At 42.0% G+C, this 1,153,433-nt stretch overlaps 1 protein-coding gene, 7 long non-coding RNA genes and 1 pseudogene across 27 annotated transcripts; 6 read left to right on the plus strand and 3 right to left on the minus strand.

Annotated features, from left to right (window-relative positions):
- Positions 1-75,612: 75,612 nt before the first annotated feature.
- Positions 75,613-77,577, plus strand: LOC148685018 (uncharacterized; annotated as a pseudogene).
- A 127,020-nt stretch (positions 77,578-204,597) lies between these two features.
- ADGRL2 (adhesion G protein-coupled receptor L2) lies at positions 204,598-753,443 on the minus strand. 16 transcript variants are annotated; one of them, XM_088673884.1, is made up of 26 exons: positions 753,362-753,443; positions 667,877-667,936; positions 505,442-505,602; positions 453,407-453,448; positions 364,023-364,203; positions 294,699-294,912; positions 277,644-277,753; positions 263,557-264,357; positions 250,285-250,581; positions 249,613-249,716; positions 245,886-246,071; positions 245,166-245,204; positions 240,737-240,920; positions 238,445-238,567; positions 237,979-238,184; positions 236,515-236,688; positions 234,909-235,115; positions 232,836-233,056; positions 230,828-230,894; positions 220,764-220,855; positions 219,644-219,688; positions 218,504-218,672; positions 214,832-214,960; positions 213,598-213,694; positions 209,678-209,806; positions 204,598-206,045 (listed from the first exon to the last, which is right to left on the minus strand). In XM_088673884.1, exons 5-26 carry the CDS (start codon positions 364,093-364,095, stop codon positions 205,291-205,293), a joined length of 4,422 nt encoding a protein of 1,473 aa, XP_088530010.1. In that variant the 5' UTR covers positions 364,096-364,203; positions 453,407-453,448; positions 505,442-505,602; positions 667,877-667,936; positions 753,362-753,443; the 3' UTR covers positions 204,598-205,290. The 16 variants fall into 16 exon arrangements, with proteins under 16 accessions (XP_088530010.1, XP_088530011.1, XP_088530016.1 ...); XM_088673885.1 differs by lacking the exon at positions 505,442-505,602 and having other exon boundaries at positions 753,362-753,438; XM_088673890.1 differs by lacking the exons at positions 453,407-453,448; positions 505,442-505,602; positions 667,877-667,936; positions 753,362-753,443 and adding exons at positions 206,784-206,836; positions 411,306-412,474.
- On the plus strand, positions 447,200-505,272 carry LOC118088973 (uncharacterized). Of its 2 annotated transcripts, XR_015950995.1 has the most exons (5): positions 447,200-447,343; positions 448,072-448,145; positions 470,111-470,271; positions 499,825-499,895; positions 500,815-505,272. It is a non-coding gene; the product is annotated as an uncharacterized LOC118088973 (long non-coding RNA). The 2 variants fall into 2 exon arrangements; XR_009557882.2 differs by lacking the exon at positions 500,815-505,272 and having other exon boundaries at positions 499,825-500,797.
- Positions 626,372-627,463, plus strand: LOC132592431 (uncharacterized). Its single transcript, XR_009557884.2, has 2 exons — positions 626,372-626,635; positions 627,366-627,463. It is a non-coding gene; the product is annotated as an uncharacterized LOC132592431 (long non-coding RNA).
- Positions 688,024-722,864, plus strand: LOC148685019 (uncharacterized). The gene is made up of 3 exons (XR_015950991.1): positions 688,024-688,321; positions 688,653-688,732; positions 720,040-722,864. It is a non-coding gene; the product is annotated as an uncharacterized LOC148685019 (long non-coding RNA).
- Positions 753,444-770,754: 17,311 nt separating the features above from the next.
- On the plus strand, positions 770,755-775,079 carry LOC148685020 (uncharacterized). The gene is made up of 3 exons (XR_015950997.1): positions 770,755-770,920; positions 773,264-773,332; positions 773,838-775,079. It is a non-coding gene; the product is annotated as an uncharacterized LOC148685020 (long non-coding RNA).
- Positions 775,080-835,124: 60,045 nt separating this feature from the next.
- On the minus strand, positions 835,125-850,022 carry LOC148685021 (uncharacterized). The gene is made up of 2 exons (XR_015950996.1): positions 849,922-850,022; positions 835,125-837,009 (listed from the first exon to the last, which is right to left on the minus strand). It is a non-coding gene; the product is annotated as an uncharacterized LOC148685021 (long non-coding RNA).
- LOC148685022 (uncharacterized) lies at positions 848,226-924,272 on the plus strand. 3 transcript variants are annotated; one of them, XR_015950992.1, is made up of 5 exons: positions 848,227-848,820; positions 857,014-857,110; positions 898,657-898,713; positions 921,554-921,593; positions 923,617-924,272. It is a non-coding gene; the product is annotated as an uncharacterized LOC148685022 (long non-coding RNA). The 3 variants fall into 3 exon arrangements; XR_015950993.1 differs by lacking the exon at positions 921,554-921,593 and having other exon boundaries at positions 848,226-848,820; XR_015950994.1 differs by lacking the exons at positions 898,657-898,713; positions 921,554-921,593; positions 923,617-924,272 and adding an exon at positions 873,349-874,116 and having other exon boundaries at positions 848,234-848,820.
- Positions 924,273-1,117,591: 193,319 nt separating this feature from the next.
- Positions 1,117,592-1,120,154, minus strand: LOC148685023 (uncharacterized). 2 transcript variants are annotated; one of them, XR_015950998.1, is made up of 3 exons: positions 1,119,975-1,120,154; positions 1,119,803-1,119,847; positions 1,117,592-1,118,845 (listed from the first exon to the last, which is right to left on the minus strand). It is a non-coding gene; the product is annotated as an uncharacterized LOC148685023 (long non-coding RNA). The 2 variants fall into 2 exon arrangements; XR_015950999.1 differs by having other exon boundaries at positions 1,118,535-1,118,845; positions 1,119,965-1,120,077.
- Positions 1,120,155-1,153,433: the final 33,279 nt, after the last annotated feature.

The raw sequence follows: 1,153,433 nt of genomic DNA on the forward strand, positions 1-1,153,433 counted from the left end.
ACACAGAGTTGCCTTCAGATAGTTGTTAATTTCCTTGACCTCTGATGGGAGGGCATTCCACAGGGCGGGCACCACAGTCGAGAAGGCCCTCTGCCTGGTTCCCTGTAACCTCACTTCTTGCAGTGAGGAAACTGGCAGAAAGCCCTCGGCGCTGGACCTCAGTGTCCAGGCTAAATGATGGGGGTGGAGATGCTCCTTCTGGTACACTGGGCCGAGGCCGTTTAGGGCTTTAAAGGTTAGCACCAACGCTTTGAATTGTACTTGGAAATGTATTGAGAGCCAATGTAGGTCTTTCAGGACCAGTGTTATATGGTCTAGGCAGCCACTCCCAGTCACCAGTCTAGCTGCTACATTCAGTTCACAGACAACGTCCTGCTATTAAAACCCAGTGTGGGGCTGAAATTGAAGGGTGGTGGGAGTGTTTTATTAACACTTTTGCCAGTGATGTTTAATGCTCCCTGTTTCATCCATTTTTGAGGGACTAGAATGAGATGAGGCTAACATGTTTATTGATCAGTCATAATGTCACATAGTCACTCAGATTTACCTTCAATGTTACTGAGGACCAATTCAGTTCAGAGTGAGACCAATACTTCCTGCATCACACTGCCCTTCCTCTGAACTAGCTTCACTTGCGCTCATTGAGATCACCATCTCATTGGTCACATAGTGCCCTAACTTCATCACATTCTCCATACATTTTACAGTTTAGAATGTTTTATTGAGCACAGTTCTGGAAGTCTTTGGACTAACAGTCTGGATATAGAACCATGTAATAGATAAATAGCTCTTCATTTTCTGGGTTGGCTCCAAGAACAAGAACGCAGCAACAACAGCAGTTATGAAGAGGAATGAAAGGGGCATATTTAAGGGTTGTTGGTTTTCAAGGAACATCTTACAGCCCTCCCCAAAGCAATTTTTTTTCTCCCCAAATAATGAAAAGGATGAATCTATAAATGTATAGCCTATTAAATTATGACCCTCCCTCACTTCTGCTTTCCCGACTTCAAAGCTCCATTCATCTTTTGCTTCCAGTAAATGCGGACCATCATACGTTAAATAGTTTTAACACACCAAATCTTTGCTTCCTTTGCCATATCCCTATTCATTATTGTGCTTTAATTTAGACAGGCTGTAGGATTATTTTTGGTCCCTCATCTCATTACCTTTTATTTCTTTGCATGGAAATGCATAAACTACTTAGCATCCCTTAAGCTTAATTCTATCCACATCATTATGACTTTGTTTGCTCTGCTCCTCCGTATTTACTACCTCTCAGTTCTGTGCCATCAGCAGATTTAGTCTTTTAAAAAAAGATGTCCTTTGCAAGGTCACTGCTGCACAAGCCAAATCAGAAGAATCCATGTGTGAACAATTGTAATACTTCGCCATACAGTCAAAGGGCATGCTGGCACGTAAGTTTCCTTATGTGCCCTTTAGAAATAAACCAGAAATGCAGGCAGCACCACTAGAAAATGGTGGGTATGTCTTTTCCAGGACTAGAGTCAGGAGTTGCTTCTGTAGGGCATCTTCTGAGGTTCATATCCCAATAGGGGCTCCAGGGCAATTCCCTAGAGCAAGGATGAGGAATCTGTGGTACTCTATATATTTCTGGACTACAGCTCCCATAATTCTTAACCATTGGGCCATGCTGGCCAGGGTAGGTGGTAGCTGAAGTCCAGCAACATCTTGAGAACCAGGGGTCCCCTTCTCCTCTGCACAGCCTCCTCAGGCTATTGCTTCTCTTCATTGCTGTTGCTTCCAGTTCTCCTGTCCTCTATGAGCAAGCAAGCAAAGAGAGGGCTGAGAAGCAGAAAGAGGAACCTCTGCATGCCTTGTCCTCTCTCTCTTGGACTCAGAGGTGGTGCCAATGAGGCCCAGAGGGAAAGGCAAGGGAACGAGCAGAAGAAACAGTGGGAACGTTGGGGAAAGCGCCATTTCAAGATGGGACACGCTGAGTGCATCTGACTGAAGGGCCCCACAGAAGCTGGACTTGGCATTTGACAACCCCAGACCAACAGCCCTTGCACAGGTGCTACACCCCATGGCGACTGCATAATGTCAGAGCCATGGGACATCAATGTAGGCTCAGGCTTTCCCATCCCATCCTTGCCAACAACCCATGAGAACTTATGGGATTGCACAAACTGAATCAGTATAGCTAAACCTTCTGCTGGTGCACCTCATCAGGGACAAGTGTAGGCAAGAGGATTGACTGAAAGGAGGCTGAGATATTACTTCCCAGGATACACATTCATATTTACAGCTTAAGGATGGCTGCAAAAGATTGAACTGCCTGTGACAGCCAGAAGGCTGGAACATATGGCAGGGAGCAAATGAACATTTATATGCTGAACAAGGGACTTACCTAAGAGGTGCTGCCATTCCCAGAGGCTACCAAAGAAGGGCATTGATCTTTTGTAAATGTTTCTATGTAAATTCACCCAGATGGATGCAAATTTAAAATGGCCCTTTGCTCAGCACATAATGCTGAACCTCAGAAGCAAAATAGGCTTCTGCAAACTGGAGATGATGTTGCATTGCTGTGAAGCTGTGATTTATTTGTTTTACCATCATCGTGCAGGTGTACTTGACTATACAAAAAGTGCATTAGCATGGTGGGGAATCATACCTGCTGGGTGAAGAGGGCAAACCTAGAAGACCCATAGGAAGAACACACGCGGTCCCGGGGTTCAATAATTAAATCTCCAGTTAAAGGGTGTTAGATCATTGGTTATGTGAAAAAAACCTACGCATGAGACTTCAGAATGCTGCTGCCAGAGTAGACCAGTCTTCTTCAGCCTTGTGTCCCCAGATGCTGCTTCACTACAACTCCCGTCATCCCTGACTGTTGACTAAGCTGGCAGGAGATGATGGGAGTTGTAGTCCAACACCACCTGGGGACACAATGGTGCAGAAGTCTGGCATAGACAATATTGGATTATATGGAAAGGACCAATGGTCAGACTCAATAGTAGACATGTCAAATATTCACAAGGCACAGTCAGGGTTTTTTGCAGGGCAGTATAACCATTCAGTCTTTGCAAGAAAGAGAATAATCTTCTGTGCAGCAATAAAGTGGAGGATTCTTACACAAAGAGTGATAAGCTGTTGCGGAATGAAGGCAGGAGAATAAATTTGGCATATCCATCTCCATGTATATGTGCTTATACATAGAGCAGGGAGAGAAGGAAAGAGACAGCGTGGTTATGGAGGGAAAGCAGGGGGTTCATTTAGCTAAAAGCAAAATGAATTCTTTGCCTAAGCGTTCCCAAAAGAAGGGGAAGACAACATTCCAGAGATTGCAATACATTCTCCTTGGGGAAATGTGAAATGTTAAAAGGTTTTACCATCATACTAGAGCAGATAATTAGGCAATTACGACTATTAACTTTGACAGAGCACCGGGCTTAAATGCATTACATGCCAGCATTCTGAAGGAAATATCAAGGGAAATAGTAAAAATCTTGGGTGAATAATTCCATGAGCTCCTTTATGACAAGTTAGCACCAGAGGACTAAATGGTGTGAAAATAATACCCTCATTTGGGAAAGGAGCCAAGAACGATCCTGGAAAGAAACTATTGGCCAGTAATCCTCAACTTGGCATTAATTCTTCCAAACATCTCTAAGAAACATGGTTGAAAATAATTAACACAACGGAACTGAGCAAAGCACAATCAGCACAAAGCAACATGAACCTTAGTTGTGTGGCGGGATATGCACTTCAGAAATAAATATAAATTTTTAGAAGGAACAAAGGAAACTGCTGTATAATGAGTCAGTTCATTCATTGGCTCAGCATTGTATGGCTCTAGTATTCATCTACAATGACTGGCAGCAGCTCTTCGAGGTTCAGACAGGGAACATTCCCAGCCCTACTTGAACATGTGACCTTTCACATGCAAAGGAGATACTCTACGTCACTGAGTTGCAGAAGACCTAGAACTGCAAGGCAGAGAACTAATGCAAGGGTGGTAACTCTTTGCGGTGCAGGATTCAGTAGTACTGGGACTATGGTGGAGCAAGGTAGAAGCAGGGTGGCAACTGGCAACAGCTCTGGGCTAAATCCATACCTGCAAAGGATGTTCATGATCTGGATTTAGAAGCCATTTCTAACAAGAACACTGGGGTATGGGCGAAGGGAGCTGCAAAAGAATTGGGATGCTATGAGACTGGAATGGCCAATGTCTAGCAATGAGTTCAAGGAGTTGTGAGCATGCCCAAATCTAGCAAGGATCCATAGGGTGCTGGGAGCCCACATATTATCAATAACAATAAGAAAGTGTCCAGCCCACATCACAGCCTTGATATGTAGGAACATAAGAATAGCCTTGCTGGATCCATTCAGTGGCTCAACCTGCAAGCAGGACTCCCTGTTCATTGCTACTAGTGGAATAGGAGGATCTTGGATGTAGGGGATCTTCTGCTTTTCAATAGAGGCAGTTGAAGACAGTTATAGACACCCGAGACAGAAGTTTCAAATGGTGCCCCATGGTTGTAAAAATATTATAATAAATGAAGTAACTCACAACTGTATGACCTCCAGTGGTACCCTCCAAATCAGAGGCCTAAGGCCTCTTATCTTGCCTAATGGTAGGAACAGTCCTATCTCAGGAGGGATTGAAGTAAGCACATGCACTCCTTAGCCATTCTTAGGGGTGGTGGCTGAAAACAAGCAGAAAAAGAGTGGATTTGGATACCCTGCATGAACATTGTAGGTTGAACCACAACACACATTTTAACTATTCTTATATGCTCCCCCCTCTTTATATTTCTTCAGAAGGATGATCTTGATTAATTTCAAAGAGTAGAAAGTACACATTTCTCATACCACGACAGAGTATATCAAATGTTTGCTGTCATCTTCCTAATACTTTGCACATCCCTGCTCTAGAATAGCTTTTCCTATGCGCAGTGAAGAATGTCCTCCCTGTTGAGATCAGGAAAGCGTCAACTACAGGGTGTTTTCACCATCCATTGAAAACTGTTCACGGAGGCTTTCCCTAGCCTTCACATTGGGATGATTTTATTGATAAGGATTTTTTAAAAAAAAATTTTAATGATTTATTATGTGTGAACCATTTTGGCATTTCCTTCTGAATATGAAGAGTACCGAAATATTTTAATAAAACAAAGAAATAGGGTAAAGGTTGTTCAGTCAAAATGGCAGTGGTTTGTTTCTCAGCTTCTCTGATTGGCTTGGGGAAGGGGGGGAATAGTCAAAATTTAGGGCCTTGCATGTTTAAGTAACCGTTGGCATTGATATTGATAAGACATCGGAAATATTCTCCATACAAGTTCAAAAGGACTTGGTACCAGAGGCGCCAAGTTCCGCCCAACATTGGGGGACTTGTCACGTGTGTGTGTGATATCACATGTGTGACATGTATGTCAGGAGGAGAGTGTGAAGATTGGTGGGGAGAGGGCTCAGCCTCGTCCCCACATACTTTGCACCATAGAGATTGCGCCTACACTTGGCATCCCAGTGCCACATGTCATACCCTCAGATTCCTGGAGCAGAAAGTGATCAGTTGCTACTGGTCGCAATGGCTGTGCTTTACCTCCACGGTCCGAGGTGGTAATGCTTCTGAATCCCAGTTGTTGGAAATCACAGGAGGGGATACGGCTTGAGGGTCTCTCATAGGCTTGGCTCCTGTGAAAGCAGGATGCTGAACTAGATGGGTCATTGGCCTGATCCAGTGCCTCTTCTTTCATTCTTATATTTGTTGCCAAGTCTATCTTCAATTCCCCTTCAATTTTTCTGGCCACACTGCAGAGAAATAATCTATAAATGATGATGTAAAAGGTAAAGGGACCCCTGACCATTAGGTCCAGTCGTGACCGACTCTGGGGTTGCGCGCTCATCTCGCATGATTGGCCGAGGGAGCCGGCGTATAGCTTCCAGGTCATGTGGCCAGCATGACAAAGCCGCTTCTGGCAAACCAGAGCAGCACATGGAAACTCCGTTTACCTTCCCGCTGTAGCGGTTCCTATTTATCTACTTGCATTTTGACGTGCTTTCGAACTGCTAGGTTGGCAGGAGCTGGGACCGAGCAACGGGAGCTCACCCCGTCACAGGGATTCGAACCGCCGACCTTCTGATCAGCAAGCCCTAGGCTCAGTGGTTTAACCACAGCGCCACCTGGGTCCCTAAAATGATGATGTAGCACCTTTTTATTTGAAGCATTAAAAAAAAAAAACCTTTAGAGCATAGGCCTTCCAAATAGCTAGGCATTGACATCCCTCCATTTTCTATAGGCTCAATAGCATTTAAAACACACGTTGTAACCCTGGTTTCAGTATACGTGATCGCTATTGACAATGAAACAAAACACCAACTTTGGAATGCAGGACTGTGTTATGGAGTTATTTAAATGAGGCAAATGTTGACTGAGCAGTGAGCTACGTGAATAGTACCGTCTCATTCCAAGGTGAGGAAAGCACGTTTTTACAAGTTTCCGATGAAGCCAATCATTTTTTCTTTTCACCTTGAGTTTTCCTGAGGAAATGAAAAAGCATTCAGTTTTCACAGTTGAAAGAGAATTATTTTTGCATGGAAATATTTGTAAGGTGCAAATCAATTTTTGGACAGCTGTACATAACACACACAACAGAGCCAACAATTTTTCGGCTAGCTGCATCCAAAGTGCACAGATGTTTTGGGGGCATTTTAGCATGAAACTCAGGAGAAGAAAACATGCACACGGGGGGGGGGGAGAGATTCATATATATTTAAGTGGCCATAAGTCAAGCCTGTGTGAGCGAAGAGGGAATTTGATTCTGAGGACGTATTAATAAGCCAAAAAGGCAATCAGTTCTTCCCCCAAAATGTTTGGCACAGTTGCAGATTTAGCCATGGAATTTGAGTAAAAATACTGTGCAACAGTGATGCCAATCATGTGAAGAAGATGGATGGTGGTGTAGATTGATTGTTTAGGATGTGTATCTCTCAAAATGTTTAGAATGTGCCCATTGTAGTCTTTCCAAACTTTATCTGCTTTCCGTGACCAGGCTCCCTACCAGTATCACTAGAACCCCATGCTAATATCTGATGGCTGATTGGGTAATTTCTCACATGCAGTTTCCCAGGCTATGAAGGCACACAATGCAACTTCATGAAGCTAAGCAGGTTGGGGTCCAGTCAATGGCTGGATGGGAGACTTATGAAAGCCACCTTGAGTTCCATGGTGGGACAAAAGATGGGTTATAAATGCAGTTGAGAGAGAAGAAGAAGAAGAAGAAGAAGAAGAAGAAGAAGAAGAAGAAGAAGAAGAAGAAGAAGAAGAAGAGGAAGAAGAATGGCTATGCTGCAGATGACAGATACATGAGCAATACCCCTCCACTCTTCTAAGTATATTCTAACTTACTTGCTCTGCAACAATGCCTATCAGAATGCATTAGACATAAGAATATCTATGCTGGATCAGACCAAGGGTTCATCTACTCCAGCATCCTACTTCTGTTGTGACCAGCAAGATGCTCTTGGGTGGCCTATGACCTGGTCTTGAAGGTGAGATTTCTCCCTTTTAGGTCTTCAGCACCTGATATGTAGAAGTGTGCTAAAATATGGACATTGACATCAAAGACAGGGGCTAATACTGAGTCAGACCATTGGTCCATCTAGCTGAGTATTGTCTGCACCATGTGACAGAGGTTCTCCAACATTTCAGGAAGGAGATTCTACCTGGAGATGCTGGGGATTGGAACGAGGACCTTCTGCATGCATATCAGATGTTCTACCACTTTGTTCCTTTCCCCAGTCGTCGTTTGTAGAATCCCAAGCCACAATTTGAGCACCTATATATAAATTACAGTAAGAACTGTAAACATAAAGGGCCTTTAAGATTCAGGGCTGGATTCTGCTTCTGAATTTCCCCACACATCTTATGGATGATTCATTTATTTACACCCTGCCATGTCCCCATATGTCCCAATATTGATGATATGTTGACAGCACTGTACAAACATATCTCTAGGTATGGACAAATCCATTTCTAAAGGGAAAAACCAGCAACTGATGCACTTTACAGTTCACTAGTGTAACCTTAGACAAATCATTATTCTGTACCTCATTTGCTACCTTCCTTGTGGAAGGGGTGTTTTGAAATGGGGAAGGGAAAGGGATGTATCAGTATTAAGTATTTATTATGTTGCTGTGTGGTTGTTAGTAAGCAAAGGAGAGAAAGAGAAAGAGAGAAGGAAAGGAAGAAAGACCAGCAAAACCTCTGGTAATCTATGAGTTACTATATGTTTAGTAAATGATTTCTTCTGTTCTGAGACATGCTGTTAAAACAAAATACTTACATAAATATATGAACCTCATTCTTAAGGTAAATAATATACTATGGCAACAACTTCATTTAGCTCTGTTCTTGCTTCCAGAAGCTTGGATAATCAGGACCTCAGCTCTTGCTTAGCATTCACATTTCTTTCCTAGAAACAAGCATATTTTATTTACTATATTCATTTCAGCTTTAGAAATGAGCTCCAACACTGCAACAGTGCGAATATGCCACAAATCTTAATGAATAAGCTCAGCAGTCCTTGCCACCTAATCTTCTATTCCAAATTAAGGACCATCATTTCTGCTAATGGCACTACAACTTTACATATCTTTCTTGTTCCCCAAAAAGTCCACAGAGAATATGTATGTCTTCTTAAATTTCTGCATAATCAGCAGGTTTCAATAAGCTTACCAGCTCACAATCCTCAAGGTTCAGGGTAAAATGATTGAATATTCTATATTTTGTTTGATTTGATTTACAATACTTGTATCCAGGGCTTTTTTTCAGCAGGAACTCACCAGAACTCAGTTCTGGCACCTCTCAGGTAGGTGCCATCGCCATTATAAGAGAATGTGGGGGGGGCATTCATTTTGAGTTCCAGCACCTGTTTTTCAAGAAAAATAGCACCTCTTGTATCCCTTCTCTCCCCACACTGAGACGGCTTACAATAATTAAACTACATTCATAAAACAGTTTCAGTAGCTCCACACTATTGTCCATTGGTATTATTTTTGACCCATGATGAATGCAGTGTCATGACACAAATCATGTCTCTGTATGTCTCAATAGCTCAGTAGTAGAATGACTACAGAACTTCCATGTTCAATCTCTGAAATCTCCAAGTTGAGCTGGGAGAGACTGAAACACTGGAGACCTACTGCCAGCCACTGTAGAAAACACTAAGCCGGATGGCGTGATTCAGTATAAAGCAGCTTCCTTTATCCTGATTTTGTTTCTTGCACAAGCATTATTTTTTGTGGATGTGTACGTTGCCAAGTGGAGGAGATTGGGCCTGCCACCACAAACATCATTCTTCTCTCCATGCATAGTGAAAAATGACACTGAACACATGTTGAAGGTGACTGTCCATTAAACCAGTGTTTCTCAACCAGTGTGCCTCCAGATGTTTTGGGACTACAACTCCCATCATTCCTGACCACTGGTCTTGCTAGCTAGGGATGATGGGAGTTGTAGTCCCAAAACATCTGGAGGCACACTGGTTGAGAAACACTGCATTAAACATCCAACTAGAGATGGACAAATTACCCTTGTCTTGAACTGCAAACGACTAAAAATTATAACTTGGTCAAATGTGATTTGTAGAGAAATTTAGACCACTTAAGGTCAATGATCTAAAGATACCATTGCGTAGTATTTCTTATGGACCAACTTTGCAGTAAAAAGTATGGGATTGGAGAAGATTATAACAGTTGAATGAGAAATTTGTAGTGGCACAGGGCCACACCAAGAGTTTTTTCTGCCTGAGGGAAAACAAAATGGTGGTGCCAACCCACTCGGCATACAACATCTGACAGGACTGATATTTGAATCTTATTTCAACACTGACAGTTGAGCGATGTCATCCACTGTAGCAGACTAGCTTAGGGAGCAGCGTAGGTCACGTGGCACTCAACAGCTTTGACCTCTATCATCTCCCACAGCTAGCCAACCTCACTCTTACTAATGGTAGGGCTGGTCCTGGAGTGACAGGAGGTGGACTCTTGCCTTGCCCTCCCTAAAAATACCAAGGAATATGCTTGCTGCTAGACGGATGTTCTTGATACCACACGTCATCCTCAAAGCCACCTATGAGGTGAAATGGGAGAGATGAGGGAATATGGGAAGTGAAGGAGGCAAGAGTAGGAAGAAAGAGCTCTAATGACAAAACACTGTCAGCCTGGAACCACTGCATTTGACAGCACATATGACAGCCTTGCTAAATTCTATTAACCTGTTTGTTCAGGAGAAATAATTTTGGTATGACAGATGAAGAAAAAATTATTATATTTTTCACACTCATCCATCATCCTGCTAAAGTGGATTTGTGGCCAAGCAAATTTCTATAACAATTTTACTACATTTCTCTCCTTTACTTTGAAACTGCCTTGGTCTTCGTTCACTCTCTCGCTCTCTTTTTATAGCCACAAACCATTCCCCCCTCCCCAACTCAAATATCTGTAGCATCTCTATTTAATTGTCTCTTTCTCCTAGCTGTGTTGTCATCTTATTATTTTTCATAACTCTGCCTTACTTTGGGGAGATACTTTCAAGTAAGTAGTCCCTTTTTTTATCTGAATGGGGGGGGGAATGCATTGCATATGTCAGACACATACAAGCCAAGAAGGGCCCCTGGACATATATATTAAAGGCCAATTTTAATCAGTTATCATAAACAAGTGTAACATCCTAGCTGATGTCACTACTTCCCCCCCCCCCTTTCTGAGGAGAGCTTCTAAGACTACTTATGCAAGCATGAATGTATGCAATGTTGTTGGCAAGCTTAGAATTCCCTAAGGGAGTCGATGAAAAATGAAGGTGTCTCATTTTTTCATTGTTTTCCCTATTGAAAAATCCTAGCCTAGAGTCCATTATCAGTTGTTGGATGAAATAAGTGATGTAGAAGACTTTAGTTGATTATATCTGTCCTTGCCATTAGTTGTCTTTGTAGCATCAGGGCTAGAATAATGAATGTCCTTAAGAATCCAGGGTCTGTCCAAGAAAATATAAATGCATTTTCAAAAAAAAGGGGGGGGAAGTAAATTTCCATCTAACATTGTTAGATTGTTCCTGCATTAAAATGTGTCAGCTGAAAGAGATGCTTGGGTGCGGTAATAATATATATGCCACTCTAAAGCCATCTACAAATTAATCATGAATCACCAATTTATCTGTTTCTTGGGTCTCCAACTCATTAATTACTTTTCCCCAAGAAATATGTAGGTCACTTCCTCACTGCCTTTTATTATTACTATTCTAACAATAGCATAGTAATAGTTGTCTGGAAAAGATGAAAAACAATGAGAGAAAATGAGTGAGAAACATTAAAACCTAGAGGGCAGATATGGGGGAGAGTTATAGATTCAGAAGTTTTTGATGTGCCAGTCAGAATGGAAGTGCTGTATCCTGCAGCAAATAATGAAACTATGTAAGCAAGAGGAAAATATATCCTTTAATATATATCTGGCAATAGTGCATGTGAAACAGGCACACACACACACATCACATCACATGCACACACAAATAGACAATAAGAATTTAATTATACTGAATAAGGAAGACTGAGACTTATGGATAAATAAAATGAAATCCTTTGGGAAAGAGTAAATAAAACAGACTGCACATAGAACTTAAAGCAAACTTTTCAGACCAGAACTATTCTGAGGAAAGAGAGGGAGAAATAACACTGACTCTGATAATTAAGAAAAAGCAAGCAACACTTAAACTCGAAACAGCAACAGCAGCAAGATTCAGCAAAATGAATAAATGAAAAAGGACCGAGTTGAAAGAATTAAGGGTTGGAATAAAGAATTAAGAGGGGGAAAGAAGCAACAATTAATATATATATTTATTGCAAAAAACCCCACAAGATTAAATTTAAAGGAATAAATGCAGAGTAGGTTGAATTAAGGGTTGATAGGTAGCATATTGGGTTGGAATGAGGTGGAACACAAAAGCGAAAAGAAAGCCTTCGAAGAGAACTCTTTTTAACAATGTGACTCCTCAGAAACAAAACTAGCAAAAAGCAAGAAAGCATGTGAAAACAAAGCTGTTTATTTACTTAATCATCCCTCCCCCAAAGCAACACTGGGATTGGACGGGTGTCATACCCTCTGGTTATAACCTAGGCCTGCCAATCACAAAAGAGCTCTCCCTCAACCTTCTCTCCATTCTGCCGACTTCTTTGTAGGGTCAGCTCACATACATCAGCTTTCCTCTTAGCAGACATTTGCCTGCAGTGTTTACTGATGTTGAAATTACCAGGGCACAATGAAACTGTTTTGGGAGTTCCTACTGAAGGCATCTCACTTCACCTCAGTCAGACCCCAGACCCCTCCAAAGTGCCCTGCTTTGGTTTGGGATTTGCCCAAATGCCTTGAACGGCGCCATAATGGATTTATGAGTGAGCACATGAAATCATGGCATCACCTGGAAGCAGGCTAATTTGTCCGCTCTTGCCGCTTTCCTGAAGACAGCGAGAAGACTCCTCACAGTTGCTTTTAAATAGTATATTTCTATGCTAAAGTGCATTTTCGGTCTAGGCATATTCTGTTCATCTTCATGTGTTTCTTATCTGTAGGCAGATTTGCAGGTGCTGCAGCAAAGATACAGACTGCCTCTTCTGAAATACAGAGTACTGTTGGTGGGATCAGTCACAATTGTAGATCAAGTGTTACAGATCAAGCATATCCGCTCAGACATGATAAGATCTTAGCTCTGACTCTTGTGAAGGAGAGCTGGAGGACAACAATCAAGATGTAAGCAGTTTTGACAAGAGCAATGCTTCCACAAGCAGAAACCCCATTTATAAGGAGGAGGAGGAGGAATACATGACCAGACTTACCCTCACAGCCCCATCCTATGTTTTGTCTTGTTCTCCAGATGTTGATGGACTCCCAGCTCCCATCAGCCCCACTCAACATGGCCCAGGATCCTTTGGGAAGAAGAGTGGGATATAAATTTAATAAATAAATACAGTGGTACCTCTACTTATGAATTTAATGCGTTCCAAACACACATTTGCAAGTCGAAAAAATTGTAAGTCGAATCCCATAGGAATGCATTGGGAGAAAAAAATCGTAAGTAGACGCAACCCTATCTAAAAATTCATAAGTAGAAAAAATCCTATCCAAACCGCATCCAAGATGGCGGACGGAGCTCCATTCGTAAGTAGAAACATTCGTAAGTAGAGTTATTCGTAAGTAGAGGTACCACTGTATGTAAAATTTTTCACACCTTTTTCAGACATTCTTCAAAGCAACATGTATCAATGCTGAATGTGTTGAGGCCCACTGATCGTTTTGCTTCTTTTCACATTTGGCTAGAAAACTTTCTACATAAAAGGAAGTAGAAATAATTATGGGATTTGGTGGGTTTTGCAGAATTCTTTATTCTGACCAAGACATCCACTCCTCCCCTGGACTTTGCTTCAGAGAGAGACTCAGAGGGTGTCATAACTTGCTTACATTTGGCGCACCTGATCTTCCTTGTAAGTTGGCACTAGCCAACTGCCCGGCTTGCCACCATCTGCTGCTGTTGTCAGTTGTGACTCATCATTAAGGGTGCAAGCGAGCCCCCATCCCTCCCACCCCATCTGCCTCCCCTCATGCCTATATGTTAGGGAAGCCAGAAAGCTTATTCTCTAACTTTCCACTTCAGATTGTACAGCAGGAATTAAAAGTTGCTTAGGAACAGAGTAATGTAGGATTTGTCATCTCCTATAGCTGTAGCTATATCTAGATAGAGACACACAGAAGCACAAACATGCGGCAGAAAAGGCCAGTCCACACTTCAAAATCAGAAATAGAATAGCACGTTATCTTGATTCAGCCTTCACATTTTCTATTCCATGTCACAACTTCTGGATGTTGCATGCTGCAACACTTTTTTAGTGTTTAAGGGAATTTTTATTAAAGCAAGAATTTTATAATCCAAATTATGGTTCTTTGCTCAGCTATCAATTCCTACTGTTAACTACAACAGTAGTGATATTCTGAGTGTTTTCCACAGTAAATTACAAAATTAAAGAAAGGAATGCTTTAAATTTTTGTACTGTGCTGAACATTCTTTTCCTGGGTTAAAGTTAAACACAACGTTCTTGGGCACCGGGAAGTCTTGTCCTCACTGCATATCACATATTCTCTGACATTTTTCCAATGAAAATAGGGACATCCTATTCCATTATTATTGTTGCTGTGGTGGTTAATAACCACACCCCAGCCATTCTGGGCATCTTCCAACATATATAAAAACATTAAAAAAAAATAACATTTAAGAAAAACCTTCCCTGTGCAGGGGTGCTTTCAGGTGTCTTCTAAAGGTAACAACACACACACAAAACACAAAATATGCACAAAAACAAATTACAAACACTACACTAAAAAATATCAAAACAAACTTCTTTGTCGACTCCCTCCAATCCCTTCCAACTGCGTTTCATTATATTACTTCTTTAGAACTTTCCATATCTTGATTACAATCTTTTTAATCATTATCTAAACATATTATAACTCTTGTTAACTTATCAATATTGTAACTCTTTTATAGTTATCTTAAAATACAATTCTATTCTAGTTAAATCTTAAAATTCAATACAATGACAACACTTAACTAAATCTTAATATACAAAAATAACTCAACTAATCCTCTTCTACAACCTCTTTATACTTCCAAATCTTGAAAATTGGGACATCCTAAGGAAAAGCGGGACATTCCAGGATCAAATCAGAAACCGGGATGGATTCCTTAAATCCAACTGACCCTGGAAAATAGGGACGCTTGGAGAGTATGTAATCAAAACCTGGAAAGAGGAAGTTTTGGATTTGGCAGTAGCATTTCATAGGTCTGATGTTAGCACTGAATCTGTTAGCACGGATCTTAGCCCCCACCCCCCAACAATGGCACCTGTTGGGGTCCATGCCCCACCTGAGCAGTGCGCAGCTGAAATGCTTCCCTGCCGTCCGCAGATTCAGTCAGAATTGAAAAGACCCCAGTGCATAGGATATACATGTGAAAAGCTCTTCCAAGTGCATATATCACTCTGGAAGCATTTCCATTAAGTGTGGCTGTGGTGGCGTATTGACATGGTGCACATCTTTTTCAGAGGTCGAGCTGCTCCTGTTACCCCTTGCTCTACACACACACACAGTCCATCAGCCCTTCATGACATTATGCTAGATATTTTGGCAATGAAGTTCACATTTCTAAACATCTGGGTAGACTCAAAACTGTACGCAGCAATCCTGTAGTTTATAGAAGTAGAACAGTGTGTGTCTTCTATTCTGCCTAAATAAATATCATAGGCTGCAAACAATTTATTTCTCGTGAGCTATATGAAAGACCATCTGATGGCTTCTTATGTCACGTTTTTTAAAAAAAAAAAATTGTAAGTGACATTTGTTCAAAGGGAGAATATCAAAGTATCCCTTTCAAGCCTTCGGAAAGGACTAAACTTCAAGAATAATTTTGAACTTTTTGTGAAGCCTTGAAGTGGGCCCAGGAGTTCTGTACACTTAAAACTGACTTCTATAGTTCAGAAAGATTTTGGCGATTTAACATGATACTAAAAATGTCTTACAACTTCAGAGATTAAATGAAACACTTTTTCTTTCTCTCTTGGTCTGGAACAAATATAAACCTCAATACCATATGTTGTTCATTGTGAGTGTTGTTTAATTTGAAGCACAATATTCTGCTGCAATGTGCAACATTCAATTAAGAAGGTAAGATTTGTTAGCATATTAAGATATACAGAATTAAATATAGAACTGGTGCAAATGGTGCACACACCATAGACGGAATAGGTGCAGGTGACTCTTGCATCTTCTATCTATCTATCTATCTGCATGCTTCAGAAGGGAACTTTACACAAACCTAGAGTTTGAATTATGGTGCTGGAGGAGACTCTTGAGAGTCCCATGGACTGCAAGAAGATCAAACCTATCCATTCTGAAGGAGATCAGCCCTGAGTGCTCACTGGAAGGACAGATCGTGAAGCTGAGGCTCCAATACTTTGGCCACCTCATGAGAAGAGAAGACTCCCTGGAAAATACCCTGATGTTGGGAAAGATGGAGGGCACAAGGAGAAGGGGACGACAGAGGACGAGATGGTTGGACAGTGTTCTCGAAGCTACCAACACGAGTCTGACCAAACTGCGGGAGGCAGTGGAAGACAGGAGTGCCTGGCGTGCTGTGGTCCATGGGGTCACGAGGAGTCGGACACGACTAAACAACTAAACAACAACAACAGGGTTGCCATACATTTGGAATTTCCCAGACATAGCCAGCAATTGACCGTCGGAAACATTGTCCAGGCGGAAATTGCTGAAATGTCGGGGAAAATCTGAACAACTTTGGCAAAAAAAAAAAAAACCAAACTCTACACTAATCCCTAGAGGACAATATTTTTCCAATACAGACAATACCTTTCCAATACTGACAATACAGAAGAACCCATATGTGAATAAGGTGTGGAGGAAAAAGGTGTGTCACGATGGCAGGGTGGCAGATTTTAGACTCTCATATTTCAGCTGTGGAACTCTAAAACTTGGCACCCCCCTCACCTCTCACACTCTGTTCTACAGCATTGTTGTGGTGTCCCCAGCAGTGTCATGCCCAGGGAAACCGCACCAGTCACACTACCTTAAAACCGCCCATGTGTGCCAGCACCACCCCCAGTGTCCCCACTTGAATTGAAGACATCCACACTTATCACCCAGCTTCATGCATTGGTTGGAAAGTAATGAAGGGGACTTCTAAGCACGTCCACCTGAACATGCCCAGATACCTCCTCAGAACACATCACAGAAAGTTGGAGGCCAAGTTTTATTGAATAGGCTTCGTGGGGATGTGGCTATGAGGCTTTGAAAGTGTGGCCAGGTGGGCTGTTAAGAAGATAAGAGGAATCTGATAACATGTGGTCGACCCCTATACCTCTAGTCTATTGCTATAGTTCAGAGGTATGTCCAACCAATTGATCAACAACTTTTGGTATTCCTCTTTAAAAAAAAAAGTTTTTTATAGTGGGAGTAGATCGCAGTCTCTAGGGAGTTGGACATGCCTGCTATGGTCTATTGAAATAAAATGGTGGTGATTCCTTCTGGCAGTTCCCTGTGGCCAGACTTTGCTGGCAGCCAAGAACAGCTGTCGTGATCTTGCTATCACCCTTCCCTGTCCCCACACCATCCAGGTAAGTGGCAGTGGTGCTGTTGTCAGGAAAGTGGCTCCATGACATTGTCCCACCACACTAAGCACCCCACACAGAGCAAATAATAATAATGATAATAATAATAATAATAATAATAATAATAATAATAATAATAATAATTTATACTCCGCCCATCTGGCTGGGTTTCCCCAGCCACTCTGGGTGGCTTGCAACAAAATATTAAAATACAATGGTCTGTTAAAGATTAAAAGCTTCCCTGAACAGTGCTGCCTTCAGATGTCTTCTAAAAGTCTGGCAGATGTTTTTCTCTTTGACATCTGATGGGAGGGCGTTCCACAGGATGGGTGCCACTACCTAGAAGGCCCTCTGCCTGGTTCCCTGCAAATTGGTTTCTCGCACCAAGGGAACCACCAGAAGGCCCTCGGCGCTGGACCTCAGTGTCTGGGCAGAACGATGGGGGTGGAGACCAACACTTTGAATTGTGCTCGGAAACGTACGTACTGGGATCTTTCAAGACTGGCGTTATGTGGTCTCGGCAGCCGCTCCCAGTCACCAGTCTAGCTGCCGCATCCTCAACTGACTACCCTCAGGTGACCAATTCAAATCCCACAAGGAGCTACCCATTGCAATATCTTTAGTGGAACTGCATTAGCAATAGTGATGATAGTAGAGGGAACTCATTTGGATTATTTGATTTTGTCCTGATATGGGAGGAAAGTGCATCTTTACCAGTGGGGCTGGTAGGGCAAAACACATCTTGGGGCTGAGTGTCGTTTCCTAATCTCAACACTGGAAAGATAAATCCCATATAAAAGATTCCATTTGAGCCCCAGAATATATGCCGGCAGCAGAGGTGTGTTTGGATGATGATGTACTTGTTTAGAGGAGATCAGATGGGGAGAACGAACCGGGGCCTCTATCAGAGGGGAAAGAGTGGCAGAGCAAGGCGTGACAGCCCCAGAGTCAGCTGCAGTCTCTTTGCCAGACGGTTCCGGCAGAAAATGTTGAAGGCAGCAGGGCGACAGGCAGAACATGTATGCAAATTGCCCAATTAGGTGTAACCTGCTATTGAAGGAACATTTGCAACGGCAACAAAATACAGCAGGAACCATTCTGCAATGCAGCAGTGTCAATTCAAAATTTGTCCCAGATTATAAATATAGAAGACTCTCTCTCTTTTTTGTGTCTGTTTGTTTAGTTTGTATGCTGCAAATTATCAGGATCCCATGAAATATGCAGTTCTAAAAATGTCAGGTACCCTGTATACATAATAATAAGGGTGTGATGTGCAGGAGTCCTGGTAAAGAACAAATGCTTCCCCCCGGCGCCAGTCACATACGGAAAGGTCAAGGTTTCCATATATGTAAGGCACAAGTCAGTATCCTAAGTTAATCCACAGGGACCTGAACTTTCAAGGAGCCAAGTGCTTTCTATGGCATGCTGAGCACACTGAATTTATGTTGCTTATAGCAGGATGCCACTGAGACCTGAAAACACACATCTCATTCTATCAACTGCCAAGTGGAAGGCTTGCTCCCCACCCCAGCCTGCCTTATCATTACATTTCACCTACCTTGGAAAGTTAAATATTTTTAAACAGCAATAGCCATCAGCAAGAGACTGGTGCAGGGTGAGCGTCAGCACCTGGCATTGTCGGACAGCTGCCAGAGACCGTGGCTGATGCTGGCCCAGGGATCCCTCCCTCCCTTGTTTTGTTTACCAGCCTCATACTCTGAGCAATGCCAGGCGGGTGGATCAAGCCCGCTTGGAATGTGGTGAATCACAGCTAGGAAAGCCCATCAGGGAGCATTGTATGAGGAGGAAGCCTACTGAGAGAGGGCACTGTGCCCAGGTCTCCTCAAGACTGGAGTTGTCACTGTCCTGCATTTGAATTTGCCTTGGAGTAATGTACCGTAGGTTATTCTTTTAGGTTGGATTCAGCAGCAGACTGTGGATGGTGTGAAATTGTGTAGCATGCACAAGCTGCAATATTTCAGTGACTTCAGTTCTTAAGAGTCTTGTTGCTGGAGACTGTAATCCTATACCCACTTACCTGGGCCTAAGAACCACTGGGCTCAATGAGATAGATAGATAGATAGATAGATAGATAGATAGATAGATAGATAGATAGATAGATATAGATGATCGATAGATAGAGATAGATAGATGATAGATAGATAGATAGATAGATAGATAGATAGATAGATAGATAGATGATAGAAACATTATTTGCATTAGCCATAGCAATAAGATAAAATATACTGGGGAAAGAGCTAAATAGTTATCTCTAAGAAGCTGAACAATTTCGATTACAAGTTGCAATGCACTTCCACTTCTCCTTCCTTAATAAAACTTAGGGAGAAGCAGAACAAACCCAAACTCATGCATATGAAAAACCTGTCAAAAATTAAAGAAACAGGAAGGCTTCCTCATTCAACCAACCTGGTATTGGGACCATGTAAGGTTGTTCTACAGATAGTTCCATCTAGGGGACCCCTTCCTTACTGGGAGTCAGCATATTGAGCTAAACAACATCTGAATTTATTTTTAGGTTGTCCTGTTGGAAATATCAATTTAATATCATCCAAGGGACTCTTTAATGATGCAAAGAACTGAAGGAGACTTACTGAATAGGCATGTGCAAGATCACTGCAAACATATAAAAATTTACCTAATCTAGTCCTCATCCAAATGTAGGCAACACAAACATTGATCAAAATATCACGTTCTAAGACTCAGAGTGCCGAGTTCTATCTACTCCAGGGTTGAGAACCTTTTCCACCCCAAGAGCCACATTCCCTTCTGAGCAACTTTCCAGGGGCCACACACTAGTAGTAGGTGGGCCAGAGGTGAAAGTGGGTGGAGCAACAAATACCAGTTGTGCCTTTGATCAGAATTCAAGGATACATTTGAGACCATCAAAAATATTTGGGGTGCAAAACAGTGAGGGGCGTGGCCTGGGGAAAATTCCAAGGCAGAGAGTCCCTAGACCTGAAGATCCCCCACCCCTGATAGATTCAGTAGACTGGTGTAAATGTAAAAACAATAAATCTGAGCTCTGCTCCTCGTGAAGCCCTTTCCCCCATCTGACTCAGAGGTGAATGCTAGATGCTCTGAAACCTAGTGGGTTAAGTGATCAGTGCTTTCCAGAGGATTGTGTGTCTCATGCCTTTAAGTGTGCATTTGTTTCCTATTTGCTAAATCATGTTCCCTTATTGGATAAATTGAATGGCTTAGGTATAGCATCATCTGTAATTAATTGGTACGCTTGCTACTTAAGAGGGCACATACAACTTGTGTTATTAAATGGTGTCATGTCAGATTTAATGGATGTCATTATAGGAGTACCTCGGGGATCCATCCTTGGACCATTGTTATTTACGATCTTTATAAATGAACTGACAACTCGGCATACTGAGTGCAGCGTTCATTTTTATGCTGATGACACAGTCCTGCGCAGGCGTTTGTAGTCATTAGCTGAACTTAAAGCTGACCTGCTCAGGGATTTCAAGCATTCAGCATTACTTTGGTGTTAAGCCATTTGCTTAGAGGAGACAAGGCAATGACACCCGCCATGTTCAGTCTGCAAAAGTTCAGGTCTGTTAGTTTTAAATTGTGTTCTGCGTCTAATCATTCTTTTGCACGTAAGAGAGTTAAGCGAGTAGATATCCCAAGAATACCTTCTGCTATTCAAGAATAGAAGTAGCTGAAGGCATCCCCAAAGTGAGGGAGCTATAGATTTCTCTGACCAAGCCACTCAATCACACCTTTCCTCAGCTCCACGTCAACTGTAGACATAGAGAGTCACCAGTAGAGCATCTGCTTTGCATGCAGAAGTTCCCAAGTTCAATCCCCAGCATCTTCAGGTAGGGCTGGTAGAGACTCCTGCCTGGCATGTGTGGCGTAACAGTCTTTGCCCAGCTGCCACTAATAAGGCCAGGAAACTCGTGAATCGAGCAGTGACACGGAAGGTGCAAATGCTGAAGGGCTGGGTCATTGTGCCATTACGTTTGGCAAAGAGGCCTTGTTCTGTGAAGATGGTGTACATCTTTCCAGTTGGGGCAATGATGTTTGGTTGGTCGATGTCATTGAGGGCATTAGGTGTTGGTTGTAGCTGTGAGGGTATTGGTGGCGAGCCCTTTGGCTCGAGTGGCAGTTAGGCATTGGTAAAACCTGGTTCATGGGAGGGGAGGTTGTGGCCATCACCTGCCCCTCCTCTTTAAGGGCATTCCGTTAAAGGAATCCGGGGGTGTGGATCTCATCTGAAGCCTGGGTATGGGCTAGGGCCATGCCATGACCCCATTGGGGACCCTGGGGGAGCTCTCAGTTGATGTACTGGTGGTTGACCCTTACTGGACTACCTGCATGGTGGGCAGGAGTCAGATACAGTCGGTTGAATTCCAATGCCTAAGCCAATACCACTCACATTCTGTAACCAATAAAGTTGTGGCCTTAATTAGCCGATTAGCCTAAAATACTGATGTCCATGTGTTTTATTATTCAACAAATGGGGGAGGACTCAGGGCCTTGACATGCAAACAGTGTGCCTCTGAACATCAGGTGCTAGAGATAAAAGCCATTTCTATTGCCATTGCTCTCATGCCCTGATAATGAACCAGATCTTGATATTTATAAAACAAGCCTATACACATCTACTAAGATGTTCAAAGGGACTAGTGTTGTAGTTTTGAAGGTGCCTTTTGAAGTATGTTATTTATGCAATAACAGAACATTAATGTTGGGTTTATACTGGACTGTCAACACATAATTCTACATTATTACTGTACTTGTTTGGCAATGCTTCCCCAGTGTTACCACATTATTGCTGTCTAGAGGGGTACTCTTGCACTATGGTGCAACAAAAACATCACAACCCCCTGCTTCAAAACATTGGTGGTATATAAAATTACAGGATTTCAACAGGAAGCTATGGGGTGTTTACCTATCACAAAACCCAAAACGTTTTACAGGCACAAGTAGTAATAAAAGCAGGAAAGCATATAATTGCCATGAGGAGCATAAATAATCATGAAACCACAAGAACAACATCTAGGTAATTAATCATGATTATCTAGAGGGTCCTTACTATACATACATGGAATCCTATACCTGGAAAATCCTATACCTGGAAGAAAACTAGGGAACTGCTGAATAGACACATATAGGATTGCACTGCTCACCTGGCAGACCTTGGCATCCTATTAGTGCTAAATGAATATTCAAAATATTAGTGGTCATGCTTGCTTGCTTGCTTGCTTGCTTGTTTACTGCAAAGGGAGCCGACATGGTGTATTCCAGATGTTGTTGGATTCCAACTCTCATCAGCCCCAGCCATCATAACCAATGGTCAGGTAAAATGGGAGTTGTAGTTCCACAACACCTAGAAGGTACCGGGTTGGTTATCACTGTCGTAATTGCTACTACATGCCTCTCCCCATATAAACCTACCTGGCCCCTGGTATCATCATGTAAGGCCTTCTTCGTGTGCCTCCTCCATGAGAGGTCCGGAGAACAAGCCTTTTCTGCAGTGGATCCCACTTGTGAAATTCTCTCCCCAGGGAACCTTGCCTGGTGCCTTTGCTACATGTCCTTAGGTGCCAGGCAAAAACATTCCTCTTCTCCCAGGCCTTTGGCTAGTTAAGCAATCTAGTCACTGCTTTTCATCCTAACATACCTCACATGGGTTGTTGGGTGGATTAAAGGAGACTGGGAAAAACTTGAGGTGCGATATGAATGCATTAAATAAAGAAAACCTATAAAACATTAAGAGACAATTGATTAAGAGCAATCAAATCAGCCACACAAGATAACTTACAAATATTCCAAATGCCATCTAAGATTTTTTTAAAAAAAAATCCAGCTAAAAACTAAGAGAAAGCAGGTTTAATCATCTAGCATAGTGAGTGAAGTAGCATATTATTGGTATTAGGAATAATCTCTCCATTATAAAAACATTATTGTCTTTTCCTTTGTGAAATGAGTACTTTTTGATTGTGTGTGTGTGTGTGTGTAAAGAGAGAGAGAGAATCACACACTGAACGTCTACAGATTTAGGCACCTCTAAGCGCATTGATTTAATTTTTTGGTTATGTTAGAAAATAAACTCTTAATCCACATTAATTTTATGAAGAACCATGCAGTCTTCCATACAGGCTTGATAGCACAATGCATGGTCCTCAAGGCAAAAGAAGAAGAGAAAATCATTTTCATTCTGAATCTCAGGAGACTACGAAAATGGGCTACTTCGTTCTTTTCTACCTCCTGTACATAATACCTTGTGTGGATGGCAAGCACAGTTATTTAAGGAATAACTGCAGTTGTTTTAACATGGTTATTGTAGCTATATGGTTTGTTGTTATGAGTTTTTATGTGGTCCTATTACTCGGTATGCTAATCTTCAAGATATTGCTATACTTTGTTTTAGCATTACAGAGGTATTTGCCGGAACCATTATACTTAAGGGTCTGGAAGGATCTCTCTCAGCCCTTAAGCCCAATGAAGATTATACAGGCGGATATGTATTTCAAGTCAATTTGCTGAATATCATCAAATATATTCTGTGAACAGGGTTGGATTATTTTGTTTGTTGTGGGGGAGGGTGTCTGCCTCTTTCCTTTTCTTTGTAGCTAGAGTAACATAAATGTATCTTTCCATTTTTTTCACCTTGTTTTTAATTTACGGTATGCTTCCTTATTGTCTGTATTGTTTGGAACTCCTTGTCTAAATAATTGCAATGTTTGTGGTATATATGTCCTTGTGTGCATGTGCTTTCCGTTAACAATACAGCATTGATCCATATGTATCTTATGGGCATCCCATTTGGCTAGTAACATCTGCAGAAATCAATGAATCTGCAAAGGGAAACCACATTTCTTAACTATGTCAACAGTTTATACAGTTTGGTACTTCTTGATGCAGTTGCATGTCATATCTCTGTTGGATAATGTAATATGGGTTTTTGACAAGCTGGTTTTTTTTATTTCAGTGGTGGAGCTGATAAGAGTAGTTGCTATAGTTTGATTCATTATGCTGACATATCCATATGTAATTATTAGCTGTCATTTCAAAGGCTCATATATTAAGAGTTGCATGCTTGAGTTATCATTGCTTAGTTATGCTGGAATATACACAACTAAATTGTTTGTTTGTTTGTTTGTTTGTTTGTTTGTTTGTTTAAAGAACTTCTACCCTGCTCTTCATTCAGAAAGTCTCCCAAAGCAGCCAGGCTTGGAAGCCAAAAGACCTGTCACAGTGGCCGGAGTAGGCTACTTCAGAGTAACGACGCTACGCAGCTCTGCATTTTATTCTTTTATTGGTGCTGCGTATTTACAGTGCTAAAATCATTGCTATTTACACAGAGTGGTGTGTTCAGTCGGTATCAGAACCTCCGAATGACTTTTGGCGCGTCTTTCCCCAGCACAAAAGCCTCGGCAGACCCATCCTCTTGCCCCTCCTCTTTCTGCGTAATTCTGGCGTTGGAGGGATGGGTCTCCCCCCCTTACTTGCCCCTTCCTGTCCCACCTGGGACCCTGGCTCCGCTACCTTGCCTGAGCCTCGGACCCGACTTCCTGCTTCCCCACTGGAATCAGAGCTCCCTCTGCTTTCCCCTGTGGTCAGTGCTGGGCTTGAACTCAGGAGGGGAGGGACTTCGCGATATCCCCTGTCCCTCACATCCACCCCCCTTCCAAGCTCCCCTTCTCCCCTCCCCAGGTCCCCCCCAGGTGTCGGTGACGACTGGAAGCCTAGGAATTCAGTGCTTTCCGAGCCCGTTGGTGTGAACACCTCCGCCCATTCCTGCGAGGCCCCCCCTTCCGCCTGGGAGGACTGGAATCCCAAAAAGTCCGTGGCGTCTGAGCTGGTGGGGGTAAAAATGTGCTGCCAATCTGCTTCTGCCTCTGACTGGGTGGATCTTGGGGACACCCATATCTCGTCTCCCGATTCCTCAAACTCCGCTTCCCAGCGCCATGGTGAGCTGCTCTCCCGTGCCTCCTCCTCCTCCCCCTCCCTTTCCATGTGCCAGGGCTTGGGTCTGTGGGGGAAGAGGGCGTGAAATTCTTCCACCAAGAATTCCTCCTGTATCTGAGTGGCGGGGACCCATTCATTCTGGGAGGGCGGAGCGTCCTCCCATGCCATGAGGTACTCCAGTCCCCCCACCCCCCTCCGTGAATCAAGGATGGCCGTGGCTTCATTGAGTTGCTCCCTGCCTCCCCTCTCCCCCCCTCCCTCGGGGGTGTGTTCGCTGTCTCGGAGCCTGCTGCTTTCCCTGTACGGCGACAGCAGCGATCTATGAAACACTGGATGCACCCTCATGTCCTCTGGCAGTGCCAGCCTGTATGCCACCGGGTTGACCTGTTGCGTGACTGTGAAGGGACCCAGCCTTCTGGGCGCCAGCTTTTTGCACCTCCCTCTGGTGGGCAGGCCCTCCGAGGACAACCAAACCTTGTCCCCCACCCTGATGACCTCCCCTTGTCGCCTGTGGCGATCTGCCCCCCTTTTGTACGCTTCCTTGGCCCTCTCCAAGTGTTCTCTGAGCTGCTGGTGCACCGTCTCCAGTTCCTCTGCCCAATCCTCAGCCTGTGGGCCCTCCTCCTCCTCCTCCCCCTCCCTCTCTGGGAAGGATCTGAGGTCGCGCCCGTAATTGGCCTTAAAGGGCGACACCCCTGTGGAGACGTGCACCGCATTGTTGTAGGCAAATTCTGCCAGTGGCAGTCTATCCACCCAGTCTGTTTGCCGCTGGCTGACGTAGCATCTCAGGTACTGCTGCAGAATGGCGTTGACTCTCTCCGCCTGTCCGTTGGTCTGCGGGTGTCTAGCTGTCGACAAGCTGACCTCCACCTGCAGGAGGTTCATGAGCCGCCTCCAGAACCTGGAAACAAATTGGCGGCCTCTATCCGAAATAACCCTTAAAGGTAATCCATGCAGTCTGAACACGTGGTCCACAAACAGTTTGGCTGTCTCTTCTGCCGAGACCGCCCTGGCACACGGTATAAAGTGGCACATTTTGGACATGAGGTCCACCACCACCAACACTGCGGTCTTGCCCCTGGAAGAAGGCAGATCTGTGATGAAGTCCATGGACACCACTTCCCACGGCCTGTGTGGGGTGGCTAAGGGCTCCAGCAAGCCGGGTGGCGCTGCTCTGACCACCTTTGCCCGCTGGCAGGTGTCACAGCCCCGTACATAGTCTCGAACATCTTCCCGCACCCCTGGCCACCAGAAGTGTCTCATGACTAGGTGGGCGGTTTTGTCCCTTCCAAAATGACCCGCCGTTGGGTTGTCGTGCATCTGCTTGAGGACCGTTCGTCGAAGCTGGGTGGTGGGCAGGTAGAGTGCACCCTTGTAGAAAAGCAGCCCCCTGCGTTCTGCAAAGTCTTTTGCCTGCTCCCTCCCCCCTCTCAGTTCTCTGAAGATGCGGTTGGCAAATTCATCCGCTGCCGTCAGTGCTGTGAGTTCTGCCTCGCTCACCACTGCTGCTCCGCAGGACCATGCTGACGGGGGGAAGATGTGCCTGGGTGCTGGTGGCGCCTCCTCCTCCATGTACTCTGGCTTGCGAGAGAGGGCATCCGCCCTGACATTCTGCTCCCCCGGGATGTAGTGGATGGAGAAGTTGAAGTTCGAGAAGAACTCTGCCCACCGTATCTGCCGCTGGTTGAGCACCCTGGCAGTTCTCCAGAACTCCAGGTTCTTGTGGTCTGTGCACACCTGGATGGGGTGCTTTGCGCCCACCAGGAAGTGTCGCCAGTGCTGGAACGCAGCGTAGATCGCGAGAAGTTCCCTATCAAACACTGTGTAGTTGCGTTCAGGCTGTGTCAGCTTCCTGGAGAAGAAGGCACAGGGTCTCCACTCCCTGTTGGCGTCCAGTTGCAACAAAATCGCGCCCACAGCTTTTTCAGAAGCATCTGTCTCAATGCGTAGGGGCGCGTCCTGCACCACATGGAACAGGTTCTGGTCTGAGGCGAACACTCTCTTGAGGCTTTCGAACGCTGCTTGCGCCTCTGGTGTCCACCTGAACTTCTGCTTGCCTCTCAGGCAGTCCGTGATGGGAGCCGTAACGCGAGAGAAGTTCTTGATGAACTTCCTGTAGAAGTTAGCGAAGCCTAGTAGGCGTTGGGCATCTTTGCGCGTCCTGGGGCTGTGCCAGTCCAGGATGGCCTGCACCTTGTCCTTGTCCATCGCCAGCCCCTTGTCTGATAGCTTGTAGCCCAGGAAGTCCACCTCTTTGGTGTGAAACTTGCACTTCTCCAGCTTCACATACAGGTGGTTCTCCTTCAGGCGTTGCAACACCTCTCTGACATCTTTCACATGCTGCACTGGGTCATTCGAGTAGATAAGGATGTCATCTAGGAAGACCAAGCATTTCCTGAAGAGGAGGGACCCCAGGACGTGGTGCATGAAGGCCTGGAAGCATGCTGAGCCCCCTTGCAAACCGAAGGGCATCACCAGATATTCAAAAGAGCCCAGAGGCGTGAACATCGTGGTTTTCCATTCATCTCCTTCCCGGATCCTGATCAAGTTGTACGCCCCCCTTAGGTCCAGCTTGGTAAAAATCTTGCCCCTGCGTGCCGCTGTCAGGAGATCATCCACTCTGGGCATGGGGAAAGCCACTGGCTCTGTCACCGAATTCAGCCGTCTAAAGTCCACCACAAGACGGCGCTGTTGCGTGTCTTTCTTGTCCACCCAGAAGACCGGGCTGCCCCCTGCTGCCTTGCTTTCCCTTATGAACCCCCGCTTGAGGTTCTTGTCGATGAAAGCGCGCAGATCCTCCAGCTCCTGGTCTGACATGGCGTACAGCTTGGCTGGGGGTATCGTCGCCCCTGGCACCAGGTTGATCTGGCAGTCAAAAGGCCTGTGCGGGGGTAGGTGGTCGGACTCCGCTTCGCTGAAGACCTCCTGCAGGTCCCAGTACTGCTTGGGTATTGCCTCACCCCCTTTGATATGCATGGTGGCCACCGTGGCTATCGGAGGCCCCTCCCCTGGTTGGTGCTGCATGCAATGTTCCAGACAAAAGTCCGACCCAAACGTGATGCACCTCTGGTGCCAACTGATGGAGGGGTCGTGGCGCGCCAGCCAGCTCATGCCCAAGACGATGGGGGGGTCTGAAATGGTGGTGACGTTGAACGCCAGTGTCTCTGAGTGCCTTCCCACCGTCATTCTCATGGGGGGGGTTTGATGTGTGATGGCCCCTCCCAGCAGCTCCCTGCCGTCAATGGTTGCCACGTGCAGAGGAAAATCTAACTGCAAAAGCTGGATTTGGTGCTCTTCTGCAAAGCTTCTCGAGAAGAAGTTGGCGGACGCCCCACTGTCAATTAGGGCGAGGACCGTCAGGGGATAGCCATTTGGGAGCGTTAGCGTCACTTCTAGAACCACTCCTGCTCTGGGAGGGGTGGGCTGGCTCTGCTCCTCTCTGTGCGGGTGGGTGGGCTGGGGCTGTTGTCTGCTGACTGTGCCTGGCTGCTGCCCCTTGTCTCCTGCAGCCAGGCTTTCCCGTTTCCCTGCTGTGGTGCTGCGTCAGTGGGGGAGGGCACCACCGTTCCCGCCTTTCCTTGCCACTCCCTGCGATGTGGGCAGTCTCTGACGAGATGCTGGGGTGAGTTGCAGAGAAAGCAATTCCCGCCCCTTCCCTCTTTGCGTCTTGGCGCCGCTGGGGTTTGAAAAGCCCCCGCGCGCGCGCTATCAATCTGCATGGGCTCCTGGTCCTGGCTGGCTCCAGGCGTGGCTTGAAAGGGTTGTTGAGGGAGTGGCTTCTCCTGCGACCGTGGGAACCAAGCCCGCTTTGCGCGCGTCGCTTGCTTGTCGTTCCACCGGGATTCCTGCCTCACCCCCACCGCCAGAGCTGCTTTGCTCAGCTGATCCATAGTACTGGGCTTTGGACCTCTCGAGAGTTCATCCTTCACCTCCTCGCTCAAACCCAAGTAAAACGCAGCTTGCATAGGAGGCGACTCCAAAACCCACCCCAGTCTGTGCACCAGCATGGTGAATTTCGCCCAATATGCGCGAACTGTCATATTTCCTTGGCGTAAATTATGCAGTTCCTCCTTAGTCTGGTCCAAATGACTATCGGACGAATACATCGTCCTCAAACCTTCTAGAAATTGTTGGACATTTTTCATGCAAGGATTCTTGGTTGCGATTAATGGTCTTAGCCACTCCCTGGCTGCTCCGGTGAGATGTTCCACAATAAACGCTACTCTGTGCTCATCATCGGGGAACTCATTGTGGTGCAGCTCAAGGGCATACACGATCTCAGTCTCAAAGCCATGATATTCCCTCGGGTCTCCATTGAACTTGCTTACAAGGGTCCCTGCTCTCCTTCCTGGCAGCACTTGGACTTGGGGAGCCCCTCCCGCCTTGTCTTTCTCTGCATCTAGCTTGCTTTGGAGGTCTACCGCCACCGCCCTTAATTGCTGCTCTCTTTCCTGAAGCGCTCTCACCTGTTCCGCAAGTTGTAGCCGTTCTTCCTGGACCTTCTTAGTCTCTTCTTTTGCTGCCTTTAATTCTCCCTGTGCCTGCAGATGCAGCTTCTGCAGCTCCTCTTGTGCTTGTTCAGCGAGCTGCCGCCATTTCTCCGCCTCTGACACGCTCATCCCGGCAACTCCAAAGTAGCCCAAAAAGATTCGGAGGTTGCTGTCACAGTGGCCGGAGTAGGCTACTTCAGAGTAACGACGCTACGCAGCTCTGCATTTTATTCTTTTATTGGTGCTGCGTATTTACAGTGCTAAAATCATTGCTATTTACACAGAGTGGTGTGTTCAGTCGGTATCAGAACCTCCGAATGACTTTTGGCGCGTCTTTCCCCAGCACAAAAGCCTCGGCAGACCCATCCTCTTGCCCCTCCTCTTTCTGCGTAATTCTGGCGTTGGAGGGATGGGTCTCCCCCCCTTACTTGCCCCTTCCTGTCCCACCTGGGACCCTGGCTCCGCTACCTTGCCTGAGCCTCGGACCCGACTTCCTGCTTCCCCACTGGAATCAGAGCTCCCTCTGCTTTCCCCTGTGGTCAGTGCTGGGCTTGAACTCAGGAGGGGAGGGACTTCGCGATATCCCCTGTCCCTCACAAGACCTATACAGAAAAAGACAAAAGAATGGAAAGGGAGAAGGAGAAGGAGAAACACAGAGATGCCAGTTCTTAAAGTTGTAGTACTTATAACATAGTACAGTACTTATAATAAGCAGCTGGGATAAACAATGTTCAGGTGGAATTTCCATTGCTTGGTGGCTTTGGGGAAACATGGACAGCCAAAAGCATCTCATCTGTGCAGAGCCAGTGAAATAGCCACCTATTCCCTTTGCTTCACCTTTTCATAGTATTGTATCTGCTGTTGTTTTTAGTGTATCCATCCAGATTTTAGGAGGAAGTGTTTTCATGCACTTGGGCTCACAGCATGGCAGCTAAAAAAGCACCCTGAGCACTACAACTGTCCTGAACCATTCTGCCATAACCTTCCCAAACTACAAGGGAACACTATTGTTCCCCAGCACAGGGATACCCCTCCCCACCCCCTGACTATACATAAGGGTCTGGTGACTTCTGTTTCAGTGTATCTGAAGAAGTGTGCATGCACATGAAAGCTCATACCTATGACAAACTTAGTTGGTCTCTAAGGTGCTACTGGAAGGATTTTTTTTTTGACTGTGTCAGACCAACACGGCTACCTACCTGTAACTAGGGAAAATAAAGAATGTATATATGAGTTGGGTAAACATGTAGCCAAGATTGAGCAAAGGGGATCAAGGGCATGCCAGGACCAGTGTTCCGGTTCAGAGAGACTTGTGGCACTTTGAAAGTGATCACAATTTGTGCAGCCTAAGTTGTCATGGGTCATTGTATATGGGTCAAAGCTAATGCTGCAATACATGTGTTAAGTTTTCAAGGTGCCACCCAATTCCTTGTGGTTTTCTCTGCATATGTCTAACCCTCTGGGATGTTCTTATAGTCAAGGATGGATTCCACAGTGGTTACATGCAATGTCTTCATAGGTCATCCAATCGAGCTATAAGAGATGGAGCCCTTTGTGGTCCTGGCTGGTAGCTTGGGTAACCCAAGTGACTTTAATATGAAGCCCATTCCAAGACTCCTAGGACTCAGCTATACAGCTGCAAATAAAACATTTTAAATGTGTTGCAATATACAAATGTGTCACTAGATGGCAAAAGCAAGCTATGTAAAATTCAATGTATTTTTAAAAAAGTTTTTTTAAAAAAGCATTTTCACAGCGGTTGTTTTTTTGTTGTTGTTTTGTATGTGTATAGATTCCACCCTACAGACCTTTCAGTTAGGCATGCCCAACTTGCAGTCCAAACTGAACATGTTGGCCTATCCAGCCAATGTTAGCCAACAAGCCATGCATGGCAACCTCCCATTGGTTCAATAAATCCTCTCTTTCTGCTGTTCCTTGCAGAAAGAAACAGTCATCAGGTAGCTGGTGAAGTGCATCCTCTTTAGACGATTTGCTGTCCCAAGTGTCCCAACTAATCTTCAGCCAATTAATGGAAGGAAACAAAGTGAACACTAATCATTATATTGAATCCTCTATGCCTGAAATTATTTGTACAGCAGATTTTTAATCTTCTTCTTCTTCTTCTTCTTCTTCTTCTTCTTCTTCTTCTTCTTCTTCTTCTTCTTCTTCTTCTTCTTCTTCTTTCTTCCAAAGCAGGGATCCATGTGCCCTTCTAGATAGTGTTAGACTCCAACTCCCATTGGCTCCAGCCATTACAGCCAATTATCAGGGATGATGAGGGCTGCAGACAGTCCAACAATGTTCAAAGGGCCACAAGTCTCCCACTCCTCACCTAAAGAGGGACTAGCAATAACCACTTCACAGGTAAAGAAATGGGCTCTCTCGCTTTCTTTTCCCCTACATTTCTCCTTTTCATCTTTTGCTACAGCTGCCAACATTGTGGAACCTGTAGAGATGGGGAAAGCAGGGGAGGTGCGCAATGCCTTTGCCAAAAAGAAAACACCAGCGTGTTTCCTGACATCATCGCCTTACCAAGGGAGAGAGAAACAAAGGGAAACGACCGGTGATCGTAATTGCAGTGGGCTTGTGAGAAGAATAGGCAGTGTAAGTTTCAAGAGTAGTTACAAAGTCAGAACTGGAGCCAGGGTGCGGGTGGATGTTGAACTTTGCTGCATATTTAGAGCAGAATTCAAACCTCTTCTACATGGAGAAATAAGTCAAATGAAAGTGGAGTCAACTGCATCTTATTTGGAGGTTTTCCCTGTGAAAACTGCCACTCTGACCACTCTGAGCCAGGAGCAAAGGCAAGATGAGCTTTCTCAAGGCAAACAGGTTCTGGCTGTTGTTAGTTTCCTTAGCAATGATCCATCATACATGTGAAGCACCCAGCTCAAATGCATTGCGCTAGCTAGACAATGACTGAGCACTGAGCAACTCACTTCTGTATGTTGGCGGCAAGACCTTACATTTCTTTCATGATAACAGTCCACAACAGGTGTCTCTTATTTGAAGGAGCTGTCCTCTTATCCAAGGTCCCCTCAGCACCACCATTTTGAGACTATTGAAAGTGAGATTATGTAAGGGAACACCACAAAGCTTCTCTCATATAGGTTAGTTGGTAGAGCATGAGACTCTTAATCTCAGGGTCATTTGAGCCCCGTATGCATTGCAAGGGGTTGGACTAGATGACCCTTGTGGTTCTGTCCAACTCTATGATTCTATGCATTCTATGATTCTATTGAAGGGAAGTGTCCAGAGCCTAGGGACTAGGAACAGATGGATCTCTCCATTTCCGTTGCTCATTTTTCCAATCCTGAATTCTCCACATTTCCACACCCATTAGTGGAAGTTATCATGAGCATTCGTCAGCATTTTAATGCTAATTTCTCCTAACAGAAATGTTTCTGTATGCAGTTTTTGCATAATATGCACATTTTAGCAAAGCATTTTGTACGTCATTCTTCCTAATATATGCATTTTATGCATACTTTACCCTAATATATGCATTTTTTGTACACATCACTTGGTATGCTTGGCTGGAGAACTGCCTTGCAAAATTCAGATGTGTGTACATATTGCAGGATAACTGTGTTTCAGTTTTTGTACTATTTCATGAAGTGGAAAATAGGTATGTTCACCTTTAAAATGCAGATCGAATCAAATTTCTCCCCCAACCCTAATGGCTGGACAAGTCATTATTATAGCTAGTCCTGACTGTTGGTTGTCCAGAAGTGTGTGAATTAAGAAAAGTTACATTGTGACATATGGTGGCCTGAGGGAATCACAGTCGGTTGTTGAAATAGTCCCATTTGTCTTAACTCTGTGAAGCCCAGGACAGTTTTCAAGCTTACATCGTGCTTGTGTGAGTCTTAGATTTACAATAAATCCATGCAGAATACTTGCTATTGTGACCCAATGTGTGTATGCACAAACAAAATTGTTTGACCCCACCATATTGCCTGCCAGTGTATTTTCAACAAGGGTAAGCCGTAAGTTGCTGGAAACAAGGAAACCCATACATTTGCAATATCCCAAAGTTGACATCTCTCAGTCTACCAGAGAGTAAATAAGTTCTTTCCTAGAGGAGGGCCTCCTGCTTGCAGGGAAAGGAGCACATGCAAAAAGCACAAGTTTCATTTCCTGGCCACTCGCAAGATCAGGTACCAGGTGATGCCTTCATGTATTGCCTTCATGTGTCGTGTCATGATGGAGGGCAGCTCCAGTCAGAGTAGAGGACAATATGGGATGAGATGGATAAGCAGCCTGAGATGATATATATCAGCTTCCCTTCTTGTAACCTCTTCTGCTCTCTTACGAACCAAGTCAACTGTCCTATACTGAGTCAGACCATTAGCCCATCTACCTCAGTGCTGTCTACTCTGACTGGCAACACCAATCTGGGATTTCAGACAGAGTTCTTTCTCAACCCCACTTGAAGATGCTGGGGATTGAACCTGTGACCTTCTGCATGCAAAGCAGATGTTCTACCACTGAGCCTTGTCTGCATTAGGAATGGAATGAGCACTCAGACTAGAGGGAAGGAGGATACAACATGTGAAGACCACCCCACTCAAAACAGTTTCACGCCCTCCCCATTTACAAAGGTAGCTTTTCTTTTCTTTTCCCTTGCAAAGAGAGGGAACTGGCAGAGGAAAGGAGTTCCCTACCAATAGATTAATTCATTTCTCCTCTGTGCAGACTCACCCCCCACGCCCAATATATTGCATATACTGGTAAAATCCAGAATGTGGGGGGGGGGGTTAGGTGAATGCTGGAATATCCACACATCTCTGGTATGCTCATAGCTGCCAAGTTTTCACTTTTCTCGCAAGGAAGCCTATTCAGCATAAGGGAAAATCCCTGTAAAAAAGGGATAACTTGGCAGCTATGGGTATGCTGTCCTTCAATACTGAGATACAAACAGCAGCCGCTACCTCTTTTGAAAATGTGTTCTGTTAATGTGATCACGTAAGCTGGCCGTGGTGAGATGTGTTCCGCAGAATACAATTCCACAAGTCATGATTGGGTTGTCCGATGAGGGTCTGTAAGCGTCCCTCTCCCACAGTAACTGCTGTCTCCTCCAGCAGCGTTAGCTCAGAGCCTGGCATAAGAGAATGAAACGAGTTTCCGTCGTTTTTAATGCTCCGTCCTTAAAATGGGGCTCTGGGGACCGTAACGACTCGCAGCTGCTTCCCTCTGAATGCTCATATCCAGTGCAGTGCAGGGTCAGAGCGGCCATTCTGGGTATGGGGAGAGGGAAAGCTGTCAAGTGTGGCTATTACAGTAGTTCTTTGTCACTGGAGGTCTTGCGGACTCCAAAGGAATTGTGCCGGAGGCAATAACAGCTTGGCTTAGAACTACTTGGAGGCACCAGGTCACAACTGTGAATCGGCCTCTGTGCGCTTATCTGGTGTGATCAAAGTATTAATAGTCATGAGTTCAGGTGTTTACCTTTCTGGCACAGCCCTCACTCTGAAAAGATACCGAAGGGAGAACATTATCCCCTTAGTGGGTTAAAATGCCTATATACTATCATTTTTCTCTCGCTATGGAGAATTCAACAGAGCTGCTCAAATGAATTTTAGGGAGATGATTGGCTTCCCCTGTTGGAGTTGCTAGCATATTTGATGCGTGTTTTGAGCTGAACCATGGCTAAACACTTGACTTTTCAGTAAATGGCTCCAAAGATAAGAGCGGCTATTTGCATCAACCTGTTACTTAATCTATTGTAGCTCTTTGTAACATAATTTGCTGACTACCTGAGTTACGGTGTATTACTTCAAGGCAGCAATACTTCTGCAAGGCGGATAAAAGCCTGTTCTAATGCCCATAAAGGCTAAGAACAGTAGGGATGTGCAAATCAATTTTAACAATGTAGCAACAAAACCAAGCCATTGCTTAAAATAATGAACTGAAAGGGTTTAGTGGATTTATGTTAGGGAGTGTGCGCGCCCTTCAGAACGTCTTCTACTGTAGTCTAGACAAAGCCTGAAAACAGCATTAGCTGTTCTGCTAAAAAAATATTTATTTTCTTGTACTTTATTTATATCCTGCCTTCCTCCCACTGTGGGGCCCAATGTGGCTCACAACGTACAATAAAAACAGATACAACTAAACAGATACACACACACACACACACACACACAAAATACGCAACCTTATTTTAAAAAAAAAACAACACTTTATTTAAAAGAATCTATGCATGCATGCACACAAACAATACCTATCCATCCACAACAGCCAGGTAGCAGCCAAACAAAAAAGTACAGTCATACCTCAGGTTACAGACGCTTCAGGTTATGCATTTTCGGGTTGCACACTGCGCCAAACCTGTAAGTACCAGGATGGGTTAATTCCGGGTTTCGGTGTTCACACATGCGCAGAAGCGCTAAATCACACTTTGCGTATGCACAGAAGCACCAAATCACGACCCGCATGTGCACAGACGCGGTGCTGCAGTTTGCGAATGCTGCGGGTTGCAAACGTGCCTCCTGCACGGATCACGTTCACAACCCGAGCGTCCACTGTATCTGAAAAATATATATTTGCCTGCTGATGAAAGGAAAGCAGAGCAGGCGCCAGCCTAGCCTCCTGAGGAGGAGAGTTCCACCAATCCTCCTAAGGTTTTGCAGTCCAATGTATACATAGGAAAAATGCAAGGAAGTTCCAGAAATAATAATAATAATAATAATAATAATAATAATAATAATAATAATAATAATAATAAAATCCACATTTGGGAGTGATGTTAATGCATCTGAATGGAACAGATTCATTACTCTTCACTAGAACTTGATTAACTACTCAGTAGTAAACATCGCCAAATTCAATGAGACTTATTATCAGGAAAGTATATATAGGGACACGGGTGGCACTGTGGGTTAAACCACAGTGCCTAGGGCTTGCCGATCAGAAGGTCGGCGGTTTGAATCCCTGCTTTTTTTCAGCTGCTGTGCCAAATGTGTGGGCATGGGGCTCACAAATCGCAAGGGCAGTGCTGACTGAGCCCAGCTGGCAGCTAAATGCATTGGCTAGATATAGATATATGTATAGGGTGTCATCTAAAAAACTCTAATGCCATCCATGAAATTCAGGTATCAAATCACCAAATGAAATCACACCTTACTGTTAAAGCGGTATCTTCATTTTTATGCTGAAGGAACATTTCCACCTGCATCATTCAGCCTAGACACTGAGGTCCAGCTCTAAGGACCTTGTGGCAGTTCCCTCATTGCAAGAAGTGAGGTTACAGGGAACCAGGCAGAGGGCCTTCTCAGTAGTTATGCCTGCCCTGTGGAATGCCCTGCTTCAGATATCAAAGAAATAAACAACTATCTGACTTTTAGAAGACATCTGAAGGCAGCCCTGAATAGGGAAGTTTTTAATGGTTGATGTTTTGCTGTGTTTGAGGTTTTAATTTGTTGGAAGCCACCCAGAATGGCTAGGGCAACCCAGTCAGATGGGCAGCATTAATTATTATTATTATTTGCTATATTTTGAACAGGGGGAAAAAGAAGATGCTATGACAACTCTCATTTTAAACACCCCTACTATATATAGACTACAGAAGCTGTGATATATTGCTGAAGGGGGCAGGAGAAGAGAAGAGGAAAGCGAATTTTCAGCCACCAGTTATGTCTATGTGTTGTCCAGAAAGTATAGCCAGAGACATTTTGGCAAATTTAAGAAGTCCAGCTGGACAGAAATTTTACCCCTGAAAAAGAGGGTGTGTCCTGGAAAAAGAGGACACATGGCAACCCTATCAAGTCTGTAAGGATGGTGGAATAGTGAGGTGCTATATCAAGCTACTTATGATTATATGCATTGTGTTAAGAAGCAGGAATTGGGGGAACCTGTGACCCTCTAGATATGCTGGGCTACGGTTCACATCATCCCTGACTATTGGCCAGGAGCGATGAGAGAGACTGATGGGAGACTGGAGGCTCACGGGTTTCCCTACCCTTGTCATACAGAATTTGTTGTTCGGTGACAGTGATTAATAATGATGATGAAACTCCACCATTATCATGAGGCATCGGTGGCAAATGAGAGAGGGAAGAAATATGGGGATGGCGAGAACTGTGAATGAAGCTGCTGGACCCACAAGAACAAAGGTAGCATAACGGAAGAGGTGGAATTATCAAGAGGAGGGAGAAATAGGAAGAGACTGAGAGCAGACATGAAAGCAAGCTGGCTTGGCAGAATGTGTGGCATGCCAAGAGGTACAGAGGCAGCAGAGTCAACGAAATGATGGATATTTGAGCGAAGAGGGAGCAGTGAAATGCTAGAGGCTTTTTCTTTAATTTAGTGCCAGATCAATATTGCTGGAGACTCATCTGCTCTGCTTTTCCACTCACCATGAAAAAACTGGGCAGCGGTTCAACTCTTCGCTCTAACTCCTCCCGAAATCATAACATGCAGAGAGTCAGAGGATAGTGCATGTTCAGGCCTTGATGTGTCTGCTGAGATCTACTGATAGAAAGGTGGGTTTGCCAATACTGTACAGAAGAATCTGTGTGCTGAACTCAAGCCACCCACTTTGCCTAGGCCACCAGAGGGCCTTCAGAAGAAAATGATTTACCCAATTCATGTACAGTACTCTGGTATGAGAAGCTGAGTACTTACTCAGAACTCAGTGGAGAAGAAAAACCATTTCATCAGAAGCATATGGACTAATATTTTTCAGTTTTTGTTTTTGTACCCCACATCATCCAAGAAGCTACTTTTGTTTGCTACCTTTGTATTCCATACACCCTCCAATAACCTTAGAGAAATATACATGGGGCTGTTGGACTTGGTTCCAGACAAGATGGGCAAAGGGCAGGAGGAGACAAGGAAGAAGAGGCCAGAAAACAAAAAGGCAAAGGCAACAGGTGATTTGTAGTTTGCAAAAACAGAAGAGTTTGCAGATGGCTTATACTATAGACATGACTTGACTTTGAAATGGTCTTGCCAGATCGTCCATTGCAAATACAAATCTGAAACTCTGGTTTGGTGAAAAATGACTGAGGGAAAGTTACAGGGGGAAATGGCAAGCAGGGAAAGGGTTAAAAGCACCCAAGCCCACCTCCAGCTTATCTGCTGCAAATCACCCCCTTCCGACTCCACTTTGCACATATATCATTGCGGTTAAATTTCCCTGCACAAGGTGACTGGAGAATATCTTATTCTAGATCCATGCAAACAGTTCTCGCCATTAACCATGCATTCACATGAGCCCTGCCTGTAGTAAACGTTTAAAGTGGTATCGTGTCACTTCAAATAGTCATGCCTTCCTCAAAGATTCTTGGGAACTGTAGTTTGTCAAGGATGCTGTTCAGAGATTCCTGTTCCCCATTGAAGCTACAATTCTCAGAGCGGTTTAACCACCACTCCCTCTTCCCAGGGAACTCTGGGGCAGCTGAATCAAGGGTTGCCTTCCATCTACTTGACTCCATGAAGGATAGTCTCATTTATCTAGAAATCCTGCATTTTTGTTGCAGCCTGAATGTACATTTATCCAGGACTTGCAAGCATAGGTGACATTACCTATCATCATACCATTTTCCTCCTTTCAGCTGCCTTCCTCATTTCTTTCTCCATCTCAAGATAACCTTCTTATTTTTGATCTGGGGGAATTGCAGCAGGTAGTGGCAGAGTGTGTCCCCAGTCCTCTATTACTTTTGGGGAGTATTATGATTTCAGACACAGCAATTCTGTGTCTAATTCTTTGTCAACTTTCCGATTTGCAAGTCTCTATGCTCTCTTTGACATATGGAGCATGGCCAACCCCAATTCCCTTCACTATCCTACCTGTAGGTTTTATATTTAAAGATAACCCTATCCCCCTGATTCTATTTTCCCCCTTCAAGTTATTTCTTTGTGCCTGATAAACCCAAGTTCACAAATGTATGCAGAATACCAAATGGGTTTAAGGTGGCTGAGGTGAGCCCATTTACAAAGCTGAGCAAATCTTCATGGCAAATTTAACCCGATTGCCATTCCTCAGCCATCTGATCCCAGGAAGGGTCAAGGACAGGAAGCCATAACCGTATCAAATAATGGATGCAAGTAGATAACTTGTGCGTGATTCTGAGATGTAACTCACCTGAAGTGCAGCTAAACGTAGACCTACACTCTAAAATAAAAGGCACTTAGGCTTGTTGTTGTGTTTCTCCCCCACCCACCGTTGCAAGTTGCAATTTTCTTAAATACTCTGTGTGATCTTTTCCCAGCCTCAAAATATTACATGTTGCTGTACAGCTTGAAGTGGGCATTGCTGAGTTGTTTGTGATTACAGCTTTTAGCAGCTACTTTTTTGGCTGCGTGAATGGCGGCCGATAATTGAAAACTTGTTCATTGGCATCATTTGTTGGACTTTATTTAATGGCAATTTCTCTTAGAGAGCTGGTTCTTTATTCTCCCAGAAGTGTGTGCGCGTGTGTGTGTGTGTGTGTGCTTTGCATCAGGGAAGCCTAGCTCCAAGCAAATTGATTTGTAATTTAGATTATGCCGCTAGGCAATGGCTATCTTATCACCAGGTAAAGCTTGGGACTACTCTCATGGTTGTTTCAAAGAGTAAGTCTCAGAACTGAAGTAAGTAACCACATGAAAGAATGAAGTACCCCCCTCTTTTTTTCTTCTTTTTTTACAATGGATTCAACATCTGCCATCTGCTCAAGAGCACCACTTGAAAACACAGACCACCCCACACTGCAGGCAGGCAGTTATTTTTTTATATTAATAAGAAAAAGAAACAGGAAAATCTTTAGTTTGATCAACACTGCTCTGTTTATCAAAGGGGACCCTTGTTAATTGCTTACATTTCTATTTGATCAAGTTAGATACAGCCTATACTGCTTTTGGTTGTAATTTGCTTATCGCCTTTTCATCTTCTGCCCGCCTGCTATTATAGACTCACTCTCTATTAGCCCTGGGAGGGAAGAATGATCACAGAGCTACAGATTTCAGTTCCTTAGGTGTCTCCCCACTCTGTTGTTCTATAAATCTGTGTGCACGTAATACCTAAAGTTCTGTCAAATTCATAAGACTTCCCTCCCTTTTAAGGAAGATACTAGGTAAATGGTGATGTGGGGGGAGGGGGACTTGAGACAAAATGCTCAACTTAATTCATGTTTCAAATGATTTTTTTCTTTAAAAAACAAGATTTTAAAACAAAGATTTGGGGGATGGATGGTCAAAACTGAGCAGTGAACACCAGATGGTTCTCTCCTATTTGACAAAAGAGGTTGTGATGTTAGCTGATGAGCCCAGATAAATAAACCATTTATTTCCATAGCTGCCAAGTTATCCCCTTTTTAAAGGGATTTTCCCTTATGCCGAATAGGCTTCCTCGTGAGAAAAGGGAAAACTTGGCAGCTATGTTTATTTGTATGTGAAAAGAATAATACATGTACCAGTAATGAACAATTCATTTTATTGGCTTTTAAAGTTCATAGCAGTAAGCAGATTAAGGCTACAACCCTAACTTCACTTACTAAAACCCTTTGAATTCAGAATGTCATCTGCCATGAAACTCACTGGCCAGGGGGAAGTTGGGGAAGAAAGGGTTAAATTCCCCCTCCACTCCTGCTGTGGTCCTAATAATTATCAGCCCCCTCTCCTAAGTTAATGCTATTTTCTTTTTCTTTTTTTTAAGGCTTCATATTAAATGCATTTTTTGAAAGGAACGTATTGGACATCATGCTTACTTTGGGTCTTACTGAAGCTAATTTGGCTGCCTAAATATATTCCTGGTCCAAGAAAGAACTAACAAATGTGCCTTGACATTTCAGTTCAGGTGTTAAAAAATCAGGGGCCAGCTCTCGTTCGTTCCTTTCTGAAGTAGAGGCGGATGAAAAAGACTCTGGTGAAACTTGAGGAAAAACTTAGGGAAATAAAATACTGAGCACTGAAAGTGCATGCGTACAAACAAAGGATTAAAAAAAAAATTCTCCGGGGAAAGACAACTAAACTAACAATGTTCAGCAAAGGAGTCCCATCTATAAGACAACCAGTAACTAGTCTGTGGAGAGAGCTAACTTTTAAGAGTGTTGAGGTAAACAGATTATAGATAAAAAAAGAATTAAGAAGCACACAAGCTTCACAAATAGTGTTCTTTCCTTCCCTCTTCGAATATGAACTGGTTTGTTATTACTTTGAATGGATCCCCTACTGATATTTAGCCTGTGGTTTATTTTCCCATCCACAGAGGGGTGTGTGTGTGTGTGTGTTTTAAAGGAGCCTGGGCAATTTTGTACCATTTAGTATCCTGCAGTGAATCATCCCTTGATCCAATGGCAGCCTGTGATGGATTTGAACAGAACAGTATCCAGAGAACAAAAAAAGTGGGGTTCTATGCACCTCCCCCCCCCCACACACATGAAGAAACACTAGGTGCTTGTCCTTTAAAGAATATGTCTTACTAATAAGCCTCCATTCTATTTGCATAGATATTCGATAACGATTGAAGATGATGACAGCCAAAGGCCATCACTGAACTAGAGGCTCTTGCAACTGGGAGTCGTGTCAGCTTTGTTAAATAAATGTTCTTGGTGTCAACCTCGAGTGTGTTTGTAACAGAGCTGTGTGCAGATGGCCTCTTAAAATTCTTCGCCCTATTTGCCTGGTGGGTGCCCATTTCACTGATTTTCTCAAGGTGAGGAATAAACTGCTAGTGTCATGGCAGCGGGGCTCCCCCACCCCAAGCCTTAGCAGTGGTCGTAGCACAGGTTTTTCTTAAACTCCCCTCCAGGTTTGTTTTTGCTGTCACGTCAAGAGATAGCAGCAGCAGCTGTGTTGAAATTCTGGACTCCATTTTGCATCTTCCACAACGCCCCAGACCTAGGTCACATTCACACCATACATTTAAACTACTACTATAACCAGTCGACAGAATTCCCAGAGAATTCTGGGAGCTGTTGTTGGTTAAGAGGACTGAGGGTTGCTAGGAGGCCCCTTATTTCCCTCACAGAGCTACAATTCCCAAGCTCCCTGAGGAAGTGGTTTGTTGTCAAACCACTCTGGGAACCATAGCTCTGTGAGGGGAACAGGGACCTCCTAGCAACTCTCAGCACTCTTAGCAAACGACAGCTTCCAGAATTTTCTGGGGTAAGCCATGACGGTTAATGTGGTACCATAGCGCTTTCAATGTATTGCGTGAGTGTGGCCTTACATTAATTACATGGCACTGAGGGGAATATAGCAACTGCTGCAGGGGGAAATGGTGGGAAATAGTTGGAGACAATTCTGCAAAGTCGCCTTCTTTTTCTAAGGGAGTGAGGAAAAGAAAAAGCTCAGATATTTTATCAGGAACAGAAATGCTGTCTGAAAAAAATATCTCAACTCTAGATGACAGCAGTGAAGTAGAGAAAGGCTGGAAGGAAACTACTAGGTAGAGTTCATAAACTGGCTTTCATAGTATGAACCTGCTAGATTTTATGTTTTCTAAAAAATTGGGGAATGGTCTTTATTGTTTCTTTGTCCAGCAGCCAACAGTGTAACTGAAATCTGTTTTGCTACTTCTGGCTACAATAAAATAACCTGCACATTGGCCCTGAAGTCACAGCCATATTATTTTAGAACTCAATCTACTTCAGAAGCTTTTCTTTTGAAATGACATGATTCACCCCAATGTCATTATTGTGGGGCATGACAAAGTTTGTACCCCACTCTGTAGTTGGAATCACATTGCAGGTTTAATTACCAACTTGCCTGATGATGATGCTGCTCCTGTTGTTTCTGGGTTCCTAAGGCATGACTAAGTGCAAGCGACAGGGTACATGTCTCTCTGGAGCACTATATAGCCAATGAAAATGGAACTGTACATTTTACAGAACTACAACTTTGATGCAGAAGGAGCTATTTGCTTTAATTGAAGAATTTACAGCAATAACTCTGTTAAAAATGTGCACTGGGTGGTGGGAAAGAAGTTGAGAGGTGAATGTTCTTGGCATCCATCTGTTTTGAGAGACAATGGAGTTTGTCTCCAGGGGTGAAGTCAAACCACTGCATTAGCAACACTCAAGTGACCTCCTCAGGGAGCAAGCTTGGGCAGTGTGTATGGAGGTCCGAGGCTGCCCAGACAATAAGTCTCTTACCTAGTCAGCAGCGGAGCTAGCCGCTCGGGCACCCGGAGTGGCGCACATGCCATGCACCCAAGGGCAGGGCAGTCCACCCACGTGGGTGATCAACGTGGCTGCATGATCCACCCCGGGGGCCATTCGTGTGGTGGCAGCAAAATCCGCCCAGGCCGATCATGGCACCGTGGCAATCTGCTCAGTGGGGATTTGGTCACCCCCCTCTTGATGACATCTGGGGCTGGTCACCTCCACCACACACCCCTTTCTATGGCCCTGCTTTTAGCCTCACTGATGTGGTCCAAGGGAAAGCAGAGCAATACATTTGGCAATAGCCTGGTTACAGACATTTCCGGGATGAGTACAAGATGCCATCCAACCGTCTTAGAAACTCCACTCCAGGTTTGTGTAGGGTTTACTCCTTAGCCTTTTCTTCTCCTGAAGGTATCCTACAAGGCAGCAGAGGTTTAGGATCAGAGTTTTCCTTCTCCAAGATGGATCAACCCTATCTGCCCCTCTGAAAATGAATATAAGAAAGAATTAAACCAAGACTGGAGAACCTCAGGTCTGGGGGCCTAATGGCTCCATAACTTCTCAATCCAGGTATTTATCTAAATGATATTGTGCATTTTCTGACTTTTCCTGTTTTCTTGCAACCCTTTTCTTCTCCTCACGCTACTGCACATCTCAGCCTCTGCTATGTAAGGCACTCCTCTTTTTCAAACCTGTGTCCTATCTCTAAACATCTGTAAATAAAAGAGGGATCTATATTCTCCTTGCTGAGCATGTTGTATTTTGCTGACTCAGACACTGGCACAATTCAGACAACACTCCAAAGCATGGCTTGGAGAATTGGAAGCAAAGCCATTTGAAGGGAGCAGAGCTTGGAAAACATCGTGAACTATAGTTAGGACTAAGAAATCTAAGTGGAAACCGACCTGCGAGGTGCAAGGGGGGACCATGTAAATGTGTGACTTTCATGATCTTCATAAACAGGCACACACACTCACACAGCAGGGGTGTAAAAGGTGATGAACCTTTATTCCCCAGCTAATTTTTCACTCTCAGACATAGCCTTTTCAGTGTTGGCCCTGTATCTTTGGAATTCTCTCCCTAGAGCTATTCAACATAATATTGATCTGTTATGATGGCATGCTGGTTGATAGCTGGTGCTACATTTACCTACTTTTTCATTGTTTTCCTTGTATTTCATTTATTACTTCTTTTTGCTTTACGAAAATAAGACACATTGGGACAGGTTTCTCCCCACCCCTGCAGCTGAAAGTTGGGGTACAAATTTATTTATTTTAAATAAAAGAGTGGAAAGGTGCCACCACAGATTTGACGGCAAGTTTTTTTGTTTTGTTCTGTCAAATGAGATTCTCATCTGCACCTATAATATGTTTGTATGTTAACTTTAGCTTTCAAATGATAACACTTAATAATGACAAATGTATTGTAATATGAAAATAGATATAAATGCACTGCAGGAAATTTGATTGTTTCACATGACATCCTTATTTTGTTAAAAACTACTGTCCACAGTGTAAACAACAAAACATTGCACACTAGATCTCCCCAAAGCAGAGTTGAACATAAGCACAAGTATTCCAGACAGGAGGAAGGTATTTAAATGTCTCTCTAGGATTCAGGCATATCAGCTTAAAAGACTTCAAGTTGTAAATCTGAATAATACAAAATAAATCAAATTTGACAAACATTTCCTGCTAAATGCCTTCTGCTATGATCTGAGAGCCAGCTGTGTAATGTCTTCACATATTAAAAGGGTGCCAAGGCTGCGCTTAACTTCATCCCACCCAGGTAGGTGAAAATAGTGTTCTTGCCTCTGGCTGCATCAAGGTGATAATTAACCAAAGGAGGGGGAAAAGTTGTAAAGATGATGCAACTGTTATATGGATTTACAATGTTGATGTTAGGATGCCAGTGGAAGCCTCCCACACAAGTGTGGAATTGAATCCAGGAATTAAACTATTGGAAGTATTTCATATACTAGCTGATCTAGGCCATTTTTTTGCAGGGATGTTGATAATAGATTATTGTATTTTAATATTCTGTTGGAAGCCGCCCAGAGTGGCTTAGGAGAACCAGCCAGATGGGCGGGGTATAAATAATAGATTATTTATATCAGCCCTGAGTGCTCACTGGAAGGACAGATCGTGAAGCTGAGGCTCCAATACTTTGGCCACCTCATGAGAAGAGAACACTCCCTGGAAAAGACCCTGATGTTGGGAAAGATGGAGGGCACTGAAGGGGACGACAAAGGATGAGATAGTTGGACAGTGTTCTTGAAGCTACGAACATGAGTTTGGCCAAACTGCGGGAGGCAGTGGAAGACAGGAGTGCCTGGCGTGCTCTGGTCCATGGGGTCACGAAGAGTCGGACACGACTAAACAACATTATTATTATTATTATTATTATTATTATTATTATTATTATATTCCAGATAGAGAAGGGTCAATAGATGACACCAGTATAATCTTGGCATCATTCATTTGTCATTGGAATGGGCTTTAACTAGCCATGGTAGTTCCAATACCAGCATCTGAGGATGACACATAGGGAGAGAACTCTTCCACTCATGTCCTACTTGTGGGCATCCCATAGGAATGTGGTTAGCCATCGTGAAAATAGGATACTGGACCAGATGGGCCTGTTCTTATTTCTTAACTAGTGCTGACAAGTTATCTTTGGCTTACTTCAGAAAGGCCCCAGGAAAAACATTTTATTTTTTTTCAAAAAATCAGAAGAGGAAGTATATTGGCCATATATTGATGTTTGGACCTAATTGTTCTCTCAGGCGAACTAATATCAGTGTACTGGAAGAAGCAAAGACCACCAGTGTTGAAGCAATGATTCTTCAACATCAACTTCGTTGGACTGGTCATGTTGTGCGGATGCCTGATGATCGTCTTCCAAAGCAACTACTCTTTTCTGAACTTAAAAATGGAAAGTGTAATGCTGGTGGTCAACAAAAGAAGTTTAAAGACTGTCTCAAGGGAAATCTTTAAAAATGTAGTATAAACATCAACAATTGGGAAACACTTGCCTGCGAGCGCTCCAACTGGAGAACAGCCTTTACCAAAGGTGTCATGGGCTTTGAAGACACTCGAACTCAGGACGCAAGGGAGAAACGTGCTAAGAGGAAGGCACGCTTGGCAAATCCACACCGTGATCAACTCCAGCCCGGGAACCAATGTCCCCACTGTGGAAGGACGTGTGGATCCAGAACTGGCCTCCACAGTCACTTACGGACTCACTTTTAAAACTGTGTTTATGGAAGACAATCTTACTTGGATACAAGTGATTGCCAAAGAAGAAGAAGCTCTCTGTGATGTCATCCTCTGGAGCCTTGTTCATAATTGTTGCAGGGGCAAACTCCAGGTTTCATCTTGAAGGAAAGTCATGGAGCAGCAAATGGATTTGGGGCAGATGTTGAGGAAAATAAGGTCTTCCTGGCACTGCCATGGCCACAGCCAGGTAAATTTGGCCAGGAAAGTAAATTTGGCCAGGAAAGCTAGAGGGAGGCTCTCCTTTGTTAGACGTTTTAAGTGGAGATTGGATGACCACTTTTCAGGGATGCTTGTAGTAGTGGATCTGCTGCCTTGCTGGGGGCTTGGAACAGATTATATCTGAGGTCTCTTTCAATACTGTGGCCTCAGCTGCACAGTACATTTAAACCATCATTATACCACTTTAAGCGGTCATAAAGGTAAAGGGACCCCTGACTATTAGGTCCAGTCGTGACCGACTCTGGGGTTACGCGCTCATCTCGCATTATTGGCCGAGGGAGCCGGCGTATAGCTTCCAGGTCATGTGGCCAGCATGACAAAGCTGCTTCTGGCAAACCAGAGCAGCACACAGAAATGCCGTTTACCTTCCTGCTATAGCGGTTCCCATTTATCTACTTGCATTTTGATGTGCTTTCAAACTGCTAGGTTGGCGGGAGCTGGGACCAAGCAATGGGAGCTCACCCCGTCACAGGGATTCGAACCGCTGACCTTCTGATCAGCAAGCCCTAGGCTCACTGGTTTAGCCCACAGCGCCACCTGGGTCCCTCTGCCCTCACCCCAAAGAATCCTGGAAACTGTAGTTCGTGAAGAGGGCTGAGAGTTGTTAGGAAACCTCCTCACAGGACTATTATTTTCAGAGTGGTTTAATGATCCATCCCCTTTCCCAGGGAACTCTGGGAAATGTAACTCTGTGACGGAAATTTGGGTCTCCTAACAACTCTCAGCACAACTACACTTCCCATGATTATTTGGGGGAAGCCATGACTGTTTAAAGACATGATACTAGTTTACATATATTGTGCAGATGGGAGCTGTGAGTGTACAAGCTCATAAGTTTATTTCTCAGTCATGATTTGAACTTGGATCCAGCTCCTGCGTCACTTGCTTAGCTATATTCTATACCCATGTCTCTCAGTAAAAAAAATCACAATGGAACACCTGCCCTCCCCAAAGATTGCATCTGTTGGTGATTTTAATAATAGTTATTCAGAGACACTCCTGTTGTCAACAAAACTGCCTTGGGGCATTCTGTGATTTATTTTTAAATAAATGTGATTTATTTTTAAATGTATTAAACAGAATATTGCCGAAACAGATGATCATTTCCTTTATAGTATCATTAAAAAAGCAACCACCTCCCCTTTGCTCAGCTTAAATTATTTCTCAGCACACAGTCCCATTTTGACGCATTGAAGTTTATTGTGAAATCAAAGCATATATACCTTTCCTATACCTTTTGATGAGATATTCATTTTGAAACCCTGTGTCAGGAGATGTACGAGTGTTATCTGCAAATGTGAAATGTATGCAAGGCACTTGGCCTCATGCTGAATTTCAATGAACTTTTGGGGTTTTCAGCATCATGAAGCTCTGTCAAATGTTAACAGAAATTAAAGGTAGGAATCCGGATGGAGCCTTCACAAATCACAGCCTTATCTGTCAGCATTTTATAATAACCTAACATCTATGATCTATCAGGATACTAAAGTGTAATTCTGAGCCCCAGAGGGAAAAATCATGACATTCTCAGACCACCATAATAATAGCTATATATATATATATATATATATATATATATATATATATATATATATATATTTCCATTGAGCAGAATTGTCAGCCTCTCCTTTCAAACTTCGCTCACTAATTGCATTTCAAACAAGTTCCATTGTGGATTTTGGGAAATAATAGACAGAAGAGGCACCTGGCGCGTTAGAACTTTGAAATATTTTTCGATAACCAAGGTTCATGTTTATTTAACACTGCTTTCTTTTAGCATTTTTAAAGAATAAAATGCTTATTTTAAATTTTTGATAAGGTAGCTTTCTTTATAAACACACACTGGGGGGAAAAAGCCCTCATAAATTTCTTTTAACAGTAGAAATGAAACAGTGAAACATATTGAGCATTCCAATACTCTTTGTCGGTACTATTAAATTTCCTTTAAAAACGTCTGTGTCAGATAAAGCTAGGAAATGTGCAGTAATTCAGTTTTATATTCAATTACTAGGCCCTTTTAGTTTGTCAACTGGAACTGACTCTCTAGTGATGAGAATAATCCAAGGCAATTTTCCTGCTGCCTTGGCTACTGTGACTAGTAGCCTAATTCATGGGCTTGAAGGAAAAACCTGCAGACATGGACCTACCTGATGAAAAGGTTTCCCTAAAGGATTCCTCAAAAACACTATTATAAGAAACCATTCCCCCTTCCTCAAGTTAGGCTCTCAGATTGTGCCTACCATGAAGTCTTTTATACTGAGTGGGGCATTTGGAAATGTGGCTTCTAACCTTAATGGACAAAGTCAGAGCCTACTAAGAGAAGATGAAGGCTTGCATTACTTTGGTTAAGATCTGATGTGGGACATTCTCCAGTGGAAATAGGGACATCCTTAGGAAAAGGGGGACATTCCAGGATCAAATCAGAAACTGAGATGGCTTCTTTAAATCAGGGACATTCCTGGAAAATAGGGACACGAGGAGGGTCTGCATTTCTCTCCCTCCTCCTCCTCCCCCTCCCCATGTGGAATAATGGAAATCATTTTCACCCTTGGTCAGAAGCAAGACATTTCTAAAGCTTTAAGCTTTGGATTCAGCTCCATGTGGAGACTGTGAGGGCGACATCTTTCCAGCATTGTGCAAGTTCTGCCTCTAGATTTCTGAATGGAGCTAGAGATTTCATATTAAAGGAACAAAATGGGTGGGTGGGTGGGGGTTTAAAGAAAATACATAATAAAAACAAAACCAGAATTTATTTTAAGACAAAGTAATTATGTTCATGGGGGGGGGGGGGTAATGACCCATAATTTCCCTTCTGTGGGGTAATCACCTCTCTTTTTAGGATGACTTCAGGGCAGAACTATGCACCCCACGTGCCATAAGTTTAAAATCCTTTCTTATATTAAAGGAGGCCTGTTTTACATCTGGTGATGATTTTCAACCAGATGCATAAGTGAAAATAAGCTCAGCAAGGCATCATTCACTTCAAATAAACATAATCTCCATTCCTTAATATAACATTAGTTACTTTTTGCTGTCACCACTTCCCATGGCAGCGATCAGGGAAGTGGGCGTTCTGAAGCTGGGCGAATGAATGAGACAGGGGAGTGAGCCATTGTAAGCAAATTCCAACTCAAAAGACGAAGAGAGAGCAGAAGACAGAGGGAGCACTGGGACTCCTCTCTCCTGTTACTTTCACTCCTAGTGAAGAAGACCATATGGAGAGCCAACCCATTTACCATCTTCGAGGAAAAGATGGATGTCCCAGTTTTGCTGTCTTTTGAAAATAAGATTATGTGCTTCAGACGGTGACAAGCACCATGAAGAATTTAATGCTAGTAACTTGTGTCCCATTCAGGTGTCTCCTCTTCAATAGTGTTTTTGCCTGTGGCACTTCAATATGGGCAAAACACCACATTTTCTGATGATGTGATCTAATGCATTGGACTGGGCAATATTTTGTACAGGAAAATTGTAAGGGGTGCAGTATAATTTAGACTAATAATGTGGGGTGTGTGGAAGCTTGGTCACCATCTGAGATGATCATAATCATCTCTACTTGTTGACTGAACGTTTGAAGGTGAAAAAGAGAAAAAGGAACATAATCTAATTCAGAGTATTGTGAAACCTGACTTTTCCTATGATTGTGCAGGAGAATGTTCTAGCAAACTGCGCCCCTAGTCAGTTGCTAACCTGACAACCTGGAAACCTCCCATTTTGACATAATTCAATCTGGGAAAATTGGCAAAAGATGATGTGAACTAGTCTTCAAAGAGAGAGAATGAGGACAAGACAATCAGGGTCCAAATTAGACACAGGTTTTGTTTCTCCTGCATGCCTTGTATGGACAATCTTGCCTTTTAAAATTAGTTTATGAGAATTTATAGATTAATTTAATTTCCTGGTTCATACAAGACATTGTACTGTAATGAGCAGGCTTGCAATGAGCTTGAAAAGGGAAATTCATTTCACAGACTGACTCCAACTAGTAATACTGAAGATGCCTAATGAGGGATGATAAAGGGTAGCCTGAAGAGAAGATACAAAATATATTTTGAATAGGGGCAGGAGGTGTTTGTTCCACATCAAAGGGCTCCTTTGACACTTTGCACAAGATTGTTTCTTTGGTTCAGAACAAACAGCTGTAAAATTAATTTTTAAACATTTTTTTCCTAACACACATACAAACCATGAATACCTCTAACTAGAGGATGGGTTACTTTCAAAAGCAACTTGGAAACTTGATTTTCCTGTTTCTACAGTTTAGTTAGTAGTATGAATAACTAGATCCCCCTCTGTAGCTTTGAATCATTCAACCTTAGGAGGAATGTCTATAATTATATTTTGCAAGGAAATGTCACCACGATTAGGGCTCTTCTCACATTTCCTTCCCAAGCCTGCATTAAGAAAAGGTTGAGAAGCGGTTCGAATATGTGTGGAAGGGTAACTTGTGAATCAGCTGAAACATCTCTGCACACCAATTCCCTAGATACACCAATTCCCCAGTCAGTCGAGCAAGTTCCAAAGGTATTAAACGCACATGGATCACCGGTTGGTTGCTAATTTACCTTTTCTCACATATTTCAGAAATTTTCTCACATCCATCTTAATATGTTGGTTGATCAAAGCCGCATGGGGAGTGTTCTCAATGAGACTTTAATCAAGGCACAAATGTAGCCTTGTTTTTGCGGAAGGACACTTAAGACCTCTCTCTCCTTTACTTTTAGAAGACATGTGCGCACAGCTGTGAAAAATAATTTGGAAACGTGATGCGGGAAGGATAACACATCCATTCACTTCTGAGAAAAGAGAAGAAACTTTCAGAATTCTCCTATCAATGTACCTCCTGTTGAAAATACAGTGCAGCTTGTTTAGAACGGACTCTCCCCTCACTTTCTTTTCCTTTCCTTTTTTTTTTTGCAAGGCCTTTTTGTCCATATAATTTGACTGCTTCTGCCTACCAGCAGACTATGAACCATGATCCTTGCAAGGCAATTTAAATGTGACGGTATTCAACACAAGAACCTCTTTACAACCCTCTGCTTTTGCTGAAAATATATTTAAAGGACAATGTAATCATTGCAAAATTAGAAGGTGTGTGAGTTTTGAAGGGTACATACGTTTTTGTATGTAAAAAAATGCAAATATTCAAATATGCAACCATTCATTAAAATAACACTATTTAGGCACGCATGTGGAGAAATGGCTTACAAACATGTATAGGAAAAGCTGCATACAAAAATGTGTTTATGAGGAGGAATTTGCACTAAAATATAGAGAAGTTCATTAGCATGAAAATTGCTGCAGAAATGTGGAGATTTAATACTGGAAAAGTTAGGAAAAATAGAGAACCAAAATCGACAGATTCCTGGGTGTTGATACTTCATAGAATCATAGAATTTTAGTTGGAAGGTTCCCTGAGGGTCATCGAGCCTAACACCCTACAATGCAGGAATTTTAGCATATAATCCCCCATCCGATCTGAAACCATTCTCTTACTTAAATGCACTACAACAATTATTTAAACTGATTTCAATTACCATTTCACTTGGCACTAAATTAAGTTGCTTAGCTTTTGCAAAAACGTGTTCACAGTTTTATTGCTGGACCCCAAAAGGATCCTTCATTTAAAGCCTGGGAATAATTCTGCCCATGGGTTGATTTTTTTTAGATCATGAAGTTCAGGCAACCAGATATTTTTTTTTTAGGCAGGATAATGTAATAACTTAACACAGAATTCCACCATAGCTGACAGTGAGTCAAATAATGTCATTTTGGCCAGAAACTGAACTTCAGTGGAATGAAAACAGCACTGCATGCGATGGATGTGGGTTGGGATGGAAACTGATGCCCTGTTGGAGACTGCACTGAAACAAAACCAAAGGTAATCCATAATGCAAAATGATGCTTTTCTTATCTTCGTTTGGTGAGGGGGTCTGTTGGAGATCCCATCTAAAATGTGACCCAGTGGCTTAGCATAGCTGTCAAGTTTTCCCTTTTCTCGCGAGGAAGCCTATTCAGCATAAGGGAATTTCCCTTTAAAAAAGGGAGAACTTGACAGCTATGTGGCTTAGAGGTCTGGAGAGAAGCTGCTTTGAAAACCACGTCAGCTACCACGCTGTCGGGTTCCTTTCATTAGTAAATCTTTAATAAATGACAGCTGTTAAGTAACACACCTTCTGCTGAGAATCCCCTCATCTTACCTCAAACATAATCAACAGAGAGCTGCAGACCCATTAAGTTCTTAATAATAGATAAAAGCGTCAATTGATCTTTCTGCTGTAATTTAAAATGCACGGAGGGAAAGGGGGGGGGACAAACCCCCAGAAATGTAAAGCGCAGACTTGAGTTCCCCATCATCTATTCCACTCTCTCTTGCTTGAAGAGCAATGTCATCCATGGATATAACTTGCAATTAGGAATAGACCACAGGTAACTCAACATGCTGCTATGGCATTCCAAAAGAAGTGAGATTATACTGCATATTTAACAGAAAAAGGGGAAAATCTCAAGGGGTTAGAGTGCTCCTTCATACATCCCAAGCAATAATGTCTCTTCAGGCTTGACCCTTTTGGTCCAAGTGTCGAATGCGATGTAGCCCATAAAGGACTCAACCAAGAGTATCAAGGCTGAAATCTCATTTCCCTACATTCTTGACTATTCTGACACACTGTCAGAGCCTAATGTGTCGTCTCGAGGGAAATCCATTTAATAAAATGAGGGACTATTATGGTTAATTGTTATATATTCCCTGAATAAAATTGCCTCTCCCCCCCCCCCCCCGTCATAGTGAAACATATTTTCTCTTACTTAAATGCACTGCAACAATTATTTAAACTGATTTCAATTACCATTTCACTTTGCACTAAATTAACTGTTATTATGAACCCAAGGAAAGGAGCTAGACTTGACAAGAAGCGATTCGGTTCTCAGTGAAATGCAGAATCGAGACGATAAAAAAGAATTGTGCTGAACGGATGAACTGAAGCTTGCAAATGAGGCTTCATGGAAGTAGCTGAAAAGGGGAAATGGCCTACAGCTTAGCTAGAGGTTTGTGTTGCATCTGAATTGCCTTGTACAGGTTACAGCAATGTTGCATGTTAAAATTTGGGTTACTGCAAGGCAAAAGTCATCATAAGGCACATTCCCCAATTGTTGCTAAACATTTCTGCATCTCAGGTTTCAGTGAAGTCCTTTGTTCCTTTTTACCCTGTAGTATTCAGATGCTGGGATGTGGGTGGCGTTGTGGTCTGAACCACAGAGCCTAGGGCTTGGCAATCAGAAGGTCGGTGGTTCGAATCCCCGCGACGGGGTGAGCTCCCATTGCTCGGTCCCAGCTGCTGCCAACCTAGCATTTCGAAAGCATGTCAAAGTACAAGTAGATAAATAGGTACCACTCTGGCGGGAAGGTAAATGCCGTTTCCGTGCACTGCCCTGGTTTCACCAGAAGTGACTTAGTCATGCTGGCCGCATGACCCAGAAAAACTGTCTGCGGACAAATGTTGGCTCCCTCATTCAGTAAAGTGAGATGAGCGCCGCAACCCCAGAGTCCTTCGCGACTGGACTTAACTGTCAGGGGTCCTTTACCTTTATTCAGATGCTAGCTCAATAAAATTTGGCCTCCTTTCTTTCTTCTGCAGAGTCATTAATCAACATAACTAGTAATAATTAATTTGTATGTTTGACACTCTCTTGCCTGGGTGTGGCCAGTTCACAACAGAAAGCAGGTGTCCCTTTCTGAATAATTGCTTGATTTTTCATGTCGCTTTATCACATCATCACCAGTTGGAAGGAGGTCATGCACATCCTGATTGTATATTTTATCCTTTGGACTAGATCTCATTTTCAAGTTTTTTCTACATTATAATACATTTTTTTTAAAATTTCTTGGCCTTTTGGGCCTAACATCTTCTTCAAACCCACCCCACTACACATTTGTATGTTATCTTCATCAACATATTCATTCTTATGCACACTTTACCCCAATGTCTACACTTTTGTGCACATTACTTGGCCGGAGAACTGCACTGAAAAATTCAAAGGATTGCGAATTTCATAGGACCTCTGTGTTTTGGTTGGTGCAGTCTTTCACAAATTAAGTAAGTTCACTTTCAAATGCAGACTGGATCCAATTTTCCCATCCCATCCCTAGAACTGGTATAAGACAGCTCCCTACATTCCTATGGGTGATCATACTGCTCTTGAATTAGGATTCTGAATATTTTGGATTCATTGCAAAATGATGCATGATTCTAAGGATAAAGATGCCTACACACACACACATACACACAGAGAGAGTGAGAGGGGGAAGGGGGAGGGAGGGGGGCTCTACACACAGGGGAAAGAACCGCTATAAATAAGTCAGAAATGAAATTGTTAAACAAAAGGGGGGAATGCTATAGAAAACCACAAATAATTTTTTTTGCTCTATAGCGCCACCTGGTGATGCATGTTTATAACACATTCAAAACACTGGTGTTTTTTTTACTAATGTAGCTGAGGCCAGAGTCAAAATAACCTTAGAAATGATACAGCATATGGCACAGCTAACACCATACATAGTGCAGGCATGTGATACATGACGTGCCAGAGGGGAAAACATGCATCCCCAAACACCCAGAAATATGAAGTGGATATACCCACCCACCCCCCAAAAAAGCACCAAATGGCTGTTACTCCCTGGCAGATGCCCACTGCACATTTAGACTCACATTGCATCTTCAAACAGCAGCATAACTACAGTGTGAAGCAGCTCTAATCCATTTGTGAATGAAAATCATGTTTTTACAAGCCACCCAGCTGAGCACGCGGTAAAATCTGTTTTAAAGGATTTCATGTACTGAAAGACCTGCATTCATGAGATGTGATTGTACTGTCTGGTATTTAGCAAGCCAAGAAGCACTTGCCAGTTCTTAATGTTTGCTCTTAAAATAGCTCTTGCAATGAGTGAAAACTCTATTTCTCAAGAAATGCATCCTGTGCATTGCAATGCTGGAGCCGAAAACCTCCATGCGGTGGAGATTCTTCATACAATAAAGGGTATTCTTAAAGTCCTCCATCACACATACAGGGCACCTTAAAATCCCCTATTTCCAAGGCTCGGGAGACCTTTAAGACAGGTTTCCAAAATGACAGCGGAATCTATAATTAGGAAAAGAATGGTGGGAATTCAGGTATATTGCTAGATAGAATTACATAGACCCAAGGCACACTTTGGGTAATCCTGGCCCATGTTATTTAAAAAAATGAAGTCTTATTTCATAAACAGAATTGTTTGCCTGGGGAAGGAGCGTTGTAGCATAGATCCCTCCTAATTCTGGATGTGCCTTTATTTTCTCCATTTTGGCATACTTTATATCCCCTCTGTTGTCCATGCCCCCCTTACTGTGAACACAATTTATATCTTTGGACATGTCTGCATGCATTAAGTGTGTGTGTGTGTGTGTGTGTGTGTGTGTGTGTGTGTGTGTGTGTGTTTTCCTATAGATGAATCACATCCACACTGTCATTTGGCAGGAAGACGTGGAAAGAAGCTGCTACGAATGAACCATCGGATTGGGTTTTTTTGTTTTGGTCTTGTAAGGAACATCGAAGCCCTGGTGATAAGGTAAGATGGAAAACCTATATAATCCATCTAGATAGCAGTGCTGTCTGCTTGACAACACCAATAGTGCATATAAAACAAAATAACACTGTAATAAATGATGGTGGGAGTGACATAATTACCCTTCTCAGTATCCTTCTCTGGCCCTAAGAATGGAACACAAAACTTGCCACCCTCTCCATCAATTCAAGGTGCAGTAGTGTGGGCAAGCAGTAGAGGGAGCTCTTTGCACTCAGCCCTGTCAGATAAGTTGTTATTCATCTAGTCAACTGGTAGGCAGCAAGAGGGAGGACTTCATCCAGCTCTCCACTCCTCCTGAACAGCCAGTTGCTGCTGCTACTGTTAGTTATCTAACTGGGTTATACAAAGGGAATGGGAAGAAATCTTATTCAGTTCACACTTCAGGCGAACCTACCTAATTTGCAGGCAGAAACATGAACATCCTTCAAAATATGCAGTTCTCCGAATTTTGCAATGCAAATTTTCCAGCCAGATAAATGCAGGTGTGCATATGTGAGTGAAAACAGTATTGAATTTGGGGAAATTGTATGCAAAAAATATGTAAATTAAGCAAAATTGCATATAAAAATATGTATATTAGGAGAAAATGACACTAAAACATGGAGAAAAATTTCATGGGGACTTTTTTATTTTAAAAAAACAAACAATTGATGCAGAAATGTAGAGAACTGAAATATAAATTGGAAAAAATGATGAGCTGATAGAAAGCAGAGAGAGAGGGGCAGATTTGTGTGTCCCTAGTAATTTCTGTGTATCACCAACAACTGAGCTGCCTCTCTCCAGAGGTCTTCAGTCATTCCTGGACAGAACTGGGGGTTGGACTAGGTACTCCCTCCATTAAAATCTGTCCTTTTGCTGGAAAAAACTGGGGACTACATTCTGCTTTAAAAGATAAAAATAAAAATGGAGCAGACTAGTGTCCCTGACAGAAATGTAAAGATTAGTTTGCATCCAGGATTGTGGGGGGACAGACCTCATGTTGAGCAGGAGGAAGCACAAGTACAAGGCTATTAGTGGCTACAAGCAATAGCAATGGTGGTCTGAAACACTGAAATATGTGTTACCAGTTTGGGTTTTTTGTTTTGTTTTGTTGCATTTGTATTTTTATTCATTTTGTGGCACTTACCTGATTTTGGTATTAAGCTGGCAAATCCACTATTTCCCTGAAAATCTATATGTTCCATGCTTTAATTTGACAGCTCTTTCATCTCTCTACAACCACAAAAAGTGCCCTAAATGTCTCCCCAAAGATAGCCTTGACTTTATGAATATATAGATATATCCCATTTCTCCCATATAAATTGTCTATGAACGATAATGATCGACTTGGGAATTGCCTGCTTCAGCACAAATGAGAGCAGAAAGAGTATTCCTCTCAAAGACGGCATGTCAAGTTGACGAAAGGCCCATCTTGCTGGATGAGACGAAGTTTGCATTCTCCCTATCTGCATTACAAGATTTCCATGAAACAACGTCTGTGAGATCGGTAATGGCAAATGTCTCACAGGCACCAAAGCATCCTGTCTTCATGGCTGCGGAAGCTTCGTCAGGAATGATAGGCTGATAGACCTGGTAGGCTGATAAACTGGGCAGCATAACTCGGCATCGCCTGCCATGGCCACCCCCATACTGTCCATGCATTGAGGTCACGTCTGCAGAAAAGAACCCTGCCAAATGCATGTCAGTTGCCCCCATGAGCCGGATCAAGGACAGGCTTCCTGTTTGCAGACAAGTTCCCAATGTATGTGGACAACATGAGGGTGGGACCATTGCACACTGTCCCAAAGCAAGGGTTGTGTTTACTGTTCACCATGACTTGCCATCAAGGGGGAGAGATCATTTGAATTTTCACCTCAGACAATAAAAGGCCTTGGGCCTTGGCCAACTTAATCAACCCTTCCCTCTGTCAGGTAGGGCGGCTTCCAACAGAAATATTAGAATACACTAATTTCTTAAAGATTAAAAGCTTCCCTAAACAGGGCTGCCTTCAGATGTCCTCTAAAAGTCTGGTAGTTATTTTTCTTTTTGACATCTGGTGGGAGGGCGTTCCACAGGGCAGGCGCCACTACCAAGAAGGCCCTCTGCCTGGTTCCCTGTAACTTGGCTTCTCGTTGCGAGGGAACCGCCAGAAAGCCCTCGGCACTGGAGCTCAGTGTCCAGGCTGGACGATGGGGGTGGAGACACTCCTTCAGGTATACAGGACCAAGGTCATTTAGGGCTTTAAAGATCAGCACCAACACTTTGAATTGTGCTCGGAAACGTACTGGGAGCCAATGCAGGTCTTTCAAGACCGGTGTTATGTGGTCTCGGCGGCCGCTCCCAGTAACTTTGCTCATGTGAAATGTCCCAATGTTTGGGGATTGCAGCTAAGGACGGCCTTACCATTGGTGAGAGTGAGGCAGCCGCCTCAGGCACCAGATGCTAATAGGTGTGGAAGAACATCAAGGCATGACAGAGTTGTCTTCTCCGCAACAGAGGATGCTGTTCTGTAACTACTTTTGAACTAAGACTCTACTGTAGGGGGGGTGTAATAAAAAAGGGGGGCACTATTCTGACCACTTTGGGTAGCAGAGAGGCTTGGTCTTGCCCCAATGGTACAATCTCAGTTTTGAGTCATCCTGGAGACTTTTTTTTTCATCTGCCAGCCTTCAAAATTCAGAATATATATTTTAAGTTTCTGAATATGCCAACGATAATGTTGCCTAGAGCCATACCCAACAAAACATCTGGAAATTTTTTACATTTTGGCAAGGGTAGGGGCATTCCACAGTTTTGGAGAAGGCAGGTGAAACCCTCGCTGCATGCCTTCATTGCAAAGTGTTTATAAGTCTGTGGAATAATTAACCAAGTGTTCTTAGCCAATAAAAGAAAGTGCTGATTGATGTGGGTATGCGATATTTTGAAATTATAGTTGACTTTCAAGTTTTACTCTAATTGCTCTCTACTCCCCCCCCCCCAAAAAAACACCACCCTTATAATTGAGCTCCTTTTGTTAACTTAACCCATGTCATACAGAAAATATAATCTGTACTATAAATTTTCTTGCAATAATCACTGTGGGTATATCAATAACACAGGGTTCAAGATGTGCATTAAGCAGAAATTACATTTTAAGGGAAAATCCTGTCATAGAAAAAGCATTAGGGTGACTTATAATTAGGTAATTATTAAGAATTCATGTACCTTTCAGCATAATTAATGACACTTAATACAGGAGTATGAGGATGGCAATCCATCTATTTTAAATTATGCTTCAAATTAGCATAGCTTATGAGGGAAAAAACCTGATCCTCTTGGTTTAGATGAAGCTTACATTTAAAAACAAAGAGTAAATAGTAAATATAAGATGGTGGGGATTACATCAGAGTGTAACTAACTGTGGGACATTTTCCAGAACTAATATTAATACTATCTTTGTTAACTTTTCATACAGAAAATGTGTTGTATAAGTACACCCTGTATGAAACCTGGAAAGTAATTTATAATGAATTTGTACTAATGATCTCTAATAAATTTAGCTGAAATGAAAGCTGTTATTGCTCCAAGGAAATCACACAACCTTTGTGATTTGGAAGTAAATTTGATAAATAATAATAAAAAATATGGCACGGATTTCCTTTGTGAAAACGAATTATCAACCCTCATCTAATAGTTAAATTCTTAAAATATTAAAATGTATCTCCTAAGAATGTTTAGGTATCAGGGCTACAATCACAAGACATCTCATGTCTTGTCTAAAAGTTTGTCTTAATAATGCATGTTACAGAGTAAGGATTGTATTCATAAATCAGACAATGAACAATATTTTAATGAAAAGTTGTTGCTATATTGCCTATTGAATCTACAGTACATTATGGCCCACTTCTTTAAATAAATTTTCGGGAACTTATGTTTAAGAAGAGTTGATTGGATCCATACATCTCTCTGACTGGTTTTGACAGCTTTTGACAATTCCTACCTCCCTCTCCACTCTGCAACTCCACCTCCCATTTTGGAGCAGTGTGGGAAGTAGGTAGCTCTGGACCTACAGAAGGAGGGCAGAATCAGCAAAACTTGTGTTCCTCCAGCAGGATTCTTTCACAGGATCAAAAGCTCTCTCTGGATGGAAGAAGCCTATCCAGGTGATTTATGGATCCACCCAAAAGTGTTTGTGTGTGTGTGTGTGTGTGTGTGTGTGTGTGTGTGTGTGTGTGTTTTAAAGAAATATAGAAAAATATACCATTTTATCATTATGATTATATCATAATTATTATCACTATAATTTCCTTATTTACTTAGACTTCCTTATTTTCCTTAGACTTTCCTTATTTACCTTCCTGAGTGCTCACTGGAAGGACAGATCGTGAAGCTGAGGCTCCAATACTTTGGCCACCTCATGAGAAGAGAAGAATCCTTGGAAAAGACCCTGATGTTGGGAAAGATTGAGGGCACAAGGAGAAGGGGACGACAGAGGACGAGATGGTTGGACAGTGTTCTCGAAGCTACGAACATGAGTTTGACCAAACTGCAGGAGGCAGTGCAAGGCAGGAGTGCCTGGCATGCTCTGGTCCATGGGGTCACGAAGAGTCGGACACGACTAAACGACTAAACAACAACAATATCTCATGATTAAGTCAAAGATTTCAAGGCGGGTCACATACCTTCATAAAAATAACAATATTAAAACAGTAAGATTATAGAATTACATCACACACAAACACACATGTATATATTTCTATAATCTTATTGTATTGCTATTACAATTGGTTTTTGAACAGCTTAGTTCTTGGACGTTTTGGCTTCCAAACACCGCCAAGCACGAAGTGAGTGTTCCGGTTTGCGAACTATTTTTTGGAAGCTGAACATCCAACGGGGCTTCCTACAGCCAATCAAAAGTCGCGCTTTGGTTTTTGAATGTTTTGGAAGTTGAACAGACTTCCAGAACAGATTCCGTTTGACTTCCAAGGTATGAATGTACAGTGGAACCTTGGTTTATGAACACCTCAGTTTATGAATTTTCGGTTTACGAACGCCGCGGACCCATCTTGAACGGATTAATCCACTTACCATTACTTTCAATGGGAAAGCTCGCTTCAGTTTATGAACGCTTCAGTTTATGAACAGACTTCCGGAACCAATTACACCCATGCTTCGGGTTAAGTACGCTTCAGGTTGAGTACTCCACGGACCCGTCTGGAACGGATTAATCCACTTTCCATTACTTTCAATGGGAAAATTCACTTCAGTTTATGAACACTTCAGTTTATGAACAGACTTCCGGAACCAATTGTGTTCATAAACCGAGGTACCACTGTATTGAATTTTGTACTCAGCATGCCAAAAAAAAAAGATAAACATGAGAAATAGTTTCCAAAAGCTGGCATAAATACCCAGGCAGGGTCTGAATAATACAATGTTGCAATAGCCACATTTCAAAGGGCAGGTAGTTCCAAAGCCCAGGTGCCACCATAGAAAAAGTCTGATGTTCAGTTCCTAATGGCCTTCCTGGAAGATCTTAGTTCATAAGCAGTACTATAACAAGATAGGCTTTTCTTCATGTACTTTTATGTTTCAAGTCATACATCATCCACAAAACCTTGGTTTCAGACCAGACACATATTAGCAATTATCATTATGCACTTTAAGGCTCTTTTCTTTCCAAATAGGACAGAACAATAGAAAGGAATTACATTTTGTTTATTATACAGCCCCATAGTTTTATACACATATGGATACCAAATTACTCCCAGCATTTTAATAATATAAATTTTCACTTCTATCTCTTTTCAGATTTTCGGGTGGAATCAATTAAGTGTTGTGATGTCAAGATTCGTTCCATCAATAAAAGGAGGCTAATAGTATTTCCAGACTTCCACTATTAGTACAACCAATGTTCAGATGTTGTTAATTTACAGCATGGGATCCAGCTGCCTTCTGATGAAAAGAAAGAAAGAAATGACTTAACTTACCCTTTCAGGCATATCACATTTAGCTAACTTTCAATTTATTGCTGGGGGAAAATGCACTTATTTCTCCAGCTAAGATGGCTGTGGCAGTTTGGATGCTGTGCAGATTCTGCTTATCGGAGACAGGGACAACTGTTTGGAGGCACTCATAACACCCAAGATGAGGAGTGAGGCAACCTTCCTTCCCAATGCCATATTGCTGGACTTTTTTTACAACATTGCTCAGCCTACAAAGAGAATTCTCTGTAAGGTTTTGGAGCTTGATAACCTGCAGGACCTAGTACGTGCTTTGGTAGGAACGTCCTGCCAAGAGCAATGAGGAAGCGCTAAACCTGTATCTCTACAAATTCCCACTTGCACAATGGAAAAGAGTGACATGTAGAGAGCCAGAAGCATGAACATTTTCATTCACTTTAATAGCGCAACAACCACTTTACTGTTCTCCCTCCTTCCCAGTAACTCATAAGATGGCAGACTAGGAATAGCTTCCTTTTTTCTTTAGGAATCCTTCCCATCTCAAATTTTTCGGCTGTAGAACAGGCATAGGCAAACTCGGCCCTCCAGATGTTTTGGGACTACAACTCCCATCATCCCTGTCCACTGGTCCTGTTAGCTAGGGATGATGGGAGTTGTAGTCCCAAAACATCTGGAGGGCCGAGTTTGCCTATGCCTGCTGTAGAACTATGATGCTGTCGGTTATGTATTTAGTGGTCTGTGTTTGCCTGAGCTTGAGTCTGGACTAAGGATTCTGAGTTCCTGTATTCTGATTTGATACATGATGTCCAATCACAGAACATTTCAGGATTTGGGCCTCTGCCATTGGCCCTTGAACTCTGAGTCATGATTCGCAGCTTGGAAGTTTAGACAGCCAATCACGTTGGGAGTGGTCCAGGCTCGCAGGAATGTATATAAGCAGTTGCTTTGCCCCTGTTTCCCATTATGTAGTTCAATAAAGATTCTTGCTGTTATTGCTGTGTCTTGCCTTGCGGGAACCCACCTACACTTCACTGTCCATGGGCACCCAAAACTATAAAGTGTGAATGAGATAAGCTGGTGTTTTCCAACTCATGCATCATATCTGGAGATTTCTTAGCAAAATTGGCTTTGGCTGCCTATTGAGTGGGTGTGCACCCAGTAGCAAACCCAGGTGTAAAATTGCCCTTAGTCCATGCACAATATTGCTCAGAAGAAAAAGCAGATACCATGGTGAGATAAACAGATAAGTTGAGAGAAGGGGTGGGAAAACAATGGATTCCAGATGTTGCTGAACTATAGCCCCTATCATCCATGACCATTGGTCATGTTGGTTGGGGCGGATGGGAGTTGGAGTCCAGCAACATTTTGAGGGTTGCTGATTTCCCAGCCCTGGTTTGGAGGCCAGCCATCACTTAACCCCCTCCTTATTTGTGTACTTTGTGCATTTATAGCTTGATTTCCCCCCCCCTGTCAATTGTACATATGGTGGGATATAACATCATGTTTGATTAGATATAATATCCCATCTGACTTCCGCATGAGAATAATGTAGGTAACAAGGTAATTTTTAAAATAATAACGATAAACTCCTAAAGGGATAATAGGTTTTCATTCTGAAAATTTCAGATAATGAATATATTTTCACCAATATGGTGGCAAACTTTTATAATATCTGTCCTGGCCATGTTGACCCTTAAGCTTCCTCAGTGTCCATAGAATAGAGGAAAAGTAAGGCATCATTTTGTATGAGGATAATTTGTTGAATTTCAGTGAAAATGGAAAGCCAGTATAAATTGTGGTGTTATCTACTTCTTTAAGTCTATAAAATTGGTAGCTACAACAGAGAGATCTGACTGAAGAGGATATTTATAGAAAGTGTAGGTTGAGTTCATTAGAGTTTACACTGAAAGTATACCTTTTTGCAATTTCATTTTATTTATTTATTTGCAAACATTCAATGCGGAGAACCCGATTCAGGCAAGCAGAGAAGTTTGGAAGAAAAAAACAAAACCCGAAAATGGTGCTATATTTATATTCCAGTAGTCAGAATACAAGTAAACATCCTTGGTGAAAACACATCGCTGCTTCCAATTAAGGCAATATAATTGCATGCTTTGAAGTGGAACAATGGAAAAATCTGACAATCCATTGTGTTAATATGAGACACAGACTTCAGAGACATCTTTAAAAAAATCACATCTAATCTGTATAATGCATCTGCTACTATCTACTTTTTGCATAACATTTGGGCAATGTGTGCAAATACACGCTACGTGGATAAACAGATCGCCGTGTTAATAAGTGCGTGTCACAGAAATGTATGAAATGTACAACAGTCCTTAGGCGTGTTTCTGAAATAACCCTCTCTTCGTCTAGGTTTTGCCTCTCTGTATCTACGAATATCTTTCAACTTTTCAATACTTTCTGACAGAAGAATATTTATATTTCATATTTCCTGAGTGAAAGATGTCCTTGGCATCTCATAAAATAATCTTAAAAAAAAACCCAACAAATTCAGTGTGCCTGATACCTGATTAAACTTGGAAACACAGTTTCCAAACTACAGTAAGAATATGTGATCAGTTGAGGAGACTGAAGTGCCTCCCAAACTCCTCCAGGCTCCTTTTTTTTTTTTTTTTTTTTGGCTAGGAGATGCAGTGTCAAATGATATTCTCTCATTGGCACAATGCAGATAGCAGGATGGCCATATTTCTGTAGAATACATATTGAATGTTCAGGGGTTTATGAGATTCCTCTCACCTCCAGAGCACATTCTGAAGACTGAATGAAGCCAACTTAGCTTAGATGATTAGAGAATGTTATTGACAAGAGATCTATATTGTTACATGTCACGTTCTCCTCACACTGTTGGCCTTGTCTCTAGACATCTGTGGGCTGATACGGATATCTGTAGTAATTGGGAGCAGTTTCCCACACATAGGCTTATGTAGGTAATTTATTTCGGCCATTGGCCCATCATAGCTGCCAAGTTTTCCCTTTTCTCGCGAGGAAGCCTATTCAGCATAATGGAAAATCCCTGAAAAAAAGGGATAACTTGGCAGCTATGTGGCCCATATTAGAACAATATCAAACAATTAGGGACCCCTGACCATTACGGCCATTTGTGACCGATTCTGGGGTTGTGGTGCTCATCTTGCTTTACTGGCCGAGGGAGCCAGCGTACAGCTTCCAGGTCATGTGGCCAGCATGACTAAGCTGCTTCTGGTGAACCAGAGCAGCACATGGAAACACCGTTTACCTATTTATCTACTTGCACTTTGACGTGCTTTTGAACTGCTAGTTGGGCAGGAGCAGGGACCAAGCAACGGGAGCTCACCCCGTCACGGGGATTCGAATTGCCGACCTTCTGATCGGCAAGCCCTAGGCTCAGTGGTTTAACCCACAGCACCACCCGCATCCCTAAAACTCACATAAATATGTACAAAACTCACATATACGTACATTAGTAACGGATATGACCTCTGCTATTTTTAATTAGCATTTGAACACGGTTTGGCATGGAGTCTACTAGTTTTGAACAGTCACTGTTGATTTTCGGATCCCTGTACCACACTTGAATCAGTGCTTGAATGAGTTTCTCCATAGTCATACAGTCTATAGCATGGAGACGACTTTTGCATATAGCCCACAAGTTCTTAATGGGATTTACGTCCAGGAAATTCCCTGGCCAATCAAGTACCTGTATTTGCTGCTCTGTCATGGATTTCTTCACCAGTTTCGATGTGTGACAGGGGGCTACAATATCCCAGTACCCTCAGGATACCTCTTTTACAGCTCTGGAATAACTCTCTTTCATAGAACTTCAATATATTGTGGTGAGCACATCATTCCTTCTATTGGCTGCAGGCTTCCAACACCATAATGATCAACTGACTTTTCGTGTCTGAATACAGGATTACGAGTAAGATAGAAAACATGCTTTGTTTCAATTAATTTGCACAAGGGTGTATATGGGGCATGAACTCAAAAGCTAAGGTTCAGCACAGAACACAAAGATGATTGTAAATAAAATATGTATATAAGTAGTGAAATAGTGCATATAAATTAATTTGACAATATTTTAGGTTTCAGTTATAAATTATGTCTTGTTCTTACTCACATGGTTCCCATGCAGAAATGGTGGTATATAAGCCCAAAAAAGAGAATGTTTTGGTGCATTGTGACTCTTTCAAAAAGTTAATACAAATATTATGACAACTTTAAAACTAGCCACTTTGAGATGCTATTGCTGTTGTGATCTTTTTGTTGGTTGTTGTTGTTGTTGTTGTTGTTTTGCTCTTTTTGCTCCAAAAAAAGATATCAGCAATAAACTGTCCTTTAGTGAATGTATTGATTTGCTCACAGTGTGACATGGTACAGTGCCTTTCCGCTGTTTTGGAAGGCAGCTTGCTAACAAAAATGAGTAATTGTTGTTTGCTGTGCCTTTTCTAACTATCTGAAAGTTGAAGCCACTTATGTCTACAACAGCCTTCAGCTATCGATAGAAATCAAAGCTGCTCCAGGCATTCGGGCTGTAGCCTTTGAATTAAGCAGGATAAAGTAGGTCGCGCCATCTATTTAGAAGATGACTGGAGATGGCGTCGACTCATAAGCTAGGAGTCACTAGAAGAAGTGGCTGTCGCCTCCCTTTCTTCGTAGCTGGTGAAGGCAAGCACCATGTTTTCTGTTGTTGCACTCTTAGGTGCCTTTGGAGGGTTTTGTCTGCTTTCTTGACATTCTGTACAAAATGGAAAAGGATAAACTGATCTGCTTGTTCTCAGGAACCGGCGGAAGCCCTGTAAACACACAAAGCTGTCTCATGCACACTCTGACCATTGACCCACACACAGTTCGAGGGCAGGATCCCTTACTAGCCTTTGCCTCTAGATGTCAGCAGGTCGGTCAGTCAGTTTATCCACTGAGCACAGACTTTCCTTAATACTCCTCTAAATAACCAGTTGCCACCACCTCCTGATTAGCAGAGTGCAGCAGGTCTCACCTTTAAAAACAAACAAGCAAACCTAGACTACATAATTCAAAGCCAGCATATCAGTACATATATTTATTTATCAAAAATATCACCTGCAAGAAGTAGCCTTTAATACAGAAGAATAAATAGTTTCACTAGCCTAACTTAGCCTGCTTGTGTCCTCTCTTTTGCGGCTATATATTCAACTACATACTTGCACTAGCACAAGGATTAGGCTAATACAGTGGGATTTCCCACATCTCTTCTTCACATGTGCCCTGCACTTCTACAATAATGCATATATTATTTCTTTTACTGAACCTAAATCTCGCTCTTTCTCCCAAAGGAGCCCAGAATCAATCATTTCTTCACTACCTGGTAAAAATGGTAGAATCTGTATGAGCCCTATTCAGACATTCGCCTAAACACACAATCCCTGCCCCCCACATCCCTAGGTGTACACGCTCCTCTTCCGTATCTCATGCACATTTAACAAAAAGCTTTGAAGTGGGTTTCTAAGTGAATGCAGTTGGTTGAATGCCCTTAGAAACCTCCTCACAAATTGAAAATCTGACAAACTTCCATCTATGTAAGTTTGGATCCAAACTTCCATCTATGCAAGTTTGGATCCAAAAATTGACTGGATATGCGGAGTTAGATAACTTGTCTGGAAAAAAAAAGAATAAACCAAAACAGGTTTTTCTTTCAAAATGGGAAGTCTTTAAAATATATTTGAAAAACAATTACAGAGGTTTAAACTCTGTTGCAGCCCTTGACTAATTTCAGTAGTAGTATCAAGAATGATGTGAGATCAAAGAAAAACTAAGAATCAGTTAAACCATGATAATAGTTTTTACCGGCAATCAGTTATATGTAATTGAATAAAAGAGAAGACAGGAAGTCATGTCTATAGTCAAAGGACCTCTTTTCTTTTTGTTATAATGCTTTGTGGGTTTTTGTTTTTTGTTTTCTTTACTTTGTTTATTATTATTTCTACTTGTTTTTCGTTCAGTTCTGATGTTTGGCTTTTTTCATTGTGTGCTGCTGATGATGATGATGATGATGAAACCACCTCACAATCACGGCATTCATATCATAAGTCCAAAGGTCTGAAGAGGAGCTTGTACACTCAGAGATGTTGCTTCAAGGTTTTTTGGCCTTTGCTCGCCAGGCTTGTTGTTGTTGTTGTTGTTGTTGTTGTTGTTGTATGCCTCCTGTCTGACTGGTTTGCCCCAGCCACTCTGGGCAGCTTCCAGCATGTACAAAAACTTAATACAGTGGTACCTCAACTTACGAAGGCGATCCGTTCCGCGGCGCTCTTCGTAAGTCGAAACCTTCGGAAGTCAAGGCATTCGGATGTCAAGGTACCACTGTGGAACATTAAACATTAAAAGCTTCCCTATGCAGGACTGCCTTCAGATGTCTTCTAAAGGTTGTATAGTTACTTATCTCCTTGACATCTGATGGGAAGGCGTTCCACAGGGTGGGCGCCACTGCTGAAAAAGCCTGGTTTCCTGTAACTTCACATCTTGCAGTGAGGAAACTGCCAGAAGGCCCTCGAAGCTAGAGCTCAGTGTCTGGGTGAACGATGGGGATGGAGACGTTCATTCAGGTATACAACTACAGTGGTACCTCGGTTTATGAACACAATTGGTTCCGGAAGTCTGTTCATAAACTGAAGCGTTCATAAACTGATGCGAACTTTCCCATTGAAAGTAATGGAAAGCGGATTAATCTGTTCCAGACGGTCCACGGAGTACTTAAACTGAAGCGTTCATAAACTGAAGTGAACTTTCCCGTTGAAAGTAATGGAAAGCGGATTAATCTGTTCCAGACGGTCCACGGAGTACTTAAACTGAAGCGTTCATAAACTGAAGTGAACTTTCCCGTTGAAAGTAATGGAAAGTGGATTAATCCGTTCCAGACAGGTCTGTGGAGTACTCAACCTGAAGCGTGCTTAACCCGAAGCATGGGTGTAATTGGTTCCGGAAGTCTGTTCATAAATTGAAGCGTTCATAAACTGAAGCGAACTTTCCCATTAAAAGTAATGGAAAGTGAATTAATCCGTTCAAGGTGGGTCCGCGGCGTTCGTAAACCGAAAATTCGTAAACCGATGTGTTCCTAAACCGAGGTTCCACTGTACTTGAATAGGGCTGTGCAGTCTTCCCATTCAGGTACTAACTATTTCCAGACCCGCTTTGCTTCAAGCACACTGAATAGAATAGAATAGAATAGAATAATTTATTGGCCAAGTATCAACCATACATAGATTTTTGCTTCAACTACCTTGCAATGTAAAGAAAAAACGTACCTCATACAAACACTATTCCCCTCACAATACAACAGCACAGCAAAAAGACCCCATACTGGCCTGCCTTCTGCCCACAACTACAGATTCAACAATTTGATGGCACAAGGAAAAAAGCTATTCCTGTGCCTAGACGTTTTGTATATAGAGTCCTGTACCGACGTCCGGATGGGACTGGTTGACCTCTCCATCTTATCCATGCTAGTTCTGGGGTGCCTGTAAAACATGTTTCTCTCCTAGACAGATTCTGCCAGAGGTGTGATGCCTTCTATTATCAAGGAAGGGCTCCCCATCCCTCAAACCAAGTTCAGCATTGCTATTCTGAGCCTTCTTGCATTCTTTATTACTGTTATTATTATTATTATTAAATGGTTATTTGAAAGGGCGATGGAAATACACAGAACGCTTGCAAAAATGAAATTATTGGGGCATTATAAAAGTTTTATGGACTCTTTTTATTTTGTTCTCGTTGAAATGAAAGGCAAAGGCAAAGCCCTTCTGGTGTAAATGTCCACATGAGAGGATCTTAGAAACTTTAAAACACACACACAAACACAGGCAAGTAACTCCGTTTGTTTCCTTCTCATATAATATCAAAGGAATTTATTCCAAGTTGTTTGCCATTCAATATTGCTCCTTTTGTTTTCTCTTGCCCAGTGTGCATTTGTGGAAGATGCTCCTCTTCTTTTGATGATTTCCCAATTATAGCAGAATGGATGGACCGTTGCGCCCGGCCCTTTCAGCAGCGGGACTGCTAGATCACCGGAGAATAGACATTAAATATTTCTCTAATGAGCGGAGGGGTGAAAGGGAACAGCAAAGAGTCTTCATAAAAATGAAACATTATATAGATTGTAGCAGATGGGCCAAAAGCTGCCCTCAATAGCATAACAAGAAAACAAAACAAAACAAAAATCCCAGGGAAAATACAAGATGTAAAATGAACTGCTTAGCCAAGATAAAGATAGCAAGCCTGAAAACCTGCTAAATGTAATGTTAAATTTGAGCCTTGAAGACCCATGATTGGGATTCTCTTCCCTTTCCCCCCCTTTCAATAAAAATAGATGGGTTGCAATTGTATTTCCTATTGAAACCTTGACTCAGCTATTTTTCTGTAAGGTGTCTGATTAAAATAACAGTTCTGAAGGGTAAATTCCAATGGGAAAGTATCAGGAGAGGAACAGGTTAAGCACCCTTTAAAATGGCCGCATCCCCACCCTACCCCCAATATTTCCATTCTGAATCACTCTTTCCCATGGATCCTTTTCTTGTTGCTTCTTTTCTTTTCTTTTATCACAGATGTCCCTGCCTCATATCTAGTTGCACCCTATGCCTGAGGAGCTTGAGACTGGGTTGGGATTTGAGGGACCAACATACCCTCCAACATTTCTCTGATGAAAATAGGGACATCCTAAGGAAAAGCAGCACATTCTGGGATCAAATCAGAAACCGGGATGACTTCTGTAAATCCAGGACTGTCCCTGAGAAACAGGGACACTTGGAGGGTCTGGACCAAGCTCCTTCTTATTCCCTATGGAATGGGTAGACTACAATTCCCATCATTCCTGACATTTGGCCAGGCTGTCTGAGGCTGACGGGAGCTGGAGATCAACTTCATCTGGGGGACCACAGGTCTCCCACCACTGTTTCATTGTTTTGAAAGTAGCTGTGGGCTTTGAAGCCCTAAAATGATTTTTCATTTCCGCCACTCCAAATCCATGATACGCGAAAGAGAAAAAAAGAATTAGACATTTCATGACACATTTTGGTTCATAATTCAGCTCTCAATTATCAAGGGGGCTATGTAACAAATTGACAAATATTTAAATTAAAGATGTTTGTGAATATATCTATATCATCTATATATATTCTGAGTTGCCCTTGACCGACACTGGGTCTCATGTGGCCCAGTGGCAGTATAACAAGTGACAATATCCTGACCTTTTTTTTAATTACACATTTTGAAACCTTCTGTGTTTTAATGCAGAGAATTGGGTGGGAACTTTGCCATGAAGTTTTGGAGCATGGTCACACTTGTGATTTCCCACTGCTAATCCTTTTTGGAACTCAGCACTTTATTTATTTATTTTCCTACCAATGTGTGATAATTGGCTTCTTCTTCATGAGCTGAAAACTAGTATTTTGTTGAGCAGAGGCAGAGAGATTCGACACACATCTGAATGACCTATTGTGTGTTGTGAGAGCTTTGTATTTAATTGGAAGAAAATATGCACAACAGCTGCTTTCTTTACGGATATGCTATGCTATGCAAAACAAGGCAAACTGCTTCAACATGGCGGTATGTGTATATATGTGTATATATGTACATATATATGTGTATATATGTGTATATGTGTGTGTGTGTGTGTGTGTGTTTGTGTGTTTGTGTGTGTGATATTTTCTTCCTGGTATCTCTGTGCCAATCAGGATGAAGCCAAAGAGGTATTTTATGGCAATGACATTTTTCTAACTAGGCTGTGACCTTCCCTTTCCTTTTAAATGGGATTTAACAGGGGCTGGGTGGATATCAAAATCAAAAAGAGAGTACCAGAAACGTAAAGACCACCCAAAAGGTCATAAATCATAATCACTGTAGTTCCAAAACTGCTATGGAAAGTATTTGACGCTGTTCATAAATTCCCCCCATTGTTCTATCAATTATAATTCATCCGTCCCCGAACAAAATATGGCAATTTAATTGAGAAAAAAAGCTGAGCTCCAAATTCTAAATGTGTCAATGATTGGTGCATTTATCTTTTTCCATACTTTGGCCATCAGATGCTTTACTGCTGCCAAGAGATGAAGTATCAGTTTATTAACCCAGGTTTTAACACAATGCACCAAAAAGTCAGAGGGGATTTTTTTTTAGATGGATTTGTTGTGCTAAGGCAACAGATTAATTGCACAAACTTAAAGCCCTGGTATATCCTTGAATCCCTGGAGGAATCTACTGACAAGTGTGGGGGGGGAGTACCTTAAGTATTTTGTTATTTAGTATTTATATCCCACTCTTCTAAAATAAGTATGCAGAGCAGTTTACAAAGAGAAAAAGTTCATATGTGCAGGTGAAACTCGGGAAATTAGAATATCGTCGAAAAGTGCATTTATTTCAGTAATGCAACTTAAGGAACTTCCGGCGAGGCAAGATGGCGGCGGGCACGCTGGCGCGGAGCTCCTAAAGACGGCCAACGTTCCAACGCCGCCAAAGCAGCCCCCGGACAACGGAAGGCCACCGGGACCGAAGCCGCTGCAGCGCGGGAACCCAGTGGCCCCGAAGGACCACCCGGAGAGCCGCCGACGCCCCTCCCCGGCGACTGCACCGGATCGGCGCCGGGGACATCCAACCTTCGGCGGAGCGCAGCCCCGCGCAGCCCCGCGAAGCTCTGAAGCTCCGTGGCCCTGGGGCTTAAGGAGGGCTGCACTGCGGAGCGCCGACGCTCCGGCGGAGGAGAGCCCCCGAACGCGCAGGGGCCTGCGTCTACAAGCACCGACGCTCCGGTGACGGGGGAGAGCCCCCGTGCACGCTCCCGTTACCGCCACCACTCTCTCCCCCCTGGGACATAGGGAGGAGAGAGAGAACGTACCAAGGGAAAGGGGGAGCCGGGCCCCCGGGTGCGCTGCAGCCGTTCTCTCCCCTACCGGGACGAGGAGAGAAGAGGGAGAGGAGAGTGAACCCGCTGAGGGAGAGAGAGCCCCATTGTCTCCACCGTCGCGGCCTGGCCTGGCAGCCCTGCCGAAGGACCACCACCGCCATTAAGGAGAGCGAAGAGGCGAGGTAGGAGGACAAAGGCCGTGGGGGAAGCACGAGGCAAAACCAGGCCCAAGCCCGCCTCTCAGCCCCACCAACAAGGCCCGTTGGAAAAGACATCGCCTTTGCAATTTTTTGCAACTTTTAAAATAATTCTCCTCTAATTTTTTATTATTATTGCTATTATTTTACTTTTTCCATTTTTTCTAATTTTTTTTTTTGGGGGGGGTCTATTTTTCCTTTTTTTTAAAAAAAATCCCCCCTTTCTTTTCTTTTCTTTACAAATATACATATACTACTTGCTGCTCTGAACGGGCGAGACCCAGAGAGAGGCAACCCGAGGGAGGACTCCTGACGCTGCTTGGGATCACCTAAGGAGATCTCTGTTTATTTTTGACTTTGTTTTTGTTTTGTATTGCTTCTCCTATTTTTATCCCTTTTATCCCCTCAATTTTTACATTACTCCCACTTTTCAATCTACTGTTACTATTAGCCCCCCCCCCCACTCTCCAGTCCTTCTAACTCGGAAAACAAAATAAAAACAAGAAAGGCCTCCCCCCCCCCAATTTCCCCCTTCCTCTTTCTTTCCTTTTTTCCTTCCCCCTTTTTTTTTCTTCCTTTTCTTTTTTAATATCTCCCTTTTTAAGGGGGGCGCTGCCACTGCAGCCACCTCCCCCACATAATTTTGCTTTTTATACCTTATTTTTGGCTCTATCTCGTGTGTGTGTGTGTGTGCGCGTGTGCGTGTGCGTGTGTGTATATATACACATATACCAACCACCTATATTTCTATCTCCATCCCACTCTTTAAGCCCCTTTACCCCTCTCCCCCCCCACACCAACATCTTTATACCACCAATAACACCCCACTCCCACCCTTAACATACAGAACCCCCCGTAGTTACTAATACCCAACCCCCCTTTTTACGCATCTCCCTCCCACTACCCTACCCACCCCATTTCCCACCCCCCCATACTCGTTTGACCACTTTATTTTCTTTTATTTCTTAAATCCACCCCGCACCTAATCCCAACACTTCCCTGTTAAACAGAGGATCACTGCTGCTGCAGTCATCCCTACTTTGATTTACGGCTAATACCCCCATCCCTCACAGTTTCAAATACACTGTTCTCCACCCCAGCCTCAGCCCCCAATCTATACCTCACTTAAAGTTTGTCAGTTCCCTGCTCCCTCCCCCTTAACCCCTAAAGCTACATACCTATACCCCCAATTTCATCAACAACCCCCCCAGCAAACCCTCACCCCACACCAAACTTAAGATCACCAATACAATATACCATCACTGCTGCTACTTCCCTTCCTCCCTACCTCTCTCCCCCTCTCTCTCTACCTCCCTTTCACCCCTTCCTTCCCCCCTCTCCCCCCTCTCCCCTCCTTCCCTCCAACTCCCATTTACCTTCCAGTCTCCTATCCTTCCCTCCTCTCCCCCCCTTTTTACCTCCTCCTAAACCCCCTTTCCCACTCTCTGACACTATACAATTCCGCTTAAATCTACCTGAAAACAACCCTGCAAAACTTAAACCCTCTTACTACCTGCTGTGGATCCACAACCCCACCTTCCACCCCCAACTAGACCCCAACACACACACCCTGAACGCACGAGGGTGCACCACTGAGGAAATCTCGAGAATTCAAGAGACGCCTGCAAAACACTACCCAGACGGCACATAAATGACCGCCTAATTCAAACGCTCTGAATAGCCACCAATCAACGCCTGATCAATCCAACAACCTAACACCACGACTTCCAACCACAACACATTCTACTCCAAGAAGTCACTGAACAAACCCCCAAACCAAAAACCCCAGGGAAATCACGACAACACCAACCAGGAAAATGGCACACAGTGCTGAGAACGCAATGCCTCTTCAAGAAGACGACCGCCCGATGACCAAAAGAGATCAGAGGGACCTGGAAAAAAGACTGATAGAGAGAATAACAAAAGAATTAACAAAACAGTTCACAAAACAACTGGAGGACACAGTGGCCCCCCTACAGACACAAATCAATGAACTAACATCCAAACTGGTAGCTCTGGAGAATGAAAACCAAACACAAAAAAGGACAATAGAGCAACACCAGGAGGAAAACACACATATAAGAAAGAAACTGAACGAATTGGAAATAGAAAATGAAGAACTGAGAATCAAACAAGCGGACCTTGAAGATCGGAACAGACGTTGCAACATCCGCTTCCGCAACTTTCCGGAAAAAGCGGAAGAGAAAAGCCCAGCGAACCTAATAGTAAGTTGGTTAAAAGACACAGTGCCAAACCTGAAAATCGAGATAGATGACCTGGAGCGGGCGCACAGAGCTCTAAGACCCATGCCAAAACCCGGCGACCCCCCAAGGGACATCATCGTGTGCTTCGCACGCTACAAAAAGAAAGAAGAAATCTGGAACTACCTTAGAAACTCGACCAACCTTCAATACAAAAACAACCACATACTGGCCTTACAAGATCTGTCCCAAGATACCCTGAACCGGAGGAAAATCTTACGCCCATGCACCCGAAGTCTCCAAGAAACAGGGATCAATTACCGATGGGGCTTCCCCTTCCGCCTCATTGCAACAAAAAACACAAAACAGTACACAGCTACTAACAAAACGGAAGCCAGGCAACTACTGAAGGACCTCGGACTCAGCATCCCACCAGAATGGCTTCAAGACGACCCACCAAGCGACAGCCAAGACCAAGACAACGAACCAACAGCAAATGGCTGGACGAAAGTCCAGAACAACAAGAAAAAAAAGGCAAAGAACCAAGAGCAACACAAAGCACGCCAATACAACCAGACAACACCAGCACGCACGAAACCATCCGGCCGACCATACGACACAAGAAGCCTGACCAAGATTGACGAAACCAACACAGCACAGAGGAACGACCTTACTGCAACAACAACCACAGCAAAATGAAGCAGCCGGGAAACATCGCAAGCTGAAGGACTGGTGACTCTCCCCCCCCTCCCCTCTCCCCCCTAGGCTATGAACAAAACTAACACCAGCAACATTCCCCCCCCCCGCCCCACATCCCCACAGAAACCGCCACTCCAACACCAGTCCAAACAACCTCAACCACATCCCCCATAATCCAACAACTCACAACACACACCCTCAACACACACACACCCCCGAATCCACTCTAAGGAAATATAACAAATGCAACCCACACACCCCAACCTACGATCAGGCTAAAAGATATTACCTAATTAGCACAATGGTGGCACCAGAGAGCGCACCAACACTCACACCTACACCCCAACACAAAAATGATGTTGCTATTAATACTGGCAACATTGTTCCCAAACCTTAAACCCGACATCCATGTCGCAATGACGCTTTACATTGTCTCGCTGATCACCCCCCATCGTAAACGACAAGGGGGAAGGCCTGTCTCTGAACACGGCTCTCCACATCAGCTGAGACCCAGGGCCAACCGGCCAAGGGCCGGACCGCCCAAAATACCCCAAATGAACACCTATAAGACTACACATAGGAAACTCTATACAACTTACTCCCTACTCTCTAACCCAAATCTAACTCTAACCCCACTAGCCCCCTACCCACCACACCCTAGGTCAGCGAAACCCCAATGGTTCAGTAAACAACACATAGTGAGAGACACAGGACAACCTGGACGGGTTGGCAAGGAATCGCCTTACACAACAGATAGACGTGATGGCTAGCTTAAAAGCGATTACACTAAATGTGAGGGGGTTGGGAAACCCCATTAAAAGAAAACGCATTACCTCATACATAAACACCATGAAACCACACATCATCTTCCTACAAGAAGTACACAACCCCCCCAAAGGGAACAAACTTCTGAGCGACCCCCGCTTCAGTCAACAATGGGCGGCACAAGGCTCAGGAAAGGCCCGCGGAGTAGCTGTAATACTTAATAAAGACCTAAACTTCAAAGCCACAACAGTCCTGAAGGACAAAAAGGGCAGATTCATTTTCATCAAAGGAACACTAGATGGCAAAATTAAACTGACAATCGGCTCTATATATGCCCCAAATTCAAAACAACTAGAATTCTTCCAGAAGACACTGAACAAACTTCTCTCCTTCATGGAAGGGGAAGCAATCCTAGGAGGCGACCTCAACCTAAACATGAAAGGCATATCCCTAAAAAACATCCAATCTACAACCCCATGGGCAACTTTCCTTCGTGGAAAACCCCCAATAACTAGGGACTCTTACAAGTTAATAAAACTGCTAAAAGCCAGGGGTCTCTATGACATTTGGAGTGAACAAAACCCGGGAGACACTACCCACACATTCCAATCTGGACGGCATGGCACAACGTCCAGATTGGACAGCATTCTGCTCACACAGAGTCTAATCCCTTGGGTAGAATCATCAAACATAGGCAACATTAAAATCACAGATCATGCCCCAGTAGAAGTCACTATTAAAATAGGAGAGAGAACACATAATACCCCATCATGGTCCTTTAACCCCATCCTAACCACAAACAAACAAACTAGAGAAAGTCTCACAAAAACCCTCCAAAATTACTTCAAAGAAAATGATGTAGACAACATAACAACCCCCCTCCTATGGGACGCAATGAAAGCAGTCACCAGAGGAGCTTGCATAAAGGAGAAAACACTCCCTAAAAAACAAACCACCACAAAGATTAGTAAACTGGAACAAGAAATTACAACCCTCTCATCACGCTACAAACAAACAGGATCCAAAAAACTTCTTAAACTTATAGAACAAAAGAGAAGAGAAATAGATTCCCTAGAAATTAATAAAACAATGATCAACATTCTATATTCTAAACAACGCTTCTACGAATATGGAGGGAAGAACTCCAGACTATTAGCGAATAGATGCAGGAAAAGAACACTCAAAACAAGAATACACTGTATCACCAAAAAAGACGGCAACACAACATTCTCCCCCAAAGAAATAACTTCAGAATTTGCAGAATTTTACTCTAGTCTATACACATCCCACAACCCACCTGAGAAGGGAATAAAAGAATTCATAGCAGGACTGACCATGCCTACCTTAACAGATGAAGAACAGGAATACATGGACAGGCCCATCACCCCAGAGGAAATAGACATGGTCCTAAAAAACCTGAAACCACACAAAGCCCCAGGCCCAGACGGCTTCACAGCAGAATTCTATAAGAAATTCAAAGAACCCCTAATGCCACACATGACTCGCCTATTTAACGACATCATGAAAGGGGGGCCCATCCCCCAAACCTGGACCCACTCCAAAATAGTCTCCATCCCAAAACCACTGAAGGACAATCTCAAAGTCGAATCATATCGCCCAATCTCATTAATAAACCAAGACTACAAGATATTCACATCAATCCTGGCCAACCGCTTAAAAAACTTCTTATGCAATTTAGTAGCCCCAGATCAGACTGGCTTCGTCCCTGGTCGCAATATCACAGACCCCATCAGGAAACTGCTGAACCTAATCGAACACAGCAAGGCAACCAAAACCCCACTGACAATCATGTCTCTAGACATCCTCAAGGCATTTGATTGCCTAGAATGGAAATACCTGTTAGCAGTATTAACTAGCATGAACTTTGGCCCAAACTTTCTACAAGTCCTCAAACAAATATACTCCCAAGCCTCAGCAAAATGCAGAATCAACAACATAGACTCCAATAGCATAAAAATCCAAAGGGGCACAAAACAAGGATGCCCACTATCCCCCTTCCTATTTATACTGGCCCTAGAACCGCTAGCTATCCGAATCCGTGCAGCCACAAACATCAAAGGAGTGGAAATAAAAGGCAGAACATATAAAATAGGGCTCTTTGCAGACGACCTAATGGTCACAACATCAGACCCCTTAAACACAGCAATCTCCCTAACCAGAGAACTCAACACATTTGCAATGGTGTCAGGCCTGCGAGTAAACTTTGCAAAATCAGAAGCCATGTGCTTCAACACTCCTCCCCACACCCAGAAAGAACTCACTAATATCACCAAAATAAAACTCTGCCACACCAAGTTCAGATACCTAGGGGTACAAATAACCAAAAATCTCAACAAATTATACCTACACAACTATAAACCCTTGTGGCGACAAATAAACAAAGACCTGAAGAGATGGGACAACATGAATTTCACCCTCTCAGATAAAATGGCAATGATCAAAATGATCACTCTCCCAAAATTAACCTACTTATTCCAAACCCTCCCAGTCTGGATCCCCCCAATTCAACTCCGCAGATGGCAGAGAAAACTGCACTCCTTCATCTTCTCACATAAAAAACCAAGAATAAGCACCAAATACCTGCACCTCCCCACCTCACAAGGAGGATGGGGAATCCCCAACATAGAAACATATTACAGGGCCAATCAAATACGACATATAATCCCGTATATACTGGAAGATGAGACAAAACAATGGATACACTTAGAGAGAGACACAATTGAGAATATCAGCACCACAGCATACCCATTCCTCCCAAACAAACTAAGAAGGATCCCCACAACACTTAATAGGTACACACAAACCATGTTCAAAGCATGGAAAACAGAAACGGACAAACTAACCCCAACCACATCCCCACTACTCCCCCTGGTCTACCATCCGTTATTCCACCAGGCAGCACAAAACATCCAAACTAAAACTTGGCAAACCAAAGGCCTATATCGCCTAACAGACTTCTATAAAAATAACATACCTCTGACAACACGAGAAATACAGGATAAACTAGAAGACACCCAAATACCCTGGTTAGCACAACACCAATTACATGCCCTCTTAAACAAGCCAGTAATAAAATCAGCAGCAACAAGACCCCTGACACCTTTTGAAAACCTCCTTCTAACGACAAAGGGTCACGGCAAAGGGATGGTATCTGCAATATATAAAATACTGCTCCAAAATTCCACAAACTCCCCAGACGCAATTAAAAAACAATGGGAAGAAGATATAGGCTATGAAATCAACCCCACTCAATGGACCAGAATGTGGTCTAAACCCCCATTTAAATCCATATCAGCAAAAAGGAAAGAACTCACTCTGAAAACCATCTACAGGTGGTACCTAACACCACGAAAACTAGCACTAATACGCCCAGGAACCTCATCAAAATGCTGGAGAGGATGCACATCAACAGGCACATATTTCCACATGTGGTGGGAATGCCCCAAAGCCCAACAATTCTGGAGAACAACCGTAAGAGAAGTAGGTAAAATAACCCAACAAACATTAGAACTTACCCCAGAACTGGCCTTGCTAAACATCTTCCAGGACAATAATGCCCACCTACATCACAAAGAACTCATAACCCACTTACTCTCAGCTACCAGAAACACCATAACCAGACACTGGAAAGACCTGGCAGGAGTAAACATGGACCAATGGTACCAGACGGTATGGGAAATAGCCCTATTAGAAAAATTAACCAATAAGTTGAAATTGACACGGGGTCAAATAGAAGAAGACGGCTTCACCCCAGTATGGTTCCCCTTTATCACACACACAGCGCAACAAGACAACGACAGAAATCCACCAACAGCATACAAATCAATATGGCTAACCTGACCCGCCCACCCTACTCACATAAAACAGACCACCACAGCCAACCACAAAAGAAAACTATATCCTAGGCCAACCCCAACAACTCTCACCATCAAAGGAAAACAAATGCACAACAAAGAACCTGCACAACCGATGCTGACAACCCCCCCCAACACACTTTAAGTAAACTAGAAACATTGTCACACTACCCCCACCCCCTTCCCTTATCTACCGCTCTCCCCCTTTTCCTCCCCAATGTCTCAACAATTGAAACTGATCTGTAAAAATGCTATGAGAGACACTGCCCATGTCTTTGTAAACTGAGAAAACCTTTAATAAAAAAAAAAAAAAAGTAATGCAACTTAAAAGGTGAAACCAATATATGAGATAGATGCATGACATGCAAAGCAAGATATGTCAAGCCTTTATTTGTTGTAATTGTAATTATTTGTCGTTAGGCGTGTCATTTGTAAATGGAATGTAATTAATGAAATGTAATAGCGATGTTTATTTTTGTTTATTTTTGTATTATTGTAACTATTTGTTTTATTACTGTGGAATTCCCAAAAGAAAGCATTTGTAAAAATTAGAAGAAAAATAAATAATAATAAGTTGCATTACTAAAATAAATGCACTTTTTGACGATATTCTACTTTTCCGAGTTTCACCTGTAAATTCATGAACATGACCAAGAACAAACAAACATAACACTAATACATTCTTGTAGTAAAAATATTCCATCCAAATCTTGGTTTGTTCAGAGTGGTGATGCATGTCTTCTCTGGGATTTACATTTGTTGTTTAGTCGTTTAGTATCCGACTCTTCGTGGACCACAGCACGCCAGGCACTCCTGAAGGGATTCACATATCCTTCGCAAATGGCCCTTAGTAGCACCCTGTTGCTTGACCACACTGTGTACTGGTGACATCATCTCACGGTCAACTCTTTCCGCACAAACAAACCCATGCCTCGAGGTGGTCTATGATGTCAGAGACTAGCAGGATACTGATGAGTGTGCACTGGGAGAAGGCAGAGCTGCAGTCTGGCTCGGGAGTGGGGGACAGTGATGAGAAAAAGAGGAGGAAGAGGTCAGTCAGGCCAGGTGCTTCCCTACCCTCTCCTGCATTACTGTCCCCCAAAACCAGGAGGGAATTGAAAAGGGAGGAAGTTTGTGCACAGACTCAGTCTCTGGCATGCAGGCCTTCGTGGGAAGGTACATAAACTGATGGAGGGGGAGTGGTCTCCTATTGTGGCAACTGCTCCATAGAGCATTGACCTGGGAATAGCTACTTAGCCGTTAGATTGGTGTGCATAGAGCTGTAGAAGCGACTGTGTTATCTTTGACAATAAATACATAACTGTCTTCCATGTGCATTCTTTGGCTGAGAAGTGCCCTTGGCACAGCACCACTGCTCAAGAAAAAGCAGGGTGTTAAGCTCGTTTTCTGCTTAGCTGATAAACCATTTCAAGGCTCCTATGGCATCCCACTTCAGGTAAGGCCAAGCTGACCAGCCATCTTCTGTGCAGCCAGGGGAAGAAAGGAAAGAATGGGCACTCATCATGGACTCTTCCTTGTCTTGCTCCAGCTGTGTCCCTGGATGTTAGTGTATCCCACAACCCATTCTGGCTCAGCACCCTACGCACAGCCTTATTCTTTCTCATGCAGAGAACAGTATAGGCTTTACATGTCAGCTAAGGAAGATGGATTCAGCACTGAGACAGAAATGATTACCTTGGCATGCCATATGCATACATATATCTCAGGATGGGAGGGCATTGGGGAGGGCCTGGGTTAAGTAATGGCTTCTGAGCTACACTCAGGGAACAGGGAAGGAATTGGAGGTGGGAGGGGGGTCATGACCTTACATTATTGAATAGGAAAGACGGGGCAGGGGGGAGGCAGCTATGGCTGCTGGCCGGCTGGCCTTTCTAAAGATGAAGTCATGCAAGATGAAACATTTGCAGATTTGGTGCTCAGCTGGGTGACACTCCTTTCATCTCATCCCACCAAGGTCATGCAAGCAACGGATGGTAAAGCACATAAAGAGCAACAATTATTTCACTTCCTGTCCATTTCCAAGAAAGCAACGGGCTTTTAAATTTCCAGGGCTATAATAAAGCTAGGCCTACAGCAATATAATTTTTTGTTGGTCAATTGGGGTCACATTCACCTGGCAGTATGCAGGGAACCCTTCAGAGAGGACCCTTTGCAGTAGAGAACTCTCAGGATGTCTAACTTACTATCCTCTCCATGTTTTGTGTCATAATTTCAAAAGCAGGATTGCATTCTTCATGATCCAAAATGTCAATAATACTTTTTAAATTGTATATAAGATGTTGAATCCAGAATTAGCCATGCTTTAGAGTCAACCACTGAAATCAACAGGATCATTAACTTAAATCCATAGATTTCAATTGGCCTAATCAAAGCATGACTAGTCTGGATCTATCTATTACGATGTAAATCTCTATAAGTCTATTATGGTTCCTGGTGAACTATCCAAGCATATTTAATAGCTCCATTCTCTAAAACTCAAATGCACCAAACTCCCAAACATGAACAAACCAGATTTTACAGAAAGCAGAATTATTATATATATATATTTGTCTCCAGGTACATTTCTAAAAGTGCCTCATTTCTGAACCTCAATGAGCTTTGAATACACAAACCCTGCAATTATCTGGCTAGCAACACTGTCATGTAATTAGTACTACAATAAATGCGCGAAGCTGGAATTATTGTAGGAAATACAATTTTACTGTAACAAAGGCCAGAGACAGCGAAGCACTGAACCTCAAGGGTTTGCTGAGATGATGTTCTTCAATCATACTCAAAGGAAGATGCACCTTTTTCTTTTACAGAGAATTTCAAGTGGATCGTTTCAGCTGTGCAAATGTGAAGGAAAGATAGCAGAGGGTTGCTTGAAAATGGCCAAGAACATTAAAAAAAACACCCAGCAAGAAAAGCACAAGACATTTTCTCAACTACTAATCAGGAGGAAAACGAGACTGGGAAAAGCTTAAAACGAACCAATTCCAATCAATCCCAAGTTAACTCATTTTAGTCATTCTGATTTGAGCTTGAGACAGTTCACCTGTCATTAGACTGCATAGAGAGTCCATGTGATCTACTGCGTCACTCATCTGGAAGAGATGTGAGTTCAGGATGCCAGATCAACCCTGAACTGGGGCTGTGAAAAAGTTTTATTGCATATCCCTATTTTGAAACATCTTAAAACACCTGCCTCATTAACAGTAAAAATGCATAGTAAAGCATTTCATGTAAATGAAGTATACACCTCCACACACACCTCAAGATGGAGATAACCCATCCTTCAACATGTGACCCCAGTGTAGGCTGCACAGCACTCAGTCCAATTAAATCATGCAACATATTCCATTCCCAAAGCCTGGTGTCAAATGTTAAAAAGAAGAAGAAAAAGGCTGAAGCACCTTGGGGTGGAGTGTGTGTGTGTTTAATGTGAAAATTATCAGAATGTAAAAATATTGAAATGTAAAATGTGTGTGTGTGTGTGTGTGTGTGTGTGTAGGAGGAGGAGGAGGTAGAGAGAGGGAGAATGGGAGTTTTAAAAGCATCAAACAGCACTTCAGATGAATTTGCCCCGAATCCTGGTACAGTGCCGTTAATCACATCAGAGCAGCTGAAGGTAGAAACCAAAACATCTTGCTGTAAGACTTTAATATCTCTGTTTTCTTAGTCACTAACCCCATAACACTCCATTTTTTTTAATGTTTAGGCAGACTACTGCCAGTGGGAATACCAGCGGCAGCAGCTGCCTCAACTTTCATACGGCTTCTGCAGTGGCAGGGTCCAGACCCTCCAAGTGTCCCTGTTTTCCAGGGACAGTCCCTGGATTGATCCTGAAATGTCCCACTTTTCATTAGGACGTCCCTGTTTTCATTGGGTAAATGTTGGAGGGTATGCATAGGATGTCCCTATTTTCATCAGAGAAGTGTTGGAAGGTATGAGAGTCCTCCTCTTCCAGCAGAGGGACACCTCTGCCTAATCCTTACCAGAAGTGGAGAATGAGGGTTAGGATTGCTCCAATGCAGCCTGTTATGGACATTGTGTTTGCAGTCCCTCCCGCCTGTTAATAAACATACACCTTATTCCAGTTCTGTCTCCCAAGTCTTCTTTTTTTGGGGGGGAGAGGCAAGGTTTCATGGTTGATACTGCCCACTTAAGTGATCACTTCATGCATCTGAGAAAGTAGGACCTCATCCACATAACATATGGGTTACTCTTGGAGGGAACGGAATACCTTTTTTTTATTCTGTAGCTGCAACAAATATTCATTCATGTGGAGGTGGAAAGGTGGCACACACACACAGTCACTTCTGGAATGGCATAGGTGGGCATGCAATCTGCAAAACAATATTGTGCTGCACAGAGTGGGGAAATATTTTGGCGCAATGGCACTGTGTCACCTGTGCTCATCAAAACTCCATGGACATGCATGGTGTCAATTCAAACTGATTTCCTTACCTTTTCCTTCAGGAGTTTATCCATTTTCAGGGGGCATCAGGGCTGAGGAAACACCTGAAACGGAACAGGTTTAAAATGTAAGGGGTGAGTGGGGAGAAAGGAAAAGTATTTTTTTAATTTTTAATAAAGCTAACACCATCATTTTAAGCATGCTCCCCGAAAAACAACTTCACGACGGCTCATTCTCAAAGGGCACCAAAACAGCCACCCCATCCCCCAATTCAGCACCTGCAAATGGGGCAGTGAAGGGAGTGTGTTTTGATCCACCCCTACCAGACTGTTTTTTATATGCTCACTTATCTGGCCATAGACCACTGTGAGATCCCTTGTTCCTTTCTAAGTCTGTCTCTTCCAAAGAAACTCACTGCACTCTCGGGTCTGCATAAAGAAATCTAAGACAGAAGTGAGCTCATGGACAGTTTAAGTCTGATCTTTCTTGGAAACTAAAGGTGTCAGAATTTAGCTAACCACATACAGAGGAAAATATGAATGAAAATTCAAGTCACAACAAAACAGCAATCCCTTCAAGCAATGCCACAGTTCCCATAATTTACTTTGTAAAAAGTTACATTTGGGCAGTATAGTGTTTCCCTGTGATTATAACAAATTTGCTTTCATCTCCCGAGCAACTGCGCCTGTTGTTTGTTTCCTTTATCTCACACTCTAAAACACTGCAAAACTAATCTGAATGTTTAACGTGGACTTGCAAAGTAGCATGTAACTAATAATTCAACTATATCAAACAGAACATTTTAAAAACAACTGTAAGGAGCTGACATTTTGCTATGCTCTGTTATCCCACAAGAAATGGAAAACATTGTAGAGTAGTCACATTTTTGACCATGTTCTAACCATCAGCTGATCATGGCTAGAACCTTCCCTTTGATCATGAACCCTAATTGCATAGGAGAGTAGTGTTCCTATCGTGCGGAGGAGTCTCAATGTACTCACCTGAAAGTGATTAGAATCTTCCCTTCAATTAGAAACCATGTGTTGGGTTCTCCAGAGAATTCTAACCTTGTTCAGCTAACATCATTAAAATCGCTCTGCACACCTTCGTGCTCAATGCATGAAAGGTTGGGCTGAGGAGGCCAACATGCACAGGGAAATTGCAGGTGGCTCTGGTGTAAACACCCTCTCACAGCTTGCACCCTCACAAGTTCTTTTGAATGCCATAATTTCACAGCTATCAACAATATTCCCACCGTGTCTATGAAGTTAACATTAAATATCTTCTATGGATGGACCTGCAATAATTACAGAATTTGGCACCTTTGCTAGACGTAATGAGTCGCTCAAGGTGCAGAGACAGCAACCTAAAGAAATTCACTAGAACTTCTCGCTAAGCTGCTACAGGTATAGAAGTAGCCCAGCTTGCCGTACATATCATTTATGGTTTGACAAAAGTGTTGTCAACACATAACATTGCATAAACCTCTTTTCTCCTTTTTGTCAGGAAAGATGTAAAGCTTTATTAGACATGGTATAATGGGCTATTTGTTCCATTTACTCCTTCACAAAGGCAAAGTTATTTTTTAAAAGTAATTATAATAAATAAAAGTAAATAGAATGGAAGAAAAGTGCTGAAGCAGAAATCTTACATAACAAAAGAATGTACAAGATTTTATACCTTTTCAATGCAAATGAGGAGGAAAGAGGTTACAAACACAACCAATTATGCCTTTATAATTCAAGAAACACTCTATATCCATTAAACTGATGGTTTTTAGAAAAAAGATATTCTCGCTTTTCCTTCAATAAATTGCAGAAGTAGAAAAACAAGCTTTCGGATATGAAAGATAGGCTTCATTCGTTAAATTGCTGAGCAACAGCATCTAATAACAGCTGGTATTTCAAATGTTTTTGACATGTTTTTCCTTTACATTTAAATTCCCAAACAGAGGTGCTACCAGGTTTGGGGGATGCCCACAGGTGAGATTTGAGGGACTCCCTAGGTGAGGTGCACCCCCCAATGGTGCCGCCACTGCCCCAATTTTTCAACCCTTTCCGTTCAGCAGGGCTGATCCTCTTCCACCTGTAGCCACTGCCCTTCTCTCACTTGCCTGCCACTGCAGTGGTATTTCTTTCCTTCTGCAACAGGCTGGAGGGAAGGAGCAGGCACAATTGCCTGCTTGGCCAGTGAAATAGGAACAGAAGTGCTGAAACACCAGCGAGGGCTGCAACTCCACTACCACCATTTTAATTTAAAACATTTCTCAAAACGAAGGGTGGCAGTCAGCTCACCAATTCAGATGCCACCTTCGAAACTGCAGGAGCTTGTAAGGTCACCAAACCAATTATGAGGAAGTCCGAGGAAGCTTAGCCTACCCTCTTGCTGTTCTGGGGTCCTCGTTGGCAGGAACCCTCCCCCCCCCCAGGTGTCATCTGATTGGCCACTCTCATTGAAAAGGTGGGCAGCTGCACCTTGCTATCAGGTTAACCATATTGCAGCCAGGATCAGGCCACTGGCATACGAAGGGGGAAGTGGGGGAGTGCACTGGCCCAGGCAAAATTTGGGGAAAGAGCGCCATCGCGGCCGCCCCACCCCAGATGCGCCATGCAGGCCGCACCGTCCCAGGATGCACACTACACGCCGCGATAACCCGACATGCACCATGCCCCCACGCCGCTTGCCACGCCCCCCGTGGAGGACGTGCCACGCCCCCACCTGTTTTCTGCTCCAGGGGCTGCAGCATGTTGCTCCACCACTGGATCAGGCCCTGTATCTGGTTCTGCTGGTGCTGCTGTTCCTGAACTCAGAAGCTATTTAACAATTTAGCTTAGTTTACAAACTGAGTTTGCTCCCTAAGACTGCTATTTAGGGAGCAGGTACTGCCTAATCAAAAATCCTTTCTTCTGCTCTATTTAATATCTTGATCCTATATTTCTGCTGTAGCTCATGAGGCAGAGGCACGGGCTCCATGATGTAATGTCACACTATTTACTTTGCAAATACCAAACGTCCCCTTAAGATAGTGATTTGCTTGTACAACATCCAATCAGTGTTAGTGGCAAGATGCCAGGCTGAAATAGAAAGGACTGCTGCTGTGACGCCACAGCTCAAGCCTCCATTTTGGACACTTTGGTCAGGGGTACAATCAAGGAGGGGAGAGACTTGTTATTAGAGGTTGGCATGGATGGGCGTCTGCCAAAGCCCAGGCAATGGTAGCTGGGAACAACCCTGCCCAGAGCCTCCACAATCGCCGCTGGATAAGTGGCAGGTGGGTGGATGATGAGATGGAACAGCAATAGCAGTCATCACACAATGCTGCTACTGGTCCTAGAGGATGACACTAGATGGGGAGCCACAGCTGCAGTTCTTCCTTGTCACTGCCACTTGTTACCTCCTTCTGGGCCCATTTCTCAATCATGGAATGGCGGGTGGAAGAATCTAGGAGAAGCAATTCCCACTGTGGTGAAAAGGAGAACAGAAACAGGAGTTACTTTCTACCCCATTGAGGAATGACTGGATGCCCTCAGCTGGTGTCATGGGAAAGTGGGTACAGGTGATTCCAAGTTCTTCCAGCATCCCCGTGCTCCTATTTTTCAGGAGGCTCATTGCGGGCACCTTCCTAAAAAATCTGAAGTTGGCACTGCCAAGAGGAAAAGGCCCAATCCACCTAATGAAGGTGCTGCCCCTTGTGCCTGCTCACAGACCTGTAAAAGTTCATGAAGGCTGATGATGTTATCAGTTCTTGCTGGGCCAGCCAATACAGTACAGGAGACAAGCAAGCAACAGCCAACTTTTTGCCTTGACTACTGTTTTAACACAGATTGCCTTGCCTCTTTGTAGTGGCAGTGCAAGGTTTTTCAGGGGTTTGGGGAAACAGCAAGTATGTAGATAGAGACCTACCAGAATCTTCCATGGTTGTCTCAGCAGGGCTAGCTTGTGGGCAAAGGGATTGAGAGAGTCCTGAGTAAAACCTGGATCATAACTTGGGGTGGTAGATGGACCTATTAAAGTGCAGTCCATCCCAGTTCTGCATGAGAAGAGGACCAAATCTATCCTGTCCCATTTCCATGCAGATATTAAGGTGATTTTTAAAAATCCATTTGGCAAAACAAAAGGAAAATAAATATATTTACAAGGCAGTTTGGGGACTGTAGCATTGCTTCTGCCCAGTAACAGGTTGCCCCCCCCCGCCGCCGCCTTTTAAGATTAAAAAACAGGTTGTCCAGCTTCTCATAGCCAAGTGTTCTTATCATGTGAGGTTCCTTGCTGCTACAAACTTTGCCTATAGCAGAGCGTGTCCCTTTAGAGGCAATGGGACTTGTTAATGTTCCGCAGCTCTCAGAGGAAACTGAACTGAAGAAGTGTGGTTGAACTCAATTTTTACATGGAACCTAATAGCCATAACTACTCCAGATTCTGATATGTAAAAAAAATGCCAAGGAAACTTGCAGTAAAGTTATAAACAGCTTTTTGACAATGTGCTTCCCCACACTACTGATCAAAGTGTCATTGTGCCAATAATCCCAAAAATCTCTGCTACTGCCATCTCACTTTGCTGAAAATTCTGGGGAATAACTTGTGGGCTTCCACAGCCACTGGAAAACTGGTTAAGAATATATTATGTTGCCAGGGATTAATTCGTTCTCATTTTATGGGTGTAAAATTGCCCTGCGGTCTTTTCATATCCACAAAATGAAAGAAATAGCAATTCTAAGAAGATTATGAAAATATCAATAGAATGCCATTTCATACAATTCAAGGGGACACTCTCTCGTTTTATGCAGAGATCAGTGTCCCTGCTGAATTGTGGAAGCCCATCCCAACAGAATGAATAATTGCCAAACAAGAATGGCCCCACCTATTTAAGACCAACTTTGAGAACTATATCTAGGCAAAGCTGAATGCCTGTTATCTAGCCCATTATGAGTGGAGTGTGTTGATAATTGTCTAAACAATGCCTTCCCCAGTTGTCTTAGCAAGTCCTCACAGGTAGATTGCCTATCTAAAAGCTTCTTTAGAATTCATGCCCATTCAAAAGCAAAATATAGCTATTCACAAAAATAATCTTTTAACTGTGTTTCCACCACTGAGGGATTTTTTCTTCAGTAATTTGTTGTCAGACACATAGCCTCGGATTTTGCAGTCAGTTCCAAAAGAAGTGTCTTGTGTTTCAGAAGCAATGGTTCAAGCCATGCAGAAGATTATATCATGGGGATATATAAAAAGGTCTAAAATATTGTCAACTGCCAAGTCAATAAATGTTAATTAAACCATTAGGATTGATGCAGAGAATATCAAACAGAAGTCTGCTTCTTTGCTCAACCAATTGGGACTTCCCATGCTTCCCTTCCCTGTGGCAGACCCCTGCTGCCCTCAAAACTGTTGTGGAGGGTCAAGGGGTCTTCTGGAAAGGTGTTGGATAAGCCATGGGAGGACTGTTGAATGAGCTGGATGTCAACAGAATTCAGAGGGGCTGCTCTGCATGTTAAAGCCCCTGTAATCCTCTTAATAAAAAGAGGAGAATTACAACAAATACAAACAGAATGAAAATTGCACCCCGTAATTAAAATGGCGCTCCCACCAAAACAAGATGGTGCTCCCGCCAAAATTAGCTGGGTGAAGACCTCCCCTGCTCCAAGAAGGTACAAAAAATGGTGATCGTGTTGCCCACCAACCCCTAAGCAGAGCAGTAGCAAAGCAAGTTGCTCGGAGAGGGGACTCTCCGCGAAGTCTAAAAGCAATTGGCTGATACAACTTCGAAGCCCCGAACCTGCAGCCGCAGCTGGAATAAGGAAAAAAGCCGCTGCGCAAAGCCCTCCAGCAATTACACAGGCAGTGGCAAGCTCCCGAATGGGAGCGCTTAAGGGGCCGAAGCCCCGTGGGGCAAAAGCCCCTCTGGTGGGAAAGTGAAAGGGAAGGGAAGGGAAGGGAAGGGAAGGAAGGGAATTAAGTGGGGGTATAATAATTACTGGGAAAATCAAGAAGAAAAAGGGAGGATAAAGGAAAAAGATCACCAATACGCGCTCTCTCTTGGCTGCACAGAGGACACTGTTGCTGTTCCGAATGCACACACTGAAAGAGGAAGCTCTGGGTCACATGCATGTGAATATACAGGTCCCTCGATCCGATTGGACTGCGCCCATTGGCCAGATTGAACCCCAACATCAAGGGACCTAACAATCGGGTGTTGTGGCTGACCAATCTTACCCACCCACAACACAGGTGGTCGGTCTCCAGGTCTCACCACAACACGTGCCCTCTTTGAGGGAGGACCCGATTAAGTAGGAAAATACTTTCAGTCTTTACTCCTTCTCTTTGCACATTTTAGTTTAATTTAGAGTGAAAAGTGTCTAATTCATTAAAACAGCTCCAGTCAAATAGTCTCTTAATGTGATGTCTGAGAGAGCAAGCCTTTCTATTATTTGTCATTCCAGTCAGTTTCCACTAATCATCTGATACATGGGTCACTGTCAAAGAGCCATATCCCCCCCCCACGTTAATTAAAATGCAGTTGTGGGGGCAAAGTGGCAAGAGTGTTGCTTACTCCCCCTCCTCCCCTCCCCCTCTTACACACCATCCCAGAATGTGTGGATCCTGTCACAACTATTTATCGGTTGAGAAGGCCTCATAAAGTAAGTAATAATACAAGAAAACTAGGGTTGTGATTCCCACACTTCACATGCAGCATTGCAGCATATGCAGGTACAATTGACAGGCTATAAATCTCTGCTAGGTAACTAGATAGATAGATAGATAGATAGATAGATAGATAGATAGATAGATAGATAGATAGATGATAGATAGATAGATAGATATTTAAGAGCTCTGGGTGATTAGGGCAGAAATGCAGGGTCGGCCCTATGGCAAGGCTGGGTGGCGCAGGGCGCCGGGGTGCCAGGGGGGTGCTGCATTGCGGTGCCCGCGGCAGCCGCATGGCTGGCGCTAAGAAATGGGGCGGGGGGCACCGGAGGGATCTTCGCACCACGGTGCCAGATATGCTTAAGATGGCCCTGCAGAAATGCATAGTATGAAATACTGTAATGTGGTTTAAGAGATCACTGCTTTCATCTCAACTTTTGACCCAACATAACCACAAGGTAGAGGGTTCCTCCCCGCAGGAGCTTCCCTCAGAATTTATTTGTCATTGGAGATTGGATACAGAGAACTTTAAGACCCTGCTTTGATGAAATATTACTGTGTGTCGGTACATGTGATCTGGCCTCTCTCTTTCTGCCAAAATCTGAGGGTGAAACATTGTTTGAGAAGTGAAGGCTGCCACTGGGTGGAGCAGACAGCTGTGGTATTTTGCCTTTGAAACACCAGTCCTCAAGTGTGTTGCTATCACCTGACCCATCATGGACCTCTCTGTACATCCCCTTTAGCAATGCCCTTTATCTAGAACCAAGCAGTTTTGACCTGGCACACAGATAACCCAGGCAAACCAGAATTATCGCCTTCTTTTTCCCAGCTGCAGTTCCATTACACACTTTGAGAGTAAGCCCCATTGAATTTAGGGAGACTTACTTGCAAAGAGTTTGCACTGCAAATCCCAAATTGGACTCAACTGGTTTATATCCAGGAACTTCTGTTAAATGGGGCAGTGAGTCATTATTTTTATTTTTATTTTAAAAAGGCTGCCTTTTCTCTAAAATAATATTGTGCAAAAAAACAACAACGGAAGAAGCAGGCTTTGCAATAACTTTCATTTGGCAAGATGTCCTGATAAAAGAAAAGGGGGAATATCCTTTGCCACCAAACACTGGGTACAGTACATTTAAATTAGAGTGCAGAATATGGCTCTCCCCCACCCACCCCCAATCCTCTTTCTTTCCTCAATTGTGTAGCATAAACAAGACAAAGTCTGCTTTTGTACTTAATACAGATCTGGCTGCCAGCTTGGTCCAGCATACTAAACTCAAGCCTTTTTCAACTGATAAGGCTGCTGTTACCTCTTATGTTCATTTCATATTATGTTCAAAGCAAATCTACATGATCTATTGTTTGTCCTTTATTTTATCCAACCCTATCTGTTTTTAAATTAGTAATTTTCACTTCTTCACACAATCTTCTAAATTACTTTTTTTTTGAGTACTGGCTATTAATATTTTAGGTGCCTTTGATGTTTTACTTTATAGTCTTCAATTTTATTTTACATTTCACAGGTTCCTAGTTGCAAATAATCCTACGGGCAATTTTCTCACATTGCAACTATTCCTTGAAAGATATGCTAATGTAAGCAGGCACTTGTAGTACTGGAGGTTAAGTTAATCACCCAAAATGAGTTGTATTACTGTCAGCGGTGTATAAAGACGTTCCATACTGAATTATGAAGCAGACTAGAGTCAAAACTGCCTTATAAAATATCCAGAGCTGAAGATGGGAGGAAACAAATATTCATTTCAAAGTCTGTTGAGCTAAGGAACCAGTTTTTGTATGTGTGTATGTGCTCTCTCACCCAACTCTTGAGGTTACCAAATACAAATAAAGGGACAGCAGTTTATTTGGTTAACACACACACACACACCCCGCCCCCACAAAATATTATTGTGATAGTCCTTGTGAATCAAAGAGTCCTTGCAAAAGATATGTTGAACAGGAGCTCATGACCTGTTCATCTTTTATATATTTACGTGGCAGAAGCACGAGGAAGAAAATTTATGAATTGCTCTCTCTCTTAGAATGAACGCTGCCATTCCATTCATCAACAAACAGAAAACAGATGGGGTGTCAATATCTTTTATTGAACAGGCACCCATTAATATGAACAAACATGCAGCTTCAGAATGACACAGAACGCTTCAGCTAGCAAAGTGAAAGTATCAAAGGCTAGTAGTTACAAATATGTGGGGGTTTTTTGGTCACTTCAGATTATACCCCACTCACAGGGGCTGCAATTTTCCCTGAAGTGCCTTATTTTAAGGGCCATTTGAAGCTAATGAGAGGAGGCACAAGAACAATAAGGCTGTGTTAATCTACTCAGCTGATCGTTATCTGGCTTTTGAATACAATAAACCAGGGTGGCTTACATTTCACTACAAATATTGGGTTTAGAGTTTGCCGTCTCCTGCATAGGACTACTGTACTTGGGATAGTTGAAGAGAAAGGGGAAGGCATTTTGGGCAATTTCTCCTCCCTGCTGAAGCTCCCAGCACCACCCTCCTTCATGTCCCCTAAACCTCAGTGGCCAAGTGCTACAGGACGAAAGGGCAATTGCCCAAAATCACCTAGTTCTCTTTTCTACTAGTGAGATCCCTTCACTGGATAAGAGGCTTTTCCTGCAGATATAAAGAGTGCTTCCAGCACCACATCCAAAAATAAAAAAGTAGATAGAAGCTGGTTAAGGGAATTTTCCCTGTCTTAAAGATCTTGCCTGGCCCCCAAACTTATGATGTTCTCCACTCACATGATGCTCAGCTAACTGGGGGAGCTAATTTCTGAGTCACTCCCTTGACTTTCACCTTCCATTTAAATTTCTAGAATTAAAAAAAAATCTAGAAAAAAGAGGTGCCGGAACTCCCTTGTTCTCTTATACTGGCAAGGCACCCGTTTGAGAGGTGCTGGTTCCAGTGAGTTCTTGCTGGAAAAAAAAAGCCCTGCGTCTTTCCCACTTTCTGTCTCACCTATTCCTATGAGACAGAAACATTTTTTTTTTACAGTATTACTTGTGAAAACACAATGATCCCTAATAGCAGAGGCTGTCCCTACTGTTTTAGCATTCTAAATATTTGCACTGTCATGTTGAGAAATGCCCACTCTCTAGCGTCTGCGGTGAATTGGGCCCAACGTCTGAGTCCGAATGTCAGTCATCTGACACAGACCAACAGCCCTGTGTTGGGGTGATGATTTTATACAATTGGAATGTTCCTTATATGTAGCCCTGTGCATCTCTCTTCTCCGTAAGATGCCTTTAGTTATGCAAATGTAAGGAGGCAGTTTGGTTCCTCTGCCAGCCTGAATTTTTCTTGGCTCCATCAGAAGCAATGTCATCATGTGGCTCTGCCTGGGTAGTTAGACAAGGATTTTTTAGAGAGGTCTAATCTGTTCTGCCACAAACCTACTTTCTCAGCAGACAGGTCCAGGTGATGTTCTGGGCTGAATTTTAAAAGCAGCAGCACTGCCCATTGCTGCAGCAGAACTTCTAATCATATTGATTTCTCTGTCACATCAGTGAGAGGTATGGGAATGGACCAAGACTTGGTTACGTTAGAGCAGGGGTCAGCAAACTTTTCCAGCAGGGGGCCGGTCCACTGTCCCTCAGACCTTGTGGGGGGCCGGACTATATTTTGAAAAAAAAAATGAACAAATTCTTATGCCCCACAAATAACCCAGAGATGCATTTTAAATAAAAGGGCACATTCTACTCATGTAAAAACACCAGGCAGGCCCCACAAATAACCCAGAGATGCATTTTAAATAAAAGGGCACATTCTACTCATGTAAAAACATGCTGATACCCGGACCATCCGCAGGCCGGATTTAGAAGGCGATTGGGCCGCATCCAGGCCCCGGGCCTTAGTTTGGGACCCCTGAGTTAGAGTGATATGGATGTTAAAGAACCAAATATAAGTGTATTTTGAAGAGTGGTTAATATACTCAAGCAGCTAGCAACTGTGTGTATGTGTGAGGGAGAAAGTGCTTGTAATGGGGTTTACATGCAACATAGCATTTATTTGCTATGCATATTTGATAGGAGTTCATTAAACACACAATAGTGTCAACATAAACCACAGTTTAGATCGCACCAATATTGATGGAGGGGAAGCAAATGGCATTTGTATCTAAAGTCAGAAAACAATAAAGCAAACTTTATTTACTCCCATGCTATGTGATATTTAGTTCACGCTAATTAAATAACCATATACTTTGCATAATTTAATTCGCCTTTCGTATGTGAACATCCGAATCTCTTGTCAGCATAAGTGGCACTTGCAAATAGCACCCATGTGCTTCTCAAAGGATTTTACTTCCCCCGTCCATTGACATTCAATCATTAACAATTATCACTAGCCCATGCCTAATTTGAAAGTACATTGTCAGCTCCACTAGACCATTGCCAATCTTCCAGACAAAGGGAGACAGGGGCAAACTACTTCAAGGGGTGTGTGTGTGTGTGTGATAAGTTCTTTTTTGACAGAGCTAAATAAAAGCAGGAAATACCTTTGCTGTTCAAAGGTTTGCTCAGAAGAGGTGATTTCTTCTGAGACTGAGGGTCAGCTCACACAACTCTAGAAGTACAATGCAACTCAAGTAGACTGAGCTTAGATTCCAGTGAAGTAAATGAGAGATTACTGTACTTCACTCACTGCATGATGATGCATCAAATAGTTCCCTTCACATAGATGAGGGATGAGAAACCTGTGTGGCCTTCCAGATGCTATTGGACCTCAATTTCCATCACCCCCAACCAGAATGGACAAAGGTTAGGGATGCTGAGAGTTGTAGCCCCATAATACCTGGAGGGCCAAAGGTTCTCCAACATTTTATGATATTTCTATCTTAAATGGGAGTTCCCCCATTTTAATTTGTTTATGATTTTTATAGTAGGTATGCAAAAGAATATTTTTATTTAATGATTTCCAAAAACGTAAACTGAAATCTCCGATCCTCTTCTCCAAGTGCATCCCTCCTCTTTCCTGTCTTCAGGAGGTGAGGCAAACTCCCCAATCTTTGAACTTAGGAACCACTTACCCCTAGTTTTTTGTCTTAGCAGAATTCAGCTTCAGTCTGTTGGCCCTCATCCGCCACATAATACTGAGCCTTATGCAGCTTCATATCAAAGTTTACCAGCTAACACAGGTACAGGCAAGTGGTTGGAAGCCAAGCTTAAGATCTAAAAAATTGCAACAAAAAATGTTTAAGAACCAGTTCTGCTTATTTTAGGCTTCTCTGTACTTTGATATTTATCTGTTGTTACTTAGAGGAACATATTGTGCTTATTAATAAACTTTATAAATAAAAATGAAACATATATTCAGATCTTCCCTTGGTACAAAGCCAATACTGAACCCACAGAAACTATTTTAGCTGTTTGATTTGTTGAAGTGTATTTACTGTCTATAGGGAGTGATCCAGTAGTCTTGGGCTTCCTAAATACTGATAGTATAAAGAGATAATAAAAGCAAAGGCCAAAGCCACAGGAGAACCTTTGCCAAAATGAGCATTTTTACTGATTTTTCATTTTTGTTTCCAACTTCTTATGAGCCACTCTGCAACCTTTGGCTGAAGAGTGGCTCAAATAAATCATTAGCTCATGAATGGCTTTTTGTGCAAATCTTCAGGTCTCCAATTGTAGCCTCTAAGATCATGGTGAAATGCTTAATTACTGCACCTTCCTAATAAATGTTTTCATCACAGTGAATGTCCAATATTTGGTAATGTTAATATTTACAATAAAGTGTTGACCATATCCAAGCAAATGTTGCAAATATCCAAAATAGTCCCTCTTAAGAATGTTGTGCTGATCCACTGGTGTATACGCCAAAATGAACCTCAGTATTTTCTTCTGTTTACAAAATTCATCTGGGATTACCAATGTTCACCAAATTGTAGACATTTGTCCCAATGCATAGATGATGAACATATTTTTCTCCTGAAGCCAGATATGCTAAAATGAAGAGCTAAGAATTTGGGATTATAACTAATTTAAAAATGGCACACTGTATGTATTGAGTTCATTACATCCTTCATTAAAGATTATAAAGATAAATGATTTAATAATAAAGTATGATTCAAAATAATTAGGCAACTAAATTAAATACTGTATTACATTATGAGATGATTATTATTATAATGGTCTTCTCTTTTCAGAGTGATGACAAGTTAGGAGCCCTTTGTAGGCTTCATTTCCTTCTGAAAAGAGAAGAGTGGTGTTTCTGTTTGAAAATAAAATGTCTACGTACGCAACACCAGAGGAAAATATATCGTGAGTGGCAAATAAAAGATGAGTGCTCTCCACATACATGCCAGACAGTACCAGTACAATTCCTGTGTCATATAACCAACACCCCCCAAAATATTTTCCATGTTTAACACAGCGCATTCTACACATGGGCAGGAATTCAACATTGTGCTAATTTAAAGTCACTTAGCAGTGTGCTAGTGGAGTGGTTTGTCCAAAAGAAGGAGCAGAAAACCCCTAGAGTTCTCATGACTAGTTGTGCAACAGAAGTCCCGATGCTTCCTATTGCACAAACCATTGCGCAACATCCTCCCACCAGCACAACAGTTGTGCGGCATTTCATGTTCTGCACGCTAATGCAACAGCACTTGCACTGGAAGTCAGAGAACACTGAATCCAGGCCAGGAATCTTAATCACACCGTGGAAGATAAATGTAGCTGTTTGCTACATTGTTGTTGTTGTTTAGTCGTTTAGTCGTGTCCGACTCTTCGTGACCCCATGGACCATTAATTTAATGTATGAAATTAATGTGTGAGTTGCCTGGCTTCATCAGGTTGCTGCTGAAGGAGCAACATCAAAATGGTCTTCCTGTGGGTGGAACCACTCTGGACAAGATGCAAGGGTGCGGGGAACTTTATATATACCGTAGGTAATATGTTTATGGTGACTGTTGTATTCTGTACTTTATTGGTTTTTGTCAACCACCCAGAGGACTTTGGTTGATGGGTCATCCAGAACTGATCTTAGTATTGACTTTTGTACTCTGTTTGGGAGCGATTTCGGCCAGAGGGCAAGGTATGAATACTTTAAGTAAAAGAAAGGTAAAGGAACCCCTGACCGTTAGGACCAGTCACAGACGACTCTGGGGTTGCGGTGCTCATCACGCTTTACGGGCTGAGGAAGCGAGCATGTGGCCAGCATGTGGCCAGCATGACTAAGCTGCTCCTAGCGAACCAGAGCAGCGCACTAAAACGCCATTTACCTTCCCGCTGGAATGGTACCTATTTATGTACTTGCACTTTGATGTGCTTTCGAACTGCTAGATTGGCAGGAGCAGGGACTGAGCAATGGGAGCTCACCCCGTCGCGGGGATTCAAACCGCCAACCTTCTGATCGGCAAGCCCTAGGCTCAGTGATTTAACCCACAGCACCACCCGCGTCCCAAGTAAAATAAAGTGAATGTCTAATAATGATAATAATAATAAATAATAATAATCCCCAACATGGAATACTTCAGCCTGAAAGCAGCTTGTATCCTGAAGTTATAAACCACCTAAACTGGTTGTTGATAATGGATGTACCCTCTTCATCTCCTCTCTGTGTCACTCATGCATGGCTATAAAATCTCCTTTCCAAGTGTCTCTGAAACTGTAATCTCTCCTATATCTTGCAAACTGAAATGATGATGAAATGAAGAGATTCACACTGAAGTGCCTTAATTCATCTATACTGGTTTTTCACCAGCACATAAAGAGGTTGAACTCGAAAGTTGTTTACTCGAAAGTCACACATCTTGCTGCCTTGAACATGCTTGAGAGAAGGAAAATGAAGACACCACACATACCCTACTTACTGTATCCTATTCCCAGTTTCAGGATAGCATTCTTTTTCTTCTAAGACCAAAGGCATAATAACAAAAAAATATCCCTTATCTTTGGTAGCATTTTCTGTGGCATTTTTCTTTCAGAAAAGGGGGGGGGCCAGTATAAACAACATAACAGCTATGTTTAAAACCCACCCACAGACAAGTTACAAGGGCAAAGATAAAGCAAATAATTGAAATTTCACATCAACAGGGCAATAGCCTGGGCAAAGAGGCAGATCACCAGATCGTCAGTTATCTAGACAATATTGGACTTGGAGCAGAGCTTCTAGCACCATTCACCTTCCCTTGTCCAACCTCCTAATCCTACAACAGTATGTAGGATTGAGAGCCAGGGTAGTGTAATGGTTAGAGTATTGGACTATAAGCTGGGAGACCTGGGTTTGAATCCCCACTCAGCCATGAAGCTCACCGGGTGACCTTGGGCCAGTCACCATCTCTTAGCCTAACTTACCTCACAGGGTTGTTGTGAGGATGAAATGGGGAGGAGAACCCTGTATACCACCTTCAGCTCCTTGGAAGGTAAAGGTGGTATATAAATGTAAAAATAAAATAAATGTGTAGGGAGGATGGACGTTGAGCAATTTAGACTGTTCACTGCCTTGCTGATCTCGGATGCTGTCTTTTCCTGCAAAAGGATATTTGCAGATGTCCCACAGTGATGCATTAATTCCCATTTATTAGTCTCTGTCCTTTCCTCTCATAGTGCCGAGTAGCCCATTTGACCAATTGTGTCTCGAAGCCACACAATTTGCCCTTGAAATGATTATAAACTCCGCGGGAAGTAGGCTCCCTCCTGCCGAGGTTATAAACGCAAAATGAGCATAAAGAGCTTGCATCCAAAGTTAAATCTCTCCACTGAGAAAGTCTTCTATATTGCAAACTTCTTTAATAATCATAGATATCAGCTAGTTAGTTTCACAGTACCCCACATTAAGAAAAGTTACTGCCCTGCTAGCACAGGAAAACTTCCTTTTAGGTTTTTTCCTTTGTGGTGACAGTCTCTCTGTCCTCTTCAAACCAAAAGAGGCTAGAGGATTTCTTGTTATTAAAGCCTATCCTTTAGCACAGACTGTGTGTAGTGAGGATTTTCATTAATACTTAGGAGTCACACTGGCAACCTGATCCATAATCATTAAGACAAGAAATAATGCTCACACTGCACAATATACAAGGAGAACAGAGCAGGCTAACAATGCTTGATTTTCCATCAGCAACTTATCTTCCCAATAGAATTGGTTTAGATATTTTGCTACCTAGCTCTCCTGCCCTTCTCCACCTGCCTGTGCACCTGATGCATCCTGCCATAATCTTTTAGGCCACAGGTGAGGAACCGTAGACCTAGGGGCCAAATGCAGTCTTCAAAAGCTCTCTGTCTGGTTCTCAGGACGCTCCCCCAGGCCACACCCCTCTGTAACCACACCCCTTCTCTCCAGGCCACACCCCTCCACAGTCCCACCCTGTGCCCTTCTCATTTTCAAAAGGCAGTTTCTTTTCTCATTAATTGATGGACAGTAGCTTTTTTAAAAAAAGTTAAAATATAATGGAGAATGGCAAAAGAAACAAGCAGGCCTTTCGGCACAGCAGCAGTGGTAACCTTGGACCCAGTGTGATGCAGAAGATGCCCTGTGTTCTTAAAGTGTGTCTGAGGAAGGGGTGTGGATGCAAACCGCAGATTGCCGCCGTCTGATGAATTTTGAACCAAAGATATCCTTTGGCACAACCTGCAATAAACCAAAATTGCTCAGCTTAACACCAATGCACTCTCTCCGTCTATTTCTATAATCGCCTGCAGCCAGGTTACATTCATTTCGTATGCATCATGCAGAACTGTTTAAGCGTGAGGCGAGCAATTGGAGGCCTGATTTCAGCATTTGTGTGGCCCTTTTGGCCTGATTCTCTCCGAAATTACTGCCGATAATGCCAAGCTTTATCCTTGTATTACCTTCCAATTTACTGAGAGCAGTGTCTAAGCTGTCATGGTGCCTGGCTCAGACATCGGACTGAGTACCAGATGATTTCTTAACACCGTGGCTGAAAGAATTAATTGATTAGCCTGTGTGATTAACCACTTAATTGCTCCCCCCCCCTTGACAGGCTAAAAATAACGATCAGAATAACTGGAACCGGCTGCCTGGGCTTCCAAATTGCCACATCTGAGGCCTAACTGGCTTCTCTGCTGTTTCCTTTGTTTTCCATTGCTCTCTGCTACTCTTAAAACTGCAGAGCACCTGACCATGTGGCCATTTTGGTTAGGAATATCACAGCAAGACAAGCAGCAAGTAAAGCCAATTGTGAGAGCTCAAGTTCTCACACATGGTAGTCGGGAAGAGAAGTGAGTCTTTCTAATTTAGAGGCATGTGACAAGTATTGCTTTGAGTTCTGTTGCCATGGAGCGGCAGCTCCCCAAAGCCTCTTCATCTCAGGAAAAAGCAGAGATCACCCCCCCCCCCCGCCCAGAACACTGTCATCCATAAAAGGGTTGCAGTGAGAGTCTTTAGCATGGAGTTTTAAACATTGATTTAGAGGATCGATTAATTGCTTAAAGCCACACAGTGATTTAATTGGCTGGCAGTCTTACTTAATTTCCCAAGGTCTCAGAGTCTGGGCCTAGAGCTAAGATACTCTTAAGTGGCTACTTGCAGGTTGTGGGTTGAATGGAGCTATTCTGCAGCTCAGTGAAGTCTTCTGACACAAGACAGGTGCCTACCCGGACATGCAAAACCAGTGTGTATTTTAATCTGTAATTTTACCTTATAATGTATAGTCGTACCTCGGTTTACAAACCGCTCGGGTTGCGAACAGTTCGGGTTACGAACTCTGCAACCCCGGAAGTGTTTTCGGGGCGCGCGCGTTCCGCACATGCGTGGAAGCGGTGCGTGCGCTTTGCGCATGCGCAGAAATGGCGCTCGGTTTGCGACCTTTTTGGGTTACGAACTGCGACCCGGAACGGATCGTGTTCGTAACCCGAGGTACTACTGTATACTTTTAACTTTCATTTTGGGCATTCAACTAAGTTTTACTCAGAGTATACCCACTGAAATTAATGAACGTGGCCAAGTTAGGTTAATTAACTTCAATAGGTCTACTGTGAGCAACACTTAGTCAAATATCATACTTGTTTGGTATATATATATATATATATATCTGTTTCAAACACTGATTTCCATTGACAATTTTCGTTTATACTTTATATTCTTTGTAAACTGTTTAGAGGTTTTATTGCCAGTTAATTGGCATAAATAAGTGAAAATAAAATGAGAAGTCAGACTAGCAGAATTGTGGTTGTCCTCTCACTTAATTTGCAAGTATCCATTCATTCTGTGTTATTTTTTCTAGAAAAAGAGGAGCTGAAGCTCACCATGAACGTCTCCCTTGTTCTCTTAGAATGGCAATAGCACTCACCTGAAAGGTACCAGAGCTGAGCTCTGGTGAGCTTTGGCTGCAAAAAAAAAAAACCCCATTCATTCATTCATTCATCATGGCACCTCTCCAAAATAATGCTGTCATGCATACTTGCTTTTCTGTGTGATATATATACCGTATTTTTCCATGTACAAGACGATGCACCCCCCCATTTTTTAGTTTTAAAAAAAGGAAAAACATGGGGGTTGTCTTATACACAGGTTTATACGACAAGTCTGGGGTGAGCTGGCAGCTCCTGAGTCCTGAGTCACCGAGTGCTGGACTCAGGGCTGCGGAGCTGGCTGGAGAGGTGAGGCATCAGTTATCACTGGTGGAGGCAAGGTGAAAAAGCTCAACAACTTTTTTGCGATTCCCCCCCCCCAAAAAAAAGCTAAACAACTTTAAAATACTGATTTCTTAATTTTGGGCTCCCAAAAGTAGGGGTCATCTTATACACGGGGTTGCATAATACACAGAAAAATACCAAGCATGTCACATATACAGGCCAATGGTGATAGGGAACCAGTAATGGAGCCTAGATCACTATTAGTCATAGCTGCCAAGTCTCCCGGTAAAAAATGCAGGATCAGCAGTGGTGTGGCACCGGAAGTCGCTTCTACGCATGTCCGGACATGCGTAGAAGCGACTTCCGGTGCCTCACTACCCATGTATGGGCACTGGAAATCGCCAGCACCGGAAGTCGCTTCTACGCATGTCCGGACATGCGTAGAAGCGACTTCCGGTGCCTCACTACCCATGTATGGGCACTGGAAATCGCCAGCACCGGAAGTCGCTTCTACGCATGTCCGGACATGCGTAGAAGCAACTTCCGGTGCCGCGCTACCCATGTCTGGGCACCGAAAATCGGGCGGCACCAGGACCCAAAATGGAGCCTCCCTGGCAGGTAAGAAATCTGGGGGATTTCCGGGAATTTTTTCAATCCGGGCTGCCAGCGGGAAACAGCTTTAAAAACGGGGGCTTCCCGCGAAAAATGGGAGACTTGGCAGCTATGCTATTAGTTCCCACCAGTAGACTCCCTGCTTCATATAGCCTGGAGTCTCCTGGTGCTGTGGGCTGCTACTCAACTTTTGTAAGAGTTTGTAGGAGTCAATCTGACTGTTCCCTAGAGCAAAGATTATCATAAATCAAATCTCAGTCGATATGTATTCATGAGAACTCTAGAAGAATTTGATTGGAGAAACTGGTCACATTAGTAGCATTCTCCAAACAACACCTCTTAAGATCAAATCTCTAGTCACTATACTCGTATTTATGAGTTCAATATTTGCTTTCTCTTGTATTCACTTAAAATTCATTGTCTTTATTAACCTTTTCACAGATCGGTTTGTGTGCTCGCGCGTACACAAAAGGGAACACAAGGAGCAATAATCAGCAGTTAAATATTATCATGGGGCCCTTGAATAAATTCAGGCACATAGATAAGACAAGATTAGTTATAAACAATTATTTATTTTGAAAATACCCATGGAAAATATCTACAGATATTAGCACCGCTCTAATCAGCAATTACATATAACAACAAAGACACAATTGCTATCCGGCACAGAGATATGTGCTGACAATATTCTCAACTATATCTATAAAACTGTTTTGCCAACACTCAGAAGAATAATTAAAGTTGATATTTCCCCCCTCTCCCAATCTTAAGTAAAATATTAGGCTTCAGGCTAGCCAGTCTACAAAGCCTCTTGCTTCTGTAAAAGTGGAAAATTGCCACTATCTTTCTGAGCTTAGAAGGTCATTCAGGTATAGGCGCATGAGAGGGTTGTGGTAGTTATCTCTAATGACATTGCTATGGCCTGCATTGTGCAATACAGTTAGCAGTTATGACATAATACATGGTATTAATATACACTTAGTGCTGCTTTTTAGCATTCCTGATTGAGTGTCAGAAAAAAATACTGGGCAAGTCTCAAATAGTCGTGAACCTTGGGCATCTCATTGTGTGGACAACACTGAGTGGGGGTTGTCCACACAGCACTGCCCTTAACCATTTACCATCTGACATCCTGAATTAGACATATTAATAAGTTCAGGGACAAAATTCAGATGTACTATTCGGTGGAGGATTTTTAAAGCATTTTTTGTCACCTTTGATTCTAAAATACATGGACAATTTCTGGTGGCCCTGCTGAAAGTCAATAGAATTCCCCACGGCCAGAGGCTGAAACTTCAGTGCCACATATGCGCATTTGCCCCATGAAAATGAAAAGTGTGTGTGTGTGTGTGAGAGAGAGAGAGAGAGGGGGGGGGAGAGGGGGAGAGAGAGAGAGAGAGAGAGAGAGAGAGAGAGAGAGAGAGAGAGAGAGAGAGAGAGAGAGAGTTAATTTGCAAAATTCATATAGGTCATAGATTACCTATTCTTGACAGGGAATTTCTGCTTATTCAACTCAGGCTGCATACATGCCATGTGTTTAAAGCATACAACTTTCCCCAAAGAATTCTGGGAGCTGTAGCTTCCTCACAGTGCTGGAAATGGCAGCTCTATAGGGGTAAAATACATTTCCTAGGATTCTTCGGGGGAAGTCATGTGCTTTGAATGTGTGTCGTGCATACAGCTTCAATATTTTGATTGTTTATATATGCACATGCACACACACAGAGAGAGACCTGCCTAAAACACTTGGTCTGTTGTTCACCTATCAGTTCCCTGTAAGGACAGCTGAAAATGATCAACATCATGAAGGGAAAGGAACACTGATCATTACAAATGTGTGGGTTCAGATTTCCTACACTGTTGCTCGTTGTGCATAGGAAGAGAATAAAGCCACATGCTTTGACTTGCTGTGTCAACAACGCTGAGATAAACGGATTCCTTGTCCAACCCACTTACTTCCTCCCAGTTGTTAGGATAGCTCACAGCAGTTGCCTTTCATTGTACAGATAATTCCTGAAAACAGGTGCACCAATGCCTGGAAATGCCAAAAGAATTTCAAGGAAGGTTATCTGTTGGGAAGGATGCATTTATTTATTTATTTATTTACTTAGGTAATGCTTATAGCGAATTCCTTTAGAAGGCTTCCCTTTCCAGATAAACAAGTCAGACAGTTATTAGGTTTACTGTGCAGAATTTTGACATGAGGGCTGTAGACTGGTATTCTGAGGCACCTGTCTGCATGCAAAATGATAAGAGTTCCATGGTGCATCTGCTTAGGAAGAGCTTTGGCAATGTCAAAGGTGAGATGAGTCATCAGAACAGGCCATCCTTCCTCTCTGCCAATCCGCTGAAGGTTCAGAGAGATGGATTTCTCAGGCCCTCGTGGGCTTTCCCACTCATTTAACCAGAGAGAGTGGTTTCATGAACACTTTTCTACATGGCTCTAAAGTATATAGATGGGGAAGAATGCAGAGGAGATCCGTTCACAAACCACAGGGCACAGGGGTGCATTTAAAGTGGAGTTAAGCCTGAAAATTATATATTTCGGCACTAATTTGGCCAAGACCATGAAAATCAGTAGTAGAGTAACTAGACTGTATTCACTGTGTTATGCTTTGCAGCTCAAGAGGCACTGTGCAAACCTAAAACACTAAGAACAAAGGGTCTTCAGGCACCTTAAATACCAACATATTTATTGTGGCATAAGCTTCTGCAGACTACAGTCCACTTCATCTTTCACAAAAAACCTTCTGTCCTTTTTGTGAATGGTCAGGGTTACTATGGTAACAATTATCACCATGTGTACTTTGCTGCATTTGATGTCCCGCTGACCATACTGTTTACAAGTCTCCCCCATCCTCATTCAAGAACCAATGAAGTGTAGTGGCTAGAGTGCTAGACTGGGAAGTAGGAGACTAGGGTTCAAATCTCTCTCAGCCTTACCTACCTCACAGGGTTGTTGGGGGATAAAATGGGGAGGAGGAGGAGGAGGAGGAGGAGAATGCACACCACCTTGATGTCCTTTGAGGAAAAATGGAATAAAAATGTTATAATAACAATACTTGCAACCTAAGATAATGTTTCATACATCAGATGAAGTGGAAGCTTATGCCATAATAAATGAGTGCTTTTATTTGGTTGCCTTTTCTGTAAGAGATTGACACAGCTACTCCTTTGTAGGGTTGGGGGGAAACCCAGAACAGATTTAAAAGGGGAACAGGAAGCAAATGAAGGAGAGGAAAGGGAAGTTCCTTTGTGTAGTCAAAAATCCTTGCCTCAGTAGATCAGTTTAGTGGACTACTTCTCAACGTCACGGAATATATTTGGGGAGGAGCACTTGGTTAGACACTGCTGCTGGACAGGAAAATGATGAGTGAGGAGGGCTGACCAGAAGCAGCTCACTGAGTATGGTGGAGCAGCTATGCTAGCTTCCCAGAGAGGAAGGGGTGATGCGGCAGAGAAGTTGGAACAGTACAGTTGCAATAGCAGAAGCCCCACATATTGACTCCACTGTTGCGTTTGCACCACGCTGACCCTACCCAACACCTTGTTCTGCCCCACCTTCGTATCCACCACCTGTGGAGTCAGTGCTCCCTGCCATCCATGTGAGGAAGTTACGGGCTTTTCCTAGCTTTGAATCTTCTCTCTCTCTCTCTGGAGTTCCTACACTGTAAATGAGACCTTTTCGAGGCAGCTGTCATGCTTTTAATCATTCTAATCCTTTGTCTTATTCTCTCACTACCAAACACACTGCATTTCTATGTCCAGTTTGGCTGCTAAACCCGGGGGGGGGGGGGGAGAGAAAGAGAGAGAGAGAGAGAAATAGCTCATTTGCAAACTGAGAACTAAAGCCAAGCCCACAATATTGATCTCAGAGGAGGGGGGAAAGTACAAAGGATAGTGGGAGAGATTTTGCTTCTGACAAGAAGGATGACGTTAAGGCCTCCAAAGATGTGGCGGTCTTTCTAGAGCATGCATTAGTGATAATCAGTATGTGTTGCTATGGTTCAGTACAAGTCTGCAGTGAACTCCACAGAACTCTTTCAACCTTTCGTCTCTAACTGGCTAAACATGAAAGAAACAATAAATCTTGTTGACAATTACTTCCACATCTATTGGCAGCAAGTCAGCGGCAGTGTGATCAGCATTGAGCACAATATGTGTGTGGTACGGCCAACACCCATTCACAGCCTCCCTTGTTTCTCCAGTGGCTTATACAGCATGTTATTTCCCCCCAGAGAGTAACTCTTCCAAATGCTGAATCGCTGATATTAGCACCAAACAATACTAATTTGTCAGCCAAGAAGTATTCTTTTGTTTTTCCATGGGGCTCATAATAGCAAATGGTAGTTACTATGCTGTGCAGCTGAGCGAAGATAGAAATTTCAAGGTGGATTTCCATTTAGATAATTGGGTTTGTGGGGGGGGGGGGTTAGAGAAAGACGACAATGTAAGTACTATTGCCTGGGTTTGGGAACTTTCTGAGATACGCATTGATAATTCAATTCATACTAAGACCAGAAAAATATGTATACATTAGCATGATCTGGGACTTGCCCAGTGGAATTTTGGGTTTTCCTCTCACACTGAAAATCACCAGCTGTCTGTGCCCTAGATAAGGTGCTTTTGAGAAAATCATTCAGTTTCCAAAGTGGTGAGGGGCATGGGACCTCCTTTTTAAACCCTCGACCATAGGAGCCAACTCCTAGGGGCCGTGGAGGCTTCAGCCCCCACAATAAAATATTTGAGGGGGGGCCGGACCCCCACAAACCTGATGGCCATTCCCATTCAAATGATGCGTGTGCACTGTGTCATGGGATCAGTTATGTGGGGCAGGGCTTACCCGGGCCCCCACAATATTTTATTCAAGTTGGCACCCCTGCTCTTGACAATACAGAACCAAATTTTCTGTTCTTTGGATCCCATCTGCAATACATTGTTTTCTCCTTTTTGGATAGCCACGCATACTTTTGGGATAGTTGCACATTTGCCAAAAAGTAAGCTTTCAACTGGTTTAATTGGAACTTAGAAATCAATGGGCTTAGGGTGCTTCAAAGCATGCTCAGATGTGCACAATGCTCTTTGAGCAATGGCCAGTTGGCTGCATGACGGGTACCCTAGCTTTTCGATGTTAACAGGTATTGTTTCATGGGTCATTAGTGGTGAAATAAAGTGTGTGTGCTTTTGGGGGGGGGGGAAGAACTGGAGGCTGTTTGTATGACAAAGCAATCCCACAACTGTTTTACTATGCACCAGAAATCACAGATAATACATCATCAAGCCATGTGTAATTCTGCTTTGAGAGTTGCATGAATTATTTGTTCTTCTCTTCAGAATAGTATCTGCTCAATGTAACTATTCAGGTGTTCGTGGTTGGATGTCAGTGAACTAATTTATCTAGCAGGATGTGAGAAGGTGTCTCCTTCTTCCTCACATCCAAAAAAAGAAGAGGAAAAAAAAACCTCCTGTTGGGTGTGTGTTTGTGCGATTTATTTTAGGTAGACAATAATCATGAGCTCTAAACTTATTCACACATATTCACTCAGCAAATATCTATGCATATAATGAATTCATAGCCTGTAGGAACTTCCATCAATATTAGTGAAGGGGAAACAAGTGCAGAATATGAAATAAAACATACTCACTGGTTGAGGGAGAAAAACATTATTCATAGTGTAGATTCGGTTTTATCACACAGTTAATGAAGGCAAACATGAATGATACAAGCTTGAGTCATCTACCACCCCTTATTCAAATTCACCACGTCTCCCACATAAAACTCTACGCCAGTGCAGGCCATCGTAAATAGTGCATAAGCTTTATCTAAATTCTGAATATTCCCTTCACCACTCAAATCAGGAGATCTGGGTTTTTTTTGGGGGGGGGAGCATTCAGTTTATAGACATCCACCGCAAAGAAACACACATCTCTTCTTACAAAGATTTATCTTACGGAATCACTGAGTTTGGATTCCAAGTGTTGCAAACTAGCATCAATTAACACCATATTAATAAATTGTGCAGCGCCGAAGACCCACACTTTCCCCTTCCTCTGTGCTAAATTCACCAGGGGCTAGATGCAATGGCCCATGCCACCACGAATGCAAACTAGAAGAGAAGATTGTGACATTATGTATGGTTAATCAAGGGGTTTAATCCACAACTGCATGTTATTATTTTTAGCCCGGGGGTTTAATCTACCCTAAGACTAAAATGTCTTTCCTTAAGACTGTGAATGGAGATCTTAAGCCTTCCACCATAAGTGGGTCTCACGGGACATTCCCAAGCAGTCTATTAAAATAAGTGGCAGTCATGATGGAATAAGTCATGGGGTTCTACACTGCAGAGAGTAACAGCATGAGAGTATTAATGCTGCCTTGTGCTCTTCCTGGTAGTTTAAGAAATGTGGTAGTGGATTAGCCCTAAATTTGGATGCTGCCGTGTAAGAGGGTGGTGGGTGGGTGCGTGCATGATCCTTTCCCTGGAAGATGTATTATTATTATTATTATTATTTGCAAATCGTTGCCATTTCAACTACAGAGGACTGCTGGTATGACTTTCTCCCATCCTTCTCTTAAATGCTTGCCATCAAAATATGATGTAGGAAACAGCTGCATGTTGCATGTTCTTTCTTCATACCATATGAGAGCAGCAGCCAGGGATTTATATGGTGTTTTAGGCATACTGTCTCTGTAATCTTGGCAACAGCCTGAATTGTGGGTCCATGTTATTGCACCCATATTGCAGATGGGCTGTTGACTCAGAGACCAATGAAACAGTGGCTTGCCTAAGCAAGATTCAGACCAGAGACTTCCCAGCCCACACTCTTACTTACTCTAGCACATCAGCTCTTAGAGGGTGCCTCGGGGGTCAGGATGCCATTATCAGATTTGCAATTAAGAATGGAGGGGGGAGGAATTCAATTAAGTTCACATTTAAAGGCAAACCTACCAAATTAGCATTTACCAAGGTAAAGGTAAAGGGACCCCTGACCGTTAGGTCCAGTCACGGATGACTCTGGGGTTGCGGCACTCATCTCGCTTTACTGGCCAAGGGAGCCGGTGTACAGCTTCCTGGTCATGTGGCCAGCATGACTAAGCCGCTTCTGGAGAACCAAAGCAGCGCACGGAAACACCGTTTACCTTCCAGCCAAAGCAGTACCTATTTATCCACTTGCACTTTGACGTGCTTTCGAACTGCTAGGTTGGCAGGAGCTGGGACCGAGCAACGGGAGCTTACTCCATCGTGGGGATTCGAACTACCGACCTTCTGATCAGCAAGCCCAAGAGGCTCAGTGGTTTAACCCACAGTGCCACCCACATCCCTCAGCATTTACCAAAGCAATATGCAAACCAAAAAAAGAGCCATCCTTCATAATTTGAACTTCTCTGAATTTTGCAATGCAGCTCTCCAGCCGAGTAATGAGCACAGAAATGTACATGCTAAGGTAACGTGTGCATAAATAATACATATATTGGTGAAAATAGTATACAAAAATGCATTATATTAGGGAAATTAGCTTTACAAAAATGTGTACATTGGTCAAAATTGAATTAAAATTTGTGCTTATTAGGAGAAACTGATGCTAAAATGCTGATAAATTCTCTTGGGGATTCCCCCCCCCTTTTCATTGCAAATTGTTGCAGAAAGATGGAGCACTGAATTTTAAGACTGAAATGATGAGAAATGAAGAGAACCAAAATGCACAGATCCATACCCTCTATTTGCAATTATGCCAGAATAAGTCACATATTTAGTGCTTTTCTTCAAGAAAAAAAGGTGCCAGTTCTGCACACTCTTGATAACCTCGGGGGGGGGGACACATTGCACATTATCATGTGATCACAGGAGAACTAATGCAATGGCTTTGTGGTGTGAAAAAGCTATCACAGTTCTTGTGGATAGAGGCCCCATGTTGTATGTGACAGTCAGGGCCGTCTTTAGCATATGCACCGCTGGGGTGCAAAGATCCGCCCAGTGCCCCCAAATTTAGTTTAGCCCCAAATTAATTTTTATTATGCTTATGTCAGACACCACGCCTTTTAAAAAAATATTTCTCTAAACAAATTTGAACTGTAAGTGATGAAGTTAAAATGCAGTTTACAATGTTTCACTCGGGGTCAGCGGCACCTTTGACACGACTGATCTCACGCAGTTTGCAAGCAACCGGTAGGCAGGTGGTGCAAGATCAGTTGTGTCAAAGGTGCCACTGACCCCGCTGCCGCATAGCAGTTCAATACAATACGTAACATAATATTTTGGAAATTTTCGCATGCACAGCGCTGTTGAGAATGATAATCACCACCGCTGACGTGGTACATCTTTGGTAGAACAACAACAAAACCGTTTATTATGAGGACCATGCCTGTACACAAATATCAACACAACAATAATTAAAAATGTTAAAATTCATTACCTACTATGCCAACAAAACCTTCACCCCACAAAACAGAAAGAGAAGGAAAACAAGCAACAAGTTAAACAGACGATGAAGGGGTCTTTACTTTATCATCCATAAATCTTTCCCTGGCTTTCATGGCCTTCATCACAAAGACCGCTACCACATGGATAATTTGTGGGTTAGCATCAACTAACAAAATTTTTACTCTATCTTCAGGATTGGTTATAGAGTTGGATATAGTTTGCAGCATCGCATCTCTAAAGCCTGAGTAAATGGGGCAATAGAGGAGGTAATGTATAAGATCCTCTTTAATTTTCATGAAGCAAGGGCATAAACGGTGTTCTGCTGGGATTTTTGTAAATCTACCGGTCAGGTATGCAGTTGGCAATGTTTGAAACCGGGCCATGGTGAAAGCTCTCCGAAGGGTGGGATTAGTGATATCCACCAGGTAGTTTGCACAGATTTTGACTGCACATCTTTGGTAAATAAGTGCACAAAGTCAAAAGTCCTTTAGTGAAATAGTAGGTATACATTTTGGTAATAGCTAGGTATTATTATTATTTCATAACAGGTAGGTAGTTAAGAAGGACGCGGGTGGCACTGTGGTCTAAACCACTGAGCCTAGGGCTTGCTGATCGGAAGGTCGGCAGTTTGAATCCCCGCGACAGGGTGAGCTCCTGTTGCTCGGCCCCAGCTCCTGCCAACCTAGCAGTTTGAAAGCACATCATAGTGCAAGTAGATATATAGGTACCACTCTGATGGGAAGGTAAATGGCATTTCCGTGCACTGCTCTGTTTTTGCCAGAAGTGGTTTATCATGCTGGCCACATGACCCGAAAAAACACTGCGGACAAACGCCGGCTCCCTCGGCTAGTAAAGTGAGATGAGCAAGAATGTCAAGAATGCTTTTATGGTGTTTCCTGCTTGGCAGGGGGTTGGACTGGATGGCCCTTGTGGTCTCTTCCAACTCTATGATTCTATGATTCTATGAGCGCTGCAACCCCAGAGTCGTTCATGACTGGACTTAACTGTCAGGGGTCCTTTACCTTTACTTTTTAGATCGTTAAGAGCTTAGTGGCTTCAGCAGTGGCCGCCTGGAGCCCCCCAGAATTCAGCGCCCGGTGTTCCACACCCCTTGCACCCCTGGGTAAAGACGGCCCTGGTGACAGTCTCCTTCAATAGTGGAAATAGCGGCAACTATCGCCTCAATAAATTATGCGCACTAACCCATATATATTACAACTTTCTGCAAGCAAAACTGGACACAGAAGGTGTTTATTAGGAGAATTTTGCATTAAAATGGTGACACATTTTCATGATTTTTTAAAAAGCCAATTGTTGCAGGAATGTGGGGAACTCAATTTAGGATTGAGAAAATGAGAACCTTAGAGAACTGAAATTGACATATTTGTTCATTCCTAGCTGTGCTGAAAGTGGAATTCAGGGTGTGGCAGATTCTTTCAACACAGGCTTAGCACCACACCAACCTTGCCACTACCACACCCTTCCCAGTAGGCCACAGTGGTGTCAGATAAGTACTGCTGCCCCACTCCTCTGACGGCTGATGGTGGCTTACAGATTATTTCCACCCAACTGTGTTGTGTACCTTCTTTCCTGCAGTGTCCCACCACCTGGAGATCCTCAAAACCACATAATTAGAAAGCCTGCGCTCGTCTATAATTCTTGGGGACAGTTTCCTCCTGAAGGAAAAGAAGAGGCACAAAATGTCGCTTTGTTCCACAAGCCTTTCAACAATCCAAGATTATTGAAATACTAAATTACAAGCTCACAAGATGACTAGATGATTGTTTTTCTACATTTGCAATGCAAACAAAATGATGGATTAGAAAGGGAAACCCAGCACATATTTTTCAATGTTATTTATGAGATAGATCTCAGCCTGGTGTGCACAAAAGAAAAGCCGCAGTTGGTGGGGATAGGGGAGAAGAGTAAAGCGGGAAGCAGGACACCGGGAAGGGGGGGGGGGCGGCAAGTGGAATCTCACCACACACAAAAAAATTAAAAGCCTTTGTCAGGCTCAAAAAGAGAAACAGACTTAATTATTATTTTGTGTTTCTTCCATTTTGGGAGCTTTATCTCCAACTATAACTTACAAAGAGCAATTAGGAACAAATGGCGCCCAGCATGAATACTTCTCTGGTGGATTCTCAGGGTTGATTGTCTTCATTTCGGCTCTTACATCAGCAGCATGATGCATTGCCCATTGGAAACCAGCATGACTAGCTGCAGAAAAAATGCAAGCCATGCAGTGATTTAAACCTATGACTTGCTCTCCGCGTTCCATATGGGACCTGCAACCTGGACCAAGGTGTCATTTCGTCCAGATAAATGGTTTCCTCCAACGAAGCCGAGCTATATTAGTTAGATGATCCTGTCATGTGAGCAAAAGGAGGAGACACATATAATTTCCTAGAATAATCCAGAGAATTACCATACGCCTCCAATATTGATCGCCTGGGAAATAATTTTAAAAGCATTTTAGAATATCTTCCATTTTCTATTATGAGCCTTTGTATTTCAACAGTTTGAAAGAGGAGGGGGTGGAGAGAGAGAGAGAGAGAGAGAGAGAGAGAGAGAAAGAGAGAGAGAGAGAGACTGTGGCTTCAGAAAACTAATTACAAAATGTTTTTTTTAAAACAACAACAACAACAACCACACGCAAAACAACTCAACTCTAATGGAATGGATCAGTGAGTGAAAAGATTTCCATACAGAAAGATCAATGTTTGGAAAAGCAGGCAGAGCCTCTTACCTAAGCATCTTTCCTCTCCACATCTTTGTTTCCCCATTTTCTTTGTTCTTATTCGCTCACTAATTAGCTGAGGTTTTTTTTTTAATGCCCCATACACTGGGTTAATTTTGTCTAACTCAACAGCAGGGGTTTCTGTAATAATAATTCACATAGCGATGTCAATGATTAAAATCCTTTCATTACCATGGCACCTAAAAGAAAAATGAATTTGAAGCTTATACACAGTCTTTGGGCATTGAAAGGCTTTTTTAAAAAAAAGAAAGAAAGAAAGAAAGAGAAAGAAAGAAAGAAAGACCCACAAAAATAAAATGAAAACAACTTGGAAAGATTAGTTGTTGCTAGCAGAACAAATGAGATCTTCGTTTGGGGTGTATTGCAAACACAAAGCTGTTTGAATCAAAGAGCATTTATTATCACTACAATCATGTCGTCTGCCACTTTTGACAAAAGCTTTCTAATAATGTACTTGAAGAATGCAAAATAGGCATTCAGAAGTGCTAATTTTCTGTCTTTTTTTGTCGACACTACTGTCAAGCCACAGATAATCAGCAGAGGGTCAAAGTGTTCTGAGCCGCCTGTTGTCAGCAATGTGGTGGAGGTGCTTAGGGCTGGAAAAGTCATTCGTCATCAGGCTAACTCAAGAATTTTAAACATGTTTTCATGAGTCAGAATACAAAGGGCTTGATGCAGCAATTAAGGATGGTAACTGAAATTTTTGCTTTAGAAGGTTTCAGTAAGCCATAGGAACAAATGAGCCACTCAACTTTTCTACCCAGAAATGCAGTTCATTTTGCTTATTACCAAAGATGAATGCCTTGTGAATTCACTCGGAATCAAGTGCTATCACTAATAGAGAGAAAGGTCTTTGCAACAGTGGCAAAGGTACTACTGTCAGAGCCAGCCTGAGCATTTGGGCACAATGAGGTGGCTGCCTCAGGCAGCGAAATCTGGGCCCCTTGTTATTTAATGTATTGTTGTATTTTTACTGCCAGGAAGTCAGAGCGGGGAGAAATTTGTAGGACTTTTCTGCCTCAGGTGCCAAAACAAGCTGATAGGCATAGCATAAGATGTGGTTTGACCCCTTGTAGGGTTGGGTGACAGCATTGATTTTGTTTGCATTTTAATGAGAAACTACTGGATTCACACTTTTTGAGTCTGAACTGAAAATTCACTGGAGTGAATTTCAGACTGAAAAAAAATGAAAAACTGAGAGGTCCAAAATGGTCAGTTCCATCAACCCCTAAGCCATGGGTACTTTGCACCTTGTTGGGTGAGAGATGATCCTTGCTTCTCTGCCTCAGGAAATAAAAGATATTGGACACCATGAATGCTGTTGACAAGACTCTGTTTCCCTGCTGTCCTCTACGTTTTTCTGTCCTGCAGTTGTTTCAAATGGAGGGATGAGGATCAAGTCAGCTGTTACTCTGGCCAGATTAATATGACAGATTTAGTAATTTGTGAAAACTATACTGAAACCACTTTCGCAGTTACAGGATAATTTTTAAATCCTTGGGGGAAAGGGGAGAGGAAGACTATTGCATTTTCAAAATAAATTTTAATAATAGTTTGCCCTGATGAAGAACTGTTGGAAATTGCGGTGTATACATCACTTGATTTGAGGGAGGAAATGTTAAGCATTTCAGAAATTTTGCCTGAAGTTTCCCTTTCCTTGAAATGCCATAATTTGACAAAATACTTTAAACTTTCAAACATTTGACTGGGCTTTGTCTGCTACATAGTGGATCGTTGTATTTTTGTGTTCAGAAATGGCCAAAGTGTTCAAACAGGGAGGAAACTGAAACAGAACACAAACCAACAGCTTCAGTGTGTATAATGGACTATCAGGAGCCAATCTGACCTAGACCTGGGGGAATCTCATCTGAGGACTTCACAGAAGGCAGTAGTAATTATAATTAATAATAATAATAATAATAATTTATTTATTTATTAGGGTTTCCCCCACCACTCTGGGCGGCTTACAACAAATACCAAAATACATTAAAATATCACAGATTAAAAACTCCCCTAAACAGGGCTGCCTTTAGGTGTTTTCTAAATGTCAGGTAGTTGTTTATCTCCTTGACCTCTGATGGGAGGGCGTTCCACAGGGCGGGCACACTACTGAGAAGGCCCTCTGCCTGGTTCCCTGTAGCTTTGCTTTTCGCAGTGAGGGAACGGCCAGAAGGCCTTTGGCACTGCATCTCAGTGTCCGGGCTGAACAATGGGGGTGGAGACGCTCTTTCAGGTATATAGGACCGAGGCCATTTAGGGCTTTAAAGGTCAGCACCAACACTTTGAATTGTGCTTGGAAACGTACTGGGAGCCAATGTAAATGGTGGGTTCAGGCAGTAGCACTCACTTGACCTCTGGTCACTCACATCACTGAAGCATACTGGGGTACAAACTGAACTGAATTTCTCCCAATCTCTCATCAACACACCTGTGCCCTTACTTTGATCTCAGTCTGCTCTGAGCCCTAATATGAGGAACTCAGGTGCAGTTCTTGAATAATATTGGGGCTTTCCAGTGTTACTAAGAAGTATCATCACTTAAAACTGTGTGTGTGTGTGTGTGTGTGTGTGTGTGTGTGTGTGTGTGTGTGTTACATTACAAAGATATTGACGAGTACGGTATTTTTAATAGGACACATTCAGAACATGCTCTGAAGAAAAGATCTGCCAAGGTGATTCATCCATTCAAATAAATCAAATGGCCAGTTTAAAAAGGAGGTCAGCAGCAGGATAGTTAGAGCAAATGTGCATTGGGGTTGTGTCTGTTCTGTAATTTGCCTGTGGCTAATCTGATGGGTTTTTTCCTTGGGTTTTTTTTTTTTTAGCATGCTGCATTTCCCACTGCTCTCATAAGCACAAATAATTGCTCCCATTTTTTAAAAGGAAAGAAAGCAGAAGATAGCCCCCTAGAAAGCCAAGCCACTGTGCTAGCTTCAGAAATTAATATTGAATACTCCTAAGTAAAAGTTGCTACTGATAAAGACACTAATATGAAAGCTGTAAATAATAGCCCTATTTAAAGAAGGCTATGGGCAAACTTTATGAGTAGTTTTCTTCTCTAGCTGAATGTTCAAGGATAGGAGTTTCACTGTAAGCTCAAACAGAAATTTGAGAGTTGATGCTTCATTTCTAGTGCATCTATAGAGACTGTAACAAAAGGTGATTTGTTAGTTGTTGTTGTTGTTTAGTCGTTTAGTCGTGTCCGACTCTTCGTGATCCCATGGACCATAGCATGCCAGGCACTCCTGTCTTCCACATGGAGTTTTCTTGGCAGGGATACTGGAGTGGCTTGCCAGTTCCTTCTCCAGGTGGATCACATTTAGTCAAAACTCTCCACTATGACCTGTCCATCTTGGGTGGCCCTGCATTGCATAGCTCATAGCTTCTCTGAGTTATTCAAGCCCCTTCGCCACAACAAGGCATTGATCCATGAAGGGGATTTGTTAGTAAGCACCCACATAATGAAGTCAGCCTGCTTACTTTCTGATAGTCTGAGGAACAAGTGGGGAGAGAGCTATTATACTCATGTCCACCTTGTGGGTTCCCCATAGGTATCTAGTTGGCCACTGTGAGAACAAGATGCTGAACAAAAAGTAGGCCTTGCTGATCCAGCAGGGCTTTTATTGATAGATTCCCCTTGCTTCCTCTCACTCCGAAATCTAAGATACTCTAAGATAGAAGAATCAACAAGCCATCACATTTTTAAAGGCTGGCAAGAGTCCTTCCTGGAAGCTTTCGTTTGGAAACTACAAACCAAAGAAAATGGAAAGCCCAAACTTTCTTGACCTCTCAGACTTATGGGCACTTAGCCTTTATAAGGCTCAAGCTGCACTCTAGAGTAACTCATTTCCTGAAAACCATCCACAGCAAGTTTTCAATTAGGCAAGGAATAAATCAAAGAACCTATTTTTCTGCCAGCACCACTGTAATGCATAAAGGTGCCCACCTGAGTTACTGCTCTTCTTAACAGAAGGACACTCCTAAGTAAAGCAGAGCAGCTCTCGGGACCACACTCACCATGTGTGTTTTCCCTCACTCTCTGTCTTACTCATGACAGCTTTTCCTTCCTGGAATAGAAGCTTTTGTCATCTCTGCTTCAGGATGTGTTGAGTTTTTCGGAGTCTCTCTCATTATGGGCTTTGTAAAGGGGACCTATAAGAAACAGCAAAGTTCTGTCACTGCCCTTATTGTCTGGTCTGGGATTTAATTTCAATACATCACAAACAACCAAGACAACCCTGGCATTGCAATTTGTCACACTTTTTTATGAGCTATATCTCACCGAAGTGCATTCTCCCTAGCCTACTGCCATAGGCTACAAGTCTGGAACGAAACTCTCTAACATAGTGAGGGAGGTAAAAATCATACTGGGGGCAGAGGGGGGAATTAATGGCCACTACTCTACATTTCTCATTTCTGCAGACTTTCTTATTACACTTCCAGCAGCCAAGCTCAGTAAAAGGGCGTCTTCTCCTGCCTGAACTTGTGAAAAGTTTTATAAATCAGATGCAGGGGGTAGGGAGAGAGAGACTGCAATTTTCATCACATCCAAGCCATAGTTTTAAAGCACATTTAATACACATCAACCCCCCCCCAATAATAATAATAATAAAATCATGGGAGCTGTAGTTTGCTACTCCCAAATCTACTGTTTCCAGCCCACTTAACAAACCCAGTTCTCAGGTTCTTTGGGACAACCCATGTGCTTTCAATATGTTTAGATGTGGTTTGAATGCCTGGTGTGGGTGTGTGATTTAGTCTAATGTGAGTGCTTTAGATAGTTCCTGGGTGCCACTGAAACCTTGAAAGCCTCAGATCTAGGAAATATTTGGAAATGAGACTGTGCAGTAAACTACTGACCTAACTTCGAGTGCTCTGGTTCAGGGCACCATCTTCCACACATGAACAAGCTTTCGCTGAGATTGCCACCCGGTTTTTGAATTCTGTTCAACTTCACCAATTATGGGCAGAAATTATGAGGTAGCAAAGAAGGCAATTTTTAACAATTCAGGCAAGCCTTTGATGTCTATGTTAAGTGAATTTATCTAGTTTTTGTCTTTTAAAAAACCCTACCTCTTTTAATGTTCTATTATACTTGCATGCTTCTATTGGCTTCTAAGACAGAGGGATGCCAACAGATTTCCATCTCTATTCATATATATATATATATATATATATATATATATATATATATATATCAGTTAAGGTGCTTGCCTGCACAGAGCAGCTCTGGATAAGCTGAATTACATATCTGAAATAATGAACTGACTAGTTTGAATTAACAAGAGTTGATAGGATATAGTTTAGTTAGGGCTCTCCATGCCTCCTTTTGCTCAGACAGGAACAGTTTACCCGGACAATGTGGCAGATTAACCCACCTCCAAGGATCAGTCGTGGTAGGTGATGCCCATTTGGACTGGAAGGGCAGAAGGCTGGAAGACCAACAGCAGGTGGAGCTAGAGTCAATGACAGGCAGACTCAACTACAGTGGTGCCTCACAAGATGAATTTAATTCGTTCCGCGAGTCGCTTCGTATAGTGAAAAATTCGTTTTGCGAAGCGGCTCCCATAAGAAGTGAGGTACCACTGTACTTAAGAGCTTTATCCCCATCCTCTCTGCTGAATTCTACACATGGGTAGGCAAACTAAGGCCCGGGGGCTGGATCTGGCTCAATCGCCTTCTCAATCCGGCCCGCGGACGGTCCGGGAATAGAGCGTGTTTTTACATGAGCAGAATGTGTCCTTTTATTTAAAATGCATCTCTGGATTATTTGTGGGGCGTAGGAATTCGTTCATTCCCCCCCTCCAAAATATAGTTTGGCCCCCCACAAATTCTGAGGGACAGTGGACCGGCCCCCTGCTGGAAAAAAATTTGCTGACCCCTGTTCTACAATGGCAACACACTCGGACTAAGGAGGAGGAAGCAGGCAGGCAGTGCTGGCTTCTGGGTTGGTTGTAAGTAACAAGGTAGGCAAGTGGGGGCAGACTGAGTTGGTGGGGCCTTACACAGTAGCCTCTATAGTGGTACCTTGGGTTTAGAACTTAATTCATTCTGGAGGTCCATTCTTAACCTGAAACTGTTCTTAACCTGAGGTACCACTTTAGCTAATGGGGCCTCCCGCTGCTGCCGCACGATTTCCGTTCTCATCCTGAAGCAAAGTTCTTAACCCAAGGTACTATTTCTGGGTTAGCGGAGTCTGTAATCTGAAGCGTCTGTAACCTGAAGCGTCTGTAACCCGAGGTACCACTGTACTGCCAGAGACATGGTCGATAACATTAAATACCAGCAAGGGGCAGAGGGGAAGTAAAGTTGCAAAACAGTCGCAAACAGAACCAGGATTAATGGTCCTCTCAGGTTATTGGCCAAGGATATCGTGATTTTCTGCTAGATAAATATCAGGAATGTCCTTTATAAACCAAACATCCTTGAAAGCATGAGTGTTGCTCAGGAAAAAAATACTTGTTGAAAAGACAAACGAAGAATGGCAGGACTGACCGCTAAGTCAATAAAATATCTAACATTTTAAGACACTTGAATACCTCATTTCTTGCAATCTGGAAAAAGAGCTCAAGAAGATATTGACTCAGCCAAGAAGTTGTGATGTCTGTGTATTTCAGCCTCATTTCCCTTGCCCCTCAATATCAATAAATTGTAATAATCAGCCATGGAGTTAAGGAATAGAGTCCAAGACCCCTTGAGAAAACCAGCAAGGGGAATGGGCACACATACATATGCATATATTTCTTTTATATCACATCCATCCTGCAACCTGCATAAATAGACCTACTGAAGGTATAATAATTATGTTACCATTCCTCCAAAAGCATATGAAGACATAAAAGTCAAAGCATTCATCATCTCAGGGTGGTAGGCTAAGTTTGCAGCTTAAAAAGAATGCCATATTTCTCCTTAAGTAGTCATGTCCATTTTGGAAGTTGGGGGGGGGGGGGAGAGCCACTGTCTAAAGCAATGGAACAAGCCTTTATTTCTTTCTGGTTTGGGTTTTTTAAAAAACAAAAAACTAAAATGTTGCCTTTGGTCAATTTGTTCCTCAACCCTTGTCTGCTTTGTATGGAAGTTAAAACAGTCTCCTTTTCTATTCAGTTATGATCAGAGGATGTTTTGATACAAAATTACACGCTGCTGTGCGGGTCTGTGAATGTTAAGTCTTATTCTTCCGTGTGATTGATCTATTTCGGATTCTTTGTAGTTACGCATCCAAATCCACATTTGATCCATAACTGCCAGTATCAACACAGAAAAAGGGAATAAACCCTCTCAGATTATTAACTGCTGGCTGCATTCTTGGAAAAGGACATGGCTGGGCAGTCGTCTAAGTGGCATCGCGTCCCTGTTATTTGCCATTGTGTTGAGGGATTTTTCAATGATGGACAGCAATGAAAGGATAGGAAACGACATGCAAGCTGCCCCCCTGTGTAATATATGCAGAAGGGTTTCACAATAACAATTTGAGAGTCAACAGGGAAGCTTGGCACAATGAAGTGCCATGAATCAGGATGATCAAATGATTTTATTAGTTTGCTTTAATTAGTCAGATCTATTACCATTTTTTTTAATATGACCAGGAAGAGGGGAGAAGGCAGGGGGAAAAAAGAAAGTAATTGTAACTAGTTTATCAAATAAGGCCCTGGCAGAAAGCATGCCACTGATAACTTGCTTTCATTCAAAGTAAGCATGCTGTTGTCGTTGTTTTTAAACTTCCTTCTCTGCAATAATTCATCTTTCATAGGTTGGAAGCAGAATATAAAGGATAGTTGTCATCGGGGGGTTTTATTCTGAATTCTGGAGAATGAATCCCAAGGGGGGAATTTGTCCCTTTAGAACCCTACATGGCAGGTGTAACATTAAAGCAAACGCAGGATTCTTTCAAAAAGAAAATCATTAATTTATCTTCAGACTGCAGGGTGTATCACTGCCACAATCTAAGCTCAACCAGGACTTCTGGCCTCTCCACCATCTATGTGACCTTCACCTGGAATCAGGATATGCCCACTAGAAAAGAAAGCTTTCAGGCACCATGATAGCCAGCGCTTCCTCTATGCAAAGACGAACAATTATTATAAACTGTTGCAAATTACAGATGGTAGTGTCTGCAACAGAGACTACAGTAGACCAGGCTGGGGCAATTATCGAATGAAAGAAAATATTATTATTTTAGGAAACGGTAACGTTTTAATACAATGTGAAAAATGATGAGGGAATAATAAATGGAGAGCATAAAAAGAGCTAATAATAAAAAGAAGCTTGGTGAGGAATCCCGCTGTCATATTTGCATTTACCCTGAAACTAATGCTGTGCACATTTTGGAATGCAAATAATTCATGAGAGGAAGCAAAATGAGGATGTTAAATAATAATTTTCCCCTTAATGAGGAGCTGTACTTTGATTGAAGGCAGCTTTAAGGTAGCCCAAACTAGGCCCGACAAAAGAGAGTGGCCTTTTTTTATAAAAAGATTATTTAAAGGAATATGTTAGAATACTTATTCCATTATCTGAAATCCCTAGTATTAATACATATTTGAAATCTTATTTCTAGTTTTCAAAGATGCATTAGAAAGAAACTGAATTTCATATGTGACATCCTCTATTTCTCCTCTTCTCCCTCCCTTCCTTCGCCTCTCCTCCCCGCAAAGCAGTACCTTTATGGAAACCATTCAAGATTTTAGGATTTCCTACTTCTTCACTCTACAAAAGACTGTGGGACGGTCAATGCCTTGACCTCTTATTGAATGTATATTGTACCACCCACAGCAAGTCAAAAAGGGATTTGGAGACACTTGAATTATGAAAACTCACTCACCAGTTCGAGTGCTGGTGTTGACCTATAAAGCCTTACAGGACCTCAGGACCTAAAGGACTGCCTCTCACCATACTAACCAACCCAAACCCTGCACTTGGGAACTGAGGCCCTTCTCTTTGTCCTCACTCCCCAAGAGGTTCAGAGGGTGGCAACAAGAAAAGAGACCTTTTTAGTGGTGGCTCCCCAACTGTGGAATGCTCTCCCCAGAGAGGCTCGCCTGGCACCATCTTTACATGGCAAAAACATTCCTCTTTACCCAGGCCTATGGCTACTAAATAATCTCTGGCCTGTAAAAGTGTGGGGAGAGGACTGCCACGATGGTGATTGTTTTGCTATTAGGCTGCCTGTCAGTGTGACTTTTGGTATGTATTTATTATGTTTTTATCACTGATAGTTTGTATTGTGTTTCTAATGGGATCTTTTGACAAAGGGTGGCATATAAATTGAAATAACAGCAGCAGCAGCAGCAACACTACAGCCACCAGAGTTTTGGACAAACACTAAGTTTTTGAAATTTGTTTGAAACGTGTGGAAAAGATTTCACATTCTTAGGCAAGGTTTTTCATTCAGATCAAAGAATTAGCTACATTATATATGTCACTTAGTGATCAGCTGCCTTAGGCAATACTCAGTACAGTTATGCCCTAAGGCTACTCTCAGAAGTCGCATTGACTTCACGGCCCAGCATTGCTAAAACATGCATGTTGTTCTAGTGGTGTCAGGTCATTTGATCTCAATAGTTGTGTAGATTTTTTTTTAATGCAAGTACAATAGGCTCCTCACTTTCTACTGAAAATACTTATTTTTTTATTGTTACACTAATGCCCCACCTTATCTCCACGGCATTCAAAGGGCCGTACCTGGCTCTCCCCCTCTCCATCCTATCCTCACAAGAACCCTGTGAGATATTTTAGTAAAAACAAGACACACAAATGAATTGTTTTTATGGAAAACAGCTTGCAAAAATGTTCATAGTCACAGCTGATTCTTCTCTTTTCTTCTTCTTTTTGCAGAGCACAGTTAAACTATGGAACGGAACTCGCTCCCACAGGAGGCAATGATGACCACAGACTTGGATGGCTTTAAGAGAGGATCGGACAAATTCATGGAGGATAAGGGTGTCAATTGCTACCAGCCAGAAAAACTTTGCTGCGCCTTCATTGTTGGGGGCAATAATACTTCAACATGCCAGTTGCTGGAGTTATGGGAGGGGAGAGAAGGAAGAGAATAAGTAAGCAAGGAGGTAGTGAAGCCAGGACACTGAGAATGAATAGTGCAGCAACAATTTTTAAAGTGTTGACTCTAACAGGGAGAAGGGCATTTGGGCCCCACTTCAAATAGCATTATATCAAACACTCACCTATACATTCAGATGTGAGATGCTTCTTAAAAGATGCGTATGGAACCGAGGTGGAATAATAGAACCATATAAATAGCTAGAAAAGGACATGTGAAGTGTCTCTGTCTCTTCAAAGAGCAAGATAAGTGATATTTTGCAGCTATATCACAATTTGCAGCCAGGTTCTCTGAGTATTAAGTCCCATTGAGTTCAATGGAACTCATCCCCAAGCAAGGTCTGCCTAATATTACAGCTTTTATCCAGGAACAGTCTTTTTGAATTCATTTTGAATATTTTAACACCTATAGACAGTGTTTACCTTTTTTCTTTGTCACTTTAATTGTACTCGAGATGAGTTGGAAACTGCAATGAGAAAACAGAAGGTGAGATATAAATCCGGTATATTTAATTGTTTAATTTATACAGAGATCATTGTTAGAAAATGTACCGCTTCAGGACTGTATTGGACTAATTGTCCCTAAAACATAAAGTTGTAAAAGATGCTGAAAAATCTTAATTTAATTAGTTTAATTAAATTCATTAGAGCTTCTAAAGGAGATTTAACACTAATTTGAACCTCTAAAATTGAGAATTTAAATTGTTAATCAGTCAAGTGAGGTACTGGGTTACTCTCATCATTATGCATATGGGTGGGAGTGCTTTTCAACCAAGAAGTTTGCCTCTGCCAGGCCCTGTTCACTACAGGTCAGACTTCTCAGGGGATGAAAAGCTGTGTATTTAATTTAAACATGTTGCCATTTCTTGTACCAAAAGACTGGATTTAAACTACAGCTGCCAATCTAGGAACAGAAGAGAACCTTAGGCTCTTCCAAAGTCTTTTGGGCCTGCAGAAGTGGAAATGCTGTTTGATGTCCCATCTTATAGGCTATATCTTGGCTTGCACGACACTGTGCTTGCTGTTTTTCTCACAGCTTTGTAGTCATCACACACACACACACACACACACATTTTCACTTTCTGCCACCTTTCAACATTTATGTCAAACGAAGCTTTAAAAATAAAGAGAATTGTAACACAATTTATCTGAGAGAAACTAAAGCAATATCATGAGGCAAGAATGACAGTTGGTCTCTCTAACTGAATTTAACTGAACACACAAGGGAGGGTCTGATTCCAGAGCACAAAACAAAAGCCCCACCCACCAGATGCCAGACATTCTATTAATCAAATTAGTCCCCTGTGTTTTTCGTACACTGCCTTCCCAGGTTGATTAGCCTCACCTGCCCCTCACTTTCCTCTAAAGCACATGCCTTCTTGACTGTTGGACCTCTTATTGGTCTTGTCCACTCAATCAGCCAGTGCCTATCTTTAAATGTAGGGGACATTCCAAACTGGACCAAGGGTTTGAGACCTCATGGCTACCCTCACCTGGTTTGGATCTGTCAGGAGTATGGGCAGGAGTCAGGCTCTGGGGCCTGTAGTGCCTTGCAGGACTGGGGCCTGCCTCAGCTTGTGCTGGGGAAGCAAGGCGTGGCCACACAGGTGAAGACCTCTGCTTGTGCTGGAGAGGCAAGGAGTAGTCACCCAGGTGAGGCCACTTGAGATCTCACTGCACCTGGTGGCAGGAGCTGGGAGGGATAAAAGCCCAGCATTTCCCTTCAGCTCTTTGCCACAGCAACGCTTTCCCTGCCTGGTTGCATCTGGCCTCCTGCTCCTTGGACCCTTGCCTTGCCGACGCCTTGATTCTTGCTCCGTGGACCTTTGCCTTGCCGACATCTTGATCCTTGCTCCGTGGACCCTTGCCTTGCCGACGTCTTGATCCTTGCTCCTTGGACCCTTGCCTTGCCGACGCCTTGATTCTTGCTCCATGGATCCTTGCCTTGCCGACGCCTTGCTCCTTGACCCTTGGACCTTCGCCTTGCTCCTTGACCCTTGTACCTTCGCCTTGCTCCTTGTTCCTTGTACCTTCGCCTTGCTCCTTGTTCCTTGAGCCTTCGCCTTGCTCCTTGGACCTTCGCCTTGCCGACGCCTTGCTCCTTGACTCCCAGACCTTCGCCTCTGCCTTGCTCCTTGACCCTGCGACTGCCTGCTGCTGGACCCTCAGCCCTGCACCTGTTCCTGCTTCTACACCACCATCTTGCCTCTGGTCCTGACGCCCACCGACCGGACCGTAACAGGATCTGTATACAGTCTTTGAAATTATCCATGATGGCTATTTTTCACTGGAAGGGGCAAACACCAGATTTTACATGCTGCTCGTGGCAGCTGAAAGGTAATGAGTGAAGAACTGGCAATATTTTAGGGGATTTAAATAGTTTTTCTCATTATTTTCTTCACAGCAGGCTTGAGGGCAAACATTTAGCAGGAAAAATACCGAGGGTTAAATAGCACTAAAGAGGAATTCAAATATAATTTAAAATATAGTTTTCTCCTGGGATTTATTTCAGAGATAGATTTGCATACTTGTACAAAGAAACCTAATGATATTTTTAAACTTTTGTGAGGATTCTTGTATCCCTTGCTTAATCTTTAACTCCGGACTTTAGCATTATTAATAATATCAAATATTAGCCTTTAGAATGCTAGCAGACGAGCAAATGAAGGAATGTGACTTGCCAGTATTGTTTCCTTTATGAGCGGAACTGCTGTTTTAATTTAAGTAGATAAAATTCCAGAGCTGGAATGCCACCGGAGGTTAGGCCATTTTGACTAATAATGGAAGAAGAGAAACATTAATGGGCAAAATTAATGAAAGCGCTGGACAACAAGATACTTTGGATAGGTGGAGCAGATTTATTGGGCTAAAGTTTTTGTAGCATAAATCACAGGGGAGTAGTCTAAACCAGTGACAGAGAACTATTCTGAGTCTGGGGGCCATATTCTCTTCTGGACAACTTTCCATGGGCCACATGTCAGTGGTGGGTGGAGTCAGAGAAATGCGGACAGAGAAATGAATATCCATTTTACTCTATGCTCCATCCGGAGAGGGTATGGCTAGGGAGAGGAAGTGTTCGGGGGACTCACAAGGGCCACTCAAAGAGACCAGCTTCTTTTTTAACTCCTGGAACTGAAGCAACTTCACCTCCTTAGGGATGGTGTGCGCAGGGTGGGGGCAACCCCCCCATTAGACACACCACAGTGTGTCTAGCCGCCATGACCTATCTCTCACCTTTTGTTTCCTTTGCAATGTGCCATGCACTGTCCTTGACCTTTGTCTCTTTTGCAAAGCTTGCTGATTTCCCCTCTGATGAGAACATGACATGGATGGAACAGGTTCTGCAAATAACTGGGCGACACCCATGGGGGGTCGGGATTGGAGGAATGAAAGGTCAAAGTCTTGAATGTGTCAGGTGTATTTTGCATATACTTGCTAATAAAAGAGAGTGGGTGGGTAGGTGCGGAGCCCACCTGAACCAGCAACTCCTGTCTCGTCTCCATTTCTTCACACCTCCCTACATACATTATTCCATTTTCTTCAGCCAATGCAGCTTAACTGATCCATCAATTAATAATATTTTAAAAAAAAACCCCTACTGTGAACCCTGCTTGCAGTCTTTTAACTATATTTCTTTACCATCTCTGAGGCAAGCATATCCATATTTTAATTATCAAGCCTATGACTAATCACCAACTAGTTAGATATTAATGCTGACATATTCCCTTTCCTTTATTTCTTTGGCTATTTTATAGGCAATGTCCTTTATTCTCAGTTATAGTGCTGTTGTGTGCGTTTATGATTACAGGAAACCAATAGTTTTGCAGTTTGCGGCGGGTGGAGGGGTGATAATATGGTTTAGAATACTTCCGCAATTTTTCCTTGTTAAACGGATCTCATTAATTTGGAAAAAAGGGACTGAAAATGTTTGATCATCTGCACCCTAAGCTTTGCCCCCTAAGACCACATGGTGCCATTTCAAATAATTAAAAGAAATGAAGCGCCAGTCCCTGTTATTTCCATATAAATATGGTCATTAAGAATCCATTTGCCAATTTCATTTCAAAGAGATTCGTAACAGTAGGGTGGAATGGTTAAATGGTCATTTAAAATATTAATTTCTTTTTATTCTTGTAGAAATAATAATCATTAATGGGGGTCTACAATTCACAAAGAAGGCTCATAACTTGAATGCAACTAAATTGCATCCTACCCATTATATCTATATGCAGGCATGGTATTGTCCATATAAGCACAAGAAAATGGAAGCAATGGCTTGTGATTTCTAGGCTATTCTTGGCTGGGGAAAGATCTCTTGAGGAACTGAAGCATAATTTTGAAGTTTTAGCTTCTGTGTTTTGAATAGTGATGAGAAAACTGGCTCTACCATACATCATAATTTGCTTGTTGAGTTATGAATCCAATGGTTAGAAACTCAGATGGAATCTCTCTCTCTCTCTCTCTCTCTCTCTCTCTCTCTCTCTCTCTCTCTCTCTCTCTCTCTCATTTTACAAAATTCTCATTGTTTCATAATGGTGATTCATGTTACATACTATAATGCAGGAATTCAGTTCTACCGCCTTAGTTAGAGGAGGATGGCTTAGTGATCTGATCTAAGTACATAGACTAAAATATATTAATTCCCTGGGTTCAGAGCTTCATAGACTTGGCCACCAAAAAGTATGATTCTTAAGAATCTATCTTGTACAGTTACCAGTATTACTTTTGCCAGCTGCTTCTGTATCTAAGAAATGACTGAACTTTTTTTTTGCACATCTGTAGAAAATATTCAACATATGTCTATAGCACACCTAGTCCAAAGTATTTATTGGCTCAGGACCTCAATACTTCAAGGATCACCTCTTTCCATATGAACCTACCCAGACCCTGAGATCATCTTCTGAAGTCCTTCTTTGTGTACATCTTCCATGAGAGGTCCGGAGGGTGGCAACATGAGAACGGGCCTTTTCTGCAGTGGCTCCCCATCTGTGGAATGCTCTCCCCATGGAGGTTCACCTGGTACCTTCATTACACACTTTTAGGCGCCAAGCAAAAACGTTCCTCTTTAACCAGGCTTTTGGTTGAGTGACATCCAATGCCCTTTTAAAATGGGGGTGGGGCGTATTGCGCTGTTTTTGTTTTTATTATGTATTTTGTGTTTTTATATTGTGATTTTATGTTGTAACTGCCCTGAAACCGGCATGTGCAAATGTAATAAATAATAATAATAATAATAATAATAATAATAATAATAATAATAATAATTTATTATTTATACCCCGCCCATCTGGCGGGGTTTCCCCAGCCACTCTGGGCGGCTTCCAACAGAAAAATAAAACACAATCTATTAAACATTAAAAGCCTCCCTGAACAGGGCTGCCTTCAGATGTCTTCTAAAAGTCTGGTAATTGTTTTCCTCTTTGACATCTGTTGGGAGGGCGTTCCACAGGGCAGGTGCCACCACCGAGAAGGCCCTCTGCCTAGTTCCCTGCAACTTGGCTTCTCTCAATGAGGGAACCGCCAGAAGGCCCTCGGTGCTGGACCTCAGTGTCCGGGCAGAATGATGGAGGTGGAGACGCTCCTTCAGGTATACTGGACCGAGGCCATGTAGGGCTTTAAAGGTCAGCACCAACACTTTGAATTGTGCTCGGAAACGTACTGGGAGCCAATGTAGATCTTTCAAGACTGGTGTTATGTGGTCTCGGCGGCCACTCCCAGTCACCAGTCTAGCTGCCGCATTATGGATTAGTTGTAATTTTCGAGTCAACTTCAAGGGTAGCCCCATGTAGAGCGCATTGCAGTAGTCCAAGCGGGAGATAACTAGAGCATGCACCACTCTTGCTAGATAGTCTGCAGGCAGGTAGGGTCTGAGCCTGCATACCAGATGGAGCTGATAGACAGCTGCCTGGACACAGAATTGACTTGCACCTCCATGGATAGCAGAGAGTCCAAAATGACTCCCAGGCTGCGCACCTGGTCCTTCAGGGGCACAGTTACCCCATTCAGGAACCAGGGAATCCTCCACACCTGCCCACCTCCTGTCCCCCACGAACAGTACTTCTGTCTTGTCAGGATTCAACCTCAATCTGTTAGCCACCATCCATCCTCCAACCGCCTCCAGGCACTCACACAGGACCTTCACCACCTTCACTGGTTCTGATTTGAAAGAGAGGTAGAGCTATAAATATTTATACAGTGCTTAACTTGGAGGGGGGGAGCTCGTTATCTTTTGTGATGTACCCCCTTAGGCTGCAATCGTGCAATCCTCAAAGTAAGTTCCATCAAACTCAATGGGACTTACTTCTGTGTAGTCATCCCTAAGTTTGCGACATTAGCTGCCATTTTTTAAAGCTGGGAGTGTTAACTTTTGTAAAGGGTTTGGGGGATGGGTCTTGTGAATCTCATTCATTCCTTCCCCTGCTTTTTCTCTCGCGACTCAAGCACCGTTTTCTCTTTCATCGTCATTCGTAGCTGTGTAGCTTTCCTTTCAACAATGGACTCCAAGCGGTTAACAGAAAGAGATGACGGTAAAGAATAAAAGACTACGGTAATCTGCAAATAACGCCACCCCCTGTCCATCAAATGTCTACTATACAGGGCTGGCCCAAGACATTTTGCTGCCTGAGGCAAAGGACAAGGTGGCGCTCCCCATCCTCTGTCATAAACAGAAGCCAATCATTCTGGCATTTGAGTCTCATTTCAACACTGGCCATGGTAATGCATCATCCTCTCCACCTGAAGCCATCAGGCTTCTTTGGGGGGTTCAGGGCAGATCTTGTGGCACACGCAATTCCGTCTGCTCCACACCCCTCAGCATCTGCTGCCTTAGGTAAACTTCTCACTTTGTCAAATGGTAGGGGCCAGCTCTGCCACTACACTTGTAAAGTTACCATTGCTATATCTACCATGCACAATAATTTCATGTATATATAGGTCAGTGATGGAGAACCTATGACACGCGTGTCAGATGTGGCATGCAGAGCCCTCACTGCTGGCACGCGCCCCATCGGCCCATTCACACTGTTGTTGTTCCCCCCCCCTCCATTTGTTCTCTCGCTCCTCCTCAAGCTGTTGTAGTTGTTAGCCAGAGATTGGTTTTTTAACCCTTTCTGTGCTTTTTTTCTGGCTCTTTGGCAGACGATGATTGGGTATAACAGCATTCATTTTTTAACCTGTTCTGTGCTGCTTTGGCAGACTATGTCGGTGCTGCGTGTTAGTTCCAGCGAAGGTATTAGTCGTCATTTATTTATGTTCTCTTCCCCCCCCCCCAAAAAGCGCAGCAGCTTTGGAGCATCCCCCCAAAAGCAAAGCAACTTTTGCACACACACCCCGAAAAAACCCTCCAAAACTTTGGTCAGCAGCTCCCCCCAAAAAGTTCAACAACTCTGGGCACTTTGTGATAAATAAGGGGTTTTTGGTTTGGTTAGGTTAAATTAGTTTTTGGTTGATTAAATACAGTTATATATTACAATTATACATTTTTGTTATTTAAACTATAAATACGACACATCACCTGAGTTATGCTCAGTTTTTGGGCGAATTTTGACACACCAAGCTCAAAAGGTTGCCCATCACTGATATAGGTGCTGCCCTTGAGACTTCTCATAATTTGCTTATCCACAGATTTTTCAGAATCATCATAACAAATTCTCAGAAAAGTAGTAAAAAGCCATGGTGTGGTCTGAAACGGGTGTTTGTTTCCGTTTGTTATATCTGAAAAGGAAGAGAAAGTAACAGCAGGGAAGGTAGGCTGGTATGAGTCATTCGTAACCTGTAGAAGGCACCAAACGCTATGTTTGCTCTTTGTGCTTCGTTGTCTGTGTTCTCCTCACTATGCAAACTTTTATTTCCCTGATTGCTTGTTTGAGAAATAAAATAATTCTTTACTCAAAGAATAAACATTGTTATTCTACTCAGAAAAAGAAGAAAAGTATTTATGAGCTATTGTCATTCACCACGCAGTCTTGGAAAAAATATTTTAATGTTGATCAGAAATGAGGTAATACACTTAAATCATCACAATTTGAATTCCAAGGTTATGAGAACAAAACTGACATGACTGGTGTCACAATTTCACATAATAGAGAAGCATACTGTTGTTCTAGAGCTAAAACAATGTAACGATCAGAAAATTGATCCCTTATGTTCAAAGAAATTCTGTAGCCTTTCAGCAAGCTGTGATCTTAAAAGAAACAGAATGATTAATAATAATAACAATAATAATAATTTTATTATTTATACCCCACCCATTTGGCTGGATTTCCCTAGCCACTCTGTGGGGCTTACAACATAACTAAAAACATAATAACATCAATCCTTAACTTCCCTTCAGATGACAAACTTCAGATGTCTTCTAAAAGTCAGATACTTGTTTATTTCCTTGACATCTGAAGGGAGGGTGTTCCCCAGGGAGGGTGCCACTACTGAGAAGGCCCTCTGCCTGGTTCCTTGTAATTTTGCTTCTTGCTGTTAGGGAACCAGCAGAAGACCCTCGGAGAAGGACCTCAGTGTCTGGGCTGAGCAACATGGGTGGAGACGAGGCAGTTTAGTGCTTTAAAGGTCAGCACCAACATTTTGAATTGTGCTCGGAAATGTAGCCAGTGAAGATCCTTTAAGACTGGTGGCCACTCCCAGTCACCATTCTAGCTGCCGCATTGTGGATAAGTTGTAGTTTCTGAGTCACCTTCAAAGGTAGCCCCATAGCACCTTCACTGCCCTCACTGGTTCTGATTTGAAGGAGAGGTAGAGCTGGGTATCATCTGCATACTGGTGGACACCCAGCCCAAACCTCCAGATGATCTCTCCCAGCGGTTTCATGCAGATGCTAAAAAGCATCTTTTTAAGGTTTAAAATATATACATTCATATAAACAAATGTGGCATTCTTTCGCACATAGGTTTTCAATTTCACAGTGTTCCAATTTTACACATACTTGGCATAATCTCACAATGCCAGAATGTTTTGACAAAACAATGACTGATGATTTGAAACAGGCTGATATCCATTTTAGAGAGCAACTGTTTCACAATGGAACGTTGTACCTTGGATTTGTGTGCAGAAAACATATTTAGAGAGGAAGAACTTTTGCATAGGAACGGTAAACAGAACACTTATAGATGCCCTTTCTTGAAACACACATACATATTCTTTGCCCACATGAACTGACTGGGGAGGGGAGTGAGAGCAGGAGAAAAACACGTTGGCTGAGATTCCGCCCACAGAGCCAGTCTGTCCTGTTAGTTCAGCAATCTGCTCCAGATGGAGGACTCCGGTATGCCCAGTTGCACTGAAGTGAATGCCACAGCTTGCAACTTCAGGACCTCAATGGGAACGCAGGAGAAGTGGAATTCTGCTGCTGTCAGGTGACCCAGCACCACTCTGACACACATCTGCAAAGTGCTTCTGGTCACACATGGTAGGAGAAGAGTCCAAATGTATTTTAAGCATAGAAACATAGTATAGTCGTCCCTTGATGTCGAGAAGTCTGTTTGACTTCCAAAACATTCAGAAACCGAAGTGCGGCTTTTGATTGGCAGCAGGAACCTCCTGCAGCCAAACAGAAGCTGTGGAAGCCCCGCTGGACATTCGGGTTCCAAAGAACGTTCGCAAACCGGAACACTCACCTCTGGGTTTGCGGCGTTCGGGAGCCAAAACGTCTGAGTACCAAGGCGTTCGGGATCCAAGGTATGACTGTATAGGAAACCACCTTCAAACATGGGAGGGAGGTGTCTTATACAAAGCCAGACCATTTGGGTCCACCTAGCTCAGTACTGTCAACACTGAGTGACAGCATCTCTTGTGCTTCAGCCATGAGTCCTTCTCAGTCCAACATGGATGTTGAACCTAATTCCTTCTGAATTCAAAGCAGAGGCCCTGCCATTGAGTCACAACCCTTACTCAAAGCAGCAATCTTTCATGGGAGGCAACTCTCAAGCTCTGGGGGATAACTTTCCTGTAGCAACATGGACTGCCAGTTCAAGTGTAACCCACTTGGGTATGTTCCTTTGATAATTCTGATAATTCTACACACAGTAGGGAGTTGAAGCATGAAACAGACACCATTATGTGCAGTGAGTATACAGCTATATCATCCTCCCCAGTCCTCAGTGCAGTGAAGAGCTAGTGGTTACACAAGAAGGGACCCTGCTTACCTCTTTTCTGAAAACCTCTAGGAAGAGGGCCTAGAGAGTTCCATTTCTTAGGGGAACTATTGGCACTTGCAACCATTTTAAGAAGGCTGCCTAAGAGATACAATTTCCCCTATTGGTGGCCATCAAACCAAGCCTTCAAAGGAAAACTCTTGGTATTGAGAGGAAACCAAGTGAGGAGATTCTGTGGTAACAGTAGAAAGAAAGAACGTTAGAAGCACAGTACTTCAATGTTTTATTGCGGCATTCATGCGCAATGCATCTTGTGCATGTATGCATATGATTAAGACAGGTTATTGTTTGATGTGTTACACAACTTTTGCTCTGCATAAGTTTTTTTTTAGAGTCCCTTCAGTGACCCTGAATAGGAACACTGATTGAATAAGAGCATAGGAAAAGTATTTTGCAGAAGGTTACACAAGGATGCAGTTTAAAAGCACCTCTGCATAAGCAGAGCAGCTCCATTTGCAGATTTGGAGCTCAGCTACTGATCACTTCCTATAAAACTGCATTTGGGTTTTATGTTTGGGTTTGGAAGTTTTTTGGGGGGGAAATGTGGGATTTTTCTCTTCTGTCTAGCAAGCACGCTGCTATATCATGGCCCAGTTCCTGGTGCAGAATACGATCTCCAGCAGTGAATATAGTAGAAATAAGCAGACAAATGTTCCTGCAAGCTGGAAGAAATATGGGGCTTTTGAATGTAAAGACATTATTCATAAGGAAAGGCAGATCAAGACACAGTGAAAAAATCAAAACCATATGGACCGCAAATAAAAAACAGCTTCTTTTTTCCCCTTCAATGAATATATGCCACTCCTGAAATATTAGTACACTTTGGCTGTTGCTCTTCTTATCTGTCACAAACGTGATAGAAACAGGCAGAGAGAGGAGATTTTTCTTTTACTAAGGAGGTTGCAAATATTGAGTGCAACACATAGAACCAGGGTTATGTGTTTTTTAAACACCAGAGCTTGCCAAGCAGTACAAATTCTCCTAACTCTGCACTCAATTTGACACGTACCCTTCTGTTCCATTGACAAAAAACACACACACACAAAACAACAACCCATATGTCGTGTAAGCACATGCTTCCAATTAAGCCTGGTATTGGATGGAGACAGCAGTCTTGATTTGAAGCTTTGACCCAAGGAGGTGGCTGCCATTTTCAAAACACCTGAGCCGGTATGCAAACAGCTGTTTTAGATGTACACTCTAAAGACCGGCTTCTCTGCTTTCTGAGGTCACATCCATACCATACAAATGAAGCAAAGTCTTTCCCCAAAGAATCTTTGGAACTGTAGTTTGCTAAAGGTTCTGGGAATTGTAGCTTGTTGAATTCTAAACTAGAGTTTCCAGGATCTGTGTGTGGGGAGGGGGTTTCCTGTGCTTTAAAATGGGCTTTAAAGGTATGCTGTAGATGTGACCCGAGTCTCTAATACTTGCTAATTGTGCTACAATAGAATCATAAGAGTTGGAAGGGACCCTGGGGGTCATCTAGTCCAACCCCCTGCAATGCAGAAATATGCAGCTGCCCCACATGGGGATCAAACCTGCAACTTTGGTATTATCAGCACCACGCTCTAACCAACTGAGCTATTTAGTGACATAAAGGTCATTCTCTGAAGACTCCCTAAGTTATCAACTGGGTTGCTTTGGGAAGAGAAGACTCTGTGCCCTTCTTGGGCATGAAGTTCCAAGCTGACAATTAATCTTTGGATCTCAGCTCTGAAGTGCATTTTCTGGTTTGGAAAGTGTGTTTATAAATCTGATCACATTTTCTATTCCCCACCCACTCACCCGCATTATTATTATTTTTTTAAAAAGTTATGTTTATTCACAATTCTGAGAAACAGAAGTACAATGCTGGAAATGTTTAAAATAAGATTGCAACGTCCACACATTAATTCTGATTTTTTTTTGGCACTATGTATAGCTTTGGCATTCAGCCACTTTGAAAACAACCACATCAATTTCTAGGCCAGAGAGGGAAGGAAAACAAGCAAGCAAGCAAACAGGGGAGTCCAATTCCAAACCTTTCACCTTTATGCCTTGCTTAGAATTAACCTGGCGCCTTCTTCACTTGTTCTGGCCATTTTGCAGTGAGGGGGAGTACTGTACAGGGTTGCGAATCTTGCAAGGAGCATGCCTGAGTTTTGCAGGATCTTCGCTGCAGGCCTTTGCCCTCCAACGCATGGAGGGAAGCAAGGCCAAGGGATGGGGATGCAACGAAGAGGCAGAGCCATCTAGCACGTCTCTGCCTCTCCCCTCATACAATTCCAATTGCGGAAGGCTTTGAGTGCCTGCAAAGAGCTTTTGAGTTCTTCCAGATACTTTAAAGATCAAACAGTACCTGACAGAGCATTTATACTTTGAGATCATCTGGCAAGGCTCGTCTCTCCACTCCATCCCTGTTAGAGGTAAAGCAGGTGACAACCAGTGATGTTGTCAGCAGCGCCATGCTGTGTGTGTGTCATTCTCTTTAAAGTTTACATTTGTTGCTCTGCTCACTTTTGGCTCTGGTCCTGCTCTGCCCACCACTGGCATGTGTGCTGCCCCTTAGCCCATTAGGGCCACCACCTGTCGTGTACAGGGCCGGCTCTAGGTAGACCCCTGGTGGCGCGGTGCGCCAGGGCACTGCGCGGCAAAGCCGCGCGGAAAGCATTCTCCGCCCTGCGAGGGCGGGGGCGGCAGAGCGATCTCCGCCCCTCAGCGCCAGGGTAGCCGACCTGTTCAAGACTGCCCTGGTCATGTATAATACAGGATCGTCCTGAATTTCAATATAAAATGCGACATCCTGTATGGATATCCTCCCCACCCAACCCCACCCCACCCAAGTTAAGGATCCTCTCCAAATGCGTTTGAAAGGATGTGGGAAAGCTCGTGTATTTAAGGTCTGAGTAGCCAATCACAGACACATTTATAAATTCATGTGTATATGGGTACACGTGTACATGTGTGACAAATTCGAGAGGGGACATCCTGTTAGGCTGCAATAGATCGTAGCAGGTTGCTTTGAAGTCAATCAGGCAGAGGGCCTTCTTGGTAGTGGCGCCCACCCTGTGGAATGCTTTCCCATTGGATTTCAAAGAAATAAACAACTACAGTGGTGCCTCTAGTTACGAAGGTCCGGAACAATTCATTCTGGGGGTCTGTTCTTAACCTGAAACTGTTCTTAACTAGAGGCATGCTATCGCTAATGGGGCCTCTTTCTGCCGCTGCACCACCGGCACACGATTTCCATTCTCATCCTGGGGCAAAGTTCTCAACTCGAGGTTAGTGGAGTTTGTAACCTGAAGCATTTGTAACCTGAGGCATTTGTAATTCGAGGTACCACTGTATATGACATTTAGAAGGCATCTGAAGGCAGCCCTGTTTAGGGAAGTTTTTAATGACTGGTGTTTTAATGTATTTTTAATATTACTGTATGTTGTAAGCCGCCCAGAGTGGCTGGGGAAACCCAGCTAGACAGGTGAGGTAGAAATAAATTATTATTATTATTATTATTATTATTATTATTATTATTATTATTATTCATCACTTCAGCACTAGATGAAGAAGAAAAACTGTCCACCAACCGCCCCGTCCCACCCCCCCCCCTGCCCTGCCTTTTGCCAGAACAAAGGTGGGAACCCTACAGCCCATGGGCTGAAGAAAAGTTCTTCCACCTTTGCTTTAGAGTAGCAAGAAAGAAGCAGAAATCAACTGCAGCCATCTGCCCACCAACCCTAGGTGCAAAAGCAATGGTTGCTGTGTCAAGGAAATAGTATGCACACAGCATAAATGTAAACCCTTCTGGAAGGAGCAGGTTTCCCTGTTCATGCTGCAACACATTGAAATACTGGTCTGTGCAAAAGGAGAAACATACCATGCAATATGGAAAAGGGCACGAGCATCAAAAGTCAAGGCATTACTGCATGAGCCAAACACACAGCTGCTTCTGCTCTGGTGTTGCTTGTAAGCTGCTGTTTGATTCCGGTATGCCATGGGCAGAAGATCTGAGGAAAAGAACGCTTACTGCGGGGCACACCTTAAGCCTCCTGCCTCCCAGGTTTGTGCTACTGATTGAAAAGAACCTATATGCAAACCCAGGGGCTCTTTTGAAGGGAGTGTGTTGGGGGAAACCCTGAATAATGTATAACTGGCAATGCATGTAGATTCGCTGAGGCCCAGATTGAGTCAATTATGCCCTGGCACATGTAGACCAACCCTGCTCCGTGTGAAGCTCTGGAGCTGATCACTCCTAAGGCTGTATAATCATTGCTCCATATTTCTAGGGGGATAAGACTGGGCTCCCGCGCTCTGTAATGATGCAACCTGCTCTCTTGACACTCAGTTTGTTATGGATGTGATTCCAACTACTGGATCTCTGTTCCCCAGGAAGAGAGAAAATATCAGTGCAAAGCAAAAGGAAAACACTCTAATAAATACAGAAGCTTCAAGTAGCCTTATCGTTGCTTTTGCAGGAGGGAGGGTAGGTTGGTTGCTGTTGGCAATCATCCAATAATGGACACCTGGAACTTGGTGTTCTGAACGAGATTCACTTCTTCTTCTTTTTTTCTTTTACACGTTAGCCATCGTCTTAGCACACTCAGACTTATTCCTCATATGGCAACCTAACACAAGAGTGGCCCAAGCAACTTTGCTGCCTGAGGTGTTGAAGCAATGATTCTTCAACATCAACTTCATTGGACTGGTCATGTTGTGCGGATGCCTGATGATCGTCTTCCAAAGCAACTACTCTATTCCGAACTTAAAAATGGAAAGCGTAATGCTGGTGGCCAGCAAAAGAGGTTTAAAGACTGTCTCAAGGCAAATCTTTAAAAATGCAGTATAAACACTGACAACTGGGAAACAGCCTTTACCAAAGGTGTCATGGGCTTTGAAGACACTCGAACTCAGGACACAAGGGAGAAACGTGCTAAGAGGAAGGCACGCTTGGCAAATCCACACTGTGATCAACTCCCGCCCGGAAACCAATGTCCCCACTGTGGAAGGACGTGTGGATCCAGAATTGGCCTCCACAGTCACTTACGGACCCATTGTTAAAATCGTTTTATGGAAGACAATCTTACTCAGCTACGAGTGATCGCCAAAGAAGAAGAAGAAGAAAGAAGGCATGTTCCCCGTTTGGTGCCAAAAAGGTAACCAGACTGGTCATTGGATCTTACTTCAGCATTGGGGATAGAGCAGAGTTCTTCATTGCACTGAGGACAACAATCCAGCTTAGGGGCTGCAGGACAGAGCACATGACACACCAAGAAATAATATTTAAAAACAAAAACAATAATTTGCCATGATTCCTTGTTGTTATACACACAGAGAGACTTTATTTTTGTTAACAACTTTGCTGTGTTTCTGTGTAGAATTCAGGGAAGTATTTCCAGCATAATGTTGGAGGGTGTCTGGCATCTAGGCCACGCCCTGCTCAACTTGTGAAATCCAGAGCTAGTGCTCCTATAACTTGATCCCTTTAGATCTAGTGTTATCAGGGAATGAGTTGAAGTTTTGGTATTTTTGTCTCTTTTTTGCTTTTTTTGTATTTTTGTATTTTGTATGTTTTTGCTTTTGTGTTTTTGTTTGTTATAAAAAATAAGAAATATTTTTTTGGGGGGGGGGGAGAATGAGTCTGTGTCCTTTTCTATCTAACAGGCCTTCAGGTATGTTCGACCTCCACTGTGACAGGCAGTATGCCTTTGTATTCTTGCTACGGGGAGTTGCAGATGGAGAGAGTCTTCTGGTTAGCCACTGTGAGAACAACATGCTGGACTAGTTGGGCCACTGGCCTGATCTTTTGCAAGCTAAACCTTTGAACCTTTCCCCAGAGGACTTGCTTTCTATAACCCTGCAGTCTCCTTGTCTATAACTGCTCTAATGGGTCAAAGGCCTGGAAACGATGCCTTATGAGGAACGGCTTAGGGAGCTGGGTATGTTTAGCCTGGAGAAAAGAAGGTTAAGGGGTGATATGATAGCCATGTTCAAATATATGAAAGGATGTCGTATGGAGGAGGGAGAAAGATTGTTTTCTGCTGCTCCAGAGAAGCGGACACAGAGCAATGGATTCAAACTTCAAGAACGAAGATTCCACCTAAACATTAGGAAGAACTTCCTGACAGTAAGAGCTGTTCGGCAGTGGAATTTGCTACCAAGGAATGTGGTGGAGTCTCCTTCTTTGGAGGTCTTTAAGCAGAGGCTTGACAGCCATATGTCAAGAATGTTTTGATGGTGTTTCCTGCTTGGCAGGGGGTTGGACTGGATGGCTGTTGTAGTCTCTTCCAACTCTATGATTCTATGATTCTAATTTGTCTACCTCTTTCTTTTTTAAAGCAGTATCCAGAACCGGATGCCAATTAGGTTCTAACTGGAGCCAGAAAACAGTGGAAAACTGTTCCTTTGCATGACTTGGATGCTATGGTTCTATTAATGCAGCCTAAAAACACTTTAGCAATTTTATCATTCACCTCACTCTGGTTCCAGTTTGAACGTTCCTGACCTAGTTGAGAAACATCTGAGAGAAAATAAATACTGCAGAATGTGAAATAGATTTTCTGTCTTGAGACGTTTTACTCCGTAATATTATGACAAGGGGGGAATGTGTTCCTCATTGTTGCTCCCCATCTTCCCCAATGCCCCATCAATGCCTATGGATGAGCTAGCCACAAATCTCTTTCAGCTGGGAAGGCAGCAGATATAGTACTCAAGAGCTGTACATTTTCCTCTGACAGGCATTCCCCAAACCTAGCGGTGTTCCCTCTCCCTTCCCAGTTTATTTACTTTGGGAGAAATCCAGGGGGCAAAACCTAATATGTTATCCAGGCAACATTTAAGGATGGAAGTCACACACACACACACACACACACACACACACACACACACGCCCCGAGTTGCTGCTTTCTGGGATGCTCCCTTGGGACCAAGCTGTTGAAATATTAAACACTACAGTTGGAAGGAGAATAGCTCAGTGGTGAAGAAATCTCTGAAGGCTCCAAGTCCATAAAAATGATACCAGTATATATGGTTTAGTCAGTGTACATTAGCCAAACCAGCATTCTGCTTATGTAGATATGCACAAGTGTAAGCAGGGCAATGTAGTGATGAAACCCATTTTTGCATTAACTTTTGCTGGTTGCTCTGCCAATGGCCCCATGACTAACAAAACACATTTCCTGCCTCCCTGATTTAAGGAGAACTGAAATAAACTGAAGGGAGAGTGAAGATTACAAGAGCAGGAAAGCCCAAGGTCCACATTCCCATCTGAGATACCTTTTTTTGAGGGACACGTGGAAGTGGTGGGTAGGGTCAGAGGTAAATGAGGTTCATAGAAATGTTACCTTTGTACAGTAGGCTAGTCTCTGCACACAAACATACCCCTTCTTTATTCAGATGACCAAGAGGCAACCCCAGAATTCAATGACATATCCCAGGCAAGCAACAACAGCAAAGGTGCAGAGCAGAGGAATGAGGAGTGAGGCCTGAGAAGAGTTCAGAGAGCCAGGCAGAGAGGTCTGGAGGTTTTCCACCACCCACAGTGTCCACATTATAGTGAGTTGAAGTGGGGACATACCTTTGTTCTGTTGAGGTCTGCTGTATGCAGGGCGCTTCTAGGATGTGAGTAGCCTTCTGAATCTAAGCCAAAATAAAGAAATCCTATACTCACCGTGTTGAGTTTGGCAAGCAACTTTGACATGGTATTATTTATTTGCTTGCCGCATTTAAGAAGATAGCACGCACACATACACACACACACACACACACACACACACACAGAGAGAGAGAGAGAGAGAGAGAGAGAGTTCAAACTGGAACCAGAACAGGGTGAATGATAACATACTAATGAGATTTCTTTTGGCTGCATGATCAGAACTGTGATTTCCAACTCTCAAAAAGTCTTCCACCAAGCACATTTTAAACCCATAAAACTGTGAAATAAAATGCTACTAGAAGATTCCTGATTATTTGAATTGGGTTTTGGGAGCTGGCACCCATGTGGGGAGAAGTGGGTTTAGGGACATGTGGGAAGCAGACACACATCTATCTGGACTGCTGAAAGCCAGCCCGAAGAGGCTGAATTTTTTGTTGACTAGATAATTGGAGCGTCTCTCAGACATTTCAAGTGCTCAATATCTTTAGTTAGGTAGTTGTTCAGGACATGCTGAAAAATTGAACCCTCCATATGGATTCTCCATCTGGTTCCCCATCACCATCACTTTCTTGTTGCCAGGAAGGTTATTGGATGAGCAGTTGCACTGCAGCTTCAGGTACATCTGAAAACCGTTCCCCCCCCCCCCTTTTTCCCTTTCTTTTTTTGTGGAGTTTTGCCCGTCTGGCTTTTGGTGTTGACATGGGCCTCAGACTGCACTCATGGTCTTGGTCAACAATCTCTGCCTGGAGATCAATAAGGCTAATTGTACCTTATTGATTATGTTAATTCTGTTAATTGTTCCTTATCGATTCTTCCCTATGTTGCCTTTGATACTGTTTATCATAAGGTGCTGGGGCTGCAATGAAGAGACCAGGGAATTATCTGCAAGACTACTCTTTTGAGTGAACCTGATTACTATTTTGTACCAGAATGTAGTGATTGCTCGTTGTTGCCCTGAGCTTTTCCTGCGGTATCTCAGCAGGTACACAAGTACTCATGGCCACTGGATGAGGACTTTCGGAGAGATGCAAGTCCTGATCAGTCATTCTTAAATTGCATATGTTGAGGGAGTAAGGCAGCACATGTATTGACCCCCAAACTGTCGCTTGAGTCAGAAGGTCTAAGGACCTTTTAAGCGTGTTCAGCCGAATGCAATTACAGTCTTCCCCATAATCAGGGACCTTGGTCGATCAAGGCTCCCACCCATAGAATGCCCAGCTGAACATCCTTGCAATCCTCCTTCAGACCATCCTGCTCAATAAGAGAAGGACAGAGAGAGGAGGTGGCACAAGCAGCCCTATGCTTCCACCATGAATATAGTTTACTAATGTCCTAGAGTTTGGCACCGTCAATATTGTTGCACCCCACCCCAGTCTCTGAGCGGTGTGAGATTCCAGGGGTTCCAGGCGCTTACCCAAGGTTTGTGGAGACTGCGGTGTCTTTATGATATATGGCTTACTTACACATATATACAACCTACAACGGTTGTAGCATCAACGGTTCACAGCATCAACACCCCAAAAAGGTTTTTTTCTCACATAGCTACAGACTTGGTTGCAAGCAAAGATCCAGCAGGCCCCTCTCCTTTTGCTTTTCCAGCCTGTTGCTTTTACATCCCGCTTCTAACTCACATAAAAAACTCTCAGCTTTTGTCCTTCTCACTATATGCAAGTTAAGGGAGGGTCACTAACAGTCTGTGCTGTGTCCCTTTAACCTCTGCCGGCCCCCATACCTCCCCTACCCTGAAGTACTGCAATTGCTCTGCATGCTCTCACCAGCTTCCAAGGCACATTTTATGCCCCATGATTTAAAAACAAAACACCCCCCCCAAAAAAATTTAAAAATCCAACAGGCTAAAAACCATTTACAATATTTTAAAAAGTAGGGGCAGTAAAAAGAATAACAGAGCCCCCAACAGAAACTCCTAGACAATTTAGGATTGCCACAACAACACAATTCTAAGTGTGATACATTATTCATCCCTGAAAAGGCACTGCCATGTTGCAATGTGTGTGTGTGGGGGGGGGGAGTTCATTATTCAGGGGGGAAAGCATTATTCAAAATGTCTCTAAAGCTGTTCACAGCAGACACATGGATGATATCTTTTCCCTGGGAAGAAACTTTGACACTCTGTATCTTAAAGCATCTTTCTGATTTTAATTGACTTACCAAGTGCCAGCAGAATCCATGTGATTAACACTAATCTTTTGAATTTTAAAAGTGTTATAAGGTAAATGGCCTTCCAAGCCTTCAATCGCGCCCTCATCCTTTTCAGCTCCCACCTACACAATCTGCTTATTATTGTTGTTTTTGCTCCGTATTTAATTGCTAAAACTTTGCAGTAAAGCAAGGCATTAACTCTGTGTGTGTCAGTAAAATCTCAGGGAGAACTGTTGAAGGGATATATGTTAGGAATGATGGCCAAATCCTCTTGGAGTTAGAGGCACTTCATCAGAAATCATAGCTTGGGACCAGGGCCAGCCCATGACATTTTGGCACCTGAGGGAAGCCACAGAATGGTACACACTTCTTCTTTGGCAATCATTTGTAGCTGAGTAAGATCGTCTTCCATAAACACAGTTTTAACAATGAGTCCATAAGAAGACGATCATCAGGCATCCGCACAACATGACCAGCCCAACAAAGTGGATGTTGAAGAGTCATTGCTTCAACATTGGTGATCTTTGCTTCTTCCAGTACACTGATATTACTTCGCCTGTCTTCCCAAGTGATGTGTAAAAATTTTCGGAGACACCGTTGATGGAAACTTTCAAGGAGTTGGAGATGGCATTTATAAGTGGTCCATGTGCCTATCAGAGACACCTAAGGAAGATAAAATTATCCTCCTGGATGGCGCACGCATGCACGCGTGCACACACACACACACACTGGCCAGGGAAGAAGGGTTGAGTGAAGATTTACATTGAGAACAAGGGTGGGAGGAGACCAGGTGCACCTTCTATTCACAAAAAGGCCTCTATAGAGGCAGCATTTGAGGGGGTGTTGATCCGGTTGCAGATCTGGCCTCCATAGCTGCCAAGTTTTCCCTTTTCTCGCGAGGAAGCCTATTCAGCATGAGGGAAAATCCCTTTTAAAAAGGGATAACTTGGCAGCTATGCTGGCCTCTAAGAAGTTCACCACAGCCATTACTGTCACATTCCTTGGAGGCTGGATCTGCTGCCCCTATGAATCTCGCTGACTGAGGCAGTCACTTCAACTTATTTCTGAACCACACAGATAAACTACTTCCACTTTGTGTGAATGCGATTCTGAACCAATGACTGCAGTTTCGAGTTTTGTTTCATGGAAAGGCTTGTATGATGTTAGAAGCTGAATCTATGTCCATACCCAAAGCCTATTATTATCTCCTATAATCAAAGTTGGAGCCAGAGTTTGTTAAGAGAGATTACAATTGAATATAGGAGGCTAAACTTCCAGTTGGTAAACTGGGATCTTTTCATGGGAGAAACAGCTGCTAATTAGGACTATGGGGAATATGCTTTTCAACTTGTTTTAATCCAGTGATTAGCTGGTCAACATGGGAGGCTGATGTTTCTTGCACAATAACATGATAATAAATCAAAAGCTTTTGTTAATCATTGCTTTCTAGGTTCACTGTTTTCAGGAAATGCATTTCTGTGATTTTCATATGTAATCCAGAAGTAATCATGTGCGATTTTGTGGCAGTGTGAGACATAAAATACTGCAGGAAATACTAATACGTTTCTTATCTTCATTCAAGGCCATGCTAGATTTGATGCTTCCAACCACTTGAAGTGAATCATGATAATGGTAATAACAGCAGGTATGTGAGAGTGATTTAGGAAATTAGGAAGCTGCCTTAAATGGAGTCAGGACACTGTCCCATTTGCTCAGTGCTTTCTCACCCTGGCTGGCAGCAGCTGTCCTGGATTTCAGACAGAGAATCTCACCCAGCCCTACCTGGAGAGGTCAGCGATTGAACCCGAGACCTTCTGCATGCAAATAAATGCAGAGCCACAGCCCTTCTCAGACCACAGCATGCAGAGAGGGGAGGTTTAATTATTTCCTCCCCTCAACATGGTCCCGGGGGACGTCATCCCATGAACCTGTTCTTAATTTTTAATTGTCAAGAGCCATTAAAGTTATGTGGGATTTTTAAAACTGAGAGTGGTAGTGGGAAGAGAGAGAGAATGTGGCTGCTAATAAGATGCTTGATATTGTGTCTACTTTGGTCCTCAGATGAAGATTTCTGAATGGGCTTAGTAGAGAGCCAATGTAGCCTCATGGTCAAAACATTGGGTTAGGACAAGGAGATGCAGGTTGAAATTCTCTGTCTGCCACACACTGTACTGGGCGATGTTAAGCCAGCCACAATCTCTTTCTTAATCTGCCTCACAAGGTTGCTCTGATGATAAAATAGGAGAGAAAGCATGTATGCATCCCAAGCTCCTAAGAAGAAGGGCAGGATAACAATGGGATGGATGGAGATGATAATGTTGGTGACTCTATATTGCTACCTGAAATCTCTGTCTACATACCTGTTTGTCTGTCTTTCATAGAGACCACCTTGCTGACTATAATAACTTGCCACAATGTGATAAAATCAAGTGAGGATCCAACTTTCTACTGAGCCCTTCCATATGGCGGGAAGAATTTTTGCAACATGTTTCCCATGATACGTCAACAAGATAGAAAGGTAGAAAAAGTCTGCCAAGCTCATTTTAACTTCGCTTCTGTATAATCTTTAAAGTTTTCATAAAATATTTTAGGTTAACAAAATCATTTTTGAACTGTTGTAATCTCTCCCCCAACCGTTTTCATATTTCAACCTCTTTTGCAATGCATAGGATTAAGACTAAGAAGCACTAAGTAGGTGAATTTAATGCTCCCGATCCCTGCTGAATGTTGTCACCTTGTATGTTTAAGCAAATACAGGGACCTTGAAGTTTCATCAATGATTTGGGGCACAAAGCAAGGATTTCTAACAAGGTCGTTTAGTGGAAACGATTGCTTCAAAGCTACTTTTCATTGAGGCATTTTTGAAAGAGAGAAAGTGTGTTATAGGATTCTTCCTATGTATGTCAGATAAAGCTCAGGAGACCACATTGCTTGACTTGTGCCCCATCTTTCTGCTTACTTTGAAGTTGAGATTATAGTTCCCTTCTGGCATTGGTTCTTTCAGATTTCCTACCACAACTGTTTTAGTAAATGCATATAAATAATCTTAGTTGGTGTTGTACTTTGTTCTATACCCCATCTTGGTCAAATATAAATTTGTCTGCCCACAGAAAGATAAGGATTTAACAATGTCAGTGTCTCATATTTCAACAGTGAGGCAATTAACAGCTGCACAAGTCTTAATATTTGTTTAGAAGATTGGGGTTATTTTCATATGCAGGTTGTCTCAAAACCTCACCCTCCAAATACATACACCTGGACCATATTGGATTTGATTATAAAGGCAGCCACACACACAGAGGAAGAGAGAAAAGAAGGAACATATTGTTCACGGCTGCCAGTATTTACTGGAGGAATATATTTTTTTAAAGGATAGTCATAGGAGCAGAAGACCAAGAGGATGGCATGTGAAATAGATTAGCTTGATGATCTTGTATTTTTCAAATCTGTGAATGTTTCGAAATGGCAGTCATGGAAGGAAGATAATGCATGCAGGGAATAAAAGAAAATCATAAAAGTGGCACCAAATCATTCTCATAGTCATTCAAAGTCCAAAGAGGTTTTTTTTTTCTGAGTGTGTTTTTGCAATGAACCTGAGACTTATGGAATGAAAAAAGTGACCAGGTCCATAATTGGACAGAAATTAAAACAGCAATGAATTTATTTGTTTAGGACCCCGATGCTGCGTGCTGAACAGTAGGGGGAAAACTTTCTCCAACCCTTTGTTAATTTGAAAACTTAACTATCAAGACTCACTGATGCAACCCTGTGGGCGGTTAACCTCATTCTGATACTAATTCTACAAGGACAGTTCCCATAGCAACACGAGGCCACTTCTCATGTGGCAATAATTTTGTGCAATTCCCCCCCCCCCGAACATTTCTGAGGCAGTTGCACAGCGGCGATTAACCATGACATAGTATGAATGTACCAGGCACTAAGCCAGCACATTGCAGTAGGCCACTTCAATAGGACACAGGCAACAGGTCCCACTGCTGAATAGAAAAGACCTTCTGGGACTGACTCTGCATGTCTACTCAGAAGCAAGTCTCATTGTGCTCAGTGGAGCTTATTACCCCCTTAGTAAGAGTGCTTTGTTTTCCATTAGCATGGAAGTTTTACTTTCTGCTTTTTAGGGCGTACAGTCATATGCTTATGAGTGTTTTTGAAAAGTATGCATGCTTTTGATGAACAGAATCAAAGCCTACACATTAAACTTACACAAAGCTGCCTGTGTCAGGTAAGTGGTCCATTAGCCAAGTATTGCCCACTTCAGCTAGCAGATGTTCTCCAAGGCTCCAGGCAGAGGCCTCTGTCAGCTCTGTTAGAGAAGGCCATTTCAACTGGAGATGACGGGGCTGGAATTTGTGTCCTTCTGCAAATGCTCTATCATAAAGTGGTGGCCCCACCCCTGCCTTGATTACTTAGGAATAGCCTTTATTATGGTTTACAGAGAAAGATACACAACTTAATATCAAATATCTTTTCCTCTTTTTTTGTCCAAATGAAAACTTTGATCTTAATACATTGAAAACATAAAGAGAAGGGAAGAGAAAGGAATAAAGGAATAAAGAAAGAGAAAAATTAAGAAAAAGAAATAGAAGAGAGGTTAAAAGAGAGAGGGGGGAAATAAATTTGGAAGGTAAGGGACTTGATTCTTCATCTGTCCTCCATATATAAACAATATTCACTTCATCCACTCCGTATAATACCCAACAAAGCCACTTTCTATAAACAAACATTATGTTCAATCTTCAAATCCAAATATCATTAGAGTGGTACCTCTACTTACGAATTTAATGCATTCCGAACGCACATTCGTAAGTTGAAAAAAATTGTAAGTCGAATCCCATAGGGATGCATTGGGAGAAAAAATTCGTAAGTAGAAGCAACCCCATCTAAAAATTTGTAAGTAGAAAAAATCCTATCTAAACTGCATCCAAGATGGCGGACGGAGCTCCATTCGTAAGTAGAAACATTCGTAAGTAGAGTTATTCGTAAGTAGAGGTACCACTGTATTTCTTTTTCTTTTTCACGTAAGAAGTCGACATGAGAGGTTTCCAATCTTTAATAAACATTAACAAGCACTTTTCTCTGGTTAAACATGTCCATTTCGGAATCTTGGCTAAGTCTGTTGGTTTCGACAGCCATTGTTCCATGGTTGGTAATAATGGGTCCTTCCATCGTTGTGCATATAAAAGTCTTGCAGCCATAATCATATATTGTAATGGCCTCACTCATAATATTTGAACTTGCAGGTCATCTAATGAAGCTCGGTGGTAGTAGCATCAGGGCAGACCAGAAAAAGTGCATCTTCACCCAAGGCATAGTTAAACTATGGAATTTGCTGCCGCAGGACAGCCACTCGACAGGACCACTGTTTACTCCCTCCAGAATCAGACACAACATGCTCTGAATACCAGTTACTGTGGAACAGCAGCAAGAGAGTGTTTGTGGGTTTCTTAGTGACATCTGGCTGCTCACTGCGGGGCATGCTGCTGTCCCACATAGGCCTTGCACCAGCAGGGCTCTACTTATGTTCTTGATCTCAAAATAAACATGCATGCTATTAGAGAGTTTTGTCTGTATCATGAAAACAATCCCCATCTCACCCACTCTGATGAAGGAAATGAACCATCTGCTTACCTTCCAAGTCCCGGACAGCAGAATCCGGGACCGGCAGCCGTGTGACACCGGAAATTGCGTTGACGTAACTTCCGGTGTCGCTTTGCCCTTCTATGGGCACCAAAAATGGCCGCCGGCGGCTTCGAAAGTCGCTTCTACGCATGTCAGGAAGTGCGTCGACGCAACTTCGGGTGTCGCTCTGCCCATCTATGGGCACCAAAAATGGCCGACACCGGAAGTAGTGTCTATGCACTTCCGGACATGCGTAGATGCGACTTTTGAAGCCAGCGGCGGCCATTTTTGGTGCCCATAGAAGGGCAAATCAGAAAGAAAAAAAGTGGCCGCCGGCAGGAGAAAATAACGGAGAAAAACGGGAGACGAAGTGATACGGGGGACCACCGGGAAAAGGTAAGTAAAAACGGGGGTTTCACGGGGAAAACAGGGTACTTGGCAGCTATGACCATCTGGCACCCTACTTACTTCCAAGTAAATATTTTTAAAATGAGGCTGTTAGATATGATAGTTCTGGTATTGAACATTAAGATGACATTCTTTGCCGCTTCACATAGGTTTAGGTTTTTGTGTTGCAGGCATTTTATTTTAAATCGGGTCTGTAATCCATTACAAAACCAAGCTCCTTTTAAAGCCATGTCTTGCACAGCACTGGCACCCTAACCCCCTAAGTCATTGGGATACATAGTGGACAATTTTGAATTAAATGGTGTTTGAATCGAAGTGACAATGGGATTTTAAGGCTGCAATTCTATGCCCGACTACCTAGAAGTAAGTTCCATTGCTTAATGGAAGTAAGTTCCATTGCTCAATTGCAAGGTCTTTACAACTTTACAAATTGTTGAAACAACAAATGACGGTTCATAAGAAAACTGCATAGCAAGGCTGTATATTTACTTGGGGGGAGGAAGTCAATGATGGTTTAATTGAAGCAGAATGTTTTATTTTGTGTCTTACGTCCCCACTATCAAGCAAATGTCGGCTTGTGGTTATTAGCTCCTGAACCTTACACAGGAAACATGATAAATGCCATAATGCCTGCCCTCTTCATGAACACTCAAGCATTGCCCTTTACTTTGAACTTCTCCTTCGCGCTTGCTGTTCATTAAAAACACAGTATTGAAAATTACATAAATTTATTATCCTATTATTATTCAGAGATTTTTTTAAAAAAACAAAAACAAAATGATCATTATAGCAAATATATTTCACCCTTAGATTTAGCTTTTTTTCCATTTCTTTTTCTTTACTCCATGCATATAATTTGGAAAGTTAATGCCCATGCCTTCAGTTTGGGCATCTAACTTCGAGCACCAAATGAGGGGGTGGTAGGGATGCAGCGTTTCTGCTAATTTTTCTTTTAAAGTTCAAGTAATGCGTGGGTTTTTTATATTAAAAAACTGTTTCATCAAAATAACTGAAGTGCATCCAGTCACTTCAAGAGGCACAATATTAATATATACAATAAGTCTAACTATCTGGCTGTAAGTCCCACTGGTGTACATGATTCCACGCCAAATGCTAGCTTCTAGGCTAACAGGTCCAAAGTCCAGTCAGATCAGGTAAACACAATCCCGACTCCCTGGAACAAGCCTCCAAGCCAGGGGCTATTGGACCATTGTTGCCAACTTACATAGCTTGCCCTTTCTATAAGTAACGCTTAACATATTACCCCTTACGGGCAAAACCATGGTGCTTGCAACTTCAGCATCCATCCTGCGGTGTGGCAGCAAAGAATCCCACATGGCATTGCTGAATGGAAGTATCTTGATAGATCTCTGTAATCAAGCCCCAGAACTGATCGTTCCGGCATTCTGTGCATCTTTCTTTGGAATCCCTGCAACGGGGTGCTTCGAGGCATCAGCTAATCCTTCCCGCCTGGTGTGTATTTGGCCCCCAGGACAAAACACCTGTGGAGCATCCTGACAGGGGTGCAAATTGCCCCTCCTCATCCACTTGAACATTGCATTAGTGGGCAGGGAATGTCAACTACCTTCTCAGATGATCAGTAGGGATAAGTTGAAGAGGGAGGCCCGTGTGCATTTATGTGTGGCGTTTGAACTGACCACACCCACTCCTGCCACCACATCTATCCACTAGATCAGAATGACTCTCAAGGCTTACACAGGACAAATACTACAACACAGTTAATTTTTATCCTGAATTCATCTTTCCATGTTTCTTGTCCTGCTATGTAATGCCACTTTGTTCTCTTAAATATTCTTCTTTCATTTGTAGATAGTGCCCCTCTCTTGTCTTCTACAGCAGTGGTCCTCAACCTTGGGCCTCCAGATGTTTTGAGACTACAATACCCATCATCCCTGACCACTGGTCCTGCTAGCTAGGGATCATGGGAGTTGTAGGCCAAAAACATCTGGAGGCCCAAGGTTGAGAACCACTGTTCTACAGGATATTGCTACAGCTAAAGCCCTTGTTGGGATTTGTCCACAGTGCATTTCCATTTCCATCAATGACATGATTGTTCTACTACACATTGATTAGCAAAAGTCACGGTGAAAATGGTGGAAAGCCCAGAGAACTGCTTGCCATTTTATTGTTCAATGGTTTCCAATTTTTGCTCTAATTTTCTAGTTGCAGAGCTCATCAGTCATCATCTAATCCCAATTTGATTTGGGGCAACTAATAAGCAGCTGTGATAAATAAAACCTTTTCCATCATATATGCAAACAAAGTTACAGGGCCTGGGCATTGATTAAACAGTAAGCACAACTAATCATTAGAACTCTGTGACTCACTTGCTTTCTTGTTAATACCTTGGTTTAGTCATGTAATGTAGTGTCTTCAGGGGGGAAATAAACTGGCACTATGTTTCAAATATCACTTAAAGCCATTCTGTTCAGTAACCAATCTCATTCATATTTTTGGTTTGTTTGCCTACACAACCAATGAAATTAAACAAGATTATCAATTGTTTTGTAGAATCATAAAGTTGGTTCATACAAAACTGTGCCAGCTCTACCAGCCTAATGCCTCCAAATTTAAATGAAATGCTTCTCCAGGACCCAGAGCCTTGTGTGTGTTTGATGTTTTTTTTCAACCTCTCACTTCTGCAGGATTCCTGATTCATTTATTTGCACACACAGGCACTGAAAAAAAAAACAGACAAGCCTTTGCAATGAGAAAGAAGGGCCTTTGGATCCATGGGGTTCAACCATTTAAATTCATGTTTTATACAATAATCTTGATACTAATTATCTTGTACAGAGATATTCAGTGGTGCCATGTAGATTTGAATCAAAAGGGTTCGGGCAATTCCACGAACATTCACATGCCATGAAAAGTACTCCCTTTCAGCAGTACTGATTATGGATTGATAGAAGCGGCAATTCTCTTGAGTAGTTTAACAATTAATCCATCTTCCTAGAGGACTCTGGGAATTGAAGTTATGTGAAGGGAATAGAGGTCTCCTAACAAGTCTCAACACCTTTAAGAAACTGCAGTTCCAAGGATTCAGGGGGCGGAGAACCATTATAAAGTGGTATGAGGCAGCTTTGATTCTGTAGTGCAGATTGGGGCCTGATATTCAGTGTATTTTGGGTAGTGTCACTTCTATTCAGAAATCAACTACAGTTCTACCAAAAAAATACTAATTATCTGAAAAGGAGAGTAATAAAACTCAAAACAAATTGTGCTACAGTTGTCTCTAGAGAATTTCTTCAATAAAACTATTTTATAACATATATTGAGATTTCACTTTCTGGTTGCCTCCATTTTGATGCCCCTCTTTTACTTCCTCTTTACTTTTTTTGGACTGTCAGTAGTGTAAGCATAAGATACTTGCCAAATGAGTGAGCGTATGCTTGCTGAAAGTGATTACAATAATTTGGTCCCTTGATGCAAATTTCTGGCATCAGCATGTCAGGGTGGACAAAGCTGCCGTCGTATCTCTGCAACGGTTTCTGTAACATGTTTCTGAGGCAATTAGAAGACCTGCTCTAATCAACCATTTGCTTACTGAGTCACTAAGCCTTAGGTCTGTGCCACTTATACCTATGACCCTCACTGACATATTTAGAGAGGAAAGCTCTCCTGGCTTGCTTCCAAATATTCCCATCTGAACCCCACTAAAGTCAAACGAACTCTTCCAAGGCTAATCCCAAAATGGCAGGTCGTGGCCTAACATTGTAACTTCCGCACCACTTGCTCTAGAGTAGCAGCTGTGATTATCATTGGGGTAAGTATGGAGAATTGTGGTCTTATTAGCTTCACGGTTACATTTCCACCTAACCTTCCCTGCATAGAAATGCTCTCCCCCCCCCCACCACTTGTTATGGCAGGCAGAAGAAACTGCCTATTACAGAAGGATTGTTGAAACCGAGTAGATATAAAATGCTGTCAGAGACACATAGCAAAGACCCTGAAAATAGAGAAAAGTCTTGTTTTGTTTTCTCAACTTGCTCTATTGAAGTCATCTGAGGTGCTACTAGGAACAACAGCAGCTAAAGGATTCTCATATCAAATAGTGAGTTTTAAATGGATTCTATCCTTTGATATGAACAAAGTCCCCCTCCTCCTCCTTAGAGCTAAAAGTTAGTTGAAGCAAACAGAAAACTTTACACTGGGAGGGGAAATTGTTTACGGAAAATGGATAGATGCATTAAAGTATATTTTCTCTCTGGCTATATTTTATTGTATAATTCATTTAATAGTTGTCGTTTCTTGTCCTACTTTTCAGGGGAATCTCTTCCCAAAGTGGCAAAGGTCAGGGATGATAACAATACAAAACACAATGTCAAATGTCAAAACTTGATGCTGGAAACTCTCCCACCCACACCCACCTTTGCAGGTTGTATAGCTGCCACTCCTTTCTCAAGGTACACATCCAATCCTAGACCACAGCCCCCCAAATCTCACCACACTATGTAGAATTTCACAGTACTGATTCTGCAATGCCAGGTAGGGATGGACTGTGCCGTTAACCTGGCCTCCCCATCAGTGGAGATGTTGCCACTTAACATGAGGGAGAAGAGGAGGATCAGAGCTGTGTGAGCACACCAGTGGGTACCTCCTGTAGGAGGGGTCACACCTACAGGGACCCTTCAGCATATTTCTAATGCAACTACCCTAGAAAAATGTCTAGTTGAAGAGGAATTAAGGTGACATGCAACCATGGCTCCTTAAAAAGGATGGGGAAGGGTTACAGGGGACCTGCTTTATATAGGTATATAAAAAGCTCTCCAGATTAATCACCAGCATGTCTGGATACAGCTGGAAATGTCTCCCATTTTGAATCCTGGAGACCTGGTGTCAGTCAGCATACAACGGATGGAAGCATTGCATCTCCCAAGTGAGCAATCCCAGACACTTTGGGGCTACATCCAGACTGGGTGTCCATTGTGCTATGGATTTGCAGGCCGGGAAAGGAGCCTCTGAAAATTCCTGGGTGATTGGTTCTCCTTGTGGTTTCTCAAATTAGTAGGGTTGCCAGACTCAATAGAGGACAGGACTTCTGTGCCTTTAATTGCCCTGCTCTCTTATGAGTCTGGAAACCTTAAAAAGAAACCAGCAGACCCTTTGTTTAATTTCCAAGCAAAGGGTCTGCTGGTTTCTCTTTAAGGTTTCCAGACTCAAAAGAGAGCAGGGCAATTAAAGGCACAGAAGTCCTGTCCTCTATTGAGTCTGGCAACCCTACAAATTAGTAAATGTGGGGTTTGATCAATGGGTTTAGCAAAGCCTTAAAGAAAAAGTAAGTCAAGCCAGCTTCTTCAAGAGCATGTCTTGGAGAGGTGGCGCCAAAGAACAAAGGCAGGTGATGGCAGAATCATTACCCTGACAAAAGATGAGATATTCGGCATCAGACAAGAAGATTCCTCCCGCAGCTCTGTGTGTGTGTGTGTGTGTGTGTGTGTGTGTGTGTGTGTGTGAGAGAGAGAGAGAGAGAGAGAGAGAGAGAGAGAGAGAGAGAGAGAGAGTTAGCAAAAGACAAGAGCAGAGTTGAGGGAAAGGTTGCCAGGGTAACAGGCGGTGCGATGCTGCCACAAAAATAACTGTGTCCTTTCAAACTGAGGTTTGTGAGCAAGGGTTTGGGGGAAGGATAAAAGGAATGGTCAGCTGGCTAAGAGGCTGCACCAAGAGATTTGGCGAGGCGTGAGTGGCTGCTGCTTGATGAAGCTATGAGAGCAGCAACAAGAAACACAATTGGGGTGTAACATTCTGCATCCCCTCCATCAAAACCCAGGTTGGAAATTTGTGTAAAATAAACCATATTCCTTAAAGGCACTCGTTTCCGCTGTGCCTCAGTCCAAAGGACATGGTTAAGTGCCATGACCCCTGGACCCTTGCTACCACTCGGCAGAGATTGGGGTGGCCTGTAACAAGATATACGTCCAACTACTTAAAAGCACCCCATGGTCAGTAGAAGGGGGATCTGAGTGAATGTCATTGGATAATTGTAGAGCTGAGCTGAAATTCATCAGAAAACATTTGTTGAGAAAATTCCTGAGGTGGACACCCCCCCCCCCGCCATTCTCCCCATCCTGTTAAAAGAGGCTGATTTGCAGAGTTTTCTCCAATTATCATATTATCCACCATTTATTTTGGCTGCCGCCCTTTCCCCCATGCAGAATGAGCCTAGATCCGGGGCATAGTGGAGGAGGCAAAATGGCGGACAGGCTGGCAACAGGTTGTCAGGCAGCAGCAGCGCACCGAAACAAAACAAAACAAAAAAACCCTTAAGAGGCAAAAGAGAAAGAAACTGTGCTCCTCACCCTGTTCATGGTGAATCACATCCCTATGAAACCGTTAGGGAATTTCTCCTCAGCCCAGATAAATTTTGTGAAATGGTTCCCCAGTTTCTCTGCCCACAAATAGAGAATTTCAAGAATCTAAGGAGTACATGGTCAAAGGCCTGGAAACGATGCCTTATGAGGAACGGCTTAGGGAGCTGGGTATGTTTAGCCTGGAAAAGAGAAGGTTAAGGGGTGATGTGATAGCCATGTTCAAATATATGAAAGGATGTCATATAGAGGAGGGAGAAAGGTTATTTTCTGCTGCTCCAGAGAAGCGGACACGGAGCAATGGATTCAAACTTCAAGAAAGAAGATTCCACCTAAACATTAGGAAGAACTTCCTGACAGTAAGAGCTGTTCGGCTGTGGAATTTGCTACCAAGGAGTGTGGTGGAGTCTCCTTCTTTGGAGGTCTTTAAGCAGAGGCTTGACAGGCATATGTCAAGAATGCTTTGATGGTGTTTCCTGCTTGGCAGGGGGTTGGACTGGATGGCCCTTGTGGTCTCTTCCAACTCTATGATTCTATGATTCTACAGTTCTGGTTAACTCTGACTTGTAAGCATAGGTGCCAACTCCTAGGGGCTGAGGCACTTTGGCCTCCCCCAATGTTTTCTTAGGGGGTCGGGACCCCCATTGTTTAGAGGACAAATGCAGAGCCGGGTGCAGTGCGGCTCAGAGGTCGGCAGGTCCTGCTGCTGCTGCCACTGCCTGGGGCGGTTCCCCCCAACTTTTCAATGTGTGGCAGGGGGAGGGGGAGGATGGGGCCAGGCCGCTGGGGCCATGCTGCCACTGTGTTCAACTCTGCCCCATGGCTCCGCATACAGTCATGTGACGCCCTGGCATGTGACACCAGGATGTCGTGTCGGGCCCCCACAATGTTTTTGAGAAGTTGGCATATCCGCTTGTAACTGCTCCTTTTTTAATCTACTGATTCTGGACACTGTAAAAATGTATACCCTCCAAGAATATTCCTCCTGCTCAAGAAATCATGAAGACTGGTAGAATTTAAGAGCTACAGATTTTATATCAAGGGCAGGAAAGTGTTTCCTTTCATTACATTTACAATAAGAAATTAACCTCCAGGGTATCTACTTAATTTCATAATATATAGACTGGAACGCTAATAATGTGAGTCTCCTAAAACGCAATACGGAAGCAACTGACCCATTGCTCCTATGGGAGTTTTGTGGAAAATGTATCACCAAAAAAAAGTAAAACAAAGATGATTTCGAGTTAACAAGCACCAACGTGTCACTAGCTCCAGTGCCCCGTGTGATTGGGAGCTCACAAAGGCGAGTGTTTCTAGTGCTGTTAGAGTTCATTCGCAGGACTCTCTCTATAGCACTTTGTTGGTATAGTAAAGGGGCAAGATAAATAAACAAGGCAAACCCATTCAGTGTCTGAAAACAAGGGGGAATTTTGTCATGTAAAACAATTGAGAAACTTTGGGAAATGGCTATGGATATAATAAAGGACACGTCTAAAATCAAATTAACATCAGTACCAAAACTTTGCCTGTTAAAGTTTGTTAAACTTATTGTTGTTGTTGTTTAGTCGTTTAGTCGTGTCCGACTCTTCGTGACCCCATGGACCATAGCACGCCAGGCACTCTTGTCTTGCACTGCCTCCCGCAGTTTGGTCAAACTCATGTTCGTAGCTTTGAGAACACTGTCCAACCATCTTGTCCTCTGTCGTCCCCTTCTCCTAGTGCCCTCAATCTTTCCCAACATCAGGGTCTTTTCCAAGGATTCTTCTCTTCTCATGAGGTGGCCAAAGTATTGGAGCCTCAGCTTCACGATCTGTCCTTCCAGGGAGCACTCAGGGCTGATTTCCTTAAGAATGGATAGGTTTGATCTTCTTGCAGTCCATGGGACTCTCAAGAGTCTCCTCCAGCACCATAATTCAAAAGCATCAATTCTTCGGCGATCAGCCTTCTTTATGGTCCAGCTCTCACTTCCATACATCACTACTGGGAAAACCATAGCTTTAACTATACGGACCTTTGTCGGCAAGGTGATGTCTCTGCTTTTTAAGATGCTGTCTAGATGCTGTCTATTATAAACCGCCAATTATGTATTGACTGTTTGCAGCTGGAATCAAATGAGCAAGTTTTTTTAGAAAGTAAGTAAAACCAGGCTAGGCGAAAAAGGTTTGGGATTTGTTATCACTGGTTAAACTGTGGTGCTTTGGAGAGATGAGGGTGGGGGGATTCTGTGTTGGAGCTACCACCACCTTCTAACCCCCAACTGACTTGCTGCAAGCAAATCAGGAAATGGGAGGAAGGGAAGAGAAACATAACTTTCCTACCTTTTCATTCTATTATTTCTAGAAGGTCCATGGGATGCCATTTGCTTTGCCAGTTCCTGTGAAGTTGAAGGTTGTTGTTTGGACCTATTAGTGGAACATGGAGACTTAAGATCCTGCCCCCAATATCTCCTATCATGCCCTTGTTTGGACCACCACCACCAGCAGGACAATGACCAGTAGTGACGACTGTGGCATGGCCATTGCTAAAGGAACCCACCCTGGGCTAGTTTGTGGCAGCTGTAAATATCCTAGTTTCAAGGAAAGTGACTTGAGAGGGTGGTGTCGGGGAAATTGCAGGATCAAATCAGCCTTGGTGGCCCTGTGGCATTGCCTTTATTGAGGAGTGTGCCTTTGCTTATTCTCCTAGATCTCACTGTGCCTTTTGATGCCATCAACCATGGAATCCACCTGGACCAGCTCTGTAAGATAGGTATCAGGAACATCCATCCCATAGAGAGTAGCCTTGAGGGATCTCTCTTCAGTTATGCTGTGGAGTTCCATAGGGATGATCCTGCCGCCAATGCTATTTAACCTCATATGAAGTTGCTGGGGGCAATCATTTGGGGATTTGGAACATGACGTCATCAATATGCTGGTGACGCCTGATTTTGTTTCTCCATAACATCTGAACCAGTTGTAGCTGCGCAGGAACTGGACTGGAGCCCGGGCACAGTGGTAGGCTGGACAAAGGCCAATAAACTGAGCTTAAATCCTAATAAAACAGAAACCCAAACGAACGCAAAGCGTGCTTTGCTCCTTGCTTGCATCCTTTATCAATGATGTCTTCTCAACAGGAGTAAGTAGTTATTATCCCATATACAGTGGTGATTCATTTATGCATCTTACTTAGTACCGCAACTAACAGGCACACACACCAAAATGAGTATTTTAAGGCTATTTACAAGGATGCGGTGAAGTGTTACCTGCCCAAAGACAAAAGTGAAGAAGAGGCTCTAATCCCAAATAAGAAGGTGCTTTAATATGGTTTCAGTGGTTTGCTTTAAGTATACAGTAGAAACGGAGCTTATTCTACCCTTGTAGAGGTAGGCTTAAGTAATAAAGGTATGGGTAAATACAAATGTCTTAGCCTGGTGCTCAAACTGACAGTGACAATGCCTAACCACGTTTCCCCAGAGAGGCCATTCCACAAGCAGGGTGAAGGTGGGGCACTGAAATCAGCCACATTCTTGTGTCGCCAACCTCTGAACCTCCCTCTGAAGAGGCATGCAGAAAAGGGGCTCTGATGAAAAAGTTTTTGCCTGGTACCTAAAAATGGATAAAGGTGGTGGCAGGCAAGCCTCCCTGGGGAGAGATCATCCCATAAGCAGGGAGCCACCACTATAAAGGCGCTTTCTTGTGTTGCCAACCTCTGAACCTCCTCCAGAGGAGGGAACATGGAGAAGGGCCTCAGATGACAACCACAGGTTCCAGGGTCAGTTTGTGTGGGGAGAGGCAGCCCTCAAGATATTGGGGTTCTGAGCCGCATAAGGCTATATAAGTCAAAACAAAGCACTTTGAACTGAGCCCAGAAATGAATCAGCAGCCAGGGGCCATTGGGCCAGTGTTTGGTCTGTGTTTTGTATATTTGTAAGATGGGAAATATGGTTTTTAAAAAATGAAGAAGTAGTTAGGAAAGAAAAGGTTGGGGAGACAAATACAATACTTATTTGTTTATCTCAGCATCCACCTGGGCTTCCCGTATTACCTTACCCTTTTATGCACTGCATTCTTGCCAGTAAGCAAACACCTTCAGTCTGTATAAATAAAAGAACAGCGTAGGATCCACTGTCCTTCCATTACAGAGAAAGCTTATGGAATTCATAGGAATAGTCCAGATCTGAGACATTACTGCTTTACAGGTGATGGAATTGCCATTTGAAAAAGGGGTGCCAAATCCATTCCTTCGTCAGTCAACTAAGGAAAAGCTGATGATCTAAACAGATCCCCTTTCTGGCTTGTTTGGATTGACCGCAGTGGGGTAGTTTTGGGATGCACGGCGTGTTATTTATAAAGCTACAGAGGCACTCCGTCTTCTACACAAAAGTCAGCTATTTACAACTCAACTGCACAAGACCCCTTTGGAGATCTGCTGGAGCAGATGTCAAGGAGAAGCTGCCTGAGAAATGTTGAAAATGAGAAGCGCTAGAGATGGCTTCGGGGAGCAATGCATCACGCAAAGCCTAGGAGAGCTGAGGTCAGAGAGTCCCCATGTATGGCTAGAGAAGCCATCCGACGTGTCAGGAAGACATTAGCTAGACGCAGAGCAACTGTAGGGGAACTCTTAAGAAAGGGTCAAAGGATCAGGTGAAAAGACGACAGACAAGAGCCATGGGATGCTGGAAGAGGTGCAAAAGAAGCAGGAAATGAAACAGATATTATTCAAAATGAGAAAATCTTGCCAGGCTTCAGCAAGGAGCCTCTCAGACATTTAAAGCAGCCAGGCTGAACAGCAATACAACCTGCTCGATATGAAAGATCTTGCATTTTTTCCACCATTCTATAACCCAGGGGCATCATTCTTGAGCAATCTGTGGACCAGATTGTCAGCCCTTTCTGTCAACTTAGTTTAACAGATTCCACGGAAAACACCAGATTCTGTATCCTTTACAATCTACCCCTGTATCCGATGCCTGTAGACAAGGTTTCTAGTCTATGTACGCTGCCTGTGGAACAGGGTCAGCTCTAGGCTTTGGTGAGCCTTTAGGCAAGATACTATCCATGGGGCCCCCTCCCCTCAGAGAACAAAGAAATTCCAGGGGATTCTTGGCATTGCGTCCCCTGCTGGACTCTACATGAAAGGGCTTCCCGTGATCTTTTTCCCCCAACGTGAATTCACTCTGTGCAAAGGTCTCCAAAATGATTCTCATATATTTTCCTTTCACTCCATCACTAGCATTAAAAGACATTTTACTGCCCCTGTATCCTTCTGGATACCTTTCACCCCATACCACACAGCTAAGTTATATAACATGCCAAAAAGATTAGGCCACATTCCCATCGAAAGGGTAAAATTTTTAAAGTGGAACACGCATCAGTTAAACTCATATACGTAATATGTTCTGACACAGAACAGTTCAATACATTACTTCTTCTTCTTTTTAAAGAGCTAATTTAATGTCTGAATACTTTGGGAATGGAGAACCTGTGGTCCTCGATATGCTGCTCCTCTCATCTCTAACCACTGGCCATGCTGGCTGGGGCTAACAGGAGTTTGAGTTTGGTAACATCTGAAAGGCTACCTGCTCTCCATCCCCATTGCAGTAGCAGAGGTCTTGGACAGGACTTTTCCAAAACATTATATTTGAGATAAATCCAATTGCACTGATGACTCTTTCTAGCTCCTTGGAGAAGTCCATAAATTTACAAAATAGACAACCAGAGAGCAGCATAAGAAATGTTTAAAACAGATTCCCATCGCTAGTATTATTTGTATTTAGGGTACATGGTAGCACTTATGCGAGACATGAACAATGAACTGGAAAACAATAAGAAGTAGAAATGTTGTTATCCCCGAAGCAACTCAGACCACCAGAAAAGAGAAAATGAGAAGTTTTTTTGCAAGCTCTGTTCCTTGGCAATATACGTGACTCCACAGATCTTTCAAGAGGCATTGACAGAAAGGTTTTTGAAAAGTGAACAGAACTATGAATGAATGCATCTGCTGGCAAGATAAGATATGTATCTGAACATTCATTCATTCATTCATTCAGGTCCTGTGAGGGTAGAGATTTACAAGAGTCATGTGAAATGAAATTATTTAGCTCAGGACAAGTCTGTCATTTAATCAGTTGTTAATGAGGAGATTTATGAAGTCTGGACATATTAAGTGTGATTCCAGGACATATGTGAAAACACAAAACCAAATCCCATTTGTAGGATTTTCTTTTCAAAATCACCTCTTGTTCTTGTAAAGCAGATGGCAGCATTGACCGAAAGACTCCAAAGTAGGTAACTGTGGGATCCTTAAATCTCAGTAGGGTCCCACAGTGCTGGGGTATTCTGTGGCAAGCATATGGAACAAAAAGAAATTTATCAACAGCTATTAGTCATGGTAATTAAATGGACCCTTCCTGTTCAGAGGCCATACATCTCTGATGCCAGATACTGTGGCAGACAACAGTAGGAATTGTTGTCAACCTTATGCAGGCATCTCATATGAGTTTCTCAGATGCATCCACATGGTCACAAATGGCCACATGAACACACACGATTGGGGATATAACTGAGTGCCATTTGGGAAGGACTTTGGGGACAGACATCCAGGGTCCCACTCTGAGCCACTCTGAAGGCCTCCTAAAGCAGCAGGCCTAGGTCACCCACATGTTGAAGCAAGCAAAGCAGAGATGCAGAATCTTGCAAGCCTCATTTCAACCACCAGATCTCCCAATATGGCCCATAAGGCTATTTTGCCCACCTGCCCTACATCTAGAAGAGAGGGAACCCTCTAAGATCATTTGAAGGGAAATAATCATAGCTGCCAAGTTCTCCCTTTTTTAAAGGGAAATTCCCTCATGCTGAATAGGCTTCCTCGCGAGAAAGGGGAAAACTTGGCAGCTATGGAAGTAATGCACATTAGCCATCTAAGGAGCAACCACTGTGAAGACCTTTAATCCAGAGTCATGTAAGTGCACCTCTGAACTATCTTTATGAAAACATTGGCAAATGTTTTGGAATTTCCAAGCCATTTCCATCACTCATAATGATATCAACGGCTCAGGGCCACAATACCTCAAGGACCACCTCTCCTCCTATAAACAGACCGTGGACTCTGTGTTCATACATCATCTGAGGCCTTTCTTCATGTGTCTCTTCCTGGTTCCCTGCAACTTGGCTTCTCGCAATGAGGGAACTGCCAGAAGGCCCTAGGCGCTGGACCTCAGTGTCCGGGCAGAACGATGGGGGTGGAGACGCTACTTCAGGTATACTGGACCGAGGCCGTTTAGGGCTTTAAAGGTCAGCACCAACATTTTGAATTGTGCTTGGAAACATACTGGAAGCCAATGTAGGTCTTTCAAGACTGGTGTTATGTGGTCTCGGTGGCCACTCTGGGAACAAGGAACTTCTATGACATCTCAATTGGAAACCATTGGGAACACAGTGCTGAGTAAGATTGTGTCTTCTTATGAAGAGTGAGTAACTTTAAATCAAGTGGGCCAAACACTTAAGGCTTCTGAATGTTATCCTCAGTTTGGAAACTAAACAAAAATACTTGGATAGCAAGTTAGTTGCTCTACGCCAGGCATGTCCAACAGGTAGATCACGATCTACCAGTAGATCAATGGACATCTGTGGTAGATCACCGGTAGATCAGTGGCTCCCCCCAAAGAAGCTAAAAAACTTTGGCTCCCCTAAAAAAGCTCAACATATTTGCCCTGCACCCCTAAAATGACCCGAACCTCCAAAGACAGGCTTTCCTTCCTAAAAAAAAAGTTCAATGTTGCTTTCCTCTTCCCTAAAGAAGCTCAACAACTTTTACATGGAAACAACCCCCCAACATGGGCCTTCCTCCTTCCTAAAAAAAAGCACAACAACTTTGACCTGAAACCCCCCCCCCCAAAGGGGGTAGATCACTCCCAGTTTTTAACTCTGTGAGTAGATCGCAGTCTCTTGGAAGTTGGCCACCCCTGCTCTACGCCATGTGCTACCATCCACTGAGATCTGGCAAGTAAGATGATGCTAATCCACTGCAAGCAGAATCTTGTGAATTTATTGGCACTAACAACCCAAGGTCATCATACTCAACCAGTACTTCTGCTATTTTACATTATGCTTGCCCACTTTTGTCTATACTGCTTAATTATTAAGAGAAATGACCAACCCTATTTTGATCTGAAGAACTACCAGCTCCCATATGAACCTGCCCACTCCCTTGGGACTGGAATCAGAATCTGTGCTGCAGGTACTACTATATTCAAAGGCGAACCAGGTAAGAACTGGAAAGGGAGCCTTTGCGGTTGCAGCTTGCGACTGCTCAAGAGATGCTCAACTGGCACATACTTTATGAATGTTCTGATGCCCATGAAGATAAATTTGTTCTCTGCACTTGTTAATGGATGACTGGCTTCAACCTTGTTGTTCTGCTTTGATTGCTTCTAGCCTGGATAGCTCAGTGGACAGAGGCTGCTTCTAAGAAGAGTTGAAAGACCATCTGGAACACAGTGAGCAATGGCACTGAGGTCTGTAGGAGAAAGTGGAAAATTAAAAAGAAAAGAAAAATCACCTCCACTCTTCCTTCAACAGGAGCCTCTGTTGGATCTCTGTCTCTTCTGTTCTAAAAAGGAGACTTTCTGTTTGCTGAATGGCAATTCTGGATCCAGCCATGGCCTCCCAATTTACCTATATTTTCTAAATGAAAAGGCAGTTCTATATATATATATATATATATATATATATATATATATATATATATATATATATATATATATATACACACACACACACATTAATAAGACTATCAACAAACTGCTAGGCTGAATTTGCAGTTGGGTCTTACTGCATTTTATCTGTTTTCTTGTTGGCAATAGTAACCATGTATGATTCCCACTCTGGAATAGTTAACCTGAAATCTGTCAATGGTATCTTCTGTTGCCAGGTTTGCATCAGAAAAAAAATATATTGGTGAGCACCCAGCATGGTGCATGTCAGCAGGCCCGTAAAATATGCCTGGCATTGCGCTGTACGAACTCAGATTGAGTCATTGCAAATTCACATTGACTGCAGAGAAAGAGAAACAAATGCTAGATGGTAGCAAGGGCAGTAAATATTATCACCTCAAATAAAATCATTCCAATCCGCAGAGCTTTTGATCATCTCCTTCCAAAAGATAAAAGCCAAATGAGACATCAGTCATCTCTTCCTAGCTTTCATTGGAAGAATGTGAAAACCACACAGGAGCAGCTGCCTGCCATAACTTGGGCTGAGCTTTGCCAAACAATAAGAACAACAAGAGAAGCTACTTAATTTCTCCATTCTGATACTGAACACGTCTGCTTAGACGTCCCATTGATTCCAATGAACAATACTTTCAAATTCAGTTGGTCCTCTGTGAGTTTTCATTGGCAGCTGAGAACAGCAACGTGCAGAAGCGATGTTGCCATGATCTGTAAATTACCTGGTTTGGTGTACAAGCTTGGCTGGGGCAGAACATTCAGTTCCATTGTAAATACTGATGGGTTTATGTCACATTCCCACCCCCCACCCCCACCCCAGTTTTGATTCAGAATTGTATTTGGCAATCGGAACTGTTTAAAAACCAACGCACGCTGAAAAAAAGGTTTGTTAATTCAGACCTCATCACACTACCAATCAACAGTGGCTGGTAACATTTTGACTTGGTAGGACTGCATTATTATTATTATTATTAAAAACCAATTTTTATTAAAGGTTTTCTTGAATTACAAAAGAACGTTCAAGCTTGCTGTTTTCATCACAATTGGACTAGTGCAGCACTTATTTAAGGAAGTGTGCCGTTACACATGTGCAGAGTGCCATGGTCTTCTCACACACACAAAAACGCACGTATTCTCTGCACAACTATGGAAAGGGGAAGAGCTTCTGTGTAAGAGGAACCAAGTACCATTTTCAGAAAAGATTGACGTATTTAGAAATTAAGCCACACCATGACGTAAGTTTTTGAATTCATGAATTTTTCAATTCACGTCATTAATGTATTCCCGTGGTTATCTCACTCTGAGAACAGAATGATGAGCCATTGGCTTGATCCAACAGGCTCTCCCTATGTGATTAGCATTTGGCTAAAATGACGGCTCAGGAAAAGCAGGGAGGCCCAGTGGAGCTACTTAGACCTTCAAGCTGGAGTTTAGCACCCCTGCCCAAAAGAATCTCTAGTCACAGTGACCTCTGAAGACAACTTCTGCGGTTTATAGGCTACTGACAAAACGCACACACACCAGTTTATTAAGCCAACTCATGAAGGAAGAAAAGGCCTTAAATACAACCTATTTCCATGAGTTTGTTAATTTCCTATCTTTCTCACTTTGTTTCTAAAGTAATAGATTTTCTGACACCAGTGCATGAGTGACCAGCATGACTAATCCACATGCCATTGTGCTACCACTGTGGAAATAGCTGTTTATATCTCCGGTATTCTATCCCCCAATGAATTATCATTAGGGGCTCCTATGTTCCTCTTAGCATTTCCAGGCATTTGTTCTACTCAGCAGAAACACTCTGCTGAATAATGGCAAAATATTTCTTATCACTCTTTTCAACAGTTCCCTTCTTTACCTGTTTTCAACTTTATCTTTTCCTCCTTGCTGTTGAAGGGCAAAGCTAGGAGGAGAGCTTTATACTGCATAGCTAGAGAATTTCACAAGCCGTAATTGGAAAGGGAATCCATATAAGTTGAATACTTGTGGAGTTCTATCAAAAGAGGGAAGAGAAAAAATATGTTGAAATTAATTTCTGGGGCTATGTGGATTTTCATATCTCGGGAGTATAGATTTTCCCCTTTTAGATCACTGCCTGTCCCTGCAGTTAAGGGGGAGCGTATTTGCCTCTCCTAAGCTGAGGCCAGAAAGGAGATCACATGGAGATCTCCTACTTGCAGGATCACTACCAGACGGTAGCACTAGGAGACTGTTGCTTGCCTCCATGGTTTTTGGGCTGTGGAGTCCCACAAGTGTCCATTCTGTCCTCTGCACTATTTAACGTCTATATGAAACCATTGAACTTAAATGATAATTGGACTTGGGTTTGTCTTATGGGCTTCCCATAGGCATATCACCAGCCATTGTGGGAATAGGATGCTAGATTAAATGGGCTTTGACTTAATTCAGTGGTATCTTACATTCACTCAACTCTCTTGGGCACTAGGCTTGGCAAGCAGTTTAAGACCTTGGCCTGTGAAATAGTGATGCGCAAACCCTCCAAGTGTCTCTATTTTCCAGGGATAGTCCTGGATTTACAGAAGCCGTCCCAGTTTCTGATTTGATCCTGGGATGTCCTGCTTTCCCTTAAAGGTAAGGTAAAGGTACCCCTGACCATTAGGTCCAGTCGCAGACGACTCTGGGGTTGCGTGCTCATCTCACTTTACTGGCCAAGGGAGCTGGCGTTTGTCCGCAGACAGCTTCTGGGTCTTGTGGCCAGCATGACTAAGCCTCTTCTGGCGAACCAGAGCAGCACACAGAAATGCCATTTACCTTCTCGCCAGACATGCGCTTTGACATGCTTTTGAACTGCTAGGTTGGCAGGAGCTGTGACTGAACAACAGGATCTCACCTCGTTGTGGGGATTCAAACCGCCGACCTTCTGATCAGCAAGCCCTATGCTCTGTGGTTTAGACCACAGTGCCACCTGCTTTCCCTTAGGACGTCCCTATTTTCATTGGAGAAATGTTGGTGGGTATGGAGTTATGTGACCCCTGAGTCAATGAAATAAGTAACTTTAGAAGACATCTGAAGGCAGCCCTCTTGGGAAGGTTTTTTTTTAATGTTTAATGTTTTATTATGTTTATATATATATTGGAAGCTGTCCAGAGTGGCTGGGACAACCCAGTCAGATGGGTCGGGTATTATTGAATAGGGTGTCCCTATTTTCATTGGAGAAATGTTGGAGGGTATTGTGTGAGAGAGTGAGTGAATGCACACACTTGCTTACAAAAAGACAGGAAAGGGTAGATTTCATTTGATTTAGCTCAGTACCAGACTAGCCATTGTGCATGGCTGTGTCTGAGCATGTATAGATGATGCCCCAAGTTACACTGAACTCAAGGATGCCTCTGCTGAAAAGAAACTGTTTGTAGAACTGTAGAATCCTGTTAACTACTTCCCCAACATTGACAAAAAAATTGTGTATTTTGTTGAAAAGCACAACAACAACTTTCGGCTGATGAAGCAGCAATTAGCAGCTATTGTGGGTGAGAAGCAAAGCTGGGCTACAAAAAAAAAAGGCTTGATTAATCTAATTGCCTTTAATGACGCTTCAGTGCTTTCACAGTTTTTGGGGAAAGCATGCAACCCCTTCCATCCCAAAGCACAAGCAAATTGGCTTGGTTTTCGTTTTAAAAGAAGCACCCACCCTGGAAACATGGTCTTAATCAATGGCATTACATTCTCAGCCACAGAGCTTCTCTTGAGATTGTCTGGCTTCATTATTATCAGAGAGGGAGAGACAGGCTTAATCACTATGTAGCTCCTTCCTCACCAAATTAAAATATTAATTACAAGATGCATAATTTTATCTTTCCTCCCGCTATTTTAAGTGGCTATTGGTGAATAGTCCACTTTGTGCTGAAGTCTTTTCACTTAACAAAAGCATTCAGACACAGCGTTCAGCTTATTCCCCAAAACCTCTGCAATGAGTAAGGGTATAAAATGAATAAAATGAAACTGCTTGAAGAATCTGGGAGGAAAAAAATGGATAGTGCTATTATTATTTTTTGTCTTGGAGATAAGTCTATAATTATGAGCTCTTTATCTAAAAGTGGATGGCATGTGACCAGTCCGAAAAGGCAAAGAACTAATAGAGGGAGGTTGATTGAACGGTGATTTTTTTTCTAAAGAGGGCTAGGAGAACATGACTTTCATGTGCAAATGCAAATGCTTTCCACTTCCTTGAGCAGTGAAAAGTGCAGCCTAGCAGCTGTAGGGTTCAGTTCATTTAAATGAGAAAAAATTAAGAGGGCTAGGGTCTAGTGGTGGTTGGTTTTTTTTGTAATACCTGTTCTATTTACGTATATACAAGCGGAGCATAGGGAATGCAAGTAAACATTTACGGAACTACAGCAGGAAGGACAACAACTGATCCCGCATTGGGATCACCAAACAGCAACCATATCCCAAGGAAGCTTCAACTTTACCCAACACCATGAATCTCACTTCATGACCTTGGGCTACTCACTGCCTCTCAGTCTAAGCTAACTCATAGGGTTGTGGCTGTATTTGCATATCCTCCAACATTTACCTAATGAAAATAGGGACATCCCATTCCATAATGATAAATTTATTATTTATACTCCACACATCTTAGTGGGTTGCCCCAGCCACTCTGGGTAGCTTCCAACATATATAAAAACATAAGGTAAAGGTGAAGGGACCCCTGACCATTAGGTCCAGTCGTGACCGACTCTGGGGTTGCGGCACTCATCTCGCTTTATGTTTTTATTTATATGTTTTAAAAACATAAACATTAAACATGGAAAAAACAAAAGTTCCCTATAAAGGATTGCCTTCAGACGGCTCGGGAGTCAAATAACTCCATACCCTCCAACATTTCTCCAATGAAAATAGAGACATCTTACCGTACCCTCCAACATTTCTCCAATGAAAATAGGAACGGCCTAAGGAAAAGCAGGACATTCCGGGATCAAATCAGAAACTGAGACGGCTTCTCTAAATCCGGGACATTCCTGGAAAATAGGGACACTTGGAGGGTCTGTATTTGAAATGAGTGGTTCACGAAATGCTGGTTATGTACCATTGTTAGAAAATGGAAAAATCTTCAAATAAAGTAATTTAAACAACAATAAAATTGTAATAAAGGTGGAATTATTCTTTTTTTACACATTTAGGAATTACCAGTACCAGCAGCTGAAAACACACTAGGTTGCATCCGTTTGGTGCCCTCTCTATTGCCAGAAGGCTCTTTGATCCAGGGAAGCCTTCCTTCAGTAGAATAGGAGAGATAGAACTCCATTCAAACAGTGCATGTGTGCCACATCTTGTGATCAGTGGCACACTGATCACACTGATTGGCTGCAGGAAGCTCCCGTCGGAAGTTCGGCTTTCAAAAATAGTTTGCAATCCTGAACAGTCACTTCCGGGTTTGCGACGTTTGGGAGCCAACATTTGGGAACTAAGCTGTTTGACTTCCAAGGTATAACTATACTCATAAACAACAACAAATGGCCAAGCCCTAATGTGTAGCTTACACACAACAGCTCTAGAATCACTTGACAGTATGCATTTGAAAGCAGCCAGGATAGTGATGTTGATGTCTAAGGAATGACGCAACATCAGAAACTTTTATTTGCTTTGATGGGAGATCTAGCTACATTTGAGCTGCAAAATATGACTAAAAGGGAATTGACTGCACTTGGGAATTTAAATTTGTCAAGGCCTCTTCTCAAATTTATCTTAAATTAGCCCATACGTTCATGGTGCTGAAAGTTTAATTTGCATTCTTTGTACCACGAACTGGTTTGTCAAAATAACTAAGCTTTTGAACTCCAGAACCAACCTTACATATGTGGGCAGGTTTAAATTCCCCACCTCATGATAAAATGAGGTAAAAATAACAGCGTTCAAAATTAAGTTGAAGACATGAAAGCAGAAATTGAAGTGACCTTGATTACAGCTTGTCTCTGTTGAAAATTTTATTTCATAGCACAACATTGCTTTGACAATATTTGATTTGGCCAACAAAATTCTATGACCCTCTAAACCCAAGCAAAATGGAGGTGGGTTGAACACTGTGTTAAATATAATAACCTGCCTAATTAAACGAGTCTCATGAAGGATAAGAGCATGGGTGGATATGTATACTTTTCCTTAGAATAGATGTAATTGCCATTTTATTATTTTTATTTTTAAAGCTTCCAGGAAACCTATTCCTGACCTGTCTTGCTTGGTTTGCTACCCTATAAAATCGAATTTCAGAGTCCTCATGCACAGGTGCAAATGCAATATTTTTTTTATAAGCTTCCAGTGTTTCCCACAACTGTTCTGAAAGCTCCATTCATAAACATGTGGTTAGAACAGAAATGAGTATTCATATACCGACCAATTTTCAGTTTCAGAACTTGGATGAGGATTTATAAAAGCTAACAGGCAAGGTTGTTTTGGTTGTCTCAGCTTTGATAGAGAGACCATTTTTTACAAAATGTGTGGCTGGGGTGATTTTCTTTAATAATTTACCAAATTACTTGCAGTAAAATGTCTTCACCTGCTCTTTGTTTCCTTAGCATTCACAAAGTCTGGATTTATTTTATGTGCTTTCCTCTGGCGGTGTTGCTTCCAGACTTAAATCTCTTGCTGAAGTTATATTTGTGCTCACAGTTTTTATGAAGCATTAAAATTCTGACCTAATTTAACCCAAACAATCTAGCACATTTGCTTTGTTTGGCTCTTTCAGTCTATCTGCTGTCATCCTCGCTTCGCTCTGTCACTTAATCTTCATTTTTTTCTGGCGGCGGACTCTTTCTGTAGTATTGATTTTTGCTGTTGTTTATCAGTTCAGCTTCCTAATTTGTCTTCTCTTTATGTAAGACTTTGGGTTCCAGCTAAAGAAAATAAGCTTCGTTAGAAACTAGGCCTATAAGATCCCTGGCCTTTCCTTAGCTTAATTTGAAGCCGTGCTATGAAACAAGCTCTATTCCAAGAACAGATGACCTCGCAAAGTGAAGCTGTGAACCAGAAGCCCACAGAGGACTTCAAAATTCAGTGGAGTAGAATGAATCAACCGAAACTCTGTCCTTTATTACAAATTTGCACTAGATTGCTCTTCATTGAATTACATGTTTTAAGGACAGGCTAATATAGTATCAAGAGGGAGAGAAAGAAAAGAATTTAACACTCATTTATCAATTAATTAGCCATGAAAATCTCAGACAAGTTATGGGTAGTAATTATACCCTGGCTGTGAGGCTATGTGGGGGGGCGGGGGAGCCAATATAAAAATAAAAATCAATCACCTTGAAATTAAATGGACATTGTTGCATTTATTCTACTGAATGTCAAGAACATGCATCTTATGGATGGCGACAGTAGACATTTGTCAATTGGCTGCTTTCAGAATGAAATGTAAACAGGGCAGAGAGAAAGCAAGGCATCAATGCAGGTTCTTTTAAATACTGGGTCCACACCCCAGCCTGCAAGATTACATGTGAATTAGCTGCTCAATCCCTTGAAGTTCAGCAATTTGTTAAGATCCTGGGTGCTCCCAGGGACATCCCTTTCAGCAGTGACAATGGAGGCAATAGGTCCACACACACACACAGTTTTTGCAGATGTGAAAAGTAATTAAGAGGCTGCCTTAAACTTTGCCTTTATCGATTATTAACAACTTACTGGCCCTTTAAGAAAAGCTAAATGGAACTTTAAAGGGGAGAAAGAAAGAAGGGAAAGCAGAGTCTCAGGGTAGTTGCATTAGAATGGTGAATGAGTACAGTAATTTAGAAAGGTCTCTGCTGAATCTGACAATGTCTCCACAAGAAAAATTAGATCATCTCCCTGATTTGGAGGTATACATCTTCTCCCACTATTGAAATGAACAGGGCAGGAAAGGGAAAACCCCTTAAGGAAAAACACTATTTCCCCCCAGGATAGCTGGATTCCAGGGGGGGGGGGGAACACAAATTGTTTTAAGGGAGGTGGGAAATGTGATTAAAAGCAAAAGGGTGTTATGTAGTTGTGGATTTACAGCAGGCATCCCCAAACTGCGGCCCTCCAGATGTTTTAGCCTACAACTCCCATGATCCCTAGCTAACAGGACCAGTGGTCGGGGAAGATGGGAATTGTAGTCCAAAACATCTGGAGGGCCGAAGTTTGGGGATGCCTGGTTTACAGTGCAACCCTATGCAGGTTTATTCAGAACTGAATTGAGCAGCACTTACCGTGTTTCTCATATTTTAAGTCATCCCTACAAAATAAGCCATGGCAGGATTTTCCTGAGTTGAAGAAATATAAGACATACCCCAAAAATAAGCCGTAGTGGCGGGAGCAGGTCTGGATGGCGCCATGGAAGAGGAAGATGCCTGTCAGCGCCCGGAACCGGATGCTGCTGCCCCTCCAAAATGCCCAGCAGCATACACCGCGCCAAGCGCTGACCCGGCAGCGGGACTGGCAAGAGCCACAGCGCGCGCCGCTCCAAGCCCCGACCCGTCGGCGGGACTGGCAAGAGCCGCAGCACGTGCTGCTCCAAGCTCCAACCCGGTGGTGGGACGCAGCAACAACAACAAAAAACACCCGGCCGAGCCTTCATTGTCCGCCGCGGCTGCCACTCGCTGGTCCCTCCCGGAGCTCCTTTGCGAAGAGGCTGCCCCACCGGAGCTTTGAACTGCTGCGCACGGAGGCAGCAGCGGCAGTGAGTCTCGCTGGGAGCTCGGTGCCAAGCAGGAGCGAGTGAAAAAAGCCCCGAGCTTGAGCGCGCTGCGGCTCTTGCTGCGTCCCGCCGCCACGTCAGGGCTTGGAGCAGCGCGCGCTGCGGGTCTTGCCGGTCCCGCTGCTGGGTTGGCGCTTGGCGCTGGCGCTGCTCCAAGCCCCGACCCGGCGGCGGGACGCAGCAAGAGCCACAGCGTGCGCTGCTCCAAGCCCTGACGTGGCGGCGGGACCCGGCAAGAGCCGTAGCGCGCACCGCGTGGAGCCCCGACCCGGCGGGACCCAACAGCGTGGCCTGCTGAAGCGCCGACGACGCGCCCAGCAGCACAGCAGCAGCCAGTTCCGGGCGCCGAGCTGTGACAGGAAGAGGAGGTACCCTACCGTATTTTTTTAAAAAAAATTAGACACCCCCGAAAATAAGCCATAGGCTTATTTTCTTGAGTACAAATAATTATAAGACGTGTCTTATAATATGAGAAACACGGTACATTGAGGTAAATGGCCAACGAACTGCAGCCTCTGTCGTACATAGCTCTCATGTGAAGCCCCATTATTCTGCAATCACAGTGAAACGGGGCACTGTAAGCTGCTGTAGCTCCTGCAGACACCAAACAGCTGGATGAAAACATTAAATCATTAGGGATGTGGGAGAGATTTGAATGATTTCAGGTTTGAAAGTGAACCTACCTAATTCATGCCCTATGAAAGAATACATAAGCTGAAACGCAACATAAGCTGAAACTCTCAGAAGGAACTGCATGGCCCAGATGGGTAATGTGCAGAAGGCCAAGTTGCAAAGTACTGGAATGAGAGAAATACACAGTTGGTTTGAATGTTTAAGGAAGAAGCTGTAATCTTCAACTAGGAAAAACCAAGCCTATGCTTCGATACGCATGTGGGTGTAAATACTTTGCATAAATTCTTCTTTAGTTATATGTTCTGCAAGTAAAAGTTGTTGAAGACTTTAACGAGTTTTTGGACGTTGTTTTAATTTCAAGAAAAGAGTTGGTATTGCACTTGATTTGGCCTCCTAGCTGAAATTTAGCTACTCTGCCAACATAGCATAGGTGAGAGAATAAGCAGATATGCATCGCTGTTCCTTGTAGGAAGGGTAGAATACATTACATATATAAATATAGAGGGGGGTGGAATGGTAAAAAAAACTGTGAAAGTTTTGAAGTGAAAATAAAGTTTCATGAAGAGAAGACACAAAATTCTGAATGACAACGACATTATTTCTCAAGTTGCTTTTTATGCCAAAGAGAGAAAAGAATCCATTATCACAATGAATATACAGTGCTTCCAGGTATTTTTTTAACAATCATCTCCCATTAGGTTGCTATTATGGAACTTGCCTTCTTCTAGTGGTGATGCTGTTGCCCATTAACAACTCACAGGCCAATTACAGGCCATCAGGAGGAGCCTTCCCACCCCTCTCAAAGTCACCACGAAATGGTTATCCTAAAGGGCCAGCCCAGCCATGTTAGACATGCCACAGAAGGGCCCCGAATGACAAAGAAGCAGCCTCCTGCTTTATGAGAGAGCAAGGGGAAATATTATAAATGTCACTTGGTTTCCTTTTCCTTTTCTTCCCCTTTTTGCACATTTCCCTGTAAATGTCACACTGGAGAACGGTACAAGTTGACATGCTGAGAAGGGCTTAAAATGGGATCATGCCCTAAAGAATGTCTGTAAGCTGCTAGTTATGACACACGCTCAAAATGCATAAAATGGCAGCTCCCTTCCTCTCTTTCAATACAAGCTCTAAATATTAAACCGGAGAGTCATCACACAGCATTTGACTACTAGAGAAGACAGGCATACAGAGAGCTTTTATTATCTTACCCCCTACTAAAGAAACATCCCATTAGGGCTGGAATAACCTCCCAATGCACCATCTACTTGGGCTTTAATGTAGTATGTTTTCATTACCCCCCACCTCCGAATGTTAATACCGTGTATAGTTTAATGGCTGGTAAATAATTTAATGTGCACTGTGGGTTTTTTATATAAAAAAGTTAGTATTCTGTATCAATGTAGAAAGATGTTGATTCTAATTTGAAACTATTTATTTATTTTGGGCACGATTCACTAGAAAGTCCTTCTGCAAAGAGCCCTATTAAAGTGAACAGAATTGGGCAAAAGTGCATTGCTCCTCTCCCTTTTTGTGGGAGAGTTTAATTGGGGGGCGGGGGGAATCCTGCCCTTCAGCTTCTGCCGTCAGCAGCATTCTAGAGGAGTAGTGCTGTGATACATTTGGTCGTATTGTCATGGGCATCTCTGAGCTCCATATATATATATATATATATATATATATATATATATATATATATATATAATATCCTCGCTGCTCATCCACAGGGCACGATGTACTCTCCATCATTACTGCAATCTGAATCATTGCAAGAGATGAAAAGGGTAACTGCCACTAGAAATCTGCAGAGAGCGAATTAATTAATGTGTTTCATTGTGTCAGACGGAACTGCCAAAAGTTCCCATTTCATGTCAGTTTCAGAAGCTCTGGAAATTAAACTTAAGAGAGGGACAAATAGAGAATTAGTTGAAGTTTCAAATCACACCATGTCAAAAATGGATCAGGATAAAGTGGGCTCTTGTTTCCCAAAGGAGGAGAGCAAAGCGGGAGGTTGGGGGAAGCTGCCACAGCCAGCAGCACCAATAATATGTCAAGACTCAGGCTTGCCCCTTGCTTGCTCTGCCTGCCATTCCCCCTACATGAACCGCCTAGAGCTTCACCTTTCCGCCTCTCACAACTACTAAGTTCACTTTTCACCATCCCAACCCCCTTTACCAAAGCTGCTTCTCTCTAGGGTTGCCAACCAGCCCTTAAAAAAAAACCAAAAACAAACAAACCAGGATTGTCCCATTTTTGAACAGCGGTGTCCCCTGTCCCATTTGGGGCACCTTTTGTCTCGTTTTCAAAGTCATTAAAATAAAATTAAATTGGCATTAAAGTTTCCTCCATTGTAGACTCACAGTAACTTGCCAGCAGGCTCTTCTGCGTTGGGCCAAGCTCTTTCTTGACAATGGCTTCAAGGGGATGAGCAAAATGTTTCCTGGACCAGCACCCCCAGCTCCTTCAAAGCTAATAATTTGTTGCTATCTCTCCCCCCACTTCCTTTTGGGGCGTAGGTTTCTACATCCTTCTGGCAGGCAGAAATTCAGCAGGTGAGGAGCATTTCCTTTCAGTATTATTGTTGGAATGTTTGCAGTTACTACCATACTTGCCCCTGTTTTCACCATCACAGAGATGTATTGGGAGGTGAAGGCCTTGAGCCTTCATAAGACTATTTCAGCCTCAGATGGAGTATATAAACAGCACTGGCCCTGGGGGGAAGAGAAATTGCAAGAGTTCAGAGCAATTGGGACACTTGTGCCTAGAGTCCAAGGCATAACAGAAGCTACCTCTGGCCAGGGAGGAGGGACTCTCCCACAAACTGTCAGACGTCTGCCTGGATGAGTGAACCTGCAGAGAACAGCCCCAAGTCTTGACACAGCGATTGATTTCTGATTAAAGAAGAACAAAGAGCTGGATTCAACTAAATAGTTGTGCTAAGTGCAGTGTTTCTCAAACTTGGGTCGCCAGCTGTTTTTGCACTACAACTCCCATCATCCATAGCTAGCAATGGGATGATGGGAATTGTAGTCCAGAAACAGCTGAAGGCCCACATTTAAGAAATGTTGTGCTAGTGGAACTGAGTTTGCCCCAATCCCCTTCCCTACCATGTACTGCCAGTGTCTCCTTAATCAGCTCTGGGTGGGGGGTCAGGGGAACCCCCAAAACAACATGTAAGGGGAGAAAAGGAGAGATCATTTATCAGGCGAGCAGAAATGCTTGCACTGACAAAAGAACCTCCTTAGGGTTACTTTGAAATTCTATATTGCATTCATTCCATTAGCAGTTCAGCATAATTCACACCTCTTTTTTATGCTCAGATGAAAGAAAACATCTAGCGTGTCTTATATTTTTATTTAAACTTCCATCTGTCCCAATCCGTGTTATTTAGGAGAGGTAATAGCTCTCTCTCTTCCCCCGCCCCAACCAGCCATCTGATTAGAACTCTGAGCAAAATAGCTTTAGCCATGTTAAAATATACTAAAACGTAATTTTACCTAGTTGCAGTGTAGGCTGGGCTATTACAACATTTTCCCCAACGAGGGGTTCTTACAATGCTTCCAAAAAGAGCCTTCCCAAATCTAGATTGCAAGAAATTATTCTCCCTGTGCAGAATGGGTTCCTGGGAAAAAGCTGCCCCATGAGCCCTTGCTGCAAAGAGGAGGGGGGAAAGCCTATTTAAACAAGATTGCTTTCATCTGGAGCTCACAGCCATTTTATCTTGAGAGCTGCAGGAGGACTCCTCTATTCCTTGGTATGTTAACCAGCAATGGCCGGGCAGGGTGGGGTGGGATGGGAGGGTTGGTGGACAATTTTTATTCTTCATCTAGTGCTGAAGTGATGATGATAATTTATTTCTACCCCACCCCTTATGGTTGGGTTTCCCCAGCCACTCTGGGCAACTTCCAACAAAAGATTAAAAATGCATCAAAACATCAGTCATTACTAAAAGCTTACTTAAACAGGGCTGCTTTCAGATGCCTTCTAAAAATCAGATACTGTAGTTGTTTATTTCCGTGACATCTGATGGGAGGCTATGTGCCATCATTGGTAATATAAACTGAATTAATTGCTGTGGTGTGAGTTTATTCCAGTGCTTTCCAAACACATTCAATGCTTCTGGCTGCTTGTGTTGTTGACTTAAGAGTTGGCCATTAAAAAATAAATAAATTGCTTTTTATTCAGGGGTTCAGCAGCCCCTTAGAAGTGTGCATCTCCTGGTCGCCTTGGTTGTAACAACGCTATTGGAGGGGAGCTTGGGTCCCACAAAAGGTGGACGTGGCGCAGTGGCGACTCACCAAGGCAGCGGTGTGTGTTGTGTTGGCACTTGGGGGGGGGGGGCTAGTTATCTGCCACCCCCTGGTCAGGTTTAAGCTTTCAAACTTGTTTTCCCTGCGCAGAGTTCACTTGTCATAAAGTGGCAATGACATTTGGTTGGAAGATCTTTGTTCGGGTCTTCTGTGTTAGCTGTGGGGAGGGAGTTGGCGGGAGTTGGACTGCGGTAGGTCTGTGGACTGTGGTGGAAATGGCATTGGGCAGGATCAACATAGTATTGGGGGGCGGCTAAGGGGAAGATTGACCCCCAAACTTGGGATATCTGCCTGTTAGGAATCTGCACCCTTGTTGCCCAGTGAGACTTTGCTTGCTTGGCTTGCACCACGGCAAGGTTCAATGGTGGCTGACTCGCATGGAACGAGTTTGGGGCAGATCCATTCCATCAACATGGGCCTTGTGGAAGGAGGACCTGATCCTGGGGCCCAATGCCATGCAAACCCTTACTCTGGCTGCTGCTGTCCAAGATTTGGCCTGGTTTTACCCTATCACTATTGTGCAGCCTTTTTATTTTGCTGCTCTCGTGGGTCACGTAAAGAGTTCAAGGTATCCCATTAAGCAAGTTTCCGTTTGTGCAGGAGATAAAGTCCTCTCCTCCTGCCTCCCCCCCCAACCATGTACCCTCCCCAAATCTGCTCTGGAGGATTGTGGGTAAACCCAGAACAGGCTTGGGGAAGGTGAAACACACCCATCAGGTAAGGGGAGGCGGCTGAGGTAAACTTTGTGTCTATGTGAAGAGATTCAGGCATGCAGTTTGTGAAGAGATGGAAGGAGAATTCGTACAAACCCTTTCCAGCATCAGAGTGATGTGTGAGGAGGCCACAAAGACCCACCAACTAGCCCCCAGGCCCAATTCTGTGACCAAGCAAAGCGACTCTACATGGGTTGACAGTGCCCTCAGAGCCCCTTTCATTTCTTGCCCAATGTTTACGCTTTTCTTTTAAAATGAAGGGGGTGTTTGTTTGTGTAGCAGGGATTCCTGCTCTCTCTCCCCCCCCCCCAAAAAAAATCTGCGCTTCAATTGCTTTGAAGGTGGAAGTCTATTTCAGGATGTTGTAACTGAACAATTCCAAGTTTTTCCACTGCTAAATGGCTATTTTGTGGTGCTCGTGACAGTTTCTTTGCCTCCGGACCTTAAAAGTTGCACTGGGTGGGGAACTGTTCATTTTCATGTGCCGTGTTGTTATTTTAACTGTAGTATTTTTGGCATTTCTGTACTCTGTTCTGAGATATTACAATGTGAGGTGTCATTCTTTTCTGATAAAACGTAAGATTAAAAATGTACCTGTATATAGGGACCCCCCATGCAAGGTGGATCCTGATGTGAGAAAGATCTCTCCTTGTGTGGAGGAGCCTAATGTGCTATTAACTGGCACCTGTCTTTTTTTAAAAAAAATGTGTTTGGCATAATCTTCATGCGTATGCTCAGTATTGGAACAGGGACGAAGGTTAAAGGTTTTGCTCAGTGCTAGGGATGGGTGAGGAATTCAGTTTTGTTTGCCTCTTGGTAAGGAACTAGGTAGCTTGCACTTCTTGAACCAAACATAGCTATTTTTCTCTGAAATGTTGTGCTGTAGTTCTCCAACCAAAGCGTTCAAAAATGCATATATGAGGAGAAATTGTGCATTAAAGTGCATCTTAGCAAAAATAGCATATATAAACATGCATTATACTAGGGGTGTGTGTGTCAAAACCACCTAAAATTGTGTTTATTAGGAAAAGTTGACACTAAAATGCTGATGAATTTTCATGAGGATTAGATTTTTTAAAACATATTATAATAATCCTCAAATTGCTGTGGAAATGTGGAAAACAGGATTGAAGATTGGGGAAAAAGGGAGAAGCTGAGAGAAATGGAAATTAGCAGGATTGCCCCTTTCTAACTCAGCGCTTTGACAGGCCCCTGAAGAACGATTTAACCTTGCCCTCCACCCACCCCAGTTTATATTGAGCATCGTCTCTTAATTCTGCAGCCTCTTTGAACAGCCAAATAATTTTACTGCTCCACAAAGGCTGCTCTTGAACAGAGGTGACTTCAGGAGCAAGTCACTTACTTCTAAACATCTCTGTGCAGAATGTACCACTTGCCTTTCTTCCTGTTCCTGTCCAAAACACATGAACAGCTGGTGTAACCTATCCCCATTTGATCAGTGCCTCCCAGTTTCTTTTCCGCTGCTGGTAGACAACCCCTGGAACATGTTTGTATCTAGAATGTAAAATTAAACCTTAATTTTGCCTTTCTGTTCTATAGCTGGCAGAATCCTTTAATTAAACACAGGAAGAATGTGCTCTCTCTCTCTCTCTCTCTCTCTCTCTCTCTCTCTCTCTCTCTCTCTCTAACAATCCCTGTGGAGACAAGTAGCATTCAGGAAATAGACAAAGAGGAATCTAAGGTAACAAGCAGGTAATGTTAAGAGCAGAGCAAAAGTTCATTGGGGAGAAGGAGCAAAAGCTTTACCCCTTTGGTGAACAAATACTTTCAGACAGGTATTGATCTAAGTCGAGGAGGAAAAGTGTTCACCTGCTATCATGAAATAGCGCTTATTAGGGGTGAAAAATGCAAGAACGGGGTTACAAGTGGTGAAGAGAGAAACTATTTGTTTGTGATGAGCAAGAGTTTGGGAGAGGGGGAATGAAAATATTTTTTTCTCACTAGCAATGCGGATTATAGAAGCGCAGGAGAGCTCCTACGTTAAAGTGAGCAGTAAAAATGGGTGTCGGTCATTATAAGCTTGGTATATCTGTAAATCATCCTGCCCACTGCTGATGTAAACAACAAACAGGCACAGGGCAACTCGCCAGAGCTTTCCTCTAGCAATACACAAAGGTTGGTACAGTGGTACCTCGGGTTACAGATGCTTCAGGTTACAGACTCCGCTAACCCAGAAATAGTACCTCGGGTTAAGAAATTTGCTTCAGGCTAAGAACAGAAGTTGTGTGGCGGTGGCGCGGCGGCAGCGGGAAGCCCCATTAGCTAAAGTGGTACTTCAGGTTAAGAACAGTTTCAGCTTAAGAACGGACCTCCAGAACGAATTAAGTTCTTAACCAGAGGTACCACTGTACAGTATTTAACTAAACAAGTAGACCAATTTCCACTTGTGCAGTGGGGCTTTCCTCTCTCCCTCATTACCCCATGTACACCATCCCCAAATCTGCTCAGAGTGTTGAGAGTCAACAGATTTGGGGGCATCAGCCTTACCTTGCAGTTTCTCAGCTTTGTAAAGCTTGATCCCACATGAAATAGCCTTAATTCTGATCTTGAAACCAGTGATCATTAAATCCATACTAGATTTTTGGCACCCGCTAAGAACATTCTTGTTAAGGCTACCCAGGTGCTTAGAAAGGCTGATGTGGATTATAATCTGTTTTAGTATTTTAGCTTCCTGTACGTTTTAATCTATTTTTATATATTTCCTGATTCTGTCTTTTTGTAAATCGCTTTGAGTTTTTTTGTTTTTTTAAAGAATCAAGGGGTATATAAATTTTTATGAAATAAATAGTAAATAAATCCATGTATCCAAACATAGGGACATTGTAAAATATGGAATCTTTTTTTTGTTTTTAAATACTTAGAAACATACTGTGGGGAACAGATGTCAGGCAGCTCCGTGGCTTGTCTGCATTGCTTTGGTTTCCACTTTGCATGTTCTTCACAGGAAACCTCAGGCACATTTGGCGTCTGGAATCGCCAAACATAAATTGTTCCAAAAATGGCTTAAAGACCTGTTTGAGTGAAATGCTCAATGCTTTTCCTTGCTCATGTCCTCAAGACACACAGGTCAGACCTGTTAGCTGATGCAGCCTTGGAGAAAAGTGTGTAGGTGTTTAGCTACATCATACAAGATGCACAGCTGTTTGGTGAAACTGTTTGGAAACTGCAGCTTGTCTAACAGTCTTGGGACAAGGGTCGCTTCATTCATTACTGTCAAAGACTACACATTTTTATTTTTATTTTAAGAATAGCAAATACCCAATTCTGGTGTGAATCAGATGCATGTTCTTTTTTTCCCTGCACCAAAACATAAACCTCTCCTGGGGAGGTTGCAAAGTGCTTCCACAGTGTATATGCAGCTACACCACTGCTTCACTCACCCACCCCTGAAGCATAGTGTAGAAATGAGGATGTGAGGATTTTCAACTTGTTCATATCTCTCCCTTGTGACTTGGGAACTGCCTCACTCTCAGCGGATCTGCAGACTGCAAATATTTCCTTCTGCTGCCACTTTGGCGCCACATCCGTATTGGTTCTTCACAAAACCAATATAGAAACGGAGCAACACTCACCCTTCCCCCCCAAAAAGTTCCAGCCACAAAGGGTGCCTCAGACCAACAGTACCCCAGAGCATGTGCAGAGTGTAACGAGAGTAGAGAAAGGGGACTTTGGGCTGAGCTCCCATGGTGCATGGTTCCCCGCCATCCACTGGTTAGTGTAGCTGTTTCAGCCAGGAAAGTTTTCATGTTTAATGCAGGATTTTTGGATTTTAAGCACCCAAGGATTTAACCATTTAAGGATTCTGAGTCAATATCTATGTGCATAGCATTTTAGTATCTTTATACATACTGTTTTCTCCTAAAGAGACAGCTGGTCAATACAAAATCAGACCGTTAGTTTAAAGGCAACTACAGTGGTACATCTAGTTAAGAACTTAATTTGTTCCAGAGGTCTGTTCTTAACATGAAACTGTTCTTAACCTGAAGCACCACTTTAGCTAATGGGGCCTCCTGCTGCTGCTGCGCCGCCGGAGCACGATTTCTGTTCTCATCCTGAAGCAAAGTTCTTAACCCAAGGTACTATTTCTGGGTTAGCGGAGTCTGTAACCTGAAGCGTCTGTAACCTGAGGTATCACTGTACTGTACTTGGAAACTTCAGCTAGTCGGAAACGAAGCAGTCAGATGACTAGCTGGGGTTATGTTTAGAACTCACAGAGGCCCTGTTTTAAAGCAGCTACTGTATTGGCCCGAATATAAGCTGTACCTTTAAAATTCGGGGCAGGGGGGAGAGACAATTCCTGAATATACTGTAAGCCGCTCCCTTAAAAATTCTGCAGGCACTCACACCCATTCCGTTTTTACCGTATGTCTGTTTCAGCAGCAATAACGTAAAAGTCAATTTTTGTAAGGTTGCGTATTTAAGCCACACTTTAACTTTTCATGCTCGGAATTCGGGGGGAAAGTGTGGCTTATATTCAGGCCAACATGGTATGTTGATTTCCAGTTTTGGGGCCCAATTCAAGATGCTCACATTAGTTTTCTGAAACCCCTGTATGACTTGGGCTCAAAGTATCTTGAAGAACACCTCCCTCCCTACAAACACCCTTGGGTGCCAAGATCAGCAGAGAGGGCTGCTCTTGATGGTTCCACCACTCTGAGATCTTCAGAAGGTGACAGTTCAGGAGAGGGCATCTGTGGCAGCCTCTTAAGTTGCGGAATTCCCATCCCAGAGAGGCTCTTCTGCCTTCTTCATTGTGCAGCTTGCATTGTATTCTGAAGACACGCCTCTTTGTGTTGGGCTTTGACACCTGAGATATTGATACCCACCTTATTCTTGTCCCAAACTGTCATACCCTCCAACATTTCTCTGATGAAAATAGGGACATCCTATTCCACAATAATAATAATTTTACTATTTATACCCCACCCATCTGACTGGGTTGCCCCAGCCACTCTGGGTGGCTTCCAACATATATATATATATAAAAGTAAACCTTTTAAAACTTCCTCTACAGGGCTGCCTTCAGATGGCTCGGGGGGTCAGATAACTCCATACAATCCCAACATTTCTCTGATGAAAATTAGGACATTCTGGGATCAATCAGAAACAGGTACTGCTTCTGTAAATCCAGGACTGTCCCTGGGAAATAGGGACACTTGGAAGGTCTGCTGGTTTTCATTTTGTATTAAACTGCTGTGATCCGATCTGGGCCCTTATGGTGAAGAGTAGGTAATAAATCAAATTACTAACAATGGCAACAAATTTTTCTGAAGGAAGAGCACAAAACATGGATTTGGACAACTTCACCTCTGTTTTTTGTTCCTGGGGCTGACTAGTTCCCACTAACCTTTATGTGGGAATTGACTGCTTCTGGCCATGCCTCCCCCTTTTTTCCTGCATTTTTGGAGCTGCCGGGAGTAGCTGCCTGTGAGGTTGGAAGCCAGCTTGCTTACTACCAGAAAATGCGCACAATATTTTGTCATTTTCCCCCAGCTGTTTTATCCTCCCTCACCTGTTGAGAGGAATGTGATTAGGCAATAAGCATTAAATTTACCAGCCGAGCTGCAGAAAAGAACACAGGGATGAGTAACAGTGTTTGCGGCGCGATAAGCTAATGAAACGCAGGGGAGAGCCACAGAGATGTGCGGTGAGGCCCAAACCATTAAGGTACAGAGCAGTCTGCCTAACTCTTAACTGAGTAGGTAGAGGATGAGATGTAACTTTCTCTGCATTGTATCTTGAAAAAGAGAGAAAAGGGAAGGATTGGTGTGTGAAGGCTCTTCTCTGACTTCCTGAGCTGAAGTTAAGCAAACTTTTGATGGAAGAACGATGTGCTTGTACCTTCAGGGCTTGGGAATTCTTGCTTTGCAAATATTTCTGCGATGATCGCATTTGCAGTGACGTTACGAGTTTGTGCTTATTTTTCCTTCTGACTAGTGATGACTTGTGGTTGTTTCAGACTTAACTGTTGCTTTGTCCATGTCTTAACATGAATCTAGTGTATTAAAGCCTAGATGCCCTTTGTGGATTTTGAGTTCTTTCCCCTGCTCCCCGAAATGCCCACACAAAGTCTTAGCTGCAGTTGAGTTCCTTTGCTGTTGGTTGACACTTTCTGCTTCTCCCGAGGCTGCTGCTGGGAGTCACAGGGAAAGTTTGAAGTGTAAGGACAGGCATAGGCAAACTCGGCCCTCCATATGTTTTGGGACTACAACTCCCATCATCCCTGACCACTGGCCCTGTTAGCTAGGGATGATAGGAGTTGTAGTCCCAAAACATCTGGAAGGCTGGTTTTGCCTGTGTAAGGAGGACAAAGGGAGAATGAATCTGGGAAAAGGAAAGTGCTTTTCTTCAGCTTTATGTACATACACAGCCTAAGGAACTGATAAATACAGTCGAACCTTGGTTCTCGAACAGAATCCGTTCCAGAAGTCTGTTCAACTTCCAAAAATGCTCAAAAACCCAGGTGTCACTTCTGATTGGCTGCAGGAGCTTCCTGCACTCAATCGGAAGCCGTGTTAGCCGCGTTGGACATTCGCCTTCTAAAGAACATTTGCAAACCAGAACACTCACTTCTGGGTTTGTGGCGTTTGGGAGCCAAAACATTCAATTCGCAAGGCGTTCAATAACCAAGGTATGACTATATCAGGATTTTTTTTTGAAAAGGGCCTTCTTTGACTGTGTTGTGAATAGGGATGGGGGAATGTATAGGTTTCAGTTTGCATTTAATGGTAAACTTACATCATTTGCATTTTATGAAACTGTGTGAACAAAAACATTGCCATCATTTGAAAGTCACACTTCTCTGAATGCAGTTCCGAATGCTCCAAATGCATTTCTCCAGCCCAGGTAACATGTATGAAGATGAACGTACTGAGGTAAAGCAGAGGTTGGATGGCCATCTCTCATGGATGCTTCAGCTGAGATTGCTGAATTGCAGGGGGTTGGACAAGATGATCCTCTGGGGGGAAAGGGTCCAGGAAGAGAACTGAGCTGAGTGTAGAAGGGTCTAGACATAACGGTGTCTCTCTGGAGAGCTTTTTGGAGTATGTAAACTTGTTTGCTTCCTCCTTTGCTCAGCCTGCCTATCTGTAAACAAATCTCATACCGTATATTCCAAAGTGCCATAAACCTCCGATGACCTCCCTTAAAATGAAATGAATCCTGAGCCCCCAGAACTTCTCGCCACTGAGGAAAGGTGCACATAGCGTAGCTGCCAAGTATCCTGTTTTTTGCGGGAAACCCCCGGATTTTAATCCGTTTCCCGCTGTTCTCCCAAATGGAGAAAAATCCTAGAAATCCCCCAGATTTCCTACCTGCCAGGGGGCCTCCATATTGGGTGCTGCTCTTCCCATGTGTGGGCACCGGAAATCGGGCAGAGTGGCACCGGAAGTCGCTTCTACGCATGCCCGGCGGCCATCTTGGTGGCCACCGCCATGCAGCCACCACCAAGATGGCTGCCGAGTATGCGTAGAAGCGACTTCCGATGTCACTCTGCCCGATTTCCGGTGCCCACACATGGGAAGAGCGGCTCCAGAAGTTGCTTCTACGCAACTTCCGGTGCCGCGCCGCTGCTGATCCCGCATTTTTCAGCGGGAGACTTGGCAGGTATGGCACATAGCAATCTAACACTAAGAAGGTGGGTGCTCACACTTCTGTAATTGTCCCCACATTTGCTCAGATAACATACTTAAGGCTGGAGTTTCATCTTGAATAACCTCCAGGGGGTTTACAACTACCCCTCTGGAAGTCATAGAATCATGGAGTTGTAGAGTTGCAGGTCAAGCCCCAGCAATGTAGAAATCTCAACTAAAGCATCCATGACACATGCCAGCCAACCTCTGCTTAAAAACCTCCAAGGAAGGAGAGTCCACCACCTTCTGAGGATGTCCATTCCACTGTTGATCAGCTCTTACTGTCAGAATATTCTTCGGAATCTTCTTTCTTGAAACTTGAAGCCGTTGATTCGAGTCCTACCTTTCAGAGCAAGAAAAGAAGCTTGTTCCCTCTTCCATGTGACAGCCCTTCAGATATTTGAAGATGGCTATCCTATCTCCTCTCAGTCTCGTCTCCTCCATACCCAGCTCCTTCAAGCACTCCCCATAAGGCTTCGTTTCCAGACCCTTGATCAGGCATCCCCAAACTTCGGCCCTCCAGATGTTTTGGACTACAATTCCCATCTTCCCCGACCACTGGTCCTGTTAGCTAGGGATCATGGGAGTTGTAGGCCAAAACATCTGGAGGGCCGCAGTTTGGGGATGCCTGCCCTTGATCATAATGGTTGCCCTCCTCTGCAGACGTCCTGGCTTGTCAACTTCCTTCTTAAGTTGTTTGTGGTGCCCAGAATTGGACATAGTATTCCAGGGCTTGAACTAGACACATCAGTAAAGCATTTCAGGAAAACACATTGTAAACTTCAAAGTGGGAAATCACGTTGGCAAAAGACGGAACCCCACAGCGCCATCTGGTGTCACAGTGTTGTAACGCATATAAAACACTTTTTTCTTTACTAATGTAGCTGAGTCCCAGGTGTGATCTGACCAAGGCGGAATAGAGTGGTACTGCTACTTTCCCTGATCTGGACACTATACTTCTGTTGATGCAGCCTAGAATAACTTTAGATCCCACCCCCACCCCCGCTGCATCACACTGTTGACACATGTTAAGCTTGTGGTCTACTAAGACCCCTAGATCCTCCTTTTCACATGTACTGCTGGTAAGCCAGGTGCCCCCCCCGTCTTATATTTGTGCATCTGGTTCTTCGTGCCAAGGTGCATGAAAAGCACATGCTCCCCTCCAGAGCTGGACTGCTCTCCTGAATTTTCAAGCAGGTCTGTTTATCTTTATGTTGCTTAGCTCCTGCTCTTTTGGCTGTCTAACGGCCTTGAGGCCACTTTCCTCCGTGGTCCCACACTTGGAGGGTCCACTCGTGGCTTTCAAACATTAAAAGCAACGCTGGCCTTTTTCCCATTTCCTTGTGGCTCTGGTGCTGAGTTTGCTTCTCGCAAGCAGCGCTATGCCAAGAGACATGTAATGAGCTGTATAACTTTAATTCAACAAATTGAATACATAACTTGATGAAAGGCAGGTATTTTAATTTAATCTTTGCCAGGCTGAGCTCTTTATTTTACTCTGCTCTCCTGCTGGCATCTCTGTTTGCCTTGCATTCAATCCTTTAGAGCTGACTCAAGGGCAGGATGCCCCAGGAACAGCAGGATGTCACCTTTTATAATGAATGAAACCCTTGAAAGGGTGACCTGGAAATGCTTTTGTTTTGCTGAGTTTCACAATGGTAGCCACTTCACATTTGTATCTGTTAGACACATTGTAATTCCCCGAACAACAGGGCTGGGAGTTCAAACAGTGGAAGAGGTGGGTGGGGGAACCAAATTGCAATAAATCATGCTTTTATAAATCTGAGAAGAAAACTACACTCATGAATAAGTCCATCTGCTATCCATATGCTTAAAGGTGAGGCTTCCCCATAGCCTTAGCATCAAAGGCAGAGGTGGAGGGCATGCGGTCCTTTAGATGGCGATGAACTCCACTTCCCATCATCCCCAGCCAGCATGTCCAATGATAGGAGTTGATGGAAGCTAGAGGTACCACAATCTGGAGGGTTGTGATGCTTGAGCTAACTGGTACATGCGTCCAAGGCATGGTAATGAACTTCAGGCTTGCATAGCCCTCCCCACCCAAACACTTGGAACCTTTAGTATGAACCAGGGTTTACATCTGTAAATATCCTGTTCATGTAGCACGTCCACGTGAAATAGGTGTGTGTATGTGAATGAGCTGGATTGGAATGTCCTGGATAGCTCAGTTGGTTAGAGTGTGGTGCTGATAACCCCAAGGTTGCAGGTTCAATCCCTGTAAGGGACAGCTGCATATTCCTGCATTGCAGCCGGTTGGACTTACGTGATCCCCAGCCAACTCTATGATTCTGTGATAAAGCTTTTGCCTATATTGTGTGTAGATTCCAGCTCCTATTAAAATGTCCACATCTCCAAAGGGTCAGGATGGATGAGCCCAAAGCTTTCTCCTCCTGCTGCTGTGGAAACAACTCACATACTAGGGTAACTAGTGGTTTTGGGAGAAGTTCACATAATCTCTTATAACATTTTGAGGCAATGCGGTCTGGTTTGTCTTTGCCTGCAATCTGTACGTTTGCCTGCAATCTGTACGTCATTTAATCCCTATCAAGGTCCACAGGGAGGAAATAGTGTCCTATGTCACCTTGGTCATAGATGAGATCCCATGAAATCATCCAGAATATTGTAATGCTGTAGCATACATAGAAAGGAACATTAGGTGGGGAACAGTCTGTAACCTAGGCAATGAGAGATGTTATGGTCAGCAGAGAGAGGGAGGTTTTGGAGATTGTGTGTCTGTCTACATCACTTGTGTGAGAAGTTTCGTTAATGAAAGCTGGCTGCTGGCATGCCATCAGAACAAACTCTGAGGTTAAAGTAAAACCTGGGATCTGAACTCTGGCTGAGGCTCATAAATGAAACGGAGCCTCAAACTGTGCATTAAGTCGAGTGACATTATTCTTTCCTCTGCGTTTTCAAACTCAAAGCAGCCTGGACAGGCTCCAGGCAGTAAAAGTGGGCAGGCGGGCTTAGCCCTTTCCCATCAGGCTCTTTTCCATGTCAAAATTGCACTTACTAAGCTGCCTTTTCATTCATAAATTAGCATAAGGGTGGTGGGATATGAGGACTACACATCTTCCTTTCTCTAAAGATGAACAGCTTGGGGAGGATATTTTTATTTTTATTTTTTATTTAAACTTTATTAGAATTCAAATCATAACAAAAATCAAACAACTCAAAACATAAACAAATCATACAAATCATTATAACTCCTTGTTTACAAATAATGGGGAGGGTATTTTTAAATTTTTAAATGAAAAGGGACCCAGGGGAGGTTTAGCAGCAAGCACCCTTTGATTTTTTTTTTGTTACTGATTATATTCTCAATTTCTATGCTGGATACTGCCTTGAATGGATTTGACCCTAAAGGACAGCCTACGATATTTTAAATAAATTTAATAAATATGGCCGGCAGACTCCTAATCCACGTACCACCATATGTGTATATCTACTCAGAAGCAAGTCCCATTGAGTTTAATGGGACTTAAACCCAAATAAATGGGCATAGGATTAAGAATCATAATGTGCCGTTTTGAGCCTATATGTTGCAGTTGGTGCTGTGGTCTAAACCACTGAGCCTCTAGAGCAGGCATTCCCAAACTGCGGCCCTCCAGATGTTTTGGCCTACAACTCCTATGATCCCTAGCTAGGGATCATGGGAGTTGTAGTTCCAAAACATCTGGAGAGCCAAGGCTGCCTACGCCTGCTCTAGAGCTTGCTGATCAGAAGGTCGGTGGTTTGGATCCCCGTGACAGGGTGAGCTGTTGCTTTGTCCCAGCTTCTGCCAACCTAGCAGTTCAAAAGCACATCAAAGTGCAAGTAGATAAAAAGCTACTGCTGTGGCGGGAAGGTAAACGGCGTTTCAGTGGTCTCTGGCACTCGTCATGGTGTCCTGTTGCGCCAGAAGCGTTTTAGTCATGATGGCCATATTGGGGAAGGTTTACTTTAGCAGAGTTAAACAACCCCTTTTATAAGTTTATGCAGCGATCAGCTTGCTGCTGACTCGTCTGAGTTCTACCGTGTTTCTCATATTATAAGACATGTCTTATATTTATTTTTTCCTCAAAAAAACACACTATGGCTTATTTTCAAGGGATGTCTTATTTTTTTCCTCCTCCTCCTGCCGCGGCCAGCATTGCTGCTGCGCCTATCACTATGTCTTATTTTCGGGTATGGCTTATATTCCTTGAATGCTTAAAAATCCTGCTATGGCTTATTTTATGGGTATGTCTTAAAATATGAGAAACAGGGTACTACATAAAGATGCCTTCCTGGTTAAAAATCCCTTTGAATCCCTCTTAAAAGAATACACATATGAATCTGATTCATGTTAATATAAAAACTATTTTACCCTCAGATCCATTCAGGTTTACAGAACTGTACCTGAAGGCAGGCTTAGGTTACATAACAAGCAAATAAACTATACCAGAGGGAAGTTGGTCCTGAGGTGACTGCAACTGAGCAGTTATCTTTCAAAACTACCAGCAACTGACAAACTGGTTGTCACCAACCAGTTAGAACATGGAGGCTGTTAGTCCTCTGTCGGAATCTGACACTTGACTGCACCTTTACATCCCACACATATGACCCAGAAAGCTGTCTGTGGACAAACGCCGACTCCCTCGACCAGAAAAGCGAGATAAGCGCCGCACCCCATAGTTGCCTTTAACTAGACTTAACTGTCCAGGGGTCCTTTACTTTTTACCTTTGTCTGTAAAGACAACAGAGAACCTGCTGAGAAAATGGACTGCAATGCCCTTTCTGTGGAAGAAGCAGTGTAGAGTTTGGTGTGCTTCTCCCGGGCTTGTGACCGTCAAGCATAAACAATATAGCAATGTGGCCGAAAGCTGAAAATAGGGAGGTTTGAATCTATGGTACTATATACATGTAAAATACATGTGACCTGCATCCAATATAGCAGTAAGTAACTGTCCTGCACTCCCTCAAAATCTGTCCTCGGGAGCAATCTGGAGCAGAGTTGGGGAGGACATGGGGCGCACGCAGGTGGAGAAGAGGTGAGAAAGTCCCGTTTCACAAGTGGACATCCTTGAGCTGAGAGGATGTATACTTAGCACTGGTGTTATATACTCAGCTTGGATCCTAGAACAGTAGGATCCTAGAAGGCAGCATCCTGATTGGTCTGCAGGAGCCACCCAATCTGGCTCCAGGAGGAAGTGGATCAGCAACCTGATTGGCCTGCAGGAGCCGCCCAATCTGGCTCCAGGAGGGGAGTTGAATCAGCCAATCACGCAGGGCCATAGCCAGAGGCTTTTGGGAAGACTTGCTCCCTGTTTGTCATGAGATGAAATAAAAAGTATGAAATCAACACTCGACTCTGAGTATATTTCAACTAAGTTGGATTCAAGCCTGATAGTGAGTACCAAGCTCAGTTCTCAGTTCTGTGTCGTAACAAACTTGAATAGTCTTGTCATTCAGACAGACTTCTTGCTGCCATGTTGTTTCCACGTGCAGGTATTTTACCGCCGTACATAGGACCACAAAATCCACACAAGATTTTCACCACAAGAGGTTTGAAGAAGGGCTGCAGCTTAGTGGTACAGCTTCTGTTTGGATGGGAAGGTCCCAGGTTCAATCCTGAAGACCCACAGTGTGCATACAGCATGGTCTGGGCTCATAAGGCAACTTGCAGTGTGGCTACTTTCTCATGTTTTGTACCCTCACAAACTCCTCCCTCCCAGATCTCTTTAGATAACAAAATATTGAATCTCGGATCTCATCTGTTCTGTCTGCTCTATTGATTTTCTTCTTGAGGCATGCAGCCCAGTGGCACCTCAAGATCAAACTGTGCCATATTAATGGTCTCAGTACTGCTGCAGGTAGTCTGAAAAAAGAGATACAACTCATTGAGGCACTGGAACCTAGCGGATGTTTCCTAATCTCTTCCTTTCTTTTTTTAAAAAGTGTTTTAAAAGGTAATGGGATAAGAGATTTACTTAACAGAAGTGAATGCCTTCAGGTTAAAGTTGTTTGTTAAGAAGACTCAATGCAATTTATTATAGTTTAGCTTGCCTAAAAAAAATAAAATCCAGTTATTCAACTATCTTGGTAAATGGATTGCACAGAGGGGAGAATCCTGAATGAGCTCAATAACCTTTTCTTGAACATTTACCATCAAATGAAGCTTTTAAAAACGAACATAAAAGTAGCATGATTCGAGCTTGAAGGATGCGTTAATAAAAACTCTTGACTCTAGAGTCAAGAAATAAGTGAAAGAAAAGCTTCAACTTCTACATTTCAAGGAGCTCATCTGAAATGTTGGATGTAAAACAGCACCTAAACCCTGCCCCTCTATTTCTTATTTTAGAAAATGATTATCAGTGTCTGTCCGTTTAGGTTAACAAACAAAGCTATGTTAGTTCCAAAACTAGCACAGGAAAAGAAAGCGGGAGATGAGTACAGAAGACCCAGCTGGGAAAACAGCAGATAAACTCTTACAGGCGAGGATCTAGATCGGGGAAAAGAACAGAAAACCTTCAATTACCGTTGCAAGGACATTAGTGACATTAACAATAAAGCTCAAATCGGCATTCCAAGTTTGAGCCAATATTATTAAAATGCTCTTCAGTGGCAATGAATGTTGGAGCTCTCACCTTTCAAGAATAAGCTCTCTTGAGATACTCTTTCTAGAAAGAGGCTTTCATGAAGGACACAAACTCTATGATTCAGGGCCTTGGAAATATGCTTGACTTTGGGTTTGTTTTTTTCCTGCAGAAATAAATCCTAATTCAGTACCAATTTGTAAGGTGCCTCCTCTGCTTGCGCTTCTCCATGGTAGGACCACTTCTAAAGGTAAAAGGTAAAGGACCCCTGGATGGTTAAGGGGACTATGGGGTTGTGGCGCTCATCTCGCTTTCAGGCCGAGGGAGCCGGTGTTTGTCCACAGACAGCTTTCTGGGTCATATGGCCAGCATGACTAAGCCACTTCTGGCACAACAGAACACCATGGTGGAATCCAGAGCGCATGGAAGCGCCATTTACCTTCCCACCGCAGTGGTACCTATTTATCTACTTGCACTGGTGTGTTTTCAAACTGCTAGGTTGGCAGAAGCTGGGACAGAGCAACAGGAGCTCACCCCGCCATGTGGATTTGAACCACTGGCCTTCTGATTGGCAAGCTCAAGAGGCTCGGTGGTTTAGACCACATCGCCACCTGCGTCCCTAAAGACCACTTCTACTCCCAACTTGTAGGTGCTGCTTTGTTTTTGTTATTTAAAAGCCGGCAACTCATGAATGGTTATGCTGGTGGACCAGTCTCACTGCTTCAGGGTGCAAGTATGACAGGCACCAGGCACCTGAATGATACTGCATGCCAGTGGTGAAATATTTTATAGTGGAACAGTTAGGGGCTGTTTGCGAGGGTGATTGGGGGACAGCCCATGTGTGAAGTTGCATGTGTGAGGTCGTGACCTCCCAACACTGCACACGTGAGCATCGTGCCTCCTTCCCTAAAGCTGGGCAGAAGCTTCCTAGATTTTAGGAAGAAGATGCAGGCTTTTAATACTCTAATTGACTGGGAACATTTAGGGGGCTAGCCTAGTCCCCCAGTCCACTGTATGCAGACGTATTTCTGGTGTCTGGGACGTGGTCACCACAATCCCTTAACTGTTTAGGTCCAGATGTTTGCCGCAGAACTTGCGTGTCAAGTCTGCTTGGGATCGCAACTTACTGTAGCAAATGGAATTTGACATTCCCACGGCTGTGTGTAGTGACACAGTCTGCCATAACCCGCATGCGATGGAAGCAGGTGCTAATTAAAATTGCAAGCTAGAGGGAGCATGAATTAAGGAGACAAATAGCACAGAAGCCAGAACAGAATAATCTGTGAGCAAGTCGGCCTTGATTTTCTAATTCACAATCGCCCCAGAAATTGTTAGACGAAATGTACTTAAATACAGCATCTATCACTCCATAGAACAATCACCAGGACAGCATGTAATTAGAGCCCTCTTTAACTATAAGCAGCATGGGGCATTTTCTCATCTCCAGGCACTTGTCCCTGAAGTGATGGCGAAATCCCAGGCAATAGTGCAGTGTGAACGATATGCTTCCTCCTTTACTCCTCCACACACACACACACTCACACACAGACACACTCACACACTCACACCCCTGACACAGAGGCACCATTTCATAATTTTGAATTTTAATGAGACTCAATCATTATGGCACAGTTCTTCAGCCACACTGGGTGTGTGAATTGTGTATTGGAAAAAGATGAAGCAAACACTCAGCATTCCGTGTATTGTGAGATTCTACTGAAAAAGCACATTTTCACAGTGTTTGACTTCCAAAAAAATTCACTCTTCGTTTACCCCTCTCCCAAAGCAAGTTTCTAGTCCTCTTGGTGATTGCATAAATATTCTTGAAAAAGTGTGATTAATGTGTGGTGAAATATTGCTGCTAAAAAGAAAATATTCCCTAGTTAGGGGATGGGATTTTTCTATAGCATATTGCCATTTCTAATAACAATTGGAACCTCAGAAGCCGAACGCCTTTGAACTCTAATGTTTCATCTCCCGAATGATCGAAAACTAGAAGTCATTGTTCCGGTTTTTGAATGATTTTCAGAAGCCTAACATCCAACGCGGCTTCCGATTGGCTGCAGGATGCTCCTACAGCCAATCGGAAGCCGTGCCTTGGTTTTCGAACTGTTCCAGGAGTCGAACGGACTCCTGAAACAGATTAAACAGTTGAAAACCAAGGTAACAACTGTAATAGAAGCAGAATGAATGTATTTATAGAGGAAAGTATGCAGCACGAGATATCCTATATAATAAAGTCCCTGTGTCTCTGCGTCCAGTCCCTGTGTCCCTGTGTCCGCGCTACTGTGCATGTGCCTCACGGACACAGGGATTTGGACGCAGAGACTTGGAGCGCAGAGACCGGCCCCTCCTCTGCCTCCTCCCGCTGTCCCGAACACCTTAGGACTCTCCTGCATATTCTCTCTAGTAACTAGTACTCAGAATAATAGTACCCACCAACAAAGGTGCTGGAGGCTATATCCATCGTGACTATAATACCACCTTATCCTCCATTAATTTGGGGGTAAAAAGGCCCAAATATTATAACTCTCTCCCCCCCCCCCGACACTTCTTCGGTTTGGCGGCCCCTTTCTGCATCTTTTCCAGTTCTACAGTATATCTTCTCAGATGCAGCCACCAGAACTTCACGTGGTTTCTGTAAATGCGCTTATGAATTTGTTGTTGTATTTGGGGGGGTACCCTGGTGCCACCTGTATGTTAATTGCAGGTGTGGATAGCATAGGCAGAAGGCAGCCTCTTTGAGAACCATTTTTAAATGCTTGTCCAAGCATAGGCAAACACAGCTAAGGTTGGTTCTGTTTCATTGCTTCAAACTCCTGCCAGTGACGCATAGAATCGCAGCCTAGTTTATGGCTCTCGGAGTCGGTAGCCTTGAGGGGCAAAGTTTGTGTGAGGGGGGAATAGGTGTTCTTTTGTCTCACAACATTGAAAAAGCCTTACTAAGGAAAATGGGGCACGACACTTTGCTAAGGAAAATGGGGTGGGCAATTAGAACACCCCTCAACAATGGTAGAATTAATGTCATACATCGGAAGCACCATGATACCACTTGAAACCAGCAGAGGTTGGATCGCCACTTTTCAAGGATGCTGTAGTAGTGGAATTGCTGCATCAGAAGGGGTTTGGTCTAGAGGACCAGTGGCATTCCTTCCAATGCTGTGGGCCCTTAAGCACTGTACATTTAAAGAAGCAGCATACCACTTTAAATAGGAATGGCTTCCCCCAAATAATTACTTCCCAAAATTGTTCAGGGTGCTATGAGGTGCTAAAAGACCACAGAAAACTCTAGGAATTGTAGCTCTGCAGTGGGAATAGTTTTCTAAGACTTCCCAGCATCCTTAACAAACTACAGCTCCCCAAATTGTTTTGGAGAAACCATGGCTGTTTCTTTAGATATATGGTGTGAATGTGGATAATCTTGGTCTGCACTCAACCAGATCCCCCCCAATCCTTGTTTTCTTGCTTACAGCCAGCCCAAGGGATGCCCCTTCCACCTCCCCAGTCTCAGTTTTGTCTTGTAGAGGGAGGCAGATGGGGTTAAAATAGTTGGTTCCCCCATTATGGGCTTGCGGCTCTGCAGATCATTGGCTCTGGGCTTTGCCTGTTGGTAGGCCTTCTACCCTACCAGTCCCAATGGGGACAAACCACCACTACTGCTTGTGTTGTTTGGGGTGCCCATACTGCTGCCTACTTTTCTCACAGCAGTTGCTAGAATGGGTCAGAAATGAGCTTCTGCCTCCTCGGCAACTGCTTTCTCCAGTTTGCATTAGGGTATAAAAGTGCAAGAATCTTCCGCCAAGTCGAGGTTATAAACAGATGTTACCTCCACTGCGCAGGTGGGGAATGAAGTGTTCGACTCCATTAAGAAAGCTTACAGCTAGGACTGTCTATAGAATTCCTGCAAGACGTGTCTTGTAAAAGTTTCATTCAAAAATCACTAATGACCAATTGCCACACAAGGTGCAGGCTTTTAACACTGTGAAAATAGAAATGGATGAAGAATGCTATTCCAAATAAATGACAAGCAATCTTGCATAGCACACTGAAAGCAATCTGTGTGTCACTAATGTAGCCACTAAAGCCGCATTAAAAGGCCATTTTTAAAGCAAACAAAGACATCTTTCTCAGGGTTTCCATGAGGTCAAGGTCAGATCTTTCTGTTTCTCAAAAGCAGGTAGAATTATGCCTGTAGTAAAACGAATACTTTTGCACAGCAGGCTTTTTCGCTCAATGGTAGACAGAAAAATACCTGGTTCAATAGCTGGAGTTCCCAGTTTAAGGACCAAGTAATGGTTGAGAGTGACAAACCATACCTGCAACCCTAGTAAAGCCTTTCCCAAGCTGGTGCCCTCCTAACACCCATCATTCCTGACCACTGACCATCCAGGGGTGGATGGGGGTTGGGAATCCAGGAAATCTGGAGGACACAAAGTTGGAGAAGGCCGCCCTAGATAGCTGCTGCTAGTCAAGTAGATAATGTCAAGTAAGATGGAGAAATATTCTGTCCTGGTCTATGGCAGCTCCTCTGTTCTTGCCTGTTTGTTAAAATATTAATGGGCCACCTTTTAGGAGTAAACTTCCTTACAGTGTCTTCCAATTAAAGACCTGAATATAATCACAGGTAAAATAACAAAACCAGCAACTAATGAGATGAGCAGCCAATCCAGTTACTGCAGTTTAACAGAAACCAATAGCAGCAGAAACCCAATCAACAAAAACCTCCTTCAAGCAATTAAGCCAAGGAGAAAAAGTAGATGTTCAGATCTTTCATTATTAAGCCCATTGTTCCATTGGGATAGTGGCCTGTCCATAATGCTTGTTAGGCTCAGTGTTAGAAAAGAAGCAGAGACGTAATACAATCCAAAGGGATGTTGGCATACTTTGGCACGGCTACAATATTTTAAAAAATAAAACATTTGAAAGTTCTACGACACACTATAGCATAAAAGTACTTTACAATTCATAGCTCATTTAACCTTCCACAGACTTGAGGTAGGGAAGGGTGAAGTGCCACGCGATATTTTGTCTTTGACTGTACAGAACAGCCTTCTGTATCCATGGCCAGCCTGCACTGAAGAGAAAGGGCCCATTATTTGCCTGGCAAAGCCTGGGCGGTGGGAATTCCTGGGGGAGCACCGAGTTGTGTTTGCCTGCCGCCTTGTGTGGCTGCAAGCAAGAGGCGGAAACAAAGCCTGCAAAATACTGTTCCCCAACCAAGCAATGGCAGGATGAGGCAGCAAGGAGCTCAGAGAGGACACAAGCTGTAGTCACATGGAAGTTTATTCCATTTTCACAATGCTTCCCTAACAGTTAATTTTCATGTTGTATTTCAGCTTTCACACACAGTGAAAGGCATTTTGGGAACTATTGTGGAATATATCGCAAGCGTAGCACTCATTTTCATACTATTTCATACTATTCCACCCCCTGGAAGCAAGTAACATGGAAGTGAGCACATCATCTGAAAGCTCGAATATAATGTGGAACTTAAGTTAGGTAAAAGTCATGAAAATGAAATAAACTGCCATGTGACTCTAGCTACAGTGTGGTTTATTTCCATGCTTCCGATTCTTGAGATGACAACCAGCTATTGTCCTCCTGCCTCCATGCTACATTTATTGTTTGCTTTTATGCAATGTGGCTACATAACTTTTTCTTCCTTGTCTTCCCCCTAAGTTAAATGATCCTGGTTAAGATTTCCCCCAGTTTGAGATATGCTGTGGCTATTAAGAGTTTTGCCTTCAGAATAAGGTTCCAATCCATGGGTGCTTTTTTTCGTGTCTTTAGAAGGTGACAAATAACTTCATAAATTACAAACAAGGTCTCAAACTAACATCAGAGTCATTAGCAAGGAGCAGCCGGATATCCTCGTGCTTTAACTACAATGGTTCCTTGTGGATGCATGCTCCCTCTTTGTTGCAGCGCTCTTGTAAGCGTTGAATGCTAGGTTTTTAAAGTTAAAAACCACACACCAAGCAAAGCAATACAGTATATCATTCCCTTACCATTTTCTGAATTTTACTTGAGTGTTTTGTTTAGTTCCGCCGGAGCACTCATCCCAGCCCCATGGCAATAAATAAATTCTGCAAAAACTGTAGCAGAGCTATTTTCTCTCACTATTTATCCATGGTGGTTTGTGTAATTAAAAAAAAAACAATAAGAATGTAGAGGCCCCGCGTATTTTAAGCACATCAGACCAACTGCAGATTTCTTTATAACAAAGGCGGCAAAAAGAGAGAAACCATTCAGTTAGTTAGCATCCTAAACAATCAATGAATAATAGAGCATTAAATAAGTGATCACCAAACGAACGCAACACTTATGAATTAAATATGCCTGTAAATTCAGTTTGGTCTTATCTGCTTCCACCTGTCTTTTCCACTCTTCCTTTTCTGTTCTTTTTTGTTCATCTGGCTTGTAGCACGGATGTTTAACTTAATCTTGTTTAGCATCATATATATTGATAATTTCTCTACATAATTAATAGCAATCATCATCAGAAACAGCTAACAAAAGAATTGTATAATTCTCAAGCCTTTATCTGCTCACTTCCTTTACATAGTTCTTTTGTTGTCAGTTGGTATTGACTGGTACAGCAGTGGTGAAGATTCAGAATGAACGGTTGTTTTTCTCTCTTTTGTAGGTTCATGGAAACCACTTGTATGTGATGTAAGTACACTTTATTTATTAGCTGGACTTTGTTGTTACCCCCAAAGAGATCAGGGCACCTTGAAACTCATGGCTTATATGGGAATTCATTCCGGGCAGTTCACAGGACCAGATCTGCTAACTGCATCATGTGCCTCTAACATTCTGCGCTAACGCTCAAACAATGTGCTACCAATTGCATTCCCCACATACCACAATATGGCAAAACTTAATAACCATAGGTTGCATCTACAGGAAGACTATCATAATGAAGAAAGACTTGGACAACTGGTTGTCCTTCCAGCAAAGATGTTCATATAAGATGCTTTGGATATTAGTGATTCCCAGGCCCTTAAGCACAGAGTTCAGATGACAGCTGTGTCGTAATTCTAGCTTATGACCCATATTAAATTATTGTTTACCCTAGGGGTCAGCAAACTTTTTAAGCAGGGGGCCGGTCCACTGTCCCTCAGACCTTGTGGGGAGGCTGGACTATATTTTTTTGGGGGGGGATGAACATGCCTCACAAATAACCCAGAGGTGCATAAAAGGACACATTCTACTCATGTAAAAACACGCAATGATTCCCGGACTGTCCGCAGGGAGGGTTTAGAAGGCAATTGGGCCGGATCCGGCCTCTGGGCCTTAGTTTGCCTACCCGTGGTTTTCCCCATATAGCTACCAAGTACTTTGGCTATGAAGTACACATGGAGGTGAAGGATCAACGAGGGTGCTATTGATTTCCTTGCAAAAAAATTAAGGCCAGGTGAGCATAGGAAATCATTCTGATCTGAAGCAATAATGTGGGAACCCCTAACTCATGATAAAACTGAATGCGCATTTGCTGGTCCTTAGGTATGCACAGCAGCCATAAATCACAAAAGGTTTCTTTTGATGAAATCCCATTAATCAATAAGTAAAGGCCATTGGGAAGTTGAGGAATGCAAGCCAATGGCGCTTCCGCAGAACTTCCCGGAGGATTGTACCAAATAGCTGTAATTAAGGAAAATGCTGGCAGGGTGTTCCAAAGTGAATATATAAAAGTACCTGTGTGAGTTTGATTTTTTTTCTAACAATCGGCTGCAACAACAAAAGTGGTGAGCAGGGAGGGAAGAATGCAACAATTTAGCAAAAATCAATATACTGGTAATACTTAAATCCAAGCTTTTGCAAATGAAATCCCGGAATCTCGAGTAATCTACGGGCAATTTAGTGAAAAGAAATGAACAGACAGTTCCAAAGTAGTGCATCTAAAATTAAATTCCGCTTTATAAAGCTTTGGGCAAAGTATCGGCTTCCTGCCTCGATTCCCCATCTGCTAATAGTAGTAATAACAGAAATGCTAATTTGCATATCACAAAAGACTGCTGTGATTTACCATATTTTGCAAGGCCCTGAATATTCACGGCACTCCTATAAATGCAGCAGTATTAGTTTTTTTCTCTCCCTGTGACAAGAGCTTATCTTTATCACTAATTATAGCCATATAATTAGTTGCCTGAAATATGACTGCAGTTTGCATCCTTTTTTATTTTCAATAAATCATATTCCTATTTGAATTTTTTAAAAAATCTGTTATGTAAATGGAGGAGGCTGCCGAACACTTTTGTAACAGAGCTCATGTTTCTGATCTTGACTATGACTAGAATATCAAGTAGCAGCAATGACCTCTATTCAATAGAGATATATAGGCAGCTCCTACACCAGACCTCTCCATATAAATTGAGAACTGTAAGGGAGTGATTCTAAGCTGAACTTAGCCAGCTCACACGGTGAATAATCGAGCTTATGACTCATATGTAAGAAAGAGCGTTTTACCTATTTGGAAAAAAAGTCACATTTATTTACTGTCAAACAGGTGTTAAACTTTACATTGGATATTAGTGATGGGCTCATTATTAACAGGTTTACACAAAGGGATTGGGAAAAAAGCCAAAAAAAAAACACCCTGAAACAATGTACATTTAATTAGATCTTTTATCATAAAATAAATTAATTGCTAAATATAGGCAGGAGGAGTATGGAAGAGTATTTTTGTTTTCTCTTAGCTCAAAAAGGTCAGGCACCTTTTATTCATTAGTTTGTTTGAGATTCACTAGTATGTCTGTCCCTTTGACCACTTCCCTTCCTTTCAGCCTCTCTCAAAGTTAAAAGAATGAAAAGGGAAGTGATTTATAACCTGATATAGATTTTTCTTTAAAAAAACAACAACAATCACCCAAATTTCTTAGTGTGCAAGGCATGAAATTAATTGGCGTCTAAGAGAATTCTTCCCGGGGGAAAAAATATGTTCTTTTGGCAATAAGAAATTTAAAACATAAGAAGAAATACTAACGTCAAAGCAGAGCACTGTTTACAGTGGAAAAGAAGTGAAAATGGATAGAACTTGAGTTTTTAACATATTACGCTACTATGAACCAAGTGTAAAAGGGCAGGGGGGGGGTGGGATGGACAGCTTGTAGCATATGTGCAACCAAGAGCGTTTTCACAATATTTTCTTCAAACTCTTTAAAATTATTTTAATGACAATTATATTTCTGTTTGGACACAAATGTATTTATTTATTTATTTAACCCTAGCAATAGAACAAAATATAATTTCTTTAGCCATTTTTTTCATGAGAACAGTTCATTGTACAGTTGAGGAAATATATGAAATAAGGCCTGTGGCTTGATTGCTAGTGGTTAGACAGGTTTTCAATCTTTACCTTTATGGAAAAGATTTGCAGTGAACCGCAAACTGATGCAGAATCTCTCTCCTGCTTTTTGCAAGTCTTGTCAGGAATAGTAAGGTACAGTAAATTTGTCCCACAGGATTTTAGCGCCTACGTCTTGTATATAATACAATGCAGGCCTACAAAAAATGATGCAGCCATATTTACAAATTTAGTTCACAAACTGCTGCAGTAAAATGGCTGGAACGGTGTGTGTGTGTGTGTATTTCACAATCTCTTTTACGTCAGCAGCAAGATATCTTAAAATACCTTGATGGTATCTCTTTTTTTTCTGTTTGTAACAAATAATTCTTTTAGTATACTCTGTGTATATACAAAGCTTTGTTTTATAAAAATTCACAGAACTGCAAGGTCCAGTCGTCTCCTTTACACAGGAGAAACCACAGGGACAACAGAAATTGTCGCTTCGAGCAGATATGAGGGAGCCGGCATGGGGCCAATTAAGTCTGTTTAATACTTGCAATGTGGCCTTCAGTATTCCTTTGCTACACTATTAAAGGCTTGTCACTAGTTGCATTTGTCCTTCCCTAACGTCCCCTTCCGGAATACATCCTTCCTTGTTAATGGGAATTATATAGCCGTCACTATTGCCCCTGCTGATTTGATAGTACATCTGAAGCTGATGGCCAGCTCCAAGGTTTGGCATGCTCTTGTAGTAAATGTCCTCATTCTCACTCCTCCTGGAAGGAGAGAGGTCTTCCTCGATGTCGGGACTGCTCTCCGGGTAAGGAGAGTCTCTGAGGTTGGGCATGCTTGTGTAAAGAGAGTCTCTGTTGGGGGACTGGAGGTGGTCTTCAACTTCGGCTGTCAGCTGGGACACGTAGCTGTCTGTCCCTTCCGTCTTCACTTTCTTCTGTGGCTGGTACAGAAGGGAGTGAGTCCGTTGGGGAATCAGAGGCGCCTCGAGTTCCTTTTGGTGCAGCTCCAGCCCGGGGTTATCACTGTGCATCAAAGATGAAGCATCTGCTACAATGGCGTCGTCTTCGCTACTGCTCCCGCCGATCACAGCTTTGATTGGTAATGTGCGCTCTAGATTGTGGTTCTTGCTGCTGCCCCGCAGATTGTTGTGTACTAATTCCGAAATGATCATTTTCTCAAACGCGGTGTCATTCAGGCTTAGCCCACAGTCTACAACTTGCACACCGTCATTATAGTCTCCGTTGCGTAAAGAGTAGCTGTTGTTGAAATTACCATTTAGCGGTAGAGTATCCATGGCACTTGTATCCCTGGCATTGTTCAGTGAATGTCCTGAAACAGAAAAGGGACATCTTCGGGTTATTGTCGACACCAGAGCCTAACGTTCTTATTCTATAAAGGTCTTTAATGTAGTTCAGGACAAAGTTGTACTTGGAAGTAAGACTCGAGGAACGTGAGGGTGACGGGACTTCCCCAAAAGTGTAAGGAGGTACGCACCTTATAGAAGAGAGAGAGAATTTTACAGAGTAATGCTGCTTTTCCGTGGAGCGTCAATCATACTTTTAATTTAGGAATTTGAAAACAAATGGAAAAGGTTCAAATGCAACAATTTAGCACCCAGTTGTATAGCTCTTCCCTTAAGGAAAATAATGGTCACTCCATGCGCTTGCATATGTAATGCAAAGCAATTTATAAATCAACATTTATATTTTTTAGTGCAACACCATGATTCAAGGGGGGGGGGAAATGAAAGCAACATAATTTGTCCTAAACAACACTAAATTAAAAAAGAAAAAAAGGAATCAGGTCACATACGAAACATAAGGCAAATGTGTAACAATAAACCCACGTAACTGGCAAGCAACTATTTTAATATATAGCATTTCTAACATTTCCTTTTGTGTGTGTGGTTTTTATTTATCTGAAGATGGAGTAAAGAAAAGAATGGAAAAAAATGGACAAGTACATAGATTTCATGTTAAGCACAGACAGCCACCTCTCACACTAACAGGGATTAAGGCCCACAAGCACCATCCAACAACACGGAAGACAGCAGGTGGAATGACTCACTTTGGACAACTCACATCATGTCTGTCTGCTCAGGCTATCTGGCCTAAGAGTAGCTGATATATAAAAGAAAGTAAAATGATTTATTGTAACATGATGAAGAATTACTGAGCTTCTCAGCAACTTAGTCGGAGCAAGGGTTCAGCAAATTAGATTACTAGCAATAACAGCTCTTTTTTTCCCCAATATGATTTTTGTTTTGTTAATTTTTGGTTGTGTTTAATATTCTCTCCGCCAGCAACAGCGCCAGGCTTCAGAAGGTCAGAGTTCGCCTGCAGCCCTGCAGCTTGCATCAGTCACAGTGACAGCACTGAATGAACCAGCATAGTCTGTTAAAGAGTTAGGCCCACAGACATTATGGGCGTATGGAAGTCAAAAGCAGAAATGTCAAGGGTTTCTCTAAGCATGGGTCACAGAAATTAACCAAAGAAGAGATATTAGCTGTGGAATGGGAGGAGATTATCAGCCAGGGCCGATATCTTTCAACTTGCTGGAGAAATGGAGAAATTGGATACATCTGCAGGAAAGATGAAAAGAAGTTTTGGAAAGAAGGGGGGGGGGCGACTGGAATTTTATGGTGACATGCTCTTTTTCTATACAAAGAAATTCCATTTTTCTGGAGACACAAAAGACATGTAAACTAAGACATCACAGTGCTTCCCAGGCAAAGAAGAAAAAGAAAGCTATGAAAGAAACTGAATGGCATGTATCATGGATAAAGTTAGATGGTTTGTTAGTGAACTTCTAGAAGAATCACTTTTAGAATTCTAGAGCAATGTTTGGAGGGGGGAAAATTAAGAAAGAATGAAATACTGTTGTTGGAATGGAACTGACCACTGTGAGGCTGCTGCATCACATGCAAGGCTTGGAGTTGTTACAGAGAAATAAAAGGTTGTGTGTGTCTCTAAGAACGTTTCCTGTTTTACTTTCAGACTGGACTTAAAGCTGCAGCTTAAGCAAGAAAATTCAAGTTGCTTCTATAAAGATAGAAAGATTGGGTTGATGCCCAAAAGTGATTTTTCTTTGGTCAAAGAATACTCTTTTTTTTTTTGAAGTGGACTAACTGCAGCTAATCTTGTATTGTGTTGTTCTAGCCATCCATGCGTACTGAATTAGTTAAAAGGATAGCAGTTCTTTGAAAGCCTCTCTAGGCTTTGATTAAACAACTTTTGTAGCTGGGTATTTTCATATATGTTTCTAGATCTTTCTTGCAAAAGCTTTATCCATATGAAACATATGGCATTTATAAGAGAGAGGCAACACTTGGACCACATGCTGGCATTAATTTCCCCTCTGAAGGCATTCTCTCTCTCTTTCTCTCTCTTTAATAATCTAATACTTTATCCTCTATTAAAGAGATATTGAAGCATATTTAATAATCCAAAATGAATTTTCTATGATATACTGCAGAGTTAAGCACACTTGAATGTACTTCAACCAGTTTTAAAGAGGCAAGTTTAGTTGCCCGTGATCAGGTAATTCACTTGAAGTCTTTCATAGCCTGTAGCAAGATTACTGTGGGAATGTGGAAATGTTAAGTCAATTATTAAGCATTTCTGCTCAACTGTGCTCTGGTTTTAAGCAGCAAATTATTTCAGCATTGGATATCGTGAGTTACCAATAGGGCTTGCTACAGACCTCTTGTGATTTGATTTTTGATTATTTTTTTTAGATTGTTCTCCAAAAAGCAGTACACATGTACTGTTTGAGCGTGGAAATATTTCATTTGCAAATTGTGAACCACTTGCCCGCTGAGTCTACTTCATGACCGCTAGTTATATTTTAATTGTGCCCATTAAAAATCATGCTGAAAAAATTTACATTTGATAGGCAAAGTTAAGTTTTACTCCCATACTTGTCTCTCTGTAGGTTGCTAGAGGAAAGCATAAGGAAAGTAAGAAAACACGAGAATGAACATAGAAACTGCAGTTTAGTTTTAAAGAATAAGGAACTTTGACATGTAACAACAGCTTTTTATCTATAGATAGATAGATAGATAGATAACAAAGTAGAAAATTCTTAACACAGAATTTCAATTACATTTGAGGCTAGTATATTCGATGGCTTATTCCACTAATAATTAATAAAGATGCATTAATTTTTGAACTGGCTCAGAAGTTAAGAAAAGCAGTTGGATAGTACAGTATAACAAAGGTAGGGTTAGTAATAAAGCCCTAACATCCTGATGCTGCCATGGCTGCCCGCAGTGCTGAATTAATGTACTGGCAACTAAATTATGCATCAGAGCAGTGTCGAGTTAGGAGACAGTTGCTCGTAGCAGAGCAGGAGGTATGCCCCCATCCTAAGCACCACGTTGTCGGTGCAGCAAATACGTCTTAGGATCAGACTGTGCATCCCACATAAATGATGTTCTTCTAATTCTAGCCAAAGGGGAGTGGGGAGTTGCTATAAAGCTGCACTATACTATAGTTTGCCTCTAAATATGACTCCGGGTTCAGTTTCCCACAGCAGGACCATCCGGGTGCCAATATGCCTCTTCGTGCGTTTAATTGTCTGATCGACTCCGTAAGCAGATTGTTTTTCAGCAAGCTTCAGATTATTTTTGTATTGCATAGACATGATACCTCTAAGTGATATATATCTTGAAGATGGGCTCTCGGACCGTGGAGTGTCAGTCCTGTAATAGTATATTAAGATTTATGCCACCTGTGTTAAAAACATGGGAGGATTATTGGCAAATACTATTATGGCAAAGGCATTATCACTATAATATAGTGCAGTTTTACAAGCCTGGCGTTATCAGCAGTACTTCTCGACGGAGAGAGAGAGAAATATATTGACGGCAATTCTAGGTCTCCGGCCAAATTAACCAACGGAGGCTCTGAGCAAGATACCATCAAGAAACAAAAGCAACATATCCCAAAGTGTGAGCACACCTGGTGAGTTAAACACAGGAGCTGAAGGGGCATTACATACAACGGTTTCAGCGAGCAATGTGTTATAAGGATTGTTAGTGCCGTGTGGTCGAAGAAGAGGGTTTGTTAGTAGGTAATTGCCAGTCATTCCTAAAGCAAAGAAACAGAAAGAGAGACATCAGCTCCTTAATTTGATTCTGACAGTTCCAATAAAGTATATATATATTTTTTTACAAAAATGTCATCATGAGTCGTGTATATCTTGTCAAATTTGATTCAGCCGAACATTTCTGAATGTATTTGAACTACTAATTTGAAGGACGAGAGGGAAAATGTAGTTAAGATTTCAGTAATTCACAGGTGCTGGCCAAATCCCCAAAGTAAACACCTGCTAAGAATGACATTTGCTAATTTATACAAAATCACTGTTAAAACAAGAATAGCAATTAAATGCAAAGACCAATGTTCTATTTCAAGATGTTACAGCTTAATGTCTCTAACCTTAAGCATGGTTAATAGGCGCCGTAATAGAGAAATCAAAATTGTGTTAATTTAGAGCCACATTGGTCAATCTCGGAAACCTACAGGGTTTATTACTAACTTAGCTGGGGGGGGGGGGGAGCAAGTGAAAAACAACCTCTTCAGCCAAAGGTAAGTGATGGCAAGCTGCACGAAGCCTTTCTTGTTATATGCAAAGGAGCGCATGCTGAAGGGGGAGACATGGAGGGGTGGGAGGTTGGAGTTGAGGGCAAATCATTCATAAATTCTTACGGGAGAAAGGATTCATGCTGCCACGCTATCTGTTAGGATTTTTAAGTGAGTTATGTTTAAGTTATGTCTGTCCTCCCTGCAACAATAATCTTAAATGAACACACTGAGAGCTAGAACAAACAGCTTATTTCTGCAATTTCCATCCCAATGCATCAACACTTTTTGCATATGCCCTCTAAAGAAGCGGAGAAAGTTTCTAAACAATTCGTTAAAAACTAGGCATTTGAAAACCCATATTGATCTTGGGTATCTTAAATTAATACAGTTGTCAGGGGAGATGGAATTATTGTGCAGTCTTTGTGGACCCAAATGCATCATATATACACAAGCAAGGCGAAAGTGCCGTTCTGTTGAGCAAAGTGACAGTGGATTGGAGAGGTGGATGTTGTCTGAATATATTACATGTCCAGAATGAGAGAGAGCGCAGCCAAAAAATTTACATACAAAATTTAAATTGATTAGGTTCTCATTGTGGCAATAGTAGCAGATATTGCATTTTAAATATTAATGCCTTTATCACTACTCAAAATATTATTACTGTAGGTAGCAAAAATCCTGCAGTTCAGGGAATTGCTTTACTGACAGATTATGTTAATCTTATTTGGTGTTTTGTTTCATTTATTTGATTTTCACATTTTTTCATATATTTTTTTAAAGATGCAATCTAAATACAAGAAAGTGCAATTCAAATAATCTTCCTCTATGCTGTACATTGCAAACTTTTTGCTGCATGGCAGTTTCAGCTAATTACCATAATTCTTGATGACTCTATGCTCCCCCTTCCCCACCTCTGTCTTAATTTCTACACTGTGGCGGAAAGACTAGCGATTCTCTTAACTCCAGTGTGTCGGCTCTGAGAACTCAAAGGCAGTCATCGGCAACCTCCGGCCAATGGGCCGGATACGGCCCATGGAGGCCGCTTATCTGGCCTACAGGCTGCCCGTGAACCGAGCCGCCTACTCGGCAAGTCCCCCATGCGCTGCGGTAAACGGGCACTGCGCGGTGCGGGGACTCGTCGAGCGGCGTCGGAAACCGTGTCTATGCAGCCGCAGAAGTGATTTCTGGCGCTGCGGACATTTTGGAAATGGGCAGCCAGCACCAGAAATCGCTTCTGTGCAGCCGCGGACATGCGCAGAAGCCTTTCCCGGTCTTCCGGAATATGGGCAGTGCAGCACCGGAAATCGCCCTGTCTGGCCCACGGATGATAGTCTGTGGGAATCCTCCAGCCCACAGGCAGAAAACGTTGCTGATGCCTGCTCAAAGGTCATGGTATTTATTATTATTAATTATTATTATTATTATTATTATTATTATTATTATTATTATTATTATTATTAACTGAAAAATGCAGCACTGCCTACCTAGAAGTTCAGAGTACATTTCATAGGGAAAGTCCCAGTGCACGGAAATTAGTGGAAGCTTCCAAATGGGACTTGCTGTTTTCTCTCAAAGATTCTGCCCAACTAGCTAGAAGACCCTAGAATTGCAAGGAAACTGGAGGGGGAGATGCTGGCAGTACAACCAGTCAGAGAATGGACGATGTTCTACTTCTACTTCTGCTATATGTTCCATTCACATGCCATTTAAAAAAAAAAAACCTGGCTTGGGGCCTATGCAGATGTTGCTTGCCATGGATAAAGGTCAGCTGGAAGCTGTTCTACATCCATTTCCTATTTCTTTACGGAGAAAGAAGCATCTGAGCTTCGTTGTACCATGCATATTTGAACAAAAAACATTCTGGCTCTCCTACCCCAACACCCATTCCTGAAGGAATGGAAACTTTCTATTGTGGCATCAGGGAGATGCAGCTTTCAGAAAAACATAACAGCCTGATTAAGAGGTTACTTCCTCCAGGAAAGGAGAGAGGGAGGCTATAATTGGGTTATTTTTTTTTCCTTGTTAAAATCGCAGTAGTCCCCTACCTACCCTAGCAGCATTTTCAATTTGCCAGAAAAGCTGGCTGTGGCCAAAGGGCTGATTGTTAGTTCAAAACATCTGGACAGCGCTAGGCTGGGGGTGGCAGATCTAGATTTATTCCAAAGGTGGACTTCCATATCTGCCCCACTTTCCCCACACTCCCTGCTTTGTGTAACTCTTGGCCTGGTGAAGAGTTCTGAGGAATACGAAAACTTGCTCACTATTTTCTGACATTTTAGTTGGTCCTAATAAAGAAACTGAAACATCCACCAAGACTCCAGATGCACAACTTATAGCTAACAACATCAACTGTGGATTTTGGAATCTTATTGTGGATCAACATAGATTTATTTGGCTTTTTTTTTTGTTATTACGACCACCAGGAAAGACCCTCTTATAAGCTCATTTTTAAAAAACAAAATAGATAACACTGCAGGTTTTGGATTGAGATTTTAGGGGTACACTGTTGTACATTAGTATTTTTTTGATAAAGTGTCTACTAATATATTAAGATTTGGATGAGAAGCTTTGGTTAGTTTACTGCTGGAGATGGCATGGGTAGCCTTCATAATCATTTAGTATACTTCTGTGAAGAGTCTTGAATGCCTGAGAACATTCAATCTGAGTTATAGTGATAAAACTGTGAACAGACATCTTAAGGCTGGTCTGTGGCTCCCCCCCCTTCCTTCTTCTCAGGTTGTCATGTGGCAGACAAATGCTGTACGTTATAGATATGATCAAAACTATACTGTGGGGAAAACCGTATTTGCAGATGTCTTTTGTATAGAGCTGATGTCAATTTGATTTCACAGGCAAAATGTCCGCATATGGAAATCTTATGCATTTACAATGTCACTGTGCTGGTATAGTTCTGTTTCAGTTTTAGACTACAAAGGTTAGCTAAAGTTTAAAATTATGTTCTTGCTTTTATGTTTAAATTATTGATGAGACTTATTTAAATACGATTTTCATGAATAAGAATGTCAGATTCAATCCTGAGCAAAGAGCATGAGGGAACTAAGTTTTAAATGTGTTCAAGACCGTGTTGAGCTATATTTTTATACGTGTGTGTGTGTGTGTGTGTGTGTGTGCGCGCTTCCATTCCAATGCTGAGATATTTAACCTACCTACCCCAGAGCACATCTGCTTATTTGGTTTATTTACTGCAACCCAGTTCTCCTAAATTCTTATTTTTTATTTAAAAAAAACCGCCAAAAGAACAAAACTAGAGTGTGATGTGTCCAGCAACTGACCTTGATTAAGTGTTGAAGTGCTATTGATATCACCTGAGATAAAGGATGATTCAGATTGTTTTCTCACAGTGTCATTCCACATCCTCCTTATTCGGCTCTGTTAACAGAAGAAATAGGGCATAGTTGTCACATCTTACATGGCAACCTGGCACATTTAGCTACAATCCTACGGAAGCCTACCTTGGAGTAAGACCCAGCGAAGACGGTGGGGCTTACTTGCAAGTCAACATGCGCAGAATTGCACTGTCAACCAACTTCTCTGTAATGCCTGCTGTGATGCATGTTCTTACGACCAAAGTATTAGAGAGGAGTACGGAACTGGTTGTGGTACGCTTGGCTTCAAACTAGTTTCTGGCTCTTTGGTGGTCACTTAGGACATCAGTTGGTTCATGTTGCTGGGTATTTTCTCTCCAGCCTGAGCACTTAGTGCTTGTGCCCAGGCTGAGTTGCAACAACTTCAGTCCCAAAGTGTAGAGGGAAGTGATGCACTTAATTATTAAGACTGGAAAGTCATTAATGCACGTTCTTTTAGCTGAGCTCTGGCATTAAAGTTTAGGAAGGTATTGTGGAGCTGCAGCATTTTGATATGGGAACTGGCCTAGGCTACATAAAGAAAAGTGAGGTTGAATGCATTTGATGGTTGCTCCTTTAGTTGCATTTAAAATAAATAAATTTAACAGAAAGCAAATGTTTGGACTTCTTTTTCAAAGGAATGGTAACAATGTATTTATCTTTAGTGTCACTGATCAATCAGGCTACTATCTTTCTCTATTTGTAGTATTATTATGCATACAGGAAAACTTGCTGAAAATGGTTATATTTTACCTTTGTAAAATGGAAAGTCAGATGTGGAACATGTAGGCTCCCGAACTGATTTATATTAAGCATGTCTCAGACTTACTGCTGACTATACACGCTATTAAAAACCACATCTCTTGGCCACTTTCTGGCCATAAATAAGAAGTAGCTCTAACTCTGCTTATGGACCAATAAGAGAGTGTGTTGTTAGTGTCTTCTTTTTTAAAAAATAAAAAACTACTATCAAGCTTAACCTTGAATGTTTAGAATCAGGCCCAGAATATATATATCTATAAAAGCATGCAATTGTCATCAAGGCTGTTATAATGAGAACACAATTAGTGCATCTGAATGGAACGCATCTCAGCGGGCTTTTTATAAGCAAGGTTAATTAAAAGATGCTATCATTAAAAGGTTCTGTCAAAATGTTTGTTACCTGAGTGCCAGAGGAATAGCGAGCACTAGTTCTTGTAGTCGATGCCTTTACTGAACTGTGTGGGCTCTCTGTTGGCAATCCTCCACAGCAATACGAATGTCTGAAGCACTTGCCATACTCCTTACGTACCTGTATGTTAATAACGATGCTCATAAATATTCATGCTTTCATTTTTAAATAATCTATTTCTGTATGTATATCTGTATATTTCTAGCCTACCTGCTCCTAAGATCTGAGGCAGACAACAAAGGTAAACAAGGCCTTCTGAAACAGGGCCGATTTTATATTTCCAAGAAAATTAAGAATAATGTATTGAATTTTTACAAAATTAAAAGTGTGTAAATGAAACACAAAATCCTCACCTCCCTTATGCCTTGCAATTCTCCTTTCTCTAGTTATGTTCCTAGCTGGGGAACTACAGGTAGAAGGAAATCATAGACAAAATGTGCCCCATAATTCACATTCCAGCGTGGCTTGGAACCCTGACCAGGTGGAGGCTGCGTCTCGACTGGCTGTCCCAGCACACTGCAAACAGTTCCAGACGTACTCTGGTGTGACCACTTAATGCATGGGAAGGCAAACTAAGGCCCGGGGGCCGGATCCAGCCCAATCGCCTTCTAAATCTGGCCCACGGACAGTCTGGGAATCAGCATGTTTTTACATCAGTAGACTGTGTCCTTTTATTAAAAATGCATCTCTGGGTTATTTGTGGGGCATAGGAATTTGTTCATTTTTTTTTTTTCAAAATATAGTCCGCCGTCCACCCCCAAGGTCTGAGGGACAGTGGACCAACCCCTGATGAAAAAGTTTGCTGACTCCTGGCTTAACGGCTTGAAGAGAGCCAGTCCGTGCCAAGCAACTCTATTGGCTAATAAAGTGGAATGAGAGCAATGAAGACAGCTGGGCACCATAGTTGTAGTGGCTTGAGAAATGGAACAATAACTTAACCAGTGCAGCCGAGGTTTATGGGGAGCCCAGCGATGAGGTTACCATGGTGCAAAGGCATCGGTGGAGCCAATCTGGTGCTCTCCCTGGTGCGTTTGAATCATGCCAACCTCACTCGCTCCTCCACAGTAAACCTAGGTGATGGGAGATTAGGTAAGTGCTGCCACCCCCCACAGACCACTACTGGGAGCCACACTGCCAATTTCAAGGATACATATTTGGGATTGAATTTATTTGGACTTGGAAGGCACAAAATAAAGTTGTATTTCAAAGTCTAGCGTGATCAAGCTCACAAAAATGTAAAGCTAAGTGAATGTTGCTAATACCCCCAGGGAAATAAGATTAATACTATGCATGTCAAGTCAGAAACAAGTCCAATTCAGTTTAAATGGAGCTTACTCTCAGGTTTATATAGGATTACAGCCTAAAAGATTTCAACGGCCTTAGAAATTTAGGCCAGTGATGAGAATGGGCATAGTATGGGTTTCCTATATTAGCTGCAAAATTGTGTATGTGTGTGACCAACGACTGTCACCATCTTTTTAATTCCCCCTGCCTCCCAAAAACCACCCCCTGGGGCTGATTTTTGCCTAATGTCTATACTGCTGTGAATGTACATTATCTGTCAGTGCCGCACATTCCACTGTCATTATTTCTAAATTACAGCTTGTTCAAAACTGAAGGAAGTAACAGCACTATCATCTTGTCAGGACTAGAAACATAATAGTTTTCACTTTCACAATTCTATTTCTCTGTTCAATTTAGTGGCCAACTAGTAATAACAGAATAAAAAGAACACATTAGCTATGTATACAGAAGTAGAATGATATCCAGGGAAAGACACTGAAACTTTTTAAAGCTTAAACGGCAGCCTGAATGCTTCTTGCAGGTATGAAACAGCTTTTGCAAAGGTTAAGCTTTTTCCACGCTCAACTGGCACTTAATATTGCTTCTGACTACTGCAACATAGTATAAAAACAATGCATAATTCAAATAACAAATAAAGGCAGTGTGCCTTTTGATGTTACTGGTTTTTTTAAAACAACAACATTGTTTATAATAGCCTAGAGTAGGAAGCATTTGTATCTTGACTGTTTTCATTTTAAAATGTTTCAAATATTCATTCCATTCCTCTAATTCAGAGGAAATACCTACTGTCCAATTGGCAATTCCCTATTTCATGACGCAAATCACTTTGCCTGTATCATAGCAGCCACACTCAAACTGGAGAGTATACCAATTGTAAAAATAATAATAATGAAATGCCAACTTCATTTCAAATATAAAAGGCTACTTCTGATTCAACTCTTATCAAACTAGCAGCCAATAATCAGCATGCCTTTTATCCAATGATCTCAAATTAATGAAATGTCCTATGAATCAGGGATCCCAATGTGTGAGCAGTAATTTGATTTTCACGGTTCTCTTTAAAATGCTGATTATAAATAGTATTTTACCTATATCTAAGTACAATCCTGCTCTTGGAGGATGGAAAGAAAAGAGCTCTGCCAGGGCTCTCAAATCAGCCTGCTGGGGATCAACTTTGGCCAAAAGCTTCACCTTATAATGAACAAATCTACCATCAGCCAGAAAAATCACAGATGAAAAGAAAGATGTGCTACAGGGGTTGATCCCATCCACCAATGCTTTTCAGGGGAAAGGAACCACCAACAGCTAACTGCTGTTACTCTATTTTAATATACTTATTTGTTCCATGCTGCATAACAGAGGCCATATACGTTTGTTGAACCACAAAGCCCATCCATTTTTAGAATGATTCCTGATGCCTTTTATTTATTTATTTTGCTTTCTTAAGCATGGACGTAGCCAGGCTTTATGTTGGTGGAGAGAACCTCAGTTAAGTATTTTTATTGATTTACTTGATTTGGGGAGGGCAGCTGCCCCTCCCCCCCGGCTATGCCCATGTTCTTAAGTGGCTTTGAAGCTTTTCTTTTAAAGATAGGCACATTTACATGCCTAGTTTATGGCCCAACTTGCCTTGTAACTTAATAGCACTACGATTGTAAGGAAGTTGCCCCATTGATCTCCATTGAAAATAGCCCCATTGATCTCATTTGAGATCTTCAGAATAGACACATATAGAATTCTGCTCTAATTCCCCTACATTAAACATGATAACATGGAACTTACTGCATCCAGACAATCCCAGTTACAGTGGTGCCTCGCTAGACGAATTTAATTCGTTCCACAGGTCTTTTCTTATAACGAAAAATTCGTCTAGCGAATCCCATAGGAATGCATTGAAATTTTTTTGAAATTTTTTTGCCCATAGGAACGCATTAATTGAATTTCAATGCATTCCTATGGGAAACCGTGATTCGCTAGACAATTTTTTCGTAAAACGCATTCGTCTAGCGAGGCAACCTCCGCTAGAAAAAAAACTTCCGTTAAGTGGAAATTTCGTTAAGCAGGGCATTCGTTAAGCGAGGCACCACTGTATTGGCGTGTGTTCACTTTCGTCTGTGACATTGCCACCTAGGGGGAGTATTGCAAGAATGCAGAAGAATGGGTAAAAGTAACCCAACAATCAGGACTTCTAACAGCAATTTTGTTGACAGCTGGATCACAACTTAAACAGCAGAGCGCTGCGTTCCACCTGTCTATGCACTATATCATCTATCTATCATCTATCTAATGCCTTGTTTAAAAAGAGATATTGGAAATATTTTGGAGATACAGAGAAAGTGTACATGTGCAATGACTCACTTTCTTTTGGAGTGCACAATGAAAGATGAAAATAAACATTCCTTGGAAAGAATTAAATACTGTGAAGAGGTATGCCATCACAATGGTCTCATCGTTGACATAAAGCAGTCCAAAAGACCATGTTAGGCCCAGAAGACACAGGAGGGCAAATGCACCCAGGGCCCAAGACCTGAAAAAGAAAAAGCAATTTAAGTAACACTGCTATTTTTTAAAATTAAAAAATGCACATTGCAAAATTGCATATTAAAAGTTTACTTGCTGCAATTTATTTTTACTAGGTTTTTAGTCATATATAATTATAAATTATCGGCTTTTATCTATTATAGGAAGAGCAATTCCGTTTTAGTTTCCAATGAAAACAGCAGCGGTAGTTATTTTAAAATGCAATGTTCTAGTACCAGGTCCAGAAACCCCGTTGCTTTATCTGTATGTATGCGTGTATATTTGGAGATTTGAAAGTGTCTTTTAACCACTAATGGATGCCCATATTTTAACAATTGTGCTTGCATCTGACACACACATACACAAATAACACAAATACACAAAAGTTAAATGGCAGATCAAAAGCTGATAACCTAAAGTTTGAAGACTCTGCTAAACTAGATAGTCTAACTTTCATATGAAAGTGTCTTACTGAAATGTGACAAATATATGGATTTAATCACAAAAGAAAGTCTTTGAAGGATATTTTGTCATGAATAGTTTTGGTGGGGAAAGAAATTGCAGAGGACAGCACAGAATGAAGGGGAAAGGGGTTTATTCAGTGCATTCCACATCTAACTAATGATCTTACTTGATAAATGGCTTATTATCTTCATAGCTAGAAAGCATTATAAGCAGAAAAGAGAAACAAAATCATTAGACAGAATTTAAATTGAAATTAATAAGAAAGCATTTTTAGTAATTTTATACAAAAATTAGTTAAAATTAGAAAATTCAAAGTGCAGACGCAAGCAGTTTAAAATAATAAAAAGCATATAATAGTTGGAAATAGTTTAGCAAATTAGATTATCTCCAAAGTTGTTAATTAAAATTATGGACAATCCAGAAAATTGTCCAAATTTGTAAAGTGTTTTTTAAAAAAATAAAAATAATTAAAAAGTCATGCTTTAGATTTGTTAATGTAGGGTTCTATCTTACCCAGGTAAGTCCGTATTATAGTAGCCATCACAAACACGGTAATTACTGGTGTGGATGAGAAGACAGAAAGAGGAAGAAAAGGAAGAAAAGAGAGGTGCTAAAGATTAGCTCTCTCTCTTAACATGCAACATGCAATGAAGCTGATATTGTGACCTATCTAAGCAACATCTAGTTTATAATGCTAGTTTTGTTGCAAATCTGCTCTTGCCATATTCTGCATTCAAAGACAATTCAAGAGCCCACTACTAAGCACATTTCACTTGGGAGCACCAATGATGTCAGTGGATCTGACCTCCAAGTAAGAGTGCTTATGATTAGGGGGGAAAGTCCTGTCCCTCTTAAGTCTAGCAAAACAATTCCATTCTAAATATAGAATGATCTAAAGCAGGGGTAGGCAATGTAAGTCCAAAGGGTTTATCCCACCCAACCCAAAGGCTTCCCTCCCAGAAATCTATTCCCTCCCTTTACCCACATAATGGATGCTTGGGCTGTAATTGGACAATGGAATCTTATCTTTCCTACCTCTGACCTAAAGCACGATCCACCACTGTAAGATTCTCATTAAGAATATTAACCTATTGCTCTACTTTCAAGAAAGGGAGTATTGTGATTCTTGTGTGGTCACAGGATAAAAGTAAATATTTGTTAAATTTGCATGAAAAGCAACAGATAATCTTCAAGATAACAAAAGAAGTAGAAGCAAATTCTCTTAGAGGAGTGGGGTTATGAATGGGGAAACCGCTGAGAATCACTAGCATCTGAAAATAATTTAACAAAACATACTCAGCAGAACAACACCAGCCATGCAAAGAGGAACATCGTTTGGGAGCTGCATTTTAAATGCAAATGAACTTGCTACATTGCTGAGGAATCTCCATGAATGCATCAAAACAAATACTTGGCCATTGTTCCAAGCAGAAGTTATTTAATTTCCAAGTGTTGCCTGTGTCATTATAGCAACAAATATGACGAGTAGGATTGGTGCTGTTTACTTCTAATTGACATCTGTGGGCTCTGGGAAACAAAGCCTTGTGTTGCTAATGGAAAGGGGGAGCTTTCAATCAGTTGGAACAATCAGAAAAAATAATCACAGTTCTGGATTCAAACACAAAGCACTTACTTAATGTTTTCCAACCTGCTAGAGTCTGGTTTCAAAGTGTTTGAGTGCTTCACCATTTTGTACAGTGTGATCACCAGGAAGATAATATTCAGCTGTCAAAACAGATAGCAATGAAATTAAACTACTTCAAGTAACAAGTTGGTAATGACGATGCTCTAGACTAAACAAAAAAAGTGGTTATTTTCCAAATTATTCTGGGGCTGGTGACAGAACAGTCTGCAGAAAGCGGCTGCAAAGAAAGGTTAGATCAAGAATGGCCAAAGCCCAGCCACTCTCACTCAGTGCACATCTTGTATTGTTGTTCATTTTGGTTTGACGTTTTGGTTTATTTGTGCTTCATACTGCCTAATGTTAAACATTCCTGCACAAAAGAACGTAAGGAAACATATTTCAATGTCTTTTTAAATGTACACCTAAGATGCTTCATGTGTCGGTCTAAAAAATTAAAGTGTGAATAACAGCTATTGCTCCATGTTGAGTGTGCACTTGGTGGTGACTTGAGGTAAGCCATTGCTTAATTTATGAAATGGCCCTTCAAGTTGGGAGTCCTGAACCCAAGTCTCCTACTAAATTACCGAGAAAGGAAAGTCAGAGTGGCAGTGTTCCCCTGTAATAGCTGCCACAGTTTAGTGCTTTGTGGATGAGCCAGAATGAGCATTGCATTGGACTCCTGCAACCGCGCACGCCTGTAACGCTGCCAGCAGAACAATGTTGAAAGGGTCTAGTTTCAATTTTGAAGAATCCCGGTGTGCCTTTATGTTTCAGCCAAGGATCCTGTTTTAAAACAAACTCTGGTTAGTTTAACAAGCCAACTTCTGTCACGGCACTGTCAGGCAAGGAATGTCCAGAGTGATGAATTAACTTTTTATTGTCAAAACTACACCTACAAGTTAGGAAAATGTGGGTCTATCAGTCCTGCATTTCTCAGCTGCTCCTATGAGTGCACCCAATGAGCCAGTTGCAGCAACAGAGAGGCCCCACTCATAGGGTTGCCATATTTCAAAAAGTAGGGAATTAGGAAGACAACCCCCCCCCCAAAAAAAAATCTGGGCGTATGGCAGCCCTTCCCATTCATCAGTGTTCAGCCTGGCCTTGACAGCTTAACAATCCATGGTCTGAAATTGGCTACTTAGGAAACTTAGCAGAGCTTGTTTTAAACCAGATCCCCTGGTTTGAACTTAACAACCAACCAGGCTTCCTCCTGGCCATGTGAGAGAAGGAGAAGGAAGGAGGAGAGAACGCGGTCAGATGTTTTGCTTGTGTTCATTCCAACTTAATCATATAGCACTGAACTCTAAGCATTACATATGAATGAGCCCTGTATGTAGGTTATTTACATGCCTGTGATATAAATAATGTGTAATAAAACAAGGAAATTCTGAACTAGCCAGGTTTTGAACAAGCCATTATAGATCAAGAGAATAGAACCTCAAGGTGAAATTAATCTGGCTCACATGAACAAACTCATCTCAAATGCTGGTGCTGTTATCATCATGGAGAAAGAACAATTGATTATAGTAAGCATGGGACACCCAAAGCAGAATAATAATTTCGGCATGTTAATGACCTAGTTTACATATGAACTACTTGACAATAAACTGCAACCAATACTGGGAGTTAAACTGAAGCCAGTTTGATCCCCTGTTGCAACTGCAGGAATTAGCAATGACTCAGACTGCCCTTTCCACTTCCCTGTAAAGCCATAGTGTAAATAATGCATTTATTTTGTACTCTATAGCAACCAGGCAGCTCATAATGCTTTCTTTTTTGTCCTTGCTGTTTTGCTGTGTATTCTTCCTAGCAGAATTGCCTATCTTTTCTCCCTTGCAAAATGGTTGCAGCCTTACGCAGACAGTAACGCACATCTTTTATGTGCATTGTTTTTAATATTAACTAACAATTCTATCAGAGGAAGGGACGGTGGGGCCGTCGTCCTGTAGTTTCTATACCCAAGCCTTCTACACTCTGGGTTGTACAAACTGGCTGCCTGCTCTAAGTGGAGTGGCACTGTTTGCTTCTGACAAAAAGTGTTTTGATTTCAGGCGGCTTCTAATTCTGTATTTTGGCTGCCTTGAAATCCAAAATCCTGCTGATGCCACTGTGGCTGCAGGGATCAGCCGCTGTCCTCCTAACCAGTGAGTCATAGCTGCTGCTTCTGAGACACAAATATCTCTTCCTGCAAGCATGCTCATGCACTGAGGGGGGGGGGATGGAATGACTTCTGTGATAGCATCGCTGCACCCCTGAAGTCACTATAAATTGCCTGGCTGTGACTGGTGTTGGTGCAAGATTCCCATGGATGATGTGGATGTGTTTGTCCATGCTGCTATGCTAATATCTCTTGTTTCTGCTGGCATAGCTTTGCTTTCTACTTTGCTACTAGAGTGTCCAGGATCATGACTTCATTACTCATGTTTAATGTTGGAATAGTGGCCCTAATTGGGCTACTTCCAACTGCATTCCTCACTGGCAGGAATTGAGGATTGCCATAGATGCTATAACATCAGCCAGATCCCTGTGGATATCAGCTGTGGAAACCAATATGGTTTATGAAGCAAGCCCTCCTACCTCCCTACAGCAAACGTCTCTCCTCCACACTCAAGACAGCAAACACTATCCATAACTGGAGTCAATGATATCATCATGCTACTCATGCCAGTAGACGGCTAATCAGATTTGAAAGTGGTTGAAAGTGGCAAAGGAATAAGCCCAAAGTAGTAGAATCCTTGGGGGGGGGTCATAAATAAAAACCAGAAGGATAAGGGCAACGTTTCTGAATAGTGCCAAACCCTAGGGATGCTGAGTAGAAGGAATGTTCCTAAATTTTGGACATTGTAGATTTTTCTTGGTCTGGAGCATGGAGTGTCTTTTGTAGCTGTGTGATTTGTGCTCATAATGTATTTTGATGGCCATTGACTATAAACAATAAAATCTATCGATTGATTGAAAAAATAAAAAATTGAGTGTCTGCTTAAACATAGAAAGTGAAAGAAAGAGAAAGGGTGACAGAACAAGAAACACTGCACTTTGATTCAGCTGATAAAGGTCCTGAATATGGTGGTAAGTGAAAATGAAAATCTCTTTAAGGATACAACATACTGTAGTTCTAAAGCAAAGTAACTGAGACATATGACAACAGAGCATGAGATAAATGTTCTCCACAAGTGAAATATGATTTAGTTTAAAGCGTCAAGCAAACCAAAGAACACTAGTTCACTCTGTGAAAGCAATATTCAAAAGTCTGATTTGCCTATGCTCCAAGTACCTATTAGAAAAGTATTCGCTTTTTTGCTATTAAACACACACACCTGGTAAGAACATCACCATGGTAGGTGAGAGCTCTGGGAAAATGCATCTCTAGATAAATCACCTCTAATCAAGGGGTAAACAAACTCAGACAGATTGCCATAATATCATGTAACATGGAAAGCAGAAAGGGGCAGAAAGGGGCAGAGGAATTCGTTTCTTTACAAGAAACGACTTGTACTCGCAATTTTTATGAAGAAAATATTTTGCTTATGCCTCACTCTCCTGATTCTTCTCATTGCTTTCTAAGAAATCACACATATTTGTAAGGTGTGATTGGTGTGATTGAAATGCTTAATTTCTTAAAGAACATTTATATTGTGTGTGCCTTGAAAGCCACTGAATCGATTCCTTCAAGGAATTGATTCAAACTCACGGAAAGATTTCTGTTGTCATAACACTATAAAATGATCTTGTAATTTTCTCGTGATTAATGATTCCTCTGAAAGGGTGTGAGAACTGTGGACCTATTGAGTAAGGGTGAAGTGCATGGAGAAGGAGACTTCTGCATGCCTAGTCCTAGCTCACAATATGAGCCATGCATGAAATCCAAGGCACAAGAGCACAATACATATATTGCCTATATTTTGGTTACAGGTAGGTAGCCGTGTTGGTCTGGATCGAAGTAAAATAAAAAAATTCCTTCAGTAGCACCTTAAAGACCAACTAAGTTTTTATTTTGGTATGAGCTTTCGTGTGCATGCACACTTCTTCAGATACCTGAAGAAGTGTGCATGCACACGAAAGCTCATACCAAAATAAAAACTTAGTTGGTCTTTAAGGTGCTACTGAAGGAATTTTTTTATTTGCCTATATTTTATTTATTTGTAAACCACAATTTCCCAAAACAGTACACTGTTACGAAGTCTGCAAACTAAAGTCAACAAAACCATTTCTACTACTGCACTATTATTACTGTATACAAAAAAGTCTGAAATGCTAAAAGGCCCATCCGGTAGCACCGGTGAAACTGGGTATGGTGTAGGATAGTGATACTTGGGATATAAGCTTTGTTATATTGGAATATTGGATTGTGAACAAGCTTTGTGCCTGCATATCCAACCTCTTTCCTCGATGCAATTAAAGCAAGACGTCATTTACTTAGCCATAGTTTCTCATTGTGTCTGAAGTGGGAAACCATGGTTACCAGGTACAGAACAAGTTAGGCTCTTAAACCAACTTCAAGCTGTGTTCTGAGAACTTGGTAACCATAGTTTCCCAGTTCAGATGTAATGGGAAAGGGCAGTTGATTAAAGTGTCCCTGGTGTAATTGAGAAAGGGGCAGAGAAGAGTCAATGTGTATGGAGAAAAGGCTTACAAAACCAAATGTGATAAGCCCAACCTGGCACAATGCCACCTTTATGCTGATCACCTCTTCAGTGGCAGTGGTGGGGAACTGGTTTCAGTTCAGGGTTAGGTTCAGTTCTCCTGCTTCCACCAAAAGTAGACATATTATTGCTATATGTCACTCTGAATAATCAAATAGTGGCATACAAATGAAGATAAACCAAACAAATAAACAAGTAAATGGTGTATTGCTGACATGGCACCTGGAGCTATGGAAACATGTACTTGAATCACGGAAGTTTACTACATTATGGTGAATTCATTTTTCTAGGATGATGTAAGCATAAAGTACAGTATTAGACATCCCCTCTCCATACAGCCAGCACAGGAACTATGCCAAAATTTCTAAAACTTCCATTACTCACACTGAGGATTTGCCAATATTTTGACCAATGGATGAAATCCCAATGCCTATTATGCTATCGCTGCAAAGTTGCTTTGTCTTGGATGGACAGTATCACTAAGGAGAAGCAATGTCATCTCTTTAGAGATCATATGTTTCCCTATTCATGAAACAGAACCACATCCAGAATGCTTTGGGTCAGTCATCTTCCTGCAGGCGATTCCTAAGGCCCATGAGAATCTCTCTCAGGAGCTCAACACGAATGTCAAGTCTAACCAACCTCAAACCGTCTTGAATTATATTAAGTGAAAAGAGGCAAAACACAGAAAGTCAAAATTGTGGGCTTTTCTGACCAGAGTTTGCCAAGTGCACTGTTTGTTTTATTAAAGCCATCAAGCTGCTCAATTGAATTACATTGAGCTTAGCAGCTTAAAATTCATTCCACACAGCCTGAAGTGCTGACATGGATATGATAAGACAGAAGAACAGAAACACCACTCCGAGGTAACCTAGCTGAACTGCACATGTTCTGACCCTGTTTGTCCTCCCTGGAGCTTTTGTTACCTGGCAGAGGCAAGCTCTAAAATTGCTCTTCTATCTCGCAACTCCTTGCTCTTAGCCAAGCAGAAGCCTATTCCTCTCTGGGACTGGCAGCCCGAGAAGTGTTGTCTGAAGGAGCCCTTCGAAAGGAGTGCGCAAAGCTGAACTCTCCCTGAACTTAATTAATTATTAAGGATGCAGATGGAGCTGTCCAAATGATAAGAACAGCTCCTGACGTGTCATGATCCAAGCTTTCATTAAATCATTTCAGGCATACTAATGGCGTTCCACTGCTCATTACTCTCACACATGCTTTCTTCCATAGATACAATAACCCCGGTGCCTCGTAGTCTGGAAGGAAAGTCAACCGCGCTCCTTCAAGGATCCTAACGCCGCACGTTTCCTAAAGCGCCGAGAACGGGCAAGGTTGTTTGGGAAGGCGGTCCTACCTAACCTTAAGAGGGAAAGCATCGGGTGGGTGGGTGTATGGCAAGGAAAGAGAGGATAGTGATATTTACTGTAAATGCAAAAACAGCAAGGCGTGCAATAAAAAGGCTGTGATCAAGAAACACAGAAATACATAGTCAACAACACAGTGTGGAGCTGCAAGTGCTTGATCCCATTCAAAATAATGAGATCCTAATACTGACCAATATATTTTTTATATAAGGCATAAAAGCTTATATAAAAATCAGTGTATGTATCAAAAATTTCGATAAAAGGACAAAGTCAATGGAACGTCTGGTTGCAGATTTCCCCTTGGACATTTACTATTCCCAAAGAACACAATTTTCTTCCAGTTCCTTTAAAACAAATAGATAACATTATACTACCCATTTCCTTCCCTCAAATTAGCAGCCAATTTCAACAAGATCATGAGTGCCTAAATTTATATTAGATTATCATGGCCACAGAATCTTATCTGAGAATGTACTAAATAAATCTTTTGCTTGAATTACAATGGACTAAAGCCTCAAGATCATATAAATGCTGATAGCGGTCCATTAAATCACCGACACTCAGGCTTTTATTTTCTGCAACTTATCAATTAAGATCAGTATAGGCTATAATTTATCTAACTGTTCCTTAATGGGTGTATTGGTCTTTCCCCCAAAGGAGTCTACAATTTTGTGTATGTGGGCTGGAAGTGGGAAGAAGAGAGTAAGATCTCAAGTTCTAAAGCCAGTAAATTAAACTGTGATTGTTCTCAATTCAGTGTCAAATAGACACATCTGTGTACTGTGTACACATGATAACAGTTATGCACAAGGTAACATATTGACAGGGACTGGAAGCACTCTGACGAATATGTGATGGAGGCAAGGGGGTGGAGGTGAACCCAGGAGAGGTTTTTGGGGTTGGGTGCCACCCAGGAGCCTGGAAAGGAGAAGAGGAAGGACCCAAGCAGTCAGAGTTGGGGGTGGGCATGCAGGACAGGTTGGAAGTGGAGGAAGAGACTGCTCACTGTATCTGAGAAGGCCCAGGTTGTGTGTGTGCACTCACGTCAGACAAGGGTACCTAAGCCCAGGGGGGAGGGAAGTGTGGTCCTTCTGTTTCTTCAACTGCTTCACCAGGCATGAACTTGGAAAACAGCTATGTAGACAACTACATAGTGTGTATCCGGGACGCCTAAGGAGCTGCTTTTGAAAATAAAGAATTAGCTATCTGCTGTTTGCCTTTCCTGGCTGGGTGTGCCCACATATGTGTAAGGAAGAAATGAGGGTGTGTGTTGTTGTTTTTTGCTGTGTTTCATACTCAACAGTGACCAAAAAGCTTGGCACAACCTATAATGTAGAGTTTGAAAGTCCATTAGAAGTAATTCACACATTATGAGCTTTTCTATTAAGGACTAGATAGAAACACAAACTCCATTTTCAGTGCGCTGTATCGAATGGAGTCATACACAGTAGGTCTACCTTTTCTATAATTTAGCTGAAGGCAGCCCAGTATTGGGGCGACTTTAGCATACTCTGCATTGAGAGTTGCGTTCCAGCTAACAAATATTCCCTGATTATTGCAGCACATTGTTGGGGCTAAATAAATCGTTAAATAGTAGCAACAGCTGCTGTTGTTGTTATACAATCACCATATGTTTGTAAGGATTGTAATGGTAAATTCTTGAATGGCACATATGCATTAATGTACACCCATACCTCTTCTGCAGTTACACTGTTCACATTACACTGTTCTCGAATCATTACACTCCCTTTTCTTTTGGTCGGTACGATTAGAGGGCAAAGCAATTGCCAGAGAAGAATTACTCCCAGGAACTGTGCAGTGATTGCTACCTGCTGTTTCATATTTTTTGAAGTTGGGAATACTGCTCCCAAAGGCCTTTCACTTCTCAGTCTAAATGATTTGCAGGAGGATAATAATGTCATGGCCGGTAAATAATAGTAGACTCTGACTGTACATGGTCAATATGATTCAATGTCCCTCACCCCGGTTTTCACTCTGACCTGGTTATGAGGAAACACCAATATCTGCCTCAATGCCCAAGGCCCACACAAAGTGTAATGTTATTTAAAGACAGAGAAAGAGAGGGACTGGGGGGGGGAATGATGCTGTTGTTGTTTTTGTAAAAATAAAAATGAAAGAGGAAAAGGAGACATACCAAGAACCTGGCTCATGAACCTTAGCTCGCACATTACTTTCAGCCACTTTATTCCCACGCCTGTGACCAGTCCACTTGGTGGCAAAATGGGCTAAAGTACTTCAGGCTGCAGGTAGGAGATGCAGTTTTTAAATACAGTGGTACCTCTGCACATGCTTCTATCAGCCGTGTTGCTTGAGATGTTGAAAGGAGAAATTTAAAAAAAACCCAAAACACTATCCTTATAGTTGTGTGAATATGTATGATGTACCTGCTCTACGATGCACACTCCTTATATGCCAGTGAGAATTTCAAAAATGAAGAAAGAAATCCTGTTTAACCACAGGAGCATTTTACCTCCTGTCAAATCCTCAGCCATACTGTGAAATAGCTAGAATCAGATTTTGCCACCGGACTGCTATGTTGTGCAATCTGTGTATACCATATGCCAATGATCATATTTTTTACTGTTCAATCATGACAAATATTTCACATACAGATTAATCTTCCTGATTGGCATGAGTTGTGTTGTAGGGGATGCAATGGCAAGGGAGAATTGGTATAAGTCACAAGTGACACTGATTCCCTTTGCACAACATACCACACTATGCAAGAGGGGTCTATCCCCTGACTCTCAGGAGTGTTCTGCAATGTGGAGGATGGGCAGGCCAAGCCACTGATTTCAACTCTGGGCATTATATACAGTGTTTGTTAAAACATTGCAATAATGTGATTTACAGTATGATTAACGCAATGACCATGATGGGAGAAATAAATACTAGTTGTCTGCATCTAACGTACAGCTTTGCTGAGAAAAAACTGCCTTCTCTGGACTCGACTGGCAATCAAGGATAAGGTACAAACGGAGCTCCGTCCGCCATCTTGGATGCGGTTTAGATAGGATTTTTTCGACTTACAAATTTTTAGATAGGGCTGCTTCGACTTGCGAATTTTTTCTCCCAATGCATCCTATGGGATTCGACTTACAAATTTTTTCAACTTACGAATGTGCGTTCGGAATGCATTAAATTCGTAAGTTGAGGTACCACTGTACATGGGTGGGACACTACCTGAAAACCATCTATACAAAGCTCTGAACTTCTTGGACGAAAAGCAAAGTATAATAAAAGTAAGTAAGTAAATAAATAAATAAATAAAGTTTTAGTTTTGCAGGTACAGAGATAATAATAAATGATGATATGTCAGGGATACTTTAGCTGTGATTCCTGCATTGCAGGGGCTTGGACTAGACGACCCTTGGGGTCCCTTCCAACTCTATGATTCTACAAAGGTATCTGAAAGGCTCTGAAACCAGAAGGAAATACAGAAATCCCAAAATGGTCATCTCAAGGGAGGGATAGCACTGTGCACAAATCAAAACTAAGACTTGTGATTCATATGCCATCACAATTGTACAAAGTCTCTGGTCGAAAATTCACCAATTTGTGTACAAACAACAGAGAGGGGTTTCCGTATCTCGCAATACTGGAACCCAAGGTCATCCAATTAAGTTGAATACTAGAGTGTTGAATACAAAATGAACACAGTGCATAGTAGAATTTGCAGTCACATGACTTGGCGCTGGCCCATCAACTTGGATAGCTTTAAAAGGCAGTTAGGCAAATGACTTTCAGTGACTAGAATTGTCATGGCTGTCTTCTACCTCTAATATTGGTATCAGATCAGCAGTTGCTTGGGGGTGGGGGAGATGAACAACCCATGAGAAGTGCACTTTCCACGAGGTTGGTGATGGTGAGAAGATGATGCTGGAGAACATGGGCCTATGGTCTTCTCCAAAAGGGCTCTTGCTATGACAGTTTCATAGCATATATAACCTGACTTTCAAAGTATTTTGGTCATTTCCACTGTAATAAATAAAGTGGATTGGGGGAGAGGCAGGCAGATGGGTGGAAAGGAAAGAGAGAGATTTCTTACCAGAATAATGAAGGTAACGGGCCCAATGAAACTCCAGATAAAATAGTTGTCAACCTTGAGCCAGCAGCTGTTACAGAAAAGAAGAAGAAAAGTGGCGTGAGAACAGCACATACACTCTATCATGTTACCAATGGAAAGTAGACATCTCTTAGGACTTATTCACATGGACTGGCTATGATGTGACCTTTTTTTTTTTAGCAGTAACCCCATGTGGACATCCATATGAAACCTATTCTTGAAAATGGATGCCATACACATCTTGCTTCCTTGTGTGTACAGTATGTTATTCCTGAGCATGATGTGGAGTGCCAAGTGGGAGGAGATTAACATTGTTCAATGGGATGGTCACTAAGGGGAAATGCATTAGCACACCATAAGTGTTCTACGTTGAGAAAATCAGCCATGCAACTCTCAGTTAAATGCATGGTGATGTAATTCTGAACACTAGCATATGCTTTCAAATGTGTCTGTTTGTTGAGCTTCTCGCTAAGGCTGTTCAACAAGACTTCCTTATGATCACCTGCATTCAGTAATTGTTGCCTATCAGTCCATTTTCTTCACACTATTGCAAACCACCTGCACGTCCCCCCCCCCAATTGGTGGTGGTGGTACAGTAACTTTTACACTTTTCAAATCTGGAACCTATCAAACCTCAGAATGAAACTCAAGGCCACATCCCTTTTCCTTTCTCGATGCTTCTCTCTCATTAAAGCTTATTTATTTCCCCCCTTCTTTTCAATTAAATGAAAGAAGAAAATAGTGGTGTTGCCACTGGTGCAGCTCACCTTAGAATGGGGTCAACTAACAAGTTGAAAAGCATCAAGCATTAAGAAGATGCCCTGTGTGGTACAGCTAATCAACCCAGAGCCTGGTACGTATTTGGTTAAGCAACTCTGCTTCCTTTTGGGTTAGTATTTGATATAAGCCGTGAACCCAGGCAAGAGTATAGATGTGGGTCCCCCCTCTCCCCATGCAGCTTTTCTTTGTGCATTTAAAATATGCTTTTAGCTGTCCATCACTTGACTATCCCTAAGGAACGCCAACTCAGAAAATGATTAAATGTCATATTTCTTCTTCTTCTGCAGAGCAGCATAATACAAACAAAATGCCTCAGCCCTGCTGCTGCAAATTTAATAGTTAAAAACAAAAAAGCAAACAGGATTAAACTAAATTACGCATCAGTTTATCGGGACTCACTTCACTTACTGATTCACTTTTCATATAGCACAGCTCCCTACTGAATCACTTTTGTTTGTCTTTAATCAACAGCAGAATCAAGCAGCTTGCTTGTATTCCAACAGTATCTGCCCATACTGTAACTAATTTCATCAAAGGACAAAGTAAGCTCTATTGGAAGGCACATTTATGCCTCTAGCAACATAAATCCTCAGAAATATATATATATTATCTACCTTCTGTCATTTTGTATAAATCTCTCCCTCCCTCCCTCCCTCCCTCCCTCCCTCCCTCCCTCCCTCCCTCTTTTAACAAATAGAAAGCAGTGGGCTAATTTTAATCTGATTCTTTCCCGGTAAATATTATCAAAGTGAACCACTGGGGCAGAAACACCGCACTATCATTCTCCAGAAAGAGAGCTGGCTAGAAAGCATGCTGAACAAAGAAATCTAATGAAGTGTTAGCTTAAAACCAGGGCAGGGGGGGTTAAAGCAAACCAGATACTTTTAAGTAAAGTAGAATTTTATTTTGTTTTATTTTACTTAATATTCATTGGAGGCCCAAAAAGTTATTTACTTTTTCTCCAATTTGTTTCGGGTCAATCTTTTGTGTTAAAAAGAAAGGTGGTAATTTAGACTCTTGCCTCTCCAGGGTACAAATGCTCTGAACCTAGAAAATTACAAAAGACCTGATTGGAATTTGCACACAGCCTTGCCATTCTCGTACCAATAAAGCTTTCTGGTGCTATTTTAGTCTGTCAGGGGCTCTGACAGTTAACACGCTTAAAAAAAAAAAATCGCCCGAAACACTCGGGTCACTAGCAATTACTTACGCATTTTGCGCTCCATAGCTGGAGTAGTCGATAGCTGCCGAGACACCAACAACAGTGGCAGGGAAGAGGTAGCCAGCAACATAGTAGTACTTCTTCCTAGAATATTCACTTTCAAATACTTCTACTAACATGAGATAGAGCTGCACCCCTTCTAGGCACATCCAGGCAAAGGCTGCCAGGAAGAAAAAGTGTAAGAGGCCTGCAAATATTGGGCATGCAATCTGCAAAGAAAAAGAAACAATCAAATGCAAGCTGCAACACTTTCAACCTTCCCACTTAATCTGATGTATTCAGAAAATGAATAATGTGGATGTTAACAGCTTGGTTTGTAATGACAGCATATATGCAATGAACCTCAACGAGTGGATTGAGCCCCCCCCCTACACACACACACACACACACACACACACTGCCCCCTCCCCCCGCAAGCATAAAACTTCATATTCATACTACTGAAAACTGTATTGTGTTCCCAGTCGCTGCAGCCTCTACTCTCTTGCACTCTGTGAGTTAAGATATGGAAAGCATGTGCCTATTAGCATTCTTCGACGCAATGGAATATCAAGTGTGGCAAGCAGTCCATTAATTTTTGGTAGCGCAATGTTAACACTCTGCTGTAAGGCTTATATTGCAGATGATTTGGTACAAGAAGATAAAGAGCCCCAGCTACTAGATGTATTATTTATACCTTCTGTTGAAAATTCTTATGCCTCTGTCAGAATATTCCATTTCCCTTTAAATATCAAATATTGTTGCTTTTTCTGTTTTTAGGAAGACCTGCTATCATATCACTAGCCATACTCTGTAGCTGAGTACAGAGTCCATTCTAAGGGCAGCTTATTTTAGAGAAACCATAGGTTCAGCCTCATGCCTTGAGATTTAGGAAAAGGCTAATCTAAAATGAGAAATGAAGACACACAAAGGAAAAGAATTCTAAAGAAGAAGAAGAGGAGGAGGAGGAGGAGGAGGAGGAGGAGGAGTTTGGATTTGATATCCCGCTTTATCACTACCCGAAGGAGTCTCAAAGCGGCTAACAATCTCCTTTCCCCTCCTCCCCCACAACAGACAAATCTGTGAGGTGGTTGGGGCTGAGAGACTTCAGAGAAGTGTGACTAGCCCAAGGTCACCCAGCAGCTGCATGTGGAGGAGCGGAGACGCGAACCCAGTCCCCCAGATTACAAGTCTACTGCTCTTAACCACTACACCACACTGGCTCTCTATAGCTTTCTATCTCTTAAGGATAGGAATGTATTATTTCTGTGTAACATTCTCCTGTATCTAGGGGCACTAGGTACACCTACTGGACAAGAGGCAGGTATATCTTAAGAAGCCACTGCAGCCAACTGGGAGTTAAGCATTTAACTGCCTCCTTAGTTCCATTCGTCCCATTGGAGCTGCAAAATCTGTTTCACTGGATTACAATAAATGATCTTGAACAATGATCATAAAGAACAGAAACTACCATACATCAATCTGAATTGACATCACTTGTACACCTATGATCTCCCTCCCTCCCTAATACACACACAATATTGAAGGAAAAACTTCGTTGGTCTATAGGTGGCTTAAATGCTGAACAATACCTGTCAAGAAACTCTCTTGACAGGCTTATTAAGCTTCTACTGGCTCCCAACAACATTGAACAGGCATGTTTTCTTGCTTTCTCTACAACAGAGGTCGCCAACACAACACCTGTGGGTGCCAGCAGACCCTCCTGGACCTTCTATGGCATCAATATTTTTTGTTGTTTAAACTGGTGTAAGTCTTTGTGGCGTAGTAAATTCTAAGCCATATCTAGTGGATTTCGTCTTCCACAAAAAATCTTAACGCTCTTGAGCTGAAAGAGATAGTTCCATCTTTGCATCTAAATGGGAAGTTTCAGGCATTAGCAGTTCAACCTTTTCTCTGCCTGCCATATTTCCTGAGTCACCTACCGGTCCATGGGAAAAGTCGCTAAAGGTTGCTTCAGAAAAGCAGACAACTGAGAAACTTCTTTTGGCCATCAAATAATTTACTGCTACTATTACTTTCAGGGAGGTATCTTCAGATGTGTGTTAAATAAAGAGGGCTTACCTTGTACTCTGTCTTATCGATGCCTATTAGGAAAATAAATTCTGCAATGAGGAGGTTGATGCAAAGGTTCTTGTGAATTGTGTTTCGGTCACTTTGAAGGCCACGGAAGAAACAGAAAGTGAAGATGCAAATTGCCAGGCAGACAAGGGAAATGACAATCCCCACCCAGGTGATGACAGTGAGGAGTAAACCATGCATTCCATTGTACTGGAAATGATAAAGAGTAAAGAAAATTAGTGTGGTCACTGATCAATACAAAACTAAAATATCATGTTTGTCGCTAACACTTAGAAAATCCAACTTTGTTCAAAGGACAGCTCAACAGCCTGTTCATTGGCAGTTACAGAGATAAACACTGAAGATGAACTAACTTTGAAAAATTATTATTATTATTATTATTATTATTATTATTATTATTATTCCAATAAGGTGCCACATTTTAAGCCTAAGGGATGTTTTGGAAGGAGGGCAGGGGAGGAAGAAACATAATTTCTATATTGAAAGCACAAATAAAGCACTGTTCAGGACATTAAAGGAAATTTAAGGAAACGAGATCTCCAGTAAAAGCCATATGTTCCATAAATTGAATGGATGAATAACTCTCATTGTGTGATCCAGTTAGAGTAAGTGAGACTGTCAGGCTCCTTGGCCAATGATACAGCTCATGGCCAGGTAAGAGAAAATTAACATACATCCTTTATTATCATTTCCATGGCTCTGTAGCTCAGTAGCATCTAGAAGAACTTGTACTTTATAGTTCTTGGTAGTTTTTGATTTTCCAGTACAGGCTTCCTCTCCAGTACTTGCATAACCCATTGGTGAATTGCACAACACTTTCTACAGGATTTAAAGGCTAGGTAAGAAGAGTTCATAGGTGGAATCTATTGCGGAAATGATTATATTTATTTAAATGTGGTAATCTGGAGGAACTAGAGGCAGGGTCAATGAAGTCAGTTTACATGTATAGCTACACGATGCAAAATGATAGCAATGGGATAACAAAGAAGGACGTCGCAGTAGACTATGTTTTGCACTGTTATATGTGAGTTTCAATGTCTTGCATAACCCAGCTCTATAATGCCCTCAGAATTGATGCCATCCAGATACCTATTACTTGGATCTAGACTAGAATGCAGAGCAGAATATACACTTCCCTTTTAAGTATGCTTTTGAAGGGTGTAAGTATCCATCCCTTTGTCAACAGTTAACCAGTCCCAATGTTAATTTGCAAGGTTTTCAAGTAATCAGTCTTAACTGCAATCCTATCAGAAATCTACAAAATGCTTTGTGAAAGCAAGAGTCTGTCGGAGAACTTAAAACTGCCAGAAAGCAGAAAATATTGCTATATAATGATAGGGGATGACTGTTTATTTGAGCTCCTTTAATGAAATGGCATTCAGCATTAAATATAAGGAACTGAACAGACACATTTTACATCTGAACCTATGGAACACAAAGGTCATATTTGGAATACTGTGAAATGAGATGTCCAGAAGGATTCTGAAATTATACTAACATCCGACTGTATAGACAGCTCAAACAGAGAGAAGGTAAAGTGTGTTTTCAAAATGTCATCTGGTTGTCGATTAAAGGCATTGTTCCTTACCGCAATTCCCCTATGTGCCATGAGGATTGCAAAATTGGTTAGGTGGCTACATGCACATGTGGTATGCGTTTTATTTGTGTCGATCAGCTTGCATCCTTGAGTTGACCAATAGCCCATCATAGTCCGTTCCGAGTAGTTCCAGAAGGAACAATTTGCATTGAAATAATTCTTGGTCTGCAAAACACCAGGATGAAAGAAAATTAGAACTGTAAACCCAGAAATGACAAGTATGGCAAAATGGGCATAGAATACAATTCGGATTACATTCTCCACATTTTTGAGGTTTGCTGTTTTGGAGCACAATTCAATAAGGGGCATTGGTTCATACCCTATTAAACAGCAATTGAGGTGACCTAGGATAGACTCTGGTGGATTGTACCCTGCATTAGCAAACCTGGCAAGAACATGTTGAACAAGCCTACCACCTAGTTATAAAGTGGGTTTAATAGTTTAAAATACGCCAAAGTGCAGTCCACATTACTATAGATCTAATTTTAATCAATCAGTTTCCTACTTGCTGTTCAATGCTCATACTGTGCACTTGTGGCCATTTTTGCCGGTCCTGCAGCAGTAGATACATGAAATTTCTCTAAAGGGCTTCTTGAATAATTGAGGATTTACCAACGAACTCACTTTCCTTTTCTCAATTTCCATCAAGTCTAAAGGATCACTAGACATCATAATTCAGATTAAAGTAAACTGAAAAACTGGTCTGGGGAAAAACTTCTGGTTATGGGATTTTTCCTTTCTTTTATAAGAGTCTTGTCTTTTGGTAAATGGAAAATCTCAGCTTGGAAAATAGAATCGTAGCATTGGAAGGGATCCCAAGGGTCATCTAGTCCAACCCTCTGCAATACAGGAATCTAAATTAGATCATACATGACAGAGGGGCATCTAACCTCTGCTAAAAACAACATCAACTCTAAAGAGTCTGTTCCACTGTTGAGCAGCTCTTATTGTCAAAAAGTTATTCCCGATGTTTACTTTAGTTAGCACAGAGAAGTTAAACCTAGTGTCAAGCAGAAATGCAGAAAACAGCACCAGATTCCTTCGTTGACTAAAACCTATCTGAACGATTAGTGCATGGCAGCAGACAGTATGGAATTAGAGCAAAATGCTCTAAGTTCCATTAAAATTTTGCTGCATTAAGGAAGCAAAATCATAAGAGCTGGTGCTGTTCTGTCCTGCTGCTAAGGTAAGAGTTAATTTTCACTTAGGAACAAATTAGAGCCATTTACATTTTCATGTTGATTACCGAATTAGCTTTCATTAAGAATACACTTAAGTTCTAATAATCACTGAACCAGGCTCATTTAATTTTATGTTCGTAGACTTAAACAAACCTGTGCCTCTGACCTCGTCCGACATTTAAAATTCAAATTGAAAGATCCACCCCCGTCCCTTCTTTGCTCTTTGCTCTTGCTGATTTTATGACCTTCCCATTAGTTCATTACCATAACTCACATCAATGTGTGCCAGGGTGAAAAGAACAGGGTCTGTCAAGTACACACGACTGGACTCCTTGTTGATGGAGGCTGCAATGACGTCAGAGTTCACAGCGATGGTGCTGTTCCTGCCAGCAAACTCTCCTCCCAGTTTGATGGTTGCATTTTCCGTACTGAGGAACTGGCCCAAGCTTTTGTAAATTATGAAAACCAGCTTTGCTAACCCTGTGAAAAGAAAGCTATTATAGTCACTTTAAATAACATGACATGTTTTAAAATAGCCTATCCCTCCCCAGCTTTAGTGCAGAAAGATTGATTCGAGTAAAAAAAGGAAGAAAGAGAAAAGCCAGCCTAATGTTATTTACAAATGAGAGCTATCGACTAGCTATTTTTAATGTTGCTGAGGGTGTATTATTATAACACAGCAAACCCTTCCAAAATTAAGTTGCTACAGCTGAAAAATAAATGGCTTGCAAAAGACATACCGCTTCTGCTGTTCTGCTTCACAGTGTTCGAAGAGAGCTGGATAGAATTGCCTCCTGCGTTGCCCTGGGGGAATTTCAAGTCCTGCACCTGCCCTTCCGTACTGAGCACTGCAACTTCCAATACTAGGTGGACAAAAAGTAAGAAGAAGGTTTGGCTGGTGCTTTCCTTTTTCCCCTTTTGGGATGCTTATTTTCTTGCTTGTACATGACAGATGCATACCGGTAGCATTGGAGTCGTTTTCCTTTAAATTTTAATCAAACCCGAGTGCAGATGCACAAAAGTAACGGCACGCCAGTTCAAAGAACATGACAGCCAACCTGGTTTTAATGGGAGCCTAAAAGAGATCACTTCAAAAGTCCCAAGAGTTCTTAGTTGGAAGGAATGCTTAACTTTTGGAGACCAAAGCAGCCACGATGCATGAATTTTTAGTGTTTGTGTCCTACCTGCTATTGCTATGCCTAATCTCTTAGCAACAGGAAGCCAGAGGGGTAGATCATTAAAACTTGTCAGAATGGGACTGGGGACACCCAGGCTTAAATCTCTGTAGGGTGACCATGGCTCAGTCATTGTATTTTAGCCTAAGCCACTTCACACGATCGTTGTGATCATTAAAGGGGTGGTGGAGGTAATAACAATGGGCACCAATCTGGGGAAAGGTGGGATATGGACAGTGCTTTTTTTTTCAGGGGTTACTCAAGAGTATGCAGTACTAGCACCTCTTTTTTGTTCTTGTTAAAAACTGTAGCAGGGTGAGTACCAGCAGCTATTTTTCGTGGGGGGGGGGGGACAACCAGATATGGGTATATATTTATAAATGTAAATAGATAAACTAAATATGAAATAAATATGGTTACTAAATAGCAACAGGTTGGGTAGGGTCAGGGTGTGGCAGAGTGGCGGAACCCACCACTGCATGCACAAGTCTCACACCAGCCAGGGGAGGTGGCTGGAGGAGGGGGAAAGCAGGTTGCTGAAGCAGCCTGGAGGTAATGGAGTGATCCAGCCAAACTCAGGACCGATGCTAGCAAGTGAAGAGGTCCAGTTCAGCACCTCCTTTTTCCTGGAATATGGCTTCCACTGGTGGTACATCTGCCCATTGTGGGCGAGACTCTACATGCTGACCTCACTCTGCAGGCTGATAGCGGCTGTCAGTGCGATGACTGGGTGGTGGAGCACCTCCAGCCAATCCCATCTCCCCAGCCCACTAGTCCTGTTGCAAAGGGGATTTGCTTTGCAGCCAAAGGCCCACTTGACCTAGATGAATTTACTTTGGAGTAGACATCCTTAGCATTGCACAGCTGATGATCTGCAAACTCTGCTTCCACCTTTAGCAGCAGAAACATGCACCGCCTCATTGACAAATCCACGTACCTGACATTCTCCCATTCATAAATTAGTTCTTCCATTTCAAGGTCCAGCCTCGAAATGTTTGTGACATATGTGTGCTCTACCTCCTAATATGTAGACTGGTATAAGCCTCAAGGGCGCAAGGAGAATGGCGTTTAAAATCTATGCACAACAACCTTCTTAACCACAACAAGATATACCTGTATGTCCCTAATACATAATAGTTTCATTTCCCTGCCAGCATTTAAATGATAAATTATGCTCAAAGTGTCGGTAGCTATTTTGCAATCTACGAAGCATGGCTATTTTGTATTGTGGGAGACGTGGCTCACTGAACACACTTTCACCTGAAGGCAGTTGTGTTTAATGCAAACATTTAGTCTATGTGCTATGCGCCCAAAAGCTGGCAATGCATTCTCCCTGAAAGTAATCTACATTCATTAGGAACTGATTGTGTATAAGGGAGAAAGAGTTTCTACCACAAGGACTGAAAAATATATATGTATTTTCTATCATTTATGTAGCACATTTTTCAAAGTGTTCGAAGCGCTACATACACATTTTATCCAGAAATATTTACAACAATCCTTCAGGAGTAGCCCAACATTATTAGCTCCATAATTCAGATGTGACGAGATAAGAATAAGATAATGGTTACTTGCCTAAGTCCTTTGACTTAATTTTGTTAGCCAAAAATAATTGCACTAGGAATTTTCTGGGTTACAATCTTAGTCACTATCTGCTCTATAACCAGAACATCAATCTATAATGGTTTTCCATTTTTAAAATGCAGGGTTTTCTGTATTATTTTCACGTAATATATTTCTAATCGGGCAAATGATACTGTTCCATCAAATGTGGAATATATGGACACCCCAAACCACTAGGTTTGGTGGACTCTTCCCACAGTGTGATGCCAAGCGTTTCAAGACGTATTCACTTACCGATGTGATCTGTAGGCATTGCGACCCTTGTTGGTTCTAAGAGGTTGTCAGCCAAGACAAAGGCCCCTTCTTCTAGGGTATCAAGTAACATGGTTGCAGCATGTGCTCGTTCAGAGGAATTCATATCTCTCCAGGAGTCTAGCGCTTGGGTCCTAAGCAGGTTGTCCACCGTGTCAACAATAGCCTGCATTCAGTAGAAAAATATTAGGCCTTACTGCCTTAAGGCAACAGGAGAGAGTCCCTAACATGATCTGATGACAATTACAATATTTAACTGTCAACATGATTTACAGTGATTTACAGACCAAAAGGCTACTGCTTTCCCCTTATAACAAAGAGCATTGATATAAGGAACCTTGGCGTAGCAGCGAAAAAGATTATTATTAGCATACTGAAGCATATAAAAAGGGAACATTCATGGCTTTAATTTTAAAGTTCCTCTAGCCAGGCTAGAGCTATACTGGGCTCCGATGTGCACCTTGCGATGTGCACAATAAGATACTCACAAAATAATATGCAATTAAGGAGGATTTTTAAAAGGATCTTCAGTGAAAACACAGTATCCGTCAGTTGAAGGGGGGCTTTTAGGTTAATGCATAATGTGGGTGATTGCTGAATCACCATGTCCCATTTACCTAGTTACAATGTGTCATTAGGCACATAAATCTATATCTGCATATGATTTGGCTGATCAGTTTCGAAAACAAATGGAAATGCAAACGGGGCGCGTCACGCAAATAAAAAAGATGCCGCGCCCACACCACTGCTCCGCGCCTGAACGGATAGAAAAAGTTGGGTCAGGACTATCTATTGTCGGGAGCAAAATTAATTAGCCTAATCCATCTTAATATCCTCTTTCTGTCCGAATTGTGAGTCTCCACAATGGCAGGTGGGAGATACTTTGGAGTGGAATGAAAGGATTTTCTTCCCCTTCTTCTCTAATGGGAAATGGAAGAGTCAAACTGCTTCAGCCATTAAATAGAGTGGAACAGAAATTGGTCTGCAGAGGCCATATTCATTAGTCACCAAGAAATACGGATCGGAGCCTCTGATCTGAGTTACAAATGAATCCTCTGCCGCGAAGTGAGGACTTGCTTCATTTGCATAGCACCAGCCGGCTTTCGATTTGTAACTTTAAGAGGTTTTTATTAGTCTTAGCCAAACTGGGAAGCTCATTTGAGACCTACTAAAAATGGTCTCAGCGAGAAATGAAGGCTGTGCTGCAGTTTGTGTTGTGTGTGTATATATACGCGTCATGATGGCTGCACGCATCCATTAGCCTGATTCACTCCTTATATTTTTAATGTTGTCTGACTGGCTGCTTTTCTTCGGTCACATTAAAATAGTCAGCGCTTTAATGACACTATTTCTTGCCCAAGGTGGCTGGGGAGGGAGGTGGAGAGTTAGAATAAATTCCCAGGCCATAATGCCACAGTCCAAAGGTAGCTAGGTCTTTTTGGTAGTGGCGTTCCCATACACAGAACATCATCATCAGAGAGGCTTGCCTGCATTGTGCCAAGTGTAGACCTTTATATTCTTCCAGGACATGCACATTTTTTTAAACATGCTCAATTCCTTGCCTCCTCTCCCACACAATCCAGGAGATGTCAAGCATGACGTGTTTTAGATGCCCATTAAAAGCTTAGTTATTTGCTTGGGCATTTTTGAGTGTTAATTTTCCCCCTCCATGCACTCCTCAGTATTTTGTTTTAGTATTCCGATTATGGATTTTTAGTGACAACATGTATTTTCATCTTATTTGTATTCTAGCCTTATAGTTTTATGGATTGGGGTTTTTTTAAAAAAAAAAACTAGGTAAATTGCTTAGAGAGGTTTTTTTGTTTTTTTCATTAAGCTGCCTATAAATTGCTAACATAAACAAATGTTTTCCCCTTGCCATTTTAAAACTGATTTTGTGCTGCTGTGTTTGTGCTCGCTTTGGGGTGGTTTTACATGTTAAGTTGTATTTGTATAATTGGATTGTGTGTGTGCGTGTGTGTGTGTTTAAACTATGAATTGTATTAAACTAAGTTTTACTCAGTTTAATGGAAAGTAATGAAGATGGCTATGTTAGGTAAATCAATTTCAACAGGAGTACTTTGAGTAAAACATAGTTGAATACCAACCACTAGAGAACTGAATTCATGGATGGTATCTAAATGTAGCAATAATCACGAAGGGTGGAGGGGGTCATGTAGCAGATGTACACATGCCCAACCATTAGCATAGACTTTTGATGATGGGTACCCTACAAATGTAGGCTTCTCTGGGTACTGGAAACCTACTGGTATGTGTCTGGACATCTATGTGCAAAGGTTTTCCCCACCTCAGACATCCATGCTTAATACATGGATAGGAGGAGTAGGGCCTGAAGGAGCCCCTTTCTACTCATATTGCCCCTTTACAAGAGTAAAATGTGAAGGAGGCTTGAGACCCCACTGATTTCAGTGGAGAGTATTTATGTGTGTGCTCAACCTCCTCATTCAAATAATTCATTGGGAATTAACGCCTCACTTAAGACTGGCTCGTAACCCTAGATTCTTGCCACCACAGTGACAAAACATTTCTAGTAGCAAGCACACACACGGTTATTACATTTTACCCAATGACATTTATCTTCAAAGGTGAACTGCAAATGCAACTGTAAAAAGATATCAACCCAATTCAGCAGACTTTGCTTTGTATCCCACTCACTGACTTTAAAAGAGAACAGTTATCACGGTATAATTTAAGATACATGTGGTTCCCCCCCCCACCCTCTACTCTCCTTTTCTGGAAAAACCGCTTGATGCAACTGAACATACTTCAGTCTCCCCAAAGTTTTATCAGCAGCTGAATGTAAAACAGAGGGCAAAACGTCATCTGGGCTTAGAGCAGATGTAACGTGTTCCATGGTTAAGCAATCAACAGTTAGCCAAGGGATTGTGCAAGACCTTTTTTCCGGCCTTTGGTATGATGCATACCCCATAGTTAAATATGGTTTAATTCTGCATTAAGTAAATTCTGCATTAATACCATGGTTTAATTCTGCATTAAGTTCTGGTAAGCTCCAACCATAGTTGGCATTTCTGCAGATGTAATAGCTTGCATCACAGCTAGTTCCTTCACGGAGTGGGACGATTTGTAACTCCAGAGAAAGGGGTTAAGGAAAAGGAGTGAACAATAAACTGATCCACTCTCGGTTGCACAGTTGTTCTTAAGCAGTTGGAAAACATTACATCTCTTAGGAGCCTTTTTATTATTGCCTTTATTCTGTGCTGCGCTGCTTCAGGTGTTTTTTTTAAAAAAAATATGTTATTTTTTATACCAATTGGTAACATTACAAAAGAAAAAACTACGAAGACATATGGAATGCATGTTTCAAAACAAATCAGCAGCAGGCTTTTGTTTTTCATCCAACATCCCACCACAGTTGAGAAACTGACATTAACCAGATCAGAATACACATAATAAGACCTGCAATACATTCCAAGTTCCTTAATATCTGGTATATGGGAAACAGGATATGCTTCCAGGAGAATATGAGGAAAGTTTGCACTGTATCTGTAGCGCAAATGATCTAAGCTGGCCTTTGTTAACTCCATCCCCACCCCTGCTTCCCTGGCATCACACACACAAAATAGAACTCGCTGAATTCAAGAGTGCACAAAAAAATAAAAAAATGTAGGGTAGTTTAACATGTGTATGTGTTGGGGGTTTGTTTGTTTTTGTCATGCACAAGCATGGGATGTAATCCATAAGACACTCTTGCCACACAACCTCCACTGAACCAATGGAAGTCACGAGGCAGCAGTGATTAGTGGATTCCACTAGATGTGGCTACACAGTCTTTGATATACAGGTCTGCAAACACAAAACCCAGGTTCAAGGGGCAGGGCCGTAGCTCTGGGGTAGAGCATCTGCATTGCATGCAGAAAAGTCCCATCTTTAATCCCCAGAATTTCCAGGCAGGTCTGGGAATGTCCCCGGCCTGAAACCCTGGAGAGCGGCTACCAGCCAGTGCAGGCAATACTGAGTTATGTGGATCTACAGTCTGACTCAGTACAAGGCAACTTCCTGTGTTCCCATGTCAAACAATTTGTGCCCGTTGCCAGTTTTGTTTTCCTTCCACGGGCACAATACCACGAGGAAGCAAAGCTATTCTTCTTTCCAATTCAGTTAAAAGCTCCATGGCTGCTCTTTGCGCTTTTTTTGATCAAAGGAGGAGGAAAGGAAGTATCGATTATCGATTTATTATTTACATTTGGCTTATTCTGAAGGTAATATACCTGTGCAAAGCCAACACTTTTTTTGTACAATTGCTGTAGGGCAGGCACAGTGGACAATTATCAAAGACTGAAATACATAGGGACATGCAGCAGGAGGGTAAAAGCGTGGCAGCAGGTGACTGAAGCAGGGACGAAGCAAGGTGACAGCACAGGAAAGATACCTTAAGGTAAGACCTGCATGTCTTCTCTCGCTTTTGGAGCTTGGTAATAAGACAAAAAACACACATCAGAAGTTAAGACATTTAAAAAACGCTTATACACTAACCGGAGAAATAAGATCTGCTGATAAAATTAACAATCTTAAAGTGTGCTCAAGTATCATTTCAGATGAATCTGCGGGTTTTTAAGGGAGGGAATGAAGCACAAGGCCATTCCAATGCACTAAGGTTAGTTCATGGTTTGGTATGTCAAATACTTCTAGGATCCCAAATCACATTAGTGGGAAGGTCACAGCAAAAAAAAAAAAAAAAAAATGTATTCATTTTTCCCTGCCGCAGTTCCCTTCCCCCTCTCCCCCGGTTGAGAGTTATAAGGATCAAAGGACACAACAGGTCTGATTCTTATTGATGCTTTAATCATTGTTCTGTTTCAGGCTGCTGCTGAAGTATAATTAACATTATCCGTTCAATTCCTTCTGCCCACATGGGAACGGTCACATTCCGTTCTCGTGGACCGCTAGCCTTTGGGGACTCTTACACAGCATCGGAATCCGCATGTCTCCATGAATTTGTTGGTCCCACCCCCACCCCCCCTCAAATCCCTGAACGTGCCCTACTTCAAAGGACTGGTGCAAAATACAGGCAGATGTTTTGCAAGAGAAAAGAAACAAGGCCAGGTTGTTCTAATGCACACCAGAGAAGGCTATTGAGGTTGGTATCTACCTTGTTATAACTCCGTCCAGCAGAGTCCTTCTCGTTAGGCTTCATCTCTTGCAGCTGAGCATCAAGAATATCCACCAACTGTTCCATCAGTCTGACTGAAGAACTCACATCACCAGCATAGATTTGTCCTTTGGTATGTTTAGCCAGTTCATTGGCAAGGCTAGCAGCATTTTCCCCACTTCTGATCTGAAATGACAATTTAAATTATTTTAATGATGCCCCCACTGCCACTTAATTCTTCGAACACTTTATTTTTTAAGTAGAAAGGTAGGTTATTTTTTGCGACATTTTTTTAAAAAAAATCTTTCGAAGTTGTTTTGTCCTTAAAAACAACAACTGCCCTACCCCACAAAAAATGAGAGATCATATGCAACACTGCTTAGATTTAGTGGAGTGCTTTATGCATTGATGGTGATCTATCTATCTATGTCAATTCCAAACATTCCATTCTACTCTCTCAATGCTCCATCACATTTTCAGTGTGACCAAAAAATTCTTTGCGGAATGGGGCTACGGAAATAGTAGGAGGCTTGATTCTTAATGGGCAGGATCTGCAGGACTAAGGAATGAGCCCCCTTTTCCCAAGTGTCTTTGCTTTCTTCTCCAGGAGTGAATGGCCACCATTCACCCCGTGGTAGGATGATAAAGTGCTGCATGGAGAACTATGCATTTGCAGGGAGCAAAACCAACCACTCTCCACAGGCATTTGAGATTTTTTTTCTTTGTGCTTCTTTGGAGGAAGCTGTGGGGAATGAGGCAGTATGTTTGTGATATTTCCTCCAACCCACAAGCTTGAAGAGCTGGGTTTCGGCACAGGGCAGTCCATCGGAAACACACATACTTTTTGGGGGGTGGGGTTGGGGGAGTGTAACATAGGATATCTTTATTTGCTTTTCACATCAGCAGTTATGGAGGCTGCTGTCAATGTGGCAGGCAGAACAAAGAGCGGTGTCAGTACAGCTCAAATATTTAGGAAATGAGAATGGATATGAGAGCTGATAGCTAAGGACAGAACTCCATCCTGTCCCTCTCTTATGCATATGAACTTTCATAGGGATTTCCTGCTAGTAACACGGTGTTTTAAAAATTGCCCTCATTTTACTTATTATTTTCTTTATTAAAGAAAATAAAAATACAGAGCAGGTGCTCAATGAATGGCGGTTCCGTTAATGTCTCCACGCTTGTGTCCCATGGCTGAAAAATCCCTTGGCTCCAGCTAGGCAAAGATCAAAGCAGAGGAGACAGCCTTTTCCTTGGTGCAAATATGATGTGCAGCGCCATTTCCTGTGAAGGATGTGGAAACTGTACAGGTGAAACTCGGAAAATTAGAATATCGTCAAAAAGTGCATTTACAGTGGTACCTCTACTTACGAATATTTCTACTTACGAATGCAGCTCCGTCCGCCATCTTGGATGCGGTTTAGATAGGATTTTTTCTACTTATGAATTTTTAGATAGGATTTTTTCTACTTACGAATTTTTTCTCCCAATGCATTCCTATGGGATTTGACTTACAAATTTTTTTCTACTTACAAATGTGCGTTTGGAACGCATTACATTCGTAAGTAGAGGTACCACTGTATTTCAGTAATGCAACTTAAAAGGTGAAGCCAATATATGAGATACCGTGTTTCCCACATTTTAAGACACCGTCTTATAATGATTTTACTCAAGAAAATAAGCCTATGGCTTATTTTCGGGGGGTGTCTTAGTGGTTCCTGCCTCCTCCTGCCGCGGCCGGCGTTGCTGCTGCTGGGCTGGCAGCACCCTGCGAAGTCAGGAGAAGCCAGCCAGACCGCTGGGGGGTTTAGAAAAAACGTCCGGAGCGCGTCCCAATGGCAGTGCTCCTCCTCACCTAATGGCAGTGCTCCTCATGTGCCGCAAAAGCCACTAAACAACTGGGGGGGGTAGAAAGGCAGCCGGAGCGCAGCCCGATAGCAGCGCTCCTCACGCACCACAAAAAGGACACAGAAAGCTGCCGGACAGGGGGCTAAAAAGCAGTGAAGCAACGGCCACAGCTTTAAATGGCTCGCAACGCCCCCCTCGCCGTCGCTAGGGCTGCCGAGGCTGGATCGTGCCTTTCATCCCGCGCCTGCGCTGCGCGCCGGATTTTGCCCAATCCATCGGGGAGCAGGGAGCGCTCAGAATCTGGCAAGGGGGGTCTCTCTTCCCATTCGGGCGCCTGAGCATTGCCGCTTGAAAGGCTGGAGGCTCTCGGCAAGGTGGTCTAGAGGAGGGATCGCGGAGCGCTCCTCTCTGCAGCTGCCGGTTGCGGTGGCGGGCGGCAGACAAAAAAAAAAAGAGGCCAGGCTGCTGCGCTCCGCCCAGCGCTGCAGGGCGCTCCGAGCGCTTGGCACTGCGGAGCGCTCCTCTTTGCAGCTGCCGGTTGCGGTGGCGGGCGGCAGACAAAAAAAAAAGAGGCCAGGCTGCTGCGCTCCGCCCAGCGCTGCAGGGCGCTCCGAGCGCTTGGCGCTGCGGAGCGCTCCTCTTTGCAGCTGCCGGTTCCGGTGGCGGGGCGGCAGGCAAAAAAGAAAAAAAAGAGGCCAGGCCGCTGCGCTCCGCCTGGCGCTGCGGAGCGCTCCGCTCTGCAGCCGCCAGTTCCGGTAGCGGGGCGGCAGGCTGCCTCGGGCAGGGAAAAAAAGAGAAGCTAGGCTGCTGGCTCGGGCGCGCGGAGCACCCCGAGCCTCTGAGAGCCAGCAGGACGAGGAGGAGGCTTGCCGGGTCGTCACCCAGCAGCGCGCGCGGAGCGCCCCGAGCCTCCGGCAGCCAGCAGCAGCAACAACAATCCCAGAGGCTCGGGGCGCTCCGCGCGCGCTGCTGGGCGACGACCCGGCAAGCCTCCTCCTCGTTCTGCTGGCTCTCAGAGGCTCGGGGTGCTCCGCGCACACTGCTGGATGCCGACCTGGCAAGCCGCCTCCTGCTCTTGCCGGCTCCCAGAGGCTCGGGGCACTGCACCATGCCTCAGCCCCCACAGCACTGAGCGCGCCTCCTTCGCCTCCTCTTCCCTCAGCGGTCTCGCTCCTCGGAGGTATGGCTTATTTTCGGGGTATGGCTTGTATTTCCTGAACGCTTAAAATCCTGCTATGGCTTATATAATGACTACGTCTTAAAATAGGGGAAACACGGTAGATGCATGACATGCAAAGCAAGATATGTCAAGCCTTTATTTGTTGTAATTGTAATTATTTCCCGTTAGGCGGGTCAATTATAAATGGACTGCAATTAATGAAATGTAATAGCGATGTTTATTTTTGTATTATTGTAACTCTTTGTTTTATTACTGTGGAATTTCCAAAAGAAAGCATTTGTAAAAATTAAAAATAAAATAAAAATAATAAGTTGCATTACTAAAATAAATGCCCTTTTCGGCGATATTCTAATTTTCTGAGTTTCACCTGTAGCTCTTAGAAGGAGAAGGTGCTCCGTTGAAAGCTAGGAGAGCCCTATAACTGCCACATCCTCTGCTTTAACTTTTCACCTGGCTGAAGCCAACATTGTTTGCCTTGAGGCAGAGTAAGCCAGAAGCAGCAGTTTGCAAGGTGAAACCACAAGTGTGTTTGCCCCAACACCAACTTGGAAGTGGCCAATCTCATGACATCCCTGTTAAAGCCCTGGAACGGCAGGGCATTTAATTTAGTCTCGTGCAACGTGTTCCCAGTGTTTGTCATAAGCACCTGTGTTGGTAATCGTGGACATGGTACAATATCAAAAATATTTTCCAACCCACCTTCTGAGCCAGCTGGTTTACCCAGTGTGAAGTACAATTGCTAAGATCAGGACCATTCGGGTTCCATTTTCCAGTGGAAACCATGCAGAGGTATGACGCTGTTCCTATATAAAAGATGAGAAAAATGAAATGGAGGTAGGTAAGAGTGTTCAAGTTGTATGTGCATGTGTACATTTTTTTTAACGTTTCGTAAGCACCTGGGAAATGCTGGATTAGGGCTTCAGTACTTAAGTCACCTTAAAAGAGACTAAGGAAGCCTGTAGGAAAATGAAGTAACAAAAGGCAATGATGCCAATTAAAAGCAATGCTAACAAAGCCAGGGCAAAATACCAGTTTATACTGAATAAACAGGGAAAAAGGAAAAAGGAAAAGCTCTAGCATTTTCTGGAAACCATCCAAAGTGGAGTTCATAATGAGAAATACAGCAGAAAGCAAGTGTGGCTGAAGTCCTGTCTGTTGCAAAGACCTATGATTTGGAATCCTTGAGAAGGGGCTGGAATGTAATTCTGTACCTAGGCTCCAATGCCCTCTACAGCTTAAAACCTGAAGGTGCCATTTCCTTCCAAGCAGCCAAGATCATAAGAAAGATAGTCCGAGACTAAGGAAAAGAAGGTTCAAGATATAGGCACCGAAATGTTTATTTAAGCTGAAAATCCAGTTTTAAGGTCTTACCACGAGTTCCTTTGGGACAGGGGCGTTCCACCATGTTTCCTCTTGGAGTCTGAGGCCAAGTTATATCCCTTTTCACCTCAAGTTCACAGAACCTCTCTGGCAAAGGGAAAAAGCTTGTAACAGGAGGAATTTTGGTCGTCGATACTGCTGGCGGTGGCTTGGGGCCTTTGCTTTCATCCCCCTTCCCCCCAGGTAATGTTGTGCTAATTGGAATTTTCTGTGGTGTGGTGCTTGTAGTTGACACAGTTGTCTTGTACAGCTCTGTGGAAGGAGTTATGGTCTCGGCTGTGGTAGGCACTGGGGAGAGAAAAGCAGTGTTACACAGGGAAGTGGTTGTGAAAACATTTACACCTTTAAGTAGTTCCCTTATAAAATTAAAGTGTCATAGATTCAGTATATGAGAGAAAGAGAATGAATCGGCAGGTTTTCTGGGGAAATAACTGGATGATAAAAATTATATGTGAGCAGCAGCAGCAGCTATAGTAGTAGCAGCAATAACATCATCGTTGTCATCATCAACTTCATACCACCTAGATATACCACCTAGCTACCAAAAGAGCCATTTCTTGCAAGATAGCGGAATACACACCTTAGAATAATTTGACAGATATAATGTGACTTTTTTTTACCAATTCCACCTTACCCCTGCAGCCCCCCATTGCTCCCTGCTAAATGCTTCTCAGTAGGACTCTCTGGAACAACATGGGAAAGGAATGGGAAGGAATCATAATGGCTATGTTCTTCTTCCACTGCTAGAGAGATGGTAAACCTCGGAATCGTAGTTGCTGAGAATCTCAAGTGGGGAGACCACTATTACACTCAAGTTCTGCTTGTGGGTTTCCCATAAGCATCTGACTGGTCACTGTCAGAACAGGATGTTGGATAGCCTGTTCTAGCAGGGCTCTACTTGTGTTCCTGTGTTCTTAATCAGTGAAAATGATCTACCTGCCTTCTCCAGCAGGAACCATTTGCTGGATACCCATTCCTCTGCAAATGGAAGGAGCTCTTCCATGGCTGGAACACCAAGGATCCTAAGCATTTATACTCAGAAGTCTCACTGAGTTCAATACTGTATAGAGTAAGTGTGAACAGGAATGCAATCTCAGTATACGGCTGGCAGTACATACTATCATTCGCACTCTCTCTCTCTCTCTCTCTCTCTCTCTCTCTCTCTCTCTCTCACACACACACACACACACACACACACACACACACACACCATCTATCTAATAGTTATATTTCTAAAGGCTTAGACTCCCTAGAGCAGGCTTCCTCAAACTCAGCCCTCCAGATGTTTTTGGCCTACAACTCCCATGATCCCTAGCTAAGCAGAACCAGTGGTCAGGGATGATGGAAATTATAGTCTCAAAACATCTGGAGGGCAGAGTTTGAGGAAGCCTGCCCTGGAGGCATTAATACTGATTTATTTCTGCATGATGAAATGTGTATGAATACTTTTAAACAGAAAACATGGCAGAATCTAAATATAAAACTAAGTTCTATATTTGAAAATCAAAACAAACAAGGAAGCAACAAATGAAAAAATTCCAAAATGAAAAAGTAGGTTGTAAATAACCAGGCCGTTTACACACAAAAAACCACCCTAACTTCATGTCATCCACTCTGTAACTTACAGCAATATAATTACTGTAACATCTTCCCACCCGGCAGTCATTTTTGCTTGAGAGATTTCCAGCATGCCTGATTAGACCCAAATGGGGGGGGGGGCATCGCATGCATGTGTTGTTTTAGTGTTTCAACATCTCAGGCTTTAAACATTCCCCTTTCCCTATTTTGATATAGCAGGTGTGAAGAAAGAACTAATTCAAGCCAATGGCAAGTACACAAACAGCTTAATCATTGATGTCAAGAAAACTGGATTTGAACAAGAAACGTCTGGTTTGCGTTCTGTAATTGGTAGTTCTATCAAGCTGACAACATTCAAATTAAAATACATAAAATACAAAACATTCCCATTGTACATAAGATTCCCAAGAGTAAATAACCTATTACCGTACATGCAGAAGATTACACTGTTCTACTCAGGACTAATAATTATCACAACTAGACTTTAATTAATAAGGTATAGAATCATTGACTCCACTTTAAATGGACTGAATGTGGGAAATAGCCTCTGTGTGTGGTAAGTGGTCTTGTGTATGAGCTCACTCAATCATATTACTCATTTTAACATGGCAGGAGTGACCATGCTTTGCTGTTCCAGGGCATCACTTATTTTCTTTATTTAATAAATGTAGGTACCACCCTTTAGTATATAATCTACATGGTGGTTTATGGAATAAAGCCAGCAAAGTAATAACAGAGCAATAAATGCTAGAAAACGCCAACCATCAATAAAACAGCAGAAGAGAAAAGTCATTGCTTTTAAATCCCTCAGATGCTGAAAATCCCAAAGGATATCAGACTAGGCTGCAAGTGTAACATAGAAGCTGTCTTACAGAGTCAGATCATTGTTCAATGTAGTTATGCCTGCATTCTTTGGCAGCCTGTTGGGTTTCAGACAGCAGTCATTTCCAGTCCTGAGACCCAAGACCTTTTTCATATAAAATCATGTGCTCTTCCACTGAACCAAGGCTCCATAAACACACACACACACACAGAGAGAGAGAAGGTTCCCTTCGTGCTCACCAGCCACTTTATTTTGGATGGGCAAAAGATCTGGAAATCGGCTATTGAATATTATCTTACTACATAAGCTGGTTGACATAAAAGAATCATTCTATCAGTTATCCCAGTCCCAAGCTGCAGAGGTTTTGTAAGTTCTTATGCTTTCTGTTGGAGTTGGAAATGATCTGGTAGCAGTGGAACTCTCTAAATAATGGCACAATGTGTTCCCAATGACAGGTACAAATGAGCATCCTTGACTTTGTATTTTAGTCTATGTTTTCTTGCAGCCCCAAATACAATTGTTGAAATAGAGAGGAGCAGGGCCTTTGTAAGTGTGGTGGCTAAGCTATCTTTGTCCAAGAAGGGATTTCACAATGGGCATACCAGCCTTTGTTCATACCACCTGGGTCTCAGCTGACAGGGTTGGATGTATGAACATACATACCCTGAACTATAAACCTGCCCCTTTTGGAGGCACACAGTTTGGTTCAGAACAAGTTGAACACCACTTTCCTGAATAGTACACCTTATCAGGTTCACTGGAAGGATAGATCGTGAAGCTGAGGCTCCAATACTTTGGCCACCTCATGAGAAGAGAAGATTCCCTGGAAAAGACCCTGATGTTGGGAAAGATTGAGGGCACTAGGAGAAGGGGACGACAGAGGACGAGATGATTGGACAGTGTTCTCGAAGCTACGAACATGAGTTTGACCAAACTGCGGGAGGCAGTGGAAGACAGGAGTGCCTGGCGTGCTATGGTCCATGGGGTCACGAAGAGTCGGACACGACTAAACAACAACACCTTATCAGAATTGAGCTCTTCCCTAGTCCACTACTGATCTCAAGCCCTAACATAACAATTCCTGCTGTAAAAGTAAGATAGAGGTAGACATGCTTCGGATTGCACTCAGCTCCAAATGACTTCATTCAACAATTTCAAGAATGTATTTTTAAAAAGGGAGACAATAGAACCCAGCAGCATTCTATAGTATGAAAGCCTAAGCTCTGAATAATGGTTCCTCTCTGTACCACCTTCTGGAATTGGCCCTTCCAGGGAAAGAGCCACCAAAACCCTGTAGTCCAGGCAGTCTAGAAGATTACTATGGTCAATAGTACACAAAAGCTATTGAGAGATCCAGAAGGTTTGATTACCAACATCCATAAGTGCATGCTACCCATCAGTGTGACCAGGGCAGTTTTTGTGCCAAAACTGGGCATGGAAATGGATCCAGACAATCAGTTTCATCCAAGATAGCCTGGGCATCTACTCACTTGAACAGCTTGCTCAAGAAGATATTTGCTGCTGCCTGAGAGTTGTTAGAATCCAGTTAAACTCCACTCTTGAGGCAGCTTAGTTGGTCAAGCCACTCCTGTCAGATGCTGTAATCTAGGGCAGGGTTCCCCAAACTTTGGTCTCCAGCTGCTTTTGGACTACAATTCCCACCATCCCTCACCACTGGTCCTGTTAGCTAGGGGTGATGGGAGTTGTAGTCTATCAACAGACATGCAAGTTTGGGAAACACTGATCTAGGGGAAGAATCATGCAGATATGTATAGAGTGCACTTCTCCAAACACTGGGGATGAACAATAAGGATGACCGTGAAGGCCATATCCTCGTTAAACTGCCTCCTAGAAGTTGCATTTCTGCCAGACCATCTAAAGGCAGCCAGAACATGATACCAGGACCACCAAGTACTTAAAGCACAACCTCTCAGTACAGTTCTTGGAAGTTCTAGGTAGACAGAATTTAGGCCATTATTTGGGAGTCTGCATGCTGCTATACAAGGAGGATAGGCTGCTCTCAACATGGTAGCAATACAGGTCCACTTTATTTGTGTAAGCATATGAAACAGCTGAAAAAGCAGGCACTTCTAGGACTCCCTTGAATAATATATATAAATTTAAGTTTGCGGGATTGGGAGGCAGAAACCTGGGTTTGCCCATGTGAAATTAAGCTCTGCTTATCATAATTTGCAGGGACAGGACTCCACTCTTGAAAAGCTTATCATAATTGTAAATAGCAGTTTCCAGGAAAACTGCAGAGAGAGAAAACAAAAACAAAAAGGAAACAAAAAACAAAAAAAAAGGCCAACCATCAAAGGGTACATTCAAAATTCAAAAGTGGCAGGGTAATCTCCTTCCAAAAAAAGGTAGAATTGGCAAGCCCGCCTGTTCACTGGAGTATTAGAGTGCCGCTGGCTACAGCGAAATTCAAAGCAACATTGGCTAGTGGAGCAACACAATTCATTACTTAGGGTTTTTTATTCCATCATCTCCACAGGTGTGCCTGCCACTTTTACAAACAAAGAAGAGACAGGTCCCTGCCTGGAGGAATTTACAAACTGTGACAGGTATTCACTCCTTTCCATGTCAGGCCTTCTGGAAACAACTGGATCTGACACTTTTCAGGTTTAAATTTTTTCCTTTGACACTTATTTCCTAAAGGCTTATGCTTTCTTTCTTTTTAAAAGTGATTTAAACCTCTTCAGTCTTTAGGCTAGAACTTATCAAAAACATATATTCTTGAATGTAAATTGAATTTAACCACAAAATGCAAACAAGGAGAGAGGCACCAGGTTGTCATTTCAAAGAATTTGAAAAGGACGTTTCATTCTTTTTAAAAGAGATGGAGTTTCCAGTTCTTTCAGAGTGGGGACAAGGGTTCTGACAAAATAAAGCCTAACATAAATCTTGTGGTCAAAAGTTCTAATCATCCCATCATCTCCATACACTTTTTGAGGAAAACATATTTCACAGGAAACTGAAGCACAAATCTTTCAGTGTGGATTTATTTATTTTTTATTTTTAGGACAATGGGTGCCAACATAAGAGCCTAAAATGTCAGCAAGAATTTATGATTGCATGTGTTGTATGTGGAACTCATTAGTTTCGTATATTTTATGTATATTCTAGAATGGTTCTCAAACTTTTTTTCCCTGGGTCACTTAAAAATTGCTTGGGGTCTTGGCAGACTACTTAAAAACCGTTTTTTTCCGCAACTGCTGCTGTTTTCCTATAAATCAAAGTACATACATAACTAGCATTTTAATAACCATTGTGCTTCCTTTCTAATATAATGGATATTCCAGTTTTTTGCTAGCAAAGTGGATGTATGTGGAGTCTGTTATTTGTCTGCTTACATGCAGCGGTGCAACCAGTGGGGGGGGGGTCAGGCTTGCATAAACATGAATACAATTTTGGTTTTCATTCCTTAATAGCTACAAATTTCTATTTACATCAAATACTGCATGGAAACCATCATCACTTCCCCTTCCAAACAGGTGTCAAACTATAACCAATAGAAAACAACACACAATCAACAAAATTCATCCAATGAACCACACAGTCACAGCTGACAAAATGTGACCAGTTCAAACTATGGGATGGATCCACACCAACAGTGCAATCCTGGCCATGTCCACTCAGAATTAAGTCCTACTGAATGCAATGATGCAGTTGTGATTGTAGCTGTACTTCAACCCCACTAAAAGTAACTTGCGACTAACTTAACACACTTTCAATGGGACGTAGGCCAAGCTACCTTAGTCTAAGTCCAGCCAAATTTTTGTAAAGCAGTAGGGTGACACTAATTCAGAAAACTTGCATATTTAACTTCTGGATGAAATCGAAGAAGGCACTTATTTTTATTTGGCATGCTAATCAAAAACAGTGTGATATTATGAAAATCAAGGGCCTGGAACCAGGTCCTCGTTAGACTGTTCATTAAATCCAGCAGTCCCTGGTCAAAACAACTTTGACTTCCATCATTAGAGAAAACTAAATCAAATGCAGAGCCAAGCAACGCACGGAAACGCCATTTACCTTCCCGCTGGAATGGTACCTATTTATCTACTTGCACTTTGATGTGCTTTCGAACTGCTAGGTTGGCAGAAGAAGGGACCGAGCAACGGGAGCTCACCCCGTCACAGGGATTCGAACCGCCAACCTTCTGATCGGCAAGCCTGAGAGGCTCAGTGGTTTAGACCACAGCACCACCTGCGTCCTCTTTCTAGCTGAGTGCAAATCATAGTTTTCTGGTTTTTTCTATCTCAGACCAAAAGCATCTTGAGCCTCAGAGGGTTTTTTTCTTCCCCCTAGTCAGAGTGAGTGCTGCCTGTGCATGATTCTGCTGAGCTGCTTTTTTAGCGTAGCTGCTGGAAAAACCTTTCCAGACCTATCTTCTCTTCTCTGCAAGCTCTCTCCTGACATCGTGTGAAACCTCAGTAATTTTATTCTGATTATAACGCAGCCAGGCTTTTGATGCTTTCTCAATTAATGTTTCTCAAACGTGTCACAAGCACTTATTTAAAAAAAGTATCAAGAAGCCACTGCTGATTCAGATCTTGGGGTGTTGTGAGAAGAATTTAGGAAGCTTTTCCTTATTACTAAGATCTTGGACGTTCAGTGACACCATGTGCTTAATTAAGACATTCCTCACGACAGAAATCTGTACCAACAATAGTGCAATTAATACTCGCACAGATCCTCTTACTTTTGACAGCTTCTATCTCATTTTAAGCTACACTTGTGCCCTACGGGCTTAACATCACTAAAAGGGATCACGGTGGCTCCTTTCTGAAGTCCAGTTATGAGGTTAGAATCACAAGAGCATATAATTTCATCCACTACTCTAGATGCAGCTGTTCCAGTGCCACCCATGTGGCTATTAAAATCAATACTGAGACACATCTGCTTTGTCTGAAAAACGATCTGCTTTTAAAAATAATAATAATTGGGGGGGTGCCCTTTTTGCAAAATCGTTTACTGAAAGCTCTGCATATTTGCTTGGAATGAGAAGCAGCACCAGTTCAGCACCGTTTTTTATTCACCATTCAGAACCTGAGTGGAGTGGAATGGCAAAGTCTACACTTCTTTCGCTAAAGTTGGCACCACATTCCTCCAAGCAGACTTGGAATTGTAGAAAAGGAAAGCGGCTTGCAGGCGGGAAATACTCTCGGAAGGAGATGAGAATCCAGGATCTCTTTATTTTAGCGTATCTAACAATTTGATAAATTGGAAATGAGCCCACACTCACTGTAGAGATGCTCTCAGAAAGCATTCTTCTCCCCGCAAGCCCTCACCCTGCCCCCTGTGGCCAGGAGCTGTAGTTTTGCAATGGTATCTAGCACACCAAATGGCATTGCTGCGTCCAGCCTGCGCTGTAGATTAGAAGAGAGACAGAATAACTCTGTTTGGATTACAAAGTTCCCATCTGCATTCTGGTATGAAGAGTGTTGACACAATACACTTTCACGCAACAGCATTTCTGTTTAAGGAGGGACAGCGTTGTTTCTCACATGAAAACAATAAGCATAGCTAGAGCAGCCCTTATAGATATGTCTCAAGAATATTGCAGCTGATCAGCCTACCCGTTCAGCTTCCACCACTGTTCTGGCTGCACTTTCTGGCTATGTACCCCCCTGGAAGTGCCAGGTCACACCTAAATGGATAATTATGGAACACACAGGCTGGAAATCCTTTCATCACTTTTGAATTTGCCTTACCCCATTTTACAAGTCCTCCTTAATACCCATACCATATCGATAAGAACTTGATCATTTAGTGCGGCAGAGCAGATACGCTGGAACCTATTGATACCAGGCAGAAACCAAAAAAAGAATTCAGTAAAAACAGCTGCCTGGTATCAATAGGCAATCCTACCCAGATGTTTAAAAAGTTTGTGTGAGTCTTGATTTGTTTCAGTCTATTGTGGTTTTAACTTTATGCATGTTTTAAATCATGGTTATCATTTTTTTTAGTGATACTTTTATTGTTTTGTCTTTTTGTAAACTGCTTTACTGGTTGTTGATTTTTCTACAATCAAGCGGCACATAATTTTCTATGAAATAAATAAAAAAAATTCAGTTACAATAAATTTAGCAGGGTGTCGGTTGCAAATCAGTAGAACAAAACAGACAAAAAAATTAGGTGATGATAGGATAAGGACCTTAGAAGCAAACCTTAATACACGTTTCAAGGGAAGAAGCTCTAATTGAACTGAGTGAAACTTATCTCTGAGAAACTTTGGATAGGAATACACTACTTAAGTATACTTTTCTCAAATCTGAAAATGTTGGCAAGTGGGTCAGCAGCTATCAGTAAATTCAGAAGAAAAACTTTCGGTCATATTTGAGAAATATACAGGATGAGATCCAAAAAAACTATTTAACTAGTTCTTCAGACGCAAGGGAGATTGAACTTTCGTTCCTGTAAAATCATCACCTCTCCGTCTGCCCCAAAACCTGATTCGTCAAAGCTAGGAAAGTTTGGGGGTGGGGGATAAGCGAGCCTTACTCAGTGTGGGCCTGGAGTTCACTGCAAACTATCCTGGTGACAGTTTATTCACCAGCTATATAAATATAGGTTGATTTAAGGGGAAGAGGGAAGCTGGGAAAGAATGCTGATGAAGTTTGCAACTTGATCATCTCATGTATCTAACGCAGGGGTCAGCAAACTTTTTCAGCAGGGGGGCGGTCCACTGTCCCTCAGACCTTGTGGGGGGCTGGACTATATTTTTTTGGGGGGGGGAATGGATGAATTCCTATGCCCCACAAATAATCCAGAGATGTATTTTAAATAAAAGGACACATTCTACTCATGTAAAAACACACTGATTCCCAGACAGTCCGCGGGCTGGATTTAAAGGCGATTGGGCCAGATCTGGCCCCCGGGCCTTAGTTTGCCTACCCATGATCTAACACATTGGCACGTGTTGAAAAGGTGTGCTGAAAACCCAGCAAATAAAATCGCGTCTGGTGTGTGGGCGCAGTAAATACACACAGAGGACCTTGCAAGACTGTGGCCACATTGTCTCCTTGTCATCGCAAAACAAGCTGAAGCAAAATGCAAGAGAGAACAAACCAATCCCACAGTCAGCTGTTTTAAAATCAAAGACAATAAGATCCTCAAAATGATGCAATGATGCAAAAGCATGCCATTGTGCCATACCTGACAGAAATACCTTAGCCCCTAAAAGGACTGGTTTGGAAACAGCATTTTATATTCCATGAAGGTGTGCATGAAGCATAGGCGTCAACTTCCGGACAGGAAAATAAGGGATCAGCAGCGGCGCGGCACCGGAAGTCGCTTCTACGCATGTCCAGCCATGTGCTGAAGCGACTTCCAGTGCCGGCTCTGCCCAATTTCTGGTGCCCAGACATGGGCAGAGCGGCACCGGAAATCGGTTCTGCGCATGTCCGGACATGCGCAGTAGCGACTTCCTGTGCCGGGCTGCCCGTGTCCGCATGTCTGGGCACCAGAAATCGCTTCTGCACATGCTCGGGCATGTGCAGAGGCGATTTCCGAAGCCAAGTGAGCGAGCAGCCAGCCGGGAGCCAGGATATGGCTGCCGGCGTGAGCAGGAGCTGCAAATCTGGGGGGTTTATGGGATATTTTTCAGTTTGGGACACCAGCAGGAAACTGATTTAAATCTGGGGGTTTCCTGCGAAAACGGGAGACTTGACAGCTATGGCATGAAGACTGATGGATATTGCATGCTGGGAGGGGATTGCAAAACCATGTTATAGTACAGTTTCAGCAGTGCAGGAATGGAAAATTCAAGGAGCCTTTTCAGACATGACATTTAAGTGTTCAATAACTTAACGAGGGAGACTAGTGGGGACAAAGTGTTAGCCTCATCTGCTGTTGTCATTCCTGCTGCCTTTCAACTCGTGGAAAGTGTAACTTCTGCAACAGGGAAACTTTGGTATCAATGAAGGCTCGTCTCATCTTTTAGAACCCATAAGAGGGCTAAGGTGAGGGGAAATTCTGGCAACGCCACAGCCACTGAAATATGGCGAACACAAGGAATACCTCTTGTTCTATCTCAGGAAAATGCACATGTTTGGGGTCAAGAATGACATTCGGCCTTGGGAGTGAAAATAACATCTAAGCTCAGGAGGGCAAGTCAGATGGATGTGACAAAGGACTTGTTTCACTCAAAAGGCGAGACAGTCTACAGTGTTTGAACCATTTTGGGGGTAGGAAGTTATGATGCAGTCAGGCGCTGACAAGGCAGAGAGATGAAAGACAGAGGGCTCATTGAGTAGGTCAACATATCATTACTGCTCCCATCACAAGTGAAGTGGCAAAGATTGCTGAGTTTTCCGTAATGGCCCCAAATTAGGCATTCCAACAGAAGAGGCCATGACTTCTGCTGCAGAGGCACTGACCCCATGACATCATTAAGCACTTCATGTTAGGGCAACTTCCTTCCCCCAAAGCAGAAAGGCCCAGAAATACTACCTTCTTGCCCTCATTTTCAAATATCCCATTGCTCTAAGCCGCCTGTATAAACTGTGACCGCATAAATGATGATCGCAGAAGTGTTTTAGTTGATTTTCTTTTCCTTAATGACTGACAGTTCAGTTTTGTTCATGGAAGACGGAAGGCAAAATTTGAGATGAACTCTAAAGCTCACATCCTCACAATCCGTACCTTTTAAATCCAATTAATTCATCTAAAATGAATTAGAAAAATTCCCGCCGTAATCTCAAAACCACATATTAAAGTATTAAAATGCTTTAACTTTGCAAAGGCACTGGATATACACAGCAACAAGCTAACTATTAAAATATGACAAAAATGGAGCCATTTCCCCCTACGTTAAAAATATATATGCATGAATGTTCTCATAGTCTTAAACTTTTTTTTTAAAAAAACAAGAATTTCTAAAGATGCATTCCTAATGTGGGGAGGGAGCAAAAAAACAAAGGTGGTTCAACCACCACATCTCAAATACTGCATGATTTGAGTCACCAGGGAGTGTAGGAATGGCATTGCATTCCTCTGTCCATTTCCTGTGTTTTATTTATTTTATTTCATTTTTTTTAAAAAAAAATGTTAATGCTTTCCTCTTCCCACTGAAACAATGGGACAGAAATGATAGAGATTTAGACACCACTGGAAAGTGTGTCTAAATTTCTTCCTAGTTTGGGCATGGGTCAAGGGACCAGAATGGTTTGGGATCCTTCAGGTACCAGCTGTTTCTTAGTTCTCTCTTGGCATGTCTCTGGCCCACCTCTTTTTAAAGCATATCTGATGTTTGGGCCAGGGTGCTAGAACCTTTAGTTGGGAGCAGGAAATCTGACATCAGATTTCTGTCTACAGCAGGCATCCCCAAACTGCAGCCCTCCAGATGTTTTGGCCTACAACTCCCATGATCCCTAGCTAACAGGACCAGTGGTTGGGGAAGATGGGAATTGTAGTCCAAAACATCTGGAGGGCCTAAGTTTGGGGATGCCTGGTCTACAGCATTGGGAGTTCTGCCTCTCCAACTGAGGAATGATAACTGAGATATCCCATGGCCCACAGAACATCCTTCCAACAGTCACAGGACTACACACCAATGGAATTCAGTGGTACCTCGGTTTAAGTACACAATTGGTTCCAGAAGTCTGTACTTAACCTGATTCGAACTTTCCCATTGAAAGTAATGGAAAGTGGATTAATCTGTTCCAGATGGGTCTGCAGAGTACTGTACTTAAACTGAAAGTACTCAAACCGAGGTATGACTCTATTCTTACTAATATTGATATGAATTAAATGCTTCAAACATGCATTTAAATCATATTAATGTTAGTAAGAATCAGCTTCTGGCATTTATACAGCACGTCTGCATTCCTACCGTATGATTATATGGTCCTGTGACCACATAGCACATTTACATAGTGCGTCTATATTCCAACCACATACAGACCATATAGTATTATCACATACAGTACTTCTGCACTCCTATATACCGGTAATACTTCTACATAGAATATTTCTGTATTCTTACTGTGCGGTCAGCCTTTAGTCTCCCACAATGAAAGTAATAAAAGTTTGTAACAGCTGAAGAGAGATATCCAGTGATGACATGTGAAAAAATAGGTAACTAAAAGCAGCTTTGTTGGAGACTACAACAAAAATAACATTCCGGGAATGCAAATTGTTTTTAGTGAGCTTACAAGGGCGTGTGTCTGGAACTTTTCCTAATTCCACTGCCAAAACAGTCTTCAAAAGCTACATCCTCTGCATTTAATATTTGTATGTGCACCCTCGGTTGTGCATACTGGAGACAGTGATACAAGTTCCCAAATGACTACTCGTTGGCAGCTTACAGAGCAACGCAGTCTTTTAGGTAGCCATAGCTATTCTCAAATTGAATACATTGCTCCACCAATGGGAAATTATGGGATGCTATAGCATGTTACAGAGATAGATGCTAATCCTCTTTTCAGGCTCAAACTGCAGACTTGGAAAATGCAAACCTTTGCAGCATCCACTCTGAGAACTACTGTACCTAACTGCATTAGGTTTTTCAAACCACATCTTTCCCAGCAACCGGCACAAACTAGTTTTAAAGTTTTCAAATATATTCTACTCGGGCCTAAAATCAGATAAAAACACCAATGCTAACATGCTTCTTATTCCAAATGGATAGATTGTCTTGAACCTAGTAATGTGGAGCTGAAACTTACCATTGGGTGTGTTGCTATGGAGCAAGATGGCACGGATACCATTTTAAATCCATTTTTGTGTTTCGTTTCATTACAAAACAGGTACTTCAATTGCCAAAATACACTGAAAGCTAGTTTCGTTAGCAAGCACTCTATTAAAATAACCTAGTATTTCAAGAAATAGAGATAATAAAGAATGCTTACCTTGAGCGGGGTCAGGGGGACCAAACTCTAGAGAGTATCGTAGGATGAAGTTGTTGTTCCACACATACAGTTGATTGTCTCTTGGATTGTAATCCACAGCAGCAATGTAATGGTACATGTTGGGGAAAGGGATATCTACATATTCTCCTCTGAATAACCGAGTGTTGTAGATATAATCAATTGAGTTCTTGCCAGTTTCACTTTCATTGTCTTGGTATACGGACCGCACAACGTAGAGAACCCCACATATCATGAAGGCGTTAGATGCTGCCCGTTTGTCATACGTAGTTTCCCACGTTGCCTCGAAACGCAGAGTGTAAGGATTCAGTTGGCTAATAACTATCATCCCATTGTTTTGTTCCGTGGCGTAAATGACCCACAGGCCATTTTCATCAACTGCCAAATCAATGTCAGTCTTCCCTCCCCACCTGTAAGGGGAAGTGTCGTGGTAGTTGGCATAATTTATAATCGCCTCTCCACTCTTAATTCTAGTCCTCAAATCGAACTTTACAATGTTCCTAGTTCTTTCCTTGTTAAAAAAGACAGCGCCGTCATATACCACAAATCCAGTACCATCCACTCGGTTTGGAAGCTTGTATGTCGTCTGCTGGCGTCCATTTTGGAAGTCCTCTAAAGAAGCATATTCTATCAAAGTATCGGTACGGTATGGAGTCCACGGCATGAAGTATATTTTATCTGCAGCCTGAAGAGGGTCCTTGCACCAGGCACCTGCCTTTTGTTCCGCTTCATATAAATTTGGGGAATCCACAACGGCTTTCAATGTCCCAGGGCAAACAAAAACTAGCAGTCGCAGAGAAGAAGCAAGACAAGATTTATTTTTTTTAACTAAAATAAAATAAAATGTGCATGCTACCAATTAAAGTCAAGGTAAAAAAATCACAAGTGACAATAAAGAAGAAAAGATCCAATTAACTGGCAACAATACTTTGTAGCTCATATGTAATTAATGCATGTATTACCCTTTGTCATCCATGGTTCTTACAAGTTACCATAGTAACCAGTATGTGAAGTGTTTTCGCTAGTATCACCCAAGGTCCAATGGCACATCTATGCATCTGGAAGCAGATAACTACGCTTGCATTTATAATGAAGACAGGTTTTATTCTCCAGACCTTTCAACTGGTGTACAACACTTCAATGGATTTAAACTCATAAAACTTATAGAAACTTTAATAAACTGTGAGGTTGAAAATAACAGTGCCTTGATATTATATCTATATATCTATATATGGTGGAACCTTGGAAGTTGAACGCAATCCGTTCCGGAAGGACGTTCGAATTCCGAAACATTCGAATTCCAAAGTGCAGCTTCTGATTGGCCGATAGCTAGGCTTTTTGCAGATCAGAAGCCACACCGGACATTCGGGAGCCAAAATGTTCCAAAGTGGAGGCGTTCGGGAACTGAGGTTTGACTGTATCTATACAGATATATAGATATATATATGCACTTTTAGTTTTGGGGTTTGTTTGTGCGTATGTGTGTAACCCATGTGTGTGTGTGTGAAATATATACACAGATCTTCATTAGGAGCAACAAAAAAATAAAGGACAACCAAAGCGATGGATGAAACAGACCAGGGACCCCTGTAATTATGGCATGCTATGGAGTGGGTTCTGGAAGCCAAGCAAGATGAGGGTTCATTAACAAGATTTAGTCAAGGGTGAGAGAAAGACAGGGAAAGAGAAAGAAAGGGAGGAAGGAAGGAAGCAAAAGGGAGCTTCTGTCCCGGAGCAGGTACATCAGACACTAAATCCCGCCACCTGCTTTAAGTAGCAGAGTCAGTTCAGCAGCCCAGCCAGTTTACCGCAAAGTCAACTTCTTTATGAGGGGCGCTTATGAGATCCTGCCGACCACCATAGTTACCAGAGTGTTGTGGGAAAGGGAAGGGGTGGAGGAGGTTAACATCCATAAGGCACATAACAAGGAGCTGGGGGTGGGGGTTTTGGACTATGTACATTATTTACCTTTTTGCTCCACTTCTATTTCAAGCATCGGAAGTAAAATGAAAAAAAAAAGTGCAAGGGAAAAAAGAAGAAGATTAACACAAATTGACTATTAGGCGAAGATTAAATTAGTTCACAAGGTGTTAAACACAGGGAGAATAAGAAGTGCACTACATTGGATAGAGAGAAACAGACAACAGGAAAACCTAGCAGGAGAAAGATTCTAAAGTTACATAAGTGAGCATGGATCAATCATTTTAGTAGGTTAAAGAGGCAATACAGAAAATGCTCGTATGTAGTTTCACTTAGTAAACCTGAATAAATAATGAAAGACTTGACTAATGCATGATATACCTATCTTTCCCTTTGCAAAGCCTCAAGCAAAATCCTGTTAACTTTATCTTTTTTTCCAAAAAAAAATCCCCTTCTATTAATATGATATGCACACATAGATGTATTATGTATGTCACTATATATACATTTTTTAAAACAAAAAACCCCTTTGGTTTAAGAAGAGTGAAGGCTTCAACAAGTCACCCATGCTCTAAAAATCATAGAAATCACAAGTTAAGGTTGATGCGTTAACTTTCTCACCATGTAAGTAGTAAAGATGTACAATCTTCATAGATTGCTTACAAATTGCACACACGGTTCATCTTAACATTTGGGCTTAATTCTCCCTCTTCCTCTGCAAGTTGGCGGCAACACAGATGTGGGAGTTAGTGCTCATAAAATATTTGCTCTTGAAAGGTTTAGAGTTCTGCATATTGAACCAAATGTAAAACCAGCAAAGTTTGAACATTATCATGGAATCATAGAGTTGGAACAGTTTCGCCCAATGTCGGGCTTGAACCAATGACCCTGAGATTAAGGGTCTCATGCTGTACCAACTGAGCTATCTATAGTTTAATGGCCAAATCCTTACAAGACTGTCCCTAGTGTTATCTCTGTAGACACCGTTCATCTTTCAGCCTTGCTGCAGAACTTGTAAGTAATCCCAGTTGGGTGGCATCAAATCAGTCCTCCTTGTCCTATGGTATTTGCTAACCAAGGAGGGGTGTGTTTTGCTGATTTTGCCCCTGCAGCCCCCTTTTCTAGGGGATCATCCCAAACATATTTTCAGGGCTGCTGCTAGAGGGAGAAATTGTCAAAAATTGCTACACTCCTCCTTTAGTGGCCACCTCCCATTGGACCCAAAGCCTTTGAACAGGGGTGTGAATTCAATACAGTCCGATATTGTGGGCTGTACGATACCTCTTATTTTGCTTACATGGTGCAGAAATTAAAGTGAAACTCTTATGTTTTCTATGCTTTCGCAGACCAAGAGGTATTTGTCAGCTTTTACTCTTCTGCTAAACCAACCTTTTCTTGTTTTTAGAGGTTCCCTTTTGAAAGGGAAGTAAAGAAAGCAACTAAATTAGATGAGTTTTGTGTGTATGTGTGAAATTTTGCACAATGGACATTTGTACATAGGCTCAGCGTAGGACTCCTTTCCTGTGCTTTCCTGCTTGGTGGTAAGAAGTGCAGCAGCAGAAGGTCCCTTGCCACATGCAAGCCCATTCACACATTACATCGGACCTCAGCAGGTCAACATCGAACTGTGTCTCAGGCACAAAGAAGAACAGAGTGCATGCAGAGCAGACAAGCGTTTAGAAGACATCCTGCAAGATATTTTCGTTTTGCAGGTAAGGAACACTGAGGTTCAAACACAGCCATCACCTTCCCTCACAGACAGATTCACTCTTTCACTCAGAACTTCTCCACCACTGAACTATGACACCTTCAATTACTTATTTCTATGGTACTACTGATTTCTCCCCTGCTCACATAAACTTCCAGGAGCAGGCTGATCCTCCTCCACTTTACCACGCGGGAGGCAAGATCACTTTTCCAGAATCTGCAGGCTGCCTCTTTTTGAAATGGCTGTTGCCAAATTAAAGGAAGCAACCTTCAGGGAGGTTACGGTATGTGCTCAGAGTTATGCAGCCAACTCACACTACAGGAGAGAATATGTTGCTTTCCCCTTTCATTCAAGGGAAGGATTTCTCCCATCTCCCTGGTAGAACAGGAGAGCTGATTGGAGGAGCAGGAAACAAGCAGTTTTATAGCTGCCAACTAAGCTTCTGCTAATGGGAGAGTCCCCCAAGGGTTGAGTTCCATTCACAGGATTATCCCGAACTGATTTCCCCTTTAACCTGCACCACCTTTGCCTGTTGAAAATCTGCACTGCAGGATGAGGTGTGGTGCCTGGGGCTGCAGGAGCAAGACCACATGGGTTAAAAAGTACTGTTCCACCTCTGATGTGCTGGGAACATCAGATGGACTACAGTTCCTTCCACAAATGGAATGGGGATACTTAAGATCTAAGTCAGGCATCCCCAAACTGCGGCCCTCCAGATGTTTTGGCCTGCAACTCCCATAATCCTTAGCTAACAGGACCAGTGGTTGGAGAAGATGGGAATTGTAGTCCAAAACATCTGGAGGGCCGAAGTTTGGGGGTGCCTGATCTAAGTCTCTGTTGCATCCTGGTTGAAAGGGGACAGTATTGGATGGGAAGCTTTCTCGTCCACCCATCCATACCCCCATCTCTCTCCCCATCCCCATCCACCTCTCTATCCTGAAACAGCATGGCTTCCGGTTTGCTGTGTATGTCACTTTTAGACAATGAGGGTTGGGCAAGCATTATTGGGCCAGCACTATATAATTTGCTATTTCCCTTTCCACTGATCGAAATGGAAACTTTTGAGATCTCATAGCTTTAGAAATACCAAATGAACTTTCATTAAACCAGCAAAAGGGGGACCGCTGCAAATAGTCTTGAAATGTTTGACATTCGCTAATGCACCAAAAGCAATGGGAAAGCAAGAAGAAAAAGAAAGAAACTCTTTGAAGGAGAGTGGGGGTAGAGAGAGGAGGGAAAACAGCCACCACAATTCACCATGACCAAATAAATAAATAATGTGTGGCAACGTATCTATCTAATGGGGAAATAAATCTGACTGAAATTTAACCAGTGGATAAAGTTTACAAATAGATACTTTGTTCAGAAGTCATACAAAACAACTTGAACCTGTGTAAAACAGAGGTTTCAGGCTTTAGAACAGAGGTGTGCTGAAAAACCAGGTTGTCTTAACTATGGAACTTCTCCTGAAGCTTCATAATATAGTAAAAAAGTGTTATATGGATATTATATTTCCTATTCCCACCATTCAATTGCCCTCCCCCTTCTTTCTTAGAAGGTGAGGTGGCTCGTTTGCATTATCTTTTGGGTGTGTGTGTGTTTTTGTACTGCTGGATATTAATCTTGAGAAATGCAATGACTTTTCAAATCTTGAAGTGAAACATCTGCTTAAGGAAGAAGCAAAGCACAGTAAGCAATTAAAAGAAGAAAAGTGAGCACCAGAACCTTAGCCCACTCAGAAATTCTTCAGCATACAATAATCTCAAATCAGAAGCCTAGTTTGCAAAGCAAATCTTACCAAATATTCATAATATCTATCAAATCTTTGCCCCGTCATCCCAATAAAAGAAAAACGTGTGGAGTGGGGGGGTTGGTTAGCTAATGCAACTTACTCATTTCCAAGGCAGGAATATATTAAATATTTGTAGATAGATATCCCAGTACAGCGATCTGTTCTGGCCAAGGCAGTGCAACAAACGGAGCCCATTTCTGTGCACATAGGATTGCATGCACGTAGCAGCTTTCTCCATTGAAATGAATGGGAAAGCTTGCACATTTATCAGAGTAAATGAAGGACTCAGCACTGGGATGAGAATGTATAAGCTAACTTTTGTCCAATAACGGCTAGCTATAAAAAGTGCATTATTAATTTTTCTAAGAGGGAAAAGCATACACCTTGGAGAAAATGCTGACCATGCCATTCTTTATGTAGCATATCTCAATTGCAAGCTAATGTACGCAATATTTTATATTAAATATACTTTTTAACAATGGCATTATCCACGAAACATTTTCCTACCAAAGACATGACTGGTACATGAAACAATCATGTTGCATTGTATCACATCATAATCCACCAATAAGAGGAAGATTGCACCTGCTTAGGATGAATAATAGTAAAACAGTGGCACAAAGACAAGGATAACATAAATATTAGTGATATGTCTGTTGTGAGTGCATAGTTGTACAACTGTGCATTTTCAGGGACAGATGGGTTTGCTAAAGTAAACAAAAACTGCAAGTTCAATCAGTGCAGCTAATGAATGAAACACTTGAATATTTTCCACTGAATTCCTGGGTCCAAGCAAGGCTTAAAATAAAATATCATGCACAGATGTAGGAAGTGGTGCTTCTGATGTGCTTATTAATCCTAAAAGGACTGACTTGGGTTATTTGAAGTATCAACATATATTGTGCAGTATAATTGAGAGAAATGTCAAGTGGGGTTCTCTCAATTCCTCTGTAATTTAATCAATAAAACTCTTATTCAAGGAAAAAGCAATGCATTTTTAGCTTGATTTAGAATTCTCATTTTGGTAGCAATTCATCTACAGCAGCTTTCATGTTGAAAAGGTTTTGGGGGGAGCAGGAACCATTGGCAGTAGACGGTTTTTTTGGGGGGGGAATAGAGAGCTATTAGAACCCAAGACATTTAATCAATTGAGAAGAATCCTCGCAACAGTAATACATATCTAAATGCAGTCCATAAAGAAGCAAGAAGACAACAAATGATGCGAGGGTTTCGTATCCTGTATGATACATAGCTCTAATCATTTACCAAAGAATCCAATTACAGCACCATTCCAGGTTCCAGTGAATAGATGGAGTTGCAATGAGATTGCAAGTTTTGTTGATATTTGTTTCAATCATTTTAGGAAGGAATGCCACATCCAAAAAATAATGGAGATGTGTGTGAACACTGGAATGGCCAGCCACCATAGTCAACATCTGCCTGAACAAGTCTCCAGTAGGGCATGGTGTTACCCCATAATCCAAATTGCAGGTTTGAATTTTTAAGTGATGACAGGAATTGTGCACTGTGACAATGGAAGTACTTGAAAAGTCACCATAGTTTTATCAGGTGGGTGAACTCTCAGAGACAGATGCAGTGTCCTGTCCTGTTAATGTGTGGTGGTATCGGGGAACCAAAAAGGCCAGAAGTGGTAAAGGAAAAGCAAGAAGAAGGATGACTGCAGTTGTGCATTGGTGCTACTAGGTCCAAAAGACCAAGAGTGTGATTTCAACTCAGATCTAAATCCTACTGGGCCTACTCTCCAGTAATATGGTAGAGAACTGCAGCCTGGTAAATCTGGAAGATTGCCCTGAAGCTAGTCTGCTAAACATCTCTTAGGATTGATCACACTCTGTAGTGACTGGTATGTTTTCCACATTTATACTGCCTCTGCCTCTGGAGAAATGGGAAATATGGGTCTGACAGCCTCCATCAGTCCCCATTAGGGGACAATCAAAGATGATGGAAGGTGGGAGCCCAACCTCATCTCCTGTTTTCCCACTCTTCTTGTAAAGTGTGGTGGCAAAATGCAATTTCTCCAAGTGGCTTCTTAGGGCAGGTATATTGACTATCTGTTAATGCATGTGCCTGCTTCACACTTAGATGCTTTTCACAGGCAACACTATTGTACGTGTGACAAGCACGCATATATATATATCCCTTAGGTTGTTTTGAGGCTACTTCCCTAGGTTACTATTAAAAACATACAGGTATACAGAAAATTATGGCAGTGGCCCATAACCAGGCATTTTCTGCCATTGCACCTTCTCTTCTGAAAGTCCTTCTCTGTGTTATAGACTCCACATGCCCCTTGAAGACATACTGTTTTTGCTTTTCCTGTCCATTAACTATGGATCCTATACCCTGTATTCATTGACACTGTTATTATAGTTGAGGTTTTTATACTGATGTTTGTTTATACTGTTTATATGTTGTACACTAAATGTAACACGGAGAGCATGAATTTACTACAAGGAGCAAGCTTTGGCACTCTCCCTAGATCAGTTTTCTTTCAATCTTGGAATTTTCCTTCCTTAACATTCCCCCTCTAATTTCCCCATCACAAGAGACTATTCATAATCTGTACTGAGCTCCAAGGATTTATAAGGAGAGAAATCATTATTCTCTTGCTTTTATATACAATCACTGTGCATTCTAGGCTATATGGCAGGACATAAATCACAAGTAAATAAACTAAATGAATGCTATGGCTCCCCGAGATCTCCATGCTCTTTTGGGGCATGTGTGTGGCAGTGCTTCAAAGTATGCAACTAAGGAACCTTTCCTCACAATTTAGGTTCCTTAAGCAACTTTGGTTCTTGGGATGCTGGTTCACATGCATCCTTAACACAAATGTTTTGCATACCATGGCTTAAGATGGCACTATAGGGAAACAAAGAAGCAGAAACCCAGATCTACTCATCACTCATGGATCCATTAGATGGAAGTAACAGGAAAAATGAGATGCTGTATGGGCAGAAGAGGGAGTTGAGTCTTAAGGGGGAAAAATGTTCGCCCACCAAACGTCAAGTGTGGGTTAGCAAAAACAAAAACAAAAACCGAGGGCTGCAGACTAGAAACTGTGCACCCAGCCCCTTCATGCTCACTAATCATGCTCAAAATAAAAGTAATTGACAGTGCAGTGTATCAGAGCTCTATTAGCAGAAAAGGAGCACAGAAGGTGTGCATTGCTAGGCAAGGATGGTCTCTTCTCTCCTTGGCCTTGAACTTGAAACACATGATGGATGTAAGTGCATTAACTCAAGCACAGGGGAACAGAGCAGTGCAATTCAGTGCTTTGATGCAAGTATACAGGGTGCACAATGACAATTTCAGAAGCAGCGCTGACAGGGTTGTAGCAAAAGTGACACTAGGGTTTCAGATATTCCAGTAATTCAGACACTTGTTGCAGCTCAATAAGGACTGCTGCAGACCACCTCATGTAGATACAGAAAACCTCAGTCTCATTACAAAGAGGATGTCGACCTTAAATGAAGAAGACCACAGAGAAGGATTTGGGTTTTGTACAGAGAGAAGAAAGCAGATTTTTAAAGCAAAACTCCAAAAGAAAAGGAGAGATATTTAAAAGCAGATTGAAATAAGTAAATAAAGCTCATCTGAACATTTTGAATGACACCAGAAATAAGAGGAAATTTACATGACAAATGTGTAGGTAATATTGGCATCACTATTATTTATATTGGAGCTTGAGCAATCATTAGCCCCATTCTGGTGTTCAATCTCCTTGCATGTAAACAAGCCCATTAGGAGAGTGGAGGCCCGGTGCAAAAACCCCTCTGGTGTGTCATCTCTGCACAGTTTAGAGTCCTTCACAACTCTGAGTGGGGATTGCACAGGTGCTCTGGGTGCAGCAGAAACCCCGGATCTCCTGCAAGAAGCATGTAGCTTTTTCTTCTCAAGGAGGCTCAGCAAATGGCACACTAGCATGTAACACACTGAACCCGGATCTAAACTCTGTAAGGATGAGGCAAAAGCAGGACAAAGAAGTAGAAGCATGCCTAACATCTATACCATGGAGGAGAGCCTTATGTAGTATCCAACCAGCTAACCCATGACATTAGACAGAGGTTAATTCAACAGAAAATCATCTTCTGGGCCTAATGGGCACCAACATGCCTTAAGCACAGAGGCATCACATCCACAGATTACTGCTGGAGGTGTAAATAGCTGCAAGCTGATCTAATTTATCCACTATGGAACTGCCCAGTAAGCCAATGCTTCTGGAAGGAAGTACATACAGAGTTCTGGACAAATCCCTGTTGATAGGAAATGTCAACACAACAATTGGCTCCACACCTGCCAGGTGGGGGTTACCAAAAGGACAGGAATGATGGTTCTGCTTTGGCAGCAAAGTGAATAATCCTTCAGTATTGGAAAACACATATGTGGAAAACTGGATGCAAGACCTCCTGCAACTAGCCTCCCATGAGAAAACTCTGCTCAAGTTTTCATGCACTGCATGAAAAGCTAAGTTTCCAATAGATTTGGAGAACACATTTTGAAATCTTCACCATGTTAACACCCATGACTAGAAGCAGCGAGAGGCACAACGCAGGGATGGAAACGTCCTCAACTTAATGGGTGTGAATCTAGGAAAACCAGCAAAGCATTGGCGCTCATTTATCCTAAGCCTTATCTGAGCATGCAAACCTGAGCGCTGTGTACAATGCTAAACAAAACTGAATATCAGAGGTGAAAATACTCTAGCTAAGAAAAAGAGCATTAATTCAGAGAGGGGAGGGAAGCTAAGGGGCTGTGCTGCCCTATTGTAATATTGTGAAACCCCTAATAAACCATGTTTTTCTTAACCTTTTGAGGGCTCTAAACTGCGCAGAGATGATGTGTCAGAGCTGGAATGGCTTAACAGTATACTCACTTCTCTTTGCTTGTCTGCTTTCACATGAATAGACTGAACACTCACATGTAGCTGTTCTTAACCTGGACGGTCATGAACTTATATTTGAAGTATGCTGATCATTAATTTGTAATCTACAAGCTAAATACTCAGTGCATGTTCCAATATTCACTATTTCTTCCTCTGTGTAGATGTGTCTGTGAAGAATTTTGAACAGACATCCACAGAAATAATTTGTGTGCATGCATGTGTTTGTTTGTGTGTGATGTGATATACATTTGTAAGAGAAGATGGGTGCAGGTTTCGTCAAGCTGTCCAGTTGCACAGTGCTGCAAGGAGAGGGATTTAGTACAAGTCTTCTTAAAGACAGAGGGTCAAACTAAACATGACATTATTCATGTCTGAAGCTCATATATGATAGAGGATAGCAAAAAAGACAATCACGGGAATATAATGAGCACAAAACGAATCTAAACCGTGAAAGATCCCTGAAACGAGATATATTGAATTAAAGTATAATAAAGATAGAATAATAAATTAAGGTGGAGCTAAAGTAACTGACATAATTGAATACTCAAGAAAACATAAATTACTCAGAGTACCTTGATGGTTTAAGCAAAACTAGACTCTGTATTTTGGGTAATTTACCCGATACTGCCTGGGAGTTTTCGGTTTTTCTTAAAGATTAAAAATCCTCCCCTTATTCTGAATTGTTGAGAAGTGACCTTGAGTCTTTACGAATGCAATAAGTTTCTTTTTCCTTCTGAGGAAACTGTTAGATCATTTACAGCGAAACGAGGTTTTTAGCCAGCATCCCGTCAAGGTTCTTTGAGCAATTTATGTTTTCTTGAGTGTTCAACAATTACGTCAGTTAGTTTAGCTCCACCTTAATTTAGTATTCTATCTTTATTATACTTTAATTCGATATATCTCGTTGAAGCTCATATGTGGCTGGGTTTTTTAAAATAAAGAAATAAAACAGCTAGCTAGCTGGCACAGGGGTCCCAGAGGTGCGTTGGGTGTGCTGGGACGAGGACTTTTAACTTTTGTCCCCATTAGGGAATGAAACAGATAGTATATTCCCCACCCCTGATTTGGAGCAAGACCACAGTGGGATGAAGACTTAACTTTTCCTCCTCCTGCCCCCATGCCACAGCCCTGATCTGGCTCAGACATCCCATGTCAGCTATTTATTGCCAGAAAAAAAATAGCCATACAGAGACTAAAGATGCAAAAAAAAAAAAATCACATCTAGTTTGGATCCTCCAAGCTTGCATTGTTCAATGCAAGCTTGTTCCTCCAAGCTTGCATTGGAGGAAGTCTGTAACATGCCTGATAGAGAAATCTCGACTCACGGGTTTTTCTTGTTAGTTTTGGGGTGCAGGACTGTGGCCAAAATTAATTTGCTTCTTTAAATAAAGCATTATATATTACAAAGTAAGCATGATCATGTTACCTTTTCTTTTTCTAAGGGACTTGTAAATAGTAAGAACAAGAAAATGCAATTATCAACAAATATTCATATTAAATCAAATTCAAAATATGCTTCTTCAAATTAAGCTCTGAATTTGATTCATGAATCAAAAAAGACTCTTGATTCATTTCACTTCTACACAGAGCAACTGAAAATAGCTTTGTAATGAAATGAGCAGTAAGCAATATACATATTGAAATACAGCTATTTTTAAAGGAGTAAAATTACAGTGCTGTGCAGAGTATCCTTCTGTTAACTGCAAAAGAAACATTTTTTTCTCTGTAGATAGGAAAACCCAAACCAGCAGGGCATATCCACACTTGTCTCCCTAAAACAGCATGAAAAAAAAATGATTTGAAATCTGAAAATAACATTTGCATTTAAAAAAAGAAAAACTACTGTCTTGTCCTACATGACCCAACGAAACAGAAACATCATGGCTTTTGAATAGCTTGGAATTGGATTCACTGCTTCTTTCTGGGAATTTAGGAATAGAAATAGTGATCTTAATGTAAAGGTGACTTTATGAAACAAAGCTGTTTTTGTTAGGTAGGGACAATACATTCCTCCTCAAAGTGCCACAAGAAGGATGGTTTCAATGAGCCACCAATGATAGACACATGAGAACAGGGCACTAAAGCTCAGCACACACAGTAGGATTCCAATTCCTACCCACGGCACAAAAAAAGGAAAGCCACAACAAGCATCTGTTTCACAATGGCACAGGAATACATAGCAAGAATGGAAAGAAAAGATGGTGTGTGTTCGGCCTTTAACTGATGCTCAGAAAGATCAATACTGTGACTCAGTATTGAGTACTATCCAGATGCAAACTGTTGTATACATATACATACAGTGTTAAGTGCATTAATGAAAAAAAGGAGAGTTGGTACTGCCTATTTCTGACACAGCTGATTCCGTCAATATTTTAGGGCGCAAATGCTACTAATCCTATATTGTTCATTTCTTGCTATGTGTATGTTCCCTACACCCAAAAGCATGCTGCAATTATTTTTATTATTTTAAGTTTGAAGATACTAAAAAAAACATCAACGTCACATTTATAATAAATGGAGGACAATCAATGCATTGCTGAAGTTTACTGTTAGAAGCAACAGACTTCCTCTAATGGAAAATCTGAGACCAAGGTTGACTTTATTTTGAACGACGGCATTGTGGAGGAGAAAACAAAAGCTTTTCAGAAACTGGATGAATCAGCTCTTTAGATCCACAGCAGGCATTTCAAGGCTCGTCGACTGGTCTGCCAAAGATGCTATGCTCCGCTGATGAATGGAGACTCATCATGGATAGGCTGTTACGGCGGATGATGGGGTTATTTTGGGGTGGGGGTAGATACTGCATACCCCCTGATTAGTGTATCATTTGATTATTATTATTTTAAGAATCAAACAATGAGATTCTGTAGATTAAAAAAAGAATGAATGTGTAATTCATTAGTTGTAAAGCTTTTTGTGCACCTCCTTCACAAGAGGGTGGCAACATGAGAACGGGCCTTTTCTATGGTGGTTCCCAGTTTGTGAAATGCTTTCCTTGGGGACTTCATTGCATTTCTTTAGGCAGCAGGCAAAAATGTCGTTCCCCCCAAACCAGGCCTTTGGCTAATTACTTTTTGTGGGAGTGGGTTTATTGGTTTGCTTCTGTTTTATTACGTCTTTTGTGCTCTTGTTTTGTATTTTTATGTTGTGAACTGCCCTGTGATCTTTGGACGAAGGACTGTTTACAAATTAAATAAACAACAACAACAATGATCTTCAAACTGAAAATAAAAATGAAATAAAAGCAAACATTGCTGTATCAAGTAACTGGGGAGATAACTCCCGGATATTTCCACGGTACTGTATGGCTGTGAACCACTGTTACCACAGCAGGTAGCTGGAAGATTAAAATTGAAGTCAGTGGTTTCTTTAGAAAACTGCAAGCCAAGCCAATTTGTCAGGAACCGGTATTGGGCAAAAGTACAAATTTCTATCTAGTCTTTTGAATAGCTAATTCAAGTTTGTTTTTGTAGGGGGGCGGAGAGAGGAAATAAAACCCTAGTACCCTTAAAAGCCAAACACTTAAGAACACAGACAGCCACTTGGCCAGCATCACACGATGGCTCCTTTCCACACTTTGCTGAAGCTAATTGGAAGGCCTAGTTTGAAAGTGCTCTGCATGCATAATAGTTCTCAGGCCCGAAACCTATGCTCTTTTTGTGCATCTAGGACTGCCACAGCATCAATTGTGAAGGCTAGAGGAAGTGAACAAGAACAAAACAAAACAAAAAGTGTATACTTACTATAAGGGACACATTCATATTGTACTTCGAGGTATTTGTATGTTCCAGGACAAGGATCAGGAAACACATCTGACCCGGTAACTACTATACACTGGGTTCTGTTGTTGCACCTGGGGCAGGAGAAGGAGAAGGATGTGTGTTAATTTCAAAATCAGAATTAATTTACAAAGTTCGCGGCAACCATAGCTAGGGAATCATTCCGTACTGCATTTGAATTAGACTACAATGAGGTTGTGGGCTACATGTATTTGTAGTTCAAACTCATAATAATTTTGCACAACTTTCAGTAATCGGTAGCAGAAGTAATTTCAGACAGTAAAGGCTAAAGGCTTATTTTAATTATATTGGATACTGTTATCCAATGGAGGATACCCTTCCTCTATATTCTGGCAACTCACAGGGTGCGTTACAAAAATCCTAAAACAATGTAACAAATCTAATTAACAAAATATAAGCCATCATGGTGGGGACATTAAAACCCTAAACATACCTACTCAGATGTAAGCCCTACCAAGTTCAATGGAATGTATTCCTAGGTAAGTGATCATAAACCTTTGTAAGAAAATAATGCTTCTTAAAGCAACTTGCTATAAATTACAATAAAGCAAAAGGGCTTCATCCAGCCCAAATTAAGTACTTTTTAAGTATCATTGATTTTAATGAGTTAATTGCTCATGCTGGGCACTCTACACAATTCTACGCATATTTGCTATCACAAGTAACTTTCACGGTGCTCAACAAAACTTACTCCCAAAATCATTTTTTCACAGTGAAAGCTACTGATTTTTACATTTTTGCACTTTGTAAACAAATATATTAAGACGGGATTTGTATTTTACCACTAGGTACTTTAAAATGGATTGATTTTGATCTGGCTCAAGCAGCACTAGTCAAAACCAAAAAAAGGGGGGGGTGAAGAAAAGTGAAAGAAAATGACTTTCAGCCCTTTTTTCTCTGAAAGCAAAGGAAGGAGGAAAATAAAAGGTCAGAAACAGTTTGGTGACTAAAAACAAGGAAAGCTTGGCTGATCTCCTGGGTGAATTCTGTTTGTCAGTAAGTGAAGGAAAGGAAGCCAGATCTTAAAATAATAGTCTAGCCTTTGACTCCAGCCGTACATCAATCCTTGTGCTACTAGCACTTCCCACACTACTGAATACCCCTTGCACAAGTTGAAGAGATCTGTCTTGTGTCAGGGAACCCCTGACATCTGTCCCCTGCCAACAGGTGCAAGATCAAGCCGAGATTTCAGTTCACGCAGCTGGAAGAATATTAAAAACAGCCCAACAGTACAACTTGAGTTGTCCTTCCAGCAAAGAAATCATGAATTTTTGGTTGGTAGCTTTGGAAGAAACATTCAGGAAATGTCAACAGCAGTGGGAAGGATCCAGGTTTCATGCACGACAGATAAGATCATGGGAACAGAAAACTTCCGTTCTTCTTCTTCTTCTTCTTCTTCTTCTTCTTCTTCTTCTTCTTGCAATAATGATGTTGGTTCTGTCCTAACTATTGCAATTGAAACTAGTAACAGCCGTGTTGGTCTGACGTAGTCGAAACAAAATAAAAAAAAATCCTTCCAGAAGCACCTTAGAGACCAACTAAATTTGTCATTGGTGTGAACTTTCGTGTGTATGCACACTTCTTCAGATACACTGAAACAGAAGTGTATCTGAAGAAGTGTGCATGCACACGAAAGCTCATACCAATGACAAACTTAGTTGGTCTCTAAGGTGCTACTGGAAGGATTTTTTTATATTTTGCAATTGAAACTGTTATGTATTTTGAGATTCCTCATAAGTGCAGAAACTGGACATAGAATTCAGCTTCCTGCAACTGCCAGCTTCTTTTTTTTTAAGCAAGTTGCCAGCCTTTATGACACTATATAAATGCTTGAAAGTGGATAGGGGATGGGTGATGAAATCTCACCACTCAGAACAATGGCTCAACAAGGCTTCCAGTGGGCAAAGGGTAACCCTCCGCGGTAGCTTGTCCTTTTATGCAAGAGCAGGATACATGATGTGAAATGTGAAGATATGTGTGATTCAAGTAGATTGCACAATTTGACTTTGCATTATTATTATTATTTTTAAAAAAGACTGACTAGCTGGAGCTGACAAATAGCTGACATTGGTAGTAGTAGCTGCCTGTGGACTGTCCACTTCTATTTTTCTCTGGATTTTTAGACATCATCCTGCAGAAAATTACCAATGACAGCATTATAGTTGTGTATACTTCAGCTTTACAGCTCTGAAATGATACTTTTGTGAAAATGAAACCGCCACAGTATCTCATACACTGAATACATTCAGTAGGCAATGTACTTATTTCATAGCCTGCATATGAATTTTCTAACTGTGTACAGTCGTACCTCGGGTTATGAACTCCGCAAAACCGGAAGTATTTTTGCTGCGCGTGCGTTCTGCGCAAAGCGCGAAAATCGCAGAAATTGTGCTTTGTGCATGCGCAAAATGGTGCTTCGGGTTACAACCACTTCGGGTTACGAACTGCATCCCAGAACGGATCGTGTTCGTAACCCGAGGTACCACTGTATACTGGTTGTTAGTATGTGATAATTTGTATAAAATACATATCTTAACTGGGAACAGGATATGTGTGCCTAATTTTGAACATTTGCATGCCTTGTGAGTAAAAAGAAACCCACAAAACAGTTGCCAGCTGCCCAAGGAATTTCTACCAAAGCGTAGGATATAAACCTCTGTGATAAATAATAAAATGAATGGTGGGAAATGTGGAACTAACTTGAATCTACATTTAAATCTCTGTTTTATGGTAAAATCGCATTCTAGGCAACTAAATCAACACTGAAATCAACAAAAAGATTAAATTACTATTTGAAACAATAAAAAGAAGCTATCATTGTTTGACTGGAACTTCTACTTCCTCTCCCCATCCTTTCCCAAATCCCCTCCATGGGTTTCCCCAAAGCTCACAAAATGACTTCATTTGATTCAACACAACGGTTGCTAGGGTCTTGGGCTTGCTGATCGGAAGGCCAGTGGCTCCAATCTATGCAATGGGGTGAGTAGATAAATAGGTACCGCTGGGGCGGGAAGGTAAACAGCGTTTCCATGTGCTCTGGCTTCCATCACGGTATCCCGTTCTGCCAAAAGCGGTTTAGTCATGCTGGCCACATGACCCATAAAGCTGTCTGTGGACAAATGCCTGCTCCCTTGTCCTGAAGCAAGATGAGCACCATACCCCATAGTCGCCTTTGACTGGACTAATAATAATAATAATAATTTATTATTTATACCCCACCCATCTGGCTGGGTTTCCCCAGCCACTCTGGGTGGCTTCCAACAGAAAAATAAAATAAAATAATCTATTAAACATTAAAAGCCTCCCTAAACAGGGCTGCCTTCAGATGTCTTCTAAAAATCTGGTAGCTGTTTTTCTCTTTGACATCTGATGGGAGGGCGTTCCACAGGGCGGGCGCCACTACCGAGGAGGCCCTTCTGCCTGCTTCCCTGCAACTTGGCTTCTCGTAAAGAGGGAACCGCCAGAAGGCCCTCGGTATTGGACCTCAGTGTCCAGGCAGAACGATGGGAGTGGAGACGCTCTGTCCAGGGTTCCTTTACCTTACTTGTATTCATCATACTGCTCACCACATCTCCCTAAATATTGACTGGGTTTCCTCACAATTCTCTAGAGCAGATTTAAGGGCCGTGTGGAAAAAGAGGGGGGGAGATTCCATTTTGCAGCCAAAAGCACTTGCGTTAGCAGGACTCTTGTTTGGTTGTTGTTTGTCAAATGATATAAAGGTCATAATTGAAATTTATTTTTGACAAAAAAAACACATCTTGGTGGAAGCTTAATAGGACTTTATTTTGGACGGCACAAATGCAGTCTATAATTGGCTATGATCCAAAAGTGAACAGGTAGTAACAGCCACTGACAAGTTAGAATGAACCAGCACATATCGTTCATCTGTGGCAAAGTTCCTTTCCCCCTTTTCTTCAATGGGACAATGTAGAGATTCTTGCAGCGTGTGCATGTGTCGGATAGGATGGCCGGCTGTCCCTTATTCTAAGTACAGTACCAGCTTTTATTCCAGAGTAACACAGCCCACAATGAGCAGTCCTTCATTTTAGAAGGCTAATTAACAGATTCCGTCAAAAGCTGTAATTGTTGCACTTAAAATTCCTGTGCTTCTGAGATATATGTATACAGGTGCGGCCATTTGAGGAGCGAAGTAGAGGAAGGGGCAAGTAAATTGCCACTTGTATGGGAAAAAGAGAGATAGGCATGTCTGCATACAAACCTCTCTTTCTGCCCACCTTTCTGCAGGAATATGCCCGTGTTTTTATGACAGTATTCCCTGTCAGATAGCATTCTATTGAAGAGATAATGTAAGACCACAAATGTGGTGTGTGTGTGTGTGTGTGTTTTAGAATTTGCAATTCTTTTTACATCTTCCCAATATATACAGCGACACTGAGAGAATCTGAAATCAAACGTGGCCAGCCAATTAACAGCTCCAGAGAGATGGTGAACTTGGCTCACCTCATTTGACTGATTGGGCAAAAGCAGGCCTGTGCTTTTTTTTGCACATCAGATAAAGAGAAGGGGGGCGGTGAGGGAGTCAAACCAATGCATGAGGCAATTTTTCATTTTCCTAACTACTGCTACATGGGCCCGCTTCATGTTTATCCCTGTGCACTGTACAAGTCTGTCCTCGTGTGCTTGGCTTTAAAAGCAGTCCTTGTTCTCATTCTAATTTGTTTGCGTACCCGCTGTAATCTTGACTCGTACAATTCCCAACAAATTGCTTTAGCTCTTCTTTTGATTATCTTATGCTCATTATTACACTTTACCAAGTGAAAAGTATGGAGATGAGATTCCATGTGTAATCTATTTGTGTGAGGTGTTTTAATCAATAGTCTTGCTCTGCTGATTAAGCAGAGGCTTCTGTTTTGGCAAGATAACATTCGTTTCCCCTGTCATGCTCCAAAAGCCATTGGGGATCTTCAGCAGATCATTAGATATGCTACAATAAAGCTTTGGTACATTCCCTTTTCTTCCTTAAATTACTTCTTCACTGTCCTATCATTCCCAGTCACCATTGGCACTGCGTTATTATTACAGCTCCCCTGAAACTTGCACTAGAGCTATGTCTCCGGGCCATAGGATGCCATTTTCAATTGAGGCTTCTGCTTGAAAATATAAATTAAGAAAATTTCATTATCTCCTGCCAGGGGCCATTATTCACCACTGTTCTAGGGAAGATTAAAAATGCAAAAATCTATGGTCTTGAACAAATACTCCGAGATTAAAATGAAAGGTTTGGTATAGCATGACAAGCCTGGCACGCATAGAGGAGCTAGACGTAGTACTGGATATGGAAAGGAAAACTAGAGTGGTCAGAACACACACACACACACACACACACAGACACACACTGTGGTGGATAAAGAGCAAACTCGGCTTACAGTAGTCAGACCAATGCCGTGTGATCCAGCCTAACCTTTCCATTATACTGCCATTAAATTGGAAATACATGTGAGAGAGTTTTTGCATGGGCAGAGGGTGGGTCGCGGAGAGCGAGAGATGTGCTTTGCAGTGCATGGGCCATCTACTGTGGGATCTCGGGTTTTGCACGGGCAGTGGAGGGCAATGGTTGGATCGGAGAGCGAGGGGGTAGACTTTTTGTGCAGGCAGAGGCGGGTGGGTCGGAGACGGAGACTCCGAGTCAGACAGCAGGCGTGTGGGTGTGCACACACACAGAGGCTTGGTCCCGCCCCCCCATTGAATAAACCACTATAATTTTTAGGACATCCCCCCCCCAATCCACCCTGACCTGTCCTGTATTTTGCCCGACCAAAGATGGCAACCATAATACACATATATGTAAGAAACCAAGCACTCATGCAAGCACACAAAAGAAGAGAGATGCACATGGAATAGCGGCGAAGACGGCAGGGCCTGTGCACAAGCCAGCTACTTTAACACTGCAGGAGAAATGCAGATGCAGTTTTCCTTAAATGTTTAATAACTAATGATATGTTGAATCTTATTAATTACTAAATAAACATAACATTAGGAAGCCAAATGTGGCACAATTAATATGGCAAAGAAGGTGTTTCACAGTAATGATCCCATTTGTCACAATTAATGTAATAAGTAATGCTTGTGGCAGTTATTTTTAAGTGCGATAGTACAAATAAAAAAATACAACTATCTTCTATTTGGTTAGTTCTGTAAAATCAATCAAGGGGTTCAAATTAATTTGAAAGGAAATAACTTAATTTAATTATGCATCTATATGAATCCAATGAATGCAAATGGAAACCAATGGACACAACCCACCAAATATTACTTATTGCATAAAGCCACCTTCAAGGGCCACTGTGAAATGAATGACATGCGCACAGTGAAACTAGCCTCCCATCTAGTGATGTACAAGCAATATGCCAAACATGCAACAAACTGCCTGTTCCAGCTTACTAAACCCACCAATCAATTAATATGTCAATATGGGCAAAACAATAAAGATATAAAGCACAGAGAGCAAATAGATCCAACAATTTTAAACAAAACACTGGAAACAAAGTAGAACATGATGTGACAGTGGATGGCCTGTGTATGCTTTCAAACTGGTGCCCTTTACACATTTCAGACTACAACTCCCATTAGCCCCAGCCATGCTGGCCAATAGCCAGTGATGAACATGGGAGTTGTAGTCCAGAACGTCTGGACTACAGGAACTTTGAGAAATCTGATGTAAAGGCATGTCCCACTGAAATTAGTAAGCCATACTTCCATAAGGTGGACACGGGTGGCGCTGTGGTCTAAACCACTGAGCCTCTTGGGCTTGCCGATCAGAAGGTCGGCGGTTCGAATCCCCGCGACAGGGTGAGCTCCCGTTGCTTGGTCCCAGCTCTTGCCAACCCAGCAGTTTGAAAGTACGCCAAATAGTGCAAGTAGATAAATAGGTACCGCTCCGGCAGGAAGGTAAACAGCATTTCTGTGCGCTGCTCTGGTTTCGGTGTTGCGGCCTAGTCATGCTGGCCACATGACCCGGAAAAACTGTCTGCGGACAAACACCAGCTCCCTCAGCCTGTAAAGTGAGATGAGCGCCGCAATCCCAGAGTCGTCTGTGACTGGACTTAATTGTCAGGGGTCCTTTACCTTTACCTTTATCTTTACTTCCATAAGGTGTGCTCACAACTGGCATAAAAGAAGGACCCAGCAGATTTGGTAGTTAACACTTGTATGCCACTAATTATTCTTTTATTTGAAATGTCCACAAAAGGGTTACAAGTTTTACCATGTCAGAATGTTCTTACTTCTTTCTAGTTTTAATGTGATACCCCAAATAACAACCTGTGCCAGGGTGTACACAAACAACAATATGTGGGATGTATTTTCTTTATATAACATAATTTGCATAGGTTTTAAATGCAATTTAAAACTGTCTTTGAAAGCTCCTTTAATTAGCAAAATAAGCATTTTTATAATAATAAAAAATAACACCAGTAATTTATTAATAAAACCTCTGATATGTTAGAAGCCTTGATAATTCTGAGCAATTTTACAAGACCTTTGGGTCAGTTTAATGCAAATTAGGCCTGACTCGCTCAGAGTCTTATTAATCCAACCCAACTTTCTTGTTTGCAGAATTGCACATTCAACATAAAAGTGGCTTCATTTTAGGAGCAAAATAAGGCATATTTATTTACGAAGCAGGCCACTGAGGCTTTCTTAATTTCAAAGGGTCATCATGTCTCAACATAATGCAGGGAAAACATTATTGCAGATACATACACATTTATTTAAGCATTTACAGGATGCCTACAATTTCCAAACTTCCGGTGGGATAATTACAGTGTATCTCTATATATTGGGGCCAGTGTCAATTAGGACCAATTACTTACGAAAACGTTCACCTACTGCAGTTTTTGCATGCAGAAACAATCACTTTCCATTTTGACATGGGAAATGGGAAATCGCTATGGGATGTCCTAGTTAAGATTTAAATTAGCAAGAAAGTTGTTACCAGGACATATAGAAGATGCAGCATAATAAGACATGACCTTGTAAGAACCTTGGAGGCTATCGGAATCTGCACCTTCCTTCCAAAACTTGTTAATTATCTGCAAAAGTTACCAGTCTATTTGTGGCATAATATTTTTCTTTTGGGGAGCAAGGGATGAAGAAGGGTAGGGATGGACTTTTAAATATTTAATTAGTCACATGATGTGCGGATAGCGGCAAGCATTTTGCTTCTTGAGCCACGCTCTTCCTAATTGCATGCTCACATTTAGATTGGCCATCGCAAACCTCTGGTGCGTGCAATTATTTATTCCTTAAAGATCTTTCCATGGAGAAAAATATTTCACCCTCATGGCTCTGGGTTTGCCTAAATGACTCTCTTAGCCCATTAATTACACTCTCTGAGTATTTCAGTCACTAATGATGCAAATGAGGGGGGGGGGAGTCAACACACAAACCTTTGTGTGCAGAATAAGTAGGTTCTTAAGAGTAAATACATTTCTTTCTTATTTTTTAAAAAAAGTTACCCCATGAATGGAGGGAACACAGATATCCCCCTTTGCTGTCAATGCGTTCTGTGTTTGCCTTATATTTACGGTGTGTAATGGCACAGTCCAACATACAGCAAAAGACTTGCAATATGCTGGCTAATTTCAAGCCATTCCCAAATGATCTAGATTACTTTCCTTTTGTTCTCATCCTCTTTCTTGTCCTGATTAAGATTGCAATCTGAGACCAGTCTGAATCTCTCCCCTGCCCCATACCTTTAGCTTTCCATTTATGGATTTAAAAAGTACAAATCTTAAACTGGAGACTAATAAGTAAATGAAAAGACTTTTGAGTTGATCTTCTGATTTCCCTATCCCTTTCCCCCCATGTGGCTTAAAACTTGCGACAGAAGTGGTCTACCCTTGGAAGGACCTTTGATCAAGTCAGTGGTGTCATTTTCTATTAAAATGTATCTCTAAAGTTTGTGCTACAAGTGCTGTGTTGTTGTCCAGGTTTTTTCTTTCATTCTTGAGAAAGGCTGGATGCCACAAAGGAACAGTTATTCACCAGCCATGGCAATGTCTGGATACAATTAGCATCTTGAAAGTTTGTAAAGCTTCCGAGTTATAACACTTCCTTTGAAAAAGCATTTTTTTTAAAAGGAACTAAAAAGGCTTAATGTTGTAAGGATTGGGCACATTACTTCTTTGAATGTGTTCTGCAAGAATCTACGTGAGTCCTTCACAATGAATGGCAGGTTTGTATTATAATTAATATTGCTGCAAAGAGCCCCCTTCCCACTCCACAAAGAAGTTCAGATGTGCAAGAAACATAAGAGATTTGAGGAGATTCATTGACTCACATTGATCAGCTCCCAGCTAATCTCTAATCAAGTTGGAAATATTCATAATCTAATCCTTTTATCAAATTGCCTACCACTGCAAAGGCTTCGTGTGTTTGCACAATTAAAAACTCCATGTTAGCTAGACATTACGCTGCATTACACTGGAAGCAGATCCTTCCGTGTTGAAATAGGCATTGGTTGACAGCAGGAAGTGGTGCATGCACACGAAAGCTCATACCAAAATAAAAACTTAGTTGGTCTTTAAGGTGCTACTGAAGGAATTTTTTTTTATTTTTGCTTCGACTCAGACCAACACGGCTACCTACCTGCAACTAGATGTATAGATCTAGTTACAGGTAGGTAGCTGTGTTGGTCTGAGTCAAAACAAAATAAAAAAAATAAAAATGAGCTCATACCAAAATAAAAACTTAGTTGGTCTTTAAGGTGCTACTGAAGGAATTATTTTATTAAGTGTATAGAGTTAGTGACACCTCCTCAACCTATCTGTGATACTGGCAGTGCTCTGAAGACTAATACATTTGAAATGAGAAATCACCTACAGAGCTACATATTTGCATCACAGAATTTAGCACCTGAAAATAAACACATGTGCAGGGGCATGGGGCGTGTAGAGAAATGAGTCCAACCAGCCTCATTTTTGCACATATATGAACAATCCTTCACGTAAACCCTAAGTTTGAGGACAGCACTGTGATTTATGCTGAAACAATAGCTTCGCAGAGTTCATAAAAGGCCTAGATTAAAGACATGTTCAGCATCATTACTCACTCTAGCTAGAAATCCCAGCAAGAAAGCAATGCTGCAAGAGCTGAAGAGCAAGGTTAAAAGATAAGCTTTGCACCAACAGCCACTACTAAAATAATATGGGTGGTTTTACACTTACAATGGATACATCTCTGTTAGATGAAATATAGTCGAGTCTAGTGTACCTAGTTTGGAAATAAGAACAATAAGGAATCCAGTGAGGGGAGGCTAGCACTGTAGTATAAAAGGATTTTTTGTTACACCATGAAAAGGTTTTGAATGTTCAGGGACACTGATTTGAGTGCAAAGTATGTTTGTTTCATAAAGTGCCTGGCACACATGCCCAACCCCTGATACTTTCTCAAACCTAAGAAAAATTTGATGCAGGATTGCAGTATCCACCGACCGACTGCCTTATATGCTTTCCCAAGTAAAGGGGACCATGCCATTAAAAATCCCTGGCCTCCACAAGTTGGTTCTACTCACAAGGGGCTCCTCAATGTGACCAGGAGTCCCAATAACAGAGGAGACAATGCCGTGAGTACAGCTGATCACTCAATGGGTGGAAGTTGGGTGTAAATAATAATGAAAAAGAGGTAATAGATCAGCGAATCATGTATCCTACTTCTCTGGTAAATATTGTTGGCACCTTGACTTTCTTGCAAAGTTCTGAGCATTTGTGTGTGCAAATCGGGTGGGGGGGATATCCATATGAACTTAATTTAAAAGGAAAGATAGACTCTAAATTTACGACAGTAGAAATCTAAGGCACGCCCATCTCTGTAGAATAGTTCAGGGTATTGTTACGTTGTCAAACAATCTGCCATTAGAGCTTTATAGGAGGGTAAATTTTAATTCCCCACTGATGGTTCTTGCGGCAAGCTGAAACACACTGACTGAGCGGAGCATTCAGTCTACGTTACGCTCTTAGACTGCATTAACTTCCTAGCAGTAACTTGCTTTATAGGCTCAGTTCATCATGACCTATAAAATGTTAGACTGAAATGCTTTAAATATCTGCTAACACCATGTGCAGGCCTGGGAGTACAAGACAGTGTGCTATGAAGCGGCAAAGACAGTACTCTTCGGAGAAACTAGCACACACTCTTATGTCACTGATATAAACAGGGTAAGCATGGTAAATAATGGATAACACAGGCATGGTCTTTACGAGCCACTGGAAGTCTGGTTGGGTCTGGTTTAGTTTCCTTTCCCATTCTCTTCAAACAGATTTGCCGGGTGTGTGTGTAAAGATCCTCCTCTACTTTGTGCCTATAAGGTTCTGCTTCATATTCGTAAGGGTCGTGTTCAAGTCTGGAGTTATTTAGGCTTTTTGAGTAATGATGACCAATTTATTAGGCAATTAGCTGCAACTTCATTAATGGAGGGAGAACAGATGCTCTGTTAACATCGGGCTATTGTTCTTCCCCTTGACCCTTAAGCTCTCACATTTCAGCAATTTCAGTAATGCAAAAATGCCATTACAACATCTCATTAATTCAGGGCTGGATAGGCTGGGCAAATACAAAAAGACCCTGTGAAGTTCAATGGGAAAGGTGTCTCTTTCTCACACTCTGCTACAAAGGCCTAATGGAGCCAAAAATGTTAAGATGTTTAAAATTATAACTTTGAGACAATTGTATGTGTGCCACGGTAATTTTGTATCAATACAATCTGAGAGATCAGTGACTGTGTTGCATCCAATTTGATAGATCACTTTCCATCAATCGTTTTCCCAAGGAGCATTTAATTTAATTTAATTTAATTTGTTAACCCTTTTCTCTTTTCTTTTCTTCTTCCCCCCTTCTTTTGGTAAACAATGCTGCTGTGTGTTGCCTAATGCTTAGGTCTACAAACTCTACAAAATAAAATTCCTTTGATGACTTAAAGGCCTCACTATTTTCTTGTCCTTTTAATCTTTACAGGTTCTCATCTTCATGTCTGTTTTTTTTTAAGTGTCAGTCCTGTTTACAACATGATATTCAACATATTTCCTCTAGGGCAATGAACCTTAACAGAAAGCTTTAAATTGCCTCACATAGGAAACCACATTACTATTAATTCCACAGCAACCATATAATATATAAACTATTGCTTTGCAAACTCTAGAGCAATTAGACCTCTCGGCTATTTGACTAACTCTGCTTCATGATACCCAGTGCAGTTAATTATATTTTTTGATGTTAATAGTCTCTGTCAGTTTCAAGCATAAATCCTCTTTGATGAATATTTAAATTATATTTGAATAAAAATAATCTTGGTTACATTTCCTATTCAACAGTCATCATAGCTTAATAAAGGTCTGCTCAGCAAAGGGCTGAGATAAATGGCTCCGTGATCCCATGTAAAGGAACCCTAAATCCACTTTACATCTGATTTAGCGGCTACAGTGACCAATAATGTAATATAATTAGCGATGTTGTTATGGTGAAAAAGAATGCTTTCCCATTATAAATAACAGCATTATTGCAAGCTTAGCTTATGCTCATTTAGTATATTAAATGCAGCAGAACATAAATCAAGACAACCGATTTGAGCAGGACTGCTTGGAAGAGAGAAGGGTATATCTTGAGAATGACATGGGCTGAAGGGAGCACGGCCTTTTTAAGTGTTAATTCTGCCTTTAAAGTGTTAGTACCAATTTTTAATTTTTTACCAAGCTGGGGGAGGTAGAGATTTGCTCTGGGGCTAATATTTTCTTTCAGGAGCCATGAGGCTTGGCACAGAACCTAACCTGCAGCCCCAAGCTTCCCCCCCCCCAAAAAAAGAGTTCTTTTAAATATATATTAAACTCAATGCTGATTCATACTCTTCTTTGATGTGTGTCTGGCCACTTATTTTCAATCAAGGCAGATGTCCTTCATCAGCATGCATGCGGTCATCTGAAGGTTCTGGCCTTGGCGGCAATTTACTACACTCCATCTCAGCCTAAGGTTGGGTAGAAAATATATGGCCAGCAATACTCCTGGAGGCAGTGTAAGTCAAAGCTTAAATCAATACTATCAGAATGCTACACGAGAGAAGCCCCATTAAAGGGCATTGCACCTTGCATGCATTGAGTTCTTACAGAAAAGAATCTGTAACTGCAACTGCTGCCAACAGGAAAGTATTGATCGCATGAGTTGCAAGGAATGTACAAGTTTATATTATTATTTTCCTCCTCTCATTTATTGGTTTAACTCCGGTTACATTATCTGAGATACAGTAGTAAAAGGCTGTTGAGATTTATTCTTCTTATTTACTCAATTACGCATCAGTTTAAAATTCAACAAGGCCACAGCAGAAAACCACGCAATGAAAGCATGGATTAAAAATGTCCTCTGGCTTATTATTTTTTTTCTGTGCTTTGTTTCAATGCAGTGTTATAGTGAGTTTTCCATTAAATAATGAAGTGTCCCATCACTAGATTAATATTTTATTAAAAGGTTTTTTTAAAAAATTAAAACATATCTGGACTTAAAAAAAGCAAAGCTGCAAAGAAACTCTGTTAAATACCCCCCCATGACTGATATTACTTGTACATTTTCCCCCCCTGTCATGTCTCAATCATTCTGTGCCATCAAGACTGACAGTAATGAAACTGCATTCAGGTGGGAGATCATGTAGGATAGTTGCTAAGAGCTACAGATTATAAAAATAGTTAGTTTAGACAAGCCGTTCTCAGTCTCAGTCCTAGCCTCAGTGGTTTAGACTTCAAATCACTTTAGCCCCAGCCAACGTGGCCAGTGGTCAGGGTTGAAAGGAATTCTAGTCTAAAACATCTGGAAGACACAGCTTGCTACCTCTGGTAAGTGCTAAAAACTATTAAATATTGTTCAAGTAAATGTGCCACGTCAGTCAGCCCTAGGACCTTACATTTCTTTGCTTTGAGAACAAAATGAAATCACAAAATGTGGTCAGTGTTAAAAAAACGACCTTTAATAGAAAGAACTCTGCAAACACTCACCTGACTACAAATTTACTTTTTGATATGAGTGTGTAGAAAGAATGCCCATGTCTGCGAGTCTGCTTTGATGTGAGCTCTAAATAAAGGAATGTCTAAGAGGAGAGTGTCTGGCTCTGATAATCATGTACAGTAGAGGATTGTCAAGCATCTTTCAGACTCCTGCATTGAAAGCCAGTGACATGCCAAAGGAAAATGAGGACCTGATATCTGAGCTCAGTCATTTACAATGACAGCTTTGATGCACATTCATTCAGGCAATGCACTTGTCCAAATTGGTATCTGATATATGGCCATCAATACAATCAGTTTGGGGGGCAGAGAAAGAGCAGCAAGTATCCGGAATACTGAGCGAAAGAGGAAAAAGTAGGTTGCAGTCGACTAGATGACACCTTTCACACAGAAGACCTTTCAGAAAATAGTAACTGCCACAAGCTGCAGAAGGAACAGCAACTGGAGTCGCAGGAAAGCAGGAAAATGCCCACATCTAAACTTGGAAAAACTCTATCCCTAAAAGGCTTCATTTTCAGTAACACAGTGCCCTCTCTGGATGAGAAACATTTTAAACTCATATTAAGACATAGAATTTTAACACTGTATTGAAGTATATTTTTTTACAGAAGCATGTTCTAGATACTGTCACAAGGCATATACGGTACGATGCTCCAAAATGATTTTCTGTAGGGTGCACTGTAATGCGATATTGCAGTGGGGAAACCATTTTCTCAAACTGGTTTAGATTTTCCACCCATGCAGACCTGAGGCTTAAGGGGCCTAAAAAATTCAGGATGAGATTAATCAAATGAGATGGGTGATTTCCCTATCCAGCTATCCCAAGACCGTGAGCTCTAGTAAAAGAATTTCCTTTATTCATTATCGTTTGAAAGAAAAAGAGCCAGCCTTGTTTGCACTTGAAAGGAAGCTCATCCGATATTCCTGTGCTACTACTTTTTTTCCCTTGCTCTGACAAGCAAGGGGATACATGCAATGCTCACAGGACAGGATCTGATCGGAAAGGTAATTTATTTTTGTTTTGCTTTTTTTCAGCCATGTGTCACTCACTTTGACAAAAGGAATTAAAAACATCATTTGTCAGAAAGATACTCGAGTCCCAAAGAATATCTCCATTTCCTGCTGCTTTCTTCCCCGAAATAAATGGACTTTTTCATCATTATACATTTAAGACAATAAAAAGAAAAGGAGATCTCAAATTAAAGGTCAAAGAATTTTGAAAGGCCTGCCCCTAACCTACAAATAGAAAGGTCAGGAGAGCAAAGCAAGTAAACATCTCTTGTATTAGGCTTTGACTTCATTCACAGCTGTGTCCTGTGAAGGATAAATGAGTGGCAGAAATACCTTAAGGGGGCACTGCTGTTTGAGAACAAGGCGTGATGTGTCATTATTTACTAGCTGGGTACACCTAGTGAACTAGAATCAGTACACCAATGGAAATTATGCAGATTATTTCATTTCTTATGGAAGTGTTTTTAAATACGCCCTTTGTATCTGGCTGGATAATATTTAAAGAGGTCTTTCTATGCAAGTGTCATTTTAGGGAACTGGTTTTGTGAATCGCCTACAGATGCACAAGCACAGTAAACAGAGCCCTCACAATATCAGCAGGTTTGGTGGCTTTTTAGTTAAAAGAAGAGCAGACATGATATAAGTTTATAAAACTATGCAAAGTGTGGAAACAGTGAGTAGAGAAAAGTTTCTCCCCCCTCCTCTCTCATTGTACTAGAACTTACTGAAAGAAGCTGACCACATAAACTAATCTGAAGCAGGAGTTTCTCACTGAACTCATTTTTCTAAATCATTTCCAGCTTTTTGACTGCAGTGGACTTTATACCCTTTGCGGGAAAGTTTAGAAATGACCAGAATGACCAAAAACTTAATACACATAATTTGTTTAATGACTGGCCAATTTCCAGAAATTTAAAATGAAGTGTAAATTATTTGAATGCAATACCATTTTCAACTTCTTCTTTTTTTAAAAAAAGACCTGTGTGGATATTGTGTGTGTGTGTGTGTTTGTGTGTGTGAAGCAATAAAAGATTTAACATACTGAAATTTGCATTGAAGCAAACGGATGAACAGAGTTTTAAGAAATATTTCCATAGTGGTTAAAGAAACTCTATGGTCAATTTACCAAAATAAGTAAATTAATCAGGCATCCCCAAACTTCGGCCCTCCAGATGTTTTGGACTACAATTCCCATCTTCCCCAACCACTGGTGCTGTTAGCTAGGGATCATGGGAGTTGTAGGCCAAAACATCTGGAGAGCCGCAGTTTGGGGATGCCTGAAATAAATGTTAAAACATGTTTCTAATCTGTTCCCCATGTTGGGAGAGAGAGAGAGAGAGAGAGAGAGAAAGTTGGGTGGCTCTTGGTCTGTCAGATGCCATCCCAGCCCATTTCAAGCACTGTAATTTCTTACAAAGGTTTATCACTTTTAACAGAGGTTATAGGAGTGGCTACTTCCCCCCCCCAATAGGTTCCAAGTATAATCAGGTTTCTTTTTCACCTATTATGTAGGTGGGCTGGTTATTCATTTATTTATTGCATTAAGATTGCAATCCTGTGCTCCCTTACCTGAAATTCTATGGCACTTCCTTCTGCATAGGCATGTGCTGTTTAATTAACATGAATATTTTGAAACTTCTTAAGCAGGTTCCCAGAAAACTTCTGAGTGGGAGTCTGACCTCCCAGAAGACAAGGATATACCAACATTTCAAACAGATTAAAATGGTTTCATCTCCTTGTAGTCACCTTCCTGCTCTCTTGGGTTTTTTTAATAGAGAAAAAACTTAAACCAGAAGATTCTCAAACACTTGCTAGTGGCTTTATTTCCTTAGCTTTTCTAGATTAAAATGACTGGGGTATTTGAATATATTTTTCCAGGATGTGGGGGTTTTTTTGCGGGGTGGGGTGGGCGCTGAAGGGAGCAAATTGTATTGCAACTTTTTTATATGGATTCCTTTTCCGTAGTGAGCACTGCTCTTACCTTTGTGTCATAATCTTGTAGGCATCAGGGAGGAAACATTCTGTGTTCTCCATCTGGAAAGGGTCAGCGTCGCAAATCTTGTCGTCTGTTCGTCCATAATTAGCACTCTCTATCATAATGACATCACTTCCTGGACACCGAAGATCAATGGAGTAGCCCTCGCAGGACAGTTCTCTCCTTACTAAACCAAATGGCAATGCTGCTCGACTGAAACCTAAAAAGAAATTAGACGTTAAGTTACAAAACTATATATTTGGGGGCCGCAGCACATGTAATCGTGGAAAAGCTGTTCTAATTGTAACTATCATGGAAATGGTTGTTGTCCAATGTAGGCTGCATTAATGCATGTTTCATACTAAATATGGAAGACATAGCAAGGAGAAAATAAACTTCTTGTTCACACCGTTCCCAAGTCATGCTTAAAAGTAACAAATGTTCAGAACACATTACCCTACAAATAAACACATGGTCGGAGCTCATGATGATTATTTTTTTAAGTTATAAACTTCAGAGTGTACAGGAAATGGCCAAAAGAAAACAGGGCCTTTCTCAGCCCTACACAAGTCAAACTCTGCAAGGACGATGAATGGAATTTTCACATTAAAGTGTGGATTGGCGGCTGAGTGGCTGGGTCACATTCTGGACAGCAGGTTTACAACCATACTTACAGCCATGAACCATGCTTAACTAGCTGTACTTTGCGTTCTACGGCTGCCACAATTAAATTAAATTAAATTAATTATTTTTAGCAGATGTTTATGATTGGCTTTCTCTGTCCCTGGGACTGGGTCAACTGTTGGGCTGACTTTATTTTAAAGTCATGCACTGAGCAGTAAGTCCCTGTTTATTTCCCCTGTTCTCCTCCCCCACACCCCAAGCCATCGAACTTAAAACAGCCTGCAATGTTTATATAGCAAGCCCTCACACAGCTTTCCTTACCCCCTGACTCAAAGTAACAGAGGGGCAGGGCACCTACCTGTGAAAAAAACAATAAAAAGTAACAGGCTTAATAAACTCTGAAACCTAAAACCAGTGTGGGTCTTAATCCTACTCCAGTTTCCTCCCCCCCCCTTTCTGCTCTTTTCATCTTGGGATTCCTTGTGCCTGTATCATGCACACTTTCACGTCTATTTCTTTCCTTTGAAAATAATAGTTTTCCTCTGAAAATTATTGCCGATTTTATCAAGACAAGACTCCTCCCCCCCTTTCAAAAGAAGTTGCTATCATTTATTTAGCTGCCTGATATAACTTTCGATAGCTATCCTGTTGAGCTACATTTTGACTCTGCATAACCAGTTCTGCCACCTTCGAATGTGAGGGGCTCCATCCTGCTCTGACACTTAGGGTTACCAGACTCAATAGTGGACAGGACTTCTGTGCCTTCAATTGCCCTGCTCTCTTTTGAGTCTGGAAACATTAAAGAGAAACCAGCAGACCCTGCTTGGAAATTAAACAAAGGGTCTGCTGGTTTCTCTTTAAGGTTTCCAGACTCAAAAGAGAGCAGGGCAATTAAAGGCACAGAAGTCCTGTCCACTATTGAGTCTGGCAACCCTACTGACACTGGGTTGGTTCCCACATAAGGTAAGCAAAAAAAATGAGGACAGGTCCTGGACTCGCATACCGAATCCAAATGGGAAGGTTCAACAGTGATAGGGCTCCAACATACTTGTGCCAGTCAGGACTGTCAGTAGTAGGCTAGGTGGATTCAGCTTAAAATAGGAGTCATCTCCCCCCCTCTCTATCATCTATCTATCTATCTATCTATCTATCTATCTATCTATCTATCTATCTATCTATCTATCATTGCATGCTAGGAAGCAGCAATCCAATCCAATGCACATCTACTCAGAAGGAAGCCCCTCTGAGCACTACGTCTGAGCAGACATGCACAGGGCTGCTCTCAAGATTGATTCATTCTAAGGCTTTTAAGATACCCACATGAAGGGTGTGCTTTAAACACTGTGTGACAGTACAATGGATAAATACATTCAGCGCAGTACACAGCAGGTTCAGATCAGAGCCAAAAAAAAAGAGCTGAGAGTAAGAGGATAGCACTTTATGGATGTACGCATTATGCATTTCTGTAGCACTTATATGCGAAAAGATATGGAAATCCCTTCCTCATAACAATCCTCACCAACAACCCTGTGAGGGAAATTCGACTGAGAGGCTCTGGGTTGTTCCCCCCCCACACCCTGGCTCAAAAAAAGCTACTTAATGTGATTTGTAGCTCAACGTTGATTGGAATCCTATCCTACATTAAAACCCACACACCATTTATTGCACTGCATATATTCTTTTCATGAGATGTAGCAGAAACTGGAAAAAAAGAGAAATTTTCTCCAAAGAGTGGCAGCATCCGAACAGGAACTGTGTAACTGTGTATTTCTAGAACTGGGAGAAAAGAGGCCAAACCAAATTCAGAATGCAGTGGTGCAGCATTTGATGTCTGGGTACATGGTGGTGGTGTGGTTTAGGAGAAGTAACCATCCTAATAATTTAGAAACCCAATGTTCACATGTTTTTGCTCAAAGATCTGTCGTTATCGGTTCAACTCTTGAATGAAAACTGCAGGAACAGAGGCAGCTGAAAGGGATCCAGGCCGGATCATCCAGCCACCTTCTGATGGTGTCACTCTACATAATATTGCCAGTTTCCATATGCATGATCCATAGGTACAATAGATGGCTTTTTTTGTTCTCGCATAGAATCTAGATGTTCTCTAACATCTTGCAGCCTGTCTCTCTGACCAACCCCTCTTGATGTCATTCATCCATAGCTCAGTTGGGAAGAGCGTGGTGCTGATGATGCCAAGGTTGCAGGTTCGATCCCCATGTGGGAGGGCTGCATATTCCTGCATTGCAGGGGGTTGGGCTAGATGATCCTCAGGGTCCCTTCCAACTCTACAGCCCTATGATTCTATGTCATTTGTTGATTTGTTGCAGGATAAGTCTGGTTTGAAGGTAGAGGTGTTATGGTCCTCTCTGGTTCTATTAGTTAAGTGCTCTGATGAAAATGCTTAGTATTTGTGTAGTGTTTAGAGTGTTGAAAGCAACCCACGTGACTTATCTAGTTGAAATCCTTTCAATAACCCAGTAAGGTAGCTATTATTATCCCCCATATTGCAGATGGGCAGGCTGAGGCTGTGGAAGGGTAGCTTGCTTAAGTCTACCTAGTGAATTCATGGCAGAAGTAAGAGTCTCGATTCATAATTTGTTTCAGCCACTATGTTGCCCCAGCTTTATGAAGGTTTTGTGACCAAATTGCTGGGAATCAAGGATATACTTGTGTGTCTTTGTCAGGCTTCCTCAAACTCTGCCCTCCAGGTGTATTTGCCCTACATCTCCCATCATCCCTAGCTAGCAGGACAAGTGGTCAGGGATGATGGGAATTGTAGTCTCAAAACATCTGGAGGGCAAGAAATAAATAAAAATAAAAATACGAACTAATAATTTTTAAGAGCAGAACGTATATTTTGAATTCAATATCCATGTAGGACAACAGAATTACAGTGAATCAGGGGTGAGATAGTTCTGTCATCCAAATTTCTCCTATACTTTCCCAATAGTTTGGGAGAGGTTGTATAAAACGATATTGTTTCTACGTTCCAAGGTTATTTTAAGATAAAACAGATGCTAGATAAAGAGTTAACTGTGTTTAGTCCATTTATAGCAACCAGACACCTTCAATTTAAATATCATTATTATTTATTAAATTTCTATACTGCCCTTCATCCAAGGATCACGGGTGGTTCAAAATATAAAAACACAAAAAAATACCTAACATAGTTCCAAATGTTCTGTGCCAAGCCTTTATAGAAAATAAAAACCATACAAGTTGAAATAGATAAAATGGAAAAAGGACACACCAATAAATGCGGTAAGTAGATCTAGTTTGCTTATGAAAAGCTGAAAACGAATTTGGAAAACACACAAATTAGTTCATTGGTTTACTCAGTCGCAGAATACAGCAATGTAGGTGTTTTGGATGCAGTGACCATGGGTGTAAAATATGGAGCGGGAAGGGTAGGTACAGTGCTATTCTTTAACCTACATTGCAGTCTGTGTTCTATATCTGGGTGGTTCAAATATAGAAAATAGCAAGGTTCAGGTCTGGTCAATTCCCTAGCAAGAGGCAGCTCCTTCCCTGCCTTCCTGCCTTTTCTGTGTCACATTTTAGAAAGAGACGAATTATGTGGAATGATGCAGTGTGTATAGCAGCAGAGGCAAACCCTCTATGAAATCTTCGCCATGTCATCACCATCATTAACATATGCAAAAAAAAAAAACCTGCTTATGAACAAAAGGTCTTCCAGCGAGCACTGTGATCCTTATTTTTTAGTCTTCTTTTCCACACACATAAAGGCAAAAATAAGCATTTCTAGAAGCAAAGTGTAATTCAATCCATCTTGCAACCCTGACAATACGAATAATAAAAAAGAACTGGTGGGAGGCCCTGTGAGCAAAAATAAAAATAAAAATCAATATTGCAGCTTTGTGCCGTGCAAATGTGAATACTGCCAAATAGCAGTGCTTAGGGTAAAATGAACTGCTCTGCTCCATTTTGTCCTCTCTGAACAAATGATTTTGAAAAGACAGCTTTTGCAGAGGGGAGGGGGAGATATAAAATGTCAAGCAACAACTCCCTGTGCTTTAGGAAAGCGCTTGGAATAAATACTTCCCAGCAACAGGTGCAGTGAAAGAGGACCACAATATATTCACATGCAGGAGATAACTCCTGGTAAACAGATGTGTTGCTTCACAACAGGAAATTCAGAAGCCCAGTGCCTAGCTGCCAGTCCTAGTAACTGCACAATTTCAAATCCCTTCAGATGCTCAGTAGGCTGGTCAGCCAATACGTTTGGCCATCAAACCACATTCTAGATGTATCACCAGCCGTTAATATTTTGAACACTCTGTTTATTATTATTATTATTGATATCATGTATGTCAAGTGCGGCTGGACACACCCAATGACACATACATCATCATTAGACTGCAGAGCAAATGAAAACAGGTGTTTCTAGTGTTTTAAACCAGGTTTGGAAAGTAGATACCAAAGGGACACTGCTCAGGTCGAATAAGGACTGCATAAGTCTGTGGGTTTGCTGACTGTGCAGGACAGGTTTTCCCAAACTTGGGTCTCCAGCAGTTTTGGGACTGCAATTCCTATCATCCCTGATCACTGGTCCTGCTAGCTAGGGATGATGGGAGTTGTAGTCCAACAGCAGCTGGAAACCCTGGTCCAGGACCATCAGATATGACTTCGAGAACAGCTGAACATTGTCAAGTAAGATCCTGTTACACTGCAGAATATGCTGCCATTGATTATATATTTATTTTGCATATTATATACTGTCACTTATTTTACACACACACACACACACACACACACACACACACACACACACATTCTATTTCTATGTGTTAAAACTGAAATATAACAATGAGAAAAAGAAATAGTGAGCATTCAACATACGTTCTCTTGCATGCTTTTTGAAAATGCTGCATACCCTACACTTTGTTCAATAAAATAAATCAGCTTTTTCACTCCCAACCCCCCCCAGCTCATTCTCTGAATTGCCGAAAACCTCCATAAAAAGACACCGATGGTGGATTATTACTTTTGTGCTCAAGATAAACTTTTCTGCACAGCTCGTTTTTATTTAATAAGAGCACGTCCACCGAGGAAGGAAAAGGCGGCTAAGATAAACTGCTTTCCCACAGAAGACTTAAAATGAGCTTCATGATCAGTTAAAATTGTTCTCCGAGGTTTAGCAAAATGGCATGCTTTGTTCCATTTACCATCCCTCTTTGCTTTAGGTAACTAAATGGCTTGGTTCTCGGAAAATCAATAATCTACATTAATCAAAGTACAAAGGCGATAATAACAGCTTATGCCCTCAACCATTTAAACTGTGAATAGTAACAATAGGACCTGTAGTGAGGAGGAGAACTTTCACCTTTGGATTTCCCCCCCCCCCCAGCAGAGACAAATAAAAGTGGCTGTGCTGTTTCAGGCTACCGTCAATTTTGCTTACTGTTAACAGTGAGAAACCTATGGGTAAAGCATAAATCACAAGAGTGCCTCTTTTCTAGAAATCTGACATTATTCCAAAGGACGGAATGCAAGTTTACTGGAGGTGGCATGAGCCCTCTCGGAGGGAAAATGCACACCTCTTCCAAGAATGAAACGGTGCCTGCTTCTTCTTTTTTTATCTTGTGTTCTTTTTGCTCTCAGAAAAGAGCATTTGCAAATATCACATTCCCCCCCCCCACCCCCAAGAAAAAATAGAATGTTTACAGTTGTCTTTCTGACAGTCTTTGGAAACCATGAAACATGATGACACAATTTTGCAGCGGTACATGTTGGGCAGCGTTTCGGTTCTATTTGTGAAACAAATGAGATGCTCATGAAAAAGGGTTATTACATTACCAATCACAACAAAACAAACTACGGTACGGAGAAAGGCAGGCAAAATGTAGTGTTATTGGTATCTACCATTCCCCTAGACAAAATATGAAAAGTACAGCTTTTAAATTTTCAGCTCTGATGAGTGGTCATGTGTCCTAGCTTCCAGAGGGGAATCCTCTTTCTGATGGGCTGCCTGGTTCTAGTTCAAGGCGGGTTTAAAAACTGAGCCATAAGAAAGGAGAGCAGAAGCTTCTAAGTTACCCATCAACAATAACAATTAGCATCTGGAAACAGTCTTCCCTTTTCTTGTCATGTGCATTGTATATTGATTTAAATTATAGTATTTTTTTCATATTTACAGATACACATCTAATTAGCATGCACACACAGTTTATGCAAATGAATTTCCTTTTTCCTTTTTTGTTCTTTTAGAATCATAGAATTGGAAAGGACCCTGTTTTGGGACTACAATTCCCATCATCCCTGACCACTGGTTCTGTTAGCTAGGGATGGTGAGAGTTGTAGTCCCAAAACATCTGGAGGTCTGAGTCTGGGGGTGCCTGATCAAGTCCAAACCCTTGCAATTGTCCCATATGGGGATTGGATATGCAATCTTGACATCAGCAGCACCACGCTCTAACCAACCAAGCTACCCATAAAAGGATAGCTTGGTTTGGATTTCAGAGTAACCATCTTGGGTGATAAAAGCCCCAAGAAGGCCCAGGGAAAGATGCCTCCTTTTAATTGGCTCTATACTATATACGTTGCTAAATCCTACTCTTGCCACTTATTACAGTCCTTACGAGGGTCCCATTCATACTCCACCAAAGGACCTCAAAATTTTATCATTCAGGAACTGCAGGCAGAAGAGTGGAGTGGGCTGGAGAAGGAACAGAGCACTCCATTACTCTTCTGTGCTCAGTGCAGAAAACATGTGAGTTGCAAGAGAAGGGAATCCCCTTCATCTGAACCGTGCTGGTACAGATTTGTATCTGCCGTTGCCTTCTCTGCCAAGCAAGCCCTAGCATTACAGTAAAAAAAAAACATGTCTGCAGGCTAGTAACCCTTATGGACTTATTTGCTAGGCTGGGCTACACTAATGCAGTATCAGCTTGGTTCTCCATGAAGCCAATCAAAAATGAATTAATATTTAATATTATTTAGATCCATTAACTTACATGAGATTAAATCAGAGGCTTACTGGTTTGTGGAGCAAGGTGTAACTTCCAAAAGGCATGGAGAAAGCAGTACTCCGTTCGAATTTCCTTGCAATTAATTGACCTGGGTGGGAATGAGATTAACTAAGCAGGCTCTCTGCCTAATTTTGATGATCTTCTACTACGGTATGTATGGCAGAACTAAGGTGCATTTGGAGTAGAATGCAAGTTCACAACATTTCCCTGCTGGATCAGATCAAAGGCTAATCGAGTTCAGCATCCTGTTTTCTAAGCAGCCAACCAGATGCTCATTGGAATCCCACAAGCTTCTCTTTGTGGAAGCAAGGTCAGATACAATGGTTGGCTACATTTGTATAACTCAGCAGAGGATCCAAATACACACATAGAATACAAAACCCCACGTTCTGTGAACCGCCCTGACCTCCGTGTATAGGGTGGTATATAAATTCATATGCCTGTTGTCTTTGTCCATGGAGTTTTCTTGGCAGGGATACTGGAGTGGCTTGCCAGTTCCTTCTCCAGGTGGATCACGTTTAGTCAAAACTCTCCACTATGACCTGTCCATCTTGGGTGGCCCTGCATGGCATAGCTCATAGCTTCTCTGAGTTATTCAAGTCCCTTCGCCACGACAAGGCATTGATCCATGAAGGGGCTATGGTCCACGGGGTCACAAAGAGTCGGACACGACTAAACGACTAAACGACTAAACGACATAAATTCATATGATGATGATGGTGGTGGTGGTGGTGGTGGTGGAGGAGGAAAAAATTGGAATATGCAGAATGGCACAGCTCAAGCAGGCTATCCACGTGTGATTTGAAGTTTCAGGCTCTGAGTTCAAGTGACCAACTACATCTAATTCATTAGGTATCCACATCTAATTACTTATGCACAGGACTTTTGGTGCACACACACTATATACATAATAGAATACTTCAGTTTCAAAAAGAAAGAAAATAATCAGGGGCATCTGTTTGCAAAGGACTCTAAGAATGACTATGAAACAGTGATCTACCAAAAAAAACCACCACCCCTATTATTTTCTCAGACTACGAAGCCAAAGTTTTCAATACTTGGCAATAGCTAGGCTTGATTATTGCAATGTATTGTATGGGGTGTTATCTTTGAAAAGGGTTCAGAAACCCAAACTTGTTCAAAATATGGCAGCCAGGCCATAACATTGAAGGGACCAGAATCTGGTTTCAAAGTATTTGTCCTCTTGCAAGAAGTTTCCTCCTGCTGGTTCTCTTTTTAAAAGTTGTGTTTACTATGTATTATTGTTTCTTTTAAATTGTAACCTGCTTCTTAAGTATAAATAAATAAATATGGCGCTGTATCTCTTATCAGCAGAGTCATGTGCCTTCCACAGTGCTATAAATGCAGACGTAAGAGCAGATCTAAAAAATCACGATATTTTAAATATGCTCGTCCTGCCAAGTCATATGCCTTCTGCCAAGTGGCAGCAATCCAGAAAACCACACATGTGCTCATTTAGAATTTCTTGCATTTTTCCTGGGATGGAACATCACCTTGCACATGCATAAATGGGCTGTCTGGATCATGGCCAGTGAGGGTAACCAAGGAATCACAAGACAGGCCAAAATTCAACACATGGCTACAGACATTTGAAGCCCTTACTGAATTCAATCACACGGCAGTGTGCAGTATTCAGCATCTCAAAAAGTACGTTTGGAGGCATTTCTCAGTGAGTCCCTGAGAGCGTCTGTTCATTTCATTCCTTTACAAGAACCTTCAGGAAGGAAAAGCTTCTGAGTTCAGAACAATATCAGAACTGAGACAAGGAAGTGCACAGTACAAACAAAGGGAGGTTTTGTATGTGTGTCGTAAACAACTTAAGTAGTGTGCACAGAATGAAGTTTGCTCAAGCAACAAGACTTCACCTGCCTCCCCCCCCCATGTGCCTCCCCTAAATCTGCTCTGGAGACTTAGGGGAACCCCCAAAACAGGGGGGGCGTGCAGGAGGAGGAGGAGGAGAAGGAAGGAAGCTTCATTGCACAAGTAGACTGTATTCCGCACGCACTTCCCCACTTAGCACTACATTGAATGCCACCCTTTGTGTCAACAGAATTTCCTGCTGCGGTGCTTTCTCTTAACAGAAGTTTGTAGCAGAACGAAAACAAAACCCACACATTTCAGGGTTGTTGGGTTTTTTTTTTAACGTTTGTCAAGTATAATTACTTAATAACTACTTTTGTCTTTGAATTCTCATGTAGTCCCTGTTGGCTTTAGAATTTGACCAACCACAAAGCTGACAAAGAAATGGGAAATAAGAAAAAAAATAGCAGCAACAAAAAAGTCTCTAAGCAAGACTCAAAAAGCCACTGCTGAGTTCATAAACTAACAAAAAAGGGGGGAGAGGGGTGCCTTTGTTCCCAGGCTTTTACAAACCAGATTGGCAGCAAAAACCTTTCTGAATCATGAATGAGCATTCTTCTCTTCTCCTTCGCTTAAACTGGGGTAGATTTCGTGGGACACTGAATGTGGATGATAAATAATCTGCCCACAGAAGACCAAACAGCCCACAGTTTATATACATAGCTGCCAAGTTTTCCCTTTTCTTGCGAGGAAGCCTATTCAGCATAATGGAAAATCCCTTTAAAAAAGGGATAACTTGGCAGCTATGTTTATATAGCATACATATTAAGACTTCAGTATATTCTGAAGACTGTTCGGGACCTTAAAAAAAAGAGTTGGGATGTACTTAGTCTAAAAGCCAGGTTAACCAAGACATCTGCATCCCCTTTCAAGTGCTCTATATACTCCCAGAAATGGGGTAAAATCTAAAATGGTAGCTACATGTTGCCGAGCACGCCACTTAACTTGCTGAGTAAAGGAAGGGAGGGGAAGGAAGCAGGACTTGGGGCAGAAATTCCTAAAGGTACTTCAGTCACCGCTTAAGCTAGATACACTGTTGTTTTGTGGTTTTACATTTTTGGAAGCTGCCTAGAATTCTTTGGGCGTGATTTAGGTAAACAAACATATACACTTGAGAGGGAACTGCAGCTGACAGGTAGAATAGCAGTTTGCTGCCCTCGTGAGCCATAAGATGAATTCACATAGAAGCACAGAATTGTAGAGATGGAAGGGACCCCAAGGGTCATATAGTCCAACCCCCTGCAATGCAGGAATCTCAGCTAAAGTATCCATGACAGGTGGCCACCCAACATGATAGTACGCAACTTGTTATGTCGTCATATGGAAACTCTGGGATCCGTGGTAGTCCTCTAGGAGGAATGTTCTCAAAACCAGTGAGGATATTGTCCCATCAGCTTATACGAAGGCACACAAGAGGTCTAAGGGGCAAAGGGACTCTGCTCCTGAGCTGCTCTGCTTGCATAAGAACATGAAAAGAGCTCAATCTAGTCCAGCATCTAGTTCTTACTATGACCAACCTAGATTCCTATGGGGAGCCCCATACGCAGGAATAGAGTGAGACAACACCCTCCCCACTTGTGATAATCAAAACATGGTAGAGCACAGCCATCCTGTCCAGTAACCATTGACAGACTTATCCTGTGAATTTGCCTAATCCTCTTTTAAAATCATCCAAATTGGTGGCTATCCCCACTCCTTATGGGATCGAATTTCACAGCACTTTCTTTCGTGTGGTCTGGATCTTCTAACTTTCTGCTTTATTGAACGACCCCATTGCAGGGGGTTGGACTAGATGATTCTCAGGGTCCCTCCCAACTCTATGATTCTATTAACAGTGGTAATTTCTAGCTTGCCTGAAGTCACCACTGCCACTTTATCCTAATTCAAGAATTGCAACGACCATTTTTCTGTAAAGATTGAAACAAACAAGCAAAAATTATCCTCTAGAATAGGTTGCTAAATCCTAAAAATCTGAAGTCAGTAGCTACCACTACAATGGCTAACTAAGCACATGTGCACATAGATCCTAAGATTAGAAGGCAACACAGAATTACCCACTCTCAAAAGGAATTAACCAAAGAAAAGATATTTCTGATAACAATGTGCATCCTGACCCATGCAAATGGTCCTCAAAAATACTATTTAGTAGGCAAATTGTATTCTTACACCACTTTGTCATTATCATAGCTCTATATTTGCCCTAAACTGATACAATTATGGTATAGCAAGATCAAGCACACACATACCAACTAAAGGATGATTTCCTGGAATTGAAGGCTACTCTTGCCAGTGCAGTGGAACGCAACTACAGTCAGAATTCCTACAATCGATACTCATTGCTCCCCATGTTAGAAGCCTAGGTTTCAAATTCCCCAAACACAGCACATTCATTTGCATGTTGCCCAACTGAACTGAACTGAAAATGCAAGTACTCATAGGAGCTGAAGTGTATAAAACGTGAGATTATCCAATAAAGCTCTCTACGGTGTTCATTAAACCAATGACAGAAGCATCACTATTGTTGGGGAGTCATTATTGCAAAGCAAAGCATTTACAAAGTGCTGACTCAAGCTATACTTTCAAATGGGGTCAACATAACTCCTCCTGTGGTGCACGTTCCTTTGCTTGCATTGTTCCAAACAAGGATCTTCCCTTTCCTTTACAACAAGTTTGACTTGTGTGATCCATACTGTGACTATATGCCATTAAATCAAATGAGGTCATGCAATGTACGTAATGTATCTAAGATGTTATTGTATCTACTAAAAGGCGCCCTTGGTCAATTCCTATGGTTGGTGAGGGGGGGAACACAAACTACCTTGCTGCCTGTCACCTGCAGTTTCTCGTGGTGATATAATTAATTATATGTGTTGTGCTATCGGTGCCTAAAATGCCCACCCCTTGGCAATCTGCTTAACTTCTCTTCTAGGCAGTATGAAGCTCCCATCAAAATCAGTTACAGGATGGCTGAATAATTTTTACAATATTCTGTTTTTTCCAGAAGGTTTTGTGAATGAGGAGCAGAAACTTTCTAGATATTAGTAGGCAACAACCACAATCTAAAAATGATATTAAGGAGGCCTAGAAACACCAACCTTTCCGAAGCAGCAAGAGAACAATTTGATTTATAGTCCTAGCATTAAATTTACTGTTATTACTTCAGCTACTGCACACTAAGTAGAACATTCTTGAGAAAACAGAAAAGGCCTGCGGTAAGACTGAATGGCCAAAGGCCATTTCCTAGTTCAAAACAGGAGGGGGGGGCAGTTCCCTGTTTGCCTCAAAAACCAACATTTTATTTGCTGGTAAAATGATAAACTGCATATAGGCGACGGCGGGGGGAATATTGCACTTTCTTGAATGGAATAAATCTATATTCAAATAATTATTTGCCTCTCAGTCAGCATGCTCTGGATTTGCCATCATGGGATATTGCTCCCTGGAAAAATAATAATGTTTCCATAGATCCAAGCTTGGCAGTTGTTAGCAAAGCATCTGCTATGAAGCTCAGCGTAGTCAGGTCCAAAGAGACTGACTGGAATCTTCAAAGTTCATCAGCACAGAAACTCCTGAGGGTTAGAAATCTTGTGACTTAAACATGATGACACAGAAAATCAGAAGTAGCGTGACAAGCATAATCTACAGCTCCTGATTCCCAGCACAACATCTTAATTAAAAGATCACCATTCCTCTAGAGACTCGCGTGCTATGGTGATACAGGCCCTAGAAATATTTAAAACCAAAAGACGCTGCTTCTGGGATTTCACAGTTTGGGGGGGGGGGGAGAGTTGCCATAGAGTAGCATCCGGATAGCCTAGTTGGGAAGAAGTAAAGGGAGGGGGGGTGGAATCCCAGACACAAACTCTGTATTATTTTTGTTAAGTATGCACCCACTAGTTCCCCCCTTCAAACATGCTTCTTATTTAACTTGAAAAAGAACGAAAAGCGGAGAACATACTACAAAACGCTAGAGGAAGGGCAGACGTTTGCATATGCAAATAATTCCTAAGCGGTGTGCAGTTGTGAGAACATACTATCATAAACAGAACATCCATCTTTGAGAAGAACACAAAGAAAAGTTTTAAAACCTGCATATGAAACACGAGAAATGGATGTCATGAACAACACACTGAAAATTTGCTTCAGTGTTGTTATGGTCTTAGGAAATTGGCACTTTCTTCTTCTTCTTCTTCTTCTTCTTCTTCTTCTTCTTCTTCTTCTTCTTCTTCTTCTTCTTCTTCTTCTTCTTCTTCTTCTTCTTCTTCTTCTTCCTAACTGATCGCTAGCAATAACATCCTATATCGTCTGAATCACCTTCATCCTGTGGTTAATACACATATTTTGTGGCTACCACCCAATCTTCACTTGTAGGAGGGTCAGGATTCAGTACTAATCTATAACAGGCGTTGTTGTGCCGATGCTCAAACCTACCCAAGTTCTGCCAGTGTGTGGCTTATTTGTTTGGTTGTTCGTTTCCTTTTTAATTTGTTTATTTAAAATGTATTTCATGCCCCTCTAGTACGCATTCAGTACTCAGTGCAGCTTACAACAATCTTTTACACAATCTTCAAGGTCCTTGCTCTGCACCTTCCTTTGGTGCTTTGGCCTGGCTGGAGTTTGTGCTTCAACTGTACTAATGCCATTTGGCTGCCAGGATAAGGGACAGATAGATAGGTGGAAGACGAAGACGAGGAAGAGGAAATAATAATGGCTCAGGACCACAATACCTTGAGGACTGCTTCTCTCCCTATAAATCTACTCGGACCCTGGGATCATCTTCTGAGGCTCTCCTTCATGTGTCTTTTCTGCAGTGGCTCCCTGTCTGTGGAATGCTCTTCCAAGGTTCAACTGGCACCTTCATTTGGGCACCAGGCAAATACATTCCTCTTCAACCAAGTTTTGTTCTTTTTTTTAATATGTATTCTGTGTATATTGTAATTTTATGTTGTAATTTTATGTTGTGAGCTCTACCAGCGAATGGCAACAACAACAACCACAACCACAACAACAACAACAGAAACATGTGACCTTTTCATGGCTGGCCTTCAGTCTACTGTACAAATACGAGAATTGCCTCTGGCTCTACTCACTTCTAGTATCCACAGAAGATTCTTCGCGAGAAATGCGGTCCCTGGCTGTGCGGTTTAGATGTACTATTTAAGAATGTAGGCAGTGGGGAAGACTAACTTACTGACACACTAACTCTCTATTTGTGAGGTGGTATTCAAACATGATATTGCTCGCCTGTGTTTTAAAGTAGTACAATTTGCAGGACAGCACCGCATACTATTTTTGACTCTCTGATTTAGTCACAAGGCTAACAATGGTATACGGGTATTTATTTCTCAAGGAAACCATGAAGTGTGGCAGATCCGGCCGCTCTGCTCTCATTCCAAATAAAACTAAACTTTTCTGCAGAAACCATCACGTAGACTTCTGATTAGATACATTATTCAGGACTAACAAAGAGTAAGACTGTGTAAGGAAATCGGGGAGATGAGGAGGCAATTTCTGGCTTAGGCATGTGCTGTGGAATACTACAACTTCCAGTGCAATTCCCAGCAGGCCTGACTCCACGTCATTATTCTCAGGCAGATTAAATTCAATTCCTTTCAATTTACTGTGTGGGAGCCTCTTTAGATGGGGAGGGGGGCGGGAGAGAAAAACCCTGTCTGTTCTACTTACGCATAAAAAGACACCACAATGTATCAGTAGGCATGTATGAGCACCGTTGTTAAGCTTATTATCTATTTCTTTGTAATACGTTTGATTTTATAAGCCCGTTTTGTGACTGACTTCAAGCCTCTCATTATTTTTAGCGGCATTCAATCAGTCACCATTACAGCAAATTGACTTGATAATTAACGAAAACAAACCCGTATTTCCTAGATGACAACTTGCCTTCATGCAACATTTTTGAAGGGCACCAACAATAACACTGTACAAATTTTTAATATTCATTCCACTTTCACTTTTTTTTGAGAGAGAGCAATGATAGATTGGACAGCGCGATGTAAATCCCTCATCAGCCATGATCTCATTAGACAGCCTCAGGGCAAGCTACTGTCCTGCTGATCCATAGTTCAGCAGGAGAGCAAATGCTTTTCCTGCACACAAAAAAAGCCACCTGCTTCAAGCTCCAGCATCTCCATTTAAAAAAGCAAAGCAAAACAGAACAGGTAACAGGTGATTGGAAACCTTCATAAGAGGCTCTGGGCAGCTGCTGCCAGTCACAGCAACCTGGGTGGACCAAAACTTGGGTGCTTCAATGCAGCTTCTTATACTTCTATCTCTATATCCCCCACCTGCTGCATGAGGACAGTAATGCTGACCCACCTTACATGATTGTGGCAAAGCAGCTGCAAAGAACCTGGCTCCAATTCCCACGAATCCCAGTTAACATGGCCAATGATTATGGAGGGTGGGAGTTATAGAAATGTAGAGTTGGAAGAGACCACAGGGATAATCTAGTTCAACCCCCTGCAGATACAGGAATCTTTTGCCCAACGCGGGGCTCAAACCCACAACCCTGAGATTAAGAGTCTCATGCTCTCCCAACTGGAGGGTTCCCCACACTGCTCTTGTAAAGATAACTGAGGGGCATTTTGAATTCCCTAAGGTGGTGGTTCCCAAACTTCCCTCTTCCCTCTGGACCACTTGAAAATTGCTGAAAGTCTTGGTGGACCATTTAATGGCTTTTCTGCCTGTAGGTTAGGAATTGCAATGTGTTGTCCATGCGCTCTCTCTTAGTTTCTTCTGCTCTTTCTCGTTGCTTCCTTCATTTCCATGTCTTTTTTCTCTACTCCTTTCAAGTGCCAGGCAGTGTTGTTTTCCTGCTCATGACTTCCCCACATCTTGCCTTAAGCTGTGGTTTCATTCGTCTCTGAGGAAGACACAACACTCCTTACTCCCACCCCATCACTTTCATTAAGCTCATGGGCCATCGATGGTCCATAGCACTTTGGAAACACCTGCCCCAAGTGTCCATAAAACTGCAAAATGTTATTCTCATAGCTCTGGAAAATCAAAGTAGTAGGAAGGGCAGGCAACCTATTTTTCATTCATTATTCATTCATTCCAGAAAAAGGAGATCTCACAAATATAGCAAGAAGACTGTGACCTGGGAGACTGAGGTGCAAATTCCCACTCTGCCATGAAACACACTAGGTGACCTTGGGCAAGTCACTGCTTCTAAGCCTAACCTACCTCACCGGGTTGTTGTGGGGATTAAATGAGGAGGGGGATAACCATGTGTAGCACCTCAATCACCTAGAAGGATGGGATTTAAATGCATAAAGTTGGATTTGATGTAGCACCTAGTTTCGTGCCCCAAAGAGATATTAAGCTGTATACAAAACCACCCAACCTGACAACCGTAATTTCAAGTTAAAATGCTAGACCACTTTATCCAGTGAAAAATATGTGGTCAGTCCCGGTTCAGAGGGTAGCTTCTGTATTCTTGGATCTCGGGTTGCCCTTAACACTAAGCCAAACTGGCTTAGTGAAACAAGCAAACAGCAATGACTCCCGGGGGAGATTGCATCCCCTTTGCTCCTTCCTGGTCGTCGTCTGCTTTTTTCCACATTCTGCCTGAGCCGGAGCTTCCAAATGCTCTACAAAGGCAATACCACCATTGGTCTTGCTATTACAAAGGCATGAATGACTCTTGCTAAATCCAAGTTAGTCAGAAAATGGTGCCACTTCCTCGAGAAACGGATTTGATGAAAACCTAAGATTCTAAATCTTAATGGTGCCTTAAGCACAGAATCTAAAAACAAAGCCATTTGAAACACCCAAAAGGAAGACTTGTTTTTCAGCACTGAAGAGAATTTAGACGCATCACTTGTTGCAACCTGTTGCCTGCGAAGAATACTGATGTGTGTGGAGTCCAGGAGTGGGCAGGAAAGACTATACAAAGATGGGAAAAGGAGATCTCTATTATCCTTGGTACATTAACAAGCCGCCAGTCAGCATGCTACCCACTGAGTTTGAGCTGCGTCTTGTTCTATACTCACATTGCTCCTGGATGGGATACGGCACTGCTATGCTAGCAGAATGGCTGCCATATCCAATGCGTACTCAGCCTCAAAGAGAAATACAACTAGGAAAAAAACTACAATGACACGGAAATCCCTGTAAATTCTGCCAGCACCCACCAATCAGGAACTATGCTGACACTTCCATACTGTTCTACACATGGAGGGAGCTGAAAACCTCAAAATGAACATGACCCCATACCTACCCACCCCCTATTTTATAGCTCATCCACGGCACATAAGATGACCCCACAGCACACATAGTTCATCAGCAAGCCAGCAACAATTCAGCTAGTACCTGTCTCCAGGTATCACCACTACAGAAAATTCGAATCCCTCAGGCTGCTCTTAAGTACAACACACAAAGGAGCGCTCACACAACACAGCACTCACATCTGCAGAGAACTCACACAACCATCTAGGGTTCAAAGACCAACCTGGGGAGGAAAATACTTTTTTTCCCCCACCAAGCAGTCAGGTGAAGGGCATTCAATAAGGGGAACCACAAGCTCACAGTGACAGCACCTCCCTCCAGTGGTTCATTGCACAGATCATGGGGCTGGGGCCTTACCATTGAGAAGGAGGGGCCTGCTCACCTTTTGCATGCCTTGGGGGAGAGTCATGTCAGTGGCAAAAAGGAGGAGAGCTCTTGGGACTTGAAACCAATGCAAAATCCAAAGCACAATTTCCTAACTATTCAGTTGCAGCAGCAGCAGACAGCAATCGGACATATCATGGGCATTTCTCTCCTTCCTCTCATACACAGAAACCAGAAACACAGGAATAGCCGGATAAGCCCTGGCCTCATGAAACAGCACATGCTGGTGATCTCGGGCTGAAATAGAGAAGACAAACCCCTGGCTCAAATCCAGGGTATGTTTATATTACTCCCTTCACCCTGCACACCTTAGTCAAATCAAAAAGAGAACCACATGGAGCAATAGCCTGGATACAGCTTCTGCTAACCAGTCCATGATAGACCATCAGTTCTGATGGCCACCAATTTGGATGACTTTAAATGAGGACTACACCTAGAAATGTAGAGCTGGAAGGGACCCTGGGGATTATCTAGCAGGAATATGCAGCTGCCCCATACAGGGTTCAAACCTTCAACCTTGGTATTATCAGCACCAAACTCAACAACAGGGCTATCAACGGCTACCAGGCATGATGGCTAATGCTCAGCCTATATCCACTGTTGAAGGTAGTATGCCTGTGAATACTGGTTACTGGGAATCACAAGTTCAAAGAGTGCTGTTGGTCTCTGGTCTTCCTTGAGAGACTCACACAGGACCAGATTGTAGACTACATGGGCCTTTAGCCTGATCCATTATCTCCCTGATAGGCCATCCCTGCCAGTAGGTCCAAATGCCTATTCTCCTCCTTATCCCTTTCCCCACCAATGCCAACTGACTGACCTAAAACAGCCTGGCAAAAGTACTTGTTTCACCTGTGCAGCCTGAAAGGCCTGACATTCAGCGTTCAAAATTCTCCAAGAGCCAGGCTCACTTTGCACCTGGCTATTACCGTAGCCACTTGTCACCAAGTGAAGACGCCCGGGTGCTAAGATGGCGCCTGACATCTCCACCGTCTACATGTGCATGCCTGGGGATCCTTGGATCAGGGCTATTTTCACACACTAGCAACACATCCTGTAGAATTCTAGCCATTATATTTTATCTGTACAATCAGAATGAATTTCAGGAATCAAAAAAATTGTATTGAAAAAATACAACTTTTGAGCTGTCTGGCCCCAAAATGACAACAAGGCATTCTGTTTTGGAGACTGTAACCCTGGCTTATATATCTGAGTTTCTAACACTGGATTGGTATAGGGTACCCTAATGAGTGCAGAGAAAGGCAGAGCCACTGTCCATGACCCTCTCATTCCCCCTGTCCACCTGCTTCAGCATCCCATCCTGAAAAGGGGTGGTGGTAGTGAAGCCAGAACCTCTTAGGGTAGGAGAAAGGGACCCCCATCCACTGCTCCCTGTCACTGAAGTTACACTTCATAGCAGCATGTCTGTTGCAGAGGATCACACCCTAAAAACTACATGGCAATAAAATGCCAGGGCTTAATTTGTTGCAGTGTCTTGAGCTGCAGCAATTCCAGACAATCGCAAGCGCCGTCATCAAAACAGCACTGGGACATTCGGAATTTGGGAAGGGGCAGAAGTGTGGAAATCCCTCTCCCTAATTAAATCACAGAACGAGGGTTTGAAGTGGTAAATAATAAATCACAAAGAATCTGCAATCTGGTTGTCAAGGAAACTGGCATGCCTTTGCCATAATTGCTGTGAGCCCCATCTTGCCCTTTTTGACACCAAGCCTTATCAAGCATTCTGGGCAGAGAATGAGAAAGTTGCTTTTCTGTTCCTCTCAGGCAGCCATGTAACATGCATTGAGCTTGACTGAACAAGGCCATGCTACCACACACAAATGTTGCATTCAACAACATCCCTTTCTCTCTCTCTCTCTCTCTCTCTCTCTCTCTCTCTCTTTCTTTCTTTCTTTCTTTCTTTCTTTCTTTCTTTCGTCTCTCTCAACTACCCCCCAGTCCATAGACAGTAATTAACTACTAAGCTCTACTATATTCGTAGCAATCCTGAGATTAGAAATGGCACTAGACTGTTTGACGGTGCTTTGAAAGGCCTCAACAGCTGTGTTTACTAGAAAGGTTTCCTCCATTTATTGTTGCTGCTGGGGGAGGGAAGGAATCATTCCAAGTATTTGAGGCCTGATGCTAGACATGGTTATCTCTGGAAGCTTTTCTTCTTCTTTCTGAACCAAGAAATAAATGGCAACAAGCAATAACAGCTTCCGTGCAGCTCATGAACCAGTGGTACTTAAAAGCTAAAAACAATGCAGAGAATGAGACATAAAGATTTTAATAGAGGAAGGCAGTGTGTTAAAATAGATACGAACCGTGTGCCATTTACCAATCCCGTCCTCTCCTTTTCAGGTAGAAATATTATCATTTTCAATGTTAAATAAATTATATTACACGGAAGCAACTAGTATCACGTTCAGTACAGCATGGGACTATGAAGGTAAATTTAGGGTCAAGTGACATATTGTGGGATGTAATATGTAGGGGTTTTTATCAGGATCACAGCAGCAGCGACGGGAAACTTGTTGAATTCATGGAGGGGTGCAAGTGGGAAGAGAAGGGATAAACTTCCCCATGTGCAGTGATCCCAGCAAGAATCTTTCTACCCTGCGGCTGTAATTAATTGAAGAAAAACAAGAAAGACATAGCTGATGCTACATATTTAGCATGACATGTAGTTTGATTGTGTATTTAAGTGCCAAATACTTACAGAAGTCAAAAGATGCCTAAGGAGGTTCTGAAGAAGAAAACAAACTTATCAAAGCCTTGCAAAGTCCTGGACAGAAGCACAAGTGGGCTTGTATTCATTTTCTGCAATTATAATTATTCGTGTTCCTTCGATCTTCCTGCTGTTACCAACACCTTATCATCTCTTTTACCAGGTGGGAAGAAACTAACTGTGGCATTTGTGGGATGATTACATACTGGTACAGTACATGTGAATGGCTGTATGCAGCACCTCTACTTTTCCTCTTTCCATTTTCTTGCCCTATCTGAAACACACTCTATATAGCTCCAAAAGTTTCATTTTCTGTACCTAGCCTTCATAACATTAACATCCTGATCCTATGGGCTACCTGTACAAGCACATAAGTTTACACTATTATATGGTATTAGGGTCCTCGCAATAGCATAAAGATTCTTGCTGGTTCCCCTAATATTTGGCTCCAGCACTGGTCCAGAAACCAGGTCTCCCTAGGGTTTTGCCTTCAAGGGTGGCGATGACAGAGCATTACAGATTAGCCGTGATCATAGACCAATTCATTTCATATATTTCATTCTTTGTTTTCACCAACCCTCAGAAGTGAGGGTTGATAACTAGGCAGCCCCAAGCCTATTTGGCAAACAGTGTGCTTAAAACTCCCCCCCTCTCTCTGTGTGTAAAATTATATTTATATTTGTACTTCTGCATATTCTTAGCAATCACCAACCTCTCAAAATGGGAGGCAGAGCCAGTTAACTAGGAGAGGCACAAAATCACTTCTTCTGGTGTATGATGGGCCAAGAAGTACAGTGCTAGCTCCCTCCAAACAGAACTATAGCATTTGCTTACTGTCAAAAGCTGGGAGGAGGGTCCACAGGACAAAATCCTCACTTTGGTCCTGCATCCCATCCTTTGCTAACCCATACAGACACATGCCAGCTTGTCCTTCCTCCAGATGAGGCTGAAACTAGATTGTTGTTGCTGTTGAAAATGAAATCATGTATTTCAACTGGAAAAGACCCATTCTGCAAAGTTTGAAACCCTTGGCATCCAAGTAACACTGAGATGGAGACACTTGGAAATGTTGGGTGGGATCACTTGACCTTGGGTTGCTTTGACATTTTGGAGACTTCTATGGTGGGTGTGTCAATTCCAATGTCTGGGCAAATAACTCCACCATGGGTGACAAGATTGGTGAGCTTGTAGTAGGCTACCATGGAAATGTGATACAGTCAGTTTATGCTGTTGTTGCTTTTAGATACCTCAATAGGCACATAGAATCACCTGGCAGGTGCATGCACAGGTAATGGCTACAAACCAACTGTTACAAGCTATGGCAATATAAAACGTTCCAAATGCTCAAGGAGTTATATCTGCTGAAGAGCCAATCCCAGCACAATAATGGCATGGAACATGAAATCACAGTTACGGCATGTGGTAGAACGGGAAAATTACTCAAATTACTTTCGTTCCTCCATTTATTTATTTAATACCAGACCCTCTTGTGCATTCTCCTCTACATGTCTCCACCATCAGAACACAATCAAATCTAAATACCTTATTCACAAAGCACTTCTGTAGAAAGGAAATGGAAGTACAGGGGAAAACAGAAGCCACACCTTCTGGTTAAAAGCACCATGCATAATTACGAATAATTTCAACAATGAATCTATTATCATCAGATTCACCAGCAAACTGTTGTTGGTAGCTTATACAAAAAGTATGATGATCAAATAGCGCAGAACGGGAGTGTTCTCAGAAAAATGCTTCATCCTACCTCTGGGTTACAAGTACATAGCTCTCTTTCTGTGGTGGTGGTTGCCTCCTGTAGTCATATTGAGCTGCATATTTAAATATCAGATATAGGCACAAATTGTGTTCTTCTAAGAACATTTGTCTGGAAATTTGCAGTGACATTCACATTCCTTTTGTATCTTTAGTCGCCCTTTAGAAAACTCAAACCCAGGAGTTTTCTAACTTTCCAAATCGATTTATCATTTCCTCTCTCCCAAGGCTTCACATTCCATAAGAACCACACCAGGCACCATCTGATTGGTTTTCCTAGGCACACAACATGCCACAAGGAGAGTTCAAAATTATCTGTGCCTGCACTTCCATAATCCACTGTGAAAAAACGTACCTCAGACGCTCCTGTCAGTAGGAAGCGCTGCCAACCTGATACTTCTTAATCTGTACTGTTTTCCAGGTGGTCAATTTGATTTGTCAATGCTTTAAAATCTTTAGCGTATCATCTGTTAGAATAGCACTGAATCCATCAATCATAGTCTCCAGGCCTTCAGCTTTCCTCTTTCCCTCCTGCAATCTTGAACAGAGGCTTTCAAACTTTCTATCCATTTTAACACTTGAGCGTAAATTGCATCTAACCATTTACTAATATTCGCAGAGCTTTGCTAGCATATACAGTAAGATGAATGAACCCACCTCTCTTGATAGCATATCAAAAGCAGGCAGGACTATCTCAGAGATAGAGGACATAAAGGAAGACTTATCTGTTGTTTTGTAGAAACATGCACACTACCACGGACATTTCAACCTTTCACTAAAAAAAATATTTCAAAATAATATGTTGAAGCAGAAATTGACAACAAATTCAATTTTTGACAAAGCTTCCACTAAAAAAAAAAAATTCCACAGAATTCCACAGGAACATAAACTATTAATAACAAAGCATTAAAAATATTATATCAACTTTAATGACACCTACCCAATGGAAATGTTCCTTTTAATAATTGCAGAAACATGAAATGATATATCTTGATTCTTCCCAAAGCGATCTCTCGGTCAAGATGACAATGGTCCAATAAAATAAACTGGTTTTTTCCCCATTATGTTTTTTTTAAAAAACACATTATCCTCTCCCCTATATTTTCAGAAATACATACCGTACTAAATTACAAGGATGCTTTCTGCAATGTGTAGTTTGGAAAACACAGCCTTTTAAATTCAAAGTACTTTTAACTAGAATGCTGATAGCATGGTGCACATGCTTTTTTGAGAGAAGAATTATATTATTCTCTCAAATTATACTCAGATGTATAAAACATCTGAGGCCCTATTTATTTTTTAAAAATTCCCCATTATTCCATGTACTTCAGCTTTTAACCTTTTATATGACACTGAATTATTTTATAGTACTAAAATACTTAAAAACAGAAATCAACAGTGACCTGTTAAGGGGGGAAGGGACACATTCTAAAGTCTCTCTCTGGCCCTATGGTAATTTAATTTCTTTTTCAAGACAAACCAGTTGGAAAGTGACCATCTGCTAGTGGGCAAGTAGTATTCAAGCAAAATAATGAACAAAATATCCTCCACTTCCAGGCAGGGAAGGCTCATAAAGGAATTCATGAAATAAAACATATGAGGTTACCAGATTTATTTGCCACGAAATTAAGTCTCAATTTCTTTTGATTATTGTTACATCCACTGGTTGGATGTACACTGGTTGGAAAACAATAAATGTTTTCTTGCTGGACATCATGCACCACATAAAACAATACAAATAATTGGACCCTTTAGTAGAACAAAAGTTAGAAAAGGGTAATTCAGCTTCATTTGCACTGCTCAGTCTTGTACAAATAATTGTTGGCTGAGAAATTACACACTGTTTTGTTCCCCAGAATGAAGTTATTTATCCAACTGTCTACCTTACAGACATTGAGTGAGTGTCAAGCTAAAGAAGAATTAGAGAAAGGTATTACCACATGAAACGTTACAGTTAAAAAATAAATAAATTGTGAGGGCAATGGGAGAGATCAATCACAACCAAATTGCAATGCAGACAATATAAGAAAAGTGAATCAATTTATTTCATTAATATGGTTGCTTGCCCGTGCCAGTATGCTAGAACCTAAAACTATAGAGAATGAGGTTCAAAGCTTTATCATGCCCAGTACTTTGTTTTTAAGGAGCATTTACAATTAAGCAGATGGAAGTGGTGAAAGATTCCAGTCAATTTCTGCCTGTTCAGTCATGCAGTTGACTGGGTTAACTTGGGCAAAGAGGATAACAAACGAAATACAATTTGCATGCTGTGCTACTCTATATACTTAAAATAGCATACAGTAATAACAATTAACAGACAGTCAAGTTGCAACACCCTCAGCTACAAATTAACCCGTTTCACCCAGATTATGAAGTCTGTTTGAAGTCACATACAGGGAACTAAGCAACCTGCCCTAGTCGCAACAAAGACTACATACAGTGCTGGTTTTCTAGAAGAAACAGGTGCAGGGAACGGCGCCCACCTGAGATGTGCCGGAACTGAGTTTCCACGAGTTCCGGCTGAAAAAAAGCCCTGACTATATAAGAGAATTTGGAGTTACAGATTTGTAAAATTAAAACTTTTATTCATCGGGAAGAATAAGCATTCCAGATTACACCTTGAAGGATTTGTCAGAACAAATGGAAACAATATTTTTTGACCCTATATTGTAAGTAAAATAAGCAATGCCCGAAGTATGTACCATTTGGCACTACAGTAAAAATTTCCTCGCCAGTCATGATGCAACATAAAGGCAACTCAACGACAATTTCTACAGATGCAGTCCAACTGAAGTCAATGGAACTGTGCCACTGGAAGTGATTACTGAATCACCCCCATAAGTCTAATAACTAGGCTTCTTTTATTCATGAAATGATGTTAGGGTTTTTAGATGCTACTGCATCTTGCTGATTAACCATTAATGAAATGATGCACACATCCAGGTGTCTAATAAGTGCATGGATGTCGCGGCTTTCCCCCTTCCTCCTTTTAAAACTATATTTCATAACAGCAATAAGGCACTTTCTACCATGTATTTCTCAGGGAATATAGCTCTTCGGGGACTGATAAAGTCACTCTGCCTTCATTCAGCCTTGTAACGCTGCGTGAAGTGCAATAAATGCTGGGATATGCAATGCTTGCTATGTGTCTTCTTACACATTGTTTCTTCCCAAGCAAACTGCTCTTATTCTTTCATTTAAAACAAAAAACATAACAAAACTATAAATGCTGCTTAAAGGGGCAACCATGGATTTCAGGAGTTTCAAACAAAGAGATAATTTAAGCAATGGTCTTAACTCAAATAAAATGTCCTGTGTATGCTGAATTAGGAAGCTCTTTGGGAACTGAATTGAACACGTTGATCTCAGTTTGTTTCAATATATTCCATTTCTCCCCCCCCCCCATAAGAAACATACAGTAAGAATGCCATTTGGATGCAGGACTTACAGAATTCATTCCTTGACAATCATCTTTGCTACCTCCAAAGTTCGATGAGTTGGGGAAGAGCGAAGTTAATACAAAGTCAAAACCTGGACATGTTTTACTCTGGTTCATTCATATCCCCTACATGGTTTTGTATCCCACCTGTTTTCTGGGTGCATTTCGTATGTGAGACACAACCCAGCAATGATGTTTCATGAAGCATGCACACACACATACATGTTTCTAGAAAACTGTGCATAAGAAGTCACAGTGGTGGAAAAGAACAAATGTCCTAAATCATTCCAATAGTAATAATCCTTTACAGTGGTACCTCTGGTTAAGAACTCAATTCGTTCTGCAGATCCGTTCTTAAGCTGAAACTGTTCTTAACCTGAAGTACCACTTTAGCTAATGGGGCCTCCCACTGCCGCACGATTTTTGTTCTCATCCTGAAGTAAAGTTCTTAACCCGAGGTACTATTCCTGGGTTAGCGGAGTCTGTAACCTGAAGCATCTGTAACCCGAGGTACCACTGTATATGTCTCAGCCTCTGTAGAAGCTGCATAATGGGTTTTCCTAGAACAAGGTTTTCCAAGATTGAAACCAACTAAGTTTTCAGTGAGACTGAACTGTGTCTTGGCTGACCGTTTGGGAATGGTGGTATACCATGGTAGGCCAGTTTACCTATTTGCAGCACCAGAAAACTATTGCATTATAATGATTCTACTGAATTAAAATTTTATTTAATCCATAAAATGAATTTTAAAAAAGTGATTCTACTGGGCATTAACTAATTTCCACATTAAAATAATACAATCTGTATGCTATGCACCTATGAGAATTTAAATGGACGTAAGCTACACTGGATTTGTATGAGCATTTCGAAAGGCTCTAGTGTAAACATTTGAGCCAGCCCCACATTTCCACCAAAGGTGCCACAATAAGTATTGGGGAGCTGTTCACTGTGTGCCTGTCACACTCCGTTAGTGCAACTTTGATTTGCCTTTGTTCTGACAGTAGCAAACAGCTGCTTGTAAATGAGCCACTGTCCCTGGGCTGCCTCCCATTACTCCCTGCTTTTGTTTGACAAGGTCACTTGCTGAGGGGATTTTGGGGAGAAAGAGTGTGCAGCCTATAGAATCAGAGTTAAACCACAGGCAACTCAGTTTGAATGCTCTCATTTTTTTTCCCCCATTGCACCAGCAAAGCAAGAATAACAATGAGAAAATCTTTTGCCTCTGTGAGCAAGTCAACCCGGTTGTTTTTTCCCCTCTAGAATTGATTTCATAATCCTAACACTATCTTATAAAAAGCAAGTCATGTTTTCATAAATCCCCTTTCAATTCAAATCTGTATGAAAGTTATATAAAAGATGGATTTAATTACAAAACAGGATTAACCAAACCAGATTAATATTATATTATTCATTTGGCTGCCACAATACAACATGAGACAATGTGACTCCATCTAATGGTAACTATAACAAACAGTGTGTTGAGATACAATTGGGAAAGTCTACAGTGTTTCTGATAGAATATTTATCTTTTATACAGGGCCAACATTGGTCGGGGAATGGGAAAAAGAGACCTCCAGTAAGAAGACGAGTCTCATAAGCAAAATATTATTATACTAGCTGTTCTTTTAATGGATTCCAGACATTTCATGGGACTTGGGAGATATGTACTTTTGGAGTTAGTTGTTTAGAAAGGCAGGTCTCCTGCATAAGCTGCTAAAAATGCAATGTTATAAAACTGCCCCCCAATTAGGGCCTCCTTCTCCCCACAGTTTGACCTTATGATCTCAAGAACAACAAAAAATGAATGGGCATTAAGGTACGGCATCTCTTTGTTCCAATTGTTGCTATTGAAGCCAGGCACAAAGCCAAGAAGGAATGGCAGATATTCAAAGCAATGGCAGATATGATAGTAAGAGACACCCTGTGGCATTTGCCTGAATTCTTTGAGAGTGGATGCAAAACAGGAGAAAAGGGAAGGGCTACTTTAAGCATTCTTTCCATTTCTTCACAGGCCACTCAGAACAATGAATAGGTTTCCCTCTGTCACTACCTGTCTAATTTCAGAGAACATCCATGATTATTCCATTCTGTATCTCATCAATTTGCAGAATATTTTCACTCTTTGTGGTATTGACCATTTGCATGAAAGCCAATTATCTGTTGAAGCAACATGGAAAAGAAAAGTATGTAGACTACGATTTGCAGAAAGAAGGGCGAAACCTGCTGTTTCTGCACAAAAAAGCAGTAACTTTCCTTTTATGTTTACAGTAGCTAGTATGCCATTTTAAGGAAGCCTAATGATGTTTTTAGCAGAATACAACACAAAGAGAAGAACAATGTAAAACTTTTGCAATCTCTCTGCCACGAAAGATTTCCTGAAATCTGAAAAAAGAAATTCTATTGTTTACATGACCTTTAAGCCTCCTTTCCTTTTTTAACAAATCTATTTCTCTTGTAGCATGTGAGTTTGTGTGCTTGTGTGTTTCAAGTGCTTGAGGGGGCTGGAAAACCTCTCCCTGCAAAAAGTTAGCATCTAAGATAGGAAAGAGTTCCTCCTCTCAGTTGGCTGTTCTTCGTTGTTTGCTGTTGTGGTTACTATTTTTGAAGATTTAGAGGTGCGACCAATATGCATGCAAGTCAATCGAGCAGGAGTCTTCTGCATGTAATCCAACATAAGATCACAAAAGAAGTATTGCCAGATCAGACCAAGGACCCATCTAGTTCAACATCAATTTCCCGTAGTAGCCAACCAGATGCCTAGACTGACAGGCATGTCCAACTCCCAAGAGACTGTGATCTACTCCCAGTATATTAAAAAACTGACAGTGATCTACCCATTGTCATTGGAAGGAAGAGGAGCGTAGTGAGTAGGGATTGCCCTGAGTTGTTGAGCTTTTTTAAGGGAAGGACTGCCCAGAGTTGTTCAGCTTTTTTTAGGGGGGAGGACTCAGAGTGGTTTATCTTTTTTTGGGGGGGGGGACTGCCCAGACTTCTTGAGATTTTTTAAGGGTAGCGGGCCCACAGTTGTTGAGCTTTCTTGGGGGGGGGCAATCAAAAATGATCCCATGATCTACCAGGATCACCAGGGGATCTACCAGTAGATCACAATCCACCCATTGTACATGCCTGGCCTAGAGGAATCCTGCAATTAGGACAGGAGCGCAACACTGCTTTCTTCCCTTACACTTCTAAGTAAGATACCCTCACCATCCCTAAATTTCTGTACTATCCAAGTTGGTGGCCATTACTACATCTTGCAGCAGCAAATTATATAGCTTACATAGGTGCTGCATGAACAAGAATCTTCCAAGATTCAGCTTCATTGGGTGGCTCTAGGTATCAGTATTATGAGAGACAGATAAAAACTTCTCCCTGTTCACTTTCTCCAAAGTCATAATTTTTACACTTCTATCACATTCCTCCCTCTCAAAATAATAATAATAAAATAATAATCATAATCTTTCCCAGAGGGGAGGTGCTCCAGCATCAACCCATCCTGTTTTGCAGAGAACAACACATAAAAAGGCACAGAGATATGACTGCATGCCTTGAGATTTCACTCAGTTAGTCTCTCCTGCTCAATTGTTGGGTGACCACCAACATTTGAAGTCTCTGGGTCTGCTCATGCCACAACCTTCTCTTCACCAGCCACTTTCAGTCAGATAACCTATTCCACCACCAACACCCAACACCCAGTTTTCCCCTCAACTAAGTCAACATTACATGGCTGAGATATTCAATCCCCATTTGACAGTTTTGGAATCTTAGAAAGGGTTTCTTCTCCTAAAGCTTTTCTATGCCTTACAATCCTTTGGGTGTTCCCAAGTCTACTTACATACATTCCATGTCGTCCATGGGTGGCACTGTTTTGGCTACATAGTGATCAGCATTCACTCCAGCACTTTGCAAGTAGAGAGGATGATGTCCATACTCTCCCTCTCCCTCCCTCCCTCCCATTTAGAACTTCCTTACCATCAAATAATTATTTGTTGACATAAGTTAAGGTTAGTGTGCATTGAAACAAATCATGTTTGCATAATCCATAGACACTGAATATTTATGTACTAAAGAATGAACACACATTTGTCAGTCCTCATATTCCTCATATACACAGTACTCTAGTATATTCAAGTGAGAAGTACAGCCCCCCCCCCAAAGTCTGGTAGGCTGATTTGTATTCAAGGGCAATAATCTCCTGAAAATTCATCTACATCTTCCTTACTGCATGTTGACAGCAGGTGGGCCATTGATAGATCCTTTGAAAAAGATACAGAGTTTAAAATGCCCATGTATTTCAGTTAAACACCACAAATTACAAAATACACCCCAGGCCTTAACTTTTGTGTTGTCTGTATGCAGGCTGAAATAAAGTATCTATAAATACAGTACTTTGTTCTTTCTTTAATCTACAATCCCAAAGCTGGCTCTGCAACATGAATTTAGCCAACGTAATCTTGTATGTCAGTGAAGAGAGATGTAGATTAAACCCATTGCAGGTCTGATCGTGTGGCACAGCTGGCAGAATATGTCTTTTAAATGACAGGCGGCGAGGTGCCAATTTTCCTTCTTGTTCCTTTACTAGCACATGGGATGAACTTAAGAGTGTCTGTTAAAATGATGAATTGCTGGTAGAAAACAAGGGGCTGGATTCAGGATTAAAAACCCAAGTCTTCAGCTAAAGTGCATTCCCTTTGTAAAATGAGGGCTGCTTGAAAAGTTCCGAGGAAAATCCTTCAAAAATTAAAGAACTACATAAGGGTTTCTTAAATACAGCATTAAGATCATTAAATTGAGCTTAGCTCCTAATTAATTCCTTCATGCTAGAAACAGCTTTCTGCAGTGCCAATCTCCCTGTCCAGTTGAGAACAACCGGATGGACGAGATTAAAACCCTTGTATGAATCTGAGGACATACGTCTCCCATTATTACTGCAAACCAATAGCCAGGTAAAAAAGGCAGTCATACAATAACCCAAGTGTTTCCTGTCAGTCAGAACCGACTGTTTTGATACATTGTGCCGGGTGAAAATCAAGGACACAGCCCTTCCCACAATAATATTCAGCTAATATGCAGCTCCACTATGAAGAAAGGATGCAGCATTTATTTCAGAAACAATTTATGGTAATTTAAATTTCCACACAATCTTCATGGTCCCATATATGACAGTACAGGCATAGCCAGTTTCAGGCATGACTGATATGTGCACAATCACACAATCTCACACACATAGTGCCAAACTTGGAAGTGACTCAGGCAGGTCATAAAAGACGTCACTAGAGGGGTGGAGCAGGGGCAGAGCGGAGAGGGCACGCAATTTCAGTTGCACGCAATTTCTCCCTGTGCAAATCGGGGGTTGCCTGCAGTTGATCCTGGATGTTACCAAAACATGGATTTCAATGGTTCATTCAATCAAGACAGAAGCTGGCATAGCAGCCTCAAAAAAATAAATAAAACGTACACTAGGGCCTTTTGAGCCTTCATTGACCAAACTTGACCCTTTATGTGCATACAACCCCAAAAACATAAAAGCCACCTACATACACATCACACCTTCATCTTCTCAGGTCTGAATTTCAGCTTATTGCCCACCATCCAGCCCATTACTGATTCTGGGCACTGGCTCAACACTAGACAGTTCACCAAATACCAGACTTTCACCTTTCTCCAGACAAAGCAAATGAGTGCATATTGTTCTGCTGACTTCTGTAGAGAAAGAGAAAAGGTCTGCACTCATAGAAATCTATGAGTAGGAACCAACATTTGCATTCAAGATTCCAAGTTTCAGCCTCTTTGTTTCAGTGATCACTTGGAAAGTTTCTGCTGGACTCATCTTGAGATAAAGCCTAAGCTGAATCTGGTGCAACCAATTTGTGAATCAAGCTACATGACATGGAACTGCAAAATCCTACTCATATCAACTCAGAAATAAGTCCCCTTGAGTTCAAGTAGAGCTTACTCTTAGGTAAACAAATATAAGATTGGAGTCTAAAAGTACTATTTACTTCAACACAGCTACTTTCACAGAGAATTCATTCCCTCTTGGAACCACAGCAAACAACATGAAACAGGGAAACCCTACTGAACACCTCAAGGGTAATGACATGGATAATGGATCAGGCAAATTAATGTGGCCCTGTAGACTATATGTCCCTGTGAAAGCATTTGTTTCTTGACTCTAATTTCAATTTATTGTTTTACACATTGGCAGACCAAAACCAGATCAGTTGATAGAACACCTTACTGCATTTCTTCATGGTCAGTAGTAAAATAGGTGAGAAGGCATGCTGCAATGTTAGCTGACCATGCAAGTCCTTGAATTCTTGGGTGCAATCAGCTTTATGGAATAGTACGGTCTCACAGACTGTAATCAGAGACCAATAAAATAAAACAGTACTAAAGTTGTGATGTCTTGCATGGTCACACAAGGTCTGCAGTTAAATCTAGAGATTTAGAAGAAGCCAGCAGCAAAGTTTAACCAGAAGGTTAAACATAGGAAAAATGAGAAAATATTTAAATTTCTACAGGTCAAGAGTTATTTGTTATGAACTTGATGACCAAATCTCTTGACTTTTTGAAGATATAAAAGGCAAGATGAAAGGGCTTTTGCTTGTGGCATGAATTGTAACTAATATTCCCATCAGTTTTATACTAGTTTTATTTAACCTTTTTTTCTTTTTACTTTACGATGTGGTTTTACCTTTGTAATGTGATGGTTTTGTACTGTTTCTCGGGTGAAAGAAAGAGCAAGTGCCTAGTCTACCTCAAACGACCCTTGAAGTATTTTTTTTCCTTTCCTTTTCCGTTCTTTTCTTTTTATTGTAGGAGGGCAGGATTGAACTCCCTAAGCATTCATGCCCCACACACCAAAGCAGGCAGATAGCTTTATTTTATTGCCACTCCACAGATTCACTGTTAGGTTGCCATTATGAGGGTACTCCATGAAGACATGAATACTGGGGAGATTCAGATTCAAATCCCCCACTAGGGTTGTGAAGTCACTGGGTAACATTAGACCACTCGCAATCTCTCTCAGCTTAACCTTCCTCACAGGGTCATTGGGAAGGGTAAAAGAGCCTGGGGAGAGAATTATATACACTGTCTTGAGCTTCTTGGAGGAAAGGAAAGGTAATAAATGTAATAAACAAAAACAAACAAACAAACAAACACATTGTATACTACCGTAGACACTTCTAGCACAGTGACAATGTAAGTGACTTCATGTGTGTCAGATCAGCTTGCACTATTCCATTTCCTCCATACTATCCCACTATCAGGTACCTCTAGGCATGCCTGGAATGAGTGTACATTTCAGCCCTACAATATTATATACACCTACTTGGCCAGCAGCAAATCTCACTGAATTCAGCAGGATCCTTTTCTGAGTAGACATGTATAGGATGGCACAGTTAATATATTATGTGGAAAGTTTATGATCAAAGCAAGTCTTATCTAGTCCTTAAAAACTAAATTACCACTGGCACAAACCAGAGGTGCTCTTTTCTCCTATCCATATCGATGAGGCTTAAAAGAGTGTGTATTACACAATATTTATTTTTGTGGGGCTGGATGACTGGGGTGGAGGAGTTATGTGTTGCGTCTTTGGTTCTACATAGAAAAATAAAACACTCCAAAACAAGGGAAATGCCAATAAAGTCTAAAAGAAACTAATGGACAAAATAAAACAAAAAGCAGCCCTTCACAAAATATTTTAAGCAGTGAAAATTATTTATTAAACGTGTTGCCCAAACAAGTGCCAGAATTAAGCAGGGAGGGACAGCAAAAACAACATGACCAGTCACAGCACTAAAGTGGGACTATAGTTAAACCAAAAATATCCATGATCTTAAGTAACAGCCATGTGCATCCAATGTTCATTTGATGATGGAGACCATGGTCTTAAAAAACAAAAATCTGAATAGGCATGCAACAGAAAACTTTCCACAGAAAACTTTTATGGAAGTATTTACTCTCCCCCCCCCACTTGTTAGTGATAGAATAAAACAGAGAGGAGCAACTATTTAATCTAGAGCTATAGTGCTAGTTCTTAAGTAACCTTGTGTAATTGATTTGTAACTGTAGATGCCAATTTGTTTTCCAGCAACTAAAGCATTTTTGCCACTTTTAATGGTCCGTTACCAGATCACCCTTACCAATTGTTCATTAATGCACAGAGCAAATGTATTAACTTGCATCAGGCAAGGTTCTCCAAGCACTTCTTTTGGCCCCAGGTTAGCATCAGAAACATCCCAAAACTTCAGGGCTAGATTGCCCTCTTGGCTGCATGATGAATCTTCCCCTTAATAGCCCAATTAATCACAAAGATATGCTTGCAAGGGAAGTCGAAATCTTGTCCGGATAATGAAGTAGAGATTACAGGATGTCTAAGTAGGAATTGTGCTGCAAAAGCACAAATTGAGCACGTCCATTAGGGCACTACACTAAGCGCCATTAGAACTTTTGGAGGGAGCTGTAGGCTATCCAAATGTAATGTTTAATTTTGTTAATTAACCACAATGAGTAAGAAGCAAAAAGAAAAGAAAAGAAAAGTGATCTGAATAATTTCATACGGATGTAGCATCAGATATAGATGCTTTAGGAAGTCATAACTGCATGCATACAGGAATGGCAACTGGGTCTAGCAGGTTCATTAGCGCAGGAATTGGGATTGAGAAAATTGGTTGGTACCAGGGGATTGGAGTTTGCCAACATACACAAGCAAAATGGTGCAATATTCACAGACAATGTATTAATGGCTATTGTACATTGACTAGTTCTGTGTACAATATGGCTGCTGCTGCTACTTTCATGAGGCATGAGATTTCAGTAGCCCTAGCAAGCTCCCTTAAGGGTTGGCTTTTCTTCTCAAGGCAGACTGGATGTGTACAGATTAAGCTGCTCTTCAAAATAATACCACATGTGCCTAGATCAAAGGCCAACCTATGTTATTTTAGCTCTGCAATATGAACATGTGCTGAAGAATTCACAAGGGATGTATCAAAATGTTAAAATGACACAAAACAAATAAAAAGTGTATACTGCCAAGTATAAATCAGCATTTTGTCCCATCAGCAAAATCATCAACCATTAGCATCAAACACAAAAGACACGCCCAACCACTGATTAGTTCTTTCCTTCAAAACAACGAAGCTGAGAAGTGGAAAAAAACTTGTCCGTGTCTAGAAAAACAAATTATTCTGGCTATTGCTTTAAAATCATTTTTTTACTATTTCCAGAGATTATTTTACGAACAAGCAAAATGGAAAGACAAAAATCTTTATTAAGAAGTCTTTGTTAACACACAAGAGCGAAATTTAATAGGTGACTTACTCAGAAAACTGAATCAAGGGATAATTATTCCTTTGGATGAATAATTGCCAGGAATGTTCAATTACTGATAACTGTGAGTTATCACAGTTAAGATGTTTTTTATTCATCTTGAAATTAGGATATTTGGATCTCTGATTCCCAAGGTCTGTCCAGCACTTTGAAAGCTTTGCTTATTGTGTTTTTGTTTTTTATGCCCCATGGCTTTTAAATTTAAATTTAAAAAAACACAAAATGGTTTGGACAAAGGATCACAGATAAGCAGCTATTATGAAAAGTTAACAGCTTATTTCTAAATTAACTCTTGAAATTATACATATGAAACCTCTGGGCCAACATAGGCAGATATGTTCTAATAGGATAAGTGGTTCCAGTTGATGTGATGCCTTTAAAATTTACATAAGGCTGCAATCCTATACGCATTTACTTGGCTGTAAATCATGCTCAGAAGAAATAGAAGGGGAAGAAATGGAGGCTGTGAGACATTTTACTTTCTTGGGCTCCATGATCACTGCAGATGGTGACAGCAGTCACAAAATTAAAAGACACCTGCTTCTTGGGAGAAAAGCAATGACAAAGCAGAGATATCCCCTTGCTGACAAATGTCTGTATAGTTAAAGCTATGATTTTCCGAGTAGTGGTGTATCAGTGAGAGCTGATCGCCGAAGAATTGATGCTTTTGAATTATGGTGCTGGAGGAGACTCTTGAGAGTGCCATGGACTGCAAGAAGATCAAACCTATCCATTCTGAAGGAAATCAGCCCTGAGTGCTCCCTGGAAGGACAGATCGTGAAGCTGAGGCTCCAATACTTTGGCCACCTCATGAGAAGAGAAGACTCCCTGGAAAAGACCCTGATGTTGAGAAAGATGGAGGGCACAAGGAGAAGGGGACGAAAGAGGACGAGATGGTTGGACAGTGTCCTCGAAGCCACCAACGACTAAACAACAACAACAAATCATACTCGACTCAGTGAGGCTTACATTTCAGTAGGCATGAATATGACTGTGTTGTTAATGACTTTCAAAAGGAATCTGATGTGTGGGAAATGAATTCAGAATGAAAATGGAAAAAAAGAAAGAACTTTATCATGTCAATATTAAAGGCTAGTATCAGGCACCTAATAGTTAAAATGTGGCTTAATCTAGTGGTGGCTAACTTGTGATCTTACAGATGTTGCTGAACACCAATTTCAATCACCTGAGACTGTTGACCATACCAGCAGGAGCTGATGCGAGGTGGAGTCTAGTTACATGTAAAAAACAACAGCTCCCCACCTCATCCCTGTGTTTAATGGGTCTAGAGTCATATCCCTATTGCAGAACCAGAATGATTTCAAGATCCTTCTGCACTGATTTTATAGGCTCTGTTTAAAGGTTGAGTGAGAGACTGTGTGCGCATGAAGAGAACAGAGGGGGGGAACACGAACACACACACACACACACACACACAATTTAAACTGTTCTAAAAATAAAAATGAAATGTTGGTTATGATCTGAGTTTGTCAGTTTATTTGCATCTCCTTACTTATTATCCTGGTAGGTCTTACCTGTTTGTAGCAAGATAATTAGAATGAACATTATAATAGCTGCGTAACTTTAAGAACAAGTGCTTGCTTCTTTAGCTCTTTCCTCTCCATCCTTTTCTTCCTTTTGTATCATGTGTTTAGACAGTAAATCTACAAATAGCTTGTGTCTTTTTTGTTATTACTCTGGTAGCATTTTTGCTGAGGAAATACCTAGAAGAATACAATCACTTCACATATTTGTAGATTCAATTATTAGAACTTGTTTAAGTGACCAAAAATGGGTGATTGGAAGCTCATACTGAAGTCTGAAGTATTAAAAGGGTAAAGGGGCCCCTGACCATCAGGTCCAGTCGTGTCCGAATCTGGGGTTGCGGCGCTCATCTCGCTCTATAGGCCGAGGGAGCCGGCGTTTGTCCGCAGACAGCTTCCGGGTTATGTGGCCAGCATGACAAAGCTGCTTCTGGCGAACCAGAGCAGCACACGGAAACACCGTTTACCTTCCGGTTGGAGCGGTACCTATTTATCTACTTGCACTTTGATGTGCTTTTGAACTGCTAGGTTGACAGGAGCTGGGACCAAGCAACAGGAGCTCACCCCATTGCAGGGATTCGAACCGCCGACCTTCTGATCAGCAAGCCCTAGACTCTGTGGTTTAACCCACAGCGCCACCTGGGTCCCATTAGAACTTGTTTAAGTGACCAAAAATGGGTGATTGGAAGCTCATACTGAAGTCTGAAGTATAACCCCCCCAAAAAAGGTGAAAGTTGGATAAACTGGGCTTCAAGGGAATACGATTTAATACATGTTAATATTTTACACTGGACTTGAAAAATCTACATTGCACTAATGACACTACAATAAAAATGCATGAGAACAGGTTGAAATTTTTCTTTGGAGAAGAAAATAATCAAAGAAATCATAGCACTTTCATAATTGAAAAGGTTATCTTGTTCAACATTATCTCTTGACTGGGAAAAAAACAACCCAGGAAAGATGTAATATTGTTCTGCAGGCTCACAAACCTGTGATGCTCCAGCCAATGAAATAAAATAACCATAATGCAATATAGCAGTACCATCAAGGAATCTGGAATGCAAACATTTCTTGTACTTTAATAAACAATTGTCTGGCTCATTCCATGAAGGAATATTCTGCATGGCTTAACGATAGTTGTTGAGGCAAACAAAAGAAGTCTTTATGCTCCATCTAGACATTGCAAGGTGCTTATTCAATTTCTTCTGCACCAGGAGCAGTGTTCCTTACCTAATATGTATACATTTGCTGAGTGTTATTCAGCCTTTGTTGCTTCTGACCCTCACTTGGCATTTAATTCCCAGTCCACTGGGGTATTCATGCTTGATGGCACTGATGCACACACTGAATGCTTTATTTATGTAATGGCAAAGGGAATGAAGCTATATACTGTATTAGACAATATCCTGCTTAAAGATGCCAATGGCTGGTGTCACTGCACTGCTGACCCCTAACCATAGTGAGAAATATGTCACTAGATTTGAGAGGATAGTAGATAACAACTTGTCGATGCAAGAGAAAAATGAAGGAAGGGGGCAGGAAGCTGCAGCCAAAATATTAACTTCATGTGGTCCTTATTAGCCATGGCTATACTCAAGGCTGTCTTAAGCATATGCGGCACCGGGGTACAAAGATCTGCCTGGCGCCCGCCCCCCCCCCGGTTTCCCAGTCCCAGGCACACAGGAGGGCGGAGCCGACTGGCTGCCTCAGCATCTCCCTGGCTCGGTCGCCCTCGAACTCACGGCGCAGAGCCTCCCGCAGCAGAAGAGCCCGCCGCGGCACTCCAACCGACGGGTGGGCTCTTCCTGGGACTCAACTCTCAGGCCCCTGGACTCTCGGCCTGGTGCCCCTGAGAGCCCAGCACCTGAGTGCCCCACACCCCTAGCGCCTATGGGTAAGACGGCCCTGGCTACACTAGTGATAAGATTAACAATAGTGTGGAAAACATGGGTGGAAGGTCTTCTTTTGACTGGGTTGCTGAAAATGGCATTGAACTGCAGTACGATAAACTGAATCACTTGACACCAAAAATAAGCTTTCCATAAACAATGTGGCAATAATTAAAATGCAAGCAAATTTTTACTGAGGGATAAATGTATCTGTATACAGAACCTCCCTGTATACAGAACCTCCTTGGGAGTCTAGCAACATTTGTCAGATCCAGTCACAGCTGTGAGCAAAGCAGAGACATTCTATGTTTCTGCAAGTCTTCATAATACTGTCTTCAGGAATACTCCTCAAATGTGGTGCAATGGGTCCACACATCTGGCTGTTCACCATTGCAGATACTATGAACGTATTGCTCTCGTTTATTCCCTTTTTTTAACACCCCTAAAGTTCAGATTGAACTAGATGACCCTCAGGCTCTACAATTCTATAATTCTTTCTCCTCAATCCAGAGACCTGAATGTGCCTTGATGCTCATGGGGGACGGGGCGTAATTGTGTGCGAAGGTTCCCTCATTCACTTCAACTGAAAGATTGAAAAAACACATTCTGCACACTTCCTCTCTCCATCAAATTAAATAGAGAACATGTGGGTAGGTGTAGACACACACAAATGTGTATCTACATTCATCCTCATTGAATTCCTATGCCTGTTCTTTTGGGAATCAAGGAGGAAATAAATACAATGATGGTGGCAGTGTGTTGAAATGCCACGGAATCGTTGCAATTCATCATGCAGACTAAATGGAACAGTCAAGTGTAAATTTAAATCATCCAACACAATACCAAGTAGGTTTGGCACAGAAGTTCCCCTGGGAAGGGATCTCACACCCATAGCCTTTTCGGACGGATCCATTATTTACACCAATATGCATATATCAACCAAATTGACAATGTCTTTTCCTTGTTAAAGCTAAATTATTTCCCAGTAGTACATACCATGTGTTATTCAAATGTCCCCTTTAAAGTGTCTTTTCATCTAAAATTAACTGAATGGCATTTAACTGAAATGCTCGGAATACTGACCAATCAAGGCCTGACCTATTGACTTTTTGCCCCATTTCCCAAAGTGAAAGCATTGACTGAAGGGAAATATCACACAGATGCTAATAGAGACAACAGCAAGGGGTATTTCAGAGGGACTTAAATTATTCCGGAAGCCTAGAACTTAAGATCCATAACAGTCTATATCTTCTGTTGTTTTTAATTATGTCTTTAAAAAAGGTCCCCCGCTGTGTTTTTGAAATACTAAATGGCCTCCACAGCTATGTGACATAATTCATTCTAATTCATGATTACAAGATGTTTTCAAACTATTCCCTCTTTCCCAGCAGCTACTTAAAAGCAGGAAGGGGGGGGAATAGAGAATCTTCCCCCACCCGTCCGTATTTTCAATTTAAATTTATCCTTCCCTTTCCAGGTGTACACTTTGCAAAACAGTTTATGAAAGATAAAAACACAACATATGCTGACTGCTTTTAGTGTTTCCCACATTCTTGTTGAAACGCGTAATGAAAATAAGACACAAGCTGGGCTTTTTAAAAAGTTCTATATTGCAGACTTTTAATTCTACCCAATAAGCAAGATGGGTTCCAGCAAATATTTTATTCCTGTACAATGATGTTATCTTCTCATAACAGTGGGATATTAAATCCCTAGGCTAATGCTTACCAGATACAATTTTGAATTGCATAGGATACAGTACATAGCGATTAAAACACGCAGAGACTCATTTTTTTACCTCTCAACATTTGCAATCAGCAATAATTTCATTAACACAATACTTATGCGTCTACTCAGAAGCAAGTTCTTGGAGTTCTACTTACTCCCAGGTAAGCTGTAAAGGACTACAACCTACACTTACTCTTCCCCTACCTTTCGTGCAGTGCAGTCTCTCACTTCTACCCTACAGCAGTGCTCCAATGACACTCCCAAGTTTGCAAAAAGTTTCCCAGGTCCCTGCAATATGGGGAGCTTGAAAGGCTAGTCTGGATAATTTGTGAAACTCTTGCTTGGTTCTGAACAACATGAATTAGCCAGAAGACTTAGCTAAATGAAGGATGAGTGAGAACTTGTTTAAAGTGGACAAGGAATTTCAAGCTGTAAGCCAACAAAGCCATTTGCTATGAAAAGGAAAGCAGGGAGTTTGAAGGGGGGGGGGGTAAAGAAGAGGTGAAAATGCACTTGCTGCCAAAATCCATTCCAAGTGATAATCTTCTAGAGCAGGGGTCAGCAAACTTTTTCAGCAGGGGGCCGGTCCACTGTCCCTCAGACCTTGTGGGGGGCCAGACTATATTTTGAAGAAAAATATGAACGAATTCCTATGCCCCACAAATAACCCAGAGATGCATTTTAAATAAAAAGACACATTCTACTCATGTAAAAACACCAGGCAGGCCCCACAAATAACCCAGAGATGCATTTTAAATAAAAGGACACATTCTACTCATGCAAAAACATGCTGATTCCGGACCGTCTGCGGGCCGGATTTAGAAGGCGATTGGGCCGCATCCGGCCCCCAGGCCTTAGTTTGGGACCCCTGTTCTAGAGCTCAATCCTGCTCTGTTTCGCCGTGATGCACAGGATTCAGTCCAAGTGTCCCAGAGCCAGTATAAGCTGAGACCACACCCTTTCATCAATCATGTCTCCTATAGGACCACTGTGGATGAGCCTCTGTCTGGTGGATTTGTGCCAGCTTCCTGGTTTCTGGGAACTGGGAAGAGCTAGAGAGGAAGTCTGGCTGCTAAATGTGTACTATGCAGCAAATGAAGGACTGTTGATTTCTGATAACATAGGGCTTTAAGTCTTTATAAAGGGAAATGGAGCATGAAGCTGGATCTGAACTGTAGCTGATCACTTGGAGATGGTCCAGAATTCAACAGGGATTACAGGAACAGCCCTATGGGGAATTTGACCTAAATCATTCTGCTGTTATCTGCACCACATACCAGCAGGCTGGAGTTATAAGAGGCTTTTTGCTGTTGTTTTAAGTGTTTCATACCCCAATTCACTTGGTCTCTGTAATGGGAGATTTCCTAGCCTACCCATTCCAAAAATATTTTGCTTCAATCTGACGAACTAGTGAAAAAGAGAGGTCATTTTCTTTTAAGTGTGCCAATGCAAAACCAACCCTCTAGCACACTCTCAGTGTTACCACCCTGATCTTGCTATTCGCTTCAAAAAGAATTACAATAAATAAAGAAATACCGAAATAGGACTCATTGTTATCTGCATCCTTGAATTGTTCCTCATCATATCACTGAGAACAGCATAACTCCATGGAGATTGGGGGGGGGGGGTTAAAAGAAACATTGGTGTGCCCTGGGTCATAACAAGCGACAGGCCTTGAACAACAAAAAAGCAGGTAGACAATTTTTGAATGTGAATTAGGTTTTTTTTAAAAAAAATGTGCCAAGTGTGATACTTCCTGCTCCAAACTCCTTTTGTGCTGTGATAGCTAAATAAAAGGCAAGCTCACACTGGAAGAAAAAGCAGCCATCTGATTTTTGGACAGTTTTTCCAATACGCTGCAGCTACAGCTCTGTTTATCTGGAATAATGCTTGACAGCTGTGCGTCCCCCAAGCACAGGCTCTGATACAATGCCCCGAGATGGGTGAAGCGTGTACAACAAAATGATGCAACTTAAAGCAAGACAGCCAAGTCAACTAAAATCCATGTTTTACAGAGTCCTTTCTTCAGTTATAGACACAGGGACAGTCTCTCGGAAACTATCTGAGAAACTGGCAATTGGTGAGGAGTTCAATGTCATTCAGAGCAATTTCCCTCCCTTCCGTGTGTGTGTGTGTGTGTGTGTGTGTGTGTGTGCGCGCGCGCCTATTCCAACCCTGAGTTTTAGCAGCACATTAAAAACAAAGCTGACAGAATCAATAGAATTTAAGATGCCCTCGTAATCTGGGTTTAACACCAAAGTAGCACCTTTAATCAAAGACGTGGAACCCCTCTGTGGCTTTCTGACATCTACATCTATCATCCGGATAATGCTGCTGCTGCTGCTGCTTTTTTCGCTGAACAGAATTAGCAACTTTAGTCAAATAATTAAAACCTGCCTGCCCAGAAATGTCAGGATAAAAATCAGTATGGCACTTTATCATTCTTGTAAAAGTTTCATTTTAATCTACACACCACGCCAGCTGCTTTGTGGCGCTATAATAAAAGTCATCAAAATGCTACGGGGAATTCCCAGAGCACACGGAAAAATATTTCAGCACCGGCTGCCAGGCACGTTTTGAAGTTAGGGCCAGTTTATTCCATGAAAATGAAAAATCAGGCAAGCAGCATACTTGTAATAATGTGTTTATCCGTACAATCAGAATCCCAGATAATTGCCTTTATTTTATTTTTTTAATGCAAGAATTATTATTGCTCTTTCTAGAGAGAAAAGCTTTCTTACAAAGAAATAAAGCTACATTTCAGGGGCATAACTCTTAAGCCATGGCTAAAATATGGTTTGTTTGTCCAAACTCAGCCCAGTAAACTACCTGTGTTATGTCTCCTAGCAATAACCCTCAATCCGAGGACATGGCTGGCTTACAAACCCTGGTTTGTTTTAACTGATTTGGCATTATGTCTGAATCCAAAAGCCCTGCTTATTTATGATTTTATGTGCCTACCCTATCACCAAGCTACAGAGCCACAAGCAAGAGCAGCTGGAAAATAAACAAACCATGGCTTGCTCTCTCATCTATGACCATTGTTGGTTCATTGAACAAACCATGGTTATAATAAACCATGGCATACCATTATGTGCAAATGTAGCCTAAGGTTGCCATATTTCAAACAGTGAAAATCGGGAGGTGGGGGTGGGACGGAGTTGTTGATCAAGAAATGCCAACATGGGCTGACATACGTCTGGAATTTCCCAGGCATTTTCCCGATTTCCACCCGGATATGGCTGCGGGCTGCAATATTCCAGATAAGCTCGGGAAAATCTAGGTGTATGGCAACCCTAATGTAGCCAGAAGCTCACCTAAGAATACTGAATGAACTACATGCAGCCATTATCTGCATCTGTATGGTAAAACCACCTTTACTAGTTGGCAGGATAATACAGACTTACCAAGGGGATATATTTAAACTAACCAGGTTGTGGCTTTGTCTCTAGTTATACACTTCTGGGGCCCCTCATAGGCCTTGGGGTGATTATTTCAAGACAGCTCTTTCAAGCCTAAAATGACCTTGACCCACATTGGATATAGCTTCATTAATGGCTTCAACATATGGTCAAATATCACTATTTGCTTATCCATTCCACTGTAGCCACAACCTATCAGTCATGTGCTTAAAATACAAGCCCAATTATTGACCCATGCACATACAAACATTTTTTGCACAAGTGCTGTTAAAAAAAGGAAAGTGATTCACATGTCAGGAAAGATGGAAAAACCAATAATCTGTATCCACTAAGGCTTTAGTCATGCAAGACACTATTGCAGCAAGAATAGACCTTGATCGAAGGATTCATGTAAAGTCTACTACGCAAAAACTTTGAATTATTATATAACTCAGTGTATGAAATGGGCATCATAGACTAAGCACAGCAAGAATTCTAGAATCATGGGCATAATAATATAACAATAATTTATTATTTATACCCCGCCCACCTGGCTGGGTTTCCCTAGCCACTCTGGGCAGCTCCCAACCGAATATTAAAAACACAATACAGCATTAAACATTAAACATTTCCCTAAACAGGGCTCCCTTCAGATGTCTTTTAAAAGTAAGATAGTTGCTTATTTCCTTGACATCTTAAGGGAGGGCGTTCCACAGGGCAGGGCCACTACCAATAAGTCTCACTGCCTGCTCCCCTGTAATTTCGCTTCTCGCAGTGAGGGAACTGCCAGAAGGCTCTCGGTGCTGGACCTCAGTGTCTGGGCAGAACTATGGAGGTGGAGATGCTCCTTCAGGTATACTGAGCCGAGGCCGTTTAGGGCTTTACAGGTCAGCACCAACACCAGCACTTGTGCTCGGGAACATACTGGGAGCCAATTTAGGTCTCTCAGGACAAGCGTTATATGGTCTCGGTGACCACTCCCTGTCACCAGTCTAGCTGCCGCATTCTGGATTAATTAAAATGGACATTATACTTATAAAATGGCAATACATGTAGTTTTCTTAGTTGGAACACGAGCTAACTTCCAGGAAACTCTGGGACACTCAGATGGCCTTTCTCATTTCATCTTCTAACCATTCAGCCCATTAATTAGTTCAAACAAACATTAAAGTTTCTCAACACAGGCAAAATCTGAACATATTTAATTAAGAATACCATTGCCTCTTGACAAAGTCAAAGAGACAAAAGCACTCCTTATTGTAACAAAGTCATTCACACTGATTACCTTTTCACCAGAGGTTGGGGGCTTCAATTAGATACCAAGATTTAAAATCTACAATTAATGTCGTCACTCAGCAGGCCAAAAATTCCTAAAAGCGTATCAGATATACCATTGACCATTTCTATCCTTCGAAAGCGGTGCATGTAACAAATGGAAATATATTTATTTTCTACATGAAAAAGGGGTTGGGATGCTTTCTGAAAGCATGGGTGGAACTCGTTTGATGAAAACCGTTAAAGATTTGGGATGCAGACAAGGGAAAGAGAAAGAAATCATTGCTACTTTGTTTTAATGAAAACGGTAAGCACAGCCTCAGCCTTGGCTGTTTCTACTACCCATATTGCACAGAATCAGTTGCATTTTATTACATTATTACTGGGGTTGGTTTACAAGATCATCCCCAATAGGCTTGACCTTTGGAAAATGCAGGCACAAGTGTGGGAATGCAGGGGGGAGGGAGGGGGCAGAAGATGAAAGAGGATGCCGGCGCAGCAGCCGTATTATGCTAAAGACTTGATTTTGAAGAGCAACTCATATGGCTGCAGCCAGAATAATTTGAGAGCTCACTTTTCAACAACCTACAAAAAAGGGAGTGTTTTGTTTCAGGACACACACACACACACACACACACACATTAACTATAGAGTTGGAAATGTGTCTATGATTATGCCACAATAAAAAAAGGAAATGATTAAAAGGAAAAAGCATGATGCTGTGAGTAAGGGGGGCATTCTTATACTACAGCAACTGTATTTTATTTCACGATTTTATTTCATGATGTTGATGGTGTATATCTTGATTTTATGTAATTTCCTCTCTTGTTTAATTGCTCAGATAAGCTCGGGGAGAAACCACAAATTACCTGAGCACGCAAAAGAAACATAATTATCTTTCAACACTGAAAATGATGTTTTCCCACTTAGCATATCTGCAACCTTAGATGTATAGGAGGAGGTTTAGAAAGCCATGGTGGTCATTAGAAAACTTTGTGAGTTTGGGTTTTTTTTTTAATGATTCTTTCCCTTAGTCACGTAGCATGCATATTCTTTGGACCACAAAATTTCGTGCCAAGAAAAGTAGGATTCTGTGGTTTTCTAGAAAAAGGGGAGAAATGCAAATGCATACTTATTTTGCACAATTGACTATGATTTTTACTAGCCGTGGGAAAAGGCAGGGAACCATGTAACCAATTCTGCCCCTTGAACTAGTGAAAGTTCTGCTCAGAGCTACTCCGATACTTAGATTTCAGTAGTTATTATCCACTTTCAAGCTTGGTTCCACACCCCTATGAACACTGCCTTTTTAAAGAAAAGGCTAACATTCTCAGCATGCTCAAGTTCAATCCAGCCACCAAAACGTGTTTCCCCATACAACTCTACCCAGGAAAATTGCCTTAGACATTAAAATAAAATTCTAGGCTTGAAATGTAAATTTAAGTGACAGTTCGTAGTCACGTGGCTAATATTCCCTTTATTGCATATAACCATATTCCCAGCCCATCAGTCTGCACTTAGGCAGTAGTCCACTCTTCTGTTAATAAGAATCACTGCCCACTCTACTAGTCTATGCAATGCACGACCGGGGCTGCAATACTATTATACTGTACCATGCTACTGGGGGGAAAGGTTAGGCTGCAGCAAAGTCACCTCTTCACTGCCTTCCACTAGTGGAAAGGAATATGGCTGCTGGAGATGGGGGAGGTCTGAAGCTGGTAGCAGGTGGAACGCTCCCAAATGGGGCATTTGGTGTTAGGGGAGAGGTTTTCACCTGTGGGTCACTAAAGTCTCACAGATCCTCCAAGAGACGTGATCCTCAGGACCACCAGCTGTGCCAGTCTGAAGCTGATGTGGCTACACATTCTGCACACCTCCAAAATTAACCATTTTCTTCACAGGAATCAAAGCAAATGTTGTTTGGCTTTGGGTTTTTTTGTTTTTACATTCCTCACTTTAGCATTAATTTGTCAGCTATCCTACATAAATTATAAACAAATCACTACCATGTGTGCTGCGCTAATTAAGCTCTTTCCAACTTTAAAGGTGTTCTGTATTTATAATTTTAAATGCAAATACTGTATACCTACATACTTTTTAAATAGATTGTTGATTCCAAACACACATCATAAAAAAAGAAAGAAAAACAAACAGCAACTGCCACCTGAAGCCATGCTTGCAATAAAAGCACACTGTACCTTTTCTCCACAAAATCCGTAGTCTCGTTAACAAAAGAAAGTGTGTGCAAGTGTTTGCCTCCCTATTGTTTTGTGGCAACCAGAGAGAGCAACACTGGCAGAATCTGGACTCAGCCCCCCCCCCTGCTCACATCACTAGAGAGTTACGGGAGCATCTATAGTATTTCCTGATTGCACATTTCAGTTTCTAAGGGTTGCAAATCTGTAATGCGAAAAATAAGAGGGCATGATACATAGCAACCATGTCAATGAAATTCCTAGGCCCCCTCGGATATTAGCAGTTGGAGGATGTCTTAGGTGTCCAAGATCCTCCTGCCCATTATTCATGTGATATTTATGTCGCTATCTAATTGATGTTAATGCAGAAGCAAAAGTGAAAGAGAGCTAGCTGTAATGTGAAGTTTGAGAATTCTAGCCACCAACTGGCTATAAATCATTTCAAGAACTGTTTTATGCCTTGATGTATAAAAACACCTTAATTGTAGTAAGAGCCACCAACCACAGAATCTTGCCTTCCTTTTCTTGCAGCACCTTGTTGGAAAGTCATTATTTTTGTTCACAAGGAAAACCAGTGGTTCAGTTCAGGCATCATGCCAAAATAGTTTTTTGAGAACCTTAACCCAAGATTTGGTGCAACGTCAGTAAGTTGGCAAACCAAATTTTACTATCAGCTGGCAAATCAGAAATTGTGGTTTTGCAAACTACGTATGGTTTGTCAGGTCTGGACAATATATATATATATATTCAAATAACTTCACAGACTACTCTTGCCCACCTTACACAGTACATAATGTGCCATCTCCAGCTTCAAACTCAGGTGTGAGGTTTCTGAAAGCCACGTGCTTTAGGTTTGTATGTGCCAGTTATTTGTTCACATAACAGCATTCTCAAGAAATCACTACCAGTTTGGGGTGCAGCCCAAAACTTCTCTATGCAATTTCTATAAAAGAGGCACCAATGCTATCTACCACCTCTAGTACTTCTACCACACACCTAAGAGCAAGGAAGCCCAGCCTTGGTGACCTTCACTGACCAGCGGGTAAGCCAACAATGTATAGAAGGGTTTGAAGTCATAGGAGGACATAGTCTTGTCCTGACTTGTCAGAAAACATAACATAACTGACTTGTCAGAAAACATAACATAGAGGGTTTTTTTCTTCTAGAACCTCTGAAGATTACCTGGGCACTCTCCTATAGTTAAATTATAATAAACAGCTGGCCAACCACAGCAGCTGATTCCTTGGGGAGAGGAAAACCATGCCCTCCCAGGATAGATCTCCTTCCAGGGCAAGCTGTGAGCAGTGGCATCACAAGCCAGATATCCTGAAAAACAAAGCAAGGTGAGACCAAGAGCAAGTCAAGGCAGCTCCTGTGGCTCAGGTCCAGAGGGTGTTGTAGCAACAAATGCAGGCAGTGGCAGCCAGCACAGCCAAATAAAGGAATGCATTACAGTGGTGGAAGCAACCCTAGATCTGCAAATGGAGACTTCCTTTCCCCTGAATCTGCAGCAGAACCAGCAGTAGATTGTGGTTCCACAATGGCAGACACAGGTGAATTCACAAGGCAAATTGTGACATCAAAAACAGCACAGATCGGTCTTTATCCACACCTTCTAGCCACTCAAGGTGAGTTGTTGAGCAAGAGCGTGGAGAGGCAATATAAACAGCTATTTAACTTGAGGTACAAAGCCTGCCCGTCCCTGGCTTCAAATTAATCCTATATTATGAGCTTGGAAGATGCACCAGCAGAATTCCAATGCTACTCCAGAAACATGCTCTCTATCTTCTTTGTATTCTGCATCTAAGTATGCTTCTTTGTTCAAGCTTTCTGATGAACATAGAACATCCCACTGCAGCCTCTTTTAGAGCCACACTCAGGTAGAATATCAATTTCAATCTTCTAACTAGAGTTCACTGCTACATGTTACGTCAAACATATTCCACTGGTGTGGCTGCCTAGAAGTGACTCATATATGCCTCCTATGTTGTCCAACCAAAATCCTTCCTTTCAGATTTCTGAATGGGACATGAAGATTAATGTTTGAAACATTGGAAACCACCTGTGTGCATTATTACAGACCCTTAACCACTTCTGTGTAACTTATTTGTGTGCTTATTTGACCATGTGTCCAAATAAGGCCCTATCCCACCCTCTGCTGCACTAGTGAATACACACATTCTGAGTTTCTTAATTTGAAACAACACTTAAACAATGAGCTCCTAACACCCTTTAAAAATCTAGATTAAAAATGAACCAACCTTAAAATAAAATAAAAAATCTAGATTAAAAAGGACACCAATTTAAGAATAGTCCTGTTAGATCAGACCAATGGGGTGCTCACAAGCAGGACCTTGAGTGCAACATCACTCTTCCGTCCTGCAGTTTCCAGCAACTAATATTCAGAAGCATACTGCCCTTGAATATGGAGGCAGAATCACTGTAGCTAGTAGCCCCATGACAGACAGAGAAGGCATGCCATACAATAAACCCTGGTTTAACCTCCACCACCACCAAAATACACAAGTTGATGATGTTCAAGAAGATGCCCTTTTCTAACAATATGAACCACTAGCAACACATACACAAAAGTACCAGCTTCCAATGTCTCTTCCCAATCTGGGAAACATGTCTCTCTATTTTACTACCTGTCAGGCAGATTTGAGGGACTCTGGAGAATGCACAGCAAAAAAAAGGGGGGGGGAGGTGCCAAACCACATCAGAAAGAGTGGAATTTAAAAGTACAGCGTTTTCAGCACACTCCAGCTAGGTTAGGGGGCTGTGTGTAGGTCAACAGCATGTAATCTGAGCTGAGTAATGTAGCAAGCAGGAATCATCATGGGGAGGGGTTTGGACCAGAACTGTACTGACTGAATACCTGCCTGCGATGATCTGTAGAAGAAGCAGAAGCAGCTGTAGCTGAGCATTGGCAAGGATAGGAAAGCAGAGGGGTGGGGAAGGCGCAAGACTGGCTCACAGATGATGCTACTGTATTATGTTATAAACCAATAGTCAAATGATTAATTGTAGAAGAGCATAGAAATAGGTAAAATAATAAAGGAAATCTCCAACAGCCTGGTATAAACCAGAAACCTTCCCGAAAGCTTCTGAGCTGAATGGGATTTTCAGGAAGCCTTCCTGTTAAAAGTATATGGCCAGTGATAACACAATTGCACACATGGCATCACTTTGCCAGTTAGGTGGCAACACAAAGCCATTCAGAATGGCATCTGGGGAGTCGTCAAAGGCAGGTGAACTGAGCGACAGTTGAAGGGCGAAGGTAGGACATTGTTCAGCAAGTCAATCTTGCTTTGCCTGTACATCTGGGCCATCAAACCACAGTTTGAATTCTAAATTATGATTAGCGCAAGCCACAGAATGGTGTGATGTCATGAGCCAATGTTTTGAGAACCTCCATAAATAGATTAGTTCCCTCAGGCTCTTCAAAGCAATCAGAAATGCATACCCCCTATGCAAGCATTCAAAAAGCAAAAAAGTACAAAAAGAGCATACTTTCCAACTACCCACAACAAAGACAAAGCATGTGCCACATTAGATGCATACTGGATAGCAATCAGACAGTGGAATGAGAATTTACAAAATGTCTTAGGCTGCATCTCATTAATTAAAAGATTCATCTTTCTGGATTTTTAGATTACGGAACAAAAGAGATCCCCCCCCCCAAAGCTCAAAACCAACTCTCTTTTTTTAACAGTGCCATTTAGAAGTGAGTTATATAGTAGCAATTTTTGGAAGAACTATAAAAATGTTATCAACTCAGTTGTATTCTGTTAATGATTAACTCCAGCCCACAAAGAGCTGCCATGGCAAAAACCTCAGAAAGGAGATGTCTTTGTGTCAATGGCAGATCAAAGCAGCATTACTAAAATTATGTAATCCCTTTAAATAGGAGGCTGAAGAAAGAAGGGGTGGGGGAAGAAATTCATATTGTTCTGTGTTGTATATATACCAAACCAATACACTCTTATTTATTTTTTTCAGGTTTGTTTGGTTTTTGTTTTTGTTTTAAAAAAATGTTTATCTGTTTTATTTGAAGATTTCTCTAATCACAAGAGCACAACACATTAATCTATATTTCACTGGCTGCTCCTTTAAAACATAACCAGCAATTTTGACTTTCATTTTCTCTTTTAAAGTTTATCAGTGACCAGCCCACTTTTCTCTTCCCATCCCTTCTTCCCACTCACTCTGCAATGTGGGGTTAATAACCCTAGCCTACGTTAGCAGGCCACAGGACTGATGAGATCAAATATGTGATGTGAACATCCACAAAAAGTGTTACATAAAAGTGGCACATTCTCGCTCTCTCTCTTTTTAATTTCTTTTTAAAAATCTAACTTTTACATTGATTTCACCCCCCCCCAAAAAAAAACTAAGGAGTGGCCATAGTTCCCTAAAGACCTTATTTAGTATGGAAACTTCAGCCAACTTTTCCACCTTCATCACCTGCATTTCATACCAAAGGGGGGGCACGCTTTCTTTTTATAACAAAGGGGCTGGAGGGAAAGTACTAAGAGAAAAAGTTGGTGTAACTCAAGAACAAGGGGCTCAACAATACCATTGCCAGCCTGGCACTTCAGTGCGTTATAGGCTCAAAGAACTCCCGAGCTTAATAAAACAATTACACAGATGGATGAGGGTACCAATGGCATTCTGTGTGCTGTCCTATCACTACATGAGCACCTGCAGCCTTGCACTGTCCTGCTAGGTGCTTTTGAAAACACCTGGGCAAGCTGTTTGCCTGAGATGCTAAGAGATAATTAGCAAATAAAACCACTCCTGGCACCCCTTCAACATTAGTGTCGAGCCGCAGCAGCAAGCTGGCACCTGGCAAAGAGAAATGCTAGATGCGATAATTCCAATTTACACATTCAGCACAACATTCCATCTGTCTGTCATCGGGAAACAGTTTCATATTCAATGATAACACAGATACCCCGAAATAATACCTCGTCCAATTGCTGACATGCAGATTCTGTGCACAAAGCAGGCACCAGCTGTGACCACTTTCTTTGCTTACATGGTAAGGGTCGTTTTTCCTACTGTAATAAGATTTGGGCATTTGGCAGGGGTGGGTGGGTGGGTAGTACTTCTAAAGGGAAGAAACCAGTAGGAAGAGCAAACCATCCAGCAAGACTCTGATCAAAGGCAGGTCCTGTATGTCTCTTTAAATACACAACCTCCCTAACCAAGATATTTGGCTATCATTCCTTTGAGGAGAACAGAGTTGCATTCCTTCAACTTTTAGATATACAATCACACAGAACACATTGTCAAGTCTACTTGAGATTGCCAGGCAATCGTCTTCTTCATTAGCATCCCTTCCAGTCTAATCTCCTGGTCCCAAAAGGTGAGGTGAGTGCCTTCCTGTATCAGCGGCTATTTCTATTGGAGGAAGTCCAACTCCTTCTCCTAAAACAGGCATCCCCAGACTATGGCCCACGGGCTGGATACGGCCTGAAGGGCTCATTTATCCAGCCTGCGACACCCCCCACCTTCTGCTGCTGCTGCCCACTCTTACCGGCACTGCCCACTCTTACAGGCACAGTGTCGCAAGAGCACCATAAATAGCTTGCGTGCATGCGCAAGCATCATTTCCGACACACCTCCGGGTCAGAGGAGGCCCGTGCGCATGCGCACAAGCTATTTCCGGTGCTCCCGCGACCTGGAAGTGTGCCAGAAATAGTGTGTGCGCACGCATATGGGTATGCGCTCCTGCACACTCCCCCACCCTCCGGCCTGCCGCAGGATCGGTACTGCAGGCACCAGCCCGAAACCCGGTAAGTTTGGAGACCCCTGTCTTAAAGCTGTAACATTATAAAATGCCTATTCTGCCTTCTGTGTTGTTCTCCCTCCAGTTCCTAAGAAGACTTCATGGTTTTTGTGGTGAGCAAAGAGATTGGTATGATGACAGTTAGGCTGTATAGTGCAAGCTTAACCAGCACTCTCAGTGACTGTTCACACTCAGCTCCTCTCTTATTTTACCTTTATTATTACTTGGAATAAACTTGATTGGATTCCTGGGTGTGGCCTCACCAGCAGGAGACTAAGAACTCCGGCTGACAGTTCCCCCTACTTCCATGTAAATGAGAGGTGCACTTAACTTTAGCAGACTAACATATGGTTACCAGACATCACCGTTTCCCGGACACAGTCCCCGGATTTACAAATCTGTCCCCAGACAAAATCTGCCCCCAAATTTCATTTAATGTCCCTGGATTTATATTTTCAGTGTTGTAGATTTATTAGTGGGGAATGAATGTTGCGTAATTGGTTCAACGGCACAAGACACATCATGTGGGGACTTCTGGCAAGGCAAAATGGCGGGCGCCACAGCAGCGAGCAGCTCCTGAAGCCAGCCAGAGCCAACTGTACTACCAGACTGGCTCTGGGCTACTAAGACTGCCGCTGCTGCCGCCACTGCTGAAAAGGAACCGGGGGCGCCCGGCACGTCAACTGGGGGACCCACTGACACACACACCCCTGCGATCCAAATTGAGCTGGGAGGGAGAGCGCCTGGCCACCCGGCCAACTGCCCAGCTACACTCTGGGGCCAGGAAAACTCTGGAACTGACACATGGAGAAGGAGGAGAGGAGGAGGAGAAGGAAGAGAGGAAGGAGAAAAAAGAGGGGAGCCCCGACCTTGCTGCGCCACTGCCGCCACCGCCACCGCCGAGGAGGAGAGGTGGGTGAGCACTGGGAGGGCAAGGACATGTGGCCGAGCCCAGGCCTGATCTGAGCCTACTCCGCGGTGGCTAGCGCTCCAAGAGAGCAGGCCAGGGCCAGAGAAAGGTCGGGCGACAGAGGAGACCACAGAAGAGAAGATATTACTTCTTAATTGTTATTTTTAAATTAATTTTTAAATAATTTTTTCCTCTTTTTTAAAAAAAGGTGTCCCTAGAAGTTCTGGGAAGGATTTACGAGTTGATTATTATTTTTTAAAGTTCATACCTCTTTGAGCTCTAAATACAAAATTCAAACCAACAGCAGCTTCAGACTTGTTTTATGAAGATCCAATAAAAGCCAGAGCTGTGAAGCAAAACTTTTAATGGTGAAATGTTAAGGAGCTGCTCCCCATCAACATTTCCCCCCAGCTTTCCCCTACCTAAGCTATCAAGATCTTTTCCAAAGTGGATAGGGTGGGTAGCTCAAAGGAGTGGTGGGGCTGGGATGGGAAATGCCGTCAGAGGCAAAATAACTGAGCAGCCTCTATCCTCTGGTCTCCCAGGGGCGCTTTCGTTGTGTGGGGGGCGATGACACTTGTGTATTATGTCCAATCTACCACTCTTGCCGGTGTGTTTGCACCACAATGATCTCTGGGCCACATTACCCCTCTTCCTCCTGCCAATTAACAGCAAGCCACCTGGTGGGAACTACCAGAGTGTCTCCACTCCATCCAGTGAGCCGCTTCTGGTTTGGAGGCATAAGAAATGCCAAACATACTGCTCACTTACTAGAGAGAGTGCACACTGCACAGCTTTGTTCCATAGCTGTGCACCTGAAAATGTGTGAATGCAGACACACAAGCACTTCAACATGCTACCGTAGTATAGACCTATAGTTCTGTGCTATGTTTTCATACATATGGGACTTACTTCCTCCTGGGTGTGCCATAGGACCACAGCCTTAAATTACTGGATTATAGCTTTCCAATTTCCAGTTGTTTGCTATCAATTTTATTACAGCAACCACAACAAAACCCTCTATTTTGCAGGGTAGGTGAATGGATAATTTATTTAGGATTATGTGATACATTAACAAAGAAGACTTTGGGCTCTTTGCAACAGAGGGAGAGCAAACATCTTTTTCACCATATTTGTTTCCTCAGTGCCATTTGAAGCAATTGTTTTTTAGGCCCCCTCAAGGAAAAGAGGTTTCACATTTTCTAGCCTTCCATTTAACCTGCCTTAATCAGTTGAACAAAAGTACTTTAGGTAAAATGATTCCTTCAGTTGCCTTAGCTACAAATCCCCATAGTGTACTATAATTGAAATCTATTCACGTAAGTTAGGAATAATTAGGACCCCAAATTAAGCCAAATAGAAAGTTAATTCAAATAGTCAGCCGCTGTCATTTGAACGGTTATGGAGTTTTACTGTTGCTTAACATCTCTGAATGTGTTAAAATGCACTGCTGCACACTGCTCAGCATCTCAATGGTTTAGTCTGACCAGAAACAGGCTCACCAGCGCTCATCTCTTTACCCACACCCTTTCTAGCAAAAGGCTTCCCAGTTATCTCCGGTTGATCTTTGCTGTGAGTCAATTAGCTACTCTCCAGGCAGAATGAAATACGGCAGCGCCATGGTAAATAAAGCAGATATCTGTCATCAAACATTAAAAAAAAGAAAGGGAAAGAAAAAGCAACAAAGGAAAGCACCCTTTTCAAAAAAAATATTTCTTATTCAAAGCAATATCAGAATAAAGCAAAGTATTAAATGAGCTTTCTGTCATCTAAGAACTGACGTAAGAAAATGTTGGATGAAAGCATGCATCATGAAGCAAGCATACTGGACTGGGTTGTACATCACACTAAGCCCAATCTAGAACAAACCATGGTTACTGCTAGTGGTTAGTCAGGACAGAGCTTAACTGCAAGCTTTGGTTCAAACAACACACTAAGTCAAACTTTGGTGGCTGCAAGCGCCTCTCCAGGACCCTGTATGTTCGTGCATTCACACTAAACTGTGCTTACGCAACCATGGTAGTTAAACCAACCAGCTTCATAAACCATGAATTGAAGTTGGTTTTGTTTAACAGCTAACCCTTATTTTTTGTAAACCAAGATTCCTGGTTTGCACATAAAGGTAAGAAGCAGAAGCCTTCCAATCTTCTCTAATCATTTAACTGATGAAGTTACTAAGCAAATAGTTATGTATAGAGCTTACATGATGCGGTTATATTGTAAGAAAAGGGCCAGTGTGATCTTTAAAGTCCTTTAAAGATGCACTGTAACTCAGAAAATCACTGTATGCAGACACATACTCTGTTACAAAAGCTGAGGCTGCTGAAGAGGCCAGAGACCATCTTGGCTGTGAGTCTTGGAAGACCTGCTCCCTGCCTTGCAGGCTTTTTTCCACCTGGCCTCAGAAGGCAGGGCCCAGACTGACTCCAGCTACAGAAGCTGAGGCTGCTAAGCAGACTTGGATATTGTTTAGGGGGGCTTTGTTGGGAGTGAGGGCTGTTGCTGTTATTGATATTTATTTTTGTTCTTGCAATTTATGTGGATGTTGTTCAAGTTGGTTGTTTACTTTCCAATGTTGTGTTTATTGTTTATAACTACTTTTGTTATGCTTGCAATTATGTAATTCTTTTATATGTTGTAAGCCACCTTGAGCATGGTTTTAACTTATGATTTACTGACTGACTGATTCTACAAACTATGATAAACTACATATACCTTTGGCTCAAAAAGGCCTGACTACAGATTCTGTGAATCTTTTAACATTGCTCACACTTACTTTTTAAGTAATCCACCATAAACAATGCATCCAGTAATTAACTCAAAACTGAAACTGAAGTTCTTTCATAATACACTTCACATCAGGTTGTAGAGATAACAAAGTGTTCACTGCCTACTATTTTAATAAATGAAATTATGTTTGTATTTACGACGTCATATTTTCTTTTAAGTGTAAACCAAACCTTGGGGGCACTGGTGAAAAAAAGACTGGAAAATAATCATTTAAATAAAAATTACGTTTTCAAGACTTCATCAGTCTTAATTGGCAATAACTTACATCACAGTTTGCCCCTTTCCACATTCCAATCTGTATGCATGCCAGCTTCATCTGTTGCAAATTAAATAATGAAAACGGACAAGAAACAATGGTACTTTTTCTGTTTACTAAGAGCAGATTCATATCAAACCCACTGAAATGCATAATCAGTTCTAAATGGCCACAAAACCTCATTTTCCCAAACAGAATTATGGTGCCAAATATACATTTGAGCCTAGACTATATAATTAAAATTCATCTAAGAAACATCTTGTTTGAATAAGATTGTCATCTGATGACATAGTAAGTAAGAAACACACACACACACACACAGACACACACACACAGACACACACACCGAGGGAGGGGGGAGAGGGAGAGAGAAGGGAAAATTCCTCTGTTCGGACAATTGGATGCACTAGGAAGGAAATAGGAATATGAAGCCAAAGTGTTTCAAAATTCCATTTGTATCTCCACATTTCAAATGGAACACTTTCTGTTCGTTCTATTAAATCCATAACTGATAAGGAGGGAAAGTGCTTGCAAAAGAAGTCTATAACCAGTTGTTTCTACTGTTAAGAACAGAGCAGAGTCTCAAGCTAGCTTTTCCTCTGTCTCTTGAGGCTGTACTTGACAAACGGGCGGCCAATTGACAATTTACTTTTATGCTCAAGAGTTTAATGCCAAAAAATGCACACATGTCAGTACCCTGAGTGCTAAAGTACCCTAAGTGCTAAAGTTTTTTTTAAAAGTGAAATAGAGGTTATCTCTTAGATTTGGACACAAAAGAAAATCTCCAGGACAAGGACATTTATTGTTCTAAAATACTACAGGTACAGGGAGCTATACAAAAAAAGTGTATAGCTTTTCCTAGACTAGGCTTCTTAATTATGCAATGAGGCATTTAAATTATATGTGCCGTTTCCAGTAGAAAGTGCTTAAGAAACCAACAGCAACACATAGCACAATTTGGTTTTCTTTCCAACACTGTCCCACAGTTGGGAGGGAGGGACTGCATTGCGAGAATTAATTTTTCACACCTCATTGCCAACAACAGGAAAGCATCTACAAAGTACCTTTTAATACAACCAAAGACACGCCCACACACCGCTCTAAGATTGTTCAATCTCATTTGAAATTAGGAGATTCTCTATTTTCCTTCTGTTAAAAACAACTGCAGTATCACTCTGGTAGAGACCAATGATCTCATGTACCAAAAAAGGTACCGTGTTTCCCCTTTTTTAAGACACCGTCTTATAACTTTTTTTCCTCAAAAAAACACACGGTGGCTTATTTTCAGGGGGTGTCTTTTTTTTAAAGTGCTGGTACAACTGGGTCCCACTGGCTCAGGACACTCGGTGCTCTCTTCCGCGCACATTATAAACACCACACTCTAGCCTACTGTGCTATCCAGGTTTTACTGTCAACCAGGCTGGCAGCAGCTCTCCAGAATTTCAAACTTGGGGGTACCTGGGGGTTAAACCTGGGATCCTTCTGCTCCCCGGGCTCTCTCACGCCGGCCGAGGAATGAGGAGGGAGGCCGTGACCCGTCCCGCTCTGAGATGCTTGTGAGGGAAGCGCGAGGGGGACGAGGCTTGGGCCCATGCCCCTGGCGCGCGCGCGCGGCTGAATGAGGAGCCGAAGCGGAACCTTTTCTCTGTGGGGGGGGGAGACGCGCGCGCGCGCGCAAACACACACACACACACACACACACACACACACACACACACACACACACACACACTGAGAGAGAGACACGCACAGGGAGAGAAAGAAAGAGACGCGCGCGCGCACACACACACACACACACAGAGAGACGCACGGGGGAGAGAGAGAAAGAGACGCGCGCACACACACACACACACAGAGAGACGGACGCACGGGGAGAGAAAGAAAGAGACGCGCACAAACACACACACAGAGAGACGCACGGGGGGGGAGAGAGAGAGACGCGCGCGCACACACACACACACACACACAGACGGACGCACAGGAAGAGAAAGAAAGAGACGCGCGCACACAGAGAGAGAGACGCACGGGGGAGAGAGAGAAAGAGACGCGCGCACACACACAGAGAGAGAGACGGACGCACGGGGAGAGAAAGAGACGCGCACAAACACACACAGAGAGACGCACGGGGGGGGAGAGAGAGAGACGCGCGCGCGCGCGCACACACACACACACACACAGACGGACGCACAGGAAGAGAAAGAAAGAGACGCGCGCACACAGAGAGAGAGACGCACGGGGGAGAGAGAGAAAGAGACGCGCGCACACACACACACACAGAGAGAGACGGACGCACAGGGAGAGAAAGAAAGAGACGCGCGCGCACACACACACACAGAGAGACGCACGGGGGAGAGAGAGAAAGAGACGCGCGCGCGCACACACACACACAGAGACGGATGCACGGGGAGAGAAAGAAAGAGACGCGCACAAACACACACACAGAGAGAGAGACGCACGGGGGAGAGAGAGAGAGAGAGACGCGCGCGCACACGCACACACAGAGAGAGACGGACGCACAGGGAGAGAAAGAAAGAGACGCGCGCACACACAGAGAGCGTGCGGCTGCAGCACACACAGAGAGCGTGCGGCTGCAGCGCTCACGAAGCAGCGCTGCACTTAGGGGAAGATGGCCAGGGAGGGGGGCTGCGGGGTCAAGGCAACGCGTGAAAGGGAGGGATGGCGAGGAAGAAGTGGGGAGTGAAGTGATCGGGGCTTTAACATGCCCGCACGCGCAAAAGGGAGGCTCGGAATGTGGAGATCGGTTCTGGCTGCTTCTCTTAAAGTGCCGCAAGTAACGAGCCTCTCTCTCTTTCCTCCTGCCGCTCGTGCCCTTGGTGCTTCGTGCGGCGCTGCTTCACGCTTTGTCAGCGCTGCAGCCGCCACCGCTTCTGGGCACCCACCCGACCCCGCAGGCTTCCTCCTCCTGCCGCGGCCGGCATTGCAGGAGCTGGGTCCTGCTGGCTGGTGCTCCGTGCGGCACTGCTGCACGCTTTATTGGCACTAAAGCAGCCACCGCCGCTTCCGGGCACTGACCCGACCCGGCAGGCTTCCTCCTCCTGTCGTGGCCGGCATGCTGGGTCCTGCTAGCTGGTGCGGAAGTATGGCTTATTTTCGGGGTATGTCTTATAGCTCTCAAATGGTTAAAAACCCTGCCATGGCTTACTTTCTGACTACGTATTAAAAAAGGGGAAACACGGTATATGCAGATACTCCTACAACTCTCTTTCAAAGAGAAGTCAGTGGGTAGCGATAATGGAATCACAAGAAAGGTTTAGCACAACAGAATTTTCATATTTACTAGAGATGCTCAGGTTCCTTTCGGAGGCAGAGAAAAATTGACACCCTCTCAAAATATGGTGTTGCTCTGTTTATTAAAGTGTGCAAGGTTTCTGTCTTGCCATAGTCTCGGGATTACTGCTCATTTGCTCATCAATTGCCCTGTGATCTTTGGACAAAGTATGGTCTAGAAATTAAATTAATAATAATAGTAATAATAAAAAACAATATAATTATTGTTATGTTACTCCCAGTTGGTAAACTGCTAACAAAAGGTTTCAAAAACAAAATCAGGTGATAAACGTAAGAAAAGCAAGCAAGTTCATTATACTGTGTTTGACATCTTAGCATTCTAAAGGTCAAAAACACCTGGCCATTCAATGAATCTGCCAAGCTCGGATTTTAATGGGGGATAAACTAATGCTTCCTAAGAAGGTGCAGAAGCGAGAAGGAAAAATAGCTCTGATGATATTAATTCCCATTCCTCAACCCAACAAACACCATGAGCATTCCAAAATTCTAAAACAAAAAAAATTGTTCTAACCACATTTCCTTGTGTACTGGAGAAACCAACACATTCACATATGTAATTGCAGGGGGTTGGACCAGATGTGAACTAGATGCATACCTGCCAAGTCTCCCGCTGAAAAATGTGGGATCAGCAGCGGCGCGGCACCGGAAGTTGCGTAGAAGCAACTTCCGGGGCTGCTCCGCCCATGTGTGGGCACCGGAAATCAGGCAGAGCAGCACCAGAAGTCACTTCTACACATGCCTGGCGGCCACACATGATAAGGGTGGCACCCAAAATGGAGGCGCCCTGGCAGGTAGGAAATCCGGAGATTTCCGGGATTTTTCTCCATTCGGGAGAACAGTGGGAAACGGATTAAAATCCGGGGGTTTCCCGCGAAACACGGGATACTTGGCAGCTAAGACTAGATGACCCTTGAGGTCTCTTCCAACTCTACAATTCTATCATTCCATGAGTATAAAAGGGCTGTTGGGCCACTCCTCTATTCACGTAGCCTTTTGCCACATTCTGAAACCCTGGATGTAGACAGATCCCTGCAGATGTCCATGCAAAAAGAAAAGAAAGGATGTCTGAAATGAGTTATGCAGCAGCATAAAACCTCAGCAGTGGGGGCAGAGATACAGCCACTCAGTCCCATTCTATGCACAAGGAGGACTAGTCTGCTCATCTGTTTTAACAAAAGTTATTTGCTATCTAAAAACTACTAGATTTATTGTGGCAAGAGCTATGTATAATGTTTGAAGCGCTCTGGAACATGGTGGATGTATTTCAGGCTTCACAAATTCCACAAATAGTTTTATACAGTAAAAGGTAAAGGGACCCCTGACAACTAGGTCCAGTCACGGACGACTCTGGGGTTGCGGCACTCATCTCACTTTACTGGCTGAGGGAGCCGGCGTACAGCTTCCAGGTCATGTGGCCAGCATGACTAAGCCGCTTCTGGCGAACCAGAGCAGCGCACGGAAACGCCGTTTACCTTCCCGCCAGAGCGGTACCTATTTATCTACTTGCACTTTGATGTGCTTTCGAACTGCTAGGTTGGCAGGAGCAGGGACTGAGCAACGGGAGCTTACCCCATCGTGGGGATTCAAACCACCAACCTTCTGATCAGCAAGCCCTGGGCTTTGTGGTTTACCACAGCGCCACTCACATCCCAGTTTTATACAGTAGTAGACAGTTTTATACAGTAGTAGCCTTGAAAGTTAAAAACTTCAACCATGCACAAAGCTATCTAAAAAATATAAATATTCATGCACTATACATGCTGGGACCACTCCTTTTAAACAGGAGCAGTTTGGCACAAACCATGCATAGGTGTCTGAAATGTAGGCTAACCTCGAATCTTCAGGTAATTTAAAATAAGAGCAAACTGCAGACTACAAATGGCAATAAAGATACCTTTAACCAACTGTGTCTAACCAAGAAAGCTAAGCCAATTCAATCTAATCCTAGTGACCGATCATGCAGCTATTCTTTAGTTGACCGAACAAGGTTATCACAATGAAAAGTAGTAAATTGAAGCATTACTTTAGAGGGCCACGGAAAACAATTTTTAAAAAATGAGTTAGCAGTAGCAAACTATTCCTGAACCGCTTTGTTGGGAAATTTTTTCAACATCCTTTTATTCTTTGTATATGGAGCACCCAGAGCTGTTAAATGGCTTCCACTATCACAAATATGTTAAGCAAAGTTTATAACTGAGTGTTTAACAAGGAACAGCTGAAGCTATGTAGCTCACTGAAATTCAAGATTTAGAATTACCTGACTCACATTATGAGCAAAGTTGCATTAATATATACCTTGAATGCCAAAGGCAAAGACTTCCTAGTTAAGTTCCTAAACAATGTTTCCTTCAGTGAAGCACAACAAATGGCAATACACAAACTGAAGTTGTCAAGAAGAAGAAGAAGAAGAAGAAGAAGAAGAAGAAGAAGAGGAGGAGGAGGAGGAGGAGTTTGGATTTGATATCCCGCTTTATCACTACCCAAAGGAGTCTCAAAGCGGCTAACATTCTCCTTTCCCTTCCTCCCCCACAACAAACACTCTGTGAGGTGAGTGGGGCTGAGAGACTTCAGAGAAGTGTGATTAGCCCAAGGTCACCCACCAGCTGCATGTGGAGGAGCGGAGACGCGAACCTGGTTCACCAGATTACGAGTCCACTGCTCTTAACCACTGCACCACACTGGCTCTCAGGTTTGTCTCTTATTCTGCCCAGACCGTTTTTCCTCTTCTTCCATATATCCAGTTTTTGCAGCACCAGGTCTTCCTAGGAAGGAAAACTGCAAAAGGACACACACGCTGCATGCTTTCAAAATGGAAAGCTATGCACTGAGATTCAGTTCATACTCAATTTGCAGGTTGATTATTGGCATCTGCAAATATCTGCACTTACCACACAGGGCTGTTGTGAAAATAAACCAGGATTAACTCCATGCATGGCAGTCCTGAGGTGGGATAGTATAGGGATGGGACGAAGAAGTAGGCATTATGTCACCGCAGAGACACAACAGTCTATAGCAGCAGCTACTTGAGCAGAAGTGTGAAGGCCATGGCTATCCATTCCCAGCTGACATCACCCAAGGGAGTTACTTTACTCACAGCCATCTCATTCTGCTTTATAGTTTCAGCCAGAGAAAATGGAGTATCTTGACCATAGCAGGTCAAATGAGCTCTCATCCTTCATTTGTTTTTGAAATGGCTAATGCATCACTTTTGCATCTGAAGGTCACACTACATGTTATGTTTAAAACCTTGCTTGGAGCTAATTGTGTGCTCCCGCCCTTACTCAGAAGTATGAGCCTGATCTGATCAGGGCCACAGCATGCAGAGTGGGAAATTTTCATTCTTCCATTCCCGTATGTAACCACCATAGATAGGTCAGTCAGTAGAGCATGGATTTGAACCCCGCATTGGGCAAAATATTCCTGGATTGCAGGAATTCTATGATTTGATTGGTGCCAACTATAGCTAATTGGTGCACAGATGTGAAAGGGTAGTGGAAGAGAAGTTGCAGGTGGGAAAGCAAGCATCCCCTTGTGTACTGGGGTCCCAGTTGTACCATCAGCTGTATTACCTTGAATGTGATTTGGAACAGCACATATTTTATTTTATTGTTTTGTTTTCTTTCATTGCAATGCTAGGCTCTTGCTGCTTCATGTAACTTATTACCTTGGCTGTGGTTTTCAAAACAAAAACTGCTCATAATATTCCAATAAAAAAAGAATAACTTTTAAGGAAGATGGGAAAATTGAGAACATTAACCTCTTCTATTTTATTTCTTCACTTTTGAGTAGTTTCCTCTCCCCCCCCCCCCCGATATCTTCAGACACCATTATCTACTTACAACTGAAACAAGACTGCAATGTCCCTGTAAGGAAGCTCCTCTAACACAGTATCTGGCGAGTGTTTTATCAGGAGCTGAAACAGAAATACATGTAGATTCTTGCAGTGTTTTTCTTCCATTTTCCACACAGCGTGTTATGCCTAGGTTTCTTTTTCTGGACGCATTAGCAAAGAACAACATGCTTTAACTGAGTATGCGCCTCCAATGCATTTTGATGAGATGTGGTTTTTATGCAGGGAATGCAGAATTGCTACTCATTTCTTGAGGAGAATCCATATGGCATTTACCCAGTTAGGAAGTTTGTTCCTGTTATACCACATTTCCTTACACTCGAAAGTGCAGTGGGCCCCACTTGTAAAAAAAAAAACATTACTGTGGTAATGAGTGTGGTATGGACTGTGGTTCCCTTAACATTACAGACACTTAATATTTCACTTACTATTACAGACACCTATGGGATTAATGGCTCTGAAACCACTGGAGTCCTTCCTCACCCTACCATTTTGAGAAGCTTAAATACCTTCCTCACCAAAGGATGTAGCACACATCAATTGATAAAAAGCTATCTCAAGGCCTACCCCAATTACAATGGCGTAGGGATATAGCACCATTTGCATTTATAGCAACATGGATTTTTAGAGCTAGTAATTTAGAAATGGATTGTTGACTTGACAGATGATAATTCAGAAAACATCACTACCTTTTCTGAACAAGCACCTGCATTTGTAGCTCCCACAGTGGTTCATTTTTTCATTCTGTCCATTAAAACTACAAGTGCAAAGTGGATTTGAGCCTGCAGTAGAATTTTATTTAGTGATCTGAGATGCATCAGATCTCCCATCCCCATTTATGACAAAGGAGGGCACCCACACTAGCCAAGGAAGCTGCCTTGCACCTATAGTCCACAGCAGCTCAGGTCCCTTACCCATATAGAAGTTTTCATATCAGGGATCCTTGATGATTTCAGGAACTAAGAAACTCACCTGGCTTGCTACAGTCAGTGTTCACTTTCTGCCTCACATTTACACCTCAACTGCCACAAGCCCAAAATCCCAATTCTTCAGCAGGGCCTGTGGGGTGATAAACTTAATCTTGGAACCTCTTCTCCTGCCCCATACAACTCAATCCCACATTCACCTTTGCTCCTGATGCTTTTCCACATATAGTTCTGCCTGGTACAGCACAGCTACACCTGAGCCTATTACATTTTTTTTGTTAAGCAGAAAGAAGACAACTTGCAAGACTATCCAATAAAGCAAGATTCATTTCCCCTGCTTTGGCTTGAAGCTACGTCCACATTAGTATTCCTTTCCAGAACAGAGAACCACAATATTTGATTTATTTTAAGAATTTGTAATTAATGTGGCTCCATTCCGTCTACTCTTCCCAATTTCTTTCCCAGTTTTCTTTTAAGTGAGAAATGTTGGGGTTTTTTATTTTAAAGAATTCAATTCGGTACTGAAGCATCAAAAATTGCCTCTGGCAACTGCTGGCAACTAAAGGCAAGAAAAATAAGACATGAGAACAACATGAATTTGAGATGCTACAAATGGAAATGAAAATTAGCTTGAAAATGGTAGAAATTCATCATTTCACTTTTTCCATCCCTAATGTATGCAGATGATGTTCTCCCCTCGAAATATTGCTTGTTAAACAGTGCTATTTGACATTTCTTTCTTCTTCTTGATCTTATCTACAGTACTGAGCTCAAATATTTATCAAAGTATCGCTGATAAAAGACAGGGGTGATTTCCCCCTTCAACTGTACAGTTCTAAAGTAAAAAAATCTAACAGTATATCACCCCCATCCAGATATTTATTCTGAGATCAGGAACCTACATGAGCGCTTTGAGATCAAGGGTCCAATGTAGCACCCACCAGATGCTGCTGGAATACACACCCACCCACCCAGATTTTCCTTGATCACTGGTCATGTTGTCTGGGGTTGAAGGAAGCTGTAGTCCAGCAAGATTTGGGGGGCATCCAGTTGGCTACCCTTGTCCATATGCAAACCACACATGGTTTTCATGCAGAGGTTCCTAACACTGAGTTCCTGGAATTTCCTGTTAATAGATCACATAGCAGACGATGGGAAAGTCTTCTGGACTTGCTTGAATAGTCAATATCACCAGACAGCTCAGTCAGCAGAACAGGAGACTCTTAATCCCAGGGTTGTGGGTTCAAGCCCCACGTTGGGCAAAAGATTCATGCATTGCAGGGGGTTGGACTAGATGGGTCTTGTGGTCCCTTCCAACTCTACAATTCTTTGATTCTAAGATTCTGTCTTGGATAAGAGTCTAGAGAGACTGGTTGCCTGATCTGAGCCCCATGTTCACTATATTTTTAAAGTAGTATCGTGCCACTTTAAGCAGTCATGGCTTCCCCCAAATAATCCTGGGAATCCTGTAGTTTGTTAAGGGTGGGAGCTGTTGGGAGACCTCTGCGGCCTTTAAAGAGCAAAAATTCCCAGAGTTCCCTGGGGCGACGCATTACTTGTTAAATCACTCTGGGAATAGGGGTATCCTTAGCAATCCTCAGCACGCTTAACCAACTACAATTCCTATGGGTGGGGTAGACAAGACCGCTTAAAGTGGCATGATTTTGTTTGAAATGGATAACCCAAATAGTGCCTTGTAATAAGGAAGCTTTCAACTTCTGCAGTATTTAACAGGAATTTCTTATCACTAAAACAACCCCGCTTCTTCTTCTTTTAAAGGCATTGCAGTAATTACTCAGGGCACCTAGTGGTTACATGTAGACATCTAAGCTTCTCATTAGCTTTTAACTTCTTTACTTCGTAAAGGTGGCTGCAATAGTACATCACCTCTCATTTGTAAACTGCAGTTCCACAGGAAAATAAAAATTTAATTCTCTACTAAAGGCATAAAGGCCAGCTGGAGCACATGCATATAACAATATTCTCTGACAAATCACAAATTACCAACTAATGAAACCACAACTGAGAAAAGTGCGCTTTTGGTCAGAGCTGGCCTTCGACATTCCACCGACAACTCCGTAGGAAGGCGGGGGGAGGTCTTAAAAGTTGGTCAGGCAAACCAGGTTTTCAAAGGGCAATATCCCCTGAGAGAGATTGCAGGTCTACACTGCGTGAAATCTAAATTGGAGTTCCTACACGACACTTCTCCTTTTTTTCCAATTCAAGCCCATGAGCCGTGTCTTAGCACAGAGCCAACGTTAAACTAAATAGATACACTGTAGAATGTTTTAAAGCTTTCTGCAAGGTATTCATGGAACTAAACAGTGGTCTTTATTGTTCAACATGTGGGAGGGAAGAGGGAGCTGGGAACACAATCCTTGGCGCTCGGTGCCTTTACCCTGTTTGCAGGGGTTGACACCTCAGCCACACAACTAGGCTCACAGGAGCATTCACAGATATGAAACTCCTCAATTCCCTTCCAAAACATTATCAGGAGAGAAGGGCTCCTTACCATGCCAACAGAAGAGATCGTAGTAAGATCCCACACATAAAAAACAGTGGCTTGCATTCACTTGCTACATTAACAATGCAGTCCTAACCCTAAGCTGGGCGATATGTGGTTTTCAACATCATGACAATATCACCAGCTAATTATCATGATATACCGACATATTGCGATGTCTGAAATAAGGATGGAGCTATGCAGAGGCATTGGCTGGCTTCACAGTTTTCCCCACATCATGATTTTTGCCAGCGCCAGCTCTCATGATCCCTTGCCCCCTGTGTGTGTGTTTTTTTAAAAAATAAAACAACAAAATGTCTGTTGCAGCTTAGCTAGTTTGTTGCTAAGAACTCTTAGCTGATTTTCATGTATTAGAACTGAGATAAAAGAGATACACTGTACTGTATAATTCAATGCCATGTAATCTCCATTCATTTCAATGGGGCTCATGCGGAATGAATGGAGGTCGAGCAGCAGCTTTGCTTGATTATCTATCCTGACAACCTGCTACACAAGCGTGGCACTGCAACAGTGCCAGGGGGGTGTTGTGCTCGTGTTGAAAGGAAATACGCTAGCACAAATGACTAGGTCTGTGACACCAGTGAAAATGAACATGACAATTTTGTTCGAAAAGAGGGGGTGGAGAAGATGCTTGTTCTTTTCTTTCTAATTTAAGTGTAGCCTTAGGTACGGCATCTAACAGTAAGTAAATAAATTTTCAAGCAGCACTGAGATTTAAGTTGATGGTGACCCAATTTCAATTACACTTTACCCAGTTCTGAGATGTACTGATTTTTCACTAGCGACTTGCCACACTGATGTCAATAAGACCAGTAAGTGAGAAAGCAATAGCCCTGAATGCACTTTCTCTTCCATTGGATCATACATATTTAAAGCTGCTATGTCTTGTGTTTATGTAACTTGCAGTTTGCTGGTTTTCAAGGACAGCGTTTTGAGATGGCTCAACAAGAGGAATCCAAAAATAAACCAACTGCCACTCAAGGACAGTCACCCTGGCACTCCATTTGCTAGACAACATATTCCATTGTCAGGCATCCATTAATCATTTACATTTTAAAATAAGAGGCCACTTAGAATTTACTGCAGATGCTTAATAATAGTTAAAGCAAAGTTAGGAAGCTGTTTTAGTCAAGTTCTTAAACCTAATTTCAAGGACATAATGACTTAAAATTAATTTTTTTAAAGGTATTCATAAAGAGAGGGGGAAAGGAATGGAAAAGCCACAGGAAAAATAGCTTCACCTAACCTAACAATACGCCATGAGAATGAAAAAAAATTATATACACATCAAGTATAATCATATTGGTCAATCACATGTGGATACAGCCCAAAAGAATAAGTTCCAGAAGTTCACAAATATACCAGCATATGCCAAAATAATTTATATCCCACTAGGGTAGATGTGATGCAAAAATATGGAGCATCTTTTCTGCAATAAATTATGTTGTCCTTTTGGACTCATAGTTTACATGAACAGACACATCTCATCACAACAGAAACTCAATATTTTAACTTAAGTGCATTTATCTTACCTTCTGTACACTGGAGGAAGCTGACTATCAGAAGTAGCCAAAACCTTTTCATTCTGCAATCAGAAGCCACCATTATTGACCCCCCTTTCTCGACTTATTTCTTCTTTTTATTCCTTAAAGATTCCAGCTATAAATGTCCAGCGTCATTCGAGTGGGTGGTCTACATCATTGATCTTCATAACTGGGGAAAGAAATGGAAATGGAAAAAAATAAAATAAAAATCAACTCATGTTCGCGTCACTAAAACGTTTTAGAAACGATACGTAGAGATCAGACTCGTTTATAAGAAAGCGGGCAGGGGTTGCAGGAAGAACCAACAACTAGCCACCATCAAGTTAAAAAAATAAATAAAATTGTTTTAATGATCATCTTCCAACTGAGACAGGAACTGTTAATGATGCTGGCACGTTCCAGTGAGAAGTGGCGAAGCCAGGGAAGTGGATTTCCATGAAGTCTCCAGTTAAAACATTGGGAGGCGAGGGAAAAAGAAAAACCCACTTGTACAAGGAAGTCGGGCAGCTGCCAAAAGAAACTAAGCAGGAGGTCTCTCCTCCACAGTTTCCCTGCCTTCCACTTGCATCACTAGTCCCACCCTTTGTATTATGTATGAATCGGCGCCCCTTCAGACAAAAAGCAGAAGCGGCAGAAACGATACAATCAAAATATCCCATTTTTTGCTGAAGCAGCTCCTGCCCCCCTATGACCAGCAGCAGTGCCAAATCCAAAATATGTCTTCTGCAGAGACATGGTTTCTGGGAGCCAAAAACAATCCATCAAAGTCTGGATGGAAACCGTTTGCCATTGGCAGCATTAAGGCAAGCTTTTAAGCCTCTGGGCTTAATGGCAGTCAGGCCATGCCAGCACATTACTGGCAGGTAAGGCTGGAAAGAGCATCCCTGAGAATGTGCAGAATATCCCCCTTCTCTATAGCCAATTAATTGTAAGACAAACACATTAGCATTTGGGATTAGAGTGAAGGACTTCCATGCCAGTTTGAGCCTCAGACCTTAGAAATTAACCAAGGAACCACTGAACAAAATGAGATTCTTCTTTCCTACAACAAGAGTGCACTGCACACACATTAGTGCAGAAGGTTTTTGTCCAAGAGAGCCATGCTGAAAAAGGGCGAAACTGCTTTGCTTTCATTTGTGTCCCCTTCACTGAGAAGCAAACAGCTTTCTACGACACAGAGGGAGGCAGAGCACTAGGCATCTTTCGGAACTTTAATCTCCCTTTCAAAACATCTACTGCTAAGCCTACAAAAGCAACCTCCCAAATGCAAACAACTAAGTCTGCAAAGTAGTCCGCAGACAAAACAGCTCTGGTGGCCCTTGTTTTCCTCACTGCCATGCCAAAGCACAGCAGAGTCAAACCAACAATGTGAGCTCCAGAGTTTCTCTTTAAAAGGGGGGGGGGAGTACCCTGCAAGCAGCCAGAAGAGGAAAATAAAAAGAATTCTTCTGCCAAATCCAGCCTGCTGCTGGAATCCCCAAGTCAGCCACATGCAACAGTTCTATCATTAGAGATTACAACCACTATACTGTCAGCGACTGTGGTTCCCTGGACTTAAGGCAACGATAGTATGGGTATCAATGCCTTGCTGCCATGAACCGAAATGGCTACGGTACTTTAATTGCTAACTCTTGTTTCAAGATTTTCAAAGGAAAGGGGAGAAAGCCATGAAGACAGAAGATTTGGACAGAATAAAGGACAATAAAGCCCACCCCCCCTTTTTGGACTATCCCAGTGCAAGGGACCTATGGACTATACCTAGGGTTTTTTTTTTGGGGGGGGGAACCTATTTCTCAAAAAGAAGAAAGAAAGAAAGAAAGAAAGAAAGAAAGAAAGAAAGAAAGAAAGAAAGAAAGAAAGAAAGAAAGAAAAACCCACAACCCATTCCATTCCTAACCACATTATTCAGAAGTACATTCTATTGATTTTGCTGTGATTTAATTCGCCGTAAGTATGCTTAGGATTGCGGTCATCAGCTGCTTAATAGCGATCTTTCCATTGTCAGTCATAACACCTCCTGCAGTTAACCCCTCCTTCACTTTATTGGTGTGAAATGGTGGGTTTCTCTTGCACTTTTAATGCCTGACTGTCGCATGTGTGCACGCTAGGCACACAGAATCTACGATTCTGGTTGTTGTTGTTTTAGTATTGAAGCATAATCATTATTCTTCATGCATCAATAAATTTGAGGGTTTAAAGGGGGGGGGAATGAGAGAGCTGATCATGTGTGTGCAACTCTATCATTTTGAACAAGGCTGTAATAAAGGAGGAGACAAAGAGTCTCCTCTCCCAAATCCCTGCTCCCGGAGGATGCTCGACTCTGATCTATAACCCCCTATAAGTTAAATCTACAAGTTATTATGAATTCTCACCATTGACCTACACTGCCAACCCTGAAAGAGATCACCACAGGTGGGTCAGGTTCCCTGCTGTCACTGGAAGAGAGGGTTGCTTCCAGAGAAAGCTCCCATCCTCTGAGGCTAGACCAGAAGCCAGTCACATCACCTGTTCAGTCCAAGGAGATTTGGTAGATCAAACCAGTATTTTTATAGTTTTTTAAAAAAAATCAGGGTTCTGGTCTGGCAACAGAGGGGAAGGGCTGTAGCTCAGTGGGACAGCGTCTGCATTGTAGATTCAGTCGCTGGCATCTCCGGGTAGGGTTGATACAGAACCCTGTCCTGGAGAGCCACCACACTGTCATTGTAGACAATACTGAGCTAAATGGCCTGGTGGCTTGAGGAAAGGAGCCTCCAATGCTCCTGTGACTACACTGCAGGGGGCTGGACTAGATGACCCTCAGAACCCCTTCCAATTCTATGATTCTATACTGACCCTCTGCTCATCACACAGACAATTGCTTATGCTGGACTTGGGAGCTGTTCCTTCCCTGTAACGTGCAAAAGCAGCCGACAGGTTCTGAACCAGCACAAGGCCAAAGCGATTCATATCATGACACAAAGGATGTTTCAGTAGAGGGCAGCCACTAAGGCATTTTCAGTGGCAAAGGGGAAGAAGTTCAGTGCAGACAAACAAAGCATAGTTCTCTCCCTGGCAGAAGCCCAAGCACCTAGAGTAAAAAAAAAGAGAGAGGGAGAGGGAAAAAATAGATCCGTCACCAGTTAATCTAGTGGCGGCACATCAGCTGCGGCAGGAGTTTCCTGAAGCTGACACAAAGGAATAGTCATGTTACATCGCGGGGTCTTTCACCCAGAGCGGGGAGAGCTTTCTATGCTGAAAAATCTATAGAGGCTGCAAAGAAATGGTCTGCCAAGTATAGCTGAAAGAATGATGCTTTCTCCTCCTGATGGTGGCGGGGGGGAGGGGTGGGGGGGTGGAGGAAAGGGAGCTTATTTCCCAGTTAGGTAAACCAGTCAAGCCATTCAGTTAAGAACGGTAGACTGACCCGTGTGCTCAGGCACAGGTGGCACAAAGACGGAAGGGCAGAAGAGTCAGATTAACTCTTTACCCGTCGCGACCCAGAAGAGTAATTGCCGAAAATATTTCACGCACTTCGCAGACGGTACAGTGCGACTTGACCTAGCCATTAGAATAATTTGAGCGCATGGCTGAGGCACATTAATGACTGCAAGGGAAATTAAGCCAGTCTTTTGATTACTCCCAAACCATTCAGAGGATTTTTAGATTTGCCGAGATTTGGTTTTAATGGGTTTTTTCGATTTCCTGAACATAATGCTTAGACGGACTACTTAGCTGCACACATCAATATGAAGGAGGGGCAGGGGAATAGAGGGTCTTCGTGTCGTACAGTGACAGGCCTGTCCGCTCTGTCAAATGTCACCTCGCTGGGTTGTGGTTTGTAGGAAGGCAGAAAGGAAGGAAAGACTTGGAACACAAGAGGAGTTCCAATACCACTTTACTTGGGAGAAGAGAGGGCAACAGCTGACGAGACACAGAAAACAACAGGCTTCTCCCTGGCCATAGATTCCATTTAGGTGTTTGGCATGACTTGAAAGTAGCTTGAGGATGTGTCTGGGACAATACAGAAGTAGGTGCAGCAGCAACAGCTGTTGGCTGACGGACGGAGCAAGCCAATACGTCTGTGTCAAAGAAAGTATTCACAATCTGGAAGCTGGCAGCAAAGTATATCTCGATTCCTGCCTATCGTATGGAAAGGCAAATATGTAAGTCAGCAGTTGGGGCTTTATCGGATTATCCGTCCCTTGTGTTAGCACCAAATAAATTAGTATATAAGCATCTGTATTGAAATCAAAAGCTTTTGGGTAAAATTAGTAGTGTAGATCTTTGTATTATTTATTTGCTTACTTGAATCTATCTAACACACACACACACACACACACACACACACACACACACACACACAAATACTCTCAACAACAAATATTAATGTACACCTTGGTTCCTGATCTTTCCCACAAATAATCATCTAGTACATCACACACAACACTTCGCCCCCTTCTTAATCAATAGTATAAACAAACAAAATAATGCATCTTCAGCACCATAGCGCAAAACTACTCGACATGCGATAGTGGCGCGGATGAGGTACCAACCTGGAGCCAGAGCACACTTGTGTTTGAAGATGCTGCTGACAGCCCTGTCTTTCAGACCCTATAATTGCTGTAGATAAGGAGGCAGAGTAACTCAACAACAACAACAACACAACCCAAATCAGACAAACACCAGCAGGAAAAGCCATATCAGGTTACCTCTTCGCAAACAGCAAATGTAGTTCATATAGTAAGTGGCTTTTCTGTGCAAATAGCTCATTTCCCTTCAGACCTTTTCTTAATGTGTTCTTTTTTAAAAAAAAAACAAAAAAACACCACTAGTCCATCATGATAGTGGGGAAGGGAGACAGTCTCTAGAGTCAAAAGGCAGATTGGATTTCAGAGTGCAACCAAAGCTGCCTGGAAAACTTCCCTGGAAACTTAAATCCCTCTCTCTGGGAAATAGCATGGTCTCCTTCAGAAACATCCTGCCTTGGACAGCAAAAAGGGTGTTTAAGGAGCTTTTTTGTGCATGCGTACTTAAAGACAGAAAGATTAGTTAGGTACAGGAGCAACCAACTTTCAGACTTTTGTAGACAAGAGAAGCTAATTATTTGACCTGATTTACAACACTTTAAAGGTTTTCTGTTTACTAGGGAAGGGGGGAAAAAGCTGCCCATTACACATTATGTCTAGGAAAATTGGCAAGACAATTAACTCAGCAAAGCAAGATGGCACCTACCAAACACATCTCAAAATCTCGATGATGCCATTTTCATATCTCTGTTGCATCCTGACAACATTGGCCATACTGTATATTAATGTGTATTGGAAAGAAGAAACTAGGATTAGGAAATCCAGGAGGAGATATTCACACACTCTTTCACCAGGTTGGAATTACTATCTTTGCTATTCTCTATAAGTCAGACAATGGAACAAAGCTAGGTCAAGACATCATCCTTCCTAATCTTTTCACAAAGGAAGGCAAAGAAGTGGTAAAGTGACCCAGTTGTCATCTTTTCTTCAAAGTTCTGAAAGATACCCCCTTCGTTCCCTTTTTGATCACTGACAAACACAACCAACCATAATTTAATTTATAATGATTAGTATCAAAGACAATCCAACTGAATCAATAGGGAAACCTAACTTTACATCATAAGCATATTCTGTGTCCATCCAGCGCAGTACCGTAAACCTTGCACTACCATGCACAAACCGGTTGCAGCCACTATGCTCTTCCCCAGTAGCCAAGGGAAGAAATAAGCCATTATTTCTTCCAGGTCTCATCCAGGGATCATGCTTGTTTCACTCCCAACACAGTACAATCTGTAGCCAAGGCTGGGTTACTCACTGTGATTTGTTGGGAGCAAAACAAATCAAAAGCCTTGGTTCCAGCCACTGATCATGGTTTATTTCCTCTGTACACTAGCAGAGAGAAGAAAAACAACCCAGAAATATGCATTCATGGAAAACCATTAACTGTTTTTCTGTGTGGTGTAAACACAGCCACTGGTAGATCACCATCCTTCACATTAGTTAATCTGAACAACTACCATTTCCTGATTCTATACTCAAATGGCTATTCAATCATCAATATGAATGTATTATGGAAAGTTGGGTAAGATTTAACATATTCACTATGCTTCATCCACCCTTGTTTCTGAATACAGTATGGCCAAAACACAGGGGTTAATCCACAGGTTCTTACAAAGCACATAGTAAGGCATTCTTAAATTGCACATGGCGACATTCCCTGCATCAGAAAATATCTGCTGTGGAAATATAGTGTAAGGAAAGGGTCTGACTAAAAATTCTCCCTGACATTCCAGCCAGCTTTTCACATGCAGGGAGTTCTTGATAATGGAAAGAACATGGAAAGTGCATTCCTCCACTTACATTTTGAAGTGGTACAGTCTGACATGACATGTATCACATCCAAGTAGTCTTAAGTATTGAGACTCTTTTAGACGGTAAATAATCAGTATGTAACTTGCTTCTCCCATAAGGAAAAAATAAATGGCCAAAGCAGCTACAAAGAGACTGTTATTCCATTAAAAACACTGCAGTGTTCAAGACCACCCTGTATGAAGGAGGGGGTCTTATCTCTAGGTCTGTACTCCACAGTTTCCATTAATTAACGCCTTGAATTTTGGATTTCTAACACAAAACATTACCATTTGAGTCAAACAGAAGGAATGCAGTATCAGGAAAGGGAATAGCACAGCGAGTAGGAGACCTGACCAAGGTGACCCAGTGTTACACTAAGAAAGTCATTTTTATACACTCAGCTGCTGCGTGCTCTGAAGTGATACATCAATGCTTTAGCGAAGCCTGAAACAGTATGGGATAAATATACATGTACCCTGAATCTAAGCCAAACGAGAGATCACAAAGCTCAAGTCCCACCGGACTGGATCCTGTGTTAATCACTACGACGGAGTTTACTCACAAAGGAGAATCTACCTGCGTGACAAGCAAAACACTCTACAAAAACCATTTCAGCTTTGCAATTTATCCTTTCCATCCGCAGCGGCACAGTGGTCTACCTCAATCATTCGCCAGGAAAATAAATGGGATTTGGGGGGCGGTGAGCAGAAAGGGAGGGGAGGGAGGGAGATAGAAAAGGAAACTATTTTTATGGCCCATCATCATTCCGGTAGAGCTAAGCCTCCTTCATTTCCCACCAGTTATATGCTTTGTACATTTCTGCTTTTCAGACAGGCTAGTTCTACCCCTTCTTGTTAATGCAGGATGATGTTTGGATACTCTGGGGATTTATCATTCACTAAGCCAAAAAAAGTAAACGTTTACTAGTGATAAGGTAGATTTAAGAGAGAGAGAGAGAGAGAGAGAGAGAGAGAGAGAGAGAGAGAGAGAGAGAGAGAGAGAGAGAGAGAGAGAGTATGGGGCTTCCTGTGAGCTAACAGCTTGCCCTCTTGATGACTCCCCCTGTTCTGGGGGTGGGAGGGAGGGAGGGAGGGAGGGAGGGAGGGAGAGAGAGAGAGAGAGAGAGAGAGAGAGAGAGAGAGAGAGAGAGAGAGAGAGAGAGAGAGAGAGAGTCTGCAAGTCAATTACAACTATTATCAGCTGTAATATCTTAGAGTCATGCTGAGCATGTTAAATATGCTGATCACTCTGTGGACACCAGAGGCACAATCTGAAGCTGTTTACCATTCCTTTCATTAAACACTCCTAGGCCCATGCGAAAACTGCAAAACAAATAGGTCTCATTTTCAATCTTTACGTAGGCTGGATTTTATGAACATCAAAAAACAAAACAAACAAACAAACGAAAATAATGAAGAGCTATAAAGTATGCATGTGCCAAAGACAGGCCATGTTGCAACTTGAAAGGCAAGAAGCAGAAGGCGTGGAGAGTTCAATAGCTTCTTCACCTTTTCGTGGAACAGAAAATCTACCGGTCTATACTGGTCCATGGAAAGTGGTCCCACTGAAACAAGAGTCACATTGGCTTCCACAAAACCGATCAGTTTCAATCCCTTTCCACTGGGGATAAGACCCACCCTGCAGGGTTGCTTTGCAGGAATCGATAACTACTATAGCAAAGCACTTGTTGTGTGTGTGTGTGTGTGTGTGTGTGTGTGTGTGTGTGTGTGTGTGTGTATCTCATTATAATAATCAATTCACTTCACCTAAAAAAGGGAGGATCAGACCATAAGCTGAGAAACTGGTCATTCCAAAACTTTCGGAAGAGAAATCATCTCTCTCATTTACTGTCAGTGCTGATAAGGATTTCCAGCAACCTATTTTTAACAAGATTGCTGCATTCGCTTGGTTAACTTCATTTGCCATCCAGGTGTAGTTTGTGTGTGTGTGTGTGTGTGTGTGTGTGTGTGTGTGTGTGTGTGTTGTTTTTCTTCATGCAAGTCAGAACATTTGTTTGAAGCAGAAGTAGGCAAACATCATGGGTCTGTGACCAGACATGCCTGTAGCTCTGGAATGGATGTGTTACGTGAAGCTTCATATAGCTCACAGTGAGGAGTGTAACATACTTGATATGCATTATGACCTTTCGTTTCTTGGCATGAGAAAAGCAGGAGGGGGGGCGGGGAAGAGAATAAGTTTCAAATAAAAAGGAGGTTCACACATGCCACTCACAGCTGACATCCCAATCTAAACAGCGTCATCAGCCCAGGGCCCAACATCCACCTGACAAAATAAAACCAAGTCTTGTGACTTGGCAACAAATCAGCTTTGTGGAATATACATACTTCGTTGTTTGTTTAACCATCTTGAATAATTGGGTTAAATAAAGCCTTGACTTCTAGGGTTTGCACGTTGCAACAGTATTTCAAATGGGCCTGGTGCCAACCTCGCTGCAATTGAATCCTCCCCACACCATTCTGAATGTTAGGGGCTACCTGAGCCATGCACGAAACACTTACTTAAATTTGGTGTGCGCTTTTCCCCTCCCTTCTTTTAAATGATAAACGAAACTAAAACTTGAAACACAACACCCCATACTGGACAGAAAGAATAACACCATGGATTTATAACACCATTGCATCCTAAAGCATTTTTTGGCCTACATGAGTTGCTTTTTCTTCTTCTTTAAAAAAAACAACCCCTATTTCTATCATAACCTACAAATAAACTATTTAACTTCCATAAGATCTACATACACACCATTCAACTAGACATCTCCTCTGTTCTGCCCCAGTGCTGATGCTCTCCAAAGCCCTCTGTCAATGACTGTGGAAGTGTGACAGATACAACAAACACAGTTTTCCTCCAGGACAGAAACAGCTATTATGAATTCTGAAGCCATCCATGGTGGGGGTTTTTTGGGGAGGGGGTTGAGACGGTTCTTAACACAGTGATAGACAATCAGTAACCTTGTGGCTGTAACTGACCCAAAGATGGTTACTAGTTAGCCTACTTCCTACATAAACCCTTTTAGTGGCTAAAATGAATCACAGAGCCCTTATCATACTCCTCACAGGTCCTGTGGGACAGAAGTGACTGCTAGAGTTAAACAGATTACGCCACCATGCTGCCTGAAAATCCCATGCTCTCCCCCACATTTCCTAAGGAAAAACAGTGTGCCATTTCTGTCCTTTCGGTTTCAGCTAGTTGACAAACTTTAGATAAGTTGAGAGACTCAGATAAGTAAGGGTTATGATAAATTACAGTTTTCTCAACATAGAAACCTTTAATCATGTTATGCAAACATTATGTTACTTTGATCACTTTTCTCCAATGTTGGCCTGACACGCTAAGGTTCTCCAACATGGTGCCACAGGTATCAGTGTGCTCACACAAACATGCTCGTGTACCTGCCAGGCTTTCGAGTCCCCTGTGCGGTGGATTATATAAACTATAGTCCTCTCCCAAGTACTGCCCACATTGTGTGCTTTGGCTCTCTACTGTTCCATAGAACTAGTTTCATTTTCATAGAATGCAGCTGTCCCACATGGGGATAGAACCTGCAACCTTGTGGGTGTTATCAGCACCATGCTCTGACCAACTGAGCTTATCCAGGCTGTGCTTGGTTCCGACTGGCCAGCAGACTCAGAAAAGTGTTCTCTCTGGTAGCGTCCGATTAGAAGCGAGAGAACAGTTTTAATGGGATGTTACAAGAAAAACGAGATCAATTCTAACTGGATGCCTGGAGCAGGAAATAGTGCAGACGCTGAAGAGAAGAGATACCAAAGGGATGACTGCAAATTAGGCCTTGGTGCAAGAAGGAAAGGTCCATAATAGGGTAAGAAACAAAGCAAGTAGCCTAGGTTGGGGTGCAACTGAGAGAAAAGAGGGCTGAGTAGGAAGAAAACAGGGTGTAAGTGCATCAAAGCTCTTGTTTCTACCCAATCATAATTCTCAATAGTAAAGGGCCCAGAACATTCTCTCAGAATTCCGTATCTGCCCATGGGTTAAAATAAATGATGATGATGATGATGATGATGATGATGATGATGATGATGATGATGATGATGTTAGGAAGCTACACTACGCTACAGTCACAATCAGAGGCTTTCTCCACCATGGTACCCCTGCCAAACAAGCTGTGGCAAGTGGTGAATATGGTGTGGCATGAGAGAAGCTAGTTAACGGTGGGTTGCTGCAGCTATGAATTTATTTATTCAGGAAGGTTCAATGGGCCACTTTCATTGTCTTTTCGGTGCCTGGAACAGACCCCACCACCAATGATATATGCAATTGGGGGGACGGACGTTTGCTCCATCTACAATGGTGTTTATGCCACTGTCTGTTCTTTTATTTTTCACCACAGGTTTTATGTTCTTTAACAATAGTATTTGAATTACTTACTGCAATAGCCAACCACGGGGTAGGTGGAGAAATATTTGAAGTGTGGGCTATACAGTTATTTATTTTAAAATAACGCCATATAAGGACATGAAAGATTAACGCATAAGGCAAACCAATAACTCAGTTTACCTACCACGAAGGGCACAGGAAGACAATCAAACATGCGATCGGCAGCCTGGGATGGTAGAGCTATCCCACCACTCCACCCCTCAAAACAAACAAACAAACAAACAAACAAACAAGCTGCACATGATTTCTGCTGCATGCAACTGACAGACCAGAGCCCACACTGGAGGTGTGCATTTCAGACTCGTGCTTGATTGAGATCTTTTGCTGATAAGTCACTTTTGAACAGGGCCTCAGTCTAACCTAGAAAACACGTACCTTTCTGTCAAACCTGAACATTGGCCAAACTGCCTGGGCTGGAAGGCAGCTGAAGTCAGAATTTCTGGAGCTATCACTGGTCTAAGCATAGTTTAGAGCTATGAAAGTTTACAAAATATAAAGCACTATGAGGGCTTTCATATACAGAAAGCTTTCTGTAGAGATACTGTAACTTTGCCTTCTGTTACATATCTGAATACAGTCATACGTCGGTTTACGATCACTGCTGTTTGCGATCGATCAGTTTGTGACCGCTGCAGACCCGGAAGTGCTTACATCCGGGTTCCACGGATGCACAGAAGCGATCTGCACAGCTTGTGCATGCGCAGAAGCACTCTTATCGGCACTTCGTGCGCACACAAAAAAGGCGCTCCGTTTACAATCTGCTCGGGGAGTGACCAGCTACCCAGAACCAATTGAGGTCCTAAACGGAGGTACCACTGTAAACCATACCACAGAGTATAATGCTGATGGCACAACAGGGGGTAAGTTGCAGGCAGCTGTGGAACTGTCTGCTCCTTGCACTGTATTCAGAGTACATAGCCTGCTTCTTTCCTCAGTAGACCAACATCTGTAGATAGATATTCAGGTTTTGCAGTGCTTTTTCACTCTATTGGCAGTGAAGCTACGAACGTCAACTTTGGAAAATGTATTATGGAATGCACATTCAAGTCCAGACAACCTCGGGAGGGTAGATCGGCAGTAACTAACAGCGGTGACAGCAAATATGTTAAAGAAGAGAAGGAGTGCTTCTCTAGTCAATGTGGATAAACATACATTTGCATTATCGATAATTTACTCTGCAATCCTGATTCTTCTAGAAAGAACATAGCTTCAGAGCTAATATTTGTGATATCCTGGTCTAATCACTGTGCAGCGAAATATGAAACAAAATCAATGGTAGCTCATAAGATGTAATCTCGCTACTCTATTTGGCTCACTGTGCTGAATTTCTAGCTCATAAATCATTGTTACTAGCCATTCAGGGAATCAATATTCAGATTCCCTCTTGGTCTATACATACAACCACTAAATGAAATAATAATGACCCAAGATCTGTCACATATTAGCTCATCAATACCACCAACAGAGATTCCTTGGCAACAATGAGGTAATTGGAGACAAAACACATCTGATGAGCATGCAAGCAATTATGAAAAATCTGTAACTATAGCAAGAGGAAAAACGCACCACGCAGAACTGCACATGTTCATAACCAGAGTCCTGAAACCACTTACCCATTTGACATTTGTGAGACAATTCCTGAACAACAGAGTAACTCATGAGTAAGTAGTTTAGGACCTAATAAGATCATGACCTCAGGCAATGTTTTATCACGGTGATGCAGTAATTCACATTTTAAAGAAAGCCAGCTTTTATGACAACAGTGATACTAAATATATTTAATTAGACTGTAAACACCCGATCGTTAAATGCTATCTTCTGTCTCATTCTGAATCCCCCCTCCTCTCTTCTTTATCCTCTCTTTGTCTTTTAAAAGCACCATTAGTACATCTGTAAAGAGAATTCCTCAACTCCTTACTCTCATTCCGATAGCCCCAAAGCCCCAACGGAGCAAAGATTAGTCCCATTAAAAACCAACAACAAAAAAATAAAATAAACTATTAGAGTGCTTTCCGTGAAGCCTTATTCCCCAAATGCTTTACAGACCATTTAATTATCTCAAGGTAGTGGAACGCCTCTCTGCAGACGAACATGAAAGCTACTGCTCTCTCTCCCCCCCTCTCTCTTCAGTATCCCACATGTGGGCTGTGGTGCTATTTTAATCTCTAATGGTAATAATATCTGAAAGAGCTAGCAAGAGAAATATGTTGGCTGGAATGCACTACTTAGCTTACCAAAAGAAGGGGGGAAATCAATAGCATGGGATCTTTAAATTACCACCAAAACAAAGCAAGAGAATCCATAGGGGAAAATCTGACTTGTGGAAGGAAGCTACACAAAACTACAAGCCAGCCCTTCACCTATCCCCACTATGCCTATCATCAGCAGAAAAAAAATAAAGGGGGGGGGAACAGTGCCTGCTGCCAGTCACTGACATAAAGCGATTTTCCAGACATGCCACTTTACGCAGCAGGGGAGCAGAACATTTAGGAGGCTTTATAATAATTATGTTTTAAATGGGAGGGGTGGAAGAAAGAGAGTGTGTGTCTCTCTTTCTCCTTGCTTTAAATCCAGTTTGCTCCCATTCCCCTTCTAGACCATTAAAAGATTTCACTTCGCAAACAACCAGCTTATAAAGCTGCACATTTAAGGAGCCCCTAAACAAGGAAACAGCTAGTGTTGGGGAGAGGTGTTTTTGGTTGTTGTTGTTTTCTAAAGTACAGGCTTACAATTTAACCACTGAGCTGAGCCAAGTAGCAACTGCCCACAGCAACAGCACCACTACCAGGTGTAGGCAGACGAGGTGACGGACAGGTGTCTCACAAGAGAAACAGCACCAGAGCATTACCATGTGGCTTTGCAAGCTAGCTTCCATGACCTCAAGGTCAAGAGAAACCAGGGGTTTTTAATTGGCATGTTTGTTTGTTTGTTTGTTTAACTTTGTATCTTGACTTTCCACCAAGCCCTGCTTAAAAGCTTTCTGAATGGGACAATGTGGCATCCCCTTTCTTGCTCCCAGTATGCGGTCTCCAAAAGCCATCACTAAAGGAAATGAAGAAGAAATGAACCTCAGTTCAGGTAGCCTAAGCTACCACCATAGAACATGCTTCTGCCATACTTCGTATCCATTTATTGCATATGAAGTGGGATGTTTCTTAACATGCTCTCTTCTCAACCATGTAGAATAAAATGTGTGTAGATATGTGAGCTTCGGAGAAACTGCCATCTCACTGAACAGTCTAGAACTGGCATAGCACACTGGAAAAGACATTGAGCTGTGGACCAGGAACACACACACACACACACACACACACACACACACACACACACACGTTAGAATGGTGCCTCTACATGGCATTATGCAAAGCACACTCTCTCCCTCTCAGCCTCAATCCCACCCAGAGGCACCACATTCTCCAGAGGAGAACGCAACAGTATTCTGAATACTGGGGTGGCCTGGCCCCCTCTGGGGCTCCAAAACTGCCTCGATCCCTCAGAGTCAGTGCCTATGGGCCCAGCATCTGCAACATGGAGAGTAAATAACTTAACTTACAGGTTTGTTGTAATGATTAAAGGTAAAGGGACCCCTGACCATTAGGTCCAATCGTGACCGACTGGGGTTGCGGCGCTCATCTTGCTCTATATGACGAGGGAGCTGACGTACAGCTTCCAGGTCATGTGGCCAGCATGACAAAGCCGCTGCTGGCGAACCAGAGCAGCACACAGAAATGCCATTTACCTTCCCGCTGTAGCGGTACCTATTTATCTACTTGCACTTTGATGTGCTTTCGAGCTGCTAGGTTGGCAGGAATGATTACACCCAATTAAAAACATAAGGATGACCTGCTGGATCAGGCCAATGGCCCATCCAGTCCAGCATCCTGTTCTCACAGTGGCCAACCAGATACCTGTGACTGTGTTAGCTAGCTTATACCAGGTTTTCCGAAACTTGGGTCTCCAGCTGTTTGGGGGCTACAGTTCCCATCATCCCTGACCACTGGCCCTGCTAGCTAGGGATGGTGGAAGCTGTAGTCCAAAAACAGATGGAGACCAAAGTTTGGGAAACCCTGTCCTTATACAGTTCCAAAGAGGTAGGGTCTTTGTCTCCTGCTTTTAGAACCTGTCAAATATTATTTGAAATATTATGGCAAAGCGTGAGGCAAATGTTTCAGAGAGTGATTCAAGATGGGGGACTATCTCTGCTTCCAAACCACACATGTTTATGTTGCTGTTCTTTTTAAAATAAAAACATTCAGGGAGGGATGAATTGGGACTACAGTTCTACATTTTCTCTTTGGATGCTAAAATCCATCAGCTTTAGATGACAGAGTGGAAAAAAGGCAGAAGCAGTGTTAGAAATTAAGATATATGAAAGCTAGGAGCTAAATGGCACCTTAGACCTAGGTTGTGGGCACAACAACGGAATTGTCTAGGCATGCTTTTTATAACAAGAATACAAAGCTGAAAATGAATGAACTTCAGCTAAAATATGACATTCATTTTTCACATGGTCTAGTCTAGACACCCCCAAACTTTGGCCCTCCAGACGTTTTGGACTACAATTCCCATCTTCCCCGACCACTGGTCCTGTTAGCTAGGGATCATGGGAGTTGTAGGCCAAAACATCTGGAGGGCTGCAGTTTGTGGATGCCTGGTCTAGTCCTTCCCCTGCGCACACCACTAATATTCCTAAGAGGGTCTATTCTCCAGTCTTCAGAGAGCAGCTGGAAGTGGGGAGGCAGAAAAAGGTCCTCCTTTTCTTCCACTCTGCAGTTTTAATCTGAAATTTTAGGCACAGTACTGCACTCAGAGCTCAAAAACTGCTCGAGCTAATGAAATTCCCTGTTGCAAAATGTGCCTAGGACAATGTGAGTTTTGAACAATGGGTAGAAGTGTATCACACAGGAAATGAGGAAGGTATCCAATGCACACATTCCATTTGTGCAACAGCTCTTATCCCAACGTATGCTACATGCCCTTTCCAGATTTCCTCTGGAGGGCTGGAGGGAACCCCAGAACAGATTTAGGGGTCTTGCACAGAAGAGGGGGGGGAACTTCCATTGTGCAGCCAAAAGTATTTGAGCTGACGAACAAGTGCATTGAATACACACATACAGCTTCCCTCTAAACTGATTTTGATTGAACACAAGTTTTCCAGAAATGGATCTCTCTCCAAAGCAACTTACAAAACTACAGAAAAAGCTCCAGCAAGTTCATTTTGAACCTCTTTGGCACTCTTTCTCACTGATACACAAAGCTTATGTTGATGGGCACGTTCTGGGTAGCTTTCCAAAGTTTCTTCTACATATACTAGCCTTCCCTATGTATTCAAAGCCTTTTCCTGCATGCCCATACTTCAAACCAGCTTTGAAACTCCTAGCTCAAAATTTCTTCTTGAACATCAAGTGAAACCCTGGTAGTATATTCAACTTAAGCATTGTCTTGCCAATTGTGAACATATTCAAATCCTCATATATTTCTGTTGCCACATTAATTATTCACCTTTTGAAATTTAATTCATATCATGATTTTCACACTCACAAAATCCTGCACAATTTGATGATGATTGTCATTTGATGACCTTGCTTTTCAGAGATAGCTATTTCACAACATGCGATATTCACTCTAAATTCCTAGCGCCTGCCCTGGTAATTATGCTCATAATTTTGGCCTGGCTTGCTACACACACGCAACTAATACGAATTACATTTTTGAACCACAATTAACAGCACACTCAATTTGCCCGGTGATGATCAGATAGTAAAAGCGCACAGTAAAAACCGCACAAATGAAGCCAGAATTTGTCCATCAACCTTATTTATAAGTGAAAAGAGTGAAGAAGATTACAAAATTTTAATAAGAGCATTATATTATGGTAGCAATAATCTAGGTGTTTTACTGGAAGAGAAGTCGATTACTGTAAATGAAATTTTAAAATGTCCTTTCCATTTTGCAGATAACACAAAATGACTCCTTTCATGTCTCCTGCGATAAGGATACATTTGCCACACATTTAAATGGTGCCCTCACCCCATCCAACCCAATGTATAAATTAATAATTCAGTGACATTAATACAAGAAGATAAATGATAAAGAGGTTGGAGCACAGGGGCCAAGAGTACACATAGACTTCTTTTGGAAGAACTAATACCTCTCTGCCAATTACAGGCAGAACTTTTTTAACAGTTTTCAATGGCATTTTTACAATCTAAATAGCAGCTTATGCACACGCAATTTCACACAACTCAGGCTTAATAAATCGCCTGCTGGTACCAAACAATCATTTTAAGGGATTAAAGTGCAACATCTGCTGCCATTAATAAGCATTTTATATAGCCATATGTATAAAAGCAGTCTCCACTGAATTGTTAGTCTCTGAAAAAGCTTCTAGACCCAAGCACCAGTTTAGCATAAATTATACCTTTATCATTTGATTGGTGATTTTAGCTTATGACAACAATGAAGGGTATTACTACATAGCGGCTCCAGAATGAAAATATATGCTAGGTAGAACTATTATTTTCCAGTGTGGCAGTGTTCCAAATAGCTGAAAGAAAAAGCAAATTACATAGCCATATGCAACACTGACTAGTGTTTCTAGTCAGACTTTGCAAACACGCTTCCTTCTTTTGCAGAGGCAGAAATACTTTTCTGATTATTTTTTGAGCACCAAACCTTATTAATGCTCTGACTGATTCACCACACTACTTCCAGATGCAATCTCCTTTATTTTAATGCAACCGGTATGAAAGCAAGACTTGGTCATGCTATCACACTCATGGCTGTAAAGGCACTTCCTAGAGTCCTGTCACCAAGATCAATGACATTTGAACACCTTTTGAGAAGTACAGTCCTAGGTTCTATGATAGGATTTAGTTTCAGAATAAATTACTGCCTGCGCATGCAGATTCCTAGAAAGTTTTTTTAAAAAAAAACCAAAGAAGTTAATATTTCTCATCAGGGAAAAGTATAAATCCTAGTTGACAGGTCCTGAAAGTTCAGAAATGAGGGGCCCCATGTAAGATTGGCAAGAACCAAGAACACTTAACTATTGGCATGCATAAACCTCTCAGCTCTGCACTGCCAAAAGAAGGCCAACGCCTGCTATGCTGGACAATGGAATGCCAAAGACCACCAAGATGCCCCATCATAAAATGAGATCAAAAAGTGAGACGCCAACAAGCTCTGTTTCATTATTTTACTTTTGTTTCATATATTGCTTCCTAATCAAAAGGGCTGAAATGACAAAATAATTCTGCTGTGCTTTTATGGGTACCAAATAGGGGCCAGGGATATCCAGAGTTGGATGTTCTTTATGTACCCAAACTTGCATGCCGTGTCCAAGTCAAATGTTATTTTGTACGTGAACAAGGCTGCATCTTCTAGGAAACACAATATACGCACAGAATGTTTTGAACGGCTTCTTGGTTTCCAAAAACCAGCAACAACAAAAAGGATTGCAACACAAGGAAATATCATTGTCTGGCATAAACTTACAACCAGTGCCAATGTGTGACAGCTGACAGAGAGGTCGGAACCTATTAGCCATACTAGGCTTTGAACTATTCACGGCTGAGGCCAAAGCCACTCTTAGCCAAGGGAAACCAGCTGCTTGAAAAGAAAGAAGCTTTCGGCATTAAGCCAGGATGTAAGTAGATTTAACCATCCCTTTCCCCCCCCCCACTTCCCTCCACACTGATGGCTGCTTTCAGCTGAGAAACATCTCCAACAAGGCCCATATGCACTTTAAAAGCACCCAAGACTGGGGAGAATTGACATTTTGGACACCAGGTGTCACATGCAAGTTCCAAGGGCACTACCATGGAATGTCAGCACTACCATGTGACATGTCATGTGGGGTTCTGGTTTTCCTACCATGAACACAGTTTTTAAATGTGACAAGCTGCTCTGTACATGCAGGGCAGCGTAGAATGTAATGCCCAAGGGCAGGCATCCCCAAACTTCAGCCCTCCAGATGTTTTGGGACTACAATTCCCATCTTCCCCGACCACTGGTCCTGTTACCTAGCAATCATGGGAGTTGTAGGCCAAAACATCTGGAGGGCCACAGTTTGGGGGATGCCTGCCCAAGGCTCTGCTGAGGTTTGAGAGTGGTTTTTACTAGCTCTAATAGGCAAGCCAAAATATTTGGTTGTCTGGCTTTTGACCTTACTGTTTCCTGCCAGGTTTGCTCTGTGTGACTGAGCAGCTTACAAGGAAACATTTCCTGAGCTGGACAAAGGAATAGGTGCAGGGGTGTTGCTGGGTGGTGGAGACCAGGGCAGTTTGTTCTATATAACCAAGGCATTCCAGACACTTTGGCCGCACAGCTGCCGAACAACCCTGGGCTGCTTTCAACCTTGGAGCCAAGGAGGGGAAATAGCAACTGACACAAAATTTCTGCCTGTCATTCCTCATTCTGGACCAGCAAAGCTAGTAAGCAAAACTGTGGGAGCCTGGTAATCTCTATTATACAACTTCTGGAACTGGGGTGGGGGAGAACGTTTTGAAAACTTAACTTGGTTCAGCTGACACCACCCTAACCTGGGTGGAAGGCAAATTACGTAACACAAAGCTATCTGAATCGCCATACAGTGGTACCTCTGGTTAAGAACTTAATTTGTTCTGGAGGTTCGTTGAAACTGTTCTTAACCTGAAGCACCACTAATGGGGCATCCTGCTGCTGCTGCTGCTGCACTGCCAGAAAACGATTTCTGTTTTCATCCTGAAGCAAGGTTCTTAACCTGGGGTACTATTTCTGGGTTAGTGGAGTTTGTAACCTGAAGCGTTTGTAACCCGGGGTACCACTGTACTGCAGCTACTACAGCAATTTTCAAACTGTTTACACAGAAGGAATCCTTTCTATTGTCTGCCACCTAACTTTTGGGGCACAGTCCAGCGCAGAACCTCTGTTTACAAGGAGCACTTGGCAGGATTTCTGGGAAGCAAATAAGCAACCGATGCAATGCAGCTCCCTCAGCCGATACCAACATGTTTCTGACTTCTAATTCTGGCAGCTGCATTATGAACAAGCTGCAACTTCCAGACTGTCTTTAAGGGCAGCCCCATGTAGCAGGCAGAAGAGTAATCCATCAGGTGTTTTCCAGAAGATGGATTACTGTGCCAAAGCTGTCTCCTTTTAGGGATGGATGTAGCTGGAAACAGGCACTCAATGCCACCAAACCACCAGTCTTCCCTGCTCTTTCAAGGGAATGTGTGTTATCCACATCTAGGCTGGAGTGTCTACTCAGTACCTGGGACAAAAGTCTACCAATCCATAGAGCCTCTGTCTTTCTAGTATTCAGTTTATTGGCCCTTGTGTAGCCAATCACTGCGCCCATCGTTATATTCCAATTCAGAACACAACTGATCACAGTTGCTGATATTAGCATTTTAAATTTAATCACCCTTATTGCAGCCCCTCCCCTCCTCTCCCCCCAAAATGAGGCCAATAAATACAAGGAGCTCATTTTGTATGAAGTTGTTAGGATACTTAAAAAATAACAATGAACCAGTTTTATAATTAGAGTTAGTAAACGGTGTAATATATACGTCTGGGCATAATTTAGAATTTGCACATAGCACTCCTCAGACTGAACACAAAAGACCTGTTCTGGCATTTCACTAAATTAGAATCCTGGATTCCCACAGCAAGAAAGTGCATATGTAGAGTTTATTAATGCTTTAAATCAAGCTATTATTCACTGCTGCATAATGAAATCTACTATAGTCTTACATGGTGATGACAAGGAATATTCTGTATTCTGATGCTTAATTTCCATATGCAAGTTGCTAGAGCTGAAGCTTTTTGAAGTCACACCCACACTCCTGTGTAATAAGCTTTCCCCCCTAAGTTTCCACTGTCTAGAACTGGCTGCTGTTATTCACATTCTCAGGGAAACTCATGTATTAGGGGAGAGGAGGCGCAGCATTATAAAAACACCACTCAGGATCAGACCTGGAGATCTGTGGTTCACATTAAAGCCACAGGTGTTGCCTTACTTAGTAAGTCTTTTACACCGACTACCAAAAAGGGACAAAAAATGGCAGGTCAGGTGGGAGAGTGAGTTTCTATAACTGGGCAACTAAAATACAGCTGATGTTTCACATGCATTAACACAAAACAAATGAACACAGCTGTAAGTAACTTGCAGGCTGACTTTCAAAGAACTCTGACAAAGCAAACCCCATTCAGAACCATAAGGCCTTTCTCACTTTGTTATTCTCACTGTCAGGATAACAAAGCAGCTTAAAAGGTAGTGAATGAAAACTGCTGATCCTGCCCTACAAGGAATTTTAGATGTGGGCTATGTGATAGTGATTGCCAAGTCAGAACTGGAGCCAGCTTCTTTGTGACAGTTTTTAAAGTAGCCCTCTGACCACCGATTTCCTCTACAGAGAGGGGGGGAGCATAATTTGTTGCATTTAAATAATCGTCCCTGCAATAGTGATTCCTTCTGTTTGCAGTGGAGTTTCTGACCTAACTAACAGAGGCTCCTTCTCTGTGAATTAGAAACTCCCACAGGTGGGAATGGTGAAGGCAATGTTTGGGCAATGAAATCAACAACAAAAAATCCTCACTCCCACAAGCAGCCAGTTTGCAATGTTCCCATGCCATGCAACTTTAAAAGCAACACTTTATCTACTCATTTGTAGCTAAAACCTGAGGTAAAGATGAAGGAAGGGGATCCTAACTACGAGGGTAGAAATGCAAAGGACTTTCCGAGTGTTAAATACTGAATGAAGGCAATGCCTTCATAACAACGGAGTCAAAACAACATTAATATTATTATGCAAGGACAAACAAACAAAACTGAAGAGGAAAGTCTATGGAAGAGGCAGCAGAACGACAAAACAAATTCAAAACATTAACCTCACAACAAGCAGAATATTCTAAGCTTGTTCAGAACTGAAATCAATTAAAGTGGAACTGTAAATTGATTTGAATTTGAACCAACAACGACGGCAGTATTTTACGGTTTCAAAGCACCTGGGTTATAACGCTGAACATTTTACAAGAACCATGTGACATATAATGGTCCCTTCAGATACACCAGAGTGACTTGTCACACAGCATGGCATGCATGAAGAGAACAGAAGGACACAAATATACATGCAGCTACTTGGCAATGAATACAGGCGCTGACCTGTCTATGTCAGCTGCTAAGGGTCACTGTAACACCCTGAGCAGGATAAAGAGAGGCTTGTAGCAGAGCAATGAAGGCAAAGATGATGGAGGTGTGGTGTCCACTTTCTTATTGTTGCAAAGGAAGATAGAAGATCAGCTGAAGCCACGAGCCACAAAAGCTGTCTGCAAGATGCAGCACAGCAAAGCTACACAGGCCTTGCTTATGGGATCCAGGGGGAGGTGGGGTGTAAGAAGAGTGGGTCTCAGGTCTAGACAATGCAAACAGCTCGTACAAGAGCAGGGCCGGCTCTAGGGGTAGGCTGGGTGGCGCGGGGTGCCAGGGCACCAGGGGGGCGTCCACCAGCCGCGACAAGAAGCGGAGTGGGGGCGCCGGAGCGATCTCCGCACCACGGCGCCAGGGCGCCCGGCATGGTTGAGACGGCCCTGTACAAGAGCCTTCTCTCTGATCATTCGCAATGTCACATTGTGGCGGAACAGAAACAGCAGCTAAGATACACCTGGGTAGCAGTCGGAGTGCACCTGCAGCAATTTCTTAACATCATCTTATAATGCTGACCCAGCGGAAATGTACCTGCATGCACTGGTACTTCTAAAAATCAGTTTCCACACACCACACTGGATGACATAGAGGTGTTAAAATGTAGTTAGCTATTTAAACATTTCTACCCTGGCTCTTTAATACCTCAGGGTGCCTTAAGCATTTCAATATCCAGTGAAGTGTCTACAGCAGCCTGACACTCGCCAAACGTTTTGAGCTACAACTCCCAACATGGTGGTGCCGGAAATTGCCGTCGAAAACATCTGGCAAAGGCTGGTTTACAAGGTATAATATTAAAGGTGCCATCTGTTGCATTGTCCTTTCAAGAGTTGTGATTGCACTGCAAAACTCCTAGCTTATATTTGTTTTGAGGGAGTCTGTTTTCACAGGACGCAGGAAACGGGTGGGGGCAGCTTTTAAGTGATTCACTGGTCAATAAACCTGAGCTCTAATAAGATACTAAAATAGATCTAACCTTTTATATGTCAGCTCTTGTTACTCTGTTTTCCGCAACTTCGCCATGTGTCAATATACTTTGCTTCAAAAATACTTTTGGATTTATTTTTAAAAATGCACACATTTGGTCAAGAGTTCAGTCAATGTTTCTTGACCTGAAATAGCTAATTTCGTCTTCAGATTTTCTAAGCAGCTAAACTACACAGCATATGATTAGCACCGTACATACTTATTCTAAGTTTACAGCTAGCTATGCCATAACATTCCAAGAGCAGACCACAATGACCTCTGTAGTATATGATAAAAAGGCCAAAACTAACCTCGCGAGAATGAAATCTGCATTGTTACATTTAAGCTTTCCCACAGAATTATCAGGACACACATAGGGTCTGACTGCTTGACGAATATAAGGCTTGTGGCCAAGAGGCCTCAATTCTGCTCCTACTCTTTAAAACTGAAATAGTATGAACACAGATTAATGCTCATGTGCTAATTCTCACAGAGTATGATCTTACATGTTTCTATTTGCTAGTAATTTTGTTCAGGACACTTTGCTTCCAAAAATATGTACAAGCTGGCAGCCATATGAACATTCTTAGTAGTTGTGGAAAGCAGATTTTTAAAGCAAGTTTACAAATTATGCGCTACAAAGGAGGAATATACACATCTCCACCATGATGTGTGTTACATTTCCAAATCCATGTGCAACCTGTGCTCTTCCTGTGGGGGGAGAAAGTTGCAAGTTCTTCCTCCATAGATTGCCTAACAGCACAGAAAGCCTAAAGCATCATTTGCACATCCACTTTTGCAGATTCTCATACATTTTGCTTGTTTAAAACACTGCTACCCTTATCTCAACACACTGTCAGCTTTCAAGAACCATCATAAAACATGCAAAAGCATAAAAAAGAAAATAACCAAACAATAAAAAGAAAAGTAGCACAAATATTAAAAACAGCACTTTTTTGTCTTATAAAAGGGGGTGGGGGGTGGGGGTAAGCTCAGTTTCAAAGTTTATCTGATGAGCTTCCTGAATCAGTTCCCTCCATGGAAATGAACTGGAGTAGTAATTAACCTTATGTGGACATTCTATACTGTACATAGCTAAAGACGTTCTATACATGGCTAAGGTGTCCTCGTGTACATTTCCAAGTAAGGAAAGAGTCTTCATACATATATAATCTCTTTTATTTCTAAAATTATATTTTTAACCATCTATGAGCCAATATTTCCGCAACAACGGATTTATTCTTTGTCTTGTTTCATTTTTGGAACTGGAGACAAGCTATTGTGCTGGTCACATTTCTAAATACTTTCAGCTAAAAAGGTCCATTTAACTATGCAAATACACTGGCAAATGTTCTGTTCAGCTCTAAAAATTTATTCATCTTGCAACGATCAATAATGGTCTTGGCAATGAGTTTCCATTCCTTCCAACATCGAACCAGTGTGCATCTTAATTACGTTTGTGCACATAAACCACCAATTGTCTACGGTCCAGACTTCGCCCAAGTATTTTTGTTACATATTTTGCAGTTTGAGGTCCATTAAATTAGCCACAGTTATGCACAAACCATTTTCCTTTCTTTCCAGCTGTACTGGGGTGGGGCTAATTAAAATAGGGTAGAATATGCTATTGAAGGGCAACAGAAGCAACTTTGTCCTTCTACCAAAGACCAAGGCATTCATTATTCAAGTTTATTGTGAAACACTACTCAACAAGGTAATTAATTTTTAAGAATGCAGAAAATAGAAAATGTTGCAGAACAAATAAAAAATAGCAAGACCCGCCAGTAAAGTTTAGAAATCTGGAGTTTTTAAAGAAAACTATACTGTATTTCTAGTTCTAGAAGTTAACTTCCCAGAGGCCTTCAACACAACCATTTTGTTAAATTAATTTTAATGCAGTGCAGTTAATCATAGAATGATCTTCCCTCAAACTGGTGGCTACCATGTGTTTTAGACCACAACTCACATCAGCCCTGTCACCATGGCAAATGGGACTGGGTGATGGGAGTTGTAGTCCAACAGATATGGATGGCACCAGGCTGAAGAAGGTTGCTATGCATGGTAAAGAAAACAGCTCCCTATATGCATTCAACATGGCTTAATCACCAAAGGGTGATAAGCCCTTACTAAGATTAAATACCAGTTTAAACATTACCTCCATGGCTGTTGCCAGAAATCAGTTCCATGGAATCAGTCCAAATGGCAGTACTAACAATTGTATTTGCTTCCCACGTTGAATTGGTTTCCCCCTTTGGCCTGATTATGCAATAAGAATCTGCACCAATAGTACATTACTGCTGCCACACAGCCCTGAAAGCAGCAAATTAATCTTGGCAGCAGCTACACTACCAAACTGAATCAGCCTAAAGTAAGAAAATGACTTCACAATCCATGAGTGCCCAGTTACTGCCAGTGATAATCTGACTGCAGCTTCAAGTTCTCCAAGTATATAACCAATGGGGGGGGTAACACCCTGGGCTCCTTTGGGGGAAAGGGAGAGAAATTTGATAGAGTATAAATAAACAAACACCAAAGATCATACTAGTTTTTCACCTTTACATCTTGAGTGGGTGGACGGTAGATCTGGATCTGCTGGTAGATTACTGGGTGATTTGCTGAAGATTTGCAAGGGTCCAATTGTTTTAACACTAGACATAATAAAATGTCCCCTCTCCTCCCATTTGTTTTGGCTGGGGATGGGAATCGGGTAGAAAGGGCTGTGAGATCACCTTTGGTACTGAAGATAAATTCTTTGGGCTGGATGTGCTAATTTAAAGTGTGCCTGCCCTTCCCCTATTTCTGGATCCCTGGGATCCACTAGCTTGAAGTCTGCTCATTCCTGATACACAGTGTTCCTACGCATGCATGTAAGCAAACGCACCTAGGTATTTACATGATATACATTCATGATTGCTAGATTAACACCCACACCTAGAAGTTTCAGTTCACAAACATTAAAGACGCTTGACATCCACCCCAAATGTTCTTTCTTGTGGTTCGAGCAACAGATGACCATCACTAACAGCAAACATATTTATAGAAATAACCTATATGATAATCAGCCTACCACCATCTATACACTTGCCACTCCTGAGGTCAGATAACCACCCACTGAAATGAAGGAAAAACAGGGATTTTTGTGCATCTTTAGGTAGACTCCTTGCCAGTTTGTCTCAGCCAACTTTGCACTGCATTTCTTTTTTGGGGAATCTTTGCAAATATAGGCTACCGGTGTCATTAATTCTTATCACGAGCGTTGACATGACTAGCATTACAACCGTTATTAGTGAGGGGAGGAGAGCACAGCAGTCATTAACATAGGGTAGTGTTTCCATATGGAAAACTTCTCACATATCAATAGTAGCATGAAATAGCACTACTGCAAAGAATGCATCATCAAGAAACAGCAAGAATACTATTGATGTTGTTCCCAGATGAGATATTAATTCCAAGACCCTCAGGAGCTGCTACTAAATTTGAGAGAAGAAAGCAAAACTATTCCAACACCCTGATACCAAGAACCATTTCATGTGCAAAGGAATTCTGCTGAGTGCATCGCAGCACACATAGGACTCTGGAATGAGATAACCATTTATTCCTGCCTGATTACTTTCAAGAACATGTGTAAGAAATTTCAACACAACCAAAATGGGGGAGGAGGAGATACTAGGGGCATTCTATTATCATACTAGAAGAAACCAACTGTAATCTGATATCCGGTATTGCTGCACTGTATTGCAGTTGTGTTGTATTTTTTTGTAAAATGCTTACTGAAATTTTACTGTAGAACTAGGTAGACAAACTCTGGATCCCAGCCATTATCTTTTCTTACGACTGTGTCCAAATACATTGCAGCTTACATTTGATAGGGAAGATACTTCATGTATTTGGTATTCACGTTTTATTTCCAATGCCTCTATTTTTTGTCATGTAGGGTGTAGTTTCTTTAGGACTGCGCAAAGATTCTTATTAAATGTTACAGTTTATAACAGCTTGATCTGGGAACGGTCCTACTGTTAGTGGCATTTCAAGAAAATCTTAACTACCAAGCTGTGCCTCCTTCTCTCACTCAAAGCAAACATTTTTAATGGTGAAAAGCAAATAGCAACAAACTCAGCCAAATTGAATGAAAACCACAACAAGGGCAAATAGAAAGAAAGAAGCAAAGTCATTTGCCGCCCATTTCCAAATGCTAACACTTTTATTGCCTTTGGGCAAATAAAAGCAATCTGAAAAGGTAAAAGCATATTTTTCAACCTCTTTGAAATGTCTTCATTAGAATTGAGACTTTTGACTTTTTAAATTTTTAAAGGACAATGTTTAAATTGATGTCAGTACCTGTATCTTTATTTAGAAGTAGTTCATTCTCAGAACCTAACATTCTTTTAAATTATCATATTGTGTTCCCTGAAATGGCTGTTGCAGGCACGAAACTTTTCCTAATGTTGAACACTGCAGTTTCAGCCTCTGTTATTAACAATACTGGCAGAGCTATCCTAAATTTGCCTACTTGAAAGGAAGTCCTGTTGAGTTCAACTGGGCTTAATCCTAGGATATAGGATTACAATTGATAACTAAATCATATATTTGCTGCACTAGAAACAAAAGCAGAAACACCGCCCTGGTTTATTCTATGCATATAAGGAGAAATCAGTGTTTTCCAAAACATGGCATAAGAATTAAACAAAAAATAGGCAAATACACATATGCTTTTCATTAAAAATTTCAGAACAGGATAATTTCATGTGCTTTAAAAATGATTGGTTAAAATCATTATTTATCTTTTTTTTTAAAAAAAAAAAGCAGTAACAGTTACACCACTCCTTCGATTAGTAACTAAATGGAGAGTTAGGTGTTACAAATCAATAACCACACAAACAAATGAAATGCAGACATTTCAGAAATAACTAAGGATTTTGCCCATGTGTTTTGCAGCCCTAAACACATCTTTTTTTCTAGAAAGCAACTTTTTGCTGCAATTGAATAATAGAGACACACAATACCTTTAAGAATTTAAAACCATTCGTATAATTTGTGTACAAAAAGATGCAGAGGTCACTGAGAAAAGAACTAGCCAACTTTGTGAAATAATAATAATAATCTTAAAATTCAAACAATATTGATATTTTCAGCTGAAGGAACTTTTTAAATAAAATGAAGCAAATATATGCACTAGAAACATCAAATCCCCCCCCCAAAAAAAACTTCTACTGGTATAAAACAAAACAAATTTATGAACTCTCCATTCTTTAAGTATTGTCAAACTAATTGTGAAAACACTTACAAAATTTACCCATTTCTCCTTGAGTTCCATCAGTGACACAATCATTTCTGACTGTCAGTCCACTGCCATTCTCCCCTTCTCACCCCAATGGCTATCTCTGCATATTGTAAAGCCAGGACTTTTAACTCCTAGAAATACAGATGGTGTTCCTTCCAGTCAAATACAAGAAAATGACACTCATTTTGAATGCCAAGAGAAGTGAGGAAAACATGATGTGAATAAGACATTGTGTTGGCAATTATACCCAAACCAAAACACTAAAGCAAAGAGAAGCAGAAAACAAAGCCACAAAAAAATCAGAATAAAAATGCTAATCAGATAAGGTGTAAAGCATTAATCGTCATTTTGTTAATCTACAAATCATTTCATAACCTGCTATGAGGCACCCCATTGCTAACCTGACTCCAAGTATCACAGTCTTGACATAGTACATTCAGGAAAAAAATGTTGTTAACAAAATACCTTGCTGTGTAGCAGAGAGATTTGTATTCTGTGCAGCTGACAGGTTAAAATGAAAAATTTCCATCCACAGGTATATTTCAAAGGCTCCACTGCTTTGATGTACTCTGTGCAGGAGGTTTTTCCATTCCTCAACCAATAGCTCCTGGTCACTTACATTCCATTTGCCAAGTAGTAAAGTGTTTATTATATCATAACCACACAGCTCTTCCAAAGGTAGAGAAGAAACTCCCAAACAAACAAAAAGATCACTCCTCTATACATGAATGCCTTCCCACAGTGACTCACAAGTAGGGCATCATCATTTTAAATGAACCAAGCCAGCGAAACGACCACAGCGCAGACTCACAACTCACACGCAGATTTATGATCCCTCCAAAGAGGAGACTACTAATTTTTAAAAAAATCCAGCTCAGTTGTTGTATAGATAGCACACAAAACCCAAAAGCAACCGAGGTAAACATCTCAGGTAGTCTAGCTTGTTTATTCTAATGAATCACATACACCACCACCACCACAACAACAACCACAACAACAGTAGATAACACCCTGCACGTTTTCAAGTGTGACACAGTTTTCCTCTTATACTGCAATTATAAAATAAAAATAAAACCTGTACCAGGAAGGGAGATTCATTGAGTTCAAAAGAACACTTTGGATCTAAGCAAAAGGTGTGTAATAAAGAGTGCAGCAGGAGATAAAGGACTGAAAAATGTCACAAGATTACCTCTTGCTACCTTTAAAATAGTACAGTATTGCATTTATTCATCTAAACCTGCATTTTACAGAGGTTTTATTCCCCCCTTCTGTTACAGAATTTCAATTGGGATCCCTTATACTTTAATTGGGATCCCTTATACCTTATACATTTCCTTATACTCCCGTAGATGTTAGTAACAGCATAGCATTATCTTTTGCTATGGATACTTGCATGGCACTAAGCCCCACTGAACATACTATGACTTACTTCAGAGTAAACATGCATATATCATCAGGTTGCACAGATTATAAACCATGAGTCTAGGCAAGCATCACAAAATGTCCTTCTATTTTTCAGAGATGTTCACATTGAATGTTAGCTCTCAAACCCAATCATGTATATTTCAGTGGTCAATATTATACATAGCATAATGGTGCCTATAAAATGTGAGGGCTGTTTTCAAACTAATTCTTATTTGGTACGACGATTCTGGATTCCTAATCTCTGTAATAAAATTGTGTAACTATAGGTGATATACCAGTTACTGAAAACTCATGGAAAAGATAGCAGCTGACAATTTAAATGTTTCCGAAACATAAAGACTGTGACCATCGCAAACTTCAAATGGATGCGATATATGCTTACTAGAAGCCAGCCTGTAGCATGAAGTAGCAAAACTTTTAAACAAGCATTTTTTAAAGATTGCAACTTTTTATCAAATTTGTTTATACTTCCAGTTCTGCATTCAACTATCATACAAATCTGTCTGAAAAAAGGATACATGAGCAAGTCTATTTCTTCCTCCTGGGCAGGCAAGAGATCAGAAACATCCTCACTGCCTCTTTTAAACTAACCAGAGTTTTACTATATGCAATCTGTGGAAACCCTGCTTTAAAGTATAATTTGTTAATAAGTCAGGATGAAGAAAAATATATATGTTTGACTGGGGTTTCAGCAAACCAGTTTAAATGAATAGTACCCCAACCCCACCCCAAATTTGGGCTAGCTGAAGTGCTTCTAATCTTCCCTTTGCATCCACACTGAAGGAGAGTGAAAGGGGACAGACAAGTCCAAGCTGAATTGTTTATGCATGGTTTTGGCATGACATCAAACACAGGCCAGTGATTTTAATTTGCCACACTGCGCTGCTGCATATCCTGTCCCTTGACACTGCAATATCAGTGCTACTTCTCAGGATTCTACCACATGAAAGTCAGAGAGGAGGCAGACTGGCAAAGCACATGTGTTTCTGCATGTACCACAATGAAATGTCAATATTGGATATTCCTGAAGAATGCTCAACCCTAAAAAGAGGTTCTCCAGGTATCTATGTTAATGCATGTCTGACATTGGGCAAATGTGTGTGTGTGTGTGTGTGTGTGTGTGTGTGTGTGTGTGTGTGTGTGTGTTCAATTTTCCAGACCTTGCCAAATTTTAACACCATTTAAATATTGTTATATTCATCTTTGGTCAGTCTGTGTTTTCACAGTAGTTGGGTTAAGATGTGGTTTTAACCCTACAATGTTGTTTGGGTCTCTCTCCTGTGATCATTTACATTACGGTGCCTGGAATTTGCTACTTAACTAAAACCATGCAATTTTTTGTTTGTTTTGTTTTTAATTGGATTTTTTGTGCCACTACATTGTATGGCGATTGATTGCATTGTATAGGACTTGTGTTTCTTTAAACTGTTCTAATTATCTGTCACCCAGATAATTTATGTAGGATATGACTAGTAAACTATTTTTTATATACCGTATTGGCCTGAATATAAGTCTCACTTTCCCCCCAAATTCCAACCGTGAAAAGTTAAAGTGTGGCTTATATTCATGACCTTACGGTATGCAGCCAGGAGTGCCCACCCGTGCATAGTCCCCCACCTTCTCCTCCATGGCCAGGAAGGGAGAGAGCAAGGAAGGTGAAAGATCTCCGACAACAGAGCACGGCTCCCTCCCCCCAATATACAGCCAGGTGCAGCGATGAATGGAGTAGCTTATATTCAGGTATTTTTTTTCTTTCCCCCCCCCACCAATTTTAAAGGTGTGGCTTCTATTCAGGTGCTGTTTATATTTGGCCAATACAGTATATAATAAATATTGTTCACAATGTCTAGATGTGAGCCTGTTTCCGTTGATCCTTCACACTTACAACCTGGTGACCATGGCATTGTTTTGTGTGCCATCATTTCTGGATCTGGACCATAATATTTGCATTCTGAGAGAGCACAGATGCTTTGGCTATATAGTCATTATTAATTAATCAGAAATCATTCCAACAATGCTGATTTTCAATTACCTACAATTTATTTAAAAAGGTGCGCCTCAACTTATCCATGTCATCCACAGCTGGAAAAAATAAATTAAAAACACACCATCCTAGAATCAGCAGAATACACCACAGGGATGGTATTAAACTTACTCTATACTTGCTTAGCCCTTTAGCCCTGGCAATTAAAAGACACAAAAACAAGCAAGTCTTTGCAGCATTTCTAAAAAACACTCAGGGAATGTAGGAAAGCCATCGAGAAATCTTCAGGCCCTAATACAGGAATGGAGAATGTCTTCCCTCCAGATGTTGTTGGACCACTGAAAGCTCATTATTTTGCTTATAGTTCATATTAATGGTTGAAGGCGGATACTCTCAGATGATCTTAAAAGATTGTGGTGAGACTTTGAGAAGGTGGCAATTTGATTTGCCAAGCAACTTTATTTAAGAAATTCGACTGTAAATTAAGTCAAATGCCTAAGAAATGTACAAAAATAATGGGCTGGGTCCAGACTGTTTTTGTGAATGGAAGGGCTCCTTTCATGGGCAGAAGGTACTAAGATTCAAGGGATCTCCAATGGATGAAGCAGGGGGCGATTATCTTCCCTGATTTCCCCTCGCCTTGGCATCCCACACAGACACACTACCTTTCACATTGCTCTTCCAGTTCTGCTTTTCAAGAGGGAATCAGAGATGGGCATGCATAACTTCCCTTGTGCCCTCTCAACAGTGCAACAGAGCTCTAGATCCAACCTAGTATGAATACAAATACATAATAGATGAAGTTACCTGTTGATGTATCCTCCCAAATATTACAACACCAGGGACAATATTTAGGATCTAACAAAGCTTTAGTGGCAATCAGTTCCACTCATCCAAAGGGAAGAGTTTCTGGTTTTCCCCGCATTCTCCCCTTCAGCTGCAAGACTCCAAACCACATCTCATTCCATTCTGGCATATTTCCCAACCAAACAGGAGGAGCCTACAAGTGGTGCAGGAGGCAGCAGCAGTAAAGCCCTTCTTCATTCCATGAATGGAATTCCATTCATATTAATACAAGCAATTATTCATATTCTTTCTTTTCTTTCTCTCTCTCTCTCTCTCTCTCTCACACACACACACACACAGAGAGAGAGAGAGAGAGAGAGAGAGCACACCAAGAAGTTGCAACAACAAAACTTAACTTTGCTCCTCTTATTTCTTCCTTCTTTTTCAAAATGACATGAAATGATACAACTTTCATGTCCTGGTATTTATTCTATTCAATTAATTTTATTTTATTTTTCCCTGAGCTGGCTAGGCTTTCCAAGAATCCCATCCAAAAAAACAGAAGAGAAATGAATCCTATGTATTAAAAGCTGGTGCTTTTTATGCATCTGAAGCTAGATGAGAATATGCAACCCTTCTAGAGTCAAAAGAACTATTCGTATGGCAGAGTAAACCCATTCAGCCCAATAAAAATGCTGTGCAAAATCCAAGAGCATGCAGTCACACCTTCACTGAGAAGGAATGAATTCTCAATGATGCCACACACACCCTCTACCACACACAAGTCAGCAGCTTCTCCATTTGTTATTTTCCCTGCGACAAACAACTCTCCACACCCAACCGCAAAGTTTCACACAAATATATTTCAGAATTTACAATTCATGTCCTAAGTAAGAAGGATGAAAGAAATTCCTTACTTTGCATTAATTTATTAAGCAGATGAGCACAAGAAATGTATTTCTGACAGCCTTCATACTTACTACAGCCAAGGAGAGCAAAGGTGGATCGAACTTCAGAAGACCTGCAGCTCCAATCCAAGTCTGTCTAGGAGTATTTCTATATTCCAAATAAGTCTTTCTGCCATAATCCTATTGGAGTGTAATTGCTGTGGCTAATATCCTTACCCTGTTATGAAAATGTTCCACATAAATGTGGTACCAAGTTGTTATGATAACACATGATCATGCTGTGAAATGGTAATTCCTATACAATAGCCCTTGCCAATACCATAAATCTCTTCATTAGACAACATACTATTACAGGAGATCTACTTAACTGTTTCTCTACTTAAAAGGCCATTTGGTGTTACAACAACAAGCCGATTTTTTCACATTAGCAAGGATTAGACAGTATAAATAATGAATCGTCACCAAGATGGTGTACTTTTGAGACACCAGTAAACCTTTTTGCTAGTTGTTTAAAAGGATAATCAAAAATACAATAAAAGCCTGTGTTCTCCTGCACATATACACATTTTTAACATTACGGCATTGTAATAAACCTTCAGAAGAATCAACTCTCAAACCAATTTTCTGGGAGGATTTATGGCAAGTGAGTGTGTTTCTGAGTGCTGCTTCAGTTTTATGGAATGTGCAACTATGCATAATGCTCTATTTCATATTAAAATCACAGCAGATAGCATGCAGACTTCCCAAACTACCTTAAATGAAAATAGAGCACCATTATTTTTCAGGGCTAAACAGTGTTTATTTTCAATGCCATCTCCATTACCTTCTTTGCACAGCAAGCAATGTATTAAGTCACATTTATTTCCCTAACATTTCTCTCGTTTCATGAAGGGCTTCATCATCGGAAAATGCATAATTCAAATTCTAAAACATGCAGGAACATCCTTCGAATTCCTGATACTAAACCTTAAAAGACGACATTCGCAAATGCAAGGCGTCCATGTCTTAGGTGATATTTATTTATTAATAAGCTCATAATTTGATATTATTATACCACCATGGCCTTTTTAAACTGTCAGCAGGGCTGTTGTCATTTTACCCCTAAACTGTTTAATGCTGAAGGTTTAGCTGTTGAATGCATTACACTAATTTGTTGGCTATAGTACTAGTAATTTTTTTTGTAAAACAAAAATTAAGACTTGACCTCGCAACTGTAATGTAACCAACAATATAGATAGATGTGAGAAAATATCCCATTGTCACAGCTTTCCGCTCAGCATACCAAACACTATAGTTAAATTAAGGAAGCCCCTGAAGCTTGTGGACTTATTTTATTTATTTTTAAAGAAGGCAACAAATTATTTTCTGAATATTTCCTGATGTTTTGGTTGCCAATGATTCTTTATATCCACCCCCACCCATACAATTGCACAAGTAACTTGGGTGTTTGCTTTTTTTAAAAAAATCCCTAATTTTAAAGCAAAGAGTATTTTCGTCTGAAAAGGGAATGCCATTTTAATATCCACTTACGCTTTTTGCATATTAAATTTACAAGTGTTTGCAAACTGCTATCAGCGATGTAGGCGCTTCTCAAAGCATACCCTTGAACACACTTTACATGTAAAACACTTTTAATCTGAGCAAAAGCAACAGAGAATGCTGTAACAAGCAGACATTGTATTTATGAGCTGAAAAACAATTGCAGTCTTTTGAAAAAAAAAAAGCCACGATTATTCTGATTATCTCATATGCAAGCTCCCTCTGCAGGTAATAAGAAGAGTTAGCAAAAAGTATGCAGAAAATGCAAAAATTTAGCACTGGAAGACAAACAAATGGACACTATTTGAAAGGAATTCCCAGACAGCTAAGAGTTACCTGATATCAGTGACTCCTGAAGAAGGCACCCTGGCCATTATTTTTTTTACTGCTGGCTCTATCTAGTTACCCTTGTCCTTCAAAACAGTTAAGCAAGCAGCTTTAGCTCACTGCATACCAAGATGTAAAAGCTGCTGCTGCTGTCCGTCCGTCCCCCCCCCCAAACAACACATTAAGACTTTTATGGGAAAAGAAAAACCAACACTGAACCATCCTGAAGTGGAGGGACCACCCAAAACAAGTCATCACTTCCAGGCTAAATCATCTCCTTAACCAAAATAAACAAACACAGCACTGTGGCTCTGTTTAATGTCTCTCTGCCACATAAGCCAAAACCTATTCCTATTAGGATTAACTTGCTACCTCAAAGTTTAGTATCAGTTACACTTAATACAAACATGGGTATTTTAAGAAAATACAAGCACATAATATTAAACAACAGGGGGGGAAACATTTACTAGTTGTCATATCCTTGTTTTTATCCATCCTAAGAAAACCATTCTACTATCACAGAAAACACTTTTGGCCAAGCATCGATATGTATAGCTATAAAAAAAATGAACACACCCAATGTTTGATATAAACTCAGGAAAATTCAGGCTTTTGGGTGGCTTCTGACTCGGGCTACAATCCTAACCATGTCTACTTGGCAGTAAGTCCCATTAAATCACTCTCAGGTTAAGTGAGGTGAGCAGACCCACCGAAATTAGTGCACAAGGTTTAGGCATTGCTGTCTTAAGTCCACTGGTGTCAAGAGATCCACTCTGCATATGACTTTGTCAGATACCATCCATATTGTGCCAGAAGTACTAGCCAAAATCAACTTACAGTTGGGCTACAATTACAAACTAAACCAACCCCAAACCCTTGCAGAAGGGCTGTAACTCAGTGGAAGAGTATCTGATTTTAATGAAGATGGCCCCAAGGTTCAATCCCTAGTATTATATCCAGACAAGGTTAAGAGAAACCACAGTCCAAAACCCTAGAGAGCCACTGCGAGATGAACCAATGGTCTGAACTGGTGTAGAAGGAGCTCCCTAAGTTGCTACGTAACGTCAGCATTTGTGATGCTGGAGTGGCTCCAGTTTTCTACTTTTTACCTTAACCAATTGTTAGGCCACTCCTACAAACAAGAAAGGCTTTGTGGTCTAATATAAAATGAACCCAAGGTTGATTTCAATGTCCAAGCTCAATTTCTCTGGGTTGTCATAAAATTCCTCTATAAACCAGGCGAGTCACTTCCAGAAATTGAATTACTAATATATAAAACCTAGATATTTTGCCCTCTGGGGTAGGGATGAATTCACGAACTACAAGGTTAGGGGCGAAAATCCAACCCAGATGATGACAATGCGGCCTTTGCCACCCGGGTAGGAAATGAAGTGCAGCATGCAGACCAAAATGCCGTTTCTAATAAATGACGATAGCACTGATAAAAACCAATGTACTTAAAATAAAATCAATGAGAAATAACTGAAAGGAATATTTAAGGAATATTTAAAGGCAAAATTGTTAAAGCAGACTACGAAAGGATCAAGAAATCACGATGCTTTTCTGAACGTGCTTTCAAAAGCATATAGCACAAGCATATAGGGCAACTCCTTTCTGTTACAGGAAAGCCTCTAGTGGCCAAATCCATAGCCTGTCATCAGCAGGTCCTATTTGGTAATCTTCAAACGATGTGGCCTTGAAGGCTTCAGGCACAGTGAGTGCTGAGAGAAGGAACACAACATCCAAACCACACAAGTAAATATGCTTTATAAAATTTATTGAGAGAGAAATCAGACAATTTAACTTTTTTTCCTTTCAAATCTAAACAAAAAAAAAACAGGATGAGTCCCCCTCTCTAATAAGTCTGATTTCCTCTCCCTTCCTGTTGTCTATCAACAAGAGTTTATTTCCAACCATTCCTTTCTGAAGCTGAGCAAGATCATATTCAGAAAGTACACATGACAAAACTAGAACCCAGTTATTCCATCCACGTATGCTAATATATCTACACTGATTTCAAAAGACACCAGTCTAGTCCAAATATGCACCTGCACTCAGCACAAAGTGAATCAAGGTCTTGTCAGTCAGCAAGGAATATTTCATCAGCAACTAAATGCAATCACAATTATAGCCGAGCCCTCCAGACTACACATACTGTAACAGAAATACCTCTTGCAAGGAGTGGGTGGGAGGGTTGTTTGGGGACCCATTTTATTTACCCAGATCAGAGAGAGTCTGGATCGTTAACTTGCAGGGTGGCTGCAAGGTCCTTTCATGCTATCCTGGCCAAAGAAAGGAGGAAAGGAATCTTGCATTAAGCTATGACATGGCAAAAAAATGGCTGACTCATGCCAACAATCATGTTCCATCATGAAACCTGGCTCCAGAGCTTGCCAAAAAGATGCCACCCAGCAATATTTTAAATGGAAAGGCAAGATCTGAATAAGCTTGGCAAAGTTGCCTTCTCTGTCTTAATCTCTCACACATGTACAAGTTCTTATGATACTCACTGTCCATGGGTGGAAGGGGATGACAGAAATTGTTGGCATGCCAGTGGGAAGCGTAATGATTTTAGCTGCTTGTTGTTTCTTCCTTTGTGCTACATGCTTAGGTGATTAATTTGAAAAGGCAAAGCAAAGCAAAGGGACTTCTGGCACCTAGGGCTTTCTGAAAGACACCCTATGTCTGGTAGTCCTATGGCCTATTGCCAGAAGTGTGGGGTGAGCTCTGGTTATTTAGAGGGGGAAACTATGAACACTGCTCTTCTTCAAAAGTACTAGGGCCTAGGGCTGTGTCCTAGAGGTCTTAGTCGCTGGACTTAGCCCAGAGGGAGGTCTGTTTCCAATTAAACCTTGCTCCCATCAAGCCAAAGTTCCATCCCAGTTTCAACTCTCCATATACCTTATCAGCAACTAAGTAGAAATCTCAGAATTCTTTAAAAAATAAAATAAAAACAGTCATCCATTTCCCCAGCAGCAAAGAACAATTTTGGCAGTAATGGAAGTGAAAGTATTCCGCCGTCTAGAAGCAGAGCAATAATCATTCCGAGGTGTTGACTCATATGAAAAAATATCTACAGCAGACGCAACACACAGTTCAAAGTAAGAATAAAAGCACCTATTTAAATATGGGGATGGATTTTGCATCAAGGGAACAAATCAAATGGTAAAAAATAAAATATCAACTGGTTGCTCAAAACCGTTATTATGTATTCTCCAAACTAAGAACATGCAGACAACTAAGCTTGCTATCCTATACCCATTTAGGATATTATTTCTGAAATACACTGAATTTGCACCATAGATCTTATTCAAAACTTTTGCAACTTAAGCAATATAGGTAATGACAACAGCATAAACATAGTGCCCAGTATTTTTATTTATTTATTCAAAACAACAAATTTCAGAACCCGCAAAAACATGAGTCCAGTATCAAAATAGCAGAATGTGTTCCCCTTGGCTTAGAATCATTTTCTAATTTCTACATCCAAATGTCAAGCATTTCTCTCCTGAACATGGCAAAACATATTCAAAATATTTTGAGTTTAGAACCAGTATTTATATTCATACGATGTATTACTGTCCTTTAGCCTTACTGTTTTGAGAAAAGCAGCATCTGACAATGTTTACTACTCCTTCTCATTCACACAAAATGAAGCAAGAGGTAGCAAGTCTAAATGTTGGGGTATCCTACAGGAGTTGTACTCCATTTATCCCCCAAAATCTCCTAGAAAAAATTCTTGAAACGGACAAAAACATTTATATATAATTAGAAAGTAATCTAAAGCATGCAAATGTATATAAAAAGTATCCTTTTACCATAAACACTAGTCAAGCAGAATGAGAATCTGCTTGATATACTCGAATTATAACTCAAATTAATTCTCTTTTTAAAATAAAAACTGGAGATTGTGGGCAAAACATGAAAAACTACCGTGCAAGGAGATGTGGTTTCTTGTACATCTCCTTGCCTCTTGCAAAAATAAGTAACATTGTAAAGTGTTTTGTACACCAAAAGTGCTATATGTAGCTACTAAAAATTGGTTGCAAAAACATTTAGTTGCATTATGTCTTTAAAAATTAGAGCTTCGCTTCCTTTTGTATCCATGCTCCCAAATACAAAATAACAAAAAAACCAAGCATTGTTTCTTCAGAGGCTGCATGCATGTCTAATTGATGGCTTTCCCTTTCTTACTTACAGTGGGAAGGCTGGATCCAGTTCCTATGACCAGTGTCAAACATTTCACAGGGGAAAGTCACAATTCATGCATCGTATTTGACAGTGTGTGTGTGTGTGTGTGTGTGTGTGTGTGTGTGTGCGTGTGTCTGTTTCACTACCCAGGTTTGTACCAACTACAAAACGTGCTTAAAGAAGCTGTCCAGGGAAAATGCAATGATTTAAAATGCCCAAGTATATTTTAATGTTTATAAGGTTCTCATTCTAAGCTGTTAGCCAACAAGAGGTCCCCTTTTTCTCCCTCAGCACACGTTCTGTTGTCAGGCCATGATTAATTCTGTGCTCTGTAGAGGGAGACATTACATCCGGGCTAAAACATACCTAAATTTTACCCTGAGGCAGAGGTCTGGTTTAAACATCTCCATTCAAAGTGGCATTTTTCTTCCCCTTCTCAGTCACTTTATTCAGAAATTCTAGCATGATGACTCTGTGACCTACAAATGGCCCACCGGTTTTAAACTGCTATGTTGCCTGCCCCTTGTAGCTGGCTGTTTCAGAGACTCAGGGTAGCAAGATTGTGTTTGCATCAGGAAACTACACAGAGGCAGATGTTCAATAAATAAAAAAAGACAAATTCTAGCTTTCTGTACAAAAGGCAGAGGCAATATTTTCAAACTACAGTATTACAACACAGAGAGCCTACAGAAATATGTAATCATTTTTTTTTAAAAAAAAAAACAGAAAAATATCACGAACACACCATCATAAATATATCTTATTTTTAAAAAATGTGAACAATTGTATCTTAAGTGAGTTTTTCTACACTGGAGACATGAAATGGATGCTATTACTGTCACCCTGCAAAGTAATTTACTTTTCTATCTTTGGTCTTCATTCTTGCTTGAAACACCTACTGAGGTTTTCATATATTTTTTTTCCATTACAAAATCAAGGAAGATATGCAGGTAAAAAACAAAAAAATGGCTGGCGTGACCATTTTCCATGCTTAATGCAATCCTATATGCGTCTACGGCGAATATATACATTTACGCAGAAGCAAGCCCTACTGAGTTCAATGGGGCTTACCTGCCAGAGTGTATAGGATTGTAGCGTATATCCCATTTCTTTTGGAAAGTTAATGCTCTATTAGTTGACTTATCCAGTTGCGCTCCTACACAGAGAAAAGCAACAACCACCTACGGCACAAAAATGTAGCAAAATTGCATGCTATTACATATAGATTACACTATATTCTTGGTGCATTAAGAGCACAATCCTGTGTATGTTGACTTAGAAGTAAATCCTACTGTGCTCACAAGGAGGCTAACTCCCATGTAAGTGGGCATGAGTCTGCAGCCTCTATATGGCCACTTTTGATAATGCTAGGGAATTTATACACTGCTGGCAAGATGCTACTTAACAAGGTAATCTCATTTCTGTGGTTTTTCAGTATAATTGATTTTCCCTCTTAGCTGCTCTGATAATTGAGCAAAATTATACAACCGTGGTGGGATTTTTACTTACCAGCGCACAACACATAAAACCTTCTACAAAGATGAAGTATACTACTTCATAAAACTTCATTTTTGTTGTAATTAAACAAATTGTATTTCAGTTTGGCTTGTGCTGCCAAAGCAATCAATAGCATTTATATATTTATTTGGCAGCAGGCTGCACTTTTATCTGCAGGTGTTAAGACTCTTGTGTTTACTTTTAGTCAAGACTACAATGTTCTTGACTATTATGCCTTTCTGGAAAAAAAAATTTAGGGAGGAAAATAACAGGCTTCTGTACAGTTGGAAGCATTTAGCGCCTGACAAATACCACAAGGGAGGAAAAATAATAGCACATGCAAATTATATATTGCTTCTTCGACCCATAAAATGCTCCGTTTAAGATAATGAGCCACAACCTGGCCTGCACTATAATTCCAGAGTCTGATCAACAATGCTTTTCCTTAAAAGACTCAACTGATAGTTTTAAGTGCATCCGGTTGTCTCTTATCTTTTAGCACTTGTTAAGGAATGTGTGTGTGTATGGTGTGTGAGTGATTGAGAGAGAGAACTTCAGCAGTCACCACTAAAAATAAAGTTATAGGAAGCAATAAATTACCATGTAACTAAACTGATATAAAAATGATCAGCTTCGACAGACAATGTTTACGTAGGAGAATTCTTCAGAAAGGACATGAACTAATATTTTAACTGATCAAGAGGAGATAACAGAATAAACTCTTCTTATTAACTCCCAAACATCATCAGCTCCATCTGCTTTGAGGTTTCATTATAATGACATATATCCTATTTCTCAACAGTCTGATAAAATTAAGCATGCTATGTTTAAGAGTGCACATGTGCTCCTGGGAAACTGAAAAGCTTACGCCTCTCTCTTCAGACATGTAGCATCAAATCTTCAAAATAAGATTAGAAAACAGTTCTGTGTAATGTGACATGTATAAGTAGCATGACTAATGATAATTCCGCTAAAATTTCCTATGGAAAATAACGGACTTGTTTCTGCTCCTAAGCATGAATTAAAAATTGCAGTTGTGTTTAACTATTGCTTCTTATCTTTCATTTGGAAAAGTCATTAGCAGTTTTAGAAACTTATTTTTAACTGCCATCTTACAAACATCCAAATGCAAAACAAAATAACCCCCAACTCCTGAGACTTCACTATAACAAAAAGCGCACCCACCCACCACCAAAAAAAGATCCAACCAACAGCCATTTGACACTCCATTCAATTAAAGTCTGGTTTCTATGGAAAACCCACATTGTTTAAAGGGGGGGGGAGGCTCTTTAAATCTCAGGGAGCAGGGTTGGCTATTTTAAACAGAAGCAAAACAGTAATTTCTGTGTAATTTCTTTTGCAATGCACACACCTTCTTCTGAAAGGTAACTTGTTCCAGTGTTAACTATATAGCTTCCCCAAAGTTATACTTGCGTGAAATGTTTTACCAGGGAGTGCAATATATCTTTAAGGGGGGGATTATGCCTGCCAAATTCTTCTACATTATTTGTTCATGTCAATTAAATATATGCTATGTAAAAGAGATAAAACAGGTAAAACAGATGAAAATAGTGACATATCAGTTTGCAGTATTTTAAGTATGAATTGCACTACGACTTATATGACTGGATCTTACCCCATCTTAGTGACTTCCATTGCTGACATGTTGTCAGTGAAAGCTGTAAGGGACAAACGAAACATGGCGGCAGCTTCTGAAGTGTTCAAATTATGGACTAACCGCTAAGCAAACTTTGCTTTTTTTAATGCTCTCCTCTTGCTCATTTTAAGGAAGGAAAACACCCAGAAGCCTGGTGTTAATGTCTCTGCTGATTGTGAAAATTGCTGCAATAAAAACTCCAACTGCTTGCCTTAAATTAAGACTTCCAAGACTACATGCAACATCTATATCTTTGTATTGGTTTTTATAACATTTGGAAGCTGGGCTGCTTTCTTTGATGTTGGCCCATTAATGAATAGGGGAGCCAAATGTGGCAGAGAGAGAAAAATAACTGTTTATTAGAATATCTCAAGTCAAAACCTGCTTTAATTGGTTTGTGCTACCCCACGTTGATTCAATATCCTGATTTCTCCAGCTCTAGCTGCCAGAGCAACTGAATATCTATGTTCAGTTGCTGTTGCCAACACATAGTGACCCACTGTGATTGAAAATGGCAGCTGAAGCACGGCTGTAGCACATTAATTTCTGTCTAAGTGGTCCAATTTTGTCTTACGAATTGCTGAAAAGTCTTCCTTCTGTGGCATTTTTATAGAAATTTGTCGAATTTCGAGATCACCGTCATTTAAACTGAAGTGCAACATTTCCAAGACAATTTTTAGATTATCTCTAATGGCTGTACTTCCTTTACAGCATGTAATGTACTTTCTTTACAGCACTCTATGGCCAAATCAGACTAGTTAAAAGTAATTTAAGTGTCGTAATGACAACTACATCAATATGTTCCATTTATACCACCAAAAGGTACTGCTATAAAGCAACTGAAGGCATTATTTACTCTGGTGAAAATCACCTCAGTGTAATGACACCCCATTTGAGTACTGTTAAAAGATCTCCACCCACAAAAACCTGAACTGCTCTTCACCATTTAAAATTAGCAAATGTATTTTTAAAAACAAAACCCTGCACAATTCACTCTTTTCTTCAAGGCTTCCAAGCAGCCCAGCTTCTTAGTGATATGAAATTAAAAATTATTCTGGATATCATAAACAATTCTCCCGCGATAACCACCTATTTCTCCCACCCAAAACTAACCACTGGAGCCATGGAAATAAAGCTACAATATCAGTAGACCAGATACATCATATTATTTACAGAAGAAGAAGAAGAAGAAGAAGAAGAAGAAGAAGAAGAAGAAGAAGAAGAAGAAGAAGAGGAGCAAGCAAGAGGTATTAGAATACACTGGAAAAGTTCATTTTGTTTAGCTTGATAAAAGAGACCTACCAAACTTCACCGCTCCCCCCACAACCTAGGAACAATCTACTGTTTGGAAAACAGCCCAATTTACTGAAGGAGTGCTGCATTCTGCTTGGCTCCTAATCTGCCAGATTACAAATATTGATTTTTTTAAAAAAATAATAATAATGAAGAGAGGCATATCTCTTTGCAAACAGGGAAAAAAACAGGAGTAGCTAATGAATCAAAAATTACGTCTATGTGACAGCAACATAAACCGACTTAAAATGCAATGATGAATATTCTGCAACTACACTGCCAGGACCAGTCCTTGCCACAGCTATTTAAAGCATATGCATTAACACTACTTCTACTGAGGAGGACAACAATAGCAACAAAAGATACAGCACATGATTCTAGATAACCTATGCAAAACTGACTGGAGGCTTTAAAAAATAATAATATCCACAAAGGCATTTTAATTATTCTCTTATTGTTCTTTGGAAATTAGCCATAACAAATAAATAGAATGTTAAAATCTGTAACACACCCTATGGAATAAAAAGATCTGCTATTCCTGTATTATGTATGAGAAGAAATGTGTGCTTTCTTCAAAGGCTTGCAACTGAGTGGTCTTTTCTTTCAAAAATTCATTTGTAGCGGGGTGGTGTTTTTTAAAAAGTAATTAGAAGTTCTTTTCCATTCAGGCCCCCTAATGAAATAATGTGCAGGCCATATCCAAAGTGTGAGTCCAAAAGAAAAGGTCTTGCAAATCCCACTAACAGAAAGGATAGGAGACACCCGAAACTATGAAACAGTGGCTGTCACGAGAAAAAAGGTCACCCTTTTTTTTCTTAGAACAAACCATTAATCAATAGAATATAATTGTTTGGCCGTTTGCAAGAGCCTGCAGCATACAGACTATGTTCTTCGCTGGCATAATTACAAAACAGTAAAAGTTCAGAAACATAACCCAAGCCCACCTCCCCCTTTTACCCCTTTACAATTCCCCCACTGCCCTTTGGGCCTCTGCTTTGGAAGCAAATGGAAGACAGGCTGAAGTTTTCTCAATTGAGCTGAAAGCTAAAAACCTTTGATATGCTAATAGCCCCCTTCAAACGGTAAGAATTCACACTTGCATTAATTCAAACAATTTGTGCAGAATGATGTGAAATGGCACCTCTTTTAGTGACAGGCAACAAAAGGGAGGGAATCAGAGTGTCTGAAGAAACCAAACAACAGAACATTTGTTCTGCAGAATGTTCTAAGAACATGTTCTTAAGGGGAAGATAAACAACATACACCTGAAGCCCAAGATTAAGATTGGTTTGCCAAAGCAACTGTGCCCCAAACCTACCAGCACCAGATTTATAAGAGGCTATTATTAATTACAAAGCAAAAATCCAGAGTCTTTTACAGGGTATCGTCAACACACACATACACACACACACACACCACCTTATGGAAGAAATCTCACACACCTTGAGTCTAAGAGAAGGCAGCTCTTCGGGCTACCAGAACTGTATCCAAACACTCCACCCACTTAAGACCCCCCCCCAAAAAAAGATGCTACAATAAAATCACAACTTTAGCTTACACTTTTCAAAAGCTTCTTCCAACATGCCATGTGTCCCAGGTGGCCCTAAATATCTAACAAGTAAAAATGGAACACAGGTTCTCCCTTTTTTTTAATCCCCCCTCAAGAGCCACAACTGCAAATGATTATAATTCATTACTATTTGCAAGCCTCGTGCAAGGTGTGGGGGGGGGCTAATCAAACTGCTCCTCCATCCTTGTGCTTTAGTGAAAATAAAAGTGCAACAAGTCATTATTTACTTAAAGGGCTGCAACTTTTCCTCTCAGCGGGCCACTTGAATTCATGAAGTCGACTTGGTATGGGCCTGCTACACACACAGCCAAATGAATGAAATCAGCCACCAGGCTTTCTACTCTAAAAACACCCAGAGTGAGGAGGCTGCCTGGCTGGTCACACACATAGCAAAGAATGCTGGAGCAAAGGGAAGAAAGAAGAGAAAAGCTTGCTCGAATAACAGGATCCAGATGGCTCTTGCTTTTAGCCAGAGACTTGCAAGCCTTCTTTGGAAGTCCCCCCCCCCGCAACCCTAAGAAAAGTGGGATTCCTAAAGAAACCCCTCTCCCCCTCCACACTAATTTCTTTCCATGGGAGAAATAAGAGCTGCAATCCTCAGGCAAACTAGTCGGAGAGACTTAAAACAGGAGACAATGTGTACACCCCCACCCCAAACACCAAGCAGACTTCCAGTCCCAGGTCACTTTACATCCACAAGTCTGGGCACACTCGCTGGTAAAGAAAGTCCTCTGGAATCCCAATAAACACGTCCTTCGCGTTAAGTATTAAGTGTGGCTTGAGCACTTGCTGCAATCCTACCTTGCAACACTTTATTCCTTTTTAAGGGGGACCCGAAGGCCAGTCAAATCAATACCAGAGCAACAGTCTTTCTTGAGGATCGGGCAAAGTTTAGCAAGCCGGGAGGGATTTCTCTGCCTTCCACCCACCCACTCGCCCAGCATTTGAGCTGCTGGCGGTTCCCGAGGGAGCTTACATGCCACGCGGGGGTTTCGCGTGGCGGGTGATCTGCGTGGCGAGCAGCCGGGGGTGGGGTGGGTAGGGAGGACAGGCTGAAAGAGGGGGAACCCCGAAGTGTCCTGCAACAGCCCGGCGGACTGACTGACCTCTCCCCGAATCCCCGGGAGGAGCGCTGCGCGCGGCGGAAGGGGGAAATCCTCGCGCGCGCGCTCTCGCTGGATCTGATCACAGGCCCCACACAACCCTCGAAAAAATTGCCTCTGGTCGTCCTCCTTCTCCTCCTCCTCCCGCCGGACTCTCAGCCCTTCAAGAGGCCAAGGCCCTCCAGGATCGCCACCCCAGAGCCTCCTACGCCGCTTCACATGTGACTACGCTCAGGTCACCTTCTTTCCCACCCTCTACTTGCCCGGGAAAGACCCCAGCTTCACAGTTAAACCCTCATCCGATCCGCCTTTGCCCAGGGACGAAGATCTAGGAAGTAAAAGGACCATCGCGAGCCTCCCCCTGCCTGAGTGTTGTCTATTCCATGCTTCTCCCTTCACACACACGCACACACACTTTGGTTTATGCGGCGCGCAGGACTCTCTTTTTTCCAGGTGATGGAAGATTGGGGGGGGGGGGAGAGCGGTTTATCAGAATGCATGGGACGGGAAACAGTTCGATACAGATTTATTGGAGGAATTCCCTCCCCACAGCGGGAAAAGGGGGTTAGGGCTGAGGCTCTACGGTGCATTTCTCCCGCACCCCCCAATGCACATACATACACACACACACACACACACCCCTCTCCTGCAAAGTAAGCAGTCCGCTTGCATGTAAATGGCTCGCAAAAGGGGGCGATCGAAGTAAGCAAACAGGTCCTGCAAGTGGAAAAGAAGCATCTCACCCACGAATAATCCGCACACACCGAGAAAGAGAGAGGGAGACACTTACCTTTGGGTTTGCAGCCAAAGCCAGGCCGGGCTTCCTCTTGCATCTGGGGTGCCCCGGGAAAGGGGGTACAGGGTGAGCCCCTTTCTGATCACAAGGTGGCGGTTGCTGTTTGTTGTTTAAAGGCGATGTTTTGGCCCGGGGAGCGCCAGCAAACACAAAAGCCAGAAGGGGAAGGAGGTGGAGGATCGCCGGGCAAGTCAACGAAAAAGAACTGGGCTAGGTAGAAGAAGCGCAGAAAGGCGAGGAAGGCAGCTGGCTTTGCAGCTCGCTGGGCTGGGACAAAACGCACACCAGGAGGCTGCTCGTCTCCCTTCCGTCCAAGCAAAAAAAGAGCCCAGCCAGCCGAAGGGGCTCGGCGAGAGGTTAAGTCAACATTTCCCCACACACACTCCAGGTCCCGACGCGCGCGGCTCCTTCCCAAAAACACGCACGCACTCCTTTAAATAAATGTTTGGGGGGGGGAGGAGAGGAGAGCGAGGAAGGAAGGAGGTAAAACAAAAGGAAAATCGAAACAATTATTTTGGTCGATCTGAAAGCACCACAACAAAAGAGCGCTAGGTGCAACACCGTCTTGAATGTGACCAACCCTGGAGTCCTCTCTCTTTTCTCTAGGCGACTGGAATGGATAAGGGGGAAAAGAAGGCGACGCCAACAGGAGCAGCCGGAATCAACTCAATTGTTCGGCGGCGAGGCGAAGTGGGGAGAAGGCGCTGCGATCGCAAAGCACGGGCACACGCGCGAGAGAGGGGGAAATCGGAAAGAAAAGCCCCCTTTTTCTCCGTCGTCCTCGTCGGCCTCATTTACATCTCCCTGGATGGCATCTTGGCCTCTGGCAGGATCCAGTTCCAGCCCTTCTTCAAGCTTCGCTTTTTTTTCTCCTCCTTGCTTCTCCTTTCTTCTCGACGCTGCTGCTGCTGCTGCCGCTGCTGCCCCGTGAACGGAGATCAAGAGCAAAGCTGGTCGCGCTCAAAGCAATGGGGAGAGAAAGGAAGAGAGACAGAGAGGGAAAGGAGGGCGGGGGCGAGTGAAATCGCCCTTAAAAGAAAAAAGAGAGAGAAAAATCCCAGTGAATTGTATTGCCAGCTCCCTTTCGTCCATGCACCTCTCTCTCAGTGTGTGACTGGGGATTGCGAAGTCCTGACACGGACTCTCCACTAGCTCTGAACTGGAGCCACCTCCAGCCTCCACCTCTTCCTCCAATCTCCACCCCCTCTCTCTCTTTCTCTCTCTTCTCCCCACCCCTGGGCTCGGCTAATCATATAAACATATTATCATGTATAGAAGCGGCGGCAGCCAAAAATATGGGGGGGGCATATATATTCTCCTCTTCCCCACCACCCCGCTTCTTGTGTCTCCTCGCCGCCGCCACCACCCGCACAAACTGGTGGGAGGGGGGCTTCTGGCAAATAAAAGCAGATTAGAGACAGCTAAGTACCAAACGTGAAGGAGATAATCTAAAGGCTCGATCTGCCACCACTGGCCATTTTCCACTCCACTTGAGCTGCTTGCGGCTGCACGGCTTTGGGGAGGGGGGGAGAGATGGGGGGGAGGTGGGCTGGGGAGAGAAAGAGAAAGAAGCGGTGCGGGTGTGTGTGTGTGTCTGTGTTCGTGCAAAAGCTTTGGGCTCGATCTGGCGGCGGCAGGGAGCGCTGGATCACTTCAGCCGGCGGTGGCTGGGAGCTTTGGGGCAGCCCCGCCGCGAGAGCAGGAGGCTCGGCTGCATCTCTCGGGGTCCCCACTGGGTGCTGTCCGCCCACTCGCAGAGAGGGCCTCCTCGCCAGCCCCTCCGCGGCGCCGCAGACGAGCAGGCGGCTTCGCCTCGCCGCTCGTTCAGGGGGAAGGCTTTGGCGGCCGGCTTCCCCACTCGGCGCGCTGGGCAGGGCGGGCGGCGGCGAGCTGCAGGCCCGCGCAAAGTTTCGTCGCCGGCTTTTTGCCTGCCTGCCTCTTCCCTTTCTCCTTTGTGTGCGTAAAAAGCTGCCCGCGCCTAGCGCCGCCGACTCGGGATAGCAAAACACAGGAGGACCACCACCATCACACACTGGGCGGGCGGGAGAGCCGAGCAGCAAGTGCTCCTCGCCAAGTGGAGGAGGAGGAGGAGGAAGGTGAAGAAGGCAGTTGTGGTGGTGGGGATACAGGGAAGCCTCCGAAGTTCAACTTCCGAGGGTCTGGCGGGGACTGAGGGGGAGGGCGCAGGCGCGCGCGCGCACAAGACGGAGAAGTGCAAACCCAACTCCGTCCGCCATTCTTCACCGTCTTCGTGCGCCTCCGAACAATTCAGTCGACTTTGCGGGGCGTGGGATCAACTCGCAGCCACCAGTGCAAAGGGAACTGGAAAACTGTTAACTCAATATATAAAAATGACCAGATAAACCCCTTATGCTGGGGGGGGGTGTCTTTCTTTCTTTCTTTTTCTTTAAAAGTGTTTGGCTCTCATTTGTTTGCTCCGAAATCTCTTCCCCGCGCCCGCTTCCTTCTCCATTCTCCGTTCCCAGGGCAGCAGGGCGACAAGAAAACCGAGAAATAACGCTCGAGAACCGTATCGAAAGAAGGGTGCGAAACTGCCCGTGACCCTCTAAGGCGCAGAAGGAAAGCTCTTCTGCTTTCTCTTCCCCCTCGGTGAAGGATTGCCTCAAACTGCGGGAAACTGCCTGCCCACTTCCCCTCCGTTCACTTTCTAAAAGAAAAAAAGAAAAGAAAAAAGTCCTGTTCTTTTGTCTGTAATCCGAGGAGTTTCGGAAATTCTCGTGCCAGGGTTCGCTCACACGTTATGAGCATTTGATGGATCTCCCTGCCTGGCAACTGTGGGGAAGGTTATACAGTGGCAGGACTCCTCTTTCGGCCTCATTCAAAAGATGCCGTTTGAGGGGAAATGGAGAGGGAGCCTGTACACGTTACATCATAACCTTTCCCTGGTAAAGGGTAACAGCTCTGGATATCAGAGCAGGAAATGCTCCTTTTCTAATATTCACAAATTAGACAGCGGTTATATTGTCCCCTTGGTTTCTAATAACTACTGGCACTCTATTATAATACCCTCAAAGGATCTCGAGGCATGTCCTCTCTTTAATAGAAACAACAATCTTGTGAGGTAGGCTGGACTGCTGAAGAGGGATTTTGAAACCCAAGTCATCCTTGGCCAGCAGTGTCCACTACAACTGTCCATAGCATTAGCGCCTTACATCAAATGTAACTGATCCATAGAAAGGCCTGTATGAACTAAAAACAATTTTAAAAGCCCACTGTCCACTACAATACACACACACCACAATTAAATGAGAATCCTTTGGGCTGCTTAGATTTTTGCTTTGTTACATAACTCATAGTGCTTTTGCCTGCCTTGAGACTACAGTGGTTTGGCTTATTCCGGTTATACCTGAAGGCCCTGTACTTTCATAGCTTCACACACACTTAGAGTTCATCCACACTTTGGTTTGGTCCATGACTTCTAAGCTGCTTTCCCTGAGAACACCCGCCATTTACCCCTGAATTGGAGCAAGTTTGTTCCAATTCAGTGGTAAACAGTGAGTTTTCCTGGGGAAAGCAGTGGAACAAAAGAAAAAAAATAAGAAACAACTATAGGACAAAGGGAAACCTGTATAAATGTAGGCTACACAGAGAGAGTTGAGTGTACAGCACTGTTTGACAAATCTGATACTTAATTTCCACACATAAACATTATCACTATAGATATGGTTTGGTTAATGTTAGTTTCTTATTTTGTCCACTTTATACCCAAGCAGGATTTCTTAGAATGTTATCTAAGTTCCTGTACATAAGTTATAAGTGGGTAGCCTGTGCAAACAGGTGGGGAGGCTGGGGATCTTAACCCCTCCCCAACCCCACCTCTTCACCAAACCTGACATCCATGTGTTTAATAGCACATCTTCACTGAAGCCCACAGAGATGCGGCATAAACATTTCAGGCCACAGAGCTCAAGTCTTCCAAAGAATGGTGTCATTTTCATGCTGGTTCTGTTCTACGTTTTTGTACAGGTGTCCCAGGGAGGAAATATTTGGGTACAGGAAGGAAAGAAAGACTTGGGGGAATCTTCAAAAGAAAATGATGGGGAATTTGCAACTTTATCAAGCAACACTACTACTACTAATAATAACAGTATGAAATTTTCAGTCACCGGCATATTATGAAGCAAAAGGTAAAGCAACCCCTGACCATTAGGTCCAATCGTGACCGACTCTGGGGTTGCAGCTCTCATCTCGCGTTATTGGCCGAGGGAGCCAGCGGTACCTATTTATCTACTTGCACTTTGACATGCTTTTGAACTGCTAGGTTGGCAGGAGCTGGGACTGAGCAACGGGAGCTCACCCTGTTGCAGGGATTCGAACCGCGCTGCGTCCCCTCATTATGAAGCATAGCTTTATCTAATTAATATATCAGAACTTCTAGTCATTACTGTTGGAAGGGTGTATGGTCAGATTGGTTCATACTTTCACCTTTGGTGAGAATGCACAAGCATGAAGAAGTTTGGGGAACATGGTTGCTGATTACTGACAGAAATTTTTCCACATTAAACCTCAGATAACTCCCAAAACTATGCTTCTTCATCATTTTGAAGCTAATGACCCTGGATTCCGGCAGAAAAGACCTCCTTAAGCAACTGTATGCAACTGCAGAGTTGTGTATAGCACATAATTGGAAGTCTCCAAAGCAACCACCTACACAGCAGGAGATTGCTAAAATTTGGGAGACACTCGTTATGTAGAAATTTACCCAGCAACTACAGCAAGCAAATAAACCTTTTAAAAAAACAAATAATAATAATATAAATAATTTTTTAAAGCTATTATGGCTCCACGGTTTCCATTTATTTCCACTGCGGTAGTCCTTCATCTTCTGATCAGTTCAACTCAAGTCCTTATATATATATTTTTTAAGATTATGATATATGCAACCTATGAAATATAATTAGTGAGCCAATTGTTCCATGAACATGATACACTAAGAACAATTATCAATGAGTATCATTATTCCTATAGTGTTCTTTATATGTGTGCATATGTTTGACAGCCTGTATTTTGGACTGTGCAAAAAGTGTGCAGTTCTCGTTTTCAGCAACATCTGTACAGTAATTTATTATTTGCTACTGCCTTTAAAATCCCACCTTTCCTCCAAGGAGGTCAAGGTGGCACATGTGGCCTTGTGTCTCTCCATATTGTCTTCACAACAGCCCTGTGGGGTAGGTTAGGCTGAGAGTTGGTGACTAGCCTTCTTAGCTCAGTCGGCATTCAGATTCTAGTCTCCATTTAATGTAATTTGTAGTTCTGGCCTGAGTGGGTATAAATTCTGTACCACAATATTTCATGTAAGGGAAGATTCATGTGTTGTTGGTGGTGTTTTAAAAAATTATATCAATGAGTCTTAAACAAAAACAAAATTCTGGTCGTGTGAACTGTAGTAAAAATATTTTGGCTTCAGAGCTGCCTCGGGGATAGCATGTGGCACCTGTGTGTTAATGCCACGGGTACAAAATAATTGCACCTCTGAGCACAGGTCATACAACCATATCACAACCACTTCCTGTTTTTTGGGCCATGCCCTCTTTTTTCCCCTCCTGCAGCAATGATTGCAAAAGGCTAAATTGTTGTTTAAAAGCCTCCAGTATGAGCTCTGTTGTGGCACCATTAATTGCCCTAGGGTCATTCTTCTGGAGTGAGTTATTTCAGCTTCAGGACCAGTCCTCCTGTATTAGCTCCATTGTGCCACCACAAATTGCCCTGGGATCGCTTTCCCTGAGTGAGTTATGCAGTTCACACCAGAAAAAATGGGGTTGTTCGATACTCAGTGAAACCTGCAATGAAAGCTTTTTAACAGTGTGAGCCTTCAGAGTTGCAGCCATCTTTTTGCTCTGTTGGCACAACTGCGTTTTACTATGTATAAAAACGGAGCAGCAGTTTCAAAATGAACTTATTTGAAGTAGTTAAGAGGGGACTTTCCATCCTTCAGGATGTTATCATCCTTGATATTTTCACAGCATTAAAGTCTTTGGTTTTAATTGTAGTCTGAAGCATTTTAAGAGGTATTCCATGCTTCAAAGTAACATCCACCATGAAAATTAGGAAAGCGGTTTATTCAAGAGTACTGCTTCTTATTGCTGTAAAATACCGTACTGCTAATGCCAGTGATCTTCAGGTGTGTCCTAGCATCCAAATAAGTTGACTGTTCCCACATGAACAATAAACTCTTAGAATGAATTTACACTGAATATCCCATTTTAGGGGTCCACTTAATACCAGATCGAAGTCAGAGCAGTGTCAGAAAGCCAAAGTTGAAGCCACAAGAAGTATATATGATATTTGCCAAGCATTTATGTTTTGTAACTGCTACAGTTACACAGCATCATGTTTGCTTTCTGACTACAAATGTTCGTTGTCTTTGTTGTCTCCTCTAACTGAAATCCAGAAAGTTCTGAAGCAAAATGGTCTACATACAGCTTCTTACCTTCTATCACTGGATTCTCAATAAGGAAAGCACTTGTTTGGGAGAAGGAAACCAGCATATTGTCTGGACGTGATAACAGCAGGCACTAGAGGAGGCAGAGGCATGATAAGAGTTGTATAAAATTATGTATCATTTGGAGAAAGTAGATCGACATTTTTCTCCATCTCTCAGAGGTGCTTCTTTACATTGAACATGGTCAAACTGCCACAAGATCACCACCATCTCAGATGGCTTTCAAATGGGGTAGACAACTTCATGGAAGATAAGGCTATCAATGCTTACACAATTTTTTAAAACTGCAGAATATGTGGAGTTTTCTTGAGCTTTCATACTACAAAAAAGAGAGTAATGGTAGCTAAAGGATACACAGCCAAAGGAAAACAGATATGTGGATTATGGAAAGAGTTCCTTAAAATATTTTATGTGGATCATGAAGGAGAGGAAAGGGACATCTACAGAGCACAGGTGTTCTCAGACTACTAGGATGGCTCACATAGGTAAGTTACTGCTTCTAAAAGACTAGCACAGGCATCCCCAAACTGTGGCCCTCCAGATGTTTTGGCCTACAACTCCCATGATCCCTAGCTAACAGGACCAGTGGTCAGGGATGATGGGAATTGTAGTCCAAAACATCTGGAGGGCCCAAGTTTGGGGATGCCTGGACTAGCAGGTAATGCCTACACATTTTAAAGTTCATCTCCAAAATACAGAGACCTAGAAACCTGCTTGTTTGTCACCTCCAGTACAGACCACCAACTCTTGCTAGATAAAAATTGTTCAAAGAACCTGGCAGAACCCCCAAGTGGAAGATGCTAGACACAAAACTGACTTCTTTAATTATTTGAAAACAATACTCAATAGATTTTCAATAGCATATTTCTCTAGGCTGAAACAGTACTAGCCCTGTAGGTATTTCTCAATCAGTCTGTATATATGAAATGATGGATCAAATGCATTATGGTACTCATATTATGTGAAAATGTATTCCTGGTTTCTAAAGATAGGTGCTAGTGCAGATAAAGAATTTGAAAAGCGAGTTTGCTGATAGAGGGGCAGTTTCTGACCTTTGTGCAGTCAGAGAACAGGAGCAAGACTGGGTCACAAACCTTGCAACAATAAACAGGGATTATTGTGTTTGCTTTTCTTTTGCTAGGATAAAGAAGAGAAATTCCTTCTTATCTATTAGCTGTCAAAAAGAAAGAAAGAAAGAAAGAAAGAAAGAAAGAAAGAAAGAAAGAAAGAGGCTCAGCTCAGAGTGAAAGTTTTGCCTCAGTAAGGACTGTAGACATTTGTGTTTTGTTTTTTCCACAGAGAGCATAAGGAATCATTGCTTTAGAAATCATATTTCTGTGCAAAAGGAATTGTGTAATCATCTAAAAATCAAAACTATAGCTAAAAACATAGCTATAGCTAAACACTGTTAAGTCCTATTGAATTAGTAGGAGGACAAGCATTTTCAATCACTGCAACCTAAAAGTGCATGTCTGGGTAGCTGGATTGCTGCACTGCACTTTTGGCTGAAAAACAGAGATATCTGTAGAGTTACTTAATGTTGATTAAATCCTAGTTAATGGGATCAGAGCAGCAATAGGAAATGGGTCTTGGAATAATGTTTAAAAGTCACTAATTAGATATTTCACTAATTATATATCCCCACAATTTTTGCAATAAGTATACAAATATTTAGCCTAGTTCAAATGTCATTTCCATCTGATCTCAGTTGCTGATATTGTTTGTGAAGTATATAACCCATTGTTAACATCATCTTGCTCGTGTTTGCAATATGTTTGCTGTTCAGTGTGAGAGAGAGGGGGAGAAAGAGAGAGAGAGAGAGGATAATGATCTGGGATAAAATGATACAGAAAACAATACACACCAGCCCCACTAAAATAATGGTGAAATATATATATATGACATGATATAATTCTAAACTAAAATATTTTATCCTTACAGCTTGTTATAAAACGGAAGGTGTTATATTTACTTCTCATATTTATTGCTGCCCACTTTTTGTTCCACTTGGACTTGACATTAGAGGTGATTTATATGTTACCCTGGAACTGATTGCAACTTTTGTTTCTCGCTCACGTTAATTCACACAAGGTGGCCATTCACAGATTCCAGCCTCGGCAATGCCTGTGATCTCTGATGCTCCAAAAATGGATGCCCAATCACAGCTGCTGCTTTGCGCTAACGGCTGCTCGCATGCCAAATTGTTCATATGGAGGAAAAAGTAACCTGTGAAAAGTATCCTGTGAACTAGATATTAAGAGCATAAAGATATTCCCTTTATCTAGAGGTGATGTCCTGTTCAGATTTGCACAAGTTGCCTTGACATAATAACCATGCTCCATCATGGTATGATCCCAGTTTTTATTTTTGTCCCATTTTGCCCGACTCACCATGCAACGCTTCTAGGGGCATCACAACAATTTGGTAGAGTCTGGTTTTATTTGTCACAGGACATGAGATTGCCACGACACAGTTTAGAAGTACTGCAGAGTTCACAGACTCCACAAAGGTTACCCACAGAGAATGGAAAGGCATCGAATGAATGCACACCCACACAAATAAAACAACCCAGTCGGCCTTTTCCACAGAGAGTATAGCACGGGGCCACTGAATTTCAAGCACAGGGACATTTCAATCAAAACTATTGTGGTGTGTGTGTATTTGTCTGGGTTGTGGGGGTTTGGGAGGGGAGGGGGGGTAAAAAAATCCAGCTAACTTTCTCTAACACAATTCTATTTAATGTTAGGTTTTGTAACATTTTCCTTCATGTCTGCTATACATGCAATTCGGGTTGATCCAGTAGGAACAATTCAAATACCTACTGGATAAGGCACTTGAGAAGACTAATGGCCAACCGTTATGGATTATTGCCATGATTCTCAAGGAATTGTATACAACTTCGCTGTGTATGGGCTCTAATGAAAGGGTTCCTGACAACACTTTCAGCCAATTGTACTGACAGCTGCATTCTTGGGGAGAACACATTTCCAAAAGGTGATTGAACCTATCTGACAAAATGGGTCAAATTGCGCTCCCAGTTACAGCCACACAACACTCTTCCCTCTGCTAGACAGATAAATTGCTGAGTATGAGCAGCTACTTTGGGAGAATACATCTTGGTACATGTTATATCTCCTGCCATATGAGCAAAAAATCATTAAAGCCTTTCTCCCGGATGCAGTTGCAAGCATGAAAATGGACAGTGGGTGCAAAATTCAGCACTGGGAAAATCTGAGCGTTTACCTTTCATTCGCTTATGCAAGTTTCTAGCCCTTAAAGGTAGAAAAAAAGGTTTGATATAAACTACAGCATGCCGCAGATAGAAAAGAGATTCAGTGCAGAGGAAGACATAGAAACAGCTTCAGAATGCTCCAGAAAAGAAGCCAATCTATATGTTTACATAGTAAACGAAAACTAAAACGTCTCATTCCCAGCCAGTATTACCAATGATCAGGGATGATAGGAAGCATAATACAACAACATCTGGAGGGTACCAGGTTGAGAGAGCAGCTAACCCATCAGATTTTGGAAAATTCTCTGGCCATTTGATAAGTTTCAAGAGCTTTCAACACCTCTCCACCCTGTTCTGAAGTAAATAACTGACTTGTTTGATGTATTGCATACCGCTCACTAGGGTTGTACAAATGTTGAATCACACTTTAATCCACTTTGGCTCTAAACCAAATTTAAGTGTCTTTTTCTGGCAATAGATCTTCCCAATAGGCTACTATGTCTGGATTCAGTCTAGTCTGATTGAATAATGTTTTGCTTTTGCCTTTGCATGTCGGAACAAAGACTTTTCCAAGCTTCAACTACACCCATGGATGAGTGAACCTGGAAAATCATTCTGTGTATACTGCAATATTCTAAGGATGCGCTCTTAAATGACACACTAGGATTATTATTATTATTATTATTATTATTATTATTATTATTATTATTATTATTCAAAGATATTTATATACCTCATAAGCATTAACATTTCCAAGCAGTGTACATAGAAATAAAGCATACAGAAAATAAAGCAATCAATAGCCATCACAAAATCAAACACTACCTTAAAATGCACAAGGCAACAAGAATGTCTTTGTAATGTTCCTAAAGTTCAGCCAGGAAGATGCCTGTCTAAACTCAGCTGGGAGAGACTTCCACAGAATTGGATCCACAGCACCGAATGCATCTGAGTCATGGGGAACCAACAGAAACCCCACCAAAGGCCTCAGTGAACAAGCAGGAACAAAAGGGATTGAGCAGTTTGTAAGATATTCACAGCCCAAACTATTAACACCCTTGTAAATTAATACAAAAACCATGAACCTGGCCCAGTAACATGTGGGCAGCCAGTGCAAGCTTTTTAGCATCAGAGTTATGTTCATAGCTGCCAAGTTATCCCCTTTTTAAAGGGATTTTCCCTTATGCTGAATAGGCTTCCTCGCGAGAAAAGGGAAAACTTGGCAGCTATGGTTATGTTCTAGTGGTAGTCCCCATCAACAGACTAGCTGTAGCATTTTGTACCAGCTGGAGCTTCCAAACCAAGCATCGCCTAAAGCACACTGTGATATTCTTGTCCTGTCTTTTGCACCCAACGTTGATGCAATTGCTTTAAGTGGTGAGGTATGCATCAACAGAGTTGCATTTTCAAATGCCAATGCCAGCTCCTCTCGCATAAGATGCATTCAGTGGTGCTCCCTTCCGGACTTGAGCCACCTCCCCTCCATTGCTTCTGTCACTTCCCATTCATGTCCATTTCCTCAACACCCAATCTGTTCAGCTACCCAGAGGATGAGGTGAGTACTGTTCTTTCATCTACTCCAGTCACTGCTTACTCACTTGAAGAGAGCAAGTGAACAGGTAGCATAGCTGCCAAGTTTTCCCTTTTCTCCCGAGGAAGCCTATTCAGCATAATGGAAAATCCTTTAAAAAAAGGTATAACTTGGCAGCTGTGACAGGAAGAAGAGGATCAGTGGGGGATCTGAGGTTTGGCACTGGGTCCCCTGATGGACTGTGGGACTTGGCAGGTTGTTGTTGTTGTTTAGTCGTTTAGTCGTGTCCGACTCTTCGTGACCCCATGGACCATAGCATGCCAGGCACTCCTGTCTTCCACTACCTCCCGCAGTTTGGTCAAACTCAGGTTCGTAGTTTCCAGAACACTGTCCAACCATCTCGTCCTCTGTCGTTCCCTTCTCCTAGTGCCCTCAATCTTTCCCAACATCAGGGTCTTTTCCAAGGATTCTTCTCTTCTCATGAGGTGGCCAAAGTATTGGAGCCTCAGCTTCACGATCTGTCCTTCCAGTGAGCACCCAGAGTTGATTTCCTTCAGAATGGATAGGTTTGATCTTCTTGCAGTCCATGGGACTCTCAAGAGTCTCCTCCAGCACCATAATTCAAAAGCATCAATTCTTCGGTGATCAGCCTTCTTTATGGTCCAGCTCTCACTTCCATACATCACTACTAGGAAAACCATAGCTTTAACACTTGGCAGGTACTTGGCAGGTACTTGACCACTTGGCAGGTACTTGACCATAACAGCCCCAGCTGGATACTAATTACTAACTGTTGAATTTTATTTATTTTTTGGTTGAAAATGACATTGGGCCAAAATATAGCTCTGTGTGTCTCTGTGTTGCAAAAGGCCAACCAGAATTCAAATTAAGAGAGAAATAGAAAGTTTTGAAAGCAGAGAATTTCAAATCTGTCTTAAACTGCATTTCATAAAGGCCCTGGAGTGTGTCTAACTTAAGTTGCAATTTTGGTTGGCAGAGATCATTTAGAGTTCCCATTTTTCATGGGGAAGAAGCTGTGAAATTTTCTGGACTCTTTCTGGAAGCTTCTGTAGGACTCACTTAGTCTCAGCATGCACCTCAAAACGAGTGACCAACTGTGAGCATCCCATGGTGCAGCTGAAGTGAGGCGAAGCATTTCTTCCTGTACCTTTGTTTTCCCAAAGGCAGAACATCCGATCGAGGGATTCCTGCTAAGCGTCCAGGAAGCCTCAAGGTTTTGCCAGAACACAGTTTCAAAACCGCTGTGCTAAGTTCTGAGCGGCAGACAAGTCGAATGGAACTCAGTACAGAGGCTAAAAGGCACACTGGGAAAAGCTCTCTCAGGAATGTGACATTGTGGACAGGCTCCCAGTCGAACCCCTTTTGTAGAACACGTTAGCATATGGTGTAATCCCAGTGGCGTAAAAACCATGGGAATGGAACCCCAGGGAGCTGAACTAATTCTTTCTTAATCTCTAGGGCTTCCCTAGCAGCACTGCATCAGATCAGGTGTCATGATCCTGGCCTACTTTACTGAATAGGTGATGTAATTGTGTACTTGCCCTTGTGTCGTTTCCAGAGTCTCATCCTGCCAGTGCTTCTGCAGAGGGATTCCCCTTGTGCCATGCTCTTGCTTCCTCATCCCTGCTTCTACATTCGCTCCACCTCCAATACATGCCTCACCTCCTCAAGAGACACTGCCCTTTCAAGCTCCTCCTCCAGACCCCAGTCAGCTATTTTGCTATCAGTTTTTGAGGGACTTGATTGGTTCCTGGTTTCAGCCCTCTGATCTGGCCACCAGTCCACCTTGCTGCCTCCTTTGTGTTCTTGAACCCCAAGTTCTAACCCCTATGCCAGGGATAGCAAATCTCAGCCCCCCCCCGGGGGGTGCAGTCCTCTATACCTCATTATCCAGGCCACACCCCTCACTACCTCTGCTCTGTACCCTTTTCAAGTGCTTTGAAGCATGATAATTCATCTAGACCCAAGTTTCCCAAACTTGGGTCTCCAGCTGCTTTGAAACTACAACTCCCATCTTCCCTGACCAATGGTCCTGCTAGCTGGAGATGATGGGAGTTGTAGTCCAAAACACCTGGAGACCCAAATTTGGGAAACCCTGATCTAGACACAGTGGTGGAGCTTCATGCTCCAGCACTGGGGGACGGAGAGCAGGCGTGTTGTGGCTGGCGCGTGTCCTGGGGGGGGCATGGCGCGCTGCACACAGGGGCATGGCATGTGTCCTAGGGGCATGGTGTGCCGCCTGTGGGGGTATGGCACCCAGCACGGGTGGGGGGGGCAGCTGCGATGGCACCCCACTGGGATCACGCTGCCGGGGGCGATGTGCTCCCCCTGCCCCCCTCTTCCTCTGCCAGTGTCTAGACATAGATGTAAGGTTGTGTGTATGTGAGTAGGAACCTCTGAATTTTGTGTAGCCTATCTGGTAAGAATTAGCTCAGTTGCTCCGCCCACATTTTGCTTCTGGCCTTGCCCTCCACTGGCAAGCAGCCCTGGAGAAGGCAATGTGGACCTCAGGCTGAAAAGGGCCCCCTGTTCCTGCCTTAAACCATCTCCTAATCTTATGATTCTTTGCTTAGCCCCACTTCCATTCTCATAAAAATGTAAACTGCTCACGCCCCATTTCCTTACACATATTAATTTTAACGTCCCCCTCTCCCTTTCACAGGACTATAAAATTACTGTACGTATTCCACAACGGCCTTTCTTTCTAGAGTGCATTGCTCCTCTTATTGCAGTGTGTAACGAGGCTGTTGTTTGCAAGCCCTGCAGGGAATACCTAATTAAAACAAAATTATTTTCATTGTTAGTGAGTTTTTAAAATTCTCTAGCGTAACTCTATTAATTTAAGACTGGCTCGGATGCTGCATTTGGCTGCTTTCTCAGGTGTCTCCCTAGCATCAGAAGAATCATGTGATACTGTAACATGTGAGCTGGGATCTCTGCCATGGCAAACCTCCGGGATCCCCAGAGCATTGGGAAATGGCATAAATTGCAAGAGATGAGATCCATGAACTCTGAACACACAGCATTGCCTACCCAAATGCAGATGCCAAGAGGGTCACTATACATATGTAAAAGTGTGGAAATAAAATGTGCAAAGCAGCTTTGAGGTATAGCACTCCAGACTTTTAAAAGGCAACTTGAAATCTTCTTGATTTTGTTTTTTTCTTTTTTCTTTTTTCTTTTTTAAAAAAGGTGTAATAGGTAAAACAAAATTTCCAAACAAGTAATACCGGTACTTTGCATTTCGTATCATATGGTTAGCTACACAAATCAATTTTAATGACCACTGGTCTAAAGTATTATTTAATAAATGGCAAAATCATTGAGTTACTCAGAATACTTGATAATTGTTTTCTTTCTCTCTTTTTTTCAAAATAAATTCTACACATGACTAAGGAAACACCCATTTCCATTTGTTTTATGTTAAATCAACATCTAACCACTCTGGTGATTTCATTCAAAGAAAACAGAAGGAACGCATTAGCTTTGTGGTTAGAGAGATTGATGGGCTTCAAACATTTTAACATGGATGAGGAGCCCCCCCCCCCGCCCTCCCAACTGTGGAAGCCGATGTTTTTAATTTAAACAGATTCTGGTGAAATGGAGATCATTTGATTCAGCAAAGCTATTCCTCGTTCCTTAGGCAGAAATTAAGTTTAATATTTTTAATTAACTAATATTTGAGAGGAACCTTTGTTTAAGGAGACAAAGAATACACACCAGAAACATTTCTGAGGGGAAAACCAGACATGACATGATTGTGTAACGTGTGGGTGATGTCCAGGAATACATGAGAAAGGAACACTGCACACACAACACACACACACACACACACACACACACACACACACACACACACACACACACTGTCTCCCATCAGTATATTGCCCTAGTTCCTTCTGTCCGTTTCCTCATTTCTTGTATAGCAGGCATAGGCAAACTCGGCCCTCCAAATGTTTTGGGACTACAACTCCTATGATCCCTAACTCAGTGTTTCTCAACCAGTGTGCCTCCAGATGTTTTGGGACTACAACTCCCATCATCCCTAGCTAGCAAGACCAGTGGTCAGGAATGATGGGAGTTGTAGTCCCAAAACATCTGGAGGCACACTGGTTGAGAAACACTGCCCTAACTAACAGGCCAGTGGTCAGGGATGATGGGAATTGTAGTCCCAAAACATCTGGAGGGCCGAGTTTTGCTATGCCTCTTGTATAGTTTCGGGGAACAGAGAACAACAGCATAGTCCAAACTCAAGATCTTCTGGGATTAGTGAGTTTGGAATAGATAGATCTTGGGCTACCACAGCTGAGCTGGAGATACACTGGCAACACTCCCTTAACCTGGCTGAGCTTGGGCTACACTAGCTCCGCTGGAGTTCAGCCAACAGAAATTAAACGGGCAGAATATGTGCTGGCATAAGTCCCCCAAAGGGTGGGGCAAGGCAAGGACTGACTTCCACCTATTCCAAACCTCAAGTCAAGCCATGTGACTTGGCATCCTGGGAAAATTTATGCAGCCAGCAAAAAGGGTTGGTGTACGTCAAACTATGTTTTGAAAGCTCATTATCCCACTTCCAGGCTCAGAGCAGCTCGCTGGCAGGATCGCCACTCCTGAATGGCATTTGGAACAGGGGCAATTTATGTCAGCTTAAATTAAGCCAGTGTAAATTCCACCAGATTCCTGTACTCAGGGTGGCTCTGCCCCTATGCTAATAAGAAGAAAGACAGAAAGATTCAACCCTCCTCTTCCACCTTATATGCTTTCAACTGTTCCCCACCCCCAGTGGAGGCTGATCCATTAGGGAGAATGGGGGCACACTGGCGGAGGAAGAGGAGTGCGGGGGGATCGCACCGCCCCTGGTAGCACGGTCCCGGTAGGGTGCTATCACGGCTGCTTCCTGCCCACGCTTGGCGCCACGCCCCTGTAGGCAGCGTGCCCCGCCCCCAGAATGCACGCCAGTCCCACCCCTGCCTGCTCTCCGCCCCCAGGTGCCGGAGCATGAAGCTCCACCTCTGTGGGGGCACTGCCACTCCTGAACCTGTCCTCAACCAGGCCCCACCTGCCTGCCTTCTTACTTCCAACTGGTCCAAGGAGGGATACTGCCTGTCACCTGCCACATCCTTAGCCTCAGTGTTGCCCTTGTAGAACTCGTCAAGGAAGAGGATGGAGAATGGAGAACTAGAATTAGTTAGCTCTACATGTCAGATGAAATGGGACGGGGGACCTCCTTGGTCTGGCTTACTGCATTAGTTGAATTCAGGCTTTAATCTCAGATGTAGTTTTCTTTCTGCTATTATTGCTTTCAACACTACTCATTATTATCACTACTCATAATTACCGGCGATTGTTATTTCATCCAAACTACGGCATAGCACAAACAGGCCAGCTTGTGTACGCCCCAGGAGCACATTGCGGCTGCCTTGCTCCTCCACAGTTGTTTTGCCACCGTGCCATAACAAGCAAAGCCATGGCTTGGCTTAGCATGAGGGTAGCCAATGTGGTACCTTTCACATGTTGGTGGACTACAACTCCCATCAGCCCCAGACAGCATGGCCAAGAGTGAAGGATAATGGGAGTTAAACTCCAGCAACATCTGGGGATGGGGCGCACCACATTGGCTTAGAGGTTTAGACCTCCCCGGACTCACCGTGAGCCATAACCAAGGTTTGCTGTTTTGCCACGTTAAGCCAAGCCATGGTTTGGTTCAGTGTGATGCACAAACCAGACCATCGGGGGAGGAAAAATAACCCATGTTGTTTAATTGAAAGGAGGTATAAATGTGTTTAAATGTATACATAAAAACGGTCCTTTCTCAGCTCAGGAACAAGATTGTATTCACTTCATCAGTACGTGTCTGGTAGTGAGTCCCTCATGCAATCAAACCGGGAAAGAAGCCCGTTCCCACTTCAGAGCAAAAAGCCTTCTAGCTGACATTTTACCATGCTTCTGTCAAGCCACCTGGTGTGAATCTAGCAGCTGCAAGAGCTGTCATTTTTGTTTCAACAAATATAAAGGTCTCTGATTCAGTCGTTCTTCTACCTCCCCCCCCCCCAATTACAAATACCTGAAGCAGAAGGGTATTAATATCAGTAAAGTATAGGAAATCAAAGATATTACATTTCCGTCCTCTCCCCACTCTCCTTAAATAAGCATTTGCTTTTAAATCTGTTGGTTTTTTGACAAATCCTGCTCCAGTCTGATTGAAAGCCTGGTTCCGCCTTTCTAAAAACAGCAGTCAAGAGAGTGATATCAATGCCATGCTACTGTTGCAAAGAACATCAATCACATGCCTAATAGTAGTTCTAATTATATACTCACATTAAATAATTCATTAAGATGCTATTGAAGATTTCCAGTACAAGAACTGTGTAGCCATTTATAGTCTAATTGACACCCCAAATAAAAAAGTTGCAGGGAAATGGTATGAGGGAATGCAAGATACGTGAGGATGCAAGAAACACCAAGCCTGATTGTCTATTTTGTATAAGCTTTTCAAATGCAATGTTAATGGAAGAGTTGCCTAGGAATTGTTTCTCTTCTGCTTAGCCTTCCCTCTCTATGAAATTGGAATAAAGTCCATAGGCACCATGTGCAGTAGTGCTGGGCAGTATAGCGATGTATTGTCCAAAACCAGTTTGATATTGTGATATTGATTACATAATTTTTTGACCTGGCAATATACCACGAATCATGATGTGTGCACGCTATGCAAAAATCACAATGTGGGGAAAACTGTGAAGTTATCCAATGCTTCTCTCAATTTTTGCAGCCCCTGTTAACTCTGCTGGCTCAGCTCTCACCTGCCTCATGCGGGGGGGGGGGCAGCGAATCACAAGAGCAGGCGCCGGCAAAAATCACAATGCTGGAAAAACTGTGAAGCTAGCCGATGCCTCTACATAGCTCCCACCATCCTTATTTCAGGCATTGTGATATATTGTGGTATCACGAAGTTGAAAAACAGATATTGACTGGCCCTAGTATACAGATCGTACTGCCATTGCGTGATGGCAATAGGACTGATCCAGGGCTTTTCACTGCACCGGCCTGGGAGATGCCCCCAATTCTGGTCTGGTCTGGAAAAGTGCTAGGATGGTGAGGCTGCTACACTCTGTCAAGACCCCACCATTGGTAGCCAGGAGTTAAGATTGCAGCCTAAGTATTCTTGTTCCATGGACCTGGTGCAGGAACAGTCAAGCAGGTATTCCAATTTGACCTTTGACCTCATAACTAAAATCAATGCTGAAATAAAACAAAGAAGCATGGGAGAATAAGTATGTAGGTCTCACAAATGCAGAGGGATACTGACTCAGTGTGTTTCAGGCATAGCAGCATGCTGGATGTGGTACTGATTAAGGCAACATATTTTTTTATGCTTATTTACCCCACTCAAAGAGAAGAACTGAGTAGCTTGCACAGTATCAGCAAAAAGGAATCCGCAAATAGTGAGGAACTGATCTCTGGCCCCCTTAGCTTACGTCCATTCCCTCCCTCGGAGCCATTTCCTTAGAAATCAGATCATTCTTCATGAACTATCAAAATGTTGGCCATTATCGTTTTCATGAATGGCCATTTAAATTAATTTGCAACATGCTTTAACCTTGGCACTTTGCTGCAATTGTGTTCTGAGTTTACTGTAGCATTAATCATTAGAAATCTGTCATCACACAGTGGTTTATCTTGCTGCCAGAAGCACTGACACCAAGTCTTTTATTATCACGTTGACTGTTAGAGTAAAAGAGCCAAATTTCACTCTGGCCATTCCTTTAAGTTGTCTTTGCTTTGAAGAAAAGCAAGTAACCAACCCAAATTCTCTTCTGTGGGCCTTTGTCCTAGAATAGGATCTGTAATATATGATCCCCATAGATATGGATAACAGGGCTAAGCCTGTTGCGGTGCAAATTCGCAAATTGTGGCTAGGATCCATAGAGCTACTTTAGGCATGCTGACAAATACGTTGCTATTATTCATAAGTAAATAATAGCATATCCTCATTATCCAGAAGCTGGAGTCAATCCAATCTGTTTTGGACGTGGCCACATTCCCCTTTAAAAATGTTCACGTTGTAGGGGGGCTCTGTGATCCAGCCAGGCTTCCATACCCTCCAACATTTCTCCAATGAAAATAGAGACGTCCTCTTCCATCCTCCTCCTCCTCCTCCTCCTCCTCCTCCTCCTCCTCCTCCTCCTCCTCCTCCTCCTCCTCCTCCCCCCCTCCTCCTCCCCCTCCCCTCCTCCTCCTCCTCTTTACCCTGCCCATCTGACTGGTTGCCCCAGCCACTCTGGGTGGCTTCCAACATATATAAAAACATAATAAAACATTAAATATTGTTCCCTTTACCAGGCATGTATACAAGTGCTGATGCACCAACACTGCCATTTAGCCATGGCACAAGTTTTAAGGTCTTGTTACATATAAAACCCTACATAACTGGACCAGGCTACCTGAAAGACGGACTTCCCCTCCATTGCACAGCAAGGACATTAATAAGATCAACAAATGGATGGAACCCAGTTAGTCTTGCCACAACCTGACAATTATCAGCTTGTGTTAATGCAGTGGGAGGCATTTTCATTACTAGCACTGGTGTTAAGGAATGCATTCCCTACTGAAATAGAAGAGTTGCTATCTGTCTTGCCATTCCACCGCTTTTGAAGATGTACCTGCTATACAAGCATTCCCTTTGATCTCTTGGCCTGAGTCTCCTGTTATAATTGCTGTGTTGTTTTATTGGGATTGGTTCTGTTTTAACTATGCATGTACGTATTGTCATGTTTTAATAGGATGGTTTTGTTATGGATTTTAATATATTGGATTTTATCACTTCATGTTGTAACTGGTGTTTATATTTCATAAAAGAGCTTAGAAGACTATTTTGGCATTAAGCTGTGCATAAATTAATAATATTAATACAGAGGCAGGACCTCGTCTGTGTGGCACTCTGACAATGAAACATCTTCCCAGTGGAAATCATTCGGCCTCATTACTGCTCACTTTTTGGTGGGCAGCTAGGATGGTTTTTCCCCAACCGGCTTTTAAAGGTTTGATGCCTAAAATTTCAGAAAACTGCTTTTAGTTTGACCGTATATTGATGATGTGATCCCTTCATAATTATCTGTGTTGTGCCTTTAGTACATAAAAACAATTCCAAAGAAAGTCAGGATAGAAATGCTGAATACAAAGGAATAAATGATTTTTTAATCCTAACGCCAAGCATTACTCAAGGCTACAGAAATATAAAATTATGGTATTTATGTGGAGTCAGAAGCTAGCAGTTCTGGGAACTATTTTGCAAACCATGGCTTGTGCTAATCACAGTGAAGGCAGCTAACCCACTTTTCCAGCATTTGTACCTGCAAATTAATAAGCAGGGTTTTTGTTTTTTAACTAATGCCATCCTATATCTGCCCTCAAACCACACAGCTTAACAAGTGAAGCCAAGACACACATGGGATCTTAACCAATGCTAAGACAACAAACTATGGTTGTTGTTGTTTTGCTATACATTATACTTGTACCCAACCAGTGGTGAACATATCTTAGTTTACCTTTGCTCTGAATAGTATGAGTGTATCAATTGTGTTTTCTTGAGAGCATAATAGTTCACTCATTTGTGGTAGCCACAAAGCATTTCTTCATTGCAAATAGACTTCCACTAGTATTACATGAAGTGCTTGGGAGCAGCTTTGTTTATAGAAATGAATTAAAACCACACAAATTTCACAATGGTTATGCCACACGTTGTTTATATATTTCTTAGGAAATGCTTAACATTTTCTTCTAATCTATCATGAACAACACATTTTGAAGCGGAGGGAAGAGGGCATAAGTGTGCCACAGACATTTCCAAGTTCAGTTAGTGGTGCTGTACTGTCTCAAGCAGATGTTAGCTAAAGAAGCAATGCACAGCTGAAGTGCAAACAGTGAGAAAAATCAGCTGATATATGGTGGCTAACTACTGAGATATGGAGTCTGTCGGCATGTTTTGGGTGAAATTCAGCTAAGCACAACTCCTAGAAAAGCCTCTATTTTTTTCCCAATGTTCCAGTTGATGAAAGTCATGTTTAAATGCCCTGTAGTTAGATTATTAACTTCTGCAAAATAGAAACAGATGTGTGTCTTAGTATGCCATTAAATTTATGATTTACATAGTACCCTTGAATGCATCAGCAGAGGCCAATGATTCTAATTTGCTCTAGATTTACAATAACCTGATCTGGCTTGTGTAAGTACTGCAACACTTTAAACAAAATTAGAAAGCCATTGCATTTTGTTTGATTAAAGATGCAGTTCTCATTGGGCTAATGAGAAAAGTTTGAAAATGTTTCTTCCTTTATGGATGTTTCTTTCATAAACACAAGCACTATGTTTTATACATTTTTTGCCACTATTTCCTCATTTTAAGGATAACGTAAACCAATTGTGTTACGCTGGAATCTATCTGATATAATGCCAGCCAAAAATGAAACAAAAATGTGTAACAAGTTTCCTTAAGGGGGGAGTGGAACCCTTCGTTTTCAAGGTTTTAAATGATACACTTTAAAATATTCCCCCCCTTGAAAATATACAATTTGAAGCTTGCTCAATTGATTTATGACACAACCATGTACATCTTAACTATGTTCAGTCAGGCTTCCAAATACAGTGGAACCTTGGTTGTTGAACGTCTCCGTTGATGCATGTTTCAGCTTTCGAACACCGGAAACCCGGAAGTAACCACTCTGGTATTTGAACGATTTTTGGAAGCCGAACGTGCCTCGTGGCTTCCGTTTTGAGTTTCCCTATTGTATTGAGGCTTCTACTTTCAGTTTTTGGTTTTTGAATGTTTCGGAAGTTGAACAGTCTTCCGGAACAGATTACGTTCACAAACCGAGGTTCCGCTGTACATACCGTATATAGAGGACCGCAGCTGCAATGCACAATGTTGCTCCACTTGCTTGAATGGCGCTGTTCAGCCTTGTTTTGTTGCATCTCATATGGCTGCAGGTAGCCCTCAGCCAAGTGGCTTTTTTTTGATAGAGACACCCCAGTTATGAGATGTCTTCCACCATGTTTGCGGTCTTTTCAGCACTAGGTGAAGACTTTTTTGTTTGCCCAGGCCTTTTAAATAGCCAGTGTTTATGGGCTGCCATTGGAATTAAGATTGCCGGAAGAAATATAAACAACCTCAGATATGCAGATGACACAACCTTGATGGCAGAAAGTGAGGAGGAATTAAAGAACCTTTTAATGAGGGTGAAAGAGGAGAGCGCAAAATATGGTCTGAAGCTCAACATCAAAAAAACCAAGATCATGGCCACTGGTCCCATCACCTCCTGGCAAATAGAAGGGGAAGAAATGGAGGCAGTGAGAAATTTTACTTTCTTGGGCTCCTTGATCACTGCAGATGGTGACAGCAGTCACGAAATTAAAAGACGCCTGCTTCTTGGGAGAAAAGCAATGACAAACCTAAACAGCATCTTAAAAAGCAGAGACATCACCTTGCCGACAAAGGTCCGTATAGTTAAAACTATGGTTTTCCCAGTAGTGATGTATGGAAGTGAGTGCTGGACCATAAAGAAGGCTGATCGCCGAAGAATTGATGCTTTTGAATTATGGTGCTGGAGGAGACTCTTGAGAGTCCCATGGACTGCAAGAAGATCAAATCTCTCCATTCTTAAGGAAATCAGCCCTGAGTGCTCACTGGAAGGACAGATCGTGAAGCTGAGGCTCCAATACTTTGGCCACCTCATGAGAAGAGAAGAATCCTTGGAAAAGACCTTGATGTTGGGAAAGATGGAGGGCACTAGGAGAAGGGGACGACAGAGGACGAGATGGTTGGACAGTGTTCTCGAAGCTACGAACATGAGTTTGACCAAACTGCGTGAGGCAGTGGAAGACAGGAGTGCCTGGCGTGCTATGGTCCATGGGGTCACGAAGAGTCAGACACGACTAAACGACTAAACAACAACAACATGGGCTGCCATTGTTTTGTTCTGGATTGTTCTTTAGTTTGTGAACTGCCCAGAGAACATATCAGCAATGGTAATAGTAGTGGAATATTAATGTTGTTGTGATGATGATGAAGGGGTAAACAAAATAGGTTAACAACTTTTCAGCCAGTGAAGGGCTGATTCCCTAGGTATCTTTATCCAGTAGTTGATATGTGGATCACAAGCCAGGAATCTTCCTTTCTATTTATCCAACCTAGAATGTCCACATCTTCCAAGCAAGGGAGCTATGGAAATTCTATTTCAAACAAGATGGAGACATGGAGGAACAGGAATCACAAGTTTTCCTCTGCATCAGTCAATGTGCATTGCTAATGCTGAGCCAAAGCACAATGACACCTCTATTTGTCAAACTTTCCATCTACACACCAAAGGGCAAATATTAAACACTGAAGCAATATAATGATGGTATATTTTATATTATAATGTAAAGCAGATGCATTTTAAGGGGATATTGGCTCTCAACATCAGTGTGGCCTGCCATCATAAGCATCGTAGAAATGAACAAGGGCCTGGTAAGTAGATTTGACTTTTCAGAACAATTAATATTTCAGGAATTATCAGTAGACACAAAAATGTTAGGCTGGGCCTTTAAGTTTTCAAAAGACATGTCAGATAGCAAAGTCTAATACATATACACGTGTGTGTGTGTGTGTGTGTGAGAGAGAAAGAGGAAGTATTGTTCTATGCATGTCCTTTTGATTTTGCATAATCTCAGATGAAATGTTTATTAATTTCCCTAATCCTCCCATTTTAATTATATACAATTAAGCATAATTAAAACTTGAATATTTTAATTTTAATAAACATTTAATCATACATACATTCTCTCTTTCTGTTTTCCCCTTCAAACACTGGCGCATAATATAAAGTCCGTACAACAAGCAACCTGCCAAACTAAATACAGCTCACAAACCAAAACTAATGGGCTACTTATAGGAATGACTGCAAACTTTTTAAAGTTTCGTGTGTCAAAAGTTGTGTAGGTTTGGCATAATAGGATTTGAAATTTCTGTTCACTGTCTAAGAAGACCCTCAGTAGTTATAGCTGCAGAATAGTTTACAGTCGTACTTTCGATCCCGAATGCCTTGGCTCCCGAACAAATCTGCTTCTGAATGATTGAAACCCAGAAGTGAGTGTTCTGGTTTTTGAACAATTTTTGGAATCCGAACGTCTGGTGTGACTTCCGCAGCTTCAGATTGGCTGCAGGATGCTCCTGCAGCCAATCAGAAGCCATGTTTTGGTTTCTGAATGTTTTGGAAGTTGAACGGACTTCTGGAATGGATTCTGTTCGACTTCCAAGGTACAACTGAATTTGTTTCTGGATTTAGGAGAATGGCTATAGGTCAGTGAGAGATCACATGCTTTGCATGAACAAGTCTCCAGGCTCAATCCTGGAGAGTCACTGCCAGTATCAACCAAGCTTGATAGACCAGTAGTCTGACTTGGTAGCTTCTGGTGTTACTATCTCCTAGTTCAGGTCTGGGAAACATATAGCCTTTCAGATACTGTTGGACTCCAATGCCCCAGCCCCCATGGCCAATGATCAGGGAAGACAGCCTTGTGTTCTCCATTTTTAAAAATAGTCCTTATGCACTTTTATAAGAATTTCGTTGCTCTTTTGCACCTTGTCTACATTTTTGCAGTCAATGTACAGTTTCTAGGTGACGTCTCATCCTGCCAGGATGCAAAGGATGGCAATTCCTGCATTTTAGGCGGTTGGATGAGATGGTCCTCAGGGACCGTTTCAACCTATGATTCTTTGGAGGACCAAGATTGTAGCTTACATATGCATTTAGAACCAGTCCTAGTTTTGGATGCTCAGGTTGCACTTGTGAACCAAGGCATTTCCCACCAACTGCAGGGCACCAGCTGTGCCCCCCCCCCTTGAATGATGACTTCACCACAGTTCTCCACAATTTAGTTTTCTTCAGGTTAGGTTACTACAGTGAGCTAGAAATGTGCCTGGAAGTCACAGCTGATTCCAAGATACCTTGGTAAGATTATTAACAGGGGCACCTCACACTAGTGTGTTATCCAGTGGCTTTCAATACTTTCAAAGTGCTAGTGCTGGTTTATAAAGCCCTGAATGGCTTGGTATGAGGGTATATGAGGGATCACAGGCACCCATCTCTTCCTGCCCTTCCACTGAGATCTTCATCCATGTTCCAGGTGTTTTCACCTTCAGAGGTTAGGCAAGCCGCTACTGAGGTCAAAGCAAATCCCTTTTGGTTGTAACACCCCCCCCCCAATCAGTATGCTTAGTTCCTTTGCTAATCTCTTTTAGGTGCTGAAAGAGAATGCCTTTCTTCTTTGAGCTGTTTTTTATTGGTTGTATTTGTGTTCATTGTTATATTTCATGTGTTAAGATTGAGCCTGTGGTGTTGGTTGTTTTATGATGAGATGTTTTTAACGTGAGTCACCTTGGAAAATTAACCGGGGAGGCAAATATATAAATGCATTAAGTAAAAACAAACAAAATTAATGCAAATTTGTATGCCCTCGAATTCAGAAACCATATACAGATTTACTCTTCAGCAATTCATTATTTTAACTGAAGTTAAAATTAAAACTGAAGTTTTAACTGAAGTATTTTAACTATTGATGTGTAGACTTTTGGTAAACTGGGACATGGAAGTCCGGAAGAAGAATCCACTGTATAAATTAAGTCAAAATGAGCAAATTTTTTAAGTTGACTGAAATTAGACAAAGGATCCCATTGGGCAATTATTTAATGCACCTGAGAAACTTTTACAACCCCCAAACAATTGTTCAGATGGAATATACAATCAAGTGTTTGCATAAATAGAGCTTTAAAATCGCATTCTAGTGCATATTTTAAAAACTCCTTAAATCAAAGGGATGTAAATTAGTGTTTCTGGTTGTGACCTATTCACTTTACTGTATGTTATATATTATATCCTTTGTTGCTATTGATCTATATAAATACACAAAGATACACACACACACACACACACACACACACACACACACACACACACCACACATAGGATTTGTTAACTGCTGCTAGAGGTGAAGGATTCATAGGGCATGATGAAAACAATGAAATATACACAGATATTTCCAACCATTTCTGGAGGGATAGCTGTGTTAGTGTCCGTCTATTTCTAATTTTTTTTATCCAGGCTTTCAAAAATTTTGATTTTAATTTTAATGGCATTTTGCTTGCTGCCTTGAATACTATTTTGGAAATATAGGATGTAAAGAGAAGAAGTAGTCTCTTGCAGCACAAACAAGGTTGTAGAACCTTAAAATGAACACTTTATTATAGCATATACTGTTATATGCACTGCCTTTTTTTTTCTAAAAAAAAATCTTTAGGGGTACTCTTCATTTTCCTAGTCATATTGAATACTGCCCCTCAATGAGGCCAAACATAGATTCACAAAATGTTTAGGGGTATGTGTGCCCCTGCGTCCTCTCCAGAAAAAAGCACTGGTTATATGGCATATTCTATTCTATTCTATTCTATTCTATTCTATTCTATTCTATTCTATTCTATTCTACTCTACTCTACTCTACTCTACTCTACTCTACTCTACTCTATTCTATTCTATTCTATTCTATTCTATGGCTTCTGTGCAGTGCAACCCACCACGAGATTCAGGAAGCATGAGATGGAGCATATTATACCTCCGAGCTCTTGACCCTGTCCAAATTAATAGAGATTAAGCTTTTGGAGACCAATGTTTTAACTTTCACTGAATTCACTAAGCACTGGTGGACTCTCCTTCTTTGGTGATTTTCAATCACAGGCTAGATACCCATCTTTCATGGATGCTTTAGTTTAGATTCCTGCATTGCAAGGGGTTGGACTAGATGAACCTCAGGTACCCTTCAAACTCTACAATTCTATTATTTTTCCGTCTCAGTTTTGCCATCTGTAAAGTGGAAATAGCAATGCTCACCACAGGTTTCCTGAAGTTGCTACGCACAGAAAGTGCTATATGAGCAACAGTAGAAATAATCTTTTCATGTCGCTTCCTGCTTGTAATCATGTGAGTCTTAAAAGAGAATGAAGAGCTGTTGGCACCATATTATTGACTTCATCATGAGCATGTTGAGTTGCATTTTATCTTAAAGAGGTTCGTTATTAATGTGTATACAATTTACATAACTCACTTTCCAAGAAGCCCTTTGGCACAATCCTGCTCCTATTGAAGTTAACAGAGCTCTTTCCACAAGCTTCAGAGGATGCAGAGTTTGGCCTCATAAAGCTCCGCTTTGACAAGGCAAGGGAAGCTTTTCATTAGCTATTTGATGTTAAACTGTCAATTATCTTCAAATGGCATCAGAAAATGCATTTCTAATAAAAGGAGGACATGGATACGCTAGATGATTATATAAAAGTCTGTTTTAAAGCATTTTTAGGTTGGCTTTCAGCAATTAAGAAGAAGTTGGAAGAGCCAAACGGCACTTAATGTTTACTCTTTGCTCTTTTTTTTTAATAAAAAAAAATAGTTAACATGGGGTAGGATTCACCAAATTAATTCCATCAGTGGACGCCTTGTGCAAGAGCTTCTGCTTGTGTAATGGGGCTTTCCCCCCTTCCCTTGTGTGCACCCTGAAATTGGCTCAGGAGGGGGGCATTGGGAGAACCCATAGAATGCGCAGAGAGGGATAGGAGCTCATTCCTCTCAAGCTGATAGTATTTGTGGAGGCAGAACCTTTGCAATAGTATGTTGTTGAATTCCACTTCTAAAAGAAAAGAAAAAGGATCATATATGGTTCTAAAAAAAGGTGTGAATTAACCTGGAGACTTGAAAGTGGGTTTTTTCTTTCTTTCTATAATATACACTAGCTAACATAAAGAGATACCCTATCCACAAGCCAGTTAAGCTGACTAAAATCAACTTAATAGAAATGGCAAATCGGCTTCAATCTACATATTTCTACTTAAAGTGAATCGTAAAACAAGCTAAGCGACATTTAGGTTTCCTCAATCCACTTTATCACCTCGTTGCAGGATGAAACAAAGCTAGTGGACTGAAATGCCCACTAACATTATTATTACTGCATATTGTTTATAAACTAATATAAAACCACACTAGCTTAACCTACTGAGTGTTGTTGGCTCTTAACCATTAAAAACCAGCACAGCCTGGAGGTGGTGGTGGTGGTGGTGGTGGTGGGGGCTACATATTTTAGGACAGGCTTCCTCAACCTTGGCCCTCCAGATGTTTCGAGACTACAATTCTCATCATCCCTGACCACTGGTCCTGCTAGATAGGTATCATGGGAGTTGTAGGCCAAAAACATCTGGACAGGTTGAGGAAGCCTGTCTTAGGACATGACTCCTTCTAGGAACCACCCATCTTCCTCACCTCATTCACCCATTAAGGTAATTCAGCCCTGTTGAAAATTCCTGGAGAAAAAGGAATTGAGAACTTCTATGGGAAGAAGTAAGACCTATATTATGGTTTCTATGACACTGTATGTCATGGGTCGGCAACCTAAGGCCCCTGGGCCGGATGCGGCCCAATCACCTTCTCAATCCGGCCCGCGGACAGTCCAGGAATCAGCGTGTTTTTACATGAGTAGAATGTGTCCTTTTATTTAAAATGCATCTCTGGGTTATTTGTGGGGCCTGCCTGGTGTTTTTACATGAGCTGAATGTGAGCTTTTGTTTAAAATGAATCTCTGGGTTATTTGTAGGGCATAGGAATTTGTTCATTATTATATTTTCAAAATATAGTCCGGCCCACCACATGGTCTGAAGGATGGTGGACCAGCCCACAGCTGAAAAAGGTTGCTGACCCTTGCTGTGTGTCTTTTAAAAAACACAACCTAAACAAATGGGGAAAAATATTTTTAAAGCTCTATCATTTAAAAAAAAGAAAATATGCTATCAAAATCATAATAGTCAACTCATGAATACCAAAACAACCAGCAGAACACGGCGCATACTTCCTCACGCCCAACAAAGTGGCACACAACTGCATTCAGGAGTCATCCACCCCAAAGGTATCCCTCAAAAGCCACATCTGAATCAAGCAGTGAAAGGAAGCCAAAGATGGAGCCTGGCAATAAGCACTGGGGAGGATATTAGCAGAGGGCCAAACAAGCTGGGAAAAATAAGCTACTCTTGTGTGTTTTATCATGTCGGCTGTTTTTATTGGTTACAGTGCTTTTAATACATTGAAGATTTTGTTTCAATTGTTTTATTGGATAGCTTTATTGTTGCTCCTTTGAGACTTGAGTCTTTCGTTGGAGAGGCAGCCTGAGGATTTTGAAACCAAACAGAGCAATCAATCAACCAACCAACCAAATAAATAATAAAACTCTTACACAAGCTCTTACACAATTTTTAAAGAAGCGATTGAAGTTTGGTCAACCTCTGGGAGCCAGGAAAAGAGTTCCCTCTCACTGGCTTACTTCCAGGTCCCAAATGGCATGCTGGTCAGTCACTAGTTCTGAATCCAAATGAAAGTTTTGTGCAACCTTCACCCTAGGATAGATTTGATGATTTTCCAAAAAGCACTGAGCTCAGTGGCCTCAATTATGCTTCGCTGCAACTCCATAATTAGAACTTTCCCCTAATTTCTTTCACATTTATGTACACATGGCTTTTATTACTGACATGGCAAAGCCCAAAGTAAATATACATACATATATATATATAATAGCTCCCCTACTGGGTGAAGAAATATCACCGTGCCCACCAGAGAAACAAATTTGGAAAGAAACTGATGCAGCTCCCTGAGTGTTGGTTTAGAACAGATTTGATACTCTGGATGTGAACTGGTTTAATAATGATTCCATCCTCTCAAGGAATCTCAATAAAGCAAAGTTGCACTTTCCCATGACTGCTGTTCTTTGAGTGGTCTTCTGTGCAACAATGTATACGGCAAGTGTGCCAGCCCATTCATGGCATCGTCAAGAGCTTTAACTCACGAGGTCTTTGACCAACAGTTTTGGCACATGCATGTGCAGAATGGGAAAAGATAGTAGAGAGAGTGGGAGGCGTGATTGAGGGAGGGACAGAAAAACTACTCAGATACAGTCTCTCTTCCCACAAGAATAGATGGCAAGCATTGAAATGGCACTGAATATCCATGACTAAGAGCAGTGATGGCCAAACATGGTCCTCCAGCTGTTTTGGGACTACAGCTCACATAATCCCTAGCTACAGGACCAGTGGTCAGGGATGATGGGAATTGTAGTCCCAAAACAGCTGGAGAGCCAAGTTTGGCCATCACTGACTTAGAGGGAAGCTAGCATCCAAAATCCCCCCGTCTGGAAGCACCCATGTTTCCAAAAGAATGTAAAAACCCACCTACCAAGCAACTCAGCCCAAATTTTTGTTACCGAACTTCCTAGCTTTGACAAAATCTTTGGCTTTGACCGAAGCAAGCTCTCTGTTGAAAAGTTTCTACCTTCATCATTTAATTTCTCTTTCCCCCTTCCAGAGCATGCAGGCAACACAATCAGTTAGAGTTCTTTATTTAGTATGTTACAGAGAGAAGAACACCTGCTGGCTTCTTTAATAACGAGTTGTCCTTACTTGAGTTATATATGAAAACTGTAGCACAGAGGGGAGTTGAGAATAACCTTTACACATTAAAACTGTATTCCTTTTTTTTTAAATAGAAAAAGTCTAGCCTCCATGGTGAAGAGTGCCAGAATAAATTTTGAAAGCTTTTTTGGCAGAATAGATCATTTCTGTTGTTGTTGTTGTTGTTGTTGTTGTTGTTGTTGTTGTTGTTGTTGTTGTTGTTGTTTTGTAGTGTGTGTGTGTATGAATATTATATAGAAAAAGTGAGATTCAATTTCAATCTAGGCTTCTTGAAAAACGAAATGCTAATGTTATTGGAAGGAATGTTTTTCAAGAAGCTTTTAAATAATATGTCTAAGGGACAGATTTTTTGAAGTGTTTATCTTAACCATGTTTTCTGGGAGTTTCTTTGAACATGCTGCTCTTTTCAAGTGAATTGACTAAAGGATAGTCATTTAACAGTTGGTAAGTTCCATAGCTTTGTAGGTATTAATAAAGGTCCAAAGTCTACACTTTGAACTGATAAAATCCGGCCTGGGCTGAATGGAAAAGTTTCTTTATTCATTCTGCAGGCCCTTTGCTCGTCTCAGGCACAAGACAGATGTATATACCTTGAATGGAAAGTCTAAGCCACCTCTTTTAGATCTATAAACTGGAAATTGCATCAAAACCAGAAGCAACTGGTTTTTCTCAATTTCCAGGAAAAGCTATGTTGAATGCCAAATGGCAGGCTTTTCTGACAATCATGAAGACACCTCCTCTCTCTTTCCTGTGACAGTGATAAAGTTTCAGAGGAAACTAGGTTTGGCCACATAAATACCCAGGGTTTTCCCCCTTTGGACTGTAGAACTAGACCAAAGAAAAAGACAGGACTATTTAGTTTATATTACAAAAAAATGAATATTTTGTGATTTCATGGTTTTCATCTAGGAATCTGCTTTATATGGTTCTGACAATTGGCCAACATAGGCCAATATTATCTCCTCTAGCAGACAATATATCTCTAATGTATGAGGCAGAACTTTCCCATACCTTACAACATTTATCCAATGAAATTAGGGATGTCCTATTCACCACCACCACCACCACCAATTTTATTTATACCTTGCCCATCTGACTGGGTTGCCCCAGCCACTTTGGGCATTTTCCAATATATATATAATAACATAATAGAACATTAAACATTTTTAATAAAAAAAACCTTCCCTATACAAGGCTGCCTTCAAATGTCTTCTAAAGTTTGTATTGATTCTTATCTCCTTGGTTCGGGGGTCACATAACGCTATACCCTCCAACATTTCTCCGATGAAAATAGGGATGTCCTAAGTGAAAATGGAACATTCCAGAATCAAATTTGAAACTGGAATGGCTTCTGTAAATCCAGGACTGTCCTTGGAAGATAGGGACATTTGGATGGTCTGGAGGCCTGAGACTGAACCTGGGATCGTTGGCATGCAAAACGTTTGCTCAACCATTGAGCAAGCTGAACTTTTTCCACATTTGCTGATGTTATGTCATTTCTGGTGGCTGGACCAACTTTGCTCAATGGTGCCTAAAGACCATTCAGCTTTGCAGCTTTCTCTATACTGTATCATTCATAGGGAAACAAAAAAAATGTGCATGTGTTGGTAGGGGGGAAATCCTCCTTTGCTTTGCTTGGGTTTGAGAACAGCAATGTCTTCGAAACCACACACAGACAACAATAAGCAGCATCTATGCAAAGAAAGTGCCTGTTACTCCCATGGACCGCACAGACCTGAGTTCCCCACTGTCACTGGATTACCGCAGCCACGAGCTAGCTCTTTGGAACTGCCGGCATTGAAAATAATGTCTCCTGTTAGGATTTCCAGCAGCCTGTTGTATTCCAGCCAGCGTCCCACAGCAAACAATAAGGTGCCACAGACAAACACAGACTAAGTGGCAGTTCTCCATGAGCTTGTGTACTTTTATCTCTCTTCACAGTTGTGCAATGTTTACATTTTCATTTCGGGCGCCGTCTGGCTATGGAGCTGATGGGTGTGGTGTACAAACTTAAATAGAAAAGAGAATTCCTTCAATGGCACAGGAGATGTAAAAGCGTCTCAGTGTAAAGATACCAGTAAAGGTTGGTCCCACTGGGCTGCTCAAACTGTGCTGAATTATGAGCCTCACCATCACCTAAAGAAGAAGAAAAAAGGAAAGCTCTTTTTGAGCCTCCAAAAGCACAGCTAAGCTGGCTAAACCAGTGTGATGTATATCCTCCAGCATTTCGTATTCCATCATCATAATTTTATTATTTATACCCTACCTATCTGGCTGGAGACGTGGGTGGCGCTGTGGGTTAAACCACAGAGCCTAGGGCTTGCCGATCAGAAGGTCGGCAGTTTGAATCACACCATTCAGTAGATTTGTAACTGGCTGACTGACCGAACACAAAGGGTGCTCATCAATGGCTCCTCCTTATCCTGGAGAGTAGTGACTAGTGGGGTGCCACAGGGTTCTGTCTTGGGCCCAGTCTTATTCAACATCTTTATCAATGACTTGGATGATGGGCTTGAAGGCATCCTGAGCAAGTTTGCAGATGACACCAAATTGGGAGCGGTGGCTAATACCCCAGAGGACAGGATCACACTTCAAAATGACCTTAACAGATTAGACAACTGGGCCAAAGCAAACAAGATGAATTTTAACAAGGAGAAATGTAAAGTACTACACTTGGGCAAAAAAAAAATGAAAAGCACAAATACAGGATGGGAGACACCTGGCTTGAGAGCAGTACATGTGAAAAGGATCTAGGAGTCTTGGTAGACCACAAACTTGACATGAGTCAACAGTGTGATGCAGCAGCTAAAAAAACCAATGCAATTCTGGGCTGCATCAATAGGAGTATAGCATCTAGATCAAGGGAAGTAATAGTACCACTGTATTCTGCTCTGGTCAGACCTCACCTGGAGTACTGTGTCATGCTGGCCACAGGACCTGGAAGCTGTATGCCGGCTCCCTCGGCCAATAATGCGAGATGAGCGGTGCACCCCCAGAATCGGTCATGACTGGACCTAATGGTCAGGGGTCCCTTTACCTTTGCCTTTACCTATTTGGCTGGGTTGCACTAGCCACTCTGGGTGGCTTCCAACATATTTATTAAAAACATAATAGAACATTGAACTTTAAAAAGTCTTTCCTATTCAGGGCTGCCTTCAAATGTATTCTAAAGGTTGTACAGTTACTTATCTCCTTGGCTCAGGGGTCACATAACTCCATACCCTCCAACATTTCTCTGATGAAAATTTGTTGTTGTTTAGTCGTTTAGTCGTGTCCGACTCTTCGTGACCCCATGGACCAGAGCACGCCAGGCACTCCTGTCTTGCACTGCCTCCCGCAGTTTGGTCAAACTCATGTTGGTAGCTTCGAGAACACTGTCCAACCATCTTGTCCTCTGTCGTCCCCTTCTCCTAGTGCCCTCAATCTTTCCCAACATCAGGGTCTTTTCCAAGGATTCTTCTCTTCTCATGAGGTGGCCAAAGTATTGGAGCCTCAGCTTCACGATCTGTCCTTCCAGGGAGCACTCAGGGCTGATTTCCTTAAGAATGGATAGGTTTGATCTTCTTGCAGTCCATGGGACTCTCAAGAGTCTCCTCCAGCACCATAATTCAAAAGCATCAATTCTTCGGCGATCAGCCTTCTTTATGGTCCAACTCTCACTTCCATACATCACTACTGGGAAAACCATAGCTTTAACTATACGGACCTTTGTCGGCAAGGTGATGTCTCTGCTTTTTAAGATGCTGTCTAGGTTTGTCATTGCTTTTCTCCCAAGAAGCAGGCGTCTTTTAATTTCGTGACTGCTGTCACCATCTGCAGTGATCAAGGAGCCCAAGAAAGTAAAATCTCTCACTGCCTCCATTTCTTCCCCTTCTATTTGCCAGGAGGTGATGGGACCAGTGGCCATGATCTTGGTTTTTTTGATGTTGAGCTTCAGACCATATTTTGCGCTCTCCTCTTTCACCCTCATTAAAAGGTTCTTTAATTCCTCCTCGCTTTCTGCCATCAAGGTTGTGTCATCTGCATATCTGAGGTTGTTGATATTTCTTCCGGCAATCTTAATTCCGGCTTGGGATTCATCTAGTCCAGCCTTTCGCATGATGAATTCTGCATATAAGTTAAATAAGCAGGGAGACAATATACAACCTTGTCGTACTCCTTTCCCAATTTTGAACCAATCAGTTGTTCCATATCCAGTTCTAACTGTAGCTTCTTGTCCCACAAGAAAGAAAATAGGGATGAAAATAGGGATGTCCTAAGGAAAAGTGGGACATTTCGGGATCAGAATGGCTTCTGTAAATCCAGGACTGTCCCTGGAAAATAGGGACCCTAGGAGGGTCTGGAAAGGAGCTTGTGCCTTTCATACCCTGTGGCCATGTCTCTGTTGAAAGGCCTGCCCACACACTTTGAGCAGCAATTGCAATGCATTGTGGGAATGCTGGTGAAGGAAAGGAGTCTGCCTGTCTTTTATTTGCAAGACCTTGGACACAACTTAACAAGTAAACATTTTCCTGTAACAATAGTATCTCCCTACCAAGACAATCCCTGGATGAAAATCTAACCAAGTAATTTGTGAAATGCACAGGAGTCCAACTAAGAAAAAAGTTAACAGCCTAAGTTGCTGCAGAATATGTTTATTTCCACCTTGTCCTTATCAAATTTTGTGGGTGAAAATTTATACTTCAAAATTGACCCTCCAATGTTCACCATTTTCTCCAAGCTTGTAGGGTTTCCCCCTGTCCTCATTATTATATTATGCACTTCAAAAGTTACTTTTGCATGTCATCTTGTATTCTGTGCCCCCTTTCTTCTCTCTGCACTATTAAAAGTGTGCCACATGGTTGTTTTTTTCTAGCAGAGGAGTGAAGAGATGTTTACATTACATTTGACTCAGCTTTAAAAAAACGTTGAAAGGTGATGATCTTTTCGATCATTACCGACAAAACTGTATTTTACTGGAGAGAAAACAAATGGTTTGACCTTGCGAGCCACATAATACATCTCAAAAACAAATCTGCAGTGCCTTCTTTTTTTAATAGTTGTGATTTGCATAGCTGAACTTTGAATGCACAAAGCCATAAATAGTTGTGGAGCTCAAGCTGGCATGTAGCCCAGCTATGGTAGAGTGCCAGACAATTGGGGCAGCCACGCATCAAGTGAGCTATTTGGTCGAACAAGGTGGTGTCTGACAAAGAAGTTTCAAAGCTGGAGACAAGAACTTGTCATTTATCGGGATAATCTACAGCTGATAAGCTGCACAGTGAGTGAACTACCTTTTGAAAAATAAGAGGGAGAGGGAGAGAGAGAGAGGGAGAGAGAGAGGAACCGATCCATATATTGTTTTTACTAATTAAGACGAATTTCATTCCTTAAAAATGAACTGAACAATTAAGTGACACCAGCATCCCCAAAGCTATTTCTAACGTATAAGAAGAAATATAGATATTTTACATTTCTCTGAGAGGTAAAAGCCACAATCTAACATGGTTTGCAGGAATTTACACACGTTCCCATGGAAGTGCTATTGTTTATTTATTATTTACATAGCAGCTCTAATGTATATGATATTGTTTCTGTTAACAACAACAACAACAACAACAGCATCCTGCCCTGAGGATCTTACAATCTAAGCTGTGTGTTGGAATGCATGTGGTGTGTGTATGGACCAGAGAGCATGAATGGAAGTTTTTAACTTTAAAAAGATAATACTGTTGATCTGTAATGAAATTCTCGGCACTATATGGTCTGCATTTAACATTTACAGGTATCAGATCATTCATTAGCATACAGAGTGCAGGGAAAACGTTTTGATTAAAACCTAGAATGCTTTGACTATTCATAGTAATGTGCATTTAATCTTTGTTCATTAAGCACAGCAAGAGGTGGAAATGAGAAAGAAAGTGTGTTTTGTTAAAGGTGCAGATTAATTACATCCCACAATTTATTTTCTTTGGCTATCTGACATTTATCACCCTACATTTGATCTAGAAACGATGACAACAACAAAAAGCCCTTAAAGCAAAACAAAAACACTCTTAACTGCACCGATGGAAATGATACGGGTGAGTTCAGTTTGGGTTTTATTATGTGAAAAAATATCAAAGAAGTGGTTTAATGACCCTGAACACTAGTCCAGAAGTGAGAATAAATGAGAAATTGACTAACAACCTCATGTTAATATTCAGTGTTCTGTTAATGAATAGACAGATTTGTTTATGTCAAAAAAACTAGCACTTTGTCCAGGATTCAGCCTCAGAAGTAAAAGATAATCATGCAAAGTCTCATTCTTGCTCACCCCACCCCAAACACTAAACATCGTTCTACCCTGCCACACACTAATAACTGTGGTCTTTTTTGTTTATCCACTCAGAGTCAAACTAGCTGTGACCAGATCTGTGATTAAGATTGTGTATGTGTGTAAGTTTGGGGGTGTGGGGGGGGAAACTAATCAGTAGCCTCATGTGGCCGTTTTGAAAGTTGGAATTCTTTCCTCTCTTTCCCCAGTGAAATCCTCCCCCTTTTTGTTGCGGGGGGGGGGGATCTCCCATAGCGCCTCTTAGGTCACACCCATACCATACACAGAATCATAGAACAATCTGAAGCACATTTAGCACACTTTTAAAGCACATGGCTGACCACAAAGAACTATAGATTATTAAGGGTGCTGGTGGGAGTTGTAGCTTTGTGTGGGGTAAGGCGCAGTTTAAATGTGTGTTGAATGCACTTCAAATGTACAGTGCGGATCTGACCACAGTTGGAGGCAAAACTACATATTATCTCAGCAAATGCTTATTCCCAGACCTGTTTGTCAAGATGCATGAATGCAGAGCTTAGTAAGTTACAAGGGAGAGTTGGAAAGCAGGAAGGAAGAGGTGCTTAATCACACTAATGTCCACCCAACATAATTTTCCTTCATTGAGTAGAGACTGAAAGTAAACCTAACTCAGGGGGAGGAGGGGGGGACTTTTAGAAGCATTTGAAAGGGAGAGCGGTGGGCATGCATGGGAAGGGATAAGAATCCCACCCTCATCCCACCTGCCTACTTTTTTTCCTGTTCTTCGCTGTATTAATGCCATTACAGAAAAAAATAGGTTCGGGAGCGTATGTTTGCTACAATAGCATGTGAGTCTGTCCTCAGTAAATATACTTCTTGCAAATGCCCTTCCCCACGAGTGATATTGGTAAAAAGTGTTGTTGTAGTGACCACGGACCGGGGTGGGGGGAGACTCAGTTATGAAGCTCACTCTAAGTGATCTCGGGCCAGTCACTCTCTATTAGGCTAACCAACTTCACCAGGTGGCTGTGCAATTTAAAGGGGGTGGTGGTGATCATGGGCTATGCAGATTGTCCTGAGCTTCTTGGAGAAAGAGAAAGACAAAAATAAAATAAAAATATTAAATGGCTTTGTAGTTCAGCTTCATACTTCTTAGCAAACTGTAAATATTTAGCAAATAATAAAAGACGACGATGCACATGATCATGTGGAAATGAGGACTGATTCTGGCTGTTTGTTCCAGAATCTGTAGGATACAATAAGAGGAATAAACAGTTCAGCCTTGCTTCCTTCCCCTGCCCTGGAATGAGCTTCTTCATGTGGACACACCTTCCATTGTTTGAGCAAACAATGCTCACAGAGCCAGTTTTTCTGTTTCTCTGGTTTACTTGTGGAACAAGGAAAGATGTAAAAATAACACCCTCAATGACCTGGATCATCTCGGGGGGGGGGGGGCAGTCAGAAACTGTCATCTATGCCCTGATCATTCCTGGGAGCTCTAGAACCGCACTGCAGGAGAACCCAAGCAGTATCTGAAAGCAAGATGCAGCCATAAGTTTAGAGTGAAGGTAATCTGAGTGAGTCAGTGAGAAGAGTGGGCCTGTTTTCTGGTTCAGGAAGTGCTTCATTGAAAAGTGCCAGGGTGTGCGAGCCTTTATCCAATGAGAGGCTGCTCTGTGGTGTGGGAAAGACAAGGCAACCTGCCTAGCCTCACCCACCCACTCGGATTACAAATAATATTGATATCTTCTGGGGCCAAGCCATAAAAATGAAAGAGCACCTGTAGCAATGTCTTGAGGGAGGCCTGCCTCAAATTAATTCTTGCTTCCAAGAATGGTTGTGTGGGAGAAAAAGGAAGGAAGAAGGAAACGTGTGGTGGGGGTGAGCATCTACCTGGGCCGGGAAGGTATAAGAAATCATAGAATTGTAGAGTTGGAAGGGACCACCAAGGTCCATCTAGTCCAAACGTTTGCCAATAGGAAAAAAAAGGGTAAAGGTATATCCAGTCAAAGGCAACTATGGGGTTGCAGCGCTCATCTCGCTTCCAGGCCGACCGCTTTCTGAGTCATGTGGCCAGCAGGACGAAACTGCTTCTGCCGAAATGGAACACCATGATGGAAACCAGAGCACACGGAAACACCATTTACCTTCCCGCCATAGCGGTACCTTTTTATCTACTTGCACTGGTGTGCTTTCAAACTGCTAGGTTGGCAGGAGCTGGGGCAGAGCAACGGGAGCTCACTCCATCACAGGGATATGAACCGCCAACCTTCTGATCGGCAAGCCCAAGAGGCTCAGTGGTTTAGACCACAGCGCCACCCACATCCCCCTTGCAAATGCAGGAATCTCATCCACTTTGAAACCAGACCCTGCTTAGCTTTGCCATTGCACTAGCAGATTGATTACTAGCCCCTACAAAGAGCAACTTGAATAGTCACCAGCAATATATGTTTTAAGATGCTAGTGCAATGGCAAAGCTAAGCAGGGTCTGGTTTCAAGGTGGATGAGATTATGCTCCCCAGTTTTCAGGACAGAGTGAAAATTAAGCTTTGCTCATCGTTTGTCTGGCTCTGTCCCACTTTGAATAAAATGTCCTTTGGAGTTTTTCATACGGCACTGGGTGCATCTCTTTGCTGATTCATATTCTGTGATAGTCTCACTGAAACGATCCTTAAGTGTGACACCCTTCTCTCTGAAAGTCAGCCTTGGCACTACACCTACTGACCCGGTTCTCCCACTTCTTTCACCATAGGAAAGCTTTGGCAGCAAACCAAGACAATGAGACAGCTCCTTGTTTTATATATATAGTCCTCAGCCCTGACATGGATAGAAGTGATTCATTTTGCACCTGAAGACAAAGGATTCTCTCGTTCTGTACTGTTCACCCCGAAAAACCTTATGCGTTGCCAACATAAACAAAAGTTTCCAAGGATGCAGGGATAATAATAATAATAATAATAATAATAATAATAATAATAATAATAATAATAAGCCACCCATCTGACATCTGACTACCGTGTTTCTCCAAAAATAAGACACCGTCTTATATTTATTTTTCCTCAAAAAAACACACAGTGGCTTATTTTCAGGGGATATCTTATTTATTTATTTATTAATAATGGTACAGTTTAACCTACAAGGTTAAACTGCCTCTCACTATGGCTTATTTTCGGGGTATGACTTATTTTCGGAGAAACACGATAGGTTGCCCCAGCCACTCTGGGTGGCTTCCAGCAAATAAAAACATCAAGCACCATTCAAATGTCTTCTAAAAGTCAGATAGTGGTTTATTTGACGGGAGGGCACTCCACGACTGAGAAGCCCTCCACCTGGTTCCCTCTAACCTCACTTCTCGCAGTAGGGGTGGTTTTTACAGGTGAAGGCATTATATGATCTGTATTGACCAGGCACCCCCAAACTGTGGCAGTCCAGATGTTTTGGCCTACAACTCCCATGATCCCTAACTAACAGGACCAGTGGTCAGGGATGATGGGAATTGTAGTCCAAAACATCTGGAGGGCCGAAGTTTGGGGATGCCTGGTATCCTCATGCCAATAGGCCCATTTGTATGCAAAGGATACAGGGTCTTTGACAGTACTCAAGGCGAGGTGTGATTCAGTACACACCAGCGCAGCGTGGGGCCGAGGATATTGAGATCATGGGTGGTGTGTGCTATCTAAGAGTTAGTTGGGCTCTGTGATACATTTTGGACTTGCACACTACAGAGTCCTGGGGAAGCACAATATTTTGAGTCAGTACCTACCACAAAAGCTCCCTAGCCTGTCTTCAGTGAATCAACAAAGATATCTACAGTAACTTTTATTTCTCACGCAGAGAGACACACACAGACACACAGAGAGAGGGAGGGAGGGAGGGAGGGAGGGAGGGAGGGAGGGAGAGTACTCCTCCAGTCTTGAAACCATGTTATAGGTTTTCTTAAATCCCGTGAACGCCTCTGCTTTTGTATCAAAGACAACCGAAAATCAGCTTGGCACACATTTTAAGTCCTCCATTGTTTTAATGCATCTTTGCATTAAAGTTCTTGAATAATTGCCTTTTTTTTAAAAAAAAGTTTCTTCTGGGATTAGACAGGAAAGCTTTCAGCTGTAAGACTAAGAAGAGGTTACATTTGTGCTTGGAAGAAACTACTTTTTTCCAGCAATATTTTCCCCCATTGTCAAAACAGTTCAAATGTATGATGACTTTATGTTTATTTCCAACCAAATGTTTGAGGAATGAGATGGTGTTGAGGTGGGGAATAGAGGCCTATTTCAAGAGCTGTTGAACACAAGTCTCCTTAACAGTTGGTTTATCTCATTCAGGCTCCTTTTCTATGAAGTCTCATTTTAAGGTGACCTTTCCATGTACAATATGTTGAATTTTTCATTTTATTTGATTGCAAAGGTGCTATGATCAAAGAGTAGAATAAATATTGCCTTTTTCCCAGTCTTGGGGTAGTGATGGGGAGAACCTTAGAAAATATCTGGGTGTTGTTATTTTTACAAAATGGTAGCATGCAGCTTTTACTCAGGATGTGGTGTCTATATTCTGAAAATATACCATTTTAAATTCACATATGCAGCAAAACCCTGGTGGAACATAAATAAGGATCAATTTTTATACAGTTCAACACAGTAAAACATTATATAGGCCTAACTCTCTCTCAATCTAAAGCAGAGATACAATTCCTCTCTCAACTGATAGAACGTAAACCATATTTATGTGTGTGGGTATGTATATATTACAATAAATTATGCAGCAAAACACATTGGTGAACACACCAGGTTCCTAAAGCATTTCCAGCAGAGATGGTAAATCTTTATGTTTCTGTAGAAACAACAACCAAAAATACTAGACAAAAATTAGATGGGAATTTTAAAGATGGCTTTACAAGGTTTAAATATTCAGATGTTTATAGCTGCATGAATAATACCCTTATCAAGTTGCATATTTATTTTTAAGTGAATTTTCATTATTTTCAAATGACAATTTTGCTTGTTCTCCTTTGTATTCATTGGTGTCAGATACAGAAAATAGTTTCCTGCTTACCATTCTGGGGAAGATGAAATTCATCATTGTGCCAAAAGTATCCTGGAAAGCAAAGAAATGTTATTAGTTATTATGCCCTTATCCATGGGGAGCCTAACTCCCCAAACATCAGCATCCACACACACAAATGAAACAAACCAATAGCTTAGAAACACAAAGCAAAGCAAAATACAAAAACAAAGTGTGTCCCAGAAACATCCTATATCTATTTAGGAAGCCCTAGTTAAATTCTGTGGGTGCTCAGAGTCCCTGGAAGTAATCACGAAAATAAGAGTATACATTATATTTTATGTTCTTATATATTATTATATTATTACTTTTCAAGCAGACTTCACAGAGTGATTTACATAGAAATAGCCACACAATAATCATCAATTGAAATGTTTGAATGAACAGCAAAGAGAAGTTTCAAGGGTGAAGGAGAACCAAATCTTTCTTTCCCTAAGAGCAAAATGGTTCTTGAGCAGCCATGGGGTGTGGTTGTCAGGGCTGGGTGGCAGGGAAACCATCACAACTGGAACACCTGGAATGAGAGGGTGGGCAGCTCTCCAGGCTGTTCCATCATCCCCCCCCGCCCCGCCAAGGCAAGATGGTGTTTGAGGAAGGAGATGCACTGGGATGACTTCCATCTTTTAAAGCTTTTGGCGAGCTTCCTCTGTCTGTGCACTTCCACATTTGTGCAAAGAGAGGCTAACAAAAAGGCTAGAACCCAGTTTAACCACGTGTTGCAGCTTGAAGAAGATGCCGTGTTTATCATTTGATTTATACCCCACCTTTCATCCAATGAGCTCAAGGTGGCCTACTCGGCTCTCGGTCTACTCTTTTTGTCTTCACAACAACCCTGTAAGGTAGGTTCAGCTGAGAGGCAACAACCACCCCCAAGCCACTCAGTGAGCTGTGTGGCTGAGCGGGGATTTGAACCCTTTCCACTCAGGCCTTAGTCCAACACTCTAACCATAGCACCATACTGGCTCTCATTATGTTGCTAACCATAGTCATATTCACAATGTGCTGAGATGCAACTGGGATCTATGCTGAAAACATTCAATAAATAATAATAATAATAATAATAATAATAATAATAATAATAATAATATCATTTATACCCCGCCCATCTGGCTGGGTTTTCCAGAAGGGCAGCTTCCAGAAGGATATTAAAATACAACAAGCTATTAAACATTAAAAAGCTTCCCTAAACAGGGCTGCCTTCATATGTCTTCTAAAAGTCTGTAGTTGTTTTTCTCTTTGACATCTGGTGGGAGGGCGTTCCACAGGGCGGGTGCCACTACCGAAAAGGCCCTCTGCCTGGTTCCCTGTAGCTTGGCTTCTCGCAGCGAGGGAACTGCCAGAAGGCCTTCACCACGGGACCTCAGTGTCCGGGCAGAACACCTGGGCATCTGTCATAAGACAATTGAAATAAATCACTCGGGGGGGGGGGGTATGTGTGTGCATACGGTAGAATACATCATGGTCATGTGAATTTGCCCTATGTTGAAAATCAATGCTGCTGCTTTTTGCATTAGATTGAAGCCACGGCTATGAATCAATTTGTGGACTTTCCATTCTCCTACACTTTTTAAAGCCATTAGAACTCCAGCAGATTCATTTGTGTATCACATATTTATTCCATTCTTCCAAAGAGCTCAAAGCAGTATATATAGGATTGTCCCTGAAAGGCAGGTCAGGTTAAATAGTGACTAATAACCCACTGAGTTTCTCGGCCGAGTGGAAATATGAACCTGAATTTGCTACATCCAAGCCCAAGACCCTAGCCATTATTAGACAAAGAATGGCCCTAGGGATCATGGGAGTTGTAGGCCAAAACATCTGGAGGGCCGCAGTTTGGGGGTGCCTGCTCTAGCTCATTCAGGAAATCACAGCTCATTTAGCGCCACCAACTTGGTATGATACAGTAGAAAACATAAAAATTATGCTGTATATACAGTATATATGGTGGCTCAGACAGGGATGCAAAGAGAAATCTGTAGCTGAAACTGAACAGTGAGAAAAGGGAAGTTGGTCACTAGAACAGGAACTACTAGACATTCTCATGGTTAGCTGCAAGTTTGTGGGTGGGTGCTTAACTTACTTTTGAGGTGACTAAGGGTGCATATGAGTAAGTAAGTTTCCTTTCTTTCATTCTACAAATCAGCTCTCACCAATGGTTGGTCTGGTGCTTTGTAGCCTTCCCAGTTGCCCACACTTCAATTAAATTCCAGGGAAAGGCATCATGAGGTAATATCTCTCACGGGCCTTTTTCAGATCAGGAAGCATGGAGAGCTGGGTTGGCTGCAGAGTGCTTGAGAAATGTTTACCGGAAAGAAACACTCTCTCTCTCTCTCTCTCTCTCTCTCTCTCTCTCACACACACACACACACACGCACGCACACCACCCTTGGCTATCTTGCACCAATAAAGTGATCTCAAAACTTGTGCTCACAGAAATTCTAAATAAACTCTAAAGTGCCTTGAAGATGAGGCAGAAAAAATGGAGGCTTCTTTTGTGAAATTGGATGACAGATTTGAAACATGGAATCCAAACACCGCAGAGACCAAGAAACACCCCGCATTGTCTAACTGTGGTTGTTAAGCATCTGGGTTTGTTGAGGCAGTTGCTTCCATTTCTCCTAGTTTACTACTCAGGACTTGCCTAGTGGATAAGCCATCAGCCGGGGACTGTGGGAGCAAGTCATTGTGTTCCTTATAGGAAAAGGAACCAACTAGGGTTGCCACCCGTCTTGTAAAAAAAATGGATTGTCATGCTTTGGGACCACAGTTTCTCTAGCTCCGTTTGGCCCCCAAACAGGATGCCTTTTGTCCTGTTTTCAAAATAAAAACCAGCATTTGTGTGTCCCCCCTAACTTGCTTGTCTCACGCAGCCTAGCTTGCTAGGGGCCTAGGAAGTTGAGCCCACCCTCCCCTCTAAAGCTGGCTGATTGACACTCCAGGCTAAGCAATAGTGGAACCAACGCTCAAGGGAAGAACATGTATCCTGCTTGCAGAACACCCCACGTTCAATTCCTCTCATTCACAAGTGACTCACTGGGTGGAGTGGAACAGCAACACCAGCTTCCCAGTAGGTGGATCAATGTTTGCTTACCTGGAAGGGGAGGGGGAAGGGCAAGGTGGCGATGAGGTTAATGCAGTGCAAAGAGTGCCAAATTGGCCCTGCCACTGCATTTGCAGTGTGCCAACCTCCCTGCCACTTCACCTTTCCCTCCCAGTAAGCAAAAGCAACCCACCTGCTGGGGAGCTAGCATAGTGGATCCTTCCCCGCCCCTAGTGATCCACTTCTGCTGACATCTCCAGTTGAAATGCTCAGGTGGCAGGTGATGCAAAGACCACGGAGAGCTACACAGATTTGATGAACAAACAGCCTCTTCTGATAATAATGCAGCTTCTTATGTCCATGACACTGCAATTGGTATCAGTGTACCCCACCCAGTCTGAGTAGTACATCAGTTCCAAACTTAGAAATGCATCATCATTGTTTTTGTGATATTACCTGTGTAGCAATGGCTACTGAATCCACATAGCCAGGTCCCACCCTGCACTAATAACACTGGAAAGAGAGAGGTCACGTAGCCTTCTCCACCTGCATTGCACCTGCCCAAAGGCGGTGGCAGGGTAGGAAATAACCACAGCCTCCACCCATCCAATGTGGTTTCGCTGCTTCAAAATCTTAGTAACCTAGAATGCAATCCGGCTACACTAAAGTGGGAAGCACACTATGCAAGTGACCTTAGTTTTGTTTCTTCTTCTTCTCCTCCCTAAGATAAAACAGGTAATTAAACTAAATTCCTTTCTGAATTTAGTCTTGAATTTTAAGGCGCATACTGCTTGACGTCTCTTGTGACATTCTGTGCTATAAATTCTTTGGCACTTGGGCTACCTGGCCACCCTAGAACTCATCACGCTAAAGTGCCTCACTGGGCTGCCAATTATTTTCTGGAATTACTAGTCCAACCCCATGACAACATTTTTTAAAGCTGTTGCTTTCCAGCACTTTCCCCCTTCTATTAACATTTCAGCCTGACCACTGTATGCTAGCTTACTGCTCATATCACTGAATGCAATGAACTCCCTGCTCCTTATAAGCCTCATAAGGTCACATTTTCTCCTTGCACTTCATAAATCAATAAACAAATTCGAAAGTTCTTCTTCTTCTTGTTTTTTTTTAATCGACAGTTCCTGAAGAGGGCAGTACGTTCTAGATATTATTGAATCATAATCTAAGACATGACAGCCGGGCTTTACTGTACTGTAAGAAAGAGAGTGAGAAAACATATAGCTGGATATTTTGTATAGCAGTTCCCATGGAACAATAAACCAGATCAGGCTGTTACAAGCCAAGGTCAAAACTGCATCCGATTATTAAAGGGAGCATTCAAATAAGGGACCTGAAGCAATGCATTTAGCAAAGGGAACCACGACAAAATCAACAAGAAGTTGTACTTTCACAAGGAATGGGTTTTATCTTTATTGCCAGATATAACTCCACCCCCCACCCCCACTTATTGGCAGTGCATAGACTGTCAAAAAACTTCTAAAGGGGTTAGATTTAATTATCTCACTCCTTGCACATTTCATCTCGATTGCTATGGCAACATGCGGTTGCCTCAGCAGCAATGCACACTTTAATCAGATATTTCCTCACTCATTTCTCTGTTCGCCACAGCGATGCGATGAAATTTATAGCCAAGCCCTGATACATGGCGCTACACCTCAGAGGAACCGGCGGAGTTCAATCCGACCATCCCAAATGGGTGCGCATATCAGCGCACCGACATGTACGTGCAGAGCCACCTACCCAGATGTTTTCAGAGACTTTGGCAGCTGGATGACATGTGGAGTGCGAGGCGATGATAAGTAGGTGTGCTTGGAGCGCATTTCAACTTCATTGATTTCTCTCTCTCTCTCTTTAGCTTGTTTCCCTTTACCACTCCCTCTTTACAAAGCAGCCACCCACTTATTCAGGCAGCCCAACCCTCCAAGCTAATGGGCAGGCACCCCGGGTTTCTGCAGGAACTCTATTTAAGTGTCGAGAAGAGAAAACATAATAACCGGCCAGACAATATCATTTCTTCCACTTCCACCCCTCCCCAAAAAGCTTTTTGTTTGATTACTCATCCCTTGATTAAACACCTCTCAGAGGATGACGGGGCCTCTTTCAACTGCCTGACTGAGAAATCGGGGACAAACGCTAAAACAAAAATAATTAGGGGCAGCGAACCAGCAGCAGGGGTGCAATTCAAACAGCAGACAATGTGCCCATTCAGACAACTGCAACATGCGCATACAGTCTGATTACAGGAATGTGTAGCATTTTCAAAGCAGGAGAAATGTACGAATCAGAGGGAAAATTGCAAGCAATTGAGCATGAAGCAAATGGGATGTCTATGTTTCACACATGAAGATAAGGCTAGATATAAAAACAAACAAAACAGATCTGGATAGATATCACTTGAAGTAATACAAAAGCACCGATTGCGAGCTTTCTTCGTATTCTTTGTGTTATTGCTATTACTGTTCTTATTTATTTTAGGATAATAGAATCTGCAGTTTCCAGAATTAATACCAGTTCTTTGCCTCCAGTGGCAATTAAGTCCTCTTAGCTCAGTGTATGGGATTATTCCCATACTGGCCTCAGAGTATGGATCTGTGGCACTGGAATGCAGCCAGGGGTTGTAACAGTAAATATAAATATATAAACAGTGTTATAACTATCATTGAAAAATGGGCTGTGCCTGTGAAAAACCCAGGAGAAAGGTATCTTTTTTAAAACAAGATACTTTTTTGTTTTTTAGGTAAAGGTAAAGGGGCCCCTGACCATCAGGTCCAGTCGTGTCTGACTCTGGGGTTGCGGCGCTCTTCTCGCTCTATAGGCCGAGGGAGCCAGCGTTTGTCCGCAGACAGCTTCCGGGTCATGTGGCCTGCATGACAAAGCTGCTTCTGGCGAACCAGAGCAGCGCACAGAAACACTGTTTACCTTCCCGCCGGTAACTTCCTACCTACTTGCACTTTGATGTGCTTTCAAACTGCTAGGTGGGCAGGAGCTGGGACCGAGCAACGGGAGCTCACCCCGTCACAGGGATTCGAACCGCCGACCTTCTGATCAGCAAGCCCTAGGTTCTGTGGTTTAACCCACAGCGCCACCTGGGTCCCTCCCTTTTTGTTTTTTAAACAAATGCAAAAACCATTAAACCCTTATTCAGCAGTACATCTAATGACTATTCTACCAGGAGAAAAGTCTTATGAGACTTGAGTTAAATTGTTCGGAAGGCCACACTGGCCTCCATAATAAACTCAAGTTCAATTGCCTCGTTCTGAATTAAAATGATGGCTTTTGGTTGTTGTATTTATAATTAACTTGAGGACCTTTTTCTCCATGTTTGCTGAATGTGTGGAAGGAGCAGGATCACACCATTAATCCTACCCCTTTAATGTTAATGCACTTGCTGACCGCGCGCCCCCCCCGGCAGCCATGCTTCTAATGCTTTTAGTCCGAATGGAGACCTATGCACATAATGTTGAACTCCTCCACTCTACAATTACTAGAGTGGTTTATCAATCAACCCCTCTTTCCAGGGAACTCTGGGAATTGTAGTTCTGTGAGGGGAATAGGGTTCTCCTAACAACACTCAGCACCCTAAACAAGTTACAGTTCCTAGGATTCTTTGGAGGAAGCTGTGACTGTTAAAGTGGTATAGTGCTTTAAAGGTATAGTGCAGATGGGGGCGTAGATTGAAGAAGTATCTATCAAACATCATGCTTTGAAACCACAGTTTACAAAGACAGAGGCATTGTGGGTAAAATATGTCACAGAGCAAATCAACGGGGTTATTTCATCAGTAGGGACTGGCTGAGAAAGAACGCATGTGGTAAGGAGGAGGAAGATAGAATTGTGTCGTAAATTCTTGGCTGCACTTGAAGGAAATTTGGGGAGCTTCAGGAGAGATGTTTGGGCAGAGGGGAGGAAACAGAATCATGTGTGAGGGAAATAAAAAACAAGGTCTGTTTGCAATTTCTACCTATCATATATGCAACATTACTATTTTCTCACATACATCCCTATCAAAGGAAACATTGATTTCCCTTCCCCCGCTGTGATGCCTAATAGCTCTGAAAATGATTCTCTGAATATGTTGGAAGGAAGATCTTTGTTTTCCTTGCACGTCATGCAGAAGAACAGAGAGGGCCCGGATAAAGATTTGTCAAGAAAGTGAAGCGATTTGCCATAGAGACACAAAAGCAAAACACACAAACATGACTTCATTGCCATTAAACTTTTCCTTATGAACATATGCTGCACAATGCATAGGCGCTCAAATGTAAACATTTCAACAGAGTAAGAGGTGGTGGTGGGGAACCCCTGAAAAGTGGTTATAAATTACCATAATTACTACAGACAGAAATGGATTCATAATCCTATTGTATGTGCATAATTTTACTCACACCAGGAATCTTTCCAATGCCATTGGAAAAGATGGTTGCACTTAAGTTCCCTAGAAATCAATGGGACAAGAACACAGTGAAGCACTTAACAGCCAGTCTTGCCTAATTCTTCCCAGGTTGTGCCCAGTGGATCAACATGTAGAATTTAATAGGGCTGGAAAGCAGCTGAAGTTCCTCTGCTCCAAAGCAGCTTGTTTGATCTGGATAATGAATGTGTCTGAGACCTAGCTCACATTTTCTCCACTCTAGAAGTCTTACGCATGTAGCAGGGCCAGAGTGAACATCTCCACTGGGCGCATGCCCTCAAGTGCACATACCTGATCTCATAATTCTCCCACCTCAAAATAAATAAATAAATAAATAAATAGAAATAAATAGAAGGATCATGGCAGTCAGATGCACCACACCTACACTTATCTGTGTCAACACTGCCTGTTCAATCTACGCATGACATAATATGCATAATGGTGGAGGCACACGCAAACATACAGACCACCATAATAGTGTGTGTGTGTGTGTGTGTCTTTGGAAACTAGCTTTGGCTGAATCAGACTGTTGGTCTGTCTAGCTCAGAATTTTCTATGCTGACTGGCAGTGACTCCCCAGAGATGCATAGATGACTCCTTCCCAATCCTACCTGCAGGAATGGCTCACCTGGTGGGAAAGAGCCACAGTGCATTGTTGCCACTTATTGGGAGTCGGCAACCTAAGGCCCCTAAGGGGTTGTTTAACCGGCTCATGGACTCCCACCGCCCACTTAGTTGGCTCCCATGCGCCGCGCTAAACAGGTGTGGAACAGAGCAGGGACCGCCTTCCGTGGCGTTGGCCAGCTTCCCATTGGCTGCAGGAAGGAGCGCTGGAAATAGTGTTTGCGTGTGTATGTGTGTGCGCACTCTGGCCCACTGCGGCATCTGCAGGACCGCCGTGAACCATCCCAAGCCACAAAAACTTTGCCGACTCCTGGTCTGGAGCCTTCGTTATACATCTTTAGGCACCAGTTCCTCTTCAACCAGGTTTTGGGCTGATTAATATTCTGTGGCCTTTTAAATGTGTTTGTGGGAGGGTGTGTGGTTGTTGTTTTGGTTCTTTTTGTGCTTTTATCTTGCATTTTTATCTGCCCAGAGATCTTTGGATATAAACATTTAATAAACAACAACAAGAACAGCAACAAAAGAGGCAGGTTGGCGGCAAGGTCAGGGTTGCACAGATGCATAGCAGTCCCACCTCTGAATTTATCCAGCCTTGACTTCACCACTATCTCACCCCTCTCTTTGTCTCTCCCACTAAGGGGCACCCAGGTAACACCACCACTTTTGGGGGGTTCACCCCTCTGCCTAAGCCACTTCCTCCTACTTTGAGTTGCCAGGGATTGAACCTGGCTCGTTTTGCATGCAAGACATGGACAACGGACGTGGATCCTGTAGGCCCATATGGTTGCAAAGAGACTTATATTTCAAGGTTTGAAAGACCAATGCCCACCATCCTAGTACTCAGTTGTCTGAATATCTTACAGCCTCCCCACTTTTAAACACATGACCTAGAATGATTAATCTCGTTTAGATACCTTTTTGGACAAACAAACTGCATATATTAATGAACATGTTTAAGTTAAGATTGAAGGAATATTCTTATTGTTAATGTCAGCTAGCAATGATTTTATCTCCCCATATTTCCTTCTGTTATGTCTGAATAATAACAATAATAACAACAACAACAACAATAATAATAATAATAGTTCAACTAAGCAACTAAGCTATGGGCTTCAATCCAATTTGTGGCTAGGCTAAATCACTTATCCTGCAGCAGTGTACAACTATCCAATTTAGTTTGCAAGAAGAAATATTTTACTGTGCAACTTTATCCCTTCCTGTAAACTGATGCCTCACAAACAGGGGACAGTGCCGCAAATGCTCACACAGCATCCTTAACAAAGCATTCATGGCATGTCCACCCCACCTTTCTCTAAAATACGGAGGGAAATAACCTTATTTTATTTTCCAGCTGATGCTTGTTAGGCTAAGTAGGCAGCTAGAACTCTGCAAGGAAAACAGCTAGTGGAAAGAGGGTTAAATGCCATTTCTGAAGTTAGGCATCATTGCTGAAATTGCTTCTCCACTGTCTTATTCAAAAAAATTTTTTTTAAAAAAAATCCTTCCAGTAGCACCTTAGAGACTAACTAAGTTTGTCATTGGTATGAGCTTTTGTGTCCATGCATACTTCTTCAGATACACTGAAACAGGTTTGGATGCACACGAAAGCTCATACCAATGACAAACTTAGTTTGTCTGGATGGCGCTGTGGGTTAAACCACAGAGCCTAGGGCTTGCCGATCAGAAGGTTGGCAGTTCAAATCCCCATGAGAGGGTGAGCTCCCGTTGTTCAGTTCCTGCACCTGCCAACCTAGCAGTTTGAAAGCATGTCAAAGTGCAAGTAGATAAATACCGGTAGATACCGCTCTGGCGGGAAGGTAAAAGGCATTTCTGTGTGCTGCTGTGGTTCACCAGAAGCGGCTTAGTCATGCTGGCCACATGACCTGGAAGCTGTACGCCGACTCCCTCAGCGAGATGAACGCCGCAACCCCAGAGTCATCTGCAACTGGACCTAACAGTCAGGGGTCCCTTTACCTTTACTTTAAGGTGCTACTGGAAGGATTTTTTTAAAAAAATTTGTTTCAAGTACAGCAGACCAACATGGCTACCTACCTGTCTTATTCAAATATAACATGTAGAATGACATGGTTTAAAAATCTACGCTCCTGCCCCAAAACCAGCCATAGTTTGATAGATAGTAGAGAGACAACGATAATAAATATATTCCTGAAAGCTCTGCAGGATTATGCTTTGTTCTTCCAGATTCAGTTACAGCAGCTCTTCAATGAGAGGTAACCAGCACAGAGCGAAGCTTCTAATTTCTCCTTCTTCAACCTTGAAAGTATTGCGGGATATCACCTGACCATTAAAATAGTGAGGAGGAACTTGTTAAGAACTCCTGCCTGGCTATATATTTATGGACTTTATGCATACTTTTATGATAGCACTAACATTCCCTGAAGGGATTATTAAGTTGTTAGACAAATTAAAATTAAATAAGAAGGAAAGGTGCACTTGAACTAAAAACTGTTTAAGCATGCCTAAAGGCAAGGACCAGAGCGAGCAGCAGGAATTTCTCCTCCCGCATGTCTCCCACAGCTCTTTGGCAGCTTCAGTGGTTCCTTCTTCTGCCAACTTCCGTTTCAGAAGACTTTAGTGAGGGCATTGCGAATAGCAGAATTGTAAGCTGACCATTTGTTTATTTCTCTGTGAAGGTTTTCTGTACCACTAACATTAAAGGGGTGGGGGGAGGATTATGGCTGTGATGAACAGCATAAAACCAACACTGAAATGATATTCAGAAAACAAGTGTGAAACACATACCCCCCCCCCCCCGAAGTTCAGATTTATACATTGGCAAAACTGGATCAGCCCTCAGGGAGAGGAAGAGGAAGGAGGAGGAGGAGGAGGAGGAGGAGGAGGAGGAGGAGGAGGAGGAGGAGGAGGAGGAGGAGGAGGAGAGGAGTTTGGATTTGATATCCCACTTTATCACTACCCTAAGGAGTCTCAAAGTGGCTAACATTCTCCTTTCCCTTCCTCTCCCAAAACAAACACTCTGTGAGGTGAGTGGGGCTGAGAGACTTCAAAGAAGTGTGACTAGCCCAAGGTCACCCAGCAGCTGCATGTGGAGGAGCAGAGATGCGAACCCGGTTCCCCAGATTATGAGTCTACCGCTCTTAACCACTACACCATACTGGCTCACACTGGGAGGGCCTGGGTGAACAGGTGAGTTCTAAGCAGGTGCTTAAATGCCATTATGAAAGGTCCCTTCATTGGGAGAACCTGGAAAATGCCATGTTCCACCACACTCAAGGCCCTGGCCTTGGTAGAAATAAGACAAACCTCAGAAGCGTATGACACTACTGAGAGTGTCTCTCTCAAGGATCAAAGTGCCCAGGCAGTGGGAACCAAGGTGACCTGGTCCCAAGTTGTTCAGTGCTTCATGTGCTCATAATATACTGTAGCGCCAATGTCACTTATTTTTAAGGACATTCTCTGATAAAATTATTCTTTGTCATTCTCAGCCATCACATTACTTTAGAACGCTGCGACTTTTCTGATTTCAAACCATCATGCCCTATCAACCTATGGAATAAGCACCATAGCTTAAGAATGTTGCTCATTTTTCAGCAATTTTTATGCAGCAAACTTAAATCTAGGTAAGCCACCTGCAAAAGCAACCTAAGCACCCGGCTCTCCTTGCACATCAACATTTGACGCTGATATTTGTTTGTTTTTTCCTGCTCATGCATAGGGACAAGGTCATAACGTCTGAAGCTAGCACTTATTAGAAGTCAGGTATATTTTTCAAACTCTTCCTGTGAAATTTATTTAATATCCCACCTTGAAATGTCTATAAATATTTATTGGGGGGTGGGTTTCCTCCTTATGGTGTGCTCTTCCATCTCCCATTCCCCTTAAGAGTTTAGTAGCATCTGGAGTCACTGTATGGTGATCAATGATTTGAACTATTCAGTGTTCAGCCATTGATCACACAAAAGACAAATGTATCTCATTGGCAAGCTAGTTGGTGAAGTTGCATCCCCGCAACCACCCAACATACAATAAGGATCGGGGAAAGTATGGAAAAGGGTATGGAAGAGGGCTCAATTCAGTCAAAGCAGTATCATTTGCATTGTGATGATTTTCTTAATGCTACATTACTAAGTCTTCACACGTATGAAGCTAAAAGCCACACTTAGTTCCTAGAAGAAGAAAGTATGGTCCTACTCCTAATAATAGTTACAAACCTTTCAGGATGGTTAGGATTATTTTACTGCGGGTAATTCACTTTGCAAATTGTAAAGTGCACTATCAATGTTATTGGAATCATATTCATTTACGGGTATTACATGGATGTACATAATCATTTCTATGTAGCAGTTCTTTAAAGTCAAGTCTCTTAGCATCATTTTTATAATGTCATCATACATTATTTTCAACTTATTTGAGAGTTGTTTTTATATCTATTTAAAACCCCCAACTATAAATAGCTACAGTGGGGTTTGTTCTAGTTCCATCATCCCCTTTGTTTCTCCAGCACACAAAGCTCGCCACTGGTATGAGTTCAGCACCATTTTGGAGCAGACTCTTGTAGAATGAGTTGGCAATGACAGCCCCATTTAGGTTCAAACAGGTGATGGGGTTTGAGCCAGATGGGGTTGTCCAAGACAGGAAATAAGGGCATCTGAAAGCCCTACTTTCTTTGTGCAGATTCTGAGCCTGCAAGTTATTCATTATATCTTGCTGCAGATCTTAAAGCACTTTAAATAAAGTTGAGAGCTTTACACCTATACTATAAGTCTTCACTCCAAGAGTGTCACTGGGTCTGAAATCCTGGAGGGCCTCTGCCAGTCAGTGTAGACTTTCCTGAGCTAGATGGAGAAACAATCTGACTCTGTAGAAGGCAGTATCTTATGATGTAATAGGCATGTCCTTCCCTGTTGCTTGCTACCAGTTCCAAGTACACATGATACAGTACATCATGAATACATGAGAATGGTTTTGCCATCCATAAAACAGCAAGCTCTGCTAATAATCCCTTAGTTTGTATTCTGGATTTTGACCTAAGTTTTTTTTAAGTAGTGTTAGAAGCTTCTGAGTTGAATTTGAAATTGCCAAATTACTTATTTTAATTTCTCCCAGTTAAACAAACCAGCTATTCCCTCCCTTTATTATACACCCACTAAAATATAATTGCCAAGAAACAGGAGGATGTGTTGCAAAAGCTGGACTCATTCAGCTACAAGACAAGAAATATCCACAATCCACACTGATACATTAGGTGCATGTTTGTAAGCTTATTCACACAGCAGCAACCAGATATTAGCAGGCCTGGTCTTTGGAGCCTTCTGGGACCATTTAAGCCAGAAGAATAAAGGTAAGAGGAAAACAATGCTAAATATAAAAGGTAGGCATTAAGAGTCTCGATTTTTGCTCCTTTATGAAGGTGCAAGCAGCTGAGTTTCAAGACAAAGATTAATCCTCTCCCTCTCTTTAGAAAAGTAAATCCTCAGAATTGTGGTGTTGATGATCCTTGAAATTATTAAAGTGGAAAAGAAATTTTAAACTTAATAGATTTTGCCATTATGGAAAATGCTAGCAGTTTAAAATCAGCTTGGAAAATAGAACTAGGCAAATCCGTTTTGTTTTGTTTGTTCCTGTGCTCAGGCAAGATAAGACTTTTATGCTCATATGCAACTCAATTCATTGCAATTTGACACAAAGTCTGGGCATCCAGAGTTTGAATTAAGACAGGCACTGTACTCAGTTTAGTCAGCTCGATTGGGTAGTCTTTAAGTTCCTTGTATTTCTGATATTCAGAGGTGAGTGCTGCTGCTTATGTATGTAAATGGCAACCAAAATGATCAAGGGGCCGGAGAAACTCTCCTTTGAGGAAATGGAACCTGAAACCTTGGCATTATCACCAATACACGCTAACCAACTGAGCTATCTATGCACTGCTATAATGTTTGGTGCTTTTTTTTAGTTTGGAGTCGAGTGTGGTGCTGATAATGCCAGGGTTGGGCAGGTTTGATCCCTGTTTGAGGATGCATATTCTTGCATTGCAGGCGGTTGGACTTGGTGATCCTCAGGATCCCTTTCAACTCTACAATTCTATGATCCTCTGATGTATAAATCAGGCCTGATGTGGAGAAAGTGGATAGAGAGAAGTCTCTCTCTCTCTCTCTCTCTCTCTCTCTCTCTCTCTCTCTCTCTCTCTCTCTCTCTCTCTCTCACACACACACACACACACACACACACACACACACCTAGAACTCAGGAGCGTCCAAATAACACGACTACTGAAAAGATTCAGGACCAACAAAACAAAGTACTTCTTCACATGGCATATACCGTAGTTAAACTGTGGAATTTGCTCCAACAAGAGGTAGTGATGGTGATCAACTTAAAGGTAAAGGGTAAAGGGACCCCTGACCATTAGGTCCAGTTGTGACCAACTCTGGGGTTGCGGCGCTCATCTCGCTCTTATGGCCGAGGGAGCCGGAGTACAAGCTTCCATGTCATGTGGCCAGCATGACAAAGCCACTTCTGGCGAACCAGAGCAGCGCATGGAAACGCCGTTTACCTTCCCGCCGGGAAGGTACTTGCATTTTGACATGCTTTTGAACTGCTAGGTTGGCAGGAACTGGGATCGAGCAATGGGAGCTCACCCCGTTGCAGGGATTCGAACCGCTGACCTTCTGATCGGCAAGCCCTAGGCTCTGTGGTTTAACCCACAGTGCCACCCGCGTCCCGCTGATCAACTTAGATGGCTTTAAAAGATGATTTGACAAATTCATGGATGTAAAGGCTATCAATGGCAACTATCCACAATGGCTGCATTCTACCGCTACTGTTGGAGGCTGCTTGCTTCTGAATGCTAGTTGCTGGAAAGCATAGGGTGGGAGAGTGCTGTTGCACTTAAGTCCTGCTCATGGGCTTCCTATGCACACCCAGTTCGCCACTACTATGAGAAAAGGAGGCCGGACTAGATGGGCCACTGCCCTGATCCAGCAGGTTCTTCTAACAATCTTATGTTCTTATTCTCGTGCAAGAGGGAAGTATCAGCAGACTTGGAAAGCTTCCCAGATTTGTAGAAATATGAAGGTTCTTTAGGCGGAAGGGGGGGGGAACCTAAGGAAGGTAGGATTCCAAAAACAACATAATGAGGCAGTATCTCGGAGGAAGGCATGGCTAGCTGATTGGAATATTGAACAGGAGTCCTCCATGTGGCAACATTTTGTTGCAGGTACTGCTGTATGAAATAGGTTTGGAGTTTGACTTAAAAACAAACTGGAATCCACTATAAAAATGCAGTGCTCAAGTGATGTCAGCTCAAGAGACTTGGGTTTCAAATGAGGATACAAGCATAACAATAGGCTGCCTTAGGAATTTCCCCCAACATCTCTGTTATATGTGAACACCAGAGACATTTCCCCAAGCACTTGTTTTGCAGCCACCTTGGAATAGTTTGCATATGGTATGTAAGCAGGAGACTTTTGTATTTAAATGCTAAACACTGACGTGTATGGATAACCACCAGCCACCATAAACTTTACCCGAGTTCCTCCTTTGTGATGCCCTTGTTTCTATTGATCTTTATTGACAGTATGCAACCGTCCCATTTTGATTGTCTTGTCTTGTTGTTGTTTTTTGTTAATTATATGGCCTTTTGCTTTTGATGTGCCCAAGAGTTTCCTTTGATATTCTAGGCTGTCCCGAGTGCACAGGCAGTTGCTTGATAACAGCCATATTTTTAGAGGTGCCAACACAAACAATCTGAGCAATATAAAAAAATTCCTTCAGTAGCACCTTAAAGACCAACTAAGTTTATATTTTGGTATGAGCTTTCGTGTGCATGCACACTTCTTCAGTATCTGAAGAAGTGTGCATGCACACGAAAGCTCATACCAAAATATAAACTTAGTTGGTCTTTAAGGTGCTACTGAAGGAATTTTTTTATTTTGCTTCGACTCAGACCAACACGGCTACCTACCTGTAATCTGAGCAATGTTTGTGTCCAGGAATGGAATCTTCCATGGGATAGCAAGGGACCCTGGAAAGTACCTTTGGGTCACATAGTGCTGTTAGTTTGAAGGGCTCACAAGCTTAACTGCCTTGAAACAGTAACCACAAAGCAGCACAGAGGGTACCTCTTTGCATTTTTTGGCCTGTGTATCATTCCCACCCACCCCACCCTATCTATCTAAACAATCTATCTAGGTAGATTAACAACTCACAGGTCTGATGAACTGGGCTCCTGTCCACACACACACACACACACACACAAGTGTGTGCCATGTTTGCCGTAAAATGGAACTTGCTCCTTTGTGGATATTTTGTGTCTCAAATAAGAAAATAGTAACAACACATGTGTTAAATTGTAGCTGATAATTGCAACAATTTCTTGCATTCTTTTTGCCCTCTGCTACATTTTCCTGATGTTTTCAGATCTTTCCAAAGCCACACATTTCCTTTGTACGTGTGTGTGTGTGTGTGTGTGTGTGTGTGTGCGTTTGTTGTTAGCTCCCTGTTCTCCAACGTTGTGCCCTTATGTTTTTATAACACAGAAACTGAAGCACATCTTTCCCCAGGACATTTATGGGAAGAGGCCACAAAGAGCACTTATCTTATCTTATCTTACCCTCTTTTGCAGTTTACTTCCTGTTCCTTTTGGAGTCAATGCCAACCTAGGCTTTCGGCATGAAAGTCTGAAGTAGGATTTTAAGTGCAATTGATTGAACTTGCTAAAGTAACAACAACAACAACAACCTCCAATACGGTACTTCCTGTGGTTGGGAACCCTGATAAAACAAGGTTTGTGCTAATGGGAAGGACTGCAAGTATGCTCAGCCAAACACAGCTTGATTCCCTCCTCAGATTTTCACACTGAATCTGGGAAGCTCCGAAGTGGAGCCAATACATGCAAGCAGTGCTATTTTTCTAGAAAAAGAGGTGCTGGAGATCACCACGAACCTCTCCCTTGTTCTCTTAGAACGGCAATGGCACCCACCTCAGAGGTGCCAGAGCTGAGCTCTGGTGATCTTCGGCTGAAAAAAAAAGAGCCCTTCATGAGGATATTAGGGGAGGGGATTGCACGCACACTCAGCCCCTCCCACAAACTTTTGGACACCCCTTCCACTCACTCACCCTGAAATGCCTCAACAGAGTTCCTTAGTTCAGTCAAATGAACCTCAGCACGAATACTTGGTCCCTCTGATTTTCTTGGGAATTTATTCAAGCCATGAGATTTCCTACATTGTAGGCACCGCTGCCATTATGTGCCACAGCTGCCATGATCCCAACACCTCCAGATAATGCCACTAACGTTGCTATAATCAAATACTATTATATGCCCTATGCTTCTCTGAACAAGATTGGGAAAATTCAGCAGAGCAAAACAATCCATAATATTTTTCAGATACAGTTTAATCAATGCTGAATGAATCACAGAAGCATAGAACTGGAAAACTGGAAGGGATCATGAAGGTCATCTAGTCCAATGCGCTCCCCAATTCAGGAATCTCAACTAAAGCATCCAGGACAGATAGCATGGAGAGGAAGGGAGAGGGAAATGTTTCTTTCAATTAAATGTAATTGTTACAGTTGCTTAGTAGAGCCATGAAACTTCCGGGCAACAATGAGTGGCATCATTGATCACAAAGGTCAATGAAGGGTTGTTGTTGTTTTTAATCTGTTAACTGCTTTTTAATATGCTTATCATGATTATCATTTCAAAGACTAATGTTTGTGAACATTTTACAACATTTTGTAAGGGGCGTTATGAAAATAAGGCCTTAACTATTAAATTTGGCAAGCAAAATTTATATACTGTTTCTGCTGCTTGCTAAAAACTTTTTTTAAAAAAATATCAACAAGCCAATCCAAATGTATTTGATTACTGTATAAGATTGTTGATTTTAGATGTATATTACTATTTTATATTGTTTTATGTACACTGCTTATATACACTGTTGTGAGGTAGATGGGTATAGGATCATACCAGTTTCCATTAATTTGAAAATGCCTCCTCTGAAAGACTGATTAAAATGCCATTTACATTTGAGTTGTAATCAGGTCATTTGACCTCCTTCTTCCATAACACTAAATAGGTTTTAAGATTCTGTTTTTAACCTTCAAGATGCTGCTAATATGTGACCTTACCATTTACTATCTTACATTGGGTTGTTCTTCTTTTTATTTTTATTATGTATTTTCGTGGTTTTATCTTGTGAACTGCCCTGAGACCTGTGGGTATAGGTTGGTATACAAATTTAATTAATAATAATAATTACAAAACTAACTTTTGTCCTTTATTCATATTTTGCTTCCTTTTTCAGTAAGCTGTGTACTGACTTTCCCATTCGATTTTCTAAATATTTCCTTCTTTCCTTGGATAACAGACTAAACAGAATGCTTCATTTTAAAAACAGAAGCAAAAGTATTACTTTCCATAACTGTAATTTTTTTAACCTCTAATATTATTGCAATATTCTTACTATAGAGCTTTCTCTGGTGTGCTTTGTGAGTTTGTCAGGGACTCTAGGCTTCTGGTTTTTTTTGTTTCATGGTCATCAAGATTTTCCTTAGCATCTAAAGCATTCCCCAATTTGTTATGATCACAGCAAATTAAAAAGAAAAGAACAGGAATTACACGTAATTTAGTGGGACCACAATGGGAAGGAACAACTTGAAATTTTTCATCTGCACCAATTTACTAACCAAGTATTTACAGCCAAGATGCCTATCTGAAGCTTGGTGTTTTTGTAACCCAGACTTCCAAGGAATGCAAGGAGAGCCTATTACAGCACTTTGTCAGAAAGGGAAATATATATATATATAGGGCAATACATCAGCAAGATAAGGATCTCACATTAAGATGACCTTTATGTGTGAAAAGCAGCTTTTCTTGCAACCATCTGCCAAACCTGCTTTGACCTGCCACAGGTCCCAAGGCTATGCAGATATGATGTATTAGTTTCTTTCTTCTCTCAAGCAATTCTCAGAGTTAGTGCAATCGACTTGTATATTGCCACCTGCAAAGCTGGCTTTTTTTTGGGGGGGTGAGATCTGACAAGGGCAACCCCCCCCAAAAGCAAGACCATTCTGTGTATGTTTACTCAGAAGTAGGCTCTACTGAGTTCAGTGGGGCTTATTACCAAGCGATTACATATTATTTATAGTTATTTTTTTTAATTCTGCACTTCCATAAAGGAGACCAGGACAACATGTTTGTGTCCCCTCCCCCTTTTCACCCTAAAACATCCCTGTGAGGCATGGAAGGCTGACAGATAGTGAATGGATCAAGGTTACCTTGTCGTAAGCTTTGTAGCTGCAAACTTGCTTTCCTTGGTTTAACCATGCATACACGGCATATGACATGTGTCCATCCCTTTGATGAGACTTGATCTCCCTTCTTTCCATAGGTAATGGAAACAGAAAGTAAAGCTCTCCCACCAGTCCTACAAGCTCCTTAAAGCACCTTCCCGCTCCAGGAATCCTGGGAGCTCTTGTTTATCCTTCACACAGCTACAATTCCCAGTAACACACTACAGTTCCCAGGATTTGCAGGGGGAGGGATGTGTTGCTTTAAATGTGCGGTGTGTATGCAGACAAAGTCCTATACTGTCTATGATTTACTTTCTTTCTTCTGTCTGATCTAAAGCCACAAATGCAGTATATGGCCTTGGGAAAACTACCCATCTTGCCTATAAAATAATCCCTTTGAACACCACCAATATTCTGTCAGAACTGAGCTAGACTTGGTAAATAAATTAAACACAGGGGTGTATATCTATATATATCTATATAGGCATTTGAAAAATGTTGCCAATGAGGCCCACCAAAGGGCCTTTGAGGAGTGGCTAAATGCAGGCTCTAGGCACAAGGCATGTCAGACCTCTCTCACTCCCCAAGCCAACACCATCTCAGACCTGTCACTCCTCTGTTAATGTGCTTGTCTTGAATGGGGGAGGAGGAGGGAGAGAGAGGGGTGGCAGTAAGGACTGGGATAGTGCTTTTCTTCTTGAACACAAAAGGAGGCTGCCCACCTGCCTGCATAAACCCCTGACTGATGGTTTTTTAAAAAATGACCAGGCAGACAGAAGGAAGCTGAGGAATATTTACTAATAAAACAGTCTTTGTTTGCCAAAGAAAATGCAAATATGGGGGGTAAATTAGAACACTCTGGCTCTCACACACATACACACTGGACCTTATTTAAGAGCCAATTCCACAAGGACATTGCATCAGTAGGGTATATACTAAGAAGGGTTAATTCAGGCTATTGCTTCTTAGGTTTCTTTTCCATCCAGGGCAGGCTTCTCCAACCTGCTGTGCTTCAGATGTCATTGAATTCCCATCATCTCTGACCATTGACCATGCTAGCTCAGGCTGATGGAGTTGTTGTCCAATATGGGCCACAGCTAGACTGAATGGGAAATATTCTTATTTAGCCTGCCACCTACAAACCATCTTTCTGATATGCTTATGTTGGTGCGTGTTGCCTTGTGCAATCAGAGCACACAGTGCGGCATTCAGACAATGGTATTTTTCTATATTATATCTGCTTTGGGATGAAAGAAAGTGGTTTTATAAATGGTTCCCTGGTGAAAAATAGGCAAATGGAGGCAGCAGCTGTAAGAGGCAGATGGGGCATACATTATACAACTTAAAACCATTTCTGAAGCAGATCTGAAAAAAGTATTCCAAAACAGCAACTAGGATTGCATGCATTCTGAACTCATAGGTTCAGACATTTCCACTTAGAGGATCATTTATGTCTTACTTCGGTACAAAAGAGTACAGTTAATAATGGATTCTCTTGCAAATTGTGTCACGGAAATAGGTGCCTTTGTTCATCTTTGATCTTTAAAATGGCAAGCTATTTTTAGGAACTACACTGTAAAAAGCCATTTAACATTTTGGATGTGGCTGCACAGTTAATACTTACTACAACTGGAGACCTATAGCGACAAGCTTTGCCTTCTGGCTGACATCTAGTTTGCTACATGAAGGATGTTCCTTAAGAGCATTGGGGGGCATGGATAAGCATTTCACCATCTGAGCCTCCACCTGATGTTTAGTGATATATAACCTAGGTTTCACTAGACACAGGGAACATCAGGCCTGAGCTTTCATAAGCCTGGTCTCTATAGACCAGACCCTCCAAGTGTCCCTCTTTTCCAAGGACAGTCCTGGATTTACAGAAGCCATTCCAATTCCTGATTTGATCCTGGAATGTGCCGCTTTTCCTTAGGACGTCCCTATTTTCACTGGAGAAATATGGGAGGGTATGGAGGATGCCTTTATTTTCATTGGAGAAATGTTGGAGGGTATGGAGTTATGCAACCCCTGAGCTAAGGGGATAAGTAACTATACAACCTTTAGAAGACATCTAAAGGCAGCCCTGTATAGGGAAGTTTGTTTTTTCAATGTTTAATGCTTTTATATATGTTGGAAGCCACCCAGAGTGGCTGGGGCAACCCAGTCTGATGGGCAGGGCATAAATAACAAAAAAATATCATTATTATCATGGAATAGCATGTTGCTACTTTCATCGGGGAAATGTTGGAGGGTGTTAGAGCAGCCTTCCCCCACCTCATATACTCCTGTGTTTTGGACTACAATAGCCGTGCTGCTTGGGGTGAGTGTTTTTTCCATTCAGGTCTTGCTTGTGGGCTTCCCTTGGGAATCTGGTTGGCCACTGTGAGAACAGGATGCTGGACAAAATGAGCCACTGGCCTGACCTCAAAGGCTCTTTTTATGGTCTTATGATGGGAAATCCTAGAATAACTTTTTTTAAAAAGGCCAGTCCCTACTATAGATTTGTTAAGCAGAATAACAGCATTTTCTTTCCCTTCAATGTTTTTAATGTTTTTTACTAAAAAAAATTGCTGTTGAGAAGGAAAGATGTGGGGTGAGGGAGGGAACAGGGAGAAAGGATAGATGGACACAGCTTCATTACATTTTGTGTTAACAAAACAAAACAAAACATCCCCTGACATTGAAAATAACAGCATTTCACTATTTGACATAACTGTAACATGTGGATAAGGGTAAATATCCTGGCTCTTTGGATACTGTGGGAATTTCGTTTTTTAGGCATGTATTCAATTTTCCTGCAGTACTCCTGCACAGTGGTATAACACCCCCCCCCAATGTATAAGACAACTCCTATTTTTTTGGACCGCAACAAAAAAAAATGGGGGGGGGAATTGCATTGCCAAGGCCACCAATTGTTTGCACACTCACTGCCAAAAGCACACCTGCCCACTCGACATTGCCGCTGCCGTAAATCGACCGCCCAAGTGCCGCAGTCACAGCCAATCATCATCAGGCCTTGCCGCAGCCACCAATTACACGCCCAATCACTGCTGCCAATCTCCTGCTGGCTGCTGCTACCAAGCCCCCCTCCCCCGCTGCTATCTGTGTATAAGATGACCCACAATTTTGGCCTATTATTTCTATTAAATAAATATTATCTTATACACAGAAAAATATGGTACCTTGGTTCTCAAACTTAATCCGTTCCAGACGTCTGTTTGGCACCCGAAAACCAAGGCACGGCTTCTGATTGGCTGCAGGCACTCAAGCAGATGCCGCATCCAACGTTCGGCTTCCGAAAAATGTTTGCAAACCAGAACACTTACTTCTAGGTTTGCGGCATTCGGGAGCCGATTTGTTCGGGAGCCAAGCCATTTGGGAACCAAGGTACCGCTGTAATCCTCTATCTCCTAATTAACTTCTAGGATACTAGTTGAAATATGACATTTAATATATGAGTTGTAGAAAAAAAAGCATGTTCTCTATTACGTGATGTCTTTTAAAGACATCTTTGGAGGTCTTTAAGCAGAGGCTTGACAGGCATATGTCAAGAATGCTTTGATGGTGTTTCCTGCTTGGCAGGGGGTTGGACTGGATGGCCCTTGTGGTCTCTTCCAACTCTATGATTCTATGATTCTACATGTTCCTATGATGCATTACGTATTTTGTAGTAAGGCATCTGGGAAAAAATATGAGAACTTTGCACCCCTAATTTAAAACTGAGAACCCCTAAGACCCCTGAAAACCATTCTGCTTTGCATGTACATGGTCCCAATTCCCAGCATCTCAGGATAGGGAAGACCCCCGTCTGAAATTCTGGAGAGTCTGTGTAAGCAACAATCAGTCAGTTGGTCAGTGTAGACAAGACTGAGCTAGATGGAGCAATGGTATGACTCGATATAAGCTAGTATCCTATCATGTCTAGTTCTTCCCTCTCAGCAAGAAAACCACTGCAGGGGTTCTCCACAAATCCTGGTGCAGCTGTACATCAACAAATGTCCAAGCTCTGGTTACATCTATACAGGTGAATTTGTAGGCATCTCAGTTCCACTTTTGCTGTCTGTATTTCCAGCATGCCATGTGCACCAGCATTCTGGACTGCCCTGGTTGTGACAACCTTTTCTCGTCCTTCCAGTTTTGCACCACAGAGCTAAAGCAGAAGCCCAGGGAACCCCCAGGGGAGGGGCTAAACCTATGGCACCATCCCCTTGGAAGTGTTCCAGCCGAAATCCTATTGGAAAGGATGGGAGCTACATCTTATATTCAGTGGGTGCTGTGCAGGAGGAATCCTTCCTGGGGAATCATACTCCAGGCTATCCAAAAGGTTAAAAAGACCTGCGGTAATTATCCTGTATTTACTATAGGAATAATCATACAGGGATATATATATATATATATATATATATATATATATATATATATATATATATATATGTTTTGGATGGAGTGCATTTTGCTGCAGGCATGTTTCTAACAGTCCATCTGAATATTTTATTTGCCTCATGATCCTACTTCCCTACATCTGGCCATCATGCTGCTTTCTCATTTTTCCTCGTATTGCAATATAAAATCTGGCAGGGCTTTTGGTTCTCTCGCAGCTCATTAACACTGTGTCCACATCATCAGCTTTTTCAGGGCCCCAGCCATTCGCGTCTATGCAGTTAATGCTTTTCTCCCCAGAATCTAATATCTCTTTGAGAGCACTGGAAAGATGAAAGGCATCAAAAGTCTTGGAATGCATTGTACTTTTCAGTGGTGGACTGTGCCTGTCTGTTCTTTTCCGTGTGCGCGATGAATAGCTTGTTGTAGTTTTGTTCAACAACAAAGCGATAGGTAAGGGAGACATTTCCCTGCCTAAATGACTAATGTGCATGTTAAGCGTTCTGGAAAAGGAACTTTTTGCAGTCTTCTTTAAAAGATAGGCAGAGGTGGTCTCAGGTGGGGATGTTGTTGTGGGAGAAGTTTCTAAGAGGGGGCTATTACTGCAAAGTCATTAAGGCTGTCGTGGTACCAAGAATCAGGCTGGAAGCTCTTGTAGAATGGCTCCAACACTGTTATCCAAGTTGCCTAAAGCAAGGAATGCAGCCAAATAAAAGGGATGTCAGAAACCAAAACCAGAGATGTTGGGAACTAACCAAAATTTGCCTGGATGGCAAGCATGGATCTTTAGGTGACAGGAACAGGCACCCTCCCTTTCAGCATTAAGGACAGACATGAGCTTCTCTCTACTAGCTCATACTATTTCGAAGGGCATAGATCCAATAGGCATGTCACTGCGTGCATTGTCGAGAGATCCCTATCAGCATTTGAAAATGGTATGCACCACAACAGATCCAAGCAATAATGGTTTTAATGACACCCCTGACTCAGACAGTACCCTGCCTGGCACTGGGATAACCGCGTTGGGCTGGATGTGAGCAGACTGATCCACAAAACACCTAGCAGACATGTTCAGTGGGATGCAGAGGACTCCACCTTTGCCATACCCTATGGCTACAAGAGAGCAATATTTATAGGGTATTTAGATCACCTGATTTGCAGCAAATGTTCCTAAATGTAGTGACACCAGTCACTGGCTCATAGCAGGCTGTGAGGTTGCTACTGGTAGAAGCGGAATGAAATATTTCCCTGCTCCATTGTTTTTGAATGTTGTAGATTTCCCCTAAAATATCTATACTACCTAGTGTCAGAGACAGGACACTGGGGTAGATGGCACACCATTCTGATCCAGACACCTCTGCTTATTATTTCCATTTATGTCCTGTCTAAAGCTGCAGCTCTACAAGCTAATTTTAATTTTATATCAGTTGGCAATTTATTGCCTGCTATTTAACAGATCTTCTATAATCCAATTACAGTAAGAAATCAAAATACCAATAGAATTGTAGCAATAACAGTAAAACACTGCAGCAGGGACCGATTAAAACCAAGAAGCAGCAAACAAAAAACGGCAACATCATAATAAGGCAGTATGAAAAGGAAAGTATTAACTGTTCATTTAAACAGCTCCCTAGCTCCTATATCTGCCACAGACAACTTGGTAACCTAGGGGCTACCACCGAATAGGACCATTTGATGGGATTGCCAGGAGAGTTTCATCTCCAGAACTCATCTCTAGAACTTCCATCTCTAGAACTCAAGGAGCAAGAAAACAGATCCATATGAAAACAAACCCAGAAGACTAGTGTCACATGCCCACCCAACACTAATCTGCCCTTGTTATAGCTAATGGTGCCGGCATGCACATTGACCTGGTCTAGCCAAGGTGGTGCCTTCTAGACGTTGCTGAACAACAACTGCCATCATCCCTGGTCATTGGCCATGCTGGCTGGGACTGATGGAAGTTGGAACATTTGGAGGGGAGCACTTTAGCCACTCCTCGCTTAGACACCGTACCTATCTAACCTACTGTTTTGTTCTTGCTGTGATAGCATTTCATCCACTGTAGCCAAAGTTCTGGTTTTACACACTGTTCCGCCATGCTGAAAGCACCTTGTCTAAGTATTGAGCATAAGATGTGGGTGGAACTCCCCGTGAAGTTCACAACCAGAAGTAAAACTAGCAGAAGCTTTGAACAACTGTTTCAAAATAATCACAAATATGCTTTCAAATGAATGACGCTGAAAGAAATAAGGGAGCTGGTTTTCCCCCTCCCCATACCTGCCATTGATGTTCCTCAAAACAGAATTCAACACTGATTAAGAATACATATTAAAGCCTCTTTGAAGAAAGGGTTAATAACATAACATTCTGAAGGCAGCATGGTGTCCCATGGATTCTCAATAATGAAAATTCAAATGTTCATTTTATTTTATTTTTTCAAAAAACACACCAGCCTTTCTGTGTCCCTTTCCCAAGCTAAACCAAGATAATTGGTTTTTTGGGGGCTAATTTCTGCAGCGCTTTAATAACACCTCCTGCTAGACGTCTCATGTAAACTCAGCAAGAGGAAGTGTCCAGAGTAATAGAAAGACTTCTGCTCATTTTAAAGCTCAAATTCATACTTTTCTGAACAAAGGAGATCCCCGCTGTTTGAGTTTGGCAACTGCCAGGCCAACTGCATTGGGGAAGATTGGATTATGAGGGAGGGCTGGCTGTGCAGTAAAGTCTCCCTTCTCCAGCTGGATTTTTATGTAAATTCCACTACAGCCCTTGCTTTTTGGAGATAATGGAATGGATACAAAACACTTAGCAGTTTTCAAGTCAGCAAAATAATGAAGAGGGCAGGCGGTTAGCTGATTTAATACATTTTTTTTTATTTAAAAAAACATTTGGTCACTTGTGTGACTAAGGATTTCTATGTTACAATGACTTTCTCTGGTGCATGGGATTTTGATGTAACACTTCAGTCAAAGAGCTCACAGCTCTCTAAGTTATTAGTGATGTGCGAACATCCCCTATCAAGAGCTTTTCATGTATTAAACTCCAGTAAGCTGCATAATTTGCCTAGCACTTCCTTGAAGGAATGGAGTCAACACTCCACAAAGGATATCACTACTCAGTTGCTTGTAGGAAAAATAAATCCTTAACTTTACAGCTTAAACTTCACTGGGATAAGAAATACATGATTGGATAACTGGATTCAAAGAGCTAAAAGGATCCACAGTGGCCCTGGGGAACAACTGGGCACAGAATCCATCTGAAATGTGGATTATCTCCATTGTGGTTATACTGCTATGAGGGTAGAGAAACAGAACATTTTGGAGCATCAACATTTTTTATCTTAACTGTAACATTGTGCGTTCTTTCACATTACATAGTGATCAACCCTACACTACCACCAAGGACACACTTAGAGAACAGGACTTTAAAAAACCCTGTTTGTAGCATTCACACTTGACTTTTTTTGTACACTTGAAAAAATATGCATGGGTGTACACCTAAAACACACATGTATAACATGTGAAGCAAACCACAGATTACAAGGAATCATTTGAGTATTCTTTTCTAAGTTTCTTATGTTGAGAGTCAAAATACTGGTTTAGAAGACAAGGAGTTCCACGTGAAGCTAGCTGACCTGTTTCATTGAATTCAATGGGAACTAAGTTCAACTAACAATGTGAATCCAACTCAATCATTTTATCAGTGGTGGCTGGTGACCACTGAGCCTGGTGGAGCAGAAAGCAGGGCGGCCAATAACAAGCAGAGCCAACTAAGTCTAGTTTTGCCCCCATCCTCCTCCTCTTGTGTTTTACAAGGGCAACAGCAAGACTAAGGAGAAGGAAGCTGACAGGCAGTGCCACCCCAGGACCAGATGTAAGGAAGAAAGCAGGTGGTTGAGGGCAAACTGAGCTTAGTGGGCCTGTGTCCCATTCACCCTCATTGACCAGCCTTCACTGAATTTGACTGAAGTAGTGAGCCATCAGGTTGGAGATGAGTCTCTAATCCAGGCTTCCTCAAACTCAGCCCTCCAGATGTTTTTGGCCTACAACTCCCATGATCCCTAGCTAGCAGGACCAGTGGTCAGGGATGATGGGAATTGTAGTCTCGAAACATCTGGAGGGCCGAGTTTAAGGAAACCTGCTCTAAGCAATCTGTGGGTCCACCTAAACTCACAACAGATGATGATAGATTGATGATAGATAGATAGATAGATAGATAGATGATAGATAGATAGATAGATAGATAGATAGATAGATAGATAGATAGATAGATAGCCGGGCACACAGATAGATCTGGAGAGACTCAAGATCTCGGCCTCAGATATAGATAGAATGAAGTCATAATGCAAGACATCTGGTCACCTCATCTATTGAGTTTGGCAGCTGAATCCTAAACACATTTACTTAGAAGCAAATCCAACAAATTTAAACGGCATTTATGTCTGATTAACAGCTGAGCATGATTTCCTAGATGTAAGTCCCATTGAACTGAGGTCATCATGATTTCTTAGATGGAAATCCCACTGAGTTCAATGGGGTTTACTCCCAACTAAGTGTTTCAGAATTGCAGCGCGAGACTGGGAACAAGTCCAATTGAGTTCAATGGGGCTTCTTTCTGAGTAGATCCATATTGCTTTACTCTGCCAGTGTGCTTAAGATCACAAGCAGAGAACAAGAGTGCAAGACTGCAGACATCAGATCTAGATAGAATGAAATTGCAATGCAAGGCACCTGGTCTTCATAGATCAAAAGGAATTGTCAAGTTGTGAACAGCCAAGGAGCTGTGCCTCTCCAACTGTTACGGTTTATTATGATGATTTATGAGGCCAAAAGGGGAATGTATGAATGAAAGTTTACAAGTTATGTTGTTTAGTGAAGTAAAATGCTTGAAAGCTGAAAATGTCAATTTGTGGACCACAGCTTTTAAAAGTTGTTTAGATCAGATGCCTGCAAAAAGTTAGTTCCATATTGTATCATTTAAGAATAAAATGTAATAGGGTTATTTGAAACGAACAAACAAAAAATGAATGAAAACATTTGCGAACAAATGGGATATATAACTCCAGAAACACTTGGCATCTCTCCTCTAAATGGAGAAGCTGTTTTTTCTCCACCAAAGCCATTGTTTCAGCTTTACTTCATACTTAGTGCTCTTCTGTTTTCCAAATATTTCATTGTTTTTCCTGTTGAGATTATGTACTGTTTCTCAAGTAACCGAGTGTTACATCCTTTCAAATGTGGGGCAGGGAACCCCTGGGCCATGGGCCAGATCCGGCCATGGCCTGATCTCATCCAATCTGTAGCATCTTTCTTGGCAGTAGAAGAGGCAACTACGGTATGCACCATCAGGGGTGGTGCTGACTGGGGGAGGGGGCAGTGGGGAGGAATGGAAAAGAAAAGGAGCAGCCGTGAGTGGCAAGTGATGTATTGGCAGAAGTCCAGGGGCAAAGCATGATGAGGTGAACCAGGGCGTGTGCGAAGGAGTGGACAGCTGGATGAGGAAAAGGAGTGCACAAACCCAAAGCTTATCACGAGCAGCACAGTGCTTTGTAAGCTCGGACAATCAACTGATTGTCACCACTTCCAAAGCCTAGTGCACTGTGCTTTGACGACCCCAACCAGAAATTGATTTTCAGCAGTTGCAGTCAATGGTGCCTGAAGATCCCCTTTTGGCCCAGCCCTGTCAGAAGGAAGGAAGGAAGGAAGGAAGGAAGGAAGGAAGGAAGGAAGGAAGGAAGGAAGGAAGGAAGGAAGGAAGGAGAGGATGGCAGAAAGGGGGAGATCCTGCTTACTTCTGACTCTAGCTCTGCCCACCATCAGCTCTGGCTCCCACTTGGCTTTTCCTCACAGAAAACCGGTCATAGAGTTATAGAATTGTAGAGTTGGAAGGTACCCCGAGAGCCATCTAGTCCAACCACATGCACTGCTTTAAACATTTAACAGCAAGGTGTGGCATTCTAAGTATCTCTTAACCTTTCATTGGGAAGGAAGAGGACATACATATGTGGCTCCAACTACAACCAGAGCAGTGCATGCTCTATACAATACTGCAGTGTTGAAAATGTCACTGCAACATCATCTCTTCCACCCAGAAGCGCCACCTTCTCTGGAGGATTGAAGGGGCCAACGCGCAACACCACACAATGTCCTGACGTCACACTCGCAATACCGCATGGTGTCCTGACATTGCAATGGGGCCCTCTGAACACTCAGGGGGGGAGCCCCTTCCAAAAAGTTTGGGGAGGCACAGTGCCTCGGTCCCCAGGAGCTGGCACCCTTGCTTTCACCACAAGCAGGGGCAACATGCACATATTATGGGTAATAATAGTGTCTTTGCTTGCATTGCTCTGTAATCTTTCATATACACAGGGGTGGCATAGTAATAGTAGTACTAATACCGTAGTAATAGTAATAGTAATAATAGTCGCAATCAGAAGAACAGAAACAATTCTAGCTGAATTTTAAATCTATGAAAGCTAGCACACCAAACTCCAGCTATGTGACATGCACAGCTCTGCTTATTCAAGATTTTCCTTGGCTCAGGGTGGATTTTTCAGGATCACTTTCTTCCTAAAGTGATCCTAAATGCAAACACACACACACATACCCTGCTAGCCACTCTTATAGTGCTTAGAGCATGATTTTTAAAGAATCGCCTCTATCCTAAGCTACCCATTAGTCTTTTACCTTGTGTTCACAATCAGATGGGCTAAGAGGATGTTACAAACATGCATCTGAAGGCAGCTACCAAAACACACAGTTGAGCCTACCCCACAGAGATGTAGATCACCTGGAGTTGTGGCCACTCCACTTCATGTGGCAGTTATTTATTTACATCTCTTTCCCACCTTTTCATCCAGGAAGCTCAAGCTGGCATTCAGGGCTCTCCCCTTCCTCATTTTAATCCACACAACAACCCTATGTTCCCACTCCTGCTACAATCAGCTCCCCTCCCTGCTAGTCTCCCAGCAGAACCCAAAGATATATGAAGATGACGGAGCCTCAGATTGCTTGGGAAGGACTGGGGGGGCAGGGCTTAGGGAGCTGTGGGAAGGTGGGGACTTCCAGTCCTCACAACTGTCTCATAGTAGCAATCTCTAGGACAGGCATAGGCAAACCTGACCCTCCAGGTGTTTGGGGACTACAAGTCCCATCATCCCTGACCACTGGTCCTGCTAGCTAGGGATCATGGGAGTTGTAGTCCCAAAACATCTGGAAGGCTGAGTTTGCCTATGCCTGTTCTAGGAGGACCTGTTGTGCTCATTAGGCCTGGCCTCCTGGGCTGTCTTGTTTCTTTGAATAAAGAGTGTGAGTTGTTGCGGACCTGCTCCTGGCATCTATTCCTGTCAACTGCATTGCTTTCTCCAGTAATGCACTTTCTCTCTCCCTTTCTCAAGCCTCCCCTACTCCAAAAACAGAAACAGCAAAAACCTAGCCCCAAACCCTTCCAACAACTTCTTGAAAACTTTGCACCCCCTTTTCACTGGAAGTTTGTAGCAAAGCAGGCAGGGAAGCCAACCGTGAGATGCCACCAAAGAAAATGATGCACTGTATGTTTTGTGCAAATTCTATTAAAATACAGAAGCATCTGACTTCTGTTTGCTAACTATAGTATAATACAAATTAGCTGGCAGGCTGTATGAGTGCTATACCCTGCTTTCATGCCAGCATTACTTAGTCCCAGCGTATTAATGAGCAAATGCAAAGATTTGAACAATCAGCATTTCGGTATTTGCATGCAAACTCTCATGCTGCGTAATTATACACAGACCTGGCACTCACATTAATTAGAGCTGATTTCTTTGTGACTGCAAACTGGTCATATCCTTAGCCGTTGCCATCATATGAAGTCATCAGCCTACATTCAATGTGACACTTTATGTCCCCAGCATTCTTAGCAATGCTAATAGGAAACAACTGTAAATAAGGCGATATTTTACAGAACAAGCTGAAGCTGGCTGTTGGTGGTGCAGTTGCTGTTGCTTGGTTGTGTGTGTGTGTTAATTTGATGCTGCTTTGTGTTGCAGAGAAAGAAACAAGCTATTTCTGTGTGTTTGCTTTGTAATTATCTGAAATAACAATGTAAACAAATTACTATACATTGTTCCAATGGATACCCGTCTACATCTGATTACAGATTACACAAAACTTGCTGCAAAAAAGAAGCGACTACAATGGAATGTTTATTTGGTGCTAACATACAATTAGTCTCTGACAATTTCAATGTTAATTAGATCTCTCTCTCTCTCTCTCTCTCTCTCTCTCTCTCTCTCTCTCTCTCTCTCTCTCTCTCTCTCTCATTCTCTCCCAATCCCCACCTTTCTGTTCCTACCAAATAGCTTTCCTTTTCTAAAAGCACATCTCCCACAATTCAACCACAAAGAGTTTGGGTTGGCGGAGCAAACAGATTGCTGCTTCATTTGACTAAGATATCGGGCCAGAGAACATTCTTTGCCATACTGGTGTGCCAAACAGTTAGGGCCCCAGAGACATAAAATGGCGGACATCACCAGCAGCACCTAGAGTAGTCTTTTCACTGCTCCTGACACAGGCCTTCCTCACAGTAAGGCAGGAATGGGGAACCTGCCAGATCTTGTTGGACTTCAACTCCCATCACCCTTGATCATTAGGAATGCTGGCTGGGTCTGTTGGGAGTTGGAGTCCTACAACATCTGGAGGGCCCAAGGTTCCCCGTCCTTGCAGTAAAGGGAGGAAAAGTGGGCCCTCACGCCATAGACAAATGCCCAGTGAGGCCAACCCTTCTTCCTGGGCCTGTCCACATTAAATGTCTCAAATGGAAGCACCTTATGGCTAGATCCATGAAACAACAGGCACTCTTGATAGCAACCACTGCAAAGAAAGAAAAATGGATTCCTTCCTCACCATCTCAGGAGTCCTAAGAACACCAGATCCTGAGGCCATTTAGGAGGTGAGAACTTGAATTCAAGTAGCTAATTCCACTGGTTAGCATAAGTGAATGAACTGTCCCTGTAATGCTGAACTATAAAAGGAAGCAAATGTTAATGTGGAAGTGGGCTTTACAGTGATGCAAGACCCTCAAGACCAGGCATCCCCAAACTGCGGCCCTCCAGATGTTTTGGCCTACAACTCCCATGATCCCTAGCTAACAGGACCAGTGGTTGGGGAAGATGGGAATTGTAGTCCAAAACATCTGGAGGGCCGAAGTTTGGGGATGCCTGCTCAAGACCATTTGGACCGCAGAGCCCTTTTGCTGTGCTAAACTAACAATATAATAATTCCAGTATAATAAGTTTTCAGGGAGCTAGCACTGGACTCTGCAGATCAATAATGAAATATCCCCAACCATTCACACCAAGGTACTGGAAGCCTGAAGGATATTGACATCCTAAGCTGAGCTTGAATATCTGAGCTAAATGCACTAAATACATCTATCCCCCATAAATTTGCCGACTCCGAGCTTGGAATAATTATGTCAATAAGATTTTGGTGATGGTGACTCCTATGCATTTAATGTGGCGTATAATTAAGGCAGCAATCCTATACACACTGATATAAGACTAAGGCCCACTGGAATTGATGGGACTTCTTTCTGATACATTGTTGTTGTTGTTTAGTCATTTAGTCGTGTCCGACTCTTCGTGACCCCATGGACCATAGCATGCCAGGCACTCCTGTCTTGCACTGCCTCCCGCAGTTTGGTCAAACTCATGTTCGTAGCTTCGAGAACACTGTCCAACCATCTCGTCCTCTGTCGTCCCCTTCTCCTAGTGCCCTCAGTCTTTCCCAACATCAGGGTCTTTTCCAAGGATTCTTCTCTTCTCATGAGGTCGCCAAAGTATTGGAGCCTCAGCTTTAGGATCTGTCCTTCCAGTGAGCACTCAGGGCTGATTTCCTTAAGAATGGATAGGTTTGATCTTCTTGCAGTCCATGGGACTCTCAAGAGTCTCCTCCAGCACCATAATTCAAAAGCATCAATTCTTCGGCGATCAGCCTTCTTTATGGTCCAGCTCTCACTTCCATACATCACTACCGGGAAAACCATAGCTTTAACTATACGGACCTTTGTAGGCAAGGTGTTCTGATACATAAGACCACAATATTATAGTCTCTCCTAACAGAATCTGATTTAAGAAAGCTGTTCTTATTAATATAATTACATATGCAACATTATAATCTCATATGTACCTGTCACTTAAAAAAGAAGAAGCCTGCATTGAAAAACATATCCTACAATTGGGACCACTCATGCCAAGGACCATTCATTTGAAATCCCCTGTTTAATGCATATTAACAAGTTGAAACAAAGGCAAGCTGGGCATGTAGCTAATAAACTGTTTGCGGATCACCAGCCAATGCTCAATGGACCATCAGTTCAGCCACCACATTTCAAGCCAGTTTGTGGCAGCTGGGAACCAGCATTGCTATGGAGTCTGTGTTGCTATGACAAAGGCAGCATGCATTTTTACACTTTTAGCCAGGGCTTTCTGGCTAAGAAAAAGAGGGGTGGGGAGCTCAAAACTAATGGATGGCTCAGCTTTCCTGCTTTTTCCCCTCTATGTGTGTGTTTGAGCATATACATGCATGTAAGAGGCCATGCATGTTTGATAGTCCTTCTGGGAGTTTCAGAGTTGAAAAATCTCATTCATTAGTATAAGTGTGCAGACACTGCACTCCAAACACTCGCTTTAATGAGCTGTTTTAGGAAGACATCTCTATTTGTCTCCATCAACAAAAAAACATTCTTAAATAATGTGTAGGGAAAAGGGGGAGAGTGTGTTGCTCCTGTATGAAAAATTAGTCAGTTAATTAGAGGTCTATATGCTTTGCTTCTTTCTTGTCCCATTTCTCTAACCAGATATGGCAAGTCTGGTTGCCTGCTAGAGCAAGGGCGTACCCACCACGGGGCAAGTTAGGGCAGCTGCCCTACTCTAGAAGCAGGGCTGGTGGGCAGAGGCGGAGCACAGCCCGGCGGAGCGCGAGTTCGCCATTCCCGCCGCGCCGCGCCGCACCCTCCCTCCAGCTCCCCGGCGCGCCCTCAGGCAAGGCCAAGCGCGGCGGGGAACCAGGGAGCGCGGCGTGGTGGGCGGGAACGCTGAACTCGCGGTCACCAGCCCTGCTTCTAGGGAGGGGCACAGCCCGGCGGAGCGCGAGTTCGCCGTTCCCGCCCGCCGCACTGCGCCCTCCCTCCAGCTCCCCGTCGCGCCCTCTGGCAAGGCCAAGCGCGGCGGGGAACCAGAAAGCGCGGTGCGGCGGGCGGGAACGCTGAACCCGCGCTCCGCTGGGCTGGGCTCTGCCTCCGCCCACCAGCCCTGCTTCTAGGGAGGGGCACACCCCGGCGGAGCGTGAGTTTGCCGTTCCCACCCACTTTGTGGCCCCTCCCCTTCCGTGCCTTGGCCCCTCCCCTTGCCCCCCCTAGTTTTGATCCTGGGTACGCCCATGTGCTAGAGGATGCAAGAATTTACTTCATCCACTAGGTGATTACCAGTTTGCTTCTTAATAGTAACAATAATGAGGTTTATAAAGCCCTGTTCATCCACAAATCCTAGCAAGCTTTGCATTTTTTTTAGAGGGCATCCACCTCATAAATTCAGCAGCTTCTATGGCAGAATCCAGCAAGGCTCCAGGGCAGGATGAAGACCACTGGTCCTGTTAGCTAGGGATGATGGGAGTTGTAGTCCCAAAACATCTGGAGGGCCGAGTTTGCCTATGCCTGATCTACTCCAATGCAATAATCTTTTGTCCGACGTGGGGTTTGAACTCATGACTCTGAGATTAAGGGAACCATGCTCTACCAACTCAGCTACCCCAGACCCTACGGTTAATCTAGCCCTCATTGTAATCAACATCAATACCAGAGACTTGGGCTATGGTTACGGCTGACACCGCCTTCCACATATTATTATCCAAACACGTCTACATATTTTTTACATCGCACAAAATTGCATAGTTACACTGCCCAACAGTTGACCTATCAAGCAAATCACAGTCTGAACCACAGTTTAACAGCCACGACCATAAGATCGTAAGAAGAGTTCTGCTGGATCAGATCAGAGGCCCATCTGGTCCAGCATTCTGTTTCTACAGTGACCAATTTTCCTATGGGAAACTTACAAGCAGGACATGAGCACTAAAGCATCCAATCCACTTGCAATTCCTAGAGGCATCCTCAGAGGCAATACTGCCAGCACATAATTAGGATGTGCTCAGATACTCAGTGAATTGCCCAGATTTCACACCCTTTGTAGGAGCAACAGTAACAGGAGCAGGAATTTTCAAATACTGTACCTGGCAGACCACAAAATGTTGCTGGGTGGGGGGGGTGGGGGCGTGGATTTAGCTTTGTGGGCTACAAATTGTACAGGACAGGCATGGTACTAAGTGTGTTTACTTGCACAAGAAAGTTCAGTGAACGTAAACAGTATTTAGTCTTTCCAGATTAAGTGTGTTTAAGATTACAGCCTTTGTACCCAGACTTGGATTAAGTACAGCCAGCTAAATCAAAGAGTGCTAAGGTCAATGAGCTCAGTGAAACTTTAGAGTTATGAAAGTAACAGCCCACGTTTCCCCCCCCCTCACAGATCTGTTACTGTCTCCCATTCCCATTTGTCCTGTCCATTCCACAATCACATGTGGGAGTTTGGAACATTCAAAAATGAATGTTAACAATGCTAAACAATGATTTTAAAAAATGTATCTGTGTTTTAATGTTGTTTTGACTTCCACAGTCTATTGATCTAGTTGAGATTCCTGCATTGCAGGGGGTTGGACTAGATGACCCTTGAGGTAGTTTCCCACTCTACAATCCTATGATTCTATGGAAAGCTTATATGGCCAATGGGTTTATCCTTGCTCAGATAATGCAGAATCAAGTGAGCAGAGTTATTTAATTGTACCACTTCAGACTGGTGCGTGGGTCATTTTTGAATGCTTTCCCCACTTTCTTTTCTTTTTTCTTTTAACAACAAAAACTCAAGGTTAGCGTGTCAAGACCCCGGTGCACCCCTAAGGACAAATAAATAAACACTGACACAGAATTTTAGTTTAAGGTTAATGGGCAAAATTTTAGGCCACAATTTTATTGATTACAGCAATGTGAGTGGTATTGGCTTAGGCATTGGCGATAGCTATACAGCAGGCATGTCCAACAGGTAGATTGTGATCTACCGGTAGATCACTGGACGTCTGTGGTAGATCACTGGCTCCCCCCTACAATGCTCAACAATTCTGCCCTGCACCCCTAAAAATGGGGCTTTCCTTCCTTAAAAAAAAAGCTCATCAACTTTGACCTGAACCCCCCAAAAGGTGATAGATCATTGCCAGTTTTTAACTCTGTGAGTAGATCACAGTCTCTTGGAAGTTGGGCACCCCTGCTATACAGTATCTGATTCCTGCCCACCTTGCAGAAAGTCTGGAAAGGTAAACAACCAAAGAAGGGAGCTCCGTCAACGGCAACCAACTGAAGCTCACCCTGGGGTTCCCACTGGGTTCTGGCAAGCGGACTTCGGACGAGATCCAGACCTGTGTATTCAGTTACTGGAATACCCTTGTACCTGGAGGGGCAGGTGATGGCCTCCCCTCCCCCACATAAGCCAATGCCTAACAGCCAAACCTTACAAAAGTTGTGACGATTGCTAAGAGGTAGGCGAAAACCAAATGGCCTGTGCCAATTTGCCAAATGGAAAAAAATCCTACCCAGCCCCTGTTCCAAAACAGATGACCAACCGAAGTCCGGAGCAAGGCCAAAGCAGACATCTAAAATACAGGGTGGGTGGGTGTTCGGCATCGCGAAGCCAGGTGAATCCCCAGAAACGCATCGCCGCCTTTTATGCCCCCACGATCACACATCCGATCTCTGATTGGCCAATAGGCCATGGTGTGATCATGGGGCCATCACCTGGGCTGGGCTCAATCCCCCACCCCCTCAAGAATAGTGGGGGGGCGTCTTGGGCCCAAGCGAAACACGGACCCTCAATTAGGAGGATCCAATTTAGCGTAACCATCTTTTTTGGAATGCTAGCTTATTGCATGCATGGATATTTTAAAATGGAGGTCATCCAACCCACTCCTGTACTTTGAAATAGTATACTGCAGAATTCTACCACCTCATTCTGCCCCCTCATTCTGTATTATGGGTAGAACAGTTCTCAGTATTTTTAGTCTATGAAAAGGCTGTTGACATGATATTTCAGGATACTGTTTTCTTTCTCTTAGTTCACAGTGGCCGAGCTAGTTCTGCAGTTTCTGTTAGAGGAAAGGTGGCCTTTTTCAGTTACTAATGCTGAGTCGTTCTTCCCTATGTATCATCCTCGCCCAGTGATTCAAGACTTTCCAACTTCAAGCTTGTATTTTTGCAATAAACTCTACCAGGTTAGTCAGTAACTGAAACTAAGCTGGAATGTAATGGCCTGATGGCCGTCCTCTTTCTAACATGCAATCTCTAGCTCTCCAATGATTGTGTGTGGGTTGAAATATAGAATTTAAGAAGTCCACAGCCTGAGAGGGTGCTTCCCAAACAGTATTTTTTGGAGCTGATAACAGCATTAAGAAACTGAGATGTACCCCTTACTTAGCAGCATTGGGAAGCAGACTCTATTTCTGAGAATTCTATTTCTTCCTATTTTTCAGAAGTCCTAAATGACCTACAGCATACACAGCAACTTTATAGTCAGTTAGGAGGTAGCCCCTCATTTCTTGCCATTTCTGCAGGGCCTGGTTTCTCTCTCTTTCAGATCAAAACAAAATGATTATGCTGAAAGTATAATCATTTTATGCTGAAAGATGTAAGACCCAGTGAATTCAATGGGACTGGGTAAGTACACACATTATTTCGAATTTTGAAATTTTGCAACGGAAGCCTGCATTTTATTTTTAATTTTGCTGCAATATACATTGGCAGTGGAAGAGGTCACTGTATAAAGTGCATTCAAAATAGTTATCTATTATATTTACACACACGCACCCATAATTTCTCCAGAGCAAATGTCACTTCTCAGTTTGAGGAAAGCTGAGATCTGGAACTCCTTGCCACAAGCGAAACTTTCTGGCAATTTCCAGAGATGGATTAGATAACAGTAGAAAGGGAAGTCAGTAATTTTCTGCTGAATATGCCAACCTCTGTCATCACCTGTCATCTCTTTGTGAATAGATCTGCCCCTTTACTGTTCTTTTGTGACTGGTAGGCCTCAGTAGTTTTCAGCCATCTCGTGGGCCTTGGGGGTAAAATGCACTAGCTAGAATATTTCCAGAAATGACCTTTTTGTGAACCAGTCTTTAGAATTCATTGAATCTGTACGATGATCTTGCCCTCCAGATGTTCTTGGACTCCAACGTCTATCAGCAGCAGTCAGCATAGCCCAATGGTTAGGGATAGTGGGAGCTGGGTCAAGCAAAATTCGGATGATCACAAATTTGGCCGCAGTTGTTGGCCCTCCCCACTTCCCCAGCAGAGTCTTGAATAATTCTTAAGATGTTTTGTTAATATGTTTTAATGAGATGCTATTTATGATTAAGATCATAGCTACACTCTATTCTGGCTAGGATTCAGCCACTCAGAGGCCTAAAGCAATAACAAGAGTCACAGTTGTTTAAACCGTGAAGTCCTTCTAGCTTTTCTACAGGGATCCATGAACTCTGCTCTCTGCAACTCTCAGCTGGCTCCCAGAATTCAAGAATGCAAAGCAACCAGTGAATCAGCAACTTTTTACAGTAACGTATATAGACTCAAGCAGTGCACATGCATGTCAATGAGCGTATGGAACAGATAAAAAAAGGGGGGAGCTCACTTTCAGAAGTGGGTGCAAAGGAAACAGAGTGAATGTATCTCCCCTCTTTTAATAGACTTGGGGAGGGTCTCTCTTGGGAATAGATTGACAATAGAATTGTTAATCCATTCTTCAAAAGGAAGAATAGATTAACAAAAACATTTTTAAAATATTCTGTAAAGAAAAATATTTCCCATTAAACTTGAACGATTCTACAAATATTTATTAAGCTGGCTTTCATCCTCCTGTAGCTTTTGGTGTTTTTAAATTCAGTTAACGCCTAATCAATCTTCCTGGGTTCTCCCACATTAGTGACATTTTCAAAAGAATTTGTAAAGATCCCTCAACAAGAGCTGGGTCTGATCTGAGCCAAGGAGAAAGGAATGCTATCAAATCACCAGCGCTACTTCTAAGGCTACATGACCTGTTCAGACTTGTTATAGGGCTGCTGCTTGTTTCTCTAGGAGTGACGAATGCCCCAATTTCCAGGACTACAGCCAAACTAGATATGATGTTCAACGTGTATTTGCGCTTAACATGCAGCTTATATATATATATATATATATATATATATATATATATATATATATATATATATGTAAATAGTACCAGCAGCTATGGTAGTGGTATAATTATCAGAATCCCAGCAGGCAAGAGAGGGGATTTAACTCTTTCATCTGTTATGGCCCTGAGGAAGATGACTCCTCCTGGTACTTGCTTTGGAGAGAAACCCACCACTAGATCTAATGGGGACATCCTTCCCAATGCAGATAGCACCTCTGGGATAACAGGTTAGGCTGGTCATCTTCACCCAGAGGCAAAAATAAAGCAAACCCATTTGGTCTACCTGCATGAGCTCAAAGGAAAACAAGTGGTATTTGCCCTGCAATGCTTCTTTCTGTAGGCTATGCTCAGGTAACTTCTGGCTATGAGTCATATCCTTAGAAATGGTCTACGGCACTTATCTTCAATAGGTGGGGGTTGGTATGCATTAGTGGGTTGCGGCCTGATCCAAGGTGGGTCACAACAGGAACGCTACTGCCATGCAAATATAAGGTAAAGAATTAAGAAACGGGCTCTCTAATGCATGTTTGGGTTAAAAGTGGCCCCTGGATCTGAAAAGGTTGAAGATACCTGGTCTACAGCAGGGCTAGGTGAAAGGTAGATGGGAATCTCCTTCTAGATTGCAAAGATGGTTTCTAGTAGAATGACAAGGATCTCGGACTTCCAATTGTTTAACAGTAGCAACAACAAAAGTGACTTTTGTTTTCTAATTTAGGTTGTTAGAATCAGTGATGTGTAGTAACCTAGATGTAGTTTTGAAAGCATATAAGCAGGTCATCTTGGGTATGTAGTAACACAGATATATAGATATAGGTTAGGTGTCCTGGTGTAAAGGTAAAGGTAAAGGGACCCCTGACCATTAGGTCCAATCATGACCGACTCTGGGGTTGCGGCGCTCATCTCGTGTTATTCGCCAAGGGAACCGTTGCACAGCTTCCAGGTCATGTGGCCAGCATGACAAAGCCGCTTCTGGCGAAATCAGAGCAGCACATGGAAACACTGTTTACCTTCCTGCTGGAGCGGTACCTATTTCTCTACTTGCACTTTGACGTGCTTTCGAATTGCTAGGTTGGCAGGAACTGGGACCGAGCAACGGGAACTCACCCCGTCGCAGGGATTCGAACTGCCGACCTTCTGATCAGCAAGCCCTAGGCTCTGTGGTTTAACCCACAGCGCCACCTGCATCCCTAGTTGTCCTGGTGTACACATAGGTAATTAACCCTCTAAGCCACAGTTTTGCATTTGTCTCCATTCCCAGCCAGTATCCAGTATTCTGTACAGTGGTACCTCTGGTTAAGAACTTAATTCATTCTGGAGGTCCGTTCTTAACCTGAAACTGTTCTTAACCTGAAGCACCACTTTAGCTAATGGGGCCTCCTGCTGCCGCCACACCACTGGAGCACGGTTTTTGTTCTCATCCTGAAGCAATGTTCTTAACCCGAGGTACTATTTCTGGGTTAGTGGAGTTTGTAACCTGAAGCGTTTGTAACCTGAAGTGTTTGTAACCCGAGGTACCACTGTACTAGTATTCAGTTGATAGATCTTATAACTGTAGTAAAACAACAACAACAAAGTCCATCCTAAAAGCCTACTCCTGATATACAAAGCAATGCATACTTCACAGCAAGGCCAGAACAAGGTTTCAAAGGGCGTGTTAGGCTCTGGCAGCAGACAGTCATGGTGCAAGCACTGGAACCATGTGACCAGACTTCCCAGTGCATCAGTGAAAAGAGCTATTTTCATTTTCCCACAATGCAAGGCCTGGGAGTCCAGTCACACAGTCTCAAAAGTCACTTCAATACTACATCAGGCCTGCCTAACAAGGCTCCCCAATGTGAGAGCATCATTGCTCACTGCTGGGAATACTAAGCATGTCATGAGGACGAGGTGGGCAAAGTGGCACGGCATGTATAGAACCAGAGCCCACATGTACTCTGGAGTAACATCTGTCATGCTGGGATAGCTTGGTTGTCTGTACAACCCTGCCAAGTGGTACGGAAGATTTTGCCACATGTTCGGGTATCAGAGCAGAGCGTGTGATTATAATAGCCACCTGCATAGTTTGCTTCAGAGATGCCATTCAAATAGAACGTCAAAATAAAACAGTTTTGAGGGAGCTGAATTTGCCCACCCAAAAATTGCAACTGTGGGTTGATTACTCCTAGCTTCAGACAGATTGGAATAGGTGGCCAACTTACTGTCATTTTAAAAAAAAAAAAGACTGTAGCACCAAAGTCACGAGGTACCATTTTCTGGGAGGTTCTTCCCTCTTTGCTTGCCTGTACTGGCAGCTAACAGCTGGAAGTGTCCAAATAAAACACACCAAGTGGGCAGGGAACATGCTGAGACTGTAGAACGCATACATATTTTTGGTGTGCTTCCCGCAGTTCAGTTCACCCCACAAATCCTGGATGTGTGGGAGAAGGTGAGTTGGCCATAGACTCACAAGCCACCTACCCATCCGAGTGCTGTCAGTTTTCTGGGTTCTGACGAAGCAGTTGCATGAGGTAAACTAAACACCCCTGCTGTTCCTTGAAGTAAATTCAAATGAGCCTTGCTAATTTCCTCCTGAGAGTCCAAGTCAAAAGCGAAATGAAAGAGTAGCATTCTGCGGAGATCCCTACATTGCTTCACTAAAGAGGCAAAGATTAAAGGGCAACATTCCCTTTGCCCTCCTGGTAAAACTCTTATTACTAAGGCAAAGGTAATCAATCAAAGAGCAGCTCATGAGCTTTAAATGATTGCTACAGGGGGGCAAGAAGGAATTGTTTCTTCCCCAATAGCTCCACACACTTCACTATGCACTGGATGGGACTGTGGTTGGCAAACTGATTGATTGATTATTGAAGTGTTTGGTTGTGCTCATTGCCATCACTCAAAGCATAGCGGGCACTGGTGGGGGGGCACTGAGGGGGGCTACCACTTGAGACTGCAGGTGTTTTTTTTTGTTTTGCATTTTTGAATAATCGAATGTGTGTGTGTGTTTAAAGAAACCTCCCTATACTGTAGCATGAAGTGGGAAAAGCCTGGAATTCAACCATCCCAGGCTACCACTTCATTCTGTGTGATGAATCATAGAACCGCAGGCCACATAAAACTAAGCCATGATGTTTGGCTTATTTGGACGTACTGTGCATGAGTACTCCCAACTCCTTTCCTCATGCGACCAGGTGCAACCCACAAAGGAGCTAGCTTAGTGTTAACTCTGAACCTACGGACAAGGGTTTAGTTGGTCATAGCCAGCCTTAAACTAAAACACTAGCTGGCCTTAAACCAAAGTTTCTTGTTGGCTTGCAAGTCAGTTTGTTAGGGAAAAGCAAACAAAAAAAAACACCTGGGTTCATACATAAGAGCAGCGGTGGCCAGTGCCCATTGGCTGAGCTTGCCTAGCCATTAGGCAGGGTGAGGACGCTGCCTCAGGTGACAGAAGCCCCCCCCCAGGTGGATCTGTTTGGTTTTTATTGTACTATATGTTGAAAACATTTCATTAAAAAGTTATGGGGGTGGGGGAGAGTCCTTTACTTTGAACTGAGGAGGACACACACAGGAAGGGGACAGTTGGAGCAGGGTGGTCCCTGCAGGGTAGAAAGGGTCTCCCAGGGTGAGAGATTGGGGGAAGAAGTAAGCTGAGAAGTAAGGTGAGAGGATACAGATGATATAAAGGGCCTTATAGTTATTCCCTCTTCTCTTCTCTCTTCTCTTCTCTTCTCTTCTCTTCTCTTCTCTTCTCTTACTTTTTAATTTATTGCTTTTTTATTATTCTTGTTTGTAGAGTGGTCTGGTTTTTATTGTATTCCATGCACACACACACACACACACACACACACACACACACACACACACACACCTTCCCCCTAGTGGCATTCTTGCAGGCTCCCTGTCTGCCCTGCACCTGTGCTGGTGGCAAAGTGGCAGTGCCATTGGTGACAGTTTTGGGCAAGATTGTGTCCATTTCAGGCAAGATCTCACCCAAAGGCAGTGCGATTTTGTCTGGAATTGGAGCCATCCAGCACAGGCAAAGTGTGCAGTGGCAGGTTTGGTGGTGGGAGCAGTGGCTGCAGCAGCAAGGCAGGGTGGCACTTCTCATTTCGCCTCAAGCAGCAGAATGGGACATGCTGCCCTTGCCCATTGGGTTTGGTAGAGTGGAAGGCAGGGAGACCCAGAATGGGTGGAGCTAAGACCAGTGACAGGTAGAGGCTGGCTGAGGGAAGGCTGAGGTTGGTGGGGCTTTGCCTCATTCATTGCAATGGACTACTGTCCCCTGCTAGCACCATTCAGAAGCTCAAGCACAGTATGGCTTAACAGACCAAGCTTTGTGGCTTTGTGGTAGCGGCCAACTTTGAAAGGACCTCATAGGTCATCTGGTCCAATGCCTGCTCACTGAAGGAAACCCAGAGCTAGGGAGCTCAATTCAATATGTAGCTTGAATCAACATTAAAAGCTTAGATTGATTCTGTGCTGCGTCTTTTATGGCCAAACAGATGTATTTCTCAATGTTCCTTCCTCCCATTCATTAGCTCCTTCTCTCTTATATTTAGAAGTCACTGCTCATTTCCTGAACATTTTCCATGGCATTGCCTTTGTGCCACATGTGAGTATCATAGGTTACAGACTGTTCCATTAGGTCCATTAATATAATAAAAAAGACTGCCTGATTAATGGCATGTATAATCTCCTTAAGCGCGCGCACACGCACACACGCACATGCAGTAAAGTAAACAACTTCTTGTCAAGCTTTGCTGATGTTATGGTGCTGTGCCGATCACAGGGGAAACAATTCCCCCTCTTTGAGACTGAACTAAAATTAGGCCCCACCTGCATGGTGTTAATAAAGTCTTCCACAGCTGCATCCTACATACAAGTTCTGCAGATTGCTTCATGGAAAGCTGCGTACATCTTGAAAACAGAGTCATTAAAAAAAAATTAGCCACCTTTTTGCCGAGCGCACCCCTCCCAATGCATTATTAATGATAAATAGAAATTATTATCACTTTAATCATGCTGACGAGCAATCTCAGAAATAGAACCACTTAGAACCTAATTTGGTGCCTGCATTGCTCTGTATTTAACCACTTCGCCCCCAAATGTAGGGGGCAATAATAACCCCTAAAAGTACAGGACAGGATTATATGCGCACTCTTCCTCCCCCGGCCAAAAATGCTCAGTGTGATCTCAAGATGGAGAATGAGATCAGGGAAGTATCCAAAAGAGATGAAGTTGTAGTACTGGGCGACTTCAATTGCCATCATATAGATGCAGTAAGTGCATCTTCTGGTTATGACAAAGAGGTAAAGTTTCTAAATAACACCTTGTCATGGAACTGGCCAGACCCTAGTCTTAATCTTAAGTGATGAGCAGGACTTGGTCCGTGTGATATTTTTGTAACTGGAGTGCTATCAAGTTCAAGTGGACATTATTATTTTTAATGAAATAAATAAAATTGCTGAGAGCGTCCAACAGAGCCACACTTGACTCGAAACGGATAAAATTCCAAAAACAATGAGAGGACTGTTGGGTTCAAAGTAATGTCAAGTGGGTCAAATCTCTCAAGTGTGTATGGGCATTATTCCAAATCACAATGATAAAAGCTCTGCTATAATGTATGTCACAGAGCAGGAAAGGTATCACATCCAAAAGGATGTCTGTGTGGTTAATGTGCAAAGTTAAGGAAAGGGAAGGCTTCCTTTGCAAAATGGAAGTCTTATCCAAATTAGGAAAACGAAAAGGAGCACAAACGTTGACAAAAGAGATGCAAGCAACTAGGGGTGCAAAGGAGTGGGTTAGAAGTATTTAAGGACCATAGAACCATAGAAAAGTACAAAATTGGGTTGATCCAGAAGGGCATGAGTAGAAGGGGACTTTCCTGCCCACTGCTCCCCTTGAGCCTCTCTGAAAAAGCTCTCTCAAGGGTTAGGGACCCTGGTAAATGGGGTGGGCTGTGGTTCAGAAAGGGCGAGATAAGCAGCACCCATTATTTTGGCACTGGAGGCAGAAAATCCCACAAGTACCTCCTTCCCTTCCCTAGCACAGTAGGCATTCAAACAACCAATAAAAAATGTATGGCCCAAGTCAGCTGTCTGAAGTGGCTACCTCACTCGATCTAATGGTAGGGCCAGTCCAAACACTATTGTTGGTGGTGCATTACAGTAGAGTAACGTAAACAGTAAACCGGATGTCTGGGTTGGAGAGCTTATAGACTACATTGTGACAGTGAGAGGCAAACACCGAAGTCATGTGTCTCCGAAAAGAGTAACAAATTGATTTGGTACATGCAGGTTTCTTTTCTATTACTCTACAATACATTTACTAGCATAGATGTCTCAATACTGCACTCTTTCTTGCTTTTGTTGCGACAGGACTAACACAGATACAACAGCGGAGGAAATGGCAAATGGAAGCAGGGAAGGCACAAAAGCGAGAGCCAAAGGTAACAAGGAGATGAATATGGGCAGATGAAGGTCACCTCCAGACTGTCAGCATTTCACAGAAGGAATTCAAGTACATACTGTGCTGGAAATGTAAATTTGTGCAACTAAAACGGATTCGAGCACTCTGTTGCCCTAGCACAACAGATCCACTTTTTTTTTTTTTTTTAGAATTAGGAAAGTGAGGGTGAAATGCATTGTAAAGTGTGGGATGAATGACTGATTAATGGGAAGACATATGAGCACTGCACAAGCAAATTAGGATGAATGTTCATTGCCTTATAATATTGACCTGCAAACAAATAAAAATGAATGCTCACTAAAGGCCAGACCTAGTCCAAGCTCTGCATAAGCTTTGAGCAAGTGAATCAGGATGAATGCCTGATAAACATGTCACCTGGATCTAGCAGCAGACATCATATGCACTCACGTGCATAACTAGGGGGAAGAGGAATAAGGGGTATTTAAAATCCAGCAGCCTTATCATGGAACAGAATGCTGGATTTATAACATGAGAAAGAACTGAAATTTCTGTGTTTGGTCATCTTCACCTACCCATGTGTGTTCTCTTAAAGCATTTCCAAAAATTACTTTTCTTTTTTTCCCCATCCCTCTTAGCAAGCCCATTATCATTTAAACATAAAAGCTGGACTGAATGGCTATGAGATGGTTAAGTTTGCAAGAATGAGACATAAAGTACAGAAATATGTGCAGGTCAGGCACTGGACAGCTGGTTGTACTCAAAATTAAATAAATGAGAAAATGTGCTCTCAAAATTAAGTCTCTGTGATTTGCAGTCTCATTAATTATCAGCCTGGCCTAGCTGTAAAGCAATGTAATTGGTATAATTTTGTTGGTTGTTGTTAAAAGGGACTCAAGTTTGACCCCCTGGTTAATGCCATAATTTATTCCCCATTTTAGGATATTATAGCATGTCAGTAATTTAATCAAAGAGGACTACCAACTGGCATAGCTCAAACAAACAGTTTGTTTACTTGCGTTGCCCAATTGCTGCTGGAAAGAAAGAAAGAAAGAAAGAAAGAAAGAAAGAAAGAAAGAAAGAAAGAAAGAAAGAAAGGACTTAAACTTCAATTCCTAGACAGTGCCTGCCTCTCTCTCTCCATTGCAATCCATTAAAGACTTGACTGCTTCCTGAGATGGAGCAATTCTAGAGCACAATATCACAAAGGATTCTGCACAGCAGCAGGATGGGAGGGGACCCACTTAGATAGGTTTCACTCACTGGTAGTAGCCCAGGGGGAAAGTGCATCCAGCCAGCTGCACGGGCTCACTTCATGGTATAACTTTACACTATTTTCTCTCTAAGTCGCTACTAATCCCCTGGGTTTACATGTTTTTTTGGGCTGCATCAGAGAAAAGCAGTGTGAAATTGCCTGAAAGCCTCCTTATAAATAAGACTTATGATAGAGACTAGGTTGGTTGATGAAAAGGCTGAAAGCAATGCCCCCAGGGATCCCCAAAAACCATTTTACAAGTCTCCTGCTGCGATTTTTGGTCTCTATCTAATGACTGATAACTTAAAGAAATAAAGGAAAGGACAGGGTGGAGGAGGCGGGAGGCCTTTTCTAACTAAGCTCAAGTCTCCATGGCCCACTTTGGTTGAACTGGAAATGATCTACCCAAAAGAAAATACTTTCAGGTTTAGTGTAAATCTACGTGGCCGCTGACTAACACAATACTTTCCCTTTTAAACATGGTGAGATGGCAGGTAATAGTGCTAGGCAGGTGTTTTATCAGTGCTAAGCAGGCAAAAAATTCCTACTGCTAATGATAGGGAGTGTTGTTGTGCTATTTTGAATATTTGGAGGTCTCGGTGTTAAGAGATGCTTCCCATTTCCTGGACTGAAAAAGGCATTGAACTAAAAATATAAGCCCAACTATCAAACCTGAGTATGCTACTTCTACAAATGTGAAAAGGGTAAACATGCTGGATCAATAATTGCAGATTATGCCAGCCCTCTTGAAGTGTGGCCCTTCCCCTACCCCGTCCTTGTGCTAATGAAGATCTCCCTGTTAACATTAGTGATATGGCATTTCAAACAGTATTCAACACTTGTAAATTGGCTAAATGTCTATTCTGCCAAGTTTAAAACACTCGTCATTGGATTAAACCTCATTTCTTTGCCCTTCTTCTAATGACATTTATCAAGTCCACTTAAACATCCTGACCAATCTGTTTCCTGCTGAACTGCAACAAATGAGCTATTTATCTTAAGCTTGTTCAGTTCATATTAGCAGGGAAAGGTAGGCATCCGTTCAATACTTCAGATACTATATAAATCAAATAGGACGTGAGCAAGTGCATTTGGATCATATGCTAACACTAGAATTGAAGTGATTTTTTGTTGGGAATCTGGGGTGAGATATCCACCTAGCAGAAGTTGCCCCCAGTTCCAGTCACCACACAGAGGGAGCTTAAGGTCCAAAATAGTTTACTGCTGCAGAATATAAGGCTTCAGTAATACAGTACAGGACATTGATATATACATACAGCTTGTAGGCTTTGTAGATACAGATACAAGGGCAAAGTATATGTGTTGCTCCAGCTTCAAGATCTAACACAGACTTCAACTCCGTGCCTGTGGACTGAGCCCAGACCACTGAGCTGATCTGTCTTATCCACTTATATAGACGGCATTGGGCAGTTGCCACAGCAACTGGCTTGACTGATCATGCACCAGTTGGCTTATCTCAGACATGGGGTGATTTGTGCCCACGAAATAAATTAACCCCTTCCTCTATGCCCACTTCTTCCAACAATGTTCACGTTTGGTTTTTTGGTGGGTGAAGCTAGAAACACCAAATCATCCAATCATAACCTCTGTTACTGAAAGGGTGCAAACAACTGGAAACTTTAAGGGTCTAGCCCAGGGGTCAGAAATTTTTTTCAGCAGGGGGCTGGTCCCCTGTCCCTCAGACCTTGTGGGGGCCGGATTATATTTTTCGGGGGGGGGGGGAATGAATGAATTCCTATGCCCCACAAATAACCCAGAGATGCATTTTAAATAAAAGCACACATTCTACTCATGTAAAAACACACTGATTGCCGGACCGTCCGTGGACTGGATTTAGAAGGCGATTGGGCCGGATCCGGACCCCGGGCCTTAGTTTGCCTACCCATGGTCTAGACTCTAGCCAGTGTGAGCCACAGGAAAACCACTATCTGGTATCCTGATTATCATTAGTGTTGAAAAATATATATTCACGAAGGAGAATTTGGGTTCTGCTGGCTCTTGATTTCAGTCCCTCTGATGTGCTTGTTTTCATTAAACACAATTTGCTTCCCTTTGTTATGCTGGAGTGTCTGGAAGGGGTTTTGTTTTATGCCATGTACCTGCCTTCAAAGCTGTGGAGAAGGAGAACAATGGCATAGCCCCTAGCACTTTGTTTATAAGAGGTCTTTTGTTGTTGCTTAATAGAAAGGCATTTCCTCTATGCAGTGCAAGTTGCTTTTGACATGCAGATCATGCAAAGCTTGCCAATATGCGCCCCCTCCCTTTTGAACATTCCACTCATGCCATTGGTCCCCTCTTGTAAAGAGGTCTCTATCTTACCATGTGCCATTTGGCACAAATTCCTTGGGCAATTCTGTTATCCCAAACAATCCTTTTGCTCTTTTCCTCATCTGCCCCAGTCTCCACCATTAGAAACACTTTTCTGTTTACTTTCCCTTGCTGTCCATTAACTGCTATCAGAGTCTCTCCTAATCTCTGCAGGGATTTGCAGGGATCTATTTGAGCAGAGAATTAATGGGGGGGAGTCACACCCTTATTTGGCCATGTATCATGTCCCTTTCTCGGTAAAGAAGGATACGGTGCACTTGTTGCGACTTCTGCTGTGTATTCTAGACAGGTTAAGGTGATGGAGAAAGAGCAAATGGAGTGGAGGGAGGAAGGAAGCAGCGCAGTAATTAAAGCCATTTCTTTGATATGCCTTTAGCCATTAGAACCTCTAAAGCATGTAAGCACAGGATCTGCATTAGTTACTAATTGTAACTAGCTCTTTCTTAAACCCCCAACCGAGTCCTGCTGCAACTGAAGCAACAAATTGCCTGAAGACGTTTCTCAGCTGGAGCGTAAAGAACCTTAACTGGGCGGTTTGATCTTATCCAGCATTTATTAGCATTAGTCTTGTTGCAAAGGAGTTGAAAAAGCACCCCACAATGGGCAAGTGCTGCCCATTTATTTGTGGTAGTTGTTCACAGATCTTTTCAACAGTATTGTAGTGCTTGGACTCTCTCTCTCTCACTCTCTCTCTCTCTCTCTCTCTCTCTCTCTTCTTATATTTGGGACTGTTCTGTGGATACAATGGCTTGGAGTACCTCTATACAATGATGGTGGTGGCGGTGGTTGTGATGATGATGATGTCAATAATATGAATATACCAATAATTGCCATGGCGGCTTCTAAGCACTCTACAAGTATAAAGCCAATTGCAAAATCCTATAAATGGGCATAATTAAAATACACAATAAGACAATTTAATCAAAGCATTAAATAAAGCACCTGCAATTAAAATGCACAATAAAACCATCCCATTGAAACAGCATGGCAATTAAAAGAGTTAAAGCAACAATTAAAACAATCAAAGCTGGAGGTTCATGTTAGGAGATCAGGGGAATGTCAGGCGCAAATATTTGTCTTCTCCCAGGCCTTTGGCTCATTAAACCACCTGTGGCTTTTCAAAATGGGGGGGGAGGGGGTTGTTGTTTTTGTTTGTTACCATGTTATGAATGTTTCTGTTTTTTAAATATTGTAAACTGCCTTGTGATCCTCTGTTGAAGGGTGCCATAGAAATTTGAAAATAATAATAATTAAACATTTAAAAAATAGGTGTGTCATCAAGAGTCAGCAGAATGTTGATACCGAAGGGGCCTCTTACATTTCAGCAGAGAGAGTGTTCTGCGACATGGGTGTTCCCAGTAAAAAAAGCCCACCTCTATGTTAGAATAAGCCGATATTCATCAGGAGGTGGGGGGGGCAGATCTGTCCTCCTACAAAATGCATCTATGGGCTGGAATGAACTCAGTGGAGACTTGCTATGACTTAAAAGTGGGTAGAAATAAGCCCGTAGTGAAAAAAAGCCATGCTTAAGTGGCATGGCTATTTCAACTGGTGAGGCTGTAAGACAAAACTGCTGCCTGCCATCATATGGGAAGGGGCCATTTTGTCTTTGCCTTTCCATAGCAGGAGACATGGCTTTTTCAGACCTCACAATTCAAGCACATGCTTACTGAAAGGGTGGTTGCCTGATTATGCCAACAGACTGCAGTTAGGGTGACCATCCACTCAGGGGCCTCCCAAAGGTAAGTGCTCCCCACCAAACCAACTGCATAGTGGTGACTAGTCCTTAGTGAACTGTGCACCAGCTGGTGCAGTCCATAACACCATGTCCATAACTGCTCTGCAATATGGTGAATATGGGTCTCTGCAAATAAACCCACTGACCCGATTGCTCTGTGATTGAGCCTGGGGAGAAAGGACGGCTTTGCCAAACAACAAGAGCAAAAACTAGAATTGGGACCTACCAGGCAGGAAGTATTTAATCCATATACCTTCTGAGAAGCACTTTCAAGTCAGTCCTCAATTTAGTTGTAGATGTCCTTCCGCTTGATTCATCATTCCTTGACCTCCGTTTCAGTCTATGACTATCTAATCTCTTTATCACTGCCCAGGCTTTTGCAGCACACTGCGGTGATGACAAGAGTGGTGTGCAATAATATGTTTTGTTTCACAATTCCATTCATTTTCATTATTTAAAACAGCATTCATTTTGTTATCATTCATTTAAACCACATGTGTTTCATTACTCACATTTGTTATAATTGTTTTCAAATCTCTCCTTAATATTGTGCTCTTTTACATCACCATTGACCCTCTCCCTCAAACGTCATAATGAATAAAAATGGAACTGAATGGGCCACTGTCCTTCACACCCAGGCCTAATAAATAATGTGCCTGTTTGACTGCACAGGTGCTATGCGGTACAACCTTTCAGCACAACAGTTTTACTGAGCTTGATCCTTCCATATGTGTCCTGTAGGGTTGCCATATTTCAAGAAGTAAAACTTTGGGAAAGTTGTTTAGCTCGCCCCCCACATCATTGGAATCCCAGGAAAATCTGGACGTATGGCAACCCTAGTTCTGCCCTTGGGTAAACTGCGTCATCTGATCAGAACCAGACTTTGCTCCTGCTTCTTCCTTTACTTGCCTCAGGAATCCCTCGTATCCTTTACTGCTCTCTCCATCCCTTCAGACTTTATTGGGGATATAGGAGAAGAAATCCTGTAGGACTTATGGGACAATGATGTTATTCATCCATTGGATGGGCTGTGCTGCCAAACTGGCTCCCGCCAACCCTCTGAAACAAGAATACACTAACCTTCTGTGCTACAAGAAGCTGAGTGCAATGTCATGTTCAACTTCACAATGTTTTGTGCAACCTAAGCTTTCTGAGTAGCTACCGCTATCAAGCAATCACTATTCCCAAAGCTTTTGTTCTCATTAATCACCATGCAGGTGCACAAGCTACAATGCGGCCTTTCATAATAAGGTGCTCAAGAACCTAGAATTGTTAAATGCAAGAGAGATATCCATTTAATCTCATTTCAAGAAATAAGGCGGGTGGAGGAGAATCGTATGATAGCCACAATAGAGAAGAGACAAAGCAGTTCAGAGAACAATAGGTAATTATAATGGTAATGATGATAATGATGATGTATGGAAAGAAACTTAAAGACACAAAGTGCATAACCGAGATGGAGTGCCACGGTTCTCATTTGGATCCTAGCAAGGTGACCTTCAGTTTGAGAGACTGCTTTGGAGAGGCTGGTCTGAGCGGTTTGGTCCGCTCCCCAAGAACAGTGGCCAAAACATGGCAGTATGTAGGCAGTATGCTGTTGAATCTTGGTCCTGCAAGGCCATTGGTGCTCCTTCTGCTCAGTAAAAGAGGGCAAGCCCTGTTTCTATGGCAGCTGTGAATGATGCTGGTGCTCTTGCACTTGTGACATCTGCCCTCAGTGAAGATGGAAGCAGGGCAACATGACCAAGTCTGGTTTTAAAAACTAAACCTTGCTCAGTTCCTGTCTAAAACAACCTGGAAATCAGGGATTCCCTATGTGGTAGCATATAGCATAGCAAGGGCTCTTGATACTGGGGTTTCCTCTGACAACTTCTTCTCTGAACTAGGTATAAATTACTGTAAAGCTGAGGCATGATGGAAAACTGTATTTATACAAATAAGCACTCAAAGAGGGATAAAACTTGATGGTTTCACTGTTAAAAGCACAGCACTTATATTCTGTCAGAAACACTGTTTCAGGTTTAAACAAGAACATTATAATTCTTCTGTTAAAACGATCTCCTCCTCAACACCTTCATCCCGTCTGTGGAATGCTCTCCCCAGGGAAGTTCGCCTGGCGCCTTCACTATACACCTTTAGGCACCAGGCAAAAACGTTCGTTTTCAACCAGGCCTTTGCCTGACTCGATTTACATCCTATACCCTGTTTAAAAATTCTGGCTCTTTTGGAGTTTTTTCATTGGGTTGCTGGTTTTGTTTTGACTTTACGTATTTTATATTTTATGTGAACCGCCCTGAGACCTTCAGTTATAGGGCGGTATAGAAGTTAAAATAATAATAATTCATCCAAGTCATTTATAAATAAGTTAGGACATAACTCCGAGGTGCTCCACTTGTTCCTTTTCCCCCAGGATGATAAGGAACCACCCGAGGAAGCTCTCTTTGGGTTTGATCAGTCAACCAGATGTAGATCCACCTAACAGTTACCTTGTCCAGCCTACATTTTACATAAACAATTAATGATTTAATTCAGTAATTAATGATTAACATCTATCAATTTTCATGTTACTATTGATAGCTTCTTCTTCATCCAGACTGTGATATTTATTCAGTTATTAAACCATTCTTTGAGCGAGAACTTTCAGAATGGCTAGCGATGCAGTATTTGGGCTGTTGCACAAGGAGCAGGGAGATCCAGCCACAAATTTCACCAGGGACCTCGGGCCAGTCTTGACCTAATCCACTTCACAGGGTTGGGGTGAGAATAGTATGGGAGGAGGACTGTGGATGTTCACGTGAATAAGGGTGAGATAAAAATGTGTCCTCTCTTTGTCTCTGCCTGCCTGCCTGCGTCTCTCTCTGTATAACACACACACACACACACACAAACAAACAAACAATATTCATAGAATCACAGAATTGTAGAGTTGGAAGGGACCCATTTTATGCACATACAGGTCCAAAGCTCTTCATTTTGATCAAGTTTAGTACTGTACTCCTATCATGAATTAAATTAACAAGAAATCCTCTTGTGTCTCTGAATATCAAAACAGCATCCTGTATGAACCCAAAGGAAGATAAGACATTGCTACATCTCTGACTAAATGAATATGTGAAAAGGAAGGGTGTGGGATACAGTTGTCAAAGGAAATGAAGCCTAAGTGGATGATTTCTCCCCATCAACCACCACCCCCAATCCTGTACGCAGGTTGATAAGCAGGAAGCCACCTTTTTGTACTTCACTTCATATGAAGGTTTACCTTTTTATATAGCATTTTAAAAGATTTGAGGGTTTATTTGTGGTTGCAATAACACTGCAAGGGAAGCTCTCTGGCCAGGTAGCAAAGCCAAAGCTCTTCAATTAAAAACACAAACACACACCCAACAAAGTGAATGTAAGAGACACATGGAAACACTTTTCTGCAAATAATCTTGCAATTATCAAATCAAATCAATCCACCAGGATGGTGCAGCTTCACCTTAATTAAAATGAGAAAGTTGCTTGTGTTGGAAGAGAAGAATGAGTAAGAAGACAAAGGAAGGCAGCTATCATTTCCCCACAATCTTTCATTCACCTTGTCTGTCAGTCTGCCCCAGTCGGCCTAGAGCTCATATCTGCACCTGGATCTCCACTGCCAAAGGTGGAACCAGGATGAAGCCAGCATGCATGTAGCTCTACAACAGGCACCCCCAAACTGCGGCCCTCCAGATGTTCTGGTCTACAACTCCCATGATCCCTAGCTAACAGGACCAGTGGTCGGGGAAGATGGGAATCGTGGTCCAAAACATCTGGAGGGCCGAAGTTTGAGGATGCCTGCTCTACAACTCCCACTGTTTCTCCTTTTGGGTGGGGTGTGTTTTCTTTCTTTTTAAAACTACTCTGTATATTGCATGTCAACTTTGACAATCCATGAGTATATAGGAACCCACCTTGGGGGTCTTTCTTTCCCTCAATTTTCTTGCCGAGTACATCTATGGAATTCTTATAACTTCTCATGTATGGACACTCCAATGTTATGGGCATTCATAGACGTTCTTTAAACCGTAAACCAGGGACACAAACACTAGTGTGATTATGGCCGAATTTCCTCACAACACTGGAACCTAAGAACACCATCACATTTTGTTTATAAACCTGCCCTAAAGAATAAAAAGTGTGTTGAAAGCCAACTGGGTGGCCGTCTTGCCTGAACCACAGAGTATTCTGTGACTGAACTCTGAAGTACAATTAATGGATGGAAAAGATGGCACCATCCTCACTACATACCCTCCAACATTTCTCTAATGAAAATAGGGACATACTACTTCAGAATTGCGATGCGGGTTAAACCACAGAGCCTAGGGCTTGCCGATCAGCAGGTCGGTGGTTCGAATCCCCATGATGGGGTGAGCTCCCGTTGCTCGGTCCCAGCTCCTGCCAACCTAGCAATTCGAAAGCACGTCAAAATGCAAGTAGATAAATAGGTGCCGCTACAGCGGGAAGGTAAACGGCGTTTCCGTGTGCTGCTCTGGTTCACCAGAAGCAGCTTTGTCATGCTGGCCACATTACCTGGAAGCTGTACGCCAGCTCCCTCGGCCAATAACACGAGATGAGCGCCGCAACCCCAGTCAGTCATGACTGGACCTAATGGTCAGGGGTCCCTTTACCTTTACCTTTTACTCCAGAATAGTAGTGGTGGTGGTGGTAGTAGTAGTAGTTGTTGTTGTTATTAAATTTATACCACACACATATAAATGGGTTGCTCCATCCACTCTGGGTGGCTTCCAACATATATAAAAACATAAAAGAAAAAAATACACATTAAAAACTTCCCTATGCAGAGCTGCCTTCAGATGTCTTCTGAAGTTTGTATAGCTAATTATCTTCTTGGCTCGGCAGTCACGTAGCTCCATATCCTTCAACACTCCTCTGCTGAAAATACCTAGGGAAAAGCGGGACATTCTGGGATCAAATCAGAAACCAGGATGGCTTCTATAAATCTGGGGCTGTCCCTGGAGAATAGGGACACTTGGAGGTCTGTCACTACCCTGGTTAGCTCCACTTTCTAGTAGCAGCAGTAGTAGTAAATGAAGCTTATCATTGCATTGAAAGCCCCAACAATTTCTGATAAAAATTCAGGGGATTGCTGGATTGGGTGTGAGCTAGCAATAGAGGAAGAAAGCGTGGGAGGGACTTAAGAGTCCTGCTAGATCATACCAAAGGCCCATCTGGTTCAGCATCCAGTTCTAACAGCAGCCAACCAGACGCCTATGAGAAGCCCAGAACCCGGGATCTGAGTGCAGTTGCCCTCTTCCCACCTGCAACTAGAATACAGAAGCATACCGGTACTACATCCAACAGTGGAAGTAGAACACCGCCATCATGGCCAATGGCCATTGGTATTATTCCTATCCTCCATGAATTTGTTGAATCCTCTTCTAAAGCTGCTCAAGTTGGCGGCGAACACCACAACTTGTGGGGGCAAATTTTGTCATGTGATGAAGAGGTGTGTTAAGAGGAAGTAGCATATGCTTGACCGCCTTGTGAGGTCACACGGTGCTGCATGTTTGATTCATGAACCACTACAGCTGGTGCTACCCAGACAGCCAAGTTACCTTTAAATAGAGCAGGCTAACGGCGTACACTTTTGGCAGCTGAACTGCAAAGGTCTTCCAACATCCATGAAGGTGGAAAATAAATAAACAATAAATACGTTTCTTCAAGGGAAGCAAAGCAAAATATGAAACTCGAGTGCCCAGATGTAAAGGGTGGAGAGGGACTATTATTGGCACTCTCCTGACATCTGAATGTGTGAGTCAGGGGCAGTCAGTCACATTTTGACTGAAACTAAGAAACAAAGAGAATAAATTTATCCTGTTGACAAAATATACTGATTCCCCCCACCAAACGCAACCTGAAAGAGACCACACAAGTTCTTAAGCAAAAACCGAAAAAAGCAGGAGGAGAAAAAGAAATAAATGAAAAGAACTGGCAGTCAATACTGAAGGTTTTATTACATTTCCCCTCTGAGGTCCTAAGTTTATATTATGAAGTTTATATTATGAGCCAGATTTTGACCCACCCCCTGATTTCTGCAGATTAACATAAGGGAGGAAGGAGGTCAGAGATCAGTTCAAATCCTATGTGGCTCAAATCCTAAACCTCTGAGATCAATCACAGTCTGATAATGAAGCAAAGTTATTGGAATATTCAGATTTTTACGTTACTACGACGACTACTACAACAATTAATTTAGTAATTCCAAACTACCCGTATATTCCGGCGTATAAGACGACTGGGCGTATAAGACGACCCCCAACTTTTCCAGTTAAAATATAGAGTTTGGGGTATACGCGCCGTATAAGAAATACGACCCGGCGTATAAGATGGCCCCCAACTTTTGAGAATATTTTCCTGGGTTAAAAAGTAGTCTTATATGCAGGGATATACAGTATTGTCAGAAGGTGATTTACATGCATTCCCATTATCTTCCAGTTGTAATATTCATTGCAGTTTCACTACTTTCCATCTGCACCTGTAGGCAGAGCTTGACAGAAAGTATCTGGGCTGTGCTCCCCCCCCCACTCTCTCCTTCCCTACCTTCCATTAAAACTTTTTTCTATTCCGGGCGCATGCACAAGTATTTCTGTAGCTGTGCGCAACAGCCTTAAAAACAAACAAACAGAGAAACAAAGAAACAACAACAACAACAAACCCTCAGGAAGTGCACAAGGGCAAATGTTACCAGCCCCAGATTCACAATTTGGATAATGAAGGCTTTGACATGTGTGTGTGTGTGTGTGTGTGTGCGCGCGCGCATTGGGAAATATCCTTTTTTTAATACTGTTGACCTATACAAGACTACAGGGATAATTAAGATAACTCATATACTCTCTGGATGTTGTTGTTGTTGTTAATGCCTGTGTGCTATACACAGGTAGCTGTTTCAGACTGCACTGTCCGCCTCTGACCAGTCATGGAATGGCTGACCTCATCCAGCATGGACTATGTAGTGTATGCTGAACAGATGGTTAAATGGGGCAATCTGCTTTTATCTGGACACTTACTATGCTTCCAGTGAGATTTTTTAAAAATGTACAAATAATGGATACAGGTTTGGTTACCCTGGATGCTCACACCTTACACTGAACACAGGTACAAGCTGCCCCTAACACGTACATGTTTTGAAAGTGTACACACTTGATTTGTAGAGGTCAACTACTGCTTACACAGGCACATGTACCGTACACTCCTATTGCTTCAACACAGAAAGCCCCATATTGCTGAAATTTGGGGTTCGTTAAGGCCTATAGCACTGAGATTCATTAAGTGCCTATAGCACTGAGCCCCACGCCACCCCACTATGCAAAGTCACAGTAGTTAGATGGGGAAATGTGAATCCCTGATTTTAACAATGGCACATTCCAAGACCTTTGTCTATATGAAAAATATTGCCTTTTGATAAAAACCCTGGCTGTAACCCTGGCTGCATGAATATAGCATGCATTAATTTCATTGGAATTTGCATGTTGGGAACTGTGTGCGGCAGAATGGCGGCCATATTTAGCATGTAATAAAGGCCTCTGATTAAGGGCAGCAAGAAATCACGTAGCCACTGTGGAACAAGAATCGGTTCTGTACAATGTAGCATTTGTGGCTTATACAAGAGCTGTTGATGGAGAAGAGACAGTCCCTAGAAAGTTGTTTGACCAATAGCAGCTGTTGGGTGCTTGTATAAAGCAGCCTTTATAGAAAAACTTTTATTTTTACGGTTCCTTGTGCCCAAGATCAAAAATTATATCTATGCAGGAACATAATTAGAGGATTAATGGCCAAAGCTGGTACATAAAGGGAGAGATTTCCCAGGGAAAAAATGTGCTATAAGCATTTTTTCTTTTTAAACAGCCAGGCTTTTAAAAACAAACTCAAAATATAAAGACAATAGTTTTCTTGTTATACCGAAAAGGTTGCATTAAACAATTCCATGCTCGTTTATCTACCTGAACCAGGAACAGGTTTGACCGCATGGGCCTGCCAAGACTCTGATTTCTGCTCAGTTTGTTGTAGTCCTGGATCTGATTTCTTATGTCTTAAGAATTAAAGCTAATTGAGGGGAAAAGTTCACTTGCATAAAGCAGGATCCTAACGTTAAAATTCTGCATAAGCAAACCAATATATTTAGTTACAGAACCTTCAGGCTTATCAAATAAACAAAGGGTGGCAACTCAAATGTTCCACGTGCTCATTTTACAGTTACAGAATATTCTTATTAGTGGGTAGATTCACACAATTTATATAGGAGAAGGTGATTTAAAAACAACAACCGCAGTAGAGATCCACATGATTTTCAGCCTTGGAAGTGATTCAACACGTATTTCCAAACGTGATACAACACATAAACTGATGCTTAGAACAATTATGTAGTCCAAAAGAGCATTACTCGTGAATGCTGTCAGGATTCGAGGTTCATAATATGCATTTGGGGTGTCCAGAATGCTTCAAACATGTGACCTTATTTCCAACTGAGTTTATGGCAGAACCGTGATTTGAATGAGAGAATTCCTAATTCCTAGCTCAATTTCCTAGTCACTGCTGCCGCACCAGTTTCATACCCCAGTTTCAAGGAATGTCACAAACATCCTGAAAGGCTGGTCAGAAGTACCGTATCTTTATATTGCATGTGGGGGCAGAGGTGGAGAGGATAGTGGCTGACCAGGGGTCAGCAAACCTTTTCAGCAGGGGGCCGGTCCACCATCCCTCAGACCTTGGGGGGGCCGGACTATATTTTGGAGGAAAAAAATGAATGAATTCTTATGCCCCACAAGTAACCCAGAGATGCATTTTAAATAAAAGGACACATTCTACTCATGTAAAAACACGCTGATTTTTAGACCGTCTGCGGGCTGGATTAAGAAAGCTATTGTGCCAGATCTGGGCCCCGGGCCTTAGTTTGCCATACCAATGGGCTGTACTAAGGCTGTGTATGCGCTGCCCTTTTCTCTGGGTCCAGTGAGCTCCCACTGCTGGTGTTTCAAAGCCATGCATGCGTGGCATTAGCCACAATCCATACCTACCCTGTAGTTTCTTGAGAAATGCGGCAGTTTGACCTGTTTTCCATCGAACTGGAGTCCATCCGATTCAATAACATAAACCACAATCGCTTTGCAGTCAATGTGAGATGTGTACATTTGCGACATGCGCTGATGACAGGTTCATGAATAGGCATTTGGGTAGTTGAAGGCACAGGGAAAACAAACAGGGTACTGCACATCGGGTGAAGACATCCCTGACCCATGCAATGTGGTTGAAACATGTGTGGTGGGGTGGGAGAATGACCCTGCTGCTGTGTTTTAAGCCGCTAATGCGTACCTAGCCAAAGTGTACTTTGTGGCTTAGGTGCAGAAGGACAGCACAAGAGGGAGCAGCTGCAGGACCATTTTTCATGGTAGGAGCAATGATATCATCTGCTTAAGGGGGACTCTCTTTGCTTACGCGTCTTATAAGGAGGCATTCTGGTTCTATTGATTGGGAAAGAATAGCATGGAGGAAGTCAAAGGATGAGGAAACAACGAAGCAGATGCTGTAAACAGTTTTCCTTTCTTCAGTGGAGTGTCTCCCTCACGCTAACAAATTAAATGGTTGAAACAAAATTTAAAAAATACCTTCCAGTAGCACCTTAGAGACCAACTAAGTTTGTCATTGGTATGAGCTTTTATGTGCATGCACATTGTATCTGAAGAAGTGTGCATGCACACGAAAGGTCATACCAATGACTACGTCAGACCAATACGGCTACCTACCTGTAAATTAAATGGTGCCATTTTTTTTTTGCAAGATAGCTTTCATTTCCTGTTAAGACTGTATTTCTGCTGGTCGAAGAGCTTTTATTAAAGCTCAGCATGTTTTACAAGTTTAACCTTCATTCTTGTAGTTTCTATATATTTTTAAACAGCTACCTGAATTTTTGGATTCTCCTTGGGGGCACAGAATTTACCACTGTAAAGCAGAAAAGGCAAGAAATGAGCCACAGCCTCACCCAACCAGTCTTCTGGCCGTTGCAGTAAACTAGCTCTTTAATACAGTACAGAACGTGGAAAAGACCGGTTCTAAACTGACGATACATTCTAGTTAATACATGGCTCACAATCAAATTACAGATGGAAAATGGAAATGAACTAAAGAGACAAGCTTGATTCCCTGCAAACACAGTTATTCTTTGGGTTACGTACAGGGCCGTCTCAAGCACGTCGGACGCCCTGGCGCCGTGGTGCGGAGATCGCTCCGGCGCCCCTGCCCCGCTCCGTTTCTTGCCACGGCTGGTGGGCGGGCGCAGCGCGCGGCGCCCCCTACCGGGCCCCCGCCCAGGCACCACCCAGACTACCCCTAGAGCCGGCCCTGGTTACGTACCCACAGAGTCCTAAGAGAAATGCTCTTGCTTCGAACCACAAAACAGAAGAAAGAGAAAATAGAAAGAGAAAAGTATTGTCAGGCCCAATTCCTCTTAGCTTATCCCATTAGCTTTATCCCATTAGCTGCTCTTGAACGGGACATTATCATTTAATTGAAGAAAAGTAAAAGTGGTGGTGGGGTTGAATTCACCACTCCCCTTGTAGGTGAACTGATATGAAGAACAAAGGATTAGTCCTCTGGGATTAACCATGGAAGGCCTTCAAGGAGCATCCAGACATTCTGCTTTGTAACAGATAGTAAGCTCCTGTGCTCAAACTGTGTTGTCATATGTTTTATTCATACTCCATCATAAGGGCCGCCAAACAGATTATCATGTTTACATCAGGCCTCCTCCGAGAGATAAATTCTTTAATAGTTGAACTGGCAGGGTTAGTCAGTACTGATATGCCTGCCAGGCAACCAAATAATAAATAAAAGAAAGAAAAGGGGAGAGGGGAGAGAAGAAAAAATGAAATCAAACACAGAGAATTTAATGATGTCCTTCAGCAGCAACCAATCAATACATTTTATCCCTTGCTGCAAAGGTCACATTAAGGTCCCCCTTTTGTTTTAATGGCACCGTCCTCTCTGCCCCCACGTAGCGAGCAGTTGCAGATGTGCATGGAAAAGGGAGTCGACAAACAGATCACTTCATTGGAGTTGACAAACCCTTACAAATACCTATTTGTGATGTTGCATCTCTTTAATGCTTTGAGTTCCTTGTATAATCGAAGTGCCACAAGGAGTTTTCCAATCAAAAGACATTTTAGCGAACGCGGCAGTCTCTCCTGTTCTGGAGACTCTCTTAGGGAAGATGACTAAAGAAGTAGAGTCAGCACCTCTCTTCATTTTATTTTGGGATCAAGGGCGGCCACTGCCTGTTTGCCTGTTTGCCGAAGGAACACATTTCTATATATGAGTTGTTGTTGTTTAGTCGTTTAGTCGTGTCCGACTCTTCGTGACCCCATGGACCAGAGCACGCCAGGCACCCCTGTCTTCCACTGCCTCCCGCAGTTTGGTCAAACTCATGTTCGTAGCTTCGAGAACACTATCCAACCATCTCATCCTCTGTCGTCCCTTTCTCCTTGTCGTCCCCTGTATAATTTGACATCTTCTAATCCAGAACCGTATTACGGTAATCTTTGTGCAGAGTGCAGGTATGGTGGAAAGATTTACAAGATTATTGTGTGCACTGATTCCTCAGTGGTAAATAGGAAGAGCTCTCCTCCATTTCTAGAAAGGAATGGTACTTGTATTCGGAGCCACATGGAAACTCTTACGTGTAAAACAGAAGTGTTGGGCCATGGCCAGTGCTGAATTTGCACTACTCTAAAATCAGGTCCCAGAAGAAGAAGAGTGAGAGAGAATCAATCCCTTCCTGAATTATGCAATGCCAAACTTACTTGTTGACCTCCAAATTTGGAAACCCCAAAAGCAAAGGCAGGAGTGAATCATTTTATAGTTGCGGTTAAGTAGACGTATGACACCGTGGGGTGTGTGTGGGGGGGTGACCCGCCTTGAAAAGATATGGCCATCTGTCTTATGCCCTGTCATTTCAAGAGCAATGAAAAATGTTTTGAAGCTTTGTATCTGCCCCTTGACTTGTTAAATTAAATCCTTATTATTGTCAGGGAGCAGTAAAAAAAGGGGGAAAAACACCCCAAGGTAGTAAGTTTCAGATATTAGTTTGGTCTTGCTGGCTCATCCATGTGAACAAGATAAAATGCGTTGCTGTAGAAATGTACTTCAAAAATGCCAGGGGGCAAAATGTTAAACTGTTTGCATATTTTTCCCCTTTCCTCATAAACAACATTTTAAAAGCAATTTGGTAAATACAGGACATCTGTTTTATTGAGCTCAAAACCCCTAAAAGATATAATAGTGCCACTTTGGACTATTCTCAGCTCACTTACATGCTATATAACTTGTATTTTTTTTCTCCTTAAAAAAAATAGACACAGAGCATATCCCTTGCATTTAAATTATGCACAGTCAGTGTTTTACCCTCTTCTAATGAAAAGTATCCTTGAAAATATAGAATAACTGGGTTGCCACACTGAAATATGAGAGAGTCGGTCCTTGATGCTGAATTTATGTGTGTCTTCCATGGATTGTCTCCAACTAGGGGCATTGAAATTAATGGATCTAAGTTGCCTCTGTTCATTCATTTCAATGGGTCTACAATCTGAAGAATACTAGCATTAGATTCATATATTTGGCATGGCCACACCACCCTGCAGGGCAAATTCCACTGACTTCCTACAAAAAGTTGCTTCCTACCTGTTTCTCATTTGTATAGCATTTTCCTTTGAAAAAGGCGGTGGTGTATTAAAACGTGGCATTTGAGCGAGTCAATGGTAAGTGGAAACGGCCTCGGAGCTATGTTCCATAACTGCAAAAAGGTTCACAGTAGGTAACAGTTCATTATATCATACATCTCCACAGCTGTAGTTCCATTGCTGAAAAGCAGGTTGAGTCTTCCTGCTAGGCCCTTGGCTCACTTTAGTTTTCCAGGTGTATCATTTAGGACATTGCAATCTCTTGCCTGTGTCGCAGACCACATGCAATTATATATCTGTTAATGAGTTTCAAAAAATAATAATAACCCTGCATGTCAAATCACTAATGAAAAAGGATCTATCTATCATCTATCTATCATCTACTACCTACCTACCTACATACCTACCGTATCTACCTACCTACCTACCTACCTACCTACCTACCAACCATATCTATCTATCTATCTATCTATCTATCTATCTATCTATCTATCTATCTATCTATCTATCTATCTATCTATCATCTATCTATCTATCTTTATCTCATCACCTATCTATCTGTCATTCTCTCTCTCTCTCTCTCTCTCTCTCTCTCTCTCTCTCTCTCTCTCTCTCTCTCTCTCTCTCCCTCCCTCCCTCCCTCCCTCCCTCCCTCCCTCCCTCCCGACACATGCAATACCTGTATGCCTTCTTCCCAGAGAAGGCATAAGAACAGCTTGGGGGTAATCTAAATTGGGAAACCAGTGAAGAGTGAAAGGATTAAATTCCCCTTGCCTAGTGCTGCTGCTCTGATCAAAATCGGAGCTCCACTCCCCACAGCTACTTTACAGTTAAAATATTGGGAGATAATCATCACGGATCCCAAAAATGTACATTTGTTACATCTCTCAAATAAAATGGCATCGTCACCATGCCATTAATTATCTAGTACTTTGAGACAATTTCTTGCCATTTTACAGCTAAGCAAAAACAAACACAAACAAAAATATTGTAGCAAATTGTACCCCATCTTTAGTAGGCTTTCTCCTCTCGATGAGCAGTCCACCTGGGCACATGAATTCAGCTTGCCACACGAAAGATTGCATTCTCCACAAATCCACATGTAATCAGCCTTGATGTGGCATCTTCTTTACTGTGTGATTTAAAGTATCCACCACATCAAGCTGTTTATGTGTTGTGGTTCTCAGTTCCTGGCAGTGGTGACTGTTGCCCTTTGAATGCAGAGAGACCAAATGTAGGTGGAGCTGGAGCCAGTGACAGGCAGAGCTGTCATCCCCAGCCCCCAGTGCTTGTAACTAAGAAGGCAGACAGGGGGAGGCTGTGGGCAGACTGAGGTTGGTGGGGTACTGCCCCAGTCACCTATCACTGATTCTGGGCTATATAAGGCTTGGCTTCCTCAAAACCTGAAGCCTCTAATGAACTTAAAGGTAAAGGTAAAGGACCCCTGACAGTTAAGTCCAGTCACAGATGACTCTGGGGTTGTGGCGCTCATCTCGCTTTACAGGATGAGGGAGCCGGCGTTTGTCTGCTTCCGCAGACATTTTTTTCGGGTCATGTGGCCAGCATGACTAAGCTGCTTCTGGCGAAGCCAGAGCAATGCATGGAAATGTCGTTTACCTTCCTGCCAGAGTGGTACCTATTTATCTACTTGCACTTTGACGTGCTTTCGAACTGCTAAATTGGCAGGACCTGGCACTGAGCAACAGGAGCTCACCCCATTGCAGGGATTCGAACCGCTGACCTTCCGATCGGCAAGCTCAAGGCTCAGTGGTTTAAACCACAGCACCACCCGCTTCCCTTACATGTTCCTGCCTCTTTGCAGTCTCTCCCTGCTCCCTGCTAGTAATCCAGTCTCAGGTTACTGATGCTTATTTAATTTGTCCCTTACTTTTGAGCACTTCCCTAAAGCTGATAAAACTGTGAAAAATCTAAGTTAATAAATAAACAGCAAAGAATGTGGTCCACAGTGAGATGCCTATGCTTGGCAGCGCATAAGACTAGACGCAAGCATGACTCCAGCAGAGAGTGTGTGTGATAGCTGCCAAGTCTCACGTTTTTCACGGGAAACCCCCGTATTTTGTTACCGTTTCCCGCTATCTTCCCAAATTGATTAATATCCTGTAAATCCCCCGGATTTAGCTCCTGTCAGCGGCCATGTCCCAGCTCCCGGCTGTCTGCGCATGCCTGGACATGTGCAGAAGTGATTTCTGGTGCCCAGACATGCAGACACGGGCAGCCCAGCACCGGAAGTGGCTTCTGCGCATGTCTGGACATGCGTAGAAGCGACTTCCGGTGCCGCGCCGCTGCTGATCCCGGATTTTTCAATCCGGGAGTTGGAGGGTATGGGGGTGTGTGTGCACGCACGCAAGCACACACGCTAGCTGAGTAGGCTTGGTGGGTCCACTGGAGGTGTGAAGTCTCACACAACCCAAAATATAGCACCAGTTTGTGATGATGTCTGAAATATTCTAATCCAGAATACAATTACAGTAAATGCAATGTCTCAGATGGAAAAATTGCTATTTTGGACAACGTCGAGGGAATCTACAAAGAGATATGAGTGGTTGTTTGCCTAAAGAGGAGGGCAAAGCAAACAAATAAATGTGTTTGACAAAATGCAAACCAACATGCCTTGCTTAACTATGTAATTGGAATATTTTGAAAAATAAAGAGCAGATGTGTTGGATTTTGAACATACAGCATTGAAATCTGCTAAAATATACTAATGTAGATCCACTGAAATAAATAGATTTAAGTTAGTCACATCGATTGAACTTGGGGGAGGGGGTCTACTCTGAGTATGACTTGGGCAGTGCCAACACATAAAGTTTCATGTGTCCACTCTAGTCTAAGGTTCTGGTACTCTAAATATATATAACAATATTCATCTGTAATGAATTTTTAAACAAGGAAACACTAGTCGCTGGAATGACTGATGACAGATGACAGTTACTTAATATTATGAATGTCTAGGACCGTTCCAAAAGGGGATAGCCACAGGCCCCTATCACTTCTACTCTGGCTGCCCCAAGACTTTAAACTTCTTTTCTTTCAAGATCAATTGAAATATTAATACCAGGGGTGATGAAAGGCAAGCAAAAGAAATGGGCACGGCATTGGTCAATGTGTGTTTCTATGTCCCCAGGCAGGCTCATAAGCCTGATGCTATTTTATGGGACTTTATTATTATGACTGAAAAACAAGAAGACTGCAGCTTTTGAGGGGGTGAGGGAAAGAATCCATGTGGACTGTTTGAACATCTTTATAAGTTTGAGTTCCTGAGGAAGTGCTACATTTCTCTTTGAAAACACCTTCCTCAACAGCATTGTTTAAATATGTTACAATGGCTTTTTATGACTTCTCATATATTGCAAAGTATAGTCCTGAACAGATGGCTGGGGGAAGGTATCAAGGGACTATTCCCATCAGAGTGCAGAGACCAGGGTAAACATGCTACAAGGCAGGCGATTTTCTGGATCAGTCTGAAGCTCAAGAATGCAGAGAGGCATTTAAGAGGCTAATGACAGAATGCACCACTTTACTTACATTCCCTCAGAAGCAATCAAGGAACGATTGTACAGAAGCAGAATGGGGAAATGAAAGATGTTTGTGACCTTCATAGAAGAAACACATAGATTGGAAAAGATGCTGAGGAGTTGGGAGATGAACCCAACCTCACGGCCAGCTGCAGGGGCACCATGGGTTGGAAATGAGGACTAGTAAGCAACAAATGGCATGGAAATGTGCATACTTGTGAAGAGAAGCTGTGGCAACACTGTAAACTGCTTTTGAAACTCCTTCCTAGTCGAACAGCTTCTTACAACGCAAGCCTATATTTTATGCAGAAATTTACTCCCAGGTAAGTATGCACAGGACTCAAGTCTAAATTCTCAGATGACCACCTTACTGCTTGGGAACATGCATGTATAACTCATGGTTTTTTATGGGGGGGGGGGTTGTGTTTCACCCCTGCAGAGTACCATGGGCTCTTTTTTGCTGCCCCTGGCAGCCATTTTGTGTTGGCACCCACAACACTTTTTCCCATATAGGGGTACCATCACCTTAATTTTTGCAAACACACAAAAAGCAGTGGTATGACCAGGAGCACCATTGTTCTTAGGCAGGGTGAGGTGGCTCCTTCAGGAGATAGATGCTGGAGGAGGGAAGGACAGGGAGTGACATAACTGTATGGGCTCCATGGCATGATCTGTTTGCAATGTTTGCAGTGACTTTATAGAAAAGTCAAAAGTTTTTGTCTAGATCTTCAGATCATGATTTACCATAAATGCAACTAGCCATTGTCATTACATAATATGGCCTAATTAGAATATTTATTGCCTATTCATAAGAACAAAGAAAATATAGACTTTTGTCCTATGTCTGATCTACTAAGATCTGTACACGTTAAAGTTTACTGTGTGTCTCGACTCTTGTACCACCATTAGTTCTACTGGAAGACAGTCTAGGAACTTGTATTTTAAAGTGTGACTCAAAAGCTTAAGACTAGGAAGAAAAGTAGAACTTGTGAAAATGCCATTTAATTTTTTAGAGAGGACTGCCAGCTTCTGTAAGGGCCACTTTAGCTGCATCTTCAACAGCCATTTGATTGCAAACAATTAAGAGTTGATAATGTTTCCCTGCTGACCCAGGCATATCAAATGGTTTTTTAAAGTAAAAGCATAACAGCAGCCAAGCACTGTCCCTCCCCCTTTCCTAGTTAGGGTGGCAAGTTTCGTTTTACAGCATTTCAAATCCCCACTAATAGAGGAAACACAGAACTTTATTTTGGGCTTTTCTGTGGGATCATCACACAAGGACTTCTGGAGTTGTGTAGCTCCGTGTTGAATGCAGATAGGTTAGTGGAGCTGTTTAGTTGCCTTTTCCCAAATACTGTATACATCTATCAGATATATCCATGAAGTATGTAACAATCTAAAGAAGCATTGCAAAGAATTATAGCAGCAGTTTCCCATAAGTATACAACCCAGGGATCACCGTTAGAAACCAGCCATCTGAGTTCTAAACATTACAGCCGAATTGGCCTTGTGTCAATGTCATGTGCTTTGTCACAGATTGTGGCTGTGAAGTGCAGGTCTGCTTGCCCACAATTGGCTTGCACCTGGGATTTCTCTCTATTATTTATTGTATTGGTATCTTGGAACTCAATGTGAACTACAGAGGGTTCCCAAGCTGCCTTCTATCTAGGCATTGACAATATTCACACCTGCATAGCTTCAACATCATGCACTCTCAGATCACACCTTAGGTTCAGTGCCAGAAGCTCCCAGCTTAGCTTAGCAGAAAAATAGGCAAGGGAGTATTAGTTAAAAAGATCTTGGTATCATTTAGCAGCTTTAACTATTTAGTTATGCTAGGAGCTGCTTCTGGGCGCCACAGTTAAAGGAGGATGCTGATAAGCTGGAACGTGTGCAGAAGGCAACCAAGATGATCAAGCGTCTGGAAACCAGACCTTATGAGGAGGAATTGAAGGAGCTGGGTATGTTTATCCTGGAAAAGAGGAGACTGAGAGGAGATATGATAGACATCTTCAACTTTCTGAAGGGCTGTCACATGGAAGAGGGAGCAAGCTTGTTTTCTCCTACTCGAAGTAGGATTTGAACCAATGGCTTCAAGTTAAAGGAAAGGAGATTCCAACTAAACATCAGGAAGAACTTTCTGACAGTAAAAACTATTCAGCAGTGGAACAGTCCCCCTCGGGAGGTGGTGGATTCTTCTTCCTTGGAGGTTCTTAAGCAGAGGTTGGATGGTCATCTGTCATGGATGCTTTAGCTGAGATTCCTGCATTGCTGGGTATTGGATTAGATGACCCTAGTCTGTCATCTTCACCATGGATAACAGGCATGGGCACAAATTGATGTGTCCAGGTAAAGGCTGCACAAGGGACAGAAGACAATACAGTCTGGGATTTTGACCAGTGACCTGTTTTCTAAACAAAAACTCATCTACTTTAGGCCAGCCCTCCCCAATATAGTGTCCTTCACATGTTTTTGAATTACCGGTACATCTGCAAACATGCCATTATGACCATTGGCCATACTGGTTGGGGCATCTAGAGGGCACCAGGGTGTGTTAGGCCATGTGTTCACAGACATTGCAGCATTTTGTAGGCACGTTGCTAGGAGTCTAATCCAGTGTTTCCCAAACCCCCACTGCCCCAGACCATTTGAAAATTGCTGAGGTTCTTGGCGAACCACTCAGTAGTTTTTTTCTGTTTGTTACGCACTGTGTAACGCACTGTGCTATGTGATTATAATAGTATTTTTACAGGTATGTCAAAGGGCACGTAACGTGGTTCACAGACCACTGGTGGTTTGGGGACCCTTGACCTAATCACTGATAAAACGTTGAAATATTTTTGAAACTTTTACTACTGTTTTTAAAAACAAATAAATAAATTGAAGACTTTCTAAAACAGGCCCTGAAAAGCCCAGCGACTGTCCTAAACAACAGCATTTCCCCCTCTATGTTATGTAGTTATTTTTCAGCATAATAGGTCTCTCTAGAAAACTGCAGACAGTGGGGATTTATCTGAGTTAAACTTCACTTGATATGTTTATAAAGTATCTTGGTAACAGCACCTAAAAGAATATTGCAGAAGAAAAAGAATGAAATTTTAATACCCTCTTGAACCACACTGGGAATGTCTATTTTGAAGGAGGAAGACAGCTTATGACTAGACTCCTGAAGAACAAAATGAGTTTCACTTTTAAAGGCTCAGACTTGGCAGGTCTGAAGTTTTCTTATATAAGGGAAATGCAGCTGCTACGGTACCATCACCTTGAAACCTGACAACTTGGCAGTAGCAGTATTTATGCTACCTAGTGAGACTATTCTTTCCCCATTAACCCTAAAGGGTAAAAGCTCTAATGTGCAAAATGCATATTATAATCCATAACCTTAGTTGCTAATAGAATTCCTTTCCCCACGTGCCAGGACCCCCACACCTGCAATACGGGACAAACTGAATGTTACACGTTGCCTGAGAGCTGCGAGCAAGATTCCTGCAGGTGGTTTTGTTTTTGCCATGTTAGCAGGAGCTTTAAGAATGGGAATAAATACTTTTTATTGGGACTCGGGTGACAGGGTTAACTTTTCCTCACCTCTACACTGTTTTCACAGTTACAGTCATATCCTAGAAGCTGCTATTTGCCCTGAGGGTCCAAATATACAACTAAATTTAGGAATCTAATTGTGCATGGGCGAAGGCTTTCTCTGACAGCAACATGCCAGCAATCTGGTTCCATTCCAAATAATCTGCGCACACACACACACATACATGGGAGATATTAATGGTTGCCCGTGTTACGTAAGGTTTGGTGCCAAGGAAAATATGTGCACTGAAGAAATCTCCCCTTATCTTTCTCCAATTTTGCTTGCTAGTAAGACAGGAAATGCAGAGGTAATGGCCGTGCTCATGTTGCTTGCTCTGTCACTGAGCTGCTATGCCAGGGGTCCATAGCTGTTTAGGGGTCCAAATGCACAATTGGAAATGTGAAGAACTGGTATAAGCAAAACAGGCAATTCCACAGAAGAAAAACTGGTAGTGTTCAAATCTCTTCCTAAACACGGAAGCAGGCAAAACACTTAATACTGCAACCTCTCAGAAAAATGAAACGAAACAAAAAGCGAGACATACACACCTAGGGCCCAAGGCTTTTGGGGGAAATGGCAGTAAGAGGGATAAAGGTAAAGGTACCCCTGACTGTTATGTCCAGTCGCGGATGACTCTGGGGTTGCGGCGCTCATCTCCCGCTATAGGCTGAGGGAGCCGGTGTTTGTCCGCAGACAGCTTCTGGCTCATGTGGCCAGCATGACTAAGCTGCTTCTGGCGAACCAGAGCAGTACCTATTTATCTACTTGCACTTTGACATGGGCGTAGGCAGGGGGGGCAGGAGGGGGCAGCTGCCCCCCCTAGAAGCAAAAAAATTAATGTATTTTACAGACCATAACCAGCACTTTTCCCCTCCAAAAACTGAAGTGGAAAGGGCTTTGCTTTAGCAAGAGCAGCTAAGTCTCCGCTTGCTGGGGGGGGGACACACAGCAGTAACTAAAACACATCAAATAAATAAAGCAAAGTGGCTACCAGTAGTTAAGCAGTTAAGACAATGGAGCATATATCCCCAGGCAAGATTCGATAGCTGACCATTTCACCCTATTGTTCTTAAGTGGGAGTTGTTAATGAGCATTCAGGAGCATTAAGAGTTCTATTGGCGATTTAATGAGGGTGCAGACTCAGAGGATTCAATTTGACTAAGGTGGCTCTGCAAGGCTAAAAAGAAGTGAATAAGAAAGGGGGGGCTGTAGCTTTGACAGACACAGTGATGTTTATAAAAAGCATTGGTGTTCCAGTCTGCCCCTCCTCCTGCACCTGTATACTGTAAATCAGGGGTGGCCACCTCCCAAGAGACTCTGATCTACTCAGAGTTTAAAACTGGGGGTGATCTACCCCCTTTTGGGGGGTTCAGGTCAAAGCTGTTGAGTTTTTTTTAAAGGAAGGGAAGCCCTGTTTTGGGGGGTTTAGGTCAAACTTGTTGAGCTTCTTTTAGGAAGGAGGGAGGCCCATTTTTGTTTAGGGCTTCAGGTCATAGTTCAACTTTTTTGAGGGAGGAGGAAAATTTTGGGTGAGCTTTTTTTAGGGGTGCCAGTGACCTACCAGTAATCTACCACAGACATCCAGTGATCTACTGGTAGATCACAATCTACCTGTTGGATGTGCCTGCTGTAAATCAAGCAGAGAGAAAGCTGCTTACAAGGCTCCTGTACATGCAGAGTTCCAGCATCACAGCGTCACCCAGAGACACCCACAAATATGAGTTATCCCTCTCTCTATTTCTTCCTTCCTTCCCTCCCTTTTCCATCCTTAATAAAATACGGGGGGGGGAGAGATATGCCCCACATAGAAAGCCCATCAACATGGGGGGATGACTCTTTCAAATACGGTATTTACTAGTAATTGGGGGGGGAGAGAGAGGCACCTAGGCCTCTAGGAGTTGGCTGCTATGCCTAGGAGTAGGACAATTCAAGAAAGCAGAACGATGCATATGGTATGGTAATATATCAATAGAATCGTAGAATTGTAGTCGGAAGGGACCACAAGGGTCATCTAGTCCAACCCGCTGCAATGCAGGATTTTTTTCCTAAGGTGGGGCTTGAACCATGGTTGAAATATTATGCTGATATGCAGCAACGCCTCGGAGCCGTCGTGGCTGCGGCCATGCCTTGCCCCGCCCTCGCCCGCCCGACCCTCCTCTCCTCTTGCTGCAGAGTTCCAGCATCACAGCGTCATCCAGAGACACCCACAAATATGAGTTATCTCTCTCTCTATTTCTTCCTTCCTTCCCTCCCTCTTCCATCCTTAATAAAATATGGGGGGGCAGATAAGCCCCACATAGAAAGCCCATCAACATGGGGGATGACTCTTTCAAATACGGTATTTACCAGTAATTGGGGGGGCACCTAGGCCTCTAGGAGTTGGCTGCTATGCCTAGGAGTAGGACAATTCAAGAAAGCAGAATGATGCATATGCTATGGTAATATATCAATAGAATCATAGAATTGTAGTCGGAAGGGACCACAAGGGTCATCTAGTCCAACCCCCTGCAATGCAGGATTTTTTTCCTAAGGTGGGGCTTGAACCATGGTTGAAATATTATGCTGATATGCAGCAACACCTCGGAGCCGTCGTGGCTGCGGCCGTGTCTTGCCTCGCCCTCGCCCGCCCTGCCACACCCTCTCGCCTGCCCGACCCTCCCGTCCTCTCCAGCCAAGCAGGGTAGCCGCCAACGCTACCAGCCCCAGAAGCACAAGGTGGCCGCTGCTGCCACCGCTACGATGTCATCAGGCCCACTGGCCCTTTAGCCCCGCCCACTTTGTGGCCCCTCCCCTTCCGTGTCTTGGCCCCGCCCCTGAACGACCATGGCTCCCCCCCCCTAGTTTTGATCCTGGCTACGCCCCTGCACTTTGACATGCTTTCAAACTGCTAGGTTGGCAGGAGCTGGGACCGAACAACGGGAGCTCACCCCGTTGCGGGGATTCGAACTGCCAACCTTCTGATCGGCAAGCCCTAGGCTCAGTGGTTTAGACCACAGCGCCACTTTCTAGCTAGAAAAGCAACAACAAAAACAACTGGGAGGGACAGAAGGCCCTTGTGAGTGTCAGCTGAGGTATCTTAGGGTGCTGTGGTACCCCTGTAATTACATTAGGGGCCCTTCTCTCAAAAGCATTGGTTTTGGATGATTTTAGGCGTCATATGAACAACATTTTAGTTATTTCAAACCACACAACTTGCTTCACTTTACCACAGCAGCAAGGTGGAGGCAAAACCACCACTACCACAGTAGCATCACACTCTCTTGTGAACCACCTGTAATTTCAGGATGCTGAGTCTACAATTCCTCAAGACCAGCATTATTCTGTCACAGGAACTGAGGTCAAATGGGATTCTGGGACTAATGGACTTGATGATGAAAACATGGGGCTCCTAGAAGTATTTTCATGACATTTTAGAGGCCATGATCCAGTATATAATGCAACCAGCTGTTCTTATTTATACTCATCTCACAAGGCTATTTTGTTATGATAACCACTATTCTCATTTCTGATATTTTTGATTTTTTTTTAAAAAAGGAGCATCTTGCATAAGCCACCATTGATGTCAATTTTTATGAACACTTCATATGTGGTTTAGAGGTATACCCTTTAGAATCCATGTGTGTATATTATTTGCCTATAGGTCCTATAAAATAAGGTTTTCCTAAGCTGGAAACTTTGCTAGAAGATCAAACCTATCCATTCTTAAGGAAATCAGCCCTGAGTGCTCCCTGGAAGGACAGATCGTGAAGCTGAGGCTCCAATACTTTGGCCACCTCATGAGAAGAGAAGAATCCTTGGAAAAGACCCTGATGTTGGGAAAGATTGAGGGCACTAGGAGAAGGGGACGACAGAGGACAAGATGGTTGGACAGTGTTCTCGAAGCTACGAACATGAGTTTGACCAAACTGCGGGAGGCAGTGCAAGACAGGAGTGCCTGGCGTGCTATGGTCCATGGGGTCACGAAGAGTCGGACACGACTAAACGACTAAACAACAACAACAACAAGCTGGAAACAAAATAAAATCTGCCTTATGGGCCTTTTTTTTTACATTAAGTATTTTAAATGCTTATATTACAGGAAGGTTTATTCTACTTTATAATGGTTGGATCGGAAAGAAACGTGTTGAATACAATAATAAATATTTCCATGTATGGTTTACAAAGAAAAATGCAAAGTTGTATTTATATCAAAATGGCAAGCGTTAACTTAAATTTACTATATCATAACCTTCATTAGAATAAATCTTGTTTATTGTCACAATAAAAACAATGTGGCAGTATAATTAATGTTGTCATTCCCTAAATGCAAATTAACTATTATCAGTTCTTATTACCACTAGAGGCTAACTTGATGGGTTTGGTTAAAATGAAGGGGGGAAATTAAGAAAATATTCCGAGTACATAAGTAGCGCTGCATGTTTTATTCATGAAGTGCTGATGTGCATATTGTCCAAATTATTTGTTAGGTGAAAGAGTCACTTTTGAAAGATCTGGGAGTGATTTGTTTACAAAAGTATGAATAAAACAAAGATCCTTCTTGCCCTTTTCTTCAAACTGAGATTGGGAAAGGACATTTCTCTCAAAGATATAGTCTTGGAATTTAGGGGCATGTTCCCTTTTCAACACTGTGTTCATGGGGGGAAGGACAACATTGACAATGTATGAGGTAAACTTTAGCGTTCCTGTTATGATAGTCAGATTTGTTCAGACAGTGATCCATGAGTCACCTGTGTTGGGCATGAACTGTATAGTGATTTAGGCAGAGATATGTTTTCGCCTCAGAATCCTGGCAGAGCTACTGAACAGCAGCTAAAGAAGGACTGTGTGTTGACGTTTGTTAATGTTGCTGCTAATTGTAGTTCTGTGAGGGGAAAACTACAGTTCCCAGGACTTTTTGGGGAAAGTAATGTGCTTTAAATGTGCATCGGAAATGATTTAAACGTATGGCTGTGTATCTGCCCTGGTCCTAACTGCTATTTTTGGATCACATGGACAATGAGCCTACTACTAAACACTATAATTAAGGAATAAATTCTCCCCTCCTGCCACCCCCGCAACTTAATTCACATTTTTGTGCTCTCTATAAAGAGCCATTATTTTCTGTAATATACATAAGTACATCCCTCTACGGTTGGAAACAGCATACCAGTTGTGACAAAGGTTTTTACACAGTTGATGTGTTTTCAGAAATGGTAATCTATAGTGTTCTGCTGAATTTTGCCAGGCTTAGGTTTCTTTTAATCAAGCTGCAAGAGTATTAAAAAAGTTTCCATGCCCCAGCCTAACCAATCTCACAGGGTTGTTGTGTGGATAAAATGGAGAAAGAAGAGTTATGCATGGTTCCTTGAGCTCCTTGGAGATGGGAAACAAATTTACTGTGGTACCTTGGTCCCCAAACTTAATGCATTCCCGAAGTCTGTTCCAAAACCAAAGCGTTCTAAAACCAAGGTGTGCTTGCCCATAGAAAGTAATGCAATATGGATTAATCCGTTCCAGACTTTTTAAACAACTCCTAAAGCAGCAATTTAACATTAATTTTACCATCTAACAAGACCATTGATCCATAAAATTAAAGCACTAATCAATGTACTGTACTATAAAATAAATAAGACTATATATATATATATATATATATATATATATATATATATATATATACACATACCCCAACCTGCACTGTCCATTTCCACAGTTACACAATCAATCAATCACTAGCTGAGCTGGGTTCCACACAGTCACAAAAACAAGTCACAAAAATGAAGTCACAAGCCATAGTCACAAAAAAGCCACAGAAACAAAAATGCAAAAAAGGAAGCAAAAACAAAAGCTCCAAATATCACATCTGTGTTACATGGGTGCTTGGGACTCAGCAGCCAACAGACTCAACAGGAAGCCTCCAATCAGCAGTGGAGGACTCAATTTACAAACGGAACACACTCAACAGGAAGCGGAACTTCCAGGTTTGCAACGTACTATTTCCAAGTTGTTCATAAACTAAGCTGTTCTAAAACCAAGGTACTGTAGTAAATAATTGATTCATCAAAGCATTTCTCACACCCTACAATTCCCATCGTGCTCTGCCCTGTCTTGCAAAATTTTCCTGAAAGATCTTGGAAATATTGTTATAGATCTCTATCCAACATTACAGATGTAGAGTCTATAAGAGGATTTCAGCCAGATGGAACAATCCCCTCCCCCCCCATATTCCAGGGGTTCTCGCAACACCATTGAGTCAATTTTGGAGGGCACAGGGAGGCACAGTGGGAGCATAAGGGGAAGCTGTGTGGGCATGCAAAAGCCCTAGCACACAGCTTGTGCTGAATCCTGCCCATTTATTAGGAGATTAGAGGGACGGGCAAGATGAAAAGAGGCTAAGTTCTAGAAATAAAATTATCATATTAGGTCCACTATATTCACAATGCATTTGGCATCGTTTCAAACATGAATAATTTGATGTTGCATGATATTCTGACATGGAATAATCTTTTACGTTGCTTAATCCAGAGCATGGAATTTTAAAGTAAAAAAAAAATACTCTAGAGAAGTGGTTTGGAGACCTTCACCATTCATTTTCATGAAACTACTAATCTAGTTGATTCCAGAAGGCAGCTATGCTAATATGAAAGGCAGTTTTTGCTGTAGAAAGTTATCGAGCTTTCATTAGCTGGCAAAGTAATATAAAATCTGGAATAAATTGTTCTAGTAATGCTAGTTATGATGAAAAGATGTCTGTTCCTTCTTGTGACATACCTAGGTCTTTTTTCACCTCCAATTGCCCTCATCCCTTGGAATCTTCACAGTTGCAAAACATTTGGAATTCATCCTTGAGTTGTAGACATCTTTAGGTCAATGACCAGTTTTCCACCTCTCAGGTTTGGCTCATTTCCCAGATTGGGAGTTACATTCTTTTGACACCCCTGGGAAAGTAGAAATGTTTCAGACCCATACCTGCTCTAGAGAGCTGAAAGTCAGCATTAAAATGTTGTCTGGGAAAAGTTCTCCGAATGTGCAGTGTCGTGCAAGCAAATACGCAGAGCTCATTAATCTTGCAGACTAATACATGGGCGCATGGTATATGTTAATGTCCTTTCAATACCAGCTAGAGGGGAGACATTTTGAAACCATAATCCACCTAAGAAAATTCAAGGGAACTATTTGTTTTGAGAAGTCTACAGTCATATGATATTATGCATTTTGGAATTTCTGAAAGCTTCTTATAATATTTCACATGGCAAACTCCTGCTTGAGATTATAAAGGAAAAAATCCAAGAAACAAACAATGGATTTTATTTTTTGTTGTTGTTCCTGAAAAGATGGTGACCCCTCTATTGTCTGAAATGAAGGTCTCTTAAACTGTGAGAAACTCCAATAATATCAGGAAACTTTGACAGTAGAGGACATATTCTGACATTAATGAGACAAACTGCACACTTGTACAGCCATTTGTTTATGAGAAAAATGAATGCAAAGGAGCAGTCAGATGCATGCAATAATGGTGAACCAGTGCTGTATTTTTGCTGTCCAGGTTAATGGTAAGAATGTGCAAAATTGTTCCATTTATGTACACAGATAAGGTAGGTTAGGTTATGGTTATTAAACAGATGTATTGCATCCCACTCCCAAAAGACCCAAAGTTATTTACAACCTGAGTAAAAATGCAGTAATAAAATTGCATAAGCATGTTGCAAACAGCCAATCTTTGGTGCTGCCCAGGTAAACATCACCTCCTGGCAAATAGAAGGGGAAGAAATGGAGGCAGTGAGAGATTTTACTTTCTTGGGCTCCTTGATCAGTGCAGATGGTGACAGCAGTCACGAAATTAAAAGACGGAGAAAAGCAATGACAAACCTAGACAGCATCTTAAAAAGCAGAGACATTACCTTGCCAACAAAGGTCCGTATAGTTAAAGCTATGGTTTTCCCAGTAGTGATGTATGGAAGTGAGAGCTGGACCATAAAGAAGGCTGATCGCCAAAGAATAGATGCTTTTGAATTATGGTGCTGGAGGAGACTCTTGAAAGACCCATGGACTGCAAGAAGATCAAACCTATCCATTCTGAAGGAAATCAGCCCTGAGTGCTCACTGGAAGGACAGATCGTGAAACTGAGGCTCCAATACTTTGGCCACCTCATGAGAAGAGAAGAATCCTTGGAAAAGACCCTGATGTTGGGAAAGATTGAGGGCACTAGGAGAAGGGGACGACAGAGGATGAGATGGTTGGACAGTGTTCTCGAAGCTACCAACATGAGTTTGACTAAACTGCGGGAGGCAGTGGAAGACAGGAGTGCCTGGCGTGCTATGGTCCATGGGGTCACGAAGAGTCGAACACGACTTAACGACTAAACAACAACAACAAGGTAAACAAAAAGAGACTTTGCCTGAAATAATGACAAAGTTTGCACCAGGAGTGTCTTACTGGGGAGGACATTCTACAGATACCGGTACGGAGCTACTACAGAAAAGGCCTGTTCTCCCATTGCCACCATCCAACTTCCTTCAGAAGTGGCATGCAGTGAGGTGCCGTAGTCTCAATCTCAGGGCCTAGGCAAGTTTATATGGGGAAAGGTGTCCTTTGGTAATTGGGGTCCAAGTCATATGAGGTCAAAACCTGCACTTTGAATTTCTCCTGGAAACAAATAGACAACGGTGCAGTTGGAAGACTGGTATTTTATATTCACACTTTTTCGTCTCAGTTAACAATCCAACTGTCACATTCTGCACAAGCAGTAGTTTCCAGATCATATTCAAAGGTAGCCCCACATCCATACTTCACAGTAGTCCAACCCAAAAGTCACCAGAGCACAGACACCTTAAACTCTTGTTAGGTGCCAGAAGTATATAAGTGAAGCTACATCCTTTCTAATTTTTAACTTAGAACACTGGTATGCTACTTGCTAAGTTGTTCAGAAATAAAATGTTTGTCTGAGTAATCTGCTTCTAAATTAAACAATAAATGAACCATCTACATTCTTTATCTTCTTTAACACGAATGTACTGTATTCTGATATTATTTCTTGTGATGCATCTGGTTTTCAAGTATAGTTCAAATGGTGCCAATGGCCCAATGTGGATGACCATATGTTGATTTAATAAGCTGAAATATTAACAAGACTTTTGCCAGAATGTACTACAATTGTACATATACTACAGTTAAACTAGGAAGTCTCTAATTAACCATAGTTGCCCAGTTTACTGAAAATGAGAACCATAGTAATCAGCTTCAGAACACGCCAGGATATTAAACTATGCTTTGAAGTTGATTCAGAAGCCTGTCTTGTTCCAAAACTAGGAACTATATTTTCCCAGACCTGACATAACAGGAAACTATGGTCAGTTAAATATTTCCTAGTTTAATCATGGCTCACATGAAGGGAGGAGCAAAGGAGCTGCATGCACACACAAAACACCCATTCATCCCTCCGCTTATCAAACTGAGATATGATTTTATGAATATGGCCATTGGCCAATGTTATGCAGAAAAGTATATCAATGGAAATCACATTTCTTAATTAGATGTTTCTTCTGCAGCTGTGGTATGATCATTGTGTCTCATATAATAACACCTCCTAAATAATACTTGTGTTAAGTAAAACATTGGGAAGCACTTTTCAATCCATAGGCTGAATTGCATACTCATTGCTTACTGTACAAAATAAGACTCTGTTGATTGTCAAGAAAAGAGAAACAGAAAAGAGAAATATGGAGGGGGGAGGGCTCAAAGGAACTGTCCTGTGTAGGGTTTATAATGAGAGAGCATAAAAACTCTTGGCCCAATTCTCTTTTGTGCAAAACAAACAAACACATCAACAAATCAGCACAAATACAGAACAGATGTTTGACTGAAAAGAGATTTAACTGAAGCTAGTGGGGGTCATTTCTCGGATGTTGGCTGTTTTGAGAAAGTCATGTATAAATCATATCTGATGTCTCTAATCTACAATAAAATCTACATAATAGAGCCAGAAATCAGCTAAGCAATGATGATGTTTTCTGATGATACAATGCTTAGTGGAACGCTAGAGCGATCAGGATTAATTAAAGAATTTTGCTTTGCTGTATAACTTGGCTACTGCTTAGCAAACAGAACTGTCGGCATGTTGTAAAAAGAGACCTATTTGTTTTAAGGGAGTAAAGAAATAAGAGTTCATTCATCTGACAGCTGGTATAGCACAGTGAAAAAGAGTGTGAACAAAGAGCTGGGGGCTCCCCAGTTCATAGCATTCATAGGTAAGCCACTATTATTTCAGTCTCAGCCCACCATCTGGCCCACCTTGCAATGCTGTCGTACGAAGTACCCAAATAGTGTTTGCTAGGAACTCTTGGAAGAGTTAAGTAAGGTGGCGCTGTGGGTTAAACCACAGAGCCTAGGGCTTGCTGATCAGAAGGTCGGCGGTTCGAATCCCTGTGACGAGGTGAGCTCCCGTTGCTTGGTCCCAGCTCCTGCCAACCTAGCATTTCGAAAGCACGTCAAACTGCAAGTAGATAAATAGGAACCACTACAGCGGGAAGGTAAACGGCATTTCTGTGTGCTGCTCTGGTTCGCCAGAAGCGGCTTTGTCATGCTGGCCACATGACCTGGAAGCTATACGCTGGCTCCCTCGGCCAATAATGCGAGATGAGCGCGCAACCCCAGAGTCAGTCACGACTGGACCTAATGGTCAGGGGTCCCTTTACCTTTACCTTTAAGCAGCTGCAGCAGCAGCAGCAGCATCACAATCATGGTGATTCTCATCCAGACTGGTCAGGGAGAGGAAGTATAAGAACATGCCACTTGACGAGCCTTTCTGGTTCATAAAAAGCTCATCTAGTCCAGCATTCTGTTCTTTTGGTGACGAACCAGGTGCCTATGGAAAACTTGCAAGCAGTATTTTATCCACTCGTGATGCCCAACCACTGGTCTTCAGAGACATATTGCTTCTGATACTGGAGTATTACACAGTTAATATGGCTAGTAGCCACTGATAGTCTCATTCTACAGGGATTTGCCTAATCCCTTTTCAAAGCCATCCAAGTTGGCAGCCATTGGCACATTGTGCGCTGTCGGAATTCCAGAATTTAACTAATATGCTGGGTGAAGTACTTCTTTTTGTCTGTTCCGAATCTCTCCAGCTTCACTGGATGACTCAGGCTTTAGTATTGGGGAAGCAAAAGCAGGAGAAAAGCTTTTCTGTATACACTTTCTCTCCCCCCCCCCCGCAAAAAACCCCTTAAAAAACCTCAAACACTGCACTTTTTCCTCATAGGGGAGGGGCTTGATGAAGATGTAGATATCCTATATGCATACTGAGATACTGGAATTTTGAATTAACAGAACATTCTCCCCCTCCCAAAAAAGAGTGTGTCCAGATCACTGCTAAACAAGACCAATGAGCGACAGAGCATGGACCTTTTGTGGCATGCTAACATATCTCCTTGTCTTTCTCTATATCTGTGTCTCTTTCTCACACCAACACACATGCAGGGCGTACGTTTGCCAGAGAATGCATGCATGTTACTGGTGCATCTAAGTATCAGTAGCATAGTACATGCAGTTCCAGTAGAGGCATCTTTTCAGAGGCAAGTTTGTTCCAATTATGAATAAACTGAGAGTACCAGGATCGCAGCTAGTTCAAACCACAAGGGTTTTGTGAAAGTGATGGTTCCCCTGCATTCTACAAAGTAATCCCGCCCCCCTCAAGTTGGGATCTGATACCAGATATGAGCCTAGCTTGTGACCAAATCTGCTGTATTTACAAAAGTAACAATGGAAGCTCAATGGAAGCTATTTGCTAAGCTCTTTTCATTTCAAATGAGTGAAATTCCTTCCAGCATAGTCATCTGAAATGACTGCAGTGACACTACTAGTGATTCCAAGAGGAATCTAAAAGAAGTCCCCCTTCCTCCCTCAGACTCGCTTCCATCAGTCTTTGGAAACTGGAATGGGGCACTCTCATTTCAGTGACTGGGGGACGTCAACAACTCATTCTTTTTTCACACTGTCCCTCAAGCTGTGTTGTATTTAGGTAGTTTGCTCCTTTTGGTAGTTGCTGGTGCTGTTTGATGAGGCCTTTAACAGTGCTCCTTTAAACTTTCCACTGTAGCAATTTGAGAGAACATTTGGGCACTGCTAAAACACATCAACAAACAGCAGGTATTTACTGTTTACTCAGGACATTGTATTTGCAACACATTTGGCCTAGAACAGATGAGGGAAACAAGGTAACATTGACACAAATCCCTTTGTGAACAAGTGGCCTGTAGATAGCCACCCAATCTTAAACAACTCCTCACCCACAATAAAACAACCACCAGACTTAACATGGGCACTGGTACCAGAGCCTGCAATAAACCCAGATGCCAACTTTGCTGCCACATACACCCGGACAACATCATTACTGGCCCCAACAACATCCAACATACCATCTCAGGACTATTTAATTGCTCATCCTCTAACATTGTGTATGCCACCAAATGCCAACAGTGCCCTTCAGCTCTCTATATTGGACAAACAGGCTAAACCCTACGCCAAAGGATAAATGGACATAAATCTGACATCAGAAATCACAAGACAGAGAAACCAGTAGGAGAACACTTCAATCTCCCAAGACATTATATACAAGATCTCAAAGTAGCTGTCTTATTACAGAAAAATTTCAGAAATAGACTGGAAAGAGAAGTTGCTGAATTGCAACTTATCACCAAGCTTAAAACCATGGAGAGACCTGGTTTGAACAGAGACGTTGGACTCTTATCTCATTATACATTATAAAGCGATCTTCAGCCATCTCACCCCTTGCTTTTTCATGCAAGACCATTTGCAGTTGTTTACAGTCGTCAACAGCTATCAGTCAGTCAATCACCCATTTCCACCACCTTTCTGAGTGATACCCCTCCCCACCCTTTCTCTATATATAAGCGTCTGGGGACTTCTATTTCAGTGTATCTGAAGAAGTGTGCATGCACACGAAAGCTCATACCAAAATAAAAAACTTAGTTGATCTTTAAGGTGTTGCTGGAAGGAATTTTTTTATTTTGTTTCGACTACGTCAGATCAACAGGGCTACCTACCTGTAAGTGGCTTCCTGTTTTCCTTTTCCCTTTTTGCATTGCATTATGGGATGACAGATCATACAGTAGAACCTTTAGCCACATTCAGGTGTCTCCCTGAAAATGTGAAGGGTATAAAATTGGGGCAAGGGCAGAAACACAACCGACAGAAGGTGCTTCAAAACCCTCTTTCGGACCTTGGCACTCAACACGCAAAAGACTGGTGTGTGGCCTGTGTACTCGGGGATGTTGGGGTGGGGCTTCCATGTATTTGCCCTGCCCCTGCTCCCATTTCAACATCTGGCATGGTCAGATGAATGCCTGAATGTAGCTTTTGTTTCAACAGAGCTGTGGCAAATCCACAGTTTTAATCGGTATTGGTGGTAATGTGAGTGGGGAAAGTGAAGGAATTTTGTATTGATTGGGGAAGATAGCAGTAGTCATAGGTTTGTACCCAGTGAGTAGACCCACTGAAATTAATGGAAGTGGCTAAAGCCCATTAATTTAAATAGATCTACTCTGAGTAGAACGTAGCTGGCTGCAATCCATCATCACTTGTCTACCAGTTTTCTTTAAATATTCAGTTAGCAACAAAGCATGAAGGCCAAGAAACAAAACTATAAATGCATCAAGATTGGTGCATTTTATCTACAGCATCTCGCAGTGAAAGACAACTCAAAATACTTTCATAATAGAAGTGTGATTTTTTTTGTTTAAAGCCCACCTCAATAGCAACATATCAAATTCATTCATTCATAAATAATTAGCAGCATGAAGAGAGCGAAACGCCCTCTCTGACCCAGAAGGCAGTAGGCAGCAAAATGATCCCGTTCAAAAAGCTGCAAAGGGAGATGGGGCTGGTCCTACTTCCCAGGCGCTGACAGGAGGAAAAGGGTGAAACACCCTCTGGCCTTAGATGATAAATGACCAAAGCTTCCTTTTCTGGCAAAGTGGTCAAATCAGCAGCAAACAGGAGGAGCTGGTGGCTGTTGTGTTTTAGCGTTGCAAAGGGAGGTGGAGCCAGTCCTCAGTCCCACGATGGCTCGCATTATAGGATGCTAACAGAGCAATCCTAGCATGCACATCTCAGTGATGATGGTGGGGGTAAGAGGGCACACACCTGTTTCTCTGCCGGTCTACCAGAGGAGTCCTGATGGCAGGAACTGGCCCTGCCATGGAGGAAGCACCAGCTCTGTTCAAGTGCACCATGCGACTACCGGAGGTCCTCCGCTAGCAGCAGCCAGCATAAAGGCCCAGAAACCGGGTAAACTGGGGCAGGGTGCCAGTGCCTTTGGACCATCTCCTCAGACTCTTCAGCTTTGACACCCTGGAACAAAGAAGCCATCACCCCAACCTCCAACCCAGTTAGCAGGAGCCAGCAGGGCTAGGGAGGCAGTAGAGGATGTGCCACTCTTTGCCTCCTTGGCCCCTCCTTAGGATTACTCTGTTAGCAGAATTAGTGTGCCGATGTCAGGGACTGGCTGGATCAAGAGGAGTGGTGGGAGGCCCCAGCTGACCTGTAGCTGATCCAGCCCAACAACCAGAAGGAGCAATTAAAGACATTAGTTATGGGCATGCAGCCTTATAAGAGTTCGTCTCACAGACGGCTCTGTGCAACAACTTGGGTAGTGTTGTGGCCTTGAGCTCATAGTCAGGGGAGCCAGCTATACCACCACCTGGGTCACAAATTGGATTGGGTACCTGATGCTGGTGATTCAGAGCCCATGGAGCCTGAAGCTGGTGTTCTGGAACCTACAGAGTCTGAGTCAGGAACCTCGTAGATGCTGCCCCATGTGACTGACTCAGCAGAGAAGTTGGTGTTTTCCTGTGCTGCCACACCTACCCAATGTATAGCTGCCAAGTATCCCGTTTCCGCTGGGAAAACCCCTTTTTTCCTACCGTTTCCCGGCGGTCTCCCGTTTAGCTTTAAATCCCGATATTCTCCCTTAAATCGGCTTCTGCCGGCGGCCATTTTTCTGCTGCCGCTTTGCCCTTCTATGGGCATCAGAAAATGGCGGCGCCGGCGCCGGAAGTCGCTTTTACGTGTTTCCGGTCATGCACGGAAGTGACTTCCGGCGCCGGCGCCACCATTTTCTGATGCGCATAGAAGGGCAAAGCACCACCAGAAGTCGCTTTTACGCAACGTCCGGTGTCACGCGCTGCCGATCCCGGATTTTTCCGTCCAGTACTTGGCAGGTATGACCCAATGATGCAGGCATTGTGCCAATCAGGAGGCAACAGAAAAGTGAGTATATATACTCGAGTATAAGCCAACCCGAATATAAGCCGAGGCGCTTAATTTTACCTCAAAAAACTGGGAAAACTTATTGACCCGAGTATAAGCCAAGGGTGGGAAATGCAGCAGCTACTGGTAAATTTCAAAAATAAAAATAAATACTGTCCGATGCCTTTCCCAGCTGTCGGTGACGGGGTGGGGGGGAGAAGCGGCGAGGAAGGGTCCCTTCCTCACCGCTTCTCTCTCCCTCCCCCCCGCCTCGCGCAGAGCAGGCATAGGACGGGGGTTTAGAGAGTCACAGCACAGCGCTTCTCCGAACCCCCGGTCCTGTGCCTTTCTCCGCTGCCGCCCGCCTCACTCAAGTATAAGCCGAGGGCAGCTTTTTCAGCACATTTTTTTTTTGCTGAAAAAGTAGGCTTATACTCGAGTATATACAGTAAGTGGTCCTCTACAAGCCAGGGGACTGGGTCTTTAAGAGCTGCAGTCTTTAAGACAAGAGGGTGGAGCTTGGGCAGGTGGTCTGGAAGAAGAGGTTTATAATACCTCAGGTAACCTCTGTTCTTTGTTAGAGCAGCCTGTTCCCTCACAGCTCCATGCTTTTGCAACCATTAGGTACCTGCAGTGCCAGATTTACGTATAAGCTAAACAAGCTATAGCTTAGGGCCCCACTCTCTCGGGGCCCCCAAAAAAATTTAAAGGAAAAAAAACCTGGATGTACACTTCCAAAATATAAGCTAAAAAACAAATAAAATAAAACCTACACACAGCAACAATGTTTTGTTTTGTGTTGTGTAGGCTCCTAATTGTTATGTGCAAATGGCTTTAGATACCTATTAGGTCCATAAATTACCATACAGCATATATTCAACTCACAAAAAAACCAGTGTCAATTTGTTGTTGACAAAGGGCAGCTGGACATATAAAGGGACCCATTACCTTCAGTAGCTTAGGGCCTCATCAAACCTAAATCCGGCCCTGGGTACTTGAGTCAGAAACATCCACTGACATGCAAGCCAGTCACTTTCTGTCATGAAGAAAACACAATAAACTCAAGAGATTTCTTCTTCCATTCCAAGGCCCAGTTCGAGTTTCTGTGGTTAACACTACAGAACCACTTGTATGTTTTGGTTCATTCAATTATTCCTTTGTGGACCAAAGACCTCAAAAGCAGCAAAACAGCATATTATGCCAATTCTGAACTGCATCACATAAAATCCATACAATGAAATAACCAGCATATATGAGTATGAACACACAAGTTACTGCAGATCAGGGATTTGAACAATCTAAAACTGGTCAGCTGACCCACACAAAGACCTGGTCAAAGGCAACTGTTCATTTGCATATCTTATAGCATGGAAGGTATGTATGTATGTATGTGTATATATATATATATTTGTATCAAAAATTGTGCATTCTCATGAACTTTAGGAAGAGCACATTGAAAGAACAAGCGCAAACTCCTCCTCAAAGGAATGTTCCCATTTTGACAAGGTCTTGCTCTTTGCCGATACCCTCCGAGGTCAAAGATCGCACAGACAAGACTCTCGCCCCCTTCTCAAGTCACGACATAATTTTTTTTTTTAAAAAAATTGCTATTAGCTTATTATTAGCTTATTAGGAGTCAGAAACATTTCCTGATTATTATTATTTTGTTTCCTTCTTAATGGGAAATTATTTTTATTTTTATTTACATATATTGATTTATAACACAACGGATGCCAAATAAAATAAAAGTAGAAGGGGATATCTAGAAGTGAACATGTGAGAATAAATTTCCATACCAAAATCAAACATAATAAATCAATTCCACAATATTCCAAGGAGCACAAATGGATTTGTATTATCCTGAAACTCACTACACCAATATCTTATGAAAAGACTCAATTTCTCGATAAATACATGGTCTTATCCTGATCTACTGCAAGTTGCCCAGTTATCTACCAACAGATCTACCTTTTCCCCTTCCCTGGCCTACCCCTGTGCTGGTAGGGCACAGAAATTGACCATATATGTCTGGTGATCCATGTTATACAATATTGTCACCTGTTGCTGCTGCATCCCATAACTTTATCAGGTGGGAGAGGTTTCAGGGAATCAATAGCGCTGTAGCTCAATAGTACAGCAATTGCACTACATGCAGGATGTCCCAGGTTCAATCCATAGGAAATCCAGGGAGGGCTGAAAGGACTCTCTGAGCCAAACCCTGGAGAACTGCTGCCTGTCAGACCCTCCAAGTTTCCCTATTTTCCAGGCACAGTCCCAGATTTACAGAAGTTGTCCCAGTTTCTGATTTGATCCCGGAATGTCCTGCTTTTCCTTAGGAAGTCCCTATTTTCATCAGAGAAATGCTGGAGACCATGCAGTCTACATTCAGTTCCAAGAACCAGTTCAGCTCTTCTGAGAGAGAAGGCATTTCTGAAGCAATAGCGCATGCTTCAAAACCAGCATTTCCAATGTAAGCTGAGGCATATGGACCTCATATGTGATGATATCATGTGCTCAATATGACAGGATGAATCTTTCCCAGTTGCAGATATTAGGAGCAAAAATTGCCTTGACCGCACGGCTTTGCTGTAGAACACCTGATCCTCTAGCACTCGGCTAAATTCAAATATGTATGTATGTATGTGTATATATATATATATATATATATATATATATATATATATATATATATATATAATGTTTGTATCAAAAATCGTGCATTCTCATGAACTTTAGGAAGAGCACATTGAAAGAACAAGCGCAAACTCCTCCTCAAAGGAATGTTCCCATTTTGACAAGGTCTTGCTCTTTGCCGATACCCTCCGAGGTCAAAGATCGCACAGACAAGACTCTCGCCCCCTTCTCAAAGATTTTGGGCTTAATGAAGGATCAAGCACCCCTGCGGGGGAAAAGATATTGTGCAGCCGCTCGGAATGCTATTTGGAAGCTAAGGGAGAGAGGAGGGGGGGAAACACCCCGCTCCATATTATTGACACCATCGGCAAATTAAAAGACTCACTAAAGTTAATATTCTCACATTATAGCAACAGGCCTTTCATAATTTATTAAAACCACTAGAATTTATTATCCTGTCCAAAGCTGTAAAAAAGAAAAGAAAAAAAGAACATGCAGAATCACAAGCCATTTTGCTTAATTAATGGTTTGCTTCCCCCCCCTTTCTTTTTTTGCCTTACCCAGGATGTGTTGTGGTTTATAAATCACTGGGCTAAATCTTAACATTGCTTCAAGGGAGAGCAGTTTACTGTCCTTGGCCTTCGCTGAGCTGTGGATGGCCTATGGAGCAGATGCATTAACATGTCCATTAGTCCTGCAGGAAATGCCTTTACACCAACCCGGTTAGCACTCTTATGATCACTGCTAGCAACCACCTTGAAAGGATGGGAGGGGAAATGGAGGAGAAGCAGACCCTGACTTAATTTGTTAGGTTATCTTCGTTCCTACTTGACTGGTGCTTGCAGCCCTAACAGGCAGGCAATGACAAGTCATTTCAACATGTTTATTTCTTAAGCAGGTACCCTGGGAAGAGCTTCAGGTAGCATTTCAAGGGTTATGAGGTAGGTAATTTGACCTGTCTATCAATTTGCTATTCAATCCATCACTTATCTCTCCATCTAACATAGTGGTCACGTTTAATTTTTAATTTTACTAAAACTGAAAATTGGAGGATATAAAGCAGCTATTGGCTTAAGTGTGACAATATCCACGGGAATGCTTCTCAGTAGGCCATATTACTCCTTAAGAAAAAAACACCACAGGTTTCAAAATCAGAGGTCTACAAGACCACTTGCTGGTGTCATATTGCCATTACACAAATCTATGGTGTGAACACATTAGAGATACTGTGTACAGTTCTGGGTGCCTCATCCCAAAAAGGATATTGTGAAGTTGGGAAGGACTGAGAAAAGGGCAATCAAGGGCGATGGAGCAACCGCCCTATGAGGAGAGGCTGTATCATTTGAGACTTTTAATGGCATTACTATACCAGCCCATGCCACAGCTGTACTACTGCTTTGTGCTAGCAGTCACAGCACTGTATCAAATATTTATTGGCTGCTGGAGCTGCTCATGAAGTTGAGCTGCATGAAGATGCTGACTCCAAATTTAATTAGGCCAATGGTCTGCAACATTTGGCATCAGTTTTATTAGATCCATTTATAAGCTACCCCATCTAGTCTGACAATACATATTCTAGCAAGCCAATTTGGGAGCCTGGCTTATAACTGAAGGCCACCTGGGCCTGGAACTAAATAGCAGGATCCATCCATATCGCCATGGCCCAAGGCTGACCTGAGAGCTAAATGAAATCTAGAGTTCATCAAACATGGTCATACCAAGAGGTGATTCTAGAATTAGGGCCTGGTTAAAATCCAGAGAGAGACGGCGGGCGAGATCATGTTTCAGTCCCGCTGAACTTTCTTTGCTGAATTTACATTGTGAAGTTGTAGGGGAGGTTCAACTGACATGAGCAAACAGAAGCAGGTTCACATCCAAGTCCCATGTGTTGATAGAACATGTGAAGGGGACCTTGGGCTATGACACTTGCCACATTACCTGGAGATGTGACCTGCCAAAGAAATGCTTCCCAGCCGTTTACACCTTTCGCTGGTATAGGAATGTGCTTTTTTGTGTGCAAAGTGATGTATGGGCACAAGAACATTAGAGCAGCCTGCTGGCTTATGCCAATGGCCCATCTTAGTCCAGCATCCTGTTCTCACATTGGCCAACCAACTGCCTATGGGAAACCCACAAACAGGATTTGAGCACAAGAGCCCTCTACCCTCCCAAGGTTTCCAGCAACTGGTATTCAGAACCATTACTACATCTTACTGTGGAAGCAAAGCACAGACATCATGGCTTGCAGCTGTTGATAGCCCTGTCCTCCATGAATTTGTCTAATTCTCTTTTAAAGCCGGCCAGGTTGGTGGTCCCCACTGCTTCCTGTGGGAGTGAAGAAGGCCTTTCTATTATTTGTCCCGAATCTTCATTGGATGTCCATGAGTTCTAGCATTACGAGAGAGGGAGAAAAACTTTCCTTCTCCACTTTCGCCATGCCTTTCATGTCGCTTCTTACTTGCTCCAAATGCTGCAACCTTGCAGTTGCACCATCCCCTTGATCATTTTGGTTGCCCTTTTGGGAACCTTTCCCCAACTACTGTATACAGTATCCTTTTTGAAGTGAAATGAACAGTACTGCACATTGCATCCCAAGGGCAGTCACCACAGAGTTGCGTTAACAGCATGATGATCTCAGCAGCTTTGTTTTGAATTCCTTTCCCAATAATCCCGAGGATGGGATTATTGCCCTTTCCTCAACTGTCGCACACTAGATCTGACAACTTTATTGTGCAGACAACAGCGAAGCATTTCTACTGTCGTCAGTGGCAGAGGAAGCTGCTGGGGCGCCCAGGGGTGGTGCGAGCCGGCCAGAGGGGTGGGATGTACCGCAGGGCCTCCGGAGTCTGCCTACCTCCATTCCACTCAGCCACCCTACAGCTAGGGGGGGGAGGCAACAGGCGGACCGTTTGGGCAGCATGGAGCCTGTGCGTGCCTGAGATGCGTGGCTTGGGCGCACTGCAGGCCCCGCGTTAAGTGCTGCCCACAATTTTGTCACCCTCTGAGGTGACACCCTGGGTGCTCTGCACCCACCACACCTCCTTCCTCTGCCCCTGGCTGCCATGACTGGTGGGTAGTGTGATTCCTGGGAATAGTACAAATTGGTGGGCAGAACTAGCCTCTGGTGCTCTATGCCTGCTATGGTCTTTCTAGGTATGTGTGGTGGCAGCGGCGGAGCGCAGGCGCGTTGCCCCCAGTGACGTGGCATGTGTTCTGGAGGCGGGGGGCGGTGCACGTTTTGGGGGTGGGGCGTGCCGTGCGCAGTGATGTGGCACATGTTTGGGGGGCGGGGCGCACCATGCACAGGGGTGGGGCGGGCAGCAGCGATGGCACCCCTGGGATCGCATCACTCGGGGCATGGGCATACACAGCATGGGGTAGGGGGGCAGCTGCCCCCCTAGAAGCAGGGCAGCTGGAGAGGACAGGCAGGGATGCTGCCTGCTGTGCTCCGCCTCAGCCTGCTTGGCTGAAGTGAATCGGCAGCAGCGGCAGCGAAGCTGCCTCCGTTGAAGGAAACCTGGACCTGAGCTAACTTCAGCCCACACTCTTTCAAGTCACAACGAGCACAGCACAGAAAGTGCTGCCCCACAATGCTCCATGGCACTTCATTTGACCCTGAAATACATGCAAATGAAGTGCCGTGGAGCATTGTGGGGCAGCACTTTCTGTGCTGTGCTCATTGTGGCTTGAAAGAGTGGGGGCTGAAGTTAGCCCAGGTCCAGGTCCAGGTTTCCTTCAACGGAGGCAGATTTGCTGCTGCTGCCTCGTTTTAGTCACCGCTGCCATTAAAGGAGCGGGCGAGGCAGGAGTGGAAGCGCGGGTGGCTCCGTGTGCTGCCTTGCAAACGGCCCCTTTTCCTCTGGGGTGTGTGGACGTTGCCCATGCCTCCTGGGGGGATCCTGGCCATGTCATTGCCAGCTAGCGAATCGGGTGGCTGGGGTGTGTGACTGGGGTGTGTGGCTGGGGTGTGTGGCTGGTGTGCCCCCCTAGCTTTGATCCTGGGTACGCCCATGACTCGGGGCATGCCGCCCCCCACCGCCCCTATCTTCCTACGCCCCTGTGTGGTGGCAGGGAAGGGGAGAGAAGTCATACATCTTCCCTGAGTAACAATCTCAAGGTAAACATTGTATCCAAAGAAAAGGAAGGGTTTTTTGGTTTTGTTTTTTTAAAAATTACTGGCAATGAAGTTACAATATCTGCAAGCGCAAAAGGCTTGCACTGTCACAACACTGTAAATTATATATTTCTTTGGCTTGAGTTTTCTCCCTGCGTTAACACTGGTGATCTGCCTCAGAGGCCTTTCTGGCTGAAAGGCAGCATAGAAAGAAAACCCTAAGTAACCAACAATATAACATGATACATATTTTCAGACAGACAGGCAGACTTACCACTTAGTGGTTCTTTAAGCACAGTTTTGTCTCATTTTTTAAACACTCACCTACTTTTGAAGAGCTAAGATGGGGGGGGGGGAGTGTGATGGGTCCCAATCTGAATGAATCTGACAAAGCAGTAGCCCAGTGTTAATACAAAGCCATGTGTGATCTTTGCCAGACACTTGCATCCTGACAATCTGAGCGATGCAGCTATGAGTGAAAATGCCTTAACATTCCTTGTTTTATTTTTTAAAAAACTTCCCCGAAATATAACTTGCAGTGAGATCCCATCTAAGGCGGTGCACCAAAACTCCTACATTTTGCTGTGCTGACTTTTCTCCAGCCCTCCTAATATCTAAACATGCACTGCATAAATTCCTTTGAAATCATTAGAACAGAAATAAATTACTGTTTGTCTTGACTTCTCTGAGCAATGATTGCAAATAACAATAGATTCTTAAGTAGGACCCCAGAGGTCTCCTAAGTATTATTAAGCCTACAGAATTATTGGGAATGCACAGAACTACAAAGGTAAAGAAATGATTTCATCTGTATATGATTTTAATCAAGCTTGGCTTGCTGTTAAAAGGCTTGTTTAATGAAGACTGCCTTTCCGTCCAGAGGGAGGCTGGAACAGGCAGCACACCACCAGCCAAGCAAGGCTTATTGCTGTAACAATAGCTAGAGGGGGTTACCACAAAAATGTTTTCCTTTGAGTCTGTTTCTGATCACATATTGAGAAAACAACAGCCAAACAAGGGGTGGAGGGGGAAAAAAGAAAGCAGGGGGAAACCAAGTATGTAGCAATTAGCATGGAGAAAATGCTACTCCACCAAACAATATAGAAGACTGGAGTCAAGACATTGCTTGGAGTTGCATGATTTTTTTTGGTGTTGTTCTTTAAAAAAATCCCAGTTGTAATGAGAACAACCAGTTCACCCGTAATTCTCCCTCCACCTCCCAGAACATCCCATCAGACATGGGAATGCCAAAGGAATCTATGTCCCGTGGCTTCCTTGAACAAAGATATAAACATACAACAGACCGTTAGATGTTGACCCTATATACTTCTATGTTTATTGATGAAATTTAGCTATGCGGTCAAAGGTCAAATGGGAATAAGAAAGTACATGATATCACCAGCGACATTGCTAGCCAGGAACACTGGGGCTTTGCTGTGCTATAATGAATGAAGTTTCTCCCCCCCCCCTTCCTTCCTTCAGATTTTTCAGACTGTCCTGTTCATCTTCCAAGCCTGTCCATATTAATATTCCCATTTATGGCAATGGGACTAGCTAAAGGAATTTTCATCATATTCTGCAAACCTTCCCAAGGGAAAGAGCCCAAGGAGACTACAGATGTGAGTAAGGACCACTCAGTTGGGGGGGGGCAGTGTGTTGATTCTGTACTCCGTCCAATTGCCAAATTTACTTTGCTCGTATTTATACGAGAGCCCATTTTGACACATTTTGTTTAGTTAAGTGGAGGAGCCCATTTTTAAAAGAACTCCTATTGCCAAAAATATAAACAGAGCGAGCGTTGATGAATATAAATATTTGAACGGCGGAACATTTTGTTATATCTTATGGAAACACTCCTGATCGAGCAGATGGGAGTATACCTCATGGATTAGAGGAATCAACTGAAATATGCCTACGGTGGGCAATTTTAAATAATGGATGAATATCCCTGGATGGGCTGAATGGATCTATTTCTTAGTGTGCACTAGACGGCTCAAATGGACGTTCTGTTCATTTCCAGTTCGGCAGGGTGTTACTTAAAGTGTAAACCTCTTTAATTAAAAAGGAATCATTAAGTTTACTCCTATTGCCTCCTCTGAGGCTGATTTGCTAATAAGCAACCGGACAAGGGATGTGCGAAATGAATAGTTGAAGGGAAACTCTGACAGCCAAAGAAAGGTCTAGAGGGTGAAGTTAGTTGATTAGGCACCGTTTGTCATGAATGGGTCCACAGCACGTACAATAGTAAATCCCACTACCTTAGAAGATTAATTCTGAAGGAGGCACTCTTGGGTCAAAGTATACATAGGCGTGTGCCTAATCTCAGCGAAATCAGGCTATTTTCTCACAGCAATTAAGCAGAGGTCTAGGGTTTCACCCACAGTGTATTTAAACACAGGATACAATTAAACCCCACAGTATTAATATCTTTGCTATGCAAAATTGTCTGGGAAATAGATTTGGCCCTCTTTTCAAATGGAAAGCAAGGCAAATTAAAGAGGATGACTTTATTGGGGATAATTATTCGGCTGAAACAAATGTCAGGTGTTCCTTTGAAACTGTTCCCTGTCACCTTTGTGGCTGGTGGAGAAATTAGTGGAACTAACCTAAAGGACTTATAATTTCACCTTGTGTTGAAAAACAAATAAAAGAAGAGGAACAAACACACCTAACTCATTCTAAAGCATATCAGACATTGACTTTCCTATTTCCACGACTGTTACTATTTGAAGAATAATGTTTCCATCAGAGCAGCCCATGACTAACCAAAAAATATATCCTTCTTGACTTGCAATCTATAAGACTTGGGGAAAGGGGGGCAACCGTAACATCTTATTAAGCTATGAATAGTTTTGAAAGATTTCTTTCCGCCATGTTGTCTAAAGATTTTAGAGTTACATAAGCAAGGAGCAGGCAGTGTGACTCAAAGAAAATGAATTCCAATTTGAAACAGTACTTGGAAAAGAGGGAACAGACTTCTCAGTTCACAAAATGCTATTGGTTATATATTGATCCACTGGAGGCAAGGATATTTTAACAATTCAAGAATTTTATTAAATAAACCATCTCTTTCTTTCGCTCCCCAAATAAATATCCTTTGTGAGTCAGTGGACTTTGCAATTCTCTCATATAGTGTTGTTTTGCTTTTGTCTACGTGTCTGATCTATAATCCAGTTTAGAGCCAAAGCACTTTTCTTTTCTCCTTAAAAGAAAAATCAAAATGTAGTTATTTATTTGTTGCACTTTAAAACTGCCCTTCAACCAAGTTTCCCATACAAGTTTCCCATGCAACTCTTGAGAAAAATAATGGAAAATGTGGAATAAAGCATAAAACTATAAAACTTCCACTTTCATTTTTTTTAAAAAAAAATGCAAAGAGCACAGCATTATCAATAGTTTCCTTCCCCTTTTCATCTATATAGATGATTGAAATTTTCTACTGAGCAATAGTTTGTACACACTGCAAGGTAATGTGAACAATGGAGAGAGAAAAATGTGCTGTCCATAGTGTTTCTTATATCACATTGCTGGGGTTCTGCTAAAACGATGAAACATATAAAATGGAGATAAACAGTCTCTAAACTATGCATGCTTACTTGGAAAATTAATCCTATGATGTCCGGTGGGAATTACTGCTAAATTAGCGCACACAGATTTGCAGCCTAATTCCACGTGAAAAACTTTCACTGATTCCCCAGCAAGCAAGAATAACCTGATGGAAGTGTTCAGAAATGCAGTTAACAGTGCGAACCTTTTAACCACCAGATCTTATAAACCAGTTATATCAGAATAAAGTGAAGAGAAAAGATTAAATCTCAGCTCCACTGTTGCCAACTCAAATCCTCTTATTTGTGGGTGGAATGACGCTTGCGATATATACAGTAAGGATGCTAATAGATCCCTCACATTTTAATGGAAAATGAAAAATTGAAGCTAACTGCTCTAAAACACAGTCAATGACTTAGTTTTCGGGGACACTGCCTACTATTTAAACTCTCTTTTTTAACCTTTCAAATTGCAGCATTTTTCTCTTAAACAAGTTACTAAATACATACGCACTCTCTACTCCTCTCTCTCTCTCTCTCTCTCTCTGCAAAGGGAACTGACCTTTTAAGTGATTATTTTCCAACACTTTCAAGGAAGCGCATTTCACCTATCATCTTTACATTTTCAATGCGCTGCAACAAATGAACCCCTAACCTTTCCAGCAAAATGTATTGTACTGCAGGACACTTGCTAACTTTAATTAAGTTCCTTTAGAAGAAATGTAAATCTTAACCACTGGAGAGATGGAAGAAGAATCTTAGAATCTTATTTCGTTATAAAAAGTTCAGTAAAACAAAGCAAGGCTGCTCCAATTCATTAATATAACCACTCTGTTGTACCTTCACGTAATCCATAAAAATCGCTTTGTGATCTGATGGCAGAAAACTTAAAAAAACTACAACAAAATTAGAACTTTCGAATTATTCGTATTATTAGAAACAATAAAATGCCTTAACTGGTAATTAATGAGGTCCTAATTTGAGGTCTGTTAATGTTAATGAAAAGCAGCCAAACTAACATATTTCCCCCTAGTTCATGATATGATTTCAATAATGTTCTGATCATCACCATCATGTTTTGGATGTAGATGTGATCAGGAAATTTCAGGATACATTCTAAACAAATTACCCCTTTATAAGAAGAACCTTATAGGACAAAGTTAAGGGAATCATTTAGGGGAAAAGGATACTGCCAAGAATAAATAGCTCAATACACAACAAAGCCAAAAAGATGCAGAATTACCAAGGAAACTTGACCATGGGTGAGAGTTTTTCTATGAAAAATGGGGCAAATTGACCTGAGCTTAAATTAATCATGATGCAGACTTTCACTCTTGCATTACAACTGTTGGATGAGGATAAAGCAGGCGTCCCCAAACTTCAGCCCTCCAGATGTTTTGGACTACAATTCCCATAATCCCTGATCACTGGTCCGGTTAGTTAGGGATCATGGGAGTTGTAAGCCAAAACATCTGGAGGGTCGCAGTTTGGGGAAGCCTGGGATAAAGGAATCTGTCCTTTCCTGTGCTGTCCGGTTTGGAGGTGGCAAAGTAATTTGTCTGAATGTTACTGGATCTGCTTATACTTCACGCCTGATTTAAACTTGCTCCAGGTCTTGCCAATGAGATAGGGTAAACCTTTAACCAAACAAATCATCACTCTGTGTTTCTACCGGTAACCAAAATTGTATAAAATGATAGAACACAATTTCCATTCACACTACACACTGTGCTAATATACAAAGTGTGTGTGTGTGTGTGTCTGGTGCAGGGAACTGTTTGTATACATCTCTGTTCACTGACACCAATGTTTACATAAATATGTTTATATAAACATTGGGGTGTGTGTGAATGTACACAGATACAGTTTCTACATTCATCACTTGTGTACACGCACTCATGCACACGCACGCACACGACACAAAATGTGGAGTTACAGATAGTATATAAACAAACCTATATCAGGCATTGTCTATTGTGGTTTCCAACTTTCAGGGATCGCAGCAAATATCTGACAATTATTTGTTACATGTTTGTTATTAGGGGTTTGTGAGAAGATGGTTTATGAAAAGGCAGGGGTCAGCTTATGGGAGCCCCCCAAAGGTAAGGCCACAGTAGAATGGCATCGGTTCTATATTGCTCTGTCCTCACAATCCACCATAGTAAGACTCACTGAGCCACTGAGAGCAGCTGAAGGGGAAGGAAAACATGGGGGACATGTCACTTCATCAGTTACTGTTGATTAGGAAGAGGAGATTTCACCAGCTTCTCTGTGCTAAAATGCTATTAGGGTCTCTAAAGTGCAAGAGGAGAAGGGGGGGAACCTAAAACAATGCCAAGAAATCAATTTTGATTGAATGAAGTACAGTTAAAATATGGAGGCGGGGGGATCCAGGTTTGCCTGAAAACCAACTTCTTCAGACGTAGTTATCCACAATAAAATTATCATATAAAGTTAACATCTCCCTTGATAAAAATAATTATTTTTATTTGTATCCCGCCCTCCCCGGCCAAGGCTTCTTAGCACCTTTTTGAACCCCTGCCTCTTCTTTTTAATTATCTTGGGACATGTGTGTGTGTGTGTGTGTGTGTTGCTTCTCTCCCCTCTCCTCTCACCAAAGAGCGGCAAGCAATAGGAGCAGTCTAGCAGGGAATTTGAAATTCAGCCGCAGTCCCTCTGAAGCTATGCAAGCATTGTTCCTCAGTTCCCCCAGTGACTTCCAATAGCAGATAAACCAGGGATAATTGCTACTTATTCAGGGCTAACTGCCATAAGTACTTTTAGCTTGTGTTTGTATGTATGTTTCTCCCTGAATGGAAGAAAATAGCCAAAGTTGTGTGGTGTAGGACCAAAGATGAAAGCAAGGGGCAGGCAAGAGATTGGGGCACTGTTCTGAGCATCGGAATAGCTGGGTAGGTTCAGGTAATAGCAAAGCATCTGAGAAAGGTGCTGTTGGTACCGAGGGGCATGTGATGGTGGGGAAAACATCTAATTATAAATCTTATATTTGAGGAAGGATCATAATTCAGTGGCAGAGCATTTGATTGGCATGTAGAAGTGTTAAAGGGCAATGCAGGTACAGCTGGGAAACCCTGAAGTGTCACTGTGTCAGGGACTGGGCAGAGGAGGAATGGCAGAGACCGCCTCCCCAGCCTGACCCTTCCAGGGAGGAGGAAAATGAAGACAGTATAGATTTACAACAAGGGTCTGAGGGAGGTCACAGCTCAGAGGCAAATGAGGGGAAAAGTTGGGAAATCATGGGGGAGCCTGAGCAACACCCGGCTGACACCTTGTCATTGGAAAGCATTCCAGACCCTCCATCTCCTAGAACCCGGAGAGCCTTAAAAGTAGGAGAGCAAAGAGCTCAAAGACAGAGGGCACATAGCAGCACCCGTAGAAGTGACGAATGAGGAAGTGGGAGAGACCGGGGGGGGGGTAGATTCACTCGGGACAACACCATTATCCAAGAGATTGGGTTCTACAGCCTCTCTCTGTAAAGATTGAAATAAAAATGGACTCCAAGAAACTTTTCCTTGTCTTTATAATTTGCTGGCAACCAGCTGGGAGCCGCTAACAGCATCCTGACACACTGTGTAGATTATGCTAAGCTAGATGGACCACTTGTCTGACAGGCAGCTCCCTGTGTTCTTGTATGTGTCTATGTTGCCCACATTCTTATTTAATAAGAAAAAATAAAACAGCAGACCCTCCAAATGTGCCAATTTTCCAGGGACAGTCCTGGATTTACAGAAGCTGTCCCAGTTTCTGATTTGATTCAGGAATGTCCCACTTTTCCTTTTTTCATCAGAGAAATGTCTGCGGGTATGGAGTTATGTGACGCCCCAATCTGAGGAGATAAGTAACTATGCAGCCTTTAGAAGACATATGAAGGCAGTCCTGTGCAGGGTGGTTTTGTAATATTTAATGTTTTATTATGTTTTTATATATGTTGGAAGCTGCCCAGAGTGGTAACCCAGTCAGATGGGCAGGGTACAAAGAAGAATTAGAATTAGAATTAACAACAACAACAAGAAGAATAAGAACAACAACAACAACAACAACAACAACAACAACAACAACAACAGAATAAGACGTCCTTATTTTCATTGGAAAAATATTGGAAGGTATGAAATAGCAATGTGCTAGAAGTTTTTAAAGTCCCCAGTCTGAAAATGAACATATACTCCCCACCCATGTCTAATGCTAATTAAGATAGCATGCAATGAGTATTCAATGTTCTGGATGTAATCCTGCAGTCAATGTACCTCAATCCAAGAAAGTTGGATCACAAGACGGAAGGGGTGGGGTGACGGAGAGGACAATGTGCATCTCTTCCGCACTTCCTACATGCTCTTTGAGACAGAAATCTGATTGGGTGCATAATCGTGTCATTTAAATGGAGAGCAATGAGGCAAAATTGACTCCCTGTCATGTCCTCCTCCTGTCCTCGAGTGCTTATTGTGTGTACTAGCGGCAAACAATGCAGAAGAGACGAGGAGAGGTAGTGAATCAAACAAACTTGCCACAGTTTACATTCCTATAAAGCTAAGTATTTGCACGGCGGTAAATGAATATTTATGCTAAGTGTGTACTTTCCCTCTCCTGAACGCTTTCAACTCGTCCAACATCCATCCTGTGTAACAGGCGAAGGCAGAGCAAACAGGAACGCTGCAGCATGGCAAGGGACTGGTAAACAAGACCTACTCTGGGCTAGCGTCAAATCTGCTGTTGTTTCCTTATGTTCCCCATCCACAGAGCTTCAGTTTTGCACTTGCCCTTCAAGGCAGCTCGGTCCAGAGAAACAGACGGACACTTAATTTAGCACTTTATCAATACACAGTTATCCAACATGTGCTTATTTCATTGTGGCTGCGGCGGGGAGGGGGAGCGAGCTGCACGGTTACTGAGTCGAACTTGTCTGTGTGCACAGAGAGAACACTCCGGCCACAGATGTGACTGGTTAACTGTACAAGCAAGGAGGATAAATCCACACAACAATACTTCATTCAGCAAGGAAATCTGCAGTGGATTACAGCTTCTCTATGGTTACGTCTGTTCTTAATTTACTGCTTTTATTCAGTTTTCAACCATAAATGAGCCCCTTATGAGGCATTCACTATGCAGAATTGACAACTCTTTTTATCTGCTTGAAAAATATTTTTGGATAATAATTTATGGTTAGGAAATATTTTAAGCAGTTTCAATAGTTACATTATATTCATTCAATGCTTAATGATGCAGTGTCTCACTGGCTTTTTTATTATTAAATGAAATCCAGGGCAATCTGGTAATTTCATGTATTTGTAACAAAAAAAGTAACTTGGCTGTACAGGAACACGATCTTTTAAAATGCATATTTCACAGGAACCATGATATGTTTTTTTCCCTTTATTTTCCCCTCCCTTCTCAGTTTTGTTTAATACTATTAAGCCATGTCTCATGAGAAAAGGTTAGTCAATAATTTTTGGTGTCTACTGGAAATCAAATTTAGAGGGAGGGACTCTAGGCAGGCATGAATATTTCACTTTTGTTTCTTTAAAAAGTATTTAAGGGGGGAGGGAGTTGATAGAATTTGATTCTAAACAGTCCAAAATAGGGAAGATGTGGAAGATTTATGTTGGTGCCAAAATAACTAGGTAGGATTACCATACTATTTCTGTATCTAACTAAAAAGTGAACTCCCCCCCCCTCCTTTTTCTCCTCCTCCTCCTCTCACTTTTCTCACAAAGTGACCCCAAAAGACTTACTTTAAAATCAATTAAGAATCTAATAGAAATATAAAAATACCACTATACAGATAAAAGGCAGGACTTAAAAGGTCCCACCACAACAACAGAGGTCACAATGCCACCTTTCAAATTAAGGTCCAAAAGCAAGGTAAAAAGAAGTTTAACCTGATGCCAAAAATTAAATAGGGTGCCAGGCATGCGTCCCTGTGGAGAACATTCCACAAACAAGGGGCCACTACTGAAAAGGCCTGATCTTGTGTTGCCACACTCCAAAACACCCATGGAGGGAGTGATGATTCCAGGGTTTGAGTTGGTTCATGTGGGTAGAGGCTGTCCTTGAGGCACTAGGGTTCTGAGCTGCATAAGGCTTAATGGGTCAGAACCAGCACTTTGAATTGAGCCCAGACAAATAGTGGTAGCCAGTCATGCCAGAGTTGGTATTATATGTTCATACTGTCTTGCCCTAGTCAACAATCTGTCCAGTGACTTCTGCACCAGCTGCAGTTTCCAAATTGTATTTGAGGAAGCTCTGGGGTCACTTTTGTGGATGCAAAGGAGTGGTGGAAGGCACCAGCTGGGGAACCATCAAGGCAACCTCCAGAAGGAGAAAGTTCAGAGCCAGGGGACTGGTGATGGGAGAATGATGAGTGGTCAGAGGGAAAAGAAGCAGCAGCCTGGGAGGAGGAGGTGTTGGAAGCTGAAGAGGCAACAGGGTTTAGTGAGCAGGACAAGGCTGTGGCAGAGAGCAGTTCAGACTCTGAGGCTGAAGTGGAGGCTGGAGAGGAAGGAGGGCCAAGAGGCAGAGACCAAGCAAGAAACTAAGGAATCTCCTCTTCCTGCTGCAATCAGCTCCCCTCCCCCTGGTCTCCTAGAACAAGCAAAGAAATGCATAGAACAGAGGGAGGTTGTGTGTAGGTGCAATCTGCAGCTGCTTGGGAAAGACCATGGAGATCAGGAGCCTTGGTAGGAAGGCAGGGACCTTTAGTCCTTGCAACTGCCGTACTGGGGCAAGATCTACTGGGAAGAGTTGCTGGGATCATTAGGCCTGCACTGTTTTGGTTTCTTTGAAGAGCTAATTTCACCGACACCATGTTTTTTGTTGCTGCCCTATGCTTGACTCTGGATCCCGACAAAGGGCTTGGCATGCGGCCGGTGATTCTGACCCCTGATGTCGTCCCTCATTCCCACCAAAATGAAGAGGCCTTCGTCTGCATAACCGGATGAAGCATTGTGGTTTTAATCTGCACATTGAATTAATGGACCTGTTGGGACAGGTTGACACTTAGCCGAAAGTGATGCTCTTGAAAGGAAACTGCCAAGCAGCTCCTGGATCTTCAGAAGTCATCACCATGCTGCAAAGAATTAAGTACAATCATATATTTCTGCCCCATCCCCAATTTGCTTTATTGTGCTTCCTCAGAGAGATGCCATCCATTGGTGTCATAATTGGCTGCAGAGGAGAGAAGTCGTGTCAATGATATGGAACACACTTATTAATTGAGACAATAGTGACGAGGCTGTAAAAAGCTTTCCAAGATGACAAATTCCCCTTTGCATTATTTTAGATTAATTTAAAGTGCTGGCACACAAAGCTTTACAACTTTATTCTTGGCAGAATACGAGCACTTTCAGACTCATTGATACTCAGGGATTCTTTTGCTATTACAGAGGAAACTCCCAGTAGATAAACAAAGGGAAACATTTCAATGAGGTACTTGCAGTGTTTTCCTCATTAGCAGCTACAGTGTCTTGAACAGGGAACGAGTGTTTGGGGAAAAGTTTTCTTGGCATTAACAAGAAAGGACACTGCTTTTACAGGCAAAAACACGTTATGATTTTCTGAAACATCCTATCATGGAACCATATGAAATTTGATTTCTTTCTTCTTCTTTTTTAATTACAATAAAAACAAAACTAAGTGCTAGAGTGGCTTTTCTGGTCCATGGGGTCACGAAGAGTTGGACACGACTAAATGACTAAACAACAACAACAGAGTGGCTTTTTTTCTTTAAGAAACGTCCCTCCATTTAAAAATAATCCTATATACTGAAGAATTTTTAAAGGTTATTTTAAACTAAGAACTGTTCCATTTTATGGCTTCCAGGTTTCCTTTGTTTTCAGTTTATAGGTGAGTAGGTTTGATGTATTTTTAAAACAGAAATTGCATTGTTTTGTTACTGAGCGTCCTTGTTTCTGTCTCATTGATACCTTATGACCACGAACAGAAGGGGAGAGCTTTTTCCCATTTCATCAGAGCTTTCCCCCCCAAAGCTGTCAGATAAAACACTGAAGCTGACCCTAAGCCCAGCCCCTTGAGTACTGATTCCAGTTTTGCCACTGGGAAACTGCACTCCTGCCTCTCAGCATTTATTTGCAAGATGTGAATGGCACTTGGCAGCAGGAATGGGGAACCTGTGACTCTTGGAGAGGAAGGACCAGAGAGCCACCAAGTTTCCTCCACACACCCATCACACTTTGGCATATTATAATCTCTATGTGCTCCTTCGTTGTACACTTTCATGGTAGAGAGCATCACGAAGGAGGTGCTGAGCAGGATATTTCCTTTTGGCCCTTGTCCCCTAGTGCTTTTCTTTCTTGGGATACTAAAGAGTATGCACCATTTTGCCTAGAAAAAAAGCACTGGTTAAAAGTATGGCACGTACTGTAACAACTTCGTGTTGAGTACTGGCACCTTTTCCCCCCCTAGAAGATAAGCACTGGTTGTAGGGCTTCCCCACTTTGCCAATTCCTCTTCGATCGGTATGATTATGTATAATAATCTGCTGTATTCTCCTCCTCCCTCTTGCCAAAGCCCAGTTTCCACATTTCCCCGGTGCACCATCGAACAGAACAAGCTCTGGCAAAGGCACTGCATCCGTGATTTGTAATTTGACCTAATGGCACTCCAGGGATGTAAACTTGAGTTACAGGTTATTTATCATATCAGTGGGGGGGGAGGAGTCTAATTCATCACACCTAGTTAATCCTACCAGATAGGCTACAAATAATAACACTGACCTATGTCACTAGGCTGCCCTGGGGATTACAGTGAAAATCTATGTGCAGTGTTACTGTTGTGCCTGCACATGCAATCACAGGGTCGCCTTCCCCACCCCCACTGAAACATGTGCTCTGATGTCACCAATGTAATAGGTAGCTTTTTCTCTTTGTGTAGTGCCTGTGGCATTTCTCTGTTTTATGGGCAAATTTGCCCATGGGCCCAGAAAGGTTGGCGACCCCTTGGAGTAGCATCTTCAATAAATGCTTGATATGTTTCTACGGTATGCAGATAGAAAAGATTCAGTCTCGTGGATTGGCAGAAGTGGTTAGTGGATCAAGCACAGCTTGAGTGGTCTTGGCTCCTGCACCTCTTGTCCTTTACATGCCAGCCCTTCTATGTAAAGTTGCCCATGACACTGGTTTCTCTGAAGCCACGGCTAGCAACCACACCAGCAATGTTGCTGGGGCAGTGAGGTTGCAACGGAAACCGGAGAGCTATATGGAACCCACTATTGTGAATAAGTTCAATATGTGTTTGTTTGTCCAGCCACCATAAACACAGCACACCTGATTTTCGATCCTTGCCTGATGCGTGGCGGGCAAATCACATCTTAGAACCATTAACAAAAATAGGTTTTACATAAACTTCCACTATCAGGCAACAGAAAAAATCCCCAAGGGGAGAAGCAGCTGTGTAAATGTACCCTTGCATTGTATCAATTGCCTTTCAGAGTCAAAGAGACCAAAGCTGTAATTACCATCTTAGCTCAAACACATGCCCACTCAGACACAGGCACGCACAGCCAAGAATATAGGGAGGCATCTTATAGGTGACCAAGGGACTGAAATCCCATTTTTCAGGTATGTACCGGGACATTTTCAGGGGCCCCCTTTCCATAGCAGCTCCTTGTTCCTCCTGAAAAGCCAACTGAATGTGCCATCTGAAACAATGATGTCTATTTGACCACTTCAAAAAAACTTATTATTGCGAGCTAGGAGGTTTTTTTCCAAAGCAGTTTTTCTTCTTCTTCTTCTTCCTTAAGTAAAAAGAGGTTGGAATATTTTGAAAAAAAAAGTGCAACCTTGCTTTCCACAGAAACATCTATAGGGTAGCTGCGCACACACACACATTCCAAGAAAAGGACAAAGGAGACACAGACTTACCTAAAAAATGTCATATGCTCATTTATAGAGTTGCCCTTATTACTACTATTTCAGTAGGGTAGACACACAAATACATCTCACATTACCCAAGTGATATGTGTATCTTCTCAGTATGGTAACTTCAAGGCCCTTGCTGTCTCTTCTTAGAGTTCTTTCTCTGTAAACCAGATTTGAACTGCACAGATCTTCAAATAGTGAGGGTGCTCTCAAACAGAGGACTGTCTCATGTGAAGCAAGACATCTGGCCACCCTAGGATTTCAACTTTTTCATAATAAGATCCACTAAGAGAGAAAAGAAAGTACCTGTCCTTCGGAAAGCAAAAAAGTACCGCTAGACCAATGATAAATATCCTCAGTGTATGCAGTTAAGAAGGAAAGTAACAATCAGCAATCCCCTCATTCCCCTTTTGGGGCTATAAATTACATGAAGCAATTTCTGCAACGGGACATGGTAACTTGTACAATGATCCTGCGCTAATTTTACAAAGCAAAACCTCAGTTCCTGGTTGAAACAGTACAGTAGGAACTCTGCCTTCCATTAAGGATCTTCAGTAGGTTCACATAATTAAAGTAGAACGTGTCATAAGGAAGCTTAAAAATTCAAGGTAGAGAAAGCACTTTTCCTACCCTGTCTAAGCTCTCTCCCTCCCCTCCTCTATATAGCCGTAACAAAGAATGCAATTGTTGTAAGATATTGCTGCCCATGTAATTAGTCTGCAACTATGATTACGGAAGGACATAGATTCAATTGCACTTTCAGTGTGCAGAGCTACTGGGAAAATCCCCAGCATCTTGGAACTCGCCAAATTATATCCTTCCTTATCTCAGGAGCAACGGTCTAGTAGGTGCACATTGCAACTCTAGGGTGAAACACATGGTGCTCTTATCTCAAGAGCACTTACAAGGACCTCACAAAAGTTGTTAATTATTAACCTGCCTTCAGGACTTACCCTATTAGTTCAAGTCTGACTTTTAAGTATTTACTGTTTAAACCCAGGCAAGTATCAAAAGCTTCCTTCAAGAGGATCTGCATCACTACATTCTATAATGTTCCTATGCTTGGCTCTCATATTAGACTACTTCAAGCCTGCAGAGTTCAATTATGTGTAGCATTTGTATGTTTATATTATATTTGCCAAAAAAGGACTGGGAAAATGCTCAAGGCCCTAAGTTAATCAGAAATTCAGATAATCAAGAATGCTGTTTGCACAGGATTATGATAATGCCAGGCTACCAGAAAGACAAAGTAAATTTTGATAGCAGGGCAATCTGGCTCATTGAGGCTCAGATAACAGAGATGCTACTGTAGGTAATAAAAGGTGTTCAATTTATCTGTATTGCAGGTTCACAATTCTAGCTTTCTTTTGTCCAAAAGAAATAGGAGTTGTTATTAGGAATATATATGTGTGCATACGGAAATTACATAGGTGGACAAGCAATGTGCACAGAATGGAGGCAAAATCAAACGCCCAGTTCATATATTACCATGAAAGGAGATATCTCTCAGCCATCTCCGGCCCACCCTATTATCATGTGGTTGTGGAGCTTCATTTTACAGTCATTAATCAATCAGTTAATTAAGGCAGTTGGTCCTGGCAATGTAAAATGACAATACAATCCCGTCAAGCCAAAGCTTGGCTCTTGCACAGTTTATTGCTGCGACACGGCATTCCCCAACAAAGTAGAAAGTGATTTCCAGAGGCTACATAACAAAGAAGCACTGCTATTGTATTGTATCTGTTTTCAAAAGCTGAAGATTGGCAACTAAAGAACCAGGCTCGAGTCCGTAATACCAATTCCTGTTTTAGAGGTCACCACTTGCCATAATCCCAGAGTCCAGCAGTGATCAGGGCATGGAATCAGAGGCTGGTTGAAGAACTGGACCAGCATCCTGGATCTGGTACAGGAGCCGAGATTGGCAAGCAGACGCCTATGTCGCAGGCTACCACATCTGGGATCCTCAAGGGGAAGGGCCATAGCTCAGTGGCAGAGCACATGCTCTGTATGCAAAAGGTTCCAGGTTCGATGCCAGGCATTTCCAGGTAGGACTGGGAAGGACTGCTTCCTGAAACCCTGGAGATCCATTTACAGTCAGTGCTTCCCTTCCTCCCCATATACAGATTGGTGCAAACCTACTCCTGGAATAGCTACACTAGCAATGCAAGGATCTCTCCATTGCTTACTTATTTGCTGCATTGTGAGTATTGCATCATCTGATGTACATTGGTACATCTGGGAAAGACTGATTGATCAGTGCTCCAACTCCACTTGGTATGTGAAAATAACTTTGCAATCCTCTGTTAGGGAAACTTGATATTAAGATGTGCAGCTGTGCTCTTCTGCAGGGCAGATATAAAAAGTGGAAAGTGATGTTCATATAGGGAACATATTCTTAGCTGTTACATTTATGCCCAAAGTAGATTGTCAAGAGGTTCTATACCTTGCATTCAATTTCATCAACACAAGTTGATTGATTTTGTGTTTGTGTGGTGGTGATAGTTTGATATTTTAATAATGTTACCTTACCTTAAGAGTAAGGGGGAAAAACAAAAACCCTGTTTGTATTATTAAAGGCCTTGTATCTTCCTTCACATGTGTTCAGTCAACTTCAAGTGCTTATAATGTGTGTGCAGAGTTATTTGTCATTCTGTCTAGTCAGGTTGGTCAAGCCTAGTTTAAATCTTGATGCCCACCCCATTGTTTTCTTTTTCTTTTTGGGAAAAATCCATTGTATGCTGCAGATGTAATTAATGGAAAAGTAATTTGCTGATATCTCTTCAGACTTGCTTTGTGGAAATGTGCAAAACTAATCTCACCAAACAAAATGCAAAACAACAGTTGAAAGTGCGTCCTTTAACCTTTCAATGAATTTTAAAAATGCCTATTGGAGCTGCACATTAATAAAGGCTGTTAAGCTCAGTAGAGTACTTTATATTCATCTGTGCTTCATCAGGGAGGTTCATGGCCTCTGCAGAACTGCAACAGCTCCCTCTGTTCTGAAAACAGTATGGGGGAAGAATGGTAAGTACCATTTGGTAATTAGAAAATGTTACTAGAATTGTTACGGAGAAAACAGCTAATGCTAAGTATGTTTCCGGAATGGAAATATGCAGCACTAAAGATTGCAAGAGGGGCAGAAAAAGAAAGAAGAAAATGTGGAACATCTTCATATGAAATCTTTTTCTATAGCACGTGGTCTTCCACTCAGTGACCTCACACAATTCTGTGTCCACTAAATACCTGCATCAGTCGGTCAAAAATTTAATAATTAAAATAGCATGGGTTGGACAGTAAAGGAAAGGGTGAGCCCAATGTCACACAGGAGAGCCCTGTAAAAATGGAAGTTCGGTGATTTACAGCAGGTTTTTTTTAAAAAAAAGATTACAATGAAAAGCATTCGGATTGAAGTGGCATTTCTGATAATGTCAGTATTAAAACTACAAAATGCTAACATTCAGTGGTTTTTTTTCTGATCGCTCCATCTCAAAAAAGCATCTCATAGACCTGGAAAGAGTACACAAGCGTCTTTTCTATGAGGATAGATTGAAGTGGTTGGGTTTTCAGCTTAGGAAAAAGGGTGACAGGAAGGCTGATATCCTAATCTCAATTGTTGGGTGAAAGTGATATTGAATTCAACAGTGCATACTTCTGCATATTATTATTACTGTTACAATTTATTACCCACCCACCCCTAGGGCAAAACTAGGCTTTCTTTCACCCAGGACAAAGATCCAGTTTGGCACACTCCCATGTGCATTTGTGTACACAAATACACAGGCTGGGCACCTCAGTGGTGCCTCTCCAGAAGCTTCACCAGGGGTAAAAAAAACCCCATCTGCCCCTCGCCTGTAGCTACAGCACTGTCCCCCCTCCTTCACAATAAAAACACAAAATTAAAAGCAGTTTAAAATAACTTAAAAGAGTAGACATGGTTAGGATTGTGCTGTAAAGCTGCAATAGCATTGTCATTATGATTATGAAGGTGTCTCGGGGGCCATAGGATCAGTTGGCCTTCTTCTGCAATGTCAGAGATGGAGCCGTAAGGAAGATCCAATGTTGGATTCCACTAATGTAAAAAGCTCCAAAAAGGGAAGCATACCAGGGGAAGACTGGGGAATGACTTGGATCTGAAGGATCCAAAACTTTCCCATGGCTACTAGTGCAAACCAGCATTGGTATTCCCACTAGCACAATGAGGCTTCTCCCGCTGCCTGCACTCCCCAAAAATCCTCTTGAGGACTATCATGTGAGCAGGGAGAAGAAGGCAGATAATAATAATAATAATAATAATAATAATAATAATAATAATAATAATAATAATTATTATTATTATTTATACCCCACCCATCTGGCTGGGTTTCCCCAGCCACTCTGGGCGGCTTCCAACATAAACATTAGAATACACTAATTTCTTAAAGATTAAAAGCTTCCCTAAACAGGGCTGCCTTCAGGTGTCCTCTAAAAGTCTGGTAGTTATTTTTTCTTTTTGATATCTGGTGGGAGGGCGTTCCACAGGGCGGGTACCACTACCGAGAAGGCTCTCTGCCTGGTTCCCTGTAACTTGGCTTCTCGCAGCGAGGGAACCACCAGAAGGCCCTCAGCACTGGACCTCAGTGTCTGGGCAGAGCGATGGAGGTGGAGACGCTCCGTCAGGTATACTGGACCGAGGCCGTTTAGGGCTTTAAAGATCAGCACCAACACTTTGAATTGTGCTCAGAAACGTACTGGGAGCCAATGCAGGTCTTTCAAGACCGGTGTTATGTGGTCTCGGCGGCTGCTCCCAGTCACCAGTCTAACTGCCGCATTCTGGATTAATTGTAGTTTCCGGGTCACCTTCAAAGGTAGCCCCACGTAGAGCGCATTGCAATAGACCAAGCGAGAGATAACTAGAGCATGCACCACTCTGGTGAGACAGCCCGTGAGCAGGTAGGGTCTCAGCCTGCGTACCAGATGGAGCTGATAAACAGCTGCCCTGGATACAGAATTAACCTGCACCTCCATGGACAGCTGTGAGTCCAAAATGACTCCCAGGCTGCGCACCTGGTCCTTCAGGGGCACCGTTACCCCATTCAGGACCAGGGAGTCCTCCACACCTGCCCACCTCCTGTTCCCCACAAACACTACTTCTGTCTTGTCAGAATTCAACCTCAATCTGTTAGCCGCCATCCAACCTCCAACCGCCTCCAGACACTCACACAGGACCTTCACTGCCTTCACTGGTTCTGATTTGAAAGAGAGGTAGAGCTGGGTATCAGCCGATCAGAATATCAGCCGATCATTCTGACGGGCTAACAGAAATGCATCTAGTGACAGAATGACCTCCTTAGCACTATGTTGAATTCCTCTCCAACACGCACCCCCCCTAATGGATTCAGAAGTATGGACACCATCAGGAATATGCCTCAATCTTTCCTTGCCCCTTTCTTCTTCTCACTTGTGGGATTTTTAATTTTTTTAAAAAAAGCCATCAAGGAAATCAAAAGAAGACAAGAACATCCCCATGCCCTCGCTTCTTCCACCCTGTTGCTTGAGTCTAGCAGGATGTAGGAGCTGGTTCTTGGAGTACCTTGTGATGCTGCAGTTCATCACCTACACCCAACACCCTCACTTACGGGGCAGGTGGAGGTGTGCTCTTGAACTCCTTCATATAAACAATTTCTTTCCAATCAAGGGAATGGGAAAGAAGGAAACCACGCCGCCTCTAGGACCGCTGTTGTTTAACACATATACATACACACTACTTGGGGCATGCTAGAGGAGCCACTCAGGGCCGCCTCAGATAGGATAGAGCCATTGGTGCAAGATCTAGTGATGACCGCTGGTTTAGATGTCTTCAAAAAGTTCAGATAGGGTTCTGGTTTCCGCCGGCAGGAATGGCGGACCTGTTTTCCATCTCTCTGACCTTCGTAAGGAATTTGGCGGTTGCTAGGGGAGTAAATGGCAACCCCCTACCCTCTCCGGGGGTTACGGAGAGGGGCCGCTGGCCCGCGATGCCCCCAGACCCACTCCGACTGTTTTTGGAGTGGGAGGAGCTTGGGCTGAGCACTTACGAGGGCCAGGACTCCCGGACGCTAATCTGCATGGCGGGGATTTCCATGGTTAAAGAAGATAATTAGGCTTAAATCTATGGACATACTTCAGAAGGAGGGGAAGAAGCGCTGTTTACTGCTGAGAAATTTATGCTGCTGAGGGAGAGGAGTCAAAGGCTGTATTTCATCTGAAAGAAGGATTGATGGGGACGGAGCGATAAGGGAAGTGAGTCCTTTTTTATTTTTTTTCATATGAGTTACTTCGCACCTTCCCAGACGCGATGTCCTGGTTTGTTTGGAGTGAAAGAGAAGCAAAAGACTGTGTGAGTTGAACTTTATAAACTGTTGTTACTGAGCATATTTTTTAAAGATGTGGAGTTGCCGACGAGAAAAGCCCCCCTCTAGTTGGACGGAAGGAGTCCTGGACGCGTTCGGAGGATTTATGAGCTGTGACGCACTTTGAATTGGAGCAGCGACCTGAAGCTAAGTTCAGCTATAGGGCAAGGAGATCCATTAATTTACCAAGAGTCTATGGTTTGATGTTTGGGTCTTCTGCCTGGAAAAGCTGTAAATTTTATAAAGATCGTTAATCTATCCGGTTATGAGAGAAAACGAAAGTGTTTTGAGTTTTTTTAAGATGGCGCTGCTTCGTGTTGACGCAACAGGGAGCTCCAGACCAAGAAGATTTATGGGGAGGCTGGACTGGTTAACCCACACAGGAGAAAGAACATTTGTGAAACCTTGTTTGATATTTATCTCAGCAGCTGGGAAACAATCGGTTGAAAGTGGAAAACATCTATGTGACTATAAGGGAAAGATTCGGATTATTATGAACTTGGAGAGACGATTTGAACTTTAGAAAAAAGACGGCAGTGGACGGTTGCAAGGAATCCCCAATTTCTTGAAGCATGGGAACCCAAAAAAAATTTTTTTAGATGATTTGGCATAATATTCGGTTTGATTGATATATATGTGTATAATTTGAAATAACAAATGTGATATAATTGGTTTTAATTGGAAAATTAATAAAAATATATTTAAAAAAAACACAAAAAGTTCAGATAGGCATTCTCTTAACCTTCCCGGGGGCCACATGCCAGTGGAAGGTAGACCTAGAGGGGGAAAGTGGGTAAAGAAATAGGTGCAGCTCTTACATTTGTTTGGCTGGCTGCAAACTGAGGTTTGCCCAATAGGAGCTGTACTTAACAATATTCCTAGTACATCTCCTGTCTTCCCACAGGAGCCATGAAACAGTGAAGTTATGTTGATATTTAATTAGTTGTCATGATGTGCGAGCCAAATATAAATATAAGGGGAAAAAGAAGTCACCTGGCAAGTGTGTTTTGAGTACCCAACAGCTACGACGTTTCATTGAAACAGAAATCCCATAAAGTTCCCCGCTTTATATCCAAGCAAAGGATATAATTCTCCTAGATTTATTCATAGGAGTAAATCCTTTAGAATGGGGGAGATAATGAAAAGAGACATGATTTGAGTGTGTTGTTGTTGGTTTTTTATTAGAAAGTCACAAATGTTGCATACAAATAGGCTGTAATATTGCAGTCCATTTGCGTACAACATCTGGGTATTTCCAGTTTAAGTCAGCAATTTTCTCTTGCTGTTCTTCTGTAGTCTATTCTATAGTCTATTCTGTAGTCTATTCTATCCAGACTCCTAATGGATAGAAAATACTTTCTGTAGCCTGAGTACCAGCTTTCATTGACATGTGAAAGCCACATAAATAGAAAATTTGGTTCATGAAGCTCCAGGAAGAGTCCCTTTGTCTATATTAATTGACACTTGTCTTCAAACTTTCCATGTTTCAAGACATATGCCAGGAAATAGTGCTGGTGTAAACAATTGTAAACAATAAAGGGACTCAATTTTCTTTGAGCATTACGAGAATACACAGTGACAAAGATCTTCAAATCAGAACCACCACCGGAATAAAATGGTCAACATTCCTTGCATTTTAAGTTGCTTCATAAATAAAAGTGCCAGGGATGGTATAATTTTTACTTAGAATAACATTTTAAAACCATATTATTTTGTTGCTTAGCAGATTGTTTGAATTATCTGTTCCATCTTTAATCGAGGGGATTACTCAACAAAACCAATGTTCATTCAACAACATTCAAAAAATCTGTTGTGGATTACCAATATCATCAGTTAAACCTGTTTCAAATTTATTGCTTTCATTCAAGTTAAATTATAAAAGGGTCCATTTGTAGCACCACATGTATATACATGAATTCAGCTTTCATCATTTCCAACAAGTTTAATCCAGTGATTTATGCTTTTGACACAGTTTTGGGGGGGAATTTGTTAAGGAAACTCAGACAGTTTGATAGAAGAGTTAGACTGGATTAATGTGCTATGTGCTAAGTTAAAAACCAGCCCATTAAAATTGTTTTGAGGAAGAAGAACGTGTTGGATTTTTAACAGTCTCGACTTCCTTGCATTTCCAATCATTTTAGCAACTTTAGTAAAGGAGTTATGATAGGTAAGTCTGAAAGACAATGATCTTTATTATTAGAAAAATGTTAGAATAGAAAAGAAGCAAAAACTGCCATTCTTTACCCACAGCAGGAAATAATACTCCTCGGATTACAGTGTTCTGATCTCTAAAGAGCCAAGCCAAATAACTGCATGCTTACTTATTTTGCAAATTATCTTCCTTTTAAAACTCTCCCCATTTACATCCACATTTTTTTAATTTTTTTTTTTTAAAAAAACCTTCGGTAATACACATTTCCAGACAAAGGAAAATGAAATGTAAAATGCTTATCTCTTACGTTTCACATCACAGGTGGAAAATTCCAATTTAAACTGAAGGAAAAGGAGGTCAGGATGACTTGGTGGTGTTGTTGTTTTAAATGGGATGTCAAGCGTTTTGTTTTTAGGTTATTTCTTGAAAACCTGGGAAACTTATTGAAAGTTTCTCTATGCTGCCTGCCTCCCGTCCCCTGCCCCCACCTCAGCTGTTTAAAAAGAGAAAGAGAATAAATTTACTCAGGGAGACCCAGTAACAGAATTTAAACATAGCATGTTTGGTTCTAATGGAAGAGATGCAGTGGCAACAGTAGTAGAATCTCTGACTAAGATCAACCCTAGGATGCATAGCCTCCTGGGTGGGGAGCATTCCCACTGTATCAATGAGAGATCTCATTGATGGCGACCACGCTGCAATAAGTGATGCAGATCTTTCTGTTGAGCTGGGTCATCTCTATCACACTGGACTCCTTCTTCTTTGGCGATCCCTTGTAGCCGAGTAAGATTGTCTTCCATAAACACGGTTTTAACAATGGGTCCGTAAGTGACTGTGGAGGCCAATTCTGGATCCACACGTCCTTCCACAGTGGGGACATTGGTTCCCAGGCAGGAGTTGATCACGCCGTGGATTTGCCAAGTGTGCCTTCCTCTTAGCATGTTTCTCCCTTTGGTAAAGGCTATTCTCCAGTTGGAGCGCTTGTAGGCAAGTGTTTCCCAATTGTTGGTGTTTGTACTACATTTTTACAAATTTGCCTTGAGACAGTCTTTAAACCTCTTTTGTTGATCACTAGCATTACGCTTTCCATTTCTAAGTTCGGAATAGAGTAGCTGCTTTGGAAGACGATAATCAGGCATCTGCACAACATGACCAGTCCAATGAAATTGATGTTGAAGAATCATTGCTTCAACACTGGTGATCTTTGCTTCTTCCAGTACACTGATATTACTTCGCCTGTCTTCCCAAGTGATGTGCAAAAATTTTCGGAGACACTGTTGATGGAATCTTTTGAGGAGTTGAAGATGGCATTTATAAGTGGTCCATGTTTCACAAGCATACAGTAAGGTTGTTTACTGTAAAGCAAGCTATAGTAGGGACTTCCATGGGGGTTGGTCCAGAAGCTGCAGTTGATCCAGAATGCTGCAACTGGGTTGTTGAGTGGAACACCTGGAAGAGCAGTTAGTTCATCTGGAGAAATTCTACTCATGGTACTGCACAATACAGAATATCACAGGACAGTGACCCAACAAAGGCATTTCCAGCTTTTGCCCCTGCACTATGGAATGTCCTTCCCTCTGTCATGCATGAAACAGCAATCAATGGTTGCTATAGATGTCGTGCAAAAACATACTTGTTTGCCCACCTTTCCCTGACCCCTAAGATTGGAGCCTGTTTTATGTGCTTGAATCCCCCAAATGTTTTGTTATTTTCCTTTTGTTATTTTCCCTTTTCATAATTTCCTGGCTTTAGGTAGTATTTTCCCTCTTAATGTCCTTTAAAAAACAGTGTATACTGCTTAAGAGATTTTAAAATATTCAGTACTGTAGTTTATAAATGCTTTTAAATAAATGAATGAATAAACCATGCCTCCAGGAAAATGCTCACCATTAGATGTCCTATTGAGCATGCAAGATAGCAAAATGGGTAGCACTTCACATTGAATTCTCTCAATGCTTCCAGTTACAGCTGCCAGTGGTGAGCATATATTTCAAAGCTGAAGTTCACATCACTTGGTATTCTATCCATCAAGGAAAATATTGCTTGAGTAGAAACCTCAAGCTCTCACTCACTGGAAATAAGTTAGCAGAAGCTAGCACTTTCAAAGCTACATTCTGACCAAGGGCAATATGCTATGGCAGAATGATCCCAAGTTTTGGTGGTGAGGTGGGTACCAATTCTTATATTTTTGAAAGCATTCTTTGTTATAGAATCCAAATCTCCTACTGCATGCAGCTGCATAAATTATTTGTCATTTTCTGCAACCTTGACAAATTTTGTTCCACAATGAAAGTTTTCTTAATTACTGAAACAAAATATATGATTCTTTATCTATTCAACAGGATATCTTGTTATAATAGCCTCTCTTTTCATAATATGGACAAGAAATTAGCATTTGAAAGCAACAAAGTTATAAATAAATAAAAAGTTGTCCTCCTACAGCTTTCTCTTTTTCATGAAATTAATGTTAATTAAATTAGATATTAAATATTAAATTATCTTTTAGAGGACTTATAACACTCAGTAATGTCATGTGAAAGGAAAACCGTCTTCTGCTGGTTTTTATCTAGAACAAATGACATTCAAGTGGAAATTTAAAAAGAAGGTTTAATTGACAGAGGTCCGTTTTTTGTAGTTAGTACTGAAACTAACTTGGATGGGGGGGGGTCAGGTTTAGACACTGAAGTGCTTCCTCACCCCTATCCTAGTTCACTTCAGACCATACACTCAATAAACATCAATCCACAGAGCAAATCTTGGTACGTCCTCCAGCTTTTCCTTCCCCCAAGACTGGCCTCTCCTTTGTTATTGATTGGCTCAGCTTCCTGCAAGTGAGAGGGGATAGGTAGAATCATGCCATCTATTGGATGAGTTGTTTAGAATCTAGAAAGATTCTAAGGGACTATTTAAAGCAGGAGCCTACGGTAGTAAAGCAGCAGGTAAAACAATGAAATGTGGATACGGAGCTAAAAAGGAGGTTTGAGGCAGTACTCTTGAATTTAATTTAGCTTGGAGAGGAGATATGATAGCCACCTTCAAACATCTCAAGGGCTGTCATATGGAAGATGGAGCAAGCTTTTTTTCTCCTGCTCCAGAGGGTACCAAAACCAATGGCTTCAAGAAAGGAGATTCCAACTAAACACGATGAAGAACTTTCTGATGGTAAGAGCTATTCTACAGTGGAATGGACTCTCTCGGAAGATGGTGGACTCTCCTACATTGGAGGTTTTTAAGCAGAAGTTGGATGGCCATCAAACATTGAGGCTGAAAGAATATGTATACGTAGCAAAGAGGAGACTGATGCGAGAAAAGCTGCTTCCACAGCTCATGTACATTTCAGTTTCCAAAAATCAGGACTCAAGGCAGAGATTGCCTTGGTTTGGTACTTGAGATCGGTGCTTCCAGTCCAACATACTAACCACTGGACAAAGAAATGTATCATGGCATTGCCTTGATACTAGAAGGGCAGGTAAGGATTTGTCTCTGCATATTACATCAATAGGCGTTGACATAAATTTGATTTTTAATTTCTACTTTATTGCAGAACACTCTAAAAAATATATATAGATCCAATTGAGGCATTGCTTAAAAGGAAAATTCTGGGTGTTACTAAGGTTGTGCACACATTATTTACAATCTTACTCGGCTATGAGTGATCACCAAAGAAAAAGAAGAAGCACACATTATTGTTTACTGTAGGTCTAGTGAGCTTCCACCACTCCTTTTTTGAATGCATAATAACAGCCTGCTGGATCAGGCCAACTTCTCACCTAGTCCAGCACCTAGAACTAGATCTTCTTTGAACACAAGATCACTCTCCTCTCCTGTGGTTTCCAGGCATTACCCATACCCTTCAGCCCAATTCAATCATAGTTTCCTTATTCAAACTGCATGGGGTCCCATTTGCAAAGTCTTCCATTTTGTCTGGATTTCTGAATGTGGAGATAGGGTGGGGGTCTGGGGATTAAATCAGGCAAAGACACCCACAGGTATGGCCCTCGCTACATTTTAAGCTGGTAATGCTAAGTTGGTTTTCTTCTGTTTCATGTTTTACAAAGATGAAATGAAAAGCAACGAGAAATGAAACAAAGGAACAAAAAAGAATTCAGGCAAATTAAACTGTTATGAATTATAATAATAATTTTTCAAAGCAGCGAATGGAGTGTGAATATTCATCAAATTAAAAATGTCCTAGTCATTTCACCTTTGATTTCTAATATGGGTGGAAAGAAATTTCTCAACACACACACACACACACACACACACACACACACACACACACACACACACATATATATATATATATATATATATATATATATATATATATATGAAGCATTTGAAACAACAACAACAACCTCTTGCCAATGTACTAGGAATTAAGGACTGGAATGCACAGCCCTGGGTGCATATTCCCACAATTCATGTGGAAAGGATATTTCAAGTAGCAACTTTTATCTTCAGCAGCAAATTAAGTCTTTTAAAACAATTCTGTCTTGTTCAGCATTCAGTAAATATGCTTTCCCCCTTCCTCCTACAAGAAATGAATAGCCCAAAGCTTTGAAAAGGAATGCTTTTGTTTCCCTTGATATTTGATTCATGCTATTTCAAGTTTTGCCTAACTAGAATTTTTCTTCCCTTCTAGACCTCTTTACCCTGTAATCCTTATCAGGCTATGTGACCTTGAACACATAAATTAAAGCATAACAAGAAGGAATGCCTTGCTTACAACAAGGATTCTGAGGCAAGCATTTGGCCAGCTAAGTAGAAGCCTGTGATTCAATGTATCTGTGTTTTGTATGGGTTTAATAGCTTTTGTTAGCATGCTCCTAGTTTTAGTCATTGTAAAGTTCCTTGAGCTTGGTAGAGGAAAAGATACAAATGCAATGTAGACAGACAGCCATAAGACAGGAGTTGGATGACTACTGGAGTAGCACTTGTTACACACTCTCAGTAATCGGATTGTGTGCTTTACACAGTAGTAGTACATGGACTGCCTCAGTGCTATTTTTTTTTCTAGAAAAAGAGGTTCTGGAACTCACCATGAAAGTCTCCCTTGTTCTCTTAGAATGGTAATGGTGCCCACCTGAGAGGTGCTGGAACTGAGTTCTAGCTGAAAAGGAACTAGCTGGGGGGGAAAAGCCCTGGACCATCTCGTAGGGGATAGTTAAGAGAATTTGCCTGCCTCACCTATTTAGGAGTGTGTGTGTGTGTGTGTGTGCCGTTATGAGTTTTGGGGGGAGGGGTTAGGCTGAATGCCTGGACACCCTTATAATTCTTGGAATACCCATGCTAGCTTCCTAGTGAGGTGATTAGCCTTTAAGGGGAACAAAGGAAGTGGCTCTGTGAGAGACAGCAAATGGGTGGTTCGCCCTGTCCCCAACTTGCAGGTAGTTAGAAAGACAAAGCCAGAGTTGAGGGTGGAGAGTTGGGAGTGATGTGAGCTAGAAGAAAAGCAGCTAACTGGGAGCTGAGAGAGACAGTGATGTTAGATTTCTGTTTGAATCCCAGGCTGGAAAAGCAAGGCCCTCTTGGGGTGCTAATGCTGTGAGACCCTCCAGTATAGGCTCTGGTTGTATATATGTGTAAATAAACCACAGATCATAAAGACACCACACCCTCTGCTGTACCTCATTCCAAAGGAAGCACAAACTCCAGGTAAGAAACAACAATCTCTCTGCCAAGTCTCCCAAGGCAGTTTACAATTTTAAACTATTTTTTTACTTTAAAACAGCAGCAGCAGCAGCAGCAGCAGCAGCAACAGCAACAGCAACAGCAACAGCAACAGCAACAGCAACAGCAACAGCAACAGCAACAGCAACAACAGACTTGTGTCAACAGATTGGTGGTCAAGTCTCCTTCTAGTAGGTGCATGTCATCCAACCACAAGATTCAGACTCCAATTCGGTACTTTATGAAACTTCCCATTTCCTCTAGGACTAGGGATGGGTGCATGTCAGTTTCAGCTTTTATCGGTTTCTAATTGTTCCAGTTTTAGGTTCATTTATCCACATTTCATCATCAATTTGAAGCCCGTTTTGTTTCCTCCAGTCTTATCCATTATTTGCATTTTATTTTATAACAAAAAAAACACACCTGGCCAGAGTTTAAGAAATTTGCAGGCCAGGTTGCTGCTTCTGAGGGCACGACTCCTGCATCAGCAACTGTTACTGTTTTGGAGTGGGTGAAAAAGAAACCACTTACGGTAAATCTCTCCTAGTGTTTTGTGAGCAGTTGGTTTGAAAACTTCAGGCATGAAAGAGGTGTTCCTGGATAAAGGAATCTGTCAAATTGCAGACAGACAGGACCAGGGGTTTTAAAGTTGGGATGGGAAGAATTAAACGGGATTTGCTTTTGAAGTGAAAGCTAAGAAGCATTCAAAGTTACCCTGCACACTTTCTTCATAAGGAACTTTCCTTTTGCTGAGAGGAAACACAACATTCCCATGCCAATCAGCATGTGAATAAACCGATGTTCAGGCATTCAGCTGATCACAAATAATCTTAAACTGAGAACTGCAACATATACGCAAACTCCACATCCCCAGGTATGATGGCCACTCTTGAGATTGTTTTTGCAATCAGCATGAATGTTTAAGGAGTTTTCATGTATGTTCAATTTAATGTGCTAAGAAACCTCCCCATGTACGGGAATCCTAGCTTATGAAAGTTCCCAATTGTGGGGAGAGTTTCTACCTGCATTCAGATGAACTTGCTTAATCATCCAAAGATCTCAAGAGCAGCTGGTGAACCTGGAGAACCTGTGTCTGAACTTCAGACATTACAGTTGCACAGGCTCTGTGCCTTTAGTGGAGTTTAGAGTTTATAACAGCAAACAATGTACCCTTCATCTTTAGAATATCTAGAGTTAATCAAGGCAGCAGCAAGGTGATATACATATGTTCAGAGTAAAACATGAGTTCTGCTTCTGAAGGGCTTGTCACTGTGAGACTGCAATCTAATGCATGCTTACCTGGGAGTAAGCCATTTCTGTATACATGCATAAGATTCTACTGATAAGTCTCCCAGTCAAACCAGAGACAGCAAGGGATTTTGAGTCTGGTGTTGAAATCTGAACTCAAAAAACAACCCCGACCAAGTCACTGTATCTCAGTCCTGGTCCCTGCTCTGTCTAACAGTCCTAACCAAACTGCCATTTAGGGATTTTAACAATTGTAAAGTACTTTGAAGTGCTGGATAAATAAGGATTATGGTTTAGCTAAGCAAATCTGATAATTTAGCCGGGGTTTGTAAAAGGCAGCCAAAGCAGACAGTCAAAAGGTTTCTTTCCAAAGTGCAAGGTATTGTTCCTGCTGCGCTTCAACCAACTACCTAATCCAAAAGGAGAGCAAGGTAAACCAGTTGTCTCCAACTCCAAGTATGAGAAGGGATTAATGACTAATTCAGTTCAATCTGAAGAGTTTGTTCCTAGTGCACCATCAACAACAAAAGATTCCATTTGAGGACAAAACTATCTTCCTTTAGGGAGAAAATACAACTCAGTGCATAGCTATTCATACACCGCAACTGCAAACTAAGCTCTCTTCAAAATAGCTGGTTTCCATATCAGCTCTGTAGCGTCCACCTTCAGGTATTACAACTGTGAAGGGGCACAAAGGGGCTGTGGCTCACACTTTTAGACCTGCCTTTTCCTGGAAAATCAGGACTCTTTAATTGTATGGGGAGTTTCCACAAGTAGAAACAACTCAATGCTGCAGAATTCACACTAGACTATGGAGAAGATGGGGAGTGGGTGGCGCTGTGGTGTAAACCACTGAGTCTTGGGCTTGCCGGTTGGAAGGTTGGCGGTTCAAATCCCCACGACGGGGTGAGCTCCCATTGTTCAGTCCCAGCTCCTGCCCACCTAGCAGTTCGAAAGCATGTCAAAGTGCAAGTAGATAAATCGGTACCGCTCTCTGCCTTTGGTCCTTTCCCTTTCTTCCCACAACAGGAATGAACCAAATGGTTCAGGTAAGTCAGAACAGGTGTTTAATCTGTGTAATGTATGTCAAGGAAGTAACCTATGTTGCTCCCTCACTTTGTTCCCAGGAATGGCATTTATTAAATAAAAATGCAACCAACATTTAAGCAAGGCAATACCCTACTTTACTGCAGTAAAGGAGTCCCATAAAGTGACACGAACTGTAATGATCACAGAGTTTACACAGCCGCTATACCTTTCCACAATTCACAAAGTAATCAAAACAAGGCACACATACACACACCATATTTGTAATATAATTACTGCCATGTGGTCTATTATACATCAGCTTTGCCTGTGACATGACATCTTCACCTACTGGTCAAGTTAATTGTGCAGGTTGGTCAGTACAATACACAGACCTTCGATCAGAACAGTCAACAGAAGCAGATTACACAAAAAGTTAATCTTTAAAGCTCCACCATCTCTGTCTGATTTGTGTGAAAGGACCATCCTTTTGAAATAAGGGAAGGACCTTTCTGCCTCCTCTGCAACTATCTTCAAGCTAATACAGATTCATTCTGGGGAATATTGGGGTGCAAAGACATTCCCTTCTCCAATTAAACACATTTCCATCATGTGTATCATTAACCCTTTTTCTGGAATGGTGTGTCAAACAGCAAAAGCCTCTATTTTTAATCTTAAACCTTCAAAATATTTTATGAATAATAATTACAACTGCAACCCCGAGGTGGCCATACCGGTAGGTAGTTGTCTGAAGCAAGCACATTGATAATGGGTTTTATTTTGTTTTTTTACAATATGCCCCAAAGTAAGCAAGGTAACCAGTCAACACATTTCTGTCTGTATTGCACAATCTCTTTCAGTTAAAAACAAACAAACAAACTTACAAGTTGTACTGAATACTGGACCTGTGTAAAATAATATTTACATGTACGTGTTGCCTGTGAGAAGATCTGGGAACAGCTCAGCTAACATGGTTCAGTCCAGCTCACCAATACACATTATTTCTTGGGTTCCTAGGCTAAATGCAAGATTCCTGGGACAAGGAAAGTACCAACTCTTCTTGGATATTTTCAACAATTGAAGTTGTGCGTTCCAGCACCAAATCAGCTGTGCAGGAAGCTACTGTCAGGATATCTTGGCAGTGCCTGCAGCTAAAAAATTTCTATCTGAATATTGAACAACTTCGTTTACCTTCTATACGAAACGCTATAAAGTGTAGGGTTGTGGGAGGGTAGATACATAGATAAAAGTTGTTGAAGAGCTTTAATAAGGCCCAGAAACAAAATGTCTGGTAATGCTAATACATCTCACCACTTGGACTCCAGCAGCTACACAGCTTTCCTGAATAGATGGGAATATTCACTGTGGGGAAGCTACATTTTTAAACAGATGGCATCGATGCATCAGGCTGGAAAGAAAGAATGACAGAAAAGACAGAAAGGAAGATATTTAATAGACTCTGCCATTTGCCAGTCTTCTGGGAATTTTGAATTGCTTCTTGGCATCCTTCATCACTCTGGCCTGCTGAGAAGAAATGTATGTTTTGAAAATCTGAACGTAGCTTTGAAGCGAAACCTGTCTGTAAATCTTTGACAAATCTTTCAGGACATAAACGTGCAAGTGTGGTTACCAGCGTTAGCTAGGAGAGTCTTAATGACAAGGAACAACCATTTATCATCCATACTCTGTGCATACCATTTACTGAATAAGGTACAAGTCCAAGCGTATGCAAGTTAAATAGCAATCCGCCCAGCTGTTCTTATCAATCTGACTCACAGTTCTGGAGTCTCTATTTCAAATAGTTCAGCACAGAATCAGAGAGTGCCACCTGCCTTTGACTTCTCACTGGTACAGAAGCCAAAGTTATCTGGTTCACGCATGGCCTGGTTTAATGGGCCTCCTTTTAAAAGTTAATGATGAAGCCATCCATACTGACGTAACATTAAACAATTTGTAAGAGGCTCGGGGAGGGGAGGGATAAGGTAATATGGATCACTGGATGTTGATTGTCGGCTAAAATAAAAGGAAATTTGCTCAGAGTCTTCAGTGTAAGCCCATGTGTGCACAAACACTCTCTCAAACAGTCATTGTGCTAAATCAGCGAACTAGAGAACAGAGGCTTGAGGCTTGATCCTGCCTACTGTTGAGGCCCTTGAGGTCGAATTTCCACCATGGGAAGCCAACATTTTGTTCAGCAAAGGAGGACAATTAAACTGAAGGCCAGCTTGCTTCATAGGAGACTGCCGCTAGAGACTACAGGTTTCATCAGCTAATGCAAAGCAGTGTGGTTGCTTTCCTGTTGAAGTCACAGGATGGCTTATTTTGGAGTAGCTTGTCTGTGCTAAGGCTGGTCAGGTCTGCGTAACTGCATAAACGTTACTTAAAAAGACACAGGGTCATTTACTATTACAGCCTTTCCTGAAAACACCCAATACCTTTAACAACAAATGCCATTGTTAAAACAGACACAGAGCCACAGAGCCGCTTCTTTGCATATTTATGTTTCACATATTTTTCTTCCAAGGAGCTCCCTGCCTCTTGTCGTCAGACAGGTGCTTTCACTGTACTCTTTTTGATGCCTACTAAAAACTTTGTGTGTGTGTGTGTGCTTAGACAAGCCTACTTAGACATGTAGAATGTGGATGTGTTTTAACCAGTTTTTAGCTTATTGCTGATTTTACCATTTAAAGGTTTTAAGAGTAGTTTTAGGGTTTTTATTGATAATTTTATTTGTCTGTTCTCTTTGTAGACTGCTTTTTTTTACAATCAAGCAGTGCATGAATTTTATTAAATAAAAAAAAATGATAGCAGATAGGAATCTACCGGTTTGTCGTGACTACTTCATGCCATCGGAACAGAGCCCTACTGTGAAGACTGTGCGTTGGTCAGCGTGCACTGATCTACACGCATAAAACAAATTCATGCACAGGCCTCTTCCAAAAACCCACCGTGTTTATGGAAGACAATCTTACTCGGCTACGAGTGATCGCCAAAGAAGAAGAAGACGAAGACGAAACAAAGAGCAGTGGTGAAGTTTGCCACAACCTCAGGGAAAGGAGAAGCTGGAAGCCAATGTCAAGTTGTGCATACTCTGCAGCAGGTTTCAGAACCGAAGGCTGCTAAAGGTGCACTGGGGCACATGTGATGTTTCATATAAAGCTGATGTGTGGATCAGTTTCAGACTATCATAGAATTGAAGAGTTGGAAGGGTCCAACTCTCTGCAATGCAGGAATGAACCTTTTGCTCAACGTGGGGCTCAAACTCATGTCCCTGAGATAAAGAGTCTCATGCTCTACCAACTAAGCTATCCAGTATTTGAAAAAAATTATCAAAGTGATTCTTTAAGGATGACGTTGCTGAAAATTTGCTGCTCTCTTGCTTCATACCAAGGGAAATTAACATCACCCAAGGCTAAAAGCTGCCACATTGATTTTCCTTACTTTTGTAATAACCAAGTGCCTTAATACAACCAACTTTTTTACCTCTCCTTCCCCCAAAAAGACACCTCAACATTTTGAGGACTGCATGAATAAGAACAATCTGGTCCTCTCTATACTGCCACGAGAATGACATCCGGAAGAATAAAACAAAACAAGAAAGAACACGAGTGTGCAATTTATTCCAAGCCTATATGAATACATGAAGAATACAAGGCATATGTAACAAAGCCATGTTTACCACTACTGATAATTTTTGGAATGTGTGATTAAATTTCTGAAGAAAACAAAGCCCCCTTTATTGCATGCCTTTTATATTATTTACTGGCTTTATCGCAGAAAACTGCATGGATCACAGCTGCTTAATAATGATGTTCTTGTGCTCGTGCAAATCCCTTAGAGTTTGTTGCAAGTTTGCAATAACTATAAACGTGAATGATAAATCTGGCCTGCTATCATTTGTAATTATCTGGATTCTAATGGCTGGGACCGTTCTGAATCCAAATACCTTTCCCTCTACAGTTACACATTCACTCTCAGTTGTTCCACAAAAGCAAGAAGAGTCGGAGGAAAACGTTAACATTCCTGTGGTGTATTGAGAGAAGATATTGACAGGAGTGCTCCTGAAATAGATTATATCAAAACACCAAATATATTACCTTTACCTCAGCAGTAAGCTTTTGTAAATTGAAGTCAAATATGTAATCGTTGAACTCTGCTATGATGATAACAGGAACAAAGAGAAAGCTTTAGGTGGTACGGGTTTATGGATGGAACTGTTCCATCCATCCCTTCCTCCTAAATGAATTTTCAAGGTGTACTGTAAGAATACTTCTATTTGGCACACTTTTCTTGCCTTGGATTTACAAATGGGAGGTCAGATACTGCACAATGTTTGCAGTGGGAAGAGTCCCATGGGAAGCAATGGAACTGCTATCTGTATAAGGTCAGTGGAATATTCTGAAAATATAGCATATAATGTTGAGAACAGGCTATGTGCAATGCTTTGAGCAAAACTCTATAGAAGTGATGGTAGAAATCTGCAACGCTTAGGACATAATTCACGATTCACTTAAGGATGCAACGCTTAGGACATAATTCACTTCCACTTAAGCCACATTATTTGCACCAGTAGAACTGCATGCAATGTCATTGTAATGCCCATAAAATGGCAACACGGGTGGCACTGAGACAGAGTGATGACAGACTAAACCACTGAGTCCAGGGCTCGCCAATCAGAAGGTCGGTGGTTCGAATCCCCATGATGGGGTGAGCTCCCATTGTTCGCTCCCTGCTCCTGCCAACCTAGCAGTTCGAAATCACGTCAAAGTGCAATTAGATAAATAGGTACTGCTCTGGTGGGAAGGTAAATGGCATTTCCGTGTGCTGCTCTGGTTCACCAGAAGCGGCTTAGTCATGCTGGCTACATGACCCGGAAAACTGTCTGTGGACAAACGTCAGCTCCCTCGGCTAGTAAAGCAAAATGAGCGCTGCAACCCCAGAGTCATCTGTGACTGGACTTAATGGTCAGGGGTCTCTTTACCTTTATATATAGAACAAGGGTAGCTGACCTATGGACTGCAAGTCTCATCAACCCTGACCATTGGCTATGTTGGCTGACGGGAGCAAGAATCCACACTGTGAAGCAGCTTTCAGGATTCTAGTTGTACTGACCTCAACCACAAGTTCAATTATGCCGTTATATGTGGCTTCCGAAAGCCAAGCTTAAGATGATGTGAAATGCACCTTTGCCTTTGAATCACACCTATTATGCATAGTTTTGGAGGTTTTTTGGGGGGTGCAAAAGTTGCTTTGCTTTTTTTGGGGGGGGATGCCCCAAAGCTGCTGCGCTTTTTGGGGGGGGGGAGAGAACAGAAATAAATGATGAATAATACTTCGCTGGAACTAACACGCAGCACCGACATAGTCTGCCAAAGCGCCAAAAAGCCCAGCACAGAACGGGTTAAAAACAAACGCTGTTACACCCAATCATAGTCTGCCAAAGCGCCAGAAAAACAGCACAGAAAGGGTTAAAAACCAATCTCTGGCTACCAGCAACAACAACAACAAAAACAGATCTGGGTGGAGACAAGCTCTAGCAGAGACAAGCTGTAGGAGGAGCGGGAGAACAAAGGGGGGGGGACAACAACAACAACAGCGCGAATGGGTCGACGGGGCAGGTGCCAGCAGTGAGGGCTCTGCGTGTCACGGCTGACATGCGTGTCATAGGTTCGCCATCACTGCCCCAGGCCATGGGTGGAGCACTTCTCCATAGGTTAAATAGCAGTTATGCACATTCCTAAAGCCCCTCCACCAACCGTTTTGTAGCCTAAAATGCTTAATTTGGATTATATATATTGCTACTTGCCCAAATGTGAAGACAGATTTCATGTAATACTGAATACACCATTTCATTTGTACATCCTTAAAAAATATCATTTAGATGAGTTTGTTCTTGCATTTATCTCCTTTCTAATCTATTCCCCCTCTAATCAGTTCACTCTTCCGTTACCTTATCTGTACAAGCGAAACTATGACACTATTTGTGCCTGAAGGAGCTGAGAACTTTCAAGATGTTCCTTAAATATTCACTGTCAACTGGTGCACAAGCTTTGAACTCTGGTGACACTTCTTGACATTCTGGTGACACCTTCTTGACCCACCTTTCCTCTATTGAGGGTTTACGAAATGAAACCAGTTAGAGGACTACCTTAGGAAGCCTTTCCCTTCAAGCATTTCCTGCTTCTGTTGTCACGCCACTAACGCTTTATTCTCAGCAGGTTTGCTCATTGTGTCACCTGCTGCTGCTTCTTTTTTAAAAAAATATTTTTATTGAACAAATTTATATTGATCAATCAATATAACCAATTACATTTCCCCCCTTTTATGCCCTCCCCTCCCTCCCTCTCCCACCCTCCAGAGACTTCCCTCAGCTCCCCCCTCTGATTTGTTTACACATGTTATTCTCTGCATGTTATAAAGTTGTACATATCATTGCCTTATCTATCCTATGTTCTACTAATAAATTGTGGGTGTTTATTCAAAACCTGCCAAGGAGTCCAAGTCCTTTTGTTATCTTTTAAAATTGTTTGTAAAAAGTTCCCATTCCTCCTTGAAGTCATGGTTGTCCTTGTCTCGTAGTTTGTATGTTAACTTGCCAGTTCCGCATAGCTCATCAGTTTTTCTTGCCATTGTTCTTTCATTGGGACTTCCTCATTCTTCCATCCTTGTGCTAACAAGACTCTTGCTGCTATTGTAGCATACATGAATAAGTTCTTTGTTTTCCTTAGCAGGTCTTGTCCTAAGATACCTAACAAAAATGCTTTTTTTTTTTTTACAAATGTCATTTTGAACATTTTTTTCAGTTCATCATATATCATCTCCCAATTTTTTTTACTTCTCTGCATTCCCACCATATATGATAAAAAGTACCTTCTTTTTCTTTACATTTCCAACATTTATTTGACCCAGTTTTATACATTTTTGCCATTTTTACTGGTGCAATGTACCATTTATACATCATTTTCATGTAGTTTTCCCTCAAAAGAGAACAGTCTGTAAATTTTAAATCTACTTTCCACAATTTTTCCCAATCCTCAAATTGTATATTACCGTATGTCCTATATCTTGCGCCCATTTGATCATAACAGATTTAACCTCCTCATCTTTCATTTCGCATTCTAGCAGAATACTATATGCTTTCCTCATTTAATCCCTGGAAGTACCTTGTGAGGTAGGTTAGGCTGAAAGGCAGGGACTGGTCCAAGGTTACCCTGCGAGTTTCATGGGCAAGTGGCAATCTGAACCCTGATCTCCCAGGTATTAGTCTAACATTCTAGTTCCTATAACATCAGAAGTTGTCTTCAGCGCATGCATGCTTCAATGGTCTCAAACATATCTCTTCCTATTTTATGTATCTTTTATGCATTTTAATTGAAAATTAGGGCGCCTCACCCATACTGAAGATAGGTGGTAGCAGCAGCTGGGCACTGGTCTCCACATCTATTCACAGGTCAAGTAGTGTAGAAGGACTAGTTTCTGACCACTGTACCATTGACATGTAAAGGAATGTCATCAGAGGGTTTGCATATTTGCAGCAATCGGTAGCAATCACAAAGGCAGGTCTTTCAATTCTCATCACTATGGGCCAATTGCTACTTGCCACTGGTGTCTAGACAAGCAATGAAATAAAAGCTGATGATTAATCTACTGCACACCCTGGAGTCAGGCTAACAGATGCCTATCTCTATTGTGCATGCAGGTGTTAATGCAAAATTGGTTAACTATTTGTTACAAGTAGCAAGGTCAACCCCTGTTGGTACTGTTTCTTCCACATTGTCTCAATTCTTTCTGAGTAAAGTAACCAACAGTCTGAGGCTTCCATAGTGTAACCATCATCTTGTAGAGTTCATTGCCACCCTGGTCTGGATCCAGTGGCAGACCTTGGGGTCTCAAATTTCAGATGCACCCTGTGTGACGCCAAAATTTGGCATACACCTCCTGCCTCTCATGCTCCATTGTAAACACAGTAATAGTTGTGGCATCTCCTGCAGTGCCCCTGAGGTTTCGTGCCCAGTGTGATTGAACTGGTCGTGCTCCCTTAAATCCGCCTCTGCTGGATCCATGAGCATCATTCAAAAACAGATGGAACATAGCGGTCTTCAAGATTTTTTTTAATTTAAAAGGGGGGTGCTTGCTGTCACTGAAACCAAGGCTTAGGGATCAGCGAAACTGGGCCTAATAAATAATGGTGTGTACAAGACTCACCACTTTGTCACTAAGCAGGGATTTTAACTTGTGCTTAACATGCCCAACCCCACTTAGTGTACTGCATCATATATGTTCAGGTGAACATCTGGGGATAGGGACGGAGACGCATCCTCAAGCCCCAGCCAAACCTCCTCATGTGTGTCTTCCTCACTCAGACAGTTCCCAGACAGTGAGATGATTGACAGGTAGGTAGCTCTACCCATCTGTCAGGGTCATTCCACAGATCCCATTCCTCACCCCAACTTTAAAAAGAATACACATAGCATAGACGGCTCTCCTTTTTTGAAAAAGAAAAATGGCACTCCTCTGGAATCAAGGGTGGCCTTGTTTCCTGTATAGAATCCTCTATTTGTAGGCATCCTCTGTTTGAAGGCCTGTCCAGTTTAAGTCTGGTTTAAAAATAAAGAACGTCAAGGATAACCTTGAAGTTATCCATCAGCAGTTAGCACCTCCACAGCAAACTGAGTACATCACCTATCGCTCCATCACGACACTCCTCACAATGATGAGATGCAGTGTAGTTGCGCTATTTCTAAATGTGCATCTATAAATATAAATCAAGACAAGCAACTTTTATACAAATCTCTGCCCTCTTTTTCTGAGGATGTGTTTCTTCTGTTTTAGCAGTTACACTGCACTGGAATCTGCCATCTAGGTAAAATGACCAGGAATGGAAAACCAGCTTGGTTAACAGAGATTTTATACAGATCTACCTTGTGTCTGAAACGTGTCATTCACCATACGGACAATGTGCATATATAAACATGAGCATAAAATAACATGCTGGCAACTTTTCAAAATATATTCCTTCTGGTTGAGGTCTGTTCTTTTTCACTATGTAGCTCATTCTGAACACAATGAAGTCAAGATCTAAAGAGCTACTTTGGGTATAGCCAATGGTTTGTGCAGAACTGGTGGAATGTCAGTCTCCCCCCCCCCTTTGAGCAGTAGGAACCCCCCCCCCCATTTTCCAAATCAAAACTTGGTTTTGAAATGCCCATCAGTTTCAAAAGACACTTGCCATGTACCACAGGGGGGAATGGGGATTTTGTCTAAGAAAAAAAACCCAAGTCCCATTGTATGTGTAAAAACAGTTATGTGGTTCTTTCAACAGAGGTTCAGTAAAGAGAATTATGTGGGACCACAATTAACTAAACAGTTGTGCAAGCAGAAACTGGTACAACAATTCACAGTAGTGGAATTAGACTTTCCCTTAACTCCCTCCCTCCACCCCTGTGCCCTCTCCAGAAAACTCCCAGAACAACGCGCAAGGGGAGGAAAGGAGGGATTGTTTCATTGGGCAAGCAGAAATGCTTGAACTGATGGAAAATTTTCATTAGCACTACATTGAACACAACCCATGCTTCCCAACACATGGTCAGGAAAATACAGTACTATGTTTGAGGTCTTTTCCAAGTCAGATTTGCCAATCAGCTGGAAAACACTGCAGTGTTTAGGTCTCTGTTTACCAGTGGCCATTTTATGAGCTTTAGGCAAGGCACACCACAATTGTGGATGCCAGCATTTGCAGCAAGCCTATGCATCTGTTTTGGTTCCCCAAAAACCTCCTTGCAGCAGGTGCACCACATAATGTCAGTGCTTTATGGTATCTATATGCACCTGTGTTCCTTAACTAATTATCCTGTTCAATTTTGCCTTGTCCTGATCTCCAGAGTGGAAGACAGACTGCTGAGGCAGCTGACAAACAGCTATGGGAAAACTCAATCTCTCTCTCTCTCTCCCTCCCTCTCTCTCTCACACACACTCATGTGTGCACCTGCTAAACTGCAACTAACCGTATGTTTTCATTTCATCCTTCATTTTCGACAGACAATATTTTGAAAGGTTTCTGATTTATGTAAGTGAAATTTAGGGCTGTTTATTACTGTAGACTTTCTGCTTTCGGACTTTGGATAGCCCATAAAGGCCTACTTGGGAATTAAAACCCATGGCCATCACATTGACCTCGGTGCTACCATGGGAGATTTGGTGAGTGAACATGAGAGGCAGAACTTTATTTGTAGCAGGTATGCCCATATGACTTCTTTTCTTTCTTTTTTGGCCAGGAACTGAATACACTTTTATTTTAACAGGCTTTAAAGTTTGTAACACCTGGCTTTATTGTTTGAAGTGTTGACATATATAACATTTTTACTCTTAAAGAACCATAGAATTGTAGAGTTGGAAGGGGACCAAAGGGCCATCTAGTACAACCCCTTGCAATGCAGGATTCTCAGCTAAAGCACCCATGATAGATGGTCATCCAACTTCTGCTTAAAAACCTCCAGTGAAGGAGAGTCTACAACCTCCCAAGGGAGACTGTTCCACCGTCAAATAGCCCTTACTGTAATAAAGTTCTTTCTGGTGTTCTTGCTGCCAATATGTTTGTGGTTTGCTTTGTTTTAAAGGTTGCTCGTGTTTTCTTATTGCTTTTAGAAATTTTGATCATGTACACTGTTCTGGGTACTTTTAGTCAGAGAGAGAGAGAGAGAGAGGGGGGGGGGAGGGAGAGAATGTTGTGATATTGTACTGCAAGAAGTAGAAGAGGAGGAGGACTATTTGGTTGGGGTGTGTATGAGTGCAATATCAGAGCCTGACATTATCCACCACTGAACTATGGTCCTTTACTTAAATATGAAATAATGCAGTTGCTATACCTCCAATAGTGCTCTTACACCATGTGGATGGGAAACTAGAGTCTTTATTACTACAACAAGTGGGAAATGTGGGTGACTACTGGGACTAGTCAACGAATGGTGCAGCAGCCAGAAAAGCTGCAGGACCTCCTCTCAGAGCATTGAAAGATACTGGTAAAGCACTGCTAAATTGTGATTTGAGCTTCATACAGAGAACACATAACATAACCAGTCGTGAGTAAATATTCAGTATTCTTATTGCTTCATTTTTTTAAAAAAACAAACAAACAAACACTGCTTGCCTGCACAAGACAAGCAGATCCTGCCAAACCTGCCTCAGTTGTGGTTCTTGTGGTAATCCAGCACTTTTCTGCACTTTGTTATTATACAGGCCATGTTGTTGTTGTTGTTTAGTCGTTCAGTCGTGTCCGGCTCTTCATGACCCCATGGACCAGAGCACGCCAGGCACTCCTGTCTTCCACTGCCTCCCGCAGTTTGGTCAGACTCATGTTGGTAGCTTCGAGAACACTGTCCAACCATCTCGTTCTCTGTTGTCCCCTTCTCCTAGTGCCCTCAATCTTTCCCAACATCAGGGTCTTTTCCAGGGAGTCTTCTCTTCTTATGAGATGGCCAAAGTATTGGAGCCTCAGCTTCACGATCTGTCCTTCCAGTGAGCACTCAGGGCTAATTTCCTGGAGAATGGATAGGTTTAATCTTCTTGTAGTCCATGGGACTCTCAGGAGTCTCCTCCAGCACCATAATTCAAAAGCATCAATTCTTTGGCGATCAGCCTTCTTTATGGTCCAGCTCTCACTTCCATACATCACTACTGGGAAAACCATAGCTTTAACTATACGGACCTTTGTCGGCCATAGAATTATACAATTGTAAAGTTGGAAGGGAATTCAGCGATCATCTAGTACAACTCCCAACTCAGTGCAGGATTCACAATGGCTGAATTCACATGGTGGTTTTTTTCGGTTTTCCAGACCTTTCCCTAATATAATTTCCGCATTATATTCAAGCTTCCACATGATGTACAAGCCATTTCTGAAAATATAGTGGAATACAATGCGAGTTTAGTGCTCAATTCTGTGTTACTTGTTTCCAGAAGATATTTGCAAATAACATTGGAATCAGCACTCAACTTGCATTGTTTTCGGCTATATTTTTGGGAATGGCTTGTACATCATGTGAAAGCTTGAATATAATGTGGAAATTAACAGCTGGAGCAACCATGAGAAGACAGAATCAAGTGCTGTGTGAATGCAGCCAATGCAGTATGCAGGTGTAGTATTCATGACAGACGGCAATCTGTATGGTTGCACGTTTTCACTAGGCTCAGTTGTTGTTTAGTCGTTTAGTCGTGTCCGACTCTTTGTGACCCCATGGACCATAGCACGCCAGGCACTCCTGTCTTGCACCGCCTCCCGCAGTTTGGTCAGACTCATGTTGGTAGCTTCGAGAACACTGTCCAACCATCTCGTCCTCTGTCGTCCCCTTCTCCTTGTGCCCTCAATCTTTCCCAACATCAGGGTCTTTTCCAGGGAGTCTTCTCTTCTCATGATGTGGCCAAAGTATTGGAACCTCAGCTTCACGATCTGTACATTTGCACATTTACATGATTACAAAATGACCGTTCTCACGATCACTAAAACTTTGCCGTCATTTCCCTAAAACCGTGTGTGTGTGTGTGTGTGTGTGTGTGTGTGTGTGTGGTTACTTACTGTAGATATGTGGAAGGTTACTACCAATAAGAAATGTTAGCGCTGTTTATACTGAATAAATTGGTCAACCACTGAATTGGTCTGTCGGTAGAAGCATTTGTATCTTGTGTCCTTTGCTTTCTTGAGGGGGTGGGGAGTTTGACCAATATGCATTTGGTACTGAACTTTGATGCAGAGTCCATTGTAATAACAGTAAAGTTTAATGATGCGTGGCTTTGAGAGACTGACAAATTCCCAGCCAAAGTATTGATTCCTAGAGAATTTATGAAGCACATGCTGTATTCTGTGTCATTATAGTCCATTTTTGGCTGAAAGAATCATGTAAAATAGATTTTTAAATGAGTGGTAATAGCCAGACATAAAGAAGGTATTGATGTGTGTCATGAAGGGTGAAATAGCATGCCAGGTAAAGGCATATAACAAATTGAAAACAACAGCACTGCAACTCCCTACAAATGTAAATTTGTTTTTGGTTTTTTAATCAACTCCTTTGTTTCAATGCTTGTGAATTCTGCCACATAGACCCCCCCCCTTTAAACTAAATAATTATTTACAGCTTGATTTCATGCTTGACATTTAAATGCATGTCTCAAAAATGCATATCTCACTTACAGACATATTAATCAATATGAATTGTGTATTACATTACCAAAATATATATATATATATATATACTACCTCTGAGTTTATTAGGAAAAATGTATTAAAAAGGCACAGTTCTGCTTAGTTGAGCAATATGTGGAAATTAATAACTTGAGTTTCCAGCAATAGTGTGGTGGTCTCCCCCCAACCCCGTTTTTTTTTAAAGGGGGGATTAAAAATTGAGAGCTCCTATAATATTTTTTTTTTAAAAAAATGTGAGAAGGTAAATCACAGTTTTAGGGCAGGCAAGACTTGAAAGAAGACCATGGCAGGAGGGAAAGGGGGCAGGAGCAGGAGCAGAAAAGCTCACACAAAGCTGGAGAAAAAGGGAGAAGACAATAACTGATTGGGTTGCTAAGGTTTTACAGCAAAGTAACGCTGAATTTTAATTGCATTCCAGCAGTCTCTTTTTGAGCAGATGAAAAAAAAGAGGTCACCTAGGTCTAGCAGTGTTATGGCCCCGACACAGACCAGACATAAATATATCTCCCACACACCCAGGAACACCATGAGAATCAGTTAAATCCTCCTCTGAGCAGCTGCTTCCCAACAATTCAAGAGTTTATCAGCCTAATAAAGGAGGAGGAGGAGGAGGAGCGGGTGGGGAGCAAAGAAAGGAAAGTGGACTTGTGAGGCAAAAAGAGGTTGACAAACTCAATAGATTCTTCTGTGGCCTAGCGAGGCCTGAAGAGCCCTTCATGGCTTTAGTCATCGCAGAAGGGAGGCCTTGGGACAGGTTCGCCCCACTTTCCCTGCCAAAAAGTAGCATGGCCAAGAGAGCGAGGTTGTTCTCTGCGTAAACATATTTCTAGGTTGAATTTGAAAGGTAATCTGAACCCAGTTCCAAACAACAACATTTGGCTTGGTCCTGGAGCCTCTTTGGAATGCTAGGACCCAGCCCTTCACTATGCCCATCTGAACATGCACAGAGCTCATTTTCCCCCCACAACCGATTAATACACAATGCAGCACCTGCTCATCTGTCACAAACTGGGAAGGACTTAACACGTCACATGACAACTGTGGTGTCGCAGGATATGTTCCAAAGGCAAATGATGCCTCCAGCTTGCTGAAGCCCAGGAGGTCTAGGTCTGGTCAGCTGCCCAGGAATTACAGGTGTGCTGCCTGGAAATAGTTGTGAATGTAATAAAGCAAATACAAAAAATAAATAACCAAGGAAGGCTGCAGCTACAGAGTGTAAAACTTCCCCTTCCTCATTTTTTTTAAAAAAACTCCAGACAAATGAAAAGGATCTTTGGGCATGATCCCCTGGACCTCCCTGTTCTTCCTGCCATTTAGTCTCCTTCCACAAGGAGTTTTCCTCTGATATTTGAGAGAAAAGTGAAGAAAAATGACAATGGGGGTGAGACAGTGGGTATTCAATACTCCTCTTTTGCTCCCCCAAACTTGAGCTGTCACTGTTTGCATTGGATGGGACTGGGAATGATTTAAATCAACATGTCTCTTTGTGACGGATCCATGTGGCTTGAGCCTCATTTCTGAAACAAGACTGTATATTCTCAGCAGCAGTGTGCCAATGGTGGAACTCTCTCTCAAGAAATTTAGGTTGGCCTCTTCATTGATAGTTTTGAGGGGGTTAGTCAATATTTATATTTCACCAGACTTTTAATGGGTCATTTGTTACATTTGCTAGCCGGTTCAAATAAAAACAAATTGTTATTTTTGTAGGAATTCTATTGTCCTCTATTTTTATTGTACAAAGATTGTGTTTTACTGCTCTGTGTGTGTGTGTGTGTGTGTGTGTGTGTGTGTGTGTGTGTGTGTTCCCCTATAGCCACAGTATACAAATGTTTCTACAGTCATACCTCAGTTTAAGTACTCTTCGGTTTGAGTACTTTCAGTTTAAGTACTCCGCAGACCCGTCTGGAACGGATTAATCCACTTTCCATTACTTTCAATGGGAAAGTTCGCTTCAGGTTAAGTTTGCTTCAGGTTAAGTACAGACTTCCGGAACCAATTGTGTACTTAAACCGAGGTACCACTGTACCTGTATAACTAAATAGGAAAACTCTCGCCTCATTCTCAGTGTAGGAAGCACATCTAAGGAATAGTCCTGACAACCGGTATGACTGTGTAGCCTGGTAGCTTCTGAGCTTATATGGTTTTTCGATACATTGTTTTATTTTAAAATTACAATTTCACAGGCCATTTCCCCTTAATTCAAATCTGCCTGGATGTTGCCAGCGTTAGACAGACCACCTTGCAAGTCTTTGCGGCAGGCTCTGGTGTGCTGAGATATGATCATACAAGCAGCACACTGAGAGGTGGGTAATTAGCAGACCGAACTGCAACAAATCAACTAATCAACTCCAACAGAACTGTCCCTTTTATCAGAACATTAGCAGCTGAAAACAGAGAAAAATTAGTCAATTTAATGGTGTATTCGATTTAGAAAATAAGCTATTCCTGCCATTATTAGCTCATTTGATGACAGGCATTCAGGAACTACCTTTGATCAGTGACAAGGCCCCACAAAAGAATTATATAAACTATGATAAATACCTATAATTAATATACTCAAGTTGTCTCCGACCTACAGCAAAAGAATGACTTCATATGGCTCAGAATTTTTCAAGTTGTTTACTTACCAGACCCTGCTGCTTGGTTGTGTTTTCAGGCTTTTCACGGTGTGAGTCATTTTTTTCCAGTGTGCCAGTGTACAAATGGTGCATACAAAAGAGTATTTGTAGCATGAGTGGTTAGTTTTTGTGCTTAAATAATTACAGCAATCGGAGATGAAGAGCAGGTAACGGTGCAACAATAATTGGCCATTTTTGCATCTCCTTTGGGCAGTTTTTTGGCAGTTGCAAGCTAAGCAATTGTACGAAGTAGCAAATTAAGCAACAAGTAGCAGAGGAGAGCAGTTCTCTTGGCTCTGAGCTAGGAAATGCTTCATGGTTTGTGTTCTTTAACAATAATAATAAAAGCTTTCTATAGCAATCATACCAGCTCCAAGGCTATCGCTAAGACCATAGGAAGTATCAGTTGTATAAAATGGTCCTGAAAACAGACACCTTGTAATTCAGTCTTCTTTTTCCTGCCTGTCAGCTCATCATCACTGTGAAAACCTCCTATCGCTTTGTCTGTTTGAAGCAATAATTGCAAGGAAACCACAAAAAGTCACTTAACGTTTACTCAGAGGTTCTAATGCAATGAACTATCAGAACAAAAAATTCATTAGATGTGCTCATTCCAGGGCAAGGAACAGCTAAATCAGGGATGGGAAACTTAAGGCCCTCTAACTTCCATTAGCCCCAACCCATGTGGCCAATGTTCAGATGGCAGTCGTATTCTGACAACACTTGGTCGCCTGCAGGTTCCCCATCCCTCCCTCCTCTAGATTGCATTATGGAGTCAATGACATCTAGTGAGCAGCCATAGGGGAGCTTTCCAAATCTTGGCCCAGCCTTTCGCTGAAGGTTTATAAATACAGAAGAGCTATATGCATCATTCTAGGTCTGTTTTCCCCGATAATAGCACGAGAAAGCCAGATATCTGGATGGCAAGACCCATATAACACTTCCATGGTTTCATTTCTGAAATATGAATTGATAGTGGCCTATCAACCATGGGCGAAAACCTGTGTATCTGAACTGAGCAGCTTGGCTGTACACTGCAGTCAGCCTCTCACTTTTGTACAGTCGTACCTCGGAAGACAAATGCCTTGCGAGTCTAACGTTTTGGCTCCCAAATGGCGGAAACCCAGAAGTGAGTGTTCTGCTTTGCAAATGTTCTTTGGAACCCAAACGTCTGACAAAGGTTCCACGGCTTCCGATTGGCTGCAGAAGCTTCCTGCAGCCAATCAGAAGCCGCACCTTGGTTTCCAAACGTTTTGGAAGTCGAACGGACTTCTGGAATGGATCCTGTTCGACTTCCAAGGTACGACAGTACTCTTAAAATGCAGGAGTCTTTGAAAGAAATCTGAGTTAAAACGTCCCTGCTAGCTAGTGTTCTTCTGGGCCCTCACTGAAAAACCATTCTTTTTTGAAGTCTTGCAGAACGTGCATTTTGGTTATCATGTTATTTTTTTAGAGAACACTCATTAGAGAATACTCATTCCCTATATCTCATTCATTCAGGTCACCCCGTCCATTATTTCTCAGAATCTGCTCACACACTCCAGTCCTTCCACACTCTTGTGCCATCATCTCTTCATTTGACACCCCTATCCTTCCTAGAACAGCTCAACCATATCGTCAACACTTGACAATTTTGTCACCTAAAGCTTCACGAAGCATTCGTAATAAAAGTGGGGAGCATTGCCACTTAGTTTTGCCCAGATTTAAAGGACAGTGGCTGAAAGCCCAGTTTCAACAGCTTCTAAAAATCTTCTCTAATATTCTCAAGTATATCAGTGTGGAGGAAATGAAAGGTTGGTTTCTGATCTCAGCTACAGTCCTATTCAGCCAAATTACGTACAATTTATTTTGGTATAATAGGTGACATTGGAATATGTCTCTTTACTGTTAAAACTCCTATTAGTCTCAACACACAAATATGTCAAAAATGCAGTACTTTCAGTGAAAATGTGAGCAAGATAATAATTAAAATTTTAAAAACACTGGGAGAAATAAAAGAGTACTTGTAATTAGCCAACTAACATTTCTAAGAATCAGTTACACTTAATGGTGTTCCCTGTGATTTAATGAGCGGTTTGAAAGGCACGTCACACAAAATATTTCCTTTTAAAATGATTTTTGACATGTATTTGCTACATTTCCAGAGTATGTTGGCTATCCATCTCTAGTGTGTGTGAGTCAGTGAGTATGTGAGAAAAGCGGCACTGACTGACAAAAAGGGAGGTGACAGCTCAAATGGATAAACCAAAAATATGCAGTAAATAAATCACATATGGACCCAGTATTTTAAGAGCATACCAACTTTCGTAGTATCATACAAGACAGCCCTACCATGAGGCAAAGTGAGGCATCTTTCTCAAGCAGTTGATTTTAGGTTTCACAATAGTTATTTAATTATTCCCCCCACCCCCTTATTGTATTCTTACTATAAAGGAGTGGGGTGCTTGTAAGATTTTCTAACTCAGGTACTGAAACAACTTGCATGGCCTTGGGTACTATGCAGCTTGACTTGGTGTGGAGGCCACTATTGCATCGGACAGCTAAACTAAATGCTTTGGGCCTGCAAACAGAAAGAGTGTAAGAATCAAATCAGTGAGCAGTACTCAACAAAATATTTTCCCCAGCTGGGTTATCTCCCTCTCCTCCTCCCTTTCCCCCCCCCCACCCCGTAGTAAAGGTAAAGGTACCCCTGACCATTAGGGGTTGCACGCTCATCTCGCTCTATAGGCCAAGGGAGCCAGCGTTTGTCCACAGACAGCTTCTGGGTCATGTGGCCAGCATGACTAATCCGCTTCTGACGAACCAGAGCAGCACACGGAAATGTTGTTTACCTTCCCGCCGTAGAGGTACCTACTTATCTACTTGCACTTTGACGTGCTTTCGAACTGCTAGGTGGGCAGGAGCTGGGACCGAGCAATGGGAGCTCACCCCGTCATGGGGATTCGAACCACCGACCTTCTGACCGGCAAGCCCTAGGCTCTGTGGTTTAGACCACAGCGCCACCTGCGTCCCCCGTAGTAGTATCCCCAAATAGAAGTTTAGGCAGGAGGGTGGAGGCTCAGCCAGAGGAAGACAGCAGGTGGGAGTTGTATGTGACGCAGCTAGCACAGAATAGGATTGCCATGAAGAAAAAATTAAAGATTTCCCTCTGATGGTAAAATAAACAACATGATATTGGAGAAACCTTTACTGGTGCATCTGACAGAACACCAAAGGTCCATCTAGTTCCTCATTTCATTTCTAAGAGTGGGCAATGAAATACAAATGTTATTTGTGTCCCACTGCAATTGTGTGTGTGTTTTTAAAACCCATTGCAATTATGGGTGCCTCCAGACTGTCACTGCTGAGCAGAAGTGATTCAATTTAGGTTCGTGCAATTAAAGTGTCACAGCACACTTGAATCCGCTAGCACAGCAAATCCGCTATTATTATTATTATTATTATTATTATTATTATTATTATTATTAGCTTTTTTCAGCTAGGCAAGGTGTGGGGTGGATGCATGGTTGCCCCACAAGCGAATCAGGGTGAATGCCCATTGCATAACCTCCCTGCAATCAAATCAGAAAGGAAGTTCCACAAAGCCCGACATGTGGAAGCTTTGTGCAAGCAGCTCAGAATAAAAATTCAATAAACTGGTCATATGAAGAAATCCTGCATTTTAATTGCTTTGCATGCTAATTTGTGGGCCAAGGAGATTATGGGCTTTGACATAGTTTGTGCTATTACTTCATTCTGAATGGGGCTGGGGATTGTGTTGAAAACAGCTTGTGAAAGTGAGGTTTCCCTCGTAACACACTCAGTTTATGCATTCCCACCCCCCATTTTCCTCTGTTCGATCATAGTTCTCCATCCTGCCAAACTGGATGGAACACTGATTATTGTGTTCAGATCTCTCACAACACTAAATTTCTCTAGAAAGCAGCTCTGGGGAGAGGAGACTGGGAATTGGGATTGGTGACAGTGTTTCAGGAAGAGTGTTTGACCCTTTCCTCCAGCACTATGTTCCTGAGGTAAACCACCCATCTTCCGGCTGTTATATGCCCCCATTAGGGAAAACATATGTGTATCCTAAATATGTCACCTATTACAATCAAGGGTGGATGTCCTAGCAAGTAATGAAATTATTGCACCACTTCGCAAATGAACTACGGTAAGTATTATCTGGAATGACAAGGGCTCCCTACAGTCAGCATTTACTGTAACATAGGAACAGTATTATTAATAAATAGATAAACAAACCATGTTAAGATTTTGTGAGAGTGTACGACCCAAGTAAGTGACTAGACTGTGTAAGTCAAAAATAACAATTATAACAATGAGGAGTAAGGACAGATAGCAGCTGTTCCTTGAAAATCTATTTGCACTCTCCTCCTGTCCTCTCCCAAGTGCCCCTTGGCTGCACACAAAGATCAGAGCCACTTTGCCATTGTGCCTTGACTGCAGAATATGAAAAGACAAGGGCGAGTGATTCCTTTTACCGATTCCTTTTACCAATGCCTTTAAATTAAGACTTCCATCTCCTTGTATCACTCTGCTCCTTTCCCAAGCAGACTTACCTCTTAAGGCACTAACACAGAGCCTATTAGCTTAGCAGAAAATTGCAACAGTTGTCACTGTTGGATCTTAGATAGGCATGGATGATAACATAAGCACTGAGATAAAATGGCTGGATGACTTAAAAAGCCAATTTAATGGACTGTGACTCTGTGTTGCAGGGCCATTTTCTGGAAGAAGGAAGCACCATTTAAAAACAAGTTGTAGACTGGGGTTGAAACAAGGTCTTAAACAGGCACCAAAATTACTTTAGAAAATGTAAGTTAAAGGCACTTCCAATTGCATACTTGACATAATATGCATGTTTGAAAGGGATGACAGCCAGCATTGTCCTTAGGCAATACTATGTGTGTATGTGTTAAAGGAAGTGAAATACAACTCAATATTATTGTGCTACATGTTGGAAGGTGCATTATAACCATTCTCTATAATTTCTTGTTTCTAATAGACAACTTGGTGGTCCCCTGTAGCAAAATGGGTAGCAAAATGGATTATCCACTTTGCCCTTAGTTGGTGTTGGCAAGAATGTCCATGGAAGGAAGAGAAACAACCCCCCCCCCCGAGATGTCCATGATTTCTCCAATCTCATTGGACATGTGAGACCAATGCCCAGATCCAGCTACTTCCCTGAATCAAAGGGAGTTCCTCTAGTGCTGAGACAATCAGTCCCTTTGTGGCAGGGGAACCCAGAGACATCTTTCTCGCGTCCTTGAAGGAGAAACATGAGCCTGAGATTCCTGGTTAGTACCAGGAAGGCAAGCTGTCCCTATCAGAGGATGGAGAACAATGGTGTCACCTACTTTTTGCATACCTCTTGCTGCTGACTACCATAAAAAGGGTGTGCTTCACAGGCTGTACTTGAACAATCATAGAAATGTAGAGTTGGAAGGGACCCCTAAGGTCTTCTAGTCCAAGACCTTGCAATGCAGGAATCTAAGCTAAAGCATCCATGACAGATGGCCATCCGATCTCTGCTTAGAAACCTTCAAGGAAGGAAAGTCCGCCACCTCTTGAAGGAACCCATCACTCTGTCAAACAGCTCTTGCTGTCAGAAAGTCCTTCCTGATGTTTAGTCGGAATCTCCTTTCTTGCAACTTGAAGCCATTGGTTCAAGTCCTAGGCTCCAGAGCAGGAGTAAACAAGTATGCTCCATCTTACATGTATGGGCCCTTGAGATATTTGAAGATGGCTATCATATATTCTCTTAGTCTCCTCTTTTCCAGGCTAAACATACCCAGTCAGAATGCCTTAGCATAGGTAACAATGCAAATGGAAGGTGAACTAAAGAATCCCACAGAAAGTTAATTTCTATTCTTTATTTTATCACCAGACCTGCTGCTTGGATGTGGACTAGACCAGGGATTCTACAAAGATAAGACCGGAATTCAGGGCTCCCTCCCACAGGATGGGATCACAGCACCCTCATCCAGTCTGCCACATTTCCTTATGAAATTGCATATGTGCTAAAGTAGGCCTATTGCTCAATTGCTGTGAGTTTTTTTTCCCTACAATCAAGTGGCATATAAATTTTATGAAATGAACGAATGAAAATCTTTTCCAGGAGTCTTTACTCTTGTTACAATCTGAGTGCTCCAGCTGGAGGAGGAGGAGTGGGAACAGAACACTGTCCAGAGAAGGAAAGTGAGCCCAAGTGTGTAAATCTGAACTACAAGAGTCACGAGTCAGGCCAACACCACAAATCAGGGCAGGCAAGCAAGCAAGCAGGCAGGCATTAAGGGAATCAGTTTGTGGGACTGTTGAGGTAGGAAAGTCTTGAAGGGGCAAGAAGAGATGGAGAATTGGGCAAGAGCAGGCAAAGGGAGCAGGGTGTGCAAGAGGACCATTGCATAGCTGCCAAGTTATCCCTTTTTTAAAGGGATTTTCCCTTATGCTGAATAGGCTTCCTCGCGAGAAAAGGGAAAACTTGGCAGCTATGGACCATTGGCTTCAGCACACCCACAAAGGCCAAGGATCTGAGGTCAGTCTCTGTTGCTGGTCCTAACAATCATGCTCTTCAATCGGTAAAGGGATCTATTTGGCAATGTATGGGTTTTGCTTTGTTTTTTCTCTTCTGTTTCAGGATTGCTACCGCCTACCAAACCAAAAGAAAAGAAAAGAAAAGAAAAACTTATATGGTCAATTTAAATTGTAACAAACCAAACAATTTCTGAAATGACCCAGCCATGAATATTTTGTAAGGGAGAAGCTTATTTACCAGCTATAGCTTTAACTTAGAAGACAGGTTGCAGAAGTGGTATGCAATGGCTATTTTATTTATTGCAAGGCTGTTGGAAGCCACCTCCCCTGCCCCAGCCTTAATGCTCTTAAAGGTTTTAATGCTAATTTTAATGCACAGTATAATTCTGCATTAATTTATTTAACGTTATTGGATTCTGCTTTTCCATATTGATATGCATGATTCTAGAAAAGGATATTTCCCAAAGGATTTATTCTAATGAACCTGGATGGATATAAGTGAACTTACAACTTCAGAAGGAAGAGCAGGTCAGAGCTTACTTAAAATTGGAGCCATGGGGAATAATTACTCAAGCCTTGACTGGTTTGCTTTATTTGCCATATGGTTTGTGCTCACCATATTGGAATGCAAAATTTCAGAGCTGGGGTAATTGTATCTTTGATTAGATCACTTAATTTCCTTTTTAAAAGCCTATCGTTTTAAAAATGGGCCAGCCCCACTTTCCTCTAAGTAATTCAGCATAGACTACCAAACACTATTTTCATTTCAATGTGTTCACATCTAAACACAAATTGTGCTCTTCACACAAATTAAGTTGGCACCTGCACCAAAATTCATAACTTATGGAGAAATGGGAAATGGGTGGATCAGGACTGGCATAATCACTTGGCATAGTCTGGGGCCATGTACCTTAAGGTAATCCAGTTTATCCAACATTGGCCTCTTATTAAAAAGAAAGAAAAGAGAAACCTCCTCCCCCAGCTTTAAAAAAAAGTCTAGTCCTTTAAAGAGAAGTAATAGATGAGGCAGTCACGGGTACTGTCACCAAGGTACTTTCTTCTCACTGTTACCTTTGTGCTTGTCCTTGATGTGAGAAACAACAGAGAAAGTGTCTTTGCCTGCAACACTCTTGAGTGAGTGGCAAGTCCAATGTAGAGCGGGCAATTGTGCTTCTCCAACATTGCCGGCCAATGTTTTTTGGTGAGTGGGGGTGCAGGGGAGAAAATGAAGGAAACAATCATACCACAAACCAGACATGAGTGATCTTGACTATGGTTGTATGAAAGTGACAGTAGAACTCAAATTGCACCTCCACAGGGAGTAGAAGCAGAGGTGCTACTGGGATCATACAAATGCAGGACCAAACACTGGGGCAGGACCATCCTTGTGCCTCAGAGGACTTCAGTTTTGTAACCCCTTTCTGCCACTATATTTGAATGCTCCAAACTCATCCTTAAAAAAATAAAAAATGACAGTATAGTGGAGGCATAGCTGCCAAGTTTTCCCTTTTCTCGCGAGGAAGCCTATTCAGCATAATGGAAAATCCCTTAAAAAAAGGGATAACTTGGCAGCTATGAGTGGAGGTTAAAGTTAAAACAGTGATGTGCTTAAATTGACCTCTTTAAAAAACAGGAAGCTGTGTTGGTCCATCAGCAACCCCTGATAGCTCAGTTGGTAGAACACGAGACTCTTAATCTCAGGGTCATAGGTTCAAGCCACACACTGGGCAACAGATTCCTGCATTGCAGGGGCTTGGACTAGGTGACCCTCATGGTCCTTTCCAACTCTATAATTCTATGATTCTATGATCTAGCTCAGTACTGACCTACAGCCCTATCTGTAGATGCTGGGGATCAAACCTAGAATATTCTGTATGCAAAACAGATGCTATGCAACAGTGCAGGTTAAGATAAGAATCAGATTGCAAGCAACCAATTCACACATTCATTGCATCATTTTGAGTGAGAGTTCTTGATAGTGATTTATGCTGACATTGGCTTCGGTGTGAAAATATTTAGTGTTAGAAATCAAACAATGCATTAATCCCATGGATGGTAGAATGTTCAATACTGTTGATTATAAAATATTAATTGAAGCATTTTGTGTTTGTGAGTCAATAACCAGGCACTTTTCACAAAAATAGAACCTGATATTCTTTTGTTCTATTTTCAGAAAAAGGCACCTATTAGAAGGGCTTGCTGTGATCCAGTTTTGTAAAATGACTATATTAATGATGTAAGACATATCTCATTTATTTTGAATGCCCTCAATTGTATTTTTGCACCTCTTTAATTTTTTATGAATGCCCACCCCCTCCACCTTCAGAGACATACTTCACAAGTAAAATAGCTAATGCAGTTTCTCTATATATACTTATTCCAGAACCCAATCAACATGTAATATATCTGTATGGGCCCCAGTTGTCCTGTCAGATGCGTCCTCTCCAGAGGAAAGTAAAGTGCCTTTTGAATCAGAAACTCTGAAGGACTCCATGGCTGCATTTCAGCACACAGGTAAGTTGCTTGAATTCCATCATTCAAACTCATTTACCTAGTGCAAGAGTGGGGAATCTTAGGCCTAGATGCTGACTGTGGCCTTCCAGGTTTCTGGATCTGGCCCTTGAGACTTGAGCAGCTTTGCCTGGCTTGAATGTGTCCTTGAACTGATAATACCTCTGGTGTGCAAAGGTAAAATGTGCATTTTACCCACAGTCTCCAGGTCTACCCATCAATTGCATGTGGTTCCAGAAGATTGGCAGAACGGAAGATGGCCTTCAAGCTGAAAAAAGTTTCTCCACTCCTGACTTAGCACTAAACCATGACTTAGAAATATGTGCAAACACAGCCATCTACAGTCATGATCTACTTACGTCTGGTCCAAATATTCTACTGCCATAGCCTAGTTCAGTGAAGTGGAGCTGTTGTATTCAACTGCAATATTGTCAGCAGTGACTGGCAGTAGCTGTCCAAGGCTGAATGTTTTCCTGGTCCTATATATACGGTAGATACATATTTCAGGACTGAAGCTGTGATCCTCTATGTCTTCCTTTCCCCACCTGGTGTTCTCCAGATGTTATATTTTGCAACTCACATCTTCCCTAGCCAATATGACTGTGCTGGTTTGGATGGGTGGGAGTTGTAGTCCTGGGAGTCGCCAGGTTGGGAAAAGCTCTTGCAGGTGCAAAGAACATGTCCTGTCGTACATCTCCTTGGAGCGTGCCAAGGAGCTCCCTTCTTTAAAGGTCAAACTTAAGTACCTTCTAGAAATGAATCAAGACCTTTTTGGGATGAACACCAAAGATTTTGTAAGTGTGGACCAGGCATCCCCAAACTGCGGCCCTCCAGATGTTTTGGCCTACAACTCCCATCATCCCTAGCTAACAGGACCAGTGGTCAGGGATGATGGGGATTGTAGTCCAAAACATCTGGAGGGCCAAAGTCTGGGGATGCCTGGTGTAGACTTTACAGCATGTCTGAAGCAGACATATTTTTAAAACATAGGCATCATACAGATGCACTCATCAGAGAGCAGAGATTGACTACAGGCCCCTGTTGAATGTACAGTGAACGACAAACCTAGGTTTGCTGCTATAAAATTAGTTACTGGGAAAGGAAATACCATGCTCACCTTCTGGCAGTAAGATGCATGGGGATCAATGGCTTGCCAGTTGACATTTTTTATAGATAGGGCGATCCTTTCATATGTGCAATGCAACATTTTGCCCTTCCTATTTGGCAATGGCTTTATTTTTTGTTGAAAATAAATCCAAGGTTTGCAACCGAGAGCCAGTTGGTGGCTCAGAACTGCCTGAAATGCGGCACATAGCTAGCTCAAGGCGCTTGGAAGCCAGCCACTTATTAGAATTACTCCAGTGAGTATTTACAATACTGTACTCTTCTATGGCATCTGGAAGATGAAAACCACCATTTGCAAAATGCAAAAACACCCCAACCCCAGCATTTTTTTTTAAAAAAAATGCCTTATTTCAGACCAGATATCTGAAGCCAGTGCAACTACTATGAATTAATTGGCTTGGAAATTGGAGCCTAAGAGAACCCAGACCAACAGGGGGTGAAGTGGAATGGAGAGGCGATCAAGGCAAAAACACATCTCTCCCACAGTGACCCTTATATGGGGTTGATGAACGAGGGCATCAATCTGTGCCATCTATTCTGAATTATACAGAAAATGTGAGTGAATTAAAAGAGAAGGTCAAATGAAAAACCATTTAATCCTACTGGGCCATATCCTGTCCTCGTTGAGTGCCTGAACTCCTACTGACTCCTGGTACTTTATATGCAAAAATAGGATTTTTAGTCTTTACATTTCTCATGTCCTCTCTCTCTCTCTCTCTCTCTCTCTCTCTCTCTCTCTCTCTCTCTCTCTCTCTCTCTCTCTGTGTGTGTGTGTGTGTGTGGGTTTTTTTAAAGGGTTAAGTTTTCTGCAATAAACTTGTTGAGGAGAAAGCAAGAAAAGGATCATTTCCAGCTTCTCTGAGATTTAAGAGACAAAGTATAAATAGTCTCTCTCTTGTCATAATTACACACTAGCTCAACTGTTCTGAAACATTCTAAAGATATCAGTAACAATATAAAGATGTCACTAACAGTAGCTTTCCTTTATGTTGAAGATAAAGAGATGAATCCCCGCAGCCTTTGCAACAAACTTGCAAATGTAAAAGGTGGAGAGAGCAGGGATTTAGCAACAACTAACCCCAAGCCAGTTTTTAGAGATACAAGTTCCAGACATTAGTCAGGGACCTTGACTCCCACCCAGCTTCTCCAAGACGTATCCATCCTATCACAGAGGCCCCATCACGATTAAAAGGGAGTTAGACATGCATAAAAAGTTGAGAAACCACCACCACACACCAACATGTTATTAATAGCTATGCTTGTTATCAAGCATTATTACAGCTGTTTTTGGTCACTTTCCTCAGCTTCTATCTTAAAATGCATGCATCATTCTGAGGGGGAGGGGTGGGACCTATAAGGTTTTCCTAATAATATTGCCTCTCCCTCTCCTTTCAATCCTAAGGACTTCTTCAAACACAAAGAACATGATGCCCTCAAATGCTCCCCTATAGTTTTGTGCCATTTCTGCTGTTGCACACCACCCTAATCACTGAGATTCCAGACGCTCACCCAGGGTTTGTGTTTCCTTTTGGAAATGATGCACAGTGGAGACTTTAGGTGTCTTTAGGATATATGGTTTCTTTACACATATATACAACAGGAGCCTAGGATGGAGGGATTCACACCATTAGCAGCCCAAGAAGGTCCTGATTCTCTGACAGCCACAGCTTTGGATTCAAGCAGCTGGAAGGGCAGGTGATATATAAATGTCATAACAAATAAAACCAAAATTTGCTTTATAAAAGCATGAACCTTTTGATACTTAACAGTATCCTTAAAATGTAATTCTGCACACATGGACCTCAGGTTTAAGTCCTCTTGAACTCAGTGGGGCTTACTTCTGAGTAGACATGTGTAGGATTCCAAACTAAATGTTAGTAATTTCTCTGTGGGGTTTCCAGTTTTGCAAATAAAGAGTAAGCTCAAATCTCCTCACTGCCATTTTGTGAAATGTGAATCTGCAATCTGATTTAACATTTGTTAATTAAAATGTAATATAACTGTTTCTGGCACATGTTTGCATTTGCTAATGATGTTGGGTGCAATCCAATCCTTACTACGTTTGGATATCTCTAGAATAGAACACTTCATACATATATATATAGAGAGAGTGTGTGTTCTTGTATATATCTTGATGCCTAACTGGCAATTCAAAGTCTAGTTCTTTCCAAGCGATTTTATTTGGCCCAAAAGAGCCCTAACAAATTTTAATGGAAATGTAGTAAAAAGTTTCTTTTTTAAGATTTTTTAAAAAAATGTTTTCAAGTTTTAAGAATTAGAGATAGTGCACACTTTAACATAAATATCACTTGGGAAGTTGATCATGTTATCAAACGTTAACTGTATTCGGAGTGTTACAACTTAGCTGGATATCACATTTTGAGTGCATTTATTCCATCATTATGTAGCCTTTACTGCTAGATGTCCCCATTTTTGTTATCAAGTCAGCTCATTAGTAGAAGACATCCATTGGTGTGACAAGATATATTTCCAGCTCTTGGACCACTATCTGCATAGTACAGCAATCCTAAGAATAAACAAGCTGGCCATGCCTGCCAACCATTAGACTTCTTCTATACAACAATTTCCGCATAGAAATCTGCTTTATAAAACAAAACATATGCTTCCAGCCCTTATTGCAGCCTGAAGCATTTGTTTCCCAGTGCCCATTACTCAGTCAGTTTTGCTCCGAGGCTTATATAACCTGGTTTCAGAAACGGGGATATGTTTATTCCTATTGAACACAGTGCTGAACCCAGGAGGATGACAAATGCCCTTTTATTTCACAGCCCAGACATTCTCACAGTGACTCGTTACAAAAGCCGCTCTTGCCAGTTCTGAACAGAGGGAGAGTTTCATAACATCGGAACAACGGCCGCATAATCTCATCGTCTAGTATCAGCATAGTGACACCACACTGCCACACCACCTCTTTGGCAACAGATAATTTTTCATCCGTTTCCTCACTCTCCAAGGCTCTCAAATTGAGCAGCAGTGGGGAAACACTGGCGTGCCCTGATGACATCACAGTCACTGGCAGACTAGATGAAGAACGGCTGTTTCTCATTTAAGCAAGCTGTGTTACTCAAGCTCTCTGGCCTCGCAGGACAGACTGTGATGATTGCGACTGCGTATAGAACGTATTGCATTCCCCCCCCCCCAAGCTCATGGTCTCTTAGGTCAGTGGCATGAGCTACAAATGAAGTTAATTCTGTGCTTGCCTAAATCTTGTATAGTGTTCTGAAGATCACACTTCTATCTGCGAGAGTTGAAAGATCTGTATCCTAAGCATCCTTCCTCAGCTACTATTATTTTTATATCCCACCTTTCCTCCAAGAAGCTCAAGGCAATGTACATGGTTCTCCTTCTAGACATTTTATCCTCACAGAAACATTGTGAGGTAGGTTAAGCCAAGAGACAGTGACTGGGCCAAGGCTACCCAGTGAATCCATTTAGGATTAAAACAGTAGGGTGGTGGTTGCATTCTGCAAGGTATCCATGATTCGATCTCAAAAGATATCTGGCTAGGATTAAAAACTGAAGCCAATGCTGATAGTGTGTTCCTGCTGTGAATGTGACCTGGTCTGTAACACAATCTTGGCTGGATGATAAAAGGTAAAAGGTGAGGTAAATGTCCAATCAAAGGTGACTATGGGGTGCGGTGCTCATCTTGCTTCAGGCCGAGGGAGCCGCCGTTTGTCCACAGACAGCTGTTAAGGTCATGTGGTCAGCATGACTAAACCGCTTCTGGAGCAACAGAACCCTGTGAAGGAAGCCTGAGCGCATGGAAACACCATATACCTTCCCGCCAGAGTGGTACCTATTTATCTACTTGCACTTTGATGTGCTTTCGAACTGCTAGGTTGGCAGGAGCTGGGACAGAGCTCACCCTGTCACACAGATTCGAACTGCCGACCTTCTGATCGGCAAGTCCAAGAGGCCCGGTAGTTTAGACCACTGTGTCACCTGCATCCCTCAAATATATATAATGTTTCCCTAGGTGGAAACTACCTTTAGGGATAGAAAGAGTTTATTCTGGATCGCTATATAATAGGAGCAGCTGCATCTGGGACGCTGCCTTTCTGTTTTGCTTAACAGTAGATACTACACATGTTCCAGAAGCCAAAAGAGTGAAAAGACTTTCTAGAACTCAGCCCAGGTGAAAAAACACTCTGGGTGCCTGGTTACCACCATGTGGAAAACATAACATTTGTGCAGTTTTACCACCGCTCGTTATATTTTATATCACAGCGAAAAGATCCACATGACTTTGCCATGTTTATCTATATACAACACTTGTCAGTACACCATGAATTTCTCCAAGAAATTATAAAGCTGCAGTTCCGTTTGCCAGAATGGGTAGCCGCTGCATATTTCTTCTCTGAAGTTCTGGGAAAATGTAGAGTTCATTTTGAGACGAAAAGAACCTCTTGGGCAAATTCATGTCATATCTGAGCAAGTTGGAGATTAAGTTCTCCAAGCGATTTACTAGTCGGATGGTGTAGGGGGGCTCTACGAACAGAATAGCCTTAATAAGGTCACCCTCCAGCCTATAGAGAAGTGCAAAGAAGGAAAAAGTGATATACCAGAGGCATGGGGGATTGCCTGCATGTCCCCCCACCCTTGCTCACATGTTTATCTTCACAAGAATAAACTGAAAGTTTGAATAGGGCTAAAAAGGGCAATATAACCCCAAATGCTACACACTCTTCCATGAACGGTAAGGCAATAAGTATTTAACTTGGGTTGCTTCAAGAACGTCATTATTTTGCGCAAAGAATTCATTCACATATCAGAAATTTGCATTTGTGCAATCCAAGTGGATTAAAGCACTCTGGTGCAACAAACCCACTGTTTAAAAAAAGAGAAAAATCCAGACTTTTTGCAGGTAGGAAAGTGATACAAGCACACTAATAAGTATGGGATAATTGATTAATTGGTGGAAATGTTTGTGTAATTCTCAACCATTGTAAATGGTCTGCTTTTTCATATACGAAATATGTGTACAATTCAACACAATTAATCTCAAGTTAGTTCTGAATACTGATTTTTTTTCTTTAAAGTTAAAATAATAGTTAAAATGAAGTTAAAATAATAGTTCAGTAAGAAATATAAAGAAAATAAGAGAAGCATACGGAAAACTAAACATTTAAAACACTGGCCAAAGTAAATAATAAAAAAAATATTTTTATTGAATATATTCCTTTTTTAAACAAACATATTGTCAATCAATATAACCAATTACCACCACCCCCTTTATTCCCTCCCATCCCTCCCTCTCCCACCCTCCAAAGACTTCATTCAGCTCCCCTCTCTGGTTTGTTTATAAATATTATTCTCTGCATGTTATAAAATTGTACATATCATTACCTTATTTATCATGTATTCTACTAATAAATTTGTGGGTGTTTATTCAAAACCTGCCAAGGAGTCCAGATCCTTTTGTTGTCTTCTTAAATAATTTGTAAAAAGTTCCCATTCTTCCTTGAAGTCATGGTTCTCCTTCTCATGTAATTTATATGTTAACTTTGCCAATTCTGCATAACTCATCAGTCTTTCTTGCCATTGATCTTTCATTGGGATTTCCTCATTCTTCCATCTTTGTGCCAACAAGACTCTTGCCGCTGTTGTAGCATACATAAATAAGTTCTTTGTTTTCCTAGGCAGGTCTTGTCCCAGGATCCCTAACAAAAATGCTTCTGGTTTTTTTTACAAATGTCATTTTGAACATTTTTTTCAATTCATTATATATCATCTCCCAAAAATTTTTAATTCCCTACATTCCCACCACATATGATACGAAGTACCTTCTTTTTCTTTACATTTCCAGCATGTGTTTGATCTGGTTTTATACATTTTTGCCATCTTAACTGGTGTCATCATCTGTACATCATTTTCATATAATTTTCCTTCGAAAAAGAGCAATCTGTAAATTTCAAATCTACCTTCCACAATTTTTCCCAATCCTCAAATTGTACGTTATGTCCTATATCTTGCGCCCATTTAATCATAACTGATTTAACTTCGTCTTTCGTTTCCCATTCTAGCAGAATACTATATGCTTTCTTCAATAGCTTCCCGTCTTCTTCTATAACCTCCTTTTGGAATCTAGAGATTGTATAGCTAAACATTGTGTCACCTGCTTCAACTAGGTCCTTCATCTTATCTGTAATTTTTCCATTTATATTAATTTTGTTTATAAAAATTGCTTTGTTCACTTTTTTCAATTGCCACGCTAGCAATTTTCCTGATTGGTTAGCATGTTCAAAATATTTCTGCTTCATTCTTTTTATTTTCCAATAAAAATTTTTATTTTCCAATTTTTTCCTTCATTAACTATCATGGAATATTGAAAAAAATTCCTTCCAGTAGCACCTTAGAGACCAACTAAGTTTGTCATAGGTATGAGCTTTTGTGTGCATGCACACTTCTTCAGATACCTGAACAAGATTCCAACTTAATATTTTAAGATTTGACCAAAGTATTTTTTTTATTTTTTTTATTCTTTTACAATTTAGAACACTGTGGAAATATTGAGAAAATTAGTGAGTGCTTTTCTCCTCGCCTCCCAACTCCTCAGCTAAGCCGTACACCGAGTAGACCCAAAAGGACAATCTTTTGGTACTCATGAGCAACTTGTCCACTGCTATCAATGAGTTTTCTCTGAATGTTGCTTAGTCAGGAACCATCCCAAGTAAATAAAATAAAATAGAAAGTGTTGGAACACAACCACAAGGTTGCATGAAAAAAAACCCCATGTTCGTGGATTGCACAAAAATGTGTAATTATTATTATTATCTACAAACCCTCCCACCCCACAGATATACACCTCTGGTTAGGGAAGGGAAAGAGTCCTCATTGCGAATCTATGTCAGGGTTGAAGAATACTATGCACAATCTTTAAAAATGCATTATGTATATTTTAAAAGGCTAATCTTTTCTCCTTCCATATCTGGTGCCAGGATGGACCTGGCATTGAAAACATTTTTGCTATTAGCAGACAGTGGGGGCTCCTTTTTTAAAAAAAAAATAGCCATGAGAAAGCAATGATTCTGATTAAGTAAATTCCACTGAACTCTTTCTAGTAAGCATTATTCAGGTCATGAATGCTAATTTGTCCTGCAGGGGGCTGTGGGTAATTACCCAGAAAAACTATCAGTTTTATTGAGTTGCTACAAAATAGTATTGCTGAATGGTGTGCACTTTAAAGGAAGACAACCTTGATATGTGAGCCAGTATGAGAGGAAAAGCTCTGTTTTTTTTTTTCAAAAAAATTAAATAATTAAAGACTTCACAAGGCAAACCCAAAAGAAAACAAGTGACCTTTTCCTTCAGAAAAAAGAGAAATATTCCAGAATAGTTTTGTTTAATAGTCAAATAACATTTGCATGCAAAATTATGCCTCACAGAAGCGCCACTGTGACACCTACAGCAAACATAGTTTCTGCATATTTAAAGTTGCGTGGAATCAGAACCATCTAAAAAAAAAATTGAAGCAAATGTGTCACATTGGCTGCATTCCAGCAGCCCCACAGAAGTGCTGACATTTCTAAAATCGAGATAATTTAATCCCATATGGGAATCCATACCACAATTATATTGTCCCTGTTCCGACACAGTCCTGATTTTGCACTTCTTTTAAGCCTAGCTTTTTATAATTTTAATTCCCTTCACCAATAAAGCAATTTGCATTCACAAGAGTCTTCTTGGCTAAGTGAGACAGAGGGAGGCAAGGAGGAGGAAGGAGAAAAGGGGGTGATGAGTAAGGGAGAGAGAATGAGAGAGATCTGCTATGTGACCTGGGTCTCTTTACAGTTGATTACAAGGAAACAACCTCTTCTACAAAACCATTTTGCTCATCTGTTTTTTAATTGATACAGAGCATTGTGCTACAAATCACGAGAGGGCTAAAATGTCCAACAGGCCTGAGGATAACCATTCTTTTCCTTTTTAAAGAAGGTTTTACATGACAAACATAACATGTACAGACGATATCTGTCTATGCACAGATACACAGGATGTAAGAGAGAAACGTGCTAAGAGGAAGGCACGCTTGGCACATCCACACCGTGATCAACTTCTGCCCGGAAACCAATGTCCCCACTGTGGAAGGACGTGTGGATCCAGAATTGGCCTCCACAATCACTTACGGACTCATTGTTAAAACCGTGTTTATGGAAGACAATCTTACTCAGATACGAGGGAAAGAAAGATGTACATATTAAGCATGGAGAGGAACGGCTTGTATTAAGATCTCTCTTAGGAATTAATCAAAAAGCATTCAGAAATTTATTATTTGCCTCTGCAGAATGAAAACCAAAAGCTGCAGTCAGAAGAAGCTATCAGAATATGGCATGAGTCATAATAAAAAGGAATTGGGGATGGGTGGGGAAACCCTTAGGCTCCCGCAGCTGTTGGAAATTCTCACCTTCATTGGAATCACATTTTTAAATACTAAAAAATGACCTGCCTTTCAAACAAATGTTATTCATCATGTAATTAACATCAAGTATACACAATGACATACACCGTAGGGACATGGGTGGAGGTGTGGGTTAAACCAAAGAGTCTAGGGCTTGCCGATCAAAAGGTTGGAGGTTCGAATCCCCGCGACGGGGTGAGCTCCCATTGCTCGGTCCCAGCTCCTGCCAACCAAGCAGTTCGAAAGCACGTCAAAGTGCAAGTAGATAAATAGGTACTGCTACAGCAGGAAGGTAAACGGTGTTTCTGTGCACTGCTCTGGTTCGCCAGAAGTGGCTTTGTCATGCTGGCCACATGACCTGGAAGCTGTACGCCGGCTCCCTCGGCCAATAACGCGAGATGAGCGTCGCAACCCCAGAGTCGGTCACGACTGGACCTAATGATCAGGGGTCCCTTTACCTTTATACACAATGGCTGTTTCCCCTTCAAAACACAGCTCATCCCATATTAGGAATCGGCAAGTGCAGAATCTGTAACCTATAAGTCATTTGCTCCCAAATAGTTACAATTTATCAATGGGAAAATGGACCATGAGTCAGAGTGCAAGTTCATGCATTTCATATTTAGCAATGGGGGTTTCAACAGCCATTACAGCAGTTGTATTAGATGATGATAGTGATGACGATGGTAAAAATCCATGATTGCTTCAGAGTTCAAGTTCACACATTACAATTTTAGCAATCATATTCGTAACAGTAGATGGTGATGAATTGTAACGTTTACAGAGTTTGCCTTCTTAAAGCATTTTGCTGACATTTGACTTGTAGATAAAAGCCAGGGTGGTGTAGTGGTTAGAGTGTCGGACTAGGACCAGGGAGACCAGGGTTCACAACCCCACTCAGCCATGGTGGTCAGTGGGTGACCTTGGGTCACCTAACCTACCTTGCAGGGTTGCTGTGGGGAATGATTGAGCAGCGGGGGAACTATGTACACTACCTTAAACTCCTTGTGTGTGATATAAGTGCAATGATGTCATGAGCTGGTTGGATGCAGAGGAACGGTGGGAGGAACCAGCTGGGGAACCATCACAGGAAGAAGGGTCAGAGCCTGGGGGAGTGGTAGTGATGAGTGGGCAGAGGGAGAAGACAAGGAACAGGAGGTGTCGGAAGCTGAAGAGGTAACAGGACTTAGTGAGCTGCGGAGGCGGCGGCTGGGGTGCCCTGCAGGCTGCGTGCTACATGCGTCCAGCGCAGTATTTTCAGGCAGCGCTGGGCCCGTCTGCTGGAGGGCGCCCTGCAGCCCCAGTGCTTCCCATGACCCTCTGCTCCCCCTGCCCCCTTCCTCCGGTACTGGATGAGTGGGAGGAAGGAGGCCAAGAGGCAGAGATGAGTCAGGCTGGTGAAGAGTCATGGATGTCCCCCCTTCTTGCTGCAACAAACTCCCCTCCTTCCTCCCCCAGGAACCAGAAGAGGGCTGAAACAGGTGGAGCAGCGGTAGGTTGCACACAGGCACAGTCTCCAATTGCTTGAAAAAAGGCCCTGGAGAGGAGGGGACATAGACAGCTGTGGGGAGGTGGTACTTTCAGCCTTGGCAACTGATTCATGGGGCAAGACCTACTGGGGATGAGCTGCTATGCTCTTTAGGCCTGACATTTTAAGTGCACTTCAAAGCTCCATTGAGTTCAGTGGAACTGTAAATATGCAAAATATTGCACTGTTTATGGTATTTTCTATATATTTTCCAACCATTTTTTGGGGGGGAGGGTCATGCTCTCTATGGTTCTTAAATGGATGGGGGAGTACATATGGAAAGGACAATCACATTAAAACAGTTAACACTGACTGGAAGTAAAGCAGCATTAATGGCAGCATGTTTATTTTCGAAATCTCTGGAGGAAGAAGGGTATTTAATATTCAAGCCAGCTGCATTTATTATAAAGGATAGGAGAGCTTCGATGTAAAGGAATACCAAGCTGTGACAATAATTCTAATTAATCTGAAGACCGGTTCCTCTTCTTATGTCTGGCTTTGCAATAAATTCTGACCAGTAAGGAAATAATGCTATTGAATTCAATGATGCTGTGGATTTCCACAAGCTAGGGACAGATGGCTGCCTTTTCAGAGGGCTGAGGGTGGTATAATAGAGGGAGCACAGAGTGTACACCAGTGTTCTGCATTTAGTTTGATACGCTTCTTGTGGACATGGCATTCTTTTTGTCATGCCTCCTTCACAGAAAGCATGGGAACTCTGCAAAAGTGTGTGTGTGTGTGTGTGTGTGTGTGTGTGTGTGTGTGAGAGAGAGAGAGAGAGAGAGAGAGAGAAATAATATAAATCAAGGAGCATGTGTGTTTATCTTAGGAGTTTGGAGCTACAAGTTTAAGAAGGGGATAAATACTTTTTTAAAAAGCCCTGAATGTGCTCTTGAGAGACACTGCAGGGTTTCCTCACAAGATCACGTGACCATGCAATGACATATGGTGACATGAACGTCCCAGGTAGTCCTGCTTAAAAGGGATCTTGCGTACAAAGAGCCTGACACTGCTGAGAGGGCACGTAAAGCAATGTTTTAGAGCCAGCCCAAGCTGCCGAAGGAAAACCAAGGACTATTCAAGAACTTTGCAGACACTCTGAGTAACGTGTCAAATACTCAACCAAAACCGCAGTGATGCTAATCACATCAAACCAAACTATCCATGCTTCAGCCCTTTAAAATCAGCGAAGAGCAGAGCTGATATTCAAAGTCAAATGGCCAAATTGTATGCTGACTGTGTGCTTTGGCTATCTCAGCGTTCAATGGCTTACTGGTTGAGTACCAAACAAAAACATACAAACTTAAGAACAAACAGCATGGTAAACGGATGAGTTCAATCTAACTTGCTCAGCCAATTAAATATGGGATTTTGCTTAAATGAATTTTGCTTATATTATACCTCAAACCCTCCCCCCCATCAGTGAAACGTGTTTTTTTTCTCCTTTCAATTCTTGAACGCACCTGAGAGAGGGCTCTTCATTTATCTCATTATAGCAAAATCCTCTGGGATGTTCCCCTGTGAAGGCCTACTAAAATGTATTAAAGCCATGCAAGAGTATTACTGTCTGCACAGGAGACCATGTTGCTGAATTTTGCACTTATGTCGTGGCATATTTCCTGATGATACAAAATGAGCAAGGAACTCTTTCCAAGTCCATGGTAAATGGTCATCATACACTGGAAAACAAACAGGCAGACTTCCCAGAATGTATGTTCAAAGTATCGTGACTACCATGAATTGTTCTGAGAATCTGAAAATGGGAAAGTCAGCGACAGTTTGCATTATTTTCCGAACTTTATGATAAAATAATGCAGAAACAAAACTCTGGAGGAATCAATTTCATGTCTCAATTTCACTTTCGTCATAATCCTGCTTTCTAATCGTAATCAGCTGGAAGCTTTATTTTCTTTTTAAAAATCGATAGGCTCAGAAAGGCACCTATCCTCAAAATCTATATTTTTTGGAATATATATAAAAAATCCTTCATGGTTCCACTTAAAGAGAAAACGAATAGCATATGTATTAGTGGCAGGATGTTTGTCAAGTTAACACTTCTGTTTCCAATAAGAGTTTCATTTTTCAGGAGTTTGGTGCTCTACCCAGTTGGAGTTGTCATGAGGTGCACTTGATTCTGTTTTGAGATGATGCAAAGGCCCCCAGGAAACATAACTGTGATAATATATATTCAGCACTGGTGTCAAAATGGAAAAGTAAACACTACTGGGGTTTGTAAAACTTGACAACATTAAACCTGGTCTACCTTTTGGTCCCATAAAAACAGGAATAGCTAATAAGATATAGGTATGCTCATGGATATTAACATATTCTACTTTGCATTGGTAGTATTCATGATCAATCTGGGATGTGTGTGTGTTTATATATTGGGATCTACCAACAGTTTTTCCTATATAGCTGCTGCTCACTCCAGGCTGTGAAAGGCTCAAGATGAAAACTAAAAAAGAAAAAAAAGTTCTCAAAAACAATGGAAGAACTTCCTGACAGTAAGAGCTGTTCGGCAGTGGAATTTGCTACCAAGGAGTGTGGTGGAGTCTCCTTCTTTGGAGGTCTTTAATCAGAGGCTTGACAGGCATATGTCAAGAATGCTTTGATGGTGTTTCCTGCTTGGCAGGGGGTTGGACTGGATGGCCCTTGTGGTCTCTTCCAACTCTATGATTCTATGATAATCCATAGTTAGATTTTAACATATCCACATTTTATGTACCGGTAATTTGTAGACTGAGCCTGAAGAAGGAACCTGTGTTCTAAAATGCACTGAGCTAAAGTAAATCTCATTAGCCGGCAGTCTTGAGAATAAGTTTCTCCCCTTTTGCATTTCTTCATAATCATTTAGGCAATCATTTGTGCATCCACAGCCATCCTCCTTTTGCATTTTTAGGAAAGCAACAGTTTATTTGTAGGAAAGCAGCAGTTTGTTCTGCTTAAATTAGCAACTGCAACAAGCTTTACACAAGAGTTACTTGGCCAAAGAACAGGCCAAGGAAAGAAAGTTTTACCTGCTGGTGTATATAAATCATTCATAGATAAATGAGGGTGAGGTCTTGTGTACCGAATAAAGTGAAACAAAGCTCTTTCAGAAGATTATAAGGTCTGGGTTTGATTCCATTTGCACCAGTAGAGATCAGGATTAACGCCATGGAATCCCGCAGTGTGTGAGAGACATTAATCAGGCTAAACTTGTTCCTATTGAGAGCTGGATTAATGCTTTCTGCGATCACAGCTTAAGTGAATATTTCACCTTCGAAAGGTTACCGTATGTCAATAACAGACATACGAAGCAAGTGAGGTAACCCTATTCATGCCAGGTGAACAGAATATGCCTGCATTTCCCTGACCTGTCAGAATATATACAGCTAAGCTTTAAAATACTCCTAGGTGAGAAGCCAATTTTGATATCCAGCACAATTCAGCTTCTTGGCTTCTCTTTCGGATAGCTGCAGTTGTTTTCTGTTAAGGGTCTGGTAACCCCTCGGAATCTGAAGCTGACACAAAAGGGGTGCCCTTCGTTTATTTACAGCCTGGACAGCTATAAAAGTAGGAAGTTTAGGTGTGAATCTTCTGGTGACAGTCCCGCTCAATAAATATATGTTCTCTCCTGTTAGACCTCTTCCTCTGCAGAAGTGACAAATGATTCACTCTTGGTGCTTATTCAGTTCTGACCCTCACCTGAACACATCAATTTCAACAAATGGTATAACATTCAGCTGGTCCCCACTGGTTTCTTTCTAGAAACTGAGGAGAAAGCAGCTTTGAATCCTAAATGTTAAGGGCTGGAATTCTTTTGTCAGGTAGGCCATCCTACCCTATTCAAGATTTTTTTGGGGGGGGGGGGACAAGTGAGAAGACAGAGTGTCAAACAACAATTCTTTCAGGTCAGGACTTCCCATGTCCATTTGTGTTCTTAAAAGGAGATGGTATTGTGGAATGTGCCGAGTTCAAACATTATCACCAGGTTTGTCATTAGAAGGTCACATGAGGCACACACTTGGTCCTAATTTCCATGAGTGTATTTCTTCCCTATTCAGTTCCTGACCTCCCCGTGTTAAGCAAGGAAGGACCTGCTCTGTTAATTTGTGATGGAGCTCTCATCATATTAGTAGAGCCTTGCTGAATCTTAGAAAGAAGGCCCATCCAGTCCAGCATCCTACTCTTACTATGACCAGCCAAATGCCTATTTGCTGCCCCCACTCTTTCTGCCCTGGCTGGCAGAATGTGGCAAGGCAGCAGATGTGGCAGTAGCTCCACCGCTGCACTAAGCTGACCAGCACTACTGCCCTGACAGGGTTATGATTCAAGTTTCAGCTTCATTAGATGATTCTAGTTTCCAGCGTGCTGAGAGAGGGAGGGAAAAAAATATATCTGTATCCACTTGCACCACAATTTCATGCACCTCTAATATGTACAACCTTATGTGTGTGTTTTTCTAAACTAAAAAGTCCCAAATGTTGTAACCTTTCCTCACAGGGCCAGCCGCTTTTGCTGACGAACCGGAGGGGAAAATCAACAACAGAAAGTGAGGCCTAGATGGTCCACTTCTGGAGCGGGAGCAAAAGGAACATGGCACGGACATGCCAGCACTAGATGCGACGATGCTATGTCCAAAGCGCCTTTGTTTCCCTGATATGCCCACAAAAAATATACAGTATATGGTGGCACTCTATACCAGGCCTGGGTCTGACATAGTTAATTTCTGCCTATGGATTGCAATGGGAGGGATAAAGGTAAGAACTGCCTCCTTGCCCACAGCAAGATGGCAGGTCAATGAATGTGGTCTTTACTCCACCAGCAGATTACTCCCCTCACCATAAATGAACATTAAGATTGCTGTGCCCAACATATTTTGCATGGGTATCCTCAAACTACTGTACTGCTCCCACTGATTTTCCTGGCTTGCAACAATGAGTTTGTCACTGCACAGCCTCCAGATGTTGCCAATATGGTGCCTTCCAGATGTTGCTCCCATCTTTGATCATTGGCTATGGTGGTATGGCTGATGGGAATTGTAGTCCAACAATATCCAGAGGGTCCCATTTGGGCTACTCCTCATACAAAAATATGTCCACCGGTACACTTTTGCTTTGGTAAAAGTAAGCAAAAATAAAAGTATTTAAGGAGGCCAAATGGAAAGGAACATTTTTTTTAATATAAAAAAGCACACACACTTGATTAAGTAGCATAGGCCTTCTTCAAACAAGCAAGAAAATAGCAGTTGCTAAATAGCCTACAATCACATGGAGGGCCTGAGCTGAAGGAAGGATTTAGCCTGTCATCCTTCATCTCAAGTGCAGCCTTCATTTTAATCCAGTTGTCAATAATTTGCTTGCGCGCTTGACAGTTGTTACATAAAGTCAGTGATTCATACAGTTTTAAGTATTTTTGCACCTCACATTGTGCCGTGAAAATACAAGCTCAATGAGAAACAACAGTAACCACAACTCAGCAAAATAAGCCAGCCCTGCTGGAGGAAAGACACACCCAAATGCCGTGGGAGACCATATAAGCCTAACTGAATGATACACCTTACTGCCTGGAAGCTAGCATGTGAGAATGAGCTAGGAACTCAGCATGTCATAAAGGAAACCTCCTGTCATGCTAGTTTTCTGTGGACAGGGAGCTGATGGTGTGTGTGTTTTAATGGAAACAGATAATTCAGAAATGACATGCCTCACGTGCATCCCAGTGATGAAGCTCCCAGAGTGCTTCACCTAAGGATAGGGTTGCCAGACTCAATAGAGGACAGGACTTCTGTGCCTTTAATTGCCCGGCTCTCTTTTGAGTCTGGAAACCCGAGAGAAACCAGCAGACCCTTTGTTTAATTTCCAAGCAAAGGGTCTGCTGGTTTCTCTTTAAGGTTTCCAGACTCAAAAGAGAGCAGGGCAATTAAAGGCACAGAAGTCTTGTCCTCTATTGAGACTGGCAACCCTACTAAGGATGGGGGAGAAATTCAGTTCTGTATGCATTAAAAACTGACATCATGTGCACCTTCCAAAGCAATACGCGAATCAAAACACAGCCATCCTTCCAAATTTGCACTCCTCCAAGTTTTGCAATGCAGTTCTCCAGCCATGGCGTGTGCATAAAAACACATATACTAAAGTGTCCCTAGAAATGCATAAAAGATTGAAAGAACATTCTATTTTACCCCCCAAAAATGCATTGCATTTGAGGGCACTGCTTTGCAAACATTAGTATATTGGACAAAAATGCACACAAAAATGTGCATGTAAGGGTAAATTTGCACAAAAATGCTGATTGATTTTCAGAAGGGCATTTAAAAAAAATCACAAACAGATGTAGAAACATGGAGGAGTGAACTCAAGATTGCAAAAGTGAGAAACTGGAGGAAGAGTTTAACCCAGGCATCCCCAAACTTTGGCCCTCCAAATGTTTTGGACTACAATTCCCATCATACCTGACCACTGGTCCTGTTAGCTAGGGATCATGGGAGCTGTAGGCCAAAACATCTGGAGGGCCGCAGTTTGGGGATGCCTGGTTTAACCTATCCCCGGACCCCCCATGTTACTCTGAATATGTAGAAGCATAATGACATAACACACAATGAAATTTCTGCACTTACGGTATATATGTGAATCACAGCATTTATAAGAATCCTATGGGGCACATACACACTCACAGAGGAATTGTCTCGAAGACTCCCGTGATTAAGTGGTAGCACAAAACCGCACCTCAGTAGCTAGGAGTGTGGCAGCCAGCAATGCTTTATTAGGCCGCAGAGTATAATGCTGTAATGTACCTCTCTAATATATGTCATGTTCCTTCTTATTGTTTCCTTTATAGAATGAAATATGTAGGGCAAGCTTCATGTGTTATAGCCTTCCAAAATTAGAGGGTAACAAACTGTCCTTATTATCCAATGCATTGGATATACAGCCATAAATCAAAGAAACCATTGCAAGTGTGCATCTGGTGGTTTCTTAAGTCAAGGGAAACCTAACTTCTTCGTGTACCTGCCTGCAGCTATTCTTGAACAGAACAGCAAGACAAAATTATTACACTTCCTGCCCTGGCCATTTTTTATTGTAGGGCCCTAGCCATTATTTTGTTGCTTATTGACAGGAAATGTGGGATTTATAGAGTCTGGCTCAATGCAAATATTTAGAGATCTTATATATTTTTTCCTCCCCGCCCCCCCCCGGCACCTTCATTCAAAAAACCCCAATCTCTAAGCCAGAACAATCGTAGCCAAATCAAATTTTTGATGGGGTTGTTTTCCCTTTGAAAACTGGAATTTGTGGCTTTCTTCCAGAGGGAGCTACACCGGTCACAGACAATTTATGAAGAATAGTTGGCTTGTTTGTGAAGCAAATATTTGTAATATGACGAAATTATTAATGCCACAATGTTAACTCTTGTTGCATGAGTACAGTTAGCTGGACTGACACAGCAATTGCATTCAAAGGACCGGCCTCTTTTGTCTGCTTACTCAAACTGCCAGTCCAATTTGGGGGAGGCAAATTTCAGCAAAGACTTTGATAATGAACAAAATAGGTACAAAAAGAATCCTAGTCTGATTAAACATTGATGAAAGATTCAGTGATTCCAAACACTTGCCGGATTCAAAGGTTGTGGTTTTATTCTATTTCCAGCCAGTATTAAGAAATATCCTGCTCACTACAGCTTTAAGGCCAAAGGGTTTCTGCACATAAGTCCATGTAAATGAATGGGGCCCTTGCAAAAGAAAAAAGAAAAAAACCCACACTGCTACATACTTTGTGCAATACCCATTCATTTCAATGGGCTCCGTACAGGTGAACTTCCCCATGGACTGTGCCCATGTTCATTTTGTCTACAGTCTATATTATGTGGGATTTAGTTATTATCCATCTTTCTAGGAACAAAATTCTTTTTCATTAAGTTTTATTAAGACTTTTCATAATACATTACTGTAAAAGACCAACTAATCTGCGGTAAACAAAAAAACCCCATAAACATAAAAAGGAAAGATTAAAAAAAATACAAAGCCCTCTTTTGCAGATAAATCTTAACATGTTCCACACAGAGAAAGGTGAACCCTCCCAGCTTGCACCTGGGAGATTTGTCTCCAATCCTCCCCACCCTGGGAGATCTTCTCTTCCCTGCATCTCACACACAGTCCTTTGTCAACTATCCATCACCTTCGTCTGCCATGTTAACCCCATCTTTAACCCTGAATAGAGGACCACAAAAATTACAAAAGACTAGGAACAAAGTTCTTAAATCCACATGCAGAGTGGAATTGTGGTTGTTCACCTAAAGAAAGGAGATAGACCACTTTCTATCCACTGAGGGCTATCCCAATGAAGCCAAATGTTGGAAGATTCAGGGCATACAAAAGAAATGGCTTGTATGGAATTCTAGACTATGGAATTTGCTCCCAGCAAGTAGTAATGATGGCTACAAAATACCTTCAGTAGCAAAGAAGGTATTCCTGTACCTGTTGCTGGGAATCAGAAGGGGGGAGAGTGCTGTTGCAATCATGCCCTGCATGTAGACTTCTCAAAGGCAAGTGCCTGGGCACTGTGAGAACAAAATGCAGACCCTTTGGTCTGGTGCAGCAGGGCACTTGTGTCCTTCGGGTGAAGAACACAAGAGCCCTGCATCCTGTCCTTCCCTAAGTTAGAAATGCCAGTGGCTGCATTGTTGATTCCCAGTACACTCCTATACATGTCTATATAAAAGTAAGTCCCACTGAGTTCAGCAGGACGGCAAGCCTATGAGAGTCCACTGCCAGAGACCCACTAGAGCATGCTCTCCCAAACTTGAGTCTCCAGTTGTTTTTGGACTACAGTTCCCATCATCCCTAACTAGCAGGACCAGTGGTCAGGGATGATAGGAACTGGAGTCCAAAAACAGCTTGGAGAACCAAGTTTTGGGGATACCTGCACTAAAGGATAGTTTGCCTAGGGCAGGGGTCAGCAACCTTTTTCAGCAGTGGGCCGGTCCACCGTCCCTCAGACCATGTGGTGGGCAGGACTATATTTTGTAAAAAAAATAATGAATGAATTCCTATGCCCCACAAATAACCCAGAGAGGCATTTTAAATAAAAGCACACATTCTACTCATGTAAATACACGCTGATTCCCGGACCATCTGCGGGCTGGATTGAGAAGGAGATTGGGCCGCATCCGGCCCACGGGCCTTAGGTTGCCTATCCCTGGCCTAGGGTCTTCTTAAACCTGGAACCAGTCTTGACCCTTCCATTTAGAGTTCTGTGGCTTGTGTTTCCACACAAACAGGTATATTGCCCTGTATGTGTGTCAGGTTTTGAATGACTGAATTCCTTAGCAATGCAGGTTAGCTAAGCTGAGAAAGAAGGGGAATCCCCCCCAACTTCAGAAAGTAAGTTTTAGTTTCTGCTGGAGATAAACAAAGGGCCTGTTAGTACAAGCACCTCTGGCAGAGGTAGCTAGTGCACTCCAGTATGTGGAAATAGTTGTTTGACATCCAACACAGTGCGTTGAACTCTGCCGGCATTCCCTTTTTGGCATGCTGTTGCCAGAGGGTCAAGACACCCCTCTCATGACGATGTTGCAGAATATCCTCGGGTGCATTTCTGTGTTTGTTAGGAGCTGGCTATTCTGGAATCAGTGAGCAAGCTGAAACTCAGGCACTGCTCCTCTGGGGCTTAAATTGTGCAACCACTGAGCTGGTTTTCCATGCGGGCATTGAATTCTCCGGTGCTGCAATCTATGCAGTCACAGTATCAGAAATAAAGAAAGAGCGCATCACGGCACACTGAACCATTTGGAGGCCCCGGTAATAACAAATGCCATGCTCCTTGTCCAGGAGCTCAGTGGCTTCTTCTGAGAGGCTCAAGCAGGTACCATTGCAAGCACGGCTGTTTATATATAGCCAAATAAGTTCAGGCTGTAGGATTTCTTCAGCAGTTACCACTGGTCCTGGCTTCCTGCATTTATTGGTTGCAGAATATAGAATTGTATGAATTGTGAGGGTACTTTTTTTCCCCTTTGATGATGGAATGGAAAACCTTGTCAAGTGCACAGACCTGGGGAAAGAGAGCACAGGGGGTGGGGGGAAACAGACGGCAGCTAGGATGAAGGCTGGCAGTCTAAGAGAGGACCTGCTGAGGTTCCTCAGCTGGTGACGCTGCATCATGATCATCACACTGTTGCCACCAGACAACCTGATTCTGAGCCAGTGAGATCACAGGTTGTGGCATCCATGGCCATCTGTGAACGACTCCTCTCCTCTATAAGATGTCCAGGTGCCGCAGGGAATTACTGGCCTTCCATTCAAGTCAGATAGTGCCTGGAAAATGTCACGTGAAATCCACATCATCCAGAAATTTCAGAAGGCAGTATAATTATAGTTCCACATCATCCAGAAATTTCAGAAGGCAGTATAATTATAGTTCCTGCATTGCAGGGGGTTGGACTAGATGACCCTTGGAATCCCTCCCAGCTCCACAATTCTGCAATTCGATGATTGTATGAATATCTGAACCTTTTGAAGATAGCGTTTGGAAAGGAAATGACAGTACTTTCATTGAGTAACCTTGAATTTCTGTAATTCCTCTCCTAAGCAACTCTCCTTCCATATATTCCCCAACCACTCTGGACGGCTTCCAACAGATATAAGAACACTATAAAACATCAAACATTAAAACCTTCCCTATACAGGGCTGCCTTCCAATGTCTTCTAAACATTGTATATTTATTTATCTGCTTGACATCTGATGGAAGGGTGTTGCACAGAGAGGGTGTCACTACTGAGAAGGTCCTCTGCCTGGTTCTCTAACTTTGTATCTCGCAGCAAGGGAGCCACCAGAAGGCCCTTGGAGCTGGACCTCAGTATCTATGGGCATGGCGTTCACCCCACCCTCCCTAAGAGCTACCAGTGCTGCTAACAGACATTTTACACAATTTTGTGCTGCTATTTCTGATTGCCAACATATGTAGACTTGTTGGCTGAGCTGTTTGTACATTTGTGTACCGTATGTACATAATGACAGGCCACAGTTTACCAAACTGCAACCATGCTGGAAGTACAGCATTGTGGGCGCCAGCACTGCCCCCCTCCCCCCTTCATCTTGCTCCAACATGGCTACAATTCCGCCATTTCCAAAGGAGAATCATTGAAACCATGGGTTCCTCTGAGATCATATAGGCAGGCCTGTGTCCTTGTTGAAGTAATGCTTGGCTTGAATTAAAGCCTCAGGCATGCAAAATCTAAATACATTTTAAAAATCCCCCACATAAATTAATCTACGGGATAAAACCTTGAAATAACATTTCTGAAAGCTTACATATCATTCTGAGATAGATCAAATGACCTTGTTACTGGTGCTGTGTGTGGTTCCCTCAGATAAAGGTAGCTAACATCAGTTCTAACTCAAGACATTTAAATAATAATAATTTCTCTTTTTCTCAGGCCTCCGCAATTAAATCAAGATTCACCACAATCACATTTTGAATGGGAATTCCACTGCTTTCTTATTTATCTTCAACATTACCTTTGAACTGCTACATTCTGACCAAGATAGATGGGATATTTGCATGCTATCCATATTTATAATCTTCCTTTCCTCAGCCTCAAATCTCCCCATTTGTTGCCCTGGAAGACATATACTATGTGTTCAAAAGGGCTTCTCTCTTTTTTAAAAAAGAGCGAGAGAGAGAGAAAGAGAAAGAGATGGATAAGAAGGCTTCCCTTTTCAAAACTGGGCAGAATAGGTGGCCACTAGGTGAATTCATGCTGTTGAAGGGCTTAGGAGACCGGAACAATCCTCATCTCTTTTCTGTGTGACAGAAACTGTAATTAATGGTTTCTCCTGTTGTGGCTAAAGAGAATGGGGAACGATGGAGTTGACAGGCATTTTATTAATGGCTTCTGCCATCTTTAGTATACATAAAAGGCCCCCTTTCTGGCTCCAGTACTTGGTTGAAGGAGTGTGTGTGTGTGTGTGTGTGTGTGTAGGAAATGTTGAAGATGGATGGAAAATAAAGGCAATCTGTCCATGGCTGCTGAAAGTTGGGTCTTCAATAATAAAATTAAAACTATTGTGACAGTTCCTATTGTGCCTTTTAACCACCTGCCTCCTGCTGGTCCAATCAATAATGACATCTGCAGGGATGTTGTCATCCTTACCTAGTCCCTCTCTATTTAACAACAAAACCTGTCAATATTGTGTCTCATGGCTGCTTCGCCAAGAAGATTTATCATCTGGCTAGGTGGTGGTACATATTTGAGTGACTGCTGCCCTGTTGTTGTACTGGGAACCTATAGGGGATAGATATTCAGCATGAGGCACAAGGAATTAGACATGCATCACCCAGAAGTGTCAATGAGTTGCCGGGGCTAATCCGTAGAGCACAGGACTGGAAATTTACTCGGAGGCCTTGGCTATGCTCTGGAAATTAAAGTGACAGAAAAGGAGTGCCAAATTCAATAGGACGTGGATCCCTAAGCTGTGCTAGCAAATTATTCCATCCTAAAAATGGTATGCACATCTCTTACTAATGAAGAAAGGATGGGAGATTATTTCCAAGTATAGCAGGATGTATAGCAGCAGATGAAAAGATTCATCAATATGGACAAAGGCACTGGAACCTCAGACATTAGCCAGCATGTCAGAGATAAGCAATAAGAGTCCATTTCTTGAGAACTGACCAGGAGAAATAAAGCCCATAAAAAAGCGACAGTCTTGTGCTCTGGCTGGGGAAGAGATACTAGCCTAGATGATGGACAATCTCCCCTCTCAGAGCCAGCTGCAGCCAATGCTTCTGAGAAAAGTTCACTTATGCTTCTGTACAGCACAAATTTGGACTTCCTTTGCCCGAAAATGTGGGCTATTGGGGCTGATTGCTAAGTAAGAAAGATAGCCAGGGGAATGGCTGGACACACTCAATAGCTGGACAGTGACTTCAAGCAGGCATGATGAACAGGATCTCCACTGATTGATCTTTTCCATATAAGTCACAAAATTGAGCCCTGAATTCCTAGGAGAGCTGGATGTAGTACCTAATGGTTATGCTTGTATGAACAAGCCATCACACATCAAACACCATAGATAGAAGCTGATGGAAATGCCCTTAAAAAAAAAAAGCTTGTCACAGTGGAATCAGTTCACACGTTCAGCACTGAGTGAGAAGAAATTAAAGGATGTACACGCATGTGTGAACTGGCGCCCAGTCTCAGAGCTTCTTGGCATCAGATTTTTATGACTCTGAAAAGTTCCTTATGGCGCTTCACAGACTTCAACAAGCATTCCTCCTTCTCTGACTTTGTCTGTGCGTCTGGGTGTGTGCAGAATGTTTTACTTTGTCACTGGCGTATTGTTGATTCAGTGGTTTTTAAGACTCCGTTAGAATGAAAGCACCTTACCACATGGATTCACAATAATGCAATCAGAAAAAACACGGGGTCCGCGGCAGCTCACATAATCCTCTATTTAAAAGCAAACAAGATATTCAATACCAAAGGTCCCAGTGTTTTATTGGAAGCGCTGCTAGGATTTCCTCTCCAACAAGGAACCTTTGCTACTGCACGCTGTTGTGTCACAACTGGAAACCTTGACAGATTTATTTGCTTTAGTTCATTAACAAAACACCCCTTAACCCCCTCCTGCTCAGGATTTCTGATTCAGATTTGAAAAATTTCCATTTCGGAAAGCATTCCGAGGCCGCTGGCTTGGAAAGCAGATGGAAGAAGTGTGCTGCTTGCGCACTGATCTTCCAGCGACCATTTATTGTCCCTGGGATTTTTTTCCTTCTCCTTTTTTTAATGTAAGCTTCCTTATTGGGAATATGCTAATGACATCCGCCATGATTAGTGATTTTCTTTGAATCATTATTCCTCTGTGGGCAAAGCAATCAGAAAGGGAGAACAGGAGATTTACTTCTTCCTTGTGTGCCTTGCTTCAGCCATCTGGTCTACCCTAATTCATTTGAATAAGATCTGCAGTTTGAGGTTCTTTACTCTGGCATTCCGAGGCATTTTAGAGCTTAAAAAGGAGTTAATAGTTATCTGTCAGTGTCACCACTGTGGCCCTCTGATGAATCTGGAGAGGAAACTTGTCCTCCCATGGCTTAGAGGGCCAGATTATTTTTATTAAAATGAACCAAAAAGAGGCAGCGGGAGCAGGGAGAGGAGGAAATAAATTTAAATGTTCCTTAACAGCTTCATTATTTTAGATGCCTTTGTGAGAATGGTTATTATCTGGAGCCTAAAAACTGGAAGAATGCATTTATAAAAGCAGCAATAATTTTTAAAATAGAGATTGTTGATCTAAAATACTTGGAGAGAAGGAAAGGGGGGGGGGAGAAGGAAATATTATGCCCTAAATACGGAGAAAAAAATAACAGTTTCTCACTTATGAAATATAAAGAGAGTGGGGGGAGGGAAGAAGAGAAAGAGGAGGTTAAGGAAGTTGTTTTGATTGTAATAGCTGTTACCTGTCTCTATTCCAAATGCAATTAAATTTTTCCTCTCCGTTTAAAAACCTGCCTCTCACAGTGAGATCCAGCTCATCCAACTTGTAACGTCGAACAGTTATGGACAGAATGTGCTGTTTAAATGGGATGTCTGTCTTCTGCTCTCTTTACATCTACGAAGCAGGTTCAAAACAACACTGCTGATTGATTGAAGCCAGTTTTACAAAACAGAGGCAGCAGAACGGGGATTCTGACAACCGAGGAAGAGAAGCCTAACAAAAATCAGCAGCTGTCGTGCAAAGCCTTCGCATGACAAGCAGCCCAATCCCACCAAGGCATGTTTGCTTGGAGTTCAATCCCACTGACTTACTCTGAGTAGGCCGTGCCATTATATTTTTCACCATTATAGAACATCAAAGCATTAACAAATATCATTAACTTAGGATAATGTGGACCTTTTCTTTTTTTCTCCTCTAAACATCTTGGAAGACCATTTCCTAGACAAACGAAAAACAAAACAAAACAAAAACTGTATTTGAAGGTCTTTGTTTGCAGGGGCGAATTCAGAAAGTGGTCTTGCAAGGGACCTGAAGAATTCTGAACAGAGAGTACTAGGCAAATATTTCTGTCCTATTCTTTTTGCTTTTAAGTAAAGAAGATTGGCTATCCTGCTTATGAAACTGATTCAGTAACATGTAAGAAAGAGCTGCCTAGCTGGCAGAGACGACTTGGAGCAAATGATCTGTTGTCTTGACTGGTCAGCCTGCTGAATGCAAAAGCACAGCCAACTGTTTGTCCCTTCTCCCCTCCCCTCCGCACCAGTCTTTCTCCAGCAGCTTTTATTGATTGGATTCCTTTTCCTTTCATAATGCACGCCTATTATCAGCTTAATAACCAAGCTGAAGCCTAAACCATAATGGGCTGAGACAATGCGCAACAGAGCCAAATGGTCTCAGAGCAACTTTCAGTATCTCAGACGTTGTCCCCACAAAGAAAGCCTTGGTTACACAACTCCTTCCACGGATAACTACAAAGGACTTTATTTCGGCTATATGCTCCGGGGTATAAATTCCAAAGGCTCTTATCTTTAATTTTTTTTGTTAGCAATGGATTGAAAACAAGGCCTTAGTTTTAAGTTTTGTTAGCCACGGATCTGAGCTGCAGTAACAGGACTCAGTTTGAATGATAAGATGGGAATGCAGTTTAAGACTTTGGTTATAAAGTCTGTTCTGGTTAGGCTGCAACAGTTCTACTTTCAAGCTGGATGGGGCTGAAATTTATCTGTCATCAGGTGAGTTATCGCTCATCCATCTTTTCTCTTTTAACACCATATTGCCCTCTTCCCCAGTTCCCACCATGTTTCTGAGAAGCAACTGGCTTGTTTCCAAGCTTCTTGCATTTTTTTCTGTTTAAATGTTTACTTGGCACTTAATTATTAATAATAGTAATAATAATAATAAATTAAGGGCTCCCATAAAAAGAATGGGTAAGGCAAGGAGTGGGTACAAGATACTGACGCAAAGACTAGCCTACTAGCACAGGGTTCAACCCTGCTATGAATAAGGAGAAAGTAGCCTAGTGTATTGCCAGTGTATTATGGACTGGACCAAATCAGGCTTGAAACACATGCCATTTCCTGCATTTTTTCAACCAGAGTATCAATGAATCCGAAACTCATGCTTTGAGCCAGTTTGTAAAGCTCAGCCACACATTAAGCTATCAAGACAAGTGTTGTAGTTTCCTAAAGAGTTGAAGAAAGTCATTGTTGTTGGGGGCAGATTCGGGAGTTTGCAGACCGCTTGAAGAATTGCCCAGTTATATGGATTGTTTTACATTGTTTTAATGCAGTGTACACACAAAGCCTTTTGAGAAACACCTAAAAATAGATGGGCAAAATGAGGCGTAAATATTTCATGAGATGAAAGTCTTAAGAACTCCAAATTAAAGATAGGCAGGTAGCCAGTGAAATATGGAAGAGAGGTATTCGTAGAAATAGCCAAGCATTTTGATGGACAGGGAGCAATCTCTGTGTGAAGACATATGTGTTTAGCTTCTCAAATGTACTCCTGTAAAAAGTGTGTCAGTACGCTTCTCCCTACCTTACTCAGCCTCAGGAACACCCCCCAAAAAACAATTGCTATGAGTTGCATCTCATTTTACTGCTTCTTGTCAGGGCCTCAACTTTTGTGTGAAATTCAGTGCTCCATTATGTCCCTGGTGATGTCTGGACAGAAATACTACATCTCTCTCCTTCCTACCCACTGCACAAAACTACTCAATAAATGATCTATGGCATTCTTTGCATGTGCCTTTAAATGTGTGACTCCTGAATTTCACAACATGTTTCTATTTTCCTCCAGGAAAATGCAAAACCAAGCATGTAACCAAACAAATACATGATAAAGAGTTTTAGTAGTGCTGTCAAAAGTTTTAGAAAAACTGAGCTGTTTGTATTGTCAGATGAAGTGGTGTGAAAACAAAAACTCCTCTGAAAGATTTGTAAATTATGGAAAATAGACTTACACTAATAACCAATATGTAACTTCAGCTAGTTTTATGTTGTAAAATAAAGAAAAGATTTGCCTAAATTGTCCTCCCACACAACTTCCTGCATCCACCTACCCCACTCGTTCTGTGAGCACCGAGATCAAATTCTGGCATTTTCCTAAGGATTTCGGTTTCCTCGGCAGATCCTAATTACTTTAAGCAAGGGTAATTTCTCTGACTCTCAATTTTCTTCCTTATTTTGCTTCTCAGAATCTGGTGTCATGGTTCAAGCTGTTTTACAACCTTCTACTGGGGAGCAGCCTAGCAGTGAGCAATTTCTCAAAGCCCTGTCTTGCTGATAGACAGGCAGCTGAATCTCACTGCAAATACCCACTCACATGGGAGGGGGGGGGAGGTCTTGCTATATATAAACAGTCATGTTAGTGTTGTAAAATTTAAGCTGGTTCCTATGAACCCAGAGAAATGGATCTTGACCCAGGGAGAGCTCAAGGATCCAGGCAAGCAGACGAATTTAAGCGTCTCCTGCCCACCAAATAACAGAGACCAAACCAGGACGTACGAAGCAAGGCACTTTTATTTTTGCTGTTGCAACAGGGTCCTTCCTCTCACACAGGAGAACAAGGAAGGAACCCCAAACAAAGATGTCTTGCCCTTAAAAAGAAATTTGAAATTGGTTTCAGCCCACCCCCCAGAAGCATCATCCATATGTCACAGAAGGGGTGTAGCCCAAGACCCCCCTCCCTAGATTCATCATAGGTACATCATGAAAGGGGAGGTCTGGTGGCAGTAATCTGAGCAGTCTGGACCCTGCCCCCTGCCCCCCAAAACCTAATCAACAAAATTGAGAGATATTTACATTTCCCTGTTTCCCAGCCAAGTTAATCACACCCTTTTGTCTGGCAGTCAGGTATCAGGATGCCAGGGATTATCACTTTAATTCCTGAGACAATGAGAAGGTTCCCCCCACCCCACTTCTTCCTTGCAGAGGAACACCTGGTCAGAGAGAGAGTCAAAATGGTGTCAGAAAGGCCTGTCTTCCTGTGCTGCTTCAGACATGTGCCTGTACATTCATGTACATGTTTTATGAACAATTATTATATATATATAGATATGACCTCAAAATTCTTATAACATTAGAAACAACTTTGAAATTAGTTTTTATGATTTGAAGATGTAAGTTCACAAGAGGCTATTTTAATAATCGTTCTAAGTTTGTTTTTAGCAAACATATTTTTTCAGATAGTCTTGTCGACTTCAATATGTTGTTTCTATTCCAAAACTACTCTTCCTGTGTAAATCTTACATTTGTATCTCTATCTTTCTGTAATGAGATTGGGGTGATTGTAGATGGGGTAGCCCTTTTTTTTATTTCCTACAACAACCTTGTGAGGTAGGTCAGGCTAACTTGCCCAAATACCAGTCACTGAGCTTCATGACAGAGAGAAGATGTGATCCACTGTCTGTTGAATCAGCTAAGTTGTGTCCTCCTGTGAGAGACAAATGTTGTAACAGGTAACTGTAAAAATAAGCAGTGATCTTAAATTAGTTTTAAAATGCCTTCACTCCAACTATTGCTTAAGCAGAACAAATAGCCAACTTACCTTTTAAGGTGCAAAACTCAAATGTGGCTCAGGCCGCTACTGGTTTTACTCAGCAGTAAAGAGAAAAACTTGAAAGTGTCGTTTACACAGTACTAAATCCTTGTAAAGTCTGACTGAAACAAGCCTGCTATGTGACCCAGCCCTCAGGGCTACTTAAACACCTGTGGATTTATAGAGTTCAGATGTCTACAAGGTCTCTGTTAACGTTCATTTTCAAACCTGCATCCCAAGTGACACGGATTGCTGGCATGATTATGCCGTTCTCTGTTTGCTTCTTGCTTGCAAGGTGATCACGTAAAGATATATGGACGCCATTTATCATTATGCCAAAAATCTTGCAACACAAACAAGAGATAAATTCTGAATACTGGGGAATTTATTTTCAGAAGCCTCGCTAAACAACACATTTCTTTGAGTCTAACTCCACAGCTACTTGTGCATACAGGAGCTTACAACACCATTGACTTTCTAACAGCAATTCCTTTTAGCTTTAATGAGCAGTTCTTCTTTTCTTTTCTTTTTTAAAAAAATGCATAATAGCAAAACATAACCAGCAGAGAGAGGAACAGGCCACAATGTGTTCTGCAAATGAAATTCCTTATTATTGATTACTTACATGACACTTGAAAAAAGAGAGAAAGAAGCCAAGGGCTTCACAATCTTTATTTCTGCTTTTCTTCACAACAACCCAGTGATATTTTAGAACAATGGGCACTTTTGCTCCCATGCAACAGATAGAAAAACTGAAGCTGAAATATAGTGTTTGCTAAAGCTACCACAAATCCATGCCTGAGCAGAGGCTTGAATTTAAGATTTCTTAACTGAACACAATCTTCCACTCAACCATACTCTGACATAAAGAATTCAAACCAAATCAGGAGTGGCTAAGCTACACCTCTCCAGATATTGTTGGACTACAACAGGGGTCCCCAAACTAAGGCCCGGGGGCTGGATGCGGCCCAATCGCCTTCTAAATCCGGCCCGCGGACAGTCCAGGAATCAGCATGTTTTTACATGAGTGGAATGTGTCCTTTTATTTAAAATGCATCTCTGGGTTATTTGTGGGGCATAGGAATTCGTTCATTTATTTATTTTTTTCAAAATACAGTCCACCACCACCACCACCCCACAAGGTCTGTGGGACAGTGGACCAGCCCCCTGCAGAAAAAGTTTGCTGACCCCTGGACTACAACTACCATCATCCCTGATGATTCACCATGCTGGTTAGCACTAATGGGAGTAAGGATCAACAATATCTGGAGTTATACAATACACACACACACTATGATTCTATGATGTCCATAATGGGGAAGGGCCAATGTGCAGTGTGAGAGCACACTTTGCTTCCAAGGAACATTCTTCTAAGTGGGATTGAGCAAATGCTTTACCATTGTGATAGTCCCACTTTTGTAACCTAGAAAGCTGCCTTGCGCCAAGTCAGACCATGCGGCTCAAAGCTGCAGCAGCTTTGCAGCATTTCAGACGGCAGTCCTTTCCACTCCTACCTGGAGGTAACCTGGGACATTCTGCATTCAAAGCAGATGTTCTGCCGCTGAGCTATGGCCCTTCCCCATTTGCATCATTCATACAAGTAAAGATTAATTTGGAAAGGTAATATATATAAAGGTATCTTAGAAATATAACCTTTAAAAAACAAACTGACCCAAAAACTCTTGTAGCTTGATGATTCTCAATTACATTCCATTTAAGGTATCAAACAGTGGTATAGATATATTATTTTAAAAAGGAAACCCGCATGATTAATATCTCTCACTCTTTTATATTCCACTCCATATGGCTTCCCGAACAGGTAGGTGTGTGTAATAAAGCAATAGCATGCCTCGTCTCTTGCTGATCTATCTAAATTTACATGCAGCTAAATCTTTTTTACTGCTCCTGACAATATGTCGTTCCTTACTTTTATATCTGAACTTATATTGCTTGTGGTACAGTGTTATCATTACAATGCTGAATTGCCCTAAAAAAAAAGATGTATCTGTTTATCTGGATCATATACATTTTCATGATTGTCAGTTTCCTCTGCTCCCTTTTTTATTTGCACGGCTTTATTTCTTTATGCACTTGAAAATGACTGTCTGCCAATATTTCATGACCCATAATTGGGTAAGTAAGCAGAAGTTGCTTATTTGTAGCCTCAGCAACAGGTGACACTTTTGCAAATTGACTTTCTTAATTAAGTTAGTCTCTTAGCTGTTCACTGCAAAGACTTTATTTGCAATGGGGGGTAGGGGAAATATAAATCCAAGTAGATGCAATATTGGGGTTCCTGCCCCACACAGCATATGGGCTGTGTACCACACAAATTGCTTGCATCTTTCCAAACAATTTGTCTGTGGTGGAATCAGCTTTGACAGTTCTGACCACTGTTTGGGAGGATGGTGAGGTTGGTGATGGACTCTCCTTTACTGAGGTTTTTAAACAGAGGCTGGATGGCCACATGCCAGGGATTCTTTAGCTATGATTCCTGCATTGCAGGGCATTGGACTTCCACCTCTACAATTGTATGGTTGTGTTTGTCATTGGGCACAAAGCTTGTTATTCTACGCAAAGAACACTTGAGGGATGTTCACACGTTGCATTTGACAGGTGTACCGCCTGTGTTCACAACAGTTGAGCTGTATACTTGTTCAGTTAATCAAACAAAATGTTAAACGAGTGTACAGGCTGCATAATTGTGCACATTAGTTGATCTGTACAAATCAACGAGCACACACTCTTTCACACAAACACTTGTACACGCATAAAGGTAAAGGGACCCCTGACCATTAGGTCCAGTCGTGACCGACTCTGGGGTTGCGTGCTCATCTCACATTATTGGCTGAGGGAGCCGGCATACAGCTTCCAGGCCAGCATGACAAAGCCGCTTCTGGCGAACCAGAGCAGCGCACAGAAATGCCGTTTACCTTCCCGCCGGAGCGGTCCCTATTTATCTACTTGCACTTTGACGTGCTTTTGAACTGCTAGGTTGGCAGGAGCTGGGACCGAGCAATGGGAGCTCACCCCGTCGCAGGGATTCAAACTGCCGACCTTCTGGTCAGCAAGCCCTAGGCTCTGTGGTTTAACCCACAGCACCACCTGTGTACCCTCACATAGCGATAGCTTGTACACGCATAGTGATGGCTTAGACCTGTGTTCAGTGCAATGTGCAAACAAGCCTTCAGTCAGAGTCCATTGTGCTTTTCAAGAGAACACCAACCAGAAGGGCCAAACAAGCACAGGAAAGTGGGAAAACATATAGCCAATGTGGGAGGAATCTGGCTTACAATAAAAACCTAGTGGAACTTATTTCTGAGCAAGCATGCTTAGGATTGCATTGACACTTTTACCAAGGGGGAAAAAAATCTAGCAAGGGAAAAAACGTGTTGGGTGCCTTTTCCTGATTCCAGTTAGTGGAGCTTGCGACAGCTGAGTTTGGATTGGTAGTGGTTTTTGAAGTACTTACAATAACTATAATTATTGCTCCACGGATACACACCAACTAACGTGAAAACTGCCATGACTAACATGCATATAATAAGGGGTTTGAGGGCTTTTCTCTAGTGTCTTTGGGTAAGGGAATAATGAAAGACCACTTCCTCCCAATTAAAATCATTTAGCAAGCTGCTGAGTTTTCCCTTTTCCTGTTTCTCAGGAGGTCACCAGTCAGGGAACTTCAAAAGGAAAGAGGCATGGATGTGTTGCGAGGGGTCAGAAAGATGGAATGATAAAAGCAAAAAAAGTTTTTGATGGATCGATAATAATAGGATGTTGCCATTCCCAAGGAAGATGTATTGTATCACAATTTTCTATGCCTTTGCTCTGAAGTAAGTCCCACTGGGTTCAGTAGTGCTTACGCCCAGGTAAGCATGCATAGAATTGCTTCCCTAATTATCATTCCACCTTATTCATTCCAAAAAATGTATCCGTTCAGCTAAAATAGCCATTAAGTGAAAGTTGGTTTCTTGCAGTATTAAGTCATTCATGTGAAGAAATCTCTGAAAATGAGTAGCTGACTTACTCCCAGACAATAGCAGCATGAAGTCCCTAGGGGAGATATCAGACCTCTTTTCCTTGGACCACATGAGCTTTTGGAACTATTAAAGTTTTCCTTTTTCACTTTCCTCTGACAATTTATTTTCCCTTTGTGAAGTGTTTCCTACTCTGTGACAAACATACTGGGAAAAGCCTTACAAGTCCTTTGTCAAAGAGCTAAAGGGTAGCTATTTTTAGCGGTTTTCCTCCAGTTTTTGTCCACAAATACGATTACAATTTTGTATGCTGTTCTAAATTTTAATGAGCAGCTCCAGTGATAATCACCAAGCATCTATATTTATAGAATCATCATAAACGCGGAACTGTATTTTTATATATGCCAGAGTATTCCATATGTATAAATTCAGTGTGTTAAAAATCTTTAGCAATAGATTTTAACAAAACAAAACCCCATAATCCTATTTCTCAGAGTGTAAAATTAGACATAAACCAGCGTATTTTGATTCAATTTGATAACTTAGATCTAAATGATATGTTTATTTTTTCCTTCCCTGGAGCTACATAAAGATATTTTTGGTTTGATGTCTATATTGCGGGGGGGGGGGGAGATTCTTGAAAGCCAGTGGTTCTATGGAATATGCAGACAGCACACAAAAAATTAAAAATGTAATGAACTGTATAAGAATTTTGTATCTTATATCTAGGTGTCTAGCTTCTCTTTACGCTTTCACCCTTGCACACTTTGTATATTACTTTCTGTTCTTGGAAACTGAATTTGAGTAATAGATGAATACCCATAGACAGTATTCATTATAGTTTTATGAACATGTATCTATATGCAGTTTTGCCAGCTGGGACTTGAACTTTACAAACTACTGCAATCCTGGTATCAAGTCAACTATCATGATATTGCATGTCATTCCCAATGAGTTTGAAACATCTTCTACAAAGCTTGCTGCTTGATTGGATAAGAGATACCAGATTCCAGTTGGGTGTGTGTTCACTCCATCAGAATCAACACCTTCCATTTCAAAGCCAAGCAATGCCCACTCATCTCCTTATTTCACACATTTCTAGTCATCTAAAATTTACTCCGATTTTTCCAAATTCTTCTCAATTTTTTTAAGTTATTTGCTTGTATTTAGAGCTGCTCCCAGACAGGGGTTTAACTAGCACAGGCATCCCCAAACTGCGACCCTCCAGATGTTTTGGCCTACAACTCCCATGATCCCTAGTTAACAGGACCAGTTGTCAGGGAAGATGGGAATTGTAGTCCAAAACATCTGGAGGGCCAAAGTTTGGGGACGCCTGTATGTACTATCACTGAGATATCACAAACAGGTTGTTGACAGCAGGTCTTTTTTTTTTTTTTACTTCTCATATTTTCCTTGAAAAGGGTAAATCTGGATCGAATGGGGAGGAGATACAAAATCCTACTCAGCCCCCTGAAAGGAAACTAGCAAAGCTCATACTGCTGCAGGGTGGGTAAGCAGAACACTGCAAGTAAGAAAAAGGAGGTGTTGGAGGTGGTGCCTACCTTAATTTAAGACATAGTGCCAGCTCTTTAGGCGCTGAGGAGTCCCACTCTTGCCCCCTCTCTTGAGATTTCCTCCTCCAACAGGGATGGGGCAAATCCCTTCCTACCCACCAATCTCATTGATGGGAATGGTATTTTTGACGGCAAATTTTCAGTGATCTGCACCTTTATACTCCAGAACATGTGCTTGCTGAGCTAAGGCAATGAGACATCACATTAACCTGGAACATATGGAAGAAAGCACTGGTATTGCTCTTATTTTCAGTACAAATTATATACCTATTTAAAATGGCACGCACCACTTCGAACTTCATGTACAATTCTGTTTGCCACTGCTATGTTATTTTCTCCTTATTAAAGCCGATAAAAGAAATATTCAGATTTCATGTGGAGCCGTTCTAGTCTCAGAAAATGTGTGCAGGAGTCAAGGTGGAAGTATAAGCTTAGGTGTGGACCATTCGATCAAACACCGTTTCTCTTAACCACACTTCTGAGAGTGCCTGTCCATGAAGAAGCAAACTTGGAAATTACAGACTTTTCTCTAGCCTTCAGATATGAACTACAGAATCTTCTCTAGTCATTCAACATAATGATGTAGACCCCTGATGCCCTTCCACACCTATAATTCCTGTCTGGTCACATACCCCTCACTTTCTTCACTTAAATGTATGCCGGTATCTGTACTGCTACAGTACTTATTTCACACATCATTCTCCATTCCTTGGGAGAAGAAATAAATAAATCCCAAACTTTAAAGAAAGGAAATGGCAAGTTCTATCATTTAGAATAAAGAAAACTGAATAAAGCGGCGCACACCTCCAAATGTGCATATAATAACTTGCTAATAAATATGACTTTGGAGTCAGAAGAAATTTTTAATGCATGATTTAATTATTACTTGAAATAAAAATAATAGGCCCTGTCAAATCAAAAAGGTTATATCTTCACCCTGACAGGGTAATAAAAAACCCCATAATCAAATAAATTTTAAAGTTTATGGATTAGAGACATAATGAATAATTTCCCATCATTAAAGTTTTATTTTGTGAACAATAAAGCACCCTTAACATTATGCATCGGCTGCATTTCTTAGCAATTCTTTCATCCAGTTTTGTATTTAGAATAACAATAAGGATATGAAGAGAGGGTGGGGGTTGAGGATCAAGCCAGAAGGAGTCTTGAATCTATTTTGCTTAAGATTGCCTTGGGCTAAACACCAGGGACATGAAACAAACTATTCTTATCACCTTTCCCCAAACCTAACGATTTACATTGACAATGAAAAGTGCCAGCGCCAGCTGCACTTTAAGAAAGCACCACATGCCTTGATGAGCTGCAGGAAAAATGGGAAAATAGCCCAGTTCAAGCTGGAGGTGTCAACCTCCTCTCGCCAGCTGGGTGACACAAAGCTAAAAGTGATGAGGTGCTAATTAGGGGCTGATGAGCAGAATCTTGGAGTGGAAACTTGTCCAAATAGCCTCTGTACTGAATCACGGGCTTATAAGCCATCTCTTATCTCCCACTACAGAGCCCTGACAAGAGGCGAAGAAAATTAGTCCAGATCTTTAGAGGTTACTTTTTAAAGCAGTTTTTGGGTTCACACACTTCATCTTCTGGAATTATAATAAAATCACTGTGTGCGCCATATTTCAGGGCAGTTGTACAGCTTACCTCTAACATGTGACAGAAATAACAGGAAGAGACATTTTCATAGGATCTAAAAGCATGCCCTGTCAAATATTTCCCCCCCTAGTATGATTCTTAAAATATATCTTCCTCTCTACGGCACAAAAAACGAGTTTTCACACCTTCAGATGGAAGTTTCTATTGCCACACATCCCTATATGTGTATGACATTCAGTTTTCAAAAAAGGAAAGTGTTCTGGGGGGAAATGTGTGTGTTAACTATATATATATATATATATATACACACACACACACACACACACACACACACACACACACACACTGTATATATATGGCATGTTAGGGCTAGATTTAGGTTAAAATAATCTATTGAAATCACAAAAAGAAAACATTGGGAGATTATGAACTTCTTGGGACTTACATAGGCTGCCCAATACCCATATTTACTGGGTTGCTCATGAGCAATTAAAACGAAGAGTGTTGATGTTACCCTCTGAAGCCTTGAGCAAACTGTTTGAAAGATTGTCTGCAAGTAGTCTGCACTCTAAAATCTGCAATGGAGGCCATTATTGTGTGCCCACCACCTAGATCAGTAAGGCTGGCAGGGGCAAGGGAGAGAGTGTTTTATGTGGTGGCCCCACAGGTATAGAACTCCTCGTCATTTCATCTCAGGAAGGCTATCACACTCACTGAAAATCCACCCCTTTCAGATTGCCTATTCATGACTGATATTCCTTGGCTGCTGTTTCAAAATATTTCAAACCGTTCAAAACAACCCCCCTTCTTGGAACATCTTATTCTTTGGGAATTGTGTGTGCTCTAACAAGTATGGCATACCCCATTGGAATAAATGGTTTGGACTGCATTCCTGTGGCAGATCTTCCTGATTCGTTGGTTTGCCCTAGGCCAGGGGTCAGCAAACTTTTTCAGCAGGGGGCTGGTCCACTGTCCCTCAGACCTTGTGGGGGGCCGGACTATTTTTTGGGGGGGGGCATGAACAAATTTCTATGCCCCACAAACAACCCAGAGATGCATTTTAAATAAAAGCACACATTCTACTCATGTAAAAACACCAGGCAGGCCCCACAAATAACCCAGGGATGCATTTTAAATAAAAGGACACATTCTACTCATGTAAAAACACGCTGATTCCCGGACCGTCTGCAGGCCAGATTTAGAAGGCAATTGGGCCGGATCTGGCCCCCGGGCCTTAATTGGCCTACCCATGCCCATGGCTTTTGAGACGGGAGAACTTTCCACCAAGCACTTCTCCAACTTCTGTTCCAAAAACTTACAGCTGTGTAGAGGACTGTACCACCTGAACATCTGATCATTTATTGCCTCACACCCTGAAAGGAATTCAGAATTTGTTTATCAGCTGCCCACCCATCATCCTCTAGGTAGGATCCCAGTTGGGCTTTTTGACAGAATGTGTTTGTTAGTCTGATGCTGTGCTTTTCTTGGTTGTAATCTGAGTATATTAAAATCCTAAATGTATGAATTGCAGACCTTTGTGTGCCAACTGAAAAGGGAAAAATGCTAGCTTGATGAAAACTTGGCATAAATTAGTCACAGCACATTCAGGAACTCAGCCTTATATCTGAAGAGTGCGCAAGATCTGCATAAAAATCAGATGTAGTGATTGTTTCATCTAAAGAGTATTGGATTTAGTCTCTCATACTTTAAATAATACAACATAATAAAATATGAAATATGCTTTCCTGCACATTTGTAATTTTATTCAAAGTAGCGTGTTTTTCCATATGTTTTCTCTCTCAGCTTCTGCAGTGAAGGTGGAGATTAATTGTTATCTCTGAAGAAGTAAAAGGAAATCCTGTCTCTTTGGAAAATATTAGAGTAACCCTCCCAAAGACTTGTATAATTCTGTACCATCTTGGTAGCTTTGATGCCACACAGGTTTAAATCGCCATGTATGGCAATATAGAGGTAGGCCTATACTTTTCATCTGAAATTTTATGCATGCAACTCTTGCCAACATCTGTGGCTCATTCTAAATATTTACAGCCAATCATAAATGACTAGTCAGAATATGAACCAGTTACTATAGTAATACTGTGACAGTCTTGCTTTTGGGTGCAGTGGAGGCAATTACAGTGAATGTCTAAACTTTGGTGAAAGTTGCCATTGACATGTGAATGCTCACAATCCCAGATGAATTTTGTGAATGCCCCACCATAGACATAACTCCTGCTTCTTTCAATAAACACATTTAGTTGTGACAGAGTTTCTGGACATCCACAAAGTTTATCTGGCATTTCATTCAACAAAGGTGAGATATTCACTGTAACTCCTCCTAGTTATCCAGTTATTGATGGGATGGGAGATAGCAACTGGCCAGAGTTTCCCAACTTACCTCACAGAATTGTTGTGGCAATAAATTGGGATATCCCCCATGGGTGCTGCTCTAAGCACTTTGAAGGGCAGGCAGGATAGAAATGTGATTGTAATTGAATGAATGATGAATGGGTGGATGAATGAATGAATGAACAACAATTAATGAATGGAAAATGCTCCCATTCCATGGCCCCATACAGAAATGTATGAATGAGACAGAGTTGAGGGGAAATAATCTACACTGACAGATCTGAGTGTTTTATAACAACATTCTGCATAATATTTCTTTTATGTCACAGTTTGGGGAATGCAATGTTCTCAATTGATATGTGCATAAGAATACATCGGCTGAATTTTGGCAATATTATAAAAGAACGATCACTAATATAATATGCCAGTTCTTTTTCCACAGAAGCTCCCATCACCCCAATTTCCATTGATTTTGTTTTTCTCTTTCATAAGTATCTCAAGGATTTAAAATAAATGACAACTGATTGCTCTCGACAAACATAAATTACACTTTTGCTTGAATCAGTCCTGGAGTGGCGGAAACACAAACCTGCATTTGAATTCCTAATGATTCTTCCCATTGTCTCGCTGCCGTTAGAACCTGTCAATCACTGATGAAAAGTACTAATCACTCCCAGAAAATCCCAGTCTCATAGACAAAAGTACCAGTCAGTAGAAAATAATAATAATACCAATTGGTCAAGGATGGAAAGGGAATCTCACTAGGGATCTCACTACACAATGGAATTTATTAAGTCCATTTTGTTTGAGTCTAGCTCCTCTTGCATCCAGAGGGCTGAGACTTTAATTTCTAAGTCAGCTAAAACCCACCAAGGTAACTTATATTCATTAGCTGGGCTCTGTATGTACTGCTGTGAAATCTCTTGGCTGTGACAAGGGCTTCTGGCTTTCAGCAGCAGTGGTAGCAGCCGGGCTTATTTTCATTTCTTTCGCTCTCTCTTTTTTTTGGGAAAAAAGTAGATACAGTCAGAAGTTGGTGTTTCAAAAATCCTTAATTGGCTCAGATGCTCTTTTGCAGGCATTTCCAAAGTTGGTTCTCTCAAAAATTCTGACTAATTGTATACATTAAAGGACATTTCACAGTTAATGCTCTGCATCACAGTGGTCCCCCTTTGTGACAAACCCCCGTTATGTTTACTACAGAGAAGCAAAAGCAAGTACAGAGATGCACAATAAAGCGCTGTCACTTCAGGTCACCAGGGGTGGCAGTGCACAAAAGAGGAAAAAAACCCACAGATTTTTGTTTAGATATTAGATATCATAAAAAGCTAATTCAGAAGCCTTGACACATACCCAAACCTTCTGCATCTTCAAATGATTCCCTTACTTAACAGCTTTCCGGATGGCTGCACATGAAAGCATAACTCAAAATATCTTCATTCATTCTTAAATGCTTGATGTTAAAATGAAATTATAAAAGAATATGCAGCAATTGCCTTTGTGTTAGCCTGATAATGATTACCACCTCTGGAACTGACCAGGGAGGACAGGGAACGATCAACAGCAGCAGCAGCAACAGCAACAAAAAGAAGTTACATGCACTGATTTAGAGGTCACAAGCAAGGTACTTCAATCGCTCAAAATTGCAAAATTAGGCCTCTGTGCACATCACCAGCTTAAACTGCAGCTAGGTCTTTCTTTCTTTTTTCTCAATTCAGATTGGTAGCTGGGTGAAGGGAATGCACAAAACGCAGTATTTCATAAGAAATGATGGTATGGATACAGGAGAGAAGTGGATCCTGTGCATATTATTTGTATACTGCTTCCCAACCCCGCAATGGGTGTGCAATGGATGCCAAGTAAAGGGAATGTGTATCAGAGTAGATGACAGCTGCAACAATGACCTGGGAGTAAGCCCCATTGAATTCAGTATGACTTAACTCTGAGTAAACATGGATAGAACTGTATTGTTTAGATGAACTTCATGTATAGTTATATAGAGAAAGAAATTATGTATTTTGCAACTGTAATCATGTTTTATTTTGTGGGGCAGTTAGGGTTGCCACATGTCCTCTTTTTCCTGGACACACCCTCTTTTTCATGGGTATGTAAAATGAGAGTTGTCATAGCAATCCATAGTTAAAAGCAGAAGTCGGTAAATTTTTGCTCTTCTAAATATGGAAACCCTATGCTGCCCTCCACGGCCAAGGGTATTGATTCCAGATAAGTACCTCCCATGTAATCTCTCAAAGTAGTCTGCATCTCAGAGCCTTAAAAAGGAGTTTTATATACATTTTGTTTTTTCATCTGGCCACAATTTGGAGGTGTGAAATCAGAAAGCTAACTGCATTACAATGCGCACGTTTAATCCAAGAGGGACACATCAAGTCAGTCAGTGCTGGATTTGAAAAGAAACTAATTCCGCAAATGGCTATACAGACACAGGAACCAACTACTTTCAGGCATGAAAAATGAATCGTGTCCTCCCTCAAGGAGCACATGTGTTGCGGTGGGACCTGGCAACCAAATGCTTGTGTTGTGGGTGGGTACTATTGGATAGCTACAACACCCGATTGGTAGGTCCTTTCATGCTAGGTTTAATCTGACCAATGGGACACTAGCCAAATGGATCAAGGAACCTGTATATGCCCATGCATGTGACCCTGAGCTTTCTCTCTTGGTCAGTGCATCGCAACACCTGCCCACCTCTCCCTATTTTTAGGGCTTGCGCGCTTGACCTTGCTATGCCGCCGTGTGTCGTCTGTCATTGGGACAGGGGCACGGCAGGAATTTCCCCCACTTGGCTGATTGGCTGGTGCCATTTGGGTTTCGTCTGCCGCGTAGCAAATTGTCACAACTGTAAGGTTGCGGATAGGCTCTGGTTCAGGTGATAGGGATGGGGGAACGCTCTTGCCATCCCTATGTGAAGGGGTACTCCGTTAAAGGAATCCAGGGACTCAATGGTTTGGTCAACCCTGCGAAGGATTGTGCCCATGCCTGAGTCCAGGGGGACATCTGGGTGGTGGACATAGCATGTCCCTGACTTTCCGCCATTCCAGGTGTTCACCCTAGGCTGACCTATGGTAGAGCCCTGAGTCAGCACTACCTGCAACGGTGCAGGGAGCTAGTCAAACCAGAGCCTATGCAACCACTCACTTGCTGTAATCAGTAAAGTTCTGGCCTAAATTCTTCCAAAAACCAAACCCAAAATTTGAGTCTTGTGTGAATTTATTTAAGGGGGAGGTTTAAAGGTCTAGACACGCAATAACATTATCCAGCACAACCTCATGTGATTCAGGGTTTTGTATGTAACTGAAGCAACATGGAACAAGAAGCATGGAGGAACAACAGCTGTCACATTCTTGAGTAACATGAGTAACACAAGTCCACAGGCCAGGAATGTGTGCACACCACATCCCTAAAGCACCTTAAAAGCAACCCCTTCCCTGGCAGGGAACAGCTCAGGTAGTAGAGCATGAGACTCAATCTAATCACTCCCAGAAAATCCCAGTTCCCACACAGAGCGAAAGATTCTTGCACTGCAGGAGATTGGACTAGATCAGTGTTTCCTAAATTTGGGGCTCCAGATTTTTTTTTAACTACAACTCCCATCATCCCTTACTAGCAAGACCAGTGGTCAGGGATGATGGGAATTGTAGTTCAAAAACAGCTGGAGACCCAAGTTTCGGAAACACTGGACTAGATGCCCCTGATGGCCCCTTCCAACTCTAGAATTGCATGATTCTAAGAATAATCATGGGAACTGCTGTTTATCCCTCACCTTTCACCCTTAACAAACTACAGTTCCCAATATTATTGTGCTTTGTATGTGCTTTAAAGATATGGCGCATCTGCTACCTAGGCCTGCATTATTCATGGCAGCCTGCCAGACAGAGGGTCCCACTTCAGGTGAAAGTTCTTCTTTTGAATCCTTTATGAGTGCATGTTGTTGACTCTGGTGGCAACAGACAACTGCACTTCCAAGTCCCAGACTGCAGAATCCGGGACCGGCAGCCGTGTGACACCGGAAGTTGCGTCGACGTAACTTCCGGTGTCGCTTTGCCCTTCTATGGGCACCAAAAATGGCCGCCGCTGGCTTCAAAAGTAGCTTCTACGCATGTCCGGAAGTGCGTTGACGCAACTTCCGATGTCGTCCCGCCCATCTATGGGCACCAAAAATGGCCACCGCTGACACCAGAAGTTGTGTCTACGCACTTGCCCATAGAAGGGCAAATCAGGGGAAAAAATGGCTGCAGTCTGGAGAAAATAATGGAGAAAAACGGGAGACAAAGTGATATGGGGGACCACCGGGAAAAGTTAAGTAAAAACGGGGGTTTCCCGGGGAAAACGGGGTACTTGGCAGCTATGACTTACTGATTCTGGGGATGTATTGAACCTTAGTGAGCACCGGCGATAAATGAATCATTTTTATTTCCAGTATGTATCAGTTTCGCATGTTCATTCACAAGTCTGTTCCAGCCATTCCACTATTATTAGTATTTATCATGAAAAAATGCATTTTAAGATGCATTTTACCCTAACACACACATTTTGGTTCTTTCCTTTATTTGAGCCAAGAGCTGTAGTACAGAGAAGTGCAAAAGCTGATGCTTATCTATGCCCTCACCCGCATAGTAGTGTGAATCAGGATGGTTTGCTTAAAAATGAAGACTGAATAAAAACCTTCGGAATCCCAAGTGGGTGCAGGACAGAATTCAGTGAGTTGAAGCTGCAAAGCCTTGTTGGCTGCTCTATATTGGCTTGCAGGGAGAACTCGGAGAGGCTTGCCTTTCAGTACAGCTTTCAATGTGTTGTAGAATTAGTCCTATATTTGCCTTTAAGGCACAAATGCACTTTTAAAAAAATAAACAATGGTTTCACAAACCTTAAAAACAGTGGCATAATACCACCAAGCTAGCCTGAAAACCTGTTGCAAGTCAAATCCTGCAAACAGGAGTACAGCTATTAGTGCAGCCTGAAAGACTGCGTTTTGCAGTCATTCTGGGAATGTTGGAATATTTTCCATGTGAATATGCTTTGCTTCTGTGATATAAGCCCTGCAGGCACATTAATCCTCAAGTATATTAATCCACAGTGCCATCTAGCCACCTGTGTACATTTAGTTAAACCTGGACCAAAATAAAAGGGTTTTTTGTTTTTTACAAAATGTAAAAACATCCTTACTAAACTGTAAAAACTAATTTTTAAAAAATTGCCAGGAGTTGCTGCCCATAAGGGAAAATTAATGGCTTCCCCGGGTGGTTTTGCCAACAATTGCTGACCCAAAGGAAACCCGTAAACCTTTACTATCACTTTAGATTCAGCTGCTGCAACTCAGAACATTATAAACTGGATATTAGTTCCATTAAATCATAATGAACCATGCTGAATTTCAATGAACTGTTCTGTAAACACCTGCTCTTATGCAACACAACACTCTTGCTTCCAAAAAAGACTTCCCTTCATTTTCCTTCAGTCCCTTTGCCGTGTAACCGATTAAAAAAGAGAAAGAAATGTGTTTAACAGCAGTTAAATATAAAGCAGTTCCGAGATCTCTGTAGGGCCATATAACTGTAAAAATAAAGTAAATAAAGCAAAATGATAGCCAAATTAAACCAGCCATTAAAAAGAAGCCCTTCAGTTATGTCTTAACAGGACAACAGGAAAAAGGGTGAAGATGCTGATAGCCTACTGACTGCAGCATAGTATGAAGAAGGGTGAAACCTTTTGTAATTATAAGGCACCATGTTCACACATTGCCACTGCAGCTGAGAAGGTATTTGAGCAAATCCACAAAGATCTAGCATCCAGCTTCCGTGGAGCAGTTCACATTTCTGTTTTAGTCATTGTATAGGAAACATCTCAGTGTTTCAGAATGGTTTACTAAAATGCATGGTTGGCTTCTGTCATGGAGCTCCATGTTGGTGGTATAATACTGAATGAGAAATCTGACTCAATTCACCATCTAGTTTCCAAGAGAATAAAAATTCTTTTGTTTTATTCATATAGGCCATTTCTACACAAACACAGAGTGTACAAAAAAAAAACTAAAGCAACAGCAACGTATCAAATTTTACTAAAATACAGAATTGATATAAAAATGTTACACTAATAGAAAATTACTAATCCATATAAACCAATAAACAACAATTGTGTTTTTAAACATCCCATGGATGATAAGGACATGTTATTCAGCAATGACAATATTAGAGATAAAGAATCTTCCTTTCTGTTAGATTTTAGGAGGTCATGTTGTCACATACCCCCATGTAATAAAATGTATGCAGTATGTGTATGAAACAACATAAAGAAAGCGAAACAAAATAAAAAAAATTCCTTCCAGTAGCACCTTAGAGAGCAACTAAGTTTGGACAGTGTTCTCGAACATGAGTTTGACCAAACTGCGGGAGGCAGTGGAAGACAGGAGTGCCTGGCGTGCTCTGGTCCATGGGGTCACGAAGAGTCGGACACGACTAAACAACAACAAGTTTGTCATTGGTATGAGCTTTTGTGTGCATGCACACTTCTTCAGGTACACTGAAATGGAAGTCACCAGACCCTTATATATAGTGAGAGGGTGAGGAGGGGTATTACTCAGAAGGGTGGTGGGAATAGGTGATTGGCTGATAGGTGTGGTAAACCTGTTGACTGTTAATGACTGCAATTGGTCTTACAGGAAAAAGCAAGGGGTGAGATGGCTAAAAATAGCTTTATCATGTATAATGAGATAAGAATCCAATGTCTCTATTCAGACCAGGTCTCTCCATGGTTTTAGGTTTGGTAATAAGTTGCAATTCAGCAACTTCAGAGAAAGAAAGGTTAGTGAGGGTATACCTGTCCTCAAACACTGAGATGGCTGCTGGCTCCCCTCATGTACATCTCGGTAACAGTAGCCTGGTTTCAGTTCCTTGGTCTCAGTATCATGAAATATTCAGAGTTGGACAAGGAATTCTTGCAGGGCAGGGTGGAGAAGGGTACGGGGTGTGGATAGCGAGTTCATAATACAGCTGAGCAAATTCATATACCAAAGTGGATAACTACAAATACTGGCAATGAACACTAAAGCTTTATTCCCTTACCCACCTTTCCCCTCTTTCCATATCCTTTCCATTCTGTATGTTAACGAATAAAGTCATGACAATTTTTCAAAACATTACAGAGAACGTTTACAAGCTGCAGAAACAATTGGAGCAGAGGCACAGTTTCACTACTTGCTGTCAGCGTTTGAAGACCACATGATCCTCGGTCACTTGGTTTGTCTGCAATACACAGACTCCAGTGACATATTCACAACCAGAAGTGGCCAAAATCCAGCTAAGGAAGATCTCATTGCCCCCCCCTCGATTCCAGCTAGTAATTTTCTATTTGTGGAAAATGTAAAACTAAAGGCATAGGAAATATTTTAAGGGAGTTGATTTGGGAATGGGCATCTTTTGTGGAAGACAGAAGACTGAACTTTTAAGGAGCAATGTGGCAATATGCTGTTATGAGTTTGTGGGTGCTAGCTATTTCTCCTGGAACCAGTAAGTGTTAGAATTTAATCAAGGCTCTGGGTGCTAAACTGTGTGCTAGACTACACAAATCCCTGGATTTAACAAGTGTCAAAAAGTAGTAAGACAGGTTAGCTTCCTGGTGAGGTGATTGCCTGATCATTAAGAGAACAAGGCATCAAAGAGCTTATGCTAGAGCAGGGTTCGCAAACTAAGGCCCGGGGGCCGGATGCGGCCCAACCGCCTTCTAAATCTGGCCCGCAGACGGTCCGGGAATCAGCATGTTTTTACATGCATAGAATGTGTCCATTTATTTAAAATGCATCTCTGGGTTATTTGTGGGTCTTAGGAATTCGTTCGTTTGTTTTTTTCAAAATATAGTCCGGCCCCCCACAAGGTCTGAGGGGCAGTGGACCGGCCCCCTGCCGAAAATGTTTGCTGACCCCTGATATTGGAACCACAACTTAATTTCCATCCCATTGGCAAAATGGGGGTGGGAAATTATCTATGCCAGGCGTGGTTTCCAGCCACTTTGGGGGGTGGGGAGGCCGGTTTGAAGGAAGCGGGGGTGCATAGGATTCTGGCTTTAGGCAAAAACCTTTTCTATGCCTTGCTGTGGGTGAACAGCAGAGCAGTTCTGCAGAATACTCTGGCCTATTTCATATGTACTAAAATCCGCCAAGCAGAACAGTTCCGAGGGCAGAGCTGCATGGAGGAAATAATGTATGAGCCAAGAAAACCACACAACACTTGCCAGGGATTCATGCAAATAAGGCAGCAACATCTACTGGCGTATTCATGGGAACTGCTCTCGAGTAGCTGGCTGCATTATACTGTCAACCCATATATTTCTCCCTCAAAGCAGCAGCAGCCGCTAGATTGGACCATGTGCAGGACTTTATCATACACAAACTGGGCAGCAGTAACTGCTCACAGAGTACATACTGGATAAACTGAGGGGGCTCTAGGTGTTCTCACCAGTAACAGGGCTGAATTTGATGTGACATTATATACACTCGGGGCTTTTTTTCCAGCTGGAACTCAGTTCCAGCACCTCTCAGGTTGGCACCATTGGCAGTATAAGAGAACAAGGGAGACATTTATGGTGAGTTCTGGCACCTCTCTTCCTAGAAAAATGGCACTGTATACACTTAAAGAAAATGGTTAATATTATTTTGGTGAAAATTGATTGATGGACCCCACATATTCCACAGTGTGTTCCTGATCAGATTGTGGCCCACACTAATTTCCTGCTGATAATGGTTATAATAGTAACAATAATTTTATTATTTATACTCTACCCATCTGGCTGGGTTGCTTAGCTGTACTTAACCCCCAAAGGTCCTGGTTACTCACATTGGGGGCCCACAACTGGTTTTCTTCCCAAATAGAAGTGGTGAGCTTAAAAAAACGTGTGTGTGAAATAACAGCATATGTTGTTTGGCCTTCACGAGCACGCCCCACACTTTTTTGGGGTTGGGTATGTCTACCTTTTCAAATTGAGTTAAAGTGGTACAGAACATGGAACTCTCTATATATATACAGTATGTATCTCAACCCACCAGAATATACTATAGGTCTGACATTTATATTGCCAACTCTGGAAATGCAGCAGCCGATTTAAGAGTCACTGTTGAAAACAGCCTCTGACAGAAAGAGAAAGAAACTCGACACAAAAAAGAGCAAAAGGCAAACGAAGCACAAACTGCTCCCAAGTAAAGAAAATAACAACAATAAACTCTTCCCCTCCCTTCCCTGAACTCAACAGCCGCAATTCAAAACGTTTCTTGTTAGCAATGGCCAGATTCCCAGTCCTCGTTTGGACCTGGGCCCAGGTGCTTGCAAACTCAACAGACAAGACGACAAAAAGGCATTCTTTTTAATGCCTCCACTGTAAAAATCTTCTGTAAGTTCTGTAGGTAGGATCCCCTCCTATCTCAAGCCCCTTGTGCACTATGTATTTAAAGAAGCAATCACATGACTTAAACCAGCTTGGTTCCCCTGCCCCCAAATAATCCTTAAACCTAGGTTATGGGTGCAACAATTGAATGTCTAGGCACACTTTTTTTATATATATAACAAGAATACAAAGCTGAAAACGAAAGAACTGCAGCTAAATATTTTGTTCATTATTCACATGGTCTAGTCTTCGTCTTGTCTGCCCACCCTCCTAATATTCTTAAGAGGGTTTTGGGAGAGTAGCTGGAAGTGGGGAGGCAGAAAAAGGTCCTCCTTTCCTTCCACTCTGCAGTTTTAATCTGAAATGATAGTCGCTGTACTGCGCCCAGAGCTCAGAAACTGCTCGCAGTATTGAAATTCCCTGTTGCAAAATGCGCCTAGAACAAGGGGAGTTTCAAACACTGGTGATGCCAGAGTTGCAAGGCCACACCAGCAGATAATTTTTATTGCAATTGTTTCTATGGTTTCAATAGAATTTTTTTTAGTGTGTTGCTGTTATCGAATGGGGGGGGGGTAAACCACAGAAATTAATAAACGGTAGGATTCTGATTATTTGGGATATGAAGAAAAAAGCTGCAGAGGAATTCCTGAGCTAGTCTATGCAAAACAACTGGCCAAGCTAGGGCTGTTAAGAAACAATAAAGAGCCATTGAAAGCTATTGGCAATGCAAGAGAACTGTCCCCCCCCCTTGCCCTGAGGTGTGAACAGAGGCTGGGGGTTGGAAGGTTGCCAGGGTAACTGGGTGTCAGGTGACAGGAAAGAGTGTTTTTAACAGGGTGTTAGGGCAGGCTTAGGGACACGGGTGGCGCTGTGGGTTAAACCACAGAGCCTAGGGCTTGCTGATCAGAAGGTCGGCGGTTCGAATCCCCGCAACGGGGTGAGCTTCCTTTGCTCGGTCCCAGCTCCTGCCAACCTAGCAGTTTGAAAGCACCTCAAAGTGCAAGTAGATAAATAGGTACCACTACAGTGGGAAGGTAAACGGCGTTTCCGTGTGCTGCTCTGGTTCGCCACATGACCTGGAAGCTGTACGCCGGCTCCCTCGGCCAATAACGCAAGATGAGCGCCGCAACCCCAGAGTCGGTCATGACTGGACCTAATGGTCAGGGGTCCCTTTACCTTTAGGGCAGGTACCCCCAAACTCCGGCCCTCCAGATGTTTTGGACTACAATTCCCATCATCCCTGACCACTGGCCCTGTTAGATAGGGATCGTAGGAGTTGTAGGCCAAAACATCTGGAGGGCTGCAGTTTGCGGGTGCCTGTGTTAGGGGAAGAAGGGAGAAACGAAGATCCCAGAAGACTGGGATCCATCTTGGGCAGATTGGCTAAAGTCTGGCTGTACTGCTGTGGGGGACAAGCCCCTCTTGAAATGACTGTGATGTACATGTACGATCTGGACTCCCTCACTCCAGACTGTAGATGTAAATAGGTGAATAAACCATACTTCTTACAACTTTTGCGATCTCCACCATGTCTTAATTCTTAGACCCTGGGTGAGTGCCTGGATCCCCCTAGGATCTTGCTGTCACTCAACAGAGAGTGGGGGTGGCACACAACTTCTCTCTCTCTCTCTCTCTCTTAAAAATGCCTATGCTGGTATGTTTGCAAAGCCCAACCCCACTGCCATGCCGCCCCAATCCAGCCCCATCCAGGTAAGTTGTAGCAACCTCAGTGTCACCAGCCACTACTGGCTTTGCTGGATCAGGCCAAAGGCCCATCTAGTCCAGCGGCCAACCACATGCCTGTGGAAAGAGTGCTCTCCCCACTGGCAGCTGGTATACAGAGGCATACTGCCTCAGACAGTGCAGGTAGAACAGTGGGTGTAGAAGAGAGAGAGAGAGAGAGAGAGAGAGAGAGAGAGAAGATAAACCAGAACTCAGTTCCAGCACCTCTCACTGGGTATATGAACAAAACATGTAGATTCCACCCCACCCACCCCCATCCACATGATGTGCAGGGTTACACTAATGCACAGCCTGCACATGGAATATAGAAAGCACCGGTATCCTGGGACCAGGGGCCACCACAGCAGATAATTTCTTGGAACCACAATATTTCCTGTGAAACATGCAAACTGGCCCTATGTAACTAGCTGCATAGTTTTCTGAGCCGACTCTTTCTGATCTGTCATTAGGCAGCTGTACCCTTGTCTCCTCACAAACCTTCTTGAACTCTTGCTTTCATGGGCCAGCACAAGGGAGGGGGGACAATGGGGGGGGGGAGAAGAGAGGAGAGAGGCACTATTTACCAACTCACAATTACAAGCCACCTCTCATGCAAAGGTATATGCTAATGTGGGGCCTGCACAGAAAGGCCGTCGCAGCTGAAAGGAAACAAGCCGCTTGTAAAAAGCAAAGCGCCGCGCAAGTTGCCTTATATAGACTTCCCCTGCAGGAACTGTATCAATTAACGACGCTAAAAGCCCCAGCGTAAGATGGGCACTGCACACAGCATGTCTGCCAGTGTTTTATTATCAAGTCCATTATGATGAGTTCTTGTCCCAGACAAAGGAAGAACAGAAAAAGAATTCAGGCTGACAAATTAGACTTGAAATCAGTTTCATTTACATAACGACTGGAAGTTCATTAATAACAGAGTTTTAATTATTCATGCTCTTGTTTCACTAGATACAGCAGTTTTCCCCCTGCTGTGCTAGATGTCTGGATTAGCTAAAACGAACCATGGCAAACTGATGGGCTGCCCAGATTTCTTAGATTCTTTTTCTGCATTCAGCACTACAAAGAAGAGGGTAGCAAAAGGGAGGGGAAGTGTGTGTGTGTGTCTGTGTGTGTGTGTGTGTGTGTGTGTACACTACTGTTTCTTTCACCAGCATGCTTGTGCTTGTTAAAGAACTGTTTTGCACCGGGTGGGAAACTTCCCATTTGAATTGGAAATTGTGAAGTGCTAACGGTGTGAGATGTTCAAGCTTTGCATATATTTGTCAATCAATAATTTCTCGCATAAGGAATATTGCACTTCTGTGAGAGGCTTGTAAAAACTGTTGCTTGCTACACATTCTCTTCCGAAATATTTTTAACATTACTTTTCTATCCAGTGCAAAACACAAAGTGGTTGTTAACAATGAGGACTAGGCTACAGAACTTGAATCTTGCATGGGTTTCTTCTTTTGTGTACATCTAGAATAACTCAAAATGAGGATGCCTCTGAGCGTGAGCAGAATTCCAAAATGTTATCAGTGAGCTGCTAGATTTCTGCAGTAAGGATCAGGGAGCCTGAGTCAATAAATCTGATTTGCAGTTAAATTTATCCACAGATGTATAAGCTCATTGAGCCAAGCCTGGAATTCATAGGAGGGCAATCAAAAAGACGCCTACATCATGTGTTATCACCACCTGTTGTTACATATATGTTGCACACACAGAACAATCATCCTGTCCTTACACATCCACTCTTTGAGTTTGAATCTAAAGATCTCTGACAAATTTATACAAAGTAGTTTATCAGAAGTAGTCCACACAGGATTTCTCAATACCTTCTGCTGTTTACTGAAAATTTGGTAATCACTGCAAAATACACACAACTCTAATTTTCATGAAAATTGTGTGCATGTGTGTAAAGGAGGGGGAATTGGTGCTCATATCCTGAAACATTAGATACCCATCACTCTGAATTAAAAGTAACATGCAAGGGTGGCTGATATCTCCAAAAATTGGAAGGCCACTAAAATAACAGTTGGTAGACAACATAAGAATTATTTCTAAATGCTGAAATAATGTAAATTATATCCAACAACCTATTTCATTTCAGCACCATTTACGGTAATTAAAAGGTAAGACTACTATGTCTGATATAGATATATATGCATCCACACTAATAATACAAAGTTAAGAACATAGGAAATTCAACAATATGCTTTCCATTCATCCTAACACATAATGTTTTCTTTATAGCTGTAGCTTGCCTGTTTCCAAATTCTCCTTTATTTAATTCACTCTCCCGCAATGTATATAAAATTACCATACCTAAGGAAAATGAAAATACTTCTTTCTTCTTTAAAAGAAAAGAAATGGAAAGCCTGTGCAGAAAAGAAGACAATGCAAGAGACATCTGGATAATGTTTGATCTGGCAGCACCATTCAGAGACCCCCTCTTAGCTTGCTGCTGTGGGCAAACAGGAGGGTTCCCCCCCACCCCTTTCCCTCTGCTTACATTTGATGTCCAGGTGCAGATGTGCACTCACCTAAATCCTCTCCAGATGCTGCCACACATCTGTATAAATCTCCTGCTTTTGTTTTATGAGCTCACCTGACACATGCATATTGTATTATATAGAACGTCTCGGCATTCCACCCTACAGCTCTCCACACAAATGTCTTTGGAGACAAAAAGAAGGGCACAAAGCAAGCCATTTGGACCTTTTCATTCCATCCAGACTTCATTTGGAAAGAAGAACCTCCTATTTGGATAATACTACCCATGCCTTCTCTATATGCGTTGTTGCCCTGGACTAGTCAACAAAAGTTACTGCAGACCTTGTTTTCTGTTAAACATGTCCCCTTTCCTCCTCATGCTTGACTGGATATAAACACTATTCTCCTCCTCCTCCTGCCTACTTTCACCTTGCTGCTGCTGCTGCTCCTGGTACTTCTTCCTCCACCATTTCAGGATTATCACTGGCTCTCAAGATCATGCTTCTGCAGAAGCAGGTGTGTGACGTGCTTTTCATGTGTCACTTCAGCCACAGCGTCTCACTGTTCGAAAGAGCCATGTCAAAATTTGCTAGCAAGGACTTAAGATTCGTTAGCGCTCTCTTAAATGCCAAGAGGGCCTGGTGGGACTCTTACTATTAGGGTTTCGAAGCCCTTGCCATGACTGGATCCTCTGTCTACCTCTTGTAGCACAGTGGCTATATCCACGTTCTTTCTTCTTTCTTGCTTTCTTACCAGCCCATAATTAGTTCCTTACTCTCTCTTTCTTCCTTGACTTGCAGCCTCTCCCCTTTCTCTAGTACATTCTTTCTCTCTCTCTCTCCTTCAGCTGTAGACCCTTTCCCTGCCCTTTGGTCTCTTTCCACATCTCTGTAGCAACTCCTACAGACCCCTCAGCAGCCTGCCTCTCATGCAGCTGCTCTAAGTAACACGCCACAGCTGCTGTTGCCCTGCTACGTCTAACTTGACTGATTGTTTGCCTGAGCAAGCCAGGAGAGGAATGATGTGGGAGGAGGCTTTCTCCCAACAGAAGCCTTCATCAGAGCAAGAAGGGCGAGCCTGGAGAGACCTGTTGGAGAGGCATTGGCCACTTTCAACAGCAGCGCTCCATAACGATGCAACAAGCTTGAGGGCAACAGCTGCCACCACCACTGCTTCAGCATCAGCCGCAGCAGACTGGTGTGAAGCTAGCTGCCAGCTGCAGTGGCAGGCAGACCCATGGGGATGTAACTCACCACCTCTAGGACAAAATAACATCCCTGCTGGATCAGACCAAAGACCCTTTCTAGTCCCACATTCTGTCCTCACAGGAGCCAACTAGATGTCTTTGGGGTGCCCACAAGCAGGACACGAGCGCAATGTTCCTCTCTCCACGTGATTTCAAACACATGGTATTCAGAGACATACTGCCTCCTGCAGAGGCTTGTATCCACTGGAGCGCTGAATAAGCATCCCATCAGCATAAGGATTTCAGGTTGTGCAATGAGACTTTCCCCTTTCCCTACTCCTAGCACAGCCTACGCCATAAATGGGGAGCAGGCTTGCTTTAGCTCTCCAAAAACAGTCTAGTAATTATGACTCATAACCTTAATGACACAGAAGGTATTGTAATTATGCTTATTTAGAATGCTATTTTATGTTTCTTTTGACATATTTTGCTTCAACAAATTTTATTACCATTTAACAATTCTGTGTTTAACCCTGGACTGTTTAAATCAGGGAAGTGCTGCCGAGATGTTCAAAATATGTTGCATTTACTGTAAAACAGGAAAATGAGTAGGGGGCTGAAAACCCACCTCTATTAAATAGAGAAGGTTCACATAGGGTCATGCCAGCACATTCATGAATATTTTGCAGATAATCAGAGTCACCTACAAACACCTACAAACTTGGCCCTCCAGCTGATTTAGGACTACAATTCCCATCATCCTTGACCACTGGTCCTGTTAGCTAGGGATGATGTAGTCCCAAAACAGCTGGAGGGCCAAGTTTGGCAATGCCTGGTCTAAAGGATTGAAATCTGCCTGGCAAAGAAATGTTGAGGAAGACTTAAAAGTCAGTCCAAAACATTTATGAGTTGTAACAAACCTATGAAATCTATGGGGGACTAACCTGTGGCCCTCCAGATGTTGTTGGACTACAACTCCCATCATGCCTGCCCATTTAGCACTACTAAATCAGACCAAAGTTCCCAAATGCAAGCACCGACAGGTAGAGACTTCCACACTTAAGAAGAAGAGAAGAAGAGTTTGGATTTGATATCCTTCTTTATCACTACCCGAAGGAGTCTCAAAGCGGCTAACATTCTCCTTTCCCTTCCTCCCCCACAACAAACACTCTGGCCAGAAACAATTACAGTATAGAAAACTTTATGGAATAATGCAAAACATCAAAACTATCAAACTGAAGTCTCTGCAAGTCCTTGAAGAAGTCACGGTGCCAGACTTTACCCAGCGGAGATCAAGCTTGTAAAGCTTTGTATAATCGGCAAATGTCCAATTCTGATGTCCAATTCTGATGTCCAACGCTGAACTTTGCTGAACAGTGTTTCCGGATAGCAACTACTGTATTGTTTCATTCAGTTCTTCATCAGCCAATTAGTTCAATAAACACTCGTAAGTAGAAAGATACTCTGGAAAAATACTCTGGAACAGTGCTCATGCGAGCGACTACACAATCGCATGAGCACTGTTCCAGAGTATTTTTCATTCTCATGTATATTATATCAATTCGAAAAAAGATTGGTTAATGAAGAAATTACACATCTTTCTACTTTACAAGCTTAGAATCATAGAATCGTAGAGTTGTAAGAGACCACAAGGGCCATCCAGTCCAACCCCCTGCCGAGCAGGAAACACCATCAAAGCATTCTTGACATATGCCTGTCAAGCCTCTGCTTAAAGACCTCCAAAGAAGGAGACGCCACCACACTCCTTGGTAGCAAATTCCACTGCCAAACAGCTCTTACTGTCAGGAAGTTCTTTGTAATGTTTAGGTGGAATCTTCTTTCTTGGTAGTTTGAATCCATTGCTTCATGTCCGCTTCTCTGGAGCAGCAGAAAACAACCTTTCTCCCTCCTCTATATGACATCCTTTTATATATTTGAACATGGCTATCATATCAACCACCAGGTAAAGTCTGGCACTGTGACTTACTCAAGGACTTTCAGAGACTTCAGTTTGATAGTTTTGATGTTTTGCATTATTCCACAAAGTTTTCTATACTGAATTGTTTCCTGCCATTGTGTTGCTTTTGATTTTGCTGAATGTTCTAACACTAGCAGTGGGTACTCCTATGGAGCTGCCAGAGCACAAGGAAAAAACACACTATAGGCTTTTAGAACTACTGATAGTGAATATGTTTAGTGCAGGTAAAATTAGGAGACATATCAATCCATACAAGCACATTTAACCCTCTGAATGGACACTTAGCCAGACTGTCTTTTTGCCTGACAGTGGATGTATATTCATTTATGGTTCTAGGGAATCAAATGATTTAGGGCTGGGAGACAATGATAACCCAGGATTTAAAGGCTTATGGAAAACAAAACAAAATAACACACACACACAATTTTAATGATACCAAATCCAGCTATCTGGATTTTTGAAGTGTCTTACATTTCATAACACCAGGTAATTTCCAGTAGTTGCATACTCAAAACTTTCCCTTTAGCCCCAATGAGTAAACCTTCAGGTAGGTTTAGTGCAGAAGATTAAGACTGCATTAAGATTACGTCTGAAATGTTCTGCTACCAATTAGCCCTCTAGTATTTCTGTAAGCCTTGAATTTTTGATGCGATCAATGACACCAAGTGGAGCCATCTTCAGTGGAGAGGTTATTAAAGATATAAAAATCAATGCAAAGATGATACTTGGAAATCTATATCACGAGATAATGAATCACCATGAGAGCCGACTAAGGAGGAACGTCAGCAAAGCAAACAGAAGGTTTATGCATAAGAAAGTATTTGATGCCAGAAGAATTTGAGCTAAATTTTGCATGAGACAGAAATCTTCAGGCAACACTTATGATACATTTGCATGGCAACGTTTTAATGAGATGATGACACAAGCCCAACCAAGCATAAAGATTTTTTTTGTATGTGCATTAGAGAGAGGAGTTGGGATTTGAAGTGGGGGGAGGGAGGGAGGGCTAAGTTCAACAGAATGCTTTCACTTATTTTGCTCCATGCAAAAAAAAAAATGAATTTATTGAGCAGTAAATTCAGTTTGCATTGTGGAAGAAAAGAAATGCCTTTCCAGCAACCAAATGTGCCAATGGTGAATGGAACTCAACACAGCCCAAAATTTTAACCCATGTTTTTCTCTGTTAAACCAGAGTCACCAGTGTTTTGTCCACTGATGAATTTCTTGTTTTCACATGTTAAAAACTGTATACTAGGCTTGGCCACTACACCACCATATTTTTTAAAAGAAAGAAAGAAAGAAAGAAAGAAAGAAAGAAAGAAAGAAAGAAAGAAAGAAAGAAAGATCTGGTATAAAAATATCAATTTATCAATTAAATCATCTCCAGGGCACACAGGATTAAGACAAAAGGACTGTAACTTGACTTTAATGACAAAAATATAGCACTGTAAATGTTATGTGGTCTGTAATCCTCACTCAATTTCTTCTAAATGAAACATTTGCCTGAGCTTTAAGTGCAGGTTGTAAATGGAGTTACATGCTGGAGCTTCCAAATTTAATTTTAACTGGGGATTGATTCAGATGCCTTCAAAGTCAGGCTTCTTCCTTCCCCAAATTGAGCTAGTGCATGACACGGCAAGTTCATTTGGGTTTTACTGCTTGACACAATTGTCTTTGACATTACCAGCATTTATGGCATGTTCTGCCTTGCATAATAACACCTGATTTTTTATATATATATAAAAGAAGCAGCATAGCATGTACCAGCAAATATACTAGGTTTTCAGACTGTGCTCTCACCTTGAAAACAATCCTACTCTCCGATTGTCTCACTTGCATTCAAAAAATAACAGTGAGTGGCTTTTGCATAAGCCTCTGGTCATCATTTCCAGGTGCAGTGAAGTCTAAGAAAAGCACCTGCAGTTGCTCACTTTTATCCCTTGTTCACACCTGTCCTCCCCCCCCCCCCGGTTCTGTAAAGACATACTGTACCGGTATGTGAGAGTGTGCTTATGTTTCCCTGAAAAGTCCAATGAATACTGATGGGATAATAATGGGCTGAACCAGGATGGAGGCTGCAATACTAAACCCAGTTACCTGGGAGTGAGTCCCAATGAATTCAATAGGACTTCCAAGGAGACATTGTTCGGATCGCAGCATCAGTCATGCTCTGAGCGGTCTCACTGAAGTCAAGAGAAGTTGATATCTCATTGCGTACTTAAGTCCCATGTATTTGAGCAGCCCACTCTAAACATGACGCTGAAAACAATAAATTATGTCCTAAATGACACTGGGCACGAGCTGGCAAAATTAAGGAATGGAGGCTTCACTGATTTCAGCAGAAGGGTTGATACAGTTATAAAATAATGTGTGACAATGTACGGTAATCTTCGGGCAAGTTTGTGGCATTTGTGGTTGAGGGATCCAGAAACTGGCCCAGTTAAAATGTCATGCACTCAGGTCCCTAAATGATGGGGAAATAAGTCATAAGCCTTCATGCTCTCTCCTGTCCTTGCTTCTCTCCTTTTCTTTCCTCCCATGAGCACATGGCTTTGTACTGTCTTCCGTAATAATTTGTTAAATCAGTTTCTTGTATTGTTGGCATTGGAAATTGTAATATCCTTCCTGCTTATGAACCAGGATATAAAACCAAGAGGGAAAGAGGCACATGGGTTACTGTCAAACAAACCACGGTTTATCAGTCCAAAATCATGACATCTGACACTGCATCTTCCGTAAATGCTATACAAGTGTGTCATTCTTTACAACCTGCTCAGCTTTAATTCTCATGTAATTCTTGCTGTCTAGCTATGTACAAACACAATGTTCTTCTTTTCAAAAAAATCTGTATTGCTACTTTTCACTTTTCAGAATTATCTCATTCTACATTCATCAGCATCAGGGCACTCAGTTTTCACAGTTCACTGTGGTACAACAGTCCTAAACGCTGTTTCTCCTAGACATTACCATGCTTTTACATTTGCAGCTGCCAAGCAACAACATCCACAGATAATCACACTCACAATCACAGCCTATTGTTCTTTTTAACAGGACGCAAACTGCAAGGCGGGTATCCTTTGTTAATCAGGAGCTTGCTGTTGATTTTTTATAGATAGGCACAAGCAGCTTTGGATATTTTTCTTTTTAGCATTATTTGAACTACTGGGATAAAGTAAGCCATAAAGGATCACAGTATGTGGGTTAAGGAGAGGGGAATCATACTTGCCTAAATCATACAGGATTTGAAAGTATATTGGGGTACCATCACAGTTTCCGTCAACATAGGAGAGTTTCTTTTCTGCCTTTACACCTGCTAGCAACAGCCAGTAGGCCAAAGGATCCTGCTCTACAATCCACACTTTAGATTTGTTTGCATAGGTAGATGGCACACATGAGCAAAAGTCCCACACAATTATTTCAAACAGAATGGATTCACATACATGTGTTCATCGTGCACAATTGCCAATTTCAAGAGATGCAAAAGACCCATCACAGACTACAGAACCCAGAGATAAGCAGAGCTTTCCTGCCTCTCCAAACATAATAGTATTCACTGGGTTACAGATCCACCTGGGAATCCCATGACTAAGGTACAATGCATGTGTGGATCCTCATTTTTGAAGCCTCAGGAACTCTGAATGACCAGTTTTTGCACAGGAACTTTTCTAACTATGGAAGCTCCCTGCATGAGGTCAGCGGTTGTCTCTTCACTCCAGTAATGTCTGAAGAGAGTGCGTATATTCACAAACTCATGCTAAAATGTCAATTTATTATTATCGAATTTCCTTATGTGTGCATGTATGTGCGCTGCATGTATACTCTTCATATTAGGTATTTGCTATTTTTATATGTATTTATTCCTCACCTGGAATACTGTTTCCAGTTCTGGGCACCACAGTTCAAGGAGGATACTGACAAGCTGGAACGTGTCCAGAGGAGGGCAACCCAAATGGTCAAAGGCCTGGAAACGATGCCTTATGAGGAACGGCTTAGGGAGCTGGGTATGTTTAGCCTGGAGAAGAGAAGGTTAAGGGGTGATATGATAGCCATGTTCAAATATATGAAAGGATGTCATATGGAGGAGGGTGAAAGGTTGTTTTCTGCTGCTCCAGAGAAGCAGACACGGAACAATGGATTCAAGCTACAAGAAAGAAGATTCCACCTAAACATTAGCAAGAAGTTCCTGACAGTAAGAGCTGTTCGACAGTGGAACTTGCTACCAAGGAGTGTGGTGGAGTCTCCTTCTTTGGAGGTCTTTAAGCAGAGGCTTGGCAGCCATATGTCAGGAATGCTTTGATGGTGTTTCCTGCTTAGCAGGGGGTTGGACTGGATGGCCCTTGTGGTCTCTTCCAATTCTATGATTCTATTTTTCTGAGCACCAATGGTAGCACACATCATTCCCCTCCCCATTTTATCTTCACAACAACCATGTGAAGCAAATAATGACTGCCTTAGGATTACCCAATAAGTTTCATCAGTGAGGGGGGATTTGAAATGACTTCTGTTCCAGTCTTCTTCAACCACTCTTAACTCCTAAGCTGCACTGTTTCCTTTGTACAAGGACAGAAAACAGAATACCACCAATCTGACACAATCATTCTGCAGAAAAAGACAAATTGACTATGAAATCTTCCTGCAAGGTCTATGAGGCTATCACTCAGCTGCATTTTTAAATGGACACAGCTGGATTTTTATGGCTGATTAAGATTTCTGCTAAACAACGGGCTACTTTAAATTTCCTTGGACTCAAAATGGTAACAAAAAATTATCAATGGCTGGAACAGGTGGCTCCCAAACTACATCGTTCCTTCAGCGAGGCAAATTGAACACTATGCAGGAAGCGGAGTACAATCAGTGTATTTTTCAAGAAGTAATTCTAGACATCTCAGCAAGAAGCATTTAAGATGCTTTCCCACAAACAAGCAACAGCAGCAGCGTATGGATTCCCCATGTCCCACATTTCCTTCCTGTCCAAGGCCTAAGTTACAGTCTCCACTCAACTAGTTTTTACTTACAGGTCTTCCTTTCCTTGCAAAATTTCATTGCTAACTGATGGGAAATGGAGGATTTGCACACATTTATTGACTATTTATGTTATTAATTAAATTTCTATACTGCCCTTCATCTGAGGATCACAGGGCAGTTTGAGATGATAGATAGATAAATAAATATAAAATACATACCATAGTAACAAACAAAAATAGTCACCCCTTCCCACACAATTTGAATGGCAATATGTTGTTTAATTGGCCTATATGCCATCTCCATGGCCAATGGTGTGAATGAAATTTAGTTTGATGTGGCGGTGTATCAATTTTAAAAAGCCACAGTTCCATAGCACATCAGGTAATGCAGTGTAATATAGTTAGAACCCAGCACAGAATTGGGGAAACAAATGCAGTAATCCCCGCATCCAAAGGCACCCTAATACTAAAAGCTACCGGTATGTAGGTTGTGTTCAAACCCCATTAAAAGCTGATCCTGAAATATTGTTTCAAGCCTTTGGGGGCAGGAAAGGAGGAGGGGGGGAAACACAGAATCATAGAGTTGTAGAGTTGGAAGGGACCCCAAGGGTCATCTAGTCCAACCCCCTGCAATGCAGGAATCTCAGCTAAAGCATCCATGACAGATGGCCATCTCACCTCTGCTTAAAAGCCTCCAAGGAAGGAGAGTTCACCACCTCTTGTGGGAGTCTGCTCCACTGCTGAACAGCTCTTACCATCAGACAGTTTTTACGAATGTTTAGTTGAAATCAAAACTGTGGCGACCAATTAAAACTCTGCAGCTATGTCAAAGCTGCTCTTGTGCTTTTGAACAAACAAACGTTATAATCGAGGAATGAATGGAATTAGTATTGCAAATGAAAACCTTGATTTCTGACTCTTCTATGAATTCCCAAGCTGAGAAATGGCCCACAAACATAACTATTACCCTTGTGCAACAATGGCTTGTCATCTTTGCCAAGTAGCTTAAGAGAAAAGGACTCCAGCTCATTGCCAGAGCAAGCAAGTGTAGGTGCAATATATTGAGTGCTCAATCATCACATGTGAGTAATCACACGCCTCCTTTTAAGACACAGTAGCTTTCTGCAGGCTCAGAGGTGGAAAGCTGCCCACTTTCTTCAATATTTTACAAATGATACACAGGGGACAGCAAACTGGCCCCACACAAGAGACCAGCTTTGCTCAGCTGCTGTAATCAGCATGAGAGGAGAGGGAGCGGCAAATTTGAAAGCTCCTTCCCAACACTGTGAGCCCTCTCTGCAGTGACCAAAAGTTGAGCAGGACCATCCAGAGAGATGATACCTGTGCCTGTCAGTTGTAATGCAATCCAGAACCCAGTCACACAGGTTTCCAGGTCACGCGAGCCTTGCCTTTGTATGGCTCTGCTTCCACAAACCTTGCTTCCTTTTATCTTTCAGAATCTTTGCCATGGAAATCAATAAAGCTTTGCACAACGTGCCAAACCAAAAGGAAAACCTGAAGCGCACGAGCCAAGCAGTGTAGGATCAGCGCTCAGATTAGGACAGCTAAATGATGTTGAAAAGGGAAGCTCGCTTTTTCTACGAAAGTCACAGAACCATCCTTTCATGTCCCCAATTAATAATTTAATACCGGTAAGCATCCCTAGAGCAATCTGCAAGCTGTTGTTTCTTATGAAGCGAAATCTCTACGTGGGACAAAGAGCTTGATCTGGGATCCAGGTAAGTCCCTGCCATGCTCGATGCTTTAATAACTCGCTCCAGTTACATGAGAAGCAGCAGCCTTAGCATCTAAGGGCTTGTTGTTTTCTTCTCCTTTTGTTGTGTCTCTCAACATCCAGAAGATGAACAGAATCAAAGCTGTGGGAGAAGAGCTCATTGCGATGGGCCACCCTGCTGATCTACTAAAATAATAAGTTATCAAGTGTTTTATCTCTGTGGCAGCACCATCAGGTTTCATTATTGTATCTTGTTTTACCAGCATGCATAATTGCATATGACAGTGGCTCTCCACAGACCACAATAACAGACTTTTTTGGGTGTGTGTGTGTGTGTGTGTGTGATTCTTCTTCTGAAGATCTGGGAAGGTGGTGAAGCTGATCACTGGAGGAGCATTTCCTCCCAAACCAGTTTGCAGCATTTATAAGTCTAGGGACATCTCTGCTTGATGGTGTTGTGTATAAATTTTAATAATATGCTTCGTTCCCTTCCCAAGAAGGCAAATATAATTGCATCTTTCCCTCAGATATAGAATTGCTAGTTTTTTTTTTTAGGGAAGGATCCACAGCCTTTGAATTTGGTGGAGAGGAAATTGGAACATTAGAGGATGTCGCTATAAAAATATATAACAAAACACATTATGCGTGAACATTGGTCTAATGTGGTATATTGGTTAAGAGCACGGGTTTTGAGTTGGTAGTCCTCAGTTTAACTCTCAGTAAAGGCCTGAATACCCTGGAGGCATCAGACAAGCCATAATATTTCCCAGACATGCACATGTTATGTGTGTTTAGAACACCACACATGGAAAAAGAATTGACAATCAAACCTTATTTTCCACTGTAAGATTTTTAGTCTAAATCACAGGCATTGAGCAACATCTAAACAACCTTTGCTTAGCACTGTCTGAAAAGGATGCTGCCTCTTGAAACCCAAAAGACGCAACAGAGGCTGGACCATCAGCTATGCCAAGGTATGAGGCATTATTATATAAGAACCAATTATTGGAAATGAAAACTCTGCCACAGTGGGAAGTTATGCTAGTGTTCAGAAATTACTAAACACTTGACCTTTCCCATTTGCTCATTCTACTTTATATCTCATATCTTAAAGCTTTATTATAGTCATCCAACACTGCTGAAATGTGGAAAAAAAGCTTCATAGTAAACAGAGAAAATGTTATTTGCACAGTGCAGGTGCTTATGGGATTCAACCACAAGAATTCCATGAAATATAGACACATGTACACTTGGACTGAAGGATCGAGAGCCTCAGCTGCTTTTTCCACATCATTTATACACAAGTACATAAAGGTATAGAAAAAGATACAAAGACCAAAAGAATGCAGACTGCCCTTTGCCTGGAATGATTCTATTCAGAAGGCAGAGACTTTGCTTTTTCATCTATTTAAACTCTGTTTACATTCTTTTAATTCACAAATCTGATTGAGCAGGGTGACGTGAGCTTCACTGAAACCTCTGAGCTAGTGTATATAGCATGGATTAATGTACTTCCTTTGCATATTTTGGATATAAGAGCAAGAAAAAGATAAATCTGAGTTTCCTTGTCTAAAAAGACCATAGGTGCTCACCCTTTACTTATTTCAAACATGCACATTTTGTCTTCTCACATTTGCTCAAGGTGGTTCAATCACAGCCTTGTAAAAGTGTATTGCTCTTCCATTTACTTTGCAAAGTAAAAGCCCTCCTTCCTGCTACCCAAAACCCTTTGTAGAAGGATATACCATATAGCAGGGAAGAGCAGAGAAGCCCTACTTTTATATGTTGGTGTCTATTCCATATATGTTTTATATGTTGGTGTCTATTCCCTTCAAATAGACACCAAGTGCACAACCATCAGGAGGCATGGGTGGGGACAGCTGTTATCAATGACAGGACCAGCCAGCACAACCCCATTTCAAGTAGGGATGGATGACCCTGTTAATTTCACTTTACCTCAGTTCTTCATGTTTCTGACCTTAAGTTGAATTCGCCTAGTTTCTACAGCACTCACTCTTTAATACAGTGGTACCTCTAGTTACGAACTTAATTCGTTCCGGAGGTCCGTTCTTAACGTGAAAGTGTTCTTAACTAGAGATGTGCTTTTGCTAATGGGGCCTCTTGCTGCCGCTGGCACACAATTTCCGTTCTCATCCTGGGACAAAGTTCTCAACTTGAGGTAACTCTTCCAGGTTAGCGGAGTTTGTAACCTGAAGCGTTTGTAACCTCAGGCGTTTGTAACTCGAGGTACCACTGTACTTCACTGGTTGTTTGAGGCACTCAGTACAAAGGAAGAAGATTGGGCGGCAGCATAATTATAGCAGCGTGATATTCAAAGCAGGCAACCTTGGGAATACATGCCCAACTTGCATCACGAAACTCAGACATCCCCAAACCCCAACTGCGGAATTCCCTCTCTTCTAAATTATGATTGGCTCCAAGCCTTTTGAGTTTCCATTCATACCTATTCATGTAGGCTTTCAGGTAAATCTGCTGGTCTGTTGAGTTCTAATGCTTATGAGGATTTTATAAGGTTTGCCAGTACTCTGTTATTTTAGTGTGCGTTATGTTTTAATTTAATAGAATTACAGCAAAGAAACAACCAGCAATTGAAGTGTCACACACGGAACAAGGAGTACCCCAATATGCGTTCAGTATCAAATAAAGTCCAGTGTTGCCCTACAGAACAGCTCAGATTGCATACTCTAGCTAGTGAGAGCTGGCTAAGGTCGTCCCAGTTTAAAGTCTCTTCAAGACTAGATAGATAGCATTTTAAGTGGCTAATACAAAATGGAAGCATCCAATCTCTCCCTCAAAGCCACCACAAATATTTTTGCTTTAATGTTTTATTGTAAGGTGCATTTTGATGTCCAAATCTGGGCAAACTCATTAAGCTAACTTCAAACCATGTTTTATGAAGCTGGCTTTTTTCAACTACCCACAGTTAGGATTAACCACTGTTTAGCATCATGCCGGAACCCCAAACTATTGTTGATCTTCACTATGGATTGTTGAAACAAACCAGTCTGAAATTAACTTGTTTCAATGGATTATAGTTGAAAGATCAACCACAGTCTGCCCCGTTTTGAATAGCACAACAAACTGCAATTAATCAAAGAAGGAAACAAAGCTTCTCAACTCTTCCTTGTGGTGGTGCTAGAGCAGGCATCCCCAACCTGCGGCTCTCCAGATGTTTTGACCTCCAACTCCCATGATCCCTAGCTAACAGGACCAGTGGTCAGAGATGATGGGAATTGTAGTCCAAAACATCTGGAGGGCCAAAGGTTGGGGATGCCTGTGCTAGAGGAAGTGCATAAGCCAGATGCTCACTACAGCTCATTCTCAAAACAAACCACAGTTTATCACTTATTCTGAACAATAGCACTCTCCATCACTGAGTTAGAACCTGCCCTCTATATTTCCCAGGTACAGTGTGAATTGGCCCTAGCAAACAAGAACAACCTAATATTCTGTGCACACTTCTTGCATATTACTTAAAAGCCAGTTACGGATCACTTACCCTAGCTTCAGTTCCATAGTTCCCCACACCAGATGATGGGATGTCCTAAAAGCTGTATACCTAGGTGGAAAAAGGGGGGGGGAATACCTGTTTTAAAGCAGCCATTAACAAAAACTGCTAAACAAACATATAATTCTCTCAAATAAACAAATCAAGATCAATTAAATCTTTTGCTAGTGTTAATCTTTGAGTCTATATTTATCTGACTGAGGAAAGGCATGGGAGAATGCTTCTTCCTTGATTAGTCAAGACTGAGAAAAGCCAGACGGATTTTGCAAATGAGAAAGTAAAGGTGGATGGCTGCCTAGCTGCCTCTATGGAATAGGATAGCCGAGAGCAGGTGGAAGGCTGCTGATACCCCTCCCAGAAGAGGGAGGGGGCTAATCAGATAATCAATTTTCAATCTTCTGCCTTTCTTTAGAGAGACCGTTGTTGGCACCTGTTTACATTGACTAGGTGGAAACAGAGAATCCCTGGGAGGAAAAAACACCACCATCTGTATGCATCTTTGAATTTATTTATGTATTTATTTTAAATGTTGAGATGATTCCTACAGTTTTCATTAGCACCTGCTGCTTCCATATGAGAAGGTCTTCTCTGATGGTGCAGTGGAGCTGGAGGGAATTTTGGTATAGGAAAGATACATTTGATGCTTTGTATCTGTTTTTGCAGTTCTTAGCCGTTTGCTTATGTACATTGTTTGGAAATATTTAGTTAATTATGTGGCCGATCTGTGATTGCAATAACAAGAAAAGAGTTAATTATGTTGCTCAAAATGTGGAACGATGGTGATTAGTAATACTGTAGTACTGCTTGGTTTAAATGTGGATATTAAAAATTGCATTTGTTACATTGCTTCCTTTTTGTTGGCATATGTAAATATCTTAAGAGATTTCTGCTGAAATCCAAAGTGGCATAAAATAGAATCACAGAATCACAAGACTGTCATGTTGGAAGGGACCCAAAGGGTCGTCAACAGAGGAAGGGACCCCCACAGGACGTGGCAGACTCTCCTTCCTTGGAAGTTTTTAAGGAGATATTGAATGGCCATCTGTCATGGATACTTTAGTTGTGATTCCTACATTGCAGGGGGTTGAACTAGATGACTCTTGGGTTCCCTCCCAACTCCACAATTCTATGATTCTATGAGTGTGTCTATTTTGCCACTATGATGTGTGTTTTAATCACTTCGGGTAAGAAAAGCATATGGAAAGAGAAAAAAGACTAAAAGGAAAAAATGGATTTTCTTTTTCTGGAGATCATTTTATTTTTTATACTCTACGTCCTCAAAGAAGAGATGTCTAGAGTACAGGGCACAGGGCAATTCAGAATGGCGAGCCTGTGGAAACCACTTTGTTCAATTACAATAAAACAGTATGATGTCTTTAAACGAGGCCCAATTTTGAATTGGATACATGAAAGACTTAGGTCACTGTTGACCTAACAGGTAGCTTAGTTTATTGTATTTTTTTTAAAAAAAAACTTTGAAAAGGGCATCAACATTCTGCATATAATTCTGCAGGGATAGACAAGAGACAACAGGAAAGAACAAAGTTACAATATGCACTTCATTTCAAAAGAGAGATGATTTAGTTTGTAGCACACATCACGCAGAAAGCTACTTCTGCCAAAAGCTTGGACATCTGCAGCTTACAAATAGCTGCTTTTCAGATATGTAAAGATTAAACTGTCATTATTCTGCTCAAGAAATCGCTGTCTGCAGCCCTTTTTGGATTATTTAGGTAAGCAGCATGATGGCCTCTGTGGAAAGGGAAAGAAAATGATAGTGTCCTGTTTTATACTCTTGGAAACGGTAACAGCTCTTCTCCTGCAGATAATTTAGATGCACCGTCACACAACACACACACACACACACACACACACACAGTTGGTGCAGCTAAGATGTAAGATATGAAGCCCTTAGCTCAATAGGCAAGCCAAGGACAACAGCTTGCCTAGGTCTTTCTGAGGTGTAGGTAAGAAACATGGGAAGGAAGGGAAGCACAGCACGTTGCTTTCCATATTCTATTGGCCTACAGGTTACCATGATCTCTGAACACTGGTGATGTTGGCTAGGGTTGATGGGAGCTGCACTTCAACAACACAGGTTCACAGGCTTCCCAACCCTGCAGTAAGTGAATATTACTGGCCTGTGTGGCAAGGCTATTGTGAAGACTGTAAGAAAGCATCAACCGTAGGATGCTACTATGAGGATGTGTGCAATATACACCTCCAGCACAGGCTATGTTCACTTGAGATGTTGCAAGGCCATTTCCCCTCTGCTGCATTTCCAAGTCTCATTCTCTGTTCTCAACAGAGCGAGAGCGGGGAGGTCTTTTGCCTGATTATTTCCTCCCCTGTGCCAAACTCCAAGCTGATGGCACTTTTGCCACCATCTGCACATGTGCAAAAGCTGCCCAAATTGTTCACACCACAATGAAATGACAGTTTGCATTTTGGAATTGCATTGAAGCTGATTTGAGGGAAAGTTCATGAAAGGGGAAAGGAGTACAGTACAGTATTTCTCTAAAAGCAGCAGGATACAGATGGGCTGTGCCTCATGTCATATGAACCCGGCTCAAGAAACCACCCGTGGGAGCAGGCTGGAGCTGCAGTAAATGGAAATATGAAGACACCCGCATTAATCTGCATGGCAATGAAAAAGCTGCCTGTTTCGTTTACATAATTTGGGCCACTATCTGATAATAGAAAGCGGAAGGCAAAATGCTGGCATTTCCATTCTCAAATGATGAAATGTAATGCAGAAATCATGAGGGGTGGGGAAAATCTCACAGGAATGCACTGCATTTGTATAAAAGGGCAACATGCTTTCCCCCTTCCCACAGGAACTGAATAGAAGATTCCAGTTGACTTTTTGAACAAAGAACAACCATCAAATTAAGAACAACCATCTCTATTAAACTGTAAATAGGAAGTAGTAATTGATAGGGCATTTAGTTCACTGATCCTACACACTGATATAATAGTAATTAGAAAACTCAGCAACTTCAGCAGTAGGAAAGAACAAGGAAACCTAACCAAGAAGTTCAAAGGAAGGATTTTAGAGGCTTTGAAGAAAATACATAGGTTCGATGGACTTGAGAGGATACATTCCAAAGAGCTGTGAAGTGAAACAGTGTGTGAAACCCCCTAATGTTGTAATTTGCACTTGCAGTTTGAACAGAGCTTAGTTTGATCAGAGGCTCAACCGGGCTTAGCTCTACAACCAGCTCTCGGTATCAGGATGCAAGCCTGGCACCTTGAAACTATAAGAGAGTGACTCTGACCATGTGCAAAGTGCCCTGCTCTCTCCAGCAAATAACTCCAAGAAGTCTCCATTGATTTATAATTCAGGATAAGGCTTTCCAGGAAAACCACGGGTTCTTTGGGGGAGCTTTTTCTCAACATTTATTTATTGTAACTATAACCCACTTTAACTTTGGGAAGTGCAGTATTAAAGTTGCCAGTTTTTTCCCCCCACTGGTCACTATGAGACTCTATTATCAATATCAGCAGGTGATAATTTCACCTACGATGCCTGCTCACAGAGTTTCTTAAGAGCGCAAGACAAGGTCACACCATATTGCTTTCTGGTCAGTTGGCAACACACAGCCACCAACCGGGCAGAAAGCTGCTTAGCTCTTTCTGTGAAGCAGCTGCCAAATGGCTTCAAACAATTTGTGTGTATGTGCCTACACCAGGGAATTCTCCATACTAAATGGTGCATGTTGCGATATCTAAGCAGAAATTAGCCGGAATTAAGAAACAATCTTATGTCACTCAAAGGCTTCTGGTCAGGAATCGGATAGCTCATTTAGGTAAATATGATGAATCCGCTTGACAACCAATGCTGCAATCCTATACCCACTTATTTGGAAGTAAGCTCCCATTGAACTCATTAAGAATTACTTATGGATAGAAATGTATAGGGCTGTGCTGTGAGCAACCATTTATGACTTATGTGGTTATCTAATTCCTTTCAGTTTGGATGGGAGGAGTCACACAGCACATTACAGCTCCTTCCTTCACTTTCTTCACTGAGATGGAAAAGTCAGGGACAAAGAGCAAAAGTTTGTTTGGGCTATAGTGCCTCTCTGGATTTGTGCCAGATTTTGGTTTTTAAAGGGAGTATTTTGGCTTGCTCTCCTAGCCTCACCATTTCCAGAGGATGCTATTTTTTCTGACATCTGCACTATTTCCTGACAGCTGTAGTGTGCCTTTAACAGCTGCAGGCTAGAAATTCAGTAGGTTCATCTTCTCCTATCCTGGCATCACGATGCCGAACACAAGCTGCACCTGTTGAATTTCTGCCCATGGCCCATCTTTGTGATATTGCAAGCGGAAAACCTCTGTCAGGGAACAGCAACAACCTAAAAACTCCCAGTCTCTTTCCTCAGTAACTGACAAGGTATGGCAACAGGATTTTTGTTGGCCCAGTACAGTATATGTGGATGTACATATATCAACTTAGTCTAGACTACCTCACAGGGCTGTTACAAAGATAAACAGTGGGTGATATACACAACCTTGAGCTCCTGGGTATAAATGTTGGATGTAACTATATATCACAGATTAGTCAGGGGGGGACACACACATGCACCTTGCTTTAAAGGCAATATTTCATAGTCCTACAGTTTACAGAACCCACCAGTAAGTTTACCAACACTGATAAAGAAGAATAAGCAAGTATTTCACAAATTTGGTGTCTGAACTTTGAACGACTAAACTACGTAGCCTAGCCTACCAGACAGGGCTGCTGCAAAGATTAAATAGGGGACTATGTACGCAGCCTTGAACTCCTGGGAGGTAAAGCAAGATAAAAATAAACAAGAAGAAGTAACGAAATCTTTACGCATGTGCAGTTTTACAGCTCTCAGCAAAACTCACTTACACACACACACACACACACACACACACACACACACACACATACAAAGATTTTTTTTTTGCCAAATTTGACAACCAAAAAAGTACCCTTGTTTATAGTAATTTTCATTTGCTCTGCAGCTCCATGATGATGCTATAGTTGTATCTGCTAGTTAATGTTGTATTTCATATGTTTGTTTTGTAGCTATTGTATATTAAATAAATAACAGCCCAGTTAAGATAAGCATAATACTAAGAACTATTAATAAGCAATTAAAACAATAAAAGCACAAATTCAGTTCAGGAGAATGCTTGCCTAAACAGGTGTGCCTTCGGGAGCTGGTGGAATGCCAACATTGATGGGAGCTCTCATATTTCAGCAGGGAGGGCGTTCCACAATACTGGTGCTACAATTGAAAAAGCTCACCTCCATGTTACCACAAGCTGATAGCCATCAGGCCATGGCAAAACTAATTAGTTTATTGCAGTGCCCTTACCAGGCAGTGGAGATTAAGATATATTTTCAGGTAACCTGTTCCAGAGTTATTCAGGGCTTTGCATGTATCTTGCAGAGGCTTAAAAGGAGTGGCTGTGTGGGAGATATGAAAAATGATGGCAAGGGGGAGGGGCGACACTATATTATCACATTTTTTTTTGTCAGTAGGAAGCAAGCCTCGTTTATTTCCAAGACTCACTTCTGAGTAAAACAGACCAAAGTCTTGTTGTGCAAGTTGAAATCCTTGTGTTGACTGTACATGGAGTTATATACCCCATACATTTAAATCATGTTCACCCCACCTCCCCCAGAATCCTGTAGTTTGCTAAGGGTGCTGGGAATCATAGCTCTTGTGAGGGGTAAATTGCTACAGTCCCCAATATTTTTGGAGGGAAGCCATGTGCTTTATGTTTCTTAATTGTATGTTGTGTACACAGCCAACATTTCGGAGGTGCTGTTTGAGAGACTCAGCTAAATTACAGCAGAACTGGAACATGGTAACATTTCTCTATTTAATTTACCAATTTAAAATATACCTCAGAGTGGTTCCTTTTTAGTTTTGCCCTTTTAAAAATGTTGCTGCTCTTTCTTGTGCATTTAACAGCAAACAGTCTGACACATAGAAATTAAGCAAATGAAGTAGAGCTTTTCTTCTCACCAATTTATCTCTGGGTCAAGAAAACTTCACTTCTTTAAATTATGGGTGTTAGCTGTTGCTTAAAGGCATAAAGAGAAGGCCAGTAAAAAAAAAGGGGGGGGGAGAGATTGTTAGCCTTTCCTTTACCAAAGCAGACGCCTACTCATTAGACCAAGGAATTGGTGCTCTCTGAATCCAGAGTTTGGGCAGCTACACTTATTTGTCACTTTAAAGTGTGAAATGGGGAATTGGCATCAGTCCAGCCTCTGCCTGACAGGGTGGATTGATTCTTTTTGTCCACCATCTTCGGTTACACCCCCAATAGGCTAATTTGAGCATTCCTGTTGGGTGTGTGTGTGTGTGTGTGTGAGAGAGAGAGAGAGAGAGAGAGAATTAACTCTAAGCCCAGGGGGACAGATGTTAAAGGAACACAACCATTCAAAGGCAGGAGATTGAGAGGCATCCCTAAAATGCCACTGTGTGTTTCTATGTGCAGCGAGTGTGGTTCAATGTAGTCACATGGGTTTTGTTCAGTGGTTGTCTTTCTACCAAGCTCAATGGGCGCTAGATCAGGCCTGAAGAGAACTAAATACTTGACACCTGTCAGGGCTGGTTATGGTCTACTGTGAAACTCCCAACGGCAGACTTCCTTCCCCGAAACCCGTTCTCTTTATTGCAAAGAGGCAACCAACTGAACCCGTGAGACGCTGAGTCACATTGGCTTCACATCTCATTGACGTTAGGGGGAACCTCCTCAACCCTTGATGGGGAATGATTACCGGTCCCCCAACTAGTATGGTGTGACAGACACAGCAAAGCAAATTGTCACCCTCAAATAATTCTGGGCACTGTAGTTGGTTAAGGGTTGCTGGGAATCATCACTCTGCAAGGGGCAAACTACAGTGTCCCGAATTCTTTGAGGGAAAAAAATTGGATCTAAAGGGACAGTGTCATACACAGCTGCACATTCCCTGGAATGAATGAGCGATGATTGGTTGAGAGTAGAACTGGGCTGTATCAGAGAGAAAAAGAACAAGTGTATTTGTAAAGTCCAGGGACTACTTTGTTCACTGATCAAAGCTTGAAGGCTGTTCTTGGCTTGTTGTGGCCCTAGGCAGCAATCGCAGCTACTAGAATCAGCCATATGTTGCCATGTTGCAGCTCTGCTGCCGCCTCTAGCTGTCTCTCTCAAGCAATATTTTGGGCATTATACAAGTTCAAAATCTCCACGTAGCCAGTTGTGTTGATTTGCACCACTGCACCCAAAATTCAGCCCAGTAGTCTATAACACAATATAAATAGTTTTGGTTTTGGTGTGTGGTGGCAAATAAATTTCCTGTAGTTGCTGAGCCATTCTGAAGAAAAGTGGGAAAGTATTCTCTTAAATACAAAATATGCAATTCTTTCCACCTTTGAACTGATGATAATTTAGCCATTTTATTCCTCAAACCTATTGTAGATTTATCAGGAATTCTCTCGTTTGCTTTTTTTTTTTTTTGGAGAGAGAGAAGAAGGCTACTGTCAGGGGATTGTTGCGGCTACTCTCGAATAAAGATGCTCCAGTCCGCTCTGTCTTTCAGAGTTTTTATCGCGCATATTATTTACAGTGCAGAGATATCAGAAAACATGACTGCCTAGTCCGATTCAGAACCCGGCAATGGCTTCCTTTGTGTCTTGGACCAGCATAAAAGCCTGGGCACCTCAAAGCGCCTCCCCCTAGCCCTGCATGTGGGCGCGCGCCTCAATTCGGGCACTGGAAGGGGCTGCGTTCCTTCTCCTGTCCTTCGGCTGGAGCATTGCAAAGGCTGTCCTTCCCTCTGGCCAGCTGGGTCGGTGCCTAGACTCTGCCGCGTCCGAGAGCCCCCTCTCCACCCCGCTCCATTCCTCATTCCCTCCTCCTGACCCACTGCTAGCGCTGTCACTGGGCGAAGTGCTGGTCAGGATGACTGGGGGAGGGTCCCTGTAAGGAGTCCCCCTGACACCCACTATACGCAGTTTAGACACTATGTCTTTATGCAATGACTGCCCCACACTTCCAGATCACAGCAATAGTCCTTTACCTGTACTAAATGCGCATACAAATCCACTGTCCTTTTTAGCTGTGGCTTGGGGTGGGGGACTACGACTCTTGTGCAATGGTGTAAATCCACAAGTTGGATTCACATAAATTGCTGGCCATAATCCAGTACTGAGTTAAGTATGCTTGTCCATTGTAATAAATGGGATTGAGTTGCCAACTCTTTGTTCATGTATTGCCAATATGTACTGTTTTCACATTAGTGGCACACAGATGTAGACTGGCTAAGGTCAGACCTTGACTGCTGGATCGAGCCTCTTAGGAAGGTTCAGGTAGAATCAGGTCTAGATGTATTCAATAAGATTTTTACCTTAAAATATTGATATACTGCTCTTTATCTAAGTGATTTTAGAATGGTTCAGAAAACACAAATAAAATACAGTAAGATGCAACAGACGTTAAAATGTTAAGCCACTGAAAAACCCCACCCACTGCAGCCAGCTGAATATGTTACTTCAAGCTGTGAAGTAGGAGCCAACTTGAGTAAACAGGTACGTCTTAAGCAGGCTTTGAAAGCCCATCGCAGTCAATGCCTGCTTTATTTCAGAGGGAAGCAGCTTTCAGAGAGCAGGTGCCACCACAGAAAAGGCACTGCCTTGGATTGCTGTATGTTGAGTCTCAGCTAACGGCAGCAAGCTTACGGTCACTTTCAGGTTGTGCAATTAAAGTTGGTTTGGTGCTCTTGCACAACGAGCTGACTGAAATTAATGGAGAACAACTAATTTAGGTCTATTAATTTCAATGGGTCTCATTTGAGTATGAACAACACTGGGTACAACTCTCCGATGTCTGTTATTGTCATCAACATGCGAGGATTTCCATTGTCCTATAAACAACAACAACGAACCCTAGTATGAATTCAGTTGAGACAAACTGTGAAACAGCTGTTATACAAGACCATACGCTTTTTACCTTTAAGAGTTTGATCAATGTTTACTTCTGCAAACAAGGGCAGAAGGCTGAGTGGCATTTTTTACACTCTCTTCAGCAAAAGTCTTTAATGGGGGGGGGACCCAAGGTAAAAGCTTCACAGCTTGTTATTTCTAACAAGCAAATCTTATTTATTTGTCACAGCAGACGGGGGACCAAATTGTAACGTGCTAAGAGACGTTAAACGCTGTTTGTGTCCAATCCCAACCCTCTCCCCAAAGAAGTGGCAACACCTTCCTTCCGCAGTTCTAAATAGCTGGCCATCTCTTAAGAATTGAGCTCCATTACACAATCAGAGTCTCCAAGAATCCACCCACAACAGGATACGCAGCAGCAACATCGCCACTTAATAAAGTTACAAACATCGCATCATGAGACTGACTCGCAATAACTAATAACTCAGTTATTATGTGCATGCCACTGTTACCTTGATAATTACGAACACCACTGATTAACTCTTCTGAGAACGTTTCATCTGCCTCACCTACAGGAAGGAAGCCACCAATCTAGGGCACTATTTATGTCGCTATAACAAAAGTTGCCATTCCAGGTAGAAAGTGGCCTAATGAAAGGGAGACGGAGGGAGGTTTGGCAACCAGAGCTGACAAACAGGAACAGCCAAGGCTTACAGGGAACAGGGAGGAGTGACGTTTCGTTTTGCAAAATAGGGTTTGGAGAAACCCTACGTTTCAAATGCACCCCACTCCCAGCATTTTGTGCAAATCCCCCCTATGGATTCATGTACTGCTGCAACTCAATTAGAATTAATTGACGGTAAGTGAAATAATGTGTCATTCTCTATTTCCTATCAGATATAGCTTGTGTCGGGTTGCTTTTGGGTTAGGGTAGCTGGCCAGAGAAAGTGTCATTAACAAAAAAGCAGAGCCTTTTTCCCCGACTACAACCACGTTGAGGAGGACTGTATGCTGCTGGAGTCACAGAGCGGGATAGTGTGTCAGGCAGCATATGCTCTGCAGAAGCAAAGAACTGTAGGGAATGCTCAGCACAGCTGGTTCACGTGCGCTTTCACAACCCTTTGATTCCTATGGAGCAATGCTGACAGACGACACAGCTTGGAGCAGTGTGTGCTCACACTGGTTTAGTGGGCTTTCCTTGCACATGGTTCAAAGGCCGAGGATGCAATGTTTGGTGTAGTGCTGTACTATCAGTGCTGCCATGTATGTATGTATGTAACAGTACTTTATCATTTTTATTATTATTTATTTATACCCCACCCACCTGGCTGGGTTTCCCTTGCCACTCTGGGCGGCTTCCAACAAATACCAAAATACATTAAAATATCACAGATTAAAAACTTCTCTAAACAGGGCTGCCTTTAGGTGTTTTCTAAATGTCAGGTAGATGTTTATCTCCTTGACCTCCAATGGGAGGGCGTTCCACAGGGCGGGCGCCACTACCGAGAAGGCCCTCTGCCTGGTTCCCTGTAGCTTTGCTTCTCGCAGTGAGGGAACCGTCAGAAGGCCCTCGCCGGTGGATCTCAGGCTGAGCAACGCAGGTGGAGACGCTCCTTCAGGTATATAGGACCGAGGCTGTTTAGGGCTTTAAAAAAGTCAGCACCAACACTTTCAATTGTGCTCGAAAACGTACTGGGAGCCAATGTAGGTTAGGACTGGTGTTATGTGGTCTCGGCGGCCGCTCCCAGTCACCAGTCACCAGTCGAGCTGCCGCATTCTGGATTAATTGCCGTTTCCGAGTCACCTTCAAAGGTAGCCCCGTGTAGAGCGCATTGCAGTAGTCCAAGCGGGAGATAACTAGAGCATGCACCACTCTGGTGAGACAGTCTGCGGGCAGGTAGGGTCTCAGCCTGCGTACCAGATGGAGCTGGTAGACAGCCGCCCTGGACACAGAATTAACCTGTGGCTCCATGGACAGCTGTGAGTCCAAAATGACTCCCAGGCTGTGCACCTGGTCCTTCAATGGCACAGTTATCCTGTTCAGGACCTTCCAGGGCACAGTTATCCCATTCAGGACCAACAACCATACTTCTTGTAAGTCTCGGGCTCAATCCCTCCAGGTAGGTCTGGGAATGTTCCCTGTCTGAAATCCTCTAAGGCTGGTGCCAATTGGAATTGATAATACTGAGTTAGATAGACCAGCGATCTGAATTTATAATATAAGGCAGCTTCCTATGTTTCTGTCTCCCAAAGTCATCCTTATTCTTTGGCATACCACCATCACCCCCAAATCAAAACATGGAAAGACTCATTTAGCCTGGTCATATGTGGCCTTGAAAAATAAAATAAATAAAATAAAATAAAATAAGGAACGGTAAACCAGAAAGTATTGAGTCCTCTGCTGAGGCTTCCACAACACAGGACTTTATCTGTACTAGTGCAAAACTGTGCTCAGTTTTGTATTTATTATATATTTATATACACATGTACTTATATACATCGCCATTTGTATGCTGCTCATTTATCAATGCCTCCTGGGCAATTAATGCTAAAAGTTAAAAACCATACAATGCAATTTACATGAGCTCTCAAAAATAAACACAATAAAACCAAAACCAACCGCAGCACACATACAAAACCAAAGCAAAACAAACGAATAAAAACAGCAACAGTTAAGCATACATTAGCACGGCAAAGCTAAAAACACTGAAGATCTTAAAATAACCTTCAAACGCCTGGGAAAATATTTCTTTACCAATGGTTCCTGGGAGAATCTTAAAAAGGCCAAACCTTGATGCCAAAAAGGCTACAACGGAGGAGTCAGTTTTACAACACATGCATGCTGACGTGTAAACAAGCTGCATCTTCTACACTAGAGCATTATTGCTTGGTTTGTCATCAGATGTGTGTTAATGCATAACTGATCCACGTACATTGCCTTTCAGAGCCCGCTCTTAAGATAAATAAGCCAAAGTGTCCACTGACAGGGAAGTCGTGCCAATGGCCCACATCCTGATTCACTACAATTCTCACGCACACTGCACTTGCAGAGGTGTTCCTCCAGCTAGCCCAAAACATCTCTGCTGGCTTCTGCCTGCAAAGTGACATTCCGCATCAGTCTGGCTGAGGTTAGAAACACTCTGTTAAGGCAGGGATGGGGAACCTTAGCACCCCCACCCCCAATGATGTTGCTGCACTACAGTTCCCATCACCTCAGCCAGCATGACCAATGGTCAGGGATGATGGGAGTTGTAGTCCATCAACAGCCTGAGGAAGGTCAAAGGTTCCTCACCTCCACATTAAGAGAGATACACTCTATCTCATGACCCTATAGCTTTATCTTGGGACTGGGCTGTAAGCAAAGCACAGAGTAACTAGATCAGTCCAATTAAATCCCCCCACTCTGTGCTGACCAAATAGAAAATGCGTTGTTATAGGACACACACACACACACACACACACACACACACACACACACACAATTCTATACATATTCAGTGTGCTAACTTTGGCTCATTCTGTGTGTGGCTTGGAAATGGCACTCAGCAGTGGGTAAAACTAGCTTTTGTGCCTTTTGCTGATGGGTAGCGATGAAATTAAGCTAGCTGACTTCTGTAACAACACTTCCCACACTACTGGGACACCTCGCTGTTCTTTTTAGAGACACGCTTTACTCATGCCGGAGAACTTGGAGAAGTTCAAGTGTTGCATAATTAGCCAAAGCAGGCCTGAAAACAAGAATATCCTGTTTGGATTCCTGTACGCTCCCTAGGGTAGCTCATCTGAATCCCTGACAGCCTTCTAGCCCCATGAAGAAAACATTAAGGCTCCTTCCTGATAGCAGCTTTATACCTAGAGTTCCTCAGCAGTAGGGCTCTTTAGTCCCAAAGCGTCCTCAGACAATCGCCCCATTGTTTACTTGCTAGTCAGATGAAGCGTTATGCTTTCCCTCACTCTGTAGGGCCTCTATAATCCTAACAGTCATGTTCGCTCAGCAGTAAGCCTAAATATATGCTTCCCAGAGGACTTTCAAAGCCAGGCTATGTAGATTAACATTGCTGAGGCCTGATGCTATCTGTGACAGGTTTCTAACACCATTAACATTTAAAAAAAATAAAATGTGGCCAAGGCTTAAAAAATGATTTGCTCCCGATAAATACATTTTTGAGTGGGTCAATTATTAGAATAGTAAGTGGGGGGGGGGAGGGGAGCGACTGTCGATGGGACAGGATCACATTCAGAATTGGTCTGTCAGCCGTGCCTCATCTCTTTTTGTGTCACCATGCCCCCCTTTTTTGATTAAGGAGAGAGAGAGAGAGAGAGAGAGAGAGAGAGAGAGAGAGAGAGAGAGAGAGAGAGAGAGAGAGAGAGAGAAGCTCAATTGTATATGGGTGAATCAGGAGACTTCACAAACATTCAAGGAACACACATGCCACTACAAATTAACCATTAGCAGTGCACGGTATTCATCTTTTCTGTCACACACTGTGGGAAGCACGCCTTATTAGCATGGAACCATGGAGTAATAGTATCTCCACCGACTTAGCATGCCCTTATCTTGGAGGTAAAAGAAGGCAGACAACTGCATATGCAAGCACCCAGCAGACCGGGCCACTTTCCACCACCATCACCCCTCCTTTCTCCCCACCTATCCCTGGAATTACGGTACTCCCTGCAATTTACGAAGAAGAATAAAATAATCCTCAACCTCATGGCCTTTCCTACTGTTCTCGAGTTTGCCCTGGCGTCTTACGCCTCACAGTGGCGTTTGCATTTTTAATCAGCCATACGCATAAAGCAAACAATGACCCCAATTGCTGCATGGCTTCCCTCATCCCGCCCCCCCGCCCCCCCGTGCCCAACTGCAGTTTCTCATTGGCTTTGAATTTGAATAGTACACAGCGCACTGGAGCCCTTCCTGGACCCCAGATGTCAAATTATAGGCTCTGTCTTATTGTGTGTGGTGGTGGTGGTGTGTTTCTGTATGGCAGTGAAGTTCATTGTTAATTCCTCCCCCCTCGCTGCTGTGATCCAAAAAGCTGCAAAGGAATCCCCCAAGTTTTATTTGAATGTGAGTCGGTCTTGGTGCTTCCCTCCCCCACCCCCAATAAAGCAATTAAACTGTTAAAAAGAAAAATCACGCTACATACGTGGTCTTAAAACGAAGCACTTTCAAAATCTGTGCTCAGACTGAGGAGGCAGTTCTCATTTGATGCCTGTGCAGTCTATAAAAAGGCTTGAGAGGGGCCCGTTCCCCCTACCTGGCCCTCTTTACATGCTGTTTTATTTAAGAAATCAAGAGTCTATTTCACAACCACTTTGCCGTATAAAAACCAAACTTTTACAACATAAAAGTGACTTTCAAGGGGAGGGAAAGCTTATTGCTTGTTTCACTAGCTTCTTTTAGCATAAACTTGTAAAAATCAAAAAAATCAAAAAAATCTAAATGCCATCCAATTTGGTAAAATCTAATGTAGCAACAAACCGGAGCCTCCCACTGAGCTAAAAGCAGAGCTGGTATTTTAAATGTTATAGGGCTGTAACCTAAGCACTAGAGGTAAGAGTGGGGGGGGCAGATGGGGGGAATTTATGACACAGTTGTAACCCAACACGGTGGATTCCCCAGCATAAACAAAATCAAATGGGAATGTGGAGTGGTTTGGCCTTCCAACAACTCCAGTTTCAAAATAGTTACAGATTTGTGCTCATAACTGAGAAACAAGACTTCACATGGAACAATGGGACAATGCAGGGCTCCTCTGAAGCCAAAGCTCACCGGTGCTGAATGTGGATCCAGCTTAATGCTGGAATGAGCCCGAGACATTTTGCTGTCTGAGGAGGACAAGATGGCGCCTCCCCAACACTGGTCCATGGGACAGCACCCTCCGTGATGCCAAAGAGCAGCAAGTTAGCTATGGGGGCACAGGACAGGCTCTTTTGCACACCTAGCACTATCTTCCATGCCTCGCCATGGCTGGCACGCACACCCCCACACCCCACACAGGCACCTGCTGCCTGAGGCATCTACCTCACTCTGCCTAATGCTAGGCCAAACCTTGCTAGGAATTAGTAGGGCATCCAGAAGTAGGCCTCTTGTATAAATTAACTGCGGGGAGGATGTGAACCTGCTGAAAGTCAGAGTGATAAGATGCCTAGCATCCCTCTAGATCAGGCATGTCAAACCTGCGGCCCTCCAGATGTTTTGGACTGCAATTCCCATCTTCCCCAACCACTGGTCCTGCTAGCTAGGGATCATGGGAGTTGTAGGCCAAAACATCTGGAGGGCCGCAGGTTTGACATGCCTGCTCTAGATCATGGGAAACTGATGCTGGTGGAAAGTTCAGTCTTTGCCACAAAATTATACACCATTAAGGATGCCTATCTTGAGAGACGAAGGAAGAATCCAACACCATTCCTCAAACTTTATCTGCCCCTGAACTAGAATTCTGACGTTTCTTCCAGTGGTCCTGTGTAGTACTCCCATAGAAGCTTCTGGAAAACTGTGAAGGAAGGCTACAAAAAACAAAACAAAAAACAAAAAGACCAAGCCATTGGCCAGCCAGCACAATTGTCTATTGAAATACAAATGGGTAAGGCACATCTCTGTTATCCGTTGCCTGAAAGATGCAAGCAGACCTTCTCCATGCTTGCTGTCATGAGCATATGTCTTACCATATGCCTAGCGTGCTGTAATTCACCAGCCTCTTCCAGTTCCCACAGCCTGCTTCAAGACGACATGGGCTACAAAACTTCAGTCCATCTCACGTAACGTCTGCCACCAAGCAGTGCTTCTCGTTGAAAATTCCCTGTCAGCATGCAGCCGCAATAAAGTGCTGGTTTACTTACAAGCCTTTCTGATTTTTCACCATGTCGTTTTTGCTCAGACATAGGAACTCTCCACCAGGGGCGTATGAAGGAGGGGGTGATGGGGGTGATAGGGGTGCTCCGCCCCGGGCAGCGCGATCCCGTGGGCGCCATTGTGGCTCCCCCCCTTGCAGGCTGCCCACAGAACATGTGCCACACCCCTACGGGCGGCGCCAGACCCACTCCCAGAATATGCGCCAGCCCCAGCCCCGTCTGCTGTCCGCCCCTGGTGCCGGAGCATGAAGCTCTGCCACTGCTCTCCACCTTTCTGCTTCACCCTTGCTACATATGCTGGTTAAAGGCCACCCAATATAACCTCGAGTATTAAAAAATGGACAAGTTATATTTAAACACCAGGGATTTGAAGGAGAGGGTTGGTTGCGACTTGTGAGGACGTGGGGCCCCTTTTATACCATCTCAGCCAGCTGCTTCTATAAACAGCCTTCTCTACCTGCCCTTTGAGCAGGCTGTTTTATTTAGGAAATCAAGAGGCTTATTCACAACCACATTGCCACATAAAAACAGATCAGCACGCCAAAAATGGATTTGCGAAGCAGAATTAAGGAAGCAGAAGGGTAGAGTTTTACTAATTACTGGCACACTTCTTAAAGACCAAAATACGCAAGATGCAGATCTGTGAAAGGAGGATAGTTAAGAGAGTTTAAATTCAGCCATGTCAAGTCCTGAATTGGACTGGACCACAGAAACTGGAGCGGGGGCGATTTAGCAGCCTTTCCAAAGTGTTACATCACAATTTAAACCACCTCTCCTCTCCACAGCCTGCTATTAGTTCTACTGGGGTGGGGAGAGAGATACAATACTGGATACTGTACTTAACTTGAGGTGTGATCCTAGGTGGACCTACTCAGATGTGAGGGAGGACAGTCACAAAGAGGGCCCCATTCTGCCACCCCGATCTGCTCAGGTTGTGGGGTGCATTTGTGGCCTGCTTGGCCAACAAGAGACAGCCCCTAATGCAATCACATCGAAATCATAGAACTGTAGAGCTGGAAGGAACAGCAAGGATCATCAAGTCCAACCCACTGCAATGTATGAATCTTCTGCTGTGGTGAGGACTGCAGGGCCTGCTCCCTCTGCAAGGCCTCTACCATCTGGCCTGGGGAACAAGGCTGGACTCACTGGAACGAACTCTTGGGGCAGTGCTTGGTGTGTTTGTGTGTTTGTTTGTGTGTGTGTCTATTTGCTACTGTTTCTCTGCTCCAAGTGTCTATAGTCATACCTCTTGTTACGAATGCTGCGGGTTGCGTACAACATGGGATACATACGTGCCGAACCCGGAAGTACCAGAATGGGTTACTTCCGGGTTCGGCGGTTCATGCATGCGCAGACGCGATGAATGGCGTCATGCGCAGAAGTGCTGAATCGCACCACGCACATGTGTAGACGCAGCGTTTCATGTTGCGTACTGCTCATGTTGTGTATGGGGCTCCGGAAAGGATCCCATACGCAACATGAGGTACCACTGTAAGGTATTTTAAAACATTCTTATGCAGATTTTAACCTGTGGGGCTTTAAATTTTAGCAGACTTGTTTTGTTTTAGTTGGGTTGGGGTTGTTTTTAATGCTTGGATGCGCCAGGGGTTAATTTAATCTGTCTGTCATTGTAAATCGTGTTTTTATTTTTATTTTTTAAAAATCCATTGGCTTATTGATTTGTTTATTGTAGTTTGTATAAGGAAAGTTGTTTTTAAGTTCAGGACTGCCCTGGGAGTGGTCCCTAGCCCATAGAATGGCTGGGGCAGGTTCCACTAGGGGAGATGCGCTGGGACACTCAATCACATGCGGCTTGGAACCCTAGAACATTAAAACAAAAATAATAAAAAAACCTTAATATTTTTTTAAAAACACTATGTGGCATACAACTTAAAAACAGTTAACAACATTATTAAAACAAAAATAAAACATAAAACCAGAAAAGCTGGTGTGTTAAAGCATATAAAACCAAATAAAAATGGGAATTCACAAAGACAGAAACAGAGTCTGATCTTATGAGTCGGACTTTCCCTGACCCAATGGTTTGCTAGATGACATCGCAGGAGACCGCTGCCTCAGGAGAGCGAGGAAAATTCTCAGGGACGACTCACACCCCAGCTAGCACCTCTTTAATCTACTACCTTCAGGCAGGAGATACAGAAGTATAGTCAGCCGCACCAGAAGGTTAAAGAACAGTTTTTATCCGTGGTGTAATTGACTTCTGACAATACTGAGCGTATTGGGTGGGTGGGTGTGGCTCGTTTAATTTCACTGCACACAGGTGGTATAATGACAATAAAGGTCTACTATTTGTTTGTTTGTTTGTTTACCAGGCCCATTTTTGTCCATATGAATTTCCCGAATACCTGGTTTTTTGTTTTTTAAAAAGATACTGTGATGCAGAGAGAGAGAGAGCGAAAGAGAGAACGAACATATTATGGACATTGTGGCTTTGCTATACTTCCAAATATTTGAAAAAAACAAAACTTGTGAAGTGCCTATCCTTACAGTGCAATCGTATACATGCCCACTCAAAAGTAACTTGCATCAAGTTCAATAGGGCTTACTCCCAGGTAAATGATTGTACAACTGTAGCCTTCATGTCATTGCAAAACCACTGCTTTCTAGCAGAGCTGGAGAACTCTTTATGACCTCTCCAGTCTAGCCTGTTCTTGATTTGTGATTGTTTATAGCTGGGCAGCAGCTATTACCAGATCTTTCTTACAAGCTGATTTCTGAGACAGAATGGACAAGCAAACACTGCCTGGGCATTCTGAGTGATAGCCCATATACAACATGTATACTGTATACTGATTCATTTTTACATTTAGGGAATTTGTACCTTCCCTTCCCATTCAACCGAACAGTGGAGGTCGTTCACAAAGCTCAGCAAGAAAAAAGAACATGTAAATGCAATATGCATAAATTATAGAATGTGATTGCCAGGCAAGCTTGAATTTCAGCGCATCTCAATTTAGAAATGCAGCGTAATAATAATCAAGCTACTGTAGTAGAGAATCCTGGTTTTGAACAAGTTTGGTCTTACCACGAAACAAAGTGAAGCAGCCATCATTGCCGACGGATCTAGAGCGACACCATTTTGTTTTCTCCACATCAGTGTTTCATGAATAGTAACAAGGCACCATTTTAACTTCTTTGTGTCATGTATGAAAATGTGTGAGAGGTTTTTGTGGTGCCCGAGGTAGAAAACCTCACTGTTGTCCCATAAAAATTCAGGGAACAACTAAACCACCAATACATGTGTTGCCCCTTAATGGTACCTCATCATCTGCCTCCTCTGTGGAAGGCCCAACTCTAACATAAGGCCTGCACATATATTGAATATGCTCAGTCTAGGGCTTGTTCCTGTGCTTAAATGGAAAGAAAAGTGTGAATTGGTGCCCTAGAGATTCTCTCTTCGATTCTCTCCGAGACCTTCGCATGGAGGGGGCATTGGTACAATGGCACGACAGCATGTAGCTCTCAAGCGTATGTGTGGAGAAGCTGATGAGTGATTATAGGTTAAAGGGAGAGAGAGAGGTAGCCGGGAAGCTTTCACAATGCTTCAAAGCAGATTTGACTTTGACCCCTGCATCACTCCAGCACCTATGCCTCTCATTTTATGACCTTGCCATGCTGCGTCTCTTTTGGGAGGCCTCCAGCTTTTGAGATGCTGCTTCGCAAGCAGGAGAGACAGATGGCAGCTTTATAGATTTGGGGTAGGGGGTGGGGTGGGGGTAGGGCACCAGGGTGAAGGGAGAGTGATCTGCCCCAAAAAATAGGCTGGAAAGAAAAATACATTAAGGTACTCTTTTGTTTTTGGTGTTGTTTTTTTGTCTGCACATTTCAAACAGAACTGGTTTGCGTATGCTAAATCGTTTTTTTGTTGAGTGCAGATATCCGACATGGAAATAACCCTTGCCACTCACAGAGATAACAATGGTCTTATTCACAGAAATCTTTTGTCAAGTCTTGTTTTCGAAGTCTTGTCAGAAGGAGCGGTGTGTGTGTGTGTGTTGAGAAAACACCCATGCAAGGTATTATTGGGAAATAATTTTTATTTAGGGAAAAAAATATCTCTCTGGGCCATGCATAAGCAGCCATAAGCACTCATGCAAGACTACCCACCCATGCATTAGGAATTCCTAGCCACTGCTTTTAAACTGTGCTCTAGTTTATTGTTTGCTCTAAATCAAAGCCGAATACCACTGTGTCTGTTAGAAAATCATTACAGTGCCATTAAACTTGGAGTCGCAGGCCTAGCAAACATTGAATCTTTTTTTTTTTTCCACCAGAGAGGGAGGTGGGTCTCCTCGCCTGATTATGCGCAAACCAGTTCTGGTCAAGAGATACAGCTGTCACAAAGCACTCAACAGATGGCAGTTGCCGGGTGAAGGCTCATCCATATTTGGGTGCTCGGGTGACATCTGAGAGCCTGTGTGTTCCATAAATGCTCTCCTGCAGGCTTTGCAATGCAGAATGGCAACATTCATCTTTCCCAGGAATAGAGATAAATCGAACTGCCCTTATGAAAAAGCACTGCATAAAACGCTCAAATTTATTGTCCTTTAAAACTTTTAACTGTTATGGGGAGAGGTGGCTGGAAAGATGGAGAAGCTGACAAATTGGGAGATGGATCCCTTTTTTACAGAGATGAAAAACAGTGGTAAATTCGTATTTTAGCCTTAAAAGGTTCTTTAAAGATTGGTTTAACTCACAAAGAGCAGCAATTTCTCTCCTGATGCAGGAAACTGCAAGGAAGTAGAGGGCTTTGGGAGGCAATCGTACTGATCAATTCCTTTACAAAGAAACGTAAAGCAACCAAAATAATACAGAGTTTCTCAGGGCTTTTCATGCACTGTAAACCTACCTAGTGGCTTTATTTTAAATTAAGTTTTAAAGTTAATTCATATTGGAGTCTGGATGCTGCTCAAACAGATGCCTTGTATCAAACAATAGAACTGTGCTGTTTTAAAATGCCTCTCTGTTTCTTTCAGGAAAGCCTGCGTTGGACTAGAGCCTGGGAGAGCTGTGTTCAAATTCCCACTCAACCATGAAATTCACTTGCCAATCGCAGGTCAGTCACTGTCTCTCAACCTAACCTACCTCACAGGGTTGTTGTGAGGATAAAATGAGGAGGCGAAGAACCACATAAGGCACCTTGAACTTCTAGGAAAGGTGGGATATAAATGTAATAGGGACACAGGTGGCTCTGTGGTCTAAACCACTAAGCCTCTTGGGATTGCCAGTCGGAAGGTCAGCGGTTCAAATCCCCACGACGGGGTAAGCTCTTGTTGCTCTGTCCCAGCTCATGCTAACCTAGCAGTTCAAAAGCACAATAGTGCAAGTAAATAAATGGGTGCCGCTGTGGTGGGTAGGTAAACGGCGTTTCCGTGCACTCTGTTTTCCAGCACGGTGTTCTGTTGTGCCAGAAGCGGTTTAGCCATGACCTGGAAAGCTGTCTGTGGACAAACGCCGGCTCCATCGCCCTGAAAGCGAGATAAGCGCCACACACCCCATAGGCGCCTTTGACTGGACTCAATCGTCCAGGTGTCATTTACTTTATTTTACCTTAAATGTAATAATAAATAAATGTACAGCAACTCCTGCCAATGCCAGTGCAATGTTATAAATGTCTACTCAGAAGTCAGCCCCTTTAAGTTCAACAGAGAAGGACTGAGTGGACAAGAACGGCATCCTATATTGGATATGACATTATTCGTCTGATTGGCAAATGCTTTCTTCCCATGCCAATTTATCTGGTTGACATCATTACGGCACACCTGTCCTGGCATGCTTAAGACACACCAATGCCAAAGGCTTATGCCCTGTAATATACACAAAGTGTATCCAGCACCAAGTACAATACCTTGTGGCCTCCACTTTGTAGACACCCATTTTGCAGTCTCAGGGCATGGATGCAATCAAAGGAATCTCCCCCCCCCCCACACACACCTTTCATTTCATACCTAGACAATACTGTAACCACTTCCTTTTACACATGTGTTCCTAAAATTCCTCCCTTCAGGAGGAAGGGTGGGATATAATCACCAAGTGTTCCTACATGTTGTTTTGTTCAGAAACAAGGCTCCAATTTGATAGCTTTGAACTGTATGAAAAAGCCTTAAGGCACCTCCTTCCTCTTTATTCTGCCGAGTATTCCTTCTGCTCCAAAATCCTGCCCTGATGGTGCTGCTGCTAAATCTGCTCCCCCCCCCCAAAAAAGGTAAAGCAGGTATTTGGTTTCTCTCCAATGGGTGGTTCTGCATTTCCCTCCTGCTGTTTCCAGAAGAACCTGATCTAAAAAGAAGCGCTTTCAGAGGCTACTTGTTCTGTGGTAATCCTCTTCCTGCCCTGTCCTGAAGAACTTGCTCCAAAAGTATCACTTTCAGAAACATGGACAAGCGGTGAGTCAAAATGTCATCACTGTTTGTTTATTTGCACAACTACATTTTTTTGAGTGACCACAAGCAGCAAGTATAGCTAATTAAAGCCAGCTAGTTATTTAATAAATTCTTTCCCATAAGAAGTTCCCATAAGCTGCTTCCTTCATAGACATGCCCATTTCCCAACAACCTTGTCTTAAGGTCATGGGAACCTTCAACCACAACGCCTACTTTCCACTTCGGTAAATGATTAAGTGGCTTCCAGTTGCTTCAGGGAAATGGCACCCCAAGTGTTCAAATGTAGATTAATTCCAGGTCACTTTTGGGCTGTTGGAATGTTTGTGTGGTGTAGGGGTTATGAGGCTGAGCCGTGAACCAAGATAACACTAGTTCTAATCACACACACACACACACCCTACCACAGGTTCATTAGGAATGAATAGGCAATCCACTATTTTCATCTCGGCTCCCTCCATTCTACAATATTGGTCCTACCTTACAAGGCAGTTGTAAAGATAATTATAGGAAACACTTGCTGAATTCCAAAATCACTAAGTAAATGCTTAAAGAACCACCCGATACTGTTTGCTTGGAATAAGCTACAGCATGTTCAATGGGATTCGCACCCTAGGAAGTTTTTTTTAAGGATACGGAGCCAAAGTATTAATGTATTTGTACCAGGCATTTGATGCAACATAATTCACATAGATGCATATGGTTTTCTCTTTTACACTGTATGTGGTTCTTTTGTTTTGTTGTGCTTTTTTGGGGGGGGGATCATAAAGTTTATCTTTTAAAATGCCAAATGTTGGGCACTGCATACCCATATTTCTCACCGTCTCCCTACAAGGTCTATTGCTTTGATCACAGTCAGATTCTGCTTGTTAGCACCATTTTCTCATGTGATCTGAAAACTAGATACACTATACAAAGGTATTACTTCATGCTGCATAGACATCCTGATATATAATGTAGGGTCAATAACTAAGGTTAGAAACCTTCATGGGTCATGACAATACCTCATCAACCGTAGCTCTACCAGTCTTCAAACTGGAATAAAAACGTAATGTTTACTTCTGCGGACTTTATATTCAACAGAAGACCAGCATGGTATTCAGGCCATGTTTGGATATCACACTAAATCACAGGGTAGTTTTCAACTAATTTTTACTCTGCAGACCCTTTGCAAGTAATGACCATCCACTAATTTCAGTCGTTTTACTTTACTATGAGTAAAACTTAGTTGAACACCACTCTCAAGTTGGCTTGTTTCAAACAAACCAACATTTTTCAAGTTGGATGAAATTATTAGCAAAATGAGAAGGAAGTTCCTAAACTCCTCATGGCCACACTGGAGGCCAGGAAGGGAAGAAGTGTATGTGAGCCTGGTGTTTGCCTAGGCTTGCTCATGCTACATTATTATTATTATTATTATTATTATTATTATTATTATTATTATTATCAAGATGGTGTACATGGTTCTCCCTGCCTTGTGAGGTAGGTTAGGCTGAGAGACAGTGACTGACCCAAAGTCATCCAGTGAACATCATGGCTGAGTCGTGATTCAAACCCTGATCTCCCAGGTGGTTTAGTGTGACATCTGAATATAATTTCCTTTTTTGTTCACCAAAAAGCATCCAAACCCTCCAAGTGTCCCTATTTTCCAGAGACAGTCCTGGATTTACCAAAGCTGTCCCTGTTTCTGATTTGATCCTGGACTGTCCCACTTTTCCTTAGGATGTCCCTATTTCCACTGGAGAAATGTTGGAGGGTATGAGCATCACATAACGAATTGCCAGTTCTTGAGCTGGGTATATGCTCACCATCACTTACTGTCTGATGAAAGCCCAGATTACATTTGTTCAAGTTGCTGCTGTGGCTTTAGCCATAGCCCTTCTGTCAGCATTTTGCTGCGCGATTGTAAAGAGCAACCCTACGCATGACAGAAGGCAGATGCTGGCGATTTAAGCAGGGCAACCCACCACAGCGCTTTTACTCAGCTGATCCTTAATGATTTAGCATTTAATGCAGTTCATCTTTCATAATGCAGAGTTCAGAGAGACACAGCTGCTACTGAGGATGCAACAATATTGACCTTCCAACCAAGGGCAAAACATGGCTTCTTTCATTGCCTTTGCCCCTGAAACTTTGGGAAACTTCAGCTGTGCTCTGAAGGTGAAGGAGACTACAGTACTAAAGAATGAAACAATTCACTTCCCATCAATGAGTTCTTCCCAAAGAAAAATCGTAACTCTGATTTTGATACAATTAATTTTCATTAGAAACTCAGCCTCCTTCTCAAACTGTGGGTGAAAGCAATCCATGCTATCCAATTATCCAGACCACTTTCAGAATTAGCCAGAGCATATGGCAAACCATGCCGATTGGGAATCAATTTCCTGAAGGTGTCATGGCCAGATCACCTTCTGGTGAGCCTTTGACTTAACGGTGGCCTCTCCCCACTGCAGAGGTGGGCGACCTATTAAGATGGGTCACCCCAGAGACTAATGGATCCAACTAGTTTTCAGAGAGCTCTGAGCAGTTTTCCATCTGGCTCATCAATTAAAGCACTGGTCAATCTTTGGAACCCAAAGATGAGCCAGGAAGTTGACATGAGTGCACTGAGCAGCCTCTCCTGACTGGCAGAGTTCAGAAATCTCTGTGGTATACCTCAAAACTAGGAGCAAGGAGTAAGACGGCTTGAGTACAGGTGAGAAAAACTTCCTAGTGAATGTCACCAAACACTGGCATGCACTTGAATTTGAGCCTACTCAGTGGTAATGAAAGTGTTGACGAAAGCTTGCTTCTCCACTGTCCTTAGCTGGCTGTCCAGCGGAGTTGTTTAAGAGTGTTTTTGGCCTACAACTCCCATGATCCCTAACTCACAGGACCAGTGGTCAGGGATGATGGGAGTTGTTGTCCAGCAACATATGGAGATCCAAGGTTGAGAAAGGCTGGAAGTTTATTGCATACTGACCCTAGGGGGGTGATGGAGCCATCTAAAGCCCACTTTGATACGTTTGCTAAGCATTTTGAGGAGAAAACTGTTTCCCTCTCCTGGGATTTGGATTACATCATTGGTGCTGATGATACTGCTGAGTGCTTTCTTATCCCATATTGCCTGGGAACATAGAAATGGTGAGGGACAAGATACTTGGCCAGGTTCATACAGCCACTTGGGTTCTATCATCTGGCAGGAAGGGAATGGCAGGATAGGCCAGCAAAGTCATTAATGCCTTACTTCAACAAAGAGTGGTTCCAGGCTGCTATCTTCAGAAATGCTTATCCCAGCATTAACCTACCTGGACCCTTGGATCATCATCATCCAAGGTCCTACTCTGGGTCCTTCCTCAGAGGGTGATAAGGGAGAGGACCTTTTCAGCTGTGGTTCCCCATCTGTGGAACCCTGTCCCCAGTGAGGTCCAACTGGCACCTTCACCGACATCATTTTGGCATCTGGTAAAGCTCTACCTTGTTTCCAGGCCTTTCGAGGATGGAGTTGATTTTGTTTTTATTGTTAGGGTGCTGTTCATGCTTTCTGTCACTGTTGTGGGTGAGTTTTTGTGTTGAAACAGAGATGTTTCTTAGCCACTCAAATGGAGATCTAGGCCACGGCTGCAGTCTGAAACACACTGCTTGGGAGTAAGCTTCACTGGATGCCAAGGGACATAAACATTGTTAGCATTCTGATACCCAGAACCATTTTTCCTTATATTGATTTCACAATTTAAAGGCCTCTTATGGTCCTCCAGCTGAAGAGAGAAGGGCCACCTTAAAAATCTACTTGACCTCCTCTTATAACAATGTCCAAAGTTTTTCTTCGTAGTTACTTTTCATCAAGTCTGAGCATATAAACGGTAAGTTGATAGGTCGAACAGCAGAAATATTATCAAATTGGTTGCCTTTAAACTCTCTTCCCTCACCAGCCCCCCCCATCACAACCACCGCCCCAAAGCCTTCCTTAATGCAATAATCTTCTGTTTTCATTTTGTACTAGTGGAACTCTGGCAGAAAGTAGATTACATAGCAAGAGTGCATCTACCTCGGTTTCTAACAACATCTGTAAATTAGGATTTGAAAGAAAAACAAGCAGATTATATGAACTTTCATTACAATTACAATGCCACAGAACAACTGTTGCCTAGCTATGATTATGGCTAATCCCTGGACACTCTAGCAGAGATTTTAGGTTTATAATGTCTTATTCATAAAAAAGAGCAGAAGACATGAATGTTCAGCTGAGTCTCCAGTGGAAAAAGACTCTACACACTATTTGATCAAATCCAATGAAGCAATGGCATGCCTTAAGAGGAGTATCTAAAGATATTCCAGAAGTTCTGTTTTTAAAAATGGACATATCCCACTGAAACCACCATTTCTGAGGCACCTCCAGGCTGCCAGTATTTTGTGGAAAGACCTCAAGTTGGGAAATTTAGATTTGCCCAATTAAAGTGGATTAAAGCAATCTGTTGCCTTAGTGCAACAAAATATGAAAAGTGTGGCATGAACAAACTATTAAGGGGAAGACATATGAACACCTCATAAGCAAAGCAAGCTGAATGCTCATTTTCATATATTCTTCCCATGAACAAGTCGGGATGAATGCTCAAGAAAGACCATATATAACCTTGCATCCCTGTAGACTTTGTGCCAGCAAATCAGGATGGATGATCAATAAACACGTCATTTGTAAGAGCCTCTGGATTGACCAATGTGCTAATGGCATGCAAAGAATGACAAACTATGTAATACTTTCCCCTTGGGGTATTCTATTTCACCTACTTTGGTTCCCTGATAGATTAATTCCAGGTAGTGTGGGCTTGCACTGCCTGGCCACACCTCTGCCATTCATTGCATGCCCTAGTGGCCTTGCTCCTTTTACGCCTACACATTATGCACAGTGTCTAAAGAGGAACACAACATGTGCGCAAGCCCAGATGTGGCAACTACTGCCACACAATCAGGAACGCTTCCCACATCATTTCTCTGTTATCACCTTCCCCCAGAAACTATTAGACCTGTAAGTGAAATGCAGGGATATAAGGACAAAACCTGTGTTGGGGTACCTTGAAAAGATACAGCACAGCACCTAGAAACATAAGGTAAAAAACCTTCGGGCTCACTAGCAATGTCCAGCTGTGCCAGTTCGCCCAGTACGCTCCGTGGTGTTTTCCTCTGCTAAAACTTCAGAAACCTTTCTTTCCAGTTCTAATTTGCAGAGCTTGATGCGCAGCTAGAAAAGTAATTCAGCTTCAGTGTCTAGAAATTACTTTCGGTGACTCCTTCTCATTAAAACCCAGATGTTTATTTTAAGGTAAAGTCCCCAGCCAAGAGATGCTTCCTCTCGGCTGTAAGAGCCACGACACACAGATACAGACATAGTAAGGACGTTTCATATTACAGAGAATCACAACAGCAACCGAGCACATCGCATTCCTGAATGAAACGTCATCGGCCTGCGATTACAGGGCGAACGCTGGGCTGGCTATCTCCCACAGCTCACAACCTGAAACTATTTGATACATGAAAACAATAATTCTAGCATGAATGTTCTCCATTCGCTTTGGACTGTGTTCACTGCAGCCCTAGCCAGTGAGGTGTTTGGGTAGGTGAAAATTGTGGGTAGCCATGGTGTGGCAATAGAGGAGGGGAGAGGGTTCTTCACACTTACCTTTCACAATAGAAAGCTGTCTGCATCCATCCTTGGTCAGCTCTCCACTTTGCATCATGCTGGATTAGCTCTCCACTCTGCAACTTACACTTACATGGTGTTGCATGTGGCAGCCCCAACCTCTCTCACAATAAAAGGTCCCAGCAATGAGAAGTAAAGACAGGAACACTCTCCTCCTCTGTTGCTACCCTGCAGCTGTGGGCAATTTCACCTAACGAACCACCTCGCCAGCTGCTATCCATAGTTTGATTCTCAAAATCCCTGCAAAGCTCTGGCCAATTGCCAACAAATCACTTGCAAATATTCACATTTTGCATTCTGGAAGTGAAAACTGATACACGTGAGTAGAGATAAAGCAAAGAAGTGACCACAAAACTGGAAAGAACACCACTGACAAGTGTGGGGTGAGGGGGAGCAAGGAATTACAGGTGCTTGAAGAAAGTTTTATTTCAGGCCTGATACATTATAATCCCCCTTCAAGGGACACTTTTTGTATAGCTGTTTCCATTGAGTGTATGAACCACTATAGTAACTCCTATTGGGTTTATAGACATCCAACAGACCAACGTAAGTTACAGCAGGCATCCCCAAACTGCGGCCCCTCCAGATGTTTTGGCCTACAACTCCCATGATCCCTAGCTAACAGGACCAGTGGTCAGGGATGATGGAAATTGTAGTCCAAAACATCTGGAGGGCTGAAGTTTGGGAATGCCTGAGTTACAGCTTCTTTCATGACTTTTTCTTGTTCTAATGCAAATGTAATTTTTGTATTTCACATGGACTTTGAGGAGATGTGTTATATACTGGGCAGACAAGGTCTGGGGTTTAAATGGTTAACCCATATATGTGATGATGCTCACTACAGGTTTAAGGCAGAGATATGAATCTTGTAGCCTGAATAAAATGAGTTAGACAGTTTGGGAGGTAGTATCTTATGTAACCCATACTTCACATATCTTTCAAAACGTAAGAAGGCTCCATGGCTCCTACTTCATCATACTTGATTGTATGTTGAGCTACCAGTTAAATTAAAATGCAGCTACCTAAGATGGCAGGTCAGAGATAGGAAACAGTTATTGCAAGGATGTTGATCAACTCTGCCTTCGTTTTCATCATGCAGTATTACGCTTCCTATTGTTTGTGCTGCTACTTGGTCTGGTTTCTATGTGTGGGTGGTAGAACTCACTAGAAGGATTATGAAGTTTGCATGCCAAAGGAAAGGAGCTATCAAAAGGCACGGATTGAAACAAACCCTAACACGAAGCTACTGGCGCTCATGTTGGTGCTCTTAGCCAACAGGGCATGCATGTCTCCACCAAAGGATGCAACCCACAGACCCCTCAAGGCTGTGTATTTGAAAATGAATTGGTTAATCCTACAGAGCACCGCAAGGAAGTGGGTTAGCTGGTTTGTTCATTAGCTAGATGGGTGGCACCTGCTTGTGCAGCAGCAGCAGCATGATGGAATTAAGACAGAACAGCTACATTCCAGATACAAGAGGCCCCTGCGATACAGCAATGTCCACGATTTTGAATGCAGAATTAACTAGGGCATACTAATTTTTATTGATTACAGGGTGTAGCTTTCTATATAGATGCCCAGGGTTGTCAACATATCATAGGTGGATCAAACCCAAATGGACTGAAGGACAAAATTCCTCGCTGAGCCAGCCTAGGGTATACTTGTACTTTTGCATCCTCAGAATGCCAGTTCCAACTCAATTTCACTCATACGGAAAATAGCAATGGAACTCTGTCTGTGTTCTAGGAAGCTCATGCACATTTCAGAAAGGCAGGTGTCTAATGGCAGCCTGCCTCTTGAAGGAACATTTCAGGAAGAGTTTCATATTGGTTGAATGCATCGGATTCCTAATTTTCAGGAGAATTCGGTCATTTGTGTGGAATGCACAGGTTCAGGTTGTGGAGTCTGTAAATGCCAGCTCCAGGTTTGAGGAGTTCCTCCCCCCCAAGTGCCCTATAGCAGGCCCCTCTTATATTGCTGGGTTCTAGTGAGTTCACCAGGTGGTGGCAGCAACAGCAGCAGAGTTGTGCAACTTGGACCCAACATTATTAAATTTTCCACATGTCCCAATGCCTATGGGCATTGTGGGTGATTAAAGTGATGTCCTTCCCAAGAGAAGATTGGAAGTTTTTAATATTTAATGCTGTATTGTTTTAATATTCGATTGGGAGCCACCCAGAGTGGCTGGGGAGACTCAGCCAAATGGGTGGGGTACAAATAGCAGGGGGCCGTAGGAGCCCACCCATTGCCTGAGGTTGCTGCATGTTGGTACCAGGCCTCTAGATTCAACACTCCTAGCTTTATGTTTACACACCGAGTTCTGTGCTTCAGCAGTATGGCATTTATAAAATTCCTGGAAATGGAATGTGATGGGGGGAGTGGGAAGAATTCAATATATCTTTTGTGTCTTTTTTAAAATAAATAAATAAAAATATATTAGAGAAGAAAAGATAGGGGGAAAGTGAAGCAAGGAAAGATTCTGTTCCATTACGGGAAAAAAGGTCTTGAAGTTTAAAAGTGCCTGAAGCCATTTTAGAATGCCATTCCTTTGAGGTTTCCAAAGAAAAAGATTGACAGGCTCTCTTGGGGTTACTATAGGTATAAGATACTCTGCCTTAGGACTAAATGACCTATTGGCTCCCTTTTAAATCCTCCATTCAAACTTGTAACAGCATTCTGAATAACAGCAGACTTTATTCTCCTTGATTTATTTACTTCCATAGAGTTTTTAAAGCAACTCCCCTTAAATTTTAACTGGTTAATATTGTTTATATTCCTATCCGTACCCCCTTGCTAATCCTTCCATGTTCGCCTTCTTTGGATACCTGACAAGTACTCTCATGTTTAGGCTTATCACCTAGACAGTCAGTCTCCAGGTCCCTAACAATTGATCTTCATCTTCTTTGAACTCCCTGCGATGTGCCAATAGATGTGTCTAGCAATAGGGTGTCTAGAACCGATAACAATATTCACAGTGTGGTTGCGTCAAGGACGCACACAGCACAATAAATCTCCTCCTGTGATGTAAACTGTGTTGGCTGTGATAATAGCATGTTGCATGCTCATCTAGAGATATATTATGGATCTCAGAGTCTTCCCTCAATATATATTTGAATCATGCCATTGGGCACTGGGGAAGACTCGTCTGTTTTCAGATGACCTCTATGAGTATGGTACTGCTCAAGGTGTAGAGAACCTTTGACCCTCCATATGTTGCTGAACTACATCTGCAATCAGCCCTGGTCACTGGCCGTGCTTGCTGGGGCTGACAGGAGTTACAGTTTAGCAATGTCTGGAGGGCCAAAGGGTACTCACAGCTGGACCAGTCAGTGGCTAAGTGTACTGTATACACAAGCAAGCATAAGTGGCAAGCATAATTCCATGGTGTTGGTGCTGCTGGCAACAGTCCCAGGTGCTTCTACATTTTCTTCTTACTTCTGGGTTGACAACTTCAAAGGCAGGTGATACTCATCAGCAGGTTCACTTTGACCTACAGTTGTCAGCTGCTGATCCCTATCGCAGAGAGTTGTATATAACTTCATATTATGAGGATCAAATGCAACAAAATATATCCCCTTAATTACTCTTGAAGATTTAATGTAACGTCAACAGTCCTCTTAATTACTATTTCTTCTAAGTATTTCTAGAAGCTGCCTGTTTCTTATTGGTTCCAAAAAAGAAATAAAGAAAGTATTAGTTACAGGTAGGTAGCCGTGTTGGTCTGAGTCGAAGCAAAACAAAACAAAAATTCCTTCAGTAGCATCTTAAAGACCAACTAAGTTTTTATTTTGGTATGAGCTTTCGTGTGCATGCAAAGAAAGTATTGTACAATTAGGTATGTGAAACGCTTGTTTTGTAATGAGGTCTATACATTAGCCATTAATTTCTTCTGCCCAGCTAATAGGCCATACCTTCAGCTGAAAGGACCAAAACATTATAGAACAAGTTGAGTGAGCAGCTAATTGAAAAATGTGCGAATGTCTGACTGCATAATTACAGATGCAACAGGTGGATACAGGAGTTTCGCTGGAAGCAACTGATAGTTAAGCAACGAGACTGAACAAATGGTGGTTAACTATATATGCTTCTCCTAAGCCTGCTGTGTGGTCTGTTAGGTTCACTAGTGTTCTATGGCAAACGGAAATACCTGGAATTGTCTCTTAATCATCAATCACAAAATATTATGGAACAATGTCCCCTTGATAGTGCTGCCCTTCTTCATGTATGCAGCACTAAAGATCGCAGGAGCCTGAAGTGCTATAGTCTGAGTTATATCTTCTAAAACAGAGATGATATTTGAGTAGGAGAAAGTCAGCTATATAATTTTCCATTCATAGATGGCATGGGGTTGCCTTGGAGATATTGCAATGCAGTAAATGGATCACTGGACAGTGGAATAAGAATAAAGAGGATGAGATTGCCAGCCTGATGTTCTGAAATGGCTCTCTGTGTTTGTATGTAACTGTATATCCTTTGTATGCGCATCAAGCATAAATCTAAGGCATGCATCCTTTTTATGTCAAGCGTGGGCAACAATTATAATTCTTCACTTACTAGAATGCCTTTTATCTTGCAAGATCCAAATCACTTAGCAAAATCTATCTAAAGATCTCTCCACTAGTACCAAGGAGCAACATTCAGTATTTGAAATTCAGCAGCTCCATATAAGTGGCAGTTACGCTACACCCAATTTATAGAGGGGAAAGCAGCCATCCATTTGGAAGTATTTTGGAAGACTGGGGATAGAACGAGTTTAAGTACCTAAAGAATTTGGCTTGGACACCAAGGTGTCAAAATATTTAGCTTGGCAGAGGAGTAGGTTTGACTGCAATTCTATGTAATCAGCTGATCACTATAATGTTCTGATCCATAAGTGGATTGCAATGAAGTTGTTTGTTCAGTCTCCTGAATTTTTCAATATTCAATTCCCTAGCTTTTGCAAAAAAAGAGAGAAGGTATTTATTTATGGGCTGCGTCACCCCCTAAAGATGAAAATCCCATTTAAAGCTGAATACAATTCAATCAGATTAAAGTATCATTAAAAGTCCTTGCCTGCTCAACTCTAACCCCCAAAGTCTACTTAAAGCGACCTCATAACACTTTTGAATAATGCTTAGTTTTGCACTTTGGTGGGTCTCCAAGGGAAAGGAATTCCATAATTGGGGACTGGAAGTCACCGAGAACACATTTCTGTGGACTGCTTCTGTCTGAACCTGGCACAAAGGAAGTTTTATTTAAGAGAACCCCCTTGCTTGATCTCAGAGATAGTAATGGGACATGAGAAAAGAATCTATCATATGGTATGTTGGGCACAAGCTTTTCAAAACATTTAAGTTCTAAACCAGTTTGAATGGAGAATTGATGTCCAAGTCATAATACTGATTTAATTGATTCCAACAACTTGCTATTTCTTGGAACCGGGGAATATATTCTACAACTTCCAAGTTTCCAAATGGTCTTCACATGCTTTTGCACTGCACAAAGCCAGCCAACTGGGTGATACTTCCAGATGCCACATCTGCTGACAGGACCTAACAACTGACACCTGAATGCCCTCTGCTGGCCACACAAAGCAAACAAGAAGCTGGCTCTTCTCCCTCCCCTCCCTTGATACATAACAACCGCCCAGCCTAACCCAGTATAAGCAAGATCTACTTGCTCTGCCTATTCTGCTTATCTGTGGCTTGAAAAAAACAACCAGGCAAATGCAAGAAGTAAGGAGGCACTAAGAAGTCTTCATGAGTTTGTGTGACCAGAGAACATGGAAAGCACATGGTGGGGGTTGTGTGTGGGGATGAGGCACCTTGAGGTTATAGGCAACGGCAGGTGGGATGGGGTGCATGAACCGAGAACACAGGAAGACTGCTGGTGAAGGAAAGAGGAAGTGGCAGTAGTGAACCGTGTGGTGAAACTACACCGACCACCTGACCTCCCTTGGGTCCATCACTGTTGCATACTGGCCTGGAGAGGAAGAGGGGAGTCATCTGTGAGGTCAGTGCAGTGCAAATGCACCAGCAGAGCTAATTTGGCTCTCCTGCCATCATGTCTGCATCATGTCAGCCTCACCACCACATTATCCCACTCCCCCTTCGTCCCAGGACACAGCAGCAACACAATGCGAGAAAGGAGAGGTGAGTGACAGAGCCACACCATTCTGTCTACAAAAAGAAAAAAGAAAAAATGAATAAGAAATCACGTGTACATTTCAACAATGCTGTTTGTCTGCCAAGTGCCATTAGTTGAAGGGTGTCATGTCTCAAAGTCAGGCGAGACAAATTTCCAGTCATTAACTCCCATTCAGGTTATATCAGCCAATGACTGGCCAGCTTAATGGATGATGATTCAGAAGCTGTAGCAGACTTGACTCATTCAGAAACCTGGTTATTATATAGATGAAGGAGCAAGAATGTCCTGATACGAGTTACTTGATCATCAGTGCAGTGAGATGGCTTGGTTTTCAACTCCAATGAAGTGGCTGAAGACATCCCTTTACTTTTTCCTATCCACACATTTATAGAAAATAGGAAAGTTCTGTGCATGGGGTTCCAAGCACAGTACATGATGCACTGAAGGCAGTCTTCAGCACCAACCCTGGATTTCTTTGACCTAGACATCTTCAATAGGAATCTTTCAAGATCACTGCAATACCCAGGTTTTAAGCTGGGGATGGGGAACCAGTGGCCTTACAAATGTTATTGGACTAGAACTCCCATCAGCGATTGGTCATGTGGCTGGGGCTGACGGAAATTGGAGGCCAACAATATCTCAAGGACCACACATTCTTTTCTACACACTGCACTTCTAACAGTCCTAAAAACAGAAAACATCCCCCCCCCCATACACAAACATACAGAAAGGGCTTAATTATTTTGTAATAAATGTGTTGAACCTGGTGAAGGGCCATCAAGTGACAACAATAATATCTGAATCTTCGCGCCTCGGAGTGAATGCAAATTTGGGATGAGCCTCTTGTAATTATATTAAAAGAGCTTAGACCCAGAGCGCTTCCCCCTTAACTTTTGGAAACACTTGCAAAGGCGTGCTTACCTCTCCTGCCCCACAGGGCATAGCTGAACGCTTCACCCTGCTGCCTCTCAAGCGGAGATTGCTTCCTTTTCACGCCCTGCCTCTTGATAAACGCTGCCGTGTCATGGCAGAAACAATCACAAGTGACAGTGACTGAACTGTACAAACATGCAGACAACTGATTAAGCAAAAATAAAACAAGAATCAAATAGCTCTTCTGCATAATTCCTAATTTGCATGCATAAATGAAAAGGTGGCAAGGCTCCAGGACTCTGTGCATTTCCTAGAGCAGCCTGAATAATTTGGTTTTCTGTGCTCCTTCCTTGACAGGAATTTCAGAGTCGCCTGCCCTGCCCATGTACAAAGAGATGGGGTAGAAAAATGTAACTATCATCCCACGAATCTCGAAATAGTCCCTTATTGCAGCAAACAGGCAGCATGTATAGCCAGCTGTTCTTTCACATGCTTGGTGCCAGAAGATGGAGCAAAAGGTGATGTGAATAGACAGCAGAAAGCCCATGTGCAGAATACAAATAAATCAGTTACCAGGGTTTGGGGGACAAACTGAAACTGATTTCAAACTAGTTTGAGTGTCTTGGCTCCCATCACATTATGGGACTTTGAAATGTCATTTTGTGACACAGCTGGGAAACGCTCTGTTAGGATGTATATGCAAAAGGCCTTCCCATTATTCCATATTAACCAACCAACCTCTTCCTTCTTCCTCCTATTGCATAGTCTCACCCACATGGATTAGATTAAACACTCCACACATGAAACATGTCCACATATTACACCAAACACAGGCACAAGCTGTTTCTACACATGTGTTGTGCGGAAGAGTGAAAACTTGTGAGGGAGGGTGATGGAGGAGGATGTCACACGTGTGACATCATGATGTTGTGTGTGTGATGTCAGGATGTCAGGAGTAGCTGGGGGTAGAGTCAAATGTGGCGGCTGCTTGACTTCAATGGTTGGCAGCTCTTCCTTCACCTCCTTCTGGTATCGCCACCGGCCAGAGGCTGCTTCAACCCTCCTTCCCCTCCGCAGCAGCAGCAGGAAGAGGAGGAGCCAGCCACTGCAGCTGAACTATGCTTGACTCTGCACTTTGCCTCTGTACTTTTTGGACATTGGGGGGTGGCCCCCACCTGAAAAATATTTGGGGGTCCAAAAGTCTCGGTCCCCAGGAGCTGGTGCCTGCTTGTTGATTTGCACAGCTCATCTATTGAGTACATTGTTACTTTCAGTCAATGTTGCAAGCGAGGGTGCAGCTCAATTATTTGCATAAACAGGTTATATACATTGTATGCTCATTAAATGTAGCATGTGAATATAACTCTACTGAAATAAGAGGTGTGTGTGTGTGTGTGTGTGAGAGAGAGAGAGAGAGAGAGAGATATAATTTCTGGTCTTTAATCACCTTGACTGTAACTATACAATGATGTTTAGAATTAGGTAAGAGCTAAACTGTACATTCACAAATATGACATGGCACATAGCTCCTGAGAAAGGACTATTTTAGAAACCAGGTTGGGAAACTACATTTGAAGCCACTTAAGGTCAAAAACAATAACGTCCCCACATATAGAAACTAGCACATCAGGGAACAGGCTAAGGCTCGGATTCCACATGCAATACCCTACATGGTTTCTGAAACAACATAGTCTAAGGTTGCAGGAGTATTTCTTTGTTGTTCTGAAAGGGATGTGATCTTTCATGAATGCTCTGCATCTCCAACACTCCCTCTCTCTTTCCCTGCTGCCCCTCGGCCATTTAACTTTACATCTGGCAGCAAAAGAGACAGACATGGGTGCTCCATTTCCCTGGTGAAGGAGGACTACACGTTCCAGAGTCTGTGCCAGGAAAATGACCGCACAGAAGCGATCCACTTAAGTATGCCACGAGGGAAATATTGGACCAAGTCTTCCTTTAGCATGTCTCAACTTTACTAGAGATTTTCACTGAAAGGCAGAATCATGCTATTTATAAACCAGAAAGAGTTTGGGCACTCTGCTTATTTTACTTTATACTTTCTGAGTGATACTACATGATATGGAAATTAATGTTCCTCTAAATTAACATATCACAGTGGAGTGATTTAGCGATTTGTCATTATGAAACCTGCCAGTGCCAAGAAAGAAATTTTGGTAGTGTTAACCTCATTAAGCAAGAGGCTTCTTGTACAGTGGCTATCAAGCCATGCGTTCCTTTCCTGATGAGAATCCGGTCTTCTTGGATTGCAGTATACCATGTGGCAGGGAGACAGCAAGCATAGGAAGCTGCTTAATACTGAATCAGACCACTGGTCCATTTTGCTTAACCATGTAGCTCTATATTGTTCTCAGTAGTTCTCCAGGCTTTTCAGAGAGGAGGTCTCTCCTAACCTTACATGGAGATGCCAGGGATTGAACCCGGGACCTTCTCCAGGCAAGGCAGATGTTCTGCCACTAAGCTACAACCCTTTCCTTGGCTCCTGCAAGTGCAGGGCAGCACGTATTTATCTGCCACATCCACCAGTGTGGTGTAGTTGTTAAGAGTGGTAGTCTCATAATCTGGTGAACCGGGTTTGATTCCCTGCTCCTCCACATGCAGCTGCTGGGTTTCCTTGGGCTAGTCACACTTCTCTGAAGTCTCTCAGCCCCACTCACCTCACAGAGTGTTTGTTGTGGGGGAGGAAGGGAAAGGAGAATGTTAGCCGCTTTGAGATTCCTTTGGGTAGTGATAAAGTGGGATATCAAATCCAAACTCTTCTTCATCTTCCTCCTACCTTGTATGCCCATAATCGAGTACAAGGTCAAAAACATATGGATGATGCCGGCCCCTTAAGGCAGGACTGCATCCGGATTTAAATTCCACATGCATTTAAAATACAGTATAGCATTAGTCAAACTCGGGTCTCAGGGGTTCTTTGCATCTCACCAAGATTATCTAGCTATCTCACATATCTAAAACCTGTTTACAGTAGAGAAATAACAACAGAGCTCAAAGTCAGCCTGCCATTGCAATTCCTTGGCCATCCCTGATGTGGTTGCTACTAGCGCTGCTAATTCATTAATTCCTTGCTCCCTTTCACGGGCATGGGAATGTCTTTTTCTGTCTCTCCCCCACCTCCCTCACCTTCTTTGCATTAACATGCTGCAGTTCTAGCAATGGCAAGGGTCCTGGTGCAGATTGCCTGCCAACATTTTTAGAGTGAACTGGGCAATGGTTAACAGAATCTAGACAAATAAAAAAGGGATTCTGAACATAAACAGTGAGCAGCAGGGCATGGTGTCTTTACCACCCAGAAAGCTGCGAGTTCCTTGCCAATTGAAACAGTTAACTTCTCTTGTGCAAGAGAGGTGGATGTGCACACACTCTGCTTGGCGGCACACAAGGGCGTGAATAGAATAAACCCAAGACAATGGAGGGAGGCTAATCCTCCATGCTAGGCAAGGCAGTCTATGGATTAGGGATCGCTCCCAAAAGAGGCTCATCTAATCTCCCTTTTTAAAAAGGTTCCCCCCCCCCTATTCCATAGCACTTTGAGAAACGTCACTTAGGCAAGTAGTATATTTGGTGTCATGCAATCGGGTCCTTCATACTTTCTAGTCCTGTGGAACCTGGTTCAATGCAGGATGGAATTTTGCCAGCAGGAGAAGGGAGGTTGTCTTGTTAGGACACGTGGTAGAGTAAGTGCTTTGAACAAAAGACCATACAAAAGAGCCCGGCTGGATCAGCATCTTGTTCTCACAGGAGCCAAGCAGATGTCTTGTGATTCCCCTCATTTGGTATAGAGAAGCTTACTGCCTCTCACAGAGGAGGTTGAATAGCAGCCATTGTGGCTTGCAGTCACATCCCCGCCAACATTTCTCCAATGAAAATAGGGGCATCATTTCTACTTCCACCATGTTTGATCTCGTTGAACACAGAGACATCATATACGCATCTACATCAGTCACCCTGAGCCAACTGCAACCTCACCACCGAACCTACGTCACAGGATTGTTGCAAAGAAAAATGCGCAAGGGAAGGGATCCTGTTCAACACCTTCCACAAATAAATAGAATGAAATAAAATTTTAACTGTAAGCTGCCTTGTCAGGGGAAAAGGTGGGATATTGTAGTAGAAATAATAATGGAAACTCTGAGAATGCTCAGGAGCATAGGTAAAGGGACCCCTGACCATTAGGTCCAGTCGTGACCGACTCTAGGGTTGCGGCGCTCATCTTGCATTATTGGCTGAGGGAGCCAGCGTTCAGCTTCCAGGTCATGTGGCCAGCATGACTAATCCGCTTCTAGCGAACCAGAGCAGCACATGGAAACGCCGTTGACCTTCCCGCCAGAGCGGTACCTATTTATCTACTTCATGCTTTTGAACTGCTAGGTTGGCAGGAGCTGGGACCAAGCAACGGGAGCTCACCCCGTCATGGGGATTCGAACCGCCGACCTTCTGATCGGCAAGCCCTAGGCTCTGTGGTTTAACCCACAGCGCCACCCGTGTCCCGCTCAGGAACATACCAGAGAGTAAATCCTATTGAACTCAGTGGGACTTCTGAGTAAAAATGCTTAGGACTGCAGTGTAAGGCTGCCCAGTCTTTACCCAGTTACCTGGGAATAAGCTCCATTGAATACAATGGAAATTACTTCTGAGCAGCCAGTGTAAGGATCCATTTCCAATAATCAACACTCGCTGTATTTCCTAAGAAATGGTTGGCTGCTGAAGCATTGCAAATAAATAATTTAAAGTGGATTGGTGTCCTTTTCCTTCAAAATTATAGGAAGGGCTTCAGATGCCAGTGTCACCATTTCCTTCATTTGGTGCAGGTATTTTATTTTCAGGATAACGGTTGCCATATGTCCTCTTTTTTCCAGGACACAGCCTCGTTTTCATGGGTATGTAAAATGAGAGTCGGTCATGGGTATGTAAAATGAGAGTCGGTCACGAAGAGTCGGACACGACTAAACGACTAAACAACAACAAAATGAGAGTCATCATAGCAATCCGTAGTTAAAAGTAGAAGTTGGCAAATGTGTCTTCTTTTTTGCTCTTCAAAATATGGCAACTCTAAACAGGACTCTATTTTTGCACCTATACAAGCACAAACACACAGACACAGACACACACACACACACACCACTTTTAATTGTTCTCTGAGATGTGAAGGGGAAGAAAAAGGAAAACCGGGACATTCTGGGATCAAATCAGAAACCGGGACAGCTTCTGTAATTCTGGAACTGTCCCTGGAAAACAGGGACACTATGCAGTCACTGATTGCCTTATCTTTCATGAACTTGTCTAATCCTTTTTTAATCCATCCAAGTCCGTAACCATCGCTACATTTTGTGGGAGTGAATTCCATAGTATGCCCTGCGTGAAGAAGTGATTCCTTTTTTCCTGTCTCAAATCTTCCAACATTCAGCTTCACTAAATGACATTGAATTCTAATATTATGCAATACCAGACCTTGGGCATGCAAGGTTCAATCCTGAACATCTCTAGGTAATAAGAGCAGGCTTCCACAATGAGAAAACGCCTTCTGGAAATTCCGGAGAGCTGCTGGCCATCAGAGTAGATGGATTAGTGGTCAGACCTGGCTTATACCAACTTTCTGTTGACTCTGATGGTAGTACTGAAGTGGATGTGAGCACAGGCCATTGACTGAGTTCACTTGGCAACTGATAATGGTAAGTAATGATATTTAACTTAACATGCCCAACTATATGCTAGTCAGATTGTTAAACATAATGCATAAATCTTTGGCCAATGGATAAGGTGTAGAACAGGTAAAGGGCAAGCAAATTTTTACCACTCTTCTTTTGTTGATTCATTGAGTCACTTCATTTATGATTATACACCTGCATTTAATACATATAGAAAATAGCATATAATCTACACCACATATGTCAATGGTATGGCACTGCATGTTTACTCAGAATATAGATTTATATCTATATATCTATACAGTGGTGCCTCGCTTAACGAATGCCCTGTAAGACGAAATTTCCGCTTAAAGAAAGGATTTTTCTAGCGGAGGTTGCCTCGCTAGACGAATTCGTTTTATGAAAAATTCGTCTAGCAAATCGCGGTTTCCCATAGGAATGCATTGAAATTCAATTAATGCGTTCCTATGGGCAAAATTTTTTTTCAAAAAAAAAATTCAATGCATTCCTATGGGATTCGCTAGATGAATTTTTCATTATAAGAATAGACCCGTGGAACGAATTAAATTCGTCTAGCGAGGCACCACTGTAGTTGTATCTGGGAATCTGAAATCTAACCTGCTTTCCTAGTTTGCATTTGTACAACACACTAAGATGATCTATGCACTGATCACCTGCTATTTTTTTTTCTAAACAAGGGCGGAATGCCTTCTCTGTAGGAATCTTGCCATGTGTAAAGTGATCTTGACAGACCAGATTTTGCATCAAAAGCCACCCTACCCGCCCCAGTTCAAGATTTGCAATTGTCATTTTTTTTAAAAAAAAACAACATAAAAATAAATGGATTAAGCACTGCCGTAAATGCTTTTATCAGCAACGTGACAATTTCTGAATGATGGCCACTTAGGAAAAAAAAAGATAACGATGAACAGAAGGCTTGAGATAAAAGATAAGGCAGCAAATGTTTCCATTAAAATGAATACACACACCAATCCTTAAAAGAAAAGCCTGCCTTTTCAACATGCACCAATAAACACCTAATGAATCCTGATTCCTAGATTTCATGGCTACATGCACATACTCAGGTCTGATTACCTATGCTGACACTTTAGTTTATATATTTAATTAGCATAAGATCTTTCTAGCTGTGGCTCCTTCCCCCCCCCCCCCCTTATCTCTATTATCCAAATGTGCAAAAGACATTTAGAGCAGATTGGTAACAACCAAAGGAGTGGTGTTGCATGAATGATTAGAGAGAAAAAAACATTTTCCTTTTTTTTACGAAGGGAAAAATGCTAGTTGCTAAAGGAAGGAAACAAAAAAAAATTTAAAAAGAGGAAAAGGTGTTTTGTCCATGTAAACAACACATTCATTAAAATGGAAAGTGACTGTCTAATTTGGATTGGAAATTTTGAACTTGCTAATCTGAGAACATGCAAGATTGGAGGGTGTGGTGGTGAGGGGAAGAGAAGACCTATTTTGCTTTGATTAGCAGCTCTAAACCCACACAATCTGTTATTGTTCTATCTTATTTGGCTGAAGGGAATGTATGATTGAGAACATACTTTGTGACTTGACATATTACATACTTAAATCCCCTGATTTGCATCAGGTAACCCTGGAACACACGACTGCAAGTTACTGCTGACTGATATGCTGCCTCTATATCTCCACCAAGGCCAGCACAGGCTTCCAACTATTATCAAATGTCCTTGGCAAATGTGAAAGATTTTACATGTACTCAAGCAGGCAATTTTCCCCCTATAAAGTAATGACAGATTTTTGGACTAATAATGGTCATTTTCTTTATTTTCATACAAACTTTCAATGACTTTGTTTGTCGAGCTATTTCTCCTATCTTTTTCTAAACAAAAAGATGGGGGGGATCGTTATGGAAGCAGACAGAAATCTCTATGCTCTGTCTAAAGAGTTTTTGTCTCTAGGAAGTGAAATACAGACTAGGAATTCAAAGCAATAAAAGGTATGTTAGAAATGTTCCATTATGTGAGCATTTCACAAAAGAAGCCATTATATTTAGTCATTTGGGATCAGTAGCATACCTCAGTTCTGTTCTCATTCATTAGGACAAACTGAATCACTAGTCCATACATTAAGGTATATCCTCATGAGTTGTTGGCTAATTAAACCAAACCAATGGTGCCCACTCTAGTCTTCTGAGGATTATCTCTATGCAAAAGCCATCAACACTTTCAACACTTGCATGTATTTCTCATGTAGGCAGAACTCGCACATGTACATCTTTTAGGTGAAGAATCTCTCATGAGCATGCAGAGGTTGGAGTCAACAAATGTAATTCCAACAGGCGCCCTCCATGCTTTTACATGCTTTTACATGCTTTTACATACTTTTACTTTTATTCCCCATGAAAACTATTTATTTTTATTTTATTTTTCACACGATTCCAAATATAACCTCTAAGGCGGTTTACAAACTTTGGTAAAGGTTCAGTCTTTTAAATTCATAAAGGGTAAAGGGACCCCTGACCATTAGCGGAGACGCGAACCCGGTTCCCCAGATTAGGAGTCTACCGCTCTTAACCACTACACCACCACACTGGCTCTGGAAGGAGTCCTTGTGCTGGAACTAAGTAGCTGAATCCGGTCCAAAATGTTCAGTGAGTGCCCCAAACTGGCCAAGGTTGGTGCTTGCCTGACACCTAGAGGGAGCTGATTCTGAAAGCTGGGTGTCACTGCAGAGAAGGCCCTCTGGTTCTCAGCAAAGTGGATTTGTGCAGGCTGCAGACCATAGTGACTGATCTCACCATCTTAGTGGGTGGGCAGGCCTCTACAGGAAAAGGCATTCTCTTAGTCGCCCAGGGCTTCATACATTGGCTACATTACTTTGACCCAGTAGCAAGTTGGCAGCCAGTGCAATGCTTGGTGTCACTTGTGCAGCGCAGGAATAGGAAGATCAATGTTCTTCCAGGGGAGTGCCAATAGCAAGCACCAGGGTTTGTGAACAAGTCACGGTTTGCAGCACATCACACATTCAATGCTTTATAGTTTGGCCTAAAAAGTTCAGGCACTAGCCTTTGTATGTGTGTGGTAATTCAGTCCCTTGTTACTGACAGCACTTTCTAATGTTAAGCACCTGTTGGCTGTTCTATTTCCTCAGAGCGCGTTCCCATATTTGTCTGCTTGCTGCTCAGATATGCTCCCCACATCTTGTAAGCATTATTGTACTCTGGAGAGAAAGGAGGGGGCAAAAGGACGGGTTTCAAAGTATGTTTCTGCCCAATTCATTTTGACTCTGTTTGGAGACCAAAGCAAAGCTTTATTGAGGCACGTCCTTCCTCAGCTATTCATCACAGCTAAGCTGAGATATAAGCAGCAATAATATGGCTTTCGATAGATTAGCAGAGCCATCTCACTTGTCATGCCTTGTTTTGGCTTTGAAGCTTCCTTCGTTATTTGTCATGCATAATCCCCTTCTGCAGCTACCCCTGGGCCCATTTTCACTGTCAGGGTAAAACCAGGGGTGAAAAAGTCTCACTGTTTCAGTCATATCTCCCTGGAGACCACAAGTGGGATATAAAAGCCCTCTTCAGGAGCCTGTGTGAATACATGGGATAAATTTGGGCCCTGATGCTGCAACACACAGCAACAATGCTTCCTTGGCTGAGTCTGAAGGGGGCAACCCTCACTACATGAAGGGCTTCCTGGTTCAGACTCAAGTGCCCCCCTTCAGAAACAGCCAATCACACATAGATTCAGGAGCATGACTAGCGCATGGACCATTCAAAAATGGTCAAAGCTTGTCTCACCGATTCCTGCAGGTCCCCAGACAATGTCTGATAAGGGTTTTCACCGCATGAGAACGCTATCTTACAGAACAAGTAATTGCCATTGCAATCATATCCTTAAGTCAATGTCGCATGCATTCTTCCTGGTCATGCTAAGCCTCTGATGTGTGCACATCCTAGCCTGAGCATGCTTGGTAATCCCATATTTCTCTAAGGGAGAAGCCCCCTAGTGCCTCTTTCAACAAATTGTCATTATAGAGCTGCCACCGTAATTGCTTGGCTGAAGAACTGGAGGCCGGGGTGAGGAGGAAAGTTGGAAGATAGCAATTTCCACAGCTATTCCCCGCTCCTCTATGTAGCTAAAGCCCAGTTACCGCAATGCAAAGGGAAGACAAAGGTATGCTATGCAGCTCTAGACAAAACCCATTATCCCAACTCATATGTACATGCTTCATGCAGTACAGGGGACACGTTATCATATAGTAAAGACACTATGGCTAGTTAGTATCATAGCAATATGGTACATTAGTGCCACAGCTTCTGATGCCAGCTTTGGGGGAAAAAATCTGAACATATGAAATAACTGTAATGCAGAGTACAGCCTTGTTTGCAATCTGTTGTCCATATGCTCTTTTTATAAGCACATTTTTCCCTGGTGCATTAAGTTTTCTATATGATACGAGCAACACTCTGATACATTAATGCAATATTAAAAGAAACATTCTAAAAAGCTATTTCTCATTCTTTTGAAAACCTTCTGGGTTTTTTCATTGTCTGATATTTTTACCCCAGAACCAAGAAATGATCAATAAACAACAGAGAAAAGAATGCTTAAAAGTTATTTGAATTAAGAGATGGGGATTTTGCTGATTGCTAGTACATGATGAATCTCATAATAGATTTCCATAATCATGATGCATTTTCATAAAATGAAAAAGACAGATAGCTCCAAGACTTGCTCATTACAAATGTGCTCTTCATCATTTCACTCATTTTCTTCCTTTCTTTCTTTTTTTTACTACCTGAACAGATTTCTGAGTGATTGCCAGTGATTTATAGGTAGTATCCCAACAGGCCCTGTTACCACCGCAGTATAGCAAGTGTGGTTTCTGCAGAATTGTTATAAACAATGCTGAAACGAGGAAGATGTCATGCAGCAGATACAAATCACAGCCAGTTGCAAACATAACAGGTTTACATTTCTTTGGTGTGAGATGCGAACACATGATAATGGGGTGTGTGTGGGAAATCAGTCACCGTCCTTATTGCAGTGTGTGTGTGTGTGTGTGTGTTGGGCCACTGCCACACTTGTCACAGAGAAACAAGATAGGCATAGAATGTGCTGACACCAGAGCGCAGCAGAAAGGGAAAGGGAAATCAAAGTCGATATGGATTTGCATTCCTACCTGTTGCAGCCCTGCCTTGTCTAAGAATGTGCTGGCAACTCTGTGATCACGTATGGCCATACTGCTAGCTGGTTGCCAGGCTGCCTCTTCCCACTTCCAGTGTTCATGCTACACATCTTGTCTGCATGTGGTTAAACTTTTCTGAACACACAGCAAGATCGGGCCCAGACTACATTTTGGGGTGGTTTTTATGATGTGTGTTTCTCTGTCCCCTTCGACACACTCCTTCCATTAAACATGCTTTCATTATTGACATCATAAGAATACATCCCTTGTATGCTGAAATGGGGTAGCTGGCTTTGACATGAAAGCAGTGACATCGGGGGCGGCGGCGGGGGGGAGTAAGGAGCAGAATAAAAACAGCTGTTATCCACTTGTACTATTCCTCTTCTCCTTCCTTTCCTCTTAAGAACTGCAAGATAATGATGTGGAACAGTGGGTTGCCTCCAGCCATAAGAGCTTTTTCCACAAAACTGAGTTGCCATGTGCTTGAATCATGACTCTTCCCCACAGTCCCTAATGTGCTCATTTTGGCTCCCCTCATGGCTGCTGGTTGTTTAGTGAGGTGATAAATGTGGAGGAGGAAAACCACCTTTGATAGATACTCAATTGGACGTGCGAGTAGGCATGTCTCTGGTAAGTAACCCCCTAATATTAGGAGCGATGGCTGTAGGCTCTTGTTGTGTTCACTGGGAACAAGTAATAGCTGTTCCCCCATATCCAACTAGAGATCACTAGACTGGTCAGAATTAATCAAGGCACATTTAAAACTATTACAGCTGCCTCAAAAGAACTTCGCTTGGGATAACTTCTCTTGGCTAGGGAATACGAAATAGCCACATTCTGACAAAGGAGTCCCGTCAAGAACTTGGGGCTTTAAGGGAAGAGACTGATGTTGTTAGAGAGCCATAGAGGGGGGCTTTATTTGTTTAATTTCCATTCAGCCTTCCCTCATCCCCAGACCGTTCCCAAAGATTTTGCTGCGTTGGCCTGGACTGACAGGCCTAAACTGTATATAACTCCCAGAGGCCTCTGTTCATATTGCTGATGTTGCCAAGTGAGTATAGCACAACTCATCCATATCCCTTCTCCCAGCCAATGATTTATGGGCTCAAGATGGATCAACCAGTGGAGGCCATAACTCCCGTCCCTTTGCAGGAGAGAATGGTCATTTCCTCCTTTTAATGAATTGCAATTGTTAGTGGATAATGCTTAAAATTTTCTCTCTCCCCCCCCCACTCTCTTTTTAGGAGGAAAAAAATCTATTCTAGAAGTGTGCTGAGGGCACATGTAATGAAAAATGCTCAAAACATCAAAAGAGTAATTTTCAAGTAAACTAGCATTTAGCCCATTATCCTGGCTTTGTTTGTGTGGGGCAGGGAAGCATATCCCCTTGGGGCTACAGAACTAGAAATCCCATGAAAACAGACTCTTTCATGGAAACCTCTCGGTTTGATTATAAGGCAGAAAGAAAAGGTAGTCCTATGACACATTTGCACTTCTCTTTATGGCCCTCTATGGAATGTACAGGTGCCAAAGCTTTAAAAAAAAATTGGAAAAAAATTCAGTGAGCAATTTCATTTGAATTCTATGAAAGGTCATGGACTGATGCTGATTTATGGGAATTGTCTTGCTCAGCACTAATACTTGGGAGTCTCCCTTAATACTTGACTCCCGAATGCTGCCAAAGATTTTATCCAACACATCTGTTTGTTTCTAGGAGGCTGTGAAACTGAAGAGCTCCGGGGCAAGGCACAATGGAAAATATTAAAGGATTGATGAGGCAAGCACTGATGAGCATTGATTTCCCTGTGGATATGGATATATAGGGCCAGTCCAAGACATTTTGCTGCCCGAGATGGACCAGATAATGGTGCCTGGCTGCTGCTTGCTCCATCACTGCTGTCTCCTCCCCGTTGATGCAGCTGGTATCTGTATCTGTACCTGCAGTGACTATGGCTTCCTCCTCCTCCTCCTCTTTCTTTTCCTTCTCCTCCATACCCAATGGGGCAGCCATTGCATCCCACAGTGCCTCATTTTGCTGAGGGTGAAGGCCGCAGAGAGCCATAGGTAGGGAATGGGTGATAATAATAATAATAATAATAATAATAATAATAATAATAATAATAATATATTATTTATACCCCACCCATCTGGCTGGGTTTCCCCAGCCACTCTGGGCGGCTTCCAACCGAATATTAAAAACAGTACAGCATCTGCTGGTTTCATTTCTCTCAGCTTCTCATTTTCTCCCCAGTCTTAAATTCAGTTCTCCACAGTTGCATCCCAGTTTGCATTAAAAAATAAAAACAAACTTCTAATGAACGTCAGTAGCATTTTTTTGTGGATTTCTCCCAACGTACACATACTTACATGCAATTTTGTGCTTAATATAAGTGCTCTTTTTGTTACAGTATTCATTAATGCAAAGTACTGCCATGTTATTTCTCCTCTCTTTCTTTTTTGCTGCCCATGGCTGCCACTTTGTGCTGCCAGCCACGGCACTTTCATCAAGATATGAGTACCAAAAAGCACTGCTGGTTGGCTTCCCCCTATTGCCCCCACAAGCTGGCACCCCTGTCACAAACTCTATGCAGCAGTTTTAAAATGTAAGATTTTCAATAAATAAATAAATGCAGCTACCATCTTGTCTTCACAGGGGCGGAGGAAGGGGGTGCGGTGGGGCTGGGCGGCCCTCACCGTGGGGCCTGCAGCATGCCCAAGCCATGCGTCTCTCCTGGGAGTGACACGGTGGCTTGAGCGCCCGCATGCTCCGCGCTGCCCCCAATGGCCCACTTGCTGCTTCCCCCTCAGCTCTAGGGTGGCTGAGTGGGAGGAGGCAGGCAGACTCCTCAGAGGCCCCACAGAGCATCTTGCCCTGGTTGGCCCCGCCCCTGGGCGCAGGGTATGCGCGCCACACCAGGCACCCAATCGGCTTGCTCCGCCGCTGTGTCTTCATATTCCATCTGTCAATTAATGCATGATGCAAACTATTATGCGGGATGGGCCGTACCTCAGTGGTAGAGTATCTTCTTTGCATGCATCTCAGGTTCAATCCCCACCGTCTCTAGGATGGGCCGGGAAGATCATTTTCTGGGGAGTCACTGCCAGTCAATGTAGGCATTAATGTGCTAAATGGGCCAATGGTATAACTTGGTATATGACAACTTCCTATGTACTTATGGGGTCTATATTTAAAAAATAGCCTTCAAAATAATTTAAACCCTTCCACCATCCCCGTATAACATCCCATTTGTTTGTCACTGGGAAGGCATTCAATGGTTGCTGCACACTGGCATCTCAATAGGGGCCACCTCAAGTTCCCTGCGCAAGTCCATTTAAATGAATTAAATGGTGCACAAATAGCAACAAAAGTGTTATTCCCTGTGTTACCCTTCTGTGCTAGACATTATTTCATTTATTACCTACACTTTTGGAACTCCCTGCCCATTAATATTACTCATTTGTTTTGGTGCCTGCTAAAAAAAAAGCATTTATTCCAGCAAGTCTACCCATGTAATTGTGTCGCCTGATTTTACTAGGTATAAGTGTTTTAAAGCGGCTTATTTCATATTATATTTTAACCTTTTAAAAATATGTGACTAGTTTTTAAAGTTTGTTTTATTAGCATTTTAAATCAATATGTTAGACTTTTAAAGTGCTTAGAGGTCTTTTGTTCCAGTATACAGAATGTTAAATAAATAAATGAAATAATTTATGTTTCTATCTTACTCTTAATTTATGAAGCTCAGAGCATCTTAGAGTCTGTTTCCAATGGCCTCCCAGACAGTCACTGATCAGGTCCACAACTCATTAGTTTCACCATTCCTTTAGGATTAGGAGCTGCAAGACCAATCAGAGATTGACAAAATGCTTCTTAGAAGGTATCTGAAATAATAGGTATGTTGTAGGGAAGCTGGAGTAAATCTTCAACTGCAAATCTACATCTGGGATGTTTAATAGCTACTATCAAAACCAAAGATGGCATTCACTGGAAACTGGGATTTGCTCTGAAATACCAATTTAATATAGATAATTCTTTGTGATTTCTGGGGGGGATTTAATCAAAGTATTATCAGCCGAGCTTTGTTAGCATTAATTGGGTCTTCTGGAATTTGGGAGTATATGTTGGTGCAAATAAATGAGCTTTGCCTACAGAAAATCCTTAAAGGAGTAAGGTTATTATTGGATGGCCAATGACGAACATATGCTCAGCCCAAATAGTATTAGACTTAGTGATAAAATATTCTACAATAGTTTGATAAGGAAATATTAAAATTCTTTGAAACCTGTCGTGTTCTTTGTGAGTTGTGGCTAAGGTCCAGAAATATGGCTTTTATGATTGGCATTATGTTTTTATGCTGCCTTATTGCTTAGTTGTGCTGTATTTTTTATTGTCAGGTGGGGTTTGTGTTTGTTAGAGATTATAATTTTTTTTGTAAAGGAAGTTCCCTAAAAAGGGAACTGAGAATGTGTTAAATAGTTCCTTAAAGAGCAGCATATCCATTTTAAACACACTAATGACAATTGTAATAAACGCTTCTTGATTTCAGTGCACTGTGACTCAATTAAGTCTATGACTATGATCCAGCTTTCTAAAAGGGGTAAATGGTGGCAGTGAAGAAACAGGAAACCAAATCACAAAAATGGGGAAAGGGAAATGTCTTGACCATAGGAGAGAGGGATGCTCTTTGAGACATAGGGAGAAGTTTGAGAGAAAACATGGAGGGAGAGTGGGGGCTGATAATATATGGGTTGTGCATAATAGGAGGAGATATAAGGGAGAAGATGTTTTAGTCTGAGCAGAGAGATTGAGATTGCAGGGTTGACCCCTGGAGTCCCTTCAAATTCTACAGCTCTATGATTCTGTAAGTGTGCTAGAACTCCACTTAGTAGTAGTAATACTACTATTTGTACCCCACCCATCTGACTGGGTTGCCCCACCCACTCTGGACAGCTTCCAGCATAGTGTATTTGGTAGGTAGGTAAAGGTAAAGGACCCCGGGACGGTTAAGTCCATTCAAAGGTGACTATGGAGTTGCGGCGCTCATCTCGCTTTCAGGGAGCTGGTGTTTGTCCACAGACAGCTTTCCAGGTCATGTGGCCAGCATGACTAAACCACTTCTGGAGCAATGGAACACCGTGACGGAAACTGGAGTGCACAGAAACACTGTTTACCTTCCCGCCACAGTGGTAGCTATTTATCTACTTGTACTGGCGTGCTTTCGAACTGCTAGGTTGGCAGGAGCTGGGACAGAGAAACGGGTGCTCACCCTGTTACGGGGATCCAAACCACTAACCTTCTGATTGGCAAGCCCAAGAGGCTCAGTGTATTTCATAGTGTCTTTGGTATGAAGATTGTGACGGATACGTTTCATATTTGCCATGTCTGGCTCATGTAGGTTTATGGGAGCACTCCAAAACAACTATCTATTTGCAGAGTGTTGTCTCCAAAGGATGGGCAAAGCACAGATTGCACAAAAGCAATTCATACGGCTTCATATTTTATTTTGCTTTAAATACAACTAACCAAATTCCGCTTGTCTTGCATCCCACTCCTAGAATTAGCTCACCAGATAGAACACTGAGGATATTGTGACAGTCATTTAGTTGTAGAGGAAAGTGATATTACTTTTTTATTTTTTTAAAAGGACAACACAATTTAAAAGATACTGCTCAGAGAGAGGAGGGGGAAACATTCATAGTTAATAAAACAAAATACTATTGCTAAACCTACAGAGTGTTCCATAGAATGGTTGGCATCGTTGAAAATCTTCCAAAGGCTTTTGTCTGGAAGCATTGCTGAAAAGATCAATTTTAAATAGCTCTGGCTGTAAACAAGGCAACCACTGTTTCTTTTTCAAGAGAAAACCCTTCTGTATATTATCATTATTTCAAGGCTTCAGCAAACAGGTTGCTTAAAAATATATATCCATGTTCAGTCATAAAATGCAGGTTGCAAACGCAATAACATTTTTTATGTGAAAATGATTGCGCTAACTTCAGCTATTTCACTGCACAATATGCTTTTATGAATGATTTTACTATTAGAATCACTGTCACCAATAAAATAGACTAGCACATTAGCTTTATAAAGAAAATTAAGGTGATTTTTCTTTTAATAGCAATCGTCAGGAAGAGGGGCACCAAATAGAATGCCAAAAAAGCAACCCTGTTCTGATTTAATAATATCAGTTTCCATAAATTTTTATACATATTTCCCCCCCCCCCTTTCCCTCAGATTCTGGTCATGTGCCAAAGGATAATTTCCACAGCACCAGTTGTGTTCCATAAAAAAATGGTAAAAATCAATTAGAGTCATATATTCTTGAAGAGCACCTAAATATATGGAAATGTTATTAAGTTAAAGCCTATTTTGTTGTTTCTGGCAATGCTTCTCCAAATTGTGTCCAAACCACTTTGTTTCACTGCAGAATAAAGGAAGCTATGTGTTTTCTTTTCTTGGCAGGTTAGGGTAGAACTAATACAGAGAGGAACTGCCTTGTACAGCATGGGGTGCTGCGGAAGCTGGTTAACCAATGACATCACCCCCACCACAAAGGCCAGTCTCCAGGCTTTGGAAATCAGAACAAGCTGCTGTCCAGTCACGGGTGCCATTGACTGAAAGATATATACTGTTAACAGAGCAGGGGGTGGGGGGAGAAGGTATGTAATTCCATAATGAAATTTCACCTAGGAGCTTATACACACTGCATGCAAGTTAATGCACTGCTGAACAATACAGCTCAATAATACTTTGCTATTGAGTATATCTCTGGTCCCACGGATATTAATGTGCATATATATATTTTATTTAAAAATACAACCCTGGGTATAATTTCAGATAAGATCTCATGTAAATAACCATTTTTGCATTGTGAGAATGTGTATCCAGTGAACATAGGAGACAGTCTCCTTATGAAGAACTGGGCAGCACAGTTTCTAAGAGTGAGTTAAATGGTAGTGCTGGTTACAGAGACTCTGTTCTGTTGCAAGTACTGAGGCAAGACAAGGCGACCATGGACAGCTCCCTGCCCAACTCAGATTGGCCACTTCATGAGAGCATGGTTTGTAAACCCTCTCAGTTGTTGCTTCAGCCACAGTCAGCTAAAGCTCTGTCTTGATAGCTATCTCCACCTTCACTGAGAGGTGTCTCTTCATTTAAAAGGACCCAGTTAGTGGAGTAGGACAGCTGGAAAAAATCACATCTGGCAACCAATGAGCCCCTTTGGTTTCAGATAGTACATGGGTAAGGTAAAGGTAAAGGGACCCCTGACCATTAGGTCCAGTCATGACTGACTCTGGGGTTACGGCGCTGATCTTGCTTTACTGGCCGAGGGAGCCAGCGTACAGCTTCCGGGTCATGTGGCCAGCATGACTAAGCTGCTTCTGGCGAACCAGAGCAGCGCACGGAAACGCCGTTTACCTTCCCGCCAGAGCGGTACCTATTTATCTACTTGCACTTTGTGCTTTCGAACTGCTAGGTTGGCAGGAGCAGGGACCGAGCAATAGGAGCTCACCCCGTCACAGGGATTCGAACCGCCAACCTTCTGATCGGCACGCCCTAGGCTCTGTGGTTTAACCCACAGTGCCACCCGCATCCCTTTTAGTACATGGGTAGACGAGTCTAAAAAGCTTGGAGCACACATTTTCTCTGTCCTCTAGCGGCTATGGTGGCTCATTTCCCAGATGTATTTAACATTAACTCTGGAAGTGTATACTTGATTCTGACCAAACTAAGCCTCCTAGAGCACAATATACATCCAGAAGCTTAGTTCGGTCAGAATTGAGTATACATTTCCAGAGCTAACACTAAATACTTTACTTCTGGTAAATGACCCACCAACTGCTAGAGGGCCATGGAAATTTGTGTTCCAGACTTTTTAGGTTCACCTACTCATGTTCTATCTGAAACCCAAGGGGCACATGGGTTGCCAGATGTGAAATATATTGACATTATTTTCAGCTCTCCTACCCCAGTTATTTATTCTAATGAGGTGGAAGATCTGGTTGCGCCAGGCTTTTGAGCTGGTGTTCTGTAAGGAGGGCAATACAGCGTCCTCAGGCCAGAAGGATACTGGCCCCATGGACTCTTCTTGTGGAAGTGCTTCCTCTTTGTTGGGTGCTTCTGGGAGTGGCCCTGAATCTCTGGGCTCATCTCCTGAAGGAGAGTTTGACCTTAGGATCACAACTGGCTAAGCTGCAATGTATGCAGTGCAGTGAAGGAAACTTCAACACGGGCATAGCTTATCCTATCTTCAGGCAGACCCTTAATTTCCCCTGATGACAGAGGTTGTACAGTCATAAAAGTTAATGCTTGCACTTTTTCTAAGTGCTCGAAGTTCCTTATGTAAGTGTTCATTACAGGAACACAATAATAGGGTAGTCCAGTATTTATGACCCCCATATTATAGGTGGGGCGTGAGACTGAGAAATAACGGCTTGAATAAGGTCACCAAATGAGATTATGGTTGAATTGACATTTGAATAATGGATCCTAGGCTCATAGGTGATGCTTTTTATAACTATACTTCACCAGGTTTGAGGTCTGATTCATGGGCACTTGGAAACAGGGCACCTGGGAGCTGTTCAATATGCAAAGGATCTGTGTTTTCTACTAAATTTTCAAGAAAAACAAACAAACCCTGTGCCTCTAGATAAGGAAGTCATAGACTCAGTTCAGAAATCATGCCAAATCATGGCTTGTGATTCGTATATTTTGCATCACAAAACATTTTTGAACTTCAAAATGTATTCCAAAATGTATATCATGGTTTAAAACTATTTGCTTTCATTCCATTTCTTTCCTCTCAGTAATCAGCTTCAAAAAAATCATTCCTTCTCCATAGTGCAGAAGCACAGCATGGAGGGCCAGCAATGGCCAGCAGTGGCCATATCTATAGTCGAGCAATTCAGATATCATGCCAAACCATAATTAGCAAAAACAAATGATGGTTTGTAAACCCTCTTCAAACCATGGTTTCTGATTCTGGTTTGCTGGCTGCACACAAACCATGATTTGGCTGTGAGTCCTAGAAGACCTTCTCCCTGCCTTGTATGCCATGTTTTCCACTTGGCCTGGGAAGGTGGGGCTCTGACTGACTCCAGCTACAAAACCTGAGGCTGCCGAAGAAGCCAGAGACCATCCTGGCTCTTAGACCCAGGTCATCAAGCCTAAGCTTTCAGAACTGCTAGCTGTCAAGAACCACCATGGGCAAGACTGGCAGCAGCCGCAGCAGGCATGTTCGATACTTATGATAATATTTCATTCTCTTGCTAATTATGCTGTTTTAAATGTGCATTTGATATTTGACTTCATTTAGTAATGTTTTCTTTTTGAATGTTTTAGATATATATATATATATATATATATATATATATATATATATATATATATATCCAGTTAACTTTGCTACATTAAATGCGCATTCTGTAGCTGACCTCCTTTACAACGTTTTATTTTGATTTTTTTAAGATAATGTTTTAGTTTCCTGTTAATTATATTGCTTTGAATGTATACTTTATATCGAACTTCTTCAGTAATGGTTTATACTGGATTGTGTTATTCAATGTAAACCACTTTGAGGTTTCCCCCCCCTTAAAAATATAAAGTGGTATAGAAAGGAAATGAATAATAATAGATAAAATGAAATAAAAACTGTTTATCAGTTCAGACATCACACCAAGCCATAGTTAAGGTTTAGTGTGAGTCAGCTCAAAGTTTCTTTTTCTGATTGCTTTTGAAGTGTAGTGAACTCTTGTGAAATATGGAGAACCAAAAGTGCAGAAACCTTGGAAAGAAGGAAGAAGACAAGAAGGAGAATTTGTATGGAGATCATTAGTGTGAAGCATACCTGTGAACTCAATGATAGAGCAACCAAAATAATGTATCTGCTATTGCATAGGCCCTGCCCATTTCAATGGGCACTGCATAGACGCCATATGTTCACAATGCAGAGTCTAGCTCTGAGAATGCACCAATTACCTCATCACACCTCTCTCTAAGCCTTTGGTATAGTTTGGCAATGTGTTTGCATCAATATGGCTTAATACCTAGAGATGCTTTCGTGTGCATGGACAAGAAAGCACATGGACTTCCTTGTGCAGAAGCTGCTCAATAGGAAAATGGCGTTTGCTGCATTGTTTTAAGGCAACTAACCCACCTGCCCTTCGTTGGGAGTAAGTCCCAGTGAACATAATAGGGTTTACATCCAACTAAAGATACTTTAGTTGGTGGCCACAGACCCTCGGGCTTGCCCATCAGAAGGTCAGCAGTTCGAATCCCCGCGATGGGGTGAGCTTCCACTGCTCGGTCCCAGCTCCTGCCAACCTAGCAGTTCGAAAGCACGTCAAAGTGCAAGTAGATAAATAGGTACTGCTACAGCGGAAAGTTAAACAGCATTTCCGTGCACTGCTCTGGTTCGCCAGAAGTGGCTTTGTCATGCTGGCCACATGACCTGGAAGCTGTACTCCGGCTCCCTCGGCCAATAATGTGAGATGAGCGCCGCAACCCCAGAGTCGGTCACGACTGGACCTAATGGTCAGGGGTCCCTTTACCTTTAAAGATACTTAGAACTCGGCAATGCATGAATGCTTTCTTTATACACTTAGTGTATGGAGGATATAAATCAGGGGAAGCCCTACCATTAGGTAGAGTGTGGCAAGTGCCCCAGGTGGCAGATGCTCAGTGGCAGCAACAGCCACCCTGTGGTGATCTTCCCGATCCCCCAGACATTCACCTCTACTGCCACACGGCCCCAGGACCTTCTTATATAGGGCCCAGATGTGGTGGGTGGTGTTATTCCATCACCAATGTTAAAGTAAGACTCAGTTGTCAGTCTAGTTGGCTTATAGCAGGGGAGATGGAAGAGCTGTCCATTTTGTCCTTCACTACAGGCAACAAAGCACCTTGGGTTAGCCCTGATTAAAATGTAATATCAGGGCAACACCCACAGACGTCATTGGATTACATAATTACTTTCTGCTGAAGGAGATGAAAAGAAAAATCCACTGACCATCAATCTAGCAATAAATAAGTTATGATCTGAAAGTTTATACTGCAACAAGCATTAACGTTGTTTGAAAGTCCCTGGCATCTTCTTCGGGGTCCTCTTGCCTATTTATTTATTTATTTTATTTTGCAATGCCTAAAATTAGTGTTTCAGTATAAATGGCAACATCTATGCAAATTTTACATTAAATAATTCATACCCTCCAGGCTTCCTTGCTTTGCAGAACGCATTGCCAAATCAGAAGGCAAACCTTTAATTTACTGTCTTTCTGCACTGGTCATGTGCTTGTGTGTTTGTGTGTGCACATGCATTTCTACAAGTGCGATTGATCGCCCTTGGCATGCTCCAAATATATTTTGAAATAACTGTACGTTAATTCTATTAGAGAGAGAACAATAAAACAAGAGTCTTTGGCGTTAGTTCTATCTATCACGGGATTGCTGACACTGTCAACTGTAATTCCAGTGACTTTTGCTCTTAGTAGCAATAAAGCTATTTCTTCAGATTATTCTATCCTGCCCTCAGGGGCACTTATCCTGAAGTATAACCCTTTTCTCACACATGCTACTACCAACAAAGTCTCCACAGCAATTACGTATCTTCTTCCCTACCAGTAGCAATGTCGCGGGCTGAAATGCTTCTTTCAAAGAGTCCGGATGAGCACGCCAGTGTTTTATTCCATCAAACCTCTGACCTTGCCAAGAGTTCTAATGTGTCCCCTCGCTGCTTTTGAAATCTTGTTCAGCTAAAACTCCAAAAGGACGTAAGAAATCTTAAAGCCAGTGTTCCATTGGAAGAAGAAAGGCTTTATTTACATGCACAGATATGCCATTATCTTACTTAGCATCCAATCCTAGCACTGTTTTCAAAAAGCACACCGGCGTAAGACATTAAGGCAGGACTGCTGAACTACTGGCGTCCTCCCTTAAGTCCCCATTTCAGCCTGCTGATGGGTGCCATGTGCCACAGGTCAGGTGGCACTAAAGGTGCACCAAATACTAATATTGTTTGAAAGTCTTCAGGATTCTTATTTTATTTTATTTTATTTTTGTACATTCTACATTCAGTTCCAGACATGGGGTGGATAGCTAAACATTGGCAATTTCTGTTCCCCTTTATCTTTTCACTGGAATTCTCTGACATCGCTAGTTGTGATAACTTTGTTGAATTGAGCAAAGTGGCCAAAATGTAAGGTTGCCATATTCTGCACATGGGTTTTTTTTGGGGGGGGAGTTGTTGAGCTTTTTTTGGGAACATCCCCCTCCCCAATTATGTTTTGGGGTTTTAAAAGCATTTTTATTTTATTTTTTTTAAAAAAACACACCAAACCCCTTCTTGCCATACATCTGGTTTTTTCCAGACATTTTGCCAATTCAGCAAAAATCTGCCCAGGTGCCATTTTGACAGCCTGATTCCCAGACACGTCCGGAAAACCTGGATGTATGGCAGCCCTACAAAATGGTTGTCTTGAAGCTCCACACATGCACACTGTGATGTGAAGCTCTCTATATGGAGTCTTTCAACCTGGAAGCACTCCTGACTATGCTTTGGAAAGAACAAAATGTTAGAAAAGCTATATTTGTGCTCACACTGCCGCAGGGGCCTTCGCACGAAGGTTTCCCATCCAGCAGCACTTCCTGGAGTGACCACGCAATGGCTTAAAAAAATTATGAGATCTCACTGAATTGTGCCCCTTGTGATTAGAAATATATGCGTCTCAATTAGTAGAGCAGATTAATTACAGGAATATAAATTCTCCTACTAATTAAAATGAATACCCATAAAAACGCTATTGCTGACCCCAATAAAAACATATTGCAGAGTATGTAGAAAGGTATGTATCCCTTGCAGGGTTTCTTCAAAGTGAACCACAGTTTGCACCAACGTTGCAGTTAATCATTATTAACCAGTGCTGGGATGTTATAATGCAAAAAAAAAATGATGGGTGCTGTTGGAAAAAAAAAATAATGGTACAGTTTTAGGTGATGGGGTGAGGTGGGGGAACAAGCTTTGTGCTATCATTTTTATATCATTACTTCATTTTTGCTTGATGATGCAAAGCCATAATTCTATCATTTAATATTCTATAGGCAACATTTAAAAATAAATAAATAAATCTCTAAACCAAAAGTGTTAACCCATTTGAGTTAGTGGCTGAGATCATTTCAGATTAAATTTTGGTCATGGAATCCTCTGCGAGAGCTTGCATTCCCTGCCAAAGACACATTTGTTAACTTTAAATGCCAAAAAAAAGCAGAACATTAGATCATCGAAGAATTTTACTTCACAAATAGATGTTTTGATACAACATCTGATCGTGCAGTACTGACTACGTATGGCAGATTCCATTTATCATGTAGCTGAATTAAAACTAGATTTCACTTGCGATCTGATTACCATCTCTGGCTACAGTCCTTGAAGTATGGAATTTAACAATACAACAAGGAGTGTGTGTCTCCCCCCCCATCTCTTAGCATGCCTTAGTTCAGGGGTCCCCAGACTACGGCCCGGGGGCTGGATGCGGCCCAATTGGCCTGCCAATCCGGCCCGCGACGACCCCCGCCGCCCGCTCTTATGGCGCGCAGCGCGGCAGCGCTCTTCTGGGTCGGGAAAAAAGCGCCGAAAATCCTTTGTGCGCATGCGTATGGGCCTCTCCCGACCCGGAAGAGGTCATTTCTGGTGCACTCCCCCGCCCGCCGGCCCGCACAGGCGCGCGCTCCCCCGTCCTCTGGCCCACCGCGCGATCGGCGCGGTGGGAACCGGCCCAAACGCCGGTAAGTCTGGGGACCCCTGCCTTAGTTATAGCTTCACATTCTTTTTACGTTTTTCATTTATGGTGAAAATGCAACAATTAAAATAAAATAAAAACAATGGTTACGATTATTTTTAAAATGTCTTAAAGAATACCCTAGGGATTAATTTGGAATGAAAATGATAAATTTCTATAGGAACACCCAAAGCAGGCTTGCATTAATACATTTTTTTATGTCTAGAAGGCCACACAACATTTCCCCAGCATATGTGACAGCATAGACCACCCCCCGAACAAAGGTGGTGGTGGTGGTGGTGGTGGTGGTTGTTGTTGTTGTTATTATTATCATTATCCCACCCATCTGGCTGGGTTTCCCCAGCCACTCTGGGCGACTTCCAACTGAATATTAAAAACAATACCACATCAAACATTAAAAACTTCCCTAAACAGGGCCACCTTCACTTGTCTTTTAAAAGTAAAATAGTTGCTTATTGCCTTGACATCTGCTGGGAGGGCGTTCCACAGGGCAGGTGCCACTACCAAGAAGGCCCTCTGCCTGGTTCCCTGTTACCTCACATCTCGCAGTGAGGGAACCGCCAGAAGGCCCTCGGCACTGGAGCTCAGTGTCCAGGCTGGACGATGGGGGTGGAGACGCTCCTTCAGGTATACAGGACCGAGGCCATTTAGGGCTTTAAAGTTCAGCACCAACACTTTGAATTGTGCTCGGAAACATACAGGGAGCCAATGAAGATCTTTCGGTGTTATATGGTCTCGGTGGCCACTCCCAGTGACCAGTCTAGCTGCCACATTCTGGATTAATTGCAGTTTCCGAGTTACCTTCAAAGGTAGCCCCACATAGAGCGCATTGCAGTACGTAGTTCAAGCGGGAGATAACTAGAGCATGCACCACTCTGGCGAGACAGTCTGCGGGCAGGTGGGGTCTCAGCCTGCATACCAGATGGAGCTGGTAGACAGCTGCCCTGGACAGCTGTGAGTCCAAAATGACTCCCAGGCTGTGCACCTGCTCCTTCAGGAGCACAGTTACCCCATTCAGGATCAGGTAAGGCCTTTTTCATTTTTGTGAGATGTTAAGTAACTTTAGTACTGTAATGCTTACAGGTCCACTGTTCCTTTTGCAAGGGAGATGGATAAGGAGAATACCAGAATGAATGGGGTGCTTTAGGAAGAACAGCCATTACCCTTGACACAGAAGACAATATTACAAAACAGTGGAAACATGAAACAGGCCTTTTTTTCAGCTGGAACTCCATTCCGACACCTCTCTGGTAGGTTCCATTGCCATTATGAGAGAACAAGCGAGGCGTTCATACTGAGTTCCAGCACCTCTTTTTCTAGAAAAATAGTACTGGCTACTAATAGTTCTGCTTCTGTTTGCAATTAATTGTGAACAACAATATGTGCAGACTTCAAAGAGGGGACACCCACAAGCAAGGCAGTAAGGTTTCCAATGCATCAGCTCAGAGATAGCTCTCTTGGTGTTTTGAACTACAACTCCCATCAGCCCTGATCAGCATAGCCAATGGTCAGGGATGATGGGAGTTGTAATCCACAATGTCGGGTGGCGGGGGGAGAGTACCATGTTAGCTCTCCCAGCAACTGCCCATTCAAATAGCTTGTCATGATATGCTGGCCAAGCTCCATATTTTTATGTCACAATATAAAACGATGCATTCTCCAAGTTATGGAGAGAGATTTAAATTTGGTTCTTTCAATACAAGCAAAGCTGTGAAGCTTTCAGCTGGAAGACAATGTTGCTTTAATTCTAGCTTGTTCTTTAACCACACAATAAAGTAAAATAAAAAAATTCCTTCAATAGCACCTTAAAGACCAACTAAGTTTTTATTTTGGTATGAGCTTTCGTGTGCATGCGTGTGCACACGAAAGTTCATACCAAAATAAAAACTTAGTTGGTCTTTAAGGTGCTACTGAAGGAATTTTTTTATTTTACTTCGACCCAGACCAACACGGCTACCTACCTGTAACCACACAATAAAGGTAACCAGCACACCAATGCAGTTTGTGCCGACATAAAAATCACGTCAATATCTAGCATGATTATGGAATATAAAAGCAAGTTTGCCACTAGGATCCAGAGCTGTGCTTTATCTAACAAATCCTGAGTCCTGCCTGCCTTTAAAGAAAAATGGACGGTACAAGATAGAAAATGCTTATTTCAGTGCTGAAAGAATTTGTTTCCACTATTTGTTTAATATTTATAGAAAACTTGGCATTTAGGGCTCCGGAGCAGAAATAACTTGCATTGTGCACAGGGAACAGCTTGGGCCCCTGACATAGGAGCCAACTCCTAGGGGCTGAGGTCCCTTTGGTTTCCCCAATAAAATAATCCCCCCTGGAGTTGTTGGGCATTGCCATTCAAATGGTGTGCATGCACCAAGTCATGTGATCAATTATGCAGGGTGGGGCTTGCATGCCGCCAAATATTTTATTCAAGTTGGCACCCCTGGCCTCTGGGTCACTCCTAGCTCCTTGTAGCATCTCATCTCATCCAGCAGGGCTCTCACATTGCATGTAGTCACTTTTTCCTGTCCATGGAGACCTTCAGTTACTGACTGCATTTCTTTGCAGTCCAAGCTCCACTGTCCATCCATATTCTGGATCTCTCCAGCTCTTGGGTGACTAGAGTCTGGGCTTCCAGGTCACTAGTTTGCTAAGCTCAAACTTAGTTTAGAAGAACTGCTGCAGGCTTTATTTTTCCTTCGATATCCCAACTACTTTATTATCTAAATTCTAACGTTTTGCTAATTTCTAACTCTCACTAACTCTAGATCTGTAACAGTTAAAACAAACAAACAAACTTGATGACCTGGTTGTATATGCAGAGATGACAGAGAGGATAAAGATAGGTTTATTTATCCCCAAGGTGATTCCTTCTTAGGTAGCCCCTGCACCACATTAAGAAGGAATAGTCTTAGTTTGTGTCATAGATAGCCAGCCTATGCTTTCTCCCATATGCTTTGAACTACAACTGCCATTGGCTCTAGCCATCATGGACAATTGTCAGGAATGATGGAAGTTGTAATCCACAACATCTGGAAGTCACCACATCGGCTGACTCTGTTCTATATGGTACATCAACACCACTTTTTCATGTTACACAAGCACAGCGGAAATTAGCGATGCAAGAATCCCATCGATTATAAAATGAATGTAATAAAATGCAATTTACCATAATACAACTTTAAAATATACTACTTAGAAAGCAGCACAGCACAGGAAGCTATATATTCCACACACACACACACACACACACACACACACACACACACACACACACATATACACACATATATACACACATATATACACACATATACCCTAATTTCCTAAGGATCTAAGCTTCTTTAAGGACAATTGAGACTCATCATTTTGATCTTGAACAAATGTGCATCTGAATCACTGAGTAATTTTCCTTTTGTGCCACTTCATAAATCAAAACAAGTCTGTGGATTAAAACAATCTTTTCTCCGTGAAAATATTTGAAACTGTACTGCCAAATTGCATGCAGGGTTTTCAACGTGATATGATTTGAAATAGCCAGGAGAGATAAAAGGCATGAAAATTGGGATTTATTAATGAATAGGGGAATAAAAATACTGTCTCCTGTAATACGGAGAGGAGATAAACATTATGAAAAGAAGTATGTCACATACTTAGTGGCCCCATATCTCAAGTGAGGAAATGCAGGTTTCATTCAAAAATATAATAATGAAAAGACAAAAGCTGAATCATAAGTTTTAAAGCACTGGCTTCTGATGAACACAGACGCAGTGGACAGTGGATGGATCCAGCACCTCACAGGATTAAGTTTCATTGAGATTCCTTGATGTCATTGGTAAAAAATCAGCCCTTAGTGCTCCAGGAAGGCACTTAAGCACGTACCTGCCTTGAAGTGGGTCAGTAGTCTCAATGAAATCAATGAGACTGGTCACATGTTTTAAATTAAGCATACATTTTAAGTGCTTTGCTGGATTTGAGCCGACAGGCTCTTACTGTTTCTTCTGTGAGAAATTGGCAAACACAGGTTATGCTGATTCCAGTGTGGAAGACAGTCCCTTCTTCCTTCCTTCCTTCCTTCCTTCCTTCCTTCCTAGGGTGAATTAAGGAACATTTCCCAATAGATTTCCATGGTTCCTCAGACCTGGTGTTCACAGCCAGTGGTGTCTCTTTTGTAGTCCAATGGGAGACTTTCTCTCCACCTCGTTTTTTGGTTTTGTTTCTTTTTCAATTCACTCTTACTGGCTGCTTAGTTGCACAGGTGTGCTTTTATAGTCATGAAATCGCCACTGCATGATATGACCAGCTAATTGCGCCCATCGTGTTTCACAGGCAGCATTAGAGTGTGTCGAGGGAGGAAGGGAGTAGATAGAGGATCCTTTCTGCACTTTACATTATCCCCCACTTCCAATAATTGCACACCTGGGCTTCAGAAGGCTTCCTCATAGGTTCCACTAAGTGGAAGGTGCTCCATGCGGCTGTGTGAGATATGTAAGAGTCATATTACATATGGTGCTGTTCTAAGCAAAAATCTGCTCTTATTCCCTTATGGGGTACACAAGAGCCTTATTGGGTTCTCCATCGGTCGGAGAATATATAACAGAGGCCAACCAGAGAAGTTTGAGAAGCAAAGCCTTTATTTGTTGTTGCAACAGGGTCCTTCCCCTCACGCAGGAGAACAAGGAAGGAACCCAGAACAAAAGAGAACCTCCACTTTTATCAGTTTCCCCATCACCAAGAAACGCCCCCAATACATCATTCCTACATCACAGCTATGTAATCAATACCTCACAAAAAAAGGAGGTTTCAAGGTAGAAATCTGAGCACTTTTGACACCTCTCCTAGTCCTCCTATCACCCCTCCCAGGTGTGAATTCCTAAACACAAAGAGAAATTAACATTTTTATAAGAGTTGATCACTGTCTTTTGTTCAGAGGAGTCTTCCATTGTGAATGAGATACCACTGACAGCGAAGTATGGCTCCCAAGTTGCTAGTCATGTGGAAATGTGCGCATATGCTGATCCTTAAGCCTTCCTTAAGGCAGGGTTGAGTCCAAGCGGGAGGGGTGCGGGTCTCTGGAGTGGAGCAGAGGTGAAGAAGGTGGTGTTGCGAGGGATTCTGGGTAACTGCAGCTGTCAGGTTCGGTCACCCCTCTCTGTTCATTAGTAATGGTGCCCTGCAACCCCCCCAATATTATTTTATAACAGTGCCAAAGTGGAGTCTTTCCACACAGCAGTTCCAAGCCATACCAAAAGCAATAGCTACATAGATCCACTATGAAGAGGCAGTTTCCTATTGCGGCCACAGTGTGTTATGTTTGTGGTGTAACATGCAAAGCAATAGCTCTGAACTATTTTTTTTTGGGGGGGGGAATTGCAATTAAAATGGGCAAAAAAATGTATTTTATGTTATGGCACACCTCCCACAGAAACCAACATGTAACACATAATCTTTTTCAAAGTTTCCAAACGGTCCAGGAAAATTGTCACCACTTGGGCTTAGAAGGTTGAAGTTACTCAATGCTTTTCTCCAACACCCCCCCCCCAAAAAAATTGTTCCCACTGGGAACAGTCTATTTGCAATGAGGATGCTTATTGTAGTTCTAGCACCTCTTGAAGCAGCAACGAAGTCCCCCTCACCCCCTCTTTAAGGCCACATCTGCACAATAAATTTCAAGCACTGGTATACTACGTTAGGGGAAGGGGGATGGGATATTAGGGGGAGGGTAGTACCTCTGGTGGGAGACACATCATGCTCCCTCTGGGGTAGCTTGCCCACCTCTGGTCCCCACCCAGCATTCAGGTCTCACCTGTGGCACTGAGAAGCTGCCAGCACAAGACAGCGGCCAGTCTCGGAAAATGGTTTCAAGTGGCCGGCTAAAGCAGGTGAGGGAAGCCGATGGGTCTTGTGAGTTAGGGACTTTTCCTGTATCCAAAGACAGGCTCCAGAGTATTGAACAGATGAGACCCATAGTAGGTACAACAGTCAAGAAGGCGGTTACTGCATTGCTGTAGAGGGAAATAAGGGGCAGATGGGACTCGCCAACCTGGGAAGATAGCCATTCCAGGAGAAGGAAAACTTAGACTTCCACTGCCTTGCAGCTATGCCCATTCATGAGAAAGACTTCAGGAGTAAATCCTAAGGAAGAATCTGTGTCTGCTGCCTTGAGGGCCATATTCAGGAGAAGAAAAGGGTAAGGATTGAACCGTACAGAAATTCGGAGTGCAGTCGCTCAGACGGTTAGATGGCATCTTGTATGTCTCCTTCCAGCAAATCTTGCAGCCAAGCTGCTGCCAAATGTATTGCTATGCTGTCCTTTGGACCACATCAGCTGGGGGGGGGGTCTTGTCATCTGGGCAGCCCAGGACCTTCATATACACAGCTCAGGCTTGCATCCTGGAGTGGTCATTTTGGTGCTGCTAATGCAGCTAAAACAACACGGGAGGCAGCAGCTACCTGTTTCTGCAGCCAAAACAGGCGCTGTGATTCTCGAGTGGTTTGACTTCAGCCCCAGAGGTGCACTCCACACAGTCTCTCCACTCTTGAGACAGACAGATGCCAGCAACAACAAATATCACTTGAACATGAACGGCTTCCCCAAAAGAATGTGAGAACTAAGGTTTGTCAAGGTTCCTAAAGCTTGTTACGAAACCCACATATGCCTCAAAGAGCTACAATTCCCAAAGTGGTTTAACAATCAATCTCTCTTCCTAGGAAACTCTGGGAAAAGTAGCTTTGTTGGGGGGGGGTATAGAGATTTCCTAACAACCCCGAGCAACTTTAACGAACTGTGGTTCTCAGAATGATCTGAGGGATGTTCTGACCATCAAAATGGTATAACTTTAAATGTATGGTGTGGAAGTGGTGTAATAGAGAGGTGGCCATGCTCTCTTTCCTTGCCTCTGTCATGGTAAGCCACTCTGCCCTGGAGAAACATTACAGTTTTGGCCAGCCTCTGAAAACTGCAAAAAAATACTTGGGGGTGTGTGTTTGCTTTTTGCTTTGTGTGTATGCATGCATTTTGTAAGGAAATATAAGGAAACACTGAGTATAAGGACTGGGCCTGTAAAATGAGCTGTTCCACTATAGAATAAATTCTTGCACCCACCTCCCTCTACTCCATCTTTACTTTCAAAAAGAAAAGAAAATTCACGGAAACAGACCTGAAAACAAACAAAGAATGTTTGCTCAGTGAAAAAAGACAGGTATTAAACTGACAAGGTGGTGACAGAAAACAACAAAAACGGGGTCGTTTGCAGATAATGGAGAAAAGGTACCTGTTGGCCCATGTCATTTGCTCTGCGACAGCTAATTATCAGAGCAAACCTCCCTTTACTGCTTTCATGGACTGCACTTTGCTTTTGTCTATGCAGTTAAATTGTTGACACCTCTTTCTTTTCAAGTCAGCCATGGGTTTAGGCATTAAAGCTAAATTCCTTGGGGACGGTGTTTGACATTCCAGAAAGTGTTAGAGGCACCCCCATATCCCTGGAGGTGTTATAGACAGGGCAGGGAGGGGAAAGTGGTGTTTTCTAACCAGAAGAGGTATTTTGATTCACTAAGAAGCAGCATGATCTCTTGATTAAGGTTGCAGGGTGTGTTTCCGGAATGCTTCACAATTCCTGGCCATGCCCACAAACACAATAGCAAATAGTCACCAGAGTGGGACCCTAGGATTTTCTTTTTTTGTTCCTAATGTCAGATAGGGGTGGTGGACTTAGCTTTCAGTTAAGCAGCATGTAACGCAGAAAGCAGGCTCTCCAAATTTGAACCATCCCCTTCATATGGTACGTATCATTTCAAATTATCTGGTAAAATGAACGAACTGCTTACAGATGTAGACTTTGTGTGGATAAATATGACCATATTTGGAATGTAGTAGGTTATTAATATTTGCATATGTATTAGGATTTTTTTTTAAAAAAAGGTAAAGGACCCCTGATAGTTAAGTCCAGTTGCGAACGACTCTGGGTTTGCGGCGCTCATCTCGCTTTACAGGCTGAGGGAGCCAGTGTTTGTCCGCAGGCAGTTTTTCCGGGTCATGTGGCCAGCATGACTGAGCCGCTTCTGGTGCAATGGAACACCGAAACCAGAGCAGCTCATGGAAACGCCGTTTACCTTCCCACCGGAGCGGTACCTATTTATCTACTTGCATTTTTGGCTATTCGATGGCTATTCGTCACCTAAAAATGCCCTCAAGGTCCATATCTCACTATAAGGGGGAAATAAATAATCTTTCTTTCTTTCTTTCTTTCTTTCTTTCTTTCTTTCTTTCTTTCTTTCTTTCTTTCTTTCTCTATCTTCACTGCCAGGGGAGAGAGCTGACCATAAAAAATACCTATAGGGAAAACCTTTCCCCACTCCCCAACCTTTCCCCACTCCTGACTGTAATCTCAAGAATCTGCATTTTACTTAAAACAACAATTGCTCTACTCCTGTGGTTTCCAGCAACTGGTATTCAGAAGCACTACTACCAGCACCAACTGTGGAGGCAGAGCATAGCCATCATGGTCCGTAGCTATCAATAACCTTCTCTTCTGTGAATTTATCTAATCCTAATTAAAGGCGATTTAGTTTGGTGACCATCGCTGCTTCCTGTGGGAGCGAGTGCCTATAGTTTAACTGCACTGCACTTTACTTTTATACTTTTATATGTCCTGAATCTTCCAACATTCAGCTTAACTGGATGTCCACGAGTTTTAGTGTTAGGAGCAAGGAAGAAAAACCCCTAACACTGTAACCTCTCCTCCTGGGTGAGTCACTGCATTCCCTTGATCATTTTGGCTGCCCTTTGGAACTCTACACTATCATTATTGAGGCGAGGTGTTTCAAAATTCTGAAATAGTAGCATTTCAAAAGTGTCCCCTTTTTAGGGATCAAGCAGGGAAATGTTTTTCCAAAAGTTTAGTCTCAAGTTTAGTCATCTGTTCATTAAAAAATGTGGATAATAATATTTCCTTGTTCTATCCTGCACTATCTGGTGAGGATTACGCCCCCCCCCCCGCTTTTGGGGAGGCCGGTGAGGGAGAGAGGGAAGGAGCCCATCTTCTTCAATAGATATGATGAATGTTTAGTACAATGGAGGGGCTGAGATCAGCAGGAGCCAATGTAGATGCTGCCAGACTACAAAAATAATCACATGAGAATGTGGGATTCTCATTTTGCTGAGGCCTTTGGGCAGGGTTAGATGTGGGCCTCATTTAGCATTAATCCCTGTGGTTTTACATTGATTTTGCTTGCTCTCCATTGTTTCAAGCTGAACTCTTACATGCTTTCAGTGCAATTTTCATTGTGCAAACCCAAATGTTCTGACTGAGCAGACTCACTCTCTTTCCCCCACCTCCCCCTGGATAGTAGGATGGAACAGAAGAGAAATATATAGTAGGTTGTTTTTGTTGCTTTTTTTTTTTAAAAAAATTCAAACTATGCCTCAGATGAGGTTTGTAATAGAAACACCCCTTTTGCATTTTTCTTTTGAATATGCTGTTTTTGTTGTCATGGGAAAGGCCATACTTTAAAAAAAGCACAGTAAAACAAAACAAAACTCACACACAACCCAGCAAGAACACAAAGTGAATGCATTATGGTTCCTGCTATTCTGAACAATAATCATTACTCAAACACATAGATCAATGAAGCACACTGATGCATTACTTTAATTGTCATTTCTGCTCAGATGGTTGGTTTATTATATAACGTAATTGTTTACTGCATCTGTGTCTTACGCAAGAGTTTCATAGTTGGGCCTCTGATGTTAAGAAGTGCAATACTTTAGTAATTTATTCTGACTGTTCTTAGGGCAAATATCAGGCTAGGAGAAATGTGATAATGATCTCTGGTACAGCTAATACTGAATATATATATATATATATTCGAATTTTGTATTTTCAGATTTTAATGTTATAATTCTATTTGAAATGTAACACCTGACTTTAGAATTGAAAGTTCACATCAGAATTAGGATATTCTTGCAATCTGCATATTAAAAGAGAAGTTGCTGGACTTACGTTGTTTGGTGCGAATACAGTCGTACCTTGGAAGTCAAACGGAATCTGTTCCAGAAGTCCGTTCGACTTCGAAAACATTCGGAAACAAAAGTGTGGCTTCTGATTGGCTGCAGGAAGCTCCAATTGGAAGCTGTGGAAGCCCCGTCGAATGTTCAGGTTCCAAAGAATGTTTGCCAACACTCACTTCCTTAAGTACTCACTTCTGGTGCTTGCCACCTGTCAGATATTGCCAAAATTTGACAGTATTGCATGCCATAGGATTTTGTGCTCTCTAGAACACTACCTAAGCCCACGCTAAGAGAAACCTGCACCTCAATATTCTATATAGCAGGCACATCCAACAGGTAGATCATGATCTACTGGTAGATCACTGGATGTCTGTGGTAGATCACTGGTAGATCACTGGCTCCCCCCAAATAAGCTCAACAACTTTGGCTCCCCTGAAAAAGCTCAACATTTTTGCCCTGCACCCCCCCAAAAATGTGGCTTTCCTCCTCCCTAAAAGAAGCCCAACAACTTCGACCTGAACCCCCCAAAACAGCGCTTTACATCCTAAAAAAAGCTCAACAACCTTGACCTGAACTTATCCATATATAGTCTATTCATACAACACTTTCCCAAACATCTGAAGGAAAAGATTTAGGCGATTTGGAGAAACAGAACTGGCCTGAGGCACAATCACCCAATGCTACTCTTTGGAACTGAACTGGAATCATTGTAATACAGTGGCCTCAACTCCTACCTTGTGGAAGTGGTCCAGTAGGATACTGTGGTTGATGGTGTCAAAACCCACCGAGAGCCCAAGGAAGACTAACAGGGGTACATTCCAGCCATTCTCCTCCCAGTGGAAGTTTTATCCATTAGTGCAACCAAGGCTGATTCCGTCTAAACCCCAAGCCTGAACTGAAGCTGGAATTAATTCAGAAAACTGGAATCCTCCAAGAATGGTTGTAGATGGGCCACTAGACCTCCCACCGAGCATCTTGCCCACAAAAGGAGTACAGTGGTACTTCCAGTTGTGCACGGGATCTGTTCCGGAGCTCCGGTCAGATCTCGAGGTGTGAGTATCCAGAGGTGCTGTTTCTGCAGATGTGCGTGGCGTGGTTTAGCACTTCTACGCATGTGCATGCAGCAAAACCCAGAAAAATACTTCCAGGTTTGTCGTGCACATATCCCGAAGGATACGTAACCGGAGGTGAACATAAGTAAAGGTACCACTGGGTATTCATGACTGGGTATAAGGTAGTCTACTTTCGGTGTGGTCACACAGCCACCTCTTGAATGGCAGCTGGCACCATCTTCTTGCATAACAACAGATTCACCTGCCCCTCCAACTTTTCATAATATGTAAAATGGCCTGGATAAAGTACTTCCTGTGAGAGGCAAACTTTCCGCATGAAGAGAGAACTGACGTTCCAGTGCTTTTGAACAAACAATGGCAGCACATTGGAACCAACTCTGATTCTACATCAGTTCCAATCACATACCCTTCAACAATCCTCAGATGAAAGTAGGTACATTTCTCACTGACCCTCCCCAACCCCCACTATTTTGTCCCTCCCTGCCTGCAGAGCACTTCCTATCAGAAGAAGGGTGAATGTCATCCCCACTACATCAACATATCAGAGCACACACAAATCCTCTTAATCCCAATCTTATTTTACTATTTGGTAGATTCATGGAAAGAAAGCAAACACCAATAAATAAATGTTAGAAAGGGGTGAGGTTAGACATGGTAACAAAAAGCATTAAAAAAAAAAACCAAGACTCCTTGCACTCCACTCCAATCCCTGTTTCTTCCTGCCCAGGGCAGCCCTGCCCCCTGCCTACCCCTCAGAGCTGGTGCTTCACGTGGGGCTGGACCTCAGAGGCAGCAGCCTCTCTTCCTCCTCACCTTCTCTCCAGCAGCAGACACCATGGAGAATCAATGGAATGCTCCTGAGCAGCCACCACTGCTGGTGCCACACAGGACAAGCGCTGGCTCAAACTCCTGCCTGAGCTTAGCATTGGTTTTGGTGGGGGAAATAGGGACATTCTGGAATCAAATCAGAAGCCAGGATGCCTTTTGTAATTCCAGGAGAGTCTCAGAAAAATAGGGACACTTGGAGGGTATGTGATCATGAAAAAGAATATCTCCATTGGCGATGTCATCTAGTTTTTAGATTCACTTAAAAACACCCCCCCCCAATCCCACAATCACCACTTCTTTAGATGGCAATGTATATCACTTTACTTAAAAATGTCATTCGCTAGCCCTGCTAATTGGGCCTAGACTTTTAATTCAAAGTCCTGCCTTGACAACACCACTCTGTCATGAATGTCTCTCTCTCAGGGGTGTAGCAAGGGGTGTGTGGTAGGTGCGGTCCACCCCAGGTTTCCCCACTGAGGGGGGTGCAGGGCTGTCTCTAGGCCTGGGCTGGGTGGCACAATGCGCCAGGGCGCCTGACCACCAGGGGGCGCTCCTGCCGGGGTTGGGATGGAGGAGGAGGAGGCGGTGGCGGCCACCGATGCTGCTGGTTCCGCCCCCCGGAGGACGGGGAGCGAGAGGCAAGCCTGGGGGCTGCTGCAGGTGCAAAGGGGTACCATGCACAGCATCTGAGGAGGAGTGATGGTGGGAGAAGGAGCCCATGCCTGCTGCCTTCGGCCCGGAACCTCTTCAGACGAGGGGCACGCGCCTCTTGAGGGGGTGCAGAGTGCAGGCACCCACCGCGCTGGCGGTGAGAAATTGCTGCAATTATAGTAGTGGGTGGGAGGAAAGGGCCCAGAGGAGCCACTCCGCTGTGAGGAAAGGTTTGGGGCTCTTGGTTTGTAGGAAAGGCACGGGAAAAGTGACATGATCATGGCAATCATGGAGAAAGTGGGTAGAGGAAAGTGTTTTCTTCCCTCTCTCACCTAACACTCGGACTCGTGGACGTCCCGCGAGCTGAATATTGGGAGATTCAAGACAGAGATAAGTGAGAAAGGCCCTTCTTCATGCAGTACAAAGGTCAGCAACTCTGGGAAAGGGATCTTTGAACCATGGTGCTGGATAGGCTTAAGACAGCCCTGGGGGGTGTCAAAATGGTGGGGCCTGCAGCGCACCCAAGCCACATGTCTTTCCTGGGAGTGACGCAGTGGCTTGAGTGCCTGCAGGCTCCGCGCTGCCCCAAACAGTCTGCCCATTGCCTCTCCCCAGCTGTAAGGTGGCTGAGTGGGAGGAGACAGGCAGACTCCATGGAGGCCCCGCGATGCCCCCACGAGTGGCTGGTGCTGGCCCCGCCCCAGGCGCCCAATCAACTTGCCACACCACTGCTCTCTCTTTCCCCATCCTCTTCTGCCCCTGACAGAGCCAAACTGCCTGAAAGAAAGCATGTTTACCCCCCCCACACACACAAAGTAACCAAGAGATGTCTTATGCCTTTGTGAAACCCCAGAGACAATTCTTTTTTCCCCTTAAAAAGATGGTATAGAATGAATGCTGCAACGGTGTCTCTTTATAGATCTGAGATTTTGCTGGATTTACCATTTTCAAGAAATGCTTTTGTTAAAACAAGTCATTGTAAAGTCACAAAGTCAACAGGATTCAATATGTGGATTCACCCTCATGAGCAACTGAACACCCTGAGTCAAATGGTTTCCTATTGGAAAGTTCATGCTGTGTAAAATGAACATTGACAGAAACATTTTTAATATATGTTTTAGGCTGCTTTCACATTAAACACTTGAGGGATTTCCTTTTCTTTTCTCTGATTGCTTGCCTTCCACAGTGGAAAAAGGCATTGTCCTTGTATTATTAATTAGCCGCTCTGCTCAATTTCCCAGCATTTGCAGTGGCCATTACTGTATTTATCTGTTAATATAGTAATATCGCATTTTGTAATTGTTTACTGAACATCATAAACTTCCACGGTATGACACCAAAACATAGGGAGATGAATGGTCAAAGGCTGATTCTTCTGTACTGTATGTCCCTCTAGAAAAACACTAGCCAGATGTTATATATAGGAACACAACAGCTGTGTGAAATGTGTGGATACATCAGCAATAGACTAGGGACACAAACCATTCCTTCCCATGCATACAGTTCATAGATCCTAAGGCAGCACAACTAGTCCTTTCTTCCTACCCCACACAAGCCTTCAGCATAGGTGCATTCACTGTTATGTGTACGGCCATTAAAGCTGCAATGGGAAGTTGGCAAATCATTGGCCCGACCTGCTTCCAAGGCTTCTTGACTGCACAAGCAACACAAGCAACAGTGGTGTGTATGGTAATGAAACTACACAGCTTTTAGAAGACAGCTGAATACATCCATATATTGGGAAGTTTTTAATGTTTGATATTTTATTATGTTTTTATGTATGTTTGAAGCCACCCAGAGTGACTTGGGCAACCCAGCCAGATGTGTTGTTGTGAGGTGTCCTGAGTGTGTCTCTTAGACTGTGCTTCTTGGTATATTCCTTGACTATGGACAGCCAATGTTAGAATCTAGGGCAGATATGTTTAACCTCCTGTTACTGTATAGATTTTTTACAAAAGTGAAGGGTACTGTAACTCATCTGCAATGTAGAATCAAACAGGTATACTTGAGAAAGCTTTGTTCTGTATGGTCTTTGCTATCCCTTGGCCCTTATTTTCAAGATTACCTCCAGATTGGTAGTGCATTGTCACCACAAGAATAGAGCCACATGCCTTAACCACAATCACCCTGAATTTATGGCCAGAGTTGAATCTATTTAAATTCAAGTCAGCAATATGTATCCAGACGATCTCTTCCGCAAGTTTATGAATGATACTTGAAAATCTCTTCCTGCACAACTCACATTCACTATCCCAATGCCCAATGCCCAATTTCAAGAGTTATCGGGAGATTGTGCCCAACACAATGGAGGCAAGAACTTATTTCTGGCTCTTTTAGAAAACAATTTAATAGAGCATTGAACAGGATAAGAGAAAACAAAACAAAACAGCAGCACGAGAAGCTGCCCTTTCAAGGAAAAATATAACATTGTAATATCATTGAATTTATGTGCTAACAAATAAACATTTGACATTTGTTTCTCTCTACTCAAAAGAGTCAATAGCTTTTTTTTCCTGGGTGAAAGAGAAAGCAAACATACTATGTCCCACCCCTTTCTGTTTATTACATTCTCCATTCCTAAATGCAAGACACAGAGAAGGCCAAATTTGTGCTTTATATCTTTGTCATTTCATAAAATGTCACTTGGTCTCATTCAGCCAGAGGGATCACGAATGGTAGCATTAGAAGTGTGTGACAAGAAGAATTTGCAAGACAGAAGAAAATACAAACAGACTTTTCAGAAAAGCTTTCTACTTAACTTTCCAAAAACCTAGACTAAAATTAATTAAATGCAATTCCTCCTGCCCCTCCCAGCAAGTGCATTTGCAGCTGTTCAGCATGCTGATATGATGAGGGAGTCAGCTGCAAGCAGAGGATCAGTGGTGCTGATTTCCATGCTGGCCATCATTAGGGAAAAGCATCTGTTATGGACAACCAGCAATTCAACCTCCAGCTCCCAGGACAGAAGATCCTTCTTCTATGAAAGCTGGGGACTGGCAGTGTGAATAGTGAGCCAAGAAGCTCACTAGATGATCCCGAGGCAAATTCTTTATCTCTCAGTATCCTGCTTACAGTATGGCAACAATATCAGCAAATTCAGCAAAGTCACCATGCAAGTGAAACAACTTTGGCTACGAGTGATCGCCAAAGAGAAGAAACTCATACAACAGAACTTCCTCTTCTTCTCCTTCCACTGTGTGGCCCCTACATCCCCCCCCCCAAAATCTGCTCTGGAGGATTGGGGGGAACCGCAGACCAGATATTTTGGGGAGATAATATGGATACAAACCTATATCGCAGGGTTGTTGTGAGGATTACTGAGATAATGTAGCTGGAATATTTTAAATCCTCAAACTGCTATATAATTGCTATTATTTGTTATAACTTTGGGTTTGATGCTACTATAAAAAATTATTCTGAGAGGCCAATCATCCTGAGAAGATTAATTCATTACTTAAAATGGGACCACAAAATAACCAGAAATCTGAGAAACTTCACCAGTCTTTTAAAAATGCCTCTCCTACCTTCTGAAAACTCTAGTTTCAATAATACTGTCTTTTTCAACAGACAGCAGGGGGGAAAAATTGAAAAACATTTCTGTTATATAAATGCTTGCTCTTCTGAGCACCTCTCTGGTGACATTTTATTTTGGGAAATGTAAATTTACTACTCTTATCACATGGTATTTGAATTCACCATAGGTTTATGAAACTGTCTTCAGCAAATCGTTTTTGTTTTCCTTCCTCAATAGCTATATATGATAATTTATCTTCATTACGTTCATGAGCTCAGCATTTCCATGAGTCATTTTCTAAATGAAGATTATGGAGAAGTAGAAAGGCATTCTAAGTAAGGAAAAGTCATTCCTTTTCTCCATTTCATACAAAACTACACTGCCTGTATATTGTGGATTAATTATGAAAATGAAAAAAAAGAAAAAAAGAAAGCAACATGAGTAGAATTCAAAATTGTAGGAAAAGCTGTAGCTGAGGGAACATTGTTCTTTTCAGCAATGAACCAGACATGTGCTAAATAGAGATGCTTTTGATGGTTGTACTACTATTTAAAAAATGGAGGGGAAAAAACCCTCTTTGCACAAACCTAATACTGTGCTATTGTTTCCAGTCCTTTTGGATGTGACTCTCAAATTCTCATTTTATTTTAAATATGTACTGGGTATTAATTGTTTTGAAAATTTCTAAAACACCCCTTCCAGCACATGGCCCCCAAAGTGGTCTACATAAAAGCAATCAACAAAATATCAATAAAATATTAAAAGAATGCTATTTTTTATTAAGAAACACAAAAAACCTAAGAAACAATAAACCAAAACTATTCAAACTATGACAATGGAGTCAGTAGCAAATTTATAGGCCCTATATTAATTGAGCTCAAATCTCCTGTAAAGTTTGAACCTCAGGTCATATCCACACCATAGACTTCAAACACTATTATAACATTTTAACATTCATAGCTTCCCCCAAAGAATCCTGGGATGTGAAGTTTCTTAAGGGTACTGAGAGTTGAGAGGATACCCCTGTTCTTTTCACAGAGCTACCGGTACAATTCTCAGAGTGATTTAACAATCAATCCCTCTTCCCAGGGAACCCTGGGAACTGTATCTCCCCGAGGGAAATTGTGGCTTCCTAAAAAAATCTTAGCACCCTTAAGAAAGTGCAGTTCTCAGGATTCTTTGTGGGGAGCAATGGCTGTTTAAAGTGCTGTGATAGTGCTTTGAAAAATACGGTGCTAATGTGGCCTGAATAAAAAGGGCTCGCTGCTACCTTACCTTGCCTTCCCAAGCAAAGCTACCCTTGCAAGAACAGGGTGAAGGAACCAGCCAGCAGCAGTTGGGCTACTAGTTACCTTTTAATTTTCCCAGTGCAACTGTGAAAATAACACAACTGTGATTTCTCTCTTTGTCAGCTGTCCACCCTCCCTCTCTCCAAAAAAGAGCCCAAGTGTAATTGATGAATTTCTGGCTGTGTCACACAGCATGTGGAAGAAGAGAATTAATAACAGCCTGAGGAAATCCACCACACTAGGAAATGTAAAGGTCTACGTATGATTTCCACTTTCCAAACTAGCAACTAAGCAGGATGGATACTTGGTTAGTGACAGGAAAGGACTTGTCCTTAGGGTATAGATATCCTTTGCCTTAGGGTATGGATATCCTATGGTACTAGAGGAGACTCTTGAGAGTCCCATGGACTGCAAGAAGATCAAACCTATCCATTCTGAAGGAAATCAGCCCTGAGTGCTCACTGGAAGGACAGATTGTGAAGCTGAGGCTCCAATACTTTGGCCACCTCATGAGAAGAGAAGACTCCCTGGAAAAGACCCTGATGTTGGGAAAGATTGAGGGCACTAGGAGAAGGGGACAACAGAGGATGAGATGGTTGGACAGTGTTCTCGAAGCTACGGACATGAGTTCGACCAAACTGCGGGAGGCAGTGGAAGACAGGAGTGCCTGGCGTGCTCTGGTCCATAGGGTCACGAAGAGTCGGACACGACTAAACAACAACATTCTTTGCCACCTGTGGCACTTAGTTCTGAGTTGCTCATTGAGGCAATTCTATGAATCCAAGGAGCAATGGCTGCACTTGAACAGGTCTAAGACCATTCAAACTTTAAGAACTTTCCTCTCATCACAATGACAGTTTTGCTTAGCAAACAGGGAGGCTGTGTGGTGTTTTTCTCTGTGTTTTACCCTCCTCCTCCTCCTCCTCCTCCTCCTCCTCCTCCTCCTCCTCCTCCTCCTTCTTCTTCTTCTTCTTCTTCTTCTTCTTCTTCTTCTTCTTCTTCTTCTTCTTCTTCTTCTTCTTCTTCTTCTTCTTCTTCTTCTTCTTTGAGCCCTGCTCTTGGGAAAGCTCTGTTCCTTCCCTTGCCCCACCAAGAATTCTTGGAGAGAACAAGGACAAACCGAGATAATTTCTCAGCAAGCCAAGGGGAGCTCACTCATCTGTACTCAAAATGGTAATTTTGACACGCAGATGGCTATAGGACTAGGTACAGCAGGCTACATGCTAGATTTGGCATTCAGGTAAAACGGGCACCCATATTTGAAAACTAGATTACTTACCTTGGCTACAATCCACTAACTGAATTTTTCCTCCGGAAATTAAAAAGTGGGGAACTAATTAATTCAGGAATGTAAAACTTATTCTGAGCACCAAGGGACTCTGTTTATTGGTTGGGAACTGGCCAATCGCTCAGCACACCTTGGCATCATGGCAGAGCTAATGGCCAGACTCATTTCCCCCATGTGGCCAGTATTTTTGCACCATCTGACAAGTTTCTACCAGAAGGGAAGAAGCCACATAGTTTATTCTCTACCAGAATTTCTCAGTCTGGGAAAACCAGATCACCTCTGAAACGATGCATCCCATATACGAGATGGTTTTTCCTTATGAAAGCTCACACCACAATTAAATATGTTGGTCTCTAAGGTTCTACAGGGATTCTTGCTTTTGCTGCAGCAAGCTAACATGACCAGTCTTTTGTAACAAATCATGTGTTCTAACAGCCCAGAATAATCTCAGAGAAATCATCCTGACGTCTCTGAGAGTGTTTCAAGCCTTGTTCCAAAGTATGTGGTTTCTGGATTGCAGCCTTTGATCACATTTGACCACAAGTCTCCTCACCAATGAAAGCAGACTTTCTTCCTTCATCACAAGCCTCCTCATGTTACATCTCACTAACAAAACTGGATAATTTTTTCCACTATGTGCTATTGTCTTCCAAAGAAAATGGAAGATAAGCTGTTGTTGTCCTTTGTGACATCATTCGGTTTTCAATGGCCTATTCAAATATTGTTTTCAAAAGACAGGCCAATAGACTTTAAAGATATGCAGCTGAGGAGGAAAGAACGCAGGAGAGAAAGGAAGTATTGCAAGAGACAGTAGAAGAAAGGGGAATGAAAAGGAGGTTGCACTCCAAACACTTAGCAGTGATAGGCCGCAGAAGGATGTGAGCAGAAAAATGTTTTCTGAAGACTTCTGGAAAGGGTTCTATGATGTGCATGATTTTTGCTCAACACTTTCCTCCCAGCAAAAAAAAAAAAAGCTTTATGGCTCTGCACTGCCCCCAACTGCCAGTTATGGCTACCCAGCACTATTTAAAATTTCACAAGGAAATGAAAAGCACACACACACACACACACAGAGAGAGAGAGAGAGGTCCACCTAAACTTCAGCACTGCTTCTTGAAATAAGTGGAAATAGAAACATCGGAGATGACAAATGAAAGAAAATCCGTTTCACAGCTGTCATCCTTTCTACAAGTTCATGCCTCACATTTTCAAAAAGACATTGAAAGGGCATTATGAGGTCAATTTAAGTTTTCTAAAAGCCTAGATCACTGCACTCTGAGAAATGGGAAATGACTCAATTCATTTTCATTGACCAAGAAAATTACATTTCAGTTTTAAGCTAATGTAGTTGTGCAGGTAAGGGCCATAATGTATAGTGTGCAAGTGAGCTTGGCTCTAACGGTATTCCCCTTTAAATAATGGTTAATTCTTTCCATGATGTATCATTTTAAATCCTTGCTGCCCAGCCCACTAGATTATTGTGGCTGTCATGGAACTGAGAAATTAATGGCAGTTGCTAGTGGGATAGAGCAGAGCTCTTCACACACCACTCAGTTACAAACGCAGATGAAAACTGTATTTGCAAAGCATGATTATTCACACCAACCAGTGCAACAGTTCCCTTTCATTTAATCTGGCCTCGCGGCATGAGACATGCTGCCATTTCCTGAAGCATTTTAGTAGAGCTCTGGCTCCGAAACTTTGATGTTATTCCATCATCTTATGGAGCTTGCCTTGCATCCCAGGCAAGAGCAGGCAATCGTGCTCAGCAATGTGATGAATTTGTAATGTGTACACTTTTCTTTCTTTCTACTAATCACTTGAATTAGTGAAAGTAATTGAATGGTGCCTCAAAAAGAAGGGATTCAGATACCTAACTTTACAGGTCTGCTTTGACAGTCTGGAATGAGCACAAATGGGTCCATTTTCAATCTCTAGGAAACTTCCCAATGTACTTGAAGATGACTATCATATCTCCTCTTGGTCACCTATTCTTCAAGCTAAACATACCCAACTCCTTCAACCATTCCTCATAAGGCTTGGTTTCCAGACCCTTGATCATCTTGGTTACACCCCTCTGCAAACATTCTAGCTTGTCAATATCCTTCTTAACTTATGGCATCCAGAACTGGACACAGTATTCCAGGTGTGGTCTGACCAAGGCAGAATAAAGCAGTACTCCTAGGTCCCTTGATAGGGACACTATACTTCTGTTGATCCAGCCTAGAACAGCATTAGCTTTTTTGCTGCTGCATCACACTGTTGACATAGAACACAACTACTTTATAATAGGATCATGGGCCATCCAGAATCATTCCCAAAATATAATTTTAAATATAATTATAAATTGTAAGTACGTATACAACAAACTCAATGAGAGATGTGAGCTTGTAGTATCATTTGATTATTTTGCTTATATTTTGAAAGATCAATAATAATAATAATAATAATAATAATAATAAATTTATACCCTACCTATCTGGCTGGGTTTCCCCAGCCACTCTGGGCGGCTTCCAACAAAAGATTAAAAATACATTAAAACAGCAGTCATTAAAAGCTTCCCTAAACGGGGCTGCCTCCAGGTGTCTTCTAAACGTCAGATATTTGTTTATTTCTTTGACATCTGACGGGAGGGCGTTCCACAGTGTGGGTGCCACTACCAAGAAGGCCCTCTGCCTGGTTCCCTGTAACTTGGCTTCTCACAGCAAGGGAACCTCCAGAAGGGCCTTGACACTGGACCTCAGTGTCCGGGCAAAACGATGGGGGTGGAGACGCTCCTTCAAGTATACTGGACCGAGGCCGTTTAGGGCTTTAAAGGTCAGCACCAGCACTTTTAATTGTGCTCGGAAATGTACTGGGAGCCAATGTAGGTCTTTCAAGACCTGTGCTATGTGGTCTTGGTGGCCACTCCCAGTCACCAGTGTATCCATATGATGCAATCACACACACACACACGCACACACACACAATACGATACGACACTGAAATGTTCATATGTTTCCTTTGCTTGTCCCCGAATCTTCCTGCTAAATTTGCTATCCTCTTCTGCTGCCCTTTGAGAACCACTGGTATAGACTATATTAACTTAGATGGACCAGTGATCTGACTCATTGTGAGCTCCCTATGTTCCTATATAGAGGAATAAAAAAAAATAGCTCTGTATGTTGATGAAAGCATTTCATACAAAGCATTATTATTTAAAATAGATATATCCCCCCCAAAAAAAACCCAGCTATAGTAATTTTGCATTCTCTGCAATTGTCCATATAATTGTCCCATGGAAATATTGCATAAAACTCCACAAAGGATTGCAGGCAACAGAAGTTTAGAACCTAATTTGAAGGAGCTAAGTTATGAACCGCTTGCTGTGCAGCTGTTGTCACAATGCAAGTCTATATATATGTCTACTCAGAAGTAAGTATCATTGAGTTGAATGGTGTTTCCTCCCAGGTAAATGGGTATAGGATTGCAGTCTTAATCTCCCAAACGGAAGGAGAAGTGGATCTCTGTAGCAACATGAGTTTAAAAAAATCAGCTGCACGAAACCAAGGAAGCATGGTAATATTTTTCCTATGATGTGCTGAAAAACTATCAGTTAACTGGCACGGCTCAGTTACATTCAAACTATGCTATCAATTAACAGATGTATATGTCTCATTTTCCTGAGATACTATTTTTATGACCCACAAGAGTATTGCAAACATTTTGTTGTTAGCAAATTTTCTCTGTGTTCATCCAATATTCTGGGAGGAAAGCTCCCTATTTTTGTGTTCCTATGTGCTTACGCAGAAGCATGGAGATACGTTTGGAGCAGTGAATTTCATGAATTACATTTGGGCATGCCTTTCCCTGCATATATATATGTGATGGGAGAATAGAAAGGGGAAACAGGGCTTAGGACACATATTGTATAATATGCATAAAGTCTGTAGAAACATGCACTAAACATCTGCTTCACCACACAGCCCACACGGACAGAAATTAGGCTGATTTTCCTTTTGGGACGTTGGGATATCTATCCAGCAGAACTGGTATTATCTGGAAAAGGAATTTAGAAATGTTGTTCAATTTACAGCAATTCCACTGATAAGTAGCCTCTATGTATCAGACCCTCCCACCCTCTGTAGACATATACAAAAAATTGGGGAAGGATTCCTCCTCTTAATCTTCCAGGGATGCTCTTTTCAACACACACCCATGCTACAAATGATCAATAGGATTTGGTTAAAAATGTCGGCTCAGCTCCAGTTTTCAGCCTTCAAAAACTGTGAATATATATTTGAAAATTTGTGGCCAATGCTGCTTGCATAGTCAAAGATGGGTGCTTGTTGAGCAGGAATGCCAGTGAATTTGGTGGAGATAATTTGGCTTGCATGCTTTCCAGTAATCCTACCCCCTAGATATCATGCTGCCTGCTCTGTTAGCACATAGATGCCTTACAGAAAGATAGCACGGAGAGCAATGAAACCTGCGAGGAATGGGGTTTTGCATATCTGCTCGAGTAATTTGAAAAGGAGGGTATTAACCAGGAATGTGGCACCATCCTAAACATCTTCCTCTTGATGTCATAGGAACTAAATCAGATCAGCTTGGTTTAGTCTCTTTGACATCAACAGGAAGAAGTGGACTGTGGAACAAAGCCGTACTCAATGCTAACTTCCCAGAACTTAATATTTTTTTTAAAAAAATAAGCTTACAGTAATATGCCGTAACATCAATAAACCACGAGGGAATATTCACAATGCATCATTTCTGATTGCAGGCTACCTCTCCCGAATACAGAAAAGGAATCTCTTACAATGAAGATATGGGGTGCGCAGCCTTTACAAGGATTCTTACAGATAAAATAATAATAAAAACAAAATCACACTCTTCATTTGCATCTACAGAAGGACTGGGCTGTAAATTACACCCATTCCCTTTTGGAATACTGATTTTAAATCGAATGCACCCACAAAGAAAACCGTGTGTAAACTGTGTTTTTAAAACAAGCAAAAAACAAAAAACCCAACAACACCCAATTGTAGTTACTGTAATTAAATGGAGCATTTTACAAGCAACCAGGGACTGCTTGGGATAGATGAATGAAAAGTACTCTGGCACAGGCTGATTTTTGTTCATACCTCTTGTTCCCAAAGTAGTATTGTAGGACAAATCCTGACTGGGATTCCCCAACCCCCAACCCCCACCCCATCACATTTTGATCTTCCTTAGAGCACTTTTAAGCAGAAAGACTTTTGGATATCTCATAACAGATAGGGGACCTGAGAATCCCCTTTCCCCTTTCTTTTGTGGTTAGCAGCACATTCTTTCATTTGTAGCAAAGTGTAGCCAAGCAGTCCACGCAGGGTTTAAAAACAATAGGGAACATCATTTATGAAATGCATAAAGCACGGCTTTGATGCAGGTCACTGAAACCCCCCAAATCTTTTTTTCTGAACTAAGAATAAATTACAATCTAGGGAGCCCAAAGGGGTGCACATTGGGTAAAATATTCCTGCATTGCAGGGGGTTTGGACTACATAAGACTTATGATCTCTTCCAACTCTACAATTCTTTGCTTTTATGATCAGGGATATGCACGCTATTGTATGGAGGGCATTTCAAACCCTCTTCATGTGTCAGTTCCATGTTGTTTCTATCTTTAGGTTTTGACCCCACATATACCTTGCTCCAACAACTCTGCAAGCCATCCCAAGCTCTATATGGCAACCATGTGGGCTGCTTTAAAAGACAACCACTACAACAAAAATCCTGAGCAACATCTCGATAGTCTACATTCGACGATTTAACGGGAGTTGCTCTTTTAAATGGATTTCATTCCCACACAAGTTTCTTTAAACTATGCAAGCTGGTGCAGTTTAGTTCAGCCTCCCCTTCCTAATGCCAGTTATTTTGGCGTGCATTATCCTGATTGTTCGCCCCGCTGCCTGGGACTGATGGGAGTTGTAGTCCAAAACATCCGAAAGGCACCAAGTTGGGGAAGATTGTTCCATTAAATCTAAATCAACAGGCGCTTTAACTATTATACAGTTTGCGCTGGGGAAAAAGTGGGCAAGAGGCAACTGTACATTTCCTTACTCTTCAACTTCCTATCAAGAGAGGAGAAGCAGAAACAAACAAAAGAGGAAAAACCCACATGTATGTTGTATTCAGAGTGTGAACCTCTCAGGAGGAGGCTATCCTCTCGAGAGAAGGTCTAGAGGGATATCTATAAAGTATGCCACAAAGTATCAAGGAAACAGAAGGAAAAGTTGTGGCAAAGAAAAGTTCAAGGTGTGACATCCTGGGTTAAAATTGCCGGCATGTATGGCATACTTTGTGGGCAAACACTGCAGAATCAGTTTAAAAACAAAACAGCAACCATCCCTTGATTCTGTGTGTTTACAGGCACTTGCTCTTCAGTTGCAGATAATGCTTGTCTAGCTGCATTTTTCACTTACTTTGTTCTCTTCTGATTTATGCAGCTCCAACTGCTGTTAAAGAACAAGATGAGGCCAGAGCATTCCCCTCCCTTTGCTGATCTTTGGTGCACCTACTTTAGGCTTCCCCTTGCTGAGTAACTCTTGCAGGTGCATCAAACCTCTTTGCTGTTTTAAACATATTAAAATGGGCCTGGCGATATCTCTTACACGGAAATGGGAAAAGTCATTAGTTCACAGTGGGGGATGCAGCCACAGAGCAGAACTGTAGCTTCCCCATTTAAAACACTTAGTATTTTAGAAAGGAAATAAGAATGTTTGCATTTAACATCTGTCAAAATCGAAACAGCACTGATTAGATGCCCGTTTGAACAAAGGTATTGATCACTAGAGGAGCAAGCCTATGCTGTCTAGTCAGAAGTCCAGAAATTCACAGCTATCCTTCAAAATTCTAATTCTAATTTCTCTTGAGTTTTGTGATGCTGCTTCTCCAGCCCAAAGCTGTGTACAAAAATGCAAATATTAGTGAATAATGATATGTGTTTGTGTGTAAATTGCATACAAAATGTGCACTAAAATTTTCTTGAGTACCATAAAAAAAATTATGGCTATTTGACTTGGAAATGTAGAGAATGGAAAAAATATGAAACTGAGATAATTCAAAATTGACAGATTCACCCATCCCTACTCGAAAGGAAGTTCCATTGTGTGCAGTGGGGTTTATTCTCAGGCAAGTGTGCCTAGAATTCTAATATTCTTTTACAAACACACATACACACAATATTACAATTGCGGATGAAATGCATCTCGCCTAACCCGATTGAGCATTCAACAGTATCTAAAGGGTGAACTGAAATATAAAGAATTTAGTCTAAAAGAAGTAGATAATGAACAGGAATGAGTCCGATCACCTTTATCTAAGGCTGCTGCTTCTGCTTCTGTTCTGTTCAAGAAAAAGTCATCTTTGCTCAGTGGGGGTCTCTGGTATCCTCTGATCTGTGCAGTTTAGAGATAAAAGGAGCTCAGCATGGGCCAATAGTAAACAAAGGGAAACACATAAAGATATTATTAAGACAGGTCCAGGAATCGGAGTCATGGATTGTATCCACGGGGTACAAATTGGACTGGGCTGCTGGCATGGAAACAGCTTGGGTGTTCAGTGCCTCTCAAGAATATATACAGGAGATTTCAGCATCTCCGTTGAGTATGGCTCTATCTCAGCCTCAATGACCTATGGCTAGGGTCGTATTAATGTGCATCACGAGAGTTTCCAGTTCAAACACAGCATGAGACACAACATCTGAGGGGGGGGGAGGGTTTCAAAATTTAATTCATATAATGCACTGCTGAAGCAGGGAGCCAGGAAACATCTCATGAGCCACAAAATTATTTAATGGTCTTAAGGCAGGGATGGGGAACCTGTGGCTGGCCAGATATTGTTCCACTCCAATTCCCATCAGTCCCTGATAGCATGGACAATGGTCAGGGATGATGGGAATTGTAGTCCCATAGGATTTGTAGGGCCACTGGTTCCCAACCTTACATATTGATCTATGCTGCAAATATCAACTGCTATCATCAGCAATCTGGGGACAACGATGCTATCCTGATTTACTTATTAATATCCAGGGTGCCTCTCTGAGCCAAAGACTCCCAAGGCAGCCAACAAAAGCAATGAGCATATTAAAATTATGTGATTTTAATATGTTTATTGCTTTTAACATTTATAATAGCCAAAAGGTTGTAAAAGAGGGGGGAAAGTAGACTCCTTGGCATTATAGAACGATAAAGCATAACAACCAAACAAACCCCCTAAAGTCAGTTATCATTAAAAGACAGAAATAATTAAAAATGTCATTATCTGTCACCTAATAAATAGGGAGGGCACTTGATGAATGGACAGAGCTGGTTGTTGTTGTTGTTGTTGTTGTTGTTGTTGTTATTTGCTGAGCCCCCACAGCAAAAAAAGGCCCTGCTCGGTGTTGCCATTTATTGCAACATTAAAAGTGGGTGGGAACACATTTTCTTTCAAATTAGTCAGGAGCCTTGAGGAAGCACAAGCCAAAGAATTTTTTTTTAACCTTGCTGGGAGGGTTCTGATGGGCTCAGGCTGCAACTGGACTTTGACTCAAGGGCTCCCTGTGAAGGCTGGCCTTCAGTCATCGCATCACTGATTGAGCCTACATCTTTTGGGGAAAGTAAACCAGCATGCACCCTGGTTTTCAAACCTGTGCTGGGTTCCCCCATCACTTGTCTCCAGTTGCTGCTGCGACCCCGGGACTCAGCCATGAGCTTGGATCCTCAGGGCACAATGAAACTTGGAGACCGCTTCTCTTCACTCTGTTTCTTGGGACAGGTCATTATCAGTATCTTCTGCCTTTTATCTTTCTAATATTTCTAACCTTACTGCATTTGAAACTTGTTAGTCCAAACCCAGTCATTTGCATTTGATTCCTCCACCCTGTGCATTTCAGACTCCTACTGCTGTTTTCCCTAGCTACCTAGCATTTGTTTTCATCCATATAAGGGTCCCCCCCCACCTGCCTGTCTCTGTCTCTGTTTATGAGCTTGAGTGCCCTGTGTAAGCTGCAGGAATCAACCACCTTGCTATTTTCTGTTTCTCTCCCAGTGCTTTGAGCCACAAAGCAATGCTTATTTACTGTCTGTGGTCTTGTGTAAATAAGCATTTCTATTCAAGTAGATTGGCTTTTATTGGTTTTTTGCTAATTTCCAGCCCAAATAAGCAAGGCAATACTGTATGGGTATTTACAGTATTGCATTTCCAGAGCAATTTGGTCCACTGCAATAGCATCTGCGGTTCACAGTTCTCGAAACAAAAAGGAGGCAAGCTCCGGTGCTTCTGGTAATCAACTGTTTATTTAGTTCAATGTGTTGAAAGCTATTAACAGTAAAGATCCCCAATATAAAACCTTCATGAACAAATGTGTAAGACGCAGTGTCTCTCTCTATGCAGTGTCATATCCAAAAGATATGGAAGAAAGAGCAGACACTTCTTCCATATCCTGGGTATTTGAGGACCAAGAGCTGCACTTAATTATGCCTTGAAACAAACAGGAACAAGCACTGGCAGGACCATCCTCTCAATTTCTAAAGTTCAGAGGTGCTTCACCATGTAGTCAGAATAACACCATCCATGCATAAGAACCTAGAATAACACCACCAGATTGTCCAAGTGTCCCTATTTTCCAGGGACTGTCTTAGATTTACACATGCCTCTCCAGTTTCTGATTTGATCCCAGAATGACCTGCTTTTCCTTGGGATGTCCCTATTTTCTTTGGAGAAATGGCTGGGGCAACCCAGTCAGATGGACTGAATATAAAATCATCATCATCATCATCATTCCTATTTTCATTGGAGAAATGTTGGAGGGTAGGCACCAGACTTTGTAGAACTACAAAAAGACTACAACTAATTTTAGATGGGCTAATTGGACTTTAGTCATTTCTTCTTAACACTCATAGGCCTTTAAGTTGTTGCGGTGTTTTTTTGGGGGGGGGGTTGATATGCATCTATTGCCCCCTCAGTAGCAAAAACTGCTGTCCATCATTTAAAAGAAAGCAGTAGCTGAGCTGATCAACTTTGGTCAACCTCCCCTGTACAGAAAAATGCCAGTGCATCAATCAATACCAATGCAGAACATAATAAATTCCTATTCCCCTTGCATCTCCCCCCCCCACTATTCTGTAGAATTGTGTAACATATAAGCTTGTTGGCGGGGTGGGACTTGAAACACGGTGAAGCAAAAAGGGTGAAAGGTTACATTTGCGTGCAAATTGCAGCATGCTGGTCAAGCTCTGTCCAGAGGGAAGAAATTGTTACTTCATCACATAGACTCTGGGAATAATGTGGAAAGGCCAGGATTTATGATGCTTCAGTTTTCATGCTGGTCTCAACATTCATGTTTCAAATAGGATGAATGGAGATCAGGCCCGGCCCTACGTGCAGGCTGGGTGGCGCAGGGCACCATGGCGCCGGCCCGCCAGGAGGGCGCCGCGAGCTGCGCCCACCCGCTGGCCGACCGGTCCGCCGCGCAGCTGCACCTGCCCACCCGCCTGCCGCGCAGCAGCGCCTGTTGCACCCGCGCTGCGCACGGCGCCCACCCGCCCACCGCGCTGGGAAACGGGGCAGGAGGGCGCTGAAGGGATCCGGTGGGCGCCGGAGGATCCGGCACACCACGGCGCCGGGAGCGCTTAAGATGGCGCTGATGGAGATAGACACTGGAATCCACATTTTCGTCTGATGACAGAATAAGGCAGAGGCTGCTACATTGCTGCATTTCGGTGACATAACACAAAGGTGCAACACAGATGATCTGTCATGTCTACTTTTGTCTATGCTCCGGTGATATGTGTAAATAGTGCCGACTTTACCTTTCTGTTCTGGGTTCCATTTTAATTTCCCTAAACCCTGACCAATAGCTGTCAGATACACAGTTAACACTTCTGAGGGTCCTAAAAGAAGCCAGGTGAGCCTTTGAGACAAAAAAAGCAACTAAATTATAGGATAAAGGTCAAAAAGGCCTTTTGTGGGGGAACAGGAGAGGTGATTTGTAAGCAGCAAACACAATCAGCTTGTTTGGGGGTTTTGTTGTTGATGTTTGATGATTTAAATTACCTTTCAAACTTAGATGGCTTTGTTTCTAAATCTGGTATCGGCATTTTATTGTCACCTTTAAAGCGGGCTGACCAGCTAAAACTTCTTGAGCCATTTTTTTTTGAAAGGGATAGTTCTCAGCATAGAGCTTTACAATATCTTAGCAAATTTGTGTTCCCCAAACCAGTAGGTTTTCTGGGAAATTTTGAACTGGGAAAATTTTCTTCCAGGGAAAATAGTTAGATAGCCTAAATCAATTGTGACCAAATTTAGAATGCTTGTCTTATATTTTAGGATTTTTTTAAAAAAACAAACAAATCACAACTGTAAACCAAGCTTGCCATATTACTTTATTCATGTGTGTTTGTGTATATGCATCCAAAAGTATTTAAAGCAAAATATTTCATTAGGGGCAGAGAGGAAAACAGAAATGTGTGTATGGTTTAAAGGTTATGTTTAAACAAATAAACACATCATTATTTGAAAGCTATTTTCATGGGAATTCTTGTAGTATTTTGAAATATGGCAGCTTTCTTACATTGTTCAAATTTTAAGAAAAATAATTAAGGCAATAAAAACCGTTAACATGCCAGTTGTAACCCAGCTTTGCACTCATGCTTTCTGTGTTACTTGGGGAAAGTTAATTATAACTTCTAACTTGTCCAATTTGACTGGTATTGTACTTCTCCTCATGTTATTAATTTCCATGGAAGGTTTAAAGAAATGGAACATTTTCTACAGAAAAAAATGGAGCAGTTGGGGGGGGAAATTGTGCATAAAACATGTTGCCTCACATACATGTCCTAAAAACCTTGTTTGTTGAAGAAATACAAATGAAGGGGCATTCAATGTAGGGATATTGAGATAATTTGATGAGGCGCTTGACCCTCCCATGTCTATTGATGGGGGAGAAATTCGTTTCAGAACCTTTCTAATCTGCACTTTCTGAAACAACGCAAGAACCAAAACACAGCCGTCCTTCAAAATCTGCACTTCTGCAGCCAAGTTAAAATGCATTGTTTTAGGAGAAACTGCTTTGCAGAAATGTGTACATTAGGCAAAGTACAAATGTGTGTATGTTGGGAGAGAGTTGCTCTGAAATGCTGGTGAATTTTCACAGGGACCTTAATAAATTGCAAACAGATGTAGATGTGTGGCGAACTAAATTTAAGATTGGGGAAGTCAGAACCGGAGAGGAACTGAAATTGCAGATTTTCCAGCAGTACTCATGCCTGCTGATTTGTCCATTTGTCCATTAAGCCATTTTCGGCCAGCTGGACTTTCAGTCTTGGAGTGCACCTGTATTTTAAAAACCAGAGCAATCCAGATTGGAGTCAGCCTAGGAGGCATGCCGGATTAGAAAATATTTGAATATCCCAAATGAGTCAGGCGTAGGACTCATACTTTTTTTAAAAAAACACTTGGAGTAAAACCTTCTTCCCATTGAACTTTCCCATTGAACCTTCCTTTAATTAGAATAAATTGGAAGAGCGACTTTTAAATGGTTAGCATGCTCTTAGATGGGTGACTTTAGCAATTTCACCTTCAGCAGACATGCCGGGACGCTTTCCAAACCTAATTTCATAAACATGTTCTAAAAGCATGGCAAACACTGAAAATTGAGACCCTTGTGAGAGTTGGAGCTTTTATAACAGCCTTTAAAACTGCATGTGATTAAAGCCCAGGAGTCAGCAACACTTGGGAGGGGATTGAAGTAAAAGACAATAAAAATACTATTTCCCCCCATTCCCTAGCAAAAAAAAAAACAAGTTAACAAAATAATGCAGCAATCATTTATGCTTCTGATTCAAAAGTACTAATTTGGGTTGTATTCAGAGTTAACATCCTGCGTTGCTGTTTGATGCTAAACTGCTGAGAATAAAATGAATAAATTTGCCTTCTTCTTCTTCTTCTTCTTCTTCTTCTTCTTCTTCTTCTTCTTCTTCTTCTTCTTCTTCTTCTTCTTCTTCTTAAAAATCCACTGCTGCCCCAATTCTTTTAATATCTAGTGCTGTTTCCTGATTTGCCTCTAAATCTAGCTACTTATGATAGTCAAATATCTAATAAGAAATTTGTTCTCTAAATACAAATCTCAGTTGATTATTGTACCTGTACATTATTATTGTACCCGATATTTGATTCTTACACTCAAAAGGCTGCTGTGATGAATGGAAGGGGTACATCGCAAAGGAAATTCTCAAATAACGCATGCGAGAAATGAAATTTTGCTAGACACCCATGAGCTCTGGAATGTAACGTTTAATTATTTTGTGGATGTTGATTTGTTAATTGTATAGTTTATTGTTTAAATAAATAAAGGAATGGGCAGTCAATACATATATACAGGCAGAGAGACTATTCATCAGTAGTCTTGGCTAAAAGTTTCCCATACTTTGCATTTATGCGATGCTGATACCTGCCCATGCGAGAGAAGACAGAAGGGTTAGAGGAATTCATTTTTAGACCTGAAGGATAACACTTCAGCATTACACCAATATTGAATATCTGACCTGTTTTGAAACTGTATCTGTTACTGGGCAGAACTTTAAAAATCTGAAAAAGCCAAAGACTTGTGAGCAGATCTAAAGGCTTTTAAAAAAAAGTTAATTACCAACACCTATATCATGTAGAATAATTATTGTAGTGCATTTAAGGTTCTACATTCAAGATGTAGGAGACAATTCAGAGACTGAAGCCTGCCTTGCTCCCATTAATTATGATAAGGCATATGCATGATTAGCCCTCAATTTAATGTAACAACACACAATATTTCCTGAAGTATGTCTGTCCATAACTGCTTATCACCCTGGTCCTCAGATGGCTATATTCTGAGCATCTCACAAATATTTACTGAAAAAATATAGTGGCTCCGAAAACCACTTTTAAAAATAAATAAATCTAAGAAGTAACAATAAATCACTGCACTAATTTTGATTAATAGGAAAATTGGGGCAAGATCAATTAATAATAAAAGTACATGGGCAGTCAGTTAAAAATTACTTAAACAAGCAGTTGAATACTGTTCTTAGTTTCACACTGAATTTCTTATTGTTAAAGACCACTCTTGAGGCATTCAATTTTTAAAAAGTAAAACTCGCTCTAATATCCGTTTCATTTAACACACATTTGTGTGCATTCCAATTTAAACTTAAGCCATTCTCCTCTGTTTTGATTTTAGGAAATCAACAGCACAAGCACAATCCAACTGCATGATTGCTTGGAAATATCCAAGTTCAATGGGGCTTATATTCCCAGGTATAAATGTGCATGGGATTGAATCCTAATAATTTCATTCATGACAAACATGATCAAAATCACTGAACGTATGAAAGGTAGGAATACAAATATATTCACTTATTGCAACAGAAACAAGTAGCAGATTTTTTGGGGGGGGCAGGGGAGGGGGAGGAGAGGGCAGAGAGCTTGACTCCAATTTCAGAACCTAATGTAGGAAGTGACCCATGATGCTGTGTTTAATTTGTTAACTCAGTACTCCTACTTACCCTATGATAAACCAAATCATATGAACAAACCTGTACAGCTAATCAGTTGGGCTTTAAAAAAACAAAAAACGAATCCTGACCTTTAATCTACCTTTCTCTCCTTGATTATGAATGACAGTGACCTTTATCTAATCAAAAACAGATCTTCTGATGCAAAAATATGCAAACTCAACATGTAAATTCTGAATTAATATGGAGACGTGTACATTCTTGTGGGGAGAAATTATTTGAAGGGGAGGGGAATTTATAAAATTCAATGCCATGGAGGAGATGGGAGAAGCGAGGAACTCGTCAAAAGAAGAATGGGCTTGGAGAAGCAGATGCTTAAAAAAAAAAAAACCCAGTCTGTTTAGCGCCTTCTTTATTGCACTTTGAAATGTCAATATAAATACCAATTTTAACTGAGCTGTTTAGCATTGTGCGCTGCTTACAAAATGTTAAGGATGCAACACAATCAAACAAACATTGCTTGGGTGAGGGCTTGAAAAATAAGGGGTCGGGGAAATTTCGCCACCAGTGTTTTTGCTTCTAATGAACTGATTCCTGTCAAAATTACACGTGTGTGTGTGTGTGTGTGTGTGTGTGTGTGTGTGTGTGTGTGTTAGACCTGCTGTATCAGAAGGTAGTGTTTGCACTGAATGTATTCTTCTGTTTTAAATCTTAATCTCCACCAAGCTTTGTGCCTGTGTGCCTGTGGTTTATTTATTTCAGTTGTGACCCCACCACAAAAGTCTGAGCTGTGATACTTGGTGGGTTTCACATCCTGTCATTTTGAAGCATGTTGTGCATATCGATCAGTAATTCCTCACCAGAATTTTATTTTTAAAATATTTTTATTTTAAAAAACTTCTGTAGACAGTGGCCAACAACGAAAAGGGAAATGTCATTTCCCGGGACATTCTATTCCCGCCCCCAAATTGCACCTTTGTAACCGCGTTCGCCCCTTGCCTGAAACAAATGAGCACCCATTGACAATACTAGCAACAAATTCAGGCACATGTGCAAATGGAATTTCAACCTAATCCTCTAATCCACATTTTCTGCTTTCCCACTATTCTTTCCTATGAATAGCTGCGAATTTAAGAAAGAAAGAAAGAAAAGATCTGCCCATCAATTCTTCAGTAAAAAAAAGTATCTGTTATGGGGAGGAATGGCAGGACGAACTGACAATAACTTCACCCAACGAATTGATGAGAGTGTTCTTCCGCCCTCCCAAAAATCCTACCCAACAGGACCTGGCATATGCATGTACTTTCACGATTAACAACAGGGGGTTGTCAGACTGCTATTTCTGAAATAAACAGATTTATCCTGACAGATAATCAGCAGTTTGCACTTCCTAATACATGTTTATCATCTAGCGCTGACATCATTATGCTAAAAGCACGCTTACTGTAATCTTTCATAGGAAATTAAACAGAGTTACATATTTAAGATGGGTCCTTTTTTTGTTTTTTTGCATTTGTTAGGGCTAGAATAAAGCATGATGTACAGGAAAATGTGCATACAGTTAATATGAGAGTCAAAGTAATTGTCTCGTCTATGTGAATCTCTTTGTAAAAGGGGGGCAGGATTTAAATATTAGGATATTAAAATTAAAACGATTAAGAAGCACTGTATTAATGTCCTATAGTGTTTTCCCCCCAAACAAATATAACAGTGCTCAAACCTGCGTAAAACCAGAAAGAAAGTGGGGGAACTGTATAAATACTAATTATTTCACAATAATTTCATTTCAAGTGTGTGGCATTGACATTGAAGTAGGAATTGATAAAACAGTGCATTTCTCCATATGTTTACTCAAAGGTAAGCCCTATTGAATTGAGTGAGGTGGGTTCATATTAAAGAATGTTGTCTAGGATTGCAAGCTTGATCACAGTCTACTCATGTTATTTTATTTATTTGTTTTTTAAACTGCTTGCCGTCACTTATTTTTACACTGCCTTTCAAACCACTCTCAATATAGTTTATGAACATTCTAGTATAAACCATTTTTTGTATTCATTTTAATACCAATTCATACTTTGCTACTGATCTTTAATGAGTTTATCAGGTACTAATTGTTTTCAAGGAATATGGAATTATCTTACATTACACTGTTGTAGCAATGAGATAAGTAACTTTATGCATGCCCTATATGTTTTAGTTACGATATTAAAGTTAATGTCTCTACCATCTAATCCAAAGCTAACAGCATAAAGTGTAAAATGTACTTACTCCTGGAAAAATGTTCAGATTTTGTTCATTGAAATAAATGAGGTTAAGTGTGCTAAACTCTGTTAGATTGTGGCCAGAACTATTTTATATACTAATTGTAACAATAATTAATTATCAATTGTTTTTCTTCATTAAAAAAACTGCCAAATTGTTTATGACTTAAAACTAGGATTAAATTGAGTACAATATTATTTGCTAACTTGTACTTATATTCATGGGTTTGAACGGAAATTCTTAAAAGATGCAAAGTACAGCAATAATATTAACCAGACCTTTAAAATATATTAATATATTTAGAAATCTCAGTCTATTTTAGATCTGTTGCAGATCATGCTTCTAATATGTGAATATTTACTTGCCGATAATTTGGACAGACCAATTTATATACATAATAACACGTCAGACAGCATTCTCTTGTTGGGTACAGGCGAAAAAAGAGAGTGTTATTATTTTAAATCAGAACTTGAAATGCATGGCTTATTTGAGAACAAAATTTATCATGTCTAAACACCAATTATAAAAATCTGTCTCATCTTTATTTTAAGGGGCAGGACCTGATATCTTTTGCTATTAAATTATGAATATTCTTGCCCCGTTCTCTAACCTTGTGATGTCCAGTTCAGAGGAAATAGGATATGGCATGGCTTAAGTAAAGGGGAGGCGAGGCAGAAAATACAATGCCTTTTAAAAATAATAATAATACAAGAGACTTTCTCAAAGTTACCATGCTGGTAAATGAGGAATGATGAAATCACATTCCAAAATGCAATATTTCATTACCTGCAACAATGATTATAACCATTAATGGATCGCTTGGTTCTTATCAGCCAGAAAATAAAATGCAAATATATTATGTACCTAAAACATTTGTGAGCATAGGTGTCTCTCAGGCCTAACCTCTACTATACATTTAAAGCAGTACATACCACTTTAATCTGTCATGACTCCCCCCAGAGAATCTTGGAACTGTAGTATACTAAGGGCGTTGGGAATTGTTAGGAAACCGATATTCTCCTCACAGAGCTCCACTTCCCTGGGATGAGGGACTGATGGTTAAACCAATCTGTGAGGCGAATAGGGGTCTCCTAACAACTCTCAGCACCCTTAACGAATTACACTTCCCATGATTCTTGGTGGGGGAAGCCATAGCTGTTTGAAGTGATATAATGTTGTTTTAAGTGTTTGGCACAGACAAGCCCCCCCAGTTTAGGACCTGTTTTCCACACTCGTTTCTGGTTGCAGCTTTTCATTTTGAAGCAGATGCAACTGTGCACCTAATGTTGAACTGAGGCAGAGTCAGCATCGGTCAACACATCAACTTCATACTTCTCCAGTATGGCCAGGCTAAGGGCAAAATGGCTGACTGAAAACCCATCATTTCCGTGGGTTGATATTATCTTTTTCTCTCTCTCCTACTTGCCCCTGGCAAGAGGCATCCTCCAGATATCACCATATGGGGCAGAAAGATGAACCCTCCCTTTCTTCTCCCTTTAGCTTTGTATCCCCACTGGGATGAATGTGTCAATTTTTCTCAGTTTTTCAGTTTTTCCGACCTTAAATTCAGTTCTTCACATTTCCTCATCAGTTTGTGATATATCTATCATGAAAATTCACCAGCATCTTAATGCAAATTTCTCCCAATATTTAAATTTCTAAAAAGCGATGTTCTCTAATATATATTTTAAAGTTGCTTTCACCAGGAAGTGTATTTTTATGCGCACTTTACACTCGGCTGGAGAAATGCAAGATTCGGGGAAGCACAGATAGCGAAAGATGGCTACATTTTGGTTAGCATATTGTTTTGCAAAGTGCAAATTAGGTAGGTTCATCTTTAAATGTGAACTGAACTGAATTTCACCCCATCCCTACTCCCCACCACATCATACAAGTTTTCATTACCTTACTGTATAAAAAAATCCTGTTTTAAAAGCTAATAATTTTTCAGAAGGATGTGTTGTCTAAGGAACTTGCAAATGTTCATGGTTTGTAGGTGAAGCAGTAGCATAGCTGCCAAGTTTTCCCTTTTCTCGCGAGGAAGCCTATTCAGCATAAGGGAAAATCCCTTTAAAAAAGGGATAACTTGGCAGCTATGAGCAGTAGTGTCTTGCAGAAGATTGCGAAACTTTCAGGTATAAAGCTTATTCCTAGGCTAAAGTTTATTCTGCAGAACTTAATCCTAAACTCTGATAGCTCTGATAATAGTGATTTCCAATAGCAGAGAGAGAGAGAGAGGTTGGTTTGTTGCTGGTCTATTAGAAATTTCAGCCTTAATAAGTGTTGCTTTGCAGAAAAAAAAATAGCTAAAGATAGTGCAACAAGATCCTAGGTTGCAGTAAGGCATGCTGAGGTGAAGAAGCAATGGATGCTGTACTTTTGAAAATATTAAGCCAACAGTTATCTGGAGCTATCTTCAAGGAAAGAAACATATACAGGTAGATCTCTCCTTAGGAAGATAGCAGAAATGAAGAAAAAGATTCTTATTTTAACAAAACTGGAGATGTGATGTCCAGTGACGTGCTATCTGGTTTAATAATCAACAAATTAGGTGGGGAGTTTAGGTTTCACAATTATCATTTTTCTTTTGTTAGAAGTAATTCTCATTTAACTCTGGAAGCCTCCTTATATCTCAAAGCAAGAACAGGAGAAATGTGTACTGCAATGTTCATATGTACACTAACCTCTGAGGTAATTTTTTAATGAGAATTTTAACCCGATCAAATAGACCTTGAAGTCAGAGTGAGGCTCAAGCCAGCATTTCCAGGAAAAGCTGAATGAAACACTTTGAAATATTTATACATCCTACTTTTCTAGGTAGCACTAGAAATGTGAACTTTTAATTAATCTCACAGGTAAGTTTCAGATCAGATGTTATTTGGATGTTGCCTGAATGTTTGCCCATGCATTTCTGATCATAAAGCTTTCTCGTGGCAGCAGGCTGCTTTTTTCCATTTCTCTCCAGTGATATTATTATTTTGGCAGCCTGGGTAAGTTGAAACAGCGGTTACAGGATACAGTTTTGGAAATTTCATTCACACTAGCATATGTTTATGTGAATCTCTGAGACTTCTTTTAAAGTGTCGCAACAATAACAGAGTGATGGGAATGAAGTGCCTTTGTGACAAATGCAATCTTCTTACAAAAAAAAAACCATATCTGGCAGTGTAATAAGGAGTTTAACTTGATACAAAATTCTTATGAGGCAACTGTGATGCCCTTTTCTTTTTCTTTTTTTAAAAAAACCATTATTTCTCCTTCTTCATTGCTTCAAATGCAAGTCCTTTAAAACATTATCTTTGCATAACTCAGACTCAGGGCTATTGGAGTAAATCAAGAGTTTGTGCACTTGATACTTAGTTTATGGATGCATGGGTTCAACATTGGGTGTAGTTGATATTCCTGCAGTCTAAAACACAAGAACAATAATGTATATGTAGGGACTTTGGTTTGGTGGTAACATAAATCTGAGGCATGTACCAGGGTCCTTGGTTAAAGCCTTGGCTCAAATAGCAGAGATAGGGTGTCCATCTGATGTAAGATGGGAAAGATTTTATTGGTTAGTGCAAGTGTCTAAAGTAAAAGGGTAGTTGGACCACTATGGAATATTTTCTAAATGTCAGGTAGTTGTTTATCTCTCTGACCTCTGATGGGAGGGTGTTCCACAGGGAGGGTGCCACTACTGAGAAGGCCTTCTGCCTGGTTCCCTGTAGCTTTGCTTCTCACAGTGAGGGAACCGCCAGAAGGCCCTCGGCGCTGGATCTCAGTGGGGTGGAGACGCTCCTTCAGGTATACAGGACCGAGGCCATTTAGGGCTTTAAAGGTCAGCACCAACACTTTGAATTGTGCTCGGAAACATACTGGGAGCCAATGGAATAAACCTAAACATGTTTTACTCTAAAGTAAGCCCTTTAGTGGGTCATACTCCTGAGTAAGAGTGCACAATATGGCAGCCTGATTCTGTCCCAGTTTAACACCATTCTCTCTTATTTCTTCTGGATGTTTTTCAGAGATAATGTTACAGAAGAAGAAAGGATTCTATGGGGTATCATCGATTGAGGGGGGGCGCGTGTTTTTCAAAGTAAATTTGCTTGGCTCCCTCACATTCGTTATTAATTGGGGTGACATTTTATGCTGACATTTGATGTTTTATCCCCAATGGATTAAAGATCACAGCTTTCGAATCAAATTCCTCAAAGAAGTTAAGTCTCCCTGGCAGGAAGACAATTGGGGGAACTTTCCAAGCTTGCACAAATAAACAGACAGGAATAAAGCAACAATTGCTTCTTCCTCCCCCCTCTCCCTTTATGGACCTGCTCTTGTTCATTTCTCTTTTCAAGATAACACTTGCTGACACACTGTCAGATAACTGCGATCAGCGTTCCACAGACTAACCATTCAGAGATGCATTTGCTCTCTGTATATTTTCCTTTATCTGGTCGTCTGCTGGTGCATTTTGTCTTGGCTAAAATTGTCATTGATTCTCCAAGAAAAAAACAACAGTTGCTGGGAGAGAGGGAGAAAGCCGGGTTTTGGGGGGTGGGGGATTGCCATTTTTGAATGTCTCTGGAAATCACAAAGCATGTGATGACATGACAGAAGCAAGCAAGATTCTGATGAGAACAGTTGTTTGCATAATTTTTTTTAACTGTTACCAGCACTTCAATAAAGTTAGAAGGAGAAACAGATAGATAAAGCCCCAGGTTAATTTCCATCATTACCTAGCACTTTATACCCACTGAAGAATTCCAAACATATAAAGGAGTGTCAATCTTTTTTCATGAAACAGGAGGTTAAAAAAAAAAATCCAGAGGAGAGCTTCAAAGGCTGTCAGTAGGGAAGTCAGTCAATTACAGATCTGATTCACTTCTTAACCCCTTGAGGTATAAGGAAGCCTTTCCTGCAATAGCAATCATTTTCAGCATTCATTTGGATGAAAGGGCTGAAGTTTGCAACCTGATATCACAGTTATATATACTGGTGCACAAGGTAATGAAAGGAGTTGTAAAATGAGAACAGGATATAATCAAGTATGTAAATTGATGAGAAACCTAAGGGAACATATTTTCATTTCTGGCTGCTATAGGCCATCTCAGGTGGCAGCTTCTGCTTGATAAACTTGTAGCCAATTAAGTTCCTTTTCCTACTAATCTTTATAAGGCTCCAGTTTGTGAAATAATCTGTCTTATGGCCATATATTTTCCTTCTTGGTATGTCAAAGATTTGTTAAAACCTAGGGAATTTCTCAAGGCACAGCAAAGCAGAGGATTGTAAACAGGCTGAACCTTTTAAGACCTTAAATGGAATGTATTAGCAGTCTCTTACAGAATTCTTTAAAGATGACCATTTGTCTTTTTATAAAAACTAGTAGAAGAGATCCCAAGAAGACAGTGCCAACTATATATATATATATATATATATATATATATATATATATGTGTGTGTGTGTGTGTGTGTGTGTGTGTGTGTGTGTGTGTGTGTAGTGGTTATTCCATTAACAGATTTTTCACTCCTGCTGTGGCACATGAAGGTTGAGCACACTATACTTGCTTGAAAATTTGCTTGCTCCAGTACTGAATCTGAGTGTACATATAAAGCAGTAGAAACAAGGGACAAAAACTACATGTAGGGGAAACATGAATATTGTAACTCATGCCAAATCAATCGGTTTGAAGCTGGACAGTAAAGTATAAACTTCTATTCTTGCAGAGGTCTCTGAGCGGTGGACATACGTATAATTTATGAAGGGTTTAAGACTGATGAAAGAAGCTAAAGGCAGGTACAATATGTATTTCAGGTGACTGCATTCAGACCCACTCCTTTGAAATTATTCTAAAACATGCTAATGAGCAGTCACTGAAAGACACATTTCCTTACCTGCAAAACTCTGGGCATTTGGTAGAGTTCAGAAGAGCGGAAGGAAATCAGTGCATATTACTACTATTCCCCCCCCTTCCAGATCTCCTTTTGAAATGCCTTTCATCTCCTTTTCATATCTCCACGAGTGAGTCATCTAATTTCACCTCACTTTATTGCCAAACTCCAAAGGGATCATCTTTAATCCCCAATGTTATTTGGGCCACAATTCCATTCCAACGAAGGAAACTCCCTCGGTTTTTCTTCTTCATAAACTTCAACGTTCTTAACTTAAGATTTGTTTTTACAATGCAAGTAACCAAGTGTATTTATTACTTGTTGTCAAGGTAAATTTCTTACACTCTTTCATGAAAAGCTCCCTTTTCATTACCATTTGGTCCCCACAAGTAAAATACACAAAGAGAGAGAGAGTAAAATGTTGTCTGCTGATTCTTTCTCTCCGTTAGCAAGGAAGGGAGATGCATAAGACTGCAGATGAAAGTTGAAAATTCAGACCACTACCTATACACAATTACAGAATCTTAAATCCCATTGAGGTGCAGTTTAAGAAATTGCAAACATATACAAACCTGACTGCTTCTGGGTTATTACCCCCCCCCCCCCGAAAAATCTAGAAAGGAAACACAGTTTCTAAGAGTGAAGAGTCTTCACACATTTGGAAGTGATGTGTTATTGCACATCACTACAAAGCTTACTTGTTTTTCTACCTTGGTTCCTAGCAAGCTGGCCTGCCTACTGATAAGATCCCCTAAAAATGCCCTAGAAAGATTTCACCCTGCAAAACACAACTTTCCCACTGGTTTCTTTACTGCAGAAACAGCAAGACACACTAGTTTTCCTCATTACAAAACAGCACATGCTTTAGCAAAAATCACACCATGGTCCAGATGTAAAAGATACCCATCCTTGGGGATATACGATGTTAACATATCAAATCTGCAGTATACTCATGCTGTATATTTGCATGTTTACTTCCTCTGTGTTTGATGGAGGCTATTTTAAGGAAAGTATGTATATAGGATTGCAGCCTGCAGTAACTATCATTCATCTTAAATTCCAGCTGCAGGCGGGGGGGGGGATACTTCTGTAAACTTCCTCATTCTGTATACTTCCTTATTAATTGTGGTCATGTCTTTATACTTTCTCTTTGAAGGTGGATACGCTTTGCCCTTCCAGACCAATTCGCTAGAAGCTTTTGGACTTCAGCAGGAATTACTGGATCATATTATGTATGCAAGGACTTACTGTAATAGATTGACGTTCGTGCAAGGCATTTATTTCAGAGCAGGTCTGTGGACTGATTTGGTTTCTATGCTGTGAGTCAGACACATCCCAAGTTGTACTGAAGGTGTTACCAATTCTCCTGGCACCCACTTACAAGGAACTATCCATGGTAGGTTTTTGGATTTACAGTATAATCTGCATGTATCGTTGAAAAATGCTTGTTTCACATTTCCCGCAGTACATGCTTTGTCTGAGACGTTGCTAAGAATACATCTGATTTTCCATTTTAGCTGCAAAATGAATGACGGCTATATAGCTGCTGGGCTATTTTATGTTTCAGATCATTTTAATATCTCAGTTTTGTTCCTGTACAACCATGTCTAGCAGCAGTGAGTCAGGGTCTCACTCTTTGAAACACTGTTGGCATTTCTATTAAATATATGTTGATCTAAAGGGTCTGCATTTATCTGACAGGCCTGTTTGTAATGAGGCCTGTAGGTTCCTTGTTTACCAAGCTTCAAAGAAACAAAGGGTGACCTTATTATACATATTGCTGTCCTGTAAAAATATCAACAGTTAGTTCTGCTCAAGGGAAATCACCCTTAATAAGGTCCAAGGACAGAGCCAGACACTTCTGTGAGTTTCACTTTCAGGAACAAACCACCAGCACTTACTTAAAAAACACCCTGGTTAGGGAGAGAGAAACATACTGTTTTATTTTTTAAGGAGGAAAGTATTTTTAAAAAATGTGACTGGAACGAAGAGGTTGCAATTGCAACACTACCTGATACAATCTCCCTTGGCATTGTGCATCAGGATAATAGCTGGCTTCGTCACTATTAGAATAATAGCCACTTAAACAATTGCAACTGGGCATATAAGTAAGAAAAGCATTAGACACTTGGCATAGCACTCTTAAGAGGCTGAAAACAGTAAAGCATCATTTATTGCACGATCTGATAATGAGCAAGGAGTAGAGGTATTTCCATGACTTTAGAAGAATTCAGACTTCCTACCTTTCTTTGCAAGATAGCTGGAAGGTATGTCCCTCTTTAAAGAAAGTTGTAAGTAAAACCAGGTAGCAGTTGCAGTAAATTGAGTCCTTTTCAGTCAGTGTGTACAAGCAGCAGTTCTGCTGGAAGGGGGAAAAATAGAATGGGAGGAGCAGCTGTGAACGAGTGACCTCCTGAAGCGGAGTTCTCTTTGTGCATTGAGCACTTGGGAGCCAGTGGCTCTGATTTGCATGGATTATCTCCACTTGAACAGATACATTTAAATTTATCTGGCGCAGTGGCAAAAGATGGAAGAGTAAGTGAGTGCGAGAGACAAGAGAGAGAGAGAGAGAGAGAGAGAGAGAGAGAGAGAGAGAGAGGGAAAAAAGCAGACAAGTGATCGGAAAGCTTGGCTGAGGAAGCTGAACTAGGCATGTGTCTGAAGAACCACAGCTCCCTCTTCATGTCATACTCATAAGAGGAGAATTGGTGTCATAAAGGACTGCTTAAATGCAAGGAGGAGGGAAGAAAACGAGACATTCTCTTCCATTAGGTTAGGTGTTTTGTTTTTTTATGAAGATTTAAAAATAAGAGTCAGTGTTAGTAATCATAAAAATGCAACTGCTGTTTAGCCTTAATATGAAACTTCAGAGTGTTCATCAAAGTGTTCCACATATATTATCTTGGTTGTCCTTGCAACAGCCCCATATACGATGCTTTTCTTATTCCTAGATCACGAGGAGATTGCTTGTGCTGAGAGACAGCAGCTGGCCTAGAGCCTGGTACTCAGCGGCAAGCAGGACAGTGTTTTAAGGTGTATGCAGAAGTAAGTCCTACGGAGTTCAGTGATACTTACTCCCAGTTTAGAATTTAGGATTGCAGATGTGCAGTGTAATTCTTTGCATGTTTGTGAAGAAGTAAGAATCCAGTGCATAGAAGCCAGCTCCTAGGGGCTGAGGTCCCTTTGCCCCCCCCCCAATTTTTTTTGAGGGGGGTGGGACCCCCAAGGTTGATGGGCATTGCTATTCAAATGGTGTTTGTGTGTGCACTGCATCTTTTGAGTGATTATTTATTCAAATTGGCACCCTAAGTATGACTCCTAAGTGTGTGAGCACAACAAAAGTAAGGACAGGAGGATAACATGTGTTCTAAAAACCCCTTAGAACACCAGGAATATGCACCAATCAGAAGGGCATCAGGAGCCACCTTGCTGAAGTGTAGCATGTCTGGTCGGTGTCTGGATCAGGGCTCGGCAACCTAAGGCCCACAAGCTGCCCCTGAACCGAGCCACCTGCTTGGTGAGTCCCCATGTGCTGCGCTAAACCAGCGCGGGGACTCGCTTTTGCAGTGCCAGAAATTGCGCCTGTGCAAACGCAGATGCCGGAAATCGTACGCGTGCACAATCAAACCCACAGAGGGATCTCCGCTGGAGTGAACTGGCCCAGGCAAGGTAAACCTTGCTGACCCCTGGTCTGGATGAAAGAACCTCCATATATATAGCACCACAATGGAAGAAAAGTGGGATATAAATATACTCAATCAATCAGTCTCAATTCAGATCCTACCACGGGACAGGCAAGGACAAGGCACCCCAGACAGGTAAGCGAGTGGAGGATCCACCAGGGAAGGAAAGTCACTGCCTCAACACAATCATTTCTCCCCACGCCTGTCCTCAAGTCCTCCAAGATGTACAGAGCACTCAAACCCAATAGCTAGAACACTAATCCCTCTTACCCTAAGATTGGATGAACAACATTGCACACCAGGTTGTATCAAAATCACCTGCCAACAGGATTAAGGGAAAGACATATACAGTGGTACCTCGATTTACGAAGATAATCCGTTCCGAAGGCGCCTTCGTAGGTCAAAAATTTCGGAAGTCGAAAAAGCGGCTTCCCCTTTAAAACAAAAAACAAAAACACCGGAAACGGAAACATTCGCAAGTCGAGTAAACCACATCTAAAACTTCGTAAGTCGAGGAAACCGCATGCAAAAGCGCTGTGGTTTCCCTTCAGAGGTTGAAAAAACCGTAAGCGTGTGGCCGCTTTTGCTGCTCGCAACTCGAAAAATATGGAAGTCGAGTACTTCGTAAGTCGAGGTACCACTGTACTGCATGTGGTGAAGGTTGCAAAGTTCTAAGCTGCCCTCTTGTGTGCCAAAGCATTGGTCCATCTACCTCAGTCCTGCCTTTGCTACAAAGACCCTCAAGATGCTGGTGGTGAACCTGGGGCTTTCACCATGCAAAACTTGTGCTCTGCCAATATAGTATGGCTTTTCGTCAAAGTTAATGGGAAGCAGGGTCACCTTTTCTGGGAAGGAAAAGGTGTTCCATAACATGCCATGTTAGTCATGGGAAAATACACAGGCAGACATGATGAATCCTTTCTGCAGGTGCAAAGTCAGGAGAAATATTGGCAGAAGAAATTTTAGCAGAAGACAGATACTTCCTACCATGGATGCGTGAGTGTTATCAATGTCAATATAAGTCACAGCTGCATTATACATTCAAAGCTAAATCATGCCACTTGAACAGTCAAATTCTGGGAGCTATTGTTTGTTAAGTATGAATAAAGTTGTTAGGAGACCTTGACCCCCTGCACAGAGCTACAGAGTCCCTAGAGTGGTATAGCAATCGTCTGTTTTCACAGGGAATTCTGGGAATTGTCACTCTGTGGGAGGGGGAATAGGAGTTTCTTAACAACTCACAGCATATTTAGTGAACTACAGAAGGCTTCAGGGGGAGCCAGGTCTGTTTAAAGTGGTATCAAAGTGCTCTAAATATATTGTGTGAATGTCGCCACTCAGCAGATGAAACCCCTGTTATAGATGCTATTGTAATGACTCAGTCAGTGCACTTTGGAAATGGAGGCACTTTTCTCAATGACGATTCTCAATGGCGACTCACTCCCCGGCTGCAATCTATTATACTTTAGTATCCTTGTGTTTCTGTGTTTTCTCTCCATAGGCAAAGAGGCAGCCATCCAACAGGATGCCATGGCAGCAGAAAACTAAAAATCAAAAACAGTTAACCCACAACAGAGGACACTCATAAGTCTGGGAGGCTAAATGTCACCCAAGCACTCTGGAGGAAACAAATTAAATCAACACTGGAGTGGAGCCACACAACCCAAAGTGCTGCCTGATCCACGTAAATTCTGGTCCACCTCAGAATGTGAAACTTCAGTAAAAGCACCAGCAAGGCAGATATTCTCCCTTTGCATGTTTCCCCATAAGTTCAAAAAAGAGAAAGCAACAAGCGCTCATTTCCCCCCCTCCCTTTTCAGCACTTTATTTCAGACATATGAATCTGCTCAAGCATATGAATGTCCCAATAAAAATTTGAATTCCTTGTGATTACATGAACTCAGCTGTAATTATAAAGCAACTGCAGCGTCTGTATAACCATCAGATACATTTAACAACCCCTTTTAAATGTTTATTTGCTGCTTTTCCTCTACAAGTAGAGTTCAGCGTTTCCTTGTAGAGAGCCATGTTGACTTATAGTGAGGAACCAAAAGGATCATGTAATATTTGCAGGGGCAGGGAGTTTATTTGTGTATGACCTAATGCCTTCGATGATGCATCTATCTGCACCAGAAAAAGCTATGAGTACTTATACATAACTCAGCCATGAATAAATGCTTCTTAGAAATAATCACATTTTACAGTAAAACCTCACATCAGATAAATGACCAATTAAGACACTGAGGAAAGTGGGGAATATATTTAAATTCCATAATGATTGCACCGTGACTCAATAATTAGTAGCTGTCCATGTGCTATAAACAACGTCTGACTAATAAAGATGCATTTAGTTTTCTTAAGGAGGAGAGGGTGAGGGTGAAAGCAGATGCCCACTATCCATGTGGGAAACATTTTGAAGCCTAGTTGCATTTTCTCTAACTGGATGAAGAAGCAATTGTTTGTACCCTGCAGCCATGGTCCCTTAATCATATAGATCCAATTGATACCTTAACACAGAATGATACGGTAGACCAAGAAGCTAAAGATCAGAACTAGAGTGCTTCATATTGCAAGTGTGTATGTGTCTTCATATGGGTCGCTTTCAAAAAATAACCCACCCACCCATTGAAAAATAGCACACAGAATGTCCCTTGTGCAGCAAAGCAGAACATTTGGGGGTAGAGATCTAACACAGCTATATCTTTAATGTGCTAGTGCAGAACGCAGAGAGCTTTTTAAATGGGAAAGCAAGGAGGCAGAATGACCCTCCTAAAGGCACGATGCAGCTTTTGTATAATGTGCAGAAGCTTTATCTCATAGAGTTCGTTTGGACCCTGAGGATCATCTAGTACAGGCATCCCCAAACTGCGGCCCTCCAGATGTTTTGGCCTACAACTCCCATGATTCCTAGCTAACAGGACCAGTGGTCAGGGATGATGGGAATTGTAGTCCAAAACACCTGGAGGGCCGAAGTTTGGGGGTGCCTGATCTAGTCCAACACCCAGCAATGCAGCTGTCCCATAGGGGGATCAAACCTACAACCTTGGCATGCTCCACACCATGCTCTAACCAACTTAGCTATCCCCCTCCAGATTGGTTCTCCAGTATCCTGGAAATCAAGAGTCATAATGCTGCATATCTTTGCCGAGGTTTCTGTCTCTCCATCTGCCCACTGTCTTAAACTTCTGCTACGTAGTCAGTGGACAGATTCAGCCTCACAATGCAGTCTAGTTTAGAAACAGAGCTGAAAGAGCGAAATCAGGAATGCAGGGTTCTGAACTCAGTAACTGCAACATCAAAGTCCTATTCAAGTCTTATCAGAGTAATCAATTGCCCTTCTTCTGTGGCTTGGCGCTGTATTTATTCAGTAACATTGGCTGGATCTGATTGCTCTCTGGATTACTGAATCTGGTCTGGGGACTACTATCTACATGTGGTACTGGATCTGAATTTTTACCAGAGCAGGATGGGATACAATCATGGGGAAGGAGTAAGCAATTAGTCCCACTGCAGGAATGCACAGGCCATGCCTGTGAGCAAGATAAAAATGAATCCAAATATGCAACATGTTTTGTATTCATAAAGAAAATGAAAACGTCGTGCAACTGCAGCTGTACAATAAGGCAGCGTATGAAAGAGTTTTATTTTTATTTATTTTTAGGAAAACCAGCGATGGACCAAAAAAGTTGTGGGGATTGTTTGTGCTTAGGCGATGCTTGGCAAACAGCTGTGATGAAAGTCAGATCAAATACATACGAAATGAATGAAAAAAGCTGACAAAATTGTAGCAGAAATTGAATGCTAATTTATGGCACCTATTGAAAGAAACAGGACAGCAGATTATATCTGCATATAAATGGCTTCAAACTAGTGCTCAGTGCCAGCCCATTATCCAACCGAAAGGAAACAAAACACATTTTTACCGGACTGGGAGAGGTAATCATTGGAGGCTTCCTTCAGACTCATTAGTTACAGTGCAGGCTTAAGGAAACCTTGGGCCAGTGTTTAAAATAAAAGCAAAACTCCACCATTGTATAAACGCAGAGGGTGAAAGAAGAACTCTGCAAAATGGATGATCAACCCCAAATGCACAAAAATCAATGGCAACGCACAAAAGTGAATCTCAGTGCTTACTGGGAAAACATAGTTTCATAGCAGAGATCATCAGCCCTCAATACCATAATCTTAGAGTATTAGTAATGACCAGCTCACATTTTTTCTTTTTATACCTGGGTGCAAAAAAATAAAATAAAATAAAAAAGGATCAGGCCAATCTCAATTCAATATACAGGGGAAATTCCATTTGTTATCAATGATGCATTTAAATAGCAATGCCCCCCAGTAATAAGCATGGGATGTGGGACCCGATCCTCTTCTGTTGTAGGAAAACAGTAGCCATAAATTGGCATGCACCATTCATAATTGCCCGTTTTTGTTATTTAAATTGAGGCAAATGTTTGCCACCTTAAAAAAGGGAGGCGGGCTTGGATGATTTTATTTATTTTTCTAATTCCACCTGTGACAAAAAAGGGTAAGAACTTACCCTTTAAAAAAGCAAAAGTCCTTCAATAAAAGGTAATTTTATATTATGCATTATTTCCTTATATCCCAGCTCTACAGTAAGTTGCTGGAGAGGACACTCTAGCATGGCCAAAGGCTTCTTTATCCCAGAATTGACAAGCGTGACTGGCAGGAGGTCTCCATGGTTACTGGGGGAAGGCATTCCTTTCAGCTGAAGACTTGCTGCACAATAGTTCTTTAATTGAAACATAGTAGCTTTGTGGGGAGAAGAGTTCCTGTTTCCACCCAGGGCTCTTCCTTGAGGTCCCTCAATGAGGAAGTGACCGGGGAACCCCGTGGATTTTGTCTCCCATTTGTGTATTTAAAACAAGCACATTGGCAGAGGCTAGGGCTGCAGGGAGTTTACGGGGCAGAGACTGCCCAAAAGAGAGAGCAGCTAGGTTGCAGATGTTTGGGAGCGGCATTTTCCAGCAGTGACCAAATCCTGTTCCAAGGAACAGAAGGCAGGATCTGACATGTTTTTAAGTGGACCCTGAAAACAAATTTTATATCCCCCAGAATGGTTTCGTTTTGACTCTGCTGAAATAAATAAATACATTTTTGCTCAGATTATACAGCACTGGTATATGTTTTTAGCGGGTTTTTGTTTTTAAATGCAGGGTCATTCAAGTGATCATTCTCTGGAGCCCACAGTACCTCTGCGCCCTATGATTAGGGATGATGTGATTTTTAGTTCTACAACACCTGAAGAGACAGGCTTGCTTTAAGCAGATAAGGTTTTGTAAAATCAAAATGTGCATTCCTCCGCTGACAGACGGTGGGCCAATCATCTCCTTTCTTTACTAACATCTCGCAACAATTGGTGGTGGTGGTGGGGGGAGAGGAGAGCACGATGCAACAAGGTTGAATTTAAGCAGCATATTTAACCTTTCCAACTGTGTTATGCAATGCAATGATATTAGTTCGTGATGGGCATGAAGTGCACTTAAGTTCTAGTTTATCTAGTCATGCTGTGGTTGAAATGGCCCATGACACTATGCTCTGTCTTGTTATTAATGTTTATTTTTCACTGCAGCAGGCAGAGAAAGTAGGTGTGAACATCTGTGGGGTGTAGGCTGTGCTGCTGTGAGGTATGAGGAAGCCACAGGGCTAGGAAGCTAAGAAGCTTAACCAGCACATAGGGTTCGTCTAAGTCTTCAATCATATACAAAGCCCTTCTGTTTGCATTGATTGATTTTTTTATTATTATTTTAAAAAATCCATTCTATGTGAAACTGCTTTCAGCTGAGTCAGATCCTTAGTTCAGCTAGTGAAATATTGTCTAGGCTGGTATGTGGTGACAGGGCACAGGTGTCCAGGGTCTCAGGCAAGTTATATCTCAACCTAGTATCTGAGACCCTATACCAGTGGCGGATTTACGTATAAGCTAAACAAGCTATAGCTTAGGGCCCCACTCTCTTAGGGCCCCCCCAAAAAATTAAAGGAAAAAACTTGGATGTACATTTCCAAAATATAAGATAAAAAGCAAATAAAATAAAACCTACATACAGCAACAGTGTTTTGTGTTGTGTAGGCTCCTATGATGTATGTAATGGCCCCCACCTGCTAGCCTGTTCCCTAAAATATCACTGGTTTGCTCATTTCTATATATAAGGTGCCTACATTCTGCATGGTCCATATAGCATATATTCAACACAAAAGACAGCGGCGATTTGTTGTTGACAAAGGACAGCTGGACATATAAAGGGCCCCATTACCTTCAGTAGCTTAGGGCCTCATCAAACCTAAATCTGGCCCTGACTATAACCAGAGATGACAAGAATTGAATATCAGACCTTCTGCATCCAAATCATTTGCTCTACGTCAGTGAGCAAATGAGCTTAATCACAGTAAGGTACCTACTTTTTCTTCAACCAGAACTGACTTGAAAGGAGCTTCAGAAAAGGGCAACCCAAGTGATCGAGGAGATGGAGCAATTTCCCTTATGATGAAAGATTGCAGCGTTTGGGACTTTTTAGTTTAGAGAAAATGTAAGAAGTGACAAGTCATGAGTTTATAAAATTAAGCATGGCATGGAGAAAGTGTCTAGAAAAAGGTTTTTTCTCCCTGTTCCATAACACTAGAATTTGTGGACGTCCAATGAAGTTGAATGTTGAAAGAATCAGAACAGATAAAATAAATTACTTATACTGTACCTCCTACAGGAGGCAGTGGTGGTCACCAACTTGGATGACTTAAAAAAAGAATTAGACAAATCCGTGGAGGAGAAGGCTTTCAATGATTACAAAGGAGACAGTCCCCTCATAGCAATGCCCTAGGAGACGAGTCTGTCTTGCACCTAGCCCTGAATTCCCCTATCTAAAAGCACTGGAAAAAAGTGGTTTGGTCTGCACCTTCCATCAGCCCTAGGTAGTATATCTAGAGAGCACCAGGTTGGGAAAGACTGCCATATAAATGTAGCTAAAACAAACACATAACAAAAAGACCTGATAAAACAGAGAGCATCAGGTCAGCTAAAATTAACAAGAAAATAGATCAGCTTGGAAGACCAATGACTTGTTTGAACAAAAAAGCCATTGGAAAGCCATCAGAGGGGAATCAGTGGGCCTGGGTAGGGAGTGAGCAAATTTGCACAAAAGAATGGGGCCAGTTATGATCAGTTTTCTGTTAGCCTACACACTGACAGCTTGTCTGTTTTTGGTGCCGTTCAAAGTGCAGATTCTTTCAAGGAAACTCAGTCTGGTCCATATTTCTTGCCTCTATGTAATTTTCCTCAAAAGTGATGATTAGACAATAGACTTTCTTTTTTCTCCTCCTGACAATATCAAACTGATGCATGGTTGGGAATTGGGAAATATCATCTTGATACACAGACACACACACACACACACACACACACACACACACACACACACACGGGTAAAGTCAGCATACTGCAATAAACCTGCAAAACGCAGCTGGGCCACCTTAGTGAAAAATGGAGAAACCATGTTTTATCATCATGGCACACCTAAGGGAGAGGCCTAAAATAGTTCCGTGGATCCATGAGAAATGTTAAGTCTTTCTCTGGCAATGAGCTAACTTCAATATTTGTAGTATTCAAGGTATTTCCTACAGCTTACATGGGATAGACAAAAGAACACAGCCGAGAGTTTCAGTTCTTATGAAGTGATGAATGCCTGTCTCCCGTTAGGGTCAAAGGGAGTTTAGTGTGCTATGTACTTCAGTGCAGACACACTCAGCAACCTCTGAAGATGTGTCTTACGCTCAGGATCTATTTATCATAGGTTTAACTAACAAACCGTTCAATAGCCATTTAAAAGAGCAGGCGAGACAGAAAGGCTATAGGAGGGGAAAGTTGGTTCTGCCATCCTAAGCAAACAGCTCCATCGACATCAATAGAATTCCACGGAACAACAATAAAGTCATATTTGCCCTTTGCTGCTAATGCTAGTCGTAAGGTAATCTGACTGGTCTTTGAAGTAAATATGTCAGGTACAAAATGGTCTAAAGCTAAGATTGGCTTATTGTTTGTGGCTCAAACACATAAATGGCATGGATTGGGGTGTGTGTATTTTTCCCTTTAAAAAGCAGCTATGTGAAGTCTGTGTGTGTCAGACTAATATTTGTTTCTAAAGCTAAAGAATCTGGCATCATGCTGTTGATTTGTTCTTTCTGCTGAATGAATGTTTCCATTGCCGTTGTGATTTGGCTACACCCTATGGCCATTGCGACTGCCCCTGGGAGTAAGGGCATCTCCAAGAAACCTGTTTCCATGGAAACAGACTCAGATGGCGAGCAAACATGGCTGATTTCATTCCCATTGGGGCAGCATTGTAAACAAACATACCAACAGAGAACGATCCGTCCATCCTGTTGCATTATCAGAAGTGGGCACAAGGGCTTCCATTAGTGCAATGGGAATTCCTGCTCTCCACTCCCCATGTGCACCCTGCGCCATCAGCAAATTTGCTCTGAAGGTTTGAGGGAAATCCTAAAACAGAATTAGGGTTTGTGCAGGTGGAGTAGGAGAGGAGATGTTTCAGTTGCAGAAGAAAACGAATGAACCTTGGCCATAGCACTATGGTGAATGCAAGCCCTGGTCTTTATATCTAAGTCTGTGCTGACTTACTTTAGCACTAGCTCACTTGTTCTATAGGGCAAGGAGAGCTGTTGTCGTCTACTGGTACCTCTCCTTTGGGTGTACTATGCCCCTGTATTGGGATTCCAAAGGGGTCATGCAGCTGTATTGGGGTCATGCCCCTGTATTGCGATTCTAAAGGGTCATGTACATGATGCACCTGCGAGATCTCCACTTCATGCTTCTCCTCCATTCAGTCAACCTTTATCAAGCTAGGTTCTCCTAAAGGCCACCATATCCACTCCGAGATGGTCTGTCTAGGCAGCAAAGGAACCACCTTTGGATGAAGAAAGTACTACGAGAAAAACACATATCTTCCACAACAGAAATGGAAGCTTCAGGGCATTGCAGGGCTGTATCCCATGCTCCCTTTCCATTGGATCCTGTCTCCAATATACTCAGCCATTACCACCCATTATTACTTCTGCCTAAAGCCTCCCATACTTTTTTCTCCACTCTCTCAGATGCCCTGGACCATTCTGGTTCCTCTTCTGCACTTCCATTTTTGGCTCGGCCTGTTGTTGCCCCTCCTTCTTTACCTTACCAAGAGGGCTGACTGGATGTGAGAGGGGTATCCACTTCTGCTATGACCTCTGGGGCTCCATTGGGCTCCATTGGCATATTCTGGGTGTTGCAGGAGAATGGTCTGATATCCATGCATTGTAGAAAACTTCAGTATAAGCTAGGATAAAGTTTGCCCCATCTTTCCTTGAAGGGTTGTATGGATACAGTTATTCCATTTTATAGCATCTCTGAAAAATTAGGTTGAACTGAATGGCTGAACCTTTTCAAAGATGATCCAAAGCAAACTCATTCACATTTTATGGTGCTACACAGGTCACAAGTGTTTGACACACCAAACATGTCATGAGTGAAGAAGGCATCTCAACACACCCAGAGACATGCTAGGAAACAGCTTTGGCAATGATTCCCTGCCACAGTGATTCCCACCCCCCCACCCCCCCACACACACCCATGGACCACTAGAAAATTGCTGAGGGTCTTGGCAAACCACTTAATATTTTTTTCTGTTGAAATACGCTGTGCTAGATATTGCATTATCCCCTGAATGAAGCTTGCAGTTTAGGAACCGTTGGCACATGTTTATAGAGAGGCATCTCTCCGGTTGACACTTCACATGCATGCTACTACTTGAAGTGGCTTTGAGCTTCATGGCTGTACTGAATTTGAATCACCTCATTCACTATGATACACTAGCACACTACACTCACCTTTGCCATAGTAAATGTTAGTGGGGGGCGGGGAGGAGAGAGAGAATAGTTTGCTACCATATGATCACAGGGAACAAAAAGAAATAGAGTGTGATGAGATCGGCAGATAGTATGGAGCTCTACCACAACCACCGCCCAGCTGTAAGTCCTCAGCTTTTCTCTGGACGCCAAACAGAGAAACAGCTATGTACTCTGCAGGACTCCATCAAGCCACCCAGCCACAGGACACAAATGAATCTCAAATGAATCTGGTGACATGTTTAATGCTGGACACGGTTACGAAAATCCTACTGGACCCCTGCTGGTGATCACTTTATACGCTGAAGCATGTGATGTGATTATGTAGCATTCTGCAGATCAGAGAATGCCTGATGAGAGGGGGGAAATCCAGTTTGCAGAACACCCCTGCGACAAAGCAAGCAGAATTCTATCACAGGAAGTATCCCACAGACCTGTCCATGTAAGCCTACAATTCTAACTCCTAATCTCCCTTCCACATTTATTTTTGGTTCTTCCTTTCGTTTGGCCCTTAGAACTACAACTACCAAGCACTGCTCTTCTGTGAACCTCCTAAACTATCTTTGACCAACTCCTTACCACCATTTTTTTAAAAAGCTTTTGACTTACTCAAGAGTTAGCTGTAGTTGAGAAGTCAGCAGTATATTAATTCTGGTATGCCATGCTGAAGGTAATACAATTTTGCCCCTATTGATACTGCAGTGGGGTAGTGTGTGTTTTGTTTTGTTTTGTTTTTACTTTGTTGCTGAGAGTCCAAAGTATCATGACAATATGGCTTTACACAAGAGTCCTTCCACATGGGAGGTGTGAGAGAGTTGAGTGCCCTGGTCCCATCCCCAAAGACAATATGCTTTTTATGGCTCCGCACCTTTGATGTCTTATGAATTCAAGTGAATGTTTGAATAAAGAGCCTACTGTATGTGTATACAGTTAAAGATGCATAGATTGTTCCATGCAATTGGGAATCCTGCACAATTGGGGTTCCTCGTCATGTGGATAAATCTGCATGTCTACAACTGTATATGTGTAAGCTACTTGGTTAGACCTTCTGCCACAGGAGCAGGGGCGAGTGGAGTGGAGTCAGTCAACACATTGATAATGTGGTGGGCAGATTCATGCACTTAGCATAATGGTCACTGGGATAATATGACCCGGGGATGGTCCCCTGGCTCTGTTGCTTATAACCACAGATATTCTGACATCTCCCACATACACCATCCAGATATAGATGCATGAGGATTCTTGTAATGCAGAGATAACCAACATGGTGCCCTCCAGCTGTTTGGACCACAATTCCTAAGAGTCACAGCCAGCATCAATTATGACAGCTGTCGTCAACAATATATGGGCAGTACCATGTTGTCTACCACTGTTTTATTAGCCACAAAATTGGGAAACCTGAATATTTCAGCTTTTTTAAAAAAGAAAAAGAAAAAGTGTATAACTTTGGAGAAGGGGAAGAAAAGCAGAGATTATGACAAAAAGAGCTGGTGCGACCTAAGGTTGAACAGAGTGGGGATTGGGGTGTCACCTGTTTAGACCCAGGTGATCGGCTGTTTTGAACCCGGCTTGGCAGATCAAAATATCAAATAATATCAAGGGACATATTTGCAACGTTTTGACTGAAATGTGGAGCACAGCGATTTGCAATTGATCCTTTGCCTACTGTCTTGTGCTAGACACAGTATTGCATGTCACTGAAGAAATAGAAATAAATCCAAACCTAATTACGTTTTAATGGTGTTTTCGTATCTGAAAAGTTGCAAACATGTCAAAGAACTTATGAGCTATATGAAAGATTGTGAAGGGAACAGGAGGAGAAGTTTATAGACTATCACCCTTTGCTCATTATTTGCATTAATTTTAAATATTGCATTCATTTTTGAAGGTAATGCTACTTTGTGTTAATTAAATTTGAAACCATTTAAAGTTTCAGGTATTAAGCACTGTACAGCATCCAGTGTTTAAGTGTGTGAAGTGGGAAACCATAGATACCCATAGGGTTCAAAGGGACTGCAAGACTCTGCAATTAAAAAAAATATATATTAAAAGCTTTCAATGAAGAGAGATATATGGGGACTGAGGAAGGAAGCTGAATCATTTGAAGGAAGTAGGCAGGGACTAGGAGTGACAGTGTTTGGGGCTCAGTTTGGCTATGGTAGGTGTGCATGGTTGGCAGTAGCTGAGAGGGCATGGAAATGTGCCATTTTCTATGAGCTTTGTGTAATATGTGAAACTGTGAAGTAGTAGTGTGTCGGCCATGGTAGAGCTGGAAATAATGTAGATATACAGATCCTCAACATCACTTTAGATTTTTGTGGGGATGAGGTGGGGAAAGAGGAATCAGTTCGTGGCATCTGGATATCTTGGAAGTAGGCATGGACAAATCTGTCAATTTTCTTTTTGTTTCTCATTTCCTCTCCTCACCCAACCGTGTTAAGTTCAGTTTGGTACATTTCCACATCCATTCATGATTTTTTCAAAAAATAACAAATAACATTAAAAGACCTCACTATTTAATGTGCATTTTCCCCCAATACACATATTTTTGAAACCAGTTTTCCTAATGTTTTGGGGAATTGTTTTTATTCATAAATGCATTTTTATGTACACTTTCTCCCAACATATGCATTCTTGTAAAACTGTTGTTGTTGTTGTTGTTGTTGTTGTTGTTGTTGTTGTTGTTGTTGCTGTTGTTGTTGTTAAAGAACTGCATTGCAAAATTCAGAGGAGTGAGTCTATTGCACAATAATAGCATTTCCCTATTGCTTCGGAAGATGTGGGTGACATAGATTCTCATCAATGTGTAAAGCAAACAAAATTGCTCCTCTATTCCTTCTCAGAACTCATGGGAGACAGGTGTTGCAAAATGGGATGGAAAGCAAGATGCTTGCCAACTTGATTGTGAACTTTTCATTGCCTGCTACAATGTGCAAAGCCTCTTCAAAAATGAAAGCATTAAGGGACTCAGTAGGTTATTTCTTCAAATGGGTAACTAATGTGGCTCCAACTCGCACCATCCCCAACCAGGACAGACAATGGCCAGTGATCATGGGAGTTGTAGTCCAACAACATCTGGAAAACACCATGTTGGCTATTCTTCCATTAAGCCCTCACCTGAAATTTCAGTCTATGTCCAAACCTCCAGAGGCAACTGTTTGTTTGTTTTTTAGCTTACTAACTTTGAGAGGTATCTTTCTTATATTCCTTGTGACTTATTACTAAGCATGCAAAGGAAGTGAATTCTTAACACTGCCCTTGATGATCTTGTGCAATCTTTATACATTTTGATAAAAGGAACCCATGGCAGCACTGTACTAAACAGAGTGAATGTGAGGGATTACAACTTGCAGTAGGTTGGAAAGGAAAACTCTTTGTTCCTGGATCCGAAACGTTTTAGAAGTACAAGCACAAAGCTGTGTCTGTATCACCCAAACATGATATGGAATCATGTTTTCCTTTCCGTCACACACAGAACGTGCTCTAGATTTTATCTGTGTTGAAAGCTATGGAACCAGTTGCCATATAATACATTCGTAAAGGTGAGTGATATTTTAACCTTCATCTAAATAAAGAGGCTTTATTTAGATTTTAATGCACATCACAGTTAGAAAAAAAAGTCCATGCACATTGTTGCAGAGCCCTTAAAATGCACCGACTGAAGACATATGTAAAACTGCACCATTGCAAACCTTGTCAATCTCTCATCCTTGTCACAGAGCTGTGTACTTGCATTCTGGAGAGATTAAGCCATTTTATCGCTGAAACTGTCACAGAGCCTTGTAAAATTAATAAATAATAGCATCAGCCGCATTTTTCTTTTTGATAAAACTGATATTTCAAACTGTGCATAATAATAAGCCACAGAAGCATTAGTCTCTCTCTCTCCCACTCTCCCTCTCCCTCTCCCTCCCTCCCTCCTTAAAATAAAAAAGTCAGGGGGGGGAGAGTTATTTGAATACTAAATATTGTGCTTTGTCAATCAGGGAGAGAGGGATAAGACAATGTGAGTAAACCTATACAGTTAATTACTCGTGAGTTTCAGTTTTCGCAATGGGGTGAGTAGTGCATTAGTTGAAGCTGGGCTTCAAAAGGCTTTCAGGCATGTTAGCTCAAGCTGAAAGGAAACTCATACTAAAAAACTAGGGACATAAACCAAACCTCCTCTGAACTTACCAGTATGCTGTTTAAATAAGTCTTTAGGCTCTGAACATGCTAACCAATGTTTTATGTCTTCTGTTTTCAACAGAGAAAGGAGAGGGCTGGATTCTATCCTCTCCAGCATTAAAACAGAAGGTGCATTCTATGAGCAAAGCTGGCATGACTATTTTTGCTCTTCTGTTCCAATTACCCCCCTCCCCCCCAAATCCTTGTGTCTTAGTACATGATGAACAGCATAATAATAGCTTACTAAATGATCCACAGTTGACTGGAATATTATTTTCACATTTCTTACGTTTTGCAATCTGCCGAAACTGAAAATGCCTCCTTTATCAGAAATGCATTCCGTAATGGAGAGGGCTTTTTTGGTGGTGGCACCCCATTTGTGGAATGCTGTTTTTAAGGGAGGTCACCCTGGCACTTCTGAAATTGCAGTTGGTCCAGTGCCAGGTTCCTAAGCATTTCCTTAGTATTTCCCCCCCTGCTGCTGTGCGGTTTTTAACTATTGCCTCATGTCATTGTGAATGTTACATTTTACTGCAATGCTTTGTGATGTAAATGATTTATAAGTTAGACATATTGCTCAGCGCTCTGGAATCTACCAGATGAAGGGGTGATACAAAAGAAATGTCACCCTTCAGAACGGTTTCTACAGTTTGTGTGGTGGGTGAAAGTAAAATTTCTTGAGCATGACCCTGGAAAGAGGCAATATTAACCCATCTCTTCAGGTGCCAAATCCCTCTGTGCACCTACTTCGAAAGTTCAGCAGGCAGGATCCTATACAGTTATCAACCCAGCAACAGAACCATATGTGGATGAGAGCCCTCAGCAAATGAACCCTACAAATAAAAGGGTTTTTTTTTGTATGAATAATCCTCTTCCAAAAGAGGACCTATGCTTGGGAATTTGGTTCAGGGCGCGGCTGCCTCTTTTGCATCATATTAATTGTCTAACTTTATTTCAGGCTATTATAATCTAAAAGCCACCAATCACACACAAACACACACACTTTCTGAAACTATCCCCCCCCCCCCAATATGCATGGAATTCTATTGCTCTGCTAAAATTTTTTTTTCAATTTCCTGCATGTTACACTGCAGCAATCCCTTTACAGTTAACACAGTGACAGACTGAAAGCAAAAACTGCCATTCTTATTCAATGGGAACTGTGGAATTGATAGTTTGATTTAGTTTTACTCAGGATAGTGGAGCATGTGATTTAAATAACAATGCTCTAAAATAAGGCAAGAGAGAAAGAGGGGGGGCAGGGATGGGGGGGGAGAAAGAAAATCTCAGGGTTTTTATTTCTATAACCATAACTAAATATACTACTTCTGGCTTATTTTGGCATTGGGTCCTTTTAATCGGAACTGCAAGACTGGTTGCTGATTTAATTAGTACACAGTTTCAACTTTTACCTTTTCCCCTTAAAGCAAGGCTCCAGAAAGCATCTGCAGAAGTCTTGTTTTGATTACCTCTTTATCTTTTGGTCCAAGATTAGGATCAGGACCTGCTCCTTCCCCCTCCCCTCCCGACCGTAATCCATTTTAGAAAATAGTAGGGGAGACGGCAGCGTAACTGAAGGTCCACGTTACGTTTGCAATTATCCATAGGATTTGCGGAGCACAAAGCAAAAATGCTCGCTTGAAGCGGGACATCTGCTATAAATAAAATGATACCATAAATTTTAAAGACAACCATCGCCTGCTCTGTTGTTGCAGAGGCAAAACATTCTGGCTTGTCAGAGCAGGTTCTCATGTTCATCCTTTTGCCAGTGAGGTCAATAGTGTTTACTTTTGGGCTCTTTATACACACTCTCTTCCCTCGCTTTAATGAAATTAGCATGTAATGCTTTCGACGCCTGCATATATCAACTTTCCTGCTTGAGGAGACATGTGAACATCATTAAAACACACTTCTAACTCTTATTTTCCAAAACATTCCCCTAACAAACTTTATGAAACTCAAACCAAGGGGCTCATTCCCGATGCTATCTTTATTAAAGCTGCATCTGTTGGATGCTGCTTCAATGTGAGCATCCGTCATCACCTTCTGCTTCAAATCCCCATGTTTCGAGAGCAAAAAGGAAAGAAAAGAAAAGAAAAGGGGGAAAAAAGACATTAATGGGGGCTAATATTCAGCATAAAGGGTTCTGACTCCGAGATAAGATGCAATCGCAATTATGTTTTTTAAAAACCAATCATCGAGCCTTTTCTGCTGTTCTTTTGAAGACAGGAGGAGGAAATATAAAAAAAGTAGTGGGGAAAGAAATCAGTTTCCATAGACAGGCCAATAATGAGAATGTAACTTGTACCAGGCGCATTGGGGGGGGGAAGCCCCCAATTTAAACATATATATATTTGAAATATTTAATTTTGTGAAATAATATAAAAGTGAATACAGACATTCTTCCTGCTATGTGTTTCTGCAAGCACTGGGCAGATTTACAGGAAACAGGTTTCTGAAGAGTTATTAACTCAACAGCTAAATGGATCTTCCAAGGCAAGAGACCATAGACCAAGCCTGGGGGAACTGGGACCCCCCTAGTGTTCCTATACTATGATTCCCACCATTTCTGACCATTGGTCATGCTGGCTGGGGCTGATGGGGGTTGGAGTCCAGCAACATCTGGAGGGCCACAGGCTCCCCATCCCTGCAGGATGCCTCTGGATGCCAGATGCTGGGGGGGAGGGTGGGGAAGGGTTCTTGGCTTCACGCCCTGCTTGTGAGCTTCCCGGAGGCATCTGGCTGGCTACTGTATGAAAGAGGGTGCTTGGTGAGGTCAATCCTTGCTCTGATCCTGCATGGCTCTTCTTACATTGAATAGCATGTGCACATGGCTAAGCAGGAAATATGGCATACTTGAGCCAGCCCTGCCATAAAACAGAGTAAGCAAATGGTTATGTTGCAGGAGCGCAATTATTTTGTTTGGGAGTGCAGGACAGATGATGATGCTGATGATTAAATTTATTATCCACCCTTCACCTGCAGATCTCATGGTAGGATACAACCATTTACAATTTAAAACAGATTCTCTTGTTTTTCTGTCTTTCTTTTTTAACCTCTTTCTACTCATTTTGAAATGTGTTTCCTTTTCTTTCTCTAGTTGTGAGTTGAGGACCCGCCACCCGCATAGGGTTAAATAAGACACACACACACAAAAACATTATTTTAGGTTAATGGGCAAAATAAGGCCACAACTTTATTGGTTACAGCGTGTGAGTGGTATTGGCTTAGGCATTGGACCAAACAAGCAATACATGACTCCACCCCGCTTAGCGGAGAGTCATTTGAGGGTTAACAACCAGTGGGAGGAGCTTGTTGATGCAAATACAACTGAAAGCTTCCCCTGTCGTCACCGGGGGTTGCGCCATGGCCCTAGCCACCAGCAGGGCATCGTACAGGATCCACGACCGCTGGATTCCTTTAACAGAATACCCAAAAGAGGAAGGGGAGGTGATGGCCATACCCTGTCCTCCAGCACAGTACACATATTCCAATGCCTAACCCCCAATACCAGGAAGTTGTGACGAACTGCTACGAGGTAGGTGAAAAAACCAAGAGGCTGGTGCCAATTAGCCAAATGGATAAATAAATTCCTGCCAGGCCCCTTGGGCAACCAAGGCAACCAACCGAAGTCCATAACAAGGTCAAAAGCAAAGAAAGATGACATAAAGGGAGGGAGGGAGATCAGATGTAAACAGAAGCCGAGGGGGGACAGAGCGCTGCCGTGACTGCTTAAATGCAGTCTGAAGGGCTGGCTGGCTGAAGGGCTTGGTGCGGTAGCAGAGGTAAGCTGAGGCAGGGGGCCGAATATGCCCCCCTGCTGATGCAGGAAACGGCTCCCGCTCACAACCCCTCCCTCTGTGAGGAGGAGAGGTCTTGTCTCCCCCTTTTGTGTTTTTTATTGAATCTAGATAAAAGTTTTGAATTGGTTAAAAAAGGGAAAAGTTTTGTGTTTTTATCCATAAACCTTAATAACAACTTATTTATGAAAATAAAATGGAAATTCAGAATAGATTACGGCCCCAGGAATAGGGTGGGCCCTGAAAGTATACATCTCAGGAGCCAAAGGACAAGGTTAAGAGTTGCATCTTCAGCATGTGCTAAAAGCTACAGAGTGAAGAAGCCAGACTTTCATGAGACACACACTGTAAGATCCACTACTCATTTCTCAGGACCTGCTCTCTGAAGTGGCTATCCCACCCTGCTTAATGGGAGCAGGAGCCCTCTCATGGAGAGGATAGTTTCCAAGGTCCCCATAAAATTTAGAACCGGCAGTAGAAGAGCTACATGTCCTCCAAAATTGCTCATTTCCCCCATTTTGATTATTTGAATATTTGGCATCTTTTGTTCCTCCTTTTCCATTATCTAAAACAAAGTATGTCCTCTTTCTGTCCTATCTTATATAACTTCCCAAATTCATGGCCTCCACTCATCAGGAAAACTTTTCCTTGTGTCCCCAAAAGTGCTAAACACTTCCAAGTCCACATTTCAGATGTCAGGCTGGTTCCTTGAGCAGGGACACCGCCACTCTTTTCTTTTGTGCACTGTCTATCCTACCAGTGGCACTGAATAAATATTAAGTAGTAGTCGCAGTGAAATACATCTGCCCATTAGATTTTACGAGATACAAAACCTTCGACAAGGCATTATTTAAGCACTGAACATTAAATCCTCTTAGCTGTTAATTTCTTGTTTTGGAAAGGATCCAATCTAATTTACGAGTGCTCTGCAGCTGATACAGAACAGAAAGAAAATGCATTAATTTTAACACCTGAGAGATAAAAATATCTCATGAACTATGGGCAACAAATATTAGCTAAAGGTGTGGGTGTCAATCTGATAATAGCACCGCTCTATAAATGATTTGGGGACCATGAACTGAAATTGCTGAGTGAGAGGGCTGTTGTAAGTTATTGTAGAGGAGCAGAGGCTCACATATTTTGAAGATAATTCTAATCTTTTAGTTGAGCACTGTCCTGAAGGTGAGATGGGGTGGGTGGGAAAACTATGTTGCTTATATGGTCATAAGTACTTAAAAGAGAACCCTGATGTATCAGACTAAAAGTACATTTAGTCAAGCATTCTTTTCTTACAGTGGCCAGCCTAAGGAAATCAACAAGCAGGACATGAGTGCAATAGCATTTCCCTGTCTATTATGCCCAGAAACTGGTATTCAGATGCATGCTGGAGATCATATAGCCATCATGATTGGTAACCCGTGAAAGCCTTATGCTCTTTGAATTTGTCTAAGCTACTTTGCCATTCTGGTTAGTTATAATAACAATGAAAGTCAGACTCAGGGCATTTCTGCAAAGCAATGGATGTTCTCTTGGGGGCTTGCCATGCACAACCAGAAGGACTCTGTGGGTGGTATCCAGGTCATTTATTATTGCTGTTGTTGTTGTAATTATTATTAAAATTCGTATACTGTCTTTCATCCGTAGATCTTCACAACATAAAAAATATAAGAAAAAGAACACAAAATACATAATAAAAACAACAAAAATGAACCAATAACCCCGCCCCCCAACATTAGTTGCATTAATGTCCCATTGAAATTAGCAGGTAGTGTTCAGTTAGTGTCCCTCTGCTGATAAAAGACATCTGTCAGTGGAACAGGGGAAATGGCCAATGACTCTTCTTCTCCAACCCACATACCCAGTGCAGATTGGGGGGGGGGTTGCAGGTAGAGAGGGAATGGCTCCATATTGCTACCCTCCTCAACAGGAGGTCCCCAGAGAAGGTGCTCTCAGTTTCCACCCAAAGGCAAGAAGGGCTTAAGAATGCATTGCAAAATGTAAGATGGCTTACAACTGTTCTACCAGAAGGCATCTTCAAAACACCAAAAGAATGATAGACCAACAATGTGAAGACAACTCAGTTGACACACTGACCCAAAAATTCATCTGCGGAAAGCAGCAAAGGCACTTCATGTCCATGTGTGCAGACCACTTGCTCTGTCTTCCTCAGTACTGTCAGAACTGTGTACCTGGAGATGCTGGATATTGAACATGGGACCGTTCGCAAGCAGATCATGTGTTCTACCCAGTGGTAGAGGAAGCCGCTCGGGCACCCGGAGAGACAAACATGACGTGCACCCGACCACAGGGGCAAGCCGATCCTCCCGGGGGTGCGATCGGTGCTGCACCGATCCACCTGTGGGGGGTGCACTGAATGTCACCCCACTTCAGGGATGACACCTGTCCTCTCCCCTGCCTGCCTGCCTTCCTCCTTCAGCTGAGAGCGCGGGCAGCAGGGCAACGGTGCCCCCCCCGCGACTCCCAAGCCTACAGCGAGTTGCTTTGTCACTTTGCTGGCGGCCCAGACGGGCTGTTGGGGCTGCCGCTCACTGTAGGCTTTGTAGTCGTGGGCGGGAGGTAACACCCAATGTTACCCCCCTTCAGGATGACACCCAGGGTGGGCTGCACCCCTACCCCCTTCCTACGCCCATGGTTCTACCACTAAGCTGTGGGCCTTTCTCACTCCTAAAATGATAGGCCGTCATCTTCAAAATACAGGACTGTGTGCTAATGCGTTTTCTAGGCTACAACCTGGAAACTGGAACCTCAGAACATACGAAGTACATTTAGTTTGGTGTTATTTACGCAACGACTCTCTGGGGCTCTCGGGAAGCTCAGGTGGGGGATATTCCCAACCCTACTTGAAGATGTTGGGGATTGAACCTGGGACCTTTTGCATGCAAAGCAGATGCTCTACGGCAGACCTACAGCCTGTCATATTTCACAGCTCAGCAAAATGTGCACTTTTCTCTATAAAGCATACCCAACCACCATCACATAGCTTTCCCTCCATTTACCAGTCCTAATAATTTCCATCCTTTCTTTAAACATTCCAACCAGATTTGCTGGCTTCCACCCTGGCCTCTTGCATTCATTTGATGGTATGTACGTTTATTTGCTATTCTGAGCTTGTAGCGTCTTCCGTTGTTAAGTTTTATGTTCCTCCCTTTACTCTTTCAAATGCCCTCCTTTTCTGGGCTCTTTCTTGGGAAGAACTGGGAGAGAGAGAGAGAAGCAGAGGGAGAGGGAGAGAACCCTCAACCCTCTTGGATCAATGTGGTTTGCATTTTCAGCTCAAGTGTGTCTCATTTAGAAGTTGGTGTTTTTTGTGTTTTCTCTCTCTTCCCCTTTGCCATTTCAATATCTTTATCTCCTCTCAAATAAAATGCAGTTTCAATTTATGGACTGCCTTTCACATCAAGCAGTTCCAAGTCATATATAAAATGAGGAAGGAGGATGTGAAAGCTTACTAGTGTTTGGAAATAGGAAAAGGCTTGATGTAACCTCAGATAGAATTGGGGCACTCTGTATTTTAACATGTTTCTCCCTTTACTCAAATTCTGAACTCTTTGTTTTACTCCATGGAGAAAATTATACCTGATGGAGTTTGTGTGTGTGTGTGTGTGTGTGTGTGTGTGTGTGTGTGTCCCTTTAGTTCTTTAGCTTGCTGTTTCATTAACCCTGTAAGTATCATGTTTTGTTGTTGTTACTACTGCTACTACTACTACTTTAAAAGCCCCAGAAATTTGTATTTTAAGTGTGCCTTCTATGAATGGAAGGAAGACTTCCATTCACAAACAGCTTTCAGTCCCACACAGGATCCCCTGGTAGAAGGAGGGGAGTAGTTTTTGCTCACTGTCCTTCCACCTGCAGCCTCCCTTCCCCATTTCAAGAGGGCCCCCAAGCACCAGATTTTCAGAAGCTGTATGGGAAATTGGGAAAATGTCACCTCATTTTCTTCCTTCTGCAAATGGGAGTATCCCATGTGCAGAGCTACATTTATGGGGTGCTGCTTCTAGCTGAAACATTGACAGAGAGTTATATTCACTGCAGAGGCAGGCAATACATAGTCGCATCGGTCCCACCAAAGCTTTCCCTGTGGAGACTTTTTGTCCCATGACTCTTTTAATGATACAATGAAATAGAGCTGAAGCAGATAATGCGGATCTTTCTAATCTTCCAAAATCTACATGAAATCTATTCTAGTCAAAATCTCATTTTGCCATTCAAAGTTTGGATATATATTTTCTAATCTGAAATTCAAATACATATTTGGTTGTGAAATTTCGTCTTGGTATTTCTGATTATTCAAGCCCTTCAGGCTCATTGCCATCTCTATTTATTTATTTTTGAGGAGCAGGTATCAAATGTAAAATCTACTTTAGAAAGCTACCAACTTCAAAATATTGTCAAACAAACAAACAAACAACACATTCCCAAGCAACATTGCATGCTATCTGTCAAATGCTATCAAATACTAAATGCCAACTAGCCAGAGGCAGCGAACTGTTGAATAGGTTTGCATGTCAAGCATAAAAATACTGATATGAAGTAGCTAAGTAAAATATCAAATATCAAATCAAGTATCATCCAATATACATAGCCAATACAGGTATCAAATACAGATAACCATTATTTAGGGTATATTTGACTGACATTCAAAGAAAAGCTGTAATGGAGTTTTAGCAGAGCAGCAGCAGTATATATATTTTTTGTTTCATTTTAAAGATCCCACTGATCTTTTCCCTGTTCTAAATCCTCCCCCCTCCCAGTAGTTTTTCCTTCATAAAATTTCAAACCACATTTGAAGGTGCTTTCTGAAGGCCACTTGAGGTGGAGATTTGGAGCAGATGAACAAGGAATCCATCCTCTATGACTTCTCTGTAAGATCCTTCCTTCAAAGATTCAGCATTAGGACTCTTGCTATAGGATTTTGCACATAATGGTTCATGATTAGCTCCTTAGATTCCAAATAACTTGTTAGGAGTTCCACACTAGGAAATAAGATTAAAACCACACTGTATGTTGACTCTAATTTCATTCCCAACCTGATAGTTTATATGGTTAACTTGGTTTATGCACACGAAAGCTCATACCAAAATATAAACTTAGTTGGTCTTTAAGGTGCTACTGAAGGAATTTTTTTATTTTGGTTTATGAAGACCAGGAAGTCAGAGAAAGTGCTAAACAACTCTATTCTACCTCCCCGTCTTTAAATTAATTACTGATGAAAACAACAATATGTTGTCTATAGGTCTTCACAGGTTCAGGTGTGCTGCTAAGGAATAAACCCTCTGAAGATACACCATAAAAACAGAACACCTCACTGCTACTAATGAACAAGAAGCTACAGCTTTGTAGAGGTGACTCGTACATAGGAATCCGATGCACGTCTACTCAAAAGTAAGCCCCACCACATTCAATGAGACCGACTGTTTTTAGTCTCCCTGTGCAGAGGTATTTTAGCACAGAGCAATATATTGTTTTCTGTTCTTATTTCTGACCTAAGCTCTTTTATTGGCAAGGCATTTTCATTTCCTCCCCTAGCTAGGTCTCCTGTTTCTTCATCCTGAAGTTATATTGATTTCAGGCTTTGTAAATTCCGCCGCAATGGGGCTCACTTGCACCACTCCCCGTTTCCCTGATGAGTCCGGCCTGGCTCTTTCCTGACAGGTTTGGCTCATTCCTTTCTTCTTCAGTGGAATCATCCATCTCCATTGCAAGTCTTTCTGACAAGGTTGGCTCACTCTGCTCTTCCCTCTGCCAAGCGACGCTGACCTACTTCTCGTCTCTTGTTTGGAGCCATCCTGTTCTGCTCAGCCAGAATTGGCTTCCGACGTCCCCTTCTTCGATTACCTTCCCGCACCCATTTCTTTCATTCTGTCTGTTCCAACTGTGTCCTCAACAAATGGTCTTCTGCAGTTACTGCGTTCATCCTGTTGTTGTACCAATTGAAGCAACCATAAACCCCAATTCCTGAGATTTCAAACATGAACCAAAAAGGAGGATTTATCATAGATACATTGAACTGCAAAGCTGGAGGAAATCGGATTGCAACATGACCAATGTGGGGCTTGTGCAATCTCTGGCCAACTATAATTCTTTATTTTTAAATAAACAAATAGCTAAAATTTTAGGGTTGAAGATGAAATTTAAAAAAAATAGCGAGTCTGGGAAAAGGGGCCCTTTGAATCAAAATAAGAAACTCAAGACATTTATTCTTGTCTATGGATTTCTACCATCTGATTGTTAAAAATGCAGCGTTGAAACATTTTAAAATGGGAAGCCTAATGGTGGCTCTTTGTTCTTTTGGTGAACTATTAATTTGGTGGGAGCAGTATACGTTTTAAACAAATGTGTTCCTTTGTGCTACAGTGAGGTTAGGGGAGGAAAAAAAAACCTGACATCATAAATCTTTTATTTCTGAGTGACTGATGAAAAAGAAAAGGTCTATAAAGCAATGAATATCTCTTCAGGTAAAAGATGAAAGAAGGCCCCATCAAAAAATAATTGATACTCTTGTGATCAGTGACAGCAAATTAAAAACCTGCTTCCTTTTGTGAAATCATTCTCTTGTGTGAGCTATGCAAAGGTTTAAAGTTGTGAAATATTTGTTTTCCAAGAGATGATTCTTGATCAAATCCTTTGAACGTGATGTTCTAGGATTTGGCTGTGTATGGGGACGATGACCAAACATTTTGGTTGGCATGTATTGTTCCTTGACATTCTACTTCTTTATATTTTTCATTCCCTTCTGGCCTTTCTTTAAAAATGAACCTTTGCAAGTTTTAAGCCCTTGTCCAGCAGTTAATTACTTCTCTTAGATACCAAAGCATTTAGTTCCAGCACCTTCTCTCAGCGGGTTTTCCAGACACAATTTAATATTTGTATGTGCAGCTCATGTTGTTCTTGTGAAAACCATAAAGACCATGTAGAGGGCCCCCAGGAATAATAAAATATTAATTTGATGGCAAAAAATTAAGTGGCTTAAAGAAAGAAGCTGTTGTCTATCCCATGAGTGGCTTTTAAGACATTGATGTCAAGCTTTGAATGTCTCTATTTTTAGCCAAGCAAACCACATGTAATGAGACCTAAGTAACTATCTGCCTTCAATCAAAGAGCTCACTGATGAAAACCACAAATTTCTCCTTTCTGTCGGACCATCAGTATTAAAAATGCTGCTCTACCTTCCCAGTTTAGACAACAATATTTGGAGAAAAAGGGATTCACTACATTTCTGTTGACTCTGGGAGGAAAGGATAACAATGTTCCTTCAGGATTTGCACATGCACACACACACACAAAGAGAGAGTTGTGCTGTTTTTATGCCAGTTACACTTCCAGGTAGGGACCCTGGCAATCAAGGGTCTTCTATGTTTTGTTTTGTTTTGTTTTGTTTTAATCTGGAGCTTCTAAATTTGAAGAGAAAAATTCTACCAGGGGGCAGGCAGGAGAAACTGAAAGAAAGGGTACTATGATATCTTAGGTTTTGCAAAATCATTTGTGCCATAACCTTTGGCAGACTAGAGTTGTATGGAATGGTCAAGAATGTTGCCAGGTTGTATGGAATGGTCAAGAATGTTGCCAGGTTTTGGATGGTTTAGATTTTTTGTTAAACAGTTTTACACATAGGACTTAAAAGACAGGCAAAATGTGATAAATGGCACTATGACCATTTTTAAATTTTGTCAATCTTTGATCCTCTGTGTAGGTTCCTTTCAAAGACTCAGGCCAGACATTCAAAATACACCTCAAGTTTGCCCAGGGTTAAAATTGCAGACGAATTGGGCATCCACGTACAATCACAGAAGAACAAGAGCCCATGCTTTGCATGCAAAAGATCTGAAGTTAGAGTCCCAACATCTTGACGTAGGGCTGGGAAGAACTCCTGTCTGAAAATCCGGAGAATCTCTGCCAGTGTAGATGTTACTGAGCTGGTTGGACCCCAAGGTCTGACTCGATATGAGGCACATTCCTTAGTTACCTACCCTGCCAAATATGCACATTGCACTCAGTCATCAAGTTAACAAGAAATCCACGAATGCTTGCAAGGCATGGAAGGCAAGGCAGCTTGGTTCCTCCTAATGAACTGAGAATGTGTGCTATTTATGTTCATAGCATGTCTTGCCTGTGCAGACTTCTCTGGAGAGGATGGGAGCTACACAGATTATCACTGATGGCAAGGACTCCATTCAGAGCTAAGCATGCCTATCAGCAAAGGATGAGGAATGATTGGAGACCCCCAATGAGCATCATAAGGGCTTTGTACCGTGCACAGCTTTCTGACTTGTGCATGCAAAATAGGGTGGTTTGTGTCCATTACCCCTTTAAGAGAAATGTGTTTTTAAAAACACAGTCAGATTACTTTGCCCCAGCTGAGAATTTGGCTCACAAGAAATGTCCATCACTAAAACGTGTCTTGGGGAGCATGCAGCAATGAAATTGATAGGGGAGTCAATGTTTAACATGTGTAGCAGAACAGGCACTTTGGGTTTCTGAAAACCATGGATGGGGCGAAAACTGATTTGTTTTGAAACTGATTTGCAATCTGGATATTGCTGAATATTGACAGAAAACATCAATGTTTTTAACAAAAATAATTGCCAGAAATGCCATTGAAATCATTCATTTCATTCTAACTACCGTAATAGGTTTAAACTGAATCTTCCTGCTATATTTTCCAGACACATTTGATTGCTGTGTTGTAAATTGTAATGGAAATTAAGACAGTCAGGCTAAATCGGAGGAGCATTGTCTTCTGTTAGGTTTTCAAAAGGAAGATAAGAAAAAGGCAGCTCTTAATATCGTCTCAACGTATAGTTTGATGAAATAAAGGTGTGGCTGTAGATAATAAGGTAGCTGGATACCCAGGAGAATAGTAGAAATATAACAAAACACAGATTGCAGAACTTTTCGCATGTTATAATTGTGATAGTGATGATAGTTTTGAGATAAATGACAGAGGAATAACAACGGTGATAACAAGCATATAGTATTCAAAAAGAATGAGTCTGCAATACTGTGCACAAATCCCTGAGAGGAAGTCTCACACTGAACTTAATGGGTTTATTTATGGGTAGACAAGCATGGATAACACCCTTAGCTGTGATCCTATGTATACGTTCGAAGGAAATAAGCTCTGTTGAAAGCAAATGGGTTTACTCCTGAGTTAGAGAGGGATGGAGCCATTAACTTCTGCGTCATGCAAGTTCCACTAGGGTATGGGATTTAGTCCATCTCATAGAATCATGGAGTTGGAAGAGACCACAAGGGCCATCCAGTCCAACCCCCTGCCAAGCAGGAAACACCACCAAAGCATTCTTGCCATATGCTGTCAAGCCTCTGCTTAAAGACCTCCAAAGAAGGAGACTCCACCACACTCCTTGGTAGCAAATTCCACTGCCGAACAGCTCTTACTGTCAGGAACTTCTTCCTAATGTTTAGGTGGAATCTTCTTTCTTGTAGTTTGAATCCATTGCTCCGTGTCCGCTTCTCTGGAGCAGCAGAAAACAACCTTTCTCCCTCCTCTATATGACATCCTTTTATATATTTGAACATGGCTATCATATCACCCCTTAACCTTCTATTCTCCAGGCTAAATATACCCAGCTCCCTAAGCCATTCCTCATAAGGCATCGTTTCCAGGCCTTTGACCTCCTCTGGACACGTTCCAACTTTTCAATATCCTTCTTGAACTGTGGTGCCCAGAACTGGACACAGTACTCCAGGTGAAGTCTGACCAGAGCAGAATACAGTGGTACTATTACTTCCCTTGATCTAGATGCTATACTCCTATTGATGCAGCCCAGAATTGCATTGGCTTTTTAAGCTGCTGCATCACACTGTTGACTCATGTCATATCTGTGCAAATTTTAAAGGGAAATTCCTTAAATGCCTGCATCACACTATGACTATCCAGAATGAAGGCTGGATTACTCCAGCCTTTGCACTAGTGTCTTAGAGCATCTGCACCACAAAGTTAATGTGGTATTATGGCTTCCTCCCAAGAACCAAGGGATTGGAATTTGTTTAGGGTGCTGTGGGCTGTCAGGAGGTCCTTATTCCCCACACAGAGGTACATTTCTCACAGAAATCCTTATTCCCAAGGAAACCTGGGAATTATAGCTCCATGAAGGGAATAGTGGTTTACTCTCGGCACCCTTAACAAGCTACACAACCCGTGATTCTTTGGTGGAAGCCATGACTGTTTCAAGCAGTATCATAATGTTTTAAATAGATGGTGTCGATATGGGCACATAGTCTCTTTCAGCAGATGAACCCCCAGTTAGGGATACAGTTGTGAATGCTTAAATGTGCAGTGTGGGTGGGGCCCAAGAGAGGGAAAGGGAGCCTTCCAACAGCAGCCCAACCTACACTATCTCAATAACAAAATCCACGAGAACCGGAGGCTTTCAAGTTGTTAATCAAAACTCGTCCTCTCAGAAAACATCTAAACAGACTCCAAACGTCAATATGTGGTGACTGTTTTGGATTCTGTGTATTGCTTCGGCTGCTTGGTGCTGACGTAGTTATATACATGTTGTTATTGTTATTTCGGTTGTCTGTTCTTTGACTGCAATACCGATAAAAGAAATAATATATAGTAGCATGATGTGTGCAAGGTTCGATTTTAATTTCAGCAAAATGTAAGCTGACACTTGTTCTGCCTTGCACCCGCACTGGAGAATGGGAAGGAAAGAAACGTTTTGGTCCAGCCCTTCTATTTTATTTTTATTTCTCTAAAGCACATCTGTCTGGTTTTCATATTTTACAGTCCCCTGGAGCTGTGTGATTCAAGGACTGCCTAGCCAAGCAGTTGGAAGTATATTCTGCTGATTCATACCCCTGGTATGCACAGCTCATCAGCACTCATGATCCCCACAATCAGTATTAGCATTCCTATTATTATTAGAAAGATAGCTGGCCTCCGAGTGCAAATCTATCGCGTACATTTCGCTTGAGCGCAGAGGCCATGTCAGCAGCAACAAGGACGAAAAGAGAGCCAGTTGTTTTTGCTTGGCTATTATTTTAGAGCCTGAGCTTTTGCATGTGCTGCTCAATTTTGTCACATGGGCATAATGGCTTTTGTTTTAATTGCTTTAAATAGGGAAAAATCTATTCTGTTTACTTCCCCCCACCCCTTTCCTTGAGAGGAGACAGCGAGTTTTATTTTAATTTCTCCAAAGTGTTTCAACTTCCCATTAGCAGTCCCATGAGATGTCGGTTTTGGGTGGAGGAGTTGGTGTATGGGGGGGAGAGGGGTAGGCTAGGCTCACGTTTTTGAGTTTCTACATCTGGAATTTCATCCACCCACAGGTAGCAGCGACTGCCAACGGCAGAAGTGGGAGAACAGCCTGGAATCAGATCTCAATTAAAGCTACACAGCATCAACAGACTATGACTCTAGGGAGACATTCTCTACTCTATATCTGCTCTGCAAAACCACCAAACGCCTCCATCTGACAGCTTTTCAAAATAGTTACTTTTGGCATCACTTCTATGGGCACAATATGTCCTGGGTAATTTATTTCATTTTTGATATTCAGCTATTTCCCCCCCTCTAATTAACTCTTTTGTTTCTTGGAAGCAAGCTTTCCTATGCTAAAGGTAAGGTAAAGGTATATTTCAGAGCAGTTCCCGTGGTGAAATTGTTTGTCACAATAGGACAATAGTATTTACAGCCCACTGGTCACTATTCCTTCATTTAACAAGTTTTTTATACTGCTTAGGAGTAAACAAAACCTCTAAATGGTTTACAAGCAGTACATGTCAGTGGAATCAGACTACAGTGGTACCTCGGTTTAAGTACACAATTGGTTCCGGAAGTCTGTATTTAACCTGAAGTGTACTTTCCCATTGAAAGTAATGGAAAGTGGATTAATCCATTCCAGACGGGTCCACGGAGTACTTAACCTGAAGCATACTTAACCTGAAGCGAACTTTCCCATTGAAATTAATGGAAAGTGGATTAAACCGTTCCAGACGGGTCCACGGAGTACTCAACCTGAAGCATACTTGGTTCTGAAGTGTACCTGAAGTGTAATTGGTTCTGGAAGTCTGTACTTAACCTGAAGCGTACTTAACCTGAAGTGAACTTTTCCACTGAAAGTAATGGAAAGTGGATTAATCCATTCCAGACGGGTTTGCGGAGTACTTAAACTGAAAGTACTCAAACCGAAGTGTACTTAAACTGAGGTATGACTGTATTTATTTGGTTACAAATCATGTTCAGAGCAATGAAGTGATTTCCTTGTGTTGGTATACCAAATATTTATTTTATATCCCACCTTCTCCTCCAAGGTGGTGTACATAGTTCTCCCTCAGCTTCCATTTTATCTACAGAACAATCCTGTGGGGTAGATAAGACTGAGAGGTAGTGACTGGCCCAAGGTCACCCAGTGAGTTTTGTGTCCAAGTGAGAATTTGAACCCTGATCTCCCAGTTCCTAGTCTGTCACTCTAACCACTGAACCACACTGGCTTCTAAGCACAGAATTGAATGACTTCTTAAGAGAGTTTTTTTTCTTATTTTAGACTAATAAAAATAAAAGCACATTTCTATTCTGATACTTAAAGCACTTGATTCTTTTTTTTTTACAGTTACCGAAACATGCTAGGTATCTCTTGATAAAAGAAAGAAAAATGAGAAAATGATTTCTGACTTTTAGACATTCCTGTTTTGTTTTGTTTTTTTAAAAAAGGGACAAGACCCCCAAACTCTTTAATTCATATCTGGAGACTGAGGCAACTCTTTGTTCCCCTGAATATTTATCATGTGGCACGTCTCAGTCCTTTAAAGTCTTAATGCAAAGCCCGCTGAACTCAGAGAGAGTCTCGTTCATTACACAGGGCTTTGTAGAAGGCCCTAAAAACTTCATTGAGAATTTCAGGGATCTTAACCCAAAGTACAAGGATTTACGGAGCGCAGTTAGCTCTGAAGGAGAGGAAATTGAAGATAAGGCTGACATTGTTTTGCTAGGCTCTGCTTCCTGCTTTAATAGCCAACATTTGCTAGGAATTGCAATGGGGGTTGGGGAGATGGGAGAACCCAAAAAGGTGTGGAAAGCCTTCTGTGCGTTGAATTTAGGAATACCTGTGGAAAAAGTTGAAAGGCAGCTGCCTTTCCACCAGATAATGTACCAAACTGAGCATAGCAGCCGGGGAATTGCTTGCATGTTCAAAGGCAAATCGTCTCAACTGAGATATCTTTCTTTCCTTGGTAAAAGCTAGCCTCCGTGAGGTGAAAATTGGAAATGATGTATGAGGGATACCGTAAGTAAGGCAATACATATGGGTGTGTGCCTTTCAGAAGCGATATATGAATGCCAATCATCTTCACCCTATTGATCTAAGACAATAGTGCATGTTAGGGTGTTAGTGAATCATTCAACCTTTTTAAAAAGATCTGTGTACATGCTTCAAAAGCCCCATTTAAAATAAATAACTTTAACGCTAAAGGTTAAAAGACTAAAACTGCCCACTGAGCACTGAGGAAACCCAACTGAATCCACGAGAGTAGTTCCACATTTCGGAGAAGCTAGTTTTATAACATGCAGCTTGGCAGTCTGATTATAAAACAAGGAATCCATCGCTAGTCAGTTGGAAGCATCTGATCCTAGAGAACAATCAAGGAAAGGGATGGAAATCAGGCATGTGGATTTAAACCAATGTCCATAAAGGGATAGTTCCTTCAGCTCTGTGTGCTTCCATGTAAGGAATTTGCTCTGGAGTGGGGATGCAGGGAGAATCGATGTAGTACATGTTTAAAGGTGAATCTATCAAATCTGCAACACTAAAAGCGATATGAGGACTGAAGCACAGCCAACAACAAAACATTTTTGTTTTTGTTTAGGCAAGCCTGTCCAGATATGCGGAATGCTGGCATGTGTTTTAAACAGGTTTTTAGGTTATTGTTGGTTTTAATTGTTTTTAAATGTTTTAAATAGTGGTTTAAAACTGTTTTCACTGACAATGCCAGCGTTTCATTCTTTTTGCAGACTACTTTTAGGTTTGTTTGTTTTTCTAACACTTGAGAGATATCTTTTTAATGAATTAAATACATTTTCTAAATTCATAGTTCTCTGAAGTTTGTGGTGCAGTTCTGCGGGCAATGTTTACAAAATGTGTATATGAGGGAGGAGAGTGCAGAAGAAGTAATATACTAAGAGAGATAAGAAATATAGACAGATGCATTCTTTTAGGGAAAACTGCTTGCCGAAAAAGTGTGTACGTTAGCCAGACAAAAATGTGTTTATTGGGAAAAATTAGCACCATGAGGATTTTAATACACATTCACAAATTGTTGCAGAAATGTGGAAAGCTGAATTTAAGTTTGGAAGAAAATGAGAACTTGAGAGAACGAAAATGAACTTATCTTTTCATCCCTACTCTGGCATTGACACTGTTCTCATGCCTTTTGTGGAGCATCTACATGTCACCATCAAACCAAATATCTTTTATGCAAGGTTAGCTGTTTCTGTTTCTTTTTTTCTTTGGGAGAGGAGGACTCTTTGGTCTTCTTTAAGAGGTGTGATTTGGGTGTGTGAAATGATATTTGGAGTTTCTGAGTCCTACTGCTTTCATTTCAGCACACCTTTGCTAATAAACCTCAATGGTTTAATACTGATTTTAATACTGATTTTAATACTGTAATGATACTTGGTTTTATGTGTTCCAGCATAGCACAAATGCTACCCACAAGGCCCACATAGCTATGTTAATCCACTAAACCAAATTCCTCCCCCATCTCTCTCTCTCTCTCTCTCTCTCTCTCTCTCTCTCTCTCTCTCTCACACACACACACACACACACACACACACACACAAAATCCTGAGCACAGGAAGAGTTCTACTGGTGCATGTGGGAAGCATAGCTGCCAAGTTCTCCCTTTTTTTAAGGGAAATTCCCTTATGCTGAATAGGTTTCCTCGCGAGAAAAGGGAAAACTTGGCAGCTATGGTGGGAAGCCCACATATTATTCTCTGGCCAGCTCTGTACAGGCTGTAGGAATGAAAATAACATGGCCATAGAAAAGCACAACAGAGAATCAAGTTTTTCAAGTTTACTTGTATATTAACTCATACTAAAATGACTGTTGAAACAAAAACACACACCAAATAAACCACAACTATATACTTGTACAAAGACGTCTAACTGATTAACCTGATTATAGAGAGTGAATCAAACAGGCCCGGCTCTAGGTAAGGTCCCGGTGGTGCGGGGCTCTAGGGCACCAGGCCGATGGGGGGGAGGCGCTTGCGGCAAAGCCGCACGGAAGACATGCTGTGAGGGCGGGGGCGCCGGAGCAATCTCCATGCCTCAGCGCCAGGGCGCCCGACCTGCTTGAGACGGCCCTGTCAAACAATGATCAGAAAAAATGGGATAAAAGAGAGATCAATGCAGAGTGATGTAAGGGGGAAAGTTAGGCTCTAAATCTTAAGTTGCTAAATGCCAGCAGGTTCATTGTTCCAGCAAGGAAGAAATTGCTTGTTCAGCAGCTCAAATGTACCTTGCCCCGAGTATTTTTGGCCATTGCTGTCTCTCAGCAGCATTAGTTTAAAATGCATGGTTGTAAACTAATAAAAGCGAACAGGAGACATGCTGAGCAATTGAACTGGAGAGCTAAACCCTTAGGATGCAGAGTTTGCAAATATTCTAAGTCCCCAGCTGCAATGGAACACCTTGACACTAAACCCTTTTTAACAGTGTGGACGCCTCTACGGCTTCTGCCCAGATATCCCCAGTCAGTATGTTTAGCCTTTGTGCAACCAATCCAAAAGTGAAGTTTCCCAGAAGATAACGGAATTGTGTTTGTGTGCCAGAAATAATAAAATATATCAACATCTTACCAAAAGAGAGACTTGGCACATTTTATTTCGACCAGCTCACATCGTATCTGGCTCTACCCCAGCTGTTTTCTTCAAACCACTCAGTAGCAAAAACACAGAGAATGCTACCACACCAGCTGGAAAGCAGGCATACCCAAGATCTCTCTCCTGGAGGCTTCGACGACTAATGTCTCATTCAAGCCCAAACTCCCCTGCCCCCTGCTCCAAGTTTACTGCAACGAGGATTCCAATCTTTTCAGAAAGCCACCGAGATTTACAGTTATGCAGATCTGTGCGAGATGATGATAACAAAGAGGCAACATGATAGAAACTGACAAGATGTTAAGCTCCCTGCCCAAGTGTGGACAGCTGGAAATGCAAGGAATAATAAGCATTTCATAGACAATGGCACCGCCATGGAAAGAGAAAGCTGTGCTAATCAGCACACTTCGCCAGCCGCTGAATGCCTACGCCTGCTTCTTCACAAGTAAGCCCCACTGGTTTCAAAGGGGCTTACTTTCAAATCAATACTCTGACATTGCAATCCTCCATGTGGACCCATTCAGCGGGGCTTACTCCCTGGCAGAAATGGGGTATAAATCTGATTCAGTCCATATTTAAAGGCGAATCGACATAATTTGTCCTCTGAAACAATATGTGAACCAAAACGCAATGCACACTTCCACAAATTTTGCAATGCAGTTCCAATGTGTACAAAAACATGCATACTGGGGTAAGGTGTGCATCAGAATGCATATGCTGGTGTAAAAAAAAACATGCAAAAGGCATTATATTAGGGAAACTGCTTTGCAAAAAATGAGCACAGATGTATATGTTAGGAGAAAATTGCACTAAAATGCTGACAAATTTTCATGAAGACTTTTTTAAAACAAACACACACACACTGTGCAAACCAATGTGTGGATATATGGAGAAGTGAACTTAATATAATTTTTTGGGGGGAGGGGTGATGAGAAACTAAGGCAAATCATGCAGGAAATATAATTTTTTTTAAGGAACCACAGAAAGAGGAGGAAGGAAGTCGGGGTTTCAAATGTTAGAACGATTGTAAAACTACTGAAATGTATATAACAGAAAATCACAAATAAAAATTTAAAAAGAAAGAAACTAAGACAAATCAAAATTGGCAGATCTATCCATCCCTACTCCCAGGTAAGTGGGTATGCAATTGCTGTATTAGGATTGCAGTTTAGATAGCAATCTCGTTCACACTCCCTTACCTAGAAGTAGGTCTTACTACACTTGTGGGACTAAATTCTGAGTAAACACACACAAGCTTGCTCTAAAGGGCTGCAGATTCAGAGAAGTCATGCCGAGTTTAATTCTGAGTAACACCGGGCTGACATTCTGTACTTCTCTACTCAGAAGTAAGCTCTTTTATTTCAATTGAATCACCCCCAGGTCATTCCAGCACCCTCCGGTTATTTGCAAATTGCCACCATGTCTCCCCTGAATTTTCTGTTATAGGGAACAAAACATGCCTAGAATCCCTCATAGGACTTCCTTTCCAGTCCCTTTACCTACCTGGTTACCCACAAGCGGACACACACCAAAGTTTGCCGAAGGGTCATTGGTCAGTGGTCTCAGATTCAAACCCCCTGGCAGGAAGGACTGGGAGAGGGGCCTTTGTGAAATCCTGGAAAGCCACTGAACTAGATGGACTATTGTTCTGCCTATTGTTTAGCAGTTTGCTATGTTCTTATATTCTGCTTTAAGACTGCTGGTGCATTTCATCCTTGGGACTCCTGCCTGTATTCATGCCATCCCTGAGCCCTGTCGTCATTAAGATCTAGGGAAGAGCTATTCTTCAACATACCTCCTTGCATTACTTTGCAATGCCATACTTAGTGCATTGCAACGGCACACAGATGCTGTTGCACGCAGAAGAATAAAATGAGAAACGGCTTTGCAGAAAGTGCTAGATTTGAGTTTTTTCTTAGACACGTTCCATTGTGGACACAATATCCTTTCTGTAACAGCTCCATAAAGGAAACAAAAAAGCCGCTGAGAACGTAAGTTGTTAAAAAGTAACTTATCATAGAAGAAAAGTAATTTTCATTCTGGCAGTATTTACTTCAATCTCTCTCAATTTCCACAAATAATTTATTTCTCCGTAATACCTCGCCATATGCTTCTCTGATTCAGGGTCTATAGCCTGGAATAAGAATGATACTGAAACAGTTTATAATACAAAGTCAAATGTACTAGTCACAGCTACTTATCTGGACGCTGAAATCTTCATAAAGCTTTCCACATATATTGCTCTTAAAATAATTTGATTTTGGACACATTCTTTTACCTTTCTACTTAAAATACGTGGTCTGAAAACACAGATATAATGAGGTATAATAATTGAGCTGGCTGGACTGTGCCTTTGTACAGAAGGCATTTAACTTTGAAGGATGGAGTGGATATTGAAAATACACTGTTTGGGGCGAGCCCATTCTCCACAAGTCAGCCCATTTGAAAGGCCCTAATCTAATCATCCTTGTCCCTTGCATCTCCTGATTTTACATAATTCAAATGACAAGTTGAGCAACCTTAGCTAGTGCTTCCTTGTAGATTATTCAGAGCCTGCGTAGGACTCCCTTCTGTAGGCTGGAAAACTAAATGAGAAAAATAGATGGGCAATCCCACCAGAGAGAGAGAGAGAGAGAGAGAGAGAGAGAGAGAGAGAGAGAGAGAGAGAGAGAGAGAGAACAAAGTGAGGTTGGGAACAAAATCATTTGAAATGTTTCACGTATTCCAGATGTTGAATGGAGTTTGTTTATTGTCTTTTGCATGGGAGAAGAAAATGAATATTCTATGATTTCTGATGGTGCCACAGAAATAGACCATGATACCCACAACAAACTAATGAGGAATGCTGCTGATGCAAGATGCCTGGGGGCTTATTTGACCTAAGCGCCCAATGGCTTCTCAAGTCTGCAGAATATTTTAGAATGGAATAATTGTATATCATAAGCCAAGCATTTGATTTTTTCATTCCCTTCTCCTCTCCTCTGTCATTGTAATCTTCTCCACTTACCAAGCTCTATGAAACACCATTTCGGAAAATAAAATAAAATAAATAAAATAGGAACCAGTGCAATGTTATAGGTAGACTGTTGGATTTGTATTAGAGACATAATAGTTGCAAGTTATTTTGTACTGACCATAAAAGATAACAAATAGAAAAAGATACATTATACAACTTTGTGGGTTTTATTATATGGCCGAATATCTACACTTTTCCCCTGTTTCAGGAAGATGTATGTTCAAACTCCTTGCTCAGCTGTAAAATTCACTGGTGCCCTAAAGCCAGACAACATTTCTCAACCTTGCAGGGTTGTTGCAATGCTAAAATGAGAATGGGATAACACCATGTATTCCATCCTAAGCTCTTTTGGGAAATGACAGGCTACAAATGCAGTAAACACATAACAATAAAATGCCAGGACATGAGATAAGGGTATTAAGAGTCTAACTATATTAATCCAATTTATATCCTATCCTATTATATCTTATCTAGTAATATGAACTTGTTCAGGAAACATTTATAGATCTTTCTGCAGCCAACAGTCAATCCTTTATTTGTAGGCTTTGGAGTATCAGCCAATATGACCCAATAATTTTATTTTAATCACCCTAGATACACACTCCCTCCCTCCCCAACACCATTAAATAGACAACAGGGTCTATAACACCTTGGGGTTTTTTGTTTGGTTGTTAGTTTGCCTTGCTTGAGTGCTGAATGATAGCTTGCAAAGAACTACAGTTTGTCATAATATATTCGTTACCAGATATTGTATGTGGATTCTTACTTTTCTTGAATTGGAATTCTATCCCTGCCTGTGTTGTTTTATTTCAAGACTTGGGGGGGGGAATACAATGTGTCTATGTGGCAAAACTACTGATTACACAGGATCAGACTTTGTGGCACCCTCATGCAGCTACTGGGGCCCCACCTGCCCATTTGGTGTGTGTTTGGCATTAAAATGTTGATAAAAGGCTGAACCGAATACTGGATCATTGCTGAATCAAGCAGACATTCCCCTGTATATAGTAATATTGGTACTTTGGGATTTTGGAAAATAATAAAGCTACAGTCGTTGCAGGAAATACATGCTTGCTACGAAAGATCCTAGATTTAGCTAACCAAGGGGGAGATGCAACAAGCCCTGGTTGCTCTTCTGTCTTGGATGGGGAGAGATCCAAACTACTTGTCTTCTCTTCAAGGAAGGCTGACATGTTCTTGGCTGACATGGTCTAGTCCAGGCATCCCCAAAGTGCGGCCCTCCAGATGTTTTGGCCTACAACTCCCATGATCCCTAGCTAACAGGACCAGTGGTCAGGGATGATGGGAATTGTAGTCCAAAACATCTGGAGGGCCGAAGTTTGGGGATGCCTGGTCTAGCCTGGTAAAGCAGCTAGCTGTAGATCAGAAGCTATTGGTTCAAGCCTCTCTTCGGGCTGATAGGTGAAAAATAAATCCCAACCAACTGATCTTTTTACTATGGTCAATGATCAGTATTCAAAAAGAAACTTTCGACACATACGTAAAATAGTACCAACCAAAGCAGAAAAAGAGAAACATGTCAGAAAAATGCCCACTAGCTATATTGTGCTATAGAACGGCAGGCATAGGAAACAAATCTAGGAGTCTGCTAAAATCACTCCCTGGTAAGTTTTGCATGCAGCAGAACAATAGTTAGCCACCCAGGAAGAGATGGATGTGTTCTGATCTGAAAGGAGTGAAAAAAGCATAAGATTCACCTGATTGCCCTGGATATTTCCATAAAAATGTTTCAATGAGAATTGTACAGGTAACAACAGCCTGTGAGCGAGGAAGTCTCATGGATGGGAATAAACAGGTGATCCAGAAATGAATGGTGCATGGAAGGCTTGTCTTTTTAAGCCCACTGCCTGCAGCAGGTCCAAAATCATCTTCCTCAGGAAACCAACCCTCATAGTGAAAGCACATGCTATGCACCACTATCAAATGGGAACTTAAAACACAAAAATCAGGTATTGCTTTCCCTCCCTATTTATTCAACATCCAGGTTCCATGGGGTCAGCGCAATCAAGGCAGGCAAGAGTGCTTAGCTTTTAATGGATGGATAAAATGTAATGAAAAGAGAATCAGCTTAGCCCCAGCTGCCCTGTGCGTTACATTGTTTTCAAATAGCTTTCTGTCTGGAACTTTTCCTCTTCCGAGAGTATTGTACAATATTTCAGCAATTACCTCTGGAAATATGATGGGTAAGAAATGCACCCTCTGATGAACAGCCCATAAGTGGGGCTGGAAATTGTGCTAAGAAATTGTTTATATTGTACTCAATAAAGCCAAAACACACTACCAAGATCAGTTTCCTAGCAAAAAGCATCGCAAGCTCTCTCACTCTCTTTTTTTCCAATAAGGAAAGTGGTTCGGAACTGATCCACTAATGCACTCTCTATCCACCTGGCTTCCGGATGAACAAGCTAAGATTACAGCAGATATAATCTTATGTTCCCTTGGGACTTAGCGTCTACTTTTAAAAGGTTATCAACAACTGCTATTTAAGGATTCCAACCCTGTGAGAAATTCCCACTTTCCCAACATATGTAACGTGCACACTGAGTATCCCCCCCCCCATTCCTATAATTAGCATTGAGAAATAGGATAAAATACCTGTTTAAATTTACTGGTGGAGCCCCATCGCCCAGTAATTTAGCATTGTCTCCTAATAACCACATCCAGAGCATCTCTGTCACCTAAATACAATAATAATGACCACTATCTCCTAACATGCAAATGCTTTTGGTGAATTTTGTAACATTTAAATAGTATTATGATTATGATCATTACATTCATTACCTGCCCTTCACCTTAAGGACCCAGGGTGGGTTACAACATGAAAACATGACAATGGAATTTAAAAACAATTCCAAATAACTTACAACGAAACCTAACCTGAAGGTTAAATCCTCATGAAGACTGCTAAAAATGGACAACATGCACAGGAGCAGCAAAATTATAGCTCTCTTATGAACTTTAACATAAGATATGTCCAATTTCCATATTTTGCAAAGACTAGGGAATTTCTGAAGAGACTTGCTAGAAATTTTAGTGTGGGACCTTTCAATTAAAGGTATTTGTGCAGATAAATTTCTACAGAGAGCTTTTGTCTCAGGAAGCAGATGTATACATCTCAGAGCTGCTTTGAAATCAATGTGAGGTCACCATTTGGAAAGAGGGGTGGGTACCAGGAAGTGGTCTCTTTCATTGGCCAAAAGCTGGCCAATTGGTACCACCTCTTTCCCCGGAAAAGCAAGGCTGTGACCTCCACTCATTCTGTCTCCAATTTCCCCTTCTCTCTTAAATCCCAAAAGGGATGGGGAAAAAAGGTTCCAAGATAGCAGCCTACCCAAACTATGTGCTTGGTAAAGTAACATTCTCTGGTATTTTGATTTTAGCCCAGGCATCCCCAAACTGCGGCCCTCCAGATGTTTTGGCCTACAACTCCCATGATCCCTAGCTAACAGGACCAGTGGTCGAGGAAGATGGGAAATGTAGTCCAAAACATCTGGAGGGCTGAAGTTTGGGGATGCCTGTTTTAGCCAGTTGTATTCCTTTGAGTTTGATTGAACGAAAATGCAATTCAGTCCAACCACCTAACTTCTCAATCACAGCCAGTAACCCCAAAACTTTCCGGATTTGAAACAGTTCCATTCTATAACAAAATATTTTTCTTTCTTTCATGTATATCTTTTTGTACAATTCCCACTTTCTCCAGGGGTGCAGCCACGTATCAATATTAATTTTTATTTTTAAGAGTTAAAATGAACCCGAAGGTCATGAAGCCTGCCTGCATCCCACAAGAACAGAACCATCTACCTCACATCACCTACAAATCAATCTTATTTGGTTCAAGTTAAGAGCAGGTGTTTCTGCTGATAGCAAATAATAAGTGAACTGGATAGACACAAAATATCTTCAGATTGCTAATCAATCTGACTTGGAGGAAAATGTCAAACTGGCTTCTGATCTAGACATATAGCAAGTATGGAGCATAAGCAATATACCTTGCATTGACTGAGGTAAAGTGCAATCTTATTGGTGTGCAGTAAGATAATAATTGGTATCCACACATTTCTAGTTATTGACCACCCAGAAGGCATATATGGCGATAAAAGATTCATGGTGTGTGGGGAACTGCACCCTTGCAGATTTGCTGAGTTGCAACTCCAGCACCCTTGACTTTTGGCCATCCTTGCTGAGGCTGATGTGAGATGGAGCCCAACAAATGCTGGTAGTCACAGCGGTTCATCATAGTAAATTATATCTCTTATGTATCTACATGCCCCCCCCCAATGCAGTTAGAAGCTATGCTAGTTTTCACAGGACTGGAATCTAAATGAAGACTCGAGAAAGAGGCTTTAGTCAACATTCAGGCTATGCAACATTTGGTGCAGATTTGAAGCCACTTTCAGTCACAGTAATTTTATTTAGAGCACAAATACATCTATGGAAGCAGAATCCCACCTATGCCCTCATACCTGCGCTTGGAAATTGGTGTTGTATGTATAGTTTCCCTCCCCTTTATATACCTATCCAGCTACAGAACACAGCTACATCTTTGGAAGCAGAATTCCACCCAAGCTGTCATACCTGGATTTGCAAATTTGTGTTGTGCCTGCCAATCAGATGCATCGGAGAGGAAGTGGGGTATTCAATCCACATATGCACCCCATTCCCTTTGCCTTGGGAAATCAAAGGAAATGTTGCCTTTTAAAAATGACCCTACAAAATATGCAGCCATGCCTACCCCATGCATGCTGAGTTAGATAAATGCTATGGACTGGAAACATACATCTCCTTATGATAAACACACTAATACATAGGTAGATGGTCAGAAGCAATTGCTTTAAAAAATCAGAAGTTGTTAATGTTTTTAATATAATAGGATGCTGTCTATTTGAATGAACTAGTCCTAATGACATTTTATTACAAAAAGTGTTGTGTTCAGAAACAAGAGAGATGCTTCCCTCCGCAGTAAACATCGACAAGAGTCTCTTATCTTTAAGCCAGTGAGCATAAAAAAATCCCCTCTCTATCGCATTTGCACATAGAATCACCACCATCAGTTTCACCATCCTAGGTAATTTGCTTGTACAGTTTTTGATGGTCTGGTTTCTTCCATATATTTCTTTTCTTCATACATTTGAAAACAATCACTGGAATTACTTCAGTCTTAGAAAATGAATATACAAGTCCTAAGCGCAGCTAGGATAAAAGCTGTGTGTGATTGGGCTGTTGCAGTTATTTGTGCCTTCCGTTTGGTAAGAATGGTCTCATTAAAAACAAGCTACAGTTGGGGTAACTCAGAGCAGTTAGCAAGAGACAGTCAGAGAGGTGACCTTCTGCATCTGTTCCAGGTCAGGAAACTCACGTCACAGAGCCAGAAAAACAGTTGATCAGTTTTACCAGACAAATAAGCTTTGCAAAGGATCTCTTTTGTTCTGAATGTTGTTTGTGTGGTGTGTGTGTGTGTTACCTTATTATGAAAACTGAAAAAGCAAAAAGTTACCAAGTTATCTCATTTATGTAATGCACTCTCTGTGATTAAGACTTACTGGAAATGACCGTGAGAAGATTTTTAAAATATTAGGTTGTACAAAGCACACACAAATGTCCCTTTCCCCCCAATCCACCCATCCCGGTCAGGTCAGGAGTCTCAAGTTAACCAGCTTAAAGTGTTCTTCATGCAGGTAAGTCTATTTCTTCTCCTAGATTTTCACTTTATATTTTGTTAAGATGAATAACTTTAATGCTAACAACTTGAAACCAAGTCACTAATTGAAAGAGAGGTTTGAAAGAAGCAAGTTAACCATCTTCTGGGAATGGGACTCCAGAGGTAATTTTCAAGGTTACTTTCTCCTTATTAAAAACTCGGCAAAATAATAATGAAGTGAAAACTGCCTCATTAAGGAAAGAATAAGATCACTCGTCAATTTCTCTGCCTTTATCATCTGATGTTCTGTTGGTATTGGAGCAGAGCTGCAATGTGTTCCTTGAGCCTCCTCCCCCCCCCAGCCCCTGAACATTCACTGTAAACACAGAGGAGCCATAATTATACCATATTTGATCCTTATCAAAGCAACTGATCCATGTATCGATTTACATAAGGGAAAGCACATAAAACATGATTGCTTTTCACCTTTACTCTTCCCTGCTCGAAGGAAAGTTTCTCTTTGCAGACTTCGTCTGAATATAAAAATCTCCAGCTGAAATTTGTGATGTTAAACAAACCATACCACTCATTCAACTTTTTAATTAAGGATTCAGTGTTCCGTCCCTTTTCAGACATTAAAATTCAGGTGCAGTCATTAATCTTTCTAAACGAATTCACCTGTGGCTAATACTGATGTATTTTCTATGAGGCTTGTCATGGACTGCACACTGAATGCATAACCACTCCACAGTTAATTACACAAGAGATTATCATTAATGTCAGAAAGATAAAACCTTCCTAGAAGCATTACAGGGGTTTAATTTTTTTTTAAAAGTAATGACTTATTTTATTTTTCTTAACAGCTCCTCAAGTATTTAGAAACAACAGAAATTTGTTTACAGCTCGTGAAAGTTGCCAATGATCATCAGATGACTAAGGAGAGACAGTCTGTTGCTGTGTCTTTGTTGCTTAAGGGTGTGATTGAGTTTAAAAGTTCAGCAGTTCAAAACGTACAGGTGGAAGCAGCAACGAACAATTGGAGTCTGGAAAGTCCCTCTTAAGGTTTCAGCCAGCCATGACTTTTCAAAAGGACACCTCATTCTGCTCCCCCCTGGTTCCTTCTCCTCTGCAACAGCAGCCACTGAGTATGTTAAGTCATCCTTGGGCTGATTTTGGACAAAGGTTTCCCTCCTCTTAATTTTCTCTCCAACCCCCCTTTTAAAAATTATCCAGTCTTCTACAAACTTTGAGGTTCCCTTGAGGCTGCTGAAGAGGATAGATCTCTCTTGTTTGTGGATGGCACTATTTTGGCTACATATGAATCTGTATTCAGAGGATGAGATTTTGTACATAAAGTGCTGGTTTTCATCGGCAAAACATAATCACATTGTGACTCCCAGTGGATAAGTGCAAACCTAAACACATTTACTCAGAAATCAATCCCAATGGGATCCTACTTGTTTGATTGATTGTAAGATTTTTTATCTGTCTGTCACCATAAGATCATAGGTTACAAAAAGGTAACATGAAGTGTTTGTTTCTTAAAACATAAAATCATTTCAGTTATATTTAAAAGTAAAACCACCCAAACAAAAAACCAGAATAGTATAGTATGTGTGTTTAGGATTGCAGTCTAGGTGTGCTTAACTTAAAATAGAGGAGTGGTATTTTCAGGGACTATTTCCCACTGGTTTGGGACTTCGAATGGTGTGTCTCCTTCCTTCCTTTATTTATTTATTTGCATTTATATACCACTTTGTATTTAACAAAGCTCTACGGTCTAAACAAAACCAGAACACTATATTATTAAAACATTAAACAAAAAAGAGAAACAGAACCAAAAACCAGTGAAACAGCAACACAGAGCACAGAAAAGCACATAAAGGCAAATAGAACAGAAATACAGAGGATTCAAACATATATAACAGGCTCTCATCTTACGGGTCAGGAAAAACCTGGGCAAAAAAGTTAAGTCTTGACAAGATATCTGATGTTTCTGCCTCACATATGGCAGAGGGCACAGTATTCCACAGAAAAGGGGCAAAAAGCAGAAAAGGTCCAATTTGGGGTCACCACCCTATGGTATTCTATAGGCTGCAGTAGCATTGATAGAATTTCCCTAGACAATCTAAGTGATATTACAAGCCTAGTACAGAGGGGGCAGGCGGTCTTTCAGGAATCAGGTTTATAACTCTCCTGTAACTAGAATTAGGATTCTCTTTTTCTCTGCTCCCGAATAATGAGGAAAGCTATCTTTAGACTCTTGTAGTTGGAAAGAAACCTCCATCTAGCTGCATAATAAACTTGGCACCACCCAGCACTGACACCTTTGACATTTCCCAGATGTTCACAGCCACATATCTTAAGTGCTTGGCTAGTGGCTTATACGAGGCCACTGATTTGTGTCCAGGGGACAGAGAGGTGAGCAATGACTGCCTTTCCTGCAAGATCCACGTCAAGATGCAGGTTGGAAAGGGCCCTTTATTTTTTGAGAATGCATGTAAGCTCCACAGTGAGGTCTTATGAAAGATGGGCAAGTATTTAATGGTTCTTGTGTTTGCATTTGTTTTAAAAAAAAACCCATAAGATTTTGTTTTTTTGAAAAATGGACTTTGACTGGAAGAGGAGGAGGCTAGGGGAACGGACCCAGTGTTCAGACTGCTGATAGGTATCTATCAGTAGCACAATTTCATAGGGGCTTTGCCCGACAGGCTAGTGCTCTGTGCTGGGAGCTGCTGGAAAAAGCATAGGTAGCTCAGTTGGCTAGAATGTGGTGCTAATAATGCCAAGGTTGCAGGTTCGATCCCTAAAGCCACATATTCCACATATTGCAGGGTCCTTTCCAACTTTCTAATTCTATGCCTATGTCAGACAGCTGATCTATACATGTGGAAAGGATCCAGGAGTCCTGGTAGACCACAAACTTGACATGAGTCAACAGTGTGATGCAGCAGCTAAAAAGCCAATGCAATTCTGGGCTGCATCAATAGGAGTATAGCATCTAGATCAAGGGAAGTAATAGTACCACTGTATTCTGCTCTGGTCAGACTTCAGCTGGAGTACTGTGTCCAGTTCTGGGCACCACAGTTCGAGAAGGATTCTGACAAGCTGGAACATGTCCAGAAGAGGGCAACCAAAATGGTCAAAGGCTTGGAAACAATGCCTTATGGGGAACGGCTTAGGGAGCTGGGTATGTTTAGCCTGGAGAAGAGAAGGTTAAGGGGTGATATGATAGCCATGTTCAAATATATAAAAGGATGTCATATAGAGGAGGGTGAAAGGTTGTTTTCTGCTGCTCCAGAGAAGCGGACACGGAGCAATGGATTCAAACTACAAGAAAGAAGATTCCACCTAAACATTAGGAAGAACTTCCTGACAGTAAGAGCTGTTCGACAGTGGAATTTGCTGCCAAGAAGTGTGGTGGAGTCTCCTTCTTTGGAGGTCTTTAAGCGGAGGCTTGACAGCCATATGTCAAGAATGCTTTGATGGTGTTTCCTGCTTGGCAGGGGGTTGGACTGGATGGCCCTTGTGGTCTCTTCCAACTCTATGATTCTGTGATTCTATGATTCTATATGATCCCCACCATATGGATATCGGATTCCTTTTCCATCAATTGCTACCCAGTGGCTGAAGTTTCTTACTTCCTATTTGCCGCCTTAGTGACCACTGCAGATTAAAGGTGTACTTCTATTCCCCTCCCATTTGAGTCATAAATTTAGTAGGGCCACTGGCTGGGAAGAGGAGCGATAAAAAGGCATCTCAGCGCTGGATCTGGTCCATGACCTGGCACTCTAAGTTGTTCTAAACCAGTTAATTTTATTGATTCTTTATTTTAAAAACAGAAACCCAGAACAAACAAGAAACTGATGCAAATGATCCTTTTAAAAGCGGATACACAAAGCTTTCCCCCGCCCCCTTCTGAAAAGGATGAATAGCACAGCTTATGGGAACTGAAATTTATAGAGCGATGGAGAAGTCTGTTGGGAAGGCACAAGTTCAGAGGTTGTAAAGTAATAAAGCAATCTGAGAATAGTCAAGCAGTGCAATTTATAGGAAACTTCGGGAAAACTCTGCTCGCGAGGTAGCTGGTGTTCCAAAATAAACACAATATAAGAGATGGGAAAAGAGAGGTTTGTGTTGATACTGGAGGTGGATAGATATAACTAACTAAAACACATTTATTCTTCTTCATTCATTTATCACTGAAAATCCTTTTTACAAAAAAATTAATTTCTTTACCCAAACAGGGAAAACGTGTGGAAAATGATACAGCTGGATATGTGTCAGACTGAATTTTGTGACCAGTCGTAGGAGTTTGCATCCATCATATGTAGCACTTCTTATAAATGATTTTTAAAAAACACACACAAGTACATAAGAGAGAGAATGAGATAATTCACTATATAGAATATATCTATTGGGGGGGGGGGAGGAGTGGTGGAGCAAGCCATCAGACACAATGGCTGAAATCCAGAGTCTATTGTACTTGCAGAAATGGAATTATGTAAGGGGGATCTTGCCTACGGAAATATTCAAAGTGCATCCAGAGATTATATATTTCACAGGAGAAAGGCTTTTCACAGATACTCTTGCACACAAAGCTTGCGGAAGAAATTGTACATTTCTAAGATCTTGGAGGTGTTATCCAGCCAATCATATATACTTTTAATTCCCGTTAATTAATTAAAGTTAGTTAAATACCTGTTTTACTGTCCTTGAAATCAATGGGATTCAAAATGCTTAGGGTTAAGGTTGCCATTATTTCAAAAAGTGAAAATCCGGACACAAAAGTTGTTGAGTTTTTTGGGGCAAAGTTATAGCTTTTTCTTTTTTCTTTTTTACAAAATCTCAATAAAGTTTTTGAGCTATTTTTAAAGAAAGTTGCCAAAATCAACACCCAACATTGCTTGCTAAGCATCCGGATTTTCTAGGACATTTCAGCAATTTCCGCCTGGACACTGTTTACGATGGCCAAATCCCGGCTATGTCAGGGAGATTCCAATTGTATGGCAATCCTACACCACATATTTTTATTTTCCATTCAAAGGACCCCTGGATCCTGACACATTTGCATCAGTGTGTGGTTTTGGGTCCTGATTTGTAGTAGATGAAGAAGAAAAAAAGCAAATCCAGCAGGCTCCGTTTATATAAAAAACCAATTAATGCCTTTCAGGCAGAATGAGAAATACAGATTGCACACCACACTAGAAACTGAGACAAAATGAGTTCCAAAACAATTATGAAAATGATATTTATGTGTACAGCACTGTTATTGCACCAGTGGATCAAAACGAGAGGGACAAATGGATAATATCACTCAGGTCCAATTAATGCTTCTTCTTAACCACTTTTTGTATGTGATAAATATGTCAATGAATGCAACAGCATTTGCCCAGTTAAAGGAATGTTTTACAGCCCCCTATGCACCCCTAGTTTAAAATAATATTCTGCTATTACTTTTTAGTCAATAGCATTTTTAATATGCATGTTAAGAAAACCAATCAACTTGTTTCAACTTCAGTGTTATTTTAATAACTTGGTGTAATGTGAGGAAAGGCTTGTCCTAGTTTATTGCCATCCACATTTCCTGCACATTTGAACACCTCAAAACCAAGGAGGGCTGGAACAAAAGTACCCACTTCAAAGCCATGTTTCACACTTTGCTTTTCTGTCTTTTCAGTCCCCAAAGCCAGGCTTCTATAAACAACAGCAGATAATGAGTTTATGCATGTAATTTGATTTAAATGGAATCTAACGGCTATACACTGATTCTGTGGACATCGTGAAGCACGCCTCTGAATAACTTTGTATCAGATTTATTAGTTATTTCGCAAATAAATTGATCTGGAAATGTTCTTGGTTAGTCAGACATACATAATTTCTTTGCATTTCCCCTTCTCCCCACCTCCCTACAAGAAGATTACAAATATATTAGGTCCTTTTGAAATAGATACCATATCCCCAGTGATTTTTTTAAAAAATAAAAACCTAGACTGATATTATATTTCACGTATAAATATGAATACCAGTAAATCTTAGGAGTTGAAAGGCTGCGATTTTTGGAGGGAGAGTTGGTGTCCGGATTTTAATATGCATGATGGAAAATGTAAGATTTCTTGTATCTACTTTGTTTTCCACTAAAACAACGGTCAGGCGAAAGTGTGGGATGTTCTCATTCTGTGATCCGAAGTACATGATAAAATCCTGTAAATCTACTCAAACTGGCAGTCCTCCTTTCTCTAATATGGTAAAAACATACTTTAAAATGCTCTGCCAATTATATATCCACCAGCAGGGCAATCCTGTGCAGGTTTATTTAGAAGCAAGTCTCTCTGTGCTCAGTGGTGCTTACTCCCAGGAATGTCGTTCCCATCCCTATGGTGAGCAGTGGTAGACTTGGGGCTCTCAAATTTAGGCGGCACCCTATGCAATGCTAAAATATTGGTGCCCTTGCCTCTCTTGCTTTGTTCTACAGCACTGTTGTGGTGCCCCCTGCTGCGTGGCACCCAGTGCAGCCGCACTGGTCATGACACCATAAAACCACCTCTGTGGTGAGTGAGAATTTGACCACGCTTTAGAGGAGGAGTGAATGAATGAGTCCAGTGGGCCCATCAGCTCACTTCCTTTATAGGTCTACCACCTTCCCCTTTCTTCACGCAGTATCTATCCCTGGGCAGGGTGGACTTTGCCAGTTGCCTTCTGGGGGTTGAGTGGATTTTTTTTGGGGGGGGGGTGTTCTTCAGTGGGCCTCTGGAGCATCTCTTTTTCTCCTACCTCACACTGTCCTTATCTGTTTGTCTCCTGGTGGGTTCATGTCTTTAGATTTTTCTGATGGGCTGGTAAGTGGATTAGTCTGCACATCACTGGTAAGAACCTTGAAGCACTCTTGGGTGAAAGGCATTTCCCCCAGCCACCTGCCATCACCAACTGGCTTGGAGAGCTGCTTGGGCTGGTGCTCTTGGGGCCTGGGGTGTGTCACCTGCTGAATGCTGGACGATGGAATGGGATGCACACATCAGGTCTCACACCCTGCCTGCTCCTCTATACTTGTTGGGATCCGTCTGTCTAGAGAGACAATGGAATGTGCCTCCAGGGATGAAGTCAAACCACTGCCCAGATGACAAGGCCCTCTCAGCATCGCTGATGTGGTCCAAATATGCTTGGCTTCAGGAGTTGCCAGAAGGCGGCATACAAGGCACCATCCAACCATCTTAGGGACTCCACTCCAGATCTGTGTAGGGTTTACTCCTTAGCTTTCTCTTTTCCCAAAGATATCCCGCAAGGCAGCAGAGGTTTAGGATCAGAATTTTCCTTCTCCAAGATGGGCTACCTTGCCAGGTTGATGGGCCGCATCTGCCCCTCACTTCCTTCTACAGCACATGCAGAAACAGCCGTCTTGACCATTGGTCCCACTCTTGGTGTTTTCTACTCAATTTGTCAGAGCCTGTCCTTGCACGCAAGGTGATGGGAAAACACAGATCCTCATCATTCTCCTTAGGGTTACAGTTAGGTAGCCGTGTTGGTCTGAGTCGAAACAAAATTAAAAAATTCCTTCAGTAGCACCTTAAAGACCAACTAAGTTTTTATGTCTTGTGGTTCCTGATGACAGGCCCAAAAAAGAAAATAACAGAACACCACTAGATATCACGTACAGCTCCCAAGTTAAAACAGTACAACACATCATCAGAGATCTACAACCTCTCCTGGACAATGACAGCTCTCTTTCTCAAGCTCTGGGAGGAAGACTTTTCATTGCCTACAGGCAGCCACCCAATCTTAAACAACTCCTCACCCACAATAATACAACCACCAGACTTAACATAGTACCAGAGCCTGCAATAAACCCAGATGCCAACTTTGCTGCCACATACACCCGGACAACACCATTACTGGCCCCAACAACATCCAACATACCATCTCAGGACTATTTAATTGCTCATCTTCTAACATTGTGTATGCCATCAAATGCCAACAGTGCCCTTCAGCTCTCTATATTGGACAAACAGGCCAAACCCTACACCAAAGGATAAATGGACACAAATCTGACATCAGGAACCACAAGACAGAGAAACCAGTAGGAGAACACTTCAATCTCCCAGGACATTCTATACAAGATCTCAAAGCAGCTGTTTTATTACAGAAAAATTTCAGAAACAGACTGGAAAGAGAAGTTGCTGAATTGCAACTCATTAGCAAGCTTAAAACCATGGAGCCACCTGGAATGAACAAAGACATAGGATTCTTATCTCATTATACATGATCAAGCTTTCCTTAGCACCTCAGCCCTTGCTCCCCCCCCGCAAAACCAATTGCAGTCATTAACAGTTGTTAACAGTCATCTATAGGTTTACCACTCCTATCAGCCCATCATCCATTCCCATCACCCCCACCCTCTGAATATACATAAGGGTCTGGTGGCTTCTGTTTCAGTGTATCTGAAGAAGTGTGCATGCACACAAAAGCTCATACCAAAATAAAAACTTAGTTGGTCTTTAAGGTGCTACTGAAGGATTTTTTTATTATTATTATTCTCCTTAGGGGATGTGGAAACTCGGGGTGTGGAAATTTATTTTGACCATATCTTCTGAGTAAGTCAGAATCTTCAAAGGGTGTGGATCAAACGTATTTATCCATCCACTATGACTACCTGTCATTTACTGAGGAGCAGACATATAAAGATTTCCAGCAAGTTTAAGCCCAAGGGTGGTGGTGAAATCCACCTTTCTTTCTTGAGGGCAACACAAAAAGTCATCGTGCCACTTTCTCATCAAACCTAAGCTTGCTTTACTACTTCAAGAAAATGAAATGTATTATTTATAACTTAACACATAAAATTGCACCATTTGGTATAGTTATGAAATGTAAAAAAAGTATAACTGCCGGTTAATTAGTTTATTCATATATAATTAGAAATATACCCAGTGTTAAAGATGAGTTGCAAGCTGCTGCATGCTAAGGAACCTCTTCATCATTGCCAGGAAAATATGGAAAAGGGAGGAGGGAACTGAGGGTTGGGACAAATAAGATTTGATACCGGTAATAGAAACCACCAACACTGCATGCAGTAAATCAAAGATTATCCGGCTCTGGCCTAGTCACAAATGTTAGTATCCAAGATAGCACTAGGTTCCAGTTCTGTCAGCACCATTTGCAGAATGTGACTTCCCCTCTCTCCTTCTTCTGCAACACCTTAAATCTGTTCTAGGGATTCCCTCAACACTTTAGAGCAGATTTTGAGAGGATGCAGGGAATGAACAGGTGATGGAGAGGGGGAAAGTCCCATAGTGCAAGTGGAAATACTCATGCTAATTGGATGAATCTGGGTGTTACTGCCCAGTATATGTGGACCTCAGGATTATCATGCAAAAACCAAAGAAACCTCTAGAGTGGAATTTAATGTAGTGTCAAGTGGGATATGCATGCAGGGGCCAAGGTCACACTCCCCCCCCTTTCCTGCCCCTGTGCATCCCTTAAAGCTGTTATAGGTCCCCCCCTAGCATTTTTCAAATGTATTGTATAGAATAGGGTTGCCATATTTCAAAAAGTAACATTCCTGACACCCACAAAGTTGTTGGAAGATGCCATTTTTACACCCAGAAACCAGGACGTCAGGAATTTCCCTAGGCCTAATATAGAATGAATGAATGGAGAATATATTTGGGTATTGTTGAAAAAGAGTGTGTGAATGTCAGGAGTAGGTCAGCAATAAAAACATCAATGTCAGTTGTTAATTCTTTACTGAAAGAACCCAAACCAGTGCAGGCCTAGAGATCCCAACAAGTCTTCTCAGTAGGTCTTGCCCCAACAAGACAATTGTGAGGACTAAAAGACCCCCCTTCCCACAGCCAAACTACCTATTACAAGGCAACACTGTTTCTTTCTTGCAATGGGTAGTTCTGCTGCCTTGAATCTCCCAACTCCTTTTCTGAAGGGAGTTAGATATTGAGGCTGCTCACATCCACGTGAACACATTTGAAAACTTTCACAGGTTACTCCAATCTCTGCTCCTTTGCCATTTTCTCCAAGCAATGACGCCCTGTGGAGATAATTCCTTTGCTGCAGGTTGTGCACATCTATATAGAAAACGTGTTACTTATTCAGTGTTCTTTGGTTCCCGAAATCTAAATGTATTGGATGGTTGGGGGGGGGACAAATCAGGTATTCAAAGATGACTGTCTTTGAGTAGGGAATGAGTCTCATGTCCCTTTGCCCTTTCAGATTTAATACTGATAGCGGCCACAATCCAAACTAATAATAATGAAAATCTGACTTTCTGCTGCCGTCCTGCTGTTCTAATCTGAAAATATGCAAATTATATATTGGAGAGAAACAAAGTGTGTGAATTTTAATGCACATTTTGTTCTTTTTGTTCTTTGATCAAGAGTGGCCTGAAAACATTCCCCACTTTCTTTGCAAGCTTCTATGTGACTCACATATACAAACAAAGAGCGGTTTCTGGAATATTGCTGAAATAATCACCAGGCACCATTTGCTTAGCAGTGACATGAGCTTAGGCACCTGGCTCCTACTGCAGCCAGTAAACAAGACTGCCCTGTCTTCCTTCTGTTTTTATATGAGAATCATTCAACACAGGAAGCTGTGTTACACCAAGTCAGTCCACACCACGGTTCTTCAACCTTGGGTTCCAATATGTTTGAGTACAGGACCCATCATCCTTAACATTGGCTAAGAACTGGCTACGATTGTGGGAGTTGTAGTGCTACAACATATGGAGACCCAAAACTGCAGAATACTGGGTCTACTCTGACCAGCGTCAGGGACTTGCCAGCGATAACTTGAAATACTGGGTCTTTCACATGAAAAGCATGTGCTCTACTATTTTGAGTCATGGATCCTCCTTCTGTTTAAACATCTGGTTAGTTTTGAGGGCCATGCTATATAAAGAACAGACTTCTTTCTCATAACCCTGCTTGCTCAGTTAAGTAATTGTTGGAGTCCCCATTGCTGGGGATGGATGGATGGATGGATGGATGGATGGATGGATGGATGGATGGGTTTAGCAGTTTCAGTTCTCTCACCTTCCTATTTTTTCCAATCTTAAATTAGCTTCTCCACATTTCTGGCTGAAATTTGCCTAAAAGCACACACACATATATTTTGCAAGCAGTTTCATCAACATCTGCTGCATTTTTATGTTATTGTCATCAATATATGCATTTTAATGCACATTGTATCATAGTATATGCATTTTTGTATGTCTCATTGGGCGGGAGGACTGCATTGCAAAATTCAGAGGTGTATGAATTTCAAAAGATGGTTGTGTTTTGGTTCACATATTGTTTGAGAAAGTGTGAATTTGGCAGGTTCACCTTTTAATGGGAACTTAAATCTCACCTCCATCCCTACCCATCACTATCAGAAGCACTGTTGGTGAGATATTAGACCTGGGCCTTTTCAGTCATGGCACCATGACTATGGAAAACCTGATCCTGGGAAGCTCGTTCAACCCCCTCTAGTGATAATTTGGCATGTGGCAAAACAATCACCTTATTTGTCATGCTAATGGACTTGTTCTTCCATTCTTGAAGCTGACTTTATTAATAGCATGTGTTATTGCTTTATTGCCTAGTTTTTTTGACTGGTTTTGCCTAGTTTTTGAATCCCTTTGGGGAAAAGCAGGAAGTATTTCAATGAACAAATGAATGCATGAGTGGGCAAATGAGGTTACCGGGCAGAGAGGAATGTTTATATTCAAGCACAGTGCCAAGAGGTGCTGTCATCTGTCATCAAGAGCACTTTAGGGCAGTCAACTCTAGCACTCAGCCAGCAGATTTGGGCTGTCATTTAAGTGCGGGAAACAGGCAATTCATTTACTAACTACTATATTCTTAATACAGGGGGAGTGTGTGGTTTAGAATGGCTTCCTTTTCAAAACCAGTCTGACAAAACAAAATTTTTTAGAAAAGTATTCAATGAAAAAAGCCGCTGAAATTACTTGAATTCCTATTAATACAACTACTCCTGCCAAAGACTTCTCTGGACATGCTGCAGTGGTGTAGGTACAGATAGAGTAAAAAGACCTTGCACCAAATCAGTAATGACTCCAAGCTTTCTTTGGATAAGACAGCCTCCATTGACCATCCTCTGTCCACGAGGTTAGCTCCTTACTGCAGCAAGATCAAGGGACTCCTGTCTGTGGACCCTGTAATGTGATTTGGGCTCCTGGCAGATGCTCAAGCACGCCGACTCTTGAAACAAATCCCAAAAGGTTGCCTTTCACCTTATTATGGGCATCTCAATGTTCCGGTAGGAGTTCCCTCACAAGCACTTTGTAGCTGCCTCCAATGAAGAGGAGCCAAGAAAGTGGCTACCCGCTGAAAGTGCACAGTCACAATATGTAAGAATTAGGACATGCATGGGCATGTTTGCAGGAGCATCTATGATAGTGGTCCTTCTATTTTTGTAGATGGGCTAATATGTCAAGTCCTATGTCTGTGACTTCCGTTGTTACTTCCTGTCTCTTGTTAGTGGCTAAGAACCATTTACACAAGAAGTACTATTAACACATTCGGGAGATTTTGGACATGCCTTTAATACATTTACACAAGTTGTCCTGGTGAGCTTCAGAGACGCAAACAGCACCAGGCTTCAACTCAACTGACAATGTGTTGCAAAGCCTACTTTGCATTTTTGGACATATGTTCAATTTCATCTCATGAGCCAGGGACTTACTGGTCTGATACACAAGCTGCAAAAGGCTTCATTCCCCCCCCCCCACTCTCGTTTCTTGGTTCAGCAGCATGCCTTGCAGAGTGTATTTGCAAGATGTCATTCTAACAAGCATGCAAATAGGCTGTGGAGTCAGAGTCAGATTTCACACAAGACAAGATTCTTTCTTTCTTTTTATCTGTGGGCTTTAGTGCTAAGAAGCCCAGCGGGATCCATCCAGTTTACAAAAGTGCTTCCTTGTTGCACACAGTGTGTGCTCAGAGATACCATCCCACGCAGAGGGTCTCCTCCCCCTCTGCCCAATGGTCTTTCTGGCTGCTCAGCTCATATTTGTCACAAGTTTACAAAAACCAGGGGCTAAAGAAAGCACACACACCGTTTGCATCACTAATCTCATTACAGTAACAGCAAGAGAAGTGGCCGACAAAAAAAATGTAGCCGGTAAGCTGGCTACTGTGTACACACATTTCCTTGCCATGCACAGCATGAGCCCCATCAAAACATGTGTAACGATGGCCTCACTTCAATTGTCCATTGTACGCAGTTGATTCCTCATTGCCAATGAAACCCTTTGGCCTACCTTACTGAGAAGAGAACAGCGGACGGCAAAGATACTGCCTCATCTTTCTAATCCAAAGTGTCATGCTCCCCCCGCCCCCCACTAGAGAAGGATTTCGAGTTTCCTCATGTCCCTCTGCCTTTTATACTTTGATGTATATGGATATAAATCTATGGGAATCAAAATTATATCGTTGCCATTATACCATATTGCAGATACATCACCACTACTGACATTTACAGGACTGCAGCCTTGTGATCAATGTGGTTTTTGCAGCTGGCTATGTGGTGCTACGTATCTGATGCAATCCTATGCATCTTGACCAGAAGTGGCTCCTGCGGGTATGGCACTGCTATGGCAGGTGGGCTGCTGTTGCCTAATGGAAGGGGGAGGAGTGAGGCAATGGGGAGGTCAGGACAGTGCAAATGAGCTGACGGGAGCTCTGAATTGATTTAATTGGTGTGCTTGCACCGCGCCAACCTCCCTGCTACCTTGCTACTCTCTCTCCAGCCCACCTGACAAGCTGCTTCTGTCCCATTGACTTCAGTATTTCATTGACCAAGACAGTGTGTATTGGATTGCAGCTTTTCAGCTAATTGCCGCCCTTAAACAACATCCCCATACACTTCAAATTTATGGGATTGGATTCACTTCTGTATGAGATCAGCTGGACTGTCAACACACTTGCATAGATATGCTTCCTCGTTGTGCTCCCAGGTCTTAGGCTCTCCACCTTTGGTCTAGATCAGGCATCCCCAAACTTCGGCCCTCCAGATGTTTTGGACTATAATTCCCATCATCCCTGACCACTGGTCCTCTTAGCTAGGGATCATGGGAGTTGTAGGCCAAAACATCTGGAGGGCCGCAGTTTGGGGGTGCCTGGTCTAGATGAATCTGAAATTTTGCACAAGTAAATAATGTGCCATTTATGGACCAGAGATGGGAATTTGACTGGATCTACACTGCCATGTCTCAAAGAGAGAGAGAAGAGAGAGAGAGAGAGAGAGATACACACAGAGATATGAAGATAAATAATTATTCTTATTTCATTGCTAAATTGTGTGTTCCTAATTCCTGATTTTTAGAATCTGTACTCTCTCCTCTTAGGTTTAGCCCAACATCTACATTTTTATTTGTATTTGGTGTTCAGTATTATTGACAAGATACTCCAGTGCTTTAAATTAATGATTGATTTTTTTGTGTGTCAAAACAGATAGGAGGCACTTGATGCTCAGTTCACAACTTTAATTTAAACAGTGAAGATAGAAGTGTGATATTCAGCCTGCCACCAAAATTTGCAATGTGCATTCTATTTATAATAATTGGGAATTATTTGACACTTTTCCTGTATTTAAACCTGACTTTGACAGGAATCAAAGTCAGATTTATAGTTAATGTAGAACATGCTGTTCAACTGTTGCAGAATAAACACAAGATGCATTTAGAGTAGGAATCAGATTAATTGTCTTGATTGGCTGTCATGCTTCATTCACATCAAAGGCAAAGTACAGCGAAACAAAGCCTCTCAAAATATATTCTCTTGCCTTTGAGAAATGTTTCGTCGCCTATGGCAAGAAAGACTAATATTTTTAAAGTTGTGCTCTTGTGCTTAAGTAACTTTTTAGTTCAGATGAAAACTGAGTAAGAAGTGACATGAGAGAAGTTTTTAAAATCATACATGGCATGGAGAAATTGGATAGACTTCTCTCCCCTTCTCTCATAAAGTATGGAACTCACTCCCACAGGTGGCAGTGATGACCATCAGCTTGGATGGCTTCAAAAGGGGATTGGAGAAAATTCACGGAAGGTATGGCCATCAATGGCTAGTAGCCACAATGACTATGTTCTGCCTCCATGACTGGTGGCAGCAAAGCTCCTCAATACCAGTTGCTGGAAACCACAGGAGAGGAAATGTCAAAGGTAAATTGAGACAAAGACTTGACTTTAAAGCTTTTCATGCATTCATTGGCCATTGCACTTCACATATGCAGATAAAAGAATTGCCTTATCCCCTGCAACTTTCCCATGAAAGCCACATTGGATTGGCATTGACAAGCAGAGTAGTGACGGTCTTAAATTTAGCTTAGGACATGCCAGTTAGGACTGTCCTTGGATGACAGGTGTGGCAGCGAAACCATGCTTCCATACGAGTGGGAGACTTGTAATCTGGTGAACCAGGTTCGCGTCTCTGCTCCTCCACATGCAGCTGCTGGGTGACCTTGGGATAGTCACACTTCTCTGAAGTCTCTTAGCCCCACTCACCTCACAGAGTGTTTGTTGTGGGGGAGGAAGGGAAAGGAGAATGTTAGCCGCTTTGAGACTCCTTCGGGTAGTGATAAAGCGGGATATCAAATCCAAACTCCTCCTCCGCTTCTTCTTCTTCTTCTTCTTCTTCTTCTTCTTCTTCTTCTTCTTCTTCTTCTTCTTCTTCTTCTTCTTCTTCCCTTCCTTCCTTCCTTCCTTCCTTCCTTCCTTCCTTCCTTCCTTCCTTCCTTCCTTCCTTCCTTCTTTGATTATGAACAACCCTTCTCTTCACTGAGATAAGTTTTTATGGAAGAATGAGTCAAAGATTCCATTTCCTTTCACTGGCCAAAGAACTTCAAATAAGTATGATAGCATGACTTATATAAGTTTTCTTGTGATAAATAGCAAATAAATGTAGGGTCCCCACCCCTTTAAAATATGCTTATTGGCATGAAATTTAAGGAAGCAGGACTGCCAATATGTACAACTGTCATATTTTTCCACATTTCCAGCAATTAAAACATTTCCTGGGCCCTGAGAATGGAGCTGAAAGGGGGGGGGCAGATAAGTAAATCTGTACAATTAAATTAGCCGGACACTTGTCATGGATAAACTGAAGCCATAGTTATTTCTTTATTGCATAGTAAACAGATCATCCCAGGAGAATCACTTCTCTCTTCTGAAACAATAAGGACCTTTTGATGAGCTTGACTCAGATATACTCTATGTAAGCTCACAAATTTATGTTCTCCCTTCAAATATGTTCGAGTCAAAATTCCACATTTGTCTTGGGTACAAAATTGCTGTTGGCAAACAATAGTTTCACTGTATGATAAAGAACCGCTGCTCGTTTCAGTCATGTCTTATACATGGATAAAAAACCTGCTACCGTAGGAAGTCTGAATTTGCTCACAAAATCACTAAGTATAGCAAAAAAAAATAAAATTATAATGGTAATGGTTGTAGATTTGTTTTTGTTTTTGTTTGCTTGCTTTTGCCTATGTAACAAATAAACAAATATCTCTCTTGAATAGGTGCAGCAACACAATTGCCTCCCAACAGTAAAATCATACAGTTGATGAAGTCAACCACTGATGATCCATTAGCTGATGAAAGAAGCTTTCATTTTTCTTTGAAACTGTGCTAAGAGAATATATGTTTAATGTTTCGTTTGTTTGTAACAGAGGTGTGTCAAGAGTAGAGCTGAAAAATCCAATTTGGATCCCCCCCCTTGAACTTGCAGTATGTCAAGTTGGGTGGGTGAGTGAAAGAAATAAATCTGCTTATTTCCTCTTCCCTTGCAATCCATTTTATTTTTGTGTCACACCTTTTTATGTTGTGATTTGTAGCTATTTTTTGGCTGAAGAGCAGCATAATTACAAAAATAATAATAATAAATTTTGATGCTGCTTTGAGGATGACGCCAGCAATCGTTCTAATTACTGCCAGTGACCTAATCCCATAACAGATTATTACAGAGGCATTACTGATGATCTTAGATTTAAATATATATTAATATCATACAATTAATGCCACTTTTGAATATACTTGTTTAGGATTGCAGCACAAATCTTCTTTCCATTGTGGGAAAGGAAAGGAAACAAAAGACCTTTGGAGTTTGGGGACTAGGCAGTCTTTTATACCCTCATGTCAACCAATAATAAAAGTTTGTGCAAAAATGGAAAAAGGACCAATGCTTGGGTTGTTTCCTATGTGTACTTCTCAGCAGAGATCGCAGTCCCTGCCAATTTTCCCCATTTGTTTCAATGGAGGAATGCATCCCACATAACACCCTTCTGTGCATGTCAACTGGATTCATAACCCAAGTAAGTGGGAAAATCTGGGCACATAGAGATCTGTCCACACGACATTTATTGATCTGGATAATAGGCTAAATGCAACCCACAATTTCACAGTGAATTTAAAATCATTGTGAAAGTAAAAAAGAGAGACAGGAAAAATAGAGTTGTTTTCCATTTTCCTTCTTTTGCAGCTCTTGAATGCAAAAAAGAGTTTGGAATATATATGTAAAGAAAGAAATAGATGCAGCCCGAAGATTTACCTATACAATAACTATGAAATTACAGCATCATGTTTATTTCATGCATTCAAATAGCATCTCACTCTCTTCGTCATCGGATGTGACTACCCTGCTGGGAAACATCACTTTGTTTGCTGATCTCACTGTGAAATGTTCAGTCACACTATTTATGGCCAATAGAGCCTGAAAAACTGCTACAGAGGTTGCAAATGAGTGGCTGTAGAAAAAATTGTCCCTCAAAGCTTTTTGAAAGTTCATTTTATCCAACCACATATTCTTATTTAATAAGCATTTTTGCTCTGAGGGGTCGTAACGACTTATAGTTGTTTATCATTTGAAAAAAGAAATAACTTCTTTACAAAAATGAGATTCCCTCTCCCTAAAGCATTGTGTATAGGAGTTTCTCTCTGTAGTGCCCAAGAAAATAAGGAAGCAAACTAAACTATACCTGGTTTAAGACCACAGTTTCATAATTGGGTTGGCTTCATTCTTCCTCACTACAGTTAATTTTATGAGAAAGTCTTGTGATTTCTCCGGTTCGAAGTCAAGTAACGTGGCCCTAAATTACTTTCATTTAAAAGAATGTCCACACACTGTATATGTAATTAGGTCAGCTATTTACTTACAAAAAGTTATTTCAAGCCTTAAGCTAGACTAAACTGCGAAAAATGCATTAGTCTGCCACGTTTGTTTGTCTGGAAGACAAGTGCTCCCAGCAAAGGGAAAGGACCGGGGACCCTTGGTTACTAATGAGTTATCAGACAGCTGCAAAAACAACATATCTGCCATTTTTAACATGAACAAAACTTTCCATTTTAATGAGAAAAATTCCTAGGTTTCTATAAAAATAACAGAAAGCTAGGAATGGGCAGAAATGACTGAAAATGAGCAAACCCCCCCCCCAATAGATCACTCTTTTAAAGTTGTTATTTGCCAAATACCCGTTTACTAATGACTTCTTCTTTCAGACTACAAATCAAGTGTTTGATTAGCTAAATTGCTTTTGCTCTTATGCATCAAAAACAGGTAGCAATAAAGCCCCCAAAAGTTATTTGCTCCAAGAAGAGGTGGGAGAAACTTTCTTTCTAGGGAAAGAAAATCTGAAAGCAACTATCCAATTTATGGCTAAATTAGGCAAGGCAAGTCCCATAAAGTTTTCTGTTTTTAAAATATGGAAGGGCCATTGAAACCTATTAATATGTTTGATGGTGGCTGGATATCTGCACTCTCTGTTCCAGCATCCATGAATGATGCAGTCCAAGGTCCTGCAATCAATTATAAAATTCCTGTAGATGATATAAAAAGGGGTGGGGGAAATTTTGTAAGCCGGTGAATACATTGGGCATTTCAAGACCATCAAAAGCTGTAGCAATATCTTCTCTCTCTTTAACCGCGTTGGACTCCAATTCAAGTTTGGAGTGAAAGTTAAAGCTGGGATCCATTTTCTTTAACCTGCTTTACAACTGTCTCTCCAAAACATTAGAGCAATGCATTCTTTGCAGATATGATTTTCTGACTCTTCATTTTGAAGTTCACGATTACTGGATGTACTAACCATTGTACAGGCGATATTTGTGTTTTTTGGAAAGTGTTGCCATTCCAGGAACAGCAAGAACTGATTAAGCTTGTTTTCTCTGTGGATTAGAAGTATCAAATGATTCTCTCTGGAGATTTAATAACACGGATAAATACTTTACACCTTTTTGAAAGCATGCATCGTAAGTGCTATCATCATGATGTGTGTGTGTGTGTGTGTGTGTGTGTGTGTGTGTGTGTTATTTCTTTCAACAATTCTCTTCTAAAATATGTATTTTGACAGGGTTTAATTTCAGGTTGCTCTCAAACAATGCACGTTTCCAAAAGAAAGCAAATTAATTTACACAATGATAAGAGTTGCACATTCATTTTAATTGAAGGATCTGACATTCTGAAGGGAGAATGCTTTTCATTAGTAATTACTTAAACAAAAGAAACTCTCAATCTCCACTTCATTATATATACAGTGGAACCTCGGTTTATGAACACCTCAGTTTATGAATTTTCGGTTTATGAACGCCACGGACCCATCTGGAACGGATTAATTCATTTTCCATTACTTTCAATGGGAAAGTTTGCTTCAGTTTATGAACGCTTCAGTTTATGAACAGACTTCCGGAACCAATTACACCCATGCTTCAGTTTATGAACGCTTCAGTTTAAGTACTCCGCGGACCCGTCTGGAACGGATTAATCCACTTTCCATTACTTTCAATGGGAAAGTTTGCTTCAGTTTATGAACGCTTACTCCGCGGACCGTCTGGAACGGATTAATGCACTTTCCATTACTTTCAATGGGAAAGTTCGCTTCAGTTTATGAACGTTTCAGTTTATGAACAGACTTCCGGAACCAATTGTGTTCATAAACCGAGGTACCACTGTATATATACTCGCACAAGCCAAATTAAGCTCAATGTACAGTGGGCCTTTATAAAATTTGCAGAACAAATGCTGAAATGCATCTTTTTTAAAGAGTTATACCCCAACATTTCTCCAAGGAATTCAAGGTGACATACATCTGTCCACCCTCTCCCCATTTTATCCCAACACCCCTGTGAGCTGAGACCCAAGTCACCCAGTGAGCAAGGATTTGAACTCTGGTTTCCCAGGTTCTAGTCCAACACTCTAACCATTACACCAGCTGAGCAATCCAATCCTTTGATCCGGCACTCATGAGATGGAAATACTGATTAGGACTTGCATACATCCCCACAATGCATTGGAGCAGAACTTTTAGATCCTAAACAATGAAAAGACCCTTTGGGGCTGTGGGATTGTTTAGGGAAATTTATTGAAGGGGGGGTCATTGCTGTAATTGATATTCTGTTTTTGTATATTTGTTTTAGATCTTATGCTTTATGTGGATTTAAAAAAAATAATAATTCAGGTTTTCATTGTTAACATCATTCAAACTTAAATTCAACAATATTTATACAATTGTGGGGTTCCCTGAACTCCCGGCGTCCCTCCTCCTCCTTCTGGTTTTCCACAGATACATTTATTTTTTATTTTTGTTGTTGTTGTTCTTTAGTCATTTAGTTGTGTCCGACTCTTCGTGACCCCATGGACCATAGCACGCCAGGCACTCCTGTCTTCCACTGCCTCCCACAGTTTGGTCAGACTCATGTTCGTAGCTTCGAGAACACTGTCCCACCATCTCATCCTCTGTCGTCCCCTTCTCCTTCTGATCTCCATCTTTCCCAACATCAGGGTCTTTTCCAGGGAGTTTTCTCTTCTCATGAGGTGGCCAAAGTATTGGAGCCTCAGCTTCAGGATCTGTCCTTCCAGTGAGCACTCAGGGCTGATTTCCTTCAGAATGGATAGGTTTGATCTTCTTGCAGTCCATGGGACTCTCAAGAGTCTCCTCCAGCACCAAAATTCAAAAGCAACAATTCTTCGGCGATCAGCCTTCTTTATGGTCCAGCTCTCACTTCCATACATCAGTACTGGGAAAACCATAGCTTTAACTATACGGACCGTTGTCGGCAAGGTGATGTCTCTGCTTTTTAAGATGCTGTCTAGGTTTGTCATTGCTTTTCTCCTAGTGCCCTCAATTTTTTTTATCTGCATCTAATTCATATATCCAACTTTAATTAAATTTATTCCTTTACCTATTAAAAAATTACAAGTGCTATATATATATATATATGATATGAATTATGTGGAAATTGTTCGGTTTGGTTGTGTACCTTTTTATCGTTTATGACTACTTTTGTTATGTAGGCGATTAGGTATTTTTTTTATACACAGTAAGCTGCCTTGAGCATGGTTTTAACATTGGAAAGGCGGCATACAAACAAACGGGTGGAATTTCTGATCATCAAGGGAGCTACATCATTAATGGGGAAGCTCTGCCAGGGAGGAGATTCTCAATGCACTTCTCATAGAAGCTGTCACTGCTCGTGGAAACGAGCCTCTTTGCTGGGTCCTGTGTGTACCCTGCTGCCATCACGTAATGGCAATGGACCCAGTCCAGGTTGTTATGAACATAAAATGGGGTGAGGGTTCTGTGTCACATCGAGCTCCTTGGAGGAATGGCAGGATATAAATGTTAATAACTAAATAAAGGCAAGTTTTGCTAGGAGATATTGAAGTGGAGATAGGAACAAGATACAAGGCTCCTCCTCTTGGTTAGGCATTTACTGTAATATGGGTGGCTAGATGGGCGGTGTCAGCTAAAGGGCATTTGCCAAGCTTGGGGTGGTGATGGCACTTTGGCTCCAAGAATATTGTCTGTCTTGATCTCTTATGGAACACGACAAAGACTTTAATTCGGTGTAACCCTTTCTTGCCTTGAAAGTGTGCAGGAATTTCTGCATGTGTCTGAGTCAAGGAAAAGAACCAAAATCCGTTTTAATCCATGTATATCATAGAGAGGTTTTTGTGTGAATGTAGCAAATGTGTTATTCAGTGGAGTTTTTCCCCCCCTTCCCTCGCCATCCTACATTGTAGGTGTTAACAAGCTAAACAGAGCCATTGAACAATTTGAACAATGCACCTCAAGACTCAGCAAGTCAGCAAGGCCTCAGAGGTTGAACCAATGTAAAAGTCAAGTAATTAAACCCTGACTACTTACTGTAAAAAAAAAAAAAAGACTGCTGGGAAAGTTTGGATTCCAAAGGTCTAATTTCACACAGAAGATTTCAGTGGAAATAAAGCCTTTATATTCCACTTGACTTGATCTGAAAGCAAGGGATAAGAAAAAAAGATTAGGAGACCCATTCAACGCTTTCTTTCTGCGGTTGAGCTTTGGGAGGTGACAAACAGTTACGGGTAATTCACTCAGTAATCTTCCCCCCCAAATGGTATTTAGAAGCCTCCTCAAAATTTGGCTGAACATCTATGGCGTCATTCTTCTCACAAAACACAAAGCCACATCCTTTATGTGTTCTTGGCTAAGGATTAAATGTTTGGAGTTCTGAGACATATCTAAATGAATGCAGAGTTTGCAAACACCATGAGGACCATTTCGACTCATCCTGGTACATTCCTCTTCACAAGGTCAACAACAGATTCTTCCTTGAGACATGTGATTTTGACTTGTTTCCTGTTCTTTCTTCTCTCTCTCTCTCTCTCTTTTTTTTTAAAAAAAATGTTTTATCAAAAGTTAAAGAGTTTTTCCTCCAAGCAATCTATCACTCCAGAATGCTAATAGGAAGAAAAAAAGCTGCATACTATTAGGAATAAAACTATCCCGCAGTTATCATATTTTCAACCACCAGCAACCTGCTGTGCCCAGGAGTGGCAAAATGAGGCACCTGCCTCAGGTAGCAGACGGTGGTGGTGGTGTCAGTGAGGTTTTGGAGGACGGAGCTATTTAGACCATGTGGTTTTTCCTCCAGCCTCTAAGCCAGGCATCCCCAACCTTTGGCCCTCCAGATGTTTTGGACTACAATTCCCATCATCCCTGATCACTGGTCCTGTTAGCTAGGGATCATGGGAGTTGTAGGTCAAAACATCTGGAGAGCCAAAGGTTGGGTGTGCCTGCTCTAAGCTGTCCTACTGTCCTCAGAATGATGCTGACCAACCAGAAGTGCTGAAATAAGATTCAGTTGCTACTCTGAAGAGTTTCTGTAAGTGGAATGGGAAAGGGCAGCATCATAGAATCTTAGAGTTGGAGTGAGCCCAAGGGTCATCTAGTCCAATCCCCTGAAATGCAGGAATCTCAGCTAAAGCATCCATGACAGATGGCCATCCAACCTCTGCTTAAAAACTTCCAAGGAAGGAGAGTCCACAACTTCCCGAGGGAGACTGTTCCACTATCAAACAGCTCTTACTGTCAGAAAGTTTTTCTGTATGTTTTGTCAGTATCTCCTTTCTTGTAATTGAAGCCATTGGTTTGAGTACTACCCTCCAGAGCAGGAGAAAACAAGCTTGTTCCACCTTCCATATGACAGCCCTTTAGATATCCGAAGATGGCTATCACATCTTCTCTCAGTCCCCTCTCTGCAGGCTAAACATACCAAGCTCCTTCAACCATCCCATGTCTTTTAATGGAAGAGCAGATCCACCAGGTATATTCCCAGTGGAGGTTCCCCCTCCACTGAACTAAATGAAGAGGGTGCTTCATAGTCAGAACAATGATCCAAACTATATAAGCTACTTAAGCTGTTCAACTGTTCCTCGTAAGGCTTAACTTCTAGACCCTTGAGCATACTAGTTGCCCTCCTCTGCACACGTTCCAGCTTGTCAACATCCTTCTTAAATCGTGGTGCCTAGAACTGGACAGAGTATTCCAGGTTTGGTCTGATGATACAGCCTAAAATAGCATTCACCTTTCCCCCCTGCTGCATCACACTGTTGACTCGTGTTAAGCTTGTAGTCCACCAAGACCACTAGATCCTTTTCATGTGTACTGCTAGTAGTAAGCCAGGTGCCCCCCCATCCTATATTTGTGCATCTGGTTCTTCTTGCCTAAGTGCAGAACCTTACATTTGTCCCTATTGAAATTCATTTTGTTTGCTTGCACCCAGTTCTCTAATCTGTTAAGGTCATTTTGAATTCTGATTCTGTCTTCTGTGGCATTCGTTTCCCATTTTGCAAATTTGATGAGCATCCCCTCAATTCCTTCATCCAAGTCATTTACAAAGATGTCAAACAACAGTGGGCCTAGAACAGAACTCTGCTTGTCACTTTTTTCCAGGATGACGATGAACCATTATTGAGTATTCTTTGGCTTTGGTCAGTCAACCAGCTACAAATCCACCTAACAGTTACCTTGTTCAACCTAGATCATCCCAGCTTCCTTGTGAGAATATCATGGGGGACTTTGTCAAAAGCCTTACTGAAAGCAATAAACACTATGTCCACAGCATTTTCCTGATCCACCAAGTTTGCTCATGGGTGCCCCACTAAACTATAGTCTACCAGTAAATGAATCTACATATTTTAGTGTTACCTATAAGCCAGACTTGGATCTTCACAGAAAAAAAGTTAAACAATTTACTGAGGCTATGCAAGCATTCATCTCAGTTGTGTTTTGGCTCCTGGCTCTTGCTTTCAAAACAAAATTCTTTATTTTTACATGCAAAAACTACTGCATGGAGGAAAAGGTGCCCAAAATTTCTGGGCACTGAGAATTGGTTTGTTTTAATGTGATCACACCTACTGAAATCCAAACATACTAATGCTTCCATTAGACACTTCAACAAAAACATCCATATTGCTGGAGGAATTTTAAGCATAGCTGCTGTTCCATGAGTTAGATAAATAAGACTTTAAAATAATTTCTCACTCTTTTTTCAAATGTATACTCTAATCTCTGAAGGTTAGAATCTTGAGAGGAAATGCAATATTTAACAATTTGCACAGAGATTTCCCCCCTTTTTTTGTTCCTCACTCAATCATTAGAGTACCGCTTTTTCCGGAGTTCACTGTTGATGTAATTATAAGGAATTCAGAAGGTGAACGGTGGCTTGGGAACAAGAGAGATTAATTCTTAGAACTGTATGCTGTGTTTTGACAGTTGAATTTAAGCTATTTCAAATATAAAAATAAGCTGATTCATTATATAAAAAATGGATCTACAAAGAGGTTATCTTTGCCAAAAGGAAATTAAAAAGAAACAGGGATGTGGAAGGCATTATGAAAATTGAAGGTGAGACTATATCAAGAGGAAGGAAAGATGGTGTGTGGCTACCTCATGGGTCTCAGGGGACTCCAGTTCAATTTGGTGGTGAGATGTACACATCCTCTGTGACCTTGGTCAGTTAACTTACAGATTCAGACCTGCAAACTGGAATTCATGCATTTGTAATCTCCAAACTTGACTACCGTACATTAATATTCTGTATGTAGTCTTGGAAGACCAGTGATAGTCTACAGCAGGCATGTCAAACCTGCGGCCCTCCAGATGTTTTGGCCTACAACTCCCATGATCCCTAGCTAGCAGGACCAGTGGTTGGGGAAGATGGGAATTGTAGTCCAAAACATCTGGAGGGCCGCAGGTTTGACATGCCTGGTTTACAGGGCAAATAGTTGAATTTCTTCTGAGAGGAAGGTGTTTGTGGAGCACTGGAGTGTATTTGTCACACAGTAGCATACTGGGAACAACAGGCCAGACATCACTCAGTGGGTGAAACTTTCAAAACATGGGATCCACACTGAGGTAGCTAACTTTAGGGAATATTTTCAGTATGGGAGAAGAGAAATGGCTGGCAGGAACTCAGTTACACTACACAGAATGTGGCTGGGGAGGCCTGCTCAGCCTTGTCCATGGCAATGACCTATATAGTGGATGGGAGGTGGGACGTCCCCTCTCATCCTCCTAAGACCAATGTCACAGGCAGGGCAAGAGGCAGGGGCAAATTTTATTTAAACCAGGGCATAATGAACAGGTGGTGATGGAGTGGTTGTTGCCACTGAATGGAAGAGGAGGGGAGTCGTGGAGTGCCACAAGAGTGAAGACTGACATGATAGAAATAGGAGGCCAATGAAAGAGAAGAGCAAGGAGGTGGGAAATGCACTGAGCCCTCCTAGGCAGCTTTTCACATGAGGCTAACGTTGCAGTGTTCTCAAAGCTACAAACATGAGCTTGACCAAGCTGCGGGAGGCAGTGGGAGACAGGAGTGCCTGGCGTGCTCTGGTCCATGGGGTCATGAAGAGTCGGACATGACTAAACAACTAAACAACAACAAACACTGCAGTGAAGGAAGCCACATGCATCATCCAAGATGCAGGCTGGCCCAGCTCCAGTACCAGATATCAGATGGGCAGGGTTGCAGAGCCTGCAGAGAGAAACTTTTTGGAAACCCTGCAATATACGGTTTCCCTCTCCAAATCATAGCTGCCAAGTTTTCCCTTTTCTCGCGAGGAAGCCTATTCAGCATAAGGGAAAATCCCTTTAAAAAAGGGATAACTTGGCAGCTATGCTCCAAATCACACCTGCCTTACCAGAATGAGAAACATGTTAATTTTATAGATAAGAGGGTTTCTTCCCCCATTTCCTTTGTGTACAGGAAAACCTTAAAAAACATGTTTCCTTCACTTATGTTTCTTTGTACTGGTGTTAGTTTGCTAAATTGGGGGGGGGATCATAACTGATTAATAGCATTTGTTAGAAGAGGGGGAGGGAAGCCAAAATCCAGTGGATTGTGACTATTCAATACAAATACATCCGCTTACACATGTTGCTTCCAATTTTGTTTCCAAGGATATACAAAACCAATTGTAACTGCGGTAACAATGAAATACTTTTTTCTTTTTTTTAAACAACTTTTCTTATTCAGATAAATTTTGTGGGTTTCTGCACACTGGAATCCAAGCCACCTTCCTGCCTCTCTTTCTATTCAGTGTGTGTCCCCCCCCCCCCCATCTCCAAGTCACTGGATGTGCCATAAGCTAAAGCTTTTTAAAGTTCACAGAGGAACAAAGAGTTTCCTTCATATAATCATAATGAAGCGAGGGCAAATGGTATGAAAATAAACCTCTGCTTCAGTATTGTTGTAAACTCATGGCAGGATTAAGGGTGAAGAGCAAATGTTTAAATACACACAGATGCAATTAGCAAAGGCAACAGGAGAAATTATTAAAGATAACTAAGAGAAAGTGGGTGCATGTTTTAAAAAAGAAAAGGGAAGGTATGCTGGCTCATAAGAAAAATAAAAAAATGCCCACAATAGGGCAAAACATTTATTAGGCAAACTAAAACCTCACAAAAGAATCAGAAAGCTTTCAGGCTTTCCAGAAATGTTCATCAAGAAATGTTTCTCCCCTGCTTCTTTGCTTTGTTTACCCTGATGAATATTTCTAGAGAACACACACTAGACTCTGCACACTAGACTGGTTGGGCTAATAATAAATACATCTACTGATAGGGATGGAAAAGATTCTCTGAAACCCTTGAGAGTGTGGGAGGAATCTGCCACCTCCCTACATGTTCTGACTGAATGCATGCCCCAAGTGACTGGAAGGGACTATGGATGGGAGGTACTGTAGATGTGGAAGAGAAGCATCAGTTAGCTTTCGTATGCAATGCCAAATAAACCTTTTCATATAACAACCTAAAATATCCTGTGGCAAGGGTGTGCTGCTGGGTGCTGCAAGCAACCATCTTGCTCCCATATGCTATTTACCATTGATGTGAAGCCATGGGGAAAAGTCATTAGGAGATCTGGGGCAAGGTGTCATCAGTATATGAATCATAGAATTGTAGATTTAGAAGGAACCACAAGATTCCTCTAGTCCAACCCACCGCAATGCAGGAATCTTTTGCCCAACGTGGGGCTCAAACCCATGACCCTGAGATTAAGAGTCCCATACTCTACTCACTGAGCTGTCCCAGCTAAATATGGGACGGATGAGGGTCAAGTAATTGAGGTACTGTGGGCAACCAGTTCCTAGGTTCAAATAACTGGTCAATTGTTAGCTTTGGATGGAGTCTTCCTCTCCCTGGTGGAGCGTATTTGTAATCTGGGTGTGTTCCTAGATCTATCACTGTCACTAGAGATCCTGGTGTTGTCAGTGGCTAGGAACCTCAGGTGGGATAGCCAAACCACTAATGCAGTAGCAACTTCCAGTTTGGACTACTGCAATGTGCTCTTTGTGGGCTTGACTCAGAAGATTCAGCTGGTGTAAAATGTCAGTGTTTCACCACTTACTGAAGCAGACTTTTCACCATCATGTTACACTACTGTAGAAGGAACTGTATTGGCTGCCAGTTAGCTGCAAAGCTAAGTTTCAGGTGGTGGTACTGGTGAGTGTATAAAGCTTGAGACCAGGCTACACTAAAGATTGCCTCATGCCTTACATGCCCAACCAACCACTGTGAAATGCAGGAGGGGGCCTCTACAGATAATTTCCAAATGATGTAAGAATCAAAGCTTTAGCTTGGTGGCCTCCTAGCCTCCTCTCATTACATATTACACTGGCTCCATTTCTATTGTGTCTCCAGTGCTTATTTAAGATGTTCATTTTCCAACAAGCCTTTTAAGTGGACATTTTTCATCCCAATGCTTTGGATTTGAATTGTTGTTATGTAGGAAATTGCTTTAATGGCTTGTATATTGGGAATGTTTTTAATATAGGAAGTTGTTGGGGCACTGTGAAATATGTGCATGTTTTTCGAGTTTTCTCTCCCCACACATCCACCCACATGCTTGTGCTTGGCCTACACGTATCAGCAGGAGATTAGTAGTTTGAAGAGGTACGTCGTGCCAAGGCATCCTCCCAGAAAGGGGTATCTGAAGAAGCCACAAAACTTGCTGTGTTTGATATACTGCCATTGTCTAGCATTTGTGCCAGAATAAGTTGGCTTAGCAAACTTGTGGAGTAGGCAACAATCCATTTCAGCAGATGGAGGGGAGAACAGGGCACCAAAAGAACAGAGCATGCAATTCCAAAGTGACTGCTGAAACAAATTTGCCATTTGAGAGTTCGGAAGTACCTTCTTGTCCTTTATACTAAGCTTGTCTGTTTATCGCCTTTAAAAAAAATAAAAAAATAAAAATCCCATCCTTTCTCTACGGAGCTCAGGGAGCATTGTAAGATTCCATTCCTCATTTTATTTCCGCAATAGCCCTATGAGGTAGGTTGAGCTGAGACCATGTGACTGGCCTAAGCTCACTCAATTCAACTTCATAGCTGGGTGGGGGGTTTGAACCAGGAAGTCTCTGATCCGAATTCATCACTCAAGCCACTGCACAACACCCACTCTCACCCTTTCCCCAAGGCCACCTAATGAGCTTCATGGGTAAGAAGGCGTTTATTCCAAAGACTCATCCAAATATGACTGAACGTTCATGTGCATGTTTTAATTAGATAGCAAAAATTAGCAGACATACAAAGTGGCTGCTGAGGGCTCAGAAATTGCTGGGGTCCTTGGGCAAGAATTCCAATGGTCAGTGGCCTATATTCTTATGTCTCCTCTGAATGGCCTCATGCTTATCTTTACTACACATGTCATAGCCCAAATATCCCACATCCAGCAAAATACAACTTTTGCAAAGAGCATGCATTAGATTAATACAACAACAACAAATCCGTTAATTGTGAGGACCATGCCTGTACACCAATATCAACACAACAATAATTAAAAATATTAAAATTCATTGCATACTATCCCAACAAAACCTTCATCCCACAAAACAGGAAGAGAAGGAAAACAAGCAACGAGTTAAGCAGACGATGAAGGGATCTTTACTTTGTCATCCATAAATCTTTTAATACAGTATATTAATGGACCATTCTTCTGCGTCCATGATATCTCCTCACCACATCTTTTCCATACAGAGGGCAGATGGCTACATGGTTGTGCCTCGCTCAACACCTGAACCTTTTCAGCTACCCAAAAGTGCGTGAATGAAGATGAGAGTGAACTGGTCTGTCCACTCCCACAACCTATCACTTGGCTACTATCCCTTCTTAAGAAGAGCAGATTACAGTGCCCTAATTTAGAATTCTGGGTGTGATAATAAGAATGTAAGAAGGGCCTGCTGGATGAGGCCAATGACACATCTAGTCCGTCATCCTGTCTCACAGTGGTCAAACCAGGTGCATGTATGAAACTTGCAAGCAAGAGCACTTTCCCCTCCTGTGTTCAGAAGCCTTGCCATCTCTAAAATGTGTGTTGACTCTGGTTTGAACATGGAGGCCGTGCACAAGAGAGCTTCACCATTCTCATCAGTAAAGGCAGCAGCTACATTAAAATAGACCTGTGCCCACAAAGTTCCCCAACCCAGCTGAAATGGACAGGAAAGCTATGTTTACAAACTGGAGCCTCTGTGTCCTCAAGGGAACCCTTGGAATGGAGGAAACAAAATTCTTTGTGTTCACGCTCAGCCACTCCGATGCATATTTATCAGATATGTTAAAAAGCACAGAGTTAAAATATCAGGTGAGCGGGGTAATTGTGATGATCAGGTTCCAGAATTAGAATCAGGTGTTTGCAAATGCAAAAAAGTGTTACTGGAAAGATAAAGGTCTGGGTTTGGTGGATAAAAAGAAGAAGAAAATCCTCTGAAGTATTATCTTTTAGCGTTTCGAGGGGGGAGAAAGTCCTTGTAGGAGTGGGCAGGGGGGGAAGTCGTTTGCTTTTTAAATGAGTTCAGGTGGAGACAATGACATAGCCTATAGCTCCCAGTTAGGAAAATAACCTAACTGTGATGCATATCTGCGTTATCAGTAAATAGAATACCTTTCTTATCATAGTCTACAGCACAATGCTTTGATCTTTGCTACTTTTGTTAGACACACCACTGTGGTCTTGGTTAAAATATTTCCACTGTTTTGAAAGTCTTTACTGCTTTAGAAGATCTTGTGTAACAGCGTAGAAATATCCAGACTGACCCAAGCTTCAGTTAATGTCGCACCGGGGCATATTTTGATTAGTATTTAGTTCAGAAAAGAAAAAAAAGGAAGTAGATGGGAGAAGGAGAAATCAGTGGGCAGAAACAATATTGCAAAGAGAGAAATTTGTTTCATTTGAACAGGCTGCTAAGGGCAGAGTTTGTAAATGAAAACGTACTTCTCAAAATGCCTAAGGGCTTCATTCAACCCCTTTGAATAAGGATGTAATGCTGTTCTATTGAAATCACTGGGAGCTTTGCTGCTGACTTTAATAGAACCAGGATTCATGGAATGGTAGCTTTAATCTTATGTCTTGGAGGTAGCCCTGGATTAACCAATGGGAACTGCATGGGGCTAATTTCATGAATTTTGTACTCACTAATTCTATGTCAAGAAAGTGACCCAGTGCTGAAGATATCACCAGAAAGTCGTAAAATTAGCTTGATATATAGCCAGTGCTCAATATAGGGTGGAAAAGGTGAGAGTCATGGATAAGTGATCACCATACGCCATGTGGATACTTTTCATCTGTTGTTGTTGTTTAGTTATTTAGTTGTTTAGTCATGTCCGACTCTTCATGACCCCATGGACCAGAGCACGCCAGGCACTCCTGTTTTCCACTGCCTCCCGCACTGCCTCATGTTAGTAGCTTCAAGAACACTTGTCCAACCATCTCATCCTCTGTCGTCCCCTTCTCCTTGTGCCATCAATCTTTCCCGGCATCAGGGTCTTTTCCAGGGAGTCCTCTCTTCTCATGAGGTGGACAAAGTGTTGGAGCCTCAGCTTCAGGATCTGTGCTTCCAGTGAGCACTCAGGGCTGATTTCCTTAAGAATGGATAGGTTTGATCGTCTTGCATTCTATGGGACTCTCAAGAGTCTCCTCCAGCACCATAACGAGGAGACTTTTCATCTAGACTCATATATTAAGAGAAAATAATAATCCCAAGTAAAATCTTCAAGGAATTACATATGAGGATAGAAGAGATCTCAATGTGTTATACTATACCAGGCTTCTCCAACCTCGTAACCTCCAGATGTTTTGGACTTTAGACTACAAATCTTGTAATCCCTGCCATTGACCACGATAGAGTTTATGGAAACTGTAGTCCAAAAGATCTGGACAGCAGCAGGCTGGGAAAGGCTGTGTTGTCAGAATTTTAAGGTTATATATATGTTCATAAACATGTACATGAATGTACAGGCACATGTCTGAAGCAGCACAGGAAAACAGGCCTGACTGCCAACTGCCACCATTTTGACTCTCCCTGACCAGGTGTTCCTCTGCAAGGAAGGAGGGTGGGGGGAACCACCTCATTGTCTCAGGAATTAAAGTGATAATCCCTGGCATCCTGATACCTGAGTGCCAGACAAAAGGGTGTGATTAACTTGGCTGGGAAACAGGGAAATGTAAATATCTCCTTTTTTGTTGATTAGGTTTTGGGGGCAGGGTCCAGGATGCTCAGATTACTGCCACCAGACCTCCCCTTTCATGATGTACCTATGATGAATTTAAGGACGGCGGTCTTGGGCTACACCCCTTCTGTGACGTATGGGTGATGCTTCTGGGAGGTGGGCTGAAACCAATTTCAAATTTCTATTTAAGGGCAGGACACCTTTGTTTGGGGTTCCTTCCTTGTTCTCCTGCGTGAGGGGAAGGACCCTGTTGCAACAGCAAAAATAAAGGCTTTGCTTCTCAAACTTCTCTGGTTGGCCTCTGTTATATTCTCTGACCGATGGAGAACCCAATAAGGGAATAAAGGCAGATTTTTGCATATAAAAGCTGCTCTACACTGAATGATCCAGTTAGACATTGGACCTACCTTACACTGAATATTCCAGGGCATTTCTAGTAAAGCATATTGCTCCATGATCTCTTGGGAAACTGTGACCCTAAAACCCAGGACTGAGCAGGGCAGGGCAGTTGAGGAAGTCCTCTCTTGCTCCAGCAGTACCCTCATTGCCAAATACTGGGATGGTATGGGGTGTGGGTCTGATAAACAGTGTAGACCCAACAGCAAGTGCACCAGATTAACTCCACCAGTGTGCCCCCCCATCTCACTGTTTAAAATATTTTCTTCTTCAAAATCACCATTAATAAACTCCACAGATGCTTTGATGGAGATACATTTGTTAAATGGATGCCTGATTCCAATAGTACATTAGAAGTCCCATGTGAATGTATGAAAAACAGAGGTTTCAGAAGTGGGAAAATAATTTCTACTTTTCTTGTGGACCAAAATCCCATCGCATGTGTTTTTTGAAGTAAGAAAAATGAGGAGAACACATTTTCCCCCTATTTCTAATTATCTTGTTATTAGCAACAGCTTCCAAGATTCAACAACCTACCAGTACAGGTCTCCTAATATTTAATATGATTCTACTTTCATTTATGTCTCCCTGGTAGGTAGGCACTTCAATTTAAATGAGCTCTTTCCGAAGAGACGGGCTCAAAGGATTATACACATGCACACAAGTGTTGAAAGAAGGCATATCCTAACCTTTAATTATGAATCACACACTAAGATTGTGGTGATGGTGGGGAGGGGGGGGAGAGCCTAGCAGCGCAATCCTATAAATATCTACTCAGAAGTAATTGCGTCGACACCCAGAATAAAAGTCAAAACACACATCGCTGGATTGAACCAGGGCCAAAACTTTATTAACTTCTAACAGCAAGGAGATGTGCAACCAAATTTAATGAAGAGCTTAACTGCACGTTATCTTAATGACATTATTAGCAATCACATTGTGGGTTGTTTTTTTAAAATTAAATACCGGGTTGGGGTGGTGATGTTGGTGTCATCAGCAGCACCGTAACACATAGGAAGAAGAGGTTTTAAGCCTTTCTTTGCCAATCACAATCTCATTAAAAATCAGCCTCCCACCCACCCTCGTGCCAGTTAGCATTACGAAAACATCTTCAAATGACAGCCAAAAACACCTTCGGTTGCTAATCATGTTGTTTATGTTAAGCCAGTTGGGGCTTCAAAGTGAGCAACACCCTATCCTGCCCAGCACCCCAAATTATGGATGAGTTTGCCCTGACTCAGAGTCTGAGAAGCAGTGCCTAGTCCACTTCCACTCCTATTTACAGTGAGAGAGGCTTCTCCCTATCACAAATCTCCGCTGTCTCGGAACCCTGAGTGTATCATGCCAACAAACCGCAGAAGAATATTTCACTCCCTGGATCCCAAAGCTCTGAACTCCAGGTCTGTTGCAACTCTTTTCATCGTGCATTGTGCCCCTCAGTGCCCACAAATAATTTATTTCTGCTCTGCATTAGCAGTGTTTGGTGATGTTTAAAAGTGGGGATAAGAGCAGAGGTGTGCATGCAAGCCCCCACCAACAAGGGTCCGTGGTTTGGCTTTTGAGAAACAGGAGGTCTGCTCTACTTAGCTAACTGCGAACCACTGACTTAAGAAATCATAGCCTTTGGGTGGAGAATGGGCCTTTGGTTTGTTACAGAAGGTATAAATTGTGGAATTGAAACAGGAATGTTTGGTTACTTTAAATGTCACATGCCAACCCTAGTTAATGAAGACAGGCATAGGTCACTTTCTCAAGAATAAGCTATCATTCCTAAATCTTTTGTTTCAGTCTAAATGGAAACCGAATCCCAACTGTGTGGTTTTTGCCTGATCACATGTGGACATAGAAATTCAATTTGCCACCATGTTTATGGTAAATAAGATACATGACTACTGTCTACACAGAATTTGACTTTCAGAGGATTCATCAATTCATCGTACATGCTAAATTCTCCCTTGATCTCAGCTCAGATTAGTGATCGGGGTGGGGTGGGGGGGTGGAGAAGAGAAATCATTTATATTGTTAGCGCACAGAATAAAAGTCCAATAACTAATGCTCAGCATTAGAGTATCATTGCACCTCCAAACCAATTCTGCCTGTTTTTGCTCCGCATTTCCCACCCGTGTGTGTGTGTGTGTGCTGGTCATCCTCCCCATGCCCCCACTAAAAATCCATCAGGGTCTAATTTCCAGTTTTTCCTTTCCAGTCTTGACATTTGCAATATTCATATTCATTAAAATAAAATCACCCTTTTGCTGGATTGCTTACCGTTCCCCCTTGATGCTGTGCTCCTCCATGTTTGCTTTGACTACAGAATAACCTGGTTACAGCTCCTTTTTTCATCAGTTGCAACAAGAGAACCTGAGCTCTATGTTTTGCTTCCCCCCCTCCACACACACACCCTGAGAGGTGGCATTTTGCGCCTCTTTTCAATTACTTGCCAGTAGGCCTTAAGTGCCATTTGTGAAGTCATTTTTATAATTATTAAAGAGTGATCTTACCTAAAGGCCAGGCTTTGCTTCCTGCTTTTTTATTATTTCACACACAAAAGGAACTACAAAAAGGAGGCAGAAAAGTAAAGCAACAACAACATACCCCAAACCCTCCCAATAGCTAACTACATTGTACAAGATACTGAAGGCCGGCTTGTAAGGGTAACCTGTTCCCTGATCTCTATCAGTTCTTGTATTTATGGCTGCACTCATTGTTCTCCTAATGCATTAGTATTTGCAGCAGTTGTTTCCCGCAGCGACAAGACTCCCATCTTGCCAACATTATTCCTAGGCTATGTTTTTTTGGCACGGAAATGAGCTTTTTAGACCAATCTTTCCCTCCCTCCCCCTTTTTCACCCTTCCCCAATGGCAAAAAGCAACACACTAAAAGGGATTATTTCACCTAATAGCTCCCCGCCTCACAGGGCTGTTGTGAGAATTAATTAATGTTTGCAAAGTGCTTTTGAGAGCTTGGGTGAGAAAATAAAAATAAAACAGAAGGGCAAAAGCACTGTTATTAGAGCTTTCCCACTTTATTACAAACCTATCAATGGAATGAAAAGGCTTCCTCTGCATTTCATACATAACTGGGATGGGTGCCCTAGCTGTTACAAATAAGCATTTTGTAGCTCTTTCATTGAGTAATGGAGGTTTTTGTTTTATATAGTCTCAGGCTTACAATGCTTCTGCATACTGTAAAAGGAGCCAGCATTAGTAACTAACTTAGGCTGGAATCCTATGCCTCCTATGCCTCTTTACTCCTATTGAGCTCAATCAGGTTTATTTCAGAATAGACGTTGTATAGGCTTGCACAGTTAGAAAGTATTTTATTTTTGAGGCAACATCCACAACAATAGTTGTTGTTGTTGTTTATTAAATTTCTATACCTCCCTTAATGTGAGGATCACAAGCTGGTTTACAATGTAAAAACACAAAAAATCCCAACCCTTGCTTTTTCATGCAAGACCATTTGCAGTCGTTCGCAGTCGTCAACAGCTATCAGTCAGTCCATCACCCATTTCCACCACCCTTCTGAGTGATACCCCCTCCCCACCCTTTCCCCACATAAGTGCCTGAGGACTTCTGCTTCAGTGTATCTGATGAAGTGTGCATGCACACGAAAGCTCATACCAAAATAAAAACTTAGTTGGACTTTAAGGTGCTGCTGGAAGGAATTTTTTAATTTTGTTTCGACTACGTTAGACCAACACGGCTACCTACCTGTAACTAGTTCATCTTAAGTTCATACTCAGGGAAATAGCCTGCCTCAGTTATTTCAGGGTTCTCGCCTTGAGATTAAAGCTACACTTTGGAGATGATGATTATGATAATTTAAATATTTGCACCCCACCCATCTGACTGGGTTGCTCTAGCCACTCTGGTGAATGAATGAGTAAATGTAATAATTTTTTAAATGAATAATTACAAGAAAGTAAAAATCTCTGAATTCATATCTGACTTCAGATATGCTTGCTGTTTGAGACACCTGAGGAAACTGACCAGCTCTAGTCAATCATTAGCAAAACGGGGGAGTGAATGTAGTATTATTTGAAGATATAAAATTTCCAATACTCTTGCACTGTTTTTAATTTCTGCTACTCCTTCAGTATGAGGCATACCATCAAGATAAGTAAAACAAACAACCCCTGGCTACAGATTAAGTCAAATATCAAAATCATTGAAGCTGACCATGAAAGCTCCCTCATGCTGAACATTTGGGGGTTATCAGGATCAAAAAGCCACTGCAATATTTATCGAAAACATAGCCCACCGTGGTTCAGACTTCATTAACTTCGTATGTATTTGAATAACTCAACAGAGCTCATGCAATCTGATTCTCTGCAGACTGCCTCCCCACTTTGACTTAGGGAAAAAACACCATTTATCCTCTTGGAGAGATATGTATCAGTTTGTAAATGTTGTGAAAGGGAAAAAATAATATGAGGCTCATACATGTGATTGGCTTTTCTGAATGCAATAAGCTCAACAGGGACACATTATGCTTTGTACACGAAGAGTCAAGAATGAACTTGTCATTTCAGCAATACAGGTAAAACTTATTTCACATATAATAGTGCATCCTACTGAGTTCTGTTTGATACTTTTTTTAGCTTGATAACAAAATATCAAAAGAAAAAGAAGAAAAATGAAAGAATAGGATATTATTTATTTAAAAGCATGTTTAAACCACTTAAAATTTTAAAAAGTCTCTAAGCCCTGCATATGTATACGTGTGTGTGGGTGTGTGGGTGTAAAAAAAACACACCTAAAGCCTATAAAACAGCAATATAAAACAATGATTATAAGATTCAAACACATATAACAGGGTCAGATCTTATGGGCTAAGGTAAGTCTGAGGAAAGAGATAAGTATTGTCTAAAGCAACTGATGTGGTAAAGGACATTCTGGGGAAAACACATGGGGAAAAGGGCATTCTGCAATATAGGGTTTCTTTTTTTAAAAAAAACAAACTGATTTATATTTATATAAAAAAATTCCTTCAGTAGCACCTTAAAGACCAACTAAGTTTTTATTTTGGTATGAGCTTTCGTGTGCATGCACACTTCTTCAGATACACTGTAAACGGAAGTGTCAGACCCTTATATATATATACAGAGGGTAGTGGGGGTGGGTGGGAATGGGTAATGGGCTGATGGGAGTGGTAAACCTGTGGATGGCTGTTAACGGCTGCTGATGGCTGCAATTAGGAAAAAAACAAGGGCTGAGGCGCTAAAGAAAGCTTGATCATGCATAATGAGATAAGAATCCGATGTCTCTATTCATTCCAGGTGGCTCCATGGTTTTAAGCTTGGTAATTAGTTCCAATTCAGCAACTTCTCTTTCCAGTCTGTTCCTGAAATTTCTCTGTAATAAAACAGCTCTGTAATAAAACAGGATCTCGGTTGGTCGCCTGTTCAAAGGGCCTGGTAGGAATTTTCCCCACTTGGCAGATTGGCACCAGTCACTTGGTTTTTCACCTATTTCGTAGCAAATCGTCACAACTTTGTAAGGTTTTGTGGTTAGACATTGGAAAATGTGTTGGAGGGGAGGTTGTGGCCATCACCTACCCCTCCCCTTGAAGGGTATTCCATTAAAGGAATCTGGTGGTAGTGGTTCCTGTCTGATGCCTAGGTGGTGACTAGGTCCATGACATGACCCTCCGGTGACTCTAGGGGAAAGCTTCCAGATGATTTACATCAACAAGCTCCCCCTACAGGTTATTAACCCTTGTGTGACTCCCTGCAGAGCGGGCAGGAGTCAAGTATAGTTGGTTCGGATCCAATGCCTAAGCCAATACCACTCACATTCTGTAACCAATAAAGTTGTGGCCTTTTTTAGCTCATTAAGCTAAATTACTTGTGTCTATGTGTCTTATTTCATCACATTCGGGGAGCGGGGCCTCGACTCACAATAGGCAATCCATTGTCAAGCATGAAATGTTCACTGTGTTATACAAAGGATCAACACTATTAGACTGCTGTGTTTGAACCCAAGTTCTAGTTACAAACAATACTAAGAAATGAGATGGAAAGCAATTTATATACATAAGTAAGGATAGTTAAACTCCAAGAGTAGTTATGTAGTTACTTGTCATTCAAGGGTGCAATATCATTGCAGAGTTGGGGTAATTTCCAAAATGAACCTTGCTGGGTTTTTTCAAAATGGTATTAAAACTGCTGTTCTAATTGCACAATGCAAAGATATTATATAGAAATATAGGGATATGTGGTTATGATGTCACATGATCTGCATAGGCATTATAATACATTATGTAGGGATTGACTGCCATCTCACCAGTATATACAATACCATCTTCCTTCCCTTTCTCCCTTGACCTACTATGGAGAACTCTCAAAGAGATGAACAGTGCAATCCTATGCTCAGAAATAAAGCCCACTGAGTTCAATGAAACTCACTCCCAGATAAGTAGGTAAGAGGATTGCAGCCTTAGAAGCCTATTCTCCAGTGGTGGCACAATAGCTATTACATTTTTCCTTTCCTTTTCCCTCACAAAATGGCTGAGTGGACTATGCTTGAAAATCTGTTGTGACATGGATAATAATAGCAACAAAGAACCGTAAGAATAAAATACAGTCTCCTCATCTGAGACAAACGTATCATTCACTCACAATGAAGGGGTGGGTTTGCTGGGGGCTGTGATTCATTTAGCTCTACCTAGAAATTAAAACCAATAAAGTGCAAGTAACCCATAAATAATTTCTGGTCTCTGAAGAAGTGTGCATGCACACAAAAGCACATACCTATGACAAACTTAGTTGGTCTCTAAGGTGCTACTGGAAGCAATTTTTTTATTTTATTTTTTGTTTCCAGAAATAATCAGTTAGATACTTCCTTCTTAAACACAGAGCCGATCTTCTATCATGATGATGTCCTCGAGGTATTCACTAAGCACACAATGATGATTTGATTGATTTCAGAAGTTGATGCATATTTCTAATATCTGCTCCATGTTTATCAAGCAAAAAGTATGCCAAAAGTATACAAAGAGAAGCATTATTTTTCATCCTACTGTAGGTTTCGTTTCATTTTGAAAAACAAAAAAAAAATGGTTTATTATTGTTTATATTTTGAATTAGATACATATGTGTGAAACACACACACACACACACACACACACACACAGAGAGAGAGAGAGAGAGAGAGAGAGAGAGAATATGAGAATATAGATATTCACCAAACTATTCTGGACATCAGACTTTATTCAAGTTTTGAAATCAAGTTCAAGCTTCTCGTCTATCCCTGACAAGAGGCCTCAGGGACCACAGTCCCTGAAAGTGTTTTAAAAACCAACTTAAAAACCACCTGTGGTAATAAGGAGGCGGGCCAAGCACAGGTGGCACATTATCTGAGCTTTCCCCCTATCTGCCTCCCACCATATCCTGTCCTTATTTAATAGGTTTCTGGGAAGCTTTAGGCTCTTCTGCAGGAGAAGTGAGGGAAGCTGCATGAAATGAAGAACATGAAAAGCACGCGACGCAGCAAAACGGCCATCTGCTTGGCTTTGGAATGGGAGCATTGCAGAGCTCATCTGTGCATTAGTACTGCCATTTAATGCAGTTCCTAACAACCACCCCCAAAATAAGTTAATAAAATTCATAGCTGCAGCTTACTCACATAATGTTCTGCTGGAAAAAAACAAGCTTTCCCCTGCTCTGTGGGGCTGTGCGTGGAATAGTAATGCACGTTGCAAAGCAAGTGGAAAGGTTTCAAGGATATATCACTGCAAACAGAGGATCGGTTACTGTAGGTCAGCTGGAAGATAGCAAAATTGCCACCAACAAGCCACCTATCTTTGTGAAACATGCCATAACAGAAGGCATCCCTAGGCCTTTAGACCTAAGCCCATTATGCTTAAGAGCTATGAAATAAATAGTGTTGTTGTCCTTTTATTTATAGCATCATGTTGATCATCAGTGTTCAATAGACAAGAATATTAATGTAAAAACCTTAATAAAGATTTTGGCTTTGAAGATTGATAGATCCTTGCATTTATGTTATATGTTGCAACAGAGTCTGGCACTACTATACTTGATCGTGCCACGGTTGCCAGCCTCTTTGTCTCTCCTTTCCTTTTGCGTAATTAATACAACTGCTGCATTTATGCTGAAGTTAGTACAGGGCATACTGTGAGCACTGTAGTAAGGTTAATTACTTGCATATAGAAAATGAAGGTGCTAATGGCAGCCACTGTGGTATGAATAGACCAATTTAGCAATCCACCTTACAGATGATGGAATGGTAGTAATAATTTTCAGTCTGTCAGTCATATAGCCTTTTCTCTAGTCCAGTAATAGCGGCAGTGCCTTTCAAATGCAATATTTACTAGCAGATGGGTCATTTACATTATTTTATTAAAATGAACAACAAACATTGTCAGTATAAGAGCTGATTTCTCTTATTTCCCTCTTCAATTGAAAGCAAGTGCAGCTATGAATTTCCTAAAGGGGAAATTGTATGGGGGTGTTTTTTTTGCTGATGCAAACATACAGGAGCTGCTTTGACAGAGTTACACCATAATGAAACATCACAGTAATTGTGCCTTATGTCCATTGCAAGCAATAGGCTTAAAGGAGCTTAATTCTGCATTGGATTGTGGCCTTGGTTTATGAGGTGCGGTGAATATCATCAACTTTAGCAAACAGGTGGCGATTTACAGCTTGTTTGGATGCTGTAAATGTTCAAAGGGCGGCTTTCCCAATAAGCTCTTGGGTATCTGTTAACAATCTTGTTGTTACATTGTGGATAGAATAATGATTGAACCAAGGGATATCTGGGTTCTAAATCAGTACTTTAGCATGAAGTTCATTAGTTGATTTGGCCATCTCTCACAACCTCTCTGCCTGACATGCCCTTCTTCATATTTTGCCTTTGGGGAATAATAGTAACAAAGAATTGTAAATTGTTTTAGCTGAAGTCTAAGTCTGCCTTAGGTTATCAAAACAGTAAAAATGTTTGCAAATGAACATAAAGCTTAATAAAATTAATTCAAGTGGATTTGGTTCATGTGACAACTCACTGGAAAATGAAACAATATAGAGTGCACATTCCTCATGTACCTTGAGATCTTTCTTGTGCTGTCCTACCTAGCAGTCCACAAATGGTCTAAATAAATACAGTAAAGACAACTTCGACCGGGTGACCCTGAGAGGTCTGTGCTACATGAGTTTGAGATCCTTCAATATCTTCTGGTTTTTGTAGCTGCTGGATAGACAGCACAAGAAAGATCTCAAGGTACATGACTGGCTCTGTTTCCCCAAATCCCTTTCATGTTCCCACTTGAAACCAGATAGTTGATGGGAAACAACATTTTTTCAAGGTGATGACACTTATTTAATATGATTTTATTGCATTTTTGAGACCTTTTTTTTTGGGGGGGAGCATTTATGCCATTCTTTCTCTCTCTCTTTCTTAGAAAAATTCAAGAACCACATTGTGGCTTAGTCATAGCCTTTAAATACATCAAAACATATATGTATAAATTCTGTCAGCTATGCAGATGAGTTTCTAAAATACATTAATATTCTTGGCATTTCTCAGTAACTGATGTGGCTAATATAGTTATTTTCATCTCTGTCTAGATGGCAGCTTTTCCCTTTGGAAACAGACTTTGCCTCAGTAAACCACACATCATTGCCAGACAAGTTTGAATTAACAGCTATTCCAGGAAGACAAATGGTGAGGACTTCTACTGGATTTTATTTGTGTGTGCAGAGAGCACTAACTAAACATGGAAAGTAGTCTGCTGATCATGTGCTTTATACATGCAATGCTGGGTCTAGGAAAGTGTAGTTTTGAAATAAGAAGTTATGAAACTGTAGACAAACAACAGGCAGCAGGCAATATTATATCTCTCCTGAGATGCACAGGATGTTACCAGTACCACACACTTCATCTGTATGATTAACACCTAACACTCAGCAGCTGTCAGGAGCTGATGGATTTGTTATTCAGCTCCTCCATGTGGTGATCCACCAAACTGTAGCTTCTTATTCCAGTTGAGTCTTGCATGAGCAACATGGCCTCCCTAAGCAAAGTCAGCCCTACAATGAGGCAGGGGGAGACAGCTTCCTCAGATGGCAAATGCTGAGGTGGAAGAAGTGGCCAGAGCTATGAGTCCCATGTGGCCTGCCCTATATCCCGCCCCACTAGCCTGCTGCCCTCAGTTGCAGTGGAAGACGCTGTCCTTACACCACTATTGGACTAACATTCCAGTCCAATTGCCTTCTGAATGTGCTTTGGGGAAGAGCACCATCTTGTCTTTTGCCTCAGGCACCAAAGTGTCTTGAGCCAGGCCTGTCCATGAACTGTGGTGTGTTCCTACATCTTGGTTATTTCCCGGTCCTGAATTTTAGATTATTCTTTGACCATGCTTGTGGTCTATCCTTCTGTCCTGACTTGCAATTTGGTTCTTACTCCTGGCATGTTCCATGACTTCTGTTTCCTGGCTTACCTAAAGACTGCTGTCCATGACTCAGCCCCATCTATGATAGCCATGGTTTGTTGCCTTAGCTCTGGAATCGGGTTACAAAAGTGGAGTGTGCTAAACACCCGTCCCAGAATGGTGAATAGAGGGAAAGGCCAACAAGACCTGCCTGTCACCTTGCTAGTGGAACAGTTGGACAGGTGGTGGAATGGCCGTAGCTATGCTTGGTTGGGTACAAGTGGAATGCTTAATAACCATGGTTTGCATTTGAACCATAATTTAAATATGCATATATAATAGCCTTTTCCACATATTCCAGAAGAGTGAAATTAATATTTGTGGTGGTGAAGCAGAATTGTGCCTGATAAAGGTATGCTGATTAAAACATACATGTAGGGCCCCTACGCAGACAACTATTCAGGCAGAGCGCTCTCTCGCTTGCTCTCTCTCTCTCTCTCTGATTGCCAACCTTGAGAAGTCTTGATGTTAACCTCACTTTTCTTCTACCTCTTTTTAAAAAGAGTTCTGACTCTTACTTTTATCACCAAGTGTCTCCGTTCTTCCGGTAGCACTGGAGTTACAAGTATCTTTGAAAATTTCTTTAATGATTTTGTAACTTTATACTCTGAGATTTCATGCACTCATTCCATGTTTTTTAATATGAGCAAGAAAAATAGACCTGATAACTTATTATTCATATTCCTCTGAATGGGGGATTGGGAAATGAAGCTTTATTTGAGGCCTCTCCTAGAGGCAGTGCTAAGAAATGGGGAATGCACATTCATTTTTCCCAGAGACTAATTACTCGGTGTCTACTCTCCCTCTCTGTCTGTATCACAGGACCTCAGAGTCCCCAAGTCTGCCCTCAAGTTAAGCCCATGCGATCTTTCATTTCAAAATAGCATCTAAATAATTTGCTTAGACTAAAATAATAATATGTGGAGTGATTATTGGAGGGGATTAATAAAGAATTAAAATGCCTTGGTACCATGTGTCATATTTTATCCCACTAGATCTGGCAAGTTTTTTTAGTAATTTACTGCATAAGGTGAAAGTTGAAGCCATACAAAGTGATGTTTCCTATAATTTCCTACCCCATATGTGTATCAGAATCAGTAGCTGAGGCACATAGTTGTTTAATAGCTACCCCAAATAGTGGATAACAACCCAATAACCAATAGCTTAAACCATGTGTTCTACTTGGTAATAGGACTGGATAAAAACTGCAAAAAATAATAATAATGTCCTAAATGGTATTGTAAAGGGAAACTTGGTTGCAGAGAAGCTGGATAGAACCAGGTCCTTATGAAAGAGCTATAATTTAACTGAGCTCTAAAGCCCCCTCAAAAACTCATAATAGAGAGCTGACATTTCCTAGGTTCTTATTCAAGCCTCTTTAGGAAATGGGGAGATGATAGACCCTACCATTCATTCATTTCATTTATTTCAATACACATAGTCAAGGGTTGTTTTTGACAGTGGCAACACAGATGAAACAAAGGATTCTGAGCCAAAGCAAATATGAATTTATGAATTGTTTACAAATCAAAGCATCCAAGGACTACTACAGCACCACCACAGCATGTATATAAGAAATCTAGGGAATTTGAATGGGGAAAAGGATCTTATCAGAAAGGTAACAGGACTACACAGTGAGTTTGTAACAAGCTGCACAGTGGAACACACACACTGTACTGGAAGAAGACATCAGAACAATGGAGGTCCACGTACAAAGAGATGAAAAAGAAAGGCATTGAGTTTGCAATCCTATCTATGCTTAACTAGAAAAGAGTTCCATTGAACTCAATGGGGAGGCCTAGAATTGCCTTCTTAGAAAATGAAATAACAGGGGGGAAGGCAGAAAAGGTCATGATGAAATGGGCTTAGAGAGTATAAAGCCAGGGAATTATTAAAAGCATGTGGGTACCAACATACAGTACTAAGCTGACTAAAACAATGGTCAAGAAAAGATAACTGAGAACAACAATAAAATGGTCAGGAAAGCATGAAGAAAACATGCAAACAATATTTACATGTGCTATAACATACACAATGTTTTTTTCTCACTCTGGGGAATGCAGCTCTTTAACACAAGGGCCTTTTGTGGAAAAATCTGAAATCCCATCATGTTTATGTATATATATGTGGCACCTTTATGGCTAGGGCTGAACATGGTTCAAAGGAAATGCTTCAGCCAGTTTTACAGCATCAGTGGAGCAGGAGCAAAATGTGCAAGAGCCTGATGACAGAAGTGGAAGAACACAAAGACACGGCTGTTGAGAGGGGCATTCCTACTGAGCTGTTTGTGGGGAGGATAGATGACTGTTTCATAAAAGCAAGGGATAACTCACACTTCTCAGTGCATTGCCCCATCTCAAAATCTCTTCCGGAGAAGGGGGTTTCTTGTGCAACTTGCCCAATCAACTGGAATTCTGCAACTGGAATTTGCTAGTAGTATGTGATTTTGAACCCCACCTAAAAAATAGCAATGCCTGTGTTGCAGCCATTCTTGGTCACCTTTCGAAAAACACGGCACAAGGCAGGACCATCCCTTATGCCCTCTTAAGAGGAGATGAACGGTAGTGTAGGGATGTTTTTTAGATAAAACAGCAAGATTGTGAGAGGAGGAGCCCCCAGTGGGGCAATGTGTAATGCTTCGGGCTGTTAACCAGAAGGTTTGTGATTCAAGCCCACTCAGGGACAGCTGTCGACAGGATTCCTGCACTGCAGAAGGTTGGACTATATGACTGTCAGAGTACCTTCCAACTCTACAATTCTACGATTCTATTACTTTACTGTTTGGTTAAGCAACCTTAATGTGAAAGTATATTTCCTGTATTGATGGGCATGCCTGCTTCAGCTTGATTAGGATAGTGGGGGATAAGCAAAACTTTTCCAGGACAATTTAGCATATTGCCAGAATAGGCACTCCTGATTTCCACCTCTTCATTCCAATTGCACTTCAAAGTGTTCTGCATGCTGGATGAGTCACCAACTGTCATCTCATAAAAGAAGCAAGATTTAACAGAGAAAATAAACTGAAAACTGAAACAGTATATGAATTCTACTTCTAAGAAAACAATTATACATTTTGGAATCTCTCTCTGAGTGCACTGTACACCCTTAAAACTGTAACATCTCAGCTGTTTGGAAGTAAGTCATATACATTTTTGTCTACCACAGGGTTTATGCGTGGAATATCAGCATAGTCTCAAATCAACAAGAGGAACATTCCAGATCTATTTCAAAAACTGCTTCTTCTTTTGTATGGCCTACCACAAAAATTCTGGTCTTGGGTAACTGCAGCTATTCCATCATGCAGAACATTTTAAACATACTGTTTCATATTGCAAGTGTGCGTGTTTTCAGAGTTTTCCTTAACTGATGCCCCTGCAGTTTTAGTCAGAATTCACTGGAGTGCTTCAGAACACTAGAACAGGATTATTCTTCCCTGAAATAGATCCCTATTTATTTTTAACACAATCAATAGCCATCTGCAAGGAACATGAGAGTCAGGTGAGACTGAAAGCATCAAGCTCTTATGACTTTGGCCATCTTCGTCGGGGGCTATTTGCCTCAATAACTATGGAGCCGGCAGCCACCTCTTCTGTTGGGACAAAGTGACCCTTTTTATTTTGTCCAACTGTTACAGCATACTCTGCATATTAACCTACCAACCCCACCCCACATTAATTGAAGTTAACTAAGATAATCATGCAAGCACAGTTCAATGTTTCCCATTCAGCAATCTGGGGGGGGGGGAGGCTTCAATTTCATAATTGGTCTGCAGTCGAGTACATTCCACTCTCCATATCAAAAGGGAGTGAAGTATCCCTCTCTCGTAGCTATTCTTGAGTGTATAATGAAAGATCTCTAGCAGACGGTTGCTAGTTTTGTTGTGAAGGGACTACACATAAAATGGTTCCTTGAGTCTCGGATTTTCTCCTTTCCCCACACAATTCCTTTATAATGAACATCAGTGAGTCCCAGGCAAAATGTTAATTAGTTGCAAAGGAATGAGTTGGTGCCGCGTCTCTGGGATGCGATTTACTATCATCATCCATGCTGGAAGACCCACAAGACAGGATGGTGTAATACTACTGGCAACACCTTACAGGCTTGCCCTCCCCCCTCCACTTCAGAAGAGCTGTCAAATTATTCCTTCCTTCCTTTGTAAGATTCTCCCTTGAGAGGGATTTCGTGCGCGTGACCCTAATTAAAATACTGCTTCTGAACGGCACTGTCAGAAGATGTGCAGGTCTCAATTATGGCATATATTTAGATTAAATACTGTGATTCATAACTAAAAGGAAACAAAAATAGAAGCACCCGATTCCTATTAATGGATGCAACACCGTTATTGCTGCATCTTGCCTCAGCTCCTCAGTGTTAAATGTTCACAAGAATTCACTGACAATAGGATTTGTTGCATTTAAGGGAATTGTCTGGTGGGAAAAGAATGTTTTTTCAAACAAACAAGAAAAGCTGCTGGACACCTGGAATGAACCAGTGAAGTCCAGTACGTAGGCTGGTGTTGGGCATAAAGTCCAGAAGAGTTCAGTGGGGTGTTATTAAAAAGACATTTTCAGCTAGGGTTAGGGGAGAAATTTGATTCTGTTTACATTTAAAGGCAAATCCATCTAATTGGTACTTTCCAAAACAATACATAAACTGAAACACAGCCAGCCATCAAAATTCACACTTTGCTGAATTTTGCAGTGCAGTTCTGCAGCCAAATGATGTGTACAACAATGTATACCTGGATAAACTATGCATACAAATGCATAGCTGTCACAGATGGGGTGTTGGCTACTCCCGAGTAAGCACTCCACACATCCTCTGGATTTTCATAGTTTTATTGTGCATGCTATATACAGTGGTGAGATGTCTCAAATCATGTCTGCTCTGCATGGGGCAGAAGCCCACAATGGCGTCTCGTGGGCTCTGACCCCCCTTTTAAGACTCCAAACGCCCCTCCTCCTTGCTCTATGGGTCCTCCGTGGTCCCAAACCAGGCTCCTGAGGTGCCGTTCTCTCTCCTCCCTCCTTTCCAGCCCCTGCTGAAGCTAGCTCCTCCCCTGCTTCCCTGCTACCAACCTGGAGCTGAGCCACCAGGACTCTGCAGAGCCCTGGACCCGTCTTAACCCTTCCTGTTCCTGATTTGAACTCCCAGACTTGCTGCTGCTCTCCCATCTGGTGGAAGTAAGCAGAGTGGGCTGCTCTCTGCAAGCCCTCTCTCTTACATCCACCCCCCCTCCAGGCTCCCCCCCCCTTTCTGAGGCCTGGTTTGCCTGGTCTGATGTCTGTAAAGAGGGCTGGAAGCCTGACAGGTCTTCCTCCTCTGTAGTGTGTGTAAAATCCTGTTCCCCGTCGGTGCTGGGTGGCTGGTCCGTGTAGTTCCTTCCGTTGTCATCCTCCTCCTCCCTCTGGAAAATTGCTTCCGATTCCCGGAGGGCTCCTTGGGTCTGCGTCTCCCCTGCTCCCCACCTGGGATCGCCCTCCCCCTCTGTGTTCCCTGTGCTACTGACGTGTGGTGGTTTGGGTCTGTGGGAGAAAGGAGCGTGCAGTTCCAGTGTGCGGTCCTCCCCTTGCATGGTGTGCGTGGTTGCCTCCGCGTTTTGGGAAGCAGGAGTGCCCTGCCTGGCCATCAGACATTTTAACCCCCCCTCCCCCCACCGGGAGCCCGGGCTCGCTGTGGCACTGTAGACCTCCTCCTCTTCCTTTCTTTCTGGAACCTCTTGGCTGCCTTCTCCCTCCACCCTCCTGTCAGCGTCTTGTGTTGGATGTGTGTCACGTCCTCTGAACCTTGGGCTTTCCCTAAAGTGTGAGAGCAAAGACCTGTGACCCACGGGATGGATCTTTCTCGCTGTAGGTGCTTCCCCCCTGAAGGTGACAGGGTTGATCTGTGTCAGAACCTTGAAGGGCCCCAGCCTTCTGGGTGCCAGCTTCTTCCCCCTTCCCCCCATGGGAAGGCCTTCTGACCACAGCCAGACCCTGTCCCCTCCGTGGAAGACCTTCTCCAGTCCCCTGTGATGGTCTGCCCCCTCCTTGTAAGCCTCATTGCCCCTTGCCACGTCTCCATCCAGTTGTTGGTGTACTGTCTCCCTCCTCTCACCCCATGCCTCAATAGGTGGTCCCCCAATCTCCCCCTCCCCCTGCTCTGGGAAGGCTCTGGGGTTTCGCCCAAGACTGGCCTTACTGGGTGTGAGCCTCGTGAAGACATGTACTGCATGCCCCTCCGTGGGGTTGTCATGATATTGCTTGAGAATCTTCCCTCTGAGGGAGTCCTGGGGCATATACCGGGCATCATTGCTAAAGAGTAACCCCTCTTTCTCTGCAAGCCCTTCCCCTGCCCCCTTTTTCTCCCTCAAGTCCCTCCGTATGTTCTGGGTAAAAGTGTCCTCTTTGGTGAGTTGGCTCAGTTTCTCTTCCTGCATCCCCGCCTCTGCGTCGTTCCATCCGCCTGGGGAGCTGATGTGGTGCGATCCTGAGGATTCTCCTTCTTTCCTGCAGTGCTCCTTGCCGTCTGCATCTCCAAAGGTGAGATCTCCCCGGCGCTGGCTGCCCACAGGGTCATTGTCCATTAAGTCCAAAGCTAGCACTTCTGCGTGCTTGTTCACTGTCATCTTCCGAGAGGGGGTCTGTTGCGTGACCTCACCCTCCTGCAATTCCCGGCCGCCTACGGTCAAGACGCTCATGGGCAGCTCCCTTGGGAAAATGGGAATCTGATCCTGCTTAGCCAAGTCCACCGATAGGAAATCGTCGCTGCTGCCCCTGCGGAGAAGCCCGACTGTCTCCTGGGTCTGGCCTCTTGGCAGCTGCAGACTCACTTCCATCTCTTTGTCGTGCTGTGGGGTGTTACAGGAGGGCTCAGTTGTTGGTGCTCTGCCTGGCCCCTCCCCTCCTGATCTGGCATCCAGGCTTGTGTCTGTGCCTGCCTGCTCTCGCCATTCCTTCCTCTGGGGGCAGTGTTCCACCCAGTGGCTGGGTGCATTGTAAAGGCATCTCCCGCCTTTCTCTTCCCTCTGTTTTCCCGCGTCAGCGTTTGAAAGTACCCGCGCGCGGGCTTTGTCCCTCTGCATCACATCTGGCTGGAGGGGGCTGTGCTGTGCTGCAGCTGCCTCCCCGGGACTGTATGGGAACTTGTGGCCGCTGCCTTTCCCCTCCGTCTGTCCCCTCTGCCCGGACTCGCCTCTCAGCCTCCTGCACTTCCACGCCACCATGCCTCTCAGTCTTAGAGCCAGCTTGTGCTGAGGGTCGCCCTACAAAGTGCTGGCCCGTCCCGAGTGTCCTCTCTGCTTGTCCAGCCTCCGCTCCTCTGGCTTGGCTGTGTTCCGAGCTGCTCGGTTCACTAAGCTTGGCTTCCCCTGTGCCCGGGTGCCTACCTGGTGCTTGAGCCGTTCCATAGTTGCAGGGTGCTGGCAACTCATGCCAATCCTCCCTCGGCATCTCTCTCTTCTGCTTTAGATGCTGCCAACTTCATGCCGGCTGCTACATTTGCAGCCCTCTTCCCTCGGGGTAGCCATCAAGAGATTGTGGGCTTGCTGTCACAGATGGGGTGTTGGCTACTCCCGAGTAAGCACTCCACACATCCTCTGGATTTTCATAGTTTTATTGTGCATGCTATATACAGTGGTGAGATGTCTCAAATCATGTCTGCTCTGCATGGGGCAGAAGCCCACAATGGCGTCTCGTGGGCTCTGACCCCCCTTTTAAGACTCCAAACGCCCCTCCTCCTTGCTCTATGGGTCCTCCGTGGTCCCAAACCAGGCTCCTGAGGTGCCGTTCTCTCTCCTCCCTCCTTTCCAGCCCCTGCTGAAGCTAGCTCCTCCCCTGCTTCCCTGCTACCAACCTGGAGCTGAGCCACCAGGACTCTGCAGAGCCCTGGACCCGTCTTAACCCTTCCTGTTCCTGATTTGAACTCCCAGACTTGCTGCTGCTCTCCCATCTGGTGGAAGTAAGCAGAGTGGGCTGCTCTCTGCAAGCCCTCTCTCTTACAATATCTTTACAAAAAACATTGAAATGTATTATATTTGGGGAAAACTGCTTTACAAAAATGTGTACATTGGGCAAGATTGCATTAAAGCATGCCTATATTAGAGAAGGGACCCAGGTGGCGTTGTGGGTTAAACCACAGAGTCTAGGGCTTGCTGATCAGAAGGTCGGTGGTTCGAATCCCTGCAATGGGGTGAGCTCCCATTGCTCAGTCCCAGCTCCTGCCCACCTAGTAGTTCGAAAGCACACCAAAGTGCAAGTAGATAAATAGGGACCGCTCCGGCAGGAAGGTAAACAGCGTTTCCATGCGCTGCTCTGGTTCGCCAGAAGCAGCTTAGCTTAGTCATGCTGGCCACATGACCCGGAAGCTGCCTGCAGACAAACGCTGGCTCCCTCGGCCTATAGAGCGAGATGAGCGCCGCAACCCCAGAGTTGGACATGACTGGACCTGATGGTCAGGGGCCCCTTTACCTTTATATTAGTAGAAATTCACTGATGAATTTCCACGAGGAAAAAAAAACCCACAGATTGATGTGGAAATGTGGAGAACTGAACTTCAGATTCAAGTTTAGAAACAGAGAGAAGCAGAAATTGGTGGATCTGCCTATTCCTTACTTTCAGCCTAATTACACATTGTGCTGTTGTGAGAATGCATGAAAAACATGGTTGAGTGTCTTGTGCATGTGTGCATGCACTTGAAGAAACAAACAAACAAATTCAATGGTAAACATACATTTTGAAGCTGTTTTCTAGGTCATCTAGTATTATCAGAGCTTTGGGCATCAAGGCCCTCTCAGCAAAACAGAAATTACGACCTACACTTATGATGCACTTTAAAATGGCATTGCTTAGTTCATTTCAATAGGGCATTGTCACTTAAGAGGCGAGTACACTTTCTCAAGAGATTTGAAGATAACTGTGGTTTTTAAAAAGCAACAACAATAAATGACTTACTATGTACGAGTCCTGTTATCGGGCTCTATGAAAAATGCTTCTGCATTGTAAATTCTCTTCCCTAGCAGATATTAAATCCCTTTAAAATTGCTCCCTAGACCCATTTTCAAATATGAACCACATCTGATCGAATGAGCTTAAACATCTGTAAGTATGAGTGTACAATTGATCATCTGGATAGATGAAGTATGACTATTTCTAGACCATGGTACTTCCACATGTGTTCACTCCTAAATCTATTTCATCCCATTTTTGCATTAATCTGCATTTTAAAAAGAAGAAGAATCCACATAAAACTGGCATTGAAGTATATATTGGAACTCTTGAAGTTCTATAACACTTATTCCACCCCCAAAGTTGGCATTTCTAAACATATTTACTATTGCATTGCCCTTTAAAAAGTGCATTTTGATACCTTTTGAAACAAAGAAATGTTGGGAGGTTTGAGAAGTGCAAAATATGGGTGACAGCCAAGCTCTAACCCACACAGTAATCTGGAAGACACAGATCAGATCAGATCAGGTCATATTTTGAAAAATCCAAAGATTGAACCTCTCATGCATTCCTACATCAAGTCCAGCATTGTTTATTTAAAAGTGCCCCATCAGATTTTGCAGAGAAACGTACGAGCCTGGTACATTGAAAATAAGCTCCCAAAATGGCTTTCCTTCAGAGCCTGACATAGAAGCAATTCCAAATATTCTGTGCTTGTGTAAATGTGTTTCGGATCTTTGCTTGGGACGCATAGTGCTGTTGCGAGTGCGTATAACAAGTCTTTCTGTCATCCAAAACATCTTTTGACAATAGCACAGCAGGAGACACCAACATTTAAATCCTGCCTATGTTGTGCTAAGATGTTACAATAGGATTACAACCTACAGACAGAACACACCGGCTTGGCCCAGAGAGAATGCTTCCAATGTCAGTCAAAATCGCTGTGTGCACTATTGCAGTTGCATATCTCGATGGCAGCGTGTCAGACCCAAAACCCTTTGGATAAAAAAAAGGAAACCTTGAATATTCTTCATTCTGTTATTCAGATAGCGGCAAACCCAGGGGCTCCTGGGTGTAGCCCAGATGTTTGGCTGTCAACAGCAGCTGCTATATGCTGGTGCACAGAAAGTGTTTCCTTCAATGAGATGCAACATGGCATGTGCTTCAGGTTACACTGTATCACATGAGACCACAGTCTGATGAAATTCAAAGCCTCAAATGCTTTTGCAGGGTTTTGCAAATTTAAAGAAGTGGTGTCTTTTCTTTTCTTTTTAAATCAGAAGATAGAGCAACTATTTACAACCACCACCACCAAGCCAGGACACTTAAACAAAAATTAGCATTTATGTATAGATATTATGAGTATAAATTCAAATATAATATTGACTGGATTTAATCAGGCAACAGGGAAAGAATAGTTTATAATTCATTCATTCTTACATTTGTACAGTCATACCTCGGTTTAAGTACGCCTCGGTTTGAGTATTTTCAGTTTAAGTACTCCGCGGACCCGTCTGGAATGGATTAATCCACTTTCTATTACTTTCAGTGGGAAAGTTCGCTTCAGGTTAAGTACACTTCAGGTTAAGTACAGACTTCCAGAACCAATTACACTCATACCTCGGGTTAAGTACGCTTCAGGTTAAGTACAGACTTCCAGAACCTGTAAACCGAGGTACCACTGTATCCTATGTTTCCTCCAAGGAGCTCAAGATGGTGTATGTAGTTCTCCCTTTTATCCTTGCAACAACAACTCTGTGAGGTAGGTTAGGCCGAGAGGATGTGACTAGCCCAAGGTCACCCAGTGAGCTTCATGGCCAAGTGGGGACTAGCACCCTGCTCTCCCAGGTCCAAGTCAAACACTCTAGCTGCTACAACACACCAGTTCTTTGGTTTCTTGAATCGTCTTGCCTTTTCAGTCCCCTTTAAAAGGTCATAATGCAAATTCACATGCTACATTCAGGATCAGAGGCAACATCTCCCTAAATACTAGTCACTGAGGAACAACAGCAGCAGATCACTGTTAACCTCATGTCCTATTTGTGGGTTTGGCATAGACACCTGGTTGGCCATTTTGGAAGACAGGACTAGAACTAGACAGAAGGATTCTTCCTATGTTCTAATTACTGCCACCTACCCCTGAAATAGCCCAATATCTAACATTGGACTATAATCATAGCTGCCAAGTTTTCCCTTTTCTCGCGAGGAAGCCTATTCAGCATAAGGGAAAATCCCTTTAAAAAAGGGATAACTTGGCAGCTATGACTATAATAAATAGGCTTGTGTTCACAGATGGATTTCTTATTTTCATTTTTTCCATCCTTTTCCAATTAATGTATATCCACAGATTAATTTTCAAGAAGACATTTTTTTTTGGGGGGGGGGGATGTTCCTGACAACTCACCTAGTGCCATATGAAAATATGCTTCAAAATTAAAACATGCATCTTGTTTCGTTTTGCTTTTTTGTTCTTTGTCAATCTGCTAGTGGTAAGCCCCTTCATCATCCAAATTGTGAGCAAAATGCGCAACAGTTCCCTTTCTGTGTAATTTCATTTCCTCGCATTTCTCTTCTTCCAGCCAATTTAGTTCAGTTACCTGCCATCTGCTGTCTCCTCACCTTATTTCTTGGCTATAATGTTAGCACAGTATGAGGTCTGCTATATAAGTCTACTAGTGGTAAGTGGCTGCGGACTCTGCTACATACACCTCCAGAATCCAGAAATTCTATCTCCTTTGCACAATGAGCAGTGCTTTTGAAAGGAGAACTGCCACAGCTCTGTCTGTAAAACCATGTTCTTATTGTCCCATGACAAAGACTGATTTTGGTTACTGAGGAGGAGTGTTGCAAAATCGCCCTAGACCTGGATATGGGCCCTTTCCTTTATTTGACATACTCCATGGCTAGCACCTGACATTGGAAAAGATTCTGAGGCTAAGCATCTAATAGAGCAAGTAGATGATGTTGATGATAATGATGATTAAAAATGAATAAAACAAACATGCAGAAGCACCAACTTGTGGCGGAGATTTGAGAGGGCCTGATGTTGCGTCAGGTTGGAGGAGTTAGGAATGTGGTGGCATCACAGCTTCAATGGATGGTAGATTAGATCCTCCTACCCAGGCATGTCAAACCTGCGGCCCTCCAGATGTTTTGGACTACAATTCCCATCTTCCCCAACCACTGGTCCTGCTAGCTAGGGATCGTGGGAGTTGTAGGCCAAAACATCTGGAGGGCCACAGGTTTGACATGCCTGCTCCTACCTGAGGGTCCTTTAACTGGCTTTGGCCCCGCAATGCTGCAATCATGCCAGGGGCCTTGGGCCAATCAGTGATGCTGGCATGATCGCAAGGTAAGCATATATATATATATATATATATATATATATATATATATATATATATAATATATGGCAGCATGATGTGTGTGTGTCTCTTGCTTCACACTTGCAAACACCCGCCCACCCACCCATTGTTAGATTGGTGTCTGGCCTTGCTTTGGAGTTTGGTTGGTTGCCTGTTTGGAACAGGGGCCAGGTAGGATTTTTTCCCCCAATGTGGCAGATTGGCAGTGGCCACTTGGTTTTGGCCTACCTCTTAGCAATCGTCACAACTTTGTAAGGTTGGGCGGTTAGGCATTGGTTTAGGGGAATGCGGGAAGGGGAGGTGCGGCCATCACCTGCCTCTCCATTTGATAGGGTATTCCATTAAAGGAATCCAGGAGTTTGGATCTCATCCAAAGCCCAGGGAAGGGCTAAGAACATGCCAGGACCCCCGGGAACCCCAGGGGAGAGCACCAGTCAATCGCCGTTGTTGGAGCTCCCTCTGCTGGTAGTTTACCCTTTGCAGGCTTCCTGCTGGGTGGGCAGGAGCCAGTTATAGTCACTATATACTGTACCAGGGTTCCCCAAACTAAGGCCCGGAGGCCGGATGCGGCCTGCGAGGCTCATTTATGCAGCCCCTGGTGACCCCTGCCGCCCGCTGCCACCACCCGCTCTTACCGATGCGGTGCGGCATGGCTGCCCACTCCCAGGTCGCTGGGAGCACCGCAAATAGCTTGTGCGCATGCGCAAGTGTCATTTCCGGTGCACTTCCGGGCTGGAGGAGGCACATGTGCACAAGTTATTTCCGGTGTTCCAGCAACCCAGAAGTGTGCCGGAAATCGTGTGTGTGCATGCTTATGGGCGGTTGCTCCCACGTGCTCCAGCCCACAGCGTGATCGGCGCTGGTGGCACAGGCCCTCGGCAAGGTAAGTTTGGGGACCCCTGTACTGTACCAATGCCTAAGCCAATACCAGTCACACTTGTGTATTCAATAAAGTTGTGGCCTAAATTTGCCCAAACTAAATTCTGTGTCCATTGGGGGCGGGTTTCGGCGCTTGACGTGCAACTCCTCCTTCTCTTTCTCTTTCTGCAGGAGGAGAAGGAGCCGCCAGCCATTGAAGCTGCACTGGTGCCATGTTCCTGGCTCCTCCAACCTGACACGACTTTTTTAAAACATTGGGCGGTTTGCCCCCAAATTAATATTGGGGGGCCCCAAAAGGGTTCAGCCCCCAGGAGTTGGCGCCCCTGCAAACATGTAACATGATTCTGGCTGTGATTCTCACTCTGTGACTTTGGGCTAGCCACATCCTCTCAGCCTAACCTGCCTCACAGGGATGTTGTGAGGATAAAATGGGAAGGAGAACTATATAAACCACCTTGAGCTGCTTGGAGGAAAAGTGGGGTAAAAATGTAATTAATAGCAGAACTTTCTACCATGTGGATATGTTTAGGCTTGCTCTGTCTCCTTTTAGAAATCAGAAGACAAGCACGGGGCCAGTAGAAAGGAAAGGAAAACAAAAAAGATGGCCTGGATTTCTGTTTGCTTTATTGAAAGAGAAGTTAAGTTTGTTCCAGACTAAGCAAGTTAAAGCGCTAATGAGGAAGAGGAGACAAGAAGAAAAATGCTAGTTGCAGTTATACTGCTTCTTTAGCTTGGTCAACAACAGAAATTAATTGGATTTCCCCCCACCCGCAGGCTCTCTATTTAACATCCGCTAAACTGAAAAACAATGTTGATGTTGCAGTTTATTGAGTATTTGACAATTCTCCGAATCCCGTTTTTCGGTTACATAAAAAGATCTCAACAATTCAAATAATTAGCACCAATGGTAGAATGCGGAGTGCCATTCCAATTCTCATCTTTTATTTGAGATTCCCGTTGGCACTGATCACAATGGGCAAAGTCACAAGGAAGCTACAAGCTATGAATTCCAATATTAATAAGAAAAACCCTTAGCCCAACACAAAATAATGATATTTTTGTCAGAAAGATGGCTTATACTGCAGACTGTGATGTAGATGAGGTAGTTTAATCACCAACATAGGAAATTGCCTTATACTGAGTCAGTCTACAATGATCTAGCAGGTAGTTCTTACATTTGTTATCTCCACTGTAGTGAACTGGATTTTGTAAGTGAGGACCTGAGTATGTGCAACAGATCCTTGATTGAGCAGTAAATCATCAGATCAAGGAACATTTTTAGAATAGCTGCACTGGTTCCCAGTATGTTTCTATGGACCTATGGACCCCCTAAATGGTTTTAGTCTAGGTCCATCTAAAGGGCCTCTTCCATATTATTTTCCCAAGGCCCAAGATCTGATGGAGACATCCTCTGTGTCCCATAATAGGCTGATGGAAATATAGCTTGGGACATGCGACAGGGCCTTTTCTGTGGCTGCACCCCAGCTGTGAAATTCCCTTCCAGAGGAGGTTCAACTAACCTCTTCTGGTTATGGTATATTTTCTGCCATCAATATCTCTTTAGGCAAACATTTCATCTGGCCATGTCCGTTACTATCCATGTTTCACCAAAACCTCCATGTAAACTGGCCATGTCCGTTACTATCCATGTTTCACCAAAACCGCTTGACCGATAGCATTCAAATTTTGACACAATGCCACATGTGAATATGAGAGCAAGCCCATACTGTTTTCAAAGACATATGACACACCTGTGCCTGGTAAAAACCCCAAAAACCTGTGTTTCAAAATACACCACTCAGATGAAAATGCATTCTGGGAAAAGAACCAGGTTGCAAACCAGCACCCTCTAGCAGCGGCTACACTGGTACTACACCTATAGATCCTTCCCTCTCAACAGCAATGTTTACATACTAGGCTGAAGCCTTTACAGACTAGGCCGAATGGCGGTAGTGACTTGCATGAGTGGGGGTGGGGGGGCAGGGAACGGGATAGGTTAGGACACGATGGGACCAGTCACAGGGATGAGCTGGGGGGGAGAGAGGGCATGATGCATCATGGCTTGGGACAGGGTGGGGGGAATCACAGGGATAAGCTGGGGGAGAGGAGAGGGCAGGATACGTCATGGATCGGCACAGGGTGGGGGCGGTCACAGGGATTAGCCACAGCAACACGTGGCAGGGTTGGTAGTAGGCCAATATAGTTTCTCTTCTCTTTTAAATGTTGATGCTGAAGCTTTTAATTATCTGCCTGTATGGTCAGATCATGTGTGTGCCTGTCTATGTATCTATTTCTATCGTCCAGGCTCGTAAACTATGCAGGGCGTTTCCATGCACGGGGAAAGCTGCAGAAGGTGGGCTTCGAACACGTGGAAGGCTGCTTGTCTGGCTGTGGTAATTTGACTCCTGCTCTCCCCCATCATGTGACTGGACAGCCACAGTGGTGGTGTTTGAACAGGGCAGTGCAGACTCTGACATAACCAGTAACTTCATTGCAGCTGTGAAATGGCTACCATAGCACTTCCTTTTGTGCAGCCACACACTTTTAGTTCCTAAGTAGAAAAATCCATTTTCTGCATCAGATACATTCTTGTTTTCATTTGTTCTTTCCACATAATGAAAAACAGAAGTATTTATGAAGTGTTCAGCAGCCTCAAAATTGACTGCATTTAAATCTAAAGGAAAAGAGCTGATAATTATCCATTAAGAAAACTACCGGAGGCTTGTTTCTTTCACTCATGTGGCACCTTTTAAAGCCTTGCAAAGCCCTTGTTAGAAATTAAAAGAGCAGCAACTTGAAGATAATGAAACTGATCCAGAATTATCTTGCCGAGGAGATCATATTAACAGAAATAATCTTATCATTATTAGTGCAAACCTTAAAACATGATGGATAATTTAGAAGTTTAAAATGCTGTGATGTGACATTTTAAAGTCTGACTACTTAAATTAGAAGTATGAAGTGGCTATAAAGTACTTCAGGGAGAAATAAATATATTAATTTCACTTGCACACCAGGTCAGTTCCCAACATGCTTTCCCAGTACAAATCTTTCTTTGTTTGCTGCAATGAAGTTTAGACTCCCATGTTGGGAGTGAGAGTGACCCAGGCCTTCAGAAATGTATATACTGTAAGCAGTTGCTTTGCCCGTGTTGTCCAGTTCTGTTAGTTGAATAAAGGTTCTTGCTGTTATAACTGTGTCTTGCTTTGTGGGAACCCACCTACACTTCACTTTCCATGTGTGTATCAGGGCTGCTAGAGTGGGGCTTCCTCTCCACCAGTTGAGCACTGCCATCAGAAAGGCACTTTTCACCATCTTAGGCCATTCCAGTCATTGGTTAGGATTGTTCTGTAATTAACTGATGACTAACTTCCAGTGCGGGGACACGGGTGGCGCTGTGGGTTAAACCACAGAGCCTAGGGCTTGCCGATCAGAAGGTCGGTGGTTCGAATCCCCACGATGGGGTGAGCTCCCGTTGCTCGGTCCCGGCTCCTGCCAACCTAGCAGTTCGAAAGCACCTCAAAGTGCAAGTTGACAAATAGGTACCACTCTGGCGGGAAGGTATAACGCCGTTTCCGTGCGCTGCTCTGGTTCGCCAGAAGCGGCTTTGTCATGCTGGCCACATGACCCAGAAGCTGTATGCTGGCTCCCTTGGCCAGTAAAACGAGATGAGCGCTGCAACCCCAGAGTCGGTCACGACTGGACCTAATGGTCAGGGGTCCCTTTACCTTTAACTTCCTGTGCAGACCTTATGCTGAAGTTCCCACACTTCTGAAGAGGAAACCCATATATCTGACCCTTAAATGGGTCCTAAAGACACTTCTGTTTTGCCAGGCTTTATTTGATGGCTTATTTATGTATCTATTGAAATTTATTATTTTTGGGTGTGTGTGTGTGTGTTTAAATCTACTGTTGTTTTAAATTGTTTCATGCTGCCTTCAAAGCGTTGCCCTGAAAGGCATCTTCTAAATCTTTTAAGTAAGTAAATGAAATAATTATGCTACCAGAGCTGAAAGATAGAATCTCCAGCTGTAGCTTATGCTTCTCTGTGTGTGTAGCTGTGCAAGTTTCCTCTTGACATGGCTTTGGATTTGTGAAAAGCCTGTTTCTCCATCCTATTCCCCGGCAGGAATCAAAGCAGCAGTCCTAATGTAACTAAGGCTAGAGCTACTCATTACCACAGCGAACAGGTATTTCAAAAGCCCTGTTGTCTAGTAATAATAATGGTGAGAGGAGAATTTGTGGGTGAGAGGAGGAGAACCTAACCTGTTCTCCAATTGTTTCGTTTCTCTGAAGCAATTCCAGCCAGGTGGATTTTTTATTCTTTATCTTTTAGCCAGCCTATATGGGTGAAAATAACCAACCTGAGACATAGCAGGGGGGAAGGATTAATTCAACCAGTGTTTTTTTTTCTAAAAAAAAGTTTAGGGGTACTGTCATTTTCCTACTCATTGAAATACTGCCCCTCAATGAGGCCAGACTTAGATTCACAAAGTGTTTATAATAAAATAATAATAATAATAATAATAATTTATACCCCACCCATCTGGCCGGGTTTCCCCAGCCACTCTGGGCGGCTTCCAACAGAAACATTAAAATACACTAATTTGTTAAACATTAAAAGCCTCCCTAGGGGCATGTGTACCCCTGTGTCCCTCCAGAAAAAAGCACTGAATTAAACTTCCTAGCTACCTTTTCAGCCTTGCAAACTCACACCCTGCTAGTGTATAGTGTATACAAAATGCATATATATCACAAGGTATAGTTTCTGTATGTAGAAAAGGAGGAGAAAGAAAGATACAAAAGGACTAACTAAATTAAATTAATTCAATTACCACAATGGGGGAGGGGGGATGAATTATATTTTTCCAGCTGGATGAATAAAGTATCTGCCTTAGGTTCTTATTTTGTATTGTTATAAAATCAATATTGGGATGAAACTTGTACTGTTGGTTATACACACACACACACACACACACACACACACACACAACACAAACACAAACACAAACACAATTTAGCTGTTTGTTTGGTGTTTGTAAATCTCCTTTATGCATATGTAAAAGGTGATTTATCATCCGAAATGGATGAAGCACAGATGGGTGAATTACAGCTAGCGTAAGATTACAAAGTAGTTTGACCTAGAAATTCATCTATGAATATTCCTATCCATTCATGGCCACTGTGAAAAAAATCCAAGCAATAGTCTTTCTTGGGCTTTAGGGTTAGAATACCAAAAGCTAGGACCTATCTGGTTGAACTACCTAGAAACACATGTACTCAGAGCTCAGAACAGAGTCAGGAAATAGACATAGTTAACACTTAAATTAACAGGCCAGCAGTGATGGGCCTTTAAATTGGGAAAAAACTATTACTATCGGAAAGTTAGCCTGTGGTCCTACCTGTTCTTTTGACTAGAAAGTGGTACAAAAATGCTGTCAATTCAGAACAAAGAAAGAAACACATGACTGCACTTGGTCCACATGGTCCATTCCCTGCATGACTTCAGCATCCTTTAAAAACTATGAGATGAACAAGACGATTTAGGAACAGTAAATGCATTCTAAAAAACTCCCCCCAAATAACAAGGACATGTATTTAGATGACAGCTTGTGCTTAGCCTGTTAATGCTTTTGTCGGATAGTTTTTAAATATTTAAATATCACAATCATTGTTGTCAAGGGATATGACATCACTGAGAAAGGGACTTGATTTCTATCTTGTTTGGGCCTGTTAATATCAGCATTTGAGAGGATAGTGTCTCAGAGACTTAAAAAAGAATCTATCTAGAGAGTAGCTCCATTAATTAGGACACAAGATACATAATCACTGCAGAACATGATTTGAATCAATATAAACCAGAGTCCAGAAACTCGGCGTTAATTGTGAAGGAAATGAGAAAGAGAAGAAGTGAAAACACTTTCCATGAGCTCATACAAGATATATTAGACTGCAAGCAAAGGTTTCCATTTGGGAAAATTGTCAAATCTGTAATATGCTGAGGAAAACTGCCAAGGACTCACAATTTAGGGTATCTCTCAGTGCTCTAAGAAAGTGACTTTCTATCATCTTGCACTTGCTGCTAGAGAACTAGTGTTGTGTTCTCACCTAGTGTTGTGTTCTCTGCCATGAACCCATACCATCTCTCAGCCCCTATTTTGTTTACCATTTACAGTATGGGAATATTATTCACCAGCCCTACATGATATTTCGAAGGGTTACTAAGATAGTACATGAAGTGCAGTCCACAGCACTGGAACAAAGAAGATAGATTCATATTTGTTGGCAGATATTTGGAGGATTTGTTGTAGATCAGTAAGGGTCAGAAACTGGCTGTGGGCACTGAACACACAATTCAGTTTGGAACACAATTCAGAATATAGTCTGATTTCGTCCAAATATGTTTGAAAGCTGCCCAGTTTAGCTCAGAGTAAAAAATCCCAATCCCAGTTCAGAAACATGAAGCTTTGTGGCTGCCCCACTCACTGTTTTGGGGAAATAAAAAATCCCAGCCTTTGACAGAAATGGATGAAATTTGCAGGGATAGTTGTTCCTCTTGAGTAGATGAAGCCTACCAAATTATATACACATAGTCCAAGGATGTGCTGGAGACACTAGATTTTAATATATATTTACATGAACCACCTATAACATTTTTTTGGGAAGAAATATATGATCTTTGCATACATGGCAGCCCTCACTTAGAGAATGAATCCGGCCAGATTCCAGATCAAGAAGGATATTTGCAGGTTTCCCTGCCCTCCTTGCAAGGATAGCCTGTACATTTTTTTTAAAGGATTAACCTATTGTCCCTATTGTTTTGTGGACAATTTGTATGACACTAGCTCACATCAAGTACTCCTAGGTAAGAAACTTGTCAAATTCCATAGGGATTGTTGCATCTGTTTTGTGCTAGGCACCTTCAAAGTTTATAGTGACAGGAGGGAGACCAAAAGAGATTTGCTTCCCTCCCTGTGGTTTGGGAACATGACTTTAATATAAAAATGAAACTTCATTACCCTTATGCAATGAGCTTTCGTGTGCATGCACACTTCTTCAGATACACTAGAAACAGAACAGGGGCGTAGCCAGGATCAAAACTAGGGGGGGGGCAAGCCATGGTTGTTCAGGGGCGGGGCCCCAAAGTGGGAACGTGGGCGGGGCTACAGGGCCAGCTGGCCTGATGACATCGTGGCGGCGGCAGCGGCCACCTTGTGCTTCTGGGGCTGGCAGCAGCGGCGGCTACCCTGCTTGGCTGGAGAGGACGGGAGGGTCGGGCAGGCGAGAGGGGGTGACAGGGCGGGCGAGGGCGAGGCAAGGCACGGCCGCAGACACGACGGCTCCAAGGCGTTGCTGCATATCAGCATAATATTTCAACCATGTTGTGGGTTCAAGCCCCACCTTAGGAAAAAATTCCTGCATTGCAGGGGGTTGGACTAGATGACCCTTGTGGTCCCTTCCGACTACAATTCTATGATTCTATTGATATATAGCCATAGCATATGCATCATTCTGCTTTCTTGAATTGTCCTACTCCTAGGCATAGCAGCCAACTCCTAGAGGCCTAGGTGCATCTCCCCCCCCCAATTACTGGTAAATACAGTGGTACCTCGGGTTACGAACGCGATCCGTTTCGGGTCGCAGTTCGTAACCCGAAAAATTCGTAACCCGAAAAGGGCTCGAACTGCCGCTTTGCGCATGCGCAAAGCGCTGTTTTCACTATTTTTGCGCTTTGCGCATGCGCAAAGGCGCGCGACGCTTCTGCGCACGCGCACGGGGCAAAAATACTTCCAGGTTTGCGAAGTTCGTAACCCGGGTTGTTCGTAACCCGAGGTGTTCACAACCCGAGATACGACTGTACTGTATTTTAAAGAGTCACCCCCCCATGTTGATGGGCTTTCTATGTGGGGCTTTTCTGCCCCCCCCCCGTATTTTATTAAGGATGGAAGAGGGAAGGAAGGAAGAAATAGAGAGAGGGATAACTCATATTTGTGGGTGCCTCTGGGTGATGCTGTGATGCTGGAACTCTGCAGTAAGAGGACGGGAGGGTCGGGCAGGGCGGTGGCAGGGCGGACGAGGGCGAGGGAAGGCACGGCCGCAGTCACGACAGCTCCGAGGCGTTGCTGCATATCAGCATAATATTTCAACCATGTTGTGGGTTCAAGCCCCACCTTGGGAAAAAGATCCTGCATTGCAGGGGATTGGACTAGATGACCCTTGTGGTCCCTTCCGACTACAATTCCATGATTCTATTGATATATTACCATAGCATATGCATCAATCTGCTTTCTTGAATTGTCCTAGGCATAGCAGCCAACTCCTAGAGGCCTAGGTGCCGCCCCCCCCAATTACTGGTAAATACTGTATTTAAAAGAGTCATCCCCCCCCATGTTGATGGGCTTTCTATGTGGGGCTTATCTGCCCCCCCCCCAGTATTTTATTAAGGACGGAAGAGGGAGGGAAGGAAGGAAGAAATAGAGAGAGGGATAACTCACATTTGTGGGTGCCTCTGGGTGACGTGACACTGTGATGCTGGAACTCTGCAGCAAGAGGAATATACTGGTACATCCAGATCACTGGATGTCTGTGGTAGATCACTGCTAGATCACTGGCACTCCTAAAAAAAAGCTCACCCAAAATTTTCCTCCTCCCTAAAAAAAGCTGAATTATGACCTGAAGCCCTAAACAAAAATGGGCCTCCCTTCCTCCTAAAAGAAGCTCAACAAGTTTGACCTAAACTCAAAAAAACAGGGCTTCCCTTAAAAAACCTCAACAGCTTTGACCTGAACCCCCCAAAAGGGGGTAGATCACTCCCAGTTTTTAACTCTGTGAGTAGATCAGAGTCTCTTGGGAGGTGGCCACCCCTGATTTACAGTATACAGATGCAGGAGGAGGGGCAGACTGGAACACCTCTGCTTTTTATAAACATCACTGTGTCTATCAAAAGCTACAGCCCCCCCCCTTTTCTTATTCATTTCCTTTTAGCCTTGCAGAGCCACCTTAGTCAATGCACCCTCATTAAATCGCCAATAGAACTCTTAATGTGATCCCTGAATGCTCATTAACAACTACCACTGAAGAACAATAGGGTGAATTGGTCAGCTATCAAACCTTGCCTGAAGGGATTTTCTGCTCCATTGTCTTAACTGCTTAAGTACCGGTAGCCACTTTGCTTTATTTATTTGATGTGTTTTTGTTACAGCTGTGTTCCCGCCCCCCCCCCAGCAAGTGGAGAGCTGCTCTCGCTAAAGCAAAGCCCCTTCCACTTCAGTTTTTGGAGGGGAAAAGTGCTGGTTATGGCCTGTCCCCCCTGCCTACGCCCATGAAACAGAAGTGTCAGACCCTATATATATATACAGAGGGTGGTGGGGGTGGGTGGGAATGGGTGATGGGCACCTCAGCCCAGGACTAATTGCAGCCATCAGCAGCCATTAACAGCCATCTACAGGTTTACCACTCCCATCAGCCCATCACCCATTCCCACCCACCCCCACCACCCTCTGTATATATATAGGGTCTGACACTTCTGTTTCTAGTGTATCTGAAGAAGTGTGCATGCACACGAAAGCTCATACCAAAATATAAACTTAGTTGGTCTTTAAGGTGCTACTGAAGGAATTTTTTTATTTTGCTTCGACTCAGACCAACACGGCTACCTACCTGTAACTACCCTTATGCAAGTAATTTGCAGAATTTCATGAGAGGTGCATAGGATAGAGAGCATAGCTGCCAAGTTTTCCCTTTTCTCGCGAGGAAGCCTATTCAGCATAATGGAAAATCCCTGAAAAAAAAGGGATAACTTGGCAGCTATGATAGAGAGTTAAGATGGACATAGGGGCGGCACCCACTTTGAAGCTTGTGTTTTACTCAACTGGCCCTACACAATGCAGAAACTAACTTTAAACCTGATTTGGCAGGAGTGGATGTGTGAACATGTGGCAGGGCAGAATGAATCCACATCCAGCATTTATCAACCAAGCAGAACTAGTGAAGAGAACAGAATAAGCAAAATGGAACACAATTTCAATTTCCCTCCTCCAGATCACAGTTAAAATGATTCTTCCCAATTAGAAACTAGACTTGCCGGTCAAAAAAAAATAGTTCTCCCTTCCCCTAATCTTCCTATCCTGGTGTTTTCCTTGCATGACAAGCTTGGGAAGAAATATTTCATTTTTTGCAGAGACACTGACTGCAGCATTTTATAAACATCCAATTCTTCAAAGCACACTAGAAAGCTTTAGACATGCCTGATTCAGTTCTGGTTGCTTTGGAGAGATGCTGTTTCCATTCATACCATCCCCAAATCAGTCTCAAAGTGCCCACTTTGGTTCATGATTCATCCAAAACCATTGCATACACCACACAGAAACCCTGTCTCCCAGTAGTTTAACAATATCATGATGTATTTTCATGGTGACAGTTCAGAGGCATCCCAAGTGCATGGTGGTGTAAGGAATTCCTCAAGGTGAACAAATAACTAAATAAACTTAAATATGCTGGTATTTCTAAGGCATCAGAGCAAGGCATGCCATTTAGCCGGGCACTCGAGGAATTTGTAGTGTTTGATTAATATAGCCCACTTGGATTTTAACGTCTAGCTCTGAAGTATAACCACTTCACTCTCTATGTTTTGGGTGTCAGAGTGCATGAAACATCTCTGCCTGGATGTGAATGAGTGCCAGCTGGGAGTGAGTGAATTATTAGCATTGGGCATAGATCCAGTGCTTGACATTTCACTCATTAGAAAGTCTATTGTAATTAACGTAATTGAGATCTATTGGGTGTGCCATTGATGGATATGCCTGTCTCTAGAGTGCTTTCCAGGAAACTCAGTGGTGAGAAAATGATGTATGCTGTGTATTAGCGACATAGAAACTATTCCTCTAGAGGCAAAGATCTTTTGTTGTATGGAGCCTTCTCTCAACAAACTTAGTGAGAGATAAATGAAGGGGTTGGAACTCTATCAATCCGCCTAAAATTGTCTGTAAAAAGGGAATTCTCACTTTATGATACATACTCTGTTGTGGTCATTGCAACAGAAAGTAGAGTGCAAGTTCACCCAAAAAAGTGAATGGCAAAGTTTTGCAAATAGATTTGGGCACTTCACACAATATAAGCAGAAGCAAGGATCTACTGATCCTTTAAGGAGACACACATAACACCTGCTACCTATTTATACGTGATGGTTGCATATGTGTGTTTCATACCAAAATAAAAGAGGTAAAATGTTAGAATCAGCCCTAATGTTTAACATTGTTTTCAACAGGTCTACTCTGTCACTTAGATAGATATCATCCAATGTACAGTGGTACCTCAGTTTAAGTACACAATTGGTTCCAGAAGTCTGTACTTAACCTGAAGCGTACTTAACCTGAAATGAACTTTCCCATTGAAAGTAATGGAAAGTGGATTAATCCGTTCCAGACAGTCTGCGGAGTACTTAAACTGAAGCATATTTAACCTGAGGTATGAGTGTAATTGGTCCTGGAAGTCCGTACTTAACCTGAAGTGTACTTAACCTGAAGTGAATTTTCCCATTGAAAGTAATGGAAAGTGGATTAATCCATTCCAGACGGGTCCGCAGAGTACTTAAACCGAAAGTACTGAAACCGAAGCATACTTAAACTGAGGTATGACTGTATGTAGAATGATGAAGGGTGCTCCAGAAGATCCACCCTCCACACATAAAGCAAGTCTAAGGAATGTCCTCCCAGCTGAAGTTTACTTTGCTCCAACTCTTATTTCATTTTAATGCCATCTTAAAACATACCTGTTCTCTTGGGACTTTGTAAGGGTGTTAATTTATTCATTCAACCATCCAGCTTTATGGGTGGTTTTATGATTGTTTGTTAATTGCAGAATTTTCAACTGCACCCGTTGTTTTATGAACAGCATTGTTTTTACTTGTTAATTTTTATGTCATTGCAACCCACCCTGGGATTGTTTGATGAAGGGTGGTCTAGAAATATTTTAAATAAATATAATCTCCCCCCCCAATATATATATATATATATATATATATATATATATATATATATATATATATCAATACACTCTCAAACCTTCACTCTTATAGTAGCTACTGTAAGGACTTGAGAAATTATATACCCACAGAACAAATGACTCTTTAATAAGAAATAGGTTCAGTCTGTTACTTAAGAAGTTATCAACCTGCTACGGACATGTTCCTGAGTATCCTAGTAACACATCTGGCTGAGAATGACATGGTCCAGTGGGTGGTTTTGCTTCTCATTGAACTGGGCTCCCAACCTATTTGTGGTTTGGCCCGGGTTGCTGTGGCAGTGAGTCTGGAGGCAAGGGTGACACCCTAACAAGACTGGCTAGGCTCTGAGACTGGTCAATGGAGAGTTAACGAAGTGGCTATTGCAGGCAGGAAAAACTTACATCACTCCTCACCTAAATAGTATAGAGAGGATAGGGTCTAGCACACTACAGAGGGGTGTGACATGTGTTTGGAAGACTTATGCCAAGGTCTTGTGAACTTTCCTCTGGTAGATGGAAGGAGGACACTTAGCTTCAGCTGGCTGCCTCTGGGGGCTTTTAGTGTTGGCAGGTAAGTAGATATAGCACCTTGCTGCAAGTTCAATGGAGGGTACCACACTAACTGCAGCTTGGAGGGGGCCACAGTTTGATGCTCTTGGGACCTGACATGTGCCATCTTCAGAATGCCGAACAGTGAGGACAGCTGGCATCTGTCAGGTCACCCACCCTTTAATAGGAAGATTCTCCAGCTTGAGTGATGCAGTTGATCTGCACTTAGTAGCAGGGAAGAGATTTACTACCAGCCTATGCAGGTTATCCCTGCCTGCATTTGTTTGATGTGATTGGCACGATTTCTTCCTTGTTATGTTTTAATAAATATAGCATATTTTTGCCAGCTCCTGTCTTGTTGAGTCTTCGGTCCAGGTGTGAGATAAATGCGGACATACGTATTAATTTGTTTTTTTTTATTAATAAATCACCTACATGGCTGTATCAAAAATGAAACACTTAACCCCAGAGGCATATAAAGAATGCCTGTGAGAAGAAAAAAATATTATGGGTAACACCATGAAAAATGGCTTTAATGGAAACGTTGCAGATTAATATTTACACACTGGATATTTTTTGGTTATAAAACATTTGTAATACAGTACAGTGTGGTTAGGCAGAGCTGCTAAAGGCTATATCACACATGTGAGTCATAGACTTTAAAAAGAATTGGTGGCAAAAGAAAGTTAAGCATAAATAGTAACATAAGACTTAATGGGGCATTAGGGAGGGCCCTGTTCTTGGTTGCATATGGCAGGCTAGGACCTAACATGCGGATTTTGCCATTGAGGGGGAGATTCAAAAATCTAACACCTATGATCATGTGGGCCACTTCATATTGTACCTATCTACACAACTTTTTAATTAGTGCTTGGGAAGTTCCTTTGAAAACAAATCCAGTTCTATGTCATAATTTTTAAAAATGAACTAGTTCAGTTCAAGTTGCCACTTGCCAGATTTCAGATAGTTGGGATGCCCAGAGAAGAACATTGGTAGATAACCTCAGCCCATAGGCAGGGTGCAACTGTGCCTTGAAACAGAAATCAGAAAAGGACTGCCAGTATAGTTCTTTTTACACAATGTGACATAGTTCCAGTGAACTCACTTAGTTCAAAGGGAGTAATTCTGCATTTCCCTACCTTTCTGATATCTTCTGCTCTGTTGTCATATTTGCCTTTTTGGTCTTTGTTTGCAGATTTCTGATGATAATTTATTCAAAGCAAAAGTTTGAGCTGGACACTCTGTCAAACTGTACACCTTAAGAAATTCACCCTGAACTTTTTGATCAATATCTTTTCAAACTAACTTCAGACTTTGACTCTTAAGAGGATCCCCCCCCCTTGAGTATTACCCCCTGCCCCCCACCCTTATGATGAAGATGTTCTTGTTTGGTTGGCTGGCTGGCTGGTTATATTATGTTGAACTAATTTTGTACTTAATTTGTGCTGTCTTGTGACCTTTATTTGTTTTGGGTTTAATTTTAATATACAGTTCATGTTTTATTAGCAGTATCGTTTTCGAGTGTTTTATTTAGGCATGGGCTATTTGCTTTTTCAATTTCTTTTTGGCCAGTTGGTACTCCGTCAGCTGTTTGGTATGTTAACTTCTGCTTAGAGACTGCCTTCAAGGGCAGCCCCATGTGCAACACATTATAATAGTCATGTGTATGATTTTCTATCAGACAATAGCATAGGATTGATTGACCCTTTGATGTTACCAGGTCAAAAAAAGATTCTGGAGTTTTGCACACATCTCCCCATTTCCTCTGACCAGCAGTCCTAGTGGTGTGGGAAGCCAGTGCTAAATCTCCAGGGCTCTTCCTTCAATCTGGGACAACCACCGCCATAATAATGTGGTATTGTTTTATGTGGCAAAGCAACCGTGAAACTTCTTTTCATCTGCAACAGTGCTCTTGAAAAGTTATGTTGAGTTTTCCAAAATCATATCCACACTGATATACTGCCAATGAAAACTTGGCACTAGTGCATGTAACTGAGTATTAATTTGTTATTGTAGGGTTTTTTGCCCCTCTTAATAATGAGAAAAATAATATTGATTTTGGATGCATTCATGAAAGAATGATGATTAAAAATTACAGAAATGTTTGGTCCTCATAATACTCATGAAATTTTGAACCTGTGCTATTTTATTACCTCACAAATCATTATTTGTAAGGCAGCAGTAAATTGTGGAACTGGCACAGTGCCCAGCAGAGCACCAAGATCAAGCCTCCATTTGCTTGTAAATTGGAACCCAAGTCTCTACATCACAAGTACACAATTTATGGAGGTAGGGAATGTGCGGTAATCTTTCACTTGCCCTATGTTTTTGTTTTGCTTTTCTCTCCTGGCTGGCTTTTCTCACCTGGCTGTTTGGAAGTTATTTGTGGCATCAGGAACAAAAGCACTAAACTGACCAGTCAATAGCCATGACGACTGAGCAGTGCTGGCTAAAAAAGGACCCAAGAGTAGTGCTGGATACCAAAAATGCAGCTCTAGTTCAATGACCCATGCTGAAGTCTGATGTATGGAGAAAGCAGCAGAGATCTCCCCCGAAGCTCCTAGAGCTCATCGGTGTACTAATTTGAGATGCAACAGCCCTATGACATTGAAAGGTCTATGTGCCCTGATGCTTATTTTAATGGTTAATTTAGGGATTTTTAATGCAATGAAAATAATAACCCCAGAGGATCAGAGTCCAGACTGGATTTGGGTTGGGTTTTAATCATTTATATAGCTTCTCTCTTCTTCCACTTCCCCTTTGGTTGGTCTCATTCAGGAATAAGAATGCTATGTTCAATTCAGGGATAGGGAATCTACAGACATGCTGTAGGACTACAACTCGCACCTTGGCCATGGTGGCTGGGGCTGAAGGAAGTTCCACAACACAACAACTGGAGGACTTCAGGCTCCCCATCTCTAGTTTATTTGATTGATTGATTTATCTAGGTAAAGGTAAAGGGACCCCTGACCGTTAGGTCCAGTCACAGACGACTCTGGGGTTACAGTGCTCATCTCGCTTTACTGCCCGAGGGAGCCGACGTACAGCTTCCGGGTCATGTGGCCACCATGACTAAGCCGCTTCTGGCAAACCAGAGCAGTGCACGGAAATGCTGTTTACCTTCCCGCTGGAGTGGTACCTATTTATCTACTTGCACTTCATGCTTTCGAACTGCTAGGTTGGCAGGAGCTGGGACTGAGCAACGGGAGCTCACACCATCATGGGGATTGGAACCACCGACCTTCTGATCGGCAAGCCCTAGGCTCTGTGGTTTAACCCACAGTGCCACCCACTGTCCTCGATTAATTTATCTACTCCAGCTCAATTAGGGGTGTCATTCATTAATTAGGCAGAAGACTGAAGGTCATTAATTATTTTTATTCCAAGTACTTCTAAAACTGCAGCTAGCAAGCACCACTGTATGAGGCATTCATCCATTTATCTGGAGGGAATACCTCCTCTAAGGTAGTGTCTGTTGAAATGTGTATTATGCACATCTTCTAGAAACGAAAAAGGTTTTAGTCTTACCACTTCTGAAAATGTAATGTGTGTGTCAAAAATTTCTCTCCAAAGTTTGTACTTCGGTCTTAGGAAATCAGTGTGAGAGCCAGTGTGGTGTAATGTTTAGAGTGTCAAACTAGGACCTGGGAGACCAGGATTCAAATCCCCACTCAACCTTGGGCCCATCACTGCCTCTCAGCCTAACCTACCCCATGGGATTATTGAGAGGATAAAATGGAGAGAGGGAGAACCATGTGTGCCACCTTGAGTTCCTGGAAGGAAATGTGGGATATAAATGTGATAAACAATCAAACAAACTAGGTAGTGCTTTAAGTCAGAGATGTAGCCAGGTGTCAATGGGCACCGATTCACATTGTCAGTAGTGAGGGAATGATAGCAGTTACTCCACAGTATCTGGAAGATGACAGCTATGAAGGAAGGATGAGATGAATGAGCTAAGTATAAAGTTTACAAAATGTCATTGTGTGCCCAGCCGCCATGAACGCACCGCCATCGGGTCGTATGGGCAAAACAAGGTTAAAATTAGGCCACAACTTTATTGATTACAGATTTAAGTGAATTTTGGCTTGACACTGGGTAGCTACCAACTCCTCCAGCTCACCTGTTGGAGGGGTATATGGGGTCAGGTGTGATTCCCACAGACTTGCTGCACTGGGGAGTGCTATGGCCCTCAGATCCTGATTGGGTGTATGGACAGAAGCACCTCCCCATGGATGCCTTTAATGGGACACCCCACCAAGGAGGGGGGAGCTGACATGGCGGAGTAGGTGCCAAGCCGCAAACGTCACATCCCTGAGGAAGGATGAGCAGATATTGTTGGTAAGTCATCTATAAGAACGGACCCACACAGGATATTTGACTAAAAATCCTCCCCACCTCTGAATTTGTATTTCACCACACACAAGTAGAATGTGGAATTTCAGTCACAACTATGACTCTAGCATTAATATCGTTTAATATTATTTTAACATTGTTGAGGGAAGCAGTGGGCTTGACCTCTATTCATTCTAGCCTTCCTCTCATAGTCCCTTCCTTCCTTCCTTCCTTCCTTCCATCCATCATCAGGTGCTGGTTTTGACCTTTAAAGCCCTATGCGGCTTGGGACCCTCGTACCTACGGGACCGCCTCTCCTGGTATGCCCTGCGGAGGACCTTAAGGTCCACAAAGAACAATATTCTGGAGATCCCGAGCCATAAGATGGCTAGATTGGCCTCTACTAGAGCCAGGGCCTTTTCAGTACTGGCCCCAATTTAGTGGAACGCTCTTTCCCAGGAGACCAGGGCCCTGCAGGATTTGTCATCTTTCCGCAGGGCCTGCAAGACAGAGCTGTTCCGCCTGGCCTTTGGGTTAGACTCAGCCTGACCCCTATGTTTTCCTTTCTCATGGCTTGGACTTACGGACTACTTGAAATGAGGTTGCATTTTAAATTTTAATACTGTATTTTAATTAATTTTTTTTATGTTTTATTGTAATTCTGTTGGTGTGAGCCGCCCTGAGCCCGGTTTTTGACTGGGAAGGGCGGGGTATAAATTAAAATTTATTATTATTATTATTATTATTATTATTATTATTATCATCAATATGAATGAGAAGCATTTTTTTCCCTCAGGGGGTACTCAAGAGTACACCATACCGGCATCTCTTTTTTGTTGTTGTTAAAAAGTGTGGCAATTACTTTAACAACTTCATGGTATCTCTTTTTATAGGGAAAAAAAAACCCCACTGTGAATTAGTATTATAGTTTCATCAAATATTAACTGAGCAAACATCTTTCAGAAGATCATTTCCTGAGAATATTTTGTGGATTTCTTTGCGGGGAGGGGGGCTGCATCCCCGCACCCAGCGGTTCAGAAATCCCACCTTACTCCTGCAGAATATTTGGCAAAAATGGCATTCTCCAATTTGGCAGGCTACAGATAGGATTAGAAAATTTGGAACACAATTTTCAGTCTGCCCAGACAGGAGCTGGAACCACAATTTTCATGAGGTTTGCATTGAAAATGGTGCAGAATTGGGGCGAGATTCACCTAATGAGTCCTGCCACTGGAAGCTTGTGCAAGGACCTCTGCTAGCAGATCGGGGCCTTTTCTCTCCCTCAGATGACTCTGGATTGTGTGTGTCAGAAAAACTCCTGGAACAGCTCACAGGGCAAGGAGAGGGCAGATTGTTCCATCAGGTAAGCAAAAACAAGTTATCTGCTTGTCACTATGCTGAATTCCTCCCTTGCTTCTTAAAGGGGGTAGGTTCTTAACCTACATCTGAGTGGCATAGAGATTGGCGATACAAATGCACTCACAATCATTTCAAAAAGATTCAGGAAAACCCCCCAACATTTTGAAATGCAAAAATCCAAGCAAACCACCCCATTTATTATCTTCCATAAATATAACTCGAGCAGCAGCATGTGTCTCTATTCTGTACAGTATCAGCAAAAATGATGGTGTTGCCCAGCAGTTTAGAATTGGAATTTCAACCAAAAGCAGTGATAAAATGTCTTTTGATCTGAACGCATTCATCATAAAACAACAACCACCCAGTTCTTGCAAAGCAATTTCCCTTCATATGTTATTTCTTCTAATATCTGCATTTTTATGCATGTTCCACCCCCCACAAGCTTTCTTTGATTTTGGGTGGAAAACTGCACTGCAAAATTCAGAGAACTGCAAATTTTGAAGGATGGCCATGTTTCAGTTCTCATGTTTTAGAATTACGTAGGTAAATTCACTTTTAAAATGTAAACTGAATCTCCTTCATTCTTAGCCCCAGGCATGTTGCTCCCACCCACACCCACCACGATTTACACACAACAGGGACTGACATGCTAAGTAAGAAAGTCACCTTATGGAAGCATGGTGTCCTGAGGATACATTATCATGGCCCCGACCTCTTTCCCCATGTGTAGCAGCAATTTTGTGAAAGGAGCTGCAAGAAACATGCCAATTTCTAACAAGATGTGATGTGAGGGCCACACAGATAAACCCAGAATTGGCTCCCCTGATGGCGAGGAGCTGCAACAATAGACTCTGGGCAGCAGTGTCATAGCCATATACCTGAAGGGGTGTGTGTTTGGCATGGTGGTGGGGTCGGGGCTGTGCAGATGCATTAGCTGTGCTGGATTGGCTCCACCGATGCATTCACACTACCCATAGCTGCTAAGTCTCCTGTTTTCCCTGGCAAATCCCCGTTTTTCCAGCTGTTCCTAGCTGAAAAAACGGATTTTTTTGTTTTTCCCCAGTTTATTCTGGCGCGACGGCCATTTTGGAACTGGGCGGAGCATGCTCAGAAGCGACTTTTGATGCTGCTCTGCCCAGTTCCAAAATGGCTGCAGTGCGACTTCTGGCGCGGCGGCCATTTTGGAACTGGGCAAAGCAGCATCAAAAGTCACTTCTGAGCATGCTCCGCCCAGTTCCAAAATGGCGGCAGCGCTACTTCCGGTCTGCTATTTCCGGCTCGGTCCCTTATTTCTCTGACAGCAACTTGGCAGGTATGAACTACCCCCATCTCATCCTACCCCTCCTAGTATACAGCAGTGATAGATGGTGTCAGTCTGCCAAATCATAGTCAATCCACACAAGCATTGGAACACTGTTCCACTAAGCTGAATAGAATTGTGGGAAGATGGGCTGGCATTTTTGTATCCTGCTTCAGTCAACATATAGCTTAGGTAAGGGATAAAGAGGAGAAAACTGAAGCTGTCTTGGGCACAGCACCTTAACAATTTGTGTCAGGGAATTTTTCCAAGCTCTAAGGATCTGGGAGAAAGGTTCTAAAGTCATTTCAGGTTTAATAAATTCTGCATTTCCCTCTAAGTGCTTTGAATTTAAACAAAAAATCAAAAAACCTGAAACGACTTATGTTCTTCATTTTGCATTTCATTATTGAGAAATGACAGCATAGCCAAGCTGCAAGCTGTCCTAAGGAACTTCACATAAGTTTGTAGCTTTTCAGAGTTAATGTTGGCAGACATTTTGGCAGCCCCCTCCTTCATAGGGTAGCTTTTGGTCCCATAACATTAGTATATATTGGATTTTAATTTAATTTAACAAACTGAATTCACACCTGATTAATTCTTTTCAAGTTAACAGAATTGCACTTGCTTACATGGAGTCAACTAGGTATAATTATTTCAAATATTATCGTAGGACAAGCCTTGCACAATGTTAGCTAGAAAGATGGTGGTATCAGCTCGTTGGCCTCTTTGAAGTCTAACATATTGCTTGCAAGTCATGGCCATTAAAATGCACATATTTTCTATGTTTCTTTTTGCAGATGAAATAAATTAATTCTCCTGCCCAAATTCATTGACTCATTAAAAAGTTAATGGAGTTCTGGGATTCCCCCTGCCTCCCCTGTACAGGAGTCAAGTCTATTTTAAGAATTATATTTTGCTTACACAATATTGCCACAGGAAAGAGTTTCATATATTATGATTACAGAAATATTTTCGTACCACCCCAGAACCATAACAACTGCTAGCAAGAATAGAAGAACAAGCTACTGAATACCTGAAGAGGTTTAGACAATTTGTGTACTGTCTGTAGATGGTGAAGCAGGTACTCTAGCTTCTAGAATGCTGCAGTTACTTTCTATAGCAGGGGCCACCAATATGGCTCCCTCAGGTCCCAGTGCACCTATCAATACCCACCGCATGAGGTCCACAAAAGATCACAGTAAATATCCCCTCAAAACTTCATGATGTGTGAGAGGTTGTTTGTTCTACTTGCTTGGTTTTTACCTGGCACTGGTTTGGTTTCTCTGATCGCCGATCACACCTCCTTAAGTGTGTCCACATTTCAGTGGATGCCAGGACTGGACACCCACCCTCCCTTCCATTCTGAATGGAAGAGAGGAGGAGGAGGAGGAGTAGTTTGGACTTGATATCCCGCCTTTCACTCCCCTTAAGGAGTCTCAAAGTGGCTAAGAATCTCCCTTCCCTTCCTCCCCCACAACAAACACTCTATGAGGTGAGTGAGGCTGAGAGACTTCAGAAAAGTGTGATTAGCCCAAGGTCACCCAGCAGCTGCATGTGGGGGAGTGGGGAAGTGAACCCGTTTCACCAGATTACAAGTCCACCGCTCTTAACCACTACAGCATGCTGGCTGGTACAAAGGCTTCTCTCTGTGAGTGCGCCTGTGGTTGATGTAGAGGCCTTTTGTTTCCATTGATGGTGGGTGGTAGCTGATGAGAGGGGAATGTCTGTGCCATTTTGTGGCCCTCTCTCTTTCTCTGCTCTTTTAGACGTGACAGTCATTTTGTTCTCTCACACACCCCAGTGGCAGCCATGTTATGACTGGTGCCCATGACACTTTCTCAAAATGCCAGATGTGCCCACTGGCTCAATATGCTTGGTAACTCCTGCAATCTGAAGGCATAATCAAGTGTAGTTTCCCTATCAACGCCTTCACCATGAGCTGAGCTATGGAGTGGGTAGCCAGGAACCAAGAGTTCAAGCCAGGAATCACACCCATGGAGTTGGAACCAGCAACCAAGCCAAGAGTCTAAACCAGGAAAAATGAACAGTGCATAGGCAGAGTCCCAACATTCACAGGACCCTCGATAGGTGTTTCTGTCAAGAAGAGACTATGGTCAGACTAACTAGGAAGGAATCACTCCAATATCAGCAGCCCACTAACTCAACTTGTACGTTGGTGCTTCACCATTGTGTACCGTCGACTTCCAGCTTTATTTCTGGTAACCACCAAATATCAAACCCATGAATCGAAACTCTTCATATTTTCACTGCAATAAACTGCTTTAGGTCTATGGTTTTAAGACAGCGGTATCTAGCTGCTGACATTATTTTGAGGATTTCCTCTAACAACAGTTTCCCCAGCCAAGTTCCAGAATCTGAAAGACAAATCCGCACTCTTTCTACGTTAGCTTCAATAAGTTGCAGTGTCAACAAGTCCTTTGTCTTCCATTTGGAAAATAATTCTGAGCCAACAACTGAATTTGCAACTCCATCGGAAGAGTATGCTGGCTCTTTAAATTTCTTTGATGAACATTTGAGCTGTTTCAGCCTCAGTGAATCCAGGAAGGTATATCGGTAGGACAATCCCACAAAATGTTAATGCTCAGTACTGAATCATGCCGAAATGAGTTTAATGATTTGAAGTCAGCTGCTTGCAAAGGTAATGAAAAATACGGTATAAACAAATGAGATTCTCTGAAGAAATAAGGGTATTAAAAGAGAGAATATCATCAAAACCTGAGTGAGAGTCTAAGGAATGAAAGGATGAAAATGTATGTATTTCAGAGATGAATTTCAAACCCTTTCGTGAGAAAAAGTGCGGCTTAAAATACACCGTCTCCGGGATGCTGTGAACATTAAGAAGATTTAAAACAGTTCTTCAGGGGAAATGACATAAGATTATTTGGAAGAAGACCGGGAAGAAGTGACCCTATCTAATTCAGTTTTCCTTGAGAGCATGATTAAATGTATACTGCAGATTATATTTCCAGATAACCCGATGGGCACTCAAAGTACATGAGGAATATCAAACAGACGGTGAACCTGGGCATTCATTCTAAACAGTCTACTTATTACAATTGTAAGGCTCATTTTAATAGTATTCTATATATACCAGTATTTATGGGAAAAAATGTAAAATCATCTAAATGTAGAGAATCAGAAATGGAACATATCTGGGCTTAATTATGGATGAACGTTTTGCAGAAATTTGAGCGGGAGGGGGAGCAACTAGTTTTTGAAAAATAGTTTGTGGTCATATGGATTTATTTTGTGAAAACCTCAAAGGCTTGACAAGATACACAAAAAATAAATAATAAATAAGACAATAAAATGATTGCATGTGTATACAAGACATGATCTGATTGTGTAGGATTTGATTTTAAATACAGACCATCTTTAAAAGTAATAATGGTAGCAGATTTCCCAAGTAAAAGCGTCAGCAAGAAGTGCGATTTCCTTCCTTCTCGGTATTAGATTCTATAGGAGCTTCACTTAAATTAAATTTAGCCCTCAGGAGCTTGAGTGTGTGCAGTTATACACCAGATTAGTAGCTAGAATGTGCAGGAAGTGGGACATTTTGAAACCAATTTAATTACATCAGGGAACTAAACAGGATTGCCACCTTTCTTTTGGCCTTATTGCTATGGCTACTGAAAATTACGCAGAAGATTCAAGTGGAAGATACCACTTCTCTGGTGTGTGTGTGTGTGTGTGTGTGTGTGTGTGTGTGTGTGTGTGTGTAGGGGGAGACCAACTTCAGTTATTACTAGCATCAATACCATCACATGCCAATGATATTCTATTATTCATTTTAGAAGCAGAACAAACTGGGGAGAAATAAAAATATTTGTTGGGCTACCAATGCTGCTGCTATTACAGGCAATGACTGCTTTTTCTTGGAGTGGGGACAAGCAGGAAGTTTTTGCTTGTCAGCTTATTGGCTTTACTAGATCCTCCCCCCGCGTGCCTGCTCTGTATTGGCATAGTTGTGAGCCGGATTTAGAGGAGTGTGTCCTGTCGCACTGGGCACAGAGCTTTGGGGGCCCCACAAGTACGATGTAGAATGCAAGGCAAGAGGTGGGGACTCCAAATCTTGGCATCACACAAGGTGCCCCTGAAATTTGAGACCCCAAAATCCTCCACTGGTGAGTAGATTTAGCAGGGGTTGCTCTTAAATTGGTTAATTGGCCACAGTGACAGGGAGGTGTGGGGACTTAGGATATAATAAAGTTTTGGTGAACACCCATAAGCATCTTTGAAGGTATAGACCCAAGACCTGCCTTCAGGGCTTACTGGCATGGTTAGAGAGCACCACATCTGTATGGAGTTGTGGGGACCCAGGAGGGGGAGTGGCAGACAGGCCTCTCTACTCACATGATTGGATGGTGCTTAAGGGATGGGGTAGAGGAAGGCCAACTCCTGGCCCACTGCTTGGTTATTAGTCAGATCCCACACTTTACAGATCAGTTTGGGTTTAGATAGATAGATAGATGATAGATAGATAGACAGATAGACAGATAGATCCCAGTTCACCGAACCTTTTGTGTCTTGCCTCTATGTGTGGTCACAATAAGGCTGCAAATTCTTGGGCAGAACACCAGTGTTTTTGGAAAGAAGATATGTTTTCTTTCTTTTAATAACCAGATGTCTTTAGTGAGGAGTGCTTCAAGCAATGCAAAACCAAATACTTAAGCTAAAGATGATATTCATGCTAAATTAATATGCATGTATCTGTCTGTGCCAATGCATTATAATGGTTTATTATGACTTTCTAAATTGGATCAGATTATAAGGTGTGTGTTCTTTCTTGTGTATTTTGTTGCTGTAAACCAGGAGTCAGCAAACTTTTTCAGCAGGGGGCTGGTCCACTGTCCTTCAGACCTTGTGGGGGGCCGGACTGTATTTTTTTTTGGGGGGGGGGACAAATTCCTATGCCCCACAAATAACCCAGAGATGCATTTTAAATAACCACATATTCTACTCATGTAAAAAACATGCTGATTCCTGGACTGTCCACGGGCCGGATGAGGAAGGCGATTGGGCCGGATCCGGCCCCTGGTCCTTAGTTTGCCTACCCATGCTATAAACAGCCCAGTGTATAGTAATATAGAAAGGTGCTATACAAATTAAAAGTGAAATGGGGAAAAGGGATATGCAGACTTTAACATTCTCTTTGCTGCGATTGTTCTTCCTGACTGCTTCCATTTTGCCCCTTTTTGCCTGACAAAAATCAAGAAATGATCAATGACCAGAATGACTGTAAAATGGCATAGAAAGTTCTGAGCTGAAAGTTATACTTTCATTTTCTTTTGTAGCATATTTGTACTCTGAACTTAATAATACTGCAATTTGCATTGGTACGTGTAGATGAGGTACAATTTTAAATGTTTTCTTGAATCATTGCTGACATTAATTTATCTTGCAAAGCCATACTGGTCTGCACGTTTGTGCCACCTTGTTCCAATTATAATTTACATCATACCTTACCATACTGAGGTATATAGACATAGAAAAGGCCATAATGTTACCATACAGAGATTCACTCTTCAGCAAGCAAGCTTATATATATGAAAAACATTATGCAGATTAATTTTCCGTGTAGCTCTGCAGACCAAAAGGTCTACTTAGTGGAAAATGAGGATCAATATTCTAGAGAAAAGACAAATTAAATCACAGCACTCTTCAATTTTTAATGGTCCTAATGTTGGAGATAAATAACAAAGTTCTTTCATATTGTTTATTGCTGGATGTTCTAATTTCTGTGCTCTCTACATTTTTTTTTGCACATTTATTGCTGACATCAATGCCATGCAGCAATTTATGTTGAATAGGAATATGTTACACATACAAAGCAAAAGTAGTATGTGTGACAAATCTTTTAACCATCCATTTATCTAAACATTCAGAATGACAGATGCTCCATTGTGCAAATTATGTGCAGAATTTATATTGATGCTAGCATTTTCTGTTATCATGCAGAAGTCTGGCATGACTTACGCTTTATCCTCATATTCTATTTTATAATATACAGGGTGGGGGGGAAGGATAATTGGAACAACTTTTGTAAGATTGGCTATTATGCCATTAGAAATCTATTCCCTTGACTCAATCACACAAAGGCACGCTGAAAAATATTGTGTTGCATCAAAAGCACAAGACATAAAGATGCTGCACTGATCTCCACATATGACTTTAACAGAAGGGAATCTAATGCCATGCTTTTTCTCTCAAAATGTTTTTTTTTTAAAAAAATGGTCCATCTATTAAAATAGTCATGGCCGTTGGCTCACACTGGAGAGATGGCGCCTTAGAAGGTCAGATATTTTTACATATCATTACTGGTATGACCATACATATCTCACCACTGGTCTTGAGAATTATCCAATGTAGGCGGTATCTTATTTGGCCAACAACTGGTGCCCATGACTTGACTTCTAGAATAGGTGGCTAACTTGGCATTTATACAATAGCTCTAAGTCATCTTCCCTTTTCTAAAGAATCACAGTGTAGCTGAAAACCTTGAAGTCTCTGAGTAGAGTGTAGGATGCAAATCTAGGGAAGTAAATTGGGTCTGTGGTGGCAGGCCCGTTTTGCACTTTCCAGAATGAACTGCACTATCTTAACTCATGCCATATTGCTGTCAGCTTGGATATAGAATCAGATCACTCTATTATTTATTTCTCCCAAAGGAGCCCAGGGCAGCAAACATCAAGATGTTAAAACACTGAAATTTGAGGTAAAAAATATATGCAAAGCATTAAAAAAAAATCCAACATAAACCATATAAAACATCTAAATATCCTCACAGTTATTACTTTAGTGACCATGGCCAGAAACCCTCAACCATCAAATGCTGACTAAACAGAAATATCTTTAAATTTCTGTGAAAAGACAGACACATCTCTCCTGGTGTGTGTGTGTGTGTGTGTCTGTCCCCACAAATGGAGAACCACCACTGAGGTGGTCCAGTCATGAATCAACATCAAACAGGTGACAGTAGAGGTGGCGTCACCAACAAGGCCTCCCCTACTGGTTGTAGAGTCTGAGATGGTTGTTACTGGGGGCGGGGGAGTGGCCCTTCTGAATAATCCTTTTATTCTAGCAGCTTTGGGGGCTCAATTTAAATTTAGGTTTTCTCTCTCCAACTAGCAGATTAGTAACTTTGCACCGTCTTTTCCTCATTGTAACACCTTGTCCCCGTAATGAATAAATAAATAAACAAACAAATAAATAATAAGCACTCCTCCAGTACAGCAGCTATATGGTTTGCCCCTATTGATTTTGCAGCAAAATGTTTTGAAATATTTCCCCTATCTGATTATTAAAAAAAAATAGCACATTTTCCATTCATTATTACCAAATTATGTTCTAAATGCTTTTACATCGTAGCTTAATAGCTTGCATGTTTGGGGAAATTAATTCAATCAAATGCTTATTGATTAATTACCGCACGGTTCATCCACCAACGTGTAGGTGATGCCAAGCGATGGCTCTGATGCTGTTTTGAAACAGTTGCTCGTTTGGGCACACATCGCTATGTCTTATTGACACAGACGCTCCTCCAGCACATGGCATCATATCCACAAACTGACATTTGATTTCCTTGCTTGCAAAACCCACCAGAGCACTCCAGAAAACAGTTTCATCATCTATCTCCAATTTTGAGTGTGTGGATAAGCTACAGAAGTTCATCTCTTTCCAAATTATGCATATTTCTACAGATGGATCGTTTTGATGATTCCCCCCTCCGCCGCCACCAGCCACAAATTGCAGTTAACAATTTCTATTGAATCAGTCAGAAACCAAATCTGCATGGGAAGTTCAGCAACTGATAAATCAGGATGCTTTCTTCCCCACAGATCTTTCATGTGTTTGTCCACAATCGGACTCAAATGTTTGAGGCAACCTTCAAACAGAAGTATGCAGTTTCATGCTTTGTGTCTCATTCATTTAGCACCAGCCATAATGATGGTGCGGTTGCTTTTTTCAGTCCTGAAATGTCATAAAGTGAAATACTATTTTTCATTATTCCAAAAAGATACCACAAACATTTCTGTCTCTTTCAGAACTTCTTTAGAGAACTGGTAGAAAAGTGGAAAGAGAAGAAACTCTACCATGTCTGTGTAAGTAGAACAGAGAAAGGTGGGGGAGAATAATTTAAGTTGCACCAAATAAAAGACCAGAAATTCAGAAACTGATATCAAAGCAAATGAAACCAGCAAGGAGAACCTGCTCACAAGCTAAATCATATATCAGATATTGAGCTTTGACAAAGTTCAAAGGGTATGCATTGGTTAAAGTAGGGTTGCCATATTTTGAAGCGCATGAAAAAGAAGACACATTTTCCAACTTCTATTTTTAACTATGGATTGCTATGGTGACTCTGCCCATGAGTATGAGGAGGTGTCCTGGAAACAGAGGAAATCATAAGATCCTGGTGGATCAAGCCAATGACCCATCCATATTCTCAGAGTGGCCAACTAGATCCCCATGGGAAAACCTCAAACAGGACCTCAGTGCAGCAACACTCTTCCTAGTCATGATTCCTGGCCACTGTTATTCAGGGGCATACACTCTCCAGAAGCAGTGGTAGCACTAGATTAGGCAGCACTGTTGTTTCTTGCAACTGAGCCACAGGTTAAGTCTAAACAAAGTTTATTATTAGAAACAAAACGTGTACAACCACCTCCCTTTGCTGCTTGATTGCATCTCCTGGGAAGCGGCGCTTCAGCTCTGCATAAAGTGTAGGCTGTTGTATCTAAACACAGCACAATGACAACTTGCTGCATGTTGCAGATGTTAATATTGTGCGGTGTGAAGTGACTGGAAGTGTAAGAACTAAATCATTTTGGAAGAAATCATTGTCCAGGTCCATAAAAATATCATTCAAACTTTTACTTGCAGAACTCTTCAAAAACAGAACATAAACATCAACAATACAACCCAAAGATCCATACATTTCTTTGTGCTATCCAGCACAGGCTTGGAATCTTGTTTGAAATAAGAGATTCCAAAAATCCAGACTATTTCTCTCCACCATTCAACCTCTATTCCAGCCTCCGTTGGCCTTAGGCTATGCAGGTCTTGAGGATCCATTTATATGCATTGTTTTCCCTGTAGCATTCAGAGAGACTAACAGCCACCACCCTTTCAAGAGGGCGAATTTGCAACTCGGTATCACAGGATCAAAGGTTCACTCTCAGCTCAAAATAGCAAAATAATCAACAGGTAAATAATTAACTAGTTACAGCTCAGAGAGAGCTCTTACTGCTTTCAATATAGCCTCATGGAAAGTCCTCATGTTAAACCTTTTCACCGATACACACTTTGGCCTTCTCATTTCAGTGTCAACTACACCATTATATTTCAGAAGAATTGGTTCAACTCTGTGCATACAGTGTATGCTCCCACATCTAAAAACACAACACACTGGCAACTTGCTACATTTAAAGACAAAGGTGCACCATTCATATGGAGTGAGGCTGGGAGGATTTTTTATAGCTAAAGAGACACATAGTTGAGGAATCTTGCTGCCCTCCTCTTCCAATGGTTTACATTGCCTGACGTTCTCTTCCCAATTCTCCGCCCCCTGTATGATTACCAGTAAGTACCTTGGTTAAACTTGGAGGGGGTACATAATTGTGTAGGGGGGGGGAGTTATAATTATTAAAATATAATAACATAGAGGGTCTGCAAAGCCAATTAACCAATTGCCCCACAGCAAATGAATAGAGGGAACCTCTTCCTCTTTGCTATAAAAACTTTGGGTATAGGGCCTGACAAGCACACTGCGGTCCTACTGGCCAATGTTCACCTTGATGCATATGTCAAGCCTAAAGTAAGGTTACCAGATTTTTTGTCCAATGAATCCGGGGACACATAAATAAACAAACAAATAAACACTACACGTTTGGGACATTGATGCTGCAGCGATGGCGGTGGGGAGTCTCCAGAGGTGGATTTAGGGCAGTGTGACTGCCCCAGGCGCACTGCCCCTGCACCCATATTACCATGGTCCACCCCTGCATTGTCACCTGTTGCTATTTAATTTAGGTTGATGCCCAGCTTTTCTATAAGGCAATCCCAGGCTTAAGCAGAACGAGATTCAGAACACATTCAAACCAGCGTGTTTTTCATAACAATAATTATTCCCATAAAATGCCACTTCAAAATCTTCTCGGTTTTTCCACATTTTCTCTTTCTCTAGTGATTCTAACACAGCTAATTCAAAGAATAAACCTGAAACCTAGCCCAGTTGGCTTGCGTTAAATCAACTTCTTATGCCAAGACATTTGTAGACATTTCACAGCGCTGTGGTACATGTATTATACTGCAAGGCAACTTTGCAATGCTGTGACTCAACAAGAAGAGATAAAGCGAGAAACATTTTATTACTGGCTTTACATTTCCATGATACGGTTAGCCTAGACCCTTAATTAATTGCAGGGTGTTTTTCCCCCCTTGTATGGGTATGAGAGATATTCTACAATTCTGCAGTTTAATTTTTCATCTTTGTCTCAGTGTGGCATTGAACTAGCCAAGAATAACAATTGGGTGTTTAACATGTCTAGCTCTTACTTGAACCGGAATGTAATATCTGCTTTGCAAAGAATGGTGACAACATCTTTATTAAAAGTGAAGACTCATTCCACACAAAGGGTCATGGACAACAGCAATAAGTCAACTCAGTAACCCATTCCTTTTATTATCAGCTATCAGCACTGAGCAAGGACGTACCACTCATGGGAAATATGCTTATTTCAATTCTTTATCATTGTGACATGTGCCTTTTATAATCCACAGTGCACAGAAAATTCATCCCAATGGTTTTTCTTAAAAAATGAAAATAATTAACCTTTACATTGAAAATGAGCCCAAGAATGCTGCCATTCAGGTAAACTTAAAAACACAGAAAGGACCCATGACAGGATTTAGTCTAATCAGTGTATGAAAAATTAGCTACTTGTCCACCAGTGTATCTATCTAAGTGCTTGTATTAATTAATATGTATGTAAGGTAAGTAAAGAGAAAGAGATGGCAAGGTTCATTGTGGATCCAGTGAGGGATCCTTCTTTGCCTTTCCTTTCATTGGCACTTTTTAAAGCCTTAGCAGTTCATTTCTGAGCCAAAGTTGAACAAACTTCCATGACACGCCTAGTGATAAATTGATTTTAATCTAACGGCATAGAAACGAGCAACTCATCGAAAAGTCTGAAACATCTTGGTTAAATTGTACAATCATGTAATGAACATATGATGCCAACTTGTACTGACCTGCTTTTTCCATGATATTCATTCATTAATTCATTCATTTTTTTTAAAAAAAATATTTACAGATTTAATAGCTTGTACTTTGAGACTGGAAGCATAAATACCCTCTGTCTACTACCCAATGGTGTGAGGACCTCACAGCCCTGACTATATTTGAAAATGTTTCATATAGATGCCAAGTTTATATGGCCAACTAGCTGAACTTTTGAAGTGCTGACATTACCTTATGTGATTAACTTAAGATGTATGTCAGGCATCCCCAAACTGTGGCCCTCCAGATGTTTTGGCCTACAACTCCCATGATCCCTAGCTAAGAGGACCAGTGATCAGGGATGATGGGAATTGAAGTACAAAACATCTGGAGGGCCGAAGTTTGGGGATGCCTGATGTATGTACTGATAGTTGTTATGGGGTTGTTTTTGATACTATTAGTATTATATACTTTATTTTACTATACTTAACAAAACAACAACTATTCTTTCTCCCTGCCTCTGCCAGCCAGTTAAATTGGAGATCATTTTAGCCAAACATAGAATCTTGTATTTTCTGCAGATGGAGAATTTCCCCTCCTACTGAGATATGCTTCCCTCTATCCACTGAGCATTTGAAGAAGCCAGATGTTCCAATTAATATGTTCCAAATCAAATCTTATATTTCACATAATATACTTAAAGTGTAAGGGTCTTACATTTTAAAATACCATTTTGCAGCACGCCAGTAATAGAAAAAACAAAGGAACAAAAGTTATGCAGGATTTTAATTTTCTCTTGGCACCTTTAGAAAGGCATGAAAGAATTTCCTGTTCCTTAGGTTTGCATCATAGCATCAACAGATAATGAACATGGGCTTAGAGCTGTAATTAAATATAGGCAAACTATGAACTTTGCTGCCATGTGAAGTGGTGATAGCCACAAACCTAAATGTTGTAGTCTCATTTCTTTAGAACATGCAGAGCTCAGTAGAGTGGGAGGCCAGCCAACTAGAAGAGTCTTTGAGGTGTACTTACCTGGAGGCAGAGTCAACATCCAAAATCAGGCCCGGTCCTAGGGTTGGGCAAAAAGCCATCCGTGCGGGCAGACAGGTCAGGGAATCCATTGATCATGGGCTCAAGGTCAAGACCAGCAAGAAGCAGCAAGGTAGAGCCAAGAACTACAAACATTGCTACCAGCTTCTGTAAGTTCTACTTAGGAAGGCTGAGCCCAGCTGGTTCTCATCAGTGCCTTCTCCTCTGTGTCCTTGATGGCTGATCAGCTGCAGGTGGAGTCACTCTGCCTTCTTCCCCTTCAGGCTGCTGTTCAGTGGTGAAGCTGACAGCTAGCCCAGGACACTATATGACTTTAAAAATGGATGAAAACGTGGTGGATAATGCTAGCAGTGGCTACCAGTCATGAGGGCTGTATGCTGTCCCCCGGCTCAAAAGGAACATGCTACCAAATGCCACTGACTGTGGCCCTCATATCCTGCTCTTTGAGTTTTTCATAGACATTTGGCTGGCCATTGTGGGAAACAGGATATTAGGCTAGATTTAGAACTTTGGCCTGAACAACAGGGTTCTCATTAAGAACATAAGTTTTAATCAGGTTCCTTAAGATGGACTTCACTTAGGGAGTAACCCCCAATAAACACAGTGAGATTTGCTTCAGGGTAAATATGCACAGCTCATTATACGACAAGTATTCCAGTCATACAGTAGTGCACATATATGCCCCATTCCTAATCCTGCGAGGAAGATCTACTGAGAAAGCAGCCTAAGGCATGCAAAAGAAATTGTTTTATTATGTATTTTGCATTCTCATTTTGCATTTTTCTGTCGTGAACTGCCATGGGATCTTCAGATGAAGGACGGCATACAAATCTAATAAATAATAATAATCTGGTGTTCATTCTCATCACTATGTTCTATTGAATCAGCTGTGGGTTTATGCGTCCATTTGGAATCTCCACTTGTTATCCACGATTTGTTGAGACAATATTTGTTGAGACAATAGCCTGATATGGGGTCATCTGGTGCAGTAGTTCTGATCACATTTTATTCCATTATAGGCAAATCACAAAACTGACTGCTAGTCTATGTGGCTTATTGGAGAAGCTTCATAGGATGAATTAATTACAATAATGAAATTCTTTACAAAGCAGTTTTATCTGCTCTCAGATTTACAAATATACTTAAAATATATGAAAAACTATAAAACAGCTAGCAGTCCTAGACTATTGTCACCTATACAGGAACAACAAGTTGAAAATCATGTTATTCTGTCAAAATGGTAAATGAGCCTTTATATTACTGGAAACAAAATATATTTGCAATGGAAAGAGGTCTTCCTAGAACAGTATGCATAATAATTCTTGAAATCTCCAAGGGGAAGCATTTTAAGTACAGAAACTATTGGTGATGCTGCAGGTCATTGAACCCGAGTCAAAGCAAACTCCACAGGTTCAGAAGACCCGCCTCAAAACTGGAGGAAAGTTGTTCAACCCCTGAGCATCTTCACCTTCCCCACTTGAATCAAAAGCAGAGCTCCTGAGAGAGAAGGTTCTGCATCCTCAATGGATACTTTTGCCTACCCTGAAGGGAGCAGAGTGTATACAATTCTGTATGAAACTGTTCCTGTGTAGATTCTTGTGTAGACCAGCTGGGAAAAGTTCCCCATGCCTAGTAACGATCTTCAGCTCATACAATGACATAGTCTAAGAGGTGCCAGTGGTTCGACTGAGGATGTCTCATGGAGGCTCCATGATGTTTTACATATATATATTTTTTTGGGGGGGGTGTCAAAAGAGTGTGTTGGTAATCAAGGTTGTGCGCTGCACATGTTGTCAAAAGTCAGATTCCTTTCTGGTTGCTGTTGCCAATTCCTTCTTTCCCAATAGTCCAAGGCCACAGATCAAATTATCCAGGAGGATAATTTTATCTTCCTTAGGTGTCTCTGATAGAACGGTATCCAGCTGAGAGTAAAAATTTTCTTTAATGTCTTCATCGGCATCCAGTGTTGGTGCACAAGTGCTTAGAATAGTAGCCTGTTGGTCTGGGGCAAGTTTTATTTGAATGGGTGAAAGTCACTACAGGTGCTCTGCACAGCCAGTATGTGGGCCTGGAATTCACTAGGACAGGCATCCCCAAACTGTGGCCCTCCAGATGTTTTGGCCTACAACTCCCATGATCCCTAGCTAACAGGACCAGTGGTCAGGGATGATGGGGATTGTAGGGCCGAAGTTTGGGGGTGCCTGCACTAGGAGCATACATGCACAGATACAGTATCCTCGTCTCTCTCTCGGTTCTCCCACTCATGGTAGCAAACGCATTGCTGCTGCACTACCTTCTACAGATATCTGTCACAAAGGACTAGAAGCCAAACCTCATTCTCAGTTAATATTCAGTGACAGTGTTTTTGTGTTCTCCTTCAACAGGCACCCCTATGTGCATACATGCACACACACAAACCTACACTATGGCTCTTTCATTACATTATTGGACCTCTTCCTGCTTTGGTTCATTGAGAAATTCACATATCTAGGTCTTTACAAGCAGATGCACTATTACCAACAAGTCATCTAGCTATCCATCCATCCATCCATCCATCCATCCATCCATCCATCTGCAGTGGAATGCATTAGCTGGCTAACTATTGCATCAAGTGTGCTAAGTATAAACACCTTTTTTCCATTTCTGCATATTTTAAAAGAAGGCACTGCTGGAACAATAAAATTAAGATAACAATTTCACGCTGGGCTGGAATAATTTTAAACACATTTATCGTGAATGTGTGTGTGTGAAACACCTTTATGTTCAAAACTAATAATTATACTGCTTTCACCCTCTGCAGCAGCTCATTTAAATAAAGACAAATAAATGAAACATAAAGTCCCATTTATTATTTTTAAATGGACTTACAGTCAGGGTTTTTTTAAAAAAAAGAAAATGTGGATGAATGCCATAAAACAATGTTATATTTCAAGCGGAAAACAAATTTTAAAACGAACAAAGCCCATGATAAGTATACAATAGCACTGTCCATTTGTCATTGATGATACCATGGAAGGAATGTTCAACATTCTGATCCTGGCAGGGACAATTATTATCACTGCAAATTACTTCAAGCTATTAAACTGAACATAATTCAGAAATATCATTAGCAGTCAAATCACTTTAAAACAAACTTGATTCTTTCCCCCTTCCTTAATTTAAACTTAATGTCTGCTTATTTCCCGCATAAGCAGAAAATGCTGATAAATAATTCCAGCACATGCCTAAACATCTCCCTTCACAGCTAGCTCCTAATTTGATCTCTGGAGACCCTCCTTGGTAGCGGAATATTTTCATTCATTTCAAGAGTACCTATATCACTATATAGTTCTAATCTCATGTTGCTTGCTAATGCAGCTAGATGAGGTCCTCAGCAAATCATTAGACGCGTTCAATAACGACGTTATGAACCACAAGAGATTATTTGTGAGTAAAACAAAAGAAGGGATTTTTTTTTTTAAGTGGTTGGAACTAATAGGTTATCTTTCTTTTCGAGGGTATTTCTCATAGTATTTTTTCCCCAGGAATGAAAACAGAGATAGAAACACTTTGTGCACATCAATATACAGACCTATAAATGCTGTCTGATATACTTACTCATGCAGTTCTTTGGCACAGAAGCAGACCTCGGTGGAAGTGACAGCTAGATATATGCGAAGGAGCACATGTATACAACTGTCCCCCTACGAACAAATAGTAATATAGAAGCAACAGCAGCAGCAATAATGGTGATTTATTTGCATCCAGTAGCCAGGAGCGAAATGGGGGAGCAGCACTCATCTGACTTGACAGGGGAAGGGCCGTAGCTCAGTGCCAGAGAATCTGCTTTGCATGCAGAAGGTCCCAGGCTCAATCCCCAGGATCTTAAGACAGAACAGGGTGGACAATGCTGAACTAGATGGAGCAATGGTCTGCTGCCTGCGTTTCTATTAACTCCCAACAGCTGAGGCTGGATCTAGACACATTAAAAAAAAAACATTTCAGGGAAACGCATCGTAAACCTCATAATGGGAAATCACGTTGCCAAAAAACGGAACTTTACAGCGCCATCTGGTGTCACAGTGTTGTAATGCATTCAAAGTGCTTTTTCAAAACTAAGGTGGCTGTCCTGCTGCTTCCCAGAAGAGAATGGCGAGGTGGCAGGTGGCAGGGAGGGTGACAGGGCGCAAGTGTATCAGCAGAGGCAATCCCACCCTTCTTCCCAAAGTATCTAGGGTCCCTTACAACATGGTAATATGTCACAGAAACCCTTAGAGAGGCAATTGTTTGGTGACACCACAGGGAGGAGCACAGGGATGGTTGCTCCAAGCGCAAAAATTGTTAGGGGAACAAAATTTCAACACTCGGTGCTGTCTCAATACAACTGCATGCTTCTGTTGCTGGGCTCTGTTGAAAATGGCCTCTCCATGTGAACCAGGAAGTGACCCCTCCATACTCTTCTTTTCTTATCTCTGCGGCTGTGATCTCCTGGGTGATGAGGACACTGTTAGGAAGTTGAATGTGCATGGGTACTCCATCTGGTCCTGATGCACAAATTCATCTGCCTGCACTGATGGGAGAAATGTAGGTCTATTAAACAACGTCTGACCAGTGCCTGATTTATGTATAAGTTAAACAAGCTATAGCTTAGGGCCCCCCAAAAATTAAAGGGGAAAAAACTAGATGTACATTTCCAAAATATAAGATAAAAAACAAATAAAATAAAACTTACATACAGCAACAGTGTTTTGTGTTGTGTAAGCTCCTATGATGTAAGTAATGGCCCCCGCCTGCTAGCCTGCTCCCTAAAATATCACCGGTTTCCTCATTTCTATATATAGGGTGCCTACATTCTGCATGTGCAAATGGCTTTAGATACCTATTAGGGCCATAAATTACCATATAGCATATATTCAACACAAAAAACAGTGACAATTTGTTGTTGACAAAGGACAGCTAGACATATAAAGGGCCCCATTACCTTCAGTAGCTTAGGACCTCATCAAACCTAAATTCAGCCCTGCTTCTGGCACATGAAAGATGGTCATTATATGTACTGATCCTGTAAACATAAATTCACACTGTATGTGAGTTATATAGACAGACAGATAAGAAGGTAGATAGTTATATAGTTATATATAGTTATAGTTATTTCTGCTCATAAATAAAATCATTTTTTTTTCAAAAACCCTGAAGCTAGTAGTTGATTCATATGATTTAATATTCAATAAACTGCTTTAAAAACAAAACAAAAACCTGAACTGCAGTCTGCCCATTGCCAATGAGTCATATGATTGAAGTTTAATTTGATTTTATTTAGTGTTGATTACCTAAATTACATGGGACAGTAAGGGAAACATCCTGAGCAATATTAAATAGGGTGCTCATAGAAATGATCAATGACAAAGATGGATTCAAAGGTGATGCCATTAATAGTCTGCTTCCATCTCAAGAGATAAGCTGACGGGGGGGGGGGGGGACGCTCAGCATGTCCCTGAATTTCACAATGTATGGACAAAGCAGCATTGGGGGCTATTTTTAGAGCCAACTTAGAAAGTGTTCTTATATATACAGTTATATATAGCAAACAATAAAATCAACTGAATAATTCATGTGCTGCTTATAAAGTACTCAACCATTTTATATAAACATATGTATGAATAAAGCCAAGCTGAATACTTTATAAAAATATGAATTATTCAAATTAATTTTGCCATTGTTTGCTAAACAGTGCATTCAATGAATAATATTGAAATGGCTTGTGTGTGTGTGTGTGTGTGTGTGTGTGTGTGCAATTAAATTGAAATAAGCAGGTATCCACACACCCACACTGCCTCCAAATCCAAATATAAGTGTGGCGCTTCAGTGACGGAATTCTCAAGCTTAATTGAAACCCCGATTCCAGGCAGAATTTCAGTCCAGTCCTAATGCACAATTATTGGATGCATCAGCTCATTTGGGCAGAAAAGAGTTACCATGAGCCAAGCTTTTCAAAATATGGCTAGCATCCCTTTTTAAAAAGTTCCAAACTATGGGACCAACAAAGCTTTTTTCTTACATTGGTCTGTACTGTAAATGCTCTTGGAATTGCATGATACTTGTCAGACCTTTCTGGGAAATGCCAGGTCGTCACAGCATCCTTCCAGGTTTTCCCACATTACTCCCTATTCAAGTGCTTAATTCAAATTACCCTTCGGTTCCATGAACCATGGAAACTTTATTAGCATTAAACTGCCCAGGTTGCTTTTCATACACCTTGCCTCTTGCCCAGGTGTACAGCCATTGGTTCAGTTGAACTTTGACAGATGAACTTCTGCTGCCTCTTGGTGCTCTCCAATATTCTGCAATAGACCAGCTGCCAGTTTTGTATGACAGGTGTACTGGTTGTGCTGGTGCCTTGCACCAGCATGGTACTCATCAGACTTGCACAGGTTGAACCCATGAAATAAATTCCAGTGGGTTTCACAACACTTACCCATTAGAAGGGGAGGAATTCAGTGTCGCGCTAAGCAGGATCACTCGGTCAGTTCAAGCATGGCTACTTGCCTGATGGAATGATTTGCCCTTCTGGGGCTTCTCCCAACTCCCCCAGGGTCAATGGAGGGGCATGGGGGGGCACATGGTGGGAGGAAAATCAGGAAGCCTTGATGGGCTAGCGAAAGCCCTTGCATGTATGTCAGCCAGCAGGACTCATTGGTTGAATCCAGCCCCTTGCACTACTGCTTTGATTTCAGAATCAACAACCAAAGTTAAGGAGAAACTTAACTTTTAATTAAAGTTTAGTACATTTTCTGCTTAACATTTAGTGCATTTTCTGCTCAGTCATCCAACCCAGTTCCTGCCACATATACGGTGACATTACTTAACCTAGTACTCCACACATTACCTCACAGACACACAGCACATGTTTTAGGAGTGTAGAAGAAACAAAGAGAAAAAATTGAACCGATCACACAAAAGGGTCAAAAGAGGCTAGGAGGAGACCCAAAGTTGCATGTGAGAACAAGATCAAAATGTATATAGTGCTACAGTATATAATGATGACTTGGGATCACTGTTTTGGAACTTGATACCAAAACCAGGCACAGTTCAGTATTGAAGCAAAAGAGAAGCTGAAGGTGGAGATCCACTGGAGAAACAAATCAGGATTCTTTCCCTTCTATGTCCTTGTGAAAGTTTCTATGGACAAAGCACTTTGGAATAAAACCGCCATGAAGTAACAAAATGAATCACTATGGAACAGGGTCATTTGAAGATCAAACAGACAGCGAACCAAAAGAGGGACACATGAGCGAATCACATCCCTAATTATGACTCCATCAGATCAAGCCTCAATACTTAGATATGTCTCAAATGCATCTGCCCGATAAATGCAATCTTTCAATATTTTTCGGCACTGCTGTGTCCAGTTTCCAATACGAGGAGTCATGGTTTCTCAGGCCTCAAAGTCTATTAATATGTCTGTCTGCCTAACTCAACTGTTGTGCCCATTCCTGGGATTAAATTAAAAACAGAAAACTATACTATAAAGTTAATGAGTTTGTGTCAGATGGGTAAGTTGTAACCAGATTAGACCCATTGATTTAGATGGGTCTACTGTTTAGGTGGCGCTGTGGTTAAACCACTGAGCCTAGGGCTTGCTGATCAGAAGGTTGGCGGTTCGAATCCCTGCGACGGGGTGAGCTCCCGTTGCTTGGTCCCAGCTCCTGCCCACCTAGCAGTTCGAAAGCACGACAAAATGCAAGTAGATAAATAGGAACCGCTACAGCGGGAAGGTAAACGGCGTTTCCATGTGCTGGTCTGGTTTGCCAGAAGCAGCTTTGTCATGCTGGCCACATGACCTGGAAGCTGTACGCCGGCTCCCTCGGCCAATAATGCGAGATGAGCACGCAACCCCAGAGTCGGTCACGACTGGATCTAATGGTCAGGGGTCCCTTTACCTTTACCTTTTTACTGTAACCTTATTAGCTATAATACAATATGTCCCTCACTTCCCTCCAGAATAATTAGACAGGATCATAGCATGTGTAACTGAGTTCCTTCCAAGCATCTCCTTCATCTGTGATTATCTGACTTCCCCAAATGATAAAACTGTGTCCAGGTTCCAGTGCATATGTGGAATGATTTTGTGCTGAATAAACTGCAATCTTCAAGTAAGCAAGGAGAGTTTTTATTTCTCTAGGGATATAATTTCATTGTGAGGAAGCTATTACTAGGTCTAACTCTGATGCCCCCTGAGATAGCAGCTTATCCTGTGAGGGAAATTTCTTCATGTGGACAAAGAAATACAGAAATCTATTTGACCGAGACAATCTCTCAATATTCAAATGTCTATTGACCATAGATTGAAATGGCTTGAGATTTCTCAGCTGATATATACTAAGAATCCAGCCCCATTTCCAAAGTTGCTCTCTTGGATCATTGGTATGTATATGTGTGTGTTTATTGTGCAATGAAATTTCATTGCAATTTGTGCTGTGCAATCAATGAAAATTTCGCCCTTTTTAACGTTTTTTAGAGCATCTTTTTTAAAAATAAAATAAAAACAAAAACAAAAACCAAACACCCAGCCAAAACAAAAGCCCAAGACTCAAGAAAATGGAAGATAACTGAAACGAGTGGTGTTCTGAACCAGTAACAATATAAAGGAAAGTTATTTCTAAGGAGCACTTACTAAGCTGCCAACCTCACCTTTTTCTTTGCGAACTAATTAGCTGTGTTCTTTCTGGTTTGTTTTTAATGTAAAGAGTAATTATCTGAAATTGCTTTGCAGCAATTTTGCCCTTTCCACAGTCGTTATCATGCACTATTTAAACTGAAACTGGCTAGTTAAGCTTTAGTTCAGATTCACCACTCTTCCTTTTAATTTAAAGTGAACCCTGAAAGTGAAAGTGAGGAAGGCTTTTGGATTGAGATTCCCTGTAGTCAGAAATGGCAGTTTGCTGAGCTCTGGATCCTAGGCATGTTACAGAAGTTTATGGCACCTTTTAAAATTTGCTATTATATTTTGCCTATAAGAGGGTCTGCCAAATGAGAATCTCAGACACAAGACTGGGCACCTAATAACGTTTGTCTTGGAGGTGGAAATGCAGAAGCTGCTAATTAGGCTGTTTGCATCCACTGTGCATAGGTTCCAAATCCTGCAGTTGGGAAACTGTACGTTTTGCCTTTATGCCAAATTGGACTCCATATGAGCATCTAATTAATGTCAAGCAGCCTAGTAAAGCAAGTTGTGATTTAATCTAGCCTTCTCTTCAAGCAAAGTTTAAGTAGGGCTATGGTAATCAATGCTACACACTTCAGCTGAAGTGAGAAATGACCTCTAGTCTAGACCAGAGCTGGAAGAGCGAAGGAAAAGGAGATGGAGACAGAAGGTTTAGACCAGGTCACAGATAGAAACAGTACAATAAGAATAACAGCACTATCACATCTGCACTGAACATGACTGGCAAGGGATTTTATGAATCACCGCCTAGACTTTATGTGAAGTACTATAGATGAAGAAAAGAACAGATTCCTGGTTCAGGTCTCCTGCCTCACTAGCAATTTTGCAGAGCAATCCTAAATCTGGGAAGCAGAAGGTTGTGTGGTAACTACAGATTCTCAAGCCCTATTTGCTTGTGTTGGCCAGAATGGAAGCGGGCGGGGAAGCAATAAGGGGGATGTCTTCAGTTTGAAACTGACACAGCCTAATAATAAAAACATTGCAGAGTTGCTCCTAGGGATTTCTGCCTTCTCTCCATTTCTTTATAGTGCTTAGAGGCACAGCATAAAAAGAAAGAAAAGAACACCACATGTGCACAAAGGTGGTGGCTTCCATGGACACATGGTGGCTGGAGAGTAGGAAGTCACTGGGTAATTCCAGGTAGGAACAACAGAAGATGGGAACAAGGAAGCTGGAGAAGAAAAGGAGCTGGAGGCCCAGAAGACTAGTGGGATAGGCTCAGCTACCCTTTTCTAGGTAAAGGGTAAAGGGACCTCTGACCATTAGGTCCAGTTGCGGACGAATCAGGAGTTGTGGTGCTCATCTCGCTTTACTGGCCGAGGGAGCCGACATACAGCTTCTGGGTCATGTGGCCAGCATGGCTCAGCCACTTCTGGCGAACCAGAGCAGCACACGGAAACGCCGTTTACCTTCCTACCAGAGTGGTACCTATTTATCTACTTGCACTTTGACGTGCTTTCGAACTGCTAGGTTGGCAGAAGCAGGGACCGAGCAACGGGAGCTCACCCCGTCGCAGGGATTCGAACCGCCGACCTTCTGATCGGCAAGCTGTAGGCTCTGTGGTTTAGACCACAGCGCCATCCGCGTCCCTTACCCTTTTCTAGATACGGCCTATTGAGAATCGGAGCTTCCAAGACAATATGATATAAAGGTGCTTATTGGATGATAGTCCTTCAGGAAAAGAATAATGTAAATAAACAGTGCTGAAAAACAATAAAGCACTTGTGGCAGACCTGAACAACCTGATGCCATGAGTCATGTTTTATGGTTCCATAGTTGCCCCAGTTTTATAATCCCAGGCAAGCTATAAAAAAACACCCAGTGGCTTCATGTAGCATTTAGTAAGCTGGTGGCTGTTTTTCTGGGTCTAAACTGAAGCACTACTTTTATATGTTGATTGTTATGGGGAGGGGGGGGGAGACTCTCCTCCCCCCCCCCTCTCTCTCTCTCTCTCTCTCTCTCTCTGTGTGTGTGTGTGTGTGTGTGTGTGTGAAGCCACACACAGCATAGATGTCTCTGACATAGGGTACAGACTGGAAACACATGATCTTCCATGTATTGGACTCCAAATCCCATTCTGGCTAATAATCAGGAATGGTTAGGAATGATGAGAGTTGTACATATGGAAAGCCACAGTTTCCCTATCCTTGATATAGCCACTTTCACTAAATAGCCTCTACTGCAGGCATAGGCAAACTCCGGCCCTCCAGATGTTTGGGACTACAATTCCCATCATCCCTGACCAATGGTCCTGTCAGCTAGGGATGATGGGAATTGTAGTCCCAAACATCTGGAGGGCCAGAGTTTGCCTATGCCTGCTCTACTGTAACCCACTTCTGCTACATAATTTCATATTTCTTCGAGTGTAAATTCAAAGCACATGGATCTAATCTGTTTCAGCAATTTTTTAAAAAATCATTATTAAAATCTTGGGCTGAAGAAAGAAAGAACATGGAATAACAGTTTCCTGGAGCAGCTTTCGGAGGCTAAACTTCTGATGAACTAACAGCATGAGAGACTTGGGGTGCTATTCAGAGCAGATCCATTGAAACTGATGAACAGAAGTAATTAGGCCCATTAATTTCAATGGGTCACCTCTAAGGAACACTCAGTTGAAGCTGTTCTTGCTGCACTTTCATACCCCCGAAATTACACATGGCTGTCATGTGCCTCTCTCCTGATAGCTTTCCTTTCCCAGGAGGCCACTGCATCTAGAAATGACAATGATGAACAGATGGAAAATTAAACTGTAAACCATGGCTTGCCTGCATTTTTATTGTGATCTAAGCCCTAGTTTCTGCAGTCCATGATATGGGATGATATCTGAAATGAGCCTCTCAACTTGATGCGCTAAAGAATTGTTACTGAAATGTCAAGTTCTCTTTCCTTACTTATGTGAAACAACTACAGTTATTTTGTTTGGTCTTTTGGTTTGCTAATTAAGTTTTCTTTTGCATTCCAGCTTCTTCAGTTAATTACGAGTTCTTCCTTTCATTTGTGTTTAAGGCTTTTCTGAAATTAGAAACTTTGCATTTAAAGCTACAAAGATGATCACTAGAAATAGTTCTAAATCTGACTGCATGTCAACACATCTCCTGGCACGCACGAGGACGGCTAGAACAGGAAGTGTGGCTTCTAAATTAAGAGCAATGAATTAGCAAATTACATCTCTGATTAATATTGGCCAACTTTGCAGAGGTAGTTGTTGGCCTTCTGAGCGTCTTCAGGAAGGCCCTAATTAGTCACTCCGTAAATTGGATTCATCCGTGGTAGTGTGAAGTGTTTTGCTAGGGCTGTATCTGAAGATAACAGTGGTAAATCATCAAGGAATCTAGAATACTTAATAACACGCTCTCCAAACTCCCAGAAAATTTATGCTACAAGTATTTTTTTTCCCTCTTTCATTACACAAGATAAGAAAATACAACGTATAATCAAACGCCCAGTGTCTCATGTGGCACAATAAATGTTACCACTCAATCTGTTTACTTTTGCAGTTAAACATTTTATACTGGTCAGTTATGAACGGAACTGTATGTAAGACAAAATTCAGGTTGGTATTATAGCCTGCAGTTCTTTTCCAGTTTGTTATGGGTGAATCGTAGGGGAACAGAAGCACACAGGCAGATAAAGGGTGTGGGGAGCAACCTGTCCAAAGGTGTCTGCTGTTGGATCACACCACACCCATTGGTGTGAATGACATTATGGTGACATGGTGGTCTATTGATCTAAAAGCATCAGTTCTATAACCAAACAGGTTTTAGCAGTGTGAAAGGACTGTTAGAAAGTCGGCCAGAAGTGCTAGAATTATAACCAGAAAAACTAACACAATCAACCCCATGTCTAGGATCTAGGAGTCTTGGTAGACCACAAATTTGACATGAGTCAGCAGTGTGATGCAGCAGCTAAAAAAGCCAATGCAATTCTGGGCTGCATCAATGGGAGTATAGCAAGGGAAGTAATAGTACCACTGTATTCTGCTCTGGTCAGACCTCACCTGGAGTACTGTGTCCAGTTCTGGGCACCACAGTTCAAGAAGGATACTGACAAGCTGGAACGTGTCCAGAGGAGGGCAACCAAAATGGTCAAAGGCCTGGAAACGATGCCTTATGAGGAACGGCTTAGGGAGCTGGGTATGTTTAGCCTGGAGAAGAGAAGGTTAAGGGGTGATATGATAGCCATGTTCAAATATATAAAAGGATGTCATATAGAGGAGGGAGAAAGGTTGTTTTCTGCTGCTCCGGAGAAGCGGACACGGAGCAATGGATTCAAACTACAAGAAAGAAGCTTCCACCTAAACATTAGGAAGAACTTCCTGACAGTAAGAGCTGTTCGGCAGTGGAATTTGCTACCAAGGAGTGTAGTGGAGTCTCCTTCTTTGGAGGTCTTTAAACGGAGGCTTGACAGGCATTGTCAAGAATGCTTTGATGGTGTTTCCTGCTTGGCAGGGGGTTGGACTGGATGGCCCTTGTGGTCTCTTCCAACTCTACGATTCTATGATTCTATGATTCTACATCCCATGGTGGTGTAGGAAAGCCACAAAATATAATATTGGCCACATAGTTCTGATCTCCACTTTAAAGGCCCTTTTGCAGAATGTGTTCTCAATTTCTATTATATTTGCATGTTTTTTATTTATGATTTTTTAAATGCATTGTATTATTTATCAATGTTGGTAATCGGTTGGGAACAAGCAGTGTTCATGTTTTAGGGGAAATATACAAATTTTGGACTGTATACTACTAACTTATGGCACTATCAGAAGCTAGTGGAAGAGTTCTGGCTGGTGAAACAGAAATCCCCCCCCCCTGTCTTCTCCCCCTGTGCATAGCCCACCCTGTCCTCAAATAATCTCTGCAGGGTTTGGGGAAATCCCATGACAGATTTAGAGGGTGGACAGATTAGGCTGGTGTAATTTAAACATAGAGCTGCATTCCATACAAGCCATTATTCTTTGCGAAGTAGAATGCTTCTGTTGGTTGAACCAGAATCATGCTAAGGATTTCTAAAGTTAGACTTTCAAAGTATGGATATAAAATTGGATCTAGAATTCCTATGTGTGGAACTCTGCTCACGAGGTAAAGGAAGCGGGAGGTGATAGCTGCTGAAAAGCTGCTTCGGAGAGCTGGAGGACCCTCATCCAATACACAGAAAAGTACAGTACGGTTCTTTTCCCCCAAAAAATGTTTGAGAACGTGACTATGTTTTTTTCTGGCTTGATCACCTGAACTTTTCTTATAGCTGCATAGTTTTAGATGCCCTAGTTCTGGTCCTCCGAGGTAATAGATATAGCCTGATAATAGATATGGCTAGGCGTGTCATTGCTTCCTTTCTTTTTATCTGATGCCATGCCTGCAAAAGAGTGTTGAACTTCTTCTGAGGATAGAAACATTCCCAGTGGCAACATTAGCAGTAGATTAAAAGACTTTCTGAGTACCTGACTTCAGGATGACGATACATCACTGAAACGCTAGAGAGTGGTTTGCAGTCACATTTATTTATATTGCTTAGGCAGTAATCCTGTGCACACTTCCTTGAGAGTAAACCCCACTGAACACAGTGGGACTTGCTTCCGAATAAGCATGCATCATTGTGTGCTGTTCAACTACATTTTTTCGTTTGACCTTTGGAAATAGCAAAGCAGGAAATACCATTAACTGATCAAATATGAGCAATGTCAAAAGCAGAATAAGCACTCAGAGAAATATTTCATCTGTTTAAATTTGTGAAGAGACTCTGACACTGTCTTGGATTCCATTAAGCTTAGACACTTTGCACAAATATTCAGAGATAAGTGTGATGAGCAGTCTCTTTCAGCATTATCCTCCTTAACTAAACCTGCAGTTGAAAGATGATCAGCCCGGCCAAAAAGCTCTCTAACCCAACCCCCTCTGTCCAACATTTTCAGTTAATTCATCATTGTACCATGCTCCAATTGTATCCATTATTATCATGAAAGGATCAAACATCACTTGGAAATTAACTTGAAAGTTTTCTACACCTACTTAGGTTATGCCCCACATTTAATTTTATTTTATCTGAACTTCTCTTTCATTTGTCCCACATAATCCTATGGTGTTCTTTTCATATTTCAGTAGACACATCAGTAGAGGAATAGAGGAGGGTAAAGGGGTTATGCAAGGACATATAATGAAGCCCCAACAATCTGGCTAGTACATTCCTGCTGTGATTTTCTTCACCACAATGGCATTTTTAAGGACCTACTGTAGGTACACAGGCCTATATCCATGAAAAGCTAATTTTATATAACGTTTCCACGTTTATAAACTTTGGGAGAGTTTATCTGTGTAAATGAGCCCTCCCAGCTCTTTCTCACAAACACACAGCCCATATTTTCTCCCCGTGCTTGTCAAATGAATATTATTTGTTTGTGTAAACTGGATCTCATTCATTATACAGGGCATAGCATCATACAGCAAACAAAAGGATAGCCTAAATATCATTTGCCAAATTAGTATAAGCAATTAGTAATTTCACCTAGACTTACAGTGATATTCACCTAACAAAACCCATCAATGGAAGTGGTCAAGGGATTCTTTTTGTAGAATAGGGCTTTCCCCCTTCTTTTCACCCTAGGACTGCAGAAATTGGCTTGGGGGGGTTGGGAGTACCCCCATAACAGTGCACAGAGGAGGGGAGGGGAATCATTCAATCTTGGGAGCTGATAGGCTTGTGCTGTGGTCTAAACCATTGAGCCTCTTTGGCTTGCCAATCGGAAGGTTGGCGGTTCAAATCCCCATGATGGAGTGAGCTCCCATTGCTCTGTCCCAGCTCTTGCCAACCTAGCAGTTCAAAAGCACGCCAGTGCAAGCAGATAAATAGGTACCACTGTGGCGGGAAGGTAAACAGTCTTTCCGTGCACTCTGGCACTCGGCATGGTGTCCCGTTGCACCAAAAGCAGTTTAGTCATGTTGGCCACATGACCTAAAAAGCTGTCTGTGGACAAACGCCGGCTCCCTCAGCCTGAAAATGAGATGAACACCACAACCCCATAGTTGTCTTTGACTGGACTTAACTGTCTAGGGGTCCTTTACCTTTTACCTATGCTTGTGCAGACACAGTATTCAACATAGCCTCTCACTGAATCCCACCCCTTTGGAATGTTCTCACCCTTAGCAGATCCATAGATTCTGAATTTACAGTAAAGAATGGTTTTATACATCTTAGGAGCATTCACTGCATTGCCTATGTATCTTCCAATGGAAATAAGTTTCACTTGAGGCTTAGAGCCAGGGGCTACATAGGCTACAATGATACTTCTGTACTCATATGCTGCCTGTGTTAACCAAATGAATAAATGCTGAAGTATTTCCCTTCCATTCTTGCTATGTTCTGCTGAATGTAAATCTTGGCCTGGTTGGGGATGTGATCCATTTCATATTAAAAAATGAGGGAACTAAATTGGCATCACCGCTAAAAAGTCTAGCCATGCTAGGAACAGGGTAAGCTGAATGCCTGCTGGGTACATGTCTAGGTTCAATTTTGGCAGTGGGAAGGCCAGAGGGTAGCCATTAAAAATGAATGGTAACTTGAGGGTATTTTAATAACAGCTGCTTCTGTTTTCTTCCTTACAGCAGTTTTAGTTTCCACTTCTGTACTTTCTTCTTGATGACATGGCTATTATTTTATAGCAGTTTCAAGCAGTTAATTAATGAACTGCACACAAGTGACATGACACCACCTTGCCCAATTATCTCTGGCATCTATTTTTATGGTACGAAGCTCTGCCGCTTTGTGAATTTCCCCGATTCACAAATTGGCTCTGGAAATAGTTATTTTAACAGCCAAAACAGTGCTATGGCGGGGCTTGAGGGGTGACATGCTGCAAATGCAAATGACTTCCCTCGACTCCAGGAAATTCACCAAAGCGCTTTGAACTGTTTCATGACAACCTCCCTTTGCTCTATTCAAGTGTACGCTCCTCTTCATCTTCTGTCAGATTTCATAAGAAGTGATTGCTGTGATAACAACCATCACCAACTTTGTCCTGAATGTGGCGGAACATCAGATAAAAAAAGGGCCTGTTTCACAGAACAACTAGCACAATCACCAAGTTGAATGTGCATGGCATGCTGTGGCACATATGCAACAATTCTGATGGCAATGTACAATCTGTAGTTGTGTCTAAAGCACCATTTGCTCTGATGCTGCTGGGTGATTTTGAGTTGGCAGGGCCCAAGGATGGGGATGAGATGTTTGATGAGGTTGAGCCAACCACATGCTTGCTCAACCCTTGCTTCTGTTGCCTGATTATATCTGGCAAGGAGAAGACAAATGGTCGCATCCATAAGGCAAATTTCTTTTTAATAGATGGAGTGGTCATAGTCTCCATGAAGCTTTCATTGTACTTGGAAGATCTTAATAGGATTTAGGACACGTTGTGGTGACCAGATCCAGGTTCTCTTGAATGAGACTGATTTTCTCAGTCCATTTCTGTCCCTGGGGTCCCTTCCAACTCTACAATTATATGATTTTTATTGAGGTTTACACTTAGTTTTGGCACCCAAACAGCTTTGGTCACCCTATGGGGTGGCATCTGTTGGCAAAACAGCAACAACAGCAACAGCAACACCACCACCACCACCATCAACAACAACAACAAAACACAATTTAAAATGTGGATAGGGAAAAATTACCACTCAGCCCTCTAAAAGTGACCAGTGTGTCATGCTGGGAGACAGTAAGGGTGGGAGGCAGGGTGTGGCCTCCAGAATAGAGGCAGATGGGGAGGAGGCTGCCCCATATATAGGGCCTTAAACCCTGCCTTCTCCAAATTTGTGCCACTTTTTGAATGCATCAATAGGTGCACTGCTGCTTGGTGTGTTGTTTCTCATGGCCAACAGGCTAAAAAATACCCCCTGCCAGGCAGTACCACTGTGGAATTGTGATGGAACAGTCTTATACTGCTATATGTATCATGTAAGATATTGCTTTATTTTGTTCTTTTTACCTTGTACAACACCTAGAGAACTCATTTTATGAGGTGTCTCATAATTACAATAAACAAACAATGAATCCCAAAGTGATTATGGGGAGATAATACAAAACAGAGCAAAGCAAAGAGTTGATAATAATTTAATCTCCAATTTGTTAAAAAGATGGGATTGTTATATGAGATTTTTAAACCCAAACATCTCAGTATTGAAATCCATATTAGATATTAGATATGGATAGAAGATTTAGCAAGTATGAAAGAAATACTGTATTCTTCTTCCAGATATGCAGTTTTGATAATTCAGGATAGACCGTGTATTCAGAAATCAAATACATTCTGTATTTTCAAATAAGATAAATAACAAATAAATATATTAGAGCTAACTAAATATTGACAGACTAATGACTTCCAGATTCACACACACATGAGCAAACAAAGAGATGTATGAAATGGTCCAAAATATTGAAAAGAACACCCCACTGGAAAAGTTGTTGGAAAAGGCACAATAATAGGATTTCTTTAAATATTGGTATAAGGGGGAAATGCCTCAAAAGTATGATGCAGTGATATAATCCCGGAGATAGTGAATCAAATAAATTATATTTGTCAAAATATATGACTGAAACATCAAAACAATGCTTAACATATATGACGGGAGTGTCAGGTAGAAAAAATCTTCCAATGGTACAAAATAGATACTAGCTCAGTCTTATAGCTGGTCCACCTCCCATAATGTCCACTAAATGCAGGCAGGCACCAATTCCCAAAATAATGTGAAAAGAAGTTTCCCATGAAAGCTCTTTGGATTAGGCTTGGGTGATGGATTCAATTTCTCTACCCAACTACTGTGCAGTGGCCAACATCTGGGGGTGCACATTGTAGCAGAAGATTTGCACAGGCTATACTTTCAGGCAATGTGAATGACTTTACTAAACTTTTTAACAGTGATATATTTCCTTCTCCTTTATATTTTCCCTGTTTGTTTGTTTGTATCTACCTTTCCTTCAGGGAGCTGATGTAAGGATACAAGGAGCAATGAACCCATTAGGTAAGTTAGGCCAATAGGTTTTTCAGTGATCATATATTTCTCAGAATACTTACTTCCCAACTAAACAAACCTATAGGAAGTCCTCCCAAAATCATACCCAATGTTTTTGTTTGAAAACCACTGATACCGCATAAAAACAGTGATTGACATGGGACAGAAGACTGTCCAAACTGGAAAGCCGAGCTGGGTCCTGCAATGAATATGGATGTGGGAGGAAGTTCCTATCCTTACATGCTTCACTGCAAGAAAATTTCCTTACAAGAACATCTCTATTTTAGGATCCGAGCCATTTTGTGTACAATGTAGATACTTAAAAAAACAAAACAGTAACTTTAATGGAAACAAATGAGCTCATATGAAATACAAATTTACTATTGTTCTTGCTTCATTTTGGAAGGCATATGTTGGCAATATTAATCAGAAAGTAAGTAGCTGAATGATTTAGCCATAGGAGGAAGACTAAAGGAGAAAGAATATATCTATCAGATCCACTCTTTCCATTTCTATCTCTAGCTACACTGGCTGGATTAAAAATAATCTGTTTTCTGAAAAGAAAAAAAGATCTATATCTGTATCTATATATCTTTAAACTCCAACTCTCCAAAACCTTGGAAAATGTTAAAAGTCACAGTTTCAAATTATTCAAGTTCATCCACTGAACTGCTGAGATAAGATCAACTGGATAAAAACTGTGATATTTGTCATTTCTAATTCCATTAATTGAGTGCTGTTCTAATTCTACTTGAGAAGGCCTCAGTGGGATTATACAAATGGCATAATGATGGAAACAAAGACAAAGAAAGGATCAGAACTGTTAGAAAAAGGCAGAATGTTGAAAAATTCATGAGAGGCAACCAGTGATTGTCTTGAAGAGGTTAGCCATTGCCAATAATGATAATATTACACAGTGTTGCAGGAGAATCTCTCTGCTTCAAAAAGGCTCTAGTGTAATATGTGAACACTCTGCTGCAGTCAGTCATTCGCTGACATTTATGGACACAAAATGAAACTCTGCTGGGAAGACTCTCCAGTGTATCCTGACAACATTTGTTGAGGTGCAATTGGCTGGGCACACATCATAAGGTGTTACTTTAAAATGGTTACTGCTGGCATTTTTCAACATGGAGTGGCAGAGTCTAATTATTTTGATAAATAAATAATTTGCTGTGACAAAATTGTTCTGAATTAACGGTGTGATCTACAACCCCACTGGGTGTTGCTATTGCCATCTCCCTCCAGCTTCAGTTAATTTTGCTGTTTGCTTAAAACCCACCAGAGTTTAAAACATAAATAGATAAGAAGGAACATAGCCACAAAGTATACCACCTTAAAATAAATATTAGTTTGCATGTGATTTATACCTGTAGCAAGCAAAGCTTCAAGCCCCCTTCAGCCCCAGATCAACCAGGAAGGCAGAACATCTGTTTTGTATACAGACAATTCCCAGTTCAATATCTGGAAGTGCCGTCCTTCAGTCTGAAGCCCTGGAGAGCTGCTGGCAATCTAGACAACAGGGAGGTAGATGGGCCAATAGTGTGACTTCCTATGTTCCATTTAGCCTTGGAAATTCCCAGAAACCTCTGGAAGTTGGTCCAGTGGCCTTGTAGCTGCTCCGGTGCCATCCTGATCTTCCAGCAGTTGGAGGCACACTTCTGAAGTGGGGAGACTCCTGTACTTGTGGGGTTTCCCTGCTTGAAACCTGGAAGACCAGGGGTCCACATTTCAAGGAAACCCACTTCAGTTTGTCCTCCAACTCAGCGATGAGAGCTGTCTTTAGCATGCTTGTTCCCATTCTCCCTGTCGTGTTTTCACTTCATACGTGAACAGAACCAGTGAAGAAAACTTGAGTCTGGCCAGCAAGTTCTATCTAGGTTCAACAGGACTAAGCAACTTATTATTTGGAGCAGTGCAGGAACATTCTGTATCCATAACCTTACAGTGTGTGTCTGTATTTGCATGTGTGAGTGTATTTGTAAATAAGAGCAATAACCCTCACACACTTTCTTGTCTTCTGTCATTCCAGGCTCCTGTGCACAAAAAAAGAGCTCCTACTGAGAAAGATGGCTGCCCAGAGCCCCATTCATAACAACACAAGAAGCAGATCCTGAGTAGATTTTCTCCATCCAGCAAAATGAATTAATGCTGGCAATAATGTGTCATTTGTCCAGATCCACTACCTCCTTTGCATCTGGGAAGAGGCAACTGAGCAATGCTGAAGGGGGGTGGGGGAGCACAGGTGAGAGGAATTTCCCCTAAGTTTCCAGGATACTTAACTGGTGGAAACAGTTCATTCTTCTTTTTGTCCTGCTGCCACCTCTTGGCTGCCATCTACAGGTGATGATTCTTTATTTTGTGAAAATATCCAAGGGAATGATGCTACAGCAGTGTCATTTTGATGAAGCTTCTGGAAAGAAAACAGTGGCCCTCAATGGAATAGTTCTGTTGCAGCAACAGGATTAGGAGCCCCAAATATTTGGGTCCGTTCTTTCTTAGATACCTGAATTTACCTATTTTCACTAAGGAATGTTTGGTTCAGGAGCCTATGCTACCCCTTTCACCAGTTAGTCACCTTATTTTCCTATTTTTCCCCCACTTGTATTTTAAACATATCCAGACTTTTGCCTGATGTAAGTTTTGTTATGGTGTCATGAGACTAACTAAATAAAAATGTGGGCATTCTTTGTGACTACCACAAATCTGTTTTCTATATAAAGGTAAAAAGGCAAAGGACCCCTGGATAGTTAAGCCCAGTCAAGGGCAACTATGGGGGTTGTGGTGCTCATCTCACTTTCAGGCCGAGGGAACCGGCGTTTGTCCACAGACAGCTTTCTGGGTCATGTGACCAGAATGACGAAACCGCTTCTGGCACAATTGAACACCGTGATGGAAACCAGAGCACACAGAAACGCCATTTACCTTCCCGCTACAGTGGTACTTATTTATCTACACGTACTGGCATGCTTTCAAACTGTTAGTTTGGCAGGAGCTGGGACAGAGCAACGGGAGCTCACCCCGTCGCGGGGATTCAAATCGCCAACCTTCTGGTTGGCAATGAATGCTGAATATCCCCTACTTCACAGGACATTTGGGTGATATTCTGGGAGTGGGGTGGTATTTGGCTACAATGGGAGTAGAAAACTTTTGAACCCAATATTATCCTGAGAATTAATTTATGTCCTGACGCAGCATTGTTCTCACTGACAAACTTTTTCAGAAATACAATGCAGCCAGGAGTGTTACTTAAAATCAAAAGTATTTTTAGAGGGGGGATGGAGGCGGGTGACAAAGAGAAAGAAGGGAGAACAGACCCACCTCATACTACCCAAAGATGTTTAGATAGATTTTTTTTTACTAATCTACACGATGTGCCTAGATTGAATACAGTATTTTGGACCGTACTAGACCTATCAATGTAAAATTAGGAATGCAGAATTTCTTGGTTACAGGTAGGTAGCCGTGTTGGTCTGACGTAGTCCAAACAAAATTAAAAAATTCCTTCCGGTAGCACCTTAGAGGCCAACTAAGTTTGTCATTGTTCTTCCAGTAGCAACTCTCTAAGGTGCCACTGGAATGAATTTTTTTTTATTTTGTTTCGAGAATCTCTTGGGTGAGAGATACAGGCTATCAACATTTCAGAGAAAACAAATTAAAGCAAACTGGATTAAATAGGTTAACATTTGGAGACAAAAGTAGTAGTCGTTGCCGCCCCCCCTGCTGCCACCTCGCCCCTGGTTGTTTCCCAGAATTATTTGTTGAATGGGAAAACATCATTTAAACTTATCTGCCTGGGGGCGTATACGTTTTCAAAAATGCAACTGCGCTGCTGAGATGTGCCTTTCATTAAGTTTTTGTTTCAAAAAACCCCAAACCTCACTGTGCTCTTTTAATGCGATGACATTTTTCTAGCTTGTATGTTTTTCAGTGGTGAGAGATGGTTATGATATTAACCCTACTTGGGCATAAGGAGTTGCACTCAATGTAATGTAAGGAGAATGTTCTGTCAGCACAAGGATTTTTCCTTGCACAATGGAATATTCTCCCCCTTCCTGTGCAGCCAGAGTGCTGGATTTACATATAAGCTAAACAACCTATAGCTTAAGGCCCCACTCTCTTGCCCCCCCCCAAAGGAAAAAAACCCTAGATGTACATTTCCAAAATATAAGATTAAAAAACAAATAAAATAAAACCTACATACAGCAACAGTGTTTTGTGTTGTATCAGCTCCTATGATGTAAGTAATGGGCCCTGCCTGCTAGCCTGCTCCCTAAAATATCACCGGTTTCCTCATTTCTATATATAGGGTGTCTACATTCTGCATGTGCAAATGGCTTTAGATACCTATTAGGGCCATAAATTACCATATAGCATATAGTCAACACACACAAAACAGTGACAATTTGTTGTTGATAAAGGACAGCTGGGCATATAAAGGGCCCCATTACCTTCAGTAGCTTAGGGCCTAAATCCAGCCCTGTGCACCCCCCACCCCCAAATATGTTCCTGGGATTCCCCCAACCTTTCAGAGCACATTCTGTGATGGCACATGGTCTGTATGTGGGGAAAGAGTGAGACAGAAGCTAAGGCAGAAGTTTTACTTACAAATGAATTTATATACTTTTGGAAAGAGGAATGCATTGCTATCTCAGCTCTTTAAAAAGGGTGCTTGTTTTTCTCATTCCTAGAATTTCCATTACAATATATGCACATTGTCTTCCAAGAAGCACACTGCTCTAGTTTAAAAAGAATAAACTTCTGGTATTTTATACACTGTGAGATTCTGTGAACAGCCAGGAATTATGGAGCAAATGCTGGGCTTGTAATTGCATTTTAATTGAGCGATACCCAGCATAAGGGAAAGCTGCATATGGACTGTCAACCTAAATAATATTTCAAGGTTCATCTTTTAATTTTACTTATTTTATTGTTACTGTTAACAGTTTCGGAAAATTTCCCCACAGCTTGTTTTATTTTGCAAAAATAATTCATCCCACAAGCATGACTGTAGCAGCAAGCAGTCTGCAGTAAATCCCGATGATCATTAAACACATGTAGTTAAATGACTGCTGTGTATCCATACATGTTTTGTTTCCTTGGGTTCTTTCCTCCTTTCCTCCCTTTTTTATTCTTCAGTGTTTCTGCTTATTGGTGCCATATATCAACGTTTAACACGAATGAGATACAGAGAACTCAACACATGCCTTTTGCCACCCACTGATGCAGCAACAGTTTTCTGAGTCCATAAAAGTAAACTTTGCTTATCACTCTGTTCCCTAATAGCTTCTATTCTAGGCTGTCAGACCAAACGTGAGCATGGGGGAGCACTTATTTGATCCTATGCAATGCAACTGGGGAAATTTTTGCTCTTCCCCGACTCCCCTCCAAGGAAGACTCAGAGTGGTTTAGCCCTGGGGAGGAGATGGAGAGTATGGATGTGAGGAGTGGAGCCAATCTGCTCAGGGGAGGTAGCAAGCTATTTAAGAAGACATCTCCTCAAACCCTCCCTTTGCATCATGGGTTTTGCTAGATAACTGTTTTAGTGACCGAGTAGGACTTTTGGGGGAGGGCCTTTGAGATCCACTTTCTCCACCTACTCCATACTGTTGGAGTGGTGTTTTTTTATTGGTTTAATTGGTCGAGAAAAAAAATAGTAAAATGTGATATATGTTTGTAAAACCTGAGGCATTATTGGGTTAAGGACACACTTTTGGTCTCCCAGTCCCATCTTGGCTTGGGGGACTTCATGCTTGGGACACACAACAGGGTGAATGCCACAGGGCCACGTCACACTTGTTAAGTTCAAATCTCCAAGGTTCTTGAGGCAAGGAGAGAGCTTTCTTCTAATCCTTTGCTTTGAGACTTCAAGAGGGGTCTGTAGACATGCCCAGGGGTGGAGGAAGGATTTTCTTCCTCGTCCATAGGGAATTTTCTACCCAGACTATAATTTTATTTGGGTTAATTCTTGGAATTATTTTGCAGATCTTCTGTGTTATATTTGGATGAATATAACCTTATCCCTGTACAATGTTTCTTGGTTTATTTATTTTTGGTGGGTTTCCTGACAAAATCCTATTGTAGCCTGCAGCACCATGCTATGCTCCATACAAATTATTGAACTGTCATCAGGTTTAGGAAGCTAATGCCCAAATCACCAAACTTTATAATCAAATAAAGCAAGATTATCCTTTTCTAACACATAGAATCATAGAGTTGGAAGAGACCACAAGGGCCATCCAGTCCAACCCCCTGCCAAGCAGGAAACACCATCAAAGCATTCCTGACTGATGGCTGTCAAGCCTCCATTTAAAGACCTCCAAAGAAGGAGACTCCACCACATTCCTTGGTAGCAAATTCCACTGTCTAACAGCTCTTACTGTCAAGAAGTTCTTCCTAATGTTTAGGTGGAATCTAAACATTTAAACAGGTTACAGACGCTTCAGGTTACAGACTCTGCTAACCCAGAAATAGTACCTTGGGTTAAGAACTTTGCTTCAGGATGAGAACAGAAATCGCGTGGCGGCGGCGCTGCAGCAGCGGGAGGCCCCATTAGCTAAAGTGGTACCTCAGGTTAAGAACAGTTTCAGGTTAAGAACAGACCTCCGGAACGAATTAAGTTCTTAACCAGAGGTACCACTATATTCTTACCTGTATTATTATTATTATTATTATTATTATTATTATTATTATTATTATTATTATTATTCCTGGATATGTTTTATTTCATTGCTTTTGTTTGATTGTAATGTTGTAAGGGACCCATCCTGGGATCTTACAATGACGGATGGGATACGAGTAAATAAATAATTCTGTTCCAGCTTCCTGTTGCTTCCTTTGTGTATCAGTTTTGATCATTCTAGCTTTTCTTCCATGGCTGTCATAGGGTAGCTCTAGCAGCAGCTTACATCAGTCTAACTGTCATACTTTCCCCCCACTCCCACCAAAAGAGAATAATGGAACCTGTAGCTTCCCCCCCTTTTTTTTGGTGAAGGGTTGAGCATTGTCTCTTAAAAATCCTTAGCTTCCACTTCATAGAACTCGTATTCCCTGGGTTCCCAGGAAAGAAGAAATAATGGTTAAATCAACTTAAAGTCTGCAGTATAGATACACCCAAAGGGACACTCCATATGGACAGTTTATTGCAGAAGAAGTGTGCATTTGTGTCTTGTTTGTTCCATGCAGTCCTCGTCTCTTTCCTCAAGGCTGCACTTCTGTTGCAGAGACACCAAATTTCTGAAGCACTCAGACGGCAATCTTTTAACTGCTAAAGTGAGATTCTTCACCCAGATGGCAAATTAATTGCAGCTATGATTATTGTGGGGAAACTTTGGTTGCATGTCATCAGCCTATTAATTTTTTATGTGTGATGTGGTGATTGGCGCCATGTCCTCACATCCACACCACACCATTTTTTTCCTTTAAATACCCTCTGAGATGCCATGCACTTCCTATTGTGTGATCATTTGTCAAACCCTCGGAACACGCTCAGATAATAGGGGAATGGGACCAGAAGGCATTTTGACATCAAGTGCAGTTTTTTAAACTAGGCTGCAAAATGTTCGTTTTCAAGGTTACTGATCAAATCTCTTATGTGAGAATCCCATATGTGGGAATGTGGCTGCAGGTGTGAAGTACATCTTTGCAATGTATGAAGCATGAAAGGTTAGTCTGAGACACACATCTGGCAAAGCTTCCAGAATATTTTCAGCTCTCCACACATATGAAATACACCCCAGGAAAGGGGGCAGTTATGTCCAGGGAAGCTTCACATTAACAACACTTCATTTGCTATCCCATGGGGAAGCTTACTCATGCAAGAGCTTTGAGCGCAGGATTCCACACTGGGGGCATGAGACCAATACCCCCCCCCCCCAATAAGTGTTCTTCAGCCGATATTAAGCTCCGTTTGAAATACAGTTAATTTTCACTCAATTGAGTGAGTGCACACATATCTGCACCATATGCTATGGATCATGGGTGTGGAAGCTATTGGACTACAAGTCCCATCAACCCCAGACAGCAGGGCCAATGAATGGTCAGGAACAATGGGAGGAAGAAGCATGTGACAACTGGAGCTGTGTGTACTGTTTGGGCAGGAGCAGTTTCCGTTCTCGAGGCAACAAACTGCTTTCTAAATTGCTCAGTGGCTTATCTACTTGGGAGGAAGAGCATAAAAAAAGCAAAACACCAGGTGTGTGGCTCGTTCTCTCCCATGCAAAGTGATCGTGTCATTATAGCGCAGCCACTCTCCTTACGTGAGTACCTTGCAAAACGTTAAATGCGCCACAAATTTTCTTCTTTTCAAACCAAACAGCGATGAATGAGAATTGTCTTATTCTGCCATCTCGAGCTCAGCAGAATCTCAATGGGCTGCAACTACTTTTTTAGCGTTTTTGCTCATTTTCTGGAGTGTCAAAAAGCATCGCTCATTTTGATATTTCTGGTGAAAATTTTCAAGTTAATTCAATGCTGTTCAGTGCTTATTTTTTCCCTTGGCTGCTGCTACTTCTCAATGTTTCTTTTTTCTTTTTTCTTTACTTCTCCTCTTTCTTCCCTCCATTGTTCTGAGGCTCATTTGTTGTCAATGCTGCTTAATCTTTAATTTGCAATGTGATTTTGCTGATAGTGCCTCTGAAAGCCATACCATCATGTGAGTTGTCATGGCTTAATGTGATTAAATGGCAGTGATGGCAAATGTGGTCCATGGCAATGATGGTAAAAGAGGACATGGGAGGCAGAAGACGAATCAGTTGAAGAAGTAGCAGCAACTGCCAGCAGCACAACAATCCAAATGTTCATCAAAGCTATTGTCTCCTTGCAATGAGCTTGGCTATGTCAAATATGATTCAGGGCAGTCAATACAATCCATGTCACACATGTAAAGCATATGGCTTGCCCCAAAGAATTCAGGGAACTGTAGTTCCTCCCAAAGTCCCTTCCACCATAGAAGGAGGGGAGATTGTGGGCACCACGAACCCGAGAACGTGCTGGGGGGGATGGTTGCTGGCTGGCTCCCAGACGCGGCGCTCCCTTGGCGTGTCCAATCTGGACGCTCCAGGGGTGCGTGGCTTGCCGATTTGAGCGAGCAAGTGGCCAGGGGTTCAGCCTTTCTTTCCTGACCCTCAGCCACTTCGTTTTTCCTGCCCACCCTCCCTTTAGGCAGGGCTCTCCTCTTGACATTGCTATGGACCTTGGTTGGTCACCGTTGAGGGGCCTGGTAGGAATTTTCCCACTTGGCAAATTGGCTGTGGCCTGGTGGTTTTCACCTACCTCGTAGCAACTCATCACATCTTTGGTTTTTGGCGGTAGGGATTGGATTATCTCTGAAAGGGTACATGTGGGGGGGGGAGGTTGCTGCCATCACCTCCCCCAAAATGTTGAAGGGTACTCCCTTAAGGACATGACCATGTCTGAAGCCGTGGTAGGTGAGGACCTAAGGCACACCCCTGGCAGTGGCCCCAGGGTGAGTTCCTAGTTGATCTGCATCACAGGGCTCACCCAACAGTGGTTAACCCTTCACAGACTGCCAGCAGAGTGGGCTGGAGTCAGATATAGACGGTTAGATCCAATGCCTAAGCCAATACCTCTCTACATCCGTAATCAATAAAGTTGTGGCCTTTTACGCCCATTAACCTTATGCAATGTGTCCTGTGTCTTTATTTATTTGGGGTATCGCCACACAATTGATCTACAATTTCCAACTTCCTTCACAAACTACATTTCCCAGAGTTCTTTGGTGAAAGTCATATGCTTAAAATGTGGATTAGTTATGCTTTAAATATATGGTGTGGATCTGCTCATAGTTGAAGCAAATAGTACAACTGGAGTCACATATTCGGGGCTGGATTTAAGTTTGATGAGGCCCTAAGCTACTGAAGGCAGTGGGACCTTTTATATGTCCAGCTGTCCTTTGTCAACAACAAATTGTCTCTGTTTTTTGTGTTGAATATATGCTATATGGTAATTTATGGACCTAATAGGTATCTAAAGCCATTTGCACATAACAAAATATGTATTTTATCAAAGTAATTGTTGAAATGAAATACAATTAAGAAGAAGTATATTAATAGTGAAATAATTATTAAGCTCTAACTGTATGTAGGTTTTATTTTATTTGTTTTTATCTTATATTTTGAAAATGTACATCCAGGTTTGTTTTCCTTTAATTTTTTTTTGGGGGGACCCTAAGCTATAGCTTGTTTAGCTTATTTGTAAATCTGGCACTGAACATATGGAATTTTGAGAAAGTACTGTGGGTGCCCATCACATAATGACTGTAGCAGAGCAGGGGGGTGGGAAGTGACACAAAATGGCAACCGCATCTGAAAGGACTGGAAGAAAAAAACATTTCCCCAGTCATCTCCACCCCATTAATTGGGGGGGGGGGGCGACAAATACATCAGCGACCACCATGATTCCTCACAGAGAGGAGCTCTTTGCACCTCTCCTCTGTTCAGAAACGATCGGAGGGAGGGTGTCAAATCCTGGCAATCAAGGAACTGTGGGTCTATTTAAAGAGGTGTGTTCAATGAAGGGCAGATGAAACTAGTGCAAACAGGAACTGAGCACACAATCTCTTGCACATTGTGCTCTTCTAAAAGGATATTTCTTAAGCCCTTTTGCAGGTGCCACAAGAGATACTGGCAGACAGAATGGCTAAACCAGGTGTCCTCTTCCACAACAGTCCATTACATATGCCCTTGAGCATGAAGTCAGCATGCTGTGACTGGTCTGCATGCTGGGTACTCACTGGGTTGTTGTTTTTTGTGGTTGCCTCTCGGGTGGTTGTTTTTGTTGTTTTTGTTATTTATTATTATTGCTGCAAACACTAAGGTTCTCCCAAGCATGCTGTCTTGGTTATCAATGGCTGCTTTGGGCTACAATCCTGGTGACACTCCTGAGGTGAGTTTGCTATTAAAAGGACTGATGCATCACTCTTTGACAGCAGAATGAGAAAACACCATCTGACATTCAACTTCATTGCCGTCCCCAAACTCTGCAAACTTTTAATTTTTTTATTTTTCATTTCTGCTGAGGCGAGTCAGTCATAACTATATTGCAAGTGACAAAAGAGGGGGAAGAAAGGCATGAGCTATTTCTACTTTGACAACATTTATTGTGCAGTAATTTGTTCTAAGACAATTGGGGAGATGTAAATTCTGGAGAGGCATATTAATCTGTAGGTCAAACAATAACAAAATATTGAAAAACTGTCTTAATGATTTTTCCCCCTTGCAGTTGAAAGGGTTTGCAATTCCATGGAGGGATCCTGGTGATCCCATAAAGCAGGAGAATAAAGTAAAGTGGTTTATTAAATGCCACCAAGGTACTGAAATTGAATTTGTTTTATATCAAGCACAAGTCTGGATGGGGTTGATTATTTACAACATGTTCATTTTAAAAAGGTCCCTGTTCTGATGTTTGGCATCTTGCTTTTTCTTCAAAGTTTTTGCTTCTTCCTCCTCTCAATTTTAAGTATATTACCCAGGTGCAGTTCCACCGGCAGCTGCATGAGATATTGCCATTCATTTACAAATTTTTACTCAGGTGTAAGTGCTTTTCATTTCAAATGCAAAGTGAAATGCCATTCGGTGTAATGGAAAGCAAGGGCACGCTGTATGCCTGGCAGGTGATATTTCATAGATTCAAGTGCTAGATAGCTATAACATTCAAATGACTGACACATGGCTCCATCACCTCCCATTGTGGGGACTCCTGCTTTCAATCTCTTCTGCTTCCCTTCAAGGTCTTGCCTGGTCACATCTCTTCAAGATTCGAAGGCCCGCTAAAGGCTTTCCCAAAGCTGGGTATACCTCACAGTGAGGGAAACTTGAGAGAACTGCTGTTGTAATCGTGAACTTTATACATGTTACAATACATTGGATACTGCTAGCACAGAATAACTGGTAAAGCAGGGAGAAGACATACCAGATCAGATCTTTGGTCTATGTAGGTCAGCACTGCCCACACTCTACACCAGGCACCCCCAAACTGCGGCCCTCCAGATGTTTTGGCCTACAACTCCCATGATCCCTAGCTAACAGGACCAGTGGTCAGGGATGATGGGAATTGTAGTCCAAAACATCTGGAGGACCGAAGTTTGGGGATGCCTGCTCTACACTGACTGACAGCTACTTTCCAGGCTTTCAGACTGACGTCTTTGCCAGCCATCATCATCATCACCAAGAACAGTGATGGCCACCAACTGGGATAGCTTTCAAAGAGGATCAGACAAATCCACACTGACTAAAGCTATCAACAGTCATAGTGGCTGGTAGCTATGTTCTGCCTCCACAGTTTGAAGACCAGATGCTTGAATTCATAGCATAGGAGGAGAAGCTTATGTCCTGCTAGCAGGCTTCCCATCAGCATCTGATTGGCTACTCTGAGTACAGGATGCTGGACTAGATGGGCCATTGGTAGGGTTGCCAGACTCAATAGAGGACAGGACTTCTGTGCCTTTAATTGCCCTGCTCTCTTTTGCGTCTGGAAACCTTAAAGAGAAACCAGCAGACCCTTTGTTTAATTTCCAAGCAAAGGGTCTGCTGGTTTCTCTTTAAGGTTTCCAAACTCAAAAGAGAGCAGGGCAATTAAAGGCACAGAAGTCCTGTCCTCTTATTGAGTCTGGCAACCCTAGCCATTGGCCTGATCCAGCAGGCTCTTCTTATGTTCTTAACAGCTACATTAATTTTGCTGTATCCATTTTAGTCAACAGCATCAATGCTGGTGTATCAGAGAGAAATGCTGGTGTATTACATCGAGACAGACCTGGGACCAGTCTGTAGGGTGGGCTGGTGTCGCACCACCGCTCTCCCAACAGTGGCATCATGGGTACTATTGCTGTGGGTTTGCTGGGATTTAATGCTTCTTGGGAGGGCAAGAAAGGCAAGAAGCCTTGCTTCAAATTCTTCTAGCCTATAATACCTGATGGTAGGGATTCTTTGGGTTGTTTTTAAACAGTCATCTGCTTCCTATGTGAGCAGTTGGAAAGTGTATTCTGGGTATCAGGCCCTCTTCTACAATCGATCTGGGCTGCAATCCACAGAATGAGGTTGTGCAAATCCCACTGAGTAAATTCTTCAGCATCTAAATAACCTGCATGTAGCATTGTTACCTTAATATACAGTAGGAATAAATCACACATGGTGTTTTCTGGCAACAGATCTACCAACCTTGTTTAGCCACAAGGGGATGAAAAGTTATACATCTAGCCCTTAAGGTGTGTGCAGGTCTCATGCCAGAAAAGCATGAATGTTGATCTATGCTGCATTTTACAGAAAATTACCATTTGGCACAATAACAGGACATCAGTTCTAATTCCAGGAGGAGATCTGCATTCATTTGAATGGGACCTGGATATATCTCTATAAGTAAATGTGTTAATATTTAATGGAATAGCTTTGCATTGTGAAGGATTGCTCTTTTATGACATGTGCATATGTGTTTCTGAGAAACAATGGCCCGACAGTGCCTTATTAAAATGAAGAATTGCCCGTTCACATAATTACAAGCAAGAGAAAGTCTGGTGGTGCCCTTTTTGACTAAATTTCTCTGACCTCTTAGAAAAAGTCATAATTATTTATTACATCGAAAGGACGGACCTTGTTCTCAGCACACATGTTAATAGTTTATTTTCTTTCCCTTGGTTGAGGTACAGAAAACTAATAAATAGAAGCCTAAACTCTGGCATACAATTCCCCTTTAGGCTTTATTGAAAAAAGTTGGTAAGTGTTGCCATTCTCCTGTTGGGATATTGTTCTGTGTTGCTTGGTGAAAAACAAGAGATTTCACTTCAGTGTGATTTTTTTTTTTTTTTACCCGATGATGTATTTCACAAGGCTAGCAATCTAGGTAAATATTTAGATACATGGCTAGAAAAGAACACTTTGGATTGGATTATCAGGGCTTCTTCTGACTCTCATGAAAGGGGTTTTGACTAAATTTCAGCCAGTATTATTTCCACATATAATATAGACTATATTTAGATATTCATATGTCTCCATTCATAGGTGTTCATGATACAGAAAGGGTCTTACAGGGGTAAAAACTTTACCTGATCACAAAAGAAGGATTTGCGTGTGGAGGTCCCCCAAACCACCCCTCAAATAATTCACACCACAGACAGAATTTTAGTTTTGGGTTTTTGGCATGAATTTGGCCACAACTTTATTAAAATACAAGATATGCGAGTTGTTGCGTAGGCATTGGTTCTCCAACTGTCCCCTAAGGACAGAACTAAACTAGCCTTGTCAACAGGGGAAACCCTACAGGGAGAGACAGGGAGCCAGGTGCATTGGCCCTCCCCTCAGGCGCCCAGGGGCTCTCACGCGGCTGCGGCCCCCAACCGGGGGTTACGGGCTTGCATCGAGCCTCTGTATTCCTGACCGGCATTTCCCCAACACTCAGGCATTGATTCTCCAACTGTCCCCTAAGGACAGAACTAAACTAGCCTTGTCAACAAGGGGAAAACCTACAAGGAGAGACAGGGAGCCGGGTGCGTTGGCCCTCCCCTCTCCCTTCGGGCTCCCAGGGGCTCTCATGCTGCCCTGGCCCCCGACCGGGGGTTACGGATATTGCATCAGGCATTAACTTGTGGGGCCAACACAGTCAACAAGACCCCTTTTACAACCAAAATAACCAATGCCTAACCGCCAACCTTACAAGTTGTGACTATTTGCTATGCAGTAGGCAAAAACCAGATGGCACCAGCCAATCAGCCAAATGGAAAAATTCCTACTGGGCCCCTGAAAACAGACGACCCCGTGAAAGGCACAGCAAGGTCAACACAGAGGCCTAAAAATAGGGAGGGAGGGTGGGTGATCCGAAGAACGCAGCCAAAGAGAAGGAACCAAACATGTGCCTGCATTATATATACCCCAGGGATTGAACACAGAAATTGCAACATGCTTTCCCCCCCAACGACAGCCAGGAACCAATCAGAACGTTGGCCAACTCAGGGGTGGTTTGTTTCAGCCCCCACCGCAACACGTGCTCTCTATGATGGAGAACCCGCATTGCTAACATCAACTCTGCCCTTCCCTAAACTTACAGTATGGATAAGTTTGTTTTGTTACGCACATTGTCCTCAGCACCATTCTCCCTAAATTCTTCACAATGGTTCCAAAATAAAAGTGACCCCCCCCAAAAAAAAATACAAGTTCCACACTAGGTATTAGCTGCTTAATTATAGCATAAACTATTGTTTTTACACCCTTTGTTATCCCCTTGTTTTCCTTTATGAAACAAAAAAATACGCCAGCCATTTAATTGCTAGTGTTCATACAAAATTTTCCATTAACTTGACCTTTGCATAGACCATCATGAAAACTGAAGTAGAAGAAAGCAGGAAGTTCAGTGCCTTCCCCTTCCCCTGACTTGGCCCTTACTCCCTTTCCATCTGTGTGTATGTGGGCAGGATTTGCTGCGCCTATACTCCTTTCCCTTCCCAACAAAAGCCCCGCCTATAAATGTAGGTCTTCTATCTAATAAGAAAGGCTGGTTACAGGACTGGGTGATATTTAATGTGTTAGTTATACTTAGAGTATATCCATGGAATCCAGAGGGCTTGAGTCCATTGATTTCAATGAGTCTGCTTTGAGTAGGATTATAATCTATTAAAGGGCACCAAAAACAACACTTAGAGAAAATTGTGCCTCCAGGTTTTAAACAGAGCCACTTCCTCCCTGGCAAGGCGGTGGTGTTGCGGGCAATCACGAGCCCTCCATGTACACAGGGGGTGGGTGCTCAGCCCCTGTGCAACTGGGGAATCCCAGCCGTGTCACTACCCAGGCCGGCCAATCCAGTTGGCCTGGGATTGTGGTCTGCCACATTTAAGCAGGTGCGCGGCCGGGGGATCTCCCAGTTGTTTCCCCGCTTCCCCGCTGTTCTGGTTTTCCCACCCACCCACCCTTTAGGTGTTCCTTTTTCTTGGACCTTGCTATGGACTTCGGTTGGTAGCCGTTGAGGGGCCTCGTAGGAATTTTTCCACTTGGCAAATTGGCTTTGGCCATTTGGTTTCACCTACCTTATAGCAATTCGTCACAACTTTGCTTTTCGCCTGCCTAAGCCAATATCGCAGCCAATAAAGTTGTGGCCTTTTTATGCCCATTAACCCTATTTATCGTGTCCTGTGTCTTTATTATACCATGTTGGGGGGGGGGGTGTCGGGACATTGCCACACAATTTTCAGCTGCCTGTCCAACACTCCTTGCCCCGATTGGTTTAAAACACTTTTGAACATTAGAAAGTGTGTGTGTGTGTGTGCTTGTGTGTAATCCTTCTACTCATGGAATCCATCTGTTTTTGCTCCCCTCTTATAAATTGCCACACACACCGCAAACAATCTTTTCCTTTAAGTCATCTAGTTCATCCTCATGGGTGCTTGTTGCTAATGGAGACAGAAATACCATTCTAGCCAGGATTTAATACATTTCACACATAGATCCATCAAATGCACTATTTTCTCCGCAAAAAATAGAATTTTAACTTCCTTTTTCCCAGCTCTTGACACATCATCACTCATAATGGGGACTGGCTTCTGGGGGAACATGAGCATACTCATGTGCAGAGATTGGTGGTGTCTTGTTTACAAATCGATAAACAGACACTATTTATAGCTTTCAAGGCCCAAATGGAATCATGTGAGAACTATTGCAGCAAAACTGCTGCTGCTGATTCTCTGCACACCAGTCCTACTTCTTGTGACTTTAGAGTATGCTAAGTTGCTCTGTTCCTTTATATATTTGCATATATTTATGGAAGTATACTTGCATATATTTAAATAGGTAAAAGTGGGGGCATGGAAATATTACTGCCCCCTTACTATAAGCTTTTTGCTCAGACATTTTTTGTTCCATCAGGCATTTGGGTTTATATTGTTTTTAAATACACACGATGAAATACTGTGTTACATAAAACAAAGTTGTGCAAGGATTTTTGTTTGTGCAAGGGAACTCCCCCTCCCTCTCCTCTAACCATGAGCCTCCCATGCCCTCCTCAAATCTGCTCTGGAGGGCTGAAGGGAAATTTGAAATGCCTTTTACTGAAGAGATGCAGTTGGTCTGAACAGAGCACATTATTAACTGGGCAAAGACTCAGGGGAAAGTTATTTCATTCAACAGCCTTCTTACTTCAGAAGACAAACACTGGATGCTTGTGGATCACTCCAACAAGCATCTAAAGAATATGGTACGTATATTAGAGACATAGTATAAGGCCATAAAGATTGGGGGGGAGGGGAGAGAAACTCAATATTGTATGGAATATTGTGCTAAGAAAAGAGATTAGAGCTTTCACCATGGTGCACCAGGCCACGTTGGAAGCTTGAAGAGGATCACCAAGATGAAATAACAAACTAAGTAACCCTGTGAATCTGTGAAGTGTGTTCTTATAGAATTCTGTGGTGTTTTGAATTTAGAAGCATCCCTCTGATACCTTCCTCAAAGGAGATCAGAAGTATAATTTACTGCCTCATCCCTAGAATACAGCCACACAACTTCACATTGACAGAACATCCTTTCCGCATCTGGGGTACTGAGAGTTTGTCCCAACAATCCTATAGAGAAAAGTAATTTGTTGTTTTGTATTTACTCACACACTGTAAACGTCAGGCTATATCTGCTTTAACAACAACAGCAGCAGCAGCAGCAGCAACAACAACAACAACAACAACAACAACAACAACAACAACAACATAGAGCCATCAATATGACCAGTGCTTGAAAGATTGCAAGAGGATGACCCCCTGCCCAAAGTAGCTTACAATCTAAAACTTCACACAGGGCAAGCAGCAGAAGGTCTGGAAAATGGCAACAGGGCATACAATATAATGCTTTCAGTTTTGCATGCTTAGGCTTAGCTATCAGCTGAGTTACAGTAGGACATGGAAACTAGGGGCTTATGCCATATTCTTCATGGAAAAACGATTTTCAGATTTACTTTTTTAAAATCAGCCTTTTTATCATGTATTAATTGCAGTTATACAGTAATGCACAAAAGGGAGAATAGCATGAAGAAACAAAGAATTAAAAATTACAGAATAACTAAGAATTATTATTTGTCTTCTTGCAAGCTTGATGTAAAGGCTCACTGGGAAAACCATCCTATTTATGCAACCCCTGAGCACTGTGTGGGGCAGGGGCTATTGGTTTTGTTTGTTATTATGCTACATATTTTTTGTGCTTTTATATTGTAAACCATCCTGGGATCTTCAGATGAAGGGCGGTATAGAAAACAAACAAACAAACACAAATTATATGTCTCTCTGAGTGGTGTATTATCACATTTGTGGGCTAATTGCTGCCTTTTTGGCTCCTATGTATGTAGGACTTGCGATGAGCATTTCAAAACTATCTCCTTGTGAGTCTCCTCATGGGACTGGCAAAGATATGCTAAGAAGATGCTGGAGTCCTGACATATCTGTGCCTGACATGTGAGTAGATATAGCTGGAACTCCGCACATTCATTATTCCGGGAAGCAGTTTGGTGATATGGTCCAATCAGTGGCATAGTAATAAGGGGCGGGGGGCGCCGCCCCGGGCAGCAAGCTGGACGGGGCTGACCACCTCCGACGGCTGCCCCTGCCGTGCGACGCGGCCGCTGCCATGGAGGAGAAGCCCTGACGCAAGCGAGACTGCCTCACTCCGCGGCTTGCTCGCAGGGTTTGCTGCGGGGCCACGTTGCATGCCTCCTGTGCACGCGTGCACCGCACGTGTTGTGCATCGTGACACGTGCGTCATGATGCATGATGCATGCGTGCGATGGACACCCCGCCCCCCCCCCGGCGGGGGGCCTTCATGTTTGCCACCCCGGGCAGCCAGGCGGCTAGCTACACTGCTGGGTCCAAGAGCTTTACAAAGGGGGGAACTGCTAGGGCATGTGCGTTATTTCTCCCCAAATGCTTCAGGTGTGCCAAATCCCCAAGTAAGTGATGGATGGACCTGTGAATTTTGATTCTCTCTGATTCTCATTTTTCCAACCTCAAGCTCAGCTCTCCACATTTCTGCAGCAATTAGTATGTTTCTTCTTTTTCTTTTAAAAATAAATCATTGAGATCTCCAGGAAGGCGATTCGATTGCGAGTCCACTCTAGGAGTTGTAGCTCTGTGAGGGGAATAGGGGTCTCCTAGCAACTCTCAGCACCCTTAACAAACTATAGTTCCCAGGATCTTTTAGGAAAAGTCATGATTCTCTAAAGTAGCATGATAGTCCTTTATAGAGAGAGAGCAGACGGGGCCTTTTTCAAAGCAGAATGTCGACTGCTGGAGCATTAGAGTAATTGATGGATTCTACTTGCTCTGGCAAGTGAATAAAGTAGTAACAAGGCTTTCAGCTTCCTCCTTTGATTAGGTTTTCATTTCATGCTAGCTGTTTAAATGACAGCACTTCTTTATAAGAATTGTTGTGTTTTTAATCAAAAGTTTAAGGAACATTTAAACTGGCTGAATGTCTTTTGTTAAATCTCAGTGTGTTCTGCAAGTTGAACCTACCAGTATGTGGTCAGAAGTAAACACTACTGAGCTCAATGGAGTTTGCTCCCAGGTATCTTGTACACAGGAGGCCTGTTTTTAAAAGAAACTTAGTAAACAATTTTAGTGTCTTTCAGTTTCTCATTTTTTCTTACCTTAAGTTCTCAACATTTTCACATCAGTTTGTAATTTTTATTTTTATTTTATTTTTAAACTTCATGAAAATTCATCAGCATCTTGGTGTGAAATTCTCCCAAAATACACATTTTTGTTTGCAATTTTGCCCAATATGCACATTTTTTGTGAATAACATTTATCTAATATTAATATTTCCCCTGTTATATAATGCATTTCTGCATGTTATTTTTAAATATATTCATTTTATACACACTGTACCTTTGTGCAATTTTGCACACGTTGGCTGGATAGCTGCCTCACAAAATTCATCCAGTAGAGTCAATTTCAAAGGGTGATTGTGTTTGGGCTGTATATTGTTTTGGGGAAAGCAAATCAGGTAGATTCCCTTTCAACACGAAATGAATCAAATTTCTCCCTCTTCCCTAGTTAAAAGAAAAAAGGGGGGGCATGAGCCACTTATGTCTTCCAGCTGGCATTATAAAGAACATATCGAAATGTATGTGTTTGGCAAAATAAAAAAAGGACAGTCAAAAGTGTAGGCATATTATCTGCTTGTCACTTTGTCCATTATCCTCTATAATAAAGTCCAAGTGTCTCTGCATCCAGTCCCTGTGTCCGTGGGATTGCGCTACTGTGCATGTGCCCCACGAACAGCCGTTGGGACTTGGAACGCATAGCGCTTGCCAGCGCTCGCCCTAGCTCGCTCAGGCGCACACACGCTCCCCTCTCTCATCGCCACCCGGCTCAGGTCTTGAGCGGGGGGCGCTTTTCCGTACCTCTGAGGGGGGAAGAGAAGGTTGAGCGGCCGCTTCTCGCCCCGCTGCCCCTCGCGGGCTTTTCGGAGGGACGGGGACAAGGAGGGGAGTGGGGAAGTGGAGCGGCACCTTAAGAGGGAAAGGGGCAGTGGATAACTACTCCCAGCTGTCGCCGGGCGGATGGATGGAGGCACCGGCAAGCCGGCGAGGAGTGACCCTGTGAGGAACCGGTGAGTCGTGTGTGTGTGTGTGTGTGTCTTTATGTTGCCACAGGGAGGGTCCCTTTCCTGACTCTATGGGTGCTTAAAAATATATACTGTATATATATCGAGGTAGCGGCGGGGCTTAGCAATCGAATAGCACCCCAAAAAATAAAATTAAAAAGAGGGTTTCAGTAGGCTTCGGTTTTCCTCTTGCTTTAGTGACGGCTGGGCGGAAGTGTTGAAGCGGCCGAGTGGAGGGACTAAGCGAGGGAGGGGCGCCGCACGCACCCACGTCAGGAGCCAGCACTTACCTCCCACGCACAGGGAAAGACTGGAAGAGCGTCGCAGCAACACACACGCGCAGAGCAGCCATAAAGGGAGGCAGGGAGGCGTGTGGGTGGAGAAAAGAAGGGAGAGCGAGGGAGAGCGGGAATGGGAGGGGGGAATCGTGCACCATACTTTCCAAATTTAAAGGAGCTGTTATTACAAATGTTTCACCATATATGTGTTCTAGCACCCGTTAATTTAACGGTCTTCATGATACTAGCATATGAATAATATCATTAGTAAATGGAAAATTCACCTGGATTTCTTATTGTACTTTTACTACAACTGACTCACACATTGAGTTTCTGAATCAGAGTTTTCCCCAAAATAGTAACAGGAAGATTAGTTTTTGAGTGATAGGCTCTGAACATCTGTGTCTTCTCAACAAAATCTGACCGTTAGGGAGCTACAGTTTCTCTGTAGTCGCTGAGAAAACAATGCTAACTCACGCCAAGAATCAATTAAGCCGAGGAGACAGTTCCATCTCCTTGTTTCCTGGGAAGAGAACAGGTGCTTAATAATTTACATAAATTATGCAAAATCCAAAGCATTTACAGTAACTAAACACTTAGCAACAGACATGAATTGGAAGGTAAGTTGGCTGATGATCTCCTGCATCACAGCGGCGCCTGCTACCATTTCCACAGTTATGGGTTTGTCGGGCTTTCCATTATGCACCCATTTATTTTTCTTCACAGAGAATTACAATTCAGTCCTAATTGAATTTTCTGTTTTGCATCTGGTGAACCAAGATCATTGGCCGCAACCGGATTTTTGAACAACAAGAAGGATCAATGGCTTTAGACTCTTGTTCAACACAATCCGCTAGGATGGTAGGCAATCGCAGCTTGTTTCTGTCAAAAGGTGCTGCCTTCATATGATAAGACACTTTTGATATTTCCTGCGACTTGTGACGATCGTTGCAGGTTTGGCTGCTTAAACCATAGATGCTTTCAAATCTCATAAGCAAGGGCTTAGGAATTATGTGTTTTTGTAAACGATCAAGTAATTGGCTGAGGGCATTGGTGAAAGCATTCAAGCAAAATGTGAAAATAGGAAGCTTCCTGGTTCCATCAGACCATTGGTCCATCTAGCCCAGTAGCATCCATTCTGAGCAGCATGAGAACATGAAAAGAGCCTGCTGGATCAAGCCAATGGCCCATCTGTTCCAGAATCCTGTTCTCACAGTGACCACACAGTTGCCTGTGACAAACCCATCGGCAGGAACTGAGCATGAGAGCACCCCTCTCCTGTTGTATTTTCCAGCAATGATATTTAGAAACATTTTTGCCTCCAACCATAAAGGTCAAGCATAACCAGCATGGCAGCAGTTCTTCAAGTTTTCCAGGGAGAGAGAGAGAGAGAGAGAGGTTTCCCAGCTTTGGTGACTTTATGAACCCCTAGGCTGGAGCAGAGGCATGTGAACTGGCCAAGCAACACAAGTGTTTGTTGGAGTTCACTGTATTTTTAAAGGGAGCCACATGAAACACCATATCTCCTTTCAGTGTTCTGGAGGATGGTCAAAACTGTGTGTATATCCCACAGTGACTGAAATAAAATGAAATCTCTGCAGGTTGGCAAACCAAATTTTGAAAAAGTGGAGTGCTAAAATTTTACGACTTGCATAAAATGACATAGCCTGCATAAATGAATCATTAAAAAAAAATCCAAAGAACAGTTGCCTTATTGGAAAGGGGTGTAGCTCAGAAGGAAGAGCCATAGCAAAGTGGCAAAGCATCTGCAAGTGGTCCCAGGTTCAATCCCCAGCATCTCTGGATAAAGGCTGGGAAGACTGCTGCCTGAATCCCTGGAGAACCACCCTGCCAGTCAATGTTGACAGTACTGAGCAAGGTAGAGCTGTGGTCTCCTGATGAAGCAGCTTCCTCGGTTCCTCTATTGCTGCAGGAAAGGCAGCAAAAGGTCCAGGGGTGCCTCACAGATGAACCGTTTTCTTGTGACATTAAGAAGCCATGAACTAGAATCTACTTCATCCATGTTCTTCTTCTGCTAGGAGCATTGCAAGACAAGGAAGGCCCAATGCCCGCCACTGGGAATCTTATTCAGCTGCTCAACCGAGCACCAGCTAAGCTATGCACTTTAAAGCCTATCTGTACAACCGTAAGGCAAAAAATAAATGAATACAGTCTACATTTATGGTATAGATTTGACCTGTTGCACTTGGAGAGCCTCCGACGATTACCTCCTCAACTCAGGAAGATTCACAATGACACTAGTTGAGAATTTGTTTCCAAGGGTCAGCCCAAGGTTCGGCTGAATGTTGGTTGCCTCAGCAGTTCGGCATGAACCTTTTATTAGATAACATTGGCAGAGGTCCAACAGGCCAAGGAAAGGCTGGTGGGCCCATAGGCCCGCCTAGCTAATGCAACATTCAGGAGGGTATATGAAGGGCATTTACACTCATCTAAACAAATCTACTAAAGCCAATGATAATATTAAGAGTGAATGTAGGAATGTTTCTTTTTTTAAAAAAATAAAAAATAAAACCCCACACATTTCCAATAGTGATAGAATGTGTATACAATGAGAAAAGCAGATAATCTCAGCAGGTCCTAATGGAATTCTAATGGAGATTTCCTTGATTCCCCTACAGCATGTTGCTGACTTGGCAAATCCCTAATTGCAGGCCCTCCAGGCAAATTGTACATTTTAGCTTTCTCTACTACAGATATATGTGCATGTATAATTCAGTTTTTCTACCCAGGATTTTAAAAAGGGGGCAGCAGTAAATGTCATATGAATACTGACAGGAGAAAGGAAATATCTAGCTGGGACAGATGGCATTCAACTAATCTGTCCTTACTTCCTATTCTCTCTCTCTCTCTTTCTGTGTGTGTGTATAGAATCAGTCACTACAGCTTTCATATCTCTGCTATATAATAATCCTCACTGGTTCGAAGTACTTACAATGTATTAAATAAATTTTCCAAAAAAATGAATTGCCTCATGTTACTGAATCATGCAATTGAAATGGATCTAAAGAAGGATTCCTGGATAGCTCAGTTTGTTAGAGCATGGTGCTGATAACACCAAGGTTGCAGGTTCGATCCCTGTATGGGATTCGTATGGGACAGCTGCAGATTCCTGCTTTGCAGGGGGTTGGGCTAGATGATCCTCAGGGTCCCTCCCAACTCTACAGTTCTATGATTTTAATAACTTAAACCAAGAGAAGTGTGTGTAGACTAACTGAAAATTGCTGAGGGTCTTGGAGGACCATTTAATAAACTTTTTCTTATACTGCATATCAAAGAACATATATAACTCACATTTTTCAATACCGTAGTATCAGTCTCATCATCAAAATGAATGCTGTGTTATGCAACTCATGGGCTTCAAAGTCCACCATCTCCTGAGGGAATCCATTTCACTGTCTAACAGCTCTTACCATCAGAAAATTCTTCCTGATGTTTAGTCGGAATCTCCTTTCTTGTAACTTGAATCCATTGGTTTGAGTCCTACCCTCCAGGGCAGAAGAATACAAGCTTGCTCCACCTTCTATGTGACACCCTTAAGATATTGAAGATGTTAATGTTCATAGTTTTGTATCCATAACATTTGTGTATTTATTTATTTTGACGTCCTTTTATTTGTTTCCAGTCAGTTAGTAAGCATGTCAAAAATTATTCCAACAACCCTATACTATTATCTCCCTATTACAGGTGGGAGAGGCAAATCTGGGGTACACAATAACTTAATTAATCTACCCGATAAAAAGATGACTGAACTGACATTTGATTTATGAGTGTTCAGTTTGTACGGCTCCTTGATAATCACTGCACCTTATCACTGGCAGATGCCCTCAAAACCTTCTCTCCGATGTGGTAAATTCTGCGGGCGCTCTATTGAGAGGTGGGGAAGATGAAACGCTGAGGGTATATTGTCTGCACAAATGATGGTCCAGATCAGATGAATTAAAATCTGGGCACCAGCAGCATACTCCATGTGGTCAAAGATGCTAACTCACAGAGGGAAATTCTGAATCCAAAACTCTGCATATTCTTTATTTTGGGGCTCCCTGTCCCACTTTAAAAGCAGAAAAGCTAAACCAGGAACCCAGGAGGCTCCAGTCTAGATGTGTCCCTATTCAGACAAGGTGCATTTACTCTCTCATCTCCCTTTCAGTGAAATGTAGCAATGATGGAACATCTTGAATGCTTTTGTCATCCACAGGGATTTTTGTGTGTTGCATATAAGATGAAAAAGAATGATGATAAATGACATGCCTGCGAGCCAAGCTAAAATATTGTTTTAATCTCATTAATGTGCTGCTTTGATGACTCCCCTTTACACCTGTTGAGAGAAGAAACACAAAATTGGCATGTCATGGGTCAGGTGGTATTGTCCCACACTTGAGGGGGGGGGATTACACCCCTGTAACTTTTGCGTGTTTAAATAATGCAGCTCCACCTGTGATTCATTGGGGACGACCAGTGCATAATGTGCAACTCTGTAACTACAGGAGACTTATCCCTGACATGCCCAGCCATACCATTGAAAGATTTATTCTGTTATATTTCAGTGCTGCAGCCAACAAAGTCCACATGAACTTTATGTAACATCACATACTCTGCTAGCTCCTTAATTCCCTCCCCACTGAACTGTTTTCTATCAAATTTCATTTCAGCTGGAGCCACAACGTGGAGAGATTATGGTGTCAAACTTCTCCGCTTCAATTGGGAAACTGCACACAGGTTTGGGAGCGTGCACCATAAAGTTCCCGAAAATAACTTCAGATACAATCAGGGATTTACAATAAAGTAGAATTTAGTTTTGTATGTCTCTTAGATTCCCGATAATGGCTCAAATCAACAGACTTACTGCTGATCCAGTTGCGGAGGACTGCATTCATGTAACACTGATTATATTTATATTTGTCAGGTTACCAGCATTTGGAGACCAAGGAAGAGGAGGTATCAGTAATAACTTTTGTCTGCTTCTCAGCCCAGGAGCTCATAATCCAAATGCGGTCTAGAAATTTAGGATAGGCTAACACAAAACTGACTACTGTAGTATTTATCGGGGCCTTGATTTTCCAAATCTTTCATCTTCCTCTGTTCATTTGTGTCTCTGTAAAAGCATCTAGTCCTGGATGCCACAAATACATAAATAAATAGAAAATATCCTATGAGTTGTAGGTGTGCAATACTCAAAAGCTAGTGTGGGGTAGTTTCTAAAAGAGGGGGCTAACAGATCTGAAGATTTGCTTCGAATGTCTAATACGAACATTCAGCCACTGGTAACTTCAGGGTTGCATTACTGCAATGCATTCTATGTGGAATATCCCTTGTGCAAGGTCTGGAAGCTGCAGTTTGTGGGAAAGCTGCAGCATGGTTGTGTTTTGACAACTGTAACCCTGGTTTAAGAAGCCTTATGGTCCTCAGATTATATATCTGAGTTTCTAACACTGCTGGGAATGTCTCCTGCCTGAAACCCTGGAATGCCACACTCCCAGTCGGTACAGACAGTACAGACCAGTGGTCTGACTGAGCCTAAGGAAGCTTTCTGTGTCCTCAGCAAGCAGGGCTGATAGGGGGGGGGGGGAATCCCTCTGTTTAGCGCTTTGCTAAGGCAGCCACTGGAAGCTGAAAAGGGAGCCAGGGCACCTGCACCTTTAATAGCTGTGAGCAAGAGGGAATTTCAACAGAGGAAGTTTGCCTGGCAATTCCTGTCCCTCCTTTCCACCAGGCCAGTCTAGCCTTGCAGCACTATGCTCTGCTGGTTTGGGCTGTTCTTGGCTGATTCGCCAGCAGAAAAAAAAGTCACCACATTTAGTTGTCCAGTAACTGAATAGTAAGAGCTGTCAACTGCACAGCTTAAAAGCAGATATTGTTGTTTTTTAGTCGTTCAGTCATGTCCGACTCTTCGTGACCCCATGGACCAGAGCATGCCAGGCACTCCTGTCTTCCACTGCCTCCCGCAGTTTGGTCAGACTCATGTTGGTGGCTTCGAGAACACTATCCAACCATCTTGTCCTCTGTCGTCCCCTTCTCCTTGTGCCCTCCATCTTTCCCAACATCAGGGTCTTTTCCAGGGAGTCTTCTCTTCTCATGAGGTGGCCAAAGTATTGGAGCCTCGGCTTCAGGATCTGTCCTTCCAGTGAGCACTCAGGGCTGATTTCCTGGAGAGTGGATAGTTTGATCTTCTTGCAGTCCATGGGACTCTCAAGAGTCTCCTCCAGCACCATAATTCAAAAGCAGCAATTCTTCGGCGATCAGTCTTCTTTATGGTCCAGCTCTCACTTCCATACATCACCACTGGGAAAACCATAGCTTTAACTGCACGGACCTTTGTTGGTAAGGTGATGTCTAAAAAAGCAGATATTACCTCTGTATAATTTATTGGGAGGGGGTGGATAATTGTGCCGAAATGACACGTGTCAAGAGTCTAATGTGCACATATGTGCTTTCTGCAAATAGAAGCCAGGCTAGTCCCTTTCAGGATAGCAGTTACCCGATGTTCCACTGGATTGCTTTGTTCCACTTCTGAAGCACAGTGAGGTACACGGCTACACCATTCTGGTTACAGATCTGTATTTCCACCAGAGCAACTAAAGCAGGTGTGTAGGGCCAAGGCTTTCCAGAAGGCATTTTGGTTCCAGCATTTTGTAACCTTCCGAAGCAATCTCATTTTGAGATGAAATTTCTCAGGCTTGTTTCTTTTCCCAAAGGCGAATTGCTTGGGAAAGTTTATATAAAGTACTTTGGGTTGTTGTCGAAAAATGTCTAAACCCTGGAGTATAAGGGGAGGGAGCAAGGTAGGTTTCCCCAACTAATGCCTTTGTTATTTATGTCATAAGCTCTTCTGGGGGAGAATTTGGTTTTATGTTTAGCGTATATCTCACTGCTCTGGAGTGCAATGTGCAGTTACAACACTATATAAATAATAATAATAGTTTAATTTTCCAAAAGCTCTCTATCCCAGACCCGTATGACAGGATGACTCAGCAGTTTGTAGGTATTAAATGTCAACCTTGTTGTGGGCTGGTGTCTTCAGGGAAGTGTTAAGAGTTCGTTTGCAAAAGCCTAGTTAATATGCATTTGGGAAGAATGGTTCTCAGGAGCCAAGCATCAATTACCCAGAAACTCTCAGATACCTGAATTCACTGGGAGGCCCCCAGTGCTAATCATGACATTCTCGTTTATCTGTGCTTCTGAATACTTCCCTCCCCATCAACCATTTCAGTAGATGAGGTTGTACTTTAGAGGCCTGTAATCTATCAAGCTGATCAGTTTTAAAGTGGCTTTGATTTGTATTGGTGACCAGCAATCCCTTCTCAGCAGCTGGACTGAACACTTTTAAAACATACACTGCTGCATTCTGGGATCCAAACACACATTTTTAAGCCCAGTCACAACTGCTATTCCTATTATGATTATGTGTGCACACAGGAAGATTCCTTTCCTTTGCTCTGTTGAATTGATGTCCAACCTCATCTGAGGAACAAAATGATACACCGAAGGCATGGTTCCCTCGTCGGGGCCCTAGTGGAGCCTCTGCTGTCCTGCCACACTGCCACACTAAAAGAGGTGAGTGGACTTATAAACATGACATATTTTTGAATCAAATCATCAGTCTATTGATGATAGAGATTAATCAAAAAAAGACTGTTAGGCTGTGTTGCCTGACAATGTCTCTCCAGGCGGCATTTAAAAACAAATATACAATTTAAACACACAATTGAGGAAAACCCAAATTACAACAGCCAGTGATCAGTAGCTGTATAAGAACATTAGGAAGTGTTCCACTAGAGCAGACCAAAGACCCATAAAACCCAGAATCCTGTTCTCACAGTGGCCAACTGGGTACCTATGTTGGGGGGTAACTTTCCCCCCACAATATTCTTTCCTGGAGATTTTTTCAATCCATCTCCTATGCATGGTTTCTTCTATCCCATTGCATTTAGTTGGAATCTCTTCCAGGTAAATATGCATATCATTATAGCCTAAATCAGTGTTTCTCAACCAGTGTGCCTCCAGATGTTTTGGGACTACAACTCCCATCATTCCTGACCACTGGTCTTGCTAGCTAGGGATGATGGGAGTTGTAGTCCCAAAACATCTGGAGGCACACTGGTTGAGAAACACTGGCCTAAATCATGAAAAACAAACTAACATTCATTTACTGTTTTACAGATACCATAAGCATTTATAGCATTCCAATCTGGAATTTGGTAGGAATTAGGTAGAAATTTGACAGATATATTTAAAATATTTTACCCTTTAGTGTAGGTCTTTTGCATTCAAATTGCTTTAGTTAGTGGTCTCTGTTTTTAATGACTACCTTTCCCTAGTCCAATGTGAAACTACTGGGGTTTTGAGGATTTATGATCTTAGAAGAAAGAAGCCCAGAACTTCTTTCCTGGCTCTGCTCAATAGAATGAATTGGTAGTTCACAGGTAAATTATGACTTCCTCAGTCTGCACTACTTTCCAGAAGGAGTGTATGTGAGCACGATTCCTGTGTACATAACTTCAAATCTCCAAACCCTTCTTCCAGCGAAACCTCCTCTCTTCTCTCTTGGGTAAATATGTTCAAATATGTAGCCCAACCAGATTGAAAAACAGTAGCGATGCTTATTCTAAGTCTACCACAGAAACAAGTTTAGCACATGATGGCATTTGGCGAAAGGGGCAAAATTGTAGCTGACAAACCATAACTAGAAATAATAATTAAAAAAAATACAGCATATCTGAAAGGGATTGAATGTAATGAGTAATATGGCTCTTGTTAATATAACCTTTCTTACCTAGCAATTATTCGTAGCTAATTACTTCTAGGCATTGCAGAAATAGTTGCAAGGGGAGACAGGTGTTTCAATCACTGAGAAAGAAATCTTGGTCAGGTGGTAGCAGGAGGCAGAGGAGGCTAAGACATGCCAGGTGCAGCTGAGGGTAGACATGGGAACATGGGCATTTGAGGGTTGTTTTGGCAGTGTTAAAGTGTATTAGTGAAAGTAAGTTTTGGAAAAAAAACTAATTCAGCATGCAAGCCCTAATGGGAAAGGAGAAATTCACAATGGCAAAATAAAGCTACCGAGAAGAAAATGCCATTAACCAAAATATGGATCCATATCATAGCTGCCAAGTTTTCCCTTTTCTCGTGAGGAAGCCTATTCAGCATTAGGGGAAATCCCTTTAAAAAGGGGATAACTTGGCAGCTATGATCCATATCTACCTTGGACTTTGAAACACAGGAAACGTGGCTGGGTGGCTCTTTTAATGTGTCAAATTAGGCAAAGATAGACACGACTCACATATTTTTTTAAAAATGTATTTTTTATTAATTGTTTTATGAAACACAAATTTTCAAAAACATAAAAATACAAAAACATAGAAATACAAGAATACAAAAATACCAAAATACATCAAACAGAACAAAACAAAAACATATCATCTTCAATCCATTTTTATCTACATTGTCTTTTGGCTTCCCCAATTCCCCACTAACTGATTTTCCTTTTTTATATACATCTGTAGCAGTTTCTATTTCATCTTTCTTACCCATCATATAATCCCTTTAACTCTTCTTATTTTCAACTTTCTACCATCCACCAAAATTTACTACTTTTAACCTCATATTTTCTCCCTATTGCCTTAACTTCTTTATTTCCCTGAATGTTCAGGATCCTAATTGTCAAATACTTTCCCTATATATATTTTGAACCTCCTCCATTCTTTTTCAACTTTGTCACTTGTTTGGTCCCGGAGTCTTCCTGTCAATTCTGCCAGTTCCATATAGTCCAGCATTTTCATTTGCCATTCCTGTAATGAGGGCAATTCCTCTTTTTTCCAATATTTTGCTATTAAAATCCTAGCAGCTGTGGTGGCATACATGAACAAAGTAACATCGTCTTTGGGAATTTCTTCCCCTACCATTCCAAGTAGAAAGGCTTCCGGTTTCTTCAAAAATGTGTTTTTGTAAATCTTTTTCATTTCATTATAGATCATTTCCCAGAAGCCTTTTACTTTAGGGCATGTCCACCACATATGGTAGAATGAGCCAACATCCTCTTTACATTTCCAACATTTGTTGTCACTTTTGTGATACATTTTCGCTAACTTAACCGGCGTCAAATGCCATCTGTACATCATTTTCATCAGATTCTCTTTCAACACAGTACATGCCGTAAACTTCATACCCTTCTTCCACAATTTTTCCCAATCTGACATCGTCACATTGTGACCCAGATCCTTGGCCCATTCAATCATAACCGATTTTGTTTGTTCATCTTTCAAATGCCATTCTAGCAACAAATTATACATTCTTGCTATCTGTCTCTAATAATTATATTTCTAATTTCGACTTTTCTGATTGGAATCCTATTTTTTTATCTAACTTGAATGCTTCATTTATCTGCACATACTGAAACCAGTCGCTCAACCTATCTTTCAATTGTTCATACGGCCTTAACTTAAATTGGTTTCCCACCTCCATCAAAATGTCTTTGTATTTCAGCCTATTTTCATCCATATTTGTCCTTTTAGGTTTCTTTGCCTCAAGTGGCGAAATCCACCTAGGAGTTTTTCTTTCCAACAAATCTTTATATCTAATCCATACATTAAACAATGATTTCCTAATTATATGATTTTTAAAACCTTTATGCAACTTTACTTTATCATACCATAAATATGCATGCCATCCAAATGCATTATCATGACCCTCCAAATCCAACAAGTCATCATTGTCTAGCAAAAACCATTCCTTCAGCCAACAAAAAGCTGCAGCTTCAAAATAAATCTTTAAGTCTGGCAATGAGAATCCTCCTCTTTCTTTTACATCTGTCAAAAGTTTATATTTAATCCTAGGTTTCTTCCCTTGCCAGACAAATTTAGACAATGTCTTCTGCCACTCTTGGAAGCATTTCAGCTTATCTACTATTGGGAGAGCCTGAAATAAAAACAACATTCTCGGCAATACATTCATTTTAACAGTTGCTATTCTGCCCATTAAGGACAATTTCAACCTTGACCATATTTCCAGATCTCTTTTAATTTCATTCCATAACTTCTCATAATTATCCTTATAAAGATTCAGATTTTTTGACGTCATATTTACTCCTAGGTATTTCACCTTTTTCACACATTTCAGTCCTGTGCACTCCTCTACTCTTTGTCTCTCTTGTATCGTCAAATTCTTTTCTAGTACTTTAGTTTTCCCTTTATTTAACTTAAAGCCTGCCACTCTACCAAACTCTTGAATTATCTGCAATACTCTTACAGCACTGTGTTCAGGGTTCTGCAAAGTCAATACTAAATCATCTGCAAAGGCTTTTAACTTATATTGTTTTGTACCCACTGTAATTCCTTTAACACCTTCATCACTCCTTATCATATTCAGCAAAACCTCCAGGACAGAGATAAATAGCAGGGGGGAGAGTGGGCACCCTTGTCTTGTTCCTTTCTCAATTCTTATCTCTTCTGAGACCACATTATTTACAATGATTTTCGCTCTTTGCTCAGAATAGATACCATTAATCCCATTAGCAAAGTTTTGGCCAACCTCCATTTTTGCCAAATTTCGTTTCATAAAAGTCCAAGAAATATTATCAAAAGCTTTTTCGGCATCCACAAAAATTAACATTGCTTTGGTGTTTATTTTCATTTCCAGTCTCTCCAAAATGTCTACTATAATTCTTACATTGTCCTTCATATGCCTTCCAGGCAGAAATCCTGTCTGGTCCTTATGTATCAAGTCCTTCAACACCCTTTTCAATCTCGATGCCAAGATGCTAGCATATATCTTATAATCCACGTTTAATAAGGAGATTGGCCTATAATTCTTGACCTGCGTCTTATCTACGTCTGGTTTTGGTATCAGAGAGATAAAAGCGTCTTTCCAAGTCTCTGGTGCCTTGCCCCCCCCCCCTAAAATCTCATTTGCTACCTCTAGACACGACTCACATAAAAGGACTGGCAGGATGCCATTTGTTGAGTTCTCTACCAAGAGAGGTTCATTTGGTCCTGCCACTGATACAGGAAGGCAATCCATGCATTTTTGTTACCCCATACATTTATTGACTTTAACCATTAATGGTGGCTACTGAAGCTGCATTTGTTTGAAAAGACTTTCCACAAAGTGCGACCCAGTCATCTTACGGAAAATTTAATTGTATAGCTATAAAAAAAGTTTTGTTGTTATTAGGGTTTGTATCTTATCTTACTGTACACCAGCTTTGATAGTTTTTAGCTGAGAAGCAGTTTACATGTCTGAAAAATAATAGCAACAGCAGCTCTAACTCTGCTGGTTCTTGCTTTTTATAGTGGTTTTATTCATTTGTTATTATATACAGATTGTCTTGTCTCATTGTGAACATCCTTGGAGCCCTTTTAAGAGCTGAAACACGGTATATAAATCTTTCCATAAATGAGTAAGCAAGCCAACAAACATTAGGTGAATTGTGCTGTAGTAAGGGTCATTGAGTGGGGACCCAGGTGGCGCTGTGGTTAAACCACTGAGCCTAGGGCTTGCTGATCAGAAGGTCAGCGGTTCGAATCCCTGTGACGGGGTGAGCTCCCGTTGCTTGGTCCCAGCTCCTGCCAACCTAGCAGTTCGAAAGCACGTCAAAATGCAAGTAGATAAATAGGAACCGCTACAGCGGGAAGGTAAACGGCGTTTCCATGTGCTGCTCTAGTTTGCCAGAAGCGGCTTTGTCATGCTGGCCACATGACCTGGAAGCTATACACTGGCTCCCTCGGCCAATAATGCGAGATGAGCGCGCAACCCCAGAGTCGGTCACGACTGGACCTAATGGTCAGGGGTCCCTTTACCTTTTTAAGAGTCATTGAGTGGGACGCGGGTGGCGCTATGGGTTAAACCACTGAGCCTAGGGCTTGCTGATCAGAAGGTCGGCGGTTCGAATCCCTGTGATGGGGTGAGCTCCCGTTGCTCGGTCCCAGCTCCTGCCAACCTAGCAGTTCGAAAGCACGTCAAAGTGCAAGTAGATAAATAGGCACCGCTACAGCGGGAATGTAAACCACATTTCCGCATGCTGCTCTGGTTCGCCAGAAGCAGCTTTGTCATGCTGGCCACATGACCTGGAAGCTATACGCTGGCTCCCTCGGCCAATAATGCGAGATGAGCGCCGCAACCCCAGAGTCGGTCACGACTGGACCTAATGGTCAGGGGTCCCTTTACCTTTTTAAGAGTCATTGATGGCATAAGCCCCTGCTGCCTATCAGGAGCCAGATCCTGGCCTGCACCCTGCTTTGGCAAATGGGTTGCAGGCTGGTACTTGGGCTGTGCCGGGGGGCAGAGCTGATGCAGTGGGAAGGCTTCCCTCGGGTCCACCCCCTGGCCATTTAGGCAAGCTGCACCTGGGGCATTACCTGCTTGTTCCTTCATTGGGTTGCCCTGCCCACCGACCCTCAGTTTAACTCTGTTAGCCAAGGACTTTGCTGTGGCTATGGTGGTAGCCATTATTTACGGGGCCGGGTAGGAATTTGTCCACTTGCAAATTGGCTCTGACCTGGTGGTTTTTGCCTACCTCATAGCAATCGTCACAACTCGGCTGGGCATTGGGGCAATCTGTTGTCTTGGATGGAGAGGAAGTTGTAGTCTCTGCTTGCCCCTCCAAATGTTGTGGTATCCCATTAAAGGGTTCCAAAGGGGAGTGGTCATGTCTATGTGCCCAGGCGGGGCCGGGGCCAAAGGCACTCCCCCAGGCAACAGTCCCTGCGGGGGTCACCCTATTTGATGTAAGTCTTAGGAACCCCCTCCTGGATTGACCTACGTGTCACTTCTGGTGGGATGGAAGTATTTCGATTGCCCCATGCCCAAGCCAAACCTCTTTCATCTGTATTCAATAAAGTTGTGGCCTGTTTTGATCCAAGCCAATCTTATTGGTCTCTTATTCATCTGGGTTGGGGACTGGGGAGCATGATACATGGACCTGCAAGTTCAGCTATGAAGGAAGGCTTTGTTACCTAACAGGACCAAGAAAAATGGAAGGCAAGAGGCTCCTTTGTAAAAGTGTGAAGGGATCTGAAGTAACAAGGGAAATCATTTTGATATTTTGCAATGGGAGTAGAAACTGTAACTACATCAACTTGTTGAGAAAGAGATTCTGCCAATACTCAGGGAGAATCTGTTTCACTTTCTTTCCAAGCCCCTAATGATCTTGTTATGTTGCCAAGCACATTCTCCCATTGACTTCATCGAAGGAAGTCGGGCTGTTCAAGCACACAGTAGTTCACAGCATGGGGCCCCAATATGCGATGCTTGACTTAGCCACGTTGCCTCACTAGAAAGGGAGGGAAAATGCATTATGTATATCTGCATTGAGATCTTAGCCTCAGTATAAGACTCTCTTTGCAAGCATTCTCCACAATGAAATATTCTTTTCTTGGGGGGAGTGAGATTCAATTACTTGTAATGCATAGGAGGTTCCCTCTTGTTACGACACCTGCTAATAACAGAGAAAAGGTTTTGCTCTCAAGAACAGTGATACATTCAGGGTGGCAGGTATGTTTGTTTATGAGGTGTAGCCCTCAGTTTGCGTGACATTGTTCCATAAGTGTTATGTCTGTCTTTATTAGCTGTGAAGGCTAAGTCAGTAGTAATATTTTCACAACGTTATGATTAATCCACCGGAAACAGCCACAGAGATTTTCCAGTGCTGAACGGTTAATGCTATAAGGGACTCAACTAGCTTGAGCATTCAGGAAGGGACTGTTACTGAATATTCCCTCCTCCTTCAGACCACAGTTAAATATTTTATCCAGAAAATTAAATTTGCCAACTGAATCACTGGCATGTTCTTATCAATATTGTTCTTTTACACATGATCTGGATCTCTAGGTTAGCCCTTAAATCACACTTCTGCTCTTTCACAGAAATTAAAGACGTCTGGCGGAAATAACAAGCAGTATTTTGACAATTGCACAGTTACTTTTTTTTTTGCTTAGTTAGACTATTAAACCATAAGGTACTGTTCCTGTCTGAGCCACATTGAAACAATGTGCAAAAGCAGAGATTTGTCTCTCATTCTTTCAGATGGACTAATGACTAATGTTTAATTTCCAAGGCAAGGCGTTCTGGTGTTGCTGGTAATCTAAAACCTTGTTCCCCATCTCCAGGTATGGGGTTGCATTGCATTCAAGGAAATCTACATTGTGCATCCTCTCTTAGTACTAGTGCTATCATACTGCACTGCCGTTTCAAATTACTGGGTTGAACTATGAGGTCAGATGAAGCTCTAACTATTCCCAGAATGCTGTGCAGTAGCTTATGAGAACAAGGATTTCCTGGAAATGAGGTCTAGAGCCATTCAATAGACTGTGTAGTTGAACTGTCCATCTTCTAGGTGTAAGATATGCTTTTTACATGAAGGAGGCTGACAAATACACTTTATTTAGAACTAATTCAAACACAGATTAGACACATTAGACATAAAGAAAACACACAAGAAATCTCCTTGGCTGTATCAGGGCCTAGTATCCAGAGCTCCAGAGCTGAACTGGATTTGCTCCAGACTCTGGAACATCAGAAAAAGGACACAATTCAATTAACATTACACCCAGGATATGTACTACTTCTCTCTTAGAGTATGTGTGCAATTCAAGTTTTGGAAGTTGCCGACTTAGAGTTATTGTAATACTTAAGTGATATTGCACACAAAACACTTTCTTATTCTGTTCGTACTCTTTTTTTATCAAACCCCCGCCCCCAAACAACTGTTGGCACATTAGCTTAGAACTAGCTTCATATTTTGCTTCTGCTAAGTTTTTGTTTAGTTTTATGTATTTTGCAGAGGCTAGGATTTTATATGTGCATGCTCACATTCACGTTATATTTAAAGTCAGCTAACAGTTTTTGTTAAATTGCAGTGGCTGATAGAAGGCATGCCCTAGAAATGATCTGTATGATTTGCTTTATACAAGATACTAGCCATAGGGGTAAAACTTCACTTGATGAAATAGACAGAATCTAGTACTGCTTTTTGCGTTTTTTTATTTAAAGAATGCTGGTGTCTACCGGGTGCCAACAGTTCTCTAAAAATATTCCATCTGGTCTTTAGTATGTTGGGTCCTGCTTCCTCTTTACTCATACAAGGTTTGGCTTCGCACTTAAACTGTTGACCTTCCTTCCACCAGCCATGGTATGTCCAGCTTTTTTTAATTGCAAGAGAACTATAACTTCACTGTTTTCTGATTACCTGAAACTGAGATCACGGCTGGTACCTAATAAATCCTCCTTCTCAGTGCTAGTATTGTGCAGCCATGTGGTGACTATGAAAATGTTAGTCAAAACATATAAAAGATAAAAATGTACAGACCTTTCAACAGGGGAAAAAAAGGAAACTTTGACTGGTTGCTATGTCCTGATGCCATGCGATCAAGTATAGAGTCAAACAACAAGTGGCTTATGTGATAGCTACATTAAATCCAACCTTATGGGGATGGAAGCATTCATAGAAAATGTGTCAACATGCTATTAGAAACCATCCCTTCTGTAGGTCTGCGGCCGAGTGGTAAGGACTGGAGTGTTCCAGTGCTGACCTACTACATATAAGCTAATATAAATAAAACTGCATAAATATAATATGAGTATGGTTTTCTGTTTTTTATTATTATTATTATTATTATTATTATTATTATTATTATTTTAAAAAGTAGTTTATCTCCAAGCGGTAACTTGCTTGGCTTTCTGAATCCATCATAAATATCTGTTTTGAATCCTTTTAGACATGGAACTTTTTTCTAGCATTTTTTTCTCTCTTCCTACTCCTTTATTGTTAGAAGTCCATGTGTCCATTTTGATGTAATTCTGCCCATTGCTATTTTTCTTGAAAAAGACATGCTGGAACCCAACATGTTCTTCTTTAATGGCAATGGTGCCCACCTGAGAGGTGCCAGGACTGAGTTCCGGTGAGTTCCTGCTGAAAAAAGCCCTGATTCTGCTTGATTACTAACCCTGGTTTTCGTGATGAGTGTTCTGCATGCTCTCTCCTCCTCTAATGCTCTAATTCATTCATTCCTTTCCTGATGTTCACTAATCATAGTGCACAGCAATATTCGAGTGAGCAAACTGAGATCAGAGGAGCGGTAGCCAATATGGTGGCCTCCAGTTATTTTGGAATACAACTCCCATCAGCCCTATCCAATAGTGGCAATTGTCAGGGATTATGGGAGGAGTTACAGTTTCCACACCAGCTCTTCCTGGACAAGAGCAATAGGAAGGAATTGCCTTTAAAAAAACACATGATTTCCACATCTGATTTTTGTCTGGCTGTGGAAAGGGTCATAGCTCAGTGGCAGAGCCATGCAGAAGACCCCCAGGAACTCCAGGTAGTGGTGGGAATTTTCCTGGTCTGAAACCCTAGACAGCCACTGCTTTTCAGTGTAGATAGTGCTGAGAAGAGATGAACACCAATGTCTGACATGGTATAAGACTCATTCTGCACCCAATAAGCTTGGGACAACTTTACCCAGGGGATTGTGGCCCATAAAGGTAAAGGTAAAGGGACCCCTGACCATAAGGTCCAGTCGTGACCAACACTGGGGTTGCAGCACTCATCTTGCATTATTGGCCGAGGGAGCCGGTGTACAGCTTCCAGGTCATGTGGCCAGCATGACAAAGCCGCTTCTGGCAAACCAGAGCAGCACACGGAAACGCCATTTACATTCCCGCTGTAGTGGTACCTATTTATCTACTTGCACTTTGAGATGCTTTCGAACTGCTAGGCTGGCAGGAGCAGGGACCGAGCAACGGGAGCTCACCCCGTCGCAGGGATTTGGACCACCGACCTTCTGATCAGCAAGCCCTAGGCTCTGTGGTTTAACCCACAGTGCCACCTGGGTCCCTGTTGTGGCCCATAGATTGCAGCAAAACTCTGGACAAGGTTTTTTTTTAATGTCTTGCCTATGTGATGGGCTCACAGGAAAGAGCTATCCCACGAGCCGTTGCAAAGGGCAAGGGGAAGCCTTTCATAAGACTGCTTCCCCTGGAGCTCAGGGCCATGGTCTTGTTGTTTTTAGTGGGAGGAAGCAGTGGGAGGGGGATCATGAAAAGATTTATGAAAAGAGGGAAAAGGAGTCATGTGTTTGTACCTGTAACATTCTTTTAAATTCATTTTTTAAATATTTATTTATTTATTTTCATTTGTCATCAAATTTGTGTTTTGTGGTGACTACACCATTCAACCATAGGTCAGTCATCCTTTCCCTCTTAAGCCTAGATCAACTCCCAGAGTTGTTGTGAGGCTCTGATAGAAGAATCTCTCTCTCTCTCTCTCTCTCTCTCTCTCTCTCTCTCTCTCTCTCTCTCTCTCTCTCTCTGTGTGTGTGTGTGTGTGTGTGTGTGTGTGTGTGTGTGTGTCCCTGAGCTCCTTGGAGAGGTCTGGAATTAAAACGTAATAAATGTACAAATGTCATAAGATAATAAATGTTGCTGTGAATCACACGTTCTACTACACCCTTGAATAATGTCGTAGGATTCCTCTCTCAACAGTATTTGAATTAAACAGGGAAACTACAACTGTTGGGATTGAAAATGTGTCATCATGTGTAATTTGATAATATGTTTTCTAGCTACAAAATGCACTACTGAGATTATTGTTCTGGTGCCTTTCCAGGACCAAACAAGCTCAAACTGATCTCCTGATACACACAACAAAGGGGACCGATCGTGTCTCCATCTAGTAACCCTGTCTAAAAATCCTGAATTTGCAACCAAAGCTTGGCAATAAATGTTCAGGACCACATACAATGGGAAGCCACCCACGTGTGCTGTGACATTTATTATACATGGGAGAATATGCAACCCCTACTTGAACCCAGCTGAATGGTAACAAAGACTCCATGCAATAATATGAGTCGAGTTTCTCTGGTATCAGTCCACTGAGAGATAAAACCAAAGCCAGAAAAACATCTCTTGCATAAAATCCCTGTAATATTGCAGTTCGCATCCCATTTTACCCATTTCTGTCTGGGTCTTACTGTAAAAGAATTAGTGTGTGAAGTCATACGCCAGTGTTCTGAACAGACATATAGAGAACTTAAATTCAAAATACATGTGAAATAAATAGGATACAATCCCAGCTTTGAAAATAAAGTTGCTTTTTTAAACACACACACACACAAATGCACACACTTCTTCTTCTTCTTCTTTGGCGATCACTCATAGCTGAGTAAGATTGTCTTCCATAAACACGGTTTTAAAAGTGAGTTCGTAAGTGACTGTGGAGGCCAATTCTGGATCCACATGTCCTTCCACAGTGGGGACTTTGGTTTCCAGGTGGGAATTGATCACGGTGTGGATTTGCCAAGCGCGCCTTCCTCTTAGCACGTTTCTCCCTTGGGTCCTGAGTTCGAGTGTCTTCAAAGCCCATGGCACTTTTGGTAAAGGCTGTTCTCCAACAGGAGCACTCGCAGGCCAGTGTACACACACACACACACACACACACACACACACACACACACACTTTTAAGGTTAACTTGAAAGTTATTGAAATCCCAGACAAGTGACCAAAACAGTTACCTTATTATCTCTCTGAAAGAGTGTTTGGCTGGTTGGTTGTGTTTGGTTTGGCAGGTCACACATTTTGTATGCCTGGATTAGAACCAAAAGTTCACAGTACACATCACTTTCCTCCTTTTTTCATGGTGGTAGCATGGGAACTGTAAGAAGGAGCTTAGAGTTTGGTTGGCGACAAATCTACCAATATCAAATCAAACCACACTTCAAAACACAATGATGTCCATCTCTTTTTTTTTTTTTTTGATTAAAAAATAAGCTTTATTTCTTTTCTTAAAAACATAACAAATTCATAAACCGTAAACAATTATAAACAATTATAAAGACAAAAACAAACTAACCAACAAACAAAATTATACAAATCAACAATACTCCACATCATTATACAATTATACAAATCAACAATACTCCACATCAATACATTTACATTAAAAAATGTATCTCTATATACCAACATCCCACACAATGATGGTTTACAAGCCATAAGGAACACCATTTCAGATAAAACCACAGCGGACTTTGCTACCAAACTCTGCCACTTTGTCCTTACCCACAACCACTTCAAATTTGGTGATGACCTGTTCCTCCAGATCAGCGGCACAGCCATGGGCACCCGCATGGCCCCACAGTATGCCAACATCTTCATGGCAGATTTAGAACAACGTTTCCTTAACTCCTACCCACTCAAACCTCTCCTGTACCTGCGATACATTGACGATATTTTTATTATCTGGACACATGGACAACAGACCCTGGAAACCTTCCACCAGACATTCAATGACTTTCACCCCACCATCAACCTCACAATGAACCAATCTATGCAAGAAATACATTTTTTGGACACTACTATAAAAATACAGGATGGACGTATAGACACCACCTTATACAGAAAACCAACTGACCGACAAACATATCTACATGCTTCTAGCTACCATCCCAAACATACCAAACAATCCATCGTATACAGCCAGGCCTTACGTTACAACCGCATCTGTTCCAACTCTACAGACAGAGAATCTCACCTAAGAGATCTACAGCAAACCTTTTTAGAACTAAAATATCCACCTGATGAAGTTAAACAACAGATCAACAGAGCCAGACAGATACCTAGAGAGAACCTGCTGCAAGACAGACCCAAAAAAGAAAATAACAGAACACCACTAGTCATCACATACAGCTCCCAAGCTAAAACAGTACAACGCATCATCAGAGATCTACAGCCTCTCCTGGACAATGACCGCTCCCTTTCTCAAGCTCTGGGAGGAAGACCTTTCATTGCCTACAGACAGCCACCCAATCTTAAACAACTCCTCACCCACAATAATACAACCACCAGACTTAACATGGACACTGGTACCAGAGCCTGCAATAAACCCAGATGCCAACTTTGCTGCCACATACACCCAGACAACACCATTACTGGCCCCAACAACATCCAACATACCATCTCAGGACTATTTAATTGCTCATCCTCTAACATTGTGTATGCCATCAAATGCCAACAGTGCCCTTCAGCTCTCTATATTGGACAAACAGGCCAAACCCTACGCCAAAGGATAAATGGACATAAATCTGACATCAGGAACCAGAAGACAGAAAAACCAGTAGGAGAACACTTCAATCTCCCAGGACATTCTATACAAGATCTCAAAGTAGCTGTCTTACTACAAAAGAATTTCAGAAATAGACTGGAAAGAGAAGTTGCTGAATTGCAACTTATCACCAAGCTCAAAACCATGGAGGGACCTGGTTTGAACAGAGATATCGGGTTCTTATCTCATTATACATGATAAGCGATCTCCAGCCATCTCAACCCTTGCTTTTTCATGCAAAACCATTTGCAGTCGTTTGCGGTCATCAACAGCTATCAGTCAGTCAATCACCCATTTCCACCACCCTTCTGAGTGATCCCCCCTCCCCATCCCCACCCCTCCCCACCCCTTCTCTACATAAGTGCCTGGAAACTTCCATTTCACTGTATCTGAAGAAGTGTGCATGCACACGAAAGCTCATACCAAAATAAAAACTTAGTTGGTCTTTAAGGTGCTACTGAAGGAATTTTTTTATTTTACTTCGATCCAGACCAACACGGCTACCTACCTGTAATTAAAAAATCGTTCTTCCCAACCAATTATATATCGCTTTCCTTATAAACTCTCTCTTACTTGCAATATCTTTTCTTATTTTCTTACTAAATCTATTTACCCATTTTTATAGATCCCTTACAAATTTAAGTATAAATTTCCCCCCATGTGAATCTAATCCCAACAGATCGCTAACTCAGTCTTAATATTATTTTTCCTAAAATAAAATTCCACACACTCCCATTCTAGTAATAATTTTTGTTTAGATATGTTCCTAATCGCTGCCGTCATTCTTGCCAGATTAACAAACTCAATTAATTTCACCTGCCAATCCTGGACCGTGGGCACCTCCTCTTTTTTCCATCTTTGGCCAATTAATAATCTAGCCGCTGCGCAGGAGTAGAGGAAAATATTTTTCTTCCCTTCCGGTATATTCTCCGGTAAGATGCTTAACAAAAAATATTCTGGTTTTTTCCTGAAGGTGATCTTTAACATTTTTTTCATCTCTTCATATATTTCATTCCACCACTTATTAATCTTTTTACATCCCCACCAGCAATGAAAATAATCTCCCACCTCATTTTTGCATTTCCAACAATTCTTTGATTCATTTTTATAAAATTTCGCTAATTTCTTTGGCGTTAAATGCCATCTATACATTAATTTCAGCATATTCTCTTTGATGCCCACACTGGCTGTGAATTTCATTGTTTTTCCCCATAATATATCCCATTGCATTTTAAAAATCGGTCTACCCAAATCCTGGGCCCATCTAATCATTACACATTTAGTCTCTTCATCCTTTAATTCCCATTCCAATAAATATTTATACATTTTAGATAATGATTTTGTATTGTCGTCAATTATAATTTCCTGTAATTTCGATTTCTCTTTCCCAAATCCAATCTCTTTATGTTTCTTGAATAGACTTTTAAGTTGACAATATTGAAGCCAGCTGGCGCAGGATGTTTTGATTTCTTCATAAGATTTTAATACTAAATCATCACCTTCTTTAACTATTAGTTCTTTATATGTCAACCAACTCTCCTTCTTGCCTTTTCCTCCCATCGCAGTCATCTCTAGTGGGGAGGCCCACCAAGGTGTCCTAGGTTCAATCAAATTTTTAAATTCATTCCAGATACCAAAAATCGATTTTTTTATTACGTGGTCCGAGAAATGTTTAAATTTCCCTTCATTTTCTGCTAAGAGGTAGGCATGCCACCCCATCGTGTTCCTAAACCCTTCTATTCCTAGAAGTTCTTTATCTTCTAAGGAGATCCACTCCCTGAGCCAACAAAGACAGGCTGCCGCATAGTAAATCCTTAAATCTGGGGCTCCCCATCCTCCTCTTTCCTTAGTATCCGTTAATAATTTGTACTGAATTCTCACCTTCTTTCCAAGCCAAATAAAATTGCTCATGTCTCTTTTCCACATGTCAAAGACCTCCTTCTTCCCGATCACTGGCAGCATTTGAAATAAAAATAAAATCTTAGGTAATATTGACATTTTAATTGCGGCTATCCTACCTGTAAAAGACAAATTTAGGCCCTTCCACCTTTCCATATCTCTTTTAGCTTCTTTCCATACCTTTGCGTAATTATTTTCAAACAACTCTATATTATTGGCAGTTATCACCACGCCCAAATATTTGACTTTTTTCACTATTTCCCACTTCACTGTTTCTTTCAATCTTAGCAATTCATTTCCCCTTATATTTTTAATTATTATTTTTGTCTTATTTTCATTAATTTTAAGCCCTGATATCTCTGCAAAAAATTTTAATACTTCTTTTAATTTTATTATTGATTCTGCCGGTTCTTCTAACATTAATACCATGTCATCCGCAAAGGCTTTTATTTTGGAGGTAATACCTTTCACCCTTATGCCTTGTATCTCTTTGTCTTCTTGGATATCCTCTATTAGTAATTCAATTGCCAGTATAAATAATAACGGGGAAAGGGGACATCCCTGTCGGGTCCCTTTCTTAATTTCAAACTTTTCTAATATCTCCCCGTTAAAAATTAATCTAGCATATTGTTTCTTATATATTGCTTTGATTCCCTCCATGAATTTCCCATTAATACCCCTTGCTTTTAATGCTTTTTCCATAAAGTCCCATGACAAATTATCAAATGCTTTCTCTATATCTAGAAATATGAAAGCAGCTTTCTTCCCCGGGGCCCAATCTAAATATTCTATTAAATCCAAAATAATTCTTACATTTTTAACCATTTTTCTGCCTGGTAGGAAGCCTTGTTGGTTCTGTCCAATGATTCTATTTAAAATCCTCTTCAATCGATTAGCTAATATGTCTGTGAAAATTTTATAATCTACATTGAGCAAGGATATTGGCCTGAAATCCCCTACCTGTCTGATCTGATCTTCTCCCTTCGGGATTAGGGTTATATACGCTTCCCGCCACGATTCTGGGAATGTTCCTTTTTCTATAATTTCATTTATTAATTTCTGGTAGGCATCTCCCAATTCTTCCCTAAAGGTTTTGTAATGCTGGCTTGACAGCCCATCCGTTCCAGGTGCTTTCCCTAATTTTAATTTCTGGATGGATTCCAATATCTCCTGCTTAGACACTGGTTTTTCAAGCCATTCTTTTTCTTCTTCTGTAATCTGTTTTCTTTCTTTTTTGGAGAAGAACTCTTCCAATTTCCCCTTATCTATATCCTTTTTTTCATATAATTTTCTATAAAATCGCATTATGCTTTTTTGTATTTCCTCTGATTTATTCAATTTTTTACCACCCTCCATAATTTCCGTGATTAATCTTTCTTTTTGTTTTTTCCTGAGCTGCCAAGCCAACAATTTACCAACCTTCCCTCCCCACTCAAATGTTCTTTGCTTTGCCCATCTTATCTTATTTTCAACTTCATAACCTATCATTGCTGATAGTTCTTTTTGCAAAACTTTTAACCTCAATATCAGCTCTTCTTTCTGGGGATTTGCCACTAATTCTTTCTCTTTTTCTTCTATTTCTTTCTTGATTAGATTCATATTCTTTTCTCTTTCTTTCTTAACCAAACTTTTTTGTTGAATATATAAGCCCCGAATAAAGGCTTTGCCAGCGTCCCATATCGTTGTCAGCTCTGTTTCTTGCACAGTATTATTTTCAAAAAACTCTTTTATCAATTTCTTAACTTTCTTAACAAAATTTTCATCATTTAGGATTCTCTCATCTAATCTCCATCTCAGACATTTATTCTTTCTCTGTTCTTTTATTCTAATCGATATCGGATTGTGATCTGATATTGATTTAGCTAAGATCTCACTTTTTACTAAGTTCGTTAATAGCCCTGAAGTAGCCCAAATCATGTCAATTCTGGAAGCTGACTTCCTTGCTCCCGAAAAGAATGTGAATTTCCTATCCTCTGGGTTGTTTTTCCTCCAAACATCCTCCAAACCGTAATTCTCTGTTATATTGAAAAAAACTTCTGGCAACTTCCCTCTGTCCCTCCTCCTTCCATTTGTTCGATCTAATTCAGATCTTATAACCCCGTTAAAGTCTCCCAATAAAATAATCTCTTCATCCAATATATTTTCTCCCATTTTTGTTTCCAATTTTCTGAAAAATTCTCTTTTACATCCATTTGGTGCGTATATATTTACCAAAATTACATTTCTATTTGGCAATTTTAGCCGTAACCCCACCATTCTTCCTTCATCATCTTGGAACAATTTTTCAGCTCTGATATTTGGCTTGACATAAATAACTACCCCCCTTTTCTTTTTCTTATTTAAAGATAGAAATTCTTCCCCCAATCTTTTATTTATCAATACTCTTTCATGATCTCTGCTTACATGTGTTTCTTGTAAACACATGATATCCCATGCTCCTTTTTTTAATATATGTTCAATCTTATTTCTTTTAAATTTATCATTTAATCCATTAACATTCCACGAAATAACATTCAAATTAGAATTCATTCTTTATTATATATTTAAAATTTCCCAATTAAAATTAAACAAATTTTATTTTATTTTATTTTTCCGAAAGAAAATGGGGGTTGTTAAGAAAATCCAATATTCCGGGGATACTCTGTAAAAATTAGGACAAAGGGGGAGGGGGATAAGAAAGGTGGAAAAACAACAACGCACAAAAAAAAAAAAACAAAAAAACAAAAAAACAAAAAAAAAGGGGGAGGGGAGAATTTAAAAAATTTTTGGGAAGGGGAAAACGAAGGGAAATGGGAAAGTAGGTTATATATGTTGGGGAAGAAAAGGAGAAGAAAGGAAAGAAGGAGAGAGAAAGAGGGAGGAAAAAGGAAAAGAAAAGAAAGAAAGAAAAAAAAAAGGAAAAAAAAGAGGGGGGAGGGAGGGGAGGGGAAAAAAAAGAAAAGAGGGGAAGAAAGAAAAGAAAAAAAAAGAAAAAAAGAAAAAAGGAGAAGAACAAACAAAACAAAACAATCAGGGTAAGCAAATCAGCCTCTTATACTTCCATACTTGCTATATTTACTACACTGAGCAGTGACAAGTTGGTCTACCACTGGGATAAAAACACACTATCGAACTTTGAATTTGAGATTTGGTATTTGAAATTTAACCAGTCACTTGGGTCTCGTCGTCCTGTTCTTCTTCCCCCTCTTTAAGCACTTCTTTCTTATGTCTGGCCCAAAATCTTTCCGCTTCTTCCGCAGATCTTAAAGTCTTTTTCTTCCTTCTAAATTCAAAGGTGATTCCATTGGGGTACTCCCAAGTGTACCACACTCCTTGTCTTCTTAGGGCGTCTGTCAATACGCTATACGCTTGCCTCTTAAGTCGGAATCTCTTGGGAATTTCTTTATATATAGCCACTGTTCTCCCCTCGATGGTTAGGCTCTCTTGTTTTTTCTTCTGTAGAATTTTATCTTTTAAGAGCATGGAATTCAAAAAAATCAAACAATCTCCTGGTCCCTTGATGTTACGCGCCTTGTCTATCCTCACTCTGTAGATTTTATCTATATCCATCAATAATTGTTCTTCTTTTACTTGCAGCCATTCAGACAGTCCCTGGATTATTTTCTCCTCAATTTGTTCACCTGCTGTTTCTGGGACGCCCCTTATTCTGAGAATCAGCTCCTTCTGTTTCATCTCAATCAGCGCCATCTGATCGGCTAGATCTTCCTGCATCTTCCTCAATTTCCAGGTTTCTTCTCCCTCTTTTTCCTTTGATGTCTTAATTTCTTTAAATTCTGTAGTTATTTTCTTAATTGCATCATCATGTTTGGTGACCTTCCCATTTAAATCTTTGACTGCTTTGTCTAATTCTTTATTCTTTCCATGTAATTCTTTTATTTGACTTGATAATTCTGAGATCATTTTTGTATTCCCTTCGACTTTCGATTCCACAGAGTCCATCTTATCATTAAGGTGTACCAGTTTTTCATTCAAAGTTCTACTCATTTCCATAATCAGTTCTTTGATATCTCCCATTGTCTCACTCTCGCCTGCCATTGGGTTGGATTGTCTTCTTGTTGAGCTTCCTGTCGAGGTTCCTTGTTGTTCTTTATACTTCCTTATAGGCATATTATACAGTTCTTACTCTTTTTTTTATAGGAAATAAAGAATAGAAAGTCTTTCTTTATTGTCTCTTCTTTCAAAATTCAAACTTCTTCTTTATTAGTCTTATTATACAGAGACCCAAAATCTCTCTTTCCCTTTGGGAGCCCCTCATTCACCTTTAGCAAGCCATTCTGATCTTTTGCAGCTTTATCTCAAAAATAAGGATCGTTTTGTACTTCTTAATCTCCCTTTCAAGAAGTCAGGGCATCCAAGTGCTGTTCTCGGACGGCATTCCTAAGCAACACGTTGCCTTTCTCTCCTGCCAGAGGCTCCTGCTCCGCTAGTTGTCGCCGTAGGATTCCGTCTCCAATCCTCCTTTGCCCCCTCCTTCCTCCTCCTCCTCCTCTCCCTTGCGTTGGAACCGGAAAAGAAGCTTGTGGAATGACTTGTCTAAAGTAACATCTCCATTTTGAAACAGTTTTGAACAAACCAATTCCAATAGTTACTTTGTTATCCCCGCGTTTCTTTCCTTTCAGTCTTTTAATGAGATCGGCATTAAACGCGGCGCGCGATCTGACAGCTTAAAAGTTCTAAGTTCTTGTTTCACAGGGCTCTTGTTTGCAAGTTTAGAGCGATATATTACAGGTTTCTTCGACTTGCTCTTCCGCCCGTGGTCTCACACAATAGATCTTAAATATCAACAAACACACTCACGGTTCGGTGGCTCTGTATATTCTCAAGCCGAAGAGCTCTGGTGCTTTCTGGGCGAGCGATTTGGGCGCCGCAGCAGCGGATACTTTGTATCTTGGCGTCAGGCTCCTCTCCGCAGCTCTCACCACTCTGGGTGCCGCTACCGAGTTCTGCCGTTCCGACGCCGCTTTTCTTGCTTTCGACGAGTGACCCGTACTCTCGTCTTAATTTGTAGGGGTTTTTTGGCGCAAACACCCCCCCGGTTCACTTTTATCCGCTGTTTTATCGCTCCGATGTCCACGGAGCTTCTCCTTAATCACCCGATCGCCAGCGCACCGTCACCGGAAGCCGCAATGATGTCCATCTCTAATGCCATCTCTGCACACCCCGTCTTCCTGCATAGATGAGCATCACTGCATAGTTTACCTCAGAGCTTTTTTTGCAGCCAGGACTCACTGGAACTCATTACTCTCAGGTGGGAGCCATTGCCATTATTAGAGAATCTTCTAGGGATGGAATTCTAAAAATGCCTTTGTGCAATAGACTTCATTCCAGTCATGCAAAAGTCAGAAGTCTCTTTACCCTCACAACTACCACTTCTCCACAGGAAATCAAGAAGCATTATCACAGCTCAAGGACACACTTCACCCAAGCGAAATCACTTGAGGAGGGTGCTGAGCAGAGCTAGGGAGGCATGTGGCCTGAGGAGCAGGTGTGACCTAGCGAGACTCCAGTGGTCTGGATATATATAGGCTTGAGGCTCTCCATCCCTGCTCTGTGCAGATGCTCATAGTCATGTGATTCCAATCACATGAGAGGGAAGAGAAGGTCTGCCCTTGCTGGGCCCACACCCTCTGTCATGTCCCAGTTTCCGTGTGCTTCTGATGAGAGGAGGTTTTACCACTTAACGTGTGTGATGATAAAGCTCGCCATACTTCTTCCACACTGATGTTGAACAGTGAATATTTGAATGTTGGACACGGGATAGTGAGTGTTCCTATTACCTAAAGCCATTCAGGTCTCTTCCTCTATGAGACTCTCAGCTGTGTGGAGCTTTGTTAATGTTCCTTAGCCATATACCAGGAACAGGAGCAAGTGAATTAATTTTGGCTTCAGCCTAGTCCTCAAAGCTGTTGCAGGAACACTTCCACTTTGATCCAGTAGGGGCTGTGCATGCAGAAAAGCTGGCTCCATATATTCATCTTCTAAAACATAGCACACTATCAAACACAAGGTGCATTTGCACTGATCAACTGCTGGGGAGAGATGGTGGGATGTGAGGGTTAGCCTCACTGTCCCATCTTTCTGTCAAACTGCTGAACATTGATTGCAGTTTATTTGACAAGGGCTGGATCTGCATCTTTAATATCATCATCATCATCATCATCATCATCTTTCAATTTTCAACCTTAGCTTCCTAATGAACAATTTGAAGACTGTACATTTGCAGATTATAGCAATGGCTCTGGAAGTAACCTGGGGGTCACTTTGGCGCTAATCTGATGACGTACAAAACTTCCTAAGATACACTTCTGATTTATAAGAAACTCTTATTTGTATATAAACTATTTAACTTATTGCTGTGTTCATTTGTTTAAGCTAAGAGGCCAGGTCTTGTCTTCAAAGTATCATTTATTAAATTTCTCCATGTTATTCTAACATGCCCAAATTAAACAAGATGATGATGGTATAAAAACTATGGTGTTGGAAGCCTCAGAAGCCACTATTCCCTAACTTCACCTTCCTCTTTCAAAATAATGATGTAAGAATTTTTAGCAGCACTCTATCAATTCAGTGTATTTAATTGCACCATTTCAAACCAACTCCAGTGAAAAAGGAGCTACAATAATAATAATCCAGTCCAATACCAAGTTTGCGGTGGAAAATAGAATTGACCTGCACTTCTAATACGTACCACAGATCTGCATTGCTGGAAAAACACATGCTTGATATGTTATTTGCACAATAAAGTGAATATTCAGGATTTGGAACTCCCCACAAGCATCTGTTTATATGTGATATGATATTATCCTGAAACCTTAATGACTATTTCTTGGCCTGTTTTCAGCCCTGGCTTTAACTCCATAAACAGTATTTACAAAGTAGTGATGATATCATTTTATATTGAACAATGCAGTGCATTTCCCCCAGACGCTGACATTACATTGCTTTTCTTCACATCCTCATATTATTTTACAGGGATATGATGAGACGTAACTGAGTTCTTCGCATCTAAAATATTTCAAGTCAACTGGTGATTGTAGAAGGCACCAGACCAGCAGCTGTTTTAGTACGAGGGGAAAGCCCTCTTGGGATAAAGTGCTAAAAAGACATGTCTCACCAGCCGTGTACTGATGGATCATGGCCTGAAGACGAGAAGTTCAGTTTCCTAGTTTAGGTTTTCCTTGTTCTGCCTGCTGCCATTTCATCCTCTACTGCAGTCACCACTTTCCTCTTCCCACCCCAAGGCAAATCATCTGTACCATCTCAGCTCTGAGTCTGCTCTGAAGGAAAGAAGGGTTTGATCTGTTCTCTAAGGCATCTTATGATCTTCAAAAGGAGGAGCAGGAAAGGATCAGTAGGAATAGCACTGCACCATGCAAAAGGTGTAGGTTGGAAAATATTACTAAGAAGCTAATTACCAGGAATAGTGCAGAAGAGGTGGATTGTGTCTGAAGGACATACCCTCCTCAAAGTATCTGAAGAAGTGTGCATGCCTACACTTGGCCTACAACTCCCATGATCCCTAGCTAGCAGGATCAGTGGTCAGGGAAGATGGGAATTGTAGTCCAAAACATCTGGAGGGCCGAAGTTTGGGGATGCCTGGGATAACCTGTAGCTCTCCAGATGCTACTGGACTGGGAAACCCATCATCCTTTACTATTGGCCATACTAGTTGAATCTGATGGGAATTGGCATCCAACACTATCTGGAAGACCACAAGTTAACTATCCTGGTCTAAACGCTGTTCACTGTACATATGATCCATTGGCACCCTGAGAAAAGGGCCTGCGTTAAATGAATCAATTACCACACTTCTTGTGATTCCCATGAAGTGAGTGTGTCTCACTGTGCAGCTGGAATTTTGTTGTTAGTGCCAAAGCTCTCCATAGGTTTAAACACTCTTCAACGGACTTAAATTATATTCTCCCCATGCTGAGAAGCATAGGTCACCACAGGTCAAGTTTCACAGCACTGGCCACTAAGTAGCTAACCAGCGAGATTGATGCTAACCTGAAAGATTTATTGGTTGTGAGTCCACAGAAGAAAAGGAAGTACACCCTGAACATATAATCTGAATTTATTTCATTGTTTCTGCTTATCCTGACATTTCCAACTGGTGCTATTTTCAGTCTTTTATCAAAATGCAGGATTTACCTCAGAAAAGTCATTGTATTTTTGATTAACATTTTAACTTGGGATTCTTTCTTTTCTCCCTCCCTCCCTGCTTCCTTTCCCATTAAGCTTTAGAATTCTCAGTGTATAAAAATGTATCCTTCCGTGCAACTTTCAAGAACACAAAATCATTAGCACATTTCATAACAAAAGCTTGCTTTGTCTGCCTGTCATTACCACTGATGATGTATGAAGCAATTGCAGTGAACCTAAAATGCCAAGGGCAAAGAAACAGCAAATCTTTGTTGGGTTCCCTTCCACTCTGCACACCAGTTTGACTACTGTAATTCACTCTCAACTGGTTGTCCCTATGGCCAAATGTAACACCTCTTGATTGTGCAAAATTCTACTGGTTCTTTTGTCACAAAGCCTTGGAGCAGAATGTCTCACTTGTGTAGCTAAATTTATTTTGGCTCTCTGACTGGGGAGCTCTGCAGATTTTATAATTTCTATATACCAGCTGCATTGTTGCATCTGTCTTTGAGAGATTCAACTGCCTGTTGGGACTCCATTGAATGCTCCTTCATATGTGCTTAACTGTTAAAGTTTAAGTTATGTTCCACTCCCCCAGCACCAGTGTCTTACTAGAGAGCATAGGAGGGGCTGACATTATAGAAGTCAATTGCAAAATCTCAATAATAATAATAATAATAATAATAATAATAATAATAGTTTTTGAGCTATTTTTAAGGGAAATTGCCAAAATCTAGACTTCCAACATGGGTTGTCATACGTACAGATTTTCCTGGTCATTTCAGCGATTTCCACCCGGACACTATTTACGACTGCTGTATTCCAGCTATGTCTGGGAATTTCTGGACGTGTGGCAGCTCTAGTCTGAGGGTTCTTCCAGACCATTGCTATGTTCAGGTAGGATTCAGTCACATTCTAGCAAATCAAGGTTGCACTTTTCTTCTTCTTTGTTTGAGAGATCTTATGCCACAATCCCATTTCTCTAAAAGAGTGGACTTTTGGGGATGAGGATAGTGGCAAGAACAAAGCAAGTATGGGGTAACACTCGCTTCAATGCAGCAGCATCTAACATCCCCACAAACACAACAGAACAAATTTTCCTTAAATTTTCAACTTCCTCTCATCTCCCTGGAAGCAAATCAGGATCAATTTCTAAAAAAACAGGTTGCTTGGAAAGCACACTGATATTACACGTTCTTCACTCTGCCATAATAAGTCATTTCTGGCAGGGTGAGGTATAGTTGGCAAGGCTGGAATTATGTCAAATAGCAAGGGGAGGCAGAAAGAATGGGTATAGAGAAGGGGGTTAGTATTGGTTAAAACTGGGCAGGGTGTAACAAGGGATGAATTAAAAAGACATTTTACAGGGTATGTATACCTGAAGGAGCATGCCCAGACACTGAGGTCCAGCACCAAGGGCCTTCTGGTGGTTCCCTCACTGTGAGAAGTGAGGTTACAGGGAACCAGGCAGAGGGCCTTCTCTGTAGTGGCACCCACCCTGTAGAACGCCCTCCCATCAGATGTCAAGGAAACAACAACTATCTGACTTTTAGAAGATGTCTGAAGGCAGCCCTCTTTAGGGAAGTTTTTTAATGTTTGAAGTTTCATTCTGTTTTTAGTGTTCTGTTGGGAGCTGCCCAGAGTGGCTTAATAATAATAATAATATTATAATAATAATAATAATAATAATAATAATAATAATAATAATAATAAGTGGCTTATTATTATTATGTGAGTTCCCTTTGTCCATTTAAAGAATGTTTGTGGGCAATAAAGTATGCAGGAGATGTGAGTGCCACTAAAACCCAATTTACTTACATAAGATGCTCTACTGCAACCTTCCTGCCCTGAGTGGCAAGGCATGCCAGATTGACTCTGCTGGTGTGTTTGCACTGTGCTGACTTCCCTGCCCCCACATCGCTTCTCTCTCCCTTCCAGTAAGCAACAGAAACACACCTGCCAGGAAGCTAGTACAGCAGCTGTGCCCGCCCAACAAGCATCTACTGCTTCAGAGATGATTTTTGAACTGATTACTTATTATTATTATTATTATTATTAACTGGAAGTTAGTGTCACTGAATACAGTGGAGTTTACTTCTGAGTACACATGATTCTATGTATAGATGTGCTGTAAGGCTGTGGTGAGTCCCATGGTGAGATCCAGTACAAGTGGGTGTCTACTTGTGGAATGAGAGTTTTCCTTCCTCTCCTTGCCCTGTAAAGGGATGGTGTATGCTCTGGAACAGGTTTTGGAGGCCCATAGGGGAGGAAGAAGGAAGAGGGGAAATCTGAAGTCCCATTGCACAAGCAGGCAGATGAAGCCCATTGAACACAGTGGGACTCGCTTCTCAGTATACATTCATAGGATTCCCCTGCAAGCACAGAGTTCAAACTAAACATGTTTGTTTGTTTGTTTGTAGCATCTGTAACACACACACACACACACACACACACACACACACACACACACACACACCTTATAGGGTACTCAATCGCTGAATGGGGCTTACAGAGATCTATCAGGAAAATAAGAATATAAGAAACTTAAAGGTAAAGGGACCCCTGACTGTTTGGTCCAGTCGTGACCAACTCTGGGGTTGCAGCGCTCATCTAGCGTTATTGGACGAGGGAGCTGGCATAGAGATTCCGGGCCATGTGGCCAGCATGACAAAGCTGCTTCTGGCGAACCAGAGCAGCACACGGAAATGCCGTTTACCTTCCCGCCGGAGCGGTACCTATTTTTCTACTTGCACTTTGACGTGCTTTTGAACTGCTAGGTTGGCAGGAGCTGGGACCAAGCAACGGGAGCTCACCCCGTCACAGGGATTTGAACCGCCAACCTTCTGATCAGCAAGCCCTAGGCTCTGTGGTTTAACCCACAGTGCCACACACGTCCTGGTATTGTAAGAAACTTACAAGCTATTAAAACAGTAAAAGAACAAACACTATTAAGTAACATGAAAAATAACGGCCTGAAGCTGCACAAAATGACAACTGCATAAAGTTACAACTGCATACAGTGTGTACTGGGACTGTTTTAAGTGTCCATTAATTAAATTAGGGCTAATTCTGAAAAAGTGTTGGATTCTTTGGGGGAGGGTGAATCATGGATAGGGAGAGAGGCGAAGAGTATAGAATTTGCATTCCCACATTATTCCCACCCTCAAACATCTATTAAAGATAGCAGTTGCAAATGCATGATTGTGAAGTGTAGTTCAACATAGTCTGTCTGTGTTACAGTGACAAACTATTGTGTTGTGCCAGTTCTTAAATGGTGCCTTATTTACTGTTATTTTAGTGGTTTTATCTTCTTCTAAACTGTCTTGGAATCTTTGACAAAGAGTGGTGTATACTTGCCTCTAAAAATAAATCTATCAGTGAATCAATTAATCAATTCAATGAAACAACTGATCCTTGAATTGTAGTTTGAGGAGGGAATCAACAGACGTATTCATTTAGCAGGAATGCACATGAAAAGCTCTTCCCGATTTGATAACAGTAGCATAATAGTTTTGTTCACTTATATGGGTGCATTTTTGGGGGTAGGGAGCAGATATAATATGTCCTTCAGGTATAAAATAGATCAGCTTTTGAACCAATTAGAACCAAAATGTGAAGAAATATTTGCTGGTGGTTCACAGAAGGCATCCTATATTTACCAGCCCTTCCAGACATACAGAAAAACTGCAACTGCAGGTCCCATCCCCACAGATTTCTTTTTGGATGCTTCCACATTGTGTCATTATCATTCCATCATTATTCCAGAATTTTGCAGTCATTAAATCAATTTTTCTGCTATCACAAAAAAATCTGACATTTGTGAATGATCAGGACTGGTTACACAATATTAACACAATATATTGCACAAATTCCCATATCTTGTGTGGCATTCAGGATATGTTACTTATCATATCATTTTTATAGAACCATTAAGAACACTTTTCCAAGCGCCATACATATCAAGTCTTATTGGGCTGTGTTTATCAGTTGTGTATATAAAAAAAAACATAATATAAAAGTTTGTCACTAGAGGATGTGTGTGCATGTGTATTAGGGTTGGACTAATTTGTCAATTTCAACTCTCTCAGTTTCATTTTTCCAATTTTAAATTAAGTTTTCCACATTTCTTCAGCAATCTACAAATTTTAGTTAAAATAATCCTTATGAAAATTCATCAGCATTTTAGGGCGATTTTCTCCTAATAAACACATTTCTTTTGTATGCAGTTTTGACTAATATGCACATTTGTTGCTGGCAATTTTCAGTGATATGCAGATTGTCCATTATTTTCACTAATATTTATATGCACAATTTACACCATTCTGTGAATTTTTGTGCACATTACTTTCCTGGAGAACTTCATCACAAAATTCAGAGTGAATTTCAAAGAGTGGCCCTCTTTTGGTTCACACCTTGTTTCATAAAGTGTGAGTAAGGTGAGAACAGCTTCAAATGTGAACTAATTCAAGTTTCTCATCCATCTCTAGTGGATCTTTGTGTACCTCTTCACTATTGCTATTGTCTCTTCCATTGTCTAAGATGTCCGAGGTGTGTGTGTGTGTGTGTGTGTGTGTGTGTGTGTGTGGAGGTTCCACATCAATATTTAAACAGAATATTTTTTTTAAAAAAACACAGAGATTATTTAAGAAAACCAAATTGTCACCTTCATTTGCAACACTTTGCAAGTTTAAAATGTCTAGTGCATAAAACTGTTTTCCTCACTAAATGAAAGCTATTTTTAACTACCATGAAATCACGAACACTGTGTATATGCATAGTCAGCATGGGAAGGAAATGAAGATCACATTTTCCTCAGTTTTTGTGTTGTCAGGGAAGAAGGAAGGGGACGACTCTGATTTCACACATGTTTTTAATTATTCTTAAGATTCATGGTGATTTTGTCAGTACATGTTACAATTGTTTTACCCCCCCCCCCCAGGGGGGGGGATGAATGGGTTCTGGAAGCCTTCCAGATGTAGTAGTGGAACGAACCGTTGAAGCCATACGTCGTTTGATAAAGGTTTCTGAATTCCTGATAGCTAAAGATGCTCAAATATTTTGTAGCCTATAAACCGTTCCGCCGCCCCTCCTCCAGCACTAAACTCAGTATGTCATGGTTAAAAAATGGGCTTTGATCTCTAACCCTCTCTCTAACACGCAGGTATTTATGCAAGCATGAAAGGATCTCTGTTCAATGTTTTCTTTTCCTTATTCTTTTCCCTGACAGCAGAGTGCCACTTTTCTACAAACACTGTTGCGGAATACAGTGGCAACATTGTGCAGTTGTGAAATTCATCTGTGGAAGACTAGAAGAAGCACAACCTCCAGCTTGCACCAGATAGATCAGGTTTTGTGAGTGCCTTGCTTGAGCCTAGTGGCAGAGTGCCATCTTGTTCTGCTTTACCCTACCAATCAGTCTACATAGACTGGAAATCAATGAAATAGCAAGAGGGATGCCAGCACTACCAACAGGCAAAAGTTGGCGACTGACTCAGGCAGTAAACGCTGGGAGGAAGTGACAGCAGCTACTTGGCGATATCTTAACAGCTGTTTGGATTCCTTTTTCTTTGTTGGAGGACAGACCCATGTATGCTACACAGCATCTTAATGCAGTTTCTATAGATCAGGCATCCCCAAACTTCGGCCCTCCAGATGTTTTGGGCTACAATTCCCATCATCCCTGACCACTGGTCCTCTTAGCTAGGGATCATGGGAGTTGTAGGCCAAAACATCTGGAGGGCCGCATTTTGGAGGTGCCTGCTATAGCTATTCACCCACCCCTCTCTACCCTCTAATCAGGCAAGGAAAAGGCACCATCAGAGTTCATAGGCCAGGGCCTGTGCGTCCATAAAGGCAGACTAGACAGCTGCCTAGAGCACCAGAATTGAGGGGCGCTGCCTGCCCGCTGCCCGCCCGCCACCCGCGTCTTCCTGGAGGCTGACTCCTGCAGCCAATCAGAAGCTGTGGGCGCCTCTTCTCCGAGACGCAGCAGGAAGACACTCCCGGCAACGCGCCCACATGTGACGGAGCCCGGCCGGCCCCCACCCGGTCACGAAAGAGGGCCGCAATCTGCCTGCTCCTCCTCGGCACCCCCGTCAGCTGCGCGGCCAGAGCGGCAAGCAGCGCTTTTTCTTCCCTGGGCAGCCCTGGATGTGCCTCCAAAGACGCCATCGCCGCCCAGCTCGAAGGCCCTCCATAGGCATGCCCTCCATAGGTGGGAGGAGTGCGAGCCAAAAGAAGAGCTCAGCGCCCACCCGCCTATGGAGGGGACGCTGTGAGCTCCTTAGCAGCTGCAACGAGCGAGCGGTGGCGGTGGCGGCAGCGCCTGTAGCTGAAGCCTTCAGCTATGGGCAGTGCTGCTGCAGCTGCCGCTGCCACTCACTCGCTGCAGCCGCCGCTGAGGAGCTCACAGCATGCCCTCCATAGGCAGGAGGAGCGCAAGCCAAAAGAAGAGCTCAGCACCCTCCCACCTATGGAGGGGATGCTGTGAGCTCCTCAGCAGCTGCAGGTGGCTATGGGCGCTGCCACCGCTTGCTCGCTGCAGCCGCCGCTGAGGAGCTGAAAGCGTTCCCTCCATAGGCGGGAGGGCGCTGGGCTCTTCTTTTGACTTGCGCTCCTCCCGCCTATGGAGTCATGACGCATGTGCCATGGGGCACCCAAAGGTGTTTTGCCTAGGGTGCAAAAAGCCCTAGCACCGGCCCTGTCAACGGCACATTCTAACCAGGCAAGCAAAACACCAGTTAGTGGTGCAGCTGGGTGAAAGTCTCTAAGGAGAACCTTCAAGGGCTGCATTTGTCTCCCAGATCCCCTTCCCTGAAGAAAGCATGTCTTCTCTTGATACCCTGTGTCAGGAGCCCAGGCTGCCATCTTGATAACACAGCACACATGTCGTAATTAGCTTGAAGATTTATTGCGAAACAAACAATCAGTCTCGGACACTCTATTGGAGCTTCCGTACCTTACAATTCAGTTGACCCTTCTGAGGAGTGTTTCCTGGTTCTTCAAAATATCCTGAACCTGTAACCCTTACGTTTCTGGGTTTGTTTCCTGTCTAACACCTTTCCCATACGTCTACTCCTTGGGCTCAAGGGATTAACTGTTTCCTCTTCCAGTGAGGAAATGCAACCCCTCCTGCTTTCTGAGCCTGCCTGTGCTTCTTGAGTGAGTGGGCTTCTCTTCATCCCACTCTCTGCCAACGTTGTATTAACATCCCATTCCATGTCAGGGGGAGGGGGAGTAGACAGCCGACTGCTCATGCTGTCCTTCTCTACTTGGGACAGATGTGTTCATGACACCCTGTATACTGTAAAAATAAGTAATTATGAAGACTACATTTGAGATCTCTTTTTTTCTGGAGACAATGGTCCTTGCATAAATTCAGGCTTAGACTACATTATTTTTTTTCAAAATCATGCATAATTCAAATAAAACATGTATAATCCCTGGGCTTGTACAGTGTTGTAAGTGGTTCAAAATGTATGTGTTTAACAAATATTTTAAACACAGATGTGACTAAGGTTTAAATGGTCTCTGATCTCAGATGAAACAGCATAAGATAGTAATTAATAGGTACTTCATAAAGAAGGTGTAATTACTACTGATTTATATGGCCTGTGGAGTTACAATCATTAGGGCTGACAGACTAAAATTCCAAAAATAAGTGACATAATTGAGTTGTGCAATAAAGCTGGAGTGGTCTGAGATAAGGGACATCCATTATGTTTGATGGATTAATGGACATTCCTTTAAAATAAGAAATGCTCTTTAAAGTATGGGAATCAGGCAACCTTTAAGTGTAATAAAACTTTGTGTTCAGGCCTGCTCTCAAAGGAGATTTTCTTGCATTTATGTAGCAAATGCCCATTTCATGTAGTACATTAACTTTTGAAGCCCAGATTTGCACTCCAAAAATTAGCTTAAATCCAGGTTGTATATTCTAGAACAAACGTACTTAGCTCCATGCAACATTTTTTGGAACCAGTAATATATCAAAATTCTCAGTTTTTATAACTGACATCAACAAATTGTCAGTTTTTATAATCGGCACTAACAAATTCCAATGCTTGGAAGCACTGTTTTCCTCTCAATGGGTGGAAATTTAGAAACACATTTGGAAGATGTGCTATGGAATGGAATTCTTGACTAATGAAACAGTTTAGGACAGGAGAAGCTTGCCTTATAAGAGCTGTAGCTTCATGACTACTATGCTACTTGTGAGAAACACCAAACTAAAATAAACTGCAAATGCTACTCTGTGTGCAAAGAAAACAGACTTTGTAAATTCCAGTAAAAGCAGATGTCTAGAACTTATATTTGATGCACAAAATCGACTATATATTTTGAAAAGTTTTGTTCTTTATCCATTTAGACACCTCTTAAGATAGCATAACCAAACTTTGCATGATGGTTCCAGAGGTCAAGAATTGGGGTTTTGTCTATTTTTTTTAATACAATTGAACACTATTTTGAGTCAATATGGCATGCTGAACCTTTCAAAACTTCACTGATTTTAACCACTAATTTGAAAACGACTCTGATTTTGGGGGTGTTTTAGAATTCCTGAGCACTAGTAATGAATTGAATAATCTCTCTCCCTCCCTCCCTCTCCCTCCCTCTCTCTCTCTCTCTCTCTCTCTCTCTCTCTCTCTCTCTCTCTATATATATATATATATATAATTTCTGCCATTGTATTGTTTACTGTGGTATTAGGCACCTGGGTTAAACTCTAGAGCTTACTGGATTTGACTGTGGTTTTCCCTGTCATTTTTAATCTTTTAAAAACATTGGCAAAGCAGATACTGTAGAATATTATGCATTCTAGTTTTCTTCCCCCTGCTGAAGCCAATCCTCTTTTCCTGTGCTGAAAAAAAGGTGAACAGATATGTATCAAAACTTGGGGGTGGGGGTGGGAGATTATTTATGTGGTGTTTGTGATGTCCAGTCTAAGTAATGATAAACATGAGATTTCTGCCCAGTCAGGCTGATCCAGTCACTAGGCACACTGTAATTTTCAACAGAGATGTTAAATGCCATATCTTCTTCCTTGCAGAATTATTATGCCAGCTTGTGGCAAAGACTAGAATGTGGGCAATCATCAGTGGAGGGGGCAGGGATGATATCGGATCTGAGTTGTTGTTAAAATGCACTTCCTGGGTCTTGACAAAATCAGAGCTTGGTCTTTAGGGTTTTTTAATGTTAGGTAATGATATTTTATGTCTCCTAAATGAGAATCTGCAAGTAATATATGTGCAAGACTTCTCAGTCTAGCACAAGGAAGGGGAATGAGGAGGGTTGTTTGGTGATGAGTGGAAAGAAGACATTTGATCTGAAGCTTAATGCAATGGGCAAACCACAACTTCTTAAACTGCCATTATAATTTAAATTAAGAGAAAGCCTGGTTTATACATCACATCATTGTGCTACAATGTGTACCCTGTTTATTGTATCCCTTGGGCCATTTTAACCATAGGGTCTGATAATGTAAAGTACACAAACTGGGGGGCGCATGAGAAAGTGTGGTTTTTCTGTTCAATAAGTAATGAAAAAACGTGGCTGAAAAAAAAAAGATGGTTAATCTAGACATTATAGCCTTTGGTATTCATGCAAACAGTAGCAGGGAAATCCTGCCCACATAGCAGTGATTGAAGAAATGATTTGTGTCTTGCTGTATCGTATTAAAATGTCACCCTATACGTCCTGCTTCTTTCCTGTAACTTGTACGCAACATATCCCCCATTATGCTTGTTTTGTCAGATAATGCTATCTGCTGATAAATAACGACGGTACATAGCAAAGGATCTTGAGAAAAGATCACGGCAAGAAACAGGGTTCCCAGTTAATTTGCAAAAACCTCAAGGGGAAAAGTGCTACCCCTTTTCAATAATCTTAGCACTGCAGACACTTGCAAAATGGAAGAGTGTTAGGAAGGATGGTGGAAAGTTTTCCATGAGTGGCACTGGCTAGGAAACCATGTGGCCACAAACAACATTTGTGTGATTTACTGATGCTAGTGCAGGGCTGTATGTGGCGTTATGGGAAGGGTAGTGTCAGGGTGAGTTGCGACTACTCTTGAGTAACAACCTTCCACATGCTTGTCTTTCAGACGTTTTTTATTGGTGCACATTATTTACAGTGTAACGGATTGCTCATTTAATGTCTACCCGCTCGAATCAGATTCCTGAACTAATTCCTTCCACGTTCGGGACCAGCATGAAAGCCTCGGAACTGAGAAGCGCCTCCCTTTCCTCCTCCTTCTCAATTCCGGCGTCGGAGGGACGGGTCTTCTGTCTGACCTATTCCTGTCCACTCTTTCCTCCTCCCTCTCTTCCTGCCTATGGAGCAGGGGCTCTTTGATGTTGCCAGAGCCCTGGCACTCCCTCTCCATTTCCTGACTCACCCCTTCAGACCCCTCGCTCTCATGACTGCTTGGAGACGGGCTGCTTCTGATGAGGGGGGAGGGTTCTCTATAATCCCTAGAAGCTGTCAGCATGCAACTGTGGCCACACACAGGAATGGCTTCGACTGGCTGACTAAACAAGATGAGGGTAGCCGATGGGTCTCAAACCCTTGGTGAGTTAGAGAATTCCCCTTGAAGCCCTGCCAAGAACCACCTGGGACTAAGCATAAGATAAGAAATTAGTCACCTTATCAGCATGTGTATGAGCACAAGATAAGAAATGGGGCTAGCTAATTCAAGTATCCCAGATCCAAAAAGAAGGACCAGGATGAAAGGAGTCATTGTTATATACCACTGACACCTTGCAGTACAAAGGACCTCCATATCTGCACCACAACCAGCAAGATAATGTACAACAGATCAATAAAAAGCATCATAAAAGACATAAGTGCCAACAATTGTGCAACATGACTTTCCCCTCTCTCCTCCCCCCTGCAACATAGTGAAATCTGCTCTGGAGGGATGCCAGAGAAAACCCTAGAACAGTAGGGGCTTGCAGAGGGAATAGAGGGGGAAAGTCCTAATGAACAAGGAGAATATAATTGTAGCAAGAATGGAGAATGAATATTTGAATCCAAAACAAGGGGGAAAGATATTAAATTGTATTTATGGGAAGTTATTTGAAAAAATGTTTAAATGTAATTGCAACATTTTTGGAGTCCATAGGAACCGATACATTTGTGCTTGTTTGTCAAGCAAATAACAACAGCAAGAATGTGTGAAGTGCCATGATGAATTTCTTGACAATGTGCTAGGATGAGAGGAGATAAAAATAGTTCATGGAATGTGATGATCATATGCAATCAGGGCATATATTCTTGTTGATTTTGTCCCTAAAGTTTAATTTGCTCTAAAGAGCATGGCCTGCTCTGAAGAAGTCCATGGATGACTTGGGTCTCCTCTAAACCATTATTGTAAATGTACTGAAGAAAATGAACCTGTGTTATGCTGAGTCAAACCATTGTCTTATGCTTTATGCTGCCTTAGGCTGAGTCGGTCAGCTTAGCGTGGCCTACTCTGACTGATGAAAGGCTCTCCAAGGTATTTTATAACTGTGCTACCAGAGATCCCTTTCAAGTGGAGAAGCTGGGGGTTGAACCTGGACCTTCTCCATAGAAAACAACTGCTCTTCCACTCATTGCATCCTTTCTGTATTTTGCCATGTCCACCTTGAATGACCATACTGTAGATATGATGGCGGTTTCACACAACTCCATGAGGGTTTGGAGTGCACTTATAGTCTGTTTAAAATAGACTCCTCCTCCATCCCGAGAGCAACATTTTCTTCTTTTTCTGATTGTGGACATTGAGCTGTCTACTGAGGCAATTACCCTTGTGTATCTTAAGCCTTCACATTGATGCCTTATACTTCTGCTCCTTTCATTTTTTGCTCAATAAAGTGATTTGCATCTGGTTCATTTTTTAAAACACACACATTGCTCAAAAACGTAGTGAGATGATGAACAAGCATAAGACTATGTTATGGACAGGTTGAAGGCAAGCCAAGCCCAGAAGTAATAAACTGTGAAAATGGCATGGTCAAGGAGCTTTAATCAATAGTGAAGAATGCAACATGGGTTTTCGAAGGCAAAGTCAAGGAGATTCATGGTGGCAGAGGCAAATGGTTTGAACCAATCTGCTCTTTCCTGAACATCGACATGACAAGTGAAAAATTGTTTACACCAACCCGCAGTTTTCTGAATGTCACCTCATTGCATGTATTTGAGCAGAAGCATATATGATGCTAGACATGGGGTGGGGGAGAGGGATGAGGGATGTTCCTATCTTTCATTAGCAAAAATTATATCTTGATTAAAGTTCGTAGATGAGTACGGGAGGTAGGGGACAGCTATGAGAAGCTTCATGTTTTAGTTTTAGTAGATTAACACTTACTCTTCAGTACTCTGCTCAGTGGCATTTAGAAGTGACCATTGGCAGATACAGTACAAAAAAAGTGGGATTATGGGCTATTGGTCTGAATCTGTTAGGCTTCTTTTATCTCCTTTAAGATACAATGTTAAAATAGATGGCAAACATTTGGATCAGATAAAAGCCTGGAGCACAAAGTGAACACTACCAATGAAGATAATGGGAACACAAACAAGATGAAAAATACCCAGTGGTGCTGTAAGGGACTGTTTTATTTTTAAGAGTGACCTGCACTCCGGTCGTTTTTTCCAAGGGCAATTCATGCAAAAGGGGGTGAGTTTCTATCTCCCTCCCAATAAAATTAATGGACCTTACCTTCGTAAATGTAGCTGTCACTGGAGTGTTAAATTTCCAAGGCATATGATTGCCATGAGGAAGATGGTATTTAGATGCCCATATTTTTCCCATTGAAAACCAATAGCCATTAGGAAGCCTCTATATCATTTTTGGCCTTTGATAGATCACTTCCTTAGGCACTTTTGTAGGGGTTTCATAGTCTCACTTTAGTGATAGGTAACTGCACAACATGTTGGGCAGCTGGCTTGTTGTTTTCCATTTTTTGACCTTTGTATGATGCTGTTATATAACAAGCAAAACAACAACATTTTATACCAGTGCTAGCAATCTCTTCTCTTAAAATTCACATGTGCATTTTTAATAATAATAATAATAATTGACAGTCTGTTTAATATAAGAAAATATATTTATGGAAGGAAACAAGAAGGAAAGAGAGAAATCCCTTTACATGCACCTCCCCTTCTTAAATGGAAATTACAAGTGCATTATAACTGTAGTTCAATTTTTCACCTCTCTCTGTTCAGTATTTACTATTGAGCCTGTCGTTCTAAATAATCTCCCAGGTTTCAGACAGCCTATAGATTCCATTTCTTTTAGAGAAGGTGGTTGTGCGCTGAGAAGAGACTTTGCTATACCTTTGGGTCCATAGTTCAAATGCATTACTCTTTGTTCTGCTAATGAGGTCAAAACACCTCCATCAGTAATAAAATTCCCTAGTGTACAGTGCCTCTGAGACAATGCACTGTGTATGATGAAGTCAAAGAGAATGATAATTATAGCACTGATTAACACTAAACCATACAGCCGAGAATATGTGAGCTACATTCTGAACACTAGTATGACTGTCAGGATGTAGGTCATGCTATTCACAAGCATCAATTAGACTAAGTAATCTAAATAACATTCCCCCTCCCTAAACGAGCCATAATGTGGGATTTGCTAATATCATGGCAGCTCAAGTGTGGCCTCTGTTCCCTGGTCTTGACCTATAAGAAGTAGACATGGGGGAACTACCCAATTCTACCTTTACCGTACCCAATTCTGTATCATTTTTATTACAGTTAAGGGGTAACTAGGTAGGAACTTCCAGTATTCCTATATTATATTTTAATGCTAGCAGCAGGAACAGAAAACATTGCTTCTGTAAGAGCAGAGAGCATCTACAATGGTATAACTCTATGTTGGCATCATACCAGCATGTATACCAGGACTGAGCTAAGGTACCCCAAATTCGGCAAGAGCTGAACTCCTCAACTTGTATATATTATAGCAATTAGGCAAGTCTGCTCACGTATGCCTATCTGAGTCTCCTCCTGATGGCCATAGGACAAAGGTGGTTGAAAGTCTGAGACTACCTCCTGAAAAAAAAAAAAAAACTTCTCAAACCCCTTTAGGCTTTTTACATCGCCAACATACATTTAAGCCTGTGTGGCCAATTTGAGACTAGAAGGTCCAGGTTTTAAAGATTAGGGAGCTGAAATTCTCAGCATGCTGAATTGTGCACCAGGTCCCATGCTTGAACAGTGAGATCATGGAACCTCCGTGTGGGGTTGTATCCAATACTGCAGTTCTGTTTGTGCAGATGAACTTCCCATTCATCTTCTCTGCAGCCTCCTGCACAACTCGAAGACATGCTTATGTGGGTTTGGGGACTCTCAGGAGCAGATTGGGGGAGCCTGCGAAGAGAAGAGGAAGTTGAGATCCCATTGTGCAAGTAGGAGTCTATGCACACAGCGTTGGATACAACCCTATATTTGTAGTCCTGGAAAAAGTAAAACAAAGTTCATCCATAACACCACACCTGCTTCCATTGAGCTTCTCAAAAGAAAAGAAAGGCCTACCAATCCCACTTTATATAACAAAAATAGATAAAATAAACCTCTCCACCCATTCTAGCCTCTGCTTTCATTGGGGTTCAGAATGCACCAAACCATGATGGTACATTGGATGAACCCACCCGACGTTTTAGCCACAGCTTTACTGTGCTAAACTGGAACCAAGAGAAATCAAAGCAAATGAATATATTAATTTTGTCTTTTTTTAAAAAAAAGAAAAAAAGAAAAAAATTGTGTTTGTCATGAAAGTAGATAAATCTTCATTGGAATCACAGTAAAGAAGGACCTGGAATCTTGACTGGCATGGAAGTCTTGTAGAAACAAACTCAGGGTCCAGTTTTGCAAGATCCCTACTTGATAGCCTGCTTCTGACAAAGCTAGTTTTCTAACATTTTACAAAACCAGAACAAAATTCACTCCCCACCCCCCAAGACCACACACCTTGTGAATTTGAAGGGGAAACCTATGCATTTTATTTGGCCAGACAGCTAAATGGGTTGAAAGTGCACTTAATCAACTTGAATAGTTCCCATTAATCAGGGAGTCCCTCTCTGAATAACTAGAGTTCCAAGGGGAGGGTGTAGTTCGCTATTCCCCCCCCCCCCCCGGAAGTTCTTGTCTGGAGACCAGTTTGTTTGCTTGACTTGAAAGTACAAAATGAACTGGTAAAATTTTTTTTTAAGTTATTTGGCAAATTATGGCATGCTAGAAAATCATTGCAAAACATTTTTTTCCTACCCTGTGCCACCAACAAAGCATGCCTACGGTAGGTGTGATGAGTGCTCGTTTAGGCACATTATTTTCTGCTGAATAAGGGAGTTCCCTCAGACCCTGCAGGTCACCTCTGAGGCTGCATCAGAATTATTTATATAGCTAACTTACTAAGTGCTGCCTGTCAGGTTTTCCTAGTCTGCAAAGGGAAGTTTTGTAGCTCATTGGTAGGGCAGCTGCCTTGCATGTTATAGGGCCACTGGTGTAACTCCTGACTTTCAACCAAAAAGAAGAGATGCGTCAATACTGAATACTGGATAAGAAGAATGACACAATAGTCAACACTTCCTGACATATCCTTCCCGAAGTTCTATTCTAATATACTGTATCACAGTCTCCATTCTTGAACTGACTGAATGGGGTAAATGATTGTTTTGTGCCCTGCTCATATCAAGAAACATGCTGGAAGTGACTATGAAGAAGTTAAACATATTTTAAAACTCAATGATCTAAAGAGGTTTATAATCTCCTGTCTCCATCAAGGCAAACACTGGGGGAGATTAGAGAGAAGGTAACTTCATGTTTAAGAATAATTGGGTTGAAGATGTCGAGCTCAGTGGTGATATTAAGCTGCCTTCCCAGAATTGTAGACCAATGCTGTGGTGATGAAAACATCTGGACAATTCCTCTGTAGTTCCCTTTGGCTCCCTTCTACTGTTGTCTATGTTTGATTTAGTTTTTGTGTTTTACACTTGCTGTCATTTCATTCATTTCCATGAAAGCAGATTCTTAAAAGCTGGTAGCATAATAGCAATAAGAGGAGCATGGAGCTGTTTTACAAGCCAATAATCTGGTACTCTTCTTGAAATACTCTAAGCAGCCATCGGCCTTATAGTTTATCCACCCGGGAACCAAATTATTGCCTCATAAAACAGCTCGGCACTTCTATTATGGCTTAAATATAATTGTATTTAAAGACCTTGTTGGTTCCATTTAGGAAAAATTAGCTTTTATCTTATTAAATAAAAAGGAGCTCCTAATAACTTTAATGATTTTGTATGAATTAATGTAATATTTAGAGCGTCATGTGCAAATATCCTCAAGTATGGTAACAAAAAACCAAACCATGAATTGTCTTTCAAAATTATTTTTTCAATTACCAGAGTGCATTCCACCAAGACTGTATATGAAAACTAATATATTGACCTTGACCCAAAAGCTCAAATCTCTACCTGTCCCGTGGCTTCACTGTTCTTTCCTATGGTTTTGAAGGTAAGGTGGACATGTGCCTTCGGTCATTCCAGATATGTACACAATGCACCAGAATTTAATTTATGGATGTCCTATTCTTTTAGATAAAAACATAAGAGAAATTCTGCTGGATCAGACCAAAGGCACATCAGGTACAACATCCTAGTCTCACAGTGGTGAACTATATGTCTATGGGAAGCCAACAAAGAGGCCATGGGCACAATTGTCCTTTTCAACTCATGATCCCCAGCAAATGGAGGCAATGTTGCTATAATAGCTACTAGCTATTTAATGCCTTATCCTCCAGCGAAGATAACCGCAACGATCAGAAGGATACCCAAACAAAAAATTAAGGAAGAGTGGAAATATGTGGATGAGTATTTTTATAAACAAAAAATAAGTTCAAAGTTGGTAATATGTTTAGATTAAGAGGCACAAGATGATAAGAAATATGGGAATGAGGAGAAATGTAGTTTAACTATTAAAGAGAAGGAGAAGCTTAGTAGAAATTAATTATGAGATGGAACCGATTATAAGTGTTTGGAAGTCGAAATCTTATCCTGTCTTTCCTAACTTTTACTCACCCTTTCCTCTTCCCTTCTCCCCTCTTCATACCCCACCCTCCCCCTCTTTCCCCCCACCACTGACTTACCTTGGACACCTCCCCTTGCTCTCCTCTCTCCTTTTTTCTGTTCTTGTCTTCTTTTTCTTCCAGGTTGGTGGCCAATCAATTATGGAGTTTAATTATATGTTGAGCACATTCCCCTTGTTCATTCTTTCCAGCACCACAAAAACATTTCATGTCCTGCTTCAATAGACATCTAGTTGGACACTGTGGGAACAGAATGAAGGACTAGATAATACAGCAGAGTATGGTTTAATCTATTTTAAACTTAGCTTATCGCTTTAACAATACTTCATTTATAACTTAGCATATAGGCTTATAGTATGGTTGGCAGAATTTTGAAACTGATGTCAAGATCCCAAATCCCAGGATCCATCTCCAAAATGGTCACAGAATCATTGAATGGTAGAGTTGGAAGGGACCCCAAGCGTAATCTAGTCCAACCCCCTGCAATGTAGGAATATGAAGATTTTGATGCAATATTGTATTGATTGTTTGTTACCTTATACTTTCAGATTGATTAATGTGATGTACTTGTATAACCTGCAAATTGACTGCCTCTGAAGAACTGTACACACACCTGCTGAGATTAAGACTTTGACAGACTACCTATGTGAGGCAAGCGAAAAGGACCAGGATTCAGTACTCTTAACCAACCAACCAAACAGGTGATCCATGTTGTTTACTATGAGTCACCTCAGGGCATGAATGAGAAACCTCCTAATGATGTTTGACGCCAGTTCCCATCAGTACCACAGTTAGGGAAAGCAGGAGTTACAATCCAACAAAATCTGCCATAGTTTCTCCAGGTCTTTCTTAGGATATACATGAACTGATCGCACATGCAAAAGTGTGTAATGCTAACTCTCCACAGCTAGGGCCCAAACCGCCAAATTTGATGAGCACAGCAATATGTAAGGAGATGAAACTACACACCAACATTTTGCATATGGAACCCAGTCTGGAAAGGTATCTAGATGCAGACTTTTTCCATGTATTGGGCACTTTAGAGATAGGGATAACTGGTGGTTTTGCACTTCTAAAATTAGAGGTCTTGTCTCTAATTTCTCCTACTTACTGATTTCTCCTACTTACTGACATACTTATGTATGATTGATACACTATGAAATTTATTCCACTGAGTAGTAGCAAAGTGCTTCTTTATGGTTGTTTTGTTTCTTACAATCTTGGGGATACATGAAAAGTACATAACCTTATGTTCAGAGCCCTCCACCCCATAACACCTCCCTATAAAACATTGCCAAGTTCAGACATAATCAGCCTGGGATCTTTCCTGCTTTCTGTCTTTGAAAATTGAGGGTTACCAAAAGCCTAACAAAAATACATTTTTGGTCTGTTAAAAAGTCAGAGTTTGACATTATTTCTATCCTGTTTGTTTGCCATGCTTCTGTGATGCTGAAATGCTTTTCAGGGAATTCCCCCCCCCCTTGATCAAGCTAAAAATAATTCTATAACCTTATGACTTCCACCCTGAAATGACAAATAAGATCTGTCTCTGCCCTATCCTCCCACCACTCTGGTAGATGCCTATGGTACACTAGTTTTAGATGTATAGGTATAAATGGGATTTTCACCTTTTGTGTCTAAAAGCTGCTAAATAAAACAGATGATCTCTGCTGACCCTGATGTGAAATTGCAAACATTACATCAATAAACCCACTTCTTAAAGGAAATCTATTTATTTTTAGTCTGAGACTGCTCATGGTTCGATCATTTCTATTATGAATGTCTAACTTCTTAAACAAAAACAAAAACACAATATGAATCCTAATGAATAAATATATGCAGCAAAGCACAACATTCTAAGGAAATGTGCCCTCCATCCATTCTTAAGGGGTGTGAAATAACCATATGGGTGGGGAGAAGAAATGCATTAGTCCTCACTAGCATTCCAGTCATTCACCAACACATGGAGGAGGATCACTCAAAGTGTATATTGTGGGGCTCTTCATGTATTTGAGAACCATGCAGCTACTGCTACAGTCACAGTCACAAAAAAACAGTAAAGACACCGGAACAGCCTCTCATGAGTGACGTCAACATCTCCCAAAGCTCTGTGAGAGGACATCCCTAGTAAAGTCATTCCTTGATTGGAAGCCAGAGCTATCAATCAACAAAATATACCACTTCCCCACCCCATGTTTTACTTTTATGTGGAGCTTGCCTGTGGGATAACCACAAGGCATCAATTTTCTCTTAATGAGCAACTGCTCTCCCAAGCTCTAAAATGGATTTTGGGACAGACTGCTTCACTTCTGACCGCTTTGGGCAAGACCATCTTTGCTTTGGGAGAAGGTCTGAATAACTCAGAAGTTGGCCTGCTTCAATTTGGCATTCAGGTTATCCAAAGTGGGCCTACACCAATTCTTTAATGCCTGTATTTTAAGTCTTGCAGCACTGGGGGGGGGGATCCCACTTTTTTTTTGCATTCTTCATCCATTAATGAGAAAAGAAATTGCATTAGAAAATTACCAAAGTGGAGACAAAAAAATGTTGAAATTCTCATGGGTGGGGTAAAGGGCTCTTGTGTTTATCTCATTTACCAGGTGTCCAATGGGTGTTTGTGATTGGCCTTTATTTTATTCTACAAATCCCCCTCTCTAGCGGCCTGCACTCTGCAGCTTTCCTGGCTTTTTTTTTGAAAAACCCATGACATCCAGTACTAGTCAGTCTTCTTGGCTTCCTATGTTTCAGTTAAAGACGAAGATGCCATGAGGTAATTTCTCTCATGGGGCTTTTTGAGATCAGGAAGCACAGGTAGCCAGGAAGCTTGCAGAGTACTAGGGAATTGTTTAATAAAACACACAACATCCTGACTGCTTCATAATGGCAAAGTAAGTTCAACCCTACTCCTAAAATAATTCCAATGATTCCCCCCATTATTTCTTTAAAAAATAAGAAAACAAAAATAACTAAAGATACTAGGTTGTGCAACATAGTTAGTAAGAGGTATATAACAATTGTTATATACATCTACGTACATTCGTAGGCTCCTTGATCACAGCAGTCATGAAATTAAAAGACGGCTGCTTCTTGGGAGGAAAGCAATGACAAACCTAGACAGCATTTTAAGAAGCAGAGACATCACCTTGCCGACAAAGGTCTGTATAGTTTAAGCTATGGTTTTCCCAGTAGTGATGTATGGAAGTGAGAGCTGGACCATAAAGAAGGCTGATGATCACCAAAGAATTGATGCTTTTAAATTATGGTGCTGGATGTGACTCTTGAGAATCCCATGGACTGCAAGAAGATCAAACCTACCATTCTGAAGGAAATCAGCCCTGAGTGCTCACTGGAAGGACAGATCCTGAAGCTGAGGCTCCAATACTTTGGCCACCTCATGAGAAGAGAAGACTCCCTGGAAAAGACCCTATGTTGGGAAAGATGGAGGGCACAGGGAGAAGGGGACAACAGAGGATGAGATGGTTGGACAGTGTTCTCGAAGCTACCAACATGAGTTTGACCAAACTGCGGGAGGCAGTGGAAGACAGGAGTGCCTGGCGTGCTATGGTCCATGGGGTCACAAAGTCGGACACGACTAAACGACTAAACAACAACAACAATTTATGGATTAACAAACGTGGTACCATGAAAACATCAAAAGAGCATAAAAACATAAAAAGTGTATCTGAAGAAGTGTGCATGCACATGAAAGCTCATACCAATGACAAACTTAGTTGGTCTCTAAGGTGCTGCTGGAAGGATTTTTTGTTTGTTTGTTTTGACTACGCCAGACCAACACGGCTACCTACCTGTAAATAAAAAGAGCAGCTCCTGAAGTTCCAATTATTATGTATGCTTCCATGACTTTTCTGTTATTTTCCAGCTTGTTAGTGTGTGCAATAAATTGAGACCAAGTGCCTGTAAATATGTTTGTGCCCCCATCCCCGTTCAGTAAAGGCTTTGGATATGTTTTTCCAGGAAGCCTCTAAGGAAATTCTAAAGCACCTTGAGCCTGAGGCAGAAAGTAAAAGAAAACTTTCAAGAAGTTTAGACGAGTTTCATACACAGCACTGGTTTTAAACATGGGAAAGTTCTGTATGAGACTGTATGAAACAGCAGGTGCAAAGTGTAATCATTAGAACTGTCACGTTGTGATTTGGGACAAACTGTCATGGGGGGGGAGTTGAGTTTCATAAGAATACTAAGATACATGGATTGAATAGCCTACGAGGAGCTTGTGAATCCTGTAACCGTTGACTTGCTTCAGATATCAAGATTTACTCGCCTATCGTAGAACTGCCAAAGTGTGCCAAATGGTGACCACAGTTGAGTCACTGGTCACCTCTGTAATGTCTGTATCATAGTACAGTAAGCCTGCAACTTATGCACATTTAACATACGTACATCTAGCTTTGCATGTGTGGCAAAAAAAAGAAGAAAGAAAGAAAGAAAGAAAGGAGGCAGGAAGTGTGTGTGTTGGGGGGGTGTTTTATAGGAAAAATGACTTTGGCAATCCCACGCGCCATTGAAGCAAATATGTCTTGACTATATATGTCGTTGGTTTTAGGCATGATCCCCAAAATATAACCGCTGTGTATGTTGCAGGCTTATTGTAATGTCTCTGCATTGGCTGATACCATTACTAGGATTTAATAGAATCTAAATACAAATTTAAATATGAAATTTCACACATACTTTTTAAATAAATAAATAAATTGAAGACTGATGTAGAAAAGGGATGGAACAGATTTATTAATAAATGTGTACACAATGGTCATGGACCAGAAATACAATGATCTTCCCATCCCTAAACTGGATTGGATTCAGAGGGACTTATAAAACTATTTTATAAGACTTTATATCCCAGTCATAAATGGTGAGCATGTTGCATCAGTGTGACATTAACATTGGCAACTGCCCCTGTCTGTGCATTTCCCAATTGTTTTAGAAATGTTTCCCACATCTCTTTTGCAAACTATCAATATGATTATAATTTCACAGTCTGTGCAAGCAGATGGAGGATGTGAATTGGGAAGAGAGGAAGCTTTTTTTCCCTGACAAATTATTACTGCAAGATGTTTTCAGGACAGAAGTTAAATACCAAGGCTGCGTTTTGCAGTAAAATATTTTGGAGTATTCTAGTCAGTTTATTATGTTAAAACTACCAATTCCTGAATGTTCTAGCTGTATAATAATACTTTTTTTGCTGCTTATGGGGAAAAAAAGAAAAACCTTCAGCAAGAAACAGAGATAAATATTTCATACTGGCAAAAATTCAGGGAATTCTCTTTCTACACTGTTCACTACAAATCACAAAATGCAACAGGAGAACTCTATCAAAGAACCTGTGATTCTGAATATTAGCTAGCCATTGTCATCATGATTCATCCACAAACATGTTTAATAATGCTTTTTCCCTTCCCTGCATCATCGAGTGCACTTATTTGTTTACTGTTTATTTTCCTAGGTCTCTTTCACAAAGTTGTGGCTTCTTTGAGCAGGTTAAAATCCTCTGTCTTTGCCTCTCTCATTTCTTTCATTTCCAGCCTCAAATGATTATTGCTTTGATTGAATACAACGAGTATTGTCGCCTTCAGATCTGAAGACTGTGCCTGCAAGGATACAGCTTGTAATGGAATCCAAAAACTCCAACCTTCTTTTTCTTTCGGAGTCACTGCCTCTGCCAAGAATTCTGTCCTTCCATAATGGAAGGGTAGCTGACTCAGCCTGAGCCTTAGCTTTGGGTAAATCCACAAGATAGTGATTTCCCTGAGTTCATCCATCAAGCAGGTAGGGAGAGGAGACATTTCCTCAAGCACAGCTCTTAAGGTTGCTTCCACGAGCTAAAAACAATGTGTTAAGTAACACCAGCTGTGTGCATCTGCAGAATATGGAAAGCCTAGGGTGTTTTCTGATTGGTCACTTGCTTCCCTTCCAGATCTGTCATCATCCCCTTAAAAAAGCATCATGAAAACAGACAGTTAGAACTTGTCTTAATTTTCGTTTTGCCTGGGAAAGCCTTGTTTGTCCTGTTTCAGGATGTAATCCACGGCATCAGTGCATAGATGCTGCACTTTCATTTGTAAGCTAGTGAAGCTAAGAGAGCCATTCAAACTCTCCTTATGTTAGGCTGTGGCTTGTGTTTCCATTTCCATCTTGCAGCTGCATGGCGTCCTGTCTGAACCCAATCAGCAGGTGCCCTGAGTTTGTCACATGCAGAACTCTTTCTGTTCCCCTGCAGTTCGTCTTCTACCAAAAAGGAGCTATTCATTTCTGACCCCTGTCAGAAATCACACACATTACACAATTTATGTAAATTGCAATTTCATTACTTTATTCCGCACCATTTCAATAAAAGGGGAGGGAAAAACACAGCATATTACGTTTGTGGACTCAACAGAGAATACTGCTTGTCTTCGCTGGATTGATCCCCGTTCCGTACATGGGACAAATAAACAAGCATTGGCAACTTCTCCTCCCAATTCCATTTTCACTGGAATCCTCTGACATCTCTACCCGCATTTTCTGCTGTGATTACGATAAGCAGCAATGATAGTTCCATTGCTCCTCAAAGCCCTGACTGTCAAGTGTGGGGGTTGGATTGAAATCTAAGTTTAGAATCTATGTCAAGCATAGTGATGTTAAAAAAACAATACTATTTCTATTTTAATGAATCCTCTGGTTTCTTTTACCAACTTTCTCTGGAAATGTTTAAAAGGCTTGAACTACAACTCTGGAGTGATTTAAATTTATTTGCAATGCAGGATCTGTCTCGCCCCCTGGCCTAACCATTCACTCATGCAGCAAACTTTTAAGGATAGGTACTGTAAGAAAGATACTTCTCTGGTAAAGGTTTCTACTTGGAGCTACCACAATCCAGAAAGCAGGAGTACGAACTGTACTATCAAACATGTGATGTTTTCTATAAACTGATCTTGTTGTTGTCGTTTAATCATGTCCGACTCTTTGTGACCCCATGGACCATAGCATGCCAGCACTGCACGCCTCCCGCAGTTTGGTCAAACTCATGTTGGTAGCTTCGAGAACACTGTCCAGCCATCTCGTCTTCTGTCGTCCCCTTCTCCTTGTGCCGTCCATCTTTCCCAACATCAGGGTCTTTCCCAGGGAGTCTTCTCTTCTCATGAGGTGGCCAAAGTATTGGAGCCTCAGCTTCACAATCTGACCTTCCAGTGAGCACTCAGGGCTGATTTCCTTCAGAATGGATAGGTTTGATCTTCTTGCAGTCCATGGGACTCTCAAGAGTCTGCTCCAGCACCACAATTCAAAAGCATCAATTCTTCGGCAATCAGCCTTCTTTATGGCCCAGCTCTCACTTCCATACATCACTACTGGGAAAACCATAGCTTTAACTATACGGACCTTTGTTGGCAATGTGATTTCTCTGCTTTTTAAGATGTTGTCTATCTGCATGCTAACATATTTTTTTAACTTCATTTTATCAAGGTAATTTATATGCAAGCAAGTATAAATATACCAGTAAGTGTAACTATATCTTCACACATCCAGTCACAAATGTTATTTGAAAAGATACACATCTACCTGTGTGTTTATTTACCACCTGGCTTTAGTGTATCTCAGACTCCTCCTCAATTACTTAAGTTATGGCTGTTTCACACAGCAAAGCAATTTTCTAGTAACACAAATTAATGGGATTTATTTCTACCTGTTTTTTGTCTAGACAATCTTCTGGTGACACCCTCGTTAATTAAGTGCTCATAACACAAATCGGCTTCTTAAGCTGATGAGTTTATTAGTTGGACAGTATGTGTTTAAGATGTCTCCACTATATGTAAATGAAAGCAGAAGGGTGAGGTTGCATGGATAAACATTAGAGCTGCCATACTAGTAGATTTAAAGATGAAACCCACAAATCAGTAAATGCAGAGCTTTGTTACAAAAACCCTACACACTTTTTTTTGTAAAAAGAAAACAACATAAACACATGGAGAGACAAATCATAACTGTCAGGGAGGGAGGGAGATGATTTTTTCTTTTTCTTTTTCTTGGTCACACAGAAGACTACAAATCAATTTGCCATTGCAAGCATCACTCTTTTATTTTCTGCAATGCAGACACATCATCAACCTTAATGATAAAAACCTTCCTCCCCCCAAATAATTCTTAAGCCTTAGGAATAAGCACCTCTTTGGCACCCGGAGCAAATATCCCACAAACATCATCAATCTCTTTCTGAGCATGATTTACAGCCTCTCCTTTTGGCCAAATAAAGACATTCATGGGCACGTCCCTGCAGGGATTCTCCCCCACTTTGCCCTCTAAATGCAGACTAGCAGCCTGGCATGAACACGCCAATGCAGAAGCACACGCAGAAAATTGGGAGATGGAGGAAGCTTGTACAAATTGGTCATATTGGAGGTATCTGCCCAGCCTCTCAAATGTGGGTGCAATTTTAGACTAGTAATGCTGAGGACATAGGATCAGCGTAGTGTACATGATAAAATGGGTTTCCCTTGAAACAGGAATAATTGTTCAGCCTGGATGTGACCATCTGGTCCTCTACTGTATCCCTTCTGGGTGGATGCCTAGGTGATACCAAAGAAGCAGCAGGCATTTAACCACAGTTCTGGATTACCTGTATACTGATGCCATGTGCACAGTATTATGCCTTCCCCTGAGATTACCACAATACTCCCCCACCATGTGTATGGTACTCTGATCCATTGGGAAGTGAAGTGGCTTTCCATTAAGTGAATTCCCCATCTGTCTTCAGCAGTTCTGGCTACCCCTAGTAGGGTATTAGTGTTGTGGTGGTTGAAAGCCCTGCAGCCTGCTGAAAATTTGGGCCATATTTCACAGCTGTAGAGCATGCAATCTAGCCTTTCCACAAACTGATTTTATTTAACCAGCAAAGTTGCAATCTATATCCAGGCTGTGTTAGTGCCCATTTATTGGAAAAGTCCATATACAGAACTACAGTGGGGAAATTCCAGATGATGGGCCTTCATTTAATTCATAGACTTTCAAGAGCTGCATTCTAATTCAGGGCATTGTGCCATTGTAACTGTAAACTCAAGTAATTCATTACCTTACAGTTGCATATTTAAATACAGTGGTACCTCGCAAGACGAATGCCCTGCAAGACTAATTTTTTGCAAGACAACTGCATCTTGCAATCTGATGGTGACTCGCAAGACAAATTCATTTTGCGAAAAATTCGTCTTGCAAATCGCGGTTTCCCATAGGAATGCATTGAAGTTTAATTAATGCGTTCCTATGGGCAAAAAAAGAATTAAATTCGTCTTGCGAGGCACCACTGTAAATCCTAAACAGTTCATTTATTTAGAATAAATTATATACTTCAACCAGATCCCCCCCCTCAATAGTCCAAGCACTTCCCCCAGTAATGGCTGTCTTCATCAGTTCTGCCAGACATGCAAGTATCTACTATTTCACTCAATATAGACATCTTAAAGATCTGTCTATGTTTCCAACTAATCATAATGTTTGTATGCTTTCCTGATGGAGTATAGTTTTTCTGTCCTTGATCATGACTGCAGGTTAGGTACAATTAATAATGTATGTACATCTGTTTTAGTAAGTGCATGGAATAAGACTTTCTGGAGTACATTAAATGTATTCTGCTGCGGTTCACAGATTCTTTTCCTGAGTGTCAAGGAAGGCATCCGGTAAGAGTTCATTTATCAGGCAGCCAGGGAACATCGCGTGGCATCAGATGAGGTTGTACCATTCAGGATCCAGGCTAGGGGGGTTCCATGCTCTTGCCCAGAATTTCACCTGGACAGTGTTACTGTGCTGCAACTATTTTTAGAAATCTCCTGTGTATGTATTGGTACACACACTGTTCTCCACTTCAGGAGGTGAAAATATAATAACTGAAGTAGGAATAATAGGCCACGGCATTCATATCACTGCATCTGGAAGAGTGGTACTCATTATATTGCCAGGGCACAACATATTAAAACTAGTGATGCATAAAAACAGCAACAACCACAGAACCAAAAACCTTCGAGCCACCTGCCTCAAAGGTCCATTGTGTGGTAATTGAAATATTTCTTTGTCCTCTATTTTCAGCGGCAAAATGTCTTGGGCTGGACTTGGTTGCACAGATGGATATGTGCAGAAGTGTGCATGCACACGGAAGCTCATACCAATGACAAACTTAGTTGGTCTCTAAGGTGCTACTGGAAGGATTTTTTTATTATTTTGTTTCCACTACGTCAGACCAACACAGCTATCTACCTGCTTAGAGAGAGGAAGAGATATATAGCAATTGCACTCCATCCTTAGCTCACTTTCCTGGAAATCTGGCATGTAAGGCTTCTCTTGAGATATGAATAAACTGGGATGTCTGCCAGCTCTTGAGAGCTGCCATGGGATGACCCTGTCACAAGAAACAGCAGTCACGTATTGCCGGAGAATTCAGCCATAGCCATCAGGAGGCACATTATCCATGACTTCTTGCTGCACTCCATTAAAGTTAATTCACATTGTGTTAATGAGGACACATTAACACTTAACTCCTCATTACTACCTTAAGCCCATTTTTATCAGTTGGAGCAAGGACTTTGCATATTGCTCAATGCTCAGGGGCCTGATTCTGTTTCCATTATTCATGATAAGCAATGCAAAAGTATTCTCTTTGAAATCACAGTGGCTGCAAATTTTGGAAACGGCTGAAAAATGTGAGAAGAGATAATAGCAAGAAGACCCATCATTTGCACAGAAAATTTGGCTTAGACTGCATTATGGGCTACAGAGACTGCACTTCGCTTGCATTAGTAATCGAGCTGTCACCTTACACGGATAAGAGGTCACCCATGTATGGGCCAGAGACTACTCTTCATTCAAAGTTCCATATGTTAGGAGGTCCAGGCTACCTCATGCCTAATGAAGGATCAGAAGGTACAGCAGCCAGATCTCTCAGGTTCATTTGGAATTGTCATTTAGAAACTTTAAATAAAGGCATTATTGCAATGGCAGTTGAATGATAACCACTCCTATCTCTGCCTTTATTAGCAAGTGTTCTTTGATTTCTAGGTATTACAGAAAAGCACTGTTCTGGTCTAAGAGAGGAACAAAAACTTAGAAGTTTCCAAGTCCTTAATTCACTGTATATATTGGAGATATGAAACTTTTCCTATAATATATATTAAAAGCTGCCAGGGTGGGTTCAAAGACCACAGAGATAGCAAATGTTTCCTGGGGTGACAGCATGGTTTAGGAAGAAGTGGCGACACCCTTTCTAAAGAAACCAAGCCTAGCCCCATGGCTCTGAGACACATTGCTATCTAGTCTCGATTCTTATATTTTTAGGCAAGAGGTTGGAGATGGTGGTGACCTCTCAACTCCAGGTGGTTTTAGAGGAAACAGATTATTGGGATCTGTTCCAATCAGGATTCCACCTTGGTTTGGAGACAGAAATAGTTTTGTTTGCTCTGCTAGATGATCTGTATCAAGGAAGGAATGTGAGGAATCCAACCTTTCTGGTTCTGCCAGACCTCACAAGCTTCTTATATCACCAACCATGATATCCTGCTGGAAGCCCTAGTTGGGTTGAGCTTAGGAGATGCTGTGTTCTTGTGGTTCTCATCCTTTCCAACAGGTGATGTTGGGGGATGCTCAGTTCTACCCTGAGGTGTTCCCTCTTGCTATTTAACATCTTCCCATGCTATTTAACATCTGCATGAATTAGCTGAGAAAAGTCATTCAGAAGTTTGGGCTGTGTGTGATGCAGCTTTACCTCTCTTTTCTATCTACGAAACCCAGGGCAGCTGTGCAGATCCTGAACACGTTTCTGGAAGCAGATTTGGAATGGATTAGTGTAAACAGGCTGAAACATGATCCAAACTAGATGGAGAAACTGTGTGATATGGATGGTGGCAGAGGCAGTTTTAGAGAAGTGTGGTCCATGCAGCTGTACTGGGCAGTACAATGCTGTAGAACGGAGTGTGACTTTTTGTGTTGCGCAGGGTGCTGCTGAAATGTGAGAGACCAAAGTCTTCCACTGATGGTGGTGTGTGAAAGTTCCTAGATGGGGTTGCACTCAGCCTGCAACTTGAGAGATTATCCAGTAACAACTTCATAACTCTCATATGGTCTTAACTTCTTGTATGCAGTCTTGAATTCCTGAACCTTGTCCCTTGATCCTAGCCCAGGCTTCCCACCACCACCCAGTCTCTGTAAGGGGCTTGGGACTGCTGAGTCTGTACCATTTCTCTGCTTAAATAACAGTATCTTCCTTACTTATAAGTTACAGCCCCTGCCATCATGTTTTGAGAATGAGCCAGGACAGGATGGCCCTTGGGTGCACCATCTTCCACCATTGGTGGTATGACAACAATAGGGAGAAAGTGTTCTTTCTCCATTAGGGTAGGAAAAATGCATCAGCCCTTGAACTTTGACTTCAGCTGTTTGCTCACCTCCTGCTATAGTTGATATAAGCCCTGAAAGGCACAAGAATTAGCAGGATCTATGCTTCAGATTCTCTCTCCACTGCCCACCATAAGATTCTCTGCTAATATACCCAAAGAAATGAAAACCATTGGACATCTTTGCCCTTTCGGTTCTTATTTAAGCTGTGTGGCAAGCCTGTTAACAGTCCAGATCAAATTCTAAGTACAATTCATACTCACCATCATCATCATCTTTTATTGGTATCCTGCCCTCCCCTGCCGGAGATGGGCTCAGAATGGCTAACATCATATTAATAACACAATATACATAAAAACAAGCAATCAATCAATTAAAATGCATCCCAAAATTAATTCAAATAAATTAAAATTAAACTAAACTAATGGCAGTCCTCAGGTTAAATTGAAAGCGGTTAACACTCACCAGGGCCAACTGTTTTCACTGATATTATAAGGACCTGTGAGTGGGCTGGGAAACCTCCTTCGTGCTTGTTCTCATACAAAGAGAAAATTAGACAGACTGAACCCTGACCAAAGGCCTGGCTGAACAGCTCTGTCTTGCAGGCCCTGCAAAAAGATGTCAAATCTTGCAGGGCCCTGGTCTCTTGTGAGAGAGTGTTCCACCAGGCCGGGGCCACGACTGAAAAGGCCCTGGTCGAGGCCAGTCTGACCTCGATGGGGCCCAGGATCTTCAGGGTGTTGTTATTAGCAGACTGTAGGGCCCTCCGGCCATCAGAAAATCTTCCAACCCAAGCCCAAACTGAAGGGAATGGGAGCTATATAAGAACACAGTAATTCTGTGGAGCTTGTTCAGAAGAACGATCTGGTGGTGTTTTGTGCCAGTGTTTGTTTTTTTGAAACGATAATAGCCATGAAATGAAGCACTTCGAAGTGCTAATTCTACTGAGTACTTGATATTTACAGATCAGCCCCGGTTGCTAAATCATTGACACTTCTAGGTTTCACAGTGCAGTGTTGTGTCAAGTTATGTGAGTCTTTCCTCTAAGATTCCTCAGTTTCATTATCCTCTGATCTGTGTGTGCTGAGGGTGGAGGAAAGGAGTGATCCTGGAGTGGGAGCTCTGAAGAGTTTTTTGTGTGAAGCATGCCAAAAATGTGATACACATATATTAATTTTATGAGGCATAATCATCTCTAATAGTTCAGGAAACCCAAAATTTGCGGTGTTGTCATGGAGCCAAAGAAACTTCCATTTGTGACAGCAGCCGTTAAGAGCCTATTTGGGACATAATTGAGTTGCTATGTTTTCCTTTTAATTTCACTACCTGATGATACCTGAGAGCAGTAGAGTTTGCTTCAGAATCCCATTAGGTACCATTATGAGATCCTATTTCCTAGGTTTGAAAAAATCTAATTGTCAGTCAATGTGTTACAGCAAGCCTAGCTTTTGTTTGACTCTCCTGGTGATACACTGTGGGAAAGAACACAAAAGGACTATGCTTCATCATTCTGTCAAGGAGGTTTCTTAACAAATTACATTTACCCTCAAAAGAAAACACAGAGAGACTTTTCTGTAGCTTTAACAATTCTCATACTTCATATCTTCTTTTCCAGGCCATTCAAGGGAACAAATATACAATCCCAGAGCACAGAGAGATACTGAAATCGATAGCTTTAAAGACTTATGAATAAATCTAGATGATTAATAAAAAAAAAAGTCACGTCACTTAATAAATCCTTAGTTAACCTCCATATCCCTCCCCCACCCCCACTCAAAACTGTTTTTGAAGCAATTGGTTTTTGCTGTCCTGGACTGACTGTAAGGGACTGTTGTCTATTATAGAGGAATAGATATCTTTCTTGTTGGTTGGTTTGGGACTATAGGAGAAACAGTTGAGACCTGCCCTACCATATAACTCCAATGTGTATCGGTGAGAGATGGCATGTCTCTTGGCTGAGGGTGGGAATGTTAAAAGCTCTGATGCTTCCTGATGCCTATGATCTGGGTTTCAAGACTTTGTGTTACCTGTAACCTGCTGGGAGGAGCCTGTGATGTAAAGAAGACAGGCAAAGAGAGATTATATCTAGAGGTAGACAGCCTGCAGAATTTCTGGAGTATATCTAGTGGTAGGAAGGCTAGTGACAGAACTTGGCATAAGAAGGGGAAACTTTGCACATCTGGAAGAGAGGCAAATAAAGAAGAATAGAAGTACCTGAGAGTAAGATTCTTCTGAGAGTCTGGTAAGGAGTAGAACTGTTTAAGGGAAAGCAGATGGCATTTTAGTATATTTTGTTTTGTTATTTTGCACTATTGCGGAATTTGCAGATTTTCTGTAATATTTGCATATTATTATTATTTTTAAAAAAATTCCCCATCTTAGTAAACTTTTCACTTGTTCCATAAACTTGTTCTGTCTCAGTTTATTGAAAACACTCTCACTCCTGGAAGCCATAACCTGTGCTACCTTGAGAGGCTTCAAGGAGAACCCAGGAATGTGTTTAGGTAGACTGATAAAGGACAGCCTGGTAGAGAAAATTCCTTCCTTTATCCAATGACAGTGAGAAACTTAGGTTAGGCTGGGTGGTTGCAGGAGATCTTCCGTAGCCTGCAGGGAAAGTTCCTAACTCACTGAGCGTTTGAGACCCATTGGTTACCCTCACCTGGTTTAGCTAGTCGGTCAAAGCTGTTTCCCGGAGTGTTGCTGGCCGCTACCATACGCTGAGAGCTTCTAGGAGACACAGGTGAGTTCTGAGTGCAGGGTAGAGATCAGAAGGAGCATGGCTTGTATCCCACCAGAGATCCTGCCCCTCCCCTAACACCCCATACACCTCGGTTGAAAATTAAACAGCCCAGTTCAATGTGGATTATTTCTTTGCAAAACAACCTAGTAATGGTAAAAGTTTAGATCAGCTGAAAAAGAATAACGTGAAACTGATTCTAAAGTTAGCACCATTTACTGTAAAAGGGAAAGGGAAAGTGCTTTGTCAAAGGGGCGGAAATGCAATTACAAAATCCAGCATGTGCTTCAGATTCTACCTAAGCCTTTCATAAGCTTCAATTTGAAGAGGGTTTCTGAACCTTAAACCTTCCAAAAGTGGCTTAATTGATCCAAAGAGCTATCAGTTCAGTTCAATGGAATTTGGAACGATGTTTCTCTTGCACAAAGTGTGATCACCAGAACTGAGAGTCAATGCACTCTCGTCTCAGACCATACATTTTGTAGGGCAGGGCTGTGAAGACTAGAGTGTCCTAATTTAGAGCGAGAGAAAATGTGGTGGTTGCTATTGTTAAACAATTGGGAGTTGGGAACAGCACCATATCTCGGGCTGCTCCTGGACAAAATTCATAATCCCCTGGTTCACAGTAGGAACCTTGGCAGGTCTCCTGCCTACCTCGCTCCTAAAGCAGGCATTACGACAACTGCAAAATGAGATGCAAGAATATATGAATGGCCAAAATGACAAAGGCGGGACTAAAACCCAATTGCATTGCACCTAAACAAACAAGCAGTTGTCCCCATTAAATAGTAGACTTTTATAGTTTTTTATTTTTTTAAGAAATTGGGATACTGCAGGGAAGCCATCTGATACATTCTGCAGCACTATATGACACTTCCGATCATAGCAGCCATGCAGTGTCTTTGTGCATGTGTGGGGTACATAATCTTCAACAGCTTGGTATGACATTGAGCTTTGAAGCACGTTGGTCACAGATGAGATGATCACTGTGGCGAGTCCATCTCCAAATGTATCCAGTAGTGCTGACTTGAATGAGCTGTTGGCTTTCCATCTGGAAGACAGAGATGGCATTTCAGCTGTTCTTTGTTAGCTGTAGGTTAATAAAATATAGATAATTTAAAATGAAAATCTCTGTCTCTTCTCTTTCTGGCCTATAGCTAGTCAATGTCATTCCCTGTTTTTGAGCTATGATTAAATGCATATGTTTAAAGTTCACTAATCTCACTTTGCTATCTCCTCCCTCCTTTTTTAAATATTTTTTTTATTCACAGCCCCAACTGCTGTTTATACATTCCAAGCATTATTTTTTGCTGTTTGGTTGGTGACTTAGCATCAGTGCTTCAAACTCTACAGCCTGGAGTGTGGCTTCTAATTTCTCTCATTTATAGGGCCAACTGCAATATTCACCGGCTAAACAATTTTTTTTTTAATTTTTTTTTTTTTGTGGGGAAATATCTGCTAGCCCATACAGTTCCCAGAAAAATACAACACCCGTTCTCTCTTTTGCCTGGAGAAATGACTATTAACTCACCTATTCACCAGGCAGAGAAAAGCCAGATACACAGTTGTATAAAGGCAAAACCGTCCCGTTCGATATATGTATTGATCTAGCCGGAGGGACACAACCACTGGTTGCACTGTTTCAGTTGCACTAAAATCCCCAAGGCTTTAAATAGCTGAGCCAAGGTCAGATAAGCCTGCTGATTGTGTGTCAGGGTCAGTAGCAAATAGATCCCTATAGCAAATGCTCCATACCATTTCCCCCAGAAATCTAAGGCTGCGTTTCTGTGACACAATGGCCTGCACTTGCAAGACGGACTCACTACCATCTCATTGCTGCATGTTTGAAGAACTCTAAATGTAAAAACAATGTTGTATATTGTCTCCCTGCTTATTTAACTTATATGCAGAATTCATCATGTGAAAGGCTGGACTAGATGAATCCCAAGCTGGAATTAAGATTGCCGGAAGAAATATCAACAACCTCAGATATGCAGATGACACAACCTTGATGGCAGAAAGCGAGGAGGAATTAAAGAACCTTTTAATGAGGGTGAAAGAGGAGAGCGCAAAATATGGTCTGAAGCTCAACATCAAAAAAACCAAGATCATGGCCACTGGTCCCATCACCTCCTGGCAAATAGAAGGGGAAGAAATGGAGGCAGTGAGAGATTTTACCTTCTTGGGCTCCTTGATCACTGCAGATGGTGACAGCAGTCACGAAATTAAAAGACGCCTGCTTCTTGGGAGAAAAGCAATGACAAACCTAGACAGCATCTTAAAAAGCAGAGACCTCACCTTGCCGACAAAGGTCCGTATAGTTAAAGCTATGGTTTTCCCAGTAGTGATGTATGGAAGTGAGAGCTGGACCATAAAGAAGGCTGATCGCCGAAGAATTGATGCTTTTGAATTATGGTGCTGGAGGAGACTCTTGAGAGTCCCATGGACTGCAAGAAGATCAAACCTATCCATTCTTAAGGAAATCAGCCCTGAGTGCTCCCTGGAAGGACAGATTGTGAAGCTGAGGCTCCAATACTTTGGCCACCTCATGAGAAGAGAAGAATCCTTGGAAAAGACCCTGATGTTGGGAAAGATTGAGGACACTAGGAGAAGGGGACGTCAGAGGACAAGATGGTTGGACAGTGTTCTCGAAGCTATGAACATGAGTTTGACCAAACTGCGGGAGGCAGTGCAAGACAGGAGTGCCTGGCGTGCTATGGTCCATGGGGTCACGAAGAGTTGGACACGACTAAACGACTAAACAACAACAACAACAACAAATGTAAAAACAACTGCCTTGCTCACAGGCTTTTCAACATCTCTAGGAACTCTTGACCCCTGGAAATGCAAATTGGAGGTGGGGGGCAAAAAAGGCAATTACAGTAGCCTTTCACTTATTCCTAGACCTATAGTTAAAGGTTAATCACATAGTGGGATCCTTGTGGTCAGTGCTTTTTGGTGTGTGGTGGTCATGTGGCCAGCATGGCTAAGCCACTTCTGGCGAACCAGAGCAGCACACGGAAACACCGTTTACCTTCCCACCAGAGCGGTACCTATTTATCTACTTGCACTTTGACATGCTTTTGAACTGCTAGGTTGGCAGGAACAGGGACTGAGCAACGGGAGCTCACCCCGTCGCAGGGATTTGAACTGCTGACCTTCTGATCGGCAAGCCCTAGGCTCTGTGGTTTAACCCACAGCGCCACCCGCGTCCACTATGGGGCTTACCTGAGAGCTAATCTATAAGAAATTCTTACAGAGGACCGTATGTGTTTTGGATGCAGGAACATTCCAGGTCTAGCCCACAGCATCTCCAGATCAAACCCTGAAGAAAGCCACTGCAGTTAGCCAACGTGGAGAATTCTGAGCTAGCTTTGTAGCAGAACCTCTAAGTGGTTTCAATAAATGTTAAAAATAATTAAAGTTCATGGGTGAGCCCCTTGAGGTGGGTTTGTTTCTTCTTCGTTGTCTCCTGGCCTGGAACACAAAAGATACCATTTCCCGCTGCCAATGTCACAGGTTGGCCAACCATATGCTATTAAATTTAAGAATATATAAAAAGTTTCTAGACAAACAACTCTTGCAAAGGCACATTGCAGCAAAAAGGGATGTCACATTATGGAGGTTCCCCCTTTTTTGTATTAAAAACAAAGATTAGGAAGAAATGCAGAAATGCAATAGCTCATATTGCAGACAAAATTTTGAAGGTGCTTTTGAATACCAGGTAACCTGTCCGTTAATGAACCTGGCAGTTCAAGTTGGAAGTCACAGACTTTCAATCACTCGAGTAATCCCATTAACTTCAAGTACCTATGATCTCTCAGGATTGCAGCCTGTCTTATTGATACTGCTCTGGCAATGCAAATAGGCTCTAAACTGAGTTTTAAAAGTGTTACGAGTCACTAAGATTTAAAAAGGCAGTGGTGTTAATGAAATTGGTTTCAGATGCTCTTGCATTAAGTCAATAACAGGCCAAAGAAAGACCTATGACCGCAATTGAACATACTGATTTTTCTCTTTCAGTTTTACACACGTTTTGTTTCCTTAGGTTTGCACTCAGTTACCGATAAAATGCTGGGCTCAGGTATTAGTGCCGTACAGACTATGTTTCCAAAGTGTGATAATGCAAACCGTTGTTCCACAAAGGCACTGGAGAAACTCTTGCAAGGAATATAAAAATGCAAGCAATGACCAAATTTCATGAGCAGCTCTCTGGATGGGTTTACCAGCAATGAAAGTGGCATTTGATCAGCTTCACTGTCATCAGCAGATGTCACTGCAGCCATTAGTAACTAATGAATTGCTCAAGAGGACGTAATGGCTAATTTGTCTGGTCAAAAAGGCAGTGGCACAACCTTTGAAAACTGTGTTCTTATTTAAGCTGTGAGAAAAAAAAATACTCCCTTATCGTTTAATTTTAAAATGGGCTAGGTTCCAAATCAATTAAAGGCCCTAGACAAATTTCCCTGTGAATTTGCAGCAACTAAAGGTTTGCCTTGAGTTGCTGATGGAAGAAGATAGGCACAGCAGAACAGCCAGCGGACCAATGAATCAGATAAAGGAACCAGAAAAGAGATTTATATCCTCTTATTATGAATACGTTGGCTCCCAAAAGGCCATTAAATAAGACGTGTTTGTCTTCTTCAAAAAGCTCCCAGTGGTTTTTAATAATGAACACTTATATTTAAAGGCTTGTCTTTTCAATACTTCTCTGAGTGGCTAGAAAGTATTCAGGCTGCTGTGGTATAAGTTTGGGTTTCCATTACTGATTCCCACCCCCCTTCAGTCTACCATTGTATTCTTTAGAAGAAAATCAGATAGCTGCAAAGATGTTTGCCTCTTCATACTTTAGGTCCCTCTTCCTACGATAGAATCATACAAAGGCAATATAACAAGCAGCCTGTCAAAAATCCACCCCAAGCAGAAAGATCTGGTGTGCTGTGACATTCTCACTAGGTGACTTGCATACTTCATATAAATAAAATAACTTGATGACAGAGTATCATGCACAGAGAATATTAGGGTTCATGGACCAGAAGAGAACTGGAAAGCTGAGGGTCACAAAAGCTTGCAGTGTAACATGCTACTGAAGAAGGGGAAATGGTACTAAATGCTGACTTGGTTGGGATGAACCATTCTGCAACAGAATGTGTCTCTTAAAAAATCCCAAGTCCATTTTAGCAGTGAATGATGAGCATGTGTCAACTGCCAAGGCAGCAGCTGCCTTTCTAGAGATCCTGCTCTGAGAAATACATACTGTGCAGGTGCAAAGCTTTTATTATTTTCAATCTAAACTGCAAACAGATGACCATTTTCAAGGGTAAGGGCATTTGCGCAACACATACCAGGTAATTTGCATGGGAAGCAGATACGATTAAACTTAAAACAGCACGCATAAGTGGTTATGCACAGGGGAATCCGCACAGCATAGTAGTGCTTCAGCATGAAACTGACACATTGATTTCTTGGTATAATTCTGCCATGGATTTTGTTTAACTTTGCCAAATCAAGGCCCATGCAGTAAAAGCGCCAGAAAACATCTAGGGAACATTTACGCAATATCCAACCAGTCATATGTGCCATTCAAGAGGGCCAGCTCTCTACCCCACCAGTCTGTCCAGCTCCACACCAGTGAAGTATTTTCTGACTTAGATCAGACTTCCCCAAACTAAGGCCCGCAGGCCGGATGCAGCCCACGAGGCTCTTTTATGTGGCCCCCAGCACCCCCTTCCGCCCGCTGTCGCCACCCGCTCTTAACGGTGTGGTGCGGTGCGGCTGCCCACTTCCAGATCACCGGAGCATCAGAAATAGCTTATGCGCATGCACAAGCGTCATTTCCGGTGCACTTCCGGGCTGGAGGAGGCCTATGCGCATGCGCACAAGCTATTTTCGATGTTCCAGTGACCTGGAAGTGCACCAAAAATTGCGTGTGTGCATGTGTATGGGCGCATGCTCTGGCCCACAGCACAATTGGCGCTGGCGGCACCGGCCCTTGGCGAGGTAAGTTTGGGGACCCCTGACTTAGATGATGGGAGCTGTAGTTCAAACTGCATCATCCTTCAATGTCTGTATACTAATGCACAGAGCATGGGAAATAAACAAGATGAACTTGAGCTCTTGGTACAGCAAACTAAATATGACATAATAGGCATCACTGAAACCTGGTGGGATGAGTCTCATGACTGGAATGTAGTAATAGAGGGATACAATCTATTTAAGAGAAATAGACCAAACAGGAAAGGAGGAGGAGTAGCTTTATATGTTAGGGATATGTATACCTGTGAAGAGATCCAGGATTTAAAACTTCAAAGCCAAATTGAGAGTATCTGGGTCAAAATTAAGGGAGAGAAAAACAACAGTGATCTCATTGTGGGAGTTTACTATAGATCCCCAAGCCAAACTGAGGACACAGATGATGCCTTCCTGGAACAGATGGCCAAGCATTCCAAAGGAAGCGAGATAGTAGTAATGGGGGATTTCAACTATCCTGATATTTGTTGGATGTCAAACTCAGCCAAGAGCATAAGGTCGAACAGATTCCTCACTGGCCTTGCAGACAACTTCATTGTCCAGAAAGTGGGAGAAGCAACAAGAGGATCAGCCATTTTAGATCTGGTCCTAACCAATAGTGATGACTTGGTTAGTGGGGTAGAAGTGGCAGGATCATTAGGTGGGAGTGACCAGCTCTTCTGGAGTTTATTATCCAGCGGAAAGGAGCAACCAAGCATACTAAGGTCCAAATTCTAGACTTTAAGAAAGCCAACTTCAGAAAACTTAGGGAAACGCTGGGTGAAATCCCATGGACAGTAATACTAAAAGGGAAGGGAGTTTATGATGGTTGGGAGTTTGTTAAAAGGGAGATATTAAAAGCACAACTTCAGGCAATACCAATGAGACGGAAACATGGAAGGTGCCTAAAGAAGCCAGGCTGGCTATCTAAAGAACTTTTGACTGAGTTAAGATTTAAAAGGGATATGTACAAAAAATGGAAAAGGGGGGAAATCTCCAGAGAGGAATTCAAAAATATAGCCAGCACGTGTAGAGACAAAGTCAGAAAAGCTAAAGCACAGAATGAACTCAGGCTCGCTAGAGAGGTTAAAAGCAACAAAAAGGGCTTTTATGGGTATGTCCGTAGCAAAAGGAAAAACAAGGAAACAGTGGGGTCACTCAGAGGAGAAGATGGTGAAATGCAAACAGGGGACAGAGAAAGGGCAGAACTCCTCAATGCCTTCTTTGCCTCAGTCTTCTCCAAGAAAGAAAACAACGCCCGACCTGAAGAATATGGAGCAGATGATTCAGCATGGGAAACACAGCCCAGAATAAGTAAGGAGGTAGTACAAGAATACTTGGCTAGTTTAGATGTATTCAAGTCTCCAGGGCCAGATGAACTACATCCAAGAGTATTAAAAGAACTGGCAGAGGTGATTTCAGAACCACTGGCAATAATCTTTGAAAATTCCTGGAGAACAGGCGAAGTTCCAGCAGACTGGAGGAGGGCAAATGTTGTCCCTATTTTCAAAAAGGGGGAAAGAGAGGACCCAAACAATTACCGCCCAGTCAGCCTGACATCAATACCAGGAAAGATTCTAGAGCAGATCATTAAGCAAACAGTCTGTGAGCACCTAAAAAGAAACTCTGTGATCACTAAAAGTCAGCATGGGTTCCTGAAAAATAAGTCATGTCAGACTAATCTGATCTCATTTTTTGACAGGATTACAAGCCTGGTAGATGAAGGGAACGCTGTGGATGTAGCCTATCTTGATTTCAGCAAGGCCTTTGACAAGGTGCCCCATGATATTCTTGTAAAGAAGCTGGTAAAATGTGGGCTAGACAATGCTACCATTCAGTGGATTTGTAGCTGGCTTACTGACCGAACCCAAAGGGTGCTCATCAATGGCTCCTCCTCATCCTGGAGAGTAGTGACTAATGGGGTGCCACAGGGTTCTGTCTTGGGCCCAGTCTTGTTCAACATCTTTATCAATGACTTGGATGATGGGCTTGAGGGCATCCTGAGCAAGTTTGCAGATGACACCAAATTGGGAGGGGTGGCTAACACCCCAGAGGACAGGATCACACTTCAGAATGACCTTAACAGATTAGACAACTGGGCCAAAGCAAACAAGATGAATTTTAACAAGGAGAAATGTAAAGTACTACACTTGGGCAAAAAAAATGAAAGGCACAAATACAGGATGGGAGACACCTGGCTTGAGAGCAGTACATGTGAAAAGGATCTAGGAGTCTTGGTAGACCACAAACTTGACATGAGTCAGCAGTGTGATGCAGCAGCTAAAAAAGCCAATGCAATTCTGGGCTGCATCAATAGGAGTATAGCATCTAGATCAAGGGAAGTAATAGTACCACTGTATTCTGCTCTGGTCAGACCTCACCTGGAGTACTGTGTCCAGTTCTGGGCACCACAGTTCAAGAAGGATACTGATAAGCTGGAACGTGTCCAGAAGAGGGCAACCAAAATGGTCAAAGGCCTGGAAACGATGCCTTATGAGGAACGGCTTAGGGAGCTGGGTATGTTTAGCCTGGAGAAGAGAAGGTTAAGGGGTGATATGATAACCATGTTCAAATATATAAAAGGATGTCATATAGAGGAGGGAGAAAGGTTGTTTTCTGCTGCTCCAGAGAAGCAGACAAGGAGCAACGGATTCAAACTACAAGAAAGAAAATTCCACCTAAACATTAGGAAGAACTTCCTGACAGTAAGAGCTGTTCGGCAGTGGAATTTGCTGCCAAGGAGTGTGGTGGAGTCTCCTTCTTTGGAGGTCTTTAAGCAGAGGCTTGACAGCCATCTGTCAAGAATGCTTTGATGGTGTTTCCTGCTTGGCAGGGGGTTGGACTGGATGGCCCTTGTGGTCTCTTCCAACTCTATGATTCTATGATTCTATTGATTCTATTCTATCCTAGGACATAGCAGAATCATAAATTGCAAATGGCACCTTTGCTTCATGCAGTAGAGTCAAAGGCATATTGTACAGGCATATTGGGCTAGTGGGATGTGTGAGAATAACTGGAGCGAAGCTGATGTGATTTCCCATAATACCCCTAACCCTAACCCTGCTGTGGCCATGGCACTGGTTGTACAGCTGAAACAAAGTACAGTTGTACCTTGGTTCTCGAACATAATCCCTTCTGGAAGTCCGTTTGACTTCTGAAAACATTCAAAAATCAAGGCGTGATTTCCGATTGGCTGCAGGAGCTTCCTGCACTCATTCAGAAGCCATGGAAGCCGTGTCGGATGTTTAACTTCCAAAAAACATTCACAAAGTGGAACACTCACTTCCATGTTTGCTGTGTTTGGGAGCCAAAAGGTCTGAATATCAAGGTGCTTGACAACCAAGGTACAACTGTATCTTAAATTAGCAAATGAACCAGTGTCATGGATTTCTGTGCTAATTGCCTCTGAATAGCACTGGATGTTCTTTAATGCTGCCTAAGAAAATACCATTTTTTGCTCTTCTAAGGGACCTTTCAGATACAAGGTAGTTTTGAGGGATCCATTATGTTCTGAACATGCAATCTGTGTGTCACTCCTTTAAGTGTAGCTATGTGCAGAAGTTCTAATCACTTCAACAGTGCAAGATATTGGCAAGGAATTTGTGCCAGAAATGAAGAAAGGGTATGGATATTTGCTGAAACAGTGACTTAGAGTGCAATCCTAACCATATCTACTCAGAAGAAAATCCTATTGAATTCAATGGGACTTGCTTCCCGGTAATGAGTTACAGCCTTATATGATCAACCTTTAGTACCCTTCAAGTGTTTAAGGTAAGCCAGCATCTACCGGTATGTAAAATTGGTCACTGGAATTTACTCACTGGTAAGTCTAATCAGGATGAAGGCCCAGATCATTTTGGCAACTGTTTCTGTTGCCCCACATTGACAATAAACTGCAAAATTTTAATGTCAGAAATTAGACTCTCTGATGCAATTCTTGAATTTCTCCAGCTAAAATTGTAGCTGAATGTTACAACTCCTAGCTGAGCTTCACACCTGTATTAGTACATGCTGTGCTTAGAGCAAATGTAAAAAAAAATAGCTCCCAATAGATTCAATAATAGAAGAACATTTTTTTTTCCTCCTGAATGCAGAATACAAGAATGCCAGCATGTTGCAACCATACAAAAGATGTTGAGATGTTCATATTGATCTCAGCAGATCTGTTTAACAGGACTAAAATGTTCATGCTAATTTGATGAGATTGTTTTATGATAATGATCACTATCATGTCAGCTGCTGAAAGCTCCCATAAGTGAACATTATTCACTTCAACTGTTGCAGTCTAATACAGTATGCAAAACAGGAAGAGCAGTCAATTGACTTTGGAGTAGCTATCAAAACCAGTGAGTGAGCAAGTTATATTACTCTTACTCATGGACCACTGTCACAAAGGCGCAGAAATGGGCATAGCAAAACCAGTGATTTTGGCTGTCTGACAATGCAAAAAGACAACAACCCAGCTTCCCACATGAAATATAACATTTTGCTATGAACATGGTCCTGTCTGTTAAGTATAATTATTTAATTGCACATTGAAATGGAAAATGTCCGTATGCATATTGCTGAAGGGTTTAACATGGGAAAATTCAATTGAAGCATACTGAAGCTCTCTGAGCTCTAGCAGGTTGATGATTAACTATTGATGTTCTATGCTAGCATTCATGTGGTGTTTAACTTTAGATCATGTGTGTAAGGTATGCAGTTGCAAATCTCCATCTCGAAGGAAGTTGCTTGTTAATCTTTCTCTGGAAGCCACAGAGAATGAAGGATATGATAACGGTGCCTCTCCAAGAGCTACGTAGCTTTAGGCTGGATGCAGGCTAATGCAGGCTATAGGAGAGACAGAGCTTTGATTTTTTGATTTTTTTCTCTCTGATCATAAGAAGAAGAACCTATGCTTCAATACGCATATGATTTATACAACTTTCTGGATGTTTTGTACCTGTTTTGAAGAAGTTCTGATTAGTAAAGCTTTGAATCATATTTATGGATCTGGGCAATTTTTATTCAAAGAGGAGCCAGTTTTTATGCATCCAGTTGCTTCAAACTGCCCCCATATTAATATCTACAGTACTTTCTACCTTGTATTTGCTCTTTTAACTTGCAGTAGGATTTGATTACTCTCATTTCCAGAAGTTGGATTTTTTCCCCCAGGTTGGATTGGGGCTACTGCAGTGCCAGATCATATTGCAATAGACATGTAGAGATTGCTCTTGATTTTATGCTCCGAAACTCTTCTCTCTCTCTTTTGTTCTTTGTTTTTAAGAACAGATTAAGACATCCCATACCAAAGAAAAACAAGAAAAGAAAGAATAAAAACTCAGAGCATGTATTTGGTTACAACAAACATAAGGGAAAAAACAAGGAGACAACAGAAAATCAAATATATAATCTATAACAAACAAACAAATAAACTCTAAGTGAAGCAATCAGGGCACCATTGTGAAAGTAATTAATTACCCAAGCATACATATAAGGTTTTTTTTTATTAAAAAACCCCTCACCCTATAATATCACCCCATAATGCTGCATGAGTTGATAGAGGAAGCCAATCATGCTCTGTGATTGAAAGATATTTATTAAAAAACACACACATTTCACATAAAGCATATTTTGTCTCCTTGGATTCTCCTTTCCCCTCAGTTGACAAGTAAGGTCCTTCTCGCTTATAAAGGCCATCAACCAAATCTGAGAATCCAATCCGTCCATCAGATTAGCTGCTACTAATTTCCAGTTTCAGGATATCATAACATGATATATTTGCCCACAAATAAAAAAGTGACCTCTCCCTCCCATGCCAAAACACTGCATTCCCCCCACACTTACATGTATATTTAACTCATTACTACAGAAGACAGATGCAGGCACTGCATAATTTTTTGGTATAATGTCCTTAGGATGATTGTGTTGCCTGGAGATGGCGGGGTGGCGCTTAAAGGATGAGATGTTGTCAGGCAGACTTTCTTTAGTGCTGCTATAGTTAAGGTGAATTGGTTTATCTCATATCAGAACTGTCTCCAGCGGCTTAAATATTCAGGGGTTCCCCCCCTCTTTTTTTAAAGAATAAAATAAATAAATCTGAAAGCATGGTCAGAATGTATTTCATTTCCCTGTGCTTTCAACAAGCTACCTTTCTCACCCAGACACTATTGCTCAGAAACAACAAGCTATCAACACACCCTTGTCATTTCAATTTTTCACACATTTTCTCAGCTTGTGTGTTCTCTATCTTAGCAAACTCTTATCTCTCCAGTCCACTTGCCACAGGCTTGTGGTATATAACAAAGCTTCATCTCAGCAATGTCAGAAATAATGAAATAAAGGGAAAGCACAGAAGAGAAATTGGCCACAGCCGCTCCTGCAGATCTAAAGCTTGTAGACCTTGATTCACTGGAAAAAAATCTGAGTCAGATGGTTCTCCTATCACTTCAGTTGCTGCTGCGCTGCCCATTGTCACCAAGCTACTGTCCAGCAGTGAACATGTCTTGAAGAATAGCTTAGTTTCTGGGCTGTCTGGCAGACAGAGTAGGGAACAAAAATCTCACTGAACAATAACAAAGGATCTTTCTTTCTTTATTTCTTCACCTGCCAAGCAGACTTTTCAAATGTCAAGACATATGTTGAAGGGATAAGATGAACTAAAGAGACATACTGGTTGGTGAATATATTTATGGACTGGAAAAAGGAACTTTCTATTGATCTGAAAGGAGGGGGTTGGGAGGAGGGAGGACGAGAGTGGAAAGATCAGCTTTAGAAAAATCCCCTCTTGTATTGAGCGAGCATTGGAACCGTTTCCTTAAATAAAACTTAAAAAAACTGAAACCCCAAAACTATATGTTTATTTAAACAAAAACGAACAAAAAGGCAGATTCACCCAGTTCCTCAAATGGCTTGCAACAAACGTAATTTGAATGAATGTGTATTGGGTTTGGTGAATTAGGAAAATGCTCAACAGTTCCATGAATCAACCCACTGGACCAACACAAGCTAAGTCACAGTGGTTGTTGCGGTGGCACTTTTAGAAAAACCAACTGCATTCGGGTATTCTAAAACAGCTGCTGGTGGTTTCTTTTGAGTCTGTGCATTATCAAACGATATAGCGTCTGTGACGCTTCTAATGTTTTTGTACCATTTCAGAGAAATCTATCGGGGCTTGTGAATGCAAACCTAACTAAAAGGTGACTTCAAATGAAATGTGTATTAGGCACTTGTAACTACTGGAATTTGTAAGTCTTTTGCCCTAGCATTGCAAGATGCCAGAAAATGGCCAGGAGGCCATCACTGGTGAACACAACGGGAGAATTAAAACACGAGGAATAAATTCTGAGTTTGAAAAGAAAATAATGGTGAAATGATCAATACTAAGTGCAGGAGAAACAAAGGTGATACCACGCACAAAGTATATTTGTCAGGTGATATTTCATCTCACGATTTCTATTCTTTTCCTAAAAGGGTGGTGGGGGACAGATATCTGCCTGAAACCCAGTTCAGAACCAGGTAGTCATGGTCTCACACTCCCCACAACTTCTGACATTATTTTCCTGCTGAAACCTGCTCCCCAATATGCTGCTTGCATCCAAGGTTTCCTCCTCCCCAGTGCCCTGGTGCCTGCATTCCCCATGGCTGCAACTGAGGCTAGGCTATCCTAGTATGTATGGCTGCAGTTGGTAAACCAGTCTAAACTGAGCATAAAGGGCTCCTATCACTTGGGACTCCAGTGAACATTGAGAATCTAGGAGTACCCCCAGACTACGAACCAGTTTCTTCAGAGGGTATGCAACTCCTTCCAGGGCAATGCTACAGTTCTGTCATTCTATGAGGTCACCCACCTAATTCCCAGACATGGGGCCACCCATGTGAAATGTGATTCTGGGCAATGCCTTCGATGGTATGCCATTGAAAGCAAAACTAGGACTAGGGGTAGATCTACACTCATGGTTTATAATGTTAAGGGAGGATTAAGGAATGGTTTTCATAATACAAATGGACACATTACGTTCTGGTTTTAATGTTCATCATGAGTTATAAAAATGTGACAGTGGAGGGTACTGCAGAGCAAACAGCAGTAGGGAAACAGCGTTTAGATGGAGAAAAGGTAATAAACCCTTTTTATTTACAAGTCTGCCCTGTGAAATTTTAGAACAATATAACTAATATTGTTCTAATAACATTAAACAGGTCAGTGTAGATCCAGCCTGGGACTGAAACACTGATGCATCTTTAATAGTATTATTATTAATATTATTTATTATTTATTATAATTATAATTATTATTAATTTCATTTCTATACCTCTTTGCCGGAAGAAATATCAACAACCTCAGATATGCAGATGGCACAACCTTGATGGCAGAAAGTGAGGAGGAATTAAAGAACCTTTTAATGAGGGTGAAAGAGGAGAGCGCAAAATATGGTCTGAAGCTCAACATCAAAAAAACCAAGATCATGGCCACTGGTCCCATCACCTCCTGGCAAATAGAAGGGGAAGAAATGGAGGCAGTGAGAGATTTTACTTTCTTGGGCTCCTTGATCACTGCAGATGGTGACAGCAGTCACGAAATTAAAAGACGCCTGCTTCTTGGGAGAAAAGCAATGACAAACCTAGACAGCATCTTAAAAAGCAGAGACATCACCTTGCCTACAAAGGTCCGTATAGTTAAAGCTATGGTTTTCCCAGTAGTGATGTATGGAAGTGAGAGCTGGACCATAAAGAAGGCTGATCGCCGAAGAATTGATGCTTTTGAATTATGGTGCTGGAGGAGACTCTTGAGAGTCCCATGGACTGCAAGAAGATCAAACCTATCCATTCTTAAGGAAATCATCCCTGAGTGCTCCCTGGAAGGACAGATCGTGAAGCTGAGGCTCCAATACTTTGGCCACCTCATGAGAAGAGAAGAATCCTTGGAAAAGACCCTAATGTTGGGAAAGATTGAGGGCACTAGGAGAAGGGGACGACAGAGGACAAGATGGTTGGACAGTGTTCTCGAAGCTACGAACATGAGTTTGACCAAACTGCGGGAGGCAGTGCAAGACAGGAGTGCCTTTAGGCTTGAGTACCTGGCCCATATTGCAAATAGCATAGCTGCTGTTAGACTCCAACATCCATCAGCACTAGTTTGTATGGCCAATAGCCTACGATTAAGGGAGTTGCAGTCCAACAACATCTGGAGGTCCACAGGTTCCCTCATCCCTGCTTTAGATCCAAGCCTTCAAGCCACAGAGTTCCCAGGACAATTAAATGTCCCAGAATCACTCCAAAATGTGCATGTTGTCAGAATCTTAATATACAGTACTCAGAACTCAGAAGGGCAATGGGATTTTCCCCCACCCAATACTCCTTTAAGCAAACACCAAGTGGAGAGACCATCAGACATAGCAATAATGATAACATGGCTGATTCAGAACAGAAGGACAATTGTCCTTTAAAGGCCCATGGAAACAGCATAATCAAAGGGAGAATTTTGAAAACAAATGCTGGGAAAATAAAGCTGGGGAAATGATACTACATTAAATTGCCATCTGGATCCGAAAGTGGTCTGAACTGCCATTTTACAGTGTGACATTTGCTAGAAAATAAGCAAACAAGAAAAATAGAGGAATTTTGTGTAGTATATCTGAGAAAACTAAACATTAAGTAAAATTATTGTGTATTACCTTCTGCTCCATGGAGTAAAATATCGCTACATACTCAGTTTTGTTTCTCCATCATGATTCTTAACATTGTGAAGAAATGTATACACCATAAATATATTTATCCATGAAACATTTTACCACTGATGTTTTGAAGATTAGGCTCTTAAATGCTTGCAGGTTTCTTTCTTTCTTTCTTTCTTTCTTTCTTTCTTTCTTTCTTTCTTTCTTTTGCTTTTATATTGCATTGCCATTTTTCTTCATCCAGAGACAACCATTCTGAATGCTTGAATTAAGACCAAGAGGGGAAAAAAGGAACATCTTTTTTTAGGGAAATAATATATAAGCTTATTTATTTATTTATTTATTTAACCAATTTATAAACTGCTTCATGGCATAAAGCCATTGAAGCGGTGTGCACTGTAAAAATAGAATAAAACACTGAAACACAAGCTCTAAGGACAATAAAACCAGCCCTGCAAACTCTAAAACTATAAAAAACCATCCATACAAACTCTATACATAACAAAGCCATTCCAACAAATATAAAATTGATCTTCCAAAAATATAAAATTGATCTTCCATAAATACAGTTATTCATCTGCTGCCTTTGAGAGACTAGCCCACCCCATATCTTGGCTGTGAGTCCTGGAAGACTTGCTCTCTGCTTTGCTGGACTTTCCTTACCTAGCCTGGGAGACTGATTGACTCCAACTACAAAACTCAGACCATTCGCCCATCTCACTCATTCTTGCCCAATGAAGGTAGCTTGCCAGGATTTACATAATTACAAACATAACAAAGTCATAAATAAAATGCATCAAAAGGCACACAACCAAACTCAAGCAATTTCCACATATATCATAAGATCTAAAACTAAAGATACAAAAATTAATATCAACAGCAGAAGCAGCAACAAACCCGAACAAAGCACCCTAAGCAATGTCACAGCCCAAGATTCTGTTCAGCAGCCCAACCATGCAAAATACCTGAGTGGAAAAGAGGGGAAAGGTGACAGAAACAACACAAGAATCTGCATCATCAGACCATTCCCATCAGCACTAGCCAGCCTAGCCAATGGATGGAGGCTGTAGTTAAGCAACATATGGACGGCACCACTTTGGCAAGCCCTGACCTGGACACCCTTTCTTGATGACAGTGAAAGATTTAGGCCAGTTTCCCCAGAACCTGCCTTTGCTTTTATGAGAGAAGTTCTCATAGACAGAATCGAGTGAGCCCACTTCACGACCAATTCCAGGCCATCAGACTTTCACAAACCCTACAAACCCTGTCAGACGTATTTCCTGAGCGCAAGCATGAGAAAGATTGCAGCCCAAATGAAAAGAAATAATAATAATACTCCTGAACATTTGACCCTGTGCCAACCTGCCAAGCTAAACACACAACAAATTTTTGAGCTGTTAGGCAATCTGCCCAAAGCCTAAATTGGCAAAATGAGAGAAGAATTAATTTTCTTTCAAATAAACATTTCATAATATATTTAATCTTTCAGCACTGTACAAAGAAATATTATTCGGCATATTAGACTCAGGCTGAAATATTGGAGCTGTTCATTTGCTTCAGCTTTGTAACCATGAAAGGAGGGAGTGTTAAATGCTGGGGGTCTTCAGGCAATTTGGTTCATCCTACTTTATTTCTACTACAGGAACCATTGCAGGTGCCTCCTCTGCTACATAAAGATTCAAACAGCCTGAGCTGCAAACCGGAGTTTTGCCATGAGTTAATATGTTTCATGCATATCACAGAAACTGATGGTGCAACCTATTGCGGGATCGGGAGACAACATTTTGTAGAAATTAGGGACCTGGTCTTGGAAACTAACAGCTCAATGCTATGAATGAGTTGATACGTCAGTTGGTTAGAGTGTGGTGCTGATAACACCAAGGTTGCAGAATATGCAATGCATATTTCAGCATTGCAAGGGCTTGGACTAGATGATCCTCAAGGTCAACAGTGCGATGTAGCAGCAAAAAAAGTTACAGCTATTCTAGTCTGCATCAACAGAAGTACATTGTCCAGATCAGGGGAAGTACCGTAATAGCACCTCTCTAATCTGCCTTGGTGAATTCTTGCCTGGAATACTGTGTCCAATTCTGGGGTGCCACAATTTAAGAAGGTTTTGTCAAGCTGGAACGTGTTCTAAGGAGGGCAACCAAGATGACTGAGGGTCTGAAAACCAAGCCTTATGAGGAACAGTTGAAGGAACTGGGTATGTTTAACCTGGAAAAGAGAATTCTTTCCAGTAGCACCCTAGAGACCAACGAAGTTTGTCATTGGTATGAGCTTTTGTGTGCATGCACACTTCTTCATATAAGAAAGCTCACTTCTTCAGACATGAAAGAGTGTGCATGCACACTTCTTCAGACACGAAGAATTGTAAATATCATGTATACATACATACAACAAGCTCAGTTCTTCGGGTGTAGCTCTTTCTGTGGCCAGAACTGCACCATCCATACACTAGAGGGAAGTGTCAGCAGACTTGGGGTTTGTGGAAATGTAAACAAAGAAGCTTTAGGAAGAAACCCAACGAGGACTGAGAATGCTCAAAATGCTGGCTGAATAAGAAAACCAAGAGGAAGAAAGAAGGTGATGGAGGGTTCTGGAAGGTAATATGCTTCATCGCTGAGCCTCAGTGAGAAGGACTAGGGCTAGACATGGAGAGTCTGTGGCCATTCATATGTTGTTGGAATAGAACACTCAGTATCCCTTACCAAAGGTTTACCAGCCCTGAGCTAGGTCCTCATTGGCCAATTTAGTTCCCTGTCTATTTGCCAGTTCTGTTTCTTTACCTGCCTATTCTTTGCTTTTCCCTACCTCAGACCATTTCAGATGACTGACCAGTTCTGTGAGCTACACCCTTCATTTTGGCCTTTTCTTGCCTCATCTAAGAGCTTGCCTCATCTGTCAGTCACCTGAAGCCTTCTACTGCTCCCACAACTATGGATTTAGAACAGAGTACCTGACGTCAATGATTTTACTTCTTCATACAAGCATGTGTATTTGGGTGGTCTTTCATATCCAGCTGAATGATTAGAATTTTTTAAATAAAAAAATTCTTCTTAAGTACAATATTGCTGAAATAATCTCTTCACAGAATCATTTTATGTTCTGAAAGTCTTTACAAAATGGTGTAATTTGAGTTAGGAAAGCTGATTTTCCAGGCATGCCAGTATCTCTTGAGACATTCTCCAAAGGGGCAAATATCATACTCAGCTGCTGTGTCAAATTCTACACAAGGAAACATTTACAGTATATTTGTCACTATTCTGGCTCAGACCTGCCCTAGGCAGAAATCCTTCATGCATTTCTTAAGAGAAAACATAATCCTTATAGAAACTGGGCATAAAAGCCATTGCTAGGTTAGGGAATCGATTCAGAAACAAAAGGACTATAAACTTGAATGTGTTAGTGCAATGTTTAAAATTAAGTGCTGGTTCATAGCAAGCCAAGGAATTCTAGCCTCATGTATAAAAACGGATTTAAAATGTTCGAAAAGCTCAAACACCTGCTGCCTGTGGATGAAAGACAATTCGATATAACATTCTTTATCCATCACATTGGCTGGTATGAGGGACAATGTTATGAATCTCCATCTCTTCATCCTCAAGAGAACAACAGCAATATGCATTCTTTGTGAGGATAGTAGTTCACCCAGATGTGTTGAAATTGCTGGTCCACAAAATCAACTTTGGCTCTGTTCACACATCTCTATCCTGCTGCCAAGTCCAAAGCAGCTAGGATACTGGGTTTAGTGAGGTGGAATGGGGAGGCAGCCTTTGCAACCATCCTAGGATAGGAAGTGGGGTGATGCCAGTGCAATATGTATCATGCTAGCTTTGGGGAAGGGGCATTGCAGGGCTATTTAAGCATCCAAAGTGCCTCTTTGGATTTTGGCACCTTCCTTTTGCTTAGTGGAGGACTAGCTGGTTGGATGTGTGGCCAAGGAGCATTTTTGCCAGCCAGCAGATTGATTCTGGTTTCCTCTCTTCAATAAACGTGACCCTAGCAAAATACATCTCTTATGTCTTGCCTCATTTGTCTGTGTTACAGTAACAGGGCTATTTCTTTGTTCAATTGTTATACCGCTCTTCATCATTTAAGATCCCAGGATCCACGGTTAATACGATGCATTTGTTTCTTTAAATAAAAACCCTTTTAAAACTTTAATCATCACTTTTGAACAATTCACTTCCTCATCCCTAACATAGGCAAACCAAACTATGCAGGATTGAGGAGAATGCAAGCAGGGAGTTCTGATGTCATTATTGACTCCAACATTCACTGCAGAAAAAATTAATAAAGAAAAAAAGAAAAAAAATGTCCAGTAGCACCTTAGGGACCAACTAAGTTTGTTCTGGGTATAAGCTTTCATGTGCATGCACACTTTTTCAGGTACACAGTGTGCATGCACATGAAAGCTTATACCCAGAACAAACTTAGTTGGTCTCTAAGGTCCTACTGGACAATTTTTTAATTTTTTTTCGACTGTGTCAGACCAACACAGCTACCTACCTGAATCTAGATTCGCTGCAGGGTTGGGGAATCTCAGGCCCCAGGACTGAATGTGACTCCCCAGGCCTCTCTCCCTGTATCTGTGGCCCCTTCCTAGACTGTGCCCCCATTTCAGGCCACAGACACCCCTCCTCAGGCCATCAAGTGCTTTTGATTTGCCGGTATGTCTTCTTGAATAGTTATAATGCTATGCATTTCTCCCGGATGGAGGATGGAAAGTGTGCATATAAATCTTAGACTTTAGCATGGATGGAATCTTGCCTTTTGTACAAATATAAGAGTCCCATCTGTTATTCCGTCTGCTGCTTTAAAATATTGAACCGGGAGCATAAACTGGGACATTTTACCATGCATCTATGGGCAAAGCGGCACTGCATTTCCTGAGTGTCTGATTCTGGTGTGCTGCAGTTGAGCAGAACTTTGACTGGCACAGCGATTGCTTAAACCTCTTATAGCTACAAAACAGTGTTGGGTCAGAAATGCAAAATTGAGAGTCCCAATTTAAAACCTTTGTGCACATGCAAAAGCTAGTATAGTACCTAGCAGAATATAGGCACCAGAGAAGTAATAATAAGTCATTAAAATTATAACTCAAACCTTCTATATAATTTTGGTATTGTAATAGAGGAATGCTTTACATATGGATGGTGATGCAATGGAGAAGAGGATTAAACCACATAATTTTACAATACTTAAGCATTGATGAAATATGATGACTTTAGCAGGGGAGCAGGGTGGAAAATGACCAACTGTGCTGAGTTTGTGCAGGGAGGTCTGAAGTGTAGCTGGCACAGAAGGACATGTGATGTTGCCCCTTCTCACTTAATCCCACATGTGTTACCCTGAATTCCTGTGCAAGGCTAGTATGCTTCTGGTTTGGAACATGTTCATAAATTCTCAGAAGTTTGGCTCAGATGTTTTGCAGTACCTATCACAATGTGCAAATGAGGATATATATATACTTGGCAATTTCAGCAGAAATCTCCAAGCAATTTGCAAATCCCAACAAAAAGATATCAATTCAAGAAATATGATACAAATGACGCATTCGAAACCAAAGAATGCTCACCACCAACTATGGATTTTGCAACTACCTAGTACAGCAACAGCCAAGAGGTTTTCCTCTATCTAGTGCTGGCCCATGATCCCTCATGGCCAATGGTCAGGGATGATGGTAATTGCAGTCCGACACAATCTGGACTACTGTAGCATGTGTTGTTCTTTTTAAAGGGAAACCCTTATAGACCTGAGGTAGACGGTTGCTTCTTGTGATGGTTCTTTCAACATGCGCTTGCAGCCGAGTCCTCAGAGACAAGCACCCTCGAGCTGTCCAAGTTTGATTGCTTGACCTCCACAGGATGTCATGGTAGCTGTTAGGATAGATTGTTGTTTGTGCCACAAGCGCGATAGTGTGGATTGATCAAGCTACCTTCCCATTTTGATTCAAGTACTGTAGTCATGCTATACCAGTTGGTAGTTCAAGCTGAAAGTCTTCCAGTGTTTACACAATTGGTTTCAAGAGGGTAGCTAGAGGCTAGTAAGAACTACTGCACTGCTGAATGTTTCCTGTATTGGATCCAAAATAAACGACTATATTTTCCCGCAAACAGTGATTGAGATGGAGTAAGGCAAATGGCTTACAAATATCTGAGGAAAGCGTGAGAAAATTGTAAAAGGACTCTCCAGATGTGGGAAAGTCTTACAGCACTGATATTAAGAAGGTGTAATTTTGGACGACAAGAAGGAAAAATGTTCTAATGCTGTGCTTTATTAAACTATAAAATAATCCCCTTTAAGAAGTGATGGAAGTCTCACCACTTGAACTTTTTAAAAACGAGACTAGACAAAGTCCCAAATTACACTTATGGGATTATGAAAAATTCTATGTTGGCTAAAGAACATACCTTTTAGCAAATTTACTCCATTCCCCCTCATCTCTAATTTCAGTGGAGAAGGGCTCTACAAATAACCAGCTTTCATCAGTGTAGCATCTGGATTAAATATTTCCTCATTTGTCATGTCAACACCTCACTCCCATTGACCCTACTTCAGGAAGATAAGATACTGAAAACCAGGTAGAGACGGATCTTGTAGCATGTACTAATGTAATTCAGGAAGTACTGTCATGACAATGTCAGATCTGGATTTCTCCAGGGGATGCAAAGAAAAATTCATGTTTAAAGTCAACATGGCAAGATAGCCCACTGTGGAATTGTGTTTGAAGGCTAAAACAGGAAAGTGAGCATATATTTCATAGTGGATAGGATATGCCCGGCACACCATGTTTTCATGACATTTATGTTAGAGCCCAAGTGTATGAGTCTCATCAAGAAGACCCTATTTTGTTTTCCCACAACTTTTCCTTCTGGCTTTGAAGCATTAATTCCGATCCACTTTGACTTTGGGGGGACTTCTGCAACTGACCTATCATTTGATATGTGGAATGCTGGTCAGGAAGGAGCAATCATTTAAACTAAGAAGGTGTCAGGCCGCAGCAGCAGGCTGCGGTTTGCATGTTTCGAGACGTGAGTGAGGTTGGCTGGCAGTCTCAGGAATTTGGTCCCAAACAGGCAGGTACCTTGAGCCCAAAGGAAGCAACAAGAATCAGATAGGCTGTCAGGCAGGCATAAGTCACGAGGCAATGCAGCAGCAGAAGAAGATACACAACCAAAGCCAGGCAGACTTCAGGGTCCAAGGCAGCAATCAGGAAAGGACATATTGAGGAACAAAATATAGTGCTGACATGGGCAGGGAAAGGTTCTCATTGGGAGGGTTAAAATGGGGTAGAAAGTGAGACCAAGTTTAAGCCGCTAAGGCAAACATCATGGGGAAGTTCATATGGGGAGGGGATGCAATTCTAGTTTTTCCAATATTTTTGGGGGTTTAAAGGTAATCAGTGAAGCTTATCGGAGTGGACAGCTCCCCTCGGAACTCTTGCATCCAAGATCAATTGCATCCAAAATCAATCTCTGAGGTCACATGTGCCATAAATACCAGTCCCACATTAGGCAATCTAACTTGGAGGTACGAATGACCAAGTCTAATTTCTCCAACCAGATAGGCTTGGTCAAAAGTGCTCCTGGCCACTGCCATTTCCAATGTGTCAAGTTGCAAGTATGGGTTCCTGGCGAGTGTAACCCCTTCCAGAACAAGATTAATACCTAGTTCAAGTTCTCCAGAACCTCTACCAGCAATAGTTCTGCCTTGTTTGGAGAAGGTGCCTGACATCATAAAATCCAAAATTGTACCCGGATATCCATTCAAAACTTACACTTCTTATGCTTGGAGTGGAAACTGGGGATTAAAGAGAGAGATTGGTGCATCTTGCAGCAACGGTTCGATGTTCACTTTTCCAGACTCTGCCTACTGAAATCAATGGAGACATGAAGTCTTGCTTGTCAAGTGAGGGAAAGATCAAAACCGCCAGGAATTTGCAAGAAATCTTGACTACTGCTTGTAAAGCCTTTTGAGGTTTTACGAATGGCTGCAGAGAATGTTCACAAACTGGTGAGGCAAATAGGCAGAAACTCATCTATCTCTAGTAAGTGGTGTAAAGGTGTTTCATATTTCAAGTGTTTAAAAGAACAATCTAAGCTGCATTTAAAAGGTTGTATTTCCTTTCTGAATTCTTTTTCTTTATTTCATTTAAAAAAATGGTATAGGAGATCTCAGCTGAGGGTAGGAGATTGATATAGACTTTCAAATAAATAAAGTACTCCTACTCCCTGATTCTGTATAGATAATTGTTGTTTAATGGTTAAAACAAGGGACACAGAGCCAACCTTTCTGAATGATATTGTTTATTTCACAACCAGCTTCGCTGTACAAACTTAAGACAGCCTCTAAGAAAGTGTGACAATATTAAAATACATCTCACAGATACTGTGAATGCTAATGCTGCGATGAAATCCTTATGGAGAATTCCTATGGAAAAAGCATTGTCCAGAATATAATAACAAATTATACTATTCACCATGGTTCTTAAAAATATGAAGAGGATATATCTCCATGAAATTCTGTATTATTTTAAAGGATCTGCAGAAGCTCAAAGTCTGTGGGCTTGTATCTATTTAATCAATATGAATCCCTTTAAAATAATTTCATTAAACTTCTTAAAGATACATTTTTAATGCATTTTTCATGAGATCTTGCATTATGTATCTTTAACACACACACACACACACACACACACACACACACACACACACACACACACACACAAGTTCAGTATTTTACTAATGTCCTAATGATTACAAATAATTAACTTTTTACTAAGGACTACTTCAGATGAATTTCCCACATTGAACTTACTTCAGTGGATCTACACTAGTAATTAATCACATGTGGTGTGTGTGTGTATATATATATATATATATATATATATATATATATATATATATATATATATTGCTCTCTGTGTATATGTAAGAGGAAGCTTTGACTGATGGTGCCCCTGGCTTCAAGACCCATGCACATAGTGGAAAAAACAGATTCACATCTGTTCAATTCATGGAAGCAATTATATATAGGATTCATGCCATTTCATACATGATAACATTTAAAATGTATAAAATCTTCCTTATGAGAGGCAGACTTTCGCGTGAGAGCAAAATATTTATTTAATCCAAAAAATTAGAAGCCACTTTTCACCATCTGGATTCCAAAGTGGCTTACAAAATAAATAAATAAACCCAACAACAAAAAAGTAAAACAGAAATTAAGCACCATAGCATAAAACATCAGAGTAGCATTCATGGTATCATGCACATCTACTTCCAGTCTTTGCTATTTCTTGGCAGCAAAAGTTCCTCACACTGCTGAGTAATTTTATTAATTTATTTTGTTTAACAGAGTTTATATACTGCTTAATCAGCAGCCACTAGGTGGCTTACATAAAGTATTCATTAAAATATATGCAAAAGAAAATGCTAAAAAACAAGTTTATAAAAATATAGGCTTGCCAAATCAAGATTTTGTTTCAGCAGGCATCAAAATACAGTTGATGCACCTGCCTAATATTAATGGCAAGCATTTAAAAAATAGGTGCTGCCACACCAAAGGATTGATACCTTGTGAGTGATAGACAGTCATTGTGTGGCAGCTGTAAAAATGCCAGTTCTGAAGACTGAAGGGGCCGAGTGGGCATAGAGGCAGTTATGTTATTGCCTCATTTACATTAGCTGCAATTCAAGCTACTGTAGAGCTATTAGTTGTGAAACTAAGAAGAAGAAGAAGAAGTTACCATGAAAACAAAACTTGTTAGCAGGAAGTCTGTAGTAGCTAGAAAGATTTCTTTGTTTTACCACTGCCTTTGGCATGACACCCTTGTCCTGTTCCTGCTGTCTGGATGAGAGAAGTGCCTGATGTTTATATATGTGATTCTGCTCTAACTCCAAACATTGTTCAAGGTAGGATAAGGTACACCAGCTAAACAAACAAATCATAGTTAGTTAAGTTCCTGGGGATATTGACCAAAGTAGAATAGAGTGGTACTATTACGATCTGGACACTATGCTTCTGTGGATGCAGCCTAGAATTAGCTTTCGTAGCTGCTGTATCACACCACTGACTCATGTTAAGCTGATGATCTACTAAGATCTCTAGATCCTTTTCACATGTACTACTAGTAAGCCAAGTGCCCCCCCCATCTTATATTTGTGCCTCTGGCTCTTCCTGCTGAAGTGTAGAACCTTACATTTGTCCCTATTGAAATTAATTTTGTTAGTTTATTAGTTCTCCAATCTATTAAGGTCATGGTGAATACCAATTACATCATGTGCGGCATTAGCTACCTCTCCCAGCTTGGTGTCATCTGCAAATTTGACGACCAACCCCTCAGTTTATTAATCCAAGTAATTTATAAAGATATGGAACACCACACAGGCTCAGGACAGAACTCTGAAGCAGCCCACTTGTCACTTTTTTGCAGGATGATGAGGAACCATTAGTGGGCACTACTTGGGTTCAATCAATTAATCAGCTACAAATCTACCTTATCCAGTCAACATTTTGCTAGCTTCTCAACAAGAATATCATGGAGACTTTGTCAAAAGCCTTACTGAAATCAAGACACCCTACACCCACAACATCCCTGTGATCCACCAAGCTTATTAACTCTATCCAAAAGAAAAAAAGTAAAAGAAAGAAATGAGATTTGTCTGGCATGACTTGTTTTTGAGAAACTCATGTTGGATTTTAGTAATCACAGCAACCTTTTCCAATTGTTTACAGATCAGCTGTTTGTTTATCTGTTCTAGGACCTTTCCTCATATCGATGTCAAGCTATGTCGATATCGGCCAGTAGTTACTTGGGTTTCTTTCCCAGCACTTAAATAAAAATAAAAATGGGGACAACATTTGCCCATCTCCAGTCCACAGGGATATCCTCTGTTCTCTAAGAATTATCAAGGATTGTGGACAGAAGCTCTGAGATTAGGTCTGCAAGTTCTTTTGGTACCCTTGGGTGCAGCTCACCAGGCCCTGGTGATATATACAGGCAGAGTGGCAAAGGCTCGACTCATAGGAGCAAACAGTGGAGTGGTGACTGTTTAAAATACAACCTCAGGAAGACAGCTCATTGTGGGAAGCAATTTGTGCAATATGTCTCCCCACGGCAAAGTCTGCGTATATGAATTGAGCATGAGTGATCGTCAGACTTTCACCTCTACTAATTCCAGAAATGTAACAGCAAACCAATGGGATTTGAAAGTGCTAGCTGAAATGAAACAAGTTAGATTTGTGGAGACAAGTTTCAATTAGTGAAGCCCTATAGATGCAGCTATAGCTATAGATGTACTGTGGTGGTGTTTAATGCCAACTGGCCTTAAAATCTATTCAGTTTACAAGCTTTAAGTGTTGGAACTGCACAGCTACAAAAGTCCATTTGACCCATTTGTGGTTGGCATGTCAGAAGGTTTATGGTTTGTTTTTGTTTCTTTGCAGGCAAATGATGAGTTTTTAACAGATATGCAAGGCTGTACATTAAGACCAATAGCAATGTTGGCCTTGTTTAATATATTTGAGGAAAATATCACTAATAAGCTGAAAACCTCAACTGTTGTTAATAACAGCAAAATCTGCTTGGGCTCAGAAAAATTCACAAGCCCTGTCCATTACAGAAGATCTGCCAAAACGTCATGAGGTGGCAGAAATGAACAAATTGGTTGAAGCAGTTCAGAGGTGAAATGGTCATTTTCAGCTTGATAAATTTGCAGAGAGATGGGCTTGTTTCATCTGTTCTTGGAATGAAAACTATGGAAAGGCAATCATTTAAAGACATTTGTTTTTGTAAACAATGGCCAATATGACTTAATGAAACCATCTGGTAAAGACATTTGGAAAAGAACACAAGATTCCTCTGTTGTGGAATTTGATAGCTCTAGCAATTTTGTTGTATTAAACAGGTCTGCAAGTAGTTCCTCTGTATTAACATATGGCTGTGAAATTAATAAAGATTTTGTCCTTTAATTATCCCTTTCAGTTTCTTCTGTACAAAGAAAGTGCTGCACTGTAATGGTTTTCATCACACAGTATTTGCACCCTGATTCTTGACAGCTCACGTTTGCACAAGTAAAACGATATTGCATGGGAATAACAAAACAATTGAACAATTTTATTAAAAAATAAATGTTTTTCCAGGGAAGATCACATTCAGTACTAATATCACAAGGCAAGGTTCCACTGCAAACACATAACTTTACTTAAAACAATCTTTCTGGCTATAAGTATGTGCTCAGAAAGCTACAAACCCCGGGGAATTCTATCAAGACAGGGTACTACTCATCCTATTGTCAATTTCAGCTGACATATTAATCCATCTCTCCCCTGGCTACACCTATACTAAGGCAACTATGTTGTAATAATCAGATGGAAAGAACTGGATATACTCTGTTTAGGAAGAGTGTGGGAAAATGCAGTCCTTCAAATTTAATGAAGAATAACTATGCCTTGGACTGAAGAATTGTTATCGAGCTATACAGTATGTGTCAAGTAGACAAGTGCTGAGCTTTCAAAATACTGAATTCTTTCCAAGATATGGGCTGAAGTATGGGATTTTTTTGGTCATAACATTTTAAAAAGCTGCGTTAACCAACGTCAGGACCACTCATACACATGTAGTTCCACTGATAGATTGATTGTTTTAGTGATTATACGTGGCTTAATACCACAGTTTCTGAGAAGAATTCTATAGGGATACAGTATGAAACCAGAAGACCAGCAGTGCCCATGCTGCATCCTCCTCCGCTGCCTAATCTCACCATTACCTTCTTGCCCTTCAACTCCTAGTTTTTGCCCAGACAATGTAAACCCCCCAAAACAGGGCTTCCCTTCCTTAAAAAAACTCAACACTTTGACCTGAACCCCCCAAAAGGGGGTAGATCACTCCCAGTTTTTAACTCTGTGAGTAGATCAGTCTCTTGGGAGTTGGCCTCCCTTGCTCTAGATGTCCTTAGGCCTGTGGGCAACTATCACCATTGCTTAGCTAGCTACATAGCCACTTTAGTTACATGAAGGAAATTGCATACCCTCCAACATATCTCCGATGATATTAGGGGCATCCTATTCCACCCCCTCCAACATTTCCCGGATGAGAATAGGGACATCCTAAGGAAAAGCAGGACATTCCAGGGTCAAATCAGAAACCAGGACAGTTTCTGTAAATGTGGGGCTGTCTCTGGAAAATAGGGATACTTGGAGGGTCTGAAATTTCTATTTATTTGTTTCATGTATTTTTATATCTCTTGTTATGAAAGCATCTCAAGGTGGATTTTCAACAAAATCCATTAAAACTACATTAGCAACAATAAAATAAATCCGGCAGTATTAACAGTCTGTATTACTGTCATAAGTAGTCAGCAAAGACTCCATCCCCACTGTATTAAGGCAGTGTCATACCACTTGAAACAAACGTAGCTTCTCCCAAAGAATCTTGGGAGTCATAGTTTGTTAAGGGTGCTGAGTGTTGTTGGGAGACCATTATTTCCCTCACAGAGCTACAGTTCCCAGAATTTCCTGTGAAGCCCTCTTCGCAGGTTGTTTAACCATTCTGAGAACTGTAACTCTGAGGTGGAATCTACACGCATATAAAAACTGTTCTGAAAATGCTTTTTAAAAAAGTGTTTTAACAAATGCATTGAATTTTCCATAAGGCTCACCATCACCATCTAGTGTCACATTGTAGAATGTACTTAAAACACACTTAAAACATTTTATTTGCAGCAGTATAGCTGTGTTCTGAAACTGCTTTATATGTACAGTGCAGATGAGGGCAAAGGTTTTTTTTTTTTTTTTTTGCATGCGCTGAAACTGCATCTCAGTTAGTGTGCTTACCTTATTTCAGGGGTCTATTCCAGAGACTGAACACCACAACAGAAAAAAAGCCTTCTTCCTGTTTGCCACAAGATAAGCTCCTGCAGGCTGAAATACAACCAGGAAAGCTTCAGTAGGAAACTCCCACAGCTCAGCAAGCAGGTTCATTTCTAAAAGATGACCCATTTCCTGAAAGAAAACAATTTCATTTTTGTAGAGGTACACAGAGTCAACTCATAACCTGTAGTTCAGTTGACAAGCTCAGTCTGTCATCCTTTCAGTCTCTTTATGGTTCCGAGGCCAGCCTCTTTGTCAATATATCTTTCCTTCGTGGAATTCCCTGCAGATACATAGATCACAACACCCCAGCTTTCTAATACTGCATTTTTCACCTAAATAATAACGGATGTGCAGTCAGAAGCCATGCAGAGCGCAGGTCTGATAGATATATAAAACGCAACCAGGAAGTTTGCAATATAAGCAAAACACATACAGTGCTCCATAATGTATCTGCTTAGCCTGATCTTATCCATCTGCCCCAGTGGCATTGCCACCACCACATATATTAACCTTGTAAAATAAACAAGGCATTCCTCTGCCATAAGATTCTACAGAGTGGGCCTACATTACCAGAGGTGTGTTTCTGTGGGTGTCGAAAACCATGGGGTGGAATACCATAAAGTTTCTCAACAATATGGGGGCAAGCTCTACACATCTCTCCATCGATGTGTTCCCCGTGGTTTGTTATTCAAGAACAGGGTCTTCTTTTCATGTGGTTTTATGTTTAAAGTAATTCTGTGCAAATAACTTTGCAACTTTAATCAGCTTCTGATTTTATGAAGGTTTGGGATGTCCCTGGGATGACAGGAATCAATGAAGTTGAACTAAGCAAACACACCTAGGCAAGCAAAATGCAGGTGCATGGAGTTTTAACTCTTTCCCCAGTAGTGTTCTTTTAGCTTGAGCAAGCCTCAGAGCAAAGATTAACAAAATGTTTGTTTCCAAATTACTAGTGTTTTGTTTTCCAAACAGTGTTTATTTTGCCTGGCATGGAAGTGCATTCCGATATTTCACTTCCCCAGTGACCTTCAAGTCTTTCTTTTTTTATTAGTACATTATTAGTTCATCTCAGCTCCAGTCTCAGATGGCATTTCCAATCCACAAATGTTGCCTCTTCTTAATAACATTATGATTTTTTTGGTCATTTTTTGGAAGCACAAAAGTATTTCAGTATGTCTAGTCCGATGTAAATATGAACTGCATTTATATTACAATGCTTTCAAAGTGTGAATATCCCATCGTTCTGCTCGGACACTGAGATCCAGCGCCAAGGGCCTTCTGGCGGTTCCCTCGCTACGAGAAGCCAAGTTACAGGGAACCAGGCAGAGGGCCTTCTCGGTAGTGTCACCCACTCTGTGGAATGCCCTCCCACCAGAGGTCGAAGAGAATAACAACTACCAGACCTTTAGAAGGCATCTTAAGGCAGCCCTGTTTAGGGAAGCTTTTAATGTTTGAAGGATTTCTGTATTTTAATATTTTGTTGGAAGCCGCCCAGAGTAGCTGGGGGAACCCGGCCAGATGGGCGGGGTATAAATAATAAATTATTATTATTATTATTATTATTATTATTATTATTATTATTGCCTATATTCTTGGGTCTCTCATTGAATTAACCTATTAATTAATTTATGGCATATGGGAGTCTCAAATGTTGATAAGCCAGCTTGGAATGTCCATGTCTTGTGTGTGAATAGTGTCATTATATAGTTTAGTCACTAGGTGGCATTAGACTTCGTTATAAACACCGTTTACCTTCCCGCTGTAGCGGTTCCTATTTATCTACTTGCATTTTGACGTGCTTTCGAACTGCTAGGTTGGCAGGAGCTGGGACCAAGCAACGGGAGCTCACCCCGCCACAGGGATTCGAACCGCCGACCTGATCAGCAAGCCCTAGGCTCAGTGGTTTAACCACAGCGCCACCTGGGACTTAGTTATATTTGGATATAAATCAAGGATTAGACAGTAACATTCTAAACTAGATTCCTGATTGTTGAGTTATTCCATGAAGGCTGAGGAGAAGGAGGAGCAGACCCCACTTGCTTTGCACTCTTTTTCTGGGTAGTGGTGGAGAATTTGGACAAATGGACAATACATTTGGATGGATAGTGGTGACAGCAGCAAGATGTTAGGCTCAGTCACAAAAGTGTAGCAAGAAGGTAGGTGCTTTGAGAGTAGAAGTTAGAAGATTACACTCACTTCCATCGTAACCATCACCATGTATTAAATTAATTTCTCTGGTTCAGGGGAGCGGATACTGTGGTCCTCCTGATATTGTTGGGACTCCAACTCCCATCATTCCCAACCAACATGGCCAATGGTTAAGGATGATGGAAGTTGTACTCCAACAACATCTGGAGGGCCACAGATTTTCCATCCCTAGTTACGGGGAAATTAAACTATCAGCAAAGTAATTACAACATCACCTCCAGAACAATACAGGGGACATATGGCAGCTTTCCCTATATATATGTATATATATATATATATATATATATATATATATATATATATATATATATACATTACTGATACATCTCCTAGAATTATGAAAGTAATATGCACAGCACCTCACTGAGTTTCCTCTAGATTCTAATACATTTTTTAGCCTGTAATCCTGAAACCAATTATTTCGAAACAACCTGACTGTTGCCCAACTATTGCTGTGAAACCAATGACAAATGTGAGAACCAATACTGCAGTACTTGAGCAATTACTCAGTTTTCTCTCACACAGTGGCAGAAAGTAAGCACAGAACAGGAATAAAATGGCAACAAAAGTAAACGCGTATGTGAAAATTATGAAAGCAAACAATGAACAAAAATAGCAAAAGCAAACACTGACATCATGAGAAAAATATAATACAAAAATATCTGTCTGGGTTAGGCTGCCCTGAAACAGCCTGCAGATATTCTATTTGTGAGGTGCAAATTAGGAGACACCCCCCCCCCATTTTGGGAGATAGGTACAACAAAATCCATGCTTTAACTTCTGCAATGGCTATTGTACCCATGAGAATTGCTAATGGATTATGGGAATGCCAAATTCAGGTGAACCACATTCCTTTCCCTAATATGAATACACACTATGGAGTAGAGTTTGTTTAACCACAGAATCAAAACTAAAGGGAATACATGCAAGTGAAATTATCTGCCTGCTTTCCCATCCCAGTACGTTTCCGAGCACAATTCAAAGTGTTGGTGCTGACCTTTAAAGCCCTAAACAGCCTCGGCCCAGTATACCTGAAGGAGCATCTCCACCCCCATCATTCTGCCCAGACACTGAGGTCCAGTGCCAAGGGCCTTCTGGCGGTTCCCTCACTGCAAGAAGTGAGGCAGAGGACCTTCTTGGTAGTGGTGCCCGCCCTGTGGAACGCCCTCCCATCAGATGTCAAGGAAAGAAACAATTACACTGGTACCTCCGGTTGCGGATGGGATCCATTCCAGAGCACCGGTCGGATCCCGAGGATTCTGCAACCCGAGATAGAGCGCTTCTGGGCATGCACGTGCAGCGACACCCGGAAAAATATTCTGGGTTTGCCGTGTGCATATCCCAAAGGATACGTAACCAGAGGTGCGCGCAAGTAGAGGTACCACTGTATCTGACTTTTAGAAGACATCTGAAGGCAGCCCTGTTTAGGGAAGTTTTTAATGTCTGATGTTTTATTGTATTTTTAATATTTTCTTGGATTCCGCCCAGAGCGGCTGGGAAAACCTAGCCAGTTGGGCAGGGTATAAATTATTATTATTATTATTATTATTATTATTATTATTATTATTATTATTCATGGATATGTTTTATTTCATTGCTTTTATTTCATTGTTTTATTATTGCTATTGCTTTTTTCTATAAAAATGTTTAGGGGTACTCTCATTTTGCTACTCATATTGAAATGCTGCCCCTCTATGAGGCCAAGCTTACATTCACAAAATGTTTAGGGGTATGCGTACCCCTGCGTACCCCCAGAAAAAAAGCACTGATTATCATCATCATCATCATCATCATCATCATCATCTATCGGGTGATGTAAGGGGAGTGCACCAGATTTGGCTAAGGGTCTGAAAAACTCGTGTGAGCATTTTTCTATCCCAGCTACATGCAATTTCCAATGTTTTTTTTCAGTGGCCTGAGGCAACATAAGAGTTTCTCGTTGCCATTTCCATCCTATGAAGCGTACACTTTTTCCAACCTGGAGAATAAGCTCTTTGTCAGGGGGAGGGAAACATACATCCAATAATGCATAAAAGATGGCTAAAGAAGGCAGTTTGTTCTTCAAAGATTCCAGTGGTCCTCCTTGCCAGAAAACAGCAAGGTAGACAACAATCCCTGTTGTTCCTTGGGATTCCCCCCCCCCCAATTGCTGGGGTTTCCCTTGTGCATTTTTCCTTTCTGACTTCTCAGGATGTGAGCTGTCTAGAATGTATTGCAGCAGGAAACATGATTTATAAGTGAAATCACTAAAGACTAAATTGGTGCTAAATAAAGGGCATTTAATGAGAACCAAGAGCTTAACCCAAGCCACATAGTTCAAACCTAAGTTTAAATGCAGTTTATTTGGGGGCACGCACACACAAAAAAATTAAATGTATTTCTTCTGCATGTCAGTGGTGCCTCAAGCTTAGTAATTAAAATATAAGGTTAATTTTTTTCCCCAAATACTGCCGCTTCATCTAAAACTATCACCAAGGAGTTCCAATTAACAAACTGTGTCTCTCTGTGTGTGGACATATGCAGGACGTAAAGCCAAATGCAGGTTATGACATTAAATATTTTAACATTTATATCACAGTAATGATCTTTTCAGCAATTAGAATGACCTAAGCAAAAACTTGTTCTATGGTTAAATTAAGGAAAGATGCTGGAAGAAAGTATGTCTGAGTCATTAACTTGCAATGCAGAGCATATGGGTAATATATATTTCGCCTCACCCCTTCTTTCAGTGTGTATGGGTTTGTACTTGGAAGTTGTGCTTTGGCGATTTTTGCCTGATGTATCTTACGTGTTGTATCTTCATTTTCATATCAGGATTTCAGATTCCTGGGAACAATTCTAATAACGAGAGTCAACAGGCATATGGTCCATTTCTTCTTCTGAATCTGATATCAGCGTCTTCCTGCTTAGTGTTGCTCTTGTCAAAATCCATAGAGAGGAGGATGAGTTGGTTCTGCCTGTAAATGGCTTTGGGCGCACCTCTTTGTCTCTCTACCTGCCAGTCCCAGTTGGCACCATCCACCAACCAAAGGACTAACCAGGTGAATGTGTGAAATTATATTTAGCAACAGAAACAAAAGAAAGAAAGAAAGAAAGAAAGAAAGAAAGAAAGAAAGAAAGAAAGAAAGAAAGAAAGAAAGCTGTCACCTCCCTCTAATTATCAATATATTTGGTTGATTCAACAATGCATTCCTCTTTATGATTCATCCCACCCACTGCAGTAATGAGTTTTATTCTACAGTATTTTTTAAAAGTGTATTCAGCCTCTTTCTATTGTACTAGTCTGGTGTGTATTTTTGTTGTTGTTAGCCCAATATTAAAGGGGGAGGAAGAGGGGGGAAAGCAATTTGTTTAATGAGTGTGAAATTCTTTCTTTTACATGGTCTTTGTTCTGTTCTTTATTCCTTAGATTCTCTTGTTTACTCTTGCATTCATTTCATCTAACTTCAACTTGCCTTAATTCTTTTATTCTATCTTTGGGTGCCTCCAAACTGTCAGAATTTTTCAGGAATTCAAGTGCAATCCATAATTTTAGGTTTCTGCAGTTAAAAGTGGATTAAACTGCTCTGTCACCCCTGTACAACAAATCCACTTTAAAAAGAAAGAAAGAAAGAAACCTGGGCTTTTTGTGATTTGGAAAGTGATTAGGGAATCCATTGAAAAGTGGGGGATGAGCATAGCTGCCAAGTTTTCCCTTTTCTCGCGAGGAAGCCTATTCAGCATAAGGGAAAATCCCTTTAAAAAAGGGATAACTTGGCAGCTATGGGGATGAGTGACTGATGAATGGCAAGACATTTAAACATCTTGCAAACAAATCAGACAGAATGCAGGATGAATACTCATTGTCATATAACATAAACACAAACAAATCAGAACAAATGCCCAATAAAGACCAATTATAGTCAAACTATCAGTAAACGGGTGATTTGGAGCAGTTCATTTGTTAACTGCTTCTTTAAAATTTCTGATGATATTCTCTTGCAATTCTCCCCCTCTGACTAATATTGAAAAAAAATCCACTAATTCTTCTTCTAGATCTTTGGGTTTGTTTTCATGGTTGGCTTTAATAGGATATGTCTCCTAAGTTTTCTCCTTATTTTTCCTTTCTTCTTCTTCTTCTTCTTCTTCTTCTTCTTCTTCTTCTTCTTCTTCTTCTTCTTCTTCTTCTTCTTCTTCTTCCTCCTCCTCCTCCTCCTCCTCCTCCTCCTCCTCCTCCTCTTCCCCCCCAGTCCTCACCCCTTTTAATCTTTTTAGGCTCATTCCACTGATTAATTCATCCACTCTTTTGGCCCAGCGTATACCGTATTTACTCGATGCACCATGGAATCCTGTGCACACCTCAATTTTCAGAACCTTGAAACAAACAAAAAAAGGACGTGCTGGCGAATGTGTCATCGAATCTAATGCGCACCTTAGTTTCTGCAACGTAATTTGGCCAAAAAAGGTGAGCATTAGATTTGAGTAAATGCGGTACTTTCTACATCTCTCAGTACTGCCTCTCTTCTACTCCTTCCTCTCTCTGCCCTTCTCTCTTTTCTATCCCATATTTCTGATCATCTTTCAGACATTTCTGTCTGGATATTAAAGCATTGCCTAATGCTTAATCATCAGAAGACTCCATAGATCATCTTACTTTCTAAATCATCCCATCTCTCTCTCTCTCTCTCTCTCTCTCTCTCTCTCTCTCTCTCTCTCTCTCTCTCTCTCTCTCTCCCTCCCTCCCTCCCTCCCTCCCTCTCCCTCTCCCTCTCTATACTGTTTCTGTTGAGGCTTTGTGTTGCAGTTCTCTGATCATGGTCCATAGCCCCACTGTTGTCTATTATTCCTCCTTATTTCCCAGCAGATGGATTCTGCTGCCAGATCTTCCCATTTCCCCTCTTTTCCTCAGTGTTGCTAAAATTAATCTTCCATCTGTTTCTAATACAAAAAAATGCTTGCTCAGTGTTTAATCATGGCTCATCTTGATTAATGTCATGTTCTTTTTGCTTCCTCTCCCCTCCACCTTTATCACCTTAAACATTTGGTCTTTGTCCAGAATTTGACTGCCCACATTATTTCTCTTTCTCGTAGTTATGTGAGTCTTCTCTATTGTTCTTTTCACTGGTTATTTATCTCATGTTTAGCTGAAGAGCTTGCCTTTTGCTTTATGGCCCTTACTTACTCTCTGCCTTTGATTTCCTGTTCTGTTTCAGCTTTGGCTCTGCCATCTTTTGGCTCTGTTTTCCCTGTGAGGCCAAAGATCTCTTGTTCTATCAAACATCTCTTGCCTCCCCCCCCCTCCCTCTTTGGCTCCTACCTGTGCAAGGAATGGTCTTCTGGAACAGACACCTCATGAGGGATACCCATGAGAGATAGCAAAGTGTAAGATGACATCATTGTACTTACTGTTCATTGCTCTATCATGCCTTACATCACTGCTCATGGGTCACAAGCTCAGATGAAGCAACAGTGCAATGATGTCAAATTGAGTATTGTGTTCTGATGTTAGAAGGACAAGTAGAGTCACCATCTTCCCCTCTTTTGTCTTTTAAGAAATGCTTCAAAAACGATAATTTCATCTCTTTTTACTTCCTAAAGCTTTACCTTATTTTCAGCTGGTTGAATCCAAGTTGTTCTGCTAGGGGAACAACTACTGTAAGCTCAACATAACTTCCCCCTTCTTCCCCCGTCAAAAAAACCCTGCTCTGGAGGGTTGAGGGAACATCTAGATTAGCTGGGGGGAGGAGTTCCAATGCTCTTGCAGAAGTCATTCTGCTCACTTAGTGACTTAGTTGGATGAACCCAATTAATTTATATTGCTAATTGATTCCCACAGATAAATAGTGTTATAGGATTGGGGTCTGGATGATATATCTGGATCTCCCCCCGAAGTCTGTATTGGCCTAACCAGTGATGGCTGTAGCAAGGGGTGTAGGCACCATATTCTGCATGACTTAAAGAGAGTGCCATGTTGCCATAGAGACAATGCACCTTTTCCCTGTCCTCCACCTCACCTGGCTGGAAGTGACATCATCTTGTACGTGAGAACAATAGACCAGGACACAAATTGGTGTGTGAGGCGGGCTGATGCTGGGGCTTGGAAAGACTCATAGAGGGGCGTGTCTCTATGTTGAAACCAAGGCTATGGCTTTGGGCACCCCTCTAGAAAACTAATCAGAAGCAAAATCTCTTGGAGTGTAAGTGCTGTGAGCCCTTCCATCCTCTGCTCAGGTTGTATAACTAAATCATATCCACCACAGTCTCCCTTGACCTTCATTCCAAGGAAGCCAAACTCTGGGTAAGCACTGGCACCCCTGGAGTCTCTCACCACTTGGGAGATATTGGAGTGCACACAACAATATTTTAATGAAATGCTTGCACAATCTCTTGAAGCATAAGTTACACTGGATATATTCAACTTCATCATTTCCTATGTATTCATTTTATCCACTGTTCTTTTTAGATTGTAAGCTGCTTAGGGACAGAGACCTATTCATATAATCCTCTGTAAAATGATAGGTGATGCTCCTGTTGCTGGAATAAAGTTCTGGGAGTTAGGAAGAGAACAATGATTGAAGTACCTATAGAATCAGCAATAAACAGAAAAATATTTAACTGTGGAATCAATGTTCTTCCTCCAACAGCATCACCCTAATTACAACTATTTAATATGGGGATTACTTGCAAAATCTTTAGCTGCAACCCTGCCCTGTTGCACGTAGTCTAGCCTGAAGTCCTAGTCCTAGAATAGAATAATAGAATAATTTATTGGCCAAATATCAACCATACTTGGAATTTTGCTTTGACTACATTGCAATGTAAAGAAAAACGTACCTCATACAAACACTATTCCCCTCACAATACAACAGCACAGCGGAAAACCCCATACCACCAACTGGCCTCCCTTTCGCCCACAACTACAATTTGATGGCACAAGGAAAAAAGCTATTCCTGTGCCTAGACATTTTTGTCCGGGTGGGAGTAAATAAAACAGGTGATGACCAGGATGCGAAGGGTCTACAGCAATTCTCTCTGCTCTCTTCCTGACTCAAGTGGCATAAAGTGTTTCTATTGGAGGCAAACTAACACCAATTACCCTCTCTGCAGTTCTTACTTACATTTATCTGGAAGTAAGCCTCACTGAGCACAAAGTCAGTAAACATGCATAGAACTAGGTAACATATTCTATTACAGTGGTACCTTGGTTTACAACCATAATCCGTTCCAGAGGTCCGTTTGTAAACCCAAACAGATTGTAACCCAAGGAGCGCTTTTGCCAATGGGGCCTCCAAAATAAATTTGTTCGTAATCCAAAAAAAAGGGGTTGTAATCCCCCAAAAAAGGTTGCAAACCGGGACACGCACTTCCGGGTTTGACGTGTTTGTAATCCAAAATGTATGCAAACCAAGATGTATGCAAACCAAGGTTTCACTGTACAAATAGTTGACTGGAATACAAAGCGCTTCTCTAGGCATGCCCAGTGACTTGGATGAACCAGTGGAATGTTGACCTTTTCCCTTTGAAACCTCCCTCATTTTCAAAAGCAGCATTTTCAAAAGAGGCCTAAAAGGCAGGCCAATGGGTGGGGCAGAAGATTGTTATTTGATAATCCTTCACTGCTACAGTGTCACACAGAATTAATTTTCCGCTGGAAATAATTCTATATTTTAGCATGGTAGCAGCCATACTTTAGATGTCCCTGCCTATTGACATCAAACAGGTCCTCTGTTGTACTCTTTTGGGCACCTCCTAAAAATATTTTTGTTCAGGCAAGCTTATCCAGACGCAAGTGGCGCTGTGGTCTAAACCACTAAGCCTCTTGGGCTTGCCGATCAGAAGGTTGGCAGTTTGAATCCCCACAACGAGGTGAGCTCCCGTTGCTCTGTCCCAGCTCCTGCCAACCTAGCAGTATCAAAGCATGCCTGTGCAAGTAGATAAATAGGTACCACTGTGGCAGGCAGGTAAATGGAGTTTCTGTGCACTCTGGCTTCTATCATGTTGTTCCATTGTACAGAAGAGGTTAGTCATGCTGGCCACATGACCTGGAAAGCTGTCTGTGGAGAAACGCTGGCTCCCTTAGCCTGAAAGCGAGATGAGCGCTGCAACACCATAGTTGCCTTTGACTGGACTTAACTGTCCAGGGGTCCTTTACCTTTTACCTTGCCTATCCAGACATTTAGAAACAGTCGTTATTATTTTTTAAAGACCTGTTTTTAACATGACTGTTGATTTTAATTATATTTTGATTTTTTAATACCTGTTTTTTAATTTGCCTTTTTTCCAATATAAATGCTTGTTTTTATTTATTTTTGTAAACTGCTTAGAGGTTCTATCTACAACCAAGTGGTATATAAACTTTGTTAACTAACATACAAATATAAATAAAGGGAACGGCAATCTTAAACTCTCTTGTGTCTGCAAGTACATGTTGTTTTGCGGAGGTTCTTTGGATTCATAACAATGAGAAGAGCATAAATAAACCAGTCAGAATATCGTAGTGGTGTTTTTGTTTTTTAAAAAAGGTTTTTTAGGGTATTCTTTGTTCATGTGCTGGATCTTTAAACTCAGCAGCACATTCCCATTGAGATTCCTAAGGGAGCAGATTTCATCCTAGACCTGTTTTGTTCTTGAAAATAAACAAAAAATAAACAAAACATCTTTACAAGGATTCAGTCAAAGCAAGAGGGTAAATAAAGGAAATGAAAACAGAGCAAGATACACAGACAAAATACACAGACAAAATCAGGAATTAAGAAGTAAAGGGAATACAAGCAGTCTTAAAACCATTATGCTAGGATAGAAATAGAACAGTCATCAGTATGTTGTTACTGTGTTGTTTTAATGGGTTTGTTTTATTTCATTTTTTCCAGTTTCTATTTTTTGCCTGTTTCTATTTTAATGTTTTAATTGGATTGTTCTATTGCATATTTTAATTATGAATGTGTGTACTTTAATGCTTGTGTAAACCCCTTAGAAGTTTATTTTGGCATTAAGTGACATATAAATTAATAAATAATCCTCCCCTTCATCATCATTTTTTTTTCCTATTAAAAATGGATCGGGAGAAAGCTAAAAGACAAACATTTTGAGAAGTTCCTGAGTGCAAGCGTAATGGGATGTATGGCAAACAGAGAAAGTACCATTGAAATGAATCAGACTTACCTTTGAGTAAGGATAGGGGTGCCCTGTAACTGTTGTACAAATTAAAAGGAAGATGATTTGGGGAGTTCTGGAGGGTCTGGGTTTAGTAAGAGAGAGGTAACTATCACAGCTCAGATTTTAATCCAAACCGGAAAAGTTTTGGGGACCTGTGAATGTTGATCTCTTCTTTGAGTCAAGCATAAACTCCCCCACCCCCAAAGTAGTTTCTGAACCCAGATATATTGTACTATACTGGCATTTCAAAGAGGAGGAGTATAGAACAGACTTATTGAATATTGCATATTAAATTAATTCACAAATTGTTATGTGAATAGCAATTCCACCACTATATTCCTTATATCTTTTTTTTTCTTTTTAGAGTACCAGATGAGTGTTGTTCCCTCTGTTGTTTAAGTTACCAGAAGAATCTCGTTCCTTAAAGGTCTGTTGATAGAAAGTTCAGCCATGCTTGTGCTGCCTGTGCCGAGATTTAATTCATTTTATTTTTTGTATTGATAATATGGGGAAACCTGTAGTCTGAGTTATCTAGGTTACAAGGGGCCTTTGATTTCTGTAGCTGAGCTGACTAGATCAGAAGGAGGCACAAACTCACATTATTTCCGAATGTAAGCTACTGTAAACCTGCATTGCAGTCCAAGATCATTCTCTATTAAAACATTAGCAAGAATGTGCCTAATGCCTAAATGACTATTCACTTCAGAGGATGAGTTACATCAACATATACCCCTTTTTTGTGATTTCTTTTGTGAACGAAATGCTTATGAGCAATACAGAAGATGGCCCAAAGTCTGTAACTCTATAATACATTCATACTGTGGTATCTTAATTTTGTTCCACTTAATTTCAAATCCCCCAATGACTTATCATTTTTAATATAGTCTAGTAGTAGCTGACCCCAGCATTACTCAGGACTCCTCAATGCCCTCTTAAGAGAGCCATGAAGAAGAGATGTTCTATTAGCTGGAATTTTATGTGCTATTTTAGACCACATGCCAATTTATTAACCCAGGGTATCCTTACCAGGAAGTCTTCTGGAGACCATCTTTCTCTCCAGCAGTCAATTATCTTGTTCTTGATTACCAGTCCAAATGGACCCTTGATAACAATGTGCAAAGTAAATGAGTAGGTAATGACTTAAAGACCTCCAAGATTCCAATATAACAGATTAGTTTGCTTCCCCACCCCCACCCCATACTTCTCCATAAGCAGAAAGAACATCATCAGCTTGCTGTGAGTTTTGACATTGCAGCTGGCTTATTTGTTCAGATAAATCCCAAGTACATTATTAATTTAAACCTGTGACTTTGGAATCATATTGAAAAATGTGTTGGTGGCTGCAAGTTCAAGTCGTCATGAGATTCCTGTGAAGAGAACTTGATTTTGTTGTGAATTTCTAAGGTGGAAGTATGCTACAGTGGCCTATTTGGAAGTGCAGACTTGAGAGGAACATTTCGTAAAATTGGAATGGGGAACATGGCAACAATTATTAAACAGCAGGGGGTAGAATTCAGTCTAGTTCTCCAAGTCCTTAGTCCTCTATTCAGGCATTATTCAAATATGGAACTACGGTAAAACATATGAGGTAACGCATGCAGATGAGTGTGTTTCCTAAAAGTTCATCAGTATTTCAGTGCTAATTTCTCCCAATATACACATTTTTAATATGTGATTTTACAATATATACATGCTTGTAGAGCATTCTTCCCTGAGTGCATTCAGTGACAAAAATACGGAGTTTTGTGTACACATTGCTCATCTGGAGAATTGCACTGCAAAATTCAGAGAACTGTGAAATTTGAAGGATAGTTATGTTTTGGGATGTGTATTGTTTTGGAAAATGTGGTTTAGGTGGGTTCTCCTTTAAAGGTGATCTGAATCAAATTTCTCCCCAATCCATTTCCAGTACTCATGGAAGTTCCCTATCCAATGCATAACCTTAGAGTTAATTTTTCTATACTGCAAAGGAAGAGGACATCGGTAGAATCAGGCTTCTTGCTTCAGAATGCCATCCTCCAAACCATGGAGTGGGGGGTCACAGGGACAGTAATACAGTCATCCCAATGCCCCTGCTCCTCACATATTTCTGGATTTGAATAATACCTGTAAAGGATTTCTGTCTGCATGCTATCTGAGAACAGATTTTGGAAACAATTTGAGATCAGCTCAGGCATTTGTGCTCTGCATATGGAAAGGTTGGGTCAACTGCCCTCTGTAGGTGAAACTGGATAATTTCATTTAGAGCAGGGATAACCAAGTAGGCAAGATTTGGTACTCATTCCATTCCAATGCAAGTATATCAAGTGATATACTTAGGAAGTAGCACTGGCCAGGTCAAATGTCTGACCAGACTGAGACTGCCACCACTGCTACCACTTGAAAATATTACCTGAAGATTCTAGCATACTAACTTTCCTTTTCTTAATTTTTATTTACAAATTTATAAGAGTACAAAATACAGAACTGAATAAGAAAGAAGAAAAAAGGGAAAGAAAAGTAAGAAAAAGGGAGGAAAATAGATACATTCCACCAATCTATAATTATATTCCATCAACTTCCCGTCCATCCTTTCATGGCTCCCTAAAGTTTCCCATTCCTGCTGCATATTCTATTTTTTTTCTAATTATTTAAACATTCAATTTTTTTCTCATTATAAGCTTTAACTGCTGAGCTTAGTCCAAGCCAATTAAAGTTCTAACATTTTTAGGTTGTCTACAAATGGCTTCCATTCCTCTTTAAAACTTTTCTCTTCTTGCTCTCTAATTTTGCTGGTTGAGCTTGCTAATTCTGTGTATTCCATTCATTTCATCTGCCACTCCTCCTTTGTAGGTACTATCTCCTTGGCATACTCACTTCTCATACTGTGAATGATGCTAGACAGCTGGAAGGGGTATTTTCTAAATCTTAAAGAATTTGCCTTACCAAGGGCAATCATGGTATTCACTCTGAACTGTTCTAGCACCCACCCACCTCCAAAAAACACCCTCTTTATTAGTGTAGACTCCAAAATAAATAATCAAAATCTGTTTCATTTTCCTCTTTTTCCTTTAAGGCCTAAAAAAGTCATTATTTAAAAACTTTGGTTAAGAACTGTACATATTCTAAAGCACTAAAGGAAGAATATTTGATTAAAATATACATTTCACAATCAGTGATAAAACTAACCGTCAGAGTCACGTATTTATTTACATATTTTAAGAACTAGGGGGAACGTGGGAGGCTGAATACTATTTCTGGCCTAGAAATGGAAAGTCATGCATATTTCATCATGTATAAAGGACACATTCACCCCTATCCAGTGAATGTGATCCACGCATCAGTAGACCAGTGCTGCTAAATTATTACATTATTACAAATCGCCATGTGTGACCCTGCTAGCTCCTAAAGAGGTAGGCAAGGCTATTCCATGTACAGGGAGGGAAATATGAGTTACTTTCTGCTGATCTAATCAGGAGCTGGCGATTTCATTCTCTGCTTTGGTTCTTCATGGACATAATCCTGTTTTTCGGGTGGAAGTGATAAAGGAAAGCTGCGCAGCTGTGCCTGGACCCTGACTATACAATGAGACTGTTGTCCCTGGGGAAAAAGGGATTAGTTTGGACCAAGCAACTCAGTGACATGGGAACACATTGAGGATGTCATTAGGCTGGTTTGCCTTCTGAGTGCTGTTGTGCAGAGGGGGGCTACCATGCCAACACAGTTTTTGTGTAGCATGCACAGTGAGAGAGGGAAGGTGACACTGATAGACAGTCCAGCCCACCCTAACTTCCTGACCTGTTTTGCTTGTTACTCAGCAATGGTGGCTGCACTCTGACAACCTTCTGGCCTCTGGATACTCATGGCCCTGCTTCCTTTACATGGCAGGCCTGTTTTAGGGATCAGCGATGACCAGATCTCGAACCTGGAGCAAGGTTGCCAATAACCCAGAGGAACCATGTGAACTGGACATCCCTGATTCAGGACTAGAGGCACCCATGCCACTTGCCTGGGTTTCTGAATGGCTTTCAGATGCTCCTTCATCTCCCTCAAGGCCACAGGAGCAGAGGAGATGGCAAATCATGCAGAAACTTCAGAGTGGCAATTGAATTGCTAGCTGCACATGAAGAGGAGAGGGAAGCACCTGGAAACACCTGTTTGAAAGTCCAGGCTTCACCTGAAGTTTCTAGGTTTGCCTGGCCCTTCCAGGTGGACGGTGGAGGGCTTCAATCCAACAAGAGTGCCGAAGAAGAAGAAGAAGAAGAAGAAGAAGAAGAAGAAGAAGAAGAAGAAGAAGAAGAAGAGGAGGAGGAGGAGGAGGAGGAGGAGGAGGAGGAGGAGGAGGAGGAGGAGGAGGAGGAGGAGGAGGAGGAGGAGGAAGATGCCTTCAGATGTCTTCTAAAAGTCTGATAGTTGAATAATAATAATCTCTCTCTCTCTCTCTCTCTCTCTCTCTCTCTCTCTCTCTCTCTCTCTCTCTCTGTGTGTGTGTGTGTGTGTGTGTGTGTGTGTGCGCTCTCTCTTTTGCTTCCCATCTCTAGGGCCTGCTACTGTAACACTACCAGCGACTGCCCTTCCATCTCAGGTGTGGGTCCTGAAATCTCAGAGTCTGGGATGCTCCTGCTGTGGCAATCCTATATAAACTGCTAGTCTGAACTTCTTCATTGCTGAAGCAACAGATCCTATCCTAGCTTCAGCTGATCAGTGAAACTCCCATGTGTTGGCGAAAGGCTGTGAGGATTCGGGGTGAGATCTTCCTTATTCTCCAGCCTGCTTGCTATTGTGGCAAAATGTCACCAGTTGTTACAGGATATGGGCTCATAAAGATTCTTTTATTACAGTTGTTGGAGAAAGATGTACCCTGGGCCAATTAGAATAGGAAAAGGATAGATTTGCTGGCATTAGTTTTATGGGGCAAGTGACTTTGAGTTCCCACCAGAATCAGTACCTAATGTCTCAAGGGTCACAGTATTATCCTATGTATTTTTGACTGAGCAGGGAAGTATGTCTTGAGAGAGCACTGAAAGAGCAAAGTAGCATTCTTATGTATTTCTTGAAAAATTGTCTAATATGTCCTGTTTATAAGTAACCCAGCTGCTTTCAGGTGATTCATTCATGCTAGCATATTCTATACACATTCTGAAGACAAACTAATGGCATTACATTATGTATAATGTGGCCATGAGGGACTGACAAGACATCAGGTTTTAGAGAAGTGTCTTTTTTTGTGGGAGGGGGAGTCTTCCCGCTGACAGCAATGCTATGACCTAGATTTATTCCACACAAATTGTTGGAATGAGAGAAAGAAGGGGCACAGAAAACCCTATATATTTATAAATACTTTCTATAAATATTTATTTATAAATTACTTTGAAGATTTTATGGTGTAAAAACAGTGAAAAGTGTGGTGAAAGTACACCATTTGCCTCCCCCAAGCTAAATAAATGAATCTATAAGATAAATATCAGGTTATGACTAGAGGAATAAAGCATTTAAATGAAGAGATCAGAACACATATTTCATCATGGAAATCAGAGAAATTCACAACCTTTTTTTTTAAAAAAAGAAGAAGATAAAAAGCCTAGTTTTGAAGGAATGTACACACCAGATTATTATTATTTTAAAAAAAGATCTAAATCGATGACCTTTATAAAAAAATAAAAATAAAATTAGTGGACTGTTTTCAAATGAGCACATCTGGTTTATGTTCCTAAACCTCTGGCCTCTAAAAAGCTCTGTTCCCAATTCGCACAAAATACCATTCAGGATTGCTTGACACAATGACCCTTCTCAGTAGGTGGCTGACTGGATAAACCGATTAAACAGATTCAGGAATTCAGCATATACACAGCAAGTTAACAAATCGATCTGGAGCATTGGAAAACATTTGTTTCTGTTTTGTTTTTTTTAAAAAAAAATTCATTATGATTTATAATTAGTACAGCTAACCCCACAAAAATAGTTTGTTTGGTTTTTTTTTTAAAAAAAATGTATTATACTGTGGTACCTTGGTTTAAGAACAGCTTAGTTTATTAACAACCTGGATTAAGAATGCTGCAAACCCGGAAGTAGGTGTTATGGTTTGTGAACTTTGCCTTGGAAGCAGAACGTGTTTCGCTTCCTGTTGAGTGTGTTCCATTTGTAAATTTTGTCCCACGCTGCTATGGGAAAGCACGCCTTGGTTTAAGAACGCCTTGGCTTAAGAACGGACTTTCAGAACGGATTAAGTTCGTAAACCAAGGTACCACTGTATTACATTTTATATAATGTACAGATTACGGGAGAAAATTATTGAATATATGTAGCAAAACAGCTGGGTTAAACTAAGCTATAATATTTTATTTCACATTTTTCAGAGTTTATGTTTTTACTTAGTCTAGTAAGATGACTGCTTTCACAATGATGTTACATCGTACGTGGCTGTCAACTAATTAACAAAAAGGGGTTTTAAAGTCAAATAACAGTTGCTTTAAACTACTTATTTAATTAATACTTTCCTAATTAAGTAAGTAAAAGAAGCAACACAGCATGATTGATGTTGGTTAGGGACTATTTAATTAAGACAATCATTTCTGTTGATTAAATATTACAAATAATGTATTGTTTGAACAATCATTTCCACCATATGACTTGAATCAAAAAGATGATAGATGATAGATAGATAGATGATAGATGATAGATAGATAGATAGATAGATAGATAGATAGATAGATAGATGATAGATAGATGTTAGATTTCTTGCAAAAATGCCAAAAGAGTTAAAGTCATATGTTAACAACATAATTATTTCCACAAGCATTGAATATAGAAGCTTTAAATACATTATCAAACCTCTAGGATACCTTTTGTGAATTGCCAAGAACTCACACCTACTTAACACAGGATAAAATGCTAGAATCTAATGAAATGCTGGAAATCTGAGGGGAGTAGAATAGGGCCCACTACGTCAGAACAAAGGAGGGGGGAGGGTCACATTTTGAATGCTGACCTACTTTTAAAAATGTCTGATACAAGCAAACAAAAACAGCAGAGCAGGAAAAGGAATTGAATTCGACTCTTTGGTCACCTTCAGACTGTCACTGTTTTGCAGGAGGGATTCAATAGCAGGGCCGGCCCTAAAGTAAGGCTTGGTGGCGCAGGGCGCTGGGCCGCCAGGGGGGCGTCGCGCTGCAGCGCCCGCCAGACAGCCGCACGCTCGGAAACGGGGGGCGCCGCCGCCGGAGGGATAGTTCGCACCATGGTGCCAGGGCGCCAGCTACGCTTAAGACGGCCCTGTTCAATAGCATAAAAGAAAGTTGTTGTTGTTGTTTAGTCGTTTAGTCGTGTCCGACTCTTCGTGACCCCATGGACCAGAGCACGCCAGGCACTCCTGTCTTGCACTGCCTCCCGCAGTTTGGTCAAACTCATGTTCGTAGCTTTGAGAACACTGTCCAACCATCTTGTCCTCTGTCGTCCCCTTCTCCTAGTGCCCTCAATCTTTCCCAACATCAGGGTCTTTTCCAAGGATTCTTCTCTTCTCATGAGGTGGCCAAAGTATTGGAGCCTCAGCTTCACGATCTGTCCTTCCAGGGAGCACTCAGGGCTGATTTCCTTAAGAATGGATAGGTTTGATCTTCTTGCAGTCCATGGGACTCTCAAGAGTCTCCTCCAGCACCATAATTCAAAAGCATCAATTCTTCGACGATCAGCCTTCTTTATGGTCCAGCTCTCACTTCCATACATCACTACTGGGAAAACCATAGCTTTAACTATACGGACCTTTGTCGGCAAAGTGATGTCTCTGCTTTTTAAGATGCTGTCTAGGTTTGTCATTGCTTTTCTCCCAAGAAGCAGGCGTCTTTTAATTTCGTGACTGCTGTCACCATCTGCAGTGATCAAGGAGCCCAAGAAAGTAAAATCTCTCACTGCCTCCATTTCTTCCCCTTCCATTTGCCAGGAGGTGATGGGACCAGTGGCCATGATCTTGGTTTTTTTGATGTTGAGCTTCAGACCATATTTTGCGCTCTCCTCTTTCACCCTCATTAAAAGGTTCTTTAATTCCTCCTCGCTTTCTGCCATCAAGGTTGTGTCATCTGCATATCTGAGGTTGTTGATATTTCTTCCGGCAATCTTAATTCCGGCTTGGGATTCATCTAGTCCAGCCTTTCGCATGATGAATTCTGCATATAAGTTAAATAAGCAGGGAGACAATATACAACCTTGTCGTACTCCTTTCCCAATTTTGAACCAATCAGTTGTTCCATATCCAGTTCTAACTGTAGCTTCTTGTCCCACATAGAGATTTCTCAGGAGACAGATGAGGTGATCAGGCACTCCCATTTCTTTAAGAACTTGCCATAGTTTGCTGTGGTCGACACAGTCAAAGGCTTTTGCATAGTCAATGAAGCAGAAGTAGACGTTTTTCTGGAACTCTCTAGCTTTCTCCATAATCCAGCGCATGTTTGCTATTTGGTCTCTGGTTCCTCTGCCCTTTCGAAATCCAGCTTGCACTTCTGGGAGTTCTCGGTCCACATACTGCCTAAGCCTGCCTTGTAGAATTTTAAGCATAACCTTGCTAGCGTGTGAAATGAGCGCAATTGTGCGGTAGTTGGAGCATTCTTTGGCACTGCCCTTCTTTGGAATTGGGATGTAGACTGATCTTCTCCAATCCTCTGGCCATTGCTGAGTTTTCCAAACTTGCTGGCATATTGGGTGTAGCACCTTAACAGCATCATCTTTTAAAATTTTAAATAAAAGAAATTTTAAAAAGAAAGTTAGGCTCGTGCAATTGAAGTGGGTTCAAATTTTCCAATGCAGCAAATCCACTTTTTTTAAAAAAGGATATACTTATTCCAGTAAGGAAAGTGGCAGTGGAATGCACTCAAGTGAGACAACAACCATTTGGCAGAAAGGGATGGAACTTCCATGCAACCGAATGCATTCTCAATAAAGAGTGGACATGGTATGAATTGGGCACAGTCTTTCTGGAAGAAAATAAGGAGGGATGCTCAAGAAACAGGTCATCTGGAGGAACCCTTTCTGGTGTGCTGTTTTGTTTCTTTCTACTTGGGGGTTGGACTGGATGGCCCTTGTGGTCTCTTCCAACTCTATGATTCTATGATTCTACTTCCATGGTCATTAAAAACACCAGACATGAGGTGTTATTTCTCATCAGTTACTGGAAATGGCACCAAATATCCTCCCTTCATTTGTAGTGGTGGACAACAGAGACAAACATAAGAGAGCCATGAGAATATTGAAATACATGTCATGAAAAAAGGGCATGTATAAAATAATGGGCCAAGAATTTGTTCAAATCGAATGATAGCTATTATGGAAAGTTGGGTTGCCAACAATGTTTTGCAATATAGCAGCTTTTTTGTTTTGAAGGCTTTCTAATCTGTGTTGCTTAATTTGCATTGCTTTCTGAACCCAGGGCTTTTTTCATTTGAACTCAGTTCTGACACATCTCAGGCGAGCACCATTGCCATTATAAGAGAAGAGTTTCAGAACCTCTTCTTCTAGAAAAATTGCACAATGGTGTTTTGTCCTCGTACTGGTGTAAAACAGCCCAGAATCTTGGACCACCCACTCTGGCATATAGCTATAATGGAGGAAATTATGCATAATTTGAGATTTCAGCAAGGACTGGTACCTCTGGACACTTTTTATATGATTTGTCATTCCTTTATGTCATATGCAGTGGAACCATCATTTTCAAGACAACCCTCGTCACAAAACCTGGCAAATCTGGAACAATACTTGATGATGATGTAATAATAATAATAATAATAATAATAATAATAATAATAATAATATTCTGTCTGTCCAGGTAAAAATTATCAACATTGTATTAACTCATGTGCATCTACCCATTCCACATGCCTATTTTTAAATTTTTCATCTTTTAATTTTTGTCTTTTCTTATAATTGTTCTTTCTGTTTTTGATATAGTATAAAATGAAATAACAACAACAACAACAATAATAATCTTTTAAAAAAAATCTATTACACTAGTTAAAATTTGTGTTTGCATCTTTGTTAACAAGCGGTTCATCGGTCCTTGTAGACAGAAAATGCACGGTCTTCTACTCCGAATGTGGGAGCATCAACACGAGCACAAAATTCCCCAGGAGTCTCACATTCCTTTGCCCATGCAGACAAACCACAGCATGCTCAAGACCCAAATGCACATAAATCTCTGCTTTGAGCCAAAGCCCTGATATTTTGAGATGCAAAGAATAACAGAGCAGAACCCCAGAGTTCACATTTAAGTTCAAGCGATTGCAACATAAGGCTTTGTTATGGTTTATGCCAACGATTTATAATCCTGTCACTAGTGTGTGTGTGCGCAGAAGCGGGTGGCTGGGACTGGTTGGGTACATAAATTCAAGTGGCCAGTAAATATTTAACAAACTCTTTTGTAGTCAATGGAGTTAAAAATTAAATACAGCATTGGCTGGGAAGGTTTCATTTTTGCCGGAGCCATTAATAGAACATTCAGTGTTATTTGTGTCGAGTGTAATTCTTTTTGACTTTGCCTTCCATTTGCCTTGAGGACAAGCCAGTTTAAAACTGTTCAGCACACTACGCCATGCATAACAGGTAATCTGTCTAATTACGGCCTGTAAGGATGTTCAATGTAAAATATTGATAGTGCCTCCATAACCTCAGTTTCACCCTCCCTGTGTACCGTGGCTTCTGAGACTCCGAGATACCCTAGCCATTAACTCAAGTGTTTACACTCTAAGCTCAAATTCTACTTTGCCAGAATGGTTCATTTCACATTTTACAAGTCTGTTTTCTCATTTACAGACAGAAAGCAATTTATCAAATTTTTATATTGCATTCCACCACCACCCACCCCTCTTCAGCTCATTCCAATATTGGATGATATAATACAGGATGGAAAATTCTTAAAAGGAAAAAAAAAAAGAGCACGACAACTTTATCCAAGGAACCTTAATAAAATTTATATCTGTATTTGTGTATGTGCCATTTTTTTGGTGTCTTTTGATGAATTATTAATTACCTTGAACAATAAAATATTATTTTGCTCTGATGCACAGCAAGACGAAAGAGGCCCCAGAGAAATGATGCGTCTGACAGCTCAGAGCAGAGCTCTCATCAGGTATTGCATGACATGCATCTGTCCATCAAATGAACCCAGCGGACTGAAGATACAGATGTAATCTGTCGGGAGGCGAAGTCAAGACTTATTAGACAATGGGAAACCCACATTTGATCTCTTTTCCCTCCACAAACACTGAAACATCAAAGTGTTCACTCTTATTTTTCAACTTCGTTTTTTTTTTAAATCCTTGACATCATCGGGGATAGAAACACATGGCAAATGTGCATGCGTTGACGGTTTAAAAGAAATGGTTGTATTTAAAGCAGCACAAACATACAATAGCATCTTACTGGATTGTGACTCAACATTATGTAACTTGCACAAAGTGCGTATAACTAAATGCAGGTAGTTTTTATTCTTTGGAACACAAACCCTAAGGAAGGGTCTTGGAAGCGCAGATTAATGCAAACTCCTTTCGTTCAAGTTACAGCAGGAAAATACTGAGTTAACAGAGATGTTTTATCTGTGTAGAATTAGTATTCCTCGGACGTAGGAGTACTAATGAGGGCTCTATCAAAAAACAAGTACATTCATTATTTTTCAAGGTCTTTTAAAGGAAAGAGTTGTTTTGTTTTGTTTTGTTTTTTAAAAAATGAAACCAACAATTTTTTTATTTTATTTTTTAAATGGCAGGTCCCTTTCAGGTGCCCAGAGAGATAAAATAGGTGTTGCTGATTTTGCTGGGAGAAAAGTCAGGTGAAGTCACATGGGATGTAATTAAAGGTGAAAAGGATACAAATTTATGAACGTCAGTTGTTTACATCTCTGTTGCTATAAAGATGGTTCGGATTCATTTTAGTTTCTTCTGAAAGCCCAGAGTGTTTTTCTTTAAACCATAATTTCTGTGAACTAAAGCTCTGTGGGACTCTGAGCTCAGGCCTGGATCTGCACAAATGCAAAGACTGCCTCTCTCCAAGCGCTCACGCAGAAATCTTTCTAGACTTTGTGATAAATGGGTTGATTTCTGCTTGTGCAGAGCTCTTTATCCTCACTCCATCTTCCGCCTGGGTACAAAAGATGCTTGATAAGCGTGAGTGGCTGCATTGTTCCTAAACCCAAATTAAGCCACAAAGCCCTATTTTGGGGAGAACAGGGTCATAACTTTATGAAAACAACTTAACTGCAATCGGAAGCCTTATTCCGGATGCTACCTGTGCACAACCTAGCAGTTCGAAAGCACGTCAAAATGCAAGTAGATAAATAGGAACCGCTACAGCGGGAAGGTAAACGGCGTGTCCATGTGCTGCTCTGGTTTGCCAGAAGCAGCTTTGTCATGCTGGCCACATGACCTGGAAGCTATACGCCGGCTCCCTCGGCCAATAATGCGAGATGAGCGCGCAACCCCAGAGTCGGTCACGACTGGACCTAATGGTCAGGGGTCCCTTTACCTTTACCTGTGCACAGGCTGTCTTTGCCCAGTGGTGCATGGTCCAGAAAGAAGTGGGAGGCAGAGTCACAACTTGCCAATGTGCTCTCATCAGGGGTGCAGCTTGGTAATATGATGCCCGGTGTGAGGCCGTTTGACGCCCTCCCCACAGCCCTCGTGGTACTGGCTGAAGCCAGCCTTGGGAAGGAAGCACGAGGCTCTAGCAGGGTCCTAATGCCCTTCTACCACCTTCCCAAAGCCCCGTAAGCACTTGCCCAGTTTTGGGAAGGAGGACGGAGGACTCTAGGACCCTGTCAGAGTCCTCACGCCTCCTTCCCAAAGCCAGGCTTTGAAAAGGCGCCCCTTCTCGGCTGCATGCCCGTGTGGCCACACCGTTCACACTTTCCCAAATCCGCCTGTGCTCTGATGAGATCTTGCAGGATAGCTATCACCCTGTGGGATCTTGTGGAAAGGAGTGGGCGTTGAGGCATCACTCCTGAGGGTTCAGGGCTATTTTGCCCTGTGAATTCCCCTCTCCCCACCCCACACACAGTGTTAAGGGTCACTGGTTGACAGGGCCCCAAAGCAATTGTTTCTTCTCAACCTCAGCTGGCTCTTGGTTGGGTCCCCCACCTTCCCCTCAGTGAAATGCTTCTTTACATTAGGTATTTGTAAGAATTTGTTGCATATTCAGGCAGAAATGGTGTTCGTCAAGATAGTCAAGCGGGGTCCATAAGGGGCCCAAGAGGATGATTGAGTAAGGCACACCTTGAGCTTAGGCTGGGGCCTCTGGCTGGCTGGAATCTCTCACTCCCGTCACCCCGTGAGATCCTGGGTGCTTGGCTTGCACCACACCAGGTTTCAATGCTGGGTAATTCCCCTGGAGAGAATGCCACTCCATCAGCAAGGGCTGAATGGAATGAGAAACAGATCCTTACTCTACTGTCATGCCAACTCTGTTTACTTGCTGTTAGTCATAGTCACTAAAAAAAAAATTGGCTTGATTTTCACTCAACATCAGTGTCCTGTCTCAGTTATTTCACCACACTCGTGGGCCACAAAATGTGCCTGCCTGTGCAATAAATGTTCCTGATAGTGCAGATCTAGAGGTTATAGTGAAGCCCATCTGTGGAACTCTCCCTGGAGATATAGACATTATTGGGGGAGGGGGAATTAAAACTTCTCTGTATCTGGTTAAGTTAGCTGTAAGCTTAGTGGCAGCCCTCACCAATTGGCATTAGGCAGTGCTATTTTTCTAGAAAAAGAGGTAATGGAACTCACCATGAACGCTTCCCATGTTCTCTTATAATGGCAATGGTGAAGACCTGGGAGCTGCTGAAACTGAGTTCCAGTGAGTTTCGGCTAGAAGAAAGAAAGAAAGAAAGAAAGAAAGAAAGAAAGAAAGAAAGAAAGAAAGAAAGAAAAAGCCCTGATCTTAGGTGTGGAACAGCTGAGCCAGAGGGGATTTGCTGTTCATTGTGCGCAACACTTTACAATGTGCTGTCCATGGATCTGTGCAACCCTCATCAATCAGCTGATTGCTGGGGGTTTGCTCAGCTCTATGTGTGGTGCTTTGCCACCCCCAATTATGAATTTAGTGCTGCTGCCTGCTCACTGTACTGGCATTTACAATGTTTTCTGACTGTGCATTGTCATATTGGTGTTGTTTTATTGCCGTCAAAACTGGTGTGGGACCACCATTGGGATTAAAAAATGAAATATCAATGTCCGAAATAAACAGATAATAACTGAAAAAGCTTACATCCTGCCTTCGCTCCAGTTTGATGACCCTGCGCTGGCTCTTAGCATGAGATCAGCCGCTGTCTGATTCTTTCTCCTAATAGCCAATGCATTTCAGAATGGAGCGAGTCATAGGCAGTTCCAGCCTCAAGCTGCCCATCCATTGAGGTGAATACAGCTACATGCGCGCTAGGAAAACCCAAATCCCTCTGTCTTCATGCCAATCAGCTTCAAAGGTTACTCTGGACATTTTTTGCCTTCACCACAATGGTGCTTCCAAGATCCCCCTGCTGCTGTCCTCTCAATCATTGTTAGGTTTCCAGAAAATAAGTTGTAAAAGCTCCATTGATTCCTTTTCCCAGGCCTGCATTTCACCTTGGGCGCTATTAGGAATATAGGTACGATAGTATGTTGAAAGAATTAACTGAAGGAACTATAACAGGGAAAATAAAAACAGGAAAATATGTTAAGTATAAAATCCATTCCTTTAAAGGATTACTAATGATGATTGTAAATTGAACATTCCCATTTAAAATAAATAAATAAAAGAAACCCCCCTGGCCTTAGTACTCATTTGATAGAAATGGCAATGCTAATGATTTTTGACAGACTGATCATGCCTACAATAACATCAATAATACACTTTTTTTTTTACCTCCAACAGTCCCATGGCATATACTCCCGACAGCCAACCTTTGACCTCTGTACATTCAACTATTTGTCAATTGATGATTGGAGAGATCAATCGGGATGTATCCCCCATCCTGCTACCCTCTATTCATCCCTCATCTTGTTTCCAAGGAAAACTACGTTTGTATATTGATTCTCAAACTTTTGAAGCTGCTTTTATAATCTCATCAGGAACTGCTAAAGTCCATTAGAAAGTGACGGACTGATCTGAAATGCAATCTGCTGTCTCAGCTGACATGTCCCCCCACTTTCTTCATTATAGATTAGAGTCTTTAACAAAGCCACGATACCTTTTCTACCTAGGCCTTTGATGAGTTCACAAAAAAGGCAGCTGATTCCCTGTGAAGTACACCAGCATTTCATCTTATAGAAACTGCAGCTAATGAACTGCTATATTCAACCTCCCTTTCCCTGACTTAAATCAACATAAGGGTTTCCTGAACCAATGATTAGAGAGCTTTTTGTTTTTACTTGTAACCTTTTTTTTTAAAAAAAAGCTGTTAATACATTTTTTGAATTTTCATAGTAGATTTGAATAGAAGGGAAATTCAGGTGCTTGTTATAAAGCACAGAACAATCGAAATGTGTTCAATCCCCATGTGTTGCGTTATTAATTCCAAAACTGTCTTGAAGAATTCCTTAAAAATTCCAAAATGTTAATTAACCTTTAAGAAGGTTAATTTAGAGCTTATCTATAATGTTTGTCCTAAAATGTATATTGTCCATTACAATTATAATTGGTCCATTAGACCTTCTACTCATTCATTCATTCATTCAGAGGACCAAAATGGTGGGATATGTACAGCCATCACAGCTAAAATCTGGGCAACAGGTTTTTCATTGAGTTTAATAAGATGCTAGTTTAACACAGAGAATCTTTGATCTGGTTCAGGCTTCAGTTGACTCAACTACAAGCACCCTGGAAGTGCATTGAGATCAGCAGTGGACTTCAAGCCTTCAAGTACTGATGTAACTTCACTGGGTAATGCTGATGTGGCTGCTGCTATTTGTTACTATTGTGGCAATAGCCAAAAAAGAAAAGGGGGAAACTCATGCAAAAGCTCCTGGATTCTTTCAACACCTCTTCATAGCAGTTCTTCAGAGCTGACAGTATTTTTTTTTAAAAAAAAATCAGCAATTTGACATTTCCATTAATGGCTTTCTTGTCCTTCTAGTCATATGATTTTGTTTTTAAAAGGCGGCAACAAAGCTTCAGATCTGCATTTATTTGTTTCTTTTCTGATTTCAAGAGGATCAACACTTTTCTGCCCTTCCAGAAATGTAATTCTCCCACACCCCGAGGGAGAAGGGAAATGACCTTCTGTTGTGGTAGATTGAGATCTAGTGACTAATGGCTAATTGTTAATACAATTCTTGGCCTGCTCTCGAGTGCCAGAAATCAGACCTCTGTCTCTTGAGTGTAACCAGATCTAACAAAGAGCAGGCAAATGGATTAATATTTGTGCAACTTCAGGATTGCCACCTTAATGAACACTGGGCAGTTTAATGCATTTTGAACCATCATTGTCATTCAGCCTGGCAGGCCGAAAACATTTCTCTCTCTCTTAATTTATTCAGACTTAGGAAATGTATTAGTGGGAGCATGACGAAGGAAACCACCCTATTGGTGTATTTCTAACAGCTTCAAGCTGTTAACAGTTATTATGTGCCTTGGTGCAGGGTGGGGTATGTTATGGTTAAATGATTAGTTTAGAGCCTCTTGACATGCAAACTCCTTTCCCACCCACCCACCCCCGTTCTTCAGGATCAGCTGTGAAAATGTATTTCCAAGCAATTAAAGCTCAGCTCCTGCTGTTTGGGAGCCATGAGCCATCACATTCTGATTCAAATTTTTCAACACCTACTACCTGAGAAAGGAGGTGGGATGGTAGGGGGGAGGAATTTTTTTTAGTGAAAATTACAAAGAAATCTATTGATACACATTCAGACGTCTTAGTTAGAATGCAAAGGGGGGGGGGATAATGCTCACCTTGTAAATAAAACACAAGGCTAGTACACCTTGGCTTAAGGTTTTTGCACTTCCATCTTGGCAGGGTGGCTGTAGATGATGGAGCTTGCAGAGGAATGTCGATCGCGGTGCTTCCATTTTTGGGGTATTATTTCACAAGCTTACAACACAGCACTAATCTGCCAAACTTCTTACATAAGGAATTCCTGGATGAACATACTGTCTAGAGATCAAACTTTTGCTCATTCAGCATTTATGGAGTCTCCTCTCTCTCTCTCTCTCTCTCTCTCTCTCTCTCTCTCTCTCTCTCTCTCTCTCTCTCTCTGTGTGTGTGTGTGTGTGTGTGTGTGTCTTTCTTTCATTATACTGGGCCCTATCCCCTAACAGAGGAAAAGAAAGAAATTAAGAGTTAAAGTAGCTTTGTGTATTATTAGAAGAATTCAGCTGAATACTTTTTAGCGCCATATACTCATCTTGGGGATAAAGTGTTTCATAAGAAGCCAAAGCAGTTTCTGCCTGCAGCATTCCTTTTTATTGTTGCTTGTAACATGTAGCCATGGGTTTAAAATTGCATAAAGTATATTCTAACTGACACTGACCAAAATCCTGCCTGAGTGCAATATAATTTAGGACAGCTTGATGTGAACAGAGTTAATAATTCATGTTGTAAAGTACAGCCTGCCTGCCTCTGTGTGTGTGTGTGTGTGTGTGTGTGTGTGTGTGTGTGTGTGTGTGTATAAAAACGACCATTTCTTGGGAAGGGACAATGCACATGGTGGACAGCGTACGGCGGGAAGACCTCTGCTGACATCTATGTAGACAAAATGAAGAAGGAAGCACCAGTCTCTGTCTTAATGCCTTTTCCTTTTTAAGTGTTAATAGAATTGCTTAGATGACTTGGTCTTCGTAGAAACCAGAGAATGGCATTTGCCACAGATTATGGGACTTCCAAGTGAAGCAGGTTGGGAGCTGTGGCTTTTCCCCTCTGACACCACGTAGCCCACTTTATCTGCAAAGTTGCTAGTCCTGATAGTGGGGGGAGGGGAAGGCAGGGATGAGGAGGTCTATTAAGTGCGGCAACATGCACTTATGATGCAGGAAGAGCTAAGTGGGGGTTTAGCGAGGCAGGGCCAAATATTTCTACCTAAAAACCTAGATGAAAAATTAGCAAATCCAACAGAGAAGTGACCTTGGTCACATTAAGTAGAGAAGAACAAGGGGAGGGGAAGCTTCAGGAGAGCTACTGGGCCTGTCACAGAATTTATAGATCTTTGAACGATTTTCCAGAGGGCCATTTTTTCTTTCTTTTGCATATGATCCAGATGGTTGATACAGTACTTTCATTTTGCACAGGCATTATTCTCTAGCTTGGAGTTGAAAGCCAGCTTCTGTATATGTACTGCCAGCATTCAGGTTGACCAGGCTAACTGCAGATAAGTTTGTTTGTTTTTTCAACTTTTGCTCCATTGAGTGCCTGTTAAGGGTGCTAAACCATGCAGTCTAGTTGACTAGGGTATGTAGAGTGGGGCTTTTGTCCATGTCCTGAATGTTGTAAACTGCTGACACATTGTACACAAACTCCAGTTTTTAAAGACTCAGAAAATCATTCCCAGAAGTACTATTAACAAGGTTTTGTTGCATAAAGGCCATATTTCTAGAAAATGCTCTGCATAGGGCTGCCTTTGGAGATCATCCAGTAACTGCAGCAAGTTGATGTGAACGCCGATGTGAGATGTCCGACCAGCTGATGATGTAGGGCTTTGTGGATTCTGATATAAACTGACCGCATCTCTGCGACAAGCAGACCTGATCCACAACTCTCAAAATAATGTGCAGATCAGAACATAGCAATCCTTTAAAGGCCACATACCTCCAAATGTTGCAACAAAGTCCTTGGCCATCTAAAAAGATGAGAAAAAGTGCTTTAAAAGTGCGGGTTTCTAAAAAATAAAACAAATCAAAATATATAAATATGTATTTTGATTGACACAAGATGGGAGAGGATGTACCCATGTGAAAGTGGGTGTGGTGACTCTTCCATCCCCACTTCTGTCTTAGTATATATTGCTTTTTGTATTATGTGCTGCAGGAACAAATCCTTGAGGCATATTTTTTTAGGGATAATAATAATATTGTAATAATTTATTGCATATACCCCGCCCATCTGGCTGGGTTTTCCCAACCACTCTAGGCAGCTTCCAACAAAATATTAAGAATGCAATAAAACTTCAGACATTTGAAATTTCCCTAAACAGGGCTGCCTTCAGATGTCTTCTAAAAGGCACATAGTTATTTATTTCCTTGACATCTGATAGGAGGGCGTTGTTGGAGATTCATTCCCTGTGTTGCAGTCATGGGGTTGTTGTGTATCACATGACGGTAAATGTTTTTCATTCTACAGACTGGGAAGTGATGAAGTCGGGATGTTTGTGTTACTGTGTTTCCTGAAGTGGGACTATTGTCCTTTGTTCTTTCTCTTTGCTGTCTAATGCTAGAGAGAGAGTGAGAGAGCCATGTTGCAGTGCTCTGTGTGTGTTTATATGTAAATAAACGTAGATTAGCCAAAATCCTGCGTTGCTGAGTTCTGTTACGCAACTGCGCAGACTCTGCAGATCTGTAAGTGTGCTGATGTTTCTTGACTTCAGTTGCTGTGATGTTCAGGCTTAAAAAAAGCTTTTGAAGCTCCTGAATGATCGACCAGGAGGGAGAGAACATGCCAGTCGAGCATGTGTCCCTGCCAGGGTCCTACTCAAGAGTAAGAGATCCTAACAGGCGTTCCACAGGGCGAGCATCACAGCCAAGAAAGCCCTCTGCCTGGTTCCTTGTAACTTTGCTTCTCAGAGTGAGGGAACCGCCAGAAGGCCCTCGGAGCTCGACCTCAGTGTCTGTGCAGAACGATGGGGGTGGAGACGCTCCTTCAGGTATACTGGGCCAAGACCATTTAGGACTTTAAAGGTCAGCACCAACACTTTGAATTGTGCTTGGAAATGAACTGTGTGGAGGGGTCCATCTTTGAGACCCAAATCATATGCATAGCTGTCAAGTTTTCCCTTTTCTTGCGAGGAAGCCTATTCAGCATAAGGGAATTTCCCTTTAAAAAAGGGAGAATTTGACAGCTATGATCATATGTAACTGCAAAGAGTGCAAATTTTCTATTTTTTATCTGCTGTAAACAGTGGTACGGATTCCCCCCACACACACACACACACATTGCATCTAGTCAGGAAGATGTTTGTTGTACTTCATTTCATCTTTTTGGGTTTTATATAATTTCAGTCAGATTCATGTAAGTTGCATTAATATTTTTTCATGTGTCAAAAATATTTAAAGAGGAATGCAGATTCAGATTCGCTCAGTACAGTACATCATTGTAGCAAGGTGCTGAGATGGAACAAACTCCTGCTAGGTTCAGCTGCTATCCATGCTGGTCTTCTTCAGCCAGTGGTAGTGGGCAAGAAAGCCCCATCAATCTAGCTTTTAAACCTTCTCTCCTGAAAATCTATGCCCTCCAGGTGAGATCACACAATGAGGCTCCTCTCCAAGTGTTCATAGGTTGATCTTGGTTTGCTGCAACTGCTCCCACCTAGTCCTGATTTCTGGATAAGCTGGTATGGGATCTTCATATCTTTTATCTTCAAATCTCTTCTCATCTTACCTTCCAAGTCCCGGACTGCAGAATCTGGGACCGGCAGCCGTGTGACACCGGACGTTGCGTCGACGTAACTTCCGGTGTCGTTTTGCCCTTCTATGGGCACCAAAAAATGGCCGCCGGCGGCTTCGAAAGTCACTTCTACACATGTCAGGAAGTGCGTCGACACAACTTCCCATGTCGCTCTGCCCATCTATGGGCACCAAAAATTGCCGCCGCCGACACCGGAAGTTGCGTCTATGCACTTCCGGACATGCGTAGATGCGACTTTTGAAGCCGGCGGTGGCCATTTTTGGTGCCCATAGAAGGGCAAATGAGAAAAAAATGGCCACCGGCAGGAGAAAATAGCGGAGAAAAATGGGAGACGAAGTGATACGGGGGACCACTGGGAAAAGGTAAGTAAAAAACGGGGGTTTCCCGGGGAAAACGGGGCACTTGGCAGCTATGCTTCTCACCTTTGATGTTCCAACTGTTTACTTTCTGAAAGGCTGTTCACCCTTTACTGAGAGCCACAGGCCAACTTCTCTTGAGCAATCACTTCTAGCAAGCTGTGTGGTATAAAGCACTGATGGTGAAATTGTCAGTGCTGCCTCAGTTAGAGACAGTCCTCCATTTCACATTCTATCTCCAGTGAGCACCTTAAATTGCACCTTTATGGTGACCATTAGGGTTGCCAGACTCAATAGAGGACAGGACTTCTGTGCCTTTAATTGCCCTGCTCTCTTTTGAGTCTGGAAACCTTAAAGAGAAACCAGCAGACCCTTTGTTTAATTTCCAAGCAAAGGGTCTGCTGGTTTCTCTTTAAGGTTTCCAGACTCAAAAGAGAGCAGGGCAATTAAAGGCACAGAAGTCCTGTCCTCTATTGAGTCTGGCAACCCTAGTGACCATTCATCACAGCAGGCATTTGATACAAGCATGGATGTTTCTGTCGGTGCTTAAAAGTTAATAATATTGGTGATAAAAATGTCTAATTCATTCCTGTATTATATACAAGAGAGGGTAAGATATATTGATCTTTGTGTTTGTGTTTTTTGTTTTAAGAGGGGAGATATTTAACATGTGCCAATCATTATATAACTACACAGGTCAAAACTTTTCATTCAACACTTCTTGTGTGAGAAAATTCACATCTCATTTGTTTGATCTAAGCAGGTTCCTTAACCCCGTGTACTTAAATATGCATCGCTCAGTAGTGAAGTGACCTAGACGCCATGAGGTTGAATTAAAGATGTTCAGATTTATGTTGTCAGCATGAACCTGAGTAGCTGTTTTATGCTTGCACTGAGAATATGTTCCTATATGGGTCATCGTACACTGCATTAAAAAACAAAGCAGCTGAGCACAGTAAGGCTTGCTTGAATAACATTGCATTTACTTAATCAGAATAGAGCTGTCTTCACGAGTGCCTCTTACCTTACTGCCTCTAATGCTAGGAACGACTGGCTCAAATATAACCCCCCCCCCTTCCTGGCGCAAAAGTGCCAAATATTGTTGAATATAAGGCAATAAAATCTCAAGATCATAATCGTTTGGGGAATGCATTACATGATAGAAAATAGAATGATATTAGGCAGGTCATGTTGTGTGGATGCCTGATGATAGTCTTCGAAAGCAACTACTCTACTCCAAACTTAAAAATGGAAAGCGTAATGCTGGTGGTAACAAAAGAGGTTTAAAGACTGTCTCAAGGCAAATATTTGAAAACGTAGTATAAACACTGACAACTGGGAAACACTGGCCTGCGAGTGCTCCAGTTGGAGAACAGCCTTTACCAAAGGTGTCATGGGCTTTGAAGAAACTCGATCTCAGGACGCAAGGGAGAAAAGTGCTAAGAGGAAGGCACGCTTGGCAAATCCACACCGTGATCAACTCCTGCATGGAAACCAATGTCCCCACTGTGGAAGGACATGTGGATCCAGAATTGGCCTCCACAGTCACTTATGGACCCATTGTTAAAACTGTGTTTATGGAAGACAATCTTACTCGGCTATGAGTGATCGCCAAAGAAGATTAGACAGGTGTCTTCACTGTACTGTTTTCAGAGCCTACTAAGGTTTTTTTGTTTCAACAAGCTTACCCAGATGTGTACACCTGACGTGTTTTAAGATATTCTTTTATTTTATAATGTATGCTGATTTTATTTTGGAATATTTTAGTCTGACTAAAAACTGGTTTAGTCTGACTAATAACTGGTTGTATGAGTGACTTCAATGTATATTTTATGTAAAGGTTTAATGTATGTTTTATGTAGAGGTTTTGATGATTTAATGGTATATGAACATACGCTAAACGAACATTTATTTTGTAGTGGATTGCTGCTTTCCCAGCGCTTAAAAACATAAAACCAAATTGCATAAGAATTAATAGACAACTACTTTGTGCCTTGACCCCTATGAAACTATTAGGGCTGGTTCTCAGAATGGGTCCACGAGTTATTTAGATCAAGTATTTTCAGTTGGAAAACCACATATTTTGAACATTTTAACAAAATGCACACCTTTGGTAGCACCCACAATTTTACAGCAGCTTTAGCCAACTCGTCTGCTGATAATGAGCATAGACCAGATAGAGGACCTATGTCACTGCTGTTACCATTTTTTATTTTGGAAAAAGCCCTCCCCTCTTCATTTCTTTCCACTTGCTTCTCCTCCCCATAACGTTTTATAACACTGGCCTAATCATTCTTAACTGCATTGATATTTATTGCAAGGACATTAATTCTGAAAGACTCGTTTGATTTTAATGCAGCTGTGATAAGCAGTTCCATGGAATATTGGCTTGTGATCAGTACTAATTAGCTGAGCCATTATATTGAAGTTTTATACACGCACACACACCTGGCTTTTTACAGTAACTACTTGTGATGCTTCAGGTTTGAATCGGATGTGGCAGCGTTAGGTAGTGACAGGGAGGCGGTGGGAATCAAATCAGTTTGCATTTAGAGACAAATCTTAATCTGCACTTTCTTAAGATATATATTAACTGTAGCAGAACCATCCTTCAAAATCCACATTTCTCCAAATTTTGCAGTGCATATACTAGGGTAAAATGTGCATAAAAATGATAATATTAATGAACTCATATTAGTATTGTATTAAAAAAATGCATTACATCAAGGGACATTGCTAGTCAAACCAGTGTAAAAAATGTGGCTATTAGGAGAAATTAGCAGAGAAATGCTGACAGATTTTGGAAATCATGAAAATGCAGAGAACTGAATATAAGCTTGGGAAAATGAGAAACTTGGGAGAATCAGAAAAGGCAGATTTCTCCACCTCTCACTTTAAGACAGTAGTTTCCATGAAGCTGACAAATTATACCCTTACGTCCTTTCTTACATTGTACAAATAGCCTCAGAGTCAGAGTGGGTGGGTTTGAAGTCTGTCCAAATAATATGCACAGCACCAAAGGATTTCCTTTGGGATCAGATGGGGGTGAGGAATGAAACTAAAATGATTCCTTGCAATTTTACAACCTACAAAGCTTAAGGACTTGGCTAGAATGCATATGAAGAATGAATCCTCCAGGTTCTGGATAATTTTCAGAACAGGAGCATTGCAGGTTCCTGCAACTTGACCACCCTTAAAATTTGGACACACCCAAAGCAGCAGTTCAATATAAAACATAGCAAATCACTATTAGGGAAAATGTCCTTTAAACTTCGGCAGTGATGTTCTTATCTAGTAACGGTTCTCTTCTAAATGGAACATAAAAAGATATTGATTACTTTGGTTTTTGTAATATTTGTCATCTGTTTTTTGGGTTTTTTTAAGTCTCTTATGGTTTGAATTTTTCTTTGTTGAACTGGTCTGGACAAAACTTTTTCTGACCCCAAAGAGTTTACACATTTTCCCCCTGCATTGCTCCAGTACTGTATATCCTTTCAGCTTCAGAACAGAGTTTATTTTAATCCACATTAATGGTGTCAAGATCAGCCCATTTTTCAGCCAGAAAAGCTGGGATTATAAGTGCCTTAGTGATATTGCTGGTTAACTCTATGGCATCCTAGATTTTTATGAGGAGGTCTGACCTGAAACATGTAAAATTATTTTTGAGTGCTAATATAATGAGGGTGGAATCATTTCCTTCATGTTCCATTGACCTCTCAGTATTCAGTTATCTCCTGAACTTGTATTCCACCCCATAAAGATCAACAGGAGCTTCACCATTCAATAGGATATGCATTTTGCCCTCAGGCATAAAGGGTTGGGGTTTTTTTTGCGGGGGGGGGGGGGGTTGGAGGGGATAACAAACAAATCCTTCCCTACCCGAATTCCTCTTTCATCATTTTAATAACATGTGCTGATATTTTAAAAAGTGTAATGTGAGGTGGCCAGGTCTACAATCTCCCCATCTGCTAACAACAGTGAAATCTATACTCATAATTTAAAACTTGCTATTTTCTGTTTAGAACTACAGAGAGGTTTCTGAGGGGAAGCTGTTTGCTGCTAATCGCTTTGCAGAGGTCAGCGCTGTGACACTATTAGAAGACTTGAGATGGAGGGTGGCAGATGCAAGCTGGCATCTAAAGACGGTTGGATGTCTCATTGGCATCCAGGGGGCACTTGCCTCTGAAACGTAATTTGCCTCATGGCAAGGCAAATCTGAGAACATAAGGAGCGCCTGCTGTATCGGGGCAAAGGCCCATCTAGTCCAGCTTCCTGTTCTCACAGTGGTCCTCCAAATGCTTATGGGAAGCCCGCAAGCAGGACTTGATATTCGCTTTTTGTTGTGCTCATTATGTTACTAATCCATTTTATGCATACAGTATTTATAAAAAGGGGCCAGTGGAGGGAAGGGGGCTAATTCCAGAGGAAAAAAATAGCAGTCTTTGTGTGCCGAGGCACCAAGAGGACCCCCCCAATAACTCACACTGTCTGACACCATAATTTTTGTTAAGGTTTTTGGCATTAAAATTTGGCCACAACTTTTTTTTATTAAAATACAATCAAAATGTGAGTGGTTGCTTAGTCATTGGTTCCCAGCCATCTGTCTCCCGCCTGGGACAGATCTGACTCCCTCTAGCCTAGTAGGGGAGTCAGTAAGTAAGCACCCCCTGAGAGAGGACGGGGCAGGGGGCACAAGCCCTTCTTTGTCCTCTCCCCAGATGCTCCCCGAGGCTCATGCGTAGTCCTGACCCCTAGCGGGGATAAACAGACAAACATGTGGAGCCCGGGATTCCTTTAACGGAATACTTCTATATGGCAGCAGCAATCACATGAGGGTCAGGCCCAGCCAAAATCCGTACCCCTCAACCAATTATTTGAACCAATGACTAACCGCAACCTTACAAGTTGTGACTAATTGCAGTATGGTAGGCAAAAACCACCTGACACCAATCAGTCAAGTGGCAAAATTCCTACCAGGCCCCTGAATACAGGCGACCCCTAGACAGGCACTGCAAGGTCAAAGCAAAGGGGCCTAAAGAAAGTGGAGGGTGGGCGGGAGATTCGAAGCAAGCAGCAAAGAGATAGCACAAACTGCTCCTTCGGCTTAAACATAGCAAGGGCTGTCAATCAACAAAATGCAACAAGCAAAAATCCCCAGCAACAATTAAACCACCAATCAAAGCCCAATATCAGACCCGCCCCCAAAGCCCTGGGTCGTCTTGTTAGCCCTGCCGCAACCCATGTTCTCTCCTATGGAGAAAACCTGCTTTGCCACCATCCATGCATTCAAGTGTGAGAAATGGCTCAAAGTAAACATGTATAGCTCTAGAAGGCAACTCTATGATCAAAAGTCATCTATGGGCATATATTGATACCTTCTCATATGCACTAAATTACACATCCAGAAGGGTGGGGTAGGGCTGGCACAAATGTCGAGGACTTGAGGGATGGTTCATGGGCACCAATTTGTGAGGGGGGATGATGTGAGCACCCTTAAGGATGCATGCTATCATGTGCAAAGACACTTTGTGAGAGTCCTCTGTGGTGTCACACAGCAAGGTATTGGATTCCCTGGGAATTAGTCTTCCATATCATTGGGAAGCTTGCTGAAAACGAATATGTGGGTTAATACTGACATATAATCTAAAATGTAATTAAGCACTAAGAGCTAGATTTTGTTTCTCACAGTTTCTCAATTTGTTTCCAAATACTTGTTATCTGGAGGGTAAAAAAAAAAGTTGTTTCTTTTTAAGGATTAATACATAAACAAACCATAATGTTTTATCACAGGAGGGGAAAACAGCATGTCATCTTCTGCTCATATATCAAGCAGAATGTTTAGTTTTTTCTATATACCAGTTAGGTGAAGACAGAAAATATATGGTCTAAAGATATGTGATCATAATATTTACTGACAATGTTCTGGGATACATTAACTTTATCAATAGGAGATGAAAATGGATGTGGAGTTCATTAAAAAAACACTGGAAAGTGAACATTGTTAATAAGTCTTTTGATTAGGAAACTTCTTAGATTCATTTTCCGAAAGTGTCAATCCTTACCAAAAGGCTTTTGGCATTTATGAAGACCAGCTAATGAGTTCGTTATGATGCACAGTTTCTATAGAAAAGATAGTGGAGGGAGGGTTAAATAGCTGAAAGGATGATTCATTTTTGGGGTGGGTGGGGATATTTTAGCACTGAATCTGACCACCCAAGAATTAACATACACTGTCTACTTCTCACTCCTTGTATAAAGTAGCTTAAATAGCTTAAATGTTGCAGAGTGGCAATTTGAGGGTCAAAATATATCTTAGCTGTATATTTGAATCCAGTACATGCAGTTCTCCTCTGAATTCATATTAACAGCATCCCATGGAGGCCTACAATCTAAACCAAGTGTTGTAGCCAGTGAGTAGAACTTCATCGAAGACCATCTTAGGACTGCCAATATGGAAAGAACAAACTTTTAACTGAAGCAGAACCAGGTAATGTTTCCCCAGTTTTGCAGCCCCATTCTCAGGCTGAAAAAATGGGGAAGGCATTTTGGTGTGTTTCTCAGGAGAAACAACAACAACAACAACAACAACAACAACAACAACGGCTTACCATTGGCTATCTTTCCCAAAACTTTATTAAAATGAGTTGTTCTGATGTCATAAGCTGTGGTGGAGCTACAGCTGCCAGTAGCCAGAGAGGTGCCATTCCCCTGCATGGGAACATCAGGACACAGTACCACTCTAGAGTCTGCCAACCTAGCAGTTCAAAAGCACACCAGTGCAAGTAGATAAAAAGGTAGTGCTGCAGCGGGAAGGTAAAATGTGTTTCTGGTTTCCATTACAGTGTTCTGTTGCACCAGAAGTGGCCACATGATCCGGAGAGCTGTCTGTGGACAAACGCCGGCTCCTTCAGCCTGAAAGTGAGATGAGCACCACAACCCCATAGTTGCCTTTGACTGGACTTAACCGTCCAGAGGTCCTTTACCTTTACCTTTTACAGTCTTTAGATGCTCTTTTGCGTCCTTTCCCTTCCAGTCTGAATTGAGGACACAGGGCACGAGGAGAGCAAACCTCACACAACAACTTCATTGAATCCTGTTCATAGGCTGTAGTCCAATATGCATTTCTTTGGAAGTAAGTCTCAGTGAACTTGCACCTTCCTCCTGAGTAGACCCACATAGAATCACAACATCAAATCTTTAATTGTTTCAGCAATGCATTAAAGTAAACTTTAATAAGAAGTAACATCTAAAGGAGTTAGGCTAATTAAAAACATCCCTGAAATGAGAGTGCTAATCAAGTGCAATTAAGATCAAATAATGGCCCAGGAATCATTTTAAAATATCACAGAATGTTGCTCTGAAAAGTCTGCAGGGGAAGTTATAAATGTTTCCGACAAACAAAATAAAGAGAAACATTAGTCAGTTTCAAGGCTCATTTCCTCCGTGATGGGAGGTAACAATGCTATAAATCACTAGTTACCTTAAATTATATGATCTTTTGTGCCTCTCAATAATCTTTACATTTGCCATCATGGGGACATTTGAGAAGTAAATATTTAGGAGCTGGAGCATATTATTTATGTAGAACAAGGCATCATGTAAACAGGATTGAAAAATGACCAAGGAAAACACCAGAGAAATATAATTCATTATGAGGTGATATATCCAATAGTCCTTTCATTAATCAGATGTGCAAAAACCTCTTCCTAAATAGCTGGAGTGAAATGGGTCTGAATACATATGTAGGCAAGTTCAAAAGTTTGAAAATAAAGTCTTTGGATAAGCTACTTAACCACACTATTCTACTGGAAAAGAAAATCCCTTCCTTGACTATATGCAACTTTGAGGTCTGCAGAATCACAAAAAAGGGAGATGAATTATGGGATGTCCATGGCTCTGCAGGAAAAACTTTCTGACAGCAAGAGCTGTTCGACTGCAGAACAGTCTCCCTTGGGAGGTTGTAGACTCTCTTTCCTTGGAGTTTTGTAAGCAGAGATTGGATGGCTGTTTGCAGTGGATGCTTTAACAGAGATTTCTGCATCACAGGGGCTTGGACTAGATGACCCTCATGGTCACTTCCAACTCTTCTCTTCTCTTCTCTTCTCTTCTCTTCTCTTCTCTTCTCTTCTCTTCTCTTCTCTTCTCTTTCCCCTTCCCACAACACCACTGAAAGTGACTGTGGTGTAGAGGTTCGTTTCAGTCTGAGATCGTGATGACTTAGCTTTAAATTTCTAGCACAGCAATGAAGGCAACATAGTAAGCCCCACGCCTCTTCATAACCTACCTCATGAGTTTGCTGTGAAGATAAAATGGGATGAGCCAGATATGCTACCCTGAGACCATTGGAAGATGGATCTATTATAGACAAACAGCACAAAACAGCTGAGTTCTGGTTCAAGATGGGTGGTTTTACCCTGCAGAGCTGACTTCATACTTTCTGGGTCCAGGGCTAGGTAAATATGAAGGTACATATGTAGTTGTCAGGGAGGAATGGTGGAGGCCATCTCCCCAGCCTGAACATTCCAGAGAAGAGTAAGACAGTACAGGTCTACAACAGTGGTTTGCAGAAGGTCTGAGGCAGATGAGGGGGGAAACTGGAAAATAATGGGAGAGGAGGAGGAAGCAGAGCAGTAGCAGCTGGCTGCCAAGTTATCATTATAAAGCATTCCACCACCACCCTCCCAGAACCCGGCGAGCATTGAAAGTAGGAGAGCAAAGGGCTTGGAGTCAGATGGTCCTAAGCGGCAACTGTAAGGTAGGTGGTGCTGTTGACGAATGAGGAAGTAGGAGAGAAGGGGATGGAGATTTACTTGGAGCAACACCATTACTCCTAGAGGCTGCATTTATAAGCCTCTCTCTGTGAATATTGAATAAACAACATTGGTAAGAACTTTCCTTGCTTTATCCATTCCTGGCAACCTCCCGTGGGGGGTTGTATCCTCTGATGCCTGACAGTACTACAGAAATATAGTATATTTTAAAAAAGAAAAAAAGAAATATAGTATATTTACCCATGTCTTCCCATGGAGTATGGAAGAATTTATATGCAAAACTGAAGTCAAGAGAAGTGTGCCACCACAGCCTTTTGTCTTTCCAGGATATTGAAGCTGTTAAAGAGTCTACCCACTTTATCACAGCTCAAAGAGTTATTGAAGGAGTGATTAATTAGGATCTCTTTTCCTACAATTAATCACCTGAAATACTCTTGTAGCTTCAAAGAGATCAGATACCTAAAAGCATCCTGGACATGTGTGTGTGTGTGTGTGTGTGTGTGTGTGAGAGAGAGAGAGAGAGAGAGAGAGAGAGAGAGAGAGAGAGGGAGGAATCAATGCAGAACAACAAATACAAACCCACTATTACCCTGTTTCTCATATTTTAAGACATACCCATAAAATAAGCCATAGCAGGATTTCTAAGCATTCAAGGAATATAAGACATACCCCGAAAATAAGACATAGTGATAGGCACAGCAGCAATGCCAGCCGCGGCAGGAGGAGAAGGAAAAAAATAAGACATCCCTTGAAAATAAGCCATAGTGTGTTTTTTTGAGGAAAAAATAAATATAAGACATGTCTTATAATATGAGAAACACGGTATGTCTACATCTATTTAACTCTATTAAAGTGTGTGTGTGTGTGTGTGTGTGTGTGTGCGTGTGTGTGTGTGCCATCTCATCTTTTGCAACAGAATGCAATTCTTAAAGGCAGCATTAGGATTAGTGGTAGAAAATTTAGGCACCCATCCTCTCCTGTTTGCCTTATGCTTTATCTATGAAAGTGGAAACACAGAAATATTTCTCCATCATGCTTGTTTTTACCCATCTCAAAGGTAATATGGACATGGGGTCCAACTCTATAAATATATTTTATTAGCTAGTCTAGGGACCAGTATACAATCATACTATTCTCAAGTTTGAGATTTTTGTACAGATTTATTTAATGCAGGTTATAACAATTTCTAAAAGGGGGGAATCTTTTCACTTTATGCTGGAAAAAGTCACTCTACTCTTGAGGGAATATCCTTAGTCTGGACTGAATATCCAGTCTGGATATCCTTAGTTTGGACAGATACCAAATAAAATTAATAGACTAAATTGTATGGGACCAAATAATACATAAAGGGCATGCCCAGATCCATGGGCTAGGGTATATACAGATGAGCATTAATGAACATGAAAAAGTACATCTGCTGGTTAACAGTTTGAAAGGGTATAAAAAAGGACTCATATCAGACATAAAGATGAAATATCTGATTGCCCATGGCAAATTCCAGGGAAAATGTAATTCATTTGGAATGGGACTATAGTGCTATGACAGAGTAGGCCATATTTTTATTGCTCCATTAATACATGCCTCAGGTGTGTTCTGAGGCAAGTGGCCATCGGCTATTTCTCATGGTGTTTTGAAGTCACATAGCTGAGAAACACCAAAAGCAGCCCTTTGATCAATCACATGAATCCAGTCTGGGAGTATAACTAAAGAGAAGGAGGAAAGTGCCTGTGGGTCTTGGTTTAAATGTAGAGTAGATAAGGATGGGCAAAAACAAGCAGGCAAACAAGTTTGTGAGAGGGAAACAAGCTCTTTTGTATGCGACCCATGCAGTGCGTTCTCAAAAGTAATAGCAGGGATGAATGACCTTGTGGGCTCCTTGTCTCTAAAGTTGGAATCCAAACAATCACAATTGCTGTGCTAAGATGCTAGAACAGAAGGTAGAGGAAAATGTGGACAGATGTGAAGATATGAGTAATGCTGCATTATGGGATCTTGTTAAATTCCACAATCGACACATTCCTGTTGGGAAAAGGAAGCACTGTATTCTTCAGAATCTAAACTGCTTCCTTCAAAATCAGGTTGATGATAAAAATCCAAAAATCCTAACTACAAAATATTAATATGAAGTGGCCTTATTAATAGTGAAATGTATTATTGCAAAAAATAGAGAACATACTTCTTTCACATATCACTAGACTCTATTTGCATGTCTTTTACATGTTCTCCCAAGAGTGTCATTTATTTTTGACCATCTTACATGCATATAGGTTTTTTTTTAATGATCTGATAATGAGAATGGAGGGGAAGGAATCAATTATGTTGATCTTTCCCACAGTATCAGTACTGAACAGCTACTTTTGCCTTTGTAGTTGTCATTCAAACATTACCTTATCCATGTGGGAAGTGCTGATGGATAAGCAGTTGCACACGGCTATTTAAATTTTTACCATCCCTCTGCTAAAGGGCTGAGACTTGAGCTCTTCAGCTCTCAATAAGCAAAGCTCAGCTCCCCTTCTTCCCCTCTTCCCACCCTGGAATTCTCCATATATGGCATCATTAATAATAATCACAACACTTTGGATATGGTCTGTCTGTATTAAGCTGACAAGAGAGAGTCAGGCAGATGAAGAAAGGCAAGAGACGAATGGTGAATTTGGAAGTGCACTGTTACGGTTTCTACTGGGATATCACGTAAACAACATAAGGGTTTTCACATGAGCTTACAGTCTGAGCCAGGATGGGGCTGAGTAACAATGCTGGACCATTTTTGTGACAATGGAAAAATGGGGAAAACCTCCAATTCCAATTTGAAACTTAGCCTGTACACAGAAGGACCAGGACACCTTTCTCTTGCAAGGTTCAGACTCTTATACAGAGAATGTCCAAACACTGAGAAATGTTCTCCTGGAAATGTCATAAATTGTGTAAAACAATAAATAAATCTGAGATTGAAAAAGAAAATCCCACACAAATTGGAACCACTTATTGGTTACACTTATTCGTTCAAGGCTGGCTCACTTTTAAGGGCAAAGCACTCAGAAAGGTGGCTTGCATTAAATGACCACAAAATACAATATCTCCTCCCCCCCCCACAACATCTGCAATCTTTCCTAGAGGGGAATTAAAAATGATACACAATTATTACACTCAATCCAGTCACAGGAAAATTAAAATACAAAGCATACCCTTCTGCTATAATCCATGCAACTATTGCAATAAATTATGTTAAGAACAGTTGTTGTTTTTTTAAATCATTCATTAGGATTATTTAGAAGCTTAAATCCAGTCAATGAGACAGAGTTAAATATCCCTATATTACTACTGGGGTTTTTTTTAAAATAATAGGTTCTGGGACAAGAAAGGAACTGTTAATTATACTGATTAGTCCAAATCAGTTGCATCCTTATACATACAGAAAGGAGATGCAGGGGAACAGCCAGTTGGATGGAAGGGGGGGGGATATTATCATAGACCATCTTTTCAATAGCTTGTTTTGTATGTGTGCCTCTTTATAACTATTAAAATTTTAGGGTCTCCAATGCAGAACTCAGCTATATTGGTTTATTATTCTCCTATCAATCCTTCCTCTGGGTGGAGGGAGACCTAGAACACAATTGTGCCTAGAATTGCATTTGAGAACATTTCTGAGATTCAGTGCCTTGGATTGACAGTAGGTCTGGGGCATTGTGGGGAATCCAAAATGGTGGACAGGCTGCCAACACAGAGACATGGCTTAGGGGAAAAGAAGGAAGGAAGGCTATTACTACTGCTAATGGTGACCCACCTCTCCTGCCCTGAGAATCAGTTGGAGAATATTACTGATTGTGTAGTCACATCTCTGCTTCTGCTTTTGCTTTTTGTGTGCAGTTGCGTCATATGAGCTACTAATATTTCTCTCCTAGAAAACACTGCTAAGTTACACTTGTATAGCTGATTAGTGCAATATTGTCCATAAAATATGTACCATGATATGAACAAGTTGCTCTAAAGTTAACTCCAGTATCTGTCCTCTGTGATTCCATAATTTGTTTGATTGAACACCAGGTTCTATCCATTTCAATGCAGATCAATAGGGATTCATTTTAAATAGTCCTTCAATACTAATGAAACCCAGCCTGAAACATTTCATGTAAATTCAGTTTGATTTCTTCATATTTGGGGCATGTGGTTACCTCCTGACACCCTTAGTTAATTTTTTTTCCAGCTCACAAATTTCCCCCTGTGAAATATAATTAAATATAACTTCAACTCCCTGCTCTTATTTTATGGCTTATGGACAATTCATAAAGCTCCAAGAACTCACTTAGGAGTTATTTCTTATGAGGGAAATTCTATCTCTGCGCCCAGCAGATTGCAGCAGCAAGAATGAGGAATATTTCCAATTAGTGATCAGTGATGAAATGTAATGATTGGCAGATATGAGTCCCACACCATACATTAAATATTGCGCTTAGGGACTGCTTGACCATGCGTGGCCTGATTCTCTCTACAACTGCTGTTTCCAGCATTTACCTAAAAATGCATGCCACTTATACAAAAGTGTCATTCAAGAACTACGAGGCTAGAGCTGGATAGAGCTTGGCCCTTGGAGTCAGGGAGCATAAGGCGATTAATGACTACTAGCCACAATGGCTACCTAAACTATCAGAGAACATACACTTCTGAATTCCTGTTGCTGGGAAACAGAAATGGTGCCAGAGTTTTTGTGTTCAGGTCCCGCTTTTGGTTTCCCCACACTCTTTAGTTTATGACTGAGAGCAGGGTGTTGGGTTTGCAGCAGACTTTTGGAATATTCTTATACAGTTGGAACCCTCAGAGTCCCAGTTTTGCTCAAGTCTTTCCTTAGGAAAAACTCAGAAAGGGCTGTGCTTTTTTTCCTAATATTTCTCCTAGTATGTTCTGAAAAGCAAGGTGAGGTCACCCACTACTAATGCTAAATGATGTACATTCCCTTAGCCGTGTGTCATACATCTATCTACTCACTCAGAAAGGTGGGGAGCGGAGAATGAATGTTTTTGGGTGCCCTTCAAGGTTTATTACCCAGAAATGCTTTCATCATTTGCCTTCCTTCCTCATTTATTCTCTAAAAATAATAAATGATTTCCCATAGCCCTTTGTTGTATTTTATTTAGTCTGCTCTGCTGAAGTACATTCCCTAACCTGCACTGCGTACATTTTGGATCACAGTGTTCTCAGTCTTCTGTATCTTTTATTTTTTGCTCATTTGCCTGTGGTATGAATAGATCAGTTAAGCTCGAAGATGATGCAATGCCTTCTATTAGTCCAAAATCTTTAAAAAGAACTATTCCATTCCTCTTGATCTTTGCCCCAGTCTCTTGTCTTGCTATTTTCTTCACATTTCCATTCAATAACATCAAGATTCGTAGGGGAGAAATTGGGGGGGGGGTGGATTCAGTGCACACAGCTTCATGGGCCTACACTGCTGGAAATCCTATTCACATTTCCCCCAGAAGAAACTCTGTTGAACTCAGTGGAGCTTCCTTTTGAGTAGACATGTGAGATGCAAGGTTCTGAGTAGAAAAATAACATTGGTAACTTTGTGTTCTAATGTTTTGGATCAATGAGTTGTATCTAACATTTTGTATCCACATTGGCACTCTGCTCAATGCGATAGGACTTCTGCTTCCTCTCATATAACCTCAACATCTTCTCCAGAAAGTCCTTCAACTCTTCAAAGCTGATTTTAAGGTGTGAGTGTGGAGGCGAAAACATACCCTCCAATGAAAATAGGGACATCCTATTCCATACCCTCCGTTTCGCCGATGAAAATAGGGATGTCCTAAGGAAAAGCAAGATATTTCAGGATCAAATCAGAAAGCAGGACAGCTTCTGTAAATCTGGGACCGTGCCTGGAAAACAGAGACACTTGCAGGGTCTGAGAAAAGGGGAAGTGGGAGTTTGTGCACCTAGAATTCCCTAATTCCCTTAGGCCAGTGGAGCCGCAGCACTGGATACAGCCCCAAACTTCCACTTAGGGTGTAAGACAGCATCATTTTGCATTCAGCCTTGCATTTGTTGCATATAACACTGTTTCCATTCCACCCCAGTTCATTTCCTACCAAAAACTACTATCTGGTCTGGTGGAATTACAAGACTTACATAATCAATCATGTGTTATGTTATCCTTATTCTATTCTACCCCAATCATTTAAATGCAAAGGAAACACAATGCAAATTGGGGAGAGGCAATCAATTGTGTATCATTTGCCGATTGAAAGCAACACTTTTTTTGTGTGTTTATCTGAATTCTCCAATATTCCTACTTCACAAATTACATTCTCTTGTGACAGGCATGGGCAAAGAAGTGGTGGGAAAAATAGACAAAGGCAATACATAACCAGTGTGAAAATTCAAGCTCACAACGAGATGGCAATTCATTTCAAGCCTTTCTTGTTCTTTTTCTGGGATTTCAAAACCTCTGTCTAATACTCCAGCCAGTAAAGGGTGTAATATCCTCCAGTCCCCTCTATTGCTAGAGGGTTTTTGCTTAACTGTACTTCTTGGGACTGCTCCTTCAGTTCAGTGCCAGGACAGAATACTGGCAGATGTTACCAGTTAGGTAAAATGAAGCAGATATTAATCAGCTGCATCAAACAATCCAACATCTGTCCAGCCAAAGGGATGGAAAGAAAATAAAGACACCATGGTGGAATTCTTAAAGCAGGAATGTAATGTGGAAACTAGCTCATAGTGATCCCTACCCCCCCCCCATATATAATTTTTAGAATCTACTTTTTACTGTGATCTTTTAGCATCTTCTTCAAGAAATTCTTTTTAAAGGCCTTATTTATTATGATTTCCCCCCCTTTTTTCAGGCCCTGAAATGCTAGTTTTGATCTGTGTTCACTGTGCTGTTTGTGTTTGTCTCTTTCAGGTGGGAGGAATAATGAGGGCAGGAATATGGAGGGGTGGGGTGGATGCTCTGTCCCCTCTACATCCTCTTTCTCTTTTGCAACACTTCCTCTCCCTCCCTCTATGATATGGGTTTTTGTCTAGCCACCCTTTAAAGCCACTGACTATGACTTGGTGGTGGTGGGGAGTTCCTGATTGGCCCTTAGGATTCTTCTTAGAAATCTTCCACTGGCTTCTGAATTTTGTACGTGGTCTGTTTGGCACGCAATGTAGGCAGCAATGGGAATTTAAGAACTGGATTGGCAGGCACCCTGAAACACTATTGAGTTAAGGATATAGGTAGGCAGCCATGTTGGTCTGCCGTAGTCGAAACAAAATAAAAAATTCCTTCCAGTAGCACCTTAGAGACCAACTAATTTTGTTATTGGTATGAGCTTTCGTGTGCATTCAATACCAATAACAAATTTAGTTGGTCTCTAAGGTGCTACTGGAACGATTTTTTTTATTTTGTATTGAGTTAAGGTCTCTCTTGAGTCACCTTCCACAAACTCCAGCTTATGGGGTCATTTGGTTTGGCCTTTAGACTTGGCATGCTCATCTTGGTGAATGTTGGACAGTGGGGCATTTTGGATTCACCTACCCAAGGCTCAGTAAGCAAGAAGGCAGGGCTTTTTTTCCCCAGGCAGAACTCACTGGAACTCTTAGTACCTCTCAGGCAGGCATCATTGCCATTATAAGAGAACAAGGCAGGCATTCATGGTGAGTCCCCGCACCTCTTTTTCAAGAAAAATAGCATTGCAAAGTGGAATATGTTTTCCCAAGTCCTTGTCTCGGGGAACTGGGCTACACTTGGCAGCACATGTATATCTTCTTGCTCTATAATAAACATTCATTCAAGATTTTTAAGTAATCCACATCATGGTAAGCTGACCCCAGCATTTTGGTGCATGATATACAGTGGTACCTCGGTTTACAAAGACTTCAGGTTACAGACTCCGCTAACCCGGAAGTAGTTCCTCGGGTTAAGAACTTTACCTCAGGATGAGAACAAAAAGCATGCACAGGCGGTGCAGCGGCAGCGGGAGGCCCCATTAGCTAAAGTAGTATCTCAGGTTAAGAACAGTTTCAGGTTAAGAATGGACCTCCAGAACAAATTAAGTTCATAACCCGAGGTACCACTGTATATGTAGCCCAATCTGTTTTTGCTGCTTGTGTGAATATTAAAAATATGGTTGCTTGGGTCAGGAACTAAGCCAATATGTAAAGCAGCTCCCTGTTTATCCCCAGGTGCTAAGGAAGTCAAATAAATTTGCAATGGAACTATCGATTATTGAGTCTTTATGTCTTAGGCTTTATAACTGATGATATATCAGTTAACTATGAAAAAGTAGGACTTTCATTTAGCAGTTTGCTAAGAGGTGTAGTTAATAAAAAGTTTCAAGAATCAAATATATTCATCTAATCAAGTGCCTCAAGTTGATGCTTGAAATGAAAAGATTCATTGAGAAGTATAATACATTCACTGCATCTTGCCTTCTTCAAGGGCAAAAAGATCTTGGTCTACTTATTGTAGCGATTCATTTAGGGCACTTGGATTCAAAATTAATGAGCACTCTTTGTTCTTCCCAAAGTTTCTTAGTTTGCCTTTGTGAACTAATTGTTGGAGCCTTATTTCTGGGAAGGCAGGTGCTTCATCAGCCAAGCTTCTAGAGCAGGCATGAGAAAGCTTTCTTTCCCTTTTTTTCACCCAAAGGTCGACATTCATTTCTTGGCAAACACCCAGGGGCCACATGCTGGTGGTGGGCAGGGCCAGAAGTAAAAGTGGGCAGGGCGACAAATATTGATTACTGATACTTCCCTCTCTAGCCTCCCTCCAGGCAAGCAAGACACATTGTCAGAGATCAGGGACACATTCAAGCCAGGCAGAACCATTCAAGGAATCTAGATTCAAGTAGGTAGCCGTGTTCGTCTGGCACAGTCGAAATAAAAAATAAAAAAATTGTCCAGTAGCACCTTAGAGACCAACTAAGTTTGTTCTGGGTATAATTTCGTGTTTATTTATTTATTTATTTCATTCAAGAAGTGTACAAGAAAGGTCAGGGTAGGGTGTGGTCTGTGGAGAAGGGGTGAAGCTTGGGGTAGAGCTCCAAGAGCTACATAGAGAAGCCTGAAGGGCTGCTTTCACCCTGAGGTTCCCCATACCCAGTGCTATTTTTCTAGAAAAAAAGAGGTGCTGGAGCTCACCATAAACACCTCTCGTGTTCCCTTAGAATGGCAATAGAGCCTACCTGAGACGAGCCGGAACTGTGTTCCGGCTGAAAAAAATAAGCCCTGCACATCCCTGTTTCACATTGCGATCCTATGTATGTTAAAGTATGAATAAGATGCACAAACAGTGCAGTATATACATGTTGCCCTTCAGCTGCCCTCCTGGTCACTCGAACAGTCTAATACCCAACTGCTTACTACTCTTGTCTAATGAGCTGCACTTCTTAAAAAGGTATACCTTTAACCATAGCCTCCATAGTCAGTATTTCTGTGTTCTGCTCTGCTTAGTTGTTATAATTTTGAAGAACCAAGCTGCTGTGCAAGAGGAAATGGATTTTATGGATCTGGACTAGAGATGCGCAGAGACAGCAATTTCTGTCTCATCCTGTGTTCATTGCTATCAGTGCTGTCTCCATTCTGCTACAAATGGGCTTCTGCTGAAACCTATATTTGGTGCTTTACAGGCACCAATTGCTCCTGAGAAAATGTAATATTCATTAAGGGTATTTTTATTATTTCCCTATTCAAATAACTAACATAGTGCTGAGCTATTTTCCTTGATTCTTAGAATTGGGGATTTGTCTATCTATCTATCTGTCTATCATCTATCTAAATGTTATTTCTCTTTTGGGGGGTTCAGATAATTGCCAGTGAGGAGACTGAGGAGAAATTAAGGAAGGATTGTTAATGTTCATTTTCATGGTTATGTGGCTGATGTAGGCCTAAGGAACAAAAGGGAACCTGTGGTTTAGCTCCTGTGGCTCAAGTATGCTTTCAGTCAATCAGAACTATTGCAACCAACATCTATGGAAGCCTGTGCAAAGAGGTTAATGTAATGCTGTCTTTGGATTCCTCCTGAATGCTGGTGCTGTTTGATGCACTTCAGCTCTGTGTGTGTTTATCAATAATAAAGCCTGCCCTGTATTCAAAGCTGGGACTGCTGATATTGCAAGCTCCAAATCATATTATGCACTTAAAAATAAATAAAAATTCTCTGCCCAGTATACTCTAAGAGCATTGCAAAGAACAGGTGCACACTCAGAGACTGGAGAAGATCAAAGAATATGACCTGCAAACCTCTGGAAAGAAAAGGGGAAAAGAAAGGTTGCAGTTCTATCCTTATTAGACATTGTCCTAACCAAATACTTTTATCTAAGTTGCAGAGAATTTGTTCACTTCTGAAGAACAGCTAAGGAGTAGTTTTAAGCAGGACTGAGCCAAAACATAAGAACTTCGTGATATAGCATACTGTCCAACTTTTTCCAACCCAAAACACATGTCTTCCAAGAGGCGCTCCCGGGCAAGTCATGTGTCGTGCACCTATCTCTCACCCTGAAAAGGTGCTCTTTTGGAGCGAGAGTGCAGTGAAAGAGCGTGTGAGATCTCGGCACCCAAAATGGTCACTGAGATCTCCAGGGCGCTGGCCAAGTATTTTATAGGAAGCTGTTGGTCCATCTAACTTAGCATTGTTTATACTGTCAGGCAGTGGCTTTTCTGGGTTTCAGACTGGGGTCTCTCCCAGCCCTCTCTGGAGATGCTTGGGGATTCAGCTTTGTGCCTTTGGCATGCAAAGGCTCAACCACTGAGCTGCTTTGGCGATCATTTGTAGCCGAGTAAGATTGTCTTCCATAAACACGGTTTTAACAATGAATCCGTAAGTGACTGTGAAGGCCAATTCTGGATCCACACATCCTTCCACAGTGGGGACATTGGTTTCCATGCGGGAGTTGATCACGGTGTGGATTTGCCAAGTGTGCCCTCCTCTTAGCACGTTTCTCCCTTGCATCCTGAGATCAAGTGTCTTCAAAGCCCATGGCACCTTTGCTAAAGACTGTTCTCCAACTGGAGCGCTCGCAGGCCAGTGATTCCCAGTTGTCGGTGTTTATACTACATTTTTTTTAGATTTGCCTTGAGACAGTCTTTAACACAAGGGACCCTTCCCAGAACTTCCCAGAAGGGCAGTGTGTTGAGAGATAACAGTCAATCCTACCACATACCAAATCATTATGACTTAGGTGAGTTGTGTGCTATTTGTTAATATGAACCCTTCATCTTTTTGGCTCATCTATATACTCATCTTTTGAATGCTAACATTTTTTGTGACCTGTAAGTTTATTGTAGATTCATTTATGTAGATGTTCTTCACAATAGCTTAGTAATTCCAGAACACAATACTCTGCAATACATGGGAAGAACACTGTACCATTATTTCTTTTTAGTGGAAACACAATTGACAAATTGTGAATAAAAGAACTATATACAGGGCCGTCTCGAGCAGGTCGGGCACCCTGGGGCTGAAGTGCGGAGATCGCTCTGGTGCCCCCGCCCTCGCAGCATGCAGCATGGCTTCCGCGCGGCTTTGCCACGCAGTGCCCTCCCTGCCGCCCTGGCGCCCCGCGCCACCAAGACTACACCTAGAGTCGGGGCTGACTATATAACCAAATACCCTTGGCTAAGATGCACACCTAGTTTATAAATCTGCTGGTACTTTGATATTCCATCCATCAAAGCAATCTAATAGTCTAAATGTCAGGAGTTCCGGTTCCCGTCTTGATAAGACAGCAAGCGTAGTTAATTAAAAAGGAAGATTTATTGCAAAAACAGAGTTTGCCGGATGGCTCTAACAAGCAACAAGCCTCATTATGACCCTTCTGAAGACTGCTTCCTGCAAGACCAGAAGCAACTGAACTTTCACTTCTGACATCTCTGGGTATGCTTCCGGTCATGGAACTTTCCCATTTGCCAAGACCTTGGACTGAGAGGGTCAGCTCCCACCTCTTCCCCATTCTCTGAGAGGCTGCCCTTCCCGCCTGTAAACTGCTTCCTTCACTGTTTGTGGTATTTTGCACTTCTCAAGAGCATTAGCTGGGTTCTGGCTTGCTCTCAGCCATTCCCTTATCAATCCACATTCCAAAGGGGCATGGGAGTTGGCACTTGCCAATGCTCATCCTGCCTGGCAGTTAACCCTCTCTGTTCCTGGTTGCTTCCTTCCCTGGGAGCTGGCTCATTTATGACACTAAAGCAGACTAAGCAAGCCTCAGGTTTGGGAGCTGAACACAGCCCTCTTGGCTGGGACATATCCTCGAACTTTGATAAATGTTTGCCAGGTTGAAAGATAGAGGGCATGTGCAAGGGTATATAACTAGTACTGCACAAGAGGGGGAAATTCACATTTGTTGCCCGGCCAACTTACATGTGTCCCTTGGAAAGTTGATCATAAAAGAATGCAACTCTTGGGTTGAGAAATGTTCTGCACTCCTGATCTAAGGGAGGCCATAATTACTGTTTTAACCAATTTGTTAAAAAAGAATAAGAAGGAAAGAATAATATCTTTTTTTGGGGGGGGGCGAAGGCAATTAATAATTTTTGGGTCCCTTCTTAGTCAGTGCTAAAGCTATCTAATTGTTTTAAACTGCTTCATTTGCTGTTTTCAGCTCTTCTTGTAATAATGTGTCAGACTAATTACTTTCAAAACAACTATAACGTTCTCAACAACAGTTTAGGGGCATTAGCACACGTATCAATAATTCCATCCACATTTTGTGTAATAACCTTGAATATGTAAGGTGTCTGTGACCCCTGATTATTGAGAGTTTTTAATTGTTATTCATAGTTGTTAAGTGATAGTCACTCTACACGTGACAACTTTGCACATAAAAATCTGCCGATAATTGTTGCAGTGCAAAATAACTAATTGAAAACGTATTATGTAATTATGTTAAGCAACTCATCCATGCTGCATGGACAAAGTTAATTTAATATAAAGAAAACAGCTTATAGAAATCTTAAAAGAGAAAAATTGGTGGGCAGAGCCAGTTGATACTTGGCCAATAAATTATTCTATTCTATCCTATTCCATTTCACATTGGTGAATAGTGTGTTGCTTTCTGTGCATTAATGTGCTGATAAGGGAAACCCTTAAAAAAGTCACTATTGCAAACACCATCAATCAACCACAAAATAGATTGATTTTTCTTACATTTATTACCTAGGAAATATTACCTATTAAATATATGGTTATGTTTGCATTGGTTGGGGGAAGGACTAGTGTTCAGTAGAAGAGTACTTGCTAATTTCAAAATGGTTGAGGATAGTGCTATTTTTCTGGAAAAAGAGGGGCTGGAATGTCCCTCACCATGAATGCTTCCCTTCTTCTCTTATAATGGCAATGGTGTCCACCTGAGAGGTACCGGAACTGAGTTCCGGTGAGTTCCTACTGAAAAGAAGCCTTGGTTGAGGAAAGACTGATGTCTCGGTATGGTGTGGTCCAAACTGGAGTGAGTGCTGGACTGGCCTTACCAGAGGTCAGTTGGGTGGTGGCCCCCGAACATGCTGTCTGCTGCACATTTCATGGTACCCTATGTTTGGCCATCAAAAGCCAGCAGAAATTTCTTGTTTTGTTTTAGAAACCATCTTGCATGACTCTGTGAGCCTCTGAACGAAGGTGCTCCACAACTGAGGAATAGCCACTGATACTGTTTCTCAGTATTAGTCAATACATTGATGACAAACTTCATAAGGATCTGTCTGAAAACCACTTCAGACAAGACATTTTTTAATGTACACAATGTGAACTGTGCCCAGATGCATTATTATCCCTGTTTCTACTCAAAAGAAAAACTCTTGCTACAGATGGGCCCTTCACATGTCTGTTTAAATGAAATAATAATAATAATAATAATAATAATAATAATAATAATAATAATAATAATAATGCACGGACATGGTTCACATTTGATGTATGACTTGCAGGTTTTGCAACTGGCCATTCAAACCAAAGTACACCCGGAAAACAAGAAGAAAGAGTACAGGCTTAGGTGAGTCTCTTGTTCAAAGCTTTAGGGATGCTACTGTATCTCAGACTAGCTCAGTGACTGAGCATAGTCTTTAAACACAGAAGATCACAGATCTAGTCCCTGACAGTTAGATGAATCAGATAACTTGTGATGTAAAAGACCTTTGCCTGAGACCCTGATACTAGGTGCCAAAACTGGAATGGTTGGACAAAGAGTTTGACCTGGTGTTCATAAGCACTTTCCTATACTATATATTTGATGTTCCTAGCTTAGTGGCAAAGCACTTGTTTTGCATGAGGACTGTCTCAAGTTCAATCTGTGGCACCAACTTTTACAAAGAACAGGTCGCAGGCTATCCTGAAGATCTTGACCTGAGGCACTAATGAGCCATTGCTAGTCAGAGTAAAAATTACTAGGCTAGATAGACAAATAGTTTGGACTAACTTATATGGCAACCGTGGCTCCTGCAATATTCTATATAAAGCACTTTGAGCTCACTTAGGAGCACTTCAAGCATGTGGTCTCCATAAATACTAAATATCCTTAGGAGAGATGGTTGCTCTTATGCTTTTCTGGCAATAAAGATAATATATCAGATAATTAAAAATGGTTTTTTTTATTCCCCATCAATTAAGTACACTATAAAAGCAGGAGCTCTACTGAGATTACACCATATTGACCTTTCAGGGCTCTCTAGGCAGAGTTTGTTTCCAAGTCCCACAGGGACCGTCTCATTGAATCTATTGCTCTTCCTTGCCTATTTCTCCCCCTATAATTTGACTTTGATGTATCTTTTTAACTATCAGATGTCAGCATTAACTGGTTGGGTGTGAAAATCATATGAAACATTATCAGTCCTGTAATCATGTATCTATTCAGCACAGCTCTATTAACTTGAGGCAAAATGCAATCTGATTTTATCGATTTCATAGCAGAACAAATTTGCAGTTAGTTATCGGCCTCAGGATTTTGCATGGAATTGGATGCAGCAGCATCTACACCCATATACAAATATGGACACGTGGCTTGGCGGGAGGTTACGAATCCAGGTTTTGCATTTATGAATGTTGCTGCATCTTTACGAAAACTTGTGAAAGTCAAAAGCAAAACAAAAGTGTGCAGTAATGCATTCCACATTAAGGAACAAATTCTGATGGAAAATGTTAACTCATTTCAGAGAACTAATGTTAGAAAATATAACTATAGTCCCCCTTCTCCAGATATCATGTTGCAATGTGTAGATGGGAAGATTCAACTCTTCCCAGTCCTGCAGAGGCAAGGCAGCATTCTATTAGATGTGCCAAGCCTCGTTGTTTATGGTGATTTGCATGTGTACACCTTCAAATCCAGCAAGGAAACTGCAAGCAGAAAACAGATCTCCTTTGTGGAATTGGAATAGAATGACTGAGCAGGACATGATATTGGTGTAATACTCCAGGTATTTTTCTATACATAGTGGCATGGGATTGAATAGATTATTTGCACCATGCTATCAGATTTCTTTGCAACAACATTGGCTGCTGTATGTTGATTTGCCCCCTGCCCAATGAAAATTGCAATGGTCTCTTGGCAGTTAGTCAGTAAACACATTATATTCCTCATTCTATTATATTCCTTCTCAACTGCAGCATAAAGTCTTACAATGTACTGCCACACGGCATCGGCACTGCCCATCTTGTGCAATCGGCACTGGTGATAAGTGCAGTGTGATCTGACATTTCTTTTCCTGGTTTTTGTTTTAAAGTTCACTCTCTTTGAGCCAAGTCATGACTACAAGAGCAAAGTGCCTGTCTCAGTAGCTGCTCCTCAATCAAGTGAAATCCCCCTCTCTTGAAGATTTGCTAATAAATCTGTAGGCAGGGCTGGTGCTTCCATTTAGGCAAACTAGGCCATTGTCTAGAGCGCTGAAATGGAGGGGGCGCTGGACAGCCTGCCTACCGCTGGCCGGTGCCGCCTGCAGGGCAGTCTCTGGGCTGGGGAAGGAGGATGACGCAGGAGGTGATCCTCTGAGGCCGCCGCTGCTCACCGGGAAGGAAGGCGCCCGCAGTTTCTGATTGGCTGCAGGAGATTCCAATTAGCTACCTCCGCAAGGTAAAAAAGGGAAGCCCCTTTTCTTTCTCCCCCCATCTCCGAAGCTGCTGGCGTGTGTGTGTGCGTGTGTCAGGCCCTGTTTCTTCGGGTTCAAGGGGGTTCATTCACAAGTGGGGGGAGGATAAGGAGGAGAAATGGCGGCAACAGTGTGCCTCAGCCGGTTCTCAATCTTTATCTTGAAATATGATTGGCCGGGGGGGGGGGGGGGGAGAAGGTGATCTCGCCTAGGGTGCAAAAAACCCTAGCACCGGCCCTGTCTGTAGGCACAATTTTTACCTATGGTCAGGGTGTAGGGGGAAATCTGATGCAGAACAGGCTGAACCTAAATTCAGACGGCCAGATTTTGCTATTTTATTGGTTTTTTCATATGATTATGCTGTGTGAGCTAAACAGGGTCTCCTTGGTCACAGTTGCTCTACTACACTGTATTTCACTTTCTGTCATTGACCCAAAAAACTGGAAGGCAAGAGCAGTTGTATTTCTTACTGTAGAAAAGAAAGGTAAAGGTAAAGGACCCCTGACAGTTAAGTCCAGTCGCAGATGACTCGGGTTGTGGCGCTCATCTTGCTTTACAGGCCGAGGGAGCCAGCATTTGTCCACTCCACAGACAGATTTCCTGGGTCATGTGGCCAGCATGACTAAGCCGCTTCTTAGCAGAGCAGAGCAGTACATGGAAACACCGTTTACCTTCCTGCCGGAGCGGTACCTATTTATCTACTTGCACTTTTGGGCATACTTTTTTTTAAAAAAAATTATTAAAGGTTTTCTCAGTTTACAAAGACGTGTACAATGTCTCTCATAACATTTTTACAGATCAGTTTCAATTGTTGAGACATTGAGGAGGAAAAGGGGGAGAGCGGTAGATAAAGGAAGGGGGTGGTGGGTGGTGTGACAATGTTTCTGTTTTACTTAATGTGCGTGGGGGGGGTTGTCAGCGTCGGTTGTGCAGGTTCTTTGTTGTGCATTTGTTTTCCTTTGATGGTGAGAGTTGTTGGGGTTGGCCTAGGATATAGTTTTCTTTTGTGGTTGGCTGTGGTGGTCTGTTTTGTGTGAGTGGGGTGGGTGAGTGTTCTGGGTCAGGTTAGCCAAATTGATTTGTATGCTGTTGAACTGCTAGGTTGGCAGAAGGAGGGACCGATCAACGGGAGCTCACCCCGTCACCGACCTTCTGATCAGCAAGCCCGAGAGGCTCAGTGGATTAGACCACAGTGCCACCCGCATCCCCTATTGTAGAATACTGATGTACTATTTCACCCCTCTTATATTACCTCAATTAAAAGTACTGGAGGTACTGCTGTTTTTTGTCAGGGGGAATTAAAAAAATTAGAGGAGGTTCCTAGAGTATCGCCAGGATATTCCTGTATAGGGAAGGGAACTGAGATATCTCCAATGTGGCTATAGCCATGCTTTCCAAAGCCCATAGTTGAGGTTCCAGTCATGTTTACTGCCAATGGTTGATAAATCAGCCCCCCCCCCCCAAAAACCCCCGGTTGCTCAGTTGTGTAGGTTCTTCTGCCATCTTTTCTCGGAAAAAAATGGCAATTAGGTAGGATGCAATATTACTTCTGCAGGCTAGAATTCAAGTTAGTAATTACATAAGAATCCCCTGCATGTTTCCCATTATTTCCAGCTATATTTCTTTGTAGTGGGGGGCAGGGAGGGGAGGGGGAGCCCATGCAAATCAATATTGTTTAATGCAGGTTTAAAATAGCATTGAAAAGCACAGACATGAATGTGTTCAGCTAAGCTGGTAATGTTTCAGAACACAGTGATGAAAACAATACTTAAATAGAAAGGGAATCAAGAAAGCTCTCTGTTGACAGTTCTGTGAATGAATGCATGCTACCTTACTTTGGAAAAATGTGGCATTAAGAAAACAATTTCAATAAGGATTACCATTGATTATTTTACAAATAATTGCCTGTCACAGTCAAATACAGAAGCTTAGCCCAATTAAAATTATTTGAACTTGAACCAATGATCAAATAGTTTTCTTTGGTTCTCTCACTACAGGCATTCAGAGAGTCTCTTTCTTTTTGCTGCATAATTCATTGTGTATGACATGCCAATTAGTAAACAATAAATCCAATGCAGAACAGAAAAGTAAATTACATTTTCTGTACTATTTGCTTCTCTTTTCAAATAGGCAATAAGTCATCACACTAGACATTATTCTGCTAAAGATGGGACAGAATGATGGATCACATAGTTAATTTGAATGAGCAAACTCCAGACAGGCTTCGTTTGGTAGTTGGGTTTTTGGAATTCCACTTGCTGAGTGTGTGTGTGTGTGTGTGTGTGTGTGTGTGTGTGTGTGTGCGCGCGCGCCCCTTTTTGTCATTTATTTATTTAGCAAACAGTCACAAAACACATACCCATTAACAAAGTAACATATACATAAATGGCACTCTTTGAAAGCTTGTATAAATCTTCTACAAAAGACTAATGTCATTGGTGCCCAATCCCCCCCCCCAAGTTGACATTTGACTAATAAGGAAATAATTTCATCTGTTGAACATCCGGAGTTTACCATTTCCAGTTCCTAACTCCAGTGAGCCTTAGGGAGCATGTCTGTGATGAGATCTTCTGTGATGAGCAGGGATAAGAGATCCAGCAGATCTCCAGCTGAGCCTGGGGATTCCTGTGGTTCGCAGAATAAAAAGCGCAGTAAATAAAAACAAGTAAATAAATAAAACAAAACAGCAAATCAATGCCCCTCCTTCCCACAAACACATTTAAAAGGGTGTAGAATATGCATCAGCCAAAGTCCCAGTGGAAGAAGGTTTTTGCCTAGTGCCTGAAAATATATGATGAAGACGCCAGGTGAACCTCCCTGAGGAGAGCATTCCACAAATGGGGGGCCACTACAGAGAAGGCCTGTTCTCATGTTGCTATCCTCCGGACCTCATGTGGAGGGGTCACATGAAGAAGGGCCTCAGATTGTGAACACAAAGTCTGGGACGGTTTATATGTGGAGAGGTGGTCCTGCAATTAGGAACCTGGATTGGGGGGGGGAAGCAAAGTTCAAAGCCATGCAGGCAGAGCTTGAGTTCAACGACTTTCTGCATGAAGAGCTGATGAAAGCAGGGATATGAGGAGCAGGAAAAGCAGTGTGATTCTCCTCTGTGAGTTCATCTTAGGTAGACAAACAGCCAGGTGCAAAGAGTCATTGTTGCCGCAGAAAATGGCATATTGCACTAACTGTTGCCATTCCCTGCTGCCCCCTTTGGCTACATGGCTACTAACTGATAAAAATGTCATCTTCCTTTTAATGGTGTTCTTTACGAAATGACTCCATTTTGTACAACAGAAGCGGAAATGTCAGGGCACCTAAAATCAATTTCTGAAACTTCTGGGTAGCTATAAGCTACAATAGGTTTCCATTCAACTGGATACAGTAAAAGGAAAATGCTTTGAAAGGGTGTGCAGTTAAAAAGGAAACAGAGGGACAAATTTTCTTATAAAAGGCACTACGGGCACATGCATTATGGCAACCCCACATTTAGGTTGCATAATACTTTAGAAAATACAAGGTGGCTCTCTACACCCACATCTGGCTCCGTTTTATTCCTTGTACAAATTGTACAGAGACTAATGTACTGCTGTAAAAATTACAGCCTGTAGTACATTGGCTTCGTACTGTTAGACTGTTTATTTAAACTTTCAATGGAGTAGTTTTATTTAAAAATTGCATTCCTGTTTGTTTTATTCACTTCATTTATTTGGCATTCTAGCAAACTCCTTTTAATGCAAATTAGGTGAAAAAGTGCTCTCCACTTTTGCATTAAATCCCTTGACTCTGCTCATATTCAGTCATGACTTTATCCTGTGAAAATGTGCTCAGCACAGTACATTATTGCTTAATTAGCCTGCATTGCATTTTCATTGGACAATCAAAAACTCAGAATTGCTGACATTAACTTGCGAGTAAATGCTAAGTCTCTTCTGCCCATTATGGATTGAGCCAAATCCAAATCACAAGGGCTGAATTCTTGGAATACTGTGCTCAGATTCAATTATAATTGTAGCTACAAGCAATTTAAAATATTTAGTATTTATTTTTATAGCATTCAGTCTATTGGTTGGTCTTCCTGGTCTGGGGGGGGGAGCCATTTTTTCTCTAGAAAAGATATACAGATAGTGACTTTTCTCCTTCGCATTCCGTATCAATCACTTAAAATGTGTGCTGCTTTGCTAATGTGCATTAGGCACACCACAAAAACTAGGGTGTACATTTTATATTTTCCAATTCCTCAAGGACACTGTTAGCGTATAATATTCCAGAGCGCATCATCAACCCCTCAAGCCAGCCTTCTCCAGCTGTTGCTGTCTAAATAGTTTGGACTTCAACTTCCATATTCTCATACCCTCCAACATTTCACCAATGAAAATAGGGACATCCTAAGGAAAAGCGGGACATTCCAGGATCAAATCAGAAACTGGCTAGTCAAAATCAGGGATGTCCCGGGAAAAAAGGGACACTTGGAGGGTCTGTCTTCTCTGACCATTGGTGCGCTTTCTGACGCTGATGGGAGTTGCGGGTGAAAACGACTAGAGGGCGGCAGGGGAGATTCCCTTAAGCAAACTCCTTTATTCTCGCCCATTCAACAGTATTCCCCCTACAATGTCATCTTCTTTCATCAGGCATTTACACGTGACAACTTGAAGGAAGAGAAGTATGTTTCCACTCACTGAGGTGGGTGCGGTCCGCCCCAGGTGTCATCCCAGAGGGGGGTTGACATCGCTGCACTGCCCCCCCCCCGGGCCGCTCGCTGTGGGCGGCACCTCTCTGGGACACTCGCTGTTCGCCGTGGGCGGCACCATCCCCAGGACGGCACCCTGCAGGTAGCTAGCCCCACTCACGGGTGCACAGCATGTGCGCAGCTCTGGGTGCCAGAGCAGCTAGCTCTGCCTCTGTCTCCACCCAGCCCTGGAGTCAGCTTTCCTTGTTAGCTGAGACATTGTTGTTGTTGTTTAGTCGTGTCCGACTCTTCGTGACCCCATGGACCAGAGCACGCCAGGCACTCCTGTCTTCCACTGCCTCCCGCAGTTTGGTCAGACTCATGTTGGTAGCTTCGAGAACACTGTCCAGCCATCTCGTCCTCTGTCATCCCCTTCTCCTAGTGCCCTCAATCTTTCCCAACATCAGGGTCTTTTCCAGGGAGTCTTCTCTTCTCATGAGGTAGCCAAAGTATTGGAGCCTCAGCTTCAGGATCTGTCCTTCCAGTGAGCACTCAGGGCTGATTTCCTTAAGAATGGATAGGTTTGATCTTCTTGCAGTCCATGGGACTCTCAAGAGTCTCTTCCAGCACCAAAATTCAAAAGCATCAATTATTCAGCGATCAGCCTTCTTCATGGTCCAGCTCTCATTTCCATACATCACTACTGGGAAAACCATAACTTTAACTATACGGACCTTTGTTGGCAAGGTGATGTCTCTGCATTTTAAGATGCTCTCTAGGTTTGTCATTGCTTTTCTCCCAAGAAGCAGGCGTCTTTTAATTTCATGACTGCTGTCACCATCTGCAGTGATCATGGAACCCAAGAAAGTAAAATCTCTCACTGCCTCCATTTCTTCCCCTTCTATTTGCCAGGAGGTGATGGGACCAGTGGCCATGATCTTGGTTTTTTTGATGTTGAGCTTCAGACTATATTTTGCGCTCTCCTCTTTCACCCTCATTAAAAGGTTCTTTAATTCCTCCTCACTTTCTGCCATCAAGGTTGTGTCATCAGCATATCTGAGGTTGTTGATCTTTCTTCCAGCAATCTTAATTCCGGTTTGGGATTCATCTAGTCCAGCCTTTCGCATGATGTGTGTGTATGTATGACATTGTTAGGTGGGACATTTTCTTTTGTGGATGAGAGCACCAACCACATTAAATTGGGGTAGGGTGCCACATTAAATTGTTGCAACACTCTCTCTCTCTCTCTCACTCTCTCTCTCTCTCTCTCTCTCTCTCTCTCTCTCTCTCTCACACACACACACACACACCTGTATTGCAGGTGTTTTACATTATGTCATGCAGTAGGCCAGCAGCAGCTAACATGGCACCACCCCCATGCTACTGGAGGACAACTCCCATCATTCCTGACCCTTAAGCACTGGGCGTATCTGTTGAGTTGGAGTCCAACTACATGTGGAGGAAACTGCATTGGCCACCCCAGAGTGTCTAAACAGCACCAGGAAACTGAACTAGTGATGTTTGGGGAATGCTGTTCTTCACTTGCAGTGGTGACAGAGACTCTATGAACATGAACTTCCTCAGTTCCCCCTCCCCCTGAAGGAATGCCTCATCATCAAATTAAAGCTAGCATAATTATTTAGCAAATGAGCTGATTTATTAAATCTGTGGTAGTCTAATGATGTTGAGATATGATGGCCACTCGACTAATGAAATGTTTGACCCTGTCTGGACAGTATGGAAACAGCACTTAGGGATTAAAAGCGGGTGCTCACTGTGTAGTAATACTGTGCAGTATAAATTAATGGCTTTCAAGTGTTCCTTAATAATCAAGCACAGCAAATACTGCCAGTGAAACGTGGCATTTTCAGTATGATAGATTTTGTCAGTGAAGGGATTCCTCCTTTCCATTTTCACCTAATTAATGAGTAGTAAATTTGGAAGCAGCATTCTGACCTACTTATAAATCTCTGTGGGTGCATGTATATTTATATAATACTTCTTTGGGTTACCTCATTAGTCAGAGTGCAATAAACTAATTTTAATGATAGAACACCACTGACGTTTGGGGTGGGGGCTTTTTCTTTTCGTTAGGTATCACAAACTCCTTAGATGAATGAGCAAAAATATATAGCCTATTAACATACAAATGTATCATACCATGTATGCATCTTATTAACATGTAGGAGGAATTACAAGGATTGGGAAACCAGTCAAATATTGTCAATTGACTAGTCAATAAGCCTCTTATTATTTCAGTATTCCACAACCATTGTTAACTAATTTGTTTGTTTGTTTTAAATTAGCACAGGCCTCTTTCTTCTTTCAGCTCTAACAAACTCATACAGAAAATATTTGATCATTAGTATTACATTTATGGGATAACAGAGAAGTATTTTTCAGTGGTTGACTGCCTGATGATGTTTCTGAGAATTCCCTTTCATTTTAGCACAAAACTAGATCCTGTTTTTTGGTTTTGGTTTTTTCTTCTTCCTGAAAACAACATAAAGGTGAGGGGCAATTTGGACCAGATTGGATTACCCCACCCCACCCCACCCCACCCCAATTTCCCAATGCAGATTGCCTCCTGGACTCGTTATTAGTTCTTCAGAGGAAAATATACTGGTCCTTCACACTTTTCCCCCCTCCTCCTTAAATTAATTCATTGTGAATGACCACAACCATCTGGTTGTGTTAGCAGAATCACAATCACAGGCCACAATTTAGGGATGACTGAAGCTGCTCATTTCCAGTCCACAAGATTTCACCATGTGTTCATCCAAAAGTCCCTGCCTACCATTTCCATATTATTTTTAGTGCATATTAAAGTGCATATTATTATGCATTTTTTTTAAAAAAACCATTTACAAATATCTCTTTCAAACGAATCACAATTGCATTGTACCTCAAAACACGAATGATTTCATTGATTTCTCTCCAAATATTATTCATTTATAAAAGTATTTATATACCACCAAATCACAAAACATATCAAAGTGTTTTACAATATTAAAAAGATAAAAACCAAACAATAAAGGCATAAACAATTTAAAACAATCTGAAAGCAAAATAAAAAATGAAATAAAAACAAGCATCAATAAACCATTGTGGGAGATATACTCTTAATTGCCTAATATATATTTTAGCACTTAAAATATGCATTCTTTTTTTAAAAAAAAAGCAATTCTGAGAGCTCAAAAAATGTCTTGGAAATTTTGGAAAGTGCATTAACAATGGATCAGCACATTATTCCAGGGGTACGTGGTCAGCTCATACTGGAATTTGTAAAGACAGACTTTTTCCTCAGTCAGAATCACTCTCAATGTGCTCTGGCTCATGCAGTCAGGAAATTAAAAGCACAGTAATAAGGGAAACTTTTAAAATTATTCTTCAGAAAACATAAATATCAAGTAGTTCTGATGCTGAATTATTAATCCATGTAGTTTTATTTCAAGTTAATAAACCTGGACAGGGATGTTAGTCAGGAACATGGATCAGAAGCCCCACTCCTTGCTTAAACATGCTTTTTGTCTCATTCTTCTCCTATCTGCTTATCACAAGCCTGTTCAATTGAATATATCCCCTTGTCATCACCCCAAGAGGAGTGGTGGATGTAAGGTTAAAGGTTGTTAAATATTGCATCTGTCAAGTGTAGGTATTCTGGGATTCATCGCACTTGCCAAGTCAGGCTTCATGCAAATACCTTTTCCATTCCTTCCTTCCCCTCTTTATCACAGCGAAGCGTTGTCAAGGACTGTTTCTGTAGCTTCTTTGCATTCTTGAATTAAGGCCATGGGATTTTTCGACCGAGAACAGCGGGCTCACGGGGCAGGGAGAGGAGGGATTAATCATCACAAGACAGTTTTGAGAGGAACAGGATTTCACTAATGTACTCGGACAGAAGTGAGGAGATTCAGGGAACTCCACCAGGGCATGCAATTTGGAACTGAAGCATTGCAGGAATGCAAACTTGTGAAAGGGCTGGAACATTTGCCTCCCTTCCAGTGAAAGAAAGACTTTATGTTTTCAGGCTGGGTAAGCCACGTTTGGAATCTGTAGTATGAGGGTTCTAAATCACGAAATTGCACCTGGGTGATTGTGCTTTTTAATTATTTTTCAGAAGGTCTGGAGAAAGGGGGATTTCTGTTTAATTAACGTTCCATCTCCCCTGCTCCAAATTTTTACCTGTTTCTTGGTCAATTAAACTTGTGTAACAATAACACCCACTGCAGGACGGAATGTTGCCTCTCAGCTGTTGTTTGGTGGGTGTAATTTGTGATGAAGAGTGACAATCCAGCCGGCTGCTCAATCACACACCATTATTGCTGAGACATCTCATGCCATTTTGTGAATTTTAAGCAAGCTGTTTGCCGGTTTTGTGTCACCTTACCTGCCTGCCCAAGCTTCCTAAGGAAAGACTCATATGCACGTATATTCAAGCAGTCAAAACACCCTATGCACCCCAGGGCAATATGTGGTGGTTGCATTATTCCATAAATACTCACATGCTTATCCAGGTTCAAAAGCTAGCATTAGCAGTAGCCCGTAGTATCATTGATGTTTGTACAAACTCTTTGCAGACAGCAATTCAAACTAGTAATAGTGGCTGTATCTTATTGGAGTACTTATTGATAACAAGATATTGTGGTTTGGGTTCTGAAAATGCAGTGACTTTGGAAAAGGAGCAATATTTTCTGCAAATATGTATGAATTTCTAACAATCAACAAAAGGGTAATAATGACACTTTTAGTGCCTTAAAAACAGTTGTCTGTGATTTCAAAAATACAATATGATTGGCAGAAAAAAATCATGTTTTTTTAAAAAATAAAAAGGTTTAGACTCTATTTTTTATTCCTTGTCAGAAGGAAAAAAACACCCAATTGATTTACTCTGCAAGTTCACAGCATTTAATTATATTATTCTTATGTGAACAGAATATTAACTAGCAAAGGATACATCAAACATAATTCTGGCAGTCAGAAACTAAATAAAGTGTGTAGTTGTAAAATTATATTTGCATTGAGTTCCAAGGTACAATAAGAAATAAATGGGAGTGTGGGGTGTGGGGGCATATTCCATAATAGTGATTTTGGTATGAGGTCATATTCAGAACATAACAGAAGCTAAAGCCAGGGAAACCGTGTTAGCAATTAAGACCACCTGCCGTCTGCTTCAAGGTTCTTTTATTTCTAGGTGGTCGTTTTGGGGTAGTTCTTTGGAATGTCTTCCTGCTACTATAAATTAAACCAAAATGAATTTCCTAACAGACTCTATTTAACCTGAAATTATCAAACTGTGCCTTCATTTCTACAGTGTGCGTGTGTGTGTGTGCACACGCGTGCACACACACACACACACACACACACACACACACACACACACACACTCCCCCTTTCTTCCTATCTTGCACTATAGAGATTTGTTAAAATGGAAATAAATGAAATTTGACTTTTGCATTTAAACATGTTAAGTCTTACAACTCTGTTAGTGTGCACTATATCACACGCATGCCAATGAGTGATAAATAACATATGTGTGAGACAATGCAGCAATTTATTTATCTATATACAGTACAGGGGCATAGCAAGGGGGGAGCGGAGGGGGCGGCCCGCTCCCAGCTCTGTCTTTTGGGGGGTAGCGCGAGAGGCGGCCCCGGCACCCCGCAACGTAGCACGTATGCGCAGCATCACTACGTAGCGATGCATGCATTGTACGTAGCTATGCTGCGCATGTGCGCTGCGTAGCAATGCCTCGCCCCTGGGTGCACGTCCTGTTTGCCGCTCCAGGTGCCCAAGCGGCTTCCTATGCCAGTGTCTATATATGTTGCCTTTTGGCCAAGGCACCCAAGGGTGGTTTGCAATTTTTGAAGTACTAAAACAAAGAAATGATATAATGTGTAACATTGGCCCAGCAGGGTGGGGAATGAAATCTTTGCCTGTTTCCTTCTATCTTTTCATGTTCCACAGATGGAGTGCATTATCCCTGTGAGTAGGGGAGGGGCCAGCCCAATGAGATCAGACCCTGATGTTGTCTTTGCCTGGGGAGGGGAGGGAACAGTTTGACTGGAGCATTTGCCTCCCTCCCTCCCTCCCCCCCTCATTCTCTTCTGTTATTCAGTATTATTTGCTATTTTCACTTATGATTGACATCCTATGATGTAGGGACACAGGTGGCACTGTGGTCTAAACCACTGAGCCTAGGGCTTGCCGATCGGAAGGTTGGTGGTTTGAATCCCCATGATGGTGTGAGCTCCTGTTGCTCGGCCCCAGCTCCTGCCCACCTAGCAGTTTGAAAGCACGTCAAGTGCAAGTAGATAAATAGGTACTGCTCCGGTGGGAAGGTAAATGGTGTTTCCGTGCGCTGCTTTGGTTCGCCAGAAGCGGCTTAGTCATGGTGGCCACATGACCCGGACAAACTGTCCTCGGACAAACGGTGGCTCCCTCGGCGTATAGAGCGAGATGAGCGCCACAACCCCAGAGTCGTCCGCAACTGGACCTAATGGTACCTTTACCTTTACTCCTATGAAGTATTTCAATTGGAGTAAGTGGTCTGTGTGCTGAAAGCAAGACATCCCCTGGGAGGAAACACTCGGGGCTTCTTCACAGGGGAAGAAGGATGTGGCAATTCCTTCCCCACAACTCTAGAGTGGGAGCAGCATTCCAGACGATCCCTTCCACATGTACATTAAAGGTGAGGAAGACTAAGGACTACACCTGCTGGCCTCACCCTTGTTGTCAGGTGACCCACAAGCTGCAGACATTCCTGCAGCACAACATCTGAAAGGGGAAACGTCCAAAGTGGTCTTATCTATTCACTAACGCAATAAGTGAGCTAGAATTTAAAAGAGAAAGAACATAACGCACATGCTAGAGTCCCCTTCCCCCCATTAGAATTGGTTTAGAGAAAGGCAATGGACTTGTTTTGCTACTTGGTGGTCCTAACTGTATTTTCTTCGGGCTAGTTCTGGGCTGAAAATTTCTCCTACATATTTGTTTACCATTCCCCATCAATTAATGAGAAAAGAAATTCCACTTGGAAGAGAAAATGTGGGCAAAATGTTATTGGTATGGTGCACATTTGTGTATGTGGTTACCTGACTTTTTATACTGCTGATGGGTGTTTATGAATGGTTGTCCTTAAAAGGAAAATCTCACTAGCAGTCTGAACTCTGCAGCATTCCCCACTACCCATGCTTCAATTAAAGCCCAATTGAAGGACACAATGGATAACTCCTTCCACTGGAATTTTTCAGATCAGGAAGTGCAGGTAGCCAGGATTAGGGTTAGAAATACGCCCACATGCCTACCTCAAGTAAGCTCAAAACTCCACACTGACCACTGAAAACTGATTTCGCAGGGAAATAAAACTTTCAAGAAATCAGAGGGCAGATTCCATCATAGCACAATGCTGGGCACATTTCAGTCTCCCAGCACTTTAGACCCATAAACTCCAACACACACAATTTATTTACTGTTGGTCCCACCATTTTCACAGCACACCTATTAGCAATTTCAGAGTCTCCTCCCTTCCCCAACTCACATTTAAAACTCATGGCACAAATCAGCACTCCATTTATTTATTTTTTAACCCTGGTATAAGCAACCGAAAAAGAAACGAACTGGTTTCTTGAATTCTGGAAATTCCACATAATGAGCATCTTGTAGTGTGGCACATTCAGCCCTCACATTAGGCTTGCTTTTAAAAGCAATATTAATGTAGTACACTTTGGAGATGAAGTAACCTTCTATTTGCAAATCATATCAGCTAAATAAGTAGTCTAAGGTTACATTATGAAAAGCATGCAGAAAATACTCTGATTGGACACTCCAGGTTTTGACACCTAGTTTTGCCCTTTCCTTTGGTTTGATCTACTATAATTTATCTAATGAGCCTCACTTACATGCCATTTTTTTTAATGAAACAGTCGACATTCCAAGTTTTACATATTTTACATCTAGCTTTTCACCAGCTAGGGAGCTCATTAGCAGCCATTTCTTGTGGTGAATAAATGTCACCTGAGAACAGCACTATTCCCTAATTCACAAGTTTGCATTCTTCTAAGAGGTCACTTAACCTTTAAGTCAACTGCAGCCTAGTAACGGTAAGCAGTTTTCAGGGAAGACTTCCCAGGATGTAGCTGTTGTATTGGATTTTGCAGGTAACACAGAGGCATCAGAAGTTCAGAACTATTTAAAACTCTGCAACGCAGGCACATTTTGTGTGGCTGAAGACTGCACGGCAGCCGTTTGAAAAATGCACAGTTTAAGTTTGTTTGGAGTGCGATGCTATCTTTGAAAGGAAAGAACTCACAGTGGTTTTGACTGCTGCCATTCAAATAATTATTACAGTGTCTGGAATTAGTAAAGCTATTCCCCACACCCATGTTAAATAAATAAATAGATGATCCGCAGAAGAAAATTTATTAGTGTCATCATTTATCGTCATTTTTACAGTGCATACATGTCTACTCAGGGTTTACTCTCAGGTAAGTGAGCATAGAATTGAAACCTAAGTTGTGCTGGGTGGTGTCACACACCTGGGAAAATAAACCCTTCTGACAACCGAATGGCACCAGCTTCATCACACTGCAGAACCTGGGATTGGGACTGAGTTGGTGAGTGAGCTTTTATTGGAACACACCATCAGGATTTGAGAGCAATTTTAAAGCCGAACTGAAACCTCAGGATAAATCATGAGCGAGAACACTACGTACTATGGATGAGAGATTCCATCCTCACTTCCATTTGCTTGTTGGAAACCATTTCCCATGTCTCCTAAATTCCGGCTTAACAAGAGCTGTACTCACAAGTTTCACAAGAAACTGTGAAAGATCAGACTTTGGGTGGGGGGCAGAGGTATGCACGCATGCCCCATAGCTGCCAAGTTTTCCCTTTTCTCGCGAGGAAGCCTATTCAGCATAAGGGAAAATCCCTGTAAAAAAGGGATAACTTGGCAGCTATGTGCATGCCCTGTCTTCAACATCCATGTGTACATCTTTTATGCATCAACCCCTTCCTTCCTTTGTTGAGCAGGAAAGGTCTACAATTGGCTTTTACTTGAATTTGCTTGAATTCATGACTAGAACCCTCTGCGCACAAAGGGTTCTACTCATGTTCAAGCAAAGAATGTAAGAAGAGCCTGCTGGATGAGGCCAATGTCCCATCTAGTTCAGTATCCTGTTCTCACAGTGGCCAGCCAGATGAGCTGGCAAGCATGACCTGCAGGCCTTCAACAAAATGCATCAGACAAAGACCTTAGGAGAAATTCTGAAATTTATTCTGGATTTACAGCACTCAAACTTTGCCAGATATTTGGCTGTTTCAGTTTAAACTCGCCTCTGCCCCTTGTCACCAACTCACATGGGTATATTTAAAAACCAATAATTACTATATTGAGCATGCAGATGATTGCATCACTAGTCCCTTTACAGATGTGCCCATGTACTCCTATGGAAAAATACCACACCAAAAGATTCTCTAAAGAACCATATCACATCAAGATTAGATTGTGGTTTGGCTTTGCAATGGTTTATTAATAAGAACATGCAAATTTATATGTAATGTCATGAGGGAGAAAGGCACATGAATGAACTAAAAGCTGTGGCAATCATGCTTTCACGGTGATACTCAGTAATAAAATGGGGTTTCCAATTCATCAGTTCCACTTCAGGAACAGTCACATGGAATCTGGAACTCCAAAATCCAGAGAGAAATTTGAATGAGGGAAATTGTGGAGCAATTTCCCCAGTCAATTCACACTACACAACCCTCTGAAGCAGATGCAGGGAGTGTAGGTGGGGGGGATAAAATCTGAATGAAAAATAAGAGGAAAACGTGTCTACTTTTCATTATGAAAGCCCCATTGGATCATGGAGCCTGCCCTCAGTGGATGAGTACAATATGACATGATCTGTAGGAAAAACTGGCAAAGGAACGCCTGGATGATGTGGAAAACATAAATCAATATACTCTGTTAAAATAAGAAATGTTTCTTGAGAACACCAGCTCAAAAGTTTTGTAAGTGTAGCACCACTTGTGTTATAGTGGATACTATCATTGACCTCAAAAATATATTTCCTTGCAATGTGCTAAACCGGAATGTTCTTGCAGGAAAAAAAAAAAACTTTCACAAACAGTCTTCATGTAAGATACCCATGAAGAAATTATTGCCAAACATCAAAAGCCTTTATTCCAGGGTCATCATAACCTGGATAAAGAGAAAAGTGTGATGATTCAAGCTACAAAATACATCATGTTCTTGGGAAATTGTGTTCCTTCCTAATCATGTGAAATGTCAAAAAATGTTATTTTAAAATTGAGGCTTTGTGTGTTGAGTCACTGAAGAAAAAGATATTGGGGAGATCAACAGGTTGTAGCTTTTAAAGAAACTCTTTGGTCAGCAAGCAGATAAGGAAATGACCGGTGTGCACAGAACACCGATTGCAGCAAGGTCAAAGTCCATTATCTAGGGATATTCAGATATTTAATGGGGGTAACGTGAGTGTGTATTAGCAGGGCTTCATCACAGAAGCAGGTTCCAAGCGGACCTACAAATGTCAGAAACATAGGAACTTGTCTTATATAGGAACACAGACTTATTTGTCCATCTAGATCAGTATTGACTTAAGATATTCCTATTGGTGGAACACTCTTATTATTGGTGGAACACTACTACTACTACTACTACTACTACCACCACCACCACCACCAGTATACCTGAAGGAGTGTCTCCATCCCCATTGTTCAGCCCAGACACTGACGTCCAGCTCTGAGGGCCTTCTGGCGGTTCCCTCACCGCGAGATGTGAGGTTACAGGGAACCAGGCAGAGGGGCCTTCTCGGTAGGGACGCCTGCCCTGTGGAACGCCCTCCCATCAGATGTCAAGGAAATAAACAACTATCTGACTTTTAGAAGACACCTGAAGGCAGCCCTGTTTAGGGATGTTTTTAATGTCTGATATTTTATTGTATTCTTAATATTTTGTTGGAAGCTGCCCAGAGTAGCAGGGGAAACCCAGCCAGATGGATGGGGTATAAAATATATTACTAGTAATACTACTACTACTATTTGTATACCACCCTTAATCTGTTCACAACACAAAATTACCAGAAATCCCTACCTGTACAGTGCCCATTGTAAGATTTAGGTATAAGTGTTACAGTTTTTCTAGAGATCATGTTATGTGTAGCTCAGGAATGAACACTGTGTCATGATGCTTATCCTTAGCTGGCCAGAGATTATACTCACTAAGTGAGTGACTTGGGGTTATTTTATGTGAGCTGGTGAGTGCCTTCCTCTTAATGTATGAGCATCCAATAATAATCCACATTTTATAGATCAAGTGCATTTTTAACCAAATACAACATTGCAAAACATAAAACCAGATTGTTACCCACATTCCTATCCGTGTCTAAATCCAGAAATGCCAAATGAGGCCAATTTGCTTTAAGAAGCAAACTGAACAAAATACTCCCTCATCCCCGTGAATGTGCTTGCTGTTGTAACGTGAGGAGCCACAGCACACCTGAGAATGCTTTCCCTCACCTGTTTACATCTTCCTGCACCCAAACAGCTCTTCTTCTTCTTCTTCTTCTTCTTCTTCTTCTTCTTCTTCTTCTTCTTCTTCTTCTTCTTCTTCTTCTTCTTCTTCTTCTTCTTCTTCTTCTTCTTCTTCTTCGTTTCTACCACCATTGTCACAATGCAACTAACAGTATGACTGAGTTTGGAAAGGAGAGGAGAGAAGTCAGTCCCCGATGTGAGCAAGGCTCAGTTGGGTGAAACCCACCAAATTCCATCAATAAATCTGTTTAAAACTGATTCCTCCTCCATCCCTACGTGCAGCTGAGTTTACTTGATTTTATGTGGTTTTTAGCTGTCATTTGTCACCTTCTTTTAAAAATATGGTGCTGCTCTTGTTTTCAATTCATGGTATAAATAGCATATAGAGGTGTGTGCAAGTACAGAGGGAAAGAAATAGAGAGAACTACTCAGAGAATAACACTGATTTTGAACAGACTCAGAAGTCTGACGAATCCCCAACACCACTGTGCTTAATCCTCTGGTGGAGCCGCTGCCTCTTCCATTGCCTTGCTGATTTCTTGCAACCAAGGTGAGAAGTTGAGGCACAGCAATTTCTTCTTCCCTCTCATAGCCCAACATGCACCCAAGATGCCCTGTTTCTCAGTCTCTACTGCAATGATAATAATAATCCCCCACAGGACTAGATGACCCTTTGTGTCCTTTCCAACTCTACAGTTCTATGATTCTCTACATAGCAGTGGAGCTTTCTGAATACATACTGGAGGACCATGTGAGGCATATGTGTTACACTGCTGGAAGTTCTGCCCCTCTGCTGGTGACTTCACGGCCAGGCTCAAGATAGAAATGGAATCCCTCCCTGAAAACATTTTGTTTTGTTTGGAAATGCAAAAGTTAAAATAGACCATGGACCATTCCTTTTCCTTCACCCATAAAGAGCATCATGGCCAACTTGAATGACTAGTAGCCTGAAAAACAAATGCTCAGTGGGGTGGGGAGGAGAGACACCTAATACTGAGATCACTTTTTCTGGTCAGGTAGTCTGTCTGCATGATGAGCTATCTGCCAATGTGACCTCATAGAATCATAGAGTTGGAAGAGACTACAAGGGCCATCCAGTCCAACCCCCTGCCAAGCAGGAAACACCATCAAAGCATTCCTGACAGATGGCTGCCAAGCCTCTGCTTAAAGACCTCCAAAGAAGGAGACTCCAGCACACTCCTTGGTAGCAAATTCCACTGCTGAACAGCTCTTACTGTCAGGAAGTTCTTCCTAATGTTTAGGTGGAATCTTCTTTCTTGTAGTTTGAATCCATTGCTCCATGTCCGCTTCTCTGGAGCAGCAGAAAACAACCTTTCTCCCTCCTCTATATGACATCTTGTTATATATTTGAACATGGCTATCATATCACCCCTTAACCTTCTCTCCTCCAGGCTAAACATACCCAGCTCCCTAAGCCGTTTCCAGGCCTTTGACCATTTTGGTTGCCCTCCTTTGGACATGTTCCAGCTTGTCAGTATCCTTCTTGAACTGTGGTGCCCAGAACTGGACACAGTACTCCAGGTGAGGTCTGACCAGAGAAGAATACAGTGGTACTATTACTTCCCTTGTTCTAGATGGTATACTCCTATTGATGCAGCCCAGAATTGCATTGGCTTTTTAAGCAGCTGCATCACACTGTTGACTCATGTATCTGTATCTGCATCTAAAAAATAAACTTCTAGCTGAAGTTGGAATATAGTGATTAAAACACAGAATTTTTTAAAAAGCAGACAGATAATGGAAAAGGAATATCAAAAGCTTTGCATCCAATCAAGGTCCACATCAAGTTGATCTCGACTGTATTTAAGATCCTGCATTGATCTTATGCACCTAAATCACTCAAATATGGAAATAATCTGTATTCTCATTAACACTAAATAGAATTTTTTTCTTCCTTTTTTCGACATTGGAGTTTTAGTCAAATGTTGTGTAGCCACACAAGGAAGCACACTCTCTAATGACAACCTGGTGTTTATATTTGCTTGGGTATTTAAAAATAAAGGGGGGGGAGGAGAGAGAGAGAAATCAATGTGATTATTTTTTGACACGACCTCTGCTCTTTTCGTCTGGATTTCTCTCAGAGGATCCCTGTCTGGAATTTGCAGCTTCAGAACACTGTCAGTTCTGATCCCTCCCACTCCCAATTGCCTTTAAGAATTTTTCATGTTCCAGCTCTGCGGCTATCATTTGATTCTCCCAATATTTTGAAGGCATTGCATTTTTTTCTCATAGAAAGCTGCAGTAGTAAGCGATAACATGCACTCTAATTTGCTCGCTCTTGAGTTTCATAGAACACACACTGCCCCAATGTGTTGAAATGCCTTTCTACCTCTATGTCATTTTCCTCTCTGTGGACTGTCACTGACTACTCCCCCCCCCCCCACTTCCAAATACACAGCAATAATAGCTGCCTGAACCTTGTCCAATTTCACATTCGGCTCAAGAAATAAGAGTTGAAAAGTTTACCATTTTGCTTCCCAAGCCCCAAGAAAGTTGATGGATCTTCTTGTGTTGGCAGGTAATTCTGTGCATGGCGGTCTCTGGGTCCTCGAGGTCAGCAACTTCTTAATTGGGCAAAGGACTGGCAAAGCCACTTTATTTTGGGTCTGAGGCATCTCAGTTACCTCCAGTGACCTGACAACAATCCATCAGATAATAAAATGGCCTAGTAGTAGAGGAAAAACAAAGCAGAAAGTGTGTAACTCTGTTTTCAACAACACATGTGCTGGAGATAACAAATGATCTTCCTTGAAGCAGGCAATATCTTGGTGACACATATCTTAAAGTACTGTATTATTGTATCAGATAATAACTTGCTGGTTTGATGCAGAATGCAACACATCCATGGACCTTATTTCGCTGTGCACACACTGTAAAAAAGATGTTAAAGAACTGCACATCAACTAGAGTTCCAAATTGCAAAATAATTATAGTTATAATGTGGAGGAGGGGAAATCTGGCTTAGAAGGAAACCATACTGAATTCTCCCAGTGCTTGGAATCAACTGAATTAGCTCCAAAATATATTTGAACCACACCTGAAAGTCATTGTCATAATTGCTGGTTGAACTGAACATGAATTATGTTTCTTTTGGGGCAGACCTTTGAGCAATTCCTAGTTCATCTGACCTTGTGGCAGCCATTTTATGTAAGGCCACAATTTGTGGTGGTTATTGAAGGTGCCCCAGGGCCTCAAAATGTTAGCAACCACTGGTCTGCTATGTGCATTTTGAGCCCAGATCAGAGTGGTGAGATAATTTATTTATTTTTTGAAAAACAAACAAAGAAACCAGAGTGGTGAGCAAGAAACAAAAAAGGAGCTTCATTTCTCCGTTTCCTTTCATTACTGAAATGTTCACTTGTTTCATGTTTCATTTACTATGATCACATTCATTTATTTTAGTTCCCATTCATTAGCTTATCATCTGTTTTAATTATTCCCGTTTATTTTAGTTTCCATGAGAGAGCCACCTGTTCTTCTGTTGCCTGTAATTTTTAGAGGTTGGATCCAGATTCTTCCCCTGATGGTGGCATCCTCTGAGTCAAGTTCTACTCAAGATATTCCCATTGGTGGAACACTCTTTTGTGTGTGTGTGTGTGTGTGTGTGTGTGCGTGCAGTGCTATGAGACGTTCAACAACAACAACAATATATACTCCCATTCTGCCAGTGAGAATTCTCCATTCAATTACAAGTCTTTTTACTGTACTTGCAGGATGCAAAGTCTTGGCCCAACCCTATGGTTCTTGATCCAATTGAATGGCAACATTCATTGGGTCATAGAGCTAGAAGGCACCACAAACACCATCTTGTCTCAACTCCTGCTGATACTGGAAATCCATTACTACAGCATCCCACAGAGTTGGCCACCTAACCTTTGCTTTAAAACATTTAGCAGCAAAAAAGATTGCTTTTAAGAATCTTTTCTCTAGGCTAAGCATACTAAGTGCTTCAACCTTTCCTCACAGAAAAAGACCTTCTGCATCTCACTTGTCACTTCTTTCCAGGTTGACAAGAAGACCTAATAAGCCATTTGGGTATGGTATGGACAGTAGCATTGCTGAAATTACTATGCTAAAAATTTAGCTTTGTGTGGCATTGGTTCTTCTTCAAAAACCCATCGATTCCTTGTGGTTATAGTGCATTTTTTCTAAATGCTCTCAAAACTGATTGCTCAATTATCCGTGCAGTTGGAGGATGGATGTCGGCTAACAGATTGAGGTTGACTCCTGGCAAGACAGAAATACTGTTTTGGTGGAACAGGAGGCGGGCAGGTGTGGAGGACTCCCTGGTCCTGAATGGGGTAACTGTGCCCCTGAAGGACCAGGTGTGCAGCCTGGGAGTCATTTTGGACTCACAGCTGTCCATGAAGGTGCAGGGCAATTCTGTGTCCAGGGCAGCTGTTTATCAGCTCCATCTGGTGCGCAGGCTGAGGCCCTACCTGCCCGCAAACTGTCTCACCAGAGTGGTGCATGCTCTAGTTATCTCTTGCTTGGACTACTGCAATGCGCTCTATGTGGGGCTGCCTTCGAAGGTGACCCGGAAACTACAACTAATCCAGAATGTGGCAGCTAGACTGGTGACTTGGAGCAGCCGCCGAGACCACATAACACCGATCCTGAAAGACCTACATTGGCTCCCAGTACATTTCCGAGCAAAATTCAAAGTGTTGGTGCTGACCTTTAAAGCCCTAAATGGCCTCGGTCCAGTATACCTGAAGGAGCATCTCCACCCCCATCGTTCTGCCCGGACACTGAGGTACAGTGCCGAGGGCCTTCTGGCGGTTCCCTCGCTGTGAGAAGCCAAGTTACAGGGAACCAGGCAGAGGGCCTTCTCGGTAGTGGCACCCGCCCTGTGGAATGCCCTCCCACCAGATGTCAAAGAGAAAAATAGCTACCAGACTTTTAGAAGACATCTGAAGGCAGCCTTGTTTAGGGAAGCTTTTAATGTTTAATAGACTATTGTATTTTAATATTCTGTTGGAAGCCACCCAGAGTGGCTGGGGAAACCCAGCCAGATAGGTGGGGTATACAATAATAATAATAATAATAATAATAATAACCATGTTATTATTATTCTGCCTCATTTGAAAAGGAGAATATTGACCTATTCTCCAGTAGTTTTCAAAACATATTTTCCAGAATATTCACCAATACTCTAGTAGTTTTCAAAACAAGTTCCTTAGCATCAAAGGGCAGATACCACACTGAATGCCTGATTCCTACATAATTTCAATTGGGCCTTCTAATGAGATTTTATATACAGGAGTCCCTAACCTGCAGAACACAGTGACCAGTTGAGTACGTAAGGAGTGAGATTATCTTTCTCAGGTATACTTGATTTTATTTAGGGTTTCTCTTTGGGGATAAAATACCCCCCCTCCCCAAGTAATAAGAACTGATGAATTTCAGACTGTTCAGAAGTAAATTAATGCTTACTTCCGGGCAATTATATATAGAATTATGAACCCAATGTTACTTTTACTAGAGACTCGGGTGCGTTTCTGATGCCTCTAACTTTGGTGTCTTCTATCAAAATGGCTTATGTTAAGAACTTTTTGGTAAAAAATATGCTTCCTTCCAAATCGCTCTAATAATAATTGTTATAATTAACACAATTTGTTAACTTACATTCCGTAGCCTCTTGTCTTTGTTAAATCATATCACATGTCCTTTTGTAAACAGTAATCAGCAACTTTTGGATTTCCAATAATTGCTCCATAGTGTCAAATGAGGAATTAATTAATGTGTCAACTCGGTTTTACAATGACCCTAGGCTTATGGAGTATCTTTGGACCTGCTCTCATCCTGCCAATGGTAACAATTTAGAATTGGTAATGATAGTCCCAGAAGATCTGGATAAACCAGTATGAGTTAAAAACCACACAGAGATAAGCAAGACATCAAAATAGCTCTCAGAAATTTTCTGCTTACTCAAGGATTATTTTTACAGATGATGCTTTATTTATTATCAAGAATAACTTTCCCTTTGTGAGTTCATACATTATAGCAAAAAAATGGGGCTGAAAAGGTTCATCTCTCAAATGATCTAACTGAAAACAATGCGATAGTTACTGGATTATGGGTTAGGGAGAGCACTGCTAAAATATAAATATGACTCAAGCATCATGTGTAGATATCAGTTATCTGCATCACTTCTCTGAGTACCCCAAATGAAGCAAATTGGAATGATTCAGGTTCACATGTTTCCAGGGTGTGTTTTTTCCCCCAGCCGGAACTCATCAGAACTCAGTTCTGGCACCTCTCAGATGGGTGTCATTGCCAGAGGACGTGTTCATGGTGATTTCCGGCACCTCTTTTTGTAGAAAAATAGCACTTCATGTTTCTGAGTTTGATTTTGCTGTCATGTTAACAAGGCATTTCATTTTGGATCAGGGACTCCGTAAGTTTCTAAGTCATGCTCTGGCTTCAGTTGTCCAACTAAGACCTGCAAGTAGTAGTTCAACAATATCAGTTCAATTTCCCCACCCCTGGGGAATGCCTTTCATTTATACTACTGTGATAATGGTGTGAAAATCATTGTACTGGCTTATTAAAATGTCATATTAAAGACACCTATAATGTGGTATGTATTTATGTTTATGCATCAGAACACTGATCCCTCTGAAATAATAAGAATGATGACGACAAGATATAGGAACAGAACACACTCAGAATACTTATATATCTGCAAGGCATTACCTAGCAAATGGTATATATTTTGTGCTATTAAAAAAAACATTAATTAGCTTTAAAGGAAAAGATTGTAAAAAGTTAGTTAAGGATATAGATGAAGCGTATTTAGATTTTGGGGATGAAAGAATGAAAGAATGTATGATTTTGTTCTGAGTTTTTTCTTATGATTTTATTTGATTTATTTTGTTGTGTTGTGTTTTATGATGGGCGTAAAGCCAAATAAACATCCTGATTGATCCTAACTCAACGAGTGTTTGAGACCAATTGGCTACCCTCATCTAATTTAGCCGGCCAGCTGAAGCCATTTTGCATGCTGACAGCTTCCTAGGAGCCACAGGTGAGAGCTGAGTGCAGTGTGGGGACCAAAGGTGGACAAACTACCACAGAAGGAGCACAACGTGCTCCCCACCAGAGGTACTACCCCTCTCCTAATATCCCACACACCAAAATAAGTAAAATAAGGAATGCAAACAATTTAAAAATCACTAAAAATCATATGCTGGGATTCAATGTAACCCTAAGCATTTCTGCTTGCCCGTTAGAATGATCTTCCCTCTCTACCATCACTGCTCTGGGGTATCCCTAAGCCTTCAGAGTGGGTTTGGGGAGAAGAGTTCAGGGTCATGGGAGGGAGAAGCCCTGTTGCACAAGCAGGACTCTTTGTGCTGGCTTAGCTGAATCCAGCCCATAAATACCAATAATTACACATTATTTAAAATATATTTAAAATATATTGGAAGCAGGAAACTGGCTACAAGGCAGTTGGAGCACTGAATGGTAATGGAGTTAAATGTGTGCTAAAAGAGGAAAAGGAGATAGCAAAGGAGCTGAAAGTGATCCTCACTGCAGAGAATGTGGAGCAGATTTCATTGTCTCCAATTGAGATATGCAAGAGATGGAGCCTTAATGACAAATTTAAAATGAACAGATCACTAGGTCTGCAGGATAGTTTCTCTCACACACACCCAAAGGAGATGAATTATTGTGATTGTGCTTCTTTGCCTCTTATCTCAGGTTCTACAAAACTAGAAACTTACTGTACCATTTCAAAATGAAAGCTGGGAATCTGGGGGATATGGTACGTCTGGGATGGGGGGGCAATTTGGCCCCCCTCTTCCCCACTGCAGATTGTCATGGGCAGGGCAGGGCAGTGTGAAAAAGTTTGATTGGATGTTGCATAGATGCAGAAGAAAAATAATAATGCAACCCAAGTGTCTCTCATAAATGCAGCCAATATAACTTCTTCCCACTTTGCAAAAGACAAGCTGTGTTTCCATTTCCCCTAGAATTTCCTAAGGAACGTGAAAGATGTCTTGCCAACGCATATCACATCCCAGCTTCGCTGAGAAGTTCTACTCTGCTCACCATCTGCACATTCCTGAGCAGTATTGTTCAAGCTGTGCTGCTTTGACAGAGGATACCTGGCCTAGTGGAACGCTGCAGCTACCCCCCCACTACCTCACAGCAGAATTTTCTGTGTCAGCCTGTAACAACCTGGGCTCTTTGAGGCATGTGGCAGCATGTTCAAATCCATGCGCTGTGAGGAAGCTAGTTATCTGTTTCCAGTAATTCTCAGTACAGTATCGGAGTCGTGCACATCTGGCTCAGTACAGATGTGCAACCCAATGCTGGCATTTTGATGGACTCTGAGATTATTATCTGCAAATGTCAAGAGAGGGGATTTATATTGTGATATTTTGTATTGTTGTAATAATCTTGGCTGCGGTAATGAAGTCAGGATGTGCACTTTGCTGTTCTTCTGTGACCTTTTGCCTCAGAAAAATGAAGCAGTTAATGCCGGGAAATATTATCAGCTTTTAACAGATGTGGAAGTGTTTTAAGGGGTTTTCTCCCCTTGCATTTTGGACGGACACACACACACACACACACACCTGATTCCCCATTGCTTCTCTTTTCAGGTTCTTGGGGTTAAATAAACATGGGTGATTGTGTACAGACCACAGTTACTGAATCAGACATTGGAGCTTTTTGGAGGTCAAAAGAGTGTCTGCCTTCAATGTAACAATCAGCCCAGTATCTGGGTGACACTCAATGGCTTACAGTAACTGTTTGCTTTGAGGAGTGAGTGCTTGTCAATTGCACAACACCCTTCTGACCCTATATGGTAAGAGTCTAAGTTCCCATCTTTGGAGGACTATAATTGACTAGATATAGACATGCCTCTCAATTGCCCTCCACTGCTGTGACAAGTATACTAAGTTTGATTCCATTTCTCACTGCCACCTCTAGTTTCTGCTTTCTGGTACTACTGGGGTTTGGATTTTATTTTTATTTTTTTACGGTACAATTCCCTGGAAAGCAACAACATCCAGAAATAATTAAAAGATCCAACACCTTCTGAAAAATAATTAAAGGAATGTTTAAATACTAGAAAATTATAGGTGCTTAAAAATTAATCGCAAAGAGCTCAACTCTAGGCATGTTTACTCAGAGTTCAATGAGGCTTACTCCCAGGTAAATGTGTATACCATCACCAATATCATCAGACCACATCATCTGTAGACCACCCTTCATTAAAAGACCACAGCGTGGTTTAAAACGGTAACATACAAAGCAGTGCTATAATTCTAGCGGAACTCATCACAAACGCCTCCCTTGTTCTCTTATAATGGCAATGGTGCTCACCCGAGAAGTGCCAGAACTGAGTTCCAGTGAGTTCCAGCTGGGGGAAAAGCCCTGTTACAAAGGTATATCATTAAACGATGAATATTTTTAAAACATTAACATTTAAACCATAGATTTACCATTCATAAGAGTACAGCAGCAGATAGTTCAATACAAGTAGCAATAGCCATGGTGAATACATGAATCTTTAGTTGATGACAAAAGCTCAAGAGTGAGGGCATTTGACAGGAGTTCAGAGGCAGGAACTTCTGCAAGCGAGAGTACACTACAGAAAAGGTCCTATTCCAGGACACCACATAGGCGGTGCTCTTTGGTGGAGCCGCCTCTGTGGGTCTCTGTGAATGGCTAACTATAGTTCCCATGATTCTTTGGGAACACCACATGCCTTAAATGTATGGCGTGGTCGAGACCTAAGTGCTCCAAGTGGATTAGGAAAATCCTGCAGCAGAAGCAGTCATTTTGCCAGTAGAAGTTAGTATCTTGACAACAGTACAGGAGATATACACCAAATTGGGCTTCGTGCCCAAGATTGGGGGGGGGGGGAATGAAATAATGGGGACAGCAGGCACTTTGTGGGATGTTTTATACTTTAAGGCTGGTTGTTTCAGAGATATTTTTTTTCCATAGAGCTGCTGTCAGCTCTTTGGGAGAGTTTGCTTTTGAGATGTGCAAAGCACATCCCCTCCAAGCTCGCAAAAACACCTTGTTGTCTGCCCCTTAGGCACATCTGGCAGCGAGACTGTTGCTGCTGACATGAGCGTTCAGGTCTGATCCCACTGCTCCCAGGATGAAACAGTTCGGCAAAACTGATATGCAAGAGCAGGACTCAGCTTGAAGCAGGAGGAAGAATTGGCTTTTGCCCTGTGAAATAATTCCTGTGAAACTGAGGTGATAGTGGGGAGGGGGGGGGAGAGACGAGAAAGTGGTGGAGAGGGAAGGAAAGGAAGAATTGGATTTTAAGGCACCTTGCCATTTTTGTCCTTCATTTTTCTGTTTGACAGAAGCTGTAAATATATAAGATAAAAGTAGTCATTCACACTCTTAAAATTTGCCCCGAAAGGTCAAGTCAGTCCACAGTCCTTTTATATGGCTCTCATTACCCTTTCTAGATTCTCGGGTATAATTTGCTTCAATAAAGAAAAATGTTCCTCTCTTGCTTTTATCCTTCTGCAGAAAACTTTGCTCCCAAATCCAAAAATTACTGCTCAAACATGGGAAATTTGGGAGGTTGCAGTTTAGCGTTTTACAAAGAAATACTAATGGAATGAATATCCTAAATTGTACAAACTCCACACACACTTATGCAAACACACCTGTATATGTGTCTGAGAGAGAGAGACACACAGAAAAGGATTTTTAAAAAGCATTAACCAATACTACAGACAAGTTTGCTCTGAATCTAGGATGCAATTAATCACTAAAACCATGCATTTATTCTGGAGACTAATAAGAGAGAGGTATTAAATTCAGAAACACTTGAGAAATCAAGTTTGACCTCTTTCCAAAAACAACAAGAATTAAAATATTTGTACGTCAAGCTTGATGCTTCAGTACTGAGCAATTTAAAAGCTGAAAGATGCATTATTAGAGGCAGGAAGGAAAATGAATTTATGTCACATTATTTTTTGCCTTTTTTTTTTTTTTTTTTGCTTTTCTTCATTCTCCCCACCTCCCTTCTTCAATCTCTCGCCTTTTAGCAGTCCTGCACGCGCACACGTACCAGACATCCCTTTAAGGCAGTGTGCAATTCCCTTACCTATTTTGACAAGAAATGCACATTGCAGCTACATGCCACAGGCCATGGTTACACAAAAGTCACAGGTCAATAAAGATCACTTACCTTCCCTGGGAGTCTTTTCATGCGACTTTCCTCCATTGGGAATGGCTGGGGGGGGGGGGAAAGGGGGATCAGAAAGGAAAGGAGGAAATGTCAGAGGGGCCCTTTATGAAACACTTTTTAAAAAAAACAAAAACCCAAACTCCGAATGAGTTGCCCCCTCACCTCATGTTACCTTGCCTGAGGGAAAGTGGCCTCTTCTCCCACCTCCAAGGAGCTCTCCAACCTTTCAAGAAGTTCGTTGCTGACTTGTCTCCCTCCCTTGATGATTTACAAGAAAGTAAAAGAGATTAGTCAGTACTCTTTATAAAGTACTCTTTACAAAGAAGCCAATAAAATGATCTACATCATATCACAGTTCAACATATCTGACATCTGTTCTGTAATAGAATTCACTTCATGCATATGCCTCTTCTGACTCATACATATGCTTTCCACTGGCATACCCTGACTGCTCTTCTGAGACAAGTTTCTTGATGTAGCCATAGTGTGCAGTATTAGAAAATGATGTCCCCATCCGGCTCACCAGCATGTTCCAGTTATCCACATAAGCTGATTTTTAAAAATATATATTTAAGCTGGGGAAAATATCTCCACTTGTAAAACTAGATTGCGGCCATGATTGCTTCTTCGCTTGCTTTTTTAAAAGCAAACAAACAAATCTAATGCTAACAATTTGCTCTACAACCTATTTATGCTACTAGAGCAAAATGAAACCAGGCTGTTTCTATCACGATGGCTCAACTTACACAAAAAGTAAAAGTATCAAATGAATGTGTGTCATACATGTATGCCTAGATGAGGCCAGGGAGGTGAACATCTGGTCAGGAAGGCATGAGCTGCAGGTACAACCACTCATGTTGATAGCTGAACATGGCAGACACTGTACAAATGCTGACACCCCCCTCACTGTTATCACTGTGTTCTATATAGTGGTGGTAATAAGGGGGTGCCAGGATTTATTTTGCAAGTGAGCCCATTCTTCCATTCATTCTCCACTGGACAGAGATACTAGTTAAGTGATGCCAGCTGAGGCCCAAATCTCCAGGTATTTGTGAAACGAAATCATAATTTAAGTAACTCAACATTTCAGAGTTATTCTATATTCCTCTCCTCTTCCAATACCAGTTCTTGGGATGAGTGGCCTCTTTGAGTAATCCTACCCTGACCCAAAGCCAGAAAACAGTAAACAACTTGGCTTCAGGCTTCTTGAAGTTTTTCTTTCTTTCTTTTCTTGCTTCCTCAAAGATCATAAGGTCATTTCTGATTCCATCTCTGGATTCCATCACCAAACAAGGTGGAGTGGGTGGCTAATGTGGAGGTGGCCTTTTCAGTGGTGGCACCCTCATTATGGAATTTCTTACTAATAAAGGCCCACATGAGGCCCACTGTGTGGTCTTTTCACTGCCATGTAAATAATGTTAAGTCTTGCCAGGCCTTTGCATCTTAAAGGCTATTAGTGATCTACAGATTTGAGTTGCTTCTGTTGGATATCTTTGATGTTCAAGATTGCTGAAACTTTGCTATACGGTTTTTGTCACATTTGCCTTATCATTTTTCCCCTTAAATGATACAATGATGCATAGTTACAAGTGCATGTGACAGTCCTGAAGAAAGCCGGCCCTCTTAATTTTGTTGTTCCCCAACATTTTGGAGAAAACAAGCGGACATACAGAGAACACCATTGTGCAGAATGATTGATTGTGTGTGTGTGTGTGTGTGTGTAACTCTTCCACCTTGGTATAAAATACTAAAACATAATTCTGAACAGTTCCTGCTAATACAGCTTTCATAAAATTGTGTTTTTTGGGGGGGAGGGCAGGAAGTTTACATTAAATTTTCCATTAAATGGTATGTGGTGGATAAACAAAAAACTTTACAAAAATGTTTTGATTATTTTTTTTTTAGAAACACTTTCTAAAAAAATAAAAATAAAGCAAGGGGTCATCTTTGTGTATTCTTTGACAATTTTCAGTACATTTTGCCTCCTCAGCAGTCAATGTCTAGCAAGATATCAGCTAAATGCAAACAGCAGACACAGGGAATACACTTGACACCCTGATTGCTCTTAAAAGACAAAGATTCAGTAAGAAACTATCCAGGACTAGTATGAATGTGGGAATGGAAATGTTTAAATCATGCACTCAGCTCTAATAAAACGTATCAGTTAGAATAGTTTCATATTTCTTTCAAATGCACACACAATGAAAAAATCACCATCATCAATTCTCCTCTTGCTCCCTCTTTCTTCCTCACCCCTCCCAGCTCAAACCACTTCCACCTGAAAGTCCATTGTTTACATGGTCCCTATTCTTTGCAACATCTCCTGGATGCTCAGAGCCATTGATTTAGCACTCTAGTGCCCACCTTTTTATCCGCTAGATTAATAACTTTGACAATTGAGAACAGATAACTACAGTATGAAGATAGGAATTACTGCATTGTAGTGACTGGAAAGAGAAGGATGCTGGAAAGATTAGTGGTACGCGCTCCAATGACTTTGAGGGCTGTGTGCAACCCACTAAATAAATGCCATTGTCTCCCTAAATCAGCATTTGTCAATAATATCTTGAAACATTTATTTCTTCATTGCTAGTATTTCAATAGTAATCACCAAAAGGTGTAGATCATGTTAATGAAAGAGAAAGGAATTATTTCTATGATATACAGAAGGTGCTTTTGTCCTGATTATCAAACTTTCAGAGCCCAGACAAATTGCTAAACATTACAAACCATAAGCAGGACAGATAGACTCCACATGCTTTCTGATTTCTGTTTCTGATCACAGCTCTTTGAGGTGGTTCAGAGAACTTCTCAAAGCATGGAGAGATTGTCTTTAGGCTACTTGCCCACAATTCCTTTATTAGGGAGATTGCTTTTTAATACCTCAAAGCAAATGGGACCGGCAACAAAATATTGCAGAGCTAAATGCAGAGTCTAAATTGCAGAGTTCAATGTTTCAGCCAGTCATCCATACCCTTTTCCAGAATACTCCTTTCCATTTCACTCATATCTGAGTTTAGTGATTTTAAAAGTGATTTTTTAAAATCTATGTACCGGTATTTTGTTTTTTTAAGATGCTGTCTTAAAAACCTAGACAGCATCTTAAAAAGCAGAGACATCACCTTGCCGACAAAGCTCCGTATAGTTAAAGCTATGGTTTTCCCAGTAGTGATGTATGGAAGTGTGAGAGCTGAGCCATAAAGAAGGCTGATCGCCGTAGAATTGATGCTTCTGAATTATGGTGCTGGAGGAGACTCTTGAGAGTCCCATGGACTGCAAGAAGATCAAACCTATGCTCACTGGAAGGACAGATCCTGAAGCTGAGGCTCCAATACTTTGGTCACCTCATGAGAAGACTCCCTGGAAAAGACCCTGATGTTGGGAAAGATTGAGGGCACAAGGAGAAGGGGACGACAGAGGATGAGATGGTTGGACAGTGTTCTTGAAGCTACCAACATGAGTCTGACCAAACTGTGGGAGACAGTGGAAGACAGGAGTGCCTGGTGTGCTCTGGTCCATGGGTCATGAAGAGTCGGACACTAAACAACGACTAAAAAACAACAATTTTGTTTTTTTAAGAATGTTCTCTTGTTCCTTGGTTCACCACTTGAGGAGCTGCTTTTGGAGACAGAGAAACTAGATAGAAATGCTACACATGTATATTTTGTGGATTTCAATTCTGATTACGTATCAAGAATTGATTCTTCTCTTGTTGCTCCCTCAGAGGATCATCTTCTCAGCTGTCCCACGTTAACAGTCAATGCATTGACTTTTCTGTATTTCTGAATTAAGGCTGATGTGAAGAGACAAGTGGTGGTTAAGAATCCAAAGGGTTATGCATTGTTTTAAATCAGAATTGTGTCAAACACTAGTAATCCCTTGGCCATATCATTTTATACTTGATAAAGTAGGCCTCTTGAGTAGGGTTTATGTGCCCCGACATATTTGGAAACATTCCTTGACAGAACCAATTCTTTGAGGAAATACATCAAAACTCTGTTTATCTCTACAGCTGCTCCCTTAAAACCTGTCAGCGCTATTAGTATCAGATCTCAGATTAAATAAGTCCTATTGAGAGACAGTGTGGCCGTATCCATATTCAAAACACATCCTTACTACTATCAGAGGGAGCCACTGCTTACAAGAGTGGGGAATAGGCAATGAGGAATTACATTGTTCTTTCAGCATATGAGAGACTAACTCAAGAACTTCTCAAAGTACTGCTCAATTCTCCAGGCAAATTCTATTCAGCTGAACATCCTGACAAAACAATAAAAGCAACATATGCTTTTATTTTGTTTTATAAAAGCTCGGTGTTTCTTGCTGAAAACACGAGACTATAGGAAACACTGTTCTACTGAGTGCATCTAGGGCTGTAATGTCTACATTGCCTGGCACCAGCTCTCCAGGGTTCAGACAGGGAACCTTTCCCCTCCTCTGCCTGGATATACCAGGGATTGAACATTGAACCTTCTACATGCAAAGCAGAAGCTAAAACGTTATAGAACTATCAGTGTACCTGGGCTGTTATTTTATGAAGTAGTGATGTGCTTCATAAAACTCCCATTTGCCACAAAAGACGGAGAAGCATTGTATGACAACAAAGTGGAAACTAATTGAATTTTAAATGACAGATGAATAGTCAAGTATAGGAATGGGGGATTGGTTCACATTTTTATGTGGTGCTGTCCAATTCACATTCCCCAGAGCAATATGCAAACCAAAAGGCAGCAATCATGCAAAATTCACACTTTCTTGAATTTTGCAGTATAGTTCTTTGACCCCAAAAATGTTCCCAAAATGCATATCAATCAATCTCCTTTGTTGGCGTAAAAAGTGCATCATATACATGGATCAGAACACAACACCGTTAACGAAACATAGTAGCAGATACTTGAGGATAAAACTATCCAGACATCATGAGGTATGAAGATTGATCATAGGACCAAGATTTCTCTTAGGATCTATGGTGATGTAATTTCATGCCATCACTCAAAAATCTTGCCACATTCTCCACAATGCCACTACTACAATTGTTCAGCAAATAAGACACCCTGGAAAAGTCAGTGTGATGAATCATCTCCTTCAATAAGGGGCCCAAATACTTACCATATATTTTTTGCATGAAATGGGCAATAAAATATAACATGTGTGATGGATTCACACAAAATGCATATATTTTTTTTTTATTTTTTAAAAAAATATTTTTATTAATTTTCCAATTAAAACCAATTATATCACATTCAATATTTCAAATTATACACATATATATATCAATCAGACCGAATGTTATGCCAAATCATCTAAAGAATTTTTTATTTGGGTTCCCATGCTTCAAGAAATTGGGAATTCCTCGCAACTGTCCACTGCCGTCTTTTTTCTAAAGTTCAAATCGTCCTTCAAGTTCATAATAATCCAGATCTTCCCCTTACAGTCACATAGATGTTTTCCACTTTCACGATTGTTTCCCAGCTGCTGATATAAATATCAAACAAAGTCTCACAGATGTTCTTTCTCCTGTGTGAGTTAATCAGTCCAGCCTCCCCATAAATCTTCTTAATGGAGCTCCTGTTGCGTTGAAGCAATTCGAAGTAGCGCCATCTTAAAAAGCTCAAATCACTTTCGCTTTCCTCTCATGGCCATGAAAATTTACGATCATTATAGAATTTACAGCTTTTCCAGGCAGGAGACCCAAACATCAAACCATAGACTCTTGGTAAATTAATGGATCTCCTTGCCCTATAGCTGAACTTAGCTTCAGGTCGCTGCTCCAATTTAAAGTGCGTCACAGCTCATAAATCCTCCGAACGCATTCAGAACTCCTTCCGTCCGACTAGGGGGGGGCTTTTCTCATCGGCAACTCCACATCTTTAAAAAAAATATGCTCAGTAACAACAGTTATAAGGTTCAACTCACACAGTCTTTTGCTTCTCTTTCACTCCAAACAAGCCAGGACATCGCGTCCGGGAAGGTACGAGGCAACAATATGAAGAAAAAAAATAAAATAAAAACTCACTCCCCTTATCGCTCCGTCCCCATCAATCCTTCTTCCAGATGCAGTACAATCTTTGACTCCTCTCACTCGGCAGCATAAATTTCTCAGCAGTAAACAGCGCTTCTTTCCCTCCTTCTGAAGTATGTCCATAGATTTAAGCCTAATTATCTTCTTTAACTTTAAGCCTAATTATCTTCTTTAACCATGGAAATCCCCGCCATGCAGATTAGCGTCCGGGAGTCCTGGCCCTTGTAAGTGCTCAGCCCAAGCTCCCCCCACTCCAAAAACAGTCGGAGTGGGTCTGGGGGCATCGCGGGCCAGCGGCCCCTCTCCGTAACCCCCGGAGAGGGTAGGGGGTTGCCATTTACTCCCCTAGCAACCGCCAAATTCCTCACAAAGGTCAGAGAGATGGAAAACAGGTCCGCCATTCCTGCAGGCGGAAACCGGAACCCCCACAAAAATGCATATATTGGGGGGAGCATGTGTTGGAATTGCATATATCATTACATTAGGGTAAATTAGGTACAGTAGTGAAAATGTTGTAGAACTGCCCTGAGATCTGTGAATGAAAGGCAGTATGCAAATTTTACTACTACTACTACTACTAATAATAATAATAATAATAGCAAACAAAAAGGTGTATATCAGGAGAAAAGTGCACTGAAATGCTGGCAAATTTCCATGACAACTTCAGACACAAACTGAAGTGTAAATGCAACAGGAACATTTTCAACTTAAGTCTAAAAAAATGAGAAACTCAGAAAACCTGAAATTAATAGCCTAGAAAAATGAGAGCATCTTGTATTAAATATGTAAGAAATGTGATTTCTCCTTGCTTCCACCTCATGTTTTTTAACTTCCAATATAAATAAACACTTTATTGCAGAGTTGTTTTCGTTATAAAAGAAACCTAAAGTATGTGCTTATGGATCATATTCATGTCTCTAAAGACAATGCAATGGGAAGTGAGACACAATTAATCTTCTTAAGTTTAATTTTAGAGCCGGCTGCTTTATTTCTGTCAGTGTGAATTGATTCCCTCCCTCTTTCTCAAGACTTCTCAATATTTCTCAATGTCAGCATCAGCTGTCTGAGGGGTGGGCCATAGCTGCCAAGTTTTCCCTTTTCTCACAAGGAAGCCTATTCAGCATAAGGGAAAATCCCTTAAAAAAAGGGATAACTTGGCAGCTATGGGGTGGGCAAACCAGTAATTATGTATTGCCATGAATGTGACATGTTCAGCTCAGAATCATTAGGCTGACAGAAGTCACATCTTTAAAATCTCTGAAATTAAGTATCCTACCTGATTCCCCCCCCCCACCAGACACACAAAACAAATAGCAATTTTCTATAGGAGAGGATTTTCATTATTTTGAGTAAAATATCCAGCATTACCAGTTCATCAATTCAAGGCAATCTGTTCTTTATTGACTAACATATTACACTGCTGAGTAGAGAATTATCCCTTCAGTATTTTGGCTTCTGGTTGCTTGAAATCATTATTATTGCAGAAGGATCACCTTGTTTTAATTACTGAGGAGAATAATATATTTTATTAACTTAAGGATTTATGCCAAGTTGGAAGTAGAATGTAAAACATGGAATCATTTGGTTGCTGACAGCAGCTATCTGTGTGGACCTTTATCAGGGAAAATACCTGAATGCAGAAGACAAAAGCTCATTGTTGTTGTTGTTTTTTAAAGACGTCATGATGCTTCTCATTAAATAATATTAACTTATCATTGCATTGCAAGTTAGTTGTGAGCAGTATACATATTTCTGCATAATTTGTCCTCTAATTAGGATGTTAATCTGCACAATCATATGCATGGGGAACCTCACTGAGTTAAATGGAGCTTACTCCCACGTATGTATTTACAGCCTAAAAAGTGGAGTGGATGGCAACCAAAGCTGAGGTGGCAGTGAAGTCAGCACAGTGCAAACACACTGTCAGGAGTGCAGTATTGCTCCACCATTGGGTTTGCGTTGCATTAGCCTTCCTGCCACCTTGATTCTCCCCAACCCATCGAGCAACAGCACCCCACCCAGAAAACAAATGTGGCTGGATTTGATTGTCAGGCCACCATATTTTAAGCACTATCCTGAACAGTTACTGCAGCATTTGCACAGTGACTGCAAATTTTCTTTTATTCCATTCATGAAAGAGGTAGTTTGGAGACAGAAGTGTAAAAGGCCAACCATGGTTGGAGCAAGTGGCTCACCTGGAGCTATCCATGGTCCTGATAGAGTATAATGCTACAATGTGGGGCTGTTCTATCTGCTATAGTGGCTGTGCTGCATATGCCTCATAGCAACAGATGGAGTAGGAGCCTACCTGGTAGGGCTGACTTGCAGGCTTTTCAATCAGTCACATGACTTTTCTGCTTAGAGGCACATGGGGCGGGGGGCTATCTGCCATAGGTATAATTTGGGTTTAGGATTGGCTAAGTGGTGCAGAAAGCTGCACACTCGCTGGATCACCACCTTGTCATGGTGAGTGGGCTTTCATGTTCCTATGACCCTTGTGAGTGAAGCCGTCGGGAATATCGTACTCCCAGCAGGGTCACCCATGGCGGTAAGGCCAAAGGGAAGGAGCTAGACAAAGAATGATCCAAGAAGTCCTCAACAGCAGAACAGGCGGAAGATAACAAGCAGTATGTTACAACGGCTGTGAAAGCGGGTGAAGGATGCAGCAGATAGGAATCTACCGGTTTGTCATGACTACTTCATGCCCTCGGAACAGAACCCTACTGTGAAGACTGTGTGTTGGTCAGCGTGCACTGATCTACACACATAAAACAAATTCACGCAGAGGCATCTTCCAAAAACTCAACCTAAACCCCAAAAGTCCCATGGCGATTGGCAAATGATAACAAGGGCAAGATCGTGAAATCTGGAAGCCCCTAGTCATGAACCAGGACTTCGACGGTGGATACAGATTCAGCCATTCTGACTCAAGGGATGAGGCAGTTGAGCAGCTTGGCAGCTGCCATGACCAAGCAGCCCTTTGTAGGATCCACTCTGCTTACCCTGAAAAGGGGGAGGGGCTAGAAAAGGTGCCCTAAACATAGTGTGCCTCCCATTTTCCCTGACTGGATTACCACACCCAGTGGGGTCACCACCTAGCTGTCACGGTCCGGTCGGCGGGCGTCAGGACCAGAGGCAAGATGGTGGTGAAGAAGCAGGGTCGAGGAGCAAGGCAGAGGCGAAGGTCCACGGGGCACGAAGCAAGGCGAAGGCAAAGCAAGGGTCCAGGAACAAGGAGCAAGGCGAAGGATCCAGGAACAAGAAGCAAGGCGAAGGTCCACGGGGCAAGAGCAAGGCGAAGGCGAAGCAAGGGTCCAAGGAGCAAGGCGAAGGATCCAGGAACAAGAAGCAAGGCGAAGGTCCAAGGGTTGAGGAGCAAGGCGAAGGCGAAGCAAGGGTCCAAGGAGCAAGGAGCAAGGTGAAGGATCCAGGAACAAGAAGCAAGGCGAAGGTCCGAGGGTCAAGGAGCAAGGCGACGGCAAGGCAGGGGTCCAAGAAGCACGGCGGCAACAAGGTAGGGATCCAAGGAGCAAGGATCAAGAGGACAGATGCAACCAGGCAAGGATAGCGTTGCTGTGGCCAAGAGCTGAAGGGGAAAGCTGAGCTTTTATCCCTCCCAGCTCCTGCCACCAGGTGCAGTGAGATCTCAAGTGGCCTCACCTGGGTGACTACTCCTTGCCTCTCCAGCACAAGCTGAGGACTTCACCTGTGTGGCCACGCCTTGCTTCTCCAGCACAAGCTGAGGCAGGCAAAAATCTTGCCACATTCTCCACAATGCCACTACTACAATTGTTCAGCAAATAAGACACCCTGGAAAAGTCAGTGTGATGAATCATCTCCTTCAATAAGGGGCCCAACTACTTACCATATATTTTTTGCATGAAATGGGCAATAAAATATAACATGTGTGATGGATTCACACAAAATGCATATATTGGGGGGAGCATGTGTTGGAATTGCATATATCATTACATTAGGGTAAATTAGGTACAGTAGTGAAAATGTTGTAGAACTGCCCTGAGATCTGTGAATGAAAGGCAGTATGCAAATTTTACTACTACTACTACTACTACTAATAATAATAATAATAGCAAACAAAAAGGTGTATATCAGGAGAAAAGTGCACTGAAATGCTGGCAAATTTCCATGACAACTTCAGACACAAACTGAAGTGTAAATGCAACAGGAACATTTTCAACTTAAGTCTAAAAAAATGAGAAACTCAGAAAACCTGAAATTAATAGCCTAGAAAAATGAGAGCATCTTGTATTAAATATGTAAGAAATGTGATTTCTCCTTGCTTCCACCTTATGTTTTTTAACTTCCAATATAAATAAACACTTTATTGCAGAGTTGTTTTCGTTATAAAAGAAACCTAAAGTATGTGCTTATGGATCATATTCATGTCTCTAAAGACAATGCAATGGGAAGTGAGACACAATTAATCTTCTTAAGTTTAATTTTAGAGCCGGCTGCTTTATTTCTGTCAGTGTGAATTGATTCCCTCCCTCTTTCTCAAGACTTCTCAATATTTCTCAATGTCAGCATCAGCTGTCTGAGGGGTGGGCCATAGCTGCCAAGTTTTCCCTTTTCTCACAAGGAAGCCTATTCAGCATAAGGGAAAATCCCTTAAAAAAAGGGATAACTTGGCAGCTATGGGGTGGGCAAACCAGTAATTATGTATTGCCATGAATGTGACATGTTCAGCTCAGAATCATTAGGCTGACAGAAGTCACATCTTTAAAATCTCTGAAATTAAGTATCCTACCTGATTTCCCCCCCCCACCAGACACACAAAACAAATAGCAATTTTCTATAGGAGAGGATTTTCATTATTTTGAGTAAAATATCCAGCATTACCAGTTCATCAATTCAAGGCAATCTGTTCTTTATTGACTAACATATTACACTGCTGAGTAGAGAATTATCCCTTCAGTATTTTGGCTTCTGGTTGCTTGAAATCATTATTATTGCAGAAGGATCACCTTGTTTTAATTACTGAGGAGAATAATATATTTTATTAACTTAAGGATTTATGCCAAGTTGGAAGTAGAATGTAAAACATGGAATCATTTGGTTGCTGACAGCAGCTATCTGTGTGGACCTTTATCAGGGAAAATACCTGAATGCAGAAGACAAAAGCTCATTGTTGTTGTTGTTTTTTAAAGACGTCATGATGCTTCTCATTAAATAATATTAACTTATCATTGCATTGCAAGTTAGTTGTGAGCAGTATACATATTTCTGCATAATTTGTCCTCTAATTAGGATGTTAATCTGCACAATCATATGCATGGGGAACCTCACTGAGTTAAATGGAGCTTACTCCCACGTATGTATTTACAGCCTAAAAAGTGGAGTGGATGGCAACCAAAGCTGAGGTGGCAGTGAAGTCAGCACAGTGCAAACACACTGTCAGGAGTGCAGTATTGCTCCACCATTGGGTTTGCGTTGCATTAGCCTTCCTGCCACCTTGATTCTCCCCAACCCATCGAGCAACAGCACCCCACCCAGAAAACAAATGTGGCTGGATTTGATTGTCAGGCCACCATATTTTAAGCACTATCCTGAACAGTTACTGCAGCATTTGCACAGTGACTGCAAATTTTCTTTTATTCCATTCATGAAAGAGGTAGTTTGGAGACAGAAGTGTAAAAGGCCAACCATGGTTGGAGCAAGTGGCTCACCTGGAGCTATCCATGGTCCTGATAGAGTATAATGCTACAATGTGGGGCTGTTCTATCTGCTATAGTGGCTGTGCTGCATATGCCTCATAGCAACAGATGGAGTAGGAGCCTACCTGGTAGGGCTGACTTGCAGGCTTTTCAATCAGTCACATGACTTTTCTGCTTAGAGGCACATGGGGCGGGGGGCTATCTGCCATAGGTATAATTTGGGTTTAGGATTGGCTAAGTGGTGCAGAAAGCTGCACACTCGCTGGATCACCACCTTGTCATGGTGAGTGGGCTTTCATGTTCCTATGACCCTTGTGAGTGAAGCCGTCGGGAATATCGTACTCCCAGCAGGGTCACCCATGGCGGTAAGGCCAAAGGGAAGGAGCTAGACAAAGAATGATCCAAGAAGTCCTCAACAGCAGAACAGGCGGAAGATAACAAGCAGTATGTTACAACGGCTGTGAAAGCGGGTGAAGGATGCAGCAGATAGGAATCTACCGGTTTGTCATGACTACTTCATGCCCTCGGAACAGAACCCTACTGTGAAGACTGTGTGTTGGTCAGCGTGCACTGATCTACACACATAAAACAAATTCACGCAGAGGCATCTTCCAAAAACTCAACCTAAACCCCAAAAGTCCCATGGCGATTGGCAAATGATAACAAGGGCAAGATCGTGAAATCTGGAAGCCCCTAGTCATGAACCAGGACTTCGACGGTGGATACAGATTCAGCCATTCTGACTCAAGGGATGAGGCAGTTGAGCAGCTTGGCAGCTGCCATGACCAAGCAGCCCTTTGTAGGATCCACTCTGCTTACCCTGAAAAGGGGGAGGGGCTAGAAAAGGTGCCCTAAACATAGTGTGCCTCCCATTTTCCCTGACTGGATTACCACACCCAGTGGGGTCACCACCTAGCTGTCACGGTCCGGTCGGCGGGCGTCAGGACCAGAGGCAAGATGGTGGTGAAGAAGCAGGGTCGAGGAGCAAGGCAGAGGCGAAGGTCCACGGGGCACGAAGCAAGGCGAAGGCAAAGCAAGGGTCCAGGAACAAGGAGCAAGGCGAAGGATCCAGGAACAAGAAGCAAGGCGAAGGTCCACGGGGCAAGAGCAAGGCGAAGGCGAAGCAAGGGTCCAAGGAGCAAGGCGAAGGATCCAGGAACAAGAAGCAAGGCGAAGGTCCAAGGGTTGAGGAGCAAGGCGAAGGCGAAGCAAGGGTCCAAGGAGCAAGGAGCAAGGTGAAGGATCCAGGAACAAGAAGCAAGGCGAAGGTCCGAGGGTCAAGGAGCAAGGCGACGGCAAGGCAGGGGTCCAAGAAGCACGGCGGCAACAAGGTAGGGATCCAAGGAGCAAGGATCAAGAGGACAGATGCAACCAGGCAAGGATAGCGTTGCTGTGGCCAAGAGCTGAAGGGGAAAGCTGAGCTTTTATCCCTCCCAGCTCCTGCCACCAGGTGCAGTGAGATCTCAAGTGGCCTCACCTGGGTGACTACTCCTTGCCTCTCCAGCACAAGCTGAGGACTTCACCTGTGTGGCCACGCCTTGCTTCTCCAGCACAAGCTGAGGCAGGCCCCAGTCCTGCAAAGCACTACAGGCCCCAGAGCCTGACTCCTGCCCATACTCCTGACACTAGCGGTCGGAAAAGACAACTGAACTTTGGAGCATGGAATATACGGACATTCGCAGGGAAACCAAAATGCTTGTTTACAAAGCTATTGTACTACCAACCTTACTATATGCTTGTGAAACATGGATGACTTATAAACACCATCTCCAGCTCCTCGAAAGATTCCATCAGCGGTGTCTCCGAAAACTTTTACACATCACTTGGGAAGACAGGCGAACTAATATCAGTGTACTGGAAGAAGCTTCACCAGTGTTGAAGCAATGATTTTTCAACATCAACTTCGTTGGACTGGTCATGTTGTGCGGGTGCCTGATGATCGTCTTCCAAAGCAACTACTATATTCCGAACTTAAAAAATGGAAAGCGTAATGCTGGTGGGCAACAAAAGAGGTTTAAATACTGTCTCAAGGCAAATCTTAAAAAATGTAGTATTATGTAGTATAAGCTCTAGATGTAGTATAAGCTCTGGTATAAGCTCTGGTTATCTCCCGCTTGGACTACTGCAATGCACTCTACGTGGGGCTACCTTTGAAGGTGACCTGGAAACTGCAATTAATCCAGAATGCAGCAGCTAGACTGGTGACTGGGAGTGGCCGCCGAGACCACATAACACCAGTCCTAAGAGACCTACATTGGCTCCCAGTATGTTTCCGAGCACAATTCAAAGTGTTGGTGCTGACCTTTAAAGCCCTAAATGGCCTCGGTCCAGTATACCTGAAGGAGTGTCTCCACCTCCATAGTTTTGCCCAGACACTGAGGTCCAGCATCGAGGGCCTTCTGGCGGTTCCCTTGTTGCGAGAAGCCAAGTTGCAGGGAACTAGGCAGAGGGCTTTCTTGGTAGTGGCACCTGCCCTGTGGAACACCCTCCCATCGGAGGTCAAGGAGATAAACAACTACCTGACATTTAGAAAATACCTAGAATAATAATAATTTATTATTTATACCCCACCCATCTGGCTGGGTTTCCCCAGCCACTCTGGGTGGCTTCCAACAGAAAAATGAAATAAAATAATCTATTAAACATTAAAAGCCTCCCTAAACAGGGCTGCCTTCAGATGTTTTCTAAAAATCTGGTGCATGACAGTGCCCCCAGCTCCCAACCCCTCTAGACGGTCTAGAAGGATGTTATGGTCGATGGTGTCAAAAGCCGCTGAGAGATCCAGCAGAACTAGGAAACAACTCTCACCTTTGTCCCTAGCCCGCCAGAGATCATCAACCAGTGCGATCAAGGCAGTTTAAGTCCCATGATGAGGCCTGAATCTGGACTGGAAGGGATCCAAAGGCAGCCCTGTTTAGGGAAGTTTTTAATCTGTGATATTTTAATGTATTTTGGTATTTGTTGGAAGCCGCCCAGAGTGGCGAGGGAAACCCAGCCAGATGGGCAGGGTATAAATAATAATAATAAATAATAATAATAATAATAATAATAATAATAATAATAATAATCACTGACAACTGGGAAACACTGGCCTGCAACGCTCCAGTTGGAGAACAGCCTTTATCAAAGGTGGCATGGGCTTTGAAGAAATTCGATCTCAGGACACAAGGGAGAAACGTGCTAAGAGGAAGGCACGCTTGGCAAATCCACACCATGATCAGCTCCCAACTGGAAATGAATGTCCCCACTATGGAAGGACGTGTGGATCCAGAATTGGCCTCCACAGTCACTTACGGATTCATTGTTAAAACCGTGTTTATGCAAGGCAATCTTACTCGGCTACGAGTGATCACCAAAGAAGAAAGAAGCGGAAAGCTGATTGGCCAGAGAACAGGAGATTGACAGAAGCGCCTATATAACTTCAAGGAAGTGTAAAATGTTGGGGGAAATGGGAAAGAGGGTGTAGCTTTGAGATTTTTAGGATTATTATTTTTTTAAAAAAAAAGCTCAACATTTTCAGTGTGGGAGCGTTGTGCCTCAGCGAGCCCAATGGAGCAGCCTCGATTAGTCTCAATAATGTCCCCTCAACATTCCCAATGTACAAGAGACTATTTGATCTACTGCTCAGTTCCCATTGACACTGGTTCAGCCTTTCTCACATTGAATGCACCCCCTTAAACAAGTCAACATTCCATTGGTTTTCTAAACTGGACACCACCATCTCATCCTTTCCTGAATGGAGGAGAAATTCAGATAATCTCTCCCTATGTAGCTCTGTGTTTTACAGTGGCTAATATAAGTGCACTTTCTGCACTTATATGGGGCAGCTGATGAGGAAACATACCCAAACCATTTTGTAGTCCTGATTCCTTTTTCTTTCAGATGTGGTAGCCATTTTGTATTGTGCCATGTTCCTGCAGTTGTAATTTTGTGACTAGCACCAACGGCATTCTGCTATGCCCACATGCCCCCAAAAGTTGATGGCCCCTATTCCACACAGTTCTAAAGGAACCCCAACCCATACAGGAGGTTTCGAGAGAAAGTGAGCTGCTGTGGGAGGGAGATGAAAGTCCCATTGCCTAAAAGTAGTTCCCGTCGTGTTGTTATGGATTCAATACTTTCCTATTTATTATGGATTGAATACAAATCTAGGTGAAATGCTCACCTTTTCTTACATAGAGAACTGAAGCAGAATTCTTAAGTAGAGAACTGAATAGCATATTTCACATGAGAAAGATCAGGGAACATATGATATATTCTGTCTCTTGTCCCTCACCCCCAGGTGAGACTTATCTCTGTGCAACTATAACACATGTTACATTCCTTTGAGCATTCAAAATTTATTAAAAGTCACATTTCAAACATAAAATGAAGAATTGAATGGATAGCCTGCATCAGGTGTTTTTCCGTATTTCAAATAAAATAATTTTTTACTTTACATTGCTTTACAATGGAGCAGAAGTGGATGAACTTTGAGGTAGCTATGGCTGAAATATAAAAACCCAAAAACTATTTAAAACATTTGTTAAAACAAAGCAACAAATTAGAGCCCATCAGTCACAAGTTCAGTAGCACTGATCATATTTGTTACTTCCCATTAAAACAATAAGTCCTGGTCTCTCCTTAAAATACCAGAACACAAATGCACTGATGAAGAAGAGTTTGGATTTGATATCCCGCTTTATCACTACCCGAAGGAGTCTCAAAGCAGCTAACAATCTCCTTTCCCTTCCTCCCCCACAACAGACACCCTGTGAGGTGGGTGGGGCTGAGAGACTTCAGAGAAGTGTGACTAGCCGAAGGAGGAGGAGCGGAGACGCGAACCCGGTTCCCCAGATTACGAGGCTACCGCTGTTAACCACTACACCACACTGGCTCTTGGGCCAACTTGTGGAAGGTGTTCTGACCTTGTTGCCACTACGAAACCATTCTCCTGGTTTCAGAAGGGCAATGCAATCAGATGAAAACAGATGTTCTCTGCAGTATCCAAAACTAGCTTTCACTGACCTATATTCCCCACTTGCAAACACACAAACACCTTTTGGACTTCAACTCCAATCAGCTGCAGTCAACATAGCATAGTGATCAGGGACAATGGGAATTGTAGTTCAGCAGGATCTGGAGAACATCAAGTTAGGGTAGGCTTTCCAAGGCTTTGTCTGGTTAGGCTTCAAAGCCTGAAAGAGACCAATCAAAAGTTCTCAACTGGGAATCTTTAGGTCTAAAATTGGAATGTGAGAAATTGGTGGGGAAGAGGGAGAGAACCATGTGTTTATTTTTTAGTGAATACAAACATTTTTATGAGATTCAGCAAGGCTTAACAATGGAAGAAAGAAGGTATCATGGCCAGCTTTTAAGTATATAACCTTTTGGGTGGTGCCTCAATGAAGTTCCCCAATGCAGCTGGTGGCTGCCATTTTCCATTTTCTCAAAATGGCCCAGATGTTGCTCCAAGGCTCTCGGTGGGGCAGCAGGGGGTCGGGCTGCCTTTTAATAGGCTAGCTCAGGAGTCAGCAAACTTTTTAAGCAAGGGGGTGGTCCACTGTCCCTCAGACCCTGTGGGGGGCTGGACTATATTTGGGGGTGGGGAAATGAATGAATTCCTATGCCCCACAAATAACCCAGAGATGCATTTTAAATAAAAGCACACATTCTACGCATGTAAAAACACAATTATTCCCGGACTGTCCATGGGCCAGATTTAGAAGGTGATTGGCCCGGATCCGGCCCCTGGACCTTAGTTTACCTACCCATGTGCTAGCTACTATTTTACTTTGCTGGAGTGACACTATATATGGCACATTCTGTGAAAAAGAGAATGTTGGCCTTGAGGAGTTCCACTTCCGCTGCCCCTTTGGGGCAGAGAAAAAGATACAGAAAGGTTGCACAATAGCTACTGCCACTTGCTAACAAGAAGGGCCAACAATCTCTTAATGAATTTCACTGCCCCCATATGAAGTTGCAGAAATATCTCCCAAACTCACCAATTGTGAACCGAGAGGAGTTGAATTGCATCCCAAAAAGTAATGAACTGTTAGTGTAAAGGGATAACATTCTCTATGTGGCAAGAACCAGCTCAAAAGCCATTCATAATATCCATTTGCAGTTTTTAGTGCCATCCGTTCCTTGTTCACACCAAATGGATGTGTCTGTTGTCCTGAAATACTGATATTGATTCATTATTTATTAAAACATTTTTCACAGTTTCAGACTCCCAAGGTGGCTTACATGAGAATTCAAAACAATCACTGTCACTGTTGTTAGAAAAGCACCCTATACTGTATAATTAAACTAAAAAGCAGCAGAATAGAATTGTTATGTCATTGTTATGTCAGAATAGAATTGTTATATTGATTTCAGTGGGACTGGTTTAAATCCAATGCCTGCATTCTGAAACCTCCACATTCTAGAAGGATGGGAGCAAGCACTAGAAAGTTACAGAAAAGCAGGTTCTGGTTTGTGTTCTGCTAATGGGGCATGAAACATCATAAAAACACACTGCAAAGCTGGTTTGACAAGAACAGTTATGTGGGCATGTGGCACTGAAGCTGCCAGACATATCTGACCTGGTGGTGGTGGAGACACTGCCTCTTGCTGGGAGGGAAGAGAAAGGGATGGCCAAGTTGGCGAGGATGTCTCTAGCAACAAATAACTCATTCAGTCAGGTTTTCTGGGGGGGGGGACTTTGGGGGAGGAGGAGAAAAGCAGTGAAGCACCTGTTAGGACTGCTATGCATCAATGAATATTGCATTAGATTTGAAGATCTGTCTATATATAATATGCACATTTATTTATTTTTAACTTTTTGTTGTAGAGAACTAAGGAGAAAAGCATTCAGAGCCAGAGTTTGTGTTGTGAGGGGGGTGGGTGTTAAACTTGCAGACAGGGAAAAATTTGATGGGTAGTCCATTTTCAATGGCTTCCTGAAATAGCTGCAATGGCGAGCCCTGGTAAAAAATAATAATCCTGCTTTCCAGTTAGAAGCTGGATCTGTCAGCCACAAAATAGATCTCTCTCCTCCTTCTCTCCAGCCTGTTGCTTTCCTTATATGGCAAACTTGGTGAGAAATGTTTCCGTTTTTGCAGACACACTGTCTGCATCATTTTTTAAACAGCTGGCACTCCAAAGTGCCCCATAGCACTTTGGGTGCCTCCGTTGGTTCAGAGCACTTCAGAAATATTCTGCTTCAGCTCAGACAAAGCTCAAATCTATCCAAAGCAGCCCAGCTTTGTTTCATTATTTGGGATTTGTCTGAATATTTTGCACCTCTCAATTTTGAACACCAGCAGTGTGACAAATGAGCCTGGGGAACGTTTCAAAGTCTGGGCATAATAATTCCAAAGGCCCTGTTCTTAGTCACCATCCATTTCAGTTCAAAATGTGAAAGCCCCCAACCAGAAGCTCTGCAGTGCTGGCATAGTTTATGTGCACAATATTAGAAACAAGCATTTGGTTGTAGTACAGCAATGCAAGACATTGCGTGAACTTTGCAAGACAATGTCTTCCTAACTCTGGACCTCTCAAGTGTAACGGCATAATCCCAATTTACCTTTGTGCTTTGCTTCAACCCTGCATACTTGCATGTTTGAAGAAACCCTGGAAGCAGGACTTGTTTACATATAATCATACAAATAATGTATAATGATTAGATCTGGACAAATAATTCACAGTGAATAAATCACTCGTGCTTTGTTGTCTCCATGACGAGATAGTACTATTTGCAATTCAGATTTCTCCAAGTTTTATGTTTTGTTTTGCAATTTATTTCTTGTTAATGTGTTTGAATACAAAGCTGTTCGCTAGGGATGAAATCCTGATTCCACTGAAGTCAAATAAAACTTTGATATATTGTTCAAACATCACACATCAAATGACAAAGCTACAACTGGTTATGTAATGGGCATTATTTCTGGTCATCTGAGTTTCAGGCTAATACTGAACTTGGTGGGTGCTGAAATGACTCCACCCGCAGACAAAGTAGTTGTTTATACATACTCAGAGGACTTCCCAATTTATAAAATTGAGTTGTAGATTGAGTTTGTAAATTAAACAGAAAAAAATAGCCTGATAAAGACTCATACACCATGCCTTCCTGAACAATCAGGAATTTGTAGGGGGAGGCTGCAGGGCAGGGAGGAGGGGGGATTTAACCATGATCTAGCTTGGATCCTACCATAACTTTATGTAAGGAAGTTCCCAGAAGGAAGGTCTCCCATATCCCCATACCTCAAACATCCAAGGATTTCTCTTTGCTACCAAGATCTATTTCTAAATCGAGTTGCTATTTATTAAATATACACACAATTCAGAAATACTTTTGAAATTAAATAATAAAGGGGCTCCTGATATTTTCTTAACTCTGTATTAACTGTTTCCAGATGTTCAGAGCTTAAAGACAGTAGATTGTAATAACTATGAAATTACTAAATAATCCCTGGACCTGTCTTCATCAGAGCCTATCAGCATGCCAATCAGTTTGCCTATCTCTTGTTTTATTCCTGGCAGTCATCCACAATATTCCAAGTGATTTGAAATGCAGATCACATGGTCTTCAGGCTCCATGGGTCTTTGATTAAATATCAAGAAGTGTTTGGTTGAAAGACTGTTTGCGTGGGAGAAGCAGTAAAAGAGATAATCTAATTGATCTCATAACCATGAGAAGAATTCTGTGGAAGATGCAGAATCTATGGCATGGGTAGCCACTGCTTCCAGTTATTTCTTGCCATTCGTCCTATGGACAAGTCACTTACAGGCTGATGGCACACATACATCTATGTCTGCATTGACTTTTTTAAAGGACCGCTTCTCCCCATCGGAACTGACCCAGACCTTGCATTCATCATCTGAGGCCCTTCTTCATGTGCCTCCTCCACGATAGGTCCAGAGGGCAGCAACAGAAGAATGGGCCTTTTCTGCAGTGACTCCTAGTTTGTGGAAAGCCATGCTTGCCTGGCTCCTTCATTACATATCTTTAGGCACCAGGCAGAAACATTTCTCATTTCCCGGGCCTTTTGCTAACTAAACAATCTATGGCCTCTAAAATTGGGTGTGTGTGTGTGTGTTCTTTGTTATTATGGTATGCATTATTGCGTTTTTATATTGTAAACTGTCCTGTGACCTTCAGATGAATGGTGGTATAGAAATTAAACAAACAAACAAAAAATGATCATATGCTGTTGAGAACACATGTGAATGCTTTCTCAAAGTGGTGTACAAAAGGCTAGTTTTCGAACTGCTAGGTTGGCAGGAGCTGGGACAGAGCAATGGGAGTTCACCCTGCTGCATGGATTCAAATTTGTCTAATCCTCTTTTAAGCCTCTATACAAGCAGCAACTGGTTCACTTGTGGGGATGATTAGGGAGGCAGGGGAGGATATATTATTTAATGATATCCTTCCTAGCTTACGCTAGCAAGTTCCATATTCTAGCAGAGTTCCAAACATCCCCCTTGTTGCTGACTCATCTGAGTCTTACTATTAAAGATTCCTTCCTGGTAAAATCCCTTCTAATCCCTCTATAAAAGAATAAACACAAGACATATTCCTGAAGGGAGGCTTAGGTTACATAACATCTAGAACTATTCCATAAAGAAATTAGACCCAAGTGACTGTGATTAAGCAGTCACTTCTCCAAACACACAGCAACATACAAAATTGAGAACACACACACTGATCAGAACATGGAGCCGGGTGCTCCTCCATGCTAGTACAACAGACTGCACCCTCTTCAAGTCACATGTAATGGAAGTCTGTCGCACCTCAGGAGGAAACAGGAAGTCTTCTCCTGAGTGGTACAAAACATCCCCTAACATGTCCACTGTAGGAATGTTGTACTTGACTGCAGTTTTACATCCCATAACACTGAGGGTATTCATGACAAAGATCTCTCAGTTCTACTTGCATATGACTGAAATTTGGTATCCATAAGTCAAAATGAAAATATCTAGCAAGATAGTGATCAAGTACTGGACTTTAATGGCATTTTGAGCCTTTTTTTTCTATCCATGGGGTTGAACACTAAGCACATGTAGCCAACAGTTCATATTAATAGACAATATAAGAAAAGAGATAATGTTTTTGCATTTCTGTGTAGTAGGATTCCCCCCCCCCCAATTCAATGAATAGCGCAGTTCTAAGCATGTTTGCACAGAAGAAAGTCCCATAGTGTTCAAAGACTCTTAATTTCTTGTAACATGGTTAGAACTGCAATGGAAGAGTAATTTCTTATGATTATGTAGACGTACCAGAAAGTTTCCTTGTTCACTTACTGAAGCCCCATCCAATTAAACAGCCAAATAAAGCAAATGCAATAGCCAAAGCAAATACACTGTAATATAAATTCTGACCATTTGATAATATCATGTGGTCACTGCAATTCACAAGGAAATGAATCAAGACAAGTGACACCCATAGATCTGGGAGATATTTTAAAGCTGTTTCACAATGTTGTGGAAGATTTGCTAAAAAGACTGAAAATGAGAATATTGTTTTAAAAGGAAAAATAAACCCACTTCTGGTTGAAACAGAGTTTCTCATAGATTTGTATCAAACACATAGTGCAATAAATGATATTTTAAAAGCGACTCTCTCTTTTTTTGGAGGCACAGTATATCATGCTGAAACCTGCTGAATCAAGTTTAAATGATTTAACTCATTCAGATAGCCCTTTCCATTCCATTTGGAAATGTCTGGCAACAAAGGCAGTGATAAAAGAGTTGTTGTTCTGCCCTGCAGCAACATGGCGGTACTAAAGTTATGGGAAAGAGTCAGAAACCCTAGAAAACAGCTGTTCTCAGGGATCCTGGTTCTTGGGACTCCTGGTGAAGGGGCAGTGATTAATCAAGACTAATGTAACAGCAAATTCAGAAGTTCAGAGTCCCTTCGTAATAATCACAGCCATGCACCCTCACAGCCATACCTCCTTACAGGCACGCCACCTTCTAAGACTATACAACCTTCTAAGATTATATAATAATGTTATAATTTTTAAAAGAGTAATAATTTGGGATGCATTGAAACAATCAGTGCAGACCTTTGCTGGTTGCCTTTTGTCTAGATCCACTATTTTCTATGCACGTTCATGGGCAACTGATTTGGAGTGCTCCAATACCTCCTTTCACCTTGCCGACAAAGGTCTGTATAGTTAAAGCTATGGTTTTCCCAGTAGTGACGTATGGAAGTGAGAGCTGGACCATAAAGAAGGCTGATCGCCGAAGAATTGATGCTTTTGAATTGTGGTGCTGGAGGAGACTCTTGAGAGTCCCATGGACTGCAAGAAGATCAAACCTATCCATTCTTAAGGAAATCAGCCCTGAGTGCTCCCTGGAAGGACAGATCCTGAAGCTGAGGCTCCAATACTTTGGCCACCTCATGAGAAGAGAAGAATCCTTGGAAAAGACCCTGATGTTGGGAAAGATGGAGGGCACTAGGAGAAGGGGACGACAGAGGACAAGATGGTTGGACAGTGTTCTCGAAGCTACGAACATGAGTTTGACCAAACTGCGGGAGGCAGTGCAAGACAGGAGTGCTTGGCGTGCTATGGTCCATGGGGTCACGAAGAGTCGGACACGAGTAAACAACTAAACAACAAAACAACAACAATAATACCTCCTTTCAGAGTGAATTAAATTCCTTGAAGTTCAACTGTACGTAAGAGGAATTGTAAACCTTTCTCTTGAAACTGCAGCACCTTGTGTTTTCAGTGTTCTTAAATGTTTAGCTTTGGATCATACAGAACAATTCATCCTCTGTGTTCTTTCTGTGTGTCTTCCCCAGGGGGACCCTAGGAGCCAATCCTCAGTGACTGACTCACCTCCTTTCACTCCGATTGGATTCCATCAGCACAAAGGCTGAGAAGACTTTTTCTTGGTTGCTAAAAAGGCCCCCTTGCATGCTGATTAGGCAGCTCTAAGACAATGGAGGCAGGGGCACTTCTGTGAACCTGCTGCAGAAATAGTAAGGTATTCGACACCCCCACAACTCCAGCACACCTCTTTGTGGCAGTCCTTCCTATTTTTGCTGCCACTATATATGTTTGAAGTAAACTAAAGGCAGGAGCAGCAGGGAAGTCCTCATGTCACCAGGTGGTTAGGGCATGAAGGCCTCAAGGCCTCATCCTGTTCTCCAGCAGTGAGAAAGATCATGAAGGGATTGGACGGCTTCAGAACTTTCTCTGTGACATCACTTGAGGGAAGATAAGACTTGGAACGCAGGCTTGTAGTTTGCTTAAAATGAGTTAGGATTGTCTAAATTGAAGATAAATTAGTGGATTCTAAGGATGTGTTTCAATGTTTTTCATGAAGTGAAGCTAAATTTCAAGAAAGCTTTTTATACTTGGGAATTTGAAAAGTGGCTTTGAGGATTCAAGCTGTTGAGATGAGAACTTTAGGAATAATTCCAGCAGGGGTGTGTGTGTGGGTGTGTCTGTATTTGCACACATACCTGCAGACAGTGTAAATCTGCCCCTCTAGATCACAGCTATGGACAAGACTCCATAACATGAGCATCCTTTGAGAGAGTAGAAAAAATGTATATTCTTTCATTATAGTTATTCTAGCTGACCTGCATTAGAAGCCTGCTTAAATGGTCAAGTGATTCCTTGAGAGCTCCCACAGAAGCATAAGATGCTAAGATGAAGCTTAAAACAGCTTCACTTAATATTATTTTCTCCTGCAGCTGTATATATTGAATTTACATCTGGGTGTAAATCAGTGGGACACTACATGGACAGGGCACTAAAGGAGTGATTGTAAGGGAGGATGCTTTTAAAGCTGCAGAGAGATCCTTAACCAGTTTTAATCCCTTTTGTACTGAATATAAGTGACAGCTCCACAGGCAATGCATTTCAAGAGTGAAATCTACACAACAGGACAGTAGCTCCACAGCATGGATTCCGAAAGCTTATCATTGCAGTCATGCATTTGCAGAGGGAAGTGGATGAAACAAAATATTGCTTTTTGCACCAAACAAACACATGGTTTCCTTTCATTTTGCTAGCAAAACAGACTCAGTAGCATGGAGCTCTCAGCTTTACTGATTTTGCCTGTACTTCTCCTTCTTGTAAATGCTAAATAAATTATGGATCCACCATATTATTTCTGTTACTATGTGTAAGCAGAAGGATGTCAGCAGTAAGATCATTTGAAAGGATTGCACAGTTTCAAGGGCTCTTCAAAATTGGGTTAGTTTGACTCACAAAAACAACTATTCTTGCATCCATGTAATTCTTTGAAAGTAAATGTGGAAGAGAAACATGACAGGCATAATTAAGCTGGACCGTTAAAAGCATTCTTTCTCCATCACTTCTCATAATCCCCAATGTAATTCTGCAGTAACTCTGGTTTAGCTAACTGCAAATGAAGAATAGCTCTGAAAACTACATGTTGTTTTGCTGGCTTCTATTGCTTTCTGAACACATTTTGCCATCAGCCCTGGCTTATATGGCCAATGGTCATGGCTGATGAGAATTGTAGACCAAAACATCTATAGAGGGGATTGGGTTGCTGAAGTCTGCTGTAGAACTTATCCCAGTATGGCCCATAGCTAAGTGACCACACTTTGCCTAATGAATACTAATATCTAGAGTACCCCACAGTGGCTGGAAGGTCTGCTACTAGCCAGGATGCAACTACTGGGTAGGGTGGTGCTGAGATGAGTAGTCTTCTGCTATGTTAGGTGTGTAGCAGAGAGAGGGGAAATAACATTTTGCAATGCTGCAATGTAGCTAGCCTTATGTGGGTCCAAGGGATTCTGCTTGCATTGGGGTACTTTGAACGAAAGATTTTAAAATTATGCTTCATGCTCAGTGTGCATATTTGTACCCCGCCAAACACCTGTCGATTGGGGCTCTAGTCATTCAATATTTTCAAGAGTGTTGAAAGTGGTTTGAGAGAAGCATCACTTCCTATGGCGTACTGTCCACACACACACATGTACTGTATTTTTCCGTGTATAAGATGAGCTTTTTTACCCCCAAATCAATTGCAAATTTTTTTGGGGGGGAGTGTTCATCTCATACATGGGTAGTGCGTAGTTGGCCCGGGTGATTGGTTGCTGCCACAAGTCGGAGATTTCTAGTGGTGATGGGGCGGGTGAATGGTGACTGCGGCAAGGTCCGTTGTGTATTGGCTGCCGCTGTGTCAATCAGGAGTGCGAGTGGCGGCTGCTGGCGCTGATTGGGCAGATGATAGGTGGCTCTGATGATGCATGCAATTGTAAAAAAAAAAAAGCTCAACAACTCTGGGCAATCTCCCCCCACTTTCTTAATTTAGAGTCCCCCAAAATAGGGCGTCTAATACACAGAAAAATACGGTATTTTGTGCTGCTGTTCCTTCTGATTAAACAGACAAGGAAAACAGATTGCCGTGGGGTAGCATGACTTGAATGCATGCAGTGTCACAAGCAGAAATTCCTCTTTCAAACAACCTCCTACAGGAGGTCCCTGGCGCATTTGCGCCACACTGAACTCCTTGCTGCCTCCTTTGTTTCCCTCTTGGGAAGCAGCAGTGACCTGTTGGGAAGGAAGCACAGTGCCATCACCCTACCCATAAAGCTGCCTCTACCCTGCATTGTTTGCCATTGCACTCATGGGAGGGTAAGCAAGTGACAGAATTTTGAGAATGGGAGCATGATGGATTTCTAACAATCATGGAGCACAGACAACCTCCATGCCAGAGGATCAGACTGCTTGATATGTTCTAGAAAAAGAGGTTGGCATCCTCCAGCCCATGGGCCAGATGCAGCCCACAAAGGCCGTTTATCCAGCCCACGGGCCGCCCGTGAACCGAGCCGCCTGCTTGGCAAGTCCCCCGTGCGCTGCACTAAACTGATGCAGCGTGGTGTGGGACTCGCCGAGCGGCGCTGGAAATAGCACCTGTGCCTGCGCAGACACCGGAAATCGCGTCTGCACATGCCCAGACGCCGAAAAGCGCTTCTGCACAGGCGCAATTTCAGGCATCTGCGCAGTCGCAGCAGCAATTTTCAGTGCTGCGGACATGCACAGACACCATTTCTGGCGTCACGCCGCACCCATCTGGCCCACGGACAACGTCCGTGGGAACAATACGGCCAATGGCCGGATAACCTTGCTGGTGCCTGTTCTAGAAGCCATAGTACAGATTCCTGTGACTTGTTACATTCAGCTGTGTTGCAATGCCACCAGCAAAGTGAGGGAAAGAGAATAGGCTGAAGGGACAACATGGAGGAGAGGAGAGGATGGTGCAGCTCTACAGGAGGTCGTGGTTCTCGTCCTTCACCGACCTCACAAACCTGGCCTTGCTTTCCTTCCTTGCTTGGAAGCTTCAGTTTCCCTTGGCAAATGCATCCTTCGAAATCTAGCCAAATCCATTCTTCATATAGTGAATATTATGTGAGGGGAGGGAGGCGGCTACACATGTTTTTCAGCCTGTGTAGGCTGGTGGGAATTGTGCAGAGGTAGGAATACTCCCTGGAGATGTGCTGATACTTCAAGCAGATGGGGTACGCAGGGAAGAGCAAGTGGAAACATATGAGAGGGGGGAAGAGGGACCAGAGAGGGAACAGATGGGAATGGGAGGTGGGAATACACCAGAATTAATTCCTGTTAAAGATAAAAAGAGACAAGATATAAATATAATTTGTAATTGTCCGTTTAGGAATTAACCAGCCAACATATTGTAGAGTTTCATGCTAATATAACCAACTGTTGGAAACAGAGCAAAAGAGAACAAGGCGGGGATGGCAAAAAGGGGGGGGATCATTGCTGGGGGACAAAAGGTATATAATATAAGATGAGCTGTGTGTTGAGAATGATTTTCTATATAATGGCAAGCTGTCAGATGCAGAGTGACTATTTATTTCATTTCATTTTGGGGGTTCAGCCACCTTTGCAAGGCCTCATGTAGGGGACAAGTTGAAGGCTATAAGAGAGTAAAACTCTGACGTCGTAGACTGAGTCTTATGTGGAAGCAGCATTTCCGTCTCTGTCTTAAGATCTAACTTTAGTGTTCAGTTAAAGGAGACCAGCCTGCTTCAAAAGTATTTTACACCAACAGAAGAGGGGGAACTCTGGGGCTTCTGTGGTGGAGTCCTCTGAGTCAGGAGGAGGAGGAGGAGGAGGAGGAGGAGGAGGAGTTTGGATTTGTTATCCCGCTTTATCACTACCCTAAGGAGTCTCAAAGCAGCTAACAATATCCTTTCCCTTCCTCCCCCACAACAGACACCCTGTGAGGTGAGTGGGGCTGAGAGACTTCAGAGAAGTGTGACTAGCCCAACGTCACCCAGCAGCTGCATGTGGAGGAGCGGAGATGCGAACCCGGTTCCCCAGATTACTAGTCTACCGCTCTTAACCACTACACCACACTGGCTCCCATAGAGAACCATAATGCAACATTTCTGAGCCGTGACTCATATTGAGGGCTTGTTTCTGGGGCTGTCCCTGCCTGTAGTTTCCTTTCCGACGCAGTGTCCTGTACATCATCCCCTAAAGAAGTGGAATATGATCCCAGCATCTGGTCCCTGGAAGCAAAACTAAGCAGAAGTGTAAAACAGAACAGTGCTACCTCGAGTTACAAATGCCTCAGGTTGCAAATGCTTCAGGTTACAAACTCCGCTAACCTGAAAGAGTTACCTCGAGTTGAGAACTTTGCCCCAGGATGCGAAACGAAATTGTGTGCCAGCAGCACAACGGCAGCAAGAGGCCCCCATTAGCGAAAGCAGGCCTCTAGTTAAGAACAGTTTCAGGTTAAGAATGGACCTCCAGAATGAATTAAGTTCATAACTAGAGGTACCACTGTATGGTGAAGGTGTGGAAATATTATGCAGGGAGACACTTACCATTTTGGTGAGAAAGTGCACTTCTTTCTTTTAACTTCCCCCCTTTTCTTTTTCCCACCCCCCACCCCCAAAACCCCATATCTGTTTCCTACCTTCCTTCTCTACATGCAGCAATGGCTCTCCATATGTTCTCACTGCTGTTGTTCCTTCCCAAAGTGCTCTGGGACCTAAGCCACCAGCAATGTGTGTGAACGAGCTGGCAAAGTGGGGGCAGCTGATATGGTCCACAAAAAGTCCTGAGGCTTGTAATCCCCTTTCACCTCCTGTAAAATTGGTATCATTTTCAGTGACTTCCTTTTTCTCTTCTTTTTGTGCCCTTTTGCAAAAAAATTATGACAGCAGTTCAAGGGAAGATTTCAGAGGGAAGGGGAGTCTATATCCATTGATGAGGCAGCTGAACCTGTTTATTTCCCATGATCCAGCTACAGGTAGTTGGCTAGTTGTGGCCGAGTGTGACTTGTATTGCACATCCAAAGCCAGATTTTGATGCAACTAGGTGTGACTAGAGCCCCATCAAGGTAAAACATTTGCTGCACAGAGCTAGAAAGCAATATAGCTGTCAACACTGTGCTGTTGATAATTTAGTTTTGGTGTACGTTAGTGTATGGAAAAAGAATGTGGCAATACAGGAAGATTCAACCTGGTTTCTTGGCCGTGGAGGCATGGTCTCCTAAGTGACAGTAAAGGGGCTTGAGCTCATGTAGCTCTTAGTGATGCTATGACATGCCAAATCTAATTGTCAATATGGTGCCATGGCACCTTCACTTTTCTTGTGTGATTGGTTGGGATAATGTAGGAAAGGGAAAGAAAAAAGCACACATTTAAAATGTTGTCAAAGAAGTGGCATATTGGTGTTGTCAACAGGAATGAAAAATGCTAGACCTCTCAACTTTTGGAGGAAATTTCCCACCCAACCACTTAAGGGGCATCAACAATTCAGTACTGTACTAATCATGATGCTCAAAGATCTTTTGCTTCATTCTTGGTGATGGTGAATTGGGATCTTGCTCCTGGTTCATTTGGACAGGGCCTTCTCAGCTTCCTGTGAGCACTGCAAGTTGCCCCTCTGGTGACATTTACATGCAAGGATGTTGGTGGGAAATCAAACATATATAGAGTCAGAAGTGAATAGCAGCACTTCCCATGATTGCAGAGGACACAGAAATATTCTTAACAATTACAGAAATTATGACTGGCTGTTTCCATTAGCAACGAGGTTAACATGACATTTCTCCTCAGGCTCAGCAGCAACCTTGCAGCCTTTCCTGGTTTCCTTTGCTGCGTATTTTGTGGATCTGGAACATTGGTAGCCGAAAGCTGTCATTTGACATTGGCCCCAACTGTAAAGGTAAAGGGACCCCCTGACCATTAGGTCCAGTTGTGACCGACTCTGGGGTTGCGGCGCTCATCTTGCGTTATTGGCCGAGGGAGCCAGCGTACAGCTTCCAGGTCATGGAAGCTGTACACTGGCCAAACCGCTTCTGGCGAACCAGAGCAGCACATGGAAACACCATTTACCTTCCTGCTGTAGTGGTACCTATTTAACTACTTGCACTTTGACGTGCTTTCGAACTGCTAGGTTGGCAGGAGCTGGGACTGAGCAACGGGAGCTCACCCCGTCGTGGGGATTCGAACGGCCGACCTTCTGATCGGCAAGCCCTAGGCTCTGTGGTTTAACCCACAGCACTACCTGCGTCCTGGCCCCAACAGTACTATACATTTAAAGCCACATCGTGCCACTTAATATAGGTATGGCTTCTCTCAAACAATCCTGGGAACGGTTGTTTGTTATGTGTGCTGAGATTCTTGTTCCCCTCACAGAGTCATAATTCTCAGAGCAGTTTCACAATCAATCCGTCTTCCCAGGGAAACCTAGAACCACAGCTTTATGAGGGGAATAGGAGTCTCTTAACAACTCTCAGCATCCTTAACAAACTTCAGTTCCCAGGATTTTTCGGAGCAAGCTGTAACTCTTTAATGTGATATAATACTGGAAGGGGTAGGTGTCTCTTCATCCATTCCCAAGTGTCCTTCATACCAATAGACATTCACTATTGTTATTTCTGATTTTCATCCTAGAATGACTGGAGAGTTGTTATCCTGACCTGAACTATGACTGTTATACCTATGAATTACTTCACCCAGTCGAGCAATGTGATTATGTTTAGTCTGTCACTATTTATCCCTCTTTATTTTGAAATTTGAAGGCAGAATCTGTCTCCTGCAACTTCCTGGATCTTTAGAAGACAGCAGTCAGCAAAAGCTTGCCTGGAGCCTGGGCTATACAGAAATCAGATGGGTTAGCCCTATTGTGGCTTCTTGAGATGCTCCTGGAAAATGACAGTATGCGCTCCGTTATCTTTTCGAGATTTATAGTACTAGAATACAAGACAAGTGAAAATTGCACAAGACAAAGACTTCAAGATATCACTAGCATAGGAGAGGGCAACATAGATTGAGCATTAAATCACTCTAAACAACACTTTAGAAAGTTTGAATGATACAGCCAGAACAGATCTGTAGAGCTATTCTTGTTCTATTTTCTTTCCTGGAGGAATCAATAAAATACCATAGCAAGATGTGGCGGGGCAGGGAGGAACAAGAATATTAATACAGCTATAACATGTTATTTACTGTTCAACACTCAGGGGGGATTCAAAATATTTCACTAGTTTTATTTTCATTTTGGAGCAGCTTAAAAAAATGAGTTGGTAAAATTTGTTGTTGTTTAGTCATTTTTGTCGTGTCCAACTCTTTGTGACCCCATGGACCATAGCACGCCAAGCACTCCTGTCTTCCACTGCCTATCACAGTTTAGTCAAACTCATGTTGGTAGCTTCGGGAACACTGTCCAACCATCTCATCCTCTGTTGTCCCCTTTTCCTTGTGCCCTCCATCTTTCCCAACATCAGGGTCTTTTCCAGGGAGTCTTCTCTTCTCATGAGGTGTGGATCACTTCCTTGTCATGGCGAAGGGGCTTGAGTAACTCAGAGAAGCTATGAGCTATGCCATGCAGGGCCACCCAAGATGGACAGTTGGTAAAATATAGAATATTTATTGATAACTTTAAGTGGACCCCTATTATTTTGAATGTCCTTCAGAATATGTGGATGTGCTGGTGCCAGAGCCAGCTGGCACTGAACCTAAAATAGGAAGGTAGCACTAGCTAGCTATTTGCATTGTCCAGAAAAAGGGATCTTCCTTTTGCCTACATGTGAACAGTGAGGGAAATGTTCCCTGTGATGTGATGGTCAGGAAAGCAATGCCAAGGCCATTAAATTGGTTTCAACAGAAATCAACCATTGCTTTGTATATCTCTCCAGCTTGCTGCTTTTCCTGTAACTCACATCACTGCACTTTCTCTACATTCAATTCTTGCTTTGTCCTTTTAAGTACCTGGATTTGAGGAAGGGGGCCCAACCATTTGCCATCTCACACAGAGCCCCTTTCCTTTGTTCCCCTTAATGGCTCATCACCCAGGTGATCACCTCCCCAGGAGCCTAGCCTGGCTATTCCAAGAATTAAAATCCTCGTTTAAATTTCAACACCTGCTGGAGCCAGGGATTAAAAAGGTCTTGGGAAACAGCCTAACACCCCAAACTCATAACAATATAAAACTAGGTGGACCAAAGATCTGATGTGGTGTAAGGCATCTTCCTATGTCCACTCTGTTCTGGTGATGCTCCCCCAAAATGACCCTGGGAGGGTCAGGAGAACCCCCAGAATGGGAGAGGGATTATTTCATGTAGCAAGCTGGGCTGCTTGTGCAGATAGAACAACTGGAAGAGTGTGTCATTGAATCCTGCCCTGAATCTGAAGGTTGGAGCTTCTGGGACGAAAATATGTGGAGTGCGCCTTCTGTAAATAAAAGTTTTTGTCAGGAGAAACACTTCATTTGTTCATTCAGTAAACCTGCTGGGGCAGGAATACACATGAATATCTAAAAAGCTGTCAATTATCTTAAAAGAAAATTCTAAAGATTTATTTTTATTTATTTCTACCCTTAATCCAAATGCTTCAGGTGGTTGGCACTTCATAAAAATATAATAAAAACCATCACTCCTACAAAGATGGCACTGCACTAGAAAATACATTTTTTTGGTAGCACTGTAAGTGACAGATAAGGAGTTTTATCTGTGCTGCTATACAAATTGGGAGTATGGAAGGGGGTGCCCATTAATGTGAATTCTGCACACAGAGTAATGTATCTTATTGATTTTTTTTCTTGCAGGCTTAATTAAAGACAGGGGGGGAATGATTAGGAAGACTTTCACTCCTTCTGTCCCTATATGTTCATGTATATGTGGTGTATGGATTTGAGCAGGAAAACATCTTAGAAGCAGAATATTTGAATGGGGAAAGATATTCGGATCATAAATTAAACAACAGTTCTTTTTGATCATTTACTTGAGAGTAGCTCATTTACATTTTCAAATGTGATCATTTATTAAAGTAGTTTGTGTAAAGGCATTGCAAAAGAATCTGGCTTCCCTGCCACATCTCATTCTTGCAATTTCAGTGACTAGCTCAGCCTCATGAATGAACCTTAGCATTTATTTTCATTTCTAGTTACTACTGTGAATCTTTTTTCTTTTTAAAATTATTTTGTGTGTGTGCAAAAATATAATTAATGGAAAACGTTTTTGATTATTGCCCCCAAGGCATAGAGCAAGTTAGTATCTGTATTTAGAAATTCTAGCTTAATCCAATCTACCCATTAAGTCATATTGCAGAAACAGATTTTTTTGTTTTTTGTTTTTGCTGCTTGCCCTCCATGGTCAGATTACAGTGCTTCTTTTATTGTAAAACTGCTCTCTGTACCACGTATATCTTCTTAATTAATGCCCGCATAGAACACAGTGTGCTGATCTTTATTCTTCCCATATGTCCACAAATTCCTGTATTGGGCGGGGGGGGGGTCATAAAAACTTGTTAAATACCGCCAAAGGAAGACTAATGAATCCGAGCCCTTTTTCATATTCCTTAGAGTCAGTCTGAGAACTACTTTGTCTGCCTCCTCCTCCTCCTCAACTGTGTACAGGAAGTGGACAGTGGACAACTGTGTACAGGAAGAGGACAGGAAGTGACCAGTGTTTGGAGCTGAAGGCAATTTGTTTCCTAAAA

Source organism: Zootoca vivipara, chromosome 7 (assembly GCF_965207765.1).
Source record: "Zootoca vivipara chromosome 7, rZooViv2.hap1.1, whole genome shotgun sequence".
Lineage (NCBI taxonomy): Eukaryota > Metazoa > Chordata > Lepidosauria > Squamata > Lacertidae > Zootoca > Zootoca vivipara.

Coding starts and splice junctions, on each gene's coding strand:
- ADGRL2 (XM_088673884.1), bottom strand. CDS start 364,095: ATGGTGGCTTCTGATTGCAGAATGAAAAGGTTTTGGCTACTTCTGATA. Junction 238,568..240,736: donor AATGCCTACAGATCACATCG/GTAAGTGAATAC, acceptor TTGTCCACCTAG/TATTGGAAGTTGCAGTGCTC. Junction 233,057..234,908: donor TCGATAAGACAGAGTACAAG/GTAAGCCCTCTT, acceptor TTTTCTTTGCAG/ATTGCATGCCCAATATTTGC.